The sequence below is a fragment of the Ovis aries genome, chromosome 6 (genome assembly GCF_016772045.2).
Source record: "Ovis aries strain OAR_USU_Benz2616 breed Rambouillet chromosome 6, ARS-UI_Ramb_v3.0, whole genome shotgun sequence".
Taxonomy (NCBI): Eukaryota; Metazoa; Chordata; class Mammalia; order Artiodactyla; family Bovidae; genus Ovis; species Ovis aries.
Genome location: NC_056059.1, coordinates 95,572,672 through 96,726,104, shown reverse-complemented (window position 1 = coordinate 96,726,104; position 1,153,433 = coordinate 95,572,672). Strand labels below are relative to the sequence as shown.

General features: G+C 39.3%; 5 protein-coding genes, 1 long non-coding RNA gene, 1 other non-coding gene and 3 pseudogenes across 19 annotated transcripts; 3 read left to right on the top strand and 7 right to left on the bottom strand.

Moving 5' to 3' along the window:
- The first annotated feature begins 15,501 nt into the window (after positions 1 to 15,501).
- PRKG2 (protein kinase cGMP-dependent 2) lies at positions 15,502 to 144,019 on the top strand. 8 transcript variants are annotated; one of them, XM_060417655.1, is made up of 20 exons: positions 20,119 to 20,562; positions 29,953 to 30,095; positions 32,286 to 32,759; positions 60,761 to 60,927; positions 65,119 to 65,232; positions 66,648 to 66,753; positions 70,811 to 70,874; positions 78,927 to 79,004; positions 80,613 to 80,707; positions 83,661 to 83,729; positions 87,883 to 87,981; positions 89,447 to 89,600; positions 91,493 to 91,629; positions 94,564 to 94,653; positions 97,135 to 97,276; positions 119,179 to 119,342; positions 124,443 to 124,565; positions 126,316 to 126,378; positions 137,261 to 137,327; positions 139,603 to 142,613. In XM_060417655.1, exons 3-20 carry the CDS (start codon positions 32,299 to 32,301, stop codon positions 139,696 to 139,698), a joined length of 2,289 nt encoding a protein of 762 aa, XP_060273638.1. In that variant the 5' UTR covers positions 20,119 to 20,562; positions 29,953 to 30,095; positions 32,286 to 32,298; the 3' UTR covers positions 139,699 to 142,613. The 8 variants fall into 8 exon arrangements, with proteins under 8 accessions (XP_060273636.1, XP_060273637.1, XP_060273638.1 ...); XM_060417652.1 differs by having other exon boundaries at positions 20,538 to 20,600; XM_042251548.2 differs by lacking the exons at positions 20,119 to 20,562; positions 139,603 to 142,613 and adding exons at positions 20,855 to 21,360; positions 143,078 to 144,019.
- Positions 144,020 to 160,382: 16,363 nt separating this feature from the next.
- Positions 160,383 to 164,020, top strand: LOC121819843 (uncharacterized). The gene is made up of 4 exons (XR_006060182.2): positions 160,383 to 160,739; positions 161,498 to 161,621; positions 162,335 to 162,481; positions 162,577 to 164,020. It is a non-coding gene; the product is annotated as an uncharacterized LOC121819843 (long non-coding RNA).
- Positions 164,021 to 182,934: 18,914 nt separating this feature from the next.
- On the bottom strand, positions 182,935 to 214,895 carry BMP3 (bone morphogenetic protein 3). The gene is made up of 3 exons (XM_027971127.2): positions 214,088 to 214,895; positions 195,023 to 195,936; positions 182,935 to 187,085 (listed from the first exon to the last, which is right to left on the bottom strand). Exons 1-3 carry the CDS (start codon positions 214,407 to 214,409, stop codon positions 186,894 to 186,896), a joined length of 1,428 nt encoding a protein of 475 aa, XP_027826928.1. The 5' UTR covers positions 214,410 to 214,895; the 3' UTR covers positions 182,935 to 186,893.
- Positions 214,896 to 290,276: 75,381 nt separating this feature from the next.
- CFAP299 (cilia and flagella associated protein 299) lies at positions 290,277 to 988,098 on the bottom strand. 2 transcript variants are annotated; one of them, XM_060417651.1, is made up of 7 exons: positions 987,972 to 988,098; positions 971,961 to 972,091; positions 715,685 to 715,775; positions 406,083 to 406,225; positions 323,527 to 323,656; positions 297,551 to 297,667; positions 290,277 to 293,325 (listed from the first exon to the last, which is right to left on the bottom strand). In XM_060417651.1, the coding sequence occupies exons 1-7, from the start codon at positions 988,080 to 988,082 to the stop codon at positions 293,230 to 293,232; spliced, it is 819 nt and encodes a 272-aa protein (XP_060273634.1). In that variant the 5' UTR covers positions 988,083 to 988,098; the 3' UTR covers positions 290,277 to 293,229. The 2 variants fall into 2 exon arrangements, with proteins under 2 accessions (XP_060273634.1, XP_027826564.2); XM_027970763.3 differs by lacking the exon at positions 297,551 to 297,667.
- Positions 459,512 to 501,646, top strand: LOC132659986 (craniofacial development protein 2-like; annotated as a pseudogene).
- Positions 668,767 to 671,034, bottom strand: LOC105616082 (SIN3-HDAC complex-associated factor-like; annotated as a pseudogene).
- LOC105607826 (lys-63-specific deubiquitinase BRCC36-like) lies at positions 799,850 to 801,523 on the bottom strand (annotated as a pseudogene).
- TRNAG-CCC (transfer RNA glycine (anticodon CCC)) lies at positions 862,371 to 862,443 on the bottom strand. Its single transcript has one exon. It is a non-coding gene; the product is annotated as a tRNA-Gly (tRNA).
- A 47,147-nt stretch (positions 988,099 to 1,035,245) lies between the features above and the next one.
- FGF5 (fibroblast growth factor 5) lies at positions 1,035,246 to 1,057,122 on the bottom strand. Of its 2 annotated transcripts, NM_001246263.2 has the most exon segments (3): positions 1,035,246 to 1,036,260; positions 1,048,510 to 1,048,613; positions 1,056,495 to 1,057,122. In NM_001246263.2, coding segments are annotated over 3 exon segments (813 nt in total). In that variant the 5' UTR covers positions 1,056,856 to 1,057,122; the 3' UTR covers positions 1,035,246 to 1,035,912.
- A 63,442-nt stretch (positions 1,057,123 to 1,120,564) lies between these two features.
- PRDM8 (PR/SET domain 8) lies at positions 1,120,565 to 1,140,613 on the bottom strand. Of its 4 annotated transcripts, XM_042251546.2 has the most exons (7): positions 1,139,867 to 1,139,934; positions 1,128,294 to 1,128,545; positions 1,127,714 to 1,127,824; positions 1,127,178 to 1,127,314; positions 1,124,680 to 1,124,900; positions 1,123,338 to 1,123,569; positions 1,120,565 to 1,122,956 (listed from the first exon to the last, which is right to left on the bottom strand). In XM_042251546.2, the coding sequence occupies exons 5-7, from the start codon at positions 1,124,896 to 1,124,898 to the stop codon at positions 1,121,356 to 1,121,358; spliced, it is 2,052 nt and encodes a 683-aa protein (XP_042107480.1). In that variant the 5' UTR covers positions 1,124,899 to 1,124,900; positions 1,127,178 to 1,127,314; positions 1,127,714 to 1,127,824; positions 1,128,294 to 1,128,545; positions 1,139,867 to 1,139,934; the 3' UTR covers positions 1,120,565 to 1,121,355. The 4 variants fall into 4 exon arrangements, with proteins under 4 accessions (XP_042107480.1, XP_014952062.2, XP_042107479.1 ...); XM_015096576.3 differs by lacking the exons at positions 1,127,714 to 1,127,824; positions 1,139,867 to 1,139,934 and adding an exon at positions 1,140,172 to 1,140,613; XM_042251545.2 differs by lacking the exon at positions 1,127,714 to 1,127,824 and having other exon boundaries at positions 1,133,741 to 1,139,934.
- Positions 1,140,614 to 1,153,433: the final 12,820 nt, after the last annotated feature.

The window sequence follows — 1,153,433 nt, the reverse complement described above, 5'->3', positions numbered from 1 at the left end:
TTGCCTTCTCCAAGCATCCTCTATAGTGCATTGTTATTCACATCACCTCTGAGAAAATCTACATTTTCTCCTGTGCTTTCCACACCCATTAATGATGACATGGACTCCCCACTTAGCCAAGCTCATCACCTCAGAGTCAATCTCAAGTCTTTTTCTCAACAGTCACATCCAACAGGTCACTCAGAATGTCCTGATCACTCCCGCCTCTCCTCTTTCTGGACACTGCTTGGTCCAGCATGCCTTTCCACTACCATAGACACCATATCCCCAGGCAGCTTCTTTCTCTAGACTCTTACAGTGATTTTCTAATTACTATTTCTGCCTTTAATTTCTGCCCTGGACCATTCACTACTCATACTATCACCAGAGCAACCTTTTTTAGAACACAAATCTTATCACTTTGTTACTTAGAAACATCAGTATCTGCTCAGTTCCTAAATGGTTATGTGCAAATACCTTGATAGCTCAGAGTTGGGCTCAAATTTGTCTTCTAGACAGAGAAAATTAGTCCTCACTTCACAAATTATACCTAAATTGACTTTAAACATTGTGAGTAAAAGGCACTCTGTTATATGGGTTTTATGACTCTGCATTATTTTATGTGGGTGTTGGCTGGGTGAAAGAGAGAGTCTGCACTTATACGACATACCTAGAATAGTTAAACTCATAGAGTCAGAAGGTACCTTGAAAGATGCCAGGGACCGGGGTAGGGAGAGGGCTTGGAGAGTTAGTGTTTAATGGGGACAGAGTTTCAGTTTAGGAAGGTGACAAATTTCGGAGATGGATGATGGTGAGGTTGCATAGCAGTGTGAATGTACTTAGTGCCATTGAGCTATATGGTTAAATGTAGTTAAAACAGTATATTTTATATTATCTAACTTTTATCACAATATAAAGTATTTTAAAAAGAAAAAAAAAAAAAAGAGGGACTCTGTCTCACTCCTCCCACCTCCACCACCAACACACACTGTTAGATTCGGTTCCCCAATTAACTCATAATTATCCCACCAAAAATATATATTAAAGTCCTAATCCCTGGTACCTGGGAATGTGACTGTATATGGAAATTGGTCTTTGCCGATGGGATCAAGTTAAGATGAGGCCATTAGGGTGGGTGGTGGCTCAGACAGTAAAGCTTCTGTCTACAATGCGGGAGACCTGGGTTCAATCCCTGGGTCGGGAAGATCCACTGGAGAAGGAAATGGCAATCCACTCCAGTGCTATTGCCTGGAAAATCCCATGGACAAAGGAGCCTGATAGGTTACAGTCCATGGGGTCTCAAAGAGTTGGACACGACTGAGTGACTTCACTTTCACTTTCTAGTCCAATATAACTTAAGTCCTTATCAAAAGGGGAAATTTGGACAAGAGTCACAAAGGGAGAATGCTACCTGATGATGGAGGCACTGTAGCTACAAGACAAGGAATGCCAAGGATCAACGGCAACCCAAGAGGTAAAGAAGGAAGGGACAAGTCAGTTCAGTCACTCAGTTGTGTCTGACTCTTTGCAACCCCATGGACTGCAGCATGTCAGGCTTCCCTGTCCATCACCAACTCCCGGAGCCTGCTCCAACTCATGTCCATCAAGTTGGTGATGCCATCCAACTATCTCACCCTCTGTCATCCCCTTCTCCTCCTGCCTTCAATCTTTCCCAGCATCAGGATCTTTTCTAATGAGTCAGTTCTTTGCATCAGGTGGCCAGAGTATTGGAGCTTCAACTTTGGCATCAGTCTTTCCAATGAATATTCAGGACTGATTTTGTGGGATAATATAGTTCTTTTCTTTTAACCATCTGGTCTGTGGAGTTTTTAAAGTCAGCCCTGGGGAGCTAATACAGATACCAGATTTCATGGGAAGCAAAGTGGCCACACAGCCTAGCTTCTCCCAGCCACTAGCGTTTCTGGTGGGATCAGCTGCTCCTGTGGCTCTGCCCCTGCTTGGCAAAGGTGTCTTGGATCTAGAAAAAGGACCACCACTGCACTTTCATGTGTAAACTTACAGCACCACCCCTGAAGAATTCACAATCTCTGGTCTTCTGTTTAAGAGAATGTTTACAAATGTGACGTTCAGGCTTTTTTCTGGTTTTTTTTTTTTTTTTTTTTCCCCCAGCTGCAATCTTAGTTCCCAGTACAGGGATGGGACCCATGTTCCCTACGCTGGAAGTGCAGAGTCTTCACCACTGGATCTCCAGGGAAGCCCTCTTCTGGTTCTTGATCCAAACTCAAGATTGACAAAGCCACGACCTCCTTCTTGGGGAGAAATGACAGCAAGTGTCAGGAATCTCTGAGTCACATCTTTACCTCCAGCTCACTGGAAAGCCCACTTCCATGCAAACTCACTTTTTGATTAAAAACTGTGAAATGTTACCCAGACTTATTCTCAGAAAGCTGCTATCTGTCTTTTTTCATTATCTTGATTTACTTTACCAAAGGCTTTTTTTTTCTTTCTTCATTTTTAAAAAAATTTTTATTTTTACTTTATTTTACTTTACAATACTGTATTGGTTTTGCTATACATTGACATGAATCCACCACGGGTGTACATGCGTTCCCAAATGTGAACCCCCCTCCCACCTCCCTCCCAAAGGCTTTTATATTTTTATTTGTAGTTGGTGCACGGAGAAGGCAATGGCACCCCACTCCAGTACTCTTGCCTGGAAAATCCCATAGATGGAGGAGCCTGGGAGGCTGCAGTCCATGGGGTCTCAAAGAGTCGGACATGACTGAGCGAGTTCCCTTTCACTTCTCACCTTCATGCACTGGAGAAAGAAATGGTAACCCACTCCAGTGTTCTTGCCTGGAGAATCCCAGGGACGAGGGAGCCTGGTGGGCTGCCGTCTATAGAGTCGCACAGAGTTGGACAAGACTGAAGCAACTTAGCAGCAGCAGTAGCAGCAGTTGGTGCAAGGGATGATATTTATGAACAAATGAAAGAAATGAAAATCCTGCTTTTACCTCAATAAGAACCTGTGGTCCTTTTACTTGACCGCTTTATCAATTTTATTTCATTTGTTTCCAGGACACACTAGCTTTTGCATGTGTATTGTTCCTTACCTAGAATGTGTTTCTGATTCATTTCCACTGAAACAAAACCTTCACTTCCCTATGATGATCAACACTGTCCTGGGTATTACACAGACGTGATCCCCTTAGTATTCACCACCTTGTGAGTTAGGCTGAGAGAGGTTAGAGTGACATGGAAGTAGCACTGCAACCTGGTTCTTTCAGATCACAGAATCAATGTTTCTGTTTCTTGGCCTTTTGTCGAGTCAGAAATCTTCCTTAACTTCCCTAGCCAAATATTCACTTTCTCCTCCAAGTTCCTATGGAGTCTTACACTGATTTTTATTATGATAAGTCACAATATTTTATATTTTAATTACTTATGTGGGTTTGCAGTCCCAGTTGATTGAATTTCTGACAGGAAATGACTCTTTTTCCCACCTGCTTCAATTACGGCACCTAGTAAATGCCCCCCAAATAGTTGTTGAATGGATTAGAGCATGCTGAATAAAAACACACATGAATTATAAAGTCACAGCATTTTCTATTTGACTGTAAACTTCTAGACTATAGGGACCTGGCCTTTTAAAAATTTTGAATCTCTGGAGTTGAATGAAAGTCTGTTGGCTGAATTATTTAGTCAGGGAATGATTTGGCTGAATGAATGATTAGAGCTGCCTGGAAGCCCAGCATGTGGCAGTTTTCCCTCCATATTTTAAAAGATTTAGGAGCAAGTGATAAAAGATCATACAAAAAGGCAAAAATCTGTCTAATCTCTATTAAACTCAGATTGATTGCAGCTAATCCAGCTTTGGGCTTGTCCAATGGCTCCAAGGTAAAGAATCTGCCTGACACTGCAGGAGATGTGGGTTTGATCCCTGGGTTGGGAAGATCCCCTGGAGAGGGAAACGGCAACCCACTCCAGTATTCTTGCCTGGAAAACTCCATGGACAGAGGAGCCTGGTGGGCTACCGTTCATGGGATTGCAAAGAGTTGGACACGACTTAGTGACTAAACAGTAACAACAAAATCCAGCTTCATGATGGGGACTATAATCTAATGTCAAGATCAAGAAAATGAAAGTACTAAAATTGAGGAAGAGTTTCATTATTTCACTCATGTATTCATTCATTCACTTACTTATACTTGGACATTGAGATAGCACCCCAGAGCTGAGTAATTCACAGGTCTGGGTTGGTTGTTTTTTTTTTTTTCCACCCAGTTATTTTAAGCCTGTGCTTGGGAAGTCAAAGGCAACCACTGTGGTAAGATGCCTTTAAAACTATCCATGACATATAAAAGAGCATGAGGATTAGAAATTAGAATCGTGGTTCTCAAAGTGTGGCCTGGAGACCTATGGGAGTTCCCAAGAGCTTTTCAGGGAGTCACAGACCAGAAATATTAGTATGAAAATATGCAGCCCTTATTTGCCTTTTTCATTCCCATCCAGTGCCCTTTCCCAGGCACTACACAGTATGCTGTGTAACAACAGGTTGAATGCAGAAGTGGATATGCAAATCCAGCTATCTTCTATTAAGCCAAATATAAAGACATAAAACAATGCTTCTCTTCACGATTCTTTTATAAGTAGTTATTTCTCATAAAATGTCATTTGTGTTAATATTTAATGACTGCATAGTAGTTATTTTAAGATAAATGCTTATAACCATTTCTCAGTTTTAATTTTGAATATGATAAATATTGATAGATATAATCCACATAAACAAAAATATGCTGGGAGCCTCAATAATTTTAAGACTGTCAAAGTCTTCTGAGACTAAAAATGTGAGAACCACTGACTTAGATAAACAAGGACTCAGAAGAAGTTTCAGACCCACTGCCCTCTCACTGCTTAGAGAACTTCCCTCTGGCTAGTGTGTAGGCTGGGTACAGAGGCAGAAAGTGAACCATTTATATGGATCTGGACAGCAGCCCCCTTCTCTACTTCATCCCTCTAAACCTCTTCTCTCCTCAAGGGCAACGCTGCTTCTGCTTTGCCAGGAGTCTGCAACTGTAACCGGATATTGACTTTCTGGCCTGAGGCCAAACTCTGACGTCCATTCTTCCTCCTGTGAGTCCCTCAAAGCCTTCTTCTCCCAGCACCAGGGAGCCTCAACTCCTACGGAAAATCTGTTCAAGGGCGAGTCATTACAATCATCTCCTGGAGAGTGTGCTAATTATGTACTTTCTGAAATGTTCCCTCAATAAAGGAGCCATTCAGTGATGGAGAAAAAGAAAATAACTCTTCATCACAGTTGCAGAATTTCTAATAAAAATCTATAGTTAAAAAAGAAATTGATCCCCAAACATTTTCACTTTTATTAAATTGCCAAAAACAAAGTTGCTTTCACCTCTGGTCTTACGTGTAAGTAGCCTAGCAACATGTATACATCCACTCAAGAACTAATTATCAGGACTTCGCTGCTGATCCACTGGTTAAGACTTCACCTTCCAATGCAGTGGGGTGTGGGTTTGATTCTTAGTTGGGAAACTAACATCCCACATGCCTTGGGGCCAAAAAAAAACAAAACATAAAACAGAAGCAATGTTGTAGCAAATTCAATAAAGGCTTTAAAATGGTCCACATCAACATTAAAAAAAAAAAAAAGAACTTATTATTGACCACCCACTCTGTGTTAGAGACACTAGGAATGTTTGTGAGTATCTGGCTTAGAAGATATTGTGCATCCTCTGGTGAGCCTCTGATAAATAGTTAACAGACTCTTGGCCTTTATAAAATGAAGCAGAAATAAGAACAAATATAAGACCCTGTTTTAAATGGACCACAGTGACCATTAAATTGGTGGTTTACTCCCAATTCGAGTCTCTAAAGGAGAACTACACATGTAAATTGCCAAGTCAGTAACAAATAGCATAGGCAGAGAAAAGGAGAGGATGACATAGCTTAGGTTTATCTGTGGTGATCCCAATCGGCCAGATCATAATAAACAGTGACATCTGACCATGTGCTAAGACAGCAGACGATGTAGTCTTATTTTACTGGCTTCTTCATGCAACATGCTGGCTTAATACAAGCCTGAAGATGATTTATTATTTGCTGTCTTTGAGCAGATGGTTCTACCTGGCATGATGGCGTCAAATGAGCTCACTTAGTGGTACACTGTTTACACAGATCTGAAAAACAATTTGACCCATGGAAGTACCGAAACAGGATTCTCAATTCCCCTTATTTCAGGGAAATATTATTGCTGACTGAGTAAATGAAACCTTTGGTGTCTGGAGGATTTTCTGAGAGGAAGTATCAGTTACAGACAGTCTGAGTTTGGGAAAAGGACAACTTTGTATCTCTGCTGAAGTCCTAATGGATTTGGTTCCTCTTGAATGGTTATGTGGAAAGATAAATATAGTTCAAGCCAGGTTTCTGCTGTTTAAATGACACGGTGAGCAAATAATAGCCCATATCCAATGGCACAATACTCTAGAAGAGCCAAGTGAAAAGCAATGATAACACTCAAGTTATCTTCATCTCTCTTTAATTACTTTGGAAGCCAAGTGGTCACCACTTCTAATACAGTTAGTGTATAACAACATAGTAAACAACAAATGAAACAAACCAAAACAAAACTCGGGTAGTATTAAACAGCTTATGCTATCCTGGTTGTTGCTAGATAAGCATGGGTGTTCTTTTTTCAATTTATAGCTAGGGCTGCCATTTATAGAATTGTTGCTATGTGCTATTTCCATTTGTTGGGTGTATGGCATCTGAGTCTAAAACAGCTAGCCCATCTCTAGTTACTGTACCCAAGGTTGTCCTATGGGATTGAATGATTTCTCAACAATCCAGAACAGTGTCACCTTCTGGCTAGAAGTAATGCTTAAAAGGGTATTTAATGGTATTTTTTATGAATGGACTTCCACTGAATGATTACATGAAGAGCTCATCTGGGTCACACAGAAGTTTACAGTTTAATCTTAAAAGAGATATATAAACATAAGATGACACAGGCAAAGCCTCAACAAGATTGTAATGTTAAGGAAACAGGCTTAGGGGCAAACCCAGGGCTGTGTGGGTGTCCGGAGGACAAGCACAGACCCAGGTAAGTGTATTTGCTTCTCCTGTATTCCTCCCCTCGCACTCAGCTCCAACATCGCATATAGGAAAGCATCATGGTCTCTCATCTTTGAATCTTTAAAATCATCTTCTTCCACAAGAATTTTCTGAAACAGTGTCAGACTTTATTTTTTGGAGCTCCAAAATCACTGCAGATGGTGACTGCAGCCATGTCATTAAAAGACGCTTACTCCTTGGAAGGAAAGTTATGACCAACCTAGACAGCATATTCAAAAGCAGAGACATTACTTTGCCGACTAAGGTCTGTCTAATCAAGGCTATGGTTTTTCCAGTGGTCATGTATGGATGTGAGAGTTGGACTGTGAAGAAGGCTGAGCGCAGAAGAATTGATGCTTTTGAACTGTGGTATTGGAGAAGACTCTTGAGAGTCGACTGCAAGGAGATCCAACCAGTCCATTCTGAAGGAGATCAGCCCTGGGATTTCTTTTGGAAGGAATGATGCTAAAGCTGAAACTCCAGTACTTTGGCCACCTCATGAGAAGAGTTGACTCATTGGAAAAGACTTTGATGCTGGGAGGGGTTGGGGGCAGGAGGAGAAAGGGACGACAGAGGATAAGATGGCTGGATGGCATCACTGACTCGATGAACGTGAATCTGAGTGAACTCTGGGAGTTGGTGATGGACAGAGAGGCCTGGCGTGCTGCAATCCATGGGGTCGCAAAGAGTCGGACACGACTGAGCAACTGAACTGAACTGATAAACATGTCTTAGCCCTTGAATCTCCAAACCAATTAGCCTTCAGAGGTCTGAGTGAGAGTAATAATAGCATTACTAGAGTGGCCACCGAAGGAGGGCAGGCTGTGCTCAGGGGTCTTGCCACTCTAAGTGGGATTCATGGACCAGCAGCAGTGGTGTCACCTAGGAGTTTACGAGAAATGCCATGCAGCATCTCAGGCCCCTCCCAGACCTGCTGAGTCAGAACCTGCATTACCAAGCTCCTCAGCGGATCAGATGCCGTGGTCTAGGGCAGCCTAAGAGGCCAGTGTATTCCTCCAATATGGATATTTCCCAAGGCAAGCTACAAAATACAGCCTGACCTGCTGCAAAGCCATGTTAAAGATTTGGGGCTTTAAGATAAGAGCAGGGGGAAGGACCTGGCGATAATGTTTTGGGATTTTTATAGGCCCTATTCACTCTGACTTTTAGATGATCCACTTTCAGAGCATATTAAGTAAATATATTGGCATCTGATTCAAAATGCAGATTTTTTTTGAAAAAAATATTAAAAAGTTAGTGATTTTTAAAGTTGAGTTTTGGGGCTTGTTCATTGGTAAAGAATCTTCCTGCCAATGCAGGAGATGTGAGTTTGATCCCTGATCCAAGAAGATCGCTCATGACTCAGGACATCTAAGCCTGCGTGCCACAACTATTGAGCCTGTGCTCTAGACCCTGAGAGCCACCACCCCTGAAGCCCATGTGCCCTAGGGCCTGTGCTCCACAATAAGAGAAGCCACTGCAAGGAGAAACCGCACAACGCAACTAGAGAGTGGCCCCCCTGCTTGCAGCAACTAGAGAGAAGCCTGAGAACAACAACAAAGACCCAGCTCAGCCAAAAACAAATAAATATGTTTTCCTTTTTTTTTTTTTTTTTTTAAAGAATCTGTCTGCCATTGCAGAGTTACAGGTTCAACCCCTGGTCTGGGAAGATTACACACACCTTGGGGCAACTAAGCCCATGCGCCACAAGTACTGAAGGCTGTGCTCCCTAGAGCAACATAATGAAGAGTAGCCTCTGCTCTCCACAACCAGAGACAAGCCCACACAATAAGGAAGACCCAGCACTGTCAAAAATAAATAAACAAACAGATAAATAGATAAATAAATATAATTATATATTAAAAATTAAGTTGTGCTTTTATATGGCTAAATTATTCCTTGTGTTTTCTCACTTAAAATTGATTATACATTTATATGCATATACATATAAATATACACATATATTCACATATACCCTTGAGTTGCTAGTTAGCATAATGTCATGTTTTGTAGATATTTAATTCAACATTCTGTATTTTCCTCTTTTGTAGCATGGCGGGGCAGGGGTGTGGCAATGAGGTTTTTTTTTTTTTTTCAGGTCCCATACAATTCCACAGGTTCTTGCTCATATATGGCCCTAAGCACTGTGGCTGCATGCCTATTAGATTAATGGGCTTTGAGCAGAGAAGTGACAAAAATCTGCTTTATGTTCTGAAAAGATCACTTTGACAGAAGTGCAGGGGATGGGCTGGGGGCTGGTGTGGGAGCAGGAATGGCCACTCAGAGATGACGAGGTACCTCCCACGGCAACTTAGGCAAGAGAAGATGCTGATGGTGGTGATGGAGGGAGCCTCCTAACCTCAGAGAGAGGTGTGTGGCAGAACTGTCAGGACCTCAAGATAAATCTTTTATGGAGAGTGAGAGAGAGACAGAGACAGGGATGACTCCCTGAATTTCAAACTAAGAGATCTAACTGGAAAATGGCTTATTCATGAAAGAGACACTAAAGGAGTTCTTGGGGATGAGATGTTCCTTTATTTTTGGGCATGTTGATATTGGGTGACTAGTATCTGGGTGGAAGTATCATAAAGGCAGCTAAACAATCCATTCTGGCTCACATAAGAGAAGTGGGACCTAGAAATGCAGATTCGGGAGTCATCAGCGGGCAGAAGGGGATGGAAATGAGGGGCTCTCTTCACTTCTCTCCATTTTCACTGCAGAACTGAAAGGGGGCACTATTTTTAAGAAGTCAGTCACCCACAAAGAGGAAAGACAACCTTGCTAAGGGCAGCAAGGACTTTCAATATTTATGGTTAGAAACAGAGTTGTTGGCAAGGGAGATTAGGAAGGAGAGTCTTCTCTTGTGAAGGAGGAGAGAAACTCCAGAGAAAATGTATTCCTGGAGGCCACTGCTGTGAGAAGTACCTGCATCCTATGCTGCTGAGAGGTCAACTAAGACACACATATTTCTAAGGAAAATAGAAACTGGTGATTTCAGGAAAAGTACATTCGGAAGGGTTGTGGGAAGCAAGATTACTGAGTGTGGTAGACAAAAGAACAGCTCTCCCAAAAGTTCATATTCTAGAACCTAGGAAGATATTATACATGCACAAAAGGACTTTGCAGATGTGACTAAGGTAAGGATCTCAAGATGAGGAGGTTATCCTGGATTACCTGGGTGAGTTGCATGTAATGACAAGGGCCCTTATAAGTGAAAGAGGGAATCAGGAGGGTCAGAATCAGAGACAGCTTTGAAGATGCTAAGCTGCTGGCTTTGAAGATGGAGGGGACCATGAGCCAAGAAATGTAGAAACTTCCAAAAGCCTCAAGAGGGAAGGACAACAGATTCTCCCCCACAATCTCCAGAAAGAACACAGTCTTGATAACGCCTGATTTTGGCCTGCTGCTGCTACTGCTGCTAAGTCACTTCAGTTGTGTCCGACTCTGTGTGACCCCATAGACGGCAGCCCACCAGGCTCCCCTGTCCCTAAGATTCTCCAGGCAAGAACACTGGAGTGGGTTGCCATTTCCTTCTCCAATGCATGAAAGTGAAAAGTGAAAGGGAAGTCACTCAGTCATGTCCAACTCTTCGTGATCCCATGGACTGCAGCCTACCAGGCTCCTCTGTCCATGGGATTTTCCAGGCAAGAGTACTGGAGTGGGATGCCATTGCCTTCTTATAGTGAGACCCATTTCAGAGTTCTGACCTCAAGAACTGTAAGAAAATAAGTGTGTGTTGTTACTTGGTTTAAAGCACTGACTTTGTGATAATTTGTTTCAGCAGCTTTAAGAAACTGATACACTGAGGGTCAAAGAAATAACTGAGGGAATTTAAGGAGAGCTATATATAATATAGGGCTTCCCTGGTGGCTCATACTGTAAAGAAGCTGCCTGCAGTTCAGGAGGCTGGGGTTTGATCTCTGGGTGGGGAAGATCCTCTGGAAAATGGAATGGCTACCCACTCTAGTATTCTTGCCTGGAGAATTTCATAGACAGAGGAGTCTGGCAGGCTACAGTCCATGGAGTTGCAAAGAGTCAGACACAGTATATGACATAATGGAAGAAGTCCCTGCTTAAGGTGAGAGAAATTATTAGCCATAAGGTGAGAGAGACTTTAGTTCCTAGCACCAAAGAAATGATGCTTTCGAATTGTGGTGCTGGAGAAGACTCTTGAGAGTCCCTTGGACTGCAAGGAGATCAAACCAGTCAATCCTAAAGGAAATCAACACTGAATATTCATTGGAAGGACAGATGCTGAAGCTGAAGCTCCGATACTTTGGCCACTTGATTCAGTTCAGTTCAGTTCAGTTGCTCAGTTGCGTCCGACTCTTTGCGACCCCATGAATCGCAGCACGCCAGGCCTCCCTGTCCATCACCATCTCCTGGAGTTCACTCAGACTCACATCCATCGAGTCAGTGATGCCATCTAGCCATGTCATCCTCTGTTGTCCCCTTTTCCTCCTGCCTCCAATCCCTCCCAGCATCAGAATCTTTTCCAATGATTAACTCTTTGCATGAGGTGGCCAAAGTACTGGAGTTTCAGCTTTAGCATCATTCCTTCCAAAGAAATCCCAGGGCTGATCTCCTTCAGAATGGATTGGTTGGATCTCCTCGCAGTCCAAGGGACTCTCAAGAGTCTTCTCCAACACCACAGTTCAAAAGCATCAATTCTTCTGTGCTCAGCCTTCTTCACAGTCCAACTCTCATATCCATGCATGACCATAGGAAAAACCATAGTCTTGACTAGATGGACCTTAGTGGGCAAAGTAATGTCTCTGCTTTTGAATATGCTATCTAGGTTGGTCATAACTTTTCTTCCAAGGAGTAAGTGTCTTTTAATATCATGGCTGCAGTCACCATCTGCAGTGATTTTGGAGCCCCCAAATAAAGTCTGACACTGTTTCCACTGTTTCCCCATCTATTTCCTATGAAATGATGGGACCGGGTGCCATGATCTTTGTTTTCTGAATGTTGAGCTTTAAGCCAACTTTTTCACTCTCCACTTTCACTTTCATCAAGGGGCTTTTTAGTTCCTCTTCGCTTTCTGCCATAAGGGTGGTGTCATCTACATATCTGAGGTCACTGATATTTCTCCCGGCAATCTTGATTCCAGCTTGTGTTTCTTCCAGTCCAGCGTTTCTCATATAAGTTCCTGCATATAAGCGTTTCTGTATATAAGTTAAATAAGCAGGGTGGCAATATATAGCCTTGACGTACTCCTTTTCCTATTTGGAACTAGTCTGTTGTTCCATGTCCAGTTCTAACTGTTGCTTCCTGGCCTGCATACAGATTTCTCAAGAGGCAGGTCAGGTGGTCTGTATTCCCATCTCTTTCAGAATTTTCCACAGTTTATTGTGATCCACACAGTCAAAGGCTTTGGCATAGTCAATAAAGCAGAAATAGATGTTTTTCTGGAACTCTCTTGCTTTTTCGATGATCCAGCGGATGTTGGCAATTTGATCTCTGCTTCCTCTGCCTTTTCTAAAACCAGCTTGAACATCAGGAAGTTCACGGTCCAAGTATTGCTGAAGCCTGGCTTGGAGAATTTTGAGCATTACTTTACTAGCATGTGAGATGAGTGCAATTGTGCAGTAATTTGAGCATTCTTTGGCATTGCCTTTCTTTGGGATTGGAATGAAAACTGACCTTTTCCAGTCCTGTGGCCACTGCTGAGTTTTCCAAATTTGCTGGCATATTGAGTGCAGCACTTTCACAGCATCATCTTTCTGGATATGAAACAGCTCAACTGGAATTCTATCACCTCCACTAGCTTTGTTTGTAGTGATGCTTTCTAAGGCCCATTTGACTTCACATACCAAGATGTCTGGCTCTAGATGAGTGATCACATCATCATGATTATCTGGGTCGTGAAGCTCTTTTTTGTACAGTTCTTCTGTGTATTCTTGCCACCTCTTCTTACTATCATCTGCTTCTGTTAGGTCCATATCAGTTCTGTCCTTTATCGAGCCCATCTTTGTATGAAATGTTCCCTTGGTATCTCTAATTTTCTTGAAGAGATCTCTAGTCTTTCCCACTGATTAGAAGAACCAGTTGGAAAAGACCCTGATGCTGGGAAAGACTGAAGGCAAAAGGAGAAAAGGGTGGCAGAGAATGAAATGGTTAGATAGCATCACCAACTCAATGAACACGAGTTTGTGTAAACTTCGGGAGACAGCGGAGGACTGGGAAGCCTGGCTATCTATAGTCCATGGGGTTGCAAAGAGCTGGACATGACTTAGCAACTGAACAACAACAGAAGTAGAATTGCAAGTGGGCTGTGCATAATCGTAATTAGAAGAAATTGTGAAAGATAGCCCTCTAGAATGGTTTTACCAGTCTAATATCCTACCATTGCCCCAGAATTTAAGTTCCATGAGAGCAGGGCTTGTATTTACCTTGTTCCACGGTGGGTGTTCACTGTCTAAGTACAAGAAAACGGAGGTGAGAAGAGGGCTTCCTCCAGAAGGGGGCTTCATCTGGCCATTTTAGGGTACCACATTGGGGAGAAGTACCAAGAGTGTGAAATAACGGACTGCACGCTAAACTGAATAAGAAGCAGGGTAAAGACAGGGCGAAAAGAAAATGAGAGTCAGCGAACTAGAGGTCACTTTAAGGTTAAATGCACATGAAAAGAAAATAACTGAGCAAATAAGCTTGAAGCGTAGAAAGTTGGGGTCACAGAGTATAAGGGCTTATCTCAGCCCAGGTTCTCTAGGAAACAGAGCCTGAGGTGATGCTCATGTGCTAATTCGTAACAATGGGGTGTAATCCTAAGGGCACAGGAGTGAGAAACAGAAATCAGGGAGAGAAGGAGAAAAAGCAGATTCAAGGTGATGTATTACCAGTCTGTCCACAGCCTCTCTGGAAAATGAAGCTGGTTGCTGAGTCATGCTTGGGAAGCCAGAAGTAGAGAACCTCTGCATCTCTGAACAGCTCCTGGGTGGGCAGGAAGGGTCAGCAATTACCTGCGGGCTTCTTCCTGGCTCCAACTCTCAGTGGTCAGAATCAGCTCCACGGGACATTCATCCTACTGTATCTCTAGGGTGTGTTTGGGGCCCCTCCAGGCAGCTGCCAGGGCAGCCAGAACTTCTGTGGGTCCAGTTGTTAGGGGAAGCACACTGAGGGAAACTTCCCACCCTGGCCAGGCACCACACCAACCATTTGCATGAGTTATTTTATGACAGGAGATCCTGATAAGGAACACGAAACTAATAAACCACCATGCAACTGGAAGACTTCAGAAAAGGTCAAAAGGAGATGCCATGTGTCCGACCACCTCCCAGAATCCTTCTCGCTGGCATCCATCCTGGCTGAGCACAGGGAAGGACCCTGAGTCAGAATGACTGGCAGAAGACAACCTGGAAATTAATCCTATCACCATTACACCTGAGACTTCAAGCCGTGTGGCAGAGCAGTGCTCCTGGGTTCCCTCAGCTTCCTGTTCTCCGCCTGGTGCCCCTTCCCAATAAAGGCTCTTGCTTTGTCCGCATGTGTGTTTCTTTGGACAATTCATTCCTGAAAGTTAGACAAAAGCCCACTTTAGAGCCCTGGAAGGGGTTCCTCTGCCTGCAATACAGTCAGCTGAGACCCGGGAGCTGGAACCACTGAGGCACCGTGAGGTGGGTGTTAGGGTGGCCATGCTGGTCTGGTCTTCCCTCCAGCGGAGGCTGAGGTCTACAGCAGTGTTCACTGGGGCCTTACAACTAGAGGAATGGCATGGGACACTGCTGAGCCACTGTGTCTGAGAAGACAGGTGGAGAGCTAAAGCCTTGGGGGCAGAGAGGGCCCAGCTGATCTGAGACGCATACTGTACGTCCATGATTTTAGAGGAGATTCCAGGTCTAACTGTGGCAGTGAATGCCTGAAGTTGAGTGGACACAAAGGTTATTAGAGGAAAAAAAGTGATGGATAAATGTTCCCCATGGATTTTGAAATAGCACAGGACGTGGGATGTCAAACAGTGTAGCCTGGTGCCTAGTTAGAGCACTGGCTACACCCATAACTAGAAAAAAAAAAAATCACTACTGAGGAATGTCAGTGCACTAGGGACTGAAACTCAGAACATGCAGATAAAAACAGAACATTAAATGTATTTATATGTTGGTCTTTTGTAGTAAAATTCATCATTACCTGTTTGTTAACTAGGTAGGTTATTGATTTCTAAATTGTGCTATTTTTCCAAACAACTATCTTTATTCCAGAAGGAAAATCAAGAACACATTTCAAATTCTTTCTATAGAATTTTAGAACCTTAAGTACAATTCTGCTGGGTAATAAGTCATAACTCTCTCTATCCCTAGGATTTGGACTTTCAGTGAGTGCTGTGAGACTCAGCAGAGACAATCAGATGTGAACCATGCCCTCCAGGTGTTTACAGTCAAGTAGGGGAGATAAGAAATGCAGATAGACAACTGCAATGGAAAGCAGAGATACTTTGGCCACCTGATGTGAAGAGTCAACTGACTGGAAAAGACCCTGGGAAAGACTGAAGGTAGGAAGAGAAGGGGGTGTTAGAGGATGAGAGGGCTGTATGGCATCACTGACTAAATGGACATGAGTTTGAGCAAACTCTGGGAGATAGTGAAGGACAAGGAAGCCTGGTGTGCTACAGTCCACAGGGTTGCAAAGCATTGGACACGACTGAGAGACTGAACAACAAGGAAGGGATAGCTGAGTGCAGTTCTGAAGAAAGGGAATACCCTGAGAAGTGATGAGAAGAGAGAGAGAGAGCAAAGAAGGAAGGGATGGAGGGAGCTAGGGAAGAAAGGATAGAAGAAGGGGCTAAGGACAGAATCCGGGGAAAGCTCAGGATGAGCGGGACTAGGTAAAGGAGGAAGGTCAGTTCAAAAAGGGGAACACGTGTAGGATCTGGCTGCTCCTTAGAGGGGCCTGGAAACTGCCCTAATGCACGTGAGTCAACAGGCACAAGGCTCATCCGCCTCCCCACTGGCGATCAGCAGGGAGGCATCTGGCAAATTTGAAGCCATGGTCCTCTTGCAGAGGTGCACCAAGCCTGACTGTGTGATGTGAGTAATCGGTTCCCACAGGGTTCTTTCTCAAGTCTCTGCGTGCGTGTGTTAGCTGCTCAGTTGTGCCCGGCTCTTTGCAACCCCATGGACTGAAACTCACCAGTCTCCTCCATCCATGGGGTTTTCCAGGCAAGGATACTGGAGTGGGTGGGTTGCCATTTCCTTCTCCAGCTAGTTTTTGTGTTTTATTTTATTTTTTGTTGTTGTTTAATAAAGACTTGTTTATTTATTTACTGGCTGTGGTGGCTCCTTGTGGCTGCTCAGGCTTACTCTAGTTGCAGATGGCGGGGACTACTCTTTGCTGCAGGCTTGGACTTCTCATTGCGGTGGCTTTTCTCGTTGCAGACCGTGGGCTCTAGAGCTTGGCCTGAGTAGTTGAGGCTCCAGGGCTCTGGAGGGCAGGCTCAGGAGTTGTGGCGCACAGGCTTAGTTGCTCCGTGGCATGTGGGATCTTCCTGGACCAGGGATCAAACCAGTGACTCCTGCATTGCAAGGTAAATTCTTAACCACTGGACCACCAGGAAAGACTTTTTTTTTTTTTTTTTTTTTAAGAAAATTGAGATAGTAGATTAAAGAGTAGTAGTAGATTAAAAAGATAGTAGGTTAAAGAGTAGAATTTGCGAGGTGGGGGGTGTTGCTTTTTGCTTTATGAAAAGACTTGAACTATGTATATCCCAAAGATACAAGAGTTAACATAGAAAGTCCCTGCTCTGATGTCGAAGAAAGGAGAGAGACTAGCGGACAAGTCTTTACCACTTGAGGCAACACACTGCTGTGGTCATATACCCACTATTCTGCAGAATTAGAGCAAATTCTCAGAAGGAAGGGCTTCCCTGGTGGCTCAGCTGGTAAAGAATCCACCTGCAAGGCAGGAGGCCTGGGTTTGATCCCTAGGTTGGGAAGATTCCCTGGAGAAGCAATACTGAAGTGGGTAGCCACTCCAGTATTCTGGCCTGAAGAATTCCACGGACTGTATCGTTCACGGGGTCATGTCCGTACATGGGATGCAACTTAGCGACTTTCACTTTCACTCAGAAGGAATAAACAGCTTTGAGGTGAAGAAAGGGATTGTGAGCTGCAGGGAGGTTTGCAGAAACACGATGTTGGAATTAACTGGCCCCGTTTCGTAAACATATCAAGGATGCTGGTCCCTGGAAAGCAAGAATGTCAATGGCAAATAGTAGTATTTTTCTTGGGTTAAGCTTTGGGAACGATGCAGTGAAAGAAGGGCACAGTGACTAAGGTTCTGGCTTCTGTAATTGAAACGATTGCTCACGAGGTCAGTGTAGTGAGACATGCAAGCATGCGGATGATTGAAAGAAGATGGAAGGGAGCAGAACCAAAGAGACAGGGAGAAATGAGCAGGAACCAAGATGGTGGCTGTACTCCTCTCATGTCCTCAGAAGGGCTTCATCTGGTGGCATATAGGAGAGAGCTCAGCTTGCACTGAGGGATCCTCTGAATTGAGCTCAAATGTTGTGATCTGACGGGGTGGTCAAGTGCCAGGGCAACTACAGAGTCTCCAGTGAGGATATTTATCCCAAGAGAACAGGACACTGGCTAGATGAACCTGTGTGCAGAGCCTTGGGAGACTGAGTTCAGGAGAAGTAACCTGTTCCCAGCTCAGTCCCTTGGATGCAAGTCCATGCAAGAAAAAAAAAAGTAGGAGAAACCGATTTCTCTAAAACACCGAAGCTGGTGGAGAGCTTCTCTCCATGTAACACAAAGATGGGCATTTTACCCTACCACACCTTAAGCCAGCTCCAAGATTTGACACCCCAGCACTCTGGTGACAAAGCTTGGCATGGACTGTGACACCCTGCAGGGCAGAGGTACACCCAGGACTGGAGGGTTTATTCATGAACATGTGTTCTGCACTAACCAGTGGGCCCAGAAGAAACTTGGCAGAGGCAATCTGTAGCGGGTGCTGCTCCTCAGTCAATGGCAGGGAAAAGGCAAATGGATTCTGGCATTTCATTGTCTCCATAGGGGCAGAAATCAAGATTTTAGGTTCTGGAAAAGGCAAGTGGATTCTGGTGTCTCATTGTCTCCATAGAGGCAGAAATCAAGATTTTAGGCTCTTGAATCAAATCAATTGGCTCTGAGACGTCTAAACTTTGTAAACTTGATCATGTTATTTAGCTGTTTGAGCTGGCTTTTACTGGTACACTTAACTTTTGGGGGTCACGTAGCAAATTGTATGTATACCTCTAACATGTGGCGCAGTCAGACTGCACATAGGATTTCCGTCTGCCTGAAGTTGTATCCCCCTCACTCCTGGCTGACTCTTACTCATCTTCAGTTTTAAATGTCATTTTTTTTTTTTTCCCTGAGACATCATCCCTGAGCTCCTGTAGCCGACTCTAGATTGGCTCCCCAACATCCATTGCCACCTTCTCCTTTTTATTTAGGTATCCACTCCTCAAAGAAGGCAGTCCTGAAAAGTTCAAGGGCACATCCTGAAGAGCCTCAACCAATCACAGTAATGCCCCCTCCACCCCCGGCCCCCTTCCCAGCATTCAGACGTGGGTATGTGATTTAGTTTGGACTGATGACGAATGAGAAGTCGGTTAGAAGCTTCTGAGAAAAATTTTCCCACTCTTGAAAAAATAATACTGCTACCATGGGGCACTGTGAGGACTGTCTATCTTGGCAAGAGCTGTTCCGTCTTCCTGGGACCATAGGTGGGGCAGCCCCAAGTACCAGGCTGCCAAGTTGGAGATGGCAGCGGGGAATAACCCAAGAGGGCCTGGGGCCTTCCTGATAGCACTGAGCTGAACTCACCACAGAGCCTCTTGACCTTGGGACTTCTTGCCATATGAAACAAATTTCCTTATCATTGAAGACCTTTTAAATTGGTTTAATAATTAATAGTAGCCTCCCACGTCTAACTTATGACCTCATCATTTTTACTCTCATATTTTCCTACCCAGCATGTATCACATATATAGTTAATGCAATGTTTATTTGTTTGACGTCTGGTTCCCCTTCTGGATTCTCAAGTGCTGAGATTGCCCGATGACTTTGTTCATCATTGAATTCTCAGAGTTTTGTACTGGACCGGAGTCATAGAAACTGCTCAAGCACATTTGGGGGAAGAATGAATAAAGAGCTCAAACATGGTCCCTTTTTTCCTCCTCTTCCTCACCCTCCACCTTGTTCTCTACAATTCAGCATTGTTGACAGAGCCCAGGATCACCAGGAAGGAACCCAAGCTCTCCCTCAGACTCAGGCCCTGGGCAGCAGCCTGCACTCCATCAGTACCTTTCAAGTTTTATCTCAAGGAACAGTAATAAAATACATATTACAGGGCTGAGCCAGTACACACACACATTTACATACTTAACTAAAACCAAAGGTTTATAGAGCATATTTACTTGTATTATGTATAATGTCCCTGATATTTTTATCCTATTCTAGTTCATTAAGAAATGCAACTTCTGGCCCCAAACACCAATTTTTAGACCCATTAACTAGCTACACAGCGCCCACCCCCATCCTCCCCCAAGAACTAAATTAAATGCAAGGACTTTGAAAATCTCTGATTTTCTCTTTTTTTGTTTAACTGTTCATAAAAATCCAGGCCATTGACTTAAATGGCCATTATTACAGTGACTTAATGACTTCATTATTTTCTTTTTCCTGTGGAATTCTTTTCCTTCCCCATGTCCTCCAGTTGGGCTATTTCGAGGACCTGTGTGAAATGGAAAGACTCTGGCATATGTTCCTGAAAAACTACTCTGTACTTCGGCTTTTTTTTTTTTTTTTTTTCCAGTTAGCGGCACAGAACACACACACAAAAACCAGGACTACATCTTCCCTTCTTTGAAATGTAATGGCCCTATTCAACATATTTTACGTGGGCCCAGTTTCTCTATAAGTTTATGTATGTCCTAGTGCAGACCCGGGTTCCATGAGTCCCACTGCCCCCACTGTGGTTTAAAACCCAAAGGAGCTGGGTTCCAACATTCTCTAGAGGCGCGTGAATAGACCCTCACTGTACTTCCCTTTCCTGCGCACAGAAACTGTCCTTGTCTTCCGCGGATTTTACCAGTGAAATTCCTCTGGAGGCAGGAGCAAGGGGCACAAGCTACACGGAGATCTCACAACTCCAGGGCACAGCAAATAATGCGGTGGAGGTTTTATATATATATTTAGAAAACCATAATGTGAGCCTCAGGGGGAAAACAAAACAAAACAAAATATGTAATCAAAAGGCGACGGGGAGAGCATTACCAGCTTGGGTGATCAAGAGAGCTCCCTGACAGGAGACCTACAGACTCCGAAGGTCCCTGGAAACTCGGTGCAAACCGAAGCCCCCTCCTCGCATCATGTGAACGGGCAAACTACAGGCAAGCTATATGGCTCCAGAGTCCGGAAAAGAGCGCGTGGCCACTCTGCTCCGGGGTCACATGTCTTCTAGAAGGGCACTCGTGTGACAGCGGAGAAGAGCACGTCCAGGGTACGTGCGCCTGTTTGTGCTCTGGGAGCAAAGGCGAGGTGGGAGACAGCTTGCAGAGAAAACAAACCTGGGGTTGGGGCTGGGTCGGGGTGGGGGCCTGGTATGGGGCTGGGGGTGGGGAGGAGAGAGGCAGGAAAAGGAAAAGATGAACATCTCCCTGAACTTTCCTCTCCCCTCTTCCCAGACACTTGAAATAGAAATAATAATAACAACATGATTTTTTTTTTTTTTTTTTGCTACAACCGCGATGTTATCTCCCTCCTTAAGTTGCCCCACTCTGGAGGGGATGGGTATAAAGTGCAAACTGCGGCTGTCGCTGCTGGCGTTTCTCGAGAGTAAAGGTTGGGGCCGGCGCGAGTGCGCGCGCGGGTGACCCCACCTCCAGGGAAGCCGGCTCCCTGCTCTTGCCCGCTACCGCCCCGACTGACCCCCACCCCCTCCTTCTCCTCCTCGCCTCTCCTCCTTCCTTTCCTCCCTCCCTCTCCCTCCCCTCGCGTCTCCTCTGCACCGGCCCCCGCGGTGGAGCCAGGCGGCAGCACCCGAGCCGCCGCAGCTCCTGCCCGCAGAGCGCTCGCCGGCCACCCGGCTTCCACGTAGCCTGAGTGGCGGCGCCGGCAGCCCCGGGCCCGCGCCCCGCGCCCCGCGCCCGGCCGGGGCTGGCTACACTGACCCGCGCCCGGCTGGGGCGCCGCGGGCGGCTGGGGAGGCAGGGCGGCGAGGGAGCGGACGCCGAGACGCAGGGGCGGCGGCGGCGCCGAGGGGACCAGCTGCGCACCTGGAAAGTTACCTGGCTGTCTGGTGAGGCTGGCGGGCGGGGGGCTCGGGCCGCCGGGGTGGGGGCAAGGGTCCGGGTGCGCGCGGGTGCCGGCTGGGCGCGCGGTGCGCCTGGGTTCCACACCCAGCGGCTCCGGCGCCTGGGCTGCTGGCGTGTGGACGTGTGCACGCGGTGCGTTGGCTCCGTGGTGGCAGCCGGCCGGGAGCTCCCGGAGGCAGAGGGAGGCTACTGGATTTCCAGAAGCTCGACTGGGGAAGGGAGGGGCGCGCTCAGCCCGGGTCGGGAGTCTTCGGGTTCTCACGCCTTTAGCCCGGGGCGGCCGGCGAGACTGCTGCTCGGGGCTGGGGGCTTGGCGAGGCCGTCAGGGCGTGCGCTCCCGGCTCCGCTTCTCCAAGCTCCGGGCAGGGAGGCAAGGACTTGGGCGAGGACTTGTAAACTTGTGTGGGTGTCCTGTGTCACTCTCGGCACCTTGAGGCGCTTTCACTTTTTTTTTTTTTTTGCTCTGTTTTTCTTGATGAAACAAGAGCGAGCAAAAACGAATCTGTCACTTTGGAGATGAGCGAAAAAGCAAGGGGCTCAAGTTTGAGAACTAGGGTACAGATGCATGGCAGTTGACCCTGGCTGAAGATACAAAGAAACCATGCAGGCAGAATGAACAGGTAGAAAGGATGACGCTCTGTTCATCTCGTCGCCTAAGTGCCCAGGGGCCTCTTTATGAAGGAAGCCAGCGGCAGACACCTACCTGCCTGCGCTCCCCTTCCCCCAACAGTTCCTCAGAAATTCTCTTTTCTTTGCAAGTTTCTATGTAACTCTTGGAGAAGGCAAGCATCCCACATAACATACAGCGGCTGTCAGTACTACTGCTTAGCTTTTACACAGGAGGGTAGAAGATCATATGGTAGAGAATTCTCTTTGTAGAATTAGATAGAGGCTACCTTCCCCATTGGAACATTGCGCAACTAAAATAAAGGACTTAAAAAGATGGTACAGAGAGAGCTTTCTGTTTTACCTGAAATGCTGCATTTCAGTCCTCTGAAATCCTTACCAGTGAGGGCTAATCCACCTCCCAGTGCAGGCCTATGTTGCCTGGATGCTGCCCAAGTCTTTTGATCCCATATTGCCTCGCTTCCTCTAGGCTATTTTCCCTATCAATTATCTCCTCATCTCCTCTGTTTTCATCTTCTCTGCATTCACTGGTTCATTATTTCAGTCTTACAGGTACTCTCAAGTTTTCACTTTTCTAAAAATCCACTGCATGAACCATGGTACCATTTTGAAGTCCCTACTCTCAGTGTCAGCTCTTTCCAGGGTTCTTGGTAATCTGGTTTCTATCCCAGGTCTGCTGTGAAAGAAGACGACTTTATTTTCAGCATATTTCCTTCTGATCTCATTTGCTGTGATAGGTCTGTGGGTTGTCAACTGCAGCCTGCTTACTTCTTGGAAATCTTACCTTTATGGATTTATTTTATCTTTCTGGATTTCTTATTGTTCCTTCTCTGTCGTTATTTGCATCTCCTCCTCCTCTTCTCCTATAAATATTATTCACAAGTAGCATCTAAATGTACAAACACAACAACAGAGTCATTTCCCCCTTTTTCCCTTAGTGATCTCATTTATTAATACTCGTGGGACTTCAGCTCTTACTTCTATCAAGTATTCTTTTGCCTTGATCTTTCTTCTTTTCTGCCCTCTGCTAGACATTTCCACCTTGATGATCCGCAGGCACTTCAACAAACTCAACAACTGTATATATGGACTCATCTTCCCCTTACAGCATGCTGTTCTCTTGACTGTGCTCAGTGTCACAGTGCCTAGCCCATAGATGGTGCTCTACTCGTTTTTAATGAATGAATGAGTTCATAGTACTGCCTTCCTTCCAGCCTGCCAAGATCAAAACATTGGAATCTTTTTTTGACTCCCGTCTTGTGTGCACCCATTTAATTACTACATGCTTCCCTGGTGGCTCAGACAGTAAAGAATCTGCTTGCAATATAAGGGACCTGGATTCGATCCCTGGGTTGGGAAGACCCCCTGGAGAAAGGAATGGCTACCTACTCCGGTATTCTTGCCTGGAGAATCCCATGGACAGAGAAGCCTGGTGGGCTGCAGTTCATGGATTCCAAAGAGTTGGACATGACTGAGCAATCAATACTTTATACTACTTTTATTTTAGAAATTCTGTCCCTGCAGTATTACTCCGACTGTCTTTTATAGTTAATCCCTCTGTATCCTCTCCCTAACACAATAGCTTCTTCTTACCATGTCTAGTTTTCCTCTCATACTCCATATAGACCTGAACATTCTTCCTCTTTTCATTGCCTGTCTCTTCGACACCTTTATCTACCTCTTCAGCTTCAGCCTCTACTTATGATTGCTAAGTATTTTCAGCTCCCCTTTTTGAGTTGCTAGTTCCTCATTTCTTACCACCTACTGAACTTGACCTCAGAGTTTCCGCAGGTTCCACAAGCTGTCCAAAATCACATTCACTGTCATATCCCTCAAATCTGCCCCTCGTTTTGGTTAATAACGGCAACTCTCCTACCCAGTTGCTGCAATGGAAACTTCTAAATCTTTCTTCTTCTTGTGCGTGTATATTAAGTCGCTTCAGTTGTGTCTGACATTTTGTGACCCTATGGATTGTAGCCCACCATGGTCCTCTGTCCATGGGATTCTCCAGGCAAGAAATACTGGAGTGGATTTGGCATGCCCTCCTCCAGGGGATCTTTCCAACCCAGGGATCGAACCTGTGTCTCTTATGTCTCCTGCCTTGGCAGGTAGGTTCTTTACCACTAGTGCCACCTGGGAAGCCCATTCTTCTTATCATTGCTCAAATTCCATCAGCTACCATCTCCGGATCTACACCTATAAAACTGCATTTCTGTGTATTTACCTGCTTACCTGCGATTGTGGCCCCTGAAAATAGCTGAATGGAATGCCACAACATATGAGATATGTCGTATTTATACAAGTCACTGTAAACATTCTGAGGGATGTTTACATGGGGGGTGATGTGGTTTGGGGCACTGCAAGATACAGCCTCAGGAGTAGCTGAAACTTTGGCACAATAAGAAGCTCATATGACTGCCTGACAAGAGAAAGTAAGTCCCCAATTTAAGAGGCCATGGTCAAAGAAAACAAGCAGAAGATTCAAAACTGAGCCCAAGCTTAATAGTCACAAGGTCAGATGCTTTTAATTGTGTAATTGATATGAAATTGAGCTCTTTCTCACAAGGGCAACTCTTTGTGTTTGCTTCAGGCAGGAGCAGCAGGGTTTATATACTCAGTGATGTTTAATTATTTTCTAAAAGACATTTGGTGAGACAAGTTAAGAGTAACACCAGATGCCTCGGTTTCATATCTACTTAAAAAACTATCTGGAGAAGCCTGCATAATTCATGTGACTTCAGGCTAACCTGCCCATTTCATGAAAAAGAACCTTTTCTACTTTTCGTGATTTATTGAAAGGAAGGCAATTGCAGAGTTTTTGCCTTTAGCCATATCTTTTGCCAAATACTCTATGATAGTGTTTTTCTCTTTTGGCTACCATGGAAATGGTCCATTTTTTCTTGAGTTCCAGATATTAGGATAGGGTTGACATTCTTTTCTGATGTTTTGTCATCCCCTTTTACTTGGATTGATGTAGTAGCCTGATTTTGTATTTTTTCCTCTAAGCTCTTTTCACTCTGTTTCATATTAATTGCCAGAAAATCTGTTTGTTTGTTTTTTTTCTAAAGAACAAACCTGACCATATTACTTGAAAAAAGCTAGACCTACACTAAAATCCAGATACCATAAATGGCATATGAAAATTTTCAGTATTTTATTCTGGTTTCTTCCTTTTTCAACTTTACTTCTTAGCACTCTCCTTCACCATCATAGGTTTCAGCCTGGACCCTGAATATACTATCAACTTCCTTGCATTCACTCCTAGTACGTGTTTTGTTTTTTAATTAATAGAATTTCTTTTTTTTAGAGCAGTTTTAGGTTTGCAGAAAAATAAGGTAAAAAACATGGAGAGGTTCCATAGTCTTCCCTCCCCTTTCCTATTCTTAACATCTTGAATCGGCGCGATAAATTTTTTTTTTTTTACAACTGATGAGCAAATATGGAAATTATTAACTGAAGTCCATAGTTTACATTAGAGTTTGCTCTTTTTGTTGTTCAGTTCTGTAGGCTTGGACAAATATTTAATGACATGTATCCACCGTAACAACATCATACAGAATAGCTTCAGTGCCCAATAATTCCCCCGAAATCCATCTGTTCATTCCTGTCTCCCTCTCCCCAGTCTCCTGGAAACCACTCTTCTTTTTACTGTCTCCAGATTTCATCTTTTCCTAGACTGTCATACAAGAGTTAACATACAGGTTTTACTGACTTCTTTCACTTTGCAATCTGCCTTTAAAATTCCTCCATGACTTTTCAGGGCTTGATAGTTATTACTTTTCACCACGGAATAATAGTCCATGGTCTGTATACATCATAGTTTGTTCATCCATCCATTGAAGGACATTTAAGTGCTTGCAAGCTTTGGCAGCTATGAGTAAAACCACTGTAGACATCTGTGTACTGTTTTTGGTGAGCGCTTGTATTTTCATATTAGTTGGATAAATACCAGGGAGCATGGGTATCTCATTGTTTTAATTTGAGATTCCCTAATGATATTTGGTATTGAGCATCATTTCATATCCTTATACGCTACATGTGTATCTTCTTTTTTTGTTTAAATCTTTTGCCCATTTTCCAGCTCGATTGTTTGCTTTCCTGTTGTTGAATATTAAGAATTCCTCATGTATTTTGGATGGTAGTTCTTTATTAGATATGTGTTTTCTAAATTCTTTCTCCTAGTTTGTGGCTTTTTGTTTCTTCTTCTTCCTTTTTTTTTTTTTTTTTGCAGAGCAGAAGTTATTAATTTTAATCACATCCAACTTATCAATTTTCCTCATCATAAATTGTGCTTTCAGTGTTTTATCTCAAAAGTCATCACTAAACTCAAGATCACTTCCATTTTTTCCTGTTGTCTACTAGGAGTTTTATAGTTTGTGTTTCACAAATTTTGAGGATTTTGATCCATTTTGAACTAATTTTTGTAGCAGATAAATCTTTTTCTAGATTCATTGTTTTGGCATATGGGTTTTGGCACTGTGTTCCAATACAGTTTATTTAAAGAGACTATTCTTTCCCCATTGAATTATCTTTGCTCCTTTATAAAAGATCAGTTGACTAAATTTTTGTCAGTTTGTTTCTGGGCTCTCTATTCTGTACCATTGATCTATTTGTTTATGCTTTCACCAATACATTTTCTTGATTATTGCAGCCTTATGTAAGTCTTGAAGTCTGGTAGTACCAGCTTTCTGACTTTGTTTTCCAATAAGGTCTTGTTGCTTTAGTATATATTTGTTGATCAGTAAGTTTTTCCACTAAAATGAGTTATTTTATTGGGTGAATAATGTTAACAGTAATAACAATAGTAATATTTAATGCTTATCAAACACTCACTATATATCAAGCACTGTGCTAAATTCTTATCATGATTTATCTCATTTAACCCTCTAATGACTGTAAATGGTATGCAGCATTATTTTATCTGTCCATCTGTCTATGTGTCTGTCTGTCTCTTCCGTCATTCACACTCATGCCCAATATCATGGCCAAGGGCATATGAATACTAATCGAAAGTGCTTACACTGGGACTCTGACTCAATAATATTAGCGAGCACTGCACCATCTCCTGTATTTACAGATATATATATCAGAATCCAGATGGGTAGAGAGAAACATAGATACTATCTCGATCAGAGCCGAGATTTTGGTTTCAAACTACTTTAGAGCTGGAGGGAAAACAGACAACAAAGGCTAATTCCTACCACACTGCTGTCAGGTGTTAATCGGCCTGCAGGAGCCTCCACAGTTGGTTTTCCTTTTCCTGTGTCTCTTCTAATTACCTCTGCTGCATGGCATTTCCTACATCATGATTAAATTAATGTAATAATAATTTATAACTTTATATAGTTTTCCTCTCTTTTCCTAAATGCCCCTGCTCATTATATTCCTCGTTCCTGTCCCTGGCTGCAGAAGAACATCTCCTTCAAAGTGAACTACGTTTTTTTGTTGTTATTGTTGTTTTTGCCTTCAGAGATATTTAGATGGGCCCTTTTGGTTTGAGGTTTTCAGTGCAACCTGTGTAAATAGATAGAGGCTGCATGAAGGAATTGCAGAGGGGGAGTCCCTGCAGTCCTAGAACCTGGGCTGGGACATTCACGAAGCTTTCTATTCTCCGTCTTTTCGTGGGGCTTCTCTTCACTGGGAGGGTATGCCAGGATGTTTGTTCCAGAATGACTTTTTCCCTTAATCCAGACAGAGTAAGCACACCCCTCTCTCTCACCCCAATAATTTTCATCTTTAAAACCCTCTTGTCTGGAAGACATCCAGTCTACTAGAGTTCTTTCCCATTCAGTAATGAGGCCGTCTGGACATTTCCTCACACCAAGTCACCAAGTGCCTTGCTAGTCACATCCTATAAAAGCTACTTGGTGCCTACTACACACCAGATAGGGCGTCCCTCATAGCTCAGTCGGTAAAGAATCAGCCTGCAATACTGGAGATCTGGGTTCGATTCCTGGGTGAGGAAGAGCCCCTGGAGAAGGAAATGGCAACCCACTCCAGTATTCTTGCCTTGAGAATCCCATGAATAGAGAAGCTCGGCGGGCTCCAGTTCATGGGGTTGTAAGAATCTGACATGACTTAGTGACTAAACCACCACACGCCAGATAATGCACAGGACACCTTACAAGCATAATCTTCATAATAAATCTATAAGATGAATATATCCACTTTCTAGATTAGAAAATTGAGAAATTGAAGTAATTTATAGAAGGTTACACAGCTGGGAAAAGGCAGGTTGTTTTCTTACCCTGGCTGGCTTGATTCCATTGCTTATGTTAAATCCTGGTCTTTGTCTCCGTGCTTATTTCTTATACTTTGAAAACAAACAAACAAACAAACAAACTCATAGAAAAAGAGATCAGATTTGTGGTTACCAGAGGTGGGGAGGAGGTAGGATGCAGGCAATCAAAAGGTACAGACATCCAGTTGTAAGATAATTAAGTATTAGGGGTGTCATACACAATATGATAAATATAACTAACACTGCTATGTTATATATGGTATATATGAAAAGCTGTTAAGAGAAGAAATCCCAAGAGTTCTCATCACGAGGAAAATTTTTTCTATTTCTTTAGTTTTGTATCTGTGTGAGATGATGGATGTTCTTTAAAATTCTTGTGGTAATCATTTTATGATATGCATAAGTTACATCATTATGCTGTAAGCCTTACCTTTATACGGTGCTCTATGTCAATTGTATTTCAATAAAGCCAGAAGGAAAAAATTCCTGATCTTTATCTCCAAGGTCATTTCTTCTTACTTTAAACGCTGTTCTCTGATTATAAGAATGATCTAAGAACCTATAGTTGCTAGATAGATAGGACAACATCCTGTGGTTCAATTGTGACTAGTAATACATATTTGAGAAATGGCTTTTCTCTCTTAATGACTGATACAGACAGGAAACAAAATGAGTCTAATTAGGTTTTATGAAGCCAGTCACTCGAAGCTTTGGATTGAGAGACGCCAAAATTGAAATAGGTGAACTAAGAAATCAGACTTAGTATTTATTGAGTCCTTTGGTAGCTTCCTTACATATCTTAAATTAGTGACCTGGAAGATAGGTTAGTTATTTCACTTCATTTCATCTCTCTTTGGAATTCTAAACTGTTCCAAAGATTTATTCAGTTTGCAAATTGATGTCTTTAAAACCACAGAATAGTTGGATATTTAAAATGGATAACCAACAAGGACCTACTGTAGAGCATATGGAACTCTGCTCAATGTTATGTGGCAGTCTGGATGAGAGGGGAGTTTGGGGAGGATGGATACATGTATTAATATATGTATGGCTGAGTCCCTTTGCTGTTCACCTGAAACTATTACCACATTTTTTGTTAATCCACTACACCCCAACGCAAAATAAAAATTTTAAAAACAAGCAAACAAAAACCAGAGAATAGCTGGGCTTTTGGGAGGATTTAATCACCTATACCTAATTGTGGTTCGAGTTTGCAAAATTATTGAATTGGCACAGAATGTTTTGACTACCATACCTAGAGCAAAAATGATTCTAAGCCTTTTCATATTTAGAATGCTAGAACTCTTCTCTGTGTTGAATTTGACTTCAAATTCTTGGACTGTGTCCCTGGTATAGTACATGACACTTAGTTAGGTCTTAGGAAGCAATTGTTTCTATAAATAAAGAATGAATTATTAGTTTAGTTTAATATTAGGTTTAAAAGTTTTTGTGCTTACTTTTGTTCTTTATAAGACAATTTCTTTTCCCCCCACCCATTCTTCTCCCTTTATCCTGCCTTGGATTAGAAATGCTTGTCCATGAATCAGAAAAGCACGTCTAGAAAATATTTCACTGCTGCATGTTAAAAACTTGTGCACACATTAATTTAAGGTCCCTTTGGGGGTACCCTTCTTATGCTTGTCATTCAGAATCTCATTCAAGTGTATTCTCAAGTCCCAATCTAATGTTTTCTTTATTGCTTATTCAGGTTACCTTGGTGTCCAGGGCCACATCTTTGAATTCTAGTCTCCTTAACCTTTTTATATATTCCTAATATATAAGAACAGTAAATGCTGCCAAGTCAACAGAAGCTTAAAGGTTAAACCTGCCACATCTCTGCAACATATTAAGGCAAGTCTCAGGAGGCTGATGTTTATTAATGTCTACTTTGAACCTGAGTTCTATGAAGAATGTCTGGGTATTGCAAGATTGCTTTTATAAGTATATTTCTTTTCTGTTTCTACCATCTATCTTAGGTGACCTGCATTAGCTACTGGGATGCATCTGTTTGAAACTTAGAGGCTGTTTGTGTCTTTGTCTTTGTTTTAGAGGTCACAGTGATTCTGGTAGAGCCAGTGAAATCTGTTTAAGCATTTCATTTCTCTCTGAGCTTGAAACTTGGAGAGAGAGAGAGTGAGGAAAGAATATGTGGGATTTATAACTTCAAAGTTCCATCATTTTCTTCATATATTAGATAATGAGCGTCATTCAAACTTAGTTTACAAGTTTCTTGGGTGATGGCTGTCAAAAATCACACACACAAAAGTATAGAATTTCAATAGCTAGGCTAAAAAGACTTAAACCTTATGATACTTAATCAAAGCAGTATTTTCCAGTCTGCAGACTTTTGAGTTCTCTTTTTTGATTTTGCTCATATGTGTTTATTAACCACAGATGATTTCTTTTATGTTTTCATTGACTTGACTCAGGAAAGCTAAATGCCTAACTAAACCTCAAATTTTTCTGGTGCCAATTATTTACAATTTGTAATGAATGTTAAAACAAATACATATCTATTGAACCAAAAAGAAATGTTTCTGAATCAACTAAAATCTTGCCTCACATTCCCCAATCTGCATTTTACCTCCTGAGACTTACTGGAGGAGTAACTAACTGCTTTGGGGCCTACACTGAGGATATTCTTTTCAGGAAAATAGAGCATTGGACCATAGGTTGTCATTTTTGGGGACAATCTTGGTTTTGGGATATAAAGTAAAGAATATCAAATAATCCCCATCCTTGTTTTTACCTTCTGGTAACTGCCATCCAGCAGCTTCCCAGATGGCCTTAGTGCTAAAGAGCCTTAGTGCTAAAGAGCTAATCCAGGAGATGTAAGAGACACAGGTTCGACCCCTGGGTAAGGAAGATCCCCTGGAGAAGGGCATGGCAACCCACTCCAATATTCTTGCCTGGAGAATCCTATGGACAGAGGACTAAGTCCATGGGGTTGTAAAGAGTCAGACCCGACTGAAGTGACTTAGCATGCAGGCACCCATGCACAAACTGCCATCCCCATGTTTGTAATGGTGAGTATTGTCAGAAAAGCCAAACTTAGGTTCAATGCATGAGACAAGGTGCTCAGTACTGGGATGACCCTGAGGGATGGGATGGGGAGGGAGGTGGGTGGGAGGGTCAGGATGGGGAACACATGTACACCCATGGCTGATTCATGTGAATGAATGGCAAAAACCACGACAATATTGTAAAGTAATTAGCCTCCAATTAAAAAATATATAAAAATACATATAAAAAAAGAAAAGCCAAACTTAATAGGCACCTACAGCTGGAGAAAAGTGCTAATGAGGCAACCCCAGCTCTGCCTCCTCCCACCCCGGAATGCAGATGTGTTGTTTTCTAAATCAGGGGAAGCTTTCTCAGTGGAGCTGCTCAGGGAGCTGTGAACATCGTGACATTAACAAGCCCCTGCTGCAGTAGTTGCTCCTTGGCATTCTGTCTTGGCCATGCTGACATCCGCATGGCGGTTCTGTTGTGACGCTTTTGACAGCTGTCCAGAGAGAGCGGGCAGAGAGAACAGCAGGTAAGGCAGGCCGTTTGTGCAAAATGCTTAGGTGTGATGCTTTTGCCAGCAATGGGATGGGAGAGAAGGAACCCAAGCGCCAGCCCCTCCTCAGGGAGGAACCAATGAAATCAATCCATGGCTTTCCTTCTGGAAGGGTGGGGAATTTATTGCTTACCGGAGAGCCATGAGTCCTGTGTTTCCATTTATGAAACAGAGTAGAGCAAGAGGAGCAAGAGGGGGCTGCTGGAAAGTGAAACTCCAAGGCATGCAGTGTGTGCTAAGTTGCTTCAGTCGTATCTGACTCTTTGTGACCCTATGGGCCATAGCCTGCCAGGCTTCTCTATCTCCAGGCAAGAATTCTGGAGTGGGTTGGCATGCTGTCCTCCAGGAGATCTTCCCGACCCAGGGATCGAACCCTCATCTCATATTTCCCGCATTGGCAGGCGGGTTCTTTACCACTAGCGCCACCTGGGAAGCCGGAAACTCCACTAGGTAACCTCCGATTCTGTGCCCTCTCTCAGGTCCTTGAGCAAAATGGGAAATGGTTCGGTGAAACCCAAACACTCCAAGAATCCAGATGGGCACCCCGGGAACCTCACCGCCAGCGCCCTCCGGAGCAGGGTGACAGAGCTGGAAAGAGAGCTGAGAAGGAAGGATGCTGAGATCCAGGAGCGGGAGTACCACCTGAAGGAGCTGCGGGAGCAGCTGTCCAAACAGACTGTGGCCATCGCGGAGCTCACGGAGGAGCTCCAGAACAAGTGCATCCAGCTGAACAAGCTTCAGGATGTGGTGCACCTGCAGGGAGGAAGCCTGCCCCGGGCGTCCCCGGACAAAGTGCCTCTTGAGGTTCAGCGGAAGACCTCGGGATTGGTCTCCCTCCACAGCAGGAGGGGAGCGAAGGCTGGAGTGTCCGCCGAGCCAACCACCCGAACCTATGACCTCAACAAACCCCCCGAATTTTCCTTTGAGAAAGCAAGAGTCAGAAAGGACTCCAGGTAAGATGTTCCCCCAGCTTTTTGGCTCCGAATGCGTTCATGTGATGAAATGTTAGAGTGCTATTTAGTGAGTCTCCTCAGTGGACAAGAGTGTATGAACCTTTTCAGATTTTGGATAGAGGGGCTGAGGAAGTGGTTTGCTTTGCAACAAAGTCTCCCTTGAATCAGGACTTCTCTTGAAAGCAGAACTTGTGCTGTACCTCGACTTTGATTCCTGATTTGTATAACCAAGGAGCTGAGCTTACAAAAGTCATTTCTGTGATCTTGAAAACCCTAGGGGAGTGAAAAGGTAGTTTTAGGAAGACTACCCTTGTCTCTTCCTATAGAAGTGGACTTAACGGTGTACACAAAGCACACAGTATTAATATGTATAGCAAAAGTCACTTCTTAGCACTTCTGTCTGTAAGAGTCATGAAAAAGGGATAAGATGGTACCTCTAAGGGGGATGAATTCATTTATTCATCCCACAGTTTCACTTGAGCACTGCCCTCTGCCAGCCTCTGTGTTAGATGCTAAGTATATATTAGTGAATAAATAGACACAGAGCCTCTCTCTTGCGGGGATGGTATACATAGAAACAAGTAAACACTGTATAATTGTTAATTGAGACAAATTATATGATGAAACAGACAGCATAGTGGGTGGTATCTGGGGTTGGGGGTGAGAAGGGCAAGGAGGCAACAGAATTAGGATTGTCACAGAGGCCAGGCAGAAGAGGTGACCTTGAACTGAGACCCAAAGAAGAAAAAGGAACAGACCAGGTGGAGCATTTCAGGCATGGGCAACAATTACAAGCTAGAAGTAATTTTAAAATTAAGGATCTTTAAAAGAAATGTAATTATTTACCACAACCTTCTTGTGTGTGCATGTGTGTATGTATGTATGTGTGTGTGGGGGGGTGTCTTTTTCTGGCTAAAGACTGAATTTCCTAACCAGCAAAGATTGACTAGAAACATCATGAATCAGAGTCTCCTTTCTGCACTGTTTTTCAGTGAGTAAAATTTCTTAGTTGAAATTAGATGTTTTGCCTTGATTGTCTTGTCTGAGCCTGGATCACTCTTTCAAAATGTAAGATTTGTGAAATGAGAACAGCTTTTAATTTATTCACATATGAGTTATGTAAATCAAGATAAAACATCTGACTTAAACAAATAAGTGATTAATTTTGACAACAGGATTATAAAGGGAGGTTTAATTCATCAGTTTGTTGACCGTGCTTGGCACATAGTGAATGATCGATAAATATTTGTTAAGGAAACAAGTCATGCTGGAGTATTAATCATAATACTGTGTGTCTGAAAGAATCTGTTTAATATTGGAGTTTAGAAGAGATTTTTTTTTTAAGCCAAGAGTTTATTTATTTGTTGGTTTAGAAAAGTCTTATCTATTCCTATTGCAAACATAATAATTATTTCTTTTTAATGATATGAATTCAGAAATTATAAATGCTGCTTACAAACTTATACTTGTTTTTCAATTGAGCATCATGGTATGTTCTCTTTTGATGTATAAGGTATATGTGTACATAATAATTATCATATATTATGCATTATATTGGGGCTTCCCACGTGGCTTTGTGGTAAAGAATCTGCCTGCCAATGCAGGAGACACAAGAGACTTGGGTTCAATCCCTGGGCCAGGAAGATCCCCTGGAGGAGGAAATGGAAACCTACTCCAGTATTCTTGCCTCAGAAATCCCATGTACAGAGGAGGCTGGTGGGCTGCAGTCCATGGGGTTGCAGAGTCCAACATGACTGAGACTGAACGTGCACACATACATTGTATTACTGTATAGTGTTTGTTGCTGTTGAATCATTAGATTGTGTCCAACTCTTTGTGACCCCATGGACTGCAGCACACTGGGCTTCCTGTCCTTCACAGTCTCCTGGAGTTGGCTTAAACTCATGTCCATTGAGTTAGTGATGCTAACCAACCATCTGCATTGTCCACTTCTGCCCTCAGTCTTTCCCAGCATCAGGGTCTTTTCTAATGAATCGGCTCTTTGCATCAGGTGGATAAAGTATTGGCGCTTCAGCTTCAGCATCAGTCCTTCTAATGAGTATTCAGAGTTGATTTCCTTTAGGATTGATTGGTTTGATCTCCTAGCTGTCCAGGAGACTGCCGAGAGTCTTCTCCAGCACCGCAATTTGAAAGCATCAATTCTTCAGCACTCAACCTTTAGGGTCCAACTCTCACATCTGTACCTGACTACTGGAAAAAACATAGCTTTGACTATATGAACCTTTGTCAGCAAAGTGATGTCTCTGCTTTTTAATATGCTGTCTAGGTTTGTCATAGCTTTCCTTTTAAGGAGCAAGCATCTTTTAATTTCATGGCTGCAGACATAGTCTGCAGTGATTTTGGAGCCCAAGAAAATCTGTCCCTGCTTCCACATTTCCCCTTCTATTTGCCATGAAGTGATGGGACTGGATGCCATGATCTTAGTTTTTTAAATGTTGAGTTTTAAGCCAGCTTTTCACTATCCTCTTTCAAGAGTCTCTTTAGTTTCTCCTCACTTTCTGTCATTAGGGTGGTAGCATCTGCATATCTGAGGTTGTTGATATTTCTCCTGGCAAACTTTACTGTATATACGAGCCCATCGCTATCTGGAAAAATTTCTGTGGGTAATTAATATATTGTGCTTACGTATAGTATACATAATTTTTGCAGGTAATAATTTTTGTTGGTAAATGATATATTGTGCTTATGTAAGGTATATGTATGCACAATGTATCATGCGCGTATACTATACATAAGCACAATATATTATTTACCCACAGAAATTCTTTCAGATAGAAATGTGCTTGTATAGCTAGAAGTGTGAGAGAATGTAATAGCAATTCATCTTCTTTTACCATCTTCCTACATCTCCCACGAGATTTTACCTCATGAAGGAAGATTATTTTCAATTACTTTGTTCCAAAGATTTATGTCCATTTGAGTATTTATACCAGTATTTATGTCCATTTGAGTATATATACCAGAAGTATTTCTGGTGTTAGGTAACGAAACCACTCCAGATAAATGCATTCCTCTTGATTTTTATAAGCTCTATTATAACAAGATAAAGGAAATCAGCAGCTAGGCACAGTTCACTGTTGAGCCAAATCACCTCTGTAGTGAGTGGGACACAGAAGAGGAAAGACATTATAGCCCTTGAGTAAAGATGAGCAATGATTCCCCTCAAACATCTTAAAGGCAAGCCCAAGAGTACAAGTTTGCATTAGGGACAAGATGAAGAAAGAGGATAATTGATTCTGTAATGATTAAATCCTAAAAAGACCAGATTAAATCCTTTATGTCTTCATAATCCCTTTATGCTTTCATAGAGCCTTTTGGTTCTAAATGGAAAAACTAATTAGAATATGGGAGCTACTCTTTTTCATTGACTTGTTTTTGTTTTATTTCCCCTTGTAGACATTTATGCTTCAATTTCCCCTTCCAAAAAGTCTTTTCCCTTAAGTCTGGAATAATGGGTTAAACACAGATAGCTAACATTACCAATTCAGAGATTTAAAGTAGTCCAGTTTTTTGAAAGTTTTCACTATTAAAATTCACTTTCCATTTTCCAGTAGTTCCAGCTTGAGGGAAAGGCTTTAAGTAAAGTTTGAATATTTTAATTCATACATTTTGTAAGAAATAACTTTCTAGAAGTTAGAAAAGATAGGATTGGCGTTCACTGATACAATGATTATGGACAGTATCCATTGTTTGGGCTACTTTTCCAAGCAACTCCTATTAGACATTAGAGAATTTTCAGATATCAGTCAAAATGGTGCCTTCATTTATTGGGTTGGCCAAAAAGTTTATTAGAGTTTTTTGTAAGATGGTTCAGAAAAACCCAAACTAACTTTTTGGCCAACCCGGTATTTTTAGGTTCTCATGATTTATTTGTTGAACTTTATAAAGGTTTCTGGCTGAGTTCATGACTAATCTTGTCTCTGCTAATATGTGCCAACTACATTTTGGATCAGGTCCCCCTCTACACCCTCAATCTGAAAGCCATTGGGTGTCTAATTTGTCTTTTTGTCAAAAAGGCGGTCTCTGATGAGTACTTAACGATGAGCAAGAAAGTGAGGGGAGACTCCTGCAGTCAACAGCATGAGGGACATAGGCAGGACTGAGAGAAACCAGAGAAGAACATCTGAGGGAAACGACACATGTGGAACGTGGAGGTTCAGATTCAGGAATTCATGAGAGACTCTCAAACCCATGTCACCACAGTCTGTGAGTTTGCAGAGGCCCCTGGGCTCAAATGTACTATAAATGGCAAGTGAACCTAAGCAATTGCCAGGCAGCCCACTCATGTCATCTCTGTGTACTTATAGGACCTGAAGGGGTAGCTTAAATGGTATAGTTACACCTCCCTGCTTTACTTGGAGGAACTTGTATGCTCTAGTGGCATTGGAGAACTCTTGAAATTTGTCTTTTGCAAAATTCAAAAGGCTACTTTTTAAGATCAGGTTCTAGAATAACCCAGTGCTGTCCCAGAGAATTTTCTGCAGTGATGGAAATGTCCTATAACCTGTGTTGCCTGATACAGTAGCCAATAGCATATATGCGGCTGTTGAGCCCTAGACATGTGGCCAGTGCCCTGAGGAATTGAATTTTTAGTTTCAACTTATTCTAAGATTAGATAACCACATGGGTCTAATGACCACTGTATTGGATACTGCATTTCTGGCTGATGTAGTTTCAACTGTAACCGCTATCTCCTGAGATTGGAATAATGACCTAGTGATGTTTGGGGAGAACTTTATAGACAAGATAAGACCTGTGTACAGTATCATGACAGAGTCATAGAAAGTGAGAATGAGCTGGTTGAATTGGGGTGGATACCATGTCATCTTCAACTGCATAAATCTGCAATTGATCACAGTCTTTCATAGGGATGCGGCTGTGTGTCCACTGACCACTTGAGATCATCAGAAGCACACAGCCGTGTGGGCACGTAGCCCATTTTATAGATCCTCAGCCTTACTGAACTATCACAAATCATGATGAGTCAGAGCATTACAGTATATCAAATACTCTGATCTCTGATTTAAATTTATTATGATAACTATAGAAGATTTTGGAGAAGGAAACGGCAACCTACTCCAGTGTTTTTGCCTGGAGAATCCCAGGGACGGGGGAGCCTGGTGGGCTGCCATCTATGGGGTTGCAGAGTTGGACACGACTGAAGTGACTTAGCAGCAGTAGAAGATTAGAAGATTTAGAGCTGGAAGAACCTTAGAGGTTGTTTCATGCTTCTCCCCTACTGGAGAAGTGAGGAAACAGGTGCAGGGGAGTTGCAGAATAGGCCATGGTAAGTGGCAGAGCTGAGATTAGAACCCAAGATTCTTGACTTTGAAATCAGTTTTTTTTCTCTCCAAAAGCCTCGTGTTACTTGAAAACTGGATTTTCCTCTTGGTGGATGTCAAGCTCAAAGACACTACCAAGCCAAAGAGCGGGAGAAGGAAGGATTTATTCCTTGCAGCAGTAAAGAGAGCACCGGGGATATTTCTCAAAGCAGTAGGTCCCTAACAGCAAAACTGGGCAAGTTTTAAGCTAAGGGTGCCTGCGTATTTATGAACAGACTTGAGCTGCTGCTGCTGCTGCTGCTAAGTCGCTTCAGTCGTGTCCGACTCTGTGCGACCCCATGGACTGCAGCCTACCAGGCTCCTCCTCCCATGGGATTTTCCAAGTAAGAGTACTGGAGTGGGTTGCCATTGCCTTCTCCGACAGACTTGAGCAGTGTGTGCCTATTCATGGAGGGCCTGGAACAGAGGCAAATTCAGCACAGAGTTGGAGCAAAGACTGAGAGAGTCCTGGCTCTAGCTGATTAAAATCAACAAAGGTCAGCAAAGGTCCACATCATCATTCCTTAGGTTCCAGTCAGTCTGGTGGTTGAAACTCAAGGGAGTTTTGGATCCTGCAAAATGGTTCAAGAATGTGTTTCAGTCTGATCTTTATTTTTGAAATAGAACCTGGGAATCTTTACAACTGATTTATTGTCTCTGATATGGTTAAGTTATATTCTGGCCTGATGGAGAGCAAGGATTGGGACCAGGCTTAGATCACAAAATGGTTTAAGGCTTAAAATGTCTTCTCTTATGTCAACAAGTGATAGCTGGTTCTCTTCTCCTAGGGGTCCCTGACCCTATCTGCTTACACATGTGTTCTTAAAGCAACCCACAAAGATTATAGGCCTCCAGTCAGGTTAGTTTGGGCACCAGTCTGCTCTATTTTGATAGGCCCTATTCTCTGGTAGGAAGAACAATGGTGCTTCCTGGCTTCTTCCAAGCAGAGTTGAGTGGAGCTTATCCATTTCATTAATATTCACCAGGTGCTGGATCCTCAGAGTTCAGGCCTGTGTGAAAAAGACACAGAGAATGGTTTTGATCTGGTGATACAGACTGTGATATATCTGGAGGGGCATGAATGGGTTCCAAAATGAGCACAGTGCTTCTCAAGGCTGCGAACTGAATATCAAGGGCAAAGGTGGGCAAGAAAGAGCTCAGATCACATTTCTGTCCGTGTTTGACCTGCCTCGAACACTAAGACAACCATGTCTCCAGAGGTCAGACCTTTTACTGAAATTAAATTTTCTGTCTATGTAGACATTGCTTAGCAAACTTCAGCACCGGCAGAACAAAATTACAAGCTCATGCAGAATGTCTGGTGGAACACAGGCAGATTAATCAGAGACATCTGGCAAGTTGCTGGTATGACTGCCTTTCACTAAGAACACTTAAACTATCATTTGAAACTATTGTTCTTCTTTGAAAAGGAAAGATAAAACAAAGACTTGCTGTTTGACTTCAGATGTTGACTCTAGTGTTGGGAAGGACAATTAGTCTCATTTGTCACTCCCACCCCAGGAGCAGAATAGGTAAAAGTGGAACATGCTCGTGAGTCACCCTTTTAAACAAGATATGGAAAAACAGCAAGGAAGAGTATGTTTGTTATCATTTGTTCTTCGTGTCTAAAGCAGTGCTGAACATTTCAATCTGCCTTCTAAAAATGCGGCTCTTCTACTGAGCAAAAGTATTTCCATGGAGTGAGCATGATTATAGTAATAACAACATTTATACATCACTAATGATATGCCAGACACCACTCTGAGTGCTTCACAAATATGGAATTATTTAATCCTCAAAGTAAACATATGAGATGTATATTAGTATTATCACAGTCATAATAGATATGATTATTATATACCATTTTATATATGAGAAAACTGAGGCATACAAAATTAAATAATTGCCTGAGGTTACACAGCTTTTACTATTGGAAGTGGGATTCAAAACCAAGAAATGTGCCATCTATTCAAGGGACTTCCTTGGTGATCTAGTGGCTAAGACGGTGCTCCCAATGCAGGGGGCCCAGGTTCGATCCCTGGTCAGGGAACTAGGTCGCATATGCTGCAGCTAGACCCAATGCAGCCAAATAAATAAATATTTTTAAAAAAGTCTGTTCAGAGCAAAGACTGTGTGTCACAGAACCATCTTAAATATCTTGTAATAACCTCAACTGGAAAAGAATCTGAAAAAGAACATTTATATACATATTTATATATTATATATGTATACATATACACACATGCTGAATTACTTTTGCTGTATCAGTTCAGTTCAGTTCAGTCACTCAGTCATGTCCGATTCTTTGTGACCCCATGAACTGAAGCATGCCAGGCCTCCCTGTCCATCACCAACTCCTGGAGTTTATCCAAACTCATGTCCATTGAGTCGGTGATGCCATCCAGCCATCTCATCCTCTGTTGTCCCCTTTTCCTCCTGCCCTCAATCTTTCCCAGCATCAGGGTCTTTTCCAATGAGTCAGCTCTTCTCATCAGGTGGCCAAAATATTGGAGTTTCAGCTTCAGCATCAGTCCTTCCAATGAACACCCAAGACTGATCTCTTTTAGGATGGACTGGTTGGATCTCCTTGCAGTCCAAGGGACTCTCAAGGGTCTTCTCCAACACCACAGTTCAAAAGCATTAATTCTTCAGTGTTCAGCCTTCCTTACAGTCCAACTCTCACATCCATACATGACTACAGGAAAACCATAGTCTTGACTAGACGAAGCTTTGTGGGCAAAGTAATGTCTCTGTTTTTTAATATGCTCTCTAGGTTGGTCATAACTTTCCTTCCAAGGGGTAAGCATCTTTTAATTTCATGGCTGCAATCACCATTTACAGTGATTTTGGAGCCCCCAAAATAAAGTCTGCCACGGTTTCCACTGTTTCCCATTCTATTTGCCTTGAAGTGATGGGACCAGATGTCACGATCTTCGTTTTCTGATTGTTGAGCTTTAAGCCAACTTTTTCTCTCTGCTCTTGTACTTTCATCAAGAAGCTCTTTAGTTCTTCTTCACTTTCTGCCATAAGGGTGGTGTCATCTGCATATCTGAGGTTATTGATATTTCTCCCGGCAATCTTGATTCCAGCCCAGCATTTCTCATGATGTACTCTGCATATAAGTTAAATAAGCAGGGTGACAATATACTGCCTTGATGTACTCCTTTTCCTGTTTGGAACCAGTCTGTTGTTCCATGTCCAGTTCTAACTGTTGCTTCCTGGCCTGCATATAGGTTTCTCAAGAGGCAGGTCAGGTGGTCTGGTATTCAAGTCAAGTATACTCCAAAAAGACAAAAAAGTTCATTATAACAAATATACCAAAATGAAAATTAGAGGAGGGTTCTTTATATTTTAGTTGGTTGGCCTTATAAAAAATTAGGTATATAGTTAGAAAGAAAGAAAGTGAAGTTGCTCAGTCATGTCTGATTCTTTGAGACCCCAAGGACTGTAGCCCACCAGGCTCCTCTGTCCATGGGATTCTCCAGGCAAGCATACTGGAGTGGGTTGCCATTTCCTTCTCCAGTGATCTTCCTGACCCAGGGATTGAACCCGGGTCTCTCTCATTACAGGCAGATGCTTTACCTACCCTCTGAGCCACCAGATAGACACATTTCTAATTTTTTTTGATATGGTTGCAAACAGCTCCCTGCTATTGTTATTTCTTCCTGAAAACTGTACTTCGAGAAAGTGATGCCCTGTTATCAGTTTGCAGTGGAGGAAATTTTTGCTGAGTGTGGAAGGGAAACAAACTTTTTTTTATTCCAAGAGGTAGTGGCTTAGATGTTGCTGTTATGAGAGGGTCTTTATTTACATTTTACATAGATTATTGAGGATTTTTAAGAGTGTATGTGCAGACTTAATTATTAGTTGGACAGTTAACAACATTCATGCATATGCTTGTGACTATTGTCTTAACCTATGTCTTCAGACAAGCAAAAAAAAAAAAAAAAAATGAAGCTCTCAGTAAATACAAGGGAAGGAAAAAGAGAAAGGTCCAGTTGTGAGGTGATATGATGGCCATGAAGCTGTGAGTGAAAGGATCTGGATTCTGTGTCCACTAAAAGTTGTCAGAATGCTTGAAATCAGAAGTTTATGTTTAATAGCAGTAACGTGCATTTAGACGTCCAGATCAGAGCTGGCTACTCAGGAACTGGGTGAGAAGACCAAGTGTTTGGCTAACTGCTAGAGGTCTGTAGTTTTCTGTTTATTATCTCATGGAGACTGGAAGTTGGTGTTAACTTTAACCTTAGACTAAAGGTGAAATGAAAGGTCAGAGGCATTCAACAGCTTGCTCAAGGTCATCTGCTGAACCAAGTTGCCAGTGCGAAATCTGCCTGGTGGGGAAAGGTGTGTTCTCTAGCACTGTGTGCAGCCTGCAAACTGAATGGTTCCCCTTGGGGTTGGGCAGTGGTGGGGGAAGGGATGGCAGTGCTTTTCAAGTCAGCACCCAGCCCCTGTCACTTCCTACCCTGCCTTTTCTTCCTTTAGAAGCCAAAGGGCGTGGGCTCTTCTCCCCCTGCACCTCACTGAGTCCTCTGTCAACCTCTCAAATTACCTTCAGCTTGGTTTATAGTCTCACTCTGTTCCTTCTCGCTTTATCCTCACATCTCCCAGTCTATCAGTCGCTAGATATTAGAGAAAATGTTTAATTATGCGTCAGGAAACATTCAGGACTTGAGGACTAATCATTGTGAAGAATCAAAAATCTAAGCGCTTTTTCTAAGTACCGAGCTAACTCGGAGCACCCTTGCCCTCCCCTGACATTTGATATTCCTGAGTTATAGCATGTTCTGTGATGTTTTTATATTACGCAAAACCCACAGCCATTTTTGACCCAATATCCTTGGCTGGGTAATTCCCTTTACGTCTTCAGATGAACACATTCAGTTCAGTTCAACAAATGTTTATTGAGTACTGAATTCTTTAATTTTGTTCTTTTCTTTCTTAGGTCTTTTTGTCTTCTCTCCCTCATTTCTTTCACTTACATGTTGTTTGCTCCTAATTTTCTTCCACTACCAGCATTAGACTAGTATCAGTGGCCGTAAGTACTAATTTCTAGTACCTAATATAGGCCAGGCAAGCCTGCTGGGTGAGTGGTATTGTATAAGGCTTACCAAGCATAAGTAACTAGCCCATGTTGGTCTTCAGTAGCTCCTGAAGCTGGGTAACCATCACCTACATGCCGAGACAGCTGCCACGTAATCAGAACAACTCTGAAACCTGCACTCATTATATTTTGCCTGCTCTCTTTTTAATTTATAGGATATTTATAGCAGTTTGTGTATCTGCTTGCCTCTAAATAAGTTACTCCAGGTGAATATAGCAGGGCTGACTTTGTTTTTTTCTTTATTGGTGTAGAGTTGATTTAAAATGTGTAGTTTCTGCTGTACAGTAAAGTGAATCATTTATACATATATCCACTCTTTTTTAGATTCGTTTCCTATATAAATCATTGAAAAAGTGAAAGTGTTAGTTGCTCAGTTCAGTTCAGTTCAGTCGCTCAGTCATGTCCGACTCTTTGCGACCCCATGAATTGCAGCACACCAGGCCTCCCTGTCTATCACCGTCTCCTGGAGTTCACTCAGACTCATGTCCGTAGAGTCCGTGATGCCATCCAGCCATCTCATCCTGGGTCGTCCCCTTCTCCTCCTGCCCCTAATCTCTCCCAGCATCAGAGCCTTTTCCAATGAGTCAACACTCAGTCGTGTCTTATTCTGCAACTCCATGGACTATACCCTGACAGACTCCTCTGTCCATGGAGTTCTCCAGGCAAGAATACTGGAGTGGGTAACCATTTCTCTGTCTAGGGGATCTTCCTGACCCAGGCATCAAACCCAGGTCTCCTGCATTGCAGATGGAGTCTTTACTGTTTGAGCCACCAGGGAAGACCATAGTCATTGCAGAGTATTAAGCAGAGTTCCGTGCTATACAGCAGGTCCTTATTCATATCCTTTTATAGCTAGTAGTAGGTATATGTCAATCCCAATCTCCCAATTTCTCTCTCCTTCCCCACCACCTTTCCCCCTGGTAACCATAAGTTTGTTTTCTGCATCTGTGACTCGATTTTGATTTTGTAAGTTCATTTGTACGATTAGATTTCACATATAAGTGATATAATTTGATGTTTGTCTTTCTCTGTCTGACTTGGTATTATCATCGCTAGGCCCATCCATGTTGCTTCAAATGGCATTATTTCTTTCTTTTTGATGGCTGAGTAATATTCCATGGCATATATGTACCACATCTTCTTTATTCATTCCTCTGTTAATGGACATTTGGGTTGCTTCCATGTCCTGGCTGTTGTAAATAGATAGGAGGGTTGGCTTTGAATGACTGTCCTGGGGGACTGGGCAGAGCCTGGGGGACTGGGCAGAGACACTTATGACTTTTAAGTGTCTTCTAAAATGAGTTACTCTTTCCTGAACCATTTTTTCCTTCACACACATTTCATGCCATTCCAGACACTGCCCATTTCCTTGCTAGAGTGCCAGGAGAGAGTGTGGCAGAAATAGTGTGAATGAGAAGACAGTGGCCTTTTCTCCTAGCCTGTCCAATCAGAGAGAGGCATCATCACTGACTTCTGCCTGTGCAGTCAGTTTCCAGAGCTGCAAAGTCTGAGCAGTTTAGCTCCTATCGCTGACTTTTTCTAGCATTTTAAACTGCAGTTGAATTCTCAAGAAGGGGGGAAAAAAATCTAAAGCCAAGGAAAAGTTTTTAGACTCTGGAGTTACCTTCTATGTAGAAGATACATTTGTTGTAATTATCTTTTAGCTAAACTTTTTTCTTTTTTTAAGTCTTATTTTAAGATAATTTGTCTGCTCCCCTCCATGCCAACTTTCCTTAGAAGCATTGCTGAGTTGTAGATTTTTCAGCATAGTCTTGCTTGACAGAGTTTTTTGTTTTTCAAGATCTATGGTCAGGAATGGCCAGGAGATAATTTATACGTAATTCATATTAAAGTGTGAAGGATCAGGAACTCCTGATTTCCTTTTAATTCTTCTAGGAGTATTTGTTTGTCATGACACATTCATTGTAATTAGTAAATTTCAGGCACCAATTTTTATCAAGCTCTGAGAAATGTGGAAGAAAGATTGGTAGCTTCTAGTCTCTTCTCTCCAGATGAGGTGAGAAAAAGAGAAGAAAAAAGTGAGCAGGGAAAGATACTATTTGATATTTCTTGGAACTAGAAACTCAGAGAAACTCTGGTATGTTCGTTTTCTATTGTTGGATAACAAGTTATCACAGATTTAGCAGCTTAAAGCAATGCATATTTGTTATCTTATCATTTCTGTGGGTCAGGAGTCAAGGCTATGAGGTCATCTGCTCAGAGTTTCACAAGGCTGCATTCAAGGTATCCACCAGTATCCTTTTTAGTGCTTTCTCTAAAAGGAGGATGTCCTTCTTTAAGCTCCAGTGATTGTTGACAGAATTCAGTGCCTTGTGGTGGTAGGACTGAGGTGCCCATTTTCTTGCTGGCTGTCAGCCAGGGGCTGCTCTCAATTCCTGGTGTGAGGTCTGCCCACAGTTCCTGGTCCCATAAGTCCTACACAGGGGCCATCTAACTACTTTGGTTCACCTGGAGAATCTCTTATTACTGTTGGCTAAAAAGATGAAGTCGCATATAACATACACTGGCCAACCCTACCATCACAGTTGCCGTATTCTGTTGGTAAGGAGCAAGTCCCAGATTCCCTCTCCACTCAAGGAGAGTGGACTACATAAGAGTATGACACCAGATGGATAGAGATCGTGGGGCCATCTTGGAATTCTGCACACCATACCAGCTCCTTTGAATCTCTGGTGTGAGATTCTCTGGCAAAGAATGTTGGCCATGCTGGATATGTAAAGCCGTATATAAAACCCCAGAGTCTTGTACATGCATAGTCATAACAGCATATCCACATGATCCAGATGCCCATTGATGGGTGAATAAGATAAACAGAATGGAGTGTATGCATATGATGAGTTATTATTCAGCCTTAAGAGAGAGTGGGGAAACCCTTCCTTTTCATGCTACAATATGAATGAACCTTGAAGTCATTATGCTAAGTGAAATAAGTCAGCCTCAAAATAATAAATATTATTATTCCACTTTATTTTCGGTACCTAGAGAGTCAGATTCCTAGATACATAAAGCAGAATGGGTTTCCAGGGGCTGGGAGGAGTTCTTGTTTAAGTTATTGTTTAATGGGTACAGAGTTTTAGTTATTGTTTAATAGGTACAGAGTTTTGGTTTGGGAAGATGAGAAAAGTTCTAGAGATGGACAGTGGCAACAGTTGCAAAATATTGGGAATGCATTTAATGCCACTGAGCTGTGCACTTAAGAATAGTTGAGATGGTACAGTTTGTGTTGTGTATTTTACCACAATTGAAAAAAATAAATGCCTGAGGCTGATTTGACAGCATGTCCCTGAGTGCCAGGCTGTTTCAGATTCCATATAGGATGCTGGGAAGAAAGAATAGGAGTAATGATTGTCACTTTCCTGCATTTATTGGTTATCTTGTAAAGGACAATCAGATATAGCAAAGTCTTGTGAAAAATGAACATCAGTTGATTATTAATTAATCAGCTGCTAATTTCTTAATAGTAACTGATTGACTGCTTGTTGCGCCTTCAGTAGAGGCTTATTCCCAGCACTGTGGGAAAATAGAGGGAAAAAAGCAGCTTCTGACTCCCTTGTGTTTTCTTGTTTACAGCTGTAATTCTTAAGTGCAAATGCACATTATAATCACCAGGGGAGTAGTAAAAAATACTGATGTCCTGATGCAACCCCGAAGGAATCTGATTAAATCAGTTTGAGGTGAGGACCCTGGGTACAGGATTTACAGATGGTCCCTTGATGATTCTAATGTGCAGTGACAATTGAGAACCATTTTTTTTTTTATAGGAACAGGCCTTCCTGCAGCTGACCCCAGAAATATTCAATTTGACACTTTAAGAGCAATGCTCATTACCGACGTCTAAGAGAACTATTTACCATTTCTACCTAATTATCACGCAGCACAATGATGATAATGCCCATCATTGTGTGTGTCAGATTAATGGCCTTAGAAACTGGGGTTGTTTTCAACTTTTCATTGTTCAACTCTATTCTTGGATCCTCCCAGGAACTGGATCATCTGCACACATTTAAGAAAGGGAGAGAGAAATGTTGTAAGCATGAAGTAACAGTAAACATGATTAAATTACAACTGTACTTAATTACATGGGTCATATGGAGTAAGAGGGTTGACAGGAGGCAGTCATGCTCATTTTCTGATTACCCACGGAATGACCTCATCTTTTCATGCTAGCTTCTCAAATTATAAAAGTGTGCATTTGTTAGCTATTATTTCTTGTTGATTTATTACTCAAAAAGTTTTGAAAGTGAAAAGTGAAAGTGTTAGTCTCTCAGTCGTGTCCGACTCTTTGTGACCCCATGGACTGTAGCCCACTGGGCTCCTCTGTCCATGGGGATTCTCCAGGCAGGAATACTGGAATGGGTTGCCATGTTCTCCTCTGGAGGATCTTCCCAACTCAGGGATCGAACTAGATTCTTTACCATCTGAGCCACCAGAGAAGCCTTATCTTGCTTATTTTCTGTGCCTGTTTTGTGGGTGACTGGCATTTCCCATTTCCGCCCTTCTTTCTGCACATGGATTTTTTAAGCTGGAAATTAAATGTGCTTTATGTTAGTTCTGTTGAGTCCCTACATTGTGTTAGGTGCCATTCTGGATTTTAGGTAGAGAAAGAGGAAAGGGTAGTCATACCCTTGAAGATCACAGTCTGTTTGGGGAAATTAAAATGTATTGCAGTCTCGCATAATTGATGTCCTAAGAGATGGGTATATGAAGGAGGGAAGGAGCATCATTTGCTTTGTGGGATCAAGGAAACCTGCATGGAAGAGCTGGCATTGACCTGGGTTTTGAGGAGGAGTGGATGGCTGGGAGACAAAGTAGCCTGGCACATCTGGAGGTCTGTAAGCCTGGAGTACCCTGAGCATGGGGAGGCTGAACAGGTGAGGGGTCTGGACTATCAGAAGTTTTATTCACATCATTGAAGAGTCTCCTTTAATAAATAGCAGCGGATCTCAAGTATAGTACTTTTAGAGCTGTGTTAACTCCAAGATTTTTAAGTTGCTGGTAACTTACTGACCTATAATAGTACCACTATCGCTTCTGTAATATATTTTATGTGCCAGGCCATATTCTTAGTGCTCTGTATGGTTAACTAACTTAATTCTCATAGAAATCCTATGACCTGTGGACTGTGTTTATTGTCATTTTACAGCTGAGAAAACTTGAGATTAAGTGACTTGCCCAGGGTTCCACAACTTATAAGGGACAGAATTAGGAATCAAGCCCTGGTATTATAGCTTTTGATCTTGGGCCCTCTACAAATATGCCTTATCATATGCTTTCTATTCGTATATATGATTAAGCTATGAAATGCCACACAAGTAAATTTGCCTTGGCCTTTGTGCTCACAAGAAATACTTGACAGATAAGAAAGTAGGTGGAGGCCCCTGGTCCCTACTGGGCACTGAGCTTTGTGCAAAGAAGTTTGCAAGACACATTCTATGGCCTGACAAAAACAGTGAGAACACAGGCCTGTAGTAAACAGGACCAGTGAAGGAAGATGGAGAGCCTGGCTTAACAAGAACTGTCAGTGGACTTTGACAAATTAAACTTCCTGAAGCAACCGAGAGGACAGGAATTTATTGCTTCAAAGAATGTTGATTATTTAAGTTGGGGGTATAAAAGGATTACAAAAGGATTATCAATGGACCTGCCACTGATGGGCATCAATTCGAGATCCAGCCCTATTGAAGGAACTTTGAACTGAGCATAGGGTCTTTGCAGTGCTTCTTTGTGGTTTCCAGAACTTTTCCCATCCCACTCTTTCCCAGACGAAAGCATCCTATAACTACTACTATTGCCAACTACAACTATTACTGCCATTTGTTAGGTATGTATTGGCATCTTATCTTAGTTAAGTGCATAGTATCTGTATGACATAGGTTATGATTACTCAGCTCTTTTTACAGGGGAGAAATCTGAGGTTCAGAAAGGTTAAGTGACTTGACCAAGGTCACACAGCTAGGACGTGGCAGAGTTGAAATTTGAACCTAGGATCTTCTGCCTCCAAAGCCATATACGCATTTTAGCTTTTAAGTGAATTTTTAATTGATGTGCTCAAATCATAAAATGAGCACACCCATGTAACCTCCAAACAGATCAGGAAATAGAATCTTCCTTACCAGTACCTCAGAAGCCCCTCTGCTCCCTGCAATCCCTAAACATTATCTATTTCAAATGTGTATGTGTTATGCCCCACTCTTTGTGACCTTATACATTGTAGCCCTCCAGGCTCCTCTAGCCATGGGATTCTCCAGGCAAGAATACTGGAGTAGGTTGCCATGCCCTCCTCCAGGGGATCTTCCTGGCCCAGGGATCGAACCTGCGTCTCCTGTATTGGCAGGCAGATTCTTTACCCCTACCACCACCTGGGAAGCCCACTTCAAAGGTAGCACTTGTATTATCAAATATTACTATGCCTATTTTTTAACTTTATGTTAATGGAATTATAGAGTATGGACTCTATGGAGTCTGACTTCTTTAGTTTATATACTGAGAGTCATTTATGATGTTGTGTGTGGCAACGTTTCGCTATTATCATTGCTTTATAGTGCTTGTTGCATGACTGTGCCACAGTTTATCAGTTTTACTTATTGATAGACATTCGGTTGATTCTGGTGTTTAGCAAATTTAAATAATGCTTCCATGAGCAGTTTTGCACATGTCTTTTTATTTATATATGATTCATGATGGGTATATACCTAGGAATGGGCTTCCCAGGTGACTCAGTGGTAAAGAATCCACCTGCCAAGCAGGAGACGTGGGTTTGATTCCTGGGTCAAGAAGATTCCCTGGAGAAGAAAATGGCAACCCACTCCACTATTCTTGCCTGGGAAATCCCATGAACAGAGGAGCCTGGTGGGCTGTAATCAATTCATAGGGTAGCAAAGAGTCAGACACGATTTAACAACTAAACAACCACAAAAATACTTAGGAGTGGAATTTCTGGGTGGTACATTTTATCTAAGTTCACATTTAATATAGATTGCCAAATACTGTGAGTAGTTTTCCAGAATGGTTGAACATACCCTGCCAGCACTGTATGAGTGTTGTTACTCTCCATCGTCACTGGTATTTAGCATTGTTTTCGTTTTAGCTGTTCTGGTGGGTATGTTTATGGCGGGTTTATGTTGTGCTATCTCACTGTGGCTTTGACATGCTTTTTCTTGATATTTAACAAAGGTGAACACTTTTTAATTTATGTATTCTCCATTGATGTCTGCTTCCCCCTGTAGCTTTGTAGTACAACTGTTGTCATAAATCAAGTATCTATGTATGTTTGGATGGCTTTTTGGTCTCTCTGTGCAGGTCCAAAGGTCTTTTTGTCCATCCTTGTGCCAAGAGTATAGTCTCTCAATTATTTTGATTAATAATAATTCTCAATATCCATTACTTTAAGTCTTTTAGTTTTGCTATTGTTCTTCAGTGTTGTAATGGCTATTCTTGGGCTTTCTTATGACTAAGAATTTTAGAAATTGCTTGTCAATTTTCATGAAAGTTTTTTTTAGGATGTTTATTGAGATTTCATTGATCCTGATCAATTTGAATACAATAGACATCATTAAAAAATTGTCTTCTCATTCATGATCTGCTAATATGCCCCCATTTATTTAGATATTCTTTCATTTCTCTTATTTTGTACTTTGTATAAGGCTTACACATTTTGTTATATATATATAATCTTATTTGGTTGATATTTTTGATCTTTTAAAAATGATGTAATTTAAAAATTTGCATTTTTACTTTGCTTCTGGGATATAGAAATACAACTGAATTTGCTTATTGACCTTGAATCCAGCAAGATTCTTGAAATCAGTTATTAATTTTGATGGTTTTACCTGTACATTCTTTTGAGTTTTCCATTTAATTAACCATGTCTTTTGGAAAGAATGGCAGTTTTATTACTTCTTTTCCTGTGTTTATATTTTTGATACACTTTTTTCCTTTTTGATTCTTTTATTGTCTTTGTATTAAATTTGCTCAGACTCTATTCTGGGTGAAATTGAAGTGTCCCCATTTCTAATATCTGAAGGAAAGCATTTCCAGGAAATGATATGATACTTTCTGTTTTTGTTTTGTTTTACAGATTTTTTAAAAAAAATCAAATTAAGAAAATTCCCTTCTATTCCTAATTTACTAAGTGCTTTTTTTAAAAAAAATTAAAACATATACCGGTGTTTAATTTTATCAAATACTTTTTCTTCATTCAATAAGATTTTGCTATGTATTTTACTCCTTTGCCCTTTTCATGTGGTTAATTATGTTGATTTTTAGTCTGGTCTAGATGTGTTTGTTTTTGACCTTTGTACCTATCTTTATTAGGGACTCTGTGTGACCCCATAGATGGCAGCCCACCAGGCTTCCCTGTCCCTGGGATTCTCCAGGCAAGAACACTGGAGTGGGTTGCCATTCCCTTCTCCATTATTAGGGATATTAACCTTTAATTTTTCCTGTAATATGAGTTTTTGTTATTAGGCCATTCTTGCATTAAAAAATAAGTTGGAATTTTTTTCTTTTTTCTATTTTCTGGAAAGGATTATATAAGCTTAATAATATTTTTTCCTTAAATATCTGGAAAACTTAAAGATAATGTCACCTAGGTCTAGAATTTTCTTTGTGGAATAGTTTTTATCTATTTATTGCTTATCAAATTTTCTCTCTCTTTTTTTTTTTTAAATTTCAATGTGGGTATACTATATTTTTCAGGGAATTTTCTTTTAACCTAAAATTTAAAAATAGTTATTTATATTATCCCTTCATTTTTCATATCTGTGATATCTACGGTGATGTCTCTTTTCTCATTTCCAACTTTGGCAATTATTCTTTCTCCGTAACCTCCTAACCTTCCCCCCCACCACCCCATTCTCCATGAATTTATCAATTCTATTAGACTTTTCAAATAAAGTATTTTGAGTTGTTTTGATTCTCTTCATTGCACTTTTTCTTTTTGTGTCATTTTCTGCTTCTTTTTTTGTTACTTCCTTTCCCTTTTTATAAACTCAGTTGCTTTTCTTTTTTTAGCTCTTTAAATCACTTTCACTTAAGTTGCTCATTTTTAATCTGTTTTCTTTTGTAAGCTATTTAATAATGTAAGTTTTCCTCTTAGTTTTGAATTAACTGAATCCCACAAGTTTTGAAAAATCACATTTTTATCATTTATTTCAAAATTTCATCTGGCTTCTTTATGATTTAATCTTTCTTAATCATTGGGCTGTTCAGAAATATATTACTCAGTTCTCAAACATTTGAGGATTTTCTGATTAATTTTTATTGATTTTGTCTCTGATCTCTAGCTTAAATTTTTAGCTTTTATTGTTTTCAAAGAATATGCTTGTATTATTCAATCTTGTGAAATTTGTTAAATTTGCTTTATGATCCTCATATGGTCAGTTCTCATGAAGGTTCCACGTGTAATTGAAAAGAATGTGTATTCTGAGTTTGTTGGAGTACAGCTTTTTAAAATGTCAATTAGGTCAAGAGATTAAGTAAAGTTTGATAGTCAGGTGTTTAGATCTTCTATTTTCTAACTCATTTTTGCCTGCTTATTCTATTAATTACTTAGAGGGATGTATTAAATCTCTAAAAATGGTTGTGTTTGTCTATGTCTTCTTTTAATTTTGTCAGTTATTCTTTTTGTCAATTTGATGATATCTAATTAGATGGACAAAGATTTAAAATATATGTATCTTCCCAATGCTATCAATATAAAATATTGCTCTTTATTTCTAGCAATAATATCTTTCATTAAAGCCTACTTTCCCGTATCAAGGAAAATTTTCTTTACATAGGCAGAACTTGTTTTATTGTGCATTCGCTTTATTGTACTTTAAGATATTGCATTTTTTACATATTGAAAATTTGTGACAACCCCATGTCCATCAAGTCTATAGGTGCCCCATTTTTCCAACAGTTTGCTCACTTCATATCTTTGCATCACAGTTTGATAATTCCCACAGTATTTCAAACTTTTTATTACTGTATTTGTTATGATGATCTGTGATCAGCGATCTTTAATATTACTACTGTGAGTTACTGAAGACTCAGATGATGGTTAGCATGTTTTTGCAAGAAAATATTTTATAATTAATGTGTGTACATTTTTTTTAGATGTAATGCTATTGCACACTTAATAGTCTACAATATAGTGTAAAGATAGCTTTTATATGCTCTGATAAACCAAAAAATTTACGTGACTCACTTTGTTACAATATTTGTTTTATTGTGGCTGTCTGGAACTGAACCTGCGATATCTCTGTGGTATGCCTATAATTGGGCTTCCACGGTGGCTCAGACTGTAAAGAATCTGTCAGTAATGCACAAGACTGGAATTTGATCCTTAGGTCAGGAAGATCTCCTGGAGAAGGAAATGGCTACCTACTCCAGTATTCTTGCCTGGAGAATTCCATGGACAGGGGGCTTTGGCGAGCTACAATCCATAGGGTTGCAAAGAGTTGGACACAACTGAGTGACTTTTACACACCCATGCCTATAGTTGGTGTTTACATAGTATATCATCTTCTGCCTTTCTATTTTCTTTAAGGTATACCTCTTATAAGCAACATATACTTGGTATTTTCTTTCTTTTTTTTTTTTATCAATCTGACAACCTGGTCTTTTAATTGAGATAGTTAATGTATTTATATTTAATGTAAATAAAAACGTTTGGGTTTAACTTTAGCATCTTACTATTGTTGTTTCACTTTGTTTCACTTTGATTTCTTTTTTCTCTACCTCCCATTTTCTTGAATTAATTAAGTATATTTATTATTCCATTTTCCCTTCTGTTAGCTTTCTAGTTGGAGAAGGCAATGGCACCCCACTCTGGTACTCTTGCCTGGAAAATTTCATGGGCAGAGGAGCCTGGTAGGCTGCAGTCCATGGGGTCCTGAAAAGTCGGACACGACTGAGGGACTTCACTTTCACTTTTCACTTTCATGCATTGGAGAGGGAAATGGCAACTCACTCCAGTGTTCTTGCCTGGAGAATCCCAGGGACGGGGGAGCCTGGTGGGCTGCCGTCTATGGGGTTGCACAGAGTCAGACACGACTGAAGAGACTTAGCAGCAGCAGCAGTAGCAGCTTTCTAGTTAAACATTCTTAGACTAATCTTGTAGGAATTACCCAAATTGTAACATTCACTCTTAAATTATTCAGTTTCCAATATAGATTAATACTTTTATCAATACCGAGACCTTAAATTTATATTAACTCCATTTCTGATCATGCAATTTTGGCTTTTGTTTTCATACATTTATCATGTATTGTAAACTCTACAAGGTATTATTTTTTAAATATTTATTTTTATTTATTTGGCTGTACCAGGTCTTATGAATAGTTGTGGCTTGTGAGATCTTTTAGCTGTGGCATGCAAACTCTTAGCTGCAGCATGTGGGATCTAGTTCACTGACCAGGAATTCAACCCAGGCCCCCTGCACTGGGAGCACTGAGTCTTAGCCCCTTGACTACCAGGGAAGCCCCCTCTACAAGGTATTATTTTTATTCTTTTATGAAGATGAGTTTCCTTTAGTCACCCACACTTTACTTTTCCCATTGTTTCTTTCCTCTAACATCTGGGATCATTTTTGTTCTCTGTTAAGTCTGTTGCCAGTGGAATTGTATTTGGAATATGTATTCATTTTCCTTTAATTTTTAAAGGCTCTTTTCACTGAGTAAAGATATTGAACTAGGCACTCTGAAGCACTTTGAAGATATTCCATTGTCTTTTGGTCTCCATAATTTATGTTGGCGAGTAAGTCAGTCCTATTATCAGCCATTTGAAGGTAATAACGCCTGTTTTCTCCAACTGCTTTATAGATTTTCCTTTTGTATTAGTTTTCAATAATTTGTCTATGATGGGACTAAATATGCTTTTTTATGTATATATTTTATTTGGCATTTGTTGCACATCTTGTCCATAGCTTGATACGTTTTCACTGATTTAAGAAAATTCTTAGATATGATGTTTTCATAGATTGTTTCAGACTAATTTTTTCCCTTTCTTTGGGGCCCAGTTGGTGGCTCAGATGGTAAAGTGTCTGTCTATAATGCTGGAGACCCGGGTTCAATCCTTGGTTTGGGAAGATCCCCTGGAGAAGGAAATGGCAATCCACTCCAGTACTATTGCCTGGAAAATTCCATGGACAGAGGAGCCTGGTAGGCTGTAGTCCATGGGGCTGCAAAGAGTTGGACACGACTGAGCCACTTCACTTTCACTTTCTTTACATATATGCTCAACTTCTCTATCATGCCTTATATGTCTCCTATATTTTGCTTTTGATTTTATCGTTCTTCTTTCTATCCTAGATTTGATCCAGTCTTCTATCTGGATATATTCTGCCTGCCCATATTCATTTTCTAATCCTTATCAGCTGTGATTTATTAGATTTTAAACCCATCTATTGAGTTGTAAACTTCAGGAATTATATGTTTAAATTCTAGACTCTCTATATGATTCATAAAAATATTCATTTTCTCAGTTAACATTTTCTATTTTGCCTTGATTGTCTTAAACATAGTTATACTAAAGTTTTTACCTGATACGTACAATTTTTTAATCTACTGTGGATCTGTTTCTGTTGTCTTTTTCCTCTTCATCTTCATCCATTTGATCTTTTCTCCTGGTATGCTTGGTAATTTTTTATGACATGCCAGGTATTCCATATAGAAAAAATGTAGAGAAAATTTGAGCCCTAGATTTTGTGAACATCCTTACAGAAAGATTTACCTTTGCTTCTCACAGGCAGTTAAGCAAGGGCAAATACTTTTAGCCAAAATAGTATTTGTAGTTTTAAAGTTAGTTTGGGTTTTTTTTTTTTCATTCCTGTTTGGGTTAGTCTTTACTTCTAGGTTATAGCTCTTTTGATGTCCCATCTGTAATCCTAGGTTTACTAGGATCTGTCTTGGTGTGTCTTAAACACTGACTTGTGTCTTCCAAGCTCTTTGAGGCTGCCAAAATTCTGCTCAGTGCTGCCTACAAATCAGTAAATGCCTTAGAGGGAAAAGAAGAGGTGAATGTCAAGTTCATGTTCTCTTGTTGATTATCCTTCATCAGGCTGTTGCTGTGTTGATAGGTCTCCAATGCTATCAAGCAGGTTTGTAAATATATATTTCAATCAGCTTTTATACTTGTTTTATGTGAGCAGGGAGAGCTGTGCTTATAATGGCTGGCCTATGTCATAGTTAGAGAAAGAGTGGCAAAGTTCATACACTTAATCACTATTGTATGTAGCTTCATAAACAGATAATTCAAGACAAGACTCACTTGTCCAAGAATTTATGAATTACTTTGGAGAAAAACTCATAGAACTCTTTTCTAAAAGAATATTGCAATGTGTTTATGTACTAAACTAAGTTAAAAGGATCTAGAAACTCTTTGAGGCTATCAGTTCAGTTCAGTCACTCAGTCGTGTTTGACTCTTTGTGACCCCATGAATTGCAGCACGCCAGGCCTCCCTGTCCATCATCAACTCCCAGGGTTCACTCAAACTCATGTCTATCGAGTCGGTGATGCCATGGACCATGCTTAATTGCTTTTAATGTCTTTAGTAAATGCTTAGTAAATTTGTTGAGGTGAATGGGCCTGAAAACACATATTCTAGGAGTTTGGGATAGAATAAAAGGGTGTGTGAGCTACTGTATGCAGGCAGCATCGGTCATAGGGATTTCTTGTTAGATGTATAATATTTGGTAGGTCGAGGGGAAAAGAAACTCAGTTCCAGGAGAAAACATGTGCCAAGTCTGAGGATGAAGCTGGCAGGCATAGGAGACAATGAGGTTACCAATGTATCTGTAACGAAGGATTTGTTTTAGGGAGTAAGTACTGGATGTATAGAGTGGATGCATGTGATAAGAAATGTGGGAATACCACATTGTGGGATGTTGATTTTCTTCTATGGGCAAAAGGCTTTTCATAATACTTCCATGCAATGTTAATAGAAGCTAAGCCAAACAAAGAAATAAAGAAGACGTTGAGGTTTGGAAAACATTGATTTAAACAGATTTGTTTACTGTAGGATTTCTTTGAAACTTTAAAGTGTGCATGGTAAATTCCCAAAATTGTCTAAACTCAAAAAATTTTTGTTTATAAAGGAACAGTGCTTCTGGGAACATGTTTTGGGAAATTGGGATATGTGGGCATTGAAGAAATACTTGCTGGAATATGACACCGCATGAAAGGCTTGTGAAAGTTGGAGCTTTTATGGTATTTTTCACAGATTTCCCCCAAGAAGAACATCTTGCAAAAGTCTTTTTTTCACTTTATATGAATTGAGTGAATTAATGATTTTAGTGGATAAAGGAAGAATGAGATCAGAGTGAAGTCAGTTTTTTACAAAAATTAATCTGATAGAGTTGGACTATAAAGAAAGCAGAGCGCCAAAGAATTGACGCTTTTGAACTGTGGTGTTGGAGAAAACTCTTGAGCGTTCCTTGAACTGCAAGGAGATCCAACTAGTCCATCCTAAAGGAAATCAGTCCTGAATATTCATTGGAAGGACTGATGCTGAAGCTGAAACTCCAATCCTTTGGCCACCTGATTTGAAGAACTGACTCATTTGAAAAGAACCTTGATGCTGGGAAAGATTGAGGGCAGGAGGAGAAGGGGATGACAGAGGATGAGATGGTTGGATGGCATCACCGACTCACTGGACATGAGTTTGAGTAAACTCCGGGAGTTGGTGATGGACAGGGAGGCCTGGCATGCTGCAGTCCATGGGGTTGGAAAGAATCGGACGTGACTGAGCGACTGAACTGACTGAACTGAATCTGATAGTGTGGTATAGTATATGTGTTTGTTTGTGTGTTGTTTTTTTTTAAACCACATTTTTCCCAAAATTAATCTGATAGTGTAGTATAGGATGGACTACAGGGGTAAGTACCACTTACAAGGGTAAGTAATTACCATGAAATTAAAACACGCTTGCTCCTTGAAAGAAAAGCTATGACCAACCTGGACAGCTTATTAAAAAACAGAGACTTTACTTTGCTGATAAAGGTCTGTCTAGTCAAAGCTATGGTTTTTCTAGTAGTCGTGTATGGATGTGACAGTTGGATCATAAAGAAAGCTGAGTGCCAAAAAAATTGATTCTTTTGAACTGTGGTGTTGGAGAAGACTCTTAAGAGTCCCTTGGATGGCAAGGAGATCAAACCAGTCCATCCAAAAGGAAATCAGTCCTGAATATTCATTGGAAATACTGACGCTGAAGCTGAAACTCCAATACTTAGGCCACCTGATGCAAAGAACTTCATTAGAAAAGACCTTGATGCTGGGAAAGATTGAAGGCAGGAGGAGAAGCGGGTGACAAAGGATAAGATGGTTGAATGGCATCACTGACTCGATGGGCATGAGTTTGATTAAGCTCCAGAGTTGGTGATGCACAGGGAAGCCTGGTGTGCTGCAGTTCATGGTGTCTCAAAGAGTCAGACACAACTGAGTGCCTGAACTGACTGACGTGGGTAAGAAATTAGAAGCTGAGAAACCAAAAGGAAGCTGTTAAAATTATCCAGACCTAAGAATTTTTTTCTTGGATATGGTGACATCCTTGGAAGTGGAAACTAATATGGATAACAGTATATTTTGTAAAGAGAACTTGCAAGATTTGGTGATAGATTAAATGAAAGAGTAAGGAAGTTTTCAAGGTACTCCGAGAGTCTGGATGACTCTGAAGTTGATGGAGTCACTATAGGGAAGAAGGAGCTTCTATACGAGAGTGTTTTGTTCCCTTCATGGAGCCTGTGGCTTGATGAAGAGGATCATAAAGTACTAATTCCATGAACTTTTACTTTGGGTTGGAGAACCTTCTTTCTTTCTTTTGTTTTAAATTTGGCTGCACCATGAGGCATGTGAGATCTTAGCTCCCCAACCAGGGATTGAACCCTGGGCCCTGGCAGTAAAACTGCTAAATCCTAACCACTGGACTCCCAGACAAATCCCTTGAGAACTTGCTGTGTAGAAAAGAACACAACTTTTAAACACAAAGCTAGGGATGGGAGAGAATTTGAATGAAAAATACAGGAAAAAACTGATTAAAACAAGACAAAACAAAACACTGTATTTGAGTGAAAGCAAATATATTGTGTAAAGTTTCTCACCTAGCCCACAAGGCAACTTTTCTTCTAGCACATAATTCTAAGATAACTACCAATGAAGTATGCTAGTTAGAACATTTGAAATATCTGGTGACGACGATTAGGTAATTGCTTTGAGCTACTTCTTTTCCAAAAGAAACTGAAGTGTTCTAGGATTATCAACAAGTGGACTTCTGATTTGGGGACTAAATATGCTGTGAGATTGTAAATGTAGGTTCTGTCTAGTCTAGGCATACTAAGAGTCAAAACATAAGCAAAACCAAACTATCACCATCACCGTCTATGTCTGATCAAACCTTATGAGTCCCAGGGGAGGCGACTTCTCCAGCTCAGAATAAGAAAGAGATGGAATGGAATCAGCACAGACTTCAGACTCATAGACTTAGATTTAAATCCTGGGAGGGGGGCAAAATAGTTGCTTTTCAACTTTTAGTCTGTGTGTGCATGCTCAGTCCTTTAGTCGTGTCCGACTCTGCTACCCTATGGACTGTAGCCTGCCAGGCTCCTCTGTCCATGGGATTCTCCAGGCAAGAATACTGGAATGGATTGCCATGCCCTCCTTGACCCAGGGATCGAACTGCCATCTCTTAAGTCTCCTGCATTTGACAGGCAGGTTCTTTACTGCTAGTGCCACCTGGGAAGCCCAGCTTTTAGTCTACTTATCTATAAGTAGAAATAGTCATTATCTCATAGAATAGTAGTGAGGGTTAAATAAGATAAAAATGACTAGCACCATGGGAACTGGGTATGTATATACACTAATGAATGAGTACTGTGTTATAGTCTCTTACATAACCTTCTGTCTATCATATAGACCTGCCTCTTTTCCCTTTAAACATCACATGTGCATTAGTATTGCACCTAGAGATCTTGAAGTTTGCTACATTTGTGATGATGACAATTCAGAGTGATGATAAAATTGATTTCATCATGATTAACAGAAAAATATTCAAAAATATTTTCAAAGGATTTCCACATCATGAATGGTAGTTATAAGGGTCAAGTGTTGGTGGAGCTAGAAAAGACTTTTTGTCCTTGCTGGAAAAGTTGTAAATTGTTGTTTTTGTTATTCAGTTGCTAAGTCGTGTCTGACTCTGGTGCCCCGTGGACTGCAGCACACCAGGCTTCCCTGTCCTAAAACTGTCTCCTATGGTTGGCCGAAACTCATGTTCATTGAGTTGGTGATGCCATCCAACCATCTTATCCTCTGTCACCCCCTTCTCCTCCTGCCATCACTCTTTCCCAGCATTAGGGTCTTTTCCAACGAGTCTGCTCTTCGCATCAGTTAGCCAAAGTATTGGTGCTTCAGCTTCAGCATCAGTCCTGCCAATGAATATTCAGGGTTGAAATCCTTTAGGATTGACTGGTTAAAGCTGTAAACACATGGGTAGTAATATTAAGAATAAAGATGTTTTTCACTAATTGTAATTCAACATTTCCTTTCCATTACATCAGTGAGAAGAAGCTCATTACAGATGCCCTTAATAAAAATCAATTTCTGAAGAGATTGGATCCTCAACAGATCAAAGACATGGTGGAATGCATGTATGGGAGAAACTACCAGCAAGGGAGCTACATTATTAAGCAAGGAGAACCAGGAAACCATATCTTTGTACTGGCAGGTGGGTTTCACAGATTTTTAGTTATAATATAACAAATATTTGCCTATTGTTTAATGATTTTTTGCACATATTTATAAAAATGCAAAATTGGTTGTTCTATTTGTAGAAAATATAACAGATTGAGTTCATGAAATAATAATATTTATTGGTCAAATCATCCTGATGTTAATAATTAATAGTTATAGAATGCTTTTTATATGTCCAGCATCCTACTGAGTATTTAATAGAGAGATCTCATTTCAGCTCACTAATTCTCTTAGGCAAGTGCTAATATCTTCATATTACTAATGTGGACTATGTCACAGAAAGGTTAAGTAACTTACCCAAGGCCACACAGCTCATTAGTGGTGGAGCCAGAATGCAAATTCAACAATCTGATTTGAAAGTTAATACTTATTAATCACAGTGACACTTCAGAAAGGTGTTTTAGAATATTCAGAATACCACTGCTTGTGCTGGCTTTTTACACTGTTGTACCATGAAAAAGAAAACAGTTATTTTTGTGGCTCTGTTAGATAGTTTGGTTATATACCAATGATTTCAAAAGATCATTTAGTTGCATTTAACCAACAGCTGGACTTCCTATGTGGCGCACACAATAGATAAGTCAAATGAAATACCTTAAGATTAAGGCTGGTGTATTTAGAACCATTTAAAGGAACTCCTCCATACCCAATCACTTGAACATGCTTCCATGCTAGGTAGATCATAATAGTTAGAAGGAAATGGATTTATTTCTCAGATGCATGTCAAATGCATATCAAATCTTGTAGTGGAATTCAACAATGTTTGTGTGTTTTTTTGGATACAGAAGCAAGAAATTATCTGAACAGGACTTGTCGTTATTGAATGCTCTGTCAAATTCTGAATTTCCTCAACTTTTTGAGTTTTAGGGAAAAAAGTTGACTAGCTTGCCCAGATGGACTGCTAACCTGGAATGTGCTGTGGCCGTTTATTTTGCTTCCTGGCCATCTAAACAATGCTTTTTCAAATTTATAAATTTTTATTTATGGTCAAATATGATCAAAGCCCATATTTGGGCTTTGGGAGTTCTGAGGGAGACTGAATAAGACATGATTTCTATATAATAGGCTCCAGTTTCATCCACCTCATCAGAACTGATTCCCAGAAAGAAAAACACCAATACAGTATACTAACGCACAACATAGGTATTCAGATCAGGTGCATTGAATGACTGGGTAGACAGAGCTGACCCAGAGGGGTTGTACTTAGCTGTGAATTAGGAGAAGGAAAGACCAGTTCTTCAAGGGAAAGAGAAATAACCCTGCCATTTTCTTCCTCTAAGAATATAGGTCTTATTACATATGGTTTTAATTAGCTAATCAGCTTTCCTGGTGGCTCAGACAGTAAAGAATCTGCTTGCAATGCTGGAGACCAGGGTTCAATCCCTAGGTCAGGAAGATCTGCCGAAGAAGGGAATGACTACCCATTCCAGTATTCTTGCCTGGAGAATTCCATGGACAGAGGAGCCTGGTGGGATACAGTCCATGGTGTCACAAAGAGCTGGACAGGACCCAGCGACTAACACTTGATTAACAATGACTTTATTTGCATTTGTTTGAAAGGAAAGGAGAGAATTACCCAGGCAGAAGAATTGTGAGGAAGTTACCTCTCCTTCCCCGCCAACCTCTGCTTAGCTGAAGATTGTTGTCAAGTGCTCTTTCTTTTTATGTCTTTAATTTTAGAACAGTTTTAGGTTACAGAATAATTGATAGGAAAGAACAGAGATTTCCCATATACCCTCTACCCATATCCATAGCCTCTCCTGTTATTAACATCACTCACTAGAAAGATGTTTTTTTTTTTTTTAATAACCAAAGATGAACTTACTTTGACACATTATAATCATTCGAAGTCCATCCTTGGTGTTGTGCAGTCTATCAGTTCAGTTCAGTTGCTCAGTCGTGTCTGACTCTTTGCGACCCCTTGAATCACAGCACGCCAGGCCTCCCTGTTCATCACCATCTCCCAGAGTTCACTCAGACTCACGTCCATCGAGTCCGTGATGCCATCCAGTCATCTCATCCTCGGTTGTCCCCTTCTCCTCCTGCCCTCAATCCCTCCCAGCATCAGAGTTTTTTCCAATGAGTCAGCTCTTCTCATGAGGTGGCCAAAGTACTGGAGTTTCAGCTTTAGCATCATTCCTTCCAAAGAAATCCCATGAAATAAATGTATAATGATATATAGCCATCATTATAATATCATGCAGAGTATTTTCACTGTCCTGAAAATCCTCTGTGCTCTGCCTATTCATCTTCCCCCGAACTGTTGGCCACTGCTAATCTTTTAGTTTTCTCCATCATTTTCCCTTTTCTCAAATGTTATATAGTTGGGATCATGCATTATTTAGCCTTTACAGATTGACTTCTTTCACTTAGTAATATGTGTTCAATGTTCCTGCTTGTCTTTCCATGGATTAGTATCTCATTTCTTTTTAGCGCTGAATAGTATTTCATTGTCTGGATGTATCACAGTTTTGGGCTTCCCTGGTGGTTCAGATGGTAAAGAATCTGCCCACAATTCAGGAGACCTGGGTTCAATCCCTGAGTCGGGTAGATCCCTTGGAGAGGAAAATGGCAACCCACTCCAGTATTCTTGCCTGGAGAATTCCATGAACAGAGGAGCCTGGGGCCCGGCGGGCTACAGTCCATTTCTACAGTCCATACAGTCCATGGAGTCCCACCTGGTGGGCTATACAGTCCATGGCGTCCCAAAGAGTTGGACACGATTGAGTGACTAACACACACACACACTCACATACACACACCACAGTTTATTTATCCATTTACCTACTGAAGGACATCTTGGTTATTTCCAGGTTTTGACCATTATGAATAAAGCTGTTGTAAACATCTGTGTGTAGGTTTTTGTGTAGACCTAAGTTTTCAGCTCCTTTGAATAAATACTAAGGCACACAGTTGCTGGATTGTACGGTGAACGTGTGTTTAATTTTGTAAGAAACCACCAAACTGTTCCAAATTGGGTGTACCATTTAGCATTCCCACCAGCAGCGTATGATAGTTCCCATTGCTCCACGTCCTTTCCAACACGTGGTGGTGTCAGTGTTCTCAATTTTGGCCATTCTATTAGGGGTAGAGTGATATATCGTTGTTTTAATTTGTTTTCCCCTGTAAATGTGATATAGAGCATCTTTTCATAAGCTTATTTTCCATCTGTATGTCTTCTTTGGTGAGTGTTTGTTAAAGTCTTTGGCCTGTGTTTAAACTGGGCTGTTTTCTTATTGAAGAACTTTAAAAGTTCTTTGCATTAATGTATTTTGTAAAACAGTTCCTTATCAGATGTATCTTTTGCAAAAAAGATATTTTCTCTCAGTCTGTGGCTTGTCTTTTAATTCTCTTGCTATTATTTTTCTCAAGCACTCTTCTTAGGGACTTCATTTATTAATTCACTTCAATGAATGAGGGCTTAAACAATGATCAAAGCATGATGAGGTAACTTACCCAAGGTCACACAGTCAGTGACTAGTCAGAGCCAGGCAGGCTGACTCCAGGGCCAGAACACTTCTCAGTCCTGACAAGTTAGTCTTTCCACCAGTGTAAACACCTTTGTTGTGTTTTCAGGACATGAAGTGATTGTTGTGTTTCTTGTACAAAAGAAGTAGTTTCATGTGCTGCATTTTTTGGGGCGTAGAATGAATTTAAATGAAACACTTGCCATCTGCTGCTTCAGGGAAAGAGCTTTGTAACGATAATAACACTGACAATATATTGTGGCTGCCCTGCACAGTTTGCAGGATCTTAGTTCCCCAGCCAGGGATCAAACCCATGCACCCTGCAGTGGAAGCACAGAGTCCTCACCACTGGACCACCAGCAAATTCCTAAGAGCTAACACTTATGTGGCACTTGTGTGCCATCTGTGGTTCTGTGATCCTACTTATAGTAACTTGTTTACTTGTCACCACCATATGAAGTAAATGTGATTAATTTTATCTCAGATATTGACAAGGAACCCATGCAGAGTGGGTACCTCTTAATGCTAATCAACTAATAGAGAGTGGGCTTCAGTCTGCATTCCTAACCACTTTATTACAATGAGAATCGTAAGATATCTTACCTGGATGCTTTGTGTACCTTCTGCTTGTTTTATTTTAATTTATGGAATCTCAGTGGATTTTGATTATTTGTGTGTTCTTACGTTCTACTTGATAGAGGGTCGACTAGAGGTGTTCCAAGGGGAGAAATTGCTGTCATCCATCCCTATGTGGACCACGTTTGGGGAGCTAGCCATTTTATACAACTGTACAAGAACTGCCTCTGTGAAAGGTAACAGAAGAAATGCTCTAGTTTTCATTTGCTACACAGTGTTAAAGACAATCTAAATCACTGTTGTATCCTGAGTCTTTTTGTCTTCTGCTATGCCCCTTATGCTCTTATTAATAGAAAGGCAATGCTCATAAAAGGATTTATATTGAAGCACTTGTCTGAATGATTCAAGCTTAAAGAAACCTTTCCATTGGATACCTGTATGTAAAATATGAATATGGCTTTAAACATAATTGATTCTAGTATTTGCTTTAGTTGCCAATGTCAACTTTTTACTATGTAGATATTTGTCTTTGGCTCATCCAGAATGTTTGCTTTCTATTCTCCATGAGGTGATGACCATATTATAAATCAGAAAAAGTAATTATACCAATAAAATGTGTAAATATCAAAAAGGACATGAATTAATTAATGAGAGTTTTCCTGAGTGATTTTTGAGATTAATTCAATTGCTTCTCCTTAGGGTTCTTGTTTTTATTCACTTTATTCATGGTCATATCATGTTTTCTTCTGAATTAACTTAGATCTAGTGTTTCTCAGTGTTTGTTAGGTTATCTGTGTGAGCACTGTTGCAGTATTTGATAAAAATGCAGATTCTAAGTCTCCACTCCAAGCAATGTCTGGCAATGGGGCCCAGGGATCTTTATTTTTAACAAGAATGTCAAACTAATTCTAATTCACTCTGAAATTTAGTAAACCAGAGATTTTGATTTTGGTTTATTCTGTAGGCTCTCAACACTGCTATAAAAAAAATCTCACTATCATAATTTCATATAGATCTTTTGGAGTGACTACTTCTGCTTCTCTTCCTTTTTAGAATATATTCTTGCTTTTAATGTCTTTCCTATGAAAAGGCTGTCTCAAAAACTGTCTTGCATAATCTCTTTGAAAGTGATTTTATATATTTTATGTAAAAGTAACCATAGAGATTCTTAAAATATATTGGCTCTCGTTAGCAACGGTGTCTAAACAACATAAAAAGACATAAAAACAGACTCACAAGCAGAGACCTTTAACTTTCAATTATCTGCTTGTGAAGTCTTCACTTTTTGGAATAGATGCAGGCTGGCTGGCTTTCTTTTGTATCACAGCCCAAATCTAAAATATGTCCTGATGATGCAGTGTGTAATTAAGAATTGCAAACTAATTTTAATATCATCCTAAGCAAAACATAATTAGAATGGAAATCTTTTGCTGCTCACTTCCAAATCATGGTTCATTTCAAAGCCCAAAATGATTTTATAAAATTACCTACTCTTTACATCACTACTTCCTTCCATTTTGCATGTTTAAATAATGCCTTTTCCAAGAAAGATAATTTTATGACAGTACATGAAAATTTTATTAACATTTTGAAATGTTTTCTTAATGTAAGAGCTCAACAGGGTTTTATTATTTTCTTGATTTTTCTAAAGCTATTACCAATGTTAAAACATGGGCACTAGATCGAGAGGTATTCCAGAATATAATGAGAAGGACAGCTCAAGCTAGAGATGAACAGTACAGAAACTTCCTCAGAAGGTAAGAGCAACGCATTGATGGCAGAAAGAGAAGGTGGTCTAGCCACACTGTGGGTATGTTGGTTTTATCAGAGTAATTATTTTACTATAGCTTTTCTTATTTAAGCATTTTCCACAAGATTAAGCCAAAGGAACACAAGTATTTTCTTGCAGCAAATGCCACTATATATGAAAATTTGTGTTTTATTCCCATTAGCCTTTTCACTGATTTATTTCTCTTGCTAATTTTACCCTTGTGTTGATGGAGTCATTTCACATAGTATAGAGTAATGTCCAAAAAATTCCTAAAATATTCATTTGGGTTGCTCAGTTGACTTTTAAAGATATCCTATAATTTGAAAGTTGATAACAAAAGGTAATAATGCTTTGCTTAAAATAATATTAAATTATTTTACTGTCCTTAATTGCTTTACCTGAGACATTTTCTCATTGGCATAGCCATACTATCTTCCAAATTACTATTTTTTTTTTGTAGCAAATTAACTTGCCAAAAATATGCTTTCCATCATGACATGGAGCCTTGAAACATGCATTTTGTAAACTGTCCTGAACCCCCAACTACTTGGATGCATTAAATTATAGAGAAACAAGTACCTATTTAGCTAAAAAAAGTTAACACATTAAAAACATTTCTTGGAAAGTATAAGTTTCTTATTTAAAATCTTTCTGTGTGTTTTGGGGGAGATTTGACAGTCTCTGAAGCTACAATGTGTAGTGTAATGATATGTAACCTATGATAAGTGATAATAACAATAAAATATCCTGCAGTTTCCAAAAATAAATTCTAAGTTCTTTTTAAGTATAATTAAGTTTATCTTTCATAACTATCCTGCAGAGTCAATGATTTTAGGAATGTGCAGTGCCTAGCCCAAAGTGAAGACTCAGTGAATACTGAACGGAGGCATTGTTAATCAGTAGAACATTGCAGGCATTGAGGTTTTACATATGGACTCTCTTTGATGTTCTTTCCCAGACACAATAATGACTCCTGGCAGAGAGCAGCAGTAATGACAAGCAGGTGCCTTACCTATATGCTAATCAACGCCTTATCCATCAGGTTGTGGGGTCTACCTGAGTATTTGTGTTAGTTGCTCAGTTGTGTCCAATTCTCTGCCACTCCATGAACTGTAGCCCACCAGGCTCTTCTGTCCATGGAATTCTCCAAGCAAGAATACTGGAGTCAGTTGCCATTCCCTTCTCCAGGGGATCTTTCCTACCCAGGGATTGAACCTGGGTCTCTTACATTGCAGACAGATTCTTTACTGTCTGAGCCACAGGTTATCTCAAAATCCAGCAACTGAGCAACACAGATCTGTATTTAAAATTAATGCAAGGACCAATCGGGGATACATGAATAAACCAGTGTCTATGGGTTGCATCAACCCACTCCAATACTCTTGCCTGGGAAATCCCATGGATGGAGGAGCCTGATAGGCTACAGTCCATGGAGTTGCGAAGAGTCTTACACGACTGAGCAACTTCACTTTCACTTTTCACTTTCCTGCACTGGAGAAGGAAATGGCAACCCACTCCAGTGTTCTTGCTTGGAGAATCCCAGGGACGGGGAGCCTGGTGGGCTGCCGTCTATGGGGTCGCACAGAGTCGGACACAACTGACGTGACTTAGCATGGGTTGCATCGTGTCTGAGATAAAACCTGAGCCACTAGGCGTCATTAGTGGTTCATTCCCTTGAAATCTACTGTGTTCTGCCTCAATGGAAGGAACTCAAGAGAATTTACTAGGGCACATTCCTTCTTTCCTGTTTACTTTCCTTTCTTCTTTTTGTTATCTCATTCATACATTTTTTTCAACCAATATGTATTCCAGGCCTGAACATTGTGAGTTCAGTGGTGAACAAGATAAACCTAATCTATGCCTTCATAGATGGGAGACAGATTAAAGATTTTTTCTCATATTAATTTCCTTACCAACCCCCAAGGGTGATAAGCTATACAACATATTTTTCACAAACATTATAGATCCCAGTTTGGACCAGAATTAGAACTTTCATGATTGGCATGTGTTAATCAATTAAACCAAAGGAACAAAAATTATTCCCTTGCAGTAAATACCACTATACAGAAAAAAAAAGATTCTGGTTAACCTTTTACCTTTTCATGTGTAAGAAGATGTATTAGAGAAATACATTTGTGTTTGCTTCATAATATACAACAAGCTCTTTTTTCATTTACATATTCTTTCCCGATGGCTCAGTGGTGAAGAATCCACCTGCAGTATAGGAGATGTGGGTTCGATCCCTGGGTTGGGAAGATTGCCTGGAGAAGGAAATGGCAACCCACTCCAGTAATCTTGCCTGAAAAATCCTATGGATGAAAGGAGCCTGGCGAGCTACTGTCCATAGATTGCAAAGAGACCCTACTGAGTGACTGAGCATATTATGAAATATTTGACATATATCAAATGATGCACAGTACATATGTAAGTTATAAGATATAATAACAGAATGAGTACCATCAAGCTACTGCCCAATATAAGCAGAAAGTTAGCAGTGCTGTTAGGGTTCTCATATGCTCTCCTATGTATGGTCATTTTCTAGTCTTCCTTGGAGTATCTCCTCTCCTTGGACTAGTCTATATTCTGAAGTTTGGTAATCATAACCTTGGTATTTCTTATTATTTTGCCTCTAGCTTGGTTTAGCCTACTTTTGAATTTTACAAAATTGGTATTATTTTTGCAAGTCAATTTTTTTACTCAATACCTTCTGTTAAGGTTCATCTACTTGGTGACAGTGAAGTCGCTCAGTTGTGTCCAGCTCTTTGTGACCCCGTGGACTGTAGCCTACCAGGCTCCTCTCTCCATGGGATTCTCCAGGCAAGAATACTGGAGTGGGTTGTCATTTCCTTCTCCAGGGGATCTTCCCAACCCAGGGATTGAACCTGAGTCTCCCACACTGTGGGCGGACGCTTTAACCTCTGAGCCACCAGGGAAGCCTTCTTTATTATTTTGCCCGTAGCTTGGTTTAGCCTAGTTTTGAATTTTACAAAATTGGCATTATTTTTGCAAGTCAATTTTTTTACTCAGTTCCTTTTATTAAGGTTCATATACTTGGTTAGTGCAGGCATTTCTTCTATTATAGAGCTCTGTCATCTGACTCAACCACAGTGCATTTACTGCTCTGCCATTGGGGTGTTCCAGTGTTTTGCAATTACAAATGATTCAGATGCAGAAGTTCTTAGACACAGCTCCTGGCTACGTGCCTCCTGAAGCACTGTGCCAGAATCAGTTTAGAGCTTTTTTTGAAAATCAGACCCAATCGTGTATTTATGGAGGAGCATTATTTGTTTCCTTAGCAGTGTCAAATTTTAGATGGTAAGAAAAAAGTATTTACAGAAATGCTATCAACAGTCCTGAGTGAAAATGGGTAAAGTAGAAATTTCTTTAAAAGTACAATTTAAGCATATTGATTAGTTAATAATAGTGAGTGGAATTTTTGTTTTTGTTTTTTCAAATAATTTCAATGATCTTTTCCTTCTCTGTTTATTATTATTATCTGTAAAAATGTTCTTATTACATGCCTCTGGCTACCATTAATTTTAAAAGATTGTACAATATGACTAATAATCAAAGATCATTTCCATGCTAATTCCTATGTTCCCCCTGGATTCAGTCTTAACTTAATTACAGGATTTAGATGAAAATCTGATCCTCCTCTGGAAGTGGAGGACCTCATTCATGCTAATAAGAGAGATATTGAGATGTGGAACACATTTCTGGATGTGATTCATTTTGAAAGCCAACAATAAATGTAAACATTTTTTTTTTCTCTAAACAAAATTTGGTCATTTTCCTTTCATGGCATCTTACAATTTTTATTTATTTGCCTAGGATAAATGTCTGCTGTTTTATGTGATCATATAATTTCAGTGTATTTGAAATCTGTTTTTGAAATTCAGTTATTTATGTATGATATATATGGAGATTTACTTTGGAAAAATTAAAATATTTGTTTAAATGCGTGTATAAATTTATATAGAGGTGTGTATTTGTAGTTTAATTCAGGAAGATAATTAAATAAAGGTTTCTTTTTAATTTTGAAGTGTATCCTTGCTGAAGAATTTACCTGAAGATAAACTAACCAAGATCATTGACTGCTTGGAAGTGGTAAGAAATTTTAAAGTAAAAAAAATATATTTCATTTTAAAGTAAAAAATATATATTTCATTAAAAGATTGTATAATCTCGTCATTATTAGCCTTGTAAATGAATAAAAAGGAAAAGATGGTGATCACTAATCTACAGAAACCAGGAAACATTTTCACAGTAGAAAAACTTTGGGCTAACTCACACTGAATTAAGGGCCTGGATTGGGATTCAGGGACTTTTCTGAAATATATAAAAGAAAATTGGATTTGCATGTGTAAAGATTTACATATTTTAATCTTTTTTAGTATATTTTATAAAACTAATCTGCCTTACTCAAGAGGTATTTCATTTTCACCAATTAACATCACATGCTTTACAGAGTATTCCTAGTATGAAGGAGTCAGTGATGCATAAGTAGGTAATGGAGTAGAGAAAGAATATTATTGGAACTTTCCTGACAAGCTTCTGAATCAAGCTATGAAATACTCCATACTTGAAAACTCTAGGCTATGAAAAGACATTCGGGAAAAAAACCAATCAAACCCTGCACTTAAGAAGCACTTTACTTATTTTAACATCTAGGGAAAAGAGGCATATTGGAACGTGTTCAAAAACTCATATTAGGGATCACACAGATGGTTGGTTCTAGTCCAAGCCTAGTCAAGTCTTTTTGTGAATAATGCTTTTCTGACATGTACCTTGGATTCTAATAATATGCATTATATGAAAACCTCTTCAGAGATTAATATTCAAAGTAAATAGCTTCTAACTTTTTTTTGGTGGGTGGGGGAGTTAATTTCATTGAAACCCAAATCGCTTTTAGGGAATTTAAAGGTAGTATGGAATAGGAAAGGAATCACATGTCCACTTTAAGCTTTTATAAAGCTGTTCTCAGTGGGAGACAGAAAAAAAAAACAAAAACCCACAACCCTCCAGACTGATTGTTGACAGATTCATGCCTTTGTCAATCACAATATACAACGTAAACTAATATCTGTTGAGAAGGGAACACCAACCATTTCATCCTTAAGTGTAAGTGACACCAGTCATGTTTCCATTTACAATTCATGGAGCCCATCCAGCCATTTATCAAGGACAGGCCATGGTGACACAGTGCCTGGCCTCGTGTCCCCAGAGCGCTCAGATATGAAGTCATTTTCAAGAGGACTGCTTGCCTGCCTCTCATGGGATTTTCTCAGTGTAACATAACCCAATCACAGATGTTACAAATTAATAATTCATCCTAATTTCTGAGTGTTTTTTTTTTTTTAAGCTGGAGAGGCCATGTATTTTTTTGCGAACCGAGGAAATCTGTTTTTAATATAATACTAATAGAGTAGATTCACCAGAGGGGAATTCCATGCTGACAGCAAATATTAAAATTTAGTGTCATTAAAAATAAATGGTAAATTAGACATATTTATAGCAGCCACAGGCAATAGCTGCAGAATATATAGGGGGCGAGGGAGGCGGGGCTCCAACCTAGTATTAATTAACACACAGTTCGAGTTTGAAAGTCTCATCATTTAAAACACCCTAGAAAGGCTTTATTATATATTTGCCTTTGCAGACAGCAGCACAGTTTATAAAGGGCTCTTTATTCATACCTGGCAAACAAATGTGTCTCTGTAATGTGTGAAAATTCTCAAATTCGAAAGTGATTAACAAGGGAGTCATGGGATCTATTTAGTGCTAAGAAAAGTACATAATTTACCAGCATAGCTTGGACTAATAACCCATCAGCAGGATCCTGACAGCAGCCAATCACTAATGCATTGGAATTATGACAGAGCCCCCGCTGAACTCCAGGGCCAGCTGTCCCACAAACTGGCTCCATAATCTTTGAGAAAAGCAGGCTGAATCTGGTGTACTATTTAGGAGTTGATTTGGATGGTTTCAAGTTTTTGTGTAGAGGGTGCAGGGGAGCATCGGAATTTCCCATCACGAACCAGTAGATCTGATGAGTTTGTTAAGACTTTGTCTGTTGAACTCCTGGACCAAATGGGCTGAATATGCGGTATTCCAAAAGCATTTCTTGTTTTAGCATAAATCATCCAGAGCATTCAGTTCTAGAGGCAGACATCGCCTTTAAACCTCTTTTTGTGTTCTAATGAGAAAAGGAGGGTAGAAAGAGTAGCGACATATTCACTGGTGTGTTTTAAGAGTTAACTGATGTACATCCTAAAATGTGTCACAGATTCTGAGCGCAGTGTAACTGTTAGTGATGATGAAAATAACAATGTGACTTCTGCACTTGGCAGTTGTGTAGTATAAAAGCCAGGAGAGGGAACAGTTTCTGTTTCCCCTGGTGGCAATCGATCCAGGAAGTGTGGGGTTTGAGTGTGCGGTGGATGGAAAAGTCACCTAACTTTTTGTTATGAAGGTTTGGTAATTTGACCCAGTGGCCCTGGCACTGCGACTCTGACATGCCTCTTTCATGACACGAGGTGTAGTAAGAGTTGGGTGGGGGTAGCGGGAATGTCCTTGTCCTTAATCAGATCATCAGTGGTGCTGCTTCAAAGGCAGATTCCCTCTAGAAATATGTTACTGATGAACCTATTTGCAGAGCAGGAATGAGGACACAGAAAGACAGAATAGACTTGTGGACAGACAGAGGAAGGAGAGGGTGGGACAAATTGAGAGAGGAGCATTGAAATATACATTACCATGTATAAAATACATAGCTAGTGGGAACCTGCTGTATTACAAAGAGACCTCAACTTGGTGCTCTGTGATGATCCAGAGGTGTGGGATTGGGAAGAAGGAGGTGAGAGGAAGGCTCAAGAGGGAGGGAATATATGTACACATGTAGCTGATTCACGCTCTTGTACAGCAGCAACTAACTCAACATTGTAAAGCAATTATCCTGCAATAAAAAAAGGCAGGTTCCCACATACTACCTCAACACTTACTGAATCAGAAACTCTGGGGTAAGGACTCAGATATCCACACTTTAGCCATACAATTTTTAGGCTTATTAAAGTTTAACATTATGAAAAGAATGCATGTATTTTGGGTTTGCCACAGTCTGCCTCTTCATTCACAAGATTTCCATTTTTTATCATTTTTGGAAAGTCTAATCTTCCTTTCTTATATTTCCTGCTAACACTTGCATCAGCCAGTGGGTTTTTTCTCAATTTAATGATTACACCCAGAACCATAAGAAAGTTGAGATAATTGTGGATTTTGCCAGTTTATGGGCTGCTCGGTGAGAAAGTTAACTAGTCCAAAGTCTGGAGGCTAAGTATCTGTCCACTGCATACGTCAGTTGTGGTGGGGATCAAGGTCTCCTCATCTATTAAATAAAGGCGTGGTAGGCCACATCTCTAAGGGCTTTCTCAGAGTTTCAGTTACAAAATTCCATACTATGGGTTCACCCAAATGGAGGAATTTCTGTTGGTTTTCACTTTATAGGCTCTGATAAGGCATCAGATACTAAATTATGCCTTCATGGTTGACACGGTTCACCTGATCCAGATATGTTTGATTTAAAATTTCTAAGATAAATAACTTGGACAAGTGAAAAACAGCTGGTAACAAAGCCAAATAACTGAATACAGTGTGTGTATTTTAATTTATCTATTTTAATTGGAGGATAATTACTTTACAATAGTGTGATGAGTTTTGCTATTCTGTTTACAGTTTTTTAAACAATCAACTTAGGTACGCGGTCACATGATGCAGGGTGTGTGTGTGGGTAAGTGTGTGTGTGTGTGATCATACCTCCGTGTATCATCAATGCGTATTTGTATTGAAGATTTCTAGCCACACACTGAAGAAGCTAAGGCAGTCATAGGCTTTCTTCTTTGTCTTTGCCTTCTATCAGCTTGGATTTTAATTCGTTTCGTATTTTCTATTTATAGACACTCGGGCTCTAGCATTTTGCTATCACAGAATGAGCATTTTCTTTACATGAAAAACTCTTTCATCTTTAACTGTTGCTGTTTATGGTTTTCTTCTGACCTCTGCCTCTCAGTTTGCCCTGGAATTGATTTCCTTTTTTTCCTGTCTTACCATAATACTAAATAACTACTCTCAGGGTTTTCAGACATCTTCTTTTAAAACATCTTTTTTAGACTGTGGGGCACAACTCATTAGTAGATCATCAAATCAATTTAGAGGAACAATTTTTAAAAATCAGAGTAGTAAGCATAGATATTGTTCAGATATGTTTGTTTTATACAAATATGTGTCCATGCTCACATGTGTATATGTGGGCATACATGTAAAATGTATTTAATTACTGTAGGCCAGAGTAAAAAATGTCCGAAAACCATTACTTCACAGGGTAGGGTCTATGGCTTCTTGCTCCTCTAAGGGACCCCTTTACAGTGTAACCGCAGGACAATAAACCACACTGTTTGCAGTTCTCTTTTTGGTCTTGGTGACCACCCTGGCTAGACTGGCTACACTCCCCAGTTGACAAACACTGGCCAGTCTGGCATCATAGCCAGTACTTACCACTATATATTTTTGGTCTGACCTACATCCCCAGCCTTTTCTGATCTATGAAGTTACTGTCAACACACTGGGAGGTATTATTTATCTTCCTCCCATGGTTTTGGGTGACAAAGACCCATCACTAGGAAAAATACTGTTAGGAATCTTGCCACCTAGGAAACAACAAAGCTCTTTCTCAGTGTTCCCTTTCCAGCTCCTCCCTCTTAGCTTATCTGACAGATAGAAATTAAAGCTGCACATGCACGCAGACCAGAGGCTATATAATAACTGAAGGAGCAGCCTATTAGCAATTCAGAAACTCTCCAGATTCCTTCAGTTCCTTGTGGGTAATAGGGGCTAGGATTGAGAAGGGAACAGGAGGGACTACGAGCAGACTGATTGAAACAGGAGTGTGTCACATGACACTCCTAAACGCAGCAGTTTCAGTAAAGAGAACTGAACCTTAGCTCTATCATGAAGACGCCTGGGCTGAGCTATCATGGTCCCTCAACCTTCCTGGATCACAGTCATCTCAACAGAAAAATCATGCTTGAATGGAGTGAACATTTGTGATAGAGCTAAAATAAGAAAGTTGAGTAAGCAGCCTGTGATGTAAAAAACTCAAAATATTATTTTCTAAGTAAAATAGAAGTTTGTTTCTTGCCCACATTAGCAGTCCAGGGAGAATGGTCCTGGGTGGCTCTACAGAATCCTTCCAGAACTTGAGCTGGTGGCTGTTCTGCCATCTTTAACACGGTCCCTCTCCCAAGATCTCTCTTGGCCATGCCATTGCCACTGGGGCACAAGTATGAAGGCACATGTCGGCAGCGGATCATGGGCTTGGCATAGAAATGGGATTTGCACTTCTGTTCAGAGTCTTACAGCTAGAAGTTAATCTCGTGGCCACAGCTAATAGCAGGGAGGCTGGGGAATGCAGTTTACCTGTGCAAAACATTGATGACCAACTCACAGCCTCTTTCACAGGAATTAACAGTCACCAACTTGACTGCCTCACACATTGTTAGGAGTGGTAGATCATACCATCTCAATTCGACAGAAATTGAGGTCAGATTTAAGTACCGGCTAAGCAAACCATTCTCATCCTCTTCCTTAACATAGCAATCGTTAATCATTTGCTATGTTTCAGGTGCTTTTAATTCATCAAAAATTATTGTCTTTAATTGACTACTGGTGGTAGGCAAAAATGGACTCCCTCCAAAGTAAGTGTCTAGACCCTAAATCCTGGAACATGAATGTGTTGTGTTACATGGCATAAGCAACTTTAAATATGTAATTAGGGTTTCTAGTGAAGTGAAGTGAAGTGAAGGTCACTCAGTTGTGTCTGACTCTTTGTGACCCCATGGACTGCAGCCTGCCAGGCTCCTCTGTCCATGGAATTCTCCAGGCAAGAATACTGGAGTGGGTTGCTATTTCCCTCTCCAGGGATCTTCTTGACCCAGGGATCGAACCCAAGTCTCCTGCATTGCAGGCAGACTCTTTACTGACTGAGGTACAAGGGGAGCCCCAATGAAAGTGAAAGTCGCTCAGTCCTGTCCGACCCTTTATGACCCCATGGACTATACAGTCCATGGAGTTCTCCAGGCCAGAATACTGGAGTGGGTAGCTTTTTCCCTTCTTCAGTGGATACCAACTCAGGAATTGAACTGGGGTCTCCCACCTTGCAGGCGGATTCTGTACCAACTGAGCTATCAGGGAAGCCCTGAGTACTGCCACGAATACTGGAGTGGGTTACCATGCCCTCCTCCAGGGGATCTTCCCAACCCAGGGACTAAACCTGCATCTCTTAATGGCTCTTGCACTGGCAGGCAGGTTTTTTACCACTAGCGCCACCTGGAAAGCCCACTTAAGGTTTAGGACCTTAAAATAGGGAGATTACCTTCGACTGTCTAGGTGGGTCAAATATTATTACATGAGCCCTTATGAGCAGAGAATTTTCTCTGGCTGGAGTCAGAGAGATGTAGCAGAAGTGGAAGTCAGAGAGATTCCAGGTGTATGAAAAACGCCGTGTGCAACTGTTGGTTCTGAAACATAGCAGGCTCCATGAAAGGACAGGAAAGAAGTCTCTGGGTGCTAAGAGGCAGCCCCCAGCTCACAGCCTACAGGGAAATGAAACCATGTTCTACAGCCTCCATGAACTACATTCTGCCGACAAGATGATTAAACTTGAGAGCAAGTTTTTTCCTAGCCTCCAGAAAGGAACACAGCCCTAGTGACACACGTTGAGTTCAGTTTTGAGAGACCTAAAACACAGAGGTTGAGCCACACCATACCTCGACTCTCTGACCCACAGAAACTGAGATAATAAATGGAGGCTGTTCCAAGCCACTAAGTATGCGTGGTTACTTTCTTACAGATGCAATAGAAAAATAATGAACTTATATTCTCTCAGTCTTTGAAAGTAAATGTTATTTGAATTTTATGAATTGATGAAAGTGAAATTCAAAGCAGAATTGAGATTTGAATCTATATTTCTATGGCTTGAAAGTACTTTTTCCCCGAAGATACTGTGCTTCCTACTACAAGACATTGAAATGTCTTGCAAAACGTACACTGGGCTATGTAAATAAAAGGCATGTTTATTAGTATCAGGAGTAATACTTATTCTATAAGCGTAAATCTGTTTTAAGTGAAAATAACCAAAAAAGGTACTGAAATATAGCAGACACAAAAGTAGTGTTGTTTGGATTTTATTTTCAACTCTAAAAGAAAAATAAGGGAGCTATTATGTTGTTCTTTATGCCTTTTACAAAAATTAAATAAGCCCATTTTTGCTTGTATAAGTTAAGATATCCATCTTAGTTCTATGACTCTGAGGCAATATCAAATTAAAGGAAAGTAGGGATGGACAGTTTAATGCATCTTGTATTTTCTAAGAGACTGAATTACTCTTTTGGTCTGACAGGTGGATGAATTACTTTTCCCTGCCAAAATATTCTCTGATTATACACACTTATATGAGGGAAACAAATAAATAAGTGATAATTAGAGATTTCGCGAGTTTAAACTTTGTTGAAGAACAGAATTTACATGTAAAAAATTCTACTGTCAACCTTTCATGATATAAATCTTTGGAGAGAATCCATATGAAAGAGCTCCTTTCATATAGATTGTGTATACTGTTCCCAACCATTGTTCTGCAAGGAATAAGAATTGAGACTGATATTCCGCCATACCCACTGGGGATAGTATTTTCAATTTATAAGATAATGTTTGCCCTTTTTCTAAACTCTAGACCCAGTTTTAGATTGTTGCAACTCCCTAAACAGTTTAGATTTAGATTATTTGGGTGAAGCTCACGTGCGTATTTCTGATAATTACCTTGCTCTCATTTCTCTTCATGTCTTCCGTGTCCATGACTGACAGTATTCCAGGTGACTATTTTGTGTGTGTATGTGAAAGATAAACATACATTCAGGTACACAAGCAAAAGTCGTCTTACTTTTCCACGGCTTTTGACTACAATATTTAAGAAGATCACAGTTACAGTAAGCAAAAAATAGCAGAAATGGGTGTGGAATGTTCATTTCAAAAACACAAGTTCTGTCTCATTTATGTTCATCTGTATATCTCTGCTGCATCTAACCTTTTCCTTTTCTTTCATCCCAATAGGAATACTATGACAAAGGAGATTACATTATTAGAGAGGGCGAGGAAGGAAGTACGTTCTTCATTTTAGCAAAAGGAAAGGTAAATATTAATGAAAGCTTGCTTAAAGTAAATCTAAAGAAGCATTTCAAATGTTTGCCATAAAAGCAGCAGTGTTGTGCATTGCAGCCTAAGTCATCTGCCTACGTTGAGCAGGTAACGGAGCTTCTGCTCAGGAGACACCTGGGGAAGTGAGGGTTGGAGGAGGGGGAAGGGAAGGCGGTCTGAGCACTGGATTTGGGGCCACAGGAGACTTATCATGGGTTCCTGCTGCAATAGTAATTTCTTAGTGACCTTAGTCAGGTCACTTGACTTTCTTCAGACCTCATTTCATTGTATGTAAAATGACTGGATTATTTCTAAAGGTCCCTTCTAGCTACGATTGTGTGATTCTCAGCCCAAGGGTTCTAGATCAAGGGCTGTAATATTTTCCCGTCCCACAGGTAGACAAACAACAGGTAGAAAATGAACTAGATAACTGACGGAACAAGCAGGCATCGTGCAGTAGAACAATATGATTGAGAACTTGAATTCATACACAGGAGCTCAAGTTGGTTTAGATGCTGATGAAACATTTGCACTAATATATGCAACATATTTACACTAATATATGCAATATATTCCTTTACCTAGATATTGAGTGGATAACATGTTGCCAGTTGTTCTTAGGTTGACTCTTTGCAGTGTTCCTCAGAGACAAAAAGCATTGGTGAAATACTGAAGAAAAGGATAAAATTTTAAGCATCTATGTCTCTGACACTCTTCCTTCCCTGGAAGAGTTTATCATCAGAGCGTTAGACACTGCCCTTTGTAAACTGCTTTGTGGTTGAACTTTGGACGGAGACCCCAGAAATGGAAAAAAATTGACAAAATAGTTTGAGAAGCTTTTGAACACTCTGCACCACTTTTCATCATTTCTCCCCAACCGGGACCTCATGGTTTGAAAGAATTCTGGTTAATAAACAAATTGCGTTTATCGTTTACACTTTTTGAAATGAATAAATGTTCATCAGAACTTCAAACCAGCACAAAGCAACACTTCTTAGCATGTTGGACTGGAATAATTCTAGCCGCGAAAAGGAATATTGACGTTTTTGTCTGACTCTGGCTTCCTGGACTGTGGATCACACTGAGACTCTCAGGAAAGTTGTGGACTTTCCTCCATATACTCATTTTTCTTTCAATTTTAGAGGGTACACAGAAATCAACAAGTTAATCAGAAACATGAGATTCAGAATTCCTGATATTCAGTCTCATTCTTGATTGATTTGTCAACCCTGTTTGGTTTTTTGAAAAAATAAATTTCCCATAATGCCATTATTACTTTCCTTGAGCATCCCTAGGAAGAAATAACTGGATTCATGTAAAATACTTTGAGCATTGAGATTTGAATGAAAGCTTCCTCTTACAAAAGGTGGTGTCATTTGATCGTGTTGAATCACAGGATTTTTCAGTCCACCCAGATGAAATGACTATAGTTAGATGATTGTAACTGCTGCAAGAATAAAGCAAAGACTTATCTTTTTTCCATGTTGAGTCACGTTTATATAGATCAGGAGAGTCTGGTTGAATGGGTATGTGTTCAGATTCTCCTTTTTTTTTTTTTTTTTCTTCTCTCTCTCTTTTCTTATATTGCCTGACATCATTTAGGTAAAAGTCACCCAAAGTACTGAAGGCCATGATCAACCGCAGCTAATAAAAACATTGCAGAAAGGAGAATATTTTGGAGAAAAAGCTCTTATCAGGTGAGTTCATGAATTTGTATATGACACTTCAATAATTCTTTGGTTGTTTTACATGTGTACTTCTTACCCACGTAGAGTTGTCAAACAGAGCTACCAATTATTCAGGAAATAAATGGCAATTTTACTGACTTCTTAAAATTTCATTGTTAAGCAGGAAATAAGTGTACTAATTTTCCAGAGGAATAAATTCATGAAGTCTTCTAAGTTTGCTAGTGAAAATAAAATTGGTGTTCTATTAGAATTTTTAGTTTAAAAGAGAGAAAGAAATTGAAAATTTTTATTTTCCTGTAAGAATGTGTTTTTATAATTCCTGTTTTACCCTTTAAAAATGATCAAATAATGACTTCCCGTATTTTTGTGATTTTAAATCATTATGTCAAAAGTAATATTTTCTTAAGGATTTTTATAGGCTCATTTTGCAAGTTTTAAAAACAGCTCAAAATAGTGTATTTGACATTTCTACCTGAACCTTTGGCCTTTTGAGATATGAGTTTATTTACTGTTGACCTAACTTATGGAAAAACATTTGTAAAGATTAATCAAATGTCTCAGGAGGCATTATGTGTTTCCTGGAATTCAGAAAACAACCTCAAGTCTAAAAAAATTTTTTCTTAAATAAGATAACTTTATAACAGATCAGGTTAGAATTTTGAGCAACACACTTTTTTTAAATTACATGTTTTTAAATGAATGCTTGAAATTAGTTAAGAAAACTTAAAATTTATGTTATTACTAAATACTTTTTATTTCATCTTTATACTTATAAAAATGAGTAGCATTTCTGCTCATATTTCTTCCTTTTTAATTTTTGTCTGTGAAGCCTACAAGTTCTGCTGATTGACATGTTAGGATTACATTAAGTACAGAGCAATGAAAAAATCTTCATAAATTACCTGAAAACAAATTTGGTTCTTTAAAAATCATAAAGCTGTTAGTTTTTAAAGAAAATTAAACTACTTAAAAACTTAGTAAGCTAAGTTATGGTTATTTTGTAAACAATTTAAAAATTGAATGTAAAGACAAGTTGAATTTTTGTTTTCCGTTTTCTAGCTGGTAATGAACTTGTTTCAATAACAGGGAAATAATCCTTTTCTTGTTTGCTTTTTTATGACAGAATATGAATACACTCATGTAATACACTCATGTAATATCATTATTTTAGACTTCAATGTGTTTGTTCTTAACATTAGCACATAACTTTTCTCATACCCCCAAGCAAAATTACTAAAGTCTAAATTACTAAAAGTGCAGAGAACTTTATAAATACACCATAGACTCAAAATAACTCTTTGAAAGGAAAAATGCTGTCTGGTTATGCTGGATCTGAAATAATTTATGCTCTCTGTTGCAGCCAGCCAATTATAGTATTTTCCCATGAGAAACATGGGAATTTATATTTAATAAAGGCACTCTGCTCCCCAAAGCATTTAAAACGTAAAGCTAGAATCAATGAGAAGGAGAGTTGGATACATATATTTTTTTCATTTTTGTGTATTTTTATGCTGTCACTCTTTAGGGCCACTGACTGATTCAGTATTCCTTATATTCTGTGTATTTTGATGATTTGATGTTAAATAGCCCCAGGAGTTCCTTCAGCATTTTATGTGCAAAAATAGATCTATGACACTTACGCGGTTATTATGAAAGAAACGTGTGTATTTGTAAACATCTAATACTTATAAATTTTTGTAGAGGATATTCCTAGTCAAAATCATGACACTGACAAGTGAGAAGGATGCCATGCCTATTTTTTTGTTTTTTTGAACTTACAAATCAAATAATTGACCTATATCCAGGATCATTATCTATATAGATATCTACATACATATCTGTATAGATATCACATACAAGTCGAGAATAAACTACCCAGCTCCCAACTCAAAAGCACATTAAGCTGAAATGTTTTCACCAATGTTTTCTAGCTAGGACCCTGTAAACTTGGGAGGGGCTCTGGGTTATGTCTGAAGGTCTCTGAAAGCTAGTGATGTGGATAGGGGACTTCTCTGGAATGAGATATAGGCTGTCAAAGTTTTCCCTGTCCTGTCACTAATGGAAGATGAGGGAACATGCCAGTTTTGGTGAAGTTGTTAAAAGCAGTCTTAATATGCTTGCTGCTATAGGCTACCTTAAATGCAGTAACTTTCAGAGCACTGGGTATCATATGGATGTACCTTTCCTCGGAGTCTCTAGTTTGTGACTAATAGAGGAAAAAAAATAGTATAAATAAAGGTACCTACAGAAATACTTCCCCCGATGCTTGACCCTTGGTGTTCATTGGGTAATTAAATTTACCATCATTAGATCATATGCCATAACTCATTGTATTTAAGGGAACAACTGATATATTGTGCACCCCTGAGAAAGAAAGACAGTGCTATTAATTACACTATGAGTCACTGTCAGTTGTAAGACATGTTTTGATTTCAGGGATTTTCATGGAAACGGTACATCTTAGACTATAAAATGAAAGGTTTTAATATTTCTTTAATTCACTGGGTGATATGGCACTTTCTTTGGGTTTTCTTCTTGTTTGGTTCATTATGAGTTACTCACTCAAGGTTTTTCTTATAAATTTCTTTGGTCAGTTCATTTCAATTTTGGCTGCTTGTTAATCAGCAGTTCCTGTTTGATCAGAGGAGAGCTATTTTAGTAGCGCTGGCACGGAACACAGAATGAAATTCCATCCACGGTTGCGCTCACTGACTCCTTGACGTTCCCAGTGCATTTATCTTATTCTCCTCTGGATTCCTCGTGCACATCATATTTTTAGGACACATTTCAAATCCTTTTTTTGGGGGTGGGGGGAAGGGGTGGAGTGTAAATTATGATGTTACAGAAACATCATCTTTGGAAGGTTTAAGTGATGGTGTTTCATATCAGTCGCAGATTCCCTAATAAAAATAGATGTCTAATTTCTCACTAGAAAATTGACTTTTCCTGTTTTTGTCTGCAGTGAAGATGTCAGATCAGCTAACATCATCGCCGAAGAAAATGATGTCGCATGCCTGGTTATAGATCGAGAGTGAGTATACTGATGTTGTTAGAGAATGCCGGCAATTGCCACCTTTGAAGACTCGGCCTTCTGTTACTCCAAGGGCCCATCTGTCTTCCCATTCATCACCATTTGGAAATGCTGGCCAATCCTCAGCTGCGAGGGCATTGTATTAAAATTCATGGGAAGGAACCAGGCCTTCTGATCTGAATCTGTCTGTGGCAGCGGCAGATGCTGACGGGCTAAATATTTTGTGAGCAGAGTTTGTACATAAATATCAGCAATAGACTGATTTAAATTCTGCATCTTCCAGAGAAACAAGCTTGTTAGGACTCATGGATTTTTCCACACACCACACACTGAAGAGTTTCATAATTTATTTGTAAAATGCTCTAAGCAGTCAAAAATTTAACAAAACCTATCTCTCTCAAAATATAAAATGCTTATTAGCTAGATGTATTTCCAGAGAAGTTTTAATTGAACATTTGTAGTAATTTGGAAGAGATGTGTGTCAACGTTAATCTCTAAGTATCTGAGGTTATTTTTTAGAACATCTCAGTTTGTGTCCTTAACTCACTTCGGATCATATTTGAATCTGACTCCTTCAGTCTGTCATTAATCAGTTGAATATTTGTTGACTATCTAGATATGAAAAAGGAAATTCAAGTATACCAGAGCTAGGCCATGTGTAGTCAAAGAAACAGGGCATACTGTTAGGAAATGCTGATATGAAATAGTATAATGACAAGTGTCACAGGAGTATGTAATTGATTGCTAATTAAATAAAATCTTTATTGAACATAACATCATAGAGATTTAGAGCTGGAAAGAACTTTGGATTATTTTATAAAATCTTTTTATTATGAAAAGCTTCAAACATTAAGAAATAGGATGATATTGTGTCATGCAAGTACAGCAATTATCATTTAAAACCTTATTTGTACCACTTTGCCATCTCCCTTCTATCTTCTCCATACTATTTGCAAGCAAATCAGAAGCATAAAATTATTTCATCTATGAATTTTAGTAGCATCTCTAAAAGCTAAGTGTTATTCATAATAAATGACCACAATAACATAACATGCCCCCAAAATTAACAATTTTAATTTATTTAATTATATTTCAATTGAGGTATAATTGACATATAACATTATACTAGTTTCAGGGGTACAACATAATCATCCAATATATGTATATATTGCAAAATGATCACTGCAGTAAGTCTAGTTAACATCCATCTTTACACATAGAATAGCAATTCTTAGTATCACTGTGAGTTTCTTTAATCTTTCCCTTACGGATAAGAAAAGTGAGTTCAGGTCAAGAACTTCCCCAACAGTGTCATCTGAAATGGAGCAAAGGCTCCTGCCCAGGTCTTCTACTTCCTTTTAACAGTCTTTCCACCATGCCATTAGGTTCCCACAGCATGTGATCAGAAAGAGAAGCAGTCACAGTGTAGTGACGTGGGAAAAGTTTTACTTTATTTTTTAAGTGTGGAATTGGGGCTTAAAATTCTAGGCAAAGAGGAAATGTAGAAGTCTTTCCAGGCGAAGTAAAACTTAAAAAATAAAAAGGCATGGAGTTTGAAAGTTCAAGTATGTTCAGATGAAGGTAATCTTTGCTGGCAGCTCTCAAATATATTGATATGGTATTGCATTGTTTTCTGTATGAGTTCCTTAAAAATACGTACGTGCGCTAAAGAGCTTTAGCTGTGTGTATGTGGTAAGATCTTATGAATTGCTCTGGATGAAAAATGTATTGTAATCACTTAACCAAATGTTTGTGCAATATCTTGTGTATTCATAATCCATATAAGGGATTGAATGGTTTTTATAGATTTTATAAATTATTTGGAAACTTATACTTTTCAAATGCATAATTTACATATGCATAGTTGAGATTCTTATAACATACAAGGTACTGACGTGTTAGACACAATGAGACATTAAAAGTTACATGAATTTATTCTGTGTGTGAAAGAAACTGGACGTCAGGTATGACTGAGTTGACCTACATCCTGAATTTCCTGGGACAGTTCTGGTTATTCTAATATTTTGGCCATCCCATTCACTCTGAAAAGCATTCATTTGGGATGATAAATTGTATGATCGTTGTAGTTATCACTCATAAGGCTAGATTAAGATCCCATGATAATTTTCCCATAGTGCCCTCACACCATGGTTCCCACTTGATGTGATAGCTTTGTTTAGCATCTGTCTTCCCACACTTCAGCTCCTTCACGAGAACAGAAGCATTTACTTTGTTCGCTGCTGTTGCTGTGCCAGCATTTGACAGAGTCCTTGGCATACAGGAAATGATCCAGATGTTGTCTGAATAAAGGGCACCATCCTTGCAATGCAATGTAGTGGCTGAAAGCCTATGGCTCTTTATTTCTTCTTTTCTAATTCATCTCTTTTAAAAATACATATTTGAAAGTTACAACTGGAATGTTGTAGCTGTTTAAACTTGGCTTCAGTTTGCAGAGATTTTCTAGAGAACTCTGACACCAATGTCACTTATGGTTAAAAAATAAAATTTGTTTACAACAATACTTCAGTTAGTTTCATAGCAAGGTAATGGTGACATATACAAGAAGTTTTTACTTGAAAATTTCAACCCTTGGAAGTTTGAAATAATATTGTTTTGTTTCTCACTTCTCCAGTCAGCAAAGGACAGTTCACAGAGCAGCGTAGAGAAGAGAGTAGATTTGAATGGGGAATGAAAAATATCCAGGTTTCCATAGTGGTCCAGTGACTTAGAGTTCACTTTCTATTACTGGAGGTATGAGTTCAATCCCTGGCTGGGGAACTAAGAGCCCCTGTGCCTCACGGCCACAAATCCAAAACATAAAACAGAAACAGTATTGAAACAAATTCATTAAAAACTTTAAAAATGGCCTGCATCAAAAAATCTAAAAAAAAAAAAAGATATACTTAATAATGTAAGTATAGGTTGGTGATCAGTTAAATGTGGATAGAGGTCTTCAGGGCTAGGCAGTCAGTATGTGGCATTGGTACATTAATAAGAAGGTTTATTAGTTTTAGGTATAGTTTGAGGTAATTTTCATTCCTTTCATTTTGTTAAGTCCAAGAGCTTAAGATTTACTGGGGTGCGTAAAGCATGGTTTTTAGAAGGACACTGCTTTTTGTGGGGAAGAGCACCACCCTGGCAATGATGAGTCAAGGTAGAGTGGATGGAGTGCAGGATGCACTGGAAGGATAATCCAGAGGATAAATTTGTTAGGTGAGGAAGGGGCTTATTTTTTTCTCATGGGCAGTTCCCTATGTAAGAATTCCCAGAGATGGGGAACTGGGGACAGGGTGATTAGATGGGACCAGTAACAAGCCTGTGATCCCTGAGGGGAGGGAAGTCAAGGGAAAGATGTTGGCTGAGCCTTGGAGAACCATTAAGGTGAAATATTCGGACTTAATCATTTAGGAATGTAAAATAAGTAGTATTATCTAGGGCCAAAGAAGAGGTAAATTTTATTTTTGATTTTAAAAATAAATAGCTTAATTTGATTAAGAAAATTATAAAAATCTGTAATGCATGTAACCTGTTGATGCAGTAATCAAATCATGTAACCTATTTCCTTTCCACTCTCATTTTTAGAAAGTATTTTTAAAATGCTTATTAATTCATAAGCTCATGATACACTGTTTTTGTTTACAGTAACAAGTCAATCATTGTTTTGAGGGTTTTTTGTTTGTTTTTAACTTTTCATTTTGTATTGGGGTATAGCCTATTAACAATGTTATGATAGTTTCAGATAGACAGCTAAGGGACTCAGCCATATATATATATACATGTATCCATTCTCCCCCAAACTTACCTCCCAGTAAACAAATCATGTAGCCTATTTCCTTTCCACAATCTTCTCAAAAACAAAGAACAATATTGATAAACCTGAACTATAAGGCAGAAAATTACAGAAATGTTGTCTCTTCTCACTGATAGCCTCTTTGCTTTCAGAAATTCATGGAATCAATTATGTATCTTCCAATAACTATTCCATCTACATGTGATGGCAACTTGAATGTACATAAGTTATTGAAAAATAGTCTGCAAAGTTTTGAAAAACCATACAAACAGGCTTTCATGAGCTTAAGAAGAATGGCAAGTTGTAGTGGTTAACTCTCAGCCCTGAGCTTTTTATTTTGTTCTCTTCATTTTATTCATTTAGAACATTCAACCAAACAGTGGGGACTTTTGAAGAACTCCAAAAATATCTTGAAGGATATGTGGCAAACCTGAACCGGGATGATGAGAAAAGACATGCGAAGTAAGTGGAGATATTTTTCTAAGCTGGGTGTGGCTTCTGGCAGGTGATGAAGAAGAGGACTGAAGGGTGTGATTGGTAACTTTTAGTGTGCTGTCACTAGAAAATTTGGGGGAGTTGTTTTAAATTATTTTTCCACAAAAGGATCCCAATTACCTCTAGTGTAGATTATTTTAGTCTATAAGTATTTCCTTATTTTTGGTGATGAGTAGTAATGTTTGGGAGAAATTTCCTGATAGGAGGCCTTGGGAAAGAGTTCTTTACATTGACTGGTGACTTGGTTCAAAAGAATATTAATTCAGAAAAGAAGTCTGTCTTGCCCCTGGAAATCAAACAGGAATTCCAAGGAGTAGCATAGCCCATTCAGCGCCTGGTTTATTTCAGAATATAAGGGAGTGGGACTTCCCTGCTGGTCCAGTGGTTAAGACTTCACCTTCCGATGCAAGGGGTGCAGGTTCAATCCCTGGCCAGGGAGCTAGGATCCCATATACCTTGCACCTGAAAACTAAAACATAAAACAGAAACAATATACTAACAAATTCAATAAAGACTTTAAAAATGGTCCACATCAAAAAAATTTTTTTTTTAAATTAAGAGAGCTATTGCCCAAGTAGTTTTGTGTTGGGTTCTAAATGTAGTAATACTGATGAAAATGCTTAGGAAAAAAAAAAAATCTTCGTAGAATTAAAATTATTTGAAAATCCTGTGCTAAAACGTTTTGCAGAATGAATACTTAAGCATGTATTCACCAGACAGTACCATTAAAGTTGAAGAGTCAAAAGTTCTGGAAGACTGATATTTGAGTTAAATTAGAGCATTCAGGCAGACTGCATTTTTTTTTTTCTTGCAGGGACTATGTTTGCAGTTTTTGTGCCAAAGGTCTTTTGTAGGAAGAATGGTTCATGAATATATAACCCAGAGCAGTAAACTTTAATTAAGAGGGGAAAATGAGTATTTCCAAATAACAATACTTAAGCGTAAAGTAAGAAATGTGTTTTTCATGTTTCACAAAGCAGTTATTCTGGTTCAGCCAGAGAAATCTTCAAAATCTAACAAAAATAGCAAAATATGGCAGATTCTCAGTGCAATATTGTCCTGTAAGTGCAGCAAAAGAAATGGCTCTCTTTTCTGGATTTCTTTTCTCTCAGACTCTTTGTTTTTTAAACGGCTTTTTTGAGATGTATCTCAAATACCGCATAATTCACCTACTTTTACCACTCACAGACTCAGTCTGACATTTGTCTTTTTTATTGTGTGTGAGTGTATCTGTTTTTTATTTGTATTTTCTGTTGGTTTTCTCCCCAGATGTAACTGAATCTGATCCTATAAAAGTTGAGATAAGCTCTGTGGCAACTATGGGCAGTAATTACTGGCAGAAGTAAAACTGTAGTAAGGGTGGGATTTATGTGTGCCGTGACCCCTGCTTTGCCTAAGGGAGCATATGTAAAGTTTCTCTTTTCTCATACAGGAGATCCATGTCTAGCTGGAAGCTGTCCAAAGCACTCTCTTTGGAGATGATTCAACTGAAGGAGAAAGTGGCCAGATTTTCCTCATCATCCCCCTTCCAGAACCTTGAGATAATCGCAACACTGGGCGTTGGTGGGTTCGGAAGAGTTGAGCTTGTAAGGGGTTTACGTTTCAAGCCTCTGAGAGAAGCCTTTTGACTTTTGTTTGTTTTGTATTCCAGTGTATCTTGGAGGAATATATGCATTGTTATTGCTATCCAAACGGTACTTTGAACTAAAATTGAGAGTACAGTTTTCACTCTATTTTATAATAGTGGGTGTGTGCTACTAAATAACTTGTAATAATATAGCTGCTATTTAAGTCTACTTATGCCACATCCTTTTGTGATTATTTTTCTTGAGGGCAGCTATTAGAGAATGTACCAAGTAAGTTTTCCCATAGGCTATGAAACATAAAATGTGTATTTCTTAGCAGCAACATTTATGTATACATATACTCATGATGCATTAACTCTATATAAAGCAAACAAAAATGTGTCCAGTGAAAGGGTCACAGAGATGAAATCTTTAATACCGTAGTTTCATTTCTTAAATAATTCCTCTGCCATGTCTGTATTTGGCTTTCATGATCCTATTTTTGGGTTGCTCAAAATTTTCTATCCAAATTAAAAAAAAAAAAAAGAAGTTGAATGCAAGGAGATGTTTGAAGAGCAGCCTTCTGTAGTGCTGATCAAGACAGCTGGGAATTTATAGTCAGATTTCAGCTGCATCTTCCATATCACACCTCTCTGAGCTTTATAATCAGCTTCCAAAGAGTAGGAGAGCCATGCAGTCAGATGCTCTGAGGAAACTATGGAATGGTGACCTGTGACTTTACTGGGTAGAGATGATGCTGAACCCTTGGTGACTACTGAGCCCTTCCTTGCCCAGCAGATCTGTAACCATTCACCGTCCACTAACCTTGGGAACTATGATGACACCTCCATCTGCTGGGTGGCCTGGATGTGAGCAGATCTGAAATGCTGCCAGGAGACTCCGAATAGTGCACTCTACACCAAGTCAATACTTCATCTCTTTTGGTCAAAGGGGGGCAGAAATGATTTCTTAATAGGCCAGAGAGTTTGTAGTGTTTCTTATGCCATATGGAGGGATAAGAGAGCCATGTGCTGTATTTTTTCATCAAAATCATGGCAAATGATTGAATTAACAATGCTGAGGTTTGTTTTGATATGGTTAGATAATGATAATTGAAACAATAATCCCACCATTGATTTGAAAGTCTGGGCATCAACTAGTGGCAAACTCAGCGAAACTGAGGGAGCAGCCAACTCTGCACAATTTCATTATTTGCGAAGATAGTCTGCTTATGGAATTTTAAGCCTATCTGAATAAATACTTATTAAATTTCTTAAATTTCCTTTTAAAGGAAAATCCTATTTATCCATCTAAAGCATGGTCTCTAATAGAACTTTCTGCACTGATGGCAGTGTTCTGTATCCATGTGTCCAATAGCAGAGCTGCTGGTTAGATGTGACTAGAGAGCTTTTGAAATGTGGACAGTGCAAGTGAAGGAAATGAATTTTTAATTTTAATCAATTTAAAATTAAATAGCTTTTTGTGACTAGGGGCTAGCAGATTGGATCATTCAGATATGACTCTTGGATTAAATAGTTTTTATTTGAAGCTCAAAAAAGTGACTATTACAAAAGAGCAGTTTCTGGCAATTCTGGACCAAGCTTTTCATGTCATATACTCAAAACCAAAGAGATGTCTATACACTCAAACTTCTAACTAGAATATTTTTCTTGTTTCAATACAAATTTTCTAGAACCATGTTCCATCTATGTGAATTCTTTTGGAAATTACCATGAAAAGGAAGTGTGTAGTCCTGGATAAAATTCAGCTCCTGGAGGGATAAAGTGGTGAAAAGCTTCCATGCTATTTAGCTGTGAAAGAATTTGAACTCCTGCTGGTTCACATGTTTTACATAGATAATGCAGATTTTTCCTAGTAAGTTCATTTTGAGGGCTCGTTCTCTTCTCCCCTAGGTTAAGGTGAAAAATGAGAATGTTGCTTTTGCTATGAAGTGTATAAGGAAGAAGCACATCGTTGACACAAAGCAGCAGGAGCACGTCTACTCAGAAAAGAAGATCCTGGAAGAGCTGTGCTCACCCTTCATTGTGAAGTAAGTGAGCGTTTTGCTCCCAGAATTTTAGCATCTTAGGTTCTTCTTTGGAGTGCTTCTATGCAAGCGGACAGAGGAGGAAGAGGAGGCCCTTCTCTGAATTCTCCAGCCTAGTCACAGCGACGATACATAAAATATTGGAAGTTTGAGAACTGAAGTCAGAATCCAGATTTTTTTGTTCTTGAGTAAACCTCAGGAAAGTGTGTGTGGGTGTGTATGTATGTGTGTGTGTGTGTGAATATAAAATTATTGTTTCAATAAATTGAATTGCTTATTTAATTCAGACCTAATGCAGAATTTGGAAAGCAAGGATTCATTTAGAACCCCTCAGGGGACTTGAATTTCTGCAAAAAGTGGCATTTTGGCCACATTTAGGCTGCCAGGGAGCTTGGTCCCTGCAGTTGTTGTTAGCTGCTTAGTGATGTCTGACTCTTTTCGAGCCCATGGACTGTAGCCTGCCAGGCTCCTCTGTCCATGGAATTCTCCAAGCAAGAATACTGGAGTGGGTTCCCATTTGCTTCTCCAGGGGATCTTCCCAACCCAGGGATCAAACCTGGGTCTCCTGCATTGAAGGCAGATTCTTCACCATCTGAGCCAACGAGGAAGCCTGGTCCTTGCAATGCCAGATACCGAAAGAAACACTTCCCTGCAGTTACTGTTCTTTCTGTAGCTATCACCAGAGTTTGGAACAGAAACATATTCTAAGCCATGACTCTCTTGTGAATTCATGGGTTGGTGGTGTAAGCCAGTTAAGGCACATATTTTCACACCTATTTTCATGCCCCTAGAGTGTAGCTTTAGAAATTTCTGGGTGAGGTAAAGTGCCTCTGTAATGAGGAGAATTTATGCTTTTTGATCAAATGCCTTGAGAGAGTCTTCCTGCCTATCCATATTCTCAGACCCATATTTTTTAAAGATTGAAAAAAATCTGAACCCAGGCAATACTGACAATAAATCATCAATTATTTTTATATAAACTATGTGTCCCTCCCCTCTTTTAATCAATAATTCATTAAAAACTATCATGAACAGCTTCAGGGCATGGATTAGATTTTATTCATTCTTTCATTTCCTGCCCTTTGCAAAGTAGCTGGCATAGAGTAGGGCAATAATCATATTAAGAATACATGTTAATGACAACATTTATTATTGAGAAAGTAACATGTGCCAGGCAGTCTTCTAAGCAAAATTTTAAAATAATATCTTATATAATATATTTAAAGTGTATATTATATTATTATTATATTTATATTAAAGGTAAGTGTGAACGTTGCTCAGTCGTGTCCGACTCTGTGATCCCATGGACTGTAGCCCACCAGGCTCCTCTGTCCATGGAGTTCTTCCGGCAAAAATACTGGAGTAGGTAGCCATTCCCTTCTCCAGGGATTTTTCCCAACCCAGGGATTGAACCCAGGTCTCCTACATTGCTGGCAGATTCTTTACCAGCCTAGCTACCAAGGAAGGCCATATTTACATTATATTATATAATTTATATGTATCTTGTAATTTATTTATATTGTTTATATACATAAATGATAAAATTAGATATAATCAATATGTAATCAAATGAATATATATATTGTTATGATCCTCAAAATAAAACAGATAAATGTTATGATTTTCTTTGTTTAACAATAGCAGTGAGAAAGCTGATGTCACTTAGCTAATGAATGGCCAGTCAGGGACTCAAGCCTAGGCAGCTTGGATCCAGAGCCCATATCAAAACACTTACTAGATTACTTCTGCTGTCTGTACGTGGTACGGCTGTCCTGCTGTCTGCATTAACCTGGTGCTAGGAGACATGGGCATCTCTCGAGTAAGACCCAGAAACTGCTTTCCCCCAGCATTGTAATATCATACACTGCCCACATTGCACATCCAGATTGAGACTGTCATTCCTCCAGCTTCTGGGAGTCTAGCGACTCTGACTAATTCTCTCTCACCCATTGCTCTAAGGTCGAGAGAACCACCTGGCCCCATACTCTTTCTCCAGGTACATCCTGCATCCAGTGATGGTACAGGTCCTTGAAGCTGAGGCTTTTGTAAAATTACAGGTCAGCTCTCCCTCTGCCCAAGTCTGCTTCTTTCCTCCCCCATGGGTGTTGGCCCTAAGAGCATTCCCCACTAAACTGACTGCTTACAAATTTCTATCTTAGAATCTGTTTCCTAGTACCAACTGGAAGACATAAAACAGGCATGAGTAATGGTTATGCAAAGTGAAAGTGAAAGTCGCTCAGTCGTGTCCAACTCTTTGCGACCCTATGGACTGCATATTCCATGGAATTCTTCAGGCCAGAATACTGGAGTGGGTAGCCTTTCCCTTCTCCAGGGAATCTTTCCAACCCAGAGATTGAACCCAGGTCTCCTGCATTGCAGGTGGATTCTTTACCAACTGAGCCACAAGGGAAGCCCAAGAATACTGGAGTGGGTAGCCTATCTTTTCTCCAGTGAATCTTCCTGACCCAGGAATTGAACCAGAGTCTCCTGCATTGCAGGCTGATTCTTTACCAACTGAGCCATCAGGGAAGCCCTGATATGCAAGGCAGATCTTAAAGGAGACCATGCAGAGATCTCAGGATTTGGGAAGAAAGGGAAGGCTGTATTTAGTAAGGGGGTTAATGAGCTACTGAATCAGGAAGGTGGCCCCAGAGCTTGATCTTGAGGGGTGGATAACACTTTTATTACCATGGAACTGAGATTAAGAAAGTCTGTGGGTAGCATAAAGGGGAGTCCAAATAAAGGGATCAGCAGATGAAAAACCAGGGGAGCAGGAAGGATCAGAGCATTCAGTGAGCATCCAGTGTCTTTGTAAGATGTTTGGAAGGAGATGAGGACCATCCTTCAAAAAGTTATTGATGATGCTTTTAAGCAAACTTGAAGACGTTTTAAAATGGGATTTCTAATAATAATACTGTTTTTCTTTTATTTTCACAGATTGTATCGCACCTTCAAGGACAATAAGTATGTATACATGCTCCTGGAGGCCTGCTTAGGTGGCGAGCTGTGGAGTATATTAAGAGACAGGTAATGAAAAAGAATTATACGTACTAACTTTTGTCTATTCCTTCTTGGCCTAAAGGATGCTATATTCATGACCATTTAAAGAAACATGAAGAAAGTCATTAAGAAATGAGTCTAAGGCACTTCCTTGGCTCTCCAGTGGTTAAGACTTTGCCTTCCAATGCAGGAGGCACAGGTTCAATCCCTGGTTGTGAAACTGAGATCCCAGATGCCTCATGGCCAAAAAAACCCAATGCGTGAAACAGAGCAATATTGTAACAGATTCAATAAAGATTTTTTTTTTTTAATGGTCCATATAAAGAATCTTAAAAAAGTCTTAAAAAAGAGAAATGAATCTAAGAACAAATTGATAAACAAGTAGTAATAGTGATATTTTATGAGCTAACATTGTAATCATGTAATAGGCCCCCTGTACCAGTAGTCACTGTCATTCTTGTATTAGAGATGAAAGAAACCCTTGTCAACCATCCACATCACATGGTTAATATGAGGCAGAGTAAAAATCCAGATGTTACTGACTTTGAATCTTGAGAAGGGAGATGACGAAAGGGGTGGAGAGTGGTGAAGTTGGGGCTGAAAAGCTGAGCGACATGTCTGCAAAGATTCAGCTTCACAAAAGGAGTGATTTCCGCACAATCACAATCATAGGTGTTCACTGAGCTCCACCTACATACAAGGCTTCCGAGTTGACAGTATGGGGGTTTTCTAAACAATGTACACTTTTCTAACCCAAAACCATATAACGGTTTCCTCCAGTGAGTTTGGTTTATATTTGGGGAGATAATGTAATATACAATTTTAAAACATTTCATTATTTAACATGAAAAGTAAATATGATGAAGAAGTTGGCAATTTAAAAGTAAATGTCCACTAAGTGTCGTGGGCACTGAGCTCAGAATAGAGAAAAGAGAGAAAAATGTGATGGTCATGAAAGGCCTTGAGCTAAACTCTAAAGACAAAATTTGGAAAGACAGTAAGGAAGAGAATTGATTTAAGAATCAGGAAAATTGGAGTAGGATTAGGTCTTTTACTTGGTGAGTGAGAGCAGAGTTTGAATAGAAAATGGCAACAGAAGAGATAGCTTTGCATTAGGTTGTGGAGGTTAATGCCAGGTCAGACATTTAGGCAGCATTCCCTGGGCCAGTGTTCTCAACCCTGGCTTCACCTCGCAATCTCATGGGAGCTTTAACAAAGTAAAAATGCTGTGCCTTGATGCCAGACTTTTATTTGGTTCATGTGCAATAGGGCCAGAAAATGATTTTTAGCTGCCTTTCAGGCAATTCTAATGTGTGTTCACCGTTGAAAATCACATACCTAATAACAGACTTTTGAGCATCCAAGCAGAGATTTATCTGTTGTACTAGGAACATACTGATGGATGGATCAGGATGAGGTAAGCCTGGATGGGTTGAGGAGACTTTCATGATACCTACAGAAGCATCTGCATCTCCCATCATTGTTTTAACAGGCAAATCTTTTTAGAATATCTAAGTCTATTTAGTGGTGGCAGTTCTTAGTACCCGTTAGGCACTTTGCCATATCCATAAAACAGCCTTGCTAAGTCAGTAGTAAACCCATTTCAAGACAGGTATCTGAGGGTCAGAACAGACGAACAACTTGCCTGAGGATTCAGTAAGGAGAAGCAGCAGGACTCGAAGCTGGTTTCTCTCATTCCAAAGCCAAGCTTTCTATTATGTGCTGTACTTAGTTGCTCAGTCATGTCCGACTCTTTGCAACCCCATGGACTGTAGCCCGCCAGGCTCCTCTGTCCATGGGGATTCTCCAGGCAAGAATACTGGAGTGGTTTTCCATGACCTCCTCCAGGGGATCTTTCTAACCCAGGGATCGAACCCATGTCTCCCACATTGCAGGCAGATTCTTTACCACCTGAGCCACAAGGGAAGCCAAACTGTAATAGCTTTCTATTATACCATGCAGCAAATCACCACCAAATTCTAATAATTTAGAATACACACAGTGCTGGCACAGGGCAACTCTGGTATCATCAAGGTGCACCCACCAAAGAGGAAAGAGTTATGACCCTGTTTCTACATGGGTTATATTACAAAGTATACAGACAGGAAATGGAAATGAACACTGGAGTCATTTTAGTCAAGCAATCAAGTGCAGTAGTCTGGTTCAACCTCTCCATAGTTGCATTTTCTCCAGAGTTTTCCAGAGATGTCTTTAAAAAATCTTGTTTTCTTATCTTTTCCATTTTGTATGTTTGGATGTGATTACCAGAAACAATTGTTTGAATGTAGACATTTTAATTTTAGTAAATTTTAGTAAAGTGGTTCTTGTTGGTATCAAGCATTCACCTAAATTTCTTTATGATCTGATTCATTGGTGCTATGAAGTACTTTTTAGTGCTAATGCCTTATAAAACATTTATATTACATAAATATATAATATGATAATTGACGCCTAGAATCTGCAACAAGGATGTCTAGAGTATTAAGAAGGAAAATGATTTCATTGCAGAGGCAGCTTTGATGAACCCACCTCCAAATTCTGTGTTGCTTGTGTGACAGAAGCATTTGATTACCTGCATCGACTAGGTATTATCTACAGAGACCTGAAACCAGAAAACTTAATTCTAGATGCTGAGGGCTATCTTAAATTGGTAAGACAAATTCTTATCCTGTGAGATATTTCTAAACATAAAGTTGTACTGTAGTTGCAATTCTCTTTTTCTTAAACCTTTATTTTAAATTTAAAAAATGTTGATGTTTAATTGGTGGGTAATTGTTTACAATGTTTTGTTGGTTTCTGCTATACAACAATGTGAATCAGTCATAAGTATACATATATCCCCTCGCTCTGGAGTCACTCTCCCACTCCACCCCCCGCACCCCAAGCTGTTCCCACTCCTCTAAGTTGACACAGAGCATCAAGCTGAGCTACCTGTGTTATACAGCAACTTCCCACTGGCTCTCTGTTTGGCACATGGTAATGTGTATGTTTCAAATTCAAATGCTAGTTTCTCAGTTTTTCCCACTCTTTTCTTCCCCTGCTGTGTCCACCAGTTGGTTCTCTATTCCTGCATTGCAAATAGGTACATCAGTACCATTTTTACAAAGCAATTATCTTTTAATTTTGGTTCACTTGTTATTTTTACATTGGGAGATATGGCCTTTTAAATCAGCATGCTTAACACAGGGAATGATGTTACAAATACATTCTTTCTAGCCTAAGAATTTTATGTTTCAACCCACCCCCACCCAGCCCCCCTGCCCCACCCCAACTAGGATCCAGATAATAGAATTGCTTTAAAATTGGATTTTGTTAGCATATTAATGTTAGCATAAAATGGTACCATTTTAATGTTTGTTAGCATTCTTAATTTTTTATTGGAATATAGTTGATTTACTGTTGTATTAATTTCTGCTGTGAGTCGGTTATACACACACATATATCTACTCTCTTTAGATTCTGTTCCCATATAAGTCATTACAGAGTATTGCATAAAGTTCCCTGTGCTATTCAGTAGGTTCTTATTAGTTACCTATTCCACATACAGTAGTTTGTATGGGCTTCCCCGGTAGCTCAGACAGTAAAGAATCTGCCTGCAATGCAGGAGACCTGAGTTTGGTCTCTGGGTCAGGAAGATCCCCTGGAGAAGGGAATGGCTACCCACTCTGGTATTCTTGCCTGGAGAATTCCATGGGCAAACATGACTGACCAGCTAAAGCTTTCACTTTTTTTTTTTTTTTTCATCTGTCAATCCCAGTCTCCCGTTTTATCTCTCCCCTGCTTCCTGCCCTGGTAATCAGGTTTGTTTTCTACATCTTTGACTAAGCTTCTGTTTTGTAAATATGTTCATTTGTACTGTTTCTTTAGAGTCCACATACAAGCGATATAATGTGATATTTGTCTTTCTCTGACTTACTTCACTCAGCATGACAATCAGTCTGTCCATCCATATTTCTGCCAGTGGCCTCATTTTGTTCTTTTATATGGATAAGTTATATTCCATTGTATATATGTACCACACCTTTATTCATTCCTCTGTTGATGGCCATTTAGGTTGCTTCCATGTCCTGAATACTGTCAATACTGCTGCAATGAGCATTGGGGTGCATGTGTCTTTTTGAATTATGGTTTTCTTCAGATATATGCCCAGGATTGGGATTGTTTGATCATATAATAGGTCTGTTTTAGTTTTTTAAGGAATCTTCCTACTGTTCTCCATAGTGGCTATACCAATATACACTCCCACCGATAGTGTAAGAGGGTTCTCTTTTCTCCACGGCCTCTCCAGCATTTATTGTTCGTAGATTTTTTGACGATGACCATTCTGACCAGTGTGAGATGATACTTCATTATAGTGTGATTTGCATTTCTCTAATGATTAGTGGTGTTGCGCATCTTTTCATGTGCCTCTTGGCCATCTGTATGTCATTAGCATTTTGATATAATGATTTTAAATAGGTTTTAATGAATTTCTGCTACATAGAGGGATTGGCTGTGAGGAATAAGAAAAGAAGATAGTATGCCTTCTGTCTCAAGATAGCTACTGTCTGAAGAAGAAGAAAAGATGCACATATGAATGTTGGTAGTTTAAAAATATATATATATATATTTATTAATATAAATTTATTTATTTTAATTGGAGGTTAATTACTTTATAATATTGTATTGGTTTTACCATACATCAACATGAATCCACCACAAGTGTACAAGTGTTCCCCATCCTGAACCCCCGTCCCTCCTCCCTCCCCGTACCATCCTGGAGCCTATTATACAAAGTGAAGTAAGCCAGAAAGAAAAACACCAATACAGTATAAAAATATATATTTTAAAATGATTCTAAGGTCAAGCATGGTTGAGAATCAGAACACAAGGTCTGATTCTACAGGTCCCTTAGGTATAGAGACTTTCCTTGTCATGCATCTTTGTAATGAATACAATGCAAGAAGCCTCTTGCATGTCACAAAACAGAAAAAAATGTTACCATTCATGTAAACTGCTTTAACTACAAAACTATAAGAGAACTGCATGTGCAGTCGCTTAGTTATGTCTGGCTCTTTGCAACCCCAGGAACTGTAGCCCACCAGGTTTTTCTGTCCATGGGAATATTTTTGGCGAGAATACTGGAGTGGGTAGCCATTTCCTCTTCCAGATAAGAGAACTGGGTGGTCATAATTGAGGAGAAACCAGGCATTTTGGACCTCAGGAGGGAACCGCATTAGGAGGGGGAACCCAGGCTGATTTTAACTGAGTCCATCTTATCAGGAGCTCAAAGACATTAAACCATTAAACATTTACAAAGATATTAAAAGTTTATCATATCAGAACATTAATAATAGCTACCACTTAATGTATAAAGCTACTGTGCTGAACATTTTGCAGTTAATATGTTTAACAATTGATGAGATAGGTTTTATCATCCACATGTTATAGTGTGCAGTTTAGCCTTAGGAATTAAATTTATTATGTGTAGTTGCTAAGTGATTTCTCGCCATAGGAAAGAAGTAAAGTAAGTTCTTTTCTGTGAAATCTGGCTAACTTCCAAGAAATGTTTTGATCCATTCAAGCTTTACTTTATCTATGAAAGACAGCTGTGAGAACTGGTGAGGTACTAACTCAAGGCCTTGATCACTTGTCTTCTTCACAATTCCTTCATTGGGTATGCCTCTTACAACTCTTTAGAGAAGCCTTTTGTGATATTCTAGAAATAAATCAAGGACTTCCCTGGTGGCTCAGATGGTAAAGCGTCTGTCTACAATGCAAGAGACCTGGGTTCAAACCCTGGGTTGGGAAGATCCCCTGGAGAAGGAAATGGCAATCCACTCCAGGACTATTGCCTGGAAAATCCCATGGACAGAGGAGCCTGGTAGGCTACAGCCCATGGGGTCACAAAGAGTCGGACACGACTCATGAGGGATGCAGATTATTCATTAAATTCATTCTTTTTTAATAGCTGTTTTTAAGAAATCACGTATCATATTCTGCCTTTGTAGGTGTAGAGGTCTATAAACATCTCTTCTGTAGCCATTGTAATCCATCCAGCTAACTCATTTGCTAACCAGCCAAATGAAGAGTAATAACTAAAGCTTTTAGAGATTAAAAAGTGTTGAATATTTCCATTTCTACCTATATATCAAGCTAGATATAATATGCTGATTTTCTCTTACTATAAAAAGTCTCAATATTGGAAGAAACATGAAAAGCAGTATTATATGCGTGGCTGAGTTTATAAGACAACATTTGGATTCCCCTGAGGCTGAGAACCAAGCTTGGGCAGTAGTGAAGGGTGGAGCTCAAACACTGACTCTCCTGTCTTGCGGTCACCCAGCTATCCTAGGTGGCCTAGAGAGGTTTTATTTTAGTTGCTGTACCCTCCGGGAACAGGAGACCAAGTTTTGGACCTGGGCAATGTGGGAAGTGGAATCAGAGAACACTGTCCAGAGCCAGAGATCATGCAGATTGTGCTCTCAGAGAAACAGAAAATGGTGGGGGGTGGGGGAATCAAATTTCTAAAGGCAGAGTACATGCTAGAAGACCTGCTTTTCTATTATTGGGCTCTTGGTAGAGGAACCAAAGAGTCTCCTCTAAGAACACTTGGCCATAGGCCAGCTTTCCTGGAGTTTTGGGTGCCCAGTCTTTCAGGATGGAAATGCCCAAGCAAAAATTTAAATGAAAAGGGAGCCATGTTTGTAGCATGACCAAGTTTCCAGGAATCAAAGTATATTTTCTCTGGAAGACTGTTCTCTCAATTCAAGATACAGAGAATTCCCAGAGATGAACTTCCAGGGAATATAAACTCATGCCAATAAAAGAAAATAAAAATATGTGTGAGGCAATAAGGTGCCAAGAGCATTATTTGGCAGGAATGTAAGCGTCTCATAAATTAGAGTAATCAGATACAAAATGTAAAACAAATGTATGTAAGTCTTTTAAAAGTAAGAGAGGAACCAACAAATGAGTAAGGAACAGAACCTCTCAAAAAAGATCTAACCTGTTTAGAAAAAAAATCACAAATAAAACTTCTAGTAAGAAATTCAGAATATCATAATTGAAATTAAATATTAAATGGAATTTTCATTAATGGTGGAATAGCTTGGATTGGACTAATCTTGCTGAGGTTAATTATGATACATGTATAAAAGTGTGTGAAAACATTAGAGAACAACAAGAAATAGACATTCAAACTTTGAAAAAAGGAACAACACTGAGTGAAATCCACATTAATACAGCTGTTCATTTCAAAGCACTCCTTGTTGTATAATATATGGAGGATAAACCTTTAGTTAACATTGTATCTAACAGTGAAATATTGAATATTTACTATTTAGATTGTGAACAAAACAAGATTATTTTCTTTCACTAGTTTTTTCAGCATTGTAACAGAGATCTTAGCAAAGTAAATGAAACACAAAACAGAAGTGAAAGGCCAAAAATTAGAAAGGAAGAGGCTACCTGTCTTTATTTGAAGACAACACAATTGTTTATGTCGAAAAGCATGAAGAATCTACCAACAAATTCTAGAAAGGAAAAATAAATTAAGCAGAATTACAGGTACAAACTCAATATACAAATAAAAATTTATTAAATATTTTTTATGTGCTAGCAGTAAATATTCAAGAATGAAATTAAAATGCCATTTGTAATATCAAAAATTGTGAAGTAATTATGAATAAAATTAATATGTAAGACCCCTATATTGAAAAATACAAAATTTTGTTGACAGAAAACTAGCTAATGGTAAAATATACTATGTTCATAAATTGTGTAACTCCATAGTTGATAAGATGTTCAGTCTCCTCCAATTGATTTACATATTTAAGGCCATTGCAATAAAAGGTGGAACAGCCGTTTTCAGAAACAGAGATATTTATTCTAAAATTTACAAAGAAATGCAGTTTAGGAAAGTCAATAACCACTTTGAAAAAAGAAGAATAAAAAAGGAATTTATAAAAACTGATGATATTATAAAGCTCACTATCAGTTCAGTTCAGTCGCTCAGTCATGTCTGACTCTTTGCGACCCCATGAATCGCAGCACGCCAGGCCTCCCTGTCCATCACCGACTCCTGGAGTTTACTCAGACTAGTGCCCATTGAGTCACTTTCATCGAGTCAGTGATGCCATCCAGCCATCTCATCCTCGGTCGTCCCCTTCTCTTCCTGCCCCCAATCCCTCCCAGCATCAAGGTCTTTTCCAATGAGTCAACTCTTCACATGAGGTGGCCAAAGTACTGGAGTTTCAGCGTTAGCATCATTCCTTCCAAAGAAATCCCAGGGCTGATCTCCTTCAGAATGGACTGGTTGGATCTCCTTGCAGTCCAAGGGACTCTCAAGAGTCTTCTCCAACACCACAGTTCAAAAGCATCCATTCTTCAGCGCTCAGCTTTCTTCACAGTCCAACTCTCACATCCATACACGACTACTGGAAAAACCATAGCCTTGACTAGATGGACCTTAGTCGGCAAAGTAATGTCTCTGCTTTTAAATATGCTATCTAGGTTGGTCATAACTTTCCTTCGAAGGAGTAAGTACCTTTTAATTTCATGGCTGCAGTCACCATCTGTAGTGATTTTGGAGCCCCCCAAAATAAAGTCTGACACTGTTTCCACTGTTTCTCCATCTATTTCCCATGGAGTGATGGGACTGGATGCCATGATCTTCGTTTTCTGAATGTTGAGCTTTAAGCCAACTTTTTCACTCTCCTTTTCACTTTCATCAAGAGGCTTTTGAGTTCCTCTTCACTTTCTGCCATAAGGGTGGTGTCATCTGCATATCTGAGGTTACTGATATTTCTCCCGGCAGTCTGGATTCCAGTAAGCTGTAGTAATCAGGGCAGTATGATAAATGGCTTAATCTAACAGAATAAAGTCCAGATAGACATATGTCCAAATAGACATATAGTTAAATGATTTTTGGAAAAGGATGAAAGGCTAGTTTTCTCAGCAAGTATTGTGGAAACAATTGGATATACATGACTTGCACTTTACATTATATAAAAAAATTAAATCAAAGCATCCAGAAGTAAATGTAAACATAAGATGATATCTTTACAACATTGGATAGAGATTTCTTAGAACACAAATAGTAGTAAGCATAAAAAGTTCAGGTTACTACGACAAAAATACCATAGAGTGGGTGGCTTAAACAACAATTTGTTTAGTTCTGGAGGCTGCGAAGTTCAAGGTCAAGGTGTTGGCTGATCAAGGTGTGGTCAAGGCCAACTTACTGACTTATAGACAACTGTCCTCTGTCTTCTTTGCATGGAAGAGAGAGAGAGTGCTTTCTTCTCTCTCTTCTTAGAGAGCTACTAATTTGTTCATGAAGGTTTCACCTCATGACTTAATTAGCTCCCAAGGGCTTTAGCCTCAGATACTATCACACTGGGGATTAGGGTTTCAACATAGAAATTTGCGGGTAGGGGCACAATCACGTAGTCCTTAATAATTAAGCTTCATCAAAATTAAAGCATTCTCAAAATCAAAATACATTGTAAAGAAAATGAATAGTCATGCCACAGCTGGTAGAAAATTCTTGTAATGTATCATTACATGACAAAGGACCTATATCCAGAAATATATAAAAAACTTGATAATAAAAGACAATCCAATTTGTAAAAAATGATCAAAGATCTTGAAAAATTACAAGGGAAAACATAAGAATGGTCATAAGTAATATCAATAGTCATTAGGAAAAGCAAATTAAAACTCTAAGGATGTGCCATTTCACACCCACTGGAACGACTATAATTTTAAAGATTGACAATACCAAGTATTGGTGAGGAAATTTTCCTAAATTTCTAGTAGGAAAACAAAATTAGAAAACTGTTTGAAGAATAGTTTGTCAGTTTCTCATTGAGTCAAACATATACCTATTCTATGTCACTTCAGTCGTGTCCGACTCTGTGCAACCCCATAGACAGCAGCCCACCAGGCTCCCCCGTCCCTGGGATTCTCCAGGCAAGAACACTGGAGTGGGTTGCCATTTCCTTCAATGCATGAAAGTGAAAAGTGAAAGTGAAGTCCCTCAGTCGTGTCTGACTCTTCAGGACCCCATGGACTGCAGCCTTCCAAGCTTCTCCATCCATGGCATTTTCCAGGCAAGAGTACTGGAATGGGGTGCCATCACCTACTCCATATTCTATGACAAGAAATTCTATTCCTTGGAAGAAATTTCACTCCTTGGTATTTATCCAAAAAAAATTGAAATAATGTTTCAAAAATTTTGGACAAGAATCTTCATAAAAGCTTTTTCCTGAAAGTCTCAAATCAGAAAGAGCCAAAATAATCATCACCAATTGAAGGTATAAATGTATAGTAGTGCATTCATTAACTGAACTCTTCTCAATAATATAAAGCAATGAATTAGTATGGACTTCCCTTATGGCTCAGCTGGTAAAGAATCCACCTGCAATGCAGGAGACCTGGGTTTGACCCTGGGTTGGGAAGATGCCCTGGAGAAAAGAAAGGCTACCCACTCCATATTCTGGCCTGAAGAATTCCAGGGACTGCATAGTCCATGAGGTTGCAAAGAGTTGGACGCGACTGAGTGACTTTCACTTTGAACTTTTCAACAATGAATTAGTATAGGTAACAACATGAATAAATTTTAAAAGGCATGTTGAACAAAAAGAAGACAGATACAGAAGACTAGCCTCTACTAGCCTCTTTATGATTGCATTTATTGAAGTTGTAGAATAGATGGTAGAAATCAATATAATGGTAGCCTCTGGGAGGATCATTTGACTGCAGAGGGCAGGAGGGAACTTTCTGAGATAATGGGAATGTCTGTCTCGTAACCATATGGTGGTTGTTACAAGACTATAATCTGCATCAAAATTCAATGAATCGTACTCCCCAAATCTGTGCATTTTGTTGCTTATAAATTATACATCAATTTGAAAAGTGGAAAGGTTAAATAGTAGATGATTCACAAGTAAAGAGAAAAATCAGTGAATTGAAAGATAAAATGTCAGAATAAAACATGGAGGCTCAAAAAAGATTGAAAATAAGAGAAATGAAGAGACTTGGAGAATAGAGCGAGAAGTTCTTAAAATGTTCAGTTGGAGTCCAAGGTAAAAATATAGAAAAAGAGATAAAAAAATACTTAAAGAAATAATGGTTGAGAATTTTCCAGAAAACATTTAAAATAAAAAAGGCCATTCAGGTAAAGGAAGTCCAACAAAACCCAACTGAGACAAATTGTATTTATTGTAGATTCTGCTTTTGCGTAACAGATCACTCCAAAATTTAATGGCTTAAAACAGCAAGAATCCTGGTTGAACTCTCACAGTTTCTGTGGATCAGGAGTTTGGGTGTGGTTCAGCTGGATGGTTCTAACTTAGGGTCTTGATCAGGAAGTTTCTGTCAAGTGTTGGCTGGGGCCACAGTCACCTGGAGGCTTGACTCAGGCTAGAGGATCTGCCTTCAAGGTGACTCACTCCTCTGGCTGGCAAACTAATGTTGGCTTTTAGTTGGGGACCTTAGTTCTTTTCCATATGAATCTTTCTCTTTCTGGATTGAACGTCCTCAAGGCATGGTGGCTGGCTTTCCCCAGGATGAGTCATTTGAGAGACCTAGGAATAGCTACACTGCCTTCCAAGGCTCAGAGTCACACTGGCACTTCCCTGTCTTCCGTTGGCCTGATTCACTGTAAGGGAGGTCACCTCTGAATACCAGGAGAAGGGGAGCATTGAGGCTATCTTGGGTGGTGGCTATTATAATATGGTGCAGAACCAAAACTAAGAGGAAGTTTTAAAAGCTATCAAAGAGAAATAACAGTTTGCACATAAAGGAGTAAAAATTATACTTTCAGTTGACGTCTCAACAGCAACCATAGCAACCAGAATGCAATGGAATAATATCTTAAAATTGTGAGAGAAAATAACCAACAAACTTGCCTTATAAATCTAGAGAAATTATCTTTCAAGAGGGGTGAAATAAAGGCATTTTCCAACAAAGATAAAGAGTTAACCACCTACATCCAAAGCATGTGCTTAAGGGAGATGGAAAATCCCTGATGAAAGGTTTGAGATACAGTAGGGAGTGGTGACTATAGAAAAATGGTAAACATGTGGTTAGATTTTTCCAAATTATGCGATAATGTAATAATTATCACTACTATGTAGTCTTTAAAGTGAGAAAATGCTAAATAACTGAAAAACAGCAGCCTGTAAGCTGAGAGTAGGTGTAATTGGAATCGAAGTGGAAGAAGATGTCAGTCACTTTAAAAGAAGGCAACAAAGGAGAACAGGAAGCCTAGAAAAAAAAATCAAAGAGAAAACACACTCTGAAAGGAGAAAGAAATCTAATGTATGTAAATAGACTTCACTGTTCAGATAAAAACCAAACACTGCCAAATAGATCCCCAAAATAAAAACCAGCTGCATGAGGTTTATGAGAGACAGACCAGAACATGAGGGTACAGACAGGCTGAAATGAAAAGGATAGAAAAAATATGTCTGGGAAATAGTCAACAAATTGAAAAGCAGGTTTCATTATGTTGGTATCAGGGAAGAAGTATTTCTAGAGCTAGAGAGGGTTACCATATGATAAAGGGTTCATTTTACCATGATGATGTAAAAATCTTGATCTTTCAATTACCTATGAAAATGCTTCAAAAGTAAGAAGCTGAATTTGACAGAAATCCTAAGGAGAAATGAACAACTGTAGGAAAATATGGCTATACCTCTCACAGAAATTGAAAGAACATTCAGACTGAAAATCACTAAAACTTTAGAAGATATGTACAACATGATTAATCAACTTGATATAATTGATTTGTAGAATATTGTTCCCAATATTTACAGGATGCCATTTACCACATTTGATCATATATTGGATCATCAAGCAAGTTTCAGCAAATTAAAAAAAAAAAAAAAAGAAATTGGGCTGGCAGTCTAGCAGCACTTCTTCTGCTAGAAGGTTCCTGAGGGGGTCGCAGTAGAGATGAGGGCAGTGCAGTCTAGTGGTCTAGTGCCCAGCATGTCAGGAATGCACATCTTGGTGGACAATGGGCAGCCCAGACTCGGACATTAATGAACTTGAGGATGAAAGACTCCTTAAAGGATGACCTTGGCCTTATTCTTCAAATTTTAATAAGTGGCATTTTCATCTCCCTTTATCATTTCTTAGCAATAATAGTGAGAGGTCAGATATCTAAGGACTATAGTAAAGAAAGGCTGCCCCTCCACCCTCAGCAAAGACTAACTAGCTAAAGCCTGGAGAAAAGACTTAAGTTGAAAGAAGGTCTGGATTTTCAAAGTGTCTCCTTAGAGACTACAGAGGCTTGCTCGTTGGTTTTAATTACAGAGAATGTGTTTGTATGAGGGAGGAAGACTTAACTCTACTCTTCTTCCCTGATTCATGATTGAGAATGCCACACTGGTTCAGTCCTAAAAGGACCCATGTGGTCCAAGCTGTCTCCATCGGGAAAAATACTAGGTTGGAGATTAAGGGTTAGCAGTTACTACTAATGGACCAAGGAGATTCTCACATCACTAACTCTTATCTGCCCATCCAATATTTTCCTAAATTTTTCTTGCAAGGCCCAAGGAGAGCTGTTGAAGGCAATCGTGATCGAGTCCTCCTTCTGGTTATCATGAATGAATCAGAGGTGATACTAAGATGTAGGACAGTATTTAAAGAATGAAAAAATGACCTTGTTCTCAACCCAAGCAGAATTTATTCAGTAGCTAGCCTTTTGCAGGAAAAAACTTGTATATAGTAGCTAGCCTTCTGCAGGAAAAACTTTGTTGTAATACAATAAATTTCAGTTGTCTTCCATCAATAAATGTTCTGTATGATTATACTATTTAACTCATTTGAATAATACCCCTCATGTGAACACAGAATACCTTAATCTTATTTCTACTGAGTATGGTATATGAAAACACATTAAATGTTGGTATTATTACCTATTTCTTTATGACCTTTCTGCTCCTCTACCCTGATGGCCTCATAATAGCAGACTGTGCTGCAGTATTTACTGTTAGACTTAGTACACTGCTTAGCATAGAAGAATGAATGAAAGGCCCATGGGGCTGTTTGCTCCTCACTTCCAAAATAAGAACATAAAGGTTTTGTTCAGTGACATCAAAGTATGTAAGATAAAAATCAATAACAAAATTTAAAAATCAGGAAGAAACCACTAAAAAGATTCACCTTGTTGGAATTTTAAGGATATTTCAAAATAATTCAAGGATCAGTGAAGGAGAGATTTTGACAAGTTTATAGAATCGAGTTGCACAATAGAGAATACTACATATCAATACATATGTGTTGCAACTAAATGATAATGGGAATAATGTTTATAACTGTTCACGTTTCAAGTAGGAAATAAAGAAGCCTAAAAATGAACTAAATGTGCATTCATCTTAAGAAGATGCAAAAGAGGGAAAAAGAAAAGAGAAGGAAAAAATAAAGAGCATGAATTAATTAAACATAAAAGGATACAGAACCAGGATGTTCTGAAAAGACTAATAAAACTAACAAACTGTGAAAATACTGGACAAAAGAAAAAGAGAAGTATTACAGATAAATGCTGTTATGAGTGAACATGACTATAGTTATAGCAGAGATTTACATGGATTCAAAATTATTTGAGCAACTCTGTTGCTATATATAATACACTATAAGTGTGTGTATGTGTGTGTGTTAAGTTACTTCAGTCGTGTCTGACTCTTTGTGACCACATGGACTATGTACCCACCAGGCCTGTTTGTTTGTGGGATTCTCCAGGCATGAATACTGGAGTGGGATATAATGCCTTCCTCCAGGGGATCTTCTCAACCCGGGGATTGAACCAGCATTTCTTTTGTCTTCTGCATTGGCAGGGGAGTTCTTTACCACTAGTGCCACCTGGGAAACCCTAATATAGTATACAGTATACATAAATGGCTGGGGCCTGTGAGAGTTCTCTTCCTGGTTTGCAGATAGCCATCTTCTCTGTGTCCTCACATGGCAGAGAGAGAGAGAGAGAGAGAGAGAGAGAGAGAGAGAGAGAGAGAGAGAGAGAGAGAGAGATTGATCATCTTTCTCGTGGTTTTTTTTTTTCCCCCCTAAGGGCACAAATCTGATTCATGAGGGCCTCACCCTTATGACCTGATTACTCCTAAAGACCCCTCCTCCAGATATCATCACAGTGAGGACTAGAGTTTCAAGAGGAATTTTAGAGAGACACAAACATTCAGTCCATAACACATGAGATCTAGAAAATTTACTTCAAGGATTTTCAATATGAATTTTATACAGATTCTTTAGAAAACAGTAAAAGATAATTTCTTTCTTATTCTGTAAAGCTAGTGTAAACTTGACTCTTCAAACAAAATGCCTAAGGAAGGCAAATTAATGTCCAACCTCACTCATGAATTAAATGTAAAACTTATAAGCAAAATATTAGCAAACTGAATACTACAGTTAATACAAATCATAACTAAGGCTGGCTATATTTCAGCAAAGCAAGCATTGCTTTTAACATTAAAAATTTTATCTAACCAGGTCACCACTTAATAGATTAAAAAATAAAAACAATTGCATATAATAATGACCTCAATAGCTACAGAGGCAATTTTGGTGTTTCTACATTCAGTCATGATAAATTCTCTTAGCAACTAGGAATATAAATAAATTTTATTAATCCAATGAAAGATACCTAACAAAAATTTAGAGTAGCCATAATGATGAAACATTTGAAGTTATGCTTTTAAAAGTCGTGGTATAAGTACTTCTAGTCAGTATTTTACCAGAAGTTCTACCCAGTGCAGTCAGATATAGACAAAATTTAAAGACAGATCAGAACATAAACAACAAAACCTATTTTCCCATGTGATATGATTAACTGTAGAAATCCAGCATATAACAGAAAATTATCAGAATTTAGCAGAAAGTTCAATATGGTTGCTAAATGTGAGATTAATAAAGCAAGAACTCAGTGTATTTTTAAATACCAGAAGCATAGTTGATAAATAGGAATACAAATGCCATTTACAAAAAGCATACATATCATATAAATAAACTATGTATCTAGGAATGAATCTGGAAAATGTGTAGAAGCTTTATTGAGAAGCTTATACAAAGTTATGGAAAGATACTAAAAGCCCTAAAATAATAGATTCATTCTCTCTTCTTCAGGGCACAGAGCTAGAGCATTGTCCCCCATCCCCTGCCTTTTGTATGGCTCATTGTGATGGTGTTTCATAGTTCTATCTCATGAAATGTGAGCTGACCTGCTGGGCACTACCGTCAGACCTGGGCTGATGGTGTGTGGTGCAGCTGACTTCTATTCAGTCTTTCTGGCTTACGGCCAATTAATACAGTCAACTGGAGATTGGCAGAGCCTTCAGAAGGAAGGAGTCTATGTCCCTGAGCTACTACTTGGAGATTTACTACTGCTCAGGAAAATCCATTATGTGAGGAAGAAGGAAATTAATGTAGAGTTTAAGGGTTTATACTTTCTTGATGTTTGTTGCTGTGGATATTGGAGAAGGAAATGGCAACCCACTCCAATATTCTTGCCTGGAGAATCCCAGGGTCGGGGAAGCCATGTGGGCAGCCGTCTATGGAGTTGTACAGAGTCGGACATAACTAAAGCGACTTAGCAGCAGCAGCAGCAGCAGCATTACCCTTATTCACTCAGAAAGATGTACAAAGTTCAAAAGTGGGAGGAGTCAACATTCGAAAGGTATCAATAGTTTCCAAAAGCATCTGCAGATTTGATCCACTACCAGTGGAATTCCAGGAGAGCTTTCCCTGAAGCTTGGCAAAAGCTGATTCTAGAGTTTATACAGACTGACCAACGGCCAAGAGCAGCCAAGAAATTTCTGAGGGCAGAAGAGACATGGGAGAGGGGAACTCTCTCTGATATCAGAACAAATTATAATGATTTAGCTCAAAATAATTACTAGCGGGGCAGCAGTGCAAATTAAAATCACAATATAATACAGTTTATAAATCACTAGACTATTCAGTTCAGTTAAGCCACTCAGTTGTGTCCGACTTTTTGCAACCTCATGAATTGCAGCACGCCAGGCCTCCCTGTCCATCACCAACTCCTGGAGTTCACTCAAACTCATGTCCATCGAGTTGGTGATGCCATCTTGCCATCTCATCCTCCGTTGTCCCCTTCTCCTCCTGCCCCTAATCCCTCCCAGCATCAGGGTCTTTTCCAGTGAGTCAACTCTTCAAATCAGGTGGCCAAAGTATTGGTGTTTCAGCCTTAGCATCAGTCCTTACAATGAACACCAGGACTGATCTCCTTTAGAATGGATTGGCTGGACCTCCTTGCAGTCCAAGGGACTCTCAAGAGTCTTCTCCAACACCACTATTCAAAATCATCCATTCTTCGGTGCTCAGCTTTCTTTATAGTCAAACTCTCACATCCATACATGACTACTGGAAAAACCATAGCTTGATGAAAGTGAAAGAGGAGAGTGAAAAAGTTGGCTTAAGGCTCAACATTCAGAAAACTAAGATCATGGCATCCGGTCCCATCACCTCATGGGAGATAGATGGGGAAATAGTGGAATCAGTGTCAGGCTTTATTTTTCTGGGCTCCAAAATCACTGCAGATGGTGATTGTAGTCATGAAATTAAAAGACGCTTACTCCTTGGAAGGAAAGTTATGACCAACCTAGATAGCATATTAAAAAGCAGAGATATTACTTTGCCAACAAAGGTCTGTCTAGTCAAGGCTATGGTTTTTCCTGTGGTCATGTATGGATGTGAGAGTTGGACTATAAAGAAAGCTGAGTGCTGAAGAATTGATGCTTTTGAAATGTGGTGTTGAAGACTCTTGAGAGTCCCTTGGACTTCATGGAGAGCCAACAAGTCCATCCTAAAGGAGATCAGTCCTGGGTGTTCATTGGAAGGACTGATGCTGAATCTGAAACTCCAATACTTTGGCCACCTGATGCGAAGAGCTGACTCATCTGAAAAGACCCTGACACTGGGAAAGATTGAGGGCAGGAGGAAAAGGGAATGACAGAGGATGAGATGGTTGGATGACATCAACGACTGAATGAGCATGGATTTGGGTGGACTCTAGGAGTCGGTGATGGACAGGGAGGCTGGTGTACTGTGTGGTTCATGGGATCACTAAGAATGGGACATGATTGAGTGACTAAACTAACTGATATAATATTAAGTGGCTTATTCGCTCATGTCTGACTCTTTGCAACCCCTTACAACAACAGCCTGCCAGTCTCCTCTGTCCATGGGGATTCTCCAGCAAGAATACTGGAGTGGGTTGCCATGACCTCTGCCAGGGATCTTCCCAACCTAGGGGTTGAACCCAGGTCTCCTGCATTGCCAGCATATTCTTTACCAGCAGAAAAGCTTATAGGTGGCAAAAAATAAAAGTTGATGTCACTAAAGGATGCTGAGGATATAGGACAATAGGAACTCTTAAACACTGCTGCTGGTGAAGGAGTTGCTTATGCAGTACCTAAGGAAATTAACTTGAAAATGTGTAGTGAAGTTGAACATACCATATCATTGACCCAGAAGCTCTACCGTACACATGTCCAGTAAGCAAGATGGGAAATGATGCTGATAGAAACTTTTCTTTGTGATAACACACTAATAGATATAAGACAAATTTCCATCTATGGCATCATGATGGGAAATCAGTTTTCAAAAATTTTGAACATTTATAGCATATTCTTTCAATGGTGTGTGATATAGCAGTATAAACACATTCCAATATGGGCTAATTCAAAAATACAGTTTTGAGTGAAAAAAGGCAATTTGTCCAAGAATTGATAAGATTTATCTAAAAGTTTTAAAAATTACAACTATATATCATTCTCCAGTATTCTAGCCTGAAGAATCCCATGAACAGAGGAGCCTAGCAGGCTACAGTCCATAGGGTTGCAAAGAGTTGGACATGGCTGAAGCAGCTTCTAGAAGTATAGACTGGATTATGTAAGGATAATTGAATATGTGGGAAAATTAGAAGTGAAGGCAAGCAAATGATAAACACAAAAGTCAGGGTAATGGTGACCTCTTGGCAAGGGGTAGGAGGACAGTGTGACAGGAGAACAGTGTGGCAGGAACAAAGACTGCTTCTGTATCGGTTCTGTCCTAATTACTAAACTGGAGGTGGACACAGGGGTGTTTTTATGTTCATGCATTAAAATTTGCATATATGTCACATTGTTTTATGTGTGTCAAGCATTTCCGAACTTGAAAACTAAAAGTAATCATTGACTCTAACTGTGTACCTTTTGCCAGACCGTTATTAGCTGTACTTATTAAGTGACAGTGAAGCTTATCCCACCAATGGGCTTAACATATGTTGTTCCTTTTCCCTTAAAAATCTACTTACTCATGAATTTACATATAATGGGAAGGTTACTTTGGACCCTGATTACAGTCTCATCTCAAGTTTCCATAACCTCCCTAGACTTTCATTTTGTCATCTTTAACGTCAGCATATAGTCGCTAATTCATTTTTGGTGAAGATTATACAAATACATCATATTGAAACATGTTGAGTTATCGCTTCATTCAGATTCTGTCACCAAACACATGTTGAACATCCATTGTGCTACAGATGCTGTAGGGGGTAAAAAATTATTAGAATGCGATGCCTCTCCCCAAGGAGCTAGATTTATTCCCAGGCAACTAGAAGATGGTGCCAAAGGGGAGGTAATTGTGGAACAGAATCTGTTAAAGAACTGAGTAAGAGAAAGGAATTGGTTCTGTAAATTCAAGGGAAGTTTCAAAGAGGCAGTACCATGTGAGGTGAACTTCCAGTGATTTTGTTTTTATTTGCTTGAATCAGGTCTTAGTTGTGACATGGGGATCTTAGTTGCACAATTCAGGATCATTCATTGTGGCCCATGGACCCTCTAGTTGTGGCATGCAGGCTCCAGAGCACTGGGACTTAGTTGCTTCGAGGCATGGGGGCTCTTAGTTCCTTGACTAGGGATTGAACCTGCATCCCCTGCGTTGCAAGGTGGATTCTTAATCACTGGACCACTGAGGAAGTCCGCAGTTTGATTGTTTTGTTTGCTCTTATGTATGCAAAGCACCCTGTTATCCTTTCTATTTTTGACTAAGCACTCTAAGTCTTTCAGGGGAGTCACCAGAGCTCCAGAAAAAATGGGATGTTGTGAAAGACTCATGCATCCCATACATTTGCCTATTTCACCTGCTGTTGCCTCAGTGGAAGCCGTCCACTATTTCCATTTCAGTGGATGGACCTTAGTATCACAAGAACATGAAATCCTCTTTGGTTATTGGTGGACAGAATAAACAGATTCCATTTTACCCTTGTCTAGACTTGGGCAAAGAAAGTGCCCTAAAAATGCCACATAAATATTTTTTTTGGAATGTTGTGTCCCATGAATCATCTGGCTTAATTAGACTGGTCATTTTGTATCCTTTTTTTATATGACCAAGAGAACCAATATCTGACAAATTTTCTGTCCCGGAGAGAAACTTCTGGGAAAAAGTTAGCACTTACTGGATACCAGCTCCATCAAGCCACAGTGCTAATTTTTTTTTTTTCTTTCTGAAAGGACCAATCATTGCTATAAGTATAGAAACATCCTAGAACCTTCTGGTTTATTAAAATCTTCAGAGGCAATGTTTTTAAGCTTTCAGCATAATGTTCAGTTGCCTTTCATAATGAGAATTTAATAGCGACAAGGGAAAACCCGAGTGTAGCTTCTCCAGAGATTCTTCTTAAAAGCTCGGTTCTGCTAGGGAAAAAAAAGCTTTTATAAAAAGAGGAGACGACCCGGAGGGATGGTACAGGGAGGGAGGAGGGAGGGGAGTTCAGGATGCGGAACACATGTATACCTGTGGCGGATTCATGTTGATGTATGGCAAACCAATACAATATTGTAAAGTAATTAGCCTCCAATTAAAATAAATAAATTAAAAAAAAGAGGAGGTCTCTATTTTCTTTTCTTCTAGAATGATGCTTTTGAAACATTAGTCATGTCATGCACACCTCTTCTCTTAATCCTCCAATGGCCTCCTAGAAAAAAAGTCTGAAGTTCTTTCTGTGGTTTACTGGGCAACTCCACAATTTTGCCCTCACTTCCTGCCTCTTCTCCTCACACACTATGGCCCAGCCACAGTGGCCTTCTTGGCAATCCTTGATCTTCACCACGCGTGTTCCCGAAGGCTAGGGCCTTAGTGCTAGCTCTTTATCTGTCAGGATCACTCTTGCTCAGATTTTTTTACAGAGCTTTCATTTTTATTTCATGCAGATTTCTGCTCAAATCTGCATAAATGCTACCTCCCCAGAGATGCTTTTCTGATCACCCTGTTTAGAGTGTAATTTGTATTGATCTCAGTACCTGTTTATGTGTTTCTCCATAACATACATTACTGTCTGGTAATATTATATATGCTATTATATATTGCCAAAATTTTAATTGAAGTATAGTTGATTTACAATGTTGTGTTAGTTTCAGGTGTACAGCAAAGTCATTTTGATTTTTTCAGATTCTTTTTCCTTGTAGGTTATTATGAAATACTGAGTAGAGTTCCTGTGCTACACAGTAGGGAACTTATAGGGAACTTGTAGGGAACAATAAGTAGGTCCTTATTGGTTATATGATAATATATTTTTATTTATGCTTTCTTTCTTTCTCTTAAATGTAAACTCTAAGAAGATTGGGGGTTTTGTCTGTACCCTAGTGTTTGGTACATAGTGGTTTTCAATAAATATTCATTGAATAAAGGAAAGAACTTACATTTCTGTTGCCTAGAAGAGAAAGGGTTAAATAAAAGTTTGAAGCTTTGTGGTGGTATCCATGCTGGTTCAAGACAGAGGTAGTGTGGATTTTTATAGAAAATACACAGAATGTCACATCAGAAGATCTGGGAACTTCTATTTGGCACCTCACTTTAGAGAGGTCTGAGTGTTGATTTTCTCCAACCAGATGGTTTAGACTAAAGCTGACAAGATCAAAGGAAATAAAGAAAGTGGGAAATTTTCATAAATCTTAAATTTTAATGTAATTACTGCCATCTCTTTCAGTTAGTATGTAAGTACAAAAGCAAAACCAGACACTCAAAATGTATCACTTTTAAAAGTGTATCTTCAGTATCTAATGAACTTTCAGTCATCATTAAAAGGAAAACTTACTTGCAATTTAAAAAATGAGTTGAAAGGCTGTTATAAAACAACAAAATATAATATTTCCATATGCATTTGTGAAAATGTAGTTATAAGCCTTGTTTTCTTGTCTCCTAAATTTGTCTTTAAAAAATTAGCTAGGATTTTCATATTGGTTCTTCCTCTCAGGAGTAAGTAGATATGCTAGTCTCAGTAAATTGCAAATTTTAATTTCATAATATTCCCAGCCATCTCTTAGGTATAATCATTGTGAGTCCTTTTGGGTAGATGAAAGAAAACAGCTAAAACCTGCTTCAAATTAGGTTGTTCAAATTCCCTCTTTCTAATGAGGAAATATTAGGAAAAATTTCTAATATGTAACAAAAAGCATCAGTAAAAAGATCAATTTCTAAGAGACTTTTAAAAGTAAGACAAGTATTTTAAATATTAATACTTGAATAAAGAAATGAGGGCTGGATTTTATAGTTGACTAATTCATGTCTTTTTTAGATGAGGGTCTATTTTGATGTTAAGCTGATTTATTTAATTTTTTTAGTCAATATTACTGCCATATTATTGAGATAGTTCATGTGTAATGAAGCTATTAAAATGTGCATGTTGAAGCCCAAGTATAATTTGTGTGTTTACTTGAGGGCGGTGGAGGGTGGTTTTGCTAAAATAATGTCTGTATGTATTTGGAGATGAAAGGTACATGCGAAGTCACCCCTGTGGAAGGAAACCAACTGTTTGTTTTGCAGGGCAGGACTTCAGTCATATACACAGCCTCAATTCAAAGAGCGGGTCTTCTGTGCTCCAGTCTTATTCCCAGTCTCTATTCTGTGTGCAGAATTCATTGAATAGAGTCTCAGAGAAGTGGAGGGACCTATTCTGAAAAGCCAGATGAGGGTAGTACCCATACATCACGCTGGGAGGGTTCCCAACGCTCAGTCAGCACTGAGCTCAGCTGTCAGCTCCTAATGGTACCTTTCCCAGCCATCTTCTCCCTGATGTTCTGGAAGTCCATGCCTTTGGTTCTCTGAGTTTATACTTTATATCATCTTCTGTATCATGTCTCACGTGGCATTTTATTATTCTCACGTGTCTGTTTAAGCAATCCCAGTACTCCGAAGTTCTTTTAGTCCATTTTGTATCTATAGCATAGAGCTCGGCCGATTGTAAGTGCTGACTGTATTTTTTCAGAATAAATAAGTTAATCCAAGTGCTACCCGTCACCCCCCACCCTGAGAGGGACTGAGGGTGTCAGAGTCCAGCCAAAGTTGAGATGGCATGATCCTGGCTTCTACTTCTGACTCCCAGCATTGAGAAGGTGCAGGCATTGTGCACAAAGTTTTTGAAGACTGTCTAGAATTTTAAGCCCTTTTTTCCTCAGCAATGGTTCCTTTTCCAAATCCTTAATTTCCTTTTATGATATGAAGTGCAAAAGGATCAGTCACTGCCCCCTTCTCTTCTTTTCCTAATGAATACCACTATTGATATTGAAAATTACTGGTCTGCTTGCCCTGAACTTCACCTTGGTTGCAAGGATCTCCCCTTCCTAAAGGGCTTCCCAGGTGGCACTAGCAGTAAAGAATCCACCTGCCAACACAGGAGCAGCAAAAGATACAGGTTCAATCTATGGGTTGGGAAAATCCCCTGGAGAAGGAAATGGTAACCCACTTCAATATTCTTGCCTGAGAAATCCCATGGACAGAGGAGTTTGGCGGGCTACATACAATCCATGGGGTCTCAAAGAGTTGGACACAACTGAGTGACTGAGCCCAGCACACAGCCCCTTCCTAAACCAACCCTCTAGTCCTCTAGGAGTCCTGGGTGTAGAGATGTGTGCATGGACTTTCTCCAGTGTGATGAGGTTTACCCTTGGCCCTGAATGAGACGGTCAGTGTCTGTGTGTGTGTGTGTGTGTGTGTGTGTGTGGTGTGAAGGGGAGGGTGGAGGCAAAGAAAGAAGACTGAAGAAGTTAAAATGAAAGTTGCTCAGTTGTGTCCAACTCTTTGTGACCCTCTGGACTATACAGTCCATGGAATTCTCCAGGCCAGAATACTGGAGTGGGTAGCCTTTCCCTTCACCAGGGGATCTTTCCAACCCAGAGATCAAACCCAGATCTCCCACATTGCAGGTGGATTCTTTACCAGCTGAGCCACAGGGAAGCCCAAGAATACTGGAATGCGTAGCCTATCCCATCTCCAGTGGATTTTCCCGACCCAGGAATTGAACCAGGGTCTCCTGCATTGCAGGTGGAGTCTTTACCAGCTGAGCCACAGGGAAGCCCAAGAATACTGGAATGGGTAGCCTATCCCATCTCCAGTGGATTTTCCCAACCCAGGAATTGAACCAGGGTCCCCTGTGTTGCAGATGGAGTCTTTACCAGCTGAGCTATCAGGGAAACCCTTAAGAAGTTAAATGGAGATTTAGAGAAGAATGTGAGTTTTACGGTCTCTGAAGATTTCTTTAATCTTCTTTTCTAGGTTGACTTTGGATTTGCTAAGAAAATAGGATCTGGACAGAAAACATGGACGTTCTGTGGAACTCCAGAGTATGTAGCTCCGGAAGTCATTCTCAACAAAGGACATGACTTCAGTGTGGACTTTTGGTCCCTGGGAATTCTAGTATATGAGCTCCTCACGGGCAAGTAAGTACCTTCAAGTTGTGTTCAGCCTCTTCTTCTGAGAACTGCAAAATAACTTACTCATGATAATACATACATATATATATATATGTATATAAGAATTTAACATTTTGGAAGTGTTTTTGATTAAGCATGATGCCTTTTCCTCTTCACATTATGTCCTGTATAGCATGCTTTCTAGGTTGTAACATGGTGAAAATATTCAGGAAGCTACAGCAAAGGAGCACAAAACTGCTATAGTTTACCTCGAAGGGCTCCCCAGGTGGCGCTTGCGGTAAAGAACCCTCCTGCCAATCCAAGAGACAAAGAGACACAGGTTCGATCCCTGGATTGGAAGGATCCCCTGAAGAGGGCATGGCAACCCACTCCGGTATTCTTGCCTGGAGAATCCCATGGACAACAGAGCTTGGGAGGTTACAATCTGTAGGGTTGCAAAGACTAGGACACAAATGAAACGACTTAGCACTCATGCATGCACCTAGAGGGGCAAGGCCTGTTGTTATAGATACTATATAATTAATACTTTATATACTTTTATATTAAGTATAATTTTACCTAATATATACTTCTATATAGTATTATATACCAATATACTAATGTATATATAGTATATATATAACTATATACTTTTATATTAATTATAATTAATACTTAACTATACTTTCACTATATTAAGTGAAAGTTTGGGGACTTCATCATCAAAATAAGAGGGAGAGTTGAAGTCGTGGGCTGTTATTATTTCCTCATGTATTTTTTTCAGTTGAGAAAATAGCAGATGTATTTCCATTAAATCCATTGATCAATTAAATTTAACCATATTCTTCCATCTTCCCCATAAATCATTAACCAGAAATGCTAAGAGAAGGAAGCGTTGCTGGATTTAAATTTTAATCCCCTTGTCAACTGCTTTCTAGAGGTGCTGATGAACAGAGACAAGACACAGCAGGAGTTTTACAAGTTAAAATTGGATTGTCATTCCTGAAGTGATAAGGAGCTGTATATTAATGAATTCAAGATCCCAAACAGTCATGCCCGCACACACACACTTATACACATATGTGCACAAACACATATTACCTCACATTTGTAAAGCCTTTGCCAGCTTCCAAAGCACTTGCATCTGTTTTATCTAGTTTTGTTTTCACAAACTTATATGGAAGTTAAAGCAGGAATTTTTGTTATCTTAAGGTTTAAATTTGTATTATGATTATTTTATGATTTAAATGTTATGGATTAGAAGACTGGATCAGAGATCTACTCACTAAGACCTGGGATTTAATCTCAGGTCTTCTGACTCCAAGTGAGACACGTTTTTTATTAAACACATGTGCCTTATACAAATGAATTTTTATAACTCATCCATAATGCATGGATGTACCTACGGCACTCAGGTTAGTTTTCTACCTCCATTTATCATTAACTGATTTTGGTCATCCTTTTAAGCCTTTACAACCAAATATCCTCAGTCTTGATTTCAGGGATGATTTGCATATGGAACGCTGTAAGAAATGCTGGAATGAGCCCAGTCTGGGGATCCAAGGCTCAACACATACTTTACCAAAGGAGAGTTTCCTGGAATCTTCTTGAACTTTATACACTGCAAATTTCAGTATTGGATTATGTGTGGCTCTGTTCTTTATCCTTGTCCACATGAAAGATTATTTGATATTATCTGTAATATCAAATATTTTCAAATATTCATTGCTTAAGATTTTGAAGGAAAGAAGAGAAAAACGTCCTGCTAGTCATTTAAAGAGAAAATTGCTTATGGTCTCAGGACACAAGGATTTCTATTTCAAGAATTGGTTTTCTTGTTTCTGGAAAAATAAGTCAGCTGCATTTCTAACAGATACATGATGGCTCTTGTAGGTACCTGGAGAATATACATTTCAGTCTTCATCAGCTAGAATACATTGTTACAAGAAGTGTGGAAATAAAGTGAGGGAATAAGAAAGAGGGAATGATTCTCAATAATTTGGAATTGCCAAAATGGTCTTGAGTTGTCCTAAAGAAATTGAGAGTGGGGGATGGGTGGGATGGAGATTCAAAAGGGAGGGGGATATAAGTATACTTACAGCTGATTCAAGTTGTTGTACAGCTTGTACAACCGACACAACATTGTAAAGCAAGTATCCTCCAATTAAAAATAAACTAAAATATGAAAAACTGTTGAGAAATCATTTTTATAAAGCTTTTCTGGGATAGGGTATGGGGACAGTTCATTTTAAATGTCCTGAAGTTAGGAGGTAAATGAAGATAAGAAAAGAACTGAAAAACCAAACCAAAACAAAACAGAACCTACTTGTAGGTATATAAATAAGTTGAAGATGTTAGAGCAATGTTATTTGTTTCCTACATCTTTTTATTTATGAGTGAAACATAGATTATTGAAAAGTCGGTGCACCAAACTTGTTTCAAGTTTATTACAAAGAGTGGGAGTTCTCACTATCTTCCTGTCTCAGGCGTGACTAAAATAGGGCAGAGTTGTTTGTGAAAATCATCTTTAATTTTCAAAAATTAAATGACACAACAGTGTAGGTATGAAAGTGATTTTAAAAGCAGAGTCTATGCATTAACATGTTACCCAAATTCAGTGGTTCATTCCCAATGCTTTCTTTTTATAAAAATTAGTTTATTTATTATAATTAGAGACTAATTATTTTACAACATTGTAGTGGTTTTTGCCATGGAAAATGCAATGGCAGCCCACTCCAGTACTCTTGTCTGGAAAATCCCATGGATGGAGGAGCGTGGTGGGCTGCAGTCCATGGGGTCACTAAGAGTCGGACACGACCGAGCAACTTCACTTTCACTGTTCACTTTCATGCATTGGAGAAGGAAATGGCAACCCACGCCAGTGTTCTTGCCTGGAGAATCCCAGGGACGGGAAAGCCTGGTGGGCTGCCGTCTATGGAGTCACACAGAGTTGGACACGACTGAAGTGACTTAGCAGCAGCAGCAGCAGCAGTGGTTTTTTCCATACAGTGACATGAATCAGACATGGGTATACATGTGTCCCCTTGTGTCGAACCCCTTCCCACCTCACTCCCCATCCCATCCCTCTGGGTTGTCCCCATGCACCAGCTTTGAGTGCCCTGTTTCATGCATTGAACTTGGACTAGTCATCTGTTTCACATACGGTGGTAATATACGTGTTTCAATGCTATTCTTTCAAATCATCCCACCCTCACCTTCTCGCATAGAGTCCAAAAGTCTGTTCTTTATATCTGTGTCTCTTTTGCTGTCTTGCATACAGGGTCATCATTACCATCTTTCTAAATTCCATATATATACATTAATATACTGTACTGGTGTTTTTCTTTCAGACTTACTTTACTCTGTATAATAGGCTCCAGTTTCATCCACCTCATTAGAACTGACTCAAATGCATTTTTAATAGCTGAATAATATTCCATTGTGTATATGTACCACAACTTTCTCATCCATTCGTCTGCTGATGGGCATCTAGGTTGCCTCCATCTCCTAGCTATTGTAAACTTTCTTATTCATTGTTGCAACCGTTGCCTTGAAATACTCTCTTTTCTGTCCCCGTGCTAGAGTCTCCAGCTCAGTGTCTGTTGCTGAATCCTTCTTGTCATCCTGACCTCAGGTCACTTCGGTCCTTGACCTATTTTCTACCTATTCACTCCTTGGGTGATAACATCAAGTCCCCTGGCCATAAATGCTGTCTAAGGACTCCTCAGAACCACACCTCCCGCCCTAGGCTCTTCCCTGAATGCCAGACTCCTAAGTTCACCTGCTTGCTTAGCATCTCTATTGGGATGTTCAGGACATAACTCTTGATTCTCTTCTTCATAACCTGCTCTGCAACCTGTACTCCCAGCCCACTCCAGTCTTAGTAAAAATAGCTCAGTTCCATGGATCAAAATGCTTTGTGCCTAGCCACTGAGTCACTCAGTCATGCCAACTCTACGACCCCATGGACTGTAGCCCGCCAGGCTCTTCTGTCAATAGAGATTCTCCAGGCCAGAATACTGGAGTGGGTTGCCATGCCCTTCTCCAAGGGATCTTCCCAACCCACAGATCGAACCCAGGTCTCCTGCATTGCAAGTGGATTCTTTACCAGCTGAGCTACCAGGGAAACACCCAAAACGCTTTAGCATCATTCTTGAATCCTTGCTTTCTCCTGCATACCACATTCACCCCATTAGCAAATCCTGTTGACTGCCTTCGAAATAATCTGGAATCCAATCACATCTCCACCTTCACCACTGTTCTAGTCTGAGCTACCAGCCCTGCCTTACCCCACCACTAGAACCATCACAGTTTATTTTCAACACATTTTTTTGTTTTGTTTTGTTTCTTTTCTCCCTTTTGGTCATACCACCTGACATACAGGATCTTAGTTTCCTGACCAGCAATTGACTCCACAACTCCTCCAGTGGAAGCATAGACTCTTAACCACTGAACCACCAGGGAAGTCCATCAACACATTTTTAAAACCTTACTTTGGGTTTTGTAAATTAGAACACATTCCCAGGTCCTTCCCATAGCCCACTAGGTCTATAGTCATGTGACCCTCATCTCTTATCCTCCTGCCCTGCTTACTGACTCCACCAGCAACACTGCCCTCCCTGTTCTAAGAATAACCCATGTCCATTCCTGACTCCTTGCTATCTTGGAATTCTTTGTCTACAAGAGAACAGTGTGACTCATTCTCATCTCTGCTTAATTGTCAGCATATGAGAGAGGCTTAGTGGGTTGCATTTTCTTCTCCAGGGGATCTTCCCGACCCAGGGATTAAATCCATTCCTCTGCCTTGGGAGTTGCATTCTTTACCACTGAACCCCTTTTACTATCCATTGTGTCTAAAAACATCACACCTCTCTCTCACTCTCTGTCCTCTGCTATATTTTTCTTTTCAATGATTATCACCACCCGATAGATTACCTCTATGTCTGTGTATGGATGTGTGTATTTTAAGTGGTATTCAAGTAATGAGATTATTTTCTAGCATATGTGCAGATTTGCTATAAAACAACCTATGAGAGAGAGGGAAGGAGGGAAAGAGGGAGGGTGGAATATTAGTTGTAAATGTGTCTCAGATGTGGGTCCTAATGTCCTATTTTGGCTTTTCTCTAGCCCTCCTTTTTCTGGGATTGACCAAATGATGACCTACAATCTGATTCTCAAAGGCATTGAAAAAATGGATTTTCCAAGAAAGATAACAAGACGACCTGAGGATCTGATTCGGAGACTTTGCAGGTGAGAATGACTATTAAAAATCCTTTGGTTTTAGGGAAAGTGTGAAGGCTTCTTATTTCTGCTGCCATTTTAAAGTTGGATTATGTATTTACTTATAGTACTTTTCTATGTAGCTAGATTATATTTAAAGAAAATCATTTCTACTTTGGGCTTCCCAGGTGGATAGTGGTAAAGAATCCGCCTGCCAGTGCGGGAAATGTAAGAGACACGGGTTTGATCCCTGGGTTGAGAAGATCCCCTGGAGGAGCGCATGGCAGCCCACTCCAGTATTCCTGGAGAATCTCATGCACAGAGGAACCTGGCGATACATAGGATTGCAAAGAGTCAGATATGACTGAAGTGACTTAGCATGTGCCTACACGTTTTCTATTTTATGGTCTGTACTAGGAGTTTGAATTTCCTTCATATGATAGAACCACAGTACCTTCTTATAGTTTAAAAGTTATCCAGATTGTTCAGGTTATCTTTGAGAATCATCTTTGTCTGCTGTAGAGAAAAACAAAACCACGAAACTTACCGTAATGAAGGAGTAATTTATAGCCTCCGTTAATTTTCAGTGGTGATGATAAAGTGTTGCTGTATGCCCTCTTTCAGCCTTCAGTTTTTTTAAAAAAATACTCTGACTTTATTGCAAATTACTGCAGAATTCTATTTAACATTAAAAGTAATTTTTTGGAGAATGGAAGACTTCTAAAATTTTGTTTAAACTTAATTTTGTTGCCTTTTTTAAAACATTTTGAACATTTTTTGCACATATGAACTTTCAAAAGTGCATTAAAATTTAGTAAATTTAGGACATGAAACCTGGCTGCTGGTTGCCCACAGAAATTTCTTCAGGTTTCTAAAATTTTAACTCCATTGTAAATGATTCTCTAAAGCTTTTCTTGGTCTTCTTAGCAAAATTGGTAAGATATAACAGCATCCGCCTATTCTTCTAAGCATTTATTCATAGCTCATTTAAAGCACTGGGATATATACCTATCTATATATCAATATCTATATCTAAGTATCTATATCTATATAGAGAAAGTGAAAGTCGCTCAGTCATGTCCGACTCTTTGCGACCCCATGGACTATACAGTCCATGGAATTCTCTAGGCCAGAATACTGAAGCGGGTAGCCTTTCCCTTCTCCAGGGGATCTTCCCAATCCAGGGACTAAACCCAGATCTCCTGCATTGCAGGTGGATTCTTTACCAGCTAACCCACAAAGGAAGCCCATATATAGCCTATAGCTATACTGGGATATATAGATACATAAGGAGATCAGCCCTGGGATTTCTTTTGGAGGGAATGATGCTGAAGCTGAAACTCCAGTACTTTGGCCACCTCATACGAAGAGTTGACTCTTTGGAAAAGACTCTGATGCTGGGAGGGATTGGGGGGAGGAGGAGAAGGGGACGACAGGATGAGATGGCTGGATGGCATCACTGACTTGATGGACGTGAGTCTGAGTGAACTCCGGGAGTTGGTGATGGACAGGGAGGCCTGGCGTGCTGCGATTCATGGGGTTGCAAAGAGTCGGACACGACTGAGCGACTGAACTGAACTGAACTGATATTCATATTTCTGACTGTAATTGGACTGTGGCTCCTCCAGAGAGGGCGTATGTTTTCTCTCTCCCTATACACAAATGTGCCTGATTTATACATATTACTGACGAATGAATGGATAAAGAAAAAGCATTAAATTTTAATGTAAAATTCACTCAAGCATAATTATTATAAGCTGACTTAAAACTTTTTTTGTAGGCAAAATCCAACAGAAAGACTGGGAAATCTGAAGAATGGAATCAATGACATTAAGAAACACAGGTACATATTTCTCTGCCCAGCAAATGTAGAAATATTTTTTATTTTTAAAATGTGGTCATCTTGAAGCTTTTCTCAGTATGCTGCAAAGACCCCTCCCCAGACACTCAGTTTACCCTTTCTGGTGCATTATTTCTCATCTGTGTTATACTACCTGCAGTTACAAAGATCAATCTCAGTGTGCTTTCGCCAGTGCTGGAAATTCCTATCAAGTATGGATAAAGTTACAAAACAAATCACAAAATTACATATTCAGGTTATAGCAACTTAGCTTTTTATCTGCTGCTGTCTTTATTATTTTCCAATATTATCTTGGATTCTGTAAAGGAATCAAGTTCTAATTTTGACATTTGATTTGCAGTTAAAGTAGGATACTATCATTGTTATCCATATTCAAGAGAATGGGTTAACTAAATCAACTCTTAAATAGCATTCTATTTCAGTTAAACTGATATTATACATTAATTTGAAACATAATTTTCCTTTGACTAGCTCTCCACATTTTATTATTATTTTAAAAAGTTTATTTATTTTAGTTGGAGGTTAATTACTTCACAGTATTGTAGTGTTTTTTTGCCATACACTGATATGAATCAGCCATGGGTGTACATGTGTTCCCTATCCTGAACCCCCCTCCCACCTCCCTCTCCATCCCATCCCTCAGGGTCATCCCAGTGCACCAGCCCTGAGCACCCTGTCTCATGCATCGAACCTGGGCTGGCGATCTGTTTCACATATGATAATATACATGTTTCAATGCTATTCTCTCAGATCATCCCACCCTCGCTTTCTCCCACAGAGTCCAAAAGACTGTTCTATACACCTGTCTCACATATAGGGTTATCGTCACCATCTTTCTAAATTCCATATATATGTGTTAGTATACTGTATTGGTGTTTTTCTTTCTGGCTTACTTCACTCTGTATAGTAGGCTCCAGTTTCATCCACCTCATTAGAACTGATTCAAATGTATTGTTTTTAATGGCTGTGTAATATTCCATTGTGTATATGTACCACAGCTTTCTTATCCATTTGTCTGCTGATGGACATCTAGGTTGCTTCCATTTCCTGGCTATTATAAACAGTGCTGTGATGAACATTGGGGTACACATGTCTCTTTCAATTCTGGTTTCCTCAGTGTGTATGCCCAGAAGTGGGATTGCTGGGTCATATGGCAGTTCTATTTCCAGTTTTTTAAGGAATAGCTACACTGTTCTCCATAGTGGCTGTACTAATTTCCATTCCTACCAACAGTGTAAGAGGGTTCCCTTTTCTCCACACCCTCTCCAGCATTTACTGCTTGTAGACTTTTGGATAGCAGCCATTCTGACTGGTGTGAGATGGTACCTCATTGTGATTTTGATTTGCATTTCTCTGATAATGAGTGATGTTAGCTCTGCACATTTTAAAGTCTCATATTGTACTTTACTTTTTCGGGTAAGGTACATTGATTTCCACAAAACCTCAAACCATGTTTTATCCTTATGTAGTAATCTAATATGCACCTCTTCAGGTCTGTGAATTTCTAAAACTGGACTTTAAAACCATCAATAACCTCCACAACATAAAATCTCTGATTTTTTGGCATGTGTGGAAATTCAAGCCTTGGAGTTGTTTGTTTGTTTTTAATCTATGCCTGGCTAAATCCTGCCATCCTCAAGATGTTTTGCTTTTGTGCTTGATTTACAAATAGAGACTATCACCTCTTGATAGTTCAAAAAAAATAAATTTGAGAATTTCATTTTTGAAAACCTTTGAACACACTGCTGTGTTCACTTTCAGAGAGGAAAACACCTCTCAATATTTTATTTCTCTCTGGATGTTTTTACTGAAGAATTAGAGGCAAATCACCATAGAGTGAAAATAAAGGGAGAGATGCTGCTGAATAGAAACACTGTCCATTTTTCTGAACAGTAGTGGTGCAGCTCAAAAAAAAAAAAAAATCCCTGGGCTGCCAACCCTGCTCTATCTATTCATGAGCTTTCTTGAAATAAAGCCATGTATTCAACATTGTAAATTCATATTGGGCTCTTCCGTAAGGAGTCAGGGTATATCAGGAAGGAGGTGGGGAGCAGGGAAGAGATGGAGACAGACAGACACATCTGTGCATTTCAGAGACATCAAAATGCTTAGAGCATTTTCTGTTCTTTATTCTTAGAGCCTTTGGATGGTCTTCAGTGTAAAGTTTATTATTTATCTTAGATTCCAGTTTCTCTCTCTTCCTACATGCTGTTATCACAGTTTCTTCTCTCATGATAAAAAGACACATAAATATACCATTCTTATTGAACAAACAAAAGTCCTGTCAATTAAAGTCCCTCTTCCAGTGTATTGTCTTCTTTTGTCTCATTAAAGAAGCGTCTTCATGGTTGCTCTGAGGTAGTTGGAAAATAGAAGTGATATAATTGTTAACAGGTTCCAGTTTTATCTCTTGCTTCTCATTTACCTGAGGCTCATTTAAATGTAACTGTCAAATTGGAATTTTATGCACATGCAAATTGATGCTAAAGGACTTTCTCACTTTAGTGTGGTAATGAAGAATTTTGAATTCCCTTCCCCACAGGGATTAATTTGCCCATGCTTTTTAACAGACGGTGCTCTTTGCCAAGTAGCTGAAGCATCCGTGTGTAGGGCAGAGTTCACTAATAAGATGCAGCAAATTTACACAGTGCCTTCTGGTGAGCACAGGGAGCTTAAAACCATTATTTCATCTTATTTTTATAGTGATTCTTAAGATACAAAGCTGGGGCATGTGGGGCTGAAAAACAGATCTCTCTGCTTTCAAATAGGAGTGTTCTAGAACCTTCTATAAGTCTCCAAGGCATATATAGCTTCTCTACCCAGGATATTCTGGATTTTTTTTTTTTTTTGAGAAAACATTCTTTCTGGGCTTCCCTGGAGGTCCAGTGGTTAAGACTCCATGCTTCCAATGCAGGGAGCACATGTTCAATCCCTGGCCAGGTAACTAAGATCCCCACATGCCATACATTGCTGCCTAAATAAAGAAATAGAACAAAAAAATTTTCTAAAATTTGCTGTCAGATTTTCCAGCTCCTCTCTAAGGTAAAATATTTTTTTTTCTTAGAAAGCTGTTTACTTCAATTTTGTTTTTTAAAACAATACAGTTAAACATGTTCTATTGTTAAATGTTTGTCCAGTCTGTGATAAATTGTCTTTCCTAAAAATATAGTTCCTCTCTCTCCTTTTTGTGAGTTAACTTATTAACTAGGTACCAATCATGTCTGTCTGAAAAGAGGGATAATATATTTGTAGGGTACAATTAAATCTTTCCTGCTAGGCCCAGGAGTAATTTGTTTCCAGTCTCATAATGTTACCTTTAATATTTCAAGTCTCTAGAATTTTACTCTCAAGAATAGCTACAAGTCTTCTAAAAATGAAGAAGCAATTTATGTGCAGTTGCTGCTAATATTTCTTTAGTGAATATTTTTCACACACGAGTGCATGCTGGCACTTGGATTACTTAAAATGTGGTTAGTGTCAAAAAGGCCAAGTGTTAAGTGAATAACCACTCATGTTAAGTAAATATTGCCATAAGTCAAATTGTAACAAGTACTCAACAAGAAATGCACAGGCTCTTTGATTCAGTGGAGTAACAGTAATGATTTTTATTAATATTTATGGAGTAGGTTCTGGGTAGAGAGCATTGTAAAATATGTGAAAAGGAATTGTGGCAGACTTCGGTGGTAAAAGAAAAGAACCCACAGAACTGTGTGCCCAGAAATCCCTAAAAATGGAGCCTCAGTCTGTACAAAGAAGCTGATGGGTGGATCAAGCAGAAGACTTCTGCGGTTTTGCAGCAAGGACAGGGGAAGTCATACAGCTAGCACCGCTGTCTGACTCTCACTCTTTGCTTAAAGACTCAGCAGCTCAGGCAAAAATGGCGCTTTGAGTGAAGAATGGCATGGCATCTAAAATGGAATGTACCAGAGCCTGCCCTCTGTTTTTAGTATTTTTTCTTTTGCTAAGCTTAGACTTAGGATGGGAGATCCAGTCACGGAGTGACCCCCAAACCAGTTCCAAGAGTGGAAAGAGATTGAAAAAGGTAGAAAAACGTAACTGCAGGTCCAGTAGACAGACAGAAGAATGTGACGGTCTTATACAATCTCCCAGCCTGCCTTCTCCCACCTCCTACCACCCTCCCATTGCACCCCTGCCGTGGATATTCTTCACATAGCAGCCGTAATTGTCTTAACATGCTTAGATCACATCAGTTCCTTCTAACTTTGTACTGGTTTTCCCCTAAGCATAAAATCTTGATGCCTTTTTTTTTTTTTTAATTTTTTTTATTTTTTTAAATTTTAAAATCTTTAATTCTTACATGCATTCCCAAACATGAACCCCCTCCCACCTCCCTCCCCATAACATCTTTCTGGGTCATCCCCATGCACCAGCCCCAAGCATGCTGCATCCTGCGTCAGACATAGACTGGCGATTCAATTCACATGATAGTATACATGTTAGAACTAAATAGACATTTCTCCAAAGAAGACATACGGATGGCTAACAAACACATGAAAAGATGCTCAACATCACTCATTATTAGAGAAATGCAAATCAAAACCACAATGAGGTACCACTTCACACCAGTCAGAATGGCTGCGATCCAAAAATCTGCAAGCAATAAATGCTGGAGAGGGTGTGGAGAAAAAGGGAACCCTCCTACACTGTTGGTGGGAATGCAAACTAGTACAGCCACTATGGAGAACAGTGTGGAGATTCCTTAAAAATTGCAAATAGAACTACCTTATGACCCAGCAATCCCACTTCTGGGCATACACACCGAGGAAACCAGAATTGATGCCTTTTTATGTTCTGCAAGACCCTACAGGATCTGGCCTCTGACTGGTTCTCAGACATGATATGTTTTTCTAGTTTTCCCTCCATTCACTACACTTCTGCTCATTTCATCACTTTCTTCCATTTAGAAAGCCATTGACATGAATCTATCCATGGCTTCTCCATTCTCTTCATTATGGCTTTAACTCAGATATTACTTCTTCAGACATCACTCTGGCTAAAAAGCAGTACCTCCCAACCCATCCTCATCCCAGTCAACCTCTACCATTTTATTCTCTTATGTTTTCTCTTTATTCTCTATTACTTATTAGTATATGAAACTAATGTAAGTATTTGTAGTACTTACTTGTTTGTTTGCTTGTCACCTCCTACCAAAATAAAGATATCTTAAAAGCAGGGTCTTTGTTGTTTCTGATTCCTGGGACCAAATTGACTTTCCGCACTAGACTGGTGCCAGCCCTGGGCTGGTACTTTTTCTTTTCTTTCTTTCTTTTTTTTTTTTCTTTTTTGAAGTTTTTATTTTGTATTGAGGGTATAGCCGATTAACAATGATGTGATAGTTTCAGTGAACAGGGAAGGGACTCAGCCATACATATTCATGTGTCCATTCTCCCCCCAAACCACCTCCCATCCAGGCTGCCACATAACATTGAGCAGAGTTCCCTGTGCTATACAGTAGGTCCTTGTTGGTTATCCATTTTATTAATAAGTATATAGCAGTATGTACATTTTTCTTGACTGACTAAAGTGACTTCAGTGTCCCAACAGAAAAGATCAGTATTATATAAAACAGTATTACTCCATGTGCTTCATAATATTCTGAGAGACAGAGTACATTTTTTTTTCTGTCTGAGAGAAGTAAGCTCTCCTCATTTCTGGTGTTGAATCTCCAGCTCACCAAGCCTGATATGTATCCTAAAGACCATATCAGTCCTTTTAGATTAATGATTTGGAAGCAATAAATGAAAGGACTTCATCTGGCCTTTAGCTTCATCCCATTACAGATAATTGTGAGATAGTTTTTCTCTTGGAGCTTTCTAGATACATTTCATCAAGAGCATCACAATATGGCAATGTGATGTTGTAAGAATGATAGTTAGAGATCCTGTGTGAATGTGTCCTCTTGTTGTAGACTCATTAAGTTATTCAACAGACATTTATTTGAGCCCCTGTTTTGTTCCAAGTGGGCTTCCCAGGTGGCCCTAGTGGTATAAAGAACCCACCTGCCAGTGCAGGAGACATAAGAGATGCAGGTTTGATCCCTTGGTTGGAAAGATCCCCTGGAGAAGGAAATGGCAATCCACTCCAGTTTTCTTGCCTGGAGAATCCCATGGACAGAGGAGCCTGGCAGGCTGTCATCCACAGGGTTGCAAAAAAGTTAGACACAACTGAAGCAACTTAGCATGCACTGTTCCAAGTGTTAGTGACACTTCTTTGGAAATGAGCTTGCATTCTTGCCATCATGGAGCTTGGATTCTAGTTGGGGAGAAAGAAAATAAAGAAGATATTTTAACTACATAAAGTGCATAGTAGAGATATTAGAGAGTGTCAAGTACAAGGAGAGAAAATAGGAAAGGATGGGATATAATGTGTGGTGGGGAGGGTAGGGGTGCGAGGCATGGGGAAGGTTTGCCATGTTAGACTGGATGGTAAAAGAAAATGAAAGGAAGTGAAGTCACTCAGTTGTGTCCAACTCTTTGCCACCCTATGGACTGTAGCCCACCAGGCTTCCCCATCCACAGAATTTTTCAGGCATGACTACTGGAGTGGGTTGCCATTGCCTTCTCCAGGGGATCTTCCTGACCCAGGGATTGAACCCGGGTCTCCCAAAGAAGGCTTCTCTAAGAAATGACCTTTGAGAAAATATGTGATACTGTTGAGGGAGCAAATCACGTGGAAATCTGGGGAAAGACTCATTCACTTACAGGGGCTTACGTGCAAAGGCCTTGAATTGGGAGCATCCCTAGCTTGTTGGAAGAATGTTGAGGAGACACAGGTGCAAAACAGAAAGAAAGAGAAAAGTAGGACAGTGGTAAGGTGGGGGAAGGGTGGTGGCTGAAAGGATGATTTTGTAAGTCAATGGGTTATAGTAAAGACATGGTGAAGACTTTGCCTTTTACACTGAGTGAAACTGAAAGCATTGGACAGCTTTGAACAAAGGCATGATGTGACCTGACTTACATTTTCAATGATTGCCTTTGCTGCTGGATTGTTTCGCATGGACAAAAGTAGAAGGACCTGTTTGCATGCATGCATGCGCTCAGGTGTGTGCATCTCTTTGTAACCCCATGGACTGTAGCCCTCCAGGCTCCTCTCTCCATGGGCTTCTCCAGGCAAGAATACTGGAGGGGATTACCATTTCCTAGTCTAGGGATTCTTCCTCATCCAGGGGTTGAACCCACATCTCTTGAGTCTCCTGCATTGGCAGGGGGATTCTTTTACCCCTGAGTGACCTGGGAAGGTCAGAGGACCTGTTAGGAGGTGATTGTAATAATACAGGCAAGAAATACTAATGGCTTGGTGCATGCTGGTAGAATGGAGATATTGAGTATTTGTAGGGTTCTGAATACAAATGTATTTTGAAGATAATGCTGACTAAATTTGCCCATGAACTGAGACAGGATGTGAGAGAAAGGATAACTCCAAAGTTTTTGGTTTGAACAACTGGAAGAGTTGAGACAAATTTATTGAGGAAAATTTGGAGCTTCAATGTGAACCTGATTGTTGCTAGATACCCATTAGATATTCTTTGGGGTGATAGTGAATGGCAGTTATGGATATCAGCCTATAAAACAATGGGGTGGGGAGATCTTGAATGGAAATAGAAATTTGAGAGTAATCAGTTCATACATGCTATTTAAAGCCATAAGACTGAATGAGATTACCTACAAAGTGAGGGTAGTTGAAAAATGAACAGGTCCAATGACTGAGCTCCAGAGCGCAACAACTTCATATGGAAATAGCAGTGGAAAAGGAGAAAAAGTATTCAGGAAGGTAAGAAGAAAGCCAGAACAAGAGTATGTTTCTGGAGCCAAGCAAAGGAAGTGTTTGAGTAAGTGTGAGTGATGAGTAAGTGTGAGTGATGGGTAAATGTGAGTGATAAGCTGTGGCAAATGCTGCTGGCAGCGAGGTTAAAACTGAGAATCAAGGCAATTTCATGGAGTGGAGAGGGTGAAATCTGACTGAAGTATGCCCAGGATAAAATGGATAGTGTCGACTGAAGCAAAACACACAACCTAAAAGTTGCAAGTTAGGTTTTATTTAAAGACCTTACTGAGGACGATAGCCTGGGAGGTAGCCTCTCAGCTATCTCTGAGAAACTGCTCCAGAGAGGTAAGGGAGGAGCTGGGATATATAGGAGTTTTTGCTTAAGAAAAAAGCGTGTAGTAGGACATGAGAAGATTACTGCTAAAACAGGGTGGGGCAATCTAAGGGTAGAGGAGGAAGAGTTTACCTACAAACTATTAGGTATTAGGTAAATAACAAGCTACAAAGATATATTGTACAACACAGGAAATATAGCCGATTTTGTAATAACTATAAATGGAGTATAACCTTTTAAAATTGTCAGTCACTGTATTATACATCTGTAACATATAATACTGTACAGCAACTATACTTCAATTTAAAAAAAGAGAGAAAAAACATTTACTGCTAATCACAGATAAAAGACATCACAAGTCAACGATTTTACTGCTTTTCTGTATATGAGAAGATGCAAGAGTCTGGGCATCTTCTTGACATTATTATTTTGGTATATATCTTAACTATCTAGTGCCAGTGTTAGGTTTTTCTCCACCCCAAATTGCTTGCCAGGTGGCTACAGTGGCTAATGGCTTCAGTGCAGGCAACATTCAGTGTTTACTGGAATCAGTTCAGTTCAGTTCATTCGCTCAGTCATGTCCGACTCTTTGAGACCGCATGAACTGCAGCATGCCAGGCCTCCCTGTCCATCACCAACTCCAAGAGTCCACCCAAACCCATGTCCATTAAGCCAGTGATGCCATCTGGCTCATCTTCTGTTGTCCCCTTTTCCTCCTGCCCTCAATCCCTCCCAGCATCAGGGTCTTTTCAAATGAATCAGCTCTTTGCATCAGGTAGCCAAAGTATTGGAGTTTCAGCTTCAACATCAGTCCTTCCAATGAACACCCAGGACTGATCTCCTTTAGGATGGACTGGTTGGATCTCCTTGCAGTCCAAGTGACTCTCAAGAGTCTTCTCCAACACCACAGTTTCTTCAGTGCTCAGCTTTCTTTATAGTCCAACTGTCACATCCATACATGACTACGGGAAAAACCATATCCATGACTAGATGGACCTTTGTTGACAAAGTGATATCTCTGCTTTCTAATATGCTATCTAGGTTGGTCATAACTTTTCTTCCAAGGAGTAAGCGTCTTTTAATTTCATGGCTGCAGTCACCATCTGTAGTGATTTTAGAACCCAGAAAAATAAAGTCAGCCACTGTTTTCACTGTTTCCCCATCTATTTCCCATGAAGTGATGGGACCGGATGCCATGATCTTCGTTTTCTGAATGTTGAGCTTAAGCCAACTTTTTCACTCTCTTCTTTCACTTTCATCAAGAGGCTCTTTAGTTCCTCTTCACTTTCTGCCATAAGGGTGGTGTCATCTGCATATCTGAGGTTATTGATATTTCTCCCAGCAATCTGGATTCCAGCTTGTGCTTCTTCCAGTCCAGCATTTCTCATGATGTACTCTGCATATAAGTTAAATAAGCAGGGTGAAAATATACAGCCTTGACATACTCTTTTTCCTATTTGGAACCAGTCTGTTGTTCCATGTCCAGTTCTAACTGTTGCTTCCTGACCTGCATACAGGTTTCTCAAGAGGCAGGTCAGATGGTCTGGTATTCCCATCTCTTTCAGAATTGTCCATGGTTTGTTGTGATCCACACAGTCAAAGGCTTTGGCATAGTCAATAAAGCAGAAATAGATGTTTTTCTGGAACTCTCTTGCTTTTTCCATGATCCAGCGGATGTTGGCAATTTGATCTCTGGTTCCTCTGCCTTTTCTAAATCCAGCTTGAACATCTGGAAGTTCACAGTTCACGTATTGCTGAAGTGTGGGTTGGAGAATTTTGAGCATTACTTAACTAGCGTGTGAGATGAGTGCAATTGTGCGGTAGTTTGAGCATTCTTTGGCATGAGCAGGCAGCAGTGTTTTTTTTGTGTGCAGTTGATACAGTGATTAGGTTACTCTTTCAAGTTTTCTTCCAATGAGAAGAGAGAACTGGAGTGAGAGTTGGAGAAAAGTTCAGGTGAAGGGAGAGTGCTTTGTGGTTGCAAGAATTTCATTGTTTCCACAGTGATCTGAATGCACCAGCAGAGAAAATTCAGGAGAGGTAAGATTTTAAGGAGCATGTTTGAATAGAGAATGTCTAGAGGAGCTGACCTCAACTGGAAGCAAAGGCAATGCATTCATGGCACAGGAGAGAAGGGAAGCACACAGATGTGGGTACATAGGCAGGTACATAGGAGAAGGAAATGGCAACCCACTCCAGTATTCTTGCCTGAAACATCTCATGGACAGAGGAAGCCTGGCAGGCTACAGTCCTTGGGTCACAAAGAGTCAGACATGACTTAGCTCCTGAACTTGCATGTAGCATTACGCTGGTCAAAAATTGTAGGAGTTCCTTTTTTTGCTCCAATTTTCTTCGTGAAATAGGAAGCCAGGCTATCATTTGGGAGTGAGGATGGAGAGGAGGTTCTGAAAGTTTGAGGAGAGAGGACAAAGAATGGATTATGAGTCTAAAAGAGTGTGGCAATGAGTGGAAAAACAGAGAGATCCAGACTGACTGCTGGAGACACTAAAGCCCCCTCCCTGGAAGGTAGTGGGCATGGATGTAATGTGAGATACACAGATGTGTGTGTGTGTGTGTGTGTGTGTGTGTGTGTGTCTGTGGGCACAGTGAGTATTTCTCTCTGATTACTTGCAGCTACACCGTTGCAGGCAGGAAGCAGGCAACAGAATGGGTTGACAGATAACATGACATGCTAATAGTGTATCAGATCAGTAATATTCCTCTGTGCTTTTTCTCATTTCTCAGGTGGTTAAATGGTTTTAATTGGGAGGGACTGAAAGCACGAAATCTTCCATCACCTTTACAAAGAGAGGTATGGTAGCTGATGTCACTCTCTTGATTTTTTTTCTAGGTGTTTTTGTAAACAGATTTAAGTGTGTGATCATGTGTGCACACTCGAGTGTATGTGTGTAATGCATGTTAAAAATTTTGAGTTTTTAAATTTAAGTAAAAATGTCTTTGCAATTGTGATTCTATGCAAATATGATTCTATTACCCGTTAATGGACGTTAGCTCAACTCTTAGGAATGCATTACATGTGAATCTAAGTAATGAAGGAGACCAGGCTGGATTCTGGGTCAGGAAGATCTCCTGGAGAAGGGAATGGCTACTCACTCCAATATTCTTGCCTGGAGAATTCCGTGAACAGAGGAGGCTGGTGGGCTGTATAGTCCATGGAGTCAAAAAGAGTCGGACACGACTGAGTGACACTTTCATTCCTAAGTCCCAAGGTCATCAGTGTTGGTCAGGCTGAAATATGGTTCTAGAAATATAATATGAACCTATATGCAATTTAAAATCTTCCAGTAGCCATATTTAAAAGGGTTAAAAGAAATAGATGAAATTAGTTTTAATTATTTTACTACATTAAGGATTATTATTTCCACATGTGAAAATGAAAGTGAAAATCTCTCAGTCATGTCTGACTCTCTGTGACCCCATGGACTATACAGTCCATGGAATTCTCCAGGCTAGAATACTGGAGTGGGTAGCCATTCCCGTATCCAGGGGATCTTCCCAACCTGGGGATTGAACCCAGGTCTTCCACATTGTGGGCAAATTCTTTACCAGCTGAGCCACAGAGAAGCCCTTGGTAGCACCAGGGAACCCTTTACATGTTACATTTCAAATTGTAACCAACATAGAATATTAATGAGATCTTTCTTAATTTTCAAAAATCTCAAGTGGATTTTCCACTTCTCATCACATCTTAATTACAACTAGCTACATTTCCAGTACTCAGTCCCCGAATGTTGTTTTTTGGACATAAATAATTATTTTTAAAATAATTTTAAAATACAGACAGAAATATTATATCATTCCTTTTTCTCTCTGAATGCCTCCATATATCTCCATATTTCCATTAGATTTTCCCTGTAAAATTTTATCCTAATGTAAAAGATTTTTATGCTGGAAAGCCTTTTATTGCTCATCCTTTAAAAACTTTAAATTTTAATTTTTTTTAATTTAAAACTTTTGTGAGAGTAAAGATTTTGTTGGCAGCACAGATATTTCTTCTGAATTCAGTTACAATTACATTTTTGTAAGATGCAGTATCAAACAATATAAATACATTATAAATTTTAAAGTAATTATTAAACAAAATGCTTTGAAAAGAAATTATTAAATGTACTTGAAGATAAATATTATTTATGAAAAAGTGGAACCGGATTCCACATCAGTTCTATTTCTCTTAAAAATTATTTTTATATATTCAGTTCAGTTCAGTTCAGTCGCTCAGTCATGTCCGGCTCTTTGCGTCCCCATGAATCGTAGCACACCAGGCCTCCCTGTCCATCACCATCTCTTTATATATTGGGTTGGTCAAAAAGTTCATTTAGGTTTTTCCATACCATCTTCCAGAAAAACCCAAATGAACTTTTTGGCCAGTCCAATAGATGAACGTGCTAAGAGTTGTGTTCACGTAAATAAGTAAATGAGAGTGGAAGGTTTTGTAATAAAATGTCACTTTGAACACCTGAGTAGTCTCCTTGTCTCTCCAAAACTCATTATGATGGATTATAAATAGTATTTTCAATTATCTACCAGCTGATAATTCAATTAGATACTAATGAAAATTGTTTGAAGACTAAAAATTGGAAACCACTTGATTTCCAGAGTAACTGAACACCAGAGTCATTTAATTCTTTCAACAAAGTCATTCAAAACAAACATTTAAAATTTTCCCATTGTTTGAACTTCTGGAGACTTTATATGTGTCAATTAGCCATATAAAATTTCGATTGGTGAGAAACATACAAAGTGGAAGAAGGATTCTGACCCATTTTTAAAGAAAAAATATTTCCTTTTAAAATGTTTTCCAGTTTGAAAAATAGATACCATTTTTTCACCTTTTCTTTCAGAAATAACTTCTCAGGCCAGGTAGCTCCTATCAAAGGTAATTCTGGAATCCAATCCATTTGTTCTAAAGGGGAGATCTCATGAGGTTGAGAGTGTGATTCAAAACTGGTAACTGGTCGTCTTTTCCTTATGCGTACCTTACAAGTGGCTGCAGTATAAAATCAGTGTTCAGATACAGGGAGCATTCCCATGTGTTCTCACCTTTGGTTTCATCTTTTCTCTACTAGCTCAGTGGACCCACAGATCACAGCTACTTTGACAAGTATCCTCCTGAAAGGGGGGTACCTCCAGATGAGCTGTCAGGCTGGGATAAAGACTTCTGAGAGAAGGAAAGATGATCACTGCCTACAGAATCAAGAGGACTAGAAGTCCTAGCAATCCAACACTGATCATTTCTCCTTGGAGTTTGACACTATCTTTTGGAAGACCATTAGAGAAACGAAATCCCTGCCCATAATCTGGGGGTGGGAGAGAGTGGGTGCAGAGGTGGTTCTGAATTATAACGTCTCCTTTAGATGCTGTGAATTATTCATGTGTTCCATTCTTTGTTTTTCTCAAATGTTGAAGGCTGTCTTAGTCCCCTCTTCGAAGTCAGAACCATTTTTGTTAAAGGGACATTATCTTCTCTGAAATCTATTGCTCTGTCCTTATCATTCTTGTCTCATTTAAGTCCTAGTAAGGTTTAAAAAATGTCTTGTCCTTGAGCAACTAAGTCATTCAAATAGAAAGAAGAACAAGGGTTAATTTTGGAAAATTTCCCTTTCCCAACAATCTCACATAAGCATCATGGCATCTTGAAATTGGGGTTTGCAGGAAACTTGGTAGTCAATAGCAATTCTTGGTTTTCACCCGCATTCAACCTAGAAATAAATTAATATGCTTCTGAAAGTAGTCTGGGGAAAGGCAAATTTGAATATTAGTCCTTGGTACCACTTCCTAACATAAATGAGTTAATTCTTCCTTCCAGGTAATTATATTGTATTGGAGAACTTAGAAAAAATAAACAAAGCAAAAAATATTTTTTATTTTCCTGTGACCAGCTGTGGTACCTCAGAGACTTTGCAAAAGTCTTGTGAGAGGTGGTTGTAACGTGTGGTTAATTGAGGGGTCTTTGGAAAAGTTTTATCTTACATATTAAATATTTTCACAATCAACTTAGAAAACATGCAGAAACTAGATTGTGAAGGCTTTTCCTTCCCCTTACCTGTGGAGGAGAAAAACTTCCAAAAGGTCAAAATGTTGACTCTTTGAGACTCTGAGATATTTTGACCAGTTCTGTGACTGTTGCTATTAATAAACCAAGAGTACAGAATAAACACAGTTAATTTTTAATGAAAATCCCATTGGCAAATATTGATGCAAACCAAAATCACTGTTGCATTAATAATTTTTTAAAAAGTTGTGTGAGTCATGGGACTATTTATAATTTTAGATATTTAAGGCAGGCCAGCCGCTCAAGAAGTAATGTCCAGTAACAAGGACACCCGACATCAAGTCCCCTCCTGTCTCCTCCGTAGTCTTCCAAATGATGGGTAGATTTGTTTCAATAGTGTTGGATGCCAGTGCCTAAGAACTTTGCTAGTAGAATGTTTTTATGTATCAATCATGATTATTCTCTCACCCTCCTTTCCAAATGGATAAGGAGCCGACTTCCCACCTTTCTGATCTAGCAGAGTAAAAATAACGTTTCTTCTGCATTAAAAAGTTCCATTAATGAAGCCTCTGCATTATTCAAGCTCCTGGTTATATTTCCATATGCTGATGTTCTATAGGAAAAGCAACCTCTACCCACACTCCACCCATATTTTCAGCATTCGGAGAATCAGTTATCTGCTTTCTGAAGTGTTGAAACAGATGAGTCAGGCCCCACCCAAGAAGGTGCATCCTTAACAGATTATATTTCCACATTTAGAATCTTTTTGCTGAACCAAAGAATTTTTGTTTCCTGGAGTAGTATTTTTAAAGTTGTACATAGATGAAGCATTTTTAATAGGATCGATGTAACCCGCTTAATGAATTTCTAAGATTTTTTAAAGAGTTTTATTTGCATTTGGTTTGTAAGCACTGTATGTTTTTCCATGTATATATTTTTCAATTACCCACTTATAAATGTAGGAAATTCATGTATTAGGTTAATATTAGAACTGTACAGTTATATTAGCAATCGTATTCTCAAAGGTGATCAGTAGTTGTAATTCAAAAACAACTTACATATATACAAATAAAAACTAACTTAGAGTACTACAAGTTTACTTTGGCTATGACTGGCCATGTCATTATATAATCTCCATATGTGATTTTATTGGGTTTCCTTTAGAGTACTTTATAAAGATGAAAAAATGAGAAATCTAACCATAATACAATCCCAATTCTGTTTTGTAGCTGGATGACCGTGGGAAAATGACTTCACTTTTTTGAGTACTAGCTTTCTCACTTGTAGAAAAAGGCACAGGAAAATAATGCCTACTTTAGGGGACTGTTTCGGGGAGTAAGTTGATAGATAGAGAGTCCTTTACCAATTTCAATGAAATAATCAATGCTGCATAGATGGAAAGTACTGTTACTATCTCTGTTAGAATTAAAGGGGCCTTAATAACCATTTAGTCCTGAACTCTGTGTATCATTGGTATCTGTATGCATAACTGTATCAATTAAATACAATGTCAATCTTTTCTTTTTCTTTTAAATCATGAAGTAAAGATGGTTAAGGTTTAGTGCATATGAAGAGTTAATCCTCACCAAAATGAAGTGCTTATTAAGAGCTCACTGCTCACCTAAGTTTCTAAATTTTAACTTTTTATAAATATAGGTATTCTTAGAAAATATAGAAAATTATTCCCCTATACACAGATCCTTCATATTCCTAATCATTAAATCATTCTTAATCTGTCTTTTCTGGGTACAAAGTTGATTTTTCATTCTTGAGCCTCTTCTCTGTGGGGTCAGCTTTTCACAATGGTAATTTCCTATTTTCTCTAAATATTAAAATATCTGGGGTGAGGAGAATGTTGTGATGAAAAGGAAAAGATTTGGAGTAAAATACTATGAGTTTGAATTCCTGCTCTTCCTAGATATGTGTGACCTTGGATAACAAACCATATATTTATTCATCTATAACTTAGGGGTGGTACATGTAAAGTTTTGGAACATTGGGCCAGAATATTATTACTTGTAGGTCATTGATAATAACCATTTGGAAATAAATATATGCATATATATCTTTTGGTATAATAATAAACTCTTGTTCTTTATTGCCAAGTATTATACTAGGAGTATTTACATCATTATTTCATTCACACAAGATTCTAAAATAATTATAAAAACACTGATTATTAACTGCCTTGAAAGCTAAATATTGGACTCAAATATACCTTTCATTTTCAGTTTAGCTGTGATGGTTTTTCATGGCTTAGTTCCAGTTGCTATAACAATATAACAAATTCACCCACAACTTCTTAGTTGAGCTTCCCTGGTGGCTCAGACAGTAAAGAATCCACCTGCAATGTGGGAGACCTGTGTTCAGTCCCTGGGTTGGGAACATCCCCTGGAGAGGGGAATGGCCACCCACTCCAGAATTCTGGTCTGGAGAATTCCATGGACAGAGGAGCCTGGCAGGCTACAGTCTATGGGGTCTCAAAGAGTTGGACATGACTGAGTGACTTCCACTCACTCACCTCTTAGTTGCTTGGATTCTTCTTCTAGATTCGGTGGGTCAGGAATTTGGACAGCACGTGACAAAGATGGCTTGTCTCTGCACCACAGTATCTGGGACATCAGGTGGAAAGATTCAAAGACTGGGGTGACTCAGTGGCTGAGAGCTGTAATTACCTGAAGCCTTGTTCACTCGTGTCTGGAGCCTGAGCTGGGACTACTCAAAGACTAGGACTGCTGTCCAGCATGCCTACGCACATCCTCCACATGGTTTGAATTCCTCATGTTATGACGTCATTAGAGTAGTCAGACTCCTTTTGTGTGCCTTTGAGAGCAAGAGTTCCAGTCAACAAGGAGAAGCACCACTAAATTTTATGAACCAGCACTGGAGTCACACCTCATCACTTCTGCCATATTCTACAGGTGGAAGCACAAGCCCACCTGATTTGTGGGGAGGGAACAGAGGCTCCATTTCTTAATGAGAGTTTCAAAGAATTTGCAAGAAAGTTTTAAAACCACCACAACCCACTGTCTGGCCACAGACTACTTATATTACTACCTTGTGCAAAATAAATTCATTCCCTCGCTCTGTAAAAAGATCATCTCATAATATCAGACTCAAACTCAAGGTCTGGGATCTTGTCATCTAAGTCCCATTCAGGTGTGGATGAAGACACATCAGATGTGATTCCTTGGATATATTCTTTCAGGTCAAAATGCCTGTGACCTAAGTTAATAAGACATCTATTCTCACACTCACAGCACTGAATGGTGAGACAACCAAATGATAACCACAACAGATCCTTGCATTCCAAGAGGGAGAAAATTAGAGGCACAAAGCCTTCCATAGAATTCTGAAATTTAGTCTGATGCAGGTTACCATTTCACTGCTTAGGGCTCAGTCCCACTCCCTGTGAGCTGTTTGCCATAGCTTTTGGCTCCACCTTGTAGAATCTTGGTTTTGCCCCTGAGTTTCCCGCCCCCCACCTTTTTTTTTTTTTTTTTCTGTAAGATATGGCTAGTATTTGCCACTGAGCAGACTTCTTAGCCTGTTTTCTGACTACATGTTTGATGGTAGAGATGCTTTTTTCAATTTGTCTCTCTTTCTTTACTCCAAGCTGATATATTTTCTTTAAAAACTTGGTGAGTTTCCTATGTGTGAATTCATGATCCACTCCATTAGGCAAAAGCTACATGCACAAATCTTTTCTGTGAGGACGTTATGGAAAAAATGATGCTTAGAAGTTCTATTTTTAAGAAATAGAAGATGCGTATAGCACATGCTTAAGATATTGAGAAAGCCTTTTGGCTGTTTGAAAGGCTTGGTAGTCAACCTCAAAGCTGCTTTCCAGGGACCTCCCTGGTGATCCAGTGGCTGAGACTCGGTGCTTGCAATGCTGGCGGCCCAGGTTTGATATCTGGTCAGGGAACTAGATCCCACAACTGCAACTAACAGATATCACATGTCACAGGGAAGACTGCATATCTTGTGTGCCACAACTAAGACACAAATGAATAAATAAATATTTAAAAACAACAATAGAAAAAGAAGGATGCCTTTCAATGAATCCAGCTTATGGTGTTCATGCCCTTTTATAATCACCTTCCCTTGATTGTTGACTGAATCTAGTTACGTCCTTCTACAAATAGATAGAATAAAATTGATGGGAAGTCGCTTCTGAGATTTATTTATTTATTTATTTTTTACTTTATTTTACTTTACAATACTGTATTGGTTTTGCCATACATTGACATGAATCCACCACGGGTGTACATGCGTTCCCAAACATGAACCCCCTCCCACCTCCCTCCCCATAACATCTCTCTGGGTCATCACTGTGCACCAGCCCCAAGCATGCTGTATCCTGCTTCGGACATAGACTGGCGATTCGATTCTTACATGATAGTATACATGTTAGAATGCCATTCTCCCAAATCATCCCACCCTCTCCCTCTCCCTCTCCCTCTGAGTCCAAAAGTCTGTTATACACATCTGTGTCTTTTTTGCTGTCTTGCATACAGGGTCATTATTGCCATCTTTCTAAATTCCATATATATGTGTTAGTATACTGTATTGGTGTTTTTCTTTCTGGCTTACTTCACTCTGTATAATCAGCTCCAGTTTCATCCATCTCATCAGAACTGATTCAAATGTATTCTTTTTAATGGCTGAGTAATACTCCATTGTGTATATGTACCACAGCTTTCTTATCCATTCATCTGCTGATGGACATCTAGGTTGTTTCCATGTCCTGGCTATTATAAACAGTGCTGCGATGAACATTGGGGTACATGTGTCTCTTTCAATTCTGGTTTCCTCGGTGTGTATGCCCAGAAGTGGGATTGCTGGGTCATAAGGTAGTTCTATTTGCAATTTTGTAAGGAATCGCCACACTGTTCTCCAAAGTGGTTGTACTAGTTTGCATTCCCACCAACAGTGTAGGAGGGTTCCCTTTTCTCCACACCCTCTCCAGCATTTATTGCTTGCAGATTTTTGGATCACAGCCATTCTGACTGGTGTGAAGTGGTACCTCATTGTGGTTTTGATTTGCATTTCTCTAATAATGAGTGATGTTGAGCATCTTTCATGTGTTTGTTAGCCATCCGTATGTCTTCTTTGGAGAAATGTCTATTTAGTTCTTTGGCCCATTTTTTGATTGGGTCATTTATTTTTCTGGAATTGAGCTGCATAAGTTGCTTGTATATTTTTGAGATTAGTTGTTTGTCAGTTGTTTCATTTGCTATTATTTTCTCCCATTCAGAAGGCTGTCTTTTCACTTTGCTTATATTTTCCTTTGTTGTGCAGAAGCTTTTAATTTTAATTAGATCCCATTTGTTTAGTTTTGCTTTTATTTCCAGAATTCTGGAGGGTGGATCATAGAGGATCCTGCTGTGATTTATGCTGGAGAGTGTTTTGCCTATATTCTCCTCTAGGAGTTTTATAGTTTCTGGTCTTACATTTAGATCTTTAATCCATTTTGAGTTTATTTTTGTGTGTGGTGTTAGAAAGTGATCTAGTTTCATTCTTTTACAAGTGGTTGACTAGTTTTCCCAGCACCACTTGTTAAAAAGATTGTCTTTACTCCATTGTATATTCTTGCCTCCTTTGTCAAAGATAAGGTGTCCATATATGTGTGAATTTATCTCTGGGCTTTCTATTTTGTTCCGTTGATCTATATTTCTGTCTTTGTGCCAGTACCATACTGTCTTGATGACTGTGGCTTTGTAGTAGAGCCTGAAGTCAGGCAAGTTGATTCCTCCAGTTCCATTCTTCTTTCTCAAGATTGCTTTGGCTATTCTAGGTTTTTTGTATTTCTATACAAATCTTAAAATTATTTTTTCTAGTTCTGTGAAAAATATTGCTGGTAGCTTAATAGGGATTGCATTGAATTTGTAAATTGCTTTGGGTCGTATACTCATTTTCACTATATTGATTCTTCCGATCCATGAACATGGTATATTTCTCCATCTATTATTGTCCTCTTTGATTTCTTTCACCAGTGTTTTATAGTTTCTATATATAGGTCTTTAGTTTCTTTAGGTAGATATATTCCTAAGTATTTTATTCTTTTCATTGCAATGGTGAATGGAATTGTTTCCTTAATTTCTTTTTCTACTTTCTCATTATTAGTGTATAGGAATGCAAGGGATTTCTGTGTGTTGATTTTATATCCTGCAACTTTACTATATTCATTGATTAGCTCTAGTAATTTTCTGGTGGAGTCTTTAGGGTTTTCTATGTAGAGGATCATGTCATCTGCAAACAGTGAAAGTTTCACTTCTGATAGTAGTCTCTTATGATCCTTTGTATTTCTGTGTCGTCTGTTGTGATCTCTCCATTTTCATTTCTAATTTTATTGATTTGATTTTTCTCTCTTTGCTTCTTGATGAGTCTGGCTAGTGGTTTGTCAATTTTATTTATCCTTTCAGAGAACCAGCTTTTGGCTTTGTTGATTTTTGCTATGGTCTCTTTTGTTTCTTTTGCATTGATTTCTGCCCTGATTTTTAAGACTTCTTTCCTTCTACTAACTCTGGGGTTCTCCAATTCTTCCTTTTCTATTTGCTTTAGGTGTAGAGTTAGGTTATTTATTTGACCTTTTTCTTGTTTCTTGAGGTATGCCTGTATTGCTATGAACTTTCCTCTTAGCACTGCTTTTATAGTGTCCCACAGGTTTTGGGTTGTTGTGTTTTCATTTTCATTAGTTTCTATGCATATTTTGATTTCTTTTTGATTTCTTCTGTGATTTGTTGGTTATTCAGAAGTGTGTTGTTCACTTAAAGTGATGAAAGAAAATAACCTACAGCCCAGATTACTGTACCCAGCAAGGATCTCACTCAAATACGAAGGAGAAATCAAAAGCTTACAGACAAGCAAAAGCTGAGAGAATTCAGCACCACCAAACCAGCTCTCCAACAAATCCTAAAGGATATTCTCTAGACAGAAACACAAAAAGGGTGTATAAACCCGAACCCAAAACAATAAAGTAAATGGTAACAGGATCATACTTATCAATAATTACCTTAAATGTAAATGGGTTGAATGCCCCAACCAAAAGACAAAGACTGGCCGAATGGATACAAAAACAAGACTCCTCTATATGCTGCTTACAAGAGACCCACCTCAAAACAAGGGACACATACAGACTGAAAGTGAAGGGCTGGAAAAGATATACCATGCAAATAGAGACCAAAAGAAAGCAGGAGTGGCAATACTCATTTCCGATAAAATAGACTTTAAAACAAAGGCTGTGAAAAGAGACAAAGAAGGCCACTACATAATGATCAAAGGATCAATCCAAGAAGAAGATATAACAATTATAAATATATATATGTACCCAATATAGGAGCACCGCAATATGTAAGACAAATGCTAACAAGTATGAAAGGGGAAATCAAACTCACCACAATATTGTGACTTTAATACCCCACTCACACCTACAGACAGATCAACTAAACAGAAAATCAACAAAGAAATGCAAACTTTAAATGATACATTAGACCAGTTAGACCTAATTGATATCTATAGGACATTTCACCCCAAAACAATGAATTTCACCTTTTCTCAAGTGCTCATGGAACATTCTCCAGGATAGATCACATCCTGGGCCATAAATCTAAACTTGATAAATTCAAAAAATTGAAATCATTCCAAGCATCTTTTCTGACCATAATGCATTAAGATTAGATCTCAATTACAGGAGAAAAACTATTAAAAATTCCAACATATGGAGGTTGGTGGTGCTGAATTCTCTCAGCTTTTGCTTGTCTGTAAAGCTTTTGATTTCTCCTTCGTATTTGAGTGAGATCCTTGCTGGGTACAGTAATCTGGGCCGTAGGTTATTTTCTTTCATCACTTTAAGTATGTCTTGCCATTCCCTCCTGGCCTGAAGAGTTTCTATTGAAAGATCAGCTGTTATCCTTATGGGAATCCCCTTGTGTGTTATTTGTTGTTTTTCCCTTGCTGCTTTTAATATTTGTTCTTTGTGTTTGATCTTTGTTAATTTGATTAATATGTGTCTTGGGGTGTTTCGCCTTGGGTTTATACTATTTGGAGCTCTCCGTGTTTCTTGGACTTGGGTGATTATTTCCTTCCCCATTTTAGGGAAGTTTTCAACTATTATCTCCTCAAGGATTTTCTCATGGTCTTTCTTTTTGTCTTCTTCTTCTGGGACTCCTATAATTCGAATGTGGAGCATTTCATATCGTCCTGGAGGTTTCTGAGGTTGTCCTCATTTCTTTTAATTCATTTTTCTTGTTTCCTCTCTGATTCATTTATTTCTACCATTCTATCTTCTATTTTACTAATCCTATCTTCTGCCTCCGTTATTCTGCTATTTGTTGCTTCCAGAGTGTTTCTGATCTCATTTATTGCATTATTCATTATATATTGACTCTTTTTTATTTCTTCTAGGTCCTTGTTAAACCTTTCTTGCATCTTCTCAATCCTTGTCTCTAGGCTATTTATCTGTGATGCCATTTTGATTTCAAGATTTTGGATCATTTTCACTATCAATATTCGGAATTCTTTCTCAGGTAGATTCCCTACTTCTTCCTCTTTTGTTTGGTTTGGTGGGCAACCCTCCTGTTCCTTTACCTGCTGAGTATTCCTCTGTCTCTTCATCTTGATTATATTGCTGCGTTTGGGGTGGCCTTTTTGTATTCTGGTAATTTGTGGAGTTCTCTTTATTATGGAGCTTCCTCACTGTGGGTGGGGTTGTATCAGTGGCTTGTCTAGGTTTCCTAGTTAGGGAGCCTTGTGTTGGAGTTCTGGTGGGTGGAGCTGGGTTTCTTCTCTCTGGAGTGCAGTGGAGTGATCAGTAATGGGTTATGAGACGTCAAAGGTTTTGGAGTCACTTTGAGCTGCCTGTATATTGAAGCTCAGGAGTGTGTTCCTGTGTTGCTGGAGAATTTGTGTGGTATGTCTTGTTCTGGAACTTGTTGGTCCTTGGGTGGAGTTGGTTTCAGTGTAGGTATGGAGGCATTTGATGAGCTCCTATTGCTTAATGTTCCCTGAATTCAGGAGTTCTCTGATGTTTTCAGGCTTTGGACTTAAGCCTCCTGCTTCTGGTTTTCAGTTTTATTTTTACAGTAGCCTCTAGACTTCTCCATCTATACAGCACCAATGATAAAACATCTAGGTTAAAGATGAAAAGTTTCTCCATGTTGAGGGACACCCAGAGAGGTTCACTGTTTTTGAAGACAATGGTCTGCTTTTCTGGTTGCTTGATGTCCTCTGCCAGCCTACAGAAGTTGTTTTGTGGAGTTTTCTCAGTGTTGAAATGTTCTTTTGAGGAGTTTGTGAGGAAGAAAGTGGTCTTCACGTCCTATTCCTCCGCCATCTTAGGACCGCCCTCCGCTTCTGAGATTATGTTGCAAAATGAACCTGCTTCTATCTTGCCTGCCTTTGCTTTCTCTCTCATTTGCTTGCTCCGATGGAAGCCAGCTGCCATGACGTGAACTTCTCTATGGAGGAACTCACGTGGCAAATAATGAAGGAAACCACTGGCCAACAGCCAATAAGGAAATGAGGCCCCCAGTCCCACAACCTGTGATGAACCGAATCCTGCCAACAATTGCAAGTAGATCCTCCTTTGGTTGAGCCTCCGGATTAAAATATAACCTTAGCCAGTACTTGGTCAAAGCCTATTGAGAGTCCATGAGCCAAAGGAGCCAGATAAGCAACTCCCAGATTTGGGACTTGTAGAAATGGTGAGATAAGAAATGTGTGTGTGGAATTAAATCACTAGATTGGGAAGGAAAGATAGACATGAAGTAAGAGAGACAAGAACAAAGTAAACATAGGAAGACAAACTGGCAAACCAGAACCCATAAAGACAAATGAGAATCTATGTCTCGTTCAAGGTTGCCAACTTTGGCCACACGGGTGGCTTGTAGGATAAGCTGACACTTTTATACACCTGGCTCAGCACTGGCAGATGCCAAAGGAGCAGTCTGGCTGGAGTTGGAGGAACCACACGTCTGGCTGCTGCCCTTCACCACCGATGTGAGCCAGGATATCAACAGAAATGTGCACGAGGTGCAACTGTGCTTGGCCTTTGCACTGACCTCCAGAATATAAACATGGCTGCTACTCACTGACATTTGAGGTGTCTCACAGATACAGGCAGATGTCTCTCGTGGCAAAGCCAGACTCAGAATTGCCTAGAGAAGGGGAATCTGGGGAATATATTTCTGGCTTAGCTAAATTAACACAGTACAAAGTCACTCCATTTCAAACCTATATATATCATTATTCTTATGTAATTTATTTAGAATCTTTAACTAATGAGATTTGCTTCCTGTCTTTCTACCCATTTTCACTTATCAGCGTATGCAGGGCACAGGCCACATGACCCACCTGAAACCAGCAATATCAATTTGTCTCAGGCGGTTTACAGACAAGCTCTACACTGAGTTCAACCTGGAGCATTTTCAGTTTTGGAAAGCATAAAACCAAAACATTTTTGTTTATTTAGTTGTTATGAATTTAAAATGGTATAATAAAAAAACAAGAAATTTGTTTTGTTAAGTATTAACTTCCTCAGGAAAAAAAACAGGTGGACATGCATTAAGAAAATAAGAAGCAGGACTTCCTTGGTGGTGCAGCGGTTAAGAATACGCCTGCCAATGCAGGGGACACGAGTTTGATCCCTGGTCTGGGAAGATTCCACATGCCACAGGATGACTAAGCCTGTGTGCCGAAACTGCTGAAGACCCTGCCTAAAGCCCACGCTCTGCAACAAGAGAAGCTACCAAAATGAGAAGCCCTTACACCACAGCTAGGGAGTAGACCCCACTCACAGCAACCAGAGAAAGCCCGTGTGCAGCAACAAAGACCCAGTTCAGCCAAAAATAAACAAATGAACTAATTTTTTTAAAAAAAAAAAGGAAAAGAAAATAAAAAGCAGAAGAAAATATGATGAGCTCAAGGAAGGCACTGGCAATGTATCAATCCTGGAAAACAAGTAGACCAAACAGGGTAAGAAGAGTGAAAATATTAAGGTGTAACTAGAAATACTTAAAAATTCGATCCATGAATCAAGATCAAAGAAAGTAAAGAAAGCCTAATAAAAATATTAATATGTATATATATATATTCTTGATCAAAGGGATTAAGAGGAACCTCTTATACTCAGGCATAGTGAATATGAAGAAAAATATTTAATGTGTTTCTTAATTGATTCATTCAACACTTATTAAGTACTGTTCCAGGCACTCTACTAGGCACTGAGGGTACAGCAGGAAGACCAAATTCACAGTCTTAAACTATATTCATATTTATTGGATGACCTGGTAAGTGAACAGTGATGATCTCAAGGCAGTGTGATCATAGATATTTTTATCTATTGCTACATTTTATACACTGAACTTCTATTTTATGATCAAGAACGTTTACTTTTAAACGTACACTTGAAACAGAGCTAGGCTAGATACTAGCAAAATCACTGAAAAAAAGAAAGGACTGCTGCTGCTGCTGCTGCTGCTGCTAAGTCACTTTAGTCATGTCCAACTCTGTGCGACTCCATAGACGGCAGCCTACCAGGCTCCCCCGTCCCTGGGATTCTCCAGGCAAGAACACTGGAGTGGGTTGCCATTTCCTTCTCCAATGCATGAAAATGAAAAGTGAAAGTGAAGTCTCTCAGTCGTGTCCGACTCTTAGCAACCCCATGGACTGCAGCCTACCAGGCTCCTCCATCCACTGGATTTTCCAAGCAAGTGTACTGGAGTGGGGTGCCATTGCCTTCTCCGAAAGAAAGAACTGGGGAACATCAAATACACAGTCTACTCCATCAAATCACTCTAAAGGCAGGTGACTGACATACATTATCAGGCTTGTCCAGCATTAAGCTTTTACTTAAATCTTTGCCTCAAACTTTTACAGATGCAAGTTAAGGCTTTTGCTTGTTATCAGCAGGTGATTTACTTTACTGGGTGTTTTTAGCTATTTTTAGATAATATCTAGTTATGCGTCTGCCAGACTTTCTGAGTCTTGTCCCCTCAACCTTTTAAATCATCCTCAGGCAGAGTATCTTCTGACACCAAATTCTCTCCACTAAGTACATATGCATAAATTACTTAACTAGTTAATGAACCAACTGATTGAAGGATTCTTTCAACACATATTTGTGTGTCTTCTCTGTACCAGACCTGGTGATTACCAGTGATCAACATAGACCAGACTATTTCCATCATGAAGCATATATTCTAATTGTAAGAGGACGACTATAAATTGTTAAACAGATGGAAGGCATTACAAAATGTAATTCAACATAAAATCTGGATATTCATAGAAAAAATATAAATTGAAAAGCTGTATCTGTAGCTTATGCCCTTTGGGCTTCCACATACTAATTAGTGAGAGGACATGAAAAGTCTCATCTAGTTTAAAGTTAATCCAATGAAATAATTTCTACAGTCCTTTTAGGGCAGTGGTTCTCAAATTTTGATTGATATCAGCATTTGATGGGGACTCATACAAGTATCAAGGCCTAGACCCCATTCCACGTGAAAGAGTCTGGACCTCTGTGGGACTTATTAGCTCCCCAGGAGGTTTCCCTGGTGGCTCAGACAGTGAAGAGTCCACCTGCAATGCAGGAGACCTGGGTTAAATCCCTGGGTTGGGAAGATTCTGTGGGGAAGGGAGTGGCTACCCAATCCAGGACTCTTGCCTGGAGAATTCCATGGACAGAGGAGTCTGTTGGGGCTTCAGTCCATGGAGTTGCAAAGAGTCAGACACAATGGAGGGACTAACAAACAGGAGGTTCTAGGGGCTTCCCTGTTGGCTCAGTGGTAAAGAATCTGCCTGCAATGCAGGAGACACGAGTTTGATCCCTGGGATGGGGACATCCCCTGGAGTAGGAAATGGCAACCCACTCCAGTATTCTTGCCTGAAAAATCCCATAGACAGAGGAGCCTGGCGGGCTCCAGTCTAAAGGGTTGTAAAGAGCTGGACACAGTGACTAAGCCCAACACAAGAAAGAAATTCTGGTAAATTACAGAGTTTGAGAAAACATTCAGTCTCTCTTAAACAAAATTGCTCAGATTCTCATTTAGCCTCTCTTCTAATTATGTCCCTGACCAAGATGGAGAGTGAGACAAGACTCTAAGTTCAGATACCCACGTGGTTGCCATGTGTTTGACTGATGTTCATGGCAGAAGTCTTTGGCTGGAGAAGCCCATCATTTGTTCCCTCTAGGCTGAGACAAGGCCCAAGCCTTCCCTCAATGACTCAGCTTCCTTGTGGTTACTGCTGGCACCGAAGACCTTTAGGGATTGACTGTGGTCCCTTCCAGCTCTACTTGACCTGCTCACTTACAAAGCCACCTACTAAGGTGATGCTCTCTGAGGAGCAACCTAGCAGACCTTCAGAATTATAGGTTTTGTTTTCACAATGCAGAAACCATATGGACCTAGGACAAACTAGCTCAGAGTCTTGGCTTCCCAGGTGTCTCAGTGGTAAAGAATTTGCCTGCCAATTCAGGAGACACGGCTTCTATCCCTGGCTTGGGAAGATCCCCTGGAGTAGGAAATGGCATGCCACTCCCAGTGTTTTTGCCTGGGAAGTCCCATGGACAGAGGAGCCTGGCAAGCTAGAGTCATGGGGTCGCAAAGAGTCAGACGTAACTGAGCACACCACACTTGTACTACAGGCCACGCTGTGTCCCCAAAGTTACTATGCTGACATTTATTCTAGAGCAGCTTGTCTTGAGTCCCAGACATGGGAGGAAGGGTGTCCTCTCCTCCTGCCTTCCTTTCACAGTTCCCTCTGGCTAGAAAAGGGTAGGCTTCTCCCTCTTTCTTTATTTCCCTGGACTTTCCTTACATGCTCAAAATTCTCTGGTCTGTTAACAAGGCCCGATCCTTTATAAGATAAAGGAGATAGAAGAATTTAGATAATCCTTTCTCAGGATCAAAGCTTGGCTGTTGACTTCCAGAAGCTTAACGTCAGCTGAGACTTTGCTACTCTACTGGAACTCATCCTAATAGGCAGGTGGATGCTTCTAGAAAAGAACCAAGATTTAGTCTCAGGAAGGCAAAAACAAGATCATGTTAGTAATTCAAAAGGAGAATTATTTACTCTGCAAAAATAAACAAATATACTGTTTTTCATCACAGTGATAAGCTCTATTAATACAGTTAAATAGGCTAATATGATAGACTGAGCCTGAGGAGAGGCGAGAATGGCTTTGAATAACTGGTAAGGAAATGCTTTCCTGAGTAAGTGACATCTGAGATGAGATTTGAATGCTAAAAGGGAAACAACCTTAACACAGTCTAGGAAGAAGTGTTCCATGCAAAAAAAAAAAAAAATGCAAAAACTGTTGGGGGTATTAATGAATTTGGCATGTTGGGGAAACAGGAAGAAGTCTTGTAAGTTTCCAGAAAACTTCCTATACCACATAAAGTGCTTGGGTTTATCCCCAAAGAAATATGAAGCCACTTGATTTCTTTTTTTCCTTTGGAACAGGAGAGTGACTTGAGCTGATTTATGTTTTCAAAAGATCATACTGGTGACTGTGCTCTGAAGGAGCATAGATAGGGGAGTGAAGGAAGCAGACAGACCAGTCAGCAGGATGTTGAATTATTTAATTCAAGGGAAAACTAATGGGAACTGGTTCAGACTAGAATGTCAGATGGGTCACATAAAAGGAGTGATGGGTAGATTGAGGCTGTGTTTTGGAAAGTAACAGGTGACAAGCTTGGATGAGAAGAATGAGATTAAGAGAAGAAGAAATAAGAACAATTCTTGAGATTTTTCAAGGTTCTAGGTGAGTATATAGTTGTATATAGTTATGTGTATAGGTGTGTACATATGTACCTGTAAGTATATATATATGTGTGTGAGTATGAATAATATAATTTTAAAATATTCTTCTTCTAAGAACAGTGTGTGGTCTCAGTAATTTTTCAGATGAGTTTGCCAGATATTGGTGATTACATTGTTCAAGATTAAAATAAAAGGAAAAGGATTAACATCTTAATCATTTATTGACAGGCAGTGTGCTAAGTACATTATTAATGTCATCTCAGGGCTTCTCTGGTGGCTCAGTGGTAAAGAATCTGCCTGCTAAGGCAGGAGACACAGGTTTGATCCCTGGTCTGGGAAGATCCCACATGCCGCGGAGCAGCTAAGCCCGCATGCCACAGCTACTGAACCTTTGCTCCTCAACAAGGGAAGACACCACACGGAGAAGCCCAAGCACCACAGCTGGTGGGTAGCCCCTGCTCATCACAGCTAGAGACAAGCCTGAGCAGTAACGAAGACCCAGCAAAGCCAAAAATAGATAAATAAGATTATAAAAATAAGGCAAAAAATAAATGTTATCTCAGTTGAACTTGATGCCTCGATTTTATAAAGCAATTGTTTCTACTACTTAATAGATGAGGAAAATTTACCCTGGAGGGAAAAGAAACTAACACACTTCAAACATGTATTCAGCCAACATTTTTAAAGGACTTTCGGTGTGCATTATAGTCATAGTTGAAGGTCAGCACGGATTTTTAAAAACTGGAAAAAACAGTTCTGGATCCTACACATTGTATGGTGTATTTTCTGGGTGCGAAACTAGTTAAGAGACCGTGCCTTTCATGGACTAATTTAAACCAGACATAACAGTAGTGCTCAAAAATATCCTCAAGCATATGTTGCTCCAGGTGTCAGTCAAAATATGTACATCATATAAAAGTAATGTTGTAGCAGTTTTAGATGGTGGAGTGTTTTAGCTTTAATCCTTCTTCATGCTAAGTTCAATTTCTGCTACTGTTTTAGCTTTTTTTTTGGAATGAAGCAGAGTTGGGATACCAGCTGCTCTAAAAATCGTCTTCACTTCCTAGACATATCACATCTTTCCTTTGCAAGAGTCTGCATACCCCTCTATGGAATAGACCCAATCTGTAGACCACAGGGAAGCTTTCCTAGCCCTCTGTGGTTACTTTACTTTACTTTTTTTCCAACTCAAACTGAATTCTGCTTATTCCTAGCAGGATTGTGCCATCAAATTTATCTTATGGTTTTCACATAAGTCTTACTGGTTTATTTTTGCTTCTAATGACTTGCATTCATGCAAATGAATGCATACTTGCAAGTATGCAAATATGAAGATAAGCGAACAAGGTTATTTTTAGTGGGAAGAAGTATATAGTTAAAATGTTGTTGACTACTCAGGGAAGTTACCTATAGAATCATGTTATGAACCAATTTATCCTTTATTTCAACTTCTCTCTAGATGGACAGGGTAACCTAAGGATATATGGAAACACATCAGAAATCCATTTAAGCCAAGTGTGAAAATATAGACTAATAGAAACAATAAGCAATACTGTTTGGGCTCAAAATAATGTGTTGCTATCAACAGAAAAAATGTACTTTCTTGTAAACTAGTGCTTGTGTGCGTACTAAGTCGTTTCAGTCGTGTTCGACTAGTTGCAACCCCATGGTAGCCCACCAGTCTCCTCTGTCCATGAGATTCTCCAGGCAAGAATACTGGAGTGGGTTGCCATTTCCTACTCTAGGGGATCTTCCTGACACAGGGATTAAACCAGTGTCTCTTACGTCTCCTGCATTGGCAGGTAGGTTCTTTACCACTAGTGCCACCCAAACTAGGGGAATGCCAAAATTTTTGGAGAGTGTAGCCTCCCAAGTAAACGGTTTCAGGCCTGGAGTAAAATTCTTATTTGCTTGCTAAATACTGGGTCACCATTCTACTCACACCTTCCTCTTCCACTTGAGATGAATGCCAGATTGCATTCATCTTTTAATTTATTACCTGAATTAGAGCTCACAGCACTTCTACTCTTATTCAAACCCTGGGCATTTATATTTTCAACTTCTACTATGTTAGATTTTTTGTACTTGTTGCAAGCATGTTTGAAAGACAGCTCCTCATCTTTCATCCCCCAAATCCTGCTCTTCTCACCAGTTCTCTAACCAGAAGGTCAAAGAATGCCAGACTTGGCCTCCGTGGCGTAACAGGCCAGCTAACCTATATGAAGATACAACTATCAATTCAACACTTTGGGCTTAATCCTCTGTTTAGGACTCTGGTATTCACTCTGTCTTCATTTTTCACAACTGCTCTCTATCTAATCAAACTCTCACCAGTTTTCTCAATTCCTTTGGCCCATCACTCCTTACAGATGACTCCACCTCCTTTATACTTATTTTTAACATTACCTGTGTTCTTATAACTCCAAGTTCTTATCTCCATACCAGACATTACTGCTAAGCTGCAGGCCAACAGGTTTCTGATCGCATCCACCTGAATTTTCTAGTGACCACAAACTCAGTTCAAAACATCATTCCTCATTCTGTATCTCTTGTCTCTGTTCAGGATAACCTCATCTCTTGCTGGGTTTATTTGAGCTCTTTAGAATTGTTCTTCTTGTTTCCACTCTACATCTCTATCAGTTACCACCTGTACTTCTGCTAGTGTTTACTTATTTATTTTTCCAAAACACAAATTTAATGACAGAAAATTGTCAAATTCATTTCACTTAAAAGCACTTCATCCAAATTAAAATTGTTATATGTTAAATTAAATTTTGCAGAAAGGGTTGTTAGATTTGTCAAAGAGGTACTTGGTGCACTAAAAAGTAGATTGGAAAAAATAACGAAGTATGCAGTGTAATAAAACTAGAACCAATAATAGAACCAAACAACTATTCAGTAGGAAATTACATTTTTTTTCCAAATGACTCTGAGTTTTAAAGATGACTTTAAAACATAAAGTTTCAAGGTAGAAATTAACTTTTAAAAATGAGCAATGCATTTCAAAAACCTGTGGGATATAGTTAAATAGTACTCAGAGGAAAATGGTTATTCTTACATGAGCTTGCTAAAACACTGTAAGAATTTAAAATAAGTGAACTCCAACTGAGCTTGCCAGGTGGCTCAGTGGTAAAGAATCTACCTGTCAATGCAGGAGACACAAGAGACACAATTATACTCAGTCATGTCCAGCTCTTTGTGACGCCATGGACTGCAACCCACCAGACTCCTCTATCCATGGAATTATCCAGGCAAGAAGATTGGAGTGGGTTGCCATTTCCTTCTCCAGGGGACCTTTCCAGACCAGGGACAGAACCTGTGCTCTGGCATCTCCTGTACTGGGAGGTGGATTCTTTAGCACTGTACCGCCTGGGAAGCTATATATATATGTATGCCAGAAAGATTTTGTTTCGACCTAAAAATCTTCCTCTGTCTTGTAAGTCATGGTACTCTACTACCATGTGGTCTGATGGTTGATTATTTTCCTAAGCCTCCTTTAAATGTCTCCATCATTCTCAAGCTAAGTAATGTGAAGGTGGATGATGCAGGGGAACTCTGCCACATCTGTTACCAACTTGAGCTGTTTAGAGGTGAACAATGTTAGACATATTAACAGTATATAAGATGCTATTTTCTATATTTTGAACCAAGGATTAAGTTAACTGATGGTTAGCCCCCCAGGGAAGCTGGGGCAATTTGTTTTTATACAAGTGAAGTGGAATGATTTTGAATTTTAAAAAGCTCTAGTGCTTGGAGTACGAACTGCCATTCTGGGTTTTGTTTGCCCTACTTTCAGGCGCATCTGATTTGTGTTTCTATTTGATAGGTCAGGGAAATGCATGGTAATGACTGTTAAAAATTGCACAGATTTAATAAGTATTCAAAGCATAGAAAAAGACGGCATTTGCAAAATTTGCCACATTCTCTGGGAAAACTGATCAGATAATAATGTGACAAAAGGTACTCCTGGATATCATCTCCTGAAAAAGTTTTAATTGAATATGTGTGATCAAGAGGAATTCCACTATAGATCCATTTGGCATTTAAATAAGAAGGTGAAACTATTTCTTGATTTTTTTGGTTATTATTTCAGTGCAGCAATAGTCTCTCACCAGGCAAATCTAATAGCTCATAATACTTTTTTAACGATTCATTTTTATTGGAGTAGAGTTGCTTTACAAAACAAAGTAGAAATAAAAACATAGACTAGAAAACAAATGTATGGATACTAAGGGGAAAGAGGGGACGGGAGGAATTGGGAGACTGGGATTGAGACATATATGCTATTGAGACTAGGCATAAAATAGATTCAAAAATAAGAACATACTATGTAACACAGGGGACTCTACTTAATGCACTGTGGTGACCTGAATGGAAACTCAGAATGCTTTGGGGGCAGAAATATCTGACCGAGAGATGCACAGAACACTCTTTCTCTTTAAAAACAATAAAGGTAAAGGAGAGAGAGGGCGTAAGAGAGGCAGAGAAAGTAGGAGTCCTTCTGTGTTCAGTCGTGTCTAACTCTTTGTGACCCCATGGACTGTGGCCTGCCAGGCTCCTCTGTCTATGAGATTTCCCAGGGAAGAATACTGGAGTGCGTTGCCATTTCCTCCCCCTCCAGGGGGTCATCCCAACCCAGGGATGGAACACATGTCTCCAGCGCTGCCTACATTGGCAGGCACACTTCGCCACCTGGGAAGCCCTGGGATGAGCATCTGAGATTCACAGAATATTCTTTCTCTTTAAGAACAATCAAAGTAAAGGAGAGAGTTAGGAGGAGGAGAGGAAGTAGGGGTCTAGGAACATTTAAATGCAGCCTCTTTGAAATTCCTCTGAAGAGCCTCACAAAAGGATACTTTGCTCACAACAAAGAAAAAGACAAAACCCTTTGATCTCCAGGGTTGTCTAGAATTGTCCCCTTTGGAAGCAAGGGCTGTCCGAGAACTTGCGCACAATGGCCAGTCACGCTCTGGGTAACCGTGGAAGCTGGGATGCCCTTCAACAAGCAGTGTTGGCGCTTCAGACTAATAACTGGACTCCATCTAGTGGTCATAATAACACACCGGGCTTTAGCTGCTTCCAGAAAGAGACCTCACACCAAAGCAAATCAACCAGCCCTGTTCGTGAGATTCAACTTGCTGCTGTGGTCAGAGGGGGCTGAAAGGACCAAATAAAACAATAGCAACAACAACATACGGAATCTCAGGCAGTCTGCTACCCTCCTTTTGCAGGTAGGAGCCTGTGCGGCTGAGACCCTGTTGGTCCTAAGGTACTTTTCTCACTGGGATGGTTTGTGTAATGTGTTTTATTATCATGTGAAACAAGAGAGGATGGTGGGCGCAGTACTGAGTGAAGCCTCAGGAGCATCATCTCTGCTGTGTGACTTCTGGCAGGTCCTGGGGCTAAACCTCTGAGGGACCGAGTCGGCGTGTCTAAGATGAGAAGGTGAGATGCAAAGGTTTTCACCACTTGTCTATTTAATACCTGCCAGGCCCTCTGTTGAGTGCTTTGTGAAACTCAAGGACTTTAAAGTTCAAGAAAGAGATAAATGTTTAAAGGGTAAATATCTAAAATACTTTCTGAAAGTTACTAAATTTCACATCCGAGCATCACAAGAGTTCCTTGGAGATGTCTGAGGGTTAGATAATTATTCATAGGTGTAGGAATGAGGAGGTGACAAGAAGATTAAACTGTCCCTATGTCTGTGACTGTCCACGGCTGTATTCTTGTCTACATCTATTCTTTCTGTATGAACACTTATGTAAATATATGCATATAAATATATACACCCATACCTCATAATCAATTTTAAAAATTCACAATCGGCAAAAGACAGATGACCACTCAGGGAAAACCTTGGGAACAGGAGTAACAGATAAAAATTTTATATCTTTAATGTATCAAGAATTCTTACAAATGAATAATTTAAAACAAGATTCCTTAGAGATAAAATGAGCAAAGGACATAAACAGGTCATTCTCAGAAAAGAATTACAGAGAATCAAAAGTCTATTAAACACATATTTAAGCTTACCAGCAAAGAGATACGTTAAATTAATTTTTAAGCAATGAAATTAGTTTTAATTACTATTTAATTATGTAATTATCTAAAGTTAATTGTTAGTGACAGGAAATTTTAAAAGTCTTGTCAGAGGAGCAAAGTGATCACTAATACTGAGTGCACCATGATGTCCTTCCATACAGGAGTGACGGGAGTGTGTATTGGCTGACCTATCTAAATAAAGCCTGACTATATGAATCAAAATGGAAAAGATTCCACTTTTAGTATATCTAAAAGAAACAACTGGATGGACAGCTACACAGAAAGGTATTTGTAATAATCTTTGTTGTAGCATTTTGTATAGTAGTAAAGGAAATAGCAAATAACCAACAATAAGCTACCAACTCTAAATATTTTACTATTTAGGAATGGTTAAGCAATTGGGATAGAGCCACATATTAGACTACTATTGTACTACAATGAAAAAATTTTTTATAGATTTACATGTATAACATATTTACAGTTCCCTAAGGAGATTGAGCTTAGAAAAGAATAAATATAGTATGTCACAATTTTACTGTTAATAATACAATGAATAGTATATGCATATGAATTACCACAGAAAAATATTCAGAAAGATATAAATTAAAACTTTGTATTTTAACAAAAGTTTAATGAGAGCTTCCATGGTGGCTCAAACAATAAAGAGTCTGCCTGTAATGCAGGAGAGCGGGGTTTGACCCCTGGGTTGGGAAGATCCCCTGGAGAAGGAAATGGCAACCCACTCCTGTGCTCTTGCCAGGAGAATTCCAAGGACAGAGGGTCCTGGCAAACCCTAGTCTAGGGGGTTGCAAAGAGCTGGACATGACTGAGTGACTAACATTTCATCTCATTTCATTACCATGGAAAAATACCCAGAAAGAGAAATTAAAACAGTACTGTAGTTTCTTGGTGATGAAATTACAATTTTCACTTTGTTTTTATATCTTTCTTGGTTGTCTGTATTTCCCATAATCGTGATAAATTGCTTTTATTATCAGATAAGCCAATTAAGCAACGTTTATTGAAGACTGGAATAAAGTTGGAGCAACTGGGGCAAATTTCCACAAAAATCTCTAACTACATCTTCCACAATGTTTCCTAATCTGAACGTGTAATTTCCTGCTTTGGTTTATTGCACTATAGAGGTAATAAAGGAACTAACAAAAGAGATGTATCTTTCACAGACAATAAAAGTTCCATTTCACTGTTAAAAAAAAATTTCTCTTTTCATATCCCTTAGGCATGATAATATGCAAGGAGATAAAAAGGAAACTTGCAAAGACACAAAGGAGGTCTCTGAAGAGGACTGGGTAACAGAGAGTTTGCATGGTCTGGACACATCCCCTTCGTTCGACTTTTTGCGACCCCATGGAGTGTAGCCTGCCAGGCTCCTCTATCCATGGGGATTCTCCAGGCAAGAATACTGGAGTGGGTTGCCATGCCCTCTTCCAGGAGATCTTCTTGACCCAGGGATCAAACCCAGGTCTCTCGCATTGCAGGCAGATTCTTTACTGTCTGAGTCACTAGGGAAGCCTTGAGCTTCTCTAGGGATAGTCTTCTTTAGTCCTTAATATTGTTGTCAGAGTTACTCCACTAGATGCTCTGAAGATCCCAAATCCCAGCATTACTGTTTCATATCTATGTGATGCTTGGGCAAGTAACTGAATTCCCTAAAATTTCATTTCCCTCATCTGAAGAGTAGGAGTCATATCATTGCCTCTAATTCTCATGCAGGGTGTGGTGGCGATAGCACCTAGCCCTATGCTTGCATCATGTGTTCCAGAAATGAAAATCAAGCTAGGTACTGTATATTAAAGCAAAGCAAGTATTAACCTCCATTAGACACAAGTTGGGTGACCACATCACTCATCAAACAAACGAGACTGATTTTGAGGGTACAAGGAGGTGCTTCATTAAGCCAATGCAAGATTAATTTGGGAACTGACCAGGGCAAGTTAAGATGGGTGATCATTCTGGTTATAAATTTCTTAATCTGATTTCCTCGAACTGTACAACATTCACAATGGCTGGTGTCTTATTATCAGCACAACATCTGGATGGTTTCCTTATGGGACGTGGGTTGGGAGAATGCGCTGTTGCCCTGAGGACAAGTCTATGCTGCATTCCTATCATTGGCTTACACCTCAGTGTCCCCTCGGAGTGCCATGTGACTTTACATCCTTGGTGCCTAGCATATTGTACATGTTCAGTAAATGATTATAGAATTTATGACCAGATGCCTTGGAACAATTAGTCTCAGATGCCAGGAAATGGCTCTTGCATTTTCTGGGTGGTTCCTGGCTATAAGCCCAGCTTTCTAGCAGTTGCATAATTGTACTGTGATGGTCAGCCTGAGGCAGCAACAATCAATTCTTTTGCCTGTTGGGTCCAGAATAGAGGTTGCTGACTGCTGCTCTCTGTATGATGTGCTGGGAATTTTTGAGACGGTAGGACACCACCTGGTCTTCTTGGCATCTTGGCCTGTCCCTTTGCTTTGCCTGCTGAATCACCTGCCCACTAGACTGTGAGCACTTTGAGCGCAAGCACCAAAATGGGCTTGTTTAAGCTTGTATTTCCAGCTTTGACAGAATGCCTGGCACAATGCTCTGTAAGTAATTTTGGGATGGATACATAAAAATAGCACCAATGAAATAATTATGAAATAAAAGAATCAAAAAGTGAAAGAATATTGTAATTTGCTGTCTAAATTTAGAAAATATACTTATCATCTTTGGGTCTCATTTTCAATATTCATAAAATTGGAATAACAAAATTTCACAGAATGGCATCCTTTTTGTCAGTTGTCATAAGTTGTAAGCACCATTTATAGAGTGAATCTGTCAGTCATAATGGTTATGCTGTTCGAATTCAGATTTGAATCAGAATTCAGATGGAGTCTATCTACCTTTTGTTAACTTTTAGATCTTTAACATTTACTTAACTTTTCCAAGTCTTGGGTTCTGCTGTTGTAAAGATTAAACTAATTGTTGTTAAAAGAAATTAGTATTGTCCATTGATTAGCAAATATAGTATATTTTTAGCATTATTATTTGTATTGAAAATCTTGGAATTTTATGACTTTTGTTTCTATTATCTACATAATATCTGTAAAATAAGACTATCATTAACATTCTTATTCACAATTAGAAAACCATGAAGATGTATTAGATTTGGATAACTGGGAATTGAGAATGAATTTATAGATACAATGCATAGAAACCAATAGCATTAATAAGTAAAAGGTGTATAGTATTTTACAGTGCACAAAATATTTCCACAACAAGAAGATTCACAATGCTGGAATAAACTATAGGCTGTCAGTAGGTTTCCATGCATTACTGTGGATTGCATTTATTCCTTACAATATTATTTTGGAGTTCCCATGAACACTAAAAGCCATGTGTAACTCATTTACCTGGCTGATTTAAGAGGCGTTTGATAGTTTCCAAAAGTTTCCACTCTCTCTTTCCTAGCCAGAAAATCAGAATGCAGGTGCATCAGAGAGACGGGAGGGAGTTTAATGTAGATTTGTTTGGTGGGGGAGAGTATTTGGAAAAGCACTTTGTGTAAACTGTGTGTGGGGGGGTGTGTATGTGTGCATGAACACATAGGCATCTCTGTCTATTCACCACACACGAGAGTTCTGCATCCAATGAGAGGAAAACTGGGATAAGGAGAAGCGTAACCATTTGTTCTGAGCCACGGAAGGATTCCAAACCAAGTGCTTGCAACTCTTCAGTCTCCAGTCTTTATAGGATTTTTGTTTAAATCTACAAGCTTTCTAAGTAAACAAGTCTACGTATTTATGGATTTCTCAATCAGAATTTATGAACACTTCTCAACCTTAATACCAGATGTATCCACATTATCATCTTGATTACCTCTCATTGCTCAGTTTGTGCTTCAAAAATCTTACTTCAGTTATGAACTTCTCTAAACTGACTTGTAAGCAAGAATGAAAACATATCCACAAGTTTATGTTTTAGCATGGGAAATAGCTGCTTTTCTGACATAATTATTTTTAAATAATTGTTTTAAGTGCTCATTTTCATTTATCCATTCATCTCTGTAGATGGGATACTGAGTAAAAAAATCCTAGAGCTACCTACACATTTCAAATACGTAACTAAGACTATATTTCACACACATGACCTCATCCTTAGTCTAGAGACATTAGCACCTCCAGCCAATTGACACAGGCTTGTGTACTCTGGAAAGTTAAAAACAATTTTTTAAAAGGGTTTTAGAGGGACACAAGTCCTTCAAAGAGCTTTCCTGGTTACTCAGAGGTAAAGAATCTGCCTGCCAGTGCAGGAGATGTGGGTTCGATATCTGGTCCAGAGAAAGAGCTTCTGGGAAAGACAACGTCAGTCCTTTCCAGGATACTTACCCGGGAAATCTGGTGGACAGAGGAGCCTGACTGGCTACAATACATGGGGTTGCAAAGAGTCAGACACAACTTAGCAACTGAACAACAACAAAAGTCTTTCAGAAAACAAAAAGCAAGTATATTCTCTCTGGGTTATAGAGACTGACAATTTCCCTTCAGCTTCTCTGGGCAAAGACCCACATCACACAGAGAAGCGACTGGAGAGTCGGAACCTGATTGCTTCTGTCTAGTTTATACCAACTTTCTATTTTAGCCTTGAAAATGGCTAATCTTCTGACATAATTATTTTAAAATATTTATTACTTATTTTAATAGCAATCAATCTATATCTCAAAGGAACAAGGAGGGACAAGAAATTTGGAGAACCGTTTCACCTCTTTGTAAGATATAAGTATGTAATATAATTTTTCTTTCCTGTAACAGTTTACATGGTGGTAATAAATGCTTTTCATTTGTCAAGTCATTCCTTATAGAAAAATGAATGAACAGAGTTATCATAAAGGAACTGAGGGACTTCCCTGGTCGTCCAGTGGTTTAAGCTTCACCTTCCAGTGGGAAGATCCCCTGGAGAAGGAAATAGCAATCCACTCGAGCACTCTTACCTGGAAAATCCCATGGACAGAGGAGCCTGATAGGCTACAGTCTGTGGGGTCGCAAAGAGTCTGACACAACTGAGTGACTTCACTCACTCTTCCAGTGCAGAAGGTCAGGTTTAATCCCTGGTCAGGGAACTAAGATCCCGCATGCCTTGCAGCCAAAAAAACCCAAAGCATAAAATGGAAGCAATATTATAACATTCAATAAAGACTTAAAAAAATGGTCCACATAAAAAAAAATCTTAAAAAGGAATTCAGGTAACTGTTGATGAAAAACAGGGTGAAATGGTTAAACAGTTTTTAACTTATCTATCATCCCTGTGTGTGTGTGTGTGTGTGTGTGTGTGTGTGTGTGTGTGCACATATTCCAAATGTTCAAAAAGAGCTAAAGGCTAATTTCTTGCAAAAGTGGACTGAATGGATTGGAAATAACTGGGGACAGATTTAATGTTATCATACAAGGTTGTTTCGAATCTAGGGAAAGGTGTTGGGTGCTCTCTGTGGGAAGTCATGTAAGGCCTGAAAGAGCAGCACAGCTGGGTCTGGTAATTAACATGTGTATCATAAACAGCAGATGAGGAAAAACTGGATCCAGTGCCAGGAGGAATGATCTGAGGCAGATTTTAGGGTAGAGTGTGATTAACACGTTAAATAAAGTATGAAAAATAAATCGAGGTTAATAAACTACACTTGTAGTTATTTTTTAATTTTAGTATCCAGGAGGGCTCTGCGTCTTTTAGAGCCTGCATATTGACCAAGGATCTCAGATAAATGTTATGTCTTTAATATTTTATATAAATATACGTGAAAAGCCGACTCATTAGAAGACCCTAATGCTGAGAAAGATTGAAGGGGCAGGAGGAGAAGGGGACGACAGAGGATAAGATGGCTGGATGGCATCAACACATCACCAACTCAGTGGACATGAGTTTGAGCAAACTCTGGGTAAAGGACAAGGATGCTTGGCACGCTCTAGTCCATGGTGTTGCAAAGAGTCGGCACAATTAAGTGACTGGACAACAACAACAAAAACTGTATATATATATATATATATAAAAGGCAGAGGAACCAGAGATCAAATTGCCAACATCCGCTGGATCATGGAAAAGCAAGAGAGTTCCAGAAAACATCTATTTCTGCTTTATTGACTATGCCAAAGCCTTTGACTGTGTAGATCAAAATAAACTGTGGACAATTCTGAAAGAGATGGGAATACCAGACCACCCGACCTGCCTCTTGAGAAACCTATATGCAGGTCAGGAAGCAACAGTTAGAACTGGACATGGAACAACAGACTGGTTCCAAATAGGAAAAGGAGTACGTCAAGGCTGTATATTGTCACCCTGCTTATTTGACTTCTATGCAGAGTACATCATGAGAAATGCTGGACTGGAAGAAACACAAGCTGGAATCAAGATTGCCGGGAGAAATATCAATAACCTCAGATATGCAGATGACACCACCCTTATGGCAGAAAGTGAAGAAGAACTCAAAAGCCTCTTGATGAAAGTGAAAGAGGAGAGTGAAAAAGTTGGCTTAAAGCTCAACATTCAGAAAATGAAGATCATGGCATCCGGTCCCATCACTTCATGGGAAATACATGGGGAAACAGTGGAAAGAGTGACAGACTTTATTTTGGGGGGCTCCAAAATCACTGCAGATGGTGATTGCAGCCATGAAATTAAAAGATGCTTACTCCTTGGAAGAAAAGTTATGACCAACCTAGATAGCATATTCAAAAGCAGACATTACTTTGCCGACTAAGGTCAGTCTAGTCAAGGCTATGGTTTTTCCAGTGGTCATGTATGGATGTGAGAGTTGGACTGTGAAGAAGGCTGAGCACCGAAGAATTGATGCTTTTGAACTGTGGTGTTGGAAAAGACTCTTGAGGGTCCCTTGGACTGCAAGGAGATCCAACCAGTCCATTCTGAAGGAGATCAGCCCAAAGAAAGATTCCTTTCTTTGGAAGGAATGATGCTAAAGCTGAAACTCCAGTACTTTGGCCACCTCATGCGAAGAGTTGACTCATTGGAAAAGACTCTGATGCTGGGAGGGATTGGGGGCAGGAGGAGAAGGGGACGACAGAGGATGAGATGACTGGATGGCATCACAGACTCGATGGATGTGAGTCTGAGTGAACTCCGGGAGTTGGTGATGGACAGGGAGGCCTGGCGTGCTGCGATTCATGGGGTCACAAAGAGTCGGACATGACTGAGCGACTGAACTGTACTGAATACACACACATTTCTATTTGGGGGCTTCCCTGGTGGTGCTAGTGGTAAAGGACCTTGCTGCAAATGAAGGAGATGCAAGAAACACGGGTTTGATCCCTGGGTCAGGAAGATCCCCTGGAGAAGTAAATGGCAACCCACTCCAGTGTTCTTGCCTGGAGAATCCCATGGACAGAGGAGCCTGGTGGGCCACAGTCCATGGGATCACAGAGAGTCAGACACGACTGAAAGGACTTAGCATACACATAGGCATGAACATCTTTCCATTTTATATGTAATATTTTTTCTTTATATCTTCGATAGTGTACCACATCCAGATGAGGGACATAAAACGGAAAACATTTTTCTAAAGAGTCAAAGTAAAACTACTTCCTATTTATCCCTTAGATCATCCCTGTCCAAGGGAACTTTCTGTGACGATATAATATTCTATGTCTGTGCTGTTCAGTAAGGTAGCCACTAGACAGATGTGGCTATTCGGTACTTGAAATGTGGTTTGTTGGGTAAAGGAACTGAATTTTTAGTTTTATTCCATTTTAATATTTTAAAAGATTTTTTTTTGATGTGGACTATTTTTAGAAGTCTTTATTGAATTTGTTGCAATATTACTTCTGTTTATGTTTTGGTTTTTTGGCTACAAGGCATGTCGGATCTTAGTTTCCCAACTGGGGATCAAACTCTCACCCCCTGCATTGGATGTGAAGTCTTAACCACTGGTGGTGTGCTGTAATTAGTCGAAGGCATGTCGGATCTTAGTTTCCCAACTGGGGATCAAACTCTCACCCCCTGCATTGGATGTGAAGTCTTAACCATTGGTGCTGTGCTGTACTTAGTCGCTCAGTCGTGTCTGACTCTTTGTGACCCCATGGACTACAGCCTGCCAGGCTCCTCTGTCCATGGGGATTCTCCAGGCAAGAATACTGGAGTGGGTTGCCATGCCCTCCTCCAGGGGATCGTCCCAACCCAAGGATTGAACCTGGGTCTCCTACATCTCAGGCCGATTTTTTACCCTCTGAGCCACCAGGGAAGCCCTAACCACTGGACAAGGCAAGTCTCTATTCTGTTTTAGTTAACTTGAAATTAAATAGCCACATATGGCTAGTGACCACTGTATTTGTGCAGGCTTAGACCCAAGCTCTCCTAACTCTTAGGTCCACTGAAAGAATTTTTCTGATGGTTTAGTATCAGATGCTAGACCTTTAAAACTTGGGCCAAAACTCAAACTTAAGTTGCCTGTCATTCAAACTACTGAGGAGCCTCTTATTTAGGGTCCCTTCACTTTTAGCCACTACTGTTTATATCAGTTAATTAATAAATTACTACTTCCCTGGTGGCTCAGAGGTTAAAGCGTCTGCCTCCAATGCGGGAGACCCGGGTTCAATTCCTGGGTCGGGACGATCCCCTGGAGAAGGAAATGGCAACCCACTCCAGTATCCTTGCCTGGAGAATCCCATGGACTGAGGAGCCTGGTGGGCTGCAGTCCACGGGGTCACAAAGAGTCAGACACGACTGAGTGACTTTACTTACTTACTTACTCAGGACCTCTTGTAATTGATCATCTAACATTATTCAAATCTTTGGTGGTTCAAAACAGACATTTTCTTTTCTTTTCTTGAGTAGGTAGCTTTTTAAGCAAAATAATTATTTTTTATCAGTCATTAATGTCTAAGACTTGACTGTCATTTTCCTAGAAATTCAATAAATGTAAAGAAAATTCTTTCAATCATTAAATATTGAACGTGTATTTTCAGTCATTCCATTTTACACTTATTTTTTCTTTGTATCCTAATTAACGTTTGTAGACCATCATCTATATGTGCTTGATAGCAATTCTTGGGCTATTGAGCTTTCTCACAGATTCAGATTTATTCCAGAAAGCTGCAAGAGATCTAACAAAGAATAATAGACTCCAATATTATTTAAGATTTTTAAAAATATAAATAAAATATAACATTTTAATTTAAATCAACATACTCATGTTTGGGTGATTTGACCCTTGTTCTCACACTGTGGGGTCATTTTCTTATGTCTCTAATAAGTAGTTCAAGGCAGAATGCAGTAGAGGAATCTGCCTTCTACAAGACAGAAATATCTCATCTTTATGATGAGTTCTAGATCTTAATTCTGTAACTAGTTGGAGTGGAATAGAATTTAGAAATAACTCCTATACATAATAGTTTGCATCTGCTAATCCCAAACCCCCAATATAGGTTGGATAAACAAGGTCTTACTGTATAGCATGGGGCTTCCCAGGTGGCTCAGTGGTGAAAGAATCCACCTACCAATTCAGGACAGGCAGGTTCAACCCCTGGGCCAGGAAGACCTCCTGGAGGAGGAACTGGCAATCCACTCCAGCATTCTTGTCAGGAAATCTCATGAACAGAGGAGCCTGGCGGGCTAGAGCCCACAAAGACTTGGACACAACTGAATGCGTGAGCACTCGTGTATGTATGGCACAGGGAACTGTATTTAATATCTTGTGATAAACCATAATGGAAAAGGCTATTAAAAAAGAGTGTGTATCTGTGTATAACTGATGCATTTTGCTGTGCAGCAGAAATTAACACAACACTGTATTGGGTTGGCTAAAACACTTCATGCGGCTTTTTCTGTTACATCTTATGGAAAAACCCAAACGAAGTTTTTTAGCCAACCCAATAAATCAACTATATTTTAATAAAAAGAAAACAAAACCCGAAACCTCCTATACGACTCTGCTAGAGGAAATAACTACTGATGACCTGAGAGGCAATGAGCAACTTCTAAGTGTTTTTAGCCTAACCCATCCACCCTAAACTTCTCTTTGTGATATGTCGTCCCTTGGAAGTGTTACAAAGTGAGCTTCAGATCGAAGGAAATAAAAAGCACAGCCCCACAGGGCTCAGATATCTCTTGGGGCATCTTCCCCTGCCAGGCAGGCCATCCACCTCTACATTATAAAATTACCCAAACATGACCAACAGCTCCAAGTTTCCCCAACTGGTGTGATTGACACCAGAGTATGGGCTCCAGTTTCCATAGAGTGTTTGTCAATGTGACTGTTTCGACTGCCAACATTTCGATATTGTGTCATTAATTTCTCCCATTTCTAACAAATAAGATGACTTAATGAAATTACATATGCTGGACCCAATTTTAAAAGTCCGTGCTTGTTCATATGTATGTATGTCAGTGTTTATAGTGATGGAAAATCTCCAGAAAGCAGAGCTGAAGTCCTATAAACACCAAAATGTGTCTCTTAAATAAGTCCATTTTGGGAAAAGCTCTGTCACATGGTTCTTGCACATAATTGCCTCACCTCTGAACTGCTGCACTCACATCTGGCCTGAGCCCCCATGAGCTGGGGGTTGGTTTTGCCTGGAACCTGATGGCAGTCTGCCTGTGTTTTGAGTCTGAAAATGCAGTTGGCTAATATTTTGAGTCAAGAAGTTGAAATATAGCCATATAACTGCCTCCCTGCTTCAGTGACACTGCAGCGGACCTAGCATCTGTGTGTGCATGTGAAACAGAGCAAACACAAGAGATATCGGGTATGGAGCTGGGATGAAGGAAATGTGGGGGAAGGGAAACACCTGCTATTCCCCAGTCTCACTTTCTCTAGGACTGGATTTCTTACTGCCCTCACAGCAGAGTTTCGGTGCCCCAGGTGAAAAAGCGGACAAAATGAAAACCAAAGTTGTCAAAAACAAGTTGTCACAAACCAAAATTAGTACCCTTAAGTAAGCTCCCTATTCTAACCGTGTAAATTATCAGCAGCCTCCCATTTTTTCATGGGACGGACTGCTCCCTTCCTACAGGTTCCTGCTCAAATACCCAGACAACCTTGAGGCAGATCAAACTTGATTCCCCCCCCCCCTCCCCGCATCGTTCACAGGGTCTGGAGAAAATAGGTATAGTAAACAGGGCAGCAGAACAATTCAAAGCAAGTCCCAACAGCTACCTGTCATGATTACTGTATATTGTGTTTGTCCCTTTTAGATCGATAATAAATGCTATCTATGATTTCAAAAGTGATAGCAGGCAGTTCAGATCAAAATTTATGTTGGAGAAGTCACTTTACCCTATTCCTCATCTTTCTTCAGTGGGGCTTTACTGCTACCCCATTTGCCAAGAGGGTGTCAACTACAGATTGGCACTTGCCAAGGGGATTTGCCATCTGCCTCTGTGAAGATTGAATCCTGTGTTGCTGCAGCTGTTGAACTTCCACATGGCCAGAAGGGAGTTCAGGGTGGAGAGTGAGGCACTCTGTGCTCCAGAGAAAGTGGTGGAACAGGTCTTTATATACTTAGATATTTTTAGGAACTGATTTCATGATCCCAATACTTGCATCTCCTCATATCTAGAAAAGTACTAAACCCCTTCATGGCGACATCTGTTCCTCGAGACTAGCAGAAAAAAAGGTCTTGTAAAATAAGTGCTTGATTTCATTTCACACCCCCTTCACCAAAATCGCATATATTGACCTACCTCCACTACCTCTAGGTCCACAGAGTCAAAGGTATGGTTTTTCTGGTAGTCATGTATGGATCTGAGAGTTGGACCATAAGAGGCTGAGTGCTAAAGCATTGATGCTTTTAAACTGTGGTGCTGAAGAAAACTCTTGAGAGTCCCTTGGTCAGCAAGGAGATCGAATCAGTCAATCCTAAAGGAAATCAACCCTGAATATTCATTGGAAGGACTGGTGCTGAAACTGAAGCTCCAGTACTTTGGCTACTAGATGTGAACAGCTGACTCATTGGAAAAGACCCTGATTCTGGGAAAGATTGAGGGCAGGGGGAGAATGGGGCGACAGAGGATGAGATGGTTGGATGGCATCACTGACTCAATGGGCGTCAGTTTGAGCAAACTCAAGGAGATAGTGAAGGGCAGGGAAGCCTGCCATGTCTTGCAGTTCATGGGGTCGCAAAGTGTCGGATGTGACTTAGCAACTGAACAACAACAACAACCACTACCTCTTTGGAGCAGTGTCTCAGAGCCATCTGAGGTTCTGTCTCCCTTTTGTACCCAAATGAAACAACTTGCAACTCTCTCACTGTGTATCTGTTTTTAGTCAACAAGGGAACATGATGGAAGACAAGTCCTGGGGGAGGAGTGGCCTCGCCAGGGGAAGAGGAACAAAGATCCCAGTGGTGACGGAGTCAGAACCAGCCATTCACTAATTGCTCCCTAGTTCTCAGTGGGGACATGTTAAGAGTGAAGATTACAGTCGCTTGTGCTCTTGGCCTCTTCGTTTCTCTGAGCTGGAATGGGAGGTAGTGGATATGTGCTTCATTTTCCCATGTGACAACATGGGAGGGATTGGAGGAGTCTCTGAGTTACACCCTAATTCACGATTCCCACACAGGGAGCAACCAGTCCTTTGCTTTCTCTGTGAAGGAACAGTGTGGGAGCAATGTATTTATTTCCTGTCTCCATCTTTCCTTTTTAAAGGGAGCAACTGATCTGATTGATGATGTGTGCTGTCCAGTCCCATGGACTACAGCACACCAGGCTTCCCTGCCTTTCACTATCTCTCTGAGTTTGCTCAAACTCATGTCCACTGAGTCAGTGATGTCATCCAACCATCTCATCCTCTGCTGCCCCCATCTCCTCCTGCCCTCAATCTTTCCCAGCATCAGAGTCTTTTCCAATAAGTTAGGTCTTCATAGCAGGTGGCTAAAGTACCATAGCTTCAGCATCAGTCCTTTCAATAAATTGAATTCAAGGTTGATTTCCTTTAGGATTGACTGGTTTGATCTCCTTGCTCTCCAAGAGACTCTCAAGAGTCTTCTCCAGTACCACATTTCAAAAGCATCAGTGGAAACTGAAAGGGCACAATTCAGCCCCTCTCTGACTTTTCCCTTGTCAGAATTATCTATTCAAAACACACATTTTGCCATCTTGCAGGACCTCAGCTCACAGGACAATCTCTATACCACATGGAGATGGGTAGGGAAGTTCAGCTCCAGGGGAAAGACTGCAGATCCGAACACTGATCAAGTGGTGCCTTTGTTTATCTCCTCCAAATTTTTCAGAACTCAGAGAGAATACATATCTCTGATGGCTTTCTCTAAGTTCAGTTCAGTTGCTCACTTGTGTCTGACTTTTTGCGACCCCATGGACTGTAGCATGCCAGGCCTCCCTGTCCATCACCAACTCCCAGAGTTTACCCAGACTCATGTCCGTTGAGTCGGTGATGCCATCCAACCATCTCATCCTCTGTTGTCCCCTTCTTCTCCTGCCTCCAATCTTTCCAAACATCAGGGTCTTTTCAAATGAGTCAGCTCTTCATATCAGGTGGCCAAAGTATTGGAGTTTCAGCTTCAATATCAGTCCTTCCAGTGAATACCCAGGACTGATCTCCTTTAGGATGGACTGGTTGGATCTCCTTGCAGTCCAAGGGACTATCAAGAGTCTTCTCCAACACTACAGTTCAAAGGTATCAATTCTTCGGCACTCAGCTTTCTTTATAGTCCAAGTCTCACATTCATACATGACTACTGGAAAAATCATAGCCTTCATTATATGGACCTTTGTTGACAAAATGATGTCTCTGCTTTTTAATATGCTGTCTAGGTTGGTCATAACTTTTCTCCCAAGGAATAAGAGTCTTTTCATGGCTGCAGTCACCATCTGCAGTGATTTTTGAGCCTAGAAAAATAAAGTTTCTCACTGTTTCCACTGTTTCTCCATCTATTTGCCATGAAGTGATGGGACCAGATGCCACGATCTTAGTTTTCTGAATGTTGAGCTTTAAGCCAACTTTTTCACTCTCCTCTTTCACTTTCATCAAGAGGCTCTTTAGTTCTTCTTCACTTTCTGCCATAAGGTGGTGTCATCTGCATATCTGAGGTTATTGACATTTCTCCCGGTAATCTTGATTCCAACTTGTGCTTCTTCCAGCCCAGAATTTCTCATGATGTACTCTGCATTTAAGTTAAATAAGCATGGTGACAAAATACAGCCTTGACATACTCCTTTTCCTATTTGGAACCATTTCCATGTCCAGTTCTAACTGTTGCTTCCTGACCTGCATACAGATTTCTGAAGAGGCAGGTCAGATGGTGTGGTTTTCCCATCTCTTTCAGAGTTTTCCACAATTTATTGTGATCTACACAGTCAAAGGCTTTGGCATAGTCAATAAAGCAGAAATAGATGTTTTTGTGAAACTTTCTTGCTTTTTCGATGATCCAGCGGATGTTGGCAATTTGATCTCTGGTTCCTCTGCCTTTTCTAAATCCAGCTTGAATGTCTGGAAGTTCACGGTTCATGTATTGCTGAAGCCTGGCTTGGAGAATTTTGAGCATTACTTTGCTAGCGTGTGAAAGGAGTGCAATTGTGCGGTAGTTTGAGCATTCTTTGGCATTGCCTTTCTTTGGGATTGGAATGAAAACTGACCTTTTCCAGACATCTGAAGCAGAGTAGAAAAGAAAAGGACAATTAGGGTGAGTCTCCTGTGATTTGAATCTCAGTTCTGACACTAGCATGGCTCTAACCTCAGTTAAACCAGTGATTCTCCCTGATCGGTAAAATGAGGATAATCCCTGAGACTCTCCCTCTCAGGATCAAGTGAAGAATCATTCATGGAAATGTATAAAATGCACTAAATACATCAAAATGCTAACATTCCAGAACATTTATTTTGTGCTATAGACAATTCTAAGTGTTGCAAATAATCCTCACAACTCTGTAAGATAGACTGTGCATTTCACTCTTGTCTTGCACATGAAGACATGGAAGCACAGAGAGGGTTAATAACTTGCCCCAGGTCACACAGCTAATAAGAGACAGAGTTGGGATTCTAATTCTAGTTTGGCTCCAAGTCTGAGCCCCTAACTCCACTTCTATGCTCTCTAACTAATGACAGATGAATCTAGTTTTAAAGAATTATTTTCCTATTAAAATGAGACAATGAATTTGTGTATGCTCAATTGTGTTCGACTTTTGTGCCCCCATGGACTATAGTCTGCCAGGCTTCTCTGTCCATGGAATTTTCCAGGCAGGAATACTGGAGTGGATTGCCATTTCCTCCTTCAGGGGATCTTCCCACCCCAGGATTGAACCTGCCTGTGTTTTCTGCATTGGCAAGTGGATTCTTTATCACTGGGTCACCTGGAAAGGTGACAGGCATGAAAGGTGGAGGGTTCTCAAAAGCACCATCACATGAGGGAAGTGAGAATCTCAGATCATCTCAGTTGAGGGTAGATTGAGCCATTCTCCTTGTCCTTTCTCACCTGCCGCTCACTCTCCCTTTCATCAATACTTCTGTTGCTTTTCCCTAAGACATGAACAGGACAAAAAATGCCTATGAGTTGTGGTTTAGTAAGAATGTTTGGATCATAGAATCTGGTACAGTTGAGAAGGAAAGGCTTTTAAAGATCATTGAAAGAGAAAACTGAGGGCACCAGGAGCTGAAGGAACATATAGCAAAGGGCACAAGCTCAGAGGTTAGCAAGGCCAGGGCTATAAGATATCGAATACAACTGAAACAATGAACTGTTGCTATTGTTCAGTTGCTAAGTTGTATTTGACTCTTTGTGACCCCATGGACTGCAGTACACCAGGCTTCCCTCTCCTTCACTGTCTCCCGGAGTTTGTTCAAATTCATGAATATTATAACCAAAATTATAAAAAATGAACATTATAACCAAAACTTAATTTAATAAACCCACACCACGAGAATATCCCTTTTTTGTGTGTGAACATACGTGTATGAAGAAAAGACTTGTGGATTCTTAAATTTTGTGTGTTGTGGATCTAAAGGCACAACCCTGGGGCATTGGAGAATTGTGGTTTTCCCCACAGTGGTTTCCCATTGTGGTTTCACCCACAGTGATAATGTTTTAGTATTACTTGCTGATATACACTTTATAATGGGCTTACCAGTTGGCACTAGTGGTAAATAACTTGCTTGCCAGTGTAGGAGACATAAGAGATGTGGGTTCGATCCCTGGGTGGGGAAAATCCCTTAGAGGAGGGCATGGCAACTTACTCCAGTATTCTTGCCTAGAGAATCCCATGGACAGAGGAGCCCAAGGGGCTCCAGTCCATAGGGTTACATAGAGTTGGACATGACTGAAGTGACTTACCACATACACATCCTTTTTATATTAGTTACATATACCTAATCCAATTCTGAGACTGTGGAAAATTTAGATATTGATGTTCTGAATCATCAAGTACATCTCCACTAACTAAGGTAGGGTTTTGTACAATGCAAATAATCTTGAGTAAAAGCATCACTTCTTTTCACACTTCATAGATACTATATTTTTACAAATTGAAATTTTGGGACAACTGTGTCAAGAAAGACTGTTGGCACCAGTTTTCCAACAGCATCTGTTTACTCTGTGTCTCAGTGTCACCTTTTAGTAATTCTCACAATATTTAAAAAATTTTCATTATTATTGTATTTGTTGTGATGATCTGGGATCAGCCAAGTTTGATATTGTTATTGCAAAAAGATCATACTTCACTGAAGGCTCAGATGATGGTTAGCATTTTTTAGCAATAAAGTATCTTTAATTAAGATCTGAATTTTTTTTTTTTAGAAATAATGGTATTGCACACTTAATTTTATTTTTGTTCATTCCCTAAGTGGTGTCCGACTCTTTGAGACTCCATGGACTGCAGTGTACAGGCTTCCCTGTCCTTCGTTATCTCTCAGAGTTTGCTCCAATTTATGTCCATTGATTGAGTCAGTGATGCTATCTAAGTGTCCTTTCAGTGAAAATTCAGGGTTGATTTCCTTTAGGATTGACTGGTTTGCTCTCCAAGTCCAAGGGACTCTTTAGAGTATTAATAGACTATGATACAGTGTAAACATAATTTTCAAACAGACTTGAAACCCAAAAACTATATGACTCACTTTATTGCAATATTTGCTTTATTGTGATGGTCTAGAAACAGTCCCACGAAATCCTCAAGATGTGCGTGTTCTAACTGATTTACAGGATTATTTGGATTTGTCCTGAGTTCTTCTTCTTAACCCTAACCTCTATCATATCTTCTGATAGCTACAAAGTCCTATCCTAAGAGATATTTCAAGGTAATTCCTCTGACAGGAGAATTGAATCAATGAACTACAACAACGACTCTTTCGGAAGTCTTCAAGAGTCACAGATTCGATGAAAGTGAAAGAGGACAGTGAAAAAGTTGGCTTAAAGCTCAACATTCAGAAAACAAAGATCATGGCATCCAGTCCCATCTGCTGCTGCTAAGTCGCTTCAGTTGTATCCAACTCTGTGCGACTCCATAAATGACAGCCCACCAGGCTCCCTCGTCCCTGGGATTCTCCAGGCAAGAATATAGGAGTGGGTTGCCATTTCCTTCTCCAATGCATGAAAGTGAAAAGTGAAAGTGAAGTCACTCAGTCATGTCCGACTCTTAGCAACCCCATGGACTGCAGCCCACCAGGCTCCTCCATCCATGGGATTTTCCAGGCAAGAGTACTGGAGTGGGGTGCCATTGCCTTCTCCATCCAGTCCCATTACTTCATGGCAGATAGATGCGGAAGCAGCGGAAACAGTGGCCAACTTTATTTTTGGGGGGCTCCAAAATCACTGCAGATGATGACTGCAGCCATGAAATTAAAAGACATTTACTCCTCGGGAGAAAAGTTATGACCAATCTAGACAGCATATTAAAAAGCAGAGACATTACTTTGCCAACAAAGGTCCATCTAGTGAAGGCTATGGTTTTTCCACTAGTCATGTATGACTGTGAGAGTTGGACTATAAAAAAAGTTGAGTGCTGGAGAATTGATGTTTTTGAAATGTGTTGATGGAGAAGACTCTTGAAAGTCCCTTGGACTGTAAGGAGATCAAACCAGTCCATCCTAAAGGAAACCAGTCCTGAATATTCATTGGAAGGACTGATGCTGAAGCTGAAACTCCAATACTTTGTCCACCTGATGCAAAAAGCTGACTCATTTGAAAAGACTCATGCTGGGAAAGATTGAAAGCAGGAGGAGAAGGGACGACAGAGGATAAGATGGTTGGATGGCATCACCAACTCAATGGGCATGAGTTTGAGTAAACTCCGGGAGCTGGTGATAGACAGGGAGGCCTGGTGCACTGCAGTCCATGAGGTCGCAAAGAGCTGGGCACGACTGAGCGACTGAACTGACTAAAGAGTCACAGAACTGACCACACTGATGGAATGAAGACCCAGTTGTGACTCGTCAAGGGCACATGTCATCTTGGTGGTAACAGGCAGTGCTGGGATTCTAACCCAAGGCTTTTTAATCTCAAAGACATTGCTGTCTCCATGATGTTATGAAAGATTCTAATACCAGTTTTGTCAGTAGTTTGTCATATGGCACCAGGCATACTCGGTAACTCAGTATGTCATATTCAAAATTCTTCTGGTTGCCATTTACAGACATGTGCTCAAACACTGCTTAAGGAATAGTGAGCACATTATTGAGTTTGCAGGGAAATCTTATGTCATCCAAGGACAGGAAGTGCAGTGCCTCTCAGACAGGAGCAGAAACTGGAATATCTTGAGGAACAGGGTAGCTAACCTCCTTACTTTGCAAGAAGTAAGATATAACACTGAGCCTTTCATTCTTCTCTTACTGAACTGTCAGGGGCTCATCTTTGTTAGTGTCAAGGAACCTATCACTGTTGGTGGAAGCCAGTTTTCAGAGGATGGCATGGCAAGTAGACACCCAAACCGATGCAAGCCACAGCATGTCTACAGTTCCTCATTTGGATAATGGGGAGTCTGGCTTAGATAATAATAGCAGTTCATAATAACTGAGTCTTCATTCTGTTTCAGGTGCTTGGCAACGTAGTTTATGTGTGAAAGTGAAAAGTGAAAGTTGCTCAGTCAAGTCCAACTCTTTGTGACCCTGTAGTCTATACAGTCCATGGAATTCTCCAGGCCAGAATACTGGAGTATTCTGGGTATACTGGGTAGCCTTTCCTTTTTCCAGGGGATCTTCCCAACCCAGGGATAGAACCCAGGTCTCCCGCATTGCAAACAGATTATTTACCAGCTGAGCCACAAGGGAAGCCCAAGAATACTGGAGTGGGTAGCCAATCCCTTCTCCAGAGATCCTGACCCAGGAATCAAACCAGGATCTCCTGCATTGCAGGCAGATTCTTACCAACTGAGTTATCAGGGAAGACCAAAATTTATGTGTATATCTCATTAAACCTTGTACATTCCTATGAGGCAAGAACTTTATTGCCCCATTTCATAGATGAGATAACTGAGGCACAGAGAGGTTAAGGAATTTATTCAACATAATCTTTAAAGGGCCTGGTAGGTCCAAAATGCTATGGTTTTAGTTCCAAAATGCTATGATTTTTAAGTAGACACAGTCTGAATAGATTGATTAAATGAGGGAGAATAATAAGAAAGCATATTTTATTTCTTAACCTGAGGTCAGTTTTCTTGTAGAGAGAAAGGTATAGCCTAAACAAAAATGGTGAAATACATCTCAATGATCAGATGAGTTAAATAGGTGCTTATCATCCTAAAATGTGTACATGAACATGTTAACAATGACAGATAGTTTCTGTCAAAATAGTGATATGGGCATTCACACAAAGTATCTGTAAATGGAGTGTGTGGTTAAACAAAAAATCCCTGAGAGGGAGGGAGAGAGAGAGAAAAGAAAAAATGAAATGATTCAAGCTGAATTTCTGATATTCCCCTTATGGGTGTGTGTATATATATATATACATACACAGGTTTATATGTATGAAATAGATGGGAAAACAGTGGAAACAGTGTCAGACTTTATTTTGGGGGGCTCCAAAATCACTGCAGATGGTGATTGCTGCCATGAAATTAAAAGACGCTTACTCCTTGGAAGGAAAGTTATGACCAACCTAGATAGTATATTGAAAAGCAGAGATATTACTTTGCCAACAGAGGTCCGTCTAGTCAAGGGTATGGTTTCTCCAGTGGTCATGTATGGATGTGAGAGTTGGACTGTGCAGAAAGCTGAGCACTGAAGAACTGATGCTTTTGAACTGTGGTGTTGGAGAAGACTCTTTTTTGAGAGTCCCTTGGACTGCAAGGAGATCCAACCAGTCCATCCTAAAGGAGATCAGTCCTAGGTGTTCACTGGAAGGACTGATGTTGAAGCTGAAACTCCAATACTTTGTCCACCTCATGTGAAGAGTTGACTCATTGGAAAAAACTCTGATGCTGGGAGGGATTGGGGGCAGGAGAAGGGGACGACAGAGGATGAGATGGCTGGATGGCATCACTGACTCGATGGACATGAGTTTGAGTGAACTCTGGGAGCTGGTGATGGACAGGGAGGCCTGGCATGCTGTGATTCATGGGGTTGCAAAGAGTTGGACACCACTGAGCGATTGAACTGAACTAATATATATCAGTCCCTTCAGTCATGTCTGACTGTGCGACCCCATAGACGGCAGCCCACCAGGGTCCCCCACCCCTGGGATTCTCTAAGCAAGAATACTGGAGTGGGTTGCCATTTCCTTCTCCAATGCATTAAAGTGAAAAGTCAAAGTGAAGTTGCTCAGTCTTGTCCGACTCTTCACAACCCCATGGACTGCAGCCTACCAGGCTCCTCCGTCCATGGGATTTTCCAGGCAAGAGTACTGGAATGGGGTGCCATTGCCTTCTCCAAGATATAGGCCTGCTGCTGCTGCTGCTGCTGCTGCTAAGTCTCTTCAGTCTTGTCCGACTCTGTGCAACCCCACAGACGGCAGCCCACTAGGCTCCTCTGTCCCTGGAATTCTCCAGGCAAGAACACTGGAGTGGGTTGCCATTTCCTCCTAGAGGATGCCAATTGAATATCAGAACCCAAGGCAGGGGGCGCCCAAGAGTAAGGCGGCCAGAAAAAAATACCCAACGTCCAATCAAATTTCAATTTCAGATAAATTAGGAATTGTTAAAAACTAAATACGTTCCATACAATATTTGGGACATATCTATACTACTGACTTGATGGATGTGAGTCTGAGTGAACTCCGGGAATTGGTGCTGGACAGGGAGGCCTGGCGTGCTGCGATTCATGGGGTCGCAAAGAGTCGGACACGACTGAGTGACTGAATTGAACTGAACTGATACTAAAAAAGTATTTGTTTATCTAGTTAAAATTCAAGTTTAACTAGACGCCCTGCATTTTTATTTGCCAAATGCAACAACTCCACTTGGAACACTGCCTCTCCTAAACTACCCTGAGCTATATATATATATATATACACACAGGTATATATATTGTTTCACAGTGAGTGTTAATTATGTTTCCTGTTATGTTGTTAATAGGTCATGATGCTTCAATCATGATACTCTTTGAAAATGTTCGACTCTGTGCCTAAGTTTTGTTATCTTTTTTCAGATGCGGCAGTTTTTCAACTTCCTCAAGTTGTGAAAATGCAGTCTTTCCCAATGATAAGTAGAAGAGAACGGGGAAGTGTTCAATTAAACAATTTTATTTCCATACTGTATAGAGAAAAGCTCTCGTTACTGGAGGAAAGTGATACAAAGCCAGCAAAGCTTACACATCAGTAGTGAAGCGTCCTTCACAGTTTCACTGCAGTACGCTCCTTTAGTAACTGGACTAGAGAACCAGTTGTCATTCTGCCTCTAGTAACTAGTAAAAAGAACTTTTTCTTACCATCTAAATATGAAAATTATACCATTATAGATAGGAAGGCAATAGTCATTAAATAAATTAAAAGCATCTTTAAAGTTTTTCCATATACATATATAATATATATTTTTTAAATTGCCATCAACTGTACAAGCATTCAGTTCTCAACTAGAACATTTACAGAAACTATTGGGGAAAGCTGAAGGGAAGGCTTGGTTTTTGGGAAAAGGGGATCATTTAAGCACTATAACTACATTAAAATACAATTCCCAAGGGAAAAAAAGATATACAGAGAAGTCAGACTTATCCAAGATATCTTATTTAATCTCGTATTTAGTCTTACACATAAGGTGTGCAGAACTATTTTTTGACCCAACCTTGATTCAACCAAGTCGATATCCAGACATTACTTACTTGTTAGCACAGAAAAAAGTAAGACTAAAGTGAATAATGTAATTATATATAAAAAAATCTTTGTAAGCCAGATTGATAATAGCATTATACACATATGATTGCCTATGAAAATAATAAATGGGCACAAAGTTTTTTTCTTCTGAAATGTTAAGGTAAAAAAAATCCTAGCTTAATGAATAAATGATCATCAGTTAATATATAGCTAGGTGAGTGTCAGAATTGATCGGGAATATTATAGTCCTGAGATCTACGGAGTCAAATCTTTCAGTTTAAATTCTACAACCCCAAATCCTGTAAATGGTATATTATTTACACAGGTTACAACAAAATACTTTGATAATACTATATCAGCAGCCCTTGAATTTGAATTCAACAGAACAGTTATTGAACAAAAAAATATTTTCAACTAACTGTGTGTGTGTGTCTCATATGGGGTGGTAGGGTGGCTGCAAGAGAAAGAGAGAGGAAAAGAAAGACGCATGATTTAGAAAATGGCATTATTAATATAAATGCAATTTCTCTTCTCATTAATGTCACTTTAAATCAGGAGATTTATAAAAAATTTATATAGTAATTATATAGACATTAGTACCTAACAAATTGTGATATAGTCACTCAATTTTCCAACTACTTTATATAAAATTTTATTACTTAAAATATCATCTCATTTACTTCAAACTTTGCTTCAACCCCCTAAAAAGTAATTTTCCTTTATGTGGGGGAACCAAACTTTTTCCCATTTATACCATAATATGGCTTCAATGCAGGAGATAATTAAAATGGTTACAAGCTTGCTGAAAAATAACTACTAGTCAAAAGCTATTATGATTGCTAAAAGTCAACCCAATGGCTTTTATTATGTTCTAATTTTGTCATATCAATTGCTTCAAATTTGGAAATAGTATTTAGAGATTTTTTTGGCCATTGTAGAATTTAATTTATAACAAGTGAGCATCAATTTAAATTTAAATTAAAGGTAACAGACATCTGGAGGGAAGAAGGCTGAGAAGTAAAACTGGGAATTGTTAAGAAATTTTGGTAGATACATCTCTAGAAAAAAACTAAACTAAGAATTTCACCCAATCTACCAATGAAATAAAAGTTATATTTATGGAAAGATCATGACCAGGGTAGAGCAGCCACACACGGGGTCACTTGTATTCTATAACTGTGTTTCAGATTTTTGATAAAATTTAGTAGAAAATAATTTCATCCCTTATCTCATTTTGAATCTGTATGCTACCAGAACAAAAAATGAACTAGAAGAAACCATGGCAACTCAGGTACCAGAGTTTCATTCATCATTTAGAACAGGTGTTTCTCATTCATGGAGTCAACACACATTCCAAAAGTGTCAAAGAGAGTCTTTTCATGGTACTTTTTTAATGGGTTTCCAATAAGACAGAAATACTATTTAAATGGCAGGGGATGCCATATTGGCAAACACAGAAGAACAAGATGTTTCTGCCTTTGGCTTATGAACAGCCATACTTGCAGGTTTTTAGCTCTATCATTACCATCCATTCAAGGAAGATATGTGTGACATAACAACCACTGTAAACCCAAACTTTTGGTGGCAGCGGGACCTTCCAGCTTAACTAGTCTGCCTCTTTATTTTTCACCAGTGAAGACACTTAACACGTCTTTCACAAAGTAGATGCTCTGCTGCTGCTGCTAAGCTGCTTCAGTCGTGTCCGATTCTGTGCGACCCCATAGACGGCAGCCCACCAGGCTCCCCCATCCCTGGGATTCTCCAGGCAAGAACACTGGAGTGGGTTGCCATTTCCTTCTCCAATGCATGAAAGTGAAAAGTGAAAGGGAAGTCGCTCAGTCATGTCCAACTCTTAGTGACCCCATGGTCTGCAGCCTACCAGGTTCCTCTGTCCATGGGATTTTCCAGGCAAGAGTACTGGAGTGGGGTGCCATTTAACGTTAAATTATGAGCTACCACAGATAACTATAGGCAGAGACAGAACAAACTCCATGCCTTCTGTGTCTTCTGATAACTTCACAGCCTCTGAAATGGCTTAGTTGACTCTCTAATCAGGTCAGCCTGAGCTTAGATAACAATTAACCATAGAGAGAACCTCAACAACAATCCATGGTCTGAAAACATTTCTGTCACACACATAAACAGAGCGAGGAAAAGATTTTTGAAACAATATCTCAAGTGTGAGAGGAGATATTTATGACAAATGGAAATAGGGAAAAAAAATAAGTGTATAGATTCAATTCCCTTTCTTGCTGGATAATTTATAGTAAGCTTTACTAAAGAATAGATTCCCTGTCTGAACCAAAAGCCGCGATCAATGTGAAAAAGTGTCTGGATGTGGACATAGTAGGTGAACAAGGATGTGGACTTGTGATTGTGATTAGATTGGTCACTTAAAGAAATCTCCAGTAGTCCATCCACTGAGCCTTGGTATCTATTGATTATTTTATAAGAAGCAAAGGTATATAAAGAGAATTAATTGCATGTTTAAGGTCAATTTAAAAGAACAAATAAAAGCGCTTGTGGAAGAGAGATACAGAAGAATAATTAGATCTGGGTTTTTGAAAACTGGGTTGCTGGTTGCCCTTCTTGTGAGGGCTATGAAATGAAAACATCAGTATTTCCATATAAATGGCTGAGGAAAGTGGTAACTCTTGCATACCCTCTTGGACCACTCTATCCATTTTGGTAAACTTCTCAGAACTGAATGACGCTTGTCAGAACATGAAATGAAAAAAACAAGAATCCCAGGCAGACTGAATTATAAAATCATGTTAAGCCAATCTTCCAAAAGAGGGCACACGTCCCTGGGAAATGTGTTCACATCCATACACACCGACACTCAGCACACATCCTCCACTCAGCTAGTCACACAAGGATCTGTAAAGAAAAACACAGGTAAACAATAGTCTCCACAAATTTAAGATAAACATCAAAGCTGACTGAATTATTTAGCACTTGCTAAGTTGCTCAGGAATCTAAGGCAGGAAGCCTGCTTTAAAATATGAAATTATTCTATTTCTGTGAGCAGAGATCAATGATAAGCTATTGTTTGTTTCCAATCTATTTTCAAAGCCCATTACAAAAATAAATCAGTGTGTTCTCCAACAGTTCTAAAAACAGTTTGAGTGATTGTTTTTCTTGTGTAATTATTTTTTTAAAGAAAAAGATTTCTATATTTAATCTTGCTTTGAGTTACATTCAGAAACAAATACAGTCCAGTTCTCCTCAGTGGAAATCATCAGTCTATTTGCTCATTCGCCTTTGACTACTGAAAAATCTTTTGAAATGAAATGCATTGGCAGTGCAAAAAAAGTCCATAAAAATAAACTAACGATTGAGTTAAGCATCCAGATGAGCTCTTCACCAGGTTATCTGCAAGCACAAGACTCTACTGTCATGTTTGGATATACTTTAAGTACCACATTCTTATTTTCGTCAAAGAACAGGATGCTGAGTGAGGACATCTTTTCTGGCACACAGCAAGGCTCGGGAATTCCAGGAACGACCCCCACGGCCCTCACTATACTCTGGATGGTAGCATGATTGGATGGCTTCAAAGACTAGGAATGAAAAGGGAGAACACAGGTTAGGTAGAATGGCTTTTCCCCTCTCCAGCCCCCACTAAAAAAATATATATGTATATATATATATGATGGATTTGGTTCAACAAATTAATAAAGCCCTGGCATCATCACACATTCAGCCCAATCTCGAATATCACCATGACCAAAATGGTTGTCATCGACTAAGTACCTATTCAGACTGATTGGTAAAGAATTCGCCTGCGATGCAGGTGACCTGAGCTCGATCTCTAGATCGGGAAGATCCTCTGGAGAAGGAAATGGCACACCACTCCAGTATTCTTGCCTGGAGAATTCCATGGACAGAGGAGCCTGGTGGGCTACAGTTCATGGGGTTACAAAGAGTCAGACACGACTGAGTGGCTAACACTTCCACTTTTTTTCAGGTGCTAGGCATGTTCTGTGTGGTATTTCTAATCCTTACCACATAACCACTATTTCTTACATTTTATAGACAGAGAAATAGACTCAAAAAGCTTAAATGACACATATAAACTCATATAGACATGGAGAGTGAGAACTTGAATCCGGTTTTCTAAGCAGGAATCATTTAATTAAAAACGATTTAGTCCTCAAACAGGGAATTAGTACACCCTAGGGTGTTTTCAGGGCTTCCTTGGTGCCTACAACGCAGGAGACCCGGGTTCGATCCCTGGGTCGGGAAGATCCCCTGGAGAAGGAAATGGCAACCAACTCCAGTACTCTTGCCTGGAAAATCCCATGGACCGAGGAGCCTGGTAGGCTACAGTCCATGGAGTTGCAAAGAGTCGGACACGACTGAGCGACTTCAGGTCAGGTCAGGGTGTTTTCAGACCAGTCAATCCTAAAAAAAATCAGTCCTGAATATTCATTGGAAGGACTGATGCTGAAGCTCCAATACTTTGGCCACCTGATATGAAGAACTGACTCACTGGAAGAGACTCTGATGCTGGGAAAGATTGAAGGCAGGGACGACAGAAGATGAGATAGTTGGATGGCATCACCGACTCGATGGACATGAGTTTGAGCAGGCTCTAGGAGTTGGTAATGGACAGGGAAGCCTGGCTTGCTGCAGTCCATGGGGTTGCAAAGAGTTCGACACAACTGGGTGACTGAATGAAGGATGTTTTCAATAACAGGATTGCAAAAGAAACAATTTGATCCTGAGCCAGTCACAAAGAACACTTAACAAGCACCAACTTAATATAGATTTTTGCCACGGCTATAGTGACATTTATACTTTGTTTTGAAAATAACACAAACATGTCAAGTGCATGCTAAGTCAGTTCAGTCTTGTCCAGCTCTTTGCGACCCTATGGACTATAGCTTGCCAGGCTCCTCTGTCCAAAGGATTCTTCATGCAAGATCTTCCTCACCCAGGGATCAAACCCATCTCTCTTTATGTCTCCTGCATTGACATGCAGGTTCTTTACCACTAGCACCACTTGGGAGGTCCCCACTGTCAACAGGCATTGATTTATTTAATAGTTACCACCTGGATGAATGGACGGAGAAGGCAATGCAACCCACTCCAGTACTCTTGCCTGGAAAATCCCATGGATGGAGGAGCCTGGGAGGCTGCAGTCCATAGGGTTGCTAAGAGTCGGACACGACTGAACAACTTCACTTGATGAATGATGCTGATTAAGAGGACCACACTGTTGGCCACTGGGGGTCACTGTTGCTCCATGGGTACCGACATTAATGCTGTAGCATTTTAGTCTTCTAAACCTGGGGCATATCCTCTAGGAATAATTCAGGGGGGCTGAGATTATTTTATGGCTGTCAGAAGTTTGACCAAAGAAGTCTGAGTAAAATCTGTTCCCAAGCAATGCCAAGTGGGACCGTTACCATACACAGGAGACGTTTCGTTTTATCTAGAGAGCCCTATCCAGCTCGTCTCAGCATTGAAGAACGGTCACTTTTCCAAGCCCAGAATGTTAAGGTATTGCCAGTGTGGTAAGACCTTCTTCCTGAGCAATGCCACACTTTTCAACATCAGTTCTCCCCGATGTCTCTTTTAAGCAGATGAAATCCATTAGAAAGAATTCAGAAACAGGTCTTTGGTAACTTGCCAGAGATCACATGTCAATTCAGGAGTGGGATTTAAGCCAAAACGCTGGCTTTTTAATGTCAAGATTTTGAGCCACGTTTCAGAGGCACCTCAGCCCCCAGTGAACTGGTATTCTAACTTTATACACCTAAAACTCCCAGGATGGGAAACTGAAACATATTGAAAGGTTAAGAGTACACATAAGCCAAAGGAGAAGCAAATAAGTAGAAAGTTGGCACACTGTTAAAAAATAATAAGATTTTGGTGGCGGGGGGTGGGGGGGTGCAGGAAAAGGGCAAATCTGATTTGTCTCATCTTTCAATTTTAGTGAAAAAAATTATCTATGCATTAGACTTCAACATGATTGCTAACAGGCACAAATTACCTTAAAGTTAGTATCGATGATGGCCAGCTCCTTTATCTACTCTTTTCCTGGAAGAGTAGTTAACCTACAATTAAGTAACTTTGCAAAGAAAGGTGTTTTCTTCCCTTAAGGATAAGAAGTCTCTGTTGTTCTATTCTGCATCTCCTGTGTCCTGTGGCATCAACACTATGCATGTAATTGACAAACTACAATTGTACTGTAGCCACTGTACCAATGGCCACTGTTTGCTATTTCATTAGAATCAGGTGTTTTCTTAAGAAAACTTTTGCACCCATCCACTTTTCTCTACTGATTTATTTTTAAGTTCAGTCATCCAAACAGCATATGATAACACCCCAAAGGATTTTTTCAAAGCCATAGATTTTCTGACAATATTTTGTTACTGTTAATGTTTTACCAACTCCTATACAATTTAATTTTCATATATTTAAGTAGACGAGGAATTGATTCATGAATCCAGCTGTGCACTGCTTGTCCTCGGTGCTTGGAGCAGAGCAGGCTGTCTAGGCACTGAATAAATACTTGCCGAATAGATGAAATACTTATAAATAATAACATACCCTCCATTGCACCTATTTCTGTGGAAATAATTCCCATCAACAAAAATAAAAGGTTCTGAGCTAATGACCCAGCACAGATATGGAAAACATTCATGGGTGTTCCCTAGGAAAATTCCTGTCCTTTTTAAAAGCTCTAACTCACAAATGAGCAGTTTCTGGTGGGCTCACTGGAATCCAGCAAGCCCTTGATGGTTGGCGGTGTGTTTTATCAGGAACCTCTCCGTTTTCTAGGGAGTTGTCCCCTTCCTTTCTCACTGTGAAGTCCAGCTGCCATGACCAGGAATAATTAAGCCACACACAAAAGATCCACGTGGTCCTTTGCTCGTGGGGAACATTTGCCAGTCTATCATTGTCATTCGTTTTGGGGTTCCGATTGCGTTTCTCAGGTCTCTCTTCACAGCAGCTTAAGAAACCCAGTGATAACAAATGCAAACCTGTGTTTTTTTTTTTCCCCGGTGCACACTCAATTGCTCAGTCCTGTCCGACTCTTTGCAACCCCATGGACTGTAGTCCAGCAGGCTCCTCTGTCCATGTGATTTTCCAGGCAAAAATACTGGAGTGGGTTGCCATTTCCTCCTCCAGGGGATCCTCCTGACCGGAGGGATTGAACCTACGTCTCCTCTGTCTCTTGCATTAGCAAGCAGATTCTTTACCACTGAGCCACCTGGGAAGCCCTCTTCCTCCCCAGTCTCACTTTTAATGTGGGTGAAACAGGACATCGGTATCTATTTAGGTTTTTTTTTTTTTTTCTTTTTTTGCTTAGGTAACTCAATACATCAAGATTTAGGATTTTTAGAGTTCATCTTCATGATCAGAGATTGAAATTGGAAACCTCAGGACATTAATTGAGGCTGCATCATTTTGAACTCATTCCATGTGAATTTCTTGTTTAGAGAAGATGCTTGGTTCAAAGTGTTTAGCTTCTTTGCTTCATAATTCTTTGTCTTTGCTGTTCCCAACCTTTGTACCACGTCATGCAAAAATACCTTCACTCCTCCAATCCTTGATTGGTTCCCTTGGACCTCTTGTCAGCAACAATGGCTCAATCATTTTCATTTGAAATCTCTGTTTTCCATCTCTGCTTTGGTGGTGAGGGGAGGCCAAGGCCTAAGACTTGGCTACAGTTATATGGGTATTTTTCATCTCATGGCAAAATGCCAGGGGTCTCTCCCTGGGGGAACAGATTGGCTGTAAGGGCTAGAAATCAGAAAATTCCAAGCTGCCGCGTCTGTGAATGAAATCTGCTGTGCTCCAGCCCTCACCTGCCAAGCTGCGGGTGATGTCCTCGAGTTGAATTCGATTACAAGTGCATTAGCAGGGGAGAGAATGTCATCAGCTCTGAGCCTTCATTCCTGACTCAGGCCATGGGGCTTTGCTCCATGCTCTCCCAGTCCAACCCACATGGGTGTGATAGCCCAGAAACTATCTAATTGGAATCAGGGAAAGGGCAAAGCCTGGAATTTGGGAAAGGCAGAGCACAGCTGTTCTGAATTACAGACAGGTTGTCGACTTTTGCAGATGAAGAGCCCGGCTCAAGAGAGCAGGCTTTCACTAGGGAGGCCAGAAGGAAGGAGGGCCAGCCGAGGAGTCTAGCCTGGGAGAACTTTTCTCTGGGGCAGAATGTATATGTACAGTCTGAAAGGTCTTTGGCACCTCACTTATTCCACATGCATTTGTAGTGATCTGGTCAGAGGCTTTATTTTCCTCTGTGGTTCAAAAGCTATATTTTTGTTTAAATAGTTGACTCTGGTTACCATGCTGGACACTGGGCTGATAACAGCAACAGTGATTAATTACCCCTGATGTCACAGCTTCATACCGCTTCAAGCTTCCCATCATTTTGGTGACTGTACCACTTGAGAGACACAAAGCCTGGAAGGCTTACAGAGAATCAGTAGAAAGCTTCAAAAGTTAAGCAGGTCCACACAAGGTGAGGAAAGACTGAGATGTCCATGTCACAGCCAGACTTCCACTCGAAACTTGGCAAAAGGAAATCTCCAGCTTGCAGAGAAGACTCCACCCTTATCCCTATTACATGACATCTCCCTGTAGTTTGGATGCCATTCCAAGGTTTGACAAACACTATCATGGGCTTCCCTGGTGGCTCAGATGGTAAGGAATCTGCCTGTAATGCGGGAGACCTGGGTTCGATCCCTGGGTTGGGAAGATCCCCTGGAGGAGGGCATGGCAACTCCAGTATTCTTGCCTGGAGAATCCCATGGACTGAGCAGCCTGGTGGGCTACAGTCCATGGGGTCACATAAAGAGTCAGATACGACTGAATGATTAAGCACAGCATGTGTTCAGTTGCTATAATGGATGCTCTCTTGATTCTACCCACCAAAGAGCTTATGAACTATTGGGCTGAAGGGAGAATCCTATTTAAAGCCTTGTGACATTTAAAAAGGGATAAGAAACATTTACAAAACTTATCCTTGTCTTACACCTATTATTCTTTTTTAATATTTTATCTCATGTTATTTATTTGATCATGCTGCACAGCGTGTGGGATCTTAGTTCCTCAAGGAGGAACTGAACTCACACCCCCTGCATTGAAAGCACAGAGTCTTAACCACTGGATCACCAGGGAAGTCCCACAGTTTTTATTCTTTTGATCCCTACTCCTGTGTTTGTTTGTTTGTTTTTTTCCCCCAGTTCCCTACATTGGATTTTCTATTCTTCTCAGTCTCAGCCATGGCCATTAATAATGGCAAAAATTCACTGAGTGCCTACTCAGCACAAGGTGCTCGATGATCTCATTTCCCCATCATTTTTATAATGCAGATACTGTGATATTTTTATTTACCCTAGTACCTGTTTCAAAGATGAGAACACGAACATATAGAAAGTTAGAGGAACTTCCCCACCTCAAAACCACAGCAGGTAAGAAGTGGAGCCAAGTTTTAAGCCAAAAGGATTCAATGACTCAAAGGATGGTTTGCAGACCAACAGCATCAGTAACATCTAGAGGCTTGTTAGATACACCGAATCTTGGGCTTTGCCCTTGAAACCACTGGATCAGAACCTACAGATTAAGAAGATCCCCAGGCAATTTGCAGGTACATTAAGGTTAAGAAATCCAGCTATGATCAAGCATGTACCCTTTAATCATTCTGTTACACTAACATACTTCTTTCCTTAAATTTATCTCTTCTATTCTTAACATCCCTCATGCATTTTTTAATTATTATTCTTTATATCACTGAGGACTATGGTGAGGATCTGTGGAAACAACAGCAAGGTTTTGAACAGGAAAAACAAGCAGAGCCATTACAGATGGGAGAGGCAAATTGGGGCAATTATGGAGACCAACCCAGGTCAGCTAACTGACTGAATTATGTCCATGCGATCATAGCTTTCTGGGTCCTAAAATCTGGAATCAAGAGGAAAGAGGAAAACTTCCTCAGGCAACCTAGAAAAAAAAAATCACAGTTTAGGAGAGAGAGAGGAATTATTTGCAAAACTCAGAGACCCACTTAAAATCAGTCCTCCCAGGTTTAGAGATATTTTGAATCCATTTCTGCCTCTCAGTGCCACAAAGCAATCCACACTGTAGAATAAAGATTCATTGCTGCCTGTTATACTTGGCCTTTTTGTTGGTGTGTTTTAAATGCTATCCCAGTTTGATCAAGTTTCTATTGATCAATAAAATGTCCTTGATAATCTTTAGACAAGATAAGGCTGTTTATATCATTATAAATGTCTACAATCCCTACTTTGTATTTGGGTTGACAAAACCTGGAATCCACAAGGTCTAGAAAATGTAGCAAGCTTGTTCTTCTGAGAGATCCTAACAGGAAAATGGGATTTCAATAAAGTTCTTGGCCCTGAGGCTGATCTGGCCTTGCTTAGTCGACCTTCTGCTTTATGTGTGTGTTACCCTTAGCATTCCAGTGATCATAGGCCTGTAACATGAACATGCTCCTTTAAAGACCTATAAGCACAAGTTGGTCACTTTTCGAGACAAAGGGTTTTTCTCCATTAACATACAATAACAGAAGTTGACCCATGTCAAGTTTTGCAAAAAACTAAAACAAAGCAAAACAAAAAAAGCCACTCCTATTTATCCTCTGAATTCTATTGCCAGGATCACTTTTCACTGTTCAACAGACTCAAATTGTTATGGGCTAAGAATGGAAGTGCAGCAGTAAGCTTAACTGAAGGCCAGGGGGGCACCAATATGTTTTATTAATTCTAAATTCAGAGTACAGTCATTTGGACTTGCTGTGTGAGACAGAGGTGGGGTTGGGGAGGCTTCTGAGAATATATTTGTCAGGATACTGAGTACTGATAAGCTAAAGGTTCAGTCCCTATTGATTTTAGAAGAGACATGGATTAGCTCTAAATAGTTAAAATGAGTCTTAGAAGTCAACAGAGTCATTGTGCCCTATTCTGACTGCAATTTTGATATTTATCAGGGAAGTAAATGAAATAAGCATCTGGTGGATTTCATGAGGCAAGTTTTCCTAGCCCAACCCTGATCCTAACCCTCGTGACGACAATTCATCTCACAAGAGACTATCAAAAATGTTCTGTATCAGGGCATCAATCCAATTAGTCCTTCCTTTTGCTCTCATGACATTCACTCATTTCCTAAATACCCCCTCAAAGGTCAGCCTCGTACCACTGGGGGCTTCCTTGTTGTGGACAGGCATAAATTCACATGTGATCATGTAGCTGAATACGCACCGTGTTTCGAAGCAGTGCAAAAATCATGTTTTACGCATACATTGTTTTCTCATATCCTCCTTCATACCAATATTGACTTCATATTACTTTAACAACCAGTAAAGAAAAACCAAACATAACCATGTTACCTATTACACTTTAGAATGCAATAAATGAAGGTCCAGATGGATTTTGTAAATGAAAACACACTTTCAATTTGGGAATTTCCAGACTATGGAAACGGGAAGGACAGGACAAAAAACAATGGCTACCTTTGGCATGGGGAACTGGCATGCTCCGGAGCAGTAATAGGCATCGAAGGACTTGGGGGAGATAATCCATTCGCTCCAGCCAATATCTGCGAAGTCCACTCTAAGGTACCGTCTGGCACAATTCCGGGGTTCAATCCATTGCTTTCTTCTTGCCTTCTTCAGGGTCTGTTCATCAAACTGGAGCGTCTGGCTCTTCTGTTGAGGCCCCTTCCTCTGTTTCTTTTTGCTCTTACTCTTGTCAGGGGGCTGAGTCTGAAGAGTCTTGTAAGGCTTCCTCTCCTCCCATACTCTATCCTCCTTGTACTGATATTCTGCCCCAGGAAGCTCATTGTTCTGCAGAGGCAGAAGGACCCCCGTAGAGCGCTTCCTCCTCCTCCGTTCCATAGAAAGGGCAGCCCTACTGTGGCTGTCCAGTTTGGGCACAGCTCCAGTGGGGAAATTCCGGTGTCCTTGTAAGCTTGACACCACACTCTCCGGCTCAGAAATGGCGGCATCATTGGCATACACCAAGATATAAGGCTCAGGACTGGGTGTCATCTTCTTTGGCAGCTGGTGTCCTTTGGTAGTAATGTTAAATCCTATGAGAAACTCCTCATTTTCCTTGGCTTTCCTCAAAAGTTGGGTGATGTCTTTTGACAGCCAGGACACAAAGTCTCCATGAGGTTTCCCTCCATCTACCGAAAGATGACCCAGGAGTTGACTTTGGTTTCCACTGGATTTGAGGATCCACGCAGAGAGGTCAATCTGAATGTGTTTCCTCTGGGCATGATGTGAGCATTCCTGGGACACAGGACAACTTAGGCTTATATTTATCAGCTCTCTGATATAGAAATACAGTGTGGCAGATAAAATGTTTTCTGACTTTGTTAGAGAAGTCAGGTTAAAAATATGCAGTTCCTTGTTTTCAAGCATTCCTAGGAAGGAAAAAAAAAGGAAGTAAACAGGAGTAAACAGGACTCTCTACTTCACATCATATACAAAGATTAACTCAAAATGAATGAATGAACTAAATATAAGTGCTAAAATAATAAAATTCTTAAAAAAAAACATAGGAGTAAAATCTTCATGGTTTGGGATTTGACAGTTGGTTCTTACATATGACACTCAAAGTGGAAGTAAAAAATAAGAGAAAAAATAGATAAATTGATAAAATAGATAGACTGGATAAAAGTCATCAAAATCTCAAATTATGTGCATCAAAAGATGTTATCAAGAAAGTTTGTACAACCTGCAGAATGGAGAAAAGTATTTTCAAATCATATATAATATATAATAAATCCTAGGATCCAGGATGGGCTTTCCTGATAGGTCAGCTGGTAAAGAATCTGCCTGTATGCAGGAGACCTGGGTTCGATCCCTGGGTTGGGAAGATCCCTTGGAGGAGGGCATGCAACTCACTCCTGTATTCTTGCCTAGAGAATCCTTATGGACAGAGAGGCCTGGCAGGCTACAGTCCATGGGGCTGCAGAGTTGGATGTGACTGAGTGACTAAGCACAGCATAGCACAGGATTCAGAATATAAAAATAACTCTTATACCTCAACAACAAATAAACAAACAAACCAATTAAAAAAATGACCAAAGGATTCAGACATTTCTCCAAAGAAGACATACAAACAGCCAGCAAGCACAGGAAAAGATGCTCAATATCATTAGTCATCAGAAAAATGTATATCAAAACCTCCATGAGGTACCATTTGACACACATTTGACATTTATAATAATAAACAACAAAATAGTAAGTGTTAGGATGTGGAGAAATTGGAACACTTTCACATTGCTGGTTGGAATGTAAAATGGTTCAGCTGTTGTGGGAAACAGTTTGACAATTTCTCAAAAAGTTCAACATAGAAATGGTATATGACCCCACAATATTCCAGGTAAAAACCCCAAAGAATTGAAAACAGGTATTCAAATAAGTACATGTACACACATGTTTATAATAGCATTACTCTCCACAATAGCCAAAAGGCAGAAAACAATCAATGTCCATCAATGGATTAATAGATAAATAAATGTGATATTATCTGCAAGGAAATCCAACCAGTCCATCCTAAAGGAAATCAGTCCAGAATATTCATTGGAAGGACTGATGTTAAAGCTGAAACTCCAATACCTTAGCCACCTGATGTGAAGAGCTGACCCATTTGAAAAGCCCCTGATGCTGGGAAAGATTGAAGGCAGGAGGAGAAGGGAATGACAGAGGATGAGATGGTTGGATGGCATCACTGACTTAATGGGCATGAATTTGAGTAAACTCCAGGAGTTGGTGATGGACAGGCAGGTCTGGTGTGCTGCAGTCCATGGGGTCGCAAAGAGTCAGACACGACTGAAAAACTGAACTGAACTGAATTGTGATATAGTCATACAATGGAATATTATTCAGCCATGAAGAGGAATAAGGGGTTGATACATTATACAGTGTTGATTAACCGTGAAAATATTAACCTTGTGCTAAATGAGAGAAGTCAGACATGTTGTATGATTCAATTTATGTGAAATATCCCCAAAAGGTAAATCCACTGAGACAGAATGCAGACTGGTGTTTGCCAGGGGCTGAGGGGAGGGAGTAATGTGGAGTAAGTGCCTGATGGGTAGGGGGTCTTTCTTTGGGATAATAGAAATATTTTAGAACTAGATAAACTTGGTGATTGCCTAACATTGTGAAACTACCAAATGTTCCTGAGCTGTTTACTTAAAAATAGCTATGTTTAAATTATGTAATTTCCACTTCAGCTAAACAAAAGATAACAGGAGTGATTTTACAAACTGGATAAAGATGAAAGCAAGGATCGGCCATATTTACTAATATTCTCTTTTCTTTACTGAAATGCAAATCATAAACTTAGTGGTATGAGAGCTGAGAGCTCTGACCTTTCTTAATGAGACTACCAAAAACTATTCCTATAAATTTGGTACAGTGTCATAATAGTGTCTTATCTGAAGCAGTGTTTAGCCTCCTGGTTACAAGCATCAGTGGAAGTAAATTCACATTGATTCAAGTTCTGGCTCAGCCACTTTTTATCTATGTAACTGGAAAAGTTAGTGTTCTCATTCATTAAATGGAATGATAATCCTGTCATCAGAATTAAGGGCTTCCCAGGTGGCATGAGTGGTAAAGAACTTGCTTGCCAAAGCAGGAGTCATAAGAGACATAGGTTCAATCCCTGGGTTGGGAAGATACCCTGGAAGAGGGCATGGCAACCCACTCCAATATCCTTGCCTGGAGAATTCCTTGGACAGAGAAGTCTGGTGGGCTACAGTCCATAGGGTTGCAAAAGAGTCACAAGCGACTGAATCAACTTAGCATGCACTCAATCAGAATTAAGTGAGATGTGTGTAAATCAAATCACAAAGGGTCCAGTAAGTGTTTCTTAAGTATAAATTATTATTATTATAAGTGCTGATATGAACCATAAATTGGGGATTATACTTTCTATCTGCCTTACAAAATTAAGGGTGCAGGATGAGAGTGGGTAAGCAAGACCATATAGCTCTATCTTCAGATAACGTATCTGAAAAAAACTGAGTCACACATTTGAAAGTGTCGTGAAGATAATGCTGTTTGTGGAGCTTGTCTATAGTTTATGGGATTAGGGGCTTCCCTGGTGGTCCAGTGGTTAAGAATCCACCTTGCAATGCAGGGGAGGTAGGTTCGATCCCTTGTCAGGGAACTAAGATCCCACATGCCCTGGAGCAACTAAGCTTGCTCTCTGTTAACTTCTGAGCAGCCTGTGCTCTGGAGCCCTAGTGCCGCAAGGCAAGATCCTACGTGATACAATGAAGATCCTTCGAGCTTAACTAAGACCTGATGCAGCCAAATACATAAATAAATTTTGATACAATAAAAAAACAAAGCTTATGATTTCACATGAATTTAAGAGGGGAATTGCTTCTCTAGAGCTTGATGAAATTATTGAAACGAGGCAACTGTATTTCCAATTTCTCAGATGCAGAAATGAGGAGTAACAGAATGGGTGACTGATTAGCAGGGGCAGAAACTGGTTCCTGCTCTTGAGATCGTCTCACGAGCTAATAGTAAGGCTGATGTTACACTCAAGAATCCCCAGTCATGGGATGGGGCACCGGAGCTTGAACCCTCTTCCACACACTGGTTTCATATATAGATTTGTTCTGGAAACAAACACACAATTTCGAAATTATGTTATTGATCAGAAACATATTTCAGTAAAAACAAAACATTTTAGCCAGACTGGAAACTTAAAATGAGTTCACTGAGTCCCCAAGTACAGGGGAAGTTCATTTGGAACACATATTTCACTCCTTTCTAACACTGTGTGAAGGAAAAGGGGGAGACTGCCATTCGTGAAGGTTTGTATAGTCCATGAAAAAGTTGAAAGTTGAAAGTGAAGTTGTTCAGTTGTGTCCAACTCTTTGGGACCCCATGGAGTGTAGCCTACAAGACTCCTCCATCCATGGGATTTTCCAGGCAAGAATACTGGAGTGGGTTGCCATTTCTTTCTTCAGTGACACCAGGATAATATTTTATAGACTTTTATTAGAAAGCCACAGCATCAGCCTTGTTCAGATTCTAGCTCTGATTCATACCAGTTACCAGAGCATATACTTTTACCCTAATGGAAATTAAAATGGAAGGAAAAGTATGTGGCAACCAGATGGTTGCCAAAGGAACACACTGGAGTGCGGAAATGAACTCCGAGGGATGTGGGTGGTGGTGTCTTACTGGGGAAACCAGTCCTGCTTCTTTCCCCTACATTTGGCTTCAAACTATTTCCTTCTTACAAACACTTTGCGTCCTGCTGTTAACCAGTCTCCACCTTGGGTCTAACCTTTGATAAAATCTCATGAGTGTCTCATAATCTACCATGTACCTCTTCTGAAGGCTTTAATTTTAATTGATTGCCTTCCTTTGAAGTCAAAGCCCGATGGCCCAGGCTCAGCTCTACCACAGTGGCTCAGTAGGTAAAGAAACCGCCTGCCAAGGAAGGAGACAATGGTTTGATCCCTGGTTCGGGAAGATCTCTTGGAAAAGGAAACGGCAACCCACTCCAGTATTTTTGCTTGAAAAATCCCATGGACAGAGGAGCCTGGTGGGTTACAGTTCATGGGGTCATAAGAGTCAGACACAACTTAGTGATTAATCCACCACCAGCACCACCATGCCCAATAGCTGTTCTCAGAAAAATTGTCTAAACTCTTCAAGTCTTAGTCTACTTACCCGTAAAATGAGCCCAATACTATCAGCAGAGTTGCTCTGAGAATTAATTGAAAAAATACAGGTAATGTACATAGCACATAGGACAAAATTCAATGAATGTTAGCTAACTAGAACAGCAATGTCCAAGTAGGCACTTAAGTTTGAATTCAGATGTGCTATAAGTATAAAACACAGTTTCGAAGCCTTAGCACAAAAATGAGTATAAATTATCAAATGAATATTTTATATTGATTATATGTTGAAATCATATCATTTGAAAACACTGGACTAAATATTGTGATTATTGTGATTTATACCAAGAAATATATATTTGGTCTTTATCTCTCTTTCAGGGCCAGAATTCCTAAAACCTTTGGAATTGTCTAAGTGATGAGAGCCATAAAGTGTCCTTTCTATGCTAATAGAGTGGCTTTGGAGGCCAAATAATTTTGGCTTCCCAGGTAACTCAGTGGTAAAGAATCTGCCTGACAATGCAGGTGACAGGGATTCCTGGATTGGGAAGATCCCTTGGAGAAGGAAATGGCAACCCACTTTGTATGAAATGCCATAAACAGAGGCCTGGTGGGCTGCAGTCCATGGGGTCCCAAAGAGTTGGATACAACTGAGCAACTGAGCACCCACAAAGAATGGGAGCTGGTTGTCTGGGAACTTAACCCTGTGATTAGGGGTTTGGCATTTGCAGTCTCACTCTTAAACCCAGATGTCTGGGTGGGGAGAGGAGCTGGAAATTAAATTAGTCACAATGGCCAATGATTTAATCAGCCACGACTACATAATGAGGCCTCCATACAAATTAAAAAAAACAAACAAACAAAAACAAAAACCTAAAACACAAGGTTTGGAGAGCTTGGGGGTTGGTGAATATGTGGAGACTGGGGAAAGTGATGCTCCTGGTACCAGCAAGGAATCCCCAAGCCTTCCCCTACCTTGCCCTGAGCATCTTTTACCTGGCTGTTCCTGAGCTGTATCCTAAAGTAGGAATGTAGTGAGTAACTGCATTTCCTGAGTTATGTGAACCACTCCAGCAAATTAATCAAACCCAAGGAAGAGGTTGTGGGAACCTCCAACCTGTAGCCATAAGCACAGGTAGGTCATAAGCACAGGAAACAATCTGGGTTTGGGACTGGCATCTGAGGTGGAGGACAGTCTTGTAGGACTATCCCCTGTATCTACGGAATGTGGATGCTCTCTTTAGGTAGATAGTGTCAGAATTCGGTTGAATTCTCAGACACCCTGTTGGTGTTTGAGTATTGCTTGCTGGTGTGGGTGCAGAACATTTAAAATATAACATATTATTGAAACTAATCTCACCCTTTGCTTCTCACATTTTTAATGAGGCTACTAAAATTTTTAAATTGTATACGTGGCTCACATTTGTGCTTCAAAGTAACTTTCTCCTGGACAGTGGAATGACCACCATTTTTGTGGTCATGTGGTCCAAAAGGAAAGAAAAAAGGCATTTTTTTCCCCCAAACGCAGGGAAGAATTAGGAATTTGCTAAACATGAACATGCAAACCAAAATGTAAGTTGGGCAAGAGATTATTTTCTTGGAAAGCAACACACCTTCCTTTACTAAGGACATATTTCTGTGCTTAGTTGCTCAGTCTTGTCCCATTCTTTGCGACCCCATGGACTGCAGCCTGGCAGGCTCCTCTGTCCATGGGAATTTCCAGGCAAGAACATTGGAGTGGGTTGCCGTTTTCTTCTCCAGGGATCTCCCCAACCCAGAGAGCAAACCGTCTCTCCTGCGTTGGCAGGCAGATTCTTTACCACTAAGGCATGCTGCTGCTGCTGCTAAATCGCTTCAGTCGTGTCCGACTCTGTGCGACCCCATAGACGGCAGCCCACCAGGCTCCCATCCCTGGGATTCTCCAGGCAAGAACACTGGAGTGGGTTGCCATTTCCTTCTCCAATGCATGAAAGTGAAAAGTGAAAGTGAAGTCGCTCAGTCGTTTCCAACTCTTCGAGCCCCATGGACTGCAGCCTACCAGGCTCCTCCATCCATGGGACTTTCCAGGCAAGAGGACTGGAGTGGGTTGCCTTTGCCTTCTCCAGCTAAGGCACCAGGAAGCCCAAATCAACTATACTTCAGTGAAAAAGAAGAAAAGAATGAGGGTGAAAGGGATTGTTGGGGAGGCAATAAGAGGAGCACATTGTAGTTGTCAGTGGTGCTGGATATCTGCAAGCTTTTGCATAAGCAATATTTCCAATGTTTTAAATGGAGATTTATAAAAAATATCCCAAATTAACCTGGTTATTCAAAGTACTTACAGATACCTCAGCTGCCTAAATTCAGAAAAGGAATAGACAGGGACTTCCCTGGTGATCCAATGGTTAAGAATTTGCCTTCCTTTTAAAAAAAAAAGAACACTCTGCCTTTCAATGCAGGAGACGTGGGTTCGATCCCTGGTAGGGGCACTACCACACACTGCAGGGAAACTAAAGCTTCACACTGCTAGAGCCCTCCTGTGCAATTACGGACAGTCTGTGTGCCATAACGAAGACTCAGAACAACCAGAAAAAAAAATTAAAAATAATTTAAAATCTTTTTTAAATAATAAAAATTTTTTTAAAGAAAAGGAATGGCCAATTGACATTTAGCTCTTAACTAACAGCATTATATGACCCCTGGTACTCAAAGCCTTTGCCATTCCCACCCAGGTGAAGGAATACATTACCTCTGCCTGTTCTAGATTTCCCTCCTCCACACCTTTTTAAAACAATAAATCTCCACCATTTCACAAACTATTCCTTGATTTCTTTAACCCATACTTTATTTTTGTCTTCCCTGAATTGACAGCATTTCATTTCCATACAAGTCAATGCTCTCTTCCCCAAAACAAGTCAACAAATACTTTCCTGCAGGTTGAAATATATGCTAATAATATCTGTTCCATTATTCTCATGGCTTTTTTGATTTTATATTAATTTAACTGTTCAAAAAAGTATCTTTTCCTATACTTAAGAGCAGGAGTTTTTCAATAGTGTTCTCTCTCTTCTTCGTGCAAAGCATAGATTTGTCTGTGAAAAAGATATCTACGTTGGCATATCAGTGGATGGAAAATGCTTTCCTGTTCACTTTTTCCATTCTTCTGAAATATTCTGCTATTCACCTATTTGGAATCAATGAATCCGAAAATGGAGGCATACTTTCTGATTAATAAGAGCAAAATATAATAATAATATTATTAAAACCAATGGCAAGTGTTATGTTACAGAACAATGGTTTATGTATTTTTAGGATGCACTTTGTAGTCTTCAGGTACTAGAGAACATTAACTGTGTACCACACAATCCAATCATACCTACAATTGCATGCTTATTCTGGGTGCTCTAACTTTAGTTTATTAAAATAAAAGAAAGCAGCTAGGAAAGTAATCTAGACATTGCTCTTAAAGTTATTTCTTACATATTTGAGTTACAGAATACTTGCTCTGGAGGAAAGAAAACAAACAAACAAACAAACCACGTTAACCAGTGACTTAAGAATTGCTTACAAATACTCGAGGGGCCATAGAGAGATCAGGATTTTTCTTGTCAGTGTCAAAGATGAGAATTAGGTCTAAAGGTGATAGCTAAATGGAGGCAGAATCCAGGTCAAGGTAAATAATGACTGTCTAAGTGTGTAGCCTGATGGTGAGACGATTCTATGGGGCCAGGCAGACAAAAGAGAGATGACCATAATTCAAGACTTACTGAAGGATCTCTCTATAGTAGGGAAGGTGTGAAAGGTGAACTAGATAACCTCTCAGATCCCCTTCAAGGAACTACGACAGGCTTTAATTTCAGCTCTTTCCAAGGTCCTGTTTTTAGATGTCAAAATATAACTACCAATAGGTGGTGCTGTTTTCTTACTGTTTGCTAAGCACTAGCATAAGCTTGCGGAGAAGGCAATGGCACCCCACTCCAGTACTCTTGCCTGGAAAATCCCATGGACGGAGGAGCCTGGTAGGCTGCAGTCCATGGGGTCGCTAAGAGTCGGGCATGACTGAGCGACTTCTCTTTCACTTTTCACTTTCATGCATTGGAGAAGGAAATGGCAACCCACTCCAGTATTCTTGCCTGGAGAATCCCAGAGACAGAAGAGCCTTGTGGGCTGCCGTCTATGGATGGGGTCGCCATCTATGGAGTCGCACAGAGTCGGACAAGACTGAAATGACTTAGCAGCAGCAGCAGCAGCAGCAGCATAAGCTTGGCTTTTCCTTGCTGAACATACTTCTCCTATGGTCTGCTTAGTATGTGCCACTGGTATTATAATATTCTGAATTTTCTAGAGTCATCATACCTGTGAATTGGAAAGGGGCTTAGAAGTCAGGTGAGTTTTAGAACCAGCCATACTTTTTTTTTTGGACACCTGTTAGGACTTTGCCACTTCTCCCTGAAATGCCTTCATCCAGCCTAGTTCTCCTTAATGATCCAGATTCCATTTTTAAGGCAAAGCAGAGGCAAGCTTTTTACAACCCACTTCTTTCATTTAGACCCTGTCCCTATCACTATTTTCATCATATTGTTATTCCTTCCTAAGACCCTAAGATCCTTAAAGCATAGTGTTAGTCGCTCATCCTGTCCGACTCTTTGCAACCCTATGGACTGCAGCCCATCAGGCTCCTCTGTCCAACTCTTAAGTAGTGCTCAGTAAATACTTCTTCTATGAATAAACAGTTAGTCCAACGTATTCACTGTAGAGGGCTTCCCCTGAGGCTCAGCAGTAAAGAATCTGCCTGCAGTGTAGGAGATGCAGGAGACTCGGGTTCAATCCCTGGATCGAGAGATCTCCTGGAGGAGGGCATAGCAACCCACTTCAGTATTCTCGCCTGGAAAATCCCATGGACAGAGGAGCCTGGAGGGTTGGACATAACTGAAGCGACTTAGCATGCACGCATAGACATTCATTGTAGAAATATGAAAATGAAGGACCATAAAAGTCAGCCAGCCAGTGAGCATTGATTTTGGAGAGGAACCCAGGTCTTCTATTACCTCTATAAAAAAAATGGGGAGGGGGAGGGGTCTGGTTATCAGATAAAGGCAGAATATCTATTTGTTTTCATCTGAAAAGAAAGCACCTGCTCCTCAAGAACCCCAGGGCTCTGCAAAGAAACAGACCTGGGACCAGCCATACTATTGTGACAGTTCAGTTCCTCTCAGGGAGGAGTCAAGGCGGTGCCTGGGGAGTGGGAAGTGGGAGGTCACCTTCGTGCTGGCCCACACAGAACGTTTTCAAAGGGAAATAGAAGGTACAATGGAAAGCTTTCTATGTAAAGTCTGATTTTAAAACAAATAGACTAAATGAAATCTTGATGATTAGTTAAATCCCCAGGAAGCAGCGAAAACATTTTAGTCATACAGAAAATATGTAACTAAGAACAACTCATTTTTTTTCCATCCCTTTCTCCAAACAAAGCACAGCTGCTAGAAATGCCGGGGTGCCTAGGACAGGGCCGTATATGCTTATAGTCACGGGCTGAATACTCTCTGCTGATTATGGCACCAAGGCTACACTTCCTCTATGCCACCTTCAGTTTCCCGACATCAAGAGATGGAGAGATTCTAAATAGAACACAGTTAGAATGTTGTTTTTCTTGCAGAGTTCCAGTCAAATGACTGAGTTTTATGGGATCTCAAAACAACCACCCTCTATGTCCAAAGTAAAACACGGCCAAAGATGATATAATGTATGTTTTTCTAGAACAGCAAAATGTTCACTAATCAAGTTTATCTACTCTCAGCCTCCACCCAAGGGCATTCCTAGACTGTGAGCTCTCAGAGGGTAGACCCATGTCCAGATAAATCTTTGAACTCCTAGCACTTTCCGTGGTCTGGAGCATTGATATCCTGAAAAATATTTTAAAATATTTAACAATGAATGAGCCACTGTTCAAACTTAGCAGATTCTTGAGTGTTTCCTACTTCACAACAAAGTGAAAAAAAAAATTTAAGCTCCCAAAGCAAAAAGCCTTCTGGGCGATAAGTATCCTATGGAGTTTCATTTCATCAGGAGAAAAACATTACTAGAACAGTGTGTAAAGTAGAATGGCTTTGTTCCACATCTTCATGGTAAAATGTCTTAGGGGAAACTCTTAAACTGAAATTTCTTTCAATTATTTTTAAAGTATCTGTTGCCTGGCTGATAGCTTTTCTAATATCTTCTGTTACCTAGTCCCCTGAACACCTAATTCAGCTCAACTGAATTATTTCCTGAGCGCCTACTGTGTGGCCACCTATGCCAGGCCCTCAAAATATAAGCTTGAAATGAAATATGCTATTTGCCCTCCAGAAACTTGATCCCTGCCCCATCACCCATTTTCTAGCAAACCTATTAGGCCCCAAACTCTGCAGCTGGGAAAGAAAGGTTAGACGTCTTTATTAATTTACTTTTGAACTCCTCCCTAGGGTAAACCTGTCATAAAAACATTAATATACCATCCAAAGTGAAAGAAACTTACCCTTATATAAATTAACAAACCGTTTGTCCAGGGAAAGACCCACTAAAACGGCCAGATGAGACCAGAACTCAGAGGTTAATCAATCCTGAATTTCAGACACCGGTTATAAGATCGTCAAAACTCCAGGGATGTTGAGTTTAGAGCAGTGTCTTGGGCGTCAGAATCATCCTACTGGCTTGTGAAAACCAAGGCTTCTGTGCCCACCCTCAGAGTGTGATTCAGATGGTTTGGGTGGGCTGGAGGATTTCTAACAAGTTCCCTGGGTGATGTTGGTGCTGCTAACTCAGGGATCATACTTGGAGAAAAACTAACTTCAAGAAATCACTATAAAGAAGTGCACCTCTGCTCCATGCAGCCACCAAGGTCAGGACAGAAACAGTAATTTCTTGAATGGAAATTTGGCATAGATTGTATTACAAGAGGACTACGACCTCTTCATGCTTCCATTGCTATCCAGATATACCCTTAGCGCCACAAACAACTGCATGGTATTACTGTGTTAGATATGTTTAAGGTTTTGTGGGGAGCGAGAGAAAGACTGTATCTCAAAGTATTAAGACTATCTCATTTACATGGGACTTCCAAATGCATTTTCGCATTCAATTTTTCAACTACATTTTACCATCTTTCTGTGAGACTAGCACTGTAGGTATGACTTAACCCATTTGATAGATGATGAAATTAGGCCTGGAAATATTAGATGACCTTATTAATTAGCAATGCAGCCAAGATTACCATTTAGATCTCTTAATGCTCTTAATCCTAGATTCTCTAGGAACCTCTTCTCTTCTTGAAAACCATTTATCTTAACCCATACCTAAGTGCAGCAATTATACTCCATCCAGTCTTTAGATTAATTCCATGCAATTAAATTAAAGATTTCTTGGCCGAAAAAGCAAATAAGATCATGTTGGGCCTCAGTAGTTTTAACTTTAAATCAGAGGACTGGGCAGAGAATCTGTCATTACTAAAGCTATTGGATACAATTATTTTATAAAGGGAACATTAAACATTTACTCACCATAATATTTAAAGTCATATTTAATATTTACTCCCTCAGGAAAGTAAGAACATACTGAGGGAAATATAGTAGGATCAGTTTGTCCAAACACTTCATTCATAATGCCCAAGCAAAACCAAGGCATTGCATTACTGTGGTTCTACTGCCAAGAAACAATAGATCGTAAAGGAAGGCAGATCACTGAAGGATTCAATAAAACACATGGTCAATTGGCTTTATGACTTACATGTGGACGTTTTAGACAAATAAAGAGACTTCTATGCCTTTAATATCATCATCTCTGAAAATGTGTGTTACCAAGAGTGCTTTAGGTAACAATATTCTAGGACACAACCACTACTAACATATTACTAGACTAGTGGCTTTATGGATTTCTAAGAATATTCCATAGGTGAAGGCTCTTCGGTCACAATGCCATGGTTTACTATGGTCCAAAGTGGATATTACCTTGGTAAACTTGTGTCACTTGATTAATACTATGTCACTGTGTCCATTAAAAAACTCTATTTTCATGGGTTAGGAACATAATCATAAAAATTCACTCTGAATTGAAACTTGGCATAGGAAAGTTCAAGCAGAAACTATTTATGCAGCCAAACTTCTTTCCATCATACCACTGAAATAAAGTTATCAAGATACTGATTACTGTGCTGTGCTGTGCTGTGCTAAATCGCTTCAGTCGTGTCTGAGATTTTGTGTGACCCCATGGACTATAGCCTGACAGGCTCCTGTGCCGGTGGGATTCTCCAGGTAAGAATACTGGAGTGGGCTGCCATGCCTTTCTCCAGGGCATCTTCCAGACCCAAGGACTGAACCTGCAGCTCTCATGTCTCCTGTTTGGCAGGTGGCTTCCCTGGTAGCTCAGACGGTAAAGCATCTGCCTACAATGCGGGAGACCCAGTTCAATCCCTGGGTTGGGAAGATCCCCTGGAGAAGGAAATGGCAACCCACTCCAGTATTCTTGCCTGGAAAATCCCATGGACTGAGGAGTCTTGTGGGCTGCAGTCCATGGGGTTGCAAAGAGTCAGACACAACTGAGCGACTTCCCTTTCACTTTTCACTTTCATGCATTGGAGAAGGAAATGGCAACCCACTCCAGTGTTCTTGCCTGGAGAATCCCAGGGACTGGGGAGCCTGGTGGGCTGTCGTCTATGGGGTCACACAGAGTCGGACATGACTGAAGTGACTTAGCAGCAGCAGCCATGCCATCTGGGAAGCCTAGGATATACAAATTTAATGGATGTGAAAACATTCAAAATTTTAGGAGAAAAGTTCTGATGTTGGGGCAGAAAAATCCTGAATAGCATATACAAAATTGCTCAATAATTTTCACTAGGCTTCTTGATAGGTATAAGTTTTATTATATCTAATAAATACAACAAACAATGGGATTATATAAGGGTTTTGACAGGTATCTATAACCAAGGGATTGATGATGATAAAACATTAACAAAGTGATGAGTATGATCTCTAGTGAATTTTTCAACAAATAAAGAAGGCTTTCTTTTAAAAGAATAACACCAGATTGATATAAAATAATAAATACTAATCCTATAGAAGAAAATAATGAAGGAGAATTCATAAAAACAGGCAAAATAAAATTTAATTACAGAGGCTCTAAAATTACATTCAGAGAAATTTAAAACATGAAATCAGGAAGATGGTCCAGTTGGCCCTTGTTATTCTCAGAGAACTGGTTGCAGGACCCCTGCAGATACCAAAATCCACAGAGGTTTAAGTCCCTAAAATTAAATGGCACTGTATCTGCATATAATCTTCAACATGCTCCTGTATACTTTAAATCATCTCTAGAGTATTTATTATTCAGCAAAATCAAGTTCTGCTTTTGGGAAATTTCTGAAGTTTTTCCCTGTGAATATTTTCAATCTGTAGTTGGATTCCTGGTACCCAGGGATACGGAGGGCTAACTGTACAATGCCAAATGGACTCAAGTCCAAAAACTAACAGTGTAAGTAAATATCCTGAGTAAACAAATGAGAAATCAGATAGTGTTCAGTCATAATATTCACTTGAATTTTGTGTATCTTCTTTCTTGAGAAATTAGGAAGAATCTGAACCAGTGTTTCCCCAGATAGATGTCTCAGAACCGCAGTTCTCTAAAGTGCTCTCATGAGGAGAAAGTGATCCACTCTTAAGAAAGTACATGAGCATTTTAAAGGCCCTGAAAGGTCCCAAAGTAAACTGATAACTTTTCCCAAACTTACTTGATCATGGAATGCAATTTTATATAACATCTTTCAATAACTTTTAAATACCCTCTTTTACAAAATCTTCTCCTAGAAAATCAGATAAGATGATTAGAAATTTTGAGATGAGCTCAGTATGTTTGAAAACTTGTCTGGCAAATATATCATGATGTCCATTTCTTCTCCATTTAAATAAAGGGTTGGACTTGCTTTCTTTATAGCCTCTTTCAAACATGAAATTGTGTAACTCCAAAACATTTAAGATCAGTTCTGACATTCACGTCTCTAGCTAATTTTTAGGAAAACCTGAACTGGGTCAATCAAATGCTTATAAACTTCTACCACTTAGATAAAATGTGACCCTGTAACCCTTTTAATGTATTCTCAATTATGTACATAGTTTTAATGTACAAATATTCCCTGGGTGAATTATCTACTTAGGGGACTTTTTTCATTGACCCTCATGTTCTCCTGGTCTCTCTGAGTGTGTCTAACCATACTAAAGAGATAAATTTAAATTATTTTTAATGTAACAGCCTTTTTCTTTTCCATTAGCATAGATAATCTAGAATTCATGGCGTTATGGATTTTTAAATGTCAGAGATTGTAAAGCTGTCTTGATTGTTACAGTAAAAACTTCATTAAGGGCTATCATGTATTCAAAGTAGAGTGTAATTCAAAGCAGCTGCACATCCAGTTCCCCCTCTCCAGATGTACTATTGTCCTCTGAATAAAAACATCAGATAATCTAAGTATTCTTTAATTTCTAGGGGCCAGAAATTTCTAGGTAACTCTGTTTTAATAATGTTGTAATAGCCCCTTGCCATCAAACCCACCAAAAATGATGCTTCCCCCCTGCCCCAGCCCATGCATTTTACAAAACTGGCTCCTATTAGAATGATTGTTCAGCCTTCACTACACCCTTTCTAAAGCCTTATATTTTAGCCTTGCACTTCAGAAACATGTCACATTGTAATTCTTCATTTTTAAAGATTTTTGGTTACAGTAGGAAAGACTCTCTTCTTTCTCACTGAAGGAAAACATTCACTTTGGGGTCTGACTTTTCTCAACTTTCTTTTCTTTCTGTCTATAAAGTCTGTGTCATTTTTCTTTAAAGGTGACATAAATCCATTGAAATGCAATCTTTGGTAGTTAATATGTCATAAATTAAAATAATGATAGTTTCCTAATAAGAACAGCTGTGCATTAATCGCTTTCCCTAAAGAGGTTAAATTTATGATTAAGAAAAATAAGATTAAGTGACTATGGAAATGATGAGAAACTAATGAACACAAAGTATGTATCTTCAAGGATCAAGCCAGGAGAAAACCTCATGCAAAATATTCTTCTTTCATTACATAGAAGCCAAGGACAACTTAAACTAAGACGAAAATAAAAGCTGATTTCATGTCCCTCTTGTCTTCCTTCGAGATGGTGTGTTTTTCTAAAGCCGAACTTCTCTGTCATCAACAATTTTGTAAATTACCTTTTACAAAGGGAAAGATAAAACCTATCTTTATATAAACACTTACACACCACAAAAAGACGTATGAGCGCTGCAAACTTACGGTTTTGGCACACCAACTGCATAGCACTGAGGGAGGAGAAAGGGGTTAGCAGAAAGTGTATTTAGGATGAATGCCACCCACCATCAAGTAATGGTTTAAGTAGAAGGTAATCAGAGGGAGACCACAGCAGCTAAATTTCAACCAAAGATATTCTAGGTTTAGAACAATAAATAATTTTAATCAGGTATGTTCCAAGGAGCAAAGAGGGCTCTAAGGCTATAACTCAGCCTGAATAAGCACGGGAAAGTCTGCCGAATCAGCAGCCACTCCATAGACAACAGCACACACCTGACCTTCTACTAAAATCTGTGACATTGTTGGTCCAGAGAAGCCCATATGTTTGTGAAACCTCAACACTGTGAACTGGAAAACATATCTAATTTATTAAAGCAGACAGCATCTTTCAACTACATCAGAACACATGTCACAAGATGAAGGGTGTTAGGGAAATGCTGATACGTATAAAGGAGAGAGACACACGAAAGCCTTAGCACCTTCCTGGAGTTCTGCCTTATTAAAGCCAGAACTGCTTTTAATAAGGTCTTTTTAGTGTGTTAGTAACTAAACACTCTTGGAAGGAGTCCAACACGAGCCACCTCTCCAGGAGTTTCCCATGTAGTAACAGGACACTTCAGCTTCCACAAAAACCAGTGTCTACATTTGATAAATAAGTCATTAAGACAGTCTCTAGGATGCTAAAGGAATTACTTTTCTTATCAGGGTGCATAGCCTTGTATATATGCTTTCAGCTGCAATTCATCATTTCAAGGGAACTTCTGGCCTCCGTATCAGAGTTTATCATTTGATGGTCTAAGACTACAGAGAGGCTGATAAGGGACACTCTGAAATTATAATGCATAGAGTGAGCTGAAGCCAAAGAGTAAACGGGGCCTGAGATATTCAAATCCTTATCCATCTCTCACTCATGGTTCCCTCAGTCTAAAACAAACATACAAAAACACTATAGAATAGGTGTGAATGAAACAAACTCACATGCCACCTCCAAACTTTGTGATTCATACTAAAAATTTGTGATTCCAAAAATACTATTCATCTCTTGGGTGCCTTGGAGACTCCCTAGGAATATTACCAAGAAATGCATATAGAGGTAAGTATGATCAGATTATCTTCACTATTGCCACCTGCCTTGCCGGCCCAACTTCTCTGGTTTCTTCCACACTGTTTTTTCATGGGGCTCTGCCCTTGGAGTTGCACTGAACAGGCCAGTCACTGGTGTGGTCAGCTGTCAGGACGGCCTTCTCAAGTGGCTGACACACTGTGAGCGACCAAGAGCAGGCTTCTCTTTCCTTAGCAGAGGCCACCTCCTTATAGATCATGCTCGTGGTTTTCAGAAGAAAGCGAAATCTGATTCAGCTCAGGCTCCAGCTAAAGACTTCTGCATTAGAAAGCATAATTCACATTTATTGTAAATGTCATCAAGCCTAGGTGCTCTAGAGTGTATTTACACTGTCAGCCTAGGGCTTTCCTTGATGGATGCTTTCGTGGTGTTCCTCTTTTCCAGGAGTCCTACATTTATTTCAAAGCTTTGGGAGATGTCTTTCTAGTGATTCTGACAGAATTGAGAGCATGAGGCATGGCCTCCTAACTTGAAGATTCTTGGCTATTTTTCAACAGTTCACTGAGGACAGGCTTTGCAGTTACATTTCCCTTCATCGAGAACGCAGTGAACAAAAAAGCCGGGTGCATCCTCAAAGCATATAAACCGAGTTAGCGTCCAGGAAACTTTCCCTCAAGCTGTTAGCACAGGGGAGGCAGGCTGTTAGCATAAGTTATTCGCTTCACCACAGGGGCCAGGAGAAACCTTGTTAAGCCATGAATTTCAGTCCACAGTGATCTGTGTGTTGAAAATGGGATGAGCAAATTTTCATCGGCAGATTCCAAGAGGTGTTTACATCCACCGGCTGCTCCCCTCCGTCCCAACTCCTCCCAGGGTGGGTGGTACAGTCCCCTGTTTGCCCAGATGGATTTTAAATAATCGAAACACCCGAGCACCTGGTTTAGTCTGCGTTGTTTGCCACCAAGGGACTATCAAGTAGAAAGTGTCAAATATAAACACAGAGGACGCCAGTTAAGAGAAGGTGGAAGGTCTGGAGAAGCGACTGTCTAAAGGGCTAAGGGGGAAGGCGTCTAATTCAAGTGTGATTTTTCTCTCTGGTGCCCTGGGGTTGGCATAAAACAACATCTGCCTCTAGGTAAACACGGTTATAGCCCTGTCCAAGGCAATTTCCGCTGACCGACTTAAGAAACATCGGCATAGGTTGCCCCAGGGGAGTTCCAGATACCCAGGGCAAGAGGACCCCGCTGGACGGGGTTGGGGGCAGCCCCTTTCCCGGTTTCCTGCGCTTTCCTTCTTCCAGCCGACCCGGTTCAGGTCTCGGCGCCCTTCTCTCCCACTTCTCCCTCTCCGTTCGGACTCTAGAATTGGGATGATTCTTAGGTCACGGGTGGAATGCGGGATGTGACGGCACCGAGGGGCTGCGGGGAGGGTGAGCTGCAGGGCGAGGGAGCGTCTCTAGGTAACGCGGGCGGCAGACGAGGAAGCCGTGGGGGTGTCCCGGGAGACCCCTGGGACGGGATAGCGGAAAGGGGGCGCCCTGGCACTCACCTGCGGCTCCGGCTCGAAAGCTGCGAACCGTGTTGCCCTCGCGCAGTGGCTGGGGGCGCAAAGACGGCGAGCCCCGCTCCGAGTTCCCGGGCGTCCGCGCCTCCTCCGCTCCGCCGCCGCTGTACCTGTCGTAGAGCCGCAGCATGTGCTCCGACAGCTGGTCGAGGGGCTGCAGCGGGGATTCGGGGCCGCCACCTGCCGCGCGGTCGGCCGGCACAGCCACGCGGAGCTCCGGGAAGGGCTGCCTGAGTCTCTGTCCCTGCGCCAGGCTCACACACAAGCAGCTCAGCCACAGATGGAGCAGCCCGCGCGCCCCGGCCATCGCGAGGTCCGCTCCGCTGCTGCGTCCTGGGAGGAGGGGGGGAGGTCCCTCCGAGGCGCGGACCGGGTGCCTCCGAGGTCCCTCCGGAGGCAGAGCCGAGGGTGGAAACCCAACTAGCTGGGGCGAGGGCGCCCGGAGCCCGGACGCTGCCCGAGCAGGACCACGACTGGCCCCACTCTTGACGCCGGCCGATCGCGGGCCGGCAGGTGGGCTCTTCCCCGGCGGCCGCGCGGACCTCACCCGCGTAGGGCGCTGCCGGCGCCGTCTCCCCTCGGACTGCCAGCCAGAGCCGAAGTCGCGGCGTGTGTGGCCGGCGTGTTTTCTGATCTGTCTGTACCCTCCCTCCCCGCTTTATTCTCGGGAACACCCGGCCGAAGCGGGCGCGCGGGACACCGGGACTTAGCGCTGCTTCGGGCGCGGAGCCGCAGCCCGGTGAGCGGAGCGCGGACGGGAGGGCGCTCGCTCGCCTTTTGCAAGGATTGGAGCAGCCGCTTTGCGGCCGGTCCGAGTTTTGAGTGTTTGCGTGTGTGTGTGTGTGTGTGTGTGTGTGTGTGTGTGTGTGTACGTGTGCGCGTGTGCGTGTGTGTGGTGTGCAACAGAAGGAGGGGGGAAGAGGGGGAGAGAGAGGGAGAGAGAGACAGACTCGGTTCCCTGGCTGATCTGTACCGTCCGCAGCCAATCTCCCTCTCTCCCTCGCCCTAGAAGGCAGCAGGGACCGCGCTCTACCCCCGAGAGAAGGGAAGGGGGAAGTAGACAGTTAGCCAGCAGGGGGAGGGCGAGAAGAGGAAGTGGAGGTGGAGGTGGTAGAGGGGAGGAAGTGGGGGAAGGAGAAGGTCCAGGAAGAAAGAAAGGGTAGGAGGCACGGGGTATTATTATTAGTTTTTAATCTCTTCAGGAACATTGGCTATGTCCCGGCCAGCAAGAAGGGAGAGGAAAAATAAACTTCTTTGTGGATTCTTTCTCCTCTGAAGACAATCAAAATCAAGACGTGAACAGCGAACACCAGCCTCAGTTCCTTTCCTGGGCCTCTGGGGATCAGGTGGCGGACCAGGCACCTGCACCTGTGCCGGGTTGCCAGCTTCCCCAGTCTCCCCGAGAGCTTGCCAGTCAAAGCTCCTTCTCTTCTGCATCTTCCCTTTGCATCTCCTCCACTCTCCACCCAGTCCCCCGGTTCCCAGGAAATTAATATGCGCCAAATCAACTCAATCCGTCTTAAAACAAATAAACAAGCAAACACCCTGCAAACAACCACCCACCCCCACATTCCCCCTCAAGAGGATTCTCTGCAGGGTTGTGGTAGTGGTGAAACAGAAAGATTTCTGGGAGAGGCTGAAATCCAGAGCGGACTTTCAGAGTATGCCTTAGCTACTCACTGTTCTTTTGATAGCAAGTGTGCTATCCTGAAACAACTTTTGCAGTAAAGCCCATTTTACAGATGAGGAAATTGAGGCAAAGACTCTCCTAGATGGCAGAGCTGAGCTCCTAACTCAGGAAATCTGATTCCTGAGCTCAAGCCTTTAATCATCTCATTATCAGTAATGAAGCTAGCATTTAAAGTGAAGCTTCAGTGTGACAATTCATGTAAATATTCTTAGCAGAGGCTTCCCAGGTGGTGCTAGCTGAAGAGAAGCTGGCTGCCAATGCAGGAGACATAAACAACTTGGGTTTGATCCCTGGAATCTGGAAGATCCTCTGGAAGAGGGGACAGCAACCCACTCCAGTATTCTTGTCTGGAGAATCCCAAGGAGAATCCCATGGAGCCTGGCAGGCTACAGTCCACAGGCTTGCAGAGAATCATACTTGATTGACTTGAAAGGCTGGCACATTTTTAGCACAGTGCCTGGCCTGGTGCAGTAAAGACTTCAGTAAATGTCAGTTGCAACTTATCTGTTCCCTCAATGGGAGCAGAGTGGAGTTTATGAAAGAGAATATAGGCTGTAGTATCACAGTGGGCTTCCAAATCTCCATTTCTTCTTTGAAGGTGAATAAGGACACGTCCCTTTCAGAGTTTTGCTTGGATGACAATAGAAGACAGGGGTAAAGTGACTGGCACCCTGGCTAGCTTTCAGTGGAGACTCAATCTCTTTTTATCCCAAATTCATCCCAAATGCAGACGACATTCTCCCCATTCAGTCACTTCTCAACCCACTGTGGTTTGGATTTTGCCCTTGGCCACCCCCAGAACTGTTCTGCAGATAATAACACATACTTTAGGGGTGGTTGTGAGGATTAAGTGAGATCATGTGTGTGATCTTTGCTTGGCATCAAGAACATAATAGCTTTTGTGATTAATAATGAAGACCCAATTGCAAAATTCAATAGGCCCTGGAAATTCTCTCCATTTTTGGTTTTTCCCTGTGAATCTTTGGTTCCTTCCCTCTGCTTTTTGCTCTCTCTCTGTTCTGTGAGCTGTCTCCTCTTTCTTGGCCTGCCTTCAGTGTTTCTCACATCTTTATAATCTACCCAGGGGGGATACCTAATGAAGAAAAAAATCTGCTTTGGTGATCTCCTCTGAGCTTTGAATATGTAGTTCTGGGTCTCTCCCAGCTCCAGTTTGCATTGCTGAAATTTCGCCTTCCAGCCTTTTGAAACCATCCCCAAGACTTCCCTTCTTTTAGCTCTGGTGCATAGCTCCATAGGGCTTCCCTGGTGGCTCAGGTGGTAAGGAGTCTGCATAGCTCCATTGCTACTTTTGCTGCTTTATACTTGACACAGTTCTTCATTCGTAGAAGCTGTGCTATGACTGCTAGGGTTGACCATATGTCTTCAATGCCTATCATTACTTCTTCCTAGATGTACTTTCTCTTCTTCATGCTTCCATTTTCTTATTAGAGTCATAAGTATAAACTAATAGTTCCTGTCAACAGGATTGTTGTAAATTAAAAAAAAAAATCATGTGACAGTCCATGTCAAGAGTTAGTACAGTGCCTGAAAGTGAAGAAAGTGAAGTTGCTCAGTTGGGTCCGACTCTTTGTGACCCCATGGACTGTAGCCTGCCAGGCTCCTCCATCCATGGGATTTTCCAGGCAAGAGTACTGGAGTGGGTTGCAATTTCTTGCCTGCGTTGTAAGCAGACACTTTACTGCCTGAGCCACCAGGAAAGTGCAGTGCCTAGCACATAACAAATGTTTTAGAAGAGTCTGCTATGAGCTAAGAGAATTGCTTGTGTGTTTTTGTTTAACACAGAGGCCAGGCCATACCTATCTTTATATTTTAGTGACCAGTCATTACATTCAGAATAAATGAAATGACGAGATGTTAAGCGGGTAGAATGATCCCTAGCTGGACTCTCACCTGTAATTGCAAGAGTTGATAAAAGAAAAAATGTGAATGTGAATGGAATCTAGCAAGAACATTTGTAGCAGCCAGATTCTGAACCAAAAGTGGCTCATTTGCAACTAAACTACTCCCCAGAAGATGGAGCAAGGGATGAAACAGATAAAGTCAGCAGCATCACGTTCATCAATGACAAAGAAACGACACATGTCAGACACTCTGAGTACTTCCTGGGGAACTGAATTAAAAGCAAACTGAGGGACTTCCCTAGTGGTCTAGTGGTTAAGACTCTGAACTTTCAATGCAGGGGGCACAGGTTTGATCCCTGGTCAGGGAACTAGATCCCACATGCTTTGTGAAGTGGCCAAGCACACACACACACACACACACACACACACACACACACACACACACACAAATACAATCCATTTATTTAAAAAAATCAAATTGAATTGGGAGTGGTACTTCCCTCATCACAATACCATGAAATGCCATCTTATCCCTGGTGGTGAAGATGGTAAAGAATCTCCCTGCAATGCGGGAGACCTGGGTTCGATCCCTGGGTTGAAAAGATCCCCTGGAGGAGGGCATGGCAACCCCCTTCAGTATTGTTGCCTACAGAATCCCATGGACAGAGGAGCCTGGCAGGGTCCATGGGGTCACAAAGAGTCAGACACTGCTGAGCGGCACAGCATAGCATCAGAATACCTTGAGATGCCATCTTACGATACTTGAAGACTATAGGCCAATGTTTCTTTTATCAAAGTTCACAGATCTGGATGGATGAAGCTATCACAGAGTGCTGACATCTTTAGATGCCTTCTCCCAAAATGAGACAAATAATAGGATTCATGATTCTGGCTGAGCTTCTGGCTTACTTGATGCATGAAAGATTTGCAGCTATACAAACAAGGAACTTCTGAGGTGAATACAGTGGTGGTACATGGTTGGGTCTCTTATTGGGTCTGGTTGGCTAAAATTTGTCTTAAATTTTAATAATAGGAATTTCCTATTTTTATCTTAGAGAGTAACTGTTATAGTCAACCACTGAATCAGACAGAGGACACTTATCGGTCTCTTTTCCTAAATACAAGGAGAATTGAAGGGAGACATTTCTATAACTTAAAATAACAGCAGAGAGATGGTATGGGGAGGGAGATGGGAGGGGGCTTCAGGATTGGGAACACGTGTACACCCGTGGCAGATTCATGTTGATGTATGGCAAAACCAATACAGTATTGTAAAGTAAAATGAAGTAAAAAAATAATAATAAGAAAATAAAATAAATCTGAATTTTAACAGTTAAAAAAATAACAGCAAACACAAATTTGCAATTTTAGTGGGTTCTGTTGAGTTCAATTCTACTTTTGACCACAAAATCATGTCTGTGTGTAAGTGCATGTGTATATATGTGTGTGTATACACACACACACACACACACACACACACACATATATATATATGAGTGAGGGAGCAAATGAGTGATCCCAACCCAAGGATCGAACCCAGGTCTCCCACATTTCAGGCAGATTCTTTACTGTCTGAGCCAGCAGGGAAGCCTATACATAGGCATGTATACATGTCCTCTTATTAGCTCTCTTAAGCAATATGTACATTTATTTTCTTAAAATGTCCCATTGGCACTTATCATTGAATGCTTACAGAAGGCTGCAGTAGCAGTTGTGGGAAAAATATGTAAGAAGAATGTGTCTTAGGCTTGGAGCATTTTAACCTTCTAGTAAGTGAATCAAGGAAACCCACATGAGACAATCAACAAATAATGGGAGAAGTAGTATTCAACCATAGACTCGAGTCACAATTTGCTGTGTCAGTCAAAAGGAGGAAATCAATTGGAAATGGAGTAGCCAGAGAAGATTTCCTGGAAAAGAAGAGGCTTTATTTAGCCTTGAAAAATGAGTAGGACCTTAGACAAGTCAAACATAAAGGACTTGCAATGTAGAAAAGAATATCTGTAACAGATAAGTTGCGAAAAGTAAGAATGAGTTTGCCATGTTAGTAAGGCTGTGTCTGTTGGGACAAAGGTTGATCTGATTTGAAGACAGCGTATATGCTGGAGAGTGCAGGAAATAGAAATGGATTGTAGGCTAGAATGAGTTTATGGAGGACCTTGAATGCCAGATCAAGGAGAAAGTAGGGAACTATAGAATGTTTTTGAGAAGAGCAAGCCAATGGTCTAACTCTCTAATGGTCCAAACTCTCTAAAATGGTCTGGAAAGTTTTAATAGCTAATCAATTTCCTGCCTCTGGAAGTAGGTAAACAACTTAGAGAAATTTTAGAACTAACTCAAATGCTGAAAGTTTGATTAAAGATATTTAAAGCCTTATTAATTGCAAACTTACTTGGCTACAAGGATACATATATATGGGTTTGATTCACAGTGGCTTAAACATAGGGGTTTATTTTTCCTCTTGTTGCAAGAAGTCTGCAGTTAAGAAGCTGTTGGTATTTGTCCAGTGACTTGATAATGTCATTACTAATGTTTTTGAGACTCATCTTTTCTCTCTTTTTTGCTGCTTCAGGGTCACCGCATGGCTCCTGCAACTCCAGCCATTGAGCCCTTGCTCAAGGAAGAAAGGAGGAGGAAAGGAAAGCACCAATCATATCTTTTTCCATTTCATTGAGAGAGGCAAAATCTCTCTCAGAGTTCTGACAGAGATCTATTAAATCTCATTGGTCTAAACCGTTTTTCATGGCCATCCTTGCCTATAAGCATTCAAGATTATCTGAATGAGTGAAAGTGAAAGTGAAGTCACTCAGTTGTATCTGACTCTTTATGACTTCAGGGACTATAGCCTGCCAGGCTCCTCCAGCCAAGAATACTGAAGTGGGTTACCACTTTCTTCTCCAGGGGATCTTCCCAACCCAGGGATGGAACCGGGTCTCCCACACTGCAGGCAGACTCTCTACCGTCTGAGCCACCAGGGAAGCCCATATCTGAATGAGGGGGACTGGAAAATTGAGTATGTTTTCTGGCTTGGGAACATTGCCACTTTAAAATGGATCTGAATTCAGATATCAAGGAAGAAGGGAGAATGGAAAATGTAAAGCTACTGACAAGGAATGTTATAAGGACCCTCCCAATGTTGAGAGTCTATGAATCATCAATCCATTTATTATTTTCCACCCTCTCTGTAAACTTGTTTAGTTTTTCTACACTCTAAAAACAAAAACAAACATCAAAACTCTTTTTCTTATCTATTTCACAAACTATCATCCTATTTCCTTCTTTGATCTCTGAACTTATTTAAAAAGCTGTCTATACCTAATATCTCACTTTTTCATTACCTATAATCACATCGCTTCATTTTATTTCTCACCATCTGGAATAGGATCTTTGTACTCTACTGACACTGTCCTTGTATTAGGCACTAAACTTCTATCAGCAATCCAATCGCCACCATCCCTACCTCCCCACCCCCCACCCTCTCCCCCTTAAAGTTTCATTCTCACTTATCTTTAAGGGTTTGACACTATTTACCACCCTCTCCTGGAAACTCTCTTGCTTTTTTTATCTTATCTATTCTGGTTTCTTCCTATCTCTTTGATTACACATATCTTTGTTTCATTCATTCAACAGATGCTTAGTGTCTGTTGTGTTCCTGATGCTTCATTTGGTATTGATAATAGAGATGAAATGAAATGGTCCCTATCCTCTGGAAACCTAGTCTGCTGGGGAGACAGGAATATTATCACTTAAGAAACCTTAAAATAATTTTGAATGGCTGAATAGAGCAGCAAGTGCTACATAGAGGAGATGACACTTCAGTTGGGATTTGAAGGTTAAATAGGTGGCTTTCCAGGACAATTTTACATAGGATTTTCCAGGCAGAGGAAGTAACAAGAACACAGAGATAGGAGAAGCCTTTCTTCTGGGATCCTCTTACAACTTCATACCCATCTCTTTCTCCAATTATTTCCTCAGTTAACTCACTTTAGCTATGTACTTTTATTTACTTATCAGAAAGTCCCCCAAATGACTTTCCTACCCTAAACTTCCCTATAGAATTTAAGACTCCATCTTTTATAAGTTTTGTTGACATCGTAAATTCTGTGCCTCTGTAATGAAACTGAACCCCCAACCCACCTTCTTATTCTTGATTTCCACATTCTCCCGTGAATGACATCCTTATCCTTCTAGTCATCTAGGTCCCAACTCTTAGAGTCACACTTGCCTCTCTCTCTTTCTGACCACCATATCTAATCGTTGCTAAGTCACATGAAGCTATCTTTTTGGTATCTCTGCCATCCGTCCTTTTTATTTTTATTGCCATCTCTTTCATTTAGTTGCTAATTTATTCTGATCTAGAAGAGTCATAGCCTCCCAACCGTATTTGATGTCTCCTTACTCCAACTGTATTTGATTTCTATTGCTGCATAAGAAATACAAACTCAGAGGCATTCCACAACACCCACTTATTATGTTACAGTTCTGTAGGTCGACCCAGGTGGGCTCATCTGCATTTCTGCTCTGGGTCTCAGACTGAAGGTACTGAACGTGTGGTGTTCTTATCTGAAAGTTCTAAGTAAGAATCTTCTTCCAAGCTCATTCATGTGTTGACAGAATCTAGTTCCTTACAGTTGTAGTACTGGAGTCTAATCTTCTTGTTGGCTATTACCAGATTCTGTTATCAGCTCCCAGAAGCCATCTGCCATTTCTATCACGTGTTCCTCTCCATCGTCAAACCAGTACAGGAGAACTTCCTGCATGTTAAATAACTTCTAATCTCTCCAGAAAGAGTCCTAATCCTTCTAAAGGACTTGCTGAGGTCAGGCTCACCAGAGATAACCTTCCTTTTGTAAACTCAATTTTGCCGTATAGTATAAGGGAATCACCAAAAGGATATCCCATCATATCCATAGCTTTCTCTTACACTGACAATGGAAATTATACAAATGACTGGGAATCAATTTAGAACTCCGCTTACCATTGTAACCATCTAAATGCTGCTACTAGATTTATTCTCCTACAACTTGGTTTGGTAACAATATTGCATGCCTGTGTATGCTCAGTCCTATTCGACTCTTTGTGCTCACATGGACTGTAGCCCACCAGGATCCTCTGTCCATGGAATTCTCCAGGCAAGAGTACTGGAGTGGGTTGCCATTTCCTTCTCCAGGGGATCTTTCCAACCCAGGGATTGAACCCTCACATCTGCACGTGCAGCATTGACAGGAAGATTCTTTACCACTAATCTCCCTCGGAAGCTGGTCAGTAACAGTATAAACTTTCTCAAAAATCTATAAGTAGTTGCCCATTAGGAACTAAATGCAAACAAAACAAAATAAATCCTCAGTTTGGTACTCATAAGCTTTCCACAATTTGTCCTCAACTTAATTTTCTGGTGTGTCTCTGTTCTCTCCCACATAGCCCCTGTGCTCCAGCCATAATAGATGGTTCTTTTCCAGTTTTTTCACTTGCAGCCTTCCTTTGCCTGGTTTGTGCTACTCAGGACCCATCTGAAGATTCTACCTTTTCTGTGCAGTGATTCCTAATCAGTCCAATGGCTTGTAAGCTCTTAATCCTTTAAATCTTCATAGCATTTAGTACCTCTCATAACACTTATGAGATTCTGTCATATGCTGCTTTTGTTTACTTTTATAAAGGAATAGCTGCTTCTCTAATAAAAACCAGCTCCCTCAGGGTTGGCAGCAATGGGAGAATATCCACCTGGGGAAGAAGTGGCTGGACTTCTCATCTGACTCGTCATTCCCAGAGATTTTCCATCTGCCCCATATTTCTCTGACTGATTCCTATTTTTACTCCTGCACTGCACTAAGGGATTCTGATACACCCTTCTGTCACGTTCTGGCTAAGCTTGAACACACAACTAATTTAATTTTGATTTTTGACACACAATTGAAGCAAGCCTGGAAGCTGCAGACAATAATTGACTAAAGGCAATGGCACCCCCCTCCAGCACTCTTGACTGGCAAATCTCCTGGACAGAGGAGCCTGGTGGGCTGCAGTCCATGGGGTCGCTAGGAGTCAGACACGACTGAGCGACTTCACTTTCACTTTTCACTTTCATGCATTGGAGAAGGAAATGGCAACCCACTCCAGTGTTCTTGCCTGGAAAATCCCAGGGACGGGGGAGCCTGGTGGGCTGCCATCTCTGGGGTCGCACAGAGTCGGACACGACTAAAGCGACTTAGCAGCAGCAGTAGCATGGAAATAAACACACAGAGATCAATATACAACTCCATAATCTGACTTACACCACATTTTGATTTTCTGTTTTGGGGATCTTTTTCTTCCTGGCTACTGTCCTACCATCGTTTTAGCTAACAATTGTTTAACTGAAGTGATGAAATTAAAAGACCTTGCTCCTTGAAAGAAAAGCTATGACAAACTTCGACAGTGTATTAAAAGGCAGAGACATCACTTTGCCAATGAAGTTCCATATAGTCAAAGCTGAGGTTTTCCAGTAGTCATGTACGAATGTGGGAGTTGGCCCATAAAGATGGCTGAGTGATAAAGAATTGATGCTTTAGAATTATGGTGCTGGAGAAGATTCTTGAGAGTCCCTTGGACAGCAAGGAGATAAATCCTAAAGAAAATCAACCTTGCACATTCATTGGAAGGACCAATGCCAAAGCTGGAGTTCCAGGACTTTGGTCACCTGATGCAAAGAGCCGGCTCGATGGAAAGACCCCGATGCTGGGAAAGACTGAAGGCAAAAGGAGAATGGGGCAGCAGAGGATGAGGTGCATCACCAACTCAATGGACATGACTTTGAACAAACTTCAGGGGATAGTGAAGGACAGGGAAGCCTGGCATGCTTCAATTCATGGGGTTGCAAAGAGTCGGGTACGACTTAGTGACTGAACAACAACTACGTTTACCTGAACATCCACCATGTATCAGAAATCCCTCTAAGAGCTGGAGATGCAGTGGGAATAAACTGATTGCTTACTTTTTTTTTTTTTTTTTTAAATTTAGGGTCAAGATAGCAAGACCCAGAGAGACAGAGGCAGGTGCTTCCTCATTTGTTCATAAATATTTATTGAGCATACATTATGAGCTATATGCTGTTCTAAAAGTTGGGGATATAGCCATATAAAAGACCTTTGAAATCTTATCCTCATGGAGTTTATATTTCAAGAGAAATGGACAATAAAACCAAAGAATTAACAATTTCATAGAAGCACCATGAAGATAATAAAACAATAATAAAACAATGCAATAAGCCCTGGAATAGTGCGTATATGTGGAAGGGGGTGCTGGGGATGTTGGGGTGTTCCAGAATGGTAAGATGGTCAGGAGACATCTCTCTGAGGACCCAGCATTTGAACTGAGACCTGAGAGAAGGGAAATTTATTCATAATGATTGAAGGGGAATCTGCTAAAGGCTTTCCAAAGACTGAGGATCTTACATTTTCTTAATGATCTACAGTGAGACTATTCAGTCACTCAGAGGACTTCTCCCAAAGGCTCACTCCTATTTTCTGTCCTAACTAAGAAAATCAGATAAGAATCCAGGCATAGACTTGGCGTTGGAGAGAGATGGAAGTGTCATTGCATTGATCTGACATCTTGTTAGATAAAAGGCCTTGAAGGCAGGGAGAGTCATTCATCGTTTAGCTCCACTGCCTTCCTCTAATTTCCTTACATTTCATCACATGCTTAATATAATATGCTTAATATAATATTTGTGGAACAGAATCCAACTGAATAGTGATAAGCTGAAGGGGTGTTACACCAGATATCTTCAACCAAACACATTTGTTTTCTTGTCTACGTATATAGAATAAAAAATGTTTATCTTCCTATAATGTATAATAATTTGATTTTAGCTTTTGCTTATTTCCTTTTTTCCCCTGAATTCATTTCAACTGCTTTTCAACTAAGACAGTCCTTAAAATTTGAATGATATGAAAATTAAAGATGACTAAACCAATATAATAAGGAAAATGAATTAGTCAGGTCCTTGAGGGCAGAAACAGTATTTTATATATTTTCACATCACCCATCATCATAGGACCCAAGCAAAACCAAAATTAGCATCTTGGGGTATAACTTCTCAAATTTTCCTTTTTCTATGCCTAAGGCATAGAATATATCTCTGTGTTAATTGTATCTTTAGAATCACACACTATTTTGACTCTTTTCTGCTTAATAAAAAATTAGAGAAATTATACTCTGAGGGGATTGCATCCTTTTTTTAATGCTTACCTATGTTGATTCTGCTTCATAAGGAACATATCAGAACAACATGCTCACTAAAGTTTTATAACTAATTGACATGCCTGGTCATATTTCTCCTTGTATTTTCAACTCCACCTATACTGATAATTTCAACTGATAATGATGCTTTGAAAATATGCCCTTACATCTCCCCCTCCCTCAAGAAAAAGAAAATAATTTTCTTTATTTTTAAAAATTAAAAAAAAGTTTTGTATTTTTTTCTTTCTTTCTTTCGTTCTTTTTAAGAATTTTACTTGTGACAATGGCTATTCTCCCCTTGGTAGAATGCTTAGTGTCATGCTTGAATGACAGCATGAGAAACTTTGCAAGCCCGTCTTGAAGCCCTCCTTCCCCTGATTGCTCATTCAGTCTTTTGTGGTTTGGCAGTTGGCGTGTCTCCTCGGGTGCCTAGCCCATTGTTTTCCACATGTTGTCTATGGGATTTGCTTGTGGAACTCTGCCCGCCATCCTGATCAATTTCTTCCTGCAGGCAGTTCAGGTGGCATCCTTCTGCTATAATTTGTGTTTCAATCCTTATAGTCTCTTAAAGACCTTTTTACTTCATATATCTGTCTCTTGGACTTAGCTGTTTCTATACATGGCAGTTTGCTAGTTTTATTCTTTGGGAAAAAGCTGTTACATTAAAACAAATGAACAATCTCCTCTTAGAATTCATCTCTCGATTCTCACTCATCCTTTTGGAGACTGGCTCTTAAACTGAGTTTCTAAAAGTATAATACTTACAGTTTTTTGTGCCCTGGAAGTAGTTCCATATGCAATTCAGTGAACATTTCCATTCATATTTTCATAGCGCTCTCCCAGGGAACTATGCCTCTAAGCCCCGAACAGTGAGGATTAGCTGGCAATGCAGAAATGCAAGTGGCTGTCTCATTCCTCTTCTGCCTTCAAGCTCACCACCCACCTCTACCTTTTCCCACTCTCTTCTTATTTTATTTTATTTATTTATGTCTGCACTGGGTCTCCATTGCCACATGTGAGCTTTGTCTAGTTGTGGAGAGCGGACTTCTCTTTTCATGGAGCATGGTCTCTTGAGCATGGTCTCAATAGTTGTGGGGCATGGGCTTAGTTGCCTTGCAGTATGTGGGATCTTCTTGGACCAAAGATTAAACTCGTGTTCCTTGCATTGGCATGTTCTTATCACTTGGATCATCAGGGAAATCCTCACTCTCTTAACTTTACCTCCGTTTGTCCCTCCTCTTTCCCACTGGTCCTACCTGCATGCAGTCCTTGAGAAGGTTGGCAATAGGACTGTGGATTAAAGAGGTTTCTGACCCTCCAGTCCCTGGAGGGAGGTGATCTCATTTTTCACTTCAGCAACCCAGGGATACAGTCATTGGCACGGCTGTAACCATCTGCCTTTTCACCCTGCACATAAATTTCTAGGTGTAACTGCTCAGATGATGCATGTAAAAACCTTAACAGGATCAATTAAAGTTGCTTAGGTATGGTGTGGTGATGGTGGTTTAGTCACCAAGTTGTGTCCAGTTCTTGTGACCCGACAGACTGTAGCATGCCAGGCTCCACTGCCCATGGTAATTCTCAGGCAAGAATACTGGAGTGGGTTGCCATTCCCTTCTCCAGGGTATCTTCCCAACCCAGGGATCAAACCTGTGTTTCCTACATTGCAGGCAGATTCTTTATGCTGAGCCACCAGGGAAGCTCCTTAGTTATGGTGAAGAATACTTTAAAAATAGAGACAGATAGAGGGTATAGAAGTGATAAATATCACCACTGGGAACTAATTTTATTCTCTACTTTCACTTCAGGACTTCCAGGTGTTTTTCTGTTGTTTCTTCCTTGAGGGAAGTCATTTCAAACTGCCCCTGGATATCTGCCCACAGAAAAGCAAACAGCTTTCTTTGACCACAAGTGATTACCACCACCAACTCCTCCACCCTGTTTTTCAATTTTTGAACTCTGGGGTAAATTCTTACCTTATAAAATGAAGATCTAGATAACCTTGGCAAGGAGCCAGCCTCTGCAAACCCGTCTTTTACTAGGCAATGAAGAGTGATTGCACAAACGCTGTATAAATACTTCAGGTATCCACGTCCTCAATCCTGGTAACTATTGCTGAGCTGTAAACAGAGCAGGAGGGTCTGGCTAGCGCTGGGCAAGCTGAGTAGGATTTGGCTGAACTGGAATTAACACTGAATGGAAACCGACAGAGCCTGAGCTCAGCAAGACCAAAGCCTGCTTTTTTTCCATTTTGATTATCCTCCATCTATACTAAGTATGCAACACATTAATTATTGAAACCCATGTTTTGAAGGAAGGGTAAATAATTAAAAAGGGATTCGTGATTACCTTTGTAGCTAGTTCAGCATATATTTTTGAATTCTAAGGAGTTGACAAGGAATGCCCTCAAGCAATCTGATGCTGTTCTGTGGCAGCTGTACTTTTATAAAATAAACTTCTTTGTATTGGAGTATAGGCTTCCCTCGTGGCTCAGATGGTAAAGAATCTATCTGCAATGCAGGAGACCTGGTTTTGATCCCTGGGTTGGGAAGATCCCTTGGAGAAAGGAAATGGCTACCCACTCCAGTATTCTTGCCTGGTGAATTCCATGGGCAGTAGAGTCTGGCAGGCTATAATCCATGGGGTCACAAAGAGTCAGACACAACTGAGTGACTAACACACACACACACATATTGGAGTATAACCAATTAACAATGCTGTGATAGTTTCAAGTGAACAAAAAAGGGACTCAACCATATGTATATATGTATCTGTGTATATGTGTGTGTGCATGCTAAGTTGTTTTGGTTGTGTCCGACTCTTTTCGACCTATGGATGTGGTCCACCAGGCTCCTCTGTCCATGGGATTCTCTAGGCAAGAAGACTTTAGTGGATTGCCATGCCCTCTGCCAGGGGATCTTCCCAACCCAGGGACTGAACCTATCTCCTGCATTGCAAGGCAGTTTCTTTACCACTGAGCCACTAGGGAAGCCCCAAATATTATCCATTTCCCCCCAAACTCCGCTCCTATCCATCCTGCTGTGGCAGCTTTTCTTGCTTTAAAACTCTAGCGCAAATTTCCTCCTACTATGAAACCCAACCCAAACCAAGAAGTGAATCCTCTCCAAATCAGCACAGTTTAGATTTTTTTTCCCCAATTAAGTCTTTCTGGATGACTCCAGGCCATTATTATATCTAATATCTAATATGGGAAGCTAACTGACCATACAAAATGAGCATTTGTGTACATTTGCATCTCTATTTAGAATGCAGTTCCTGAGGACAAGAATCATGGGCGAGGGCTTTGCCTCCATTAAATACCCTTTAGAAAAGCAGTTGAAATAACATGAATGCCTGCTCAATTGCTCAGTCATGTCAGACTCTTTGAGACCCCGTGGACTATAGCCTGCCAGGCTCCTCTGTCCTTGGGATTTCCAAGGAAAGAATTCCGGTTGCCATTTCCTTCTCCAGGTGATCTTCCCAACCCAGGGATCAAACCTGGGTTTCCTGCATTATGAGCAGATTCTTTACCTCTGAGCCACCAAGGAAGCCCCTAACACTGAGGCACAAATAGTGATATTCTAATTCTGCCACCTAAGATGACATGAAGCTGAAAAAGAGAGGCTTTCTGTTTTTCAACTCGGGATGGTCAATTATCTCTCAAGCCTCAACAGGGCTGTAAATAGAGGAAGTTCAGGTTGATAGCAGAAAAAAAATTCCTTTTTAAAGAAAAGCAGTACTACTTCTCGTCCAGTGATAAAAAAGATGGGGAGAAAAATGTTATTTTCCCCCATAGTTTTCTCTGTGTGTTCAGCACTTGTACATAATGTAAGTGTAACTGCCTTCTCCAATACTTTTAAATGATGCATATCATAAAAGATGTGTCAATGTTCATACAGTAAACCTCAGCCCCTAGTCCCATTAAACTTAAAGTTTCACTTTCCTTTTGAATCGTGTAACAGACCATTTAAAATTGCTTTAGGAAATCAGATATAAGTTTCAACAAGGGGCGATGGCAGGCTACAGTCCACAGGGTCGCAAGAGTTGGACACAGCTTAGTGATTAAACAACAACAAAGGGCAACGGACAACCAAGTATTTTTCCAGTGGTTTCAAACTGTTCCATTTCCTCCCATTTCGGTAGAAGGAGGTCTTAAATGCTGTTGATCTTGGAAATTCTTTGGGAAATGTCTGTCCTGCTAGTTGAAAGAGATCCCACCTGGTGGCAGTGTTTGGATTGTATTTCCAGCCCATGTCAAGAAAGAATTCACTCACTAACAATATTTGGGCGTAAAGAATGGAGCAATAAAGTATTTTCAGGGATCCTGCTGCCTAATACAACCAGATGGGTCCTGATGTCAGAAAATTCTTGCCACAAAGATAAGGCTTTTCTTTCCATTTCTGTGGTTAAGCCAAAGCACAACCTTGAGGTACACTGGCTGATGTAGTAGGATAAGAGCTTTCTCTCTGGAGACAGTCTCCAGGGTGGCAGGGGGTGAATGGTTCCCTGGGTTGTACACTGTGAGTGATGAGGAGGAAACAAACTTCCTTTTCTTTTGCTTTTCAAACTTTTGATTTTGTATTGAGATATAGCGGATTAACAAACAATGTTGTGATAGTTTCAGGTGAACAGCAAAAGGACCCAGCCATACATCTACATGCCTGCATTCTCTTAAGACCCCTCCCATCCAGGTTGCCATACAACATTGAGCAGAGTTCCATGTGCTCTACAGTAGGTCCTTGTTGACTCTTCATTTAAAATATAGCAGTGGTTGATCCCAACCACCCTAACTATCCCTTCCCCCCATCCTTCCCTCCGGCAACCGTAAGCTTGTTCAAGTCTGCGAGTCTGTTTCTATTTTGTAAGAAAGTTCATTTGTATCATCTTTTTAGATTCCACATATAAGGGATGTCATACGATATTTCTTCTCTATCTGACTTACTTCACTCAGTATGACGCTATCTAGGTCCATCCATGATATTGCAAATGGCATTGTTTCATTTTTCGTGGCTGAGTAGTATTCTGTTGCATGTATGTCCCACATCCTCTTTATCCATTCTTCTTGATGGACATTTAGGCTGCTTCCACTTAGGTTGATACTGTAAACAGTGCTGCAATGATCACTGGGGTGCATGTATCCTTTTGGATCATGTTTCTCTCTGGATGTATGCCCAGGAGTGGGATTGCAGGGTCATATGGTAGCTCTATTTTGAGTTTTTTTAAGGAAACTCCATACTATTCTTCATAGTGGCTGTACCAGTTTACATTCACACCAACAGTGTAGGAGTGTGGAGAAGGGAACAAACTTTACATCAGCAGTTCAAAGAGCTCCTTTCCTTAGTTTTTGAAATCTAGCCAGGCTTCAAGAGCTCCCTAATAAAAGGTAGATATCCTTGGGAAGGCTAACACCTTAAGCATTATCAATTGGTATCAGTTAACACCTTGAGGGAAACTTAGGAGAGTTGCCAGAAATTGGTAGAAAAAGAAAGGGGAAATAGAAACAGTCCCTGGGATCAAGTATCAACCCTTTGGACCAGAATGGGCCCCACTTAATCTCCAGAACAAGTGGATTTCCGCCTTGCATAAGTGGCCTTGGGTAAGTCATTCAGCTAAGCTAGTTTCTGGCTTTTCTGTTATTAGGGGAGAGTAATTATTCTTTATCTCATGAAGGGTGTTGGGAGAATTTATGGTCTATAAAACATTTGAGATTTTCAGTGGGAGGCAGTTCATAAGTACAAAGTGTTATTAGTGGCTTTATTACAGGACTGTAAACATGATCTACGTAGCATCATAATGGTAAGATTTTGTGGAAGTACTTATCTCTAGCTCAGTAGAGAGGTGGACCTGTTTGTATCTCCCTGCCAGGCCATGGTAGAAGTCTTACGAACCACTGATGAATAAAGATGAAGTCCTGATAGGAAGGGGATGTTGTTGACTTTTATTACCTAACACAGGTGTTTTATAGTATTTCTTATCAGAGAGTGATATCCGAATGCGTAGCTAAGCACCATTCAAAGCAGTTTGGATAGATTTTTTTTTTAATCCCATGAAAAAGCAGAAGTTTTTATTTTCCATGACTACAGTCAATTATTATCCTCCTGCTCTTCCATTGTGGCCACCCTTGTCTTTGTGCCAGATGAGAAGAATCGCTTCCTGATGTCCCCTGTCTCGGTCCACACAGAAACAGGACAAGAAAAACCAAGGCTCTGACTTATACTAACTTCATTTTCATTTTCCCATAAACTCAGTACATCCAATCATTTTGCCACTAGTGACTGATACTCTGTGTCAATGCTGTGACTCTGAGGACAGTTAGAGCCTCATTATTGTGAAAAGCATCTGGTTCATAGTAGCTGTTTAATAAACAGTTGTCAAATTCATGAATAAATGATTTAGAACTCAATACACTTGTCCTCATTCTTTCTCATAATCAGTGTTGTGGAGTTCTTTCAGGCAGCATTTTATTTTATTTTTTCTCTAATCCTTTTATTTTATTTATTTCTTTAAAATATAAATTTATTTATTTTAATTGCAGCATTTTAATTCACTGTGATATATTTGCCAGAATAGGCAAACCCATAGAGGGACAAAACAGATTGGTGGTTGCCAGGAGTTGAGGAGAGTGACTGTTTAATGGATATGAGATTCTGTTTGGGGTGATGCAAAAATTCTGCAAGTAGCTAGTGGTGATGATTGCACATTGGTGTGTACCTTTATAATGGTTTACAAGGTAAATTTTGTGTTATGTGTACTTTACCATACACCCACACAAGATAGTGCAGTGCTAAGTTAATATAGTCTGACCTATGATTGGCTAGATAACTTGTGCCAACAATAATTGGAAAGATCCTGCAAATATGTGTAACACTAATATTTCTTTTCCTCCTGTGATTTGCTACAGGGAAGATAAACTTTAAGGTAGCATGACCAACTTGTCTTGATTTGTCCAAGTCTGTCCTGGCATAGGATGGAAAAGTCCATGTCCCACTTAATCTATCTGGGGCAAACAAAAACAGCTGGTCACTGGATTAGTCAGGGTTCTTCCGCTCTCAAGACTTGCAACTGAGGACTTTGCTGGTGGTCCAGTGGCTAAGACTCCATGTTCCCTGTGCAAGGGGTCCATCCATGTTCTATCCCTGATCAGGGAACTAGATCCCACATGCCACAACTAAAGATCCCACATGCCACAACTAAAAGGACACACATGCCAAAGCTAAGACCCAACTAAGACCCAAATAAATACACTTCTTTATAGGACCTTCAACTAACTGGATGAGGCCCACCCCACTCTGGAAAATAATCTTAAATTCAACTGATTGTAAACTTTGATCACATGCACAAATATCTTCATAGCCATATCTGGACTAGTCTTTGATGAAACCGGCACCATAGCCTAGCCAAACGGATACATAAAATCAGTCATTGTGGTCATATTACTTTATTTTTTTTTTTTAATTTAAAATCTTTAATTCTTACATGCGTTCCCAAACATGACCCCTCCTCCCACCTCCCTCCCGACAACATCTCTCTGGGTCATCCCCATGCACCAGCCCCAAGCATGCTGCATCCTGCATCAGACATAGACTGGTGATTCAATTCTTACATGATAGTACACATGTTAGAATTCCCATTCTCCCAAATCATTCCACCCTCTCCCTCTCCCTCTGAGTCCAAAAGTCCGTTATACACATCTGTGTCTTTTTTCCTGTCTTGCATACAGGGTCGTCATTGCCATCTTCCTAAATTCCATATATATGTGTTAGTATACTGTATTGGTGTTTTTCTTTCTGGCTTCTATGGAGAACAGTGTGGAGATTCCTTAAAAAATTGCAAATAGAACTACCTTATGACCCAGCAATCCCACTGCTGGGCATACACACCGAGGAAACCAGAATTGAAAGAGACACATGTACCCCAATGTTCATCGCAGCACTGTTTATAATAGCCAGGACGTGGAAACAACCTAGATGTCCATCAGCAGATGAATGGATAAGAAAGGTGTGGTACATATACACAATGGAGTATTACTCAGCCGTTAAAAAGAATTCATTTGAATCAGTTCTGATGAGATGGATGAAACTGGAGCCAATTATACAGAGTGAAGTAGGTCATATTACTTTAAATGCCTCTTGAAAAATCTGACGTCTACAATATTACAGTGTTGAGGAAGCGATGGAATATTTCAAACCAAATGGTTTTAAAATATTTCAAAAACAACGGTCCTACGTGCATGGCAGCAAAGGAGGCGCAGACATAAAGAGCAGGCTTTTGGACTCAGTGGGAGAAGGCCAGGGTGGGGTGATTTGAGAGAATAGCACCGAAACATGTACATTGTTATATGCAAAAGAGATGACCAGTGCAAGTTTGATGCATGAAGCAGGACATCCAAAACTGGTGCTCTGAGACAGCCCAGAGGGATGGGGGTGGGAAGGGAGGTGGGAGTGGGGTTCAAGATGTGGGGGACGCACGTATACCTGTGGCCAATTCATGCTGATGTATGGCAAAAACCATCACAATATTGTGAAGCAATTATCCTCCAATTAAAATAAACAAATAAAGAAGTCTAGGAAAAAATATGGCTATTGACTGTATGGGATAGGCTACCCACTCCAGTATTCTTGGGCTTTGCTGGTGGCTCAGATGGTAAAGAATCCACCTGCAATGCGGGAAATATTGGTTAGATCCCTGGGTTAGAAAGATCCCCTGGAGGAGGGCATGGCAACCCACTCTAGTATTCTTGCCTGGAGAATCTCTCTGGATAGAAGAGCCTGGCAGACTACAATCCATGGGGTTGCAGAGAGTCAACTGAGCAACTAATAGGACACAAAACATGAAGATGAGCTTTTTTAAAATAATAAAATTGGCATAGAATTGTAAAGAATATTTCAGGGTGATGAAATAGTTTCATTTTCAATTAAAGAATTTCAAATTGAACTGAAATAATATCTAGAAGCACAGAGCAGATGGAAGAGGATAGTATATTATGTTATGGTGCATGTCATCCCAAGGAAATAATTGTTCTTCAAATACAGATCCTGCAGTGATGGACCGAGAAGCAGTGGGAGGATGTGTTAAGAATACATTGGCTGGAGTCAAAGAGTTAAAATCAAATCTTGGTTTCTCTACTAATGACTTTTAGGGGACTTGAAAATTTTTTTCATAAGATTTTTGGAAAGAGTATACAAATACTATGTTCCTATTTCAAGATTTGACTCTGTTGATGGTCAGTATATGGCAACAATAGAAAGTGTAATACAGTGCTTATGGTTTTTCCAGTAGTCATGTATGGATGTGAGAGCTGGGCTATGAAGAAAGCTGAGCACCGAAGAATTGATGCCTTTGAACAGTGGTGTTGGAGAAGACTCTTGGGAGTCCCTTAGACAACAAGGAGATCCAACCAGTCCATCCTAAAGGAAATCAGTCCTGAATATTCATTGGAAGGATTGATGTTGAAGCTGAAACTCCAATCCTTTGGCCACCTGATGCAAAGAACTGACTCACTGGAAAAGACCCTGATGCTGGGAAAGATTGAAGTTGGGAGGAGAAGGGGACGACAGAGGATGAGATGGTTGGATGGCATCACCAACTCAATGGACATGAGTTTCGGTAAACTCTGGAAGTTGGTGATGGACAGGGAGGCCTGGCGTGCTGCAGTGCATGGGGTTGCAAAGAGTGGGACACAACTGAGCGACTGAATTGAACTGAACTAAACTGAAGCCGTTAACAGTCGCTGAGCACTTTCAGAAGCTAAGAGCTGTGCTGGTCATTTCGCAGGGATTCTTTGTTTAATCCTCACAATCACCTGATTCTGTACTGATCACTATCATCCCCATTTTACCAGTGAGGTAATCAGACTTGGAGGGGTTCCAGATTGCCAAGGCCAAACACATAGTAAATGGTGAAACTAGGATTTGAACCCAGGCACTCAGTTTCAGGACCTATGTTCTTAAACCTTCTGGCACATTGACTATTTGAAAAAAAAAAAAAAATAAAGTCCCTACATGAGGCTAAGTTTGAGTAATTTTTATAGTCAGTTATTTCCTAGTCAGTTATTTCTGGATGTCCTCAGGCAAATTATTTAAGCTCTCTACATTTTTAGTACTCTATTAAATAGGAGTAATAATAATTACAGTCAGTTTCCATTATTTGCAGATTCTGTCGTTGCAAGTTCACCTACTCGCTAATATTTATTTGTATTCTCAAAATCAATACTTGGCACTTTTGCAGGCATTCATGAACATATACAGGGCGGTGCAAAAGGTGAATTGCCCACTCTGCACACGCCCAGCTGAAGCTGAACAACATGTTACCATCTTATTTCAGCTCTCATACTGAAACGATATCCTTTTTACAGTCTAGCTGATGCCATGTATTTCACATTTTTGTTCTTTTTCTTGGTGATTTTGCCTCCAGTATGGCCCCAAGCATAGTGTTCAAGTGTGTCTAGTGTTCCTTAGCACAACGCTGTGATGTGCTTTATGGGAAAAATCCGTGAGTTATATAAACTTCACTCAGGCAGGAGTTATGGCTAAATGCTGGCCATGAGTTCAGTGTTAATAAATCAACAACATATATTAGATAAGGTGTCTTTAAACAGAAACGCACGTAAAAAGAAGCTATGTATTGATTGGTTGATGAAAATATTATGACCAGAGGCTCCCAGGAATATAACCCACTGTTTCTCCAGGAACAACGGCTCCATAGCCATTAATGCAGTGTTTGTGGTGACGTTGTAGAGGTCGCTACTGTGAAGAACAAGAATTAACTCTATTTCTCAAGGGTGTTATATGGATTGAATACGATAAAGTGGGCTTTCCAGGCGGTGCTAGAGGTAAAGAACCTGCCTGACAATGTAGGCAAACTAAGAGACACGGGTTTGATCCCTGGGTTGGGAAGATCCCCTGGAGGAGGGCATGGCAACCCACTCTAGTATTCTTGCCTGGAGAATCCCCATGGACAGAGGAGCCTGGTGGGCTACAGTCCATGAGGTTGCAAAGAGTCAGATACAACTGAAGTGACTGAGCACAATAAGGGAATGTAATGTCCTTGGCACAAAGTAGAAACTCAGTAAATTATAGCTAGATATTTTTTTCCCTTTCAAAATCCTATATCACTTCATTCTAGATTATTTAGTGAAAATTTTGAAGTGTTTGTCCAATGCATCATTTCTAAAAATTACCTTTAAAAACGTATATTATAACCCACATCTCAAAGAAACAAGGGAAAACATTTTTGGAATGTTACAGCTGGAGGCAAAAACTGTTGCCTGTTAGACCTACTGTGAATCTTCATGTGTGGATACATGGGCGTTACAGAATAACTGTTTCAAAAGACAAATTCTTATGGCCTTAATTTTCTCAGTCATAAATATTAAACATTGATTTAAAAATCAGGAAGCTTCTATAAATGCTCATACAATTGAACAGAATCCTTGGTGGGGGATTTCTTTTTTTTACTAAGATCATTAAGTTCTTTTCAGTAGAACAAAGAATGAAATACAGAGAAATATCTGTAAGAACTCACGAATGTTGTAAACATATTGAAGAAATGTTACTATTTTTAAACATTTTTATCTTTGTCAGATAATATGGGAGTATTAATCTTGCTCAACTCTTTTTGACACTTTAAAATTTCTTAATTCCTCTCAAAGAGGATAATTTCTTTACATTCTATGAATCTCTGCTCAAAAGAAAATGCATTTTTCTCCTGAAAGGAAAACTTCTTAAGTTTTAAATTTACGAGACTGGTTTCAAAATATAACATTTAAACGTCAATACAATGGTTTTAGTTTTCTGATCCTTAGTCAGCTCTTCCTAGTAGGAATGTCATCGACAGTGGGTACATGTGGCAAATACTTGTTCATCCCTTGAGAGAGTTCAGATTTTACTTTTTTCATGAAGACTCTCCACAGCCAAAGAGAGCTTTATAGTCCAGCCTGGAAGCACTCCCAATACTGTGTTGCCGTGTGATCCATTATTGTTGTTGAGTCTCTAAGTCATGTCAGGCTCTTCTGTGACCCCATGGACTGTAGCCCACCAGGCTCCTCTGTCCATGGAATTCTCCAGCCAAGAGTTCCTGAAGAGTTCTCCAGTCAGGGTTGCCATTTTCTTCTCCAGGGAATCTTCCCGACTCAGGGATCGAACCCATGTCTCCTGCCTCGGCAGGCGGATTCTTTACCACTGAGTCACCTGGGAAGCCCAGTTTCACCATTAGTACTGTATAATTCCTTTTCTGGCAGCCCCCAGTGTAGTGAACTGTGCCTAGCACAAATAGGCTGTCAATAAAAGCTTGTTGGACAAATAAATGAATGAATGCCACCAACTTCCCAGATTTGTGTGTTTGTGTGTGTGTGGGGTGTGTGTATTTAGCTACAGTGTGTTTGTTGCTTTTCTTATCCAAGACACATAGCTAGTAAGTGGCAGGGCAGAGTTAGGGAGAGAAAAAAGTTCTTCCTGATCCAATGTTCTTTACACTTCATCCTTAATCTTTACCTTCTAATTTTAAATTTGGGATCCTTGAGACCTAGTGTATTCTGACAAGATCTACTGGTCTCTGAAAGGAGCCGAGTTGATAAAGCCATATCCTTAAGCATAAATAAGAGGTCATTCTCAAACGTGTTTTTCTTCCTCCGACACTTACCTTTTTTTGGCGTAATGAAGGATATCTCCACCAACTCTAAAACAAACTTAGCTCTAATGCAACATATGTTAACATTAAGGATCTCACTGATGAATTTAAGATAAGAAACCTAGAAATCTAAGAACCACTCTTGACCCCAGTGCCTGGAGAGCTGTGAGCATTCTGACATATCTTATCAGTTACGAGCAGCTTAAGGAAAACGTACTAATTTCTTGGTTTTCTATCGTCCTTAGAATTACTCAGGTCATTTATATTAGGGAATTATTCTCTATCCTGTGGACTTTCTCAACCAAAAGCTTCTCATCATTTTGTAATTTTTCCTTCTTCCACTTTTACTCTCTGTCTTTAATTGTTCCCAAGTTTTGCCAGAGCTTCTGGTAAAGATCTGATCCTTTTAAAAATATTCTCACCGACACCATTTGAGCTCACATTTCCTTGTCCCAAGTACTGTTATGCAGTAACCTTCTGACACAGTTTCCCAGTTTTCAGATCCTTGATTCTCCTTCCTGTTTATCTGTTTTGCGTACAAGTAGTATCATCTTTCTGCAGTATAAATTGATTCCGCCTTTTTATTTTTTTTCTGATTAAAAACACATCTAATGGTTGGTCTCTTGTTGTCCAGCTGATTAAGGATAAAAAATCTGGGTAACTTAGGGCATGAACTTAGGGTAGTTCATTATCACTTTTTCATCTCTGTGATCTGGACATGAAGTTTATGTGCTATGCCCACCTCTGTTTCTGTTGTTTAGTCACTAAGTCGTATCCCGCTCTTTTTGACCCCATAGACTACAGCCCACCAGGCTCCTCTGACCGTGGGATTTCTCAGCCAAGAATACTGGAGTGGGTTGCCATTTCCTTCTCTAATGCCCAACTCTGCTCACAGCTCTATCCCAGGACTCAGCAGGGTGTGTGGCATATAGGAAGGACTCATCATAATTTTTTAAAATATATACATGTTTTATTTGTCTGCATAGGCTGTTAGTTGCAGCACGCAGGATCTTTAGTTACAGCATGTAGAATCTAGTTATTTGTCCAGGGGTGGAACCCAGGACCCTCCATTTGGAGCACAGAGTCTAGGCAAAGTTGCTCATCAAAATTTTTGATTGAACAAATCAATTCAAAAACTGATATTTAAATACCATTTGGCTTGAGTTCAGCCTCTAAATGGAATGTGTGGTTCTGCGACATTTCATATTAACATTCGTGGAAGCACACACAAAGGCATTTGGAGTCTATAGGAGACACAGAAGTATGAATTTCGTTCTTATTCTTGCTTCCCAGCCCACCTGTATGTATTCAAGTTTCCTTAGCATTTTGCCTTTACATAGTAAATTATCCAGAAACAGCAACGGTTCATGAATGATTGTGTCTAAGTTTGTTATTGTTCAGTCACTAAGTTTTGTAGGTGTTGTTTTTAGCTGCTCTTTTTATTCATATTCAAGTATGGCTTAAAGTGGGAAAGTGGTGAAACAATCGGAGTTTGATTATGTGGTTTTTCCCTCTTTCTTCCAGGCCTATTCCTAGTAAGTCTTCAATTTTCCTCTCGTGTCCCCAGTCAGTGGGTAAGGAAGATTAATGGGAAACCTCTCCAACCAAATATTACATAGATATGACCTTTTCTGCCTCTTTTCTATTTCATCTCTAGTGATACTGCTATTCTGCTCCATATCTGGGTTCTCTAAGGCTGCACTATTTCCAAGTCAGGTTTTACTTTATGGGGAGGGGATATATATCATTTCACATGATAAAGGCAGGAAGATCATCTTGACTATATAGGCTTCTATTGGGGCAAGTCTTTCCATTCTCAGTAGTTGACCATTCCACCCATAAATCTTGGGATGCTTTTCTTGGATTGTGACAAAGGCTGAGCTCAGCTGAGACTTTTTAATCAACTCTCATGGGATGCCCACACTGGTTTTTTCTACTTCTTCCTTTCCCAGGCCCTCCTCCTTTCTTCCTGTCCTCTCTGCCTGTTCTTGCTCTTACCCAACATCTGCCCTTAGCCCAGGGGGCAATTTCCAGCTCTGGGTATTGTCTATTTTTTTTTTTTTCTTATTTTACAACATCTCCTTCAGGGCAATAAACACACATTTGCATTTCAATAGCAAATCCTGGCTATATTTAAAAAATACCACCCACAAATAATTAATATTTTAACACAGGAAACCCTCATTCCTCTTTATGATGTGTCTCCCCTCTGCTTTCAGAAGTAGGGGCAAGGGGCTAAACTTTTCACATATTGCTTGCTTTGAGTGCAAGTGAAACTTAAAATAGTAGTGCTTGACTAATTTTGCTTTTCACACTTTGAACCTGCGATGACTGTTCTTCCATTTATGGTTGTAACTGCTATCTCTCACCTTTTTCCTCAGGGACTCGCACACCTTGTTTCCTATAAACCAGCCAGCACTTGACTTACAGAGGGAAGCAATGGTGACTCCCTTCTCTCATTCACCCCTTCTGCAGACAATCCCTCTAAACCATCGCAAAGATGATCGAAGACTCTCCAGCCTTCTTCTGTACCAATGCTCCCACCCTACTTTCCACTCTACCCCACACCTCTAGATAATGTAAAGGTAGGTTGAAAGGGTTGAGATCTGTACAAACGTAGCAGGGGCTTTTCACTTTTTCTAAGGAAGTGATATAAAAATTACTTAATTACATGGAGCATTTGTAAATTCTAGTGCTCTCATTTGAAAGTTACAGTAACCCTTTGGGGTAGGAAGGATTCTTAAATTATAACATTATGATTATTATTATTCTGTATGATAGTATGGAAAAACTGGAACAAATATTTTGGCCAATCCAACATATAAAAGATGCTTGCTCCTAGGAAAAAAAGCTATGACCAACCTAGACAGCGTATTCAAAAGCAGAGACGTTACTTTTCCAGCAAAGGTCCATCTAGTCAAAGCTATGGTTTTTCCAATAGTCATGTATAGATGTGAGAGTTGGACTATAAAGAAAGCTGAGTGCCAGAAAATTGATGCTTTTGAACTGTGTTGTTGGAGAAGATTCTTGAGAGTCCCTTGGACTGCAAGGAGATCAAACCAGTCCATCCTAAAGCAAATCAGTCCTGAATATTCATTGGAAGGTCTGATGCTGAAGCTGGAACTCCAGTACTTTGGCCAATGCTCCCAAGAAGAACTGACTCACTGGAAAAGATCCTGATGATGGGAAAGACTGAAGGCAGAAGAAAGGGACGATATAGGTTGAGATGGTTGGATGGCATCACCGACTCGATAGACATGAGTTTGAGCAAGCTCCAGGAGTTGGTGATGGACAGGGAGGCCTGGTGTGCTGCAGTCCATGGGATTGCAAAGAGTCAGACATGACTGAGCAGCTGAACTGAACTGAACATATATACATTTTCCTAAAGAAGAAACTACTTTAAAATGGGAAGTTAATTGATCACCATTCTGCCAAAAGCCAAACACATGAAAGAAAAATAAAACAAAGCCACAACACATTAGTCTGCATTTTCTATCCTCTTATAGTTCAGGATCAAGTTCATTTATGTATTTATCTATCCAGCTAACATTTCTTGAATTCCTACTATGAGTGAGGCTGTGTCAACTGCAAGGTTGGGAGGTATTTATGTTAGATTATGTGGCTTAAAGTTGTTGTTGTTGTTGTTGTTTAGTCATTCAGTCATGTCCAATTCTTTTGCAGTAAATAAATCTCCTCCCACTTCCCCATCCCCTCCCCTCACCCCTTTGTGCTTTGACTCTACTTAAGCACTACAAGGGCTTTCCTGTGGCTCACCTGGTAAAGAATCCTCTTGCAATGCAGGAGACCTGGGTCTGATCCCTGGCTTGGAAAGATCCCCTGGAGAAGGGAAAGGCTACCAATTCCAGTATTCTGGCCTGGGGAATTCCATGGACTGCATAGTCCATGGGGTCGCAAAGAACTGGACATGACTGAATCACTTTCAACACTACATAGTTGGTTCTTGCATATTATGCCATCCATCCTTTTCATAGCAGATCCATGAGAACTGGTTTTCTGCAAGCATCAGTTATAACGTCTGTAATTGTTTATTGTAACATTTACTTTTCAAGAATGAATGGATTCTTATTTGTTTCCTTAGATTATCCTGCTTATGTGCCTTTTAGGATTATTACTTTTATATAGATTGTTTTTGGAGGGGGGTGAATAAAAGGTCATGTTTAAATATTTCTTATCCCTAGTAAAAAAAATGCCATATAGATATTACATGTGATAACCTTTCATTAGACATTGAAAATAAGAGATATGATTTTAAAAATAGGTATCATTGCTTAATAATATACAAACCAGAAAAGAAAATAGCAAAGGAGTTTATCTTTGATGCAATACGTGAAATAATTTGGGCCTGGGGTAATAGGCAGTTCCATTTATTTGAAAATGTATGGAGGCAGGTAAGGAGCAAAAGGTGCTCCTAAAGGGTCTTCCTTTAGTGCTCAATTAGGGTAATAACCTGGGACTTCCCAGGTGGCGCTAGCGGTAAACAATCCACCTGCCAATGCAAGGGACTCAGGAGACACTGGTTTGATCCCTGGGTCAGGGAAAATCTCCTGGAGAAGGAAATGACAACCCACTCCAGTATTCTTGCCTGGGAAATCTCATGGATAGAGGATGCTAGTGGGCTACAGTCCATGGGGTCACAAAGGGTCAGGTACGATTGAGCAAGGTGATAACTTACTGGTACTAAGAAATAGACAAACATATTTTTCTCGCATTGTAAAGGTACTTATACGAAAATACAGTAGTTGCACATTATAAATTAAGTGCAAGATATTAACAGATGGTGAGACGATTTTCTAGAAATGGGTTAAATTACATCAACAAATATGTTGCACTAATTCTATACCCTTCTTTTCATATGTACCGAGCCATTTTTGAGGTGAAATGGCAATATACTTGTACTGGCCTCATCTGATTTTCAGTTAAATTAATTAGTAGCTTAGATAAAATACTGAGTTAACTTTTATTGAGAATGTAGTATGTGCTAAAGGACTTTATCTTCATTATTTTATTAAATTATCTTAACCCAATGGAATGCACACTCTTATTAGTCACATTGTAGATGAGGAAACTAAAGCTCCATGGGATTAAGTTACAGTCCCTGGTTCACACAAGTAAGTAAAAAATGGGGACTGTGCAATGAACACAAGCAATCTGATTTCAAAAATATGAACTAAAATTAACTCATTTTAGTCCAGGTTCTATCCAACACATTTTAAAAGGCTGCCCTCATAAAGCCTATTGATGACAGAGAAAATAAAATTATTTTCTGACTATATTTTCCAAATAAAAATTTAGGATGTGTAGTTTGAGGAAGATTAAGCTTGCTTAAAGTTCAACATTCAGAAAACAAAGATCATGGCATCCAGTCCCATCACATCATGGCAAATAGATGGATAAACAGTAGAAACAGTGGCAGACTTTATCTTTTGGGGCTCCAAAATCACTCACTGCAGATGGTGATTACAGCCATGAAATGAAAAGATGCTTACTCCTTGGGAGAAAAGTTATGACCAATCTGCTGCTGCTGCTGCTAAGTCTCTTCAGTTGTATCTGACTCTGTGCGACCCCATAGATGGCAGCCCACCAGGCTCCCATCCCTGGGACTCTCCAGGCAAGAACACTGGAGTGGGTTGCCATGACAAACCTAGACAGCATATTAAAAAACAGAGACATTACTTTGACAACAAAGGTCCATCTGGTCAAAGCTATAGTTTTTTCAGTCGTCACGTATGGATGTGAGAATTGGACTATAAAGAAAGCTGAGTGCCGAAGAATTGATTCTTTTGAACTATGGTGTTGGAAAAGACTCTTGAGAGTCACTTAGACTGCAAGGAGATCCAACCAGTCCATCCTAAAGGAAATCACTTGTGAATATTCACTGGACTGATGTTGAAGCTGAAACTTCAATACTTTGGCCACCTGATGCGAAGAGCTGACTCATTTGAAAAGGCCCTAATGCTGGGAAAGATTGAATGCTGGAGGAGAAGGGGATAACATAGGATGAGATGGTTGGATGGCATCACTGACTCAATGGACATGAGTTTGAGTAAATCTTTGGGAGATTGGATATTGTATACATGTTTTTTAAGTGGCTAACCATAGATCTTATGCAGAAGGTGAATATTTGATATTCTTCCTTTAGAATGAAAGACAAGTTGATATTCTTTTTCAAGGCCTATTGGTATCCATCTAGTCATTCACTTAGAATGGAATCATTTCATCTCTCACTGACTGGTTGTAATATTCTATCCTTGGTAATTCATGTATTGATTGAATACTTGAGTTACTTGGTAAAGCCTGAAGTCTAAAATAAAATTCTTTGTATTATTTATAATTAACTTTAATCTAGGCTTGATGCAACATTATAGTATTTTTTGCCTGTTCAATTGGGAAAAGTTTGCTGGGATTTTCCTTAAATGAAATATTTTAAAATGGTCCCTATTTAGCAACCAAACATAAAATCAAAGCAAGGGAAGAGGAGGGGGAAAGACAGAAATTCTTGGTCCTTTAATTTTTTTATTAAAAAAAAGAATTTTAAGAAGAACCATTGTCCAGTTCCAGACTCTAATAGAGGTTACAGCTTCCTGAATCACTTCTTTGGAAAATTCCAAAAGCCTGCCTCTCTATCTGACAGAAACCCAGAAGCTACGTTGGTGAGTACAGAGTGGAAATCTTAGGATGTTGAAAGTCAGGTCTTTACATGAAAGAGAGGAAACAGTAGAAACAGGGCTTGTGTCTGGCCTGTTGTCATTCCTACAGACCCTCACCTCCTGATGCCATGGAGCTTCAAAGGAATCTTCCAAATGTAAATATTAAAAGGATGAATTAGTTCAGCTGACCTAGAAGACAGAGATGTGGTAAGGATAGTATTATGAAAGAGAAGGTATAATTAACTTCTTATGGCCATGATGCAATCTCTTAGTAAAACATCCAGACACACATAGGAGGGCTGATATAGCCAGAGGAAAGAAGTGGTACATTATTTACATCACACTGCTTCATCCTGTTGGTTTTATATTCCCAGTGACAATTGGTGTGTAGAATTTACATTAGGCAATTTTAAGACAATCCCTGAATGGGGATGGGTGCTACGCTTATGGAAAGATAACAAGTGGATATTATAAAGACAACTGAGTTCCTTTAGGTATTCTTCTCTGTGTGGAGAAGGAAATGGCAACCCACTCGGTCTTCTTGCCTAGAAAATGGAACCATGGACAGAGAAGCCTGGTAGACTACAGTCCATGGGGTCGCAAAGAGTTGGACAGGACTGAGCGAGTTCACGTTCACTTTTTCTCTGTGTGTGACGTATAATGCTGAGTCATTTGTACCTTTAATGGTTATATTCACAGTATTTTCTTCAAAGTGTCAGCTGAATGTGAAGGTTTTGTCATCATCAAAGAATAAAAATGGCAAAAATTAGCATATTAAATATTCTTAGAAAACTTCAGGGTGGATAAGAGAATGAACTGGGGCTCAGCTCTATGCTTAGAGTTGTGTGACCCTCAAAAATTTACCTGACCTCTTTGTGTCTTGGTTTTTGCATCTGTAAAATGAGGACAATTAATAGTAATGACTTCAGAGGGTTGCTTAGTTAATTAAGATTAATGAAGACAACATGAGTGATGTCCTTAGAGCAGGGTGTATAACTGCTAGCTATTTAAATTAACTGCAAAACCATTCCCTGCTGAAGAAAGAGTTGGCAGAAGTGCAATCAGGAAAGTGGGGCTTCCCTGGTGGCTCAGTGGTAAAGAACCCGCCTGCCAATGGAGCAGATGCAGGTTTGATCCCTGGATCTGGAAGATCCCCTGGAGAAGAAAATGACAACCCACTCCAGTATTCTTGCCTGGAAAAGTCTATGGACAGAGGATCCTGGTGAGCTACAGTCCCTGGGGTTGCAAAAGAGTGGAGCATGACTTAGCGACTAAATGGTAGCAACGATCAGGAAATCATCCCATTGTAACTGAGGTATGTAGGAGGCTTCTTCAGAAGATGAAAACAAGAGCCACAGCCTCATCAATGTTGTTGCACACCAACTGGTGGCATGCATCAAAGGGAGATTGGAAATGGTCAGGGAAGACATGGAGCAAGGATTTATCAGTGCAGATTAGATCTGGCCAACACCGAGGTGCCCCTGTGGATCCAGACACGATGATGTTTTTCTTGACTTAATCCAAACCCATTTGCACCTATTTCATGCTTGCTTACCAGGCCTCTTCTGAGAGGAGTTTAGTTTCTCCTGTGCCGGGGACCGAATAGACCCAGCCAAACTGAACAGTACAACAGTATAATTTCTTGTTATAATTTTAGCTCTAATTGCATTTGAGGCCATATCAGATTCTGTAAGTTCACTTGTTATAATTTTAGCTCTAATTGCATTTGAGGCCATATCAGATTCTGTAAGTTCACTTAGGCAATGCAGTATTGTGTGCACATGTGCGCTCATGTCCAGCACTCTGCCACCCCATGGACTGTAGACCACCAAACTCCTCTGACCGTGGGGTTCTCCAGGCAAGAATACTGGACTGGGTTGCCATTTCTTCCTCCAGGGAATCTTCTCAACCCAGGGATCGAACCTTTGTCTCTTGCATCTCCTGAATTGACAGGTGGATTCTTTACCACTGAGCCACCTAGGAAGCCCCACTGAGGCTGTAGTGAGTATGTCCTAAAATACATACTGTGGGAAAAGTGTTTTCCAGGATCCCGTGTGACAGTTATCATTACCTCATCAATGTGAGGCAATTTTTTAGACTCTATTCATCTCAAAGAGAAGTGAAATATCTATTAAAATGCTCCAAACCATACATTGGATGGCACCACTGACTCAATGGACGTGAATCTGAGCAAACTCTGGGAGATGGTAAAGGACAGAGAAGCCTGGTGTGCTGCAGTTCATGGAGTTGCAAAGAGTCAGACATGACTTAGCCACTGAAAAACAGCAAACCATGAATGCTCAGGACTAGACCACAGAGGATGGTGATGCCACCAAGATGCAACTTTCTTGGAATACTTACTTCAAGCATCTAACCACTGTGGTGCTAACTGGATTTCCCACTATTTCTCTCCTGCATAGACAGATAGCTCCCCTTCTTGGGCTCTTTCACTTATGTATCCCTCATTTCAGAATGTCCAGGATGACCAAGCCAAGTTCCAAAGCACACGTGAGTAAGTCTCACTTTGTCCACTTGGGACAGATATCCCGAAAGTTAAAATATTTCACTTGTAGAATCCTCAAACTTTATCTAGCAGTTGAAAAAGTAAACTATAGCCTAGTGATGGCTTTATCTGTGCTACAGAGATTTAAAGCTGGAAGCAAGTTTGAAATCCTCTGGTCCAGATGTTGTCTCACGTAAAGATGAAGAAACTGAGGCCTGGAGATGCTCAGAGCCAGGTCTCAGTTCCTGTTTCTTGTCCCTTCGGCTCCTTCAGTTTTTAACGGTCCTCTAGGTAGGTGTGTCACGGCTACTCAGAGAGCTCTGTTCCATGAGCGCGGTTTGCGGCGGGGGGCGGGCTTCTCCAAGGCTGGGTTCTGGTCATTGTAAGGAGGTGGCTCTGCGAGTGACTTTAGACAGCTTTGCTTTGCTTCCCAGATGAGAATCTGACAAAGTCCAGGCACTCTGGAGACTGCTGTGTGTTGACAAATGGCTTGACAAATGGGAGACGTGAAGAGGGTGCTGGTGGGCAGGAGAGGGGCTGATTCTCCCCTTGGGAATAAATACTTCAGACCAAAAGCCAAGGGCTACAGAGTGATTCCTGAGTGTGTGACTTTTTAAAAGCATCATTTGGTTTAACTGGAAGGCTTCTTTTCTTCATGAGTTGTTTTGAATTTCACTTGATACACCATGTCAACGATCAGAGAATTGGTCCTTGTTAAGTTAGAAATTCATTTTAGTGTTAAACAGTGTATCAGGCAGGTTCATTATGGAAATAAAAGGAAGTGCACTTTGTGTATTCTTTACAGCTCTATAATCTATTTTTTTAAGATATGAAGATCTGAAAGTTTTATACACAAACATTTAGACTTTAACCTTTGTACATGCTTTTGTATTTGTGTCTGACTTTTTGTGATCCCACAGACTGTAGCCCACCAGGCTCCTCTGTCCGTGGGAATCTCCAAGCAAGGATACTGGAGTGAATTACTATTTCCTTCTCCAGGGAATCTTCCCGACCCAAGGATCAAACCTGGGTCTCTTGCATTGTAGGCAGATTCTTTACCATCTGAGCCATCAGGGAAGCCCCTTATTCATATTGAGAAGAATCAAAATAGTGCTTGATATCCCAGATTAATTTTTCACTCCATACTTTTAATGACAGTATTTTTATGCCTCTTGGCAAATGTATTTGACCCTCACAACACACTTTTGTGCACTCCATAAACATATCATGACTCTGTAACTACTTTTTTTATATCCTATTTGGCCAAATGACTTTTGCAGGATGAATTATATATGACATACCTCATTGGTAAACAGTGTCACATATTATTTCAGATCCTTGTTAATGAAGGGGCAACAATAAAATCATGTTAGGCAAAGAAATAAATGAGGAAGAGAGGAAGTAAGTAAAAAGAAGACAGGAGAAATGAAGGGAAGAAGGAAGTAGGAAAAAGAAAGGAAGGAAGGAAAGAAATGAGGGAGGGGAAAAATACAAACTACAGGGAGAAGTCCATTGTGTGGCTAAGTTAAGGGCTAGAAGAAAGTAGTGTTTCTATGAAAGTGAGGCGCTTGTAGGCAGAGAGATGATTACGTGCAAAGGCAAAAGCTCTATTCCTGCTCATCTTTCTTTCTGAGAATTATCACTACATGCTACCAGAAATTTCTCCTCTGTTGAAATCTTTTACTGTAGACTTGACCACCGTGTGACTATTCTTTTGTGTTTGGCTTCTCTACTCCTGGGAGAAGCATCAAGCGACTGAGAAATGCTCCATGTGTTCCATGTCCTTATGCCATCACTTATTGATGCTGTCTAGACAGTGTGCTCTAGCAGAGGAGAGTGGGATTTGTAGTCTCACATACCAGATTGAAAGCACATGCCTTCCATATATCTACAAGGTAGTCTTGGACAAGTTACAAACCCTCTCTGACCCTCAGTTTCCTCATCTGCTTAATAGAAATAATATGTGACTTTTTGAGAGGTGTGCTGGAGGGGGCTCATACCAGCTCCTAAGAGACTGGACTGTTATAAGAAAATTGAGCACCAAAGAACTGATACTTTTGAACTGTGGTGTTGGAGAAGACTCTTGAGAGTCCCCTGGACAGCAAGGAGATCCAACCAGTCCATCCTAAAGGAAATCAGTTATGAATATTCATTGAAAGGACTGATGCTGAAGCTGAAGCTCCAATACTTTGGCCACCTGATGCAAAGAACTGACTCACTGGAAAATTTTGACCCTGCTGCTGGGAAAGATTGAAGGTGGGAGGAGAAGGGGATGACAGTTGGATGGCATCACCGACTCAATGGACATGAGTTTGAGTAAGCTCCAGGAGTTGATGATGGACAAGGAAGCCTGGCGTGCTGCAGTCCATGGGATCGCAAGCAAAAAGTCAGACATGACTGAACAACTGAACTGAACTGAAGAGACCGTCTGCATAATTCTTCTAACTCTGTGACAGGAGATGTCACATTAGCAGTTAGAAACTGAAACAGTAGTCGTAGAAATATTGGCACTAAGTAAGTTGGCAAAGACTACAAATCAAGGCCCCTTTTTATTTCAGGAAGGCTTTTTAGCATTCATTGGTACATCTCTGCTTATGTATACAATGATATTATAAAATGAAATAATGAATAGGTTTCATCAATTGTAATGATGCAATATGAATTTTCCTTCACCTGAGCCATCTTCACAGAATACAAGTGTCTGAACGTCTTTGATTTGAACATCTCTAGACAAATTCAAATGATAAGAAATTCTTACTTGGAAGCTTACTTTCATATTGTATTATGTGACTCAGCTCTCTACTTCCTGTTTCTCTTTCAGCCTAGCTCCAAAGAGATCAGAAATGTAACTTCTTTTCTCTAATTCTCCTTAGTGTTGAAAGTGCTAGTTGCTCAGTCGTGTTGTGACTCCAGGGACTATAGCCCACCAGGCTCCTCTCTCCGTGGGATTCTCTCAGCAAGAATACTGGAGTGGGCTGTCATTTCCTTCTGCAAGGGATCTTCCTGACCCAGGGATCGAGTCAGGGTCTCCTGCATTGCAGGCGGATTCTTTACTGATTGAGCCCCGGGGAAGCCCCTAATTCTTCTTACGTGATATTTAATACAGTGTCCCATGGAGATCATTATAATATTGTGTCACGGTAATGATTTTCAGTGCATGCATAGATAGTTCAAAATCGTCTTTAATGGACTGAGAGGCACTAAGTTTAACATGATAAGAGTTATGTAGCACATATTAAAGATAGGGAAAAGCTTTCATCAGTGACTTGATACTTGTGCTGATCTGCAAAACATGGTAGGATTTCCCTGGTAGAAGGGCAAACAGAAAGGGTAAGACAGGGAAGGGAGAGAAGTCTTAGTTGTATGAGGAATAGTTTACATAGGTTAGGATGAGACTACCTCTTAAAAAGCAGATGGAGTAGTTTGTAATTCCTTGACTAGGTCAGGGAAGGGCAGTGGTGTATGAAATAGAATTTTAACAAAGATAAATGAGGTCATGTGAAAGATGAAGTGAGGAGGAGAGATTAGACAGTTGTGAAGAGCGTCAGCTCCGTTTCCTTGCCCGCCGAGCGTGAACAGCCGTGTTCTCATCTAGGGGCTATGACGATGATCAGATGAAGCTTTGTCTACAGATGACAGACAGGTACATGGCATAGGGTAGGTATCAAGAGGACCCTTCTCTCTTTTCAAATTCCTCTTCTTAGAGCTGACTTGCAATTCCCCGAATAACAGCACGTTTCAGACAGAACTGGGAGCTGATAACATACAACTGGATGGAAGAGATGCCAGGAATCTGTATAGAAACAGATGTAAATTGTTTTCCTTAAAAAGACTGCAGGCAAGAGAAAGATGTGTGGGAGGCAGACGGGCTATAGAAAAACCCTGCTAGTGTGGAGTCTGACTCTCAGCATTCACATAATTAGCACATCTTGACAGGGTGAGAGCAGCCACCCAGACTCTCCCTTTGAAGGGCCAGAGGTCATTGACAGCTGCTGCCTGGGCCTTTGTTGGGGGGTGGGGGGAGTGTGCTGCTTGAGACCAGCTGGGGGAAACAGATCCCCAGGAAGAGCAGTCACTCAATGATGAGAGCTCCGTTCCTGTTCTTGTAAACAGTGAACACCCTTGAAGGCCCATCTGCACTGTTCCAATACATTCTGCACCTGGGTTTTTGTTTTCTTTGCTGGAAAACAGTGGCCTGGTATGCATCAGGACTTCCCATCTGTCTCACAGAGAGTCATGGAGCTCTTGACGGTGGGTGCGTTTTATCTGAGACTGAGTGACTCGATTCATCCCCACTCCAAAACAACATCTCATCCTGGCCCCAGATCTCAGTATTATGAATGTTTCAGTGTCAGGATGGGATTGTAACATGAAATGCAACATTATAGGCCAACACGAGGCTTAGGAGTGATAGACTTCTTGCCTGGTCTTTACATGAAAGTCTCATTCTCCTCAGACTTCAACTTCAGAATTTTTGGCAAACTGCAGTGTCTGCAAAAATACTGTTCCTCTGAAAATTCCCAAACACTTTATATTTGTCATTTGGTGAGGAATACTGAAATGTGTATTTTTATACGCTAAAAAAGCAGGAAACCAAGAGGAAAATACTTGCTAATACCCTTGGTGAAGGTCAGAGAGACAAAAGGGCACTTAATTTAAGAATCCAGAAGCAGCCAAATTCTAGTTCAGTGGGCTGAATTCTTTGTCCGATCTCTTTGCAGTTTGCTCCTGTGGTTTTGTTTTGTTTTTTTTTTTGCATATGGAGTGTTATGCCCCTCTCACAGGAAGCACCATTGATTATGGGGTGCACTTTCACCTTTTCCTTGAAGAAGGGAGAGCCGAAGGGGTTTCTTGTCATCCCTAGAATTTCTGTCTGTTGGTTTATCATCATGTAAACGTGTCTGCATTTCTCATTGGAGGTAGCTGAGCATAGCAGACCCTTATCTAGAGCTAAGAAAAATACAATTTTGAAGAAAACTATGGTCTTCAGTTCAGTTCAGTTCAGTTACTCAGTCATGTCTGACTCTTTGCGACCCCATGAATTGCAGCAAGCCTGGCCTCCCTGTCCATCACCAACTCCCGGAGTTCACTCAGACTCACGTCCATCAAGTCAGTGATGCCATCCAGCCATCTCATCCTGTCGTCCCCTTCTCCTCCTGCCCCCAATCCCTCCCAGCATCAGAGTCTTTTCCAATGAGTCAACTCTTCCTATGAGGTGGCCAAAGTACTGGACCTCTTGACTGTGGGTGCGTTTTATCTGAGAATGACATCCCAGTGCTGATCTCCTTCAGAATGGACTGGTTGGATCTCCTTGCAGTGCAAGGGACCCTCAAGAGTCTTCTCCAACACCGCAGTTCAAAAGCACCGATTCTTTGGCACCCAGCTTTCTTCATAGTCCAATTCTCACATCCATACATGACCACAGGAAAAACCATAGCCTTGACTAGACGGACCTTAGTCGGCAAAGTAATGTCTCTGCTTTTGAATATGCTATCTAGGTTGGTCATAACTTTTCTTCCAAGGAGTAAGTGTCTTTTAATGTCATGGCTGCAGTCACCATCTGCAGTGATTTTGGAGCCCCGAAAAAAAAAGTCTGACACTGTTTCCACTGTTTCCCCATCTATTTCCCATGAAGTGATGGGACCAGATGCCATGATCTTCGTTTTCTGAATGTTGAGCTTTAAGCCAACTTTTTCACACTCCACTTTCACTTGCATCAAGAGGCTTTTTAGTTCCTCTTCCCTTTCTGCCATAAGGGTGGGGTCATCTGCATATCTGAGGTTATTAATAAACAACAAAAAGTTTTGCTAAACTTCACCACTAGGTGGCAGATCCTCTGGATAGGAGTAGGATTTCTGTTCCATCTTCCGAGTTCTGGTGGCCCAAATGGTAAAGGATCTGCCTGCAAAGCAGAAGACCTAGGTTCGATCCACAGGAAAAGAAGATCCCTTGGAGAAAGGAATGGAAACCCACTCCAGTATTCTCGCCTAGAGAATTCCATGGACAGAGGAGCCTGGTGGGCTACTGTCCATGGGGTCACAGAGAGTCAGATGCCACCAAACACTTTAACTTTTTCAGGGTTCTCTTGAACTGTGTTTTCTGTGATGTGGAAATCTAGTGGAGCCCTCTCAGCGAAGACACAGTGACTCCAAAGTGCCTTTTTACAGTGAAGGCGTGACATTGACAAACAGTTGAAAACAGGCTTTGACATTGCCTGCCCAAATGCTTAGATGAGCAAATTAATTCCACAAAGATATGGATGACAGAACACCTATGCATGCGTTTGACAGAATTTGACTTGGTTTGTCTCAGTCCAAACTCTCTGGCAGTGATGTCGTGACAGTTAGATGAAATAACCCTTGAAAGGTTATCTGGCACATACTAGTTTCTTTATAAATATTTGTTCAATGAGTGGTTGAATTAATCAACAAGCAAAATAGAAGTAGATCGTTTTCCTAAAATGTCTTGAATTAAATGTGGCTGTGTCCAAAGAGAAAGGAAACTTAAAAAAAAATTATCTTACAAGAAAACAAAGTAGACAAAATCTTCCATGTATAGATACACACACACACACACACACACACACACACACACACACACACATCCTTCCAAAAAATTTCTGCTAAAAAGTGGCCCACCATCTGGAAATACTATGAGAAAAGAGTGGATTGTCACTCTAGATCCTAGATGAGGGTCGATTGTTAAGTGGAGGGATCATGGTAATTTACTGTTTATTATATATGTTTTCCTTTAAGTAGCTAGATTTTTTGAGCATTCTGTAGTTGTGAAAAACAAAGTGTAGGCTGCTCAATATTTTTTGGATTAAAAAAATTGTAGACAATAATATAAATCCATGTCCAAGTATTTTGAACAGTTAAATGAGTCCATTCTATGCTTAAGAAGTGTCCCAGATTCACATGGTAAGAAGGTTTCTTTCTATCTTTGACAAGCTATACAAATGGAAAGAGTAAAGTATATGATAAATATATAGTCTTAAAAAGGTTTTTTCCAAAGCCTGTCAGTCATGTTCAACTACTTAGACATTTTTCTAACAAAATCTGTTAAAAACTAAATAATTTTCTGCACAATACAGCCCCAACTATCTCAGCGCTGCACTCTGATTCATTTTGTAAAGGCACAACTGAGGTATAACTTTCTATGTATTTCAAAACAAAGTCTCCTAAAACACCTCCCAAATGAGTCAAATTATATCTTTTTTTTTTTCAGGATTATTTGTTCCTTTGATGATAAGATTGCTTTGATTTGACTTACTCTTCATTTTATATACTACTTTCACTACATTTCTCCTTTTAACATTCCTGTAAGTTAGGCTCATTATGAAAATGAAGACTCTTAGACTCCAAGAGGTTATTTGTTTTCAGTCACATGGCTATTATTGCTCAGCAAAATCACAATTTGAATCCAGATCTTCTGATTACAAGTTTAGGGCTCACACACTTATCAAGACTTGTAGGTTTCTGTGTGGTTTTAGGAAACTGACTTCAAATATGAATCAAGTGAGTTTTAGCTTGAAAGAGAACTGTTGCTCAAGCCTAATGTCAGTTCCAAATGCAGAGAGACTAAAGGGTCTAATACTAGGTAGGTTGGGACAAGGAGGAAAAAAAAGAAAAATATTTGGAATAAGGTAAAATAGAGAATAAGTTAGAGGAGAAAAGGAAAGAAGAGAGGGAGAAGAAACCTACACATGAGCTTTCAGAGACTTCCTCAGGGTTTGCTCCCTCCCACGCCCACAGATCTCCTGACACAGGTAGTTGCTTCTGCCACATACTTCCACAGAACACTGTGCCACTCAATTATTACCACATTAAATTATATTATTGGGCTTCCCTGATGGCTCAGTTGGTAAAGAATCTGTCTACAATGCAGAAGACCCCGGTTCAATTCCTGGGTCAGGAAGATCCGCTGGAGAAGGGATAGGTTACCCACTCCAGTATTCTGGCCTGGAGAATTCCATGGACTGTATAATCTCAGTCAGTGGGCCAGCTGGTAAAGAATACAGCTGCAATGCATGAAATCTGGGTTTGATCCCTGGGTTGGGAAGATCCCCTGGAGAAGGGAAAGGCTACCCACTCTAGTATTCTGGCCTGGAGAATTCCATGGACTGTATAATCTCAGTCAGTCAGTCAGTTCAGTTGCTCAGTCGTGTCCGACTCTTTGCGACCCCATGAATCGCAGCACGCCAGGCCTCCCTGTCCATCACCATCTCCCGGAGTTCACTCAGACTCACGTCCATCGAGTCAGTGATACCATCCAGCCATCTCATCCTCGGTTGTCCCCTTCTTCTCCTGCCCCCAATCCCTCCCAGCATCAAAGTCTTTTCCAGTGAGTCAACTCTTCCCATGAGGTGGCCAAAGTACTGGAGTTTCAGCTTTAGCATCATTCCTTCCAAAGGAATCCCAGGGCTGATCTCCTTCAGAATGGACTGGTTGGATCTCCTTGCAGTCCAAGGGACTCTCAAGAGTCTTCTCCAATGCCATTCTCATTGAAACATGTATACTATCATGTAAGAATTGAATCACCAGTCTATGTCCGATGCAGGATACAGCATGCTTGGGGCTGGTGCACGGGGATGACCCAGAGGGATGTTGTGGGGAGGGAGGTGGGAGGGGGGTTCATGTTTGTGATTGCATGTACACCTGTGGTGGATTCATGTCAATGTATGGCAAAACCAATACAGTATTATAAAGTAAAATAAAATAAAAATAAAAAGTTTAAAAAAAAGAGTCTTCTCCAACACCACAGTTCAAATGCATCAATTCTTCGGCACTCAGCCTTCTTCACAGTCCAACTCTCACATCCATAAATGACTACTAGAAAAACCATAGCCTTGACTAGACGGACCTTAGTCGGCAAAGTAATGTCTCTGCTTTTGACTATGCTATCTAGGTTGGTCATAACTTTCCTTCCAAGGAGTAAGCATCTTTTAATTTCATGGCTGCAGTCACCATCTGCAGTGATTTTGGAGCCCCCCAAAAATAAAGTCTGACACTGTTTCTACTGTTTCTCCATCTATTTCCCACGGAGCGATGGGACCAGATGCCATGATCTTCGTTTTCTGAATCTTAAGCTTTAAGCCAACTTTTTCACTCTCCTCTTTTACTTTCATCAAGAGGCTTTTTAGTTCCTCTTCACTTTCTTCCATGAGGGTGATGTCATCTGCATATCTGAGGTTATTGATATTTCTCCCGGCAATCTTGATTCCAGCTTGTGTTTCTGTATAGTCTATGGGGTTGCAAAGAGTCCGACACAACTGAGTCATTTTCACTTAAATTATGTTACTTAGTTAACCATTTCTTTGCTATTTAGTAAGCCCCATAGAGGCAGGTGATATGTTTTACACCTTTGAGACTGGTAGATTGTACTCATTCACTAGATGTATCTTGAATGCATTCTTACACAGGTAGTTACCGCTAGTTGATCAGTCATGTCTGACTCTTTGCAATCCCAGTGACTATAGCCCTCCAGGCTTCTCTGTCCATGTAATTCTCCAGGCAAGAATACTGGAGTGGGTAGCCCCTCCCTTATGCAGGGGATCTTCCCAACCCAGGGATTGAACTCAGGTCTCCCACATTGCAGGCAGATTCTTTACCAACTGAGCCACAAGTGGCAAAGAACCCACCTCCTGCAAATACAGGGTTAGATCGCTGGGTTGGGAAGATCCCCTGGAGGAGTGCACGGCAATCCATTCCAGTATTTTTGCTTGGAGAATCCCATGGATAGAGTCCCATGGATAGAGAGCCCTGCCAAGCTTCAGCCCATGGGGTCACATAAAGTCGGACATGACTGAGAGTCTAACACTTTCACTTGGATGCCACTAAATTTTGCCCACATATATTCTATAGAAGCTGGAATGTTTGCTTGAAAGTGGCTCACAGGGCTTCCCTGGTGGCTGAGTGGTAAAGAATCCACCTATCAATGCAAGAGGCAATGGTTCAATCATTGATCCTGGAATATCCCACATGTGCCAGAGCAACTAAGCCCAAGTGCCCTAACTATTGAGCCTGTGCTCTGGAGCCCATGAGCCAAAACTACTGAGCCCAGGTGTTCAAGTACTGAAACCTACACTCCCCAGAGTCCATGCTCTGGGACCCAAGTATAGCTCCTGCTCAAGGCAACTAGGGAAAGGCCAGAGCAGCAACCAAGACCCAGTACAGCCAATAAATGAATAGATAAATAAAATTATATATATACATACATATATGAATATATAAAGAAAGTGGATTGCAAATTGTTGGCTCTTTAAGGAGCTACCATTTGGACTGACTAAATATTTGTCATTGTTCAGAAATTGAAAAGGTTATTGAACATTTTAAATAAACTGAAAGAACAAGTTCTTTATTGAATTTTGGACTATTTTCTGAAAGATTGCTGTTACTTTTTGGTAGAGTTTTCGAATTATGTAATTGGCTATGAGTCACATTATACTCATATCAGAAAGTGAATTTATTCCATAATACTGAATATCATACTTTGGCAGTGGAAAGTTTATTTCTTTTTCTTTACTAATTTGATTAGGAAGCCCCTGTTTCATTCTCTTAAAATAATCATGGTGATAATGCTTTTGATCTGTGCCTGAGGTCATTTGTACCTCAAGAGCCTTTATGCATCTTTTCTATGTTCTTTCACTTCCTGAATTTTAAGACTATCTCTATTAAAATGGAAATTAAATAATAGATAAGACTGAGCTTCTAGCAACCATAATTAACAACCATTTTCCCAAATGGCGGACATATTTCCAAGGACACAGAGTTAAGGCTACAATGCCTATTGACTTTTTCCCATGTGGAGATTATTTTGTGTTGTTAACTGTGAAAAACCTTAGTTTATATTCGGGAAATAAAGAAAACAGCCCCATAATTGGGTACTGAGCTAATAGTTGGGAAGTAGCTAAAGAAGATGAAAGGAAGGTCCCAATCTTACAGAATTTGAAATAATAATTCAAATGTAAATATGTGCATCCTATGTTAGACTTTACACAGCACTTCAACACATATATATCATACTTTTGTCATTATTATATGATTGTCATCTTCTTCATTTTGCAGATGAAGAGATCAGTTGCTAAAGTCTCTGATGGCTCAGCCTGGGTGACAGAGGCGGGACAGACAGATTTTGTTTCTCTTTTTTTACTACTTTACTTTTTTTTTTTTAAACCTTTTATTGGCATTTTTTAAGTGCAACGTTCATTCTTACTAAATAGAGCACTGATCTTCAGAAGGGGTTGTTTTAAGTAGAATTTTATATTATTCCCCTTGATTGGTGTCAGTAAAACTGGATCCCTTCCCTCCAACCCTGATTTTTACATTCATCAATTTTGTGGTGTAAATACTCCCACAGTGGCTAACATGAAGCTGCCAAAACTTTAGCAACTAGCATGAAAAGTCTCTGAAGAGTAGACAGATTTAAAACTAAACTGATCGGTACATCTGCGTCTCTTTTGCTGTCTCACATACAGGGTTACCGTTACCATCTTTCTAAATTCCATATATATGTGTTAGTATACTGCATTGGTGTTTTTCTTTCTGGCTTTGGAGAATGGCATTGAAACATGTATAATATCACTATAAGAAATGAATCGCCAGTCTAGGTTTGATGCAGGATACAGGATGCTTGGGGCTGGTGCACTGGGATAACCCAGAGGAATGGTATGGGGAGGGAGGTGGGAGGAGGGTTCAGGAGTGGGAACTTATGTACACCCGTGGTGGATTCATGTTGATGTATGGTAAAACCAATACAGTATTGTAAAGTAAAAATTAATAAAAAATTAAAAAAAAAAACTAAACGGAATTGATGCAAGCTAGTTGAGATGGGTTTTGAATAAGCAGAGAAGTGAAAAGCTATAGGATAAGTTTTGTCTGATGGAATCTTGGGTGGAAAGTTGGTGTGAGCAAGCCAATAATCCAACAGAATCAGATTAGCAAGGAATGTGAGAAGGAATTACATGTCTGTATGAGGGTTCTCCAGAGAAACAGACTAGCAGTCTGTCTATTTATTTATTTATCTATCTATTGGCTAAATAACAGCTATGAAGGCTGAGAGGTCCTATGACCTGCAGTCACCAAGACAGAGACCCTGGACAGTCTAAGCCCAGGTAAAAACCTGGAGAGCTAAAGATAAGTTTCAATCCAAGTCAGAAGACAAGAGAAAACCCATGTTTCAGCTTGAAAGCAATCATGCAGAGAGAGAGAGAATTCTTCCTTACTCAACCTCTTTGTTCTGTTTAGTCCTTTAGTGGATAGGATTGACATCCACCCACATTGGGGAAGGGCAATCTGCTTTTTGTCTACTGATTCTAACGTCAAGCTCATCCAAAATCACTCTCTGGGACACACCAGAAATAACGCTTAATCAAATATCTGGGGACTCCATGGCTAGGCAGGTAGATACTAAAATTAACCATCATAATATTTTTATTATTGAACTCAGCTCACTGAGTTTAAATACTTATGGAACAGAGTTACGATGGATCAGAAAGTTAAGATGACTTCCTGAATATGGGCTAAAGCTGAGAGTTGAAAACATTCTAAAGTAAACATTCCCCTATTCTAAAGAGAATTATTAAATTTATCTCCCCTTTTTGCATGGTGAATGAGCTGATCTCTTAACTATCTATCTTTCCTCTATCTCCAGCATATAGCAAAGAAAATTGCCATTTGGAAAGATCAGTTTCTTAAAGAAATGTATCAGAGTGGGAAATACTTTGACCTTTCTCTTCTGAGAGAAAAGCAGGGAATACTTTTTTTTCCAGCCAAAGAAACATATAAGGAGATTAGGTAGGCATTCACCAGATATTGACTGGGCTTAGGTACAGCCATGGGAATGGACCAAAGGACCAGGTATGATCTCAATGCATGTTCCCTCAGGGATAAGGATTAGTGGTTGCTTCCCTCCTGGAGAATTCTGAAAGTGGGAAGCCAGCAGGGTAAGGAAAGAAGGCCACAGGTGGGTAAGCTGCCCATTGGCAGGGGAATGAAGCATGTCATTTCCTGAAGATCAAGGGGCATTTAGGATGGTGGTTAGGTTTGCACTGTCTTGAAAGGAGTCTTCCCTAGGGTGCTGTCTGCTGGGCCATGGCACCCAACAGAAGGGGCTATCTCATCATTTCTAATAACATATATGAGTGTGCCATGAGTGAAGATGTTGATTCATTAGAGCTAGGATGTAGCTTAGAATATGTTTTTTTAAAAGACATGCCAATTATTGAGCCAAGTTTAAGATCCACTGGATTTTTAGATGACGACCTCTGTGAACATCCCTCCACAACCACATGCCTATTTCATTATTGCCTCTCTACAAGTGTAATAAACAGTCTAGAAATAGTATACATTGAAGCTTTTTAAAAACCGCATATATAACATATAAATAGGAATGCACATACAATTAGAAAAATAACATTTTACTTCCCTTATGGCTTAAATGAATGCATATTCTCTTACTTATAAACAGAATACTTTTCTTTGGCCTACTGCTGTTATGTTGCTGTAAACTCAGAAACTGATGATCAGCTACTCAGAGAAGATATAATTATCCCCAATTCTACCCTGTTTTAGAAATTAGAGGGATTGAAATCCAATACAATTGATTTGCTTTCTGATTTTTTCTTTTTAAGCTTAGGGCAATTTTGATCTCATATTTCAGCATCTTCTATATATTTCAGCCATCTCAGTTAAACTCACACAGAAATCATATTATGCGGCTGAAGACAAAACTTAAATGGTACACACACATCATATGCTTTTCTCATGGGAACAACTTTTTGCAGCTAGTGCTTTTTGTTTTAAAGTATAATATTTTCCCCAGTGTTTCATAACATCACTTGCACTATAAAGAGAATGGCAGAGGAGTTTAGGAGAGCAAGCTGTGATAGATGAGAATAAATCCCATCTGACCCGAGTACACATCTGCTCCTGAAGCAGGTTCAGCTCTGACAGGCATTCCCGAGAGCTGAGCTTCACCAGGTGCTTTTGGTTGAATGTAATTCCTAATACTACTTTTTCTTATTACCATTTTGAGATACTGCCCAGGGAAATGGCCAAAACCTGTGCTTTTATGACACATGGCTGGCTTCAGGAATTTATTCATTAGCTTTGATTTCTAATCTATCATTAAGGTCTAGCTCTGAAACGTTAGAGGAATCGGGGGAACTTTCCTAGAGGTTGGCCGATGAACCACCAAGGGACCTGACATATGACTTTCTGAAATTGTACAAGTCTGGATGCGGGTCACATAAGTGAACCTCTCAAAACAAACAAACGGAAAACATCAAAATATACCCAGCTCCACATTTCTTCTTTTGGGCAGGGGATGTCATACATGCACAAATAATTCAGAGAATGAGCCCCTTCTTCTCATCTTCACACACCATCCTTCTCCTTTTATCTTAATACCAAATTTCAGCCAACTGACACTCTTCTCATATCTCCCACCTCACATTTTTAATTTGAGACCCTATGGATTGTAGCCCTCAAGGCTCCTCCGTCCATGGGATTCTCTAGGCACGAACACTGGAGTGGGTTGCCATGTCCATCTCTAGAATCTGGTGTTATGCTGTCCCAAAGACATCCATATGATAAAATATTCCACAGACTCCCCAGTTTGGGGGACAGTGAAACATACTCACACCCAACCATACCCCTTTCAGAATATGCTCATCAGATGTGAATGCTGCAAAATTCTTGAAGCTCACATTTGACAACGAGGCAGAAATTATTTGAATGTGTTCAACTCCTTAATTTCACTATGAGAAAACTTAGCTCTTGGGCTCCTGGAGTTAATTTATCACGTGTATTGTTTCCATCATTCAGGATAATATGATTGACCTGTTGCAAGCATTTGGATGGATTGACTGGCACTTTAGCCAAATTAGTTTTTCTCTTCCCTATTGGCAAAAACTCATGCAAGGCTCAGAAAGCCAGAGACTGAATAGGATTTCAGAAGCTTTATTATATAAGCCCTGTGTAAGACTGTCCCCAACACAGGGAAGTGGACTAGCCTATTCAGAATATTGCCATCCAGTGTTCAAAGGATATATTACAATTTTAACCTTTCACACACCATGAGACCAAATGGATTACCACCCTACCAAAGATGTACAAAGCTAAGTGCTCTCAAAAGATAAAGTATTACTCTATATATGGCCTATCTTTGTGCTCAGAAAAGAACATTTGTTGGTCTGAGGCCTTGGGCCCAGAGAACCAGTAACTTACAAATCTAAAGTTTAGACTATCTTCGGAGATGACTACCGTTTCCTGAACTTTCTTAGGCATCATTTACTTCAACTTTTGTGAGCGTTAGAGGATATAATATTCAGAAACAGTCTAAAACAGTGCCTGCATAAAATAGGCATTTGCCAAATATTAATGCTTTTTCCTTTGGCCAAGTAAAAACATATAGAAACAATTCTAAGAGAGTGGCATAAAAGTCAGGGCTTCCCTGATAGCTCAGTTGGTAAAGCATCCACCTGTAATGCAGAAGACCCTGGTTCGATTCCTGGTTGGGACTCAATCTGCTGGAGAAGGGATAGGCTACCCACTCCAGTATTCTTGGCCTTCCCTTGTGGCTCAGCTGCTAAAGGATCCGTCTGCAATGAGGGAGGCCTGGGTTTGATCCCTGGGTTGGGAAGAATCCCTGGAGAAGGGAAAGGCTACCCACTCCAGTATTCTGGTCTGGAGAATTCCATGGATTTGTATAGATCACAGGGTCACAAAGAGTCAGTTTCATGCATCTCATTTATGTATTAGTGACATATCTGGGCAACACTTTAGAAAACATTTTAAATGAAAAATCATACTAAGTTATACACTTTTAGCTCCTGGGTAACTTTCAGCTACTCCATGAAGATGCTAAGCAAATACATGCGAGTCAACATAATAAATAGAGCAAGTAGGACTTTCCTGGTTCTCCAGTGGTTACGACTACATCTTCTAATGCAAGGAGTGGAAGGAAGCCAAGATTCCACCTGCCTCGTGGCCAAAATAAATAAATAAAGCGAGCTTTTCTCCCACCTCCACGATGAACTCCATGCCACTTCCACTGGGTTTAATGCCATCATCACTTTGCCTGTTTCCCAGGCTGGAGATCACTAGGGCATCTTGCCATGTCTTCCTCCCTCAGAGCCAATAGGTCTATAAATCACATGAACACTACTTCCCCAATACTTCTCACATCTTGGTTCTTCTTTCTGGAGTTCTATCACTGTCAGATGATTCTGCCATGAATTATGGCAAGTGCCTCCTAAGTGACCCTCTTGTCTCTTATCTCTCCAGCTCCATGTTTCCATTACACCAAATGATCCAGTCACATGCCTATGGAAGCTCAAGAACTAACCAAGCCTCTTCTTTTCTCTCTTCAATCGCATGTCATCTAATCTATAAAGTGCCTCTTCTTCTATTTTGTCTTACCTCCATCCTATTGGTAGTTCAGCTTTCTCTGTCTAGTTTTCTCAGGTTTGTCAAAACAATATACACATGCCTGGGTGGTATGCATGGGAACCTTCATGGTCTGGCTGTCGTTTCTCTCTCCCTCATGTCCCACAGGGCACACCCTGCTGCAGACACTTTGCTCCTGCCCACCTCGTCTACACAGAGCTCCTTAAATGCTTTGTGTTCTTGCTCTAAATCTCTTATTGTAGATGTCTCTCCCTTGGCTGGTTCTTTCCCTCTCCTTCTTCAGGACAAATCTTAGGTATCGCCTCATCCAGAAAGCTGTCTTGGTGCTTTCAACTACCACATAATCTTTCGAAAACGTCTGTCATACTCTATCCCATTTAATACAAATCATCTGATTGTCTGTTCTCACTACTATATTCTCAGTTCCCAGAAATTCTTAGAAGTTCTCAGGAGCGGGTCAATTCACCACAGGTTGAATCACAGAAAATAAGCCGTGGAAAGCCCTTTAGCCTCCTCGTGAATTCAACAAGTATGAAGTGGCTGAGAATTTAAGCTTCTTGAAGGCAAAGCCTTATAATATCAATTTTGGTGTTCCCAATTCTTAGTCTAGTGTCCAGCAGAGCAGGTATTCAGTACACAATGTCCCCAGTATCAGTGAATGACTTCTCCCTTTATGTCTCCTAAATGTTATTCTCCTAAATCCAGCAGTACCGATTTTCTTGTTTTTTAGAAATATTTTCAAAAAGTGCCCTTTTAGAAGCAGAGTGAATATGAAATGGAGCAGGACCCTATGGTCCTTGCTCCCCATGTCCTCACCCTGCCTTTTGTCTGTGGAAAAAGTTTACCCAAAGAATAAGTTTCATTAGAGAATTGGGAGCATGCAGAAACACGGGAAAACAAAGGAGATGTATAGTCATTAAGCATAGTCAGGATCTTTAGTTTCTTCTCAAGGGCTATGGAGAATCCCAGGGACGGGGAAGCCTGGTGGGCTGCTGTCTATGGGGTCACACAGGGTCAGACACAACTGAAGCGACTTAGCAGCAGCAGCAGCAGCAGCAGCAGCAGCAGCAGCAGCAGCAGCAAGGGCTATGGACAATATTCTGAGCCATATCCTGTCATATCCTTCATAGATACTGAAACCTCCACCAGGTGGAAGAAGTTAACTACATAATGACCAGACTGTAGCCATGACATAAGCTTTCACAGTCCCATGAAATGTCCTCAAGGAAATGGGAACAAACTGACCCCAGAACTGAATACTAACTACTTAAAACAATCAAGGTGATGCTGATAAAGCCAATGACCAATTTAAAGATGACTATCAGAGCTGCCTGCGCTGTTTTCCCGTCTAACCCCCCTCTCTCTGGCTGTAAAAGCCATTGTCCACTTGTTAGGGAGAAGGATTTGGTCTTTGGATAGGAGTCTGCCCTTCCCCCTGATGGCTGGCATCCAAAATAAAGCCAACTTTCCTTTGCACCAACCTGGCCTCTATATTGGCTTTCGAGTGGCAAGAACTTGGACCCCAATTTCATTTACAAATATTCTGTAGGAATATTGAAGTTATTTTGTATGTCAAGAAGGTGATTCTCTTTTCTGAAAATACTGAACTACTTTTCTTACCCCTCTGTATGACTCCCACTTCAGGCCATATAATTTGCAAGAAATTTGGTAAAAAAAAAATCCCAAAGCTAAGGAGGACATTCTTAACACTTTTATGTGGTTATCATTTCTGGGAAAACTATTCCCCTGTCATCCATATGTTTGGCACATTTGTCTCACTCTGTCTGCCTAGGGCTCTGGGCTGACATTGTTTAGAGACAACAACATTGTCATTTTCAAAATATGGAAGAATAAGCAAATCAGAGAATGGAGAAATAAACATTGGAACATCATTAAAGAATCATATCAACTGTAGGGAAATTGTTCAGAGTACAAGAGTGCTTATGGTCTAAAGATTATCTACAATGTTTATTGCATTGTGTGTTATAGAGAGACCCAGATGATATTGATGTATCGAAAGATTTTTATTATGACTGTCTTCTAAAACCATATTCTGATATTTATTCTCTAGTACAAAGGGTTTAATTCAATAAAATCCATTAAAAAATTTAAAGTGTTCCTTTTAAAGCAGACTGGAGATGTTACACCGGTTCTTTAAACAAGTCATGAGGAAGTTTTATAAATGTGTACATTTTTTACACATTTTTTTATTCATTCTTTTTGTTCAACAAACATTTTCTTGAGTATTCATTTACAATGACCTGAACTCTTTTGGGGTTCAAAGGTAAAAGTCAAGATAATCATTCTTGAAAAGCGCTTAGATTTATTAAGGACAAAACAACATTTATGTATTAGGAAGTTTGAAGGAAATAAAACAAAATTAAGAGACATGAACAGTGGTAAAGGAAGCCCAGAAGAGAGAAATTATTCATTTCTTGCTAGAGAAATTAGAAAAGGCCACTTGAATTTGCTGAACTTAATGTGCCAGTGAATTATTCGGGCAGAGAAATTAAGGCAGTTGGTAAAATGCATCTGAGCTTTGGGAGACAAGCTGAGGCACAGAAATATTATAGTAAAAATATATGTTCCTGCATCAATGGACTACACATACCCCTATTGACGATGTGGTATATCAACTTAGATAAAACATCCTTATATAATGCTCATTAAAGAAATAAAAAACAGACGGCATCTTGTCAAATGAACACAATTAATGGAGCAAAATTGGTAGTCCCCAAATTGAATTCTAATTTATAATATTTTCTATTTTATGTTGTCAGATTTCAGACTGAAGAGCAAACATTTGACTTGACATTTAATATTTCCACCCTCAAACTTCATTATGTGTAGTAAATTTCTTTGGCATTTTTTAAAGTGGTTGCATCCATTTCAAAGAAACATATGAAAATATCAAGCTTTGGAATCTCAGTCTAATATCAGGGTATTGAGGTTTGTGCCTCAAAATGCTAAGAGTTGAGATGGGATCATCTGTATTTAATTTGGGGTTTAGCCACCTCTTTCCTGGCCCTGAGCCTGTGTCATTCTGCTTTGCTTACTGATGCTCTGCTACAATTAACAGAACATCAGGATGCATTTTACATTAGGCAAGAGGAAGAATTCTATACTTTTGTGTATTTTTGAATAGTTCAGTAATCATAAAGGACAATTAAAAGAAGACATAGTGCTGGAAAAGAATGTGCTGTTGAAGACAACTTTAACCTTATAAATAAATATTTTTTCTTTTTCAATATTTTATTGCAAGAGGTTGTTTCAGCCTTATATCGGTTAATTCCAACAAAACATGTTTATGATGATTCCTTTTTTCTTCATGTGAGGAAACAGGATCAGAAATTAAAATCTGTCATTTACTTAAAATGATTCAGCTAAAAGGTGAATAAACTGAAACAGACACCGATGTAGAGAACAAGCATAGGGACACCAAGGGGGGAAAGGGAAGGTGGGATGAACTGGAAAACTGGGTTTGCCATGCATATTCAATTATGTATAAAATAGATTACGGATGAGAATCTACTGTAGAGCACGGGGAACCCTACCCAGTGCTGTGTGGTGACCTAAATGGGAAGGAAATCCATCAAAGAGGGGATGCATGTATACATACAGCCGATTCATTTTGGTGTACAATAGAAACTAACAAAACATTGTAAAGAAACTATACTCCAATACAAATGAATTAAAAACAAAGAAAAAAGAATAAACTGGCACACAAGTGCAGGTCTCTTGCGTCCAAGATCATTGCTGTTTATCTCAGGCTACAGTTGTTTCTCAATCTTAGAAGCATAGTTTAAGTTATAGAACAAAGCTATTCTTGGTTGTTTTTTTGTCTTTTGTCTCTGGGGGGTAAGATCCCTTGGATCAAAGATGTTGACTATATTATTTACTGCTTTAGTCCTGGGGCTTAGAAGATTGCCTGGCACCTAGTAGGTGCTTAGTAAGTAATTGTATGGATTAGTAAAGGAATACACACTTTAACAATGTCATTGCTTAGGTAGTGAATGTTCATATTTCTAGGCATTTCACAGTCTATGATGGTTTCAGATGCAGGCCTTCAGGTTGATGTTATGAGTTGCAGGCAGACTCTTATTAGAGGATAACTGGAGGAGTGCTCACAAACTAGTCCTAAACCCAGATGAGGGGGCTTCATATGGGTCCTAAAGCCAGTATTTCAGATCATGTTTGGCTGCAGTCAAGGAATTAAGACAGGTGAGAGCTGCACAGCTAAGATGGGCCCAGAGCAGTTAAAGAACTTATTCAAGTAAATTGCAGGGGGTAGAATATCAGAAAATGAACTCGAATCTTCTAAGCCTAAGGCTGGTGAAGGCTTCTGGGTTGTGTTGGTATCTATGACATAGGAGAAATGAAGACAGAAGGCATGTGGTACCTTCTTTGCATTATATGTATGGCTTGGTGGAGTTACAGTCAACAACAACAGTTGCAGAATTTGGCAAATGTGAATTCGGGTGTAGCAATTCCACATCCATAGGCTTTTATCACTTACATTTCCAGGAGATTCTTGAAGGCTTTTATTTGTTTGATTCTGCCCTTACCTGCTGCCCAACCATTTGGATCTGATTTTCAAGTCTTCAATTTTCTTTGAACACTTTCAAACCAAGACTGGAATTTCTCATCATTATAATAGTTAACCCTTCTTACAGTGATAATTTGAAAGAAATAATGACAAATTTAAAAATAACTGGCAAGTTACAAACTAAAAATTTGATTTATAAGATCACTTATCTTTTAACTTTGACACTTGATTATAACTTGCATAGTAAGTACATTTTTTTCCCATTAGCACATGCCAGCTATGGAATTAATAAACTGCCAAGAGAAAACAGAAATTATTTTTCAACTTTAAATATTGCTTATTACATAATCATATTAGCAAACACCTACTTATTTGATTTCCTAAAAGAAATAACCACAACGCATTACTGGCTGAATGTTCATATTTTTTTGGAGGAAATTTGTCTGAGAAAAGGAAAATTTTCAAATAATGTTCTTTTTTAAGTATGAGCCATTTGAAAATGAAATAAATGTTATTTTTCTTCAAAATTGACAGTTGTGATCTTTAAAAACAGATATTATAAAATAAGAATCCTTGCTGGCTAGGACTGGGAGGACCAAAAGGAAGATTTGAAAGCTGGTAGTGTTTCCAAAGTGCAAGCACAGAGGAAGTAAAATGTCAGAGAAATCAAGGTGGTTAAGTGAGAAAAAATGAAAGTAAAGCAAAGACTTATTCAAGGTATCAGTTACCAGGGACCAATTCTTATGCATGTTTTCATGGGCTACTGGAGGCTGAAACCCACTAATGAGAAAACATTGTTTGATTTATGTTTATTTGCTGTTCATCATTAACTAATCATTTTCTTATGACTATGACAGTAACTTACAATTTAAAGTCTTCAAGAAGGCTGGTGTTAAATGCTATTACATTGGAGGACTCAATGTGTACTAAATAAGTCAGAGCTGTGTCTGACTCTTTGCAACACTATGGACTGCAGCCCATCAGGCTCCTCTGTCCTAACCATATAAACACTCAGTTACCAAATCTAATAGAGCCTGGTGGGCCTTAGGAAGCATCACTATGAACAAAGCTAGTGGAGGTGATGGAATTCCAGCTGAGCTATTTCAAATCTTTAAAGATTTGCTGCGAAAGTGCTTCACTTAATTTGCCAGTAAATTTGGAAAACTCAGCAGTGGCCACAAGACTGGAAAAGGTCACTTTTCATTCCAGTCCCAAAGAAAGGCAATGACAAATAATGCTCAAACTATTGCACAATTGAGCTCATCTCACATGCTAGCAAAGTTAATGCTCAGAAATTCTCCAAGCTAGGCTTCAATAGTACGTGAACCATGAACTTCCAATTGTTCAAACTGGATTTAGAAAAGGTAGCCAGTCAGTCTACATCACTCAGTCATGTCCGACTCTTTGCGACCCCATGGACTGTAGCCTACCAGGCTCCTCCCTCCATGGCATTCTCCAGGCAAGAGTACTGGAGTGGGTTAAAGAAACCAGAAATCAAATTGTCAACATCCGTTGGATCATCAAAAAGCAAGAGAGTTCCAGAAAAAAACATCTATTTCTACTTTATTGACTATGCCAAAGCCTTTGACAATGTGGATCACAACAAACTGTGGAAAATACTTCAAGAGACGGGAATACTAGACCACCTGACCTGCCTCCTGAGAAATCTTTATGCAAGTCAAGAAGCAACAGTTAGAACTGGACATGGAACAACAGACTGGTTCCAAATCGGGAAAGGAGTACATCAAGGCTGTATATTGTCACCCTGCTTATTTAACTTATATGCAGAGTACATCATGAGAAATGTTGGGCTGGATGAATGAAGCACAAGCTGGAATCAAGATTTCTGGGAGAAATATCAATAACCTCAGATATGCAGATGACACCACCCTTATGGCAGAAAGTGAGGAGGAACTAAAAAGCCTCTTGATGAAAGTGAAAGAGGAGAGTGAAAAAGTTGGCTTAAAACTCAACATTCAGAAAACTAAGATCATGGCATCTGGTCCCATCACTTCATGGGAAATAGATGGGGAAACAGTGGAAACTTTATTTTGGGGGGCTCTAAAATCACTGCAGATGGTGATCGTAGCCATGAAATTAAAATACACTTACTCCTTGGAAGAGAAACTATGACCAACCTAGACAGCATCTTAAAAAGCAGAGACATTACTTTACCAACAAAGGTCCATTTAGTCAAACCTATGGTTTTTCCAGTAGTTGTGTATGGATGTGAGAGTTGGACTATAAAGAAAGCTGAGTACCGAAGAAATGATGCTTTTGAACTGTGGTGTTGGAGAAGACTCTTGAGAGTCACTGGGACTGAAGGGAGATCCAACCAGTCCATCCTAAAGGAAATCAGTCCTGAATGTTCATTGAAAGGACTGATGCTGAAGCTGAAACTCCAATACTTTGGCCACCTGATGTGAAGAACTGACTCACTGGAAAAGACCCTGATGCTAGGAAGATTGAAAGCAGGAGGAGAAGGTGATGACAGAGGATGAGATGGTTGGATGACATCAGTGACTCTTTGAAGATGAGTTTGAGTAAGCTCCAGGAATTGGTGATGTACAGGGAAGCCTAGTGTGCTGGAGTCCATGAGGGTCACAAAGAGTGGGACCCGACTGAGTGACTGAACTGAACTGAACTGAATAGAGCCAGGAGGAAAAGTCTATTAACTAAAGTCTGATAGAATGGATTGAAAAACATTACTTGTTATCAAGAGCAAACTTGTCAAACTGAAGGAAGATACAAGGTGCTTCATGCACCCGCTGAAGCTGCCTCACGATGCCAAGGCATGATCTATACCTGTGGTTTTCAACTTGGGACGGTTTTGCCAACCATGCGATTTTTGGCAATGTCCACAGATTTTTTTTTTCTGTTATAATTGTGTGAGGATTGCAACTAGCTAGAGGCCAGAGCTGTTGCTGTACACCCTATAGCTCACAGAATATTCCACCTGCAAGGAAGAAGCATGTAGTCCCCAGAATAAATAATCTTGATGCTAAGAAACCCTGGTCTATACTAATAGGGAGTTGGATAGGAGCCTCTCTGCTCCCTTGTTCTCCCCTCCCAAACCTTTATTTTAAAAATAATTTCATGGGGACTTCCCTACTGGTCCAGTGGTGCAGACTCCCTGTTTCCAATACAAGGGACCCGAGTTCAATCCCTGGTCAGGAACTTGATCCCACATGCTGCAACTAAGAATTTGCACGCTGCAACTAAAGATCCTGTGTGCTGCAACTAAGACCTGACACGGCCAGACAAATAAATAAACACAAAAACTTTGTTTCCATCATTTGTCTCAATGAAGTATTTCTTGAAACATAAAGAAGAACTGTTGTGGCTGAAAATACACAGGATTCTTGGAGTTCCATTAGCTCTGCCTTCTATGACCCTTTGAAATGGTCAGGGCTCTGAAGAATATAACTAAAAAGAGCCACTCTGGAGAACAGTATGGAGGTTTATTAAGAATCTAAAAGTAGAGATACCACATGACCCAGCAATACCACTCCTAGGTATATACCCAGAGAAAACCATAATTTGAAAGGATACATGTACCTCCAATGTTCACTGCAGCTCTATTTACAATAGTCGGGACATGGAAGCAACATAAATGTCCATCAATAGAGGAATAGATAAAGAAGATGTGTACATATATACGTTATATTGGTTGGTGGTAATTTAGTTGCCAAGTCATCTCTGATTCTTGAGACCCCATGACTGTAGCCTGCCAGGCTCCTCTGCCCATGTGATTTCCCAGGCAAGAATACTGGAGTGGGTTGTGTTTCTTCCTCTAGGGATCTTTCTGACCCAGGAATCAGATCCAAGTCTCCTGTGTTACAGGCAGATTCTTTACTGCTGAGCCAACCAGGGAAGCCCATACATCATATTATTCAGGAATAGAAAAGAACAAAAAGAACAAAACAATGCCATTTGCAGCAACATAGATGGGCCTCCAGATTTTCATACTAAGTGAAGTAGGTCGGACAGAAAAAAGCAAATATCATAGGATATCACTTATATATGGAATTCAAAAAAAAAAAAGAAGAAGGTACAAATGAACTTATTTACCAAACAGAAGTAGAGTCATGGATGGAGAAAACAAACTTATGGTTACCAGGGGATAAGCTGGGAGATCGGGACTGACATATATATACACTGCTATATAAATATATAATAGATAACTAATAAGAACTGAGCACAGGGAACTCTACTCAATTCTCCGTAGTGGCCTATAAGAGAAATTAATCTTTGAAAAAGTGTGAATACATGTATATGTATAACTGATTCACTTTGTAGTATACCTGAAACTAACACAACATTGTAAATCAATTATATTCCAATAAAAATTTAAAAAAATTAAAAGCATTGCTCTCTGGCATGGGTACTGTAGCATGCCAGGCCTCTCTGTCCAAGGGATTCTCCAAGCAAGGATATTGGAGTTAGCTGCTGTTTCCTTCTCCAGGGGAGCTTCCTGACCAGGGATCAAACCCAAGTTTCTTTATGTCTCCTGCAGTGGCAGGCAGGTTCTTTACTACTAGTGCCACCTGGGAAGCCCCACCATTACTTTACCACTCTTAAAATAACTGGACAAGAAGAAGAGAGAATCCTTGCAGTAGTGTGTATATATGCCCCAGGTACAAGACCCTTGGACATATAGGAAGAATCTTGGTAAAAGTGCATACTAGGAGAAACAATTAATTGTCCCAATAATTTTTGGTGCTTTGTGCAATAAGCATAGGAGAAAGTCCTAACAGCCCCGGAGAGCTCCACAAGAAAAGTAACTTCTAATGACAGCTGCATACATTCTGCTTTGGTTGAGGAATATATAAGAGTAGGGAATTCAAGCAACATCCAAGTGCAGAGTGAATGGAGACAATGGAAATGTCACCATCTTGTCAAGGTCTCGAAATAGCTTACTTCATTGGACAATTAATTTAAGTGGCTAAAATTTTTAAGTATTTACTATGTGACAGGTGTTATTCTAAATGCATATAGCCCTTATATGCTCTTTTGGAATCTGAAAAAATGATATTAAAGACAATGTAAAAAATTATCATGTCAACTATAAAAAAAGTAATGAAGATAAGCTTGCATTACAGGACGTTAAAAGCAATTACAAGAAAAAAGAAATTAAAGCATGCAATAGGCCAGCAATACATTAGATAATGATACTAGAAATAAACAAAAAGAAGGGTGAATTTATTGTGATAAACTTATGGTTTTTAAATTAGTGAAGAAAAAGTGAATTATTTTGAAAAATACAGGGACAAAATAATAGCTATTTGAGAAAAACATTATGTTTAATTTTCTGCATCATCCTTTATATCAAAATAAATCGCAAATGTACAATGTACATCTAAACAACAATAAAAGTATCAGAAGAAAATTTTGAATGTTATTACCATCTTGGAGTGGGCAAGTCTTCCTGCCATGAAATATGAAAGCTAAGCACAATTGAGATTGACTATTAAAAAATTAAATCCTTTTGCACAACAAATGTTAGCACAGAAAACTTTTTAAAAAGTTGGAAAAACATTTGCATTGTGTATTTCAGAAAAAAAATAATTCTTCCCATATAGCCCAAAGTTTCCCAAATAAACTAGAAAATAAAGAACATAAAAATAAGAAGTAGGCAAAAATGCAAAAACACATAAAAGTATTCAATAAATACATAAAAATATGTTTAAACTCACCCATGATTAAAGAAATACAACTTAAAATTACAATGGAAAAAAAAATTTACCTTTTAGAGAGGCAGATTATGAAAAGATCGCTAAGATGCATTATCCATGCATCTTACTCTTTATCTTAGGGTTACGAATTAGAGCAACATTTGGGGGTGGCCCACTCCAGTATTCTTGCCTGAGAAATCCCATGGACGCAGGAGCCTAGTGGCCTACAGTCCATGGGGTCGCAAAAGAGTCAGACACGACTGAGCGACTTCAGTTTCACTTCACTGTCATTTTTTGGGGTGGCAATTTGATAATATCTAGCAACGATTAGACACACCTTTTGACTCAGCAGTTCTATGTTCAGGAATTTCTCCTACGGGTATATTCACTTCATGACAGAAAAATACATGAAAAAGAATGTTAACAAAAGTATAGTTTGTGACAACAAATACTTAAATGTCATCAATACCAGGCTGGTTAAAACCATTATGGTGCATCCATACAATGGAGTAGCATGCAGTACTTAGGAAGACTGAAGCATGCTCACGTTCATTTGGTCTTTGTGTTGTGTAAATGCCTAGAACAGGCTTCCCTGGTGGCTCAGAGTAAAGAACATGCCAGCCAGTGCAGGAGACTAGAGCTCAATCCCTGGGTCAGGAAGACCTCCTGGAGAAGGGAATGGCAACCCACTCCAGTATTCTTGTCTGGTAAATCCCGTGGACAGAGGAGCCTGGCAGGCTAGAGTCCATGGGTTGCAAAGAGCTGGACATGAACTTAGCGACTAAACAAGAAGAAGAACAACAAAATGCCTAGAACAGTAGGTGTTTTAGTTAATATTTATTGAAGTGAGTGGGTGACCCTCATTCTAAGTGTGAAGCAATGAGGAGTGGTCTAGCAATGATCCTTAGTATCAATATTTAGGAAAACACACACAGGTACATATACATGCAACCACAAATGCTTTCCTGGAAAGAGTGACAGGAAAACATCAGCAGTGGTGTCTTCTCTGTGCTGCAGTGGATATAAGAAAATAGGGTCAGATCTGGGTGAGGTGAATGAGGCACCTACACCACAGGTTGAAGGAAGCACCCTGAGATTAAGTATCTCTTTAAATTTTGAGCCCAGGCATCTAACTCACTTCACCCTGAAAGTGAAAGTATCAGTCCCTTAGTCGTATTGTCCAGCTCTTTGCAACCCCATAGACAGTAACCCACCAGTCTCCTCCATCCACGGAATTCTCCAGGTAAGAATTCAGTGGAATCCTCCACTGAAGTGGGTAGCCATTCCCTTCTCCAGGGGATTTTCCTGATTTAGGGATTGAACCTGGGTCTCCTGTTTTGCACGCAGATTCTTTACCATCTGAGGCCCCAAGGAAGATTTACCCCTGATCTGTGAGATGACTTGACTTCCAGTTTTCTACTTTTCAGTTTCCTTCCTATAAGAAAATAATTTTGGAATAAAAACATTAAATTAGTTAATAATATTAAAATTTAAGACTAGAGATTTTATCTTATAAAGGGACTGAAGCCTTATAAAGGGACACTCAAGCACCTTAAGTACGAAATAGAGAAGATCGATCATAAATATTGCTACAAAACTGATTCTAAGTTTGAAAGAGAAACTATATTACAATGATAATAGTAAGGGCCCGCAGGTGGTGCTAGTGGTAAAGAACCGACCTGCCAATGTAGGAGACATAAGAGACATGGGTTCGATCCCTGGGTTGGGAAGATCCCCTGGAGAAGGGAATGGGAACCCACTCCAGTATTCTTGCCTGGAGAAACCTATGGACAGAGAAGCCTGGCGGGATACAGTCCATGGGGTCTCAAAGAGTCAGACACATCTGAAGTAACTTAACAAACAGCACGGTATAGGCTTATACCTTCAGAATCCATACAGAATACATACAAAAGGATGAAAAATGTTGAGAGTAGTAATCAACTGGAGTCTTATTTATCAGACAAATCAATACAGATATAAAGTAGGGTTGATAGTTTAAATTTCAGAAAAAAAAAAAGAGTTTGGGTGAAAAAAAAAGGAAAATGAAGGTTCTTTTCTTTTAGTAAAGATGTAATCCATGCTGACAATGCCATGAAGAGTAGCAAAGGAAGACTTCCAAAATTAAGCAAAAACATTTAGATTTAAAAGGAATAATAAACACTATTTTTAGTAGGCAGCTTGGTTATATCTCTGTTAGCCTGTGATGGGCCAAAATATATATATTCATACATAAATATTGATATATACATATACAGAGATACAGATAAAACAAGAACTATAGGTACTTGGTAATACACTAATAAAGTTTAAATATGTATTAAAAACAATTCTCAGTTTTTTCAGCCATCTGTGGAGCACTAAACCAAAAAAAATAAAACTGCTGTTGCTAAGTCACTTCAGTCGTGTCCGACTCTGTGTGACCCCATAGACGGTAGCCCACCAGGCTCCCCCGTCCCTGGGATTCTCCAGGCAAGAACAGTGGAATGGGTTGCCATTTCCTTCTCCAATGCATGAAAGTGAAAAGTGAAAGTGAAGTCGCTCAGTCGTGTCTGACTCTTAGCGACCCCATGGATTGCAGCCCACCAGGCTCCTCCAACCATGGGATTTTCACTAAAAAAAAAAAAACAAAAACCTGACTGTAAGCTAAGTTGCAAATAAAATATCAATAAAATCTCCCAAGTAGGAACTATAAAGGGAAGGTTCTTCAACAATAGTGCAATAAAATGACAAATTTTGTTCACAACCTTAGATACAAATAATTAGGTTTACTATGAAATTTAAAAAGAATGCCATAAAAATTTTAGGCTAAAGGCAAGTACGAATCTACAAGTATGGAGTACTTAGAAAAAAAAAAAATGAGAACACGAATTCTCAAATTTTTTTGATTGTGGCCAAAGCAGAAGGAAAGAGTTTGTGTTAAAAGCATTTATCATTAAAAAAAATAAAATAAAATAAAAAAATGACTAAGGGCAACTCAAAGGGTTTGGATAAAAACAGATCACTTGTAAAATGGCATAAAGAAGAATGTGATGAAGAATAAAAATAAAATTAATCAACATCACAATCAATTAAAAAATAACATGGTAGTCCTTTAAAACCAAATAGCTTATAAATACAATTAAGAGAAAAGTTAAAACACAAATTTAAAAAATAGGAATTAGGTATTTGATAACACAAAAAAGTACAGAGGAAATAAACTGCAAAGACATTATATACTATTCTATGAAAATATGTTAGGAAATTTCAATGGAGTAGATTACTTCTGAGACAAATTTAACATTCAAGTTGGTTAAAGAAATAAAAAAACATTATTTTCTCTTATTTCTCTTATAAGAAATAATCAATTTTTTTCTTCTGAAAAGCTTTGAGCCATGTGGTTTTATTGTTGAGAATTATGTCAAACTTAAAAAAAAGATAATCCAAATTCTACATAAAACTTTTTCTCAAATATGGAAAAAGCCAGCTTTGATTTTTAAAGAGTCTTTTAAATATAGTTGAAAAAGCTATACTATATACTTTAAGAGAATGAAAAGAAAAGCCACATATTAGGAAAAAAAGTATTTGCTAAGCATTTCTTTTAAAGGACTTGTATCCAAAACAAACAAAGAACACTTAAAATGCAGCAATAAGAAAACAGCCTCATTAAAAAACAGACAAAATATTTGAACAAATATTTCACCAAAGAAGATATACAGATGGAAAATAAGCATATGAAAAGGTGCTCAACATCACACATTATTAGAAAATTGCAAATTAAAGCAACAATGAGATACTATTACATTACTGCATGTAAACACAGTCACATCTGACTCTTTGCGACCCTATGGACTGTAACCCGCCAGGCTTCTCTGTCCATGAGACTCTCCAGGCAAGAATACTGGAGTGGGTTGCCAAGCACCCCTCCAGGGGATCTTCCTGACCTAAGGATTGAACCTGCATCTCCTGTGTCTCCTGCATTGCAGATGGATTCTTTACCCACTGAGCCATCTGTACCTGCTAGAAAGGCTAAAATCCAAACACTGACAACACCAAATGCTGCAATAATATAGAACAATAGGCACTGCCATTCAGTGCTGCTGGCACAGTCACTTTGGTAGACAGTTTGACAGTTTCCTACAAAGCTAAACAAAGTAAATGATCCAGAAATCACAGACCCAGACATATACTCAAATGGGGTGAAAGCCTATGTCCACACAAAAACCTGCACACGGATATCTATGGCAGCTTTATGTCATAACTGCCAAAACTTGGAAGCTACCAAGATATCCTTCAAGAGGTGAGTGGATAAATAAACTATGGTACAGCCAGACAATGCTCTATTACTCAGCACTGAAAAGAAATGAACTCTCAAGCCATGGAAGAGACATGGAGGAAAATGAGATGCAAATTGCTAAGCAAAATAAGTCAATCTGAAAAGCTATGATCTCAATGATATGATATTCTGGAAAAGGCAAAACTTTAGATACAGTAAAAAGATGAGTGGTTGCCAGAGGTTAGATGGGGAGGGGTGAGTTAGGTGAAGCACAGGGACTATTTGTTGTTGTTTAGTCATCAAGTCTCGTCTGACTCTTTTGGAACCCCATGGACTGTAGCCCAGACTTCCCTGGTGGCTCAGTGATAAAGAATGCAGGAAACATGGGTTTTATCCCTGGCTTAGGAAGATCCCTTGGAGAAGGAAATGGCACTCCAGTATTCTTGGGGGGAAAATTCCATGCACAGAGGAGCCTGGGGGGGTTACAGTCTATAGGGTCACAATAGAGTCGACACAGTGGAGCTATTGAGCATGCACGTGTGGATTATAATCCACCAGGCTCCTCTGTCCATGGAATTTTCCAGGCAAGAATACTGGAGTGGGTTGCCATTCCCTACTGAGGGATTCAACCAACCCACATTTCCTGCATTGGCAGATGGATTCTTTGCCACTGGGAAAGCCAGGGAAGCCCCCAGGGAATATTTAAGGCTTGATATTTGGATATTTGCTTTGGTAACTGTTATGATGGATACAAGAACAGTATACATTTGTCAAAACCCACAGAATTGAACAAGACAAAAAGTGATCTCTAATATAAACTATGGACTTAGTAATTTTTCAATTTGATTTATTAATTGTAACAAATATAGCACATTAATGCAAGATGTTAATAATAAGGGAAGTTGTGTAAGTATGAAGAGAAGAGGTGGAAACTATACTTTGTCCTCAATTTTTTGTAAACCTCAAACCAATCCAATAAAATAAATTCTATTAATTAAAATATTACATATAATTCAATATTCAGTGTCCATAAATAAAGAGTTATTGGCAAGGGGGAAAATACAACTGTATACACAGAAACACTCTCATAAAGAGAGTTGCAAAAATCTCAATAATATACGAGCAAAGCAATTTGGATAGTCTGCTGAAGAAATAATTCAAGAAGCATTTTTACCTGGAAAGCATCTCAAAATTTATATATACATAGCACACTGTATAACAATTTTATTTATAATAATAATTTCAATTGATGGCAAAACTGCATTTGGAAGGAAATATTGACATCCATTTCTGGTTAAGTCTCAAAGCAATATTAGGAATAGGAGTATATTTCTTCCCATTTAAAATATTAATATTAAATCAAGTCAGCATCATATGAATGGTTTTTAACAATGCGTGCTTCTCTTTTCAAGAGATTTCATAATAGATGTTTCTTGGGTGTCTTCCAAACTCATGATAATCTCCCTCTCTCTAGAAACAGCCCTTGAGACTCAGGGATGAAGCTCCAGGTAGTATGTCTACCATCTGACCTTTACCATTGCTGACTGATGTGGCAGACACCCAGCCCTCTGATGGCTGATCAGGCTTCATCTCCTGAGAATCTGAAATTTAGGGTTGACAGACAGAGACTGGGGAGTAGTTGGAGCTCTGCTTTATTTACTGACAGTGTTTGACAGAGAGGCTTCCAGAATTCTCTATTCTTTCCTGAGTCTTGGCTTTCAACTGTTCCTTGGATTCTAGTATACTCCTATTTCCACTTAAATGTGTGAGCTTTGTTTATGTGGCTTCCAAACAACAACAGAAAACCTCAAGTAACTCAGATGCTAATATGTGTTTGATGGTGAAAATGGAGGGATGTTGATCAGTGGACAATTTGTGTGGGAACTTAAACAAACTTACAGAGCTCTCTTTATTTTGGAACTTCTCAGAGTTAATAACATGTCACATTGTAAGTCTTGAGGAGAAATCTGTGGTATGCAATTTCACAGCCTTATTTGACCACAGAATATTTTTTGTTTTGGAAGATACTTGAAAAAGATTGGTGTGCTACAGAACATACTTTGGGAAACAGTTCCCTAGTGGTACTCTCAATAAACCAGCATCTTCATCCTCTTGACTTAATTGGTTCTAGAATGTCTTGGCCAATTCATGTCATATCTACAACAATCTTTTGGTAGCTGTAATGAGGAGGAAATTAATTCATAATAGCAGTAGTATCAGCAGCAAAAATAAAAACAGAAGGTGTCTGAGATTCCTTTTTAATCCAAGTTAATGAATTTCTTGAGGGAAGCACTTATTTGCTATTGTGTCCCTGGAAGAGTATCTGGCTCACAAGAAGCAAAAAAAAAAAAAAAAGTGTGTGTGTGTGTGTGTGTGTGTGTGTTTGTGTGTGTGTGTGTTAGTCGCTCAGCCATGTCCGACGCTATGCAACCCTATGGACTCTAGCCTCCCAGGCGTCCCTGTCCTTGGAATTCTCCAAGCAAGAATACTGGAGTGGGTAACCATTCTCCAGGGGATCTTCCTAATCCTGGGATCAAACCCAGGTCTCCTACACTGTTTCCTTCATAATTAAATAAGCACAAAGTGAAAGTGAAATTGCACAGTCATGTCTGACTCTTTGCGACCCCATGGACTGTAGCTTAGTAGGCTCCTCCGTCCATGAAATTTTCCAGGCAAGAGTGCTGGAGTGAGTTGCCATTTCCTTCTCCAAGGGATCTTCCCGACCTAGGGATCGAACCCAGGTCTCCTGCATTTCAGACAGACGCTTTACCTTCTGTGCCACCAGGGAAGCCCTAAATAAGTAGATATTTTCTTTCAGTTCACTTGAGATTAAGATAGTTTCTGGCTATTGTTCACTGTTTAAATCATACTATTCTGGGAGACACAATAAAATTTGAGGATGCTGGTCAAAGATCAGGTAGTTCTAAGTATATACTATCTTCTCTTACAAAAACTGTAGTATAAAGTAGGAATTGCACGGAAAGAGTATTCATCCAGTCACACTGTCACTGCTTTCCCTTCTTTTGTCACCACCAGTAAAAGAGGAAGAATGAATTGCTGCTGCAATGACTGAGTACCTTGGTGGTGGTTTGGTTGCTAAGTCATGTCCTACTCTTGTGACCCCATGGGCCGTAGCCTGACAGGCTCCTCTGTCCATGGGATTCTCTAGGCAAGAATACTGGAGTGCGTAGCCATTTCCTTCTCCAGGAGATTTTCCCGACCTAGGAGTCAAGCCCGGGTCTTCTGCATTGCAGGCAGATTCTTCATCTGTCTGTCCCTCAGATCTATGAGGGACGATTGAATACTTGAGTATTCCTGGACTTCTCCCTTTATTCTGTCCTACTCGCACTCTGTACTCCATTGAACTGGATGCATTGTTTAGTCAGAACAATGTGCTTTTCTCAAGATTCTCATTCATTCATAAGACCGTCATAGTTGTTGTAATTAAAGTGTGTTAGTTGCTCAATTGTTTTCGACTCTTTGTGACCCCATGGACTGTAGCCCACCTGGCTTTTCTGGCCATGGAATTCTCCAGGCAAGAATACTGGAGTGAGTAGCCATTCCTTTCTCTGGGGGATTTTCCCAACCTGGGGATCAAACCCAGGTCTCCTGTATTGCAGGCAGATTCTTTACCATCTGAGCCACCAAGGAAGCCCAAAGGAGGATAAATCTGCATAGCCTGACCTTCCTAGATTTTAAATTTTAGTGGCGCTGGGCTCCTGGTTGATGCTGAGTCAAGTTTCCCTTCTCTGGGATTTTGGACTTGGGTAAAAGGAGAAGGGGGGAGGGAAGGAAAGAAAGAGGGAGGAAGAGAGAGAGAAAGAGAGAGGGAGAGGTGTTCACCTGGAGAAACAGAGAGGCTGTTCTGTTGTAAGAGAATATGATGCACAGAGAACAACACAGTATTGGAATAGAGCAGAACTTCTGACAGCATATGATGATGAGTATTCCTGCGATGCAGACATATTCCTTTCTTTAATCCTAGGAGACAGCTCAGTGTTTTTACAAGAAAGCTTCAGATCAGATAGCCATCACTTGCAACCCGTCTTGGACAATGCCTTTAAACTATCACTTGGAGAAAATTATGCTTAACTTGCAAGGCTATTCCGTTCAGCTGAGGGAATCTATAAATAGATTAGAAAAACAGCAAGGAGAAATCATAGATGTTTTGGATTTTGAAGAGACCTTCAAGAGCCAAAGTCTGGAGAGATAAAGTGATTTGGCCAATTACCAACATCAGCTTGCCAAACAGTCTGGTTCTTAATGCTCTTTACTCTTTATTGCATTGCTCAATTTCTGGTTTCATTTCCTTTCTGTCGGCTAGTTCATTCTTTGGTCCTGTGTCTTTGGCTCACCATTCTTCTGCTGATGCTCATATACATTTCACATATTCCCTTTCCTTGGCCCTGCATTTGGCCATTAGCTTCAGGTTAAAATTACTTTCTTCATGAACTCTGGACTCATGTGTAACAGCTCTCTAATCGCTGTCTCTTCTTTCCTGGGTAAAACTCAGTTCAATGAACTTCAATGGAAAGAGTTTTCAATTCCCAGTAGTCGCATTAGTTTGACCTTAGTACTGTGATCACAGAGCAAGGTAAGATGTGAGAGATAAGCTCAACACAAGGACATGTCATTTAAAACATTTATAGGAGTTGTAGCTCTGTTGATATAAAGTATATATAAATAGGGGCTTCCCAGGTGGCTCAATGGTAAAGAATCCACCTACTAATGCAGGAGATGCATGAGATGTGGGTTTCATCCCTGGGTCGAGAAGATCCCCTGGAGGAAGATATGGCAACCCACTCTAGTGTTCTTGCCTGGAAAATTCCATGAACAGAGGAGCCTGGTGGACTATATAGTCCACGGGGCCACAAAGAGTCAGACACAATTGAGCAACAGAGCATGAATGAAATCTTACATAGATTCATTGAATATCAATCAGCCTGGGTGGGTGCTGCAAACTTAAATCAGGCTACAAAATCAGGCAACATGACATCTGAATCCAAGGCCAGCTGCATTTATAAGACATGATATTGGGTCTCTCAGAAGTCTAGTCTTGGCTTTGCACTGGCCCAGAGGTTCTAATCCTGAGAATGTCCTGGGTATTTGTGGTCCACATCCCACCTTATGGGCTGAACTGTGCTCACATTCATATCTAAAATTCTGTTCCTCCCTCCCCCTACCCCGGTACCTCAGAATGTGATTGCACTTTGAGAAATAGCTTTGAAGTGGTAACCATGGTAAAATGATGCCATTACAGTGGACTCTAATCTAATCTGACTGATGTTCTCGCAAGAATAAGAAATTTTGACACATGGAGAGACACCAGGGATGCCTGCACAGAGGAAAGACTGAAGAAACAGCAAGAAGCATGCCATATGCAAGCCAAGGAGAGAGGTCTCAGAAGAAACCAAACTTTCTGACACCTCGATCCTGGGCTTACAGTCTCTAGAAGTGTCAGAACATAAAATTCTCATTGTTTAAGCCACCCAGTCTGTGGTATTTTGTTATGGCAGCCCCAGCAAACAAATACTCTGTTGAGTATTTACTATCATTACATTCAGTTCAGTTCAGTTGCTCAGTCATGTCCGACTCTTTGCAACCCTATGAACCGCAGCACGCCAGGCCTCCCTGTCCATCACTAACTCCCGGAGTCCACCCAAACCCATGTCCATTCAGTTGGTGATGCCATCCAACCATCTCATCTTCTGTCATCCCCTTCTACTGCCTTCAATCTTTCCCAGCATCAGGGTCTTTTCAAATGGATCAGCTCTTCGCATCAGATGGCCAAAGTATTGGAGTTTCAGCTTCAACATCAGTCCTTCCAATGAACACCCAGGACTGATCTCTTTTAGGATGGACTGGTTGGATCTCCTTGCAGTCTGAGGGACTCTCAAGAGTCTTCTCCAACACCACAGTTCGTTCAGTTCATTAAATTCAGTCTCTGTGCTGCGGGCGGGATGCAGATTACGTGCCCTGAGTTCCTGCTAGCATTTCTACCTGCTAACTGGGGGATGCTCAGGTGTATGTGGCTTCTTAGCACCTGGAGCTTAGGGCCCGAGCACTTCGCTCCTTCTCAGTCTCTCGAGTCTTCTGCCGTCTATGTGGGCCTCAAAAGTGCGTCCGCACTTAATGTGACAATGGAGAGGAAGAACATGGAATCCATCTCCCTAGCTGGACAACAATTGTACTGGCAGTAACTGTTGAAGATATTGACTAGAGGGGCACAGCAACCCACTCAGTATTCTTGCCTGGAGAATCCCCTGGATAGAGGAGCCTGGTGGGCGGCAGTTTATGGGGTTGCAAAGAGTTGGACACTACTGAAGCGATTAATACACCACACACATTAAATTTAGAAGGCAATGTAAAAATTACTTTTGATGACACAATTAATTTTTGTGTCTTAAATGTTGGGACTAAATATAGAAACAATCTAAATATATGATATTAAATATTAAATATTTGAAATAGCTATACTTAAAAATATTTAAAATAACTAAAACTTTTAAGAAACACTGGCATATTAGGGATAGATGATCTAATTTTTTGTGTGTGTGTGTGCTTACTTGCTTAGTCGTGTCTGACTCTTCATGATCCCATGGACTGTAACCCACCAGACTCCTCTGTCCATGAAATTTTCCAGGCAAGAATACTGGAGTGGGTTGTCATTTCCTACTCCAGGCGATCTTCTGAACTCAAGGATCAATCTGCATATTTTGCATTTCCTTCACTGACACATGCAGCCTGGGAAGCCCAGATTATTTAATAGGTAACACCGACTCAACTGACATGAGCAAACTCCAGAAGGTGGATGAGCAAACTCCAGGAGATGGTGAAGGACTGGGAAGCCTGGCATGCTGCAGTCTGCTGCTGCCGCTGCTGCTAAGTCGCTTCAGTTGTGTCCAACTCTGCGCGACCCCACAGACGGCAGCCCACCAGGCTCCCCCGTCCCTGGGATTCTCCAGGCAAGAACACTGGAGTGGGTTGCCATTTCCTTCTCCAATGCATGAAAGTGAAAAGTCAAAGTGAAGTCGCTCAGACACAGTCTATGGGGTTGCAAAGAGTCGGACATGACTGAGTGACTGAACAATAAGAAGCATTATTATTCTAATTTAAAATGTATACAAAACCAGAGAGACTTACATAGAAAACAAGTTTATGGTTACAAAGGGGAAAGGGACAGGCAGAGGGGTAAACTATGAGTATGGGGTTAACAAATATAAACTACTATACATAAAGTAGATAGTCAACAGTATTTACTAAGTAGCACAGGGAATTGTATTCAATATATCACAGTAACCTATGATGGAAGATAATATGAAAAATGTATAACTGAATCACTTTTCTATACACCTGAAACTAACACAATATTGTAAGTCAAATGTACTTCAATTAAAAAAAGAGGCTAAATTATACCCACCTGGGAGGCAGCTCCTAAAAACAAAGGGATTAAGAGAAAATTAATTCTGGATAAAAGTTATTTTTAAAAAAATAAAATATGAAATCTTATACATTGAAATTGAAATCTTTTAAATTGAAATCTTATAAATTTATGAACTATATTGAAACTTGTATGAGAACGTGAATCATTATGTTTAATTTATTAAATTTATGACAGTTACTTAAATCTGTAGGAAAGCTTGTTAGTTGGAAATTTGAAATCATTAGAAACTTGAATGTAATGAAGCTCATAAATAAAATTTAAAATGTTTAAAGGATTTTAGTTAACTACACTACAGAATTCATACAAATAATTGCTAAAATTTCACCAAATCTATGGATAGAAAAATAATTTGTATACATATTTAAAATATAAGTTGTTGCGTTGTTCTGTCACTCAGCCATGTCCAACGCTTTGCAGCCCCATGGACTGCAGCAGGCCAGGCTCCCCTGTCCTTTATCATCTCTTGGAGTTTGCTCAAACTCATGTCCATTGAGGCGATGATGCCATCCAACCATCTCATCCTCTGTTGCCCTCTTCTCCTCCTGCCCTCAATCTTTTCTAGCATCAGGTTCTTTTCCAATGCATCAGCTCATTGCATTTGGTGGCCAAAGTATTGGAACTTAAGCTTCAGTATTATCCTTCCAATGGATCTTCAGGGTTGATTTCCTTTAGGATTGACTGGTTTGATCTCCTTGAAGTCCATGGGACTTTCAAGAATCTTCTCCTGCACCACAATTCAAAAGCATCAATTCTTCAGCACTCAGCCTTCTTAATGGTCCGACTCTCACATGACTACTGGAAAAACTATAGTTTGAAAAAGTGATATCTTTGCAAAGTGATATCTGTGCTTTTAATTTTTTTTCATAGATATACTCTTTATTTTTTTATTTTTTAGTTTTTTATTTTTTTAATTTTAAAATCTTTAATTCTAACGCAAACTTTAAATGATACATTAGATCAGTTAGACCTAATTGATATCTATAGGACATTTCACCCCAAAACAATGAATTTCACCTTTTTTTCAAGTGCTCATGGAACCTTCTCCAGGATAGATCACATCCTGGGCCATAAATCTAAACTTGATAAATTCAAAAAATCGAAATCATTCCAAGCATCTTTTCTGACCATAATGCATTAAGATTAGATCTCAATTACAGGAGAAAAACTATTAAAAATCCCAACATATGGAGGTTGAACAACACACTTCTGAATAACCAACAAATCACAGAAGAAATCAAAAAAGAAATCAAAATATGCATAGAAACTAATGAAAATGAAAACACAACAACCCAAAACCTGTGGGACACTATAAAAGCAGTGCTAAGAGGAAAGTTCATAGCAATACAGGCATACCTCAAGAAACAAGAAAAAAGTCAAATAAATAACCTAACTCTACACCTAAAGCAACTAGAAAAGGAAGAACTGGAGAACCCCAGAGTTAGTAGAAGGAAAGAAATCTTAAAAATTAGGGCAGAAATAAATGCAAAAGAAACAAAAGAGACCATAGCAAAAATCAACAAAGCCAAAAGCTGGTTCTTTGAAAGGATAAATAAAATTGACAAACCATTAGCCAGACTCATCAAGAAGCAAAGAGAGAAAAATCAAATCAATAAAATTAGAAATGAAAATGGAGAGATCACAACAGACAACACAGAAATACAAAGGATCATAAGAGACTACTATCAGCAGTTGTATGCCAATAAAATGGACAACGTGGAAGAAATGGACAAATTCTTAGAAAAGTACAATTTTCCAAAACTGAACCAGGAAGAAATAGAAAATCTTAACAGACCCATCACAAGCACGGAAATTGAAACTGTAATCAGAAATCTTCCAGCAAACAAAGCCCAGGTCCAGACGGCTTCACAGCTGAATTCTACCAAAAATTTCGAGAAGAGCTAACACCTATCCTCCTCAAATTCTTCCAGAAAATTGCAGAGGAAGGTAAACTTCCAAACTCATTCTATGAGGTCACCATCACCCTAATACCAAAACCTGACAAAGATGTCACAAAAAAAGAAAACTACAGGCCAATATCACTGATGAACATAGATGCAAAAATCCTTAACAAAATTCTAGCAATCAGAATCCAACAACACATTAAAAAGATCATACACCATGACCAAGTGGGCTTTATCCCAGGGATGCAAGGATTCTTCAATATCCGCAAATCAATCAATGTAATTCACCACATTAACAAATTAAAAAATAAAAAGCATATGATTATCTCAATAGATGCAGAGAAGGCCTTTGACAAAATTCAACATCCATTTATGATAAAAACTCTCCAGAAAGCAGGAATAGAAGGAACATACCTCAACATAATAAAAGCCATATATGACAAGCCCACAGCAAACATCATCTGTGCTTTTTAATACACTGTCTAGGTTTGTCATAGCTTTTCTTCCAAAGAGCAAGCGTCTTTTAATTTCACGACTGCAGTCACCATCTGCAGTGATTTTGGAGCCCAAGAAAATAAAGCCTGTCACTGTTTCCATTGTTTCCTCATCTATTTGCCATAAAGTGATGGGACCAGAGGCCATAATCTTCATTTTTCAAACGTTGAGTTTTAAGCCAGATTTTTCACCCTCCTCTTTTACTTTCATCAAGAGGCTCTTTAGTTCCTCTCTGCTTTCTGCCATAAGCATGGTTCATCTGCATATCTGAAGATAATGATATTTCTACTGGCAATCTTGATTCCAGCTTGTGCTTCATCCAGCCTGGCATTTTGCATGATGTACTCTGCATATAAGTTAAATAAGTAGGGTGACTATAAATATCCTTGATGTACTCCTATCTCAATTTTGAACCACTCTGTTGTTCCATGTCTGGTTCTAACTGTTCCTTCTTAACCTGCATACAGATTTCTCATGAGGCAGGTCAGGTGGTCCGGTATTCCCATCTCTTTAAGAATTTCCCACAGTTTGTGTGATCCACACAGTCAAACGCTTTAGGGCAGTCAGTGAAGCAGAAGTAGATGTTTTGAATTTGTAGATGTAATAAGTCAAGCATTTATCCTATTTCAAAAACAATCCCAGCTTTACAGAAATGTTGCAAATTCAGAACAAAGATTTTTTTTCCCCATGAAATATTTATAATTTGCTGACATGATGCCTTTTAACTCCCAAATACTTTAGTATAACTTCCTGTAATCAAGGCCATTTTCAAATATAACCACAGCATAATCATCAAAATCAGGACATAAATATTTTTACATTACTACCATCTAATCTTTAGAAATCATTCAATTTTCACCAATTGTCCCCAAATTCCCTTTAGAAGATACGGATAAAACTCAGAATCTTGTGTTGCATTTCTTTCTCTCTCTCCCTCTCTCTCTCTTTTTTTTTTTTTTTTTGTCCCTATCACGTGGCTTGTGGTATTTCAGCTCCTCCACCAAGGATGGAACCCGGATCCTTGGCAATGAAAGCACCACATCTTAATCACTGAACTACTAGGGAATTCCCCATGTTGAATTTGAATAGTATGTCCCTCTAGTCTCACTCAACCTGGGATAATTTCTCAGTCTTCTACTCTGATAATCTTGACACTTTTGAAGATGTCAGGCCAGTCAGTTACCTTGTAGAATGCCCCTGGATTTGGGTTTGTCTGTGTTTTCTCTTGATTAAATACTAGCTATGCAACTTTGGCAGGATTTCTACAAAAGGGATGCAGAGTTCTTCTATTGCACCTTAATTAGGTGAGGAACAAACTCAGTTCACCTCTTTACTAGTCACATTCTCTTTGATCATTTACTAAAAGTGGTGTATGCCAAGCTCCTGCATTGTTCCGCCCATAATAAGTATTTTGTGGGAGATAACCTCATCAAACTTTCCATGTATTCATTTAAGTAGATCTGTATAGACTCATGGTTTCCTGTTTTATACCTGCTGTTTTCATTATTTGATGTCCAACCTGTACCACATTTGGCCAATGAGAACCCTTTTAAGGCGGAGTCTGTGTTCCTTTGATAAGTTTGTTTCATTTTTCTGGAACGTCTTTGCTTTTTGGCACAGAAAGGGATTCCAGACTCTTTAACTCTCCCTGCTTCAGTCCTAGAATCAGTTATTTTTCTACAGATCCCTTCTTCCCTTTGGCAGAAAATAGTGTTGAGAAACTAAGATCTGGGCACAAGGCGTGCTCACTTACATTGGGTGTTGCTGCTCTGAGGTTGTCTCAGTGGACAGAGTGTTGGAATATGTATGCATACACACAGAGATGTGTATTCTGTATCTGTTGTATTTACTGAAAGTGAAGAGATCACACCAATACATCCAATTCTTTTTTTAACCATTTAGCATTTATTTATTATAATTATTATTTTTTTACTTTACAATATTGTATTGATTTTGCCATACATAAACATGAATCCACCACAGGTATACACGTGTTCCACATCCTGAACCCCTCTCCCACCTCCCTCCCCATACCATCCCTCTGGGTCATCCCAGTGCACCAGCCCCAAGCATCCTGTATTCTGCATCGAACCTGGACTGGCGATTCATTTCTTATATGATATTATACATGTTTCAATGCCATTCTCCCAAGTCATCCCACCCTCTCCCTCTCCCACAGAGTCCAAAAGACAGTTCTGTACATCTGTGCCTCTTTTGCTCTCTCGCATACAGGGTTATCATTACCGTCTTTCTAAATTCCATATATATGTGTTAGCATACTGTATTGGTGTTTTTTTTTTTTTTTTCTGGCTTACTTCACTCTGTATAATAGGCTCCAGGTTCATCCACCTCATTAGAACTGATTCAAATGTATTCTTTTTAATGGCTGAGTAATACTCCATTGTGTATAGGTACCACAGCTTTCTTATCCCTTCATCTGCTGATGGACAACTAGGTTGCTTCCATGTCCTGGCTATTATAAACAATGCTGCGATGAACATTGGGGTACACATGTCTCTTTCAATTCTGGTTTCCTCAGTGTGTATGCCCAGCAGTGGGATTGCTGGGTCATAGGGCAGTTCTATTTCCAGTTTTTGAAAGAATCTCCACACTGTTCTCCATAGTGGCTGTCCTAGTTTGCATTCCCACCAACAGTGTAAGAGGGTTCCCTTTTCTCCACATCCTCCTATGGATACCTTATCTTTGACAAAGGAGGCAAGAATATACAATAGATTAAAGACAATCTCTTTAACAAGTGGTGCTGGGAAAACTGGTCAACCACTTGTAAAAGAATGAAACTAGAACATTTTCTAACACTATACACAAAAATAAACTCAAAATGGATTAATGATCTAAATGTAAGACCAGAAACTATGAAACTCCTAGAGGAGAACATAGGAAAACACTCTCCGACATAAATCACAGCAGGATCCTCTATGACCCACCTCCCAGAATATTGGAAATAAAAGCAAAAATAAAGAAATGGGACCTAATTAAAATTAAAAGCTTCTGCACAACAAAGGAAACTATAAGCAAGGTGGAAAGACAGCCTTCAGAATGGGAGAAAATAATAGCAAATGAAGCAACTGACAAGCAACTAATCTCAAAAATATACAAGCAACTCCTGCAGCTCAATTCCAGAAAAATAAACGACCCAATCAAAAAATAGAAAGAACTAAATAGACATTTCTCCAAAGAAGACATACAGATGGCTACCAAACACATGAAAAGATGCTCAACATCACTCATGATCAGAGGAATGCAAATGAAAACCACAATGAGGTACCATTTCACGCCAGTCAGAATGGCTGTGATCCAAAAGTCTACAAGCAATAAATACATCCAATTCTAATTTCACACCACTCTACTATTCCACACTGGGATCTGACACCTCGAGCCAGACTATCACTTCTTCCATGAATACATCCTGCTCACTGCATTGGAACTTGGGACACCGTACTCTGGGCTCCCCCACCCCAACCCTGACACTGAGCCTTGCTTGGCTCCACCTAATTGCCTTAGAACTGGATTGCTTAGAAAGGGAAGGAAGGCAATGGGAAGGGGATGAAGTGGCATGTGTGCTTAGGCACGTCTGACTCTTTGTGACCGCATGGGCTATATAGCCCACCAGGCTTCTCTGCCATGGAATTTTCCAGGCAGGGACACTGGAGTGAGTTGCCATCTCCTACTCCAGGGATCTTCCTGACCCAGGGATTGAACCCACATTTCCTGCATCTCCTGCATTGGCAGGAGGATTCTTTATCACTGTGCTACCTGGGAAGCCCCAGAAGGGGAGCCATATATTAATCTAAAATCACAAATGGCCTCTGAATATCTTTTCTGCCCAAAAGTCACCTGCAGGGGCATATTAGGAAAATGTGTTCTTCACTCTTATGAGGTCCTCGTTTCTCTAAAATCTCTGGTTTCCTTTAGATTTCATTTTCTCAGCTTTATTGTCATGAAGTTCATATTGCCTAGGCACATGAACATATTAAATACTTCAATCATTTTACACATCAACTCATGAGATACTTAAGATTATATTTATTCATCTGTGTGTGTTAGTCACTCAGTTGTGTCTGACTCTTTGTGACCCCATGGATTGTAGCCCACCAGGCTCCTCTGTCCATGAGATTCTCCAGATAAGAATACTGGAGTGGGTTGCCATTTCCTTCTCCAATTTACTCATGTAGTGCTAATGAAAACCGTAAAAACTTTTGGACAGTCTTCCAACCTCTTATGTCAGATGGTAAAGAATCTGCCTGCAATGTAGGAGACCTGGGTTTGATCCCTGGGTCAGGAAGATTCCTAGAGAAGGGAATGGCTACCGACCCCAGTATTCTTGCCTGGAAAATTCCACGGACAGTGGAGCCCAGCGGGCTACAGTCCATGAGGACATAGCTGAGTGACTAACAGCAAATTCAATGATTTTAGGAGATAGCACTGCCATGTAGCTTAAGGCTTTGCCTAACTCTGGCCGTATGAGGACCTAGAACATTTTTGGACATTTGGAAACGTGGAAAATCTGAGGTACAATGTAAGTCACTAATTACTTTATCTTTGAAGAAGCAATAAGATTTTCTCCCATGATTTACTGCAATCAGCTTCAGTGTTTAGGGGGAAAAATTATAAAAACCTCAAAGCAGATTAAGACAATATTAGTACCACAGAAAGACAGTCAAGATCATGATTTCCTCTCTAATTTCTTTATCAACTTTTATTATTCTGATTTGCCTTATAGCTACTGGACTCACTTATTATTCTGATTTGCTTCTGGTTATAGGAGTCGTTTACATTTAGCAAACCATTAGGGAGGGAACTATCTACCATGTTTGTAGTTAAGTCTTTCTTCTGGAAACATGGTCAAAAATGACAGCTTGTGTGTAGAGCTCTGTTATGATCGGGCTTCTAGTAGAGTTGTCACCAGGTTGAGCCTAAAATACACAAGCATATTGTTAGTCAGGTCAGTCCGTGCACATAATTCACATTAAATGAATTTTCTTCTTGCTTCAGTGTTGTAGCAAATAGAACTAAGAAAGTTGTATCCATGGAAACATGTCCAAGTTTCCCCCCAGATTCTTTTCCCAGGAGTGGTGATAATTCCAATCAGGAGCTCTGAGGCCCTGGCGGTGACATTACTGAAAATATCTAGGATCAAAGCAGTGTCGCAGGTTCATACTTGTCTAGATTCCGCTGAACCCCACGGGTCACTAACTCTGCAGAATTCCCACGGAAGGGCTCTGCACACACAGGTGATTGCAGGGTAGTAAGTTCAAAAGAACCCTATCTTGATTTCAAGTTTGTTAAATAAAAATGTCTCAGATTTGGAATTGGTTCAGACTCGTGGAACAAACTACATGTCCATGGTGTGTTTCATGAATAGCTTCTTACTCGTTTGATAGCTATTTGATTTACATTTTTCCCCCTTTACATTATAATCCATGAAAAAAAGATTTGGTCCTTTTACTTTTATACAGATATTTTGCCACACTTATAAGGCCCCCAGAGAGACCCTCTGGGAGAAAGTATTCACTAATGTGGTACTGGTAAGAGAGAAGACAGATCCGAAAAGAGCCAGATAGTATCTAATATTAGTCACTGGGCCTTTCCTGTATTTGATGTACAAAAGAATGCATGGTGTTACTTGCTCTCTCTCCTTCTCTTGTAAGAAGAGATGATAAGAATTTAGATCAGGGACTAGACAGAAGCTTTGATATTACCTTTTCCCCCTGGTATTCAATTTCTTGTGCTAGTGAGAAAGAATATATCAGACCCATCTTCTGTTGAAAGAATGAGTAAAATTGTAAAGATTTTGAAATGGGGAAAACAAAAAGAGTGTCTTGAGTGGCTTACCCATCCACGTTTTATACTATGTTTGTGCTATTTTATAACTCATTAAGTTGGAGAAAACTGATAATAATGCAAAATATTCTCTACAAAGATGCAAACTAATTGTGCTCAGTGGCACACCACTGATTATTGCTTCATCTTGAGACCTGTTTTACATTAATTTGTAAATTAATTTCAATCTTTTTTTCTGTTTATGTGTTCTGAGTTTTGACTTCTTCAGTGAACTGCTTACAACATCTTACTTGTTCATTGCATAATTTATGAATAAACAAAAGTTTTGACGCATTCATTTTACATCAGTATGAGAGTCACAATTATATCCTTTTTGGAAACACTATCTTGTCAATATTTTGGAGATTCCAATTTGATGCACAGTGGATTCACTTGACAGTCGAATAGCTTGAGTAGCTGCAGTGTGTCTCTCTTGGGTGACTTAAACTCTTTATTTCTTGGTTTCCATTGGTAAATCCCTGGTAGCAACAGAACTTTAACTTTGTTGATCCTCTGTTTCTTCACATATTTCCCTTTTTACTATGTTTGTATTTTGGTTTTGCTTTTGGAAATTTTACAAAGAATAAATTATTCCCCGTTGGTGATAACTGTGATTTGGAACTTGACTTATGGCTTAACCTTTGCGCTTTCTATAAACAGTTGAATAGATTACTGAGATTTATTCTTTTTTTTGAGTAAGAAACAACAGAAAATCTGATTTGTTATTATTATTTTTTCTTTATTTGTCTACTTGTCTTCTTCGAAGAAATTAAGAATCTCATGCCCATTAGGAAAGAGGACAACTTTTTTTATATACGGGCAGATTACTTTTTTGAGTTTACTCTTGAGTTGTGGTTATATTTAGACTTGAAGCTACAAGATCCTTATGTGTCTCTGTGTATATATGTTTAGGATTTAGAAAGACCTTTGCATCTTTATGTATGAGTACATAGTATTTTTCTATCTCTGGAGAGAATTAATAAATTAGATTAAGAAATCTCCTAAATTAAAGAAACTCTGTTCTGATTGTCCTGTAGAGCTCTTATGTAAACAAGTTCTTATGTAAGTCAAATATTTATAAAATTCAAGGAAAATGTGGAAATTAAAGTTCTGATTTTTTTTGTTTGTTTTTTTCTGTTTGTCCATGCAACATGAGAATTTTCCCCAACCAGGGATCAAACCTATGTCCCCTGTGTTGGGAGTGCAGACTCTTAACCACTGGACTGCCAGGGAAATCCAGAGTTTGGATAATTTTAATGTGCTATGCTTAAAGAATATTCTCATAGAAATGATTTAAAATTTTAAGGTCATGCAATTGAGATAAATATTTGGCAAATCAGAGTAGTGTAATAATTTTTGTTTAACACAAATAGCTTTTCCTCTGATTTATTGATGTTAGGTATAACATAAACATATGCTTTATTCTACTGTACTTGTGTTTGCTTTTCTTAAGCTTATTGATGCATACTAATAAAATAAGCTAACACTACTCTGATACAATCTGTAATATAATAAGAAATCCATATTCAACAAAATCATTATTCTGACAACTTTCTTTCATCAGTAATTTTGTTTTTTTTTTTACTGTCAACTTGAATATAATTACTCAGATCTTTAGGTAACATAAAAACTTAGATAGCTATTAGATTAAATAGCATAAAGCATATTCATGTGATATCCAGATAGCTTCTAACCATGATAGAATACTGAAAATCTGATGCCTAATTATTAAACTTAACTTTACGTTTATATACTTTTGCTTATAGCCAATGAAAAGTTCCTATTTTGGGTCATGTTAGTGAACATGTTCATTTTTTCTCTTTAAAAAGATATGCGTGTGGCTATACAAAGATGCAAAGAAGGCAATGGCCACCCACTCCAGTACTCTTGCCTGGAGAATCCCATGGGCGGAGGAGCCTGGTGGGCTACAGTCCTTGGGGTCCCGAAGAGTCAGACATGACTGAGCGACTTCACTTTCACTTTTCACTTTCATGCATTGGAAAAGAAAATGGCAACCCACCCTAGTATTTTTGCCTGAAGAATCCCAGGGACGGGGGAGCCTTGGTGGACTGTCGTCTATGGGGTCTCACAGAATCGGACACGACTGACATGACTTAGCAGCAGCAGCATACAAAGATGCAACATAAACTTCTCTTGTCTGTTAAAATGCCTTTGGAAGAAAGGAATTCTTAGTTATCTACCTCTAATTTTCTCCATGAAATAGAGTTACTTTGGTTGAAAAATCATAATTAATGTGAATGGTTGAGAAGACATCATCATAAGCAATGTTGTTACTGTTTAGTCACTGAGTCTTGTCTGACTATTTTGCAATCTTGTGAACTATAGCCTACCAGGCTCCTCTGTCCATGGGATTTCTCAGTCAAGAATACTGGAGTAGGATGCCATTTCATTTTCCAGAGGATTTCCTCTATCCAGGGATTGAATTCGCATCTCCTGCATTGGCAGGTGGATTCTTTACCACTGAGCCAACTGGGAAGCCCCATCACAAGCAACAGGGATAGGCTAATACCACAGTCTCCTTGCTTTTGTGTTTCAAAGAGAAGATAGTCTTATCCTAGAGTGGTGTATTTTTTTTCAATTAATTCTTATTGGAATATAGCTGCTTTAAAATTCTGTGTTAGTTTCTTGCTGTACAGCAAAGTGAATCAGTCATACGTGTACATATGGATACATATATACCCACTCCTTTTTAGATTTCCTTTCCATTTATAGTGGAGGTTTTATAACAGTATATGTAGCAGTATATATCTATATATATTAATATAGTACTATATAGTAGTAATTATATATATAGTATATAGGGCCTTCTCTGGTAGCTCGGGCTTCCCTTGTGGCTCAGCTGGTAAAGAATCTGCCTGCAATGTGGAAGACATGAGTTCGATCCCTGGGTTGGGAAGATCCCATGGAGAAGGGAAAAGCTACCCACTCCAGTATTCTGGCCTGGGGAATTCCATGAACTATACGGTTCATGGGGTCACAAAGAGTTGGACATGACTGAGCGACTTACACTCACTCACTCACTCACTCACTCACTGGTAGCTCAGCTGGTAAAGAATCCGCCTACAATGTAGGAAGTCCAGGCTCACTTCTGTGGTTGGGAAGATCCTCTGGAGGAGGGCACAGCAACCCACTCCAGTATTCTTGCCTGGAGAATCCCCATGGACAGAGGAGCATGGAGGGCCAAGTCCAGGGGGTTGCAAAGACTCAGACACAACTGAGCAACTAAGCACAGCACAGTACAGTAATTACATATATAGTATTGGGCTTCCTGGGTGGCGCTAGTGGTAAAGAACTCACCTGCCAGTGCAGGAGGCATGAGGATCCCTGGGTCAGGAAGATCTTCTGGAGAAGGAAATGGCAACCCACTACAGTATTCTTGGCTGGAGAACCCCATGGACAGAGGAGCCTAGAGAGCTACAGTCCATAGGGTCACAAAATGTTGGACAAGACTGAAAGTGATTTAGCACACATATATATAGTATTAATTGTATATATAATTTTATATATAATTTATAGACTTATGTAGCTATCATGTCAGAGAAGGCAATGGCACCCCACTCCAGTACCCTTGCCTGGAAAATCCAATGGATGGAGGAGCCTGGTAGGCTGCAGTCCATGGGATCGTGAACAGTCGGACATGACTGAGCGACTTCACTTTCACTTTTCACTTTCATGCATTGGAGAAGAAAATGGCAACCCACTCCAGTGTTCTTGCCTGGAGAATCCCAGGGACAGAGGAGCCTGGTGGGCTGCCGTCTATGGGGTCACACAGAGTCGGACATGACTGAAGCGACTTAGCAGCAGCTATTATGTATATATTTATAAATATAATTTATACAATTTCTATATATTCATAATTTGTATATGGTTATATAATTACACTGTATACTGATATGATTATATATAAATAACTATATAATATACTGATATAATTATATATAAATAACTACATAATACATATGCAAGAGTAGTGCTTTCCAGGCTTTTTTCCTCTTCTGTTATATCTCAGAACTCCTGTAAAATATCAAGAATTACTGAGAACCACAAATAATTTTTATGTGAGTTATAACTGTCAAAATTTACTATATTGGAAGTGGAAATTGAGAAAATTTAAAATAGTGATTCATTTGACCATAGCTATGATGAATACATATTGAAATGTTAACAGAATAACATCTTAGTGTATATATATATATAAATTATTTTGAGTTCATAGATCTCCTGAGAATTGCTGTGACATGACAAAGGAAAACGAAGGACAAAATCTGGAAGTAAATTTTACTTGCTTTGGTTTATAGTACTTGATTCTGAAAAGAGTAATGGCTTGCTAAAATTTCAGTTAAGTTTGCCCTATCTTGATGGGCTTGCTTACTGGATAATTTCTTTACCTACTATATAAAAGGTTTTTTTTTTTTTTTTTTTAACCATCTGTGTAACTGTCTAGGTAGTAAATATTTCAAGTCTTGCAAGAATAATTTTTTGTGCTTTATGTTGAATTTATTACATTCTTAATTGTTTAAGAAAAAGAAAAATAAGAAACAAAAGCAAGGAACAAAAATTCCTAATTTATAAAGAGCTAAGGTTCTTTATAGTCATTTAATGTTGTATTGTTTTAAATGTGTAAACAGTTAACTCGGTGTTGTTTTTGCAGCATCCTGATCCTACCTTAATCAAGTGTTCAAATATCCTCTGACATTTTTTAAAATTGATTTTTGCCTTCCTATAATTGAATCCTAAGTAGAGAAAAAATTAAACTTTCCAGTTATATTTTACACCTGAAACTATCTTTGAGATTTCCCACAGGGCTTGGAAAAAAATCACAAAGATTTATTTTTTCACCTTTGAAGAGAGCTGCCAGAAAGAGCTAAAATTTTCTGTAGAATTCTGTGGGCAGATTTGCTATTAATAAATAAGAAGGGGTGTTCAGCCTTGCTGAGGTAGACTTGTATAGGTATAATGTTATTAGCATAAATATTTCAAAAATTTTTGGGGAAGTCCCTGGAGTTATGTCATTGAACTTGCTGTCTTATAATATGGCTTTACCCTCAGGGAGAACACTGATTCCAACGCTTAGGAATATTACCACCAGATTTTCCTTCATATAGCAGAGTTCTGGTGGTGCTGAGCTTGATGATAGACAATAGCAGCATAATGTTATGCGTTATCATTTCAACTATTGGTTTTAAAGATACAATTGTTTAGGTCTTACTGCAGACCTTACTAAGCCACTTGCTTGATGTTCCTGATACAAACAATCGTATCAGGATTATTTATGTCATATCTCAATATTTTTTCTTTTATAAAATTTTTATTCACATTTCTGAATCAATTATAGCATTCACAAACTCCTTCTGAAATAAATTTAATCATTATCCTTAGACAGTTTATCATATTTCTTTATTTGGGGTTGGAGAGGAGGCAGGGATTTGTTTTGAATGCCACAGAGAGAAGTAACCTTTTTTGTTTTCTGCATTATTCTTATTCTGAACTCTTATAAGACTGCTCGCATTTGAAAATTACTAGTAATAAATTGGAGAAGGCAATGGCACCCTACTCCAGTACTCTTGCCTGGAAAATCCCATGGATGGAGGAGCCTGGTGGGCTGCAGTCCATGGGGTCGCTAAGAGTCGGATACGACTGAGCGACTTCACTTTCACTTTCCACTTTCATGCATCGGAGAAGGAAATGGCAACCCACTCCAGTGTTCTTGCCTGGAGAATCCCAGGGATGAGGGGAGCCTGGTGGGCTGCCATCTATGGGGTCGCACAGAGTCGGACACGACTGAAGTGACTTAGCAGCAGCAGCAGCAGTAATAAATCACTCACCTATTTCAAGTCCCTCTTATCTACAGATAGTATTGTTTTGCTCTGATGCTTCCCGGAAGTGTCTCTTATAGTTACAGGTGAGAATCTATGTCTTCAACTAAGAAAAGTCTCAAAATATTGTAGAAAAGAACTGTATCAGGTACGTCAATTACTGACACTTCAAAGCTGAGCTCACATAGATTAGACGGCTTTCAATCTGCACCACCAATGGACTGAGTCAGGATTTCCAGGTTCTGCTTTGGCCAAAAGAGAGGACGGCATAGGACAGCTAACCAAAGATCCACTGGAGCAGGAATCAGTTATAACTGGGCTGAATAAACTCTTAAGCGAAATTTTGCTGTGGCTATTTGTCTGGAATATTGTTGATATTATTTAATGTTCAATTTTCAGATATCTAAGAATCACCCTATCTCCTTTTCGTTAAGTAATATGTAACACATACAATTTAGTTAAGTCTGTTTTTATAAAATGAAGCCAAACATTTTAAAATGATAGCTGATTCCCACTTATTCCTCAGTCATGTCTGACTCTTTGCAACCCCATGGACTATACAGTTCATGGAATTCTCCAGGCCAGAATACTGGAGTGGGTAGCTTTTTCCTTCTCTAGGGGACCTTCCTAACCTAGGGATGAAACCCAGGTCTCCTGCATTGCAGGCAGATTCTATACCAGTTGAGCCACAAGGGAAACCTACTTATTCCTCTAAGATTCAGAAAATTATATTGTCTCCTTTCTTTCCATGGCCATTTAGTTATTTGCCTAGGTTCAGTAAGGCTCTGTCATCTATAATTGTACATAACATAATTGTACAAATTGAAAAACCAAAGCTTTGCCTAGAATGTCATACTTGAGTGGAAGCAATGCCTATAAAGTGCTGGCATATTCCTTGACTTAAATAGTCCAAGAATATTGTATATTATATGCTTGCTCAGTTGCTCATTCGTGTCCAATGCCTTGTGACCCCATGGACTGCAGTCTGCCAGGCTCCGCTGTCATGGAATTTTTCAGGACAGAATACTGGAGCAGGTTGCCACTTCCTCCTCCAGGAGATATTCCCGACCCACGGATTGAGCCCGCGTCTCTTTTGTCTCCTGCATAAGTAGGCAGAATTTTTACCACTGGTGAAGTGAAAGTCACTCAGTTGTGTCCAACTCTTTGCCACCCCATGGACTATACAGTCCATGGAATTCTCCGGGCCAGAATGCTGGAGTGGGTAGCCTTTCCCTTCTCCAGGGATTGAAACTGGGTCTTTTGCATTGCAGGTGGATTCTTTACCAGCTGAGCCATGAGGGAAGCCCATTACCACTAGTGCCAGCTGGGAAACACACTCCATGTAACTAACTTTAAAATATTTGGGAGACCTAGTGAACAGAGGTGGAGAAAGAAATGGCAACCCACCCCAGTATTCTTGCCTGAAGAATGCTGTGGACAGAGGAGCCTGGTGGGCTGCTGTCTGCGGGGTCGCACAGAGTCGGACACGACTGAAGGGACTTAGCATGCATGCATGCACTGGAGAAGGAAATGGCAACCCACTCCAGTGTTCTTGCCTGGAGAATCCCAGGGACGGAGGAGCCTGGTGGGCTGCCATCTATGGGGTCGCAGAGAGTCGGACATGACTGAAGTGACTTAGCAGCAGCAGCAGCAGCAGCATTGAAGAGTTTACACAAATTTATAGGTATTTCAGGTGAAATATGGTGGAGAGCATTCCTTGGGCTTGGTTTCCTAGCCTCAGGTCAATAAATAATAGAGGATTTTAAAAATCCAATTTGAGATTTCTTGTGAAAATTTCCAAACCCAATTTAATTTAGTTTTTGTTCAAAATTATATGGATTTAGAGTTTACATGGGCAGCTTAAGGGGTTCAAAATGGTAAAATAAACCTTTTGTTGCATCTATGTAAAAAATCAGACAAATCTAATGAGAGCAGCTTTAACTTATAAGAATAATCTTTCTTTGAAATTATTATGATATAGAGGAGAGAAGGCTCTCAGGGAAAATTGTAAGAGGCTTTGAGAGTTACACATTAAATAGTGGCTATCTTGAATGCTCATTTAGATTTTCCCATCTTTGATATTACAACTCTGTAAGTTCTCAAAGTCACATAATGATTTAAATACTTGCATCTGATAAATGCAAGACAGTTGTACTTGGTAGACTGCAACTAACTTTTGCATTGATTTTAGACCAATTGTGCATCTAGTTGTAAAGTCATTTCAGAATTTCTTATTCCCATTATATGCCTCTGCTGTGAATTTTTCTTGGCGTCAACATTAATAGCTACCAGTTTGTCATTAATTAATGAGTTAAAAATCTTTGACACATTCAGTTTAGTAAAAAATACATACACATTCTACCTGAGAATCGTGATTCTACTTTCTTTTAAAAATTGTTCCTTAACAGTAGATAACAAGAGTGCTAGAAATAATCTCATATATACAGCAACAATGACAAACATTGCAGTTGGTTGAGGAAATGTAGCACTTCGGAAACTGAATTCAAATTCACAGCATTTAAGGAGTTGCTATTAATAAAAGACTTCTGCCTGAAGTCACTACTAGGTCCTAGGAGAGATGGGACTCCAAGACAAATATAAATACAAGTAAAACAAGATATTGGGATAAGATCACCTACCTATTAAAAATTACTGAAAAAGAATAATTGACTAAACAAAGTAAAAAGACTCTAACCTTATTCTATAAAACCTGAGAAAAGTTGTAGATTTTAATGTGTAAAGGAAACCGAAAACTTTGTATAAAAGAAACTCTCAGTAAAATATTGCCCATGCATCTTAGTATAGACTGGAATTCAATTTTGATACATAGAATGTCAACAATGAGGATGTCTGTAACTACTCTGTCAGAAATTTAAAATTTATATGCCAAAAACATTATAAATGTTAAGATAGACATCTAAATTGTAATGCATCTTTAATATATGACAGCCAAAGGTTTTCTACCTTTTATATATAGAATACTTTAAATTTAATTTAAAAAAACTGCTCAAACTCCATAGAAAGTTGTGTAGAGGGCAAAAACTAATACAGGAGAAGAAATATAGTATGCTAACATGCATGTGAAAGAAACGTTCACTCCTGACAACAATCTAAAGTGAAAATTAAAGTGACCTCTAATAAATTTTAACTATAAGATTAACAAAGTTTCAAAAGTATGCAAAATAGAGCATGGTTTTTGGCAGTTTTAAACAGTTCAGGTATAACTGTAAATTAATATGGTCTAACTGCAAAGTGATTTGACAATATCTTTCTAAAGTTTTACAATGTATGTATCTTTTGACTGAGCAATTTCCTTTTTAGGAGTCCATCTTAAAGAAAAAAATCAGAAACCTGGTTATAGAGAGTTGTTGTTTAAACCTAGGTAGAAAAACAGAAACCAAACCTAAGTGTCCATGAGTGGGAAATTCTTATATGAAAGACCAGTGCTTTATAGGATAGAGTGAAGTGTTAGTTGCTCAGTCATGTCTGACCCTTTGCACCCTGAGGACTGTAGCCCACCAGGCTCCTCTGTCCATGAAATTTTCCAGGCAAGAATACTGGAGTGGGTAGCCTTTCCCTTCTCCAGGGAATCTTCTCAACCCAGGGATCAAACCTGGGTCTCCCGAATTGCAGGCAGATTATTTACCTCTGAGTCAGCAGTGAAGCCCCTACAGGATAGAACGTTATTTACACTGTTTCACGGCTTGATTTTTCCATTTGATAGTGTAAACAAACATCTATCCACACTAACACAACAAATTCAGTACACATAGCTTTAACTCATTTTTAGCTAGGTCTTCCCTGGTGGCTCAGCTGGTAAAGAATCTGTCTGCAATGCAGGTCTGGGTTTGATCCCTTGGTTGGGAAGATCCCATGGAGAAGGGAAAGGCTAGCTGCTCCAGTATTTTGGCCCAGAGAATTCCATGGACTGCATAGTGCACAGGGTGGCAAAGAGTTGGACACGACTGAGCAACTTTCACTTTCCTTGGTGGGTCAGTGGTAAAGAATCTGCCTACCATTGCAGGAGATGCAAGTTTGATTCTTGTGTTGGGAAGATCCCCTGGAGGAAGAAATGGCAACCCACTCCAGTACTTCTACCTGGGAAATCCCATGGACAGAGGAGCCTGGTGGGTTACAGTCCATGGGTCACAAAACAGTTGGACATGACCTAGTGACTAAACAACAATAACAACAATATTACTTCACTGCTATGATGTATCATAAATTATTTAATTATTGCTGTCAGTCATGGACATAGGGATTATTTCCACTTTTTATCTACTGCAATTAGCTTTTTACTTTTTAACAACTACTACTTTTACTAGTTTTAACAATAACTACTTTTTAACAACCTTCACATTTCTAAGTTGGTACAACACCAGAAAGCAATATCTGTTTACCCAGCCCAATTAAGTAGCACGTTAAACACATTCTCTCATTTAATCATCACAACAACCTTGTATAAAATAGTTTTTTTTTTTTAATAGATTTAACAGATGAGAAAACTGAGGTAGAGAAGTGGTCCAGAGGAGTTAAGGAATTTACCCTAATCACAAAGCTGATAAAAGTTTAACTCCAACTCATTTTCCCTATTGCCCCTCTTAAACAGCTTTTCTCTGCCTGAGTCCTAGGAGGTGTTCTCCGGCCTTTCCCACTTGTCCTGTTCTTTTTCTAGATCATTTGAACTGCTCTTTGGCATTTTGGAGAGTCCTAGGTCCTCAGGTTTCAAGTGGAATTCATTAAAAGGCTTAGGCAGGTTTCTGAATATCCTAAAATATTTTAATGTTACTCTGTGTATGCCAGCACGTGTGCATTTTCTTTTCTGAGCAAATCTATAAAATGTGTCAGAGTTTTAAGATAAGGGGCTAAAATAAGTTGTGTTTCCTAAAAGGTTAAGAGTCTAGTCTCTGGAGCAGCCTCATGTGCTTGTGAGGTAGTGTTCTGGGTTACCAAGTTGGGGGCTGCCATTTATTTCTTTGTCTTATCATGATTTTTTTACTCTTGCTCCAGCTTTTGGAGGCAATATACATTATCAAGGCCACTAATATGTACGCTGAAGCTCTCCCAACTAGCAATAACCATTTAGAGGTTATCAGCATGGGATTTTTCTCCCTTGTCAGGAGGCTTGATCACTGTTCATGCTATCGTGTTCCATGTTCCAACATATTTCAGTATCCCTCAACCTGCTTTGGGATTTCAGTGCCTCAGAAACTGTAGGCATTTAATGGGGTGGCAAATTGTTAAATAGTCATGAGACTTGACTACTTGTTTAGCTGTTAAGACTGAGAAGAAATCATGCTCTCTTTGAATAAACAGTAATTCCTTGACTGTGGTCTTGACCAACAGAGACTGTGCCTGACTCCTGTGTTTCTAGCACCTGCCTCTCTGACATTAGTTATCAGGTCTTTGAAACCATGAAGGAAACAACTATTTTGTTCCTATTTAAATCTTTTCATTCAGCTAGGAAAGGAAATGTTCCATTCTTTCCCATAGTCCTTGTACTGATTTGTAACACATTTTGTAAAAAAAGAGAGCACAAATTGGGGCTAAAGCAGTCTTCCTCAAATTTCTCCATTCTCACTTCTCTTTTGGTCTTACTTTTGGCTCATTTGAAGAGACCCTGATGCTGGAAAAGATTGAGGGCAGGAGGTGAAGGGGACGACAGAGGATGAGATGGTTGGATGGCATCACCGACTCAATGGACATGGGTTTCAGTGAACTCCGGGAGTTGGTGATGGACAGGGAGGCCTGGCGTGCTGAGGTTCATGGGGTTGCAGAGAACTGGACATGACTGAGCAACTGAACTGAACTGACTTTTGGCATAATGTTTGATTAGGCTGTTCTTCTAATCAGAAGCTTAACACAACAAATTTTCTTTGTCATGTATGTTTATTATATACTTTCTTTTCACTGCAGTATAAATATATACTTTTATTTTCACTGAAGATAAAACTTGGATGGTGAAGGGTTGTCATTCACACTTTCATTACTAAGCATTTATATATATATATATACACACATAATTTTAAATTACATATTTAATTTTTTTCTTTGTTCCAGCTCACCTTTTCTGTGCCACACCTTGTATATGAGTTCATTCATATATTGGACTTAACAACAATGTACTTATCTCTAGGGATTGTTTCATAAGACTGCATATAAAATTAAAATCAGTTTTCCAGGTCAGAAAGAGGGCATAGCATTTAAGTTTTAAGAGTTTTAATTCATAAAAGCTAATCTCTGTTGTGTAATTTTTAATGTATTCCTCAAGGCCATTGATTTTAGCAGCAGTTTGTTAAGTAAATACTTAATTTATATGTGGTAGACTTTCAGTTCAGGTATACCAGGTGATTGCCCAAGGGGAGAAAACATTTAAAAGCTTCTGAGTATGTGGGTGTTTTAGGGCTATAATCAACCAAACATTCAGTAATTTGGGCAGCAAAACCAGAAAACTGGCAAGGCCTCAGCTTTACTTAATAACTGCGACTGTGCCGCAGTTAAAAAGCAGTACTTACAAGAGGCCTCTGAGGAAAACCCAGAAGCCAAAAAAGTGGTGCTGGTGACTCAGTAAGTGTCCCCTGCCCCATTAATTCAAGGTTGTGTGGAGGTGAGGGAACACTGCTGGAGACTTGCAAGAAGGAAGTCATGGCTTCTCTTAAGCCTGTTCTGCTCAGTATGGGTTTTTCTTAAAAATGTCCGAGAGGAAACATACCTGAGCTCTGTAAAAAGACAACCTGTAAAATTGAGGACCTTCGCTGGGAGGGTGGAGCTTCAAGAGAATAAATGCAAACCATCTGCACAAAGGATGTAGGGACGTTAGGGGCCCCCATTTTGAGAAGAGAATTTTCCAGCCCATGACAGGCTCCATCTGATTTTAACATAGTCAGTGAATTGGGAGGCAGCATTAGGAGGCAATTAACACCTTTCCTACTAATATAGCAAGTGTTTGGGTGGAGGGTGGCTTGGGAGGAGGGGAGCAGAGGGACAGGAACTGTAAGGAGGTATTGCGGCAATGCTCCTCTGAATCAAGCAAACAAACAAGTCACTCCCCCGCAAAACAGAAACATATGTTGTCATTGGAAGTAATTTTAAATTTTAAACCTTGTTCACTTAGATATTCTTTCGCTTGTAGAAAAATAAAGTAAAATTTGACTTTCTTTTTTTGTGTGTTTTTTGGCATCTGTATCAGACAATAATGACTATACATATACTTTTTAAACATAATAAAATACCAAGTACCTAACACCTTGCCCTTGCCCTGGACACCTAGCATCAGCACTCCAAAGCAGGATAGGACCCCAGGGTTAACTCACCTACCAAGGAGAGAAAAGTACCAGAGTCAATTACTCAGGCCATTTTCAACTAAAAATAGCATTAGCACTACATATGTTTCGAGTGTCTAAGATCCTAAAATATTTTAAAATTAACCTCAAAAGTTTCCAGGATGATTTTTGGCCTTCCTATTCTTTAGCAAATATTTAATATTCAGTTTATTCATTCCACAGATGTTTACTAAGCACCTACGCTAGCACTGGAGATACAATGGCAAATCGACCGCAAATGACTTCCGCCCCATGTTTCTGTGTATGGTTCATAAGTCTTTGTCACATATGTTTCTTGTGAGCCTCTGGACTGACCTGCCTGACAAAATGATTCTTGGTGAGGCCATGATAGCAAGAATGGGTATCATCATCCTCATTCTATCATGATCCAAGTAAGGAAGGAAAAATAGCTGCAATTTACCAATGGAAGGTATTGAGGTCATTGGTATTGTGGTGGGAGTTAATCCAGAAGCCTTTGGTGTGTGGTCTGTACTTTCTAGTTGGTTCGCACAATCTCAGAAATGTGTAATTTAGACTACATAAAATTAAGACTATTGACTTATAGCTTGCTTTAGAAGAATGAAGTTTGATGACCTTATGGGCATACGAAAAGCTGTGTGCATGCTAAGTTGCTTCAGTTGTGTCCAACTCTTTGTGACCTCATGGACTTGCCTCCTCCAGGGGATCTTCCCAACACAAGGACTGAACCTGTGTCTCTTATGTTCCCTGCATAGTGAAACAATGAGTTTAGTCGAGTTCAGTTGCTCAGTTATGTTTGACTATTTGTGACCCCATGGACTGCACCACAGCACCAGGCCTCCCTGTCCATCACCAACAATTGGAGTTTACTCAAACTCATCACCATTGAGTCAGTGATGCCATCCAACCATCTCATCCTCTGTCGTCCCCTTCTCCTCCCACTGTCAATCTTTTCCAGCATCAGGGTCTTTTCCAGTGAGTCAGTTCTTCACATTAGGTGGCCAAAGTATTGGATTTTCAGCTTTAGCATTCTTCCTTCCAAAGAACACCCAGGACTGACCTCCTTTAGGATGAACTGGTTGGATCTCCTTGCAGTCAAAGGGACTCACAAGAGTCTTCTCCAACACCACATTTCAAAAGTATCAATTCTCTGGCACTCAGCTTTCTTTATAGTCCAACTCTCACATCCATACATGCTAAAAATCATGGCTTTGACTAAATGGACCTTTGTTGGCAAAGTAATGTCTCTGCTTCTTAATATGCTGTCTAGGTTGGTCATAACTTTTCTTCCAAGGAGAAGGTGTCTTTTAATTTCATGGCTGCACTCATCATCTACAGTGATTTTGGAAACTCAAAAAATAGTCTGTCACTGTTTCCATTGTTTCTCCATCTATTTGCCGTGAAGTGATGGGACCAGATGCCATGATCTTCGTTTTCTGAATGCTGAGTTTTAAGCCAATTTTTCACTCTCCTCTTTCACTTTCATCAAGAGGCCCTTTAGCTTTTCTTCACTCTCTGCAATAAGGGTGGTGTCATCTGCATATTTGAGGTTATTGATATTTTTCCTGGCAATCTTGATTCTAGCTTGTGCTTCATCCAGTCCAGCATTTCTCATGATGTCCTCTACATATAAGTTAAATAAGCAGGGTGACAATATACAACCTTGACGTACTCCTATCCCGATGTGAAACCAGTCTGTTGTTCCATGTCCAGTTCTAACTGATGCTTCTTGACCTGCATAAAGATTTCTCAGGAGGCAGGTAAAGTGGTCTGGTATTCCCATCTCTCGAAGAATTTTCCACAGTTCATTGTGATCCACACAGTCAAAGGCTTTAACAGTCAATAAAGCAGAAGTAGATATTTTTCTAGAAGTCTCTCACGTTTTCAGTGATCTAACGGATGTTGGCAATTTGATCTCTGGTTCCTCTGCCTTTTCTAAATTCAGCTTGAACATCTGGAAGTTCATGGTTCACATACTGTTAAAGCCTGACTTGGAGAATTTTGAGCATTACTTTGCCAGTGTGTGAGATGAGGGCAATTGTGTGGTACTTTGAGCATTCTTTGGCATTGCCTTTGTTTGGGATTGGAATGAAAACTGACCTTTTCCAGTCCTGTGGTCACTGCTGCGTTTTCCAAATTTGCTGGCACTGAAACAATAGCTAATAAAATATCACTTTGCTAAAGAGCTTCTATCAAATCAGCTAATCTTTAAGCTCACCAGAAGAGACATTTGAAAATACTCTTGGGCATATATCTGGAAAAACTGTAACTGGAAAAGGTATATGTACCCTAATGTTCATTGCAGCACTATTTACAATAGTTCAGACATGGAAGCAAGTTTAATATCCAGAAGATGTGGTACATATGTAAGTCAGTTCAGTCATGTCCCTTTCTTTGTGACCCCATGGACTGCAGCACACCAGGCCTCCCTGTCCATCATCAACTATCCAGCTTGCTCAAACTCATGTCCATCAAGTTGGTGATGACATCCAACCATCTCATCCTCTGTTGTTCCCTTCTCCTCCTGCCTTCAATCTTTCCCAGCATCAGGGTCTTTTTCAATGAGTCAGTTCTTCACATCAGGTGGCCAAAGTATATATATATATACAATATATATGTTGTATATACATATATACAATAGAATATTACTTGGCCATAAAAATAATGAAATATTGACATTTGCAGCAACATGAATGGACCTAGTGATTATAACATTAAGTGAAGTAAGTCAGACAAAGACAAATATCATATCACTTATATGTGAAATATAAAACAAAAAAAATGATACAAACATATTTATTTACAAAACAGAAATAGATTCACAGACATATAAAACAAACCTTTGGTTACCAAAGAGGAAAGGTGGGGTGGGGGATAAACTAGGAATTTGGGAGTAACAGATATGCACATATTGTATATAAAATAGATAAACAACAAGGACATATTGTATAGCCAAGGGAATTATATTCAGTGTTTTGAAATAACCTGTATAGGAAAAGAATGTGAAAAAGAAAAAACTATATATATTTGTGTGACTGAATCACTTTTATACACCCTAAACTAATACAACATTGTAAATCAACCATGCTTCAGTAAAATAATTTTTTTTTAATGGGGATTCCTGGGCCTTGCCACAGACAGATGCAGTTCGAATCCTTAGGAGGCTGAGGCCCAGGGCTCTCCTGACTGGCTGGTGTGAGGAGAGAGGACGGGGAAATGCTATCTGGAAGTCGAGGAAATTGCTGCTAAACAAGTCCTCGTGGACTGGATGTAGACGAAGAGCTCTTGTGACAAGAGTTTGCATTCCAGCATAGCTCATTTTTATGTTTGAACAATTGTGATTTTCCAAGAGAGGAGACTGGATTGTGGAGCTCCTGTTGCATAGCGAAGAGTATCGATATGTAAAGAGATAAGAAATACATCTGCTAAATCAGTGCAGTCTGCGTTACACTTGACTTCCAAGTTCAGTGACACTTACGGTGAACCAGAAAGGTTTATGATACAATAGTGTCTTTTATTTCTATTTGCTATGTCTAATTTCGGGTGCCTCAATGGGAAAAGAACTTACCTGCAGTGCAGGAAACACAGGAGACATGGGTTCGGTCCCAGTGTTGGAAAGATCCCCTGGAGGAGGAAATGGCAACCAACTCCAGCATTCTTGCCTACAGAATTCCATGGACAGAGGAGCCTGGCAGGTTACAGTCCATGGGGTCTCAAAGAGTCAGACATGAGTGAGCGACTAAGCATACAAACACACATGTCTAATAAAAACCACACATCTTTAAGATCGTTTAACATATTTTTTTGTTTATTTGCTTGTTTTGTTATTAACCATTTATCAAGCAACTATATTTAAATACACTCTATTAGACATAAAATGAAAAGTGACAGAAAGGAGCCTTGTGACATGCCGTGCTGAGTGCCTTCAGTCGTGTCCAACCTTTTGTGACCCCATAGTTTGTAGCACGCATGGCTCCTGTGTCCATGTGATTCTCCAGGCAGGAATATTGCAGTGGATTGCCATTTTCTTCTGCAGAGGATCTTCCTGACCCAGGGACTGAAGCCGTGTCTCTTCAGGCTCCTGCATTGGCAAGTGTGTCCTTTACCACTAGCACCACCTGGGAAGCCCTAATTTCCTATTTTTCATACAATTGATTTTCTCTTTTTTTTTTTTTTTTTTTTTTTGCACACCATTGGAATTTAGCCAGCGGAAAAATAACCTCCTTTCAGGATGGCTTAATCATTTTCATACTCAGAAATTTTGATTATAAGTCGACACAGATGGTACAGATTTTTGTTGAACTGTACAGAACAGCAAAAACTCACTAGATTTGGCTTCCACTCTTGGACTTCAAGTTTCTCCCAAAATTTCTCTGCTATTTCTCTCCTTCCTGCACCTTGGTCTCAACCCTGCTTGCACTTAAGATTTACCTGGGAACTTTTAAAAAGAAAGGATGTCCAGGCAGACCTTCCACCCACACCAATTAAACTACAGTTTTTGCTGATGAGGCCAGGCATCAAACACTATAAAACATTCTGGGTGATTCTGATGTCTGGTCAATGCTGAGAATGACTCTTGCCAAAAGGAGCTCCTCTCCCTTCTCATGCAGCCTCATGCCCTGTGCTTCCACACCTTTCTATGTGAAGTTCCTGCCTACTAGAATACCCTTTCTGCTCTTGTTCTCATGTTTTCATCACATCCATCTTTTAAATTCTGGTTCAGATGCCATTTCTTTCACTAACTTGTTTTTGAATGCCTTGTGAAGTGAAAGTCACTCAGTTGTGTCTGACTCTCTGCAACCCCATGGACTATACAGTGCATCGAATTCTCCAGGCCAGAATATTAGTGGGTAGCCTTTCCCTTTTTCAGGGGATCTTCCCAACCCAGGAATCGAACCCAGGTCTCCCACAATCCAGGCAGATTCTTTACCAGCTGAGCCATAAGGGAAGCCCTTTGAATGCTTTAGGTTGAAAGTAATCTCTGCCTCCTTTGTGTTCTTAGAGCATTTTTTTCCCTCTCAGGTCACTTTCCAGCTTGCATTTCTGTGCACATTAAATTTTTGCACCCACCCACCAGTTAACCTGTAAGATTTTTTAGGGAAAGAAAGCCAACTTTCTGATTCACTTTTTATACCTCACTGTGCCAGTAAACACAGGAAGAGGAGGATGGAAGGAAGCATAAAGAGGTGACAGAATGACTTAAATGACATCCACCCAGCTTATCTTTTTCTCTATTCTTATCCAGCATTAAAACTCTCTCTCTCTCTTTCTCTTTCCTAAGTGTTGGAGTTAAGTGACATTTCTCAACCACTTTTTCTACGTTGATATATTCTTTAAGTTTTGTCTTTTCTTGGATGATCAGATAGTTGCAGTATAAAAAGCATAACTCAGAAACCTTCTAACTACAGTGCATCCCCTAGTTCTAGTTCTCTCTGATTGTTATAGTCTCATCTTCTCCAGTCTTTCTCCCTAGTCTATCCTCATTTACACTCTCTAATCTCCTTAAAACATACTGGCATCCTGTTATTTCCCTGCACAAGAGCCTGGGCATATTTCCCTATTTCCCATCAAGTGTGGTCTAAGGTAGCTTATCTCGGCCACTGCCCCTGACTTCAGACATGGGATAGCTCCTCTCAGCCACCGCCCCAAGTCTGAGGTCAGGGGCGGTGCCCGGGAGGAGCAACCCTAAGTCCGAGGTCAGGGGCAGCGCCGGAGAGGAGCAACCCCATGTCTGACATCAGAGGTGGTGGCCAAGAGGAGCTACCCCACATCCAAGGAGCGGTGGCTGCGCGGGCGCAGGAGGGCTGAGAGGAGCTACTCCATGTTCAAGGTCAAGAGGGGTGACTCTTCCAAGGTAAGGAGCAGCAGCTGCGCTTTGCTGGAGCATCCGTGAAGAGATACCCCAAGTCCAAGGTAAGAGACATCTAGGTAAGACAGTAGGTGTTGCGAGAGGGCATCCGAGGGCAGACACACTGAAACCATAATCACAGAAACCGAGTCAGTCTGATCACATGGACCACAACCTTGTCTAACTCAATGAAACTAACCATGTGGGGCCACCCAAGACAGACGGGTCATGGTGGAGAGGTCTGACAGAATGTGGTCCACTGGAAAATGGAATGGCAAACCACTTCAGTATTCTTGCCTTGAGAACCCTATGAACAGTATGAAAAGGCAAAATGATAGGATACTGAAAGAGGAATTCCCCAGGTCATTAAGTGCCCGATATGCTACTAGAGATCAGTGGAGAAATAACTCCAGAAAGAATGAAGGGATGGAGCCAAAGCAACAATACACAGTTGAGGATGTGACTGGTGATAGAAGCAAGGTCTGATGCTGTAAAGACCAATATTGCAGAGGAACCTGGAATGTTAGGTCCATGAATCAAGGCAAATCAGAAGTGATCAAACAGGAGACGGCAAGAGTGAATGTTGACGTTCTAGGAATCAGTGAACTAAAATGGACTGGAATGGGTGAATTTAACTCAGATGACCATTATATCTACTACTGTGGGCAGGAATCTTAGAAGAAATGGAGTGGCCATTATAGTTAACAAAAGAGCCCAAAATGCAGTATTTGGATAAAATCTGAGTTATCCTCAATGGTGAAAAATAAAGACTCCATTACTAGCCATTCACCATTGCAACAGAAAAGAAAATCAAAGAGGACACTAATAGATGGAGAAAATATACCATGTTCGCGACATATAGATCAATGGAACAGAAAGACAATCTCTTTAACAAGTGGTGCTGGAAAACTGGTCAACCACTTGTAAAAGAATGAAACTAGATCTTTCTAGCACATAGGCAAAACACTCTCAGACATAAATCACAGCAGGATCCTCTGATCCACCTCCCAGAATGCCAATAAAAATTAAAAGCTTCTGCACAACAAGGTGAAAAGACAGCCTTCTGAATGGGAGAAAATAATAGCAAATGAAGCAACTGACAAACAACTAATCGACATTTCTCCAAAGAAGACATACGGATGGCTAACAAACACATGAAAGATGCTCAACATCACTCATTATTAGAGAAATGCAAATCAATGAACCAATCAGAATGGCTGATTCTGCAAGCAATAAAATCCCAATGTTCATCGCAGCACTGTTTTATAATAGCCAGGACATGGAAACAACCTAGATGTCCATCATATACACAATGGAGTATTACTCAGCAGTTAAAAGAATTCATTTGAATCAGTTCTGATGAGATGGATGAAACTGGAGCCGATTATGAAGTAAGCCAATACAGTATACTAACATATATGGAATTTAGAAGTAGTGATTGAATCGCCTATGTCTAAGGATGCAGCAATGGGGGATGACCCATGTATGATTTAAAAAATGACAGAATGATATCTGTTCATTTCCAAGGCTAACCATTCAATATCACGGTAATCCAAGTGTATGCCCCAACCAGTAATGCTGAAGAAGCTGAAGTTGAATGGTTCTATGAAGACCTACAAGACCTTTTGGAACTAACACCCCTAAAAGATGTCCTTTTCATTATAGGGGACTGGAATGCAAAAGTAGGAAGTCAAGAAACACCTGGAGTAACAGGCAAATTTGGTCTTGGAGTACAGAATACAGCAGGGCAAAGGGTAATAGAGTTTTGCCAAGAGAGCACACTGGTCATAGCAAACACCCTCTTTCAACAACACAAGACAAGACTCTACACTTGGGCAACACCAGATGGTCAACACTAAAATCAGATTGATTATATTCTTTGCAGCCAAATATGGAGAAGCTCTATACAGTCAAAAAAAAAAAAAAAAAAAAAAACAAGACCAGGAGCTGGCAGTGGCTCAGATCATGAAATTCTTATTACCAAATTCAGATTTAAATTGAAGAAAGTAGGGAAAACCACTAGATCATTCAGGTATGCCCTAAATCAAATCCCTTATGATAATACAGTGGAAGTGAGAAATAGATTTAAGGGACTAGATCTGATAGACAGAGTGCCTGATGAACTATGGAAAGAGGTTCATGACATTATACAGGAGACAGGGATCAAGACCATCCCCATGAAAAAGAAATGAAAAAAGCAAAATGGCTGTCTGAGGAGGCCTTACAAACAGCTGTGAAAAGAAGAGAAGCAAAAAGCAAAGAAGAAAAGGAAAGATATAAACATCTCAATGCAGAATTCCAAAGAATAGCAAGGAGAGATAAGAAAGCCTTCCTCAGCTATCAATGCAAAGAAATTGAGGGAAACAACAGAATGGGAAAGACTAGAGATCTCTTCAAGAAAATTAGAGATACCAGGGGAATATTTCATGCAAAGATGGGCTCGATAAAGGACAGAAATTGTATGCACCTAACAAAAGTGGTGTTGGAGAAGACTCTTGAGAGTCTCTTGGACTGCAAGGAGATCCAACCAGTCCATTCTGAACGAGATCAGCCCTGGGATTTCTTTGAAAGGAATGATGCTAAAGCTGAAACTCCAGTACTTTGGCCACATCATGCGAAGAGTTGACTCATTGGAAAAGACTCTGATGCTGGGAGGGATTGGGGGTAGGAGGAGAAGGGGACAACGGAGAATGAGATGGCTGGATGGCATCACTGACTTGATGGACGTGACTCTGAGTGAACTCCGGGAGTTGGTGATGGACAGGGAGGCCTGGTGTGCTGTGATTCATGGGGTCGCAAAGAGTCGGACATGACTGAGCGACTGAACTGAACTGAACAAAAGCAGTCTAGTCAAGGCTATGGTTTTTCCAGTAGTCATATATGGACTGTGAGGATAGCTGAGCACCGAAAAATTGATGCTTTTGAACTGTGTTGTTCGAGAAGACTCTTGAGAGTCCCTTGGACTGCAGGGAGGTCCAACCAGTCCATCCTAAAGATCAGTCCTGGGTGTTCATTGGAAGGACTGATGCTGAAGCTGAAACTCCAATACTTTGGCCACCTCGTGCGAAGAACTGACTTATTGGAAAAGACCCTGATGCTGGGAGGGATTGGGGGCAGGAGGAAAAAGGGACAACAGAGGATGAGATGGCTGGATGGCATCACCAACTCGATGGACATGAGTTTGAGTGAATTCCAGGAGTTGGTGATGGACAGGGAGGCCTGGTGTGCTGCAATTCATGGGGTCGCAAAGAGTCTGACATGACTGAGTAACTGAACTGAATAGAAGGAGAAAATATTAAGGAGAGGTGGCAAGAATATACAGAACTGTACAAAAAAGATCTTCATGACCAAGATAATCACGATGGTGTGATCACTCACCCAGAGCCAGACATCTTGGAATGAGAAGTCAAGTGGGCCTTAGAAAGCATCACTACGAACAAAGCTAGCGAAGGTGATGGAATTCCAGTTAGGCTATTTCAAATCCTGAAAGATGATGCTGTGAAAGTGCTGCACTCAATATGCCAGCAAATTTGGAAAACTCAGCAGTGGCCATAGGACTGGAAAAGATCAGTTTTCATTCCAGTCCCAAAGAAAGGCAATGCCAAAGAATGCTCAAACTACTGCACAATTGCACTCATCTCACACTCTAGTAAAGTAATCCTCAAAATTCTCCAAGCTAGGCTTCAGCAGTACGTGAACCATGCACTTCCAGATGTTCAAGCTGGTTTTAGAAAAGGCAGAGGAACCAGAGATCGAATTGCCAACATCCACTGGATCATCAAAAAAGCAAGAGAGTTCCATAAAAACATCTATTTCTGCTTTATTAACTATGCCAAAGCCTCTGACTGTGTGGATCACAATAAACTGTGGAAAATTCTGAAAGAAATGGGAATACAAGACCACCTGACCTGCCTCTTGAGAAACCTATATGCAGGTCAGGAGGGAACAGTTAGAACTGGACATGGAACAACAGACAGGTTCCAAATAGGAAAAGGAGTACGTCAAGGCTGTATATTGTCACCCTGCTTATTTAACTTATATGTAGAGTACATCATGAGAAACGCTGGGCTGGAAGAAGCACAAGCTGGAATCTAGATTGCTGTGAGAAATATCAATAATCCCAGATATGCAGATGACACCACACTTATGGCAGAAAGTGAAGAGGAACTCAAAAGCCTCTTGATGAAAGTGAAAGAGGAGAGTGAAAAAGTTGGCTTAAGGCTCAACATTCAGAAAATGAAGATCATGGTGTCTGGTCCCATCACTTCATGGGAAATAGATGGGGAAACAGTGGAAACAGTGTCAGACTTTATTTTTTTGGCCTCCAAAATCACTGCAGATGGTGATTGCAGCCATGAAATTAAAAGACGCTTACTCCTTGGAAGGAATGTTATGACCAACCCAGATAGCATATTCAAAAGCAGAGACATTACTTTGCCAACAAAGGTCCGTCTAGTCAAGGCTATGGTTTTTCCAGTGGTCATGTGTGGATGTGAGAGTTAGACTGTGAAGAAAGCTGAGCGCCGAAGAATTGATGCTTTTGAACTGTGGTGTTGGAGACTCTTGTGAGTCCCTTGGACTGCAAGGAGATCCAACCAGTTCATCCTAAAGGAGGTCAGTCCTGGGTGTTCTTTGGAAGGAATGATGCTAAAGCTTAAAATCCAATATTTTGTCGACCTCATGTGAATAGTTGACTCATTGGAAAAGACCCTGATGCTGGGAGGGATTTGGGGCAGGAGGAGAAGGGAATAACAGACAATGAGATGTCTGGATGGCATTACAGACTTGATGGACATGAGTTTGGGTAAACTCTGGGAGTTGGTGATGGACAGGGAGGCCTGGTGTGCTGCGATTCATGGGGTCACAAAGAGTTGGACAAGACTGAGCGACTGAACTGAACTAGTACGAGGTCCTCACCAGTTCTGAATTCAAGGCTTTTCTTGATCTTTTCTTGCTTAATTCCCATTCCACTCCTTCTCCAGAGCAATTCAACAGCTAGCCTTAAATATTTAGGTCTCCCTTTCCTTTGTTAACACTCATCAACCTTATCTTTGCTAATAGGTTTCATTCTTGGTATCATCTCCATCTCTCTGAGTTCAATTCCTAATCATTCTTTAATTTCAATTTAAAGATTATTTCCTCCATTATTCCTTAACCATCTCAAATACTCTCCCTGCCTTAGATAGAAAGTCATCTCTCGACTGAATCCCAAAGCATTTCTATTTTTTTGTAGCATATCACTTTCCTCCTTAGGTTGCCCTTATATTCTTTACATGCCTGTTTTCTTAAAAGTCCTGCAAGCACTTAAAGGGCAAGTGTTGAACTCATACGCTCATCTTTATGCTCCCTATGGTATCTCATATTTAAGTTTACGTTTCACCACTAGTGTCTACTAATAACGAAGTCTGTGACCCTGAGCAAGTCATTTAACCTGTTTGTGTCAATTTGTTAGTAAATCAAAAACATATTCTAACAGTCTGAATTTGAGATGGCTTAAATTACATATTCCTGGGACTGCACAAGAACACTTGGAAGCACATACTAAAATAAAGATTCCTGCATAACTTCAACAAAGCCTAAAATTATGGCCACACTACTAGCTGTTTCCACCAATAAGTTCCTATAATTATTTTTTCCTGACTTACTTGGATCAATACAGAGTGGTGTGACTGTGCCCTTTTTGACTGTTACTGCTAGCTCAAGCATCAGTGACATAATATACTCCTCACCTTTTTGTTAATATATAGCATTGCATTTGTGTTTGGAGGGAATCATACATTCAATCATTTATGCCATAAATATTTATTGAGTATCTATTAACCAGACATTTTTCCAGGTGATGGGTTCTGTTCTCACATTAGTAAATAGAAGAGGGGAGGGGGAAGGGGAAAAAAAAAAGGTGTAATTATGAAAGATTTTTCCTATTTTAACTATTCTAAACAATCTCTCATTAGTAGATTATGAAACTTTTAGACCACCTATGTTAGGCTAAGACTCAAAGCAAACTTTTTCATGGTTAATGTTTCCTAAAAGCAAAAGGAAAATTCCTTTTTTTTTTTTTTCATTTGTGCAGATGATGCAGAGGAGTGAGTACAAAGTTTGTCCACTCAATCCTTCTAAAGATAATACACTGGAAACATTTTGGTGGGTGTGAATCACTCAGACAAGCATTCTTCACTCAGAAATAGAAACTGGCCTTATTTGTTCCAGATGTTACACAGCTGCAGGGAAGTTAAAGCCAGTGGTCCTGTTTTCAATGCAACCAAACTCTTATTGCATTTGGAATTTCTTAACCAATGAACTCATGTTACTTGTTCTAAGACCTGCACAATTTTCTTTTTTCCACTCTTTCCATTTACAAACAACTCTGCTTCAAGGGAACCGCACTTCAGAATTAATGAGTCTACATCTGTGTTGTACAAAGGAAACACATCCTGTTTACCACTGTCTCCACCTTTCATTTATCTCAACCTCTTTAATATCAGGCGTAAAATATCTCAAAGAGAGTGCTTGAAGGAAAGGAAGAGGAGAGTTGAGTTGTATGGTTCTTAATATTTTATAGCTCTTTAAAGATGGAATTATGATATGTTCATCTTAAGAAGAATTTCAAGCAGAATTGTTAGGGAGGATATTGAGTATAAAGATGTAACTCAAATTGTTTGTAGTTTGAAAAATTTGACTTATTAGCTTATTTCTTGACTTGCCTGTAGGTCTGTAAGAGCTGCTGTGTTGATGCATGAAATATAAAATGATTATGGCTCTTTGAAGAGGGTAAATAAGTTAAGAAATTAAGTAGGTGATATACATGCTAATTTTATATCTAGTCCATAAAAATGAAAATATATGTGTTCTATTTTGTTTGAGAACACTTGTGTCTGGGACACAGAGTACCAGATCTTGAGATTATTGTTTTAATAAATAAGACTTTTTCAAATTGTGGTTCATGGACAATCTACAGCAGAATCACACTGGTAGCTTTATGAAAATATGTACTTTGAGGCCCAGTTGAGTTAGAATCTCTGCAAATTGGGCCTGGGGAGCTAGAGAGACTCCAGAGATCAGAAAACAACAACAAAGTCTCATCTTCCAGCTGTGAACAGCAAAGTCTAGAGAAATTAAGTGAATTTCTCAAAACCATGAAACCAGTTAATAATAAATTAAAGGCCTAGAATTTTGTTTATTAATGCTAAGACCAACATTCTTTTGTTAGTTTTTATCCTTCAAAAAGATTAAAAAAAATTTAAAGGAACATAAATACCCAAGTAGGGGCTTCCTAAGTGTCTCGGTGGTAAAGAATCCACCTGCCAAAGCAGGGGACACAGGAGATTGGAGTTCGATCCCAGGGTCAGGAAGATCCCCTGGAAGAGAAAATGGCAACCCACTACAGTATTTTTGCCTGAAAAATTCCATGGACAGAGGAGCCTGGTGGGCTATAGTCCTTAGAGTTGCAAAGATTGGGTACTCCTGAGCAACTGAGCAAGTACCCAAATATCACTATATGTCTCACTTAACAATTCTTTTATATAATATATTTTATGAAAGTGTTAGTTGCTCAGCTGTGCCCAACTCTTTGCAACTCCATGAACTGCAGCCTGCCAGGGTCCTCTGTCCATGGAATTCTCCAGGTAAGAATATTGGAGTGGGTAGCCATTCCCTTCTCCAGGGGATCTTCCCAACCCAGGGATTGAACCCAGGTCTTCTGAATTGCAGGCAGATTCTTTTACTATCTGAGACACCAGGAAGACTAATATACTTTATACATGTATAATATAATATACAATAATATACTTCTATCATTAATTATCCAAATCCTTGTTCTCCAAGATTTTGGAAGTACCTTTCCTTCAGACTCACCATGAATCTTTTGAGTTATAATTAAAATCTTCCAGGAAAAAGAGGAACACGTTATGTTTCATGGATTATTGATTAAGTATTTGAAATTTCATGATTGATTATTGTGGAAATGAGTGCTTATTAATTAAAGCTATTCAAACCATTCAAATAGTAGTTTGGATTCAGTAATGATTCTTCAAAGACATACACAAAAGCTATAATTGATGGCATACATTCTTGGTATATGTATATGGCACAAGTTAAAATGGAGCCTTAAAATAATCTGTGTGATGCCATTCAAAACTGACTCAAAAACTTGTTCCACACATGTTAATAATGATATTAATCATTTTATATGTTTTCTTATGTATGTAGTTTAGCCTACAAAAAGGAAAAGACTCTGTAAATGCTATTTGTTAAGTTTTCTATAATTTGCCTCAAGTGATAGTGTGCTGACACTCATTTGGAGCTTCCCTGGTGGCTCACTGGTAAAGAATCTTCCTGCAATGTGGGAGACCCGGGTTCAGTCCCTGGGCTGGGAAGATCCCCTGGAGAAGGGAATGGATTCCCACTCCAGTATTCTTGCCTGGAGAATCCTATGGACAGAGGAGCCTGGCAGGTTACAGTCCATGGGGTGGCAAAGAGTCAGACACGACTGAGCAATTTTCATTTTCACTTTCTGACACCCACTTATGAGTAAAGAGGCACTATCAGAGACAAGATGTGCACATATACTTCTCTGCTATTCGTAAGTGAACACTCATAAATGCATTAAAGACAGTATTGCTTTCAGTGTTAGTCACATATAAAAAAGGGATATTAGAATTCTGAGTATGTATGTGAGATGAGAGCCTCTCTTTTGTAAATGACTCATCACCAAATTCAGTGACTAGACTCCACAGAATCAGAGCAAAAAATGGATATAAAGTCTACTGGTTCTCTGACCTAAGTCTGCTGCCAGGCAAAAAGGAGTGTTCTCACATGTGAGTTCCATTTATTTATTTTTTCTTTTTTTTTCTTAATCTATCTACTTTAAAGCATTTTAATAACAATGTTGAAGACAATGTAATAGAATCACAGACTATTTTGGAATACATTTTCTTATATTAAAAAGTTTCAAAAACAAATTGGGGATGAAATTATATAACTTCACCCTACTCAGCTTTATTCAGTTGATCAGTCTACTTTTGGGTGCCTGTTACCTAACAATCTACAATTTGAGGAACTTAGAAGGCAAATAAACATAGTTCTTATTTTTAATAGCCTAAGATTTTCCATTAGTCAAATAGACAAATTTAATTCCGGGTCCAATCACACTAATGACTCTTAAAAGATGTTTTTAAGTGACCCTTCTTTAGAATTTAGACACTTTGCCTTATCAGACAAGATGTAACCCTCACATTTTAAAGCATCCATAGTGAACAATAGAATCTTCCTTGGTGGCTCAGACGGTAAAAGCATCTGCCTACAATGCGGGAGACCCGGGTTCAATCCCTGTGTCGGGAAGATCCCCTGGAGAAGGAAGTGGCAACCTGCTCTAGTACCCTTCCCTGGAAAATCCGATGGATGGAGAAGCCTGGTAGGCTAGAGTCCATGGAGTCACAAAGAGTTGGACACAACTGAGCACCTTCACTCACTCATTCAGTGAACAATAAGTAAGATTTTAAGTCTACTACTACTAATGTAATGAAGATATAGTGATTCAAAACACTTGTTGAACTTGGGAGTTTGAGATATAAATCCTAGTTCTGCCATTTCCCTCAGGTACCTCCCATACCCTCTCTAACCTCACTTTTTTGATCTGTAAATGAAGACATGTAATGGTGCCTGTGTCAGGCGGTTCTGAAGACAAAATGAACCAACACCTTACAGGAGCTTGGCACAGAACTTGATACATTACAGTCATCCCTTAGTATCCTCTGGGGATTGGTTCCACGACCACCTGTAGGTATCAAAATCCTCTCTTGTTCAAGTCCCTCATAAAAGTGCAAACACGTGGACTCCCTCTTAGTAGTTTCTGCCTCTAAGGATATGGAGAGCTGAGTATTTAGAGTATGTACTACTTGAATGATTTAAAGTTACTAAAAGGGAGAGTCCAAAGGAATCTTTTTTCATGGTGTTTCAACTGATTTTATCAAGGCTCACAGATGCCTTGCTTGTAGCCTTAAGTTGTCTACTTGGTGTCCCCTTGAAATAAGCTTTTCCCCTCAAATTCTTCCCTGTTGGTTTCTGATAATTTATTAAGTTTTGAAGTTTTTTGTTTCTTTTTTTAAAATATAAATTTATTTATTTTAATTGGAGGCTAATTACTCTACAATATTGTATTGGTTTTGCCATATATCACGCTTGTTTCCACATAGCTTTTCATTTATAAATTAAAAAAAAAACTTAAGGTCAATTATTTAATACTTTTTTAGTGATACGTAGAGATACAATAAAATATAATGAGATTCATAAATGTAAAAGCAGATGTACCTTAGGGTCCACATTGAGAATTTTTCTGTCTCTTTTGTATTTGAAAAGTAAGCCTTCTGGATTATCGGCAATCACTTGGTAGTTGGGGGTTGAATTCCAAACAGCAATATGACTGTCCCAGTTGTAAAAACTATAAAAATAAATATTTATTAGGAATTAATATGCATAATGAATTAAATGGACAAATATATTCCAGACAATATTTGGGGCAGGTCAGCTTCAAGATAAATGGATAAGATCACTGTCTATAGAACCATGCAGACCACAGGTGTGATTAAAATTCTTGCAGAAAAGATTAGACTGGGTTCTCAATCATTTGGATTCATATTTATGACTATTTTGCATGATTTCCTGGTTTGGACACTCAAAGATCTAGGGCCTATTCCAGTATTATATTCCCAGGAAGAAGAAAATTGATGTAATTTAAGGCTATTTCTTCTAGCTAAGACTCTTCAGGTTATTGAATATTCAGGGAATTAAGTAAGAGACTGTTTACTGGAAGGAAAAGTAGGCTAAGTCACCTCTTTTCATTCAAAACCAATTAATTCATTTATTTAAGGCTCCATTTTTCAATGATACGTTTCCCAGGCAGGAAGAAAACTACTTGTGTTTGAGAGGTGACCACAGGCCAGGCATGATGTGATATATTCTACAACAATATCCATATGAAACTGCTCTTACTTTGCAGACAAGGCAAAGATATCAGAGGAGTTCAACTAGTATAGTTAACATTCTAAATCTAATATTTCAACCCAGATCTGTGTGTTTCAAAGCATACACACACTCTTTCTTCCACTCAGCAATGCCTGTTCAACTCTTTCTTTGGATGATCTTCTATGGAAACTTTGTATTTTTTCCATGTCTTATTTTATATCTATTTGTCAATACAAATATAATGCTGTTATGTGTTAGAAGCATCCTCAACATACTTATTTTTACATATCTCATTTCCATTAACACATTTCTAATATTATGTTTGCTTTTAAAATGACAGCTGTAGAGATAAGACATGTATAGCTTACAGCCCAGTATGCCTCTCAAATATTTTTAATATTTATTTTTAATCATTTCCCCCTTATCCTATTTCTGGGTTGTTTTGCCTTCTATGACTGCTCTTCTTCATTTTGAAAGAGTAGATTTCATTGATTAAAATCACCCTGAATTACATTGTTTTCTGAGGCATCAACTTTTTGCTATTACCTGAAAGTGTGATATGTTTACCTTCAAATATTTTAATATTCAAAACCTGATTTTATAGATCATATATCTTCAGTGGTGCATATGAGTGAGAACTAGTGTCTCTCTTCGCCTCTTACTTCTTCTATGCTCAAGACATACTAACATCTGCCCTTTCTGAGGCGTAGAGTTAGAAAAAGAAGTTTTCCAACCACCTCTGTCTGTTTTGTCAACCCTTCCCAAGAAAGCAGGAGTGACTATCTGATTAACAGATTGAGGGCAGGAGCTGAACATTCACGCTTTCTAGGTCCTCACTCTAGTCCGCTTTTGGCAGGCTCAGTGCCCAATAGGTTGATGATAGGAGAGCTGCCAATAGTACTGGTGGTAAATTCAATCCAGTAGAAAAGGAATTACAAGACAGTTTGACTTCACACTCAAAATTCAGCTTAATTCATAATAAGGAAGATAAATTGACCTCCATCCTCCTGGGTGTTCAGTTAAGAGACTGACAAACTGGAATAAGGGACATGGGTGTGATTCTCAACCTTAAGTGTCTGTGTATTGCTGAGATATATAGATAGAGACAATCTCACTAAAATGCTTGAGTCATAGTTATGCTCTGAAGGGCATGGTTTATATCACACATTCCTATCTTATTGCTCAGACTTCAAATGAAAAGCCTCATTGAAGTTCAGGCAGATTTTTTTGAATATATATTAATATGTATATACACACACTCTTTATGTAAGAAAGTCAATTCGTCTAGCACATGGTACTTTTGATGAAGTGGCTTGGATTTTTTGTCAATACTTTTTGTTCTCCTATTCAGGGAAGGGTAATAAGCTTCATTTCAAATGCCAATTCTAATAGCTAATTATTATTATTATTTAATAATGATAACTAACACATTTAATAAGCATCATGTACTGGGTAATGTTTTGAGACTAAGGAATCTATTATGTCATTAATCTTGTCAACCCCATGAAGTAGGCAGAAAGCTATCCCATTTTATACACAGAGCCCAGGTGATCGTGAAGTGTGTCTGTGGATGAAAATGAGGAACTGGATTTAATAACATACTGAAAAGTGGATTTAATGGTTATGAGAAAAATGTCAATGAAATAAGAGTCTAGATTACTCTCAGATTTCTGATTTGAATACCTAAGTGGATAGAATTATTAATGTTTCAGTTCAGTTCAGTTCAGTCGCTCAGTTGTGTCTGACTCTTTGCGACCCCATGAATCGCAGCACGCCAGGCCTCCCTGTCTATCACCAACTCCTGGAGTTCACTTAGACTCATGTCCATCGAGTCAGTGATGCCATCCAGCCATCTCATCCTCAGTCGTCCCCTTCTTCTCCTGCCCTCAGTCTCTCCCAGGATCAAAGTCTTTTCCAATGAGTCAACTCTCCGCATGAGGTGGCCAAAGTACTGGAGTTTCAGCTTTAGCATCATTCCTTCCAAAGAAATCCCAGGGCTGATCTCCTTCAGAATGGACTGGTTGGACCTCCTTGCAGTCCAAGGGGCTCACAAGAGTCTTCTCCAACACCAGAGTTGAAAAGCATCAATTCTTCAGCGCTCAGCCTTCTTCACAGTCCAACTCTCACATCCATACATGACTACTGGAAAAACCATAGCCTTGACCAGACGGACCTTAGTCGGCAAAGTAATGTCTCTGCTTTTGAATATGCTATTTAGGTTGGTCATAACTTTCCTTCCAAGGAGTAAGCGTCTTTTAATTTCATGGCTGCAGTCACCATCTGCAGTGATTTTGGAGCCCCCCAAAATAAAGTCTGACACTGTTTCCACTGTTTCTCCATCTATTATTAATATTTACTAGGAAATAAAACACAAGGTAGGGTACAGATTGCAGGAAATAGAAGGGATTATTTCAGTTTTAGATGTGTTCAACTTGAAATCCTCAGGAAATATTCAAGAAAATGAAAGCAAAGTTCTTGGTTTGTGCTGTTTACTGCCATATTCCCAATTCCTTTTTACAGCCCATGCCTGACACATGGTAGATACTAAATGTATAGTAACAGAATAAATAGGATGGATAAATTTCTAAATTTAGAGTTTTCTTAGATGGAGAAGGGGTTTCCCCAGTAGCTCAGTGGAAAGAATCTGCCTGCAATGCAGGAGATGTGCGTTCTATCTCTGAGTTGGGAAAAATCCCCTGGAGGAGGAAATGGCAACCCACTCCAGTATTCTTGCTGGGATAATCCTATGGATGGAGGAGCCTGGCAGGCTACAGTCTGTGGGGTTGCAAAGAGCTGAATGTGACTGAGTGGCTGAGCATGCTTAGATGGAGTACCAGCATTACCAGCAGTATTTAAATTCCAATAGGTGACTGAGATAGACAAAGGAGAAAATGTGAATAAGAATGAAATCTGGGGGACTTCCCTGGTGGTTCAGTGGTGAAGACTTCACCTTCCAATGCAGGGGGTGAGGGTTTGATCCCAGATTGGGGAACTAAGATTCCCATGTGCCTTGCAGACAAAAAACCAAAACATAAAACAGAAGCAATAGTGTAACGTATTCAATAAACATGTTAAAAATGGTTCACATAAAGAAACTTAAATAAAATATTTTAAAAAAGAGTGAAACCTGGGGACGTCAATTTTATAGGAAAAGAAGAGGAATCAGTAAAGGAAATTAAAAAATAGTGATCTGAAGCATCAGGAAGAACCAGGAGAGTTATTTTATTGCAAAATCTGAAGAGAGAAGAATATATAAAGAAACAGTACTTTAGGAAAGATTATAGTGCCAAACGCTTTACAATTCAGATAATGTATGAAAAGAGTTCATCTGAAATTTCACTTGGAAGGATATTACAAAAAAACAGTTGCAGGAAAATGGTGGGAGCAAAATTCATTTATAGAGAATTTAAGAGAAGATGAGAAAAGATCATTGAATAAAAAATTCCTCTATTAATTTAGTTATGAAGGAAACAAGAAAACTAGGACAGCGCTGAAAAAGATATAAAAAAATCAAAGGTCAGTTTTTTTTTTAGGATGAACTATTCTTGAATTTGTTTCCATGATGTGAAGAGGGAAAAGTAGAGAAAGCAGGATCCTAAAGTGGCAGGAAGTATAAAAAGGCTTTATCATAAAAAAATTATATATGAGATGATATATTTAATATTATATATATCTTCTATGGAGATTAACTTGATTTTAGTAAGAATCCTGCAAGCTGTTTATTTCTATTCCTATTATATAGATGAGGGCACTGGAGCTAAGGGGCTTCCCAGGTGGCTCTAGGTGTAAAGAAGATGCTTGCCAATGCAGGAAATGAAAGAGATGTGGGTTTGACCCCTGGATCAGGAAGGTCCCCTGGAGTAGGAAATGGCAACCCACTTCAGTATTCTTGCCTGAAAAATTCCATGGACAGAGGAGCTTGGTGGGCTACAGTCCATGGGGCTGCAGAGAGTCAGACATGCCTGAGCACATACACTGGAGCTAAGAGAAGATAAATATTTAAAATTTATATTACTAGCAAGTACTAGAATACAGTCTCAAACCCAGTCTATAGGCTCTAAAACAAGTACTCTTTCTTAAAATTTAATTTATTATATTAAGAACACTCAATATGAGACTGTCTCTCTTTACAAATTTTAAGTGTACATTATGTTGACTATAAGTACAATGCTGTACAGCAGGGCTTTATAGCTTCCTTGTCTTGTTTCAGTGAAATTTGATGTCAATTGATTATTAACTCCACCTAGACAGTGTGTGGGCTTCCCTGGTGGCTCAGAGGTCAAAGCGTCTGCCGGCAATGCAGGAGACCTGGGTTTGATCTCTGGGTCGGGAAGATCCCCTGGAGAAGGAAATGGCAACCCACTCCAGTACTCTTGCCTGGGAAATCCCATGGACACGGGCCTGCTGGCCTATAGTCCATGGGGTCACAAAGAGTTGGACACGACTGAGCAACTTCATTTGTTGAAAGCAGAGTCGTCACTTTGCCAACAAAGGTCTGTATAATCAGAGACATCACTTTGCCAACAAAGGTTTTTCCAGTAGTCATGTATGGATGTGAGAGCTGGGCCATAAAGAAGGCTAAGCACCAAAGAATTTGTGCATTTAACTGTGGTGCTGAAAGAAGACTCTTTTAAGAGTCTGTTGGATAGAAAGGAGATCAAACCAGTCAATCCTATAGGAAATCAATCCTGAATATTCATTAAGGACTGATGCCGAAGCTCCAATACTTGGCTTCCTGATGGCTCACTGGCTTTCCAATGAGCCAACTCACTGGAAAAGACCCTGACGCTGGGAAAGATTGAGGGCAAGAGAAGGGGGCAGAGGATGAGATGGTTGGATGACATCACTGACTCAATGGACATGAGTTTGAGCAAACTCCAGGTGATAGTGAAGGACAGGGAAGTCTGGTGTGCTGCAGTCCTTGGGTCACAGAGAGTTGGACACAACCAAGCAACTGAACAACAACAAGCTTTTTGGATTTGGATATCCATTTCCTTTCTCAGATTTTGGAAGTTTTCAGTTATTATTTCTTTGAGTAAATTTTCTGGTCTTTTATTTCTCTCTTCTCATTCTGGGAATCCTATACTGCTTGTATCGGTTTCTTGAAGGTATCCCATAGCTCATTTAAGCTTTCTTCACTTTTCTTCATTGTTTTCTTTTTGCTCCTCTGACCTAATTATTTCCAGTGACTGGTCTTTAAATTCACCAGTGTTTTATTTTGCTTGCTCTAGTCTGATGTTGAAACACTTTGGTGGGTTTTGTTTAAGTTTGATTATTGTCTTTAGCTCCATGATTTGTTTTGTACTTTTTAATATTTTCTCTTTGTTCAGTTTCCCCTTTTGTTCATGCATTGTGTTCCTGACCTCAGTGAGCACCTTTCTGAAAGTTATTTTCAACTCTCTTTCAGGTATATATATCAGATTACTACTTTTCTTTGGAGAAGGAAATGGCAACCCACTCCAGTATTCTTGCCTGGAGAATTCCATGGACAGAGAAACCTGGTGGGCTACAGTCCATGGGGTCACCAAGAGTCTGAGTGACTAACACTATCACACTTCTACCTTTCTTTAGGGTCAGTATCTGGAGGTTTATTCCATTCCTTTTTGGGGGGAACATTCTTGCCTTATTATTGATTTTCCTTGACTTTATGTGTTGCTGCCTGCATATTAGACAAAGCAGATGCCTCTCCCAGTCTTCATGAACTGACTTTTTACAGGAGAAGACCACCAACTTGGATAGAGATTCATTGGCCCATTCTAACTTTTTCCCTCCCCAGGAAGAAGCAGGCAGCTGTGGATTTTGTCCCTTGCTCTGTGATGAACAGTGAGTGGGATGTATGATGTCTACCAGCCCAAGATGCTGTAACCATTTCCCTCCAGTTGCATAGGATGTATCTGACCCAACGGAAGTCCAAGACTGGCAAAATGGAAGTTAGTTCCCTGGGGAGCCCCACTTAGAAGAGCTGGGAGTTTGGGTACAGAAACCAATCCCTGCTTCCCCTGGGAGAAGCTGAGAGCTAGAGGGTTTCTTTTTCATCGTATGATGCTAAGCTGGCAAAAGGTAATCCAGTAAGAGGGTGTCTCAAATCTCCATTGGCTTTGTTAAGGCTGATTTTCATTCGACTGGGAGGTACATGGACCTTTCAGTTGTTTCTGGATGTCTTACAAAGGGAATTTGTCTAGGAATAGTTACTGAATCTGTGTATTTGTGGGGGGAAAGAAGAGTCCAGGGCTTCCTACTCTGCTATCTTGTTGATGTCGCCAACCCAAACATTCTTTTTAATCTGCTGTTTATTGATTTCTTTAAAGTGGCCAAGTAATTGTCAATGCAGAATGTGTTAAACTATATTTAAACCTTAATTCCACTCCTCTTAAGCCATCTATATCCAACTCCATATTCTAGATATTATTATAACTCATAATTCTATTTGAATTTTTATTGTCTATTAGTATTCTTTGATAGTTCTTCTACAGTACTGTTTTACATTTATTGAGGCCTTGGGTACCCCAGATCACCCTTTTGACTCTCATTCGTAACAAATAATTTCTTAACTTCTCTCCTTCTTGAGACACTTGCCAATAACCACAACTATCTAGCTCAATAAACCCTCTTGGTATTCGTAAGTATCAGCTCTCGGTCAGTTCAAATGTTTGCCTTCTCTGTTCTTGCATATAGTCTTCTGACAATTCTTGCTGAAAACAACAGACTGTACCATAGACGTAATTCTAAATTTCAAATTTGAACCTCCAATTCTAGATCCTACAGAGTAACTTTTTACATATTCTAGTTCTCTTTATCTTTCATTGTGTTACTCATGCATCTTATTCCTCTACTTTCTTCTTTACTATCAGAAAATGACCTTACTTCTTAGTTTATTAGTAAAAAAGGACACTAACTGGGAACATGATCAAGATCCTATCCCTTCACTTGCAAATTTATTCATATTGACAGTGTTCTCTAACCTCCCTTTAGCTCAGAATTAATGCCTTTCTTCTTTTCCAAGATCAAAAAAAAAAAAACAAAACACCTCTATTTGTTTTCTGAATTCCATTGCCTATTGTCTTCTTTGTTACTTCAATAGATACTCAACATTTCTCTAATATAATCAAACTCATCTCCCTATACAATTTTTCTCAAAACTAACACACACATATAAATTTCAGCTAAACAAGGAAAAGAAAGACAGAGAGAAAGAAGTAAAAAAAAAAAAAAAGAAAGAAAGAAAGAAAGAAAGAAGAGGGATTAAAAAAAAGAGAAAGGAAAAAGGAGAAAAGAGATTTAAAAACTTCCTCAAACTCGTATTCTCCTAATGTATTATAATGAAGTCTATCTTCTCTATGCCAGCTTATCCCAAACCATGTTCCATCTCAGTTCTCTCACCCGAATTGCTGATCCACATCACCTGCTCAACTGTATTTACTGGGATAAACCACAAGCATCTCAATCTCAGCATGAAGTGTTACTTGCTCAGTCGTGTCTGACTCTTTGTGACCCCATGGACTGTAGCCCACCAGGCTCCTCTGTCCATGGAATTTTCCAGACAAGAATACTGGACTTGGGTAGCCATTTCCTTCTCCAGGGGATCTTCCCAACTCAAGGACTGAACCTGGGTCTCCTTCACTGCAGGCAGATTGTTTATAGTCTGAGCCACCACGGAAGCCCCAATGTCAACATATCAAAAAGTAATTTTTTCTATCCCATCTTCCAAATCTGTTTATTCTACACTTGCTACACTGTTTCTATCAACAAGTAGCACTCAATAAATATTCATAAACTAAATTAATGATACAATGCCAATATTTATTTTCATTCATCATTCAACTGATTATATTATTTTCAATTACTACAGAACTAAAACAAGGAAATAGCAAGAAAATTATTTTTAAAAGATAATTAAGAGAATTCATCTAGAACATTGATCTGGGACTTAAAATCTGATCTCTGAAGCAACTGTTTAAATTTTCCCTATCTAAAATTTAGAGGTTGACCTATATATTGCAAAGGCTCTTCACAATGGAAATAGTCTATTATTATGAAAGCCTCCTTTGATTCAGTGAATTATTGCATGTTATTTTAATTTATGTATAAATGTTCAGATCTAGAAATTAATTATAGAAAAGTTCAAATGTACTGTATGTAAAGTTGAAGGACATAAAGGGATGATTTGTGTGAAATTGACTAAGGTTTTGGAGTAACAGAGCAAATTACCATTTGCTACCCATGATAAACATCCTAGTAATTGGGCATTTTATTATATAAGAGCATATTTATATACAACTTATATAAATAAGTTAGAATAATGAGTTGAGATAAATATGTGTAAAATTTGTTCATTAAGTGACAATGGGTTCTTCTGCATATTTTTGTAAACAATTACTGTTTGTCATCTATTTTACGTGATGTCTCCTAGTATCAGAAAAAAATATTTTTTATTACATCACAGGGAAACAGGGCTTTGGACCACCAGGGGGAGTAAAGTTCAAAGCCATTGTCTCCAAAATGCTTTGTCCTAATTTTGTTCAATATCTTCCTTCAAGTGGCATATTTAGGAAAACTATGGAAGCATAATGGACAATGCTGTCAAAGGTTAGAAAATGTTGCACATAAAAATACATTTAAGGCAAGCCAACATCTTAAAGGTGAATCCAGAACAAAAATAATGACTATAACAATTGTAGTCTCCACTACCTAAAGCATAGGGAAAAAAATAAGATCATTATCATGTGAACAGGAAATTTGACATCACAGAGAACACATTACTGAAAGAGAACCTATTAGCACCTAAGAGATTTTCCCTATGAGTATAACCAACAGTTTATAATGAATAGCAGGGAGTTTTTATTTAAGTCTCCACTAATAATGGAATCTTTCTGGGTTTTAAAGAGTTGGAAGTGAAGTAAAGTTGCTCAGTCGTGCCTGACTCTTTGTGACCCCATGGACAGTAGCCTGTACCAAGCTCCTCCGTCCATGGGATTTTCTAGGCAAGAGTCCTGGAGTGGGTTGCCGTTTATAGTACTTAATACTTGAATATGCTTATAAAGTTAAACACATTTCATTTGAGAGGAAAATAAAGAATATTTATAAGATAACATTTTTAGGAAGAGAGATAATCATATTTAAAGCAAATTTGTAAAAACAGAAATAAACTTGAAAACTTACAAAAACAGTTTTTGTGAAATCAAAAGATTTTATTGAAAAATGAAAATTCAGGGGGTTTTATCTGAGTCATGGGGACATTTAGGCATTAAACATTATTGTCTCCTTTTTAATCTCTGTGTAGACAGTCTGTAAGTAGGATGGCTACAGTTCTACTGTCCAAACTAAGATCTTACTGAGAAAAAAAGAAGCTGCTGACAATTGTGCCAAGACAATAAGAGTAAGCTCAGACAATGCCAGGAAAACTGAGGTGTGTGGTCGCCACACCTACAGACCATTTAAACGCTGCTGTTTTAGAGCTGATTTATCCAATGTTTATCTAAACTGTTTCCAAAGGTTTGCCAGAGATTTGCCAAAACTATGATAAAGATGTTTAAAAAATGCTAAAACATGTTTTCTTATGGTTGATCCTTTTTATTTTATTGCTGTGGAAAAATTATATGAAATTGCAATTGTGGTAAAGAGACATGAAATTTAATCTAGAATAATAAACACTCCTGTTCTTTTTCTATTTTTCAAATAATATCAAAGCAGTAAAACATTCTATAACAAACTAATTTCCTGAAATATCATATTCCCCATAAAAATATAGGTTTGATCAGTTATTTTGGTTGGTAAGGATATGAAATCTAAAGTTTAGTGTTTTCAAAAGTTAGTTAACTTGGCTCCTATTCATGGCTATATAATGTATCTCTAACTCAATCAGCTATTTAACAAATGCACATTCCAGTTGGGAAAATATAGATAACTGTTGACCAACCGATTGCAACTATTAAAATAATTGAAAACATTAAGTGCCCTAGTGACAGGTGGTCAGATGTGTCATTCAATTCAATTCAACACATCAAAAATAAAAAAGAAGGATTATAATACAGCCTGAGAAATGATACAATAGATATTTGTGTAAGGTATTTTGGGACTGTTCAGTCAAAAAAGAATATGTATCTTGATAAGATATGTTTCTAATGAGATTTTCCTGATGGAAAGAAATAGGGCCAAGAATTCTAGGTAGAAAGGACATTAAAAGTTAGAGAAGAACTGAAAAGTTTGTATGCTGTCTTGCAGGCTCCTCTGTCCATGGGATTCTGCCAGCAAAAAATACTAGAATGGGTGACCTTTTCCTTCTCCAGGGGATCTTCCCAACCCAAGGGTCAAACCTGCATCTTTCAGGTCTCCTGCATTGGCAGGCAGATTCTTTACCATTAGTGCCACCTGGGGAGCCTGAAAAATGAGTATATATCAATTAGTGTTAACCTTTACAAGAGATTCTCAGTAGTTTCATACTAATGAGGCAGAAAATAAATTGCTGTGGATTGAGAATTAAATATGGACTGGTCTCCCACCAAAATGCAGAGAACTTTGGGTGTGCCTTCTCTTCAGGGAGAGCAAAGGAAGCAAGGAACACTGGCAAAGTTGACTCTCCTCTCCCTTGAAGGCATGTGGATAAGAGGGAGTGTTCATTGCCAGGAGGCCACTGAGTCAGAAGACAGATGGGCACCTGTCTGGCATGTTCACTATGTTACCTGCTCTAAATCCAAAGTGCAATGTCAAGTATATGGACTGGTTATGGAAGGTGTTAAGGGTAAGATGAATGTTATAATATTTGGGATACTTGAATATTTGTGATAAGTCCCCTAGGGTAAAGAATAATGTAACCCTTGATCAGAGGAATCCTTCTTATAGAAAGAGATTTGGAGGAAGCATTCCAAATCTGCTTCCATACTCCCATGCTGACCTCCTCACTGTGGATCCCAGCCTTCTGGCAAGGTGTCTGGAATGTTTCATTGCTACCCGCATGTAATAGGAAAGGAGTAGGTGATAATAACATATCTACTTATTACCATATCTCTCCAGTGTAAGGAAAGAGAGTTACACAGAGCCCTTTCTGATTTTTCAAAGGGAGCAAATATTAGAAACATCCTGGAATACCTCTAAGTTCCAAATCACAGAGTGAGAATCTCAAGGTCAAGAAAGAATGGCACTGTCTAGTCCTAGAGTAAATTAGGCTATCCAGCCATTCCTCATGAAGAAGCTGAAGAGAAAGTACTTTCCTAAGGCAGAAACCCGAGGGAAGGGTGCATGTGTGGGTTGGGTGTCACAGAGACTCCTACCTTAATTTCATTCTCTTTCTGATATTATTATTGAAACGACTGTCAATAATGTTATTTTGCATCAATGCAGTGCTTCACCATTTACCAAGAACATTTATACTGTTCAATGTCCAGAATAATGATGTGTCAGGTAGGGCATTTATTTATAAGTCATTTCAAGATATTGGATATAATTCCTTGTGCCATACTGTAAATCCTTGTTGTTTAATTTATGCATAGTCATTTGTATCTGTATTAATCCTATATTCTTATTTTGTTCCTTCTTCTCTCCCTCTTTTCTGTGGTAAATATAAGCTTGTTTTCTATGTCTATGACTCTATTTCTGTTTTGTTAAATACATTTGTTTAATGTATTTTGTTTTATTCTTTAGACTTCGCATTTCTCGGTCTAACTTACTCCACTAAGCATAATAGCTTCTAGTCCCATCATGTTGCTGAAAATGGCATCATTTCATTCTTTTGGCCAGATGTTCAAACTGGTTTTAGAAAAGGCAGAGGAACCAGAGATCAAATTGCCAACATCTACTGGATCATCGAAAAGGCAAGAGAGTTCCAGAAAAAGATCCATTTCTGCTTTACTGACTTTTTTGACTTTTGATGCCAAAGCCTTTGACTGTGTGGATCACAATAAACTGTGGAAAATTCTGAAAGAAATGGGAATACAAGACCACCTGACCTGCCTCTTGAGAAACCTATATGCAGGTCAGGAGGGAACAGTTAGAACTGGACATGGAAAAACAGACTGGTTCCAAATAGGAAAAGGAGTACGTCAAGGCTGTATATTGTCACCCTGCTTATTTAACTTCTATGCAGAGTACATCATGAGAAACACTGGGCTGGAAGAAGCACAAGCTGGAATCAAGATTGCCAGGAGAAATGTCAATCACCTCAGATATGCAGATGACACCACCCTTATGGCAGAAAGTGATGAGGAACTAAAAAGCCTCTTGATGAAAGTGAAAAATGAGAGTGAAAAAGTTAACTTAAAGCTTAGTTTCTAGAAAACTAAGCTCATGGCATCCAGTCCCATCACTTCATGGGAAATAGATGGGGAAACAGTGGAAACAGTGTCAGACTTTATATTTTGGGGCTCCAAAATCAGTGCAGATGGTGACTGCAGCCATGAAAGTAAGACGCTTACTTCTTGTAAGAAAAGTTATGACCAACCTAGATGGCATATTCAAAAGCAGAGACATTATTTTGCCAACAAAGGTCCATCTAGTCAAGGCTATGGTTTTCCAGTGGTCATATATGGATGTGAAAGTTGGACTGTGAAGAAAGCTTAGCACTGAAGAATTGATGCTTTTGAACTGTGGTGTTGGAGAAGACTCTTGAGAGTCCCTTGGACTGCAAGGAGATCCAACCAGTCCATTCTAAAGGAGATCAGTCCTGGGTGTTCATTGGAAGGACTGATGCTAATGCTGAAATTCCAATATTTTGTCTACCTCATGCGAAGAGTTGACTCATTGGAAAAGACTCTGATGCTGGGAGGGATTGGGGACAGGAGAAGGGGATGACTGAGGATGAGATGGCTGGATGGCATCACTGACTCGATGGACGTGAGTTTGGGTGAACTCCAGGATTTGGTGATGGACAGGGAGGCCTGGCATGCTGCAATTCATGGGGTCACAAAGAATCGCACACGACTGAGTGACTGAACTGAACTGAACTGAATAGTCCATTTTATATATATATTGACTCTTCTTTATCCATTCATCTCCTGATGGGCACTTGAGTTGCTCCCAATTCTTGGCCACTGTCAATAGTGCTGCTATGAACACTGGGGTGGAAGTAGCTTTTTTAATGAGTGTTTTCATTATTTTTTTATATCCATACCCATCTGTGGAATTATTAGATCATATGGAAGTTTTATTTTGGGGGGGGGGAACCTCCATAATGTTTTTCAGAGTGGCTACATCAATTTACATTCCCACTAACAGTGTACAAGTGGTCCCTTTTCTCTACATTCTCACTAGAATTTGTTATTTATGGACACATTTTATGTTTCTGATGTCACAATTTACATTTGGTATACATGAGAGAAGAATGTGAGAAGGAGACAGAGAAATTTCATACAAATGTAAGAGGAGTAAGACAGTGGCATGAGAACCAAAAGGAACAGAAAGTATAAAAAAATAACGAGGACAACCAATCCCTTGTCAAATGCAAGAAAGAAACGAGAAAATGACCCAAATTTGATGGCTATTATTGGTAACTGTTCTCTTAGGGGCTAGTGTGCATTTATCTTAGGCTAAGGAGACTGCATTTTCCAGTAATCATGTCTGGATATGAGCATAAAGAAGGTTTAGCACCAAAGAATGGATGCTTTCAAACTGTGGTGCTGGAGAAGATTCTTGAGAGTCCCTTGGACAGCAAGGAGATCAAACCAGTCAATCCTCAAGGAAATCAACCCTGAATATTCATTAGAAGGACTGATGTTGAAGCTGAAGTTCCAATACTTTGGGCCACCTGATGAGAAGAGCCTACTCATTAGAAAAGATCCTAATGCTGGGGAAGACTGAAGGCAAAAGGAGAGGAGGATGGCAGAGGCTGGGATGGTTAGATGACATCATTGACTCAATGGACATGAGTTTGAGCAAACTCCGGGAGAGAGTGAAGGACAGGGAAGCCTGGTGTACTGAAGTCTATAGGGTCCCAAAGAGTTGGACATGACTTAATGACTAAACAACAACAAGGAGATTGTATAGATAAGTTATCTCTGTTACTTCTAAGGAAATTATAAGATTAAAGTTCTGTTATTTAAAGATAATAAAAATTCTTTGGTTTAATATACTCTTTCTATTGGAAGGTCTTGAAAATTCGAATTTTGTGAATATGAAATTATTTGGAACTATTGTAACAGCAACATCACCTTCATTTTTATACTATGCATATTGAGATGTTCTTTAGGTTTACTGATCTTTCTATAAGTAGAAAGATTCAGGCCTGTAATCAACATTGTTTTCCTTCATATCTATGGATATATTTCTAGAATCATAATTTTTTAGCCATGGCTATGTGACAAGGTAAGGCACTTTAATAAAGAAATGTCAGTATATTAGGGAGAGGAAATTATGGTGGGTCTTGGGTCCTAGAGACTAGAGAATGAAAGCAAATGTGAAAACTGGATTGTAGGTATGTTGTGAGGAAGACTGGATAGCCTTCAGGCTCAGGCACTATAATTGTGCCTTGAGGTGAAATGGCTCTGAATTTGTTAAAAAGACATGCAATTTAGAACTATATTTTAGGTGAGTGTTATGAAACAACATTTAGGCAACATGAAGCTATGGTGGAGGAACGTAACACTGGAGAAAAGAGACTGCCTTCTCTGCTGCTATACCTGGAGGGACACTGCCCAGATTAGAAGTGAAATCCCAAGTACACTGAAGTACTCAGGCAGATGCATTAACTGCCTGTTAAAACTCGTGGTATGGTACATTTGTCTGGGAAATGGGATCATTTGGCAGTACATGTAAGATGATCTCAAGAAGGCTGGAGTTTCTGTGCTTGAATCACAATCCTCTAGGAAGGGAAGACACCCAAACTGCTAGGTGGCTTGCTTTCAACAGAAACGACTTATTGAAAGGGGGTTCTGTGGCTAATGAAAATGGTTTTGTGAGTTTGTGTCCTTCAAAAGATAGTAATAAAGACTTAACCACTTTGGAACAGGTAGACTTGAAAGGTAGAATTCAAAATATCTTCTGCGATCTCTATGCTTTGGTGGTACACCTACAATATTGTATGTGGCTTGGCAAAAGGGGCTTTACTAATTGTTTGACCTTAATATAGGGAAAATATTCTGGATTATCTGGATGGGCACAATGCTATTGTTGTTGCTGTTTTAGTTGCTAACCTGTGTCTAACTCTTCTGGGACCCCATGGACTGTAACTGCTCAGGTTCTTCTGTCCATGGGATTTCCCAGACAAGAATACTGGAGTAGGTTGCCATTTCTTTCTCCAAGGGATCTTCCTGACCCTGGGCTTGAACCCATGTCTCCTGCATTGGCTGAGTCACCAGGAAAGCCTGGTAACGTTATCATTAAGAGTCCTTAAAAAACAGAAAAGAAAGCCAGAAGTCACAGAAATTCAAAGTATGAGAAGGATTTGGTGCAGTGTTGCTGGCTTTAAGATGGAGGGGCCATGGGGACCTCAGCTGTATAAGTAGATGGAACTGAAATCTGCCAACAATCTAAATGGACTTGGGAGTGTGTTCTTCCCCAGAGCATGAAAAAAGGAATGCAGTTTTACCTTCATGTCAGTCTTGTGAGACCCTGAACTGAGAATCCACCCATCCCATGCTGACCTATGGATGGTGACATGTGTGTTATTCTAAGCTGCTAAATTTGTGGTAATTTGTTACTTGGCATTAAAAAGCTAAGACATCAGGCATTTGCAAGGGCCTTAGGATTAACTTAAGGAAGTATGTTGAGGAGGAAATAAACATTTTATCACAGTTGGGAGGCTGGGATGGACCTGAGGCTCAGCATTTATTTTGAATGTTAAAAGGAATGTGACCTCATTTTGTACTCCCGATTGGTAAAGCAAGAATATAAGTTATAATTAGAATGTGATCAGGGAGAAATAACAAAAATACCACTGAAACAACAAAGACTAAAGCAATGAGAAGCCACATAGCAGGAAAACAACCTTAGGCAGAAAGGGGAGCCAAACACTTCATAGCCTTTGACTTTTCATTGGGCAGTTTTGTTTTATTTCTGTAGATGATATGGAAAACTGTCTTTAAAAAAAAAAAGTCTGTCTGCTCAACTGTGCCGAGCTAAGCCAGGAAAAGATGTGCTGGCTCCTCTGGGATAGAATGAAAATGGAAGCAGCTATTCTCTGGGGCCCATCACGGTGATGGGAGTAAGAACTGAGGAGAAAAACATGAAGTGGAAAGAATCAGAGCTGCTCATCCAGCTCTCCTTCCTCATCTGACATATCTCCTTTGAAGGCCTTCTTCATTCAAATAATCAGGTTTTCAGTGTTTTATTTTCACAAGTGAAACCATTGCCTTATACTGACTTTGTGCCAGAACTCTTTTCATGACCCTACCTGCTACTCATCTTTTTCCTGCAATGATTCTCCTTCTCTTTCCTTTGCTAATTTTAATACTGAAACAGAAAAAGCAATGTCTTATCATGTTTATGAGTCATGACTGGATGAATATGAGTCATCAGTAAGTGTTACTGCTACCCACCCAGTCACCCAGTCTAGAAATGTGGGTTCCTGCAGGCTTTTCCCACTTCCTCCTCTACATCCTCTCTCATCAAGTCTTATAGATTGTATCTCTTTAACCTCTAACGACCATCCTCTTCTCTCCAAATGCTGCATCATACATCAGTTCTCACCTGAATTAATACAATTCCTTCATAACCAGCCTCTCAGCTTTGTCTGCATCCCCTATCATCCTTGAAATCACAGGCATCTTTCAGGATAGCACATCAGATAGGACATCCCTGATAAAAATACTTTTCTGACACCCTTGGCTTTCTAACCACACTCTAGAGTGTAGCACAAAACCTGGAAGCTGCCTCTTTGGCCACCCCACCTACTCCCAACCCCAGATTTCTCTTAAGCTTTTTCCATGATGCATTTCTTTCAACATGCCATTCCGTGCCCTGCCAGTGCCTCTCTTCCATCAGGCTTGCTGTTTTCTTTGCCTGGATTGCCCTCTCTGCATTTCTTTTTCTTATCTTGTCAAGTGCTACTCTTTCTCTAAATCTCTTATCACATAATCCCTCCTCCAGTCCCTGCACTGAATAGACACTCTACTTATAAATATTTATTTATTTGGCTGTGCCAGGTCTTTGTTGCAGCATGCAGGATCTTTTTAGATATGGCATATAAGATTTAGTTCCCTGTTCAGGGATAGAACCTGGGGCCCCTGCATCAGGAGCGTGGAGTCTTAGCCACTGGACCACCTGGGAAATCCTGATACTCTCCTTTTAGGAACATTAAAGTTCTGTCTTGTAACAGTTGACTTACTCTTCTGTCTCTCAGCAGTAAAGAATCTGCCTGCAATGCAAGAGACACAGGTTCGATCCCTGGGTCAGAAAGATCCCCTAGAGGAGATGGCAGCCCACCCCAGTATTCTTGCCTGAAAAATCCTATGGACAGAGAAGCCTGACAGGCTGCAGCCCATAGGGTTGCAAAAGAGTTGGGTATGACTTAGTGACTAAACCACCAAACCATCACCTTCTCAATTAGCCTGTGAGCCCCATAAGGATATTCATGCCTGTAAAATTCCATGGACGGGGAGCCTGGTGGGCTGCAGTCCATGGGATAGCAGAGTCGGGCACGACTGATCATGCATGCAGGCTCATAAGGGTAGGAACCAGGTTTTATTTGACTACTCCCAGAGCTTCTTGCAGCACCTGGGACTTGGTTATTTCCAACAAATGTTTAACTTTTCCCTTTGCTACCATGAGACTGCCGTCAATCTAAAATTGACTTTCTTCTTCAGCATGAGTTTCTCTTTCTCTCTTGGGTCTACTGTTACCTTCTTTCTCCTTTGGTCTTCATCTGCCCTGCTAAGAGCTTTGGGTCAGGACATTATGAGATACTTATACATTAGCACAGAAGAATTGTGTCTTCTTTCATTTGCTGGTGTCATGGATTGACACTGTGGGAGTGTATGCTCTGTCACTTTTAGATAACACATTTTTGAGTGGGAGGCGAGGCTGTTTACTGACACTCCTTCAACTACATCACATACTCAGCACCTCCTTTGTTTGCACAAAGCATAAACTCTCTTGTCGGTATGACTAGAGCACCAGACATTTCCACTGAAAATGGAATGGCAGAGATTATTATAGTTGGGCAAAACACTGCATTGAAAAACCTGTGGTTTAACGCTTGAGAAGCTGGTAAGATAAGTTTTTGGCAAGCATTTGAACTTGATAATAATGACAAAACATAAAAAGGTAAATGAGCAATATTTTGCTTAGTAAAGACAGAATACGAAGATTGAGAGAGAATACACATTGAATGTTACAAAGCCTCCAAGGGAAATGAAAGGGAGGATATGTGGGTTACTGTTTATTTGATTGGCACATACTGAGGGATTTCCTAAGCTTAAAAGTAATGGAAGGAATCCTAAAGGAAAAGATAGACCAATTTAACTTCATAACAATTTAAAATATTTTTATGTCAAGAGAAGTCATAAAAATAGAGGCAGTAAATATGGAAAAATGTGTGCCATAAATATTCTGAAATTATAATACTCTCTTACAACATAATTTAAAAATTTTCAAGGATCCTAACTTTAAAATTTGGAAGAGACCAGGGACTTCCCTGGCCATCTAGTGGGTAGACTTCCACTCCCAATGCAGGATGGCGCAGGTTTGATCTTTAGTCAGGGAACTAGATGCCGCATGCTAAGAGTTCACATGCCACAACAAAGATCATGAGAGCCACAGCTAAGCCCCAGTGCAGCCAAATAAAACAAATAAATTAATTAAGTAAATATTTAATAAATAAATACACTAGTCCTTTTAAAAAAAATGTTGGGTGAGACCAAGGATAGATAGATCACAGAAAATAAAATAATGGCCAGCAAATAATTAAAATGAGCACTGCTAACAAAAAAAATAAATGTTTTTGACTTTTAAAATTGAGAATAATAAAGAAGTGTGTAATACTACCAACCAGCAAGGGTATCATGAGACAAGCACACACACACTGATAGCTTGTGAGTGTGCAAATTATTACATTTTTGGAACGCGATTTGGCAATGTGCAAAAAAAGCTTTGTAAGAATTTATATCACTTGACCCAGCAATTCTACCTCTAGGAACCATAGACAGATACATAAAGTACATAAAGACTCTCTACAGTATTATTTATAACACTAAATAATGTTTAGTGTTTGGATGGTTTGGAATCAGCCTATGGGGTCCAAATTCGTAGGCTAGGCAGTCAGAGGGCCAAATTCTTACTTAAACTGGGTCTGTGGCTTCCCTGATAGCTCAATTGGTAAAGAATCTGTCTGCAATGCAGGAGAGGGGAAGATCTGCTGGAGAAGGGATAGGCTACCCACTCCAGTATTCTTGGGCTTATCTTGTGGTTCAGCTGGTAAAGAATCTGCCTGCACAGTGTAGGAGGCCCGGGTTCAATCTCTGAGTTGGGAAGAGCCCCAGGAGAAGGGAAAGGCTACCCACTCCAGTATTCTGGCCTGGAGAATGCCATAGACTGTATAGGCCATGGAGTCGCGGAGAGTTGGACACGACTGAGAGACTTTCACTTTTCAACTAGCAGTAGCAATGAAAAAGGCAGACTGGGAGGCAGAGCATGGAGAGAGAATAGTGGCTTTTAAACAGCAAATACTGTGATTCTTTTTTGAACTCCAAAATGAGTTTGCTGGGCCACAGCCAGAATGAAAATCCAGAATGGTATAGAAAAGAGTAGAAAATATCAGAGGACACTTCATTGGGTAAAGTTTTAAAAAATCTTTACCTAGAATATTTATTGAGAGACTCAAGTAATCTCTTCTTCCTCTTTAAAAAAATGTTTAGTGAAAGGTTTCAAACACACCTAAAAATAGAGTGATTAGGTAACAAATCCCCATGTACCCATTATCCAGCATCAATAATTATCTACAAAGAGTCCTTCAGTTTCTTTTTTTTATATAAATTTATTGATTTTAATTGGAGGCTAATTACTTTACAATATTGTATTGGTTTTGCCGTACATCAACATGAATCCACCATGGGTGTACACGTGTTCCCCATCCTGAACGCCCCTCCCACCTCGTTCCTCATACTATCCCTCTGGGTCATCCCAGTGAGCATCCTGTATCATGCATTGAACCTGGACTGGTGATTCGTTTCACATATGATATAATGCATGTTTCAGTGCCATTCTCCCAAATCATCCCACCCTCTCCCTCTCCCATAGAGTCCAAAAGACTCTTCTATACATCTGTGTCTCTTTTGCTGTCTCACATAGAGGGTTATCATTACCATCTTTCTAAATTCCATATATATGCGTTAGTATACTGTATTGGTGTTTTTCTTTCTGGCTTACTTCACTCTGTATAATCGGCTCCAGTTTCATCCACCTCATTAGAACTGATTCAAATGTATTCTTTTTAATGGCTGAGTAATACTCTTTGTGTATATGTACCACAGCTTTCTTATCCATTCATCTGCTGATGGACAACTAGGTTGTTTCCATGTCCTGGCTATTATAAACATGTGCTGCAATGAACATTGGGGTACACGTGTCTCTTTCAATTCTGATTTCCTCGGTGTGTATGCCCAGCAGTGGGATTGCTGGGTCATAAGGCAGTTCTATTTCCAGTTTTTTAAGGAATCTCCACACTGTTCTCCATAGTGGCTGTACTAGTTTGCATTCCCATCAACGGTATAAGAGGGTTCCCTTTTCTCCACATCCTCTCCAGCATTTATTGCTTGCAGACTTTTGGATAGCAGCCATTCTAACCGGTGTGAAAAGGTACCTCATTGTGGTTTTGATTTGCATTTCTCTGATAATGAGTGATGTTGAGCATCTTTTCATGTGTTTGTTGGCCATCTGTATGTCTTCTTTGGAGAAATGTCTATTTAGTTCTTTGGCCCATTTTTTGATTGGGTCGTTTATTTTTCTGGAATTGAGCAGCAGGAGTTGCTTGTATATTTTTGAGATTAATTCTTTGTCAGTTGCTTCACTTGCTATTATTTTCTCCCATTCGGAAGGCTGTCTTTTCACCTTGCTTATAGTTTCCTTTGTTGTGCAGAAGCTTTTAATTTTAATTAGGTCCCATTTGTTTATTTTTGCTTTTATTTCCAATATTCTGGGAGGTGGGTCATAGAGGATCCTGCTGTGATTTATGTCAGAGAGTTTTGCCTATATTCTCCTCTAGGAGTCTCATAGTTTCTGGTCTTACATTTAGATCTTTAATCCATTTTGAGTTTATTTTTGTGTGTGGTGTTAGAAAGTGTTCTAGTTTCATTCTTTTATAAGTGGTTGACCAGTTTTCCCAGCACCACTTGTTAAAGAGATTGTCTTTTCTCCATTGTATATTCTTGTCTCTTTTGTCGAAGATAAGGTGTCCATAGGTGTGTGGATTTATCTCTGGGCTTTCTATTTTGTTTCACTGATATATTTCTGTCTTTGTGCCAGTACCATATTGTCCTGATGACTGTGCTTTGTAGTAGAGCCTGAAGTCAGGCTGGCTGATTCCTCCAGTTCCATTCTTCTTCCTCAATATTGCTTTGGCTATTCGAGGTTTTTGTGTTTCCCTACAAATTGTGAAATTATTTGTTCTAGCTCTGTGAAAAATACTGTTGGTAGCTTGATAGGGATTGCATTGAATCTATAGATTGCTTTGGGTAGTATACTCATTTTCACTATATTGATTCTTCCAATCAATGAACACGGTATATTTCTCCATTTATTAATGTCCTCTCTGATTTCTTTCACCAGTGTTTTATAGTTTTCTATATATAGGTATTTTGTTTCTTTAGGTCGATATATTCCTAAGTATTTTATTCTTTTCATTGCAATGGTGAATGGAATTGTTTCCTTAATTTCTATTTCTGTTTTCTCATTATTAGTGTACAGGAATGCAAGGGATTTCTGTGTGTTAGCTTTATATCCTGCAACTTTACTGTGTTCATTGATTAACTCTAGTAATTTTCTGGTGGAGTCTTTAGGGTTTTCTATGTAGAGGATTATGTCATCTGCAAACAGTGAGAGTTTTACTTCTTCTTTTCCAATTTGGATTCCTTTTATTTCTTTTTCTGCTCTGATTGCTGTGGCCAAAACTTCCAAAACTATGTTGAATAGTACTGGTGAAAGTGGGCACCCTTGTCTTGTTCCTGACTTTAGGGGAAATGTTTTCAATTTTTCACCATTGAGGATAATGTTTGCTGTGGGTTTGTCATATATGGCTTTTATTATGTTGAGGTATGTTCCTTCTATTCCTGCTTTCTGAAGAGTTTTTATCGTAAATGGATGTTGAATTTTGTCAAAGGCTTTCTCTGCATCTATTGAGATAATCATATAGCTTTTATTTTTCAATTTGTTAATGTGGTGTATTACACTGATTGATTTACAGATATTGAAGAATCCTTGCATCCCTGGGATAAAGCCCACTTGGTCATGGTGTATGATCTTTTAAATGTGTTGTTGGATTCTGATTGCGAGAATTTTGTTAAGGATTTTTGCATCTATGTTCATCAGTGATATTGGCCTGCAGTTTTCTTTTTTTGTGGCGTCTTTGTCAGGTTTTGGTATTAGGGTAATGGTGGCCTCATAGAATGAGTTTGGAAGTTTACCTTCCTCTGCAATTTTCTGGAAGAGTTTGAATAGGATAGGTGTTAGCTTGTCTCTAAATTTTTGGTAGAATTCAGCTGTGAAGCCTTCTGGACCTGGGTTTCTGTTTGCTGGAAGATTTCTGATTATATTTTCAATTTCTGTGCTTGTGATGGATCTGTTAAGAGTTTCTATTTCTTCCTGGTTCAATTTTGGAAAGTTATACTATTCTAAGAAGTTGTCCATTTCTTCCAAGTTGTCCATTTTATTGGCATGTAATTGCTGATAGTAGTCTCTTATGATCCTTTGTATTTTTGTGTTGTCTGTTGTGATCTCTCCATTTTCATTTCTAATTTTATTGATTTGATTTTTCTCCCTTTGTTTCTTGATGAGTCTTGCTAGTGGTTTGTCAATTTTACTTATCCTATCAAAGAACCAGCTTTTGACTTTGTTGCTTTTCGCTATGGTCTCTTTTGTTTCATTTGCATTTATTTCTGCCCTAATTTTTAAGATTTATTTTTTTCTACTAACCCTGGGGATCTTCATTTCTTCCTTTTCTATTTGCTTTAGGTGTAGAGTTAGGTTGTTTATTTGACTTTTTTCTTGTTTCTTGAGGTATGCCTATATTGCTATGAACCTTCCCCTTAGCACTGCTTTTATAGTGTCCCATAGGTTTTTGGGTTGTTGTGTTTTCATTTTCATTTGTTTCTATGCATATTTTGATTTCTTTTTTTATTTCTTCTGCGATTTGTTGGTTATTCAGCAGTGTGTTGTTCAGCCTCCATATGCTGGAATTTTTAATAGTTTTTCTCCTGTAATTGAGGTCTAATCTTACTGCATTGGGGTCAGAAAAGATGCTTGGAATGATTTCAATTTTTTTTTGAATTTGCCAAGGGTAGATTTATGGCCCAGGATGTGATCTAACCTGGAGAAGGTTCCGTGTGTGCTTGAGAAAAAGGGGTAAAATTCATTGTTTTGGGGTGAAATGTCCTATAGATATCAATTAGGTCTAACTGGTCTATTGTATCATTTAAAGTTTGTGTTTCCTTTTCAATTTTTTGTTTAGTTGATCTATCCATAGGTGTGAGTAGGGTATTAAAGTCTCCCACTATTATTGTGTTTTTGTTAATTTCTCCTTTCAAACTTGTTAGCATTTGTCTTAGATATCGTGGTGCTCCTATGTTGGGTGCATATATATTTATAATTGTTATATCTTCTTCTTGGGTTGATCCTCTGATCATTATGCAGTGCTTTCTTTGTCTCTTTTCACAGCCTTTGTTTTAAAGTCTATTTTATCTGATATGAGTATTGCTACTCCTGGTTTCTTTTGGTCTCTATTTGCATGGAATATCTTTTTCCAGCCCTTCATTTTCAGTCTGTATGTGTCCCTTGTTTTGAGGTGGGTCTCTTGTAGACAACATATATAGGGGTCTTGTTTTTGTATCCATTCAGCCAGTCTTTGTCTTTTGGTTGGGGCATTCAATCCATTTACATTTAAGGTAATTATTGATAAGTATGATCCCATTGCCATTTACTTTATTGTTTGGGGTTCAAGTTTATACACCCTTTTTGTGTTTCATGTCTAGAGAAGATCCTTTAGCATTTGTTGGAGAGCTGGTTTGGTGGTGCTGAATTCTCCCAGCTTTTGCTTGTCTGTAAAGCTTTTGATTTCTCCTTTATATTTGAATGAGATCCTTGCTGGGTACAGTAATCTGGGCTGTAGGTTATTTTCTTTCATCACTTTAAGTATGTCCTGCCATTCCTTCCTGGCCTGAAGAGTTTCTATTGAAACAGCAGCTGTTATCCTTATGGGAATCCCTTGCGTGTTATTTGTTGTTTTTCCCTTGCTGCTTTTAATATTTGTTCTTTGTGTTTGATCTTTGTTAATTTGATTAATATGTGCCTTGGGGTGTTTCACCTTGAGTTTATTCTGTTTGGGACTCTCTGGGTTTCTTGGACGTGGGTGATTATTTCCTTCTCCATTTTAGAGAAGTTTTCAACTATTATCTCCTCAAGTATTTTCTCATGGTCTTTCTTTTTGTCTTCTGGGACTCCTATGATTCAAATGTTGGGGCATTTAACATTGTCCCAGAGGTCTCTGAGATTGTCCTCATTTCTTTTAATTCCTTTTTTCCCCCTCTCTGATTCATTTATTTCTACCATTCTATCTTCTATCTCACTAATCCTATCTTCTGCCTCAGTTATTCTACTATTTGTTCCTTCCAGAGTGTTTCTGATCTCATTTATTGCATTATTCTTTATATATTGACTCCTTTTTATTTCTTCTAGGTCTTTGCTAAACCTTTCTTGCATCTTCTCAATCCTTGTCTCCAGGCTATTTATCTGTGAATCCATCTTGTTTTCAATATTTTGTATCATTTTCACTACCATTATTTGGAATTCTTTATCAGGTAGATTCCCTATCTCTTCCTCGTTTGTTTGGTTTGGTGGGGATTTATCCTGTTCCTTTACCTGCTGGGTATTCCTCTGTCTCTTCATCTTGTTTATATTGCTGTATTTGGGGTGGCTTTTCTGTATTCTGGCAGTTTGTGGAGTTCTCTTTATTGTGGAGTTTCCTCACTGTGGGTGGGGTTGTACAGGTGGCTTGTCAAAGTTTCCTGGTTAGGGAAGCTTGTGTCAGTGTTCTGGTAGGTGGAGCTGGATTTCTTCTCTCTGGAGTGCAATGAAGTGTTCATTAATGAGTTATGAGATGTCAGTGGGTTTGGAGTGATTCTGGGCAGCCTGTATATTGAAGCTCAGGGCTATGTTCCTGTGTTGCTGGAGAATTTGCATGGTATGTCTTGCTCTGGAACTTGTTGGCCCTTGGGTGGTGTTTGGTTTTAGTGTAGCTATGGAAGGGTTTGAAGAGCTCCTGTCGATTAATGTTCCCTGGAGTCAGGAGTTCTCTGGTGTTCTCAGGATTTGGACTTAAGTCTCCTGCTTCTGGTTTTTAGTCTTATTTTTACAGTAGCCTCAAGACTTCTCCATCTATACAGCACCATTGATATAACATCTAGGTTAAAGATGAAAAGTTTCTCCTCAGTGAGGGACACCCAGAGTGGTTCACAGAGTTACATGGAGAAGAGAAGAGGGAGAAAGGAGATAGAGGTGACTAGGATGAGATGAAGTGGAATCAAAAGAGGAGAGAGCAAGCTAGCCAGTAATCACTTCATTATGTGCGCTCCACAGTCTGGACCACTCAGAAATGTTCACGGAGTTTTACAGAGAAGAGAAGAGGGAGGAAGGAGACAGAGGTGGCCAGGAGGATAAAGGGGGGGAATCAAAAGGAGAGAGACAGATCCAGCCACTAATCAGTTTCCTAAGTGTTCTCCACAGCCTGGAATACACAAAAAGATTCAGAGATTTGGGTAGAGAAGAGAAGGGGGAGGGAGGAGATAGAGCCGACCTGGTGGAGAGAAAGGAGAGTCCAAAGGGAGATGGAGCAATCCAGCCAGTAATCTAGCTCCCAAGTAAAAATGGGTACTGAAGATTGGGTTCTTAAAGGTACAAAATTGGTAACAAATACCAAAAAGCAAAAATTAAAAATCTAGACTAGAGGTTGGATTTTCAAAAGTGCAATATTAAAGAAAAGAAAGTCATAAAAATTATAAAATATATACATATATATGAAGTTTGCTTTAAAAAGTAAGGTCTCTTTTTTTTTTTTACAAAGTGATGGTAGGTTATAAAAATGAAAATTAAAGGAATCATAGAGGACCTCCTTTCAAAGACAATGGGCTGCTTTTCTGGGTGCCTGATGTCCTCTGCCAGCATTCAGAAGTTGTTTTGTGGAATTTGCTCAGCATTCAAATATTCTTTTGATGAATTTGTGGGGAAAAAAGTGGTCTTCCCATCCTATTCCTCTGCCATCTTAGGACCGCCCCCCATCCTTCTATTTCATCTCTCCTCTCTCACAAACTCACTCTTACCAAACAGATTAGCAAGTTCTGAACTTTATATAATTTTATCTGAAAAAATTTCAGTATGATTTCTGTGATATTGTGATATAATAAGAATTACGGTTTGGTCTTCCAAACCCTTGTAATTTCTTGAGTAGTAGGGGTGAGTGGAGGATGTTCTATTATGCATCTTAAGCCCCTTTCAACCATCTCTGACTGTATGCTAATGAGAAGACTCTTGGTGGGAGCCTAGATAGATTCAGGATGGGGGTTGGTTGCCAGAGGAACCATCCTTGTGATTAGAGGATTAGAACTTTCAGCTGCACCCTCAGACCTCCAGGGAGGGGAGACATGCTAGCTGGAGGTGCCAGAGATTGAGTTGATCACCAGTGGCCAATGATTTAACCATTTATACCTATATATAAGTGGAAACAGTGACATATTTTCTTGGGCTCCAAAATCACTGCAGACAGTGACGGCAGCCATGAAATTAAAAAGCGCTTGCTCCTTGGAAGATAAGACATGACAAATCTAGTCAGTCAGTTCACTCACTCAGTCATATCTGACTCTTTGCAACACCATGGACTGCAGCACACCAGGCTTCTCTGTCCATCACCAACTTCTGGAGCTTGCTCAAACTCATGTCCATTGTGTCGGTGATGCCATCCAACCATCTCATCCTCTGTCGTCCCCTTCTCCTTCTGCCTTCAATCTTTCCCAGCATCAGGGTCTTTTCCAGTGATTCAGTTCTTCACATCAGGTAGCCAAAGTATTGGAGCTTCAGTTTCAGCATCAGTCCTTCCAATGACTATTCAAAACTGATTTCCTTTAGGATAGACTGGTTGGATCTTCTTGCAGTCCAAGGGACTCTCAAGAGTCTTCTCCAACACCAAAGTTCAAAAGCATCAGTTCTTCAGTGCTCAGCTTTCTTTATATGGTCAACTCTCACATCCATACATAACTACTGGAAAAACCATAGCTTTGATTAGATGGACATTTGTCGACAAAGCAATATCTCTGCTTTTTAATATGCTGTCTAGGTTGGTCATAGCCTTTCTTCCAAGGAGCAAGCATCTTTTAATTTCATGGCTGCAGTCACCATCTGCAGTGATTCTGGAGCCCAAGAAGATAAAGTCTGTCACTGTTTCCATTGTTTCTCCATCTATTTGCCATGAAGTTATGGGACCCACTGCCATGATATATATTTGATTTTTGAATGTTGACTTTTAAAATCTAGACAGAGTATTAAAAAGCAGAGACATCACTTTGCCAACAAAAGTCGGTCTACTCCAAACTATGGTTTTTCCAGTAGTCATGTATGGATGTGAGAGTTGAACCATAAAGAAGGCTGAACACCAAAGAATTGATGTTTTTGAATTGTGGTGCTGGAGAATACTTTTGAGAGTCACTTGGGCAGCAAGGAGATCAAACCAGTCAATCCTAAAAGAAATTAATGCTGTATATCCACTAGAAGGACTGATGCTGAAGCTGAAGCTCTAACATTTTGGCCACCAGATGCAAAGAGCCTACTCATTGGAAAAGACCCTGATGCTGAGAATGATTGAAGGCAGGAGGAGAAGGGGATGACTGAGGATGAGATGGATGGATGGCATCACAGACTCAATGGGCATGAGTTTGAGCAAACTCCAGGAAATAGTGAAGGATAAGGAAGCCAGTTGTGCTGCAGTCCATGGGGTGGCAAAGAGTCGGACATGACTGAGTGACTGAACAACAACATTATGAAGAATGACTTTCTTGGATAATTTCGTCTTTGCTCAAGATGTATGAGTTACCACTTATATTTTAAAAATTCCACATCCATTTCTCTGCTTTCACATCTCAAAGATTCAGAAATACACTGGCACTTTATTTCACTTTTGTTTATTTACCTTTGACTGCATTGGGTTTTCACTGCTGTATGGGGGCTTTCTCTAGTTCTGGTGTGAGGGCTTCCAATTGCAGCAGCTTCTCTAATTATGGAGCACAGGCTCTAGTATGGCAGTCTCAATAGTTTGTGGCTAACAGGCTTGGTTGCCCCCCGGCATATGAGATCTTAGTTCCTGGACCAGTGATCAAACCAGTGTCCCCTGCATTGGCAGGTGGATTCTTAACCTCTGGACCACCAGGGAAGCCCCTCTAGTGGCACTTTAAATGCAATATATACAATACGGAGTGCTTGATTTTCCCTTTGAATTTCTGTTATCCTGGATTTTCCTTCTTACATTAATTAGTACCTCTGTTGACTGAGACATTCATGTTTTAGATTTAGAATTGTGCTTGACTCTCCCCTCTCCGGACTTAGCCAGTGGTTCAGCAATAAATAATCTGCCTGCAGTGCAGGAGCTTCAGGAGACACAGGTTTGATCCCTGGGTTTGGAAAATCGCCTGGAGGAGGGCATAGCAATCCACTCCAGGATTCTTGCCTGGAGAATCCCATGGACAGAAGAGTCTGCCGGGCTACTGTTCATGGAGTCACAGAGTCGAACACGACTGAAATGACTTCACTCGCATGCACTCCCCTCTCCACACAGCCTGTTTCCACTCAGTTCTGCCAGTTTCCCTCTGTAAATATTTCTCCTACTGGTCTCCTTGTCACCCTGCCCCCTCCACCATCACCCTAATCCAGTTCTTTAGTGTGTTTATTGTCTCCTTGCCTCCTGTCTTATATCTATTTAATCCATCTTCAACACTGCCTGCAGGGTGTTCTCATACTCAAGATTTAACCATGTTGCCTCCCAATGCAAATCGCTTTCAATGACTCACCATCACCTATAGCATAAATTCCAAGCTTCTTAATTTGGGTTGCAAGGCCCTTCATGTCTTATTGCTCCCAGTTTGAGCTTTATGCTGTAGCAACCTTGAATGACAAATAGGTTTTCTTTCCTGTATTATGTTGTTTTTCAGTTTTACAACCTTGTTCATGCCTTTCCCTCAGCCAAAATGCCATTTCCCCATCCTCCATGAATGGAAACGCCTATGCATTCCTTAAAAATGAGTTTTGTGGGGACCTACTCTGTGAAGCCTTGTCTTCCCCACGCCCCCACCCAGTGAATTCATTCTATATTTTCCTCTATAATTAGATATACCTTGGGCATATTTCTATCACTCTATTTCCAAATCACTTTATAATTGTCTATGTCTAACTTTTTATTAGATGATGTGTTCCTTGAGGGAAGGAACTGTATATTATTTCCCTTTTGTAAATCCAAAAGATAGTAAAGGATCTGCCTGCAATGCAGGAGACCTGGGTCCCATCCCTGAGTCGGGAAGATCCCCTGGAGAAGGGAATGGTACCTACTGCAGTATTCTTGCTTGGAGAATTCCATGGACAGAGGAGCCGGGAGGGTTATAGTCCATACGGTTGCAAAGAGCTGGACATGATTGAATGACTAACACTTTCACTTTCACTATATATAGAGAGAGTTGATTTGCTTCACTGTACAGCAGAAATTAATACAACATTGTAAAGCAACCATCTTATTAAAAAATAAGAGAAAATCACTTAATACTGCCCAATGTATAGCAGGTTCATAGATAGAAATTTAGAAAATAAAATAATAAATGATGTGTCAGAGGATGAACTAAACTGCTCTCCTCAAACCTGGGGATTAAGAATATGAGAATTGGGCTTGGTGCTTGGATTTGTCAGTTAATGTGGGGGAAATGGTATCATGAAAATTTAGACTGGAATGAGACATGTGTGCAAATTAATAAATGAGAAAATGGTTATTTAATCCATGAGAAAATAGGGTAAAAGTCAAATTACGCCAGAAAGAGAAAAACAAATATGACATATTAATGCATATATGTGGAATCTAGAAAAATAGTACAGATGAACCTACCTGCAAAGCAGAAGTAGAGGCACAGACTTGGAGAACAAACATATGGACGCCAAGGAAGGCATGTGGATGAATTGGGAGACTGAGACTGACATAAATCCACTACTGATACTATGTATAAAATAGATAACTAATGAGAACCTACTGTATAGCACAGAGAACTCCATTCAGTGCTCTGTGGTGATAAAGAAGGGAGATATATATATATATACATGTAAAGGCTGAGTGCCAAAGAATTGATGCTTTCAAATTGCAATGCTGGAGAAAACTCTTGAGAGTCCCTTGGACCGCAAGGAGATCAAACCTGTCAATCCTAAAGGGAATCAACCTTGAATACTCATTGGAATATTCAGTTATTCCAATATTTATTGGAAGCTGAAGTGCCATATTTTGGCCATCTGATGTGAAGAGCTGACTCATTAGAAAAGATGCTGATGCTGGGAAAAACTGAAGGTAGGAGGAGAAGGGGACAAGAGAGAATGAGATGGTTGGGTGGCATCTCTGACTCAATGAACATGAATTTAAGCAAACTCTGGGAAATAGTGAAAGACAGGGAAAACTGTCTTGCTGCAGTCCATGGGGTCACAAAGAGCCAGACATGACTTAACTACTGAACAATAACAACAGTTGATTCACTTTGCTGTACAGCAGAAACTAACACAGCATTTTAAAGCAACTAAACTCCAATTTTAAAAAAAAAGTCAGGTTCACAGAAGGAATTTGTGGGTTTTATAAGGATTAGGTTGAGTAACTCTTAATAGGAAAATAACATTTTATTGATAAACTGGGTTTAATATAAGTTACTTTAAAAAAAGAAAAGTCAGCCACAGCCCAGAATAGAAGTTCTTATCCTTACCTTAACTGTTCCTTTCCCAATTCCCCATGTACACCCCTCAAAAGCACTAGAAAGTAAAGCTAGGGTTCTCTGCTTCCTGTTACAGAAAGAAGTCATGGACTTTCAAGGGACTTCTGCACATTATTAATAAGCAACAAAAAGTGACTGCAGGCTGAGGCATCAGTATTTTGTAGTAAAAGGGCACATATTTTAGTGCAGGTTAGGTCGGAGACACTGCATAGAAAGGAGCTAAAAGGAAGATGCATTATAGGAAGGGAAAGTAGGAGAAGGGGCTAGAATTAGAGACTAAGAGGTCACCCACCTGGCATACTGTCTCGAGACCTAAGGACATCGAGTGAAGACTTAAGTCATGAACACTGTCCTCTCCTGTGGTCCAGGGGGCAGGTTAGGTACACAAACCTACAATTTGTATCATATACTATATGACCCACCACCATTGATTGGCTTAGCGTTGACTCCATTTGGTTTAGCTAGGAAATACTACCTTCATCTTCAGTGGGATCCAGTGTGTATTCAATATAGGAGAGACATGAGTCACATTCAGAATGAGGAGCTAGTAGTCCAGCTCCATATTTGTCTGACAGATACTGACAAATTCTACTTACGAACTTATTTGCCAGGAAGGAATTTTGTCCAGGATTATTTGTCTTGATCTTCAAGTTTGAAAGGGGATGTATAGTGTAGTTAACTTCAGTGAATGATCCTGGGGTAGGGTTGGAGATTGGGAAGTGCATCATATGAGAGTAGTATGTTTCATGGAGGAGGTTTTGCAAGTCCAAATTTTTACTAAAACTTAAAAAAAACCAAACAGGTCAGATAATCCTTTAAAGAGAGAAGTTGTGTTTGTGTGGCCGACATTGTGGAGCTAGATGGGGTATCCTAGAAGGCGCATATATACTGCTGCTGCTGCTGCTGCTGCTGCTGCTGCTAAGTCGCTTCAGTCATACTGGTGCATGTCAAATCCCACCTATGCAAATGATCTGGGAGGCATCCTATATTTGACACCTAAGGGACTTAGGTTCACATAAGAAAATTATAGCTCCCTTGATTTTATCTGGAAGACAATCTTTGCAATAGTTTTAGCTAACTTTGGCCTGGAATTAATAGACACTTAATAATTTTTCCTTCAATGAACTTGATGTCCTGATTCTACATGAACCAGATAAATTTGGACCAAAACAATAGAAAACTATGCCCACCTAGGAATGAAATGATCCAAACATATTGAATTTGTGAGTCACGGATTTGACTCAGAGGGAAAATAGTTTCTCATGTAGCTTGGAAAAAGAGAGAGCTGCTTAAGTTTAAGTAATGGATAATTCAACTTCACCTGAGGACCTCATGCTAATAGTTGAAGATGGAAAACATTGCAACAGCCTCAAACCATAATATAATATTCTGCCTACTTGAATTATAATGTGCTGAGAACTGCAGATGACTGCACTTCTGTCTTAGACATGATTGTGACCAGAGGCTAAATTCTTGAACTTCATGTACCACATTTGTCCAATAACTTGAATTAGAGGGTTGCATGGTAATTCAACATGGTTATTAAAACATATGGAGGTTAAATACTGATATAATACACTGGATTATAACCTGAACTGTGGAATCTGGAAACCATTCTAAGTAGGAATATTCTGTTTTGTAATTTGCTCCTTGTAGCATGCTTTAGGAACTAATAATTGAGAACTAAACATGTATTTACTGAAATAGCAAGAAGAAAGTAAATGCAAGTCCTTAGGATTTTGGGTTCAGTACCAGATTATGAAAACTACAGATCCTCCCTGGCTTTTGCTCACACAATTTACAACCAATAGTTACACAAGCTATTGTGTGTATTTTCCTTTACCCTCCTAATTGACAGGGAGGCTTGTGCTGCCGCTGGACAACTCAGCCATCATCACAGTCTACAGATCTTTTACTTCCTCTTAGTTTCCTTACAGACAGACACTGGAAATAGAACTTTCATGCTCAGAAACCAGTTCCCTAAACCTAGAGCTTACCCTGATTTCAGTTCAGTTCAGTTTAGTCACTCAGCCGTGTCCGACTCTTTGCGACCCCGTGAATCGCAGCATGCCAGGCCTCCCTGTCCATCACCAACTCCCGGAGTTCACTCAAACTCACGTCCATCGAGTCAGTGATGCCATCCAGCCATCTCATCCTCTGTCATCCCCTTCTCCTCCTGCCCCCAATCCCTCCCAGCATCAGAGTCTTTTCCAATGAGTCAACTCTTTGCATGAGGTAGGCAAAGTACTGGAGTTTCAGCTTTAGCATTATTCCCTCCAAAGAAATCCCAGGGCTGATCTCTTTCAGAATGGACTGGTTGGATCTCCTTGCAGTCCAAGGGACTCTCAAGAGTCTTCTCCAACACCACAGTTGAAAAGCATCAATTCTTCGGCACTCAGCCTTTTTCACAGTTCTTCCCTGGTGGCGCAGAGGTTAAAGCGTCTGCCTGCAATGTAGGAGACCTGGGTTCAATCCCTGGGTCGGACATGACTACTGGAAAAACCATAGCCTTGACTAGACAGACCTTTGCTGGCAAAATAATGTCTCTGCTTTTCAATATGCTATCTAGGTTGGTCATAATTTTTCTTCCAAGAGTTGCTATCGAAGCAACCTAAACACTGCCTGTAAAATTCCATCACCTCTCTTCCCTCCCTCCCCACTCTCCTCCTCTCCTGGTGCTACAGTTGTGAACCTGTGCCTGAGCAGGGTAGGAAAGTTTACCTTTAGTGTGGGGAAAACTATGTTATTGAATATTATCTTGTTGTTCAGTTCAGTTCAGTTGTTTAGTCATGTCCGACTCTTTGTGGCACCATGGACTGCAGCACACCATGCTTCTATCCATCACCAACTCCCAGAGCTTGCTCAAATTCATATCCATCAAGTCAGTGATGCCATCCAACCATCTCATCCTCTGTCATCCCCTTCTCCTCCTGCCTTCAATCTTTCCCAGCATCAGGGTCTTTCCAGTGAGTCAGTTCTTCACATCAGGTGGCCAAAGTACTGGAGTTTCAGCTTCAGCATCAGTCCTTCCAATGACGATTCAAAACTGATTTCCTTTAGGATGAACTGGTTGGATCTTCTTGCAGTCCAAAGGGACTCTCAAGAGTCTTCTTCAACACCACAGTTCAAAAGCATCAATTCTTCAGCACTCAACTTTCTTTATGGTCCAGCTCTCAAATCCATACATGACTACTGGAAAAACCATGGCTTTGATTAGACAGACATTTTTCAGCAAAGTAATTTTGTTGCTGTTTAGTTGCTACATTTTGTCTGACTATTTTGCATCCCCATAGTCTAGCCCACCAGTCTCCTCTGTCCAAGGGCTTTCTCAGGCAAGAATACTGGAATGGGCTGCCATCTCTTTCTGTAGGGCATCTGCCTAGCCCAGGGATTGAACCCATGTCTCCTGCATTGGTAGGCAGATTCCTTACCACTGACCCAGCAGGGAAGCCCATACTATGTCAGATATTATATATAAATATTAGAACTTGTAAAAATGTTTTTTTTACATAAACCACTTATTGTAAATAAAAGATAGTTATCAGTTTGCCATTAAAAGTTTACAGACATGCACACACAAACCCACTATCAAAGTAATAATATTGAACAGATCTGACTTTGATACATAACATTGTTGGGAAAATGCAGTAAATGTTTCTAATAGTCTGCAAACTTTTGGAAAATAAATCATTGGTAAATTGAGGTCTACAAGAATACGCTAGATACGATTAGTCATAAATCAAATTCTATCATTTGTTAGCTTTCCCCACCATTTTAAAGTGGGGAGAAAACTGACTTTGTTGTTCATAGCCATGGAAACTAGAAATTTATCTCATAATTAGAGTCAAGGCATGTAGTAACAAAAGAGATACAGGCAAAACACTCGTTTTAGATGTGTTGTGAAATCAACTGAGTCATTGTAGGCCTTCTGGAGATAACCTGGTACTACCTAGTTGCTTATAAATGTAATAGAAAACTAAGGCAACACAAGGTACTGATATTTAAGGTGAATAGATCAAAGAAATCATGCTTGATTGGCATCTTCCCATGATAAGAGAGACTTCAAAATTATTTGCAAAGAGCAAAGCTAATGGTACAACATGTGGCACTGAGCAGACATCTTTTTAAATTCTAGTTCTAACTTCATCATTAATCTGGACAGGAAAGTGTACCATTTCTTACCGACAATTTCTGCATCTATACAATAAAGCATCTGGAGTTGGTGATTTCTAAGGTCCCCTGGAATGTTGTAATTTATGTTTTTGTCTAATGATTAATTTAGACCAACTGTGGTGAATGAATTGCTACTCTAGGAAATTGTACAGAACAGAAAATTGTATGCTGTGTTCTGGAAGTTGTCTGTACCACAAAATGAGCAAAAAAAAAAAAAAACCCCATCCATTGTGTTTCTAGAGCCTATTTATGCTGTATGAAATCTTTCCTCAAAGCACAAAAGGCTCAGATTCTTTGGGAAATGTGCCATGGAAAGGAAATGAAAGAATTAGCCTGGCAACTGCTGGTGGTGACTATTGAACAATTTGGAGCCTTGTTTATCTGAAGGTTGGCCAAAATTCTGGTAAAGAATATGGGCTGGAGTTCCCTCAAACACAACATTTTATGCGAGGCTTCCAATACTTGTGTAAGTAATTACACAGAAGAATAGCTTTCCTTGCATTATTATGATATTTCTAATTCCTTTTCAAGTCTAGAAACCAAAAAGCATTCAAAATCTAAAACAGAGAAAATATTATTATTTAGTTTTTCTTTTTACCAAAGTAAGATTGACATTAGGATAGAATCTTGAAGAGTAATACATTTGAAAAGTGACTAAACTCATCCATATCGACCATGGCATTTTTTGTCCAGACTTACGTCTCCTGACTGAATATATGATCTGTAAAATAGTATGTTGTCTTTCAATAGCCTCCAGGACGTGGTTACTTGGATATGCCAGCTTCATCACAAAATACAAGTCTAAAACTTGCTCATCTGCTCCTCTTGAAAGCTGTTTTTCCTTGCCCATTTCTTGCAGTATCACCCTGGCTAGAAATCTTGGAGTCGGCTTTGACTTTTCCCTTTCCATGCCTAATATCATTATATCCAGTTTGTTACCAGGCCTTTCCTCTCAGATAATTTTATCCTTCCAAATGTTGCTCATATTAACCATTTTCTCTGCTGTTCCACATTCATCACTGTTGGGAAACACTGTATTACTTAATCGCCCCCATGGTCTCTCTATTTCAAGACTTTGTTTTCTTCAATGTACACCATAAATTGGTTCACCCCAGACTTTATTCCTTTGTATTTATCAGTTACCTTTTGAAAAATCAATAATAGTTCCATCTTTGTTCCTATTGTTGTTCAGGCACTCACTTGTGTTGCACTCTTTGCAACCCCAGGGACTGCAGCACACCAGGCTTTCCTGTCCTTCACTGTCTCTTGGAGTTTGCTCAAATTCATATTCCATTTTTACTCTTGCACTAAGTTGTAACTTGGCTACTTGGCTAGACTTTTAGTGTCTTTTATAACTTATTTACTCCTAATTACATAATCCCAGCAACCATTATTTGCTTTTTGTTAGAATTTTCTGGAACCTGCCCTGGCTGAATTGACAAATAAAGAATTTATTAAAGTGTCAGAGGAAGAGTTCCCAGAACTCACACAAGGGATGAAAGTCGTTCATGCTCCCTTCAGCTGGACCGTAGATCTTATAATATCTGGGTTATTGGGCAGTCAGTGCTCTGAATCTGCCCAAGCATAGCTTGAAAACAAATGTCAGATGGATCTACCTGATTTCATGTAACTTAATTACATTTCAGCACAAAGTGCTACATTATTTAAATCAATACAAAAATATCCACCATCCCCAAATCTAAAATCTACAATGTTGTTTAATCAGTAAGTTGTATTCAACTCTTTTGGCATCCTGTGGACTCTAGCCCACCAGGCTCCTTTGTCGATGGGATTTCCCAGGCAAGAATACCAGAGTGGGTTACCATTTCCTTTTCCAGGGGAACTTCCTAGGGATCAAACCATGTCTCCTGCATTGGCAGGTGGATTCTTTATTGCTGAGCCACCAGGGAGGTTCCCAGCTCTAACCTATATGGTAGATATACAAAGAAGTCATTGGAAAAGACTCTGATGCTGGGAGGGATTGGGGCAGGAGGAGAAGGGGATGACAGAGGATGAGATGGCTGGATGGCATCACTGACTTAATGGACGTGAGTCTGAGTGAACTCCGGGAGTTGGTGATGGACAGGGAGGCCTGGCGTGCTGTGATTCATGGGGTGGCAAAGAGTTGGACATGACTGAGCGACTGAACTGAACTGAACTGAGGAACATACGATCCCAGCCAGGAGAAAACATCAGCTAATGACAATAGACTCAGAGTGACAAAGATGATGGGACTAGTTCATAATACAGTCAGTAAATAACTTTCAAATATGCTTTAAGATGTACATGGAAAAGAGAGGACTTGGGATGTATGAAAATGATCCAAATGAAATTTTAGAGAAAAAAATATAATACTGGAAAGACAAAATAAATTTGATAGGATTAAAAGCAGATTAGACATTGCAGGAAAAAAAAAAAAAAACAATACCAGTGAACATGAAGACATAGTAACAGAAGGTATACAAAAAAACTTAATAGAAGTTCAGCGAGCTAACGTATGTGTAATTGGAGTCCTCAAAGGAGAGCAGGAGAGGGAGGGAGGATGCAGAGGGCACAGTAAAGAGGGAAGTCAGAAAAAAATAATTGAAAAAATAGAGTTCTAAATTTTCCAAACTTAGTAAACTCTATAAGCCTGCAGTAGTAAGAGGCTCAGTGAAGTTCAAGTAGAAGACACATTAAAAAAATGCACCAAGGGAGCAATACACCAAAACTTGTGGAAAATATACCAATTGTAGAAAATAAGTGACAAAAAGAGAAATCTTAAAAAACAGAGAAAAAGATACTCTATGTGCAGCTTAAAAAGGGATAAGAATGTTCAAGCTGGTTTTAGAAAAGGCAGATGAACCAGAGATCAAATTGCCAACATTCGCTGGATCATCAAAAAAAGAGTTCCAGAAAAACATCTATTTCTGCTTTATTGACTATGCCAAAGCCTTTGACTGTGTGGATCACAATAAAATGTGGAAAATTCTGAAAGAGGTGGGAATACCAGACCACCTGACCTGCCTCTTGAGAAATCTGTATGCAGGTCAGGAAGCAACAGTTAGAACTGGACATGGAACAACAGACAGGTTCCAAATAGGAAAAGGAGTACGTCAAGGCTGTATATTGTCACCCTGCTTATTTAACTTCTATGCAGAGTACATCATGAGAAACGCTGGGCTGGAAGAAGCACAAGCTGGAATCAAGATGGCCAGGAGAAATATCAATAACCTCAGATACGCAGATGACACCACCCTTTGGCAGAAAGAAGAAGAACTAAAGAGCCTCTTGATGAAAGTGAAAGAGGAGAGTGAAAAAGTTGGCTTAAAGCTCAACATTCAGAAAACGAAGATCATGGCATCCGGTCCCATCACTTCATGGAAAATAGATGGGGAAACAGTGGAAACAGTGGCAGACTTTATTTTAGGGGGGGCTCCAAAATCACTGCAGATGGTGACTGCAGCCATGAAATTAAAAGATGGTTGCTCCTTGGAAGGAAAAAGCAGAAATATTACTTTGCCAACAAAGGTCTGTCTAGTCAAGGCTATGGTCTTTCCAGTCGTCATGTATGGATATGAGAGTTGGACTATAAAGAAAGCTGAGTGACAAAGAATTGATGCTTTTGAACTGTGGTGTTGGAGAAGACTCTTGAGAGTCCCTTGGACTGCAAGGATATCCAACCAGTTCATCCTAAAGGAAATCAGACCTGAATATTCATTGGAAGGACTGATGTTGAAACTGAAACTCCAATACTGTGGCCACCTGATGTAAATAACTGACTCACATGAAAGCACTACATTAGTGGTTCGCAATGAAAAGGTGATCATTCGCCCCCAGGGACATTTGGCAAAGTTTGGAGACAATTTTGGTTGTTAAAACTAGAGGGTTGTTACTGGCATCTAGTGGGTAGAGGACAGGCATATTTCTAAATATCCTACAGTAAACAGAATAAAAAATTATCTGGTCTTAAATATCAACGGTGCCGAGCTTAACAAACTGAAACTACATACACAATAGAATAGCCAAAATTAAAAAAGACTCATAATACCAATGTTAACAAAGATGTGGAGCAAAAGGAACTCATAAAATGTTGGTAGAAGTGAAAAATACTCCAGAATCTTTGGAAAACTGTTTGGCATTTTCTCAAAATGTTAAACATGAGCTTATTGTATCCAATAATCCACAGAAAGACTTGTTCATTGTTATGGTCATTTTAAGGGCTTTCTGGGTGGCGCTAGTGGTTAAGAACCCCCCTGCCAATGCAGGAGACATAAGAGAATCAGGTTTGATGCCTGGGTCAGAAAGATTCCCCTGGAGGAGGGCATGGCAACCCACTCCAGTATTCTAGCCTGAAGAATCCCATGGACAGAGAAGCCTGGCGGGCTACGATCTATAGGGGAGCAAAGAGTTGGACATAACTGAAGTGACTTAGTGCACAGTCATTTTATTCCTAGAAACAAATTGCGAAGAACTGAAATATCTGTCAGCTTGTTAATGGATCAACAGATTGTGGCATATGTAATACTCAACAATAGAGAACACCATTGATGCCTGCAACAGCATGGATAAATCTCAAAAGCATTAGTTTAAGTGAAATACATCATACTTCAAAACTTACGTGCTGTTTAATTCCATTTTTATGACATTCAGGAAAGAAAAACCATACTGTGATACCAAAACGCAGATCACTTGAGCTGGAGTGGGGGTAGGAGATTGACTGCAAAGGGGCAAAAGTTGTATTTTAGTGGGTGATGAAAATATTCTATATCTTGACTGTGGTGGTATTTGCATAACTGTATATATTTGCTGAAACACACAGGCTGTACATTTTAAAATTAGAAAGTTTTATTGTCTGTAGCGTGTATCTCAAAATAAGCTGAAAAGGGGGAAATAAAGAAATTGCATGTCAAATGAAGGAAACCTTTCTATAACTGGGCTTCCCCAGTGGCTCAGAGGATAATGAATCCGCCTGCAATGTGGGAGACCTGGGTTTGATCCCTGGGTTAGGAAGATCCCCTGGAGGAGGGCATGACAACCCACTACAGTATTCTTGTCTGGAGAATCCCCATGGACAGAGGAGCCTGGTGGGCTACAGTCCATGGGGTTGCAGAGTCAGACACGATTGAGTAAGCACACATCACACCCTTCTATAACTGTGGGTTTCAGAACCACACAACCTCTGTGAACACTGGGACGCTCCCTGCCCAAGTAAGAAGCTGCCTCAGCTCCACCCCAGTCATAGTTCACACTCCCAGGCTGGATTCTGACCATCCATCTCCCTCTCCATAAACAATTGTCCAAATTGAGTCAGGGAGACCTATTTCTTGTTCAGAATCCGAGGTCTACCGGAGTCTGAGCAATGTGATTTTTAGCTCCAGATTTCAAAGTATATTAAGGCATTTTAAATGGAAGTTAGTAACAAAAACAAATAGCCAGCCCAAGGTGTCCACCACAGCTCACCTTCAAGTAGTCACTGGCTAGTTTGTTCCCTGCTTATACATGTAACTTGTTTTCTTCTTTCTCACTTGGACTCTCTCTGTTGCTATCTCTCTCCTAACCTTTCTCTTTTGCTTACTGTCAAGTCCTTCTTGTTGTGTGAACCCTTACTATCTATCCAAGACTAGGTCCAGCCATTCTTTCTGCCAGTACTTCTTCTAGGCCCAGGGAAGCAGGGCTTCCATCAGAGTCCCCATTGTTGGGAGTCCATTTCTAAAAGAATGTCAAAGTACCCTTGCAGTGGTACTTAGTGGTGGAGATCAACTATGGAAGGCAGGGCTATATGGGTGGAGAATCAGAACACACCAAGACCTATGTTTTCTCTGGTCTCCATTTTCCCCCTCAAGGTCCTCTCTGACCCTTCTTTATCCCTGACTCATTCTTTTATTATCTGTCAGAAGACTCAAGGAGCTCTAGGACACATATTTTTGGAGTCTTCCTGGTCTCATTAGCTGGATCCTATAGCATGTGATCACAGGAGATTGTGCTGCTTAGAATAGGGCTGAGGTTGATTTTGAGTGAGCCTCACTTATGTTCTGACACAGGAAGCGCTCAGGACACCAGGTTACCCCTGATGCATGTGTCAACTTTGTCCATTAGGATTTCATCCCTGCTCAGGTCTCTAGCATCCCATGGCCTCCAAAGGTCCCACACACTGAAGAAGGCAGTGTTCCAGGGCTGGCCATGTCTATCTTTCCCAAGAGCTTATGACACTATTGCTCAGTGTTGCCAGATAGTTCTTCTAACTGATGTTATCTTTTGACTCTGACTGATATGGGGACATTGTGTACACCTGGGTCTGCCTTAGGCTGTTTGGTCTAGGACTGTACCTTTTCTTGCCCTCTGATCACGGGCCCCTCACCTGGTGCCTGGTAAAGACTGGTATGTGGTGATAATCTGATACCCAAGTATTCTCTAACTGCAGCCTAAATGTTAACTTTGCTGTGGAGATAGAATAAATTCATGGAGAAAAGACACTGCATTTTACATATCTGTTGCATTTTCACTGCATCTAGCTCTTACTTTTGTTGTTCAAGTCGCTAATTTGTGTCCAGCTCTCTGAGATTTCCATGGACTTACCATGCCAGGCCTTTCTGTCCCTCACAAAATCTCCCAGAGTTTGCCCAAGTTCATGTCCATTGAATCGTTGATGCTATCCAACCCTCTCATCCTCTGCTGCCCTTTTCTCCATTTGCTTTCAATCTTTCCCAGCAGCAGAATCTTTTCCAGTGAGTTCGCTGGTTGTGTCAGGTGGCCAAAGTATTGGAACTTCAGCATCAGTCCTTCCAGTGAGTATTCAGGGTTGATTTCCTTTAGGATTGACTGATTGGATCTCCTTGCAGTCCAAGGGACTCTCAAGAGTCTTCTCTATCACCACAATTCAAAGGCATCAGCTCTTCAGCGCTCAGCCTTCTTTATGGTCCAGCTCTCACTTTCATACTTGGCTACTGGTAAGACTGTAGCTCTTATTAGCACGTGATTATTGCTGTTCATTTTTTCTCTGGCAGATTAGCTGTAAGGTCCACAGAATACTCACTCTTCTCAATAAATCAAACATTTCATTCAGGGGGCCAGATGCTTAATATTTTCTCTCTGAAAAAAGAAGCTATTAAATAATGTTGGTTTGCTGCTTTGAGGTCAGCATGCCTTAACTTAAAAAAGTAAAATACACATTTTTTTTATTTGAACAACTCTGGAAAAATTCTGCTTTTGAAATACAGTTGTAAGTCAGTTACAATGTCAGAGACTAAACCATTTTTGCATGGTATAAAAAAGACCAAGTAAATGGACACAGGATTCTTGAATGTAAAACAAATGTCTCTTCCTTTTGTTACAGATCATTCTCCCTTTCAAGAAATTCTTATTTCATTATGTTGATCCTGACGGAAGCAATTCTGATTTCCTTCCTCTGGTATGTGGTATAATTTTAAAGGTTGGTGTGATGTACTTTGGTATGACATGAAACTTTTCATGAGATTTACAGAATCAGCCAAATCTTACTGTAGCCAGATATTTTCCTAACAACCTAAGCCTGACATCAATTTGGATGATGAATGTACTCAACTTAAATTCCTTTTAGGATACAGACAAATAAGTGGTGAAAAAAAAAAAAGAAAAATCTACCATTTGGAATAGATACCTGGTTCCAAATCTATCTAACACCTGCCTTAGTTATGAAATTAAACAAACAAACAAAAAAAGTTTGGTTCTCTTTCTTCTTTTTAAAAATATTTTAATTAATTAATCTTAATTGGAGGATAATTACTTTAGAATATTGGGATGGTTTTTGCTCACTAGTATATTTGATGTGAAAATTCTTACAAAATCTATTTGTATTTATGTCAGAATAATGTCTTCAAATGTGAATTGGCAGAATAGAATAGGAAGAGTGTGACTGTAGTAGAAAAAATATTTTATATAAAAGGTGGCTTAAAAAAACCAAAATCAAATAAAAACAAGCAAAAATTTTGAAATAGTGGGTCAGATGAGAGACAAAGTAACCAGAAAAGGACAAACCATCTATTCTTTGTTATATTTAAACACTCTGAAGTGCTCAATTGTAAATTGTAAATACCTTAAATAAAATACTTAAAACTAAAATGTTAAGTTTGGAATGAGTCAAAAAGCTAAAAGCCAAGGATTAGAAAAAGTTTCTAGGATAAAGTGTTACTGAACATTTATTGAATTATACAAACTGCTTTTTTTTTTTTAAATTTGGAAGCACTTCTAGTAATCTAACTTGAGAATTAGAGAAAATGGCACAAATCTTGTAGAGAACTCTGAGTTTACATTTCCTAGACTATTCTACTTTTAAAGTAGAAAATGATAACATTGACCCATTTTGATGAAGTCAATAATTTATGTAAAATACATTTTCTATTTGGAGATAAATTTCAAATATACATTTTGGTGTGCTAATCTGCTAGGCTAAGAGAAATTTTTATAATCAAATATATATTTAGTTATTCTGAACCTTTTCCTTGATTATTTAATTTAGATGTAAATATCAATTTGTGGACTTTTTAAAGCATGAGTCAATTCAAGCAATTTTTATTAAACACACAGTTAATAGTGTTGATTGAACTCCATTTATAGTTTTTAAAAATTCAATTATTTCACTAAATTGAACCATTTAGAAATCTGTTATCATTGCAAGCCTACTTCAGAAAAATACTGAGATTGAATAGAAGAATTTAAAGTATACTTTTCTTTTCTAAGTTTTACATGAGCCATTTGTTCCTTTAAAAATCACATAGATTTTGTTTATTGTTTTGGAATATTAAAATGAACTTGTAAAAGTGAGTAAGAACTTAAAAAATTTGGTAAATTCTCTTTCCACTTGAAGTTTAAGAAACACAAGGCATAACAAAAAAAAAGCTTTCTCAGAATGAAAAATTTAGAATGGCTAATCATACATTGCATATCAAATTTAAATGTTTTTGGGGACTCTAAAATACATATTATCAGTATGTATTCCTTTGGAATTCATTAGGCCATTATATAAGCGATTCACTTCCTATATCTGCACATTCAGTCACCAAGTTGTGTCCAACTCTTTGCGACCCTATGGACTGCAGCATGCCAGGCCTCCCTGTCTTTTACTATCTTCCAGAATTTGCTCAAATTCATGTCCACTGAGTTGGTGATGCCATCCAACCATCTCATCACAAACCTATACAGTATACCAAAAAATAGAGACATTACTCTGCCAACAAAGGTCTCTATAGTCAAAGCTATAGTTTTTCCAGTAGTCATATGGTGGCTCAGATGGTAAAGAGTCTGCCTGCAGTGCGAGAGAACCAGGTTTGATCCCTGGATCAGGAAGATTCCCTGGAGAAGGAAATGGCAACTCACTCCAGTATTCTTGTCTGGAAAATTCCATGGGTGGAACAGCCTGGTCAGCTACAGTCTGTGGGGTCGCAAAGAGTTGGACACGACTGAACGACCTCTCTTTCTTTCTTTCTCTTTCTATACGGATGTGAGAGTTGGACCATAAGGAAGGCTGAGTGCCAAAGAATTGACACTTTCAAATTGTGGTGCTGTAGAAGACTCTTGAGAGTCCCTTGGACTGCAAGGAGATCAACTAGTCAATTAGAAAGGAAATCAACTCTGAATATTCATTGGAAGGACTGATGCTGAAGCTGAAGCTCCAGTACTTTGGCCACCTGATGCTGAAGCTGAAGCTCCAATACTTTGGCCACCTGATGCGAAGAACTGATTCACTGGAAAAGACCCTGATGCTGGGAAATATCGAGGGACTTGAGGAAAAGGGGGTGACAGAGGATGAGATATCTGTTTAGGATAGCTAATTATGAATTTATTATTAAGATTATCACTATTAAATTACAATTTTTAATATGGTATCATAACTGGAAGGAAGCTCAGTCTTGTAACAAATATCCAGATAATTTCTAGAAAATTCTGAAGCCTTTTATACTGCAAGCACGAACTATGCTAGGCATTACCAAAGGTTGGTGCCGACTGAACAAAATACAGTTCAGTTCAGTCCAGTTCAGTCACTCAGTCGTGTCCGACTCTTGGCGACCCCATGAATCGCAGCACATCAGGCCTCCCTGTCCATCACCAACTCCCGGAGTTCACTCAGATTCACGTCCATCGAGTCAGTGATGCCATCCAGCCATCTCATCCTCTGTTGTCCCCCTCTCCTCCTGCCCCCAATCCCTCCCAGCATCAAAGTCTTTTCCAATGAGTCAACTCTTCGCATGAGGTGGCCAAAGTACTGGAGTTTCAGCTTTAGCATCATTCCTTCCAAAGAAATTCCAGGGCTGATCTCTTTCAGAATGGACTGGTTGGATCTCCTTGCAGTCCAAGGGACTCTCAAGAGTCTACTCCAACACCACAGTTCAAAAGCATCAATTCTTTGGCGCTCAGCCTTCTTCACAGTCCAACTCACATCTATACACGATCACTGGAAAAACCATAGCCTTGACTAGATGGACCTTTGTTGGCAAAGTAATGTCTCTGCTTTTGAATATGCTATCTAGGTTGGTCATAACTTTTCTTCCAAGGAGTAAGTGTCTTTTAATTTCATGGCTGCAGTCACCATCTGCAGTGATTTTGGAGCCCCCCAAAATAAAGTCTGACACTGTTTCCACTGTTTCCCCATCTATTTCCCATGAAGTGATGGGACCAGATGCCATGATCTTAGTTTTTTGAATGTTGAGCTTTAAGCCAAGTTTTTCACTCTCCTCTTCCGCTTTCATCAAGAGGCTTTTTAGTTCCTCTTCCTTTGTTAGTATTCAATTAGTAAAAAAGCTAAAGGCAAATGGAGAAACTGATTTGGATTTAAATCCAATCAAACACCTCTCTAGATGTATGTTCTAAGTATGCATTTGGAAAGTTTTGCATTTGGAAAACTGGGGAGAATTGTGAGAATGATCAAACTTGCATATACATTTGGTAGAGTAAAAAGCCTTTACTCTGTTATGAGACTTTCCCAAAGTTTGAGTCATAATGTCAACATCAGAGCATGACTTGTCATCTGAGGGCTCAAATCAGGTGGGACTAAGGCAGAATGTGAGTTCATATATGTGTCTGTGTGCATACATACACGTGAATGTGTGTTTAAAATGCATTTTAAAACTTTTGCATTCAATCCAGAGATATGCTTTTGGTACAGATCATGCACCAGAGTAAAGTGGAGATGAAAGAGGTGAGCATTAGCACCTAAAGATCACTTCAGTGAACTTGCAAACTGCTTTAGCAAATATGTCAATTGACAATTTGAACCATCTTAGCAATATTACCTGCGGTGTAGTACACTGGTGCCAACAAGGCAATCTGGCTTGCACAGTTACTTTCAAAGGACATTTTCATCTGGAGATGTAAAGAGAAGCAGCACTTAAAGTAGTATTTTCTCTCTCCCAATTCTAATGTGTAGGAGCAGGTGCATCACCAAAGCAAAGTTTGGAAGAATAAAATCCTGGCATGGGAACGACTCTAGTGTGAATCATTTCTCCACTAATTTTTCCCAAACCTTGTTACTTAAGCAGGTAGGAATGTCACACTCAACCCATAGTCTCAAAATATGAAACAAAGATGTGGGGAAAAAAACAAAACCTGAACTCAAAAAAGTATTCTTAAAGCTTAAACTCTGTGGGATATCCTATCAGCAAAATAAATCAAGCATACTTTGTATTTCATGGGTGGTTGATTTCACAGTGCTGATGAATGTAACCCGCAGGATTCATACACTATCGGCAGTCAAGTTATCATCGTATATGAACATAAAGCGTCTCAACTGCAACACAACAGTTTATTACACACTCATTAACAGTGACTACTGGGGACCACTGAAAAAGTGGCAGAAAGGTTTGTGAGAGTGAGAAATTTCAGTACTGATGAACAAGGCACTGCGGGCTCCCTGAGAAAAGTTTTGAAACCATTTTTGCATTTGCCTGTTAATCTCAAAATGAAAAAGCATGATAAAAGAAATTGCAGGGACAGGCCCTTTGCCACAGAGTAAAAGCACTGAAAGCCAAAGGTAACTAAAAGAATGGTTTCTCCACAGAAACAATGAGATGGGGCATGGGCACCCTTAAGCTTTCTGAAAGGTTTCTCCTGGTGGGCTTGATGCTTTCTTGGCAACCGTTCTGGGTGAGGGAGATTCAGAGTGAAAACACTGTCAATATATTTTCTTCGAGTCCTAAGAATATTACTGCCATGTCCAGCCAAGTCTTTAGAATTCTAGTCGTTTTTAAAGGATAAAGTTTCTGATTAAAAACAATTTTAGGGATTAGAAGGAACAATGGAAATCAACCCAGTGGTGCCAGTTGAGGAGCAGGAATTAGCTGGCAGTCCTTATTTATGGGCAAACTCACCAGTAAGTTTGGTTTAGGAGCTCATGGTGGCTCAGATGGTAGAGAATCTGCCTGCCATGCAGGAGACCTGAGTTCAGTCCATGGATCAGGAAGAAGGAAAAGGAAATTGCAACCCACTCCAGTATTCTTGCCTGGAAAAATCCCCTGGACAGAGGAGCCTGGCGGGTTACAGTCCATGGGGTTGCAAAAAGTTGGACAGGATTGAGTGACTAACACTTTTCTTTTTTCCTGGCTTTTTTCACTGAATGACCAGATTCAAATACAGTGACCATGAATTTGATGGGTTGAAATGATCAAATGATTGAAATGATGAAAGTTAGCCAGCTAGTAGTACACAGGTTTGCACTGTAACCAAAAGAGTGTTCTTTTAGATCATACATCATGACCAAGTGGGCTTTATCCCTGGGATGCAAGGTTTCTTCAATATCCACAAATCAATCAATGTAATTCACCACATTAACAAATTGAAAAATAAAAGCCATATGATTATCTCAATAGATGCAGAGAAGGCATTTGACAAAATTCAACATCCATTTATGATAAAAACTCTCCAGAAAGCAGGAATAGAAGGAACATACCTCAACATAATAAAAGCTATATATGACAAACCCACAGCAAAGATTATCCTCAATGGTGAAAAATTGAAAGCATTTCCCCTAAAGTCAGGAACAAGACAAGGGTGCCCACTTTCACCGCTACTATTCAACATAGTTCTGGAAGTTTTGGCCACAGCAACCAGAGCAGAAAAAGAAATAAAAGGAATCCAAATTGAAAAAGAAGAAGTAAAACTCTCACTGTTTGCAGATGACATGATCCTCTATAGAAAACCCTAAAGACTCCACCAGAAAATTACTAGAGCTAATCAATGAATATAGTAAAGTTGCAGGATATAAAATCAACACACAGAAATCCCTTGCATTCCTATACACTAATAATGAGAAAACAGAAATAGAAATTAAGGAAACAATTCCATTCACCATTGCAATGAAAAGAATAAAATACTTAGGAATATACCTACCTAAAGAAACTAAAGACCTATATATAGAAAATTATAAAACACTGATGAAAGAAATTAAAGAGGACACTAATAGATGGAGAAATATACCATGTTCATGGATTGGAAGAATCAATATAGTGAAAATGAGTATACTACCCAAAGCAATCTACAGATTCAATACAATCCCTATCAAGCTACCAGCAGTATTTTTCACAGAGCTAGAACAAATAATTTCACAATTTGTATGGAAATAGAAAAAACCTTGAATAGCCAAAGCAATCTTGAGAAAGAAGAATGGAACTGGAGGAATCAACCTGCCTGACTTCAGGCTCTACTACAAAGCCACAGTCATCAAGACAGTATGGTACTGGCACAAAGACAGAAATATAGATCAATGGAACAAAATAGAAAGCCCAGAGATAAATCCACACACCTATGGACACCTTATCTTCGACAAAGGAGGCAAGAATATACAATGGAGAAAGGATGATCTCTTTAACAAGTGGTGCTGGGAAAACTGGTCAACCACTTGTAAAAGAATGAAACTAGATCACTTTCTAACACCATACACAAAAATAAACTCAAAATGGATTAAAGATCTAAACTTAAGATCAGAAACTATAAAACTCCTAGAGGAGAACATAGGCAAAACACTCTTTGACATAAATCACAGCAGGATCCTCTATTATCCACCTCCCAGAATACTGGAAATAAAAGCAAAAATAAACAAATGGGATCTAATTAAAATTAAAAGATTATGAACAACAAAGGAAACTATAAGCAAGGTGAAAAGACAGCCTTCTGAATGGGAGGAAATAATAGCAAATGAAGCAACTGACAAACAACTAATCTCAAAAATATACAAGCAACATATGCAGCTCAAGTCCAGAAAAATAAATGACCCAATCAAAAAGTGGGCCAAAGAACTAAATAGACATTTCTCCAAAGAAGACATACAGATGGCTATCAAATACATGAAAAGATGCTCAACATCACTCATTATTAGAGAAATGCAAATCAAAACCACAATGAGGTACCATTTCACACCAGTCAGAATGGCAGCGATCCAAAAGTCTACAAGCAATAAGTGCTGAAGAAGGTGTGGAGAAAAGGGAACCCTCTTACACTGTTGGTGGGAATGCAAACTAGGACAGCCACTATGGAAAACAGTCTGGAGATTCCTTAAAAAATTGCAAATAGAACTGCCATATGACCCAGCAGTCCCACTGCTGGGCATACACACTGAGGAAACCAGAATTGAAAGAGACACGTGTACCCCAGTGTTCATTGCAGCACTGTTTATAATAGCCAGGACATGGAAACAACCTAGATGTCCATCAGCAGATGAATGGATAAGAAAGCTGTGGTACATATACATAATGGAGTATTACTCAGCCATTTAAAAGAATACATTTGAATCAGTTCTAATGAGGTGGATGAAACTGGAGCCGATTATACAGAGTGAAGTAAGCCAGAAAGAAAAACACCAATACAGTATACTAACACATATATATGGAATTTAGAAAGATGGTAATGATAACCTTCTATGCAAGACAGCAAAAGAGACACAGATGTATAGAATGGACTTTTGGACTCTGTGGGAGAGGGAGAGGGTGGGATGATTTGGGAGAATGGCATTGAAACATGTATACTATCAGGTAAGAAATGAATCACCAGTCTATGTTCGATACAGGATACAGGATGCTTGGGGCTGGTGCACGGGGATGATCCAGAGAGATGATATGAGGTGGGAGGTGGGACGGGAGTTCAGGATTGGGAATTCATGTACACCTGTGGCTGATTCATGTCAATATATGGCAAAACCAATACAGTATTATAAAGCAAACTAAAGTAAAAATGAAAATTAAAAAAAAAGAGTGTTCTTTTAGTTTAATTATTTCCAGTTTTCCTCAATCTCAAGAAATGGGGACCTTTACAAAGTATACTGAGTGGGAGTACTGTTTCTTTTAAAAATTGTTTTAACTTATAAAATTTGGATCATGTTTTATTACAAACTTGTCTCATGTAGAATTTCATTATCTGACACATACTTTTAAATATCATAAAGTTGGATATTAGATCAATGGCTTCTCATATTGCAAAACCATTTTCTATTTATCTCCCACCATACAAAGCTTTTTCCCTCATATTTAGCACATGGTTTTTATTGCCTGTAACAAAGGCTTACGGTACTTATGTTTGCTTCTTATGACACATATCACCCATTCCCTAAGGGTCAATATCAGTTTTACTGCACATCAAAAGATTCACTTCTTCTCACTAAGATGTATACATCAATGATTTTTATTATTAGGCTTTTGTCCCAAATTCCAGTGTGTTCTCCTGAGAACTAGGCTGAACCATGGATGGCTTTTCTTGGATGAGGTTGACTTAAGGCCTATAAAAAATACACTGAACAACTTGCTTGTCCCTTTTATCTTGGCCTGTCCATCCAGATATTACCACATCAACTGTGAAGAAAGTCAAAGGCCAGGATAAAGTCCTTCAAGGAAAATGAAAAGAGCATTCCCTTCTCTAGGATATGAAACAGAAAGATGAAATTATCCAACTTAGGGGCTTCCCTGGTGGCTCAGAGGTAAAGAAACCACCGCCAATGCAGAATATGCCAGGGATGTGAATTCAATCCCTGGATCAGGAAGATTTCCTGGAGAAGGAAATGGCAACCCACTCCAGTATTCTTGCCTGGAGAAACCCATGGACGGAGGAGCCTGGAGGGCTATAGTCCTTGGGGTTGCAAAAGAGTGGGACACGACTTAACAACAATAACAAGGCAATTTAGAGCTTCTGAAATGGTTCCCCATAGAATCTAAGCAAAAGGTCCCCACCTGCCAATCTGACCAGGCCCTAAGGGTGGAATGGGGTAGAGAGAGGCAAGTGTCTTTATGTCTTTACTGGAGCAGGTCTCACTCAGACTTGCTGATACGGACTCCACAACTCTAAGAAGATTGAAGCTGTTTCCAGCCTGACTCTGAACCATTTTTTGAGATGCACTGCTTGAATTCAGCACTCCTCAGACCAAACATATTCATTCCTCTAACTGAATTGCTGGATTAAACCGGGTAACAATTAGCATCATATTTGACAGAAAGCAATGAAGGCAATAATTTCAAAAACAGTACACTTGAAACTGGAAAACTTCCAATTTTACTTTAAATTCATAGGTAATTAACTAACTGTACTGCATGTTTATTTCTCTAAGCAGAATCTAAAATATGGAAGTATTAATACATTGTAAGAATTATGTGACCCTTTAGACTGCAGCCTGCCAGGCTCCTCTGGCCACAGGCTTTTTCAGCCAAGAATACTGGAGTGGGTTGCTATTTTCCTCTCCAGGGGATCTTCCCCATCTAAGGGATTGAACTCATGTCTCTCATGCCTCCTGCATTGGCAGACAGATTCTTTACCCACTGGGACATTGAGGAAGCCCCTTTTAAAAAATAAATAAATAAATAACATTACCTCTATTATGTGTATGCCAAGTGAAAACTGATAGATTTTCTACTCAGTATATATGTCTTTGGGCAATTCAGAAAATGTTTCTCTGTGTTCCTGATCAAGGACAAATTTATTTTTCTATGAATCCCAATGTAAGTGCAGGGAATAATAAAAAATCTCTTGAGAGCAATGACTCTGAGTTACACCACTGTGAATGCTATAGGTAATCACAATTATTCAATGGGTTTCACTGAATTGATTGACAGATTCCTTTAAATGTATATTTCAGGAACTTCCTTACAACAACTTAATGATGCTTTGCCTTACAATTCTTCAACTTTAGGATGCTGTGCATGCATCATAAATATGAGAGCATTCAGCTGAAACTGGACTTTGAATTCTGAATTTGGATCTGTTCTCCGGCTGGTGCAGTACAGTACTCTCTTGCGGTGGCAGTGGCAGCAGCCACAGCTCCCAGTCAGCCATGTGGTTATGAAGGAAAACAATCATTCTGTGCCCATACAACCATTGTTTTTCACTTTAAGTATAGGGTTTGATAAATTATGTGAGATATTTGACACTCTATTATAAAAGAGGCTCTTTGTTGGATAATTTGCCCAACTGTAGGATACTGTTGGAGAAGGAAATGGCAACCCACTCCGGTGTTCTTGCCTGGAGAATTCCAGGGATGGGGGAGCCTCGTGGGCTGCCATCTATGGGGTTGCACAGAGTCGGACATGACTGAAGTGACTTAGCAGCAGGCTATTGTTTAGTGTTTTGAGCATGTTTAAGGTAGGCTAGGCTAAACCATGATGTTTGGTAGGTTAGGGGCATTAAATGCATTTTCAATTATGATATTTTCAATTTATTGATTGGTTTATGGTGACATAACCTCATTGTAAGTTGAGCAAGATGTGTGCTCTAAAAAAGACTTTCTAAGAGTAATTGAAATCATCTTGCATGACAGCATGATTAGAATTTTGAAAAAGAGAGCTGTATTAGGATCTATACATATACAGCTATACATATAGGATCTGTACATATACATTAGGAACTATACACACACACATATAGAGTTTGCAAGGTAGCTTGGTTTCCCTTTTGGCTCAGATGGTAATGTGGCTCTGCTTGCAATGCAGGAGACCTGGGTTTGATCCCTGGGTTGGGAATATCCCCTGGAAGAGGGCACGGCAATCCACTCCAGTATTCTTGCCTGGAGATTCCCATGGACAGAGAAGCCTGCTGGGCTATAGTCCTTGGGGTCTCACAGAGTTGGACACAACTGAGCGACTAACACACACAGGTGGCTCAGTGGCAAAGTGTCTGCCTGACAAATAGAAGAACATGGGCTTGATCCCTAGGTTGGGAAAATCCCCTAGAGAAGTAAATGGCAACACATTCCAGTATATTTACCTGGGAAATCCCATGGACAGAGGAGCCTGGCGGGCTATAGTTCATGGGGTTGCAAAAGAGTCAGAGTCAGACATGACTTAGCAGCTAAACACCACTAACAAAAATATCTACCTGTACCTGTTTTGATAGCCTCACCAACTTGATGGACATGAATTTAAGCAAACTCTGGGAGATAGTGGAGGACAGAGGAGTCTGGTGTGCTACAAACCATGGGGCCACAAAAAGTGAGACATGACTTAGCAAATGAACAGCAACAACAACAATACTGATAATCAATTTTGCTATTGCTAACTATGTATCTTCATACAAAGTAATACTAGAGAGAAATACCTTAGAATAATTGTAATATCTTAGAGTGATAAAATTACAGATGATTTTAATTTTCTCTATACTTTTGTGTGCTATTTGTCATCACTAAAGGTAAGTTATCTTTAGAATTACAACCAAAATATGTTATGATAAAAATAATTTCCTATGAAAATTTTTTTACATTTGATTTCAATCTTTATCTATGTAACTGTGATAGAACTAGAAATCTGCCTTCTGGATGATAAGCAGAGGTAAAATGTCTCCATTTTCCATTCCTTAATTGCTTTGGAATTTAGGTTCCTTGCTGGACCACTCGTTAAAAATCTCTTCTTGGACCATGCAGACAATGATACATGGATATGGAAAACAGCAACACTGAGGGTTTCTTATTCCAGACACATCTGCAAACAGACATGTGATTTGACTTCTGAGGTCAGGGTGTCCTAGTGGGGCAACCGCTGTCAAAACAAAAGATGCTTTGTAATATTCCACACCCTCCTCTAACCAAAAAGGTAGTAACCTTCCAATATCATCTCGCCAAAGATTTAGGCTTTCCCACTTTCTTTTTGCCAATAAATTCATTAAAAGACTTATCTTCATTGAAAATTTCTAAATATAATAACCTTGTTAGCCTGTAACACTTTATATGCAGTTATACTAACATACTGAAATAATAGTTTCTTTGAAGCATAATGATATTCATTGATGATTTATTCTACGTATGCACACATGGCATGCTGCTGCTGCTGCTAAGTCGCTTCAGTCGTGTCCGACTCTGTGCGACCCCATAGACGGCAGCCCACCAGGCTTCTCCATCCCTGGGATTCCCCAGGCAAGAATACTGATATGAGTTGCCATTTCCTTCTCCAATGCATGCATGCATGCTAAGTAGCTTCAGTCGTGTCTGACTCCGTGCAACCCCATGGACAGCAGCCCACCAGGCTCCTCTGTCCACAGGATTCTCTAGATAAGAATACTGGAGTGGGTGGCCATTTCCTCCTCCAACACGCACGGCATATTTATGTGTAAATATACAGCTCAGACAGTAAAGAATTGCCTGCAATGCAGAAGACCTGGGTTCCATCCTGGGGTCAGGAAGATTCCCTGGAGAAGGGTATGGCTACCCGCTCCAGTATTCTTGCCTGGAGAATCCCATGGACAGAGAAGCCTGGCAGGCTACAGTCCATGGGATCAAAAAAGAGTCAGACATGACTGAGTGACTAATACGTTCACTTTCACTTCACACATGCTTCAATAAACCACTGTCATAATGTCCTATATACAAGCATAGCTCAGAGGTATTTAAAGTTTGATTCCAGACCACCTAAATAAAGTGACTATCACAATAAAGCAAGTCACACAATTTTTTTGATTTCCCAGTGCATATTAAAGTTAGTCGACTGAGAGACTTCACTTTCACTTTTCACTTTCATACACTGGAGAAGGAAATGGCAGCCCACTCCAGTGTTCTTGCTTGGAGAATCCCAGGGATGAAGGAGCCTGGTGGGCTGCCGTCTATGGGGTCGCACAGAGTCGGACACGACTGAAGTGACTTAGCAGTATTCTATTAAGTGTGCAATAGCATTATGTCTTCAAAAACAATGTACACACCTTAATTAAAAAATACTTTTTGCTAAATGCTCATAGCAGCACTATTTATAATAGCCAAAACATGGAAACAATCCAAGTGCTCATCAACAGATGACTGGCTTAAGATGTGGTATATATATTTATACATGATGGGCTATTACTCAATGGACCAATGGAATATTGTTCAATGAACGTGAATTTGAGTAAACTCTGGGAGATAGTGGAGGACAGAGGAACCAGGTATTTTGCAGTCCATGAGGTTGCGAAGAATTGGACATGACTTAGTGATTGAACAACAACAATATTACTCAATCATTAAAGAGAATGAAATATTTCCATTTGCCGCAACATGGATAGTCCTAGAGAATATTTTACTTATTGAAATAAGTCAGAGAAATACAAATACTATGTGATATAATTTAAATCTATAAGCATGATAAAAATGAATCTACATACAAAACAGAAACAGACTCACATACATAGAAAATAAGCTTACAGTTACCAAAGAGGAGAGGGAGAGGAGAGGAGCAAATTAGCACTATGAGATTAACAGATACAAGCTACTATATGTAAAATAGATGAGCAATAAGAATTTATTGTATAAAACAGGGAACTATATTTGTTATCTTATAATAGCCTATAATGGAATATAATTTAAAAAATAACTGAATTACTACACTGTACACCTGAAAGTAATGCGACATTGTAAATCAACTATACTTCAATAAAAATAAATAAAGTAATATGATATTCTTAAAAATACTTTTTTTTGCCAAAAAATGCAATCATCCATCCAAGCCTTCAGCGAGTCACAATCTTTTTGCAATAACATCCAAAACCACTGACCACAGATCACCATAACAAATAAAATACTAATGAAAAAGTTTGACATATTGTGAGAATTATCAAAAATATGACACAGAGACACAAAGTGAGCAAATGCTGTCGGAAAAATGGTACTAATTGGCTTAGTGGATGGAGTGAAAAGTGTTAGTCACTCAGTCGTGTTTGACTCTTTGCGACCCCATAGACTGTAGCCTGCCAGGCTTTTCTGTCCATGGAATTCTCCAGGCAGGAATACTGAAGTGGGTAGCCATTCCCTTCTCTAGGGGATCTTCCCAACCCAAGGATCGAACACAGGTCTCCTGCACTGTGGTCGAGTCTTTACCATCTGAGCCACCAGGGAAGCCCACTTAATGGATGTAGAGTTGCTATAAACCTTTTATTTGTAGAAACAAAAAATAAAACCCTGCAATATCTGTAAAGCACAATAAAATGAGGTATGTGTGTATACCATTTTACTCTGGTAAAATAATTTATTCTTGTATTTGGACAGTTATAAAATCTAGTTGAAGGTAAAATGTTGTTTATCACTTCTTTAAAAATTACTTCTAGCAGTGTGCATTTATAGAAAGTAATGTTCTCTTGAAACTGTTCCTTCTGTGTTGGCAAACCAACCAACTTCTCTTAATAAAAAGGCTGATGATATACTGTCATCCTTCAGTATCCACATCCTGGAGATACCAAAATCTACTGAAGCTCAAGTCCTTTATATAAGATGTAGTGGAGTTATTTGCATACAAACTATGCACATTCTCCTGTATATTTTAAATCATCTAGGTTACTTATAGTACTTAATATAATGCAAATGTTGTGTAAATAGTTGTAAATACAATTTAAATACTATGTCAAGAGTTGCCAGAGGATGAAAATTTTAAATTTGCTTTTTGGAGCTTTCTGGTATTTCTTTTCCTAAATATTTTCGATCCATCAGTTCAGTTCAGTTCAGTTGTTCAGTTGTGTCCGACTCTTTGTGACCCCATGAATCGCAGCACGCCAGGCCTCCCTGTCCATCACCATCTCCTGGAGTTCACTCAGACTCACGTCCATCGAGTCCGTGATGCCATCCAGCCATCTCATCCTATGTCGTCCCCTTCTCCTCCTACCCCTAATCCCTCCCAGCATCAGAGTCTTTTCCAATGAGTCAACTCTTTGCATGAGGTGGCCAAAGTACTGGAGTTGCAGCTTTAGCATCATTCCTTCCAAAGAAATCCCAAGCTGATCTCCTTTAGAATGGACTGGTTGGATCTCCTTGCAGTCCAAGGGACTCTCAAGAGTCTTCTCCAACAACCACAGTTCAAAAGCATCAATTCTTTGGCGCTCAGCCTTCTTCACAGTCCAAGTCTCACAACCATACATGACCACTGGAAAAACCATACCCTTGACTAGATTTAACCAAATGTGGATTGAAAATATTCAGGAAAAAAAAATCCAGAAAGTTCCCCAAAGCAAAAGTTGAATGTTTCATATTCTGGCAACTCTTTGTTGTTGTTCAGTTGCCAAGTCATGTCTGACTCTTCATGGACTGCAGCATGCCAGGCTTCCCTGTCCCTCACCATCTCCCAGAATTTGCCCAAGTTGATGTCCATTGAATTGGTGATGCCATCCAACCATCTTATCCTCTGTTGGCCTCTTCTCTTTCTGCCTTCAATCTCTCCCAGAATCAGAGTCTTTTTCAATGAGTCAGCTCTTTACATAGCATTTATTTATTTACTTTATAAATGGTATCTACAACTAATTACATTACATTTATATTCCCTGGTGGTTCAGCTGGTAAAGAATCCTCCTGCAATGAGAGACCTGGATCTGATCCCTGGGCTGGGGAGATCCCCTTGAGAAGGAAATGGCTACCCACTCCCATATTCTTGCTTGGAGAATTCCATGGACAGAGGAGCTTGGCAGACTACAGTCCATGGGGTTGCAAAGAGTTGGACATGACTGAGCCAGTTTCACTCACTCACTCACTCACTCACTCAGGCATTATAAGTAACCCAGATGATTTAAGTTACTGAAGGCTTCCCAGGTGGCTCAATGGTAAAGAATCTGTCTGCCAATGCAGGAGATGCAGGAAACATGGGTTCGATACCTGGGTCGGGAAGATTCCCTGGAGGAAGAAATGGCAACCCACTCCGGTATTCTTGCCTGGAAAATTCCATGGACACAGGAGCGGGGCGGGCTACAGTCCATGGGGTCGCAAAGAGTTGGACACAACTTAGCGACTGAACAACAAATGGGTTAAACGTTCTGCAACTTCTTTTTCCTTAAGGAAAATGTTCAAACTTTTCGTACAAAGAAATGTAACTTCAGGGCATGTCACACTGAGAAAAAGGGAGGCACCACATTCAGAGGAAAAACATCATATTTTATTATTTAAAAGTGCCACTCTTGAATGTTTAACTGTTTTTCAGAAAGGATATATGCTATATACATATATATATATATATATATATGCAATTGTGTGTAGTTTTAGAAATGAAGTGATTAGAGTATGGAGAGAGAGAAAGCAAACATTAGCCTGAGCCAAAAACTAGCTGGCCAACTCAGGAAGAAAGGGGAGAATTCAACTGGCAATGTTTGAGAAGGAAAAATGAAAACAATTCTAAAACTTTAAAAGAAGATTCAGTTTAAAGTCTCTTCATAAATTGTAGGCTTAATAATCCTCTAGTCATATTTAAGCTAAATATGTATGCATATCTGAAAGAAATGAGAGCGATAACAGTGGCTGAGCCAAGAGTATAAAACACTAATAATTACTAAATCTGTAGTCCAGAAACCTGCCATTCTAGACAGTGGAGTAAGATGAAAATTCAGATGGTGAACTAATGTCAGCGGGTTTTAAAGTTCGAAGCAGACAAAATGACCTGTCATATCCCCTTGGCAATACCTAAGGATTATGAGCATCTTCGAAGTGACCAAGTGAAGCCAAATAAGCAATTATATTCCAGTAAAAAATAAGATAAAAATTAGAAAAAATTTTTTTTTAAATTTACTATGATGTATAATATGGAAGCAAGTGATTTTTGTTCTTTTATTTTTAGAAAGATCCAGAATGTTTAATTAGAGTATCTTGTAACATCCAGTGCATCATTATACTGCTTCATCCAAAGGGGAAGAGAATGTCTCCAGTGGATCCTGAGAGCTACTAAAAAATTCAGGATCAGCCCTTTGATAAAGCAATGGATTTCAAAAATTAAAATTGCTTTCTATGTAATATGTTCAAGTGTGTGTATGTGCGTATGTTCTAGTTTATGCTACAGATTCTATACCTGGAACTGTTTTATTCTGTACTGGGTATATTTTGTTTATCCCTACACATCCCTCCTCTACCCATTCATGCCCCAAGGAGAGTCCTGCCTTGATTGGCAACTTTGCTATCTGATTTTGCATAATTTCTACCTATGGTGGCGACTTGTGATTTTACTCACTCTATTTCACAGCTGTCCATTTTCCAGTTTTAGAACCAAAATTATTCTAGTGCTTCATATATTTTTCTCCAAGTATAGTTAACATGATAGATACTGAATGAAACTTTACATTTTTATGGACCTTCATAAATTCCTTTAGATTCTGTATTTAATTTACCAACTTCTTACTCATTGATACTCAACACTTAATGAAGTGATTAACAATATCTTAATAGATTAAACATTCACTATGGGATAGTTTTCATACTAGGTAATTTACATGCAATATCATATTGATCATATCCTCTATCATTTGAGGAAGATATTATTTATTAACTTGTATAAGATGTAGAAACTAAGGGTCATAAAAGTCAAAACACTTGCCCAAGATGACAGAACCAGAATTAGAAATGAAGGTTGAGTGATCCTAAAGTCCAGCCTCTTTAAATATAAGGTATATAACCTGACAAGGTCATTGCTATTTTAATATTTTCCCTATTATATTCATTGTGTAATTATAAGATAGTAAAAGAAAAACGTAAAAGAATTGATTTAGAATGCTGTAGGATGGCTGGATGGCATCACCAATGCAATGAACATGAACTTGGGCAAACTCCGGGAGATGGTGAGGGCAAGGGAGGCCTGGCATGCTACAGTCCATGGGGGTCAAAAAGCGCTGGACACAATTGGGCTACTGAACAACAACAACAAAGGATGGGATGATTTAAATGTTTTTCCTTTCCTTTTTGCTCTTTCGTCCTAAAGAACTTTCTTCATTCTCATGTCTCTCTTCCATGATTGACTGCTGTTATCATCTGCTGCTACCAATATGCCCACAGAATTTCTTCCCCTTTCATTTTCTGTTTCTCATCAAACTTCCAGAGTTTTCTGCTACTACTGCTGCTGCTAAGTCACTTCAGTTGTGTCCGACTCTGTGTGGCCCCAGAGACAGTAGCCCACCAGGCTCCGCCATCCCTGGGATTCTCCAGGCAAGAACACTGGAGTGGGTTGCCATTTCCTTCTCCAATGCATGAAAGTGAAAAGTGAAAGTGAAGTCGCTCAGTTGTATCCGACCCTCAGCGACCCCATGGACTGCAGCCCACCAGGCTCCTCCGTCCATGGGATTTTCCAAGCAAGAGTACTGGAGTGGGGTGCCATTGCCTTCTCCTCATGCTATTTCTCTTTCTCCACCTCCAAGTTATTTCAGTCCACTACAATATAGTTTTACCAATACAACCACCACATAACTTAACCTGTTCTTATAAAGGTCACTAATACTCAATCCTAAAGGAAATTAACCTTGAACATTCATGAAAGGACTGTTGCCAAAGCTAAAACTCCAATATTTTGGCTACCTGAAGCAAAGTGAAAGAAAGTGAAGTCGCTCAGTCGTGTCTGACTCTTTGCAACCCCATGGACTGTAGCCTACCAGGCTCCTCAGTCCATGGAATTTCCTAGGCAAGATTACTGGAGTGGGTTGCCATTTCCTTCTCCAGGGGATCTTCCCAACCCAAGAATTGAACCCGAGTTTCCCGCACTGCAGGCAGACACTTTACCATCTGAGCCACCAGGGAAGCCACCTGAAGCAAATTGCCAACTAATTGGCAAGACCCTGATGCTGGGAAAGACTGAAGGCAAAAGGAGAAGAGGGCAGCAGAGGAAGAGATGATTAGATAGCATCACTGACTCAATGGACATGATTCTGAGGGAATTCCAGGAGACAGTGGAGGACAGAGGAGCCTGGAATGCTAGAGTCCATGGAGCTGCAAACAATTGGACATGACTTAGAGATTGAAGGAAATGGCAGCCCACTCCAGTACTATTGCCTGGAAAATCCCCTGGACAGAGGAGCCTGGTAGGCTACAGTTCATGTGGTCACAAAGAGTCAGACACAACTGAGTGACTCCACTTTTCCACTTAGAGACTGAAGAACACTAACAATATTCTCCACATTTCCAGACACAATGGACATTTTTTAAACCCTCATCTTAATCAACAGATGTACTTCTTTCTGTTTTCCATAGCTCAGTAATGAGCTATAATTGACATATAACACTGTATAAGTTTAAGGCATACATTGTGTTGATTGGATACACTTATATATTGCAAAATGATTAGCCCCAAATTGTTTAGCTCACACTTGAATCACATCAGATAATTAACACTTCGTCTTTGTAGTAATGACATTTAACCTCCACTCTCTTAGCAACTTTCAGGTACATGAGAAAGTATTATACACTATAATCTCTATGCTGTACATTAGATCCACATGGCTTATTCATAGCTAAAAATTTGTACCGTTTGATCAAAATTTCCCTTTACCTGCTCCAGCCCCTGGCAGCCACCATTTCATCTCTATTTCTATGCATTCATCATTTTAAACTTTACATATCAATGATATGTCTGTTTGTCTTTATCTGTATGATTTATTTCACTTAGTATATGCCTAAGGGTACATTCATGTTGTTGCAAATGGAAACAATTCCTTCTTCCTCATGTATGAATAATTATATATATATATAGTAATTCTCTCTCTTTCTATATATATATAATAACATATTCAACATCTTCTTTATTTGAACAACATTCAGATGTAGATAACTTTTTAATATCCTCTTTTCATTTTCTTTGGATATGCACCCAGAAGTGGGATTTCTGGATGACATTGTCATTCTATTTAGTTTTTAATTTTTGGGGGGTGGTTACATACTGTTTTCCATCACTTCTTCACTCCTGAAATACTTTTCTCTCTTGAATTCCATGCTATGATTGTCCTCTGCTTTTCTCCCATGTCACTGTACCTGCGTTCTCAGTTTTCATTACCAGGGCCCTTTCCCAGGATCTAAGATTTGGCATTTATACATTGCATCGCTTCTCTTCTTGTCTGTGGTTAGTAATATTCCTTCCCAGAGATTTAAGTACTAATTATCTGTTGAATCACTTTCAAATTTGTTTCTCTAGACTTCTCAGTTCTAGACTTATCTCATAGATAACTCAAACTTAACATGTTGGAAAAGTTAAAAATACCCCCCCCCTTTTCTTTCACTGTACATATTATGTGCCAGTCACTTTGATAAGTGCTTTATACACACTAAATCCTCACAGTAACCTTCTTAGGTAGCATTACTAACTTTGTTTTATAAACAAGGATAATAAAATAGAGAATTTGAATAATTTGCCCATGATTATAAAGTAAGCAAGGGGGAATATCAGGTTTTAACTCAGCTTAGTTCTAGAGATCTCACTGTACTCTACTACTACCCTCTATAAAATCTCTTTCCCTAAACTCACCTTTCCTCACTCTTTATAGGGAAAGTTAGGAAGCACTCTCCTCTTTTACAAATGATCCTATGTTTTACCTACTCAGAAAAGCAACCCTTACTCCTGCTTGCTTGTTCTTAGCATTAGCCATTTTTTTTTTGAAATTAGTTATTTAAAAATGTAAGTCATGCAATTTACTCATCACTTTTGTCAGATACCACGGATTGTTACACTCAGTATCCACTGTAATCCCTTTCTGGTGTGCCTTCCTGTACTGCAGAAGTGAGAGAGCTAAAATCTACCTTCCTAAGATAACACTGTAGCTGAGTTTTCCCAGGTGATTCAGTTTCTACCAACTACAAGCTCTCACAGGAGTAATTAATATGATACTAAGTCATGCGGGGAGAGAAACAGGACAGAAAGAATAATTTTTCTCAAACAGATTTTGGTAGAAAAGGCATGGTTCTAGAAACTGCCAGGTGTGGCAGAAGATTCACTGCAGCACCTGATCACTGCACAAGCAGCATGTTTTTGGAGCTGTCAACAGTGGTAGAAGCTTCTTGATCATGTAGTTTCCTGATGGCGGTAGAAGCTGCAACTTTTTATCAGTTCAGTTCTGCAGTGTGGCTCAAGTGTAGAAACTCAGTCTGGAGTCTGTTTTTTTTTTTGTCCTCCAAATGATTTTGTGAATTATTTATATTCTTATTAAATCTCTTGTGCTTAAGCCAACTTTAGTAGACTTTACTGTCTGCATCTAAGATGCTTGGTCATTACATCTAGTAATTTTTGTTTCTGTCTGCGAGAATATAAGTACTTCAAGAGAAGCTAGACCTTTACTGTTGATTGTTGAATTACAACTGTCAAATAGAGTTTATCTCATAGCAGGTGTTAACATATAATTATTGAATTTCATAACAAAATATTATAAAATGTTTAATTTCTTCTGCAGTTATAGAAACTGCTTTGGAATACCATCTGAAAAAAAAAATTTCCTTGCCAGTCCACCTTCTTCTTTCTTTATGTGTATTATATATTTCATTTCAGTTTGGTCCTAGACTATGCTATATCAAGGAGACCAAGATTGCTGAATTGTTGTACAGTCACTCAGCTGTGTCCAATTCTTTGCAATCCCATGGTCTGCAGCATGCCAGGTTTCCCTGTTCTTCACTGTCTTCAGGAATTTGCTCAATCTCATGTCAACTGAGTCAGTGATGCCATCCAACCATCTTGCCCTCTGTCTTCCCCTTCTCCTCCTGCCCTCAATCTTTCCCAGCATCAGGGTCTTTTCCAGTGAGTCAGCTCTTTGCATCAGGTGGCAAAGTATTGGAGTGTTTTTTGTTTGTTTGTTTGTTTTTACAGTATTGGAGTTTTGAAGTTTCAGCTTCAGCAACTTCAGATTGCTCAATAGGTATCAGTTACTCACTATTTCTAAAATCTGTCAAACATTCTCTTGCTCTTGCTCATGTTTGGAACATCCTGTCCTTCACTTTTCTGCTACTTGTTATTTTCAAGGAAATTTGAAATTATTTTCTTGCAGAAGCCTTTCCTGTACTTTCACAAATGATTAATTAATTGTACCTTAATCTGTAATACTCTGTAGATATTTTATTATAGCATTTATAGAATAATAACATTTGAGTCATTGTGTAATAATTACTAGGTGAAATAAAATGTATGGGTGAAGAACATTAAAATGACAAAGTGTGAAAATATGCTAAAGCCTCATAAATGTAAGTTATTATCTTTATTATTACATGGAGAAGTAAAGTTATCGCTCAATTTCATTTCCTTCTCTTCCAGTGTTGGTAGACCCCCAATTTATTCCACTTGTCTTCTTTTTTTGGACTGACTTACATATGACCTTACTTTTGGACACCCTACGAAGAGGAGCCAGGAAGCCTTTGGTAGCCAAATGTCAATGTGTTTGGCTGACTTGAAGAGTAGAAGCCTCCCTCAGAGTAATTCCTCAGAAAATTAAGAAATAATTCAGTTTGAAGCTAGTTCATTACTACATACAAACATTACAATACTGTCCTCAAAAAAATTAATACAAGTGAAACATTTTTACTTCTTCTTTTCCTTTTAAATGATTTATGATCACTTTCAAAATCGTACTGTACTACAAGTATACCAAAGAGACTAGTCTTCTGGCCATTTTGAGAATTTTCACAGTATTTAATATATTAGATGACTCATATTCAAACAATAAAAATGTTTGCTATTTTCCAATATTTTCACTTTTCTTCTTTAGTGGCTTTTGGCAACACATACGAGAGAACAGGTATCATTTTGTATTTTGAATATTTTATTTGAAACATTTACCACTTGTAATATTAATACATCTTTCCACTGAATTTTATTTTATTTTTGTTAATAAACAAAAATTTACATCAAAAATAAAATTAAAAAATCAAAGCAGTGATATTTACAATATTAAACATAAGCCAGATGTGGAAGCATGCTTTTCCAGATTAAACATTTACTGCGCTGGCATAAAAAGACTTTCTTCCTCATTCACCCAAGTTAAGTTTTGTTTGAATGGATTCTAATTTCTTATTCCTTTACCCTTTTCACCATCTTTCTGTTGCTTTGTTTACCTAATCATGGTTTTTTCTTACCATTGCTTTCCACAGTTCTGCACAGATGCTTCCCAGATGAGCTAAATAGTTCATTTTCATCTTTATACAAGTGTAAACTATGGGTTAATCCTATATGGCTTTCATAGACACAGTGACTAAAATCTCTTCGTGACAGTTCATATATATATATATATATGTATATATATATATATATGTATATATATATATATATATAAAATTTCTGCAAGTATTCAATTAAACTTGACTATAGAAAACCACAAAACATCATTATCTGGTTCTGCATCCTTCAAATCTTATGTATTCTTCAAAAACTAGTGGAGACAAGGCCCTGATTTACAAAGCACATAAAGTATGCATTTGAAAAATTTTAAAAAAGACCTTCCCAGCAAGTTGAGAAAGTTTCTAATATTGTTCCTTCCTACTAAAGGTTGATTAACCAGTTTCTACAGAGTATTTTACCCAATGCCTTTAAAGTGGCTACAATCAACATGAGCTGAAAAACCAAAGCAATAATTTTCTCTCCTTCCCTTTCTTTGCTGCGTTCATTTCTGCACTTTCTTGACAGTACATCACTGACGAAGGACTTAAGCACACAGCATAGTTCCCACTTTAAAACCCCAAAGGTCTGACATGCAGACTTCTATTCAGGTGGATGATAATGGGTAGAACTATGGGAACTAACAAGAAGGCATGTTGGCATTCCCAATGTTCCCAATGATTTGCCTCTTCATGTTGGACTTGTTTATTGCTTTCCTTATTTGAAGGTAAGAGAGGGAAATGAGAGGTTGAATTCTGGGTTCTGACTAAAGGAGCTAAACCATTTAATGTGCCATTATTCCATTTCATTAAATTTTGGCTTGGAAGTGTGTGCACATGTTCCTGGATTGTAAGGTGTGTTCATAAATCAGAATGACACAGCTTGAGGGCTTATCTGATTCACAGTCTTAAAAAATGATTATGTAAAAAATAAGTAAAAATAAAATATAAATGTTGATATAAAGTAAACATGATGAGAGTGAAAGGAATAAAAATGTTGGTAAGGGGTTTTTAGATCCATGTCATCAACAAGTTAACTTCCCTTCTTTTTTGCCTTTACAAATTTATGGGTGATGGAACACAAATGACAGAATATTAATGTGTTAATAAGTCTTTACAATATTTGTGTGTACATGAGAGTTTGAATATATACATTGTACTGCTGTTTCTATAGATAAATAATATATAATTGAGCTAATGTGGGACAGTCAGGAAATCAAAAAATTACATTAATCATTCCTGCATTCCAGTGCTCAGGCAAACTGCAATTGGGTCTTCCTTCTCAACTGAGTGTGCTTAGGACTATATGAGAAACTTTGGTATGTTTCTGGATCTTCTTATAAAAATAGACAAAGTTAAAGCATAATTGTATCTGGATTTTGGTTTCATTCTTTGCATTTGTTTATGAATACAAATTGAGAAGCCATCAAAGTTAACTGAATTATTTAGTTATTTTAAAATGACTGTTTTTACTCCTAAAAGAAGGGGTAGGGAAAATTTAAAAAACAAACAAATAACACACAGATTGTTCCCTTGACAACAAAATCCTTTTATGTCTGTAACACTTGCCTTGAGATGCTCCTATGTTGGGTGCATACATATGTACAACTGTTATATTGTCTTCTTGGATTGATCTTTGCACCATTATGTAGTGTTTGTCTTTTGTAACAGACTTTAATTTAAAGTCTATTTTGTCTGATATAAATATTTCAGTTCTGGCTTTATTTTTATTTCATTTGTGTGGAATATCTTTTCCACCCCCTTGCTTTCAGTCTGTATGTGTCTCTAGATATGAATTGAGTCTCCTACAGGCAGCAAATCTATGGGTCTTGTTTTTGTATTCATTCAGTCTTTGTCTTTTTTTGGAGTATTTCGTCCATTTACATGTAACGTAATAATGGTTATGTCTGTCCTATGGTCATTTTGTTAATTGTTTCGGATTTGTTTTTGTAGGGTTTTTTCCTCTTTCTTCTTTTGTTCTCCTCTCTTGTGATGTGATGACTAAATTTAGCATTATGTTTGGGTTCCTTTTTCATATATCTATTATAGATTTTTGTTTGTGGTTATCATGAGATTTTTGTATAGGAATCTATATTTATTCATGTTTGTTTTAAGTTGCTGATCTCTTAATTTCAAATGCATTTTAGATATCTTGCATTTGTAGTATCCTTACCTCATAATTACTGTTTTTGGCTTTATATTTTCCATCTAATTGTTTTGAGTATCCCTTAGCTGCTTATTGTGAATACAAATGATTTTACCTTTTTTGTCTTTTAACCTCCCCATTAGCTTTGTGGAAGATTTCTTACCATTATTGTATGTTGCCTTTATCCGTGAGCTTTTCCATTTTATAATTTCCTTGTTTCTAGTTGCGGCTTTTTCTTCTGCCTGAGAAGATCCTTTAGCATCCGTTGTAAAGCTGGTTTGGTAGTGCTGAATTCTTTTAGCTTTTGCGTATTTGTACAGCTTTTGATTTTACAGCCATCAAATTTAATGAGTACCTAGCTGGGTAGAATATTCTTGGTTGTAGATTTTTCTCTTTTATCACTTTAAGAACATATCATGCCACTTCCTTCTGACCTGCAGGGTTTCTAATGGAAATCAACCGATAGCCTTATGGGAGTTCCCTTGTAGGCTATTTGTTGCTTTTCTCTTGTTATTTTTAATATTCTCTTTATCTTTAATTTTTGCATTTTGATTATAATGCATCATGGTGTATTCCTCTCTGGGTTAATACTGTACGAGAGACTCTCTGTGTTTCTTGTACTTGTGTGTTTCCTTCCCCAGGTTAAGGATGTTTTCAGGTCTTATATCTTCAAATATTTTCTCAGGCCCTTTCTCTTTTCTCTTTCTGGGACTTCTGTAATGTGAATATTAGCATGTTTGATATCGTCCTAGAGATTTTTTCAACTGTCCTTGGTCCTTTTCATTGCTTTGTTTTTCTCTGTTTGGTAGCAGTGACTTCCATTACATTGTCTTCCAGCTCACTGATCTGGTTGTCTGCTTCATTTAGTCTACTGTTGATTCCTTGTAGTGTATTTTTCATTTTGGTGATTGTATTCTGTAATTCTATTTGGTGGTTTTTTATATTTTATAATTATTTGTTAAAAACTTCTAATTTTTCATTCTTTGCACTTATTGCCATCACTTTTTTAACATAGTTTTGTAAGTCTTAGCTACAACAACCAAAGAAGAAAAATAGATAATAAAAGGAATCCAAATTGAGAAACAAAAAGTAAAACTGTCACTGTTTGCTATGCAAAACCAGCTTTCCTTCAGGCAGCCCTGATTTCTAGCATTAATGAAGGAGGTAGAGGCATCCTCTGGACCAGCGGTTCTTAAAGGGTAGTCCCTGGACTAAGAAGCATCAGCATTACTTGAGGATTTGCTAGTAATACAAACTCTCAGGTCCTACTTCAATTTTACAAAGTTAAAAACTCTGAGAGTAGGCCCAGAAATCTTGTTTTAACAAGCACTCTATGTGATTAAGGTGTATGCTAAAGTTTAAAACCCAAGATTAGATCATCTTTATCAGAAAATCCAGTGTTTGGACTGCCATCGAGAAAGTTGACATTTTAGATCCCATAGCTTCTGTTTTCCCTGCTTCTGTCTTTGTTTTCTCCATAGTTTCCTCTAAATCCTATAGACAGCATGACCGTGTAAAAATTTAATCCACATCAGTACTGTTACCTCTATCCTTTTGTGCTTATGCAAGTCATTAGTTGACGTTCCCTTGTGGCTCAGCAGTAAAGAATCCACCTGCCAATGCAGGAGATGCAGCTTTGATCCCTAGATTGGGAAGATACTCTGTAGAGAGAAATGGCAACCCATGCCTGGGAAATCCCATGGTCAGAGGAGTTTGGCGGGCTATAGTCCATGGGACTGCAAAAGAGTCAGACACAACTTAGTAACTAAACAACAACAAAGTCATTAATCCTCTTCTCATCTGTGAGATTTACACTTCAGCATCCATTCTTAGATATTTAGGTTTTCAGTCATCGCCAGATTTATAGTGTTCCCTAAGTTATGAATGTTGAACTTTTGAACAGAATCTACCCAGAATGTATTGATGTGTATGTATTCAAATAGGGTTAGATTTTGCTTGCTATTCTAGAGAGCAAGATGTGTTCCCTGAAATGTGTTATCTTACTTTTTTGATTCCATGATGGTCACAGCTCTGTTATCTAAAGGAAGATGATCATAGTGTGTTCCTATTTATTTAATTAGCCCAAAAGAAATGGTCACCATATACCTGAGGCAGGGAACTTTCAGGAGACTGGAGACATTTATTTGATGTCATTACGTTTCTTCTTGCTACATACAACAAAATTAATTTTTCAATAGAGATAATGGGTTTGGCATTTTCTGAGGTGACCTAGGAAATGGATGGATAGTTTCTTTAAGAAAATGGTTCTGAGCTGCAAGTGATAAACAAGTGCAATTTTGGTGCACAGTTTATCTGCATATTGGAAATTGTTTATAATTTCTGATAGCTCTTCAGTATAAATTTTTTAAAGTATTTTGAACTTTTTATTGAATTTGTTACAATACTGTTTCTGTTTTATGTTTTTATTTTTTTGGCCATGAGGCATGCGGTATTTTACCTCCCTGACCAGGGACTGAACCCACACCCCCTGCACTGAAAGGTGAAGGCTTAAACACTAGACTGCCAAGGAAGTCCTTCTACATATAATTTTAACTCGATTTGATTTCTGTTATAACAAATACTGTCTTTGCTTCTACTTTAGACAATTTTTTTAAAAGATCTCTGTATATCAAGGTTAACTTGCTACTAATAGTCTTTCTTTTAACCAATGTAGATTTTTGAATAGGAAATATGCACATATAAAAATGTTCATACTAGTTTAGTTACCATAAAATTTTTCCAAGGGAAATAAAACATATTTTTTCACAATAAATAGTTAATCATTTTTCATTAACTAAGGGGCCAGACTGAGCATCACTAACAATAGGACAACTTGACATTAAGTGCCTTCTCATATGATGCAATACATAGTCCTCACCAATAGAGAATTCTTACTGAAAAAATATTTACACTTAATACAATCAAGCTTTTAGAATTATCTCCCATCCCAGTTTAAAAAAAAAAAACAGAAATGAGAGAAACAAATAATACTACAAAGTAACAATCAGACAAGTCCAGAATGCAGGATAACATAAAAGGCAACTGGCCTTATCTCTTTAAAAAAACAATGTCATGACTATATATATATATATATATATATATATATATATATATATATATATATATATATCTTGTTGGAAACTGAGGGAGAAGGTGCTATCTTAGGGTAAAAGAGAGTCAAGATACATAAACAATGCAATTTTTGTACATCATTTGAATGATAGTTCACAAAACCAGTTACAAAACAGATTTTGAAACAACTAGGAAAATTTGAATATGAGATGGATATTAGCTGATAGTAGGAAATACTTATTAATTTTCTTATATTGATAATAGTAATGCTATAAAGGAGAAAGTTTTCATTCTTAGGAGATGAATAGTGAAAAAATATTTAGTTATTAAATCTGTAAGCTACTTTAAAATGGCACACACGCACATACCAATGTACTAAAAAGATTTAAAGCATATTTGGAAAAATGTTAACAGTTGTTTAGTTTAGGTTGTGAGTATACTGGCATTTATTGTACTTTTCTTCCAATGTTTCAAATTTTTTAAAAAAATTTTATAATAAAAGCTGGAAGAGTTACACCATTTGAATATACTTCATATCACTGGAGAGTACGCTTAAACTGATTAGAATGGTAAATTTTATGCTATGTATATTTTACCAATATTTTTAAATATTGGAAAAATCTTGTATAAAGAATAATACTGTCATAACCACAGTAATGTTGTCAATGAACTAGAGGTTATCTCAGATCTCTAATTATTCACTTAAGGTTTACCCAGAGACATAATCTTCAGGGAAGTACATTCTAAACAATTAAATATACTACCAGATAATTGTTCTGGGGTTCTGACTTTTTTAAAAAGCAATGAGCCAAACAGCCTGGATAAAATTCTACCATATAATGATGCAGACAAATATTTCAGTAGAAATTTGATAAGAATTGTTCGAATATATTTGGGTTTTATAGACCAACAGGAGGAGGTCCATCTTTCAGATCTCCCTTCTCCACCCTTGCGTCTTCCATGAGAGATAATACTAAATGTTTAACTTAGGATAGGGAAAAAAAAAAATTCAAATGAGTTACGTATTGGAAAATTAAATTTATTTGTAAAAGAATTCCAAGTGAATATTACAAAAACTATGTGAGCCACAGTTCAGAGGATATGAATAGATTCTAAAAGTATCCTGGGATATAACTGAGGTTCAACACGTCAGGGCCAATTTTTCCCTAAAGATTTTTAGGCTGCAGCCACAATTAAAGGCCACTTTTAGTTCTGTCCAGAGCTCTTCCACACACAAAGCTGTGGGACACTGTAATTTTTACTCACACAGACTGAAAATAAAGGCCTGGTTAAGTACAAAGGGTTGTTTTCTGCCAAGCTCAATGAAAGGAGGAAGTGGCAAGGGTGGGTACGGGATGGCTGAAATTCCCGTCTTAACCGTAGATAGCAGGATTGCTTAAAGTTCTGAAAAACAACCTCAAATTAGGTCTTGTCAAGTCAGATACACATCTGCAAAGAAATATATGGCCTGACAATTACTAGGATATGGATATGAGACCAAAGAGAAAAATATCTTTTCATGACAAAATCCTAAAGTAGAATCATATAGCATTGATTAAGCAAAAAACATGGCATCTGGAGTTTCACAGGTCTCTATTTTGTCCTGGATTATGAGTACAATTATCTATGTGTAATTTTGGTTAAGCCAATTAATATCACTATGATGCATGTTCTTTGAGGTTAAAATGTAAAAAACATTCCTAACCCATAAGGTTGTTGTAAGGTGTCAGTGAAATGATGTATATAAATCATTTAGTACAGAGCGTTATGCATGCTAAGTGCTCAGTTAATTTTTATCAGCAATATAGTCATTTTAGACTTTGACTCAGCCTAGTCCCAGTGCTTTTGAACTGTAGTGTTGAAGAAGACTCTTGAGAGTCCCTTGAACTGCAAGGAGATCCAACCAGTCCATTCTGAAGGAGATCAGCCTTGGGATTTCTTTGGAAGGAATGATGCTAAAGCTGAAACTCCAGTACTTTGGCCATCTCATGCGAAGAGCTGACTCATTTGAAAAGGCTCTGATGCTGGGAGGGATGGGGGCAGGAGGAGAAGGGGACGACAGAGGATGAGATGGCTGGATGGCATCACCGACTGGATGGACGTGAATCTGAGTGAACTCCAGGAGTTGGCGATGGACAGGGAGGCCTGGCGTGCTGTAATTCATGGGGTTGCAAAGAGTCGGACACGACTGAGCAACTGAACTGAACTGAACTGAACTGAGTCCAGTGCTATGGGACAACCTGAGAGAGCCCAAGGACTGAAGTTAAACCCAACCAAAGGGATTGAGCAAAGGAGTCATAACCAGACTAGTCCTGTTTGACTCTTTGTGACACAGGCCAGAATACTGCAGTGGGTAGCCTTTCTCTTCTCCAGGGGATCTTCTCAACCCTGGGATTGAACCCAGGTCTCCTGCATTGCAGGATTCTTTACCAGCTGAGCCACGAGGGAAGCCCTTGAAAATATTAGGTAGTAATTTAGACTGGAGGTCACTAACTCCAATGTCTAGAAGAATCTCATAGGTGTTATGAATGAGTAATTTAAGGATGACACTGCAGATGCAGTAAGTATGAGTGGTCATGAAGTAAAAGTGAATGTTAGTCGCTCAGCTGTGTCCAGCTTTCTACAACCCCATGGACTATAGCCTGTCAGGCTCCTCTGTCCATGGAATTCTCCCCTGGAGTGGGTGACCATTCCCTTCTCCAGGGGACCTTCCTGACCCAGGGATCAACCCAGGTCTCTTGCACTGCAGGCAGATTATTTTTATTTGTGGTCTGAACCACCGCCAAGTCTCTGTCAATATGGTGAGAACATACCCCATCTTAAGTAACAGCTGCTTTTTGATTCAAGATCAGGGCTGGGATGAGAGCATGCAGGCTCAGTGTGGGAAGACCTTATCAGTTTTTAGAGAATCTGCAACTCAAAAATATTTTATGTGACATTTCCTGTTTCTAGGATATTGACCCAAGTTTTAAATATATTGTGCAGGCCCAAATAAAACATGTCTGCAGCCAGATTACTACTAACTGGTGATTTCTGGTCTATGACTTCTTATTAATGTAGCACATCTACCTAACACCAGTACTGGTCCTAACGATCTGGATGGGAGTGAATCTCTGGGCTGGGGACCAGTAGACAGACCAGTGCTATGTGTATGTATGTGTATGTGTGTGTGTATGTATACACATACGTTGTTGTCATTGAGCTAAGTCATATCTGACTCTTTCTGTGACCCCATAGACTGTAACCAACCAGGTTCCTCTGTCCACCATGGTATTTTAAGGGCAAAAATACTGGAATGAGTTGCCATTTCCTTCTCCAGGGTATCTTCCTGACCCAGGAACTGAACCCACATCTTCTATTCAGCAGGCGAATTCTTTAAATATGTGTGTGTGTGCGTGTGTGTGTGTGTGTGTGTGTGTATGTGTGTGTGTGAAAGAGAAAGTGAAATTGTTAGTCATTCAGTGGTGTCCAACTCTTTGTGACCCCATGTACTGTATGTATCCCACCAGGCTCTTCTGTCTATGGGACTCCCCAGGCAAGAATACTGGAGTGGGTAGCCATTTCCTTCTCCAGGGGATCCTCCCAACCCAGGGACTGAACCTAGGCCTCCAGCATTGCCAGCAGATTCTTTACCATCTGACCCACTGGGACGTGTGTGTATACACACACGCGTGCACACACACACACACACACACATATGTATATATATATATATACATATAATGTGAGCCATAACACAAAGAAGCATATGTGTCATTTTGAATTTTCTAGTAGCCATACTGAAAAAGGTAAAAAATAGGTGAAAATAGTTTTAAATATATTTCATTAACCCAATACATCCAACATATCACGATTTTAACATATAATAAATGTAGATTTATGTAAGATATTTTATATTTTTATAACATCTTCAAAATCAGGTGTGTATTTCACCCGCGTAGCACATCTTAATTCTGGGTTAGTCAGTGTGATTAAAGTGAAAGTACTCAATACTTGCATATGAATAGTGGTGACCCTCCTGTATAGCGCAGGTCTAGAGTATGCTTCTCAAACTTAAACATGCATATTGAAAGGCAGAAAGTGAAATGTGAAAGTGTTAGTTGCTCAGTCATGTGTGTATTCTTTCCAACACTATGGACTATAGCCCTCCAGGCTCCTCTGTCCATAGGATTCACAGGCAAGAAATCTGGAGTGGGTAGCCATTCCCTTCTCCAGGGGATATTCCTGACCCTGGGTTTCCTGCATTGCAGGCAGATTCTGTACCATCTGAGCCACCGTGTGGGGGATCATATTAAAATGCCAGTTCTGCTTTGCTGGTTGGGACAGAGCCTGAGATACTTCACTTCTTCCTGGCTCTCAGGTGGTCACTGCTCCTTGTCCATGGACCACACACTTTCAATATCTAGGAGCTGGGTGTTTGTGGCAGGTCTCCCTCAATCAGTATTTTTACTCCCAAAGCATTTCCTCCCCTTCCAAATTCAGTGAATATTTGTTGAAGAGGCTAAAATGATATTCTAATGGCGAGTCACCATATTCAGATGTGGGAGAATATTAATAATTTCAAAATAAACACTATTTTATATATCACTTGCAGAAGCACTGAGTCATTTACTCCTTTTGTTTTAAACTTGAGAACTTGCCAACGTGTTACCAGATGCTTTCATGAGAATGAGCTTAAGTACAGGATAAGCACAACTTTATAATTCTAACTTCAGAGATTTGGCAAGTTCAACATTTTAATAAAACAGACAATGGGACTGCAAGGGAAATTTGACAATAATACCTCTCAAAGCTTTAGTATTTAGGGGCATTCCTCGGTCAAGGGTATGAATATTTCATGGACTCTCTAAAAAGAAACACAAAAAAGAACATTTTAATTTCCTCATGACAATTCTATTTGAGGCATGAGTAGAGCTCGACAGGAGACATTACATCTTTGTTCAACAATACATAACTATGGAAATTTAAATAGCTCAATGTGGGGGGTGGGGGGCAGAATATAACTCAAGGGTTCTATACAGTGCATTGTCTTCAAGACACAAACACTTTTACACCCAGAAGAGAGTTCTGGAAGTGAACAGTGAATTCCTAAGAACTTGTTCTCACTTATCATTGTTTGACTTGTGAACATTAGCAACTGATTTATCTTCTTTTATCCTCTCTTGGATGTTAAGAATAATGCTTGTTGAGCTTATTTCACAAAGTTGTTGTAGGGCAGTGTAAAGGAACTTGGTAAACTGTAGCATGGCATTTGTTCATAGGTTGTTCACAGTCATGCCCAGAGGAAAGGATGAATCGAAAACACATGATCAAGATGATGTCTGAGCTGACAAGATCATCAAGTTTTCAGCCCTTTCTACTGCTGCAGTTCATAATAGCTGCAGCTGTCTGCTGATATTTATGTTTTCCACAGTAAAAGTGCAAGACAGGATTCTAATCACAGAACTACTGTCTCTTCCTACATAGAATAAAATAGCATGTCAAAAGATAAATAGAAAGGAACCTTTGGAAAGTTTTAATTTTAAAGTCTTTGTTTTAGTTCGGAATCAAACTGACCATGGAACTATGGATACCAAAGATATTTTTTCCCTAGTAACAACTGTTTAAGTCATTTACTGGCATGAGATCTCTTGAGTGAAAAAATCTGAAGTCTGGTTCTGATAGATGGTTTAAACTCAATGTGGTAAAAGTTGTAAAGTGCAGTCTTTGTAATATAGCTAATTTTGCTTGAAAGTTCAGAAATTATCTGGCACTGAGGAGGAAAAAATACCCCAAGATGATAAAACCCTATAATTGAGAAATTTACAAAATATTATGAAAAGACATTAAAGAGGACATAAATAAGTGTAAATAAATAACTGAAAGACCTAATGTCATCAAGATGCCAATCAACGGTACATTTAAGCATAGCACGAAAGCAATTGCAATAAAAATTACACCATTTTTTTGTGTGTGGACATTACAAGTTGACTAAAATTTATATGGGAGAGTAAAGGGCAAGAATAGACTAGATATTCCTGAAAAAGAAAAACCAGATGAAGAAATTGCCTTTTTTATATCAAGAATTATTATGAACATATAACAAATGAGTAAGATTCTATTATTTTAAGTAATGGCCAATAAAACAAAAGAGTGAGCCCAGGAGCAACCTATCACATGCAGGATCAACTTTTGAAACAAACTGTATTGTGTATGTGGGGGAAGAGATAGTGGACTTTTCAATAAATATTGCTAGGACAAATTATTAGTAATACAGAAAACAAAAAGTGGACTCTTCACAGGGCACTGAGCTGAGTTCCCTGTGCTATACAGCAGGTTCCCACTAGCTATCTATTTCACACATGATGACCTTGCTTATTTAACTTATATGCAGAGTATATCATGTGAAATGCTGGGCTGGATGAATTCCAAGCTGGAATCAAGATTGCTGGGAGAAATATCAATAACCTCAGATATACAGATTATACTACCCTAATGGCAGAAAGCAAAGAGGAGCTAAAGAGCCTCTTGACGAGTTTCAAAAGAGGAGAGTGAAAAAGCTGGCATAAAACTCAACATTCAAAAATGAAGATCACGGCATCTGGTCCCATCATGTTACGGCAAATTGATGGGGGAAAAATGGAAACAGTGACAGACTTTATTTTTTTGGGCTCCAAAATCACTGTGGATGGTGACTGTAGCCATGAAAGAAAAAGCTTTTTAAAGTAAGACCTTTGCTTCTTGGAAGAAAAGCTATGACAAATCCAGGCAGCATATTAAAAAACAAGAGGCATCACTTTGCTGACAAAGGTCCATATAGTCAAAGCTATGGTCTTTCCAATAGACATGTATGGATGCAAGAGTTGGACCATAAAGAAGGCTGAGCACCCAAGGATTGATAGTCTTTGAACTGTTGTTCTAGAGAAGACTCTTAAGAGTCCCTTGGAGAGCAAGGAGGTCAAACTAGTCAATCCTAAAGGAAATCAACCCTGAATATTCATTGGAAGGACTGATGCTGAAGCTGAAACTCCAATACTTTGGTCACCTGATGTGAGGAGACAACTGATTGGAAAAGACCCTGAAGCTGGTAAAGATTGTAGGCAGGAGAAGAAGGAGAAGACAGAGGGTGAAATGATTGGATGGCATCACCAACTCAATAGACATGAGTTTGAGCAAACTCTGGGAGATAGTGAAGGACAGGGAAGCCTGGCGTGCTGCAGGTCATGGGGTCTCAAACAGTCGGACACGATTTAGTGACTGAAGAAAAGGTGTGTACATGTCAATTCTAATCTTCCATTTCCCCTCCTGTTCCATAAGGCCGTTCTCTAGAAGGGCAGTATAGGAGGGTGGGAGGGAGGTCTAAGACAGAGGGGATATATGTATACGTACAGTTGATTCATTTGCTCTACAGCAGAAACTAACACAATATTGTAAAGCAATTATGCTCCAATTTGAAAAAGTGGACCCTTACCAACTACCATATACAGTACTAAATTCTGGTAGGTTAAAGATACAAGCCTTTGACTGTGTGGATCATAATGAGCTGTGGAAAATTCTGAAAGAGATGGGAATACAGACCACCTGACCTGCCTCTTGAGAAACCTCTATGCAGGTCAGGAAGCAACAGTTAGAATTGCACATGGAACAACAGACTGGTTCCAAATAGGAAAGGAATACGTCAAGGCTGTATATTGTCACCCTGCTTATTTAATTTCTATGTAGTGTACATCATGAGAAATGCTGGGCAGGAAGAAACACAAGCTGGAATCAAGATTGCCGGGAGATATATCAATCACCTCAGATATGCAGATGACACCACCCTTTTGACAGAAAGTGAAGAGGAACTAAAAAGCCTCTTGATGAAAGTGAAAAAGGAGAGTTAAAAGGTTGGCTTAAAGGTCAACATTCAGAAAACGAAGATCATGGCATCTGGTCCCATCACTTCATGGGAAATAGATGGGGAAACGGAAACAGTGTCAGAGTTTATTTTTCAGGGCTCCAAAATCACTGCAGATGGTGATTGCAGCCATGAAATTAAAAGACACTTACTACTTGGAAGGAAAGTTATGACCAACTTAGATGGCATATTCAAAAGCAGAGACATTACTTTGCCGACAAAGGTCCATCTAGTCAAGGCTATGGTTTTTCCAGCAGTCATGTATGGATGTGAGAGTTGAACTGTGAATAAAGCTGAGCACCGAAGAATTGATGCTTTTGAACTGTGGTGTTGGAGAAGACTCTTGAGAGTCCCTTGGACTGCAAAGAGATCCAACCAGTCCATCCTAAAGAAAATCAGTCCTGAATATTCATTGGAAGCACTGATGCTGACACTGAAACTCCAATACTTTGGCATTTCAAAGAACTGACTCATTGGAAAAGAGCCTGATGCTGGGAAAGATTAAAGGCAGGAGAAGAAGGGGACGACAGAGTGTGGGATGGTTGTATGGCTTCACCAATGGGATGGACATGAGTTTTAGTAAGCACCATGTGTTGGTGATGGACAAGGAAGACTGTCATGCTGAAGTCCATGGGGTCACAAAGAGTCGGACACAACTGAGTGACTGAACTGAACTGTGATATTCAGAAGGTTCTCAAGTAAGTAGCAGGATAATTGAGTCTTAAATAAAGAGATCTGTTCTACTTTCAAAGACAACTCCACTCCAGAATAGTGATCAAATCACCCACATGGTATGAGAGAAGTCCAAGAATGAACTCTGGTGATTACCATCATGCATGAAATAAACAAGGGGAGGATTCAGTGAGGGATTCTGATATAAAATGTTAGAGTATTTGAATAGATTTGAGAAGAAGGAATTAATCAGCATACTGATTAAGCAACAGTAATCAAATGATGTAGAGAAGTTAAATAGGATGAGAACTGAAAATAGCACATAGAAGTTTGAAATTGGCAGTCACTCATAATTTTCGAAGGAGTTGTTTCATTTGAATAATAGTGGCAGAGGGCTAATAACAATGGGTTATCACCTCCATGAGAAGTGAGAATTGAAGATACTTGTTATTTTGAAGAGTTTAGCTGGAAAGTTTAAGAGCGGTAGGTCAACAGTTGGAATTCAAAAAGGATTTCCTTAACGTAGAAAAAGCTTCAGCATGTCTAGAGTTAAGATAAAGGAGCCAGCTGATAGCATCAGTATGAGAAGGCATGAAAAAAAGAGAATAGTAGATGAAGTATGGCTTCACTGGAAAGAGGGGTGAAAGGATTAAAAAAAAAAAACCAAAACACAAGTTGAATAAATTAGCTCTAACCAAGTCAAGGAGTTCTTTTTTTTCCTGCATCTGGGAAAACGTGGTGAGAATAAATGCATGTATTTCACTTAATAAAAATGAACTTTTTTTTTTCTAAGAAAAAACCAATTTTCTTCCTTGGTATTCCAGTGGTTAAGAATCTGCCTTGCAATGCAGAAAATGTGGGTTCAATTCTTGGTCAGGGAACTAAAATCCCACAAGCTGTGGAGCAGCTAAGTCCATGTGCCACTACTAGTGAGCCCACGTGCCACAACTATAGTCTGTGGGCTGCAAACAAAAGGGTCACATGACACAGTGACGATCCTGTATGTTTCAGAGAAGACCTGATGCAGACAAATAAATATATTAAAAATAAAAGCAAGTACAAGTACTTGTGGTCGGACATTTTATTTCAGAAATGTCTCCAGAAAACCCTGAGTCACTCTTAGGGCACACATTCCCTCATAGTTCTCAGGAAACCCTAAGCCTTGCTGTGTTGGGGAAATGCGTACAAGTTTGCAGCAGACCGAATGTCTGAGAGGTTGGCTGAGGGAAAGACGGCATGGCGGTGTTCTGAGAGTTAGGGATGGGTGTGTTTTGCATGTAGATGGTAAGCCCAGGAGCCAGTAGTGGCCAGAATGGAACTGTGACTGGGAATAATCAGAAGAACACTCTGAGGGGGCTACCTGCTAATGGGGAAGCTGATTTGGGTTGAGAGAGAGCCAGATTAGGCAGTGGTTTCTCTGTTTGGACCCAATGTTCTCTGCGAAATGTGAGGCAAATCATATATGGAGAGGAGTCAGGGTCAGAGTCGAGAACAATGATTTTGAGAAAGTGATGAAGCTTCAGACCATTTGGGGGCGGTGGGAAGAATGATGAAATTAAGAACAGAGAAAAAACATATAGATGGATGGCTGAGGGCCACAAAGGGCCTGGCTGACTTTGGAGGCCATAAATTATTGATAGCAGCCAACCACACCTTTTTGAAATACCCTAAAATTTCCTTCAACATTTCTCAGGGATCTTGCTGACAAGAGGATGACTGGCTCAATCACCCTGAGGGTTAGCTGGATAGATACCACCAAAGCACAAAAAAGTCATGGGCAGCAGGGATTAGTGCAAGAGGTAAATTAAATGATTTTGCTCTGCATCAAGGTTGGATAGGGAAAGGAGTGTGTCTGTGAAATGGGGATGGGTTAGGAAGTCTAGATGACAGCAAGTAGGATGTCAGAGATGTCAGAGGAAGAGCATTGTTACAAGTGTCAAAACATAATCTGGATACAGCAGTGAAGAGATAAAGCAGAATGCTGCTACAACTATTGTTTTCTAGCATAAGTGAGAGGTATAGAATAAAAGTTTGGCTCCCGAGCTACTCAGAAGGTGGGAGAAGGATCAGGATCTGTACATGGATTGACTTGGTTGAGTAGATCTTATGTTATGGGATGAGGGCATCAGAAGAAAGGGTAGGGGTTAGTAAAAACAACCATGAGTAGAAGAAATATCTAAATAGGCCAGTGGTGAAAATAAAGGAGCATGAGGTACTCAGAGGCCTGGACTTTGGTTGGTGACCAAAAAAAAAAAAAAAGTGGGAGGAAAATGTATTTCCTGGACTGCTCTTGAGGCTTCTAGACAGGCAAAGTCCCAAGTGGTGCAAGATCCTTGTGAGATTAGCAATTTTTAGGTTCTACTTATCATTTAAAAGGAATGCCACTGAGAATTTGCTTATCTCATCTCTGAAGAGTTCCCTTCATTGGCCTGTTAGTGGAAAATATGCATCTATGTTCAGTCCCCATTTTAAAATTTACTTACTTTTTTATTCCAATCACTCTTACTACATTCCTATTATATATACATTGGAGTTCCAGAATATAAATAACCTTTATCTTTACTCTTGAGAAGCTTGTTCTCTTATTGAAGATGTGAGAAATGTGTTACACTTTACCTCATATCTGTGGGTCTTGGAAGAAGTCGTTTCTTTCCACTAAAGTAGACTTCGAAATCTTCAGTCTTCAGCCTGTGGGCATAGTCAATGTATCCTGACACCTCCTGCCCACGAGAATTTTTGTCACGAATAAAAATCACGGACTAGTAACACAGAAAAACAGAGAATGGAGAGAGAGTAAGTGAATGAAAGTCATTTGAGTAAAATTTACATAATAATAAAATCTACAGTTATTGAGTGATACATGTGTTATAGCTTATTCTAAGGGCTTTATGTTTCATCCTTACAATGAGCCTATAGGTATTACTACTTTCTCCTGACAGTGAAGAAATTCATGAAAAGTTAACTAAACATGCATATAATGTTCATTTATAGCAATTGAGGGCTTCCCTTGTGGCTCAGAAAGTAGAGAATCTGCCTGCAATGGGGGAGAGCCAGGTTTGATCCCTGGGTTGCGAAGATTCCATGGACCAGGGCATGGCTACCCACTCCAGTATTCTTGACTGGAGATTTCACAGACAGAGGAGCTTGGAAAGCTCCGTCCATGGGATTGCAAAGAGTTGGACATGACTGAGCAACTAACACTAATTAACTTACAGTAATTGTATATAACAATTTCAATAAATAACTTTAGAAGTATTCCTAAGGACAGACATTATTTTAAGTGTTTGTAATATATTATTTTCAGTTTTTGTAATACATTTATTAATTTATTTAATACATTAACTGATTCCTAATGACAGACATTATTTTAAGTGTTCGTAATGTCTTTTTCCAATCCTATTGTCTTCTCTTCGTCATCATCTCATTAATTTAAAAACTGAGAAACAAAGAAGTTGAGTTCCTTATACAGCTAGTAAGTTGAAAAACTCAGATTAAACCCAGGCTCATGTGTCTGTCCTTCTGATTAGAAAAGAATCACTACATTCTTTTTCCATTTGAGCACCTATACATTTTCTGCTACAAAAATAGAAATGGGGTCTCTTTACTATAACAGTCAAAAATTGAAATCTCTTTACAAAATTAATTCCATAGGTCAAAAATGTACAGAAAGTACATATTTCTCCTTTACCTTAATTCCTTCACAAATATCATTGCATGGCTACAACATGTTAGACATTATTGAATGTGCCATGGATACAGTGATAAACAAAACAGTAAAGGTCTGATCTCTTGGAACTTATGTTGAAGTAAGCAGAAGTAGACAATCGGCATGAAAGGAAAACAATACTTACAGTGAGTGATAAGTGTCATAAAGAAAATAAAGAAGATGATTGGCTAGAGAAGTTCATAGTGTTAAAGGCTACTTTAGGAAGAGTGATCAAGAAAGACCTTGAAAAGATCTTTATGCCAAGACTTGAAGGCTGAGAAGAGGTAAGCCATGTAGAGATCTAGAATAGGAGCCTATAAATCAAAGGGAACAGTTGATAGAAAGGCCCTAAAGTGGGAACAGGATAACAGAAATGGAAGAAGTGTAGTCTTTTCTCTGTCAAGCCAAAACACATAGATCTCAAGTTCTATGGTGGGGGTGGGGGGGGGGGGGGGAGAAAAAAAAAAAAAACTCTAAATGTAATTGGAAAAGCTCATAATGTATTCATTTCCAAATCTAGATCAAAGTGTAGAGTTTCATGGTGAAGTTCTATATTTGGAAGAATCTGTAAATAAGATTTCCTTTTCCTCTTGAGCAATTACTGGATGGTTGCTTGTTAGGTCTTTGTATAGTCAATTATAGGGAGCGCTTACAGGGGTTACCTTAGATAGCAGAGTTTCCAAAAGGGTGAAGTTAGAAAATTGAAATAATTCTTTTCTCTGTGACACTTATGAAAATATGTTGTTAACAGCATGCCAACTTAAAAATGGAAGAACAGAGATATAATTTACAATTATTTGTTACTCTGCTGATGTTTTGTCTTTCAGCCTACTCTGGTATGGCATTGGGTGCTGAGAATACTGTGCTAAGAAGAATCCTGAGGCCCTTTCTTAGCACAAGAGGAAGGAATATTGTGCTGGATTAGCGATGTTTCCCTCAAAAATGACTGGATGAACAAACATTCATTACTATTAATGTGGTCAAATTAGACTCAATCCTTAGTCCCTCTCATTACCCCTACATAACTCTCAGTTAAATTTATATAGATTTCTCCACGTTTTTAGTCACTTAGCTTTTAGTTTATATAACACAAAATCTAAAAGGTTAGTAACTCAAAGAGACTTCCTGAAACTTTCACACTACTAAAGCAATAACTAGTGTTGTTATCCCAACTTAAATGAGGCCATGGGTTATTAAGATTTCATATGCTGCTTGAAAGGACTTATAATCTTTATTCTATCATGGCTGTTCCTGATGTTAGCAAGTCATGCCGGGACATGGAGATGGAAAAAAGCCCCAGAATAAGTCCTCTACTTTCAAAATGGAACTCTATTAACAATAACAACAAAAAGCTCTTCTGTTTCTCTCTGTTTTTGTCTCTGTCTTTCAAAATGAGAGATTTTGGAATCAAGATTTCTTGGAGATATATCAATAACCTCAGATATGCAGATGACACCACCCTTACGGCAGAAAGTGAAGAACTAAAGAGCCTCTTGATGAAAGTGAGAGGAGAGTGAAAAAGTTAGCTGAAAACTCAACATTCAGAAAACTAAGATCACGGCATCTGGTCCCATCACGTCATGGCAAATAGATGGGGAAACAATGGAAACAGTGACAGACTTTATTTTCTTGGGCTCCAAAATCACTGCAGATGGTGACTGCAGCCATGAAATTAAAAGTTGCTTGCTCTTTGGTAGAAAAGGTATGACCAACCTAGACAGCATATTAAAAAGCAGAGACGTTACTTTGCCAGCAAAGGTCTGTCTGGTCAAAGCTATGGTTTTTCCAGTAGTCATGTATGGATGTCAGAATTGGACTATAAAGAAAGCTGAGCACCAAAGAATTGATGCTTTTGAACTGTGGTGTTGAAGAAGACTCTTGAGAGTCCCTTGGACTGCAAGGAAATCCAACCAATCTATCCTAAAGGAGATCAGTCCTGAATTTTCATTGTAAGGACTGATGCTGAAGCTGAAACTCCAATACTTTGGCCACCTGATGTGAAGAATGAACTTATTTGAAAAGACTCTAATTCAGGAAAAATTGAAGGCAGGAGGAGAAGGGGATGACAGAGGATGATATGGTTGGATGGCATCACCAACTTGATGAACATGAGTTTGAGTAGGCTCTGGGAGTTGGTGATGGACAGGGAAGCCTGGCCTGCTGCAGTCCATGGCGTCGCAGAGTCAGACACGACTGAGTGACTGAACTGAATTCATTGTTTCCATAGGATTTATAAAATGTTATAAATAATTGTTTTAAATTTCTCTACTAACCTTTTTATTTTAACAAATATAATAGCTTTATTGAGGTATAGTTTACATAACATAAAATTCATACCAAAGTTTTAAGTGTAAAATTTAATAGTTTTAAGTATATTTGTAGAGCAGTGTAACACAATCTAGCTCTAGAAAATTTTCATCACCCAGAAAAGATCCCTTGTGCCCATTTGCATTCATCCCTGTTCCCATCCCCAGGTCCCAGGCAACCACTAATCTACTCTGTATCTCTATAGACTTGCCTTGTCTGAATTTTTTCATATAAATGGAATCACACAGTATATGGTTTTATTCACTCTAATAACTTTTTAATCACAGTTAATTTCCCAAAAGACACATGAAAACTATAATTCATATACTGAAGAGCTCTTCTAAATGATGATGTTATGTTTATAAAAGAAAAATTTCCAAAATGTTCATTGCCCTTAGATATGACCCTTTAATCCTTTTTAGAATAAGATGCTTTACTGTCTAAGCCTGAATAAGTCAAGTTATAACCAATGCAAGTATTTCAGGAAATCAAATGATATTCATTTGAATGCATGACTCAGTTCACTTCAGTTCAGTCACTCAGTCATGTCCAACTCTTTGCGACCCCATGGACTGCAGCATGTCAGGCCTCCCTGTCAATCACCAACTCCTGGAGCCCACTCAACCTCATGTCCACTGAGTCAGTGATGCCATCCAACCATCTCATCCTCTGTTGTCCCCTTCTCCTCCTGCCTTCAATCTTTCCAAGCATCAGGGTCTTTTCCAATCAGTCAATTCTTCATATCAGGTGGCCAAAGTATTGGAGTTTCAGCTTCAGCATCAGTCCTTACAATGAGTATTCAGGACTGATTTCCTCTAGGATGGATCAGTTGGATCTCCTTGAAGTCCAAGGAACTCTCAAGAGTCTTCTCCAACACCACAGTTCAAAAGCATCAATTCTTCAGAACTCAGCTTTCTTTATAGTCCAACTCTCACACCTATACATGACTACTGGAAAAACCATAGCTTTGATTCGATGGACCTTTGTTGGCAAAGTCCAAAGTTCTACATTTATTTGCAACCTAAACAAAAGATGGATCATATTACTGGTAAAGAATCTCCCTGCCAATGCAGGAGATGCAAGAGATGCAGCTTCAACCCCTGGGTTGGAAGGATCCCCTGGAGAAGGAAATGGCAACCCACTTCAGTGTTCTTGCTGGGAGACTCCCATGTACAGAGAAGCCTGGTGAGTTACAGACTATGTGTCACAAAGAGTCAGACATGACAGAACGTCTGAGCAAGTAAGGAAGCAAAAGACATGAATTTCTAAGCAACAAAAATGATAGCAATGAAAAACATAAGAAGAAGATATCAATAAATTTCGACACAAGCATTCTTGAAATTGAAGTGAGAGCTCAGAGACTAAAAAGGATGTGGAAACTGAGACTTTACTGAGATGGTCTGTGACCTCAAGTGTGAACCAAAAAACTTATGGAATGCTGAGTTAGGTCCTCATTACTTCTCATGCGTTGGGAGAAGATGAATTAAAGCACAATTTAGACCATTAATATATCATTTGGATCTTTGGCTGCTTGTCTTTTTCCCAGAAGTGGATTAAAATACAAATTCATAAAGTTGTTATGGGCTGAGTACATATGTTGCCTGATTTTTCTTGCCAAACACTAATGAGGAGACATAAACCTGATACACTGAAATGGGACTTTTCAACAGTGAAGCCAAAGTCACTTGTAAAAAAGCATATTAAGCAGTATGCTGCTGCATAAAATCTGAACCATCCATTTCAGGGCATGAAAGCTGTCCGACAAGCTAAGTTCTGGTAATTCCCTCCTGAGACTGTCAGCATGCCCCCTGATAAAGACAAATGAAGAAAGAATCTTTATTTCTTAGAATTTTAAGATCCTGGAATGCTTTTATGAATCATTAGCTTTAGGGAATCATTTTGGTTTGGAAGAGACATGATTTTGCTAAATGAAGTCTCAGTTTTGACAATTGTTTTCTAACATTTTAAAATTTTCATTATAAATTTCTCTGATACAAATTGTTTTCTAATTTCTTTATGATGATAATTATTTCAAACTTCTACATCTTTATTCACTTGCAGTTAGATATCTCTTTTCACTGTTCACACACTTCTCAGGGTTATGGGGGAAGATGGTTCTTTGTCTTTCCTGTTAAAGGCTTATTCTAAGAACCAGCAAGCTTTTACTCCACAGTCTGTTGCCCAGGGGAAATCCTGGTGGTTCAGCGGTAAAGAATCTGCCTGCAACACAGGAGACCATGGTTCGATCCCTGGGTTGGGAAGATCCCCTGGACAAGGAAATACAACCCATTCTTACCTGGGAAATCCATGGACAGAAGAGCCTGGTGGGCTAAAGTCCATGGGCTCACAAGAGTTGGACACGACTGAGTGACTAGACCATCATCACCACATGTTGCCCCAAGCAGGTCACAAAGCAGCTCAGTTTCAAGAGGCAGGCAGACTGACTTCTCTTGATGCTAGCAGTTGCAAAGTGTCATTGCAAGGGGACATGGGTAAAGGACAAAGTGGAGAATGGTAGCCATTATTTTGCAATTTAAGTATTTATCATATAGAGCCTAAGAACTTTGCTTATTTTTTAACAATTAGAGATTTTATTTCTGAGGGGAATTATTGACTTTACTATTTTTACTCTTCTAGATTATAAAAATATCCATATTTTAAAAAGGTTCTTTTTTGCATCACTAATGAGGTTAAGAGTAACTTAGGAATGCCTGATCTCACTGTAGTATCCAAAATGTTCTGGAAATTTTAGTGAATGAAAGTAATATCAGTGCTTTGTGGTGACCTACCTAAATGGAAAGGAAGTCTAAAATAAAAAGTGATGAATGTATATTTAGTTGATTCACTTCGCTGTACAGTAGAAATTAACACGACATTGTAAAGCACCTATACCTCAGTAAAAATTAATTAAAAAACAATAGCAAGAAAAACCCAAAAAAGTATATATTATGCATGCTAAGTCACGTCAGTCCTGTCCAACCCTTTGCAACCCTATGGACTGCAGCCTGCCAGGCTCCTCTGCCCAAGGGATTCTCCAACCAAGAATACTGGAGAGGGTTGCCATTTACTTTTCCAGGGGATCTTCCTGACTCAGGGATGGAATCTGAGTCTCTTTACATCTCCTATATTGGCAGGCAGGTTCTTTACCACTAGTGCCACATGGAAACCCCAAAACATGTGCCTCAAGAAATAGCCAAGTTAAAACTAGAGAGGTCCTCTGGAATATATTATAGAAGCTCTAAGTACTGGAAAAAAGAAAAATTATTTTATTTGTATACGAACTGATAAGTTACTTAGAAAATCAGAGATAGTTAACTGAAACCAATACAAAATATCTATACAAAAAATACAGTAATAGCTAGACAGCAAATACTAACACAATAATGTAAAGCAATTATACTCCAATTTTTAAAAAATAGCTTGGTCTTGCATTGGCAATAACCTATTAGAATATTTCACATGCAACCTTTATTTGCATTCTGCTTTTTTAAAATTATAACTCCCCTCCCAACATTTTTTATGAAAAACTTTTCTAAAATAACATAAATTAACATAAAAATCATGATGTTACATTGCTGAAGGAAATGTATTATTACAAAATAAATGTATTAAAAATTTAAGCAAAATACCAGTGGGTTACTTTTAATTCTTTGAAATTTTACCTTAAACATAAAGGTTAACATTCAACTGGTAAAGAATCTGCCTGCAATGCGGGAGATTCTGGTTCAATTCCTGGGGTGGGAAGTTCCCCTGGAGAAGGGAATGGCTGCCCACCCCAGTATTCTTGGGCTTCCCTGGTAACTCAGATGGTAAAGAATCCACCTACATTGGGGAGACCTGGGTTCAATCCCTGTGTTGGGAAGATCACCTGGAGAAGGGAACAGCTACCCACTCCAGGATTCTTGCCTGGAGAATCCCACAGACAAAGGAGCCTGGCAGGCTCCAGTCCATGAGGTCAGAAAGTGTTGGACAAGACTGAGTGACTTTCACTTCACTTCACATTACCCAAGATAATTTTGAAAAGGGAAAATAAACAGCAGAACTTGCATTATTAGATATAAAGTTGCAATAATTAAATCTTATATCATTGATACAGTGATGCATAATGAAAAGTAATAACTTCAGAAACACACCCTTCCACAAATGTGTATACTGCATATAGTATATTTTCTAAATTTTCTACAATGGGTGTCTATAGTTTGTTTTTCTTTTAGTTTTTTTTTTTATGGAACATTTTAAAAGTCGTTGTTGAATTCGTTACAGTATTGCATTTGGTTTATGTTTTTGTTTTTTGGCTGCAAGACATGTGAGACTTAGCTCCCTAACCAGGGATTGAACCCACATCCTCTGCACTGGAAGGCAAAGTCTTAACCACTGGACCACCAGGGAAGTCTCATGTCTACACTTGCTTTAACTACATGATTCCATAATTTTCTGTGAAAACATACATCTCTCTGACCTGTACCTCCTATCTTTCTAGATCACAGATGCTGGCACCCTTTCAGCTGATTCATTAAACCACCATGTTTCATCACTATTTACTATCCTGTTTATATAGTAAGCTCTATCTTTATCCAGCTAAGAGTCCATGGTGCATTGAGTATCATAATTGTTCACTTGCATACCTTCTCAAATTTCTTGCACACATCCTGTCACACTCATGAAAAAGAATCCACGTGGTTTCAACCCAGCATTCCTTTTATTGTTTTTTACTAAGCAGTGACTGATTTTGGCTTGAGAAACAGCAAACTAGGATGTCTGAACTCAAAAAAACAAATGACTACAAACTCCCCTGTACCTATATAGTACTTACATAATAATTGTCTATGATAGCTCTTCCTCTCTCCCACACTCCCATTCTTTTTCATATCTTCTGTCCTCAAACTTTCAACAATACCCCCTTTCTCATATTCAAAGATTTTTTTTCTCTGAAAGTAGAAGCATTTGGGGAATATCCTCTGCTTGTCACCAAAATTTAAAAAATATATTTTTTTCTCTGTTCACTTCCTATTTTATATTGTAGTATTTGAAGTCCTTTCAGGCTGGGCTTCATATCTTTATCTAACTTTTATGCTTAATATGATATCCCAAAGGTATATAACCAGCACAGTTTTGTATTTGAGGTGATTAAACAAAGTCTAGCAATATAATCTGCCAAAGTTCAATTTACTCAATCATGCTTCACAGAAAGTGTCACCATGTAACAAAATACTACTAGCGATAAGATCTAACTTCTAAAGAGTATTTTAAAAAATAAAATAAAATTAAAATATAAATAAAGAGTATTTACTATGTGTCTAATCTTCTCTCATTTAATCCTAACAGGAGTCTCACAATGTAGGTAACATTAATAATCCTATTTTATGATAAGAAAACCAAAGCAGGAAGTGCTAGGGCACAGGCTTACATGGTTAACATGTCAGAATTCCAACAGAAAATAATGGCAAATATTTGTTTATCATGCAGGGATTAATGGATGGTATGAAGGGGCACCAGAAGGGATACTGCCTGAAGCCAGGGCTATGAGTACTGATGCTGACACTATTCCTGCCACAAACCTCTCTTCATCCCCAAGTAGCAGAATTTATCACAACCCAAGAAGGAGAGAGAGATGTACAGACTGAAAACATTCTGGAGAAGAGCAGACACTTGATGTCAAGGGGAGAGAGAGAGCTGTAAGTAGAAGGAGGATCAAGGGGATAAACACCTTACTTCTGGAGCCTCATACCGACTATATCTATCTGGGGCCAAGGCCCTGATACCATGCATGTAGTCACCAGCCTTCTTAGGCAGAGAGGAGGGTGCAGAGAAGAATGGAAGAGGCTCTGAAGAAATAAAACCAAGGTATGAGGAATAGTTACTGATGATGCTGGGATCTGTACCCAAGCCGTTGACTATATATACCTAACTTGGGCTTCTCAGATGACTCAGTGAGAAAGAATCCACCTGCCAATACAGCGGATGTGGGTTTGATCTCTGGGTTGGGAAGATCCCCTGGAGAAGGAAGAGGCTACCCAGTCCAATATTCTTGCCTGGAGAACCCCATGGACAGAGGAGCTTGGTAGGTTATAGTCCATGGGGTCACAAAGACTTGGACATAACTGAGCCGCTAAAGAACAACAACTTAACTATGAAGCCTCTGCTAGGCTTGTGGGGTGGCAGGCGGGGAGGGAGGTTTTGTTTTCAATTCAAATTCCAAAAACAAAGTGATTCTTATCAACAGGGGACTTTTATTTCCTTTCCACCATTAACATTGATGGAACATTCATCTTATAGGCCTAATACAATTGCCTAGGAGAATAAGGGACCATCTGGGAATAAGAGAAAAATGACTATAATGGTGCATATGGACTCTCTTTAGCAAGCTTATAGGCACTTAGAATTTTGCAGGGTGTTATTGGTTTGGTTCAAAGGGCTTCAGGTACCTTAGAAGACTAAGAAACCAGAAATAAGAGAGGCTGACAGTGAGGTCATCCCAGTGGAATAACTGCATCCTGACAATGAGGATATGACAAAGCCAGAACACAGTCTCATCAATTAACAAGACTAATTATGGGTTAAAACCACTTCCTTAGTGAGAAGAAACTATAAATTGATATCTGAACTCACTATATAGTGAGGTTCTATAATTCATTGAATATGAATGTGTAATAAATTATTTATCATTCTCATTATAGACTGGATTCTGTCAACTTCAAAAAATCTTTTCATTGCCTCCATACAATCCTAAGTTAGAAAACTCATCTATATTTTAAAATATAGGCTTCTGAATACAGTTAATCACTTAATACCATGCTTTGGAGGGACTCATTCAAATATATTTGATGGGAGACGAGGGTGTTCTGGGTGCTGTCCTAGGTGCTGGAAAAATACTGACCAAAGTAAGAACCTGACCTCACACAGTTCACAGTCTAATGAAGAAGACAGACAACTCCATCCAGAAATCTGGAATGAACTTCTCCTTTATAATTTGTGCATTTCCTTTTATTCTTTGACCTCACCTTCTTGGAGGATTTTGTGGACCTTCTGGAGAAAACAAAGACTTATCCAAGGGTTTAGTAAGTGTCTACCTCTCCCTCCTCAGACCCCAAAGAGAAGTGATGGCACCCCACCCAGTAGTCAGTAAGCAAATGAACAAAAGAAGTCCATGTAGCATTACCTAGAATGTGAAAGGCAGGGTGACCACATGGAAAGTTATAAGGATTAGGTAAAATATAACTATTATAAAAGTAGAAAAGTCCTAAATATTGCTATTCAATGCTGAACACATTTCAGACATATGGAAACGGGAATCGGTAAGAGACCAGTGTATTAAAGGAAAATTTCAGGACATTCACTCATTTTCATATTTAATGAATATTTATTGGGAACCTATAAGCAAATCACTGTTCTAGGCACTGACAATGAGTCGTAAACAAGATAAGGTCCCTGCTCTCAGTATAATGCTTTTCAGTAAAGAAAGAAGAATCATAAATATGTAAATAAATAATTGCAAGTAGAGACATTGTGCTGTGAGAACAATGGAGTGGCTATTAATTGGAAAGAACCTAGGTACTTTAGACAGGGAGGTAGAATCAGGCGTCTAGGAGAAGGAAATATTTTAATTGAAACTTGACTAATGAGAAAGCCAGGGGAAGATGCTAGGGAATAACATTCCAGGCAGAAGGAATAGCAAATCCAAAGGCCTTCTTACAGGAAATCAACTGGCTTGTCCTAAAAGTAGAAAGGTCATTGTGTCCAGATTATAGTGAGACTAGAGAAGGGGGCAGGGAAAGGAGGACATGAGATGAATTTCAGGATTAAGTAGGACCCAAATTCTGTAGACTAAGTAGGCTCTAAGAATAACTTTCAATTTGACTTAAATGCAATAGGAAGTCACGGAGTAGTTTCATGTAACAGAGCACCATGAATTTTAATTTAAAGATATCACTTAGGAATTTCAAAGCTCTTTCCTAGAAGAAAGTGTGGAGCTGGAGCAGACTGCTATAATATGAATGGAGGACAGAGCAGAAAAAACAACTGAGACATATAAGACTTTGCCCTAACCTTCAGGACTAGAGGGCTGCTGCAAACCAATCCCAACATGAGCCCAACAGACATAGATTCTATTTAGACATGTTTTAGCTTACCAGGTGGCGCTATCAGTAAAGAACCTGCCTGCCAATGCAGCAGACATAAGAGATGCAGATTTGATCCCTGGTTTGGGAAGATCTCTTGAAGAAGGGAAAGGCAACCCACTCCAGTATTCTTTCCTGCAGAATGCCATGGGCAGAGGAGCCTGGCGGACTACAGTCCATAGGGTGGCAAAAAGTCAAACATGCCTGAGCAACTAACACTTTCATTTTTAGTCACGTTTTAGGCAGCAAATTGGCATCTGACTTACATTATGGTTGAAGAAATGGTGATAAGATTGGATTTAGTAAGAATACTCCAGACCCTCAAATCCTATCCACCACCCACTCCTGCAAAGAGTCTTAAGGAAATGAAAACTCAAGGTGAGTTAAGTTCATGATTCCTTGGGGGTTTTGTTGGCAATACCTGGTGTCATAGCCTAAGGACTTAGGCTGAATCACGTGAAAGAACAACTGTTTTTTAGATGCCCAAGGTGACCCTGAGTCTAAGATCGCAGGTGGTTGAAAGGCCTCCTCTTCCCACGTCTCATTTAAGCTCATACTCAAGTTTCAGCTATTGTTATTAAAATCCAGTGTTTGTTAAACGATCAGACTGAGTCAAGCACTCTGCAGATTGGGGCATGCACTGTGCTAAACACTTCACATGGATTTCATTTTTCACATGCAAGTGTTTCCACGCACATGCAAACACTTCACATAAACATCTCACCTAGTACTTGCAGTGAACTTACTAAATAAGCACACAGATTGCCTCCACATTACTGATTAGAAAACTGTGCTTTGAGAGAAGTAATTTCCCCAAGTTACAGCCATATGTGACAGAGCTAGAATTAGAAACCTAATTTGTCTGATTCCTGAGTCTATTTTCATCCCTGTTATGATCAACCTCCCCTCTACCGCCCTGATGGTGAGGAAAGGACAGAGAAATTAGCTAGAGATTTGAAAATGTGATAAGAGGTGCCAACCATTTCCTAGTGTCCAGGATAGAACTGGTTAATAACTTGGCCAAGTTCACCCATACTGTAGGTGGTGGAGACAGGATTAGGATTCAGTAGCCCGTGGATATTGCCCAATAACATGCTGCAGCCTCTTCTATGTGTAATTTGTTTTTTCTGTCCAGAGGAAGATCCAGACAAAGTATGGGTCTTCTCCCTCATACCAGCCCCAAGGAGAAGGGATGAGTCAGGCTCCAGGATGTGTCTAGCAGAGGGGCTAGGGGCATGCAGTCTCTTTTCCTTGCTGACACACTGAGAAAAACTGGGAACAGATTAGGTAGTTTCCTCTTGGCCTTAGAAAGAGATTCTGGCCTGTTTTCTTGCCAATGCTTTCTCATTAGACTGATAAAGATTTATAGAAGAGGGTCTGGGTGAAAAGGAGACAAGAAGTTCTTCTCAGTCTATTTCAATTGAGTCACTTAGGACAAAACGTAGTACAGACAAAAAGGCATCCTTCTCATTTAGTTTCACTCATCATCAGATTTGGGACAAAAGCCTCATTTCAAAAGAGGTACCTGTTTGCTTGGATTATTGTCTTAGCATCCAATTAGCTAAAGTTTTAGTTGTCACACAAGTTTTAGTTGCCTGAGGATCAAATATAATTTTTTGGATTTAGTTTGAAATATAGGTGGCTCAGAGGGTAAAAAGTCTGCCTGCAAAGTGGGAGACCTGGGTTCGATCCCTGAGTTGGGAAGATCCCCTGGAGGAGGAAATGGCACCACTCCAGTATTCTTGCCTAGAGAATCCCAAGGACAGAGGAACCTGGCAGGCTACAGTCTATAGGGTTGCAGAGTTAGACACGACTGAGTGACTTCGCTTTCACTTTATAATTGTAACACTACCTTAGATGTAACTTACATTGCGTGCTCAAACACTTTGTTGTATTCAACTCTTTGGAACCCCATGGACTGTAGCCTGCCAGGCTTCTCTGTTCATGGGATTTTTGAGGCAAGAATACTGGAGTGGGTTGCCATTTCCTACTCCAGGGGATCTTCCTGACCCAGGGATTGAACCAGCATCTCTTGTGTCTCCTGTACTGGCAGGAGGATTTTTTACCACTGTGCCTGCCACCTGGAAAGTCCATAACTTATATTATCCAGCATAATCTTATAATATTTTAATTACTTCCTTGGTTTCTAAAAATCATGTTTAAGGAGTATATGGTAAAGGGAATTTTTAAGCCTGTGTGGACTGTCTGCTCATCTGGGCAGAACAATACAGTCAGGACTGGGTTGGGACATCAACTTGGGGGGGGGGGTGTAAAATGTCCTTTGCTCACGGACCTTTGTATGGTCACTTTGAGCATTTAGATCTTTAAGACCAGTGCTCTAGAGGTATTTCCTTTTAGATTAAAAGAGTTTGTGGCCTTTATTGACAATGAAACCACAAAAGTGAGGCTAATTGAACAGCTAGGCTTGAATTAATATGCCTACTTCAGTCAAAGGTGATGCACTGATTCCAATGCCATGTGAAAATGAGCACCAGTCAGCAGCTCCATTATTCAATGTGTAAAGTGTTTATTGCTATTGTGTGCTAGGCACATGGATAAATAAGACAACATCTTTGCCCTCAGTCTTCCTATATTCTAATGTATTGTACAAGGAACTCTATCCAATACTCTGTGGTGACCTAAATGGGAGGAGAACGTATTATAAAAAAGAGGAGATATATGTATCTACGGGCTTCCCAGATGGCACTAGTAGTAAAGAACCTGAATGCCAATACAGGAGGCATAAGTGACGTGGGTTTGATCCCTGGGTTGGGAATATCCCCTCGAGGAGGGGGTGGCAACCCACTCCACTATTCTTGCCTGGAGAATCCCAGGACACAGGAGACTCATGGGCTATAGTCCATAGGGTTGCAAAGAGTCAGACACAGCTGAAACAACTTGACGTATTTATCCTTCTTGGAAAGATTCAGTTGTTATGAGTGGCAGTTTGAGACAGTAGAAAGAGTCTAGCCTGAGTAGGAAGGATAACATCAGGGGCTAGTCTCAGTTCTGCCTTTAACCAGCTATATGACCAGAGACAAGCAACTTAAGCTTTTGCAACTCATTTTCCTCGTGCATAAAAAAAAAGTGGCAGGAATGATTAAACATCTGAATCTAAAAATCTAAGAAGTAAACACATTTTTGGGGAGGCTATTTTAGTTTGGTGTTTTCCAAAAATTCTGGAATAACTTGTGTGCTTACTAAATATTAAATAAAAATAAGATCATCTTGATCCTCTTCTTCCTTGCTCATAAGTCCAGAGGATCTTTAAAGAACTTAAAACTTTTATGTATCATGCTAGGGAAAAAAAATAAAAACAAACTCTGAGAATAAGCATTAGATAAAAAGAACTGCCCTTAATCCTAAACTCTCTGAAATTCAAAACATGCAGGATGTGGTTTAAGGGTAATGTGCAGATACAACATTGTGATCTCAAGATTACAAAAATAATATGTGTGTTTATCTTTGTTATCTACCCATTTAAAATACCTTTCCTCTTAACCATGATAATTATGTTCAAACAACCCAGTAGCATTTACCTTTAAGACGAAATAACAACTTGTCTACTTATATTGACAGCAATTTAAAATATCAAGTCATCCAAGTCCTTTCTGCCTGTATGACTTGTTTAGGCACTTTAAGTCTATGATAAATATTACTGATAGGCACAGCCACAGAAACAGCTGATGCTATACCTTACTAATTGGTGCTTTCCAGGAAGCTCAGTGGTAAAGAATCTGCCTGCAGTGCTGGAGATGCAGGAGACAAGGCTTTAATGCCTGAGTAGGGAAGATCCCCTGGAAGAGGGCATGGCAGCCCACTCCAGTATTCTTGCCTGGAGAATCCCACGAACAGAGGAGACTTGAGGGCTACAGTCCAAAAGAGTTGGACACGACTGAAGTGATGGAGCATGCTCTCACATACTTTGTTAATTAATGAAGATTAGAACATAACATATACCATCTAGTTGAAGCCACATATTTTGATGATGAGAAACATGAATTTGAATGTGGGTCATTCAAACCCGAAATGTCAAACTCGTGAATTTTTCATAAACAGATACTTATTTACCTTAGCAAAGCACATAGATTAATAGATGAATTTATTGAATTTTCCTGAGTTAAGCACCTAAAAGTGATGTCTTTGCAAGATAGTTTTCACAAAAGTTAACTCATTTGCAGTTCACAACCATCCTGTAAGGCAATTTCATCATCTGTAGAGTGAATGCAATCTGTAGAGTAGGTACAACAATAACACGTCAGATAAATTAAGCTTCAGCATTGACTGGGGTCTTCCTTCCTGGGACTTTGATCATTTCTTGGACATTTCCAGAAACTTCAAGTTCTCAGAAGGAAGGAAGACAAGTAAATTGCTCTAGGTTCGCACCATAAACAGAGAGGGGGCTTTTATTACCTTAAAATACATTCGGGGATTTTTAAAAATGGGTATTCCTTAGAAAATGTCTTATTTTTCTTTTTCACTTTTTTAAAAAAATTGGGGTATAGTTGCTTTGGGGGCTTCCCCAGTGGCTCAGTGGTAAAGAATCTCCCTACAATGCAAGAGACACAAGAGACACGGGTTCAATCCTTGGGTTAGGAAGATCCCCTGGAGGAAGAAATAACAACCCATTTCAGCATTCTTGCCTGGAAAAAAATCCCATGGACAGAGAAGCCTGGCAGGCCTCAGTCCATGGGGTCGCAAAGAGTTTGACATGAGTGAGTGACTTAGCACACACACAGACACACACACAGTTGCTTCACAATGCCGTGTTAGTTTCTCCTGTTTGACGAAGTGAATATGTATACATATAGCCCCGCCCTCTCGGACCTCTTTTTCTCACCCCCACCCCCATCCGACACATCTAGGTCACCACAAAGAAGACATACAGATGGCCAACAGGCATGTGAAAAGATCCCCACTATCACTAATTATTAGAGAAATGCAGATCAAAACTACAATGAGGAATCACTCCACACTGGTCTGAATGGCCATCATCAAAAATATCTGCAAACAATAAATGCTGGAGAGGGTTGGCGGAAAAGGGGACTCTCTTCACTGTTGGTGGGAATGTAAATAGATAGAGCCACTATGGAGAACAATGTGGAGGTTCCCTCAAAAACTAAAAGTAGAGCTATTATATGACCCAGCAATCCCACTCCTGGGCCAATATCCTGAGAAATCCAAGGTCTTTTAAAAACCATTTAGTCCCTTGGGAATTTCTATTTGAGAATGTGAGTTTCCAATGACAGTGACTGAGAATTTGGCTTTTATGAGGCATTTACCTTATTAAAGTGAATTATCTTCTATTTTTAAAATATATCTACAGTATATCCTGGTTTAATACATAGGGAAGAAATCGCTAGAGGGGCAGTTTTCCAGGATGAGGAAACAGCACAATGTCCAGGATGACTTAGGTTGTCTAGAGTTAATCTGTTAGTGAAGACCTGAAGGAGTAGGAGGCAGATTTCCTGATTTTTTTTAATCCCTTAAAATGTTTATTAGATCACACTGCCTTTTTGTGCTCATAACTGACCCATGAATCCACCACTATAAAACAGCATTTCCTTTTCTATGTTGTTTAGTCGCTCAGTAGTGTCTGACTCCTTGAGACCCATGGACTGCAGCACGCCAGGCTTCCTTGTCCTTCACTATCTCCTGGAACTTGTTCAAACTCATGTCCATTGAATCAGTGATGCCATCCGATCCTTCTCATTCTCTGTTTCCCTCTTCTCCTCCTGCCTTCAATCTTTTTTTCTTAATATAAATTTATTTTAATTGGAGGCTAATTACTTTACAATATTGTATTGGTTTTGCCATACATCAACATGAATCTGCCACAGGTATACATATGTTCCCCATCCTGAACTCCCCTCCCACCTCCCTCCCCGTACCATCCCTCTGGGTCGTCTCAGTCTTTCCCAGCATCAGGGTCTTTTCTAATAAGGCGCATCAAATGGCCAAAGTGTTAGAGCTTCAGTTTCAGCATCAGTCCTTCTAATGAGTATTCAGGACTGATTTCCTTTAGGATTGACTGGTTTCCTGTGTATGATGCAAGAAAAACATGGGTTAAGCATTTCTGAGGACATTCTTTGCTGTTGCAGACAACGACTTGTCATTTTCTCAGTAAATGCTGACTGATGATGCTGATAATGATGATGAGGATGGGAATGTGATACTGCTGGCCCATCAGCAAATGTACTATAATTACCTACAATGGGCAGAACAGTATGATAAGCATGAGAGGAATATGAAAAAATATAATGAACATCATTTGCACCAAGTAGCTCACAATTCATTTGAAAGAATGTTTATGCATATAAAGAGTCATGCATAATTCAAGGCAGCTCACATGTACCAAATAAACAATATACCAAAGAAAGTTTAAACCTTTGGAAGAATCATATCACTGTGCACTGGTAATTTCAGGAAAGACTCATTGGAAGAGAGGAATAGAAATAGAATTTTAATGAATCTGTGGATTTGAGACAGGCAGAAATGTCCAGATTTTAGTACTGAAAATCAATAGATTTTAGTACTAAATCAACAGATAAACTCAACAGATTTCTGCTAGTTTTCTCTAACATTTAGGCAACACAAGTGTTAGAAAAATGCAGTGAATCAATAACTTCATTATTACAGAATTTAAAGAATCACAAAAAGGATTTAGATAAAATATTTTTGACCTCTTATTTTAGCTCTTTTTTCCATTTTGATATCTACTGGTATAACCAATCTCTCCATCTCAGTTTGCCAACTTTTAAAAATAGGATAATTCTTATTATTCACTTCAAGAGAGAACATCTAGCAGATCACTAAACAACATTTTTAAATAGTACAACTGAAATTATGATATATCCTTAACTCAGGAAAAATAGTAATTCCAGTATAAAAATTACTCTCACACTGTGGTGGTAATGGTGGTTTAGTTGCTAAGTCTTGTCGACTCTTGTGACCCCATGACTACTGCTCACCCGGCCCCTCTGTCCATGGGATTTTCCAGGCAAGCGTGTTGGAGTGGGTTGCCTTTTCCTCCTCCAGGGGGTTTTCCCAACCCAGGGACTGAACCCATGTCGCCTGTCTTGCAGGTGGTCTTCTGCACTATAGGTGGATTAGTTTACTGCTGAGCCACCAGGGAAGCCACTCTAACAATAATGATTCTGGAAATGGCTGAAAGCCGAGAATTATATTTTGCAGCACTATACAAAGGGAAAATATTTGAATAAGTAATATTTTAAATAAGTATTTTATTTAAAGTGAGTGACTTCAGAAAATAGTTAAGATTTTAAAAAAATCAAAAAGACTCATTTTCTAAAAGTTGTATGAAATATTAAAATCTCTTGCTGCTGCTGCTGCTAAGTCACTTCAGTCGTGTCCAACTCTGTGTGACCCTATAGATGGCATCCCACCAGGCTCCCCCATCCCTGGGATTCTCCAGGCAAGAACACAGGAGTGGGCTGCCATTTCCTTCTCCAATGCATGAAAGTGGAAAGTGAAAGGGAAGTCGCTCAGTCATGTCCGACTCTTAGCGACCCCATGGACCACAGCCTACCAGGCTCCTACATCATCATAATTAGGTTGTAGAACTAGAAAAACATGGACCCTAAGGATGTCCATGTCTTAATCTCTGGAACCTGCAAATAGGTTGCTTTACATGGCAAAGGGACTCTGAATATGTAATTGAGGTTAAGAACCTAGAGAAGGAGAGATTATCCTGGATTATTTGGGTCAACCCAATATATTCATGAGGGTCCTTAAAAAGGGGAAAACGTTTTCCAGCTGTGAACAAGGAGGAGATGTGACTCTTGAAGAAGGGTCAGATATATGCAACACAGTTGCACTGAGCATAGAGGAAGAGGGCCGTGGACCAAAGAACGTGGGCAAACTCTAGAAGCTAGGTAAGAAAACTAATTCTCTCCATAAATTCTACAGAAAGGAACTCAGCACTGTTGCCTCTTTGACCTTAGCCCGATAAAACCTATGTCAGACTTCTGAACTACAGAACTGTAAAATAGGAAATTGTGTTGTTTTAAGCTTCTAACTGTGGTAATTTGTTGCAAATTGCAGAGAAAACAATGTAGCAAGAAGTTTAGCTTATCTGCATTAGAAGGAGTTATTTAAATATTAGCTCCAACCCAGGGTCATTTAGAAAACTCAAATCACAACATTAATTATAGTCAGGTTTAGGCCAGAAGTGCTGAATCAATTTAAGAACTGTAATAGTTAAAGAATTAAGTAAATGGGCCCAGTATCTCAGTAATTGAGATGCAGAAATTTCTCAGTACTAAATATGTAATCATATCTAAAACTGAAAAGTAAAATGGACAAAATTAGCAAGTGATGTTATGCAGCAACATGAAGATAACAGACAAGGGAATTGTCGCTCATTTCCTTCAGGTTGCCTAAAAAGAGTTCTCAGAAAAGTATATTAAGTCTTAATGGCACCAAAAGAAGAGAGATACTTCATTAAAAAATAATAATAATTAAAGATGGTGTATTTGTTTCCTTTTGCTACTAGGAAAATTATCACAGACTTGGGGACTGAAAGCAACAGTTGTTTATTCTGTTTCAATTCCAAAGGCTGTAAATCCCCAATTAAAGGTGGAGGTATCGTTTCACTTCTGGAGGCTCCAGGAGTAGCATCTGTTATCTCTTTAAATTTCTTGTGGTTGCATTCCTTGGCTTGTGGCTACATCCCTTCATTCTAATCTGTCTCTGTGTTCACATGGCCTTATTTATGTATGTTTAATCTCTTTCTATCTTTCTTTTATAACATTTGTGATGGCATTTGAAGCCTGCTTGCATAATCCAGGATAATTTTTTTATTTCAAGGATCTACAGAAGTTTCTTTTTCAATATCTACAAAAATTTTACAATATATGGTAACACTCACAGGTTTCCAGGATTAGGATCTGATAACTTTGGAATCACCATCCAACTCACTGCAATGTATTAATGGAGTGCTGGTAATAATCTGTTTTGTTTTTTTAATCTGGATGCTATACTCAGTCGCATTTTGTTTATAGAATAAATTTTACTGAAATCTGCATTGTAACAAAATCCTCAAGTCATTTATATGCACATTAAAATTTGAGAAGCACTATTTAAGAAGTGGTTGAAGGTAACTATTGTGAGAACTTGAAGAATGATTGACTGGCAGTGAGAAAAAAATAAATAAGAAGGAAACATATAGGACTTGAGTCAAGCTTTTATATTTTAAGGGAATAAAGTTTTTGGCTAAAGGAACAAAGGTTTTTGGTTCTGCAGAACACATTTCCAAAATGAGAGGAGGCTGGCAGAGATATTTGGAGTCAGTATGTCACTGAAGTCTCTGACTCATTCTCTGTAAGTTGATGCCCATTGTCTAGAGGTGCAAGTCTCTTTTTTATGTACTAATAACAACCCCCGGGCTCATCCAAAATATCCCATAGCCAACATCACACTCAGTGAGAAAAAGCTGAAAGCATTTCTTCTAAGATCAGGAACAAGATAAAGATGCCCACTCTCACCACTTTTATTCAATATAGTTTCGGAAGTTATAGCTACAGCAATCAGAGGAAAAAAGAAATAAAAGGAATCTAAATTGGAAAAGAAGAAGTAAAACTGTCACTGTTTGCAGATGACACAGTTGTGTCTGACTCTTTGTGACCCCATGGACTGTAGCCCACCAGGCTCCTCTGCCCATGGAATTCTCCAGGCAAGAATACTGGAGTGAGTAGCCATATCCTTTTCTAAGAGATTTTCCCAAACCATGGATCAAATCTGGGTTTCCCACACTGCAGGCAGATTCTATACATAGAAAATCCTTAAAAAGCCATCAGAAAACTACTCAGTTCACTCAGTCATGTCTGACTCTTTGTGACTCCATGGATTGCACATGCCAGGCTTCTGTGTCCATCACCAACTCCTGGAGCTTACTCAAACTCATGTCCGTTGAGTTGGTGATGTCATCCAACCATCTCATCCTCTGTCATCCCCTTCTCCTCCTGCCTTCAATATTTCCCAGCATCAGGGTCTTTTGCAATGAATCAGTTCTTTGCATCAAGTGGCCAAAGTACTGGAGTTTCAGGTTTACCATCAGTCCTTCCAATGAATAGTCAGGACCAATTTCCTTTAGTATAGACTGGTTGGATCTCCTTGCAGTCCAAGGGACTCTCTAGAGTCTTCTCCAACACCACAGTTCAAAAGCATCAATTCTTTAGCATTCAGCTTTCTTTACAGTCCAACTCTCACATTCACACATGACTACTGGAAAACCCACAGCTTTGACTAGATGGACTTCTGTTGGCAAAGTAACGTCTCTGCTTTTTAATATGTTGTCTAGATTGGTCATAGCTTTTCTTCCAAGGAGCAAGAGTTTTTTAATTTCATGGCTGCAGTCACCATCTGCAGTGATTTTGGAGCCCTCCAAAATACAGTTTGTTACTGTTTCCATTGTTTCTGCATCTATTTGCTGTGAAGTGATGGGACCTGATGCCATGATCTTAGTTTTCTGAATGTTGAGTTTTTTTTTTTAAGTAAATTTATTAATTTTAATTGGAGGCTAATTACTTTAAAATATTGTATTGGTTTTGCCATACATCAACATGTATCCGCCACAGGTATACACGTGTTCCCCATCCTGAACCCCCCTCCCTCCTCCTTCCCCGTACCATCCCTCTGGGTCATCCCAGTACACCAGCCCCAAGCATCCAGTATCATGCATTGAACTTGGGCTAGCGACTCATTTCATATATGATATTATACATGTTTCAATGCCATTCTCCCAAATCATCCCATCCTCTCCCTCTCTCACAGAGTCCAAAAGACTGTTCTATACATCTGTGTCTCTTTTGCTGTCTCGCATACAGGGTTATTGTTACCATCTTTCTAAATTCCATATATATGCGTTAGCATACTATATTGGTGTTTTTCCTTCTGGCTTACTTCACTCTGTATAATAGGCTCCAGTTTCATCCACCTCATTAGAACTGATTCAAATGTATTCTTTTTAATGGCTGAGTAATACTCCATTGTGTATATGTACCACAGCTTTCTTACGAATGTTGAGTTTTAAGCCAGATTTTTCACTCTCCTTTTTGACTTTCATCAAGAGGCTCTTCAATTCCTCTTCACTCTCTGCCATAAGAGTGGTGTCATCTGCACATCTGAGGTTACTGATATTTCTCCCAGCAATCTTGATTCCAGACTGTGCTTCATCCAGCCCAGCATTCCACATGATGTACCCTGCATAGAAGTTAAATAAGCAGGGTGACAATATACAGACTTGACATACTCCATGGCTGGTTCTAACTGTTCCTTCTTGACCTGCATACAGATTTCTCAGGGGACACATCAGGCGGTATAGAAGTCCCACCTCTAAAATTTTTCCACAGTTTGTTGTGATCCATATAGTAAAAGGCTTTGGCATAGTCAATAAGCAGAAGTAGATGTTTTTCTGGAACTCTCTTGCTTTTTCGATGATCCACTGTATGTTGGCAATTTGATCTCTGGTTCCTCTGCCTTTTCTAAATCCAGCTTGAACATCTGGAAGTTCTCAGTTCATGTACTGTTGAAGACTCACATGAAAAATTTTGATCATCACTTTGCTAGCACATGTAGAGGTAATCAATAATCAGTAGTTGCAGGATGCAAAATTAATATACAGAAATCTGTTGCATTTTTATAATATATGCTAACAACAAACTATCAGAAAGAGAAATTAAGGAAATAATCTCATTTACCAGGGTAACAACAACAACAAAATACCTATAAATAAAACCTACCTAAGACTTCCCAGGTAGTACAGTGGTAAAGAATTTGCTTGCCAATGCAGGAGATGCAGGTTTGATCCCTGGCTTGGGGAAGAGTTTTATGGTCTCAGATAATGTTCACAGCAACCCATGAGATGGGGAGGCACTTCACAAACTAGGGGACTATATCCTTTCCTGCACACCTGGCCCCTGGTCACTTCAGGATACCTGTAGCTTGCTTGGTATCATCCAGTGTCTTTAATCACTAGTGCAGACTAGAAATACTCACTTGTTATTCCATTCAGAAAATATTGAATGCTAGGTCATGTGAATGAACTGGAGATATATGAGTGCTTTGAGGAAAAACAAAGACAAACCAGAAAACAAAGGAAAAAAATTGAGTATATTGCTTTTTTAGATGTATATATGGTTAGAGAACAGGCTTCCCCAGTAGCTGAGAGGGTAAAGAATCTGTCTGTGATGCAGGAGGCCCAGGAGACAGGGATTTGATCCCTGGGTCAGGAAGATCCCCTGGAAGAGGAAAATGGAAACCCACTCCAATATTCGTGCCTGAAAAATTCCACAGACAGAGGAGCTTGACAGACTACTCACTCACACAGAGTTAGGGAACAGCAAATATTTCCTGACTGAAATGACTAAAACTTTATCACTTTACTCTTCTTAACTATACATTTGCAAATTTATCACTTCCATTTAGTCTCTAATACACCACTGATTTGGGGCATTTTCAGCAGGCTTCCATTTCTCTACTCTGGGCCAAAAATTCATCCCTGAATTTCATTGAAAAGGTTGATGTGGGGTTGTCTTGTGTATCATTGTTGGAGTAATGTTAATGTTAAAGAGATCAAATGTGATTTCACATCTACAAAGGAAATTTTTTTCCTTCATTAGAACAGGTATACTCTGGTAGACAGTTTTCCATACATCCACTGTTCACTTGAAAGTCATTTATTCATTAAAATATCTCCAATAACTAAGCGTCATGCTATTGAGGGAGAATCAGAATAGATGTATGAAATATAGAGAAAAATCCTTAAACATGTTTTTAATCAATAATATCATGTATTTCCTTATTAAGCTTATTACCACTGCCTAGGTTGAGATGGCTGGATGGCATCACCAACTCGATGGACCTGAGTTTGAGTGAACTCCAGGAGTTGGTGATGGACAGGGAGGCCTGGTGTGCTGCGATTCATGGGGTCGCAAAGAGTCGGACACGACTGAGTGGCTGAACTCAACTGAACTGAACTGAGGGGCATCATAATTGTCTCATTCATGTTTTGCCTCTTCTCCTTCCCTCCTGATTTGGTAAAAACTCCTGTCTCACACACTGTGTGGCCCACAGTAGATCTAGTACATGGTATTCCTCTCTTAACAGAACTGTTGATAATGCTATCAATTATAATGAAGCAGGTAGCTGGCCAGATTAGTGTTAGGGAGGTCTCATGGGTTTTTAGTTCCCAAGTAAGCAAGTGTTGATATTAACTATCCATATACAATATATTTTCATGTTCAAGAAGCTGAATATATTTGTCTTCACTACAGCACGCTGAAGTTAAATGGGTAGTACCTCAAAATAGGTTTATGGGCTTGTAATTTATGCCTTTTATTATCCAAAATATTTGACCCATTTTTGATTACTGCTGCTAAGCTGCTTAAGTCACTGCAGTCACGTCTGACTCTGTGCGACCCCATAGATGGCAGCCCACCAGGCTCCCCCGTCCCTGGGATTCTCCAGGCAAGAACACTGGAGTGGGTTGCCATTTCCCTTCTCCAATGCATGAAAGTGAAAAGTGAAAGTGAAGTCACTCAGTTGTGTCCGACCCTCAGCGACTCCATGGACTGCAGCCTAGCAGGCTCCTCCATCCATGGGATTTTCCAGGCAAGAGTACTGGAGTGGGCTGCCATTGCCTTCTCCTTTTGGTTACTATGTTTGGCCACCTCATGCGAAGAGTTGACTCATTGGAAAAGACTCTGATGCTGGGGGGGACTGGGGGCAGGAGGAGAAGGGGACGACAGAGGATGAGATGGCTGGATGGCATCACCTACTCGATGGATGTGAGTCTGAGTGAACTCCGGGAGTTGGTGATGGACAGGGAGGCCTGGCATGCTGCGATTCATGGGGTTGCAAAGAATTGGACATAACTGAGCGACTGAACTGAACTGAACTTTGGTTACTATGCTTAGTAAATACTGCAAAATCTATTTTGCATAATCCCATGTTAATTGAGTAAAGTAAAATGTATGGTTAAGAAAATATAATTACTATAAACTCACAAAAGTTAAATATAATACTCTCCCCCAGCAATGAATATTTCACAATTAGACTCTTTTATAATATTTGGGTTTAGAAGATTAGAAAAGCAAAACAAATCAAGAGTCAAAGAGAAATATCTGATTATTTTTAAGAATAAGTTTTTTTTAAAACTACATATCTCTATATGTTAACAATTGTCAAATTTCTTGAAATTTTGAGACATCTCTCATAAATGTAAAGTGAACATTTTTACATTGGAATCTTGGATAAAATATTTACTAAATCATTATATTTTTGTAATTAATAAAAAACGCATTCTCTAAGTGGTTTTGTGATAACAAACACTGTTACTTCAAGAATGAATTAAAAAGGATTTTATTGTTTACTTAAACAGTCAAGATTAAAATAAATAATGTTAAATATTTACATTTTAAATTAAAATCAAATTAGGGAAAAATCAGAACTTCATATTTTCTTTAAAATCTATTATTTTTGAAAATTACATGAACTTCTTTTTGTGACTAGCTTCCACAGGTTTTCTTTTTTAATATAATTTTAGAACCAAATTATCAATGATAATTACATCAGTTATCTTTGGTGAGTACATGTCTTGCTTGTCTTTTATTTACTAATGTGCCTTCAAGTTAGTTTGGTCAATAATGTGCATGTATCATTTCAGGTAAAGGACATATTCCCCAATGTGATATCATAGAAACTAGTAAAATAAGGTAATTTCGAATTTAAAAATTCCTTTGGGATTTAATTATTACCTCTGAGGGTTGGCACCATGTTGCATATAACATGCATGGTGCCCCCTGGAATCATGCAGTACATGGCCTGCATGACCACACCTGACAGTCCTAATAGATACATCAGAGGCCAACTCTCAGGGAGACTCAAAGTCCATGAGCATTAAGCAAATATTTTGAAGCATCAAAGAAGTGAAAATCCATTCACATTGCACTCATTGTTTCGACACAGAAAAACAAACCTGACACATATTTTCTGTGGAAGCTTAGTTTGGAAACAGCTCCTGCAAACTTGCCATGGCCTGGCTTTATTATGAATGGGAATGGTACAGTTCTGACATGCAAAATTATTTGGAACACCATTATGAAGTACCAGTTCCTACTGATCCAAAGGTTTGCATTCTGTAACACAGTAGTGATTGATATGGGAGTGATAGGAAATGGAGTATTATATTTTTAAATAGTAAACAAAAAGGAACAGAAAATTATTATATGCTAAAGTGGTATGTTCTCAATATATAATGTCAGTATTACATATTTGGAAAATTAATGATATAGTTTTTATTATTAAAATATCTTTATAGTATGAATGCAGATAAAAACCACATACTAATAGTTGCCAAATGCAGTGCCAAGAGATTCTACTTAGAAGCATGGGAGGGGAGTTAGGATTTACATTTTTTATAAGTACTCCTGAATTCCTATTGCCAGCAGTCTTGTTCTCCGGTTTTGAAAAACACTGCCGTAAACTATATATCATGGTGGCTCTTAGCCCTGGAGACTCTGAGAAGTTTAGAAAAATACAAATACCTCTTTATACATTTACTCCATGGGTATAGTCCAGACATGCCTTGATTTTAAAAATTCTAAAGGTGATTCTGACTTGCAGCTAGGCTGACAAACATTGGAGTACTATGTTAGCCTTTGCCCTGCTTTATTTTGTACTCCATGATCAAATTTGCCTGTTATTCCAGGTATCTCTTGGCTTCCTGTTTTTTCATTCTAGTCCCCTATGATGAAAAATATATCTTTTTTTTTTTTTTTTTTTTTGGTGTTAGTTCTAGAAGGTCTTGGAAGTCTTCATAGAACCATTCAACTTCGACTTCTTTGGCATTAGTGGTTGGGGCATAGACTTGGATTACTGTGATATTGAATGGTTTGCCTTGGAAATCAACAGAGATCACTCTGTCATTTTTGAGATTGCACCCAAGTACTGCATTTCAGACACTTTTGTTGACTATGAGCATCACTCCATTTTTCTAAGGGATTCTTGCCCATAGAAGTAGATATAATGGTCATCTGAGTTAAATTCATCCATTCTGGTCCATTTTAGTTCACCGATTCCTAAAGTGTCAATGTTCACTCTTGCCACCTCCTGCTTGTTATAATTTGGCCTCAGGCCAAACTATAAGGAGGGAACACAGCCCCACCCTTCAACAGAAAATTGGATTAAAGATTTACTGAGCATGGCCCCACCTATCAGAGCAAGGCTCAGATTCCCCCAAAGGCAGTCCTTCCTATCAGGAAGCTTCCACAAGCCTCTTATCTTTATTAATCAGAAGGCATACAGAATGTATACCACAATCACACAAAACTAATCAAACTGATCACATGGACCACAGACTTGTCTAAGTCAATGAAACTATGAGCCATGCTGCGTAGGGCCACCCAAGACAGACGGGTCATGGTGGAGAGTTGTGACAAAACATGGTCCACTGGAGAAGGGATGGCAAACCACTTCAGTATTCTTACCTTGAGAGGCTCCCCTGATAGCTCAGTTGGTAAAGAATTTGCCTGCAATTCAGGAGAACCCACTTCAATTCCTGGGTAGGGAAGATCCAGAAGGGAAAGGCTACCCACTCCAATATTCTGGCCTGGAGAATTCCTGCCAGTATTCCTGTATTCCAGTATTCCTTTCTTGAGAACCCCATGAACAATAGAGTGGTGTTACATTCATATTGGTATGTAGCCATTGCCATCATCCAGCTCCAGAAATCTTTTCATCTTGCAAAATTTAAACTCTATACCTATTAAACAACAACTCGCTATTCCCTCCGGCCTCTGGTAATCACCACCATACTTTCTGTCTCTATGGTTTTTTACTGCTCTAGGTACCTCATATAAAAGGAATTACATGATATTTGTCTTTGTGATTGAATTATTTCAGTAAGCATGTCTTCAAAGTTCATCCAAGTTATAATATGTCAGAATTTCCCTCCTTTTCAAGGATAATAATATTCCATTGTATATATATATATATGTATGCTAAGTCACTTCAGTTGTGTCCGACTCTGTGCGACCCCATAGACGGCAGCCCACCAGGCTCCCCCATCCCTGGGATTCTCCAGGCGAGAACACTGGAGTGGGTTGCCATTTCCTTCTCCAATGCATGAAAGTGAAAAGTGAAAGTGAAGTCGCTCAGTCCTGTCCAACTCTTAGCAACCCCATGGACTGCAGCCTACCAGGCTCCTCCGCCCATGGGATTTTCCAGGCAAGAGTACTGGATTGGGCTGCCATTGCCTTCTCATATATATATATATATGTATATATACATATATATGTATGCAGTATTTACTTATTCATTCATACATCAATGGATACTTGGGTTACATCAACATTTTAACTGTTGTGAAAAATGCTGCTATGATCATGGGTGTACAAATATATTTTCTTTGATACTCTACTTGTTCTTTTAGGTATATTTTCAGAAGTGGCATTGCTAGATCATTGGGCTTCCTCGGTGGCACAGTGTTAAAGAATCTGCTTGCCAATGCAGGAGGCTCAAGCTCAATCCCTGGGTTGGAAGGTCCCCTGGAGTAGGAAATGGCAACTTACTCCAGTATTCTTGACTCCAAAATTCCACCAACAGTGAAGCCTGGTGAGCTACACTCCATGGAGTCACAAAGAGTTGAACATGACTGAGTGACTGAGCACATACACACATGGCAATTCTATTTTTAAAAAACTTAGGAACTGCCCTATCATTTTCTACAGAAGCTATGCTACTTAATTTCCATCAACAGTGCACATGGTTCCAATTTCACTACATCCTTCTCAGCATTTGTTTTCTGTTTTTTTTTTTTTTTTTTGATACTATAGTGAAGTGAAGTGAAGTCACCCAGTCATGTCCGACTCCTTGCGACCCCATGGACTGTAGCCTACAAGGCTCCTCTGTCCATGGAATTTTCCAGGTAAGAGTACTGGAGTGGGTTGCCATTTCCTTCTCCAGGGGATCCTCCCCACCCAGGGATCGAACCCCAGTCTCCCGCATTGCAGGCAGACGCTTTACAGTCTGAGCCACCAGGGAAGCCCTAATTGTGTGAGGTGATATCTCCCTGCAGATTTGATTTGTATCTCCCTAATGGTTAGCCATGTACGGATGTGAGAGTTGGACTGTGAAGAAGGCTGAGCGCCGAAGAATTGATGCTTTTGAACTGTGGTGTTGGAGAAGACTCTTGAGAGTCCCCTGGACTGCAAGGAGATTCAACCAGTCCATTCTGAAGGCGATCAGCCCTGGGATTTCTTTGGAAGGAATGATGCTAAAGCTGAAGCTCCAGAACTTTGGCCACCTCATGCGAAGAGTTGACTCATTGGAAAAGATTCTGATGCTGGGAGGGATTGGGGGCAGGAGGAGAAGGGGACGACAGAGGATGAGATGGCTGGATGTCATCACTGACTCAATGGACGTGAGTCTGAGTGAGCTCCGGGAGTGGGTGATGGACAGCGAAGCCTGGCGTGCTGCGATTCATGGGGTCGCAAAGAGTCAGATACGACTGAGCGACTGAACTGAACTGAACTGAATGGTTAGCGATGTTGAGCGTTTTTTAATGTGTTTGTTGGCCATTTTTAATCTTCTTTGGAGAAATGTCTATCCTTTTGTTGATTTTTAATCTGGTTGTTTTCGTTTTGTTGTTTAGTTTTAGGAGCTGTCTCTATATTTTGGATATTAATCCCTTCTTAAATACATGAATTGCAAACACTTCCTCTCATTCTATGGGTTGCCTTTTAAATTCTGTTGATAGAATCTTTTGATGAACAAAGTTTTTAAATTTTCATGATACATAATTTTAAATTTTTCATGAAATCTAATTCATCTATGTTTTTCTTTTGTTGCCTGCGTCTTTATGGTCTCACCCAAAAAATCACTGCTGCTGGCAGCCCACCAGGCTCCCCCATCCCTGGGATTCACCAGATCTAATGTCACAAAGCTTTTGTCCTGTTTTCATCTGAGAGTTTTAAAGTTTCACTTTTAACCTTTAGGTTTTTAATCTATTTTGAGGTGGTTTTTGTATATGGTGATAGGTAAGGGTCTGCTTTTGTTCTTTTGCATGTCTACATCCAGTTTCAACAGTACAGTTTACAGAACAGACTATCCTTTTCCCCATTGAATGGTCTTGGCATCCTTGTTGAAAATCATTTGACCTTATAAGTGAAGCTTATTTCTGGGTTCTTTATTCCATTCTATTGAACTATATGACTGTTGTTGTACTATTATGTTTTGATTACTAGAGTTTTGTAGTAAGTTTTGAAATCAGAGAGTTTTCCTCTGATTTCAAGAGCTTTGGTCTTTTTCAAGATTGTTTTGGCTATGTGAGGTTCCTTGTAATTCCATATGAATTTTAGGATGGATTTTTCTATTTCTTTAAATACTTCATTGGAATTTTTATGAGGGATGCATAATACCTGTAGATCACTCTGAGTAGTATGGGCATTTTAACAATATTAATTCTTCTAATCCATGAACATGGAATGTGCTTCTACTTACTTATGACTAATTTCTTTTCCCAATGTTTTACAGTTTTCAGTGTAGTTTTTTTTTTTTTACTTTCTTAAGTTAATGTCTGAGTATTTTATTCTTTGTGATGCTATTGTAAATGAAACTGTTTCTTAGCTTCCTTTTCAGATTGTTTGATGTTAGCATATAGAAATGTGCTTTGAATCTTGTCTTTTTCTAAAATAATTTATTAGTTCAAGAGTTTCTTAATGAAATCTTTAGGGTTCTCTACATATAAGATATTATCTGTGAACAGACATAATTTTATTTCCTATTTTCCAATATGGGTGCCTTTTATTTCTTATTATTGTTCTCAGTTGAATTTCCAGTACTGAACAAGGGTGGTGAGAGAGGGCAATATTACTTTTTTCCTGTTATTAGAGGAAAAGCTTTCCATTTTTCACCTTGACTGTGATGTTCATATATGGGTTTTTTATACATGGATTTTAGCATGTTGATGCTGTTTCTATACATTCTTGGTTTCTTAAATCTTTTTATAATGAACGAATGTTGAATTTTGTCAAATGCTTTTTCTGCAATGACTGAAATAATCATGTAGCTTTTCCCCTCTCCATTCTGTTAACATGGTGTATTATATTAATCGATTTTCATATGTTAAACTATCCTTGCATTTGATAGTCCCAGTTTTTCATGATGTATAATTCTTTTACTATGCTGCTGAATTCAGTTAGATGGGATTTTGTGAAGATTTTATCATCAGTGTCTATGATTACCCTTACTGAGATTTTTATTTCTTCATATGGCTTCAGATTACTGGCTAGCATCTTTTCATTTTAACTTGCAGGATGCCTAAGCATTTCTTGCAGGCAGGTCTAGTGGTAATGAACTTCCTCAGCTTTGTTTATCTGGGAGTGTCTTAATTTTGCATTAGTGTTCATAATGTGGCTCCAAATGAATATCAAATGAGTCACAATATGACATATCAATGAAAGCTTCATGGAAATGAAAATAAAAGTGATTTTACTCCTGACATTTTATTATTAAACATGCAGAGAAGGTGAAAGAATTACACAGTGAACCCTCATATACTTGGTGCCTAGATCCTATAATTAACATTTTTGAAAGCGATTCTATTCAAATATTAATTCTATAACTTAGCAGGGTAACCTTGGGCAAGTTGCTTAACCGCTTTGAACTTCAGTTGCCTTATCTAGAAAAGGGGAATAATGATAGTACTTACTTTATGCATTACTGCAATTTTAAATGTTATGATCTATGCATAATAGATCAGGCACAAAAGAGATATATGAAGTTAGTGAAAGCTATAGTAACTAATATTTGTTGAATAAATGAATGAATGAATAAACAAAGGCATAATAAATTTCCTGAGTCTTCTAAAGGAACTTTAATATCTATATTTCAGCTGCTAGATGTACAAAAGTGGTATATCTATTTAAGAATAAGCATTAGGAAAAATATGAACATGGAAAGGGTTTTTTGAATTTTTTTAATAGCTGAAATAATGTACATATATAAGCATTGTACCAGCCCAGGTGGTACAAATAATAAATAAATTTATTATTTAAATTGTTCTTGTTACATGCAATGAAAGAAGGTGTCCAGTATATCCCTTGGATTTCTTTCATAAAAACAATAAAAGAGCAATATGAAGGAATTGCTACAGTTTCTGATTTATTAATATGTAGCAGCGACTGACTACTGGCTATACTGAGTTTCAATTGTCTGTTGGAGCGAAAGGAGAGGTATATGGGAAGCAGGAAATAGAAGGGCCTTGGAACAATCTTGCCAACACAAACTAAGACTAAGCCTCTTTCTCTCTCCAGGTTTCATTCTTATCCCTGTGGAGTCCAAGGGCATGTGTTTAGGGTTAGGGTAAGGGAGGAGGTGCTAAGTAGGTCCAGGTGGAATTTTTTAAGGCAAACTGGCTTTTCTCCAGCTTCAGGTTTTGCTCACATACTTTCTACAGCTGCATTGCTGCTTAAACCACAGCTGGTGTGTTCTCTCTTGTCCAAGAATGGTTTGGACTATTCCTAAGATTGATGTAAGTGATTTTAAAGACCATCAGACAGATGCACTTCGTTAATGAGAAAAAAATGAGAGAAAACCAAATGATTTCAACTTGCTAGAATCTCTAAATTTTAAAGAGAGTACACAATTGTTTACTCATTTTTCTTACGGAAAATTACTGTACCATTGATGAATAATGAAATAAGATGAGCACAGGATAGGCTGTACAATATTCTAGAAAGAGAATTTTGTATTAGAGGTTCAAAGTCTAGTTTCCATGCTCTGTCTCTCTCATGTGGCCCTCAGTAATGATATCAATAAATATATCTTTGGATTCAATGATTTTCTATTCTTATGCCCTCTCATAAAGCTTACCCAGTTCAAAAATATTGTAAGTGAATTGAATCTTAGGCTTTGGAAGCCACACAGTTGCAAAAATCAGCTTTCCTTTATTTCTCCTGTCATGAATCCATATTAATTAAAAGCATTGAGTGTATTGAATATTTCAAATACCAAGCAGGCTCCTTAAAGATGTTAATTATTGTATTTGAATATATTTGAAATGTTTCTTTCATAACATCATGAGTGTTACTACATATATTCCTATTGATTCATCACCAACTTAAATCATATTTTCTGAATTATTTAGAAAAATATTTCAAACTTGAATTCATAGAAGAAAAAAAAAGGCCTTTGTTGTCAATTCCAAGAAACCCAGTTCTGAAAAGTTTTCAAATGTTAGTGAAGGCTTTTCAGGTTACTTGAAGGCACCTGCTTGATCAGACCTTAAACAAAGTATTTTCATTGGCAAATATGTAATTTATGAATAAATAAGGAGTTGGAGCCCGAGAAAGTGGAATAATAAGCTCCATGCCTTCCAGTCTTTGTGCAGACGCTTGCATGCAATTTCTACCAAACTTTTGCAAAACTAATTTCAGCCAAGTCCGAGTGCTTGGGATACAAGGGGATGACTGCACACAGAGGCCTTTTCACACATTGCTCTCCACAGTCAGCGGTGCTTTTCTGTTAGTTCTCTTGGCAGTTCAGCAGGCCCTCAGGAGGGTCCTTGGTAAACTTCTTTCGGGCGAGTGTGTGTGTGTGTGTGTGTGTGTGTGTGTGTGTGTGTGTGTGTACTGAGTCTGCGGATGGCTACCCATCCACCCCCTGGTCCAAACGCCCCCCCTTGGATGAACAATCCTGCACTGTGAATGTTCTGCAGGTGTCTCTGGGTGTCAGCTGGCCTCTGTTTATTATTGGTGTGCTGTGTACAGGGGAGGCCTAGCGAGCCATCAGTAACAACTCTCGGTAAATGGGTCAAGGAAATGAAAATAAAGCCTGTGCAGCAGGGACGTTTAGGGCCTGGGGTTTTGCTGGCCAGCTTTGCCCGAGTTCCTCTTTAGGTGCTACTTTAAAATCGCTACTTGTTTGACTTGGACGAGACTTCACATGGCAAGGCCGTGTGAGATATGTGAAGGGGGGGACTGGCTGCGAGCAGGTGTGCTGCGTTTCCAGTTTAGCTTTTACCAGAACACATCCTCTCCTTGGTTCTGAGGCAGTTCTCTTCTTCAGAAGTTTGTTTGTGTACTTTGGTTTCCAAAAGTGAGGGAGGGGGGCTACTATTAAAGGAGCTGAGAACCGTTCACATGATTTTGAACTATTCTGTTTGTCAAATCTATTATTACTCACAGTTGAATAAAAAGAAATAAACATCTTTTAAAAATGGGAAATCCTTTGCTCCTCAATTTACATTTTCAGAGACCAAAAGAACAAGAATGGTGCCTCTTATCAAGGTTGCTTGGTGATGAATTTCCAAATATACCTTCATACAAGGTTACTGGGAAGGTTACTGGTTTCCTTACTAGGCTCACTCAAAGTAAAGCATATCAGGTTTAATATCTTAATTGCAATATTCAAAAAACATTTTTCTGCTGAAGGAATTGCCAATTTGTAGAAATTACTTAGCATCCTTGTTTTATGATAATTCAGCTCTGTGATCATCTTTGCTATCTTTCCCCATAACTGAAAAAAATAAGTGTTAGTCGCTCAGTTGTGTCTGACTCTTTGTGACCCCATAGACTGTAGCCTGCCTGGCTCTTCTGTCCCTGTAGTTCTCCAAGTAAGAATGCTGGAGTGGGTAGCCCTTCCTGTTAACTACTCTAATAATATTGTGGACACTATTCATTACATTTAAAGGGATGTGGTCAAGCGAGGCTCTCTCAGTGGTTCAGTGGTAAAGAATCTGCCTACAGTGGAGAAGACGCTGGTTCAATCTCTGGGTCAAAGGAGGAAATGGCAACCCACTCCAGTATTCTTGCCTGGAGAATGCCATGGACAGAGCCTGGTGGGCTACAGTCCTTGTGGTTGCAAAGAGTCGGACATGACTGAGCGACTAACACTTACTTACTTATATCTTTATTATCTCCATGGTATTTATCTCTTGATCTGATTCTGTTCTCACTAACCTCTAGCTTTGGTTCCTGAGGTCAGAGCTTTTGCGGTTTTCTTCTTGTATGCCCTGGGTCTGGAACAGCCCTTCCTACAGTAGAATTTCAATAAATATTTGTTCAATGACTGAATGAATCCATCACTACCTCGTCCCTAGTCTACTTAGAAAGGGTGTGTGTGTGTGTGTCTAACTCCTTGTGACCCCATGGACTGTAAGCCACCAGGATCCTCTGTCCATGGGATTCTCCAGGCAAGAATACTGGAGTGGGTTGCCATTTCTTTCTCCAGAGGAACTTCCCAACCCAGGGCTCAAACCTATGTCTTCTGCGTTGCAGGTGGATTTTGTACTGTCTGAGCCACCAGGAAGGCCCAAGATATGTGAATAAATAACCCTAATATTTGTGTATGCTAAGTCACTTCAGTCATGTCCAACTGTTTGAGACCCTGTGGACAGCAGCCTGCAGGCTCTTCTGTCCACGGGATGCTCCAGGCAAGAATACTGGAGTAGGTTGCCATTTTCTCCTCCAGGGGATCTTCCCAACCCAGGGATGGAACCACGCCTCTTTTGTCTCCAGTACTGGCAGGCTGTTCTCCACTTGGGAAGCCCAAATAACCCTAGTATATCACCATAAATCTTTGATGTTATGGTATAAGATGTTACAGTGATTGTTTACTTGTTATATTTCTTATAATGTAAATTTACTAAGGTATAAATCCACATGCTATTAAATGAGTGTTTAGAAGTCAAGGAAATCATCATTTGTTTCAAGCTTTATTATATTACTAATATTTCTTCTGGCTACTCTGATACAGCCATTTTCATGTGTAATTCTCCTATCACTTGTAAAATTTTTGGAGGCAAAAATAAAGGAAAAATAGGAAGGAAAGAAAGAAAGGAGGCAGCGTGGGAGGGAGAGAAGAAGAAGAAAGGAAGATAGGAAGGGAGGAAGAAAGAAAGAAAGAAAAGTTATTTCCAAAAATGTTCAGTGGTTCTCAAGAAGTCTAGCTAGCTAGTCTTTGAATTGGGAAAACTCGTCAGGCTTTGACTGTCCATGAGAATGGGGCCTTTTTAAAGGGCTCTAAAATAGTAGGAGCCTGGTGTTGACAACTCTGTTGTATTTGTTTTTGTGAGTTTTATATTAAGACTCTCACAGTACTTACTCAAGCTAAAAGCTGTTTTGGATTTTATGAGTTGGGATGTTTCCCGATGGATTTTTTCAGTTTAGGTAAATAGAAATGATTAAGGTCAGTGTTCATAGAGATCGTTCCTGTAGCCTGGAAATAAATACTTCTGTGGCTGTCTTACTTACTCTTGTTGAGACCGTAAGTTACAGCAATTTCCTCCTCTACACCAATTAGCTGTTTTTTATTTTTATTTTTATTTGTCTAGACATCAAGTTAATTTTGACCACTTCCCTGGATTTTCTGACCTGAAAGCTTCTTTCTTGTGGATTTGCTTGGCTCATTTGTGCAGCTTTTGTGTGAAGTCATTCTCTTGATCATCTCCAAAATCTACCAGGTGACTTGATCTCTCCTGTTCAGCTAGCACACTTTTAATAATGCTAACCATAAGTCTTAGATCTCCTGTACTCCCTGATGAAGCTTGAATTTAGCCAGTGTTTTTATACCTAGGCTGTGACTAGTATAAAAAACCTCCTGTGACTTCTAAAGTCCGCAGACAGTTCGTTTTCACTCACTGAAATTTCTGTTGCCTACTTGAAGTCCTTATAAATCCTACACAGCTTCTTCTCCTAGTTGAAGACTGACTGCTCACATTATCATTTTCAACTTCATTTTCAATTTCATATTATCATTTTCAACTTTCTGTTGCCATGCACGAAATCAATTTTATATACAATGACTTCCCAATATACCCAAGTCAAAGAAAATCATATTCTTTCAGTTCTTGTATTGCAGATATCCATCAAGTCTGCTAAGCAGCCATTTGTCCCACTATGAGTTAATGTATATAATTTACAAACCTTATTTGTAACACTACGAAGTATTTTCGTTCCCCTTGTGGGCCATTTACCTCCCCTTCAGTGAGCTTCAGTAATTTAAGATGTTTCTTTCCTTTTCTTTTTTAAAAAGATTTTTAATGAGTTTTATTTAATTCAATTGAATCATACCATAATGACTTAACAAGCAAGAATACTAAAGTCTGCTTAAAAAGATAGCATTTCAAAGTAGGCAATATGAAGCCTGGGGGAGGAGGAGAAGCAGAGAAGGGTTGGTTCACCAGTCATCATTTGTCTGGACAGTATATAATCTTTTTTAATTTGGTGGAAAAGGTTTTTATTGGGCTTCCTTGGTGGCTCAGACAATAAAGAATGCCTGTAATGCAAGAAACCTGAGTTCGACCCATGAGTCAGGAAGATCTCCCAGAGGAGGGCATGGCAAACCCCTCCAGTATTCTTGCCTGGAGAATCCCATTGACAGAGGACCCTGGCAGGCCCCAGTCCCTAGGATGACAAAGAGTTAAACATGACAGTGACTAACACTTTCACTTTTTCACTAACAGGGAAATGATGACAATAACATCACATTTTAATGTGAAACATTGTTTTCTAATTCTTTGCATCGAAACTGTTACCAAGGCTCTCCAAATCTCTATTCTAATACCTTTCTTTGATTTGCTTTTTCCAATTTCAGCAAATTATTATACATCTAGATTCCTTTTTTTTTTTTTTTTTTTTGGTGGGTGAAGGTGGCTTGATGCAACATTTCCTTTTATATCCTTGAAAGAATGTAAGAGAATCTAATATGTTAAACAGAAGAGCGGAGAATCATTTACAGTTGAACTTTAATATTCTATTACCTGCTAAAATGTTGTCAGAGCAATTGAACCAAATATAGGAGACATAAGTATTAACACATATTAAATAATTTAGTATATGAAAAAGGAGTGTTTCAAAATACTGGTGAAAGAATAGTTTATTCAAAAAAAGCTATTGGAAAAAAATAGACCAAGAAAAGTTTAAAAAATCACTTTCCAAGGTGACACTAGTGGTAAAGAACCTGCCTCCCAATGCAGGAGACATGAGAGGTGTGCTGGACCCCTGGGTCAGGAAGATCCCCGGAAGCAGGGCATAGCAACCCACCCTAGTATTACTGCTTGGAGAATCCCAGGGACACAGGAGCCTGGCAGGCTACAGTCCATAGGGTCGCAAAGAGTTAGATATGACTGAAGGGACTTAGCATGGATGCAAAAAATATTAAAATATAAAAGGGAAACTATGTGAATCTGAGTGAACTCCAGGAGTTGGTGATGGACAGGGAGGCCTGGCGTGCTGCGATTCATGGGGTCGCAAAGAGTCGGACACGACTGAGCAACTGAACTGAACTGAACTGAAAGAAGCACTAGAAGAAAATAATAGATTTAGAAGAAAATTGGGATGATGATGATGAACATACCAAACTTTCCACCAAAGCCATAAATTTTAAAAAAGATTAAATGATAAAATTATTTTTATAAAACCTTGATTTAAAAACACAAAATTAAGAGGCAAAGAAAAGCTGGGAACAAATATTTAGACCTACCCAAAAACTGCTTTTGAAGAAGAAATAATTCTAATTGCATACTATGGTATCAGGTATGTTCTAAATGTGAATCATTGATGGGCCCTTTCTCTCATAAAGTTTTAAATCTAGCAAAATTAAACTTATTTTATTTTATTAACAAATATCTACATGGGTTAATATATAGGTAGAATCCATAATAAAATTTGTGAAGAAAAGTTGCATGATGGTATAAAACAATAAGCCAATCTAATTTGTATTTTGCAGTCAAGAAGACCACATTAAGGTAGTTGGGTTTGTAATGCAATTTTAGTATACTAAAATTTATATTTCAATATTTTCATACTAATATTATTAAGCAATTAATTTTAATTTATTCATATATAAGTACTTACAAAATATATGCTGTGAAAGTGTTAGTTGATCAGTCATGTATGACCCTTTGTGACCCCATGGACTGTAGCCCATTGGGCTCCTATGTCCATGGGATTCTCCAGGCAAGAATACTGGAGTGGGTAGCCATTCCCTTCTCCAGGGGATCTTCCTGAGCCAGGGATAGAAGACAGGTGTCCTATATTGCAGGCAGATTGTTTACCATCTGAGCCACCAGGGAAGCCGCTACAAAATACGTAAACTGTGAATATTTACATGTAAATGATATTATTATAATTTACTTATCAGTCTGTATATTAATATATTATGTTTTATAGCCCATGTATTTTCACCCCCATGAATGAATTCACATTAATACAATTCATAAGAATTATATATATTTATGTAAACACATAAACTCCAGTTTATTAAGTTTTACTGAGTATATATAACAGACATGAAGGCCAAAATATTTGTGTTCACTGAGAGCTGAGAAAAAAATCTCCATGTGAAAACAAATTGAAACCAGAAAGTTTTCCCCGTGTCAGGGGAAAAAATGTGATGGTACTAAAAGATACTTATTTTTAAACTGATATAGTCCCATTATACAATTTTCTATATTTAAAGGATGCATGGCACCCCACTCCAGTATTCTTGCCTGGAGAATCCCAGAGGAGCCTATTGGGCTGCCGTCTATGGGGTCACACAGAGTCAGACATGACTGAAGTGACTTAGCAGCAGCAGCGGCAGCATTTTACTTTACTGCTGAATGTACACTGATAAATTTTTTCTTATTTTTTCAATACTTAATGTAGATTCTACATTCTATTTTATCTTTCTTATAATTTACATATTGGTTCTAAATTTGGAAGAATCTTATTTACAACCATTCACAAATCATTCAGTTCAGTTCAGTCATTCAGTCGTGTCCGACTCTTTGCGACCCCATGAATTGCAGCACGCCAGGCCTCCTTGTCCATCACCAACTCCCAGAGTTCACTCAAACTCATGTCCATCGAGTCAGTGATGACATCCAGCCATCTCATCCTCTGTCGTCCCCTTCTCCTCCTGCCCCCAATCCCTCCCAGCATCAGAGTCTTTTCCAATGAGTCAACTCTTCACATGAGGTGGCCAAAGTATTGGAGTTTCAGCTTTAGCATCATTCCTTCCAGTGAACACCCAGGACTGATCTCCTTTAGAATGGACTGGTTGGATCTCCTTGCAGTCCAAGGGACTTTCAAGAGTCTTCTCCAACACCACAGTAAAAAAGCATCAATTCTTCGGTGCTCAGCCTTCTTCACAGTCCATTTGTCATGTCCATACATGACCACTGGAAAAACCTTGTTGTCCAAGTAATGTCTCTGCTTTTCAATATGCTATCTAGGTTGGTCATAATTTTCCTTCCAAGGAGTAAACATCTTTTAATTTCATGGCTGTGATCATCATTGATACTGATTTTGGAGCCCCCAAAAATAAAGTCTGACACTGTTTCCACTGTTTCCCCATCTATTTCCCATGAAGTGATGGGACCAGATACCATGATCTTCGTTTTCTAAATGTTGAGCTTTAAGCCAACTTTTTCACTCTCCTCTTTCACTTTCATCAAGAGGCTTTTTAGTTCCTCTTCAGTTTCTGCCATAAGGGTGGTATAATCTGCATATCTGAAAGTGAAGTGAAGTCGCTCAGTCGTGTCCGACTCTTTGCGACCCGTGGCCTGTAGCCCACCAAGCTCCTCTGTCCATGGGATTCTCCAGGCAAGAATACTGGAGTGGGTTGCCATTTCCTTCTCCAGGGGATCTTCTGATCCTAGGGACCAAACCCAAGTCGCCCACATTGCAGGCAGATGCTTTAACCTCTGCACCACCAGGGAAGCTATTGATATTTCTCCCAGCAACCTTGCTTCCAGCTTGTGTTTCTTCCAGTCCAGCGTTTCTCATGATGTACTCTGCATAGAAGTTAAATAAGCAGGGTGACAATATACAGCCTTGACATACTCCTTTTACTATTTGGAACCAGTCTGTTGTTCCATGTCCAGTTCTGTTGCTTCCTGACCTGCATATAGGTTTCTCAAGAAGCGGATCAGGTGGTCTGGTATTCCCACCTCTTTCAGAATTTTCCACAGTTTATTGTGATCCACACAGTCAAAGGCTTTGGCATAGTCAATAAAGCAGAAATAGATGTTTTTCTGGAACTCTCTTGCTTTTTCCATGATCCAGCAGATGTTGGCAATTTGATCTCTGGTTCCTCTGTCTTTTCTAAACCAGCTTGAACATCTGGAAGTTCACGGTTCATGTATTGTTGAAGCCTGGCTTGGAGAATTTTGAGCATTACTTTACTAGCATGTGAGATGAGTGCAATTGTGCAGTCGTTTGAGCATTCTTTGGCATTGCCTTTCTTTGGAATTGGAATGAAAACTGACCTTTTCCAGTCCTGTGGCCACTGCTGAGTTTTCCAAATTTGCTGGCATATTGAGTGCAGCACTTTCACAGCATCATCTTTCAGGATTTGAAATAGCTCCACTGGAATTCCATCGCCTCCACTAGCTTTGTTCGTAGTGATGCTTTCTAAGGCCCACCTGACTTCACATTCCAGGATGTCTATTTCTAGGTGAGTGATCACACCATCGTGATTATCTTGGTAGTGAAGATCTTTTTTCTACAGTTCTTCTGTGTATTCTTGCCACCTCTTCTTAATATCTTCTGCTTCTGTTAGGTCCATACCATTTCTCTCCTTTATCGAGCCCGTCTTTGCATGAAATGTTCCCTTGGTGTCTCTAATTTACTTGAAGAGATCTCTAGTCTTTCCCTTTCTGTTCTTTTCCTCTATTTCTCTGCATTGATGACTGAGGATGTCTTTCTTATCTCTCCTTGCTACTCTTTGGAATTCTGCATTGAGATGCTTATATCTTTCCTTTTCTCCTTTGCTTTTCGTTTCTCTTCTTTTCACAGCTATTTGTTAGGCCTCCCCAGACAGCCATTTTGCTTTTTTGCATTTCTTTTCCATGGGGATGGTCTTAATCCCTGTCTCCTGTACAGTGTCACAAACCTGATTCCATAGTTCATCAGGCACTCTATCTATCAGATCTAGTCCCTTAAATCTATTTCTCACTTCCACTGCATAATGATAAGGGATTTGATTTAGGTCATGCCTGAATGGTCTAGTGATTTTCCCTACTTTCTTCAATTTAAGTCTGCATTTGGCAATAAGGTGTTCACGATCTGAGCCACAGTCAGCTCCTGGTCTTGTTTTTGCTGACTGTATAGAGCTTCTCCATCTTTGGCTGCAAAGAATATAATCAATCTGATTTCGGTGTTGACCATCCTGTGGTGATGTTTTGCATGTGTTTTCTATGAATTATTATCCTAAAGAAAGTGTCTTTTTAAAAAATCTTCTTCTGTAATTCTGACATACCCTACTAATTCATTGACTTTATAGGTGGTTTGTAGAAACTGTCTGTCAGGAGCTTTGTGATTATGTATGCATGTACGTATAATGATTTATTTAATACAAAATGTTTTTCATTGATAGGATTTTTTTAAGTAGGAAAGTATTTCTTCTTTTAATGTGACAAATATTGTACAGCTATTTCATTGGTGAAAAATATTCACTGCAGTTTTCCATCCCCACTCCCAATTCAATTCCTATTCAGAGTGAAACATTGTTAAAAATTTGATGAGAAGAGGGGAAGGGATAAATTGGGAGATTTGGATTGACATATACACACTACTATATAAAAATAGATAACTTATAAGGACCTACTGCACAGCACAGGGAACTCAATACTCTGTGATGGCCTCTATGTGAAAAGAATCTGAAAAGAGTGGATATATGTATGACCGAGGATGAGATGGCTGGATGGCATCACGGACTCGATGGATGTGAGTCTGAGTGAACTCCGGGAGATGGTGATGGACAGGGAGGCCTGGCGTGCTGCGATTCATGGGGTTGCAAAGAGTCAGACACGACTGAGCGACTGAACTGAACTGAACTGATTCAAGTTGCTGTACACCTGAAATCAACTCAACATTGTAAATCAACTCTACTCTAACAAAAACTTTTTAAAAATTGATGTATACCATTGATGCTTTTGAACTGTGGTTTTGGAGAAGACTCTTGAGAGTATCTTGGACTGCAAGGAGATCAACCCAGTCAATTCTAAAGGAAATCAACCCTGAATTTAATTGGAAGGGCTGCTACTGAAGCTGAAGCTTCAATACTGTGGCCACCTGATCAGAAGAGCTGAATCATTAGAAAAGACCCTGATGCTGGGAAAGATTGAAGGCAGGAGGAGACGGGGATGACAGAGGATGAGATAGCTGGATGGCATCACCAACTCAATGGACATAAGTTTCAGCAAGTTCCAGGAGATGGTAAAGGACAGGGAAGCCTGGCATGCTGCAGTCCATGGGGTCGCAAAGAGTAGGACACGACTGAGCAACTGAACACATTCTAACCCTTTACCTATGCACTCACGTTTAAACATATGTACTGTAAACAATGTTCAAACACAATTGTGATCATGATTAACACACTGCTTTGCTACATGCTATATTTTATTTTTATGATTGACTTGGAGAACATTTTAGGGCTCCACAGTGTGCTTATAACAAATTGATCGATACAGTACCTATTTTAATAGATGTGTTACTAATTAATGTTTATTTTGATTAGCAGTTTTTGCTACCTTATTGTTCCTGTCATCTTATTAATTTTTAACAAATGCCTCATCATTAAATATCTGTTTATTTTGATGCATTCCTCTTTTTTGAGTTTATTCACATTTATTATTTCAATCTTCTTATATATTAATTATAATTAGAACAGAAACGGGTCTGTAGTTATTGACTTCTTGAGACCTGACTCTGAAAAATATTTTCAATATTGGGGATTTCTTTTATTCTTTGTTCTGTGAGCAAAGTCCCCTACAGAACCCGAGAGGGAAAGGAGTTTGAGAAATACAGAATTCCTAGTGTCTAGCATGCAATAGGGTATGTTACAAAGGGGTTAGAACAGAGTTGAGAGGAAACTTGCCACATTTGATAGTTTATTTCTTCTTCATTTTCTTAGTCCTATCCTTCTAGAATCCCTGTTAGACAAGTAATGGAAATCATAACTATACCTTTTGTGCTTTGGCTTTTCTTTCATATTTTCCACCTCTAGGTCTTCTGGTGTTAAATTTTAGAGACGACTTTAGTTTGATCTTCCAACTCATTAATTCAATCTTCAAAATATATCTATTTTGTGCTTCAACTCATATATATCAAGCTGTATTATTTAGATGATCACATATATCAATAGGGTTTCAATGAATCTGGCTAGATTAGGTAGAAAATTTTTAATAGATTAAATTCAGTTCAGTTCAGTTCAGTTGCTCAGTTGTGTCTGACTCTTTGCGACCCCATGAATCGCAGCACATCAGGCCTCCCTGTCCATCACCAACTCCTGGAGTTCACTCAAACTCATGTCCATCGAGTCAGTGATGACATCCAACCATCTCATCCTCTGTCGTCCCCTTCTCCTCCTGCTCCCAATCCCTCCTAGCATCAGAGTCTTTTCCAATGAGTCAACTCTTCGCATGAGGTGGCCAAAGTACTGGAGTTTCAGCTTTAGCATCATTCCTTCCAAAGAAATCCCAGGGCTGATCTCCTTTAGAATGAATTGGTTGGATCTCCTTGCAGTCCAAGGGTTAGATTAAATTAGATGTTTACAAAATCATCTGAAGATCAGGAGGAGCAGTCTGTAATTGGGAAGTGCTGGAACAACTTCCAGAACATGATGGAACTGGCCAGCCTGGGGGCTGCTGCTTCTGCTCCTGTGAGGAATCTGCCACCAGGAGTGCTGGCTCCATGCCTAAGTGCCTCAGCCCCAGTCCAGGGATAAAGTGCCATTACATTACATCTCTGCTGGACCCTGCAGCCTAAGCCCCAGATAGATGCCACTCGCTGCTTCTGAGTGCCCCCGAAGCCAGAGGGTAGACACTTAGAACTTGGCGAGAGCTGCCTCAGAAAAGGCAAGTGCATCCCTGACTGTACTTGCCAGCAGACACAAGACCAACTCAAGTGTGGCCTCCACCTTGGCATGTTCTCCTCTGACCTCCAAACCTCACACACAACATTCTCCTTTTGAGAAGTGAGCAAAAAGTCCCCCACAGAACCCGAGAGGGAAAGGAGTTTGAGAAATACAGACTTCCTAGTCTCTAGCACACACTAGGGTATGGTACAAAGGGGTTAGAACAGAGTTGAGAGGAAAGCTGCCACATTTGACACTTTATAGTTTTACTTTTGAGGCTTCCTTGGTGGGCCCAGATGGTAAAGAATCTGTCTGCAGTGCGGGAGACCGAGTTAGACCCCTGGGTCAGAAAGATCCCCTGGAGAAGGAGATAGCAACCCACTCCAGTATTTTTAATTTCGGGCTTCCCAGTCGGCTCTAGTGGTAAAGAATACACTTGCCAATGTAGGAAATGCAAGAGATTAGAGTTCAATCCTTGGGTCAGGAAGATCCCCTGGAGTAGGAAATGGCAACCCTCTTCAGTATTCTTGCCCAGAAAATTCCACGGACAGAGGAGCTTGGTAGGCTACAGTCCGTGGGGCAGCAAAGAGTTGGACACGACTGAGCACACACACATTTTTAATTTTATGGGTTTATTTCTCTTTCTTAGTAACTTAATTTTATTTTATAGATGCAATATCTTCTCAACTCTAAGTACATTAAATGCCAATTTTAAAGTTTGGTTTTCATCAAATGTTTGGCAAGTTTGGTTTATTTGTTCATATTTGTACTTGATCATTCCAATTTGCCTTTGGGCAAGGTAGGTGCTGATTGCATGGGTGAACTTACTTCTGACTTGTGCATGTGCACGTGTGTTTGTGTGTGTGCCTGTGCACAGAATATGTATAATTTGAGATATATGAGTGGCGTGTTTTTAGAGTCTATATGTCTTGGAGCACTATCCTGATACCTAGGTCAGAATTTTCCATGCAGACTTTACCCTAGGAGCAAATCTTAGTCCTTACTTTTTTTTTTTTTCCCCTCCCTCAACTGTCGCTATGGCTTTGCCCTGCTTATTTTTCTAGTGTCAGTATTCACTAGGGACTTCCTCTCAGCCTAACTCTTTAATTTGTTAAAAAGAAAGTGAAGATGTTTTAATCTTCGTTTAACATGAATAGTTGAAAGCAAAAAGAACTAATTTTGCTAAATACTCCAAGGAAGTATTTTAAATCACGTTTATAGAGCTTAAACTATTTGGAGACATTAACATGACTCCCAAATTACAAAGAATCTTAGAAAAAATCATATGAACACAAAACTCACTGGGGAGTTGATTTCTTGCATACTTTTCTATGGAATGTATGTTCTGGTTCAAATATTCCCCCTTTGTTGAAATTATCTAAAGGCCTTCAAAAATGTCTCTCTATGGGTTTACTAATGACATGATGACACTCCTGTCCATCTGGGTTTGATACCAAATGCCAACATCAAGTACACTTCCAGAACATAAAGTGAGCACGTGCTTTTAACAAGTTTGGGGGTTGCTGAGGAACATGTGTGGATGTCTCAACAACATTTTAAAAGGGAAAAAAACCATCATTAGCTCACTTGTTTAAGAGAAGTGATGAAGTGTAATTGAATTCAACTTGTTCAAACACACTTTACAAAGCTTTGGGCAGCAGAAGTCTGCTTCTAAGAGTTTTGGGATAGAGAAATGATAGACGACAGAAAAAAAAAATTATTTTGCTAAACGAAACTTTCCAGTTCCTTGGAGGGATGGCTAACCTATAAGCAGTCACAGCAGACTGGAATATGTAAAATAAGGGTCCCTGACTTTTAAAAACATAATTAATTAGGAAAGAGAAAATAAACAAGATCAAATGCAGTCTATTCTTACCTAGTAATAACAATAACTTCAGACAAATGGGCTACATTGATTTTACAATAAGTTGAGGATTTTTCAAATACTTCTTCAAATTTTCTTTTTATTCTGGGTAAGAAATTATACCAAATTTTTGGCTACATCAAGTTTGGCTTCATATCTATGCTTATACTTCAGACAGTGATTTTTGTCAGAGTGATGATGTTATTTTAATTTGTTTATTTGTTAGTCTTATAAACCCATTATGGCTACTCCATAAGTCCCCTCCCTACTCAATAGATGTTTAAATGAACTCCAGTTTTCTAAACTTCTGAATTCTATGTCAATAAAATAAAAGTCTTGATTCATATAAATTCTGTCTCATTTGGTACAGATTTAATTGATGAGCCATTTATATGTTTTATTGACAAATCAAGATTTATTGTTTGAAAAAGACACCTACTTCCAAAAAATGTATTGGGATAAAAAAAAAGATGTCCTTCCTATAAACACAGAGAACTACTTTGGCCATTTCTTGCTATCCTATACACAATGCTCTTTGATTTTCAAAAAAAAAAAAAAAAAGAATCCTTTGGAAAGTTTAATATAGATTTAAGAATAAACCTCTAAACTCCAGAAAAATTCCTTTGTTCATGGAAACCTGCCTTTCATAAATCTAGCTGTTGAGTGACAGAAAATTGCTTCTCAGTTTATGATGTCAAAGACTCGATATAATGATTTTTGTCATCTATTTAATGACAATGTAAACTTTGGAAATTCAACTTTTTTCACTTAAGTGGAATTTTATCATAGATTTTCACATGGATATCAACATTTGTGCATACAGGTCAAGTAAACATTTATATAGATCCTACAATTTAATATGTGATGATAGGTTTTTGCATTTGTCTTGTATAATGAAGTGTTAGGATTAAAATATTTAAAAATTTTAAAACAACAGTTTTCTCCTCTAATTTAATATATTCTGAAAGTTAAGAGAACAATAGAAGAGAAAATAACACTTCACATGGATTGTCAACAATCTCTTAAAGAAATGTCTGCTGACTTTAATGAGTAGCTTATAAATAAATAAATTAGTGATGCTGTTAGACCCAAATATGAAATATGAAACCCATATACATTGTAATGATTAGTGTAGAAGTCACAATCATATTTTAGTCAGTCTTTAGAATAAGGTGATCTGAAAGTTATTTCTTTTTTTTATTAATTAATTTATTTTTTAATTTTAAAATCTTTAATTCTTACATGCGTTCTGAAAGTTATTTCTGTAAATAATGATTGACCAAAGTGATTCCTCCATAGCCATTCCAATACTAGGTGAATGTTTCATCTATTTGAAAATAATGGAATAACTATTTCTGCTAATTTGACCATATTGGTTCTTTGCACTGGATTGCAAGATCCAGATCAGATTGGAAAGCTCTAAAGGGGTATCAAGCTCTTTGTAGGGCCATGAAAATAGTCCGTGTCTCAGTAAGTTGAAATTGAAAGTGTCAGTCACTCAACCGTGTCCATCTCTTGCAACTTCATGGACTGTAGCCCGCTAGGCTCCTCTGTCCATGGAATTCTGGAGGCAAGATTACTGGAGTGGATTGTCATTTTCTTCTCCAGGTGGTCTTCCCAACCTAGGGATCAAATCCGGGTCTCCCACATTGCAGGTGGTTGCTTTACCATTTGAGTCACCAGTGGAAGAAATGGAAGCTATTTTTCATGATAAATTTTAGTGCTTCCACCACTTTTAGAGCCTCCTTCAGTTTAAGTGCCATCTCATCTGAGACACTTTCCTTGCTCAATTCCAAAGGAGGTGACTCTTTTCTGTAATATATAATCTCTCAACATACAAATTTCTATCAAAACATTTGTCACCTGTATATCAATAACCTCAGATATGCAGATGACACCACCCTTATGGCAGAAAGTGAAGAGGAGCTAAAAACCCTCTTGATGAAAGTGAAAGAGGAGAACGAAAAAGTTGGCCTAAAGCTCAACATTCAGAAAACGAAGATCATGGCATCCGGTCCCATCACTTCATGGGAAATAGATGGGGAAACAGTGGAAACAGTGTCAGACTTTATTTTTGGGGGCTCCAGAATCACTGCAGATGGTGACTGCAGGCATAAATTAAAAGATGCTTACTCCTTGGAAGAAAAGTTATGACCAACCTAGATAGCATATTTAAAAGCAGAGACATTACTTTGCTGACTAAGGTCTGTCTAGTCAAGGCTATGGATTTTCCTGTGGTCATGTATGGATATGAGAGTTGGACTGTGAAGAAGGCTGGGCACTGAAGAATTGATGCTTTTGAACTGTGGTGTTGGAGAAGACTCTTGTGAGTCCCTTGGACTCCACGGAGATCCAACCAGTCCATTCTGAAGATCAACCCTGGGATTTCTTTGGAAGGAATGATGCTAAAGCTGAAACTCCAGTACTTTGGCCACCTCATGCGAAGAGTTGACTCATTGGAAAAGACTCTGATGCTGGGAGGGATTGGGGGCAGGAGGAGAAGGGGACGACCGAGGATGAGATGGCTGGATGGCATCACTGCCTCGATGGACGTGAGTCTGAGTGAACTCTGGGAGATGGTGATGAACAGGGAAGCCTGGTGTGCTACGATTCATGGGGTCGCAAAGAGTCGGACATGACTGAGCGACTGAACTGAACTGAACTGACCTTAATAGTGTCAATACATCCAACCACAAGAGGCAATCTTGTGGGATGTAGGGACTATGTGTACTGAGAAGCTTATGGTACCTAACAGGTGGTCAATAAATGTTGAAGCAAAAAAAAAAAAACACAAAAAACCAAGGCAATCAGAAAACAGTTCCTTCCAGCTATGACTCAGTGGTTGACTCATCTTACTGGGTACATGATAGACACATATTAGTCACTATTTTTACAAGCTTAATTTTTGGAAATTTGGAATGCAAAAAGAGACTTTATCTCCCACTGTTGAAACTATGTGGCTGCTATTGTAATCCCCTTTCATATAACCTTTTTGTTTTTCAGCCACTTCATATATTGCATTTTCATGGATTTATTACTTCCCGTGTGTGTGTGTGCATGCAAGTTGCCTCAGTTGTGTCTGACTCTGTGAGACCCTATGATCATAGCCTTCCCAGCTCCTCCATCCAAGGAATTCTCTAGGCAAGCATCCTAGAGTGGGTTGTCATGCCCTCTTCCAGGGGATCTTCCATGACTCAGGGATTGAATCCAGGATCTCTTATGTCTCCTGAATTCTCAGGTGGGTTCTTTACTGCTAACATGACCTGCAAAGCTCATTACCTCCCATAATCCTGCCTTATTCTAAGCTTTCTTTTTTAAGCTCTTTTTTTTTTTTTAATGATTCCTTTTTTCCAAATTTCTGCCTTTGTGTTTTATTCTGCTTTTACACCTACTCTCCTTTATATCAATTTTCTGGCTCTGGGTCTTCAGTTTACACCAAAATTAACTTCTCACGTCTAAATTGCCAAATGCCCTATCTTCAATCTTAGAAGCCATTTATATCCAGCTCTCCAGTAATACAGCATCTCAACTCACTGCCTTTTCAACTATCCCAGGATTGACAGATCGCTTCTCTTAATGACCACAGATTTATGAGTCAGCCAGCTGTGGCAAAGGGGATAGCCTGTAGCGGCAAAACTAACCAGGCCATAAGGAGATCAAACCCATGGCCTTAGTCATGGTCTTCGAAGAAATAAATATTAACAAGTTGGTGCAACAGTCACTAACACATCTGTTATTTTAACTTATACAGCAAATTTGGATTACATGTTTTCAAGCATGCAAACATTTTCATCTACATTTTCCATGACAAACAAATTATTATCATAGCTGAACACTATATATAATTAAGTCATGTGTTAAAGAATAGCTTCACTATGACAGCAATATAATTATATGTAATTACTATATTTGTTTGGGGGAATATATCATCCTTTTGCAATTGATGTTAGATACAGATGTTTCTGGCTATTCAGGTGACATGTCTCATTGAAAAGGTATTTAAATGTACAATTTGCATATCTTAAATATTTAATTTGTTGTTATATCATTCAGTCACTCAGTTGTGTCCCGCTCTTTGTGACCTCATGGACTGTAGCATGCCAGGTTTCCCTGTCCTTCACTATCTCCCAGAGTTTGCTCAATGGACTCTTGTCCACTGAGTCAGTGATGCTACCCAACCATCTCATCCTCTGTCACCCTCTTCGCCTCCTGCTCTCAATCTTTTCCAGCATCAGCGTCTTTTCTAATGAGTCAGCTCTTTGCATCAGGTGGCTAACATATTGGAGTTTCAGCTTCAGCATCAGTCCTTCCAATGAATATCCAGGGTTGATTTCCTTTAGGATTGATTGGTTGGATCTCCTTGCAGTCCAAGGAAGTTTCAGGAGTCTAACAATGTCTTGACAAAAGATGATTGCCATCTAAGTGAATTGATTTTATGGCAGATTTTTCAATAAATTTACAGAATCTTATTATTCGAAACATTCAGAGGTGATTAGGACCAATTAATATTTATCACATCCTACAGTGTTAAAGCCTTTGACTGTGTGGATCACAATAAACTGTGGAAAATTCTGAAAGAGATGGGAATAACAGACCACCTGACCTGCCTCTTGAGAAACCTGTATGCAGGGCAGGAAGCACAGTTAGAACTGGGCATGGAACAACAGACAGGAAAAGGAGTATGTCAAGGCTGTATATTGTCACCCTGCTTATTTAACTTATATGCAGAGTACATCATGAGAAATGCTGGGCTGGAAGAAGTACAAGCTGGAAGCAAGATTGCCGGGAGGAATATCAATAATCTCAGATATGCAGATGACACCACCCTTATGGCAGAAAGTGAAGAGGAACTAAAAAGCCTCTTGATGAAAGTAAAAGGAGAGTTAAAAGGTTGGCTTAAAGCTCAACATTCAGAAAACGAAGATCATGGCATCCGGTCCCATCACTTCATGGGAAATAGATGGGGCAACGGTGGAAACAGTGACAGACTTCATTTTGGGGGGCTCCAAAATCACTGCAGATGGTGACTGCAACCATGAAATTAAAAGACGCTTACTCCTTGGAAGGAAAGTTATAGCCAACCTAGATAGCATATTGAAAAGCAGAGACTCTACTTTGCCAACAAAGGTCCATCTAGTCAAGGCTATGGTTTTTCCAGTGGTCGTGTATGGATGCAAGAGTTGGACCATGAAGAAAGCTGAGCACCGAAGAATTGATGCTTTTGAACTGTGGTGTTGGAGAAGACTCTTGAGGGACTGCAAGGAGATCCAACTAGTCCATTCTGAAGGAGATCAGCCCTGGATGTTCTTTGGAAATAATGATGCTAAAGCTGAAACTCCAGTACTTTGGCCACCTCATGTGAAGAGTTGGCTCATTGGAAAAGACTGATGCTGGGAGGGATTGACGGCAGGAGGACAAGGGGACAACAGAGGATGAGATGGCTGGATGGCATCACCGACTCGATGGATGTAAGTTTGAGTGAACTCCGGGAGTGGGTGATGGACAGGGAGGACTGGTGTGCTGTGATTCATGGGGTCACAAAGAGTTGGACATGACTGAGCGACTGAACTGAACTGAACAGTGTTAATATTGCTCTCAGGGGTATAAAAATGTGTGGGAATCAGATTTCAACCTTACAAAGTTTACAGTCCTTCTGTGGAACTGAGGGATATACATGGGCAAAGGCAAAAAGGGAAGACAAGATATGAATTTTGGAGGATACCATTCAACCCACTATAGATGGCTAACTAGTGCTTGCAGAGGTAAAGGGCTCTGATTAAATTTCTTCAAGGATTTGGTAAGTCACAAGTGAGTTATTAGATATTGAGATCTGTCTGAAAACTGGGCAAGTTCAAAAGTTAATTTGAACATGGATTGTCAGATAATATACTTCTAGAGGAAAGATTAGCCAGAGGATCCCTGGTGCACATGCTCCAATAAACAACAACAGCAATAAAACAGCCCTGAATTTATGAGTGCTTACTATATGCCAGGCAGTCTACAAGTGTTTGACATGGTCATTAGTATTTGAAAATTTCACCAAGACCCTAAAATGTGGATGAAATTATTAGAGTCACTTAGATGAAGATATTGCATCTTAAACTTGTTACACCACTGGCCCCCAGTCATACAACTGGTGAGTAATGTGACTGGACTTGAAACCTGGACAATCTAAATTTACTAGGCCATGTGCATTTCCAAATACAATACTGATGTTAGGAAGGGATACACCAAGAAGAGGAGTTTAAGGACAGCTTTGGAAATCTGTGAGAGCCAGGTATGGGAATCTGATCTCTAATCTGTAAGGAACGGGGTCACTGAAGTTTTACAGAGGATGTGTTACATGATAGAAACACAGAAATGGGGAGATTTCACCAATGGTTAGTGTCCAGAAGACACTGGAGAATGAGGGGTTTTTGTTTTTTGTTTTTTTTTTTTTTGATTGGAGATTGGAGTATAATTGTTTTACAATGCTATGTTAGTTTCTACTGTACAATAAAGTGAATCAGCTATATGTGCATATATGTATATCTATATATTCAGTTCAGTCGCTCAGTCATGTCCAACTCTTCGTTACCCCATGAACCACAGCACGCCAGGCCTCCCTGTCCATCACCAACTCCCGGAGTCTACCCAAACCCATGTCCATCGAGTCGGTGATGCCATCCAACCATCTCATCCTCTGTCATTCCCTTCTCCTCCTGCCCTCAGTCTTTTCCAGCATCAGGGTCTTTTCAAATGAGTCAGTTCTTCTCATCAGGTAGCCAAAGTATTGGAGTTTCAGCTTCAGCATATATATATATATATATATATATGTATAATCAGTTCAGTTCAGTCACTCAGTCGTGTCCAACTCTTTGAGAACCCATGGTCTGCAGCACACCAGGCCTCCCTGTCCATCACCAACTCCTGGACCTTACTCAAACTCATGTCCATCGAGTCGGTGATACCATCCAACCATCTCATCCTCTGTCGTCCCCTTCTCCTCCTGCCTTCAACCTTTCTAGCATCAAGGTCTTTTCCAGTGAGTCTGTTCTTCACATCAGGTGGCCAAAGTATTGGAGTTTCAGCTTCAGCATCAGCCCTTCCAATGAATATGCAGGACTGATCCCTTCCCTCTTGAGCCTCGCTCTCACGGTCATCACAGAGCACTGAGATGAGCTCCCTGCACTATATATTATAGCAGGTTCCTACTAGCTATCTATGTTACACATAGTAGTGAATACATGTCAATCCCAATCTCCCAATTTTTCCCACCCTTCCCTTTACCCCCTGGGCCCATATATCTGTTCTCTATGCCTGTCTGTATCTCTGTTCCTGTCCTGCAAATAGACTCTTCCGTACCATTCCACATATATGTTAATATATGATATTTGTTTTTCTCTTTCTTTCTTATGAGGATCTTGTTACAATCTGCTAAGCAGACATTTGCATGAAGAATCTTTGCAGTCAATAATATCTTGCAGTCAAGAATCGGTAACTTCTTGAACCAGGATAGGGGTAATTATGATTCATTTCAAACATACTCTTGGAGGGAATCATCCTGGCTGTGCAGAGATCCCTCTTTCCCTTCCCTCTTTCTCTTTCATAGAACATAAAGAGTCTCTGTATGCAGTTAAGAAAAAGTATGAGACATTATCATAGAATAATGATGTGGTTTACTCTGTGGACAATTTTACTTCCTTAAAAGTTGTACTTTTTGTCACCTAGATGGAAATAATGCAGTCCTCCATTCCCACCCAAAGGATTTAGCTGTAATACACTACCAACAAAATCATGAGTGATCCCTTCCCATATAATTACAGGGTGTGCCAAGGTACAGATGTCTCGGTGCAAAGCAAGGGTAGCCTGCAATTAGCCAGAAGAATTCTGCAGCAAATGTGGTTAGAGGCAAAAGGTTTACTCTAAATTTGACAGCTTGAGCTATAGTTAAAAATAGTTTGTTGGGTTATTTTTTTTTCTTTTGGCCTTTGTCAGGACATTTTTGCTTCATCTGAGCGTTTTCTGCAATATATTGAGTGTTACAGCCATGGATGCCATATGTAAAAGCTGTTTTTGCTTTGGATTGGTTCCCCCCCCCCGCCCCCCGCTCAAAATGGTCTGAATAATCCATTATGAAAATATCTCTGCATTTTCCCTGCATCTGGAAGGTATGCGTATGAATTTATAATGCTTATGTGAGGCATAAGTCAGTGGCTAATCCATCTGATTGTAAATCATGGGACTATGTACCATGACCACATTAAAACTTAACCACAAATAAAAAGGGAGAATAAGTTCTAACCTATAATTGTGGCTCTTAGAATCAAGACTCTCGCAAGCCTCTAGTCCTAAATGTGTCACATGTAAGAGATGCTTATCATATAAGTTAATGTCTAACATGTGCAATGCATGAAGTGGCAGGTTAGCAGCATTTGAGATGCTTATTTTATGGAAAGACAGGAAAGGATCACTACATACTCGATGCAAAAGCATTAGAGCTGACTGCATAACGTATACTGAAATCAAAGATCTTCACTTCACAAAACTGAATAAATTTCCTGCATGTCAGAATCAGCAATGTATTTTAGAACACTGTGGAGTATACATTTGAATTCAATATTAAGTTGAACTTTTTTTTTTTCCTGAGATTAAGGTGCTTTTCTGTAGGAAAATAATTGAAAATACAGGCTGACAAACATATCACCATGTTAGGTATTTCAGGTTAAACTAATGCTTCCACCGTTAGGCATGCAAATACCTTCACAAAGGTCATCCAGGGTAGCAGCATATTAGGATCTATGAGTGCCAAATTCCTTCTTCAGATAGAATTCTGATTGGTAACCACTGAATATGGTTTTGTCATAATGCTGAACATATGGATCCTAGGAAATTTTAATGGCCAAATTAATTGGTTTGACTCAATACTTCAGCGTTTCAGTATCAAAATGAAAATACTGGAATGCAGTCTTATGAACTTTTCAAAATTTACATACAGAAAACTTTAATAGATGCATACAGTTTTTTTAAGTTCCATATTATAGAACAAAGTGCCAATTCCGCCTTTGTTTTCTTTGCTCCTGACTGACAGTGTTTAAATTCCTTGCAATCCATGGGCAGTTTCTCTTCCTGGGTTTTCGTTTTTGACACCTGCATAAAAATTTTTGAAATAGGATAATTCCTACCAATGAGGTTCCCCCTACCTACATCCCACCCTCAACCCTGACTTTTAATTGTGATGCAGTGAAATAGGATATATTTTCATTTTAATCCAAGATGTATCATTACTGAACTGAAGCTCACTGGTATGTAAGCTTTGAAACATCTGAAAAAAATCTCATTAGTGAATTCCTTAGTATTTTCACATTATATTTGATTCAGTATCTTACTGCCATAGGAAGTTCTTCAAGGACATTTTCACAACTCCAGACCCTGATACAGGGTCTGCTACAAAGAAAATGTTCAATAAATACCTAATAGATTGAAGTTAAGTGACATGGTGTTAGAAAGCAAGCAAAGAGTCTTTTTCTGATAATGTAAACAGAGGCATAAGATGAAGAATTATGAATTAATTTCAACAGGACTTGATGCTAAATAATATCATTGGCAGTGTGCTAACCAACGACTGTGTGCTAATGACTGACACATAGAATGTATTCAATAAATAGTCATTTTCAATCATTAAATCAATCAGCATGATTTGACTTGCCTCATTTTTAAGAATACACAGAGAGAAGTGAGTGCACAACCTCCTGGAGTTGCTATTTGGTATTTTACTGTTCTGGCATTTAAGACTTCCTTCATATATCTGATTTATGATTATTTTACATGTTATTAATTACTACAATTCTCCCCAAGAATGTTATGGAATTCTTGAGTGCAGAGATTATTATATTTGTCTGTATTCTCATAGCTTTTAGCACATTACTATCCACTGAATAGGTATTCAAAGATTATTTCCTAAAGGTAATTCTGCTTTACTTTAAAATCATTTATTTTATGAATTAAAGATATTTAGTCCTTGCTTTCATGAAGCATTATAATTCAGTGGAAAGACCTTATTTATATCACTTTTCCTCTGAAGGTTTGTGTTTTTTTTTTCTTTTTTAATATGTGTGGTGACCAAAATTGCACTCTGGTAAGAGAGTTACAAGGAGCATAGTGAAGACATGTAAATGTAATTTTTCTGTCTCTTAATATCATCTATAATAGATTCCATTCTTAAGATGTCTTTGATATATACAACCTACATATTATACCCTGAAATTTCTGTTTGTGCTCTCAAAATGAAAAATTTTAATAATGCCAATGAAAAGTGTAGCTGCTCTGTATTTTAGTTACTTGTCTCTATAAAATGGAAATGATCATAATGGGATGACTGGAAAAATTAAGTGATTAGATAATAAATTCTCAAACAAGGCAGCTCTCATTTCTTTACATCATATTTTCTGTGAGTTTGACTGTTCTCAGTTTTTCAAGGTTATCTGGAATATAATAATACTCTAAAATAGTATTGTTCCTCGAAAATGTCTAGAGACCAATTATATAAATAAAGGAGATAAGGAGCATGTGTAATAATAGCAAATCAATAGAAATATTGTTGAAACAAGGGAGAAGAATGAAATTAATAAATAGTTAAATGTTTAAATTTATGTAGTATCTTAATGAAAATTTCACAAACCACAACAGAAGTCTGTAACTATATGGATAAGAACAAAGTAACCTTTCTTAAGTTCAGTCATATTTGCTAATATACTGACAATATATATGCCTCCATTAGGCTCACAAATTGATTAGCAATGCCACTTAAAGGTATTTTTCCTAATATTTGTAATGAGTCTGCTGTTAGATATACAGGTAAAAAGCAGATCAGCAAACTCTCATTTATCTAGCCAAGCTATGAGTACTCTAGTTAATTGAATATTTTGGTTATAAGAGTGTTATTGCCTCACAATTTATACATAAATGATCAATGTTCAAGAGATTATAGCTGACACTCATAAAATTAAAGAGTATGCTAAGCACTACTCTAAAGGCTTTACATTTATTAACTCCACTAACCTTCAGTTTTACAGAAGGGAAAAGTAAAGCACAGAGAGTTTAAGTAACTTGTCCAAAGACTCACTACTGATAAGTGTTAGAGACAGGATTTACACCAAAGACAGACTCTAGAATCACTGCTCTTTGTTGCATGGAGTCAAGCATAAAATACTTAGGGTAAGAAGACAGTCAACCAATACATTAAAAAAAAAAAAAAGTTTTATTGGAATATAGTTGCTTTACACTGCTGTGTCAGTTTCTGCTGTACAGAGGAGATGTATGTATACATAAAGTGAATAAGCCATATGTATACATATATTGAAAAGCAGAGACATTACTTTGCCGACTAAGGTCTGTCTAGTCAAGGCTATGGTTTTTCCAGTGGTCATGTATGGATGTGAGAATTGGACTGTGAGAAAACCTGAGTGCCTAAGAGTTGATGCTTTTGAACTGTGGTGTTGGAGAAGACTCTTGAGAGTCCCTTGGACTGCAAGGAGATCCAACCAGTCCATTCTGAAGGAGATCAGCCCTGGGATTTCTTTGGAAGGAATGATGCTAAAGCTGAAACTCCAGTACTTTGGCCACCTTTTCCATTGGAAAAGACCTTGATGCTGGGAGGGATTGGGGGCAGGAGGAGAAGGGGATGACAGAGGATGAGATGGCTGGATGGCATCACCGATTTGATGGACGTGAGTCTGAGTGAGCTCCAGGAGTTGGTGATGGACAGGGAGGCCTGGCGTGCTGCAATTCATGAGGTTGCAAAGAGTTGGACACGACTGAGTGACTGAACTGAACTGAACTGATACATATATACCCTCTTTTTTGAATTTCCTTCCCATTTAGGTCACCACAGAGCACTGAGTGTATAGAGTTCCCTGTGTCACATGGTAAGCTCTCATTAGTTATCAGTGTATACCTGTGTGTGTGCTAAGTAACTCAGTCGTATCCGACTGCGACTTCATGGACTGCAGCCTGCCAGGCTCCTCTCTCCATGGGATTATACCAGCAAGAATACTGGAGTGGGGTGCCATTTACTCCTCCAGGGGATCTTCCTGGCTCAGGGATTGAACTCCCATCTTCTGTGACTCCTTCACTGACATGCAAATTCTTTACCACCCAGCCACCTGGGAATTCCCAATATATACATAGTAAGTAGTGTATCTATGTCAGTCCCAACCTCCCAATCCATCCCACCCCTGCTTTTTCCCCATAAGTATCCATATATTTGTTTTCCACATTTGTGGCTCTATTTCTGCTTTGCAAATAAGATCATCTACATCATTTTTCTTTATTCCACATATATGGGTCAATATACCATATTTGTTTTTTCCTTTTGCTGATTTACTTCACTCTGTATGACAGTTTCTCGATCCATCCATGTCTCTGAAAATGACACAGTTTCATTCTTTTTTCAGTGCAGTTCAGCCACTCAATTGTGTCCAACTCTTTGTGACCCCGGACTGCAGCACGCCAGGTTTCCCTGTCCATCACCAACTCCTGGAGCTTGTCCAAACTCATGTCCATCAAGTCGATGATTCCATCCAACCATCTCATCCTCTGTCGTCCCTTTCTCCTCCTGCTTTCAATCTTTCCCAGCATCAGGGTCTTTTCCAAAGAGTTGGCTCTTTGCATCAAGTGGCCAAAGTATTGGAGTTTCAGCTTCAGCTTCAGTGCTTCCAATGAATATTCAGGATGGATTTCCTTTAGGATTGACTGGTTGGATCTCCTTGCAGTCCAAGGGATTCTCAAGAGTCTTCTCCAACACCACAGTTCAAAAGCATCAATTCTTCGGCGTTCAGTTTTCTTCACAGTCCAACTCTCACATCCATGCATGACTATTGGAAAAAGCATAGCCTTGACTAGATGGACCTTTGTTGACAAAGTAGTGTCTCTGCTTTTTAATATGCTGTCTAGGTTGGTCATAACTTTCCTTCAAAGGAGAAAGTGTCTTTTAATTTCATGGCTGCAGTCACCATCTGCAGTGATTTTGAAGCCCAGAAAAATAAAGTCAGCCACTGTTTCCCCATCTATTTGCCATGAAACGATGGGACCAGATGCCATGATCTTAGTTTTCTGAATGTTGAGCCTTAAGCCAACTTTTTCACTCTCCTCTTTCACTTTCATCAAGAGGCTTTTGAGTTCCTCTTCACTTTCTGCCATAAGGGTGGTGTCATCTGCATATCTGAGGTTATTGATATTTCTCCCGGCAATCTTGATTCCTGCTTGTGCTTCCTCCAGCCCAGAGTTTCTCATGATGTACTCTGCATATGTTAAATAAGCAGGGTGACAATATACAGCTTTAACATACTCCTTTTCCTATTTGGAACCAGTCTGTTGTTCCATGTCCAGTTCTAACTGTTGCTTCCTGACCTGCATACAGGTTTCTCAAGAGGCAGGTCAGGTGGTCTGGTATTCCCATCTCTTTCAGAATTTTCCAGTTTATTGTGATCCACACAGTCAAAGGCTTTGGCATAGTCAATAAAGCAGAAATAGATGTTTTTCTGGAACTCTCTTGCTTTTTCCATGATCCAGTGGATGTTGGCAATTTGATCTCTGGTTCCTCTGCCTTTTCTAAAACCAGCTTGAACATCTGGAAGTTCACGATTCACGTATTGCTGAAGCCTGGCTTGGAGAATTTTGAGCATTACTTTACTAACATGTGAGATGAGTGCAATTGTGTGGTAGTTTGAGCATTCTTTGGCATTGCCTTTCTTTGGGATTGGAATGAAAACTGACCTTTTCCAGTCCTGTGGCCACTGCTGAGTTTTCCAAATTTGCTGGCATATTAAATGCAGCAATTTCACAGCATCATCGTTCAAGATTTGAAATAGCTCAACTGGAATTCCATCGCCTCCACTAGCTTTGTTTGTAGTATTACTTCCTAAGGCCCGCTTGACTTCACATTCCAGGATGTCTATCTCTAGGTGAGTGATCACACCATCGTGATTATCTTGGTTGTGAAGATCTTTTTGTACAGTTCTTCTGTGTATTCTTGCCACCTCTTCTTAATATCTTCTGCTTCTCTTAGGTCCATACCATTTCTGTCCTTTATTGAGCCCATCTTTGCATGAAATGTTCCCTTGGTATCTCTAATTTTCTTGATGAGATCTCTAGTCTTTCCCATTCTGTTGTTTTCCTCTATTTCTTTGCATTGATCGCTGAGGAAGGCTTTCTTATCTCTTCTTGCTATTCGTTGGAACCTTGCATTCAGATGCTTATATCTTTCCTTTTCTCCTTTGCTTTTCACTTCTCTTCTTTTCACAGCTATTTGTAAGGCCTCCCCAGACAGCCATTTTGCTTTTTTGCATTTCTTTTTCTTGGGGATGGTCTTGATCCCTGTCTCCTATACAGTGTCACCAACCTCCATCCATAGTTCATTAGGCACTCCATCTATCTGCTCTAGTCCCTTAAGTCTATTTCTCACTTCCACTGTATACATGTACCACAAGATAAATTAAGAAAAATCTGCAGAGTAAGCTCAAGCTCTTATCCATTGAATTGGTGATGCCATCCAACCATCTCATCCTCTGTCATCCCCTTCTCCTCTTCCCTTTAATTTTTCCCAGCATCAGGGTCTTTTCCAATGAGTTGACTCTTCACATGAGGTGGGCAAAGTATTGGAGCTTCCACTTGGGCATCAGGCCTTCCAATGAATATTCAAGATTGATTTCCTTTAGGGTTGACTGATTTGATCTCCTTGCATGTATTAGAGAACCCATAATTCTATTATTCTTATAAAATGAAATATGATAGAATGAGAATAAGAAATGGAAAATAAACAATACCACAGTCATATATACCAAAACTCAAAGCACTCACCCACTTCTAAAAACACATTTCTTGAGCAAAGCCAGGCCTCAAAACAGATACACTTGTGTTTTAGAACCTCTGTTCCATTGCATTCAAAATTCAATTAAAATTAGTTATTTACTCCCTCTTTCCATTTCTACATCCTAGCATCTAGTGTTCACTTGTTAAATAAACAAGGTGTTGGAGATAAAAATGTTTTCAAATTCTTTAATTAATATGATGAATAACACAATCTTGTTTTGAAAAGTCTTAGGCTAATTCCTTTTGAATATTTAAATCATTTTGAAAAATACAGTGCTTTGTTCTTTAGGTTAATTTGTGACTTCCTGCTTCAGCAAAAAGAAGGCTTCATAGAGAGACACAACATGTTTCTCTGACATCAAAAAGTGCTTGCAAAACATTGTTGTGCTGAATTAGTTGAAAATGAATCAGAAACATAAGGATTGCATTTCTACTGAACGTCACAGGAGCTTGAATGTGAGAACACAAAGAGTGCTTTGGGAAGAATGGTTTTGAGATTTTACTTAATCCATTCTTGTGAGAGTTAGGGGCATCTTTTTATGCACAAAGTTTTTGCCTGTTTCAATTTGGTGGACAACTAACTTGCTTGTCCTTCTCCCCAGTTGATGCTATAACTCTACAGAACTTGAGAAGAATCTGAAAACAACCCACCAATGATAGGTGGAGCATGACTGATACCACTTCATGATTTCTCTGTTAACTTGGAAAAGGCAAGATTCTGACTTAATAATTCACAAAACTGATTTGGAACATATGCTTTAAAATGCAGCCTTTATTCTCTTGTATGTATGTAAATTTAATGAACAGCCTGTCAACTTCTTGTCAATCACTTTTTTAGGTAATGACCGACAGTGCATTTTTTTCCTCTTTATTTGAATTTCACTCAATAGAAGACTTGATTAAACTTTTTAAAGTCATAAAAGATGCCCACTTTATTGATTAAAAAATTGGTACACTTCAACATTTGTATTGGTATTCATGAGTTTTATTTCATAAACTTTTGTGGGGGAGGAATAACTATCATAGATAAAAAAGTCTCAAAACCATTTTTTCAAAAAGTAATCATTTAATAGCATAAAGAAAGTGCTTTTTAAATCTCAAAATTCATTGTCTTTGTTGTTGCATAAGACATGTGTCCTACAATTACATGGTCAGAAAATAAACAAACTGGATATCATTAGATCCCTTGTGGATTTTAGTCACTAAATCATGTCAGACTCTGCGACCCCATGGGTTTTAACCTGCCAGACTTCACTGTCCATGGGATTTCCCAGGCAAGACTACTGGAGTGGGTAGCCATTTCCTTCTCCAGGGGATCTTCCTGAACCAAGGATCAAACCCATGTCTCCTGCACTGGCAGGTGAATTCTTACCACTGAGCCACCCGAGAAGTCTTGTTAGATCCCTACTTTTAGATAAACATTATGGGAAGAGCTAGCTCAGAATCTCCCTTTGAGTCAAGAGCTAAATACACCCAAAATATTGGGTGACAAAGTTTTCAGTTAGACCTAAGGGTTGTACATGGATATATGTTGATCTTCCAAAATTCAAATTGTCTACACAAACTGGGTTATGGAAAGAATAAATGTAGAAAACCTATCTGAACAAACGTTTCAAAATACTGATTATGTAGGGATATAAAGAAAAGAAATTCCAAGTGTGGTTAACTTAACCTTTGACTAGTTGTCTAACAATACTGTCTCAAACCTATAGCCACCAAATAAAATAACATTTTCATGATTAAATCAATGACATTATGCTTAAAATTCATAACCACTTTAATGACAGCATCAAATACCAGCACTACAATTTACCCAGAATTTCTAGATTTCTAATGCACTTCTACCTTCTCTAAATGTTGTTGAATTCACAATCACTAGGATGCATATTTTTACTCACTCATCTAGTGATAGTTTAGGAATTTAACCCAAAAGAACACTAAATCCCACTGCAACTCAGTCAGAAAACTCAACTTCTGTATGGAATGAAATCAACCCAGATATAATTTTGTGGTATAGTTCTACCAGGCTCATATGAGAATGCTCTGTTTGCTTCACTTGTGTCTGATTCTTTGAGACCGAGTGAATTGTAGCCCACCAGGCTTCTCTGTCCATCGGACTTTCCAGGCAAGAATACTGGAGTGGGTTGTCATTTCCTCCTCCAAGAGATCTACCTGACCCAGGGATGGAACCCACATCTCCTGAGTCTCCTGCATGCAGGTGGATTCTTTACCACTGAGCCACTGAGGAAGTCCATGGTTCTGCCAGTTGCCTACAAAAGCTTTAGTAAGTCAGTAGAGTGAAACAGAGATCATAGTCTCATTTTTTTTCTTGTTACTGAAGAACCAACTCAGTGCCACTGAGGCTCCATTTTTTAATTTAATTTCAAATAAATATTAATTTAATATTCACAAGTAGTAGACGGCCACATTAGAAAATTATTGCCTGATAAAAATTTAAAGTCACATACATAAAATTGCGTATAGTAATCTGATAACTAATTATGGAAATTTTCAGATAAAATTTATTGTGACTTCAAGTAATGAGTTTCAAAAGATTTGGTGTGCTTTCTGTTTAGTAGCTCTTGGTCAAAGTTGTTTCTATTTGATAATCCTGCTCTTTAATGTCATCTGCCATTCTTTTAAGAACATGTGGATAATCAAGATTTTATGCATTTTATTTTATTTTTTTATTTTTTTTAGTTTTTTATTTTTTAAATTTTAAAATCTTTAATTATTACATGCGTTCCCAAACATGAATCCCCCTCCTACCTCCCTCCCCATAACATCTCTCTGGGTCATCCCCAAACATATATCTATCAATATTTCATTCTGAGGGGGAATATGGTCTCAATTTCCTTTTTTGGTGAGCTTCTATAGCTTATATGGATCATTTATGTAGGCAACAATATGACTTAACTCTGAAATTTCTAGTCACTGGCAATTACCCCCAGACTTATTTTCTTTCTAAAGTCAGCTTGCATGTATTTAAGGGTTTGCAAAGGTGCAGTAAAGCATGTATTATTTTACTTTGTCTTCATCAATAACATATTCATTCCCTGATTTCAAAGTTAGGTTCTAATGTGCATGGAGGGTTTATTTTTAACTTATCAAAGCATGTACTATATCAGTAATTGCTGTAACTACTAAGACATTTTAAAGCCTCGCTATGTGCAAGAATGGAACTAAATATTTTCTGTGGATTATCTCACTTAATCTTCACTACTGCTCTTAAAAGTAGGTATCATTATCTCCATGGATATCCCCGTGACTAAGAATCAACAAGGTTAAATATTTGTCCAAGTTCACACAGTTAGGAGACAATAGAGCTAGGAATCAAATCCAGCCTGTCTGACATTTAAAGTTGGCATATTTAAACAGTTTATTTTTCCTACTAAATTCCTCATGTATAACGGAAATTTTATCTTTTATATTCATGAAACAAAAGGAGACTTGCTAAGTAACATATTTCCTTTCTCTACAATAATAGCAAAAATTGCAACATCAGAAAATTCAACTACAGACTTTGTTCATTTTTTTAGGCAGTTAAGACCTAGTCATTGAAAATTTAAGAGGTTTGTTTCCCCTCCCCGCCCTCCGAGGGAGGAGGCATGTATGTTTGGCATTATACAATTAGAAATTGCAAAGCCTCACTTACATAATTCATGGTTTAAGATGTATTCAAATATAAGTATTCCACTAGACTTTTAGCATGAGAACCATTTCTGCTATTTAGGATTTTAGGTGAAATATTACTAATCTCATGCATGCTCAGTCTCTCAGTCCTGTCCGACTCTGCAGCCCCATGGACTGTAGCCTGCCAGACTCCTCTGTCCATGGAATTTTCCAGGCAAGAATACTGGACTGGGTTGCCGTTTCCTTTGCTAATCTCATTGCCATTACTAATTTCATCCTTAATTAAATGTTCTTTGCTCATATCTGATGGTTGTGATAGCTCTAACAGGGAAATCTAGTTTATCATGTGTATGGAACCTGGTGGGCTGCAGTCCATAGGGTCACAAATGGTCAGACACGACTAAAGCAACTTAGCATGCACACACTCATGTGCTGATGGTGGTTCAAGATGAGTTCCACTGTCTATGAAAAAGAAAATCATATTGTGACAAGACAAATCTGTGTGCAAAGTGGTGGTGTGAACTAGAAAACAGTGGAGAACACTCTTTGGCCACAAGTAAATTCATATTTCAAGGAAATCTGTGCATCTAATGGAAACTGGTGGTTTTCAAACTCTTAAATAGCTTCAATAAAAATAACACTTGATCTTATTTTATGCAATAAAGAACAGGAATCTGCATGGAAATGCAAAAAAAATGGATATGTGGGGAGAGTATATAGTGATATAGACTCCGAATTATTTGTTGGATAATCCTGAGCAAGTCTCCTACTGATTTATACTAAGGAAATAAAATACTAGTATATTAGTACCTGGGCTTCCCCAGTGGCTCAGTGGTAAAGAATCCACCTGCAATGCAGGAGCTGCAGGAAACTCGGGTTCAATACCAGAGTCAGGAAGATCACCTGTAGGAGAGCATCCAACCCACTCCAGTATTCTTGCCTGGTAAATCCCATGGACAAAGGAGCCTGGTAGGCTGCAGTTGCAAGGAGTCAGATATGATTGAAGTGACTTAGCATGCATGCATGCATAATAGCACCTGGGCTTCTCATGTGGCGTTAGTGGTAAAGAATCCACCTGCCAATGCAGGAAATGCAAGAGCCGCAGTTTTGATCTCTGGGTCTGGAAGGTCCCCTGGAATAGGAAATTACAACCTGTTCCAGTATTCTTGCCTGGAAAATTCCATGGAGAGAGGAACCTGGTGGACTACAATCTATGGGGCCACAAAGAGTCAGACACGGACACGGCTGAGTGACTAAAAATATTAGTGCTACCTTTACCTAGTCATGACAAGTTGAATATGTAAGGGTAGAAGGCACAATTTCAGTTTTTTAAAAGCAAGTTAACTTTTAAGTGAGTGGTCTACAATCAGTAAAATAATTGAAGAGCGAACATATAGAGAAAGTTAATGCAATTTTAAAATATGTGAACAGGTGAATAGATTTTCATTCTTGATAAGGAGGATTTAGTTGAAATGTATTAAATTCTAGACTTGCAATCAGGAACTGGTCCCAGGTCTGCTTACTAGGTGTTATTTTCTTGGGCAAATCTCTGTCTCTCTCTCTTTTTTTTAAATTGGAGTATAATTTCTTTATAATGTTGTGTTAGTTTCTGCTATACAACAAAGTGAATCAGCTATATGTACAAATATATCCCCTCCCTTTTGAGCCTCCTTCCCACCCACCCCTCGTCCCACCCCTCTAGGTCATCACAGAGCAATGTCTCTTATTCAGAGCTTCTATTTTCTCATCTCTAGGGCAGTGATAAACATCAGCCATGTAAAGAATAAACTCATGTCCAAGAGCTTAAATACAGTACACACTTAGTAACGTTTGGTTTTTCATTTGCAGATGGTGTAAGTAATTGAGTATTGATTTATAAGGATGTTTAGGAAAGAATGATTTAGCAGAATTTTAACAAACTCATCATCTAATATTCTATATCAGGTAACTTTCTATCAGTACTAACTTCTACCGAAGTTAATGAGATGATTTAAAGGAAGAGTAGATTAGATTCTAACTGGAATCAACTGTCCTTTCCTAAAATTCATTCTGCTTTCCTCCTAACCACCCCCGCAGCCCCAACCTAAGCATACTAAGAAATCAGTTTGGCATTTAAATCACTCCAACATAGGAGCAAGATACTTCTCAGTTTTCAGGATTTGGATGGTAAGAATAGCTTCAGTGACATCTCTAAGATCTGACAGATTGAAGCACCTTTTTTCCTGCCCAACACAGGTTAGAAGAGGACAGTTGTATATTTCAATCAGATAATAGCTATTCACCTATACTTCCTAGAATCTGAGATTGTCTCTTAGTCAAAATCCCTCAGGGTTTAAGTGTACACACATGTAAAATCTCCAGATGGAAAACTAACCTCACGCTATATGTTAATCATTACTCAAGAACTGTATTTCAGCAACTCTCCAGTGACTTGGCGGTATTCCAAGGAGAGCAGATATAGGAGATGAAGAAAGTATTAGATGTTTATGTTAAGTTAACCACATTTAATTTAAAGACTTATCCATTCCAATGAAAACCAAAGCTTTGAAAATTCAAGAACATATTGTCTAACCCTAAACCACTTTTAATAAACAAGGACTTTCCAGTTACCACAGCAAATCATGTTTCAGAGACCTACCATGTGTCTTCCAGTTCTGTACAGAATAACTTTTTTCTTCCTTTTGCTTCCACTGCCCAGTCCCATGCCTCCATAGAAGTTGACCAGCACAAGTTGTGCAGTTAATGTGGTTAGTAGCCAGAAGAAAGACTTTTCAACCAAGTTTATTCATAATTCTAATAAGAAACCACTTACTAAGTACTTAAGATGCACTAACAGTGAGCTTATTATTATACACACACACACACCAAAACCAGTCGAGAGAATTATATCAAACATATATTTATACATGTAATGTGTCAATGCATGCATGCATGCTAAGTCACTTCAGTAGAGTCCAACTCTTTGAGACCCTGTGGACTACAGCCCACCAGGCTACCCTGTCCATGGGCTTCTCCAGGCAAGAGTACTGGAGTGGGTTGCCATGCCCCCTGTCCCCCACCAGGGGATCTTAATGACCCAGGGATTGAACCCACATCTCTTACATCTCCTGCGTTGGCAGGCAGGTTCTTTACCACCAACACCACCTGGGAAGCCCAACATATGTCAATAATTTAATTTAATAAAATAAGCAGATAAGGTGTGTACTAGTTTTTAATCCTTAAGTATAGATGAGGAAACTGAAGACTTGACAGCTAAAGTTAGATACCCAAGTCCCTGAACAGCTAGTTTAGCTAGTTATTGGTACAACAAAATGCATTTCAGCCTGCCTCCCAATTCTCTAATCTTTTATTTGTCAGCATCATTGATGGGCTTCCCTGGTGGCTCAGATGGTAAAGAATCTGCCTACAGTGCGGGAGACCCAGGCTGAATCTCCAGGTTAGGAAGATGCCCTGGAGAAGGGAATGGAAACCCACACCACTATTCTTGCCTGGAGAACCCCATGGACAGAGGAACCTGGTGGGCTACAGCCTAAGGGATTGCAAAGAGACAGACATGACTGACTAACACTTTCACTTTCTTCACTTTTCATTAATTGCTTAGAGTGTCAGGCATCATGCTCAAGTACTGAAAAGACAATTGGATTGTTGTCCTTCAGCATCCACAGGGTAATTGGTTTCAGGACCCCCTCAGACACCAAACTCCCTGGGTGCTCAAGTCCCTTATATAGAATGTCGCTGTACAATGGGCCCTCCACATTCACGGGCTCTGCATCCATGGGTTTCAGACCAAGCCCTTTGCCTTCAAAGGGTTCACAGTTGACTTGGGGAAATTCTACATAATCTTATAATTTTTCCATGTTTGCTTAGAACTTGGAACAGTAAGTCTTGAAGTGTATCCCTACATTACGAGCACCAACTTCCCCTAGAGACTAGTTAGACGTTCAAAATCCCAGGCTGCATTTCAGATCCACTGAAACAGAAGCTCAGGAATCTATACTGCAACAAGTCCTCTAGGTTGTTGCAGTGCACACTGAAGTTTGAGGGCCTAAACACACAGGGATTACAAAGAAACACACAGGGATTACAAAGAAACACACAGGAGAGAAAAGGTTGGTACAGCCAGTATGGAGAATAGATGGCATTTCCTTTAAAACTAAAAAATAAGAATTATAATCATATGATTCAGAAATCCCACTCTTTGGCATCAAATATCCAGACAAAACTATGATTCAAAAGATACAGGAACCCCAATGTTCATAGAAACACTATTTTCACAATAGCTAAGATATATAAACAACATAAATGTCCCATTAATGGACGAATGAATGAAAAAGATGTGGTGTGTATATATATGTATATACACACACACACACACACACAAATGGAATATTACTCAGTCATAAAAAGAGAACAAAGCAATGCCATTCTCAGCAACATGAATGGACCTAGAGATTATCATACTAGGTGAAGCAAGTCAGATAGAGAGTCAAATACCATATGGTATCACTTATAAGTGAAATCTAAAATGTGGCACAAATGAACTTATCTATGTAACAGAAGCAGACTCACAGATGTAGAGACCAGACTTGTGGTTGTCAGGATAGGAGGTAGGGAAGGGATGGACTGGGAGTTTGGGATCATCAGATGCAAACTGTTGTACCTAGGATGGATTAACAACAATGTCCTACTGTATGGCACAGGGAACTATATTCAATATCTGGTGGTAAAATATTATGGACAAGAATACGAAAAAGGATGTGTATCTGAAGTACAGCAGAAATTAACACAATATTTTAAATAAGCTATACTTCAATAAAATAAATTTTAAAAAAGAAACCCACAGGTTAACTAAGATTTGGGAGAAGGCTTCCTCGAGGAACTGACACTGGAGTTGTGGGGAGGATTTGGAAATGCTTTTTCCAGGCAGAATGGACAACATTAACACAAGCAGAGAGGGAAGAACGTCACTGGTGGAAATTGAAAGTAAGAGACAGGGGATGAGAATGGATAAAGTGGAATTAATTAGAGTCTGTGTGTATGCCTTAAATATTGCAGGTCTTGTCTCATATGCTGCTTGATATAAGGGCTGGAGCAAATAACTTAAGGGACCCACTGTGAAAAGGACCTGGAATTGATGTAAAATTTGGGTTTCTTGTTGGCTACTGTTAGTTTTCTAGTGCTTCCTCAGGATGTTCTTAGACAGTGTGAGGGAGACACTTTGCTGTCCAGAGAAGGAGAGAACTGTAAGAAGGGAGTCCTGAGACTCAGGTGCTTCCAGATAGTTGTAGCTCAGGAACCCAGCCAGGCTGGATACACAAAAGCAAAGGCGACTGAGATGGAGTAAACAGAGGGAGGAAGAGGGGTGGAAGGACAGTAAAAAGTGATTTTAACTAAAGTTCAAGTTAGCTTTCTTCTAAATAAAACATATATACACATACACACAACAATAACAAAACAGAGCATGGGGGAAAACCAAACCAACGTGGAGGCGGGAACCTCCGGGGTGGATGATGGCTGAAGCAGAAGGCTCAACTATAGAAGTGCACCAAAGGAAAAAAGCCAAAGTCTTCAGAAAATAAAGAATCTGTCAAAGAAGAGAAAAGCAAAGATACTCCAATTCCTGAAAGAGCTCCGAAACATAACAAGATCACAAAAGAGAATATTACTAGAGTACCTTGGTTACTTGGTGGCTCAGTGCTTAAGAATCATCCTGCCAATGGAGGAGACACAGGTTCGATCCCTGGGTTGGGAAGATCCCCTGGAGAAGGAAACAGCAACCCACTCCAGTATTCTGGCCTGGGAAATCCCATGGACAGAGGAGACTGGTGGGCTATAGACTATAGGGTCCAAAGAGTTGGACATGGCTGAGGTGACACCACACACATATGGATAGATCATAGAACAGAAAACAGGAAATAGTACTTTATCAGCAGAATTATTAATAACCTCAGATATGCATATGAAACCACCCTTATGGCAGAAAGCAAAGGGTAACTAAAGAGCCTTTCGATGAAGGTGAAACAAGGGAGTGAAAAAACTGACTTAAGATTCAACATTCAAAAAACAAAAATCATGGCATCTGGTCGCAACACTTCATGGCAAATAGATGAGGAAACAATGGAAACAGTGAGAGACTATATTCTTGGGCTCCAAAATCACTGCAGATGGTGATTGCAGTCATGAAATTAAAAGATACTTGCTCCTTGGAAGAAAAGCTATGAAAAATCTAGATAGTGTATTAAAAAGCAGAGACATTACTTTGCCAACAAAGGTCCATCTAGTCAAACCTATGGTTTTTCCAGCAGTCATGTATGGATGTGAGAGTTGGACCATAAAGAAGGCTGAATGCTGGAGAATTGATGCTTTTCAACTGTGGTGTTGGAGAATACTCTTGATAGTCCCTTGGACAGCAAGGAGATCCAACTAGTCAATTCTAAAGCAAATCAGTCCTGAATATTCACTAGAAGAACTGATGCTGAAACTTCAATACTTTGGACACCTGATGCAAGGAGCCAACCCATTGGAAAAGATCCTGATGGTGGGGAAAATTGAAGGCAGGAGGAGAAGGGTGTGACAAAGGATGAGATGGTTGGTTGGCATCATGGAACCAATGGACATGAGTTTGAGCAAGCTCTGGGAGATAGTGAAAGATCGGGAAGTCTGGTGTGCTGTAGTCCATGGGGTCACAAAGAGTCAGACATGTCTGAGTGACTGAACAATAGCAACAACTTCATCGTTATCTATGAAACTACTGATAATAAGAGGGTTAAACGTGAGCTCTGCACACTCATTTATTCCTTTCTGTTGCTCTCCAGAAATTTGTTATTTACGAGTTGGGGAGTATTATTTTATAATCATCAAACCCATTTCATAGGGACAATCTCTGAATATATTACCTGCCCATTTTATTGATTATGTCAGAAGGACACGATTCTTAACAAAAATGGTATAAATAAACATCTTGAGCAGTGAGGTAATATTCATTTTAAAGGTAAAATGAATATTTGTTTTTTTTGATGTTGAGCTACATAAACTGTTTGTATACTTTGGAGATTAAGCCTCTGTTTGCAAATATTTCTTCCCGTTTTGAGGGTTGTCTTTCTGCCTTTTTAATGGTTTCCTTTACTGTGCACAAGTGCTCCATGTTGACCTGGGGGAAGTGGGATGAGGGGAGGGTGGGAGCTAGGTCCAAGAAGGAGAGGATATATATGCATGTGGCTGATTTACTTCATTGTACAGCAGAAACTAACATAACATCCTAAAGCAGTTACATTCCAAAAAAATTTTTTTTTAATTTAATAAGCGAATATTTTGTATCAATTACTGGGGAATCTGAGTGACAGAATGTGGCCAACTTCGATAATGGGTAGCACTGTAGCAACCAAAAAAACACTTTCCCACTCTGGGGCCTCCAGTGGCTGAGGCACAGCTACATTTAGCATTCCCTCATTTTAAGCATTCCAAAATATTTTCGTGATTGTCTTGATAGGATTCCAGTAAAAAACAGCTGTCAAAATGTATCATATATTTGCAAACCTCCTACACAGCACTGTTACTATAACTGGTTGAGGTTTGCTTTTTTTTTTTTTTTTTACTCTAAAAAGGTTGTGGAAAGCATAATTTAGATTTGGTCAAACTTTTATTAATGTTCATTGGAGGACTATAGTCCATAATTAGACCAGTTTTTAAGTATTTCATATTTGAAAAGTAAGCAAGCATATAGGTGGCAGTTTTTCTCTATAGCTTCATCAATCTGAAAGTCAACAAGTCTTGGACTGTAGTATGTACACAGTACTGCAAATCACCACTTTTTAATCTGATGTATCTGCCCCATCAAAGAGCCAAAGTAATTTGGTCAGCAGTGTTTTCATTGGTTTTAATATCTCCTCCACGTCCTTTCCACTCCAAACTATGACTTAATTGCATTAGCATTATCTATTTAAAGCCATAACATTAAAATAGTCTAGAGGACTTCAGTTCTTTCTGCAGAAACCATAGTCCACTCACTAAACAGAGGGTAGTTTTCACCAGCCACACATCTATCACGAGTGTCTTAGAATTTAGGTTAACTAGTTTACTGTTAAATCAGAGCCAAAGACAATAGCAATTCCAAATTGCAAGTGTTCTAGAAAGCATGTGGAGGTCCTCTCTGACACTAAAATAAAAAATAAAAAGACTTATGAGGTTTTCATTATTATTATTATTATGTTCTGCTTGGCCCTGAACATTGTGTTTTATTACCTGACTCGAGAACGGTACCTCAAAAATATTATTTTAGTGCTCTGAGTTACTTTAACTATGTTTTGAAGCTAGGCACTTTCCTATATTGATCAGACCAATTACAGACTCCGTCAGTTTAAAAAAAGTTGCACTGTGAAAAATATTGGCTCCAGTAATCACTAGGAAAAATATCTATTCATATGGCTTCCACTTGAAAAAGAAAAGTGTTAGTTGTGAACAATCACTCAATTGTGTCTGACTCTTTACAATCCAATAGACTGTAGCCCATCAGGTTCCTCTGTCCATGGGATTATCCCCCCAAGAATACTGGAGTGGATAGCCATTCACTTCTCCAGGAGATCATGACCCAGGTATTGAACCTAGGCCTCCTGAATTGCAGGCAGATTCTTTACCATCTGAGCCACCATAATCACTGGCAAAATATCTATTCATATGGCTTCCATAGGCAACTCTGTATACGTCAAAGGTCAGAATTTCTATCCTGACATTTTATGCTCCATGCCCTCTAAGGACTCTTACTATTATTGCTATGTCATCATTATCCAAAAGAAGTGTGTTTATATAAGATTCCATAATTTCATATTTTCATTTTAGTAAATAAATGTTTGGGGCATTTAATGCCTGAGCCCAGCAGAGACTTATCAAGGTAATTAGACTATGGACTGAAATTTTAACCATGGAAACAGAAAGAAAATGTTGTCCTAGAGATGACCTGCAAGAAAAATTATAGACATAATGTCATTAGCTCAAGGACAGAGGTAAGTGGATTACCATTGGTATATGTGGAAAGTAGGGTGCCATATACAGAAAGTATAACCATATGTTTTGTCATAAAATAAGAAACCCAGGTGGCACAGTGGAAAAGAATATGCCTGCCAATGCAGGAGACACAAGAGATGCCGGTCCTATTCCTGGGTGGGGAGGACTCCCCTGGAAGAGGAAATGGCAACCCACTCTAGTATTCTTGCCTGGAAAATCCCATGAACAGAGAGCCTGCTGGCCTACAGTACTTAGTGTTGCAAAGAGTTGGACATTATTGAGCACAAAACACACAGAAAATAAGAATCTTTAAATAAATACTAAATAAATGAAGATAAGAGAATGATGAAGTGCCAAAACCATAATGATGAGAAAAACACTTAAAGAGTTTTCTTTTTGTTATCCAGTTCAGTTCAGTTCAGTCACTCAGTCACGTCCAACTCTTTGAAACCCCATGAATTGCAGCACGCCAGACCTCTCTGTCCATTACCAACTCCCAGAGTCCACCCAAACCCAAGTCCATTAAGTCAGTAATGCCATCCAACCATCTCATTCTCTGTTGTCCCCTTCTCCTCCTGCCCTCAATCTTTCCCAGCATTGGGGTCTTTTCAAATGAGTCAACTCCTTGCATCAGGTGGCCAAAGTATTGGAGTTTCAGCTTCAACATCAGTCCTTCCAATGAACACCCAGGACTGATCTCCTTTACAATGGACTGGTTGGATCTCCTTGCAGTCTAAGGGACTCTCAAGAGTCTTCTCCAACACCACAGTTCAAAAGCATCAATTCTTCAGCACTCAGCTTTCTTTATAGTCCAACTCTCACATCCATATATGACCACTGGAAAAACCATAGCCTTGACTATATGGATCTTTGTTGGCAAAGTAATGTCTCTGCCTTTTAAAATGCTGTCTAGGTTGGTCATAACTTTCCTTCCAAGGAGTAGGCGTCTTTTAATTTCATGGCTGCAGTCACCATCTGCAGTGATTTTGGAGCCCAAGAAAATAAAGTCAGCCACTGTTTCCACTGTTTCCCCATCCATTTAATATGAAATGATGGGACAGGATGCCATGATCTTAGCTTTCTGAATGTTGAGTTTTAAGTCAACTTTTTCACTCTCCTCTTTCACTTTCATCTTGAGGCTTTTTAGTTCTTCTTCACTTTTTGCCGTAAGGGTGGTTTCATCTGCATATTTGAGGTTATTGATATTTCTCCCAAACATCTTGATTCCAGCTTGTGATTCATCCAGCCCAGCATTTTGCATGATGTACTATGCAAAGAAGTTAAATGGGCAGGGTGACAATACACAGCCTTGATGTACTTCTTTCCCGATTTGGAACCAGTCTGTTGTTCCATGTCCAGTTCTCACTGTTGCTTCCTGACCTGCATACAGGTTTCTCAGGAGGCAGGTCAGGTGGTCTCATACTCCCGTCTCTTAAACAATTTTCCACAGTTTGTTGTGATCCACACAGTCAAAGACTATGGCGTAGTCAATAAAGCAGAAGTAGATGTTTTCCTGGAACTCTTGCTTTTTCAATGATCTAGCAGATGTTGCCAATTTGATCTCTAGTCCCTCTGCCTTTTCTAAATCCAGCTTGAACATCTGGAATTTCATGGTTCATGTACTGTTGAAGCCTGGCTTGGAGAATTTGGGGCATTACTTTGCTAGCCTGTGAGATGAGTGCAATTATGCAGTAGTTTGAACGTTCTTTGGCATTGCCTTTCTTTGGGATTGGAAAGAAAACTGACCTTTTCCAGTCCTGTGGCCACTGCTGAGTTTTCCAAATTTGCTGGCGTATTGAGTATCAATACTATTTTCCTCTATTTCTTTGCATTGATGACTGAGGATGCCTTTCTTATCTCTCCTTGCTATTCTTTGGAACTCTGCATTCAGATGCTAATATCTTTCCTTTTCTCCTTTGCTTTTTGCTTCTCTTCTTTTCACAGCTATTTGTTAGGCCTCTCCAGACAGCCATTTTGTTTTTTGCATTTCTTTTCCATGGGAATGGTCTTAATCCCTGTCCCCTGTACAATGTCATGAACCTCCGTCCATAGTTCATCAGGCACTCCATCTATCAGATCTAGTCCCTTAAATCTATTTCTCACTTCCACTGTATAATCATAAGGGATTTGATTTAGGTCATACCTGAATGGTCTAGTGGTTTTTCCCTACTTTCTTCAATTTAAGTCTGAATTTGGTAATAAGGAGTTCATGATCTGAGCCACAGTCAGCTCCTGGTCTTGTTTTTGCTGACTGTATAGAGCTTCTCCATCTTTGTCTGCAAAGAATATAATCAACCTGATTTCGGTGTTGACCATCTGGTGATGTCCATGTGTAGAGTCTTCTCTTGTTTTGTTGGAAGAGGGTGTTTGCTATGACCAGTGAATTTTCTTGGCAAAACTCTATTAGTCTTTGCCCTGCTTCATTCCGCATTCCAAGGCCAAATTTGCCTGTTACATCAGGTGTTTCTTGACTTCCTACTTTTGCATTCCAGTCCCCTATAATGAATAGGACATCTTTTTTGGGTGTTAGTTCTAAATGGTCTTGTAGGTCTTCATAGAACTGTTCAACTTCAGCTTCTTCAGTGTTACTGGTTGGGGCATACGCTTGCATTACTGCGATACTGAATAGTTTGCCTTGGAGATGAACAGAGATCATTCTGTCACTTTTGATATTGCATCCAAGTACTGCATTTTGGACTCTTTCGTTTACTATGATGGCTACTCCATTTCTTCTGAGGGATTCCTGCCCATAGTAGTAGATATAATGGTCATCTGAGTTAAACTCTTCCATTCCAGTCCATTTTAGTTTGCTGATTCCTTAAATGTTGATGTTGACTCTTGCTATCTCCTATTTGAGCACTTCCAATTTGCCTTGATTCATGGATCTACCCTTCCAGGTTACTATGTAATATTGCTCTTTACAGCACCAGACTTTATTTCTATTACTAGTCATATCCACCAATGGGTGCTGTTTTTGCTTTATCTCTGTCTCTTTATTCTTTTTGGAGTTACTTCTCCACTGATCTCCCAAAGCATACTATGTTGCCACCTACCGACCTGGGGAGTTCCTCTTTCAGTGTCCTATCATTTTGCCTTTTCATACTGTTCATGGTGGCTGCGTGGGTGCCGGAGGGCCTAGAGGAGCTATTCCACATTCAAGGTCGGTAGGGGCGGCGGTGAGGAGATACCCCTCATCAAGGTAAGGAGCAGCAGCTGCACTTTGCTGGAGCAGCCATGAAGAGATACTTCACGTTCAAGGTAAGAGAAACCCAAGTAAGATGGTAGGTGTTGCAAGAGGGCAGACACACTGAAACCATTATCACAGAAAACTAGTCAATCTAATCACACTAGGACCACAGCCTTGTTTAACTCAATGAAACTAAGCCATGCCCTGTGGGGCCACCCAAGATGGGTGGGCATGGTGGAGAAGTCTGACACAATGTGGTCCACTGGAGAAGGGAATGGCAAACCACTTCAGTATTCTTGCCTTGAGAACCCCATGAACATTATAAAAAGGCAAAATGATAGGATTCTGAAAGAGGAACTCCCCAGGTCAGTAGGTGCCCAATATGCTACAGGAGATCAGTGGAGAATGAAAGAATCCAGAAAGAATGAAGGGATGGCGCCAAAGCAAAAACAATACCCAGTTGTGGATGTGACTGGGGATAGAAGCAAGGTCCGATGCTGTAAAGAGCAATATTGCATAGGAACCTGGAACGTCAGGTCCATGAATCAAGGCAAATTGGAAGTGGTCAAACAGGAGATGGCAAGAGTGAACATTGACATTCTAGGAATCAGCGAAGTAAAATGGACTGGAATGGGTGAATTTAACCAAAAGCCTGGTAGGCTGCAGTCCATGGGGTCACTAAGAGTCAGACACGACTGGGCGACTTCACTTTCACTTTTCACTTTCATGCATTGGAGAAGGAAAGGGCAACCCACTCCAGTGTTCTTGCCTGGAGAATCCCAGGGACTGGGGAGCCTAGTGGGCTGCCGTCTATGGGGTCGCACAGAGTCAGACACGACTGAAGTGCCTTAGCAGCAGCAGTGCTCTGATGGATAAGGAAAAGAGGCTTATGGAAGCTTCCTAATAGGAGAGACTGACTGAGAGGAAACTGGGTCTTATTCTGATGGGCGGGGCCCTGCTCAGTAAATCTTTAATCCAATTTTCTGTGGATGGCTGGGGCTGTGTTCCCTCTCTGTTATTTTACCTGAGGCAAAACTATGGTGGAGGCAATGAACGTAATGGGGACCTCCTTCAAAAGGTCCTATGCATACACTGCCGCACTCAGTGCCCCCAACCCTGGCAGCAGGCCACCGTCGACCCACGCCTCCACTGGAGACTCCTGGACACTCATGGGCAAGTCTGGATCAGTCTCTTTTGGGGTCACTGTTCCTTTCTTCTGGGTCCTGGTGTGCACAAGGTTCTGTTTGTGCCCTCCAAGAGTCTGTTTCCCCAGTCATGTGTAAGTTCTGGTGGCTCTATGGTAGGGTTAATGGTGACCTCCTCCAAGAGGGCTTATGCTATACCCAGGTCTGCTGCACCCAGAGCCCTGTCCCTGCAGAAGACCACTGCTGACCTGTACTTTTGCAGGAGACACTCAAACACAGTTCTAGCTCAGTCTCTTTGGGGTCTCTGGGTCCTGGTGCACACAAGGTATGTTTGAGCCCTCTGGGAATCTCTGGCGGGTAAGGGGTTTGATTCTAAATGTGATTTCACCCCTCCTACTATCTCGCTGGGGCTTCTCCTTGGCCCTTGGATGTGGGGTATCTTTTTTTGGTGGGATCCAACATTCTCCAGTCGATGGTTGTTCAGCAGTGAGTTGTAATTTTGGAGTTCTCACAAGAAAAGATGTGCTCTGCAGGGGCTAATTTTTCACTTTACTTATAAATCACTTATTTCCAAGTAAGCTATTTGCTAATTAAAGGTGTAGGGATCTGGGCTCCTAATTCTCTTGCTCTGTGGAACTTCTTTGCCTATTTCTGCCTGGCTCTATGCTCTGAAGGCTAACCCTGAGAAGTGTACTCAAGGCTCCCAAACTGGCTTGTTTCTGATTGGGTTTAGCCAATGGAGATACCAGGGTAGTTGTTACAAATGCTTTAACACACATGAAATCTTTTGAAATAGACTTTTGCAAGGATACGTTGTCTTAAGCCTTCTGACACATGTTTCAATATTAAAGTGATAGAGATAGACATTAAGTTTTATATTCTATATTCTTACATTCACTTATGAAGGCAAATGAGTTGCTGGATACATGATAAGTAATAAAAGATAACTTCTACTGAGACAGTTAACCAGAAAGCACTGCATTGTGATTAAGAGAGTAGGTCCTGGAAAAAAAGACTAGAAAAGTCCCCAATCATGTCCCATCACTGAACAGCTATTGACTTTGGACAAATTATTTATTTCAAGTCTTAGTATTGTCATATTTAAAACAGAGGTAATGACATACTGTGTGGTTAGCCAGTCCCCAACAGTCCCTGCCTCCTGAATTCACATCCTAAGGAAGCCCACCCCTACACTAAATAGGGATAACTTCTGTAAGCAATAGGATGATATGTAAGTGACAGAGTGCCACTTCTAGTACTCAGTCATGAAAGACAGCGAAGCTTCTGCCTCTATAGGATCACTTAGTTTTCTATCTTCAAAGTGGATCCTCCAGCCCCAGTCAAGTCTTCAGATATTTGCAATCCCAAAAGATATTTTAACTGAAAGCTCTTGTTAAGACTATGAGTCAGACCAAGATCAAATAAGCTGATCCCTGTAAGCTCCTGACTTACTGAAACAATGAATGTTAAGCTTTGGTGTAATTTATTATGCCACAATAGGTAAAATAAAATACCTGCCTAATAGATTGTAAGGATTACATGAGATAATTATGTGACGCCAACAGAACAAGAACCGTATCTAGAATATAATGAATACCCAGAAGTGTTATATTCCTGAGCACCAGTGTGCATGTTTCCTATCGTCTATCCTAGTTTATATATATATATATTCTCATGTAAACCTCATCTGGTTAGCATTCTTTATACTTCAGGGGCCAGAAGACCCAACTTAGACTGGCTTAAACTCAACCCTCCCACTCCCCTTGTGCAATAAGGAATTTTGCAGTTCAAGTAACTAAAAGTAAAAGGCAAGCTTCTTTCACAAACTGCTGGATTAGGGGCTTAAACAATTTCTGCCTGGTCTAACTCCATGCATAGGCTCCACCTTCCTCCCGTGTTATTTTAGTTCTCAAGTTCTTCCCCCCCAAGATGGCTCATAGCAGTTTCAGACTCACATTCTTCTAGATTCCAGTCCAGTGGCAAAGAAAATGTCCCTCTCTCCCCAAAATCCTAGAAAAATTCTCTCTGTATCTCCATTTTCTTACTGGACAATGTAAATGTTTCTGACCCAATCATAAATTGAAATTGAAATTGAAGTCGCTCAGTCGTGTCCTACTCTTTGCAACCCCGTGGACTGTAGCCCACCAGGCTCCTCCGTCCATGGGATTCTCCAGGCAAGAATACTGGAGTGGTTTGCCATTTCCTTCTCCAGGGGATCTTCCCAACCCTGGGATAGAACCCAGGTCTCCCGCATTGCATGCAGACGCTTTAAACTCTGAGCTACCAGCGAAGCCCAATCATAGAGCCAGGTTAAATCACATGCTTTCTGTTATGAACACAGGTTAAAAGTGGGAAAGGGGTGGCTTACCAGAGGAAAACTGAGATACTAAGGACTCATGATTAGAAGAAGGGTGAAATGAATACTGGGCAAAAAGAATAGATCTCTCCCCTGACTCAACAATTATACGACCTAGTTGGTATGATTGTCACATTCCACAGAGGACACTAAAGCACAATGCTTGAGTGGCTTGCTTAGAATTGCATAGATACACCTGGAAGGGCCAGTCAGATTCCAGACTTCACGTGCTACACCACGTTATTATATTACCTCTCTAAGTGATGCTATGAGTTATTATTTGCTGTGGCTTAGTGATTTGGGTTAATTTAGACACTACATCTGTTCCACTTCGTCTTTTGAAATTATGTGCCTGTCCTGTATAACCAGCCCAGTTACTTCAACTGCCCTATCTACTCAACTATGAAACCTCAGTGTTTGCATCATGGGCTGGGCCAAAGAAAATCAATGTATAGTATGTTAACTTAAGCTGTCCTTACAGTTACTGGATGAACAACAAAAGTCTCAGTCATTTCCCCTTCAAGTCTTGCAAATGATCTTATTCTAGTTTCCAACAGCCTAGATCAAGGGCGGTGACAGGCAAGTTCTTATTGGCTATCCTTTCTGTACTTTATGGAACGTATCCCTTGAAGATTAAATTTCTAAAATAATCTACAATTCTAGAATATTATACAGAGATATAGGTGCTTACCTATTCCTCACCAAATTGGTGCATAAAGCACACTCTGTACACTCTGTAGAGGTGGTTTGTGATTTCCTATTGCACTTCAGCTAAGAAGTCTTATACAGTGCCTACAGCACAAATCTGAAAGAAGAACTTTTCTTTCTGGCCAAATTGTGCAGCTTGCAGGATTTTAGCTCCCTGACTGGGGATGAACTCAGGTCCAGAACAATTGAAGCATGAGCCTTTTTTTTTTTTCCCAATAGGGGAGGCTTGATTGATTTAATCATTGATCATCTGCTTGAACTCATATCAAATCTCCGCCCTTTTGTTCCTCAAGGTTAGGCTTGCTCCAAGCCCCAAGCCTCTTGGTTGGTCTTTCTGGTGCCCAGCTCCCATCCTGAGTCAGTTCGTCTCTTAGCATAAACTGAGGGGTGATCCAAGGAGCTCATGAATAAATAAGACACTCCTATTACTCAGGAAATTTCAAGGATTTAGAAACTTCCTTTCAGGACCAGAAAGATTCTTATACAGCAGTGATGCATACAAATAGTGTACCTTTGAAATGATGATGTATTAATGTTAGACAAAGGATGTACAGAAATTTTAAAACACAACGTTTTATGTTTATATTCTTGGTATAAGTTAACCTAGGAAGTGAAAGCCTGAGTCTTAACGGTCGGACTGTCAGGGAGTTCCCAGAAGAAACAAAAAACATGATCCTGAGTCACTATTAAAAATTGAAACTTTGGAATCTAGAACTGTTGCTTTGACTTTTTGTGTTTCTGAGGAAATACCTGGGACTTAGGTGTAGTAAAACAATTGCACAGATACTCCTTTTAAAATGTGAATTGCAAGCTCATTTTGTTCAACTCAAAGAGCTAAAAGCTATTTTTAGCTATTTCTTTCTTTTTATGATTTTTGGTTTTTTATTACAGAAAGGTTCTAAAAATACAAATATGGTAGTACATTTCCTGTATTCATCGACAGCTTCAAAAATTATCAACGTGGAAAATCTTGTTTACCCATTTAGTTACACCTCCACTGAATTATATTAAAGGAAATAATAAATATCATATTGTTATCTGTGTTCATTTTGGTACATATCTCTAAGAGTTAAGGGCTTTTAAAAATATGTTCATTAAAGAGGGAGGGGCCATATTATACATATCGTTGATACACAGTCGTATGGCAGAAACCAACACAATATTGTAAAGCAATTATCCTCCAATTAAAAATAAATTTAAACAAAAAATAGGATTATCACACCTACACTTCCCCAGCTGTTTCACAAATGTCTTTTCGGAGTTTATCAAAATAGGATATGTGCAAATTTCCAACAACGCATAAGGTTAATATGCATTTCAAGATAATTTCTCCTCCTCCGCTTCCTCTTCTTCCTCCCCCTCCCCCTCGCATTCCTCTCCCTCTTTTCCTTCTTCTTCCTTCTCTTAATCCTCCTCTTTCTACCTTTCTACAGTAAGTCCCTACATACTAACCTTCAAGTTGCAAACTTTCAAAAATGCAAACATGTGTCTTCCTGTCCCATCACTTAAGTTAGTTCATGTGTCTGGCATACATTGTCACGTGCGTGCATCCTCTACAAGTGATTGTGCTTTTGTGTACTTTACTGGATAGTACAGTAGTACAGGGTCTTCATTTCAAGCCCAAGATGTCCAGAAACAAGTGTAAAAGCAGCAGTGACAGGCATTATTAACCTGTTAGTACAGTACGATATGTGTATCGAGGCTAATTTTGCTGGACTTTTGAGCCAATTGGACTTCTGAACAGGCTCCTAGAACAGAACTCATTCATGTGTAGGGAACTCACTGTGCTCTTCTCTTACTCCCCCATGCCCCTCTCCTTCCCTCTCCCCATCTCCTCCCTGCCTCCTCCTCCTCTTCCTACATTTCTCCTCTCCTCCTCCACTCTTCTCCTCTCCTCTTTCTTCTTGACCTTCTGGATTTGGCTGTCTTTATACCTGGTGATGGGGCTTCCCCAGTGGCTCAGCAGTAAAGAATCTGCCTACAATGTGGGAGCCGCAGTAGACATGAGTTCAATCCCTGGGTCAGGAAGATCCCCTGGGGGAGGGCATGGCAACCCACTCCAGTATTCTTGCCTGGAGAATCCCATGGATATAGGAGCCTGGCAGGCTACGGTCCATAGGGTTGCAAAGAATTGGACATAACTAAAATGACTTAGCAAGCACAGCATGGCTGACCTGATGACATTTAATATCATCCTGTGGCTTTTGCAGTTATATATTTAGAACTTTGATCAGATTGATCAAGTTTCCATAGTTCAAGTTAATAGGTGTCAGCCTTACTGCAGCTTCATTGAGGGAAATGTAGTTTTTGGGTTTTTTTTTCCTTTCTATCTCTGGCTATTTTTACAGTTTTCTCCAGCTTTAAATTTTCAGAAGATATATGAAAATGTAGAAAGTATAGCTTCTTTTCACTCATCCTCTTTAGGATTACTAAAGCTTTATTAATTTGTGACTTGATATCTTTAGTTTATAATATTTTTTTTAAACTAGTATCTCTTCAAATTGTGTTTCCACCTCATTCTCTCTCTCCTCTGTATCAGAGCCCATATGACAGGCATTTAGGCTTTTCATTGGGACCCGTGTCTGTTACCCTTCCTTGTATGTCTTCCATCTTTTTTTTTATTGCTTTAGTCTAGTTGTTATCTGCTTGCATCTCCAACGGCTCAACAATAAAGAATCCACCTGTAGTGCAGGACATTCAGGACACATGGGTTGAATCCCTGAGTTGGGTTGGAAAGATCCCCAGAGGAGGAAATGACAATGTACTCTAGCATGCTTGCCTAGAAAATCCCACGGACAGAGGAGCCTGGCAGGCTACAGTCAACGGGGTCACAAAGAGTCAGACATGACTTAGCAACTGAATACACAAGCATATCTATTGTGCTCTTGCTTTCTTTATATTTTTTAACACCAGAAATATTTTGTATTAGGGTATAGCCGATTAACAATGTTGTGACAGTTTCAGGTGAATGGTGAAGGGACTCAGCCATACATATACATGTATCTATTCTCTCCCAAATCCCCTACTTTCATTAATGACATTTTTTACTTTTAAAATTTTTAATTTGTGCCTTATTATGGTTCTGTGGTGAGTTACCAATACTGTCATTTATTTTCTTATATATGTTGCTCAGTTATTGTAACTGGTAACAGTTATTGTAACAGGTATCAGTTATTGTAACTGGTAACTTCACTATCTTGACACTTTCAGGTTCCCTTTTTATTATGTATTTGTTTTCCTCTCTTGCTTCTCACTTGTGCTGTCTCCTGATATTTCTGGTAGTTATTAACTACATGTCAGGCACTGATTATGGAAAGTTGTAGAAGTTCTGGATAAAGTTGTATTCTTTCAGAGAAGATTTATTACTCTTCAGTTTGTTAAGAAGAATTGGTTTAAATCAAGGACTTCAATCCATTCAAGAACTGAGAGGAAGCAAAGCTGGGTGTTGCGTTTTGTGGAGTCTATTTTGAATTTGGTTTTAGTCACAGTATAGCTTTTCAGAGGTCTCAACTGAAAGACGTGTTTTCCAGCACTCTTTGATGCTGTGATATCCCTTTCTATTACGTCACTGTCACTGTTGTTGTTCAGTCGCTAAGTCACATTCGACTCTTTGGTACCACATGCAGTGTAGCCTGCCAGGTTCCTCTGTCCATGGGATTGCCCAGGCAAGAATATTGCAGTGGGTTGCCATTTTCTTCTTCATGGGATCTTCCTGGATCAGCGATTCAACCCAATGAGCAGCCCTAAAATCCAGGATTTTTCCTTCTAGTTCTGTGAAAGAAACATAAAGACATCTAATTTATAAGCTAGGTAGTCTGATAAATCCTTTCAGCTCTGCCATTGACCTCCAGAAGCAGCCACAGACATTATGTAACCCAATGAGCATGGTGTGCACAACAGATCAGATCTGGCTCTCGGGTAGCAGTTTATTGACCCCTACTTTAGGTTATTGCTTTCTGCTTCACCTTAGTGCTGTGTCTGAAATTTGACTAATATCCTATGGGGAAAACTGGCAGAAAGAGTTGAGTCACCTAAATTTCTTTCTGGAATGTGACGCTCTCAAATGCTGGCCACCTTGGTAATTCATTGATTAACTTTAACACATTTTATTTATTTATCCAATTTTTTTTTATCCTGCCTTTATAATAATATTCAATAAAAGGGATGGCTTGATACAGATTACTCCATAATAGCCAGAAACAGACATTGCATCTACGTATCCTTCTTCTTTTTGATTATGAAACTGTCTTCCATACAACCCTGGTCTTGTTTGAGAGCTTCCATGATTTCTAGCATGTCAGGATATTCAAGGTTTATCTCCTGTGTTTGGAGGAGGGCAAGCGCTACAAAGTTAACAGGCTAGCTTCACTTGAAAAATAAAGACATGAAGTAAGAGATAAGAAATACTTCTTTAATTGGAGGGAAGCGGGAGGGAAGCAGGGAGTGATTCAGATAAAGTGAACAGCAAATCAAAAGCTTTGAAATGGGAGTTTGTGTGGAATGTTTTAGAAACATAAGAAAGCCAACATAGCTAAAGCTGAAGAAAAAGGACAGTGTGGGGTGTGAGGCAGTAGGAGGAGAATATGTTAAAGAGTAGAGGCATGCATATGGTATGAGGCCTAGAATTCACTAAGCATTCACTAAGCATTCCTCAGTCTTCTATAGGTATATAATACAATAAAAATACTAACACTGTTAACAATTGAATGTAGAAAGGGGAAAGAATAAAGTTAATCTAAAAAATGTATAGACAATCTTCTCTAATTCTTATAATGCTATGAATTGGATACTAATATTTCCACTTTATAGATGAAGAATGCTTTGATGTTTTGAAATGTCAACTAAACTATTCAAGATCATACAACTATTTTTAATAATAAGAGACAGAACTAAGAATCAAACTTCAGTGTTTTACATCTGTATGACTTGTATTTCTCTATATGCTATCCTGGGAAATTTGGGGGGAAATAAGATCAGCAGACAGACAATTTTGCGTGCTCTGAATGAAAAGTCAAAGCAAGCACATGAGTGACTTGACAGAAGGTGAGGCTAAACAATCAAATGTCCTAGTCAAAGAAAAAAGAAAATAAAGTAGGTGGGGGAGCGGGAGTAAGAATGAAAGTGAAAGTGAAAGTTGTTCAGTCATGTTCGACTCCTTATGACCCTGTGGACTATAGAGTCCATGGAATTCTCTAGGTCAGAATACTGGAGTGGGTAGCCTTTCCCTTCTCCAGGGGATCTTCCCAACCCAGGGATCGAACCCAGATCTCTCAGGGAATGCATAATTTCAGCCTCCTTTATGGAATTCAGCAAATATTACATCTGAATACATAAAAAGTTATTTGATATTCAAAGAGGAGAAACATTTGTTATGGCTCCCTCCAAAAGGTAAGTGAAAGTGAAAGTGAAGTCGCTCAGTCATGTCCGACTCTTTGCAACCCCATGGCCTGCAGCCCACCAGGCTCCTCCCTCCATGGGATTCTCCAGGCAAGAGTACTGGAGTGGCTTGCCATTTCCTTCTCCAGGGGATCTTCCTGACCGTCTCCTACATTCCAGGCAGACACTTTAACCTCTGAGCCATTTCTCTATTAATATAAGATGAGTGAACAGAATACGAGGAAAATTAATCCTCCTTGTTGTGTGTGTGGATAGGATAACACCTGAAATTTGCATAGATGGAACCACACTTCAAGAAGCAATAATGATCAAAGTGGAGTATGTATAAAAGAGCATGGCCATGGTGATGGGGCAAAAAGTTGTCAGTAAGGAAACACTTAAGAAAATGAGAATGTTTAGAGTGAAAGAGATTTTAGGAGTAAATAGTGAAGCGATTTAGCAGCAGTAGTAGTGAATTAGTTGCTCTATTGAAAGGGTTATAAACAGATCAAGTGACTAGACTTATTCTATTTTGTTTCAGAATTTATATATGTATGTATGTGTATATATAAATATATATAAAACCCAGTTTTTCAATTACTCAATCTGCTTGGAAAATGTTATCAGCTACCTCTGCAGTGATTTTTAATATTTTGAGGGTGCTGACATTTTTGGGAATTAAGACATGAAAACTAACACAGGCATGAAAAAATGTGGATGTAACTTCAAGGTGTTATCTGATCCCTAAAGCTCAATTAGACACTCCTATGGTATCCGTGGGGCTTTCCTGGTGGCTCAGACAGTAACGAATCTGCCTGCATGCTGGAGACTTGGGTTCAATCCCTGGATTAGGAAGATTCCCTGGAGAAGGGAATGGCAATCCACTCCAGTGTTCTGGCCTGGAGAATTCCATGGACAGAGGAGCCTGGCGAGCTAGAGTCCATGGGATCACAAAGAGCAGGACACAACTGAGTGACTAACACACACACACACACACACACACACACACACACACACACACACACACACACACACACACAGAGTATCTGTGATCCCCAGTTGAGAACCCGGGAGAGACTGAGATTTCTCTGTTCTAGAAACGTTTAAGTAGAGGTTGAGCAACCTCTATGGCCTGAGATTATAGTTGTTGTTCAGTCGCTCAGTCGTGTTTGACTCTGTGACCCCATAGACTGCAGCATGCCAGGCTTTTCTGTCCTTCACCATCTCCCAGAGTTTGCTCAAACATTGTAGCGAAGCACACTTTGATGAGCTTTGGCTATGGTCCTAAACTAAGCGTGAAAATTGCCAAATTAGCATGATATATCTGTATGTTCCCTCTCTTGATCACCTGTACAAGGGTGTCCTTGTATCCTAAACAGTTATAAAAGCCTCATTACCTTGAAGCATTTCATGCATTGCACCTTTTAAATTATTTCCATGGTGTTAGAGTTGGCAAGAGAATACTTTGAACCTGGTGGCAACACTCTCCATCCAGAAGAGTAAAAAAAAAAAAAAGAAAAAGAGATGCAACCCAAGCCAGAACCATGATCTACTCTGCAAGACAATTTCTTTTATAAAATGCCAATATCCTCAAATGGCATCAAATTGTCATATTTATTTTGTTGACTCAGTCGGTTCCTAAATTGCAATTCAAATCACTTACTGGAATATTTCAACGTGTTAAAAATAATATCGAAGCAAACAAAGACTCATGCCTTTCTCACTTCATATAACCATTTTGTTTATGAATTTACATCCCACACAAACTTGTTTTATTTGGATAGCCAGTTTTTCAAAAATATTCTCCAAAATTCTCACAAGCCCAAGATTTTAAACTTTCGTACAAACATATTTGCACTGATTTCTTTTTCTTCACTTTTAGTGTTCTGGTGCTTCTTTTAGTTAATTTTCAAATTATTTCTTATTTTGCAAAGTAGTCTCAGGCAAAGAATGCTTGGTTGGAATTTGGAAGAATGTGTTTTCATTTCATTCCCCAAATTTATTAACCAGATGATCTAAAAATATATCAACTAAACAGAGCCAAATCACAAGAAGATAAACACAATATGTGAAAGATGGAAGAGGTGTAGTAGATAAAATGAATGAATGAATGATTACATAAAATTCAATATCCATTATTTGTATGATTAAATGTTAAATCATTTATTATTTATAATTATTAAGATAATGTATAACCATTGAGGAAGACCTGGATATGGAGATATTTATAAGTAAAACACATTTTAAAATCTGTAACTCTAGCACCCTGAGATGCTAAAACTATGATGTAATAGTTTCTAGTCTTCTTTTATGCTTACAAATATATATCTCCATATTACATATTCATTTTGATTAGAAGCATATTTATACATAGGCTTATTGCTTAGCTTTCCACTAAGCAATATTCTCATGCAGTTGTTCTGAAAACAAAGTTTTTAATAGCTACATCATATATAGTTCACCAAATGAAGACAGCCTTTTAATGAGTCCTTTCTTTGGACATTTAGTTTTATTCAATTTTTAAAATAAGTATGATGGTGATGAATCAGCTTCCCAGGTGGTGTTAGTGGTAAAGAACCTGCCTGCCAATGAAGGAGACTTTAAAAGTCGGGAAGATCCACTGGAGTAGGAAATGGGAACCCACTCCAGTATTCTCGCCTGCAGAATCCCTTTGACAGAGGAGCCTGGTAGGCTATGGTCCACAGGGTCACAAATAGTTGGGCATGACTGAAGTCACTTAGTATGCACACATGTGATGAATATCTTTGTCCATAAATACTTAGAAACAGCAAATAGATAAAAGAATGTGAATGTTCTAAGCTATTTGATGTATGCCACCAAAGTATCTGCCAGAAAGTTTGCCTATTTTTCAAACTAATTCTAGCAGGCCACCATTACCCTGATACCAAAACCATAAAAGACACTACAGGTGAAAAATTACAGGTCAATATCTTTGATGAATACAGATGTAAAAATCCTCAAGAACATATTAGCAAACTGAACTTAGCAATATATAAAAGGTATCATACACCATGATCAAATGGGATTTATTCTAGGGATGTAGAGATGGTTGATTTTCTGCAGTAAATTACTGTGATATGCCGCATTAACCAAAGAAAGAATGAAAGTCATATGATCACCTCATTAGACACAGAAAGAGCATTTGATAAAACTCCATATCCATTCATGATAAGAACCCTCATCAAAGCTGGTATAGAGGGAACACAACTCAATAAAATAAAGGCCATTTACGATATCTAATAGAGAAAAGAAAGCATTTCTTTTAAAATCAGAGACAAGGATGCCCATTCTTGCCACTTTTATCTAACATAGTATTGGAAGTCCTAATCACAGCAATCAGATAAGAAAAAGAATATGCAATGGAGAAAAGATAGTCTCTTCAATGAGTGGTGCTGGGAAAACTGGCCAGCTACATGTAAAAGAATGACTGCCACATTTTTTCTCACTATATATAAAAGTAAACTCAAAATTGATAAAGGCCTAAATATTAGACCGAAAACCATAAAATTCTTAGGAAAGAATATAGGCAGAATACTCTTAGAAATAAATCATAGCAATATTTTTTGATCCATCTCATAAGACAACAGGAACAAAAACAAAAATAAACAAATGGGATCTAATCAAACTTAAAAGCTTTTGCACTGCAAAGGAAACTGTCACCAAAATGAAAAGACAACCTACTGCGTGGGGGAAAATATTCACAAGTGATATGACTAATAAGGGGTTAATGTCCAAAATATATAAACAGTTCATACAAATCAATAAAAAAAATCGAATTAAAGGATTGGCAGAAGATATGAATAGACATTTTTCCAAAGAAGACATACAGATAGATGGCCAACAGGCACATGAAAAGATGCTCAAAATCACTAATCATCAGGAAAATGCAAATCAAATCCAAAATAAGATAGTACTGCTGCTGCTGCTAAGTCGCTTCAGTTGTGTCTGACTCTGTGTGACCCCATAAATGGTAGTCCACCAAGGCTCCCCCATCCCTGGGATTCTCCAGGCAAGAACACTGGAGTGAGTTGCCATTTCCTTCTCCAATGCATGAAAGTGAAAAGTGAAAGTGAAAGTGAAGTCGCTCAGCCGTGTCCGACTCTTTGCGACCCCATGGACTGCATCCTACCAGGCTCCTCCATCCATGGGATTTTCACTTCACATCTGTTAAAACAGCTATCATCAAAAAGACCACAAATAAAAAATGTTGGTAAAGATAAGGAGCAAAGAGGACCCGAGTACACTTCTGGTGGGAATGTTATTGGGGCAGCCACTATGGAAACAGTAGGGACTTCCCTCAAAAAACTAAAAAATAGAACTACCCAGGAATACATGAAATAACAATGAAACTGTTAGTTGCTCAGCCGTGTCCGACTCTTTGCAGTCCAATGGACGGTAGCTTACCAGGCTACATTGTCCACGAAATTCTTCAGGATAGGATACTGGAGTGGGTAGCCATTCCCTTATCCAGGGGATCTTCCCCACCCAGGGATAGAATCCCAGTCTCTCACTTTGTAGGCAGATTCTTTACTATCTGAGCCACCAGGGATAGTATGGTCCAGCAATTCCACTCCTGGGTGCATATCTGAGGAAACTGAAAACATTAATTTGAAAAGACATGCACCTCAATGTTCATGGTAGCATTATTTATAATTTTTTAAAAAAAGTGAAAATTAGCCATTTGCAACAACATGGATGGACCTGAAGGGTAATGGGACTTCCCAGGTGGCACTAGTGGTGAAGAATTTGCTTGCCAATGCATGAGCTATACGAGATGTGGGTTCAATCTCTGGGTTGCGAATATCCCCTGGAGAAGAAAATGGCAACCCACTAGTATTCTTACCTGGAGAATCCCATGGACAGAGGAGCCTGGCAGGCTATGGTCCCTAGAGTCACAAAGAGTCAGACACAAACGAAGTGACTTGCACACATGCACGCAGGGTAACAAGCCTAGTAAAATAAATTAGAGAAAGACAAATACTGTTTTCACTTATATGTGAAGTCTAAAAAATAAGACGAATGAATATAACAAAATAACAAAGATAGAAATGGATCACAAATATAAAGAATAGAATAATGTTCATCAGTGGGGAGAGAAAAATGGAGAGAGACAATATAGGTATAAAGGATTAAGAAGCACAAACTAGTAAATACAAAATAAATAAGCTATAAGGATATATTGTATAACACAGGGAATATAGCCAATATCTTATAATAACTTATAATGGAATATACTCTATAAAAATATTGAATTACTATGTTGTACACTGAAATTAATACAAGTTATAAATCAACTATACTTCAAAAAAAATCTTCGTCCAAAGAAGTATTTTTGCAAAAGAAAAAAGAGAAAATAAACTTTAAATATAATACTTATAAATGTATGTATTTATTGTATGTATGTAGAAAAAGTGTGAAAGGATTTATGCCACTTGCAATTTTAATACTTCTCATGTTTTAAAGTGTGGTGCTAGGTAAGACTCTTGAAGAGAGTCCCCTGGACTGCAAGGAGAGCAAACCTATCGATCGTAAAGAAAATCAACCCTGAATATCCATTGGAAAGACTGATACTGAAGCTGAAGTTCCAATACTTTGACCACTTGATGCAAAGATCTGACTCATTGGAAGAGATCCTGATGCTGGGAAATACTGAGGGAAGGAGGAGAAGGAGACAGCAGAGGAAAAGATGGTTGGATGGTATCACCAACACAATGGATATTAGTTTGAGCAAACTCTGGGAGATAGTGAAGGACAGGGAAGTCTGGTGTGCTGTGCTGTAGTCCATGGGGTCACAAACAGTGGGGCACGTCCTAGAGACTGAACCACAGCAATCTACCAAGGAAAAAATAAAATTGGGATCACCATATTTTGCTGAGTGAAAGAGAAAATAAACTGCAGACATCCAGATGGACTTTTCCCTTGCCAGTGAGGGACACATTGGGCCACTGGTTACTATAACAATCATGGATTCAAGTCTTACCTGGTATTGGCTAAGAGCACCAACTCAGGTCTCTCAATTCAGAAAACTTAAGCAGGAAATATCTTCTGTCTGGTCTGTCACACCCTACTCACTTTCCTACTTACTAGGATTCCATGCATCTCTGCTCCATACTATTCTGAATTTGTTTCATATTCTAACAGAATGCCAGGTCACAATTCTTAAATAATATTTAAATGATACTTGATTATATCCCATATATGAGAGCTATGCTGATTCTGTGGTTATATCACTAAAATCATAGTAATGATAGTTATAAAGAATTCATATTAGGAAAATGTACTTTCTCAAATGGGTTAGAGAAATATTAATCTAATTGTATGTGAGATTTAGTTTAATGACTTATGTAGAGTCACTGTTTTATCCAGCCTAGGGAATGAGTTCCCTGAAATGGAGCATCATCTGAATAAGAGCTAAATGAAATTAACAGCACTTATTCCCCCAAACAATTGTGCTCCATGTCTTTATATGTCAGTCATATCCTCTTTTCTTCACATCCTCTGAAGCAATCAGAGGCTTGCACCACAATTTTTCTGGCAACTCTTGACATTTTTGTCACTAGTCTCCATTGATGCTTATAATGTCCTTTGTAAAGAAAAATTTTCCACTAATATCTTAATGACTGCTGATTGCCATCATCTGTTTATTCAGTTATCTTAAACGTGTTTCTCGGCCTGCCACATCTGTAAAACGTTAGATTTTCATATCCTATATGATTTGTCTACCTTTGATTAGCCAGAAATGATAGGTCAAAACCTGTCATAATAACCCGAATTACTGGCCCGCAACACTCAGGACAGCAATTACAAAAATGTGGCAGTCATAACTAACAGTCCTCTAATCACTTTTTTCTTTTTCTACAATAATAAAAATGTCGGCTGAATCCATCTTTATTCATCAAAGACTAAATTTCTTAGAGTCCCTTGCAGCTAGGAATGGCCATTTGACTAGGCTTTCTGAAAAAATTGGGATGTGAGAGGAAGCAACTTCTTGTCATTCTCTTAAATAGCAGAATGTGGTCCACTGGAGAAGAGAATGGCAAACCACTTCAGTATTCTTGACTTGAGAACCCCATGAACAGTATGAAAAGGCAAAATGATAGGATACTGAATGAGGAACTCCCCAGGTCAGTAGGTGCCCAATATGCTACTGGAGATCAGTGGAGAAATAACACTCCAGAAAGAATGAAGGGATGGAGCCAAAGCAAAAACAATATCCAGCTGTGGATGTGACTGGTGATAGAAGCAAGGTCCGATGCTATAAAGACCAATATTGCATAGGAACCTGGAATGTCAGGTCCATGAATCAAGAAAAATTGAAAGCGGTGAAACAAGAGTGGCAAGAGTTAATGTCGACATTCTAGGAATCAGTGAACTAAAATGGACTGGAATGGGTGAATTTAACTCAGATGACCATTATATCTACTACTGCGGGGAGGAATCCCTCAGAAGAAATGGAGTAGCCATCATGGTCAACAAAAGAGTCTGAAATGCAGTACTTGGATGCAATCTCAAAAACGACAGAATGATCTCTGTTCGTTTCCAAGTCAAACCATTCAATATCACCGTAATCCAAGTCTATGCCCCAACCAGTAATGCTCAAGAAGCTGAAGTTGAATGGTTCTATGAAGACCTACAAGACCTTGTACAACTAACACCCAAAAAAGATGTCCTTTTCATTATAGGGGACTGGAATGCAAAAGTAGGAAGTCAAGAAACACCTGGAGTAACAGGCAAATTTGGCCTTGGAATGCGGAATGAAGCAGGGCAAAGACTAACAGAGTTTGCCAAGAAAATGCACTGGTCATAGCAAACACCCTCTTCCAACAACACAAGAGAAGACTCTACACATGGACATCACCAGATGGTCAACACCGAAATCAGATTGATTATATTCTTTGCAGACAAAGATGGAGACGCTCTATACAGTCAACAAAAACAAGACCAGGAGCTGACTGTGGCTCAGATCATGAACTCATTATTGCCAAATTCAGACTTAAATTGAAGAAAGTAGGGAAAACCACTAGACCATTCATATGGTCTAAATGACCATAAATCATTTAGGATATGACCTAAATCAAATCCCTTATGATTATACAGTGGAAGTGAGAAATAGATTTAAGGGCCTAGATCTGATAGATGGAGTGCCTGATGAACTATGGACTGAGGTTCGTGACATTGTACAGGAGACAGGGATCAAGACCATCCCCATGGAAAAGAAATGCAAAAAAGCAAAATGGCTGTCTGGGGAGGCCTTAATAATAGCTATGAAAAGAAGAGAGGCAAAAAGCAAATGAGAAAAGGAAAGATATAAGCATCTGAATGCAGAGTTCCAAAGAATAGCAAGAAGAGATAAGAAAGCTTTCCTCAGCGATCAATGCAAAGAAATAGAGGAAAAGAACAGAATGGGAAAGACTAGAGATCTCTTCAAGGAAATTAGAGATACCAAGAGAACATTTCATGCAAAGATGGGCTCGATAAAGGACAGAAATGGTATGGACCTAACAGAAGCAGAAGATATTAAGAAGAGGTGGCAAAAATACACAGAAGAACCGTTCAAAAGAGATCTTCACGACCCAGATAATCACAATGGTGTGATCACTCATCTAGAGCCAGACACCCTGGAATGTGAAGTCAAGTGGGCCTTAGAAAGCATCACTATGAACAAAGCTAGTGGAGGTGATGGAATTCCAGTGGAGCTATTTCAAATCCTGAAAGATGATGCTGTGAAAGTGCTGCACTCAATATGCCAGCAAATTTGGAAAACTCAGCAGTGGCCACAGGATTCAGTTTTCACTCCAGTTCCAAAGAAAGGCAGTGCCAAGAATGCACAAACTACTACACAATTGCACTCATCTCACATGTTAGCAAAGTAATGCTCAAAATTCTCCATGCCAGGCTTCAGCAATACGTGAACCATGAACTTCCTGATGTTCAAGCTGGTTTTAGAAAAGGCAGAGGAACCAGAGATCAAATTGCCAACATCTGCTGGATCATGGAAAAGCAAGAGAGTTGCAGAAAAACATCTATTTCTGCTTTATTGACTATGCCAAAGCCTTTGACTGGATCACAATAAACTGTGGGAAATTCTGAAAGAGATGGGAATACCAGACCACCTGACCTGCCTCTTGAGAAATCTGTGTACAGGTCAGGAAGCAACAGTTAGAACTGGACATGGAACAACAGACTGGTTCCAAATAGGAAAAGGAGTGCATCAAGGCTGTATATTGTTACCCTGCTTATTTAACTTATATGCAGAGTACATCAGGATAAACACTGGACTGAAAGAAACACAAGTTGGAATCAAGATTGCCAGGAGAAATATCAGTCACCTCAGATATGCAGATGACACCACCCTTATGGCAGAAAGTGAAGAGGAACTGAAAGGCCTCTTCATGAAAGTGAAAGAGGAGAGTGAAAAAGTTGGCTTAAAGCTTAACATTCAGAAAACGAAGATCATGGCATCTGGTCCCATCACTTCATGGGATATATTTGGGGAAACAGTGGAAACAGTGTCAGATTTTATTTTCTTGCACTCCAAAGTCACTGCAGATGGTGACTGCAGCCATGAAATTAAAAGACGCTTACTCCTTGGAAGAAAAGTTATGACCAACCTAGATAGCATATTCAAAAGCAGAGACATTACTTTGTTGACTAAGGTCCGTCTAGTCAAGGCTATGGTTTTTCCTGTGGTCGTGTATGGATGTGAGAGTTGGACTGTGAAGAAGGCTGAGCGACGAAGAATTGATGCTTTTGAACTGTGGTGTTGGAGAAGACTCTTGAGAGACCCTTGGACTGCAAGGAGATCCAACCAGTCCATTCTGAAGATCAGCCCTGAGATTTCTTTGGAAGGAATGATGCTAAAGCTGAAACTCCAGTACTTTGGTCACCTCATGCGAAGAGTTGACTCATTGGAAAAGACTCTGATGCTGGGAGGGATTGGGGGCAGGAGGAAGAGGGGACGACCGAGGTTGAGATGGCTGGACGGCATCATAGACTCGATGGATGTGAGTTTGAGTGAACTCCAGGATATGGTGATGGACAGGGAGGCCTGGCATGCTGTGATTCATGGGGTCACAGAGAGTCTGACATGACTGAGCAACTGAACTGAACTGAGCAACAACATTGAAGGAACATGGTCTCTACCAGTCAGACCTGGATGCTTACAGTCAGCCTAGATGCTCTAGTGAGATTTTTAAAAATATGTTATAATTTACCAGTTATTATTACTCAAATAAGCTTCTAACTAATAATACAAACTGAAAAGATGTACACAATGTACCAAAATGCTTTTAATTGGTTGAGATCATGTAATAGATTATATTCAATTGAACTGATTGAGTAGGATAACAAATTTAGTTATATTAACTCCATCATCCAGTATTGAAATTAATGTTTATATGTGTAAAATGCTTCTGTATCAAATACATATATTTCTTAGCAAATATGGATTTATCTCTTTACTGGTGGGAGGTAAATAAATTTGACCTGTGCTTGATACTTTGAAAAAGCATATACATCAATTCTGGCTTGAACATATTAAGTTACTGACAGAGTCAATTCTTCATCCCTAATTCCAGGAAGAATGAAGGGATGAAGCCAAAGCAAAAAAAACATACAGTTCTGGATGTGACAGGTGATAGAAGCAAGGTCCAATGCTGTAAAGAGCAACACTGCATAGGAACCTAGAATGTTAGGTCCTTAAATCAAGGCAAATTGGAAGTGGTCAAACGGGAGATGGCAAGAGTGAACGTCGACATTCTAGGAATCAGTGAACTAAGGTGGATTGGAATGGGTGAATTTAACTCAGATGACCATTATATCTACTACTGTGGGGAGGAATCCCTTCGAAGAAATGGAGTAGCCATCATAGTCAACAAAAGAGTCCAAAATGCAGTACTTGGATGCAATCTCAAAAACGACAGAATGATCTCTATTTGTTTCCAAGGCAAACCATTCAGTATCACAGTAATCCAAGTCTATGCCCTGACCAGTAACCCTGAAGAAGCTGAAGTTGAACTGTTCTATGAAGACCTACAAGACCTTCTAGAACTAACACCCCAAAAAAGATGTCCTATTTATTATAGGGAATTGGAATGCAAAAGTAGAAAGTCAAGAAACACCTGGAGTAACAGGCAAATTTGGCCTTGGAGTAAGAATGAAGCAGGGCAAAGGCTAATAGAGTTCTGCCAAGAGAATGCACTGGTCATAGCAAACACCCTCTTTCAGCAAAACAAGAGAAGACTCCACACATGGACATCACCAGATGGTCAACACCAAAATCAGATTGATTGTATTCTTTGCAGCCAAAGATGGAGAATCTCTATACAGTCAGCAATTCTTAGGTAGATGATAAGAAGTCTGGGGTCGCCCAGGAGGAGAAAGGGGTCTGGGGTTCTCAAGGGGGAGAAAAGGACAAACTATTTTTTCTACACTCCTTAGTCTTAGTCACATAAAACATTTTTTTTTTTACTTTAAACCCAGAGCTATGAGTATACAACAAAACAACTCAGCTTGAACTCTGTAGCAAGGATTATATAACAACAGTGTATCCTGCTTGAGGACATGTTTCTCCTTATTGAGAAACTTCTGCCCAATCCTGTCATCTTAAAAAGTATATTGTAGGAGTTAGTCTGGTAAGATCTTTCTATTGTTCTAATCCTGTCATCTTAAAATGTAAATTGTGGGAATGGGTCTGGTAAGACCTTTACAACCTTGAAACATTCTTTTGATTTACTATAATAACCAATTGAAAAAGTATATAGCTCCCTTGCTAAGACTAGTGAAGGGGGCACTCTCTGCCTTCTGATGTCTATGTTAGAAGCTTTTTCTGTCCTTTTTCGCTGTAATAAAACTTCTACCACACAAGAGCCCTGACTGGTCAAGCCTGGTCCCTGATCCTGAAGCTAAATTTTCTTCAGAGATCACAAATCTGACATGGTTCACTGTAAGCTATCATTACAAAATATGCCTCAAAAATAACTCTAGAAGATGGCAGTATAACCTAACATTAAAAGAAGGAGCTCCAGAGCAAAAGAGGACTGTGTTTAAATTATGGCTATTTTAAGAGATCAGTTGTCTCACACATTTCAACCAAACTAGAGGACCTCTACAAAGAGAAGCCAAAGAGAAAGGAGTTATCTCAGAAAGGTTTGTAAATATGACTTTTGTCTAAATGGAGTCAATGTCATGCAAATCCATGGAAGGCCCTAAAGTCCTTGAAAAAGTTCTAGTAATACAAACATTTCAAGCTTGGTGTAAAGGACAGTGATGTGCTTAGTTGCTCAGCTGTGTCTGACTCTTTGTGACCCCATGGACTGTGGCCCATCTGGCCCCTCTGTCCATGGAATTCTCCAGGCAAGAATACTGGAGTGGGTTGCCATTCCCTTCTCCAAAGGACAGAAGAAGTACAAAATGAAAGGAGGCTGTGGGATCACCACCCTCCCGTAATGGAAATTCTACTGCGAATAAGCAGGTGGATTAACTACTCATCTGCAAACTTCTTTTCATAAAAAGAATGACTTAGGCAATGAAACATAGAGCCAGGAGAGTGGAATGAAGACCACAGAGAATTATTCACAACCTTTAACAAAGTAGTCAAGAAACTCCAGATTATAGAACTGCTTTGGACCAGTGACCCAGTTTGACCTTCCATTTCTCTTCTTTTGAGCCAGAATTTTTACAGCTATCATCTGATACATTTGTCTCATCAGATACATTGGGAATGTTGTGAACACACTACTTTTCTATTCACTTTAACAAGTCCACGGAGGGAGGGCAGTATGTCCTAGTTGTATTTATGGATTACAGTAGAAACCTCATCTGTACCTTCATTAAGATGATTTGGATGATGAAATGTTTGTACTTTAAGCTAAGGAGAGTGCCAAAGAACTGATGCTTTTGAACCATGGTGTTGGAGAAGACTCTTGAGGGTCCCTTGGACTGCAAGGAGATCAAACCAGTCCATCCTAAACGAAATCAGTCCTGAATATTCTTTGGAAGGACTGATGCTAAAGCTGAAACTCCAATACTTTGGCCACCGGATGCAAAGAACTGACTCATTGGAAAAGACCTTGATGCTGGGAAAGATTTGAGGGAAGGAGAAGTGGATGACAGAGGATGAGATGGTTGGATGGCATTACCAACTTGATTGACATGAGTTTGAGCAAGCTCTGGGACTTGGTGATGGACAGGTAAACCTGGTGTGCTGCAGTTCATGGGGTTGCAAAGAGTCAGACACAATTGAGCAACTGAACTGAACTGAACAACAAATGAGCTTGGAGGAGGTCCTCAGGCTTCAGGTAAGAACCAGGCTTGGTAAGACCCTGAACTGTAGACTAAGCTGGGCATGTACTTATGACCTATAAGACTGTGAGATAATAAATGGAAATTTAGCTGCTAAGTTCATGGTAATGTGTTGCACAGCAATATAAATCTAATACAAAAGTGAAAGCGTTAGTTGCTCAGTGGTGTCTGATTCTACTAATAAATTTTGTCACCCTCAGTAAAATTCTATAACAGACTCACTAAGCCTCAGTTAGTGAATCAGTAAAATAGGATAGTAATACCTCTTTTATAATATCTCGTACTATAAATTTATCAAATGAAATAACTCTTATTAAGCCAAAGTGAAATGTCAGGTATCTGGTAAGCAATTGACAATAGGTACACATCATTATGGGGCTTCCGAGATGGTGTTAGTAGTAAAGAATCCGCCTGCCTATGCTAGTTCGATCCCTGGGTCAGGAAGATCCCCTGGAGGAGGGCATGATCAACCCACTCCAGTTTTCTTGCCTGGAGAATCCCATGGACAGAAAAGCCTGGCAGGATACAGTCCATAAGGTTGCAAAGAGTTGGACATGACTGTAGTGACCGAGCATGCACGCATACATTACTTCAAGAAAATCACACACAAAAAAAACTTATTTTTTTTTCTTGTAACCGACTATATTGACCTCTTTCAAAGGCTTAACGTAAGGTTACCTAATCTGTTCTGCTTACCTACTTAATCTCTACCTTTGGAAAGCATTGCTGTACATCATACATCAAATTCAAATGTCTCTCTCTGCCAAAAGCTTTACTTGAATCCTCTCAGCATTAATCTGAGCAACCACAGCATTTGTTATTTGTAGTTCTATTCAAGGCATACTTCATTCTATCTATATCTGGCTATTTGCATGTCTATATTCCCCTTAAATGGGAAGATGTTTGCAATCAGTTTTATTCTTCTTGGTATCTCTGTCTTGGACCCTTGGACCCAGAATCTAACAAAGCCATCTGGTACAGAGTAGACACTTAAATTATGTGTTGAACTAAAATGAATCAACAGAAGGAAATTCTATATGATGTATTCAGTTAAAAAAACTCTTTGAATTTAACATAACAAAAATGGTGGTTTTCTATATACTTGTAATGGTTAAAAGTTGGACCTACTTAGGCAAAGCAAATAAAATAGGTCTGTGAATAATAAACTTATTTTCATATTTCAAATATGAATCTACCTTTAACACTGCTACTAGTAACTTCAAGCTAGTTTTTATATAGAATGGAACATCCAGATATTTTATAAAATCAAATGTTTTTTTCAGTAGACATGAATAAAATATCATCTAGATTGACTGAATTTTTTATATTTCCACTGATTTTATTCTTGTAAGAGATTGTACAACCACTTAACTTTAGCCATTTAAGCCATTTATACTTAAAACAGTGAAAGAAAGTGAAAGTGAAGTCGCTTAGTTGTGTCTGACTCTTTGAGACCCCATGGACTGTAGCCTACCAGGCTCCTCCCTCCATGGGATTCTCCAGGCAAGAGTACTGGAGTGGGTTGCCATTTCCTTCTCCAGGGGATCTTCCCGACACAGGGATCAAACCCTGGTCTCCTGCATTCCAGGCAGACACTTTAACCTCTGAGCCACCAGGGAAATCCATTTAAAAGTGAAAGTGAAAGTGAAGTGTGTCTGTTTATTTAAGACAGTAAGCAGACACAAATCGCTGTTAGGTGATACCTTCCTACTTCTCGGGGGTATTAAAGATGTGTTTTCAGCTTCTGGGAATGTGTGTGGAAATCTCTATGCTTTTAAAAACCTGTGATTTAGAATGTTAGGTAGCATTTTTAAAGTTTTGTTACTGATGATTCAGCTTTCTTGAAGGGAAAAAATGGATTCCATTTATGTTGATGGTACTCTGGACTGCACTTACTAAAAATCTCTAACTTGCCAAACTGAAAGTACGAAATATATTTTTCATGTCCGAGGCAAACAAACTGTGTACAATCAGAAATACTGCATTCTACTTGAAATTATGGCACAAGCCTTAAAATATCAATGCTAATATTAATTTATTGGACTAAAGATATATAGAAAGTAATTAAAAGGAAATGATAACTAAATAGTGAAACAAAAGAAAGATTCTATTTTGATACAAAGAGTTGTGTTTGATAAATGGTAAATGGAAAAATCAATTTGAGTTCTTCAAAAGAATGAAAGTCATCCAATAATAAAGCAATAAGTCCGGGGATGAAAGTCATAACAGGATACAATTCAATACTGAAAATAATACTAAGCCTGTTATTGCCCTTATTACATCACTTAGGGGTTATAAAACTGCAACAGGATTCATAGTTGCTTAAAAGTAACTCAGCTTCTCTAAACCTCAGTTTCTTCATCCATAAAGCAGAGCTAATACTGCCTCATGAAAGTGAAAGTGAAATTGAAGTCCTCAGTCATGTTGGACTCTTCGCGACCACATGGACTGTAGCCTACCAGGCTCCGCGATCCATGGGATTTTCCAGGCAAGAGTACTGGAGTGGGCTGCCTTTTCCTTCTCCAGTGGATCTTCCCAACACAAGAATCAAAGCCGAGTCTCCCACCTTGCAGGCAGACACTTTATTGATTGAGCCACCAGGGAAGCACTAAAAGGTAAAATCTAAAATCTACTCTTTTAAAATATCTACATACACACAATTTTTAACAAGATGACTCTCTGTTTAAGATTCTTTTTTTTTTTTATAGATTTATTAAACAATTTTTTTTTTTTACTTTACATATTGTATTGGTTTTGCCATACATTAACTCAAGGAGTTACATAGGAATGAGGCAATGGTTTTACAGGAATTTGCAAAGCAAAATTTGATGAGATCTGAAATAATTTCAGTTGTTGTTCAGTCACTAAGTGGTGTCCGACTATTTGCGACCACATGGACTGCAGCACGCCAGGTTCCTCTGTCTTCAACTGTCTCCAGCAGTTGCTCAAATACATGTCCTTTGAGTTGGCGATGCTATCTAGCTCATTCTCTGCTGCACCCTTTTCCTTTTGCTGTCAATCTTTCCCAGCATCAGGGTCTTTTCCAAAATAAGTCAGTTCAGTTCAGTTGCTCAGTCATGTCCGACTCTGCAACCCCATGAACCACAGTACTCCAGGCCTCACTGTCCATCACCAACTCCCGGAGTCCACCCAAACCCATGTCCATTCAGTCGGTCATGCCATCCAGCCATCTCATCCTCTGTCGTCCCCTTCTCCTCCTGTCCTCAATCTTTCCCAACATCAGGGTCTTTTCATATGAGTCGGCTCTTCGCATCAGGTGGCCAAAGGATTGGAGTTTCAGCTTCAACATCAGTCCTTCCAATGAACACCCAGGGCTGATCTCCATTAGAACGGACTGGCTGGATCTCCTTGCAGTCCAAGGGACTCTCAAGAGTCTTCTCCAACACCACAGTTCAAAAGCATCAGTTCTTTGGTGCTCAGCTTTCTTCACAGTCCAACTCTCACATCCATACATGACCACTGGAAAACCATAGCCTTGACTAGATGGACCTTTGTTGACAAGGTAATGTCTCTGCTTTTTAATATGCTCTCTAGGTTGGTCATAACTTTCCTTCCAAGGAGTAAGTGTCTTTTAATTTCATGGCTGCAGTCACCATCTGCACTGATTTTGGAGCCCCCAAAAAGAAAGTCAGCCACTCTTTCCACTGTTTCCCCTACTATTTGCCATGAAGCGATGGGACCAGATGCCATGATCTTAGTTTTCTGAATGTTGAGCTTTAAGCCAACTTTTTAACTCTCCTCTTTCACTTTCATCAAGAGGCCCTTTAGTTCTTCACTTTCTGCCATAAGGGTGGTGTCATCTGCATATCTGAGATTATTGATATTTCTCCCGACAATCTTGATTCCAGCTTGTGCTTCTTCCAGCCAAGCGTTTCTCATGATGTACTCTGCATATAAGTTAAATAAGCAGGGTGACAATATACAGCCTGGATGTACACCTTTTCCCACTTGGAACCATTCTGTTGTGCCATGTCCAGTTATAACTGTTGCTTCCTGCCCTGCATACAGGTTTCTCAAGAGGCAGGTTAGGTGGTCTGGTATTCCCATCTCTTTCAGAATTTTCCACAGTTTGTTGTGATTCACACTGCCAAAGGCTTTGGCATAGTCAATAAAGCAGAAATAGATGCTTTTCTGGAACTGTCTTGCTTTTTTGATGATCCAGCAGATGTTGGCATTTTGATCCCTGGTTCCTCTGCCTTTTCTAAAACCAGCTTGAACATCAGGGAGTTCACGGTTCACGTATTGCTGAAGCCTGGCTTGGAGAATTTTGAGCATTACTTTACTAGCATGTGAGATGAGTGCAATTGTGCGGTAGTGTGAGCATTTTTTGGCATTGCCTTTCTTTGGGATTGGAATGAAAACTGACCTTTTCTAGTCCTGTGGCCACTGCTGAGTTTTCCAAATTTGCTGGCATATTGAGTGCAGCACTTTCACAGCATCATCTTTTAAGGGATCAAGAGGTGCAAACTACTATGTATAAGATAAATAACCTAAGCAAAGGGAATATAATCTCTTTAATAACCAACCATTAAAACAAATGTAAATGAAGTATAGTCTATAGCAATTCTGAATCACTATGTCATATACCTTAAATTAATATAATATTGTAAATTGAACTATAGTTTTAAAAAATAAAACATTTAAAGCGCAATAGTCAGAACTCTTTTGAATAGGTAAAAGTAATGAATCTTGAGATGTGTAATGAGTTAAACCTGGATAAATGAAAATAAACTGTCACTTGGACACAGTGCAGGGAAAAGTATATAATACCAAGAACAAAGAGAAAAGATTCAAAACAACTTACAGAAAAATCTAAATCATCTACCAAAGAAAAGCAATTATTTTGAAAAGTTAAAATGTCCACAATAGAATGTCAACAACAAAAGAGATCAAAAGACAATAAGAAAATGGCTGTAACTTTTACAAGGAAAATATATGTTACACTAGAATGCTGAGCTTTATTTAGGTAGAAGATTCTACTTATACAGATGTATACTATATATACAGGAAATAATTTGATCATTTTTAAGTGTGTAAGATAACTAAATTTCATCCTCTCTGCACAGCTGAAACAAGAAATCACTGGCAATGGCCAAATACTATCAACAGTTTTGTGTGATTTATGTTGTAATTGCAGCTAATAAACACTTTGACATTTCTATATGGCTCTCAGACATGCATACATACACACAAATACACACAAAGTTAAATCAGACAGGAGTACCATTTCTCCTTTACAGAGGGTGAGATTGAGGTTCTAAAAGACTTTGTGACTTCTTTAGGCATTTTGACTACAATTCTTTTGCTCTCTTTATTATACCACACAAATTGAAACCAAGCAAGAACCAAACAACAACAACAAAAAGTTTATCATGAATTTGGAATTTTGTGAGTTCCAGATAATATGCTAGAAATGACATTTTGTATTTGAGTCTAATTAACTGAAATTTACTTAAGTTTGGAGTCAAGTGGGCCTTAGGGAGCATCACTACAAACAAACCTAGTGGAGGTAAGGGAATTTCAGTGAGCTATTTCAAATCCTGAAAGATGATGCTATGAAAGTGCTGCACTCAATATGTCAGCAAATTTGGAAAACTCAGCAGTGGCCACAGGACTAGAAAAGGTCAGTTTTCATTCCAATCCCAAAGAAAGGCAATGCCAAAGAATGTTCAAACTACTGCACAATTGCACTCATCTCACATGCTAGTAAAGTAATGCTCAAAATTCTCCAAGCCAGGCTTCAGCAATATGTGAACCATGAACTTCCTGATGTTCAAGCTGGTTTTAGAAAAGACAGAGGAACCAGAGATCAAATCGACAACATCAGCTGGATCATCAGAAAAGCAAGACAGTTCCAGAAAAGCATCTATTTCTGTTTTATTGACTATGCCAAAGCCTTTGGCAGTGTGGATCACAACAAACTGTGGAAAATTCTGAAAGAGATGGGAACACCAGACCACCTAACCTGCCTCTTGAGAAACCTGTATGCAGGGCAGGAAGTAACAGTTATAACTGGACATGGCACAACAGAATGGTTCCAAGTGGGAAAAGGTGTACATCCAGGCTGTACATTGTCACCCTGCTTATTTAACTTATATGCAGAGTACATCATGAGAAACGCTTGGCTGGAAGAAGCACAAGCTGGAATCAAGATTGTCGGGAGAAATATCAATAATCTCAGATGTGCAGATGACACCACCCTTATGGCAGAAAGTGAAGAAGAACTAAAGGGCCTCTTAATGAAAGTGAAAGAGAAGAGTGAAAAAGTTGGCTTAAAGCTCAACATTCAGAAAACTAAGATCATGGCATCTGGTCCCATCGCTTCATGGCAAATAGTAGGGGAAACAGTGGAAAGAGTGGCTGACTTTCTTTTTGGGGGCTCCAAAATCAGTGCAGATGGTGACTGCAGCCATGAAATTAAAAGACACTTACTCCTTGGAAGGAAAGTTATGACCAACCTAGAGAGCATATTAAAAAGCAGAGACATTACCTTGTCAACAAAGGTCCATCTAGTCAAGGCTATGGTTTTTCCAGTGGTCATGTATGGATGTGAGAGTTGGACTGTGAAGAAAGCTGAGCACTGAAGAATTGACGCTTTTGAACTGTGGTGTTGGAGAAGACACTTGAGAGTCCCTTGGACTGCAAGGAGATCCAACCAGTCCATCCTAAAGGAGATCAGTCCTGGGTGTTCATTGGAAGGACTGATGTTGAAGCCGAAACTCCAATATTTTGGCCACCTAATGCGAAGAGCTGACTCATTTGAAAAGACCCTGATGTTGGGAAAGATTGAGGACAGGAAGAGAAGGGGACGACAGAGGATGAGATGGCTGGATGACATCATTGACTGAATGGACATCTCTTTGGGTGAACTCCAGGAGTTGGTGATGGACAGGGAGGCCTAGCATGTTGCAGTTCATGGAGTAGCAAAGAGTCAGACAGGACTGAGGGACTGAACTCAACTGAATCCCTTACCCCTCTCTTGTGCCTTCTGGATAGTATTTTTTTCAAATTCTGCTTCACTCCCATTTTCTGTATTCTGTCCTTCTGAAACTTATAGTAGATTTGTGCTCAACTTCTCATTTTGTCATCTGTGTGTGATAATCACTCTATTAATTATAAGGTTTTATATCTCTTAGCATTCTAGATAATTTTTTGAATTTTATCTTCTGAATTACTAATTTTCTCTTCCGTTTATTTAAAGCTATTTTATCTGTCCCTTGAGGTTTTTACTTCCTTTAACTGCAGTATTGTTATTATGTTTTAGAAGCTCATGTTAGTTCTTTTAAAATTTAACATTTTGTATACTCTCTTATTCTTTCTGATGACCCACTTATTTTATCTGTTCAGTTCAGTTCAGTTCAGTCACTCAGTGGTTTCCAACTCTTTGTGACCCCATGAATCCAAGCATGCTAGGCCTCCCTGTCCATCACCAACTCCCGGAGTTCACACAGACTCATGTCCAACGAGTCAGTGATGCCATCCAGCCATCTCATCCTCTGTCGTCCCCTTCTCCTCCTGCCTCCAATCCCTCCCAGCATCAGAGTCTTTTCCAATGAGTCAACTCTTCGCATGAGGTGGCCAAAGTACTGGAGTTTCAGCTTTAGCATCAGTCCTTCCAAAGAACACCCAGGACTGATCTCCTTTAGGACGGACTGGTTGGATCTCCTTGCAGTCCAAGGGACTCTCAAGAGTCTTCTCCAACACCACAGTTCAAAAGCATCAATTCTTCGGTGCTCAGCCTTCTTCACAGTCCAACTCTCACATCCACACATGACTACTGGAAAAACCATAGCCATGACTAGACGGACCTGTGTTAGCAAAATAATGTCTCTGCTTTTGAATATGCTATCTAGGTTGGTCATAACTTTTCTTCCAAGGAGTAATTGTCTTTTAATTTCATGGCTGCAGTCGCCATCTGCAGTGATTTTGGAGCCCCCCAAAATAAAGTCTGAGACTGTTTCCACTGTTTCCCCATCTATTTCCCATGAAGTAATGGGACCGGATGTCACAATCTTAGTTTTCTGAATGTTGAGCTTTAAGCCAACTTTTTCACTCTCCTCTTTCACTTTCATCAAGAGGCCCTTTAGTTCTTCTTCACTTTCTGCCATAAGGGTGGTGTCATCTGCATATCTGAGATTATTGATATTTCTCCTGGCAATCTTGATTCCAGTTTGTGCTTCTTCCAGCCCAGTGTTTCTCCTGATATACTCTGCATGTAAGTTAAATAAGCAGGGTGACAATGTACAGCCTTGATGTATTCCTTTTCCTATTTGGAACCAGTCTGTTGTTCCATGTCCAGTTCTAACTGTTGCTTCCTGACCTTCATATAGGTGAAAAATAGATTTAAGGGAGTAGATCAGATACATAGAGTGCCTGATGAACTATGGAGGGAGATTCGTGACATCGTACAGGAGACAGGGATCAAGACCATCCCCATGGAAAAGAAATGCAAAATGGCTGTCTGGGGAGGCCTTACAAATAGCTGTGAAAAGAAGAGAAGGAAAAGCAAAGGAGAAAAGGAAAGATATAAGCATCTGAATGCAGAGTTCCAAAGAATAGCAAGGAGAGATAAGAAAGCCGTTCTCAGTGATCAGTGCCAAGAAATAGAGGAAAACAACAGAATAGGAAAGACTAGAGATCTCTTCAAGAAAATTAGAGATACCAAGGGAATATTTGATGCAAAGATGGACTCAGTAAAGGACAGAAATGGTATGGACCTAACAGAAGCAGAAGATAGTAAGAAGAGGTGGCAAGAATACACAGAAAAACTGGACAAAGAAGATCTTCATGACCAAGACAAGCACGATGGTGTGATCACTCACCTAGAGCCAGACATCCTGGAATGTGAAGTCAAGTGGGCCTTAGAAAGCATCACTACGAGCAAAGCTAGTGGAGATCATGGAACTCCAGCTGAGCTATTTCAAATCCAGAAAGGTGATGCTGTGAAAGTGCTGCACTCAATATGCCAGCAAATTTGGAAAACTCAGCAATGGCCACAGGACTGGAAAAGGTCAGTTTTCATTCCAATCCCAAAGAAAGGCAATGCCAAAGAATGCTCAAACTACCACACAATTGCACTCATCTCACACACTAGTAAAATAATGCTCAAAAATCTCCAAGCCAGGCTTCAACAATACATGAAGCATGAATTTCCGGATGTTTAAGCTGGTTTCAGAAAAGGCAGAGGAACCAGAGATCTAATTGCCAATATCCACTGGATCATGGAAAAAGCAAGAGAATTCCAGAAAAACATCTATTTCTGCTTTATTAACTATGCCAAAGCCTTTGACTTTGTAGATCACAATTTTATTTGTTAAATCTGTTCATTTAAAAACACGAATTTTAAACTCTCAATCTAACTATCTTACATTCTTGCAACTCTATTTCTTTATTACATTTATGTTTACCAATTAATCTATAGTGAATTTTCTTGATACGTTTTACAAAGCATAAGGCTTCCTGAACCACATGGATGGTGTAAATTTTGACCTCAACATGGGCTAGGTCCACATTCAGCAAATATTTCTCAAATTGTCATTTTTCCCCCTTCCCATGGATCTTTGCATCAGATTGCCAACATACTGGATCTTCGGCTTCAGCACTGACGGCTCGGTGGAGAAGTGGGCAGCAGAGAATGAGATGGCTGGGCAGCATTACTGACCCAATGGACATGAGTTTGAACAAACTCTGGGGGATACTGAAGGAAAGGGAAGCCTGGTGTGCTGTAGTCCATGGGGTCGCAGAGGTTGGACATGACTTAGTGACTGAACAACAATATCCAGAATCTTGGAAAAAACAGGTAGCCTTCCTGTGCCATTAGGCAAGAAGATTAAATAACTTCTAATTCAATCTTCCACCCCGTAGACATGTCACAGATTGGTTTCTCTGAAATACAGACTGAAAACGAGTTTAGTCCTCAAGTCATTTGTTAGGAATGCTCTTGGGATTAACATCTCTGGAAGGAAAGGAAGGAAATAAGATTGGACCGTGGAGAAGTTGAGCTGTGATGCAGTTATGTTAAATGCCTCTCCTGACCTTACATGTGGCTTTGGAGTTGGAATGGCCCTTTATAGGTATTTCTTCACTGAAGAAACAGGGTCAGGCTCTTATACCCATGTTGCTTAGTCACTGGGAGCCCCGTGCTTTGGTGAAATGGCTTTCTTTAGTTGAGACAATTTCCAAAGGGGGCATAGCAAAGGTCTCTCTGCCAGGCATTCCTAACACCTGGAATAATAAATCTTTTATTAAAAGGGGATCTAGAATAGCATAGAAGTATATCATTCTCCATAGTACAGACATCAAGGGCCCCAATTCCCCTCTTCCAGTGGATTCAAGACTTCATCTCCTATTCCTCTATGAGCATTAAATTTATGCTGTAATTTACTGACATCAAAATTACAAACTCCCTTCCCACAGCATTCTATCCCCGACACCAGGACCAGGTGCATTAATAGTTCATGAGCTTCTAGTTCCTGTTTATAATTACTGGAGTCATCCAAACCGAGATATTTTTGGAAGTCCACTTACACTTGGACGGCAGGACTGTCCTAGGCAGAAAGGGAAACATATTATTTATTTCAAGTATCTTTCTTTCTTGTGATTTTTATTCATGAGAGGAATTTTTGGTTTTTATATTTCATCCTCAGCATTTCTATGTATATGTGGGAAGCTTTTCATGTTATCTTAGTTTATCAACTTGCAAGAAAAGAAATGTAGGTTTTCGACTTCTAAACTTAACCTGAATTGATCAGAATTGCATCAAATATAATATATGCAACATACTGTTATGTTTTATACCAAGTTAAAATCCAGCACCATTTATAGAACAATTAACCACTTACCTATTGATTTAAAATGATACTTTATTATATTTGAATCCCAAACACACATAAACATGCATAAGATATTCATATTTCTGTTCTTGTATTTTCTATTCCTCCCTATTAATCTGCTTATCTATTTCTGTACCAATATCACATTATTAGATATTGTAGATTTGTGGGATTTTTTTTTTTTTTAACTATGTAAGATCCTCTATGGCCTCCTAACATAGGCTATTACCTAAAAGAAATACTAAAATCATCTTTAAAACTGCATAGAATTCCACTGGAAACTGGATTGGAGCTTATGACATTATTTTGAACCTCCATATTTTTGGTAAGCTATCTAATTATTATTTACTTGTCTAATTATTTTATATTTATTATTAAGTTTTGTCCCTTATAGAGCTGATCATTGTAGATACAGAGAAAATCTTTTTTTTTCCCTGTATATAATGGATAGTCATCTACTTCAGTAAATATCCATTTTAATATTTATACCTTGGGTATTTGAATCTAAGGTGAAGCTTTCTCTTTATTCCCTCTTCCATACAAATACATCAATTTTTCAGTTTTGAACAGTGTAGCACATCATGACCATGCTGATAATAACCACAGGAAGTAATGCATGGTTGTGGTTTCTTTAGTAGTCTAATTCTAAGCAAAATTCCACTGTGGTTTAGTTTACAGGAGAGTCCTCCTATATTTTCCTTTGTATAAAAACAAAGACCACCATAATGACCACCCAGAAGGAAAGGACTTATTGCTAAGAGGATATGGAGAGAGAAGAAAAAACATTTGCTTAAACATATGCTCTTGTTTATATTATACTCTTTAGGCAAATTTAAATTGAGATTTTAAAATAAAATGCAGTTTCTATTTGATATATTTCTAAAACATCTGCTGTGAGAGACAGTTCTACTAATCAAAATGCACTCATCCAGGATCAGAAGAACTTTCAAATGACTATCTTCCAAAAACTGAATTACTATCAAAATGAGTATGGGGACAGGAAAAAAAAATTAATTATATGTGTAACAGTTCCCTCTCCCCCACCACCAAAAAGTAATTTGTTCATCACAGATTACCCATTCCTCCTGAAGTCTCGGTATTCTAGTTATCCTGAACGTTTCTCAGTTCTCCCAAGACACCACGATATCTCTTGGTTCTGGGGCATTTCGCATTTTACTTTCCTTCCTGCATGTCTCTTCCCCCATCCATCAAGTCTGTCCACCAATCAGGTATTAGCTTAGATGCCTCGTTGCCCACGGAGGGCTTCTCTGGTGAACTCTTTGGGGAGGTCTCTGCCATTCTCTCTCATTTTAACCTGTACTTCTATTCACACTTTTTTATTTTCTTACATTTTTCTGTGTCCCTAAAAAATGTTGAATTTTGAGGAGATGGGGAATTCTTATTTAGAATTTTATCTTCAACAGCTAACAAGGAGCTTGTGTGTGCTCTTTGCGATCTGCAGTTCTTGTGTCTCCTGCATTGACAGGTGAGCCTTTACCACTGACCTCAGAAGCCCCCAGCAAGGAGCTTGGAAACCTGTAAATGCTTATTAAATAATGGTAAAATAAGTGAAAGTATATTATGTGATTTTTTTAAAAAGAGCAGTGTGGTAGTTTTGTCCTTCCTTGGTGGCTCAGATGGTAAAGAATCTGCCTACAATGGGGAGACTCGTGTTTGATCCCTATATCTGGAAGATGCCCTGGAGAAGGAACTGGCAACCCATTGCAGTATTCTTGCCTGGAGAATCCCATGGACAGAGGAGCCTAGCAGGCTAGAGTCCACGGGGTCGCAAAGAGTCAGACATGACTGAGCAACTCACACACATTATGTGGTTGTTTTTTTTTTTTTTTTTTAAAGAGCAGTGTGGTAGTTTTGTACTATCTCAGTCTAGCTAAGTTGAAATTGTGTCTCAGAACCCCCTTCCCTGGATAGTTCTGGGTTAAAGGAGGGCTAAAGAGAAATTTGCACAAGGTTTAGAAATTACCTAGGGGTTAGTGGGCTTTGAATGTCAGTGAGGTTAGATATGTTGGACATAGTTACTAGGGGTGGTGGGTCCTAGTTTGTTCTATCTCTCTTTAGTCTATATCCAGCTCATCTTCCTCCCAGACACTTAATTACTCATCATCTTCTTTCACAACTGTGTAAGACCTAAGGTCCCATTATTGTAAGGTCCCATTATTCCATGATGCCCATTGTAGTTTGCTGTTCTGATTGAAGCCCTAATTGATACAAAGAGTAATAACCACTACTGTCTCTTTGAGGTTATTTCATACTTTGCTAAAAATGCTAGAGATCAAAATTCAGGTTAGTGATTTCCAAGGAGATTTTCACTGCAGAAATAAAAAAGGAACCAATGTGGAAATTTAAAAAGACAGTCTAGCTTTATGAAAAGTTTATGAAAATCATAAAGCCAACTAAATCAGGGTAAGCTAAATAATTTTTCTCTGGCTTTGGACATGCTTTCCAGACTTGTCAAGAGGCTGTTTACAGTTGTGGACAAACTTACCCATAACATAATCCCAAGTAAAAAGTTGCTGTGATGAATCTAGACAGTTTTTTAATATATATAATGAAAAAAAAAACTTGAGAGTAGGTCCATATTGAGGTGAATAATATTATGGAAAATCAGAAATAAATATGGGATAAAGTTACTGAATTAATTTTGTGAATAAATTCAGTGTAAAAGTTGTATACATTATCATTATTTCTATTTTTGTTAAATCCCTGTAACACGGACATCAAATAATTCCAGTTGTCTATGTTTATGGAAAGTTTGTCCTATACTCTAGCAACAGAACTACAATAAAACAATTCCAAGAAGAAATGAAATAATGGTGGTGTCAAAATTGCCATGGATATACAATAGTCAATATTATTAACTTGATATCTTTATCCTAATTTCTTCACATAGGTGAGAACAGTGGTTGAAAGGAGAAAAATTAAATGACAAAACCAAACAAATGAAACAAGAGACAATCTTGCCCACGTTTTTCCTTCTATGATTTTTAAGTGCAATTATAATCATAACTGGGCTTCCCAGGTGATGCTAGTGGTAAAGAACCCTGTCTGCCAAAGCAAGAGACTTAAGAGACGTGGGTTTGATTCCTGGGTCAGGACGATCTCCTGAAAGAGGGCATGACAAGCCACTCCAGTATTCTTGCCTGGAGAATCCCATGGACAGGAGAGCCTGGAAGGCTATAGTCCATAGGATCACAAAGAGTTGGACATGACTGAAGCGACTTAGCATGCATTCATGACCATAACTACCTTCTACTCAAAATGAGGACAAATGAAGTTCAGAGAATCACCATGGCATTCAAGTTTTTCTCTTTAATCAGATCTCACACTACCGCACTAAATCTTGTTTCTCATAATCTTATCTGACACACATTTGGCCATGTAAGAACTGTCAAAATTCTACATTAATTGTTGAACTGTAACTATCTGGAGAGTCAAGTCTACATACTGACCAACTTTACCTCCTCCTTCAGAACCTAACATAGTGCCTAGCACATAAGAGGCATTTGAAAAGATTTATGAAATGAAAGTTATTTGAACTGCACTGAAAAAAAAATCAGAAGTTTCAGGCATGAATATGACAAAAACCAAGTTTTATGTCTCTTTTGTAGTTGTGATTTTCATTTTTTATAAAAATATAAATATGCTTTTCAAAATAACTTGAGTGAGCTTCACCATTTCTCTTTCAAAGTTAATTTTAAGCACAAGAACCCAGGATCATACAAAAAATATTAATAGTGCTTTCCTGCTTTTGTAATATTTAGAAGATGATAGGCATTTGGGGGGGGGGGCCCAGTACAATTTACCCTTAATTTATCCATATCTGAGAAAGTTTGCATCTGCTTTCTGGCCATCTTTGATATAAAATTCTCTGTTTTGCTAGCCTTAGAAAATAAATATACCATCTGTAATATGACTGACATATTTTTTTTTGCAATCAAGTTAATATAAATTTTGAAAGGGAAATATTGTTATGGTTGTATTGCTATATTTAGGTCCACAGAATTAAGTCATTTAAAGTAATTAGCCTCCAATTAAAATAAATAAATTTAAATTTTAAAAAAAGAAGTCATTTAGAAACAATTATCCTTTATGTAATAAATGTGTTAGGAAACGTAAGTCCATGAGGAAACATCAGTTTAATTCAACTTACATTGGGAATATGAAAACAAAACAAAACAAAACAAAAACTGACTGTTAAAAAGTAGGAAATACTTTTTAATAATGAAGAATGTCTACATTAACTTGCTAATATATAATACTGAACTAGTAATATGAATAATGGCATCTTAGCACTGGTAAGAAACTATTGAAGCTTTCAGGATTAAAGGCATTAGGAAAACACTGTAAAAGAATAAAAGGTTGTCATAAATAAGTTAGCAATGAGTAACTATTTTGAATAAATAAATACAAATTAAAATAACAAAAATTCTTACAGAAGACTTCCTGGAACACTGATATCCTCATTAGTGAGAAATTCAATTGTTTGTAGTCATGAGAAATACAATTTTAAAATTACTTTTTACTGAATTTTGAATGTGAAATAGTTCACTGATTAATAATATATTTAAAAAACTGAGCTTTAAGTAGTTATCAAATAACTGAATTTTATTTCTAATTATAATATTGCTTTCTCTTTTTTAAAAAATTCTGTCTAATGTCTTATATGTGTGTGCGTGTGTGTTTAGTTGCTCAGTCGTGTCCAGCTCTTTGCGAGCCCATGGACTATAGTCTGCCAGGCTCCTCTGTCCATGGAATTTTTCAGGTAAGGATATTGGAGTGGGTTTCCATTTCCTCTCCCAGGGAATCTTCCTGACCCAGGGATGGAACCCTTGAAAAGAATACTGGAGTGGATGGCCATTTCCTTCTCCAGGGAATCTTTGCAACCCAGGGACTGAACCCATGTCTCTAACATCTTCTGCATTGCAGGCAGATTTTTTACCATTGAGCCACCTAAAAACTCTGAGCAAATTCTGGAAGATAGTGAAGGACAGGGAAGCTTGGAGGGTTCTAGTCCATTGGGTCACAAGAACTGGACACAACTTAGTGACTGCAAAACAACAACAATAACAAATGTCTTATATAAAATGGTGAAAGATTATAAAAACCGATGTATCATAAGACAAGAAAAACCATACAATGATGATTATGAGAAAAGAAAAACAGTATCGATTTCTAGGTGTGGTTTGAGTAATCATTGTCATTATTTTAAAGTTGATTAGAACTCAAAACATGGTGTGTGAATTCTTGAGGCGTTATCACTATTAGCTGCCTGCGGGCATGCTAAGTCGCTTCATTCGTGACCAAGTCTTTGCCACCCCATGGACTGTAGCCTTGCAGGCTCCTCTGTCCAAGGGATTCTCCAGGCAAGAATACTAGAGTGTGTTGCCATTACTTCCTCCAGGGGATCTTCCCCACCCAGGGATCAAACCCGTGTCTTCTGTGTTTCCTGCATTGCAGGCAGATTCTTTATGCTGAGCCATTGGGAAAGCCCAATACTAGCTGCATGTACCCACAAATATTAAATACATTATTTTGTAAATATCTAATACATTTCAGGACATCGTGAATCCTACGTAATGATAGCAATATCCATTCCCTTGCATCATCTACTCTTTGCCACACTTCTTTCTTTTGAAATATTCTTGAAGTTGATCAATCTAGATACTCTATATACAGCAGAGGCCAGCAAACATCTCTTGTAAATTGGCAGATAAGTATTTGAGGTTTTGCGGGCCATACAGTTCTGTGGCAGCTACTCAACTCTGCCATCATAGCAGAAAGCAGCCATAAAAGTATTTCAAAGACAAATGACTATGACCATTTCAATAAATTTTTGAAAATATTGAACAAACATAGAGCCAATAAAACCTTGTTTATGGACATTGAAATTTGAATGTCATAATTTTCATGTGTCATAAAATACTACCCTTTTTTTTGATGTTCCTTAAAAATAATTTTAAAGATGTAAAAACCATTCTTAGCTCCTGAGTAGAGAGAAACAAGTGATGAACTGGATTTGGCCTGTGGGCCCTAGTCTGCCAAGTCCTGTCACAGACTACGGAGGAGTTTGTCAACTGAGTTTGCTTGTGGGATAAAAATCTTAAGCTCCCTGATGGTGGTTGAATGAAGAAAAATAATAACACATTTTTATCCTTAGTGAATAAGCCATAATATTCTTTATATAAAGAAAAATAGATGCAGTGACACTGTGCAAAGGCAACTAGCCAAATATCTGAACCATATTTCCTTTAGAGAAAGAAAAAAAATTAAAACCTTGGGGCACAGAAAATAAAAAGTAAAATTAGTGAAGCCACACAGATGAATCTAATATATTTGATTTTCTAGTTGGAGAACTATTACAATTGATTCACAATAGGCGAAGTATTTTCTGTGTTAAAACTACCTAAACTGCAAAGCAGTGATACATGGGCCCCTTTGAAAATGAGGTGAGCTGGGACCTGGGATCCTTCACTGCAATGCTCACACCTGGACAAAAGTCTCCTCCAGCAACAAAATACAAAGACACTATAAGGCACTAAAAATAATTCCATGCATGTGCAGTTGGGGCAAATTATGAAAAATAAGATACAAAAAGGCCAAAAACCCAACTGCCACTTTTGAAGTGTTGTGGACAAAAGCAGGGTCCTGCCATGATCCCTGCACACAGCATCACCCAGAGGGTGGGCAGACCACTCAGGCCACCCTTCCTGCCTGACCCCTGGCCCCGCCCCTGCCCTCACCCCACTTAATGGACCAACTCACCCTCCCTCGGGGCACTAGCACAGACACCTGTTATCTGTTTCATTCCCTAATGTTTCATTCCCTAATTCCCTAGCATGAGTCCCAATAAAGCCTTCCCTGGATTTTTGGTCAGGCTTCTTACTGATTTCTATGGATTAAGGAATCCAACAGCCCTGGTCTTTAACGAAAAGATAAAATAATTGATGGACAACAAGCAGTCTGATGGAGGACATGTTTTTCCCTTCATTCCACAAACTTGGGTAATTGGTGTTGTCTTTAATGTGGAAAGACTGGAGTCCTCACAATACAGCTCTCTGATATTTCTAATGAGAGAGGCCACAAGCAGCACAGGAAAGCCTCCCTAAAACTGACACTAGCCCTTTGTTAACAGAAGCACCAGAGGAAAGAAACGAGTCTGCCTGAGCCAGATTTTTTTGTTTATTCACGTAAGAATACAAAAATACTTGCTAGTAAAATGAACCAAATGGATGTTTCTGCTGGCCATGGAGTTCTAATGAAAACCACTGCTCATTGTACAAGAATTAGAAAGGGAGCCTTTGAGATACTCAAGCACTGACAATGATCTGTCTAGGATTTATCATTAATTGGGTTATGCTGAATTTACACTTCTCATTTAGCTCAACTTCTACTTTCATTAACCACTTATCACCCTGAGGAGTAAAGGGTGACCTTAGTAACTGAATGGCTGAATTTTCTACACAATCATCTAAGTATTTATTCTTCATGATTTATGATCCTTTCATTTCATTCTCAAAATACTCTGTCACAATATATATTGAGAAAACATTGAAGAATAGTTGCAAAATCACTCAAATGAAACGGAAAGAGGTACTAAATTTTAACATCTTACATTTTTAGCATTTTTACGTGTTTAGCATTTTTCACCAAGGATATTTGTTTAGTTGTTTCTTTTCTTTTGTTAGCTCTGACTCCAGAGGAGGCAATTTTGTATTTAGCCTAACCCCTATGAGCTTCTGTGGTGGCTCAGAAGTAAAGAATCTGCCTGCAATGCAGGAGACCTAGGAGACCAGGGTTTGATCCCTGGAGGAGGAAATGGCAACCCACTCCAGTTTGCTTGCCAGGAAAATCTCATGGACAGGGTATCCTAGTGAGATGCAGTCCAGGGGGTCACAAAGAGTTGGACACAACTGAGTTTGCATATAACAACACAACTGTTGGTTCTACTCACTTCTTTCAAAAAGCAGACCAAATGTTACAGTTTGATTCTTCCCATAAAACAATCAGGCAACGATCGTAGAGAAATGACACCACTGCTCACTTACCTAACTCTTCAGTCTGGGCACTATCTCAAGTACTTACTGAAAGTGAAACTGTTAGTCATTTATTCATGTCCAGCTCTTCGTGACCTCGTGGTGGGTAGCCCACCAGGCTCCTCTGTCCATGGAATTCTCTAGGCAAAAATAATGGTGTGGATAGCTGTTCCCTTCTCCAGAGAATCTTCCTGACCCAGGGACTGAACCCATGTCTCCTGCATTGCAGGCAGATTTTTTACTGCTTGAGGCAGGCACCAGGGAAATCTCAACCCAAAAAAGATGTCCTTTTCATTATAGGGGACTGGAATGCAAAAGTAGGAAGTCAAGAAACACCTGGAGTAACAGGCAAATTTGGCCTTGGAATGCAGAATGAAGCTGGGCAAAGACTAACAGAGTTTTGCCAAGCAAATGCACTGGTCATAGCAAACACCCTCTTCCAACAACACAAGAGAAGACTCTACACATGGACATCACCAGATGGTCAACACCAAAATCAGATTGATTATATTCTTTGCAGACAAAGATGGAGAAGCTCTATACAGTCAGCAAAAATAAGACTGGGAGCTGACTGTGGCTCAGATCATGAACTCTTTATTGCCAAATTCAGACTCAAATTGAGAAAGTAGGGAAAACCACTAGACCATTCAGGTATGACCTAAATCAAATCCCTTATGATTATACAGTGGAAGTGAGAAATAGATTTAAGGGCTTAGATCTGATAGATAGAGTGCCTGATGAACTATGGAATGAGGTTCGTGACGTTGAACAGAAGACAGGGATCAAGACCATCCCCATGGAAAAGAAATGCAAAAAAGCAAAATGGCTGTCTGGGGAGGCCTTACAAATAGCTGTGAAAAGAAGAGAGGCAAAAAGCAAACGAGAAAAGGAAAGATATAAGCATCTGAATGCAGAGTTCCAAAGAATAGCAAGAAGAGATAAGAAAGCCTTCCTCAGTGATCAATGCAAAGAAACAGAGAAAAAGAACAGAATAGGAAAGACTAGAGATCTCTTCAAGGAAATTAGAGATACCAAGGGAATATTTCGTGCAAAGATGGGCTCAATAAAGGACAGAAATGGTATGGACCTAACAGAAGCAGAAGATATTAAGAAGAGGTGGCAAGAATACATAGAAGAACTGTATAAAAAAGATCTTCATGGCCCAGATAATCACGATGGTGTGATCACTCATTTAGAGCCAGACATCCTGGAATGTGAAGTCAAGTGGGCCTTAGAAAGCATCACTACGAACAAACCTAGTGAAGGTAAGGGAATTCCAGTGGAGCTATTTCAAATCCTGAAAGATGATGCTGTGAAAGTGCTGCACTCAATATGCCAGCAAATTTGGAAAACTCAGCAGTGGCCACAGGACTAGAAAAAGTCCATTTTCATTCCAATCCCAAAGAAAGGCAATGCCAAAGAATGCTCAAACTACCACACAATTGCACTCATCTCACACGCTAGTAAAGTAATGCTCAAAAATCTCCAAGCCAGGCTTCAACAACATGTGAACCGTGAACTTCCAGATGTTCAAGCTGGTTTTAGAAAAGATAGAGGAACCAGAGATCAAATTGCCAACATCTGCTGGATCATGGAAAAAGCAAGAGAGTTCCAGAAAAACATCTATTTCTGCTTCATTGACTATGCCAAAGCCTTTGACTGTGTGGATCACAATAAACTGTGGGAAATTCTGAAAGAGATGGGAATACCAGACTACCTGACCTGCCTCTTGAGAAACCTATGTGCACGTCAGGAAGCAACAGTTAGAACTGGACATGGAACAACAGACTGGTTCCAAATAGGAAAAGGAGTACATCAAGGCTGTATATTGTCACCCTGTTTATTTAAATTATATGCAGAGTACATCTTAAGAAATGCTGGACTGGAAGAAACACAAGCTGGAATCAAGATTGGTGGGAGAAATATCAATAACCTCAGATATGCAGATGATATCACTCTTATGGCAGAAAGTGAAGAGGAACTAAAAAACCTCTTGATGAAAGTGAAAGAGGAGAGTGAAAAAGTTGGCTTAAAGCTCAACATTCAGAAAACAAAGATCATGGCATCCGGTCCCATCACTTCATGGGAAATAGATGGGGAAACAGTGGAAACAGTGTCAGACTTTATTTTTTTGGGCCCCAAAATCACTGCAGATTGTGACTGCAGCCATGAAATTAAAAGATGCTTACTCCTTGGAAGAAAAGTTATGACCAACCTAGATAGCATATTCAAAAGCAGAGACATTACCTTGTCGACTATGGTCTGTCTAGTCAAGGCTATGGCTTTTCCAGTGGTCAGGTATGGATGTGAGAGTTGGACTGTGAAGAAGGCTGAGTGCCAAAGAATTGATGCTTTTGAACTGTGGTGTTGGAGAAGACTCTTGAGAGTCCCTTGGACTGCAGCGAGATCCAACCAGTCCATTCTGAAGAAGATCAACCCTGGGATTTCTTTGGAAGGAATGATGCTAAAGCTGAAACTCCAGTACTTTGGCCACCTCATGCAAAGAGTTGACTCATTGGAAAAGACTCTGATGCTGGGAGGGATTGGGGGCAGGAGGAGAAGGGGACGACCGAGTATGAGACAGCAAATGGCATCACTGACTCGATGGACATGAGTCTGAGTGAACTCCGGGATTTGGTGATGGACAGGGAGGCCTGGCGTGCTGCAATTCATGGGGTCACAAAGAGTCGGACATGACTGAGCGACTGAACTGAACTGGCCTAGAATACCTTAGACTGCCTGGACCTCTAAGACAAAGATTCTTATAACCTCTTGTCTATATGACTTAAAAATGAAAAGCTGGTTCCACACAGGAGGTAGGTAAAAGGAAAGAGAATTTCTGCCACTCTTATAACACCTTTGGCAATCTGCATACATACAGCTTTTCTTGAACATACCAGAGAGTTGAATTCCACAACAGGAAACCTAAGGAAAGGCAGGTATCTCCACAGACAGGATACATACTCTTGCTTACCTACAGTGGAGTAGAGCTAAGTGAACATCTAGAAGAATTCAGCTGCAATTTTTAACAAATTGCTGAATGCTGACTGTGAAACAGCAGGATAATATAGATGATGAGAATCACAAGCACAAGAGAAATCCACACAAACACTTGGGCTCTTCTTGCAAAAATGACTAATGAGTGATAAGAAAGTACATATGAGGTGCAGGCCTAGAGAAGTTGCAAAGCAACCACTTTCAGAAAAGGCATTACACCCAATCACATCATTCCTCTTATTTCCTTGAGCGGAGTGGTTGGGAAGCCTGAAAATCGTGGTGAAATGGGAACAAACACTATCACCGTAGGAACATCTTGAAAACTCATTGTAACTAGAAGAGGAAAACTAAGAAAAACTCCACTTTGCCTCTGGGGCAGGAGGGAGGTGGAGGATACATATATAGTCCAGACCTGAATCTGGCATTAGAAGGTATTAGAAGCACAAGGTAATAAAGCAGAAGTAGATGTTTTTCTGGAACTCTCTTCCTTTTTTGATTATCCAACGGATGTTGGCAATTTGATCTCTGGTTTCTCTGCCTTTTCTAAATCCAACTTGAACATCTGGAAGTTCATGGTTCACGTACTGTTTACCTGGCTTGGAGAATTTTGAGCATTACTTTGCTAGTGTGTGAGATGAGTGCAATTGTGAAGTAGTTTGAACATTCTTTGGCATTGCCTTTCTTTGGGATTAGAATGAAAACTAACATTTTCCAGTCCTGTGGCCATTAGAAGATATTAGATCTGATAGAGCGCCTGAAGAACTATGGACGGAGGTTTGTGACACTGTACAGGAAACAGGGATCAAGAACATCCCCAAGAAAAAGAAATGTGAAAAGACAAAATGATTGTCTGAGGAGGTGGTACAAATAGCTGTGAAAAGAAGAGAAGCAAAAGGCAAAAGAGAAAAAGAAAGATATACCCAATTTAAATGCAGAATTCTAAAGAATAGCAAGGAGAGATAAGAAAGCTTTCCTTTAGCAATCAATGCAAAGAAATAGAGGAAAACAATAGAATGGGAAAGATTAGAGAGCTCTTCAAGAAAATTAGAAACACCACGGGAACATTTCATGCAAAGATGGGCACAATAAAGGACAAAAATGGTATGGACCTAACAGAAGCAGAAGATATTAAGAAGAGGTGACAAGAATATACTGAAGAACTGTACAAAAAAGATCTTCACAACCCAGATAACCATGATGGTGTGATCACTCACCTAGAGCCAGACAGCCTGGAATGTGAAGTCAAGTGAGCCTTAGGAAGCATCACTACGAACAAAGTTTGTGAAGGTGATTGAATTCTGGTTGAGCTACTTTAAATCCTAAAAGATAATGCTCTGAAAATGCTGCAGTCAATATGCCAGCAAATTTGGAAAACTCAGCAGTGGCCACAGGACTGGAAAAGGTCCATTTTCATTCCAATCCCAAAGAAAGGCAATGACAAAGAATGTTCAAACTACTACACAATTGCACTCATCTCACAAGCTAGCAAAGTAATGTTAAAAATTCTCCAAGCCAGGCTGCAAGAGTCTGTGAACTGTGAACTTCCAGATGTTCAAGCTGGATTTAGAAAAGGCAGAGGAACCAGGGATCAAATTGCCAACACCCGATGGATCACCGAAAAAGCAAGAGAGTTCCAGAAAAACATCTACTTCTGCTTTAATGACCATGCCAAAGCCTTTGACTGTGTGGATCACAATAAACTATGGAAAACTCTTCAAGAGTTGGGAATACCAGGCCATCTTACCTGCCTCCAGAGAAATCTGTATGCAGGTCACGAAGCAACAGTTAGAACTGGACATGGAACAACAGACTGGTTCCAAATCAGGAAAGGAGTATGTCAAGGCTGTATATTGTCACCCTGCTTATTGAACTTATATACAGAGTATGTCACGTGACATGCCAGACTGGATGAAATACAAGCTGGAATCAAGATTGCTGGAAGAAATATCAATAACCTCAGATATGCAGATGATACCAATCTTATGGCAGAAAGCAAAGAAGAACTAAAGAGCCTCTTGATGAAAGTGAAAGAGGAGAGTGAAAAAGTTTGCTTAAAACAACATTCAAAAAATGAAGATCATGGCATCTTGTCCCATCACTTCATGGCAAATAAATGGGGAAACAGTGGATACAGTGAGAGACTTTATTAATTGGGGCTCCGAAATCTGCAACCATGAAACTAAAAGACACTTGCTCCTTGGAAGAAAAGCTCTGACCAACCTAGACAGCATATTAAAAGCAGAGACATTACTTTGTCAACAAAAGTCTGTCTAGTCAAAGCTATGGTTTTTCCAGTAGTCATGTATGGATGTGAGAGTTGGACTATAAAGAAAGCTGAACACCGAAGAATTGATGCTTTTGAACTATGGTGTTGGAGAAAACTCTTGAGAGTCCCTTAGACTGCAAGGAGATCCAACCAGTTGATCCCACACGAAATCAGTCCTGAATACCCTTTGGAAGGACTGATGCTGAAGCTGAAACTCCAATACTTTGGCCACTTGATGTGAAGAACTGACTCTTTGGAAAAGACCCCGATGCTGGGAAAGATTCAAGGCAGGAGGAGAAGAGGAGGACAGAGGATGAGATGGTTGGATGGCATCACCAACTCAATGGACATGAGTTTGAGCATGCTCGAGGAGTTGGTGATGGACAGAGAAGCCTTGCGTGCTGCAGTCCATGGGGGTTACAGAGTCAGACATGATTGAGCAACTGAACTGAACTGAACTAAATCCAGGGTTGGGACAGGATCACTAAGAATGCCCTATGTCAACACCCACTGACAAAATGCTTACCTAAGCCTAGGTCTAAAGAAAAATGCCCCTTTCCCTCACCCCCAGCAAGATGGCAAGCATTGCCTATAGTCATAGTCTTACCCTTGGGAGAGTGACAGGAAGTTATAGGAAGACCAGCTAAGGCACTGTTGAAAGGGAAGACCTAAAGTTCAGGGTGGAGCAACCTACAATAGATATATTAGAACAGGAAAAAAAAAAAAGCAAGGAGAAAGAAGAATATAAAAATCCCTAAGCATTAATCTCAGAGAGAGACAGAAAAGCAATAAAAAATAAATGAAGAAAAATACCATGATGGGAATAAAAAAGATAAAAGCAATAAAGAGAACCTTAGAGAAACATTTTAATTTTTGATAATAATAATGTCATCTGTTGATACTGGCTTTGAGAGAGAGATAAAGCATAATCAGTTGGAAGAATGAACACTACTTCAGATTATACAGACTTTAAAAAGGTCATAAAAGAATTTTACAAAGATTATGCAAGAAAATTGGAGAATCTGAGAAGATTTAAAATTCCTAAAAAAAGCATTACCCACTACATTGAAATAAGCAGAAACAATTTCATTGAATCCGTAAATAAAAATCTTTCTTACAACAAAACTCTGCTTCACAGTTTAATTAATAAGTTTCACTATTCATTTGAGGAAGAAACAACGTCAAGTTCATAAATACTTATTCTGAATACTTAAAAAAGAAAATGTATCCAAACTTGTTTCATGGGGCTAAGATAATCTTGATGCCAAAATATGGAGGAAAAAAAAAAAACATTATAGGCAGAGAAAATTACAAGCTGATCTCATTGATGTATATAGCTACAAACATTTATGTTCAAAATATTGACAAATGAATTGTAGTCATATATAACAGAATACATCATTATCTGGTTAGGCTTATTGATACTAGAAAATCAGTTTGGATAACTCAACACATTAAGCAGAATAAAATGGGGAAAATAAAATTATTCTCTCAGATAATATATAGAACAAAACATCCATAAATCTGTGATTTTAAAAGTCCCAGCAAAATTAAGATTAGAGGGGACTAGTCTCAATTTGATAAAGAAAATCAACAACAAAAACCTAAGCAAACCTCATATTTAGTGGTAAGTCTTTCCCTCTGAAATCAGGGAAAGAATATAGATGTCTACTGTGAGCACTTCTATTCAAATTGTGGTAGAAAGCCTCCCCAATGAGATTTTTTAAAAAGGAAAACAGAAAAAAAGAGCAACATCTATGAGTTTTAGAAGAAAAATAATAGCTTATTTATATAATACTGTGTATATAGAAAATGCAAATGATCTTTTTTAGAGTAAATAAGTGAGTTCAACCATTTGGCTTGATAGAAAGTTAATATTTTAAAAAACCAACCATATTTGTATTCAACAGCCACAAGGAGTAAAGAAAAGGACATTTTCAAGTTACCATTTATAATGTGGACACCAAACACTTAGAAATGAATATAATAAAATTTTTGTAAATGTTATCTTGAAAAAGTAAGTACTTTTGAATAGAAGGAAATATCATACCCATAAACTGAAATGGTCATGCTTTACAGGCTCTCAATTTTCTCAAAATTGTTTTACAAGTCAATAAAATTCAGAATTCATCCAATTTTTTGTGCAAATTGACAAAATGTCTGTAAAACAGTTATAGATGTGTAAAGGTCAAATAGTTCCCCGCTAAGTGGTTGGTAAACTTAAATATGAAAGGCAAAACAACACAACAGAGTATCTGCATGTTATCAGGACAGGGAAACATCTCTGAAACATGGCAGGAAAAAGATGCTAACCATAAGAAAGAGACTAATGAATAGGAGTTCATTTATCTGGGGACCTTCCATTTATCCAAGACACCATTAGTGAATTCAAATGCAATCTACATAGCACAGATGATATGTGCAACCCATGTGTATCAGCCTCTCTAGCTGAGTACCAAAAACCCAGTGAACTAAAAGAACAGAAACATATTCTCTCCCAGTTCTGGATGACTATGGTCTGAAATCAGCATCGGTGGGTCAAAATCAAACTGTCAGCTGACCCTGGAGGAGGGAGAATCAGGTTCTTGCTTCTTCGGGCTTCTGAGGTCACATCAAGGAGGCTCTAACACCTTGTCACCTTATCTTCTAGGTCTGTGCCAAGTCCCCCTCTGCCTTGCTCTTAAAATGATACACAAGACTGCATTCACAGTCCACCAAGATCATTCAGGAAAATCTCTTTATCCCAGCATCCTTAATTTAATCATATTCACAAAATTTTTATCATACAAGCTTAGGGATTCCTGCCTACTACAAAATGTAACCCACAGAGGACTCAAATCAAAACAAGATAAAGAACTCTGACAAATCAACAATAGAAAGACAACTCAATAAAATCTGAAACACACAACTTCACAAAAGAAGATATCCAAATGGCCAATGAAGATTTTTTTAAAATAGTCAACTCTATTAGACTTTGCAGGGAAATGCAACTCACTGCTGCTGCTGCTGCTGCTGCTAAGTCGCTTCAGTCCTGTCCGACTCTGTGCGACTCCATAGACGGCAGCCCACCAGGCTCCGCCATCCCTGGGATTCTCCAGGCAAGAACTAGAATAGCTAAAACAGAGACTGACAGATCTCAAACTTTGCTGAGACTCTTGAGCAACTTAAGCCTCATACATTCCTGATGGGAGTATAAAGTGTTAAAACTATTACGGAGAACTGCTAATATATTTCTCCTACATGAGACATGAGACTTAGATTTCCCCGGTGGCTCGGATGGTAAAGCGTCTGCTTACAATGCGGGAGACCTGGGTTCGATCCCTGGGTTGGGAAGATCTGGAGAAGGAAATGGCAACCCACTCCAGTATTCTTGCCTGGAAAATCCCATGGACGGAGGAACCTGGTAGGCTACAGTCCATGGGGTCGCAAAGAGTCGGACACGACTGAGCGACATTTACTTTACTTTACATGAGACATTAACAACAGATTCAATGTCTGTTGAGAACCTGCTTTCTGGTTCACTGATTGCTGTCCTCACATGGTAGAAGGGAGAAAGGAGTTCTCTGGGTCTCTTAGATAAGGGCACTAATCTCTTTGATGAGGTCTCTCTCCTCAGGACCTAATCACCTCCCAAAGGCCCTACCCAACCTTCAAATACCATCACATTGAGGGTTAGGTTTCAACATATGAACTGAGAAGGAAATGAGCATTCAGTCTATAACAGACATATTAAATTAATACGTAGGAAAAATAACAGCATAATTGCTGTTACAGTGTAATCACTGTAAATACAATCTTTCCTTTTCAGTACGGATATAATTGCAAACAATCGAAATGTAGGCTGAACTTAAACCAATCTGATTATGTTTTAAAAAAATAGAACTCCATTCCATTTCAAAAGAAGATTTCACATTTATCAAAAAGAATATAACTTAAATTAGGATTCTTGCACATCTTTTCAATTTTTTATTTCTTTGTTTATAACATTAATTTTTAAAAACTTAAACATAATGAAAAATGGACTTTTCCCCTTTTAAACTAAGTATACCTAACTCTTTTTCAATTAAAATTTTTATTCCATAGTGATAGCAAAGAGGTAAAACTACAGGGAAACATATTAGTGCATACACATTTGGAAATAATTTTGGAAGACAGCCTATGTATGTGCTTATAACTAAAACAATTTTTGATACAGAAGGTTTCTTTGAATTGAATATTAATGCAGAGGGTTTGGAATGTTTCAACATTTCTTCTGTATAAATAATAGCTAAGGACATTATACTTAGTTTGCTTCCTGAAAAGTTAACCTGACTCATACATATATTATTATACTTAGTATACGAAGTATTTGTTGAAAATGCCCTTAGCCCTAAAATTCAAACTTGTTATCATGTGATGATATGCATATGAACTTAAGAATATATATTCTCTCTACCATGAAGCTCTCCCAAATTTCCTTGGCAGGAATTAATTGTTCTACTCTCTTTGTACTGTAATTTACTCAAAAATCTCATAGAAACTAGAATTGTAGTTGCCCCAAATTCACATGTTGAAGTCCTAACCCCCAGAATGTGATTGGATTTGGAAATCGGGCTTTTAAAGAGGAAACTGAGGTAAAATGAGGGATTGGCGTCCTTAAAAAGGGAGGCAATTATGACAGAAATAGACAGAAGGATGATCACTGAAGACACAAGAAGAAGGCCATCTACAAGCCAAGCTCAAAAGGGGCCTTGGAAGAAATCAACCCTGCTGACACCTTGATCTTGAACTTCTAGCTTCCAGACTGTGAAAAAAAGCATTTGTATTGTTTCAAGCCAGCCAGGGTATGGTCCTTTGTGATGGCAGCCTTTGCAAACTAGCAGAGTACATAATTGTACTCTTTAGCTAGAGATAATTGTACATGGGAATATTTCAGACATCCGAGAGCCGAGATAGCGTCCTTTCCTTTTTGTTTCACTTCCTCTTTCTGTCTTCCCTTTGTCTTCGTATGCTTCCTTCCCTTCTTCTTCTACTCCCCTCGCAGTCCATGTTGGTCAGTTAAGCTTTTAATAAATGGTGAGCTGCGACTCTGCTATTCAGTAAAGGCAGAGTAGAAAAAACTCATGGACCGCTTTAGAAAACAATAAAAGTAATAACAGCAATCTGAAATTTTCAATGAATACATTTTAAAAGATAAAGATAATATCTTTTTTTAAAAGAAAGCTCCTCATTCCCTTTAACTTTCACTGCCCTGCAGGCATGCTACTTGATAGCCTTCGTGTTTGGAAATTCATTATGCTGACTGGAACCCATGCTTTCCTTTTCCTCCTTCCTCCTTTATAAAGCCTCTGTCATAAACTGACTAGAAAAGGCGAACCAAACTCCTGAAACTCTGAACATGATATTCACTTGCAACATTCTGTATGACGTTGTCTTTCTTAAGCAGAGCCTCACACAATCCAAAGCACGTTTTGTTTCTGTTATCTTCACAACATGATCAAACCAGGATATTGCAAAAGTAACTCACACAGGAGCTAAGGCTTTCAACACACCTTAAACACAAAGTCTGTCCTGTAAATAATAATTACTCTAAGCCCATAAGATAAAGAAAGAATATAATTAATGACCACTGTGTTTTCCCATCTGATAAACAGGTGTAGTTTCATTGGTTTTGAAAGACTATGGCTGAGTTTCAAGACCATAAAGCCACAGGTGGAGTCCTATTATATAAGATTTATGGTTCTTATGGATGGATTTCATTGTGATCATTCATGTAATGATCTTGATAACAGCGTTATTCCACATGTAAACTCAGCAGTTATATGAAAGTATATAGAAATATGAAAGTATATAGAATGTTACAAAGTCTAACAGTAACTTGAGAACTAAGAGTAGAAGCCTCTTCCCACTTTAGTTATGCAAATCACCAACAATGGATCTAGATATGTCAAGTATATTATGAATACTTTAAAGAGACACTCTCTAATTTTTAAAAATATTATCACTTTCAAATGTAATTCTATAAGGGTGTCAGAGAGATTTTCATTATAATTCTGTTTTATACAGTCTAAATGATTTATCATACATTTGTATGATAGTATTAGAAATTTTACATTAGAAAAATTAAGTACTGAAATGTGCCATATTTTAAAATATATTTTATAGCATAAATGATAATTTTAAATGAGAGATTGTCTTCTTAGGTTTTACTTTAGTAATTGCTAAGATTTACTAATTGCTTACCAAGTTAAATAAGCAGAGCGACAATATACAGCCTTGACATATTCCCTTCCCAGGGTGGAAACAGTTCACTGTTATATGTCCGGTTCTAACTGTGGCTTCTTGACTTGCAAACAGATTTCTCAGGAGGCAGGTTAGGTGGTCTCATATTCCCATGTCCTTCAGAATTTTTCACAGTTTGTTGTGGTCTACACAGTCAAGGGCTTTAACATGGTCTATGAAGCAGAAGTAGATGTTTTCCTGGAATTTCTTTGCTTTCTCTGTGATCCAGTGGATGTTGGAAATTTGACCTCTGGTTCCTCTGCCTTTTCTAAATCCAGCTCATACATCTGCAAGTTCTTGGTTCAGATACTGTTGAAGCCTAGCCTGAAGGATTTTGAGCAAGTTCAGTTCAGCTCAGTTCAATTCAGTTGCTCAGTCGTGTCCGACTCTGCGACCCCATGAATCACAGCACGCCAGGCCTCCCTGTCCGTCACCAACTCCTGGAGTTCACTCAGACTCATGTCCATCGAGTCAGTGATGCCATCCATCCATCTCATCCTCGGTCGTCCCCTTCTCCTCCTACCCCCAATCCCTCCCAGCATCAAAGTCTTTTCCAATGAGTCAACTCTTCACATGAGGTGGCCAAAGTACTGGAGTTTCAGCTTTAGCATCATTCCTTCCAAAGAAACCCCAGGGTTGATCTCCTTCAGAATGGACTGGTTGGATCTCTGTTAATATTTTCTACTAAATGTGGACCTAAAAACAACCTATAGCCCAGCAATTCTAGTGATATTTCATAAATTGTCTATCAATTCAGCTGACTGTATAGAGCTTCTCCATCTTTGGCTGCAAAGAACATAATCAATCTGCTTTTGGTGTTGACCATCTGGTGATGTCAATGTGTAGAGGCATGTCTTCTGTTTTTGGAAGAGAGGCATGTCTTCTGTTGTTTGCTATGACAGTGCACTCTCTTGGAAAAACTCTATTAGCCTTTGCCCTGCTTCATTTTGTACTCCAAGGCCAAACTTGCCTCTTACTCCAGGTATCTCTTCACTTCCTACTTTGCATTCCAGTCCCTATGATGAACAGGACATCTTTTTTTTTTTTTCAGTATTAGTTCTAGAAGATCTTGTAGGTCATCACAGAACTGTTCAGCTTCTTTGGCATTAATGGGTGGGCCATAGACTTGGGTTACTGTGATATTGAATGGTTTGCCTTGGAAATGATGTGTATACACACATATATGTATAGGTACATACATGCATATTTCCCATAGTAATGTTTGCACAAGTCCCTCAGAATTATTTGTTATAGCCCAAATCAGAGACAACTCAGATGCTTGGTGTTTCCTCTATCTTCCTAATAATCCCAATCTTTCTCTTCCAAAGCTCTGCTCAATTTTAAATTATATTTCATAAGAACTATGTCATCTATCATATACATCACATCAAACTCACTGAAATGAAGGAATCCCCTTATTCATATCAGAAAGCATTTTAATTAATTAGGTAAAATTTGTGTCAGAGTGGAACAGGCACACATGTACAGAGAAACAAAATCATCACTAGTTGGTTAATACTGCCTCTTCCTATCCCAAGACAAACTACATGGCTGAAACCTGTGGAAATATGGAAGGCACCACTACAGGAATGAAACAATTAGACACGGAAAAAGGGAAAGAGAAAGAACATGATAGATATCAATCTTTGCTTGTGATTTTTAAGAAATCCAGACAAGTGCCTGTTAAATCCCAGCAACTCTACTCAATGGGATAAATCATTTCATTGATGTGATACATGTGTACCTACTAACTGCTGGGTACTAAAGGACAGCTCCCTTAAACCACTGATAATCCCACTGAGCAGATTAGGAAGCCCTCTCCTGACAACTGCATAGCTCTGAAAGAATACCACTGTGCTCAAGGTTAAGTTCCAACAGTCTCGGCACCCTTCTTTTTTTTTAAGTGACTGCTCCTTGTCAAAGTAATTTGATTAGTACTGAAACTAGGCTGTTCGTAACTATTGCCTTGCTTGAGGGAAACAGGTCTGGATGCTTGGGGTATTGTCCATAGACATGCTGATGTCATGGCATCTGGAGTGGAAATAGAAAATGGACTCATATCATCTGTAGGCCAGCTGGGCTCTAAATACAAGGTTTACACTTGGTTGCTCATGGATTCATTTCATTAGGGCTTTCTAGTTCCACTATGCTCTTCCTTTAAAAAATTAAAGAAAGCTTGGACCCAGGAATATTTATTGTTTGTGCATGTAACCATTACTGTTCTTTTTTCCCCCACTTTTGCAAAATGGGGAATTCTAGCTATATTGGAAATTAGAAATATTAGCTATATTGATCAGAGAAGGCAATGGCACCCCACTCCAGTACTCTTGCCTGGGAAATCCCATGGACGGAGGAGCCTGGTAGGCTATAGTCCATAGGGTCGAGAAGAGTCGGACCCGACTGAGCGACTTCACTTTCACTTTTCACTTTCATGAATTGGAGAAGAAAATGGGAACTCACTCCAGTGTTCTTGCCTGGAGAATCCCAGGGACGGAGGAGGCTGGTGAGCTGCCACCTATGGGGTTGCACAGTCAGACACAACTGACATGACTTAGCAACAGCAGCAGCACCAGCAGCTGTTGAATGTGCTAACTTGGGAGGAGCACATACCTTTAACAGAGACATTAATATTTGCTTTCCATAGCGTGTGTGCTCAGTTGCTCAGTCATATCTGACTTTTGTGACCTCATGGACTGTACCCTGCCAGGCTTCTCTGACCATGGGATTTCCTAGACAAGAATACTGGAGTGGGTTGCCTTTTCATTTTCCAGGGAATCTTCCTGAGCCAGGAGTTGAACCCATGGCTTCCTGCGTCAGCAGGGGCATTCTTTACCACTGAGCCACACGGCATTTAGCAATTTTCTAAGTGCTTCCATTTGGAGCCTATGTCAGATTCAATTAATCTGCACACCAATATTATTTACAGATAAAACATTCCAACTTAAAGATGGTTCCAACATAAAACAGTTTTCTTCAAAAATAAGAGATTTTGAGCAGCAAACCTAGCTAGAACTCAAGATTCTGGTCAAAATACCTTTTTCTCTGGTCTCAACTTTTATTTTTACTATATATTAATACTTTTAATGTGCTAAATTGCATTCTTTAGACCTTATTTATATAAACAACTCATCAGGATATAATAAATATCACCTTAGATTCATGCAATCATCCAATTCAGTAATTGCATATGTTCTGTGTTATTTTTGGTTCCTTTTATTCTAACAGGCAAGTTTGACCTTGAAGTACAAAATGAAGTAGGGCAAAGGCTGAGTTTTGCCAAGAGAACATACTCATCACAGCAAACACCCTCTTCCAAAAAAATACAAGAGAAGATTCTACACATGGACATCACCAGATGGTCAATACTGAAAACAGATTGATTATATTTGTTGTAGCTGAAGAAAGAGAAGCTCTATACAGTCAGCAAAAACAAGACCAGGAGCTGACTATGGCTCAGATAATGAACTCCTTATTGCAAAATTCAGACTTAAATTGAAGAAAGAAGGGAAAACCAATAGACCATTTAGGTATGACCTAAATCAAATCTCTTATGATCATATAGTGGAAGTGACACACAGATTCAAGGAATTAGATCTGATAGATAGAGTGCCTGAGGAACTATGGACAGACATTCCTAACACTGTACCGGAGTCCCTGATCAAAATTATCCCCAAGAAGAAATTCAAAAAGGTAAAGTGATTGTCTGAGGAGGCCTTAAAAATAGCTGAGTAAAGAAGAGAAGCTAAAGGCAAAGGAGAAAAGGAAAGATATATTCATCTGAATGCAGAGTTCCAAAGAATAACAAAAGAGATAAAGTTTTCCTAAGTGGTCAGTGCAAAGAAATAGAGGGAAAAACAGAATGGGAAAGACTGGAGATCTCTTCAAGAAAATTAGAATTACCAAAGGAACATTTCATGCCAAGATGGACACAATAATGGACAGAAACAGCATGGACCTAACAAAAGCAGAAGATATTAAGAAGATACATAGAAGAACTATACAAAATGATCTTAATGATCCAGATAACCACAGTGGTGTGATCACTCATCTAGAGCCAGACATCCTGGAATGTGAAGTCAAGTGGGCCTTAGAAAGCATCACTACGAACAAAGCTAGTGGAGGTGGTAGAATTCCAGTTGAGCTATTTCAAATCCTGAAAAATGATTCTGTGAAAGTGTTGTACTCAATATGCCAGCAAATTTGGAAAACTTAGCAGTGGCCACAGGACTAGAAAAGGTCAGTTTTTGTTTCAATCCCAAAGAAAGGCAATGCCAAAGAATGTTCAAACTACTTCACAATTGCGCTCATCTCACATGCTAGCAAAGTAATACTCAAAATTCTCCAAGTCAGGCTTCAAGAGTATATGAGCCAAGAACTTCCAGATGTTCAAGCTGGATTTAGAAAAGGCAGAGGAACCAGAGATCAAGTTGCAAACATTCGTTGGATCATCAAAAAAGCAAGAGAGTTCCAGAAAAGCATCTACTTCTGCTTTATTGACTATGCCAAAGCCTTGACTGTGTGGATCACAACAAACACTGGAAGACTGCTTCCAAATTGGGAAAGGAGTACATGTCACCTTGCTTATTTAACTTATATGCAGAGAACATCACGTGAAATGCCAGACTGGATGAAGCACAAGCTGTAATCAAGATTGTGGGGAAAAATATCAATAAGTTCATGATAAACAGGGAAGCCTGGTGTGATATAGTCCATGGGGTCACAAAGAGTCAGGCACAACTGAGTGACTGAACAACAAATTCTATCTGAGAGCTCTTCCACTCAAAAATGACAACTCTAGTCCCTAGACCTGGAAAGGATTTTTTTTTTTAAATCTCATCTGCTTATGTTCTAATATTTCACACATTTAATAATTGTTTATTTGAGGTATTTCTGCCAATTGTTTCAATCAGTTTACTTCTGAGTCCACCTTAGAATTTGGTGTCTGGAATTGATGTGATAATTTTTATTGCCTCTGCTTAAAACAGAATTTGACTGCATTTAGTAAGATTAATATCACTATCAAGCTAGTATTTACATTTATTGAAAACTTAGAAATGTTGAGCAAGTTCATTTGTAAATTTCTTAGTCACATACTCTTTATATATTAAATCTTAAAGTTTCTTCCATACCAGGTATATTCTGGAACTTTACTTAGTAAAATGTTAAGAAACATTTTTGCCATAAAACACATGTATAAACAACCACTATATGTTGCTTGGAGCAAATCAATTTATATTCCTACTGGATTTACTATTTCTAACTCTTTTTTATATTTAGATATACTTTACAAATACATGGACTCTATAAATGGAAATTTGTCTAGTAAGTCAAACTACTACAGTTCATTTTTGACATTATTACATTTCTATTATAACAATGGAGGCTAGATTAGTTAAACTATGAAACAGAAACAATCAAACACCCCACTCACCCAGGCAAAAGCTATAAATCTCCTTTATATTAAAGAGCATCAAATTATATCTGTAAAGATTTCCACATTCTCTCTGACACACACCAGTGGTGGCCTCTCCTTTTTCCCTACATCTTTCTCTGCTTTGCCATATCTGTAGACTCAAAGCCAACCATCTTCTACCTCCTTCAGATAAACTTAAAATTGTCCTGTAAATAGAGATTTTTTCCGAAAACCAAATTAAATAGAAAGCAGAAAGAAGAAGCAGAGAACATTGAATTTCCTTTAGGCTCCCTGCCTAATTCTTCTTGGGCTCAGAGCCCAATTTCCACTGAGCCCATTCTGGTTTCTTTAAAGCCACAGATACAAAAGCCAGTACTTATTATCATGATCACTCAATCTTACCCAGCTTGTCATATTCTGACGACCATTTCCTAGTCTCCAGTTTGCTTTTCTAATGGCCTTATTTGTGCAGACACACTCTGAATGGGCTTGATTAGGTTACTTATCCCAGGATAAATAAAAAATGCATTACAAATAAGACTATATACTATCTTTTATATTTTCACTATCCACTTGAATAGATGTCTATAAAATCAGCTGTCTGTTCCAATACCAGATTACTTTCACTATAGCATTAATTGTTGTTTGACTATGAATGTAATTTTAATCATTAGCTACTCAAGAGTGATGAGACACCAAGGAGCTGACCCATCTCTGCTCCTGAAAGAAGTCTTGTCAACCTGATTGATATCAACCTCTAAATTTAATGAATAACAAAAATTTTGCACTGGAAAAGCTGAATAGATTCTAGTAAAACCAAGTGCAAAAGTGTTACTTCCTGTAGGATAATAGTATATATTTCCAAATTAAATATTTTCACAAATTAAGTCCGCTTACTTCTCAAATCACTAATTTTAATAGACTCTTATTAAACCCTATTCTGTGTCCAACTCTTTATATGTGGTATCTAATAATATTTTTAAAACTACTACTTATTAATAACTTATTATGTCAAGGAACTATATTAGAAACAGTGTGATTTCTTTCTTTTAATCCTTAGAATATCCTCTAAAGTAAAAGGTGCCCTTGACTGACGAGGAAACTGTAGGATATTAAATTATTTGCCTAGGTACAAAAACCTAATAAGTGGTTGAACAAAGACTCAGGCAGAGATCCTTTTTATTTTCTGTGATATTCCCAATTTTTTACTTGCAGAAATGCTACAGGTCCTAAATTGATTGTAGCTTGGGTTTTTACACCATGACTAGACTACCTCAACTCAGATAGGATTGAAAGCCAGAATATTCTAGGAAATTGTTCTAGAATTTGAATTCCTTGGGAAATTTCTTAGCTCAAGACACACATCAGGCAAATGAAAACTTACAGGACAAATACCTACTGAGACATGTTCTGATAAGTACTCATCAAAACCATCAAATCTTCAGAAACAGAAAAGCCATGGGGGAGCCTAAGGAAAGGATCCTGGAATAGGAAAAGGATCTTCAGCACAGACTACGGAAATCTGAATATAGTAGGACTTTAGTCCATAATGATGAATCAATATTGGCTCATTAATTCTGATGTGTTTCACACTGATGTAAGGCATTAGTAGTACTGTAAACTGAGTATGTGAAATCTGGGAACTCTATATTATCTTCACAAATTTTCTATAAATCTAAACCTATTCTAAAATAACAATTTTATAAACAAGTAAAAAATGCTACTCTATAATTCATTTTTAATAAAGGAGACATAAACACAATTCTCAAATTGAATGCAATCTTTTTAGGGAAGACTTACTAGAAACATGGACTTCCCTGATAGCTCAGTTGGTAAAAAATCCACCTACAATGCAGGAGACCCCGGTTCAATTCCTAGGAATGGAAGATCTGCTGGAGAAGGGATAGGCTACCCACTCCAGTATTCTTGGACTCCCCTGGTGGCTCAGGTGATAAACAATCTGCCTGCAATGTGGGAGACCTGGGTTCAATCCATGGGTTGGGAAGGGAAAGGAAAATTCAATCCCAGGAGAAGGGAAAGGCCACTCACTCCAGTATTCTGGCCTAGAGAATTCCATGGACTGTATAGCCCACGGGGTCATAAAGAGTTGGACACAACTGAGCAAATTTCACTTTCACTGCTAGAAACATATAAAGGCAATTTTGTTTGGTATAGCATATCCATGTATAATATTTCAAGCTGCAACTTGATTAATTAAGGTTTGGTTCATACTCTGTTTGGATCTGCTGGTCATTTTAGTGATATCTTTTTTTTTAATTAAAAAAAATTTTTTTTTTTACTTTACAATACTGTATTGGTTTTGCCTATATCACTAGTTTCATACTTATTGTCAAGCATAGCCTTTCACTGAGTCCTTAACTCTTCTCATTCTGTTTCCTTGTGTGCAAAGTGGGTATAACAATGGATAACTTACAGGATTGCAGGTGGGATGAAATGAGATAACGATATCAAGACTAGTTGAAGATCTTTATATAGGTTAGCTCTTAAAATACAAAGTTACCCTATTCAAACATTATTTTTCTTGAGTATGGGGCGTCGAGTTTTGCTTCCCTGCCTGTAGCTGTCTGAAAACTTTCAGAGGACCAGATTAGAAATATCCCTTTAAGTTTTGACTGCAAGATTGGCTAAAGTACATGGCCTTTGGATGAATCACCAAACATGAGTATTGACATGTTACAGCGCAGTGATGTGCAGTCACCATTTCCGAATGTTTGCTTCCCCGCTACTTAGAGATCATGTCCTTCCCTTTGACTGAATACCCGCCTACACTGTGAAGTTGGCTTAGCCACTTTGTATGTTTATGATCTTCATTTCAAAGTCAGTTTCTATCTGTCCTTTTCAATCATTATTACTATTGTCATTTGGTTTTGTCCTGGTTGAAACCAATAATACACTGGAAATTCCATTTGGTAGGGCAAGCCTTAGTTCAGGATGTTTTTATTCATCTATCAGAAACATTTCCTTATCCTTAAGAAATATTCAGTGCCACACACAAGGTGACCAACCCAACTTCTCAACCAGTGGAGTAGTATTTTGCATAATTTCTAAAAGTGATCTGTATCTGAGATGATTTGGATTCTTTCTAATCATGAAACTCACTTTCTCAAGTTGAGGAGAAATTTGAGGCTCATCATTATTATAATAGGTGGTCAAATTCTTAACAAATCAATGTACTTCCTATCAACCATGTAAATGATTCTTGAAGAATAATTTATATGTTGGGTAGATCTTGTGTGTTAATAGGAATAAAGTGAACAGCCTTACAAAAGGAAAACAAACAAACAAAAACACAAAAGATAAGAAAGGAGGTGTTCATAGGCAGGGAAGCAGGATTATTTGTCAAAAATGGTGCTTTAGCATGCAAAATGTGATGGCTGACCTGCATTAGTAAAATTTGTAAATCAGGTTTTTCAAAGGTGAAAATGAGTCCCTAAATAACTATTTTTCACTATTTTACTGTTGTTTGTGGGGCTTTCCAGGTGGCTCAGTGAAAAAGAATCTGCCTGCCAATGCAGGAGATGCAGGAGAGGTGAGCTCAGTCCCTGGGCTGGGATGATCCCCTGGAGAAGGAAATGGCAACCCAGTCCAGTACTCTTGCCTCAAAAATTCCATGGACAGAAGAGCCATGGCAAAGAGTCGGACATGACTGAGCACACACACATTCCCTGAACATCTCTGAGCTGACTGGTCAGGTTTGGAGGAGGGCTAAAACAGAGACAGAGAACACAGAAGGGATTGCAGGAAGGACCTAAATGAGGCACAATGTCTCTGGATTTTTTCTAGGACATCTGGATGATGGAAAGACAGCAATAGCACTTCTGATAAGGTCATTATATTGCTGTCTTTAAAATGAGATAGATGTCTCTATTGTGAAGAAACTGGCATCTGATTTTCCTACCCTTTTCTTCTTTTACAGAAAATCATGAAAATTTAGTCCTAGCTTGAATCACATATATAACTTTATCATATACCTTTAAGAGATAAATTAAATAATATAATTTACAGTTTGTAGCAAAGTACAAAGATATTATCTTTATGGAAAACTCACATCTGTAAAGAGTTGAAAACAGATTGGACTAAATTTCCCAAGGAAGAACTTGGGTCCATATTTACAATCTGGCAATAATCATATTTACTATAAGTGACGAAAAAGACCACTTGTGTTATACTTGTAGGCATGAAAAAGCTTTAGATACATTTGCTTTTATGGCTTCTGACATGTGGCAAATTAAGTCATATTTTATAGAGTTCAGTTCTACTCATTCTCAAATACCACTGTGCAGCTGAACAGTCTCTTATAAATATTCCTATGTAGACTAAGCCAGAAACTAGTTCATGAAAACCAAGTGTGGACCCAAAATTCAATTTAACATTACTTTATATTTATAATCATTTATACACATATATTAATGGCTATCATCAGATATATCCCTTATATTATCAGAGGTCAAAAGTTAACCATGGGATCAGATAAACCTGTGTTTGGGTGTGTGTGTGTGTGCATAGAAAATGGTACAAAGAAATATATTGTCTAAAGACTCAGGTTTTGTTACGATGTTTAAAGTTTGTCTTCCTTTTTTGTCTTTTCTAGCAACAAATTAACATGTGTATAAGTCGTAGTTCTACAAATATTTTTTGTTGAGCATTTCTGTGCTAGTTTAAAATTGCTCCTTTAGCATTTACATTCCAGGTTACAGGATTAGCGTAGAAAATTAAACAAATTATGTACTAAAAGCGACCACTGATAACATGGAGTAAAGCCTAGCTTAGGACCACACATGACAGGACATTAACTTTTTGAAATCAAGTGTATTTCATGAATTTAAAAGCACATTTCACAGGAATCTTTACGATTTTTAGGGCAAGGATTTAGATCTCCTTTATAAAGAAGAAATAAGAATTGCCTTATCTATCTAGATATATTGTTTTAACAACTAATATTTATTAACTCCTTGCATAATAGATATCTCAGTAAGTGTGAGGGAAACAGTTTGATTTAGCTTTATTGGCAACATGTCCTCCAAGATCCAACTCTTAACTGCTGATGAAAAAAACATATAAATCTATCTTGTCTGAAAATGTTACCAGCTATCTAAACTTAAAACAAGAAACCAATGACTTCAACTCACCTTCTTCCTAGAAATAAAAATAATATCCAATTTTTTGCCATTGAGTTATTATCTGCCAGTTTATCTCAAAGAAACCCTAATATTTTAATGATCTTTAACAAAATAAGTTCAAAAGTTTCTTGAGTCTTGCTATGAATGAAACATATCATTATATAACTGATATATATTGTGTGTGTGTGAACACATTCAATGTATGTATATATAGATAATATATATTCATAACTTTTAATGAAATATAAAATAAATTTTAAATTTGACAATAAACTATACAATTACTTTGAGTCAATGACAGAAACAGTTAAATGCAATGACGTCAACTGATGTCACACTTTAGAAAGTTTTTTACATAAATTTTTTACATAAAATCTAATTTTTTTCATAAACAGTACTACTGTCTACATACATACCTAAATCACCTTTTCACACATGAAAGATCAAGATAAGTTGCCAAAGGGAGTCACATTTTCTGAAAGATACACCACTGCCTGTTTCTGAGTTGAATTTGTCTTGAGCTTTTAAATGTAGGACACTAAAGTGGCCTACATGTCTAACTGAATTAAGACCAATATTTTTTTGGCTTCCCTGGACATCCACAATTGGTCTCCTACATCTCACTCTTATCTAAAGTCATACAGTCTTGAATGCATAAAGAAGCTGTGGAGTATGTATATACAATGGAATATTACTCAGCCACAAAAAGAATGAGTAATGCCATTTTTGGCAACAAAGATGGACCCAGAGATTATCATATTAAGTGAAGTAAGTCAGAGAGAGAAAGACATGATATGACATCACTTATATATGGAAACTAAAAAATGATATGAATGACCTTATTTACAAAATAGAGTCACAGACATAGAAAACAAACTAATGGTGACCAAAAGGGAAAGTAGGGGGAGGGATAAACTAGAAGTTTGCACTTAACATATATATATACTCCTATATATAAAATAGATAAACTGCAAGGACCTACTGTACAACAAAGGGAACCATACCCAGTATCTTATAACAACCTATAATGGAAAATAATCTGAAAATATATACATACATATATGTATAACTGAAGTGCTCTGCTGTACACTGGAAACTAGCACAGCACTGTAAATTAACTACTCTTCAAAAAATGCAAAAAATATCAAGTTGTATATTTTCTGAAATTATCTCACTTGTAGAAAATCCTTTCAGATCCTGACATCTTCAGCCTGATAAAGAGTTCTCCCCTTACCATCTACCAAAATAGCCCATCATTCTCTGACCCTTCAGTTTTCTTCATAGCACTTAACAGAGGTTGATATTATTCTTTCTTTCTTTTTGTCTGTGTCAGTTTATCATCAGTCTATGACAGATATGCTGATTGGCCTCTATCCACCAATATAATTTCACCTCCTTGAGGACAGGGAATTTGTTTTACCTCCTGCTACATCCTAGAACTATAATGACACCTAGGACTTTATAGGAACTCAGTACTTATTTCCTGAATGAGGAAATGAATAAATAAATTTAATAATTTTTATTAGAAGAATGCCTTATTTTTCCTATAAGGATGCTGTACACTTTTTATTTTATACCCTTTTTCATGCCCTATGTTAAGCTGAGAGTGTATTAGCTGGCATAAGTTTAAACAGTAATTTAGTAGTTCATTAAAAGTTTATTTGCATGCTTTTACAAGTGTTAATTTATATTTAATAGCCATTCATAGATTTTCAGTTATTGTTTAGGCTGGTACATTTATATAGACTCCAACATTATTACATGCATAATATATTATGGTCTCAAAATTTTAGCCATACAGATAGATGATAAGCAACCATAATCACATTATGGGTGGCAGGGCCTTTAAACATAATCCATATCAAACACCTCATAATGCTTATAATTAATCAAGAGTTAGAATTAACTCTTTAGAATAATGCTAAAATTGTCATAGCTCTAGAAGATGATGAAAATTTTATACAGGAATTCTTTCTTCTTCCTTCCATTCTTCAAAACATTTGTTGAGAGTCTATTATATAACAGACTCTTTTCTAACATAAAGAATACAGAAAAGAATGAGCCCAAAGTCTAAATAGAAAATACTAATGCAATGTGATAATTACTCAGTGTGGAGACCCAGGGAAGGGTGTCAGAAAACACATGCTTGAAGGAGAATTCGTGGGGAAAAAAGAGAATAATTACCATTAGAGACAATTGCTACTCTGCTTCTAAAAGGTGAATCAGAACAGTAATAATTAAACATTGTGTGCATGTTTACTAAGTCACTTCAGTCATGTCCAACTTTTTGTGATTCTATGGATGGGATTCTCCAGGCAAAAATACTGGAGTGGGTTGCCATGCCCTCCTCCAGGGGATCTTCCCAACCCAGGGATCGAACCCACATCTCTTATGTCTCCTGCAGCGGCTGGTGGGTCCTGTACCATTAGTGCTACCTGGGAAGCCCAATTAAACATTATAGTATTGCAAAATAAATTCTCTCCAGTCGCTGTTTCTTGTCTTTACTGGCTAAAAATTCATATGCATTTCTTAACTAATCCTCTTATGTGTTCTCACTGTGTTCTGTATTTCCAGGCAAAAGGGCAGACAATATCTCAATTATTAATAAAAAGTTAAGTAGCCCTCTAGGCTCCTCTGTCCGTGGGACTTTCCAGGCAAGAATACTGGAGTGGGTTGCCATTTCCTTCCCCAGGGGATCTTCCTAACCCAGGGATTGAACATGCCCATCTTCTGCATTAGTAGGTGGATTCTTTACCACCGAACCACGTGGGAAGCCCAAAAAGCTAAGGAAGCAAGGTTAATGTGTAATTGAAGAGCAGGCAGCAGGTCATTCTATGCATCTGGAAACAGCAAGCAGAACTCATAGTTCAAGGTGTGTGATTCTTTAAGCAAACTCCGAGTATCTATGGCTTTTCTCCAAGTAAACAGCAAGATTTATGAAGGAAAACCATGAAACTGAGCCATTTCTTTCAAATATTCCACCCTTTCTGGCACACTTCCAATCAGATTGGTCGCTTTCCTGCTTTGAGTATCTACAACTCAAAACACACAATATTTTTCTTTTTTAATGCAGGGAAATCTTTGCCCAAAATTTTAAAGGAGAAAACATTTATAACAAAGAGAAAAGTTTATGGAAGCTTTCAGAAATGAAGCAATTAGGAGTTATAGCATAGCAAACACATGAGAAGCTGACAATAAAAATTATGAACGATAGAAATAAGTTAGCAAAGAACCACACTGAGGCTTGATGATAAAGTTAAAAGTCAGCAATTTTTCAGAGTTCTATACCTAGAAAATGAACTGGTCATAATCTTGACATTATGAGGAAAAGCATGAACAGTTGATGAAAATCAACTCTGCCAAAGTCTTCATAGTTTTAGGCCAATGAATTTAAGAATACAAGGTCACTCCCTACTAGATCATGATGAAATCAAGGAACTTTTTCCTTTCCATTGGTAAACTGAGCTTGCCGAGGCAGTGCTAAATGAGTGAAGGGTGAGGGCGAACAGATGGAGTGGGTACTGGGGTAACAGCCAGTGATAACGGGATTAAGTAAAAACAAAACATGTTAAGAACCAACTGCACCTGCACCCATTAAAGCTTGGTAATGGCCACTGGGCCCTGACAGAAACCAGAACGTTTGACTCCTTGTAATTTGAAAGTTATTTTACAAGCCATTATTCTGCATTTCCTCAGGCATGCCTTTCTTTTTATTGTCAGTGGAGGTTTCAAGGAAAACTGCCCACAGGGCATTTTTAAAATGCAAAAGATCTGGTTGTTTTACTGTGCCTGTTTTGTTTACCCATGTAGTCTAACTGAACGTTCATTTTAACGATAGGAAAAACAACATTGTACCTGTTTTAGTATGTGATGTGATTGACATACTGAAGCCTTGAAAAGTTAAAGAAAAAAAATCAGGCAACTACTACCCTCACAAAGGTTTTACTTTTTATTTTCCAAGAAGAGAAGAGTCATCTTTAAACACACACAGAGAAAAGAGGCACAGAGAATTAGGTTATGTGTTTGTGAGTCAGAGGATCTCTCAGATCATTACAATAGAAAGTCAACAATACATACAAGGCATAAAAGTAACACAGAGGAAGTATATGTCTAAGTTTACCATCTCAGGAAATCTCACGGTAAGACTGGAAAACAAGTGGACATGGAAGGCAGACAGGAAGAAGAAAGGCATGTGAAAAGGAGGGAAGAAATGAAACAACTCAGTGTATATAGTAATTTCTAAAGCTGTTCAGTCCTTTGGCAGTGTAATTAGCCTAAAGGCAGCCAGTGCTCTGCATGGAGGTGTGACAGCTGTAAGGAACAGTGTATTGCTTATCCACTGCCCAAATGACTCCTAAAATCTAGCAGCTTAAAACAACAAATGTTTATTATTTCACAGTTTCTGTGAGCCAAGAATCTGGTCCTGGGTGCCTCTATCTCAGGGTGTTTCATGAGGTTGTAGTCAAGCTGTTGGGCAGGGCTACAGTCATCTCAAGGCTTGACTTGGAATAGAGGATTCATTCCTAAGCTCATTTAAGTGTGTTTCTCCCCAGGCCTGCTCATAACATGTCAGCTTGCTTCTCTCAGAACGAGTGATCTAAGAGAGAGTGCTCAAGAAGGAAGCCACAGTCTTTTTATAACCCAATCCCAAGATTGACATACCATAAATTCTGCTCTATTCTATCTGTTAAAAGTGAATCACAAAATCCAACTCACGCAAGGGAAGAAGATGGCATCAGTGCCTGAATATCAGAAGATGATTTGAAGCTGCCTGCTGATGAGACTGCCAGCCACAAACACATGTGAATTTCCTTCCAGGTGTGCTTTAGGTGGCAATGCTGAGGCTGAGGGGTCAGCAACCAAAAAGAGCATTGTGTGTGAGGAAGTCAGTCAGTCATGTCCAACTCTTTGCGTCCCCATAGACTGTGGCCTACAAGGCTCTTCTGTCCATGGAATTCTCCAGGCCAGGATACTGGAGTGGGTAGCCATTCCCTTCTCCAGGGGATCTTCCTAATCCAGAGATTAAGCCCAGGTCACCTGCATTGCAGGCAGATTCTTTACTGTCTGAGCCACCAGGGGAGCCCACCTGGCATTGGTATAAACCAAAGCTCTCATACTGTTCTGCCTATGAGACCAAACTGGTGCCCTCACTTCCACAGACAACTATTACATCTGTGAAAGCTTCGTGGCAGCTCCAAGAGTACCGATACTTACTAGGATACAGATACAGCTTACCATCCTAGGATACAGATACAGCTTACCATCCATTCTTTTGTATAATTTCAACCTCACCAGTGAAGAAGGACATTCAAGAACAGCAACCTACAATCTTCTCTTTCATCTATCTAAGAAACTTTGTCTTGGTTAGTCAAACTCAATTTTCCTGATTTCAGCAAATAGGAGTTGATCTCTTTTGGTTGAATGTGGGTTGGGGGAGCAAAAGTATCTTCTAAAAACTGAGTATACCATTGGTGCAAAGGTGAGAAAAGATACTGATCAGGTAGGCAAGAACCAGCAAAGATGGGTTTTATCTCTCACACTAAAAAGCTTAGATTTATTCTGTGGGCAATGTGTGACTTCTGAAGGGATCATGTTTTCTAGAGGGCACACTGTCAATAACGTAGAAAGAAGAATGGGTTTGAGGGCTATGTTTCAAGGATGATTATTTCTTCAAGTCCTCAGTTTGGAGCTGGCACAGAAACTAAGACAAGGAAAGAAAAGACAGAGAGAATGGAATTGACAGACTGTTTCAAAGCAAAATGCATGACATAATGATTGTGTGAATGCAGAGTGCTTGGAAGAAGGAAGGAATTCAGCTTCCCTCCTACTTTACTTGATGAGATCAGTTGGTGAAGACAGAAGGAAATGTATGTTTGAATGAAATTATAACAGGAAAAGATAAGTATAGAATATGTCTCTGAATAGTTTCATAAATCAGAGGTCAAGAGCAAATGAAAGAATTATCATAAATGTTGCTATTGGAAAAAGAGTATTGTTTTTTTAAAGAAAACAGAATCCATGGTAACATTTTCGGTCTACTGTTTTTTTGCTTTTCCACAATATATTTTAGTTTATTACTCCATTGTCATTGGAATATGTGGAAGGTGCTAAGCCAAAGTTTTTCAGACTCAAAACTAAAGAAAAAAGCTATAAGATTATAAGAAATAATATTTCACAAGTTCGGAAAAATAAGAGGATAAAAAAAGAATATCACTACTGTATAATAAATCATATCAGCTTTAAGATTACTAACTGAGGTTTGAATATGGAAATAATAAGATAATTTCCTTTCCAAAACCAACTGAAACTTTGTTATTGCTATTAATTCTTAAACTGTAATATGTTCTGACATTCATGGTTTTAGACATAGAAAGTGTTCTTTTGTGATTCATTAAATGCATGATTGACTTGAGTTTTTCCTAGAATGCCAATTAATGGTTGCAAAAAGAAATTCTATTTACAAATTCATTAATATTGCTATCACTTTAAAAATAGGATGAGAAATTTCCTAACATTTTTCCAGTAAGTTCATACTTGTTTTCTAGACCATTCTCTGAAATATATTCTGCTCATCAATGGATGCCTAGGAAGTCAGGAATCAAGACCTAAAGATCTGTCCCAAATCTAATAACAGAATAAAGGGAAATATTTTAAAATGATCTTCTGCGACTGGGTGATAATGATAATAATAATTCTAGTTTACAAAAATAATGACAATTATTACATAACATTTAGTGAGTTCTTATTAAGTAACTGGAGCTATGTAGTACTTTTTATGGGTGTTGCTGCTGCTGCTGCTAAGTCTATTCAGTCATGTCTGACTCTTTGCGACCCCAGAGATGGCAGCCCACCAGGCTCCCCCATCCCTGGGATTCTCCAGGCAAGAACACTGGCATGAGTTGCCATTGCCTTCTCCAATGCATGAAAGTGAAAGGCGAAAGTGAAGTCTCTCAGTCGTGTCTGACTCTTAGAGACCCCATGGACTGCAGCCCACCAGGCTCCTCCTTCCATGGGATTTTCCGGGCAAGAGTACCGGAGTGGGGTGCCATTGCCTTTTCTTTATGTGCGTTACCCTTCTTTAAGTTTCTTAACATTTCTATGAGGTACTATTATTAGCCTTATTTTTAAAATGAGGACACCAAGGGCTATTCTTCTATAAGACAATAAGTGGTGGAATAAAGGTCTGAATCCAGGTAGTCTAACTCAAGAGACCATTATACTTCCCCTCCTCTACATAATTTTCTAGGCATTTGTTGTCCTTAAAACAATAATACATGATAGCATATGTAAGTTAAAAAATTCATATTCTATATTCTTTATCCTTTAGGGTAGTAAACTAAAGTACAGCCTAGTTAAATAATTTTCTGAAAATATTGTAGCTATTTTAAAATATTATAGTAGTAAAATAGTAAATAAAATACTCTGGAAGAAAAATAAAAATATGTAGACACCTTCATTAAATGACCTGGAATGCTGAACTATGGAATATCTTACTAGTGAGCTGAAATAAAAATATTTTTTCTAGAAAGGATACATAGAGGTTCTTTCACATTGAAAGTAAATATTTTCCTTAAAAAAATGTTATCTTGGAATATATAGCACATTGCCCTAACTTAAGATGATTTATTTTCTATTTATTTTTTAGTTTAGTTTCGCTGGAAGCCTAGGGGATGGTGTGTAGAAAAAAGAAACCTCTAGATTTTCTCTGAAGTAAATTTCTGAACTGAAAGAAAAACAATACAATCATGAAAAGTATTCCTAGATAAGAACAAATCAATTGATAAACACATATCTGTATCCAACTGATTATATAAATATCTCAAGGGTGCTGTGGTAATGCTGTCAAGACACAGCTTGTATCTTTGAAATATCAGATTTAATTTAAATCAATTTCAAGCTAACTACTTTAGTCTACCATTAGTGAGTAATATAGTCAGCCCCCACAATGTTTAAGTTAGTGAAGAAATGGAAAATCAGGGAAAGAACATATGCTAGTTTTGATCTGCATGAACTGAAGTGCCAAAAGCATTACAAAGAAAGATAGCTCATAACACATTTCAGCCCCAGTGAAGTGTGTGGGGAAAAAAAGTATCTTCTTGATACATTTTATTTTTTCTTTACTTTTAACCCTCATTATTTGATAATTATTTATTCAACTTTGAACACAGGTTGTATAAACATATTTGTCTTATTTTTAAGTATATTTAAAGCAAGTATGGTATAAAATGAATGTAGTTGGAGGCTTTATAAGAGACATTTTCTTTTCTCTTCTAAGTTAAATTTAACAGGTATTAGTGATCACCTAATGGAACAGCTTTCTAAAATGGCCAAAGGAAACCTACCCAAACACTTGAAAATTACAGACAGCTTCAGCATATAAACTGTAATGTTATTAATTTAAACATGCCATACAGGAAGAGTCCAAGCTTCTGGATAAATTTGGCAGATTGAACACACCCATCTACCTCTGCTCTTCTGGAAAGCCTAAGAAGTAACAGTAAACGGATAAAAATCATACAAACTCACAAGGGCAAAGAGAATTATGAAGTGAGGGACAGAGAGACTATACTTTGTCCCTCACTTAGTATAGTGAGATCTATACTTCTGTATCTTTGGGAAAAAGTCAGTCACAGGGCTAGAGACCTTCCAAATTGACTTTTTCAGTGCATTCTTCTAAATATAAATAAACCAAAGATCTCTAGGCATTGGAGGAGAGTTTCTAACATAAAACAAAGATGATAAAAAAAGACAAACTGAAAAGGAGATTCAGAGGTAATATAGTCCCTTAATGCTAATGAATAAAGTATAATAAAAACCCTCAAAGTATATAAAATAAGTATTCCCAAAGGGTTCAAAGGGTGTAGTTCATCCATAATATAAAAAGAGAAACATTCAGAGAAAAAAATATTTTGGGAATTAGAAAAAAAATGGAAATAAACTATACAGTAGGAAATATTGAGAAGTACTTGGATGTAGTGATATATCAAGGAAGGAACAAAGGTAATGGTCCTATAAGCAAGAAAGGGGTGTGTGGTGTATAGAAAAATTAAAAAGAATAAAACCAACTAAAAGTAGTCAGCTTTTTATCATTAGCATGAGCCAACAATTCTAAGCCACATCAGTGATGAAATAGTCTTATCCACAACAAGTTTGTGTCTAACTTCTAAATAGTTGTTGCAGTTGCTGTTATGTCTATGAAGAAATGAACTCAAGGAAACAAAGATATGGACAGTACCAAAATTTCTGGAATATTTTGAAATGATATTTTTTGTTTCAGTGGTGATTTACATATTATCATTTCTTATTTTGTATAATTTTGTGTCCCCTCACTTTTTTGCCTTATGAAATTAGCTGGCAGTTTGTCTATTTTGCTACTTTTCATAACACCAAGATTCTGAGTTATTTGTTAGGTAGGCTTTTTCCATTGTCGGCCTTATTGATCTTTACTTTTATATTTAGTAACTTCTCCTTTGGTTTGTTGTTGTTTATATAGATTTTTCGGGGGGAGCGGATGTAGGTATTTAATCCATTTATTTATTTTTATATTTTAATAGGTGCTATGGACGTACACTAACATATGCATATATTTAAAATGCACTATTTATATTTTACCTGCTTAAAATCTGTAAAAACATCCCGACAATAAGGATAATGAACATACAACCCACAAAAGTTTTCTTGTTGCCACCATAACCTACCTCCTACGTCTCTCCAATCTCTCATCAGGAGACAATCATACAGCTTTCTTAAACTATAAATTAATTTGCATTTTTAGAATTTTGTATAAACGGAATCATCTATTTATCTGGCTTCTTTGAGTCTGCAAAATCATTTTGGATTTCATTCTCATAGTAACACATATCAGCAATTCATTCCTTTTTTTGAGAGGTAGTATTCCTACTTGTATTTGTAGGGATAGGCTACTGTATTTTTATCCTTTAGCCTGCTAAAAGATACCAGAGATCAAATTGCCAACATCTACTGGGTCATAGAATAAGCAAAAGGATTCCAGAAAAACATCTACTTTTGCTTCATTGACTCTGCTAACATCTTTGACTGTGTGGATCAAAACAAACTGGAAAATTCTTAAAGAGATGGTGAATACCAGACCACCTTACCTCCCTCCTGAGAAACCTGTATGCAGGTCAAGAAGAAACAGTTAGAACTGGACATGGAACAATGGACTGGTTTCAAATTGGGAAAGGAGTACGTCAAGGCTGTATAGTGTCACTGCTTATGTAACTTATATGCAGAGTACATCATGCAAAATGCCAGGCTGGATGAAGCACAAGCTGAAATCAAGATAGTCAGGAGAAGTATCAATAACCTCAGATATGCAAATGAAACCACCCTTATGGCAGAAAGTGAAGAAGAACTAAAGAGCCTCTTGATGAAAGTGAAAGAGGAAAGTGAAAAAGTTGACTTAAACCTCAACATTCAAAAAATGAAGATCATGGCATCTGGTCCCATCACTTCATGGCAAACAGATGGGGAAAAAATGGATACAGTGACAGACTTTATTTTCTTGGGCTCCAAGATCACTGCAGATGGTGTCTGCAGCCATGAAATTAGAATATGCTTGCTCCTTGAAAGAAAAGCTATCACCAACCCAGACAGCATATTAAAAAGCAGAGACATTACTTTACCGACAAAGATCCATTTCCAATAGTCATGTATGGATGTGAGAATTGGACCATAACGAAAACTAAGTGCAGAAGAATTGATGCTTTTGAACTGTGGTATTGGAGAAGTCTCCTGAGAATTCCTTGGACTGCAAGGAGATCAAACTAGTCAATCCTAAAGGAAATCAGTCCTGAATATTCACTGGAAGGACTGATGCTGAAGCTGAAATGCCAATACTTTGGCCACCTGATGTGAAGAACTGACTCATTGGAAAAGGCCCTGATGCTGGGAAAGATTGAAGGTGGGAGGAGAAGGGGATGATGGAGGATGAGATGGTTAGATGGCATCACCAACTCGATGGACCTGAATTTGAGCAGGCTCCAGGAGTTGGTGATGGGCAGGAAAGCCTGGCATGTTGCCGTCCGTGAGTTCTCAGAGCTGGACACGACTGAGAGACTGAACTGAACTGAGCCTGTTAATGGACATTTAGGTCGTTTCCAGTTTGGGGCTGTTATGAATCATGTTCCAATGACCACTCATGTATAAGTCTTTGTGTGAGGATATCTTTTTGATAACTAACTAGGGCAATTACTAAGTCATATAGTAGGTGAATGTTTAGTCATTAAGAAACTGTCAAAAGAGTTCTCCAAAGTGACTGTGCCATTTTACATTCCCACTAGCACAATATGAGAGTTCCACATCCTTGCTAACAGATGGTATGATCAGTCTTGTTTATTTTAGACATATTAATAGGTGTGAAGTAGTATCTCATTATGATTTTAATTTTCATTTCTTAGTGAGATTAGCAACACTAAATGTCTTTTCAAGTGTTTATTTGCCATTTCTGTATTGTTTTTGGCAAGGTATCTGTTCAAGTTATTTGCCTGATTTGATTACTGCATTGTTTGTTGTCTAATAATTAAATTTTGGGAGTTCTTTATATATTCTTGATACAGATCTTTAATCACATAAATGTTTTAAAAGTATTTTCCCAGTCTATGGCTTATCTTTTCACTCTACTAAGAGCATCGTTTGAAGAATCACATTCTACATTTTTATAAAGTACAATTTATCCATTTTCCTTTTATGGATTATGCTTCTTCATATGTTAGAAGACCCCCAATTTGTCATTATTTTTCCTTTAAACAGTTTATTATCTATTAAATATACTTAAGTAAGTAAATGAAAGACTCAGTCATGACCGACTCTTCGTGACCCCATGGACTATAAAGTCCATGGAATTCTCCAGGCCAGAATACTGGAGTGGGTAGCCATTCCCTTCTCCAGGGGATCTTCCCAACCCAGCGATCAAAGCCAGGTCTCCTACACTGCAGGCAGATTATTTACCAGCTGAGCCACCAAAGAAGCCCATTAAATATACTTAAATATATCTTAAAATATATTTACCAACATACTTATCATTTCTGGTGTTCTTTGTTCCTTTGTGAAGATCCAGGGTTCTGTCTGGTGTAATTCTCCTTCTGCTAAATCCTTTAAAATTTCTTTTAGTACTGGTCTAGTGGTGATTAATTATTTCAGCTTTCCTATGTTTGAAAAGGTCTTTATTTTGCTAGTTTCTTGAATAATAATTTTGTTGGGTGAAAAAAATTCTGGTTGAATAATTTTCTTTCAGCTGCTTAAGGACATTTCTACACTGTCCTCCCCCTTGCATTGTTTCCTAACAGAAATATGCTGTCTCCCTTATCTTTCTCTGGATATAATGTATCTTTTCTCTCCTCCTCTTCTTTCTGCTACTGTTAACATTTTTTTCTCTATCACTCAGTTTAAGGATTTTGATTTTGATGTGCCTTGGTGTAATTTTCTTTATCCTTCTTATACTTGGGGTTCATTGTGTTTTCGGATCTGTGGGTTTATAGATTTCATATACTTTATTTTCTATGTTTTCATCTATTTCTTTAGCTGTTGCATGAAGAAGGTAAATCTGGTCCCCATTACTCCACAATAGTCAGATATGAAAATACTTTAACTATTTGTTAACCATCTGGGGTTGATATCTCATTCATCTGCTTCTACTTCTCTACTTAGCCACTAAGATAGCAACAGTAAAAGTCTTAATTTGGTAAGTTTCAGATTTTGTTCTGATTGTTGTTTAAATGCATGCTATTGGTCTTGATATGTAGTATTTTTATTATTACTTTCTGTACATTCTGTTCAGTTCATTTTCCCCCTTTTATCTGAAAGTTGTTTAATGGAAGATTTTATTTTTAATTTACGGATGAAAAAATCTTTCAGTATTTATTTTATGAATAATTGATAATTTTATTGCTTTATGACTGAAGAATAATTTTGTAATATTTTTACATCAGGACACTGATGTTTTATTTGTAGCTTAAGATATAATTGATTTTTTAAATACAAATACATCTGTAAGAGTTATCTTATTTTTTGTTCTTATTTTCAATACTTTTAAAACCTTCTCTCTGACTTCCATTAAATCCCCTCAAGTCCTTCTATCATCAATTTTTTAGTCTTGACGACTGCTACCATATATTATACAGAGACACTGCTCCTATGTTTCCATTGATGAAAACAACCATTTTAAACACATTTATTATTGAAGAGATTATTTCCTCTCCACTTGTATATTTTTAGGTTTAATTTTTTTAATTTAATAGAGTATAGCTGATATACAATGTTGTTTTGGTTTCAGACCAACTTTATATTCTTCAGTTCACCAAAAATTTGAGTATAATGTAGGAACAATAGATACCCAGTTGAAGACTTGGTCCTTGTGCCAGAGGAAGCTTGGTAATCTGCCTTGCTTTTCTTTTCTTTCTCCTTGAGTATTTTTAGAACCACTCATAGTTTTTGTTCCATATTTTTCAGTGCAGTGTCCCAAATACTTACTAATGCCACATAGTGTACAGCCAAATTATTGTACAGCCAAATTATTGTACAGCCTATGTAGAAAAACTATATTGATGATCACCATAACATGTTCTCTCATGTTCTCTCTTACCTTTCCTTGAGTTACAAAGACTCCGGCTTCAACAAATAGTAGGGCACTGCTATCACCAAATATAAACTTAAAGGAGAATTTACAGAAAATGGTTGATACTGGAGAATCAACACACAATTATAATTGTAAAATAGAAATGGTCAGAAAGTATGGTGATTAATAATAAGAAAGTATTTGTGAAATGGGGAAAGTCAAATGTTTCAACTAGCAAACAGTCACATGTAATATTTTATAAAAATAAAATTTCCTGATTAACAGAATAAAATAAGAATTAAACAACCTGTATCCCAGTTTTTATTTGTACAATATGGTGATAAAAATATCAGTTTTATGAGGTTGATGAGATCAGAACTAATGAATACAAAGACTTTCTTGATACATAGCAGGCATGGAATATGGTAGCACTTGTTGTCATTATTATTAGTGTATTCTTATATAAAGTTAGACATTTTTTTAAAACAATGATCCTGAGACATAAATAACTTACAGGCCTTTCCAGGATACATTTTGAAGGAATTTAGATGTTTTGTCTACCAGTTGTTGGAAAGAAAAACTGGTAGTCATATGTGATTTCTGCTGTCCTGAGTTTATTTCCAGTAACACAAAGTGGTCACAACAAAGCATTCAAATATGACTTTGTATATCTCAAATGTCATGGGAGAAGCTGGAACTACACAGAAGAAAATCACTGCCAGACGTTCTGGTTCTCTTCTCATTTAAAAACAGCCAACTCAACTCATCCTTCAGTTTTCTGCTTTAACATACTCACTTCCTTAGTGAAGCCATTCCCTTCAGGCTAGACGCCTCTAAGTGGTCCTATGAACTAACCTAAAATTTTCCTATCATAATATTCATCACATTTTTTTCATAGTTTTTTAGTTGTATATCTTCTCAATATATTGTAAACTCCATGAAAAGACGAGATATGTCTGTCTTATTCATTGTTATTGCCCCAGCACATGCAAACTGCGTAGCACAGTGTTGATAACTCATTATTTATCAAATAAATGATTGAGTACATGAATAAATTCCCTAACAGATGTGCAAGGAAATCAAACCAGTCAATCCTAAATGAAATCAACCCTGAAATTCATTGGAAGGACTGATGCTGAAGCTGAAGTTCCAATACTTTTGCCATCTGGTGTGAAGAATCGATTCATTGGAAAAGAGTCTGATGCTGGGAAAGATTGAAGGCAAAAGGAGAAAGGGATGGCAGAGGATGACATGGTTAGATATCATCACCAACTTAATGGATATGAATTTGAGCAAACTCTGGGAGACAGTGAAGGACAGGGAAGCGTGGCATGCTGCAGTCCATGGCGTCACAGTGAGACAGACACAGCTTAGTGAATGAGCAACAGATGTGCAAATTTCAACGTACAGCCAGAGAAAACTCTAGAATCTCGATCTGAAGCAGACGTAGAGAATATGCAAGCACATCCCTCCAAAGGTCTAGATACAATGAACACATTTTATCTGCATCCTCGAGTAACTTCTCTATTATTGATAATGACGGTAGACCTTCAGAGACCTTCAGATTGGAACTGCTTTAGAATCAGCTAAGTATCTTTAATCCATAGCTATGAATTGAATGTATACATACTTAAATTTAGCTAAACTAGATTATAGGAAACTAGCTATGTACCAGGCTAAGAGCTATGTGCTTTATCATGTCATTTTACTTTACTCAGCGGCATAAACTATAAGGGGGTAGGATGATCATTTCTATTATAAATAAGAAAAGCGGCCACAAAATGTATCATAACTGAAGAAAAGTCATGTAGCTTAGTAATAGAAGAACCAGGACGTATATGCAAGATGTAAATTTACATATTGGGAGTGAATGCTTGAAGGTAAGACATAATGAAGTGATTACATTCAAATTGTCTTTGCATGAGTATAAGCAGGTCTGCACATGTCATCAATGCACTCAATTAAAGCTCAAATTACTTAGTTTTAGCATATATTACAAGTCAGACTTATCCTTACTGATATTCACTTGCTGTCAGACATTAGATATGTTAGCTTTCTATGCTTCCTTTTTCTTCTCTGCAAAGTAAACTACTATGCCCCTTGTTTCTCTCACAGGGCCACTAAAAGGAACAAATAAGACACCTGTAGAGAAGCCACATTGTGTTAATATAGCACTTTGAAGATTTAAAGGGATTATTAACATAGCTAGCATGTTGACATTTTTACTCTATTTTACCGAACAAAGTCTGTTCTCTGCCTTATTTCCGTTTGGAGTTTTATAGATTTACAGGTTACAACCTATAAGAACCTATAAGTTCTTTTAGTCTTATGAAAATTATGCCATTAATAGTAAGTTTACAAATAGAATTATTTTCAGTTTCTGACATAATGAAAGTCAAATCAGTGTCCAAGAAAAATAACAATTGCTTGTACTAAAGGTTTGCTATGTCTTAGGTACACTGAAATGGGTACAAACTCAAAGGTTGATGGAAACAACATTGGATGTGACTTTTAATCACAGCTCTAAATTTATGAGTGCTGCAATCCTTGCCAATAAAATGGGGATAATAAACTCTAAACTTCTTAAAATCATTATATTCTATTAAATTGTACATAGCAATGTTATAAAGAGTGTATGGGGTACTCACATGGTCAGTATTTAAGGAAGACATGCATTCAAGAGAAAAATGTGTATTTTATATTTAAAATGAATTTTTATTTTTTTTAGACAAATGCTTTTGAAATATATACATACCATAGCAAAACATCTATCTAATGGGAAGCTGCTATATAACCCAGGGAGCCCAGCTGGTGTTTTGTGATGATCTAGAAGGACAGGATTTCGAGTGGGTGAGACATAGGCTCAAGAGGGAGAAGATATATGTATATATATAACTATATATATATAATTATATACATATATAAAAAAACAGTGTTTACACAGTGTTTTACAGCAGAGATCAACACAACATTGTAAGGCAATTATCCTCCAATTAAAAAAAAACACAAATGTTTGTTTCTGAAAAGCACTTACCCATAATGTTAACCGAAGAGAAATGAAATATATTTCTTTTACAACACTTTGTAGGCTCATTTAGTCTTTTAGAAGTACAATATTTATGATGACCCTCAGGAAATTAAAAGGTATGCTATTTCCAAATCATAAACAAAAATAATTTATGCCATCACAAACACAAAACAAAACTTTTGTGGAAAATATTTCTTGATCTGTTATTACCAACAGCAAGCAGACCTAAGTATTGCCAGGATTTGCAAGGGAGATCAAAATGTATCTGAAATAAGCCAACTTGTAATTTTTTTCTCCTCTCAAAGGCTGGGTCATACACAAGCAGTAAAACTTTTTGTGTTTCTTTTACCGTGTTCCACCCAAATCACACAGCCAAGTTTCAATACCATTATGCTGATCTAGTGAACTTCAAATACCTATCTCCTAATTTGGATTGATCGGAACACCTTCAAAACATCTGCCCAACTTGGTACACTGCCCAGGAAGTCAAATAACTTTGAGAAGAGAAAACAAGATTTATTGGTTAAGACAGGGAACTACCTGGAAAATCATGAAGTTTTAGTACGACTATCAGTATTCTTAACTTTGCCAAAAGTCAGCCATGTGGAATGCAGTAAGAACTCTAGGCAGCTTTAAAATAAACTCTTTGATGAAATGCAATTATGAAACGTTGTCAGCTGTCAGGATTGATATTTTTCCTTCCAATAATTTAAGAAGTCATCAGTGTCGGAAGTATGATTAGGAGATTTCCAAAGCTCGCTCAGTTTTCCTACATGGTATGGTCTCAAGGTAATGGGAAAGCCAACTCTTTCTCAGAGCTCTATCTCCCTTCCAAGATGGAAACACTTACAATTTGAATTTCTAAAAAGGTCTTGTAAGAATTTCCAAAGGGAAGGGACATAGAGCAAGGTAAGGGTGTAATATAGGGAGACAAACTAGGTTACTGCCAAGGAGCACTGAAAGGGAGCATTTTCCTTGAAGTCACCATTACTTGAATCCTATCATCAGTGTGTCAGACTTAGAGATTTGATCTAGGAGCATTCTGGAAACCCACTTGCATCTCAGAAACTGACTCACAGGAACCAAAGCTCATAGACAGTTAACAGCTAAAACTAGATGCCATTTTAAGGTTGAAGTTAAGAATTATAATTGTCTGAGTATCCAGATACTTGAACCTTTCCTCAGTGCACTCTTTCCAGTCAGTCATATCCCAGCAGAAGTCAGATTATAATCAGATATTTGCTTTGAAGGACAGAATCTGAATAAACCTGCGATATTTTTCACAGAACTAGAACAAATAATTTCAAGATTTGTACGGAAATACAAAAAAACCTCGAATAGCCAAAGCAATCTTGAGAAAGAAGAATGGAACTGGAGGAATCAACTTGCCTGACTTCAGGCTCTACTACAAAGCCACAGTCATCAAGACAGTATGGTACTGGCACAAAGACAGAAATATAGATCAGTGGAACAAAATAGAAAGCCCAGAGATAAATCCACACACATATAGACAATTTATCTTTGACAAAGGAGGCAAGAATATACAATGGAGTAAAGGCAATCTCTTTAACAAGTGGTGCTGGGAAAACTGGTCAATCACTTGTAAAAGAATGAAACTAGATCACTTTCTAACACCATACACAAAAATAAACTCAAAATGGATTAAAGATCTAAATGTAAGACCAGAAACTATAAAACTCCTAGAGGAGAAAATAGGCAAAACACTCTCAGACATAAATCACAGCAGGCTCCTCTATGATCCACCTCCCAGAATACTGGAAATAAAAGCAAAAATAAACAAATGGGATCTAATTAAAATTAAAAGCTTCTGCACAACAAAGGAAAATATAAGCAAGGTGAAAAGACAGCCTTCTGAATGGGAGAAAATAATAGCAAATGAAGCAACTGACAAACAACTAATCTCAAAAATATACAAGCAACTTATGCAGCTCAATTCCAGAAAAATAAATGACCCAATCAAAAAATGGGCCAAAGAACTAAACAGACATTTCTCCAAAGAAGACATACGGATAAATGCAAATCAAAACCACAATGAGGTACCACTTCACACCAGTCAGAATGTCTGTGATCCAAAAATCTGCAAGCAATAAATGCTGGAGAGGGTGTGGAGAAAAGGGAACCCTCCTACACTGTTGGTGGGAATGCAAACTAGTACAGCCACTTTGGAGAACAGTGTGGAGATTCCTTAAAAATTGCAAATAGAACTGCCATATGACCCAGCAATCCCACTGCTGGGCATACACACAGAGGAAACCAGAATTGAAAGAGACACATGTACCCCAATGTTCTTTGCAGCACTGTTTATAATAGCCAGGACATGGAAACAACCTAGATGTCCATCAGCAGATGAATGGATAAGAAAGCTGTGGTACATATACACAATGGAGTATTACTCAGCTGTTAAAAAGAATACATTTGAATCAGTTCTAATGATATGGATGAAACTGGAGCTGATTATACAGAGTGAAGCAAGCCAGAAAGAAAAACACCAATACAGTATACTAACACATATATATGGAATTTAGGAAGATGGCAATGATGACCCTGTATGCAAGACAGCAAAAAAGACACAGATGTGTATAGCGGACTTTTGGACTCAGAGGGAGAGGGAGAGGGTGAGATGATTTGGGAGAATGGCATTGAAACATGTATACTATCATGTAAGAATCGAATCGCCAGTCTATGTCTGATGCAGGATACAGCATGTTTGGGGCTGGTGCACGGGGATGACCCAGAGGGATGTTGTGGGGAGGGAGGTGGGAGGGGGTTCATGTTTGGGAACGCAGGTACACCCGTGGTGGATTCATGCAAATGTATGGCAAAACCAATACAGTATTGTAAAGAAAAATAAAGTAAAAATAAAAATTTTTAAAAAAGGTTTTTTATGCTGCAATTTGCATGCTTAAATTCATCACATGAGATGATTATTTTAAAATGAGTTAGTCCTTTTAGGAAGCAACTCTTTCAAGTACTTCTGAAGCCTCTCTCTTCCCTTCTATCCTTCTATAACTCATGTTGCTGTTTATTCACTAAGTTGTCTGACTCTTTGAGACCTCATGGACTGTAACCCACCAGGCTCTTCTGTCCATGGGATTTCCCAGGCAAGAATACTGGAGTGGTTGCCATTTCCTTCTCCACCTTTAATCCATTCTTCATATAAAAACATCCTCTAGGAGCAATATCCCGAGTCACTAATAAACATAAACGTTAAAATCAACTTCTCAGGTAACTTATATCTCAAGAGGTGGGAGAGACAGCATTAAATCACAGACAACCTAGGGAGGAGGATAAAAATCAACAAGAAATAAGGAGGAAGAGACAAAAAGGACTGAAGATATATTCTACTACTTCATACATTTAATAGGGCTTGCTTGCAGCTTGCTTCTGTTTGGGTATGAGCAGATGCCTCTGCAGTTTAAGTACCTGTCAAAATGAGTTCAAACTTGGAAGTTAAATGCCTCTTTGAAGTATGGGCAGTTCAGTTCAGTCGCTCAGTCGTGTCTGACTCTTTGCAACTCCATGGACTGCAGCACTCCAGGCCTCCCTGTCCATCACCAACTTCCAGAGCTTGCTCAGACTCCTGTCCATTGAGTCAGTGATGCCGTCCAACCATTCATCTTGTGTTGTCCCCTTCTCCTTCTGCCTTCAATCTGTCCCAGTACCAGGGTCTTTTCCAGTGAGTCTTTTCTTTGCATCATGTGGCCCAAGTATCGGAACTTCAGCTTCAGCATCAGTCCTTCCAAGGAATATTCAGAACTGATTTCCTTTAGGATTGACTGGTTTGATTGCTTGCAGTCCAACAGACTCTCAAGAGTCTTCTCCAACACCATAGTTCAAAAGCATCAATCCTTCAGCGTTCACTTTCTTTACGCTCCAACTCTCACATCCATACATGACTACTAGAAAAATCATAGCTCTGACTAGATGGACCTTTTTCAGCAAAGTAATGTCTCTGCTTTTAATATGCTACCTAGGTTGGTCATAGCTTTTCTTCGAAGAAGCAAGCATCTTTGAATTTCATGGCTGCAATCGCCATCTGCAGTAATTTTGAAACCGAAGAAAATAAAGCCTGTCACTTTTTCCAGTGTTTCCCTATCTATTTGCCATGAAGTGATGTGACTGGATGCCATGGTCTTCATCTTTTGAATGTTGAATTTTAAGCCAGCTTTTTCACTCCTCTTTCACTCTTATCAAGAGTGAAAATAGTCACAAAGTCCACTTACTTGACTATTTTAGTAGACAAATTTAACCAATTTTTATTCTGAAAGTCATTATTATTTTATGCAAACTTAAATTTATAAATTAAATAAGCTTGGTTGCATAGCATGGTAGTTAAGACCATAGCTATAAGATGATCTGGCTTGAGTCTCAGCTCACTCAGTTCCTAGTTGTGTGACCTTCTCTAAACATGGAGATAATAAAAGCACCTAACTCACAAAGTCACAGGAAGGATTGCACCAGAGCATATAAGGTCTTGGCAGAGTGCCTGGCACCCATAAGCGCTCTGTAAGTTCTGGTTGCTACTGATGTTACCATCGTTGCTATTGGTGATGCTTGTGCCAGATTCTCCTGATAACCTCAAAATCCTTCTACATTCTAGAAAACGATTTATTATTCTATGGAATAAAAACAACCTATTTCAGACCATCATCATCTCTTGCTTGGCCTCTTGCCTTAACATCTCAGAGTTCTCTTCTGTACTCAGCTGCCTCCTGCACAGCTGGATATGCAAGTTTTCTGACTTCAGCTCTTCAGTGGCCTCCCTACAAGGGTTCAAACCCATTAACTGAGTCCTTGTAGCCAAGCTTTTGCCATTCAACTCTTCCTTTTATAATACTTTATGGCCCATTAACACCATTCACATTTAGTCCTTTATACATCGTGCTGTCTCTCACCTCTGTGCCTCTGCCCCAGTCTCTCTGCTGTTCTGAAACACACTCTCATGGCCCATCCATTGGGTTAACTCTTGCATATTCTGGAACAGTCAGTGTTCACATCCTCACCCTAGTTTCCCAACTCAACGGTTGGCTCACCACTATCCCCCAGAACCCAGAACAGTGCTTGGCACATTACTGATATTCAAAGAATGAAGAGATGGAAAAAACAGCTCTCTGATAGGGTACTCTAGACAGAGAGCTGAGAAAATGAAGGCATACAAAAGCTTCTGTTTGCAGGTTCAAAGTACAACATTGGTCAGCGTGTACAAAACAATCTTCATGTATATGAACAAGACAGAATATTTAGCGCCATTTTGTTAAATCTATAGGTTAACATATTATCTTTGGACAAACTATTCACTGACTTGTTGAATTAATCACGTTATTATGGAAGGACAAATTATTCCAAATCATTTGTATATCTGATTTTTTAAATGCTTTTGGATCTAAAATTTAAAAAAAGAATGAAATAATTCCATTTGCAATAACATGGATGGATCTAGAGATAGTCATATTGAGTGAAGTTAAGTCAGAAAAAGACAAATGTCATATGATATTGCTTATATGTGGAGTCTAAAAATATGGTACAAATGAACCTATTTACAAAACAGAAATAGAGTCACAGATGTAGAAAACAAACTTACGGTTGCCAAGGGGGAAAGAAAGAGGGGAGGTATAAAATGTGAGATTGGGATTGATATATACACACTACTATGGAATAAGGCTTCCCTGGTGGCTCAGATGGTAAAGAATCAGCCTGCAATGAAGGAGACATGGATTTGATCCCTGGATTGGGAAGATCTCCTGGAGAAGTGAATGGCAACCCACTCCAGTATTCTGGTCTGGATTCTGGTCTGGAGAATTCTATGGACAGAGGAGCCTGGCAGGCTACAGTCCATTGAGTCGCAAAGAGTTGGACATGACTGAGCCACTTTCACTATGTAATAAAATAGATAACTAATAAGAACTTACTGTATAGCACAGGGAACTCTACTCAATACTCTGTAGTGATCTACATGGAAATAGGATGTAAAAAAGAGTGGCTATAATGCATATGTATAACTGATTCACTTTGCTGTATAACAGAAACTAACATAACAGTGCAAATCAGTTATATCCCAGTAAATATTAATTTAAAAGTAAATAAATTTTTAAAAGAATAAGAAAAATTTTTAAGAGCTTTGGATATAATCATTTGGTTGACTTGAAAGTTTACAGTTTACTCATTTTAGTGAGGAATATAATTAAAAATAGTTAAGTATGGATTATATAATTAGTCATTACTGACTTACACATTGAATTTGTTCAAGTCAAAACAAAGTTTCTTTCTTTCTTTTTTGTCATACAGGCAGCAGTACAAGCTCAAGCTAGTAGCAAAGAAATGAAGATTGCCATTGTTAGCTCGTCTTCTTCATACTTTTATGTTATCACATATAACTTAGATTCTGGACTTGGTACTTATCTGAAGTTTTTGTTGATATATAAGTTTAAATTACTCTAATCTACTCTGTCCTGGCTGTGCTGGCTTTGCAGTGTTAGCAGTGGTACAGATGGAGGGTTTTCTTTTTCTCAGCATGCTAAATAGTCATGATTCAGACAGTACTTATGGAGCAGATGTTAGGAGATAATTATTCTCAGAGCAGTACGGTTATTGAGAAGTAACCAAATGCCTTATATGAAGGGGGCATTTCAGAGACTTGTACCCTCACTTTCAAGCAGTGTGGCTACAGTCAAAACCACTGCTTCAGTGTGTGTAAACTCACCAGTTTAACCCAATTAAGCTTCTGAGAACTTTTTTGAATGACAAGTTAAACTTAATGCCTCTTCATTACTAACATGAATATTTAATGTTAGTAAAATTAACATTACAAAGGATACTCCATTTTAGAAATGCAAGCAAAAAATGAAACTTTAAACACTGGGATAATAACCACAATTGTACATTTTAATCTGCTTTAAGAGAACAGAATCAATTCCTAGAACTTGTGTTCTACAATGCCTGGTTAAAGAAATCTCCCTTAAGCCTACTAAGAGAGTCTAACCTTGGAATAACCTCATCTTGATGAAAGATAGTAACTCATTTCTCTAGCATAATTAGAAAATATGTCACTCTGGATGAGAACATCTCCAAGAAGACTACATATTTCCACTTTTCAGGTCCATATTTAAATTTTTTAAAAAAGCAATCGTGTAAGGAAGTATGGTATAAAGGAAAGACTTTCAATCTCGGTTTTAGTTAGGTGAGAACTAAGACCCTGGCCCTGCTACTCACAAGCTATGTGGCCTCAGACAAGTCATTAGCATCCCTTATCTCAATTTCATTATCTGTAGATAAACATAAGGTTCAGTCAGTCAGTTCAGTCACTCAGTCCTGTCCAACTCTGTGACTCCATGAATCACACCACGCCAGGCCTCCCTGTCCATCACCAACTCCTGGAGTTTACTCAAACTCATGTCCATCGAGTCTGTGATGCCATCCAGCCATCTTATCCTCTGTTGTCCCCTTCTCCTTCTGCCCCCAGTCCCTCCCAGCATCAGGGTCTTTTCCAATGAGTCAACTCTTCGCATGAGGTGGCCAAAGTATTGGAGTTGCAGCTTTAGCATCAGTCTTTCCAATGAATACCCAGGGCTGATCTCCTTTAGAATGGACTGGTTGGATCTCCTTGCAGTCCACGGGACTCTCAAGAGTCTTCTCCAACACCACAGTTCAAAAGCATCAATTCTTCGGCACTCACCTTTCTTCACAGTCCAACTCTCACATCCATACATGACCACTGGAAAAATCATAGCCTTGACTAGACGGACTTTTGTTGGCAAAGTAATGCCTCTGCTTTTTAATATGCTATCTAGGTTGGTCATAACTTTCCTTCCAAGGAGTAAACGTCTTTTAATTTCATGGCTGCAGTCACCATCTGCAGTGATTTTGAAGCCCCCCAAAATAAAGTCTCACACTGTTTCCACTGTTTCCCCATCTATTTCCCATGAAGTGATGGGACCAGATGCCATGATCTTTGTTTTCTGAATGTTCTAAGGTGCTTCTGAGGGTTAGTCTCAAGCACATAAATGGAACCCAATAGTTAGATAGTATTATAGTTCATTCTATCATTATCTGCAGGCACTAATGGAATTTTAGAGCAAACAAACAAACAAAAAACCCTAAAAGACAATAGAGAGAGAGGTACAGAGGTTTGAAATTCAAACACTGCAAAGGGCAAAGCAAGTACTTGTGCAAGGAGGACAAAATATAGAGCAAGGGAATCCCAATAGAAACAGGGAACGTATACAAGCTTCATTAAGACTTTAGATTCAAATCTAAACATCACGAGCAAAAAAGTCTCACTTCAGTTCTTCAAGGGCTTCTTAGATGGTTCAGTGGTAAAGAATCTGCCTGCCAGTGCAGGAAATGCGGATTTGATCCCTGGGTGGGGATGATCCCCTGGAGGAGGAAATGGCAACCCACTCCAGTATTCTTGCCTGGAGAATTCCATGGACAGAGGATCCTGGCAGGCCCCATGGGTTTGCAGAATCAGACATGACTGAACAGCTGAACATGCAATCATTTCTTCAAAGTAGAGTCGAGGTCATCAATCTATAATGATTGATATCCTAACATAATTATTTTAACAATTAGAAAGCCAATGCTCAGAGAGATGGTACTTGATTTAATCACCCAGAAGCTTATTGCCAGAGCTGGAATTAGAACTTGCTTCTCTAGTAAGTTTACTTGAGCTTCTTTTCTTTCAGTCCTATGTTCGTCTCTTTCTGACATCCCTAAGAATCAAATTTCCTTTGCTGTTTTCTGGATGCTGCTCCCAAAGGAAAACTATTTTCTTCAATCATCCTGGCCAGTGAGAAACCTTCACCTACCTCCACACCGGGCCTAGTAATGAAGTTCAGATAAAATGCCCTCCCAGCTCACATTCCTCGGATTTTTTGACATTGAGATAGCTGGTTACGGAGTTTTCTTCCCTCTTCAAGCCCCAATATTTAACCCATGAAAATTTGTTCAGCTACTCTACTATCACCACAGCCTTATATAATTCAATCTTGATTTACCTTTCTCAGTATTCTGAAATCAATTTCTCCAGCTGGCATTCAGATAAATTTGATAGTTTCCTAATAGCCATTGATTATTATTGCTTATCAGAGACAGAATGAGAAGTCAATCAGTTGTACACTACTTACTATATATGCATAGCTGTCAATACACAGGTATAAAGTATATTATGCATAGCTGTCAACATACAGGTATAAGTATGCAAGGTCTAGTATGCTTTAGATGAATAACTGTGATTTATGTTATCATTCACTATGTGCTTAATAATTGTCATGCGTGCATGCGTGTTTAGTCACTCAGTCATGCCCAGATCTTTGCAACCTTATGGACTATATGTAGCCCGCCAGGCTCCTCTGTCCATGGGATTCTGAAGGCAAGAATACTGGAGTAGGTTGCCACACAGGGGATCTTCTTGACCCAGGGATCAAACCCAGGTCTCCTGCATTGCAAGCGGATTCTTTACCATCTGAGCCACCAGGGAAGTCTAATAACTATCACAAAGACTTTAAAATTAAAATAATTTTAAAGAAAATGACAGTCTCTATTATCAAATGGCCCAAGCTTCCTCCCTTTCTCCCTCAGATATGCCCTGAGCTCCTAAAAAGGTTGAAGCATTGTTCTAGAATTGTTTTTCACATCGCCATCAACCTGAGAGAAGTCTGGATCAGTGTGTAAGTGCTGACTTAGCAAAATATGCTTCCTGTTCATCCCTATTGCTGATGACTCAGAGGAGCCGAACTGCGTTTGTGTTGCACTTCACCTGGCTTATAGATGACGGAACACTGTGGACCTTTGCTGAATCAGACTGTCCAGCATCTGAACTACTAGGGCGTAAGTGAAGCACTGATCCACTCAGATTGAAGAAGAAATTTAAACTTGGGAAGAAACTTTCTCAGTAATATTTCTTAATCATAGGGTTAGTGATTTATATCAAAATACGAATGTGGATAGCAGCAATATATAACAGTGCTTCTGACAATCTTGATGTTTAAGCCAGATTATTTATATGTATTATAGGTTTATACTTGTTTGCAACCTTGGCAAAATTTTCTTTCGTCTTTATACTTTACAACAACATCATTTGCTTTCATTTACCCATACAACAGAGAGGCTGTAGTTCAAAATGTCTTTCAAAGGAGCCACATCCTTTAACAAATGTAAAACATGTGGAAGAATCAAACAGCTAAACTAAAAAAAAAAATGCATTTTTCAAGCTACTGACTGATACTGAAATGTAAAAAACATTCGGTTATAAGAATATATTTGCCTTCATTGAAACATTTACTGGGTTCATTTTGGTTGAATATACTGTTTCTAGCTATTGGAAAAAAACAGCAAAAGTGTTAATAGCTATAGTATTTATAATAGTAAAACCAGAGCTGACATTTATTTTGTGTGACTTTTACAGGTTTAAGACTGATATTCTACAGATCAGAGGTCAAATTAACCATACCCTGATTCCCTCTTTAAATATATTTTTTTCTTTACACTTGAAAACAATGCTTATAGTCATCTATTCTAATATTTTATGTTGTGCTTTTGGTTATTAATACCTAAAAGTTCAAATTCAAGAGCATGTTCTTATGATGTATCAGCCATATATATTATTTGCTCTTAACTACCTTTTTACTTGGATAGTTTTTGTGTGCAAGTGATCACAGATAGAGTTTATAATATAGTATAACAACTTTTTAAAATTGCCTAAATTGCCTCCCTCCACTGAAAAAGCTATTCGGACAGGCCCATATGTAGTTTGTTCAATATGTTAAAAATACTAACATCAAAGACAATTTTCTTATAAATATTTTACACTAATTTAAAATAGAATCTTAGCAAACCTTGTAAGAAAAATACCAACTGACAGTCTTTCTCAATTGAACATCTCTTCAAAGAGAATCAGAGAAGGCAATGGCACCTCACTCCAGTACTCTTGCCTGGAAAATCCCATGGATGGAGGAGCCTGGTAGGCTGTAGTCCATGGGGTCACTAAGAATCAGGACACAACTGAGCAACTTCACTTTCACTTTTCACTTTCATGCATTGGAGAAGGAAATGGCAACCCACTCCAGTGTTCTTGCCTGGAGAATCCCAGGGATGGGGGAGCCTGGTGGACTGCCATCTATGGGGTCACACAGAGTCGGACACAACTGAAGTGACTTAGCAGCAGCAGCAGCACAAAGAGAATAATTGCAACTATAAAGTATACATTGAATCTAATAAAGAAAATGGAAAACATCATGTGGCATGTTGGACTCAATTTTACTTACATTCAGTAAAGTAAAAAAAAAAAAAAAAGGGATATATTCACATAAAGAGCAAAAAGCCAAAAAAAAAAAAAAAAAAAGCATTTCCTACTAGGACTGGACTCTTACCTAGGTGGTCTGCAAAGACAACAAAAATGTAAAAGCCCACTAAAAAAAAGTCTCAGAATGTTATGAAAACCAGAGAATATAGTGAATAATACTGTAACAACTTTGTATAGTGACTGATGGTAACTGGTCTCATTGAAGTGATCATTTCATAATGTACAAAAATGCTGACTGTCTATGGTACCACTGAAACTAATATAATATGTTAATTATAGCTCAATAAAAAGTATAAAATCATAAAGCATAATTTGATTAGTCCTTTTTTTTTTAAAATTCCATAGCTCAGATGGTAAGAAATCTGCCTGCAATGCAGGAGACCCGGGTTCAATCCCTGGGTCAGGAAGATGCCTTGGAGAAGGGAATGGCAACCCACTCCAGTATTCTTGCCTGGAGAATTCCATGGACAGAGTCTTGTGGGCTAGAGTCTGTGCGAATGCCAAGAGTCCAACGTCTATGACTGAGTCACTAAACTAAACTCACTCACTCTTTTTTTATCTCGCCAGCTCAAGAGGGGAACTGATTAAAATCTAGCAGGAAAACATTGTGCAAACATCAGATGATCAAGCTGTGAAAATCTTACCAAATGAAACAATTTAACTGAAAAACTTGCCCAGTGTTGAGTTTGCTGGTGAGCAGCTGCCACTCAGTTATGCATTCCCATTTGCTATTGAAACTGGGTCCAGATTCATTTATTTGAAACCAACAATCTCAAGCTCAAACTACCTCTCCCTCATGGATGAAAATAAATGAAAACTCCTGGTTTGTGTACCCTGGAACTTCAGATAGTCCCTCATCAGATGCCTGAAATTTTCCTTGCTCCAAATTTTCCTCTTTCAAAGACCACTTAATCTAATTCATCACAGCTAGAGTAGTTGAGACACATGGTCTAATGTACAATGATACTTTCTGGAACCAGAAGAAATTGCTCCTTTACTCCAATTTTGCTTGCTACACAGATAGCTGTAATTTAGCAACTGACTCATTGGATGAAGTTTTAAAATATTCAAAGGTGGCAATAATAGGATTACTGTCCAGAAAAAAGACAGAAATGAAGTTGAATAAAACATCTGGAAATCTAGAATTTACTTTCAATGTCTAGAACCAGAAGAGTGGGGATTAAGAAGCATTGTGAAATAAATAAATACTTGGCAAGATGAGTTATAGTAATGGTGAGGTTGTGAATACCCTAGAAATTATAAAATTTTAATATGCAAAATAAATGATAATTATGGCATGGTCTAAAGTAAAAGACAACTTAAACATCAAAGTACATTATTGATAATTATAAAGGTTATGGAGAGAAAGATATGATGAAGTTGTGTTGGTTGAGAGACTGATAAAATGACTGATTAACCAATGTAGCTAAAAGAAGAAAACAAGTTACATAAAAATGAGACTGAAGAGACCTAATTAAATTTAAAAGCTTTTGCACAATGAAGGAAAGTAAACAAGGTGAAAAGGCAGTCTTCAGAATGGGAGAAAATAATAGCAAATGAAACAACTGACAAAGAATTAATTTCCAAAATATACACACAGCAGCTCATGCAGCTCAATACCAGAAAAACAAACAACCCAATCAAGAAGTGAGCCAAAGAACTAAACAGACATTTATCCAAAGAACATTTATCCAAAGACATTATCCGTAAGATGGCTAATAAACATATGAAAAGATGCTTAACATACTCATTATTAGAGAAATGTAAATCAAAACCACCATGAGGTACCACACACTGGTCAGAATGGCTGTCATCTAAAAGTCTACAAACAATAAATGCTGGAGAGCATGTAGAGAAAAGGGAACTCTTTTACAGCGTTGGTGAGAATGCAAACTGGTACAGCCATTATGTGGAGATTCCTTTAAAAACTGGAAATAGAACTGCCATATGACCCAGCAATCCCACTGCTGGGCATACACACTGAGGAAACCAGAACTGAAGAAGACACGTGTACCCCATGCTTATTGCAGCACTGTTTTACAATACCTAGGATATGGAAGCAACCTAGATGTCCATCAGCAGATGAATGGATAAGGAAGTTGTGGTACATATACACAATGGAATATTACTCAGCTATAAAAAGAATGCATTTGAATCAGTTCTAATGAGGTGGATGAAATGAACCTATTATACAAAGTGAAGAAAGTCAGAAAGAGCAATACCGATACAGTATATTAATGCATATATATGGAATTTGGAAAGATGGTAATGACGATCCTGTATGCAAGGCAGCAAAAGAGACACAGATGTAAAGAAGACTTTTGGACTGTGTGGGAGAAGGGGAGGGTGGGATGACTTGAGAGAATAGCACTGAAACATATATATTACTATATGTAAAATAGATGACCAGTGCAAGTTCGATGCATAAAGTAGGGCACTCAAAGTCAGTGCTCTGGGACAACCCAGAGGGATAGAGTGGGGAAGGAGGTGGGAAGAGGGTTTGGGATGGGGGGACACATGTGCACCCGTGGCTGATTCATGTCAATACATGGCAAAAAACCACCATGTTATTGTAAAGTAATTATCCTCTAATTAAAATAAATAATGTAAAAAAATGCAATTAGAGACACAATACGCTGGAGAGAAAAAACCTAGAGGCTGCTAGGGCAAGGGTAACATAATTAATGAGAATGTAGGAAAGATGAAAATACTGGAGTTTCTTGCTTTATAAATTTGACAATGCTGGATATGAAGCAGTTTTGAATGACACATGTGACAACCTTAAAATGGGCAACTGCAATGGTGTAGCAGAAACACATCTGTAGCTTCTTTTAGGCTCTTCCTAAAAGGGCCAGTAAGGACAAGAAACTGTATGATCCGAACACTAAGACTGTTATTATGTAAATGTTGAAGTTACTAAAACTAATGGGTAAAAGAAAAAAGGGTGAGTTTGCTATTAATATACTCCAGGAGAATAAATTAATTCATTCTTTCAAATAACCATGTAACATTTATTGAGTCCCTTCTACTTTTCATTGACACTGAATCAAGTATAAGAAATAACATAACTTTTTAGCTTAGAGATAAAGGTGGGGACCAAATTTATATGGAAGTCACATGGATATCAAAAGAAAGTCAAAAGAATTTATTTCTTTCATCAATAATAAACCAACCTTAAAAGAAATGTTAAAGAGTCTTCTCTAAATGGAAAAAAAAAAATATGGGAAAGGAAAGTCTCACAGAAAAGGCAAATATATAATAAGGACTAACGATCAAACAATAAAGTAAACCAGCATAAAGATTAAAAGACAAAAAATTATAAAAGCAACTATAACTATAATAAACAGTTAAGGTATAACCACAAAGATATAAAATAAAACATCAAAATCACAAAAAGTAGAGGAGGGGAGTAAAAACGCATATCTTATAGAGTATGTAGAGTGTGAAATTAAATGACTGTAAGTTTGCAACAAGTAGATACAATTATAGATCAACATAGATGAATCTCATGCTAACTGCAAATCAAAAACCCACCATGGATATAAAACTAAAAAAAAGGAACACAAGCATGCTAACAAAAATCATCAAGTAATAAAAATAAAAAAAGAAAGAACTACAAAACAACCAGAAAACAAGTAATAAAATGGTAAGTAAATACCTCACAGGTTTCCTTAAGGATCAACTGGCTTGGTCTCCTGGCTGTCCATATGATTCTCAAGAGCCTTCTTCAGCGTCACAATTTGAATGTATCAGTTCTTCAGTACTCAGCCTTCTTTATGGTCCAACTCTCACATCTGTACATGACTACTGGAAAAACCACAGCTTTGACTGTACAAACTTTCGTTGGCAAAATGATGTCCTTAAGGAAATCAACCTTGAATATCTATTGGAAGGACTGATGCTGAAGTTGGAGCTCCACTACTTTGACCACCTGATGTGAAAAACTGACTCCTTGGAAAAGACCCTGATGCTAGGAGAGATTGAGGTCAGGAGGAGAAGGGGACGACAGAGGATGAGATGGTTGGGTGGCATCACTGACTCAATGGACACAAGATTAAGCAAAGTCTGAGAGACAGTAAAGGATGGGGAAGCCTGGCATGCTGCAGTCCAAGGGGTCTCAAAGAGTCAGATATGACCAAGTGACTGAAAATCAGTAACATCTACAAAGAACCTATTTCAAAATAAGGTTATTTTCACAAATGCAAGACCTGAAACCATAAAACTCTTAGAAGAGAACATAGACTGAACACTCTGAAATAAATCATAGCAATACTTTTTTAGGTCCTAATGCAAGAAACAAAAGCAAAAATAAACAAAAGGGACCTAATCAAACTTAAAAGCTTTTGCATAGTAAAAGAAAACATCAACAGGGTGAAAAGACAGTCTATGAAATAAGAGAAAGTACTTGCAAATGATGAGACTGACAAATGCATTGTTCCCTATCATCAAAATCAACCGCAAATGCTCATCTATTAATGCTGATCTTTAATAAGATTTTACATATTTCATGTTTGAAAATGAGTTTTTACAAAGACAGGTATTGCCAAATACTGATATCAATATACAAAAATATGATTTTAATTGAGCATATTCATTCCTTGGAAGGCATTTGTCTTAAGTTAATTTTCTCTGGATAAATTTCTTAATCTACTGCAAAGATGCTTACTCCTTGGAAGGAAAGTTATGACCAACATAGATAGCATATTCAAAAGCAGAGACATTACTTTGCCAACAAAGGTCCATCTAGTCAAGGCTATGGTTTTTCCAGTGGTCATGTATGCATGTGAGAGTTGGACTGTAAAGAAAGCTGAGCGCCGAAGAACTGATGCTTTTGAACTGTGGTGTTGGAGAAGACTCTTGAGAGTCCCTTGGACTGCAAGGAGATTCAACCAGTTCATTCTAAAGGAGCTCGGTCCTGGGTGTTCTTTGGAAAGACTGATGCTAAAGCTGAAACTCCAGTATTTTGGCCACCTCATGCAAAGAGTTGACTCATTGGAAAAGACTCTGATGCTGGGAGGGATTGGGGGCAGGAGGAGAAGGGGACGACAGAGGATGAGATGGCTGGATGGCATCACCGACTCGATGGATGTGAGTTTGAGTGAACTCCGGGAGTTGGTGATGGACAGGGAGGCCTGGCGTGCTGTGATTCATGGGGTCGCAAAGAGTCGGACACGACTGAGCGAATGAAATGAACTGTACTCAAAGATGATTTAATTAACTCATCAGAAAATGGCTTTCCTTGCTTAACTAACAAATGAATGACTCAGAAATTTTCTATGGTTGCATCTTCATTTTCATTTGTATTTTTGAGAAGGAATTCTTCTATGATGCAATATTAAATTTTAGTTTTCTAATTTTTATGAATGCTGTTTTCTTGTTAATTGGGAATACTACTGGTGAGTGCTCAGTTTGGTGATGTTGACATATTTTATTTTTGCAAAACCACTGTGCCACTGCTTTGCCAATCATGTGGTATGACCATACATGTTGCACTTGAAAGACTATAGAATTATAATGTGTCACTGTGATTGGAAGTGCACTGAACGGCAATGCAAAGAGATGAGAGCATAACATACAGTATCTGTGGCTGCTACTCTGCTTTGACATTAGAGTGTATGAATAATCACAGGTGGATACATACACAGATAAGCATAAATAAAACTAATAAACTTTATTTTATAGCACTGAAATTTGAATATAATTTTCATGTCAGGAAATTTTCTTCTTTTGATATTTTTTAACCATTTCTAAATGTAAAAACCACTCAGCTTAAAGGCTCAGCAAGGACAGGCCGTATTTGGTTCACAGACCATAATTTCCCAGTCCTTGTTGGACAGCATAGATGTTTCATGCTCAAAGGCAAAACAGAGTGGGTTCTTAATCGGGAACTTCATGTATCACTATAGAATTTAAGTTGAATATTGATGGTACAATATTCATTTCAGAAACATAATTTCATATAAGACTTGATGTAAGATGCATGATAAAAGTCAAACACTGAAGTATTACTTGATGCACTCCTTAAGGCAGTGTTTCTTGACATGGAGCAAACACTAAGAGGTGGTGCTTATTATAAATGTATATTTCATGTTCCTTTAATTTGTTTCATTAGAAATCTACATGTTTCTTTAGCTATGAAGTTAGTTTCTATGTATACTAAATTTCAAGAACAACCTCCTAGATACAGAGATATATTGGTAGGTATTATAAGTGATTAAATCAATGTTTCATGTTCATGATTGAAACCAGAGAAGTTTATGTGAATATCTAATTATCTACAAAAGTGTTCTCAAAACTGACTGTAGCATAAGCCCATTTGGTACATCTCTCTCTAATGAATTGTTATGAGAGCAAAGGGAAAATAGAAAACTCAGTCTTACATGCATGCTAAGCATACACACATGATATACACACAGAAACACACATTGACATGCAATCTTGTCCCACAGTAGGAAGCAATTCAATGTATCTAGAAAATTTTTATAAATTTCTCCTTACAGAGTTTTATAAAATTTTATCCTTATTATTCAGGCTATAAGTCCATACAGGACTTCATTTATGATTATCAGGAATTTGCATATTGGGAGGGCATTAGGAGAGAAAAGACTAAAAATTCCAAATCTGAACTGAATTCATGTTTTCCCCAGAAAACTTTTCTTTTGGGCAAAATCTTTATTCCTTAAAACTCTGAAGCTTGTGCTAACTAGTATGACCAAGACTTAATGTAAATAATTTTTCATTTAATCCTTAGACAATACAGGGATTCTGGAATATTCTCATTTGTCTTAACTAAAAGTTTTAACATTTTAAGATAGGTTCACACAAATCCAACTCCCAAATATAAGAAAAATAAATAATATTTTCTTAAAACATAACACAGACTACATAGTAACAAACGCAAATAAAGATGACAATTTTAAAAATAATGCATCTGGGCATACTTACTAGTTGCTAAGAGCTTATATTTAAAGTCAAAACTGTAAGAGAATTATAATCTGAATTTTGAAAATTCCACAGTAGCCTTTTAAATGTAATACACACATTAATATAATGTGGAGACTTAAACACATTTGAGAAATCTGCACTCAACAGTAAAAAGCAAGGACTTTTATTTATTGCATAAACAATACTGAGGCAATAGCAAAAATTTTTTAATGAAAAAAATATATAAAATCCCACTACTTTAACAAATGAATATTATTATCCATTTCTCAAGTCAAAATGCACTAATTCTTCTCACATGGTGGGGATACAAGTTTGTTTCCTTGAAAAACCAAGAATTTTCTACATTGCCTCATCATAGTTAAGACTCATTTATAGTAATGGAACAGGTCTTCCACAAGCCTCTTACACTTATCCCTCAGAGGGCAGACAGAATGGAAACAACAAACACAGAAAACTAAGCAAACTGATCACTTGGATCACAGTCTTGTCTAACTCAGTGAAACTATGAGCCATGCTGTGTAGGGTCACCCAAGACAGACAAGTCTTGGTGGAGAGTCCACTAGAGAAGGGAACGGCAAACCACTTCAGTATTCTTGCCTTGAAAACTCCATGTACAGCATGAAAAGGCAAAAAGATAAGACACTGAAAGATGACAGGAGCAGAAGATATTAAGAAGAGGTGGTAAGAATACACAGAAGAGCTATACAAAAAGATCTTCACGACCAAGATAATCACGATGGTGCTCACTCACCTAGAGCCAGACATCTTGGAATGGAAGGTCAAGTGGGCCTTAGGAAGCATCACTATGAGCAAAGCTAGTGGAGGTGATGGTATTCCAGCTGAGCTATTTCAAATCCTAAAAGATGATGCTGTGAAAGTGCCACACTCAATACGCCAGCAAATCTGGAAAACTCAGCAGTGGCCACAGGACTGGAAAAGGTCAGTTTTCATTCCAGTCGCTAAGAAAGGCGATTCCAAAGAATGCTCAAACTACCACACAATTGCACTCATCTCACATGCTAGCAATGTAATGCTCAAAATTCTCCAAGCCAGGCTTCAGCAATACGTGAACCATGAACTTCCAGATGTACAAGCTGGCTTTAGAAAAGGCAGAGGAACCAGAGATCAAATTGCCAACATCTGCTGGATCATGGAAAAAGCAAGAGAGTTCCAGAAAAACAACTACTCCTGCTTTATTGACTATGCCAAAGCCTTTGACTGTGTGGATCACAATAAACTGTGGAAAGTTCTGAAAGAGATGGAAATACCAGACTACCTGACCTGCCTCTTGGGAAATCTGTATGCAGGTCAGGAAGCAACAGTCAGAACTGGACATGGACCAACAGACTGATTCCAAATAGGGAAAGAGTACGTCGAGGCTATATATTGTCACCCTGCTTATTGAACTTATATGGAGAGTACATCATGAGAAATGCTAGGCTGGATGAAGCACAAGCTGGAAACAAGATTGCTGGGAGAAATATTAATAACCTCAGATATGCAGATGACACCACCCTTATGGCAGAAAGTGAAGAGGAACTAAAGAGCCTCTTGATGAAAATGAAAGAGGAGAGTGAAAAAGTTGGCTTATGGTTCAACATTCAGAAAACTAAGATCATGGCATCTGGTCCCATCACTTCATGGGAAATAGATGGGGAAACAGTGGAAACAGTAGCTAACTTTATTTTTCTGGGCTCCAAAATCACTGCAGATGGTGACTGCCATCATGAAATAAAAGGATGCTTCCTCCTTGGAAGGAAAGTTATGACCAACCTAGACAGCATATTAAAAAGCAGAGACATTACTTTGTCAACAAAGGTTTGTACAGTCAAGGCTATGGTTTTTCCAGTGGTCATGTATACATGTGAGAGTTGGACTATAAAGAAAGCTGAGCAGTGAAGAATTGATGCTTCTGAACTGTGGTGTTGTAGAAGACTCTTGAGAGTCTGTTGGACTGCAAGGAGATCCAACCAATTCATCCTAAAGGAAATCAGTCCTGAATGTTCATTGAAAGGACTGATGTTGAAGCTGAAACTCCAATATTTGGCCACCTGATGCAAAGAGCTGACTGATTTGAGAAGTCCCTGGTGCTGGGAAAGATTGAAGGAGGGAGGAGAAGGGGACGACAGAGGATAAGATAGTTGGATGGCATACTGACTCAATGGACATGAATTTGAGTCAACTCCAAGAGTTGGTGATGGACAGGGAGCCTTGGCATGCTGAAGCCCATGGGGTCACAAAGAGTCAGACATGACTGAGCAATTGAACTGAACTGAGGTCAGTAGGTGTCCAATATGTTACTGGAGAAGAGTTGGAGAAATAGCTCCAGAAGAAATGAAGAGGCTGAGCCAAAGCAAAAATAATGCCCAGTTGTGGATGTGACTAGTGATGGAAATACACTCCAATACTGTAAAGAACAATACTGCATAGGAACCTGGAATGTTAGGACCATGAATCAAGGTAAACTGGAAATGGTCAAACAGGAGATGGCAAGAGCGAACATCGATATTTTAGGAACCAGTGAACTAAAATGGACTGGAATGGGCAAATTCAATTCAGATGACCATTACATCTAGTACTGTGGACAAGAATCTCTTAGAAAAAATGGAGTAGCCCCCAATGTCAACAAAACAGTCTGAAATGCAATACTTGGGTGGAGTTTCAAAAATGACAATGATCACTGTTTGTTTCTAAGACAAACCATTCAATATCACAGTAATCAAGTTTATGCCCCAAACATTAATGCAGAAGAAGCTGAATTTGGACTATTCTAGGATGACCTACAGCTTCTGGAACTAACACCAAAGAAAGATGTCCTTTTCATCATAGGGAACAGGAATGCAAATGTAGGATGTCAAGAGATACCTGGAGTAGCAGGCAAGTTTGGCCTTGGAGTACAAAATGAAGCAGGGCATAGGCTAACGGAGTTTGGCCAAGAGAACACACTGGTCATATCAAACACCCTCTTCCAACAACAAAAGAGATGACTCTACACATGGACATCACCAGATGGTCAATACTGTGAACAGACTGATTATATTCTTTGCAGCCAAAGATGGAAAAGCTCTAAACAGTCAGCAAAAACAAGACCAGGAGCTTACTTAGCTCAGATAATGAACTACTTATGGCAAAATTCAGACTTAAATTGAAGAAAGTAGGGAAAACCACTAAATCATTTGGGTAGGACCTAAATCAAATCCCTTATGATCACAGTGGAAGTGACAAATAGATTCAAGGGATTAGATCTGATAGACAAAGTGCCTGAAGAACTATGGACAAAGGTCTGTAACACTGTACAGGCGGCAGTGATCAAAACCATCCCCAAGAAAAAGAAATGTGAAAAGACAAAATGGTTGTCTGAGGAGGCCTCACAAATAGCTGAGAAAAGAAGAGAAGCAAATGGCAAAAGAGAAAAGGAAAGATATACATATCTGAATGCAGACTTCCAAAGAATAGCAAGAAGAGATAAGAAAGCCTTCCTCAGTGATCAGTGCAAAGAAATAGAGGAAAGCAGTGGAATGGGAAAGACTAGATATCTCTTCAAGAAAATTAGAGATGCCGAGGGAACATTTCATGAAAGATGGGCTCAATAAAGGACAGAAATGGTATGGACCTAACAGAAGCAGAAGACATTAAGAAGAGGTGGCAAGAATACACAGAAAACTGTACAAAAAAGATCTTCACGACCAAGATAATCACAATGGTGTGCTCACTCACCTAGGGCCAGACATCCTGGAATGTGAAGTCAAGTGGGCCTTAGAAAGCATCACTATGAACAAAGCTAGTGGAGGTGATGGAATTCCAGTTGAGCTATTTCAAATCTGGGAAGATGATGCTGTGAAAGTGTTGCACTCAATGTGCCAGCAAATTAAAAAAACTCAACAGTGGCCACAGGACAGGAAAAGGTCAGTTTTCATTCCAATCCCAAAGAAAGGCAATGCCAAATATGCTCAAACTGCCACACAATTTCAGTTATCTCACACACTAGAAAAGTAATGCTCAAAATTCTCCCAGCCAGGCTTCAACAGTATGTGAACTGAGGACTTCCCAATGTCCAAGCTTGATTTAGAAAAGGCAGAAGAAACAGAGTTCAAGTTGCCAACATCCTCTGGATCATCGAAAAAGCAAGATAACTCCAGGAGAAACATCTACTTCTGCTTTATTGACTAGGCCAAAGCCTTTGACTGTGGATCACAGTCAACTACGGAAAATTCTTAAAGAGATGGGAATACCAGACCACCTGACCTGCCTCCTGGGAAACCTGTATGCAGGTCAAGAAGCAACAGTTAGAACCGGACATGGAACTACAGACTAGTTCCAAACTGGGACAGAAGTATGTCAAGGTTGTATACTGTCACCTGGCTTATTTAACTTAAATGCAGAGTACATCATGCTAAATGCCAATATGGATGAAGCACAGGCTAGTATCAAGATTTCCAGGAGAAATATCAATAACCTCAGATATGCAGATGACACTAACCATATGGCAGAAAGCCAAGAGGAAATAAACAGCCTCTTGATGAAAGTAAAAGAGAATAGTGAAAAAGCTGGTTTAAAACTCAGCATTCAAAAAACAAATATCATGGCATCCTATTTCATCACATCATGGCAAAGAGATGGGGAAACAATAGAAACAGTGACAGACTTTATTTTCTTGGGCTTGAAAGTCACTGCAAATGGTGACTGCAGCCGTGAAATTAAAAGACACTTGCTCCTCAGAAGAAAAGGTATAATGAACCTAGACAACATACTAAAAAGCAGAGATATTACTTTGCTGAAAAACGTATGTATAGTCAAAGCTATGGTTTTTACAGTAGTCATGTACGGATGTGAGAACTGGATCAAAAAGTTGAGTGTCAAAGAATTGATGCTGTTGAACTTTGGGGCTAGAAAAGCCTCATGAGAGTCCCTTGGACTGCAAGGAGATCAAACCAGTCAATCCTACAGGAAATTGATCCTGAATATTCATTGGAAAGATTGATGCTGAAGCTGAATCTCCAGTACTTTGGACACCTGATGCAAAGAACTGAATCACTGGAAAAGACCCTGATGCTGGGAAAGATTGAAGGCAGGAGGAGAAGGGGAAAATAGAGGATGAGATGGTTGGATGGCATCACCGACTCGATGGACATGAGTTTGAGCAGGCTCCGGGAGTTGGTGATGAACAGGGAAGCCTGGAATGCTGCATTCCATGGTGTAGCAAAGAGCTCGACATGACTGAGCAACTGAACTGAATTGGTAGCAATAGTATTGAGTAGGTGAATTCTAAAATTATTCAGCAGTTTTTGAATGTTGGATAATGAGGTTAATTGTTAAAAAATGTATTCAAGCAAGAGCCAACTGAAGGGAAACCAGCCATGTGTTACTAACCTTTAAATGGAGATTAGGGTTAGGTAGGAGATAACTTTCCATATTAGGTGAATATACCAGTAACTTTTGTCAGAACACTTACTAAGCAGTTAGTACAGCACTGACTATAAGTTGTTCCATACCTCTTTTCCTCCTCTCCTAGGCATACAGGTAGATTACATTCTTATCTTTCCTTACAATTAGGTTTGGCCACATGACAGAGTTTTGGATAATAGAACATTAGCACAAACTATGCAGTCCACTTCTATATCAGCAAATCAGGCTTCAGAGAAGCCAACTTCCATGATCTTTCTCATGTTTCCATTGGAAGGAGACATGGACCTTGGAAACCATGTCTTGAATATGACAGAGACTTCCATTAAGTTGGGTTTCTGAATGACTGAGTGGATTGAAACATTTCTTGCTTTCCACTAAACTGGAATAGCTCAGCACTGTTTTGTGAGCAAGAAATAAACTAGTTGTTCAAACAGTTATAAATGTTGTGGCAGCTACTATTACCCTATTATGATGTAATTGGGGATATAGGCAAAGAGGAAGTTGCGTGTTCTCCCTTTCTTCTTTCCAAGACAAAACTGCTAGCACTCTTGTCTGTACCACCTCTGATTTCACTGTCATTACCATTTCTAGTTTCTGTTTGAGCCTGTAGTTGAGTCTAAAGCCAACGACTGTATGATCTAGCTATACAAAAACTGGGTGAGGCTTATCCAATTTCTATCATCACATCTAAGATGGTAAAATAATCATTTAGTCCTGTAGTCTTAGTTCTTCTTAACTGACAACTCCAATAATATAAAACCATGTATATCAACATTCTCTAAAACAGAATGTATCAGAACTGCCTGAAACCTCTAAAAGTCCTTGGTACATCTGCAGATATAGTTCTATCTAGGCCAGGCTGCTATCACATGAGATTGTTTTAGCAACTGGAAGATCCCCTGGAGAAGGAAATGGCAATCCACTCCAGCACTCTTGCCTGGGAAATCCCATGAATGGAGAAGCCTGATAGGCTACAGTCCATGGGGTCGCAAAGAGTCGGACACGACTGAGCGACTTCACTTTATTTATCCATTTTATTAAAATTAAAGGCTTGAAGAAAGGCATGCTGCTCCTGCAGTTTCAGGGATGTCTGATCTTTTGCCGACAATAACAGACGCCATGGTCTGTAGCCCACCAGGCTCCTCTGTCCTTGGAATTCTCCTGGCAAGAATACTGGAGTGGATTGCCATTTCCTTCTCCAGGGGATCTTCCCAACTCAGGAATTGAACCCAGGTCTCCTGCATGGTTGGTGGATTCTTTACCATCTGAGCCACCAGGGAAGCCTGCCAACAATAACACTGCCATGTAATCATGCCTATTATCTGCTATATCTATCAGGAACCTAATCATAAAATATAACTGTATGGCATTATGCATTATTCTTAGAAATGAAGAAAATATGAGATTCCTTAACTGCAACTTGCATCATCTCTATATGCAACTAACCTCAACTAGATCTTCAGTTTAACTTTGCATTCCTGAAATTCAGCTGACAACCTATCTTATTTCTTATGATAGCCCTTCCAGAACTTTTCTACTCTTCTGAAGTATCCTCCTCCTACCCTGTATTTCTCATTTTCAGCAGTTAAGTTCCTGAGAAGATGCAGGCCATTATAATGAGTTCACTCAAATTCTTCACCTTTCACCTATCTACATACATCTTCAGCTATTTGTTCCTCCTTACTTTCCAAAGCAGATGAGTAACTTTACAGCATCTCTTTGAAGCCTTATCACACACAGCCTCCTAAATGCAAGATACACACCCCCATCTTACGTCCCTACTGTTTATTTTCATCTCCTCCAGCTTTTCTCTATCAAGCTTTCTCATTTTCCCAGGCTATACAATTTTCTCTTCCTCTCTATTAGTTTTCGAATCTAAAGCAAAATTCTCTACACCCATGAGGACAAAAGAAAAGTTAAAGAGAAACCTCCCTCAGGGACTTTCAATATTATCCCCACCTTTCTCCTTCTTTTTGATAACAAACTTTTAAGAGGAGAACCAACATTTTCTCCTTCTTTTCCTTTCCAGCCACTGGCTTTTTAATTTGCTTTAGTCTAGATTTATGAAGAAGTGTGCAGGATATTGTCAGCTGAAGATGGACTAAGATAGACATCAAAATAGAAGAGTAGAAGTAAGAGAAAATGACAACGTGTTTGGAGGGAAATATATGTATCTTCTTAGGCGGTTGCAGGGAAAGAAAGGAAAAAAGGCTGGAAAAGTAGAATATGATAGATGGCTGTTGTTGTTTAGTTGCTAAGTTGTGTTTGACTCTTTGTGACCCCATGGACTGTAGCCTGCCAGGAGTCATTGTTCATGGAATTTCCCAGGCAAGAATACTGGAGTCGGTTTCCATTTCCTTCTCCAGGTAGAGAATTCAGAATATCAGTATTTATGTACTATATTCAGTGGTTTCATTACAGCTTTTATTTTTATGCAAAGAAATATTTCACAACCTCTAAAGCCACCAAAGTATTAAAATACACTTTAAATTCTAGAAAATGGGTAAGACAGGGACCCCAGCTACCCTTCTTAGTCCCATATTCTCATCTTTTTCTACATCCTATCACTTATTTCTCTATATTCCTCTGCCTATAGAACAGTTCTAATAATCTACATACTTATCACATGATAACCATTCACAGCTTTTTTTACCACTATCATAACTGACATTTTCATACATTATATTTCACTTAATATATGAAACACAGTGAAAAGAAATCTAAATGTGTAAATAAGCCGTTAATATAGGATATACTGGTTAAAAATGAGGAAAAGTAACTGTTTAACATCACTTCCAATATTTCTTATGGACTATTTAAGACATTCTTTCACAAGGTTGTTCAAACTATAATGGGGAACTTATTGAACCAATAATTTAGCCTTCCAAACAAATTTGATCTTTTGGAAATATATGTAATTGTCACTATTTCCTCTAATTTTCCTCATGAAAGTGTGAAAGTATTAGTCACCCAGTTCTGTCCTTCTTTCTGAGACCCCATGGACTGTAAACCACCAGGCTTCCTGTTCAAATCTCCAGGAAAGAATACTGGAGTGGGTAGCCACGCCCTTCTCCAGGGGATCTTCCCAACCCAGGGATTGAACCCCGGGTCTCCTGCATTGCAGGCAGATTTTTTCCCATCTGAGCCACCAGGGAAACTCAAGTTTTCTCATGGAGTTATCATATATGATAGCTTTAAGGTGCCTGCTATGGCAAAGTCCATAGGTTGACCTGATATGTGCATAACTATCTATACGCATTAATTCACTGAGTTTTGACTTATTGATTTTTCTCTATGTTCTGGACACTGCATCATATGCTTTACATTGATTAAGTTAATTTTTCAAAGAATAAAGAAGAATAAAGGTACCCCAGAGAAGTCAAGGGTTTTAGCTAAAGTGGAACAGACAGGATCTGCCCAGTCAGATGAGTACCTGGCCCACACTTCTTTCATCACATAATTGCATCAAAGGTTGCCACTTTTCCCAAGACCCAGTGGAAATGGTTGGTGCAGACAATAGAGGTAAGGAGCATTTTCTCCAGAAATACCACAATTTAAGGGAACGTAACCTGAGAAAAGAGATGTTCGGTTTTCTCACAGTAATAAGCAGATGTGTGCATCCATTTACCTGGTTTTCAGATTAGATATTGCTCTGTAATAACTGAGCAGAAATTTGAGTATTTTTCTGTATGGAAGTGAAAGATCAAGATTATTCATGTACTGTTGATTGAAGTGAAAGTCACTCAGTCATGTCCAACTCTTTGTGACCCCCATGGACTATACAGTCCATGGACTTCTCCAGGCCAGAATACTGGAGTAAGTAGCCTTTCCCTTCTCCAGGCGATTCTCCCCACCCAGGGATCGAACTCAGGTCTCCCACATAGCAGGTGGATTCTTTACTCGCTGAGACAGTCTTGCAGAAACTGACATCTCCTCGAGGTCGTAGAGTGTTAGTTACAGACAGCAGATCAGTAGATGCAAGTCCAAACAAAGGCCAGTCTTTGGTCAGAAAGATTTCAGTTTAATGAATAAGAAAACTACAGATGTTAATTGAAGTTAACCTGAAGAAGGACCTATTAACTTCTTTATTAGCAGACAAATGCTATGTTTGTGTTAAGAGGCGGGGGTAGATTCCCCTCCAGTCCCACTAAGACAGGACAGGTCATGGAGGGTGAAATAGACTTAAGCAGGAAAAAGACAGCTGAGTGTATGTCGAGCTGGAGGTTGATCTAACTGTGAAAGATGGCATTAGCACAGTTTATTTCCATAACATCTTTCCAGAAAGTTAAGCAGTTTTTCTTCCATTATGTCAATTTTTCCAAGGCTAGTCTCGAAATGCTCTATGAATCAGAAGACAGACTCAACTGGAATAATTTCCAGTTTATCTGATGAGGCTTATTTGTTATATGATATAGGATTTTAAACCCCACTAGAAATTAACTAGGGTGAAATACTTAATATAGGAAAACTTCATTGAAACATCATATGTTTATTTTTTAAAAATAAAAATGCAAAATATTGGCAGATTCATTTATTTCTTACTTAGCAGATGCTATAAGGCAAAATGGCCAGGGAAAAATATTCAATAAAATTCCAGAATTTACCCAAATAGCAATGACTTTAAAAGGGACACATAACTTTAAAAGGGACCCTAGTCATATGGTCTTATCTGAGTACAGTTTTCTAGAATGACCTAATATCAATCACAGACATGCAGTTTAGCCTTCACCGATGCCAATATTTTAGACATTTGGTAAGATATTTATCTTCATTCCACTAAAAAAACAGCTTAGTGCAGTATATTAAAGCAGAGAAGCAATTTACTTCTGCAGAATTTCCAAGACAAATTTTCTGTGCCATACGTTTTCTTAATTGTTAACTGTCTCTTTAACAGAAGGGGAAAATGGAGTAAATTAAATATGGATTCATGAAACTTATGTAAAAAGAGTTTCTGAAAAATGAATATTTATAAACATTGAATTACATCCTCTACACGGCATTAAGCTAAGGAAAATACAAAGTATGTAAAGAGAACTTCCTAAATTTGTGATTAACTTGAGTAATGGAAAAGGGCTAAGAAGATTCTTGAAAGGCTATTGTAAAAATAAATCTATTTACGCATCTCCTCAAGCATCACTGTAGAGTTTTTCCACTCTGCCTCATTCTCCCACCTGTTTGGAAAGATATGCCCTGGCAGTGTGTCTAGAACCTAATATCATTCCTAACCACATACAAATTGAATTCCAGCCTCATAGCATCAAATCTCTGGGGAATCATATCTGGCCATATACAAAGAACACAAACTGTTCCTTAACAAGATGGCAGGTATTTGGCACTTGGTATGGATTTTGTTTAAACAAGCTGATTAGCAGTATCACGTTGGCAAGTTCATTGTTTATAATCATTCTATTTCATTTGCCTATAAAAAGTAGAAGCACACATTCTGTTTTATAAGCCTGGTATGAATCAGTAGGAATTTTTTCCCCCTCTGGAGTAAATACTGCATAGCTAAAACAAGGGGGAAAACAGATAATTTAAGTACAAGGGAATTTAAAGCCCACCAACATTGCCATAAGGAAAAGGTTTCTGCTAACAATTACCCCGTTAACCACATTTAAACTCTGGTGGAAAAAAAAAAAAAAATAGACACACCAGTAAATCTCTCTGTATTTTCTGCGTAAAACCAGTGTAGATAAATGGACTCTCATCTAGGATTATTACTTTTTTATGTAAATATATTTCTTCTTTTTTGGAATTAAGATATAGTTGTTTATAATATAAAGTTTCTGCTGTACAATGAAGTGAATCAGCTATATGTATACATACACATATATGTATACATATCCAATTCCTTCCTCTAGGACTTCCCTCCGACCCCCACATCCCATGCATCTAGATTAGGTTTAATACTTTTAAATATCATTTTCAATCCTTATAGCCAAAGGGGTCTTAGCACTTTTTCAAGAGAACCAACAAATTTAGGTATTTTTTAAAAAACAAGTAAGTTCATTAAACTTGTTTGGTGACTGGGATTTGATAATTGAATATCAGGATTTAGATATTTTTAATACAAATATAATTTCCATTTTCACAGGGGCCAAGGTATGAGAAGGATGGCATCACTGACTCGATGGACATGAGTTTGAACAAGCTCCAGGAGTTGGTGATGGACAGGGAAGCCTGGAGTGCTGCAGTCCATGGGGTCACCAAGAGCTGGACATGACTGAGCAACTGAACTGAGCTGAAGGTACGAGAAATCTGTTTTCTGTATCCCCTTACTCATTTAATATCTTTCTTTCTAACCCAAGCCAAAGATTCTTAAATCGTATCCTCAACTATTTGATGCTTTTGATTTTTCCATTTAAAAATTTTTATTGAAGTGCAGTTGATTTATGGTATCATGTTTGTTTCAGGTGTACAGTAAAGTGATCCACATATATAAATACATATATACACTTCGCTTACACTCTCTTCCATTATAGATTATTACTTTTATTTTTCCATTTTTTTCTCTTTATTGTAATCTCTACTATTGTTTTTAGGATCACTGCCCATTATCCCTTTCATTCCAAGTATGGGAAGCAAAATCATAAAGTACCTAGAGATGACTTTGGTAACAGGCAGTCCTGGTTCAAGGTCACACACTCCAGCTTAGCCTCCTAGACTTCAGGATTCCTCATCTGGTACCCATCTTGCTTGCTTCTGAGGGTCCAGTGAGATAATCCATGTAAATGTTTAGAACAGTGGCTGACTCAGAATAAACATCTTTTCCATTAGTAAATAGTTAATATTAGTTTTTAATCTTGATTTTTATTAAGCATTTTCCTTTCCTTTCCCTCCTCTGGTTTTATACAAACTCAGTCTATAAATATATTAAAGCTGTTCTTTCATTTAAAATATGTAAAACCTTTATTTTAAAAAACTTTATTAAAAAATTCTTCCTCTCTCTGGCTACTGTCATACCTATTTTTCTCTCATCTATAACTTCTTGAAAGAATGTGCTATATATTCTATCACCACATTCTCATTTTATTTATTCCTGAATACACTAGTTTCTGTTTAGTTCCCAAACCCTAGCATGTTTTTGAAGGCTACCTTAGCCTACTTACATTCTTCTATCCAGAGCCCCTGCTAGAATTGCAGGCTCATTTTCTGGTAGTACTTCATTACCTGGAAATTTGACTGACATCTCAGACTCAGTAAGTCTAAATTAAAATATAATCTTAATTTTCAAGTACACTTGTCTCTTCTATTGTCCATTCCAATTAGCAGCACCATTACCACCCATTTTATAATATTAAAATAATATTACATTAAGTACAAACTACAACAGCATTTATTTCTGCTTTATTGACTATGCCAAAGCCTTTGACTGTGTGGATCACAATAAACTGTGGAAAATTCTGAAAGAGATGGGAATACCAGACCATCTAACCTGCCTCTTGAGAAACCTGTATGCAGCTCAGGAAGCAACAGTTGGAACTGGACGTGGAACAACAGACTGGTTCCAAATAGGAAAAGGAGTACGTCAAGGCTGTATATTGTCACCCTGCTTATTTAACTTATATGCAGAGTACATCATGAGAAACGCTGGGCTGGATAAAGCACAAGCTGGAATCAAGATTGCCAAGAGAAATATCAATAACCTCGGATATGCAGATGACACCACCCTTATGGCAGAAAGGGAAGAACTAAAGAGCCCCTTGATGAGAGTGAAAGAGGAGAGCGAAAAAGTCGGCTTAAAGCTCAACATTCAGAAAACGAAGATCATGGCATCTGGTCCCATCACTTCATGGTAGTTAGATGGGGAAACAGTGGAAACAGTGGCTGACTTTATTTTCTTGGGCTCCAAAATCACTGCAGATGATGACTGCAGCCATGAAATTAAAAGACACTTACTCCTTGAAAGAAAAGTTATGACTAACCTAGACAGTATACTAAAAAGCAGAGACATTTGTCAACAAAGGTCCATCTAGTCAAGGCTATGGCTTTTCCAGTGGTCATGTATGGATGTAAGAGTTGGACTGTGAAGAAAGCTGAGCACCGAAGAATAGATGCTTTTGAACTGTGGTGTTGGAGAAGACTCTTGAGAGTCCCTTGGACTGCAAGGAGATCCAACCAGTCCATTCTAAAGGAGATCAGTCCTGGGTGTTCATTGAAAGGACTGATGTTGAAGCTGAAATTCCAATATTTTGGCCATCTGATGCGAAGAGCTGACTCATTTCAAGATTGAAGGCAGAAGGAGAAGGGGACGACAGAGAATAAGATGGTTAGATGGCATCACTGACTCGATGGACATGAGTTTGGATAAACTCTGGGAGTTGTGATGGACAGGGAGGCCTTGCGTGCTGCACTTCATGGGGTGGCAAAGAGTCGGACCCGACTGAGTGACTGAACTAAACTGAACAATAGCAGTAACTAAAACTATTTAAATTTTTACTACATTCCAAGTATTGTTCTAAGAATTTACAAACATTAACTCACTAGTGGTCAAAAAAATCCTAGGAAGTAATAACTATCCATATCTGATAAAAAGAAGCCTAAGTAACTTGCCCAAGGTCACACAGCCTAGTAAGTAGTAAAACCAGTGTTCTGCCTTGTGATCTGTACATTTAACCAAACTTTACTTTTTTGACCTCAACTTGGAAGCCAAGAAGATGAAAATCACATTTAACTTCTCAATCTCCTTTCACCTCCTTTATTGTGTTAGTATTCCATACTCTGCACATTTTAGCTCCGATATATCTTACAAAGAGATCTCTTCAGATTCTCATTTGATCTCACCTATATGGTTACTACATTCTTTGCTTCTAGTTCTTTCCAATCCCCCCACCCTAATCCTGCCAAAAGGATCTGTGTAATATTAAATTCTGATGAGTTACTTCCCTGTTTCAATGGTCCCAATTAACTGAGTATAAAAACTAAGTTTCAGTATCAGAAACTGCTTACCTCTTCAGTGCCAACTCTTGTCACTTTCATCCACATGTGTAACTGGGGAGTTCCAAATTGAATATAGATTGTGTCCAGAGCTGAAGTTCAGCTATGTGTGATAACCTAGCAGTCTATTAAGCAGAGGACTGGGAGATTTTAAACATAAGGACAAACATAAATAAATTCAAAAAACCAAAAACTAGACAAAAAGGAAAAAAGGGACAGGAGATTAGGAGTCCAGGTAAGTGTGAAAGATAACACAATGAGTTAATTTTGGACATACTGAGATTGAGGCACCAGTAGCAAATCCACATGGCAATGTTCAACAAATGAACTTGCATTAGTAACAAAGCCCTTGGTTATCAGAGGTAAGGAGCTCTTCCAAATAGATCACAATGACTATTTCTTCAACTGTTTCTTCTGGAACTTGACTGCCTATAATAACTGAAGACAAAAATATAAATAATACCTATGTGACAAGAATTTTTTGTCCCCTGGTGGCTCAGACAGTAAAAAATCTGCCTGCAATGCAGACCTGGGTTCTATCCCTGGGTTAGGAGATGCCCTGGAGAAGCAAATGGCAACCCACTCCAGCATTCTTGCCTGGGGAATCTCAAGGACAGAGGATCCTGGTGGGCTACAGTCCCCAGGGTTGCAAAGAGTCGGACACGCCTGAGGGACTAACACACACGTGACAAAAATTGTCAGTGTCATAGCTGAATGTAGGAAGATTGAAGAATTGTGGGAGACTGCGCCAACTGTGGCTCCAATATTTGGCCACCTGATGTGAAGAAAAGACCCTGATGCTGCAAAAGATTGAGGACAGGAGGATAGGGGAAAACAGAGGATGAGATGGTAGGATTAACTCAATGGACATGACTTTGAGCAAACTCTGGGAGATAATGAAAGACAGGCAAGCAGGCATGCTGCAGCCCATGGCGTTGCAGAGTCAGACCCAACCTAGTGACTGAACAACAACTGAAGAAGCTGTAAAATAACAGCTAACAGCATCTTGGGATCCTCTGATAAAGCCTAAGTCACAGGAGAGAAAGTCACCTTCCCGTTATCCATTTTGCTACAGATTGCTGCCCATCTTGGGCACTAGGGGGATTCCGAGTGTTTCTGGCACTGCCTGGTGGAATAGTAAGTGTGGTTCCTGCATCTGGAAGCAGTGTGGCCATTGGTTGGGAATTGTTGGGTCTGGAAAAGCAGCCACAGATAACATGGTATCTGTTGAAACAGCAATGAAGTGCTATAGAGTGAAATGTTGGCAGGCCACCCACAGCCCAGCAGGAGCCTGCCCAGAACAACAGAGCAAATGCAGAACCTGTTTGGAAGAAGTCTGTCATAAACACGTTAGAGATGATATTGACTAATCTTAGTCACAACTAGATTGCCAGGTGGCGAGGTATATCAGTTATACCCCTCTGGTGTCAGGGAGCCTAAGGCACTTACTGTAAAGAAGAAAGAAGTTGAAAAATTTAAATATCACTGTCAAATGACTTCTGAGGTGCCAGTGAGCTTACAGGGACTCAGGAAATTCAAACTGTGCCAGCAATATTAACGACTTCATAATTTTCCAAATAAACCTGACCTGCTTACTGTTCGTTCTAACTCCACTTTTATTCAAATCTTTATAAGAGCATTAGTCCTTATGTTGGGTTGGCCAAAACATTCATTCAAATATTTCCATAACATCTTACAGTCATTTTCCATAATACTTTGTAAAAAAAACTTTTTATTTTCTATTGGGGTATAACTGATTAACAATGTTGTGATATTTCAGGTCAACAGCAAAAGGACTTAACCATACATACACATGTATCCATTCTGCCCCAAACTCCCCTCCCATCCAGGCTGCCACATAATATTGAACAGAGTTCCATGTGTAATACAGTAGGTCCTCAAGGATTATCCATTTTAAATACAGCGGTATGTACTTAACATCAATATGTTTCAAGGGTACTGAACTTCACTTCATCTTTTCCACTGACACAACAGACTATAATTCAAATTGCTTCTCTTCACAAAAGGTCACGTGTGATTTGTGTCTGGCCACCTGCCCCCACCCTCTTCTCATACTACTCTTCCCAGCACTTGCCGTTCAAGCACACTGGCCTGTCTTACTTCTTCTTGAACGTTAAGCTCATTTATGCCTCAAGGTCTATGCACTTACTCTTCCTTCTGCCTAGAACACTTTCATCAGTCCCTCCCTCTGCTTTTCTAGACATTCAGCCCTCCTGTCTGGAGAAGGAAATGGCAACCCACTTCAGTATTCTTGCCTGGAGAATCCCAGGGACAGAGGAGCCTGATGGGCTGCCATCTATGGGGTTGCACAGAGTCGGACACGACTGAAGCAACTTAGCAGCAGCAACAGCAGCAGCAGCCCACCCCTCAAATGCCACTGTCTCAGAGAAGCCTTCCATAACCACCTATTGTAAGTTTTTATCATACCTTGTTTTTATTCCCTTTTGCATTTATCCCATAAAATGATCAAGCTTATTTTTATTTATGTGTTTAGTGCCTGTCTCCTCAAAATAGAACATAAATTATACAGAAAGAGGGTCTTTGTCGTATCTTCTCCTCTACATCTTTTTTAAAAAAATAATTTTTGAACATTGATTTATATATTTTTTGCTGTGCTGGTTCTACATTGCTGTGCAGGCTTTTCTCTAGTTGCGGCAAGTGGGAGCTACTCTAGAGTTGTGGTGCGTGGCTTCTCCTTGCAGTGGTTTCTCTTGTTGTGCAGCACAGGCTCTTGGGTATATGGGCTTCAGTAGCTGAGCATGTGGGCTCAGTAGTTGCGGCTCCCAGGCTCTAGAGCACAGGCTCAGGAGCTGTGGCACGTGGGCTTAGTTGCTCTGCAGCATGGGGGGATTTTCCTGGAGCAGGGATTGAACCAGTGAGTCGTGCATTGGCAGGCAGATTCTTTACCACTGAATCACCAGGGAAGCCTTCTGCTCTAAATCTTCAATGTCCATATCCTTACTCACTGTTCTAGATCCTTATTCACCATTCTGTACCTTTACTATCTAGGACTCAGTAGACAGTAATTATTAAAGACAGAAACACTTTTGAGACCAGGTGATGAAGTTTTTGGATTCACTGTACTTTTACAGATCATGTGCTGCTTTCTTTATTTGCCTGTTTCTTATCTTAGTATTTGATTATCATTTGTCACTTTTGACTGATGTCAGGAGGTCCTCCTTTGCACGGGGCAGAAAGTCCACAGATTTATAAATCCATTTCCTTCTCTTTCTTACATGTCCACTGAACAAATGACTCAATAAACAAACAAATAACATTGAAATTAGTAACTTTAAGACATAGTGAATCAAATTGTTCTTCCATAATTTTAAAAATTATACATATATGAGGCTTTGATTTGTCTATGTCCAAGTTTTTATAGCGTTTAAGATGATAATGATGTGGTTTATACCAGTCAATTTCTGATACAGTCAACTCTAGCCTATTAAAAGGGGATCATTTGAGGATTTGGTGGTGGGGAGTAATACAAATAAAATTTATGCAGATGCTTATTTCCATTTGGGCCAGATTTTCATTTTAAAAAGAATATGCAGATGGATAGAACACAGGTTGGGCTTCTCAGGTGACATTAGTGGTAAAGAAACTGCCTGCCAATGCAGGATATATAAGAGATCTGGGTTTGATCCCTGGATCAGGAAGATACCTTGGAGGAGGGCATAGCAACCCACTCCAGTATTCTTGCCTGGAGAACACCATGACAGAGGAGCCTGGTGGGCTGCAGTCCAGATGAGCTGGACATGACTAAAGTGACTTAGCATGCACTCACAGAATACAGGTTGTTCCATCTGGGTAGTGATGGTATCTGCCAAGAATGGCAATTGGACCTCAAGACACATGAGGAAGCTGCCCCTGGAATAAAGTAAGTGGGAAAAATCTAGAAGTTTAAAAAACAAACAAACAAACAAAAAAAAAACCAAGAAGTTTCTAGCAGCCCATATATTATCACTAGACTTAATTGGCAAGATCTGCTAATAAAATCAGTTTTCCAATATATCTAAGATTATCCAGAGTAGTCCACACTATTAATTAACAACACATCAAATATTTCCCCACATGAATGACGAGGTGTGAATGTACTATAGAAATATTTCCCTGTACCCAAATAAGAAAACCATGTGCACATTCGTATGTACTTGGCTCTCATCACATCTAAATGAAAACTTAGTTTGCCTAATGATGCTACTATGAGACATTTCCAAATACTACAGAGTGTATAGTATTTGTTAGTAAACCTTAAATATCCAGTAACCATTAGAAAAATTTCAGCTCCCCAAACCTGGCCCCTGTGTCTAAAAAAAGGTCAAGTTATGGAGACTCATTGAAGCTATGCAAATGAAGTTTTTGTTTCCGCTTTGGACTCTAAAACTTATCATACATTTGTTATGCACAATTAAATCACAGTAGTTTTTCTTTATGTTATTTTTAAAAGTGGCAAATTCAAGACAGGTCCAAAACAAACACTTACAACTAAATACATGGTATAGATAATCTGAGATTTCTTTAAAATAGTAAACAAGTTTTCTACCCACAATTAACATTTATAAATAATAAATAAATGATTTCCAATGAAAGCTGAAACTTTTTAAAGGGCTACTGCCAGGTTAGAATTCAAGATATCAATTGAACATCAATTATCCTGAGAAATAATCATTAAATTCACAAACACTATGTATATATTGGCAACTCTTTTGCACACGAGTTATTGCAAATTACAATGAAATTCATTGCTTTAAAGCTATGTTGGTAGATAAACAAAATTGAGAGAGGCATATAGATACATACAGTTCTTTTCTAGTGAGAAAACATCACCACATATAAAACTAGTGGAGATCACCATCTTGCCTTGCAAAATAAGAATAAGAAACACAGGCCCTTCCACTCTCAGGTGGTATGAGTGCTGAGCTTCTTGCTTTTCATTAGAATCTGCAGGAAAAGAGCTGAAGAACGCCTGTCTTGTGAGACATATGTATTGACCTCAAAGGGTGAAATGCAGGGCACTATTTATTCAGGTGAAAAAATACAAAGCTTTGCATGTTGTTCAGCAGTGATCAAACAAAGAAGATTCCAAAGAATGTACTCCATGTGTGACTTTCAGAACTCAACTGTTGTATTTCCAATATTAAGTGGTGAGGCAGAAACACCACAATTGTTAGGGCAGTGACAATTTTATTCATAACAAACTTTAAAATAGAAGTTTTAAAAATCATTTTTATGTATAAATAGTTAAGTACTAGCACTAGCTTCCATTATGATTAAATGCAGCTGTTTTTGATAGCTACTAATAGCTGTGTTTGATAGCACTAATCTGCTGAGATGAATGATTTTTACAAATTATTTTTGTTGCAGCATTTCTAATGATGGAATCCAGTCCTCTATGTTTTCTACGTAGCCTTTATTTTGGATGATTAAAAATGCTCACCGTATTCTATCATGTAAAGCTTCTCAGGATGTCATCATCAAATTATTCATCGAAGCACCCGTTTCATACTTGCTAGGTGACAAGTACAAGATGCAAACTCCGATCTCAAAGAATTTACAGTTGTGATTTCCTCCTCTCCCCAGGGATGAAACCTTTCCCTGTGTATTTTTTAAGCTTTTTGCAATAGCAAGCTGTTAATTTTATCTTCCATGGCTCTCAGTTTTCTTACTGAAATGAGTTTATTAAGACAGGTCACTTATAAGCTCCCTTTAGGTATGAAACTTCTGAGATTCTACAATAACTAATTTCAAGAGTTCTGAGGCTGAGGACATCATGGGTGGTAGAGCTGGAGTTTGAGATAAGAATGTGAAATATCGAGGTTTAATAAATAGAGCAGAGGGAGGAGCACATTCCAGGGAAATGGAATTGAGCGAGCACAGATTAGAGAAGAGCTGACCAAATAGTTTCAGAAGTCTGGTGATGGGTCACCCTTGCTTGAGTGGAGACACACTGGACGGTAGCAGAAGAAAAAGTGGACTGGTAAGTTGGGCCAGATAGCATAATGACCTGATTCTCCAACTTGAGTTTCAGGATTTATTTTAGAGGCAAGAGTGTTTTCTAAGGAGAAGGGGTAACGTTTGCAAAGTATGTTTTGTAGAGATTGATGAAACTGATAGGTGTGGGTGTTTCAGAGGTGATAAGTTCAATTAGAAAGTTCTAGAGAAATAGGAACATATCTGTAAGGCAGATAACTCAGGAGATTTCTGCTGTAAGTATAAAGGGAAAAACAATAATGTTATACCATGCACATGGTCTACAAACCACTACACTGGAGGGTGGATATCAGTTTTACATGCATCTTTGGAGGAAATTTAGTCCATGCTTTCATTTTGCAGGACAGATGCTTCACATCACAGCAGAAAGCTAGGCTCAGGAAAGTTCATATCCTGATAAAGTGCCCAAGATATGATCAATAATTATATTCTCTGGAAATCTTTTTTTCTCAGAATTAAGAATGGCATCTAAGTGCTGCCACTGCTCAATAAATGCTATCATTGTGCAATAGCAATGAAAACCCATGAAATAGTGAGAACTGGGGCAGCATTTCTTTTTTTACTGGGGTACAGTTGCTTTACAATGTTCTGTTAGTTTCTTCTGTACAGCAAAGTGAATCAGCTATATGTTTAAATATACCCCGTCTGTTTGGAATTTCCTTCCCATTTAGGTCATCACAGAACATAGAATTTCCTGTGCTATATAGTAGGTTCTCATTAGTTATCTATTTTACACATAGTATCAATAGTGTATATATACATATATATGTATGCATATGTGTATATATATATGTGTACATATAGAGAGACACACATATATGTGTGTATATATATACATACATACACATATATATGTCAGTCCCAACCTCCCAATTTATCTCACCATCCCCCTTTTCCTCCTGGGGGGCAGCATTTCTGTACCCAGTAGGGTAATAAACATTTTTCTTCACAAGCCTTTGTATGATCATAATGAACCAAAATATCACTCATCTCTAATGATGATTTTAGTAGGAGAATAATATGTGTAACAGGGCTTCCCAGGTGGCACTAGTGGTAAAGAATTTGCCTGTCAATGCAGGAGATGCAAGAGATGCAGGTTTGAGCCTAGGTCAGGAAGATTCCCCTGGAATAGGAAATGGCAACCCACGCCAGTATTCTTGCCTGGAAAATCTAAAGCACAGAGGAGCCTGGCAAGCTATAATCCATGGAATCACAAAGAGTCAGACACAACTGAGCAACTGAGCACACAATACATGTAATGAAAATTAGAGGATTCTTATAACAGAATCTCAAAAAAGGAGCAAACAAGAAGAAAATATAAAAATGTTAGAGAGGCATATGAGCAACTGGAGGGCAGAAGGTTATGAAACATGGCTTTCACTAGACAGGTCAACAACCTAAAAAGTTCTCTTAGGGGTTAGCATTCAAACGAAATTTTCATCAAAGTTCTCATGGGTTTATTTAATCCTCAATACATAGGTTATATCTACGTATTGGTTGGTTAGTACAAATTTGCAATTAAATCTTGAAAATGGTTCTTAGCATGTTACCTCTGGGGCCCTTTTTTCTAACTTAGTTCCCACAAGAAGATGAAAAATATTAAGAACCTGAATCACTCAGTATTTCTTGTGCCAGATACTCTATGTAGATCCCATGGCAGGCATATGTAATGAGGGAGTCAATTGCTGCCTCAGTTCTCATTCGGCCTTTCCCAGTGTCCAATATGTTTCTCTCAGATGAACTGGTCCACCGGGAGCTTCAAAAAGTCAGGGTGTATGAAGAGAAGGAACAGAAAAAATTTCAGCGTTATGACAGTTTTCTGCAAGCTTTATGTTTTTACAAAGTTACGTTAATTGATTTCCACGGTTTAAATTAACCAGAGCATAGTCACCTTAATTAATCAAAACCCCCCCTTGCTATCAACTCACACACATGCTACCATTCCACTACAGAGTAACATATTTCTGCATTGTCCTACATATGGTCCAAATTAGCACCTGCATACTTCAGTTATTAAATGAAAAACAGCCCTTTACTTGACCTAGAGAGTTCTTGTATACAAGAGCCTATCCAACAGCATTATGTCTTCCCTTATCAGATGTGTGTGGTATGACATAATGAATGTAACACTTCAGTGCAATTGGCAAGATTTCAATTCCCAAGCACGGGGTCACATTTCCCTGCTCATTGTTTTGAAAGCAGACGTTATGCATTGGGTAGTTAATGGTGACGCTCTGGAGTTTTCCCCTCAGAGATCTCAAACCAAATCTAAGAGACTAGTAACCTAAATTTAATAACATTCTGAAAATTCATTTGCTGAACAAGAGCTTCTTAGGATAAGTGATGAAAACTCCAGAGAAATCTTAGGTGAAGGTGTGAGGCCAGCCTCAAAGTCTCTCTTATCTGAAAATTTTAAAGGATGACAGAACTGCATAGAGTGTTCAATTCTGGTTTTATGAATAAGTCTCCTATTTCTGTTACCTTCAGAAAGCAACATTAAAAACAAATTTTAAATCATTTCTAATATACTTTAATTTGTGTACAATGGGCTAGAGTCCCTGGGGTCACAATGAGTTGGACACAACTTACCGAATGAACCACCATCACACAAATAATACATATCAACCTCATCACACCCTTTATATGAACTTTAGTATTTTACCATTTCTACCCATTAAAATTTTTTTCTGAGGCTTTACTGGGACAAATATATACACATATGTCTGAAGAGGATAGGCTTCAATGAAAGAGAAACAGGCTTTTGAGATTGTAAACAAGATAGAATCTATAAAAAGATATTCTTTTACTCAGAAAAAGAAAAGTGCGAAGATGATAGTAGTAAGAGTTTTTAATGATGTAAAAGACTAGTAGTCCTGGCTAATTGTGGCCAAACCTTATCACTGTGTAAAGAACAAGAAAAAAAAAGGAATTATTTGGAACAGAAAGGTTTGTATTTTAAATAATATTAATGACTTACTTATTCTAAAGAATTAAACCAGCATATAATAGTTAGAAAGGTTTTTAAAAGGATATGTCAGGATAAATGACAGAAATAAAGCAAAGAAAAATGTCTTGATGCTCTGAAAACAACCAGTAATGGTCACTCAGACCTGAAAACTTACATTCTGATTAATCAGGTATGGAACAGAAAAGATATAATTAATCTGGCAAAGGTTCAGAAATGGACAGCTACAATGAGCAAGGATGGTATATACCTCTCATACAAGACTATATTGGGAACAACTGAGACACCAGTTTAGAAAGTGAAAGATATGACCAAAGTCTATAAAATCCTAAAACTTACATAAATGAAATTCTCTCCCAATATTAAGACTAGAACTAATGTGCACTCCTAGACACTCAAAGAAAGATATTTTAAAATACAGAAAAGAAAATGTACTAGATTTCCATATAACACAAAAGCTCTTTACATAAATAATTATTGAGGGTCTGCTATGGATAAGGCACTGTATAAACAGTGGAGCAGTAGTGATAGCTGCTAAGTCATGTCTGACTCTGTGATCTCATGGACCATAGCCTGCCAGGCTCCTCTGTCCATGGAATCTTCCAGGCAAGAATACTGGAGTAGACTGCCATTCCCTTCTCCATAGGATCTTCCTGACCCAGAGATAGAATCGGGGTCTCCTGCATTACAGGAAGATTCTTTACCGTTGAGCTACAGGGAAGATATGTATTTAATTTTGTGCTATTCTTATTTTTCAAAACTAAAATTATTTAGAAATTCAAAAATAGTTATTTTAGGCAGTTAAGTGGTAAACAAATGGAACTCTAACTTTAAAAGTTAAGCTAAAAATAAAAATATGTTCAAGAGATATTTCATTACATTTAGTGTAGATAGATCCATATTAGGTTACTTAAAAGAAAGTAGAGATTTTCCAAGCATACCTGTAGTTTTTATGTTATAAAATGAACATCAGTATCTTCTATTAAACATCTTTTGGTAATGATACAAAAGAAAATGTTTGCTCCAATAAGGGGAACTTCTCCAGGACTTTTGACTTTGTGAAAATTTAAACATCAGGCCCTAGGTTTTGTCACTAAGAAGCATAAGGACTTATAGAATTAAATGATATAATTATTAATGTAATGGTAAGAAAAGCATATTGGGAGACCCCTTGAGATATTTTCACCTTTGTGAATCTATAAATAATAGTTTACAGAGGCTTCATATCTATACTGTATTCTTTCCACCACCATCACATCAGCAATTTTTTCTCATATTATCTTTGAGATAGATGTGTTATACTAGAGAAGGAGAAATACTTTGATAAAATCTGTGGACCAGATTTTTCTTAATGGGCTGAATGAGAGTTAATTCACAACCTGTAAGTCAACAGCATTCATAGAATGTTGAAGGATAAATGGATACAACATGAGGAGTGTTCTCTGGCAGAGGACCTCAGGCTCTGCTCTTGGTACCAATCTGTTCAACCTCTTTATCAACAATGGGGATGATGACAGGGATGGTTTTATTCACTGGCAGCCTTTAAGAGCTAGGAGAAAGAGATGGGATGACAGAAACACTGGAAGGATTTCAATGGGGCAGAATTGATGGAGTGAAACTTTAAAAACGAAATCTAAGTGATACGTGTAAAATGCTGCCTTGATGGGAAAGATTCGGGGGAAGAAACAATGAAAATAAGACCTTTGAGAAAGAGACTTCATCTTCTAAGTTCCAGTTCCCTCATTTACATGAGGGAGGCAACAATAAGTTTATTACAAAGAATAAATGTGCATGCATATAGAATGCAAAGTTCCCCACTCAAGTTTTAGCTACTGTTCTTCTTATTCAAAAGAATATAAAATAAACAACAAAACAGAATCACATTTTCCTACCCCAAATGTAACATGAAACCTTATCTGATGATAATAAGTACACATTAGAACAAGGGTTTGATTTAGACTGGACTGGACTCTTAAAAACTAAAAGTGAATTTGAATTAGCTATAAGACTATTTTTAGTGGAAAAAAAAAATACAAAATAGGACTGTGATATTGTCCAGGGAAAAGGAAGGCAGATTCCACAGGACAAATTTGAAGGCAGAAGTTGGAGGAAAACAAAATTAACCGTTTTTGTAAATCTCTCTGAAAACAGCCCGTTTAACAGGGAATTTCTCTCTTTTCTGTTTCACAGGTATTCCAATATCACCTTGTACCCTTTCTCTTCACCAGCTCCTGAAGTTGTGAGTTTCCAAAGCCTTCCCCAAAGTTCTGGAGACATCTGATGGTCTTACATTCTCCAGGTTCTTGAATCCCCAAGGGTTGCCTTTGCATCAGGCTACATGAACGCAGGCATGAAAGACAGCCCTTTGTCAGATTGCTATTGTTGTTGTTTAGTCACTAAGTCTCATCTGACTCTTTTGCAACCCTATGGACTGTAGCACACCAGGCTCCTCTGTCTATGGGATTCCCCAGGCACCAAAATGTTTCTCATACAAAAGCATTCATGAGCTTAGGGGACTTTACTGAGTATTTGATAAGTACATGTTCAGTCGTGTCTGCCTCTTTGCAACCCCACGAACTGTAGCTCTGCCAGGTTCCTTTGTCCATGGAATTTTCCAAGCAACAATACTGAAGTGGGTTGCCATTTCCTTCTCCAGGGGATCTTCCCGACCCAGGGATCAAACCTTTGTCTCTTGTGCCTCCTGCGTTGCAGGCGGATTCTTTACCACTAAGTCACTGGGGAAACAGAGTTACCAGCCAGCATCACAACAAGCATCTTACACATCTTGCCATCTGGAAAACTGCCTTTGGCTAGTGTATGCTATGTTACCTCCTCTTTCTAATTGCATCCTGTTTCTATGCTTTCCTCTTCCCTTTCAACACTTCAGGAATAGCTCTTTTTCTCTGTTTCTATATCTCTAGGTCCCCAGGCAACTAAAGAAGTAGGTAGTCCTAATTCTAGTTCAGATACCTAAATGAAAGTATCCTCTACTGCCCCAGTTTCCAGCAGTCCAGTGCCAAACTTTCCAGTTCCACAGGCTTCCCACCTCCTTTCCTTGACTGACCTCTCGTACTTGTTTGCCTCTGGTGCTAAACCTCTTGTGATTTTTCTTGTTTAGGCAACTTACTCCTTTCTGCACACCTGGGTACAACTTGTCTTTCATCTTTTGTTCAACTTCCACCTTATCAATCTCCTGATTGATGGAATATTAACAAACATGAGCATGAACAGAATTTACAAGAGAGATTCCCCTCTGCCAGAGGAAGAGATACACATAATATACATTTGATAGACGGAAAGACTGTTTTTCATAACCATCTTATTAGCTAGGAGTAGGCAGGGAAAGGAACTAAAACACTATCTTGCAGAGTTTCTAAAGATTTTACTTTTCATACAAATCTGAGTTAGAGCACGTCTTAGACATAATCAATTTCAATGATCTCACTATGAGAGAAAAGAAACTGAGGCCCAGATGGATTAAATAGCTTCCTGATGACCACAAAGCTAGTTAGAAGTTAGAACCAAAATCTCACAACTTCTCAACTGCTATTCCAAGGTTGTTTCCTTTATATAATATTGTCTTCTTTGTATTCTAATGGTTTGTGTATTATTAATACCCAAAAATATTCAAGTTCTTTGACACTAAAAATTGATGGAATACTAATTGTTTTTATTCTTCTGGATATTTGTGTAACTAAGCTTCCCTGGTAGCTCAGCTGGTAAAGAATACACCTGCAATGTGAGAGACTCTGGTTTGATCCCTGGGTTGGGATGATCCCCTGGAGAAGGGAAAGGCTACCCATTCTAGTATTCTGGCCTGGAGGGGTCGCAAAGAGTTGGGCAAATGAGTGACTTCATTTTCAAGCAAATGGAAGACAATAAATTTGGCTGACAGCTAAAATTCAGCTGAAATCTCAAAGTATCCCAAATAGTTAAAGTAACCTTCAAATAGAACAAAGTTGGAGGTCTTACATCTCCTGATTTCAAAACTTACTACAAAGTAATCAAGTAGTGTGTTACCAGCATAATGAGACATATGTTGACAAAGAAGATAGAATACTGAGCCTTGAAATAAACCCTCAAATGTATGCTCAAATGATTTTCAACAAGGGTGCCAAGAGCATCCAATGGAGAAAGAATAGTCTTTTCAATAGTTTTTTTCCTTTTTTCTTTGAGAAAACTGGATATCCACACACAGAAAAAAGAAGTTAGACCCTTACCTTCAAGCACAGTCAAAAAATGAACTCAAAATGGATCAGAGACCTAAACAAAGATATAAAACTATAGAACTCTTACAAGAAACAAAAGGGGAAAGCTTCATGCTAGTGGTTTTGGCAATGATTTCTTACATATGACACCAAACTCATAGACAAAAAATGAAATGTAGGTAAATTGGATTTTATCAAAATTGCAATTTTCATGCACCAAAGGACACTATCAACAGAGTGAAAAAGCAATCCATAAAATGGAAAGTATTTTCAAATCATATATCTGATAAAGGATTAATATCTAGAATGTATAAAAGAGCTTCTATAACTCAACAACAACAAAAACAAATAAACAACTCTATTAACAAATAAGACAAAGGACTTGAATACACACTTTTCCAAGGAAGACATAAAAATGGCCAATGGGCACATGAAAAGGTGCTCAACATCCTTAGTTATGAGGGCAATGTAATCAAAACTACAAGGCTATACCACTTCACACTTACTGAAAACAAGGGCTGTTACCCAAAAAAAAAGAAGAAGAAAATAAGGAGTATTGGCAAGGATGTGGAGAAATGAGAGTACTGCTTGTGGAAATTTAAAATTGTACAGTACAGGCACAATGAAAAAAAGTAGAGCAGCTCCTTCAAAAGTTAAATATAGAATTGTCATATGATCGAGCAATTCCACTTCTGGGTATACATCCAAGATAACTGAAAGCAAGGACTTGAACAGATATGTGTACACTCATATTCAAAGAAGCATATTCACAACAGCCAAAACATGGAAGCAACCCATATGCACATTGATGGATGAAGGATAAATAAGATGTTGGTATATACATATAAAGAAAAACTATACAATTTTAAAAAAGAATGAAATTCAGAACCTGGGTGAACCTTAAGGATACTATGCTAAAGGAAACAAATAGTACAAAAGGACAAATATTGTGTGATTTTACTGACATGAAGTATCTAGGGTAGTCAAATTCATAGAGGCAGAATGTAGAAGGGTGGTTCCCCAGGGCAGGGGCTAGTTATTGTGAAATGGAAAGTTTTGATTTAACAGGTAGAAAGTTTCTGTCTGGAAAAATGAAAAAGTCCCAGAGATGGATGGTGCTAATAGCTATACAGTAACATGAATATACTTAATGCAATTAAACTGTACAGTCAAAAAATAGCAAATTTTAGGTTGTTTTACCATAATATAAAATCTTGGTCAATAATCACATTCATACTTCAGTAATCCTTAATAAAAACCATTTATTCATCCAAAATATTTAAATATTCAAATTCTAAAAACTAAAAGATGTAGGGATACTGAGAAAATATAAACTATTTCTTAAGAAATTATAGAAGAGAAAAATCACCCTGTAAATAAGTGAATTCCAGTGTATAAAACGATAAGAGAAGTGACAGAATTGACCCAGTCCAGGAACAGTAAGACTATATTTGTAGGGGTGAGATTACAGCTCTATAGGGGAAGAAAATTTAGAATAGATACTTAGCCACATGAAATTATGATTTAAGTATGAATAATAAAAACAGTATCTGGCTCAGACGGTAAAGCGTCTGACTACAATGCGGGTGACCCGGATTCGATCCCTGGGTTGGGAAGATCCGCTGGAGAAGGAAATGACAATCCACTCCAGTACTGTTGCCTGGAAAATCCCATGGACAGAGGAGCCTGGTAGGCTACAGACCATAGGGTTGCAAAGAGTTGGACACAACTGAGTGACTTCACTTACTTAATAAGAACAGTTCTGTCTGTCTGTAGTACAGAGTAATAGAAGGACAAAAAGAAAATAAAGGTAGATGAGCTGATCTGGGAGAGTCTTGAATGCCAGACTATGGAAACTGACGGCAACGCAAAAGAAATGTGTAATCACTCCTCATTCCCTTGGGAATTTGAATGTTAGGGAGTCTGCTTCAGCTGTCCAAAATAACCGGATGGAACCACCACAGTTTGACAGAACATACAATGCTTGTTGAGTCTGACTACTGCAACTTCTCACTTAGCTCTTCCCTAGAGAGTCTAGAATTACGTAACTTTGTTATTTTCCGGCTCCTATTAATAGAATATGAGAAGTTAAAATAGACAGGGGTTGGCATTGATATAGAATGAGACACTTGATAAGCTTTGATGAATACTGTGGGAGATAACCTAAGAAGGAAGATAGTATCTATAGGATGATGTCTGTGTTCCCAGCCTATTCAAGTACTAGTGGAGAAACATGGGGCTGGGATCAGGTGGAAGAGGGGAAAATGAAAAATGGTAAGTCTTACTTAGATAAGCCGAGTTTAAAGAGTTTGTAGAACAGCTTAGTAGAGATTTTCCAATAGCATTTTGATGATATGGTTCTGGAGTTCAAAGGAGAGAATCGAGATCTGAGAGCCTTAAGCATAAGGTGAAAACTTGGGGCGGTAGTTGAAGAAGTACCCAGGGTAGAGTAAACTTAATTAAGAAAGGAATATACAACACAAATAAGATTCAGATAAAGTTAAGAGGCTAGCAGAGGCATGAGATGCTGCTATGGAAAAGTACCAGGTCTGGGAGTAGGAGGAAGACTTTGAAAAAAGCAAAAAACTTAAATGACTAATACCTTCAAATGTGACAAAGAGAATTCAATCAAGTCTTTAGAAGTAGCAACAGATTTAGCCATGGTAAACAAGTCTAACCCAAGATATCTCATAATTTGGAGACATACAAATAATATATTTTTTAAAAAATATTTCAATAATACATATCAGGTGGCTATTATCAATATTTGGAAAATATTTATTAAATGTTGATAATAAATCAAAGTCATTTGCCATTTCAAAACTCATAATAATGGATATCAAAACATTTTTACACTTTAAATGTTCACTTTCCTTCCAAGGAATTCTTTGGCATTTGGAATCTTCATGAAACAGGATTACCATAGATAAAAGTTACATGTTTACAGTGTTAGTTTAAATAGTAGAAGCTGACCCCAAATACAATCAATATTTTTCTTTTTGTTTGGAGATTTTTATGAAAAAAATCTGAAGCTATTTTATGAACAATAAATGACAAGGCAAGGTAATCATAAGGTATATTCAGAGAGCTAGCATTTTCAAAACATTAAAAATTTCAATAAATTAAAAAAGAAATAAAGTCAAATACCATATAATATACTTTACATGTGGAATCTAAAATTCATGTTGATGTATGGCAAAACCAATACAATATTGTAAAGCAATTAGCCTCCAATTAAAATAAACAAACTAATAATAAAATTAAAAAAAATTTTAATGACACAAATGAACTTATCTATGAAATAGAAATAGACTCACAGACATAGAGAACAGAACTGTGGTTGCCAACAGGGCAATGGGTAGAGGAGGAATAGATCAGAAGTTTGGGGTTAGCAGATGCAAAATATTATACATAGAATGGATAAACAACAAGATCTTACTGTACAACACAGAACTACAATCAATATTTTGTGATAAACCATAATGGAAAAGAATATGAAAATAATGTAGCTATATGTATACTTGACTCATTTTGCTGTATAGCAGAAATTAACACATCATCATAAATCAACAATTGTTGAAGTTGTTCAGTCACTTGGTCATGTTCAACTCTTTGCAACTCCATGGACTGCAGCATGCCAGGCTTCCTTGTCCTTCACCATCTCCTGGAGCTTGCTCAAACTCATGTCCATTGAGTCAGTGATGCCACCCAACCATCTCATCCTCTGTCATCCCCTTCTCCTCCTGCCTTCAATCTTTCCCAGCATCGGGGTCTTTTCTAATGAGTCAGTTCTTGTCATCAGATGACTAAAGTATCAGAACTTCAGCTTTATCATCAGTCCTTCCAATGAATATTCAGAATTGATTTCCTTTAGGATTGGTTTGATCTCCTTGCAGTCCAAGGGACTCACAATAGTCTTCTCCAACAGCACAGTTCAAAAGCATCAATTATTCTACGCTCAACCTTCTTTATGGCCTAACTGTCACATCCATACATGATTATAGGAAAAGCCATAGCTTTGACTAGACAGACCTTTGTTGGCAAAGTAATGTCTCTGCTTTTTAATATGCTGTCTAGGTTTGTCATAGCAAGTGTCTTTTAATTTCATGGCTGCAATTATCATCTCCAGTGATTTTGGAGCCCATTATCCCTACTATAGTTTGGTCTCAAGCCAAACTACAGGGAGGGAACACAGATGCACCCATCAGCAGAAAATTGGATTAAAGATTTACTGAGTATGGCCCTGCCTGCCAGAGCAAGACCTAGTTTCTGCATGCCAGTCTCTCCCATCACAAAGCTTTCACAAGCCTCTTATCCTCATCCATCAGAGGGCAGACAGAATGAAAATCAAAATCACAGAGAACTAACCAAACTGATCCCATGGATCACAGCCTGGCCTAACTCAATGAAACTATGAGCCATGCCACGTAGGGCCACCCAAGATGGACGGGTCATGGTGGAGAGTTCTGATAAAACGTGGTCCACTGGAGAGCAGAATGGCAAACCACTTCAGCATTCTTGCCTTGAGAACCCCATGAACAGTATAAATCAACTACCATAAAATGAATTTTTTTTAATTATTTAAAAATAGAACAAATGTATAGCTAGACAAACTCAAGAATTGAATTAAAAAGTGAAAACTAATGAAAAGTCACAAAGTTTTCACTTTGTCCTAATAATGAAAAATATATGGCAGGGAGCATATTAATTATTTCACATGGCATTGACAAAGCCAGTGATTACCTTTGACAACCAGAAGTAGTATTAATAATTTTAAGGGACAATTATAAAGAAAACTAACTAGATTTTCTTCGGAAACTTTGAAAAGGAGAAATTTCTCTAGCTTTTGTCAGAAGTTGCTAAGAATTTTCAAAGTGAACATGAAGTAACTTAAAATATATCTCAAAGATTCCATAACAATAATAGTCCATTTTGCATGGTATCAAAATGCAGCATTAATCATTCTGCCTTAAAAATGTTCAATGCAAACTGAAAGAAGATAAAGTCAGACTTTCCTTTTAATTGGAGCTGAGCATTGGTCTATGCATATTCAAAATGATGCTATACAATTTATTGCAGCTGCTTATCCTGAACAGATGAGAGGAAATCATCAAAGCAACTTCCAACCACCTGACTTCCACCTTCAAATAGAAGTAAGTGGTAGAGAGCAGGGAGATGGTTTACATGTCAATAAAGGGAAGAGGGTGACAAAATGTAAATTTCTTTGTGATATGTGTGATATTCATAAAATGCAGTTGGCAGCTTTCCAACTTTCTTTGGGGGGAGGGGCACATTTATACATTCAATAGTTAAAATCCACATAATTGCAATTTCAATTTCACTTTGAGGATATTGTTGGGCTTCTTTTGTGCCTGATCAACTGAACAGCTGTGTCTTCAAGTTGAAGTGTCTGCTCACTGTTTCAAACATTTTAAGAAAATAAAATGAAGATCATGTTTGGGACTATTATTAAAAGGGAAAAAAATATTCTCATGGCCTTGGACGATGAGGGGACTGCTTTATTATTTGTTCTTCCAGAACAACACATGCAAAGCATTTGTGAAGCCAACACAGCTGCAGCACCCACTTAGCATACCAATTCTGTCTACCCAGGATCCTTCTTAGCTTTTATATAGATTCAAATTTAAAGATACATGAAATATATTTCCTGCAATGACTCCAGAATGTTTGTTTTTAAAATCCATATTTCAACGATATTATATTAGACACCTGTGGAAGAAAGCTAATCCTTAGTAGTTTCCAGGGTCACCTTTACTTCATGGTAAATCCTTTCTATCCATCATGCTAGAGAGACTGCTTAGCAAATAATTAATTACTGGAAATGATAAATAGACATTGATACTCTGTCCATAATTTAATGGAGAAAACCTATCTATTCAAATTAATCAGATTATTTGGTAACTTTCACTATCTTCCATTAATTCTGCATAACACAAACTCCTACCACATTATTTTTATAAATAAAATAAGCTAATACTGATAATTAGGTGGTATCACCCTAGAATTCACCCTTAATGTCTTTTACAAAAATATTCCCTTTGGTAGGGGGTGTGGTTTAACTAAGGAGAACAGGAAACAGAAGCCTTGTAATATTTTTACCTGTATAAATGGAATTATCTATTAATCTTTAAAAACATTAATTAAGAATAATGAATATAAAATTGCAAAACTTAATAAATTAGTGCAATATAGATGGTATATATGTGGACATATTTCCATTGACATTTTCCCAGGTGGTACAGTGGTAAAGAATCCACCTGCCAATGCAGGAGATACAAGAGACGCACGTTTGACCCCTAGGTCAGGAAGATACCCTAGAATAGGAAATGGGAATCCACTCCAGTATTCTTGCTTGGAAAATTCCATAGACAGTGAAGCCTGGCGGGCTACAGTCCCTGGAGTTGCAAAGAGTTAGGTATGACTGAGCATACACACACACTCTTTCATTCACTTACACCAGAATATTTCATGGTAAGGTTAATCAGATCTAAATGCTGAGCGACCAAGAAGCTGAAAAAACGAAAGAGACCAAGAACTGTAAACACATTATTTAGTACAGAGTGTACAGGTATGTGTGTTTGCTCAGCTGTGTCTGACTGTTTGCAATTTCCTTCTCCAAGGGATCTTCCCTACCCGAGGATTGAACTCATATCTCCAGTGTCTCCTGAATTGGCAGATGGATTCTCTCCTACTGCACTACTTTGGAAGCCCCAGCATAGACTTTAACAAGACCTAATAAAATCTATGAAGTCTCTGATGCTAAGTCGCTTCAGTTGTGTCCGACTCTGTGCGACCCCATAGACGGCAGCCCACCAGGCTCCCCTGTCCCTGGGATTCTCCAGGCAAGAACACTGGAGTGGGTTGCCATTTCCTTCTCCAATGCATGAAAGTGAAAAGTGAAAGTGAAGTCGCTCAATTGTGTCTGACTCTTAGTGACCCCATGGACTGCAGCCCACCAGGCTCCTCCATCCATGGGATTTTCCAGGCAAGAGTACTGGAGTGGGGTGCCATTGCCTTCTCCGATGAGGTCTCTGAAGCAATGCAGAGTTTATGAAATCTCCAGGAGCCATCTGCACTGACCAACAAATACAACCTAAATACCTGCCGTCTAACTTTATGTCTTTCTTTCTCTTGCCCCTCTACTCTGAGAGCATAATGAATCACTAAATATGCTTCATCTTCCTTGAACATGAGCAGTTAGGAAGATACACAGGAACTCAATAGTGTATTGTTACTGCTGATTCTATTAATCAGCTTTCAGAAGATGTTCATCATTCCTCAGTACCCCAATATTCATGGAGATTTATCATCAGATAGCCACAATCTGAAGAAAATCTTATAACTGAAATATAGTAACTGCAACGAGTGAGCATCTGAAAAAAAATTCAGCTTAATATTTGCCTATTGCATTTGTATATGAAAATAAAAAATCCTTAAATAGCATGCACTGTATACCTATATCTACATAACAGACATTACCGGTATATAGGTAGACTGGACATAGACTTCATGACAGTGCATGATTTCATAAAATACACATGAAATGTCCAGCAAGAAAAGAATACTACATTGTTGTCTAATTTATCAAGAAAAAAAGTCTTAGTCTGGGGAAAAAAATTCAATATTGGAGTATAACAATTCAAGTGATAAACTGAATAATTTTAGTGAAAGTCAAAATCATTTTAATATAAAAGTGAAGTGTTTCTTGATACCACATCATGAATATCCATCTTGTATTATAAAAATATTACATAATTAAGTAATCACTTTTAAAATAATTCCTAATTTTCCCTTTGCTCTCAGGATATCAGCTCTTACACTTATTTTGCCTGTGTTAATCTCACAAGGACTTCTCTAGGAGAATTGGGAAACCAAATAGTGAAATTTATTATACATTATATTTAAGTTAGATGGATAGGATTTCATGAATAGCCCTTTTTATTTTATCAAAATGCTTAATTTTATCCATCCCTTCCTAAATAGCCTATATTCCATAAATATCCTAACTGTATGCCTGTCTTTGTTAACCTTTTAAAAATATACACAGTAGGCAAAAATAAAGCACAGAAGTATTTTACATTTGTGCCTTTTTTATTACTAAGAGACAAATATATACATGTACATATGCATTATTTTACTATCCTGGATGTATGTTTAAACATACATTAAATATATATTTTTAAAGGATACACTAGAGATGAAATACAGAATTTTTTAAAATAAACATGTATCATCCCACCCCCGGCCCCCATTTATACCTAACAGTTCCTAAAACAGTGCTTTTAAAATCTGATTCTACATTTGGATTCACTGCCCACTTGCTCTTGATGTCTGTCAGAACAGAAAAAAGATAAACTTACTTAGATGCAAGTAGAAATAAGGACAATATAGTGCGTGAACATGATGGGGAAAGGGGGGAAAAAGAGAGGGGGAATACCTGGCATGTAGAACACATTAAGAAGTATTGACTATCACTGTTTTTAGATATTTTTTGTGATTTTAAAAATTATTAAAATATATTTTAACAGCCTATGCATAATGTATATAAAAAGAATAATAGTAACAACAACCTGGGTAACTACCACCAATTTAAACATTCTCAGTACGTTTGTTGCCCCTGTTTACTCGCTTTGATTACACTCCCTTTTCTCTTTCCCAGAGGTAACTACTAACCTAAAATTCATGTTTTTCATTTTTTACTTCTCTTTATAGCTTTGCCAACTATATAAATACGTATTTTCTAAGATATTGTTCATAAAATATTTGTGTGTGGTGAAACTTGAGAATCAACTTGATGAAATATTTTTGGCATTGTTGAAGCTCTACATCCATTAACAACAGCATTTCATCATCTAAAATGTCCCAGCATCACTTCTAATGGGACACATTTATTGGCAACCATGCAGTCAGCTTCAAGTTCTCACCAAATGAAAATTTTGTTGTGACAATCACAGCCTAATTTGTCTTGAGTGTTTCGAGAGACAATCATACCACCGATTTTTATCTCTAAGCATGAGAGTAGCTTTTCATTTTCCTAGGAATTCTCTCTTCTGTTCAATTTTCAAAATCACTCAAATACACTAATTTTGAGTAGAGTGTGTACTAGTTTCTGATTGTAAGAGAAAGGAACCTTGCAACTTAAGTGAATCCTCAAATTCATAAATATATGGACTGTTTAAATAGGCTTTGACTTTGTCCTGAATGAAACTGAATAATATCAATATGTAGTAGATTAATATTTGAAAATTTATCAGTGCTTTTTCATTTTATGTGCCCATTTACAGCCTCATACCACACACATACACATGCATGTGCCATAAACAAAATACCAAAGCAAAGGACAAGAGGATAAAACCGGAGAAGAAAATGACAAGCCACTTTAGCGTTCTTGCCTTGAGAACCCCAGGAACAGTATGAAAAGGCAAAAAGATGAGACACCAGAAGATGAGCCCCCCAGGTTGGGAGGTGTCAAATATGCTATTGGGGGAGAGTAGAGAACAATTACGAATAGCTTCTGAAAGGATGAAGCAGCTAGGCCAAAGCAGAAATGATGCTAAGTTATGGATGTGTCTGGTGATGAAAGCAAAATCTGATATTATAAAGAACAGTACTGCATAGGAACCTGGAATGTTGGGTCCATGAATCAAAGTAAATTGGACATGGCTAAGCAGGAGATGTTAAGAGTGAACGTCGACATCTTAGGAATCAGCGAGCTGAAATAGATGGAAATGGGCAAATTTAATTCAGATGACCAGTATACCTACTAATGTGGGCAAGAAACCCATTGAAGAAATGGAGTAGCCCTCATAGTCAAGAAAAGAGTCAGAAATGCAGTACTTGGGTGCAGTCTGAAAAATGAAGAATGATCTCTGTTTCCAAGGCAAACCATTCAAAATCACAGTAATCCAAGTATATGCCCCAACCACTGATGCTGAAGAAGCTGAAACTGACTGGTTCTACAAAGACCTATAAAACCTTCTAGAACTAACACCAGTAAAAAAAAGTCTTTTTCATTATAGGGAATTGGAATGCAAAAGTAGGAAAGTCAAATGACAAAAGGCATCATATAAATTCACAGGAAAGTACATTAATGGACAACTCATAAAAATGCAAATTGTCGATAAATGTAAAACAATCAATATCAAATAAATAATTTTTAAGCAGAAAACTCCAAAGTATTAAAAAATAACGAAAATAATAATGAAATACGGATGATTCCTGGGATGGCAAATTTTAAAGAAGGTAGGCATTTCAGCTGGATAGCCTTTTCACACTGAATCAAAAGCCTTAAGATGCTTACTGCCTACATCCCTGTACTGCCCTCTAGGAGATGGGGCCAAATATTTAAGTCTCAGGCAGTTCACCTTCATAGTTACATTAGGGGTGATAAGAACAGTGTAAATGCTAACCACAAATGACTAGCTAAATAAAATATGAAAACACCAATACAATAACCTTTATGTAACCCATTAAGATCCCATAATTTAAAAAATGATTTATAATATTAAAATATGCTAAAGGGATATGCTAAGAACTTAAGTTTTAAAAATGAAGTATAAATAAAAATTTTATAAGAAAACAGTAAAAAATATAAGTAAATTACATAGTTTTATGTATACATAAAAGATATATCCTATAAAATATTTTGGGGGGATGGTAGGATAAAAAATTTTTTTGTTTTATTGATGTTTCTAAAAAGTTTTTCATTAAGTATCAATTTAAAATTGTCATTTTAAAAATAAATACACTAATACACAAAAAGTACAGCTCTCAATTTATAAATACTATGAAGTATGCAAATCTTGGAAATATTAACCTTTCCAATATATTTTAAATGATTCTACATGTGAAATGGATCCATATTTCTTATACCATAAGTATTATATAAGGCATTTCTGTACGGTGAAGCTATTTTGTCATTATTTTACTATTTACAAGCTAACCTCTTAACTGAAAGCCAGAACAGTACTGAGAAAAAAAAAGATACAATTGTACCTCTTTCCTTTATTAATCATGAATAAAACTGAGAGTTCATTTCACAAGGAATATATTCTTCAGTCATTTATGGATGGCAAGTACTTAGTGCCTAAACATATATGAAACCGAACCATATGACAACAATTAGGAGCATTTCAAAAACATTTAAAATCCAATTTTAGTTGTCTTTTAATAATGCAACAACTTGAGCAAACATTTTATCTTTGTATACAATAAAACTGTACTTTTATTTTACCTCTCATTTTATTTAGAAATAATGATCGGTTTTGATAGAAAGATTTTTTTAATTAATTTTTTCATTTTAGTCAAATGACTCCAAGATGCTTACTTCATGGTGAACTTTCTGAATATAAGGGAAAAGGACAAATAAAGTAGAAGGATATGAAAATATCTTCAATTCCATGAATTTCAAATTTATTTTTAAACATCAACTGTAATTGCCTTAAAATTAAGGGAAATTGTTTGATTAAAGTCTTGTTTCCCATTGCACCATATGAATATCACTGTCTCTGCCTCTGGTCTACTCTCCCTTCAAACTATGACCAACAAGCAGATCTGAAATATGTATCCATCAAGTTAAAATGAAGCATCATCTCCTCTATAAAGACGCTTTCCTATAGGCAGAATTAGTCACAGCTTCACAGGTTCTTCTAGAATACTTTATACGCATCTAAACAGATGTTCCATAAATTGTGTCATTCTCAGACTTAGCCAACATCATTGGTCCAGAAAAGCCACTTTACTTGAAAGGACCACTGCTGCCTTTAGGCAGCTCTCTCCCTCCCCAAACTCCAGGACCAATAGCTTCTGGTAGCAGTCGTGGTTTAGCCGCTAAGTCGTGTCCGACTCTTGCGACTCCACGGACTGTAGCCCTCCAGGCTCCTCTGTCTATGGGATTTCTCACGCAAGAATACTGGAGTGGTTTGCCATTTCCTTCTCCAGGGGATCTTCCCGACCCAGGGAGCGAACCTGTGTCTCCTCCATTGGCAGGCAGATTCTTTAACACTGAACCACCAGGGAAGCCAACCAAGAGCTTCTACCCTTCTCTATAAATACTCTCTGTTTCTCTTATACCATCCTTTGCTGAGTTTCCTCTCTCAGAAATTACCTCTCCCTCTATTAGCCTGAAAATTTTAAGGCTGAGGTTAAACCTACTTCCTATGTGAAGTCTCCCCTATCCTCTTACTGAAAATGAAGCTTACTGATGCCCTTTGTGTCAATTTGATAGCATCCTGTTCTTCCTCTGTTGCTAGGAAGCTCAAGCAGCATCGGAATCACTTTTCTATACTCTAAAATAGAGTATTTGAGACACATTTTGATAAAGAAATACTTTTTTGATGAAAACTTACATAAATCTCCCAACCTGTTAAATTGTGTTTTAAAATCTCTTGCTTCTGTTTGCATTTATGATCTTTACATTTTCTCTCTCTCTCTCTTTTTTTTTTTTTTTTGGTAGTTAATGAAAATAATGAGGCTACTCTGAGAGCATTTCAAACAAGAATCACAGTAACATTTATTTTCATGTCTATCACCTATACTTTTTCCCTTACCTTTAAATTTTCTTTAGGTTGCACAGTATAAAAAGAAATTATGACTCACACAATTAAATTGAAAATGGTAATAGATTTTTAGTACCTTTTCAATTTTGACATCTTTCAAAAACATTGCCCTGGAAGCATTAAAGAGGGGTAAAAGTAAATATCAGAGTTGATTTATGGTAGACATCCTCTTCACTCACACAGTTAGACTGGTAAGTAGTCTATACATCAAAAAAAAAAAAAAACCCACTTAAGGAGAGGATTATAAAAGGATGCATGCATGCGTGTTCAGTGGCTTAGTTGTGTCCCACTCTGCGAACCCATAGACTACAGCCCACCAGGCCTATTTGTCCACAGAATTTTCCAGGCAAGAATACTGGAGTGAGTTGCCATTTCCTCCTCCAAGGGATTTTCCCTACCCAGGGATCGAACCTGCAGCTCCTGCAATGGCAGGCAGATGCTTTACCACTGAGCCACCTGGGAAGCCCTTTCTAGAAAATGATACAATTTAATTTTTATGTGAAACATACAAAGGTTCACATAGTTGCCATTTTTAAACTATGGATAAGGTGTTTTCTAAGTAAGCAGCTGCTCCTCAGAGCTTCTTACATTCCTTTTTTCTCCAAAAAGGAGAAAATATATCTCCATATATTATGTATCATGTATGAAGTCTAGTGTCTTTAAGACATAGCTAGAATTGAAAATACTTTAGAAGCAACTTGCACATGAAAATCATCTAGATTTTGATGATTCTTTTTCCAATAATTCATCATTTTTTTCTATACCTAATTTTGCTGTGATTGTAACCAAAGCTTTCCAAAGCATTTAACTTACTTTTCTTAGAAATATTTCTTTTTGCTCCCAAATTTCATCTCTTTTCATACCATTTAATTAGATGAACAATTAAATATAAATTTAATGTATTAGTAAACAAGAGAACAACTAGCACAGACAGGTTTGGAAACAAAAATAAATTGCTCTTGACTGGGTGGCATACAGCACAGCCAGAGGGAACAGGAGGGCATGGGGCTTCTACCAAGTTTATTGCTAATTTTGAACATCCGTACTATACTACTGGTGTTTCCCTGGGGCTCAGATGGTAAAGAATTTTCCTGTAATGCAGTAGACCCAGGTTTGATCCCTGGGTCAGGAAGATCCCCTGGGGAAGGGAATGGCTACCCACTCCAGTAGTCTTGCCTGGAAGATTCCATGGACAGAGGAGCCTGGTTGCCTACAGTCTATGGGGTCGCAGAGTTGGACACAACTAAGCAACTAACACTTTCACTTTCACTCTCCTACCATGGACTTTCAGAGGAAATGAATAATTTCATAGTTTAGGGACTCATGAAAAGTAGATTTAGAGGCTTATTATTGCATTGATTACTTAACAATATCTGGAATTCTGGATAGAAATATAAAATACAGACAAAAAATAAAATACATGTGAAATCTTTCTATAATACCATTTTAGTGCTTGCCATTAAAACACTGATATACAGAGAAGGCAATAGCACCCCACTCCAGTACTCTTGCCTGGAAAATCCCATGGATGGAGGAGACTGGCAGGCTGCAGTCCATGGGGTCGCTAGAGTCAGACATGACTGAAGTGACTAAGCAGCAGCAACATATATACACATGTATATATATTTATGTATATTTATAAATTATGTGATGCACATCTGTACACATAATGGCTTATGAAATATGCATAGTCACCTTTGCAATCTGCGGCTCTGAATGTGGTAAAATTGTTTCTTCCACAGTTTTATATAAGGGAACATGCACAGAAATAAGCTTTTCTTTGTAACATGACCAGTGCAAAGATGAAGTCATCCATTTGATGAAACAGTTATCATTATGAGCCAACTTCACCGTGATGGTGGTAGATGTTCAGTAGCTCAGTTGTGTCCAACTCTTTGCAACCCCATGGACTGCAGATATATAGAACAGTCTTTTGGACTCTGTGGGAGAGGGAGAGGGTGGGATGATTTGGGAGAATGGCATTGAAACATGTATAATATCATATATGAAACGAATCACCAGTCCAGGTTCAATGAATGATACTGGATGCTTGGGGCTGGTGCACTGGGATGACGCAGAGGGATGGTATGGGGAGGGAGGAGGGAGGGGGGTTCAGGATGGGGAACACATGTATACCCATAGCGGATTCATGTTGATGTATGGAAAAACCAATACAATATTATAAAGTAATTAACCTCCAATTAAAATAAATAAATTTATATTAAAAAACAGACAAACAAAATCACAGTGTCAGATTGGAAAATTACTATAAAATTGAAACATCTGTTAATCCATTCTGCACTTATGTTACTTTATAAGCACTATTTGCTGTTGTTTAGTTGCTAAGTAGTGTCCAACTCTTTTGCAAACTCATGGACTGTAGCCCTCCAGGATCCTCTGTCCATGGGATTTCTCAGGCAAGAATACTGGAGAGGGTTGCCATTTCTTTCCCCAGGGGAGCTTCCTGACCCAGGGATAGAACCCACTTCTCTGGCATCTCTTGCATTGCAGATGGATTCTCTACTGCTGAACCCCCAGAGAATTATGCTATTAGCACAGTTAAGTGTGGCTTATAGTTTAAAAGGGGCAGAAAGACGGAAAGGGAAGAGAGGCGCAGAGGAAGGGAGGAAAGGGGAGGTGGAAAGAAGAACAAACCAACATCAAGGATTCCCACATTATCTGGAGTCTATGTCTGAATGGAGACAGTGACTTTCACCAGTCAAAATGCATGGTTTTCATGGACAAATGAACTAAAAAGGCATTTTCCCAAAGATGTTAAAAAGTAAGTGAAAATATGCTCAACATAACTAATCATCAGGGAAATGTAAGTCAAAATCACATGAGATAGTATATGACACTTGTTAGGATAACTAATACCATTATGTGGGGATGACTAAAATCATCATCACTGTTGGTAAAGATGTGGAGTAAAGGCGCCCTTGCACACTGTTGGTGGTAATGAAAATGGGGCAACCATTATTTTTCCTCAAAAAATTAAATAGAACCACCATATGATCCAGCAATCTCACTTCTGAGTATTTATCCAAAGGAATTTAAATTAGGATCTTGAAGAGACACCTGAATTTCCATGTTCACTGCAGAATAACTCACAATAGCCAAGATATGAAAACAACCCAAATGTCCATCAATGGATGAATGGATAGAGAAAGCGTAATACATATGTACACGTGAGTATATATGTATATCTCATATATGTGTATATATAACATGGAATACTATTACATATAGTATATAGCCATATAAAGGAAGGAAAATATTCCAGTTGGGACAAAATAGATGGACCTGGATTTCATTATGTAAGTGAAAGAAAGTTAGTTGCACAGTCATGTCTGATTCTTTGCAATCTATAGCCTGCCCAGCTCCTCTGTTCATGGAATTTTCCAGGCAAGAGCATTGGAGTGGCTTGCCATTTCCTTCTCCAGGGGATCTTCCTGAATCAGGGATTGAACCCAGGTCTCTTGCATTGCAGGCAGATTCTTTACTAGCTGAGCTATTAGGGAAGCCCAAGTGAAATAAACCAGATCCTTACAGTTCATGAGCTTCCCTGGTGGCTCAGCTAGTAAAGAATCTGTCTGCAGTGCAGGAGACCTGATTTTGATTCCTGGGTTGGGCAGATCCTTTGGAGAAGAGAAAGGCTACCCACTCCAGTATTATGGCCCAGAGAATTCCATGGACTGTATAAACCATGGGGTCGCAAAGAGTCGGACACAACTGAGCAACTTTCACTTTACAGTGTGTGATTTTCCAGAAATGAATATACGAAAAGCGCAACACATACCTTGTTTTCTGATAAAACTTTCAAAATGATTTGGATGACTTTTTTTCTAACCTTTCAAAACACTCAAAAAAAAGAGCGGTTCACACAGGAGATAACTGATTAAATGTTGAAATTATAAATGTGAAACTGGGAATAAGGGTCCTTTGGGAATAAATTACAGCACTGGTACTCTAGACAGTAGATCTATTATAATTAGTAAGTCACCAGCAATCATCAATTTCAATTGGATACAGAAGCCCAGCCCTGGGGTGATACTACTCAGTGACAGGAAAGACATGGTGGGAGAATTTCCAGGCTGACCAAATATCATGCATATCTGGGTGAAGCACATCTGCTCCTTTCTTTTTTAAAAAAACAAATATTCCATGGGATGAAGGAATGCAGAGGCTAACCCCTCCAATACAGATGCAGAACACATGCATCTATGGCAACTCAAAGCAAGAGCACAGACACTGGAGGCACTGTTGTGGTTTGGCGGTTGAAATAGTCCATTCTCATTAACTTGTGGCTCAGAGATGGGACCATGTTTAGCGATGGATGTTGACGTTTCAGGGAGTGTGTGTTAAAAGCTCAGTCCTAAAAGCTGAAGAGTGCAAACAACCACAAGTTGGGAGATCATGCTAAATTTCAAATATTTCAGACTGAAAGTCATTCAACCACAGTAAAAACAAGGATTCTAAACGAAAATTCTTTGCAGATAATGTCTACCAAGCACTTTCCTCATTTTTACTTGCTATTTATTGTTTGTGAGAAAAGGCACAACCAGTACTTAACCTTCCGAGTCATGAAGGCCTTGAAAAATAGGCCAAGTAATAGAAAGCACCTCGCACAATAGAAGCCAAATGTCCCTTCCCCACCTCAAAGTTAATCTGAGTGATGGGAAGATATTTCAAGTACCCAAAGAGCTATTAGTTCTCCTTTTTTCCTAGTTATTTTACATTTCCTAAGTTAGATGACTTGCAACTGACTGATAAGGGTGACCTAAAATATTTATTGATTCAAATTCTGAAAATAACTCTAATTTAAATCAGCTATAATGCTAGGCAGTTACTTGCATCACATAAAGTCAAACCTCCTGCTCTCAATGTCATCTAATTGAATAACTGACATTTCATCTAATCTTTCAATACAAAATAAAGTCAGATTACTTCTACAATATGGACCTTCCCTTGTGGTTCAGACGGTAAAGAATCTACCTGCAGTTCGGGAGACCTGAGTTTGACCCCTGGGTTGGGAAGATCTGGGAAAGGAAAAGGCTACCTGCTCCAATATTCTTGCCTGGAGAATTCCATGGACAGAGGAGCCTGGTAGGCTACAGTCCATGGGGTCGCAAATAACTGGACACAACTGAGCAATTAAGCACAGAACAGCATCTCTACAATTTAGAAGGGAATTTTCCCGGGCATTATGATTTTAGACTAGCACTGGCCACAGATGTCTTCGGGTTGTGGAAGCGGAAGAGAATTTTTCATTTTCTAGATGGAGACATAAGTTGTATTTTGCCCAAGAAAGGGAGCTAATAAAAGCGGGGACTCAGTTGGTGTTGATCTTCCCAATTGCATAGCTCCAGCCACTCTGAACAAGTGTGGCAACAGAAGATTCACTGTCACCAAATAGCCTAGACATAGGGGAAAGAATAAGCACTAATTATCGCCAATAACCAATTTGTGTCATCCTCTTAGTCTCCTGTGTTTCCAAAGTCATCCACTGAACTCTTACTGGACAAGTGTGATTTTCCTGGAACACCTAAGAACACATCAGAGGAGAGAATATCCTGACCCCATCACCACTCATGCAGTTCATGTTCTGTTTGCTCTCACATTCTCTCCCTTTGATTACTTGATAAGTATTTGACGCCCCACTCTACTCTCCTTTTGGTGTGTGTGCATATCTTATTTGCGTACATTTTTAAGGGTGAACCCGTGTGTTAGGTAGAATGCTGTGCTCTACTGTGCTTAGTTGCTCAGTCCTGTCTGACTCTTTGCAACCCCTTGGACTATAGCCTGCCAGGCTCCTCTGTCCCTGGGATTCTTCAGGCAAGAATACCTGCGTGAGTAGCCTTTTCTGCCTCCAGGGGACCTTCTCAACCCCGGGATCAAACCCAGGTCTCCCTCATTGCAGGCATATTCTTTACCAGCTGAGCTACCAGCAAAGCCCGTTAGGTATAACAGTGGCCTCCAAAGATATTCACATTCTAATCCCTAGAACTTGCCAAGTTGGCAAGGGGGAGTTAAAGGCTAGAGATGGAACTGTTTGCTAATCAGTTGATTTTGAGATGGGAAGATTATCCTGGATTATCTGGATGAGTGCAATGTATTCATAATCAAAAAGAGAGGCAGGGATGGGTGCAATGTATTCATAATCAAAAAGAGAGGCAGAAAAGGGGAAACACAAGAGATGGCAGTATGAGAAAGATGTATCCCATCACTGGTAGGCAGATCACAAACCAAGGAATGTAGGTGGTCACCTTAAGCTGGAAATGGCAAGGAAACAAATTCTACCCTTGAGGCCCCAGCAGGACTGAAGTCCTATCTTACCCCAGTGGTACCTGTTTCAGGCACCTGACCTCCAGAACCTTAGAACAATGAATTTGTGTTGTTTTAAGTCACCAGCTTTGTGGTAATTGGTTACAGGAGCAACAAGAAATGAACACAGTCTAAGGAAACAGAAAAAAATCAAAGGGAATAAAAGATGCTAAAGACTGGACTTTCTGAAGGCTCAGCTGGGAGAGAATCCACTTCTAAGATCACTCTCCTGGCTTCTGGAGGGATAAGATGAAATACTTCATAACCTGGCCACACTTCTTTGCTAGCTGTTGAAGTACGTCTCCACAATTGGATAAAGGATAGCCATGTCTCTGGTTCCCCCTCTCTTGCCTCTGTGTGTTAACAGTTATAAGGACTCTAAGCATTTATAAGGCCCCTCAACATCCGTTGAGACGGCGAACATTGGAGAACAGCGACGGGAAAGATGGTGAGTTCAGCTTGAGCAATGTCAGGTTTCAAGTTTTCATCTAATGAAGAATATCTGTACCTAAAGTAGGTACTCTGAAACAGAGGCAAGAAGCTTGAACTGGAAGACATAACTGGGCTGAGACTTCTGTGGGAGTGTGTCATGTCATAGAAGCTCAGTTAATAAAGTCTTCCAAGAAGGAAAACTCGACTCAAAGTGATAAAACACTGATGAAAGGTCAGTGAGAGTGGGGGTGAAAAATACTTCTGCAACTAATATCCTTTTTTCTTTCTTTGCTCACATTTTGCTATGAATTAGGCATTTAAAAAATTATTTCATTTCATAACAAAGCATGAGAAATATTTATTCATGAAGTTAGGCAATAGGCCCAGAGTCACACATAAGCCTGTTTATAGGGGCAGCAAGTTGCCTCTGGCATAAAATTCTTCTATATAGCTCGCAAAGTACACTTGAGGAGCACAAGCTGTCATTCTGCTTATCTAAATTAGGCTTCATAGAATACATAGATACCTACTATTATCTCCTTCAACCCAATTACCAATTGATATGTCATTCCATGGGGATACAGGAAGAAAATAGTAGTATGAAAAATATAGACTTCCCTGGAAGCTCAGTGGTTAAGAATTCACTTTCAATGCAGGACACATGGGTTCAGTCCCCAGGGATCAAGGAGAATCCCCTGGATAAGGAAATGGTAACCCACTCCAGTATTCTTGCCTGAGAAATTCCATGGCCAGAGAAATCTGGTGGGCTACAGTCCATGGGGTCGCAAAAGAGATGGACAGATTTAGTGACTAAACCACAACAAATGAAAAATATGAAAAAGTTGATATAGATACTTTTCATCGTGTATACCTGTGGCAGATTCATTTTGATGTATGGTGAAACCAATACAAGATTGTAAAGTAATTAACCTCCAATTAAAATAAATAAATTTATATTAAAAAAAATGATCCACGTCAGAAAAAAAAAAAACTTAAAAAAAGAACATAAAATGGAATTAAGTCTGTTAACAATTTTTAAGATATTGTGTTATGTAAAGGTGATATTGAATAATTCAGAATCTCTGGATCTGTTTGCTCTTTAATTTTTTTTTAATATTTGGCCACACCAGAAGGCATGTGGGATCTTAGTTCCTAGACCAGGGACCAAACCCACGCCCCCTATGTTGGGGCACAGAATCGTAACCACTGACTGCCAGGGAAGTTTCTTTAACTTTTAATTTTAAAAAAGTATACTCATTATCATCCGTGAAACAATGAAAAGATCTATAAAAATAAAGCTACTAATGTCTCCATCATGCCTCCATTCTCACTCTACAAAAGGCAGTTAATGCTAATATGTCACTATATATCCATTTTAATTGCTTTTTATATTAATAATATGATATACAAAAATGCACACAAGATACTTGCTTCCTTTTTATAAAATCTGGGATCATAATAACTACATTACCCATAACTGGGACTTTTCTCACCTGACAAAGATACTTTGGAAATCCCTCCAGTCAAGTAGCTGTGGAACTAACAAATTCATTTTCTAATAACTACACAGTAGTCCCCAGTGTGGATGTACCATAATGCATTCAACTGCTTTCCCACTGAGGGACATTAGAGCTATTGATGCTTTATCTGATAATTCACATGACACAAAAATCCATATCTCATACAGATACTAAAGCATTGTATAATGCTATCAACTGTCTTTTAAAAAGGTGTATTACATTGCAAAACAAAATTGTTCTCTTTTTACCATTAAATCTCTTATACAATATCTTTCTGATTATTGATGAGAGTTATACAAAAAAACTCACTCTTAGTAACTTCTTTGATTCTTTTTATTCTGAAACAAAGAAAATAGAGGCAGTAAGTACAGAACTTTCACATATTCCCTCAATCATATCCATCTACACTGGACTCCCAAACTCTGCTTTCCATTGTCACATAGGATAAGTCATCCATCTTCCCATCCAAAAGCCAACTCCCTAACTTGTACGCTGGATGCTGTTGCCCCTCATCTACTCAAAGACATTGCTCTAGAATTCCTCCCTTTACTTAATCATAACTTTCCCTTCTCTGGTGGATTTTCTCATCAATAAACAAATATCCTACAATTTCATCCACTCCGAAACAGACAAGCTAAAGACTTCACAAACCCTCTATAGGCCCTGGCTTATTTCTGTACTCTTCATTATAGCATAATCATCTAATAAGTGGCTGAGTCTGTTATACTCATTCCCTCTTTTTTTAATTTAAACTGGACACTCCCCACTCACCTACTGTCCTAAAGTCACCAACAATGTTCATCTTACCAAATCCAAATGACCATTTATTTATCTTACTCTTACTTTACAGCAGGCTTCCCTCATGGCTCAGCTGGAAAAGAATCCACCCGCAGTGCAGGAGACCTGAGTTCGATCCCTGGGTTGGGAAGATCCCCTGGAGAAGGGAAAGGCTACCCACTCCAGTATTCTGGCCTGGAGAATTCCATGGACTGTGTAGCCCATGGGGTCGCAGAGAGTCGGACACGACTGAGCGACTTTCACTTCACTTCTCTACTTTACCAGCAGCATTTGGCCCAGTAGATCACTCTGTTTTTGTTTAACAATTGTTAAACAATTCCTTTGCTTCTATTCCATTTTAGCATCTATCTGGATTTTCCTATTTTGTTCAAGCGTCCTTTGCTGTTTTTCTAACACTAAATGTAAGCTCCATGAGGGAAAAGTCTTTATTTCCGTCTGTTTTATTAACCACTACATATCCCAGCACTTAAAGTAGTGTCTTGCGTGTAGTAGACAATGCAGTTGATCTATGATGTGTTTGTAAAACTATTGACTTTTCACTGAAGTATCAAGGTAGACAGTGGTAATTCTGGTACAGTGGACCTGAAGAGTTCCTATTAATTTATAAAATGCCAAAACAGAATTAATTATATCCTCTCATAAGCCAAATTTTCTCCTGACTTTTCTAGTTCAATTAATAATGCCAGCATTCATTTCCCCAGCCAACTATATTATTCAGGACAGTGCTTAAATCCAAATTCTGCCTGTTGCCCACTCCTCTGAGGTTTTCTGTTTGCTGTATCCCTTCCAACTGGATCCTATAACCTCTATCTTTCCATAGTTTAAATTACTCTTCACACTCCTAACAGATTAATCTTTCCTAAACAGAAAATTTAGAATGATAATTTGCCATTTAAAATTTTTTTAACTTCCTAAAAGCCTCAGATTAACTACAAACGTCTCAGACTAGTCTTTAAGACCCTATTAAATGCAGAACCATTCCCCTCTGATAGCTTCATTTAGTTATCACTTAGTTACCCCTAAATATCCATGATTCCTGAAGCAGGCACCTACCATTGATTTTGCAGGTTCCTTGCACACCCAAATGACAACTTCATTAAGTACTGACAAACTGTACTCTGCTTAATTTCAGCTTACATAGATTCTTCCCATCCCGTTTGCTTAACTCATATGACAACTTTTCCTGTTCAGCTTCATGATTTGTGAATGTCCCCCACTCTGTGGCCATATCCATGTGATGCCCTCTCTACTTTTCCTTGTTACACTTATCTGCACTTTCATATGACATGTAAGCAGTGGATAGGTTATTTATTCATGATTAAATTCTGTTTAGCACCTAGCACAACACATACTAAAGAGTATATACTTAATTTGTGTGTGTGTGTGTGAATGTGTGTGTGTGAGTGTGTGTGTGTGTGAGTTCCTCAGTCATGTCCCACTATTTGTGACCCATGGACTGTAATCCATGAGGCTCCTCTGTCCATAGGATTTCCCAGGCAAGAATACTGTAGTGGGTCGCCATTCCCTTCTCCAGGGTATCTTCCCAACCCAGGGACTGAACCTGCATCTCCTGCATTGACAAGGGGATTCTTACCATCTGAACCACCAAGGAAGTCCATCAGTTCAGTTCAGTTCAGTTGCTCAGTCATGTCCGACTCTTTGCGACCCCATGAATCGCAGCACGCCAGGCATCCCTGTCCATCACCAACTCCCGGAGTTCACTGAGACTCACGTTCATCGAGTCAGTGATGCCATCCAGCCATCTCATCCTCGGTCGTCCCCTTCTCCTCCTGCCCCCAATCCCTCCCAGCATCAAAGTCTTCTCCAATGAGTCAACTCTTCGCATGAGGTGGCCAAAGTACTGGAGTTTCAGCTTTAGCATCATTCCTTCCAAAGAAATCCCAGGGTTGATCTCCTTCAGAATGGACTGGTTGGATCTCCTTGCAGTCCAAGGGACTCTCAAGAGTCTTCTCCAACACCACAGTTCAAAAGGATCAATTCTTTAGTGCTCAGCCTTCTTCACAGTCCAACTCTCACATCCATACATGACGACTGGGAAAACCATAGCCTTACTTAATTTAAAAAGTAATTAAACTAAGGTGTTAAAAAGGATCAAATGTTGTGAAATCTCCAGATAAATACCAGTGTGATACTGAGTTTAAAAGAGAAAATGTTAATCTAGCTAAATATGCTATCAGGGCTTCCCTGATAGCTCAGTTGGTAAAGAATCTGCCTGTAATGCAGGAGACCCCAGTTTGATTCCAGAGATGGGAAGATCTGCTGGGAAGGGATAGGTTACCCACTCCAATATTCTTGGGCTTCCCTTGTGGCTCAGCTGGTAAAAAATCTGCCTACAATGCGGGAAACCTGGGTTCAATCCTTGGGTTGGGAAGGTCCCCTGGAGAAGGGAAATGTTACTCACTCCAGTATTCTGGCCAAGAGAATTCCATGGACTATACTCCATGGGGTTGGAAAGAGTCAGACACGATCGAGTGACTTTCACTTCACTCATACTATAATGAATATATTAACTTTGCGGAAATGTCTTTTAAGTTTTGGGTATGTTTTTACATCTGTACAGATACAATGATCTAGTCTTTAAAATGCTTGGATGAGCATAAAATAAGTCTTGCAAAATAGCACACTGTGTAATAAAATTTTTCAAACTCATATAATTCATCTGGAATCATATTTAGCAGATATTAATATTTTCTATCTATAGTGACAGAAATATGCAGAAAATTTAATTAATGAACATAGCATATTTATTTACATATCACATTAATACTTGCATGGAAATGTAAAATATTTTCATTTGGATTTTGCTGACCAAAGGATGGATGATATTCTCTAATAATAACCTGTAGAAACCTATATGTCCGTCAGCAGATGAATGGATAAGAAAGCTATGGTGCATATATACAATGGAATATTACTCAGCTATTAAAAATAATGCACTTGAATCAGCTCTAATAAGATGGATGAAACTGGAGCCTATTGTACAGTGAAGGAAGTCAGAAAGAAAAACACAAATACAGTATATTAACACATATATATGGAATTTAGAAAGATGGTGTCCTTACATGCGAGACAGCAAAAAGAGACACAGATGTAAAGAACAGACTTTTGGACTCTGTGGGAGAAGGTGAGGGTGGGATGATTTGAGGGAATAACAATGAAACATGTATATTACCATATGTGAAATAGATCGCCAGTCCAGGTTTGATGCATGAGACAGGGAGCTTCAGGGGCACTGCACTGGGATTACCCTGAGGTATGGGATGGGGAGGGATGTGGGAGGGGGGTTCAGGATGGGGGACATATGTATACGCATGGCTGATTCATGTCAATGTATGGCAAAAACCACTACAATATTGTAACTAGTAAAGTAATTGTAACATAATTGTAATTATTAAAATAATTAGCCTCCAGTTAAAATAAATAAACTTTTAAAAAAGAAAAGAAAAAAGGCAATTGGTAAAAACAAAAAATAATAACCTGCAGAGGTTGTCAGTTTCTATACACAGGGGGCCACTCATTAATCTTGAGTAACCCTCTGAGACGCAGAATGTAAGTAATGTGCACACAGGAGAAAAATAATAATTCACCAGAAAATAGACACAGAGAAAAAACAGATGACATTTAAACAAATGCAATGAGTATTATAGGTGATATCTAATGTCACTGCTGGAGTTCACTTCGGAGGAATTATACAATTCCCAGGACTAATCCTGAAACATGACTACATGTGTTTCCTAGCACTCCATGGAGGAAAATGTATGAAGACAAATTTGGGGCTGCTGCTTAACTAACCACTGGTGATGGGAATCCTCTGAGTATTGCTTGGTTTTCATAGGCTAATCAGTATTAAGCTCAGAACTTGAGACAGGATTACTGTGCCCAAGGGATGTATACCTGAACGAAACAGGTGGCTAATTAAGAGGAAACAAGGGCAAACCTCTTAGGGGAGGCAAGCAATACTGTGGGTCAGAATACCTGGTCTCAGTCTACTCTTCCAGCTCTCATCTCCTGCCAGCCCAGGTACACGCGTGCATGCACACGCGCACACACACACACACACACACACACACACACACACACCCTCTGGCATTCCAGCAGGTCTAAAGACTCAACATTTTCCTCGCTGCTAAAAATCAGAGTATACCTCCCAGCAGCCACATAGTGCCCTGGACTCAGAAGAGCCCCATGCTTGGTTCCTTTATTTTTTACTGTGGTAAAATAGCCATAACATGAAATTTACCAACTTAATCATTTTTAAGTGCACAGGGGCATTAAGTCCATTTACACTGTTGTGCAACTGTCACCACCATCCTCTGCCAGAACTTTTTCATCACCCCAAACTAAAAGTCCTTAAAAAAATACTATCTCCTTCTCCCCTCCCTCCACCCCTATAGCCCCTCGCCTGTTTTCTGTCTCTTTGAATTTGACTGCTTTGGCTACCCCCTATACATGAAGTCATACAATATTTGTTCTTTGCCCATACTGAGTATAATATTTCACTGTCACTGCCTTGAAATTCTTAGAAATTTTAGAAAAAGAGCCCCTCCATTTTCACTTTGCACTGATCCTCTGACAAATTATGTAGCTGATCCTACTGTGAATGGCACCTCTGCCTTCTTCACACCAAAAACACATCTCTACGTCCTTCAGTGAGATGAATAACAGATGAAATGGCCCACTACCCTCCTCAGAGTATTTGTATTTTGCTCACTGATGGCACTGTGTGCATTGTATTGTGATACTTTCTGTTTAAGTCTGTCTTCCCTGCTAGAGGAAACATCTATGTCTTACTTACCCTTGTATCCTTTGTGCTTGGTGTAGCTCCTGAATTGTGTTTCCCTCCCCAAAAATGCATATGCAGAAGCTCCCATCCCAACTGTGATAATATTTAGAGATGAGGCCCTTGGGAGGTAATCAGGTTTAGATGAAGTCAGGGGAGGAGGTTACAACACTCATGATAAGATTACTCTCCTTAGGAGAAGAGAAACCAAAGAACTTGTTCTTTCTGCTGTGTGAAGACACATTGAGAAGCTGGCCATCTGGAAGTCAGGAAGAGAGTCCTCACCAGAAACTGACCATATCAGGACCCTGACCTAAGAATTCCAGTCTCCAAATAGTATGAGGAAATACATTTCTGTTGTTTCCGTCACCTACTCCAAGACATTTTGTTATGGTGGCCTGAGCGGATTAAGACAATCTAAAAAAGAATGAGTCCTCTAATATGTTCACCAAATATAAGAATCGCTGCTTGCTCCCTTGGGGAATCACACTTGGCATTTTTGCAGTACTTTACATTCAATGATAACTTGTGGGGAAACAACAGAACACTGGGAAATGTGATAGATTTGCTGATCCAGAAACTCTAGTCAGGGACTTGATCGAGTTACTGAAGACTGTGATCTAGTGCTTACAGTCTTAGGAAAATGTGACCCAAGACTCCACGTGTTAGTCATCTAATAGGCTTGTCCTAGTGCTTCTGATTTGGGAAGTCTCTAGCTCCTTTTCTTTGGAATGAGAAATCACGATCAGGCTACCTTACTTGTTTGTATCTCTCATGTCCATCCTGTATGCTCATCTGGGGACCCATGACTAGACCTAACAAGAATGGCTAAACCTGCTTCAAAACGTATAGAATCACAAGCACCCATATCAATAAAGTGCACAATAATATTTAAACATTGAAGGAAATGTCCTCAGATCAGAGCTCTTTGTCATAACTCCTTGCCATATCTCAATAAGGAAACTGAATAAAAGTTCTCCAAGTAGGGAATTAGAGTGGCGCTGTGAAGAGTCTATGACAGAGACTGGGGTCATTTGTTTCTTGCCTGCCAGCCATGCTCTCATTCATTGTGTAACTCTGGAAATAAGGCTGTCTGAGCCTCAGTTTCCTCATCTGTCAACACAAGATGGTTTGGTAAGGTGAATCACCCTGAACTCTGAACACTGCAGAAGTCACCAGTTTACCTCCCATCTAAATGCTAAGTTCACATAGAAAGCTAAAAAAGAATTGTCTTTATTGCTAGAAATCAACCATAATACTATAAATTAAATATTTTGAGAGACAACAATGTGTGACAAAAGGAATCAGAACAAAAGCGTCAGAACATTGTACTGATGCTTTAATAATCATTTAAATAATATTAATTTAACAGTGGCTTCTCCAGTGAAAACTGGGAGGTAAGGCTCCATGACCTTTGGATGAACTGCTGCTTAGACATGTTCTTTTTTTAAAGGACATGATAGAGATTAGAGACTTTTGTTAATTACTCTTTCTGCCATTCTTTAAAGTCATCTAATAGGCTTGTTCTAGTGTTTCTTTTAGTTCCTTTTCCATGGAGTGAAGCTACCTTACATGTTTATATCTTCCATGTCAACCTTATATTCTTATTTGGGGACCTATGACAAGTAAACGAGCCCGGCTGGTGAGGAGCTTTACGTGAAATGAAATGCTATAGTGCTGGGAATTCTTCTTTAATTTTAACTTTAAACTCGATCTTTCGGTTGCTTGACTGACCACCTTATTATTACCTGTACTGAGAAAGGTCCCATCAATACTGAATGTCTTAGGTCCACAGACCAAAGACAAATGCTGCCATTGTGCAGCGTGGTATAACCTGTCAAGGAAATGCACAGGCATTGACAACCATTTCTTTCCAAAGTAAGGGAGTTTCACAAGAATGAAAGTACATGTCTATCACTTCCCCTTCTTACTGTACATTTTATCATACCTATTATACCTTGCTGACAATGATTTTTTTTTCTCATTTTCCTTCTATTTTGTTAGAATACAATTTAGAGAATATTATCCATACCTTTTATATAGCCTTTCCATACTAACATTTTATCTTCATTAAACGTAATACAATAGGTTTCAGATTCTTGATCTTTAAAAAATGAACAAAAGTAATTAACGAAAGGCTCAGGCTTTATGACATTCATGGATGGCCATAATCTTTATTTTTGATTGGAGATTCAAAATAAAGTTTCAAACTATTTTTTGATAGGTACGTTGAGCAACACTTTTTTTTTCTATTTTTCTATTTATTTATTTATATTTTACTTTCTTTTACTTTACAATACTGTATTGGTTTTGCCATGCATCAACATGAATCAACACTTTTTATAAAAGTATTTCAATTTTCTCTTCGTTAGCATACCCTCATACCTTAGTTTTGTATACCAGGAATTGGTGAACTTTTTCTGTAAAAGGCCAGATAATATGTACTTTATATTTGGGGGGTATTACAGTCTGTTATAATTAATATACTGTCAAATAGCACAAAAGCAGCCATAAGCAATATGATATTGAATGAACACAATATAAGCCAATAAAATTTCACTCACTAAAACACACAGTAGGCTGGATTTGGCTCACAGGCCATAGTCGGCCCACTCCTGCTCGATACCCTTCTATATATGGACTTCCCTGGTGGCTCAGATGGTAAAGCATCTTGCCTACAACGTGGGAGACCTGAGTTCAATCCCTGGGTCGGGAAGATCTCCTGGAGAAGGAAATGGTAACCCACTTCAGTTGTGCAAATCCTAAACATAGGAATGCAAGATATGTTCATTTAGAACAAGCTTTTCCATCAGCTATGTCACTTTGGGCATGCCTCGTAGCCTTTCTAAGCTTCTTCATTTGTAATGCGAAGTTGTCTGGTCCAGGTGAATGTTATCAGACCCTAACATTTTAATAGTCACTTGAGCATCCCCTTCACAACTTGTGGACAAATGCTAAGAAGCTAAATGCTACAACTTGTGATTTTTTTTAAGTCCTTTTTGTAAATTATTTTATTTTTTATTGCTTTTCTTTGAAAAGTAAACTTTCAGAATCACTCAAAATTTTTCTAAGTAATTAGAAATGTTCATCCATAGTTAAACTTTTAATACTGAAAAGGAAGGGTTTGAGAATGTGGCTTCTGATACCACTTGAGTAGCCAAGGTTAAGGCTGCTGTTTTTTCCTACCAGGCAGAGGCCCTCTATTTCCCTCTCTAATTCCTGTCTGTAGCCCTGAAGAAGAGAGTGAGCTTTCAGGGGAAGGATGGGCTGTTATTCTCTAAACCCTCTGAAGAATATTAGTGGCTGTAATACATGACAACTGAGGTCATATCCAAAAGTTTTGTCATTTAGGTAATAATATAGTGCTCCTATTAACTAGCTGAAACGCTGATAAGATTTGCTTTTCACGGTACGTTTACTTTGGGTATTAGTGAATTTATGCAAAGTTTCTTCCAGGAAACATAACTTATAATTCTATCAGAATGTAAAACAATCCAATTATTAGTGGGCCATATTTAACAAAAGATCTAAGCTCTCCAAATGCTCTGCAGTTGCTAAGGTAGTAAAGTTAAATAAGTGAGAGCCCATGGTTGTTAGAATACTGTTATTGACAGATGAATGCCTGTTGCTACTTTAATACTAACATGGGTCATAAAAATCCACTTCCTAGCGAATTACTGCTGTATTACCTGAGGGTAATCAGAGAGCAGTTGTGAGAATGAAAATAAGCATGAAAAACAATGAAATAATCTGCTTTTTTATCTTCACATTTTCTTTTATTAATTTCAAATCTAAAAATAAGTTACAGATAAAGAGTACACAGCAGTCATTAATATACACTAAGCTTGAGGGCAATTTTGTTTTGCAGAATTTATCTTAGCTTTTCATAAAATGTTGCATTTTAATAAAAAATAAAAAATTAAACCTACCTTCCTCAGTGATCAGTGAAAAGAAATAGAGGAAAATAACAGAATGGGAAAGACTAGCCATCTCTTCAAGAAAATTAGATATACCAAAGGACCATTTCTTGCAAAGATGGGCTCAATAAAGGACAGAAATGGTATGGACCTAACAGAAGCAGAAGATATTAAAAAGAGGTGGCAAGAATACACAGAAGAACTATACAAAACAGATCTTCATGACCCAGATAATCAGGATGGTGTGATCACTCACCTAGAGCTAGATATCCTGGAATGTGAAGTCAAGTGGGCCTTAGGAAGCATCACTACAAACAAAGCTAGTGGAGCTGATGGAATTCCAGTTGAGTTATTTCAAATCCTAAAAGATGATGGTGTGAAAGTGCTGCACTCAATATGCCAGCAAATTTGGAAAACAGCAGTGGCCACAGGATTGGAAAAGGTCAGTTTTCATCCCAATCCCAAAGAAAAGCAATGCCAAAGAATGCTCAAACTACCACACAATTGTACTCATCTCACACACTAGTAATGTAATGCTCAAAATTCCCCAAGACAGGCTTCAACAATACATGAACTGTGAACTTCCAGATGTTCAAGCTGGTTTTAGAAAAGGCAGAGGAACCAGAGATCAAATTGCCAACATCTGCTGGATTATCGAAAAAGCAAGAGAGTTCCAGAAAAACATCTATTTCTGCTTTATTGACTATGCCAAAGCCTTTGATTGTGTGAATCACCACAAACTGTGGAACATTCTGAAAAAGATGGGCTACCAGACTACCTGACCTGCCTCTTGAGAAATCTGTATGCAGGTCAGGAAACAACAGTTAGAACTGGACATGGAACAACAGACTGGTTCCAAATAGGAAAAGGAGTACGTCAAGGCTGTATACTGTCACCCTGCTTATTTAACTTCTATGCAGAGTACATCATGAGAAACGCTGGGCTGGAAGAAGCACAAGCTGGAATCAAGATTGCCAGGAGAAATATCAAGAACCTCAGATATGCAGATAACACCACCATTATGGCAGAGAGTGAAGAAGAACTAAAGAGCCTCTTGATGAAAGTGAAAGAGGAGAGTGGAAAAAGCTGGCTTAAAGTTCAGCACTCAGAAACCTAAGATCATGGCATCTGGTCCCAACACATCATGGCAAATAGATGGCGAAACAGTGAAAGAGTGGCAGACTATTTCTTTGGGCTCCAAAATCACTGCAGATGGTGACTGCCACCATGAAATTAAAAGACACTTACTCCTTGGTAGGAAAGTTATGATCAACCTAGATAGCATATTACAAAGCAGAGACATTACTTTGCCAACAACGGTCTGTTTAGTCAAGGCTATAGTTTTTCCAGTTGTCAGGTATGATTGTGAGACCTGGACTATAAAGAAAGCTGAGTGCCAAAGAACTGATGCTTTTGAACTGTTGTGTTGGAGAAGACTTTTGAGAGTCCCTTGGACTGCAAGGAGATCCAACCAGTCCATCTTAAAGGAGATCAGTCCTGAGCATTCATTGGAAGGACTGATGTTTAAGCTGAAACTCCAATACTTTGGCCACCAGATGCGAAGAACTGACTCCTTGGAAAAGACCCTGATGCTGGGAAAGATTGAAGGCGGGAGGAGAAGGGGACAACAGAAGATGAGATGGTTGAATGGCATCACCAAGTCAATGGACATGAGTTTGGGTAATCTCCGGGAGTTGCTGTTGGACAGGAAGGCCTGGCATGCTTCAGTCCATGGGGCCACAAAGAGTTGGACACAACTCAGTGACTGAACTGAACCAAACTGAACTGAGTATTATTTAGTCTAAATGTAATCAAGTAAAGTGGGCTTCCCTCACAGCTCAGCTGGTAGAGAATCAGCCTGCAATGCAGGAGATCCTGGTTTGATTCCTGGGTCAGGAAAATTCTCTGGAGAAGGGAAAGGCTACTCACTCCATTATTCTGGCCTGGAGAATTCCATGGGACATGACTGAGTGACTTTCACTTCACTTCAGTCAAGTAAAGTAAGAGTGCAAGTGACTGTTAGTTATAGGACAACTGTTTGTTATAGGATGGCTGTTTGCAGTAGGGGGGAAAAAAAGAAAAAAAAGTAGATTCTAGATCTTTAATTTATGGTAGGCATAGTCCATTCCAGATTCGGTATTCTATAGGGGTTGCTTTCTTTCATGAAGCACATTTTATGTTGAGAAAAGGTGCATATGACAGTCACTATTTCAGCTGTTTTCATCTAAGTTTCATGTACACTAAACTCAAGATGAGCTAAAATGTTACAAATGAAAAATATCTATAAACACGAATGACATTAATTTCCTACTTTATAATTCTAAGAATTACAGAATTTTATAAAGCTGGATTACTCTAAGGATTACTCTAAGGTAGCAAAGACTTGGACATGACTGAGCGACTGAACTGAACTCTAAGGATGACTATATTAAGAAAGTTCAATTTTTGTACAATTAATCATTTCATATATTAAATTCCTTTGGGAGATAGCATAATATGAAATGATTTGCAATGGTCTCAGTGGAATACATAAGATTTATTGTATTTCACTATTCACATTTTAATCATTTCAGGTTAGACAGTGGGTTTCCTACATCTTTTACATTTTAACAATTCAAGTTTAAATGGTCTTCCCTAAATGGGACACTTAGTCAATTGTAACTTTAATACAACTACAATTAAATGATACTAGGTGTTGAGAAGATGCCTTGGAGAAGGAAATGGCAACCCACTCCAGTACTCTTGCCTGGAAAATCCCATGGACAGAGGAGCAGAGTAGGCTACAGTCCATGGGGTCACAAAGGGTCAGACATGACTGAGCAACTTCACTTTCACTTTCACTTTCAGGTGTTCATAATGGTGTCTCCAAAAACTAAAAAAAGAGTACCCTAAATGCTTTTAGAAGCTTAGAAAATTCAAATTAGTAGGTCCAATGTCCCTGTGCTTTTAGATACAATTTAATAATTCAGTTATAGTAGCCTACCAAAAAAAGAATGTTTTGTCACACATATTCAACCTATATGCTCTAGGACCAGGGTCCCCAACACCTAGACTGGTACCAGTCCATGGCATGTTAGGAATCAGGCCACATGATGGGAGGTGAGTAGTGGGCAACTGAAGCTTCATCTGTATTTACAGCCACTCCCCGCTGTTCACATTACCACCTGAGCTCCTCTCTTGTCAAGTCAGTGGCAGCATAAGAAATGCAATATGCTTGAATCATCTCAAAGCCATCCCCCTGTCCCGAGTCCCTGGAAAAATTGTCCTCCATGAAACCAGTCTATGGTTCAAAAAAGGTTTGGGATGGCTGTTCTAAGGTCACACCACTTTACGATCACTAATCAAGGTAGAATGCTTAAACAACTAAGTGAAAATGTTAAAAGATAATAGCTAACATTCAGTTCAGTTCAGTTCAGTTGCTCAGTCATGTCTGACTCTGCAACCCCATGAACCTCAGCACGCTAGGCCTCCCTGTCCATCACCAACTCCCGGAGTTCATCCAAACTCATGTCCATTGAGTTGGTGATGCCATCCAACCATCTCATCCTCTGTCGTCCCCTTCTCCTCCTGCTCTCAATCTTTCCCGGCATCAGGGTCTTTTCAAATGAGCCAGCTCTTCGCATCATTAACAGTGTTTATAAAAGAGCATGCACACTCTTTTAAATGTGCTATTATATTTGTTATATCATATATATAATGAAACCAACAATCTGAGGAACATATTCCCTTCTCTAATTTACAGATGATGGCACTGAGGAGCACAGAGATCATCCTGCCTAAGAAGCTGGTAGCAGAGCTGACTTGAAGTGAACTTGATTTAGCTCTCACCCCTTCGCCTCTGCTCTTCATTATTCTATGCTATCTCAAAAGTTTTTCTCTCAGCAGCAAGAGTTTACACTCAGCTTTTTGTTTTATTAGTTCCATAGTTTCCCATTCTGTACATTATTAGAAATGTTTAAAGAGAGAAACATTAAACCATGAAGAAAAACCTGTAGTTAAGATTAATTACTTTCAGGAAATATTGCTTCTCATATATTAACGAAGTTGGTATTCATGTACAAAATTTGGTCTCTGAGCAAAGTATATAATCAGTATATATCAGTACATTTCAAAATAAGTTATTCTCCTATGAAATTCAGAAGCAAGCAAAGGAACAAGATTTTATTTTTTAATGGCCAGTGTAGTTATAATCTTAATTAGACTCAGAATTCAAGAAAGAATCTATATTCCTGATAGTATCCTGTCATATGTTAAATCCTAAAACCATGACATAATCTAATAAAATGTGTCCCAAGAACAAAAGAGTAAACCAAGTAATAAAACCTATCAAAATCAACAATTTAATTTTTAAATTGTAATTTTAAAAGTTAAGTAGAAATGTTAGATTTTTAAGAGGATTCTACTACCATAATGTATATGATTTACAAGTTTTGAGATTTTAAGAAGAAATGAGTGATAACATAAACATTTATTTTTTTTCAAAATGGCATTTTAGAGATGAAAAACAACCATGTTTAATGCATGTTCTTCAGCAAATTTTTATGGTTTAATTGTTATATCAATTATATCAATAAGTCACTCATAAAATTTTTCATTCTTCATATTGTGAGTTTTCAACACAATGTGGGGTGCTTATTAAAATTATATTACTCAAACAAAAGACAATTTTTAAGCTCTTTTCTTTTACAAATCAGGTAAATAGGTTTAAAATTTTTTCCATTAGTGCTACTTTAAGAAATATTTAATTTCTGTTTACTTGATAATACATTTTCTCTAGTTCAATTATCACTGTGTTGAATATATACAAAGACACTTGCAAAAAAACACCTCCTCACCATAAAATGATTTTACTTCTCACTTATACATATGAAAAGTAGTAAGCATATATATTCTCATAAGTATGTATATGCTAATTAGTCTGCTCCATATAAGTCTTTATTCTTGTTCTTTGTTTTCTTCATAGTATTGTAGTTATCACTGTATTTTCTTCATGTATTTACTTGTTTATTGTCCACCTCTGCCATGGAGCATTAATTTCCATGATATCCAGGGACTTGTCAAACTTCATCACCAGCATCTAACATTTGCTAGGCACATAACAAATGATGAATAAATATAGATTTACTGAATGAATGAATAATGGATTAATTAATATAGGGAAAATAGGAAATAAACAATTAAGTATTAGTAATAACCAGGTGTATTGGGCCCTTCTGAAAACAAATTCATAGTTATAAAAATAATTTTGATACAAGAAAATAATTTTTGTTAAAAAATGTTCATACCATAATGAAATAAATCAATAATATGAACTACAACATGAAACCTCAGCGAAAATGGTCTGAATAGCTCTAATTCTCTAAAATGCTTTTATTATTGTTAATATCATAAAAGTAATCATAATCCATGATGATATGAATCAAAAAGAAAAAATTTGAAAAAATTTTATGTAACTTGCTTTGAAAACAGTATGTTTATACAGTCAGAATTATGTTAGAACATTGCAAGAGACAAAGTGAAGTGCTTTCTCAATTTCAAAATGAAAAACATTCAAATACTTGAACATCTGAAGTACCAGGATTATAATATACCAAAAAGTATAAAGATAAGGATGTTTACTTAATGGAAAATCATTAAAAGGGAAGAAATGCATATGGCCAGGAATCCCACCATATATTTTTTTCTTTTATAATGTTTAATTTTATCACCTACTAATTTCCAGCCTTAGTCCTTAATTTATAATCTGTGCTTCATACTTATATCAGCCTCTATTTCAAGTGTCTGTGTTAAATCTAATGACATTTATATAATTTATCAGTCAATAAATATATGTAAATACAACTAAAAAGACATATATATTATATAATACTATCTCAACAAATAATTCATATAAAATCAATTATAAAATAACAATAGATCTTACTATTCCTATCTACTAATCTGGTAAAATTCAACAATCACTAAATCAACACTTTTACTGGACTTTTTATTAAAGTACCTTTGTATCTTTTATTAAAGTCAAGAAGATAATTCTAGTGACTATACCAGTTTAATGTTATTTAATAATTAATTTATACAGCACTATTTTCTAATACAGGAAGAAACTATTTTATGAATAGCCTTGCAATTGACCATACTTCCTTTTTGCTTTCTGTTTCTAATATTTTAACAGTCTAAATAGAATCTTTGTGTCATTAAGCAGATTTGGTGACAGTTTAGTCTCAATTTAAACCTAATTAATTTCTAAAATATACTGTCCTAAAGTAATATGTTAACATGACTCTTAAGTATATTTGAGTAAAAAAATAAATTACAAGTCTACCTATTCTTGGCATTTATTTCATAGAAAATCTACCATGAAATAAGTAATATCATTTAAATAATTACAAAAACATTATGCAGTTATGGTCAATATATTACTTAATAAATAGATCATTATTTCTATCCATAGTAATAGCATATAATGAATAATTTAAATGTCATATTGTAAATATTTAAATGTATATGCTGAAAACTTTATCATCATAACCTTATCTTTCTTTGAATGAGTCCCATGACCCTAAAGAAATGCATTTTCCAGGCCCATGGGCTATTTCAAACTTTTGACATGTTTATCCAAGTAGAAGAAAAATTGAAGATCTTCAAGTAAGAAAATCAAAATATAGGACTATTTCTGTTTCCAAAATATAAAGAGAATTAATATTTTCAAATACTATACCAAGGAAACTTCTTTATAAATTATAATTTTTAGGAAACTATGAAAGGTATATTTATAAACAAGCCCTTAACAGAAAATAAGAATCCTGAGATATTGACTTATAGTTGTGATGTAGTTTGCCTGTATATACTTTAGCAAAACTATTAAAAGTATATCTACAGCCACATTATTAAAATACTCTCAAAATTTCAACATACGACATCACCTAGTTTCGTGGTTTTTTCCTAAGAAATTGGGTAATTTGGAACATGTTTAGAGTCGAGACTATGATCACTAGCTATCACTGAACTATACCTACTGAAATGGCAGATATCAGAGCTTTTGCTATTAAAAAGTGGAGAAGGAAATGGCAACCCACTCCAGTACTCTTGCCTAGAGAATCCTGTGGATGGAGGAGCCTGGTGGGCTGCTGTTCATAGGGTCACACAGAGTCAGACACGACTGAAGTGACTTAGCATGCATGCATGCATTGGAGAAGGAAATGGCAACCCACTCCAGTACTCTTGCCTAGAGAATCCTGTGGATGGAGGAGCCTGGTGGGCTGCTGTTCATAGGGTCACACAGAGTCAGACACGACTGAAGTGACTTAGCATGCATGCATGCATTGGAGAAGGAAATGGCAACCCACTCCAGTATTCTTGCCTGGAGAATGCCAGGGACAGAGGAGCCTGGTGGGCTGCTGTCTATGGGGTCACACAGAGTTGGACACTGGACACAACTGAAGTGACTTAGCAGCAGCAGCTATTAAAAAAGTAAGCTTGAACTTCCCTGGTGGTCCAGTGGTTAAGAATCCACCTGCCAATGCAGGGGAATGAATTCAATCCTTGGTCCAGGAAGATCCCACAAATGGTGGAGGGGTGGCAATTAAGCCCATGCATCACAACCACTGAGCCCACACTTCAGAGCCTGTGCTCCACAACAAGGGAAGCCACAGTGAGAAGCCTGCACACAGTCACGAAGCACAGCTCTCTCTTGCCCTTGCCACAACTAGAGAGAAAGTTTGCGTGCAACAATGAAGACCCAGTGCAGCCAAACCAATACAGTATACCAACACATATATATGGAATTTAGAAAGATGGTAATAACAACCCTGTATGGGAGACAGCAAAAGAGACACCGATGTAAAGAACAGACTTTTGGACTCTGTGGGAGAGGGTGAGGGTGGGATGATTTGGGAGAATGGCATTGAAACATGTATACTATCATGTAAGAAACAAATCACTAGTCTAGGCTCGATACAAGATACAGGATGCTCGGGGCCGGTGCACTGAGATGACCCAGAGAGATGATATGGGCAGGGTTGTGGGAGCGGGGTTCAGGGATGGGAATTCATGTGTACCTGTGGTGGATTCATGTCAATGTATGGCAAAAACCAATACAGTATTCTAAAGTAAAAAAATTTAAATAATAATAATAATTAAAAAAATAATTGTAAATTAAAAAATAAAAATTTTAAAAGCGTATGTCTTTCACTTGCCTTGAAATGAACTAAATATGATTAATAAACAATATGAACATTACAGTTGCCACTAAGTATTTTCTAAGTCACACAATAGCTCCAATTTTATTTAAACACTCCAGGCAAGGTGTTCTACATACCTGTGTTATTTAGTCTTCATCACAAACCAATCCTCAAAAGCAGAAATTATTTTTCTCTTTTTATGCACTAGGAAAGTAACATTTATGAATGATAAGTAGCTAAAAATCTCAGGCAAGAAAGTGGTTGGGCCAGAATTTGAACCCAGCTCTACTCTGCTGTATAGCCAGTCCTCTGACTTCCTACAGGGCACATATTTAAGGAGAAAAAAGAGACAGGAGAGACTATCACTCAGTCAGTGTAGAGTTGATTAAACATGACCTCAAAGAACTAATTAAATCAAGTGATGAGAAGGATGACAGGAATGAGAAGTTCAGTATGAATTTATCAATATGGCATCAGGAATCAAACCGTCACCCTGAAGCAAGAGTAACAGTCTAAAATCACTTGATTGTAGATCAAACACAAAATACAAAAGAAATACCTATTAAAAACATTTCAAAACTGTTTTATGAACATCTTTGGAGAAAGTCACAATGACTATCAATTACAAAGCCCTTTCAGACAGTCTTTGTTATCTCTGAGAGGAGAAACACATCTCCTTCATCACCACGACATCCCAGGGACTCTGCTGCTGCTAAGTCGCTTCAGTCATGTCTGACTCTGTGCGACCCCATGGACAGCAGCCCACCAGGCTCCCCCATCCTTGGGATTCTCCAGGTAAGAACACTGGAATGGGTTGCCAGTTCTTTCTTCAATGCATGAAAGTGAGAAGTCAAAGTGAAGTCACTCAGTCGTGTCCGACTCTTCACGACCCCATGGACTGCAGCCTACCAGGCTCCTCCATCCATGGGATTTTCCAGGCAAGAGTACTGGAGTAGGTTGTCATTGCCTTCTCCGAGTGACTCTGCAGTCATCCCCTTTTCAACAAATTGTTGTTTTTATTCCTCTCTGGAGTCTACCACAAGTAAACCATCCACAAGTAAAGTTATACACTGTATTATTTCTCTTATCAAAGATCATGAGTAGTGGCAAACGTTCAACTCCAAAGATTCTTGTCTATAAATTCACTGGACAGCCTTGACCAGTGGAATATATGCCTACAGGTGTTGAGACTAGTGTGTATTTTTTGATAGAATTTTTTGGTATAATTTTCCATAAATGTAAATTGTGAAGATATATAGGAGGGGATGACAGAGGATGAGAATGTTGAATGGCATCACCGACTCACTGGACATGAGTCTGAGCAAGCTCCAGAAGTTGACGGACAGGGAAGCCTGGCATGCTGCAGTCCTTGGGGTCGCAAAGAATCAGACACTACTGAGCAACTGAACTGAACTGATACCATTCAACCTAAAAACAATAACAATGACAAAATACTTGTATTTTACATCACATACTTTAAAATTGTTTCCACAACTCTATGTTATCTCATTCCTACAATGCTTCTGATCGTTGATGGTATTTTCATGACCATCAGTTCAATTCAGTTGCTCAGTCATGTCCAACTCTTTGGAACTCCATGGACTGCAGCATGCCAGGCTTCCCTGTCCATCACCAACCATCACAACTATATCAATAGGTTATATGGAAATTGGAAAATGATAATTTTAAAGATCATTTAGTCATCTTTATAGCAGAAAATGGACTGCTAACAGCATCATGACAAATTCTTTCAACCTCAGCTTATTCCATTGAAATAGAGAAAGAAATATTACAAAACCAGTGCATTAGACATAATCATCCTGTAATATATGCCTAAACATAAACTGCATATATAGGCAGATATTTTACATCAGCAAATCAAATGAATTATCACAGCCAGTGATGGGAGCTTAGAGAGTGAGAGGTTTAATAGGTGCTTACTGAAGACTTGTTTTCACTGTTTAGACATGAAAGAAAATATACTGCATTTCAGTCCTTCAACAGTGTTAAGTATCTGTTGAATATCTAACTATATTCTAGATACATAACATTTGTAAGGCATCTAGTTAGGTGGCTGGCACATTAAATAAAATATTTTCTTGTTTCTTTCTTTTATGATTGGAGAGGATAATAAAGGATAAGGAAATGAGTTATTAGATGTTTTCCAACCCTAAATGTATTCAGAAAATGCCACAGGTCTCAAAAGCAGTAAGGTCAACTATCAAAAAATATAAGGAGGTAGAAAGTTACTCTAAAGAGAAGGGCCTTCAGTGCTCTCAGAAAGGCCTCCACGTAGGCCATGGCCACCTTGTGGCATTTCAACTCAAAGAGTTTTGATAAGGGATCCATCTCTAACACCTCATCTAACCATCTCATCTTCTGCCGCCCTCTTCACCTTCTGCCTCTAATCTTTCCAGCAGAGATGAGATGGGTAGATAACATAAAACTCAATGGACAAGAACTTGAGCAAACTCCAGGAAATGGTGGAGGACAGGGAAGCCTAGAGTGCTGCAGTTCATGGGGTCACAAAGAGTCAGACACGACTTAGTGACTGAACAACAACCTTCCCTAACATAGCATGATGAAGTGTGAACTGGAGTATGGATCTTTTCAGATTATTTTAAGTCAGTTTAGTCACTCAGTCATGTCCGACTCTTTGCAACCCCATGGACTGTAGCATGCTAGGCCTCCCTGCCCATCACCAATTCCCAGAGTTTGCTCAAACTCATGTCCATCATGTCAGTGATGCCATCCAACCATCACATCCTCTGTCGTCCCCTTCTCTTCCTGCCTTCAATCTTGCCCAGCACCAGGGTTTGTTTTTTTTTTTTCAATGAGTAGGTTCTTTGCATCAGGTGGCCCAAAGTATTGGAGCTTCAACTTCAGTGTCAGTCTTTCCAATGAACATTGAGGACTGATTTCCTTTAGGATGGTCTGGTTGGCTCTCCTTGCAGTCCAAGGGACTCTCAAGAGTCTTCTCCAACATCAGAGTTCAAAAACATCGATTCTTCAGTGCTCAGCCTTCTTTATGGTCCAGCGCTCACATCCATACATGACTACTGGAATAACCATAGTTTTGACTAGATGGACCTTCATCGGCAAAATAATGTCTCTGCTTTTTAATATGTTGTCTAGTTTTGTCAGAGCTTTTCTCCCAAGGAGCAAGCATCTTTTAATTTTTTCACTGCAGTCACCATCTGCAGTGATTTTGGATTATTAATTTTGGTGGTAAACTGATTCTTACTGGATTTTAATGAAGTATAGGTAATTCTTTTCATATCTAGTTTCTATTTTCACATATTCAGACAAGTAAGTCAATTACCTCCTAATAAAATAAAATATTCAACAACTCAATGTAGAACCTGAGTTTTGAATTACTAAAAAACTGAAAGATAACCAAAGATCACTTTATTAAACATGATATCCTGATTTATAAGAAATATAGATTTGGTCATTCAGATGACCAAATCTTATATACATTTGCTCTTCCTCCATAGTTCCTGGCTCATGGCTTCCCAAACACTTGAAATTTTCTGAGCCAATAGAAGAATGGGAACAATTTTTATGATAGTATTTGTTCTCCTATCCTGAGTGCCTGAAAGGGCTTCAGAGCTGCAAAGGTAACATGGGTGTTTTGTTATTTTCAACAAACCCCCTTCCATAACAATTGAGCTTATACTATGGAAGGTTACTTTTGGAAAATACTAAGGGTGAGGGCTGGTGCCCAGGAGAAGCAACCGTGTGATTATAGAGGGTTGAAAATTTCAGTTCAACCCTATGATTTCCAGGGAGGAGAGAGGAGCTAGAGGTTGTATCAATCACCAGTGGATAAAGATGGACAGGGAGGCCTGGCGTGCTGCGATTCATGGGGTCGCAAAGAGTCGGACACAACTGAGCGACTGAACTGAACTGAACTGAAAGATATAATCAATTATGCCCAGGTAATGAAGGAGATGTGAGAGTTGGACCATAAAGAAGGCTGAAAAGTGAAAGTGAAGTCGCTCAGTCATATCCGACTCTTTGTGACCCCATGGACCCTAGCCTATTAGGCTCCTCCCTCCATGGGATTCTCCAGGCAAGAGTACTGGAGTGGGTTGCCATTTCCTTCTCCAGGGGTCTTCCCGACCCAGGGATTGAACCCGGGTCTCCCGCATTCCAGGCAGACCCTTTAACCTCTGAGCCACCAAGAAGACTGAGCACTGAAGAACTGATGCTTTTGAACTGTGGTGCTGGAGAAGACTCTTGAGAGTCCCTTGGACTGCAAGGACATCAAACCAGTCAATCTTAGTGGAAATCAGTACTGAATATCATTGGAAGGACTGATGCTGAAGATGAAGCTCCAATACTTTGGCCACCTGATGCAAACAACTGTCTCCTTGGAGAAGACCCTGATGCTAGGCAAGATTGAAGGCAGTAGAAGAAAGGGTTGACAGAGGATGAGATTGTCGGATGGCATCGTTGACTTAACAGACATGAGTTTGAGCAAACTCAAGAATAGAGTGAAGGATGGGGAAGCCTGGCATGCTGCAGTCCATGGGGTTATAAAGAGTCAGACACAACTGAGCACCTGAGCAAAAAATAACCAATGAAGTTTCCATAAAACCCAAAAGGCTGCGGTTCAGAGACCCAGGCTGGTGAACAAGGACACTTCCAGGTACCACCATACCAGACACGAAACTTCACAAGGAAGGAAGCTGTTTTCCCTGAGACTCTCTATACATCCCTTCAACTGGCTACTGATCTATATTCTTTAATATCCTTTCCAATAAATCAGCACACTAGTGAATAAAAAGGCTTTTCTGAATTCTGTGAGCCATTCCAGTAAATTAACTGAACCCAAGGAAGGGGTCATGGGGAATCAGGAGGGAGAGGGGTTCAGGATGGGGAACACGTGTATACCTGTGGTAGATGCATGTTGATGTATGGGAAAACCAATACAATATTGTAAAGTAATTAACCTCCAATTAAAATAAATAAATTTATATTTAAAAATAAATAAATAAAGTCAGTGGGACTTGTGATTGGCATCTGAAGTGGAGAACGGTCTTATGTCACTGATTGAGCCCTTTACCTGGGTAATGAGATACTATCTCCAAAGACAGTGTCAGAAATAATTCAAATTATACACACACACACACACACACAAATATACATACACATTGAAACTGAGTCCAGGAAGCCAAAAGAGTAATCAATATTACATGTACAGATGTCACACTTCCTCCATGTTTTAATACTTCTGGGTATGAGTTTCATAGGTATTTTAAATAAAAATTTTATTTTTATTTCATTTCTATTAGAATACAGTTATTTTAAGTAACAGTTTGTCCTGTTTATAACATAGTAAACCCTACTCTAACTACACTGGATAAAAATCCACTTGTCATTATCTCATCTTCAATTCTGAACTAAGAAAACTTTATATAATGTATTTTTTAGCTTATTAGTAATAAAAAATCATGGAAATAATCAGAGCTTATGTGACTGATTTGGCTGCAAGACCCTTCAGAAAAAACTCCTTTCCTGATTTATATGATTTTGTCTTGTGCTTATATGATTTTGGTTTGAGTTTCCATTTTATCTTCTAAGATTTCATTGATCTTTACTTCATATTATTTCACCTCTAAATCATTTTTATATAGCTCTAATTTTTTCCTAAACAGTAGAGGTCCTTAACATCTTTGTATCCATGGCATAACTCTGAATATAAGAACACTTGGTCACAAACTTGAAAGACTTAGATTTAATTACTATCAAATTATTATTTGCTTGGTTGTCCTTCAGTCCTATGCCTCTGTTTAAGAAAAACTGTTTACTCTCTTTACTTACATGTACATGAGATGAAAAATTTTACACACTGTAGATAATACTTTGTTCTTCAAAAATAACTTGACTTTATACAATACCTCCTACATCTTAATTCCAAAAGTATACCTGGCTTAACCTCTTATTTTTCCTTCAAAGAGCTGAAAGAGTAAAAGCTTATTCTTTTTATACTTGACCTTCATTAATAGTCAACGAGATGCTTATAGGCTATAAGGGATTAGTAACCCTTCATTGTTGGAAAAGGCGATGGCACCCCACTCCAGTACTCTTGCCTGGAAAATCCCACAGATGGAGGAGCCTGGTAGGCTGCAGTCCATGGGGTCGAGAAGAGTTGGACACGACTGAGCGACTTCACTTTCACTTTTCACTTTCATGCATTGGAGAAGAAAATGGCAACCCACTCCAGTGTTCTTGCCTGGAGAATCCCAGGGACGGGGGAGCCTGATGGGCTGCCATCTATGGGGTCACACAGAGTTAGACACTACTGAGGTGACTTAGCAGCAGCAACCCTTCATTGTAATTTTACATGCTTAGGGGCAGCCAGAAGGCTTTGCTGGGTTCACAGAAAAGAGCCACTTTGGTCTGGTTCCAGTCTTGACACCCAAAGTAAACAGTTCACAGTTAACTTGGGAAGTCACACAAATAAAATTTACATGAAAATAGAATATAATACAACACAATGTGACATTTGTTATAACTTTATGTGAGGTAAACTCTTAGATATCTGAAGCTGAACTGAGCAATCAAAGGAAATAGCTACTCTTTCCTGGAGAGGTGAAGTGAAAGTTGCTCAGTCGTGTCCCACTCTTTGTGACCCCACGGACTATACAGTCCATGGAATTTTCCAGGCCAGAATACTGGAGTGGATAGCCTTTCCTTTCTCCAGGGGATCTTCCCAACCCAGGGATCGAACCCAGGTCTCCCGCATTGCAGGAGGATTGTTTACCAGCTGAGCCACAAGGGAAGCCCTTTGCTGGAGAAGGTTAGTAACTAAGCGGTGGATAACTAAGGCTAATTACCAGCTCCCAAGCTCCTGAAGGAATGGTATTGCTCTACTTTAAAGGAGACCATGAGGGCCCAGATTTCCACACAGCTAAATGCCATTCCCACAAGCAATAATGTGATTCTTTAATAATGTCTTAAAATTCTTGCAGAGGTTGTGGAGTTAAATACAGAAGACAGAAATTACTCCTAAGCTATCACTGCTGGAAGTACCAAGATGCATGCCAGCCTAGGGTGAATCAGTGGTGTCAGTTTTCTTTTCCCAGGTAGACACACTGGAGCTGGGTATTTAAATATTCTGAAAGCTTTACTTTGTAAAGAAGTTTGGCTTCAGTAATCCACGATACTTTGTTATAAATAGTTGAAAATATTAGAAAAAAGTAAACACACTGCTATTTACTTTGTACTTATATAAGTTTGCTTCCATATCAGTATTTACCTAGCCAGTGAACAATGTTTGACCAGTAAACAGCCAACAGTTTCTAAATTCTGCACTCTGTTTGCAGTTCCCTAAGCTCAAATCAGGATTTCTAAAGACTAATACACTAATTTCTTCATATTAGTAAATATTAGTACTTTCAATTCTCAGTATTAGCCAAAATCTATTGACTACACAGAAAGAAGGAAAGAGTTAATGCAATAAAATGAAGAGATTTTCAAATAACTAAAGTATGTTATTAAGATAAAAATGATGTTCTAGTACTCTTCACCAGTGAGGCTATCCATAATAAAATGATGTTTAAAATATAGTTAGTCAATAAACATTTAAATATATCAGTGAAGAAATGGGAAATGAATCTGTAATTAAATATAGCTCACAAAGCTTTGGTGTAAGTGCAACCAAAGGTGTCTTATTTATGTTGACATTAAAATCATGTCTTTCTCTTCTGATCAAAACACATTTCAAACATGTCAACTTCAAACATTTTAATAACAGTGATGTTCAATTTTTTTTAATTTCTGATAAGTGGGACTGATATATCTACTTTTTTTGAGGCAGGGGATAACCAAAAATTTTATTATCTAGTTTTGACATCAAGCTATATTAACACTGAAATCCCATTAACTGGCATTCAAAGTAGCATTTTTTTGCTACTGAAGTATAGGTGAGTTACAGTATTATCTGGTGTACAGCATAATGATTCAGTATTTGTATAGATTATATTCCATTAAAAATTATTACAAAATAATGACCATAAATGCTGTGCTATACAATATATCCTTGTTGCTAATCTATTTCATAGATAGTAGTTTGTATCTCTTAATTGTATATCCCTAATTTTCCCCTAATTCATTTAAAGACTTGTAACCATATATTGTCACCCTCCTTATTTAACTTATATGCAGAGTTCATCATGAGAAACGCTGGACTGGAAGAAACACAAGCTGGAATCAAGATTGCCGGGAGAAATATCAAAAACCTCAGATATGCAGATGACACCACCCTTATGGCAGGAAGTGAAGAGGAACTAAAAAGCCTCTTGATGAAAGTGAAAGAGGGGAGTGAAAAAGTTGGCTTAAAGCTCAACATTCAGAAAACGAAGATCATGGCATCCAGTCCCATCACTTCACGGGAAATAGATGGGGAAAGAGTGGAAACAGTGTCAGACTTTATTTTTGGGGGCTCCAAAATCACTGCAGATGGTGACTGCAACCATGAAATTAAAAGACGCTCACTCCTTGGAAGGAAAGTTATAACCAACCCAGACAGCATATTGAAAAGCAAAGACATTACTTTGCCAACTAAGGTCCATCTAGTCAAGGCTATGGTTTTTCCTGTGGCCATGTATGGATGTGAGAGCTGGACTGTGAAGAAGGCTGAGCACCAAAGAACTGATGCTTTTCAACTGTGGTGTTGGAGAAGACTTGAGAGTCCCTTGGACTGCAAGGAGATCCAACCAGTCCATTCTGAAGATCAGCCCTGGGATTTCTTTGGAAGGAATGATGCTAAAGCTGAAACTCCAGTACTTTGACCACCTCATGCGAAGAGTTGACTCATTGGAAAAGACTCTGATGCTGGGAGGGATTGGGGGCAGGAGGAGAAGGGGACGACAGAGGATGAGATGGCTGGCTGGCATCACGGACTCGATGGAGGTGAGTCTGAGTGAACTCCGGGAGTTGGTGATGGACAGGGAGGCCTGGTGTGCTGCGATTCATGGGGTCGCAAAGAGTTGGACACGACTGAGCGATTGAACTGAACTGAACTGAACTGAACTGAACTGAACTGAACTGAACCACATTTAAAAAGAGCCACATTGCCAGACATTGTCAGAATTTATTTTTCCAAGTTAAAAAAAAAGCATTTTCCCATACCACCCAACTTCTGTCTCAAACAAACTACATGAATTTTGCCTGCTAACTTTTCAGGAGTGCAGCCAGACTTCCAAGAACATAGTAACTTATGCTTTTCCAGAAAAGATCTGGCTCCAGTTTCTCCACATCACCCACATCCAATCAGTGCCAACTTCTCCAATGACAGATCTGTGATATCTGTTACATCAAGAGCCCCTTTTCAGTAGAACTGCCTTTAATTTAGAGTCAGTGCCTCATGACTGCTATGGACTGTCTGTCATCTCTATTAAATATAGAGCTGCTGGATGGCACCACATGGTTATTAGTCATATAAACACACCTCTTAAGACCCTTTCTATCAGGAACACTCTTTCTATATGTTTTGAATCACCCCTTGAGACTTGAAATATGCTAAGATAGCAGCAAATTTTAATCAAAACTCTTCTCATTAAGATAGGATGAATATAACTTCAGTCCAAACTGACATTAACAACCTGTTGGGGTGAACTTAACTTGTAAATGGATAATTTGTTATATATACAGAGAGAAAAAAATGGAAAAGATAACAAATGTACTTAACAAATAGGACAAGGGCCCATGAACAATAGCATCAATTAACAAAACTCAACTCCATACTAACTGGAAGGCAGTAATAATAACTTAAAATAATTAGAGGAAATGAATCAGATATGTGCCTGCCTGCTTTTCTGGCAAAGATACAGGGAAAAGCATGGCCAACAGTGTTCAGAGTTATAAACTGAAGACAGATTCTTGTCTTTCCCATCACTTTTGTCTCAGTCAACAGTGTTCTGAACAAGCATTAGTCCTTGCAGGTGTAGATGGATTGTAAAATGCCATCAGTTTCAAAAGAGCACCATCATATGTACAAAAGGAAATGATGTTGAACTGAAAGTGGTTCTCAGAGTTTAAATGCCTAAGCTCCAGTTCCTGATTAACTAATTCAGCATTCTACAAAAGCAACATAGGGGTTTCTCATGGAGGTCACGTGTGGACTGCATTTTGCAAAATACTGCTACATGGATGCATACCAGTAAAACACTAAAGCCAACTGAAACGGGGCAGAGGACAAGTGCTTCTGTTTGTCCTGACTGACATTATGGATGTGACCAAGTTCTGGAGAGAGAAGGGTGGAAGTAATGTAATTTGGGATTGATTATAATGAACTAAATTTAAGGAACTGAGTTACTTAAATTTATTTGCAACACCATAGGGGTTCCATCAGATTTAGAGTTAAATGATTCAGGCAATGACAACAAAAATATGTAAAATAATGTATTAATTATCCTTAGAAAATGAGAGGTTCCAGAAAAGACATGATGCCAGTGACTTCATAGCTCTGTAGATTTTACCCATTTCTATGGATCTCCCTAAAATGAATTTTCTACTACTTCTTTCTCTGACAAACACACTAGACAACATTTACATTATATAGGTGATTTGTCATTCTTCTGACTTTTCCCCACTCACTTAACATAAAATTTTGCTGTTGTTTAGTCACTAAGTCATATTCAACTCTTTTGTGGCCCTATGGACTGTAAACCATCAGCTTCTCGGTCCATGGGATTACCTAGGCAAAAATACTGGTTGCCATTTCATTCTCCAAGAGATTTTCCCAAGCCAAAGATCGAACTTGCATCTCCTGCATTGGCAGGCAGATTCTTTACCCTGAGGGAATATTCTGAGTTAACATCCCAATTCTGTTCCTTACCAGTCTTGAAGAAAAATGCGTGCCTTATGCCCTATGCCTTAGCCTAGGAAACAAGTAATGTGGTTTTGGGGGGAACAAGTAATGTACCTCATGTACAGTTGTGAGCATTAAATGTGAAAGAGCCTAAAAACATATCTAGTATATTACTGTTACTTTCCTTTCCCTCCTTGGCTGGTATTTTTTCCGTTCTCACTATCATACTTAATTCTTTAAGGTTGGTGCTTCTTATATTCTAAAGGTAAATAGAACAGAAAAACAAGCTTCTTAAGAACTATGTATTAAATGGAAGACTTGTGAGGGTCCAAAGTGCAATGTTAGGGTTTGGGGTGTTCAGAGGTATTTCACACTTAATTGAGAGGATTGGTCAACTTCTGTTTAAGTAAAAATAGTATCACAAAACTTTAAATTAAACCATAGAAAGTTATTTGGTATAAGGATGATCTGAGTACAGAAATGGGAATAATTGAACTCTCACAAATTTTTTATATAAAAAAAATTTCACAGAACATTTTTTTGGAAGTACTACCCATGACAATCAGAGAAGAAAAGAAATAAAAATAATCCAAAGGGGGGAAAAAAGAAGTAAAACTCTCAGTATTTGCAGGTGACATGATAGTATACCTAGACAGGGGCTTCTGGGGTGGTGCTAATGGTAAAGAACCTGCCTGCCAATGCAGGAGACTTAAGAGATGCTGTTTTAATCCTTGGGTTGGGAAGATCCTCTGGAGGAGGGCATGGCAGCCCACTACAGTATTCTTGTCTGGAGAATCCCATGGACAGGGGAGCTGGCAGGCTACAGTCCACAGTCACAAAGAGTCAAACACTACTGAAGTGACTTAGCGCACACACACAAACACAGCTACAGAGAAAATCCTAAGGAGAGCATCAAAAAACTACTAAAGTTCATTAATAAATTCCTGAAATTGGCAGAATACAAAATTAATACAAAGAAATCTGTTGCACTTCTATAAATTAACAATGAAAGATCAGAAAGAGAAATTAAGGAAACAATACCATATTTTGTCCCATCAAAAACAATAAAATATCTAGGAATAAACATACCTAAAGGAGGCAAAAGACCTGTACTCTGGAAACTATAAGATATTGACCACAGAAATTGATGATGAAATAAACAGATGAAGAGATATTCCATATTCTTGGATTGGATTAATACTGACTGTACTACTCAAGGCAAGCCATAAATTGAATGAAATCCCTATCCAATTATCAATGGAATTTTTTTTTTTTTGCAGATCTAAAACAAAAAAAAAAATTCTTAAAATTTGTACGGAAACACAAAAGACCCTGAATAGCCAAAGCTATCTTGAGGGAAAAAAAATGGAGCTGGAAGAGTCAGATGCCTCAACTTAAAGCTATACTATAAAGCTACAGTAGTCAACAGTATGGTCCTGGCACAAAAACAGAATTGTAGATAAATGGAACAGGATTGAAAGCCCAGAAATAAGCCCCCACACCTATCGTAAATTAATGTATGACAAAGGAGGCAAGAATATACAAAGGAGAAAAGACAGTCTCCTCAATAAGTGGTTCTGGGAAAATTGGAGCTACATGTAAAGAATGAAATTACAATATTTTCTATCACCATACACAAAAAAAAGCTCAAAGTAGATTGCAGCTCTAGTGTAAGACTGGATACTATAAAACTCTTAGAGGAAAAGACTTTTTGACATAGATTGTAACAAGATCCTTTTTGATCCACCTCCTAGAGCAATAAAAAAAAATAAACAATGGGACATATTTAAATTTAAAAGCTCTTACATGGCAAAGGAAATCATAAACAAAACAAAAAGATAACCCACAGAATAGGAGAAAATATTTTCAAATCATACAATTGACAAGGCTTCAAATTTGCATGAAAACACAAAAGACACCGAATAGCCTAAATATATGAGCAACCTAAATATACAAATGGCTTATGCAGCTCAATTTAAAAGTAAACTACCCAATCAAAAAATGGGCAGAAGACCTAAACAGACATTTCTCCAGAAAGATGGCCAAAAGCCACATGAAAAGATGCTCAACACTGCTAATTATTCAGTTCAGTTCAGTTCAGTCACTCAGTCGTGTCTGACTGTTTGTGACCCCATGAATTGCAGCACACCAGGCCTCCCTGTCCATCACCAACTCCCGGAGTTCACTCAGACTCACGTCCATCGAGTTGTTAATACGATCCAGCCATCTCATCCTCTGTGGTCCCCTTCTCCTCCTGCCCCCGATCCCTCCCAGCATCAGAGTCTTTTCCAATGAGTCAGCTCTTTGCATGAGGTGGCCAAAGTATTGGAGATTCAGCTGCAGTATCAGTTCTTCCAAAGAACACCCAGGACTAATCTCTTTTAGAATGGACTGGTTGGATCTCTTGTAGTCCAAGGGACTACACCACAGTTCAAAAGCATCAATTCTTCTGCGCTCAGCTTTCTTCACAGTCCAACTCTCACATCCATACATGACCACAGGAAAACCATAGCCTTGACTAGATGGACCTTTGTTGGCCAAGTAATGTCTCTGCTTTTGAATATGCTATCTAGGTTGGTCATAACTTTTCTTCCAAGGAGTAAGCATCTTTTAATTTCATGGCTGCAATCACCATCTTCAGTGATTTTGGAGCCCAGAAAAATAAAGCCTGACACTGTTTCCACTGTTTCCCCATTATTTCCCATGAAGTGATGGAACTGGATGCCATGATCATAGTTTTCTGACTGTTGAGCTTTAAGCCAACTTTTTCGCTCTCCACTTTCACTTTCATCAAGAGGCTTTTTAGTTCCTCTTCACTTTCTGCCATAAGAGTGGTGTCATCTACATATCTGAGGTTTTTGATATTTCTCTCGGCAATCTGGATTCCAGCTTGTGCTTTTTCCAGTCCAGCATTTCTCATGATGTACTCTGCATAGATGTACTCTGCTTACTCCTTGGAAGAAAAGTGATGACCAACCTAGACAGTATATTCAAAAGCAGAGACATTACTTTGCCGACTAAGTCCGTCTAGTCAAGGCTATGGTTTTTCCTGTGACCATGTATGGATGTGAGAGTTGGACTGTGAAGGCTGAGCGCTGAAAAATTGATGCTTTTGAACTGTGGTGTTGGAGAAGACTCTTGAGAGTCCCTTGGACTTCAAGGAGATCCAACCAGTCCATTCTGAAGGAGATCAACTCTGGGATTTCTTTGGAAGGAATGATGCTAAAGCTGAAGCTCCAGTACTTTGGCCACCTCATGCGAAGAGTTGACTCATTGGAAAAGACTGATGCTGGGAGGGATTGGAGGCAGGAGGAGAAAGGGATGACTGAGGATGAGATGGCTGGATGACATCATGGACTCGACGGATGTGAGTGTGAGTGAACTCTGGGAGATGGTGATGAACAGGGAGGCCTGGGGTGCTGCGATTCATGGGATCGCAAAGAGTTGGACAAGACTGAGCGACTGAACTGAACTGAACTCTGCATAGAAGTTAAATAAACAAGGTGAGAATATACAGCCTTGACATACTCCTTTCCCTATTTGGAACAAGTCTGTTGTTCCATGTCCAGTTCTAACTGTTGCTTCCTGACCTGCATATAGGTTTCTCAAGAGGCAGGTCAGGTGGTCTGGTATTCCCATCTCTTTTAGAATTTTCCACAGTTTATTGCGATTCACACAGTCAAAGTCTTTGACATAGTCAATAAAGCAGAAGTAGATGTTTTTCTGGAATTTCTTGTGTTTTTGACGACCCAGTGGATGTTGGCAATTTGATCTCTGGTTCTTCTGCCTTTTCTAAAACCAGCTTGAACATCTGGAAGTTCATGGTTCATGTATTTCTGAAGCCGAGTTTGGAGAATTTTGAGCATTACTTTACTAGCGTGTGAGATAAGTGCAATTGTATGGTAATTTGAGCATTCTTTGGCATTGCTTTCTTTGAGATTGAATGAAAACTGACCTTTTCCAGTCCTGCGGCCACTGCTGAGTTTTCCAAATTTACTGGCATATTGAGTGCAGCATTTTCACACCATCATCTTTCAGGATTTGAAATAGCTCCACTGGATTTCCATCACCTCCACTAGCTTTGTTCATAGTGATGTTTTCTAAGGCCCACTTGACTTCTCATTCCAGGATGTCTGGCTCTAGATGAGTGATCACACCATTGTGATTATCTTGGTCATGAAGATCTTTTTTGTACAGTTCTGTGTATTCTTGCCACCTCTTCTTACTATCTTCTGCTTCTGTTAGGTCCATACCATTGAGACATCACTGACACTGGTCAGAATGGCCATCATCAAAATGTCTATAAAAAATAAATGCTGGAGAGGGTATGGAGAAATAGGGAACAGTGTTGGTGGGAACGTAAATTGATGAAACCACTATGAATAGCAGTATGGAGTTTCTTTAAAAAACTAAAATATGCTTGGGGCTGGTGTACTGAGATGACCCACAGGGATGGTACAGGGAGAGAGGAGGGAGGGGGTTTCAGGATGGGGAACACGTGTACACCTGTGGCAGATTCATGCTGATGTATGGCAAAACCAATACAATATTGTAAAGTAATTAACCTCCAATTAAAATAAAAAAGTTTATATTTCTAAAAAAAAAACTAAAATAGAGCTACTGTATGATCCAGCAATCCCACTCTTGGGCACATATCCAGAGAAAACCACAATTCGAAAGATACACACACCCTGATGTTCACTGCAGCACTATTTTCAATAGCCAAGACATGAAAGCAACCAACAAATAAATGGAAGAAATTGACAGATGACTAGATAAAGAAGATATGGTTCATATATACAAGGAAATATTATTCAGTCATAAAAATGAATGCCATTTGCAGCAATATGGACATACCTAGAGAATGTCATACTAATTGAAGTAAATCAGACAGAAAAAGACTAATATATGATATCATTTATATGTGAAATATAAAGAAATTATACAAATGAATTTATTTAAAAAGAGAAATTGACTCACAAATACAGAAAACATACTTATGGTTACCAAAAGGCAAAGAGGGGAGGGATAAATTCAGTGTTTGGGATTAACACATACACACTACTATAAATAAATAGATAATCAACAAGATATACTAAATAGTACAGGGAACACTACTCAATATTCTGTAATAACCTATATGGGAAAAACTCTGAAAAAGAATAGATGTAAGTATATATATAACTGAATAATTTTGTTGTACATCTGAAAATAATACAATGTTGCAAATCTACTATATTCCAATATAAAATAAAAAATTTAAAAAGAAACAAACAATAAACCAATAATATTAAATAATAATGATACATTTTTAGCCTTACATATGGTTTAGGGTGGGTTTCTGTAAATAAGGATGAGAGTGAAAGTGTTAATCATTCATTCATGTCCGACTCTTTGAGACCCCATGAACTGTAGCCCACCAGGCTCCTCTGTCCATGGGATTTCCCAGGCTAGAATACTGGAGTGGGTAACCATTCCCTTCTCCAGGGGATCTTCCCAGTCCAGGGAAAGAACGTAGGTTTCCTGCATTGCAGGCAGGATCTTTACCATCTAAGCCATATTAGTTGATAAAGCTTGAAATAGATACTTTAGGATTTTTTTTTTTCTCATCAGACTCTAACATAATCTTTATCAGAGAAATCAAATTTATATTGTTCTTTTGAGATAAATTCTTTAGTTTAGTAACAAGCAAGTCAATCCATCCTTTTCACTAAATTTTAGGCTCTGTGCTTTAGTTTGCTGTGTTATTTTTATCCTTCGGTGAAATAAGAGAAAGGACAACACGGGGTGAGAAACAAAGGTATAGAAACGAAGAATTATATTATTTCCTTTGGGCTCTGAAAAAAAAATACCATGTTTGTGGCAAACAAAATAGAACAATTCTAGTAGATAACTGTATTCATGTACTCTTCGCTGTCTCACTAATCCAAAAATAACTGGCCCATACTTTCTCCTTGAGGGATAACAATGAAAACAAAAACCCATTAGAGCATGGCCATTATCAGAGATTTGTCAAGTTCACACAATATGCATTCACTCATCTATAGCTCAGTTTTAGGACACTGACCCAAATGCTTTCCCTCACACACAAGTGTATTTCAAGAATTCTCTGCCTGGGACAGCATATGAAGTACATGTTATGGGCAGTAATGACAACATTCAGTTTTTCTCATTGCTCAGGTCAACACCTATCATAGGGGTGGTAGCACTGCAAGTAATGCATTTCAGCCTCCCAGCTTGCCTTTCATCCTTTAGTAAATGGGGAGTTAAGAGACGAAGTTCTCAGAACTTTCAAGAGAACTCAAGAGGGTTTGCTCAATGGAGTTCAAATATCAAGCTAAGAGCAAGTTGCCGTTTTGACTTGAACCCTGTTTCCTACTAATGTCTCAACCCAGGTGTGACCTGCATTTGATAAAACATTAACTTTGTTCTCTGTGTAAATAAAATGGTGGCTCTCCAGGTGCACCTGCTGTATGGTATTACAGGCAAACAGAAAGTTATCAGAGGGTAACGTACAAAAAATAAACAGAACAAGTGTGCTAAGGGGCACATTTAGATTGCCGTTGTAGATTATGTATACAGTTAAATCTTTCTGTCGAAGTTTAACACAGTTACTGAATATAACGTATAATCCACATGGAAGCTAATTTCTTCAAGGCTCCTCAATTTATGGGGAATACTTTTAAAACTATCTTAGGTGAGAAAGTTTTAGGTTCTCTCAACAATTACATAACTGGAAGGTATTGAAACGTACTGTGGAGAAAAGGGGGAAAAGTGTTAGTAACAATCTGGAATAAGCTATGCCTCCTTTTAATATCTTCTGTGACATGACAGAATGATATTGAGTACTGGGCACATTTATTACTGACAGGTGTAATTTCACCCCTACTTGAGGGGCCATGACTTTAAAAGGAGATGAAAGCTTCCAGCTGATGTATGAGGGACGAAAAGTCTGACAGGAATAACATGACTGTCTCAAGGGAATTGAGTCATGTGGTCCTGCGGTTTACCATTTGGCCATGAAGTTACAAAGATTTACAGTGTGCTCTGAAGGGGTTTGGAACCCGTTTATTTGCATTTTCTCCTGGAGAACTGATATACCAACTTAGCAAACCTACACACAGTGAGACTAGCTCACCCTGCAGCTGATAATGACATAATGGTTATAGGCCACCCGGAGCAATTGAACCATGACCGATGAGACCCTCCTGCCAGCAAGTTTCTGGGTTAATCACAAGATTTAAGATGTAAAAACCCTTTATAATTATCAATGAACATGAACCATAGCTTTCCATTTAGGAAGGATCTTATTTCACTTTTGTAGATTATATAATATTGACAAGAAGGTCCCAAAGGACTTTGTAGCATAAGGTCCATTCTGATAAAAGATCTTTAAATTATATTGGTTAATTAAGCCAACATACATTCTGTACTACTATCATTAAGGAACTGGGCATAGCAACAATGAGTTTAAGAAAAATATTTAAAACATGAAGCAGAGAATATGTGAGTGCAAATTACTATAATATAAGGAAGAATGTAATGAGTATCACCGGAAAGACATGGGAGAGAATGGGAGAGAAAAAGCAAGTGGCTATTTCTCTTTAGATATAATAATAGCATGCATTTTGTTAGAATTTACTCTTTGGTGGGAAATAATTGCAAACCATACACCTGATAAGAAATTCATATCCAAATTATGTGAGGAGCTTATGCAATTCAACAGCAAAAAAGAAATAATCTGGCTTTAAAAATGGGCAAATGATCTGAAAAGATATTTTTACAAAGCAAACTTACAAATGACCAACAATTATCTGAAAAGGTGCTCAACATCACTGATCACTGGAAAATGCAAATCCAAACCACAATGAGATATCACCTCACACTTGTTAAAGAACGGCTATAATCAAACATTAAGAGATAAACAATGAAGAGAATATGGAGAAAAAGGAACACTTGTACATTGTTGATGGGGATTTAAATGGGTACAGCCATTGCAAAAAATAGTACAGAGGTTCCTTAAAACTAAGATCCAATTTCCAGCTATATAGCCCGAAGAAATGATATCTGGACCTCAAAGAGATAACACACACATATATTATATATATATATATATATATATATATATAATTCAGCTATAAAATTATAATTATGAAATAGTATGAAGGCGAAGCTACTATCTGTAACAATATTGATGAACCTTGGGGACATTACACTAAATGAAATAAGCCAGACACAGAAAAACAAGTTCCTTATGATTTAACTTTTATGTGGAATCTTAATTAAAATAGTCAAACTCAAAGAAGAAAAGAGTAGAATGGTGGTTGCTTGGGGCTGTGGAGGGGTAGGTAACAGGGAGACATTAGTCAAAGGGTATAAGAATAGTTATAAGATGAACAGATTCTGAGGATCTAATGTACAGCATGGTAACTGTAGTTAATAATACTATATGTATTCTTGAAATTTTCTATGGGAATAGATCTGTGCTCTCACCAAGAAAAAAGTGTGTGAGATGATGAACATGTTAATTAGCTTGATTCTGGTAACAATTTCATAATATTTACATATATAAAATCATCATATTGTACATTTAAATAGATAAGATTTTTATGTGTCAATTATATCTCAATGAAGTTGGGAAAAAATTGCTGTTTCTTTTTCTTTTATTTTCTAATAAGACTAAATTTATTCAATACTCTAGTAAAAGTTTTGATTATAAGTATCCAACAGTATAAAAAATACAAAACAGATTTGTAGATTTCTAATATATTAATACAAAGTGCATGACTACATATAGTACATCCTACAGGCAAAGAGAGGTGGAAGGGGGAAAGAAGACTGTGGTTGAGGTCTAGTAATAAATAAATAAATACAGAAGTAGAGATGATCCATATTATAGTATATTCTACCACCAATACTGCAGCCAAAATGTACAAAAAAAAATTTCAAAATAACTCAGGAGGAAGATGATAATGGCTGGGGTTCTCGTAATACACCTCAAAGTCTGCAAGAGCACTGACCCAACTCACTGTGTAGTCTGTGCATATGGTGGCTTGTAGTTTTTCCCAAAGGAAGAAATATAAAACTTTGTTTTGATTGAGAACTATAAAACTATAGGGTACCCATAAAAGGTGGCTCACTCTCTTGTTATGTATACTATCCAATCTTTAAAATCCAGTTTTAAAAATAAGTACTGAGTCATGTTTTACCAGGGTGGCAAACGATGCTTCCTCATTATGAAAACAGGTGACATATTTTCCCTGTACTTTTAGAAAAGAGGCAATAGATAGTACTTTGGTTTGGGTTCAAGTAAAAGGCTTTTAATGAAGGTTTTAGAATGGAAGAGTTCCACATTTAGGATGTATCATCTAACACCTCAATGTTCAGAAAGCCTGACTAAAAGAAGCCAAACCAAAACCAACCCACTCAGCATTAACACACACCTTTTTTCTTTTAGTAGAATTTTACTTTAATATAGAATGAAAAAAAAAAAAAAAATCCCAAAACCCTAACAGGTTAAAACAAGTCAAACAACCATTCTACACAGATAAAACCTTCACAAAGGTCAACGGAAGTAATCCAGAGCTAAAACTGAATTGTGCAGATTTTCAGTGAAGTCACCAGTCACGTAACACAAACAAATTATTTACACACTTGCAAGCCCTCTAAGAAACGTGCCCCAAGAAGCATTGACCTTTGCTTTTCTCGTGCGCCATCCTAAAGGCTTGCACATTGTTATTTTTCAGATAATCTAACATTTTTAATAGAGAATGTTCTCTACCAACTGGTAATGCTTTGGCACTATTCATATAGGATTGCTTATCCTAAAGACTGGACATTTCCCCAAGAGGAACTTTAATTCTGCTTTAAGTTTTGATTCTGCTTTTTAAGTTTCATATAAATTAAAATCTGTATCAAATATCAGTATGGAGGGAGACACAGATGCAACATATACAGTCAAGTTACCTCTGCATATTTAGAAATTACTCCTTCAAGATATTCGCACCAGAGAGCTGTCTGTCCTGCTTAATATTCAGTAGTACAGGTTTGAATCACCAGAACCTCGGCAAGACCTTAATATTTCAGTTATTAACAACTACCTCTAGGGGCAAGTCTATGTTTACTGAGTTATGACAAATTTATTATAATGAAGAAAAACAAGTGTAGCCAGCCATCTTAAAAATTGCCCCAACCACTGCTTCTCAAAATAGAAAGACTAAAACTACATACGTTTATCATACAACAAATCCCATCTCTGTCCCCTGAAAATCCCCCTAATTTCATTCGTTAGAAGGGGATTTTTAAAAAAGACTTAAAGAGCACTTTACAGCAGCATTCAGCTTTCCTATGAAATACTCAGCATCTTAAATATTATGTACACTTCTTTTTTATCTCTTAGTAAGCTTCGCTGGCTTCAGAGTTTGTGGAACTGGAGGAAAAATAACCCATTCAAAACTATTCTACAAATCCATCTTTTGGCAGAATAGCAGGTATCCAAATTAAAAATAGGAGGGTCATTTTGTTGCTTTGTTTTCCAAAATTTAAATCGTTTTTGCTCCCCTTCTACATAAAGCTTAGCCACCACTCTTGAGTGGATTTAGGCAGAGGCTCTGGCCCATGCTCCTCCAGCTTCTCAGCAGCTGCTTTCTTATTGCTGCAGCAAGGATTGAATAGATGTGTGTCAATGAGGACTTCCCCAAAACGGCCCTTATAGATAATGCCACAGCATATTTTCTGTCTTTTCCAGTATGTGAGATCTAAAAAGGAAAACACGGGCGTTCTGTTGGAGCCGGAAGCCATCTCTGTATCTGAGCCATCATCTGACTGGTTACTGTAACAGGGAGACTGAGCTGGACAGGCACTTGAGGTTGTACTGTGAACATCAGAACTGTGGCCTTTAAATTCTTTCTGCAGTTTACTGATCTGGTTACTTTTTACCCTGTTTCCAGATAGAGTTTTCACTTTCTTTGGTTTCAGTGTAGTCTTTAGACTGGGTCCTGCCCTTGCATCTACCACATGATTCCAGGTTTTTTTATTTTATCCTGCTGGCAATTTCTTCCATCTTTTCACAAGCAGGACACAGGCATTACAGACATCTCCTGAACGAGTCTCATGTAACCCAAAACAGCTCTGGAAATCCTTTTCATAGCGTTTACTGTCAGTGAATCGAGAACTGGAGGATTTAGCTCTGCAAATACAGCAGCCCTCTATACTTCGGTACATCTTTGGCTTGTGAAAACCAAACATTTTTTCTTCTGGGCAATAGCCTTCCAAAAGCAGCCGTTCCATGCGCAATAACGTTCCCGAGGGGCAAAGTGCACGCCAAGTCAACCCCCCCTTCAAATCGCTCCCTCCTCCTCAACTGCCTTGTCTAGTAAGATTGTCTCCTGCAGTTCTCTCTGTTTCTTAAATGTGCAACTTTTTACTACTTCAGCACTATGTACAGTCAAGGTGGACTGGGGGGTTCAGGTGAGTCTAGGGTATTCACAACTTTGAAACCAGTGTAATGGTCTTCTGTGAACAGAGAGAAGACTCATTTCCCTCTGCACCTTGTTGATGTTATTTATTATTATTAGAACTTCTGTTAAAGAAGTTGTTAATATGATCAGAAAGGGGAACTGAAATCTCTTCAAATAATAAATTACAACTTCATAAAATATAGATTAAATAAATATGTACTTTAACTGGAACTCTCTTGCTTTTTCCATGATCCAGCAGATTTTGGCAATTTGATCTCTGGTTCCTCTGCCTTTTCTAAAACCAGCTTGAACATCTGGAAGTTCACGGTTCACGTATTGCTGAAGCCTGGCTTGGAGAATTTTGAGCATTACTTTACTAGCATGTGAGATGAGTGCAATTGTGCGGTAGTTTGACCATTCTTTGGCATTGCCTTTCTTTGGGATTGGAATGAAAACTGACCTTTTCCAGTCCTGTGGCCACTGCTGAGTTTTCCAAATATGCTGGCAAATTGAGTGCAGACTTTCACACCATCATCTGCCAGGATTTGAAATAACTCAACTGGAATTCCATCACCTCCACTAGCTTTGTTCATAGTGATGCTTTCTAAAGCGCACTTGACTTCACATTCCAGGATGTCTGGCTCTAGATGAGTGATCACACCAACGTGATTATCCACATTGTGAAGATCTTTTTTGTACAGTTCTTCTGTGTATTCTTGCCACCTCTTCTTACTATCTTCTGCTTCTGTTAGGTCCATACCATTTCCGTCCTTTATCGAGCCCATCTTTGCATGAAATGTTCCCTTGGTATCTCTAACTTTCTTGACGAGATCTCTAGTGGAAAAGTTGGCTTAAAGCTCAACATTCAGAAAACGAAGATCATGGCATCTGGTCATCTGAACTGAAGTTAACTGGAAACCTATAGATATTAATGAATATTATTCTGCCTTAAAGTGTTAACAAACTTTCAGTGGGTAAAATATTCAATTCAGTCACTCAGTCGTGTCCAACTCTTTGCGACTCCATGAATCGCAGCACGCCAGGCCTCCCTGGCCATCACCAACTTGCAGAGTTCACTCACACTCACATCCATCAAGTTGGTGATGCGATCCAGCCATCTCATCCTCTGTCGTCCCTTTCTCCTCCTGCCCCCAATCCCTCCCAGCATCAGAGTCTTTTCCAATGAGTCAACTCTTCACATGAAGTGGCCAAAGTACTGGAGTTTCAGCTTTAGCATCATTCTTTCCAAAGAAATCCCAGGGCTGATCTCCTTCAGAATGGACTGGTTGGATCTCCTTGCAGTCCAAAGGACTCTCAAGAGTCTTCTCCAACACCACACTTCAAAAGCATCAATTCTTTGACGCTCAGCCTTCTTCACAGTCCATTTCTCACATCCATACGTGACCACTGGAAAAACCATAGTCTTGACTAGACGGACCTTAGTCGGCAAAGTAATGTCTCTGCTTTGCAACATGCTATCTAGGTTGGTCATAACTTTTCTTCCAAGGAGTAAGCGTCTTTTAATTTCATGGCTGCAATCACCATCTGCAGTGATTTTGGAGCCCCCAAAAATAAAGTCTGACACTGTTTCCACTCTTTCCCCATCTATTTCCCATGAAGTGATGGGACTGGATGCCATGATCTTCGTTTTCTGAATGCTGAGTTTTAAGCCAACTTTTTCACTCTCCACTTTCACTTTCATCAAGAGGCTTTTTAGTTCCTCTTCACTTTCTGCCGTAAGGGTGGTATCATCTGCATATCTGAGGTTATTGGTATTTCTCCCGGCAATCTTGATTCCAGCTTGTGTTTCTTCCAGTCCAGCGTTTCTCATGATCAGTTCAAAGGAGATAACTATGAAAACTCATTTGATTTGTTCAAACATCATTTAGAATTTTTTACTTCTTTTCACTTTATCATTTTGAGGGTCATTTATGAACTATTCATACAAAATCATTATTTTCATAGACAAAAATCCACTAGTTGGCACAGATATATGGTCACCAAAAAATCATAGAAGGTAGCATACAAACAGATTAATATCTAGACAGGCTAGGTATTGGTGAAAAGCTACCAAAATATACTATTACACATAAAATAGAAACTGTAAAAAATTCCATTAATGCCATATAAACAAAAAGTAGGGAAATTTTTAAATATTCAAAGCACTATCAAAAGATCGTTGGGAATTCCTTGATATTTACCCCCAAGGAGTTGAATGATTATGCTTACAGAAAAACCTGCACATAGATGCTTAGAGCAGCTTTATTATTAAATTAAACCTTGGAAGAAATAAAAATGAATAGATAAATGAACCCTGGAATAACATTCAATGCCAAAAAGAATGAGTGACCAAGTCATGAAAAGACACAGAAGAAATTTAAAGACATATTTCTGAGTGAAAAAAAAAAGAAAATCCAACCTGAAAAAGGCTACATACTGTACAATACCAACTGTATGACATTCTGAAAGAGGCAAAACTATGGAGGCAAATTCATGTTGATGTATGGCAAAACCAATACAATACTGTAAAGTATTTAACCTCCAATTAAAATAAATAAATTTATATTTAAAAAATAAATAAATAAAACAACAACAGTAACAACCACAACAACAAAAGATCAGTAGTTGTCAAAACTTTGGGGGCCAGGCAGTGGAGAGTGATGAAAAGGCAGAGCACAAAGGATTTTCAGGGCATATGGGTACATGTCATTTTACATTTGTCGGGACCCACAGAATGCACATTACCAAGAGTCAACTATAATGTAAAGTATGGACACTGGGTGATCATGATGTGTCAATGTAGGTTCATCAGTTGTAATAAATTGATGAACCTACATCCCTCATTCCATTGATGCTGATAATAGGGAAGACTATGTGTGTGTGGAGAAAGCAGACATATGGGAAAAAATTAACAACTATGAATATTATTCAGATTTCACTGCAAAGCTTTGCTAGTATACATAATTATACACAAGGCAAAAGTCTTATTGATTTATAAAGTCACATTATTTAACAAAATGTAAGCTTTTTTTCCCCCTCCAAAACAATCTTAAGTTTCTGAACATAGTAAGGTGCTCAAATAGAAAACAGTATGGTTATACAAAAAATTCCTTGGGAACTTTTCTGAGAAATTCATCCCTACATTTCTTTGTATTGAATTATCATTTCTAATTAAAAGTCTCACACACTTTGCGATCTTAAAAAACTGAAATAAATTTAAATGTACTCAATGCTCTGTGCTGACTTAAATGGAAAGGAAATCCAAAAAAGAGGGGATATATTTATACATATAGGGGCTTCCCAGATGGCACAGTGGTAAAGGGTCTGCCCGCTAATGCAAGAGACTCAAGAGATACAGGTGCAGTCTCTGTGTCGGGGAAGATTCAATGGAGTAGGAAATGGCAACCCCTTCCACTATTCTTGCCTGGAAAATTCCATGGACAGAGGAGCCTGGTGGGCTATTGTCCATGGGGTCGCAAAGAGTGGGACATGACTGAGCAACTGGGTACTCATTCATATATACATATAGCTGATTCCCTTTCCTATAACAGCAGAAACCAACACAACACTGGTTAAAACAACTACAGTCCAGTAAAAACGAAAATAAACCGACTCAATGGAAATGGTTTTGGGTGGACTCAGGGAGTTGGTGATGGACAGGGAGGCCTGGCGTGCTGCAGTTCATGGGTCGCAGAGCTGGACATGACTGAGCGACTGAACTGAACTGAACTTTCCTCATTGGCTCCATCTGAACCTCTCTCTCTCTCCATACATATCCACAGGTTTATAGACACAAACACATACACCCACTCTCTTAGCTTTACTCAGTTGTATATTAAAATTGTAAGCCATTTCTGACCGTTGACATGATGTTTCTGTGTGTGTGTTAGTCGCTCAGTCACATCCGACTCTGCAACCCCATGGACTGTAGCCCACCAGGCTCCTCTGTCCATGGAATTCTCCAGGCAAGAATACTGGGTGGTTGCCATTTCCTTCTCCAGGGGATCTTCTCAACCCAGTAACTGAAGCCATTGCAGGCAGATGCTTTACCATCTGAGATACTAGTGTGATGTTTCTATCTCTGTATTATTCTGCGTTAAACCTCCTGGCTTCATCCCATCAGGTAACATCTGCTTTCTATCAATGCCAAGAAAGACAGGCTCTTTAAATAGACTTTCTTTAAAAAATAAGTAAAAAGAAAAATCCAGGAGTTGTCTGGATCTTTAAAAAGTAGAAATCTAGGTTCTTTTACTACATCTGACATAGGTTTTTCTATATGAAAGCTCTCCTTTACCTCCAGAAAATTGTGGAAAATACCAACATCTGTGTATTGCAATAAAAGCACTACTTGTAACTGCCATTCATCAAGTCAGTGAGTAATTCGGAAAACAGTAGCAATAGACCTTGGAGTGTAGTATACGTAGGATGAAGCCAAAATGTTTTCCTAACTTGTAAAGGAAACTTTGCTATGAGCACTACTTTCTGCCAGTTTCTTCTTAAAGGTATGAGCAGCATCAGCCTCCTGTTGATTTAACTCCAATAATTGAGAGGAAATCCAAATGAGGCATGTTCCATAGGTTAACAATTCACCCTATTAGAGTAAAATTTGAAGCCCACTCTCTGTTATTACTGGAATCAGCCATCAGTCAGGCATATTGATAAGTGAAATGAACAAAAATATGCAACCTGTTAATAATTAAATGTACCATTTATTTTCCTTTCAAGAACCCACTTTTAAATGTTGGCAAAAACACACACAGCCTAAAAATGAAAGTGAAACAGAAAAAGCAAGAAGCTGATAAATTGAATAATTTACTTCTTACTGTTTTATGTTTAGCAACACTTGTGAATGGTATTGAATTTAAGACAGTTCATTTCTTTAGTGTGAATGTCTCTACGTAGTATAATTATATAAATACCTTCTCTGACCCAGGGATTGAACCCGGTTCTCCTGCCTTGTGGGCAGATTCTTTACCATTTGAGCCATGGGGGAAGACCAGGTATAACAGACATAGAAAAATATTAAGATGAAGAGTTATATAATTATGATATACTAGATGCAAAAAGAAATTTCAGCTAGGAAGTGTTTTATAAATGTCTCTACTATATTGTACTCTATCTAAAATAAAAATAAGCAAAACCACCTCAGAGAACCTTCATGCTATTAAATTACATAAGCTTCAAGTCCAGTGCAATTTCCAAACAGCCCTTCTATGATGGATTCATGATTGGAATTATATTCCTATTTTCCTAGCATTAATAGTAGAAAACAGGTATTCATCTTTACAGTGATACCTTTCCTAGTTCTCTCTGTATCACTGAAATGGAAAAACAAGTCCTACAAACAATCCTTCTAACTCTAGACCTTCCAACACTCTCAGCTTTCACTCTGCAGTCAGAAACTAAGCTACAGTCAGCTCCTCTGGTTTTTAGGAAAATGACCCAATGTTTCCCAATTCTAAAGTAAGAAAATACTGAGATTCATATACCTGTGAGATTTTTTCTTTCTTACCATTGACTTTTCACCTTGTTATTGTTCAGTCATTCAGTCGTGTCTTACTCTGTGACCCAATGTACTGCAGCACACTAGGTTTCCCTGTCCTTCCCTCTCTCCCAGAGCTTGCTCAAACTCATGTCCATTGAGTCGATGATGCCATCCAACAATCTCATCCTCTGTTGCCCCCTTCTCCTCCTGCCCTCAATTTTTCCCAGCATCAGAGTCTTTTCAAATGAGTCGGCTCTTTGCATCAGGTGGCCAAAATATTGGAGCATTAGCTTCAACATCCGTCCTTCCAATGAATATTCAGGATTGATTTCCTTTAGGATTGACTGCTTTGATCTCCTTGCTGTCCGAGGGACTCAAGAGTCTTTTCTGGAGCACAATTTGAGAGCATCAATTCTTTGGTGTTCAGCCTTGTTTATGGTCCAACTGTCACATCCATACATACTGGATAAACCATAGCTTTGACTATACTGACCTTTGTCAGCAAAGTGATGTTTCTGCTTTTATATACGCTGTCTATTTTTGTCATAGCTTTTCTTCCAAGCAGCAAGTGTCTTTTAATTTCATGGTTGCAGTCACTGTCTGCAGTGGTTTTCACCGATTTCCCCCATATTTACAGCTCTAACTCCTGGCATCACCCTGCTCATTTCCTTCCTCTTCTCCCTCCCACCCTTCCTTCCTTTCTCTCTATTTCTCTCTCTGTGTGTCCATTTCTCTCTATGTCTCTCTAATTCTCTCCTCCCCATGTTTTTGGTTTTAACAAATGCTGAACACCTAAACATCCTTATTTAGAGAATACACTGAAAAGACAGACATGGTCTCATTCCTTATGGTGCTTCTTGCCTCTGGTCTATCTAAGGAGACAGATATTGAAAGAAAATGCAGGTGTGATGAAGAAGTTTAGGGTATGACAAGACCATACAATAAGAATATTTAACATTCTATTTTTTATATTCCTCCTAAGGAAGTAACAGTCAAGTTTGTCTCTGAAAGATATAAAAATTACACAACATAAAAAGTACATAAATTCAAAAATATAAAGCATAATAGAAAACTGTTAAATAAAAGCAATCATAATCTTGTTTGAAAGGTCCATCTTCTTCTTCACTTAGGTAAAGAAAACTGTCCCCAAGAAACTAGACTTCACTACTTCTTTTGCTCCCTGTCTACCTCTTTTCCTCCCTTCCCTCTTTCTGTAAATATTTTCTGAATGCATACTATTTTCCAAACACAAGAAATAACAATCATTATCAAAATTGTCTACAAACTGTTATCACAATTTAAATCCACACATACCCTGCTATAAATTTATTTTACAGAAACTCTTGGGTAAGCTAAGGATATTTATTAGTTTTATAACAGAAAAAGGTAAAAAAAAAAAAAAAGAAATACTATGCAGTTTTTAAAAAAGATTGAGGCAAATCTATATGACCTAACTTCACAAACGAATTTAGATTTATTGCCACATGGAAACAGTAAGCTGCAGAAAAGCATATACAACATAATCCCATTAGAGTATATATGGAAAATTATTTCTAAATCTATATCGATAATTCCTTTTACTAATGTATTTATACCTCTTCATGGGTCTACAACTATGTACCTGTTGCTATAGTAATAGCCATGTATCTTTGTACATCCATGGAATGTTTCTGCAAAGATTTACAAGAGATACTGTTAGTTTCAGAAGGAGCAGTGAGATTCGAAAATGGGACTTTAACTTTTAATCTATACCTATTCTTGGGAGCTTCACTGACTCTTCTGTCAACAAGTGGAGAGGCCTCCCTAAGAAAGGTAATTTGATTTCCATCGGCCTAAGAGGACTTTCATGGACTGGCCAGAGCTCACCATCGCTGGAGACAGGAATGTTGACCATCAAACACACAAAACAAAGCAGCATGACTAGCTTTTAGTACTCAACATACTAAAATTTTGACAAGTGTCATTAAAAATAATAGCGAACAATAGGTGAATCTGGGTAAATGGTATACAGATATTGTATTATTCTTGTGTCTTTTCAATAGTTTAAAATTGTTTCTAAAGGAAAAGATTCAAAAAAAAAAAAAAAAAACAACCGCTGGCACAATGAAATGTTAGAGAGTAGGGGACAAAACAGAGTGGTTTTGGTTTTCTGTAAAAACAAGTGTCCTCTTTTCATTTCATTTGTAGGTTATGCTTAGAGCCAGAATGAAATACCACAAGCCAAAAGCTCATTTTGAAAGCACATTCCTGACATTTGTCTCCATTTCTTTTGTTTAAAAGGTGATGTAGGGAGTCAGCGGACTTCGCAGGTGGTGCAGTGGTAAAGAATCCACCTGCCAAAGCAGGAGACACAAGAAAAGTGGGTTTGATCCCTGAGTCGGGAAGATCCCCTGGAGGAGGAAATGGCAACCTGCTCCAGTATTTTTGCCTGCAAAATTCCATGGACAGAGGAACCTGGGGGGCTACAGTTTATGAGGTCACAGGGTTGGACATGACTAGCGCATACAGCACAGTAAATCAGTAGGAGGATTTTTTTAATGCTATTTCCTCTTGGTGATACAACCTCTTTCAGTCTTCCAGTCTGTATCTAGAGTTAGATGTACAAGCATAACTTTTTTTATGTTTAAGGAAGATGATTATTATGAAAACACAGTAGAAAAATCATTTTGATATTTTTCTTCTCCCATTAGGCCAATTTCTACCTTTGGAAAATAAAGTCAAAGACATGCTTAGTAAGCATTTGGTTGAAAAGTAAATGCTGTTCCAAAGAAAATGTATTTGCACAGAAATATCTCTCCAAGAGAAATCATCTAACTCCTGTTTTTAAAAATACAAATAACTTATCTTAGCATGACCTCAAGTAGAATACAAATAACAATTTCTCTTTTAATTGAGGTATGAATTTTTTATAACTGAGTCACGAAAGATGGAGCTGTAAAATTTTTTCTCTGTAACTGAACTTACCTTGTGATCCTTCATTTCAACTGGTAGCAAAATATGTGATCTTGCCAGTGCAAAATAAACTCAATTCCTTTCTTCCTAGTTTAAACACACTTTCTCTGAGGAAAATATTCCAATGGCTCGGAATTCTCTTCATCATCAATCTCTTTTTGATCTTCTTAAGATTAAATTTCTCCTTCTAGTATCACACAGACCTCAGAGGATAGGTGTCCAACCCAAGTTCACTGACATCTACCCATTCTGCCTTCCTGATGTAGTGTATAATTCGTGTGTGTGTGTGTGAGTTGCTCAGTCATGTCTGACTCTGTGACCCCATGGACTGTAGCCTGCCAGCCTTCACTGTCCATGACAAGAATACTGGAGTGGGTAGCCATTTCCTTCTAGAGGAGATTTTCCTGACCCAAGGATCAAACTCAGGTCTCCCTCATTGCAGATGGATCCTTTTCCATCTGAGCCACATAATTCATACTTTCAGCTTTTGATGGTTGTCCCTGTGTTTACCTTGAAACATGAGTGTCCCTCTCTGCTTCCTAGTTGCTAGTCATGGGCACACACCACCAACATTTCACAGTGCAGACGGAATATGGGGGTTATCCAGATAAGCAAGAAGCAGTAGAACACACAGCATGCCCAGCCCTCAGTGCTCATCATCCACTGCTCAAATCCACACCCACATGGCCAACATTCCAGCAGAGAGGAAACTGGCATCAATAACACCCCATGAGTGTGTAAGGCTAAGGGCCAAGGAAATCTATGTGATCTGTATTAGTAAAACTTTCTTGTCAGGGGAGAGGCCCTGTTTGAAAGGGGTTGCCTTTGGACCCCAGTGACTGTTCTTCTATTGAACTAACTCACACCTGCTGAGCCAGCTTCGTGCTAAGCAACCAAGGTAAGAAAAGAAGTTAGCCACCAGGCTGCTGAATTCCCTGGTGGCTCAGTGGTAAAGAATCTGCCTGCCAATGCACAAGATGCTGGTTTGATCCCTGGGTCAGGAAGATCCTCTGGAGGAAGAAATGGCAACCCACTCCAGTATTCTTGATGAGGAAATCCCACGGACAGAGAGAAGCCTGGCAGGAGGGTTACAATCTGTCGGGTCTCAAAGAATAGGACATGACTGAGCAACTGAGCACACACACACACACCAAACCTAATGATTACTTTTTTATATTTAAATTTTATACTGGAATGATCTGACAAAAAGCAGAGAATTGATATTTTGTCTTTTTACTTAGTAGTTTCAATAATTTTTCATTTAATTATCTTGAAATTTGAAAAAAAATTGACATCATTGGCTGCTATTAGTCCTTTGAATTCTTCCTTCATAGCTCAGTTGGTAAAGAATCTGCCTGCAATGCAGGAGACCCCGGTTCGATTCATGGGACAGGAAGATCCACTGGAGAAGAGATAGGCTACCCACCCTGGTATTCTTGGGCTTCCCTTGTGACTCAGGTGGTAAAGAATCCACCTGCAATGTGGGAGACCCGGGCTTGATCCCTGGGTTGGGAAGATGCCTTGGTGAAGGGAAAGGCTCCCTATTTCAGTATTCTGGCCTGGATAATTTCATGGACTATATAGGCCATGGATCGCAAAGAGTCGGACACGACTGAGTAAACTTCACTTTCACTTTCCATGTTTATATGTACGAATGTATTTTATTTTGTTAGGTTATTTTTTAGGCTAGATCATTTAGGATATTGATCATCTTACACAACTGCAGTGAATGCCAATGATCTTGCCAAGTAGTCCAGCTTTAACAGGCATGCATCTAGGGTTTCATTTCTGTATTCTCTTCTTCTACACTTACTTAGAACCTCTTCATTTTTAAGAAAACTGCTTTGTTCTACCTCTTACTCCTCCCTATAGAATTGGACAAGTTGGTAATCCTTGTTTCTCTCAACTGGGTGGAGCTAATAAAGCTGTAAGTGTGAACTGGTATAGTGATCCTGCTGTTGATTAGTTGCTAAGTTGTGTCTGACTCATATGGGACCCCATGGACTGTAGCCTACCAAGTTCCTCTGCCCATGGAATTTCCCAGGCAAGAATACTGGAGTGGGTTGTTATTTCCTTCTCCAGGGGATCTTCCTGACCCAGGGATTGAACTATGACTCCTGCACTGACAGGCAGATTATTTCCCACTGAGCCACCAGAGTGATCCTAGATAAATTAAATTCTACACTGTAGAGCAAAACATTCCCTCTTAGGCTAGTTGTTCCAAAACCTATCCTAGGAAAAGTAGTAGCAATGGCAAGTGCAGGTGCTTTAAGCCTAAGCATCCATTCAATAGAGATTTATTTATCTGTTTGAAGAAAACATCTTTTTCCATCTGACCTTAGGATATTCTCTCAATAAAATCTAAATTTAGGTGAAGAACAGAGAAAGAATATATATATTCTTTCTCTGTTCTTCACCTAAATATAATATACACATATATATAATGTCCTCAAACTCCAGTGGTATTTATTATTTATTTATTCATACACTTATATTTCAAAATGCACAAAATATGGCATATTTTCTATCAAGGAAAGTTTATAAAATAAAAAATGTTAATTATCTTAATCAGATAAACTCAAAATGTAGGCAAAAGTTGAGTTATTGTTTCCTGGTGACTCAGCAGTAAGGAACCTGCCTGCCAGGCAGGAGGTGAGGGTTCCAGCCCTGGGTCAGGAAGTTCCCCTGAAGAAGGAAATGGCAACTCACTCCAGTATTTTTGTCTGGGAAATCCTACAGACATAAGAGCCTGATGTTACCGTCAACAGGGTTGCAACGAGTTGGGTACAACTTAGTGACTTAAAACAATAACAAAGCACAAATTTCCACTTTAAATAACCCTGTATCACAGATAGAGAAAACAAATGTATGGATACCAAGAGGGAAAAGGGGAGTGGAAGGAGGTGGGATTGAGACTGACATATATATATACTATTGATACTATGTATAAAATAGATAGCTAATGAGAACATACTATAGACCACAAGGAACTCTATTTAATGCCCTGTGGTGACCCGAATGGGAGGAAGTCCAAAACGGAGGGGATATATGCATATGTATGGGTGATTAAAAGACTCTTACTCCTTGGAAGGAAAGTTATGACCAACCTAGATAGCATATTCAAAAGCAGAGACATTACTTTGCCAACAAAGGTCCGTCTAGTCAAGGCTATGGTTTTTCCAGTGGTCACGTATGGATGTGAGAGTTGGACTGTGAAGAAGGCTGAGCTCCGAAGAATTGATGCTTTTGAACTGTGGTGTTGGAGAAGACTCTTGAGAGTCCCTTGGACTGCAAAGAGATCCAACCAGTCCATCCTAAAGGAAATCAGTCCTGGGTGTTCATTGGAAGGACTGATGCTGAAGCTGAAACTCCAATACTTTGGCCACCTCATGCAAAGAGTTGACTCATTGGAAAAGACCCTGATGCTGGGAGGGATTGGGTGCAAGAGGAGAAGGGGACGACAGAGGATGAGATGGCTGGATGGCGTCACCAACTCGACGGACATGAGTTTGAGTGAACTCCAGGAGTTGGTGATGGACAGGGAGGCCTGGCGTGCTGCAATTCATGGGGTCACAAAGAGTCAGACATGACTGAGCAGCTGAACTGAACTGAACTGATGGGTGATTAATTGTACCATACAGTAGAAACTTATACAATATTGTAAAGCAACTATGTTGCTATTCAGTCGCCAAGTCGTGTCCAACTCTTTACAACCCCATGGACTGCAGCACACCAGGTCTCTCTGTCCCTCACCATCTCCTGAAGTTTTCCCAAGTTCATGTCCATTGCATTGGTGATGCCAGACATCTCATCTGACACCCTCTTCTCCTTCTGCCTTCAATCTTTCCCCTCATCAGGGACTTTTCCAATGTGTTTGCATCACATGACCAAAATACTGGAGTTTCAGCTTCAGCATCAGTCCTTCCAATGAGCATTCAGGGTTTATTTCCCTTAAGATTGACTGATTTGATCTCCTTACTGTCCAGGGGACTCTCAGGAGTCTTCTCCAGCACCACAGTTCAAAGGCATCAATTCTTCAGCACTCTACCTGCTCTACAGTCCAGCTCTCACAACTGTACACGACCACTGGGAAGACCAAAGCCTTGGCTATACGGGCCTTTGTCAGCAGAGTAATGTCTCTGCTCATCACCACACTGTCTAGGTTCACCATAGCTTTTCTGCCAAGAAGCAAACATCTTCTGATTTCATGGCTGCATTCACAATCTGCAATGATCTTGGAGCCCAAGAAGAGGAAATCTGTCACTACTTCCACCCTTTCTCCTTCTATTTGCCATGAAGTAATGGAACTGGATGCCATGGTCTTAGTTTTTTTAATATTTATTTTTAAGCCAGGTCTTTTACTCTCCTCCTTCACCTTCATCAAGAGATTCTTTAGTTCCTCTTCGCTTTCTACCAATAGAGTAGTATCCACATATCTGAGGTTATTGATGTTTCCCCTGCTTATCTTGATTCCAGCTTGTAACTCATCCAGTCCATCATTTCTCATGATATGCTCAGTGTATAGATTCAACAAATAGGGTGACAGCAGACAGCCCTGTCATACTCCTTTCTCACTCTTGAACTGGTTCTAACTGTTGCTTCCTGAACCGCATACAGGTTTCTCCAGAGACAGGTAAGATGTTCCAGTATTACCATTTTGTTAAGAGATTTCCACAGTTTATTATGATCCACACAGTCGAAGGCTTTGGTGCAATCAATGAAACAGAAATAGATGTTTTTCTGAAATTCCCTAGCTTTCTCTATGATCCAGTGAATGTTACCAATTTGATCTCTGGTTCCCCTTCTTTCTCTAAATCCAACTTGGACACCTGGAAGGTTTTGATTCATACAATGCTGAAGTCTAGCATGCAAGATTTTAAGCATGACCTTACCGCATGGGAGATAAGTGCAACACTCCCATGGTTAGCACATAGTATAGCAACTACACTCCAATAAAAATTAATTTTATATATTAAACAAACAATGCTGCATGATAAAACAGTGAGATTAAAAGTTTAACATCCTCATTTTACCTTGTTAGGTATTTAATATAGCTATAATAAACTGTTAGTTCTGAGTCTCAATTTCAGAAGTGTTAGCTGCTCAGTCATGTCCATCTCTTTGCAACCCCGTGGACTGAAGCCCACCAGGCTCCTCTGTCCATGGAATTCTCCAGGCAAGAAGATTGGAGTGGGTAGCCATTCCCTTATCCAGGGCATCTTCCTGACCCAAGCATCGAACCTGAGTTTCCTGCACTGCAAGTGGATTCTTTACCATCAGAACCACCAGGGAAGCCCACTAAAAGTAGCTGAAACTTCTTAACTTTTCCTAGCAGTTCCTTTCTTCAACCCTCTGAGATCACTACTTTATATAATACTCTTCCTGTAAACCTTAGTAATAACTAATATTTACTGAGCACTCACTAAGAACATTACATACTCTATCTCATTTAAAGAGTTCCATAATTGAATGACTAAGAGCCAGTTTTCACCTTGAATCCATAGCTGAGAAAACTGATGTACAGAAAAGGCATTTCATTTTCCCAAAGAGCCCAAACAAGTAAATATCATAGCTTAATTATAAATCTAAAACTTCGATTAAGACACCTATTATTTTTTACCACAGAGTTAAGTCTAATCCATTTATTTAAAAACTTCTTCCTTATATTTTGGACACTCAGAACCATTTCTTTAGGAGCCATCCATTCCCATGGAATTACACCGTAATTTTTCAACAATGAAAAGAAAATAAATGACTACAGTATTTAATAGCTGCCATAAGTGGTGCCAGTGGTAAGGAACCCGCCTGCCAATCCAGGAGACGCAGGTTCGATCCCTGGGTCAGGAAGATTCCCTGGAGGAGGGCATGGCAACACACGCCAGTATTCTTGCCTGGAGAATCTCATGGACAGAGGAGCCTATTGGGCTACAGTCCACAGGGTCAGAAAGAGTTGAACATGATGGAAGTGACTTAGCACACATACACACAAAACCTACAGTACAGACCTGATAAAACATTCTTAATTTTTCTACTTTTTACAGCTATAAAAGACTTTAAGACAAAAGCTTATTATTTGTTTCAAACTGTATAACAGTACAAGGAGTCCAATCTGTATTATCATACATTTGCATTTGGAAAATAAATTTCACCATCAAAGGAGAAAATCGACTTAAACAGAAGCTGATTAAATACTTGAAAATAATTCAAGTCACTATACCATTGAAGTGATTCCAAAAAGTGACATGGATGTAATATAAGATCCTGAACTACATCACAACTCCAGGATTTAGCAAAAGGGTAAGAGGGGAGTTCATTCATATAGAGGAAGAGAAAATTTTCTTTGGACAAGTTATATCAGATAATATATTTGTTTAAGGAAAAATAAACAGGTGGGAAAAAGTTCTGCATGCCTAACATGGAAGGAAAGCATAGTTGTGCCTAATATATTGCAGAAACTGTTTTAGTACAGCTCATTCTTTCAAAAATACTGCCTCCATACAGTGGCCAAGGTCAGTTTGAATTTAGGTAATCTGCTATACATAAGTGCAGATCATATATGTTAAACTGATCTCAGAGGTCTTCTGACATCCTACCTTTTGAAAATATTTTTCCTGTTTATTATTCATGGATTACTAATTTTTCCCTTTGCGATCTTGAGCTGTCTATTCTGTTTTGTATCCCAATTTCAAGTGTATAACATCCAAGTTTCCTACTGATAATCAACCACCTTTATCCCTTCACTGCTAAATGCACATATTATGATTTGGTCACATGCCTTATAAAAATACTACTGCAAATATTTCAGGAATAAATGATCCCTTGTAAGCGAGACACAAGTTTCAGACCTCAAATATTCCTGGGAGTGTAATAGTAGTAGCCTGCTCCTAAGATCAGGAGCAGCAATATCTCATTTTACATGGCATTCATAACAGTCATGAGGTACAGTTTAGAGTTTTGAGTCTGTATTCACCGTTACTAGGGGTCCTTAAATTCAATGCCTCTGCAATTTTGAAGTCACAGTTTGTGGACTAGAGAAAAAAGAACAGAACTGGCGATGAAGGCATTTATTTTCTAGACCCTGCTGGCCAGAAACTATATGGTTTAACCTCTAAAAGACTCAGTGTTCTTATTTCTCATTACAAACTCTGCATGACAGTATAGAAGAAAAGGTGGTTCACGGGATATGAATGCTAAGCATGTGGATGTAAAGAGTCAAATACTGTCACTGCTAGAAAGAACTTAGAAAAGTGCCTTGTAACAACTTATAGAGGTGTCTTAAAGAAGCAGTGAGTCCAAAAGACTGTTCTATACATCTGTGTCTCTTTTGCTGTCTCGCATACAGGGTTATCGTTACCATCTTTCTAAATTCCATATATATGTGTTAGTATACTGTATTGGTTTTTCTTTCTGGCTTACTTCACTCTGTATAATAGGCTCCAGTTTCATCCACCTCATTGGAACTGATTCAATGTATTCTTTTTAATGGTGGTATAGAACAGTCTTTTGGACTCTGTGGGAGAGGGTGAAGGTGGGATGATTTGGGAGAACGGCATTGAAACATGTATAATATCATATATGAAACTAATTGCCAGTCCAGGTTCGATGCATGATACTGGATGCTTGGGGCTCGTGCACTGAGATGACCCAGAGGGATGGTATGGGAAGGGAGGAGGGAGGGGGGTTCAGGATGGGGAACACGTGTATAACTGTGGCGGATTCATGTTGCTGCATGGCAAAACCAATACAATATTATAAAGTAATTAACCTCCAACTAAAATAAAAATAAATAAAAAAGAAGCAATGAAATCACAGGCAACAATTGGAGAACAAATTATGCAAAAAATGAAGAAAATTATAGAGTTGTGGGCTCAACAGCAATGTAAGTTGCAGACCTCTAGATCAGATAGAGAGTGTGATGGCAGGGAACCATAATTCATACTATACTCCTCATAGCATCTAAAACAGCACATTGCATAAAACAGGCACTTCATAAATGTTGCAACTGAAATGTCTTCATGGTAAGGTACGTTTTCTTTTTGCATTTGTCTGAATAAAAGTTACTCTGCACAATTTTTACTTTCACATTGCTGGAGGTGGCTGGTGGCCAACTGTGAAATTTGAGCACATGTCATACCATCTTTTGGATATTCCTTTTGGCAGAAGTGAAATAAATTGACACTGGGAGTGATTTACACTCTCAAGAATGTGGGTGAGATTTCAGCATTAGGTGACATAAAGTGAGAATTCAAAGAAAGATGGCTTCTCTCATGAGAAGCTGAGAGAAAGGTTCTAGGAAGAGGAGAACCTTCCTAGAAGAGCCAAGGGAATATAACCAGGATGACAATCAGTTACATACAGTTGAACAGCTTTGTCAGCTAGAAGAGGAAGGTTTCTAGTGTATCAGTCAAAGATTTCAAGATATGACCTTACAGTATCCAATAATCCCTATTAATGCCTTACTTATCAAACCTAAAAGTGTTGAATGTCTGGATGTATGAGGCATAGCTAACATGTTGGATTCATTATTTAGAATCCCAAAATATCCTGATAGTTTGAGACAAATAACTCAAAAAAAACATGAAAAGCTCACAAAATGCTCAAGAAAAAAAATACAAATCATTGCTTTTGTATGCCAACTAGTTAACTCCATTAGGACAGAATGAAGCATTTGGCTTAATAACAATTCATATTTTAAAATATGACATTCTAGCTTACTGTAACATTGAACTAAGTTTATATTCTGACTTGACTGTGCCATAAGCCAACATGATCATGGGATGCACTACTGAAGGTGATATCCATATAGTCAGAATCTATGGAGTACACGCTACCCTATGTTAGTACGCTGTCCTCCACATTAGCACCCAGTGGAGTCCTGAGTGAAGATTCAGGTGACATGCTGGAGTGTCCCTGGACTCTGTCTTCAGGTTTCTTCTCAATCTATGCTCACTTCTCTAGTAACAGCAATCTCATAACTGAGCATTTGCACACTAAACACTCCCAGAACTTTAACTTCAATGTAGACCGCTACTTGGAAATCCAAATTTTTATATCTGTGCCTGCCTGACATCTTTGCTAGGATATATTGATAGAACAGGCATCTCATTGGAACCTGACCTCTACTTCATACTGTATTTGACAAAGTAAATGCAGGCAAAATACACATCTAAGGTAAACATTAAACAATAAAACTACTATAAGATAACATAGGAGTATATAGTTATGATCTTGGGATAGCATAGATATGTAAAACAGGATACAACTAAAGCTCTGGTCATAAAGGAAGAAATTAATGAATTGAACTATTACATCAAAATTGGGAGCTTTCATTGAGAGAAAAAGTCAAGGTATAGAGTGGGAAAAGATACTTCTAGCACACACAATCAACAAATACTTTTTATCCTGAACATATGGAAAATACACTCAATCAATTATGAAAAGGCCAAAATTACAATAGACAAATGGAAGAATCTTGAACAGACACTTCTCAAAAAGGCTATCCAAATGACTAATGAACATACAGAAGACCTCATCAATAATCAGAGAAATGCGAATTTAAATCACAGTGAGATAACATCACACACTTATGAGAATTTCTAAGATCAAAATTTTAAATAAGTGAATGTTAATGAGACTGGGGCCATGACTCTTATGCATGATTGCTGGGAATGTACATTGTCTCAATTGTTTTACAAAGTGTTTGGCATTATCTACTAAAGCTAAACACGTGTGCATGCTAAGTCACTTCAGTTGTGTCTGACTCTATGCAGTCCTATGGACTATAGCCTGGCAGGCTTCTCTGTCCATGGGATTCTCCAGGCAAGAATACTGGAGTGGGTTGCCATGTCCTTCTCCAAAGGATCTTTTCAACCCAGGAATCAAATCCACATCTCTTATGTTTCCTGCATAGTCAGGCAGGTTCTTTACCACTAGTGCCACCTGAGAAGCTCAAATGAAACATATTATATATAGCTTATAACCTGACAATTTTATTTATAAGTACATATCCAATAAAAATAGAAAGCTTATGCACATATGTACACAAAGACATGTACAAGGATATTCACAGCACTTTGTAGCAGCCCCAAACTGTAAACAATCCACTGTGCATAACAATAAAACAAAAATAAATTGTGTTATCATATAGTGGAAAAACCACATAAATGAGTTAGTATATACTACAACTACACACAACAACATGGATGACTCCTGTAAACAAAACTGTGAGACGTTCAGACAATCTGGCTCTTAATTTTACAAAATATGTCAAAAATGACAAAACTGTTCAATGGTGTTAGAAATTAGTATATGATTATATTTGGGGGTATGAGAGTAGTGAATAAATGGGCACAGAGGGGTTTATTTGATATCTGTTAACATTATTTTTCTTACTCTGGGTACTGATCAAATTATGGTAATTAATGGAGCTGCACATTTACAACTTCTGTACCTTTATGTGTAGGTTATAATTCAGTCTTAGTAAGCTTGTAAAGTGAAGTGAAAGTCGCTCAGTCATGTCCAACTTGTTGCAACCTCATGGACTATACAGTCCATGGAATTCTCCGGGCCAGAATACTGGAGTGGGTAGCTGTTCCTGTCTCCAGGGGATCTTCCCAACTCAGGGCTCAAACCCAGGTCTCCCACATTGCAGGCAGATTCTTTACCAGCTGAGCCACAAGGAAGCCCAAGAATACTGGAGTGGGTAACCTATCCTTTCTCCAGGGGATCTTCCCGACCCAAGAATCGAACTGGGGTCTCCTGCATTGCAGGTGGATTCTTTACTATGAGGCAGTCCTAATAAGCTTGCAAAGGGATACTGAAAATTAGGGAGTACCAAGAAAAAAATCAGTCAAAACACTGAGTGTTTAAGTAAAGAGTGATTGAAGGAAATAAGACATTTAACTTAAAAAGGCCAGAAGATGTAAGAGAAAAAACTGAAATCCATCTTCAAAAACTAGAGTGGCAGTTGCATTATTTTATGTTGTTCCAGAAGACAAGTAACTGAGGTGGTAGATTTTTCCCAGCTCTGTTATATATATTAATATATATTAATGAAATATATTAATACATGACAGCCTACAGAGAACTGAGCTACCTAGTAATGCAAGTATTTAAACCATTCTGTTAAAGGAGCTGGAAATGTAGATCCATATGGGAAAGGGGGCTGAATAAGATGCACTCTGCTTTTCTGAGATTCTATGATTCATGATAACTGGTGTCAAATGTATCTGTCTTTCTCTCCTCCCTCCCTCCCTTCTCCTTGCCTTCCTTCCACAGAGTCTCTGTCCCTCAGACTCCAAATAGACAGCAACAGAAAATCAGCTCTTTTGTTTTCCTAAATCTGTTTCCTCCCAGTGAGTCACACACAGCCTGGTAACTGTGATGGGAACCCTCATCAAGGGCCAGATATGGAGCGCTACATACTTCATATCCGGCCAACTCCCCCCAAAGGAGAAAATACTATGGAACTGGATGTTTTCCTGCCCAAATATTGCTCCAAGAATCTTGAGGAACTCCACTACCTTGGAAAACATACAAGAAAATACGTGCTTAAAAAAATTAAAAACTCGACTACAGATACCAAAGTGTTATGCAGCATCATCTCATTGACACCTCGTCACTTAGGTCTTCAGAACAATAGCATTTTGTTGAATTTTATATACATTTCAGCACATTAGTTCTCAAATAATTGGGATGTCATTTTATTTGATTACCTTTAACCTGGTAGAAAGCATTTAATTAAAAAGTCAATTTAGTTCTAGCCTATCAAATAGCATCTATTACAAAGCAACAACATATATACAAAGTGTTGAACAAGCCCCTGCAACATAATCCCAAAGAGTTTCTGCATCATTTTTTACATATATTTCCTATATTCCTAGAATTCTCTAAAATATGGGAAAATCTTCTTTATAATAAATTACATTAATAAATGAACAGCACCTTTTCTTGTATACTTTATAAATTATACACATGGGCTTCCCTGGTGGCTCAGATGGTAAAGCGTCTGCCTACAATGCGGGAGATCTGGGTTCAACCCCTGGATTGGGAAGATCCCCTGGAGAAGGAAACAGCAACCCAGTCCAGTACTCTTGCCTGGAAAATCCCATGGATGGAGGAGCTTAGTAGGCTATAGTCCATGTGGTCGCAAGGAGTCGGACACAACTGAGGGACTTCACTTTCGTGAGATCACATTCTTCCCAGGTGGAACTACTGGCAAAGAATTCACCTGCCAGTACAGGAGATATAAGAGACACAGGTTTGGTCCCTGGGTCAAGAAGATCACCTGGAGTAGGAAATGGCAATCCGCTCCAGCATTCTTGCCTAGAAAATGCCATGGACAGAGGAGCCTGGCGGGTTACAGTCCATGGGGCCACAAAGTGTTGGACACAACTGAGCAACTGAACACACATACACATGAGCATACTATGCTCCTATCAAATGATTCCTGGTAGTAAGGATACAAAGGCAAAATTTTGTTTAAAAAATAAAGCTCTGTAAATATCAAGGATTAAAATATACCTATTATATTAATAATAATAAAAGAGAATCAGATACAATTGGACTTACTCAAAAAGGAAGAATGGCTGGCAGGAAGGAGTATGGAGAGAACTGAATCTAAGAAGAAAACCTGTTTTATTAGCTGAGCCCTGGAGAAGCTCAGAGCTCAGAGACTCCAGTTACATAAGTATCAAACAATGAGAAGTGACCTATAAATAAGAAAGCCAATCAAAATATGCTCCACCTGCATGAACAGAATTATCAGTAGCTAGACAATTATGCCCCTCAAAAACCCAGACAAAGAACTCAAGAATAATATCTAAAGAAAGTCCACAAAATCCCTGGGGAGAATCAGAACAAGCACTTGGTGCCCCAGAACTAAGTCTTCCACAATTAAGAGACCTTCTGCCTAATGGTAGGCTCCCTGAGCAGTCGTAGGTTGATGCAAAACCCATTAGAGCTCACAGTCAGCACTTGGATTGGCTCTTTCTTAAATATGAATGAAGAACCAAGGATTACTAAAAGTTTGGGGAAAAAAAAAGTCTTGCAACATGATAGACAAAAATAAATACAAAATGATTCACCCCAGAGGACATAGAAGTAATTTAGGCAAGAGAGAAAGCAAGCAAAACAAAATAAAAACCTCCAGTCTCCTCAGGGATCACATCAGAACACAACACTGTGATGAAAGAATATCAGTTAAATCAGTGACTCATCTGTTCAGCCTGTTGATCTCAAATAATAAAACTAACTGCCGGGATCCAGCCCCGGTGGATCCAGGGTAATTTGAAGTGGGGACAGAGTCAGCGTCCTAGGAATTAATTGCTTAATTAAAGATATACAGGGAGATTAGAAAGAAATAGTGTAGTAGGAAAATTAGTGGAGAAAAAGAGGCTGAATAACTTGGTTTACGCAGGATACCAATAAAGCTTCGAGACAAGAAGCTTGCACCACCTACGTAGGCCACCAGCACCCACTTGAATATCGGAAGGTGCCCTGCCTTGGGCTCCCTCTTGCATGAAACTTAGATGCCAGGGAAAAATTGGCAGGCTTGGCGAGCACCCATGCTCCAGATGGGAATTCAGCCAGAAAAACGGAGAACAAGAAAGAATGACACGGGGGAATCAGTCTTTCCAGAAACTGATCTGATTTCTTTATTTTTAGGTTTGCTTATATACCCTTTGTTACACATAGAGACAAATGGAAATTTTAAAGTCACACGGGGGTCAGCAGTCCTGACCTTTATCAAAATCAGGTGCTTCATATAAAAGTATACATAAAGGTCTTAGGGTTTTACATCATCTTCTGGCCATGAAGCCTGCTGACATTTTATGATCCTTTCTTTCTGATAACCAAAAAACTTATTTTCCAGGGGTGATTTTTCTTAAACCAGGCACCACCCTCTGAAGGTACCAGATAAAGTTGCATTCCTATAGGGTGAGGGTGTAGTGGGTTACAACTAAGAAAGGAATTTACTTAGCCTAAGGTTAACATGATTAATCTAAAGGTTAATACTTATTTCTCCTATATGTTAGTTATATATTCATTAACATGTATAAGGGCAGGGGATTTAGCAGCAAACATTGGCCCAATAAATGAAAAAAACCCTTCACCAATATAATTCCTAATCAACCCACTATACTAATAATTTCTAACTTCCTAAAAGAATCTGCCTTTAGTAAGCCTAAAACATCTCATGCCTTTCACAGGTGGGAGGCTGTAAACAATCACATGTGGTTGGACGAACCGGTACAGGCAGGCTAGATAACCTTCAGAGGAGTTCGTAAGTTGAAACACTCTTGTCACACCCAGGAATTTTTATTAACTGAAGCTGTAGGTTAACTCCTTCTCCGAGAGAGGTGATGGGGGAGAGCCCCCGTAAAGTCAGAGGTGTAGCTGAGAGCATAAAACAGTAAAGTAGGCACTCTGGTTTTGGGGGTAGATGCTCGGGAACAGGGGGTTTCCTGAGGCTCGATCCAGCCTTTGCGTATGCTGAAGCCTCCTTCCTCATGACCTTTGCCATGGGCGGAGTTCATCATGCTGGCTTCCGGCATGTAATAGTAAAGGAAAAAGAGGCATAAAGTAATCAAATTTAATACATTAATCTTAGACCCTGGGACCAGCTTCAGTTCAGTTCAGTTCAGTTGCTCAGTCATGTCCGACTCTGCGATCCCATGAATCACAGCACGCCAGGCCTCCCTGTCCATCACCCACTCCCGAAGTTGACTCAAACTCATGTCCATTGAGTTGGTGATGCCATCCAGCCATCTCATCCTGGGTCATCCCCTTCTCCTCCTGCCCCCAATCCCTCCCAGCATCAGTCTTTTCCAATGAGTCAACTCTTTGCATGAGGTGGCCCAAGTACTGGAGTTTCAGCTTTAGCATCAGTCCTTCCAAAGAACACCCAGGACTGATTTCCTTTAGAATGGACTTGTTGGATCTCCTTGCAGTCCAATGGACTCTCAAGAGTCTTCTCCAACACCACAGTTCAAAAGCATCAATTCTTCGGTGCTCAGCTTTCTTTACAGTCCAACTCTCACATCCATACATGACTACTGGAAAAACCATAGCCTTGACTAGACGGACCTCTGTTGGCAAAGTAATGTCTCTGCTTTTGAATATGCTATCTAGGTTGATCATAACTTTCCTTCCAAGGAGTAAGGGTCTTTTAATTTCATGGCTGCAGTCACCATCTGCAGTGATTTTGGAGCCCAGAAAAATAAAGTCTGACACTGTTTCCCCATCTACTTCCCATGAAGTGATGGGACCGGATGCCATGATCTTTGTTTTCTGAATGTTGACCTTTAAGCCAACTTTTTCACTCTCCTCTTTCACTTTCATCAAAAGGCTCTTTAGTTCCTCTTCACTTTCTGCCATAAGAGTGGTGTCATCTGCATATCTGAGGTTATTGATATTTATCCCGGCAATCTTGATTCCAGCTTGTGATTCATCCAGCCCAGCATTTCTCATGACGTACTCTGCATATAAGTTAAATAAGCAGGGTGACGATATACAGCCTTGACATACTCCTTTTCCTATTTGGAACCAGTCTGTTGTTCCATATCCAGTTCTAATTGCTGCTTCCTGACCTGCATACAGATTTCTCAAGAGGCAGGTATTCCCATCCCTTTCAGAATTTTCCACAGTTTATTGTGATCCATACAGTCAAAGTCTGTGGCATAGTCAATAAAGCAGAAATAGATGTTTTTCTGGAACTCTCTTGCTTTTTCCATGATCCAGCGATGTTGGCAATTTGATCTATGGTTCCTCTGCCTTTTCTAAAACCAGCTTGAACATCTCGAAGTTCATGGTTCACCTTTTGCTGACGGCTGGCTTGGAGAATTTTGAGCATTACTTTACTAGCATGTGAGATGAGTGCAATTGTGCAGTAGTTTGAGCATTCTTTGGCATTGCCTTTCTTTGGGATTAGAATGAAAACTGACCTTTTCCAGTCCTGGGGCCACTGCTGAGTTTTCCAAATTTGCTTGCATATTGGAAGCTGGAAAATTCCCGGATATTTGGAAATTAGATAATAACTTTTAGATAACCCATGGTTACAAAGAAATCCAAAGGAAAATCAGAAAGTAATTTTTACTGCATATCAAATGAATTTTTGAAAATTAAAACATGACCTATCAAAATACCTGCTGGAGATAAACCAGTGCTTAGAGCATAATTTATGGCACTAAAATACGTATATGATAAAGGAAAAAATCTTCACATCAGTAACCTACAGTCTCATCTTAAGAAGAAATACACACACACACACAAAGTAAACCCGAAGTACACAGGAGAAACAAAATCATAAAGGGCAGACATCAAAGGCATAAACAATACAAAATTAATAAGAAAATCAATGAAGCAAATAACTAGTTCTATATGAAGACCAATAATATTGATAAATTTCAGGCTAGACAGCTCAGGAAAACAGAGAAGACAGAAATCAACAGTATCAGAAATGAGAGTGGCTATCACTCCAGATCTTACAAACGGTAAAATGATAAAGGAGTATTATGAGTCAGCTTATGCTAATAAATTTGACAAATTACAAGAGCCAACAAAAAGTGAGCAGTCAATAGAAGACAATTATCTTAAATATAACTGTAATCTAAAAACAGTCAAAGCCTCTATCTATATGAAGAGGAACAAAGCTATATTAAATTAAAAAAAAAAGAGTGACAGATAAACTGACCCTTTTGAGAGTTTTCCTCCAACACTCAAGAATTAAAGTTGAGTAAAAAGGAATTATATTTGAGCCCTCCCCCTCGCCACCACAATCCATGCCAAAGGAAGCAGGTATTTTTGCTATCTTGGATTTAATGAAGACATTGGTTCAGATCATGTCCCACTCCTTGAATCTTAAATATAAAGACCAGCACTGGTCAGACCTGTAAAATGTCCAAAGAAGAGCACCAGACGACACTGCACTGCTTTCCTCATCTAAAGAAACATAATTTTGTCACGTGTGTACAGCTATAACCCTTCCCTGCTCCAGAGAAAGTGAGAAAAAAGAAGAGCACTTAATTCACCACATACTGGAGTTAAGGAGGAAAACAGAAATTAGCATGATTGCTAAATTTGTTTGTGATCAAAGTCTTGTTGAGAGCCTATCTACTATTCTCTTAAAGTGCTGAATTATATTCAGTTGAAAAATCAAAAGAAAAAATGTTTTAAATATGATATCATTTTCTTCTGATAGCACAAACATTAAATTGTAACTTTCATTTTTTTTTAATTTTAGTTTTTATTTTTTAAATTTTAAAATCTTTAATTCTTACATGCATTCCCAAACATGATCCCCCTCCCACCTCCCTCCCCATAACATCTTTCTGGTCATCCCCATGCACCAGCCCCAAGCATGCTGCATCCTGCGTCAGACATAGACTGGCGATTCAATTCACATGATAGTATACATGTTAGAATGTCATTCTCCCAAATCATCCCACCTCTCCCTCTCCTCTGAGTCCAAAAGTCCGTTATACACATCTGTGTCTCTTTCCTGTCTTGCATACAGGGTCGCCATTGCCATCTTCCTAAATTCCATATATATGTGTTAGTATACTTACTTCACTCTGTATAATCGGCTCCAGTTTCAAATTCACCATCACTTTTTTCAAATTAGGTTGAACAAAAAATGTTAATAAATTTTAAAGAGTAATCTTTGTTGTATCCCTTTTATCGTTTTGAAGAAGCTCTATTATTTAATAAACCACATACAGTCAACCTCTTCCTGACAGCTGATTTTCAGTAGAAACTTCTTTATGAGATCTGTTAATTTCAGGAAGTGAAACTATCTGTTCACAGATAGTTCCCATTGTTTTGTATCACTCATGTTATGAAAATCATCCTGTTTGTTAATTTTAACAAGTTTTTCCTTAAAATTTATGGATTTAAAGAAAGAACTATTATTCTATGTTGTATCAATTGTCAAATAGCCTCATGAATATACTTGGCTTCCATTGAACATGTCCAAATACAAAACAATATGTAAACATTTTCTCAGTTACACAGAGTAACAGATTTATAATTTCATTCAGTTCAGTTCAGTTGCTCAAACATGTCTGACTCTGCGACCCCATGGACTGAGTCACACCAGGCTTCCCTGTTCATCACCAACTCCCAGACCTTGCTCAAACTCATGTCCATCAGTCATTGATGCCAACCAACCATCTAATCCTCTGTTATGTTAATAATTTCATTAACATAAATGTTTGTTAATAATTCATTAACATAAATATTTATTTATGTTAATAATTTTGTTAAAAGTCTATGTTAATTTCATTAACATAAAACATGAAAAAAATAAAAGCTCTTAGGTATATCATCACAATTGGCACATCCATTAATTTTACATTTTGCTACACATTTTGCATTGCATATCTCAAAAAAACTTGTAGCAATTTACCTTTGAATTGCTGTGTGACAAATTAAGTTCACAGAATTGAATTTAGAGGAAGTAATAGCTTTATTGAGGTTCCTGTGGTGGCTCATATGGTAAAGAATCTGCTTGCAATGCAGGAGACCCAGGTTCAATCCCTGGGTGGGAAGATCTCCTGGAGAAGGAAATGGCTATTCACTCCAGTATTCTTGCCTGGAGAATTCCATGGGCAGAGAGCCTGGAGGGCTACAGTACATGGGGTCACAAAGAGTTGGACAGAGTATGAATCCATAGATTCCGACTCTGAACATGCTTCTGGAAGTCTCTTCTGGATGAAACTGGATATAATCTATGCCCACAGAAGGATTCTGCTAAGTGATTACCCTCTCTGTATCAGAGATAAACTACTAATTTTAAGATTGTAGATTTCTTTGCTGGGAGCCAAGAATTGAACTCTAAGCAAAATGGAGGTCTTGTTGGATGCTCTTGCAATATCTCCCAGATTCAAAGGCAGGACTGAATGTTCAAAACACAACAGTAATCCATAGGCAACTCCAAGAACTCAGCATTTGGAGTTAAACTGTCTCTTTTAGCTTCAGTGTCTGCTAGCCTGTGTATCTTCCTGAATATTACTTCATACCAGAATACATCTTACTGACCCAACATGAATAAGTCATCTTGCATAGACAGGAAAAAGCAGGACCCCTGTGGCCTCTGAGGGCCCTTTTCTGGATCTGGGCTCCCTTCCCAGAGGAAAAAGAACTGTTGTGAGCTGCCCCCCAAAGTTTGTCCTTAATGTTTGACCTCTTGGCTGCATTTTTTGTTTATTTCCCTATAAAAATTTTACTAGCATAATAATTTAATTTTTTTCTAAAAATATCACAATCTCTTGCTTATATTTATAACTATTAAATATTTTAAGCATAAAAAATTGCAAAGAGATAAACATGATGTTTATTAATATAACTACCATAACTAATACCCCTTAGCCAACATCCAGTTAAGCTTAAATCTACATTCACCCATACTGGCATCATAAATTTTAAAGAAATAAAGCATTACATAAAGCCTGCTCTCTAATTCTGTTATTCTCCCCTCTTTCCAACCATCTCTTACCTTGCAGTTTCCAAGATTTGTGTACATTGTCGCCATGTAGCCAAATTAGAACATGAGTGTATCCATCAAAAAAAATCAGTTATTTTGTATGTTTTTAAGATTTATGCAAATGTTTGTAACAATGGTATTTCTTGATAAATTGCTGCTGCTGCACTTTCACTTGATAATTTACTGTTGTCCAAATAGCGTTCCAAGCACTTTGCTTATGTTGAAATTTGAAATTGAAATTGAAGTCGCTCAGTCATGTCCGACTCTTTGCGACCCCGTGGACTGTAGCCCACCAGGCTCCTCCATCCATGGGATTCTCCAGGCAAGAATACTGGAGTGGGTTGCCATTTCCTTCTCCAGGGGATCTTCCCAACCCTGGGATCAAACCCAGGTCTCCCGCATTGCAGGCAGACGCTTTAACCTCTGAACTACCAGCCTATGTTAGTTCCTTTAATTCTCACACCCATTCTACTAACCTGATACTGTTATTAGTTCAATAGGCAGATAAGGAAACTAAGACATAGAAAGGAACAGAGCTTGTTAGTGACTGAGGGAAGGTCATCTTGCACATGTCACTCTGAAACATACTTTTTTTCTTTTAACTTAACATGATTTTTTTTAAGGATTTATCTAAACATTTAATCAAATTTTGTTTGATTTTCCCAAACTCATCAATCATATAACTCTTTAGGAAAGCATCAACCATGTAAAGCAATTGTTACAATATGACACATGTAATCATTTATTCTATATGTCATTCACAATTTAGTTTTTTATTCATCTGGCATGTAATATGATACTACACACTGAAAACTGGCAACAAATTGCATCATTATTGTGTTTCAACTTGCTTACAAGATAGGTAGCTGTCACTATTGTCTCTTCATTTCCAAAATATGAGTTTAAAATGATTTAATTGTTTTTGGAGTCTGTCACAGTCCCACACAATGCCCAGCATCAATTCTCTGGTTACATACACATTCCTGTGTTTTGTTTTGTTTTTTTTTTTAATTAAATTTATTTATTTTAATTGGAGGCTAATTACTTTACAATATTGTATTGGTTTTGCCATACATCAACATGAATCCACTCCCAATCCTGAACCCCCTTCCACCTCCCTCCCCACACCATCCCTCTGGGTCATCCCAGTGTACCAGCCCCAAACATCCTGCATCCCGCATCAAACCTAGACTGGCGATTAATTTCTTATATGATATACATGTTTCAATGCCATTCTCCCAAATCATCCCACCCTCTAATGAGGTGGATGAAACTGGAGCCGATTATACAGAGTGAAGTAAGACAGAAAGAAAAACACCAATACAGTATACTAACACATATATATGGAATTTAGCAAGATGGTAATGATAACCCTGTATGCGAGACAGCAAAAGAGACACAGATGTATAGAACAGTCTTTTTAACATGATGTTTTTAAGAGATTCCATGTTGATATACAGAATACACTTAGTTTTTCACACTGATGCTGTACAGTATCCCATTCCATAAAGAGACCACAAGTTTATTCTCAAGTTTAAGAACATTTAGGTTATTTTGCTATTCTGAGCAATGCTTTAATGCACTGTGAGTAATTATCTTCATATATATATGAAGTAATTATCTTCATATATATATACTAATATATATGAAGATTATTGACAATTTCTCTTAGATATATATCTACTAGTTTAAAGCTTGTACTCATCTTTATTTTTGCCAGATATTGCCAAATTTCTCTCTGAAGTACATGTAACAATCTCTTGGTAGCTAAGGGATTGTGGACTTGGAAATTCACATAATCTTTCACATCAAGGCACTTGCTATTAGAATATTGGTGCTCCCCAACGTCCCCCCACCCCCTGCCCTGACCTTTCTTTTTTTTTTTTAACCATTTTTAACTCTATTTTCATTTGTGGAGAGAAGTGATGCAATCTTAGGATATTCAGACCTCTGTTACTGTCTAAACAATCCTACTGCATTTCACCATTAGACAAAGAACCAAGGTAACTTGTTCGCATAGAATATCAGGGCTATAATAGCTCCATAATACAGAAAAGAGATTCATTTTCAAATTTTGTTGATTTTGTATAAACTTTACTCTTTTTCATATTCCACAACCAAAAGTATCCAAAAAATGTTGTACTAGATCTGAAAATGTGTAGTGTTTATTAAGTAATAAACTGTATCTTCATTCTTTATGATGCCTTTTTTTCTTATACTCACATACCTGTCCTTTGTGAATACCCTCAAACATGATGCTGGTTGCCCATTCTGTTTTTAATTTTTTTAATTTATTTATTAATTTATTTATTTTTACTTTACAGTATTGTATTGGTTTTGCCATATATCAACATGTAAGTAGAGCCACTGGCTTGATTATGTCAATCCAAACAAAATAGTACCTGTTCTATATGGGAATAGGTTCTAGTGCAAATAAGATGTAAATGGGAAAGTTTATAACATACACAACATTTCTGGACCTCAAAAGCATGTTTGGACTTCTGATTATTTGTAAGTGAAGAGACTTATGCAGTATAATACATGAAAAGAAGATATTAGACTGAGCAACTGAGAACAAACAAAGATATAATTAAGTTTTCATATAAAAATAATTGATGAATTTAACTATTTAAAAAATATTTTTGCCTATATAAGATTACAGTATTGAAAAGGGGGCATTCTTTTCTTTCAAATATGGCTGAAACTAAAAACTTTTGCATCTTCAGAACATGTTGGTGGGGTGCCTCCTAGATTCCTTTCCGTAGGCTGGTACATTCAACTGCAGATGCTGCATGTGACAATGGCTAATGGTTCACACCTGCATTCCCTTTGAAAAGGACTGCCCTTAGGTGACTTGAGCCACTTTCCCTCTCCCCCAACCCCTGTGACAGCTGAGGATTAATGGATGGAGATAGGAGAGGGGACAGAGAGTATACATATAAGCACATTCCTCTTATCTCAGGCAGAACAGATATACAATTCATGCTCCCGAGATCCCTGCCTGATGAGACCGAGGCCAGATTTCCAATGAAACCACATTTCTGCCTTCTTTTTCCTCTATACAATCATGCATCCCTCATTCCCTTAATAGGTTTCACATGAGAGACCTTTCTCACTAAATCACATACGCCAAAATCTGCATCTTAGACTCTGCTTCTACAGCAGGGGTCCTCAGCCTTCAGGATCTAATGCCTGATGATCTGAGGTAAAGCTGATGTATAATGGGGCTGATATAATAATAATAATAAAAATAAAGTGCACAAAAATGTAATGTGCTTAAATCATCCTGAAACCATCCACCCCACCACAACCTTGGTCCATGGAATATTTGTCCTTGGTGCCAAAAAGGTTGGGAAATGTCTGGAGGACATGAACTAACACAACACATATTATTTCACTTCAGTTCATTCACTCAGTAGTGTCCGACTGCGACCTCATGGACTGCAGCACGCCAGGCTTCCCTGTTCATCACCAACTCCTGGAGCCTACTCAAACTCATGTCCATTGCAACGGTGATGCCATCCAAACATCTCATTCTCTATCGTCCCTTCTCCTCCTGCCTTCATTTTTTTCCAGCATCAGGGTCTTTTCTAATGAGCCAGTTCTTTGCATCAAGTGGCCAAAGTATTGGAGCTTCAGCATCAGTCCTTCCAATGAACACTCAGGACTGATCTCCTTTAGAATGGACTGGTTGGATCTCCTTGAAATCCAAGGGACTCTCAAGAGTCTTCTCCAACACCACAGTTCAAAAGCATCAATTCTTCAGTGCTTAGCTTTCTTTATAGTCCAACTCTCACATCCATACATGACCACTGGAAAAACCATAGCTTTGACTAGATGGACCTTTGTTGGCAAAGTAATGCCTCTGCTTTTGAATATGCTGTCCAGGTTAGTCATAGTGTTTCTTTCAAGGAGCAAGCGTCTTTTAAATTCATGCCTTCAGTCACCATCTGAAGTGATTTGGGAGTCCAAAAAAAAGTCTGTCACTGTTTCCAGTGTTTCCCCATCTATTTCCCATGAAGTAATGGGACCAGATGCCATGATCTTAGTTTTCTGAATGCTGAGTTTTAAGCCAACTTTTTCATTCTCCTCTTTCACTTTCATCAAGAGGCTCTTTAGTTCTTCTCTTTCTGCCATAAGGGTGGTGTCATCTGTGTATCTGAGGTTACCGATATTTCTCCTGGCAATCTTGATTCCAGCTTGCACTTCTTCCAGCCTGGGATTTCGCATAATGTACTCTGCATATAAGTTAAAAAAGCAGGGTGACAACATATAGTCTTGACTTACTCCTTTCTTGATTTGGAACCAGTCTGTTGTTCCATGTCTAGTTCTAACTGTTGCTTCCTGACCTACATACAGATTTCTCAGGAAACAGGTCAGGTGGTCTGGTATTCCCATCTCTTTAATAATTTTCCAGCTTGTTGTGATCCACCTGGCTTCCCAGATGGCACTAATGTTAAAGAACTTGCCTGTCAATGTAGGAGACACAAGAGATGTGGGTTCAATCCCTGCGTCAGGAAGATTCCCCTGGAGTAGGATATGGCAATCTTGCTCCCAGTATTCTTCTCTGTCCCATGGACAGAGAAGCCTGACGGGCTATAGTCCATGGGACCACAGATTCGGACATGAGTATTGAGGGCACGCACACACACACACACACATACACACACACAAAAAAAAAAAAAAAACATGTACTAAAAATTAGAACGTTATAATTTTATTCTAGAAGTTCTTAGTTATATGAAAATTATGATCCCCATAGGGTGGGTGGGTAAACTCAGATTGTAAAGTTGAAGAACTTAGTGTATAAGAAATAGGAAATCCAAGAATCAAACTCAGATGAATATGGCTCCCTAATCTCTACTCTTTAGAATTTCTCACTGCCCCTGTATCATACTTTTATCCAGGAAATAAAAAATTAAAGATCTATTTGACTATACATTTTTTTATTGACATGGAAGTTGATGTGCATTCTGTTTTCCAAACATTGATGTAATTTGTTTAAGATGAAGGTAAGACTGTATGAGTCATATAATTTCCATAGGGTTTATTAGTGGACAAGCATGGATTCAATTAAAAAGGAAATAAACATCTGTATAATACCTTCATTTTCCTGAAAGGGAACATTTTATAGAAGCTGGAAAACAGCAAGGAGGGAAAAGATCATGTCAGCACAATGTAACTGGTCATATACAACGCAATCTTATGTTTCATAGAGATTTCAACACAGGAAATGGGTATATTAGGAACTGCCTAATTCATAGGTTTTCCTGAGCCACATACAGTAGTTTCTTTGAATGGCTCTGAAGGAAAATCTGTAAGTAGTGCTTTTATACCAGCTTCAATAATGCATATTTCAAAGCCCAAACGGGTCAGCCATGTAACTGTTTACACAGTCAACATTCAGTGGGAAAATAAGTGTCAACAGGTTCCACTTTCCCAACCCAGAACAGCATGTGACCCTCCATTTCAATCCTCATCAGTCTCTGATTAGGAAAGGACTATGTTATTGTTGTTTTAGTGGAATCAATAACTGCTAGAGTCTTTGTTTACTACCATCTCAAAAAATAACAACTCCTGTCACCCACCCCCACCCTGCCATGTCACTACTTAAAAGAGTTACATAATCCTATTACATTAGAAACCCTGCAGGGACAGCCTGTCCTTTTTGTCTTTGGAAAATAGCAAATATTATGCAAGTAGCAAAGTGGTTTGCACACAGCAGAAAACTAATGAAATGGACTGTGGTTTCCTATAACATTAAAAAATCTATAATATAAAGGCTTTTAGAAAATATTCTGACTGCTATAATATCTTGCCAATGACCAACAATCTTTAGATTTCTAATAAAATCTGCAAGTATCTATGGTCTCAAGGAATGCTCTCTACAATATTTTCTAAAGAAAGATTCAAAATTATTCAATACTTACCTTAGAAACTTAACAAAAGTTTTCATTCTTTCTACAATATCTATTTTATTTATAATTTTAGCTCTAGGAATGTTATAATTTATCACAGAAATCACATTATTTGCTAAATTGTCATCATGTATCATGCAGTGTAGACTTCCCTGGTGGCTCAGACGGTAAAGTGTTTGCCTACAATGCACAAGACCCTGGTTCAATACCTGGATCGGGAAGATCTCCCGGAAGGAAATGGCAACTCACTCCAGTATTGTTGCCTGGAAAATTCCACGGACGGAGAGGTCTGGTAGGCTACACAGTCCATGGGGTCTCAAAGAGTTGGACACGACTGAGTAACTTCACTTCACTTTATCATGTAGTGTGCCAAATGTTTAACCTATATTTTCTTTTCAGTACTCAATCAATATTAAGATGCATGCTAAGTCACTCCAGTTGCATCCGACTCTGTGCAACCCTATGGACTGAAGCCCACCAGGCTCCTCTGTCCATGAGATTCTCCAGGCAACAATACTGGAGTTTTGGATTGCCATTTCCTTCTCCAGGGGATCTTCCCAACCCAGGGATCGAGCCTGAGTCCCTTATGTCTCCTGCATTGACAGGAGGGGTGTTTACCACTAGCGCCACCTGGGAGGCCCCAGTATTAAGATGAGGGTACTCTTAATAATCCTTTTGCAAATGTTAATACTAGGTAAGTGGTAAATTGGGAACTTTAGACCTCTAAAGCCAGGATCACACTCCTCTTCCCATTAATAAAATTATCATCAGCTGCTTATACATGCATGAATAGTATTCGAAACTCCCTCTCACCATTTCCTTATCAAAACAAAGTTATCTCCTGAATTACTCAAATCCATCTTTTTCTCACTATTCATTTTGTCATTTCTTTATTCCAGTCTTTTCTTATCTATCTGTAATGTTACAATGACCTCCCCATCCTATCCCTACAGACATATACTTATCTTATGTACTGCCCCTGCTGCACCCTTAAAGTACACAGCTGATCACACAGACCATTTGTGACTAAATTCTTTCAGGGATATCCATCACCTTCAGGACATTATCCATACTACTGAGGACAGGACATTATCCACACTACTGAGGACAGCACAATGGAGTCCTCAGACCTCTTTGGCTTTCCTGCCATCTCCCCCACATTTATTAGAGACATATACACAAGGTAGAATTGACCAGGTTTGGTCACCGACTGGATGTGATACCTGGGGAATGGAAGAAGAACAGAAATTTGGTTTAGTAGCAATGGCATCCCACTCCAGTACTCTTGCCTGGAAAATCCCATGGACGGAGGAGCCTGGTAGGCTGCAATCCATGGGGTTGCTAAGAGTCAGACAGGACTGAGCGACTTCTTTTTCACTTTTCACTTTCATGCATTGGAGAAGGAAATGGCAACCCACTCCAGTATTCTTCCCTGGAGAATCCCAGGGACGGGGGAGCCTGGTGGGCTCCCATCTATGGGGTTGCACAGAGTCGGACACGACTGAAGTGACTTAGCAGTAGCAGTAGCAGTAGCAGATTAAATGAAGAATTTTGAGGTATAGCAAAATGTGGAGATAAACATTGGAATAGAGTCCAAGAATTCTTCTTCTCCAGCTCTCTGCTTAACACCTAAACAATGTCTTTCATCAAAGATGTATATCCAAAATCAGATCCATGATGTCTGTATCCCATTCACAATCTTAGAGTGTCCCATGTCCCAAAGAGCAGAAGCACCTTCTATCCAACTGTGAAGGCCAATATCCATGGCCACTCCCTCTCAGTCCCCTCGTTAGCAATATCCTGTTACCAATTTCTGCCCAGTTTACCTTCTAAATAACTCTCAAATCTTCTTCATCTTCCCTGTCATCTTCCTGGTCCAGGCTACCATCTCATCTTCTCTTATTGGCTCTTGAAATGCATTTATCGTATTGCAAAAATTAAAGCAACTGTTTTATGCTTTCTATCATTTATTTTCTATATTGAAAGCACACTGATCTTTTTTGTCTGAAAATCTGATCATATCATTTCTCAACCCACTTAAACGCAATCAGAACTTGTTGTGTTTTTCATTCATATCAATAGCACTTATCACACTTGCAATTTTGCTTTATCTGTATGTTTACTGAATCATACACTTTATTTTTCAAGCAACTCTAAACTCCTTAAGGCACTTGCCATCCACTGTCTCCTCAGAAGCTGATACAAGGCCTTCTGTAGAACCAGTTGTCACCATTTAATAAATAATTGAATAAATTAATAAATAGATAGGAAGCAAACAGAGGTAAGCCTCTTTTTAGATAGCAAGAAGCATAGTGAGTTCATGGGTTTGGGTGATTCACCAAGGGGAAATGTATATAGTGAAAAAGATGGAGCTCAAATGGATATATACAGTAGTCAGTCCAAGAAAGAGACTGAGATCAAAAATCGGAAGACAGTTGGGAAACCACACAATAATCATGTCATAGATATCAAGATAGGAGAGAAAAAAGATTTATCAACTACATAAATACCTCAAAGCAATTTAGGAAGAACTTATCATCTCAGCATAATCCATTTTACCTCTTCACTCTGTTGTTTATCTAGTCTTTTCTTTACTGTGGTTGTTGTTTAGTTGCTAACCCATGTTCAACTCTTTGCAACTCATGGAGTACCCCACCAGGCTCCTCTGTCCATGGGATTTCCCAGGCAAGAATACTGGAGTGTGTTGCCCTTTCCTTCTCCAGGGGATCTTCCCAATCCAGGGACTGAATCCGTGTCTCCTGCATTGCAAGTGGATTCTTCACTGCTGAGCCACTAGGGAAGCCCAGTATTTTCTTTGTAAAATCGTCAAATCTTGACCTCAAGTATTTTTCTTAGTCTCTATCATGGACATGAAATGCTCTCAAGATGTTACACCTTCATTCAAGCATCCTCTGTAAAAAGTCAACCATTTGATTATGATATTTCCGGAAATTGCAAAGAATAAAATAAAATATCTTTAATCTCATTCTCATTGGAATATTTAATTATTTAATATTTCCACTGATTTTTCTGAGAAAATGCATTTTGCTGTATCTCATACGTTCACTGATCAATCCTAAAGGAAATCAATCCTGAATATTCATTAGAAGGACTGATGCTGAAACTCCAATAATTTGACCACCTAATGTGAAGAGCCAGCTCATTAGAAAAGACCCTGTTGCTGGGAAAGATTGAGTGCAGGAGGAGAAGGGGACTACAGAGTATGAGATGGTTGGATGGCATCATCGACTCAATGGACATGAGTTTGAGCAAGGTCCAGGAGATGGTAAAGGACAGGGAAGCCTGGCATGCTACAGTTCATGGGGTCACAAAGGGTCAGACACAGCTGAGCAACTGAACAACAACAACAACATATGTTTACACAATGTGTTCAGCTTTCTGAGAACTTTTTATGTCCACTAGCATCACTATGATTTGCTTCTGACCTGAGTTTCGGGACATCTAGAACCAGACCTGTTTAATGTGCTTTTCTAAGCGCTTGTTATACTCTTAATAAATGCCTCATTGTGGGGAGTGTTAAACACTTCATAGATGGAGCAATCAGAAAATTACACCTTCTCAGGAAACAATAAATCTGCTTACAAATGAGAAGAAAATGCTTAGCTATTTTAGTCTTCAAAGAAGTTTTAAATCTGAAATTTATGAGGCATGAGGTAGAAATGTTTTCTTATATGAATAGCTCGCCTTTAAAATATAATTAAATACTCTGTTACTAGGAAAAAATACTCATGATACCTGTCATTTGAAGTACTACAAAATTATTTCAAACATTTTTGTACATGAATTACACATAAGGCTCAATGTTTTGTCTAAAGAAAATGAAGCATCATAGTAATTTAAAATTGAGTATTTTGGAAAAGATGTAAAATAATGTGGGCTTATGCATACATACCTATATATATGTATATATATATACTTATACATGGCATTTGTATATGTTTATAAATATATACATATTCAAATACTATACATACATAGTATTTTGCAAGCATTATATACAACATTCAGAGGTAACTATGAAATAATACTAAGTCTTGAATTCAACTGAGTTACCTCTGGCTTATCACATTTCTTTTAAAAGGGACTTATAGAAATAATATCAATATCTAAAACATCTGAACCACTGAAAGCTTTAAAGGAAGTACATTTTCAAGAAATTTTAGTCTTTAAATAGCAGCTCTATGTACTTTTTATTTTCGTAAAACCCTATTCTCTTCCAGGGCATAGCCCAAGACTACACCCCCAGGCAGCAGCTTTGTGGGGATTGCATAAATGTGTATAATAAGCAAATAACCCTATAACTTACACATTGAAAATATTAGGTGGGGGCTCCTGGGGATGGGGGACTGAGAGGAGGCCTGTTTTTCTAAATTCCAGGCTCTATAGCAGTGTCAACTCACAGCATAAAAATTAAAAAAAAAAAAAAACTAATAAATCACATTTGCAATTAGTTGACCAGAGGGAGAAAGAGGACACTCAGAAAAAGATCCAATTACACTAAATAGCATTTGAAACTTGGGATCACCAAACTTAAAAACATACTCAGAAGTTATGAGTGTGGGAAAGTAAATCCAATCTTCTTCTAATTTCCCAGCTATATTTAAAGAAAATTACCTGGGAAAATTGCTACAAAATTAGAGCTTCAAACCTTATTAGGCCATGCAGGTCAACTATGCCAGTTCTAAAACTATATCATAATATTTTTACTATTTACTTTCAATAAGATGGAACAAAAAGAGTAGCAAATGTGTCCCTGAGATGAAGTTCTCCATGTATTTTGTATCTATGCATTATGCAGAGAAATCTCAATGCTCAGGAAATAGTCATTTCCCTTGGAGAGTTCAGACCTCATAAAATTCGCATATAATTTCTGCTGACAGCAAATTAATATAGATTCAAATCTCATGAATATTGTATATTTTATAGGATTACTTTTTGAAAGCTTATCCATTTAGTAAATGGCTTTTAAGTAAGCTTATGATCCTAATATTGATAATTAGATCTTTCTAAAACATACTGTATTCTGTTGTAAATAGTTTGCTCTAAAACAATTTGGAGCCTTCATTAAGACAAGACTAGATACAAAGTTAAGCCTTAAATGCTGCCCTTGATACAACGACATGCATTCTGCTGATTATAATAGTATCACAAAGCCAAAGGTCCAAATAAATGACCACATGTTATTTTCAGAGTCAGCAGCGAGTCTAAAAAAGATGCTAGTTTCCAAATCAATGACAGCCTACCAAACATTAAATGACTCAAAAAAGTTAAATTTAGGATGTTTTTCTAAGGGGGAGAAAACAAAAAAAAAAAAAAAAACCCTATACTGATGTAATTAAAGGTCATTTAGCAGCAATGTCGAAAAAATAGATAAACTCCCAGAAGAGTTATCTCATTTTCTCAAATCCAAATTCACCAGTCTACCTAGTAGATAGACCTATAGATTCCTTTATCCCTCCTATGAGTGGCTTCTTCCCCTCTCAAAGGCAAGCCCTTTCCTTGCGTGCTGAATCCCATTCCTCCAGCAAAGTTCCCCTCCGTCCTCTACAGCATCAACACTCTCTCTATGGGTCATTCCCATTGATATAAACTTGGTTAATAAACACTTTGGCCACCTGATGGGAAGAGCCGTCTTGTTGGAAAAGACCCTGATGCTGGGAACTATTGAAGGCAAAAGGACAAGGGGACAACAGGCGATGAGATGGTTGGATGGCATCACTGACTCGATGGACATGAGTTTGAGCAATCTCTGGCAGATGGTGAAGGACAGGGAAGCCTGGCGTGCTGCAATCCATGGGGCCGCAAAGAGTCGGGTACAACTTAGTGACTGAACAACAACAACAATGACCCATCTTCAGTTCAGCTCAGTTCAGTTCAGTCACTCAGTCGTGTCCTATTCTTTGCGACCCCATGAATCGCAGCACGCCAGGCCTCCCTGTCCATCAACAACTCCCAGAGTTCACGCAGACTCATGTCCATCAAGTCAGTGATGCCATCCAGCCATCTCATCCTCTGTCGTCCCCTTCTCCTCCTGCCCCCAATCCCTCCCAGCATCAGAGTCTTTTCCAATGAGTCAACTCTTTGCATGAGGTGGCCAAAGTACTGGAGTTTCACCTTCAGCATCATTCCTTCCAAAGAACACCTGGGACTGATCTCCTTTAGAATGGACTGGTTGGATCTCCTTGCAGTCCAAGGGACTCTCAAAGAGTCTTCTCCAACATCACAGTTCAAAGGCATCAATTCTTCAGAGCTCAGCTTTCTTCATAGTCCAACTCTCACATCCATACATGACTACTGGAAAAACCATAGCCTTGACTAGACGGACCTTTGTTGGCAAAGTAATGTCTCTGCTTTTAAAGCATAATAAAACAAATCTCCTGGACTCTTGATCCTGTGCCAGTTATCAATCAATATCTAAGTGATACTTCACTACAGAAATCCTCAAAAACAGTTGATCTTCCTTATCTTCACCCACACACCTTTTTCTTTACCTACTCCAAGGAGACACTTAACCACAGTCTTCCACTGAAACTGCCCTTGCCAGCACAATCCATGATATTTACCTACCCAAAAACAACAGCAAACTTTATCTGTTGAATTGATTGGATTTTTCATGGATTGAATTCTGTCCCCCTCAAAAGATATGTTGAGATCTTAACCTCTAGTACCTGTGAGGACAACCTTATTTGGAAATAGGTTTTTTGTAGACATAATGAAATTAATATTAAGTCCTATTCAGGGTAGGGGGGTGCTAATCCCATATGACTGGTGCCTCTGTGAGAACAAAAGACCCAAACACAGGTACACAAGGAGAAATGTCCTGTGATGACAGTAGCAGAGATCAAAGTGATTCTCTACAGACCAAAGTATACCAATGATTGCCAGCAACACCAGAAGCTGCGAAAGGAATGGAACAGATTCTTCCCTAGACCCTTCAGAACGTTTCTGCTGACACTGTGATTTCAGACTTCTGGCCTTCAGAACTGTGAGAGAGCAAATTTCTATTGTTTTAAGCTGCTTGGGTTATGGTAATTTCCTATGGCAGCACTGGGAAATTGATACATCCTCTTATGTAGCCTCTCAGCAGCAATTGCCTTGGTGAGCATTCTTTCCTTGGAGTTTTTTTTTTTTTTTTTTAATTTTTCTTTTCACAGCATGGCTCTCACCTGATTTTTCTTGTATGTGCTATTTCTGTTTCCTTAGCTACTTCTTTGACACATTTCAGATCTCTATACTTTGGAGTGTCTTAAAAATCTGTCATAGAACCTCACTCTTTTTACCCATACTCTTCCTGGTTAACTTTTGCAAGTTCATGATTTTACATACCATTTAGATGTTGTAAAGAATCTGCCAGCAATGCAGGAGACCTGGGTTGGATCCCTGCATTGGGAAGATCCCCTGGAGAAGGAAATGGCAACTCACTCCAGTATTTTAGCCTGGGAAATCTCAAGAACAGAGGAGGCTGGCAGGTCACAGTCCATGGGGTCTCAAAGAGTCAGACACGACTGAATGACTAATACTAGATGTTGATAACTTTCAGGTTTATATGCTAGCCAAGACTTCTCTCAATTTCCAAACCAAGATATGTAAATGACCAATCCACTTCTCCACTTGGGCATCTAATAGGCATCACAAAATTAATGTAGACAAAATAGAACTATTTCATTATTGATGTCTGAAATAAGCTCTCCAGTCACACAAAATGCCACCATCATCCCCACCTGTTCAAATGATAAACCTAGAAGGCATCCTGATTTCCTCTTTCTTTAAGATTTCACATCCAAACCATCACTGAGTCCTGTCTGCTTTGCCTCTAAAACATAGACACGATTCAGTTGAGATGAACTTCCCTCCATCTCAACTACAACCATGCCGTTTTACGAGTTTCTTCTTTTGCTGATTGACTATAAGAGCTCCCTAACTTTTCTGCTTGCTTCTGCTTGACTTCCCCATATTATCCTACTGTACGCAGCGGTGGTAAAGTCAGTCTAAAGTGGAAGCCAGATCATGTCACTTCTCTACTTAAGATCATCCATCCATTGACTTCTTATCACAGTAATAAAAAAATAAATATAAACATTAAAAAAGAATAAAATAACAATTCCTTATAACCTGTATGGTCCAGTTTCTGACCTTCTCTCTGACCTCATCTGTCTTTATAATTTCCTTCAATAACTGCCTTCCAGTCATTTCAGTTTTCTTATCATCTCTTGATTATGCCATGATTGCTGTTATCTCGGGAGATTTTAATGCATGTTCCTTCTTAATGGGATATATTGCACCCTCTCAAGTATTTATCTCTTTGGGATGCCTCACTCTTCACATTCCAGGACTATCTTACTCATTTCATTCCAGTCTCAACAGATGTAACCTCCTTAAAGTGATTTTCCTGTACACAGTAGCTAAAGCATCCAACCACTGTCTATTCAATCTCTATATCTGATATTCTAATTCTGTGCTCTTCATAGCATCCATCCAAAGTTGAAATTAACTATTCCATTTTTGTTTTGCTCACCTATTCTCTATCATGAGAATAGAAATGCTTTAAGGTCATAGATTCTTCAGTGTCCCAGTGTCCCAGAGACTAAAACAGTTCCAGGCTTGAGCAGGTGCATAAGAAGCATGAGATTGGAAAATAGATCAGAGTTGGGCAAGAAAATGATAACAGGTGTTATCATTTAAGAGGCTGTTATAGTAATATATTTAAGATGTGATGGGGGTTTGAATCTAGATAAACGCTATTTGAGATGGTAAAAAATGATGTAATTTAACATATCTAAAAGAACTTAGTAGTTCATTCAGGAGAAGGCAACGGCACCCCACTCAGTACTCTTGGCTGAAAACTCCCATGGATGGAGGAGCCTGGTAGGCTGCAGTCCATGGGGTCGTGAAGAGTCAGACACGACTGAGCGAATTCACTTTCACTTTTCACTTTCATGCATTGGAGAAGGAAATGGTAGTCCACTCCTGCGTTCTTGCCTGGAGAATCCCAAGGATGGAGGACCCTGCTAGGCTGCCATCTATGGGGTCACACAGAGTCGGACACGACTGAAGTGACTTAGTAGCAGCAGCAGCAGCAGTAGCTCATTCAACATGGGTGAGAGAGAATTAAGAGTTTATTATAACTGACATACTTCTGATTGAGTAAATGAGTGAATGATGCTGTTATTCATTGTTAAAGGAAATACAAGTGGAATAGAAAGGTTAAAAAGGCATTTTTGAGAGGCATTAGACCATTTCAGAACAAAACATGAGCCTCGGGTCTCTAAAGCTGTTTGTGTTTTTTTGGTGCCACTGCCTAACCATGGGCCATTTTTCTACCCTGAGAAACCTGACTTCTATCCTTACTATGGATATAATTTGTTCTTGTCAAGTATTTTTTTTGGGAGGGGGGTTCAGGATGGGGAACTCATGTACATCTGCGGCTGATTCATGTCAATGGATGGCAAAACCAATACAGTATTGTAAAGCAAAATAAAGTAAAAATAAAAATTAAAAAAAAATGAAGTGAATAAAAATAAAGTGAATGTTCCCAAACACAACAGATCCTTTTCCAGACTTTATCCTTCTTGATAACTGATGATCATTTGCTTTTTCTTTAAGGTTCTTACCATGGATTACTATGACACCACATTTTTCTACCTGTCTTCCTCCTTTCTAGCTGCTCTTTCCAAAGAGGGTCCGATAAATTCCAGCTTTTCTGTTGTGATTTATAAAGTCCTCCAAGTCTAGTGTCCACCCATATTTCCAACCTCACCTCTTTTGAATTTCACTCAGCCCACTTCCACCAAGAAACTTTCCCTGATTTCAAGTCCAGGATCATTCTATACAATTACCTAACCAAAGATGATATTTTTTCTTTCTGAGGTACATTGAGGATTTTATCTGCATGTGACACCTTCAAGTGACACGATAGAAAAATACAATTTTTTTAGTTGAGGAAACTTTGGTAAAAATAGACACTCTTATAACATATTTTTCTGTTGCTCTAAAATTTGCATCCTGCTACTTCTGATTCCTTTCCTGTAAGTCACTCATTACAGTTTCAGCATAAATATTTGTCTATTTTTACATACAGAAGACTGTTATTACCAGTATTATATTAGCAAAGCATGAAAGTAAATATTCCAAATAATATTAGCAATTTTAAATATCTAATTTAGCACAAGTTTTAATAAAGCAAGAGCATATCCTCCTTGGATAACTCAAAATCATCTCTCTCCATTATGCGGTTTCTAGCATACCTCCCAGCGTAGGACTATACGGAAGACTCTGTCTTCTAGAGACAGAATGAAATCAGGTACACAGTGGGAAAATCTTCAAGGTGAGTGTATAAAATGACTTGGAGAAGTGTACTAAGAGATGGGGCTGAAAAGAAGCAAGAAGTTTCAACATAGCATCAGCACAAAGTTGGAGATGACAACCATATATAGGCATTTTCTGCCACATATAGACATTTTCTCCACAACAAATATGCAGAATGATACTAATATTTTTCACCATGTAGCTACTTCTACAGATATAAACTGACATAATTTTCCCACATACATTCCTATAATATATTCCAATAATAAAGAGCTCTGTTATATCCCTCATGAATTACCTTTCAGAGGCAGTATTTAAAATTATATTATCAACTAACTAGATATTATATACTAATGTGCCTTTAAGGTATACATTTTTAATCTCTGAATGAAATGCACTCACGCTCACTTTTCCACTGCGATTATCTTCTTCTCTCGCTGCCAGAGCCTTCAGAAAATTATCGTGTAGGTCTTTACCAGCACTTGTTAGGGTCCTAGAAAAAAAGCCCATTTCCAGTTATATTAGCTAAACAAATATATTGAAAATATTCTGGGTACAAAAAAGCAACCTTCTTTAATTCAAGTGATAATTCCTTCAACACGAAAACTACATATAAACAGTATACACAATTCACAATCATTATAAATCATACATAATGATAATAAACTATCAGATAGAGTCTTTATTTTAAAATAATTGGAATCAAGATTATAAATAATATCAATACTCATGCCAGATACAGTTAATTGCACTTACATGTCCATTTTACTCTTTTTATCATGTCATGGAATTTCAAACTATGTATTCTCCTCACTACCCACAATAATTTAAAATGGACTGTAATTTAAGCACAATTTATTTAATATAATAAACATAAAATATCAGCCACTTAGCCCAATTCAGTTACTGGAATAGGACACTATTTTAGCTCTATGAGTGGAGATACTCAAGGCAAGACAGGAAACTAGGTTATCCTTGTCAGATAAAAGAAAGTATTAAGAATTCAAGAGAGAAATGACTTTCTCTGGAAATAAATTTTAAAGGAAATTTATCACAATGATCTTGATCAAGCAACACCGAACCACAAAATAAAGAGTGAGTTCAAAAGTGATTACAAAATAATAATCCTTTCTTTATTTGGCAATATTCTATATATTCAACAAACATTTCTACTGTGTGTCTACTATGAACCAGGAACTATACTAAGGACAAGTTAATGAGATATGATTCCTGCTCTCAAGTTGCCTGTGGTCTCATAGAAGTCAGTAGATACAGAAACATTAAAATATCATACTGTGTGATACGTATAATAATAGAGATATGGATGGATTTTGAATTCATAAGAGAAATATCCTAGGTATTTGAAGAAAAGTCAACTTAAGCTTTAAAGCTATCGTTGAACTAAACATTAAAAGATGAGACAGCATTAGCCAGTTTGAGGGTAGGGGTATCGGAAGAAGGAAAGAGTTATGAGTAATTACAAAGGAATTCAAGAATAGAGATGAAAATCTGCCAAGTACCCTTGAAAATGGAAGTTAGTTGCTCAGTCATGCCTGACTCTTTGTGACCCTATGGACCGCAGCCTCCCAGGCTCCTCTGTCCACAGAATTCTCCAGGCAAGAATACTGGAGTGGGTTACCATTTCCTTCTCCAGGGGATCTTCCCAACCCAGGGATCGAACCCAGATCTCCCACATTGCAGGTAGACTCTTTACTGTCTGAGCCACCAGGAAAGCATTGAGTAATTATTAAAAAATTAATTGGGTAATCATTACCCTTGGGTAATTATAAAAAAAAGATCAGAGAGTAAGTACAGGAAGTAAGGGAGAAACCATATAAAATTAACAAAAGCTAACATTTTTATAGACATACTATTGTAAATATTTAGTAAAAGTCACTCAGCTACTTAGAGCAGATCTATTTTCAAACCCAGGATGTGTGGTTCTAAAACTCATTCTCATAACCAACAGGCCGTGCTGCCTTTCCAGGAAGCCCTTATATGCTACATTAAGAAACCTGAACCTTGTCTTCTAGATGTTGAACCACAAGGGTCATATGCAAGGGAACAAGATGGTCAATGTTGTATTTTAGTTATAGCATCCAGTGGTTGTGATAAACATAACCTGGAGGAGAAGCACACTGGAAATATTAATTAGAGAGCTTTGGTAAGAGATAATGAAGACGTGACTTAAAGCAGCGGTGGCAAGAATAAGAATAGGTAGATTTGGGAAATATTAATAGGGAAATAGACCTGGGATTTCTTTTTCTAAAAAGTTAAAGAGAACAGTATTATAAAGTAAAATAAAGTAAAAATAAAAATTTAAAAAAAAGTTAAAGAGAGATTATTACCAGGTTTCTTTAAATCAATATGGGCATATACAGCATGCAACCTAATGATTATTTTGTTGAACAATACATGCAACTTATTAAACTAATCATAACTTGTCAGCTTCTTCTTTACTAGTTGTATATGCCTTGGCTTATAGTATCAATGGACTTCCCAGGTGATGCTAGTGGTAAAGAACTCACCAGTGTAGGATATGTAAGAGAGGTAGGTTCGATCCCTGGGTTGGGAAAAATTCCATGGAGGAGAGCCTGGCAATCCACTCCAATATTCTTGCCTGGAGAATCTCATGAATAAAGGAGCCTGGTGGGCTATAGCGCACGGGGTCACAGTCAGACATGACTGAAGTGACTTAAGATGCACACATGCATAGTATCAATATCAACTAATAATCAAAACACCTGTGTGTGTGCATGCTCAGTCGCTCAGTCATATCTAATACTTTGCAACTGTACCGATGCACTGTACCCCACCAGGCTTCTCTGTCCACGGAATTTTCCAGGCAAGAATACTGGAGTGGGTTGCCGTTTTCTATTTCAGAGGATCTTCCCAACCCAGTAATCAAATCCATGTCTCCTAAATCTCCTGCATTAGCAGGTAAATTCTTTACCACTGGGCTACCAGACATCTAACTATACATAAAAATAACTACTAATTGGTACTAATGGAGAGAATCATGTGTTTGAGAAATTTCTCAATCTGTTGCTCTGTTTAAAAGTAAGTCTTCCATATTATAATACACCTATGTATTTCTGACATTAAAACTCCAAAATATCCAATTTATTTTGTCAGAAGCTTGCCCAGAGAGAAATATTGCTTCTCCAGTGCTCACAAAATAATCTTCACTTCATCGCTTTCTACCTAATTTCCTACTAATGAAAGGAAATATTTAAAACCACAATGAGTTAGAAATTATCTGTGAAGTCTCAACAGAGAATTAGTTTTACAAGTGCTTCAGTCAGGACTGGTTAGCTTATACTATGGCAACAAATACCCAAATCTCTGTGGTTTAAAATTACAAATGATTATTTCTCAAAAATCTGTGCATCCACAGCAGGTTGATTGTGGCTCTTCACCTTGGAGTGATGTACTGGGAGGCTCCTGAAAATAACCTCTATTTGAAACATCTTTGTTACCGTGCAGAAGAAACACCATCACTTGCTGGCTCTTAGAACATCTGCTTATAAGAGACTCATGTCACTTCCACTCCATTTTACTGGAGAAAGCAAGTGCCATGCCTGAAATCAACAGAATGGAAAAGGATAATCCTGCCTAAGGGAAAGTAGTAAATATTTGTAAACAGTATCACATGTACCCATTGCCTTCAACAGCATAACCAAAGATGAGTACATAGCTCAGTAAACAAGAGCAATAAAGAAAACAATTTCTGAGCAAAATTTAAAGGTACAGAAAATGTATTCATGTAGTTGATTGCATTTTAACCAAACAAAGACACTTTTGGACAGTGTGATCACTAAACTTAGCTCCACAGCAGAATATCTTTCCACAGACCCACAGAACATCTAAAAACTATGGTTGAAGAAATGAGATAGACTTCGGTGTGTGCTCTTTTGTGACAGCTATAGACACACTTGTTGGTTTTCCCTTCCTGACAACCCTTTGCATTTTTTTTGAAAACAGAACCCTAATTTTTATTTGGAGGGCTTCCCAGGTGTCACTAGTGGTAAAAAAAAAAAAATCTGCCTGGCAATGTTGGAGATGTTAAGAGACGTGGGTTTGATCCCTGGATCGAGAAGATCCCCTGGAGAAGGGAGTGGCACTCTACTGAGTATTCTTGCCTGGAAAATTCCATGAGCAGAGGAGCCTGGCGGGCTACTGTCCATGGGTCACAAAGAGTCAAGACACGACTGAGCAACTGAGCACACACACATTTTTTATTTGGAAAATGGTCCTGCTCACATTCTTTGCTCTGGTGACACAGTCAATGGTACCCACTCACTCACAACTCTTACCTCAGCTGATAAATACGCCTCAGACTTACCCAATGTCACGTCACCTCATGGGAATGCATATCATAAAGAGAGAGATCCAAGGCTGTGAAGAAACTGGAGTTGTATTAAGCTGAATTAAGCTGTCCTTAATTCCTACTAGATAGCCTCATCATTCAACTTTTTCCTCAAATCTACAATAATCAGTGTCCCTCCAGTAAACCCCCTTTTTGATTTAGTTCATTGGAATTGGTTTCTATTGTTCACAAACAAAATCTATAATTGATACGATGGTTATACAGTTAAGATACTGCAGAGCAACAAATATTGTTTGATCCCACTTGTACAAGATACCTAGAATAGTCAAGTTAATAGAATCAGAAAGTACAACAGTAGATGACAGGGGTCAAGGGGTCAGAGGGGAGGGAGGGGGAATGGGGAGTTAGTGTTTAATGGGGATAGAGTTTCAGTTTAGCAAGGTGAAAAATTTGGGAAATGATGAGTGGTGAGCAACAGGAATGTACATAGTGCCACTGAACCACACAGTTAAATATAGTCAAAATAGTATGTTTCATATCATGTGAATTTTACCACAATAAAATAAATTTTTTTAAATTACTTTAGGGGGCAGTCCAAAGATGGTAGAGGAATAGGACGGGGAGACCACTTTCTCCCAACAAATTCATCAAGAAATCATTTGAATCCTGAGAAACTTCCACAGAACAACTTCTGAACACTGGCGGAGGACACCAGGCAACCAGAAAGGCAGCCCATCCTCTTCAAAAGGAGGTAGGACAAAATGTAAAAGACAAAAAGAGAGACAGGAGAGTTAGGGACAGAGACCCATGCTGGGGAGGGAGTCTTAAGGAGGAGAAGTTTCCAAACAGCAGGACACCCTCTCACTGGCAGGTCTGTGGGGAGCTTTGGAATCTCAGAGGGCAACATAAACGGGAGGAAAAAAAAAATACCACAGCAGTCCTAAAGATTTCAGCATAGTAAGTCTACTCCCCACTTTTCCTATCCCCAAAAACACCTTATTTTGTTGTAAATCCTTAGAACATTACAGATAAAGTCCTATCAGATTACCAATCTCGACTCTAAACATCCAAAGTAACCATCATTATCATTTGCACACAGCCTTCAGTTATTTTCAGTTGTTTATGCATATACTTATGTACCCATAAAAGTATATATTGTATCAATATCATTTTGTGAATTGTTGATTTTATTACATATTTTGAAACTTACTGTTTTACTGAATTTTTATTGTTCCTAGGAATAGATGTTTATGCAAGTGTCAAGGAAGATCAAATTTATTCCCAGGTTTATCAGACATGAAAACCTCTGGAATATAAGACTAAATAAAAAGAGTCTATAATTGGTTTCAGTCACTGTCACTTTGGGGTTTTCAATTATTTTTTTTCTTATCATCTTTTTTAATATAAATTTATTTATTTTAATTGGAGGTTAATTACTTCACAGTACTGTATTGGTTCTAAAGTGTTAGCGTCTCAGTCATGTCCAACTCTTTGTGACCCCATGGACTATAGCCCTCCAGGCTCTTTTGTTCATGGAGTTCTCCAGGCAAGAATACTGGGGTGGTCTGATTGCTGTGGCCAAAACTTCCAAAACTATGTTGAATATTAATGGTGAAAGTGGGCACCCTTGTCTTGTTCCTGACTTTAGAGGAAATGCTTTCAATTTCTCACCATTGAGGATAATGTTTGCTGTGGGTTTGTCATATATAGCTTTTATTATATTGAGGTATGTTCCTTCTATTCTTGCTTTCTGGAGAGTTTTTATCATAAATGGATATTGAATTTCGTCAAAGACTTTATCTGCATCTATTGAGGTAATCATATGGCTTTTTTTTTTTTATGCCATCCAACCATCTCACCCTTTGTCATACCCTTCTCCTCCAATCATATGGCTTTTATTTTTCAATTTGCTAATGTGGTGTATTACATTTATTGATTTGTGGATATTGAAGAATCCTTGCATCCCTGGGATAAAGCCCACTTGGTCATGGTGTATGATCTTTTTAATGCGTTGTTGGATTCTGGTTGCTGGAATTTTGTTAAGGATTTCTGCATCTATGTTCATCAGTGATATTGGCCTGAAGTTTTCTTTTTTGATGGCATCTTTGTCAGGTTTTGGTATTTGGCCTCATAGAATGAGTTTGGAGGTCTACCTTCCTCTGCAATTTTCTGGAAGAGTTTGAGTAGGATAGATGTTAGCTCTTCTCTAAATTCTTGGTAGAATTCAGCTGTGAAGCCGTCTGGACCTGGGCTTTTGTTTGCTGAAAGATTTCTGATTACAGTTTCAATTTCCGTGCTTGTGATGGGTCTGTTAAGATTTTCTATTTCTTCCTGGTTCAGTTTTGGAAAGTTGTACTTTTCTAAGAAATAAAAGGAATCCAAATTGGAAAAGAAGAAGTAAAACTCTCACTGTTTGCAGATGACATGATCCTCTACATAGAAAACCCTAAAGACTCCACCAGGAAATTACTAGAGCTAATCAATGAATATAGTAAAGTTGCAGGATATAAAATCAACACATAGAAATCCCTTGCATCCCTATACACTAAAAATGAGAAGATAAGAAAGAGAAATTAAGGAAACAATTCCATTCACCATTGCAACGAAAAGAATAAAATACTTAGGAATCTATCTACCTAAAGAAACTAAAGACCTATATATAGAAAACTATAAACACTTGTGAAAGAAGTCAAAGAGGACACTAATGGATGGAGAAATATACCATGTTCATGGATCAGAAGAATCAATATAGTGAAAATAAGTATACTACCCAAATCAATTTATAGATTCAATGCAATCCCTATCAAGCTACCAATGGTATTTTTCACAGAGCTAGAACAAATAATTTCACAATTTGTATGGAAATACAAAAAACCTCGAATAGCCAAAGCAATCTTGAGAAAGAAGAATGGAAGTGGAGGAATCAACCTGCCTGACTTCAGGCTCTACTACAAAGTCACAGTCATCAAGACAGTATGGTACTGGCACAAAGACAGAAATATAGATCAATGGAACAAAATAGAAAGCCCAGAGATAAATCCACACACCTATGGACACCTTATCTTTGACAAAGGAGGCAAGAATATACAATGGAGTAAAGACAATCTCTTTAACAAGTGGTGCTGGGAAAACTGGTCAACCACTTGTAAAAGCATGAAACTAGAACACTTTCTAACACCATACACAAAAATAAACTCAAAATGGATTAAAGATCTAAACATAAGACCAGAAACTATAAAACTCCTAGGGAGAACATAGGCAAAACACTCTCCAACATAAATCACAGCAGGATCCTCTATGACCCACCTCTCAGAATACTGGAAATAAAAGCAAAAATAAACAAATGGGACCTAATTAAAATTAAAAGCTTCTGCACAACAAAGGAAACTATAAGCAAGGTGAAAAGACAGCCTTCAGAATGGGAGAAAATAATACCAAATGAAACAACTGACAAACAACTAATCTCAAAAATATACAAGCAACTCCTGCAGTTCAATTCCAGAAAAATAAATGACCCAATCAAAAAATGGGCCAAAGAACTAAACAGACATTTCTCCAAAGAAAACATACAGATGGCTAACAGACACATGAAAAGATGCTCAACATCACTCATTATCAGAGAAATGCAAATCAAAACCACAATGAGGTACCATTTCACGCCAGTCAGAATGGCTGCTATCCAAAAGTCTACAAGCAGTAAATGCCGGAGAGGGTGTGGAGAAAAGGGAACCCTCTTACACTGTTGGTGGGAATGCAAACTAGTACAGCCACTATGGAGAATAGAGTGGAGATTCCTTAAAAACTGGAAAAAGAACTGCCTTATGACCCAGCAATCCCACTGCTGGGCATACACACCGAGGAAACCAGAATTGAAAGAGACACATGTACCCCAATGTTCATTGCAGCACTGTTTATAATAGCCAGGACATGGAAACAACCTAGTTGTCCATCAGCAGATGAATGGATAAGAAAGCCATGGTACATATACACAATGGAGTATTACTCAGCCATTAAAAAGAATACATTTGAATCAGTTTTAATGAGGTGGATGAACCTGGAGCCTATTATACAGAGTGAAGTAAGCCAGAAAGAAAAACACCAATACAGTATACTAATGGGTATATATGGAATTCAGAAAGATGGTAACGATAACCTTGTATGTGAGACAGCAAAAGAGACACAAATGTATAGAACAGTCTTTTGGACATGTGGGAGAGGGTGGGATGATTTGGGAGAGTGGCATTGAAACATGTATAATATCATATATGAAACGAATCACCAGTCCAGGTTCGATGCATGATACTGGATGCTTGGGGCTGGTGCACTGAGGTGACCCAGAGGGATGGTACAGGGAGGGAGGAGGGAGGGGGGTTCAGGATGGGGAACATGTGTATAACTGTGGAGGATTCATATTGATGTATGGCAAAACCAATACAATATTGTAAAGTAATTAATCTCCAATTAAAATAAACAAATTTATATTTAAAAAAAAAAAAGAATACTGGGGTGGGTACCCGTTTCCTTCTCCAGGGGATCTTCCTGACACTAGTCTCCTGCATTGCAGGTAGATTCTTTACCATCTGAGCCACCAGGGAACCCCTATTTCTAACTAAATTTAAACTGATACTTTCACCATATGAAACGCTCACTCTTTCAACAAAGATATTGTTGTGGGATTGGCTTGATGATCAAATTAGACTTTAACCTAATCTGTAATATACTGAAGATATCCCAGGAGACTGCACAATTTATCTAATTAAAATGAATTGCTTTTTAAATAGTTAAAATGTGAAGTATTTAAAATGGAAACATGAGATAATGGAAATCAAACTGAAATATAAGACAGGACATCAGTCTTTAATTCTTATTCACTTACCAACTGATTAGTCCAAGTCAAGTTTTTCTGAACCTCAGTTTCATAATGAGTTGAATAATCTCTAAGTAGCCTAGCAGCTGTGTGTGTTAGTTGCTCAGTTGTGTACAACTCTTTGCAACCCCATGGACTGTAGCCCATGAGATTCCTCTGTCCATGAGATTCTCCAGGCAAGAATACTAGAGTGGGTAGCCATTCCCTTCTCCAGGGAATTTCCCAACCCAAGGATCAAACCCTGGTCTCCTACATTGCAGGCAGATTCTTTACCATCTGAGCCACCAGGGAAGCCTTAAACTTTTAATTTAAAATGATCATACTCCATCATCAAGCACAAAACATCATTTATTTATAATCAGTTTAAGAAATATGATGCCACACTGACAATACATTAAGACAATATTGTTCCTTTTTAATATTATTCAAGTCTTATATACACAGACTTGCATCATTTCTTATAACCTCTATGAGGAAGATAATAGTATTTTTGTTATATAAACTAGGAGCAGAGAGGATACAGTCTAAAAGCCCTAAGCTATTTGCAGCAAGGTAAAAAAAAAAGTTATATAAATAATGAATTATTATAACATGCTACATCTGAGAACCTGAAACTTCTCAGCAAGAAGAAATACTGGGAAAGAAAGGTAATACAGAGTGTGTGGTAAGGAATTCTTAAATCTTTAACATGATTTACTCTTACTTAACTAGATTTATTTAACAGTCAGTGACCTGAGAAATCTTGCTTAAATAAATATTACAAAAGGAGTCACTTCCTTAAGAGGTGAAGTATTTCTGTTACAAAATCTGAGGGTTATAAGTTTCAAAAAGGCAAATACTCCATCTATGTTGTTTACACTCCACCACACTTTCAAAATGGGGTAAAAGTCATATGTATGAGTTAATTTTTACCAACTTTATTTAATCATTAGCTAAATGTATTTATATAATTCTACATGAATGACTCTAAATATATTCTTAATCCTCAAAAATTAAGCTACTGGTTTTATGATTTAATTATGTTGTTTAAATAACCCACATTCACATTTCATATTTCTAGAATTTATATTCAACTCATTAGTACTTGTTTGAAAATGTGTTTTAATTTAACCTCTCTGTACCTCAGTTTGTTTAAAAGGATGTTTTTGTATATTCGATTTGGAAACATTAAGTGGAGAGTAAAGTAAAAAATAGTAAATGGGTAAAATATTTATTATAAAAACTCTATAATATTATCTTCATTAGACACAAGCACACTAATTTATGAAAGAGCAGTTTTTCATGTGTAGCTTTATTTCCCATGATAAGTTTACTGAGAAAACGATTTGTAAGTATGTATATTTGTACGGTCTCAAATAATATACCTTCGATTGATTTTTTAAAGGGCGAAATAGAAAAAAAGTTGTTTGCAAACTTGATAAAAGTATATAATTTCAATTAAAACAATGTGTGAATTTTTAGATAATTCACTTGAGTGTTTCAGTATGAAATGTTTTTATAGTACTTTAACATAGTCTTTTACTTTGTCAGGGAGAGATGATTCTGTACTTTTCCAGGACAACATGATACATTTTGCTTTAGTCCTTTGAATAAATTAGGAGAAGAAAAATCTTTTTTTTTTTTTTTTTTTTTTTTATTTTTTTTTTTTATTTATTTTATTTTTTTTAAATTTTAAAATCTTTAATTCTTACATGCATTCCCAAACATGAACCCCCTCCCACCTCCCTCCCCATAACATCTTTCTGGGTCATCCCCATGCACCAGCCCCAAGCATGCTGCATCCTGCGTCAGACATAGACTGGCGATTCAATTCACATGATAGTATACATGTTAGAATGTCATTCTCCCAAATCATCCCACCCTCTCCCTCTCCCTCTGAGTCCAAAAGTCCGTTATACACATCTGTGTCTCTTTCCTGTCTTGCATACAGGGTCGTCATTGCCATCTTCCTAAATTCCATATATATGTGTTAGTATACCGTATTGGTGTTTTTCTTCTGGCTTACTTCACTCTGTATAATCGGCTCCAGTTTCATCCATCTCATCAGAACTGATTCAAATGAATTCTTTTTAACTGCTGAGTAATACTCCATTGTGTATATGTACCAAAGCTTTCTTATCCATTCATCTGCTGATGGACATCTAGGTTGTTTCCATGTCCTGGCTATTATAAACAGTGCTGCGATGAACATTGGGGTACATGTGTCTCTTTCAATTCTGGTTTCCTCGGTGTGTATGCCCAGAAGTGGGATTGCTGGGTCATAAGGGAGTTCTATTTGCAATTTTTTAAGGAATCTCCACACTGTTACTTGCCCCCAAATGAAGTGTTTTATAACTATCTTTTAATTGATAAACCCTCACTTTCCTTTCCTCAATGTATCACTGTATATTTGCAGGGGATCTTCCCCACCCAGGGGTCGAACCTACATGTCCTACATTAAAGGCAGATTCTTTACCATCTGAGCCACCAGGGAAGCCCAATAGTCAGCTCAGGCTGCCATAACAAAATACTACGGTATCTACCATACCATAAACTGGGTGGCTTCAATAACAGAAATTTATCAAGTTCTGTACATCAGAAGTCTGAAGTTGGGGTACTAGAATGTTCTGTACCTGGGGAGAGCTTCCTTTAGCCTGTACCTGGCTGCCTTCTCATTGAGTCCCCCCACAGCAGAGAGAGAACAAGAGCAAATTCTCTGGTGTCTCTCCTTATGTGAACACTAAACCAATCACAAATCCTCTCCCATCAGAATCTCCTCTAAACCTAATTACCTCTCAAAGGTCAATGCCTTTCAACCAATTGTTCAACCAATTCAACATATGAATTGGTAGGGTCAGAGTTGGGTGGATGGGGTACACAATTCTATTTATAGCATGTTTTTTCTCTCTTCAGGATTCATGTCCCACCTTTTTTCTTGCAATATTCTGTCTTGCTTGCCTTATCACTTCTTTGGTACAACTTGGAGCTATTTCAGATTTTCTTTTATCCTATGGAGAATGTTAGCAAGTTTTACCTCTTGAGATATGCTAGATTAAGTTAGAGCAGACAGTTGTTTGTTCCTCTCCAGCTATCTTTAGCAAGGTGCAAGCAATTTCAAGTCAGGTAACCACAAAAAATTTTTTAAAAGCCCAAATGACAGACCATAGGAATTTGCCTCAAATAGCCTAGAGAAAAACTTTTTGTTTCTTGTCTTGAATGTGCATTTAAGCAGTAATATACACGCCAGTGTTCTTGCCTAGAGAATCCCAGGGACGGGGGAGCCTCATGGGCTGCCATCTATGGGGTCGCACAGAGTCGGACACGACTGAAGCGACTTAGCAGCAGTAGCAGCAGCAGCATACTCATAGGATATGTGTGAAGTATAACTAACGAACATAAAAACAGCATAAACTTAAATATACACTTAATCAATTATTTCAAAGCCAATCCCTGTAATTTATCACCGAGTCAAGAAACAGACCAGTGACAACACTCTAGAACTCCGATTATTCCTTCCTGCTCACAACTCCATCTCCCATCACCACCATCGCCAAAGGTAACCACGTTCTCACTCTTATGAAATCCGCTCCCTTGCTTTTGGCTTAAATGTCTTCAACTTTCATGATCACCATTTCCTTTTATCACATAAGTATCACTGTGTCCCCTAAACAATACAGTTGAATTTGCCTGTTTTTGAAGTTTCTAGAAATGGTGTCATGAACTATGTGTTTTTCAAATTTTGTTTCTCTTCACTGATATGTTTGTATATTCCACACATCCTGATGCATGTGGTTGACTCTCATTTTCACTGAATTCTTTTATATTAACATACAACTATTTATTTATCATTTTTATTAACATAGACCTCAAAGTTGTTTCTCATTTGGGTCTATTATAAACCAGAATTTCCTGTACATGTGTCCTGAGCAAAAATTTCTCTAAGAAATGTAGCTAGCAGTGGAATACCTGTGTTGTAGGATATTTGTAACTTTAACTTTACAAAACAATGCCAACTCCTTTCCAAAACAGTTGAACCAACTGACACTACTATCACCAGAAAAGGAGGGTTCTTTCTGATCCACATGAACAGGAGAGTTCCTTTTGATCCACATCACTCCCAAAATGTATTTTAGGAGTTTTTTAATTTTTATTTTAATTGGAGGCTAATTACTTTACAATATTGCAACCAATGTTTTGCCATACATTGACATGAATCTGCCACAGGTGTACATGTGTTAACCCCCCTCCCACCTCTCTCCCCATCCCATCCCTCTGGGTCATCCCAGTGCACCAGCCCCGAACATCCTGTATCATACATCGAACCTGGACTAGCAATTCATTTCACATATGATAATATACATGTTTCAATGCCATTCTCCCAAATCGTCCCACCCTCACCCTCTCCCACAGAGTATAAAAGACTGTTCTATACATCTGTGTCTCTTTTGCTGTCTCACATACAGGGTTATTGTTACCATCTTTCTAAATTCCATATATATGTGTTATTATACTGGAGTTTTTAATATCAAGTAATTTGGTGTGTTTGTACTGTCTTGTCATGCCTTTAATTTGCTTTCCCCTGATTACTTTTATGCTTCGTAGGTACATACTTTTATGTCTGATATACATGTCTTCTGAACGAGTACCAGAAAATGTATAGAAGGGGAAAAAAAGCAGTCAGTGAACAATTTCAAGTCCTTTCCTTTGAGTATAAATTCAATAGGAGAATCTACCTTTAATACCAAGAGATAATTTTCTGAAGATTCAAATGGAAAAAAACAGTGGAGCTAAATCCAATGTGTGGTTTTTGAGTCTCCCGTATTTTCTTGTAATCTATTCTTGGTGGCTTTTCTTTCTTTCTTTTCTTAAAATGTAATTGAAACAATGTTCCTTAGGAGTCAGGTCAGTCAGGATTACATTTAGAGAGATTTATGAATGCAGGACTTTTACACTACATACTATGATTTCCATAGAATTTCCAGGAGGTCATCAATTTATATTCTAATAACTTTCAGAAAAGGAGTAGAATACTTGAGGAATGAGGCTCATTTATTGGTAAGAAGGAATGAGAATCAAATTTCCGTTAGGAAGATGAATGGCACCACCTTCCCACCCTTTTCTGTGTGAAAGAGTTTTTAAGTTATCAAACGGATAGCAAAGCTCTCAACATCTCTGGGAAAAACTTTAACTGTCAGAAGCACACAGACGAAAGACGAGAAGTGCTAACATGCATGCCAGACAGCTGTTTCTTTTCATTTTCTATTTTGAGGAAAACCCAAGTGGGAGTCCTGAAATCTGTGGTATCTTACATCAAACTCCACACCCCCTGGAGGAAAACTTGTGCTTTTCTTTGAGGGGACAAAATGGTTTGGCTTCTGTGTGAGAAAGTGTCAATGGACTCTTCACTTCTTGGTACCTTTGGCAAATTTATCGAGTCAGTTCTTAAATATGGTAGGTTAAGATGTTCTCACACTTTGAGGGGAGAAAAAAGACAACTTAGGAAATAAAAGTTCTTAGTTTCTGAATGTGTTTGCTTTTATTCTATAAACATTAAAATATAATATCGCTTTCATTCTCCTCTGAGAGGCAGCTAAATCTTTTATCTGGTTTGAAATATACGCCCTGATCTCCTGGTTATATTTATACAAGACAATGAGAAAACAGAAAGCAAGTAAAATAACCCCGTGTTTGATATACTAGCCTCTAAACTCTCTATCTTCAGGCATGCGTCTTGCTGCTTTACATCATAAAAATATTATTTACATTTACAATAGAACACTGAGGTCAGTCATGCACACGAGGCTTTAGAAAGTTGAAGGTCTTGAGGCTCAACTTCTTGATGCTATTTATACCTAGTCTCTATGTGTGTGTCTCTTGTTAATAATGTTTGAAAAATTCTATATAAGGAGGAAGAGAATCTGATATGATGAAATTCCAGGGGGCAACTACTCACCAGAGAAAAGCAGTCTAAGCAGAAAAGCCACGCTGCATTTCTCAACAACCATATGAGGCAGGTAGAGACTTTCAAGCATTCAAGCATCAAGACAGTGGGTACTTAAAGCAGAAGAGTAAACAGATGAGGGGGATACAGTAGGAGGGGGAAACAGAAGGAGAGAGGTATCCATGTGGGACCTCGGGGAGAAAGAAGGCTGTTAGGAAGCCTTGGTTCCTGTTGTCCCCTATATGAACCTCTGTGTTACCCTTTCAATAAGAATTGCAGCACTGGGATGTAATTCTGACCTTTAGTGACAAAGAAGAGTTTAGAAAAGATGGGACAGCATTAGAATGGGGAAGGAGGAGAGAGAGACAGAGAGAGTCAGAGAGAAAAATAAGTATCCTAAACTGCTATGCTAAGGAAGATTCAGCAAAGCTCTAAGTCCTTGAACCAAAGTTAGCAAATAAAGAGTTATGGCTCCCAGAAATGGATCCACCCTTAATATTCCTGCCACACTCAGTCATTGGGGGAAAGCAACCTATGGCAGGTGTGGCATGGGTGCAAATGGACGACAGGTCTCAAAGAGCATCTGACGGGGCCCTCAGTGAATTACGTTCCTCATACAAGGTGCATTGTTCTTACGATCAGTCTCCTTCCATCCAAAAGCAAAAATCATGAAGTTCAAAAACACCAACATAATACGTCATTTTATTGTTGTTTAATCACTAAGTTGTGTCCGACTCTTTGTGACCTCATGGACTGTAGCCTGCTAGGTTCCTCTGTCCATGGGGTTTCCCAGGCAAGAATAGTGGAGTGGGTTGTCATTTTTTTCTCCAAGGGATCTTCCTGATGCAGGGATTGAACCTGTGTCTCTTGTACTGGCAGGTGGGTTATCACTTAACCATCAGGGATAGAGCTAATAACTCATTCACTTTATCATAAATAGAGTCCCAAATAAAACTGCCAATATTATCAACAATATGCTTTGAAAATACTTTAAGGTGCAAATGCAAATCTTTTTTTTTCCCTGTTTAAGTTATATCCCACTAGGGACGCATGACCAGATAACTGTGTTTTAAAGTCACCCCACTTGGAAACTTCCCTGATGGTCCAGTGGCTAAGACTCCACACTTCCACTGCAGAGGGTGCAAGTTGGATCCCTGGTTAAAGAATTAGCATCCTGCATGATATGCAGCATGAATAAGAAATTTTAAAATTAACAAAAAAATAAAGTCACCACACTTGAAAAAGATACCTTCTTTGTAACTGTGATCCCAGTTATGTATAAATTAGTTTTACTTAATTTTTGTTATATTAAATTTTTCCTTATGATTATAGAAAATATTCTTAGAATCCTAAAGTCAAATCTACAATGTAGAGATTTTAAAGAAGCCTAGCTTGTATCTTCCTTAGTTTTTTCTATCCTGTTCTATTCCCTCCCTTCTATATAGATCCTCAATTTAAACAAAATGATTGACTTGATATTGCTTTTTTAATTGCTATTTTTCAAAGATAAGCATATCTATCTATTATCTTGCTAGCTTTGTATTTATTTTGTAAATAGTAGCATCTTATACCCATTTATCTCAACTTTTCTTTTTCACTTACATTACAGACAGAAAATTATGACATAGTAGTAATAAGAGACATTGTCCCTCCTTCCTTAGTTGCACAGTACTCTACTATATGGATATATTACAGTACAGTCACTTGGCTACTGATGGTCATTTGGGTTGTTCCCTCTCATTTACTAAGACAAATACTGCTTTAAAGTGTAGCTTTGGGCATCGGTCATTCATATTTTTGCCAGTATATTTTTAGGATAAATTCCTAGGTGTGGAATTCCTGGTTAAAGGACACATGAGTATTTTATTTTGTTAAATATTATCAAACTCTCCTTCAATGGGTTGGGCCATTTGGTAGTCCTTTCTGTCATTTATAAGAATATCATTTACAAGTTTCTGCATACTCTCATCAACAAAGTAGATTCCAAAGCTTTTAGGTTTTTGCTGATTTCATAGGTGAGAAACTAACTCGGTACATTTTTTATGTTTATCTTATTATAAACAAAATGAACATATTTTCATATGCTTGCATTTCCTCATTTGATGAAGGATCAAAACAGAGGAAGAGACAGCTGGTATAGTCGTTATGTTTTGACATCTAAATTTTGAATCTCTTCATCTGTCTCTCCCTATGCTCCAATCAAGATGTGTGGTTTTCCAAATACACTGATCATAAAGTATCTGTCTAGACCATTGTTTTTTTAGAAGACTTTGACATTTTTCAAAATGGCAAAATAGCATCTTCTATCCTACATAATCATATGCTTTGTGCTCATGCCATCCCTCTCAACCGGAGTAGTCCTTTTTTCTCCACTTCCTTGAACCTGATGATTCTGAACAATGGAATACAGGGAAGTAACACTGTACCAGTTCTAAACCCAGACTGTAATTGAACTGGCATCTTCTCCCTGTCTCTCTTGGAAAATACTGTCTTAGAAGCCAACTGCTGTGTAAGCCAACTACACTTAAGACATCCATGCTGTGCAAAGCCCAAGTCACATGGAGAAAACCTGAAACAGGAGCTGCCACTTGGAGAGAAGGAGACAGTCAGACACTGGTAGACAGGGTACCGAGGCATAAGCATATCGGTGAAGAGGCCATGTTGGAAGTGGACCCTCTAATTCCAGCTGCCACAGAGTCTACTGAGCAAAGACCAGATTTCCAGACAAGCCCTTCCTGAAGTCCTGACTCACAAAACTGTGAGCAAAACAAAGCAGATATTTAAAGCTGTGGTGTGCTTTGCATAAAAAGAGATAATCATAATACATATTTACTTAGAAGATGTGGAATGAAATTTATTTCCTATGGAAAAATATAAACCTTTATGTTTATGCTCCAGATAAATGATTCTTACATTCAGGGAATGGAAAGTCACATTTTATTTTCATTTAATTTTCATTTCATAAATTCATAACTGGCTATTCATTTACACATGCTAGAAGAATAAAGCTACTAGATGTAGTAATAAACTCTTGTTCGAAATGTATTCAAATTTTTGTAAAGTCAGCTTTCATGTTAGCAAAATATTTCCCTTTTTCTATAATTCCTTTTCTCTGTAGAGCTTCCTTTGTAATATTCTAGACCATACAAATACTTAGGAGACATATTAGAAGACTTTAAAGTCTAGATAATAAAATAAACCACTCACTTCCAATAAAAAGCACTATGGCCCATGCTATTCTGGTTGGGACTTTCACCTGGCTGGCTCAGAGCTGGTGGCATAATTATATATTTTACGAAAATATTTAACAGGTCAGGGCCAGAGAAAAGATATTTTTGTTTTTTTATTTCCATTTGTAGGCACTGTCTACTTCATTGAAAGCAGAGTCTATTTGATCTGACCTACTTGCTGTCATGTCTTACGGACGGAAGCCCACCAGACTCCTTTGTCCACGTAATTTCCCTGGCAAGAATTCTGGAGTGGGTGGCCATTTTTTCCTCCAGGAGATCTTCCTGACCCAGGAATTAAACTCACTCTCTTGCATTGCAGGAGGATATTTTACCACTCAGCCATCAGGGGAGTCCTGAATCTATCTATATTTCCCCAATTATAAAAGTAATCAATTGTGGTAATGTGTATTAACCAGTACCATAGTCCAATTTAAACAAGCAATATTTTAATACATTTTATTAACTAAAGTCTCATGTGTGTATGCTCAGTTACTTCAGTCATGTCCAGCTCCTTGTAACCATATTGACTGTAGCCTGCCAGACTCCTCTGACCATGGGATTTTCCAGGCAAGAATACTGGAGTGGGTTTACATACCTTGCTCCAGGAAATCTTCCCAACCCAGGGATAGAACCCATGTCTCCTGCACCTCCTGCATTGCAGGCAGAGTCTTTACCCACTGAGCCACCTGGGAAGCACATCACTTATTTGTTAGGTTGCCCCAATCAGGAAAACAAATAGGAGTCTATTATGTGAACAACTATTTGTATCTAAATACTTCCTAGACAGGCAAATAACTGTATTATGTTTTTAAGTAAATTAAAGAGTTACAGTTTCTATAAAAACATTAATAGATTACAAACAAATTGATATATAACTTAAAAGGCAAATCGTTTATACACAAAAATTCAAGTATTAGTCATGTGACGAAGTCTTAGGGTTAGTATTAGGGTAATGGTACACATAAATTTCCATGTATAAAACTGAAATCTATTCCAAGGGAAAAAAAAATCTAACACAAGATATTATTTAGAGTACATTTAGCTGATACCTGGACTAAAAATATACGTGAATTAGAAATAACAACATATATGTTGTCAGAATAAACATTGGCCTATCTATCATGTATTTTATCTTTGAATTAAAGATATTTTTTAAATGTGCTATCCTTTACAATAAATAATTGGATTAGGAAGTCATTTTTTAAAGCATAGATTATTAGCCATCTTGATATTTCTGGCATGTTGTCAGCTGAAAAATCTACTATAAAAATTTCATTGCTACTGACATAATCTAATGTACAGGAAATATCTTTGTAAGGATCTTAATATCACATATTTTATTGTTTAATAAAATGAACAAGTAATTGTAAAAACTACGCTCAGTATATGATATTTGAAACTCCACAGAGTAAATGATTTAAAAAATATTATTATTGCTCACATACTTCAATTGAACAGTTTCCATGGTTATAGGAGTTTTGGCTTACACTGGGAAGTCGACACCTGACCAAATATTGGCACAAATGTTTCAAACAGTTAACAGAGCTACCAGTGGCATGTCTCTCATGTCACTTACCCAGCACTAACTATATATATACATTTACATATATATATATATATACATTTACATATATATATATATATATATATATGTTTCTTTATCAGCTTTCTGCTAAGTTTATAAAATGCACCACTTCCAGAAAGGGGAAAAATTATGACTGAGAAGTTCTCCTTATATGGTTATAACATAGACCACTATATGTGAAGAGGTAATTTTTCTCCTTTAGATTTCATACTTAGAACATGTGTCTGTGTGTGTATCTGTATGTGTGTGTGTGTGTTTGTGTATGTTGAGTGATACTTTTAAAGGTTTAGAAAATAGCCTATGTTACATACATTGCTATACCCTGAATCGTATGGGACATTAAGTTAAGAACTATTATTTCAGGATAAGAATGGTAGGGATTAAGAGAGGAGGGATCAGGGTCAAACTCTAACTTTATTTCAAGGTGAATAATTAATAATAATAAATAATTAATAATAGTAAATAATTTAAAAACCTATTTAGAAGCCACTTAAGATGATGATAATACCCAAGAAAATATCTAAAGACATTTAACCATTAAATTGAGACACAGCTAAGAAAAAGCAAAATTGGCCTATATCAGATCAGCCAAACCTGTGCAGATAAAAGTGTCCTTAAATGTAAGAAAGAAAGAGTTGGATATGGTGACATAAGGTTCAGATGATTCATCTAAAATATAAAGGTGTACATGCAATTAACATCAATCAATAAATATTAATGTTGGTTAACTGCTTATTAGACACAATTGTCACATCTTATTTATAATTTTATATGCAATATATGTCTAAGATAATATTTAGCTCAATAAATGATTATTGAACACACAAAATCTACTTTGAAGGATTAATGTTATAGTGTGCAAAACTTTGTTGTTGTTGTTTAGTTGCTAAGTCACGTCCAACTTTTTGTGACTGCATGAACTGCAGCATGCCAGGCTTCCCTGTCCTTCACTATTTCCCAGAGTTTGATCAAATTCATGTCTATGAATTTGGGACATGAGTTGGGATAAGTCCCCAAATTTATCTTATAAATACTCTTAGTAAGTTAAAAGAAAAAATTATTATAATTCAGAATTTAATATGAACAATTAAATAAATCTATATGAGAGTTCAGTTACTCTTTTAAGCAGCAAATCACAAAGCACATTCAGGAAAATACTACAAGAATTTCAACAAATACAAGAGTTTTTGGTCACCCTGCTGACAATCTACACTGTACAATAGTATATTAAAGACACTGAAAAGTCTCATAGTAATCCTTCTAACTTGCCCTAAACTGTGTTTCCAAAATTTATTTGACGATAGAATTAGTTTTATCATTTCACAGAACATCTATTAATATATGTGTAACAAGTATATAACAATTTTTTGGAAATGTTGTAAACATTTTAATAGTTTAATCTGGCAATGTCCTTTCCTCTCACCCTTTCAGTTCAGTTCAGTCGCTCAGTTGTGTCTGACTCTTTGCGACCCCACGGACTGCAGCAAGCCAGGCTTTCCTGTCCATCACCAACTCCTGCAGCTTGCTCAAACTCATGTCCATCAAGTCAGTGATGTCATCCAACCATCTCATCCTCTGTTGTCCCCTTCTCCTCCTGCCTTCTATCTTTCCCAGCATCAGGGTCTTTTCCAATGAGTCAGTTCTTCCCATCAGGTGGCCAAAGAATTGGAATTCCAGCTTCAGCATCAGTCCTTCCAGTGAAAATTCAGACTGATTTCCTTTAGGATGGAGTGGTTTGATCTCCTTGTAGTACAAGGGACTCTCAGAGTCTTCTCCAACACCACAGTTCAAAAGCATCAATTCTTCAGTACTCAGCTTTCTTTATAGTCCAACTCTTAAATCCATACATGACTACCGGAAAAACCATAGCTTTAACTAAACGGACATTTGTCGGCAAAGTAATGTCTCTGCTTTTTAATATGCTGTCTAGGTTGGTCATAGCTTTTCTTCCAAGGAGCAAGCATCTTTTAATTTCATGGCTGCAGTCACCTTTACCCCCATGGAAAATGTGAAAGTCGCTTATGTCCAGCTTTTTGCAACCCATGGACTGTAGCCTGCCAGGCTCCTCTGTCCATGGAATTCTCCAGGCAAGAATACTGGAGTGGGTTCTTCTCTAAGGGATCTTCCCCACCCAGGGATCGAACTCAGGTCTCCTGTGTTGCAGGCAGATTCTTTTTTTTTTTTTTTTTTTTTTTAGTTTTTATTTTTTAAATTTTAAAATCTTTAATTCTTACATGCATTCCCAAACATGAACCCCCCTCCCACCTCCCTCCCCAAAACATCTTTCTGGGTCATCCCCATGCACCAGCCCCAAGCATGCTGCATCCTGCGTCATACATAGACTGGCGATTCAATTCACATGATAGTATACATGTTAGAATGTCATTCTCCCAAATCATCCCACCCTCTCCCTCTCCCTCTGAGTCCAAAAGTCCGTTATACACATCTGTGTCTCTTTCCCTGTCTTGCATACAGGGTCGTCATTGCCATCTTCCTAAATTCCATATATATGTGTTAGTATACTGTATTGGTGTTTTTCTTTCTGGCTTACTTCACTCTGTATAATCGGCTCCAGTTTCATCCATCTCAACAGAACTGATTCAAATGAATTCTTTTAACGGCTGAGTAATACTCCATTGTGTATATGTACCACAGCTTTCTTATCCATTCATCTGCTGATGGACATCTAGGTTGTTTCCATGTCCTGGCTATTATAAACAGTGCTGCGATGAACATTGGGGTACATGTGTCTCTTTCAATTCTGGTTTCCTCGGTGTGTATGCCCAGAAGTGGGATTGCTGGGTCATAAGGTAGTTCTATTTGCAATTTTTAAGGAATCTCCACACTGTTCTCCATAGTGGCTGTACTAGTTTGCATTCCCACCAACAGTGTAGGAGGGTTCCCTTTTCTCCACACCCTCTCCAGCATTTATTGCTTGCAGATTTTTGGATCGCAGCCATTCTGACTGGTGTGAAGTGGTACCTCATTGTGGTTTTGATTTGCATTTCTCTAATAATGAGTGATGTTGAGCATCTTTTCATGTGTTTGTTAGCCATCCGTATGTCTTCTTTGGAGAAATGTCTATTTAGTTCTTTGGCCCATTTTTTGATTGGGTCGTTTATTTTTCTGGAGTTGAGCTGCAGAAGTTGCTTGTATATTTTTGAGATTAGTTGTTTGTCAGTTGCTTCATTTGCTATTATTTTCTCCCATTCAGATGGCTGTCTTTTCACCTTGCTTATATTTTCCTTTGTTGTGCAGAAGCTTTTAATTTTAATTAGATCCCATTTGTTTATTTTTGCTTTTATTTCCAGCATTCTGGGAGGTGGATCATAGAGGATCCTGCTGTGATTTATGTCTGAGATAAAAACTCTCCAGAAAGCAGGAATAGAAGGAACATATCTCAACATAATAAAAGCTATCTATGACAAACCCACAGCAAACATTATCCTCAATGGTGAAAAATTGAAAGCACTTCCCCTAAAGTCAGGAACAAGACAAGGGTGTCCACTTTCACCGCTACTATTCAACATAGTTCTGGAAGTTTTGGCCACAGCAATCAGAGCAGAAAAAGAAATAAAAGGAATCCAAATTGGAAAAGAAGAAGTAAAACTCTCACTGTTTGCAGATGACATGATCCTCTACATGGAAAACCCTAAAGACTCCACCAGAAAATTACTAGAGCTCATCAATGAATATAGTAAAGTTGCAGGATATAAAATCAACACACAGAAATCCCTTGCATTCCTATACACGAATAATGAGAAAGTAGAAAAGAAATTAAGGAAACAATTCCATTCACCATTGCAACGAAAAGAATAAAATACTTAGGAATATATCTACCTAAAGAAACTAAAGACCTATATATAGAAAACTATAAAACACTGATGAAAGAAATCAAAGAGGACACTAATAGATGGAGAAATATACCATGTTCATGGATTGGAAGAATCAATATAGTGAAAATGAGTATACTACCCAAAGCAATTTACAAATTCAATGCAATCCCTATCAAGCTACCAGCCACATTTTTCACAGAACTAGAACAAATAATTTCAAGCTTTGTATGGAAATACAAAAAACCTCGAATAGCCAAAGCAATCTTGAGAAAGAAGAATGGAACTGGAGGAATCAACTTGCCTGACTTCAGGCTCTACTACAAAGCCACAGTCATCAAGACAGTATGGTACTGGCACAAAGACAGACATATAGATCAATGGAACAAAATAGAAAGCCCAGAGATAAATCCACACACATATGGACACCTTATCTTTGACAAAGGAGGCAAGAATATACAATGGAGTAAAGACAATCTCTTTAACAAGTGGTGCTGGGAAAACTGGTCAACCACTTGTAAAAGAATGAAACTAGGTCACTTTCTAACACCGCACACAAAAATAAACTCAAAATGGATTAAAGATCTAAATGTAAGATCAGAAACTATAAAACTCCTAGAGGAGAATATATGCAGGCAGATTCTTTACCATCTGAGTCACGAGGAAGACCATCACTCTTCACCGTCTTGCTAAGCCTCCATCTATAATATATCTAGAATCCATTCAACTTCCTCTACTTTGCCTCTATTTGTCCTAAATCTAATACATCATCATCATTTAGTCTAATATCATATTTTAAAAAGGCCTCTTAGCTGGCATCTCTCAATTTATCTCCAGTTTTCCTCACTGAAGCCACAGTACCCTAAAAATATATGTGTCTGCCTGTGTATATGTGTATGTGAGTTGCTTGCTTGCTTAAACCCTTCTAATTAATTGTTTCCTATAGAATTTAGAATAAAATATAAAGGTCACAAACCTCTTCTAAAAGCTTTGCAGGAATCTTCTTGCCACTCTCTTCCTCTCACTACTCTGGTCGTGCTGGTCAGTGTATAGTTCTTGAAACTTGTGATGCTTTTTCCCACCTGAGATCTCCCCACAGGATATTTGCTGAAAATACCACCTAGAATTTTTTTTGTCTAATTCCTGCTTATCTATAACATATCAGCTTAAATGTCACATCCTCAGAGAGCCCTTCCTGATCTCCTTTCTAATTTAGGCAATTACACAGCTTCAATGAAAGATAATTTTAGCACTTGAAAATACAGCAGATTAAAACTAAAGTTTTATTACATACAATAGTAATACCAGGGGGAGAATGAGTTAAGCAAGCCATCACATCCTGATCAGGGTTTTAATTCATAAACAACAGACAGAAGAGACTGGTACGGCCACAGTTCCCTTCATGGGGAAAAGACAAAACACGCTACAGTCATATACAAACTGAATTTCTTATAATCTTAGAGTTTCCGTGATTAAGTATGTAGCTGGATATTTCTAGATCCTCGCTCTCATGACTTTTTCTTATTTTTCTTGTGAATATGCCTTCTAACCTTGATTTGCTTGTCAATCCTTGGCCAGTGGCTCAGTAGTTGCCTTGTACTATGATAAACTATTTAGAATTCAACCACATTATTTAAAGTTTCCCATAAATTCACATAGAATTCTTCTCTTTTTTTGGTACCTATAACATTTATTTTTGTGTTTAATTGTGAAATGTCTGTTATCCTCACTGGGCTGAATCTGATGAGACCATGAACCTTGTCTATCTTACTTAACTGCATACCCAATGGGTAGCACAGTGCTTCCACAAATGTCTGTGAACTGAATCAGTTACTTTGATAAGAACTAGAAGAAATGTGATTACATATGCTTCCTTTAAAAAGTTACACATGAGGTACGAGTGTCAAATAAGCCTATAGAAAAGGCATTTAGTACTACATCAAAAATACCCTAAGTTTCTCTTAACTAATACAAAATGTTAAGAAGAAAAATACCCATAATATACATTGTAAATGTACATATTTAACACATTTATAACTTTGATTTAACTAACCCAACTGTCTCTTTGAAGAATGTTTAATCCTTACAATGGTCAAAACTACCAACCACAATGAAGTAACATGGAAACAAGGAATTCAAATAAACTTAACCATGTTTATCTGGAATACACATAAACAGAGAAATTATATTTCTGCAATGTCTAAGGAAAGTTATAAAAAACAGCATGTATATTATTTCTCACAATTATCTTTCCTGTCATATGAAACATTTATTTTCTGTTCATATTATGTCTAAATCACATAAAACAACATCTCCATCATGTTTCTTGGAAAATACAAAATACATTACTAAATATCTTGGAGAAAGCAAATTTCTTTCTCAAAACAAGGTTTTCATTTGACCAGGACACAGAAATCAGAGCAAGAACTGAATCATCTGGTTCTCTGACCCTTCTCTGTGGTTAGCAGCTTTGATAATTATCAAGAATAAAAATCCTCATCAAAGAAACATGTGAGAGTTTTGCAAGAGTTGAAAAAAGTCTGTTAGATAGCTCCCTACTAGTCACTACAAAATTTCTTATACGGCATAAGAAAAAATATTTGGGCCATTTGTGGGACATTAAGAACTCTTCATTATTTGTAAGTTTCAAGTATACGTTATTTACTTTACATCATGGAAATAAAGCTACATAGAGAAAATATACACTTCATCATTCTTATTTGAACCAGAGGTTTTCAGCTTGCTATCCATGGGTAAGGGTGTCCTGGATATTCTGATGTATGATCACCAGCTCTGTCTTTCTCTGTTCCACATAAACAGACTTTGTTTTGGTTTCTGGCCAAAGTTGCTCATTATAAAGAGTTGTTTTCCTTTAAATCTCTTTATGCCATCAAAATAGTCATAAAAGTCTATATTTACAACTGCAGTTTACAAGTTAATTGGCCTATTTTTGATTTCCTGTCCTTGTTTGGGATATTGGAAATATATAGTCTTACAACATACTATTTGGTGAACCTGCTTACAATTTCTCCATCTCCTTATATGGTACAGTAGGTATTTATGTTTCAAAGTATAATTATTTTATTGATATTCATGTTTAATTAAAATAGTTAAAACATACTTTCAACTATTTATGCCTGGCTTCTCTATTTATTAAAAGACAATTCAGGAAAATGTGAACTCCTAGAAAGCCACTGTATCTCTCAAGGTTCTTAATTGTGAATAACAGAATCCACTCTAGCAAGGAAATCAAATTTATCAAAGGATATTAGGGAGATCATATAACTTTGAAAAAGGTCAGAAATCCAGAAAAAGAAGCTACTGGAAAATACTCAATTACACTGAATTGGTAGCTTTAGCAAAAACACTATGGCCTCTGCACTTAACCAAGACATTGTGTTTGTATAGACTGCATAGCTCATATCAAAAATAGTAAGACTAGATTCCAGAAGCTTCTCCACTGCAGGACCCCAAAACTAGATTCTTTACTCACCAAAAAAAAGTATCCCCAATGCACTTGATTACCTCATCTTAGACACCTCCAAGCACAGATCTCTTGCAAATCAAGAGATTTGTAAGTTGAAGTCACATGTACGTGCTCTAGAAGCAAGAGAGGTTAAGATACTGATCCTGACTTCTACTTTGAGGAAGGATTCTCTATTTTTTGTTAATTCTGTATTTGTTTATTTGGTACCAAATAATCACAGAGATAAATTCACAGCCAAACTTGTTTACATCTCCCTTGCATTCCAGCTTCTGCAGGGATATGAAAGTGATATAACAAACCCTCCAGCCAATCAAGACTCCATTCTCCCAACCATCTCTTTTACCTACTTCACACATATCAAGCCAACATTCCTCTTGTACTAAATCATGCAGAGCCAGGTACCAAAGAACTAAAGACTGTACCCATTGCCCAGAGCGTTCTGAGATTATTCAATCTAGCCAGTCTTTAGTGGTTTCCCTTGCCTGCCTTTCCCACAGAAACATGATCTCAGGCATGCTCTCCCCTTCACTCCTGCTTCTGCAACCTGACAAAACCGGGTGCTTTCCATGTGGCCCTCCGTGACATGGCAGGTTCCTTCTCTTAGAAAATATAAGTAATAAATTCTTCTTTCAAAGGCAGATGCCCCCTTGTCTGCCACCTTACCATACCTAATTAAAACAAAATCCAAGATACAAATCTTAGACCATAAGTCCAAGGCATTTAATCTGAGGAACTATCCAAATATAGAACAGGTGTTTCAAAGATGTTGTAAGGCCACAAATATGATAAACAGCCAGTACATCTACTAAGTAAATGAGATCATTAACAGAAAATTTTCCTGTTAATTAAATTTAGTGAGAGAAATTGTAGACAAATTTCAGTTTAGGATACTTTCCTGGAAAACCACCAATATGCCCTTTAAACATGTCCTTGATCTGAAGATGTCTTTAGAGTTGTGAGGCAATTAAAAACCTACTAAAGAAAGTCACAGTGCAGAAATGTATTGTTTATACAAAACATGTTAAAGTACCTTAATCTAACAGTTGTAGATGATGTAGCCCTCTTTTATTAGATTTTAATGAAATAGTATTTATCTGATGTATCTTGGAGTAGCATAATTACAACACCTTTAAATGATACATGTATACCATGACTCAGAGTTATCTAGTAGGATAATTCTGCAGATTAGCTTATGAAAAAAAAAAAAAAAACTAGAGTTATTAAATCAGAGGATCTAAGAGTTCCTAACCAGTGTAGGAATCCACTTAGTGACATCCTTGAAAGGCATTAATTTGATTAATTTGGATTCTGCAGCAAGATTTTCAATGGCAGGAAATTTCTATAGGCTATTATCCTATAGTTGAGCAGTTCTAAGAACTAGAAAATGGTTCGTGAGACAGCTGAAATTTTCCTGTGTGTAATTACCACCCAATGCTTCTATTTTATTTTCCAAATCTCCACTGTCATGTCCAACAATCAGTTATATTTTCAACCTTGAGTATAGCTTTTCTGTGACCACCGTAAAAGTCACCTCTTTATGCTTAATATCACCAGTTCCTTAATAACTTCAGTACACATGGTTCTAGAGCTCTCATTAGCTTGATGACCCTCCTCTGAATAATCTCCAATTTTAATTATTTTCTATAAAATAAAGTTCTCACAACTCAGAATTATACTCTGTAAGAACTTAACTAAGGGGACAATGACAAAACATTTGTGCTCGACACTTGTAATCACGTACATCATGCTGTTGACACATGCTGATTTTAACAAACCTTAAAGTCACTTTTAACTAACTGCCCAAGGTATTCAGTCATACCCACTATAGCACAAGGCTAAAGGAATGACTATCAAGTTAGAACAGGAAAAGAGCTTGTTAAAATTTCTATTGCTAAGAATCAAGGTTCTCTTCTAGTGTTAATATCTCCCCTTTGCTAAGTGTCCACCAATCAGTTGTGTATTATATATTCCAACATAGGATTGGATATGATAGTCCTCAGTCTATAGTCTCTGAAACTCAACTCTTCCCCTTTGGAAAAATGAAGAAGGATCCCCTCTCAGGTCTCTCATTCTTAGAGGTAACTTTGAAAACAAAATGGCCATTCTATTCTACACCTAACATGTGAGCTGCGGAGGCTAAAAATAATGAGACTTAGTAAATACGCTTCATTCTTAACTTTTTATATTTTTATGATGTGTACTTTGCTGTACCCAGGTTGAAGATGATTCCTCTCAAATAAATAGGCAGACTCACAACCCGGCTAAACTCTGAATCTTTCTCCTCTGTCACATACCTCTGTCCCGTCGTCTCATCCAGAACTGGCACAGATGGAATGAAAGTTCTCTTTTAATCCTTATTGCTTTTACTGTTCAGAAATCAAGTTAAAAAACCCTGTTTAATCTAGAATTTTTAAAAGATTTCTTGATATTCTTAAAAATTCTTTGGTTATTCCTATCATCCAAAGGTTTCAATCATTCCTATGTTTTTTATCAAAGGAAAAAGATTAAATTAAAAATAAAAATATTCATCAATTAAAAATACTGATGAATATAAGTCTATTTCTCCATTGCTTCCCCTGTAATAGACTTATGGACATGGGGAAAGGGGAGGAGAGGGTAAGATATATGAAAAAAGTAACATGGAAACTTACATTACCATATGTAAAATAGATAGCCAACGGGAATTTGCTGTATGGCTCAGGAAACTCAATCAGGGGCTCTGTATCAATCTAGAGGGATGGGATAGGGAGGGAGATGGGAGGAAGGTTCAAAAGGGAGGGGATATATGTATATCTATGGCTTATTCATGTTGAGGTTTGACAGAAAACAACAAATTCTGTAAAGCAATTATCCTTCAATAAAAAAATAAATTAAAAAATATTGATGACTAAGGAATTCCATTTACTTTCTTTAAATTGGCAGATGCCATTCATAAATTTCCTAGTGTGACTCTTAAAATATCTTTTGTCCTATAAATATTTAAAAATAAAATGTCTTTATTTTAGTAACATGAGCCCATGATTTACTTTCTGAAACAAAAATTTTTATATTCCAGACATAAAACTATAAATTAAAATTTTTATTTTTTTATATTCAACTAATTACTACTATTGAACTAGATAAGGCCCAAGATAGAGTAATGCATGCTAAGCCACACATCACCAAATCGAAACTTAACTATGCTCCCATGCTTGACTCTCTCAGAAAAGGAAGAACTAAGGTAACCACTCAACACACGTCTACTCAGAACAAGTGACCTGACCTGCCTCCAATACTTTGCTCCACCAAACAGCAAGCTGGGCTTCCCTGGTGGCTCAGCAGTAAAGAACCCAATCAGCCTGCAATGCAGGAGATAGGGGTTTGATTTCTGGGTCAGGAAGATTCCCTGGAGAAGGAAACAGCAATCCACTTCATGGAGAATTCCATGGACAGAGGAGCCTAGCGGGCTATAGTTGACAGGGTCACCCAAGAGTCAGACATGACTACCAAATAAACAATGACAAAAGGAAAGTGACCTTGCTTTTACCAATCAGCAGATGTCCAGTATAAATTCTTTGTTCTTGCCCACTTGGGTCTATAAAATCCCCTCAGCTTGTATAACTCTTTGAAACTCCCTTGTATTGATATTTTCTAACTAGATCCTTCATGATTCACTAAATAAAAGCCAACTAAATCAGTAAATTGTCTGTGGAAAATTTTCTTTTAATACCACAATAAATCATATCATTTCTATAGATAAACAGAACAAAAGCAAACTTGTTAAACTCAAAGAAAATCATCAAAATCTTAAGACATGATTTTTTATTTCTAATTGTTAAGAATAATTGTGCATTGTACTTAAGTATATTTAACTACTAAGACCAGGCCAGCATATATTGCCGATGGAATTACCTCCTATAAAAATGTCATAAAATTTATCTGAACCTTTTAAACCTTCACAAAAGTATATTAGAAAAACATTGCTTTCTGTTTTCTGTTTAGTTTATGGATAATGTGCTTTTAAGGAAAGATCCCTAAAAAGTTTTGTTGGGTTTTTTTCCAATGTAATAAAATAAAATAATTTATCAAAGGTTTGAAAATGAGGAGTAACCAAAAGTAAAAAAAAATTAAATCCTCTTTAATCTCTGCACCCAGAAGTGACCACATTTACTATTTGTGGCATGAATTTTAAATATATAACATTCAGATATTAGTATCTTTTGCTTTACCCATGGCAGAGGTTGATAATAAATCTTAATATTCTTTCCTACTGAGGATATTATTTGCCCTGCAATTCTTCTGAGCACAGTACTGGATCTAATCAACAGTTATATGTATTCCCATTATTTGTATATAATGTATAATATATCTTCCCTCATATCTCAGTAGGTAAAGAAGCTGCCTCCAATGCAGGAGACCCAGGTTCAATTCCTGGGTCGGGAAGATCCCCTGGAGAAGGAAATGGCAATGCACTCCAGTATTATTGCCTAGAGAATCCCATGGACAGAGGAGCCTGGCAGGATTCAGTCCATAGCATTGCAAGAATTGGACACAGCTTAGCAACTAAACCATCACAATTTGTATATAATATTATGCAATATATTTGTTGTTTATATTTCTTATATTTATAATTTTTATATTTCTTATATTTGTTACTTAAGAAATTATTAACATATTCCCAGGTCATATAACAGATTTTTTACACTATCACTTTAAAGAGCACCTTAGGATTCAATTGTATGTAGCATCCACATTTTACTATGGAAAGTTTCCTAGGTTTTGTCTTATAAATAACTTTATGAAGAACGACATTGGAGTATGTATGCATATGATGTAGAATTCATACATATTAAAAAAGTTTCTGGCATATTAAAAAAGTTTCTGAGATATATCGCTTAATTATTGTTAGAAAGGGGTTTTTTTTAATTGGAATATAATGGCTTTATGACATGTTATTTTCTGCTGTACAGCAAAGATAATCTCCATATGCATAGATATATCCCCTCTTTTTTTGGATTCCCTTCCCAGTTACAACACCAAAGAACACAAAATATTTTGTCTTTGGTTTCAAACATTGGAAGACAGTGAGAAATGACTGGGTCTTACATATTTAATTTAGTCCATGGAATCGAGCCCCAATCCTTTTTTAAAGTTCCTCTGAGGGCGGAAACCCAGTAGCTTTGTTTTGCCAACAGTTATGCTCTTCTATAATTAAAATTGCAAAAGGCACCCACCCTGAAAGGAAAAAAGTATTTAGTGGCCAAAATTTCCTTTCTAGCTAGAGGAGTCTAAAATAAGGTTTAAAGAAGGGACTGCAACATTCCAGGAAAAGAATTTATAAATAGGAATCCTAGCATTCCACACCTGTGCATACTAATAAATGGTAACAACACTCATTCAAGTTTGTAAAGACTAAAAGGTAGACAGATTTAGGAACCCATGCTTGAATACAGTGTTTTTATCTTTTGTGTTTGGCCAGGTAACAACTGACAGCTTCAATTACCCAGCTACTATTATGCAAATGAAACTGAAGCCAGAATTCATGCACCTGTGCTTGCCTCTGGATTTAATATTTCTAATGAGTTCTTAAATCCTGTTCTACAGACAAGCACGTGAGATTGCTCAACTCAGATTACAGTAGAGCAGGTGAAAAGCTTTTCAAATGGAGACAATACTTTCAAGGAATTCAATAAGGCAGAGCATACACAAGGTTTAGACATTGTCAGATGGAAAGTAGACACAACAGGAGTATAATAAATTATTAAGAAGTCTGTTAGTATTGAGATGCTTGGGCCAAGTGACATTAAAATAAGGAGAAAAAAACATAAAGAACAAAACTTAGCTATCCACTAGGTTTCTCATTGCAGGAGATCCTTTGTACTTGCTTAGCAGCTTTTGCACAGCTGCATCAGATCTGTGGTCTGTCTAGCTCTGAGGAGTTTTCTTTCTGCTTTATGACAATGTGCTCAACTTAAACTTTACTTGCAAAATTCTTTACTGTGTTATTCAAATAACATATGGCTTTCTGAATATCAGTGAAATAGCAGCAACAATAATAGCATGTGTGCACTGTTGCTCAGTCATGTCTGACTCTTTGCAACTCCATGAACTTTAGCCCAGCAGGCTCCTCTGTCCATGGAATTCTCCAGGCTAGAATACTAGAGTGATAGCCATTCCCTTCTGCAGGGACTCTTCCCAATCCAGGATGGAACCAGTGTCTCCTGCATTGCAGGAGGATTCTTTACCATCTGAGCCACCAGGGAAGCCCAATGATAATAGCAGTTAACATGTAATTAGCTTTTACCTTGTGCAAGATATAGATTATAGGATTTCATGGGATTTACATAATTTGCCAATATTACATCATTTAATCCTTCCAAAAAAACTAATGAGAAAATAACTATTGACCTTACTTTACAAATGAAGGAACTGAGCCTTAGCCAACCTACAATGATTAAGAGACAGAGCAGCAGACGATTCTAACTCAAACTACAGAGAAAAGGGCAAGATAAATATGGCTTTCCAATCTTTTCCAGAATGTTGCAGAGAAATGAACAAAAAAGACAGAATTTATAATGAACTAATTACTATTTTTTTTAAATATCATGTACCCTTCTGACAAACTCTTCCCAACACTTGGCAATAAAATATCCAGAAAAGCAACAAATGTTTCCATGTGCTAATTTCTCTTGTTTAAAAAGTAGAAGTATTAAACTGTGATAAGATAGACCCCAAGTATGCAGATGTCCAAGAGATTAAATATTCAGCTGAGATTTTAAGATGCCTCCAGTCTAAGTAGGAAAAAGAGGAGAAGGTAATATAGCATAACACAATGTCATCTTCATCTTTGTACCTTAAAAAATTCTTTCCAAGAGTCTCATCACCTGTGCTTGCTTATTACATTTTAATGGTCAGAAATGGGTCACATGGCCACGTCTAGTTGAAAGGGAGGCTGAGAAAGCGAGTATAATTAGTTGGGCTCATTTCCATCTTGAAACAAATCAGAGATCTATGTTTAATGAAGAAAAGAATGGATATTCAATAGGTCACTATCAGCTGCTGTTAAGAGAATAAAATATAGCCTGTTTTTTTTTCTGTAGATTTTGAAAGATAATAAAAGACTATAGTTCAGTATCATAATGAAATTTTTAATTCTAAGTTGGAAAATTATATAAGCTGCAAATAGAGTAACATTTTTAAGTAAATCTTTGAACCACAAACTGAAATAACAAAAAACTAGCAAAATTAGCAAGCACTTGATTTCACAATTTAAGAAATATTTAAAATTGTATTCTGAATATTAAAAAGCAGTGTTTAAATTGAAATATAAGGTAATAAAACTATAATTTGAAAAGATATATGTTCCCTATATTTATAGCTGGCTTCTCAGCCCCACCCATCAGCAGAAAATTGGATTAAAGATTTACTACTGAGCAGGCTATGCCTACCAGAGCAAGACCTAGCTTTCCCCACAGCCAATCCCTCCCATCAGGAAGCTTCCACAAGCCTTTAATCCTCATCCATCAGAGGACAGACAGAATGAAAAACACAAACACAGAAAACTAACCATACTGATCACATGGATCACAGCCCTGTCTAACTCAATGAAACTATAATCCATGCAGTAGGGCCACCCAAGATGGAAGGGTCATGGTGGAGAGTCCTGATAAAACGTGGTCCACTGGAGAAGGGAATGGCAAACCACTTCAGCATTCTTGCCTTGAGAACCCCATGAACAGTATCAAAAGGCAAAAAGATATGACACTGAAAGGTGAACTCCCCAGGTTGGCAGGTGTCCAAATTGCTACTGGAGATGGGTGGAGAAATAACTTCAGAAGAAATGAAGAGGCTGAACCAAAATGGAAACAACACCCAGTTGTGGATGTGTCTGGTGGTGAAAGTAAAGTTCAATGCTACAAAGAACAGCATTGTATAGGAATTTGGAATGTTAGCTCCATGAATCAAGGTAAATTGGATGTAGTCAAACAGGAGATGGCAAGAGTGAACATCGACATATTAGGAATCAGTGAAATAAAATGGACTAGAATGGGCAAATTTAATTCAGATGAACATTATATCTACTACTGTGGGCAAGAATCCATTAGAAGAAATGGAGTAGCCCTCATAGTCAACAAAAGAGCCCAAAATGCAGTACTTGGGTGCAATTTCAAAAATGACAGAATGTTCATTTCATTCTGTTCATTTCCAAGACAAACCATTCAGTATCACAGTAATATAAGTTTATGCTCCAAACACAAAGAAGCTGAAGTTGAATGGTTCTATGAAGACCTACAAGACTTTCTAGAACTAACATCAAAAAAAGATGTCCTTTTCATCATAGGGGACTGGAATACAAAAGTATGAAGTCAAGAGACACCTGAAGTAACAGACAAGTTTGGCCTTGGAATACAAAATGAAGTAGGAAAAAGGCTAACAGAGTTTTGCCAAGAGAACGTGCTGATGATAGCAAACACCCACTTCCAACAATGCAATGGATGACTCTACACATGGACATTACCAGGTGATCAATACTGAAATCAGATTGATTATATTGTTTGTAGCTAAAGATGGAAAAACTCTATACAGTAAGCAAAAACCAGACTTGGAATTCAGATCATGAACTACTTATTGAAAAATTCAGACTGAAACTAAAGAGAGTAGGGAAAACCACAAGGGCATTCATGCATGACCTAAATCGAATTCCATACAATTATACAGTGGAAGTGACAAATAGATTCAAGGGTTTAGGTCTTATAGACAGAGTGCTGTAAAACCATGGACAGAGGTTCATAACATTGTACAGGAGGCAGTGATCTAAACCATCCCCAAGGGGAAAAAGAAAATGCAAAAAGGCAAAATGGTTTGTCTGAGAAGGCCTTAAAAATAGCTGAGAAAAGGAGAGAAGTGAAAAGCAAAGGAGAAAAGGAAAAATATATCCATCTGAGCAGAGTTCCAAAGAATAGCAAGGAGAGATAAGAAAGTTTCCCTAAGTGATCAATGCAAAGAAACAGAGGAAAACAATAGGATGGGAAAGACTAGAGATCTCTTCAAGAAAGTTAGAGATACCAAGGGAACATTTCATGCAAAGATGGGAACAATAGACAGAAATGGTATGGACCTAACAGAAGCAGAAGATATAAAGACGAGATGGCAAAACACACAGAAGATAAACATGAAAATCATTCAGCCGTGTCCAACTCTTTGCAAATCCATGGACTGCAGCCTGCCAAGTTCTTCTGTCCATGGAATTCTTCAGGCTAGAATACTGGAGTGGGTAGCCTTTCACTTCTTCAGGGGATCTTCCCAACCTAGGGATTGAACCCAGGTCTCCCACACTGCAGGTGAATTCTTTACCATTTGAGTCACCAGGGAAACCCAAGAATACTGGAGTAGGTAACCTATCCTTTCTCCAGTGGATCTTCCCAATCTAGAACTATATTTAAAAGATCTTAATGACTCAGATAACCACGATGTTGTGATCACTCACCTAGAGACAGATATCCTAGAGTGTGAAGTCAAGATCACTATGAACAAAGCTGGTGGAGGTGATGGATTTCTAGCTGAGCTATTTCAAATCCTAAAAGATGATGGTGTTAAAAGTGCTACACTCAATATGCCAGCAAATTTGGAAAACTCAGCATTGGCCACAGGACTGGATTTCATTCCAATCCCAAAGAAAGGCAATGCCAAAAAATGTTCAAACTATTGCATAATTGCATTCATTCACTCATGCTAGCAAAGTAATGCTCAAGATTCTCCAAGGTAGGCTTCAACAGTACATGAACCTAGAACTTCCAGATATTCAAGCTGGATTTAGAAAAGGCAGAGGAGCCAGAGATCAAATTGCCAACATCCACTGGACCATTGAAAAAGCAAGAGAATTCTAGAAAAAAATCTTCTTCTGCTTTATTGACTATGCCAGAGCCTTTGACTGTGTGGATCATAACAAATTATGGAAAATTCTTAAGTAGATGGGAAAACCAGACCACCTGACCTGCCTCCTGAGAAATCTGTATGCAGGTCAAGAAGCAAGGGTTAGGACATGGAAAAACAGACTGTTTTTTAGGAAAGGAATACATCAAGACTATATACTGTCATCCTGATTATTTAACTTCTATGCAGAGTACATCATGAGAAATGCTGGGCTGGATGAAGCATAAGCTGGAATCAAGATTGCTGGGAGAAATATCAATAACCTCAGATATGCAGATGACACCACTCTTATGGCAGAAAGTGAAGAAGAACTAAAGAGCCTCTTGATGAAAGTGAAAGAGTAGAGTGAAAAAGTTGGCTTAAAGCTCAACATTCAGAAAACGAAGATCATGGCATCAAGTCCCATCACTTCATGGCAAATAGATGGGGAAACTTTAGTGAAAACAGCGGCAGACTATTTTGGGGGGCTCCAAAATCACTGCAGATGGTGACTGCAGCCATGAAATTAAAAGACCCTTGCTCCTTGGAAGAAAAGCTATGACAAACCTAGACAGTGTATTAAAAAGCAGAGACATTACTTTGCCAAGATGGTCCATATAGTCCATATAGCCAAAGCTATGGTTTTACCAATAGTCATGTATGGATGTGAGAGCTGGACCATAAAGAAGGCTGAGTGAACTGTGGTGTTCATGGAAATTCTTGAGAGTTCCTTGGACTGCAGGAGATCAAACCAGTCAACCCTAAAGGAAATCAACTCTGAATATTCCTTGGAGGAACTGATGCTGAAGCTGAAGCTCCAATACTTTGGCAAAGAACTGAACCATTGGAAAAGACCCTGATGCTGGGGAAGAGTGAAGGCAGGAGGAGAAGGGAACAACAGAGGATGAGATGGCTGGATACCATCACCAACTCAATGGACATGGTTTGTGCAAGCTCTGGGAGATGGTGAAGGACAGGGAAGCCTGGTGTGGGGTTGCAAAAAGTCAGACACGACTGAGAGATTCAACAACAACAGATGGCCCTGATGGTAAAGAAGCCGCCTGCCAACGCAGGAGATGTAAGAGACATGGGTCCAGTTCCTGAGTCAGGAAGGTCTCCTGGAGGAGGGTGTGGCAAACCACTCCAGTATTCTTGCCTGTAAAATCCCATGGACAGAGAAGCCTGATGAGCTACAGTCCATAGCGTCACAAAGAGTCAGACATGACTGAAGCAACTAAGCGTGCACATGTCCATAGCAGCACTATTTACAACAGCCGTGACATGGAAGCAATCTAAGAGTTCATCAACAGATGAATGTAATATTATTCAGCCATCAAAAATGATGAAATAATTCTTTTTGCAGCTACATTTTTAGATCTAGAGATTATCATTCTAAGTGAAGTGCATCAGAAAGAGAAAGACAAATATCATTATGACATATTTTATAGGCAAAACCTAAAATATGATATCAAATGAACTTATTTATGAACCAAAAACAGATACAAAGAATAGACTTGTGGTTTCCAAGTGGGAGGCAGATAGGGGAGGAAGGAGTGGGATTAATTTTGGGATTAGCAAAGGCAAATTATTATATACAGGCTGGATAAACAGCAAGGTCCTACTGTATAGAACAAGCAACTATATTCAATATCTTGAGACAAATCATAAAGGAAAAGAACATGAAAGGAATATACAACTATGCATATCTGAGTCACTTTACTGTACAGAAGAAATTAACATTTTATATCAACTGTGCATAAAATTTTTAATGATGAAAAGAAATTTCAAAGGTAAAAAATCTTAAATCATGATTTCTTTCTTTCACTCACATTCACATCTAATACTTTAACATTTAAATAATTATGATTGGAAAAGGAAATGGTAACCCACTACAGTATCACTGCCTGGGGCATACAATGGACAGAGGAGCCTGGTGGGTTTACAGTCCATAGAGTTGCAAGGAATCAGACAGGAATGGTTGAGCATGCACATCAGGAAATCTTTTGAAAGCTACCTTCAAAATATATCTGGAACCTGGCCATGGTTTCCTATTTCCACTCTCTTACCATCATGATCAAGCTATCCTCATCTCTTGCGTAGATTATGAAACTAGACTTTTAATTGGTCTTCCCACTTCCTCCTTTGCCTCTTAACACAGCAGCCAGTCATACTCCTAAAATGTAAGTCATTTTTGTCTCTGCTTTTAACCATCTAAAAGATTCCAATATTTTCCCAAACAAAACTTCAAGTTTGTACATTGATTTACAAGGTCCCATGTGATCTTTGCCATCACCCAGCCCCACATCACAGATCTTGAATGTCATTTCCTACCGGCTCTATTACTTATCCCCTCCAGCCACTCCTGGAAGCACATGTCTGCCTCAAGCTCTCTGAACATGATTTCACTCTGCCTGGAACACTTTCTTCTCCAAAATTGCTTGGCTTTCCCCTCACTTTCTTTGTTGTTTTTTTTTTTTTCCTATATTTATTTCGATTTATTTGGCTGTGCCGTTGGAATATTGATTAGGCATTGGCAGGGACACTACGGAAAAAGACAGTCCAGCCCCTCTCCTCCAGCATTCTGTATCCCACCTCTTCTGCTTTCTTTTTCTTCCCTACATTTATCATCCCTGTAACTTACAATGCTGTCTTCCTTGTTTGTTGGCTCTCTTCCCTGCACAGAGTAACCTCTACCAAAGCAAGGACTTTACTTTCTGTTAACTGGTTAATCCTTGCGCCTGAACACCTTTGGCACATAGAAGATAATAAGTACTTGTTGAATCTCTTGATGAACATTATTATTTAATATAAAGAAGAAAAGCCTTAGATTTCAGAAAAAAAAATCTAGATTACAGCTTAATTAAATTACCTTCTTTTTGCATACAATTTCTACAAATGATATTCTCCAGAAAACATAATCTTAGTAGCAGGGTTAAAGTATCTTAAAATTTTTTTCATTGACTCTTTCAAGAAGCAGTTATATTTTACAAATAAAATCTCTACTGTTTCTAAAAGAAATCACCAGTATTGACATGATCTATTCTGCTATTCTTTCCATTTCAAATTTTGAAACACCATCATCATAGTTGCAGATATACTTTCAAATATATCTGTGATGTCATTGCAATCACACTCCAAAGCAAACATCTGGAAGTCAAAACCCCTTGTGTATTTCACATAAATATCCTCACCACACTGGTGAACGTGTGACCTGCTTTGCTAACTCACATGCATTTTAAAAACCAGTATTTACAGTCTGTAAGGAAAATATTTTGTCTTGGTGATTTAATACAATTTCTCCCCTCAGGTCACATTTCTTTTTCCCTCACTATTCAAATACTGCTCTCCAAACAAGACATTAGGTGTTTAAAAATTTTGTACTATATAAAAGAAAGGGAAGGGCTTCCTAGGTGGAACTAGTGGTAAAAAACTTGCTTGCCAGTGCAGGAGACATAAGAGACGCGGGTTCGACCCCTGGATCAGAAAGATCCCCTGGAGGAGGACACGGCAACCCAGTCCAGTATTCATGCCTAGAGAATCTCATGAACAGAAGAGTCTGGGGGGACACTGTCCATAGGGTCACAAAGAGTCGGACACGACTGTAGTGACTTAGCACGCACGCAGAGAAAGGGAAATCTGGTATCTTCTAATGCAGTTAACTTATATGTAATTCATTGTCCTTCCTTTGCATCCACAGGTCCCCTCACCTCATTGGGTTTTTCTTACAACCTACCTTGTTTATCAACAAAAGGAAGGCACTGTACCTAATCAGGGAATAAGCAGGTACAGGTGAGCAAAGAGTCCTTGCCTCTCTCCACACACAGAGAAAAGAAAAACAAAACTCAACACAGTAGTTCCAAAATAGCTCTTTAAAATGTTTCTCTACAAAAATTCATAAATAAATAAAAATATGTTCATGTGGAACACATGACTGTATTCCAGCCATAATTAAAACACAGTGGGATGATTCAAAGGGCCAACTAATTTTACTGTAAATGGATGAAACTATAACCACAGATTGAGAGAAAATAAACAATACAACACAGAGATACAAAAGCATTGAGTATTTTATGAAAATTCAACTAGAAAATGAAAAGAAATTCATGTAATATGACACCATATATTCTAAAAATGAACCAGGGAAAGTTTCTTAAACTATTTAAATGACTAAACTGAGACCCAAAACACAAGTCACACCTATTCCAAGAAAGCAATCGGAAGTGCTCCGACTAGCAGAAAACACAGCACACGCGAAGGGCTGGATGTCAGAGAGTATGTGGTGGTTTGGTCGCTCAGTCACGTCTGACTCTTGCGACCCCATGGGCTGTAGCCCGCCAGGTTCTTCTGTCTATGGGATTTCCCAGGCAAGAGTACTGAAGTGGGTCACCATTGTCTTCTCCAGGGGATATTCCCGACCCAGGGACTGAACCAAGGTCTTCTGCACTGCAGGCAGATTCTTTACGGACTAAGCCACCAGGGAAGCCCCATAGGAGAATATGGCAGGGGCAGAGGTGCCAGGCACAGGGGCTTTAAGAATTCAGCAAGAGGAGACTGCTAGGTCAGAGAGGCTAGAAATCACTGAACTGTTTCACTGAGTTTGAGAAAGATTGTTCTGGCTACATGCAGAGAGAGTGAAATGGAGATATTCTAAAGGGAGATATAGAAGCTTGTGGGAGTAATCCAAACAGGTCATTTCATGGCCTGAAATAAGATAGTGGGTGAAAAGAAGTGAATGTATTTGGTATCAGTAAGACAGTAGAGGAGTCAGGATTTAGGAATTGTTTGGGTAGACACAGAAAGGAGGAAAGGGGATCAGAATAAGAAAGAGATGTTGGGATGCTGAAATTTAAATACTGAAATGAAAGCTGGAGAGAATGAGTTTCATTTTGAATACACTGTCTTTAAAATCACTGTAGAATATTGAAGTCCAAATTCCAAGAAGAGCCCTTTTCTTTTCTCATCCAGTCCATGAATAAAGCCTATTGGCTCTAACTTCAAAAATGTACCTATTAATCCTTCCAATTAAAATAAATAAATTTAAAATTTTAAAAATGTACCTATTAGAATCTGATCTGAGCACTTCTCACCATTTGCTCTGCTCTTATCCTAGTCCAAGACACCACCATCTCGCTCTGGGATTATTGCAACAGTCTCCTAATTGGCCTCCGCGTCCCTTTATAATTGATTTTCAGTATAGCAGCCAGAGTGATCCTTTTAAACTTAAGTCAGATTGTGTCATTGCTTGGCTCAAACCCTCCAAAGACCTCCCATCTCACACAGAATAAAATCCAAAGGCAAAGCATAGCCTCCAAGGTCATGTCCCTCCCAACTCCTGCATCTCTGATCACGTCTCTAACTCCCTCCCCCCATCCACACCATTCTCCTTGCCATTTCTCAAACAAGTCAAGCATGTTCCCACCTCAAGGCTCTGTACGTGTGCCTCTTTCTGCCTGGAACACTGCACTCACATATCCACAGAGCTCACTGCTGTACTCAGTCACGTAATTGGGAAGTCATCCCTGATGACAGAGAAGGCAATGGCACCCCACTCCAGTACTCTCGCCTGGAAAATCCCATGGACAGAGGAGCCTGGTAGGCTGCAGTCCATGGGATTGCTAAGAGTCGGGCACGACTGAGTGACTTCACTTTCACTTTTCACTTTCATGCATTGGAGAAGGAAATGACAACCCACTCCAGTTTTCTTGCCTGGAGAATTCAGGAACGGAAGAGCCTAGTGGGCTGCCATCTATGGGGTCACATAGAGTCGGACACGACTGAAGTGACTTAGCAGCAGCAGCAGCAGCATCCCTGATAGACCCATTGTGAGACTATTGAAAATACCACCCCCACCCTTTTCTGTTTAAACATTCTTATTTGTCTTCATGACACAGTGTTCATCACTACCTGGTATTATATTATTCCCTGACAGATAGCCCCTTTCTTTCTCACAAGCCAACAGTTAGGAAGCTTTAATGAATCTAGTACCTAAATTGTCTCTGGCTTCTGTCTCTTCTCCTCAGTCTCCTGTGCGACTGCGTTCATTCATCCACTCATTCAAAAAACATTCTTGGGATTTCTCTGGTGGTCCAAGGGCTAAAACTCCGAGTTCCCAATGCAGGGGGGCTGGATTCGATTCCTGGTCAGGGAACTGGGTCCCACATGCCTCACCCAACAGTTTGCATGCAACTAAAGATCCCATGCAACTAAGCATAGGGCTTCCCAGGTGACATGAGTGGTAAAGAACCCACCTCCCAATGCAGGGTTCCATTCCTGGGTTGGGAAGATACCCTGGAGAAGGGCTTGGCAACCCACTCCAGTATTCTTGCCTGAAGAATCCCATGGACACAGGAGCCTGGTGGGCTACGGTCCAGGGGGTCACAAAAAGCCAGACACAACTGAAGTAATTTAGCACAGCATACAAAGATACCACAACTAAGACTGGGTGCAGCCAAATTAATATATTTAAAGACAAAAAAAAAAAAAACTTCTTGAGCTTCTTGATTAAAGAAAAATCATTAGCTATCTGTTACACGCCAGATATAATACTTTGTTGTTGTTCAGTTGCTCAGTCGTGTCCAGCTCTTTGCCACCCCATGGACTGCAGAATGCCAGACTTCCCTTTGCTTCACCACCACCCAGAGCTTGCTCAAACTCACATCATTGAGTCAGTGATGTCATCCAACCATCTCATCTGTCATTCCCTTCTCCTCCTGCCTTCAATCTTTCCCAGCATCAGGGTTTCTAACAAGTTGGCTCCTCGCATCAGGTGGCCAAAGTATTGGAGTTTCAGCTTCAACATCAGTCCTTCCAATGAATTTTCAGGACTGACTGCCTTTAGGATGGACTGGTTGGATCTCCTTGCAGTCCAAGGGACTCTCAAGAGTGTTCTCCAATGCCACAGTTCAATTCTTCGGCACTCAGCCTTCCTTATGGTACAACTCTCACATCCATACACGACTACCAGAAAAACCATAGCTTTGACTAGATGGACCTTTGTTGGCAAAGTAGTGTCTCGGCTTTTTACTATGCTGTCTAGGTCTGTGAATGCCAAGAGAAATGAATCGATGAACATACAGTTTAGTGATGAAAACAGGACTGCCAATAATGATCATACAATGTGGGACACTGTGATTAAAAACACAACACTGCCCAAGAGATTGTAAAGTCACATTTTTGGTTGTGGGGTTGGCAGTGACTTGTGACCAGGGTCTGGAAGAGGGTGAGAACAGCAAAGAATATGCTGAAGGGAAAACAAAGGGCAAGTTCAAAGGCCAGGTGTGGAAGGTGAGAAACTACATCTCATGTTTCTGCAACTACAAATAACTGGGTCTGGCTAGAGTAGAGGTTAGAGGGGAGTGAAGTGGCAGGAACAACAGAATTTAGTAACCACCAGCTGAAGACAGGAAAGATTTTTTTTTCTGAAAGAGGAATATTGTCAAGAATAGCAGGTTGACAGCTCCCTCGCTCCTTCTGTTCTGTGAAGACAAAGTGAGAGACAGTCTCCTGTGAACCAGGAAGCAGGTTTTCATCAGACACAGATCAGCAGTCTTGATTTTGGAGCTGTCATCCTCCAGAACTGTGAAAAATAAATATCTGTTGTTAATAAGTCATTCAATCGATGGCATTTTTGTTATGGCAACCTGAAGAGAGTAAGGTAGGGACCTAGCCATCTCTCCATGCTGTCCACGGCAAATGGGGGCACGGAGACAGACGGACACAGGAGCTTCCATGATCCACGACTCTAAAGACAAAGGGCTAGGAGGAGATACAGGAAAGGACTGCCTTTTTCTTTTCAAACCAAATGGTATAAGCATGTTGTATGTAAAGATGCAGTAAGTGGGATGAGGTTGCAAATACAGGGGAGTGGGTCTAATGGGCACAAAAGAAGACTAGAGGAATTCTAAGGATTGGCATTACATTCAAATATGGAAGGGATCCCAGTAAGATAGAGTTTCCCTAGTGTCTCAGATGGTAAAGAATCTACCTGCAATCAGAGGACCCAGGTTCAATCCCTGGGTCAGGAAGATCTCCTGGAGAAGGGGATGGCAGCCCACTCCAATATTCTTGCCTGGAGAATCCCATGGACAGAGGAACCTGGCAGACTACAGTCCATAGCGTTGCAAAGAGTCAGACATGACTGAGCAACTACAACTACTACTCCAGTAAAATGGAAACTATCAAGCAGCTCCTTCTGTTTGGGTTTTTTTTGTTTTATTTTGTTTTTTTTCCCCACAGCATGAGACACCTGGGATCTTAGTTAACAGACCAAGGGTGGAACCCATGAACCCTGCAGTGGAAGTACAGAGTCCTAACCACTGGACCACTGGGGAAATCCCAATCAAGCAGTTTCTGATGTATCCCCTTCCATTTATTTATAGAAATGTGTGTGTGCCTCCCCAGCCATGTCTGACTCTCTGTGACCCCATGGACTGCAGCTTGCCGGGCCACTCTTTTCACAGGATCTTAGTGGAAGTGCAGAGTCCTAACCACTAGACCACTGGGGAATTCCTTATCCAGCAGCTTCTGATGTATCCCCTTCTGGAGATTTATGAGAGTAACACACAACCACAGGAGAAACCAGGAATATTAAACAATAATCTACCAGATTGTAAGAATTGTCCATTAACCAAAAGATAGATGGGACTCTGAATCAGTAACAGGAGAAGGAAGTTGTGGGGTGATAGCCACCCCTCAGCTGCTTGCAAACCTAATGGAGAGCTTATGAGATTTGTCGGCCAGGAAAATAGCAAGCATTCCATTCTTCAAGGTCTGAGATGGCTAAGCTCTTTAACTGCCCTTCTCCAACAATTATTTTCTTAATGTAACAATGCCATAGAGTATCTTTTTTTCAGGCATACACATAGGGTTGGAAAAAGCAATCATAAGAAGCCATGAAGATTTAATAAACTCTGAAACAGAGAGGGCTCACAGGATATGAAAAGGAGACAAATGGAAGTGCAGAGGTGAGCATGGTCAGGCAGTTCCAGTGAAAGGGAGAGCAGACCAGTCCTGGTGGGGCAGCATGTACAAGGGGGAAGAGGTATCATTTGGTGAAAGATGGGGAAAGACTTGATCTTTTTATTTTTTAGGATTTTTTTATGTAAACCATTTTTAATTTTTATTTAATTTGTTTTAATACTGCTTCTGTTTTGTGTTTTGGTTTCTTGGCCTCAAGGCATCTGGGATCTTAGTTCCCTGACCAGGGATTGAACCCAGTCCTTTCATTGGAAGGCAAAGTCGCAACCACTAGACCACTGGGGAAGTCCCAGGAAAGGTCTCATTACAGAGGGACCTTCACTTTCTGATTTGGCTTTGCACACTGTTCTCCAAACAACGGAAAGTCATGGAGGGCTTTTGTAAAAGCTGGGTGAATGAAAAGAGTGGCATTTTAGGAATACTAATAAGGCCCTATGTCCTTTAGCTCTGTCATTGCCAACACCCACATAAGGCTAATATTGTGAAAGTAAAAGTTGCTGACTCGTGTCTGACTCTTTGCGACCCCATGGACTATACAGTCAATGGAATTCTCCAGGCCAGAATACCAGAGTGGGTAGCTTTTCTTTTCTCCAGGAGATCTTCCAAATACAGGGATCTAGAAAAACACCAATACAGTATACTAACACATATATATGGAATTTAGAAAGATGGTAATGATAACCCTGTATGTGAGACAGCAAAAGAGACACAGATGTATAGAATGGGCTTTTGGACTCTGAGGGAGAGGAAGAGAGAGAGAGTGGGATGATGTGGGAGAATGGCATTGAAACATGTATACTATCATGTAAGAAAGGAATCACCAGTCTATGTTCGATACAGGATACAGGATGCTTGGGGCTGGTGCACGGGGATGATCCAGAGAGATGATATGGAGTGGGAGGTGGGAGGGGGTTCAGGATTGAGAACTCATGTACACCCATGGAGGATTCCATGTCAATTTATGGCAAAACCAATACAGTATTGTAATGTAAAATAAAGTAAAAATTAAAAAAAAAATACAGGGATCGAACACAGGTCTCCCTCATTGTACATGGATTATTAAGCAGCTGAGCCACCAGGGAAGTCCAAGAATACTAGAGAGGGACGCCTATCCCTTCTCCAGGAGATCTTCCCAACCCAGGAATCAACCCAAGGTCTCCTGCATTGCAGGTGGATTCACGTAAGGAAGATGCAATAAACAGAAAAGGGTCACAGATAAATTCTTTAAAAACCCTCCAAGTCTCTTCCTACACTCAGTTAGTTCAGTTGCTCAGTCGTGTCCGACTTTTTATGACCCCATGGATTGCAGCACACCAGGATTCCCTGTCCATCACTAACTCCCGGAGTTTACCCAAACTCATGTCCACTGAGTCAGTGATCCCATCTAACCATCTCATCCTGTGTCGTCCCCTTCTCCTCCAGCCCTCAATATTTGCCAGCATCAGGGTCTTTTCAAATGAGTCAGTTCTTCACAGTAGGTGGACAATGTATTGGAGTTTCAGCTTGAACATCAGTGCCTCCAATGAATATTCAGGACTGATCTCCTTTAGGATGGACTGGTTGGATCTCCTTACAGCCCAAGGGACTCTCAAGAGTCTTCTCCAACACCACAGTTCAAAAGCATCAATACTTCAGCTCTCAGCTTTCTTTATAGTCCAACTCTCACATCCATACATGACCACTGGAAAAACCATAGCCTTGACTAGACGGACTTTTGTTGGCAAAGTAACATCTCTGCTTTTTAATATGCTGTCTAGGTTGGTCATAACTTTTCTTCCAAGGAGCAAGTGTCTTTTAATTTCATGGCTGAACTCACCATCAGCAGTGATTTTGGAGCCCCCTAAAATAAAGTCTCTCACTGTTTCCACTGTTTCCCCATCTATTTGCCATGAAGTGATGGGACCAAATGCCATGATCTTCGTTTTCTGAATGTTGAGCTTTAAGCCAACTTTTTCACTCTCCTCTTTCACTTTCATCAAGAGGCTCTTTAGTTCTTCTTCACTTTCTGCCATAAGGGTGATGTCATCTGCATATCTGAGATTATTGATATTTCTCCCAGAAATCTTGATTCCAGCTTGTGCGTCTTCCAGCCCAGCGTTTCTCTTGATGTATTCCTCATATAAGATAAATAACCAGGGCGACAATATACAGCCCTGACATACTCCTTTTCCTATTTGGAACCAATCTGTTGTTCCATGTCCAATCCCAATTGTTGCTTCCTGAACTGCATACAGATTTCTCAAGAGGCAGGTCAGGTGGTCTGGTATTCTGATCTCTTGAAGAATTTTCCACAGTTTGTGGTGATCCACTCATGGCAAATAGATGGGGAAACAGTGGCTGACTTTATTTTTCTGGGCTCCAAAATCACTGCAGATGGTGAGTGCAGCCATAAAATTAAAAGATGCTTACTCCTTGGAAGGAAAGTTATGACCAACCTAGATAGCATATTAAAAAGCAGAGATGTCACTTTGCCAACAAAGGTCCATCTAGTCAAGGTTATGGTTTTTCCAGTGGTCATGTGTGGATGTGAGAGTTGGACTATAAAGAAATTTGAGTGCAGAAGAATTGATGCTTTTGAACTGTGGTGTTGGAGAAGACTCTTGAGAGTCCCTTGGACTGCAAGGAGATCCAACCAGTCTATTCTAAAGGAGATCAGTCCTGGGTGTTCATTGGAAGGACTGATGTTGAAGCTGAAACTCCAATACTTTGGCCACCTGATATGAAGAGCTGACTCACTGGAAAAGACCCTGATGCTGGGAAAGATTGAGGGCTGGAGGAGAAGAGGAGAACAGAGGATGAGATGGTTGGATGGCATCACTGACTCGATGGACATGGGTTTGGGTGGACTCCGGGAGTTAGTGATGGACAGGGAGGCCTGATGTGCTGCGGTTCATGGGGTCGCAAAGAGTTGGAAACGAATGAGCGACTAAACTGAACTCAACTGAACACAGTCAAAGGCTTTGGCATAGTCAATAAAGAAGAAGTAGATATTTTTCTGGAACTCTCTTGCTTTTTCAATAATCCAGCGGATGTTGGCAATTTGATCTCTGGTTCCTCTGCCTTTTCTAACACTAGCTTGAACATCTGGAAGTTCATGATTCACGTATTGTTGAAAGGCTTCCCTTGTGGCTCAGCTGGTAAAGAATCCACCTGTACTGCAGGGGACCTGGGTTGGGAAAATCCCCTGGAGAAGGAAAAGGCTACCTACTCTAATATTCTGTCCTGGAGAATTCCATGGACTGTATAGTCCATGGGGTCACAAAGAGTCAGACACAACTGAGCAACTTCCTATACTAATCTGTCATGAAAACTGCTTCCAATCTGAGTAGGATAACATTTTTTATGGAAACAAATGTTAGTGGTTAATATTAAAAAATACTTACAAGGAAGTTTCCAGTGATTTCATGATGAGCAAGCTTGAGGTGAGATTGAGGAACACAATTCTTGAAGGTGATGATGAATTTATATCAACAGCAAATGGTGGTGGTAGTTTAGCTACTAAGTCATATCCGACTGCAACGCCATGGACTGTAACCCACTGGGCTCCTTTGTCCCTGGGATTTCCCAGGCAAGATTACTGGAGTGGGTTGCCATTTCCTTCTCTAGGGGATCTTCCTGACACAGGTATTGAACTTGTAACTCCCATGTCTCTTGCATTGCAGGCGGATTCTCTACTGCTGAGCCAGCATGCAAGTCTCAAATAGCAAATAACAATTGCTAATATTACCTGAATATTCTTAGTATGAACTAGGCATTCTATTAAGCACTGTGAGCTTTAGCTCTTTGTACCTCACAATAAGAAGAGGTAGGTACTGAATGAGGAAAATGTAGCTTGAAAAGTTTAAGTGTCTGCCCCAATAACACACAACTGGTATCTTGCTCTCATACAGTATGCTTTAGAAAGAGATGGAAAAAGTTCAAAGCAATTGTAACATCTCAGAATAAAGGCCTTATATATGTGTTTGTTCAAGAACTAGATATTAGGTTCTTAGGATGTGCACAGAAATAGCTAGGCTGGAAACTATTAATATAACAGTGATATAAGACATGATACAATAGAACAGCTAAGTAAATCCATTCCACTTGCCTATTTGTCTATGTATTTACATTTGTTTGTTAGTTTTAATTAGAATCATAGTGTCTACTGTACAAACTACAGAATAACCTTATTTACTAAAATAACAGGTTGCCAAGAGAACTCATTTTTTTACTATAAATTGATTTATTTTAATTGGAGGTTAATTACTTTACAACATCAACATGAATCCGCCACAGATATACATGTGTTCCCCATCCTGAACCCCCTCCCTCCAAAAATGGCAATATCTCATTCAATTTTAAAGCTATAAATTGCAATTGTAGGATTATATGAATACAAAAAAAATTGTACTCATTATTAAAAAATCATTAGAATATTTAGAAGGTTTTATTTCTCTTTTAATTGGAAAGACAGAATGATATTGAAGAGATGACATACAGATTTTTTAATTTAAATTTTCTCTTCAATAAAAATACATTCTGAAGAAGGGAATGGCTACTCACTCCAGTACTCTTGCCTGGTAAATCCCATAGACAAAGGAGCGGGCAAGCTACACTCCACAGGATTGCAAAGAGTCAGACATGACTAGGCAACTAATATACACGCACGCAAATATACTTTGGCATAAGTAGTAGAAGCTACAGTACTAGTCTCTAGAGATTTATGATTTTGATTTAGTATGTGTTAGGAGAATTTGCATGAAAGACCTTTTTAAGTGGGTAGTAGAAAGATTTGCAGAGAAGGCAATGGCACCCCACTCCAGTACTCTTGCCTGGAAAATCCCATGGACGGAGGAACCTGGTAGGCTGCAGTCCATGGGGTCGCTAAGAGTCAGACACGACTGAGCGACTTCACTTTCCCTTTTCACTTTCAGGCATTGGAGAAGGAAATGGCAGCCCACTCCAGTGTTCTTGCCTAGAGAATCCCAGGGATGGGGAAGCCTGGTGGGCTGCTGTCTATGGGGTCGCACAGAGTTGGACACAGCTAAAGCGAGTTAGCAGCAGCAGCAGCAGAAAAATTTGGAGCCCTGAAGGAAAGGAGAATTATTTTTCACTTTGAACTTCTGTTTATTTTATATAATGAATTTTCTGTTTCTTATGCCAAAATGTACTTTTTCAAGCTATCTTCCAAGTGAATATATTTTCTTAATTTCTTGATTATAATTGCTGAGTAGTTCATCTCAGTTGAAGTTTTCAAAGCATTTAACTGCAGCTTATCTAGTTTATTCCAGCTGCTGTAACAAAATACCACAGACTGGGTAGGTTATAAACAACAGAAATTTATTTCTCTCAGTTCTGGAGGCTGGAAGTCCAAGATTAAGGCAATAGCATAATCTCATTCCCTGGTGAGGGTTGACTTTCCTGGTTCATAGTCAGCACTTTCTGTCTCTGTCCTCACATGGTGGAAAAGACCAGAGACCTCTCTGGATCATCTTTATATAAGGCACTAACCATTCACAAGGGCTTCATTCTCATAACCTAACCTAAAGACTTCCATGGTGGCTCAGAGGTTAAAGTGTCTGCCTGGAATTCAGGAGACCAGGGTTCAATCCCTGGGTCGGGAAGATCCCCTGGAGAAGGAAATGGCAACCCACTCCAGTACTCTTGCCTGGAGAATCCCATGGAGGGAGGAGCCTGGTAGGCTACACTACAGTCCATAGGGTCGCAAAGAGTCGGACATGACTGAGCGACTTCACAAGCACCTCCCAAAGGCCCCACCTCCTAATATCATCATCTTTGGAGGTTAGGACTTCCAACATATGAATGGCAAGGTCGGGTGTGTTGGTGGGGGGTGTGAAGGGGCAGAGATAAAATATTCAAACCATAGTAGATCCCAAGCCAAGGACCCTGCTGAGCTACACTCAGACTCCTGATCCACATAAACTGTGAGATACATAACTGGTAAGTAGTACATGTATGTACAGTTCTCATTCTGGAATCAGTTGATATTAAAAAACCAAAGTATCCATATCTCCTATATGATTCCAATTTCCTGAATTATCTCTCTGATCAATCATGCATCTACTAAAACAAAACAATTTAAATGCCTATTATGTGCCAGATGTAGTGCTTCATGCAGAGGCTACAGAATGAGCAAGACCAGACACAGTCTCTGTCTTCATAAAGTGTGTTGCCTAGTGGAAGAGAGAGAAAGATTATTCAACTAACCATAAACTCATTTATAATATTGAGACCACTATAAATTCCAAGAGGAAGAACTTGTTATAAGGAGGGTATATATTTATAGAGGTCAGAAAGTTTCCATGAGGAAGTGATCTGGGTGAAGGATAAGGTGTAAAATCTTTCTAGGCAAAGGAAGAAAATGCATACAGAAATCCTGTGAAAGGGAAAACAAAGGATTTGAAAGAAGCCAAAAAGACCCTGGAAATTTGGCTAAGAATCCCTGATGGTTCAGATGGTAAAAAATAAGCCTGCAATGCAGGAGACTGGGGTTTGATCCCTGGTTTGTGAAGACTCTTCGGAGAAGGAAGAGGCTACACACTCCAGTATTCCTGCCTGGAGAACCCCATGGACAGAGGAGCCTGGCAGTCTGTAGTTCATGGGGTTGCAAAGAGTTGGACACAACTGAACAACTAACACTTTGGTAAGGAGTTTAAATCACATCAAGAACTCTTGAAAGACTTCAAAAAGATTTAAGCAAAAGGAAGCCATGAACATATTTGCATTCCAAAGAGATCATATGGGCTACGTGGTTGAGAGTGGGCTGGAGAAGGCCAGAGTGGATGTGGTGGTGTTTTAGTCACTAAGTCACGTCCAACTCTTGCAACCCCATGGACGGTAGCCTGCCGGGCTGTCCATGGGATTCTCTAGGCGAGAATACTGGAGTGGGTTGCATTTCCTCCTTCAGGGGAATCTTCCTGATCCTCGAGTCAAATCTTGCATTGCAGGTGAGTTCTTTACCACTGAGCTACCAGGGAAGCAGATATAGACAAACATTAATGAAGATACTGCAACAGTCTAGGTAAGTGATGACGATAAATAAACAATGAAGAGAAGACAGATGGAAGCTGGTGGATATACATGTTAAGATGAAATTCACAGATGTTGGTGATGGACTGATTCTCTAGTTACACCCTAAGATCACCCCCAATGAGTCGTGCTCTTGAATAAGCCCCTCTCCTTGAGCACAGGTGGAACCTGTCACTTCCTTCTAACTAACAGAATGTGGCAAAGGTAGTGGGATTTTACTCTCCTGATAACCTTATGCCATAGAAGACTCTGTCTTAACAAACTGGAAAGAGACAGTCTTACTGACCCTGGAGAAGCAAATGCCAGACACCGTGAACTGCTTACTGAGGCGGTCATATGGCAGGGACCTGTGGGCAGTCTCTAGGACAGCCTCCAAACAACAGCCAGCAAACAGCCAGGGCCCTCGCTCATAAAGCCACAGTGAAAGGAACTTCACCAACAATCAAAAGGAGCTTGAGGTAAAATTTAACCTCTTCTCAAATGAGATGAAAGCCCTACTGAGGCTTTGACTGCAGCCTTGTGAGACCCTCAGCAGAGGAGTCAGTAAAGCTGTGTGCGGACACCTCCTGACTCACAGAAACTGTAACAAAATAAGCCTGTTCCAGTTTTAAGCTGCAAAATTCGTGGTAATTTGTCACAGATCAATAGAAAACAAATACATCTAGAAAAAGAAGATATGATATCTAGGCCAGGTTTGCATAGCCAGAGGGTGTGGTGCTTTTCCTTGAGTGAACAAGGACTGGGAAACACCCAGGTTTAAAGACAAGAGTTCCACAATTAGTTTCACTTTGGGCATTTTGAATTTGAGGTTTTTTGAAATACTCAAGAGGCATGGCAATTAGATATTTGTATATATGGGGCTAAAATAAGCCTTTGGCTAGATCAATGGTGATTTTGCCCCTCAGGAACATTTGACGATGTCTAGAAACACTTTTGATTGCTACAAATGGAGGTTACTACTGGCATGCAGTGGGAAAAACCAAGAATTCTGCCAAACACCCTAAAATCCACAGGACTGATGATCCATGTCTCAAAAAGCAAAAGACAAACACAAAAATTATCAATAATGATAAGATTGAGAAACTCTGGGCTAGCTGTATAAATGTATACATAGGCGTGTATATTATGTATGAGTCAACGGGCATGATATTGGATTATCTAGAAAAAAGGTATAAAGTGAAAAGTTGAGACAACTTAGAATTGAGGCTTCAGTAAGATCAATATTTTATGGCTACAAAGAGAAAGATTAACCTGCAAAGGAAACAAAGATGGAGTTGCAAGGAAAGTAGAAGAAAGAGTACTGTGTAAAATAGATGTTTGAGTTCCCTAGAGCCTGTTACACAGAGTGAAGTCAGAAAGAGAAAAATAAATATCACATAATAATGTATATATATATATATGGGATCTAGAAAAATGGTACTGATGAACCTATTTGCAGGGAAGGAATGGAGCGGCAGATGTAGAGAGTGGGCTTGTGGACACAGTTGGGGAGGGAGAGAGTGGGATGAATGGAGAAAGTAGCATCAACACGGATACACTACCATGAATAAATGGATAGCTGGTGAGAAGTTGCTGTATATCACAGGGAGCCCAGCCTGGCACTCTGTGATAACTTAGAGCGGTAGGATGGGGCAGGGAGGAAAGGGAGGTTAAGGGGAAAGGCTAATGTGTCATTATGGCTAATTCGTGGTGTTGTACAGCAGAAACCAACACAACATCATAAAAATGAAAAAATAAAAATAAATAAAAGAAGTTTGAGTTCTTCCATAATTTGTCCTAGGTATTTCGCCTTCTAAGCTGTACTCTCTTCCAATGATCTCATCCACTATTGAGTTTCAAGAGAAGTGAGTGTTCCAGGGTTAATTCCAAGGCTTGGCTGCTGTAAAACTCAGTGGTATATGCTTTGATTCCCATTACTCTGTTCTCAGATATCAGTGGATTAGTATTTAAAAAAGTCATCCACGTCAATTCCCATTCTTAACTAAGATGCCTGGCCAATAAAAACATTCACCCAGTAATGAACACATTATAGTATTTCATCAGAATGAGTAAGTTTATGTTCAATCATAGTGTCCATGGTCTTAGAAATTTAAGTCAAATCTTCTGTCTTTCCTTGTACAATATGAATCCAAAATATTTCATATGTTCTCAAGTAAGTATCTACATATTACTCTTCTTTCATGTCTTAGAGAGTGTTCAAACATGATCTTCTAGGCATAGATATAAAGAGTCTCCTGGAGGTCAAGAGAAATCCTTGAATTTTAGCAGTCTCAATGACTCAATGTTCTTGTCATGAATAAATGTGTTAAAAGTTGCTCAACATCACTCAAACTTAACTAAGTACAGTTGACCCTTAAACAACATGAGGATTAAGGACATCAACCTCCCAGTGTTATTGAAAAATCAGGGTTTAAATTTATAGTCAGCCCTCCAGCCTTCATTATCAGGAGTTCTCCATCCACAGATTTAACAACTGTAGGTCTTATAATACTGCAGTACATATATTTTTTTTTAATCCACATATAAGTGGACCCACACAGTTCAAACCAATGTGGTTCAAGGACCAACTGTACAGGTAAAAATATAATGAGGCACCATTTTCATTTGGGAATTTGAAAAGATAAAAAAGAAGTTTCATAATAATAGCCTGTGAGATAGCTGAGTACAGTAAATCTCATAGCCCACTTTCAGTAATGGACCTTTTTTGTTTACCCATCATATATATAATAGTTTGCATCTGCTATTCCCAAAATCCCAATCCATCCCTCCTCCAACTCCTACCCCTTGGCAAGGACAAGTCTGTTCTCCATGTCTGTGAATTTGTTTCTGTTTGTTTCTGATTCATAAATAAGTTCATTTGTATCATATTATGGACTCCACATGTAAGTGATATCATATATTGGTCTTTTTCTGACTTACTTCACTTAGTATGATAACCTCTAGGTCCATACATGTTGCTGAAAATGGCATTTTTTTCATTGTTTTTGCTGGCTGAGTAATATTGCCCTGTGTATATGTACCACATATTCTTTATCTGTTCATCGGTTGATAGACATTTAGGTTGCTTCCATGTCTTGGCTATTATGAATAGTACTGCTATGAACATACGAGTGCAGGTATCTTTTCAAATTATAATTTTGCCCGCATATATGCACAAGAGTGGGACTGCTGGATCATATGGCAACTCTATTTCTAGTTTTTAAGGAAGCACCATACTGTTTTTATAGTGGCTGCACCAATTTATATTCCCACCAACAAGTGTAGGAGGGCACCCTTTTCTCCACACCATCTTTAGCATTTATATGTAGACTTTTTAATGACGGCCATCCTGACAAGGGTGAGATGATACCCCATTGTAGTCTGGATTTGCATTTCTCTAATAATTAGCAATGTTGAGCATTTTTTCATGTGTCTTTGTCCATTATATGTCTTCTGTGGAGAAATATATATTTAGGTCTTCTGCTCATTTCTTGATTGGGTTGTTTTGGGTTTTGATATTGAGCTGTATGAACTATTTACGTATTTTGAAAATTAAACCCTTGTCAGTCCCATTGTTTGCAAATATTTTCTCTTAGTCTGTAGACTGTCTTTTCCTTTTGTTTATGGTTTCCTTTCCTGTGCAAGCACTGTAGCATTTTGATAAAAGTAAATAATTAGGAAAAATCTACGTGTCCAGAATAGGAACTTGGTTAAATAAACTATAGAACATCCATATATTAAAGTAATGATGTAAACCTATATCCACAAAGTGAAGTGATATCCAAAATTCATTGATAGATGCCAGGGGCCAAAGGGTGGAGAGATGGGGAGGGGGAATAGGGAGTTAATGTTTAATGGAGACAGCATTTAGAAAGGTGAAAAATTTGAGAAATGGGTGATGGTGAGAGCTGCAACGTGAATGCACTTAAGGCCAACCAGATAAATATGGTTAAAACAGTATGTTGTATATTATGTGAATTTTACCACAATAAAAAACATATAAAAATAAATTGGTAAATGATGAAAAAGGCCACAATATCTTATATTATTCCAGTTACACATAGAAAGTACATGCATGTGTAAATACATAAAACCTATAAGCACCTTCTATTAAAAACTGTGTGAAAGAATGACTACCATAATATTTTCAGTAGCTTACTCCAAGGAGTGAATTAAGGATAGAGACAGACTTCCGCTTTTTATTTCAGTTTTATTTTTTAACTTTTAAAATAAATATATATTATTTTATAATAAAAATATCTATAAAAACCATAATGCAAAAATTTTCCATAAAAAATGGCAATAACTTCAACCTGAAAAACTCCAGTAAATCATGCTAGTTTCAAAAAATGATTAATTACATTTTCTCCACATATATGTATATATCTAAAATTCTCCTCAAACATAGATTTAATAATAAAATAAACTACCCAATATGAATGATATATGGAAAATTTAATGCGCTTTTTAAATATATCCCTTTAGCACTTGAATGCTGTTGAAGGACAAACTAGAAAAAAGCCAGGATAAACACAAGAGATTAGAAAAGTGCAATATGATTTTTCTTTTAAATACAGGGATGTTTATTCAGGAAATCAGTCCTGAATATTCATTTTAAGGACTGATACTGAGCTGAAGTTCCAATACTCTGGCCACCTGACGTGAACAACTGACTCACTGGAAAAGACCCCAATGCTAGGAAAGATTGAAGGCAAGATGAGAAGGAGACGTCAGAGAATGAGAGGGTCAGATGCCATCCCCGACTCAATGGACATGAGTTTGAGCAAGCTCCATGAGTTGGTGATAACAGGGAAGCCTGGCATGCTGCAGTCCATAGGGTTGCAGAGAGTCGGACATGACTGAGCATCTAAACTAAACTGAATTTATGGGGTAGTTTAGAGAGGAGTATCCTAAGGGCCTGAAATATGTTGACAGAATGTGAAAAAATAAAGAAAGGAGATCGGAGCAGTGGCAAAGTAGACTGGAAATAGAGAAGTGGCATTGAAGATGGATAGGAGAAAAGAATGTTCTGGATTTATTTTTTATGTAAAAGCAGTAGATGTAGGCAATTGACCAGAAACTGGGAACGAGACTGTGAGAGGAGTTCAAGGTGCCTCCCAGTTCCGTGGAAGGTGAGAGTGAACCCAAATAACATAGTGAATATTGAAGAATCTATTTTAAGCAGGACATAGATTCATCTTTCATTACATTAGTGCCAAAGTAATTGAGGTTTTGAACTGTCAAACTTTGCCATTTAATATTAGAATGCATTTTCAAATAAATGTGGTTATGTTATACATCATTTTAGTATGCATGTCTCGCTTTATGGTTTTTTTGCTAATGACTTATTACTTGCTGCTTATTTTATATTTATTTTAGACTACAGAAATGAAGTTAGACAAAAAAGCTAATTTGAGCGATTTTTTTTTTTTTAGTTCAAAATGGGTCATAAAGCAGCAGAGACAACATGCAACATCAACAACGCATTTGGCCCAGGAACTGCTGATGAACAGTACAGTGCAGTGGTGGTTCAAGAAGTTTTGCAAAGGAGATGAGAGCCTTGAAGGTAAGGAGTGCAGTAGCCAGCCATCAAAAGTTGACAATGACCAACCAAGAGCAATTATCAAAGATTACTGTCTTACAACTATGCAAGAAGTTGCCAAAGAACTCAACATTGACCCATTCTATGGTAGTTTGGCATTTAAAGCAAATTGGAAAGGAAAAACTTGATAAGGAGTGCCTCATGAGCTGACCAAAAATCAAAAAATACCATCATTTTGAAGTGTCATTCTCTCCTATAACATGCAATCCATTTCTCAATTGCATTGTGACATGTGACAAAGAGTGGATTTTATACAATCTGCGATGACTAGCTCAGTGATTAAACAGAGAAGAAGCTCCAAAGCTCTTCCCAAAGCCAAACTTGCACCAAAAAATGGTCATGGTCACTGTTTGGTGGTCTGCTGCCCATATGATCCACTACAACTTTCTGAATCCCAGAAAAACCATTACATCAGAGAAGCATGCTCAGCAAATCAGCAAAATGCACTGAAACAGATTTGTCCAAGAGCATACTGTGATAAAAATAAGAATTGTGCTTGAGATTCAAAATTTTGAGTGTTTAGAAATAATCTCCCTTTAATGCCTTTGACTGTGTGGATCACAACAAACTGTGGAAAATTCTTCAAGAGACTGGAATACCAGACCACCTGACCTGTCTCTTGAGAAGCCTGTATGCAGGTCAGGAAGCAATAGTTAGAAGTGGACATGGAACAACAGACTGGTTCCAAATAGGAAAAGGAGTACATCAAGGCTGTATATTGTCACCCTGCTTATTTAACTTCTATGCAGAGTACATCATGAGAAACGCTGGGCTGGAAGAAACATGAGCTGGAATCAAGATTGCCAGGGGAAATATCAATAACCTCAGATATGCAGATGACACCACTCTTATGGCAGAAAGTGAAGAAGAACTAAAGAGCCTCCTGATGAAAGTGAAAGAGGAGAGTGAAAAAGGCTGGCTTAAAATGCAACATTCAGAAAATTAAGATCATGGCATCTGGTTCCATCACTTCATGGCAAATAGATGGGGAAACAGTGGCTATTTTTTTGGTCTCCAAAATCATTGCAGATGGTGACTGCAGCAATGAAATTAAAAGATGCTTGCTCCTTGGAAGGAAACTTATGACCAACCTAGACAGCATATTACAAAGCAGAGACATTATTTTGCCAACAAAGATCCGTTTTGTCAAGGGTATGGTTTTTCCAGTAGTCATGCATGGATGTGAGAGTTGGACTGTAAAGAAAGCAGAGCACCAAAGAATTGATGCTTTGGAACTGTGGTGTTGGAGAAGACTCTTGAGAGTTCCTTGGACAGAAAGGAGATCCAACCAGTCCATCCTAAAGGAGATGAGTCCTGAGTGTTTATTGGAAGGACTGATGTTGAAGCTGAAACTCCAATACTTTGGCCACCTGATGCACACAGCTGACTCATTTGAAAAGACCCTAATGCAGGGAAAGATTGAGGGCAGGAGGAGAAGGGGACGACAGAGGATGAGATGGTTGGATGACATCACTATCTCAATGGACATGAGTTGAGTAAATTCTGGGAGTTGGTGATGGACAAGGAGGCCTGGCCTGCTGCCATCCATGGGGTCACAAAGAGTCGGACATGACTGAGCAACTGAACTGAACGGAACTGAATTTACTGTATCATTTATTTGTTGTATTTACCTTTTATTTCAGGAAAATTTCAAAAGTGGTCAAATAACTCTAAAATTTTACTTAAGTAAATTACCATTTCAGAAAATGGCACAGAACAAGACACTTTATACACGGTAAAATAAAACTATTCTCTAACATTTGTCAAAGCCAAAGACTGCATGCCATAAAATTCAAGTATGAAAACATTAGCTTCATATAACAGAAACAGAAACCACTGCAATTTAAATCAAGGAATAAAATATTCAAGTGAACATCAATTTTGCATTAGTCATATAAGAATCGGAATAAAATTTATCTCTTATTGTGCCTAGGGAAAATCTGCACCAAATCTGTTGTCATTTGGTGAAAGTTTCACTTCTTACTTAGACAACATATACAAGAACTGTTTTTCGTCAGTTTAATCCTCCAGGAATGAACCCCAAATAACCATGACTTTGTTTTAATATTTAACTTTTTTGTACTATTTTTATGTTTTCAAGTGACCCTAAGATTTCTTTTATCTATCTATTTGGTGTCATTGCTTAAATGGCAAAATCTTTTTCTATTTACATAATTCCTTTTTTCTATTACTTCATTTTTTAAAGGTTTTATTTGTTATTCAGTTTGTAAAGCTTACTTTCCATTTACCATTTATTACAAAATATTGGCTCTATCCCCCATGGTATACATCCTCGAGCCTGTCTTACACCCGTGGTTTATAGCTCCCATTCCCAACTCCTGTATTGCTCTATTGCCCCTCCCCACTCACTGGTAAACACTAGTTTGTTCTCTATCTCTGCGAGTCTGCTACTCCTTTTTTCATTGACTGATAAAAAACCCCAGTTGGTGGCCCATTATTCATGAGCATATTCACATTTACGGCATGTGTTTTCATAGACATCATGGACCTAATTCCAAATATCTTTACTTTTTCTTCATTTTCTTTTTTGTTTCCAAATTATATTTGCATACTCTGAAAGTGAAAGTCTCTCAGTTGCGTCTGACTCTTTGCACCCCCATGGACTGTAGCACATCCAACTCCTCTGTCCATGGTATTCTCCAGGCAAGAATACTGGAGTGGGTTGCCACGCCTTCTCCAGGGGATCTTCCCAACCCAAGGATCACACCTGGGTCTCCTGCATTGTAAGAAGGTTCTTTGCTGTCTGAGCCACCAGGAAAGTTCCACTTACTCACTCTAAGATACCTTAAATTATTTATAGAATAAGCTATACTGTAATTTATAATGTTTAAAAGTGTTCTTAGCTGTAGTTTTAATTTTTAAAACATGTGTAATTCTACTGTCTTTAAAGTCACCTTTCTTAAACTATATATGACGAGTGTTTTCTGGTAGTACAACTACTTATGCCTGAGTATATATGGACCACGAAGATGTCATCTTCTCATATACACGGCTGACCACAGTACCTTGAACTTGCACACTAGTAGGGTATGATTTGGTGAAAGTGTATTACAGCTGAGCTACTGCTTGCAGGGACTATTTAATGATGATCCATGGGCAACTTTTTTCCCACCTTTATTGTGATATAATTGACACATAACATATAACATAACACAATTAACACTTTGTATGTTCAAAAGGTACAAGGTGCTCATCTGATACACTTATATATTGCAAAATGATTACCACTGTCTCATAAACTACCACCACCATCACATGATATAATTACCATTTCCTTTTTGTGAGGATTACATTTCAGATCTACTCTCTTAGCAACTTGCAAGTATATAATACAGTACTGTTAACTATGTGAGAGTTGGACTATAAAGAAAGCTGAGCATGGAAGAACTGATGCTTTGGAACTGTGGTATTGGAGAAGACTCTTGAGAGTCCGTTGGACTGCAAGGAGGTCTAATCAGTCCATCCTAAAGGAAATCAATCCTGAATATTCATTGGAAGAACTGATATTGAAGCTGGAAACCCCAATACTTTGGCCACCTGATGCAAGGGGCTGACACATTTGAAAAGACCCTGATGCTGGGAAAGATTGGGAAAGATTGAAGGTGGGAGGAAAAGGGGACAACAGAAGATAAGATGATTGGATAGCATCACTAACTCAATGCGCATGAGTCTCAGTAAACTCTGGGAGTTGGTGATGGACAGGGAGGCCTGGCATGCTGTAGTCCATGGTGTTGGAAAGGTTGGACATGACTGAGTGGCTGAACTGAACTGAACTATTAACTATAGACATCATACTGTATACTAGATGCTCCAAATTTATTCATCTTCTAACTGGGAATTTCTACCCTTTGAACCAACATTCTCCATATCTCTAAACTCTCAAGCCCTGGTAACCACCATTCTGCTCTCTGTCTCCATGAGTTTAACTTTTTTAAATTCCACATTTAAGTGTTATCATACATATATTTATTTTTCACGGCTGACCTTTCACTTAGCATAATGTCCTCAAGGTCTGTCTATGCTGTCCCAAATAGCAGAATTTTTTCCTTCTTTCTCATGGTTGGATAATATTCCATTATATATGTATCTATGTGTGTTTAAAAGCAGAGACATTACTCTGTTGACAAAGGTCTGTATAGTCAAGGCTATGGTATTTCCAGTGGTCATGTACAGTTGTGAGAGCGGGACCGTAAAGAAGGCAGAGAACCAAAGAACTGATACCTCCTAAATGCGGAGCTGGAGAAGACTCCTGAGAGTCTCTTGGACAACAAGGAAATCAAACCAGTCAGTCTTAAGGGAAATCAACCCTGAATAATCACTGGAGGGACTAATGCTTAAGGTGAAGTGATTTGATGGTCATCTGATGTGAATAACCAACTCATTGGAAAAGTCCCTGGTGCTGGCAAAGATTGAGGGCAGAGGGAAAAGAGGATGTCAGAGGATGAGATGGCTGGATGACATCATTGATGCAATTGACATGACATGGGCAAACTTCAGGAGATGGTGAGGGACAGGGAGGCCTGACGTGCTGCAGTCCATGGGGTCACAGAGTTGGACATGACTTGGCAACTGAACAACGAGAGAAATATATATATATATATATACATATATATGTGTGTATATATATATGTGTATATATATATATATATCTCACCACTTCTTCATCCATTCATCCTTGATGGACACTTGGGTTGTTTCCATATCTTCGCTATTGTGAATAAGCTGGAATAAATATGGAAGTATAGCTACTTTGCCAGGATCCTGTTTTCATTTCCTCTGGCTGTATACCCAGAAGTGGGATTTCTGAATCATATGATACTTCTATTTTTAATTTTTTGAGAAACTTATATACTGTTTTCCACAAATCCATCAAGTTACATTCTAATCAACAGTGCACAAAGATTCTCTTTGTTCCATATCCTTTCCAACATTTGTTATTCCTTGCCTTTTGAATAAGACTCTCTTTAACAGGTCCTAAGCAGCATCACACTGTGGTTTTAATTTCTATTTCCCTGATGTTACTGATGTTGAGCACTTTCTCATACACCTTTTAGCTACCTGTATTTTGTTTTTAGAAAAATGTCTATTCAGATCCTCTGCCCAATTTTTATTCAGATTGTTTTTGTTCTGAGTTGTATGAGCTATCCTTTTATTATATATATGGATTGCAAATAATTTCTTCTATTCCATAGATTTCATAGGTTACTTTTCCATTGTTTTTGTTAAAAAATCATTATTTCATTTGAGTTGGGAGATACCTTCCTACTCTTAAAAAAAACTAGGCTGTCATATGAAAATGAAGATACATTTCAGAACACAGTAAATTTATTGATACTTCATGTGTACTAGATAATGCTCTAAATTATTGAATAACAATGCTTGAAAAGGATCATTACTACTTATCTTCATTTTATATTTTAAGAAGCTGAGGTTATATAATTATCCCAGTTCAGTTCAGTTCAGCTGCTCAGTCAGGTCTGACTCTTTGCAACCCCATGGACCACAGTACAACAGGCCTCCCTGTCCATCACCAACTCCCAGAGTTCACCCAAACCCATGTCCATTGAGTTAGTGATGCAAATCAACTATATCATCCTCTGTCGTCACCGTCTCCTCCTGCCCCCAATCTTTCCCAGAATCAGGGTCTTCTCAAATCAGTCAGCTCTTCCTTTCAGGTGGCCAAAGTATTGGAGTTTCAACTTCAACATCAGTCCTTCCAATAAACATTCAGGACTAATCTCCTTTAGGATGGACTGGTTGGATCTCCTTGCAGTCCAAGGGACTCTCAAGAGTCTTCTCCAACATCACAGTTCAAAAGCATCAATTCTTCGGCGCTCAGCTTTCTTTATAGTCCAACTCTCACATCCATACATGACCAGTAGAAAAACCATAGACTTGACCAGCTAGTCCATATAGACCTTTGTTGGCAAAGTAATGTCTCTGCTTTGTAAGATGCTATCTAGGTTGGTCATAACTTTCCCACTAAGGAATAAGCGTCTTTTAATTTCATGGCTGCAATCACCATCTGCAGTGATTTTTGAGCCCCCCAAAATAAAATCTGTCAGTTTCCACTGTTTCCCCATCTATTTGCTATGAAGTGATGGGACCAAATGCCATGATCTTAGTTTTCTGAATGTTGAGCTTTAAGCCAATGTTTTCACTCTCCTCTTTCACTTTCATCAAGAGGCTTTTTAGTTCTTCTTCACTTTCTGCCATAAGGGTGGTGTCATCTGCATATCTGAGGTTTTTTATATTTCTCCCAGCAATCTTGATTCCAGCTTGTGCTTCTTCCAGCCCAGCCCAGCGTTTCTCATGATGTACTCTGCATATAAGTTAAATAAGCAAGGTGACAATATACAGACTTGACATACTCCTTTCCCAATTTGGAACCAGTCTGTTGTTTCATGTCCAGTTCTAACTGTTGCTTCCTGACCTGCATACAGGTTTCTCAGGATGTAGGTCAGGTGGGCTGGTATTCCGATCTTTTGAAGAATTTTCCACAATTTATTGTGATAGATACAGTCAAAGGCATTGGCATAGTCAATAAAGCACAAATAGATGTTTTTTTCTGGAATTCTCTTGGTTTTTCAATGATCCAGCGGATGCTGGCAATTTGATCCCTGGTTCCTCTGCCTTTTCTAAAACCAGCTTAAAGTGAGTGAAGCTGCTCAGTTGTGCCCGACTCTTTGTGACCCCATGGATAGTAGCCCACACCAAGCTCCTCCGTCCATGGGATTTTCAAGGCAAGAGTACTGGAGTGGGTTGCCATTTCCTTCTCCAGGGAATCTTCCCAACCCACGGATCGAACCCAGGTCTCCTGCATTGCAGACAGACGCTTTACCATCTGAGCCACCAGGGAAGTAAAACCAGCTCAAACATCTGGAAGTTCACGGTTTACGTATTGCTGAAGCCTGGCTTGGAGAATTTTGAGCATTACTTTACTAGCATGTGAGATGAGTGCAATTGTGCAGTAGTTTGAGCATTCTTTGGCATTGCCTTTCTTTGGGATTGGAATGAAAACTGACCTTTTCAGGTCCTGTGGCCACTGCTGAGTTTTCCAAATTTGCTGGCATATTGAGTGCAGCACTTTCACAGCATCATCTGCCAGGATTTGAAATAGCTCAACTGGAATTCCCTCACCTCCACTAGCTTTGTTCATAGTGATACTTTCTAAGGCCCACTTGACTTTGCATTCCAGGATGTCTGGCTCTAGGTGAGTGATCACACCATTGTGATTATCTGGGTCATGAAGATATTTTTTGTACAGTTGTTCTGTGTATTCTTGCCACCTCTTCTTAATATCTTCTGCTTCTGTTAGGTCCATACCATTTCTGTCCTTTATTGAGCCCATCTTTGCATGAAATGTTCTCTTGGTATCTCTGATTTTCTTGAAGAGATCTCTAGTCTTTCCCATTCTATTGTTTTCCTCTACTTCTTTGCATTGACCCCTGAGAAAGGCTTTCTTATCTCTCCTTGCTATTCTTTGGTACTCTACATTCAAATGGCTATATTTTTCTTTTCTCTTTTGCTTTTTGCTTCACTTCTTTTCACAGCTATTTTTAAGGCTTCCTCAGAGAGACATTTTGCTTTTTTGCATTTATTTTTCTTGAGGATGGTCTTGATCCCTGGAGCCTGTACAATGTCAGGAACTTCTGTCCATAGTTCATCAGGCACTCTGTCTATTAGATCTAGTCCCTTAAATCTATTCCTCACTTCCACTGTATAATCATACGGGATTTGGTTTAGGTCATACCTGAATGGTCTAGTGGTTTTCCCTACTTTCTTCAATTTTAGTCTGATTGGCAATAAGGAGCTCATGATCTGAGCCACAGTCAGCTCCCGGCCTTGTTTTTGCTGATTGTACAGAGCTTCTCCATCTTTGGCTGCAAAGAATATAATCAATTTGATTTCAGTATTGACCATCTGGTGATGTCTATATATAAAGTCTTCTCTTGTGTTGTTGGAAGAGGGTGTTTGCTATGACCAGTACATTCTCTTGGCAGAACTCTATGAGCCTTTGCCCTGCTTCATTCTGTATTCCAAGGCCAAATTTGCCTGTTACTCCAGGTGTTTCTTGACTTCTTACTTTTGCATTCCAGTCCCGTATAATGAAAAGGACATCTTTTTGGGGTGTTAGTTCTAAAAGGTCTTGTAGGTCTTCATGGAACCATTCAACTTCAGCTTCTTCAGTGTTACTGGTCAGGACATAGACTTGGATTACCATGATATTGAATGGTTTGCCTTGGAAATAAACAGATCATTCTGTTGTTTTTGAGACTGCATCCAAGTACTGCATTTTGGACTCTTTCGTTGACCATGATGGCTATTCCATTTCTTCTAAGGGATTTCTTCTAGGGACATCTTTCAGTGCCCTATCTTTTTGCCTTTTCATACTGTTCATGGGGTTCTCGAGGCAAGAATACTGAAGTGGTTTGCCACTCCCTTCTCCAGTGGACCACATTTTGTGAGAACTCTCCACCATGACCCTTCCGTCTTGGGTGGCCCTACATGGCATGGATTAGTTTCATTGAATTAGACAAGGCTGTGGTTCATGTGTTCAGACTGGCTAGGTTTTTGTGATTGTCCCAGTTACACGGCTAATAAGTACTAAAGCTGGGTATTTTAACATAAACACTTACCATATGATAATACCTGCTTATAGTGAGAAAACACATGTCCCCTAAAGAATGCATTACTATTTTTTAAATTAATTTTGATTGGGAGTATAGTTTGATTTACAATATTGTGTTAATTTCTGCTGTATAGCAAAGTGAATCAGTAATACATATATTGATACATAGGTCCACTCTTTTTTGTTTTGTTTTGTTTTTATAGCTTAATTTATTTTTTAATATAAATTTATTTATTTTAATTGGAGGTTAATTACTTTAAAATATTCTATTGGTTTTGCCATACATCAATATGAATCCGCCACAGATATACACGTGTTCCCCATCCTGAACCCTCCTCCGTCCTCTCTCCCCACACCATCCCTCTGGGTCATCTCAGTGCACCAGCCCCAAGTGAGTTCCCTTTGTTACACAGTAGTTTCTTATTAGTTATTGATTTTATGTAGTGTATACGTCAACCCCAATCTCCCTCACTTTCTTTTTGGCACTCATTTCCTTCGTTTTCAAATTCCTACATTCTAATGCACAGATTCTTTTTCAATTTGGTCTCTTCTGTGCTTGATGCTTCCTACTGCACTTTTTTTTTTGGTTCGCTGAATTCTTCAGCTCCAGAATTACTGTTTGGTTCTTTTTTAGGATTTCTATCTCTGTATTAAATTTCTCATTGTGTTCATGGTTTCAATGAATCGTCTTTGTGTGTTTTATCGTAGTTCATGGAGTTCTCTTAAAGTACTTAAAATTCTTAATTGGATAAATCATAGCTCTCCACGTCTTTGGCTTTATTTACTGGGAGATTACAGGGCTTCCCGGGTGGCTCAGTGGTAAAGAATCTGCCTGCCGGTGCAGGAGACGCTGGAGACGCGGGTTTGATGCCTGAGTCGGGAAGATAACCCTGGAGAAGGAAATGGCAACCCACTCCAGTATTCTTGCCAGGAAAACCCTATGGACACAGGAGCCTGGTGGGCTACAGTCCATGGGGCTGCAAAGAGTTGGACATGACTGAGCCCACACACACTGATCATCATGATCTTTCCTAATGTTTCCTTGATTTTTCATGTTCCTTGTAGTTCTGTATTGCTGTCTTCACCTCTGTGTTAGCAGTCTCCTCCTCCAATCTTTATTGACTGACTTTAGTGTAGTTATACCTTCCATCAGTCCTATTAGAGATTCTGAGGCTTTCTCAGATACTGTATGAATATACCTGCTCCACACTTCTTGTTCCCACTGTGGCATAAAAGCTTGTATGTCTTCTCTCAGTCCTGCAGAGCACCAGGCTGGCTACTGACAGCCTCTTTGTTTTTCTTAAGAAAGCCATACCATGGGACCTTTTAGTGGTTTCCCTCTGGCCCACAGACCCTGACCTGTTTTTTCTGCATGCTTACTAGCTTTCTGCTTTCTGGAGTGACTGCAATGAGCCAGCAGTAGAGCAGGGGGAGCCAGACAAGCACGCAGGTACTGGGGGTGCCCATGGGCCAGCTGAGGGAATTCACACATGAGGCTTCCCCAGTGGCTCATGGGCCAGCTTCCTAATGGAGCCCACTAGGCAGCCATCAGAAACTACATTTCTTTAACAGCCTCTCAGAATCATATCGGCCTCTTTCCCGATGTCCTTCCACCCCCAGCCCCAACCTCCACCCTTCATACCACTGTCCACTCATGAAGCACTCAGTTTAGGACTCTGGATGCTGGGAGAGGGGCTTCCCAGGTGGCCCTAGTGGTAAAGAGCCCACCTGCCAACACAGGAGACATAAAAGACATAGATTTGATCCCTGGGTTGAGGAGATCCCCTGGAAGAGGGCGTGGCAACCCACTCCAGTATTCTTGCCTGGAGAATCCCATGGACAGAGGAGCCTGGCAGGCTAGAGTCCATGAGGTCTCAAAGAGTTGGACACGACTGAAGCTACAGCATACACGCACGCACACAGGCTGGGAGAGACAGATGAGTCTCCGGCAAAATGCAGCACCGCTGGACAAGCCTCACACTCATTCACCAGGTCTCCCTTCTCCCACAGGAGAAATCTCGGGCCAAATGGGTCTCATTTAGGCTGAAGCTGTGCCTCCCAGGGGAGGGGTGATGTGGGCAAAGCCAAGCTCTTCTTCTCACCCACTCCAATTCATCCAAACTCATATTTTATTTTTTTTTCCTCCAGCAGAGTGCTACAACTTCTTCTCTGGAAACCTGAACTTCCACAAAGGCTCTCTTGTTCCTCTGTGGGTAACTGCCTTGAGTTGGCATTCTCCAGGTGCTCTGGCCTGCCTCGAGAGGGCTGGAACTGGTTCACAGGCTACAGCAGGGTCCACAGCTGGTACTGAGGTCTGTCAGCCTATTACCTGATACACAGGTGGGCGAGACTCTTTCAGGTCCCTGGCAGATGGTACTGGATCCCACAACTCCCACAGGGGCAGTTTCATTTGTGGATGAATCAATGCCAAATTTCTGTTGTTAGGCTGTTGTTGTTTGGTCCTAAGTCATATATGACTTTGCAGCACCATGGACTGTAGCCCACCAGGCTCCTCTGTCCATGGGGATTTCCCAGGAAAGAATACTGGAGTAGGTTGCCATTTCCTCCTCCAGGGGTTCATCCCGACCCAGGGATCAAACCCGCATCTCCTATGTCTCCGGCATTGCAAGTGGACTCTTTACTACTGAGCCATCAGGGAAGCCCGTTTGTTGCTACGGGAGGGGATAAAAATGAGGAATTTACTTTGATGCTGACATCACTACCTTCTTGGGAAATATGTTGACTGTTCCATGTTAAAGGCGAGCTTTTCTGGTGGTTTAGATGGTGAAGAATCCACCTGCAATGCAGGAGACTTAAGGGACTCAGGTTTGATCCCTGGGTGGGAAAGATCCCATGGAAAAGGGAATGGCAACCCACTCCAATATTCTTTCCTAGAGGATCCCGTGGACAGAGGAGCCTGTCAGACCATATTCCATGGGGTCGCAAAGAGTCAGACACAACTGAGCAACTAACAATTTCACTTTTCATATTAAAGGTAAGGAGGAAATTTTAAGGAAAAAAAACCCTTAAACAATAAGTAGATTATTGGGGCATATCAGCGTGAAATATAGCCCTCCCTGCTGTGTCAGAGGAGGTTATCACAGAAAGAATGTTGATAGAGAACAGAGCCAAGTGTACTAACTCTAAAGTATGCCACTAAATTCACCCCACCTAGCTGGTAAAAGTCAATATTTTGGTGCTCAGAGGAGATAAAATTAGTTAGGGAATGCCCCTCCCAGCACAATGTTTTAGATAGGAGGCTTATTTCTCTCTGGTTGTGTCACATGATACAATTAAACATGTGAGGTACTCAAAACAGAATGAACACGTAGAACATTAAATAAAGAGCTTTAAGAGTCAACATGTGCTTCTTTCATACTGTCTTCAATAATGTGTTGGCAGCTCTCCAGTGACACCCCAAACTAATGGTTGCCTCAAATGGAGATATGGGGGCAGGCAAGAGGCAGGCAAGCCTATATCTCATTTTGTCCTCCATCCCAACACTCACTAACTATAGTTCTTACACTGTATGAATCATAAAATTATGTGCTCAGAACTCAAAATGAGGCTCCAAGCATAGCCTAACTTATAGACAACCTGTGCGTGTTAAGCCAGCATGCCTCACACAGTCCTGCGATCTTTCCACCCAAGCTGTAAGCTTCATCAATCACCTTCTCTCTCTTAAATTCATCTTGAATTCATGTCTCCATACAGTTCTGTAATTCTTTTCATCTGATGGAACACTGGTTTTCCTACCTCTTAAAACAGAGTGGTTCCAAAAACAGTATTCACAGAGAAGGAAAAGACATGTATTCTGAACACTGTCACTGCATCTTTTCTCTATGCGCTTGCCCTGATTCAAACCAGGCTCTCCCCTATGGAACTCACAAGAAAAATTCATTCATTTTCTCATATTGCGTTTTATGTTAGAGTCAAGATGATTAGCTATCATTGTCCTAGAGCCTCAATGATACCGCTAGATCTTTTTGGCGATGTAATTCTATGAGAACCTTTATCTTTAAAGGCTCATGGAGCATCCCAGCTTTCTACTGCCTAAATTACCTCATTACTATTTACCTATAAATCTTTTAGTCATTCCCCCACATTCGCTGAAGGCTTTGCACTTCTCTCAGCATTATTTCCTGTACACAAACTGCTAATATCAACGTGAGCATCTTCAAAGTTCAAAAGTACAATCTTAACCTCTCAGTTCCTCTGCTTCCTCCTCTTTGGTGAATCTCACGTCCACTCCACTTTCCATCCAGCTCTACTGTCTGCACCCTGGGTCATGCCATCACCTGTAACTGGTTCACTGCCAAACTCTGAAACTCAAACAACTGCAGCTGTCTATAACCCTATCTCTATCACTCAACTTCTCCCTCCTTGCACCAGGACTTAGATCTTAGTAACAAATCCAATCTTTTTTTTTTAATAATCCTTAAATCCTCCCCTCAAATACTGAAGAATTGTGGTTTTACCAGCTATAAAGTATCTTATTGTTGTTGGTGTTTAGTTGCTAAGTCATGTCTGACTCTTTGTAACCCTATGGACTGTGGCCCTCGAGACTCTTTTGTCCATGGGATTTCCCATTCCAGGAATATTGGAATGGGTTGCCATTTCCTCCTCCAAGGGATCTTCCCCACCCAGGGATCAAAATTGTGTCTCCTGCACTGGCAGGTGGATTCTTTATGGCTGAGCCCCAACAGGGAAGCCCAGGTATCCAATTTCTAATGCTTCTACTTTCTGCCTATCAAATACACTCATCATATCTCCATTCTATCTCCTCTTATATTCAACTCCACAGTGCAGTGTATCAGTTGCTGTTACTATGTCCTCAACTCCCTTGCTTGTCCCTATAATACATCTGCACAGTTTAAGTGGAATGTCTGCCTTCTAAATCTGAAAAGCTGTATTTTGCTAGAGAAAATAAGAAGTGCATGTCAGTGTCACTAAAGCTCTGTGACCTCCACTCACTGCTATCTAGGTTACATCCAGGTATCACTAGTGAATGCTCTCTTTTGAGTCCTCATGCAGCCATTTCAAAAAAAAAAAAAAAAGGTCTCCACTCATTTCAAAGCTCTGGCCATGTCCTTGTTCACTATAAAATAATAACCTTAGCATTACAAAACAACAGAGAATCCCCTCCATTTTCTGCCATCACAGGTACAAATAGCTATATCAGTATGCATGTTTTCTGTCTTCTCACCTATTACAGAGGGAGAGGGATTTGGCTACCCAGTAAGGGCAATTTTTCACTTATTCCAGAAATTTCAATATGTAATTATTGAACTTTGAAGAAATGATGCTTTATCTTCATTAGTTTTTATTTTTTTCCTAAAAAAGGACACAAAATTATAGTCCTTTTTAACAACTAAAAGAGGTGGATGAAACTAAGTGGAAGGAGTGAGAAAGTAGGGAAAGATTCAGTAGGTATACAAAAATGTGGTTAGGAATGACAAGGGGATATAGAACTTAGTCTTTAATGGGATTCAATTGCAACATCAAGGGGCTAGAGGGCTTTAAACAATTATTTTAATTTGATAGTGGCTTGCCAGTCAAAGCCTATTTTGATGCCGATAATTCTCTTCCAATTGACTTAGAGAATTAAAAACTTTTAAAACTCTGGTCTTTTTCTTCCCCATCATATGCTATTACAGACACTTAAAGTTTATTGTCATTATCGACTACCTCTTAGTTTAATTGTAAAACTGGCTTAAGTGTTATTAAATTCCTGAAAGATTAATAACATGATCAAAGAGCAAAGCCCATTCCTTTAAGTGCAATTCTCAAACTTTCTTTCAAATTACTGTCCGAAAAGTTCATGGCCTACTGATGAGCCTTCAAGCTCTTCTCCTCTGTAATATGGTGTATATTTCTTAATTGATGTTAGGCTCAAATCACAAGTCATCTCTCTGAAGACAGAAATTTGTAACATAACATGGAAAGTATATTTTTAAGGGGCTCCAGAATAATTATTCTTACCCTTTCAATAGTAAGTCTGAGGAAATTAATGGGAATACCATTCACCATGACAAGAAATTCAATTACTTTATGGTACTCTCCCCTCCCCTGGAGGAGGGCATGACAACCCACTCCAGTATTCTGGCCTGGAGAATTCCCATGGACAGAGGAATCTGGTGGTCTACAGGCCACGGAGTCACACGGAGTACGACACGACAAAGCAACCAAGCAGAGCAAAGCACTCTCCCCTCCACAACCTCAGACATGCAGATACCACTCTAATGGCAGAAATCGAAGAGAAACTAAAGAGCCTCTTGAAAAGGATGAAAGAGAAGAGTGAAAACGCTGGCTTAAAGCTCAAAATTTAAAACCTAAGAGCATGGCATCCGGTCCCATTACTTCATGGAAAACAGACGGGGTAAAAGTGGACACAGTGACAGATTTTATTTTACTGGGCTCGAAAATCACTGTGGATGGTGACTGCAGCCACAAAATTAAAAGACGCTTGTTCCTTGAAAGAAAAGCTATGACAAATCTAGGCAGTATATTAAAAAGAAGAAACATCACTTTGCTGACAAAGGTCCGTATAGTCAAAGCTATGTTTTTTCCAATAGTCATGTATGGTTGTGAAAACTGAACCGTAAGAAGCCTGAGGGCTGAAGAATTGAGGCTTTCAAACTGTGGTGCTGGAGAAGAGTCTTGAGAGACCCCTGGACAGCAAGGAGATCAAATCAATCAATCCTAAAAGAAATCAACCCTGAACATTCATTGGAAGGACTGGTGCAGAAGCTGAAGCTCCAATACTTTAGCCACCTGACACAAAGAGCTGACTCATTGGAAAAGACCTTGATGCTGGGAAAGACTGAAGGCAGGAGGAAACGGGGACGGCAGAGGACAAGATGGTTGGATGGCATCGTCAACTCAATGGACGTGAGTCTGAGCAAGTTCCGGGAGATGGTGAAAGACAGAGAAGCCTGGCGTGCTGCTGTCCATGGGGTCTCAAAGAGTCGCACATGACTGAGCAACTGAGCAACAACAGTTTTCCTCTCCACATCATCTCTTTCCCTCCTTCATATTTAAACACATATGGGTTAAGGTTTCTCAGCTACTATCTCACATGGGATAATTTAATTATTTCTTGTCATGTATTCTAATAAATATAGATACTAGTGATTGGCTATTTCTCAAATAAGAATTTTATTATTCCCATTGTAGCTTGGATGACTTGAAAAATAATGCCATTTACTAAAATAAAGTAATATATTTTTAAAATTTAGAAAACTATCATTGCTACTCATTCACTCATTTAACAAATATCTATTAGGTGCCTACTGCATAGTAAACATTATACTACATTCAGGGTGACATTTCCAGAAGCCAAGAGTTTACCCGAGGATGAAATTGACTAATGAAGGTATCGTTTTCAAAAGATCTTTCCTCTTCTGAAAAATGACACAAACTACTAAGTACTGTAGAAATGAAAACCTTAACGTGTTACTGTGTTAGGGGGAAAAGTGAGCTTGCATTTTTGAATGTTCTGAATAAAACATACTAGAAAGGAGCAATACTTTTTGATTTTAAAGAACATGGCAAATATTTGGAGGAATGTCTCATAAAGAAGCATTGCTAAGCATGACAAAGCAGAGGAACTGATGCTTCCTATGACTAGCTACCATTATATGTGACTCACAGTCTGATAAGTTCCAGAATTTTTTAGACTATAAAAGTACATCACAAACAAATTCTCTGTATAAGTAGCATGCTTTATCAGTGAAAGCACAACATGTTTGAAAATAGAAGACAGTGTCATGAATTATTATGCTGGGACAACAGACACAACCTGAGATTATCCAGACAAAGTCAAAAGTGAAAGTGGTCTCCTTATTATCAGGGGACCAAAGAGTGAATGTATAGTTCTTCTACACATTTTTATTTAAATGAAAAATTCACACCAAGGAAACCAGAATTGAAAGAGACACCTGTACCTCAATATTCATCGCAGCACTGTTTATAATAGCCAGGACATGGAAGCAACCTAGATGTCCATCAGCAGATGAATGGATAAAGCTGTGGTACATATGCACAATGGAATATTACTCAGCCATTAAAAAGAATACATTTGAATCAATTCTAATGAGGTGGATGAAACTGGAGCCGATTATACAGAGTGAAGTAAGCCAGAAAGAAAAATACCAATACAGTATATTAACGCATATATATGGAATTTAGAAAGATGGTAACGATAACCCTGTATGTGAGACAGCAAAAGAGACACAGATGTATAGAACAGTCTTTTGGACTCTGTGGTAGAGGAAGAGGGTGGGATGATTTGGGAGAATGGCATTGAAACATGTATAATATCATATAAGAAACGAATCGCCAGTCCAGGTTTGATGCAGGATACAGGATGCATGTGTATACCCATGGCGGATCCATGTTGATGTATGGCAAAACCAATACAATATTGTAAAGTAATTAGCCTCCAATCAATTAAAATAAATAAATTTAAATTTAAAAAAATTTGAACCCAGCTTAGGTTACAATTGGAAATATTCTTGAGCTACTATTATGCATTCAACTGAATTACTTTAAAAACATGCTATTATATAATTTATTTTAATCATTATCATCAATCATTTATGTAGAGATAGAAAAAGTGAATTCTAAAAAGGTCAAATGTGGGACTAGATGTAATTGAAATTAATCCTATAGAGGCAAGTACAAAGCATTGTTTTTCTCAATATTAATACCACTTAATCATCCAATACATCTAAACTTTCTTGGTCTTGATATCCAGAGATTATGTTTGCACAAAGGCTCCAATGTAATTTCTCTGCAGCTGAATAATGAGGAGTTAGTATTAGTTGAGAATTGAAAATGGATTAAAGGTGATTATCAGAAGGTTACATTACAACTGCTTGAAATTACTTATTTATCGAGTGATTTAAATATTATTGCCCAACTACTTCCCCCTAAAATGGCTTTTGTTGTGAGTTTATTTGCTGAGTACTCTTCAAAGGAGCTGTGGAAATACCCAGGCCTGACTATCCCGGAGAAGGTCAATGAAACACTCTGAGAGAGGAAAACTGGTTAAAACCTATTTGTATTGCTAGGGCTTTGGTTTCACTTGCAGCCGTGTTAGCATCTTTTGTGCATTCCCTTAAGGCTCCTAGTCCTAGGAATAATGTAGTTGCCACTGGTGCATATGTGTATTTTAAAACAGAGTTAAAAATGCGGATGCTGTGCTTGAACAGGTTTTTTAGATTTCTCTATTCATTATCCATTTTTATTTAGACTTCACAAAAATTCAAATTTTATTTTAAAACAAAAAGTCTGTTGAAGCAAATAAGCCAAAAAAGAAACCAGAAATAGGTCCATTTCTATATCTTATATTCACCATGCATTTATTTAGCATCTACCATAGGAAATATAACAGGTAAACAAGACCCACATCTGTGTTCTTATGTATCCCCTTCTCAAAAAGTTATGAAAATACACAAGAAAATTTTAGGTAGTAGCTTAGGAGCAGTTACAGAAATAAATAGTACTCTAAGTAAGTAAATGAAAAACAGTGACTCTAAATAAAGACTGCTTATGTCTCTAGAGTCTTGTTTTTACTTTTCCATGACATTTATTTTCACTAAATATGAGGACCAAGGCTACCTACTTCTCTTTATAGTCAGCTTCACCCCCAAAGTTGTCAGCCACCTCTCCAACTACTCATACCCACTAATCCAAATCAAAATGCACAATTCAAACTTCACTACTCCAGTGCAAAGGCACAGATTTTTTTTTTTTTTTCCTGTCAGAGGAAAGAAGCCACAGGTAAGGCTACCAGTACGTCACACCTTAGTGTGTATTTACAAATAGGTGTGGTTCCAGGTGCTGACCAGGTTTAAAAAAAAAAAAAGAGTTTCGAACTGGTGGGAATGGACAAGAGGGTAAGAAGTTATTTTAACACTTTGTGATAAGGCAGACACAAGGAAAGCACTAGAGAAAGGGACTTCAGAAAACCAGCGTGGGCACCTAAAAGGCATTATGTTTATAAAAGTAGCTAAAAAGAGTGTATTGAGTCCTGGAAAAGAGACAAGGGTACAGAAAGAGAGGCTGTTGTTCAGTTGCTAAAGTTGTGTCCAACTCTTTGCAAACCCCATGGACTGTAGCATGCTAGGCCTCCCTGTCTCTCACCATCTCCTGGAGTTTGCCCAAGTTCAAGGGAGAAAGCACACGACAAAAAAACAAACTTCAACTGCTTCATTATTTTTCCCAGGCTAGGCCAGTGAAGGTGTTTTTGAAAAGTCTGATTTCTCTTCTCTCATACCTAGGAAAGGCAGCAAGAGTAACAGTGGTTTAGGAGAAAGCCCAATATAGAGACATGAAAATTTTTCATACATATTTTATGCATATCTATATGTATATAAACACACACACTCATATATACACACACACAACACTTATTAATGTGTGTGTCTATTATATAGACAGTCACGTGTGTGTGTAAATATACATATACATACATATAGGACTTCCCTGTAGCTCAGACGGTAAAGCTACAGGATTTCTTTGTAGCTCAGATGGTAAAGAGTCTGCCTGCAATGTAGAGACCTGGGTTCAACCCCTGGGTTCAGAGATCCCCTGGAGAAGAGAATAGCAACCCACTCCTGCATTCTTGCCTGGAGAATCCCATGGACAGAGAAACCTGGAGGGCTACAGTCTGTGGGGTTGCAGTGTCAGCACAACTGAGGGACCAACTCTACACTATGTGTGTGTGTATATATACACACACAGAATATATACATTCTGTAATCCTTGCAGAAACCTGATGAACTAGGTACTATTTTAACTGGTTTCACAGATGAGGAAACTGAGGCACAGAGAGGCTAAATAATTTCCCTGTAGTCAGAGTCATGCCTCCAGCAAGGATTGTTGTTGTTCAGTCGCTCAGTCGTGCCCGACTCTTTATGACCCCATGGATTGCAGCACACCAGGGTTCCTTGTCCTTCCCAGCAAGGATAAGAGCTCAGATTTTAACTTACACAATCTGTCCCTGGTGTTTGGACTTTTGACTCCTCTGATATCTTATTTTGGGACTGGTACAGTTGAGGGAAAGGTTCAGTTACTTACAATCTGTTAGCATTTAAGTCCAAATTGAATTTTCAAATTTGTACTTTATAAACTATAGCTTCAAATGCTCCTTGATTGAATTTAATAAAAATTTTAATTACATGGAATGTTCTTTATTTAAATGGGCAACTTTTTAAGTAAAAATAAGAACTACAAACCAACCAGTTTTGCACTGTTTTTTCACTAGCTGGCTTTCAGAGTGAATTTAAACAGTGGAATTGTGATATACGAATGGACATATGGCCTCACTTGTGTGCTTTCTACCTTATGTATCTTTCCAGCGTTGTTCTGGAGAGCTAAATATTTTTTATTGTATTTAGCTTAAAAAAACCTGCAATGACTTTGAAGCTATATGTTAAAGATTCACAGCATTCGGTTCCTATTTACAGTCTTTCAGTTTTCCAAGATATGTTCATGAGTAACATAATTTAAAAAATTAGATTTTTACCATTATGATTATTAATAAAAAATCCTCCCTGCTATAGCCAGACATGACCATATCTAAAAATTATATGGAGTAAAAAATATTTCTAAAAATATTTTCAAGAATGTAACAATAGATGTAGAAAACAGGTACCAAAGGGCAAAAAATCTTGAAACAAACAAACAATACTAATCACTACAAAGTAGCAATAAAAGTAGGCAAGTTCTTTTCTTGAATTCTGTACAGAATCTATCAGTAAATTTCCAAATAACAAAATTTTAAATACCATTTATTGAATGGTTATTAAGTACTAGGCATTGCTCTAAGAGGGCTTTCCTAGAAGCTCAGATGGTAAAGACGCCTGTTCATTCCTTGAGTCAGGAAGATCCCCTGAAGAAGAGGGGGGAGCCTGGTAGGCTGCAGTCCATGGGGTCGCGAAGAGTCGGACATGACTGAGCGACTTCACTTTCACTTTTCACTTTCACTTTTCATTTTCATGTACTGGAGAAGGCAATGGCAACCCACTCCAGTGTTCTTGCCTGGAGAATCCCAGGGACGGTGGAACCTGGTGGGCTGCCGTCTATGGGGTCGCACAGAGTCGGACATGACTGAAGTGACTTAGCAGCAGCAGCAGCAGCAGCAGCATAGTAAACTTGGACTTCCTGGTGGCTCAGACAGAAAAGAATCTGCCTACAATGTAGGAGACCTGGGTTTGATCCCTGGGTTGGGAAGATCCCCTGGAGAAGGGAATGGCTCCCCATTCCAGTATTCTTGCCTGGGAAATCCCACAGACAGAAGGGCTTGGTATGCTATAGTCCATGGAGTTGCAATACTTACTCCTAATAATAACTCTAGCAGGTAACTATTATTATTTCCATATTTTCAAATGAGAATATTGAGACAAGAAGTTAAGCAACTTACACAAGGACCCACAGCTGGGTACAGCTGAGCATTTCAATCCAGGCAGCGTAACCTCTTGAGCATAACTGGGGCTCTTAGCTTATAGAACCCCTACTAAATGGCTATAGTTGTCTTGCTGGGCAGCTCACACATATAACATGTAGCTTATTCACTAAAAGCCATGAGGGCTGCATCCTCATCTGGACCTAAAATATGTGTCACTATACTGAGCACTACCATTCAGAGCTGTTTTCCACACATGCTACATAAGCACGTTGCTCTGTAAGTTACATACAATTTTCTCAGGGCTTCCCAGGTGGCTTAGTGGTAAAGAATGTGCCTGCCACTGCAGGAGACTCGGGTTCAATCCCTGGATCAGGAAGATGCCCTGGAGAAGGAAATGGCAACACACTCCAATATTCTTGCCTAGAGAATCCCATGGACAGAGGAGCCTGGCAGACTATGGTCGATCAGGTTGCAAGAGTCTAATATGACTTAGCAACTAAACTACAATTTTCTCTAGCAAGACATAACTCTTCCTAGTATGCTGCTAAGTAACTTCAGTCGTATCCGACTCCGTGCGACCCCATAGACGGCAGCCCATCAGGCTCCGCCGTCCCTGGGATTCTCCAGGCAAGAACACTGGAGTGGGTTTCCATTTCCTTCTCCAATGCATGAAAGTGAAAAGTGAAAGTGAAGTCACTCAGTCGTGTCCGACTCTTAGCGAACCCGTGGACTGCAGCCTACCAGTCTCCTCCATCCGTGGGATTTTCCAGGCAAGAGTACTGGAGTGGGGTGCCATTGCCTTCCATCACTTTCTCCCACTTTCTTCAAATCAGTAGATATCAAGGTAGTCAATCAGGGATATGACTGATGGGGAAATATGTGCTCTATTTTACATTTTAAAAAACTCCCAAGGTACTAGTATATACTGCGTACAATGTGCACCTGCCTTCACGGCCAAGCAGAACTGACCTTTTTCTTATTTTCCTCTTCTGTGGTTGTACTTAACCCTCATTTTAATCTGATTTCACATATATAAAAGTGTTTGAAGTTACAGATGAACAGTTTGATTGTCTGAGGTCCTGAAAAAACTGAAACAGGGCAGGAGGGATGCTCTCCAAAAATATATATATATGTGTATGTGTGTGTGCATGTACACATATATATATATATATATATATATGTATATAAAATAAATGTTAATAATTAAAACTGTCAATCATTAAAACTTTATAATTTTGAAAAGTCAACTTCCAGGCCTCTATAAGTCTCTCAGTTTTTCGTATGAAATCTTAGCATCGGTGTTGTGAGCCTTACTATTATCCTAAAAGAAAATAGCATTAAGGCAATTCCTGAGTTAATACAACTTGAAAGAGAAGAGGACCTGTCATTTTATGCTTGGTTTGACTACAGTTATTGGACAGATTATTAAGATACATAAAGACTCTCTTTAATCAATCGTTAGGTCATGTGATGGGCCTGGGGTCAGTAGCTTTATAAAAGCTACGTATGGTTTATCTGAAGATTTTGGTCTTTAATAAATTCAAGGCAAAAAAATTTACCCTAAGCACTGTTCAGTGACCTATTTCATTATCACTAACTACTGACTAATTAAAAAATAGATATGAAAACATCAGTCATATTCACTTTAGTGGAAAAATATGAATAAGTAGTTCTGAATACTTCAATGTATTACAATTAAATTAAACCAAAATTTTATCCCCTCACAGAAAATTTTAGTCAAATTAAAATATGCAATCATTTTATCAATTCAGGAAAAGTCATTTACAAAATAGCAGTGACTATAGCTATAATTCATTCAGACATAAATTCTCAAATGCTATGGGTATCTCCCATATTTCATCTCAACAGTAATAGTTACCAACATCAACAGAATGCTTTCTCTGTCCCCGAAGTTCAAAACTTTTTTTTTTAAACTTCTTATATGTACTACCCTAGCTCATTCATGAAGTAGGTAGGTATGTTTACTACAGTTAGGGAGAAGCACAAAGAGATTGCCCAAGATAATATACAGATAAGTGAAGTGGGACTTGAACTCAGTTCTGTAACTGCACCCATCTCTCTTCCACCTTCAACTTCCCACTGTTCCTAACCTCAGATATCCACTAATCTGTCCTCCATTTCTAAAATCTTGTTATTTAAAAGAAAGTGAAAGTGAGAGTGAAGTCATTCAGTTGTGTCCGACTCTTTGGGACCCCATGGACTGTAGCCTACCAGGCTCCTCTGTCCATGGGATTTTCAAGGCAATAATACTGGAATGGATTGCCATTTCCTTCTCCAGGGGATCTTCCCGACCCAGGGATCGAACCCGGGTCTCCTGCATTGTAGACAAATGCTTTACGATCTGAGCCACCAGGGAAGTCCTGTTATTTAAAAACTGCTCTATAATTTGGAGGGTATTAAAGACCTAGATAGCATATTCAAAAGCAGAGACAATACTTTGCCAACTAAGGTCCATCTAGTCAAGGCTATGGTTTTTCCTGTGGTCATGTATGGATGTGAGAGTTGGACCGTGAAGAAGGCAGAGCACCGAAGAATTGATGCTTTTCAACTGTGGTGTTGGAGAAGACTCTTGAGAGTCCCTTGGACTGCAAGGAGATCCAATCAGTCCATTCTGAAGGAGATCAGCCATGGGATTTCTTTGGAAGGAATGATGCTAAAGCTGAAACTCCAGTACTTTGGCCACCTCATGCGAAGAGTTGACTCATTGGAAAAGACTCTGATGCTGGGAGGGATTGGGAGCAGGAGGAGAAGGGGACAACAGAGGATGAGATGGCTGGATGGCATCACTGACTTGATGGACGTGAGTCTGAGTGAACTCCGGGAGTTGGTGATGGACAGGGAGGCCTGGCATGCTGCAATTCATGGGGTCGCAAAGAGTCGGACACGACTGAGTGACTGAACTGAACTGAACTGACTGATGCTGAGTGAGGGCTTCCCTGGTAGGTCAGCTGGTAAAGAATCTGCCTTCATGCAGGAGACCCTGGGTCTGGAAGATCCCTTGGAGGAGAGCATCATAACCCACTCCAAAATTCTTGCCTGGAAAATCCACATGGAAAGGAGCCTAATGGGCTACAGTCTACCCCATGTTGCAAAGAGTTGGACCACTGAGCGACTAAGCACAGAACATGCTGAGTGAAATAAGTCAGACAGAGAAAAACACAATCTGTATGATGTCACTTATAAGTAGAATCTAAAGGAAACAAAAACTATCTGGAAGTCTGCTCCTTTTTTTTTTTTAATAGTCACTATAACTGAAAACAAAAAACAAGCAGACTAGATCAAAAAAGGAGCAGACTTACAGAGAGAAAGAATAAGCCATTGGTTACCAGTGGGGAGAGTGAACGCAGAGCAGCAATATAGGGGCTGGGGATTAAGAGGGTCAAACTATTATAGCCAATATTTTATAATAACTATAAATGAAATATGACCTTTAGATTTTTGAATCATATATTATACAGTTGTAACATATAATATTATACATCAACTGGACTTCAATTTTAACTTACAACTCTATTTTGCAATAATTGCAGATTAACAGGAAGGTGTAAAAATAGTAAGGGAGTCCTAGTTTCCCCCAGTGGTAAGATCTTACACATTTTTATAGTCCAACTTCAAAACCAACATGCTGACAATGGTACAGTACTGCTGACTAGACTGATAGACCTTATTTGATTTCACCAGATTTTACATGCCCTCATTTGTGGGGTTTTTTGTGTAGCTCTATATAGCTTTTGGTAAAGCATCTGCCTACAATGTGGGAGACCTGGGTTCGATCCCTGGGTAGGGAAGATCCCCTGGAGAAGGAAGTGGCAACCCACTCCAGTACTCTTGCCTGGAGAATCCCATGGATGGAGGAGCCTGGTGGGCTAAAGTCCATGGGGTCGCAAAGAGTTGGACACGACTGAGCAACTTCCCTTTCACATAGTTTTAGCGCAGATATACATTCATGTAATCAGCACCACAATCAAGAAATAGAAGTGTTTCATCAGTACAAAGGAACTGCTTGTGTTGTTACCCTTTATAATCACCCATATCTCATACCCCCTCCAGTCCCTATCCCTGGCAACCATTAATCTGTTCTTCATTTCTATAATTTTTTCATTTCAAGCATTTAGAATGTTATACAAATGTGGTGACTTGTTATACAAATGTGGTGTTATACAAATGTGGTGACTTGTTGAGACTTTTTTCATTCATCATAATACACTTGAGGTCCATCCAAGCTGTGTGTATCAATATTCTGTTTCTTTACATTGCAGCGTAGTATCCCATGGTGTGCATGGTTGGTTTAACTGCACATTCAACTGCAGGATATCTGGGTTGTTTCATTTGGGGCTATTACAAATGAAAGTGCTAATAACATCTGTATAGAAGTTTTTGTGCCAATAATAGGCTTTCATTTCTTTGGGATAGATGTCCAGAAAAACAGTTGCTGGGTAATAAAGTGCATGTATGTTTAACTTTCGATCGCTGGGTCAGGAAAATCCCCTGGAGAAGGGAATGGCAACCCACTGCAGTATTCCTGCCTGGAGAATCCCTATGGACAGAGGAGCCTGGCAGGCTACAGTCCATGGGGTCCAAAGAGTCAGACATGACTGAGCAGCTAACACTTTCACTTTCATGTTTAAGTTTATTAGAAGTTTCCAAACTCTTTTTTTCAGAGTGGCTTACCATTTTACATTCCATTTAGCAAAGTATGAGATCTCCAATTTGTATGCTCAACAGCATCTGCTATTTTCACTATTTTAAAAAAAATCTGGCCACACCCTGAGGCATGTGGGATCTTAGTTCCCCAACTAGGGATCAAACCCATGCCCCCGGCACTGAAATGCAGAGTCTCAACCACTGAACTGCCAGGAAGTCCCCATTTTCATTGTTATTTTCTTTAGCCATTCTGATAAGTACATAGTCATAATTCCTTGTGGTTTGAATTTGCATCCCCTGATTACTAATAAGATTCAGCATTTTCTCCTATGCTTGCTTGCCATCAACATTCCCTCTTCAGTGCTATGTCTATTCATGTCTTCTGCTCATTTTCTAATTGTATTATTTTTTCTCTTGACTTTATACAATATATTCCAGATTCAATACGATAAATGGTTTGCAAGTGATTTCTGTCAATAACATCTTCCTCTTAAATTGTTTGCAGAGCAGAAGTTTTTCCTTTTGATAAAGTCCAGTGTATCAACTTTTTCCTTTTAGGACTGTGCTTTTGGAGTGAAGGCCAAGAGCTTGTTGCCTAGCCCAAGATCCTAAAGATTTTTCTATGATTTTTTTTTTCCCTAAAGGTTTTACAGTTTTACATCTTACACCCAACATCATGATACATTTTCAAATTTGTATATTGTATACAGTTTAGGTCAAAGTTCCTTTTCTTTGCCAACTGCACCAACATGATTTGTTGAAAAGACTGTCCTTCCTCCGTTGAATTCCTTCTGTACCTTTGTCAGAATCGGTTGGGCTGTCTTGATCCCTGCAGCTTTATAGTAAATCTTGAAGTCAGGTAAAGTGAGTCCCCCCCCCCCCATTTTTTCTTCTTCAAAACGGATTTAGCCTAATTAACTTTATTCCTGGATATTTTCATCCTTCCCCGTTCTGTCTCCTGCTTTATTCTAGAGAAGAAAGTTCTTGCAGAAGCTCTTCCTTTTCCTGTTGCAGCTCCTGCACACACTGTTGGTTTTGCTCCAGTCTGTCCTCCAACCACTCACTGCAGTAGAGGTCTGCTGACCGCTGACATCTGACTGCACAGATTCTTGGTAAATACTGAGCCATTATGGATCTTGGTTACTGAGTCCAGATGTGTAAGGCTGTGGATCCTCCTATACCCATCTTGTTCTTCTTGGCACAGGATCTTGGGCAGCTCAACTGCTGACTCAAGGCATACTTTCTCACTGGTTACATGAAGTACAATATGAATTGGGATTTCAATTCTCTTATAGTCTGAGCTCTTTTTGGGCCTGTATGGATTGAAAGCCAGTATAGAGTACCCATCCAGTCTGTATTTTTATCTTCTATGAAGCAGAAAAATATAAGTCCTACAAAGCCTTGATCCATCATCTGGTACATGGCTTGTGTGTGGACATCAACATGTGAAGGCCAAACAGTTATATGGGGATGGGAGTGATACCAACTCACAACTCTCATGGGGCGATCCGTCAGTTCAGCCAACCTCTCTGCCTCTGTTGAGGCCGCAGACAGCTGCTCTGGAGAAATTTCTACACAATCCTCCTTCCTCTTATCAGAACGTTGCAGGATGATGACAGAATGAACGTGAACAGTTCTGACAGTGTCAGCCTCCCCATTGCACAGCCCCATCACCTATTCCTTCTCCATGCTCACAGCGTGATTGAGACACACGAGGAAGGCGTCCGACTCCAGATGGACCACTTGCACCGCCTGCAACCACCATCTTGGCCCTGGACTTCAATCTCTAAAAATGTTCTACAAATGGAACCAAGGTATGTAACCTTTGGTGACTGGCTGTTTTTCACTCAGCATAATTACCTAGATATTCACCCAATTTGCTATCTGAATCAGGTCCTTTCTTTTTATTCCTGAGTAGTACTCCATGGTCGGAGAAGCAATGTCACTCCACTCCAGTACTCTTGCCTGGAAAATCCCATGGACAGAGGAGCCTGGTAGGGTGCAATCCAGGGGGTCGCTAAAAGTCGGACGCGACTGAGCAACTTCACTTTCACTTTTCACTTTCATGCATTGGAGAAGGAAATGGCAACCCACTCCAGTGTTCTTGCCTGGAGGATCCCAGGGACGGGGGAGCCTGGTGGGCTTCCGTCTACAGGGTCACACAGAGTTGGACACGACTGAAGCGACTTAGCAGCAGCAGCAGCAGCAGTACTCGATGGTATATACACATGATAGTTTGTTTAATCACTTATCTACTGAAGAGCACTGGGACTTATTTCAATTTTGGGCTACTCCAAGGAATGCTGCTATGAACTTTACAGGAGTTTACGTGACTATAAGTTTTCACTTCTCTAGGATAAATGCCTAGGAGGACAATTAATGGGTCATATGGAAATTGCATGTTTGGTTTTATAACAAACTGCCAATTTGTTTTCCAAAGAGGCTGCAGCATTTTACATTCCCACCTGTAACAGATCCAGTTTCTCCACATCCTCTCAAGCACTTGGTATTGTTACTATTTTTTTTTTTCATTTTTTCCCTTCTGATAGATGTGCAGGAATGCCTCATTGAGGTTTTAATTTGTGCTTCTTTGATGTTGAACATATTTCCATGTGCTTATTTGCCATCTGTATTTCCTTTTCACTGAAATGCCTCTTCATGTCCTTTTTCCATTTTGTTTTTTTTTTTTACTCTTGTGTTTCCAGAGTTCTTAATATACTCTATATTTTAGCCTTTTGTTGGATAAATAGCCTGCAAATATTTTCCCCCAATCTGCAGTTTTTTTCATCCTTTTCACATGGACTTTTGCATGGCAAAACTTAAAATTTTGATGAAATCCAATTTATTCAGTTTTCTTCTTATGGATCATGCTATTTGTATCACATCTAAGAACATCTGAATAGCTCTAGGGGCTGAATATTTTCTAAACTGTTTTGCTAAAAGTTGCATATTTTTATATTTTGTATTTAATTCTATGATATAGTTTGAGTTAGTTTTTACACTAGGTGTGAGATTTAAGTTGAGATGCTCCCCTTCTGCTTCTCTTATTTCTCCTTCTCCCTCTCCTCCTCGTCCTCCTTCTTCTTTTATCTATGGATTTCCAATCATTCTAACACCAGTTGTTGAAAAGGCTATTCTTACTTTAAGCTGACTTAAAACTCAACGTTCAAAAAACTAAAATCATGGCATGCCGTCCCATCACTTCATGGCAAATAGATGGGGGGAAAGTAGAAACAGTGACAGATTTTATATTCTTAGGCTGCAAAATCACTGCAGACAGTAACTGCAGCCATGAAATTGAAAGATGCTGGCTTCTTGGAAGAAAAGCTATGACAAACCTAGATGGTGTATTGAAAAGCAAACACGTTACTTTGCCAACAAACGTCCATATAGTCAAAGGTATGGTTTTTCTAGTAGTCATGTACTGATATGAGAGTTGGACCATAAAGAAGGTTGAGAACCAAAGAATTGATGCTTTCAGATTGTGGTGCTGGTGAAGACTCTTGAGAGTCCCTTGGACAGCAGAGAGATCAAACCAGTCAATTCGCAAACCAGTCAATCCTAAAGGAGATCAACCCTGAATATTCATTGGATGGACTAGTGCTGAAGCTGAAGCTCCAATACTTTGGCTGCCTGATGTGAAGAGCCAATTTACTGGAAGAGATCCTGGTGCTGGGAAAGATTGAAGGCAGGAGAAGAAGAGGGTGACAGAGGATAAGATGGTTGAATGGCATCACTGACTCAATGGACATGAATTTGAGCAAACTCTAAGACATAGAGATAGACAGGGAAGACTGGCGCTGCAGTTCATGGGGTTGCAAAGAGTTGGACACGACTTAGAGACTGAACAACAATCCTTACTTCACTAAACTTTTTCGAATTTTTCTTAAAAAATCAGTTGAGCATATTTGTGTGCATCTTCTTCTGGGTTCTTTATTCTGACTAGTGTATCCCTCTACCAATAGCACACTGTCTTTATTGCTGAATCTGCACAGTAAACGCTATGGGGTAGAATGTAGTAAACAGTATCAAGTAGAGTGATTCCTCCAACTTTATTTCTTTTTAATTTTTATCGGAATATAGATGCTTTACAATGCTGTGTTAGTTTCTGCTGTATAGCAAAGTGAATTAGTCATACATATACATATATCCTTTCTCTTATTGACTTTTTTCCCATTTAGGTCACCACAGAGAATTGAGTAGAGTTCCCTGTGCTATATAGTAGGTTCTCATTAGTTATCTATTTTAAACATAGTATCAGTAGTGTATAAACATCAATCCCTCTTACTTTATTGTTCTTTGTCAAGATTATTTCAGCTATTTTACTTCTGTGCCTTACACACAAATTTTAGAATATGCTTTTTTACATCTACAAAAAAAATAAATAAATAAAAACCTTGATGAAACTTTACATGAATTTCATTCTACTTGTAGATCAGGTAGGAGGGAAATGACATTTTTATTATGCTGAGCTCCCAATCCATGAACCCAGCGGTACCTTTTCATTTATTTAGATCTTTGATTTCTTTCATAAGCATATTAAAAATTTTCCAGCATACATGCTTTGTTGCTGCTGCTGCTGCTGCTAAGTCGCTTCAGTCATGTCCGACTCTGTGTGACCCCATAGACGGCAGCCCACCAGGCTCCCCCGTCCCTGGGATTCTCCAGGCAAGAACACTGGAGTGGGTTGCCATTTCCTTCTCCAATGCATGAAAGTGAAAGGTGAAAGTGAAGTCACTCGTTAAATGGATCCTATTTCTAACCTAAGAATTTTATCATAAAATGATGTTGAATTTTATTCTAATGTTCTCTCTGTGTCAATTGATATGATCATATGATTTTTCTTCTTTAAGTTGTTGATAGGGTGAATTACACTGGATGATTTTGAAAACTGAACAAGCCTTGCATACCTGGAATAAATTCCACTAATTCTCCTTGTACATTGTTGAATTCAGTTTGTTCATATTTTGCTGACAAATTTTGAGTCTGAATTTATTTGAGACACCTTTCTTCATGTTGTCTTATTTCCATTACTATCTTTTTCTGGCTTTACTGTCAGGATAATACTGGCCTCCTAAAATGAGTTGGGAAGTATTCCCATCTCATTTATTTTATAAAAGAGACTTTAAAATAGCTGTTAATTCTTTTTGAAGGCTTACTAGAAATCTCTCCTGAAATTATCTGGATCTGGTGATATTTTTTCAGTAGTTTTTTATTATGAATTCAAGTTTCCTAATTGTTAAAGGGCTATTGAAATTATTTTCTTCATCTTGGTTGAAATTTGATAGTTTGTGGTTTTCAAGGAATTGGCTACTTTCTTCTATATCATCTAATATATTAAAGTTGTTCAGATTATTCATTTATTAATTTTTAATGGCTGAAGAATTTGGAGTAATATCTATTTCTGATATTGTCTGTTTCATTCTTGTTTCTTATATTTTTTTAATTATTAGAAGTTTATTACTTTTATGGATTTTTTGTTTCCGTTTATTTGCTCTATTGTTTTCCTACTTTACTATGTCATTGTTTCTACAATAATGTTTATTATTTCCTTCCTTTTGCTTTGGATTTCTTTGTTTTGGGTTATCTGGCTCTTTTTTTCTACTTTCTGAGATAAGAACTCAGATTATTTAAGGCCTTACCACATTTCCAATGGAAGCTGTCAATTATAAACAATTTATAAATTATAAATTTCCCTCCACATGACACTTCAGCTGCAGTCAATTTATTTTAATATTGTATTTTCATTTTCATTCAGTTCTATAAATTTTTTTCTCTTTCCTTTTAGCCTTTCTCTTTGATCCATGGATCATTTAGAAGTGTATAATTTAATTTCCACATGTTTAGAGATATTTCTGTCATCTTTCTGTTACTGATTTCTAGTTTCATTATATGATGGTCAGAGAACCCTCTATGTGTGAGTTTAATTCTTTTAAATTTGCTGAGGTTTGTTTTATGACCCAGGAATTATTCTATTTATCTGAATGTCCCATAGGCAGTTGTTCTTTATTTGTTGAGTGGAGTGTTCTATATATGTCAATTAGATATTGGTTTCAATACATAAATCTTTCTTACACTTGCTGACTTTATCTAGTAGTTCTGTTACCAAGGGGATGGTGTTGAAGACACCCACTATAATTGCAGATCTGTCTAATTCTTGTTTCAGCTTTTGCTTCTTAAATTTTGAAGCTTTATTGTTTGGTGTATAAATATTTAGGATCATTTTGTCTTTTTCATAAATTCATCCTTTTATCAATGCTCTTTGCTCGTGGTAATTTTATTGGCCCTGGTATTTGCCAGATATTAGTATGTCACTCTTGATTTTTTAATTAGTATTTTCATGTATACTTTTTTCAGTCCTTTATTTTCAACCTAACTATGTCCCTGAATTTGAGGTGAATCTCTTGCAAAGAACATCTGGTTGTATTCTTTTTAATTCATTCTGCCAATCTGTGTTTTGATTGGTATATTTTGAGTGGTATCATTGAGCTGTTAATGCTCTAGGACTTAAGACTTCCATTTTATTATTTTTCTGTTTCTTTCTCCTGAAATTCATTCTTTTGTTTCTCTTTTCCTGCTTTCCTGTGGGTTAACTAAATATATTTTAGGATTCCAACTTGATTGATTTACAGTATTTTTGACTCTATCTCTTTGCATAGTTTTCATAATATTACTCAGAGAATTACAGTAGACACAGGTGACATAGTAATTTACTGGTATCAACATTTTTACCACTTCCATTTAACTGTGAACATCTCTCTTCAAGTCCCTTTACTTTCCTCACCTGTAAATATCATTGTCTTGTGTACCAGATGATTACATCTGATCATATATTTTGTTACAATCATCAAAACAAGATTTATACAGCTCAACAGGAAAAGGACAGTCCAGTGTATGTAACCATACCTCTGATCTTTTCATTGTTTCTTTCCTTCCTACTTCCTGAACCTTGAAGAATTTTTCTTTTATCATTCCCCTTTCGGATATTCCCTAAGGCTTCTCTCATTCTAATACTCTATGAATTCAAAACCTTTCCAAAAGAAACTGAGTTTAAAATAGGCAGTCAAAGAGATAAACATTTTAAACTATAGGCGTCAGAGATGATCTAGGGCTGACATTCTTACTGGAAGGACCATACCATGAAGCTAGAGGAAAGCATGTATCTGTGAAGGAAGTTATTTTATATCCTCCAAATACATCTTGAACAATACTAAGCTGGAAGAAATTTACCACTCCAATAAACCATCCTTAGAAAGGTCTTTCATTCAAACATCATAAGGTATCTATAATGTGCCAAGAAATGTGCAAGGTGGTGGAGATGAAGACATAAGCAACAAATGGTCCCTGTCCTAATCCGTGGATGGCTTAGACAGGAAGACCTAGCAGCAGAGCCTGAGACAGGGATTCGGATACTTCTGTACCATGAAGGGAATTCTCAGAGGAGAACAGCAGTGAGGGAAGGAGGGTAAGTTAGAGGATAAACCAAAGCAAGACTGTGGGCTCAGCTAAAGTTTAATTTAGACTTTAGCTGATCCTAAGGGAGACCACAAGGAGCTGTGCAACATACAAGGCACAGCAGAGCAGTTTCACCTTAAGGCAGAGGGCCTCCTGCATCTCTGGAGCAGCACAATTCTCTGGAGAAGGCTAGTACTCACAGTATCTAGGAGATGAGTACGCTGGCTGATAAAAGAGAACTAACTACCAAGAGCATCTACTACAACTGTCTGAGAAAGTAGATGATAATCAAGCTATAGTGTAACTTGGTATGATAGTTCAGACAGGTACCAAAAAAAAGTATAAGGACAAAGAGGAGAACAAATTCTGTTTGGAGCAGCAGGAGAAGGATTCCCACATAATTTATGAGACCAAGTAGAAAATGAAATGTGGAGCATGTTGTTCAAAATTATTACAGAGCTTTAAACCAAGCAAGCAGCCCTTCTTCTTTCCCAGCCCCTATGTGGCCATGTGCATGTGGGATCTTAGTTCCCCAACCAGGGATTGAACCTGGGCCCCCTGCAGTGGTAGTGTGGAGTCTTCACCACTGGACCATGGGGGACTCTGCAACTACACAGGTCACTCCCCAGGGTGCTGGCTCTGTAGGTGAGGAATCTGTGAACAATGAGGAAGCAACAGAATCTTGGAGGAGATGAGATATAAGTTCCAACCATAATTTTTAAAAGTAGTTTCTAGAAGCAGGATAAAGGGCAATCAGGGAATAAATTTTGTGATAAATTCATGATTTTTTCTAGATAGTGTCACCATTACTCATCTCAATGAAACAAATATTCAGCCTTCAAAATATATGGCTATTTTTTGTTGCTGATTTGTTAATACTAACATCTATAATAGTCAATTCTATGTGCAGAAATAATAATGATATATCCCTAATGTGTAATATTCTTTAAGTTATTTATGACCTGATAAATTTTGTTGCTAGTTACTATTTTTTTTCAGAAATAGGCAACTTTATAAGATCATAATATAGAGTTCTAATATTCACACTTAAAGGTCAAGATTGAAGGTCTGACTAAGGAAAATTGCTATGAGTGTATATAACAATATATTTTTGACTACAAGCCACATTCACACATGAAAATAACAAGGATTTTGTTATTTATTCAGCTTTCATTTCAAGTAAGACCTACTTCATGTAAAAGCAAATACAGCTTAAAACTTTGTTTCCTCAGTATGCAGTCCTATTGTCAATAAACGCTCACATTTAATTCCACCTCCTCTACCTAAGCTTTTTCTAAAATGCTTTCACATAAATTCAAGATTGAACAATATATTTCAGCATGCTATAAACTAATAAAAATAAAGGGTGCCATGCTATTACTTTTTATAAGGTGTTTAAAACAAAAATTACACAATTTCACATATTTAGACTATATGAGCAAATGTGTTTAACATTTAATTTATATCAGCCATAGTTAGGTATCTAATTCCAACCACACTATATCCTGTGGTTTAAACATCTTCCTTCATTCCCTTCATTAGTCACTAAGATCATCATGGAAGCATCTGGGGTCAAGATGTTATTTTCAGGATTTATATTCAAGAGAGGCTAAACTTCTAGAGTCGACCTCTGGCTCTAGAAGGTTTGTGGTTCTCAGTTTAAAAAGTACTCTCCACTGTTTCCCATATTTCTCTGTTGGCAGCTTGTCATTTGGCTTGTTCTGGTGTCTGGAGAGCTGTGTTCCAGAGAAAATCTATAAACATTGAGGGGAGGAGGCAATCCTCCATGAACTTGGAAGTTAATCAATGTTGGATCCGGAAGCCTGGAAATCTCTGAGTTTGGTGTTTTTACTTGTTCTTCAGCACAGCAGATAGAAACTGATTTACCCATAGTGCTTTTGAATATATAAATGAAAACTATCTGGATTCTCTTCTTGTATAGATCTCAAATGTTGTGAAGGTGAGGGTAATCACTATTCTACACTTGTAAAAGTTATTTTTTGCCAATCAGGGCTGTATAAAGTACTCCACATGCCAGTTATATGGCCCCTAAAATGTAGCTACCTAAGCAGTTCTCCACTGTCATCAAATGATTGTGGGTTATCTATTGAGTTAAGGATACGTTCAAGCTAAAACATACCCTTTCAATTTGTTTGAAAAAAGAAATATTTGAAGTAGGTATGGAGCTCTATCCATATATTCAGTTGTGAGGGGAAAACAAACAAACAAAAAAAAACCTTTATTTTTATCTAGCAATTTAATCTCTGAACTCACCCAAGCTCTGGGATTTTTGCTTAGGATTGAGTCTACACACCAAGGGTCTAACAGAGTAATAAAATATAGGCAGTGGGGTTTGGGGGTGGTCGGTCCATGGTAACATCTGTCCATGCTCACACTTCTGAATCTTACCTCATCTGTGGTCTGATCCTTGGAAGTTAGTCTAGTCAGGTTACAATTCTGTCAGACCTAATTCTCATCCATAAGACCTTGTCCAGTAACTCTCTCGTGTATTTTCATGATCCTCTTGGGTGTGCCTGAAGATTTTCAGTCACTGCAGAGCATGGTGGTCCATGGGAAAGTTATGGGTCAACCTCAGGCCAGGCTGCTTAGAGGTATTATGCAGCCATCTCTGCTCCTGGGAGTAGACCCCTCTCACCATGCTAGATAGACTCTGCCATAGGGTAAAGAGGTCTAGGTCTGTTTTGCTCTGGGATCTCAACTGAGATCTCTACTGATCTTCACCTGGGGCTCAACTACTAGAGAGAGGTAGTCAGTGAAAGAGTTAATTCTTAGGTAGGTTGATAAGAACTCCTGAGTCCCCAATGAGGAGGAAGAGGAGGGAGAGGAGGAGGGGGAGGAGGAGGAGGAGGGGGAGGGGGAGAAAGGATTCCTGGGCTTTCAAGGAGTAGACAGGGACAAATGTTTTTCTACATAACTTTGCTTTAGTTACATAAGAGGTTTTTTTTCTTGAACTCTGAGTTGTTATGATAACAGTCTTTAAGACTAACTTCTTGAGCCCAGAGCTAATGATTACACAACAAAACAACTAATCTTGCTCAAGGATATGTTTTTCCTTAAGCTCTGTTCAGTTCACTTCAATCACTCTTTTCTGTACTAATGATTATATAACAACAATGTATCTTGCTCAAGGAGTGTTTCTCCTTCTTAACAAGAACCTTCTGACTAATCTTGTTATCTTAAGACACAGTCACAGTTAAGACTCCCAAGCTGGAATCAAGATTGGAGAAATATCAATAACCTCAGATATGAAGATGACACCACCCTTATTGCAGAAAGTGAAGAGGAACTAAAAAACCTCTTGATGAAAGTGAAAGAGGAGAGTGAAAAAGTTGGCTTAAAGCTCAACATTCAGAAAACTAAGATCATGGCATCTGGTACCATCACTTCATGGGAAATAGATGGGGAAACAGTGGAAACAGTGTCAGACTTTATTTTTCTGTGCTCCAAAATCACTGCAGATGGTGATTGCAGCCATGAAATTAAAAGATGCTTACTCCTTGGAAGGAAAGTTATAACCAACCTAGATAGCATATTCAAAAGCAGAGACATTACTTTGCCAACAAAGGTCCGTCTAGTCAAGGCTATGGTTTCTCCGGTGGTCATGTATGGATGTGAGAGTTGGACTGTGAAGAAAGCTGAGCACTGAAGAACTGATGCTTTTGAACTGTGGTGTTGGAGAAGACTCTTGAGAGTCCCTTGGACTGCAAGGATATCCAACCAGTCCATCCTAAAAGAAATCAGTCCTGGGTGTTCATTGGAAGGACTGATGCTGAAGCTGAAACTCCAATACTTTGGCCACCTGATGTGAAGAGCTGACTCACTGGAAAAGACCCTGATGCTGGGAGGGATTGGGGGTAGGAAAAGGGGACAACCCAGGATGAGATGGCTGGATGGCATCACTGACTTGATGGACATGAGTTTGGGTAAACTCCGGGAGTTGATGATGGACAGGGAGGCCTGGCGTGCTGCGATTCATGGGGTCTCAAAGAGTCAGACATGACTGAGCAACTGAACTTAACTGATGCTGTAGAAATGTGTCTATGTCAGAAGCCTTCTCAGTTTCTTTTTCAGTGTATAAAACTGTCACACAAGAACCCTGAGTGATCAAGTCTGGTCCCTGATCTTGAAGCTAAATCTTTGGAGATCACAAATCTGACATATTTCACCATAAGCTATTTTCTCTGGGATCCCCAAGACTGAATCAAAACCATTATCAACTCTCTTTTGAATTTCTCCTCATCCCCATCCCTATACAGTCTTGAATCAAAACATTCTCTTGCTTTTCCCTTGACCCTCAGAATTTTTCTGAGTATTCCCTTCTCTGGAGAAATGAACAAAGACTTCCCTAGCATACTGAGGAGCTGATGGACCAAGATCCACCAAAAGTCTGTAGAAGAAGAGGGGAAAATACTTTAAAATACTCTCAGCTACAAATGGTTTCATAGAATGTTTATAGATTGATCGTCCAACTTGATTCACAATTATTTAAGTGTATTTCTAATAAAGGATTATTGAGTCTGAAATAATTCTTAAAATTAATATATTGATTGATTTGCGGATACTGAAGAATCTTTGCATCCCTGGGAAAAGCCCACTTGGTCATGATGTATGACCTTTTTAATGTTGTTGGATTCTGTTTGCTAGAATTTTGTTAAGGATTTTTGTATCTATATTCATCAGTGATATTGGCCTGTAGTTTTCTCTTTTTTTTTTTTTTGTGGCATCTAAGTCAGGTTTTGGTATTAAGGTGATGGTGGCCTCATAGAATGAGTTGGGAAGTTTACCTTCCTCTGCAACATTCTGGAAGAGTTTGAGTAGGATAGGTGTTAGTTCTTCTCTAAATTTTTGGTAGAATTCAGCAGAGAAGCCGTTTGGTCCTGGGCTTTTGTTTGCTGGAAGATTTCTGATTACAGTTTTAATTTCCATGCTTGTGATGGGTCTGTTAAGATTTTCTATTTCTTCCTGGTTCAGTTTTGGAAAGTTGTACTTTTTTCTAAGAATTTGTCCATTTCTTCCAAGTTTTCCATTTTATTTGCATATAGTTGCTGATAATAGTCTCTTATGATCCTTTGTATTTCTATGTTGTCTGTTGTGATCTCTCCAATTTCATTTCTAACTTTGTTGATGAGTCTGGCTAATGGTTTGTCAATTTTATTTATCTTCTCAAAGAACCAGCTTTTGATTTTGTTGATTTTTGCTATGGTCTCTTTTATTTCTTTTGCATTTATTTCTGCTCTAATTTTTAAGACCAAAGAACTAAACAGACATTTCTCCAAAGAAGACATACAGATGGCTAACAAACACATGAAAAGATGCTCAACATCACTTATTATCAGAGATGCAAATCAAAACCACAGTGAGGTACCATTTCACACCAGTCAGAATGGCTGCTATCCAAAAGTCTACAAGCAATAAATGCTGGAGAGGGTGTGGAGAAAAGGGAACCCTCCTACACTGTTGGTAGGAATGCAAACTAGCACAGCCACTATGGAGAACAGTCTGGAGAGTCCTTAAAAAACTGGAAATAGAACTGCCATATGACCCAGCAATCCCATTGCTGGGCATACACACTGAGAAAACCAGAATCAAAAGAGACACATGTACCCCAATGTTCATCCCAGCACTGTTTATAATAGCCAGGACATGGAATCAACCTAGATGTCCATCAGCAGATGAATGGATAAGAAAGCTGTGGTACATATACACAATGGAATATTATTCAGCCATTAAAAAGAATACATTTGAATCAGTTCTAATGAGGTGGATGAAACTGGATCCTATTATACAGAGTGAAGTAAGCCAGAAAGAAAAACACCAGTACAATATACTAACACATATATATGGAATTTAGAAAGAAGATAACAATAACCCTGAATGTGAGACAGCAAAAGAGACACAGATGTATTTAATGGTCTTTTCGACTCTGTGGGAGAGGGAGAGGGAGGGATGATATGGGAGAATGGCATTGAAACATGTATATTATCATATGTGAAATGAATCGCCAGTCCAGGTTTGATGCATGATACAGGGTCCTCGGGGCTGGTGCGCTGGGATGACCCAGAGGGATGGGATGGGAAGGGAGGTGGGATAGGGGTTCAGGATGGGGAACACATGTACCCCCATGGCAGATTCATGTCAATGTATGACAAAACCAATACAATATTGTAAAGTAAAAAAAATAAAAATAAAAAACTAAAACAGAAAACTAACTTATTAAGTTTTAAAAATAATTTTTTCATGATGCACATGTTACATTCTTGTTCTTTGTAAGCTGAAATAATTTAAATAAAGATTGCTTTTAATCATAAAAAATTAATATAACTTGCATATAATATCTTTTTAAAACAACTACACTTAGGTTAATTTTTTCATGTGTATCATAGAACTAGTTATAATAAAAGTGTGAAATGACATTTCCTGTATCTAACATAATCTACAAATGATAGCTCTACTTATATACATTTTTCAGATAGCCAAAATGACTATAAGCATTTATAAATAAAATTTATTTTAACAATTTTATGACTATCTTCTAAAATATGTATTTTTACTCCTTAAATAAGGAATAAGGCTAGACATGAAGATACCTTCTAATTGCTTTTTCTATATCATCATTTTGTTGCTTCAAAATTCCTAAAATCTGGATAGTTTTTTATAAAGTTTAATCTCTGAAAAATGCATATGGTGCTGACTGCAGGACTGACATTCTTATTCCAGACCAGCAACATTCCTACAAATTTATGCAATGTGTGGTGGTCTATTTGAAGACATAATGAGGCTTTTAAAATATCTGAAAATGTGAAACAACTGGACTTCGTTAAAATGATATTCTGTTGTATTTGGTTTCAGAAATAAAATGAAAATTAATTTTTACTTTGTTTTAAACTTTACCATAAGTATAGTCAACATTTGGTTTTCATCATTACACCTAAGTTCTAAATGAAGTCAGTTAGTTCTTAAGGAAGTATATAAGAAGTTAGATTCATCTAAAGCAACTTGACCTCTTTCCTCCAAAGAGAAGCAAGATGTTAAAATACAGTTCATACACATCGAAGGACACCCTAAATAAAATGAAAATATAACCCACAGAATGGGAGAAAATATTTGCAAACAAAGAAACTCACAAAGGATTAATCTCCAAGGTATACAAACAGCTCATGCAGGTCGTCAGGTTGGGCTTCCCACGTAGCTCAGTCAGTAAAGCATCTGCCTCCAATGCAGGAGACCTGGGTTCAATTCCTGAATTGGGAAGTTCCCCTGGAGAAGTAGATGGCAACCCACTCCAGTAATCTTGCCTGGAGAATCCCATGGACAGAGGAGCCTGTCAGGCTACAGTTCATGGGATTGCAGGAGTCAGACATGACTTAGCACTATCTTTCTTTCTGTCATGCAGGTTTATATCAAAAAACAAACAACCCAATTAAAAAATGGCAGAGAATCTAAATATACTAGACATCTCACCAAAGAAAACACATAGATGGCCAAGAGACACATGAAAAGATGCTCAACATCACTAATCATAAGAGAAATGCAAATCAAAATTACAATATCACCTCACACCAGTCAGAATGGCCATCATCAAAATGTCTGCAAACAATAAATGCTAGAAAAGGTATGGAGAAAACAGAACCCTCCTACACTGTTGGTGGCAATGCAAACTGATAAAACCCACTATGGAGAACAGAATGGAGGTTCTTTAAGAAAAAACTGGTCAACCACTTGTAAAAGAATGAAACTAGAATACTTTCTAACACCATACACAAAAATAAACTCAAAATGTTTTAAAGATCTAAACGTAAGACCAGAAACTATGAAACTCCTAGAGGATAATATAGGCAAAACACTCTCTGACATAAATCACAGCAGGATCCTCTATGACCCACCTCCCAGAATATTGGAAATAAAAGCAAAAATAAACAAATGGGACCTAATTAAAATTAAAAGCTTCTGCACAACAAAGGAAACTCTAAGCAAGGTGAAAAGACAGCCTTCAGAAAGGGAGAAAATAATACCAAATGAAGCAACTGACAAAGAATTAATCTCAAAAATATACAAGCAATTCCTGCAGCTCAATTCCAGAAAAATAAATAACCCAATCAAAAAATGAGCCAAAGAACTAAATAGACATTTCTCCAAAGAAGACATACAGATGGCTAACAAACACATGAAAAGATGCTCAACATCACTTATTATCAGAGAAATGCAAATCAAAACCACAGTGAGGTACCATTTCACACCAGTCAGAATGGCTGCTATCCAAAAGTCTACAAGCAATAAATGCTGGAGAGGGTGTAGAGAAAAGGGAACCCTCTTACACTGTTGGTGGGAATGCAAACTAGCATAGCCACTATGGAGAACAATGTGGAGATTCCTTAAAAAACTGGAAATAGAACTGCCATATGACCCAGCAATCCCATTACTGGGCATACACACTGAGAAAACCAGAATCGAAAGAGACACATATACCCCAATGTTCATTGCAGCACTGTTTATAATGGCCAGGACAAGGAACAAACCTAGATGTCCATCAGCAGATGAATGGATAAGAAAGCTATGGTACCTATACACAATGGAGTATTACTCAGCCATTAAAAAAGAATACATTTGAATCAGTTCTAATGAGGTGGATGAAACTGGATCCTATTATACAGAGTGAAGTAAGCCAGAAAGAAAAACACCAATACAATATACTAACACATATATATGGAATTTAGAAAGAAGATAACAATAACCCTGAATGTGAGACAGCAAAAGAGACACAGATTGTATTTAACAGTCTTTTGGACTCTGTGGGAGAGGGAGAGGGTGGGATGATTTGGGAGAATGGCATTGAAACATGTAAAATATCATATGTGAAATGAATCGCCAGTCCAGGTTCGATGCATGATACAGGATGCTCGGGGATGGAGCACTGGGATGACCCAGAGGAATGGTATGGGGAAGGAGGTGGGAGAGGGGTTCAGGATGGGGAACACATATATACTGGTAGCGGATTCATGTTGATATATGGCAAAACCAATATAATATTGTAAAGTAAAAATAATAATAATAGTAAATAATAAAAAATAAAAAGCTGAGCACCAAAGAATTGATGCTTTTGAACTGCGGTGTTGGAGAAGACTCTTGAGAGTCCCTTGAACTGCAAGGAGATCAAACCAGTCCATCCTAAAGGAAATCAGTCCTGAATATTCATTGGAAGGACTGATGCTGAAGCTGAAGCTTCAATGCTTTGGCCACCTGATGTGAAAAACTGACTCATTGAAAAAGACCCTGATGCTGGGAAAGATTGAAGGCAGGAGGAGAAGAGGTTGAGATGGCTGGATGGCATCACTGACTCAATGGATGTGAGTTTGGGCAAGCTCCGGGAATTGGTGATGGACAGGGAAGCCTGACGTGCTGCAGTCTATCGGGCTGCAAAGAGTTGGACATGACTGAGTGACTGAACTGAAGATAAAATGGTAATTATTGTGTCACATATATTAAAGGCCTATATAGTCAAACCTATGGTTTTTTGACTAGCCATGTACAGATGTAAGAAATGGACCATAAAGAAGGCTGAGCATGGAAGAACTGATGCTTTCAAACTGTGTTGCTGGAGAAGATTCTTGAGAGTCCCTTGGACTGCAAGGAGATCAAACCAGTTAATCCCAAAGGGAAATCAGTTCTGAATATTCATTGGAAGGGCTGATACTGAAGTTCCAATACTTGGGCCACCTGATGCAAAGAGACAACTCATTAGAAAACACCCTGATGCTGGGAAAGATTGAAGGCAGGAGAAGGGAGTTACAGAGGATGAGGTGGTTCGATGGCATTATCGACTCAATGGACATAGTTTGAGCAAACTTCAGGAGACAGTGAAGGACAGGGAAGCCTGGCATGCTGCAGTCCATGGGGTCGCAAAAAGTCAGACATGACTGAGTGACTGAACAACAACAAATTGTGTCACAAAGGTAAGCACAAAATATCTCATGAAATTTTTAAAAAGTGAAATGTCACATTTAAGTATCTTCTCATTGAGAATTTTTAAAAGTGAGACTTTATTTAAAAAGCCATATTTTTAAGATGACAGAAAGTAAAAAGGTTTAATATAGTCAATGGAAAAGCTATATAAAGCTTACTAGTTCAAGAAATCATGAAAGAATAAAACTTATCCTGTATACCACATGGTGCTAATCAATAAATCTGAATACAATCTTTTCTAAAGTGAGAAATAATAACAGGAGAAGGCTTGGATGCAGAAAGTACAAATAAGTATCTCAAGTCTTATTTTGTTGTAAAGAGAAACAGAGAGATGAGGTGATATCTAGAGTGAAATATGGACTAAAGATAGAGATTTATGAGATGAGAAAAATTACATTAAAATTTTCCACTGACATGGTTGACCGAATAGTGAGAAAAAAAGTTTATGTTGAAAGAAGAGAGGATGGCTGGAGTGATGTCCTTAAGATGGCAAGAGGGGATGGGCTCTAGTACATCAGTGAAAATATTAGCTTTCGATTGAAGCATAATCAGTTAATTAATTTTTCTAAAAGGAGGAAGATCAAAGTCTAAGGGTACATACAATGTAGATGGTGAGTTGCTGCAATGGTAGTAGCTTTTACATTTTTTATTTATTGTTTCTGTATCTCAGGAAGATGAGAAGAAGGATTATCAGCTGAGAGTGAAGATAATGAGAGTGAGGGTGGGGTGTTTTGAAAAGATGGAAGAAGGTATTAAAAAGTCATTGAGGAGTGTGGGAAAGCAAATGGATTAGGTAAATGTAATAGGGCTACTGGAAGCACTAATGAGGCACTAATAATGCACTAATAATGGGTTGATTGTGAACTTAGGAGTGATTTTCAACATAGCATTTTCTTCTAGACATGTTCAGCTCCACAGGTACAGGCACAGAGTAAGTAGAAAATCAGCTTTTATCAAATTTTGGATCCTATCATGTAAATATGGAAGAGTGAGAAAGGGTCACAGGAGTAAGCAGCTGGGTCTGAGAAAAAGTGGCTATAGCGATGGATCATGGCATTTGAATGGATAACTGGCAGTTGAAAACATGAGTGAGAATGTGAGAAAATGAGTAGGTAGTGAAAAGACATAAAATAAGGGAATTGTAAGGTCCTGATGGGTTTGAAGAATCTTTGAAATTGGTGTCATTGTGAAAGTGAATTGTAGAGATAAAAGGTGGTCGGAGAATGGTCTCCTTGAAACTGAGATGAGAGATAGGTTGACTTTACCAACAATGATAAGGTCAAGATTATGGTACTGGGACTGAGAAACTAAAGCAGACTGGAAGATGACATAAATAGAAGACAGCAGGCCAAGAAACTGCTAAACTAGGGTAGTAAAAGATACTGAAATCACCTAGAAGTGTTCTATAGGAACTAACATAGACCACAACCTTCTATCCGTACAAACTGACGATTATCAAAGTGTAGATGATATTCAGCTACTGTCTGTTGAATTAACAGCTAAAATGAAACTTTCTTATAAAAGAAACCTTAAAATTAAATGATAATCTAGTCTTATCTCTCCCTGGTTTTTACGGTGTGTCTTCTCTCTTTCTCTGGCCACCTCCTCCAACACACACATTACGTGTGTATATACATCAGAGTATTATTTTTCCAGTAAGTTTATTTTACATAATCAGTGCCGCGCTGTGCTTAGTTGCTCAATCGTGTCCAACTCTTTGCGACCTCATGGACAGAGAGCCTGGCGGACTACTGTCCATGGGGATTCTCCAGGCAAGAATACTGGAGTGGGTCACTATGTGCTCCTCCAGGTTATCTTCCCAACCCAGGGATCAAATCCAGGTCTTCTGCATTGCAGGCAGATTCTTCACCTTCTGAGCGACCAGGGAAGCCCTACGCAATCAATAGAACTGATTAAAATTGAAAAGATGAAGGGAATCTGGAGACAAGACATACTTGATACAGGACAGGGTCATTACAAGATTTATACAACTAAGTTCTTAGTGCAAAAGTTTCTTCTTTATTTTATTACCTTAGACAGAAAATAAAAGAACAATTGCTTTTATCAGACCATCCATTTCATAGAAATGGTTGTAATTCAGAAAAAAGTTATATCTTTCTACCATATGATAGAAAAATAATTGTTATACTGAACTATATCACAGAAAAATATTGTTACATAGCACTTCTCTGTGAAGCAAGTTATTGCATGTATGGGTCAACTTATTTGGATATTAAATTAAATAGGCATAAATGTGGAAATTTTCAGAATATAAATAAATGAGTAGAAAAAAATCAAATTCATACTAACTGCTTTCCCCTAGAGAAATAACACCTTTCACAGTATAATCTAAGTATAGATTTTTTTAAATTTTGTTTTTTCCTAGGGTGCAGCAGACATGACATAATTTTGAGGTCTCAATTATGTATTATTCTTGTCTACCAGATGAGACCAACTTTAAAAATGTATCTAGATAGTATAATTAAAGTTATTTTGGGTCTGACTAATTATAGTGTACAGTATAAAGAAAAAACTGACACAAAAGTATCATCTGTCTTTATATGGAAATCAGTTGTAATTTATTGTTTTTGAATCAAGGAAATATAACAAATCTCCAATAAGTGAAGCTTCTGGAATCTAAGAGTCCATCACAAAAGTTCCTAAGGCTTGGAGCTTGGCACCCATGATGTACTTCTGCTGTAAAAGCATCAGAGCGAAGCTTGCAGAGAAGAAGATCCCAACAGCCAACAGCAAGCACCCAGACCAGGTAGGAGGCCAATGTGGTGATTTTCTGCAGAGGAAGCGACACGATCGGACCAGAATAGTGGCAGTGAAAGCTGGCACATGTCAATCAATTTAAAATCTCTTTTTGAACTGGGATCAACTTGATTTGGTGATAGATTAGATTTTAATTAAAAGTGAATCTTCCAAAAGAATACTTGTGAAAGATCCAAGAAAGTAATGCCTCCAAAGTTAGTATTATAAAATTAATGCAACTCTCTGAAAGTACTACTTAGGAAATTGCTTCCATTCTCTTTAGAGGATACAGTTCTAAAGACTCCCAAACACATTGACAGTATTCTCAAATAAGTATAATCAGGATCTACTGTAAACAAAGTGGGAAAACCATGTGATACTCCAAAGAAAGTCCCTCTATCACACTGTCCAAGGCTTGTTAATCTTAAATCTCACTATAAGCAATGCCTTCAGGAATCTGTGGCAATACAACGACCTGAGCTGATATGGACAAGTTCTTTCCCCAACTATCCACATAAAAGCAAATATTTGTTTCCTATGAACACGAAGAAATAAACATCTGTGAAAGAGTGTGAGCAGATATAAGATATAGGAGAACCAAAATCTCTAGAACTGGAGATAACAGGACAATCTGATATTGAGTTTTAAATGACTAAGAGATGAATTCCTTGAAATAAATTCAGATCTCCATTAAAATGTAAATAACTCTAGAAAGTACTGCAGGTTTATAATCTAAAAATGGAAAATATTGTTAGGTAGACTTCAGTTCCTAGAACTAGACTAATTATCATGGGCCATACATGCTCAACTTTTCTTTTTTTTATATTGAACTTCCATGAACTGACAACCAACTCTAGAATTATAACACTGACAATACTTCACACCAATCCATGCATTAATCCATCTGTTATTTTCTTACATACTATTGCTTCTGAGATACCTGTCAGATAATTGAGAGTTGAAGTTCATGAGACAGAAAAAGAATAGCTATTTGAGATTAGGAATAGGAAAACAACTTTTGGGAAATAACACAGCGGAGGAAAGACAATTTTTGTCTATTTTACAATTCAGTCAAGGGCTTCCTGAGTACTTTATTTCTATTTCTTAAATTTTATATTGGAGTATAGCTGATTAACAATGTTGTGTTAGTTTCAGGTGTACAGCAAAGTGATTCAGTTACACATATTCTGAGTACTTTATACCAAGATATTAGTCAATGCATAGACATTAATTCAAGTGACAGAGAAATTAAATCTCATTACCCCAGTTCTCTTTTCCTACAAAACCATGAACAGATATTAAAACAAAGGTGGTGGTAAGAATTTCATTCAAAGTATTTCAGAGAAATAGCAAACTCAATCTTGCAAATATTTATTTTGTCATTTATTTTGTGGCCAGCAAAATGGTTAATAAGGATAGCTTCTGTCTCCAAAAGAGCTGTAACTTGAATGTGCAGGACGATATATAATTTTTTTAAGGTGACAATAACTAAGAAACTGACTGCTTAATATTAAGTCAGTTACTGTTCTAAGAAATAAATACCTATGGCCCTTACAACAACTTGATGAAGGAGGTACTATCATTAGCTTATATGAGATCACACAGGTACAATCAGGGAAAACAGGATACTGACTCCAGGCAGTCTGTGTCCAGAGCCATGGTCTAAGCATCAACACAATGACACCTCTTGTGAGTAAGATATGATAAGAACATAATAAAGTCTTGCAAAAAGTTCTGCAAAAACCCACTGTGTAGGAGACTTGCAGAGGTATCATATTTCATTGGGCTTTGAATGATACATAAGAGATGCTGGCCAGGAACAAAATGTGGAGGAAAGAGGACAATCCAGGTAAAGAAATAGTGTAAAACAAATGATAAAGTCTTAAATGTGCATTGAAGTTTAGGAAGCAACCAAGTAGATCAGGGCAGAAGGGGAAGGGGCAAAGAGGATGAGATGGTTGGATGGCTTTGCCGACTCAATGGACATGAGTTTGAGCAGACTCTGAGAGATAGTGAAGGACAGGGAAGCCTGGCCTGCTGCAATCCATGAGGCCACAGAGTCGGACACGACATAGCAACTGAACAACAAAGGAGATCAGAGGGAGTGCTAAAAATCAGGTGAAAGTTAACTTGAGGCCAGGATATGAGGGACTTCAAGTACTAGGCTAAAGGATTTTACCCTTATTCTGTAGATGATGAGATATCACTATAGGATTTTAGTATTGCTACTATGAGAATAATGTTCAGCAAATTCAGTTTTAGAGAGCATGCAAGAATCTTGCTTGCTCTTCTACCTCTTCACAACATCATTTACACCACTGCCTCCAAATGCCTCCTCAACAATCAGTTTCTCCAGGAAGCTTTCTTCAACTACCTTTTCCCAACAGGTCAGATTCTCCCTTTTATTTTTCTAAATTATTTCTTTATTTCCATAGCTCCCCTGAGCTTTATTCTAACACCTACCACAGCTTGCAATTATGCTTCATGGGTGATTCAGGCTCATGAGCTAAGAAAGGGGTTTGTATGCATGTAAAATGTGAGTTCTCAGAAGTTGAAGCCATAGGAATAAACGAGATGGACAAAGGAAAACATGCCAAAAGGAGGACGAAACACACCTAACTAGTAAGGGTAGACCCTGTTGCTGGGAAAGATTGAGGGCAGGAGAATAAGAGGGTGACAGAGAATCATCTGGTGGCTGGTTGGATGGCATCACCAAATAAATGGACATAAGAGTGAGCAAGCTCCTGGAGACAGTGAAGGACAGGGAAGCCTGGCATGCTGCAGTCATTGGGGATGCAAAAAGTTGGACACAACTTAGTGACTGAACAACAACAACAACGTTAGATTAAAGAAGCAGATTCAGGGGAAACAACCCAAAAAAGATCCTTGGAGACAGAAGATAAACTCAGAGAGAGGTGTGACACTGTAGGCAGAAGCTAAGATATTATCAAGGAAGTGCTGGTCTCAGTGACTGGGTAAGATGTAGACAAAAACAGTAGTGAACTTAGCTTTTTCCAGAAGAACTCATAAAAAAGTGGGAGGAAATCATATTCATATTTAAGGACTGAGAAGTAAAAGCAGCGAACACAGACCATCTCTTAAAGAAATTCCATGCTAAAGATAACTATAAGGATGTCTTGGAGAAATCAAGAGTTGAGAAGACATTAAAGGAGAACAATCTCAGTTCATAGTTTCATGTAATGTCTCATGTTTACTGTGATAACTCAACTTAATAATTCCAATCATGGAGAGAAGATGGTCTGCCAAAATCCTACAGAAAGATCTTTGGATCTCACATTTTCTCTCACATGCCCTTCAGGAGGTTAATGACACTTTTCTGCCCCTCTCTACTCTTGTCCATTTCCCCACCTAAGCTTATGTTATCCCAAGGATTTTATTAATTGTGCACCAGAGTGAATTCTCAGTAAATGAAGAATCTTAGTCAGAATCTCTTATTTGCCAGTTTCTATCTGGAAAAAAAAACCACCTGAGTAAAGGGAAATTGCTGTTTTAATTTACTTGATAAGTGGGTATGTGTTATAAGACTTAACACATCAAATTTGACTCATTCATCTAAGAATTTCATAATATAAAAATACGGGGAGAGACATTATATCATAGTCTTTTATAAGATCAGCCATCTTGATCAAAAATAATTAAAATGGATCATACAAAATGAAAGTATTTCAAATTATTTGCCATGAGGTAAAATGTTAGACAGTTCAGCAGAACTGAGCAGAACCAAAACTGAATGATAACCTTAGCAAAATGATCAAAATAATTAAAATTCATGCTAAAAAATGAAAAAATATTTTCCAAACTACTAAACTTCATATGCTTCATTTTCTCTATTATGTCATAAAGAAGAAAAGAGAACACTACACCGCAGTCATCTGTGAACACTGTGGAAATTTTATTCTGTGTTCAGAAATGTTGAGACAAATCCAAACTGTTCAGGAAACTCTTAGAAACTTATCCAAAGTTATATGAATAATTTTTAATTTTAAAATTAATTTTAACAAATTAATTGCAGTTTATATATTTTCATATAAATATATATTAATAGCACATTATTTTAATTACAAAAGAAAGCACCTCCTGAGAAAAATTTAGTCAAATACTAAGTAAAGCACACTAATTTCCTTCTTAGTATTTTTGTTCGCATTTAAAATTTAAATTTCAATAGCAAATAACTCAATATTGTAAATACAAATGTCGAAGAGCGGTGATAAGGTAAGCTAGACTTATAAAGGCTTATGAGTTACAAGTTATCTTACAAATTATCAGAAAGGTTGACTGTTAATGCACTGATCTGTATTTGCTGTGACCACACATTTTACAAGCTTTAGTGGTCTTTTTTTAAAAACCTTCATTTTAGAATGATCAGACTTAGATAGCTATCGCTTTAGTTCTATGTCTACATTTTACATAATTAAATAAGATTGCCTTCCATTTGGTTATTCCAGCAACTCTGAGTACTTAGAAGATCCAGGAAATCTAAAGTGCCACAATGAGCACGTAGGCGGTCTGATGGAGGGAAAACTTTTTTTAAAAAATGTTTTAAAAAAAGAAATAAAATCACTTCCTGTGGTTAACATTTTAGAACCTGGTCCCAGAACAGTCTGTACCAATATTGTGGGTTTGTTGGTATCTTATTTATGAGCATCAGAAACAGACTTGCCCTGGTGCCATCCTTTGAGTAGGATGCACGTGTAAGACAGATGGAACTTGTATTTCTATCAGATGTAATTAAAGACTTACTGAATATACTGCCAAATACCACAAATATTAAAACATTTTAGAATAAATTTACTATTGCTTTGACAGCAGTTTCAACAAAATAGCTGGCTGTTTCAACAAATGAGAAGATGGAGTATACTGAAACAGAATTATTGCAATTTAAAGTGTGGTAGTTTGGCATAATTTTATTCATATTCTATAATCTACACAGGTCTAAATTTAAGGATTTTACTATAATAAAATACTTCAGGCTCTTATATGAGGAAAAGTTAGGGAACAGCTTTTCAACAAGTTCTCCCAAGGAGAAATGAATAATCAGAAGAGAACAAACTCAAAGACTGAAAACTGAACAAGACCACTTTCTATGCATATAAGAAGGCCGCGCAAAGAAGAATGCTGATTAAGGGACCACTTTCTCATGATTTCCCACCATATTCTTCTGGGAACCTCTTTTCAATAATGCCAAAAGCATCAGAGACATTAGTTAGGAGAGCAGTACTGAACGATCAATGGGTTGATTAACTAGAAGTCACTGCTGATGCTCACAAGGGCGATTTTGGTTGAGATGGGAGTTCTATTCTGATTGCAATCATCTGAGGACTAAATGGAAGTTTAGGTAAGATGCCCCCAACCAAAGAAACACAAAATGTGACTATTTCAAAACACAAATACATTGGCTTATTATTAAAACAGCAACAACAACAAAATGAACTCAATAAAGTCAGTAGGTTTCTAAATTCCTTAGAGCTAGGCTGGCTATTTATGGCTATTTTATATAAATAAAATGTTAGATGTAAAATGGTAAAGTTTAGTTGGAAGTTATGAGACATTTTGCCATCATACCTCAGAGTATGGGCTTTAATCAGAGAAATACTGATTTTATTATTAATCTTAGGAGAAAAGCTCCTCAAGAGGAGATAGATGAAATAACCTGCAGGTGCATTGATGGGTAAAGAAAATGGAATATATATATATACACTAAAACATGAAATCTTGCCATTCCATAAAAATAGGAAATTTGGGCATTTTTGACCACACACATGGACTCTGAGGGCATTATGCTAAGTGAAATATATCAGACAGAGAAAGACAAGTATCATATGATCTTATTTATATGGGTAATTTAAAAAACAACGACACCACCTCAGAGATACAGAGACCAGATTGGTGGTTGCCAGAGGCAGGGTATGAGGAGTGGGTGAAATAGGTGAAGGGAGTTAAAAGATAAAAATGTTCAGTTTTAAAACAAATAAGACACAGGAATGTAATGTACAGCATGGTGAATATAATTAATAATATTAAAATAAATATTTGAAAGCTGCTGATATGGTAAATCTGAAAAGGTCTTATCACCAAAAAATTTGTAACTATGTACGGTGATGAATGTTAACTAGATTTATTGTGGTTATCACTTCACAATATATGCAAATATCACATCATTATGTTGTGATGAAACTAATACAATGTTATATGTCAATTATAGCTCAATCGAAAAAGGGAGAAGATATAACTAAAATGACCGAAATAACTCCTGCACCTAAACTGTACCCACATACACCCATCCACTAAAATTAATTACACAAAAAATATTGAAAATAGATTAAATTCTCTTCTTAACTAGCAGTGATTTTCCACTTGGATGAATTTTTTTTTAAAAAAAGCCTACACACATTATTAATAAGAAACACACCTTATCAGTATATATCAACATATATCAAAATACCAAGAAGAGGTAAAAATTAAAGGGACGAAAAAAGTCCATGGGTAAATGTTAGTGGTATGTACAATAATGTACAAATGTTAATGTCAGAAACATTACATTCAAGATTAAAACATTACACTGGAAAAATAATATCTTTTAGTGTTCTAGGAAGCAAATTCAACTTTGAAGCATATTATCATTACTATATTAAGCATATTATCATTATTATAATGCAAGAAAAGACTGATGTGAAATACAAAATGTAATAAATCCTAAACTAAACATGGTATTAAATATAGCCATATTACAATATTGACGTCAAAAATGTTACATGAAATCACTATCTTGAAGAGTTAGTTGTACTTGCATGTTCAGTGAAGCATTATTCACCTCATCCAAGGTATAAAAACAACCTAAGCATCCTTCAACAAATGAATGAATAAAGAAAATGTGGTTTACATATACAGTGGAATATTATAGTCTTTAAAGAAAAATCCTGGCATTTGCAACAACATGGATCAACCTGGAAGGAATGGTGCTAAGTGAAATAACCCAGACAAAGGAAGACAAATGCAGTTGTCCCCAGTACCCATGAGATATTGGTTCCCAAATCGCCTCCAGACACACAAAATTCACGGATGTCCTTCCATAAAAGCGTTGTATTTGCATGTAGCTTATGCACATCTTCTTATAAGTCTTCTTTAGGTTACTTATAGTGCCTAATACAATGTAAATACTATGTAAATAATTGTAAATTAAATACTATGTAAGTAGTTGTTAGTGTAAGGCAAATTCAAGTTTTTTGGAGCTTACTAGAATTTTCTTTTTCAAATACCTGCTATCTGTGGCTGGCTGAATTCATAGATGCAAAACCGACGGATTGGGAGGGCAGACTACTACTGCATGGTCTCACTTATATGTACTATCTTTTAAAAAAAAAAAAGTAGAACTCATAGAAACAGAGTGGAAACGGTGGTTGCCAGGGGCTTGGTGCAGGAAGAAATAGAAGCTGGTTAAAGGGTAAAAACCTTCAATTATAAGATAAATGTATAACAGGGGACGACAGTTGATAATATTATATTGCATAATTAAAATTTGCTAAGAGAGTAGTACTTAACGCGTTCTCACCAAAACAAATAAGTTAAAAAGGTAAATATGTGAGGTGATAGATGTGCTAATTACTTGTGGGAATTCATATGTATACTGAATCTTCATGTTGTATGCCTTAAATATGTGAAATTTTTATTAAAAATATACTTATGAAAAAATAAATAAGTTACCCCCCAAAATCCATTGATTTTGGATACTGCCCATAATATATACTCTTAGGTTAAAAAGTAAGTTTCAAAATGGAATGTATAGCATGATCCAAATTTTAAATAGTATATAAAATATAGATTCACATATATCTATAGAGATAGATGGCCTTCCCTCATAGCTCAGTCAGTAAAGGATGTGCCTGCAATGCAGGAGACCTGGGTTCAATTATTGGATCAGGAAGATCCCCTGGAGAAGGAAATGGCAACCCTCCAGTATTCTTGCCTGGAGAATCCCATAGACTATAGCCTGGGATCGCAAGAGTTGGACATGACTTAGCAACCAAACACCATACAGATAGATAAAGAAGTATATCAATATACCAAAGCCAGTTGACAGAATTACAGGCAATTTTTTTATCATTTTTTCCTTATTTTTTGAAATTTTCTATACTGAATACATATCGTTTTTATAGAAATTTACTTTTAGAATAACAAACATGAACTTTATCTTATTTAGGTCTCTATTCCTTACCTTTTAAACTGACACATTTCTGTTTAAGAGTCTCATTTATCAAAACCACTTAAGGAAATCTCCATCCAAAAAAAAAAGAAAAAACGAATGACAACAAGCTACTGGTTACCAGTGGAAATGTGGGGAGGGCAAGTATGGAAAAGGGGAAGTGAGAGGTGCAAATACTAGGGTGTAAGATAAGCTCAGGGATATACTATATACACAAAAAAATGTAGCCAGTTTTTGGTAATAACTATAAACAGAAAGTAACCTTTAAAATTTTATAAAAATAAAATGTTTTAAAAAGTAAAAAAAAAAAAAGTACAAAGAAATGGCCAAAGTCACTTGTAAATTAACAAAAATTTCATTATGGCTTTAAGAAAACTTAAACCAAAAATTTGATATGAATCACATAATTACTTTGGTAGAAATTAAAGAAAATATTCTTCCAAATAAAGTGAAACCAACTACAATTTTTCTACCCATCCTAAAAATCTCACAATGACCAAGAATTGGCAGCTCAATGTGTCTGTGATGTTTATATGATTTCCTAAAATGTTATTTTAAATATAATAGGTAAAATTTGTTCTTGCTGCAGATCCTTTTTTGCAAGGAAAGTAAGCTGTATAAGGATATATTTCAAGAAGGAAATCAGAGTTTCAGCCAAATTAAATAGCTTTTCCTTCTCTTTCCTCTTGCTACTTTCATTGTAAAACATAGCTATTACTGAATTTCCACTCTGCGGACAAACACCAAATCCATAAATCTAGCCTAGCTTTATATGCATTAACAAAACAAAATAAAATTTAGCATTTAAATTGTTATGGTTTTCTTTTAAAACATAAGGTAAAAGAGATACACATCCATCTTTAGATTATAATTGAAAAAGTGATGGACTTAGAGTCAGATACACTGGAATTAAGGTTCTTAACTATCACAGATGATCATTTTCATTTTTCTGAGTCTACCACATATAATGGGCTTTCCTGGTGGCTCAGTGGTAAAGAATCAGCCTGCCAAGCAGGAGACTCAGATTCGATCCCTGGGTTAGGAAGATCCCCTGGAGAAGAAAATGGCAACCCACTCCAGTATTCTTGCCTGGGAAGTCCCATGATCAGAAGAGCCTGTAGGCTATAGTCCATGAGGTCACAAAGAGTCAAACAACACTGAGCAACTGAGCATGCACAATGACATATATTAACATATTCATTTATTCCACAAATATTGACTATGTGTATAATATTCTAATCACTAAAACATAGAGGAGGTTTACAGCAATGGGAAAGAGGGAGAGCAAGCCAGGCTAGGTCTCAGCAGTCTTGGTTTCAGCTCAGTGGAGTGAAAGATAATACCAAATGCCTGAAAAACTCAAGATAATTATAAATTGCAATTTTTAAAAAATGCTGTGAAAGAAATAAACAAAACTGACATAGGGTTAAGTAGCAGAGGATGGCTTCATTAACTCAAGGGATCAAGGAACACTGCTTAACATAACTGCCATTTGGGCCCAGACCAGAAGTATAAGGTGTTACACATGTACCCAAGTACCATAAAACTAGAGACAGCTTTATACATACTTCAGAGCTGGTTGAAACTATTTAAACTAGCAACTAGCATTATGTTATACCAAGCTGTATTTTCTTCCTAACTCCTTTACACATACTTCCAAGTCCCTTCACTTTATCCTACACGAGTTCTCTGCCTTTGACCTTCTATCGGTCACAGTTGCTTTCCCTGCCCCTACTAAAGAACTAGTTTACCATGAGCCACTTTATACTTATTTACTTTTTACAAACATCTCTGTTGTTAATTCTTCGTGACACTGGATTGTGAAAAATATTAACCTATGAAATCTGGTGATAATGAAAGAAAAGTAGTTTTTCAGAGTTATTATATATAGATATGGGCTGTGTGATATTGTGTCCATTTTAGATGCTCAGTCATATATGGCTCTTTGAGACCCCATGGACTGTAGCCTACCAGTCTTCTCTGTCCATGGAATTCTCCAGACAAAAATACGAGAGTGGGTTACCATGCCCGCCTCCAGGGGATATTCCCTGACCCAGAGATTGAACCCAGGTCTCCTGCATTGCAGGCAGATTCTTTACCATCTGAATCACCAGGGAAGCCCCCCTATTGCGTCAACCTAACTACAATAAAACATTTCCTTAAATAGAGAAAAAAATGGCTATATTACTCTTATGTCCTGTTCACGAATGTTAACTATGGTATTTGTATGTGTATTACATGTGTTGTCCTGTATAACATATTTTCCAGATGAGTTCATTTTTAAAGCCTGAGCAAAACTCCTTATTGTTTAAGTGCTTTTATCAAATGGAATTCAGAATTCTAAGTTTAATTTGCTATACCTCTATTTTTATGAACATGTTAAACTTACAAAAAATCTGGTGTCCAGCCTATATTAATTCTATTTTTAAACCATGAAATTATCCTTAGAATTTTTTTTAAGATCTTGCTCATTAAAACAATCATTACATAAAACATGTGGTCTTTCCTGAAAAGCATATTACAATTATTTTCATTACAGTTAAATAATTTTTATCTGTAACTTAATGATATTCATATTAGACAAAATTCAATATATTAAACAAAGTATTTTGTGTCAGAGTATTTTTACTCTTGCCAAATATTGTTAAGTGCTAAATTGAACTTTTTGCTAGGAAAATGACAAGCTACTCAGACACTGTTAAAATGAAAATTTGCCTTTCATAAAATGGAGAAACAAACAAGATTAATTAACCGAGAAAAACATCCTCTTTATAGAAATACTAGAGAAAATTATATTTATATAGTAAATATTTATGGATTAAATTGCCTTTAAAAAGGCAGTAATCCCTTCTGTAGAACATTTTACTGAATTATTGGATAGCTATTACGGTTTAAATCTTATACATAATGACTATTTAATGCACGGAATTTCAAACTATGAGATTACAAAACAAATGTGTTTTATTTTTCTTAAGTACTGATTTAAACAACAACAACAAAACTCCAGAAAAGTTTTGGTAACTGTGAAGAATGTAAATTGGGAATTCTCAGAATATATAAATTATATCGTTTCTAGAAGAAAATTAGGATAAGGAGCCACTCAGTTCAGCATTTATATAATATCTAAAAGCAGAGACATTACTTTGCCAACTAAGGTCCGTCTAGTCAAGGCTATGGTTTTCCAGTGGTCATGTATGGATGTGACAGTTGGACTGTGAAGAAGGCTGAGTGTCAAAGAATTGATGCTTTTGAATTATGGTGTTGGAGAAGACTCTTGAGAGTCCCTTGAACTGTAAGGAGATCCAACCAGTCCATTTTGAAGGAGATCAGCCCTGGGATTTCTTTGGGAGGAATGATGCTAAAGCTGAAACTCCAGTACTTTGGCCACCTCATGCAAAGAGTTGACTCATTGGAAAAGACTCTGATGCTGGGAGGGATTGAGGGCAGGAGGAGAAGGGGACGACAGAGGATGAGACAGCTGGATGGCATCGCTGACTCGATGGACGTGAGTCAGTGAACTCCGGGAGCTGGTGATGGACGGGGAGGCCTGGCGTGCTGCGATTCATGAGGTCTCATAGAGTCGGACACGACTGAGTGACTGAACTGAACTGAACTGAACTGAACCTCTGTTTTATCCAGAGATAGTACTAGTGAATGACACAGAAGAGGTTTCTGCACCCACAGATCTTATACTCTACAGGTTGGACATTGATAAAGCGGAAAGAAAGTAGATGGTGGCTTGTGAAATCAAAGTCAGGAAGCTCTGTAAAGGAGACAATATAGGCAGGCTGAAACACAGAAACACCTAGTGCCAAAGAAGCTCATTTTAGAAGTGACAGAATCGGGAGGCAAAGGTAAGGATTCAGAAACCCTCAGGTAATAGAGCCTCGAGAGGCTATACCTAAGGCAGAAAGATATCAATACATATGCCATGTAAGAAGAGACCCTTACAGCTCAGTACAGAAACCCCTGACTTTACTGTTTCACAAAGGGAGAGTAAATACAGAACAGAAGAGTTTTCTGCACCCACAGATCTTATACTCTGTAGGATGGACACTGATAAAGTAGAACAAAAGTAGATGGTGACTTGTGAAATCAAAATGTCAGGAAACAATAGAATGCACATTACTTTTTTAAAAGAACAAAATCATCATAGTTGACAAAGATCATTGTTGATAAAGTAATTTTTAAATTAAATGTACCTTTATTGCTAAAATAATATACTAAGTAATAGTCTGAAAATACTAAATTGATTATTTTGTATGCCTTTGGTGATAGAAGTTCTGTACATCTTTCCAAAGCATTTGACATAATTGAAATAATGCTACACATAGAGCAGCACCTAGAAATGGAGAGAAAAGAGGCCAAGCTATATAATGTGCCCAAATATACTTGGGACTTGACATTCAAGAAGAAAGTTCTGCTTAGTAGAATGATATAATCTATAGGAGACAGTAAGGGTCTAGAAAATATAAAGTCAAGTTGCAAATAGGACTAAAAATGCCTGAAGCAGTTGGTAGGTCACACCAACTGGTCGTCACAGGTAATTAAGCTAAGGGGATGCTGATTCTTGCTAACCAAACCTCTGAGAAATTGATGTAAAACCAGACAGCTAATCTGCACTGAGAATTTTAACTAGTAAGTTTGCAAGTTATTACCCTGTTTCCTCAGAACAGAAAATTCTACAAAGAGAGCAAATTTAAAATCAGAAGGTGCCTTCAATGGCCATAGATGACAACAAGAGCAGAGAGCTGAATAGTCTTAATGGTCAATAAAAAATAAAGTTATAATTAGCAGACTGATAGATCATAACTCCAGGATATATTTGCCAAGTAGTCTGACAACTTTCAATGCTATAGTAGAGTCATCAAAGGAACTTGTTTCAAACTTTTTACGCAGAGGGGGAAAGGTGGGGGGAATGGATAGTCAGGGAGCTTGGGATGGGCATTATATATATTTATATACATTGCTGCATTTAAAATGGACAACCAACAAGGACCTACTGCATAGCAGAGGGAACCCTGCTCAATGTTATGTGGCAGCCTGGATGGGAGAGGAGTTTGGGAGAGAATGGGCACATGTATATGATGGTTGAGTCACTCTGCTATGGACCTGAAACTATCACAACATTGTTCACTGGCTATACTACAATATAAAACAGAAAGTTTTTTTTTAAAAGTAAAGAAAGAACAACAGACATTAACCACTAACGGTAAGGCATTATACTCAGTACTCTAGGATACCTTATATTTGCATGTGGTGTCTTTCTGCATATGATTATATATATATATATACATATATATATATGCTATATATATATATATATTTGAATCCAAGACAGAATAAAATTTTATAAACTCAAAAAAAACTTTTTACACAAAAGTGATACAGTAATTTGAACATTTAAGTGTCCTAATTATTTGTGATAAAAGAAAAAAATTTAACTAAAGATTAAAAGTTTATTTAAATAATTAACAACAAAAGCAAGAGTCCAGGTCTTTGAATGAGAAAAGTATGTGTTTGGGACAAAAGAAAGAAAAAAGGAGGAAAGTTCTGTTTTGTTTTTTATTGGGGTATAGTTGCTTTCTGTTGTATTAGTTTCTACTCTATAGCAAAGTGAATCCGCTATATATATACTTTTTTTTTTTTTTCGCTCAGGCACTTCAGTCGTCCAACCCTTTGCAACCATAGCCCACCAGGCTCCTCTGTCCATGGGATTTTCCTGGCAAGAACACTAGGGTGGGTTGCCATTCCCTCCTCCAGGGGATCTTCCCAACCCAGGGATCAAACCCCCATCTCCTGCATCACCTGCATTGTAGGTGGATTCTTTACCATTGGGCTTCCCTGGCGGCTCAGAGGTTAAAGCGTCTGCCTGCTATGCAGGAGACCTGGGTTCCATCCCTGGGTCAGGAAGATCCCCTGGAGAAGGAAATGGCAACCCACCCCAGTATTCTTGCCTGGAGAATCCCATGGACAGAGGAGCCTGGTGGGCTACAGTCCACGAGATTGCAAAGAGTTGGACACGACTGAGCAAGTAACTTAACTTTCTTTCACTTTACCATTGAGCCACCAGGAAAGCCCATATGTATATATATCCCCTGTTTTGGACTTCATTCCCATTTAGGTCACCACAGAGCATTAAGTAGAGCTCCCTGCGCTATACACCAGGTTCTTATTAGTTACCTATTCTATTTATACATATCAGTGTATACACATCAGTCCCAATCTCCCAAGTCACCCCACCCTCCTTCCCCCTCTACATCTGTGTCTCTATTTCTGTCTTGCAAACAGGTTCATCTATACCATTTTTATCAGTTCCACATATAGGCATTAATATAGGATATTTGTTTTTCTCTTTTTGGATTTAGGGAATTCCCTTTAAAAGCTAAAAATAGAATTATCATATGACCGCGTAATCCCACTACTAGACAAACACCCTGAAAAAAAAATATTTAAAAAAACACATGCACCTGAATGTTCACTGAAGTACTATTTATGATAGCCAGGTCATGGAAGCAACCTGAATGTCCATTGACAGATGAATGGATAAAGATGTAGTACATATATACAATGGAATATTACACAGCCATAAAAAGAAACAAAATTGGGTCATTTGCAGAGATGTGGACAGACCTAGGAACTGTCATACAGAGTGAAGAAGGCAAGTTTTAAGAATACAACTTTTAAAATATTTTTAATATTTGATGTAGACAATTTGGAACTGACTACCACAGAAAGCTCCTAAGGACCTTTTTATATTTTCATTTGGGATTTTAAAAACTGATTCCATACTTCATCTAGTTATCAGTTCAGTTCAGTCACTCAGTCGTGTCCAACTCTTCGCGACCCCATGAATCACAGCATACCAGGGCCTCCCCATTCATCACCAACTCCCGGAGTTCACTCAGACTCACGTCCATCGAGTCAGTGATGCCATCCAGCCATCTCATCCTCTGTCGTCCCTTTCTCCTCCTGCCTCCAATCCCTCCCAGCATCAGAGAATTTTCCAATGAGTCAACTCTTTGCATGAGGTGGCCAAAGTACTAGAGTTTCAGCTTAGCATCATTCCTTCCAAAGAAATCCCAAGGCTGATCTCCTTCAGAATGGACTGGTTGGATCTCCTTGCAGTCCAAGGGACTCTCAAGAGTCTTCTCCAACACCACACTTCAAAAGCATCAGTTGGTTGGCACTCAGCCTTCTTCACAGTCCAACTGTCACATCCATACATGACCACTGGAAAAACCATATAGTCTTGACTAGATGGACCTTAGTCGGCAAAGTAATGTTTCTGCTTTTGAATATACTATCTAGGTTGGTCATAACTTTTCTTCCAAGGAGTAAGCATCTTTTAATTTCATGGCTGCAATCACCATCTGCAGTGATTTTGGAGCACAGAAAAATAAAGTCTGACACTGTTTCCACTGTTTCCCCATCTATTTCCCACGAAGTGATGGGATCAGATGCCATGATCTTAGTTTTCTGAATGTTGAGCTTTAAGCCAACTTTTTCACTCTCCTCCTTCACTTTCATCAAGAGGCTTTTAGTTCCTCTTCACTTTCTGTCATAAGGGTGGTGTCATTTGCATATCTGAGGTGATTGATATTTCTCCCGGCCATCTTGATTCCAGCTTGTGCTTCTTCCAGTCCAGCGTTTCTCATGATGTACTCTGCATAGAAGTTAAATAAGTAGGGTGACAATATACAGCCTTGACGTACTCCTTTTCTTATTTGGAACCAGTCTGTTGTTCCATGTCCAGTTCTAACTGTTGCTTCCTGACCTGCATACAGATTTTTCAAAAGGGAGGTCAGGTGGCCTGGTATTCCCATCTCTTTCAGAATTTTCCACAGTTTATTGTGATCCACACAGTCAAAGGCTTTGGCATAGTTGATAAAGCAGAAGCAGATGTTTTTCTGGAACTCTCTTGCTTTTTCCATGATCCAGCAGATGTTGGAATGTTGGCAATTTGATCTCTGGTTCCTCTGCCTTTTCTAAAACCAGCTTGAACATCAGGAAGTTCACAGTTCATGTATTGCTGAAGCCTGGCTTGGAGAATTTTGTGCATTACTTTACTAGCATGTGAGATGAGTGCAATTATGCGGTAGTTTGAGCATTCTTTGGCATTGCCTTTCTTTGGCAATGGAATGAAAACTGACCTTTTCCAGTCCTGTGGCCACTGCTGAGTTTTCCAAATTTGCTGGCATATTGTGTGCAGCACTTTCAAGTACACTTTAATATTGCTTATACACACATTTCAAAAGACTACAGAGAAATGCAATATATAATGAAGACAAAATTGAGAATGAGGCAAACATTTTTTAAAATACTTTTATCCATAGAAAAAAGAAATCATCAATGTAATGAATATAAAACATAAGTAAAATGAAAGAGAATGCTAAAATTGCTCCTGGTTTTCTTTAATTTTGGAGAAGGAAATGGCAATCCACTCCAGTACTATTGCCTGGAAAATCCCATGGACAGAGGAGCCTGGTAGGCTACAGTCTGTTTGGTCGCAAAGAGTCAGACACAACTGAGCAACTATACTTTCACACTTTTCTTTAATGTATTCTCTACTGCTTTGTTCCTTATTGTTTTACTAACTCCAACAATTGCTGGACCACCCTGATGGTCCAGTGTTTAAGAATCTGCCTGCCAGTGCAGGGGACAATGGTTCAACACCTGGTTTGGTTAGATTCCATGTGCTTCAGGGCCATTAAGCCCATGGGCCACAACTACTGAGCCCATGTTCAAAAGCCCATGCTCTGCAACAAGAGAAGCCCCCACAGTGAGAAGCCACCACAATGAGAAGCCTGCACGCAGCAACTAGAGAGTAGCCCACACACAGCAATGAAGACCCAGTGCAGTGAAAAATAATTAAATAAATAAAATTGAAAAAATAATTCCTCAAATGCATATGTTACTCTGGGCCTGCATGCCAAGACATTTTATTAAGTTCATGTGCTAAAATTTTCTCATTCCTTGGATGACTTAACAAGAGATTTCTTAGGAGTATTATAATCTTGAATGGTATTTTGATCTACCCAAAAGGAATACTTTGGAGTAATATTATTATGAAACCAATGATGGAAATATCATCTAGACAAAAGTGACAGTCCATGAGACTTCACTCTGAATTTCTTCTCGTCCTCTAATAAATGTTTCTTTATGGTCAGAGTAAAGAGAAAAGGCAGTTAGAGCCAGTACCGATGTTACTGCAAGGAGTAGTATGTACTTTCTTATTGATATAGTACATATTTCTGGTAAAAGAATTTCAAGCATCATAAACTCTTTGCTTGAATTCTATATTCCCAGATAGAGTTGCCACCTGTGAGGTTATAGGGCCATTATACAAGATTGTCTGACTCTTCTACTTCTTTTATTACTATCCAGTTTTAGACAGTAATCCTTTCTCATATAATCACTCAAAACATGTGTGTTCCCATATTTTCAAATAATGTCACATATACCAGAACACAAAAGATTCTGTCTTTCCGCTTCTTGAAATAGGATTTCTAAATTGAACGTGTGATACTGAGCATTAGCCAGATACTAGGTCTTAAACAGGCCTCCCTGGTGACTCAGTAGTAAAGAATCCACCTGCCAAGTAGGAGACATGGGTTCGGTCCCTCAGTTGGGAAGGTCCCCTGGAGAAGGAAATAGCAATCCACTCCATGTTCTCACTTAGAAAATCCCATAAAGAGAGGAGCCTTGGTGGGCTACAGTCCATGGGGTTGCAAAAGAGTCGAACATGACTTAGTGACTAAACATCAGCAACAACAGGTCTGAAACAAACCAGACATACTGGAAAATTTTTAGATGGTCAGAATAAATGGGAGGATGGGGGATACATGGTAGCACTGCTATCATCATATGTTAACTGGTAACAGTAAGTATATACTTGTTCAATTATATTTTCTATTTTCAGCTTAGAAGTAGGAACACCTGTATTTTAAGTCCCAGTTCTGACACTAATTAGCATGAAATTTTTAAACAACTCATTTTTAAGCCCTCAGCGTCAGGCATGGTGTCCTCATTCTGTTAAATAAGTAAGTAAAGACTAGGTCTCCAAGTTTCCTTCTAGTTTTAAAATTTTATCCATGTTGAGTTGCTACGGTCCGTAATCGAAATTCTCTATAAAGAAAATAAAATTCATATTAACAAAATTATTTCATATGTAACTTTGCAAAGCCAGTAAAAGAGATGAATTTACTGCTTCAATAGAGTCTTTTTAAATGCCCTAAGCTGAGTGCAGTCTCTGCAGTGAGCTTCAATTTTGTCAATTTTTAAGAAATCAATATTTCACCAATACTTATAGATCTTTTTTAAACAATTTTACTTAATTTTGCCTGTGCACAGGCTTTCTCTAGTTGCAGTGAGCGGGGGCTACTGTTCAGTTTTGATGCCCAGATTTCTCACTGCAATGGCTTCTTCAGTCGTCAGGCATGAGCTCTAGGGTGCAGCTTCGGTAGTTGCGGCTTGTGGGCTCAGCAGCTGTGGTACACAGGCACCCAGGGATCAAACCAGTGTCCCCTGTGCTGCAAGGCAGACTCTTAACCATTGGACTACCAGGGAAACCTGCATATTGGTCTTAAAATGTTACTTGCTATGAGTTTTGAGGGATTTAAGTGGTAGTAATTAGCACATTATTTTGTTCTTGTGGCATATGGAGACTTTTTTTGAAACAACCAGGTATGAATTTCACAAGAGCATCTTCATTTCAATGAAGTACTGGCATCCTTGTCTAGACTATACGTCTTTACAGGTCAGACCTAAAGTCCTCAGAATATCTGTTGGCTGCCCCTACTCACATTAAGCTTTTTCAGCAAAGCACTGCCTCTTCTTGGAAGTATCTATGACTACGCTTTTCCATCTGCCACACATGACGAAGTCAGTCTTTGAACATGCCATTTCTGCTTTAATGGCTTAAAGAGACCAACAGTCTAAACATATGTCTTTGGGGCATTCTGACATTTTTCCAGAGATAATGATTGACTTTCTGGCCACTGATTGATCTTTAACAGTAACACTTACTTAGTTAGATAAATCTATAAGCTAAGTTATTAATATAGAATGATTTTTTTTAAAAAAAGATTTCATGGACAAATGCATATTATATTGCATTCTTTATAAATTGAATTGAACTATGAATAATGTGAACAAATTCAATACCAGAACTTCAGAGGTTTTTGAACATATAGGGTAATTGGAAATTTATTTTGGTTGGAATATAGTATCTTAAAAATGCAATTATCTGAAACAATCCACCCAATAAGCAACTAGCAGCTTCTTTACAATATCAACTTAGACACTTGAACAAAGAATACACAGTTTAAAATTTTGTATTAATTTGTTTTTAAGGAAAATGCCCTAGTGCATGAGGAAAAGAATATATCAACTAGGTATTTCCCAGGTTCACATTAAATTGTTACAGCTAGGTATAACCATTTTTAAAAAATCTGGATATGACTATTAGCAGATACTTGGCCAGCATAAGTCAGAACACATGTTTCAGCTTTATGGCAATAGGCTGTGAGCTTTTTGTCACTTGGTTCTCTTAAGGCTTCCCAAAATGTGTAAATGTTCCAGGTGTCCACTTAATTTAGTTAGTACCAATACTATAAAGATTTTTCGAGATGTAGTCTCAGTGTACTGAACTAAACAAGTTTATTGGACAAAAGTAATGCAGCTCTGTAGTAATGTAGTTTCAGTAATTTCACATGACCACTTAACATTAAAAATCTAGTTTTAATTTTTTATTTAATCAATTTGTTTACAATTCTACTTTTCCAAATAGACCAGTTTTCATAATAAACAATTCATTACTCTATCAGTTGGTGGTAAACATTTGTACTTTTGACCAGATATGTGTTCTAGTCTTACCTAACAGTTGTAAAAAAAAAAAATGAATGTTAGAAGCATTTATTTAAAGTCTAATTTTTAAAAGTCGGTATGATTTTTTTTTCTAACTAAGCACTTCTCAAATTTACTTGACTACGAAATTCTTATATCCCATAAAGATAGTAACTTCATGCAGAGAGTACTTTAAAAGGCTTGCGACAGAAAAGATACCTCCAAGTTTTCTTTGGATACTTCATCTCTAATTCTTAAATAATTTTTCACATTTTTCAAATCTATATTTTTTCACCTAGAGCCCCTACATCTCATTCTTTTTTTTAAAATAGAGGCTACTAATAAACTGGCAACCTTAACTTCCACTTTTACATAATTCAACTCAATGCAGTAAATATTCACCAAGATATTATGCTTGCTATTGTAAAATTGTTATATCACCCCTTACTTTTCACTTTGTTAGACTAAATTGACCAAAATCCTACTACTTTTTTCCCTTATATATCACAGTTTATACTCATGTGATTATTCTTCTGGAACCATACTTTTCAAAAATATCTACAATCATTTTGAATTGCGATAATTGACACTAGGCATACCAGTCTAGTGAATGTAGCATACTCCAGGAATCAGGAATCACTTTAAACATCATCGAGACCTGTCTGGTATTACTGCTGGACATTCCTTTTTTAAAGTGGGCTTCTTCGAAAATTTTATGTGAAATCAATATATCAGCACCCTCTTCTCCCACTCCTATCCTCCAACGTATACCTCTTTTGTCAGGGTTCTCCACTACAGCCATGTCTTTATAACCAAGAATTTTAAATTTCAAAGATAAAAAGATAATCAATTAAATCATAAATACATGAAGACAGGGAGTGAAAGTTCCTTCCATCTAAGGAACATGCGAGGAAATAGAATCAATTTATATCCAACTACTACATTCAGAAAGAAAATGGTTTCATTAGGTACACATATTTATTGGTGCTTAAAAATTGTCAGTCTCTTTTGACACTGAATTTCCAGCAATTTTTTTAAACTTCTTATTTTTCAAAAATACATAAAAGATTTTTTATTTGGCCAGCTGCTTACTAAAAATATTTGTACTGATAATAATGCATTAACTACTCTAACAATTAGAGGACTATGCTCATAGAATAAAAAAAAATTCTTAAATTTTTATTTATATGCATTATTATTCCAGATATGTATGATAAGGTAATAAACGAAAGGCTAGCAAACACAAAGAAAACTTCATCAGCACAAAATAAAATCCTGTGGGGTAAGTAGAATGGAATCAAAGTCAGGAAGAAACATCAGTGATAAACATTTTGAACTGCTATGGAATAGCTTGTTTGAGCTTTTAAATGGGAAAGAGTGGACATATCTGCTTTGGCATTTAGTTACCACTGGATACATTTTAAAAAGTGGCATCCAATATACCACGTGTGGTATATATAACAATTTATATTTGAATTTTAACAATTCAAATTATGGTGAAATTATTAGATATAAACTTGAAAAATACATGAGGACTGTAGAGCTCTTCAAAAATTTTAGGACCAAATGAGCAATATGTTTGAAGAGCACTGATTTAGGAAAGAGGGACAGTAAACAAATGCCCTAGGGAAAAATATAGAAGGATTGTGGAGCAGTAAGGGGATTCATGCAGGTTAGTTCTCATGAATTCAAACAAAGGAGGGGCGGGATGAACTGGGAGATTGGGATTGACATATACACACTACTATGTACAAAAGAGATAACTAATGAGAACCTACTATATAACGCAGAGAACTCTACTCAGTGCTCTGTGGTGACCTAAATGGGAAGGAAATCTAAAAACCAGGGGATATATGATACATATAGCTGATTTACTTCACTGTACAGCAGAAACTAATACAACATTGTAAAGCAGCTATCCTCCAATACAATTTTTTTTTTTTAATGAGACCAGTCACTTTTGCAGGATTTTCTCCAGCTATATTCAGGTCTGTGAGTGCAGGTGTGGAGAAAGAGGAGAGTTGGATTTAACCAGCATTGGAGGCTTGCCAGGCAACAATAATAAAGCAAAAAATAGAAGCAAGTGAGTTGACAGTGTCTGCAAGGGAGTGATTATAATGATGGACCATGGAATCAAAACTAAGTTGGGAGGGAAATGGGAGAATAGAGACTTTAGGGATACTTTTCAAAGGTGTAAGAACAATGAGCTATAGAGCTCATGAGAGTCAGAGAATAAATCTAGAGAACTAGAGCGAGAACTGTGGAAAGTTCAGTGGTACTGCTGAGAAAAGAAGGTGCTCGACATTGTGATTGTGGATGGATTGCTGATAGTAGTAATGCAAGATCTTGAGTCTGATGGTGGGATGAGACGCATAAGGTTGTTGTCAGAGAAGCTCATTGGAGGAGAAGAGAGCCAGGATCTGAGTGGCCAGACTGGAAGGTTTATCGCCATGCTCACTGAACCTCTGAGAGTATGATGGGCATAAGGGTTATTGAATTATTTAAACAACGGGTCATCTGACTGAGGTGACTCTAATGTCTTGGAGGCCTACATAAGCAAATACATCAAAATCTAAGCCATAAATTGCTCATGGTTACAAAATCAAAACCTAAGGACAACCAGGAACAGTCAGGGAGGCCGTAAGATGTCATCAACCAACAATGTCCTTGCTTTGCTTCTGCCTTTTCTCTATAAAGTCCTTCTCTGAACTCCTGTTGACAGAGCTCTCCTAACCACTTTCAGTCTGGTTCTGCATGATTAAAACCATTTTTGCTCAAATAATGAACTCTTGAAATTTTTCATATACTTCAGTTTATCTTTTAATAATTTGAAAAGACAGACAAATCCAGGAGCTTAAACTCAAGTCTGTAGAGAACATCAAGAAGCAGGGGTGGTAGACTGTATCATCTGAAGACATGATATCCAAAGCTGGGAGACTGGAGGAGACAAAAATTGCCTAGAACTCTGTCCTTGGTCCTTTTTACTCCATCACGCTCTCTGGAGGGTCACAATTAGACCCACTAAATTGGCTTTAAACATCAAATATTCCTTGATGATTCTTACTTATGTTTTTAATGTACAGCTCGTAGCCTGACTTTAGCTTGAGATCAAAATTCACATATCAAGAGATGACCTAAGAGGTTCACATGGATGACAGAAGCTATCTCAATTTTGAAGTGTCCAAAAACTACTGATATTTCCTTCCTGTACCCAGAACAACCCTCTACTTTCACATGTTTCCTCATCTCAGTAAATGACACCAAAATTTACCTAGTTTCTCAGGCCAAAAATAATATTTACTTAGCCATTAAAAGGAACAAATTTGAGTCAGCTGTAGTAAGGCAGATGAATTTAGAGCCTGTCATACAGAGTCAAGTAATCAGAAAGAAAAACAAATATCATTTATTAATGTATATGTATATATATAGAATCTAGTTGCAAAGAGTCAGCCACGACTAACACATGCATGGAATCTAGAAAGATGATACTGATGAGCCTAGATGCAAGAAAGAAATGAAGACACAGATGTAGAGAATGGTCTCATGGACACAGCAGGGGAAGGAGAGAGTGGGACGAATTGCGAAAGTACCATCGACATATATACACATATATACATATGTAAAATAGAGAGCTAGCAGAAAGCTGTTGTATAGCACATGGAGCCCAGCCTGGTGCTCTGTGATGACTTAGAAGGGTGGGATGTGGGGGAACGGGGATGGGAGGGAGAATCAAGAGAGAGGAGATATGATATATCTATAGATTTATGACTGATTCGAGTTGTTGTACAGCAGAAACTAACACAACATCCTAAAGCAATTATCCTCCAGTTAAAAAATTTAAAAAAAAAACAATAACTTAGACATCAACTTAGACATCCAAGTTGATTCTTCTCTTTTACTCTGCATATCAAATCTATCAGTATATCCTGACCCTCTAATTGAAAAAAACAAAAGGATTCCTAACTGGGTCCTGCTCCACCATCTCCCCAGAAAAAGCACTGATCTTTTCTTGCATGGGCTATTGCAGTACCTGTTAACTGGCTCATGCCTACTTCTGTTTTCTCCTATACTCTGGCCTTTACACAACAGTCATTCTTGAAGAGTCATTCTTCCAATTTATGAGCACAGAACTTCTTTCCATTTATTTGCCATCTTCCTCAATTTCTTTCATCAGAGTATTAAATTTTTTGGCATACAGGTTTTTAACCTTCTTGGTGAACTTTATCCCTAGATGTTTTTTTCTCCTGATGCAGTAGTAAGTGGCATTTCTCTCTTAATTTCTCTTTCTGATAGTTCAAAGTTAGTGTATACAAACACAAGAGATATTTATAAATTGAACTTGTAAATTGATTTTGTGCTTAAACTTTACTGAATTTTTTCAATAATTCTAACTAATTTTTGATGGACTTGTTCAGTTCACTTCAGTTGCTCAGTTGTATCCAACACTTTGCGACCCCATGAATTGCAGCACGCCAGGCCTCCTTGTCCATCACCAACTCCCAGAGTTCACTCAAACTCACGTCCATCGAGTCCGTGATGCCATCCAGCCATCTCATCCTGGGTCATCCCCTTCTCCTCCTGCCCGCAATCCCTCCCAGTATCAGAGTCTTTTCCAATGAGTCAGCTCTTCACATGAGGTGGCCAAAGTACTGGAGTTTCAGCTTTAGTATCATTCCTTCTAAAGAACACCCAGGACTGATCTCCTTTAGGATGGACTAGTTGGACCTCCTTGCAGTCCAAGGGACTCTCAAGAGTCTTCTCCAACACCACAGTTCAAAAGCATCAACTCTTCAGGTGCTCAGCTTTCTTCACAGTCCAACTATCACATCCATACATGACCACTGGAAAAACCATAGCCTTGACTAGACGGACCTCTGTTGGCAAAGTAACGTCTCTGCTTTTGAATATGCTATCTAGATTGGTCATAACTTTCCTTCCAAGGAGAAAGTGTCTTTTAATTTCATGGCTGCGGTCATCAACTGCAGAGATTTTGGAGCCCCCCCAAAAGTAAAGTCTGACACTGGTTCTACTGTTTCCCCATCTATTTCCCATGAAGTGATGGGACAAGATGCCATGATCTTCGTTTTCTGAATGTTGAGCTTTAAGCCAACTTTTTTACTCTCCTCTTTCACTTTCATCAAGAGGCTCTTTAGTTCCTCTTCACTTTCTGCCATAAGGGTGGTGTCATCTGCATATCTGAGGTGATTGATATTTCTCCCAGCCATCTTGATTCCAGCTTGTGCTTCTTCCAGCCCAGCATTTCTCATGATGTACTCTGCATAGAAGTTAAATAAGCAGGGTGACAATATACAGCCTTGACGTACTCCTTTTCCTTTTTTGGAACCAGTCTGTTTTTTCATGTCCAGTTCTAACTGTTGCTTGACTTGTTCGGTTTTCTATATATAAATTATTTCATTTGCAGACAGTGATAGTTTTACTTGTTCCTTTCCTAATTCAGTTCAGTCGCTCAGTCGTGTCCAACTCTGCAACCCCATGGACTGCAGCACGCCAGGCCTCCCTGTCCATCACCAACTCCCAGAGTTTACTCAAACTCATGTCCATTGAGTCCATGATGCCATCCAACCATTTCATCCTCTGTTGTCCCCTTCTCCTCTTGCCGTCAATCTTTCCCAGCATCAGGGTCTTTTCAATGAGTCACTTCTTCACATCAGGTGGCCAAATTATTGGAGTTTCAGCTTCAGCATCAGTCCTTCCAATGAGCATTCAGGACTGATTTCCTTCAGGGACTGTTAGATCTCCTTGCAGTCCAAGTGACTCTCAAGAGTCTTCTCCGACACCACAGTTCGAAAGCATCAATTCTTCGGTGCTGGGCTTTCTTTATAGTCCAACTCTCACATCCATACATGACTACTGGAAAAATCATAGCTTTGATTAGACAGACCTTTGTTGGCAAAGTAATGTCTCTGCTTTTTAATACACTGTCTAGGTTGGTCATAGCTTTTCTTCCAAGGAGCAAGTGTCTTTTAATTTCATGGGCTGCAGTCACCATCTGCAGTGATTTTGGAGCCCTCCAAAATAAAGTCTGACACTGTTTCCACTGTTTGCCCATCTATTTCCCATGAAGTGATGGGACCAGATGCCATGATCTTCATTTTCTGAATGTTGAGTTTTAAGCCAACTTTTTCACTCTCCTCTTTCACCTTCATTAAGAGACTCTTTAGTTCCTCTTCATTTTCTGCCATAAGGGTGGTATCATCTGCATATCTGAGTTTATTGTTATTTCTCCTGTCAAACTAGTGGAGGTACTTTCCAATTCAAATGCCCTTTTTTATTTTTCTTGCCTAACTTCTATGGCTAGGATTTTCAATACTATGTTGAAGAGAAGTAGTGAGAGTGGGCATCCTTATCTTATACCTCATCGTAGAGAAAAGTTTTCAACTTTCACCGTGAGTATGATAACTGTGGGTTTGTCATATATTGCCTTTATTATGTTGAGGTATATTTCCTCTGTATTCACATTGTTGAAGGTTTTTTATTATTATTACTGGATGCTGGATTTTCTCAAAAGTTTCTCCTGCATCAATTGGTATTATCATATGATTTTTATCCTTCATTTTATTAACATGACATATCACAGTAATTTATCTGCAGATGTTAAACAATCCTTGCATCCCTGGAACAAATCCCACTTGATCATGGCATATGATCCTTTCAATACATCATTAAATTTGGTTTATTAACATTTTAGTGATAATACATCATTAAATTTGGTTTAGTAACATTTTGGCTGGCCTATAATTTTGTCTTTGTGTGCTTTGTTGGCCTTCTAAAGTGAATTTGGAAATTTGGAAGCATTCTCTCCTCTTCATCTTTTTAGAAGAGTTTGAGAATCTTGAAAGTCTTTGAACATTTGGTAGAATTCAACAGTGAAGCCACCTGGTCCTGGACTTTCATTTGGGGGTAGATTTTTGATCACTGTTTCAATCACTATGCTAATAATTAGTCTATTTGGACTTTATTTCTTCATGATTAAGTCTTGGAAGATCGTATGTTCCTAGGAATTTATCCATTTCTTCTACTTGTCCAATTGGTTAGTGTATAATTATTCATGGTAGTCTATTATAATACTTTGTATCTTTTGCACACATTGGTGGGAAATGATGCTTGGAATCATTTCCAGATGGTTGGAAAAGATGCTTGAAATGATTTCAATCTTCTTAAATTGATTGAGACTTGCAGAGCTTAACATATGAGCCTTCCTGGAGAATGTTCTGTATACCTTTGAGAGGAATGTATTCTCCTTTGGGGGGATGGAATGTTCTTTATATGTCTATTAAATTTGTCTTGTCCAATGTGAAACTGAAGGCCAATGGCTCCTTATTAACTTCCTGTTTGGATGATATATCCATTAACGTAACTAGGGTGTTAAAGTTCTCTATTACTATATTGCTGTCAGTTTCCCCCTTTAGGTCTACTAATACTTGCTTAATATATGTAGGTGCTCCTACGTTGGGTGAATCAGTTCAGTTAAGTTGCTCAGTCATGTCTAATTCTTTGCGACTCCAGACTGTAGCACATCAGGCTTCCCTGTCCATTACCAACCCCCGGGGCCTGTTCAAATTCATATCCATTGAATTGGTGATGTGATCCAACGATCTCATCCTCTGTTGTCCCCTTCTCCTCTTGCCTTCAGTCTTTCCCAGCATCAAGATCTTTTCCATTGAGTCAGTTCTTTACATCAGGTAGCCAAAGTATTGGAGCTTCAGCTTCAGTATCAGTCCTTCCAGTGAATATTCAGGACTGATTTCCTTCAGGATGGACTGCTGGATTTCCTTGCAGTCCAAGGAACTCTCAAGAGTCTTCTCCAACACCACAGTTCAAAAGCATCAATTCTTTGATGCTCAGCTTTCTTTATAGTCCATCTCTCACATCCATACATGACTACTGCGAAAACCATAGCTTTAACTAGACAGACCTTTGTCAGCAAAGTAATGTCTCTGTGTTTAAATATGCTGTCTAGGTTGGTCATAGCTTTTCTTCCCAGGAGCAAGTGTCTGAATTTTGTGGCTGCAGTCACCATCTGCAGTGATTTAGGAAACCAAAAAAATTAAGTCTCTCACTGTTTCCACTGTTTCCACATCTATTTGCCATAAAGTGATGGGACCAGATGCCATGATCTTAGTTTTCTGAATGTTGAGTTTTAAGCCAACTTTTTCAAACTCTTCTTTTAAGAGGCTCTTTAGTTCTTCTTCACTTTCTGCCATAAGGGTGGTATAATCTGCATATCTGAAGTCCCAGCTAACCTGATTCCACCTTGTGCTTCACCCAGCTCGGCATTTCTCATGATGTGCTCTGCATATAAGATAAATAAGCAGAGTGACAATATATAGCCTTGACATATTCCATTCCCAATTTGGAACCAGTCTGTTGTTTCATATCCAGTTCTAATTGTTGCTTCTTGACCTGCATACAGATTTCTCAGGAGGCAGGTAAGGTGATCTGGTATTCCCAACTCTTGAAGAATTTTCCACAGTTTGTTGTGATCCACACAGTCAAAGGCTTTGGCGTAGTCAATAAAGCAAAGTAGATGTTTTCTGGAACTCTCTTGCTTTTTCAATGATCCAACAGATGTTGGCAATTTGATCTCTGGTTCTTCTGCCTTTTCTAAATCCAGCTTGAACATCTGGAATTTCGCTGTTCACATACTACTGACGCGTGGCTTGGAGAATTTTGAGCATTACTTTGCTAGCATGTGAGATAAGTGCACTTGTGCGGTAGTTAAAGGATTCTTTGGCATTGGCTCTCTTTGGAATTGGAATGAAAACTGACCTTTTCCAGTCCGGTAGCCACTCTTGAGTTTTCAAAATTTGCTGGCATATTGAGTGCAGCTCTTTCACAACACCATCTTTTAGGATTTGAAATAGCTCATCTGGAATTCCATCACCTCCACTAGTTTTGTTCATAGTGATGCTTCCTAAGGACCACTTGACTTCACATTCCAGGATGTCTGGCTCTAGATGAGTGATCACACCATCATGGTTATCTGGCTCATGAAGATCATTTTTGTAGAGTTCTTCTGTGTATTCTTGCCAGTTCTTAATATCTTCTGCTTCTGTTAGTTCCATACCATTTCTGTCCTTTATTGTGCCCATCTTTGCATGAAATGTTCCCTTGGTATCTCTAATTTTCTTGAAGACATCTCTAGTCTTTCCCATTCCATTTTTTTCTTCTATTTCTTTGCATTGATCACTGAGGAAGGCTTTCCTATCTTTCCTTGCTATTTTTTGGAACTCTGCATTCAGATGGGTATATCTTTCCTTTTCTCCTTTGCCTTTAGCTCCTCTTCTTTTCTCAGCTATTTGTTAGGCCTCCTCAGACAATCATTTTGCCTTTTTGTATTTATTTTTCTTGGGGATGGTCTTGATCACTGCCTCCTGTACAATGTCACGAACCTCCATCCATAGTTCTTCAGGTACTCTATCAGATCTAAACCCTTTAATCTATTTGTCACTTCTACTGTATAATCAATCATAAGGGATTTGATTTAGCTCATACCTGAATGGTCTAGTGGTTTTCCCTACTTTCTCAATTTCCAAGGGAAACCATTCAATATCACAGTAATCCAAGTCTATGCCTCAACCAGTAATGCTGAAAAAGCTGAAGTTGGATGGTTCTATGAAGACCTACAAGACCTGCTAGAACTAACACCCACAAAAGATGTCCTTTTTTGTCAGAGGGGACTAGCATGCTAAAGTAGGAAGTCAAGAAATATCTGGAGTAACAGGCAAATTTGGCCTAGGAGTACAGAATGAAGCAGGGCAAAGGCTAATAGAGTTTTGCGAAGAGAACGCACTGGTCATAGCAAACACCATCTTCCAACAACACAAAAGATGACTCTACACATGGACATCACCAGATGGTCAATACTGAAATCAGATTGATTATATTCTTTGTAGCCAAAGATGGGGAAGCTCTATACCGTCAGCAAAAACAAAACTGGGAGCTGACTGTGGCTGATCATGTTGGGTGAATAAATATTTCCAAATGTTATATCTTCTTGTTGGATTGACCCCTCAATCATTATGTAATGATCATCTTTATCTTTTATTACCATTTTTGTTTTAAATGGCAACCCACTCCAGTATTCTTGCCTGGAAAATCCCATGGGTGGAGGAGTTTGGCAGGCTGCAGTCCATGGGGTCACAAAGAGTCAGATATGACTGAGTGACTTCACTTTCACTTTGTTTTAAAGTCCATTTTGCCTGATGTAAATATAGCTACCTTAGCCTTCTTTGTTCTCTACCTATATGAAACATCTTTTTTCCATCATTTTACTTTCAGTCTGACTGTGTGCTTACATCTGAAGTGAGTGTCTTATAGGCAGCAAGTACAGGGTCTTGTTTTTTATCCATTTAGTCCCTTAATTTGATTAGAGAATTACAGCCCGTTTACATTTCTCTTAATTGTTTTCTGGCAGTTTAGTAGTTCCTCTCTGTTTCTTCTTCTCTTGTTCTCCTCCTTTATGGTTTGATGATTTTCTTTAGCGTTATGCTTAGAACTCATTCTCATTATTTCTTGGTATGTACTGTCCATTTTTCATTTGTATTTATCAAGAGATTCATACTTAATAGCCTATGTATGTATGTATTCATATACATGTATGTGTTTGTGTGTGTGTATGAGTGTGAGTACCAGTCTATTTTAAGTTCTTGGGAATTTAAGTTTGAACACATTCTAAAATTGTATATTTTTACTCCTTTCCCACATTTTACATTTTTGATATCACATATTACAGCTTTTTATTCTATATAACTAATTATTATAGTTAGTTATTTTTATTACTTTTGCCTTTTAACCTTTGTACTAGCTCTATAAGTAATCAATCCCCAAACTTTACTACATATTTACCTTTACCAGTGAGATTTTCATAAACACAAGTTTTCTTGATACAAATTCAGTTCAGTTCAGTCGCTCAGTCGTGTCCGACTCTCTGCGACCCCATGAATCGCAGCATACCAGGCCTCCCTGTCCATCACCATCTCCCAGAGTTCACTCAGACTCACGTCCATGGAGTCCGTGATGCCATCCAGCCATCTCATCCTGAGTCGTCCCCTTCTCCTCGTGCCCTCAATCCCTCCCAGCATCAGAGTCTTTTCCAATGAGTCAACTCTTCACATGAGGTGGCCAAAGTACTGGAGTTTCAGCTTTAGTATCATTCCTTCCAAAGAAATCCCAGGGCTGATCTCCTTCAGAATGGACTAGTTGGATCTCCTTGCAGTCCAAGGGACTCTCAAGAGTCTTCTCCAACACCACACTTCAAAAGCATCAATTCTTCGGTGCTCAGCCTTCTTCACAGTTCAACTCTCACATTCATACATGACCACAGGAAAAACCATAGCCTTGACTAGATGGACCTTAGTCGGTAAAGTAATGTCTCTGCATTTGAATATACTATCTAGGTTGGTCATAACTTTTCTTCCAAGGAGTAAGCATCTTTTAATTTCATGGCTGCAGTCACCATCTGCAGTGATTCTGGAGCCCAAAAAAATAAATTCTGACACTGTTTCCACTGTTTCCCATCTATTTCCCATGAAGGGATGGGACCAGATGCCATGATCTTAGTTTTCTGAATGTTGAGCTTTAAGGCAACTTTTTCACTCTCCTCTTTCACTTTCATCAAGAGGCTTTTTAGCTCCTCTTCACTTTCTGCCATAAGGGTGGTGTCATCTGCATATCTGAGGTGATTGATATTTCTCCCAGCAATCTTGATTCCTACTTATGTTTCTTCCAGTCCAGCATTTCTCATGATGTACTCTGCATATAAGTTAAATAAGCAGGGTGACAATACACAGCCTTGATGTACTCCTTTTCCTATTTGGAACCAGTCTGTTGTCCCATGTCCAGTTCTAACTGTTGCTTCCTGACCTGCATACAGATTTCTCAAGAGGCAGGTGAGGTGGTCTGGTATGCGCATCTCTTTCAGAATTTTCCACAGTTTATTGTGATCCACACAGTCAAAGGCTTTGGCATAGTCAATAAAGCAGAAATAGATGTTTTTCTGGAACTCTCTTGCTTTTCCATGATCCAGCAGATGTTGGCAATTTGATCTCTGGTTCCTCTGCCTTTTCTGAAACCAACTTGAACATCAGGGAGTTCATGGTTCACGTATTGCTGAAGCCTGGCTTGGGGAATTTTGAGCATTACTTTACTAGCATGTGAGATGAGTGCAATTGTGCAGTAGTTTGAGCATTCTTTTGCATTGCCTTTCTTTGGAATTGGAATGAAAACGGAACTTTTCCAGTCCTGTGGCCACTGCTGAGTTTTCCAAACTTGCTCGCATATTGAGTGCAGCACTTTCACAGCATCATCTGCCAGGATTTGAAACAGCTCAACTGGAATTCCATCACCTCCACTAGCTTTGTTCGTAGTGATGCTTTCTAAAGCCCACTTGACTTCACATTCCAGGATGTCTGGCTCTAGATGAGTGATCACATCATCATGATTATGTGGGTCATGAAGATCTTTTTTGTACAGTTCTTCTGTGTATTCTTGCCACCTCTTTTTAATATCTTCTGCTTTTGTTAGGTCCAGACCATTTCTGTCCTTTATCGAGCCCATCTTTGCATGAAATGTTCCCTTGGTATCTCTAATTTTCTTGAAGAGATCTCTAGTCTTTCCCATTCTGTTGTTTTCCTCTATCTCTTTGCATTGATCGCTGAAGAAGGCTTTCTTATCTCTTCTTGCTATTCATTGGAACTCTGCATTCAGATGCTTATATCTTTCCTTTTCTCGTTTGCTTTTTGCCTCTCTTCTTTTCACAGCTATTTGTAAGGCCTCCCCAGACAGCCATTTTGCTTTTTTGCATTTCTTTTCCATGGGATGGTCTTGATCCCTGTCTCCTGTACAATGTCATGTACCTCATTCCATAGTTCATCAGGCACTCTATCTATCAGATCTAGACCCTTAAACCTATTTCTCACTTCAAGGCTAAGCGCAGGCGGCTGCGAGCCGGCCCACTAAGTGCGGGCGGCTGCGAGCCGGCCCACTAAGCACAGGCGAGAGGAGCTACCCCACGTCCGAGGTCAGGGGCAGCGGCCTAGAGTGCCAGGCTGCGACGGCACAGGAATGGCCGAGAAGAGCTACCCTGCATCCAAGGTCAGAGGCGGCGGCCGAGAGGAGCTACCCTGCGTCCGAGGTTAGTGGTGGCGTCCGAGGTCAGGGGCGGCGGCCGAGAGGAGCTACCCCGCGTCCGAGGTCAGTGGCGGCCGGGAGGAGAGACCCCGAGTCCGAGATCAGGGGTGGCCAGGAGAAGCCACAAGCCACCTTGCGCCCAAGGCCAGGGGTGGTGATCTTGAGAAGCCACCCCGAGCCAAGGCTGGGGGCGGCAGCTGGGAGGAGCCACCCACGCCCGAGGTCAGGACCGGCGGCAGCGGGGAGCAACCGGAGGAGTGGTGGCTGCACAGGCACAGGAGGGCCTAGAGGAGCTATCCCACATTGAAGGTCAGGAACGGTGGCGGTAAGGAGATACCCCTCGTCCAAGGTAAGGAGCAGTGGCTGTGCTTTGCTGGAGCAGTGGCTGTGCTTTGCTGGAGCAGCCGTGAAGAGATACCCCGCCAAGGTAAGAGAAACCCAAGTAAGGTGGTGAGTGTTGCAAGAGGGCATCACAGGGCAGACACACTGAAACCATACTCACAGAAAACTAGTCAATCTAATCACACTAGGACCACAGCCTTGTCTAACTCAATGAAACCAAGCCATGCCTGTGGGACAACCCAAGACGGGTGGGTCATGATGGTGAGGGCTGACAGAATGTGGTCCACTGGAGAAGGGAATGGCAAACCACTTCAGTATTCTTGCCTTGAGAACCCCATGAACAGTATGAAGAGGCAAAATGATAGGATACCAAAAGAGGAACTCTCCAGGTCATTAGGTGCTCAATATGCTACTGGAGATCAGTGGAGAAATAACTCCAGAAAGAAGGAAGGGATAGAGCCAAAGCAAAAACAATACCCAGTTGTGGATGTGACTGGTGATAGAAGCAAGATCCGATGCTGTAAAGAGCAATATTGCATAGGAACCTGGAATGTCAGGTCCATGAATCAAGGCAAATTGGAAGTGGTCAAACAAGAGATGAAAAGGGTGAATGTCGACATTCTAGGAATCAGCGAACTAAAATGGACTGGAATGGGTGAATTTAACTCAGATGACCATTATATCTACTACTGTGGGCAGGAATCCCTCAGAAGAAATGGAGTAGCCATCATGGTCAACAAAAGAGTCCGAAATGCAGTACTTGGATGCAGTCTCAAAAATGACAGAATGATCTCTGTTCGTCTCCAAGGAAAACCATTCACTATCACAGTAATCCAAGTCTATGCCCCAACCAGTAATGCTGAAGAAACTGAAGTTGAACGGTTTTATGAAGACCTATAAGATCTTTTAGAGCTAACACCCAAAAAGATGTCCTTTTCATTCCAGGGGACTGGAATGCAAAAGTAGGAGGTCAAGAAAACAACTGGAGTAACAGGCAAATTTGGCCTTGGAATGCGGAATGAAGCAGGGCAAAGACTAATAGAGTTTTGCCAAGAGAACACACTGGTCATAGCAAACACCCTCTTCCAACAACACAAGAGAAGACTCTACACATGGACATCACCAGATGGTCAACACCAAAATCAGATTGATTATATTCTTTGCAGCCAAAGATGGAGAAGCTCTATACAGTCAACAAAAACAAGACCAGGAGCTGACTGTGGCTCAGATCATGAACTCCTTATTGCTAAATTCAGACTTAAATTGAAGAAAGTAGGGAAAACCGCTAAACCATTCAGGTATGACCTAAATCAAATCCCTTATGATACTAATTAGTGTCCTTATTTTTTACCTTAAGGAAGTCCCTTTAACATTTCTTGCAAGGCCAGTTTAGTGGTAATGAATACCTTTACTTTTTGCTTGTCTGGAAATCTCCCTTCAATTCTGAATGATAATCTGACAAGGCAGATTATTCTTGTTTGAAAGTTTTTCCTTTCAGCTCTTTGAATATATCACATCACTCCTTTCTAGCTTACAAAGTTTCTGCTGAAAATCTAAGAGATTCTTTTGTATATAACAAGTGTGGTGTGTTGTTTTTTTTTTTTTTTCTTACTCTTCCAAGATTCACTCTTGAACTCTAACATTTTAATCATAATGCATCTTGGTGTAAATCTTTCTGGGTTCCTCTTATTTGGAACTCTCTGGGCTTTCTGGATCTGGATTGTATCTCCTTCCTATGGTAGGGAAATTTTCAGCCATTATTTTCTTCAAATAAGTTTTCTGCCCCCTTTCTCTCTTTCTTCTGGAATTCCTCTAATGTAAATGTTGTTCTGCTTCATGTTGTCTCATAAGCCCCTTAAGATACCTTCACTTTTAAACACTTTTTTTGCTATTCTGTTTGGATGAGTTCCACTGGCCAGCCTTCCAGATCCCTGATCCTTTGTGCTAGTTCATCTGGTCTTCTGATGAACACCTCTAGCATATTTTTCAGCACAGTTATTATATTCTGTAATTCAACTTCAACTTCCATTTGTTACTTTCTTACATTTTCTTTTTGTTGAAGGTCTCATCTTTATGACCATTACTTTGAACTCTTTATCAGCTAAATTATTCATCTGCATTTCATTAAGGATTTTTCCCCTGGGATTTTACCTTATTGTTTCATTTGGAACATATTCCTCCGTTTCCTCACTTGTTTGACTCTCCATGTTTGCTTCTATACTATATACTGGGGGGTTGGGGAGGATGACTCCTTCCCTCAGTTTTGAAGGAGTGGCCTTGTGTAAGAAATGAACCTTATCCTTCAACCTTGCCCTAGTTCTTAGTCGTCTCTTGAACCTTTGTGATTGTTTAAGCAGCCTGATTTATTCTTGATAGGTCCTAGTTATTGAGGGTGTGCCAAGACTTGTTAGCATTCCAGACAGAGAGATCCCAGTTAGAACCTAGTTTCAGGCTGATAAGCCAGATCCTCAGGCAGCAGCTTTTAAAGCAGATACACACATACTGTCTTGTGGAACCCCAAAGATAAACCCTGCTGGCCTCCTGAGCATGTGATCTGGATGTGTCTTCTTGAAAAAAGGTACAAAAATCAGGGGTCCAGGCAGGTGTATCAACTCCTTTCTGGGAGTACTGGCAAGCTGTAGCAAGGCCAAAGTGTTAGTCACTCAGTCATCTCCGACTCTTTGTGACTCTATGGACTGTAGCCCACAAAGCTCCTCTGTCCATGGAATTCTCCAGGCAAGAATACTGGAGTGGGTTGCCATTTCCTTCTCCAGCAAGGCCTTAGGAGAGTGGAAGATGGTTCCTCCAGCCCACATAACCTCAGAGCAACTCAGTAGCCTTTAGATATGTGGAAAACCTGAAGCCTATTGCTCTCTGGCTGAAGCTCCAGTAGGCCTTTTTCACAGGATGGCTGGGGATGTGTTTAAGCCTACTGTCTGTGCCAAGCCTGACAAGAACTGTCTCTCTGATTGTTTTCAGTTCTGCAGGGACCAAAAGTGTACAATCTGATGCCACCAGAGCCAGGTGCTCAACAAGACTTCTCTGTGTGAATTGTGTACCCCACATACTTTAACTGAACAAGAGGAGAGTGGGGTAAGTGTGCTCCTGCTGACTTTAGTAGGTCTGTGAGCAAGCATGAAGCTGGGGCACACCCACCAGCTTTTGTGGGACTGCAGGAGAGTCTGGGACCAGGTCACACCCACTGTTGCTAGCAAGATAGACAAAGAACATAGAAATGGCACCCACTGTCACTTCTGTTCCCAGAGAGAGTGCCAATAGGCTCCTGCCCCTCCAACAGATGTTTTGAGATTAGCAAATGAATCTCCTTCACATACGGTCTATGTGCTTTTCAAACTGCTGTTTTAATGCTGGGTTCCAAAGTGACTCTATGTGTGAGTCCTTTAGGAGTGAAATCTCTGTACCCTGTACCCCAATGGGCCTCTTGAATATGTCCTTTTGTTTTCAAAGCCATACCTTTTGGGGGCTCCTCTTATGGTGCAGGTTCCAAGGGTTGGGGTGCTTGATATTGAGCATGAACACCTGGCTCTTCAGAAAGAAACTCTGTGTTTGTAAGACTTCCTCCTGATTATGGAAGGGTGGAATTTTTGTGAGACCACATCCCTGCTTTTCCTACTGCCTTGATGTAGCCCTTTTATCCTTTGTTGGAGAGGACCATTAAGCTAGTTTTAAGGTCTTTTTTAGAAGGAATTGTTCAAAACATAGATGTAGATTTGGTATGTCTGTGGGAGGGGATAAGTCTTCAGGATTTTCCTAAACTGCCATCTTGAACTGGCCCTCAGAAAATGGTTTTAAAGTCAATTTGAATATATATATTCTTCATCCCACCTTACCATGTCAAAGAAGAAAAGTGAATTTGTCTCAGATTGTTTGTTTTTTATAGACAAAGAGGACATTATTTAATACCTTATTAATCTTAAGTGTTCAGAAACTGACTTTAAATTTATTGCCCCATCTAGGAAATTTCTAGATAGAAAAAATTTTTCTATTTACAATCACTTTCTTATTTACATTTTTTAAATAAGGAGTATTATTTATCAAGTCAGTAACCTTACTTCTCAGCTTTTTGAAAAGATTTATAATTCAGTAAATTAAAATGTATATATAATAAAATAATATTTATCAGATAAATTAGGTACTCAAACATTATTGTTCAAATAAACACATTTTTCCTACTCTCAGTACTCAGCATGCTCCTTTGCTTAATGAAAATAGTGATAATTTAAAATTGGAGAAACTTGAGACAGCCACAATGTGATGAAAAGTTAAATGTTTTTCCAGCTATAGTGAGACATAACTGAATACTAACATTGTGTAAGTTTAAGGTATATAACATGTTGATTTAATATACTTGATATTGCAAAATGATTACCACTACAGTGTTAGCTAACACCTGCATTGTATCATATATTTCCACTATATTATAGTGAGAACATTTAAGATATACTCTCACAGCAACTTGCTAGTATGCAATACAGTATCACAAAATGTAATTACTATACTGTACCTGAGATCCCCATAACTTGTTCATTAAATTTCAACTTTGATTTCAAAATATTCATTAATTTAATTAAATTTATATTTTAAATTTATTCATTTGATTAACTTCCATTTTAAAAACATTTAACTTTGAATGGTCAAAGTATATTTTAAGTAGTAAAAAGAATGGTTTATAATAAAATCTTTTAATACTAGAAAATTTTTAATAGCAAAAAAATTTGAGTTCTAACATGGTTTATAACCAACCTTGTTTTAGTAGTTCACTGACTGAAACAAAATTTCTAATTTTTTTTGAACAAGCGGGGCCCTTTCCATTTTACTCCAAAAGGGCACAAAATACATAAATAAAAGAGATATTCCATGAGAAACAGTTCACTTCCCTAAAGAAATAGCACCTTAGATTCTTTTTTAAAGATGGGATGATTTAAACCTATCAGAAATTATAAATTTAAAGTTAAACCTTATATCCCTTTCTGAAGGATTAATGATATTGGCTTTAGACTCATTTTATGGAATATGTTCTTGTTTTTGGTTTTGGGAATTCACACATCTCTACCTTCTGCCTAGAATATTCTTTACCCAGAGCCTTACCTGGCTAGCCCCTACTCAGCTGTCAGGTCTGAACTTGACTGTATCTCCCTCTTTGCTCAGGCTTCCCTGACCACACAGCATTTTGATTAGAGGGGCCTCCTGTGGATTCTGCAGTTCTCTTCTTATTCTTTTTGTAACCATCTGCTTGTCTCTAACTCCTAAACAATGTTAAGTTCCTTGTGGGCAGGAACTGATTATCTTCTTCAGGAATGAAAGTACAGGTTTTTTTTTTTCAAGAATCAATTAATCACCTTAGTCGCACTCATGTAGTTGAATATAACCACAGTACCTGCTATTTCCTAAGAAATCTAGAGGTCAATGCATTCTACGTACTATTCATTCATCAGGCTCTAAAAGCAATGTCATATACTTTGATGAAAAGATTAATTATGCATCAATTTTTTCATGAAAAGTAGCATCTAAAAACTTAAACTACCACTCCAAAGTTGTATTGTTATAGATTTCTTTTGCATTAATATCTTGTACCTGAAACCTAAGAAGCCTCAAAGAAATATTATCCCCCTCCTCTCTTGCTATCTATTTTGCTAAATAACCAACACATTTTAAGCCCATGATCCCTATTTTCCAAGAGATGCAAATGCGGAGAAATATCTTAAGTCCATATAAAGCAAAAAAGTTACATGAAAACAACGCCCCCATTCCCTTTTTAAAGTTCAACAGTATTTACAAGACATAATCAATTCCAGTTTAGGATTTAAGAAAATATCTGTGTAACATTCTAAAATGAGTGAAATTCAACAAACTGATTTATATTAAATTCCAAGCTTAGGACTCCTAAGTCAACATTCTAACAGTGCTAGCTAGTGAAAGTGCAGGGACAGTGCGGCTTGCCATGGCTGAAGGCAAACCGAAAGCTGTGAGGGATGGCTGCAGGGTCATGTGCTGCCAAGGCCTCAATGTAAACACAGGTGTGTGGGAAGGAGCGCAAGGTCTCTCCCATCTAGCAGCTAAAGAAACACTGGCAGTCACGCTGTGGAGTCTGAATGCTAAATTTTGAAAACAGATCATTTTTGCGAAACTGCTACATCTTAACTCGCATGTTAATACATCCTTAACTTAAAGGGGTCATGAAGAACACTTGAACCTCATATCATTGTTTTACACTGAAAAATTTGAGATGGAAAGCAGATCTTTTTTTACCCCTGCTGAGCATCTCCCTGCTGAGTAAAGAAGTTTGAAGTTATTACCACCTCATTTGCTGGCATTTAGCATGGATTCTTTTTATGGTTGCATGGAATTAATGCCACAAGAGGATTTTTCCTGCCAATGTCTGTTAAATGGCATGGCAGTGCTTTACAAAAATATATTAGGACTATGGCATAGAAGACTAATAAATGTATCAATAACATTTGTTAATAGGTTTGGGTTTGTGGGCATTTTTTATTTTTTAGGGTTCTGTTTTTTTGAATTTGTTTTGGGTTTTATTTTGGGGTCTTTTTTGGAGGGATTGATTTAGTTTTCCCATATATCCGTCTGTTGTTAGCAAAAATAATGCAAAAATGGTGTACAATAACCTTTAGGGTAGCAAATGGTAATAGATGTAGGATTTAAAGGCAGACAGTCTCAGTTCATATTTCAGTTGAACAACCCACTACTGTGAGGCTTGAGCAGATTATGTACATTCTCAAGTCTCAGGGCTTCCTTTGCAAACTGGAGTAATTGTGATATCTCCCAGCAGAGGGTAATTTTCTGCATTATACACTACATTTCTTAATAATGTCAAATAGCTATTAATGTCACTAGTATCACTATTTAATAATGTCTACTTACTTCATATAGAAGTATAGAAGCAACTCCATTTCATATTGTTTTCAAATTGTTTGACTATATGAAATGATTGACTATAAATACAAATAAATTTGTAATTAACTTCTCTGCTAAAATATATTCTCTCTCCCCTATCCTATTTTGTCAGTTTTGAGCATTTCTCTTGAGTCAGTTTTCTGCTGGGTGAAAGATGACATTTTGCTTGACTGTTGAAATGCATCCCAAGATTTCATTAATAATTTCATTAATTTCATTACTAATTTCATTAATAATTAATAATATTAATAATTTCATGCTATCATGACATATTATTCACAAAATAAAAATAAAAATTCACATTCCTAATTCACAAAATAACTGACAAATGTTAAGGTCAACAAAATATTCTCATGAAATTGAGAAAACTGCCACATCTGCACCTGAATATGAAGAAAATAAAAACAAATACGAGCCATTAAATGACATCAAGTGACTCAGTAATAATATGTATAACAACAATTATATTTGTCTAAGGGAGTGAACTCCAGGAGTTGGTGATGGACATGGAGGCCTGGTGTGCTGCGATTCACGGGGTCGCAAAGAGTCGGACGTGACTGAGCGACTGAACTGAACTGAAGGCACTTAAAAATATCAGTTTCCATTTGAGGTGATATCTACATGAAATGAATACCATGTTCTTAATGACAAAATGAATTTCATTTATTAAAACATTGTCCTAAATTTTGTTCTAGAAGCCAATACATTCAGGCATGACAAGTGAAAGAGAGAGAAAAAGGCAGATGGAAAATCCGTTCATTCATTGTTTACTCATTTATTTAACAAATGGTATCTATGTAATCAAAGTTTTATATCCATCAGCTTCAACTTGTGCATAGCTTTGTAATTTACCAAGCATTTTTATGTAGGTTTTCTTATTTGATCTTCATAATCTATTCAAGAGATGAAGGGAACTGAACATATGGCATGTCCAAAGTGACAGAGGCTTATGGATGGTTTTTCTAAATACTGGCTAGGGCTCTTTTCACTACATGGTACTGGAAAATCATTTTCATTATGCAGAGGAGAGGCTTAGCCTGAGAAATCTTATGACCACAGAAAGAACGCAGAGGAATTCTTTCAATATGGAGACTTTCCTGGTATTCCTAGCATTCTTAAGTAGTTATTTTACTAAATCAAGTGATATACCTAGGTATTTTCCTTCTTTCTCTCTTCCATTTTTTACTAAGGCAAAATAAAAAGTAAGTGTAAAGGAAGTTATAATTGGGGATATATCTTGAGAGTCCCTTGGACTGGATGGAGATTAAACCAGTCAATCCTAAAGGAAATCAACCCTGAATATTCATTGGAAGGACTGATGCTAAAGCTGGAGCTTCAGTAATTTGGCCACCTGATGCGAAGAACTGACTCATTGGAAAAGACCCTGATGCTGGGAATGATTGAGGGCAGGAAGAGAAGGGGACAACAGAGGATAAGATAGTTAGATAGCATCAATGACTCAATGGGCATTTGAATAAACTCTGGGAGATAGGGAAGGACAGGGAAGCCTGGCATACTGCAGTTCATGGGGTCACAAAGAGTCAGAAATGACTAAGGAACAAATAAAATTGGATGAATTTAAAAAATAGAACCACAGAAAAAAATGAAAAGAAGTACATATTGCACAAAAAGTCTTAAGTAATTGATGGGACTGAGTATCAAATTTGGCCCTGAGTATCTTATCAACCAAACTAAAAATGAACACATGAAAAATTATATAATTCTCATTAGTAGAAACAAACAGGGGCATTTATTTCTTGTGGATAAATAAGTCATTTTTCCAGTCATTAAACATTTTAAATAGTTACTTATTTATTTATTTGGCTGCAATGGGTGTTAGTTTTCGCCCGCAGGATCTTCAGGCTTTGTTGTGACATACTAGATCTTCAATCTTTAGCTGCAGTATGCAAACTCTTAGTTGTGGTATGTGGGATCTAGTTCCCTGACCAGGGATCAAACCTGGGCCACCTGCATTGGGAATGCAGAGTCTTAGCCACTGAACCACCAGGGAAGTCCCTCTGTCATTAAAGTTTAAAGGAAATTTCTCTCCTCCTTTCTTCAACTGGAGATCCACAGATAATATATTAAATAATGTCCTTTCCTAACAGCCTAACCCAGCATCCTCCTATGTATTGCTATTGTTAATACTGTTATTAATATTAAATGAATAATAATGCATAATTTTTATGTTTTCACATAAATACCTTAATTAAGTACTGATCTTATCCCCACTTAATGGATAAGAAAACATTTATATAAATGAGAAAACTTAGTAGCTTGCCCGAGGTCACATAAATAGTAAATTTTCATGCATTTTATCATCAAGACTTCTGCACATCTTGTTACTCCAAATCCCATGTTCTACAAAAAGACACCACCTCATTGGCAGTCAGTTCTGTGGTCACAGCCTAAAAGCCTGGTTCTCAAAGCCAGCAAGCATCCATCACCTGGAGGGCTTGTGAAAACCACAAATCACAGGACCTGAGCTCCATCAGAGATCATGCTTTAGTGGACCTGAAATGTGGACAGAGAATTTACATTTCTAACAAGTTTCCACATGATGTTGATGTTGCTGTTCAGAGATTACAGATTGAGAACTACTAGCCTATAATATGAAAGCTTCCAAATATATATCACACTTAATAGGATATTTTGTTGAATGCTTTTTATTAGTCACCCAAATTTATTTGGTAATATAGGTCCAGTCACTGAGATAAAGAATAATGAAAGAGGATCCAGGTGGTATCTAGAAATAACACCACTGTCTTTTTTTCCCCCAATTAGGATATTTTTCTATTATGGTAAAATAAACATAACACAAATATGCTATTTTAACAATATTTAAGAGCACAATTTAGTGGCATTAATTATTCACAACTTTCTGTACCATTATCACTATTTCTAAAACTTTCCATTATCCCAAACAGAAACTCTGTACCCATCAAATGATAACTTTCCATTACCCCTCTCTCCAGCTCCTGATGAAAATTAATCTACTATCTCTCTCTCTCTATGTATTTCCTACAATATTGTCCTTTCGTGCCTAGCTTTCTCTAAGGCATATTGTATTAATAATACATATGAGAACTTCATTCCTTGTAAAGGCTGGATATTATTCTACTGTAATTCATATCCATTTCTAAACCACGTTTGCCAATGAGTTTTCTAAAGCTAACGAACCAATGTTCACCTTGGTTCTCACTGTGTTCTTTTATTTAAGATATCTACAGTGGCCACATTTATTTTGTTCAATCTCATTTCATAGTGAAAAATTTGGATTACATATAAGGACAAAAAACAAACAAACAAACAAACCTCATGTAACACAACATCTATGTGGTACCAACTTTTTCTTTCTGTAAGTTGACTCTCATCCCCACTTGCATCATCGCACTTAACATTAAAATCTACATTATTTAGTCTCTACTACATATTCCTGTGTTGGAGAGCACATGAAAGGAAAATATTCTCCCACATTTAACAAGAGGGTTGCAGGTGTAAAGGTGCAGGTTTAGATGCCTGCCAAACTGAGACAAGGCAAAAAATTGAGGACTTTTCTGGGAAGAGATTCAGGAGGCACACGATTTTATGAGAAAAGTAGAAGAGTGAAAGTGGGAGAGCGAGAGGCGGATTGGTCTGGAGAGGAAACCAAAAGCAAAATGAAGATGAGACAAAAGGAGAACAATGAAAGAAAAAGGTCTACATTTTAGGAAGTGGTTAAGACAGAGGTGCCACCGAGGCATTGACCTAGAGTGGCTTTAGCAGCTCTGCTCCAATCAACTGTCAATATCCCCAAATCTGGCTGGGGTTGGCTAGAGGAGAGACAGGGGCCCTGACTGATAGCATCTGCCAGCATACATGGTATAAAGGCATAAATACAACCACCTTGGCCAATTTCAGGCTACCAACTGATGGCCTATCTGGGAAGAGAAGTGCCCAGTGGTCTTGCTAGTTCTTGAAACTAGCTCCAACACATCCCTGTCTCAAATCCACACATGAAAACACAACCTAAGGGAAAATCAGTGGACCTGGTATTCAAATACAGCTTCAGGACAACAGCTTTGCAGGCTTCTCCACAGCCCGTTGCTAGAATTTTGACCCAAAAATCTTCCTTGTAAAAGATGGAGAACCATCTCTTCTCTGTAACGGAGGGACAGGCATGGGATTACCTTCCTTGAAGTTTCTAAACAAAACCTTAGCATGCAGATATTTCCTCCGTTGGTGCTGATACACATATCTAGCTGCTCTCATTGTACAGATTTCCTGCAGTGCAAAGGTCCGAGGTTCTCTGCAGCAAAAGATGGAGAAGCTCTATACAGTCAACAAAAACAAGACCAGGAGCTGACTGTGGCTCAGATCATGAACTCCTTATTACCAAATTCAGACTGAAATTGAAGAAAACAGGGAAAACCGCTAGACCATTCAGGTATTACCTCAATCAAATCCCTTATGATTATACAGTGGAAGTGAGAAATAGATTTAAGGGCCTAGATCTGATAGATAGAGTGCCTGATGAACTATGAAATGAGGTTCGTGACATTGTACAGGAGACAGGGATCAAGACCATCCCCATGGAAAAGAAATGCAAAAAAGCAAAATGGCTATCTGGGGAGGCCTTACAAATAGCTGTGAAAAGAAGAGAAGCGAAAAGCCAAGGAGAAAAGGAAAGATATAAGCATCTCAATACAGAGTTCCAAAGAATAGCAAGAAGAGACAAGAAAGCCTTCTTCAGCGATCAATGCAAAGAAATAGAGAAAAACAACAGAATGGGAAAGACTAGAGATCTCTTCAAGAAAATTAGAGTTACCATGGGAACATTTCATGCAAAGATGGGCTCGATAAAGGACAGAAATGGTCTTGACCTAACAGAAGCAGAAGATATTAAGAAGACATGACAAGAATACACAGAAGAACTGTACAAAAGGATCTTCATGACCCAGATAATCACAGTGGTGTGATCACTCATCTAAAGCCAGACATCCTGGAATGTGAAGTCAAGTAGGCCTTAGAAAGCATCACTATGAACAAAGCTAGTGGAGGTGATGGAATTCCAGTTGAGCTGTTTCAAATCCTGAAAGATGATGCTGTGAAAGTGCTGCACTCAATATGCGAGCAAGTTTGGAAAACTCAGCAGTGGCCACAGGACTGGAAAAGGTCCGTTTTCATTCCAATCCCAAAGAAAGGCGATGCCAAAGAATGCTCAAACTACCGTACAATTGCACTCATCTCACAGGCTAGTAAAGTAATGCTCAAAATTCTCCAAGCCAGGCTTCAGCAATACATGAACCATGAACTCCCTGATGTTCAAGTTGGTTTTAGAAAAGCAGAGGAACCAGAGATCAAATTGCCAACATCCGCTGGATCATGGAGAAAGCAAGAGAGTTCCAGAAAAACATCTATTTCTGCTTTATTGACTATGCCAAAGTCTTTGACTGTGTGGATCACAATAAACTGTGGAAAATTCTGAAAGAGATGGGCATACCAGACCACCTCACCTGCCTCTTGAGAAATCTGTATGCAGGTCAGGAAGCAACATTTAGAACTGGACATGGGACAACAGACTGGTTCCAAATAGGAAAAGGAGTACGTCAAGGCTGTACATTGTCACCCTGCTTATTTAACTTATGTACATCATGAGAAACGCTGGACTGGAAGAAACACAAGCTGGAATCAAGATTGCCGGGAGAAATATCAATAACCTCAGATACGCAGATGACACCACCCTTATGGCAGAAAGTGAAGAGGAGCTAAAAAGCCTCTTGATGAAAGTGAAAGAAGAGAATGAAAAAGTTGCCTTAAAGCTCAATATTCAGAAAACGAAGATCATGGCATCTGGTCCCATCACTTCATGGGAAATAGATGGGGAAACAGTGGAAACGGTGTCAGACTTTATTTTGGGGGGCTCCAAAATCACTGCAGATGGTGATTGCAGCCATGAAATTAAAAGATGCTTACTCCTTGGAAGAAAAGTTATGACCAACCTCGATAGCATATTCAAAAGCAGAGACATTACTTTGCCAACAAAGGTCTGTCTAGTCAAGGCTATGGTTTTTCCAGTAGTCATGTATGGATGTGAGAGTTGGACTGTAAAGAAGGATTAGCGCCGAAGAATTGATGCTTTTGAAGTGTGGTGTTGGAGAAGACTCTTGAGAGTCCCTTGGACTGCAAGGAGATCCAACCAGTCCATTCTGAAGGAAATCAACCCTGGGATTTCTTTGGAAGGAATGATGCTAAAGCTGAAACTCCAGTACTTTGGACACCTCATGCGAAGAGTTGACTCATTGGAAAAATCTCTGATGCTGGGAGGGATCAGGGGCAGGAGGAGAAGGGGACGACTGAGGATGAGATGGCTGGATGGCATCACTCGATGGACGCGACTCTGAGTGAACTCCGGGAGTTGATGATGGACAGGGAGGCCTGGCGTGCTGCGATTCATGGGGTCGCAAAGAGTCGGACACGACTGAGCGACTGAACTGAACTGAACTGAATGCAAGACTGCAGCAGCCTGGCTTGAGAGAGCATTTGATGGGGTGGCAATGATGACCTGCAGTCAGCCTCAGGGGTGAAGACAGAATTCAAGAGCTGAGGGATGAGAAATATTGTCTTTAGCTGACTCTGTGATATGGAGTGGGCTGGTAAGGGGGATAAGCCTCTCTACCACAGTTAGCCTCAAGGGAACGAGAAGGAAAACAACTGCCCAGGAGCAGAAGGCCTCCATGAGGGGACTTCCCAGATAAGAATCCACCTTATAATGGAGGGAATGAAGGGTCAGTCTCTGGTCAGGGAACTAAGATCCCACATGCCGTGGGTCAACTAAGCCCATGCCTCCACAACTATTGAGCCTACACACCTCAACTAGAGAGACGCTCACTCACCACAACTAAGACCTGACACAGCCAAAAATAAAAATAAATTTAAAAAAAGAAGAAGGCCCCCATAACCACTTACCATAGCTCCGGTGCTCATCAACACTTCATAAACAGGACCATACCTCCAAACTGAACCTTCAGGTTAAACATTTTGAAATATGGCTCTAAATACTTGGTACCTATTTTTTATTTGTACACATATTTATTTTAAAAATACTCTGAAAGAAATTGTTGCATGTTTCCTTGCTTCAGACATTGATAAGCAATTCACAATTTTTAAAACCTGCAATTACTTGGTTCCTTTTGTTTGAAAGAACAGAACAATGAATATCTTGGTGGTATTCCACGACCTACACTTGTTATCCCTTTTGCAGAAAGGGTCTAGAAATATATGAGCTCAAAAGGGCACTAATTTATACTTTGTGCCATCTTTTAAAATATTTAAGTCAATGACATTTGGGTCTGCAATTTTTGTTGTTGTCATTCAGTCACTCAGTAGTATCTGACTCTCTGCAGCCTCCTAGACTGCAGCATACCAGGCTTCCTTGTCCTTTACCATCTCCCAGAGCTTGCTCAAACGCATGTCCCCTGAGCCAGTGATGCCATCCAACCATCTCGTCTTCTTTCGCCTCCTTCTCCTCCTACGTTCAATCTTTCCCAGCATCAGGGTCTTTTCTGATGAGTTGGCTCTTCTCATCAGGTGGCCAAAGTGTTGGCGCTTCAGCTTCAGCATCAGTCCTTCTAATGAATATTCATGATGTCACAAAAAAAATAGATTTTTTTCCTTTGATTATTAGCTCATAGTTAGATAATCATCCAGTCTCATCGCTTCATGGAAAATAGATGGGGAAAAAATGGAAACCGTGGAAAATGGAAACAAGCTTTATTTTCTTGGGTTCCAAAATCACTGAAAATTGTGACTGCAACCCTGAAATTAAAAGACACTTGCTTCTTGGAAGAAAAGCTGTGACAAACCTAGACAGCATATTAAAAAGCAGAGACATCACTTTGCTGACAAAGGTCCATATACGCAAAGCTATAGTTTTATCAGTAGTCATTTATGAATGTGAGAGTTGGACCATAAAGAAAGCTGAGCTCCAAAGAATAGATGCTTTCAAACTGTGGTGCTGGAGAAGCCTCTTGAGAGTCCCTTGGATGGCAAGGAGATCAAACCAATCAATCCTAAAGGAAATCAACCCTGAAGATTCATTGGAAGGACTGATGCTGAAGCTGAAGCTTGAACACTTTAGCCACCTGATGTAAAGAGCCAACTCACTGAAAAGACCTTGATGCTGGGAAAGATTGAGGGCAGGGGGAGAATGGAGAGGATGAGATGGTTGGATGGCATCATTGACTCATTGGACATGAATTCGACCAAACTCTGGGAGATAGTGAAGGACAGAGAAGCCTGGCATACTACAGTCCATGGGGTTGTCAGAATCAAACACGACTGAGTGACTGAACAACAACATAGTTAACTAACTAGGAAATTATTTGAGCTTTTTAAGGTACCCTGAATTATTTTCAGGTATCTTCACTGAAATTAAAAAACTGCAGCAGGGGCCCTCAAAACCTGTAGATTCTGTGCTTCTCTCAACCTGTGAGAGGATCTGTGTTTTCCCAGAAATTACGGCCACTGAATGAAAGAGAAGTTTACATTTGCCTGCATGTGAAATACAGCTTGAGTTGCCAGGCTGCAATCCTCAGGCTGTGAATGTTAATCAATCAAACTGTTTATTCATTAGGCACTCCTTTTTTGTTTTCTTTGGGACTGCATGTCTCGGAAGCCTTGCTCAAGTAGGTCCAAGAAAAGAACAGTCTACAGAGGGTTAACACATAAAGGAAAAACTCAAAAATGTATGGGAAGGCTGCTATTTGTTAGTTTGTGTGTTGGTTTGGTTTGTTTTTTCATTCTGTGTCACTCCATTGCTTCCCTTGGTTTCCTTCTCTTTCACTCTCCCAAGGGAGGGAGAGGGATCTATTTTAATTTCCTCACAACAACAGTTTTTAGAGTGTGGAAGAGATGGAAGGGTGGTGATGTATATAGAAAATTGAAGCATTTGGTTCCCAGGCTCCAGTCCTGAAGAATGATCTCAAGTTGCTCCCAGGATCTGTGGGGCAAATCCCAAAAAAATCCCAAAAAGGGATCTTTGCCTCTGAGACTCTCTCTCACTTTTTTCCTAACACAGGAATCTTCATCCCTCCCCATCTCTCCTTTTACAGGGAATTATGACCTCCTAACGTCACCACTCTCCTCCTGTCAGCTTAGTCAGTACCTCTCACATTTTTGTTACCTAAATTAGAGTATTCTATAAAATAGAAATGTCAAATTCTATCTTTATCTATTCTTGACTTCTGCCTGCTAGAAAATAAGGTCCAGTACATCCAATGGGAAAAACTCTGGTACTGGGAAAGACTGAGGGCAGGAGAAGGGGGTGACAGATGATGAGATGGTTGGGTAGTATCATCAACTCAATGGACATGAGTTTGAACAAACTCCGGGAAGTAGTGAAGGACAGAGGAACCTGGAGGGCTACAGTCCATGGGGCTGCAAAGAATCAGACATGACTTAGCAACTAAACAACAACATACAATGCATGGTATTTAATAAAATAACCCAGATCATTAAGTCATACACACACACCCAAGAACTGTAATTTTTGTTGCACTACCAATTGTAAATAAAATTTGATTAATACCTGAAAACAACTTCATCATGGTAAAATAATTTTCAAAGGAATCATTGACATAATTTATCATTTTAATGCCATTCTTAATAAAAGATCAGCTTCCCTCGTGGCTCAGACAATAAAGGATCTGCCTGCAATTCAAGAGACCAGGGTTCAATTCTTGGGTTGGGAAGATCTCCTGGAGAAGGAAATGGCAATTCACTCCAGTAAAATTGGAGTGAAAATTCTTGCCTGGGAAATCCCATGGACAGAGGAGCCTGACAGGCTACAGTCTAGGGGGTCAAAGCATATCCAGCACAACTGAGTGACTACCACTCTCAAACTTATAAAAAAAAAAAAATTAGGCTCATCATAGAAGAGAAAAAAGATGCTAGTCAGATTTATCTTTCAGAATAGAAAATTAAATGACTGAAAAAGTAAAAGACACAGATGTATTCCGTGCAGTTTATAGGATCATTGTTTTTCTATTAATAATAGTCCAGGTACATTTTTTAACTTGAAGCTCACTAGAAGATGTCAAAATATTATGACAAGGTAGGAGAAAATATAAAATCTCTGAAACTCACAGTTTTATGTCATTTGGTACAACTCACAGAAAGCTCAACCCATTTCAAATTTATTTTTAAATGAATTATTTCAGTACAACTATATCTCCAAATGGCAAAAGCAAAAAGTGTGCTTAAAAGTAAAGGTTACAAAAATAATGGAAGTAAAACAAAAACCAAAAGTTTGCTAGTTTGCAGTTTATTTTTTAAACCTTTGAAGTTGGGGATCCTGGACGATACATCTCATTTGTAAAGCTCTGACATGTTCAGAGCAAAGTTTTAAATATTGACAAACACTCATTGGTTTTAAAGTTCTGCATCACACACTATTGGGTGTACTTTTCAGCACTGCAACATTTTGAGTGGCCGTGAATGTCACCTTCTTCACTTCTTAGGTAAAAATCATCATTTTCTTAAAAGAGTAAACTACATAGAAAATACACTACACAGTTTCTTATGTCTTAAACAGCCACATTCAGTTCCCTTTAGCTTAAGTACCAGTAATGTAAGTAAGTGAAACAGTAAGCAGTTGGCAGCACAGTAATGTTAAGGTTCTAGCAAACTTCTACATCTTAGGGAGTTATAAGTTTTAACATTGGATCCAGGCTTAAACTTGGCATAGAAGTTCTTTACTAGAATGTGCAATATTTTTCCTTTGACTTTACAAAATAGAGTCAAAATTAGTTTGCTTGTTTTTTAGCTAAAGGTGGCCAAAAATAACATGATCTTGGCTAGAATTTAGATACTTTTCAGCTCAGTTAAGTTCAGTCGCTCAGTTGTGTCCGACTCCTTGCAAACCATGGACTACAGCACACCAGGCTTCCCTGTCCATTACCAAATCCCGGAACTTGCTCAATTGCATGTCCATCAAGTCGGTGATACCATCCAACCATCTCATCCTCCATTGTTCCCTTTTCTTGCCCTCAGTCTTTCCCAGAATCAGGGGCTTTTCCAATGAGTCACTTCTTTCACATCAGGTGGCCAAAGTATTGGAGTTTCAGCTTCAGCATCAGTCCTTCCAGTGAATATTCAGGACTGATTTCCTTTGGGATGGACTGATTGGATCTTCCCACAATCCAAAGGACTCTCAAGAGTCTTCTCCAACACCACAGTTCAAAAGCATTGATTCTTCATCTCTCAACATTCTTTAGAGTCCAACTCTCACATGCATATGTGACTACTGCAAAAACCATAGTTTTAACTAGATAGACCTTTGTCAGCAAAGTAATATCTCTGCTTTTTAATATTCTGTCTGTGTTGGTCATAGCATTCCTTCCAAGGAGCAAGTGTCTTTTAATTTTGTGGCTGCAGTCACCATCTGCAGTGATTTTGGAGACCAAAAAAATAAAGTCTCTCACTGTTTCCATTGTTTCCCTATCTATTTGCCATGAAGTGATGGGATTGGATGCCATGATCTTAGTTTTATGAATGTTGAGTTTTAAACTAGCCTTTTAACTCTCCTCTTTCACTTTCATCAAGAAGCTCTTCAGTTCCTCTTCACTTTCTGCCATAAGGGTGGTGTCATCTGTGTATCTGAGGTTATTGATATTTCTCCTGACTATCTTGATTCCAGCTTGTGCTTCATCCAGCCCAGCATTTCTCATATAAGTTAAATAAGTAGGGTGACAATATACAGCCTTGACATATTCCTTTCCCAATTTGGAACCAGTCTATTCTTCCATGTCTGGGTCTAACTGTTGCTTCTTAACCTGCATAGAGATTTCTCAGGAGGTAGGTAAGTCGGTCTGGTTTTCCCATCTCTTTCCAGATTTTCTGGTTTGTTGTGATCCACAGTCAAAGGCTTTGGAGTAATCAATAAAGCAGAAGTAGGTGTTTCTCTGGAACTCTCTTACATTTTTTTGACTATACAACAGATATTGGCAATTTGATCTCTGGTTCCTCTGCCTTTTCTAAATCCAGCTTGAATATCTGGAAGTTCAAGGTTGAACTGTTGAAGCCTGGCTTGGAGAATTTTCAGCATTACTTTACTAGCATGTGAGATGAGTGCAATTGGGTGGTGTTTGAACATTCTTTGGCGTTGCCCTTTTTTGGAATTGAAATGAAAACTGACCTTTTCCAGTCCTGTGGCCACTGCTGAGTTTTCCAAATTTGCTGGCTATTGAGTGCAGCACTTTCACAGCATCATCTTTCAGGGTTTGAAATAGCTCAACTAGAATTCCATCACCTCCACTAGCTTTATTCATAGTGATGCTTCCTAAGGACCACTTGACTTCGCATTCCAGGATGTCTGGCTCTAGGTGAATGATCACACCATTGTGATTATCTTGGTCATGAAGATCTTTTTTGTATAATTCTTCTGTGTATTCTTGCCACCTCTTCTTAATATCTTCTGCTTCTGTTAGGTCGATACCATTTCAGTCCTTTGTTGAGCTCATCTTTGCATGACATGTTCCCTTGGTATCTCTAATTTTCTTGAAGACATCTCTAGTCTTTCCCATTCTATTGTTTTCCTCTATTTCTTTGCATTGATCACTGAGGAAGGGTTTCTTATCTCTCCTTGCTCTTCTTTGGACCTCTTCATTCAGATACCTATATCTTTCCTTTTCTCCTTTGCCTTTCACTTCTCCCTTTTTCTCAAGCTGTTTGTAAAGCCTCCTCAGACAACCATTTTGCCTTTTTGCATTTCTTTTTCTTGGGTATGGTCTTGATACTTTTGTGCATCTCTAAATTTAAATCAGTCTTAATTTAAAAATGAAATTTTTAAAGATATTTGTGGATAATGGAGAAGAGGTCTGACTGGCAGAGCTTTAATATTTGTTCATGTGAACCTATGACCAGCGCATTCTCTTCACAAAACTCTAATTTTCCTGTTACTCCAAGTATCTCTTGACTTCCTACTTTTGCATTCCAGTCCCCTGTAAAGAAAAGGACATCTTTTTTGGGTATCAGTTCTAGAAGGTTTTGTGGGTCTTCATAGAACCATTCAACTTCAGCTTCTTCAGCATTATTGGCTGGGGCACAGCCTTGGATTACTGTGATATTGAATGGTTTGCCTTGGAAATGAACAGAGATCATTCTATTGTTTTTGAGACTGCATCCAAATACTGCATTTCGGACTCTTTTGTTGACTATGATGGCTACTTCATTTCTTCTAGGGGATTTTTGCCCATAGTAGTAGATATAATGGTCATCTGAGTTAAATTCACCCATTCCAGTCCATTTTAGTTCCCTGATTCACAATATGTTGATGTTCACTCTTGCCATTTCTTGTTTGACCACTTCCAGTTTGCCTTGATGCATGGACCTAACATTCCAGGTTCCCTTGCAATAGTACTCTTTACAGCATCTTTACTTCCATCACCAGTCACATCCACAACAGGACGCTGTTTTTGCTTTGGCTCCATCTCTTCATTCTTTCTGGAGTAATTGCTCCACTAATCTTCAGTAGCATATAGGGCACCTACAAACCTGGAGAGTTCATCTTTCAGTGTCCTATCTCTTTGCCTTTTCATACTGTTCATGGGGTTGTCAAGGCAAGAATACTGAAGTGGTTTTCCATTCCCTTCTCCAGTGGACCACATTTTGTCAGAACGCTCCACCATGACCTGTCCATCTGTGTGGCCCTTTGGTGACCTTTATTTTGGGGGGCTCCAAAATCACTGCAGATGGTGACTGCAGCCATGAAATTAAAAGACACTTGCTCCTTGGAAGAAAAGTTATGACCAACCTAGACAGCATATTAAAAAGCAGGGACATTACTTTGCTGAGAAAGGTCCTTCTAGTCAGAGATCTGGTTTTTCCAGTAGTCATGTATGGATGTAAGAGTTGGACTATAAGGAAAGCATAGCACCAAAGAATTGATGCTTTTGAACTGTTGTGCTGGAGGAGACTCTTGAGAGTCCCTTGGACTGCAAGGAGATTAGACCAGTCAATCCTAAAGGATGTCAACCCTGAATATTCATTGGAAGGATTGATGATTAAACTGAAGCTCTGATCCTTTGGCCATCTGATGTGAAGAACTGGCTCACTGAAAAAGACCCTGATGCTGGGGAAGATTAGAAAAAAATGAGAAGAGGGTGATAGAAGATGAGATGGTTGGATGGCATCATATTTCTGTCTTTATCTCTTTAAGGTCATTTCCTTTTTTTTTGTTCATGAAATTCTTCATAACAGTTCTGATCATACCTCATGTTCTCTCTTCATGCAGTTTTATAGTATTCATTCCTATGATCGTGTTTCTAAAATACCCATTTGCTACACAGGATTTTCAGGAGTTTTACTTTTCTTCTGAATGTTTATTCTCATGTTTCTTTTCCTCTATTATGTAAAAGTTTTAATAAGCCTCGTGTTTGAAAAAAAGTTTTAATATTTAGTCATTTTATTCTGACTTACCATTACTGGAAGATAAATTTTTGAAGATGTTTTTCCTATCCTATTCACTATTTGGGGGGAGCAGGCAGTTTCTTCTCTCAGATCCACAACTTTGAAACAATCCGGTGGGCAAAAATTCCTCTTCTACTAGTGGTTTTGCTCACTTGGTCCTATTCTGTTGTCCTGAGGAGTCATCTTCTTCTGCTATCACTACCTCAGTCTCTAATAGTCTAGACTAAAGTGGTATGATAAAGAAAAAAAACTAACATTTCCAATACAGGCTGTTCTTATGACTTCAATATTCATTAAAAGGAATATTAGGGAGAAGAAGAAGCTTCTCTGGGTGATAGGCTGATGAGAGGACTTTAGGACATCTGAGTTGAAGCATTTATGGGTAATCAGTTGAATAAACAGATCTGAAACTGGGAAGAGGCTTGAGCTGTTGTAAATTGGGAAAGCATTGGTGGGGAGAGATCACTTAGAGTCTATAAATGGAGAAGAAAGCAAATCAGTACTGCCAGCATGAACAGATAACCTGATGGTGGGAGGGCAAGAGCAGAGAGATAAAAAGAAAAGCAAACTATGTGACAAGGGAACATGCTATGGTCGGGGTAGGGGAGTAACGACAGTGTGAAATTCAGCAGAGAAGTCAAGCAACATAATATAGACTGTTGCTGTTTTTTTATTTCAAGAACTATAAAGTCCTGCTGACCTTAGTGAAATCATCTTAGTGAAGCAATGGAGACAGAAGTCTAGTCATAGTGGGTTGAGTAGGAGAGTACATAGATAATTCCCAAAAAGGTTGCGCATAAAAAAGAAATAGAATAGGAATTCAATGAGTTTAAAGGTTGAGAAGATTTTATTTACTTCCATTTGTATTTCATAGGAACAGAATTGACTCAATATTGAAGAGGAAAAAAATATCAGTAGAAAGGATGATGTTGAAAATACAATAAAGAAAATACAATTTATTTTCTCACTGAAGAAACTTGTTTTGAATACCCACTATGTGTCATGCACCATGTTTCATGTTTGAAATACAAGGGTGGGTTAAATTAACATGGTTGCTGCCCTGTTAAGAATCCCAGGTGGACCAAAGGCTCTAAGAAGATAAATGAGATGGATATCCAAGTGGAATTATTAACCTCAAAAAGAAAGAGAATCAATTGTTTCATAGAATGAGGGTAAAGTGGACATGATGAAGGCAGGCCTGTTTGTAGATGGAGGGAAGGGGGAATAGGAGTTGAATAGAAGCTTAAAGAATTCCGATTTATCAAGGTCTTTCATATTTCTGTAACACAGGATACAAATCATATACCCAACTGAGCATGTTCATAAAATTTTAAAAAAAAATAGTTATAGAGGGAAGTGAGGAAAAGAAGTAATATTACACCCAGAGTGATCACTGAACAAAACTGACAATCCAGCCAAAGTTGAAGGTGGTAGATTTTGGTACTAATCCATACAGTGGTATGAATTTCTCCAGTACCACTCAGTAGCAGACCAAACATGGGGAAGGAAAAAAAACAGCAGAGGTCTGGATGTCTGGATCTATCTTAGGTTATGATAATATGAGCTGCTATAACAGATTAATTTAGAAATGTCAATAATTTAACACAAAAGAAGCTTATTTCTCATTCATTTAAAATTATCTGGAATAGAAGTAGGGATTTATTCATGAAGTCTTTAGGAAGTTGAGATAGCAAGGCCCATCTGTCTAACACGCAGCTTCCAAGAACATCTCGAGCGTTGTCATCCAATCAGCAGATGGGATTGGGAGAAAGGAGAAGGGTCACACCAGAGGTTCATACAAAATTGGCACACATCATTTCTACTCACGGCCTGTTGGTTAGACCTCAGACATATGCCAAAACCTAACAGGAGGCCTGAGTGCTAGAAAGACAGAAAAACAGGTTTTTGATTAAGAACTTAACCAAGTTTCTGACATAGGGTATAAGTTTAAATAAGTTAGGATGGATGGATAGATATATAGATAGATAGATTAGATAAAAAGAAATACAAAGAAGAAACTAAAGATGAAGGCAGGAACAAAGGAAAAGGAGGGAAGAAGGAAGAGAAGGGGAAGGAAAGAGGGAAAGACAGAGACAGACTAAGAGCTTGAGAACCCAAGCAAAGGAAGATGTTAGCAGTAATTCTTTAAAAATGAAGTGATGCTAGAAGGGGAAGGAGAGATGAAGCAGTTAAGGAACTGGAGATTAGGATTTCTGAGTAAAAGAGAGAAAGCTAGAAATAGCAGAGACTGTGACTAGAACTAAAGAGAGTAGAATTTTGGAGTCCAAAGATAGAGAATGAGAGGTTCCAGAATGTAGCCACTTGTCAAGCTATCATAAGAACTGTGAACTTTCAAGAGTTGTGTGAACCACAGGAAGTAACAATAAAAAAATGAAAGCACTTGGAATGACAAATAAAATTCTGACCTAGTTGCCAAAGTACTTGACAAACACAAGAGATATCACAGATAAACATGTCACAGAAGGATGGAGACGGATGTCAGGAATAAGTTTCAAAGTAGAAGGGAGATTTGTATTGGAAGATGCAGGAAATGGTCTAGAAAACCAATAGAGAATGACAAGCCCAGCTAAACATGCAATGCATAAATGATCTCTATGGCAGATAGTGCCAGAAAAATCATCTCCTCAGCAGGGGGGGCCTAGCTTCAGTCAGGGCAAAGGTGTTATATGAAGCATACTATGAAAAACGAGTATTACTGTAGAACGTAGTTAAAGAAATCAGAAAGGCATTTGAAAATGATCTATGGGGCAGAGAAGAACCAGCAAAAGAGGACTGTCTCAGAAGAAAAGCTATGACTAAAAAACCTTGAATTTGAGTTCTTTGCCTAGAACTCAAGGGCAAAAGTAAGCATTAGGGTACTTTATAGCAGAGGTCTGTTAGGAACCAGGCCACACAGCAGGAGGTGAGCAGCAGGTGTACAAATGAAGCTTTATCTGTATTTACAGCCATTCCCATCACTCACGTTACCACCTGAGCTCAGCCTCCTGTCAGATCAGCAGTAGCATTAGATTCTCATAGGACCACAAACCCTACTGGAAATTGTACATGTAAGGGATCTAGACTCTGTACCTTCTGAGAATCAACCTGAAACCACTCCCCAACCCTGTCCATGGAAAAGCTGCCCTCCGTGAAACCAGCCCCTAGTGTCAAAAAGGTAGGGGACTGCTGCTATGTGAAATTCTTATACATAAATTTGTTCCAGTGCCTCCTGGAGGTGAGAGAAGGATGACGTTTGTTGCCTCTAGCCACACTGGCCCTGGAAGCTGAAGGCTGTCCGTGTGTCACACCTGGTGTGGCTGGGACCCTCCATTCTTAGGGACCAGGCTCCCTGGGCCCACAGTGCAAGGTACTGCTCTAAGGTGGGAATGGATTCCTTCCTACTCAGAAGATCTGACAACCTCTATCCTGCTGAATCAGGAAGAAAAACTGTTCTGTTCCTCTCCTCTCCTTACCTTCAAAGATTGGGTTCTCTCTACCATTCAGAACAAGCAGAATCTCTAAGAAAATAAATGAGGGGAGAAAATGCAAAGGACCAAAAAATAGTATCTCAACAATTAACATATATTGCTGCATTTATATTCATTGTAGTCTTAACAGTATTCTAGGCACCCAAAGGATATATTAAAAGCAAGAATATTTCCTGCTATTCTGCCAGTCCATCCAAGCCAAAGGGATTTCAGTGGATAAACATCTATGACTCCATTTAATTTTGCAGAAGTGTGAAAACTCAAAAGAATATGTTTTTAAATACCACAGACTGAGTAGCTTCATCTCCAAACTAGGGAAATTACCAAAAACAACTTTCCAGCATGCCCCAATAATGATTCCAGGTTTCAGAGATGCTCTTGCTGCTGCTGCTGCTGCTGCTGCTAAGTCGCTTCAGTCGTGTCCGACTCTGTGCGACCCCACAGCCAGCAGCCCACCAGGCTCCTCCGTTTGGACATACACAAATAACAAAGACAGTTACTCAATTTCCCATATGATTTATTGGTGGTGGGGCGGGGGAGAAATCCTGGCTCTAGATCATCAAATGGTGTGACCCTTGCCTTTCAATTGAGTGGTTGACTGAATAATTTATTTCTACTCTGCTTACTTCAAAGTTGTATTTGAAGTGGCTACATTTTGGTGTAGTGCAAACTACTTATGCAATGTAACTCTTCCCATTTTTACTTACTCTCAGTTCAGTTCAGTTCAGTCGCTCAGTCGTGTCCGACTCTGTGACCCCATGAATCGCAGCACGCCAGGCCTCCCTGTCCATCACCAGCTCCTGGAGTTCACCCAAACTCATGTCCATCGAGTCAGTGATGCCATCCAGCCATCTCATCCTCTGTCATCCCCTTCTCCTCCTGCCCCCAATCCCTCCCAGCATCAGAGTCTTTTCCAATGAGTCAACTCTTTGCATGAGGTGGCCAAAGTACCGGAGTTTCGGCTCACAGCCTCATAAAATAAGAAGAGCACTGCTGCTGCTGCTGCTAAGTCGCTTCAGTCGTGTCCGACTCTGTGCGACCCCATAGATGGCAGCCCACCAGGCTCCCCCATCCCTGGGATTCTCCAGGCAAGAACACTGGAGTGGGTTGCCATTTCCTTCTCTTACCACTACCGATTTGCAGATGAAAATATTTTTATAAAGTTATTTGGAATGATTGATTACTGCCTCCTTCCCAAAATACCTTCCAATCTTGGTATCCAGATTGGATACCATATTCCCTTTGGTCTCTTCCTGGCTAACCCTTCTCAGTCTCTGCTAGTAAGTTCTTCCTCATGGTGTGAACTTCTATATGTTAAGAGTATTACACTGCTCATTCCCTGTAACTCTTCTTTAGCTTATCCATTCAAGTGACTTTAAATATCACTATACTTGAACAGTTCACAAATCAGTATCTCCAGCCCAGACCCCTCCAGTGAACTCAAAATGTTTTCTCAATCTCCCTCACCATCTCCACTTGGATTTCTACATGGCGTCTCTAATTTGACATGCCTGAAACACAAACTCTGTGGATTCCAACCTTCCAAAAATCCTCTTCCCAGGACTTTCTCTGTAGTCCAGTGGCTAAGACTCCATGCTCCCAAAGCAGGGGGCCTGGGTCAGGGCACTAGATCCAACATGCCACAATGAAAAACTGGCATAGTCAAGTTTTTAAAATGATAATAAATAAGTATTTTTTTAAAGTCCTCCTCCAAACCCCATACCAAGCAGCACCTTCCTATCTCCTTGATCTGCTTTATTTTTTCAAAGTACTTATGACCATCTATCATACTATGCATTTTTTTTGGTTTCTGTTTGTTGCTTATCTTTCCCAATGAAAACATAAGTTCTGTGAATACAAAAAATTTTTGTATGTTTTGATCACTGATTTTTTTTTTTTTTGGCTGCACTCTGTGACTTATGGAGACCTTGGTTCCCTGACCAAGAACTGAACCCATGCTCTCAGCAGTGAAAGTTTGGAATCCTAACCACTGGACCACCAGGGAATTCCCTTGATCACTGTACTGATCACTACTTGGTGCTTAGAGTAATGATAGATAAACAGTAGATGCTCAATCAATACCAGATAATGAATGAATAAAGGATAATTCACTGATATGTGAATCACTGCATACTGTACACTGGTGACTGTCAGATTTTATATCTGAAAACAGTAATGTAAGAAATTTAAAGACATTTCAAGGAGGTGCTTCATTTCCTTGGGTTCTGTGTGAGAAAAGGGCTTCCATGGTGGCTCAGTGGTAAAGAACATGCCTGCCAATGCAGGACACACTGCATCGAGGAAGATCCTATGGAGAAGGAAGTGGCAACCTACTCCAATAGTCTTGCCTGGGAAATCCCATGGAGAGAGGACGCTGGAGGGCTACAGCCCATAGTGTCACCAAAGAATCAGACACGACTCAGCAACTGAACAACAAATATAACATAAAATGAAATAGGCCAGTCAGTATATATTTTTTCCTGCTTTCTAGGAATTTTCTTCAACTTTACTGGTCCTACATTTTAAATCTTTTATTTTGCTTATTTTTTTTCACTCTCACTACATTTATTCAACATAGTATTGGAAGTCCTAGTCACAACAATCAGAGAAGAAAAAGAAATGAAAGGAATCAAAATTGGAAAGGAAGACGTAAAACTGTCGCTGTTTATATTTTAAAAAATCTTTCTTATTCACCATGTTGCTTTTGGATAGCACTGTATGCTTATTTTTAAGAATAATGAATAGAATATTAATAGTGAAAGTGTGTATGAGTGTGTGGTGGGAGGATTCACTAAAATCCCCAAATAATTTGAATAAGTATCTGTTTCATTTGTGATCATGTGTCCATCCATGAGCATTTTTTAAAATACGTTTACCTTAATTTTTCTTTCTTATGTTTCAAGTTTTCCTCAAATATCTGTTGACCCTAGTTATCTCTTCACATTTAGGAATGAGGCAATTAAAACCTAACTATGCAGGAATGTTCACATGGGTGCTGGTGGAACATTTCAGTGGGGAGGTGGTCCTCACGCTGGAGAACTCCTACCTCCCAGAATGCTAAGGTCTTCGGTCTGGGCACCAACTCCCACACCAACTGTCCACATGCAATTCAGACAGTCACTTATTTCTAAAAGGAAGAACCCTCCGATTTTTGCCTAAGTGGGTTGATGCTCATTGTTGGGTATTTTGTCAACCCTGTGAAGTATAACATTATTGTGACCGTCCATGAAGTTAAAGTGAAAATGTTAGTTGCTCAGTCGTGTCTGACTCTTTGCAACCCCTGGACTGTAGCCTGCCAGGCTCCTCTGTCCATGGAATTCTCCAGGCAAGAATACTGGTCAGTTGCCATGCCCTCCTCCAGGGGATCTTCCCAATCCAGGGATCAAACTCAGGTCTCCTGCACTGCAGGCAGATTCTTTACTGTCTGAGACACCAAGGAAGCCTTTCCATGTATAGATATAAATGGTCTTGTTTTTCAACTCACTCTTCACTCCTGTTCTTCATCAGAACTGGCATTCTAGAATCCTGAGGATATCCAGGATTCAGTAGAATAAAAATCTACTCCTCAGGTCCCAGGTCCTTCTATCCTGCTCCTGATAGCTCTCCCCAAATTGCTTTCTGTCTACCAGAAAATCATTGAAAATTGTCAGCCATTGATGGTCACCTATTACCTTCATTGTGATGTGTTTATACATTTAATCCCTTTGGAATGTCTGAAATAATAAAGGACACAGTATCATGTGATTAGTGTGTCACTGTGAACAAAATATATTCTCCAAACCAAGTATCTTCTCTTATTTAAAGCTACTCTTAAGCTATACTGAACAATAACAACAAAGCTAAAATGCTAGGGAAACAGCTAGATTGGTTTAAGAAAAAAAGAACATCAGGCTTGTGGGAGATTATTTTTAAGAAATAGGTATATGTGAACTTTTAAAAATTATTCTTTAGAAAGGCACTTCTAAAGCTTGCTGAACATTTAGATAATAAAGCTTGTTGTTCACTTGCTCAGTTGTCTCTGACTCCTTGCAAGTCCATGGACTGCAGCACACCAGGCTTCCTTCTCCTTCACTATCTCCCGGAATTTGCTCAAACTCATGTCCATTGAGTCGGTGATGCTATCTAACCATCTTATCCTCTGTCACCTCCTTCTCCTTTTGCCCTCAATTTTCCCAGCATCAGGGTCTTTTCCAATGAGTTGGCTCTTTGCATCTTTACTCATCCAAAGTGAAGTGAAAGCCGCTCAGTCGTGTCTCTTTGCGATCCCATGGACTATACAGTCCATGGAATTCTTCAGGCCAGAATATTGGAGTGGGTAGCCTTTCCCTTCTCCAGGGCATCTTCCCAACCTAGGGACTGAACCCATGTCTCTCGCATTGCAGGCAGATTCCTCACCAGCTGAGCCACACAAGGGAAGCCCAAGGATGCTGGAGTGGGCAGTCTATCCCTTTTCCAGAGGATCTTCCTGACCTAGGAATCGAACCGGGGTCTCTTGCATTGCAGGTGGATTCTTTACCCTTATTCAGCCAAAATCCTTACTAATTAAGATATATAGGACAGAATACATACACATTAAAATTTGGGAACAAATGACTTAAAGGGATGATATATGACAATACACTCTTAGTATGAGAGTATTCTTGAAGGAGTTTAAATGCCTCTGCCTGAATGCTCACAGAAAACTCCATTCTGTATTAAAAACTGGAATGTTTGTGATACTCAAGATTCATTAGATAAAAGCATGATCTCTTCTAATAGTTTTTATGATTTTAAAACCTTTTCTTAAATATAAATAAATAAAAGGGATTGAGTTCTCCCTGCTTACTCTAGTCCTGTAGAATAATGGCTAAGTGCAAGCTACTGTCAATCACCTGAAACTCGATAAGACTGCAGTTTCTATGGGACTCCATGCAGGGATTATGTTGACTCTTTGAGTCAGGCATTTTAATAACTTGTGCCAATTTTAGTTTCTCCTCTGCTCTCAATCCCTATGCAAACACCAGGGGCCACTTTAATGTAAACATTCTAAGGACCAAAGGCATCATCATGGCCATCTGTTTTTACTACCATTTCTCATGGTATCTCTGACTTCAACTAATAATGCAAACATCATTTTCAAATTAATCATCAATAGAGTCATGTGAATTGTTTTAAGTTAAATTAATGTCTCTGAAGATGACTAATGGAAAACATCAATGTAGACAGATGTTTTCATTTGGGGAAATGTGTTATATCCCTTCAAACAAATCCCATAATCTACCCCCAAAACTCCTACTGCTTAACAAGTAATCAAGTAAAATACAGTAATTTAATTATCTTATTTTTCAAACTTATTGTTGTACCACATTGTTCTCTTTCAGCTTGGTTTGATGGCCCTTTTAATGTTCACAATATTAACAATAATAACTTGAGCTCCAAAAGGCATTAAATTTCCGTCATCTAAAATAAACCATCAGATGTATTTTACAATAGTCTTTACCCAAACAGCAGCATGTTAAACATAAACTCAGCTAGTTCCACACAGGATACCCAGAGCCTTCACAAACCGAGAGACCAGCAATTCTCAGAAGAAATTCTAAAAGTAATTTTATCCACTTCCCTTTCCCGGCAATGACAGTAGCCAGAAAAACTAATTTGGATTTGCATGTCCTGTAGTTTATTCTGTTGGGTGTTCCTCTGTATCAAGGGAAACGAAACAAATAGCTGAGGGCCTATTTGCCCCAACAGGATAACTGACTAAAAGATACCCAAAGAGCCAGGCATGCCAAGACTACATCGCTCCTTTAAAGAAGGAAAGGACTCCATTACTACACGCACCAGTGATGATGTGGGACGCTCCCAGCCAAGGGGCAGACTTCTCTGTCTCGAATCCCCACCAAACATCTATTATCGGGGTCACCTCTCTCTCTCTTTTTTAATAATTTTATTTATTTATGGGTGTACTAGGTCTTTGTTGCTGCGCAGGCTTTTCTCTAGTTGAGGCAAGAGGGGGTTTCTCATTATGATGTCTTGTCTTGTTGCAGAGCACAAGCTTTAGGGCTTCAGAAGTTGCAGGCTGTGAGCTCAGCAGTAGCGGTTCCTGGGCTCAGGAGCACAGGCTCAATAACTGTGGCACATAGGTTTAGATGCTCCTGGGCATGTGAGATCTTCCCAGATCAGGGATCGAGCCCGTGTCTCCTGCGCTGACACGAGGATTCTTTACCACTGAGCCACCAGGAAAGCCTGGGGTCATGTCTCTTTAGAGTGAAGATCTTCTATGGCCTTCTTTGTTGTTGTTTATTCACTAAGTCATGTCAGACTCTTTTGCAACCCCATGGACTGTAGGAGCCTGCCAGGCTCCTTATCCATGGGATTTCCTAGGCAAGAATACTAGAGTGGGTTGTCGTTTCCTTCTCCAGGGGATCTTCCCTACCCAAGGACAGAACACATATCTCTCGCATTTCCTCCATTGGCAAGTAGATTCTTTACTGCTGAGCCACCAAGGAAGCCCCTATGACCTTCTAGAAGTTTCCTTTATATTTCTTCCAATGGGTTTATATTTCTACCCTCAGCAACCGTGCTTGTGCCCAGGAGGCACAAGTCAACGGTAACATCCCTAGCGCTTTTCTGAGTGTTGACTGCAGGACCTGAGTGTTTACTGGTGTGCCATCGGTTTCCTGGGAACAATTTTCCAGGTAACAGGATCAGGCTTTAGATATGATGGGATCTAGTCTTTCACTGAGTAATTACCAGATCAAAATAGTTTTAAATGAGGCTCCATCTTCTCAACAGCATAGTTTGTTAGAGTAATGGGTGTAAGTGAGGAGGAAACTAATCTAAGTGATCAACCACTGGCAGTTTCCATCCTTTAACAGTATAATGCTTTATAACTATTCTCAAAGAGGAAAGGAAATAAATGGATTATATTGTCAAAAGATTTAAAGCAAACACTAAATCAAGCATTTTAAAAAGGTTTAAATGGAAGCAGTTTATCTATAGATAACTAACTGTATTAATTATATGCCAGACAGGACTATGTTTCCTTTATCATTACAGAATAACATGAAAATCATTCCTACACTGAAAAATATTAACTTAAATTTTTAAAAAATAAGCCCTTACAATGTCCCAACTGCACTGCTGGACCCCTATTCTGGGATGAATTGTATTCCCCTAAAACTCATAAGCAAAAGTCCCAAGGCCCAGTAACCCAGAGAGTGACTACATTTGGAGACAGGGCCTTTAAAGATAATTAAAGTCAAATATGTTGTACAGTTCAGTTCAGTCACTCAGTGCTGTCTGACTCTGCAATTCCATGGACTGCAGCACGCAGGGCTTCCCTGTCCATCACCAACTCCCAGAGCTTACTCAAACTCATGTCCATTGAGTCAGTGATGCCATCCAACCATCTCATCCTCTGACATCCCCTTCTCCTCCTGCCTTCAATCTTTACCAGCATCAGGGTCTTTTCCAATGAGTCAGTTCTTTGCATCAGGTGGCCAAAGAATTGGAGTTTCAGCTTCAACATCAGTCCTTCCAATGAATATTCAGGACTCATTTTCTTTAAGATGGAAACTGGTTGTATCTCCTTGCTGTCCAAGGGAGTCTGAAGAGTCTTCTCCAACACCACAGTTCAAAAGCATCAATTCTTTGGTGCTCAGCTTTATACTCCAACTCTCACATTCATGCATGACTACTGGAAAAACCATAGCTTTCACTAGACAGACCTTTGTTGGCAAAGTAATGACTCTGCTTTTTAATATGCTATCTAGGTTGGTCGTAACTTTTCTTCCAAGGAGCAAGTGTCCTTTAATTTCATCTGCAGTGATTTTGGAGCCCCAAAAAATAAAGTCTCCACTGTTTCCATTGTTTCCCCATCTATTTGCCATGAAGTGATGAGACCAGATGCCATGACCTTAGTTTTCTGACTGTTGAGTTTTAAGCCAACTTTTTCACTATCCTCTTTCACTTTCATCAAGAGGCTCGTTAGTTTGTCTTCACTTTCTGACCATAAGGGTGGTGTTATCTGCATATCTGAAGTTATTGATATTTCTCCTGGCAATCTTGATTCCAGCTTGTGCCTCCTCCAGTCCAGTATTTCACATGATGTACTCTGCATATAAGTTAAATAAGCAGGGTGACATCATACAGCCTTGACGTACTCCTTTCCCATTGTACAGGTAAACCCTATTCCTATCTGACTGGTATTCTTATAACCAAAGGAAATTTAGACACACACAAAAAAAAATACCAAGGATGCTTGCACACTGCAAGAAAGCAGCCACCCATAAACCAGAAGGACAGAAGTTTCAGAAGAAACCAACCCTGCCAACATTCTGATCTTGGACTTCCATCCTCTCGAACCATGAGAAAATTAATTTCTGTTATTCAAGACAGCCATCCAGTCTGCGGTACTTTGTAATGGCAGTCTGAGCAAACTAATGCAGTACCCTCTCACTCACAGACACTGGGCTTCCCAGGTGGCGCTAGTGGTAATGAACCTGCCTGCCAATGCAGGAGATATTAAAGACACAAATCTGATCCCTGGTGGGGAAGATCCCTGGAGGAGGGCACGGCAACCCACTCCAGTATTTCCTGCCTGGAGAATCCCATGGACAGAGGAGCCTGGCAGGCTATAGTTCACAGGATCACAAAGAGTCAGTTATGACTGAAGTGACTTAGCTCGCATGCATGCACTAGATACTACCTGAGCAAGATGGTGGACTTTGGAGGGCGCTAGCTGCTGGGTTGGGTACAGCTTGGGCGACTGTTCCCACGGTTAAGCTGCTTAGGGCATTATAGAAATGCTTTATGTGACTGAGAAGATAACTACTTTTAAAAAGAGAGAGAGAGAGAGAAGAGAAAAATTATTAAAAATCAACACAGCTTTTTCAGCTTCCCAAGAACAATTGTCTTCCCTAAGCTACTTTAGATTCACCTCATGTGCTTTAGTCTGATGAAAATTATCCAACTCATTTAGCACAATCTTTTAAACCACTGCCATCTCCAAAGCTGCTGGTTTTTTTTCAGCCCTTACAATTTCACCAGTTACTGACTCACTAGTCTCCTCTGCTGAATTATAAAGAAGTGACTAACAGCCTTTTTTTATGACACACATTAAAATAAAATTGACTCTGAGAGCAACTATGAGACTTAGAGAAGAAAGTATTACATTTTCTTTGCATTTTATGATTATAATATAAAATACAAAATATTAGGGAAGATTTAAAATATCGACTATGAATGCACTTTCCAAAAAAAGATTTTTTTACTTTTAATAAGAAATGTGACATTTCTTCTGTGGACAAAATGCTTTAGTATATGGTTTTATATTCAAAATAGCTATACACAAATCCTTATCAAAACTTTTTAAGGATGATCTCATTAAATTTTTCACAGTGATATTAATAACACATTTTGTTCACACAAAGTAGGCAGTATCAAATGAATATATGTTGCTTGTATTTCAATTGCTTTCTTGTAAAATTACCAGAATTGAGATAATTGTTTAAATTATATGTCACAGGAGCAATCAGTCCTTTAAAACAGTTTTAGCTTCCTTCTTTTCTTGTGTGACAAATTTAACAGTGATGCCACCCCACTCCAGTACTCTTGCCTGGAAAATTCCATGGATGGAGGAGCCTGGTAGGCTACAGTCCATGGGGTTGCGAAGAGTTGGACACCACTGAGCGACTTCCCTTTCACTTTTCACTTTCATGCATTGGAGAAGGAAATGGCAACCCACTCCAGTGTTCTTGCCTGGAGAATCCCAGGGACGGGGGAGCCTGGTGGACTTCCTTCCGTTTATGGGGTCACAGAGTCAGACACGACTGAAGCAACTTAGCGGCAGCAGCAGTCTTGTAGTAATGCTGATTTTAAAATTTCAAGTATTTAAAAATATTAAAGATTTTCCTCAAGCCTACACACATGTTGCTCTGCTCATCTTAACGTTTCAAGATTCAAATTTCTCTATTAACTTTATTAGTACCTGCTAAAATACTTTAATTAAGCTCCTTGGAAGCTGAAAAATATCAGTGAAGTGCACTGTTTTGAAAGCCAACAACAATGCCTCTGAAAAATAGGCAAAGAAACCAGCCCCTCCACTTCCTTACATTCTTTCATATCTCGTCCTCTCCCTCTCTCTCCATCCCTCCTTCTCTCACACACACACATAATTTATCAATAATTGTATAAACTCTTGCCTAACTCTCCTTGGGTCATCAATGTACTTCAGTATGAAATTATGTTCTGAACATATTTCTTTGAATAAAGATGAAAATGGTATTTTATCAGCTTGGATTTTATTATCACTTTATATATATATATATAATTATCCTCATTTTTTAGTACCCATCACAAGTTTTGTAACATCTTTTAATACAATTATAGATCTATGGACAAACACTGACATATGTGAATATTTCTAATGTTAATTAAATAATGTATTTCTGAATTCTAGGGTATAAAGAGAACTTTTGATGTAAATCTCAGATGCTTTCCTGTAACCTCATATAACCTTCGTCACCCAGATAATTTTGGGGAGTGCTTCTTTAGTATATTATTGGTTTCAAGTATTCCTTTACCACTTTATTCTCAGATGTTTGATACAGAGCTTCATTGGAATAAAGAATATTCTTCCAAGCCTTTGACTTCAGGGATTCCAAGCAGTAATATATCGGTAAGTATACTACTTTCGTGAAATCATCCATGTGTAATGAAAATTTTTTGATGTACCGATCTTCTGGATTCATATTGTCTCTCTCATATTTGATATGAAATGTCAACACATGTACTAACACATTATCTGAAAAGGCAACTTTTTTATTCTCTTTCCCTTTTTGGTATCAAATACAGTCTGGATAAGTTTTTATACAGGCTGGTAAAATTAAAGGTTTGCAGTGTGGTGGCATATCTCTTTTTCTGGTGTCAGGAATTAACTCTGAAACTAGTTTCTTGGGCTTTGATTTGACACTGTTATAAGCAGTCTAAAAATAATGGTTTCATTTTTTAATTTTGTTCTAATATATTGTACTTTGCTCCACTGCTCAACTGCATATCTCTTCTAGGCAAGTAAGACATTTAGGCAGAGGAAGGCAGAAATTACTAGGGGACAAAAAAACCTCTCTGAATTAATGACAAGATAGTCTACCTTATGAATAAGTAACTTTCTCGCTTTGAAAAAGAAGTTAACCTTTTGGTGAAAAAGTTAATATCCATAAATAGTGAATCCTATTAAAAACAAAGTACTGAAGGAGACTGTGGGACTCTCTAACTTCAGAATAAATTTGTCAGTGTTTTTTAGATGTTGGCATTCTTAGAAATTACACAAAACAAAATGGATTGAGAATCTGATAATGAAAAATGTGGTTAGCAAAGCAGAAAATATTGATGAATTATCCAGGTTTTTTACAACCCAGAGGGGTGGAATGGGGCGGGAGGTGGGAGCAAGATTCAAGAGGGAGGGGACATATGTCAACCTATGGCTGATTCATGTTGATGATGGCAGAAACTAACACAATATTGCAAAAGCAATTATCTTCCAAATAAAAATATTATTCTGTTTCATTGTAATCCTGGAAAATTCAAAAATTATAATCATAATATCAATTAAAATAATCACTGTAAATGTTTTTTAAAAATACATTTTTAAATCCAGTAAGATACACAATAATCTTCGATAACTTTATTGAGTTGTTTTCAGTTATTTGCTTTTAAAAGTAAACATTTTATACAGTTACATGAATAAAATTATGGGGATTTTTCTGGTGACCAATGGCTAAGACTCAGAGCTCCCAGTACAGGTGGCCCAGGTTCCATCCCTGGGCAGGGAACTAGATCCCACAGGCCATAACTAAAGATCCTTCATGCTACAACTAAGACCCAGTGCAGCCAATGAAAAAATAATTTTAAAAAAAAACTGAACTATACACTTACTCCTTGGAAGAAAAGTTATGACCAACTTAGATAGTATATTCAAAAGCAGAGACATTACTTTGCCAACTAAGGTCCATCTAGTCAAGGCTATGGTTTTTCCTGTGGTCATGTATGGATGTGAGAGTTGGACTGTGAAGAAGGCTGAGCACCGAAGAATTGATACGTTTGAACTGTGGTGTTGGAGAAGACACTTGAGAGTCCCTTGGACTGCAAGGAGATCCAACCAGTCCATTCTGAAGGAGATCAGCCCTGGGATTTCTTTGGAAGGAATGATGCTAAAGCTGAAACTCCAGTACTTTGGCCACCTCATGCGAAGAGTTGACTCATTGGAAAAGACTCTGATTCTGGGAGGGATTGAGGGCAGGAGGAGAAGGGGATGACAGAGGATGAGATGGCTGGATGGCATCACTGACTCGACGGACGTGAATCTGAGTGAACCCCAGGAGATGGTGATGGCCAGGGAGGCCTGTCATGCTGCGATTCATAGGGTCGCAAAGAGTCGGACACGACTGAGCGACTGAACTGAACTGAACTGATACACTTAAAAATGGTTCAGAAGGTTGATTTTTTTTTAAAAATTCATGAAATTCCATCAAGAATTAGGCTTGGCAAAGTGTTAATAGTAACAAATCATTGAAACAATGTAATCAAATTATTAATATAACAAATTTTTAATATCAACAGAGAATAAGGAAAACAAGAATGAAGACAGAGGCAACTAACAAAGTAATTCTGCTTTATTTGTGAATACTAATAATAAGTGAATGAGATAAATAAAATTAAGCATGAAACAAGTTCATTGTGAAAATTCAGAGCAAACTAAATCTTAAGAAAAAAATGAATATTTTACTCATACCTACAAAGTAAGAACTTTATTGATAAACATCAGGACTCACATAATAATCAGATTATGGTAGGAAAGTGAGTGGGAGAGTCTCCATGTCATCATGCAAACTTTGACTAAAAAATCAAAACTAACCTGAATAATTTACCCCATCGGGATATGTGACCACCTGCAAAACAACTTTATAATTTGTAGACTGTACCAGAGGAATATGTGAATCTTCTTGTCCGACTTAAATGTCCAAAATATCTATTAAGCTGCCTTGCTTGATGGTTTTCACTGAGTTCTATCCAGGGGGAGACAGAAGATTAGATTACATCACTTAGACTATGTTCCTGTCTCAGGATCAGTAACCCTCTCATCACTGTTTTGTATGCAAAGCCTAGAACACCAAAACTCTCATGTAGAAATATTGACATTTAGAAAGTTTGGCAACTTTCTATGTGGGATATGTCATAATTTCATTAGAATAATAAAATAATTTCAACTTGAATGCTAAGAATTACTTGAGGCTAACAATAAAGTATGTTAAATGCTAAAATTGAGTCCAGAGATATGGATTTCTCTATTATGTTCAATGTTACTAACACTTAAACACAAGAAAAAGCCCTAACAATAGACCCAGGGCTTCCCTGGTAGTTCAGCTGGTAAAGAATCTGTCCTTAATGCAGGAGACCTTGGGTTGGGAAGATCCATGGGTTGGGAAGATGCCCTGGAGAAGGGAACAGCTACCCACTCCAGTATTCTGGCGCACAACTATAAACCCAATAACCAAAAAGACATGCTACTGTACTTTAAGTACTGAGGAGTATAAAAGAATATTTAAATAAGTTAATAAATCACAATCTTGTGTGGGATGACAACATAATATAGTTGCCATGTTCATTTATCTATTTATCTATCATCTATTAAGCACAACATAAATTAAAATACCCAGAAGATGTTTAAATTGGACATAAGACTTATACATTTCAATTGGAAAAATAAGGAGGACAGTCTAGAAATTTCTAAAAAAAAAGTCACATAATTAAAATAGCTTCTTAATGAATTTAAAAAATCAACAAACAGGAATGGAACAGAAGTAAAAAAAAAAAGCCTATTCATATAAAAATTTATTTTAATTCTTAAATGACAAAGGTGACATTTAAAATCAATGGAGGGAACCCTCCTGCACTGTTGGTGGGAATGCAGACTGGTGCAGCCACTGTGGAGAACAGTGTGGAGATTCCTTAAGAAATTGCAAATAGAACTACCATATGACCCAGCAATCCCACTGCTGGGCATACACACTGAGGAAACCAGAACTGAAAGAGACACATGTACCCCAATGTTCATCGCAGCACTGTTTATAATAGCCAGGACATGGAAACAATCTAGATGTCCATCAGCAGATGAATGGATAAGAAAGCTGTGGTACATATACACAATGGAGTATTACTCAGCCGTTAAAAAGAATTCATTTGAATCAGTTCTGATGAGATGGATGAAACTGGAGCCAATTATACAGAGTGAAGTAAGCCAGAAAGAAAAACACCAATACAGTATACTAACACATACATATGGAATTTAGGAAGATGGCAATGACGACCCTGTATGCAAGACAGGAAAAAAGACACAGATGTGTATAATGGACTTTTGGACTCAGAGGGAGAGGGAGAGGGTGGGATGATTTGGGAGAATGGGAATTCTAACATGTATACTATCATGTAAGAATTGAATCGCCAGTCTATGTCTGACGCAGGGTGCAGCATGCTTGGGGCTGGTGCATGGGGATGACCCAGAGAGATGTTGTGGGAGGGAGGTGGGAGGGGGTTCATGTTTGGGAACGCATGTAAGAATTAAAGATTTTAAAATTTTAAAAATAAAAATTAAAAAAAATAAAATCAATGGAGATGTATGGCAAAACCAATACAATATTGTAAAGTAAAAAAATAAATAAATAAATAATAAAATAAATAAAATCAATGGAGAAAGTAAAAGATTAATGAATAAATTATCTTAGAAAAACTAGCTACCTTTTGGAGAACTCTCTACCTTAACTCTTACAAATGGATGAAGCATGTCTCACAAATACACACACACAAAACCATAAATTTGTAGAAGAAAAAAATAAAATTAAATTTATATTGTCAAGAGTTAGGATGACCTTTGGGAGAGAGACAATAAAGGAATAAGTAACAGGGCTATTTCTTGCTATTCCTCAGACACAAGAGGCCCACCATGGACTCAAGGTCTTGCATTTCCTTTTGGCTTTTCCTAGACCTTTTCCGTGCATGCATGCCAAGTTGCTTCAGTCATGCTTTGCAACCCCATGGACTGGTACCTGCCAGGCTCCTCTGTCCACGGAATTCTCCAGGCAAGAAGACAGGAGTGGGCTGCTGTGCCCTCCTCCAGGGGATCTTCCCAACCCAGGGATCAAACCTGCATCCCTTTAGTCCCTCCATTAGCAGGCAGGTTCTTTATCACTAGCACCACCTAGGAAGCCCAGGCCTTTTCCATCAACCCTCAAACAGGGCCCAAATAACCTCAAGGTTTGCTCACTTCAGATGGTTATTCAAATGCTATTTCCTCAGTAAAATCTTTGTTCTCAAACTGTAACCTACCTTAATCTTCCTATTTCTCCATTCCTTTACCTTGCATTATTTTCCCATTTAGTACTTGCCCCATCTAAAACATTACACATCATTTAATTTATCTCATTTATTATCTGACTTCACCTTAAGCTTCCTCTGCTAGCTTTAAGAAAACAAAGGGTGCTTTTTCTGTATTTTTCCCTTCTCAGTGCCTATAGGACTGCTTGGAGTATATGAAGTACTGAAAACATATTTGATAAATGGAGGAAAGAATGAATAAAGAAGCGAAGGGGTGATGTCCCTGGTGGTCCAGTGGTTTAGAATCCACCTGTCAATTCCAGGGGTCACAGGTTCAATCCCTGATCTGGGATGCCACATGCTATGAGGCAGCTAAGCCTGTGAGCTGCAACTGCTGAGCCCACAAGCACAAGTACTGAGCTCGAGTGCCCTAGAAGCCATATTCTGTAACAAGAGAAGCCACCACAATGAAATGCCCGTGCACCACAACTCGAGGGTAGCCCCCACTCACAACTAGAGAAAGACCACGTGCAGCAACAAAGACCCAAGGCAACTAAAAATAAAATAATTTTTTTAAGTCAAAGGAATAAGAAGAAACTCTGAGAAAATGGTATAATTAAGTCAGAATGGGTAAAATGGCAATAGAGCTGTAAGCTCTAAAAGCTCAAGTTAGATAAGCAGGAAAAGTGCACATTAGAACAAAAATTAGAAAGTCACAAATGACTTTGGCAAAAGCAGTTGGGAGGCAATTCTCCATGGATCTCTCATGTCTATACTTGTTGCTAAAAGGAATACTAATGTAATAATGTGCATGCTCAGTAGTATCCAACTCTTTGCATCCCCTGGAGGGGGTTGCCATTTCCTCCTCCAAGGGATCTTCCCCACCCAGGGATCAATCCTGCATCTCCTGTGTCTCCTGCAGTGGCAGGCAGAGTCTTTTACCACTGAGCCAGTTGGGAAGCCAATTACTACCCACTGGTTACTGCACCCAGCTAAAAGTCTCTCCTCCCTGGATGACATATGATGTTTTCCCTTAACTAATCATGGTTTAGCAGCCTACAAACTACAACAAGTTTATCTGTACCCATACACTCAATACTCAAAGCTTATAAAGAAAGTGCATAAGGCAAACTAAGCTGCCCCCACTGAGCACAGAGGGACTGGTAAACTTACAGCAGCCGCTGGGCCATGGCAATGATCAAATCCTACTAGGCAGGAGTTACAAATATTCCATGAGCCAACAATACATTAGTCTCAACTGGAAGGCCCTGATTCTGCTTCCCTGGGAAGAAATGTCCATTTTCTTCCACAGCCTGTCATTCTATCCCCAAGAAGGAGCTTTCTTATCTTTTGTCCTCCCTTGCTATGAATCCAGTAGGCCTTACAAGATTGCTCTCCTTGAAGACTGAAGTGTTTTTGTAGCCTGCTCCTGGCTGGTCCAGATTTGGCAGCTGAGGAATTTCCTAAAGGGTTGAACAATTACAGGCTTTTGCAGTCTATGTTGTTGTTCTGTAGCCATACAATTCCCTCAAAACCATAGCAAGCTTCCAGGCAATTTGTTTTGGATTAGTTCCATATGTAAGTAACTATAGCCAAAGATTTAATCTGAATGTAGTCTTTAAGCCTGAAGATGCTTGTATTTTCCTTACCCCTTCTCTGGATGGAAGCTATATCCAGGCTATCTAAACCATTTTGTTAGGGTGGAAAAGCAATACGTTTTAAATTTGATTGTGCCTCTGGTCTGGCTCCCAAATCTGGCAGGGCATTGAGCTTATCTCCTACTAAGGCAGTGGCTTTGAAGCTACCAGTTATAATTGCTTGGGTCTGGAATACAGAAGTTGACTTTTTCAACCCTCAAAGGCCTCAAATTATAGGACTCTCAGTGAAATTATTTTGCTAACCTGGCACAAAGAGCTTTTCTTAAGAGAACTGTATTCCTTTCCACCTCTGATCACAGACTGGTTAACTCTAGCTTGAGTTCATCTCTGTCATAGAAATTTGCTGGAGGAGCAAGCAGCTGCCAACACACATGAAAACTCTGCAGCTTTGCAATGATTTCCCCAAATGTTATGTATGGTCTCTGTCAACATTTCATGTGCCTTCTAAAATACTGAAAGCAACAACTATATCAAAGCTTATCAAGGATCAACTAGCATTTCAAACTCCAATATCTGTGGTTCTGCTTCCCAAACGTTAAACATATTAACACAGAGCTAGGTTATGCCACTTTTATACACCCCTCTCTGGTAATACCAAATTCTTTCTTAGTTAGGATGTAAGTTTGAAATGCATGACTGAGATTCAAATACAGAAAGAAAATAGAGGTTTACTCCTTTCACACTGCAGTCTAGAAATGGTAGATTTTATGGGGGACCCAGGCTCTTTCTGGGCTTCCCTGGTAGCTCAGATGATACTGCCTGCAATATGGGAGACATGGGTTTGATCCCTGGGTTGGGAAAATCCCATGGAGAAGGGAACAGCTACCCAATCTAGTATTCTGGCCTGGAGAATTCCACGGACAGAGGAGCCTGGCAGGCTACAGTCCAGGGAGTCACAAACAGTCGTACACAATTGAGCATTAGATGGCATGCAGGCTCTTTCTATCATGTAGCTCTGTCATCTCTAAGATACTGATCTTATCCACGTGATACAAGATAACCCATCACCACAAACACTTCTCAAAGCAGCAGCAATAGGGAAAAGTTAGCCAAGGGACAACTCTACCTCCCTTCAAGGCAAGTCTGAAGGTTGCATACATCACATCCAAAGGAGCTTAGCAAATGCCATCCTTACTCTGTAGTCACACACCCTGCTACAAAACAAGAGTCCTTTCATTACAGAAAAGAGAGGATCATGGATATCAGGAAGCAAAACACAGTCTTAGTGACAACCTTAAAACAAGTGACATTGTTTGGATCTAACACGTTAGTGTATTACGAAACAGAATTAAAACAATAAGAACTAAGGGGACGACCCTGGTGATCCAGTGGTTAAGAATCCACAGCCAAATAAATTTTTAAAAATCTTTTTTCATTAAAAAAATAAAAACACAAATCCAACCATATCCTATTAAAAAAAAAAAAAACAAACAAAAGAACTAAGTTGACTAGAACATTATTTTAAGAACAACTGCTCACCTAATGATATTTATAGAATATTTTATAAGGCACAACATCCAAATATAAATTGTGGCATAAATAAATGTAAATTGACAGCTCATCTTTTGCATTAAATTGTTGTTGTTATTCAGGCAATCAGTTATGTCCGACTCTTTGTGACACCATGGACTGTGGCATGCCAGGCCTGTCTTTCACCATCGCCCAGAGCTTGCTCAAACTCATGTCCATTGAGTCAGTGATACCATCCAACCACCTCATCCTCTGTAGTCCCCTTCTCCTGCCTTCAATCTTTCCCAGCATCAGGGACTTTTCTAATGAGTTGCCTCTTCACATCAGGTGGCCAAATTATTGGAGCTTCAGTCTCAGCATTAGTCCCTCCAATGAATATTCAGGATTGATTTCCTTTAGGATAGACTGTTTTGACCTCCTTGCCATCCAAAGGACTCTCAAGAATCTTCTCCAACACCACAGCTCAAAAGCATCACTTCTTTGGCACTCATCCTTCAAATTCCAACTCTCACATCCATATATGACTACTGGAAAAACCATAGCTTTCACTATATGAACCTTTGTTGGCAAAGTTGCTTTTTAATACACTGTCTAGGTTTGTCATTGTTTTTCTTCAAAACAGCAAACATCTTTTAAATTTCATAGCTGCAGTCAACATCCTCAGTAATTTTGGAGACCAAGAAAATAAAGTCTGTCACTGTTTTCATTTTTTCCTCATCCATTTGACATGAAGGGATAGGAGCAGATGTCATGATTTTTTTTTTTTAATGTTGAGTTTTAAGTCAGCTTTTTCACTCTCCTCTTTTACCTTCATCAAGAGGCTCTCTATTTCCTCTTTGCTTTCTGCCATAAGGGTGGTGTCATCTGCATATCTGAGATTATTGATATTTCTCCCAGCAATCTTGATTCCAGCTTGTGCTTCTTCCAGCCCAGCGTTTCTCATGATGTACTCTGCACAGAAGTTAAATAAGCAGGGTGACAATATACAGCCTTGATGTACTCCTTTCCCAGTTTGGAACCAGTCCATTGTTCCATGTACGGTTTTAACTGTTGCATCTTGACCTTCATACAGGTTTCCCAAGAGGCAGGTAAGATGGTCTGGTATTCCCATCTCTTTAAGAATCCAGTTTGTTGTGATCCACACAAAGGCTATAGCATAGTCAATGAAGCAGAAGTAGATGTTTTTCTGGAATTCTCTTGCTGTTTCTAACTGATACCTAATCAACATTTGATAAATAATTGCAGCATGGAAAGAATGAATGAAGTGACCAGTTAACAAATATTTTTTGAGTCCTTGATATGAGACCATAACCGTGTTGGATACCTAAGACATATTTTTAAATGTATGACATGTGAAAGAGATTGGCAGCATCTTACTTGATAATATTGATGACATGAAGCACTATACCCATCTAATATAGATATAAAACATTAATAATATACAAATAATAAATGTAAAAAAGAAATTTTCAACACTATTCCCAATGATTGCACAAAAAATAAAACTTTCCCAAATTAATTTTTTCTTAAAATAAATTAAAATTTTCAAATAAAATACCTCTTTTTAATTTATGCTGAGAAGGTTATGCTAACAGCAAATGAATTAACTGATATTTATTCACATAAATTTTATATTACACCAAAATGGTATATTCATATTATACCAAATCTTATACTTAGATTTTAGTTTAAAAAAAAATGGCTCAGATAGTACAGAATCTGCCTACAATCAAGAAAACCCAGGTTCCATTCCTGGATCAGGAAGATCCCCTAGACAAAGGAAAGGCTGCCCACTCTAATATTTCTGTCTGGACAATTCCATGGACAGAAGAGCCTGGTGGGCTACAACAGTTCATGGGGTCACAAAGAGTAAGAGACACGACTGAGCAACTAACACACACATATACAATACACACACACACACAAAACTGCACATTTAGCATGAAATTCTGACATGTAATTATTTGCTTAAAATTGGAATGGTCTTCAAGTAAATTAAAATCAATAACAAATAAGGGAACTATTTTTTCATAAACATCAAAGCTATATGTGCTTTTATATAAAGAATAAAATACTTCATCTGTAGTTTTGAGAAACTGAGAAAAGAATGATCTCTGTTCGTCTCCAAGGCAAACCATTCAATATCACTTGAAGCAATACTTTCATTGAAGTATTCTTCTCATTTTTCCACAGATGTTTCTCTTTTCTATTCTTCCAATCCTTCTTCTTGTTGTTCAGTTGCTAAGTTGAGTCCATCTCTTGGCAACCCCACGGAATCGCAGTGTGCCAGGCTACCCTGTCCTTCACTGTCTCCTGGAGTTAGTTCAAACTCATGTCCATTGAGTCAGTGATGCCATACAAACACATCATGCTTTGTTGCTTCCCTTCTCTTCCTACACTCAAATTTCCCATCATCAGGGTCTTTTCCAATGAGTTGGCTCTTCTCATCAGGTGGCCAAAGTACTGGAGCTTCAGCTTCAGCATCAGTCCCTCCAATGAATATTCAGGGTTAATTTCCTTTAGGATTGACTGGTTTTATCTCCCTGAAGTCCAGGGGATTCTCAACAGCCTTCTCCAACACCACAATTTGAAAGAAAATCCTTTGGTGCTCTGTCCTCTTTATGGTCCCACTCTTCCAACCATACATGACAACTAGAAAAACCATACCTTTGAATATAGGGACCTTTGTCAGCAAAATGATGTCTCCACCTTTTATACACTGTCTGGGTTTGTCACAGCTTTCCTTTCAAGGAGCAAATGTCTTTTAATTTCATGGCTGCAGTCACCGTCAGCAGTGATTTTGGAACCCAAGAAAATCTGTCAGTTTCCAATTTTTCCCTTTATACCTTCCATGAAATAATGGGACTGGATGCCATGATCTTAGTTTTTTGTATGCTGAGTTTTAAGCCAGTTTTTTCACTCTCCTCTTTTACACCCATCAAGAGGCTTAATAGTTTCTCTTTGCTTTCTGCCATTAGGATGGTATCATCTGCATATCTGAGGTGGTTGTTATTTCTCCGAGCAAATCTTGATGCTAGCTTGTGATTCATCCAGGCTGGCATTTTGCATGATGTGTTCTACAAAATAAGCAGGGTGATAATATACACGTCCTTCTTGACATACTCCTTTCCCAGTTAAAAAACAATCTGTTGTTCCATGTCTGGTTCTAACTGTTGCTTCTTGACCTGCATACAAGTCTTTCAGGAGACAGGTAAGGTGATTGGGTACTCCAATCTCTTTAAAATTTTCCACTGTTTACTATGGATCCACACAGTCAAAGGCATTAGTGTAGTCAATGAAGCAGATGTTTTTCTGGAATTTCTTTGCTTTTTCTATGATCCAAGGAATGTTGGCAATTTGATCTCTGGTTCTTCTGCCTTTTCTAAATTCAGCTTGTACATCTGGAATTTCTCAGTTCATGTACTGCTGAAGTCTAGATTGAAGGATGTTGTGCATTACCTTGCTAGTATGTGAAATGAGTGCAATCATACCGTAGTTAGAACATTCTTTAGCATTGCTCTTCTTTGGGATTGGAATGAAAACTGAACTTTTCCAGTCCTGTGGCCACTGCTGAGTTTTCCAGATTTGCTGGCACTTTAACAGCACCATCTTTTAGGACCTAAAATAGCTCAGCTGGAATTCCATCACCTCCACCAGCTTTGTTCATAGCAATACTTCCTAAGTCCCACTTGACTTCACACTCCAGGATGTCTGGCTCTAGGTGAATGACCACACCATCATGCTTATCTGGGTCATGAAGATCTTTTTTGTACAGTTCTTCTGTGTATTCTTGCCACCTCTTAACCTCTTCTGCTTTTGTCAGGTCCTTGTCGTTTCTGTCCTTTATCGTGCCCATCTTTGAGTGAAGTGTTCCCTTTGTATCTTCAATTTTCTTAAAGAGAGCTCTAGTCTTTCCCATTCTATTGTTTTTCTCTATTTCTTTTCATTGTTCACTTATGAACGCTTTCTTATCTCTCCTTGCTATTCTTTGGAACTCTTCATTCAAATGGGTATATCTTTCCCTTTCTCCTTTGCCTTCTCTTCTTTTCTCAACTATCTGTAAGGCCTCCTCAGACAAGCACATTGCCTTCTTGCATTTCTTTTTCTTAGGGATGGTTTTGGTCACCACCTCCTATACAATGTTATGAACCTCCATCCATAGTTCTTCAGGCACTCTGTCTACCAGATCTAATACCCTGTAGCATTTAGCTATCACCACAGATCATTTTTAGGAATGCATTGCTATAGATCACAACATACTATATCATAGATACAGTATTTAGAAAGCTGTCTACACATTATGGGAAATGACTTATTCACATACACATATAAAATGCAGGTTTTAATCATTCAGGTACATGACACATCCAGATTGTTTCTTCCACAAGATAATGTCTTAACAGAAATCATACATGTTTAGTCTTTTATAACTCTTTATTTTTTACTCCACAGTTTACATACTTGGGAATGAAAAGATGAAGAGAAAAAAAATTAAGGACAATAAGCACAGGAAAACAACTGCTCAATACCTGCCCTGAAACACCAAGAACATATTTTTTAAGTCTCCTGATAAGAGTAAATTTTTGTTCTGTGATAATGGACAGTTAATTAGTGCTCTATCAGGCATATAAGGTGAGTAAAAGCTGAGAAATATTTGTCATTAAAAGCAAACACTAGTGAAAATATTCTGGAAAAGATGGCAATCTAGGCCAATTTATTCCCCTCTATACAATGCCTGATTCCCATTAATATGAACAAAAGTACACGAAAAAGTAGGATGCATGCTGTATAAGAACTGTAACCCTTGTTCCAAAAACTACAAAGACTTTCTTTTAGGAAAAGAATGTGTGCATGCTAAGTCGCTTCAGTCGAGTCTGACTCTTTGTGACCCTTAAGGACTGTAGCCCACCAGGCCCCTCTGCCTACAGAATTTTCCAGGCAAGAATACTGGAGTGGGTTGCCATGCCCTCCTCCAGGGAATCTGCCTGACTCAGGGATCAAACCCATATCTTTTTACGTCTCCTACATTGGCAGGCTGGTTATTTACCACTAGCAACACCTGGGAAGCCCCAGAAAGAGCATAGATAAGAGAAATGAAAGAAAAAGTGATGTGCTTATTACCAATATTTTACCATTATAAAATAGCTCCCATCTTTATTTGTTTTTAGATTTTTCTATCTATACGTGAAATTTCGATATTTGGTCCTTATTCAATAAATATTTATTTTCATGAATGAGGCACTGTCCTTGGCCTTGATATTCAGAATATGCCCCTATCCTCATAGAGCTTACAATTTACTGCCATGAAGAACATCAATGAGTCTGTGAATACGGCACAGTATCACCTCAGGTACTAAGGAGGGTAATCCAGAGCCATGATGTGGGCAGCAGCTGGGACACTCACTACAGGAACCAGCCACTTCCCAAACAGAACTTCTGCAGCCACATAACAGTGGCATTCAATGACTGCTGAGCCACCAGCAGCAGAATTCAAATTGAATGGTTAGCAGGCAGGGCCCCTGAAGATGAAGAGGCTTCTCTATGATATCCAGGCAGCTTATACCTCAGACAGACGAGACACAGATTTACCTCATGACCAAATGACTAACAATCCAGAGAGCCAGGAATAGAAAACTAGCCTTAACTCAGCGGCTTCTCCAAGTTTATTAAGAACAATGAAGGAGGAGTTGGAGGGATGCGGGGAACTAGGAAAAAGGAAGACAGGGATGGATGGAAGGAAGCAGGGTGGGCAGTAGGGTGCCTGAAGAACTAGATATGATGAGGGAAGAAGGAGGGGGGACCCTGCAGAGACGTGGCTCCTCTGCACTGGAGCCACTCATTCCAAGGAGGACTTACTGCAGGCCAGATCCCACTCTTGGTACAGAACAAAACACGAAATTTCCTGGCCATGGAGCTCATGTTCTAGAAAAGGGAGAAGCTAGAAAAAAGTACAGGAGAAGTCAAATATATAGTACATCAGACAGGGACAGATGTAATGAAGAATAACAAGGAACATAAATAAACAAAAACTTTTTTTAAAAAAAATGTAAGAGAGAACAGTTATGGGGGGAAGGGGTATACAGTTTTTAAAACAGATTGGTCAGGGAGAGTCTCACAAGGTGAGTTTATCTGGGAGATGAGAGATCCAGCAGAAGGCCCTAAGGCTGAACCATATATGATATACTGGAGCAATAGCAAGGAGGCTAGAATGGCTGGACTTGGGAAAATGAGGAGTAATGAGATCAAAAAGACAGTGGTTACAGATGTGTTAGTAGAGAAAGAGAAGTGAATGGTAACTTAGATTTTTCGCTAGAGTTACCATTTTCTAAAATGGAAAAGCCTGCAGGACAAGCTGATCTGGAAGAGACAATCAGGACTTTGTGGGTATCAGACTATACAGGAAGACATATAGAATAAACAGTTCCATGGTGAATCTGGAGATCAGGGGAGAAGTCCAAGTTGGAGATTAATGAGTAGGCAGTTGGCAGAGAAGAGAGTGTATTTAAAGCCATGCTAATACATACAACCATCAGGGAGGGGCAAAGAACAAAAAGAAGTTCAAGGACAATCCTGGAGCACTTCAACATTAAGAAATCAAGAAGATAAGGAGAAACGAGCAAAGGAAACAGAGAATAAACAGCCAGAGAAGAAAACCTGGGCATGGAAGCAACCTAGGTGTCCATCAGCAGATGAATGGATAAAAAAGCTATGGCACATATACACAATGGAGTATTACTCAGCCATGAAAAAGAATACATTTGAATCAGTTCTAATGAGGTGGATGAAACTGGAGCCGATTATACAGAGTGAAGTAAGCCAGAAAGAAAAACACCAATACAGTATACTAACACATATATATGGAATTTAGAAAGATGGTAATGATAACCCTGTATGCGAGACAGCAAAAGAGACACAGAAGTACAGAACAGACTTTTGGACTATGTGGGAGAGGGAGAGGGTGGGATGATTTGGGAGAATGGCATTGAAACATGTATAATATCATGTAGGAAATGAATCGCCAGTCTAGGTTGGATGCAGGATACAGGATGCTTGGGGCTGGTGCACGGGGATGACCCAGAGAGATGGTATAGGGAGGGAGGTGGGAGGGGGGTTCAGGATTGGGAACTCATGTACACCCATGGCGGATTCATGTCAATGGATGGCAAAACCAATACAGTATTGTAAAGTAAAATAAAATTTAAAAAAAAAAAAAAAGAATTACACTGAAAAAAAAAGAAAAAGAAAACCTGGGGAAATCCCAAAGCTAAGTGAAGAAAGTGTTGCAAAATAGAGAAAAAGATCCTTTGTGTTGATGCTGCCGTAAGTCAAGCAAGGTGAGAACTGAGAATTGGCCAATGGATTTGTTGGTCTTTGTCTTCTCTCCTGTGGTGATGTAAATGTCATTATTGCAGGAAGTCTTTTCTTAGTCATTAGTAAATTCTTAGGGCTTCCCTAGTGGCTCAACAGACAAGAATCCTCCTGCAAATGAAGGAGATGTGGGTTCAGTTCCTGAGTCAGGAAGATCCCCTGAAGAAAGAAATGACAGCCTGTTCCAGAATTGTTGCCTGGAAAAAATCCCATGGACATAGGGGCCTCGCAGACTACAGTTCACAGGGTCACAAAGAGCCAGACACATCTTAGCAACTAAAACGACAATAGTAAATTCTGAGTGACTAGAACAGTGTCTGGTACATAATTCATGTTAAATAAATGCATATTAATAAACAAATAGATCTTTGTTATGAATACAAATAGAGCAATGCAAAATAAAATTTTAAATGGTTTATGATGGTAAATTGTTCATAAACATTGTTAGAAAAAAGTAGGACTTTGCTGTAAAATTTCAGGTTCTAGATGACACTACTTCACAAAATTTAGAGAGGTAACAGTATCTAAAAAAGAAAAACTTGGAAATAAAACAACAATTTGCATCCTTAATTCTGCTTTAGTATCCAGATTACTTATTTTACCTAAACCTTGCACATTTACAAACACTGCCATTTTATATAATGTTTTGCAGTGACACATTACATTACAAATTATAGCTCTTAATTGACAGACACTGAAGAACTCCACTAGAATCACATTAGTTATATAACATTTTACAGCCCGCTTGAAACTGAGCAGGACCTGTAGGGCCATCCTAAGTTTAAAAGAAAAAAAGGCCTTTTTGTGTCCCAACTTTTGTTTGTAGGGAAAAGGCGTCAGCCACCTAAACTGACTTCCCTGAGTTTCAAAGATCAGGTGCAAACCATTACTAATCAGGAAAATGAAGGAATGCAGAGACAAAGGAAAAGCTGTCAAACAACGTGATGGTTTAGTCACTAAGTTGTATTTGACTCTTGCAACCCCTTGGACTGTAGCCTGCCAGGCTCCTCTGTCCATGGGATTTCCCAGGCAAGAATACTGACTGGAGTAGGTAGCCATTCCCTTCTCCAGGGGATCTTCCCAACCCAGGGATCAAATTCCAGTCTTTGACATTGCAGGCAGATTCTTTACCTTTACCAACTAAGCCACCAGGGAAGTCAAACAATAATGCAGTGATAAAATCTTAGCTCCTTCTCAAGAGATATACCTAACTATCCGAGTTCTCCTGCAGGAAGTAAGGACTCCACCCAGGTGGAGGATGGTAACTTCAGGCTGAGCACAAGATCCCTGGAGCATTGCCCTGTTACCTTACCACCAACCAATCACAGGAAAGCCATATACCCTGCAGTTCTCACCCCAAATTCTGCCTTTAAAATTAAACCTCTTTTCTGAAAACTGTCAGGGAGTTTGGCGGTTTTTTAGCATCAGTTGCCTTTTCACTTTGCTTTGCCCTCATATTAAACTGCTCTCAGTTGCAAATTCCAACACTTCAGTCTGTTTGGCCTCACTGTGTGTTGGGCGCACAAACTTGGATTTAGCAACATGCTCACACTCTTAAAATCAAATTTTAGACTCACGCTACCATTACCAATCGGAGTCTAAACTCTCTGAATGTGGCACAATACTTTCCACGAGGCAGAGTTTATAGTTCAAAATGACATAAAGTTTCAGCACTATAGTCACTGAATTAAATCAATAAGTGAAGAATGTTGATGGCATAGTCAAGAGTGCAACAGTAACATGTCATTAAGTGAAGTTAGAGCAGAACATTTCTACCAAGTTCCTACCTAGATATACAAGATTAGATATCTGTATATCGTGTAAGTTACCAATAATATGCATGCTTATGCTCAGTCGCTTCAGTCGTGTCTGACTCTGCGACCCCATGGACTGCCCACCAGGTTCCTCCATACATGGTATTCTCCAGGCCAAGAATACTGGAGTGGGCTGCCATGCCCTCCTCCAGGGGATCTTCCCAAGTTACCAATAATACAATTGTCATATTATCAAAGATACAAATTCAACATATATTTTTCCAATCAACTGTTAGATAAAAGAGTACTTAAGTCTTTCAATTAAATGTGTCCTATTGTTTCAGCAGGGGATTCCCAGATGGCTCAACTGTAAAGAACCTTCCTGCCAATGCAGGAGATGTGGGTTCAATCCCTGGGTTGGGAAGATCCCTTGGATAAGGAAATGGCAACCCACTCCAGTATTCTTGCCTGGGAAATCCCATGGATAGAGGAGCCTGGCATGCTACAGTCCATAGGGTCACAAAAATTTGGATTCGACTTAGTGATTCAGTCAATTCAGTCGCTCAGTGGTGTCCGACTCTTTGTGACCCCCATGGACTGCAGCACACCAGGCTTCCCTGTCCATCAGCAACTTCCAGAGCCTACTCAAACTCATGTTCATCTCATTGGTGATGCCATCCAACCATCTCATTCTCTGTTGTCCCCTTCTCCTCCTGCATGGAGAAAGGAATGGCAAACCACTTCAGTATCTTAAAATCAAATTTTAGACTCACGCTACCATTGCCAATCGGAGTCTAAACTCTCTGAATGTGGCACAATACCTTCCATGAGGCAGAGTTTATAGTTCAAAATGACATAAAATTTCAGCACTATAGCCACTGAAATAAATTAACAAGTGAAGAATGTTGATGGCATAGTCAGAGTGCAACAGTAACATGTCATTAAGTGAAGTTAGAGCAGAACATTTCTACCGAGTTCCTACCTAGATTTTATCCTGAGATCTACAAGATTAGATATCTGTATATCGTGTAAGTATATCTGTATATCGTGTAATGGGATTCTTAAGAATCCCATGAACAGTATGAAAAGACTTAGTGACTAAACAACAATTTTTTCAGCAAGTCTAATGGAGAGTCATCTTATTCAGATAAATAACTCTAGAGCAATTAGTCCCAGCTGATGACTGATTTTATAATATGAGTTGAATATTGGGTGGGATGCAAACAAATCTACCAGAATTTTCCTAGGCAATTTGCCAGAGAGAATTCTTGTCAAGAAAAATAGTGCTGTGATTTCAACTTTGAACTATGAACTGTACTTTGTGTGAACATGTCAAATACACATCCCACAAATAACCTCATGCTCTTTTTGAAAAATCTTGCCAAATGCAATGAATATGATTTAGTGGAAAAAAATGTTGAAGGCCAAGAAAAATACACACATTGTGTATAGAGTGTCAATAATTCCGGAAATATTAGTTTACCTCTATTTATGATTTCACTTTAAAAGAATGCAGTGTTATTTCTGCTGAAATATTTTTACCATAATTAGTTCATTTTTCTCCCAAGGAAACATTTTCTTCACGTATTACACTTGTACATTATTTTCTTAGAGTAAATTAATTCAGCTTTTTAAAATATGATGCTATTGAAGTCAGGGTTTCTGATTTTGCATCCCCAGCCATTCCTCATTCCCATGAGGAATTTTTAAATTATTAAAATTATACCCTGTGACCTAAATTCTGCCCACATCACTTTACAGAATACAGATAAAAAATTGTCCCTCCGTGTTTTCAATATAAAGTATACTTTTAATAACAAGATATTAGATGGATACAAATAGTGGAAGAATGAAAACAGAAATTTTGGAGAATCAAGAATCAAACTAGAAATAAAAGGACAGTCATGAATGGGAAGTGCTGTAACACAGGGGCTTCCCTGGTGGCTCAGTGGAAAAGAATCCTACAGTCCATGGGGTCGCAGAGAGTTGGACATAACTTAGGGACTAAACAACAACAAATGGTTGTAATACAGAGCCAAGGAACAGCATCAAAATGGGTGTGTAAAGTAACAAACAGGAGCAAGTTGGGCTGCTCAATAAACTGCAAAAAAATGTATCCCTTAATTTCTATTGATTTTTCGTGGGGGAGAGGGAATAGAGTTTCTTCAATGTCTAGCAATGTGTAGCATATTAACCTTACTAATTATCTTCCGAGAAATGTAAACTTCAAATGAACAGCTATTCTGTAAATTCACCTGATGATTCTTCTTATTATTTCATGATACATAATAAGATATTTAATATGTGGCAGATAGTAGACATTAAATAGCCATTTGTGAATTAATATAAATGGACAAAGAAAAACACATCAGGAAAATAAACCACTATGAAAAATAAAATTTGCATCTGCTATTAAATATAAAAACATAAAGAATATGACTTCCTCTGCCCTTTTATATAAGTTCTAAGCATTATGTGAAGTCGCTCAGTCGTGTCTGACTCTTTGCGACCCCATGGACTGTAGCCTACCAGGCTCCTCCCTCCATGGGATTCTCCAGGCAGGAGTATTGGAGCGGGTTGCCATTTCCTTCTCCAGGGGATCTTCCCGACCCAGGGATCGAACCCTGGTCTCCTGCATTCCAGGCAGACACTTTAACCTCTGAGCCACCAGGGAAAGCATTATAGGTAGTTGAAATAAAAATGAAATTTCCTAAATGCCTTCACCAATATATTGCAATGTACCTTTATTTCTTGTTTAGATACATAAATTGCTGTTTAATGAAGTACCTTGATTTGAGAAATAAAAAACTACACTCACTAGTGGTGACAACTACATCCTACAGAACATTTGATCTTAATCTTACAAGGGTCACATGACTCTTTGAGGACTGAATATTAAAACAATGAGCCCTTTCTACAGAAATGTGCACATCTTATACGAAATATCATACTCAATTTGGGGCCATTCACTGAAACCTGAAAAGGCCCATAAAATCCAAATTAAGAAAACGTCCTAAAGAGGAGATGACAATAAAGCTACAGATTTCTTATTACCTCTTTAAAAAGCCAAAAAAGATTAATTATATCAGTGCATCATGTAACATCCCACATATTACAGGAAATAAATTACTTTGAATTCATATTCCCCAAGCTAAAATTAGTTTTAATAGGTATTACTAGACTAAATTTTGTTAACTGGTGATAGGCAAAGTAAAATAAAATGAAATATGTTGGAGAGAAATTATGTAGTTAAATAAATTTGGATTGTTTAATTATGTAGAGCTTCCCTGGTGGCTCAGTGGTAAAGAATTCACCTGCCAACGCAGGAGATGCAGGTTCAGTCCCTGGGTCAGGAAAATCCCCTGGAGAATGAAATGGCAGCCCACCTCAATATTCTTGACTAGAGAATACCATGAATAGAGGAATCTGGCAGACTACAGTCCATGGAGTTGCAAAAGAGTCAGACATGACTGAGCAATTAAACAACAATTATTAATATGGAGAATTATATAATTAAATGTTAGATTAGACAAGTTTAAGCAGGAATTTGTTCACTACACAACTTTTGAGAGTTGCTACCATATAAATACACAAAAGGGGGATAAGTTATGTACCTTTTTTTTTTTTTTTTACCATGAAGTCCAATTTTCCTCAAAACACTTGTTACCTGTTGCTGGAAATTACTTATGATGGCTGTGGCAGAGCTAAAATGCAGAAGACCCATGTTTGATCCTTGGGTCAGGAAGATCCACTGGATCTTGAAGGCTTGGAACCTTCAACACTTCTTTTTCAACAATTGATAAAACAATCAGACAGAAAATTGGCAAGAATATAGAAGAACTTGACATCATCAACCAAAAGAACCTCAACATTTATAGAACAAATAACCCAACAACAGCATAATACACATTTTTTTCAAGTGCATGAGAAATATACATCATGATAGAGCATATTATGGGTCGTAAAACAAGTCTCAAAATTTTAAATAATTCAAATCACATTCAGTGTGTTCTCCAAAAGAAAAATAACTAGAAATGAACACAAAAGATAACAGGAAAATCTACAAACACTTAGAAACTAAATAACACACTTCAAAGGTAAAGAATCTGCCTACAATGCAGGAGACCCAGGTTCAATGCCTGGGACAGGAAGATCCCCTGGAGAAGGAAATGGCAACCCACTCCAGTATTCTTGCCTGGAGAATTCCATGGACAGAGGAGCCTGACAGGCTCAAGTCCATGCAGTCCATGGGGTCACAACTGAGTGACTAACACTTTCACTTTCAAATAATAAATAGAAGAAAAAGAAAAGTTCAAGAAAAATTTAAAGATACATTGAACAGAACAAAAATGCATCAATCTATGGGAGACTGCTAACAGTGTTGAGACAAAAAAATTTACAGCATGAACTTAATGCAGTAGAAAAGGGGAAAATTCTCAAATCAATAATTTAAGCTCTCACCTCAAGAACCTCGATAAAGAAGAGCAAAATAAACCCTGAGCAAGCAGAAGGATGAAAAAAAGTACAGAGAAGAAACTAATGAAATTGGAACAGCACAGAGAAGCCAAAATTGGCCCACACAAATAATACCCAACTGATATCTGTCAGAAGTGAAAAAGCAATTCAATGTAAAAAAAAAAAAAAATCACCTCTTAAATAAACAATGCTGGACAATTAAACATTCATAAGCCAGAAAATGAAACTCAAAGTAAGTCTCACTCTGTATACAAAAATTAGCTCAAAATGGACCACAGATGAAAATGTAAAACACAAAATTACAAAACTTCTAGATGGAAAAAATAAAGAAAATCTTGAAAATCAAGGTTTAGGCTGAATGTTCTTCACTTCAGTTCAGTTCAGGCACTCAGTCGTGTCCAACTCTTTGCGACCTCATGAATCGCTGCACACCAGGCCTCCCTGTCCATCACTAACTCCCAGCGTTCACTCAAACTCACATCCATCGAGTCAGTGATGCCATCCAGCCATCTCATCCTCTGTCGTCCCCTTCTCCTCCTGCCCCCAATCCCTCCCAGCATCAGAGTCTTCTCCAATGAGTCAACTCTTCGCATGCAGTGGCCAAAGTATTGGAATTTCAGCTTTAGCATCAGTCCTTCCAATGAACACTCAGGGCTGATCTCCTTTAGAATGGACTGGTTGGATCTCCTTGCAGTCCAAGGGACTCTCAGAATGTTCTTAGACAACACCAAAAGGAAAAAATGATAAATTGGAATTTGTCAAAATTTAAAACTTTTGTTCTATAAAAGATCATGTGATAAATGTGAAAAGACAAGTTGTAGTCCATAAGAAAACACTTACAAACCACACAAAGGACTAGTCTCTAAAATACATAAAGAACAGTTAAACACAACAGTAAAAAAAAACAAAGTGCAACTAGAACATGGGCAAAGGACATGAAGAGACATGTCAACAAAGAAGATACACAGGTGGCAAGTAAGTACAGGAAAAGATGTCCAGCATCGGTAGCCAGTAGAAATGCCTTAAAACCACAAGAGTTGCAAGTTGCAAGAATGCTAAGACAAAAACCAGTAGCAACCCCACAAGCTGGCAAGGATGCAGAGACTCTGGATCATTCATACTTTGCTATTGATACAGACACTCTAAAAAGTTTAGCATATTCCTAAAAAACTGAAATGTGATTATCATGTAACCCAGCAATTGCACTTCTGGGCATATATCCCAGAGAAATAAAAAAATCACATTCACAAAAAACAAAACAAACAAACAAACAAAAAAAAAACCCTGTACACCTATGTCTGTAACAGCCTTATTCATAATAGCCAAAACAACTCAGATATCTTTCAATGGGTGAATGATTAAACAAACTGTGGTACAATCCATAGGATAAATAACTACCAAGTAATAAAAAGGAATGAACTTTTGATACACACAATGACCTCAGTGAAGCTCCAGAAAATTATGCTGAGTGGAAAAAAAAAAAAAGCCAACCCAGGTTATATATTGTACCATCCATTTAATGTAACATTCCTGAAATGACAAAATTATAGAAATGAAAAACACATTTTCAGTTGTCAAGGGTTATAAGGAAGGAGTGATGGTGAGTGAGAGTAACTATGGGTATACGAGGGCATATACCAGAAGAGATCCTTGTAGTGAGGAAAATGTTCTTTATCTTGATGGCATCAATGTCAATATCAAGGCCACAGTGTGTTACAGTTCTGTAGAATGTTACCATTGAGGGGGGAATGGCTAAAGGATACATGGGGTCTCTATTATTTCTTACAACTACAAATCTACAAATATCTCAAAATAAAATTTTATATTCAAAAACATTTACATAAAGATTAAGAAATATGCTACCAGTATTGATTATCAACAGAAAATTAAGAGATGATTGTGGAAATTAATACATGAATCTTAGATTGTTTTTGTTCAGCTCCATCACCTGTCTTGGTTTTATCTGGGTTATATCTCTGAATACTTTCTCAACCAACCTCTTCTGCCAAAGGCCCCCACCATTTCTGTGCTTCTAGCTGACTGTATTCCACGTCTGTTTCCAACAATGCTATGGTGGCCCAGAAAAAAAGCTAGATATTTATGAGTTTCTTAAGTATTTGCTGACCTTTTTCTTCTACTTGTTGTTCAGTTACTCAGTCCTGTGCAAGTCTTTGTGACACCATGGACTGCCGCACATCAGGCTTCCTGGTCCTTCGCTATCTCTAGGAATTTGCTCAAATTCATGTCCATTGAGCCCGTGAAAAGTGAAAGTGAAAATGTTAGTTGCTCAGTAGTGTCCAACTGCCCTCCAGGTTTCTCTGTCCATTGGAATCTCCAGGCAACAATACTGGAGTGGGTTGCCATTTCCTTTTCCAGTGGATCTTTCTCACCCAGAGATGGAATTAGGGTCTCTCACATTGCAGATGGATTCTTTACCATCTAAGCTACCAGGGAAGCCCCTGGAAATATCATCCAAACATCTCATGCTCTGTTACCCTCTTCTGTTCCTGCCCTCAATCTCTGCCAGCATCAAGATCTTTTCCAGTGAGTTGGCTCTTCGCATCACGTAGCCAAAACATTGGAGCTTCAGCTTCAGCATCAGTCTTTCCAATGAATATTTACAGTTGATTTCCTTTAGGATGGACTGTTTTGATCTCCTTGCTGTCCAAGGAACTCTCAAGAGTCTTCTCCAACACCACAGTTCAAAAGCCTCAATTCTTCAGCACCCAGCCTTCTTTATCGTCCAACTCTCACATCCATACATGACTACTAGAAAAACCATAGCTTTGACCATACGGTCCTTTTTGGACCTTTTTTGGTAAAGTGATGTCTCTGCTTTATAATACGCTGTCTAGGTTTGTCACAGCTTTTCTTCCAAGGAGAAAGTATTTTTTTATTTCACGGCTGCAGTCACCATCCACGATGATTTTGGAGTCCAAGAAAAGAAAATCTGTCACTGTCTCCATGTTCTTCTACTGCATGGGTACTATATCTTTTTTTAAAGCCAGTGAATCACGAATACATACCTATCAGAATGAACATCATACCATGAAAGGCCAGCTACATGTTTTGTAAACAGCTCTTGGTGAGGACGGTGAGAGAATTTCTAAAGCTTGCCAACTCGTAAACATTCCTGAGGCTTCCCAGATGGCACCAGTGGAAAGAACACATCTGCCAATGCCAGAGACAAAAGAGACACGGGTTTGATCCCTGGGTTGGGAAGATCCCCAGGAGGATGGCATGCAATCCACTCCAGTATTCTTGCCTGGAGAATCCCATGGAAAGAGGAGCCAGGCAGGCTACAGTCCATAGGGTCACAAAGAGTCCTACATAACTGAAGCAACTTAGCACCCATGCACGCAAACATTCCTGCCGTGTTCTATTTCAAACTACTAATAAACTGGAAGAGAGATGGAGAATGGCCTCTTTTGAGTAAGAATATGATATCAAGGACTGAAAAACAAATACTAAAATGCCTAAGATTTTGACCTTCAACTTTAAAAGCTGCAATGGAACTAAGAGATATGTGTGAACTGAAATAAACTTATGTGATGTTAAATTAATGAAACAAGCCATCAGATTGAAGCGGTGCTAATGCCTGGGTGGCCTATGTAAGCAAAACAAAATCTCAGCCTGTGAATGCCTCAAGGTTATGAAATCAAAAGTGTACACCCATGGCGGATTCATGTTGCTGTATGGCAAACCGAATACAATATTGTAAAGTAATTAGCCTCCAATTAAAATAAATAAATTTCTATTTAAAAAATGCTAAGGACAACCAATCACAAACAGCCAACGGGGCTTTACGTTATTTGTTGTTGTTGCTCTGTCGCTAAGTTGTGTCCAACTCTGAGACCCCATGGACTGCAGCACACTAGGCTCCTCTGTCCTTCACTATTTCCCCGGAGTTTGCTCAAATTCATGTCCTTTGAGCTGGTGATGCTATCTAACCATCTCATCCTCTGCCACCCCCTTCTCCTTTTGCCTTCAATCTTTAAGCTACAGTCAATCAGCAAGTTCCTTTCTTTGCTTCTGCATCCTCTCTAGGTAAGGCTTTACCCTGGCTCCAGTCCAAGGAGTACTCCTAACGACTTCTGGTTTGGCACTGCCCAGTTCAAATCAATTTTTGTTCAAATAAACTTTTTAAAAATTTTACTATGCCTCAGTTTATCTTTTAAGAGTGCTCACTCAAAATTGGTCACATTTTTTCCCCTGAATATCTCTTGCTTAGTAGGCTCTAATGATCAAAGGCAAGTGAGGGCTGAAAGTGTCCTTTTCTACAACTCAGGACTAGAATACGTGGAAAACAAAGTTAGCTTCACAATGAATTCTGCCACGTGTATAAGCATTTATGACAAAGGGACACAAATCCAGGTCTGTAAGCAAGATGAAGTCCTCATGGGTCACTAGGCTCCGACAAGAGCCTCATATGAAAGATTCAGAGACAAACACAGCTTTCTGCAATCAGGATGAGCTGATCTAAGTGTCTGGCTGAATCATACAATGGCCCATCCTTTAAGTTTTGGGATACAAGACTAAAGGGAAGTCTATGTATCTGTACCAATCCCAATGGATTAAACTGAGGGATGCTCCTAGTTCTTCTACCACAGCCATGCAAAAGTGGTGGTGCTTAATTGACATATATTAAAAATTCACATTTGATCAATGAAAATGTTTGTCTAAAATCATTTATGGTAGTTAATAGAATCTCTTGCAGATTTAGATAATTCTCTGAAATGCTAACTTCTCTTAATCTGTGGATTCCTGATTAGGTCATTTCAAATGTTAACAGATGCGGTTTAAAAATAAGTTACACATATATATCACACTTGCTATTCATATGTTTTTAAAAGTAACTTATAGACAATATAACAAAAACTGCCTTTAATATCTGTTGCAATATTTTACTTCAGGAAAATGCTATATTTTTTTAAATATAGCACTTAAATATGCTTATTTAAATGCCATATGTGAATAAACGTGCAGAATATACATGCATGCTGCTGCTGCTAAGTCGCTTCAGTCGTGTCCTCCTCTGTGCGACCCCATAGACAGCAGCCCACCAGGCTCTTCTGTCCCTGGGATTCTCCAGGCAAGAACACTGGAGTGGGCTGCCATTTCCTTCTCTAAGTTCATTTTCTTTTAAGGAAAAGTTGGAAAGACTGAACTAGCCTTAAAGACTGGAAACAGCACTTCGCTTCCTTTGATTCTCAAATTAAATAATATTCAACCTATTTAACTATCTAGTGGATTTTTTAAATTTTTTTGAGAAAATGTATTTGAAAATGTATTAAGTATTGTACTACAAACGATAATAGCTAATATTTCAGTTCAGTTCAGTTCAGTTCAGTCGCTCAGTCGACTCTTTGCGACCCCATGAACCACAGCACACCAGGCCTCCTTGTCCATCACGAACTCCCGGAGTTTACCCAAACTCATGTCCATTGAGTAGGTGATGCCATCCAACCATCTCATCCTCTGTTGTCCCCTTCTCCTGCCCTCAATCTTTCCCAATATCAGGGTCTTTTCAAAAGAGTCAGCTCTTTGCATGAGGTGGCCAAGATATTAGAGTTTCAGCTTCAACATCAGTCCTTCCAATGAACACCCAGGACTGATCTCCTCTAGGATGGACTGGTTGGATCTCCTTGCAGTTCAAGGAACTCTCAAGAGTCTTCTCCAACACCACAGTTCAAAAGCATCAGTTCTTCGGTGCTCAGCTTTGTTTATAGGCCAACTCTCACATCCATACATGACCAATGGAAAAACCATTAGCCTTGACTAGATGGAACTTTGTTGACAAAGTAATGTCTCTGCTTTTTAATATGCTGTCTAGGTTGGCCATAACTTTTCTTCCAAGGAGTAAGCGACTTTCAATTTCATGGCTGCAGTCACCATCTGCAGTGATTTTGGAGACCAAAAAAATAAAGTCAGTGACTGTTTCCACTATTTCCCCATCTATTTCCCATGAAGTGATGGGAACAGATGCCATGATCTTAGTTTTCTGAAAGTTGAGCTTTAAGCCAACTTTTTCACTCTCCTCTTTCACTTTCATCAAGAGGCTCTTTAGTTCTTCTTCATTTTCTGCCATAAGGGTGGTGTCATTTGCATATCTCAGGTTATTGATATATCTTCCAGCAATCTTGATTCCAGCTTGTGCTTCTTCCAGTCCAGCGTTTCTCTGATGTACTCTACATATAAGTTAAATAAGCAGGGTGACAATATACAGCCTTGACATACTCCTTTTCCTATTTGGAACCAGTCTGTTGTTCCATGTCCAGTTCTAACTGTTGCTTCTTGACCTGCATACAGAAAGAGGCAAGTCAAGGTGGCCTGGTATTCCCGTCTCTTTCAGAATTTTCCACAGTTTATTGTGATCCACACAGTCAAAGGTTTTAGCATAGTCTATAAAGCAGAAATAGATGTTTTTCTGGAACTCTCTTGCTTTTTTGATGATCCAGCAGATGTTGGCAACTTGATCTCTGGTTCCTCTGCCTTTTCTAAAACCAGCTTGAACATCTGGAAGTTCATAATTCACGTATTGCTGAAGACTGGCTTGGAGAATTTTGAGCATTACTTTACTAGCCTGTGAGATGACTGCAATTGTGCAGTAGTTTGAGTATTCTTTGGCATTTTCTTTCTTTGGAATTGGAATGAAAACTGACCTTATCCAGTCCTGTGGCCACTGCTGAGTTGTCAGGTCTCCTGACAGGAGGAGACCTAACACTGAGTTTTCCAAATTTGCTGGCATATTGAATGCAGCACTTTCACAGCATCATTTTTCAGGATTTGAAATAGCTCAACTGGAATTCCATCACCTACACTAGCTTTGTTCATAGTGATACTTCCTAAAGCCCACTTGACTTCACATTCCAGGATGTCTGACTTTACATGAGTGATCACACCATTGTGATTATCTGGGTCATGAAGATCTTTTTTGTTCAGTTCTTCTGTGTATTCTTGTCACCTCTTCTTAATATCTTCTGCTTCTGTTAGGTACATACCATTTCTGTCCTTTATTGAGCCTATCTTCGCATGAAATGTTCCCTTGGTATCTCTAATGTTCTTGAAGAGATCTCTGCTGCTGCTACTACTAAGTCGCTTCAGTCGTGTCTGACTCTGTGCGACCCCAGAGACAGCAGCCCACCAGGCTCCCCCGTCCCTGGGATTCTCCAGGCAAGAAATTTGGAGTGGGTTGCCATTTCCTTCTCCAATGCATGAAAGTGAAAAGTCAAAGTGAAGTCGCTCAGTCGTGCCCGACTCTAGCGACCCCATGGACTGCAGCCCACCAGGCTCCTCCGTCCATGGGATTTTCCAGGCAAAAGTACTGGAGTGGGGTGCCTATTCCTATTCTATTCTATAGGTGCCTTTCCTATTCTATTGTTTTCCTCTATTTCTTTTCACTGATCACTGAGGAAGGCTTTCTTATCTCTCCTTGCTATTCTTTGGAACTCTGCATTCAAATGGGTATATCTTTCCTTTTCTCCTTTGCTTTTTGCTTCTCTTCTTGTCTCAGCTATTTGCAAGGCCTCCTCAGACAGCCATTTTGCTTTTTTGCATTTATTTTTCTTGATGGTCTTGATCCCTGTCTCCTGTACAATGTCACAAACCTCCGTCCATAGTTCATCAGGTACTCTGTCTATCAGATCTAATCCCTTAAATCTATTCCTCACTTCCACTGTCATATGGGATTTGATTTAGATCATACCTGAATGGTCTAATGGTTTTCCCCACTTTCTTCAATTTCAGTCTGAATTTGGCAATAAGGAGTTCATGATCAGAGCCACAGTCAGCTAATACTTACTGAATGCTTAACTAGTGCCAGGCATTGGGCTAAATACATGATACAATTAACATCTCTAGATCAACCCTCTTAGTAGGTATTACCATTGCCCCTATTTTATATATAAGAAAACTGAGGCGTAGAGCTTTTTTTCAATAATACTTCCTCCATGGATCAGCTTTGCTCAAGTAGTTGTCCCAACTCTTTTCAACCTCATGGACTGTAGCCCACCAGGCTCCACTGTCCATGGAATTTTCTAGGCAAGAATACTGGAGTGGGTTGTCACACTCTTCTCCCAGGGATCTTCCCTGTCCAGAAATCAAACCCACGTCTCCTGCGTTGGCAGACAGATTCTCTACCACTGCACCACCTGGGAAGCCCAGGTGGAAAAGTGGTGAACTCAAGGTTCTAGCTAAGATATTCTAGTCTCTAACATCTGTTCTTAGCCATTACCCAACGTTTCTATCCTAAACAAGCACTCTAGGCCCTCCCCATGGAGATTCTGATTCTGTAGGCCTAAGGGACCCAAGAAACTACATAAGCAAGAAGTTCTCATGTAAGCAGATAGGGTAGGGAGATCCATGGAAAAAGAGAACCAGGCATGGCTTTCTTGACTTAAGAGAAGCTATTTTGGGTTTAAGCCATTTTGTGATCTAAGCCTGGCAAAAGTACCTGTCCGTCAACAGAGCTCAGTAGTTAAGAATCTTTAGGGAAGGGAGGGAAGGCAGGGACAAAGGAAAAGCAGTCAAGAAACAACTTAGGGGTGGGATTGGGGAGGGAGTTTCAAGAAGGAGCAAACATATGTATACCTATGGCTGATTCATGATTCAAGTTGATGTTTGGAAGAAACCAACAAAATTCTGTAATGCAAGTATCCTTCAACTAAAAAATAAATAAATTTAAATTTAAAAAATAAACAATTGTTGTTGTTGTTCAGTCTCTGTTGTTTCTGGCTCTTTGCAACCCCGTGGACTGTAGCACACCTGGCTTCCCTGTCCTTCACTATCTTCCAGCGCTGTCTCAAACTCACGTCCATTGAGTCAGTAATGCCATCCAACCATCTCATCCTTTGTCATTTCCTTCTCCTTCTTCCCTCAATCTTTCTTTCCCAGCATGACGGTCTTTTCCAATTAGGTGGCTCCTCACATCAGGTGGCCAAAGTATTGGAGCTTCAGTTTCAGCATCAGTCCTTTCAGTGAATCTTCAGGGTTGATTTCCTTTAGGATTGACTGGTTTGATCTCCTTGCAGTCCAAGGGACTCTTGAGAGCACCCCAGTTCAAAAGCATCAATTCTTCAGTGCACAGCCTTCTTTATGGTTCAACTCTCGCATCCACACATGACTACTACTGGAAAAAACATTGTTCAATGAAACAGATTCTGAGTTCCTCCTCAAGGAATATACATAACAACCTGATACATATCTTTGAATTCTGCAGGAACTAAAGGCCCTCACCCAAGTAGGAGAATGGATGATGATATTTACCTTTCTTGACTTTAATTAACTTTACCAATAAAGGCCTGCTTAGTCAAAGCTATGTCTTTTCCAGTAGTCATGTATAGATGTGAGAGTTGGACTGTGAAGAAAGGTGAACACTGAAGAATTGATGCTTTTGAACTGTGGTGTTGGAGAAGACTCTTCAGAGTCCCTTGGACTGCAGGGAGATCCAACCAGTCCATCCTAAAGGAAATCAGTGCTGAATATTCATTGGAAGAATTGATGCTGAAGTTGAAACTCCAATACTTTGGCCACCTGATGCAAAGAATGGACTCACTGGAAAAGATCCTAATGCTGGGAATGATTGAAGGCAGGAAGAGAAGGGGATGACAGAGGATGAGATGGTTGGATGGCGTCACTGACTCAACTGGCATGAGTTTGAGCAAGCTCTGAGAGTTGGTGATGGACAGGGAAGCCTGGTGTGCTGAAGTCCATGGGGTCGCAAAGAGTCAGACATGATTGAGAGACTGAACTGAACAGGACTCTGTCAACCTTCGCCCCACTTCTACACTGAATTCTCCTATGTTCAAGCCTCTTCATGAATATGCATGACCTTCAGTTTAAAACGTCCCTAATTTTGCTGTTCAAGGACACATTACTTTCAAAAATTTCCATACTATTTCAGGTAAAGGACATTTGGGCTTCCCTGGTGGTTCACACAGTGAAGAGTCTGCCTACAATGCAGGAGACTCGGTTTGATCTCTGGGGCAGGAAACCCCGCCTGGAGAAGCAATCCACTCCATTATTCTTGCATGGACAGAGGAGCCTGGTGGGCTACAGTCCATGGGGTCACAAAGAGTCAGTCACCACTGAGCAACTAACACTTTCACTTTCACTTTCTCTAGATCTTTGGCTTGGTTGTGCCTTTTGCCTTGACACCCACCAAGAGGTGAACCCAGTTTTCGGATAATACACCGACAAGATTCTTACGAACAAGTAAGTTTGGGAAATCTCACACTATGTTATGCCAAATCAATGAAAATTCTAATGTACACATAACCTAAATTCTAACATATGTGTAACCTAATTTCTAGCATATGTTCACAGAAATTCCTACATTTTTTTATGTACTATTTTAGTTTGAGGATAAAAAACAACAGATAGTTTTCCATCTGCATGTATTCCCCACCTTTTAAGATGTACTCCATATTAGAGAACTCCACATCCCAAAGAAAATATCCAGAGCCTTCCAGAAAACAGCAAAACATGATGTACTGATCATATTAAAATATAGAGTGAAGAAATAAAGGCTAATAAAAACAACTTTTTTCCTCTCATAATCCTCTTTAAAAATAACTGAAATAATCTCCGTTAAATAAACATTGAATCTGTTCAGGTTAAAGAGTGGGGAAATAGTCAATATGATAAACTTCAGTCTAACGTTTTTTCAAAAAGTCCAACAACAAAATTAAAACTAACAGCCGTAGGAACACTGTGAAACTGACTTTGGTTGTTCACGGGAGGAATTATCATTTTCCCTCCCCCTGTCTAGGTTTTCAGGTGAGATCACCTATAATAAAACGCAGATTAACAGGAGAAAACAAAGAGAAGCTTAATACTATGCACACCTCTTACAAATATGAGCCATGTCCAAGAAAACTGAGTACCCAGGAAATGGCCCAAGCATCATCTTAAATACGATCTCCAGCTAAACAGATGGGAGATAGGGAGCCAGTCATGGTAGATTATCAGTCAAAGCACAATAAGCAAGGTTAAGGTTGTTATACAGGGCCTCCTTGGTGGCTAAGTCGGTAAAGAACCCACCTCTGATGCAGGAGATATGGGTTCAACCCCTGGGTCAGCAAGATCCCCTGAAGAAGGAAATGGTAACACACGCCAGTATTCTTGATTGGGAAATCCCATGGACAGAGGAGCCTGGAAGGCTTCAGTTTATGGGGTCACAAAAGTCGAACACAACTCAGCAACTAAACCACCACCAAGGTTCTTATGCAGATTTAAGTTACAGCCTTCTCTACTGATAATGAGTTTCTAGAGATTTGGATATCCTCCTCTTCCCGTTAGAGCTGGGAAACATCCTTAAAAATGGAGATCTCCCTTATGAATGTAAACGTTTCTTGCTGCTGCCATTTAGTCATTCAGTTGTTTTCTCACTCTTTGCAAACCCATTGACTGTAGCCCACCAGGCTCCACTGTCTATGGGATTTCCCAGGCAAGGATACTGGAGAGGGTTGCCATTCCCTTCTCCAGGGGATCTTCCTGACCTAGGGATCTAACTCATATCTCTTATGTCACCAGCACTGGAAGGCAGATTCTTTACCACTCAGTCATGTCCAGCTCTTTGCAACCCCATGGACTGCAGCACACCAGGCTTCCCTGTCCATTACCAACTCCTGGAGCTTACTCAAACTCATGTCCATTGAGTAGGTGATGCCATCCAACCATCTCATCCTCTGTTGTCCCCTTCTCCTCCCGCCTTCAATCTTTGCCAGCATCAGGGTCTTTTCCAGTGAGCCAGTTCAGGTGGCCAAAGTACTGGTGTTTCAGCTTCAGCATCAGTCCTTCCAGTGAATATTCAGGACTGATTTCCATTACGATGGACTGGTTGGATCTCCCTGCAGTCCAAGGGACTCTCAAGAGTCTTCTCCAACACCACAGCTCAAAAGCATCAATTCTTCAGTGCTCAACTATCTTTATAGTCCAACTCTCACTTTCATAATGACCACTGGAAAAACCATAGCTTTGACTAGATGGACCTTTGTTGGCAAAGTAATGTCTGTGCTTCTTAATATGCTGCTTAAGTTGGTCATAACTTTTCTTCCAAAGAGCAAGCACCTTTTAATTTCATGGCTGCAGTCACCATCTGCAGTGATTTTGAAGCCCAAAAAAATAAAGTCCCTCACTGTTTCCATCATTTCTCCATCTCTTTGCCATGAAGTGATAGGACTGCATGCCATGATCTTAGTTTTCTGAATGTTGTGTTTTACGCCAACTTTTTCACTCTCCTCTTTCACTTTCATCAAGAGGCTCTTTGGTTCTTCTTTGCTTTCTGCCATAAGGGTACTGTCATCTGCATATCTGAGATTATTGATATTTCTCCCAGCAATGTTGATTCCAGCTTGTGCTTCATCCAGCCCGGCATTTCTCATGTTGTACTCTCCATATAAGTTAAATAAGCAGGGTGACTTGCATACAGATTTCTCAGGAGGCAGCTCAGGTGGTCAGATATTCCCATCTTTGGAAGAATTTTCCACAGTTTATTATGATCCATACAGTCAAAGGCTTTGGCGTAGTCAATAAAGCAGAACTTCCAGGTGTTCAAGCTGGATTTTAAAAAGGCAGAGAAACCAGAGATCAAATTGCCAACATCCACTGGATTACCGAAAAAGCAAGAGAGTTCCAGAAAAACATTATTTCTGCTCTGTTGACTATGCCAAGGCCTTTGACTGTGGATCACAATAAACTGTGGAAAATTCTTCAAAAGATGGGAATACCAGACCACCTGATCAGCCTCTTGAGAAACTTGTATGCAGGTTAGAAAGCAACAGTTAGAACTGGACATGGAACAACAGACCGGTTCCAAATAGGAAAAGGAGTACACCAAGGCTGTGTATTATCACCCTGCTTATTGAAGTTATATGCAGATTACGTCATGAGAAATGCTGGGCTGGAATCAAGATTGCTGGGAGAAATAATAACCTCAGATACGCAGATGACACCACCCTTATGGCAGAAAGTGAAGAAGAACTAAAGAGCCTCGTGACGAAAGAGAAAGAGGAGACTAAAAAAGTTGGCTTAAAGCTCAACATTCAGAAAACAAAGATCATGGCATCTGGCCCCATCACTTCATGGGAAATAGATGGGGAAACAGTGGAAACAGTGGCTGATTTATTTTTCTAGGCTCCAAAATCACTGCAGATGGTGACTGCAGCCATGACATTAAAAGACGCTTACTCCCTGGAAGGAAAGTTATGACCAACCTAGATAGCATATTCAAAAGCAGAGACATTACTTTGCCAACAAAGGTCCTTCTAGTCAAGGCTATGGTTTTCCAGTGGTCATGTATGGATATGAGAGTTGGCCTATAAAGAAAGCTGAGCACCGAAGAATTAATGCTTTTGAACTGTGGTGTTGGAGAAAACTCTTGAGAGTCCCTTGGACTGCAAGGAGATCCAACCAGTCCATCCTAAAGGAAATCAGTTTTGGGTGTTCATTGGAAGGACTAATATTGAAGCTGAAACTCCAATACTTTGATCACCTGATGCAAAAAGCTGAATCATTTGAAAAGACCCTGATGCTGGGAAAGACTGAGGACCGGAGGAGAAGGGGACAACAGAGGATGAGATGGTTGGATGGCATCACCAACTCAATAGACATGGGTTTGGGTAGGCTCCGGGAGTTCGTGATGGACAGGGAGGCCTGACATGTTGCAGTTATGGGGTCGCAAAGAGTTGTACACGACTGAGCGACTGAACTGAAGTGAACCAAGATGTTTCTCTGGAACTCTCTTGCTTTTTTGATGATCAAAGAGATGTTGGCATTTTGATCTCTGGTTCTGCCTTTTCTAAATCCAGCTTGAATATCTCGAAGTTCATGGTTCACGTATTGGTGAATCCTGGCTTGGAGAATTTTGAGCATTACTCTGCTAGCACGTGAGATGAGTGCAACTGTGTGGTTGTTTGAACATTCTTTGGGATTGCTCTTCTTTAGGACTGGAATGGAAACTGACCTTTATCAGTCTGTGGCTACTGCTGAATTTTCCAAATTTGGTAGCATACTGAGTACAGCATTTTCACAAAATCATCTTTTAGGATTTGAAATAACTGGAATTCCATCACCTCCACTAGCTTTGTTCATAATGATGCTTCCTAAGGTCCACTTGACTTTGCATTCCAGGATGTCTGGCTCTAGGGGAGTGATCACACCATTGTGGTTTTCTGGGTCATGAAGATTGAAGATCTCTCTTGTACAGTTCTTCTGTGTATTCTTGCCACCTCTTAATATCTTCTGCTTCTGTTAGGCCCATATCATTTCTGTCCTTTATTGTGCCTATCTTTGCATGAAATGTTCCCTTGGGATCTCTAATGTTCTTGAAGAGATCTCTAGTCTTTCCCATTCTATTCTTTCCCTCTATTTTTTTGCATTGATCACTGAGGAAGGCTTTCTTATCTCTCTTTGTTATCTTTGGAATTCCTCATTCAAATGGGTATATCTTTCCTTTCTCCTTTGCCTTTCACTTCTTTTCTTTTCTCAGCTATTTGTAAAGCCTCCACAGACAACCATTTTGCCTTTTTGCATTTCTTTTTCTTGATCACTGCCTCTTGTACAATATCACAACCTCCATCCAAAGTTCTTCAGGCACTCTATCAGATCTAAACCCTTGAATCTATTTGTCACTTCCACTGTTTCATTGTAAGGGATTTGATTTAACTCAGACCTGAATGGTCTAGTGGTCTTCCCTACTTTCTTGAATTTAAGTCTGAATTTGACAATAAGGAGTTCATTATCTGAGCCACAGTCAGCTCCTGATCTCGTTTTTGCTGATGGTATAGAACTTCCCCATCTTTGGCTGCAAAGAATACAATCAATCTGATTTTGGTACTGACTATCTGGTGATGTCCATGTGTAGAGTCTTGTGCTGTTGGAAGAGGGTGTTTGCTATGACCCATGCGTTCTCTTGGCAGAACTCTGTTAGCCTTTGCCCTACTTTGTTATGTACTCAAAGGCCAAATTTACCAGAGTTCTAGAAGGTCTTGTAGGGCTTCAAAAACCATCCAACTTCAGCTTTTTCAGCATTACTGGTTGGGGCATAGCCTTGGATTACTGTGATATTGAATGGCTTGCCTTGGAAGCCATTCAGAATGACAGAAATCATTCTGTCGTTTTTGAGATTGCATCCAAGTACTGCATTTTGGACTCTTTTGTTAACTATGATGACTACTCCATTTCTTCTAGGGGATTCTTGCCCACAGTAGTAGATATAATGGTCATCTGAGTTAAATTCGCCCATTCCAGTCCATTTTAGTTTACTGATTCCTAATATGTCGATGTTCACTCTTGCCATCTCCTGTTTGACCACTTCCAGTTTGCCTTGATTCATGGACCGAACATTCCAGGTTCCTATGCAGTATTGCTCTTTATAGCATCAGACTTTACTTCTATCACCAGTCACAACCACAACTGAGCATTGTTTTTGCTTTGGCTCTGTCTCTTCATTCTTTCTGGAGTTATTTCTCCACTGATCTCCAGCAGCATATTGGGCACCTACTGATCTGGGAAGTTCATCTTTTAGTGTCCTATCTTTTTGCCTTTTCATGCTGTTCATGGGGTTCTCAAGGCAAGAATACTGAAATGGTTTGCCATTCCCTTCTCCAGTGGACCACGTTTTGTCAGAACTTTCCACCATGACCTGTCCATGTTTGGTGGCCCCACACGGCGTGGCTTAGTTTCACTGAGTTAGACAAGGCTGTGGTCCCTGTGACCACCACCACCTTGAAAGCCCAAATGTCTCCTACTTCTATTCAGTTTTTGAAACTTCTCTGTATCTGCTGCTTCTTAAAAAAGACCAGGCAAAGAGGATCCTTATGCCAAAAAGAGGCATATTTCAGGATGGCAAAACATGTTCCCCTTCACTTCAGAGATCAGTTTTACTAAATATATAATATTATCAAATTTTTAATACTCGTAGACTTAATGATCTCTTTCTGCATATTGAGATAAAAATCCAACTTCATCTATAATTTTAAACACACACACACTCAGTTGAAATATTTCTAGTGAGCACAGCTTTCATCAAGCATTTTTACCAATCTTTTTCACTTTAACCTAAGAGTCTGCTATTTTTACATAAGACTATAATCATTCCCCAGTGTAAAATCACTCCCCAGGCCATTCAGTGGCTTAACTGGCAACACCGCCCTTTTACTAACAACTCCAGGATAAACGGAATGTTTTTAAACAGTGAATATGTAACAAGGCAGCATGTGATTAAAATTCAATACATTATCTCTCTCGAATTTTATTGCTGCAGGTGCAGAAAACAACTGTTCAGAGGCTTGCGAAGGGCAAGGTTCCCTTTCATTGAAAACAATTCTATTTATACACCTGTTTTATAAAGATTCTAAGTGAAAAGACCTAGGAACAGATAACAGAACCAAGAAAACAACACTAAACACTTTCTTCACACAAGCCTGAATCAGTTCTCCCCAAGGAAAAGAAGGGGTGAGAATAATCCTTGATCTAGCGAAGGTTTTTCCAGAACTATGTAAGTGTATTCTCAGACATTTAAGTGTAGTAGTTAATGTGTTCGGAGAAAGCAATGACACCCCACTCCAGTACTCTTGCCTGGAAAATCCCATGGACAGAGGAGCCTGGTGGGCTGCAGGCCATAGGGTTGCTAAGAGTTGGACACGACTGAGCGACTTCACTTTCACTTTTCACTTTCATGCATTGGAGAAGGAAATGGCAACCCACTCCAGTGTCCTTGCCTGAAGAATCCCAGGGATGGCGGAACCTGGTGGGCTGCCGTCTTGGGGTCGCACAGAGTCGGACACGACTGAAGCGACTTAGCAGCAGCAGCAGCAGTTAATGTGTTAGATTATAACTGGAAAATACTTTCTATCATTCTCCATTGGCAAAGTAGTTACCAGGAGTAAGAGCTAATTTTCTCTGTGACATCTGTTATACAGTTATCCTTTTCAATGCAACAGGCATGTATTAAGCAACTACTATTCATTCAACATCTATTTACTGATAGCCTATCATATGTCCTCAATGTAAAATGTAAAAAAAAATCATGTGAGAAATTATGAGTTAGGCCTTGAGAGAGGTCAAAATGACTAATAGTAATAAACAGAACAGTCTCCAGGAACAGATGGTATCATATCTTCCAATAATTAAGGACAAATGCTGATTCTTGGCTGGGCTGCCGCTAGAGTGTATCAGGTCCCTATATCTATATAACCGAGTTGGTTAAATAATTTACTTCAAAATTTCATGAGTCTATACCATGTCTAGTGATTGATGACAGTTGAGGAAAATGGGTAGAAAACAAGCACTTCGTTTTTTGTTTGTTTGTTTGTTTGTTTTTGTTCAATGAGTGCATGTGAATCTGGGTGTCCCGAAAACTGAGTTTCTCTGCCAGGTTTACAATTAACTTCTCTATCCAAAACTTTAGTCTTTTTCTTGTCCTGCCCTCTGTTCCTCTTAGGATTGAGAAATACCAAAGAAAGAGCGGGACTGAAACCAAGTGGGTCCCTGTGGGGCCTTCCCGAGTACAAAAGCCTTTCTTTGTCCTCTGCTGTTCATACGGCTTCCCTGGTAGAAAAAAGGGTTTCCCTGGTGGAAAAAAGCTTCAGTCTCCTAGGCCTTCCTTGAGTTCCAAAGAACAGACTGTCACCCCAAATGTTGCCTTTAAATACCCTTCCCTGACAGCCATCAGGGAGTTCAGGCCTTTTGAGCCCAAGCTACCTGTTCCTGTTTGGTGTCTGCAATAAATGCTATACTTTCCTTCACTACCACCCAATAGCGTCAGTAGACTGGCTTTGCTGTGTGGTAGGCAAGTGAACTCAAGTTCACTCCAATAACACATGTGACAATTCCTCTTAATGTTTAGGTACCATGTCTTCTTGAACAGGTCCTGGAACTATCTCTTCATGTTCTTGATTAATTTCCTATCCCCTTTGGCAAGAAAAAGGTAAAAATGCTATTATTACTCATATCACCATGACTCTTTGGAAACTGTTTATATGGAAACAATATATGCCTCTGTACTTTTCCAGTACCAGTTCTTTCACGCTAATTGAATCATTCCTAAGGAAGTTTCTTCATCCCTGGTGCCACTCATGAATGCTGGCATCCAGTGACATTCAAAAGATGACACTTGCTTTACAAAAGCAAGTCTTACCCAGAGCATGCAAATGTGAATAATAATTCTTTTTCTGGTCATGATAAATTTATCTTTGGAACTTTATAACACAGAGCAAACATCTTCCAATAGTGTCTCTTCTTGAAGTCTTCTGTATATAATTACTGAATTCATCGAATGTGAACTCTTTTGAAACTGTAACCCCACCTCCCACATACTGACAATAGAGCGCTGGTTAGAAGAAGAACCATGGTCAGTGAGAGAAGAGTCCCACTGGAACAAGGAATGTCTTTCTCTTCCAAGATGGCTTAAGATTGACTAGGAGAACATGCATCTACATAGATCCGAGACAAAACACGATACCAATCAAGAGGGCCCACTGCTGTTGAGAGCAATGATTTCTAAAGTTCTGAGAGGGCAGGAACTTGGCCACTTAGGAGGACCACCTGCACAGAGGTGGGTGGCCTTCCTGGATGCCAGCAGAGGTGGGGGCCAGGGGTGCTGCTGAGAGTAGGATGCGTAACCTCAAAGTAGCACCACAGTTGGAACACAATGACAATACCCACACCCAAGTGGTTCAAGCACAAGACTCTTTCAGTCTCCCAGAATCCTGCATTTGTTCATTGACGGGCATGAGTGGGTTACCAATAATTAGTATGTCAGCACCATTCCTGTCTCTCAGTCCTGCCCAATCAGAGAAAGAAATGCTACACCAGTCAGAAGAAGGATCTGCCCAGCAGACTGTCCCTCCTGGAACTCTTGACCAACCCCAAAACTCAAGTCCCAGAGCTCTCAGGACATCTAATTGGCTTCCATCCTCAAGGAAGAGAGTTGGAGAACCCCCCTAGCGGAAGACACAGGGACTGCAGCTCACACAGTCCAGAACTTGCCAGGGGTTGCTCCAGAACCCACCACTGCCTTAGCAGATCCCAGGAACCAGAGGAGGACCCCCAAACATTTGAGGAAAGGACTCCTGGTCACCAAATTTAGCTGGGTAGCCTATATTTTTATTTGCTAAATCTGGCAATCCTGACTATATCCAATTTTATTCATTCTAGGGATCACCCATAGTCTCTCTATTAAACTATGATTTTTCCATGATTAATTTTGGTTAATTTTTGTTATCTAGGATGTTTTTTGATAGTCTGAATATTTTTCATTGAAAACAATGTTTCATTGAAATACTGAAAACAAGCCCCTCAAAAATCAGTTTTTAAATGTTCAGAGCTCCTTTTCTCCTTTCCATTCATTTATCAAGCAAACATTTGTTAAGAGACTATTCTTGCCTGGCACTGTGCTCTCTTCTTTTTCCACTGTTTTCTTGTGGTCTTTTTTGCCCCTAGTTTTATTGATATATAACTGACACATAGCACTGTATAAGTTCAATGAATTACATGTATCATGAAACGAATATCACAATAATTTAACATCCATCATCTCATAAAGATGTCAGAAAAAGAAAAAGAACAAAATGCTTTCCTCTATTGTGATGAGAACTCTTTATGACTTACTCCCTTAGCAGCTTTTAGTATATGAAATACAACACGACAGTGTTAGCTATCATGTGTTAGTCATCACGTGTCTATTACATCACCAATACTTATTTATAACTGGAAGTTTGTACCTTTTGACCACTTTCCTCCAATTACCCGTCCCACTTCCACCCAACTCTGGTAAGTACAAATCTAATCTCTTATACAATGGGCTCAGATTTATTTTTCTTCTTTTAGATTTGAGATATAAATGAGACTATGCAGTATTTGCCTTTCTGTTTGACTTTATTTCACTTTAACATAATGTCTTCTAGGTATACCCATGTCATCACAAAAGGCAGGCTCGCCTTCTTAATGGCTAAACCATACTTCATTTTACCAACATACACCACTTTCCTTTATCCATTTATATGTTGATGGACACTTAAGTTGTTTCCATGTCTTGACTATTATAAATAATGCTGCAATGGACAGCAACAGGTAAGTCTTCAACATAATGTTATCATTTCCTGTGGATATAGTCCCAGATATATGGAATATATGGAATTGCTGGATCATAATAGGTCTATTTTTAATTTTTTTTAGGAATCCTCCATACTGTTTTCCAAAGGGACTGTACCAGTTTACAGTCTCACCAACAGTTCATAGAGGTCCTCCTTTTCTTCATCTTCTCATAAACTTTTGTTATCTCTTATGTTTTGATGACAGCCATTCTAATTGGCAAGAGTTGATAGCTTATTGCAGTATTTACTTGCATTTCCCTAATAGTGATACTGCAGAGAAGGCAATCCACTCCAGTACTCTTGCCTGGAAAATCCCATGGACGGAGTAGCCTGGTAGGCTGCAGTCCATGGGGTCACTAAGAGTCGGACACAACTGAGCAACTTCACTTTCACTTTTCACGTTGACGCATTGAAGGAAATGGCAACCCACTCCAGTATTCTTGCCTGGAGAATCTCAGGGACAGAGGAGCCTAGTGGGCTTCCGTCTATGGGGTCACACAGAGTCAGACACGACTGAAGTGACTTAGCAGCAGCAGCAATAGTGGTACTGAGCTGACCTTTTCATTTATCTGTTGACCATTCATAAAGCTTCCTTGGAAAATGTCTATTCAGGTCCTTTGCCCATATTTTTATTGATTTTTTTTTTTTTTTGCTATCGAGGTGTATGAGTTTTTTATATAGTTTGGCTATCAAATTTATAATTTACAAATATATTTGCAAATACTTTTCCCATCCTATAAGCATCTTTTTATTTTGTTGACTGTTTCTTTTGCTATGTGGAAGTTTCTAGTTTGATGTGTTGTTTAGTTGCTAAGTCATGTCTGCTTCTTTGGTGACCCCATGGACTAAAGCCAACTAGGCCCCTCTGTCCACAGGATTTCTCAGGCAAGAATACTAGAGTGGGTTGCCACTTTCTTTTCCTAGATTTTTCTGGTTTAGTTTTTACTTTATTATACTTTAGATTACATATTTTTTAAAAAAATCATTGCAAAGATTTAGGAGGACTTTTTCCTATGTATTCTTCTAGGAGTTTTATGGTTACAGGTCTTATATTTAAGTCTTTAATACATTTTAGTTTCTTTTTGTGATGGTATGATATAGGAGTCCAGTTTCATTCTTTTACATGTGAATTTCCAATTTTCCCAGCATTATTTATTGAAGAGACTGTTGTCTCCATTGAGTATTCTAAGTTCCCTTGTAAAAAAATTAGCTGACCAGAAAGAATACTTATTAAAATAACATTTTCAAGAAGGACACATAGGTAAGAATGTATTAATAGATGGTCAAAATGTTTGATGGTATATATATATGTGTGTGTGTGTGTGTGTGTGTGTGTGTGTGTGTGTGTACACACAGTAAAAGTATCCAAAGAGAAGAAAATATGTTCTCTACAAGAAAATGTATAAATAAGTGTAAGGCTGACTTTATATACATTGTCACGTATATAAAATTTATACCGATCATCTACTGATTGTTGTTGTTGCTCAGTAGCTAAGCCATGTCCGACTCTTTGTGACCCCATGGACTGTAGCCTGCCAGGCTCCTCTGTCCATGGGGTTCTCTCAGAAAGAATACTGGAGTGGGTTGCCATTTCCTTCTCCAGGGAATCTTCCCAGACTACCTAGTAATACTTTGTCCTATTTAATTACTCACATGGCCAGGGCAGGGTGTTGACTGCCTAAAGACTATATCTTATCATTGAATCCCTAGTGCTCAGTCCTGGTACAGGGTACTTACTCAATAAAAAATGGTTGAATAAATAACTGAGTTAGTTAATTCCATTTAAGAAAAAATAAACAAACAAAAAACGGGATGGGGAAAAGTAAAAAGCTGAGAAAGCGCAAGGCCCTGCAAGTAACCTCATTTGTAAGAAACCTGGATTCTGCATAAGAAAGTCCCAGGAGATGCAGTTAGAAATGAAGTTCATTACCATGAAGTAGAGGGCTAAGCTGAAGATTCTCTTCTTAATTTGGGTAGCACTGGAAAAAGCAATGCTTTCAGATTAGTAAAGGGGAAAACTATTTCCTCAGCTCCAGAGGACTGTTTTCCATCAGGTCTGAAATACCAACAACTTTATAGGGCACTGAATTATGGTGGGTAGTTACGAGTCCAAATTTAGTGGACTGAGAGTGACATCTCAGAATCACCGCATTCTCTGTTTCCTTAAGCTTTGGCCAGCTTCAAGCAAGGAATCATTCTTTCACTCTTTTACTATATAGGGAACAAATCACCTGTTCTTTCATCATTGTGCACCAGCCTTTGGGACCATTAAATTCATATCACTGTATTTTATCTCATTAAGATGGGGGAAGAAAACAACTTTGCCATTCACTTCTCTAAGTCTTACTGATAAATGGTCTCTTACACAACTATATCAAGTGACTATTTTTATGGTATGGACTCTTAAACAATATGGTATGGTATTTTTATGGTATGGACTCTGACAACAATAATCTCTAAAATTAATTCATATATAGAATTTAGTTCCTCAAAAGCCTTTCACATACAGTAACACTCTTTGAAATGCCAGGATAAAGTAAGATGATAAAGAAGACCAATGAGAACAGTAGGGTTTTTGTTATTGTTGTTTTGTTTTATTTTTGTGTAAAAGATGCCTTTGAGCACTGGATAAAAACCACTGACTCACCCACTGCAAGATCTGCACAGAATATCATGGAGTTCCCAGGCCCTTGAAAGTCCATTCATAAAAAAATAAACACATACATACACAAATTAAGTCAAAAATATGTAAAGTCCATTCGTGGAGTCCCCTCTCCAAAGAGTTTGGGGAACCAAGGTTTAAAACTTGATTTGGTCTTAAATTATTTCCCCTACTTATCTTTCTTATCTAAACATTTTAAGTAAGAGAATCACAAAACAGAGGGAAATAAAAATTCATGGGAATGTAAGCAATCAGTAATTGTTAATTATTTAGAAAGCTGCTATACCAAGACCACAAAATATCATAAAGTAGATACACTGGCCTCCTAATTTCTCAAGATGGAAATCAATTTGAATTAAAATGAGTTTATAATTTTGGTTATTTATTCCACAAATGCCTATGATGATCTACAAAGGACTGTGCAAGGGATTATGAGGGAAGCAGAGGCACTGAAACATAGTCTGTGTCCTCAAGGAGATTATAATCAAACAGGAGCACTAAAAGCCTTCATAAGTCATGACCATAAACTTGAATGTGACTTGAGAAAATGTGACATGAGAAAAATACAGATAATATGATGAGAAGACTCTTGAGAGTCCCTTGGACTACAAGGAGATCCAACCAGTCCATCCTAAAGGAGATCGGTCCTGGGTGTTCACTGGAAGGACTGATGCTGAAGCCAAAACTCAAATACTTTGGCCACCTCATGCAAAGAGTTGACTCTTTGGAAAAGACCCTGATGCTGGGAGAGATTGGGGGCAGGAGGAGAAGGGGATGAGATGGCTGGATGGCATCACTGACTCAATGGACTTGAGTTTGGGTGAACTCCGGGACTTGGTGATAGACAGGGAGGTTTGGCATGCTGCAATTCATGGGGTTGTAAAGAGTCGGACACGACTGAGCGACTGAACTGAATGAGCTCCCAGAAGAAAAGGAGAATTGGGCTATCAAGGTGTATCACAAAAGGCTTCATGAAGTATTTCAGCTGGGTTTTGAATAGCAGATATGACTGTACAGTATATAAGGAAATTAAGAAAGGGGTCTTCTCAGAAGAACAAGTGTCTGGCAGGAAGCAGCCTCAATATATAGTTTTTCAACAAATGAACAAAGGGCTGGGAAAAGGCAAAGAAGCAATCAGCGGAAACACTATGTGAGCCACAAAGAACAGCTTATTTTAGTGAAAGTAAGTATGAAATAAATATGAACAATACTTATAAAGTAAATATGAAATATCAAATTGCCAACATCTGTTGGATCATTTAAAAAAAAGCAAGAGAATTCATGAAAAACATCTGCTTCTGTTTCATTGGCTACACTAACACCTGTGACCGTGTAGATCACAACAAACTGGAAAGTTCTTACACCTGTGGCAGATTCATGTTGATGTATGGCAAAACCAATACAATATTGTAAAGTACTTAACCTCCAATTAAAATAAATAAATTTATATTTTAAAAAAAGAGAGAGATGGGAATACCAGACCACATTTCCTGCCTCCTGAGAAACCTGTAACCAGGTCAAGAAGCAACACTCAGAACTGGACACGGAACAACAGACTGGTTCCAATTTGGGAAAGGACTACATCAAGGTTGTATACTGTTACCCTGCTTATTTAACTTCTATGCAGAGTAAATCATGTGAAATGCTGGGTTGGATGACGCATAAGCTGGAATCAAGATTGCCAGGGAAGTATCAATAAACTCAGATATGCAGATGACAGCACACTTATGACAGAAAGCAAAGAGGAAATAAAGAAGCTCTTGATGAAGGTGAAAGAGGAGAGTGAAAAACTTGGCTTAAAACTCAACATTCAAAAAATGAAGATCATGGCATCTGTTCCCAACACTTCATGGCAAATAGATGGGGAAACAATGGAAACAGTGAGAGACTTTATTTTCATGGTTTCCAAAATCACTGAGGATGGTGACTAAAGCCATGAAATTAAAAGACGCTTGCTCCTTGGAAGAAAAGCTATGACAAACAAAGAAAGCATATTAAGAAGCAAAGACACTATTTTGCCAACAGAGCTCCATATAGTCAAGGCTGTGATTTTCCCAGCAGTCATGTAGGGACGTGAGAGGTGGACCATAAAAAAGACTGAGCACTGAAGAATTGATGCTTTCAAACTCAGTGTTGGGAAAGACTCTTGAGAGTCCCTTGGACTGCAAGATCAAACCAGTCAATCCTTAAGAAAGTCAACCCTGAATATTCATTGGAAGGATGGATGCTAAAGCTGAAGCTCCAATACTTTGGCCAGCTGATGTGAAGAGCCAAGTCATTGGAAAAGACCCTGATGCTGGGAAAAATTGAAGACAGGAGAAGGGGACGAAAGACAATGAGATGGTTGGATGGCATCACCAACTCAATGTACATGAGTTTGAGCAAACTCTGGGAGATGGTAAAGGACAGGAAGCCTAGCATGCTGCAGTCCATGGGGTTGCAAAGAGTCAGACATGACTGAGCAACTTAACAACAAAAACATGAAGATGAGTTGTGAGGAATCAGATAGAAAAGTAGGTTAGAACAATGAGTGAAGGAAAGCTGTCAGAGGGTTTTAAGCTAGGGAGAAGCAAAACCAGAGCTGTGTTTTAATGAGAACAGAGCAGAACATAAGATCTAAGGGCAGAGAGGATGGCTGGGAGGCATAGAATCATGAGACATGTCATAACCACCCTCTTGTCAAAACCTCCCTAATACATGGCAAGGCATCCATCACCCAGCATCTTGGGTGCAAAGCCCTGAAAACACTCTTTAATGTAATGAAACAGAAAAGATAATTGGATTTCAAATTGCCACCCAATTGTGAAATTAAGCCTTCTATAACAGGAAAAATGACCTAGTATTGCCAAAACAGAAACAAAACATGCTGAGTACCACCTCAAGGAAAGAGCCGGCAGCACAACATCAGAGCATTTGCATCTGACCTCACATCCAGGATGGGGCTATTCTACTGCTGATGAGCTGCTGGGATAGCACTCCTGTCACAGTGCCTTTCTTTTCTGAGTGTCAATGTTATGGGCCTTTACCAAACCCCCAAGCTTCAACATCTATACACAGGAGATCATTTAAACTCATTTTAAGTCAGTAATTATAATAAAATGATGTAATTTATAAAATCAGTTATTCAGTTCAGTCACTCAGTCATGTCTGACTCTTTGTGACCCCATGGACTGCAGCACGCCAGGCTTCCCTGTCCATCACCAACTCCTGGAGCCTGCTGAAATTCATGTCCATAGAGTCAGTGATGCCATCCAACCATCTCATCCTCTGTCATCTCCTTCTCCTCCTGTCTCCAATCTTTCCCAGCATCAAGGTCTTTTCCAATATTTTATATTTATAAAATAACTCCATGTATTATCACATCATGTATGGATGTGAGATTTGGACCATAAAGAAAGCTGAGCACTGAAGAATTGATGCTTTCAAACTGTTGTGCTTGAGAAGATAATTGAGAGTCCCTTGGACAGCAAGGAGATCAAACCGGTCAATCCTAAAGGAAATCAACCTTGGATAATCATTGGAATGACTGATGCTGAAATTGAAGCTCCAATATTTTGGCCACCTGATACAAAGAGCCAATTCATTGGAAAAGACCCTGATACTGGGAAAGATTGAGGGCAGGAGGAGAAGGGGGTGACAGAGGATGAGATGGTTGCATGGCATCACCAACTCAGTGGACATGTTTGCAATCCCATGGACTGCAGTCTGCCAGGCTTCCTTCTCTGTCCATGGGATTCTCCAGGCAAGAATACTAGAGTGGTTGCCATTTCCTTTTCCAGGGGAACATCCTGACCCAGGGATAGAACCTGGGTCTCCCTCTTTATGGGCCGACTCTACCATCTGAGCCACCAGGGCAGCCCCAATGGACATGAGTTTGAGGTAACTCCAGGAGACGGCAAAAGACAGGGAAGCCTGGCGTGCTGCAGTCCATGGGGTCACAAGGAGCAACTGAACAACAACAATTATCTAATTTGCTCATTAAAATAGAATTTTATAAGAATTGTGCTTATTTTACTGAGAGGTGAGATGAAGTTTATGTAAATGTCACAGAAAAACTTGGTATATTTCTTTTCTTTCTGATGCACAGAAAGGTGTGAATTTATAATTTCAGACAGATAAGCAGTCCAGCTATTTATAGCAAATATGCTGAGATACAGAATATATCTGCTTTTAACAAATTTCAGACAAATATGTCTTAAATTATAAATGTTCAAAAGCAGGATAGTAGGTCTTTTGTCAAAAGCTAACAAAAATAAAACAATATAGAAACTAAAATAATAAAATATGTATGAGGTAAATAATAATTAGAACACAGAATTGACAATTTCATCCTGTAACAAAACCATAATTTTGATGGTAAAATCAAAGAGACCATCAAAAACACATCCCATAAGTAAGATGTTTGTGAAATCACTGCAGATGGTGACTGCAGCCATGAAATTGAAAGACGCTTGCTCCTTGAAAGAAAAGCTATGACCAACCTAGACAGTATATTGAAAAGCAGAGACATTAGTTTACCGACAAAGGTCCATCTAGTCAAAGCTATGGTTTTTCCAGTAGTCATGTATGGATATGAGAGTTGGACTATAAAGAAAGCTGAGCATGGAAGAATCAATGCTTTTGAACTGTGATGTTGCAGAAGACTCTTGAGAGTCCCTTGGACTGCAAGGAGATCCAACCAGTCCATCCTAAAGGAAATCAGTCCTGAATGTTCATTGGAAGGACTGATGCTGAAGCTGAAACTCCAATACTTTGGCCACCTGATGCAAAGAACTGACTCATTAGAAAATATCTTGATGCTGGAAAAGATTGAAGGAGGAGAAGGGGACGACAAAAGATGAGATGGTTGGATGGCATCACTGACACTATGGACATGAGTTTGTGTAAGCTCCAGAAGTTAGTGATGGACAGGGAAGTCTTTTGTGCTGCAGTCCACAGGGTCTCAAAGAGCTGGACACAACTGAGCAACTGAACTTGACTGGACATAACTTTTTAGTAACCCTGGCAATATGGGTATCAACTGCTTTTCCAGCATTTATACTAATGATAATTTTGCATGCTTTCAGCAATTTTTCAAGAAAAGAATATTTCTCAAAAAGCCAACAGAGAGAGAAATGAGAAGGTAAGTCATGACTTTCAGTATTTCCAAAAGACACATCTGATAAAGGACAGTTTTCCAAAATATACAGAGAACTCTTAAAACTAAACAAGAAAACAAACAACCTGATTTTTAAAATGGACCTAAGACCTTAACAGATACCTCACCCCAAATGAAGAATATGTATAATCAAAATAAACATGCCAAGAAAGATGCAATTCCTCTAAGGTACCCCAAGGATAGTTTCACGTGGATGTTAGGGGTAGAAAGGGGACTAGAAAGAGAAGATGGAACCTATTAGGATATCACATACATCTTTCAAAGAATGGGGCAGGGAGGGTTCCATGCCCCTTGACAATACGTCTGCAACAGCACTCCACCCACATCTGTTCTGTCTTTTGGTGCTGCACATGAGATTTCAGTGGCAAAATGATTCTGCTGAAGGAAAAGCAGAAACCTTTGAAAACCACCAACCTAATTGCTGTGCTTCATCTTCTTCCTCAAACTTGATGAAAAACTACTTCACAACTATGTAAAAATCCTTTGATTATTACGGATAAAGTTTTGAACTGGTTTCTATTTAAAAATTAGATTTGGAATAATATTCTTCTCTAGCTACATTTCCCAGCCATATCCCACTGCACCACAACTGCCCACCCATTTCCTGCATGCTCATCACACTCCAAGACAACAACTGAGTCTCCTTTTCAAAGATTCTCATGCTTCTTAAGAGGGCAATGGACGCTAGACTTTGCTCTCTCAGCCAGAAGTAACTGGATCTGGGTCCCTCACAATTATGGCAGTTGTGACTCATGACTTTTATGAGTTTCTGATGGCTCGAATGGAGAGACATTTAAGGCTGCATCTGTCACTTTAAGACATAAATCCAGAGTAATAGTGGAGCAGGTTTGTAGCTAAAGACTGAAAAGAATGACAGAGACAGGCACACAAAAGCAGAAGTGAGGAACCATGAGACGCTGGAGAGACAGAAAAAGTCAGCTTCATTGCTGACTTCGCAGTTCCTGGGCTCTGGCCTTATAAGACTGAGCCACCAAACAGGCTTCTGTCCTTTTCATACAGAATTCTAAGGCACCTGTTCTCCATGGTTCCCCCAATTTCTTGGCCCCTTCCAGGCTCTTCTTGCTTTTCTTTCACTCTTGTAGAGTGAGTTTCAGCCTCAGAAATCTGCATGTTACAAATAGGGTTTTGCTAAAGGAAATAATTTAACTTATATGCAGAGTACATCATGAGAAATACTGGGCTGGAAGAAGCACAAGAATCAGGATTGCCGGGAGAAATATCAATAACCTCAGATAGGCAGATGACACCACTCTTATGGCAGAAAGTGAAGAGGAACTAAAACGCCTCTTGATGAAAGTGAAAGAGGAGAGTGAAAAACTTGGCTTAAAGCTCAACATTCAGAAAACTAAGATCATGGCATCTGGTCCCATCACTTCATGGGAAATAGATGGGAAACAGTGGAAACAGTGTCAGACTTTATTTGGGGGGGGGGGGGCTCCAAAATCACTGCAGATGGTGACTGCAGCCATGAAATTAAAAGACACTTACTCCTTGGAAGGAAGTTATGACCAACCCAGATAGTATATTCAAAAGCAGAGACATTACTTTGCCAACAAAGGTCCGTCTAGTCAAGGCTATGGTTTTTCCAGTGGTCATGTATGGATGTGAGAGTTGGACTGTGAAGAAAGCTGAGTGCCGAAGAATTGATGCTTTTGAACTGTGGTGTTGGAGAAGACTCTTGAGAGTCCCTTGAACTCCAAAGAGATCCAACCAGTCCATCCTAAAGGAGATTAGTCCTGGGTGTTCATTGGAAGGACTGATGTTGAAGCTGAAACTCCAATACTTTGGCTACCTCATGCAAAGAGTTGACTCATTGGAAAAGACCCTGATGCTGGGAGGGATTGGGAGCAGGAGGAAAAGGGGACAACAGAGGATGAGATGGCTTGATGGCATCACCAACTGGATGGACATGAGTTTGGGTAAACTCCGGGAGTTGGTGATGGACAGGGAGGCCTGGCGTGCTGTGGTTCATGGGGTCGCAAAGAGTCAGACACGACTGAGCGACTAAACTGAACTGAAAGGAAATAAGCTACCTCTGTAGGTGTGAGGACCTGCCACTATAGCTCTATCTCCAGCTCCTGAATCCCATCCTGGGAGGCATCACAGGTGAATTCATTCATACACAGCCTTGTTATCTTCCCTCACCCCTCGTCTCTTCTTAGGAAGTCTGCTGAGTGCACAATCATCTAAGGGTGAGACCTCAAAGCTGAAGCCAGCACCACAGTGAATACCTAAGTAATGACACCAATGTCTGGGACCTGCTCTCCAATTCCACTCCTCCCATTCTCTCTTAAACCCATTCCAGTCAGACTTGTTCCACTATTATTGATGTCATCACACAGGCATCTTTGGGATAAAAGCCACCATATGTTCAGCCTTTTAAACTCTGCTAATAAATCTTAGTGATAAGCTGAGAAACGTGTAGGGGTCTATTTAAGTAGCTTTTGATTGACATTTAGATCTATTTATAAAACTAAATACCTTCATACATACTAAAGTACATCATAAACTCAATATATACAATTTCCTTTTTAAACACTTTGTCTTATTAAGAAAAAACTTTCTAAAATGCTTAAGTATTTTTTATATATCTAGTAAATTAAACACATAAAAGGGAAATCTTAAGCTTTCTTAAATATCCTGAAAGTGAAAGTGGCTCGGTCATGTCCAACTCTCTGTAACCCCATGGACATATACAATCCATGGAATTGCCCAGGCCAGAATACTGGAGTGACTAACCTTTCCCTTCTCCAGAGGATGTCCCCAACCCAGGGATTGAACCCAGGTCTTCCACATTGCAGGTGGATTCTTTACCATCTGAGCCACAAAAGGAAGACCAAGAATCCTGGAGTGCGTAGCCTATCCCTTCTCCAGAGGATCTTCCAGAAGATCAAACGGGGGATCTCCTGCATTGCAGGTGGATTCTTTACCAACTGAGCTATCAGAGAAGCCCTTAAATGTCCAAATACAACATATAAATTTAGAAACTTTTATATAAAAAACAACAAGCTAAAACAGCTTACTCAGTTACACATTTTAACTTGAAGCTACTAGGATATCATTTTAAAAGCCCGAGATATGCTCATTTTAAGCAAATACAAATTATGAAGATTCTTCCTTAACACATAGATATCAGTGCTCTAAAATTTTGAGTCTTAAATGCTTTTACACTCTGTTTTAAATCTTCTTGAGGTTTAAAAAATGCATACCTATTAAGGAAAACAATCACCATCCCAATTAACTGAAACTACTTTAACCAGAGATTTGATTTTAAAAAGTGAGTAGCCAGCTTGGTGGGTGGGTAGGTATGCGTATGTGGGTGTGTGTAGGTGGGTGTCAAGGTACAGTTTCCTGATGTTTATAATCCAGCAAATAATAAGGAGATAATCTACCTGGTGCTGCATCCCCCCATATCCTCAGTGGGCATAAGCCACTGGAAAGAATGTCCCTCCTCCCTGTCCTGCACATTGTCTGTGCCCACATGTCTTGTTGTTATCCTATTTAATACAGATCCTTTAGCTCTCTCACCCTATGGCAAGCTCCACGGCTCTATACTTGCCTCATGAGAATGAAACTCTCCCTTCTCTGTGCTTCTGGAATATGTTGTTTATACTTCTCTTATACCAGTTAGCACATTCTGCTTTAAGAAATATATCTAGCTGAATTTACGTGTTAATCTCTCTCAACTGTAAGTTCCTTAACGAAACAAAAGGAGCTTTTTCATGCTTAACTTTTACCCTAAAATGTGTCATACAAAATACGTCCCTTTAAATCATAGCTTGGAATAAACAAATACTAATTTGAATTGTAAAGGTTTTATGATTAGTGTTTAATAAGCAAAAAAAAAAAAGAACTCTAGGTTGATTCAGGCTATTAATTAGAAATAAAGTACAGAAAACTTGGGACATCTGAAATGACAATTATAAGATTTTACACAGGCAAATGGTCTCCAAAAGAACAGGCAGCACAGTATGAAATCAAAAGTGTGGTCACATGATTGCCTGAGCATGAATCCTTACTCCTCCATTTTCTAGCTGAGTGACAGGGGTCATCAGTTAACCTCTCTGTGACTGTGGTCTACATAGTACGCACCCAGTTTCTCATTCCATAAAAGGAGCCTAATCAAAGCCCCACTCAACAGGATGAGTATAAGGATTTGATGAGATAATACTGGCAGAGCATTTAGAAGAACACTTATACAGAAAGAAACCACTACATTGATACCTTAGATGATGCTTTCAGTGGCACTGACAATGAAAGCGCAATTTTTCTTATTTAGTCGCTAAGTCACGATCGACTCACAGACTGCAGCCCGCCAGGCTCCTCTGTCAGTGGAATTCTCCAGGCAAGAATACTGGATTGAGTTGCCATTTCCTTCTCCAGGGGATCTTACCTGACAAAGGGACAGAACCCACGTCTCCTATATTAGCGGGCAGACTCTTTACCATTGAGCCACCTGGGAAGCCCTGAGTGGCCAATAAATGTTACCTGTTTCTTTCTCTGTACCATGAAGTAAAGGAAGTCTAAACTACAGAATACAAAAGAGACATTAGGCAAAGAGAAATTTTATTCCAGAAAATAACATTCAAGTGCTCTTAACATTATTTGGCTGATAAGCTTCCCAAGAATCATAGAAACGAAACAGTAACAAAACAGGGTAGAAGAATTCATACTCCTACTACCCTAACAAATTAAGAGCTCCCAATACCTAGTTGCAGTGCCTTTAAAGTTTTTAATTGAATAAATTAATGAGAAAGGTATTATTTTTCTAAAAAACAAGATAAATGCTGTAGTATGTTCACTGCTAATTTTTAATTTAGAAAATTGATTGTTTATATCTGGTTGGATGTTCCCAGAAGTATTTTTTTTACTAGAAATACAAAAAGTCAGATTAACTCTATACAAACTTTAGGCTGTGATAAAATTTTAAATGAAGCACGGATGGAGGACAGTGAAGAGTCAGTGAATCAAACATCAAACACATACTATTTTATTCATTTAAATTTACTCTAAAATAGTTATATTGTCATTTTGTGTTTAACTTAATTGTGGAAGTTTGCAATATGCCATGTCTCTTATGTCTTCAGGAAATGTAGATGCTCAAACTTCAAAGTTTACTTGAATTGTAAAGGCTTTATAATTCATGGGCCCACTATTCAGTTGTCCTAATTGTGGATCAAATGGCCAAAGGAAATAACCATCTTCGGTTACATACAGTGGTGCTTTAGTGAAGGGGAGCAACTTAATTATGACACGTATCACAACACATCACCAAATTCAACTTCAAATCGAAATCTTGGTCATTATTTATTGAACACATATTTCCTTATATTCTCCTAGTGAAGGTTATTACTTTTGTACCCATATTCTATTCTTAATATTAACAAAAGCTGCCGTTATCAATGGAAAATACTTCTACGTGAGTATAGCCTCTCCTTAGAACAATGAGACAAACAAGAAGTCCTAAAAAGAGTCCTATTAATACTTTTCTTGCTAACTTGTTGAAGGCCCTTAAGCTAATTCTTTTAAGTCTCAGTTTCCTTATCTGTGGAAGAAGAAACATGCCACCTCCCTACGACTGAGATAACTTTAGTACAATGCCTGACCTTCCATATCACAGCAGCTAGCATAATTTCCTAAATTATCACTGAGAAAGCTCTCGGAAGAAAGAACATATATAGCTCTTCCTACACATAGTTCTACAAATGAACAGGTGAGAAACAGGTTTCTCCTCTCTGATCCACTCACTAATACCTGTGGGGTTAGGAAGAGATCAGAGACACTCAGGGGAACATCAGGTAGCCCTCTGATCTCTGACTTTTCTGAGATCTAGCCTCTGTCCTTGGATAGATGGTTATTCCTAACTGACTGTCTTTCAGGTAACTCCAAGAGTAGAAACAACGAGCATAGAATCTCAAAGTTGGAAGAGTTTCAAAACAAGAAACAGGGTAACTCACTGCACTGAGGTGGGAGATACTTAAACCTTCCTAGGCAGATGGCTATCCATCCCTAGTTTTAAAGATCTCTAAGGATTGAATTTGCCTGTATTCCTTGGTTACCTGTTTCAATGTTTAATCCCTTCTTCATAGTTATGTCCATCTTTATGACCAACTGAACTTTTTCTCTTGCTACAATTTAAAACTATTTCCTTTTATTTGCTCTCCTGTGGAAGTAAAGAACATCTGTTCTGCGTCTTCTATATAATAACCTTTCAAATACTTGAAGACAGTTAAATCACCCCGTAGTCTTCCCTTCTCCAAGTTAAACAGTCCTGATCCCACTGAGCCCTCTCGTAGGAGCTGGTCTCCATTCCTTACATCACTTTTGCTGATCTTCGCTGGACCTTCTCCAGAGTCTCCATATACTTTGCCAAATGCAAAGACCAAAATCGAACACAGCAATAATGCCAAATAAAGCAGAAGGATTACTTTTCACTTCTGTATCCCTCTCTCGATAAAACATTCCAAGTGGTGTGCTTGCCCTTTTTTCCAAAAATATATTGCTCTTGCTAATCCTCCTTGCTTTGTAATCATGTATGCTATCATCTTGTGGTACCTTTCTCCAAGGCTCAGATCAGATTTCAGGTGCTTCAAATAATTCCTCCCTGTCAGTAAGGACCAAATTTAGAAGCACACAGCTTCAGAACATTTTTCTACCTTCTATAAAAGCTAAAATAGAAAAGCTGTGAAAACAAAATCAAAATTCATACAATCCACGAAATAACCATCAACGTTTACCTCTTGATGACATTTAAGAAACATGTTTTCTTCACATGTACATAGAAATCCATTTTCTTCTAATTTAAGATGATATAACCTGACAGATTTTACAGGAGTAACTTGTAAACATGTAATAATTGAAAAGTTAAAAGTTACAGAAGAATTTGTCAATGAATTTGTGAAAATGGTGACTCGACATACATTTTAAGTCTGGTTCAAGTTTCACAATTTTAATCTAGACTCTACTTCTTAATGATACACGTTCAACATTTTCTGACCCCTGTATTGCTTTAAATGTTTGAATGCATTTACCAAGGGATATGTTTCTAAGGGTATTAGAATTACCAACAACTATTTTTTTATTTTGAACTATTATAAATAAATATGTCTGGAACCAGCTAAATTTCTCATAATTTTTTTCTTTTTCTATTTACCTTTATGAAGATACCAAACTATGTACAAATTCTCCCATCATAAACGTGTTAAGCTAGAATAGTTCCCTAACACATATATTTATCAGTTGTTTATGTTTTAAACCATCACTTGATTACCTCAATGCTTGTATGTGTGGTTAGTCACTCAGTTGTGTCTGACTCAGCGACCAAAAGGACTATTGCCCACCAGGCTCCTCTGTCCATGGGATACTCAAGGCAAAAATACTGGAGTGGGTAGCCATTCCCTTCTCCATGGGATCTTCCTGACCCAGGGATCGAACCCAGGTCTCCTGACTTGCAAGTGGATTATTTACCATCTGAGCCACCAGGAAAGTCCATTTTATTGCTTAGGAATGCTAAAACTGAAAGATGTAAAAAGAAAAATGTTACAATGATTTGAAGAAAAAAGTGGAAGACAGACTATGCTTTCCTTTTAGAAATTATTTTTTTTAATAGGGAATTTTCTTCCCAATTTTTCCCATAATTTCAGAGCCTCTTATGGGTATTTGTCATTCTTAACCATTCCCTCAAATGGCAGAACACAATGTAAGGAAGGTATGGAAGAGAGAACAATATGCATCTCCGTTCTATGTATAACAATGCAAATGTATCACCCGCTCTGTGACCCTCCCTAACCTCACATCAAAGTTAATTTCAGACTCTCAAAAGACACCTTACACTAAAGGAGAAGACAAACTGCAAACTAGAAGACGCTACTGGAATTATATAAAGCTCATGGACGGTAACCTACCAGGCTCCGCGGTCCATGGGATTTTCCAGGCAAGAATACTGGAGTGGGCTGCCGTTTCCTTCTCCAGGGGATCTTCCCAACCCAGGGATCGAACCCAGGTCTCCTGCATTGCAGACAGACGCTTTACTGTCTGAGCCACAGCTCCTGTCATATATATATATATATATATATATATATATATATATATATATACACATACATACATACACACACACACAAAGCTGAAGCAGGGATAAATAACGTATTCCTACAAGAAAATAAGAAAAGCACAGAAGAGAAACCTATATGGCCAATAAACATACAAAGGCACTTTCGATTCAATTTCTTTAGTGATTAGGGAGCACGAATCAAAACTACAATGAGAAGTCCTAGAGCCCATTATACAGAGTGAAGTAAGCCAGAAGAAAAACACCAATACAGTATACTAACACATATATATGGAATTTAGAAAGATGGTAATGATAACCCTGTATGCGAGACAGCAAAAGAGACACAGATGTATAGAACGGACTTTTGGACTCTGTGGGAGAGGGAGAGGGTGGGATGATTTGGGAGAATGGCATTGAAACATGTATACTATCATGTAAGAAAAGAATCACCAGTCTATGCTGGATACAGGATGCTTGGGGCTGGTGCACAGAGAAGATCCAAAGAGATGATATGGGGTGGGAGGTGGGAGGGGGGTTCAGGATTGGGAACTCATGTACACCCGTGGTGAATTCATGTCAATGTATGGCAAAACCAATACAGTATTGCAAAGCAAAATAAAGTAAAAATTAAAATTAAAAAAAATTTGAATGACAAAAATAAATTCTGACCATATAAGTATTGGGTGGGATGGAGAGCCAAAAGATATACAATTAATTGGTAGTGTCAAGGCAAATTGGTTCAACTACTTTAGAAATAAACATCCACATACTCTATAACAGATACATTCCAGTAAATGGCATATTGCTCAGGAGAAAGATCCATTAGGAGATACATTCATAGCAGCTCTGTTCACATAGCAAGACCCATAAGTAACCCAAACCCCTATCAACAAAGACTCAGTGCTGATACCATCAATAGAATGTTATACAGAAGAGAAAAAATAAACAAAATATAACAACACACAACAGTATGAATTATTCTTAGTAATAAGATACTATGTGAAAAAGTAAATCCCAAAAGCATACATTTAGCAATAGAACCTTTTATAAAATCAAAACAATTAAAATGAAAACTCTACTTTTTAGAACACACATGTAAAACTATATTAAAAGGAGAGCAAGAGGATAGTGATTGAAGAACTCAGGGTGTAGGCTAAGTTGTGAATATGAAAATGCCTCAAATTATTACAAAAATGGGCTCAATATTTCATGCCTCACCCTACATCTATGCCCCTTGCAATATAATTTCACACCTTCTTCCAACAAGAGGCAGAGTCTTTTTCTCCATCTCTTGAATCCAGAATGGCCTTGTGACTCATTTTAGTGAAAAGGATAGTACAGAAATGATAGTCTGCTGTTTCCAAGCCTGCCTCTCTCTCCACTAGAGCCCTGCCTCAGCCAGAAGAATGCACCTGGGACCCATGCTTCTGACATTTTGGGATCGATTGTACAAGATCCATTAAATAAGCTGAGTGCTGAATATACTGACATCCTTGCATCTCTCTAAAATTATTCCTTTTGGGTCATGGCTGTGATTTAACCATTTTTACTTTTCAGTTAAAACACAGCGTATTCTCTCTCTGGTTCCCATAAGAATGGAAGTAAAATCTCTGAGGGAAGAATGAAAAGGGAAGGGGACAGGGCATAGCCTTTGAAAGAATGACATAGGCCGGGAACATAACATAAAATGATTAGAACCAAATGGGTCCAAGATGTCAGATGAGCTGACTTCCACTAGACCTTGAATTTCAGTATACACTTATCATAACACATCAGTTTGTTGTGTAGATCATAACAAACTGTGGAAAATTCTTAGAGATGGGAATACCAGACCACATTACCTGCCTCCTGAGAAACCTGTATGCAGGACAAGAAGCAATAGTTAGAACTGGATGCAGAACAATGGCCTGGTACAAAATTGGGAAAGCAGTATGTTAAGGCTTTATACTGTCACCCTGCTTATTTAACTTATATGCAGAGTACATACGTGAAATGTTGGGCTGGATGAATCACAAGCTGGAGAAATTTCCAGGAGAATATCAGCAAGCTCAGATATGCAGCTAATACCTCTCTAATGGCAGAAATCTAAGAGGAACTAAAGAGCCTCTTAATGAAGGTGAAAGAGAAGAGTGAAAAAGCTGGCTTAAAACTCAACATTCAGAAAACTAAGATCATGGCATCTGGTCCCATCACTTCATGGCAAATAGATGGGGAAACAATAGAAACAGTGACAGGTTTCATTTTCCAAAATCACTACGGACGGTGACTGAAGCCATGAAATTAAAAGACAGTTGCTCCTTGGAAGAAAATCTATGACCAACCTAGACAGCACATTAAAAAGCAGAGACATCACTTTGCCAACAAAGGCACATATAGTCAAAGCTATGGTTTTTCCAGTAGTCATGTATGAATATGAGAGCTTGACCATAAAAGCACAGAACAACTGATGCTTTCAAACTGCGTTGCTAGAACAGATTCTTAAGAATCCCTTGGACAGCGGGAAGATCAAACCAGTCAATCCTAAAGGAAATAAATCTTGATTATTCGCTAGAAGGACTGATGCTGAAGCTGAAGTTCCAACACTTTGGTCATCTGATGCAAAGAGCCAACTCATTGCAAAAGACCCCAATAATGGGAAAGACTGAAGGCAAAAGGAGAAAGGGGCAACAAAGAACGAGATGATTGATGGCATCACTGACTCAATGGACATGAGTTTAAGCAAACTCCAGCAGACAGTGAAGGTCAGAGAAGCTTGGAGTGCTACAGTCCATGGGGTCACAAAGCGTCAGATAGGACTTAATGACTGAACAACAACAACAACACATCAGCAAACTAAACAACACACTCAAAGGTGCCATGACAGTTCTGAGGCTGACCATCAAAGACCAAAAAAGGGGGCAGTGACCCAATTCATGGCGATCTCTGCCCCTTCCACACAACAGTTGGCATAATCCTCCCATTCATTAGCCTATGAAATTAGTCCATAAAAAACGAACTATGCCAGATTTCTGCGCCACTTTCACCTTCTGAGATGGCCCACACTCTGTCTGTGGAGTATGTTTCTCTAAATAAATCCACTTCTTACCTATTAAAAAAAAAAAAGGACACGGCATATCCTGATGGGTAGGTACAATAAAAATATCACTCATAATTCTGTAGTTTTTGATCAACTAATTAAAAAAGCATATGAGTTGATATTAATAATTACTGTCAAGGCCAAATAACTATATCCAGGATATAATTAATACTTTTTCAGGAGTTAGAAAAGGACTTAAAAATCACTTCAGAAAATCACCAAGGAAATTCTGAGACATGCAACAATGTGAATGAACCCTGGAGGACATTATGTTAAGTGAAACAAACCAGTCATAAAATAGACAATATTGTATGATTCCATTTATATGAGATATCTTAGAGTAGTCAAATTCACAGAGACAGAAAGTAAAATGGTGGTTACCAGGACTCAGGGAGGGAGAGAAAGAGTGAATTTTGTTTGACAAGCATATAGTTGCAGTTCTGCAAGACCAAAAAGTTCTGAAGGCTGGTTGTACAATAATGTGAATATACTTTACTGAACTGTACACTTTAAAATGGTTAAGATGGAAAATTTTACGTAATATGTATTTATACAACAGATACAACATTTATCTTATGTATATTTATATATTATATATGGTAGATATATAGTTGCTACTTGACAATTGACTTGTTAATTATTGCCACTGACTTGTAATCTAACTTAGAAGCAATCTGCCTAAGTACTTCGTTGCACTCAGAAGTAAAGTTTTAAAAGATATATGTAGATATAGGTTTTGTAATAGGAATTTTTTTTAACAATGTGGGTTCAAGTACATGGGTTAAGTTGCTGAACTATGTTGCACAGCTACGGGTGCCATATCTAGGACTTCACTGTCCATACTAGATAAACATTAGTGTCACAGATTGGATGGCAAACCATTTTACTGTTGTTCTTTAGTCTCTGAATCATGTCTGACTCTTGGCGACCCCATGGACTGTAGCCCACCAGACTCCTCCATCCATGGGATTTTCCAGGTAAGAATACTGGAGTGGGTTGCTATTTCCCTCTCCAGGGGATTTTCCTGACCCATGGATTGAATCCATGTCTCCTGCACTGCAGGTGGATTCCTGACCACTGAGCCAACTGGGAAGCCCAGTTTACTGTTACCTTGTCCAAAACACATCCAACACCTGGTGCTCTCAACTCCTGAATCACAAAGTCATTTATTCAACTAGTAGCTGAGAATCTGCTATTCATCAGGACTATAGTTGACATTGGTGAGACAGTAATGAGCAAAAGAAAGACACTTGCTCATACAGAGCTTACATGTGGCTGAGGAAAAATATTGCATATCAGTACAGTTCAGTTCAGTCGCTTAGTCGTGTCCGACTCTTTGCGACCCCATGAATCACAACACGCAAGGCCTCCCTGTCTATCACCAACTCCCTGAGTCTACCCAAACTCATGTCCATTGACTCAGTGATGCCATCCAACCATCTCACCCTCTGTCATTCCCATCTCCTCCTGCCCTCAATCTTTCCCAGCATCAGGGTCTTCTCAAATCAGTCAGCTCTTCGCATCAGCTGGTGAAACTATTGGAATTTCAGCTTCAATATCAGTCCTACCGATGAACACCCAGGACTGATCTCCTCTAGGATGGACTGGTTGGATCTCCTTGCAGTCCAAGGGACTCTCAAGAGTCTTCTCCAACACCACAGTTCAAAAGCATCCATTCTTCGGTGCTCAGCTTTCTTTATAGGCCAACTCTCACATCCATATATGACTACTGGAAAAACCATAGCCTTGACTAGACGGCCCTTTGTTGGCAAAGTAATGTCTCTGCTTTTTAATATGCTGTCTAGGTTGGTCATAACTTTCCTTCCAAGGAGTAAGCGTCTTTTAATTTCATGGCTGCAATCACCATCTGCCGTGATTTTGGAGCCCAGCAAAATAAAGTCAGCCACTGTTTCCACTGTTTCTCCATCTATTTGCCATGAAGTGATGGGACCAGATGCCATGATCTTCATTTTCTGAATGTTGAGCTTTAAGCCAACTTTTTCACTCTCCTCTTTCACTTTCATCAAAAGGCTCTTTAGTTCCTCTTCACTTTCTGCCATAAGGGTGGTGTCATCTGCATATCTGAGGTTATTGATATTTCTCCCGGCAATCTTGATTCCAGCTCAGTGTTTCTCATGATGTACTCTGCATATAAGTTAAATAAGCAGGGTGACAATATACAGCCTTGACGTACTCCTTTTCCTATTTGGAACCAGTCTGTTGTTCCATGTCCACTTCTAACTGTTGCTTCCTGACCTGCATACAGGTTTCTCAAGAGGCATATCAGGTGGTTTGGTATTCCCATCTCTTGAAGAATTTTCTACAGTTTGTTGTGATCCATACAGTCAAAGGATTTGGCATAGTCAATAAAGCAGAAATAGATGTTTGTCTGGAAATTTCTTGCTTTCTCGATGATCCAGCAGATGTTGACAATTTGATCTCTGGTTTCTCTGCCTTTTCTAAAACCAGCTTGAACATCTGGAAGCTCAAGGTTCATGTATTGCTGAAGCCTGGCTTGGAGAATTTTGAGCATTACTTTACTAACATGTGAGATGAGTGCAATTGTGTAGTAGTTTGAGCATTCTTTGGCATTGCCTTTCTTTGGGATTGGAATGAAAACGGACCTTTTCCAGTCCTGTGGCCACTGCTGAGTTTTCCAAATTTGCTGACACATTGAGTGCAGCACTTTCACAGCATCATCTTTCAGGATTTGAAAGAGCTCAGCTGGAATTCCATCACCTCCACTACCTTTGTTTGTAGTGATGCTTCCTAAGGCCCACTTGACTTCACATTCTGGGATGTCTGGCTCTAGGTGAGTGATCACACTCATGATTATCTGGGTTGTGAAGATCTTTTTTGTACAGTTCTATGTATTCTTGCCATCTCCTCTTAACATCTTCTGCTTCTTTTAGGTCATACCATTTCTGTCCTTTATTGAGCCCATCTTTGCATGAAATGTTCCCTTGGTGTCTCTAATTTTCTTGAAGAGATCTCTAGTCTTTCCCATTCTATTGTTTTCCTCTATTTCTTTGCATTGATCCCTGAGGAAGGCTTTCTCATCTCTCTTGCTATTCTTTGGAACTCTGCATTCAAATGGGTATATATTTCCTTTTCTCCTTTGCTTTTCACTTCTCTTCTTTTCACAGCTATTTGTAAGTCCTCCTCAGACAGCCATTTTGCTTTTTTCCATTTTTTGCATCCAGCGGTGCAGGGGTGGCGGCTGGGCAGCTGCAGGGGCGGCAGCTGGGGAGCACAGAGGCAGGAAGCAGCTACCCCACTTCCAAGGTCAGGAGCCCCAGCTGCGCTTTGCTGGAGCAGCCTTGAAGAGATACCCCACATCCAACGTAAGAGACACCCAAGTAAGGCAGTAGGCATTGAGAGAGGGCATCAGAGGGCAGACAGACTAAAACCACAATCACAGACAACTAGCCAATCTGATCACAGGGACCACAGCCTTGTCTAACTAAATGAAACTAAGCCATGCCATGTGGAGGCACCCAAGATGGAGGGGTCATGGTGGAGAGGTCTGACAGAAAGTGGTCCACTGGAAAAGGGAATGGCAAACCACTTCAGTATTCTTGCCTCGAGAACCCCATGAACAGTATGAAAAGGAAAAAAGAAAGGACACTGAAAGATGAATTCCCCAGATTGGTAGGTGCCCAATATGCTACTGGAGATCAGTGGAGAAATAACTCCAGAAGGAACGAAGGGATGGAACCAAAGCAAAAACAACACCCAGCTGTGGATAGGACTGGTGATAGAAGCAAGGTCCGATGCTGTAAAGAGCAATATTGCAGAGGAACCTGGAATGTTCAGTCCAAAAATCAAGGCAAATTGGAAGTGGTCAAACAGAAGATGGCAAGAGTGAACGTCAACATTCTAGGAATCAGCGAACTAAAATGGACTGGAATGGGTGAATTTAACTCAGATGACCATTATATCTACTACTGTGGGCAGGAATCCCTTGAAAGAAATGGAGTAGCCATCATAGTCAACAAGAGTCCAAAATGCAGTACTTGGATGCAATCTCAAAAATGACAGAATGATCTCTGTTCATTTCCAAGGCAAACCATTCAATATCATGGTAATCCGAGTCTATGTCCCAACCAGTTAACGCTGAAGAAGCTGAAGTTGAATGGTTTTTGAAGACCTATAAGACCTTTTAGAACTAACCCAAAAAAGATGTCCTTTTCATTATAGGGGACTGGAATGCAAAAGTAGGAAGTCAAGAAACACCTGGAGTAACAGGCAAATTTGGCCTTGGAGTACAGAATGAAGCAGGGCAAAGGCTCATAGAGTTTTGCGAAGAGAACGCACTGGTCATAGCAAACACCCTCCTCCAACAACACAAGAGAAGACTCTACACATGGACATCACCAGATGGCCAACACCAAAATCAGACTGATTATATTCTTTGCAGCCAAAGATAGAGAAGCTCTATACAGTCAGCAAAAACAAAACCAGGAGCTGACTGTGGCTCAGATCATGAACTCCTTATTGCAAAATTCAGACTTAAATTGAAGAGAGTGGGGAAAACCACTAGACCATTCAGGTATGACCTAAATCAAATCCCTTATGATTATACACGGGAAGTGAGAAATAGATTTAAGGGACTAGATCTGATAGACAGAGTGCCTGGTGAACTATGGACAGAGGTTCATGACATTGTACAGGAGGCAGAGATCAAGACCATCCCCAGGAAAAAGAAATGCAAAAAAAAAAAAAAAAAAGGAAAGAAAGAAAAACTGCATTTATCAATCAACACAAACAAAACCTATGAAGTTTCTGACCTCAGAGAAGAATAAAACAGCAGTGTTGAAGTGAGCGACTACATGGCTAAAGTCTGGGGTGCCTCTATAGAGATATGGAGGTATGGACTGTGATCTGAATGACAAAAGGAAACCAACCACATAATGATCCATTGGGCATAAGAGTTTTCCAAACAAAAAGAAGGCCAGTGCAGAGTCTACATCTGGAACAAGCTTCATGTTCACAAAAGAAACAAATCAGAACTACCAGTTAATATTGACGTAAAAGAGGAAAAGGATTCAAAAGAGCAGAATCATTTTAAGCCTGTGCATAACAGCCTTGGACTCCACAAACAAATGACGGCCTTGAATCTAGCTCCTTTTGCTTAAAGATTATAAACTTATTACACATAGAAACAATCCCTCTTACAAGGAAATATTTTGTTGCACCTAAGTAAACAAATTTTATTTATTGCTGTGGAGTTTTCCAAAATTATTTAGGTTTAGAATATTTTTAAATCAGAGGAGGAAAAAAAATTTAAAGGAGTCCAAATTTATTCTTAGGCTGAGAAAGTCTGTTATCGCCGTCCAAATCCAGGTGCAAAAACATTATTGCTAATGTTACAAATTCACTACTTAGAGAGAAAAGCTACCCAAACACACCTGCACCTTTTCAGAACTGACTTAATATTGTGTTAAAGTAAACATATTAAGGACATGAAGGTTTAGTCATCAAAAAGCTCTATTGCCCAATGTGTTACTTAAAGTGAATGAGACAAGTTACTTGGATTCTGATAAAGATAAACCTGCATTTCGTGACTTCCTTTCCCAATTCAATATTATCAAGTGGTACTGGTGCTTATGATTTCACTCTAATATTACCTCAGTCATAACACATACAGATTGAGAATACAGAGAACAATGTACGAGGAAGGGGCTGTGTTCTGAGGATATGGCATTTAATGACACATTTCATTATATGAGGTAAGAGAGTGTAGAATCCAGAGTGTAAGAATCCAGGTTCTAACACCAGACTGCTTGAGCTTTCCCCCACATCTGCCTCTTAATGGCTGTTTAAACTTGTTTGTAAACTCTATGTACTGAGTTTTTCCACTGTAAAATGGAGGTAATTATACTTATATCCACAAAGACAGTTGTGAACATTAACTAAGTTAAAACACATAAAATGCTCTACAGTGCTTGGCAGATATCAGCAAATGATACTTAAAATACGACTAATTATTATTATTGTGTTATACACAAAATATACACAGATCACTGTACTGGCAAATGATTTACTGCCATGAAAGTTTGTTTCAAAATACATATGTATGTGCGTGCGGGCACACGTGTGTGTGCACACACGTGCTAACTCACCTCAGTTGTGTCCAATTCTGTGCAGCCCTACAGACTGAAGCCTGCCAGGCTCCTCTGTCCATGGGAAAAATACTGGAATGGGTTGCCATGCCCTCCTCCATGGGATCTTCCCGAGCCAGAGATCAAATTCATGTCTCTTATGCCTCCTGCATTGACAGGTGGGTTACCACCAGTGCCAACTGGGAAGCCCATATATGTATACATCATTGATCTAGGATATATGGATATTTCTACATATAGATGTAAATAAAAAGAGAATATATAACCTAAATCAAGTACAAAATTTAAAAGTCATACTATTCACCTAACAATTACAGAAATTAAATTTTAGTGTTAAAACCCCAGTAGTTTTACAATAATTTGTTTCAAGGATGTGCCATACAATCATTTAATGTTATAACAAAAACAACAAAAACCCCTCTGGTTTGAAAGAAAATTTGTGTGTTTTAGGACGTATAAGTTGTGTCAAGTCAAGAAATCAGTTCACATCTGGAAATTGTTTCAACATTTGAATTTTAAAAGATCACTTTTAATCATCTTGATTGGAATAATTCTACTAGCAAGATTCTGTACACTTGAAAGAACTTGATGCTTATTACTCATCTATAAAACGAATACTGCTGTTAATAAAATTCACAGTATAAAAATTTTTAATTAGCTGAATATTATGCATGAAATGTTCATATATATATGTGTATATATATATATATAAACATATTTTATTTTCTCAATGGATGTTTACAATTACCCTTGAAAATGTATTTGAGGCAAACAGGGGTGTTTATGATGTAATGAACTGACTCCATAAGAAACTGGAAGAAACCCTGTTTACCCCTCTTCTGACACCCCTCCTTATTATGCACTGATTACTAGAAGCGCACATCTCTAAGTAGATCAAAGGACCCTTGTAGTGGGGTTCTGCCATCCTTCTCCTAGATCAAACCATCCTTCTCTTTGATGGTTAAAAGGAATTTTCCCATCAAATAAAAACTAAAACAAATAAGAAAAATAATTCTTCAGCTAAGCAAATCAGTTAATCAAATATGCTGAAAGACTTGAGAGCAATATATATAGCATTGTGGAAAATATCTATTGCTTTGTTTACTTATTTTCCATGAGTCCTTGTTAGGCTCCTCTCTAATGAAAAAAAATTTAATGTTTTCCTACTTTATCCTTCATTTCCAATCACATTCCTCTTTCTCCTTATATACCTACCCTAGGAAACAGCATGGAATGGAAAGAAGAGCAAAATCAACTAAACTCTGTGTTTCTGACATCCTTAAATGAAAGAGACTTAGGCATGACATAGCTTTGCTTTCTGAAACAAATACCTTGGTAGTTTTTTTTTTTTTAAGTTTTACTGAAATATAGTTGATTTACAGTGTTGTTTCTGGAGAGTTTACCATAATGGATGTTGAATTTTGTCAAAAGCTTTCTCTATATCTACTGAGATGTTCATGTGGTTTCTGCTCTTTAGTTTGTTAATGTGGTATATCATACTGATTGATTTGTGGATACTGAAAAATCCCTGCATCTCTGAGGACAAAGTGCCAAGAAGAATCCTAACAAGCCTTGTGAAGTTTCTCCAGTTTACGGTAATTATCTCATGCTCCTTAACCTATCATATTCCTTGAAACTGTCCAATCTTTGTCAAACCTCGTACAAACTACTTAGGTCTGTTTCTTCAGTTTTTTATTTCCTCTTGAAGGCTCCTTATAGTAAATACATTTGTATCCTTTTCTCTTGTTAATGTGCTTGCCAGTTTAATTTTCAAACCCATTCAGGGACTCTAAGATGATCAAGAAAAATTTTTCTCCCCCTGTAGCTCTTAACACCAGGAATATCTACACTTCTTATCAATAGTTTTGTTGTTCCAAGTGGATATAATGAATTATGTAATGTAAATATTTTCCTCTTTGAATCACCTTCCCAAATTTGGCATACATTTTGGGCACTAACCTCAACCTCAGCTTCATTGCATTTCTTCCACCTTTACTTTATTGTCTACCTTTTAAAGTCTTGTTGCTATGAGATACTCCTATTTCTCTTGCAAGCCAACTAATATTCTTTTGTAGGGATGAAAATTCAGATGTTGACAGATAGAGGGGGCTTCCAAGGTGGCTCAGTGGTAAAGAACCCACCTCCAGTGCAGAGATGCAGGAGCCATGGGTTTGATCCCTGAGTCAGGAAGATTCCCATAGAGGAAGAAATGGCAACCCATTCTGTATTCTTGCCTGGGAAATCCCATAACAGAGAAGCCCAGAGAGCTACAGTCCATAGGGTCACAAAAAGTCAGACATGACTGAGCGACAGGATGAGCACAAGCTAGAAAGAAGAAAGAACGGAAAGAGGAAGGGATGGGAGGAAAGAAAATGTCTTGAAGGCTGTTTCATAGACATATGATTGGGCAGCATAGTATTAGATGATAAAGAAAGTTGAGATTGAACAATCATGTGATAATGTAATAAACTAAGTCAATCTGAAGAAAAAATGGATCAGGACTTTATTTTGAGGGGCTCCAAAATCACTGCAGATGGTGACTGCAGCCAAGAAATTAAAAGACGCTTACTCCTTGGAAGAAAAGTGATGACCAACCTAGATAGCATATTCAAAAGCAGAGACATTACTTTGCCAACAAAGGTCCGTCTAGTCAAGGCTATGGTTTTTCCTGTGGTCAGGTATGGATGTGAGAGTTGGACTGTGAAGAAGGCTGAGCGTCGAAGAATTGATGCTTTTGAACTGTGGTGTTGGAGAAGACTCTTGAGAGTCCTTTGGACTGCAAGGAGATCCAACCAGTTCATTCTAAAGGAGATCAGTCCTGGGTGTTCTTTGGAAGGAATGATGCTAAAGCTGAAACTCCAGTACTTTGTCTACCTCATGCGAAGAGCTGACTCATTGAAAAAGACTCTGATTCTGGGAGGGATTGGGGGCAGGAGGAAAAGGTGACGACAGAGGATGAAATGGGTGGATGGCATCACCGACTCAATGGACGTGAGTTTGAGTGAACTCCGGGAGTTGGTGATGGACAGGGAGGCCTGGCATGCTACAATTCATGGGTTCGCAAAGAGTCGGACACGACTGAGCGACTGAACTGACTGAACTGAAGAGTGAAAAATATATGAAGGTAGGAACAAATCTGAACAAAGGACTCAACAGAAATCCAGTGTTAACTGTCTTTTAGAATTGTTCACAAGTAGTCTTTTGTAGATATTGTAAAATATAATGCTTTTGGTTTGCTAAAATGGTATTACCAGCATTTAAAAAAGGAATCTTTGTATGTGGAATGGATCTCTAAAAGAACAATAGTAAGACTTTTTGGTATTTTGGTATTGGTTTAACCACACAGTTATTTAAAAAACAAACATGGAACTAAAAGCCCAGGAAAGATATCAGGACTGGAGATCTGGCTTAGGAAACTGGAAATGTTAAGTGTTTGAGATATGAAAACAGTGGAATATAAAGAGTGGGGAAGAAAAGAAAACTGTCCTTTGGGAGAGATCCAAGTTAGTGAGAAAGGAGAAGATACTGCAAAGCTAGTAGACAATGGCAAACACAGAAGAAAATGGAAGGTTAAAGGTAGTAAAAGTCAAAGGTAGACTGGCGATTCAATTCTTACATGATAGTATACATGTTTCAATGCCATTCTCCCAAATCATCCCACCCTCTCCCTCTCCCTCTGAGTCCAAAAGTCCGCTATATACATCTGTGTCTTTTTTGCTGTCTTGCATACAGGGTCATCATTGCCATCTTTCTAAATTCCATATATATGTGTTAGTATACTGTATTGGTGTTTTTCTTTCTGGCTCACTTCACTCTGTATAATCGGCTCCAGTTTCATCCATCTCATCAGAACTGATTCAAATGTATTCTTTTTAACGGCTGAGTAATTCTCCATTGTGTATATGTACCACAGCTTTCTTATCCATTCATCTGCTGACGGACATGACCCAGAGAGATGTTATGGGGAGGGAGGTGGGAGGGGGGGGTTCATGTTTGGGAACGCATGTACACCCGTGGTGGATTCATGTCAATGTATGGCAAAACCAATACAGTATTGTAAAGTAAAATAAAGTAAAAATAAAAATTAAAAAAAAGAAGTCAAAGGTAGGGAACATTTGAAGAAATGGATAATTCCAAATTGCTATTAAAGGCATCTGAAGAAGTCAAGCAAGTAAGGTGAATCTGAGAAGACATCCTTGAATTTGCCTATAAAGGGACTATCGCAAGGAGATCCAACCAGTCCATCTTAAAGGAGATCAGTCCTGAGTGTTCATTGGAAGGACAGATGCTGAAGCTGAAACTCCAATATTCTGGCCACCTGATGAGAAGAACTGACTTATTTGAGAAGACCCTGATGCTGGGAAAGATTGAAGGCAGGTGGAGAAGGGGCTGACAAAGGATGAGATGGTTGGATGGCATCACTAACTCAATGGACATGAATTTGAGTAAACTCCAGGAGTTGGCAATGGACAGGGAGGCCTGGTGTGCTGCAGTTCATGGGGTCACAAAGAGCCAGACACGACTGAGTGACTGAACTGAACTCAAAGTATAGTAATGCAGATACATTTGCTGATAGGCAGACAGGTATAGATAGACATGACATTCCTAAAAAGATCAACACCCTCTATAATCACTTGCTTGTAGGACAGAGAGAGAGAGGGAGGGAAAGATTAGTGAAAGGAAAAAACAGTGAAAGAGAGGGAGAGAAGGAGAGAAAAGGAGGAAAAATTGAGAGTGTAATCTCAGTGATGTTATAATATCCAGCTAGTTAATACTGAGCATTTATCAATATCATAATTTGCAGACTCAGATAAGGAGCTTAATCCAGGGATTTGATCAACAAGCTCAGAGTGGCCGCTTAGGACCCTCACATGGAGAAAATCATGCAGTTGGTGTATTGAACATGTCATCCCCTTCGGGCAAAACAGATAGCTCCGACAACAAAGGTACTACTCAATTTGTATCACAATAAGAAATCAAAGCTGATTATTTGAGGTTGAAGGAAGCCATCACAGTAGGAAGTTAGGATGTCTTCCCCAATATCCATACCTGATCCAGTGATCAGACTAGGAACCTGCTGACTGAAGAAGTTACCCTGTCCTAGAGGAATGGATCTGTAACCCAATATCAAGTATCTATTGCAATGAGTCCCTCTGTTCTTTGCCAAAGGGATCTTCAACCATTTACTTATGTTAACAGACACTAAAGAAAGGAGAATACCCAGACAGCTGATAGACTACTGGGTGCAGGGTCACAGCTGAGGTTGGTATCTGGAGATTCAAAGCATCTTCATGGTCCCACTATTAGAGTGAAGGCATATGGGGAGGAGATAACAGATGGAGTCCTGGCCATTTGACCAAAGGATCCGTTTACAACAGGTCCACTGTGTTTACTGATCTACCCAGGGATCATTGATCCAAACATCTAATTCAGAATGTCATACTTAGCAACTGGCACAATCCCCACACTGGATCCTGGAAAATGACTGTAGACTACCACAAGCTCATTCAAGTCATAGTATTGATTGCATTTGTTGTGCTAGTTGCTAGAACAAATTATGACTTCAGATACATGGCATATAGCTATTGATTTGGTGAGTGAGTCCTTTTCTATGCCAATTGGGAAATGAGGTCAAAATCAATGAATTCACAATAAACAATACTCATTCACAGTTTTGCCTCAGGGCTACAGTAACTATCCCCTTTCACAATGGAATCTGGGCCAACTGGACATTCCTCAGAACATAACATTGATTAATTCCACCAGTGACACCACATTGATTGAAAGAATGAAAAGAGGCAGCCATCACATACCTTTTATAAAACACATGCACTCCGAAAGACAGAGGAAATCCTAAAAACTGTGGGTATCTGCCACTTCAGAGCTTTTCAAGATAAAGACTTCTTCAGTGTAGTAGTGTCCTAGGGCTACTGCAACAAGGCATTGCAAACTGGGTGGCTTAAAACAACAGAAATTGATCACCTTTATAGGCCCAGAAGCTAAAATCCAAACATCAAGATGTATCAGCAGGATCATGCTTACTCTGGAAACTTTAAGGGAATCTTTCCTTGCCTTTCATAGTTTTTGGTGGCTTGCTGGAAATCTTTGCCATTCCTTGGTTTGTAATCACTTGAATCCTTAATTGTCACGTGGCATTTTCCCTGGGTATCTGTCTTCACATGAAAGTGAAAGTCTCTAAGTCGTGTCCAACTCTTTCTGATCCCATGGACTAGACACTCCATGGAATTCTCCAGGCCAGAATACTGGAGTGGGTAGCCTTTCCCTTCTATAGGGGATCTTCCCAACCCAGACATCAAACCCAGGTCTCCCACACTGCAGGCAGATTCTTTACAAGCTAAGCCACGAAGGAACCCCAAGAATACTGGAGTGGGTAGCCTATCCCATCTCCAGTGGGTCTTCCCAACCTAGGAATCAAACCAGGCTCTCCCCCATTGCAGACAGATTCTTTACCAACTGAGCTATCAGGGAAGCCCATATAGTCAAAGCTTTAATTTTTCCAGTAGTAATGTGCTGATGTAAGAGTTGGACCATCAAGAAGGCTGAGTGCTGAAGAATTAATGCTTTTGAATTGTGGTGCTGGAGAAGACTTGAGAGTCACTTGGACAGCAAAGAGGTCAAACCAGTCAATCCTGAAGGAAATCAACCCTGAATATTCATCAGAAGGACTAACACTGAAGCTTAAATTCTAATACTTTGTCCACCTGATGCGAAGAGCTGACTCATTGGAAAAGACCCTGATGCTGGGAAAGATTGAAGGCAAGAGGAGAAGGGGGTGGCAGAGGATAAAATGGTTAGATAGCATCACCAACTCAATGGACATGAATCTGAGAAAACTCTGGGAGATAATGAAGGACAGAAGGGCCTGGCATGCTGCAGTCTATGGGGTCACAAACAGTCAGACTCAAGAGAGTGACTGAACAACAACAACTGGTTATATCTGCAATGATCTTATTCACAAATAAGGTCACATGCTGCAGTACTGGTGGTACTGGGGATTAGGATTTCAACAAACCTTTGCTGGAGAATGCAATTCAAGCCATAAAATCTAGGAATGTCTGTAAATTACAGTGAGAAAGAAAAATTTTCCCAAGAGGCAGAAGTTTCAGTGACACATCTGATCATCTACTTTGTTTTTGTTGTTTATTTGTTTTTTGATTGCCCAGCATGTGGGATCCTAGTTCCTTGAGCAGGGATCAAACCCACACCCCTTGCAGTGGAAGCATGGAGTCTCAACCACGGGGCTGCCAGAGAAGTCCCTGATCATCCCTATACAACTCTGTGTAGAACGATAAGGAAAAACAAATGTCCAAAACTTAGAAAAGACTCACAGGCAATGGTGAATGGGCTAACTGGCTGGGCAGGAAACTGGGGAAAAAAAAATGGTGGAAACTAAGAATATCTGAGGCGGTGTCACATGGATGGATATAGGGTAATGAGTACAAGTGTGAAGATTTTTATAACACCCATCAAAAATGATGCACTAAACAACCAAACAGACAAAAGGGCTCAGCCAGTTGATGTCACTCAGCCTTGCCAGCAGTCTTCTCAACACCAGCATAATAGACACATCAACAAAGTACAACAGATCAAGGACCCAACAGCAGACTCCCACTCACGAAGGCGGATCTAGCTACTCTACTTCTCTAGGTCCAATTTCCAGCAAAAGAGACCAATGTTGAGTCTCTGGGAGGGCATTAGTCCTCGAGGAGAACAATGAACTCTTGTTGACAGTTGGACTATGCTGGCCCCTTTTTGTCCCTGAAGGGACAAAAATTTATTCCCATGGGAACACCTACCTATTCCAGATATGAATGTGCTTTTTGCTGCCTACCTGATCTTAGTTGGCACCACTATCTGGGTGCCTACAAAATGCCTAATCCACAGGCATGAAATCCAATACAACACAGCACCCCAACCAGGAAACCCACTGTACAACCAAAAACAAGGTGTGGGAGAGAGCTCATAATCATGGGATCCTCTGGCCAAATCACTTAGTGCCCCATCAGAAGCTGTCGGCCTAAAACTGTTTGGAAGAGTCCACAGGAGGCACAGCTGAATCTCCAGCTCAGAAGCAATACTGTTCTAGGATAGGGCACCGTCTTTGAGAATACTCTTACCAGGACAAACAGCAAGTGTGTCACTGAACTACAAACTCTGACTTCCATTTGAGCACTCTTAAGCTTCTTGTCCCCACGTCCCAGCAAACAAGACGGAGAGACATTGTCTTGTGAAGAGTTACTCTTGCTGATCGGCAAGAGAGATGGGACTGCTGTTACAGAATGGGGGTAGAGAAAAACAAGCGACAAACTTGAGTGGTCCACTCAAGTACCTCTTCAGTTCAGTTCAGTTCAGTTCAGTCGCTCAGTCGTGTCTGACTCTTTGCGACCCCATGAATCGCAGCACGCCAGGCTTCCCGGTCCATCACCAACTCCCACAGTTCACTCAGACTCACGTCCATCGAGTCAGTGATGCCATCCAGCCATCTCATCCTCTGTCGTCCCCTTCTCCTCCTGCCCCCAATCCCTCCCAGCATCAGAGTATTTTCCAATGAGTCAGCTCTTCTCCTGAGGTGGCCAAAGTACTGGAGTTTCAGCTTTAGCATCATTCCTTCCAAAGAAATCCCAGGGCTGATCTCCTTCAGAATGGATTGGTTGGATCTCCTCACAGTCCAAGGGACTCTCAAGAGTCTTCTCCAACACCACAGTTCAAAAGCATCAATTCTTCGACGCTCAGCCTTCTTCACAGTCCAACTCTCACATCCATACATGACCACTGGAAAAACCATAGCCTTGACTAGATGGACCTTAGTCGGCAAAGTAATGTCTCTGCTTTGCAACATGCTATCTAGGTTGGTCATCACTTTTCTTCCAAGGAGTAAGCGTCTTTTAATTTCATGGCTGCAGTCACCATCTGCTGTGATTTTGGAGACCAAAAAAATAAAGTCTGACACTGTTTCCACTGTTTCCCCATCTAATTCCCATGAAGTGATGGGATCAGATGCCATGATCTTCGTTTTCTGAATGTTGAGCTTTAAGCCAACTTTTTCACTCTCCACTTTCACTTTCATCAAGAGGCTTTTTAGTTCCTCTTCACTGCACATCTGCACATCTGAGGTGATTGATATTTCTCCTGGCAATCCTGATTCCAGCTTGTGTTTCTTCCAGTCCAGCATTTCTCATGATGTACTCTGCATATAAGTTAAATAAGCAGAGTGACAATATACAGCCTCGACATACTCTTTTCCTATTTGGAACCAGTCTGTTGTTCCATTTACCAGTTCTAACTGTTGCTTCCTGACCTGCATACAGATTTCTCAAGAGGCAGGTCAGGTGGTCTGTATTCCCATCTCTTTCAGAATTTTCCACAGTTGATTGTGATCCACACAGTCAAAGGCTTTGGCATAGTCAATAAAGCAGAAATAGATGTTTTTTCTGGAACTCCCTCGCTTTTTCCATGATCCAGTGATGTTGGCAATTTGATCTCTGGTTCCTCTGCCTTTTCTAAAACCAGCTTGAACATCAGGGAGTTCACGGTTCACGTATTGCTGAAGCCTGGCTTGGAGTATTTTGAGCATTACTTTATTACCTTGGTACTTCCGAATAGCCATGAAATTAAAAGACGCTTCCTCCTTGGAAGAAAAGTGATGATCAACCTAGACAGCATATTCAAAAGCAGAGACATTACTTTTCCAACTAAGGTCAGTCTAGTCAAGGCTATCGTTTTTCCTGCGGTCATGTATGGATGTGAGAGTTGGACTGTAAAGAAGGATGAGCGCCGAAGAATTGATGCTTTTGAACTGTGATGTTGGAGAAGACTCTTGAGAGTCCCTTGGACTGTGAGGAGATCCAACCAATCCATTCTGAAGGAGATCAGCCCTGGGATTTCTTTGGAAGGAATGATGCTAAAGCTGAAGCTCCAGTACTTTGGCCACCTCATGCAAAGAGCTGACTCATTGGAAAAGACTCTGATGCTGGGAGGGATTGGGGGCAGGAGGAGAAGGGGATGACAGAGGATGAGATGGCTGGATGGCATCACTGACTCGATGGACGTGAGTCTGAGTGAACTCTGGGAGTTGGTGATGGACAGGGAAGCCTGGCGTGCTGCGATTCATGGGGTCGCAAAGAGTCGGACACGACTGAGCGACTGAACTGAACTGAACTGAATAGAATTTTAAATGAGGATGAGAAAGTCAGCAACTTCAGCATGAGCACAGTAGGATTACCATGGCCTCCATCATCTTATGGTTAAGACTAACAGAGGTGACAGCTGAAGACAGAGGATACAGGATGAACAGTAGAAGAATGAGATGATGAGAACCACCTCTGGCCCCCAAACCAACAGGAGTAATGGGGACTGTAGTTCATCCCACTAACTCTCCTCTTGTGAATGACCTCTCTGGAAGAAGGCCCTTGGTGCGGTGGAAGAGCTGCTCCCTGCAAGTATAAAATGGATCCATACGTCACATGGGGTGAACTGTAGCAGGCATGGGGACATGGCACTCAGATAGCCCTTGGAAAAAAGCCTCCCTGCCTGGCTATGGGAAGATGCTGAAATGACAGCCTCTAGCTATTAACCCTTCCAGGATCTGCCTCAGTTTCAAGCTGAGATCACACTTGGAGGGCAACCCTCAGGCAATGACTAGACACAAAAGAGGTACTAAGGGCCTGAACACTTCACCCAAACTTTAACAAAGAGCCTTTACTCTGGGGCTTTCTGAGGTGCTGGGAGAGTCTTTGTAACTTTGGTATCAAGAGTCTGACCCTCCAGTACTCTTGCCTGGAGAATCCCTTGGACAGAGGAACCTGGTGGGCTACAGTCCATGAAGTCATGGAAACAGACACGACTGCGCAACTGACACACACACAAAATTGAGGAGATACTTGATGGTGCAAGGGTCCACTTTATCTACTGTCCCATCTCCTGCAGGAAGCAGGATGGGGCAGGCAGCACCTGGGAGGCAGGATGGCTCACCCCCCTCCCCCATCCCTTCTGGAAGTCTTGGGGCCTCAGTGCCTGCAACAGCTGGCCTTGGGCAAATAAAAGACTAAGTTGTTTACTGGCAAAAAAAAAAAAAGAGTCTGACCCTGGGTCTTCCCAGGTGGTCCAGTGGCTGGGACTCTGCGCTCCCAGTGCCGGAGGCCCCGGGTTGATGCCTGGTCAGGGAACTCATCCCACATGTTGCAACTAGTTTGTATGCCACAACTAAAAACATCCTGAGTGCCGCAACCAGGAGTGAAGATACCACATGTGGTGATGGAGACCCAGAACAGCCAAATAAATACATAAATATTAAAAAAAAAGAAGAAGAAGAAGAAGATTCTGACCCTGCTTAGTCCTGCTTCCTCACTTTTCCTTTCACAGGTGTTACTTCCCCAGCAAACCTCTCTTCTGACCCTCCACTGTCTGCTTCCTGGAGAAGCTAATCTCAGACAAGCCACAACTCTAGATTTCTTGCTTGAGCGCTATTAAATGCACAAGAATGACTTTAAAAGTATAAACTACTTGAAATAAAGTGAAAAGGTGAAACCATTTTATAGAAATCAGATGTTAACTAGCAGAAAACATTAAACTTACAGAAATTCATTTAATTCACTAGCATGTGGTATTCCCTTTTGATCATAAAGTGAATCATAAATTTTGACCTTGTATCTAACTTCATCTTCAGAAAAAGTATGCTATCAACTAATAGATACTTCCAACTCCTATTTTTAAAAACAAATTGAGGGAAAATACTCCACTTAGAAATAGTGGACAGATGATAAGCTGACGATTGGTTGGAATAAGAAAGGTTGGGGACTTGTCCAACTTTTTAAATTTAGTCCCCGATGTACTTGAGGATAAAAGAATATAGGGCCTTCTCCAAAATCACTATGCATACGTGCATGCTCAGTCATGTCCAACTCTTTACAACCCCATGGACTGTAGCCCACCAGGCTCCTCTACCCGTGGGATTTGCAGGCAAGAATACTGGAGTGGGTTGCCATTTCCTCTTCCAGGGATCTTCCCGACCCAGGGATCGAACCCAGGTCTCCTTCATCTTCTGCACTGACAGGTAAATTCTTCACCACTGAGCTACCTGGGAAGCCCCAATTACCACAGATACCCTCTCTATTTCAGCAAAAAAGATCACAGGGATCCCTATATATTTGGCATCTGAGATGCCTATCAAGCTTCCTTTATAGGAATTCCCAAAGGCGCACCACAAAGTCTCTCAAGAAGATGGCAACAGCCAAGTAGTACAATTCTCAGTTCCTCCAGGGCTACTATTTATGCCCTCTGTGTTTCAGATTCTGCATGTCAGTAAAAATAAGGTCATTATCTCAGAAGCAGTTTAAAGAAGAGCTAATTCATCTCCTAAAAACATAAACTGGCCCAAAGCTAAGAGGCTGATGATCTTACAAGCTCATCCAGGAGAGTGTTCAAGCTGAGATATAACTACTCAGATATCACTACTAACTAGACCCCAATAATCCAACATTCAACCTGTGTGCAAATAGTCAACATCTTTCTCTCTATCACCCATGGAAATCAACTGAACTTCTCACTACAAATAGAGATTCTCCAGGACTTATGAGGGGAGCTACCTCAGTAAACACCAGCTAAATTAATCCCTTCCTTTCTTTCCAACCTTTACAAAAAGTCTCTGCCTTGCAGCTACCCAGCTGGCATGAATCTCAGTGGATGGGGGATGAGAGATGATGTTTATGTGATAATGAAGCAGAGAGGGCTTTGAAGCAAAGGCTGAGGGAGCTAGGAGAATGCAGAGCCCACTCACCATCACCACCACCACCGCCACCACCACCACCAATCCAGTAAATGTGGAAATGAGTGACCTCTAGCTGGTACAACTTGGGATAGGGGGATGTCTTAGCAAGGGACTAGGCACAAATTAAGACAAAGAGGTAAAGAGGATGATTTGTGAAGAAGGCGAGTTTATCATGAATTGAGGCAAACTGAATGTGTGTCCATCTTCATACCCTTGTTTTCCTGATTGACTCCTGCTGCTGCTTCTGCTGCTGCTAAGTCACTTCAGTCGTGTCTGACTCTGTGAGACCCCACAGACGGCAGCCCACCAGGCTCCTCTGTCCCTGGGATTCTCCAGGCAAGAACACTGGAGTGGGTTGCCATTTCCTTCTCCAATGCATGAAAGTGAAAAGTGAAAGTGAAGTCAGTCGTGTCCTACTCTTTGCGACCCCATGGACTGCAGCCTACCAGGCTCCTCCATCCATGGGATTTTTCAGGCAAGAACACTGGAGTGGGGTGCCGTTGCTTTCTCCACATTGACTCCTCCTTGCCCTTTAAAAGTAAATTCAGCTGACATGCCTTAAGAAGAGCCTTCCCTGTTCACATTCAAATCTTGACTTAGTACTACTTCAGGGCTATGATAGCATATGTTATCTTCTGTTGTAACTGCCTTCCTAAATTGAGATATAATTCACAAACCATAATATTCAAACTTCCAAGTTACACAATTCAATGGTTCTTAATACAGTTACAAAGCTGTACAGTCATCACCAATATCTAATTCCAGAACATCCTATCACCCGAGAAAGACAGCCCATACCCACTGGCAATCATTCTTCTTTCACTCTTCTTTCCAGCCCTTGACAAAGACAACCACAAATCTACTTTTGTCCTTATGGATCTACCAATTGTGGACATTTTAAATAAATGGGACTATATAATTTATAAACTTTTTACCTGCCTCCTTTGCTAAATCTAAATCTTTGCTAAATCAAAGTTTATTCATGTCATAGCAGAGAAGAATATTTCACTTCTTTTCAAGACTGAATAATATTCCATTGTTATCTATGTATACCACATTTTTATCCTTTATCAGTTGATGGACATTTGGATTGCTTCCCTTTTTTTTTTTTTTTTCCTTCTTTCCCTCTTTTGTCCATGGCATGCAGCATGTGGGATCTTAGTTCCCTGACCAGGGTTTGAACCCATACCCCCTGCAGTGAAAGCTCAGAGTTTTAACCACTAAACCACCAGGGAAGTCCCGGAGTTTCTGCCCTTTTCTGGCTGCTATGAATAATCCTGCTATGAACACTGGTGTATAAGTTTTTCAGTGGACCTAAGTATTCAGTTCCCTTGGATATACACTTAGGAGTGGGCTTACTGGGTCATACGGTAACTATTTGAAGAACCACCAAACTATTTCCCATTGTATACTCCCACCAGCAACATCACTCTTTTCTTTATCCAGCCCTCAGTTTTCTGGAAGGCAGGGACTAATAAGTCTTCTATAATAGCCCCTGCACCTAGCATAACACCTAGCGCAGCACGGTTGTCTATGAGTATTTATGAAGTGAACAACTAAGGAATCTGTTTCAACCTTGTGCTTTCTTCCAGCAAAATACTCTCTCCCAATATCTTTAACCAGCCACTTTTATCTGTGAAACTATTCTAGGAAAGTGACATACTCTTAGGTGCCAGCAATTCTTGAAATGAGTGCTCTATGATTGCTAGAGAATAGGGATCTGATCTGCTTAGGGCTGCTTGCCCACACATTAGAGAAGCTAACTAAGATAATCTCATAGTAGAATCACATGTTTTCAAGTTGGCACCAGTTGGTGGGCAGGCATATGTTCACACATATTTTCAAAGTGATCCTCAGCAAAATAGGTACAGGACATGTTTGGTGTCCAGACTCTGCTGGCCCTGCTGCCAATAACACTACAATGGACCTGGGCAGAGAAGAGAACAAAGTAACTCCCACACAGGGCAAGAGGAAACTTGTGGGGCCCATCCCATATGTGGGTAGCCTTTCCTTTCTCCAGGGCATCTTCCCAACCCAGGGATCGAACCTAGGTCTCCCACATTGCAGGTGGATTCTTTACCACCTAAGCCACAAAGGAAGCCCAAGAGTACTGGAGTGAGTAGCCTATACATTCTCCAGCAGATCTTCCTGACACAGGAATCGAACGGGGGTCTCCTACATTGCAGGCAGATTCTTTACCAGCTGAGCTATCACAGAAGCCCCAAATGAGTGTGGAAGCAGATTCATTCTCAGAGTCTTTCAGGAAAGAACTCAGTCTAGCCAACACCAGGATTTCAACTTTGTGATAGAGAGTGCAGAGAATCCAGCCAAGCCACTGTACTCGGATTTCTGACCTATAGGATGATGAATAAATACATTTGTGTACTGTTCAGCCACTCAGTTTGTAGCAATGTGTTATGACAGCAACAGAAGACTAATATATTACTGAATGTCAGCATATTAAATTCCAGTATTCTATGGTTCTCAAGTACGAGAACCACTACTTTAATGGAAAGATCCATTAAAATTGCACGTTTCCAGAATGGATTCACAGTCCACTACCAAATGTTATTTTTATAGCAAATCCATGGGAGACATCTACTCATAATTATTGGGCATTTTTTTAAATGTTAACTAAGAATAATGTGGGCTTCCCTGGTGGCTCAGTGGTAAAAGCTTTGCCTGCCAATGCAAGAGATGTGGGTTCGATCCCTGGGTCAGGAAGATACAGCATTCTTTTTTTTAATTAATTTGTTTTTTAATTGAAGGATAATTGCTTCACAGAATTTTGTTGTTTTCTGTCAAACGTCAACAAGAGTTAGCCATAGGTAGGGAACCTATGGACAGGGGAGCCTGGCGGGCTACATCTATGGAGTCAGAAAGAGTCAGGCACAACTTAATGACTAAACAACAACAACAGCAAGAATAATATACCAATTTCTAAGTAATTATCTTCTCCAACATTTACAACTTTAGCATTAACTTTTAAAAAGAAAATAGATAATTACTTGTAAAATCCTTTTCAAATTGTCTTACTTGTTTATTCACTTTAGACGTACGTCTCTTTCCTAATACATTTAATGTATTTTATTAAATTCACATTTCATATAACCAGGTATGAGTCACATTAACAAAAGCCAGTGATTGTTAATAGAATCCAGTGAATCAGTGTTTACAAAAACATGAGAATGTAAATGAAGCCAAAGATTTACAGGCCTCAAAAGTACAAAGGCAAAAATCACTCATAGTTTTTGTGTAAAGCCAATTATATAGAATTGTGTTTTAATAGGACTTTATTGGTATGATGACCATATTGCAGTATCGATATTTTCTAAATTAGTAGCTCACAGTTGCTTGTGGCTTTCTTGCAACCATACCACAGTTCCTCCAATCCCTGATCTGCACAACACATGCTTAGAATATTCCAAGTTCTACCGGTTCCAACCAGTGCTTCTAAATTACCACAATGCCAACAAAACTGGATTTTTTTCACAGACTCTACAATGTAATATAAAATCATTTTGGAGCATGGACACTTACTTTTTCTGAGTTCTTTCAGCCAACCTTGCAATCTCTATAGCTGCCTTCCTTGCTTCAAAATCTTCTCTTTTCACCACCTCTCCAGTACCTCGGTAGCCTAGCTCCACCAACTGGCGGGCCAGACCTTCATCCTGAAAAGAAGATCGATTGTTAGGTTTGTGGATGAATGAGACATTTTATCAATGTATACTGAATAACTGTTTCAAATGAAAAAGCAAATGTGTTATAAATATGAGACAAGATATGTTAGACATGAAAAGTTAGAATTCTTTCCAACAATAATTTTATAAACATCTAATTTGTCATCTCTTTCCCAGAGATGTAAGATGGGGGAAAAAAAAATAATAACATCACACACTAAATTTTCTCTAAGGGATTGGAAGACAAAAGTCTGTTATGTTTTCAATCAATTTATGAGAAGAACTGTAGATAATTAATAAAGTATCCTTAAAACAATAAAACTGAGAGACAATAGTATTTATACAAGACAATAGTATTTATACAAGAAAGGCTTTATAAAAAGCAATTGCACAAAAAAGAAAACTGGGTTGCTTTCAGAAAGTTCAATACTTCAGAGAGTTACTTCCTTGAAGTCAATTAACTGATGACACAGGGCATTGTAACTTCAAATACAAAGCAAAGAGCAGATGAATTTCCTATTTGAGTAGAAGGATATTGTTTCCATATAATGTCAGTACCAATAAAAACAGAGAAGTAGAAACCCAAGATGACCACAAAAAGCTTCAAACTGAAAATATATATATATATATATATATATATATATATATATATATATTTCCCTACAATTCTCTGGACCTTTTATATTTCAGTTATTTTTAAAATTGTCACACACATTTCTGTTACTTGCATAGCGTATTCAAAAGAGAACAGCATCTCCCTATTGAAGAGGTGATATTTTACCAGAAGTTACAAAGGCTTAAGTATTACTTGCGTGTGCGTGCACGCTAAGTCGCTTCGGTTGCATCTGACTCTGTGTGACCCTATTGACACTAGCCCACCAGGCTCCTCTGTCCATGGAATTTTTCTAGCAAGAATACTGGAGTGGCTGTCATGCCCTCCTCTAGGGGATCTTCTGGAGCCAGGGACCAAACCCATGTCTCACATTTCCTGTATTAACAGGCGGGTTCTTTACCACTAGGGCCACCTAGGAAACCCCTAAGTATTACATAACAGTATGTATATTAACATTTTACATTATCCCTTATATTACCATCTTAATTAAACAGAAAATGTCTGCAATATTGTGAAAATAGCATTTATTTTATTGTTACAGACCCTCACTCAGTACATCACTGCTGAATGCAAGAACTGTCTCAGTTCAGTTCAGTTCAGTCACTCAGTTGTGTCCGACTCTTTGTGACCCCATGAACCGCAGCACGCCAGCCCTCTCTGTCCACCACCAACTCCCAGAGTCCACCCAAACCCATGTCCATTGAGTCAGTGATGTCATCCAACCATCTCATCCTCTGTTGTCCCCTTCTCCTGTCCTCAATCTTTCCAGCATCAGGGTCTTTTCAAATGAGTCAGCTCTTAGCATCAGGTGGCCAAAGTACTGGAATTTCAGCTTCAGCATCAGTCCTACCAATGAACACCCAGGACTGATCTCCTTTAGGATGGACTGGTTGGATCTCCTTTCAATCCAAGGGACTCCCAAGAGTCTTCTCCAATACCACAGTTCAAAAGCATCCATTTTTTGGTGCTCAGCTTTCTTTATAGTCCAACTCTCACATCCATACATGACTACTGGAAAAACCATAGCCTTGACTAGAAGGACCTTTGTTGACAAAGTAATGTCTCTGCTTTTGAATATGCTATCTAGGTTGGTCATAACTTTCCTTCCAAGGAGTAAGTGTCTTTTAATTTCATGGCTGCAATAACCATCTGCAGTGATTTTGGAGCCTAAGAAAATAAAGTCAGCCACTGTTTCCACTGTTTCCCTATCTGTTTGCCATGAAGTGATGGGACCAGATGCCATGATCTTAGTTTTCTGAATGTTGAGTTGTAAGCCAGCTTTTTCACTCTCCTCTTTCACTTTCATCAAGAGGCTCTTTAGCTCTTCTTCACTTTCTGCCTAGCAGAATTAAAATGAGAAAACTTAATTCATGGTTAATAATCTATTCAACCCACAGTGGCTATTTTAAAGTTCAAACTACTCAAACAGAATAAAAAATTCAGATACTATCAACGTGGAAAACCTGACTACTTTGCTTTGCTAAACACTAAAAGCAAATACTGAAACCCGTGTAGCAATATGGGTACATTTGCCAAGTGAAGACAATGCAAAGCAGCAGGGCTTGCCAGGGCTCTTTCTTGACTTGTTCCCCTCCTCACTGTACTTTTTATCCCAGGCTATGGTCCTCTGAACCACAAAACTGAGCAAATGCCTCCACCTAGTGGAGTGAATATTTAATAGAAAAGGGATGCAAGATTTTGAGTTTGATTTACAAAAAATGAGATGACTTGAGCATAAATTTTCTTAAATACATTACTAAAAGTGAGCTCAGGGGAAGAATTCATAGCTGAGCTCTGTGAGACTGTGGGGTTCTTCTAGCAGCAAAATATAAGTTGCCTGTGGTCAACAGAGCATTTTATATAATAAAGACCATTAAAAAGTGGTTGTATCGACTAGCTCTTCTTTTTATTATACCTTTCTGCTCTATACCACAGTGTGCTATGGAACTAACCAGCCAGGTATAAGGAACCATGGTTCCTCACACATAACTCATCAGTGATTGAATGAAACCCAACCCAACTACAATATTAACTTTGCATATGGAGTGAATTATCGTGTACCCTACCAGAGCCACAATGAAGCATTTGGATAGTTCTGTGCTCATTGACACTAATATGTTGTTGTTCAGTCACTAAATCATGTCTGACTCTTTATGACCCCATGGACTGCAGCATGCCAGGCTTCTCTGTCCTTCACTATCTCCTGGAGCTTACTCAAACCCATGTCCATTGAGTCAGTGATGCCATCCAACCATCTCCTCGGTCATCTCCTTCTCCTGCCTTAAATCTTGCCCAGCATCAGGGTCTTTTCCAATGAGCCAGCTGTTCGCATCAGGTGGCCAGAGTACTGGAGCTTCAGCTTCAGCATCAATCCTTCCGATGAATATTCAGTGCTGATTTCCTTTAGGACTGACTGGTTCCATCTCCTTGCAGTCCAAAGGACTCTCAAGAGTCTTCTCCAGCACCACAGTTCAAAGGCATCAGTTCTTTGGTGCTCAGCCTTCTTTGTATTGTAACAAATGACAAGATCAAGTAGAAAGTTGAAGTTGTTTCCCCACTTAACCATAACCATGTTCTAACTGGTGGAGTCACAAGTCATCTCTCTACTTTAAATGGTTAATCATCTTTAAATAACTTATCTTTAAAGGAACAGAAATAAAGTAGTTTTATTCATTCACATATTCATTCATTCATTTGCATTTCTGGTGATTTTCATTCTTTTGCGTAGATCCAAGTTTCTTACAGACACATGATTTTTCTTCTACCTCAAAAACTTTAACAATTCTTGTAGGAAAGGCCTACTAAGGGATTTCCCTGGTGGTCCAGTGCTCCCACTGCAGGGAGCCCAGGTTTGATCCCTGGTCAGGAAACTAGATCCCACATGCTGCAACTTAGGTGTTCACATACCACAACTTACTGAATTCACATGTCCTTGTGTTACAGTTAAGACCTGGCACAGCCAAATAAATAAAATAGATATTTTTTTAACAGGCTTGCTAGATGAATGGATAAGAAAGCTGTGGTACATATACACAATGGAGTATTACTCAGCCATCAAAAAGAATACATTTGAATCAGTTCTAATGAGGTGGATGAAACTGGAGCCGTTTATACAGAGTGAAGTAAGCCAGAAAGAAAAACACCAATACAGTATACTAATGCATATATATGGAATTTAGAAAGATGGTAATGATAACCCTGTATGCGAGACAGCAAAAGAGATACAAATGTATAGAACAGTCTTTTGGACTCTGTGAGAGAGGGAAAGGGCAGGATGATTTGGGAGAACGGCATTGAAACATGTATAATATCATATAAGAAACGAATCGCCAGTCCAGGTTCAATGCAGGATACAGGATGCTTGGGGCTGGTGCACTGCGATGACTCAGAGGGATGGTGTGGGTGGGAGGGAGGTGGGAAGGGGGTTCAGGATGGGGAGCATGTGTACACCCATGGTGGATTCATGTTGATGTATGGCAAATCCAATACAATATTGTAAAGTAATTAGCCTCCAATTAAAATAAATAAATTTAAATTAAAAAATAACAACAGGCCTGCTAACAACAAGTTATCTTGGCTTTTTTTTTTTCAACTAAAAAATAAAATATTTATTTCACCTAAATTTTTTCTTCAAGTTTTACTAAGATATAATTGACATACAGTACTATATAAGTTCAAAGTGTACAGTATAATGATTTGATTTATATACATCATGAAATGATTACTGCAGTAAGTTTAGTTCACATCTATCTCATACAGATACCAAATTAAAGAAATAGAAAAATACATACATCTTTTCCCTTGGGATGAGATCTCTTAGGATTTACTCTCAACAACTTTCAAAAATGACATAAAGCAGCATTAATTATATTTGTCAGGTTATACATTATATCCCTAGTACTTATTCATCTTATAATTGTAAGTCTGTACCTTTGCACTGCCTTCATTTAATTCCCCCTCCCTCCACCCTCCTCAGTGTCTGGCAACCACAAATCTGATCTCTTTTTCTAAGAGTATGTTTGTTTGTTTTAAAGTACATTGACCTACAAAACTGTTAATTCCATTTACACAGGAAGGAGACTTCATATTCCTATCAAATAATAACCATGATATCTAATTAACAAATATCTCACCATATAAAGATATTACATAGTTATTGACTATTCCCCACACTGTACATTTCATACCCATGACTCGCACACTTCTGTGCACCTGGAAGTCTTTATCTCTTAATATCCCTCATCTATTTCTCTCCTCCCTCTAATTCATTCCCATTTGGCAATCACCTGTTTGTTCTCTGTATCTATCACTCTTCTTATGTTTTGTTAAATATAGCTGTTCATTTTTTTTCTAGATTCTACATATAAGTGAGATCATGGAGTATTTGTCTTTGTCTGTCTATTTATTTCATTTAGCATAATGCCCTCTAGGCCCCTCCATGTTGACAGAAATGGCAGGGTATCATTCTTTTTATGGCTGAGTAATATTCTATTGTAACCACATCTTCTTTATTCATTCATCTGTTAATGGCACTTAGGTGTTTCCATATCTTGGCTAATATAAATAATAATGCAATGAACACAGGGGTGCCTATGTCTTTTTGAATTAATATTTTCATTTTCTTTGGAGTAGAATTGCTGGATCATATGGTAGCTCTAGTTTTAAATTCTTAAGTCTCCATACTCTCTCCCACAGTGACTGCAGCAATTTACATGCTCTTCAGCTGTGCATGAAGTTTCCCTTTTCTCAACATCCTCATCAATATTTGTTATTTGTTGTCTTTGATAACAGCCATTCTGAAATTTGTGAGGTGCTACCTTGTGGGTTTGATTTGCATTTCCCTGATGACTAGCCAGGCTTCAGCAATATGTGAACCGTGAACTTCCAGATGTTCAAGCTGGTTTTAGAAAAGGCAGAGGAACAAGAGATCAAATTGCTAACATCCACTGATCAATGAAAAAGCAAGAGAGTTCCAGAAAAAACATCTATTTTTGCTTCATTGACTATGCCAAAGCCTTTGACTATGTGGATCACAATAAACTGTGGAAAATTCTGAAAGAGATGGGAATACCAGACCACCTGACCTGCCTCTTGAAAAACCTGTAGGCAGGTCAGGAAGCAACAGTTAGAACTGGACATGGAACAACAGACTGGTTCCAAATAGGAAAAGGAATACTTCAAGGCTGTATATTGTCACCCTGCTTATTTAACTTATATGCAGAGTACATCATGAGAAATGCTGGACTGGAAGAAGCACAAGCTGGAATCAAGATTGCCGGGAGAAATATCAATCACCTCAGATATGCAGATGACACCACCCTTATGTCAGAAAGTGAAGAGGAACTAAAAGCCTCTTGATGAAAGTGAAAGAGGAGAGCGAAAAAGTTGGCTTAAAGCTCAACATTCAGAAAACAAAGATCATGGCTTCTGGTCTCATCACTTCATGGGAAATAGATGGGGAAACAGTAGAAACAGTGTCAGACTTTATTTTGGGGGGCTCCAAAATCACGGCAGATGGTGACTACAGCCATGAAATTAAAAGACGCATACTCCTTGGAAGGAAACTTATGGCCAACCTAGATAGCATGTTAAAAAGCAGAGACATTACTTTGTCAACAAAGGTCCATCTAGTCAAGGCTATGGTTTTTCCAGTAGTCATGTATGGATGTGAGAGTTGGACTATAAAGAAAGCTGAGCGCAGAAGAACTGATGAGCTTTTGAATTGTGGTGTTGTAGAAGACTCTTGAGAGTCTTTTGGACTGCAAGGAGATCTAACCAGTCCATCCTAAAGGATATCAGTCCTGAATATTCACTGGAAGGAACGATCCTGAAGCTGAAACTCCAATACTTTGGCCACCTGATGCGGAGAGCTGACTCATTTGAAAAGACCCTGATGCTGGGAAAGATTGAGGGCAGGAAGAGAAGGGGACAACAGAGGATGAGATAGTTGGATGGCATCACCAATTCAATGGACGTGAGTTTGGGTAAACTCCGGGAGTTGGTGATAGACAGGGAAGCCTGGCATGCTGTGGTTCATGGGCTTGCAAAGAGTCGGACACGACTGAGCGACTGAACTGAACTGAACTGATCACTAGTGATACTGAGCAACTTTTCATACATCTGCTGGCCATTTGTGTATCTTCTGTGGAAAAATATCTATTCTGGTTTGTCTCATTTCTTTAATCATCTTGTTTGGGTTTTTCTGATGTAGAATTGTATGAATTCTTTGTGTATTTTGGCATTAACCCCTTCTCAAGTGTATCATCTGCAAATATCTTCTCCTATTTACTAAGTGGCCTTTTGTTTTGTTGATAGTTTCTTTTGCTATGCAAAAGCCTTTTAATGTGATGTAGTACCATTTGTCTACCATTTTTGTTTTTGTTTTCCTTGCCTGGGCAGATACATCCAGAAATGTATTTCCCAGACCAGCGTAAAAGAATGTACAGGCTATGCTTTCTTCTAGAAGTTTCATAGTTTCAAGTCTTGCATTTAAGTCTTTAATCCATTTTGAATTTATTTTTGTACGTAGTATAAGAAAGTACTCCAGTTTGACCTTTTTGCACAGTTGTCCAGTTTTCCCAAAAACATTTATTGAAGAGGCTGTCTTTTCCCATTGTATATTCTTGTCTTCCTTGTCATAGACTAATTGCCCACTAAAGTCTGAGTTCATTTCTGGACTCACTCTTCTGTTCTATTGATCTGTATCTGCTTTTGTGCCAATACTCTATTATTTTGATTACCATAGCCTTGCAGTATAATTTTAAATCCAGTTCTTTCTATATTAAGATTGCTTTAGATATTTGATGTCTCCTGTGTTTCCATAAAATTTTAGAATTTGTGCTAGTTCTATGAAAAATCCCACTTGTATTTTACTTTTTTTATTTTTTTACTTTACAATACTGTATTGGTTTTGCCATACATCAACGTGAATCCACCACGGATGTACATAAGTTCCCACTCCTGAACCCCGCTCCCACCTTCCTCCCCATACCATCCCTCTGGGTTATCCCAGTGCACCAACCTCAAGCATCCTGTATCCTGCATCAAACCTAGACTGGCGATTCATTTCTTATATGATATTATACATGTTTCAATGCCATTCTCCCAAATCATCCTGCCCTTTCCCTCTCCCACAGAGTCAAAAAGTCTGTTATATACATCTGTATCTCTTTTGCTGTCTCACATACAGCGTTATCGTTACCATCTTTCTAAATTCCATATATATGTGTTAGTATACTGTATTGGTGTTTTTCTTTCTGGCTTACTTCACTCTGTATAAACGGCTCCAGTTTCATCCACCTCATTAGAACTGATTCAAATGTATTCTTTTTGATGGCTGAGTAATACTCCATTGTGTATATGTACCACAGCTTTCTTATCCATTCATCTGCTGATGGACATCTAGGTTGCTTCCATGTCCTGGCTATTATAAACAGTGCTGCGATGAACACTGGGGTACATGTGTCTCTTTCAATTCTAGTTTCCTTGGTGTGTATGCCCAGCATTGGGATTGCTGGGTCATAATACAGTTCTATTTCCAGTTTTTTAAGGAATCTCCACACTGTTCTTCATAGTGGCTGTACTAGTTTGCATTCATACCAACAGTGTAAGAGGGTTCCCTTTTCTCCACACCTTCTCCAGCATTTATTGCTTGTAGACTTTTGGATCGCAGCCATTCTGACTGGTGTGAAATGGTACCTCATCGTGGTCTTGATTTGCATTTCTCTGATAATGAATGATGTTGATCATCTTTTCATGTGTTTGTTAGCCATCTGTATGTCTTCTTTGGAGAAATGTCTATTTAGTTCTTTGGCCCATTTTTTTATTGGGTCATTTATTTTTCTGGAATTGAGCTGCATGAGTTGCTTGTATATTTTTGAGATTAGTTGTTTGTCAGTTGCTTCATTTGCTATTATTTTCTCCCATTCCAAAGGCTGTCTTTCAATAAGGATTGCATTGAATCTGTAGATTGTCTTGGGTAGTACCGTCATTTTAACAATATTAATTCCTCCAATCATGAGCACTGTGTATCTTTCCATATGTTTGTGTTGCCTTTAGTTTCTTTCATCAGTGTCTTATGGTTTTCCAAGTACAGGTAATCTATCTCCTTAGTTAAATTCATTCTTAAGTATTCTGTTCTGTTTGATGCAGTTACAAACAGGATTGTTTTTTCAGTTTCCTTTTCAGATAGTTCATTGTTAGCATATGGGAAAGCAACAGGTTTCTGCATATTAATTTTGTATACTGCAACTTTATTAAATTGCATGATGAGTTCCTGTAATTTTTTGATGGTGTCTGAGGATTTATTGGGGCTTCCTTGGTAGCTCAGATGATACGAATCCACCTGCAATGCTTCTTTGGTGGCTCAAACAGTAAAGAATCTGCCTGCAATGCAAAAGACCTAGGTTCAATTCTTGGGTTGGGAAGATCCCCTGGAGAAGGAAATGGCAACCCACTCCAGTTGTCTTGCCTAGAGAATTCCATGCACAGAGGAGCCTGGAAAGCTACAGTCCACGGGGTCGCAAAGAGTTGGACACTACTGAGTGACTAACACTTAGGATTTATTATGTATAGTATCATATCACCTGCAAAGAGTGGTGGTTTTACTTCTTCCTCTCCAATTTGTATTCTTTTTATTTCTTTTTCTTCTCTAATCACTATGACTAGGATTTACAATACTATGTTGAACAAAAGTGGCAAGTGTGGGCATCCTTCTCTTATTCTTGACCTTAGATAAAATGCTTTCAACTTTCTACTGTTAAGTATGATGACAGCTGTGGGTTTGTCATATATAGCCTTTATTATTTTGATGTATGTTTCCTTTACACCCACTTTGTTGAGAGTCTTTATCAGAAATGGATACTGAATACTGTCAAAAGCTTTTGACTACATCTATTGAAATGATCATATCATTTTCATTCAGCAATTTGTTAATAACATATTAATAAATTGTTGAATGAAATTTGATTAGTGAATATTAAGCCACTTTGATTGATTAGTGAATATTGAGCCATCCTTGTATCTCTAGAATAAATCCCATTTGACCATGGTGTACGATCCTTTTAATGTTTTATTGAATTCAGTTTGCTAACATCTTGTTGAGGATTTTTGAGGATATTGATCTATGATTTTCTTTTCTGTGTGTGATCTCTTTGTCCAGTTTTGGTATCTGGGTGATGTTGGCTTTGCAGAGTGAGTTTGGAAGCATTACTTCTGCTTTAATTTTTTGAAGCGTCGAAAGGGATAGGAGTTAACTCTTCTCCAAATGCTTGGTAGAATTCACCTGAGAAGCTATCTGCTCCTGGACTTTGTTTGCTGAGAGTTAGTTTATTACTGATTCAATTTCATTAGTGGTAATTGGTCTGTTCATATTTTCTATTTCTTCCTGGTTCAGACGTGAGAGAGTGTACATTTCTAGGAATCTGTCCATTTCTACAGGGTTGTCCATCTTATTGTCATACAGTTGTTCAGAGTAGTCTCAAACAGTCCTTTGTATTTCTGTGGCATCAATTATAACATTTCCTTTTTTACTTTTGATTTTATTTGTTTGGGCCTTCTCTCTTTTTTATTTGATAAGACTGGGTAAAAGTTTATCAACTGTATTTATCTTTCAAAGAAATAACTTAAGTTCACTGATCTTTTCTGTTATTTTTCTAGTCTCTATTCACGACTTTTTTGCTCTGATCTTTATGGTTTCTTTGTTTCTACTCAGTTCAGATTTTGTTTGCTTGTCTTTTTCTAGTTCCTTTAGGTGCAAGTCTAGGTTGCTTATTTGAGATTTTTCTTGTTTCCTAAAAAGCTTCTTTCATTATCCACTTCCCTCTTAGAACTGCTTTTGCTTTCATCCCCTAGATTTTGGATTGTTGGTCTTCTCTTTTATCTTTTTCAGGAACTTGTTTTCTCTTTGATTTCTTCAGTTATTTCACTTGATTTTTGAAAGACATTTTTGCTGGATTAGTGTTACAGGCTGACTTTTTAATCTTTCAGCACTTTAGAGAATGTTATCCCATTATACCATGGCTTGTATTATTTCTGACGAGAAGTGCAATCTTTCCTGTCTGAGTCCATCTTTGCATTCCTATGATAAACCATACTACTTAAGAGTAGTATTTAGCAGTCTCTGATCTATTATTTCTTATTATATTCCTAGATTCATTTCTCACTCAGTAAGTAAAATTAGTCTTTAGCTTTCCATTTTGTGCTATCATTTTCTAGATTGATGTCAGGGCTATACAAATCCTATAAATGATTTAAGAAAACTACATGCTTTTCATTAATTTTTAATTATGTAAGTTAGACTTAAATTCATTCTCCCTGTGAAAAGTAAAATGTGGCAGATACAGTGAATCTGTATTCTGTCAACTTAGCTAAGCTAAGTTAGAGCTTTGTTTCCGTAACTTTCCTTCCTTAGTTAGTTACAGGTTAGGTTGGACCACAAGAGACATTTGCAATAGATGTGGATGATAGAAGAAGAGCAACCATATTGTTCTAGTTCTTACAGGATCTTCTCCTTTACCTCCTCCAACTCCTGGGTCAGGTGTATGAATACGTTTATCTCTGTGACTAAAGATATTAGCTTCTTCTGCAGAGCTCCTCCTACCATCAAAGTTGGAAGTGTAGAAAAGGTGACAGCCTGATCCAAGTTCCAGTTTGTCCCTATGAATTCTAGTGCACTTTTACAGGTCCATTTCCCCTTGTTTCCCCCACTTCTCACGTAGCTTTACTTCCTGGCTATCTATCTGTCCTAATGACTTCAGGTTCCAGACACTAAAGAAACAGCCCTTCATCAACCATTTAAACAGTTCTCATAATGGTGTAAGGGAAAATCTCCATAAAAAAGTAAACATACATGACACACACATATTTGCATCTGTGTGTATGTGTGTGTACGTGTGCATGTTCTGCTTCTCTTAGTGAACCCTGAATGAGTCACAGTTGGCTATTGGCAAGGATTCCAGAGGAATGGAAATTTAAAGGACAGATTGACTGGTTCTAGGTTACCTAGAATTGGTTCTCTGACCTTATTAAAGGTATTACAAGCCCTCTTTACAGTAGAAAAGATTATGCTGTAGTCAGTGAAGTGCAGAGGCCAAGTTTTAATTTATCAACTTTACAGACTAGCAATGAAGTCAGGGCTTTGGGTAACCAAGCGTTTTTTGCCAGAGTATAATTTAGTGGCAATAAGAAAGATAATGGCATTGGTTGCTTCTAAGTGTGCTGAACGCTATGGGAAAAGAAAATGAAAAGCCCAAGTCTTAGGGATTAGCCAGACACTTGGTAGCAGGTTAGTTACACATGACTACCTCCATCATGAAAGGGGAAAACATTTGATATAGTTTCATGATATTTAAAAGCTTTTTTCCAAGAGAAAAAAATACTCCATAGGCCATTAGATAGCGGAGCAGACTTATGACTATAGCCAGAAGAGGCAAACCCCTTACTACCAAATGTATCTGTTCCTATCAGATTGAATTATTGACCTTTCCAAAGTTGAAGGGGCTAATGTGTTCTATTTGCCACCAAGTGGTTGGTTGGTTCCCTTGAGAAATGGTGCTATATTGTAGGTATTCAACTTGGTTGCTGACAGTCAAATGCCTGTCATTTGAGTTGGATGTTCAGCTACATCAGCCTTTGCAAGAGGGCACGCATGCTACTGGGCCCATGTGTAGCTTCTGTCTTCTTCCATGCCCCTATTATGCCAGCACTAAAGTGGCCAGTGAAAGAAGTTGGCTGACAACAAATGGCTTAACTAATATCAAATTTAAAAGTAAATTTCTTTACCTTTCCTCCAAACATAGTCATCATTTTCCATTTTGGAGACCTTTGAAATTATGATTAATATAACACAAAGTATTAATTTCTCACTCCTAATCAACATCAATGAGTTTCATTGCTAACTCACATGAAAAACTCTGCCTTAAAAAAATCGAAACCTTTCTTAACAATATTAAGCTTAAGCTTGGCAATTGTGCACATGTGCTACAAAGATAATTATATCCTATTGGGATATTTATTGTCTATACTTCATTATTATTTATTTAGATATTCAAAAATTTAGATTCAAACATTGTTTGACACCACTACTTTTTGCCCCTCATTTATTTCAGTGACTTCCATTGCAAGGCATAAAACTGAACTTTCATGATTTTAATTTTACATTATCTGTATAAAATATCAAAAGCTTGATTTTTAAGTCAGAAAATATGTTGGAAATACCACCTGGCTTTTTTTTAACACATAATTCCAGAAAGATCAAATTTTCTGCGCAAGGTCACACAATTTGTTCCTGGAAAAGATAGGACTAAACTGGGATGTTTCAACTTCCTTAAAATTATGTTCCTGGACTTCCCTGGTGGCACAGTGGGTAAGAATCCACCTGCCAATGCAGGGGACACAGATTCAATCCCTGGCTGGGAAGATTCCACCTGCCTCAGAGCAACTAACCCCATGAGTCACAACTACTGAGCCCGTGCTCTAGAGCCCTCCAGCTGGAACTACTGAGCCCACGTGCCACAACTAGTGCAGGCTGGAAACTCTAGGGAAGCAGGTCAGGTGGCCTGGTATTCCCATCTCCTTAAGAATTTTCCACGGTTTGTTGTGATCCACACAGTCAAAGGCTTTGGCATAGTCAATAAAGTAGAAGTAGATGTTTTTCTGGAACTCTCTTGCTTTTTCAATGATCCGACGGATGTTGGCATTTTGATCTCTTGTTCCTCTGCCTTTTCTAAAACCAGCTTGAACATCTGGAAGTTCACGATTCACGTACTATTGAAGCCTGGCTTGGAGAATTTTGAGCGTTACTTTGCTAGCATTGAGATGAGAGCAACTGTGCAGTAGTTTGAATAATGGACTGGTTCCAAACTGGGAAAGGAGTATGACAAGGCTGTATATTGTCACCCTGCTTATTTAACTTATATGCAGAGTACATCATGCAAAATGCTGGGCTGGATGAAGCACGAGCTGGAATCAAGATTGCCAGGAAAAATATCAATAACCTCAGATATGCAAATGACACCACCCTTATGGTAGAAAGTGAGGAAGAACTGAAGAGCCTCTTGATGAAAGTGAAAGAGGAGAGTGAAAAAGTTAGCTTACAACTCAACATTTGAAAAACTAAGATCATGGCATCTGGTCCCTCACTTCATGGCAAATAGATGGGGAAACAGTGAGAGACTTTATATTTGGGGGCCCCAAGATCACTGTAGATGGTGACTGCAGCCATGAAATTAAAAGCCGCTTGCTCCTTGGAAGAAAAATTATGACCAACCTAGACAGCATATTAAAAAGCAGAGATATTACTTTGCCAATAAAGGTCTGTCTAGTCAAAGCTATGGTTTTTCTAGTAGTCATGTTTGGATGTGGGAGTTGGACTATAAAGAAAGCTGAGCGCCGAAGAATTGATGCTTTTGAACTGTGGTATTGGAAAAGACTCAAGAGTCTCTTGGACTGCAAGGAGATCCAACCAGTCCATTCTAAAGGAGATCATCCTGGGTGTTCTTTGGAAGGAATGATGCTAAAGCTGAAGCTTCAATACTTTGGCCACCTCATGAGAAGAACTGACTCATTGAAAAAGACCCTGATGCTGAGAAAGATTGAAGGCAGAAGGAGAAGGAGATGACAGAAGTTGAGATGGTTGGATGGCATCACCGACTCCCTGGACATGAGTTTGAGCAAGCTCCAGGAGTTGGTGATAAACAGGGAAGCCTGGCGTGCTGCAGTCCATGGGGTCGCAGAAAGTCAGACATGACTGAGCAACTGAACTGAACTGAAGCTCCAGGGACCGCAAGCCACAACTACTGAGGGCCTGTGCGGCAACCACTGAAGCCCTCACACCTGAAGCCTGTGCTCCCACAACAAGAAAAGCCACGGCAATAAGAAGCCCAGGAACAGCAATGAGAAGCCCAAGAACCACAACTAGAGAAAGCTAAAGTGCAGCAACAAAGGCCCAGTGCAGCCAAGGATACACAATAAATGAAAGCATTGTGTACATGTCAAATATATTGTATCAAAAAAAATTATGTTCCTATGTAGCACATGACTGCGTTTTGAGAAGCACTTTTCAGACCTTGGAATCCCCACTGAAGTAAAATCTAACTTTTAATACGATATTTTGGACTCCAAATCCAAAAATTTCAATCCACTAAAAGACAGAATTACTGTTGTGGTGAATAAGTATTTGTGGAGTTCACTGCAAGATACACATCCTTCTCAGACTCAGATGTGGAGTGGACCCACATAGCAGTGCTTGCTCTCTCTGGCCTAAATATGGGGCAACTTGGGGTTCTGGGGTCTGGCTCCACAACAGCATAATTTCCAAGTCAGTGTTCATTTAGTCGGCCTGGTCTGCGGACTGTATCAGGGCTAGGGAACGTTCAGTCCATATCCTGCTTCTCAGGACCCGCAGCCCATTATTCCCCGCCCCCTCCCCCACCCCTCATCCTGATTCTCCTCCAGGAGGCCAAGCGCTTTATCCTCTGCCCTCCTCCCAGCCCCCAACTTGCTCCCCATCCATCCCCAACACCTTTAAGAAGCCAGAGGAGGACTGTAGCCAATCCCAATTACGTCCGATTTTGCTGGGTTGTAGGCTTTTTTTTTTTTTTTTAACTGTCAACAATAGTTGTGCTCCATCAACTCGGTAAACAGGAGTCAGCTTATGCCTGCACTTACAGGGAGCTGTAACGTGTACCTGTAATTAAAGCGCTTTCGGAACCAACTAGCTGGGGGTGACAGTTCAGGGAACCAAATGCCTAGTAAAACACCAGATACACCTGGCAGGATACTGCCTTCTGTTCTTTGGTACAAACTGGCAAAAAGAAACAGGGCGTCAGACCTGAACTGCAGCCCCCGGAACGGTCTCCGGGGGTCTCCAAATCCAGCCCCGCAGCTCGCAAAGGCAGGACTTTGGAAGCGGAGCGGCCAGGAGGCGGCGAGGGCGGCGCTGGGCAGACAACCCGGGTTCCGCGGCGCGTGTGGTGCGCGTGCGCACGGGCACGGGTCTGCGCAGCGTCACGGACGCAAGGGGCCGGGATGCCCCGCAGACCCAGGTAGTGGGGGCGGGAGGGCGCCGTGGGGTAGGGACACGGACACGGCGGCGCTGCACCGCCGTGGCTTTGGAGCCGCGGTCGGGAAACTGCCGCGCGTGCAGTCCCCAAGCTTCACCGCCAGGGGGCAAACACCCCACGACCCCGGGGCTCAGGATCGTGCGCGGACCCAGGGAACGCAAAGGCGGTGGCCACCCTACTGGGCGGCCGCCCTTACCTCCAGGTAGTACAAGTCCAGGGTGGTGATCTGCGAGTCCAGGAAATCTTCGTAGGTGTTGAACTGCGTGACTATATTGTCCACGGTGGTCAACGCTTCGTCCTGATCCATCGCGGTTGCCTTGGCCGAAGCGTCCTTAGCTACGGAGGCCCGGGGGCAGGGTCAGAAGATTCCACCCACTTCGTCCCTTCCAATCAGTTAGAAACCGGTGCTGACTTTGGGGCGTTAATCCCACCCCTTCTCTGGTTAGGGTTTCAGGTTCCCGTCTCACTCCTAGGAACGCCGTCTCAAATTACCCTCCCCAAGTTCAGGCCTGACGACTTCAGTAGACTCGCACTTCGACAAAAATGAGTAGCCTTGGAAGAGAGGCAATTGCAATCCAAAATTTAAAAGGCTGAAACTCCTCCCAGGATATGTAGACAAAATACTACAGATCAGAGCTTCTAGTCTCATTGTAAAACAATTCTGTGAAGGACCAAATTATTTTGCAGTGTCTCAAAACAGAAATTTCTGGAAATGGACTTGTGAATAAATCCATTAACAAAAGAAACATTAATAACATTTTCAAATTATTGTTGTTATTTAGTTGCTAAGTCAGTCCGACTCTTTTTCGAGACCCCATGGACTAAAGCTTTGCCAGGCTCCTCTGTCCATGGGATTTCTGGGGCAAGAATACTGGAGTGGAGTGCCATTCCCTTCGCCAGGGGATCTTCCCGACCCAGGGATCGAACCCACGTCTCTTACATCTCCTGTATTGGCAGGAGGATTCTTTACCACTGGGCCACCTATTTTTAAGTTATTGCTACTATTTGGATAGGAGAAAGAATTTCTAAATTTCCCAAAGGAAACTAACTGAAGGAAAATATCTTTGAAGACTTCTTTGGGCTCCAGGCGCTTGTTTTAACTTTTTTTTTTTTTTTTTTAACCTTCTGAGTTTCTGTAAGCACACAAAGACCTTGGCCTGTGAAAGCTGCCTTCTTTTAAAGGGTAAAATATCTGTGGAAATTTAGAAAGCAAAGGTTTTTACTAAAGAGTTTTCCTTTAGAACAGAGTTTTACATTTTGAAAACATGGATTTAAAGTAATCCAGCCTGGCAGCTGGCAAAATTCTTCAGAATCCATTTTTGGATTTTAATGTTCTACAAATCATCTTTGGGAATTAACACATAGTACAACACTTGAGCCTGTGGTAGTTGCTCTCTATGTACTTACTGAGTTGATTTTAAAGCTTTCCACAGAAGTGCAAAAAGAATTTTTAATGAAAACATCTGTTAAGATACTTCACCTTGAGTTAGCTTTCTTACTTTAAAAAGGCCCTCTCAAAATTAGAATGTCATGAATGTTCTGATTTTAAGTGATGGAAACAATAATCTCTAGGATATCAGTAACTTGTCTTTTAATTACTTGCTACGTTTTAAGAGGCACATTGGACATTATTTTTAAATACAATGTAATCTTGATTTAGCAGAACAGAATGGAGAAAGAAACCCTGGACACTCATAACAATGACATTAATAATACCAGTTATTGGGTGTACCCTGCATGCTAGGCACTGTCCCAAGTACCAACAATGGATTACATCTTTAGTATCTGTGGTAAAATTAACAACCACCAACACTTTGACATCATCTAATGCCTAAAAAGATGTGAAAATTCAAATAGCTCAAGACTGAGGAAAAAATCCATGTGGCTTAAGACATTCTACCTGATAAGAGACAGAGGTCTCCGTATTCTGGATTATCTAGAGAGTTCTGTAAATGTCTCCTCATTATTCTGAATGAACTGAGTACAAGGAAAGGCTTAGAAAATATATATTTGATTTAGTATGATAATATTTATTAAAACTTTATCATGTGCCAGCCCTGTTCTAAATGCATGCTTTATATGCGTTATCTTGTTTAATCACGACTACAAATCCACCAGGAAAGTAGCACGAGCGTTATTCGTAATACGGAAACAGAATGAATCTAAGTGGATTGGCCAAAGTGTTAAAAATAGCAAAACAACTCACTACTTGTGCTTTCCCAGAAAGAGAAAGGTGAATCGAGGCTTAAAGGGTTACATGGAATTACCTATCAAAGTTGGGGTTTTGTAGTTATTAGAAATACATATATATGTCAAATTGTGAAAGGGAACATGGATCAGCACAAATAAAGAAGCAAAAGGGGTGGCGTATTCCAAGATGTGGAGGCAAAGGAAGATTGGGTTCTGTGTAGGAAAAAGCTGCACATTGATTTGACAGTTGTGAGAAGCCCAGGGAGGAGCACAGAAGAAAGGAATCTGACTAAGGAGGCAAATTGGTAGGAAGGCTTTGAATGCTTGAATGAAGGGTTTGCAGAGGTAATAATAACCTTAGAGTAAGACAGGGTACGAAGAAAACGACGGATGATCACGTACAAAAAAACCATGTCACTGTTGAAGCCTCCAGAGTGCTTATATAATCATATTAGCTTTGAAGTCCTCCTCCTTCATGATCTCATCCATTCTGAGAAACCATAAAGAATCTAGGGAAACTGTGTGTCTGTCTGTGTGTATGTGTGTACACGGGCATGCGTGGGCATGCTCATTTGCTCAGTAGTGTCCAACTCTTTGTGACCTCATAGACTGTAGCCCAGCAGGCTCCTCTGTCCATGGGATTTTTTAGGCAAGAATACTGTAGAGGGTTGCCATTTCTTCCTAAAGGGGATCTTCCCAACCCAGCCAATCAAACCCACATCTCTTGTGTTTCCTGCACTGCCAGTGGAATCTTTGGGTTCATTCAACCATAGCAATTTGATTACAAGGACCTGTATGTTAGTAAAATCTGAGATTATTGTTTGCCTGTATATTCTTCTATTAGGATCCATTGTGACTATGCATTTTCAGTGGAAACCTCTGAAAATGGAAATGTACCATTTGGCCATCAGCTCTTTGATAAAGGAATCCCTAAAAACGTCTAAATTTAAAAAGTCATGAAAATGCTTCAAGTCAATGAATCTAGTGATGTGTCCAACTGAGAACGCTGAGGATGATTTTCAACAAATTAGTTTCTTTATACATCAGTTCAGTACAGTCGCTCAGTCGTGTCCGACTCTTTGCGACCCCATGAATTGCGGCACTCCAGGCCTCCCTGTGCATCACCAACTCACAGAGTTCACTCAAACTCATGTCCATCAAGTCGGTGATGCCATCCAGCCATCTCATACTCTGTCGTCCCCTTCTCCCCCTGCTCCCAATCCCTCCCAGCATCAGAGTCTTTTCCAATGAGTCAGCTCTTCACATGAGGTGGCCAAAGTTATACATAGTGAAAGAAAAAAATATCAATTCAGCCTTAGTTCTCAAGAAAAGCTTGAATGATGGTAGGCCTAATTCAATTGTATTTTTCTTAACCTTCAATTTAAGTTTAAAAGCACTTTCAGACCTGTGCCTGAGAAACTAATGAGCTTTGGCAGATCTCTATTTCCTATTTTAAAGTCTTTGTAATGATCAGTTATTTTGGGTAACACGCATTCCTACTTATAGTCCAGGATTTTTAAAGATGGAAATCTGAATTTAGCACCCAATCCTGGATATTTCATTCTTTGCAAGAGGACCAGCAAGGATTACCTATATTCACAACAATACTCCAAAAGATGAAAGAAACATGTGCTATGTAAGAATAACAAAATATATACCATATTTAGCTTAATTTTGTTGCTGTTAGTCTCTAAGTCATGTCCAACTCTTTTACAACCACATGGACTATAGCCTTCCAGGCTCCTCTGTCCATGGGATTTCCTAGGACATGAATGAATACTGGAGTGGGTTGCCATTTCCTCAACCAGGAATCGAACCCACGTCTCCTGCATTGGCAGATGAGTTCTTTACCACTGAGCTACCAGGGAAGCCCTTAGCTCAGTTTAGTGAATTTAAAAAATGACACAATATAAAAATAAAAGTCATAGGAATGTAGGCAAAAATCTAAGCATCATTATCTCTTTGAAATAAAAAGGCTTTTATATTATACTTACCAAAGTATAAGTGGAAGTATATGAAAAAATTTACAGTTAAGCTTTGTGCTTTTCTATTTCCAAATATTCAGCAATATACCATGGTATCTGGGAAAATGACTAGAAAACATAGTTTAGGTAAGTTGACATGACAGAAACGAGATGCCTTGTTTATTATGCTAATAAGATGCTAAACACTCTGAGTGAGAACTTGAGGTTCTATTAAACTGCTCTTAATACATTACCATATTGTAAGAAAGAAAAACATAATGCTCACTCTAAAAGGATAAGAGACTTGTGTCTCATGTTGCCCTATTGCTTATGAAGTTCCTGTGGGTTGCAGATGAGGACTAGTGCTTAATCATCAGCCAAGGAGAGCTCTTTTGCACTTTGTAATAAAAACAACACTGAATTTATTTAAGTTATTTCTTGTGATGAGATCACTGGACTTCCACATCATCTCAGTTATTCTAAAGTGCTAGAGTTCTGGTTCCACAGCTTCTAGCTCATACAGACATGATATGTCCATGTGTCATAATTCCAGTTTTCTCCTGGCCTCTGACAATGTAAAGGGAAGGATCCAGAAGAAAGACCAGAGGTAACTGCTACCAGGGATGGGGCTGACAGGTGACAGAAGCTAATAGAATTTTGGAAGTTACTGTGCTATGGGATTTTTGTTGTTGTTCAGCTGATAAGTGATGTCCGACTCTTTGTGACCCCATAGACTTAAGCCTTAACCATCTCTCTTCTGGGATAGATGGTGGATATGGTAGCTGCAACCATCTTCTCAGAACTGGGCTCTCATCGACTCTCTAAGGTTTTCCTAGCAATTTCACTGAAAATTCCTTCAACCTCTTTGCCTACATGGATATCAGGCTCTCCCCTAATGCACCACTCCCGCTGAGGGGCCAAACGCTCTCAGAAGGCATCGCAGGTGAACAGATGGCCACCACGACCAGTGCAGAGCTGCCAATTTCAGATGGTTGCTCGGCGCCTCCCCCGATCTTACTATGTGTTTTTCCCTTCAAATCACTCTCATTTTCTGCAGTGACTTTTCCTCCTTTGTCTTCTCTCTTTAACCCTATATCCTCCTGTCTCAAAGCAGATCATCTTAACTCCTACTTCACAAGGGAAGTAAAAGGCATCAGATTAGATATCCCACGAGATTACTCACATATCAATTCTTCAACTTCTTCCCTTTGGTTTCAAAAGAAGAGATTCACCACCTCTTAGACCTTCATTCTACCCTGGTTCTCTCCTGCCTTCTCAGGATTTCTTATTTTGACTATCCCTTCTCAATCCTGTATCATTATCTCTCTTCCTCTCTCTTTCCTTTTCTCTCTCCCCCACTTCTTTCCCCATTTTTAGAACAAGCAAATGAACTCTAAAACAATTCTTCCACTCCACAGTTCACTTCAGCTATAAGCTCTCTCATCTCTCACAGCAAAGCTTCTTGAAAGAGTTAGCAACCGTCCCTATTCCCATGTTCTAACCATACATTTTCTGCTCAGCCCTTCCCAATCTAGTGTTATGCACTGATCCACTGAAACTATCTTTATCACAGGCAATGATGATATCCTAGGCATTTTTTTTTTTTTTTGGCTGAGTGGCATGTGGGATCTTAGTTCCCCAACCAGGGATCAAACCCATGCCCCGTGCATCGAGAGCTCAAAGTATTAACCACTGAACCTCCAGGGAAGGCCTCCTAGGCAATTTTTTCTGTTCTCAGACTATGTCACTTTCAGGGGCATATGAGTCTGTGACCACTCTCGTCTCTTCAAAACTCTCCAGTTGCCATCACATCATTTTTGCCCTGTGACCAGTTGTTTGGTTGGTCCACTAGATGGCCGATTTTCCACTAGCTGTCTTTCCTGTCTTCTTTGCAGGCTCCTCCTCCCCCTAACTAGCTTTTAAAAGTTCAATGGTCTTGGAGTTCTCTTCTAGGCCTTTTCCTGCCTCTATACGTTCTGAGACTATAGTTAGTCCCCTATGTACAAACAAGTTCCACTCTGAGAACACAATCATCAGTCCAGTTTGTTCATAAGTCCAACAAAGTTAGCCTAGGTGCCCAACTAACACAGTTGGCTACATGGTACTGTACTGTAATGGGTTTATAATACTTGTCACACAAATAATACATAAAAAGCAAACAGAAATGAAACATTTTTAATCTTACAGTACCTTGAAAAGTACAGTAGCACGTACAACAGCTGGCATGCAGGTGGCTGGCATCAAGTGAACAGGCAACAAGAGTTACTGATGGAGGAGGGAGAGGAGGCGGGAGATGGTAGAGCTGAAGGACTGTCAGCAACAGGAGACAGAGGACGAGCTGCGATTTCACTCATGCCTGACGGTGATGGAACACACATTCACATCTTTGAAAGTTCACAGCCCGAAGGTTCGTATGTAGGGGACTTACTGTATCTATACCCATAACTTATATCCTACATGTATATGATTCTCAGGTTTAGATAACTAGCCAGATCACTCTCCTGAGCTCCAGCCCACAAGTCCAACTGCCCGCAAGACATCACCAGATGAAAATGAGTATGAAATTGAATTTTTTCTCTTTCATCCTCCCTAAACTTGCTGCTCCACATGTGTTTCCTCCTTCAGAATACATCATTCTCTCTCTCTTCTCTCCATGGTTCATGGAAGAAACCTGGAAGACAATCATGACCCTTGACTCTCCTTTACCCCTGAATACATGACCTGTTATTTCATTCTCCCAAATATATCGCTTTGATTTCTTTCCAACCTCATTGCTTTTGCGTTCTTGTCTAAGCCAGAAACCGACATCTAGACTCCAAAGATAGCCTCTTTTCTGGTTTCCTTAGATCCCTTTGGCACCCTCTCCATTCCACTCTTCACAACTGAGTAAGAGGGTTTATTTAAAAACAGTGATCTGATTTCATCACACTTCTCTGAAAACCTACATTGGCTTTCCACTGCCTTCGGATTAAATTTTCTTTCTTTTCTTTCTTTTTTTTTTTTAAACATGGCTAACAAGGCCCTCCATATTCCTTCATCTGACATTTTCACCGTCTCACACATTACATGTAGAAGAGACAGATTCCAGAAACCACTGGGATAAAGTGTATAGAGGCTCAACTGAGCACTTTTTATCCTCAAATAAGATTCAAAAGATTTTCATTTTAGATCAAAATAAGAAATACAGTGATGTGGTTGGTTTTTAATGAAAGCTTGCAAGTACTTAATAAACTCTAATAATTAGGTGCTGATTTGAAGGTAAAAAAATTTTCAGATGAAATTTCTGGAGAAAATAAGAAGTGACATCTTTAAAACTCTAGAGACAAGGTGGAAACAAGCTACTTTTCTGAGGAGTATATTTAGCACCTCTAAAATACTCACTGACCTCTATAGAATTCCTCAGAGGAGAAACTTGATCTATTTTAAATCAGCATCTTCTTTCTAGCCTCTGAATACAATGTCAGAGCTCATCAGGTAGCAAAGTGTTTCTGCAGCCATGGTAATAATACAACAACCCCACTCACAACTAAGCAAATACAAAAAGAGGACCTAGCCTTCATTAGTCTTCATTAAACGCTCCAGAAGAAGCATTTAAGGAAGGGATGCCAACTCCATTAAGAGCTAATTCACTCATTGAACTTGGCTCTAATTCCCCAGGATATCCAACATTCTCTGAGTATGGATAAATTTATACAATAATTACAGTAAGTCCATCTTTGCCACTGACACTCATCAAAGGAACAAACTTCATCACTCAGCAATAATTTAATGCAACTGGATCAGGCACGGTGTGTGCGTACACGCTTAGTCACTCACTTGTGCCCACCTCTCTGTGACCCTATGGACTGTAACCCTGCAGGCCCTTCTGTCTATGGGATTTTCCAGGCAAGAAAACTGGGGTGAGTTGCCATTTCCTTGTCTGAGGATCTTCCCAAGTCAGGGATTGAACCTACGTCTCCTGCATTGGCAGGTGGATTTTTTTTTTTCTTTACCACTAGGTTCACTTGGGAAGTCCAAAAAGGCTCTGAAAGTGCCACAAAAAATAAAACCTGGTCCTTCACATCTTCAAGGATATCATAATTTAGGCAAGGGGGATAGAGGTCCTGAACTGATAAGTGGTTGACGGAAGGAAAAGGAGGAGATAAATTAAGCAGATTTGGGAAATAACATCTTTAAATAAATGAGGACAATTCAATTTTACAGGAGCTAAATGATAAAAAAATATTTACAGTATACAGAGTGGGATATAGGTGAAAAAAAAACTGGTCCTGTGTGTGAACAACAGACTTAATAGAAAGAATGCAAGAATTTGTTTTAAGAAATCAGAAAATAATTTTGTCTTCTCTAAAAGAACTGGATGGTCTGTGAGATCACATCTAGATTGAAAATTGTGTGATATAACATAGCATATATGTTTATTAAGTGTTTGGATTTAACCTAAAGAAAGTCTCTGAGAAGAAAGGGGAAGAGTAGAATTGCTCCCGGATGCTGAAAGAAAACACATATTGTACTAAGTTATTTTATAACCATAAATCTCAGTATGCTTGGCAAGATTTTTTGTCAGTGTCAAAAAATGTATATTTCCCATCTTTTCTTTTATTCATAATTGTCTCTTTCCTTCTCCTTTTTCCACCTGCCTCCACTACCACTACCCACCCAATACATCCACCCAATAATTAATTTTTAAATATAAAAACAGATTAGATGAATATTATTTTTAGGATAATTCAGACAGATAAACCTAACCCTTGCCAAATAATATGAACACAAAACATACTAATACCATAGCATGTACTTATGAAGAAAAATGAAAAGCTTATATAAATAGACACTGTCACCATTGGTCAAAATGATCTGGTCAACTTTAGCCAAAGGCACACAAAAATATTAACGTCAATAACCAAGAGAGAATATTTCTAGCAACTATAGTGTTTCAGTAGTGTGCACATTAAATGTAAAGTTATTTTAATGAACATGACACAAATGTGTTCTTATAGAACCATGTTAATGGATCCTCAGCTGCCGCCTTTTCCGTCTGGACCCATAAACCTTTTTATTTCTCAGATTCTTTTTACCTTTCTTCTAAAACTACCCCTTTTCCATGTCCATTCAGAGTATCTACTGACATATGCAATTACTGGCTCATATTTTCTTTTTCAAAATTTTTGCTAGTCTCAAAATTTCAAATTTCTTTAAAAACCATTTCCTCCCAGCATACCTCAGTGTTAATGTCTCTGATTTGCATTCTAGAACATTGAGACCGAGGCGGTGATGGCAGCAACAGATCTGAAATGGCTGAGTCTGTGATAAAGTTTTATCACAAAAAATGTGGCTCTGTATGCATGCTTACCAAATGCATTAATAATGGTAACTTAGGCCTCTGTTTATGATACCGTGTGTAATGCACTGTGCTTCCTAATTTTTCCCCTTTCCACTTACTATTTAGTTTATGAGTCAATTATTGGATTTTGAGGGTTTTTGTAAAGGGCTGATCATAAAAATTGATTGCAAAGTACTCTGAGAGCCTTTCATGATAACCACTCTGGTTTTTTTTATGTTATGTTCTTTCATAATGTTTCCCAGTAGATTACATATTCCAGAAAGGGTATACGTGTAGATTCCTGAATTTTTTTTAAATGTAATTTAAGAATATTATCTCTTACTTTAATTTAAAAAATCTAGTATTTGCCTTAAAGTATGACTGCAATAGCAGCTACCGAGAACATGTGACTATTGGCAAACATTCTGGTTGCCCTAAATTACTCAACATTTCCAAATAATTATTAATATGCAGGAGGAAATCTAATTGTTAATTTAAAATGAACTAAAAATAGGCTAAGTAATTTTTAAATTAAAACTTCTACTGATTTCTAGAAGTTTGGCCTGCATAATTATTCAAGAGTGAAGAATTATATTAGTTTTATGAAATACTGGCACATTCTCTATTATAGGCTTATATAATTTATTGATCATTATAATATATATGATTATGTAACTGATTTGTTTATCCACATGCTAATAAATCCTAATTAATAGGTTTTGGATACTAAGAGCAAAAAGTAATTAAACCTGTTGTTGGTAAAGATTCCATCTGCAATGAAGGAGACCCCAGTTTGATTCCTGGGTCAGGAAGATCCCCTGGAGAAGGGATAGGCTACCTATTCCAGTATTCTTGGGCTTCCCTTGTGGCTCAGCTGGTAAGGAATCTGCCTGCAATGAAGGAGACCTGGGCTTGATCCCTGGGTTGGGAAGATCCCCTGGAGAAGGGAAAGGCTACCCCCCAATCTTCTGACCTGGAGAATACATCAGACATGACTGAGCGACTTTCACTTGTCAAACCTGTTGTTGGGTCAAGAAAAAAATAAGGCCATTTTCCTGTGAAGCCAACATTTAAGAGTTACAGTGTTTGTTTAGGTTCTAAAAAAGTCAAGGCTCAATTATGTTCATTTAGTTGGGAACCATGGTCAAATCCTATAACTCCTTTCTATCTTACTTTATTGAGAGACACTGATAATGAATTATAGCTTCAAGTCATAGTTCAACAATGAAGTTAATTAAGAGAAATGAGCTACATAAAACAGAGACCATGTTTTCCTCCTTTAAAAAAAAATATTTATTTCTTTGACTGAGCCAGGTCTTTAGTTGCAGCCTGTGGGATCCAGTTCCCTGACCAGGGATTGAACCCCAGTCCCCTGCATTGGGAGCTTGGACTCTTAGCCACAGGACCACCAGGGAAGTCCCTCTTTCTTCATTTTTTAAGTCAAGAGCTCTTTAATCCATAAGCTCTGCACCCAAGACATCAAGTGATGTCTTCTTCATTTATTTACTTATTTCCATGTGCCAGGTCTTAATTGCAGCATGTGGAATCTGGTTCCCTGACCAGGGATTGATCCTGGGCCCCAGGCCCTGAGAGCACAAGGTCCTAGCCACCCGGCAACGAAAGAAGTCCTGAAGCTGGTTTGTAATCACTCCTCAAGGGTCTTGGTCAAGAACCAGTTGCCCTAATCTATACACTGTGCTCTGGCCTTCCAGGTGGCACTAGTGGTAAGAACCCACCTGCCAATGCAGGAGGGGTAAGAGATTCTGGTTCAATCCCTGGATCGGAAAGATCCCCTGGAGGAGGGCATGGCAGCCCACACCACTATTCTTGCCTGGAAAATCCCATGGGCAGAGGAGCCTGGCAGGCAACAGTCGATGGGGTCTCAAAGAGTCTGACACAACTGAAGCGACTTAGCATGCATACGCTGTGTTCCACCCAATTTCTGACCTTTCTATTCCTGAATTTTTTTATTCCTCCATTTACAATCTAACTTTGCCTTTTCACCACATGTTACCCTTCTTTCCCAGTTATGACGCTGGGCATTGCTTCTGGTCTGGAGATGGATGTTTCTTCTATGTTGCTTCATCTTTCTGCGAGTAGTGCATTTATTCCAGCTTCCTGTGGGTGGCGCTCCTGCCTGAGTCTCCCCAACCGGAAAGCAACATCTGAGGGTTACTTCTACGTCTGCCAATGGTGCCCTGCAGAAACAGCTTCACCCACAGGTGAAAGCTGTAATACGGTGTGGTTTGAAGGGCATCAGGCCTGCCAGCCAAAACCTCCCCTGGCAGCCTACCTGAAATTCCAGCCAAGGATCATTAGTGTTGCTCCTTCAAATAACTTTGTTGTTTTGACTCAATTCTTCTTGCCCCACTCCTACCTTTTCCTATTGGAATAATCGTTTCCCTACATGATTATTAAGAACTCAAGGTTTCGTAAATTTCAGCAGTTGTGTTATAGCAGAACAGATGGCGCTTGGTAAGCAAGATTTTTATGTTTTTTGTAATCCTTTCATTCTACTTTCTACTAAATACTAAGTACTACTAAATACTTTAGTATTTAGTATGGGGGGGGGAAGGTGTTAAAAATAAGTTTGCCTAAGGACAAGAGATTGTATGCACATAGGGGGAGAGAGGCCCACAGGTGACTGTAACAAAGTGACAGAAACTGTAACAGGTTGAGAAAAATCCAAGCAAGCAGGGACCGTGAGGGAACATTCCTCACCAGAGGATTCTACTTCCTAAAACCAAGGAAGTTCTGAGTTTTCCTTTCAAGTGAAGTGAAGCAAAAGTCACTGAGTCATGTCCAACTCTTTGTAACCCCATGGACTATATAGTCCTTGGAATTCTCCAAACCAGAATACTGAAGTGGGTAGCCTTTCCCTTCTCTAGGGGATCTTCCCAACCCAGGGATCCAACCCAGGTCTCCTGCATTGCAGGTGGATTCTGTACCAGCTGAGCCACAAAGGAAGCCCTGTGGAGGTTATTTTCCTTATAATGCCTTCTGAGCAGAAGTCAATTTCAACATTATGAATCTTTTTGTTGCCTGGAACAAAGAACACATTAATTAGTAAATGGATCATTAAAGATACATTTAATTCATTGATTAAGCTACCAAGAGCAGCACAGCACTTCCTGGAACAAATGGAGACCTAGTCACGTTGACCCAGGGTAGGAAAGGATGAGGAATCGAAGGAGTGAGCTTGGTCCAGGAGAAGTAGCCTCTTTGGTAGGGAATTGAGAGCAGTCAGCATCTCCTGCATTGGCAGGTGGGTTCTTTACTAGTGCCACCTGGGAAGTCAGTGATAAACAGGGATTCCGTAGTGGCTTGGTTGGTAAAGAATCCACTTGCAATGGTTTGATCCCTGGGTAGGGAAGATCCCCTAGAGAAGGAAATAGCAAACCAGTCTAGTATTCTTGCCTGGAGAATCCCATGGACAGAGGAGCCTGGTGGGCTACAGTCCATGGGGTTGCAAAGAGTTGGGCACAACTGAGCATCTGAGCATATAGTGATAAACATGTGGGAATAGAGTGTGATGGGGTGTTGAGAAGAAATCACCAGCGTGACTGAGAGGTATATATAAATGCAGGGCAGAGGAAATCAAAGGATCTTTTTCTAAAAAGCTTTTTAAAAATGTAAAAAAAAAATTGCTTTTATTGAAAATTGTAGCACACCTAAAGAAAAATACCCAGAATGATTTATATCAAAGTGAATACCCATATTATGCCCCCCTAGGACAAGAAATATTTCCAGTATCCTCCCAAATCCTTTTTCTCCTTCTACTTGATATTTCTTTTCCCTACTCCTAAAATGTTACAGTTCTTGTTTTTGCACCAATGATTCCCACCCCTCAAAGGGAGGTCTTAACCAAGTTTACCATTGTGCCCAGGGTTTAGAGTTAAATTGTTCTGAAAATGTGTGCTCCTTGTAGAAGAGAGGGTGTAACCATGGAGACATACTCATAGCAGAATGTCTTCTAAAGAGTGGTGAATATCTACTCTCAGGCCCAGCCCCACTGTTTCCATGGCTTGGAGCCCAGTTCTCCCCTCTCCTCTCATCCCTGATGCACACGTAGAGGTTTAATCAGGGTCTACAGCTGGTGTGACCACCCTTCAGGCGGAGTCCGCACACCTGCAGTGTGGAAGCTCAGTTAACGGAGAATTCTGCAATCCCAGTATCCAAAGCCCAGTCCAAGAGGAAAGGACTCACACCTGGGTGGACTTGTTCTGTTGGCCACTTAAGTCTGAGGAAGAGCAGGGCCAGAAAAGTAGGCTCCACTGAAAAATACAGGGCCCAGGCTTCAGTTTTCTCCTTCCCACTTCCCACCATGAGGAAGTCGACTGATGGTGAGCAGAGCTAACGCCGCAAAGGGCAGTCTATAAAGTGGCCCTTAACGCATACTGGGACTGCAACTGAGAACACATACCTGTCACGACTGGGACACTGCCACACTGGTCCTCACTGCATTTGGTCTTTTTTTTTTTTTTTCTTGAAGAAGGGAAGAAGAATAAAGAAGCAGATGGGCTTTAATCCAGCAGTTTTTCAAGACTAACAAAATATCTTGTCATTTCTCCCTATTCAGAGTAGAGGGAATTTCCAGCCATTTAAAATTGTGACACCACACCATAAGTTGCCCAGTGTCACATTTCCATTGCTGACTTTATTGTGGGCTATGCACGCACACACAACTTTCATTTAAAGTGACTTTCAAAACTGAATTTAAGGCATGTGCAAAACACCACTTAAAAATAGAGAACTTCTCTATGAATGAGAACCTATTGTACCAAGTGTACAAATATGGGTAAAATTTCTGAGTTCCCTAGAACCGAGGTCAAGTGTGTTAACCTCTGCTCTCTGGATCATAAGAGAATAACCAGCTTTACAGCTTAAAAATCATGTTTCATTTTACAGCTGAGGAAACTGAAATCTTATGAGTTTAGACATCTAGACGATACTTTGCGCATTCACAGTACGTGCTTATAAATACTTGTCGGATGACGGAAATATCACCCAAAGGCAGAGATAGTGACAGAGCCGGTGTTAGAAGCCAGAAGGACTCCTACCTCCTGGTCAGTTGTTTTGGCTCTGTTTCATCCTCACATTTTCCCTAGCCAGAGTCAGCAATGCAATGAGACATAATTGTAGTCACGAAGGTCCAAAATTCAATAAGGAAAAAAAAAATGCACTCCCAATCACAGAAATACAATTTTGTAAAAAGCTCAGCTGGTAAAGAATCTGCCTGCAACTCAGGAGACCCTGGTTGGATTCCTGTGTGGGGAAGATCCCCTGGAGAGGGGATAAGCTACCCACTCCGTATTCTTGCCTGGAGAATCCCATGGACAGAGGAGCCTGGCAGGCTATAGTCTATCAGGTCACAAAGAGTTGGCCGTGACTGAGCGACTAAGCTCAATAGGTAAAGGAAACATAATGCCAGTCATTTCAGAGGTATAACAGAATGTCTTTGCCTGATGCTTCATGGGCACAAGGCCATGACAGAAAGGAAGCTACTCGAATGTTCTGCTGAAATAAGGTTAGAAGTGTTTTAGTTTCTTTAGCCAAGATGTACCCCGCCCCCCTCCAAAAAAGTACTGAAGTATTTCCAATCTACCTAAAACCTGTTCTTCTAAAGGTTTGCTAGACCAAAGTCTAGCCTACAGTAGCTTTCTAGATACCTTAGCAAATGGCCAGTACTGATTTTATTTCATAGTACTAAATATTTTATCTAAACACAATAGTTACTTGAGACAGAACTGGTTTCAACGAGTCCTTTATTAACAGTCTACTGTTTTTAAAAATACTACAATTACAGATCTGCTAAAAGCATGGAGTTATTCCCTACCAAACCAACGTTCCAAATGTAATTCCATCTGCCTGATACTTTGACATTTTAGGTCTGGAAAAGCACAGGGTGAAAGATGGCAAAGAGCGGGGAAATTTTAGTTCAGAAGTGCAACAGCTCACTTAGAGCTTTAGCTTAGAGTCAAAACCACTGTGACTAATACATTTTTCAGATTTATTAAGTAGAAAGGCTCAGAGGCAAAAGAAAGGCAAGAAACAAACAGAATTGGCTCTTGCACCAGCTCTTCAGGATTCTGGTGCTGTGCCCTAGGACTATTTTCATAGCTGGGCAAGAATGATAGGTTGCAAATGTATAACTCATTGGCAGGACAATACTTTCTGAAAATAGTATTTTCTGCTGAGATATCAACAAAAAAGATGGATGTAAGGGTTACGCCAACTGTTTCTCTGGATATGGTGCACCTGTTAAAAAAAAAAAAGTCTAAAGAATTTGTTCTCCTATTTCACATCCCTTGACCTTTACAACCATTAACTTCACAATGCTAATAAGCTCGTGACATACCAAAGTTTAAATGAATCCATACTTTTGAAGTACATTGGATGTTTTTCCATACAAACCAAAGTTCTCTTCAAAAATGTTTCCTTATTTTGCACAGGTATAACTGGAAAACCCATGTTGAACGGGCTGGATATTTACATCAAAAGTGTGTGACTGCTGCCTCAGAAATAATGCTGTTTTGGGCACAGCTTTGTTGAGATATAATTCACATACCATACAATTCACAAATTTAGAGTGTATGACTCAATGGTTTCTAGTATATTCAAAGAGTTGTGCCACCAATTAACACAATTAGTTTCACAACATTTTCTCACTCCCCGAAGATACCCTGTACCCTTTAGTTATCATCTCCAGCCAGTCAGATTCCCACCCCCAGTTCTAGGCAACCACTGATTTATTTTCTGTCTCTATAGATTTGCCTATTCTGAACAATTTATGTAAATGGAATCTCAAAATTCATGCTATTTTGTGATTGACTTTCTCTCTTAGCATCTAGTTCATCTATGTTATAGCATGTATCTCTGCTTCATACTTATTTTTGAGAATAACATCCCATTTTATGGATAGATCACATTTTGTTTATCCATTCATTAGCTGATGGACATTTGGGTTGTTTTTATGCTTTGGCTATTATGAATAATACTGCTGTGAAAATGAATGTGTCTGTCTTTGTATAAATATGTTTTCATTTCTTTTTAATATATACCTGGAATTAGAATTATTGGATCATATAGTAACTCCATGTTTAACTTTTTAAGGAACTGCCACACTTTCCAAAGTTTCCAAAGTGGCTGCACCATTTTACATTTCCATCCAACAACAACTAAGAAATCATTGCTAAATCCAGGTCATGAAGACTTACCCCTATTTTTTTAAGAATTGTATAGTTTTATATTTTCTACTAAACACATTTCCAGTTAATTTTCACATGGAGTATTCAGTAGTAGTCCAACTTTTCTTTTTAAGGTGGATGGATATTCAGTTGTCCTACTGACATTTGTCAAAAAGACACTTCTTTCCTCATTGAATGGTCTTGGCATCTTTATTGAAATCATTTGACCATAGATATATTGGATCTTTTTCTATGGAATCTATATGTCTATCCTATGCCAATACTATGCTGTCTTAGTAACTGCTGCTTTGTAGTAGTAAGCTTTGAAATTAGGTGTAATTCTCCAATTTTTCTTTTTCAAAATTGTTTTGGTGATTTGGGGTACTTTAAAGTTCTATATACATTTTAGGATCAGCATGTCAATTTCTACAAAAAAAGCCAACTGGGAATCTGCTAGGGACTGTCGAATCTATAGATCAGTATGGAAAATATTGCCATCTTATCAATAAAATGAAGATAGTGTTAGTCACTCAGTCATGTCTGACTCTTTACAACCCTATGGACTGTAGCCCGCGTTGTATTCTTTTGATGTTATTTATAATCAAAGTGTTTCAGATTCTGTTTTTAGATTGTTCACTTCGAGAGTCTAGAATATATACTCTTATATGTACATACAGTATATATATTTTTATGTGTTTATCTTATATGCCACAACCCAGCTGATTTTGTCCATTTCTTCAACTGGAAGTTTTAGTTGATTCCTTATTATTTTCTATATATAATACATATTATCTCGAATAGAGAAAGTTTTACTTCTTAGTAATGCTTTTAAAATAATCATTTATTACATTTTGACCTTAAATGAAATCAATGAATGTAATAAGTCCAGATGTAAGAATTTATACATAGATTTTTCTGTTTTATCAAATCTATTTTCACTAATGGACTTCCCAGGTGGCACAGTGGTAAACACTCTGCCTGTCAAAGCAGGAGACATGGGTTCAGTCCCTGGTCTAGAAGATCCCCTGGAGTAGAAAATGGCAACCAAGTCCAGTATTCTTGCCTGGGGAATCTCAGGGACAGAGGAATCTGGCGGGCTAAGTCCATAGGGTTGCAAAGAGTTAGACACGATTGAGGGACTGAGCATGCACGCATGCACTTTTCACTAATTTGTGATTCTCTGATAAAATATTTCTTCCCTTTTTGGTTTCTGTTCTTTAATATATGCTTGGACAATTGTTTCCTTTGACTGCTTTACTTCCCCACAGTAAAACCGTCACCTTTCTGCAAAAAAATAAAAATGTTATTACCATTTATGACAAAAGAATTAGGCTAAACAATCCCAAGGCCAGTAGTATGTGATTCAGTAAAATAAGACAAATTTCTTTTTTTTTCAAATAAATAAGTTTTATTTCAATATTTGATAGAATGAAATGAAAATTCATTTTAATTACATGTCATTATCATTATAATTATTTTATCATGTATTTAAGAGACATAAAAACACAGAATGCTTATAATAAAATTTACTTCACAATGATAGAGACTCAGAAAGATCGCCTTAGAATTGCTTTCTAATTTTTGCTAGTATTCTATTAGAAAAATCGTCTGAAGGTCACATAAATCCTTTCCTGTAACCTTCCCCCACTTCTTACTCCCTTGGCTTACTGTGGAGACTAGACCCTTAAGAGTAGTCTTATATATTAAAACTCAGTCACTTGCCCCAAAACCTTGGTTGTCTCCAACCTGGATGGTCTCCGAAATGTAAATATTCAGGACAAATTTCTTTAGAATAGGGTTTACACGGCAATCAGAAGGACAGAAGAGCCGGGCTTCCCTGGTAGCTCAGTGGTAAAGAATCTGCCTACCAATGCAGGAGACCCAGGTTCGATCCCTGACTTGGGAAGATCCCACGCGCCCCGGAGCAACTAAGCCTGTGCACTACAACTAATGATCCTGTGCTCTAGAGCCCAGGAGCCATGACTACCGGGTCCCCATGGCACAGCTACTGAAGCCCGCGTGCCCTAGGGCCCGTGCTCTGCAACAAAAAAAGCCAGGGCAATGAGAAGCCCTTGAATGGTTAATTAGAGAGTAGCCCCCACTTGCTGCAGCCAGCGAAAAGCCCTCGCAGCAATGAAGACCCAGCCCAGCCAAAAACATATACGTAAATAAATACTAATCTCTTAAAAAAAAATACAGAAGAGCAATGCCCCATCACTATGGCAGTAAGTTTGTAGTAATATAAATGAGAGAATAGAGCATCAGTCCACAAAAGGCCAATGAAAGTTTTGATGTATGTGCCCCTGCCTCATCACAAAACACAGCTGCCACTTATGGCTAATTTTTCCTCTACCTAGAAAACCACCCCTTCAATCACTTTGTAACACACTGAATTAAAAAACAAACAAACAAAAACTACCACCAGAATTTGGCACAAGACTGATAGCAAAGCAATAAAAAAAATTAGTCAAGAATTATATAACTGATTCTGGGAACACTGTGAGGCTTTCAACATGTCTCTCTGTCTCTGTCCAAAATGCATCTATCATCCCCATATGGCTGTCTTCATATAATTATGTTTCTGAGGCACTCACTAAGGAGCTCAGCTGAGGGGTTAGTATGTTACCAAAGAGGGCGCTGGGTTTAGGGGCAACTTCCTGACCCCAGGAGGTGGGGTTACCCCACAATCAAGGTATATTATAAGGAATATGGCCATGATGTTGCTCTGAGAAAATATCTCTTAAGGAGTTTTATCTGGAAGTTAGGAGAGTGACACACTGAGAAAGATCCTGATTTAGGATGAGCTTGAAATCCCTCCTCAGAAGGAAACAGATTAATCTGTGATAGAACTTCACCTCTGTTCTGAGATGTTTTCACATTATGTGTGTCTATAAATGAAATATATATAATCACAGGGATGGTTTAAGTAATTAGTCTTCTAGTCTGGCTGGTTATATTTCATAATTTTGACCGTTGCCACTCAGACATTTTTTTAAGACCAAGCTTTAATGATTATAAATACAGTTATTGAACATATATTAAAGTTTGGCAGAGTTGACAGCCTAAGTTATCATTAATTCATAACAAAACAAACCGCAAGAATGCTTACTTACAAGTAACTTATCCGAACATGCCCCCATAAACTGTATTTAAATACTGTTGATTTTAATCTCAGTGAAAACACTGGCGCATCCCTGTTAGTAAAGAGGTAGGAAAATCAGTCTAGCATTGGCTCTAGAGCCTTAGCTATTTACCAGGATAATCTGAATTTTAATCTCGGATCTACCCTTTTGTGGCTGTCATATTGGGTAAATCACAAAATCTCTTCTTTGTAAACTGAAAGTAATAGAACCACTTAGCTTATGAATTATCATAAAAGATGAAATGAGAAAATACACATCAAAAAATTAGCACAATGTTTGGCACATGGTAAGTTCTCAGACTTTGAATTATATTTCTTTCTTAATGTACTTATCTGAAAATCTTAGCTAATAATTTGTCTTATACTCATTTATTTTAATGAGCATTGAGAGCTAACAAGAGTATCCTATTATTTCCTCTTATATACACTGATACTGTCTACTATTAATATTACTGAAACTTTAAATTTACAAGATAAATAACATATATATGTACCACATATGCTGTATAAAAGCATATATATTTACATATAAAGTACATATATATATCCATTATATATCCATATATCCATTCCCTGGATAAGGGAATGGCAACCCACTCCAGTGTTCTTGCCTGGAGAATTCCATGGACAGAGGAGCCTGGTGGGCTATAGTCCAGTCCAGGTCACAAAGAGTCAGACACAACTGAATGACTAACACTTTTGTACATAATTTTCCAACTTTTCTACCTTAGCATTCACTTTATTATCTCCCTTACTTCCAGGAAGACAGTATTCCCTAGATGGAGGACTAGCAAATAGCAAACCACAGCCTGCATTGTACCATATGACTACATTTATTCAACAGCTGCTATTATATTATGTCCAAGATGCACCTTTTCCAGAGATACTGGGCACACAATAGATAGATATGACAAGCCTATTTCAAATATTTATCACCTAGAGATCTTAGTTGGAGAAGGCAATGGCACCCCACTCCAATACTCTTGCCTGGAAAATCCAATGGATGGAGGAGCCTGGTAGGCTGCAGTCCATAGGGTTGCGAGGAGTCAGACACGACTGAGCGATTTCACTTTGACTTTTCACTTTCATGCATTGGAAAAGGAAATGGCAACCCACTCCAGCATTCTTGCCTGGAGAATCCCAGGGACAGGGAAACCTGGTGGGCTGCCATCTCTGGGGTCGCAGAGTCGGACACGACTGAAGCGATGCAGCAGCAGAGATCTTAGTATTGTATGTGGAAATAGTAGGAGTTCAAAATGTGTCTACTGAACAAAAACTACATCTCATACTTGATGAAAGACAGGGAGAAATGATAAGGTAGATTTAAAAACTCAATAGTACAAAAAATAGTCCCCTTAAATATGCTAGAAACCAGTATAAAAATATTTACTCTGTTTTGATACATATTATTGATAATAATATATTGGTACAATAGTACTTTGTGTAATTTATAAAGATATAAAATTTGGGGGTTGGGTTCAAATACTCTTTTATTAATAGGGTTGATTTTAAAACGTAAGGCAAGCGGTGGGGCTGGAATGATTGGACTCATCTACCTGTACATCTATCTACCTATTTATCCACCCTTTTGTTTTTCAGCTTGAAATTTCTCTCACCTGAAACTTTGTTTACATCCAGATATGATGGAAGAGAAAACAGGAGGTATGATTGATCATTAGTGGATATAAAATGGATTATGGAAAGTCTCAGCATCTAATTCCCCAATTCTCATAGGTACTATGCAAATTATGCCATCAAAGTAACTCTACTTGTCAAACTCTTAATATGTATCAGAAACATTTCACAGCTCATAGTTGGAGAACACGATATACAGTTTACATCATTTTTGCTAAATTAAAGCAATCACCTTCTTCTAAGTCCTCAATAAGATTTGTGGAGGTTTTGGATTGTTATTTTTTTCATCTGTTTTGATATTTAAAAAAAAAAAAACTGTAGTTGCCTTTGTGGATGAACTCAATACTCCAATTCATTCACCTGCAGTCCTTTTTGCTACTAATTTTCTACTATAGGTTGTCCCCTATATAGCTGACCTTCCTTTATAAACATGAAAGATGAATATGTAATACATATCATATATAATGTATGTGTTATAAATATATATGAAATTGAAAAGGATGAGATAAAAATGTAATTCATGAGATTTCCCCAGTGATTCAGTGGTTAAGAGCCTGCCTTTCGATGCAGGGGCATGGGTTCAATCCCTTGTTGGGAAACTAAGTTCTCACATGGCTAGAGTATGGGTAAAAAATTTTTAATGTAATTCATAACATTTTAAACAATTTTGGTTATTGACAATTAGTACATAATTTTTCTGTAATATATTTTAATTGAGAGCAAAGTGATTGAGGGTCTTATAATGTTTCTAACCTTTTGTGGTACAGCAATTCAAAGCTATGCGTCTAAAGTCATCATGTTTCAATATATGATTTTAAATAGCTGTTGTAACTAAAAAATATTTTTCATAAGCTTCCTAGACCTATATGGAAGAGATGCAACTAGGCACTGCTTAGAGTTTTGTTGATATCCAGCACATTCATCTCTATCTTCTGTGCTAACAATCTATCATACTAGTTAGAAAGTGCTGTGCATCTTAACTAGGAGAGGTCTCATTTCCTCCAGTTCATACTTCCTGGTTCAGCCTTTCGCCTTGGCCCATGTGCCTGCCTTCAAGACCATGGTTTGGGTAAAGAGAAGGGAATGGTTTTGCTAATAAGGCTGCAAATGTGCTTGTGTGTGTGTGTGTGTGTGTGTGTGCACGCGCACATGTGCAGACACATATATATATCCATACCGACATATGTATTTTGAAGCTTGTCAAAAGTACATGAATGAAAATTGGCATTTATCAATTGACCTATGACTTGGAAAAACTTAAAGGTTACATGAACTTTGGGATTTTCCTGGTGGTATGGTGGCTAAGACTCTGCACTCCCAATGCTGAGGACCCAGATTCCATCCCTGGTCAGGGAATTAGATCCCGTGTGCTACGTGCCCTTTTTACAACTATGCCCTGTGTGAAGGGAAAGTAGTAAGACTCATGGAAAAAGCTTGGTCTCAGAGAAAGAAAATCTGCACAGGAGTGCCGGGTTCACCACTAGCAAGATCTACAATGAGATCATATATAACTTGAGTGCCGCATATATAACCATCATATATAACCACGCATGCCGCAACAAAGACTGAAGATCCCACATGCTGACACTAAGACCCGTTGCAGCCAAATAAATAAATGTTTACATGAACATCTTAAGTGAATTTTGCAGAGTTAATAATACTTGGAGATATGTTAGAATTAGAATGAAAAGGGGAGGGGAGGGTGAGAGAGCGAGTGAGAGATGGGAAAAGAATTACTTTCTGCTACTGAAGAAATAAGATTTACAATATTAACATGTAAGAAGGATAGAGTATGTGAACAATAAAGATAGAGGTCATGTCTATGTCCTGCCTCAGTACTCCATTTAGAATCTGATCCTTGTATGGTTTCCAAATACGTCAGTTGAAACCAAGCATAATGAATGGACCATGATAATTATATGAGACGCTTCATATGGTACCTCTCAGAATAGTATATTATCTGGAACATCATTTATGAGAGGACGGAATGTCCAAGCCTTTCTCAGCTTATAAGTTGGCTTCATAAACAAAAAGAATCATGAAATGAAATTTAAGCAGATCTAATAGTAGCTTGTTTTAAAAAGGCAGCCAGAGAAGCTTCTTACTTTCTAGAATCAATTCCATTCTTTTTACAAAAACTTGATAGTACAGGTACCTGAATGGATTGCTTTCAACTGATTTTACAGTTGAAGGAGGTAAAATGAACACTCTCAGTTCACAGTGTGAACTTAATTTCAGCAGTTTCTGTATTTCCCTTAGAGCATTCATCTTAATGGGCTTCCCAGGTAGCACTAGGGTAAAGAACCTGCCTACAATGCAAGAGATGTATAAGAGACTCGGGTTCAATCCCTGGGACAGGAAGATCCCCTAGAGGGCACAGCAACCCACTCTAGTGGGTTCTTCGTGCCTGAAAAATCCCATGGACAAGGGAGCCTGGAGGGCTACTATCTGTTGGATCACAAAGAATTGGACATGACTAAAGCAGCTTAGCATGCATCCATGCATCCATCTTATTTATCCAAAGGGGAAAGTTTTGCTTTAATAAAAAGTCAAAGGAGTAAGACTCAAGGCTAGAGATCTGTGATGCCTCAGACCATGTTGTCTCTGAACAGACAAATGTGCAGTTGTCCACTTTGCATGAAACTAAAGAAGCTAATCTCAGTTGTATCTGACTCTTTATGACTCTTTGGACTGTAGCCTGCCAGGCTCCTCTGTCCATGGGATTTCCCAGGCAAGAATACTGGAGTGGGTTGCCATTTTTACCTCCAGGGGATCTTCCCAACCCAGGGATCAAACCAGTGTCTCTTGTGTCTCCTGCATTGCAGGCAGATTCTTCACCCACTGAGCCATCAGGGAAGCCACAGTATGAGTAAAGATTTTATTTTAGAGCTGCAGGAAGCCTACTGAGTAGTACAGATCAGGACACAGGTGCAGAGCACTCAAGTTATATATGACCTCACTGTAGATCTTGCTAGTGGTGAACCCGGCACTCCTGTGCAGATTTTCTTTCTCCGAGACCAAGCTTTTTCCATGAGTCTTACTACTTTCCCTTCACACAGGGCATAGTTGTAAAAAAGGCAGTGGGCTCAATTCAAGGCACACAATTCTACTTGTGCATGTGGCCAGCAGTCTGCAAAGGCTGCTAACTAGAACAGTGGCAATGGCCTTGCACTCTAGCATGTGTGATGCTCATACACAGTTGCTTCAGTTGTGTCCAACTGTTTGCAACCCTATGGACTCTAGCCTGCTGGGCTCCCCTGTCCATGAAATTTTCCAGGCAAGAATGCTGGAATGGGTTGCCATTTCCCACTCCTAGACCATCTCCTAACTGTGACAGGAGCTCTGATAACTCAGCTAACTGGTAGCTGTTATCATGCAGTACTTAAGTTATGCTTTAACGAAATATCAGTAACTTTTTCTTATGGTATCCTAAATTCCAAACTTCGAGTCTCTACAACAGATATTCTTAACCCAGGCCACCACATTACAGGCATCTGAGCAAGCCTTAAAACTATGAAAGCTTAGTGCCCACCTCAAGGAAAATGAAATTGCTAGGATGTAGCCCAAAATGGTTGGTAGTATTTTTCAAAGGGACCCAAGTGACTCAAATGTGCAGCCAGGGTTGAGAATCACCTGGAACTTTCTCCTGCTCTAGTTTTAAAGTGTCATTATGGAAGACTCCTCTGGAGATAACACACCAGAGTCACAGCTCATATCTTAGGTCAGTGCAGTATCTACACTTTTGTGTCTTTTTTTAGGAAAATTGTTGTAAGACTGTTCTAAAATGTTCCTGTTCAGCAGGATCCCCTGAAGGACTTGCTAAAACACAGATCTGGGCCCTTGCCCAGGGTTCTACTTCTGTTAGGTCTGGGGTGAAACTAGAGAATTCATATTTCACCGGAGATGCTATTGCTGCTGGTCTGGGGGACACACTGAAAGAATTACTGCTCCAGGGCCTTCCCTGGTGGTACAGTGGATGGGAATTTGCCTGCTAATATAGGGGACACAGGTTCGATCCCTGGTCTGGAAAAATCCCACATGCCTCGGAACAACTAAGCCTGTACTCCACAGCTATTGAAACCCATGCTCCTAGAGCCTGTGCTTAGCAACAAAAGAAGTCATCTCAATGAGAAGCCCACACACCGCAATGAAGAGTAGCCCCCTGCCTCGTCTCAACTAGAGAAAAGCCTGCCTGAGCAGCAACAAAGACCCAGAACAACCAATAATATATAAATAAATAAACAAACAACAAGTAAAATTAAGTTTTAAAAGAAAAAAAAGAACTACTACTCTGAGCAGTTGATAAAGCTCACCAGTTTCCTTCTTCCTTACTGATCTTTCCCCATGAAAGGCAAGATTTTTTGACAACTAACTGCCAAGGCCCCTTCTGGTCAGTCCCTAACTTCTATCAAATGTGCGTCCCTCTCCATAGCTTTAGAGAGGTTCTAGCACATTTCATCAGCTAGACTCTGCCATTTACTTTCAGTTCTTAAAGAGCAGCCCTCTTTCCCTCAAAACACGTCGAATAACTTTGAACAGAGTAACCTTCTAAAGACGTGATCTTTTTCCATAAAGGCAGCACAGCTGTAGTTACACCACACTGTCTCTGGAGGCCAGCTAGATTTTGCTTCTTTTTGCAATACAAATAAGTGGGCAGAAATACCCTTCATTTTCCTTTTTCTAAATACATTAATAAAAGAAACCTGTTGTTCATTAATAGGAAACTGATATTCAAAGACTGGGGAACATCAGGGTAAACCTCACATTGGGAAGATATGAGGATAATTTAAAATGTAGACTAAAAAAGGAAATAACATTTATTGAGTGTCTACTAGGAGCCAAAGTATTACACATTTTTAATTCACAAGATGGCAATCTGTGTTTTAGCAAGTGCTCCAGGTAATTTTTATGCAGACAAACGTTTGAAAATCATTAATCTAAAGAAATAAATATTTAACTGCTGGTATTTCAGAAGAAGAAAAAAGGCATTTTAACAGGTCTAGTGAGGTCTCCCCCAAGAGAAACACCTAATGAGAAAACAGGATAGCTGGGAACTTGGGGAGATTATTTGTAGAGGCAGGGGGACAGGAAGTAGCAATGTATAGAACAAAAACAGAAGTCATCTGTTTCAAGCAATCTATGTGTGTGCCCTATTGTGGGGTGCTCACAAAATAATCTAGTGGACCCTTTCTGGAGGCGTGGAAGAGGGATGCTTTATTTTTTTTTTTAATTATTCCGTTCACTTCAGTTCATTTCCGTTGCTCAGTCGTGTCCGACTCTTTGTGACCCCATGAATCACAGCATGCCAGGTCTCCCTGTCCATCACCAACTCCTGGAGTTCACCCAAACTCATGTCCATCGAGTCTGTGATGCCATCCAGCCACCTCATCCTCTGTCGTCCCCTTCTCCTCCTACCCTCAATCCCTCCCAGCATCAGAGTCTTTTCCAATGAGTCAACTCTTCGCATGAGGTGGCCAAAGTACTGGAGCTTCAGTTTTAGCATCATTCCTTCCAAAGAATACCCAGGGCTGGTTGATTTACAATGTTATGTTAACTTTTGCTGTACAGCAAAGTGATTCAGATATATATTGGGCTGGCCAGAAAGTTCATTTGAGTTTTCCCATATCTTACTGAAAAATCCAAATGAACTTCAACTTTTTTGGCCTACCCTATGTATGTGGGTGTATATGCATATATACCTCAGTTCAGTTCAGTTCAGTCACTCAGTCATGTCTGACTCTTTGCGACCCCGTGGACTGCAGCACACCAGGCTTCCCTGTCCATCACCAACTCCTGGAGCAAACTCAAACTCATGTCCATTGAGTCAGTGATGCCATCCAACCATCTCATCCTCTGTTGTCACCTTCTCCTCCTGCCTTCAATCTTTCCCAGCATCAGGGTCTTTTCCAGTAAGTAAGTTCTTCACATCAGGTGGCCAGAGTATCGGAGTTTCAGCTTCAGCATCACTCCTTCCAATGAATATTCAGGATTGACTTCCTTTAGGATTGACTGGTTTGATCTCCTTGCTGTCCAAGAGACTTTCAAGACTCTTCTCCAACACCATAGTTCAAAAGCATCAATTCTTTGGCTCTCAGCTCTCTTTATGGTCCAACTCTCACATATATATTCTTTTTTAGATTATTATATTCTTTTTCAGATTATTTCCATTATAAGTTATTATAAGATATTGAGTATAGTCCCCTTTGCTATAGAGTAGGACTTTATTCTTTATCCATTCTATATATAACAATTTGCATCTGCTAACCTCAAACTCCCAATCCTTCCCTCCCCCACTCCACTCCCCCTTGGCAGCCACAAGTCTTTTGGAAGTACAGTGTTTTAGAGAAAGCCTGACTTGGTGGCCCCACACAGCATGGCTTAGTTTCATTGAGTTAGACAAGGCTGTGGTCCGTGTGATTAGACTGACTAGTTTTCTGTGATTATGGTTTCAGTGTGTCTGCCCTCTGATGTTCTCTCGCAACACCTACTGTCTTACTTGGGTTTTTCTTACCTTGGGGTATCTCTTCAGGTCTGCTCCAGCAAAGCACACCCGCTGCTCCTAACCTTGGACGAGGGATAGCTCCTCACCGCTGCCCCGCCTGACCTTGAACGTGGAGTAGCTCCTCTCAGCCTTCCTGTGCCCGTGCAGCCTATGCCAGCAAATTTGGAAAACTCATCAGTGGCCACAGGACTAGAAAAGGTCCATTTTCATTCCAATCCCAAAGAAAGGCAATGCCAAAGAATGCTCAAAGTGAAAGTGAAGTCGCTCAGTCGTGTCTGACTCTTTGCGACCTGGTAGGCTACAGTCCATGGGATTTTCCAGGCAAGAATACTGGAGTGGGTTGCCATTTCCTTCTCCAGGGGATCTTCCCAACCCAGGGATTGAACCCAGGTCTCCCGCATTGTAGGCAGAAGCTTTACTGTCTGAGCTACCAGGGAAGCCCCAAGAATGCTCAAACTACCGCACAATTGCACTCATCTCACACACTAGTAAAGTAATGTTCAAAATTCTCCAAGCCAGGCTTCAGTAATACATGAAGCATGAACTTCCCGATGTTCAATCTGGTTTTAGGAAAGGCTGAGGAACCAGAGATCAAATTGCCAACGTCTGCTGGATCATTGAAAAAGCAAGAGAGTTCCAGAAAAACATCTATTTCTGCTTTATTGACTATGCCAAAGCCTTTGACTGTGTGTATCACAATAAACTGTGGAAAATTCTGAAAGAGATGGGCGTACCAGACCACCTAACCTGCCTCTTGAGAAATCTGTATGCAGGTCAGGAATCAACAGTTAGAACTGGACATGGAACAACAGACTGGTTCCAAATAGGAAAAGGAGTACGTCAGGCTATATATTGTCACCCTGCTTATTTAACTTATATGCAGAGTACATCATGAGAAAGCCTGGGCTGGAAGAAGCACAAGCTGGAATCAAGATTGCTGGGAGAAATATCAATCACCTCAGATAAGCAGATGACACCACCCTATGGCAGAAAGTGAAGAGGGACTAAAAAGCCTCTTGATGAAAGTGAAAGTGGAGAGTGAAAAAGTTGGCTTAAAGCTCAACATTCAGAAAACGAAGATCATGGCATCTGGTCCCATCACTTCATGGGAAATACATGGGGAAACAGTGGAAACAGTGTCAGACTTTATTTTTGGGGGCTCCAAAATCACGGCAGATGGTGACTGCAGCCATTAAATTAAAAGACACTTACTCCTTGGAAGCAAAGTTATGACCACCTTAGATAGCATATTCAAAAGCAGAGACATTAGTTTGCCAACAAAGGTCTGTCTAGTCAAGGCTATGGTTTTTCCAGTGGTCATGTATGGATGTGAGAGTTGGACTGTGGAGAAAGCTGAGCGCCGAAGAATTGATGCTTTTGAACTGTGGTGCTGGAGAAGACTCTTGAGTGTCCCTTGGATTGCAAGGAGATCCAACCAGTCCATTCTGAAGGAGATCAGCCCTGAGATTTCTTTAGAAGGAATGATACTAAAGCTGAAACTCCAGTACTTTGGCCACCTCATGCGAAGAGCTGACTCATTGGAAAAAAGCTCTGATGCTGGGAGGGATTGGGGGCAGGAGGAGAACGGGATGACAGAGGATGAGATGGCTGGATGATATCACCGACTCGATGGACGTGAGTTTGAGTGAACTCCGGGAGTTAGTGATGGACAGGGAGGCCTGGCGTAGCAATGCATGGGGTCGCAAAGAGTCAGACAAGACTGAGGGACTGAATTGAACTGAGGCAAGAAATGGGGCTTGTAGGGAGGGATGGAGACTACAAAGCAAGGGATGGAGGGAAAACGCTGCCTGAGTCAGACAGATTCAGACTTAATTCTGAAAGTCACTTCCCTAGCTGGTGATCTCAGGGAATTACTTAATCTAACTCAGGTTTTTTCCTTATCTATAAAAGGGGATAATCATACCTACCTCAGAAAATTGTTGAGAGGATTAAAAGAGATAATGACATGCTTGGCACCCAGTAGGAACTCAATTGTCCAAAGGCAGCTGGCAGACACAGCACTCCCTCCGGCATAATGGAAGGAGTCCTACCTTTTTTCTTGAGTTGAAGCTTTTCTCGATGGGTTTCTGCTTTTCATTATCTGCTTTGTCTTTTGTGAATAGAAATAACCAAAGAGAAAGAGTGTCCACTTCCCCTGCAAGTAGCTGGGAGTTAGTTAGGTATCAGCTAGTTCTCTCCTCCTGCTCCCAGTCTTTCCAGTCTTTCCCTATAGTGGGGGCAGGGGAGGAGAAGGAGGGATGAAATGGGGGGTAGGGAGGGGTGGGGTGCTGCCACAGGCGTGTCTGTGTAACTCTTCTAACACTCAGCCAGCTCTGTTGGTAGACTCAGCCTTAATTAGTCATTTACCAAGCATAACTCAGCAAATCTGTGTTTCAAGTAGAACTACTATCCTATACAGAACTTAATTTCTCTCTTTCCCATTTTGCCTCAAGAAGGTAAAATGGACTCTTCAGGACGGAGGAGGATTAGGTCTTATTTTTTCTTCAACCTGCCTGATTTGGATTGGGGAATTTTTAAAGTAAATACTTATGATGCATAGATGAATTCTGCATGCCAGCTATCTGTCAAGTGTAGCAAGTCCTCAGCCAGCTACTGCATTAGGTTTTGGTTTAAAGCCACTCTAAATGATTTATTGTTTTTAAATTATTTACGTGGTATTATCCCTTTCCTGCAAAATGCAAAAGTACTGTCAGGAACAACACAGCGGCAAGGTTATGAATGGAGCTACAAGTAAATCAGGGTAATTAGAAGCCTCAAGTTGCGAATACTGACAAGTTCTCCACCAGCCACCACTTCACTGATGATAAAATTTGCATGATTTCCTGACATTATACTCACCACATATTTTCACTGCACACTCACTATAATTACTTAGGGCATGATCTCACACTCATGGCAAGCAGAACTCTCACTGAACCCAGCCGTGACTATTACAGATGCTTAGAAATGAAGCGAATGGAATTAAGGGAAGAGTTCCCTACATAGCTGTAGGGATCTGTGATGTATCAACTGAATTTTGACAGCTAAGAAAAAGGGAAATATTCTCAACGACTCCTCAGCTACAATCAGGTCACACTTTAATGAGACAAAGGTATCACAAAAACAGGATGCAGGTCCTGAGTTTTACGACAATTGATTCCTACCATTTGTTTTTGGTTCTTTGATGTAAAACTTAAAAAATTAAAGATGACATTAATCCCTGATATCTAGGTGTAACTACAGAAAGAAAAATGGTGTGTCATTCACCAAAAATCAGAATGGACAAGTTAAAAAAAGGATCCGATACCCTAAAAGATCAGTGGGCATCTCCAGATATACAAGGTGATGTACATGTCATTCAATATCTGTAATCCTTATCCAATCACTCATTTTTGTTACTTCTCATTTTGTTACGTCTCTTCTATATACCAGTACATGGACTCACAAACTTCTAATGTGCAGAGTCAGGAAGTCAAATTTACATCTGACCATTTGCTCTTCTTTTCTAAGCCCTAGACACCCCAACCCATCCCCTATAACTCTCAATAGAGGGAAGCATTTAGGTTTTGAATGATGTAATATGTAACAGAATTTCAAGGATGAACACACTGTTTAAGCTAAAACTTGGGGAAGACAGGGGCAAAAAACAAACCTGATTTGACTCTCAACTTTGCCTTGTGATCCTGGAAGATTTAATCCCTCAGCCTCAGTTTCATCAACCCAAAAAGGGGGAAATTACACACCCCATACGGTGATTATGAGGGCTAAAGAGATAGGGTGAAAGCCCTGAGCACTGTAGCTGGACTGTAAGAAGTAATGGTCAATTATGAAGAAAAAGACGGAGCTAATTATTCAGAAATGGCCTTATTTCATAGGTGTTTTAGTGAATCCACATAGAATGGAAAGCCTTACTACGGAAAGTTAGATTTTGAGTTAAGAGAAAACTACTAGACAGTGTTAGGACCAAACTGAAGCCAGGACAGGCTCTAAGGGGCAGGCTAGGCCTGAGGTTTAGCCTCTAGGAAAGCTGAGGCACTGGGAACTCCCGCAGGCCGTGTAGCTTGACCAATCAGAAAAAATCCCCGTAGCGCCCCCCCCACCCCCGCCCGCGCCAGACCTGAGCCAATCCGGATAGGGATGCGAGGTTAAAGGTCCCGCGCACGCGTATGGTTTAACCAATCAGCTATGCTATTACAGGAACAAAGAACCGTCTGTATAAAAGTAGATGTGATTCAGAGCTCAGGGCTCTCAGCGAGACTCCACTGTGCTGGATGAGACTTGAGCCCTAGCTAGCAATAAACCCCTTCATGCTTTTGCATTGCTGTGGATGTCTTATTCTCTCAGTTTTGGGGACTCGGACTCTGGGCATAACAGACGGCAAGAAAAGGAGCCTTATTTTCTAGAATTTAATAACACTTCATCAGATGTTAAAAGAGAGAATTTTAGGAAAAGAGTCACCTTTCCCCCACTATGTAAAGCAACTTGGTGGCATGGCAATAAAAGCTACTTAGTTGAGACAAGCATATTTTTTCCTGAGTCCAAGCTCCCTTTGCTCACTGCCTGACAGGTCAATTAATTGAGCTAACTGAGAAGATGGCAGACTAATATCTCAAAATAATCATCTTATCAGGGTCTGGATGCCAGGTTCTTTTACAGAACAGAGAGTGGGGGGAGGTGAGGAGGTAAAATTTTTTAAAGGCCATTTATCTTACAAATATCTCCTTGAGTGGCTAGCTTTGGGGAGAGAATGTGTTAATTTTTTCCTTCCTGTAACCGTCCACAGGTGGACAGGATCCTGAACAAAGACATAGTGGTTTAACCTTTAGGCAGAGGTTTCAGAGCTTCCCAAGGCAGGTCATTATGTGCAAACAGTATCCTTTTAGCGAACAAAAGCAACAGGGAGAAATGTTAAAGTAAAAGCAACAGATCCAATATGGAGTCAGCTGCTCCCAGTAACAATATCTCATTGGAAATTATCAATCCAAATCATACTACTCCCAAACCTAGAGATATATACTGGTAAATCTCTGATGTGATGAAATTCATGTTGTATCCCCAGATCTTGGTCTGGCTGTGATCAAACTTACAACCATGGTTACTGGATTTATGTCCTCTAAAACTGTTACAATGCAGATACCTCTGCTTTGTGTGACTATGTTGGGGCGGTGGGGGGTGTGGGGGGGAGTTGCTTTTGTAATGGAAAGATATATGAACTTGTAATAACATATATGCAATCTTTAGAAAAGTGGAATAAAAATCCATTGTAAATAGTTTGGGTTAATTACCCTAAAAGATTACATCAAGCTCTGCGGTAGGTTTACTCATCTTTAATTATATCCATTTTTAGACCAGTAGTAACTTATGAGATTTCTGGAATGTGTTTAGTAATCCACTGAGGAGACTGACTCAGAGTCATGGAAGAAAGATTTTCAGTGTGTCCAATTGCCGTGACTGTTGACTTTTATCACTTGTTACCCACACTTTCACATGAATAGAGAATGCATCAAAAGTACATAGTTCAATTAGCACAATAGTAAGCATGAAGCCATTATGTAGATGAGACATATTTTTTATTGGATGACATGAGTGGTCATAATTTCTGCTAAAAATATGTGTCATTTTTCCTAAAGCGCCCTTTCCTTTGCCCTCTACTGTATTTTGAAGACAAAACAGACCATCTTTTGTAGAATTCAGCCATCCACTCATTTTGTTGTTGTTGATAACAATAGTGTTCTCATTTCTCCCACTCAAGATATGTGGGAAATGAATCTTAGCTCTCTCAGAGAAAAGATCACACGCTGTCTGAATGAATACCTCACTATTTGAACGTGTGGCTTATCACCGAAATATTGAAGCACGTCTTAAGGTCAGTTCCTTTGAGGGCTATTACTATGGTTTTCCATTTCAGTGAGATTTTCAAAAACTGACTAAGATTATAAGTAATATAGCAGCTGGTCAATCACCATGTTTACAACCAGTGAGTTTTATGTGATTATAAAAGCTTAAATTTGGATAGTGCCTTAGAAGCAATTTAAGAGGCAACTTTCTACATCTTACTATAAATATTTCTCTTTGTCTTGTTTTTTGTCACATTTGTATTTAAAACAGTCATATTTTTCTCCCTCTTTCTTTTAATTTGGAAATAACTCACTATAAGAAAGAAAAATAAGTCTTAAAAGAGAACTGGGTTTCTATATCAGTAGATTGATAGAAGCTGTATTAGGAAGTGTGATTTATTTTGAGAAAGTCAAGTTGAAAACAAGATTTAAATATAGTGAAGTCACTCAGTCATGCCCAGTACTGGAGTGGAGAGCCTTTCTTCTCCAGGGGATCCCAACCCAGGGATTGAACCCAGGTCTCCTGGACTGCAGGCAGATTCTTTACCAGCTGAGCCACAAGGGAAGCCCAAGAATACTGGAGTAGGTAGCCTATCCCTTCTCCAGGGGATCTTCCTGACCCAGGAATCAAACCAGGGTCTCCTGAATTGCAGGCAGATTCTTTACCAACTGAGCTATCAGGGAAACCCCTTAAATCTAGTAGGAGAGTTTAAAGTTTTGGTTACCTCTGAATTGAAATAATTCATCAACTCCTTCTACCCTACACTGGAATGTTGTTAAAAGACTTTGGAGAGCTGGCCTGTACCAGCAAAGAAAGTAAGGAAATGGTTGGCAATTTGTTTCATTCATTCAATTAACTGTATCAATTAAACTAACCATGTCTTATACATATTCTCTCCCCTTCTTCCCCCATAGTCTGTAATTATTATTAAGTAGATTATTCCTGAGTGTACCCATGTTCTATGTGTTCTTACAGAAGACTTTGCCTTACTCCTCTTCTCCCACTAGAGCCTTCCTAAAGAAAGCGTACAGAGGTCTGTGAAGTTCTGGTGGAAGAATAGTGTTCTCCACAATATCATTTACAGCGTGAACAGTGCTTCAGCCTTAAATGCAGCCAACTGGGAAATTGGGCTGAAAAGGAAACAGAGAAAACCCAGCTGTGATGGTTAATTTTACATGTCAACTAAGGGATCACAGATGACTGGTTAAAAAATTATTTCTAAAAATGTGTTTGTTAGCATGTTTCCAGGCAAGATTAATGTTTGAATGGGCAGACTGAGTAAAGAAGATCACCTTCTCCAGTGTAGGTGGCATCATTCAATCCACCAAGGGCCCATAGAGTAGCAAGAGATGGAGGGTAAATTCCCTCTCTCTCTTTGAGACGGGTCATCTATCCTTCCCTGCCCTCATACATCAGTGCTCCTGATTTTAGACCTTTGGACTTAGATTGAATTGTACCATTGGCTTTCCTGTTTCTCCAAATTGCAGATAACAGATCCTGAGACTTCTCAGCCTCCATAATCACATGAACCAATTCCTATATAAATAGATAGATCCTATTGGTTCTGTTTCTCTAGAGCAGGGGTCCCCAACCCTCTGGACCATGGACCATGAGATGCAACCAACATGAAGTTATGGAGTAGACTGGACATAAGCAACACACTTCAAGTGTCACTGTATCCCATCACCCCCAGATAGGATTGTCTGGTTGCAGGAAAACGAGCTCAGGGCTCCCACTGATTCTGCATTATGGTGAGTTGTACAATTATTTCATTAATATCACAATGTAATAATAATAGAAATGAAGTGTATAATAAATGTAATGAGCTTGAATCATCCTGAAATCATCCTCCACCTCCATCCATAGAAAAAATGTTTTATGCCAAAAAGTACCTTATGCCAAAAAGGTTGGGGACCACTGTTCTATAGAACTAAGACACCAGCTCACATTGCTGGGAAGCTTTATGAATCATCAAGTTAAGCTCCATTTAAAGGTCCAAGGCCTTCCAGTTAATTCATGACAGGGCTAAGATCAGGGCACAGACTCACATCTCCCAGTTGCCACTCTTCCTGTTACAAACAGTACACCCAGTGGGTCCCCAATTAGAGAATGTATACAGCAAGTGGAACAACTAACAGAAGTCTTCTTTAGTCACTTTTACAGATTTGCACACAGGACATGTTGGATGGCTTCTCTTGTGGCGCAGATAGTAAAGAGTCCGCCTGCAATGTAGGAGACCCAGGTTCAATCCATGGGTCACAAAGATCCCCTGGAGCAGGGCATGGCAATCCATTCCAGTATTCTTGCCTAGAGAATCCCATGGACAGAGAAGCCTGGTGGGCTAAAGTCTATGGGGTCCCATAGAGTCAGACAAGATTGAGCAACTAACACACACACACATGTTCAATAAATATTATCTGATAATAAAATACCTGGCTTCTTAACTATAATAAAATGATAGTTTATGTATCAATCTACTTTATATTTTTATTTGAGGCTAAACTGTGTGATTTGAAACTGATATTATTTAATAATAATAATGGGTATTTGACCTACAAATGAAATAAAGCATGACTCAAACTCTCAACTTAATTTATTGAATCCATTGATACAGCATTTAAAATTTCAATCTGTACGGCATTGTCAATGAAGGACTTTGGAGTGAAGTTATCTAAATCATATCCTCATGTCTTTTTCCAACACAAGTATCACCACAAAGAGACAAAGCATTTCAAAGATGATCAGATTAAAGGTAATTGGTAATGTTTAAAAATGAGAGTTGATATCAGAAAATACAAGACAGAAGCTTGCCTGGCACAGTAGAAAATACATTATGATTTATGCCTAAGGCTTCAATCTTTCACTTCATCTATAAATTTTTTGATATATATTTGTTATATATATATGTATATCTCCATATAGTTGTATATATTTATATTTGCACAAATATATGGATATACTTGGGGCTTCCCTGGTGGCTCAGTTCAGTTCAGTTCAGTTGCTCAGTCGTGTCCGACTCTTTGCGACCCCATGAATTGCAGCACGCCAGGCCTCCCTGTCCATCACCATCTCCCGGAGTTCACTCAGATTCACGTCCATCGAGTCAGTGATGCCATCCAGCCATCTCATCCTCGGCCGTCCCCTTCTCCTCCTGCCCCCAATCTCTCCCAGCATCAGAGTCTTTTCCAATGAGTCAGCTCTTCTCATGAGGTGGCCAAAGTACTGGAGCTTCAGCTTTAGCATCATTCCTTCCAAAGAAATCCCAGGGCTGATCCCTTGTGGCTCAACACTGTTTATATACCTTAAATGTTTAAGAAATATATAAATATGTCATTTTACCTTAAAAAAGTCTTAAGTTTGCTTATAATTAAGTTTCCAGGGTGAGTAACAGAGACAGGTCCATAGGAAAAATGTGAGACAATACTTACATCATAAAAGAGAGCTGAGAGGAACTGCCCTGCTGGTCCAGTGATTGATTCTGAGCTCCCAGCACAAGGGGCCTGGGTTCCATCCCTGATCAGGGAACTAGATCCCACATGCCACGACCAAGACGTGGTGGAGCCAAAGAAATAAAAATAAATATTAAATAAACTTTTTTTAAAAGAGAGGGGAAAAAAAACAAAAAGGCTGAGAGGAGAAAGGAGAGCCCAGGGCTGTGTGATAGAGTGGCTGCTGGAAGAGATGTGGCTTCTGAGTTTTCATCAAGTGGTTTGTCCTAGTTTGCTGGGGCTGCCATCACAGAAGCCTACAGACTGGATGACTTAAACAGAAATTTGTTTCCTCATAGTTCAAGATTGAGGTTCAGGCCCACTTGGTTTCTGGCAAAGGCCCTCCTGGCTTCAGCGGATTGCCCGCTCTGTCCTTTCTTCTCTGTGTGCGCATGCGCATGCCTCTGTAAGGGGTGGGGAGAGCTCTCTGCCGCCTGTTCCTCTTCTTATTAGGGCATCAGTCTTATCAGATCTATCAGAGTAGGGCCGCACTCTTATACATTTGTTTAAACTTAATTATCTTTTCAAAGGCCCTATTTTTAAATACATTGGGGAGCTAGAACTTCCAAAATATAGATGTGGGGGAGACACAATTCCATCCATAAGATGTTTGAAGGAGGTGCTCTGAATCAGGTGGAAAGTTATGAACCCAGATATAGACAGGTGTAGCTTGCTGACCTCATGAGAAGTGTGCAGTATATATTCTGCGCATCGATGCAATTTGGTTCATCTGAAATACAGTATATTTCTCCCGGGTGCAATTACATATAAGCAAACACAAATTCACCTTTTGTTCAAGTTGTTCCTTTTCGTATCAATCAAATTGGAACAAATTAGCTTTTTTCAAAAGAAGACTGGCTGCAAAATGGATGGTATGTGTTCATTCAATCAGCAAATACTGAGTGACTCCTATGTGCCAGGTACATTGCCTGGTGCCTGAGATCCCACAGTGAATAAACCCAACAGGGTGGCTTCTTCCTTCAAAGAGATTACATTCTACTGGGAGGAGACAAACTATTTACAGTCCCCTTGGGAATCCAGTAAACACAAGAAGGACGTAACATCATGGAGGAGTGTGTAACATGTGCTTAAGGAAACTAAAGAGGAGATGATGGAGGAGCTCAGAAAGAGGTTTTAAACAGCGCCATCACAGAGGACAGCCCTCAGGAGAAAGGGAATGCGACTGGTGACGAACTGAAGGGAAGGCATTCCCGGCCATTGTGGAGAAGAGAGAGTGGGGCTGGCAGAGGGTGGAGATGTGATAGAAGCGTGAAGAAGGGACCAGCTTCATTCTAGTGGGTGGAGAAGCTACTCAAGAGTTCTAAGCAGCTCAGTGACAAGATTTAAGTTTTTAAAATTTTACTCTGACTTCTCTGTCAAATCCGTTCCTATGAGAAGAAGAGAGACCTGTTGAGAGGCTGTAGGGGTAAATGAAATGAAAAGTGAGGGTGGCTTGGACTGAGGTATAGAGTAGAGAGAGGGGTGGTAGGAACCAGGATTTATTTTGAAAGTTTGGGCAAAAGGAGTTACTGGTAGATTGATGAGGGTTAGGATGAGGATTATGAAGGAAAGAGGAGGCACAAGAATAATTCCTAGATTTTTGGCTCACAACACTAAATATATCATCATGCTGTTTATTAAACTGTGCAAGCCTGGAAGCTTAACCGGTTCAGGAACAGGAGTTAAGTTGTTTTGGACATACTAAGGTTGAAATTCCTGTTAGACATCCAAGGAGCAATGTCAAGGAGGCTGTTGACTGTGTGAACCTGGCACTCTGGGAGAGATTGAGGCTGGAGATCTAAATTGGAGAGTCATCAGCATACAGATGGTTTTTTAAAGCAGAGATGAGATTACAACAGGGAGTGAGTTTGAGAGAGAAAGAGAGAGTAGAAATGAGCCAAAACCTGAGCCCTGAGGATCTGCAAGCTTTAGAAGTCAGGTGCAAGAGAAGTTAGCCAAAGAGATGAGGAAGAAGGAGCCACTGAGCTAGCAAAGCTACCAGGAGGATGTGGCACTTCAGAAAATAACTAAAAAATATATTTCATGAAGGAGGGAGTAACAAACTTTCTAAGAGACTTTCAGAAATGTTGGTGATAAATCACAAAATGATTATACTCCTTGTATAATTTTAGGGAAACACAGTCCATGTGCTTCAGCATAAAACATACAAACAAGCAGACTGACAGCTAGTATCTTGGTGGAGTGAAAGGTTGATGCCTTAAGATCCCATTTTGAATAAATAATAATTCAGAGTTTGTATAGCCACCCAAACTTCTGAATTTGGCATCGTTTATGAGTGTAAAGGTTTTTATGACCATGAGAATGTTGAACTGTGATCCCCCAAATGTGGAAAGACAAATTTCTAGATCTCTTCATGTTCTTCTGTAAGTTATTTTTGTAATCCAAGGTACTTCTTGATGTTTATTGACCATAATACCTTCTCCAAAAGGTCCATATAGTCAAAGCTATGGTTTTTCCAGTAGTCATGTACAGATGTGAGAGTTGGACCATAAAGAAGGCTGAGCGCTGAAGAATTGAGGCTTTTGAACTGCGGGGCTGGAGAAGACTCTTGAGAGTTCCTTGGACTACAGGGAGATCAAATCAGTCAATTCTAAAGGAAATCAACCCTGAATATTCACTGGAAGGACTGATGGTGCAGCTGAATCTCCAAAACTTTGGCCACTTAATGCAAGAGCTGACTCATTGGAAAAGACCCTGATGATGAGAAAGACTGAAGGCAGGAGGAGAAGGGAACGACAGAGGATGAGATGGTTGGATGGCATCACTGACTCAACGGACATGAGTTTGAGCATACTCTAGGAGATAGTGAAGGACAGGGAAGCCTGCTGTGCTGCAGTCAGTCCATGGGGTCACAAAGAGTCAGAGACGACTTAGCGACTGAACCTTTTCCTGAAGAATGTATTATCCGGAAATAATCTTCAGCTGAGAGTAGTACACAGGTTTATTGGGGAGTCCTCTTGAGAGTAACATCCATAAGTATAGTTTCCAAACCTCATAAATAAAAATACAGAGTGCCCATGCAATATTTGAATATACTAAAACATTATTTGTTTATACCTGGAATTTTAATTGAACTGAATGTGTTGTATTTTATCTACATTATTCCCTGTAAGGAGGTGAAGAAGACAGATTCTCTGTATGATTACAATGAAGGTTCCAGATGATCCTGGGGGCACTTTGAAGCTAGTATGGTCCTCCATTTTTATTACAAATTCTGGCAAGAGGGCTAGGCTATTGAATCTCTGAAACAGCAAATCACTGTCCTCATGGTGTCCCTGGGAGTGGGTATAACCTTGGATGGGACAGTTCCCTAAGGGCCAAAGGGCACATTTCCAGCAGTTGGGGAATGAATGTCATAGCACTGAAGGAGGAATCTGCATAGAACACTTCAGGGTCCAAGGTTCAAATGCCAACAATTTATTAACTGTTCATTTCCCTTTAGGTGTTTTAGCTGTATATCTAAATAGGTTGTGCTGTGCTCCGTCTCTGCAGTCACGTCCCACTCTGTTGGACCCCGTGAACTGTAGCCCGCCAGGCTCCTCTGTCCATGGGATTCTCCAGCCAAGAATACTGGAGTGGGTTGCCATACCCTTATCCAGGGAATCTTTCCAACCCAGGGATGGAATGTGGGTCTCCTGAATTACAAGCAAATTCATTATCATCTGAACCACCAGGGAAGCCCCAAGGAGACAAGAACCCTTTCCCATTTGGGTGCCTGCCTTTGGGAAATTCTGAGAGTTTCCTTCCTAAAAGGAAGATGACATTCTACATTACCTCAACAGTGAAATGGAAAAGGAAATAGCAACTCACTCCGGTAGTGTTGCCTGGGACATCCCATGGACGGAAGAGCCTGGTAGGCTACAGTCTATGGGGTCGCACAGAGTCAGACACGATTGAGCACACACACACACACACACTCAACAGTGAAAGCCCTGTTGAGAAGTCCACGAGGCTTCTATTTTTCTCTGAATCCGCAACCTCACCTCTTATGAATGCTTCCTTCCATTAACCCTTGAGTGAGTCACACTGATGCTGGATGATAATCCTCTGGTGGACTTGCTCCGTCTCCCAGAATGAGTGTTGACATGAAGAATTCTGCAGATCCCCTACAGCCAGACCAATGATCCCAAATGTTAACCACATTGGATCCTGCCTGCACTTTCCGCCTCTGGCTCCACACCCACCTTTCCGCCCACAGCACGAAGCCATGAGCGCCGAGTCAGACACTAGCAGAGTGGTCCTCTGAGCACACCCTGGGGGCAAGAGACATGAAATATTTATTGACTGCAGGCCAGCATTACAGGAACGCTGGCTGGAAGCACTGCAAGGGTGCCTCTGTAATATTCAAGGTAGACGCAGCAGCACTTGCCAACCCCCTCACATGTCTTGGAGGAGGTTGCTTTGCTCTAATCCTCGCAGCCCCCAAAGAAGCAGCTGTTTTCAGAAGGAGCTGATATAATCCTTTAAGACCAATGGTGGGAGGTAGTGTGTGTGAGTGTCATGTGGGTGTGGGTGTGTGTCATGTGGTTGTATGTGTGTGTTTTACGTGCTAAATGGTTAACAATTGTCCAGCTTCCTGCAGACAGGTAGGAAAGAGCTGAAAAGTTACAGCAGACTCGGGGCTACTTTCCCCTTTCAATTTTTTAACCCACACACGTTCTATCCCATGGACATCTACATCATGAGAAATATATCAGATGCTGAGAAGCACAGGTCAGTTTTTCCCTTTCTAAGCAATACTGAAATTAGATGACCATTGACCTTCCAATCTCAGCTATCAGGTCAGCGTTGTGACAGATAGAATTAGAGGTCTCCATAGAAAAATGTGGAACTTCCCAGGTGGTGCCAGTCCTAAAGAACCCACCTGCCAATGCAGGAGACAAAAGAGATGCCGCTTTGACCTGTGTGTCAGAAAGATCCCCTGGAGAAGGGCATGGCAACCTGCTCCAGTATTCTTGCCTGGAATGTTCCATGGACAGAGAAGCCTGGCAGGCTACAGTCCATAAGGTCACCAAGAGTCGAACATGACTGAAGCAACTTAACATGCATGTAGAAAAATAGACCTCCCGTTTCCCATGCTCTATTGGGTTCCTGATCATCTTTCAGTGATGTATTGTTCTTTAGTCTCTAAGTCGTGTCTGACTCTTTCGCGACTGCCGTGGGCTGTAGTGACCCCATGAGCTGTAGCACCCTGGTCTCCTCTGTCCATGGGATTCTCCAGGCAAGAATACTGGGGTGGGTTGTCACACTCTCTTCCAGAGAATCTTCCCAACCCAGGGATGGGGACCCGTGTCTCCTGCGTCTTCTACACTGGCAGGCGGTTCTTTATAGCTGTGCCACCTGGGAACCCCCGCCCTTAGGTGGTAGTGAGATCTTGTGGTTTGTGTCTGTGCCAGTGCCAGGCTCTGTGTCTTTTGCTCATTTGTCCTCCTGCTGTCCAAATGGTAAAGGCTGAGGATCTCAGACAACACAATTACTAAGGTGAAAACAAACTCTTTCTCAGACTTGACCCCGTTTTAGAACCCAGTGACGTAACAAAAGTGGCAGCAGAAATGGGCATGGCTTTCCTCCTAATCATCATTTAGAGGAACTGCCGGTCTCAGAGGAGATTTATAGGAGTCATCGGCATGACTGCTGTTCTTTCATTACCTAAATAGAAAACATGTTTTCACCCCTTTGTAATGCGTCTTGTATGAAAAAAAAGAGAGAGAAGAGAAAGAGAGAGAATAAATAGAGAACATACAATTTTCAACTACTTTTCTCTTCTAGAATTTAAACACGTTCTGTCTCATTTTCTATTAAGATGGTGACGGTTAGGGAAGTCTTGGTATCTCCACTTCCAGTATACTGAATAATATATTTCCCCTTGCTCTCAGAGGACTTTCCTGGAGAAGAATGGAGAACAATCAGCAAACTTTAAAAAAATTTAAATATGTAATATGTCTCAAAGCATGGAGACAGGTTATGGAATGCACACCTCCCCCAAAGAGAGCCTGATGGTCAACGAAGGAGCTGTGGAAGCCGAGCCATAATTGCGCTCCAGAGAGTAAAAGACACTGTGTTGCCTCCTCAGCAGAAACTCACCTCCCTGTAGGAAAATCAGATAAATTTCCCAGTTTCCCACAGAGGGGATGACAGAGAATTTAATGAGAAACACATTGGAACTGGACCTGTCACTGTGTGATTATGCATTCACTAATCTCTCAGTAGGGTACAGAAAAAGGCGGTCTTCACTGAGAGAGTTTATCTGCGAAAAGGAGAGGGGGCAGGCAAGGGAAGCATCGAGAAACAAATTACCAAAAAGTAATGTCTTCACTCTCCCACTGATACCTACTGACATCCCACTGGACTGCTGGTTTGGCCTGCAAACTGCCAAAAAAAAAAAAAAAAAGGGATTTGCACTGTCACCTATTTTTATGATTGGGGATGAAATTGAACTTTCATACGGTAGCTAAATTTATTGATACTTCAATGCAGCTTGTGAGTGCCTGATATTTTTAGTCTGAGCTTGGGATTTGTGTTTGAGAAATCCAAGTACAGTGAGGGAGGCAGCTGGTGTTCTGACTCTTGTTGTTAGAGCCATTTCATAGCTTGCAGGAATTTCTCTTAGCCATCATCATCATCTTCTTCATCAAATAAATCTTATTCAGCACCTTTATCCATTCTATAAGCATTTTGGAGCACCTAACATATTCAAGGAACCTATAATTATGTAGCCAGTGCCTTGAATAAGTAGAATGTCCAATAGCCTCCACAAAGTGTTAAAGTCAGGGGAACACATTATTCAACATTGCTATCACCTAAGAACATTTCTTATGTTCTTTTTATTAGCCTGAATTTGGGTTGGGCAGCATGCAAGGAGAGCAGCTATATTCTCTGCATAAGTTCAAAATCTATGAATACATTTATTCACCTCCACCTGGAACATACTGAATGAGTATTGAGCAAATGAAGAAACATTTCACCAGTTGAGTGCCTCAGCTAAGGAGGATCTCAGAAAATACTAAATTAATTGGATAATAAGGGAAAGGTGATGGAAAGTTATGTCATGAGCTATACCTATTTGAAGGACTGGTGTCAAGATGAGATCATTCATATTCATGAATTTCTAGAAGGTTTCATGAAGAAGGTGGCATTTTGGTCAAAACAGAGATATTCAAAAATTGCATATTTAATTAAGATCTTGAGGTATTTATTATGAACAATGTTGCTACTCTGACAATTTTGCAAAATTCCTCACAAAATGGTAAGCTGGGGATTGATCCCTAAATTTAAAATCTCTTAATCCAATGGCATATCCAATTTTTTTCTTAATGTAAGACAAGGCCTTTAAAAAATAACAGCATATTACTTCTTTAATGATGCCTTTCATAAGGCTGTCCAGTTTCATCTGGACAGACTTTTAGTTCCACCTGAAGAGGACCATGTCTTCTTTTTGGTACCTCAACAGTTTAAGGCTCACATAATCATTGATGACAGAGCTGAAAATGGCATTTGAGTTTCTATGGTAGAATAAGGCTAGAGAGTGACTTTGGATAGATAAATGTGTCAGTCACATTTGAAGATTTGAAATAAAAGTATGTAAGAGCTATTGATTTCTATCTTTTTATTACATAAAATTGCTTAAATACTCACGGATGATTTGTAGTGCCATTGTCTGATGGTATATCTGAACTTTGTATGTGATTCTTGGATGAAAAAAAATGCCTCTACTGACTCAGGCTGGGTTCTCCTCCCTCTTCTCCCAGGGAATGAGATAGAGCAGGCAATGCTTTTCTTCCACTAATGCCTAATCATATGATAATCCTATTTCAGTACAATTGGATTGACTTCTAGAAGAAAAATAGAGGAGTCATGTTCATTTGCCTGAAAGTTTCTTTCTTTGAAAAGGTGTAGAAAGATAATTGATTTAAAAAAACAGATTTTATGTAATCAAAATTTAGATGTAACAATGAAATAAATCTTAGAGAAGGTGTAGAATTCTTTGGACAGGATATTTCTGTTAGCTTGCCATTGCTGCAGTGTCCATAATATTGTTTTTATTTTAAAAATTAACTGTACAAGAAATTTTCTGCAGCTGTAAACACAGTGCCAGAATTCAAGATTTTAGTTAGTGCACTCTTTTCATTTTGTTATTGCAAATGTGAGAATTTATGGCTAAATGCCTCTTTCCTTGCCTTCTTGCATCTTAAAGCTTCTATTTACCTCTACTGATGTTCCAAATAAAGATTATCAAAACTAATTAAACATAATCAATAAAACTGAAATGTTAGTCTGAAGGTGTTTGTTGTCTCTCTTCTGAACAAGTTTCCTAAATTGTAATGTAAAATTCATTGACATTTTTAGGTGAACACAATCACAATTAAATAACTTTATTGAATATTCGGTAGGTCTAGTTATTTCAAAATCACCAAAAACTACATAAGCAAGGACCCCTTTAAAAAGTGCTAGGTATTAGTAAGGAATTATACAGATTTCCTCTACATGAGTTCTTTCAATTAATTAATTTGAGTCACTTTATGCTTCAGTGAGATTAAATTAAATATAATTGTTTATGGCCAGTAAACTAAAGAGAAGTGTAATTTAAATCTTTTTTAGCTTTGCTTTAAATTTTGAAATTAATGAGACTTGCATAATGTATATTCTACTAAAGCTATTCTACTTTAACTTCCATATGCTAATCAAATCAAATTAGGATTACAAGGTAAGGTAGTGTTTTTTAGTTTAACATAAACTACCAGCAATATTTGCCCAATGCAACGTGTGTATTAACTTTATTTTCAGCCGTCATTAATACTCCCTTTTCCTTGCCCATTTGGGGACACATGTCTTCTGCTCTCCTGTTCTGCAGTTTTATTTTTCATGTGCACTAAAAACTTGATATACAGTGTGTAATTTTAAACACTATACCAGAATAAACTAGAGGACTATTTTTAGCTTTTACCATGTATGTAAGATGATATAATTAGATAAGAGTTGGGCACACCTTTGTTAGCAAAATTTCATTGTTTCATTTAATCCAGGGGATTTTTAATGTATAAATTAGTTAAAACTCTTGTAGAATTTTATTTTTTTTAAGTCATGCATTAAATGCAAACAATGTTTAATCAGATTATTGGTTCTATAATACAAACACCATACTAGATATACATATGATGTTTTAGTTGATGGATGGATTTTATATATATTATATATAATATGTATGTGTATAGTTTCTATTGAAACATAGCAATCTGCTTAAATGGTAGTAAGTTCAATTTTGTTGAGTTTCCACTTTTCATTTGTGACTCAAAATAAACTACACTGTGTTTCTAAAAAAAAAAAAAGTTTGGCAATATCTTTTAAAAGAAAAGAAATGTGCTTAAATACAAATCACAAACTTTCTGTGCACGATTTTTGCTCTTCCTGTGGGATGTACTTTTAAACATTAGCTTTACCACTTTTATTGCCACCTTTCTAAAGAAAATACTTCTATCTCATAGAACTCCATAAAAATGATTACCCAAGAAAATAAATTATGTAAATTCTTTTCAGTTAAATTTTCTGTTTTATACCGAATTTTCAGTATTTGGGTTGACATTTAAGTGCCATTTTCAATCCATCAGATTAAGTTTCCCATGTCACATAGCCAACTATTTAAAAATATACATCAGAAATTTTCCTTATAAAAGGGCAGATCTATTCACTGAGGTGGTTACCTTTAGGATAATCAAAGAGTGTTTGAGTAATAAGAATATTTTAGATAATGGGATAACTGTTACATGATTCATCTCCTTCGGTTCTCCGTGTTTTTCCACTAAGTGGGTTGCTCCCTGTGGATCTATACAGTGGAGATAGCAGAAGATCATAGAAGAGGTATTTTAAGCACTCTGGTTTCATAGTCTGTGCTTGATGGACAGAATAAAATGTATTCCTCCAGCTTTGAAAAATGAGGGCAGGGGGTAGATAAAATGAGAAGTGAAGGCAAGGCAGAATTAGCTATCAATAAACACTGCACACTGAGTGCACTTGTACCTCTAATCATTTTCCTTACCTCAACATTTAATTCCACCAAATAGTCCTTATATTTTCTCCTTACTTCTAACCCATTATAGCCAGCCACCACAGAGATAGGATTCCATATAAAATCATGAATTTACACACACTCACACACACACACACAAACACAAGCTGAGCCTTTGGTGCTGTTGAAGAGAATTTAAACATTTTAAAATGTAAAATTAAACTTACATGATCTGAGGTATGGTAGAAAAATAATCATAATAAAAATTAAAAGTGCAATGAATGAGAACAATGAAAAAGAAATCCACATGTTAAAAATGGTCTATAAACATATTTATAATTCATAAACTGCATTAAAATGGTTGTTTCATCTTATCAATTAGAAATAATAAAAGTAAGAAAATATGCTCAATGCAGAGGTACTTTTAAAAAAAAAACCAAAAAACAAAAAACAAAAGCTAATAAAATATTTTTATCTCCATCAAAATATTCTTTGGAAACCAAAAATAAAAATGTATCATGTATGTTTTCTTCAGGTTGATCTGTAAAAGTCAGAAAAATACATAGTCCTCACCGTTGAACTTTCCGAAAAAGAATCCCTGTATGCACCAAGCATAAAGCAAAAGGCTTTATGTCGTCGTGAACTCCCTATATTGGTACAAAGAATTCCAGTTCAGTTACTATCAGAAAACATTTTTGTTTCAGTCAAACTGAAACAAATGACCTGACTTCAATACAGTGCAGTACATAGCTGAAGCTGTGTCCAAGAAGTTGCCTTCAGAGCACTAAAGACAGCTACAGAAACTCCTGAGGAGACTCCATGGTTTCTCACAAAACCAAAGTAAGTCTTAACCAAAGCGAAACTTGAGTCTGTATTTCACCGTGTTAGGACTTCTCCGAGGTGCGGAAAGGGGAACCTTTGGCTTGAGGGGATTAGGTGGTTTTTTCTTTTCGGGAACAGTAACTGTGAAAGAAAGTTCTGGCTGCTCCGATTGCTTGAATCTTGGCAGAAAGTGGGTAGAGACGTGCTGAGGTTTAACCCGGGGGCTGCAGCCCCGTTTAGCCTTCCCTCTCTTGTTCAGGGCCACGTACCACTCCCGCCCCGTCTTTTCAGTTCTGTGTATGGCGGAGGCATAGGTATTATAGCTGTTTTCTTGAAATCGCTCCCTGAACTTGCAGTCATCTGTAAATTTGGCCTAGAGGAAAAAAAAAAAAAAAAGAAGAGGAGGAGGAAATTCAAGCAGTGATAATATTTTCAGCATGTAATAAAAAGAAGTCTTGGACTATAAGAAAAACAAGAATTCCACTGGCCCCTGCGCTCCGACTCCATTCTCTTTATAAAGACACATTTGCCTCTTTTAAAGTTGCTTTAAAATTATTATTTTCATTTCTATATTCCTACCTCATTCATCTTTGTAATGCTTGTTGTTTACTACGAATTACACAATTATGAAATAATATCAGTGTATATTAAAATAACAGGAATTTAATATATTTAAATTCTGTTACTCTTTTTAACAAACTTTGAAAATTTTAATTAAAAATTTGACTTTTAACGTAAGATTTTTTCCCCCTCCTAAACCATCAAGAAAGTAAATAGTACTATATTACTAAGAAACAATTGCCTGGTAAAACATGAATTCATTCAGAGAAATGGGGTCATGTTATCCTTTGAAACAAGAATAAGTTTTCAGTCTCATCAGTGTGCTTCCTGGTGCTGATAAAGGGGTAGCATATGGCCCTATTAATATTGCATGTGTTAGAGTTCTTTAGGAAAAAAATTCATCCTCACACAGTGATACAGAGAGTCTATTTGATGCCAGGAAGAAAAAAATTACCTTTTGGAGTTAATAGCAACACTTCAGGCAGATATCACTCTCTTTCCCTCTATGCACATACACACACACACACACACACACACACACGCATGCACACATCTGCCCTTGAAAATGCTCACAGGACAGTGGAATAAGCAAAGAAGTAGACATTCATCACGGTGCAATTTGATAAATGGAATTATGACAGTGGTATGCAGAGGGTACAAGACATCCAAAAGGATAGAGGTGGCAGCAAAGAGGGCAGGAAGGTCTTCCTAGAAAATGTGACTTTTGAGCTGAGTCTCAAAGTACAATGAGATAATAGTGATCAGGTGACGAGAGGTTTTTCAGGGAACAGGAATGGTGTGTTCACAGGTCATCAGGAAGCTACTATAAGCTGTTCAATGTGACTTTCACTTAGGATGCATAGAGAAAGGACCAAGGGATCAAGATGACAAAGTAGGCCAGTACAAGCTCTGAAAAGGCTCAGTGTACCGTACTGAGGAAGTTGAATGAACACAGCATAGGGGAAGAGCGCAAGATGGTGCCAAATAGACCTGCAAACAAATGCTAGTTCCACCAATTGAGTTCTTAGCTTTAGGCTCCTTATTCACAATACGTGCAGCCATAAGGCTATTGTGAGAATCAAAACATTTTTCTAGGAAAAGGATCTGGAGTTTAGCCTTTATCAAATACAAGAGTCCATAACTCCCAAAGAAGTAGAATTCCCTATCCTGGACTAGGTTTCACAATTTCAGGGAGGACCATTTGTACAAATGTCCTGGGCTTTGGAATACCAAGTATCTTGACCCATATACATGAACTGCTACTGCTGCTAAGTCGCTTCAGTTATGTCCGACTCTGTGTGACCTCGTAGACAGCAGCCCACCAGGCTCCCCCATCCCTGGGATTCTCTAGGCAAGAATACTGGAGTGGGTTGCCATTTCCTTCTCCAGTGCATGAAAGTGAAAAGTCAAAGTGAAGTCACTCAGTTGTGTCCGACTCTTAGTGACCCCATGGACTGCAGCCCACCAGGCTCCTCTGTCCATGGGATTTTCCAGGCAAGAGTACTGGAGTGGGGTGCCATTGCCTTCTCTCTAAATACCAACTCTAGTATTCTTGCCTGGGAAATCCCATGGACAGAGGAGACCGGCAGGCTACAGTCCATGGGGCTGAAAAAAGAGTTGGACATGAATTAGTGACTAAACAACTATATATATATATAAAATATATATTTGCTTATATATATAATTCTTTATATATCATAGAGTTTCCTTCAGTTCAGTTCAGTTCAGTCGCTCAGTCCGACTCTTTGCAACTCCATGGACTGCAGTACACCAGGCTTCCCTGTTCATCACCAACCCCCAGAGCTTGCTCAAACTCATGTCCATTGAGTTGGTAATGCCATCCAACCATCTCATCCTCTGTCATCCTTTTTCCTCCTGCCTTCAATCTTTCCCAGCATCAGGGTCTTTTCAAATAAGTCAGTTCTTTGCATCAGGTGGCCAAAGTACTGGAGTTTCAGCCTCAGCATCAGTCCTTCCAATGAATATTAAGGATTGATTTCCTTTAGGATGGACTGGTTGGATCTCCTTGCAGTACAAGGGACTCTCAAGAATCTTCTCCAACACCACAGTTCAAAAGCATCAGTTCTTTGGTGCTCAGCTTTCTTTATAGTCCAACTCTCACATCCATACACGACTACTGGAAAAACCATAGCTTTGACTAGACGAACCTTTGTTGGCAAAATAATGTCTCTGCTTTTTAATATGCTCTGCTTCAGTTCCATACTGGAACTGAAAGTCCTCTAGTTTCCTTGCTTTTCTAATAATATCAAGCTTTCTTCTGCAGTACAGATCTCAACCCTGTAATCTGGAAGTCTGAACACTGCAAAACAATCTACATATACCTACTGTTGATGGTCACATAGAATTTTTGAGTTTTGAAGGGTACTGACAATATCAGAAGACAACCAATCTCAGAGTATTTCCAATAGCACATTTATCTTACACATGACAGTCTACCTAAGTTATTTACATTCGCGTGTAGAGTGTAGTTCAATCAAAAAGCTCTTTATTTGAGAGCTACGAAACTATGTATCTCAGAACCTGTCTACTGGCGATTCCTTTGACTGGGTTTTTAGCAGGCTATAATCTAGTGTTTTAAAGAACCATTGTCTGTGGCTATCTCTCATCACATCCTAACCTACTGGCCCACACCTAGGACAAGGGTGCAATGCTGACATTCCTTTAGAAGAGGACACATTTATTGTTCTTATTGGCTTTCAATTAAAAAGGCTTTCTTACAAACCAAACATAGATTTGTCAACTTAGCTCTTAAAAGGACGTCAATGCTCTCCCATTCAATTAGATAATCTCAAAGTTTTATTGTAAAATAAAATCTATAGTCATGTGGTAAAAGGAGAAGAGGGCAGCCGAGGATGAGATGGTTGGATAGTGTCACCAACTCAATGGACGTGAACTTGGGCAAACGCCAGGAGACAGTGAGAGACAGGGAGGCCTAGTGTGCTGCAGTCCATGGGGCGGAAAAGAGTCAGATACAACTTAGCAACTGAACAACAGCAATAGTCTTCTGGAATATTTTCTGCTACATAAATGGATAAGCATTTCAGAAAGGTGTGGAAGATTTCATTAAAAAAGAGTAGCACGTATATTCATCCTGCTCAGATTTTTTCTTAAAATATGTCTGAATAACATTTCTAATGTATAGTACATTATACTTTGACTTGACTTCTACCCCTGTTTCACACACACACACAAAAATCATTTTCCTGAAATAAAGATAGCAGTGATTACTTAATTCAATTTTTAAAAAGTGTACTGTATAATTTAACCTTTTTCCCCTAACAGTGTCAAAGAAAATAAAGAAGAAACCTGTCTTTTTTTTTTTAATTAATGTGGCCAAGAGACACCCATGCATACACACACCCACCCAATGTATTAACCTATAGCAATTTCTATAATGAAAATCTAATGATACTGCCCTCTAAAATTATTGCATCTAGAAACTTTCTCCCTCTCCCCCGCCTCCGCTCAAGATTCATGTTCTTTCTTAAGAGAAGCCTTTGCCAGGATGACTGTTCAAGCTCCAGGTTTTTCAAGAGCCACTTAATTGTCACATGGGGTATAGAGACAGAATTCTGAGGACCCACACACTACCTATAGGCCCTTAGCCAGTCCAAACTTCACACTGAAACAGAAGCAACGGCAGTCAGACTGTTTTGGCTTTCTTAATTGACTTCTAACTTAATGTTTTGTCTGAAAAATTCTTCCAGCTACAATGGAACAGAATCATTTGAAATGAACATTTCAGTGAGTTTTTTTCATCAGGAGATCTAGTTTCTTCTGGAGAAACGGACTGTTCTTGTCAATATTCCTGGTCCTTTTCAGACAAGATGGTAACCCCAAGCAGTGCATGAAAGTGAAAGTGAAGTCGCTCAGTCGTGTCCGACTCTTTGTGACCCCAGTGGACTGTAGTCCACCAGGCTCCTCCATCCATGGGATTCTCCAGGCAAGGATACTGAAGTGGGTTGCCATTTCCTTCTCCAGGGGATCTTCCCGACCCAGGGATCGAACTGAGGTCTCCTGTATTGCAAGCAGATGCTTTAACCTCTAAGCCACCAGGGAAGCAGTACATGGCTATCCTTAATGTTACCCATTAAACATCTCTATAGCAGAGTCATCAAGCAGCAGACTTATTTAAATGTACATTTGCCATCATACAATTTTAGATAATAAATCTTCCAGGCTAAGTTTAACCTTTGAAATTCTTTTGGAATTATAAACACTCTTTTAGCAAAACATATACTTTTAAAATAATAGAGCTGTGGTGTTCTGTGATGACCTCAAGGGATGGGATGTGGGGGTGGGAGGGAGTCTCAGGAGGGAGGAGAGTCATGTATACTTATCGCTGACTCATGTTATTTTACAGCAGAAACCAACACATCATTGTAAAGCAATTATCCTCCAGTTAAAAACTTAAAAAATAAATAAAAGAACTGGATAATTTCCCTAGAAAAAGTGAAGTCACCATAAAGACTTTATCTACAGTTCAAGTGTGAAGTAGAGAGGTGAATCAGATTTCAAATAAGCTACTGAAAACAGAATGGACATCACCTTCATCCTCCCACCATCAGTCACTACAACAAAACCAATCATTAACATGTTCATAAAGAACCCCTATCTTTGTTTCTAATTCATTATTTTCTGAATTTATTCAATAGATGTTTATTGACTATGTATCACATCCCATACACTGCTGGTTGCCATTTTTATGAAGAAAGACAATTTAGATATGGTTCTGTCTGTGTTCTTTGTTGACTTAAATTATCTGTGTTTTTCTCTTTAATTTCTCCTTGATTTTGCAAGTGTAAAAATAAGTTACAGTCAACAAGCCAAAACTGCAAAATTAAAAATGAAATGTTTAAATTGGCTGATTTCTACATAATTTAAAATCGTCTTAATTGACAGAACAAATAAAAACTAAATTACACTACTTTTGCTTGAAACTATGGAAATAATTCAGAGGTGGGGCAACACAGTGCTGTTAAATAAAACAAGGATTTTGGGCTTAGGGGAACACTTTGCCTTGATTCTACTCATCTCTTCACAGGGAGAGGGCACACAGTGGATATTTAAAAGAAAAATCAAATTCAGTTCAAAGAAAGTAATATTCCAGAGAAGAACAAGTCTGCTTAATTGAAATCTGAAGGTCAATTAAACCAGAGAATTCTTTCTGAAACAATATTTTTAAAAAACCTTCTAAAACTTGTTAATATAGTTTTGTTTCTTAGTCAACATGCTCTAAGATGATTGAGAATCTTATAGCAAGTGAGCTGAGGGCATGTTAATAGGGTCCCAATTCTCATTATGTGCAACTGTCAAAGTAAATACATGATGTATGAAAGAAATGTATAAAGAGGATTAAATTCAGGCTAATAGCAAAGCCCTAGAGTATAAACCCTGGAGTCTGCAGGGTATTTAATCAACTGTAATTCTTTATTTCACTTTTTATTTGATTTGCTTCTTGCAAAACTTTATAAAGTTAGGTAATAAATACAAATAATTAAAATGTTATCGAAGGCTATATAATATTATTAAATAATTAAACTATTCTTATAGGCTGTAGTCAACACAATTATAGACCAAATTGTGCTCTAAACAACACTTTCTTGCTGCCTGCATCCCTGCTTCTGGTTCCTCTATGTTCTTTCAGTGTGTTTTGGTTCCCAGTACTACTCATGCCAATGGGACTGCCCAGGTCAGGTGCCCTAAGCCCAGGCTGTTTTGTACAGTTGTGCAGGATGTTCCCAGCACAAAAGTACCAACCTCTGGTAGTGAGTGAAAGCCAAAAGCCAGACCCTGCTCCAACTGCTCCCAAGCAGAGAACTCAAGAACAGGGCAGCATGCACCCTGAGGGTTGCCTCCTGTTCTTTATAAGCATTGTATGGGTCAGTTGTAGGCAAGCCATGCTATCCCCAGAGCTTGGCCATATTTCCTGCTTAGCAATCGCTATCTGGCCATTCTGTGTCTCAAAACTTCAGGCTGAGCAACCAAGGGAATATATGTGAGTGCTCAGGCATGAGTTCTCAGCCCCTTAGTCATGTCTGACTCTTTGTAACCCAATGGACCGCCAGGCTTCTCTGTCCACGGGATTTCCCAGGCAAGAGTACTGGAGTGGGTTGCCATCCGCTTCTCCAGGGGAATCTTCCTGACCTAAGGATCGGACCCAGGTCTCCTGCATTGAATCAGATTCTTTACCATCTGAGTCACCTTGCTCAAAAGAGCTGGGCTATTGAGGTCTACCATGTGCCAGGGGTTTTACATATATTATTTCATTGTCACATAATTCCACAACTATTTGGATGCTATTATCTGATTTTCCAGCCAGAAAAATTAAGAAAATAGTTCCTCTAAATCCCCACATTTACCAAATGCCAAGGTAAGCCTAAGACTTAAATCTCATCTACTGAATCCTACATTCAAGCTCTTTCGGTAACAAATCCAAGGGCATCTCCTAGGCTTCTGTCCATTACTACCTTGCCCTAAAGTTGCTCCATGTTAAAATACTGGTCAAAACAAGTGCCACTCCCCAAACCACTGGAGACATAGAACACCATCTCTCACTTTAGGCTGAAATGGATCTCTGAAGCTACAAGGCAATTCATTACATGAAATTTTTCTCAATAAAATAGAGCTTCAGTGTTGGGAAGATCCCCTAGGGGAAGGCATGGCAACCTACTCCAGTATTCTTGCCTGGAGAATCCCCATGGACAGAGGAGCCTGGTAGGCTACAGTTCATGGGATCCCAAAGAGTCGGACACAATTGAGCACAGCACAGCCAGATAAACATAGTGTGAAATTAAAGGACAACTGACATTTACTGCAAAGGTAGAATCCTGAACCCATTTTTTTTTTTTTTTTTTTTAGCCTGAGTTACTAGGTACTCAATATTACTGTGTAAATTGAAAAGTTCTTAGAAAATGGGAGTGCTTCCCAGGTGGCGCTACTGGTAAAGAACCTGCCTGCCAATGTAGGAAACATAACAGACAAGGGTTTGATCCCTGGGTTGGGAAGATACCCTGGAGAAAGGCATGGCAACCCACTCCAGTATTGCCGCCTGGAGAATCCCACGGACAGAAGAGGGGGTGGGCTACAGTCCATATGGTCGCAAAGAGTGGCACATGACTAAAGTGACTTAGCACAGCACAACACAGAGGATAAGGGAAGTTTCTATTCAATTCCTTTACAGAGGCCAATAAATTATTTTTTTAATGATGATGATAACCATCACTCAAACCTTCATTTCTCCTTTCAATAAACATGCCCATCTCTGGGGCTGCGGACTCCTCCTCACTCTGCCCCCAGCTCAGGAAGTCCAGTCCAGACTCTCATCCTGGGCAAGCCAGCTGGCACCCTCTGAAACCAAGAAAGGAGGCTTTTCTAGTCCTTGCTCAGGGCTGATCAAGCATACATTCCATGCCTGTTTCGTAAACTCTGCAATTAGCTTTCCTTCCAAGCATGATCCCCTAAAACCCTGAGAAACAAAAATAATTCCACCACATGCTTCTTTCTGTATGTTTAAAATAAGCTAAAATGTTTTCCCCCAACAACCAATGGGTGATCACGTATAGTTTATGAAAAAACTGACAAATTCATGATAACCACTTTTTCCAAGATTTAGATTTTTAAGGGAAAAAAAAAACCATGATGCACGAGAAGGATCTTAAAAAATTATGAGATTATGACCATTGGAAATCTTTGCTTTCAAATTAAGTTCCTTGGGAAAAGGAAAACCCAGGACATAAGAGGTTACTGTACGCAAGACGAGTTGGGACCTAAAGGAAAAAAAAAAAGGCCAATAATGAATGTGATTTGAGGCTGGTCTAAATATCCGAGGGGGTCACAGCTGCCTGACCCCAAAATCAGGAAGAGGAGAGAGGAGATATAGGATCATGAAACAGCTGCATGAGAGCAAATTCAGGAAGATCTGTTCTAACATTAAATGCTGAATACTTTCCAGGAACTATTCTAAATGTTTTATATGTATTATGTCATTTAAAATGCTCCACTATCACCCTGTATTGTTAATTTAATTTTCTTCCTTTTACAGCTGATAAAGCCAAGGAGTAGAAAGATTAAGTAAAACAACACAGTTTAAGAATGACACAATTTAACTACCTCTCTTACATTCAGACCCATCTCAGATAAATCCAGAAAGGCACTGTATATGAGACTCTGGATAAAGACAACCAGCCTGAGAAGAGAGCAAGAACAGAGTGAGGAGGGAGCATGAACAGACAGGCAGGCAGAGAGAGAGACCGAAAGAGAAGGGTGCTCAGCCTCACCTAGTACCTAGTACCTGGGAATAAGCGGAGAAAGGACAGAGGCCACAGTGAAGGTTCTGATTAACCCTCAAGGCTCTTGGGGAAATAATTACCTCGTGCTTCTCTCAGTGATTCTCAAGGCATCTTGAGAAGAAGACGAGACACCTTCATCCTTGTAACGGATGCTGAAAAAAACCTGCACACTAGGGATCTGACTGCATTGTCTATTTAGGGTCTTCCAGTTAAAGGGCTCAGGCAGAGCTGCGTGGAGATTAATATGAGTGTGTTGGTTGACTGAGTGCACAGAGCAGAGCACACTGAGATGGCTGAAGGGCAGATAAAACTTCTTTTATGGAATTAACAAACTTAGCAAACAAAGGAGGTCAGCATAAATGTTGCCTAAATCTGAGCTCTCCAGGCTGATAATACTGTTCACCATCTTCCTGTCCACTGACCATGAAGCATTTTCTAAAAGAAGATTTTCTGTGAATGAAACAGATCTCCTTTCTCTTCCGGAAGTATATCCTAAAAGAGGTTCCTGATGCAGCTCCTCATCGCACTGAATAACCAACATTTACAAAACAGTGTGATAAGTTTCATGGTGCACACGTCTCTTCCTTTCTAGATTTTAAAATCAGGTACAGGAGACACAGAAGCAGATGGGGGAAAAAGATCCTCCCAAAGAGCTTGGAATGAGAGAGAAAGAGAGAAGAAAGCAAAAATAGTCTAAGGATGAACCACAGTATTCACTCTTTAAAATGTAGCATAAAAATATTATTGAAACATGCAACTATTAATTTCCATAAAATAATAGCTGAAAATAGTGTAAATAGTTTCAAATGAAACAAAATATCTTCTTTCAAGCTAACTTTTCCCTACCAAGCATTATAGCATTTACATGGAGAGAGAATTTTTAAAGCATGTTATTCTGGTTCAAATTTTTGTTAACTGTGGTAACTTAGGAAAATATTTAACATCTCTGAGACTGTGGCCCCACCTAACCAGGTAATGAGAGAATGTGCGTGAAAGAACTTTGAAAGAAATATACAGATATTTTATCTCTACCTAGTAACTAACTTTTAATAGTCTGATTGTTACTATATAACACAAGAACAATCTACTATAATCCATGAATATTTCTCAACATACTATGGGTTTACTTTCCCCAGAATTACATGAATACTTTACATTTATAGTTCACACTTACTTTGTAAAGAGAACCCCAAAGTTACTCTTCATTAATTTAAAATTTTTCCAGTTGTATTGAGATACAATTGACGTACAACACTGTGTAAGTTTAAGATATACAACATGACGATTTTATATAGCTATTTTTTGAAATGATTATAAAGTTACTCTTTAAATGCCTCTGCACAATTATTAATTTAAAGCAATTCACTAATTATACATTTAATCCTGAAAGTGTTAGGCATTTTAGCCTTTTTAGTGGTGATGAAACTTTATAAGTCGAACTAAATCAAATAATTATATTTAAAGTTATAAGAACAATTTTTCAACATGTTTAATTAGTAACTAAAAAGAAGAAGGAAATCATCTGGCATACAACTAATAAACATTAGGGCTAATACTATATCTAAATTCAACTTCCTTAAAAATAAGTCACTTTATAATTTAATTAGGTTTCTATCGAGACAAAAAGTGCTAGTAAAAGCTCAAATAAGAGACAGTGGGCTTGGACAATTGGTTTAAAAAAAATTCACATAATCATAGGGCTTAATTTTTTATCTACAATTCAGCTCAAAGTCATCAGAATGACTTTTATATCAAAGAGCTTCAATGAGTGACAAGAGCAAGGCTTGCTTTGTACTGTTTAAAAGTCATTATTCCATGAAATAACTTTTAGCCTGCCAAGATGAGAAAGAATAACAGATGCTGGTTTTGCATTATCTGCATTATTTCGGCCAGCCTTCCTTAGACATTTGGGTCAAGTTTCTGGAAATTTGTTACTTGCATTTGACAGAGGAATCATGTATCCTAACCTCTCAGTTTGACCTTTCTAATTGGCATCCATTTGTAATACTTTGCTTGCTGCTACAATTATCCTTAAGCTGGTCCAAGGTAGTCTATTTTTTGCATGTGCTAAGGCTTGAATCAGAATATTTTAAAAACTAAGATTTTCACCCAAAATAAGCAAACCAATAACAGAAATTTTTTTCAGAATTGCATATTATTGTAATGCTTAGAGTTTGAAGGTGTTTCAATCTTTAATGACCAAAGTAGATAGAGGAAAAGTTATTCAGTGCAGAAGCAATTGATGATTGTTTTCCATCCTGTATGTGGATTTTTAGAAGTCAAACATCTTTTTAAAAATAAAATGGCATGTCCTGCTTTCCATAGCAAAACTTTGTCCCTTAAAATAGGTTATAAACCAGAGCAATTATCTTATGAATATTATAATTTGCTAGAATAAAATAATCAGCTCAGAAAATGAGATAAGTAAATCTAGTTATAACTCTTGCAATGGATGATCGAAGAGGTTAACAAAGATTTAATAAACTGAGATTAAAGTAGTTTATTGTATTTAAATTTGAATTATCTAATAATAGATAATATTTATTGAGCACTTACATTATACCTTCTATTGTTCTAAAAAGCTTTGTATATATTATCTCATTTAATCCCCAAATAACTGTAGAAATAGCTTCAGTTTTATGATCTCCTCCAAAAGATATTAACAAGCCACCTTTAGATGCTAGAGAAAGGAAAACATAAAGTCTTAAACATTAAACCAAGTGAAATTCTCTTTCAATTTTTTAAAAGTCTGTAAAGCAGAAATCATAATTAGTAAATTTCAACTGACTGCACTCGATTAAAACTTCCTATATACTTTGAAAACTGGAAAAGTCATATTTCTCCAATTTAATAAAAATTAAAGTGAATAAGGATTAAAGGAGTAGCTTTAAAGAAGAACTGCTTTTTAAAATGATTTAGTGTGACAAAACTTAGTACAGCACAGACAAAGCATAAATAACTTTTCAAGGGCTGTGCATACACACTAATACTACTGAAAGAATCTCTCAACGGGAAAGTTAAGCTAAACGTATTTTACTATCTTTAAAACACTTTAGTGTTTCCCAAGTAATGAGCATTTTCAGAACAAAGCATGGAAATCTATAATTTATAAATTGATTACAAACTGTGTAACTAGTCCAAAAAAAGTGTTTAAGAGCGCAGAATCAGTCTCCGTAGCTTTAAGAAGTAATTGTTTTTGATACAACAAAAACTACAAGATGAAATTGTCTCAAATGAAATTTCTCTATTAAAGGTCAAAATCATCTCATTATTGGTTTCTTCCCACCATACTTATTAAAATAAATATGTGTTTTATTACTTAGACTCCATTTTTGACATAATAAGTAGCTTTTAAAATTAAGAACATGATCTACTGATTACACAATCACCATCAGTATGTAAATTTAATTTATAATATAGTATTTCCATAATATTTCTCCTTACTTGGACCACTATTAAGACATAAATAATGACAATCACTTAGAGAATACTTTTTTCAAATAAACTTATTCTTAAACCTTTTTGTGGATTCTATATTATCTTTTCAAATAAATAAAATATTTAAATTATTACTTATAAAAACACATACAATTCTCTTGGTTTAATGGATACATAATCTTATAAAAATGAAAAACATAAAGTGCTCTGGGCAAATTGTCTTATCTATCAATTTGGAAAATCACTCATTCCATTTTATACATGTAAAATCTCTGTAACACCTTTAACAAATATAAAGTGGTTCTACTTACACTTGCATGGAGTTTTCCTTTTTTTGACATCGCTAAAAATTTGTTGCTGAAAACTCCTCGTATTCCTACAATCCCCTGAGACACAGCAAATATTTCCAAAATACCTAGGATGACAGAAATCCCAAAATAAAACACAGACTCCTCTATATATCATTGTGAAGATTTAAATTTCTACAGAGACTCTTTCCATTCTTTATTACAGTGAGTTTTTTTTAAGTATTTGACATCCTTGTTTATTGTGACATTGATTATGTAAAAGGAAAAAAAGTTTTGGGACTCAAGTATTCATTTAAAAAGATAAATTTCAAGGTTCAAAATTTAGTTGTGCTTCATTAGTATTCATTTTTTCCTAAAAATGATGTCACTATTAGTAATCAGTGTTTGGCAGAAGAATCTTTTCAAATTCTAAGGAAATGGAAAAGCCTTTTTAAAATGTTTTACAAAATAATTCTCATGCATTGTTGCTCTGTCAAAGATAAGACAGTACATTGAATATTAAAGCACATATAACTGCACTTAAGATTAATATAAATCATTGGAAGCCTTGAAAACAATATTCAATTAAATAAAAAAATCCCTCTTCTCAAATGACCATAATTACAAAAGTACAAATCAATATATATCATACCCTATCATTTAGTGGTTGCTTATTTCAAGATTACACATAACAAGACACTGAAAGCACCATAGATAATTTGGGGTTGTTAGCTCAATGAAGTGTTTGATGGATTATGGTTTGAGACATCTTGCATTTTGAATGACTCTCCTGGAAAAAATTTCATGAGGTATTTTATTATGTTATCATTTATATTTGGTATTTCATAGTGAGAATTACCAAGTCTATGTCCCTCTGTCTCCTATAAGAATTTGAAAGTTCACATCCACTGGGTCAAAAGAGTTGCACACCACAGTTCATAGAGTATTTTTAAGAAGCTGAAACTCATAGTCTGTATATAATTGGAATTCCTGCCTGTTTACCATAAACTCTTATGTAATGCTAAATGAACAAGAGAAAAGCATAGGGCTTTTTGTTAACCGCCTACATCAAATTGCAAAAAAAAAAAAAATAATAAATAAAATAGTATTATTTATTAAAGCTATAAAGGGACCTGCCCTGGAAGAAAGGAAGGAAGCAAGTGGGAGTGGAAGGGAAAAGGAAAAAAATATCAATATTTCAATCTGTAGTATTTTAAGCATACATTCTGGTTAGAATATTTCAATAGGACTCTGTTGAATAGGGAAGTTCGCCAGATTTTCTTGACATAATAATCCCCTCCTGCAGTATTTGAAGTACATATAAAATTATTCAGTATACAAGAAGCAGTGTATTGTGGATACACATGTATAAAATACATACAAACACATTTATGAGTATCTTTATAGAGCACTTAAATGTTGCATAATGTGATCTAATACCTATAATTGTAGCAAATCCTGCCACTTATTTATTCAATTTCATTTTTAAAAAATACTTGAACAGAAAGTTCATAGGGAAACTATTGTTCTTGTGAATAAGTGTTCTTAGCCTGGAGTAAATAAAACACATCTCAAGAAAACTACCACTACCACTTTATTAGTGGGTGTTTCTTTAAAACGAACTCCCCCAAATCTAAAAACTATTAGAAAGGAACTACTTTTGCTTTCAGGGAAAAAAAAAAAAAAAAAAAAAACTCCTAAAAAAAAAAAGAAAAAAAAAACCACTGTGTCTTAGGAATTCTTTTCAAAATGTTTTCAAAATTCAATTTATAATAGATTTTATGATACAGACTAATTGTGATGCATATCCAAAGACTTAGAAGCATTATCAATTTATCAAATAGTAACAAAGCACACAAAATGCTTTGTAAAGATAAATTTACTACACAATGTAGTATGATAATAATATTATTAATAAAGCATGATGAGAATATCTGATGCAAAGTTAAATTTCTATCAAAATTACCAGGTAATATTGAAAATAGCATTAATGATTTTGGATATTTCGGAGATGGTGAATACAATTGAGAATACTATGTAGACATCTGTTAAAAAATGAGACAGGGAGAACACAAGAAATCATCTATGTGTAGAATGACAGATACAAAACAGACAATGTGGAGTTGGTAGAAAAGACTTGATTGTATGTTTCCCTTGATTAACTCCTGGCTCTGCGTTGGTAAAGGTTTTCTGTATTAGTGTCTGGAAAATCACCTGGTTTTATAAATGCAAATCTATTGTGTATTAGTTGGGGGAAAAATTTCTCATTAATTCTCATGTGTTTGCAGGTTAACATTTAAGAGGTCAAGACAAAAGGGCTCTGTAAATCTTTGTTTAATGGGAAACTGTTTTGTTTATATAACTGGCTTCTGACAACATATTCTATTTTAAAGAAAGACCCATTTTGACTCAACTCATTTCCCAACTGCATGTATATGTTATATAAAATTTGCATTATAATAAATGTTAAATATGGGGAAGATGAAACGATATGTGTGAAAGTGTTATTTTATTACATACTACTACATGGATTCTTTTCTTGTAAGTTCCAGTACAAAAAAATGATATATTGCCTGAGAATAAAAGGATTTTATAATTTTAAGAAAATTATATCTAATTGAAACCTTGAAAATGATTTTTCTACAAAAGTCATTCTATTTCAAGTTATGAAGAATGAAGGAAAGAAACATTGAGTTAACTTTGGTATGATGTTCTAAATTTTAATGTAATTACAGTGTACTATTGAGAACACTGTTAAGATTATAGTTTTAAAGTCATTTCAACAGTAATTTCACAATGTCTTTTTTCATAGAATATTGGAGTAGATTCTTCAAGCCCCACAATTCAACCTCTTTCCCCTCACCTGCCTGAAAAGATCACAGGCTTATTGATTTTCATGCCAAATCTCAACTCATTAAAGAATTCTAAGTATTTTAAACCTATGTGCACTAAATCACATGTATATAAATTTCAGAAAGCATTTCTCTAAAAATGATTTTTTTTCAACTTTAGTAATTTCTGTTTAAGAGTCAGCAATAATAAATTTGATAGGAATTTGCAATTCCCATGGAAGCCCAAATGGTAGCCCAAAGAAAAACTGGAAGGCCAAGTGTCTCAGATTACAGTTAGTGAATGTTTGTAAATTGGATTGCTTCTTTGACCATCTCACTACCTCTCTTCCTTTTCAGGATACTCCACGTGTACACATGTATGAATATATGTCTTAGTAATCCCCTGCTATTTTGGTCCTGCGAGGGGAATGGGAAAGGGAGAGAGATCAGTATAAATTAATTCACATTAAAGTACAAATGACAATGTGTTACCTTTCCTAAGGTGCTCATATTTAAGAGGATCAAAAGTAAAAAGCAGTGTTAAACTGAAGGAATTATTCTCTCTTGGTGGAATTCTGGGATTGACATCTAGGTTAAAGGATGCAGGGATTCAGAGTCTCGCACTGCTTAACCCATTTACAAGCATTAGGTGTTCATTACAAAGTAAACTTATTCCCATAAGAAAATCTCTATCTAGATTTGTTCACTTAGTCCCCTCTAGAATTTTTAATACAATAAGACTCTTATCAATGATGTTTGATACAGTTATGTAGATGTCTCCCTTTTTTCTGTTTTATCTGTGAATAAGATGCACAAATATTCCATGTATTCAGAAGATTTCAACAGCCCATCTGAAAACTCCCAAAGATAAATCATTTAAAACTGATGTTTCTCTACTTGGCTTCACACAGCAACAAATATGACAAGTCATTATGAAATCCGAGTCTTGAAATCTGAGTTTAGCAGTCTTCATTAAGTTAGCAAATTTGCCACTTGAGTTTTTCCGTATAGATTCTGGTTTATTTGGGCTTCGGGGGGCTATATAAAGGTTGACTCTGCATTAACATCAAGGTTGACAGTAGATTCAGATTTTTAAAAGCTAGCCAAAATACATGACTGTAATCTCCATATTTTTATGTGAACAGTCAGTCTTTGTGTAGCTATAGCCTTAAGCTTTTGCTCCCTGAACTGACAGTTACTTGATTGCCTCTTCTTCAGTGGCCCAAGATAAGCCAACAGAAGCATTGTATTGAAACTAAACTTGAAAATGTAGAGATTAAAGGAAAGTTTTGTTTTTATTCAGTAGTGGAATTCTATCATCTATCTTGTCTTGCCCATCTTCATCCTTCCTTAGCGTTTCCTTATGATAAGAGTTTATGTGCAACGAGCTTGATTCTTGTCTTTAAAACTTGGGATAACTCTTGTATGAGAAGCTAAGACTACATTAAGTGGTATACCTTAACTAAACAAATTATGTTTCAAAATCTATGGGAAATGTACTTTTGATAACAAAACAAAAAATATTCAGGGTTTGCAGAATTTTTAATGTCAAATGATAGTCATGAAACATACACGCATATATATTTCTCTCTTCTGACAAACATTACAGAAAATTATGGAGTTTAGAAGAACCTGTTAGAATGCAGTTTCATGGCAGAGTTTTGACTCTTTACAGAAGTAACAAGTTGTATCAAAATAATGTATGTTTTCCATCACTGCTAACTCATAGACAGTAAAATTAGATGATGAGGTAAAACTGATGTATCCTCCATGGTTCTCATGGTCCAAGCTCTCTCAGTGTATCTTAAGAGATCTGGGCAAATGTTTCCTCATCTACTCCAACCAATAGTCCATAAACAACTCCTGTGTTTACATATGTACCAGGAAACCGTCATGTGCTATTTTCAAAGAGGTCTATGACCAACTGCAATTGGCAGATCTTGTTTCTCTTTCACAGCTACTTAAAGACAGAGATTCATTTTAAACTTTCAAATTACATGCTATCCTTTTAAACATGACATATTTCATAAATTCTTCATGGATCAATGGTAGCAAAATCTTATGATACAGTGCATGACATTGCAGACATCACAAAGCTGAAAATCACCATGATTTAAACAAATTATACTTTCCTCTGTGAGAAAAACCTATAGAAGGCAAAGGAAAAAAAAATCCCAACTAACCCAATATCAAGTAACCAGAATATCAAGCTTGCTGAGCTAGGTATCCTGTGTTGGGTACATGAACAAATGCATGAGTGAATAAGTGAACGGATTGAAAGCCAAGCAAAAGATACAGACTAAACTCTGAAAGGCTGTTATAAACTGGAATGAATTAGGAAAGCGTTAGTTAATTTAAGAAAGTTTTATTTAGGCACTTTTATTTAGTTTTGCTTAAGAAACAAAGCAGCATTTTGTGTCTGTTCTTTGTTAGATATCTTTCAAAGTGGATTTTAAAATAAAATGTACCTTGGAAATCAATACCAGCCAATGTCTTCTTTAGCTGAATGTATTCTCTGTTGATCTGTTCTCATTTTCCTTTCTATGCTTTTCTATAACTTCCCCTCCAAAAGGCCTAAGCTGCAAAAAATCTTTGTCTCTTGCGGTTTCTTCCAAGAGAAGAAGGTAAATACCGTGGGAATGAGTCTGGTTTTCAGAGATCCCTAGCACACCAAAACCCACTCCAACACCACCTTTTACCCATCCTTGGATCCAACCTGCGGCTCCTTGCAGGTTAGCTTTGAATCTTCCCTTGGCAACACAGAAGTCATTCTCTGTTGAGGCTGAGTTTGGGGATAAACTACAGGAAGAATGGGTTTCCCTGGTGGCTGAGTGGTAAAGAATCCATATGCCAATGCAGGTGATGTGGGTTCGACCCCTGGGTTGGGAAGATCCCTTGGAGAAGGAAATGGCAACCCACTCCAGTATTCTTGCTTGGGAAATCTCATGGACAGAGGAGCCTTGTGGGCTACAGTCCATGGCGTCTCAAAAGAGTCAGACACAACTTAGCTACTGAACAACAGGAAGAACAGAATAGAAACAGTGCTCCTGTAAGAGAAAGGGGAAAAGATTATACCACAAGTGGGGAAATGAGCTCTGATGTCTGGTGGAAGGAGAGCTGGGTGGGACCAAATGAGGACAGATGGAAATAACACTTGCTTAGACAAAACATTTGCTTACCCTGAAATCTCCGGAAATTCCCCTTCACCCTAATTGACCTTGCCTTTTATCACCAAATATGGCCAGAAGTTTAACGAGTGCAATGAACCTTAAAACACAGAAGTAGGCCCCTCGGACTTCCCTGGTGATGCAGTGGATAAATGTCCACCTCCCAAAGCAGGGGACAGAGGATCAATCCCTGGTCCGGGAAGACTGCATATCCCCCTGAGCAACTAAGCCCGGTGCCTCAACTACCGCGCCCACACACTGCGACTAGTGAAGTCTGCACTCTGCAACAACAGAAATCGCTGCAATCAGAAGCCCATGCACCACAAGAAAGGGTAGCCCAGGCTCCTGAAAGTACAGAAAGACTGCCACTGCAAGGGAGACCCAGTCAAAAATACATACATTCTTTAAAACACACACACACACACACACACACACACACACACACACACACACACACAAAACAGTCCCCTCTGAAGAGCGTGTGGGAGGCCCTGGCATTCGCTCGGGCTGACGCGGAAGGCCCTCTCTGGGGTTCGGTGCTCCAAGCCACCTCACCACGGGCAGCACAGCAAGCTGAAGGCAGAGGCGGTAGGAGCACTCAGGGGCAAGGGGCAGGCGTGGACCCGCTCGCGTTCCACTTCCCGCCTCCTGAACTCCCGAGAGAGAGCTTGCCAGCCGGCCACCCCGCGGATGTGCGCATCTCCAACCCCCGTGGGGGTTGGAGCTGCCAGCCTTGCAGTGGCGCCCCCGCTCCTCTGGAGCTTGGTTAAGAAGAAATCTGTAGGGTCATTGGCTTGAGGCAGAGAAAGTTAAGTACACCTGGGAACCACCAGGCTGACACTCCGGGCCGGATGACTGTGCGCTGTCTCCTGGCCTCGTTTCCGCTCTCCCTGGGTTCCTGAGGCTGGGGCCGTGCGTCTATCTGTTGGACCAGCCCCGGCTGGAAGAGCCATCTGGCCCTACCGAGGAAAACGTCCGCAGAGATGTCCCCAGTCCCACACATCTTTCCCCTGTTGCCTTGGAGAGACAGTGAGAAGAATCAGGAACCGCAGTGATGGTTTGGAAACTCAGAGTGGAAGGGAGGAGACAATGAAGGAGGGAAAGAAAGAGAGCTAAACTAAGAAGGAAATTTTTAAACTTGGCTTAAATTTAAAAACCCACAAAAATTTCACCTGTACCGAACTGAACTGGCTCTAAATGTTCTCTAAAATACAGAACCTTCCTTTAATTGTCCTTGGGGACAAAAGGCCAGCCACTCTTCCTCACAAGGTCTGGTCATGGTCTTAAGACACTAAACGTTGCTAAACCCAACCCCGGAATTAATAATTCGAATGTCCATCACGTTTCCCTCTCGAAACGTGTCCGGTTTTCTAGATCACTGTCTTCTTCCAATGAGAGAACGTCTGGTCTCCCGTCTGATATACCTATATATCCCATATGTATATGATGTGCAAATATGTACGTACCTACAAGAGACATATACAGATACACACATATATACGCACACACATTATGTAGCAATTTGGGGTTTGTGGTAGCGGTTGTGAGAGGGGAGTATGTGAGATTTGGTTATTTTTAAAAGAACTGTTCAGTTATGGGCAGGTAAAGGGGTACACTTTGCTGCCCAGTGAAAAATGCTAGTCTGGTAAACAGAAGCAGAAGGTAAACAGAAACTAAACAAGGAGAAAGATTTTTGGTTTTGCTCCGGGCACAGGTTGGAGCTCCTCTTTGGGACCAGAGCAAGCTGGAAACAAGGTGCCTGTCTGCACCAGCCTCGGAGTAGTCTGTACCTCAGGAATCGCCATTCCCCATCCCCACGAGACCGGTAAGTGTGTGCGTGCCCCCCAGACGCACCTCCAACCCAACCCTCCCGGCTGCTTCGAGGGCCGGCTGGATCCCAGTGGCCCAAGCTCCGGAAGGTGCGCTTACAGCCCGGGCAATAACCCGCGGTCCCTCTCGGTGCTCCCGCCACCCGCTCAGGACAGGTTCTGGAGGAGAGCAAGCAACTTACTTAACATATTGGCTTCGTGGGAGCCATTGACTTTGCCATCCGGGTAGATCTGCAGATGGAAACCGATGCCCACTCTGCAGTAGAGGCTGCCGGTCCGGCGCCCCGAGGGGCTCCACTGGAAGCTGCTCTGCTCCAAGCCGCTTCCTGGGCCGCCCCGAGAAGCCGCGGAGGAGGAGGAGGCAGGGGAAGAAGAGGAAGACACGGTGCTACTGCTGCTCCGGCGGCTGCTGGCGCCTCCCGGGTTCCTCTCGGTGGCAGTCGGTCCGGGCTGCCCTTTGGGTGCGAGGCGCTTCTCCCCTTGAGCCCAGGCGCTGAGGATCAGGTGGCTAAGGAAGAGGAGGAGGAGGAAGGACAAGCTCATGCTTCCAGCCGCGGGGGTCCTAAGTGCATCTTGCAGGGTTGGTTCTGGGCTCCGTAGCCCCCGCGCGGCTGCGTGCCTCTGGCGCTGCCCCCCTCGCCGCACCCGGTGGACATAGCCTCGGGGAAGAGAGAGAGGGAGAGAGGGGGAGAGAGAGAGAGGGAGGCCACCCGAACGGATCTCGGCGCTGGCACTGGGATATTTATAACGCCAGTGATCTCACTGCTCCGTGCACGCCTGCGAAGCTTCCCCTCACCCGCCGCTTTGTGTACTCTCCGGCCGGTGCGGGGAGGGGCGGGGGTGTGGAGGAGGGAGGAGATGGGAGAGGGCGAATGGGAGGGGAAGCCGGGCGGAGGAAAGCTGCACCCCGACGCCCGGCGCGCGCGCACCCGGGCCACGCACCCCAGCAGTTCTCACGCGCCGCACGGCCACCTCCACTCGAGCCAACGCGGCGCCGAGTTCAGCCCAGCGCGAGCCCCCGGACTCCTCCAGGGGGCAGCCCCTGGGATGGGGGCTTGAAATGCCGAGTGAGTGAGTTCTCATCCTCTCGCACCTCCGCAGAACGCTGGCGTCCCAGCAACGCGCCCTCACCTACCCAGTATCCAGTCTCCAAGTTCACTTCCCCGGTGCCCAGCCGACCCGACTGTCACCACCCCCGCCCCTGGGGTGCCTCGGGAACTGCATCCCGAGGGGGATTCATCCAGGCGTGGGGGAACCCCCGCCCGTGCTCCAAGTGTTGGCCAAAACCAAACAAGGATTCGCAGCCCAACTTGGGAAGGCTTTGGTGTGGCGCGCTGGGTGGAAGGCTGTGGCTACTGATTTACTGAAGAGCTAAAGAGTGGATTTATTCAGTGTTTAGAGAGCCACCTTAAGCTATTAACGCCAAGGCTCGAGCTGCTTTCCTGCTGGGAAACTCTTGGTAGCGCTAAACATCCTGCCGCCGAATCGGTTTTTCCTTCTGGCAGCTCCGGGTCTGCGCTCCGAGTAAGCGCACACGCACACGGTGCTCGGAGCCCGGCGAGAGAGGCAGGGTCCGGGCACCACCGACACATGTGACCGACCGTCCAGTTGTCCTTTCTCGCGCCAGGATCCCCGTGGCAGGAAGGATTAGCTCACGGCTCGCTTCAGCTTACTCAGAGCTGCCACTGACTGAAGGGCCGACCCCACTGAATGATTAATGATGCGCGCTCTGGATTTCAGGAAACCTGAGAACCGAGAATTCCCGTGTAGGCCGATGCCCCTACTGTCGTTTATCTGAGAAGTATACCTGGCTTACATTCTTGAAATATTTCCGTCTGGAAACATATTTGAAGCTTTAAACGACATTCTAGTACATTATTCACTGTTCAGTTTAATGAAAAGGCTCTGATTTTGCCCGATAAGGTCCAAGATGGATGGGAAGAACTTGCTTCCTCTATTACTGAGTCCCACTGAAGGAGTCCTATCTCAATAATTAGAAGCCTATAAAGCACTTGTTTGTTTTTCAGGATTGGTAATCTTCCGTGGCTGGAATACTTAACATCAAGGCAGCTGTAAACAGAAAGTCACCTGGACAACTTAGTGAAGCCACTGGGTGGAGGGAGAGAGGGGAAAGAAAGGGTGCATCACTCGCAGATGTGTATGGCTTGGGCACAATGCTTCTGACACACTGTATAAGATGCTAAGTCACTTCAGTACTAAGTTACTTCAGTCGTGTCCAATTCTTTGTGACCCCATGGACTGTAGCCTGCCAGGCTCCTCTGTCCATGGGATTCTCCAGGCAAGAACACTGGAGTGGGTTGCCATGCCCTCCTCCAGGGGATCTTCCTAACCCAGAGATCAAACCTAGGTCTCCCACATTGCAGGCAGATTCTTTACTGTCCGAGCCATCAGGGAAGCCCTATGTAGGATGCCATCCTGGGCTGAACACCCCTTCTCTTCCTGCTGTGCTTGGCTCAAGCTCTAGGCTTCCGGCTTAACTATCACAGGTAAGCAGACCCTTGCAAGGCAATCCTGAAAGTGGAGATTGAGGACAGGTGGTCCCTCACAACAATCTCCTTGACTGACATTACCTCTCTTCAGGCTGAATGAGTAAGGAATGCTGAGTCTGGGCACTGTGCCTTCTGTAGGTGATGGCCTTGGGTCTGTGACAAAGCTGTCAGGGTTTAAGGCCCATGCCATCGGTAAGTTCCCCTGCCTGTCACACCATATACCACCTATGCCTCAAGTGACAAAGATTTTCCAAAGCAAATCCAGTTGCTTGTGTCTCCCCCTCCTCTTCCCTGGGGGTCTGCTGAAAAAGCGGGAAAAGTGACTGACCTTGAAGACACTATCAGACTCCTTTCCAAACCCCAGGGCCAAAGAGACTCTGAGGCTGAGCCTCTCTCGCTGAAATTCCTCCTTTTCTTTTCCTCTGTTTTTCAGATTCTCCAACCCCACCCCCAGTGAAACATCCATTCTTGTATCCCTTTCATCTCCTGCAAGATTCCAGCTAGGCATTAAACTTTTGTCTAGGGATGACCCAAGAAGGCCAAGACACCTGCACAGGTTTTAGCTCGACTCCACCTGGAGGGTGGGGAGGTACCCCCCCCCCCCCCCCCCCGAGGTCTGAGAGTGAAACTTCAGGAAAAGCAGAGCATTCGCTAAGTGGAGTAGTGACCAGTGGAGAAGAGCGGTTTGAGTCTGGCAAACCAGATCTCAGATTCCCTCTCAACTCTCCTGGATGCTGGGTGTTTGTTTTTTTTTTAAGTCGCACTTAAAACTAAATGAGTATGGTGTACAGGAGCATATAGAGTGGGTACCACTGAACTTTTAAAAATCTAGAAGAGGGCTGAACATGTATTGGGTCGTTAAAAAAAAAAGAACAAACTGAACAGTGAAAGAAGACAGGGCTGCGCCTGTCCTCTGCTCTGAACAGCCAAGCCCCCCTCCATCCCTCCGCAGCTCCGTAGAGAAAGGGACCAGTCGCCCCGTGCTTCCGACTGCACCCTCCCTGGCCCATGCCCTCCCTGCCTAACCCGGGGCCACAACAGATCAGCTGAGCCTGTGTCCACCACACATCTGAGGTCGAAAAAACTCTCATTTCACAATCTTGGCTACCTGGTCTCTACTCCTACCAGCTCCACTCAAAAGAGAGTGCAATCCTGTACCGCTTTTTTTTTCTCAATCATCAAAAGCCCCCTGACTGGGGACGATCCCTTAGTCCATTCACAGGCCAGTGAGCCTGGTCAAGGTTTTTAATTCCTGCGCTCTCCCAGCCCCAGAAGCGAGGTCGGAGAGAAGGTGTATGCTCTTGGCTGCCTGCAGAGAGAAAGCAAAAGGTCCTCCGAGGCTAGCTTCCACTCATCGCCCCCTGGAAGGGTCACCAAAAAACTAACCAACAGGTTATTGGGCCCCACCAATCATCCAGGCATCAGCTGTGTCCCCAATTCTTAGGGTTTACCTTCCTCAGTTCCTCAACCCCTCAGCCTCAGGTTCGGTAGCCCTATCTCCTTGGACTTACCTTCCCTAGCCCTAGCACCTTAGTTTCTTTCCAGTCCTCCCCCAGTTCTGTGTGAGAACTGTGTGAATTTCCCTTAGGCTTTTTTGTAGCTGTACCTGTGATCCAGTCTCTAGGGACGGGAGTCAGTTGAAAAGCAAGTTATAATGACTTGTATCCTTAGATTGGTACTCAAAAGTCTAGGAAGAAAGAGATAAGGATGAAGAGGTCAGCGCCCAAGTTTCCCTTCATCTGAGGGATAAGCTTACTATTTACAATCTTCCTCTGGCTGGAAACAGAGGTCAGAGGTCTCTGAGACCAGAGGTGAGGCCAAAACCTGGTCCATCCTGTCTATAGTGCTTCATGCTGGGTTGGAGGAAGGACCAGAGGTAGATGATGAGATTGAATGAACAACCCTGGACAGTGTACACCAGTTTCCCAGAAGGCTCTCCAACCCAAGAACTAGGCTCCTGGAGAGCCCCTGGACCTCACACAGGCTTCTGTTCAGAACCAGTCAGTCTCTACACATCTCTGCTGCTGGAGGTCATAAGTCACTTCAGTTGTGTCTGACTCTCTGCAACCCTATGGACTGTAGCCTGCCAGGTTCCTCTGTCCATGGGATTCTCCGGGAAAGAATATTGGAGTGGATTGCCATTTCCTCCTCCAAGAGATCTTCCCAAGGAGGGATGGAACCCGGGTCTCTTATGCCTCCTGCCTTGGCTGGCTGGTTCTTTATCGCGAGCGCCACCTTGATATAGGATATTTACAGTGCAAGGCAAAGGCTGGTTTTCTTGGCTTGATTCATGCAGACAAAAGTCCAAAGGATCTCAGAAATTTTTTCCTTGAGGGCTTCAGTCTGGCTCTCCCTCTCCATTCCTGCTGCCCTTCCACACACTCAGAAGCTGTATCCAGACAGCAGCACCACTTTTTTTTTTTTCTAACAGAGTCCCTGCTGACCCCACAGCGACTTCTAGCTCCATAGGATTTTTGATGCAGGCACAGTTGCATTGTGGGAGGAGTCGGGCATTGACCCCATTGGAGCCGTCAGTCCATGTTCCTGCCAGGACCCTCAGTTTCCTCCAGGCCTGGCTTCCCAGCAGCTAAGTTGGCAGCAACTACAAGAACAAATAGCCTGTGGCTAAAGGAGCCCTGAGCAGGCTGAGAAGGGTGGGAAGGGCTGGCTGTGTGGCAAGGAAGCAGAGAGGAGGGGCGCACAGACAGGGTGCTGACAGAGTGATTAGGAACTCTGCGGGTCCGGAGGTTAGATCTCCTCCTCTTTCTCCAGGGCCTACTACTCCTCTCTGAAGAGGCAGCTGCTTTGAAATGGTCGCAGGCAGCCGGTCTCCTCTGTATCTGTGAAGTCAGAAAGCAAAGCAGCCTTTACTAGTAGAAGGAGACCTTTTGTGAATTGACTGCATGAAATCAGTTACTTTTTCTCATAAAACTCATTTTTGGTGCTTTCCAACTAACTCTGTGACTAGTTTAACTTTAGCTTCTGGTGCATCCATGATCTGAGTCCCAAAGCACTATAGGTCCCCCAGTTACCTTGGCACATGGTATCCAATTGCAGAAAATACACTCTCTTCTTAAAGTACTAGGAGCCCCTTATTCTTTCCAGGGCCAGCCATGGAAGATGGAAGACACAGTTCTTTGTGCTAGTGGCACATGAGTGCAAAAGTTGTGATTTGATTTTTTTTTAACTGTTTTATATTGGAGTATAGCCATTAAACAGTGTTATAATAGAACTTCCCTGGTGGGACAGTGGAGAGGAGTCCTCCTGCTGATGCAGGGGACATGGGTTCGATCCCTGGTACAGGAAGATTCCACATGCAGCCACTAAGCTGGTGTGCCACAGCTACTGAGCCTGCACACCTAGAGCCTGTGATTGGCAACAAGAGAAACACTGCAATGAGATGCCCACAAGCAAGAGCAGCCCTCATTCACTGCAACTAGAGAAATCTCATGTGCAGCAGCAAAGACCCAGCACAACCAGAAAGCAAAAACAAAAAGTGATGTTGAGATAGTTTTAGGTGAACAGCAAAGGGATTCAGCCATGTATATACATGTATCCATCCTCCTCAAACTCCCTTCTCATCCAGGCTGTCACATAACATTGAGTAGAGTTCTCTGTGCTATACAGTAGGTCCTTGTTTGTCATCCACTTTAAATACAGCATTGTGTACAATTTGGGCTTCCCTGGTGGCTCAGATGGTGTACATTTCAATCCTAAACTCCCTAACAAAAGTCATGATTTGAGATAATGCCACCATCCCCTGCCCCAGACAGAACCCACTTTGCTCTGTTATTGCTTTTGTTCCTGGCACAGTTCAGTCAGTTCAGTTCAGTTGCTCAGTTGTGTCCAGTGCTTTGCAACCCCATGGACTGCAGCATGCCAGACCTCTCTGTCCATCACCAACTCCAGGAGCTTGCTCAAACTCATGTCCATCAAGTCGGTGATGCCATCCAACTATCTCATCCTCTGTTGGCCCCTTCTCCTCCTGTCTTCAATCTTTCCCAGCATCAGGGTCTTTTCAAATAAGTCAGTTCTTCGCATCAGGTGGCCAAAGTATTGGAGTTTCATCTTCAGCATCAGTCCTTCCAATGAATATTCAAGACTGATTTCCTTTAGGATGGACTGGTTGGATCTCTTTGCAGTCCAAGGGACTCTCAAGAGTCTTCTCCAACTCCACAGTTCAAAAGCATCAATTCTTCAGCACTCAGCTGGTGCTGCTAAGTCACTTCAATCGTGTCCGACTCTGTGTGACCCCATAGACAGCAGCCCATCAGGCTCCCCCATCCCTGGGATTCTCCAGGCAAGAACACTGGAGTGGCTTGCCATTTCCTTCTCCAATGCATGAAAGTGAAAAGTGAAAGGGAAGTCATTCAGTCACGTCCGACTCTTCACGACCCCATGGACTGCAGCCTACCAGGCTCCTCCATCTATGGGATTTTCCAGGCAGGAGTACTGGAGTGGGGTGCCATCGCCTTCTCAGCTACTAATGTCTATAGAAGTCATTCTCAACATAGGTGGAGAGGTATGGTACTTCCAGACTTAATTCTCCATGAGAAGTGGCTTGGGTGGCAAAGAAGATGAGGAATCAAACACTTTTCTCATCTATGAGAGAAAAAGAGGGCCAGTTAGAGTTGCTGGTATTGGAATAGCTTTAGCATTCTGGATGTTTGGTTGGTATCCAGAGAGACAGACCATAAGGAAATGGGCTCTCATTCAAGAAAAATTGGGAGGTGGTGGGAAGGAGAGAAAGGAAGCACAGTGTCTCTTCTAGGACATCCCTCTTGCGCCAGATGAGACAGGAGGAAGAAAACAGAAGTGAGACCAAGCCTGGTACCAGTGATAAACAGATAGGAAGCTGCTGAAACACAGGGCACATGGCCTATCCTTTCACCAACCCAGTCAAAGCCTATTTGTTCAGAAAGTAATTTGATCAAAGCTGATTTCTCATACTAAGTCTGAGAGCTAGTCCACATATACTAAGTTTCCCTCTCTCCATAATAAGATGCTTATATTTCTTCAGTGTTAAAGAGGTAAGGGGACCACAATTGAAGATGCAACTGTTAAAAGGAAGTATGCAACATTTGAAAGATATCAACAATAGCAAGTGGATGCTTCATGTCAGTTTAGTTTTTCCCCAAGAAAAGTTAGGCATAACATTCTAGAGGAATACTCCTTGCATACTTTTTGTAAAATCAAGAATTTTCTGAGAAGTCCAAAAACTTTTCAGCTTAACCCAAAGTGGTTTGAAAAAAAAAATCCCATTCCTATGACCTCTAGAAGAATTATTTGTGAACTGCCCTTTTTACTTCTTTTAATCTTTTTTTTTAACACTGCAAAATAGCTAGCTAAAAAATCTTGGACTATTCTTTTGGCAATCACAATACAAAGGTGTTCAATAACTGCAGTATATAAGTTATTTATTATTCTGTTTTCATGATACATTACTTATGCCTTTAATAATTATATAAAACTGAAATAAAATATGATCTTTACTATGTAATACTAAATACTAAGAAAATCAAAATGAAAAGCATAAAACTTTTAAACTTGGCTAGGGTGTTGGGAGAGAGGAATATAAAGACCTACAAAATCAAAAATTGTGCAAGAATTTTTTTTAATTAATTATTTCTCTGGCTTTGCTGGGTCCTAGTTTCGGCATGTGGGATCTTCAATCTTTGTTGCACTGTATGGGATCTAGTTCCCCAACAAGGGGTAGGGGAGCTCAGAGACTTAGCCACTGGGTCACCAGTGAAACCCCTATATAAGAGTTTTAAAATCATATATGATGAATAAAAATTATATTGTCTACTGGAAAAAGAATACATTTTCCACTTCTATAAATTAATTAAAATAAAGACATTCCTGATGGCAAAAATAATAGTTATAATAATAATCACAGTATGTAACAGCTAGAACTAACCACATACCTCCCCCATCAACTCCCAGAGGCATGCTCAGTCTTTCAGTTGTGTCCAACTGTTTGCAACCCAGGCTCCCCATCCATGGAATTTTCCAGGCAAGGATACTGGAGTGGGTAGTCATTCCCTTCTCCAGGGGATCTTTCTGACCCAGTGATCGAAATGGATCTCCTGCTGTAATGAGGGTCACCCCCAAACATATTGTGATTTGAACATTGCTTAGCTATTTCTTTTTATTTAGGTGTATATTTCTTTTTATTTAGGCCTCTCAAACAAATTATACCTCTCTCAAAGACAGTCTCCTTCAGCATACACTGATTTGTAATCTCCCAAGAGTACAATGATACACATTTTAAAAGAAGAACCTTATGACGGATAGTTTCAAAAGATGCCTTAACCATCATTTCAATCTCTTCCCCAAAGAACTGAGAACTTTAGCGTTTAAAACTACATTGTAATGCTGGGTGACTTATAGTCTGTCATTTCCTCCATCCAGGGGACAAAGGATTTGAGAGGTTGTGAGTTGCAGAAAGTGTATGAGTTTTCATTATTTGCATTGCCGTAGCTCTTAATTACAGTAATCATTTTCACAAATGGGCTTTGTTTTCTACTCTGACTCCTTGGCTTTTGGCAGGCTGCACCGGGCAAACACCTGTTGTCTGGTTATGCAGAGAAACACCTGTCAGTAGAGTCACTAAGTGCTAACACAGAGACTGTCATCTGGGTCTTGGGAACCTTTGGTATTGTCAGAAAAAAGGAAAGAGCACCTGCTTAGGGCCTAGGAGAGTTGAATGATGGCTTATTGACTTCTGACAGAGGATGTCGTTGAATCCCTTCCCCTTTCTCTACCTACTCCCCAGAAACGCAGCCTGGGGCCACAACATCTGTTAGTGAGTGAATGAATGTGGCCAGATTCGAGGAAAATTCCTTTCCAACGGAGACTAGTTTAACAGCTATGAGTGCTTTGCAGCGTCAAACTGTAAATGGCTTTTATGGATGAATATCCAGGGAGTGGAGGATGGAAAGCAAGAAGAAAAAAGAGGATGGAGAGAAACGTTGAGAGAGCAAAAAAAAGTAGGACAAAGAAAGTTTTTCCATATGTAACCTCCTTGAAAAGAATCACCATTTGGAGCACATTCACGGTACTGCACTGCATTTGTGTAGAGATAGGTATAAAGAGAGAGTGTGTAGAGATTGAGTTTAATAGACTTCACTGGAAAAAGTCAGTGTCAGTTCCTGCGCTTATTAATTGTTTGAGCTTCCCTGGTAGCTCAGATGGTAAAGAGTCTGCCTATAGTGCAGGAGATACGGGTTCAATCCTTGGGTCTGGAAAATCCCCTGGAGAAGGGAATGGCAACCTACTCCAGTATTCTTGCCTAGAGAATTCCAAAGAGAGAGGAGCCTGATGGCTACAGTCCATAGGGTTGCAGAGTCGGACATGACTGAGTGACTGATACACTCATTAATTATTCTTCGACAGTTTAGTTTAGATATGGTTATGTCCACGCACAAAGAAAGAAGAGAATGAAATGACATGAAGGTTTGGGTAAGAAAGAGGAGATAAGCCTACGTTTTTCAAAGACGGATTTTAACACCAATATTTATTTTTAGTTTTGCTAACCTTTTGTTCCACATCATTAAGATATATAGAAATACATGCCAGCTCAGAGAAATGTCTTGATCCTGCCTCACCTGGTGGAAGATCGCCCAGAGATCTGGGAAGCATAAAAATGGGGCCATCGAGCCTTTTCATTTGCATCCTTTTCCAGTCGGAACTCTTTCCCACTATATTCTGTGGGAGGAGACGTCAGCCTTAAATTCTTCTTGCAGACAGATTTTGCTTCTCTCTTCTGTCCTACTATCTCTCACAAATACATTCTCCTTTCCCTGCATTATGACTTTTCCTAGTCTCGGAGCTATCTTGGCATTAGATACAAAGAGGAAACGGGGGTGGATGAATAAAATTGTAGGTAAGGAAAGCAGACAGGAGAAATCATTACTAATCTTGGATTCACTCTAGATTTTCCTCTTTCCTGCACTCACTATATGCAGTCCATCAGGACCTCCTTTTGGCTTTATCTTCCAAATATATGCGGAAGCCACCCACTACTTACCATCTCTGTTGCAACCACCCAGGTGTAAGCCATCACCATGTCCCCAAAGACCCTGCCTTTAATTTTTCCACCCTTTCAATTTATTTTCAACGCAGGGTAGTAATCTCTTTAAAAACAAAAGTCAGTGTTTGCCACTCCTCTCCTTACAACTTCAATCACCTCTCATTTCATGCCTAAAAGAAAAGCTAAACTCCTCCCAGTGGACTTCCAGCTCCTACATGAACCCCAGACTCACATCATTCAAGTTACACTTGCTGCCTAGAAGTCCTCAGAGTTTAGCAACAGCACCTTCACCTTAGGACATTCACCAAGGTCATTTCCTCTGTAACTACTATCCAATATATTTGTCTAACTCTGTCCCCTCCTCTGGAATCAAGATTACAGGGAGAAATATCACTAACCTCAGGTACGCAGATGACACCATCCTTATGGCAGAAAGCAAAGAAGAACTAAAGAGCCTCTTGATGAAAGTGAAAAAGGAGAGTGAAAAAATTGGCTTAAAACTCAACATTCAGAAAACTAAGATCATGGCATCTGTTCCCAACACTTCATGGCAAATAGATGGGGAAACAATGGAAACAGTGAGAGACTTTATTTTGGGGGGCTCCCAAATCACTGCAGATGGTGACTGCAACCATGAAATTAAAAGACACTTGCTCCTTGGAAGAAAAGCTATGACCAACCTAAACAGTATATTAAAAAGCAGAGGCATTAGTTTGCCAACAAAGGTCTGTCTAGTCAAGGCTATGGTTTTTCCAGTAGTCAGGTATGGATGTGAGAGTTGGACTATAAAGAAAGCTGAGCACTGAAGAACTGATGCTTTTGAACTGTGGTGTTGGAGAAGACTCTTGGGAGTCCCTTGGACTGCAAGGAGATCCAACCAGTCCATCCTAAAGGAAATCAGTCCTGAATATTCATTGGAAGGACTGATGCTGAAGCTGAAACTCCAATACTTTGGCCACCTGATGTGAAGAACTGACTCACTGGAAAAGACCCTGACGCTGGGAATGATTGAAGGCAGGAGGAGAAGGGGACGACAGAGGATGAGATGGTTGGATGGCATCACTGGCTCAATAGACATGAGTTTGAGCAAGTTCCGGGAGTTGGTGATGGACAGGGAGGCCTGGCATGCTGCAGTCCATGGGGTCACAAAGAGTCGGACATGACTGAGTGAGTGAACTGACTGACTGAACTGTCCCCTCCTTCAAGGTTTTGCTCATATGTTTTCTTCTCAAACATTACCTGACCATCCTCTACAAAATTAGACTCTTCATATTCCATAATATTCGCACTGCTTTTCTTTTTTTTTTTCACAGCAGCTATTTGTTTAACTAACAGTTCTGTGGCTCTTACTCTCAGCCAGGCATTCTTGTCAGGTAGTAATTCATTTCATGCACATAACAGTCTTATGGAGTAGGTGTCATTGTCTTGTCAACTTTATAGTCATAAGAAAACTGGGGCACAGAGAAGGTAACTAACTTACCCAAGTCACACAGCTAGGAAGTGGTAGAGCTGAGGTTCAGACTCAGTCTGATTCTAGGAGCAACACCCTTACAACTGTGCTTGACGTGCTTATCACTTTCTAATACACGATACGATCTATTTCTGTGTTGTGTTTATTGTTTTCTTGCTTCACCCTGCAAGCATGTCAGCTCTACAACGGTAAGGATCTTCTGTTTACAAATATTTATCATCCACCTAGAATGATGTTTGACACATATTGTGGGTGTCCAATAAATATTTGTTGAATGAATAAATAAACTTAATGACTGACAGTCTGCTCCCCAGCTTGAGATACTTTATTCTGGGCTCATTACTAAAACATCCACTTCTCAGTTTATCCTCCAGGGGCTTCAGAGAGAGTAGAACAAGGAGAAATAGCATTCTAGTTCAGATGCTTTATTTCACTGTATAGTTTTTGAATGAGAAAAACAGCCTCAGAGATGCTGCTATTGTTTCCCTCTGATTTTTCCAGTTTTTCCTTTATGACTCCACCTACCCCTCTCCACCCTAGACGTGAGAGGAGAGAAGGAAGGAAAGAAATAAGGGTTCATTCTTGGTTTTACACACACGTGCTAAACACCAGATAGCCTTTTGTTGTTGTTGTTCAGTTGCTCAGTTGTGTCGGACTCTTTGCGACCCCATGGACTGCAGCACGCCAGGCTTCCCTGCCTCTCACTATCTCCTGGAATTTGCTCAAACTCATGTCCGTTGAGTCAGCACCAGTCTTACCAATGGGGAAGTAAGGTTTAGGCTTTAAACCTTACCTTCTCAAAGAATTTTGTAGTGATGACAATGAAAAGACAGAGAGATCAGGAGCCAGAAAGTGGGGATGGACTATGTGACAGTGTGACAGCAATGCACCTGTCTCTTTGTGTGTGTGTGTGTGTGTGTGTGTGTGTGTGTGTGTGAACATTGCACAGTGTGTGGGATCTTACTTCCCTGACCAGGGATGAAACCCAGATTCACAGCAGTGAAAGTCCAAGTCTTAACCATTGGACCACCAGGGAATTCCTGTTGGCTCTCTGTGGTACAAAGAACAAAGCATACTGGATGCTTGGGGCTGGTGCACTGGGACGACCCAGAGGGATGGTACAGGGAGGGAGGAGGGAGGGGAGTTCAGGATGGGGAACACAGTGTATACCTGTGGCGGATGCATGTTGATGTATGGCAAAACCAATACAATATTGTAAAGTAATTAGCCTCCAGTTAAAATAAATAAATTTATATTTTAAAAAAGAACAAAACAAAGCAAACCACATACATCCAGATTTTTTAAAATTCCAGCACAGCAGAGTGGAAGCCTGCAGTACTTCAAAACTCAGCTCATTTTGTAAACACAGTAGGAGCAGTGGCGAGAAAGATCTCTCACAAGAACAAATATACTCTAATTCCAACTCCAGAGCTCACCTCCACATGTAAACACACACACACAAGGTAAATAGTGTGATGAGTCAAACCTTAGAGCCTCGTTTTCACTCTGTAAAAATAGAGGTAATAATTCCTGTTTAGGTGCCCTTTGTTTTGAGAAGTAAATAAAAACACAGGTGTGACTGTAAATGTAAAATTAGTATGCAAACTTAATTTATAGTTCAAATTATATCATTATAAAAATTAGAATTGTTTATGTTAAATTTGTCAAAATAATGCATTTCCTTAACATACAAGAAAATCTAACAATGTATGAAATAAAGATATTTTAATCAACTCATCCTGCCTTTGGAAAAATGCAGATAGTAAAATAAATCAATTTAATACACTTGGGTGTCATAATTTGTGACAGAAGAGCTGGGTCCAGCAGCTTTTTACAAGGTTGGATTATGATTCCCTGTTGGTATTTCAGCAGCTGAAAGACAATTGTAGTGAACATTTGTGACTCAAGAGATGAATGAGATTTATCAGCCTTATTCTAAGGAAAGCTAAAGGAAAGGAAGATAATCAAAGTAAAGAAGCCCAACCTGAGGACTTCCCTGGCTGTCCAGGGGTTAGGACACTGTGCGTCCAGTGTAGGTGGCACTGCTTTGATCCCTGATCCGGGAACTAAAATCCCTCATGCCATGCAGCATGGCCAAAAATAAACAAACCAGAAGCCCCATCTGTATTGGCCACTGTCTTCTTCAAATAGTGATCCTAATACTACAAACCCTTCTAAGGCAGCAAGAGTTACTGGTGTGTCATCTTTTCTGACTCTAAGGCTTTTAGCAGGTACAGCAGTTTGCAGGATTGGAGAATTTGTCCAGATAACCCGTACATCTTTAAAGGAAAGGGGGTTAGCTTCAGATTTCCACATGGGAACACCTTGGTAGCAGACACTTTGACACCACAGAAAGCTGCTGCTGCTGCCGCTAAGTCGTGTCCGACTCTGTGCAACCCCATAGATGGCAGCCCACAAGGCTCCCCCATCCCTGGGATCCTCTAGGAAAGAACACTGGAGTGGGTTGCCTTTTCCTTCTCCAATGCATGAAAATGAAAAGTGAAAGTGAAGTCACTCAGTCGTGTCCGACTCTTAGCGACCTCATTGACTATAGCCCACCAGGCTCTTCCATCCATGGGATTTTCCAGGCAAGAATACCAGAGTGGGGTGCCATTGCCTTTTCCCCACAGAAAGCTACTAGTCTTCAAATCAAATGATAATCTCTCATAGATGGAGTTGAATAATCTCCCAGTGACTGAGGGCTCAGAAGAGATCACTTGGAACAAACTCTTTTTTCACCTCATCTTCTCCGTGAGTAAAACTGAGACACAAACTAATCAGCTTTAAGAGTTTTCCTTATATACTAATTTCCTTTGATTAATTCTCAAAGCTTTTTTTATTTTAGGGCTTTCCCAGGCAGTCCAGTAGTTAAGCCTGTGCTTCCAATGCAAGGGGCACAGATTTCAACACTGGTTGGGAAACTAAGATTATAAATGTCTCTGTGGCATGGCCAAAAAAAAAAAAAAAAAAAGAATTATTCTACAAAAAAAAAAAAGGTCTTTAAAAAAAACGTATTTTAGGGTCTTTTACTGCATTAAGCTTCACCTATAATGTGTTTTGATTTGTTTGGAAAAAGATAAGCAACAGGATTGCAGGTGTACTATAACAAGGCAATGATTTTTTTAAAACAATATCTATTTGTTTAGGCTGGGCCAGGTCTTAGTTGTAGCATGTGGGATCTAGTTCCCTGACCAGGAATCAAACTCGGGGCCCCTTGCATTGAGAACATGGAGTCTTACCCACTGTACTACCAGGGAAGACCCAGACTAAAGATTTTAAAGGCCAATGCATTTCTTACAATGCATTGTAAGAAAAAAAAAATCATAAAAGAATTGTCTATTTCAGTGGTAAAGACCACTCTTAGTTTATTACCAAGGTAAAGCATTTCGAAACATTTGAAACTGTCATTAAAAATATTCCCTTGGAGGGACTTTGCTGGTGGCCCAGTGATTAAGAATTCAGCTTCCAATGCAGGAGACGAGAGTTCAAGCCTTGATTGGGAAACTAAGAACCTACATGCCGTGGAGCAACACAGCCCCAGGTGCTGCAACTGGAGAACATGGGAACTCTTAGACCCCCCTGCTCCGCAATACCTGAAGCCCCCATGCCACAAATAAGTAAAAACTCCAGGGTTGCAACAAAGAGCCCACAAGCTGCAATGAAGACCCAGTACTGTCAAAATATATGTGTGTATATATATATATATATATATATATAACCTTTCCATTGATTAATAAAACTCTTGCACCCTCCATTGCAATAGTTCCCCACCCAATCTGTTGCTACTGAAAGGAGGATTATTAAGGAAGCAACATCTGGGGGATACTTTGGTTACTGCTTCTTAAAGGGACTCACAGAAAACTACCTTCTGTTTAAATGCAGGGAACCAGGACGTACAATACTGAGATTTTAATATGAATTGACACAAGATGCAGGCCCAACATGAAGAAATCGACATGCACCTAAACATCAGTCTTAAGGGCTGCTTGGATGAATTAAACAGCATTACTCCTCTCCACAAATGCACCTGACCTTGGCACATAAAACACACATTCAGTCTTCTGCACAGGCACAACGCTCCTAGCTCTGCAACCTGAAGCAAGTTTCTGAACCTCTCTGGGCCTCACTATCGCTGGTTATCGAGTACCAGCGATAACCTCTGCCGAGTGCTGTTTTGATTATTGGTATAAAAGCTAAGGAGCTAAGGCTCGTAAACAAGGCAGCACTACCCTTTCCTGGCGCGTTGGTTGCCTCAATACCGTTACCCATCAAAATACAATCTTTCTGTTCCTCACGTATTTCAGGTGAAATCATTTTGGAGGCTATAGGGCTTTACATTCTGATGCAAATCAACAAATGCATCTAAATGGAACTTCCTTTTCTAAGTCAGATTCTTCAATTCTGTGGAAAGAAAAGAAAATGTTCTTTATCCTGATGGGTAAAAATTGCAATAGATTTCCTTTGTCATAAACACCAGAGACAGTGTCATCAGATGATGCGCAGAGAAGTGCCAGGTCCAAGTTAACAACAGTAGTACACAAGTTTTGTGGGCTATGGAATAATGGTCGCTCACATCTTCCCATTACTAGGGTGGTGACATTCAGGCACCTATATCATGGGTTCTACCAGCGCGGGTAGCATATCTCTTCTAGATAACAGAGACACCTGTCACGTCATGCCAGAATAAAGCTTTCAAATGCCACTCCATTTGTTACGTCTGTATGTCACAAGAAATCTTTTTCTTGCAGGAATTTTCCCAGCCTGTCTACATATTAGAGGCAGATTAAAGAGTCCTTCTTGGGCTAGAAACATAAAACATTCAAATAAACTCAAGGGCAAACAGTCCATTCTCCGGGGGAGGATTCGAATTTCCAGGAAGCACACACAAGACTGTGCACATTTCTGTGTTACTTGCTGTTTCTTAATATGAAGGTCAAGGAACAACTGGACAACAGTAGTCAGTGCTGTACCCTTGTTTTATTTTGGTTCTCTTTCTTTGAAAACTTTATATGTAGTAAAATTTCATTCCTTTTGGTGTACTGATCTCAGTTTTACAAAAGCATAGCATAGTAATCATCACAACAGTCAAGACCTTCATTTAGTTGTAATTGACTCTAAGATATACGTGAGAGTGGAAGACACTCAGTCGCGTCTGACTCTTTGCAACCCCATGGACTGTAGAGTCCATGGAATTCTCCAGACCAGAATACTGGACTGGGTAGCCTTTCCCTTCTCCAGGGGAAGTTCCCAACCCAGGGATCGAACTCAGGTCTCCTGCATTGCAGGCAAATTCTTTACCAGCTGAGCCGCAAGGGAAGCCCAAGATATAGGTAATGCAATATAAATGATAATGTGTAACAGATTCAGTCCTTTAAATGGAAAATACGGAGAACGGGGGTGGGGGGCGGATATTAGAAGAAAGGTACATGTGCTTCTGATTTATAAAATAAGCCCTCTACTTTCTACAATTTTCCTTAACTAATTTCTTCTCTTTTGTTCTTTTTTAAGAAAAGATGCTTAAAAACTTTTCTCTCAAGCGTGTTCCCTAATTCATCTCCTACTCGAATCTAAATTAGGTCCTCCCATGAGGGCCTGTGTTTTCAAAGTACCCCGTTCTTTATAAAGAATTCTTACTTAGCACAATTGCATCTATACCGCTTTTTCTTACATGACTTTTCAGGAGATAATTAGCCGAAGTCCATCTCCCACACTGCGTAAGTGGAGAGTGTGTTTGGGTCTCTCTTCCTGTCCTGTAATCTGTACCATTTTTTAAATTCCACATATATGTTAGTATACAATATTTGTTTTTCTCTTTCTTATATCACTCTGCATGACAGACTCTAAGTCCATCTACATCTCTACAAATGACCCAGTTTTACTCTTTTTATGGCTGAATAATATTCCACTATACACACGCCACGTCTTCTTTATCCATTCATCTCTCGATGGACACTTAGGTTGTTTCCATGTCCTGGGTATTGTAAATAGTGCTGCAGTGAACGTTTGGGTACATGTGTCTTTTTGAATTATGGTTTTCTCAGGGTATACGCTTAGTAGTAGGATTGCTGGATCATATGGTAGTTTTATTTTTAGTTTTTTAAGGAACCTCTGTACTGCTCTCCTTAATGGCTATATCAGTAGGGGAAAGAAGAGGATGGGATGAGTTGGGAGATTAGAATTGACACATATACACACTCATGTATAAAATAAATAGCTAGTGGGAACCTGCTGTAAGCACAGGAAGCTCAGCTTGGTGCCCTGTGATGATCTAGAGGGGTGGGGTGAGGGGGCAGAGGGAGATCCAAGAAGGAGGGGATATATGGATACATAAAGCTGATTCACTTCATTGTACAGCAGAAACTAACACAACATTATAAAGCAATTACACTGCAATTGAAAAAAAAAAAGTTTGTAAGCAGGGGAGGTAGTGTGGTTGGTCTTGCTAATCTCTCCAAAAATGAATTTCAACAATTTTTTCAGCCACTAGGATAAAATAAGTCTAATATTATTAAATTTTTAACTGTACCAATTTTCCTCTAAAGGTCAGGTAAAACCTATGTGAAAGGAAAGATCAGTGTGTATAGCTGAACATAAGCAGTGGGGTTTCTAAAGCACATAAACAAAGTTAAATATGGAGACTTCCTCGTATCAACTTTTCCCAACCAATAAGTATCATGAGATCAGACCTGCCACCAGTCTCTCTTCTCCAATCAGTTATACTTTTTAGTAGCTTTCACTGGACAATCAGCTCTAAGCCAGGCTGGGCCACAAAGGTTGATCTAGGTTCAAACACTGGCAGGAAAGGCAACAGTTCATGCATGCGTGCATGCTAAGTGCCTTCAGTCATATCCAACTCTTTGCAACCCTATGGACTGTAGCCTGCCAGGCTCCTTTGTCCATGGGATTCTCCAGGAAAGAGTACTAGAGTGGGTTGCCATGCCCTCCTCCAAGGGATCTTCCTGACCCAGGCTCATGTATCCCGTATTGGCAGGTGGTTTCTTTAACCACTAGTACCACCTGGAAAGCCCAGAAAGACAACCGAGATGCTAACAAAGATTTCTTTCACTTTGTCTTACTACAGAACCAGCAGACATGTAGAGTAAGGTTTATGTACTAGAAGATTTTACAAGGGAATGTACGTGACCGACCATTGCTCCTTAGTTCCTCACTCTACTGTGTGCAAAGAGCTGTGCTGGTTTATTCAACCCTTTAATAACAGATCAGGTAAGAGGAGACAAAAACTATAAGCCTTTTATACTTTTAGGCTCTAAGGGAACAGGGCATTACCAGCAGCCAATATCCTATCAGTGAGGAATGCTTGCTACTCCACAGTTAGATGTTCTCAAGTTCTCTTTCTCGTGTCTCCTTTGGATCTGCAACAGCCTGGACATCTCTACCATGAACTCCATCCCAGAGGAAACTATCTATTTTGGTCCCTAGTTGAATCCACATGATGCCTGTGACTGAGAATGTACTCAGGAGATACTTGTTGCCTAAGTGAAGAGAGGAGTGAAGGGCTTCTGGTTCTGGCTCTGCCATCAGTCAACTCCATGGTTGACCATTACTCACTTTCTCCATATTATCAGGCTTTTCTCAAGTGGTAAAATCTGCAAAAGCAATTAGGTTAGATAATCACTAAGAGTCTTTTTTTAAAAAGAGAGAGACGTTACAAACTCACAAGATCAACAAGAAAAAGTCACTTGTCTCTACCTTATCTCAGTCTTTACAGACCAATAAATGGCACAAGACCAGACCTGCCACCAGTCTATGATATCACAGCTTGTTTCAAATAAACCACATTAAATAATGGAAAGAGTGTATCTTAGTCCTGGTGATGCTGATTGTTAGTATATGGCTTTGCAAATTCCGTAAACTGCATGGGTCATTCGTTTCTTATATACAATCTTAGGAGAATTAGGATAGTTCTGACTTTTGTTTAATCACCACCTAGATTAATCACAAACTAGATTATTCTAGTTTCTTAAAAAATATTTTTGCTTAAAGTTAGAAAATTTTTGAAGTGGTGTCATTTAAATGCCTAATTTCCAATGATTTTCTTTAAGCTTGTCAAGCTAACCAAGTCCCCTAAACTTTATAAAGGTGATAAATATTGTAGGAAAGAGTTCTTTCTGAAAAAGACAACAGAGAGTAGATATAAAACTAGGAGAAACAAAGCACGGCGGAAAACCGATACCCCAGGAGATGGGGATCACTATAACTGCAGACGGATTAGGGTAAGGAAACATGATCCCAGCATCCCTGCCATGAGAAGAGGAAGAAGACTAACTCACAAGAGTGGATTAACATCATTTCTCTTCCATACCCTTCCCCTTTTGTTCTTTTTGAAACTACACTTTTGATTTAAACAGAATGATGTTCGTTCTCCCAGACCCAAGCACCTTTCATTATTGCAAGAATTTCTTTTTTTAGCATTTGGCAAAGTGCCAAAGATCCATGATTCCTCCAGATTTTAACCACATTTCCAACACTGTGTACCCAATAAGATATGACACGTGGACATAATGGGTTCCTAGAGATGTTTTTTTTTTTTTTAATAAAACTTACTTTGCTACAATAGCAAACCTCTCTTAGACTGACAAGATGAGGTCGAATCAAAATATCTTTTATTATATTTGTTCACATTGTTTTTAATAATACTACTTTGCATCAGATGAAATAAAGGCATAAAAAACAGAACATGCCCTTATTCAGAGCAGTCAGATTGAGGAAAAAATTAGGAGTGATCCTGGGGCCAAAAACTCAAGAGGGACCAAATACTCTCTGAAAAGAAACTAGACCTGCAGGCAGTCACCTGTGATTCATTTGAGGAAGAAAAATGTGAGGTGTTTTAAACAAAATTTCTGTTCAGTGAATTTTCTTAAGATCCCAGACTTTAAAAAACAAGCAAAACAGTAAGATAGGAGAAGGAGCACAGAACAATGATAAATGTAAATGAGTGGCAGAAAGAAAAATCATTGAAAGGATGAAGAGCAAAATGGATCAAGACAATGGAAAGACTATACTTTTGGGGCGATGACACTAATTAATTTTTAACCTTCTAATGGATATCTTCAGTGAATCTCCCAATGACTCCTAAATGTTATGTATCCTAAATATTAATATCATTCAATATCTTTATCTTAGATTTACTCAGAGTCTGAGACAAGGATTGGGTGTAGATATCGTTTATTTAGAAAGTGATACAGCAGAAAAGCAGAAAGAGGAAATTGAGGGAAGGAAGCCAGACCTAAGGAAAAGGCAAGGAAAAAAAGGAGGGATAGATTATTGAACTGATTACCATCATCAGTAACTGGGGCTCAGACTCGCTGGAGACATACTGGGCACCATCTAGAATCTGCCTCAAAACTATCTTATAGAAGAATGGGGAAGTTGGAGCCATTATCCATTGATTCCTTCTTCCTCCCATTTCCAGGTCGCATCAGCATGGCTTAGAGGAAAGCCCTGGAGCAGAAAAGCAGAGATGTACATTTCCCATCTGAGATGGGACCCTGGAGATACACAGGGAACTGCTTATTATAGCAACGCTGAAATACTTGGGAAAAGGAGAGATGATACAGACCACCACACTATTAATGTTTTCACTCCAAATGGCTCCTCTTCATCAGTGCTCAGTGCTCAATCCCTTCAGTAGTGTCCAACTCTTAGCGACCCCATGAACCGGATCCCACCAGGCTCCTCTGTCCATGGGGCTTTCCAAGCAAGAATACTGGAGTGTGTTGCTATTTCCTCCTCCAGGGGATCTTTGCAATCCAGGAATCAAACCTGCGTCCCTACGTCTGCTGCACTGCAGGCAGATGCTTGACTGCTGAGCAACCAGGGAAGCCCCTGTTCCTCTTCATACATATTCAGTTTTTCCATTAATACAATCAACCTCTACCAAGCCAGAATGCTCTGAGTGATCATATCCTTTCCCATCCACCATATCTAATATTGAAGCTTGTTCCTTTCACACTTTTTTCTAACTGTGGTAAAACACACATAAAACAAAACTGAACCATCTTAACCATTTTAAAAGAATGTTAGTTCAAGCACCATTAAATACTGCCGCATAGTTGTGAAGCAGACTTCTGGAACTTTTCATCTTGCAAAACTGAGCATTTATACCTATTAAACAACAGCTCCCCATTGGCACCCAAGATCTATCAACTAGAATTCTTGCTACTTCACAATTAAATGTTCCCAAGTTCCTTTTCTTATGTCATCATCAGATATATAGCAGTTTGTTCAAACAAACAAGATGAAGGTCATTTTATTTTTTTTATGTAAATGAATGTAACTTTTCATTGAAATATCATGAAAGAAAATTAGAAAATTATCAAAACGGTGTGAGGAGAGCAAATCACTTATGATTCTTAACACTCAGCCATACTCACAGTCATTTTGATCTGTTTATTTTCTTTTTCAGGGGCTTCCCAGGTGGTGCTAGTGGTAAAGAATCTGTCTGCCAATGCAGGAGACACAGGAGATGTAGGTTCAATCCCTGGGTCAGGAAGATCCCCTGGAGTAGAAAATGGCAACTCATTCCAATATTCTTGCCTGGAAAATTCCATGGGCAGAGGAGCCTGGTGGGCTACAGTCTATGGGGTCACAAAGATATGGATATAACTGAGCACAAGCACGCTTTCTTTTTTTTAATTTCTTTTAACAAGTATACGTATTTTTTACATAACTTTTTTTTCATTTTGCTTTCCCATCTTCTTTATTTTTTTAATTTACTTATTTTAAAAAATATTTATTTTTATTTATTTGACTGTGCTAGGTCTTAGTTGCAGCATGGAAGGTCTTTAGTTGCTGCATGTGGGATCTTTTAATAGTTCCCTGACCAGGGATCAAACCCTGGCAGCCTGCATTGGGAGTGTGGAGTCTTAGCCTCTGAATCACCAGAAAAGTCCCTTGTTTTAATTGTACTACATGTGCAGTTTAGTTCCTTTTCAAATTTTAACATGATGAACACAGTCGATCTGAAAATGGAGAATGATAAAGCCCTACATTTAGCCTTAAAAAAGTAATTTGCTCAAGTGCAAGATAGATGTGGCAGAGACTCTTACATCGCTTGCATTAAAACATTCACAAACACAACACAGGGGAAAGACCTTGGGACTCCTGCGTTGTACTGTTCAGTCACTCACTCGTGTCTGACTCTTTGCAACCCCGTGAACTGCAGCAAGCCACACTTCTCTGTCCTTCACCAACTCCCGGAGCTTGCTCAAACTCATGTTCATTGAGTCAGTGATGCCATCCAACCATCTCTGTTGTCCCCTTCCCCTTCTGCCTTCAATCTTTCCCAGCAGCAGGGTCTTTTCCAACAAGTTAGCTCTTCACATCTGGTGGCCAAAGCATTGGCGCTCAGCTTCAGCATCAATACCTCCAACCATCCAATGAATATTCAGGATTGATTTCCTATATGATTGACTCAATTTTAAATTCAGATTGAAATTGCGAATACATCCAAGTAAATGCCAAAAAAATTATTAACTCCAGAAGAGGTGTAATCCTTTCGATTCTATTTTCCATGATAAACATCGTTAGATCATTCAATCAAGTAATATTCTCAGATTTTTTTTTCCATATTGGCTGTGATTCTCTGGCTGTATTTTAAAATAATGTTCCCAATTCCTTTGGGATTGTTAGTTTGCCACAATCTCAGTGTAAATTTCCATTGAATCAAGGCTTCTCAAAATCAATTGCAATATTGAGATACTTTAAGAAACTACAGATAACTATTTAGAAAGCAGAAGAACATATTTCAAAATAGAGCCAGAGAATCACAGCCAATATAGTACAAAAGAGCTGAAAATATTATTATTTGATTGAATGATCTGAGGATGTTTATCACAGAGAATAGAATTGGAAGAACTACACCTTTTTTGGAAGTTATAACTTTCTGACCTTTACCTTGATGTCTTAATTTCAACCCAAATTTAAAATTGAGTACTTAAAAAAAAAAGATTTTATTGCCATAATTTTATTAGAGTTGAACAATTAACAGGATCCTTAATGATGAGTGTATGAAAACCGAGAGTCCTTTAGGTAGGAATGTATCACTGTGACTGGGAAAATTAGTGTATAATTTCCACACAGGAAGAAATCCTAGAAGCAACTTCAATTTCATGTACATTTAAGATCAGCACAGAGTTAGATTCACTTTTTAAAATATGTTTTCTGTTTTTATTTTTTTTTTTGAGTATTAACATTTTATTTTATTTATTTATTTTTTTAATTTTAAAATCTTTAATTCTTACATGCATTCCCAAACATGAACCCCCTCCCACCTCCCTCCCCATAACATCTTTCTGGGTCATCCCCATGCACCAGCCCCAAGCATGCTGCATCCTGCGTCAGACATAGACTGGCGATTCAATTCACATGATAGTATACATGTTAGAATGGCATTCTCCCAAATCATCCCACCCTCTCCCTCTCCCTCTGAGTCCAAAAAGTCCGTTATACACATCTGTGTCTCTTTCCCTGTCTTGCATACAGGGTCGTCATTGCCATCTTCCTAAATTCCATATATATGTGTTAGTATACTGTATTGGTGTTTTTCTTTCTGGCTTACTTCACTCTGTATAATCGGCTCCAGTTTCATCCATCTCATCAGAACTGATTCAAATGAATTCTTTTAACGGCTGAGTAATACTCCATTGTGTATATGTACCACAGCTTGCTTATCCATTCATCTGCTGATGGACATCTAGGTTGTTTCCATGTCCTGGCTATTATAAACAGTGCTGCGATGAACATTGGGGTACATGTGTCTCTTTCAATTCTGGTTTCTCGGTGTATGCCCAGAAGTGGGATTGCTGGGTCATAAGGTAGTTCTATTTGCAATTTTTAAGGAATCTCCACACTGTTCTCCATAGTGGCTGTACTAGTTTGCATTCCCACCAACAGTGTAGGAGGGTTCCTTTCTCCACACCCTCCAGCATTTATTGCTTGCAGATTTTTGGATCACAGCCATTCTGACTGGTGTGAAGTGGTACCTCATTGTGGTTTTGATTTGCATTTCTCTAATAATGAGTGATGTTGAGCATCTTTTCATGTGTTTGTTAGCCATCCGTATGTCTTCTTTGGAGAAATGTCTATTTAGTTCTTTGGCCCATTTTTTTGATTGGGTCGTTTGTTTTTCTGGAGTTGAGCTGCATAAGTTGCTTGTATATTTTTGAGATTAGTTGTTTGTCAGTTGCTTCATTTGCTATTATTTTCTCCCCATTCAGAAGGCTGTCTTTTCACCTTGCTTATATTTTCCTTTGCTGTGCAGAAGCTTTTAATTTTAATTAGATCCCATTTGTTTATTTTTGCTTTTATTTCCAGAATTCTGGGAGGTGGATCATAGAGGATCCTGCTGTGATTTATGTCTGAGAGTGTTTTGCCTATGTTCTCCTCTAGGAGTTTTATAGTTTCTGATCTTACATTTAGATCTTTAATCCATTTTGAGTTTATTTTTGTGTGCGGTGTTAGGAAGTGATCTAGTTTCATTCTTTTACAAGTGGTTGACCAGTTTTCCGGCACCACTTGTTAAAGAGATTGTCTTACTCCATTGTATATTCTGCCTCCTTTGTCAAAGATACGGTGTCCATATGTGTGGATTTATCTCTGGGCTTTCTATTTTGTTCCATTGATCTATATGTCTGTCTTTGTGCCAGTACCATACTGTCTTGATGACTGTGGCTTTGTAGTAGAGCCTGAAGTCAGGCAAGTTGATTCCTCCAGTTCCATTCTTCTTTCTGAAGATTGCTTTGGCTATTCGAGGTTTTTGTATTTCCATACAAATCTTGAAATTATTTGTTCTAGTTCTGTGAAAAATGTGGCTGGTAGCTTGATAGGGATTGCATTGAATTTGTAAATTGCTTTGGGTAGTATACTCATTTTCACTATATTGATTCTTCCAATCCATGAACATGGTATATTTCTCCATCTATTAGTGTCCTCTTTGATTTCTTTCATCAGTGTTTTATAGTTTTCTATATATAGGTCTTTAGTTTCTTTAGGAAGATATATTCCTAAGTATTTTATTCTTTTCGTTGCAATGGTGAATGGAATTGTTTCCTTAATTTCTTTTTCTACTTTCTCATTATTAGTGTATAGGAATGCAAGGGATTTCTGTGTGTTGATTTTATATCCTGCAACTTTACTATATTCATTGATGAGCTCTAGTAATTTTCTGGTGGAGTCTTTAGGGTTTTCCATGTAGAGGATCATGTCATCTGCAAACAGTGAGAGTTTTACTTCTTCTTTCCAATTTGGATTCCTTTTATTTCTTTTCTGCTCTGATTGCTGTGGCCAAAACTTCCAGAACTATGTTGAATAGTAGCGGTGAAAGTGGACACCCTTGTCTTGTTCCTGACTTTAGGGAAATGCTTTCAATTTTTCACCATTGAGGATAATGTTTGCTGTGGGTTTGTCATAGATAGCTTTTATTATGTTGAGGTATGTTCCTTCTATTCCTGCTTTCTGGAGAGTTTTTATCATAAATGGATGTTGAATTTTGTCAAAGGCCTTCTCTGCATCTATTGAGATAATCATATGGTTTTTATTTTCAATTTGTTAATGTGGTGAATTACATTGATTGATTTGTGGATACTGAAGAATCCTTGCATCCCTGGGATCATTCCAAGCATCTTTTCTGACCATAATGCATTAAGATTAGATCTCAATTACAGGAGAAAAACTATTAAAAATTCCAACATATGGAGGTTGAACAACACACTTCTGAATAACCAACAAATCACAGAAGAAATCAAAAAAGAAATCAAAATATGCATTGAAACTAATGAAAATGAAAACACAACAACCCAAAACCTGTGGGACACTATAAAAGCAGTGCTAAGAGGAAAGTTCATAGCAATACAGGCATACCTCAAGAAACAAGAAAAAGTCAAATAAATAACCTAACTCTACAACTAAAGCAACTAGAAAAGGAAGAGTTGGAGAACCCCAGAGTTAGTAGAAGGAAAGAAATCTGAAAAATTAGGGCAGAAATAAATGCAAAGAAACAAAAGAGACCATAGCAAAAATCAACAAAGCCAAAAGCTGGTTCTTTGAAAGGATAAATAAAATTGACAAACCATTAGCCAGACTCATCAAGAAGCAAAGAGAGAAAAATCAAAGCAATAAAATTAGAAATGAAAAGGAGAGATCACAACAGACAACACAGAAATACAAAGGATCATAAGAGACTACTATCAGCAGTTGTATGCCAATAAAATGGACAACGTGGAAGAAATGGACAAATTCTTAGAAAAGTACAATTTTCCAAAACTGAACCAGGAAGAAATCGAAAATCTTAACAGACCCATCACAAGCACGGAAATTGATACTGTAATCAGAAATCTTCCAGCAAACAAAAGCCCAGGTCCAGATGGCTTCACAGCTGAATTCTACCAAAAATTTCAAGAAGAGCTAACACCTATCCTCCTCAAACTCTTCCAGAAATTGCAGAGGAAGGTAAACTTCCAAACTCATTCTATGAGGCCACCATCACCCTAATACCAAAACCTGACAAAGATGTCACAAAAAGAGAAAACTACAGGCCAATATCTCTGATGAACATAGATGCAAAAATCCTCAACAAAATTCTAGCAATCAGAATCCAACAACACATTAAAAGATCATACACCATGACCAAGTGGGCTTTATCGGGATTCTTCAATATCTGTTTTCTGTTTTTAGATATTCAGTTCAGTTCAGTCGCTCAGTCGTGTCCGACTCTTTGCGACCCCATGAATCGGAGCATGCCAGGCCTCCCTGTCCATCACCAGCTCCCGGAATTCACTCAAACTCACGTCCATCGAGTCGATGATGCCATCCAGCCATCTCATCCTCTGTCGTCCCCTTCTCCTCCTGCCTCCAATCCCTCCCAGCATCAGTCTTTTCCAATGAGTCAACTCTTCACATGAGGTGGCCAAAGTACTGCAGTTTCAGCTTTAGCATCATTTCATTCCCTCCAAAGAACACCCAGGACCGATCTCTTTTAGGATGGACTGGTTGGATCTCCTTGCAGTCCAAGGGACTCTCAAGAGTCTTCAACTCCACAGTTCAAAAGCATCAATTCTTCAGCCCTCAGCTTTCTTCACAGTCCAATTCTCATAACCATACATGACTACTGGAAAAACCATAGCCTTGACTAGACAGACCTTTGTTGGCAAAGTAATGTCTCTGCTTTTGAATATGCTATCTAGATTGGTCATAACTTTGCTTCCAAGGAGTGTCTTTTAATTTCATGGCTGCAGTCACCATCTGCAGTGATTTTGGAGCCCAAGAAAATAAAGTCTGACACTGTTTCCACTGTTTCCCCATCTATTTCCCATGAAGTGATGGGACCAGATGCCATGATCTTTGTTTTCTGAATGTTGAGCTTTAAGCCAAGTTTTTCACTCTCCACTTTCACATTCATCAAGAGGCTTTTAGTTCCTCTTCACTTTCTGCCATAAGGGCGGTGTCATCTTCATATCTGAAGTTATTGATATTTCTCCTGGCAATCTTGATTCCAGCTTGTGCTTCCTCCAGCCCTGCATTTCTCATGATGTACTCTGCATATAAGCTAAACAAGCAGGGTGACAATATACAGCCTTGACATACTCCTTTTCCCATTTGGAACCAGTCTGTTGTTTCATGTCCAGTTCTAACTGTTGCTTCTGGGCCTGCATATAGGTTTCTCAGGAGGCAGGTCAGGTGGTCTGGTATTCCTATCTCTTTCAGAAATTTTCACAGTTGATTGTGATCCACACAGTCAAAGGCTTTGGCATAGCCACTAAAGCAGAAATAGATGTTTTTCTGGAACTCTCTTGCTTTTTCCATGATCCAGTGGATATTGGCAATTTGATCTCTTTTTAGATATTAGATAATTTAATTTAAAAAAGAATACAAGCTTATTCAAATATAAAAGACCTATATTTTCTTTTTTCAGTTGATCAATGTTGGTTTGTAGTATATTCTTCCATGCCTTTTCCCATGCTGTTTCAAACACATATCCCCAAATATATGTATTTGGGTTGTTTTTCTGATTGTTTTAAGAAATAAGATCTTATAGTGTACGTGGTTGTGCTTCCTTCACATAAAAATGTGCCGAGGGCATCTGTCTTAGGCTAGATCAATACATATGAATCTAATGCACCCTCTTAAATAATCACTCTATATTCCATAGGATCAAAAGAATAAATATATATTCTTTTGTGGTTATTTCAGCCGTTCCCAGTATTTTCTTAACTATAATGACTTACAATGCAAAACATTCAGATGTACCTTTGATTTTATTTCTGTGGGATAGCTGGGTCAAAGGTTTTGAGCAATTTTTATTTGAATGTATATTACCAGGTTACTGATCAAAAATCTATATATCTCTCCACAGACCCCTCAGCACAAAACTCTCAATTCTTCACTTTTACAAGTCACAGATATTCTAGATTTTACATTTATACCTTTGATTGCTTTGAAAGGTTTGCTAATGAGATTGGACTATTTTGTATCAAATGTTCTAGAACATCGTGTAAGTGAAATTAGCTTTTGGCTTGATGTAATTTTTCTAAAATGAGAGCATTTCCTAAAGGAAATAGACTGCCATTTTAAGAGATCAGTTTCTGGAAGCTGTACTTTGGAAATAACCTGCTTATAATAATCCTTACATGTATATAACAGTTTATTGCTTATATAGCATGTTCATATCACTTCATTTCTATTGATCTTTGGATCTCCATTAATCTGTTATTCTATAGATAAGCAAGTTTTTAAGAAATCTTGTTTTCTGAAAATTTGTTAATCTCTAACATACTCACTTATTTTCTTTCTGTCTCTCTCATCCCCAGTTTTCAGTTTGGCACTTTGGAAAAAAAACAGACTATCACAGTGCGCATCCCGTCACACAGAAGTATGCGGTATAACCATCAACATCCTAATTCTGTCTCTTTTACAGATAGTATGCCAACTTAATATTCAGCTTAAAATCTAAAAGCTTAATTCACACTTACCTGTAAACATAATTAAAGTGGAAGTCGCTCAGTCTTGTCCAACTCTTTGTGACCCCATGGACTATACAGTCCATGGAATTCTCCAGGCCAGAATACTAGAGTGGGTAGTCTTTCCCTTCTCCAGGGGATCTTCCCAGCCCAAGGATTGCACCCAGGTCTCCTGCATTGCAGGCAGATTCTTTACCAGCTGAGCCACAAGGGAAGTAAACAAAATAGGGCTCTTTGATTTTGACTTATCTCTATACCCTAGCCAATGTCAATAATACTAAAACCAGACTTTGGCAAAATATCCCTCCCTTTGTCTCCCTATAGCTAAATTTTGATATGAGAATCAAAGAAGACTTTGAAAACAAGCTTAATGGAGGAGTTTGAGTTAATAGTTGGATATAATGTTGATTGGTAGAGGTTGCCGTTCTTAGAAAGTTGGCGGGGGTGTTGGGGGGGGGATGGTGGCAGCGGGGAGAGTTCTAGAACAGTAAGCACCACAGACCTCAGAGCTTGGTGGTTAAATGTCTTGGCAACAATGAGAGTGAGTGCACTATCTCAAGGACAGACGACATAATATTTCCCAGACGTCACTGCTTGGTTGTGTCACTGTCCAACAGCAGCCACTGATTAGAAAATAAATATTCTTCCTCCCTTGCAGGAGCATAGCCAGCACTGAAGGCAGTAGGGGAGATGTTGGCAAGGTACCGGAACAGGTGGCAGCAGCAGGTGTGATAGGCGAGAGATGACAAGGGCACCGAGTGTGCTGTTGGCAAGCTGTCGGGAACCAGAGCTCAGGAACTGCTGATCGCAGAGACAGTGGCACGGGGATAGAGAGCCGGGCAGAACAGACTGTCATAGCAGGATGGCAGGTACCTCCTGAACAAACAGGAAATGGGATGAGAGTGGAAGTAGTGGCCTGCAGCCCCAAACTGGCTTGAGGGGATCACAGCAGGAAGAGAGAGAGGCCGGCGGTACCCCAGCAGACGTGTGAGTCGCCCAGAGCTCCCACGCCAGAAGGCAGTCCACAAGCGGCAGCCACAAAGCGAGAAGAAGACAAAGAGAAAGGGACTTTAGTCATAACTGTTTTTCATCAATCATTGATTCTTTGCTTTTTTTCTACTCAAGGAATCACAATATGAGAGGCACATCTGGGCATCCCCAGGTGCTCTAAGAACCCAGAGTTCTTAGATTGAGCCTCAGAGATTAAGCATCTTGTTACAGCCCCAGTTCTATCTGCTCTGTAGCTGTGCTGAGACCAGATATCAAGATGGCTAATTACAAATGATTACAAAACACTTCTCTCATACAATTCAATTGAGTAAATATTCACAGATGCCAGAACATTGCATTGAAAGTCCTATAAAATAAGGAGTCACTGAGGAGCGCTATTAGGCCGCATTTGGATTCTGCCTTGTCACTACATAACTATATGGTAAGATGACATTTTAATTCACTGTGATAGAACTGCATCAATGTTTCATCATGTTTGTTTTAACAAATTGTCTCACATGAAAGGATGTTCCTCCAGGATTCCAAAGTGTCAATCCTGCTGAGGAGAGAGTTGTGCTACAAATTAGAGTTTAATTTAAGTACTGTACAATATATTATGTTTTCTGATACACTTAATAATAGTTTTTAATTGCTGGTTTTAAAAATGTTTTTAAATGGGCTTCCCTTGTGGTTCAGCTGGTAAAGAATCTGCCTGCAATGCAGGAGATCTGGGTTCGACCCCTGGGTTAGAGAAAGGAAAGGCTACCTACTCCAGTATTCTGGCCTGGAGAATTCCATGGACTGTATAGTCCGTGGGGTTGCAAAGAGCTGGACACAACTGAGTGACCTTCACTTTCACTTCACTTTTTAAAATGTCAGCCTATAGGTATAAGGTAGGTTTATTCTTTTGAACTGTGGTGCTGGAGAAGACTCTTGAGAGTCCCTTGGACAGTAAGGAGATCAAACCAGCCAATCCTAAAGGAAATCAATCCTGAATATTCATTGGAAGGACTGATGCTGAAGCTGAAATTCCAATACTTTAACCACATGATGAGAAAAGCCAACTCACTAGAAAAGACCCTGAAGCTGAAGACAGGAAGAAAAGAGGATGTCAGAGGATGACATGGTTGGATGGCATTACTGACTCAATGGACATGAGTTTGAGCAAGCTCTGGGAGATGGTGAAGGACAGGGAAGCCTGGCGTGCTGCAGTCCATGGGGTTGCAAAGTTGGACATGACTGAGCCACTGAACAAGAGCAAGATTCATTCAAAAGTTTTTTCTTAGTGTTTATTTTGTATCAGGTGCTGTTCTAGGTGCTTGAAATGTTATACTAAATAACAACAGAAAACAAATGAGACCTTTATTGAACTTTCATCACAGTGAAGGGAGGATAATGATAAATAAACCACTAAAATCTTGATCATTGTAAGCAAGATAGAAATATATGCTTGAAGGATAGAATGTTGCTTTTTAAATATAGAGTATTCAAGAACAATTTTGACAAAGGGCCGTTGCAGAGAGATGAAGCAAACTGTGCAGATATGGAGGAAAAAATATTCTGAAAAAGACATGCTTGGCTCAATTCAGACAGATTGAGGAGGCCAATGTGATAGAAACAGAGAGACAATGAGTCATAGGAGAACAGGTAAAAGAGGAAAGTGAAAGTCACTCAGTCCTGTCCAATTCTTTGTGACCCCATGGACTATAGCCCACCAAGCCCCTCAGCCCATGGAATTCTCCAGGCAAGAATACTGGAGTGGGTTGCCATGCCCTCCTCCAGGGGATCTTCCTGACCCAGGGATCAAACCCAGGTCTCCAGCTTTGCAGGCGGATTCTTTACCATTCAAATCTAGGAAGCCTTCGGTTAAAGAGGAAAGGGATGCTTATTATGTGTGACCCTATAGATGATGGAAAGGATTGTGAGTTTTATTCTGAGACATAAGGGAAACTGTTGAAGGTTTCTGAGCAAAATTACATGATTTGACTTAGTTTTCCGAAGAGCCACTCTGGCACTTGGGGGGACAATAGACTGTCGGGGACACAAAGGTCAAAGTTGGAAGTTCTGTTAGAAGGCTATTGAAGTCATCTAGTGCTGAGATGATGTGGCTAAACTCTGGTATTTGCAGTGAGAGAAACTGAAGTGGTTGGATGCTGGATGCATTGTGAAGATAGAGCAGCAGGAGCTGATGGAGATGGATAGAATGTATGGAGCACAAGAGAAGCATTGTAAATGTACTTCTCTCTTTCATCTCTCTGAGTATAAGAGCTTTAAGAAGTTGGGGACTTCCCTGGTGGTCCAGGGGCTAAGACTCTATGTTCCCAATGCACAGGGCCCCAGATTCAATCCCTGATCAGGGAACTAGATCCTACATGCTGCAACTAAGACCAGGCAAGGCCAAACAAATCAGCATGGCCAAATAAATAAATTAAAAAAGAAAAAAAAACTTTATCAAGCTGACCTGAAATATACAAGTGGCTGAAAAGGAAACTAATAGTAAGAGTTTACTAGAAAACGAAGAGAAAGGGTAAATTAACATTTACTTATGACATGGAGAATAGAATTGGGAAGCAGGGTTGGTTAGGAATAGCTCTGTAAAATGGGCTACTGTTGTGATAGGCCAGGGTTCCTCAACCTCAGAAAAGTTTCTTTTTTGGGGGAGACTGTCCTGTGCATTATGTTAATAAGATGTTTAACAGCATCCCTAGTTTCTACATAGCAGCACCTCACCTGAAGTGTAGTGTTCCTAAAAAAAATCTCTGGATACTGTCAAATATCTCCTGGAGGGAAAGGCTGCTGTTAGTTGAGAACCACTGTGGTAGAAAATTTCATATATTTCCTTTAGTCTTGTTTAATATGGGCTTCCCTGGTGGCTCAGATGATAAAGAATCCACCTGCAATGAGGGGAACCTGGGTTCAATCCCTGGGTTGGGAAGATCCTCTGGAGAGGGGAATGGCAACCCCCTCCAGTATCCTTGCCTGGAGAATCCCCGTAGATGGAGGACCCTGGCAGGCTACAGTCCATGGGGTCGCAAAGAGTAGGACATGACTGAGCGACTAAGCACAGCTCCGTACATGAAGAACTTATTAATACATGATAGAATCTTTCAAAGGATGGAGAAAATATCCTTTTCACCTAGAGTAGCTAAGCCATAAAAAAGAATATAATCTGAATAGAGGGGAAAATGTACAATTGGGCAAAATCTCCCTCACTTTATTTAAAGCAATAAAAATATGTTTCCCACTTTTGGTCCCATTATCATCCTCCATAAGTAAATGTACCCAGAACAGTGCACGTGTGTGTGCTAAGTCATTTCAGTCGTGTCTGACTCTTTGCAACTCTATGAACTGTAGCCCATCGGGTTCCTCTGTCCATGGGATTCTCCAGGCAAGAATACTGGAGTGGGTTGCCACGCCCTCCTCCAGGGGATCTTCCCAACCTAAAGACTGAACCTCCATCTCTTACTTTTCCTGCATTGGCAAGTGGATTCTTTACCACTAGTGCCACCTGGGAAGCCCACCCAGAACAGTACCTAACATACTAAAAGCAAAAAAATATAGTAGAAAATCCTCCAGAAGTAAATAATTTGTCAATTATTTAATAGTACTTCAACTATTTAAAGACAGTTATCATGTCTTATCTGGTTTCTTTTGAGTTAATCATTCCTAATTCCATCAACCAATTTTACATGCTGGTAAATTTTGCTCTGAATCATTTTTATGGGGCCATGAAAGCTAAAATATGAGGCTTCTTTTTCTCTATAAGCAAGAGAATATATCCTCAGGGTTTCTTAACACACTTAACAGACATTTCTTTCAAGACATTGACAATATCCACAATTCTGTTTCTTTCATAAATACATAACTATCTTTTAATATGCCTTATTGGCCTCTTACAAAACTAGGGGCACTCACTTCTACACTGCTAGTGGCAAGCCAAGATCCACTATTGTTGTTGTTTAGTTGCTAAGTTGTGTCCAACTCTTGCGACCCAAGGGACTACAGTCCGCCAAGCTCCTCTGTCCATGGAATTTTGCAGGAAAGAATACTGGAGTGGGTTGCCAATCCCTTCTCCAGGGGATCTTCTCAATCCAGGGATTGAACCTTCATCTCCTGCATTGGTAGGCGGATTCTTCACTGAGTTACCAGGGAAACCCAAGATCCACTATAATGACTCACAATATTCAAGCAGTATGGGAGATCACTGGAACTGCCTAAAAGTGGGGACAACAGCCTCTAGTCTACGCTACAAGATAATGGTCAGTGTGACTTTTACTTGGTGACTTAAATAACTGATGTTTCTTTTTTTTTAACAGTAGCCATATCTTTTTACCTGTATTCTGAAACCACAACTTGGTAGTCAGTTCAGTTCAGTCACTCAGTCATGTCTGACTCTTTGCGACCCCATGGACTGCAGCACGCCAGACTTCCCTGTCCATCACCAACTCCCAGGGCTTGCTCAAACTCATATCAGTGATGCCAGTATGAAAAGGCAACATGGTAACTACTACCTAAAAGGATAAGAAGTAAGTTGAGACTTTTCTCTGGCAGTGCAGTGGCTAAGAATCTGCCTTCCAATGCAGGGGAGGCAGGTTCAATCCCTCATCAGGGAACTTAGGTCCCACATGACACCAGGCCATTAAGCCCGGAGACACAACTAAAGAGAGGCCCGTATGCCACAATGTAGACCCAATGCAGCCAAAAATAAAATAAAGAAAGAAAAGAAGTAAGTAATGATTGAAAGAATTCCAGTAGAAGTTATAGGGAATTGCCAAAGGAAGAAAGGGGAGAATATGCTAAGAAAAAAAGTTAGTAGCCACAGAAAGGGAGAGGCAGAGAAACAGCTGGAGAGTAGCCAAAAAGTACAGGATAGGAATCTGTGCTTTCCCCCTCTACTTTTTGGGAACTGGCAACCCCTAGTCAGCTATACCAACTGGAAGGAAGGAGTGGTGAGGGGAGGGTATGGAAGGACCTGAGGGTGGAGAAACTGAACCCTTGAGAAAGGAAAAGGAAGGAAAGTGAAACCACGGAGAGAGGAAGTGTGAAGGTTCAAAGGTATTCCAAGAATTAGAGAGTCCCTACTAAAGGAATGGAAAGTGAGCAGAAGGAAGAGAAATCTGAATTTAAAATAGAAATCGGTCATCAGAATAAAATGTAAAGAAGGCAGCAAGCAGTAAGACCTTTGTTAGAACTTACCTAAGAATAAAAACCTTAGATCCTCTATTAAATTATTATAAATTATAGGGACATATTTATACATCATATAATTATAAATATTATGTAATATATACACATAATTTCCATGAGAGTTAACTGGATGCTATAGTCAGAATTAGAATGCATTCTGGATTCTACTAACTATGCTGTTATGTGAACAGGGAATGTTGGTTCACTTGACCAACAGTGAAAGCTGAATGGTTTTTCAAATTCTCTTCAGATATTGCTATGGTAAGAAAGAATAGTTTACAGCAACTGTAATTTCAAGAATGAATATATGTAATTTAAATTTTGGAAGGAGAAAATGTATGAAATATTTTCAAGGAAATTGAGGCTTGGGTCTAGTTTTGTGATATGTTTGTACTCATGTTTTCTAACAGTGAAATACTGAGTTCTGCTCAGCACCAGTGTGTGCTTAGTAACTAAGTTGTATACTAGTCTTTGTGACCCCATAGACTGGGGCGCCCAGCACCTCTGTCTATGGGATTTTCCAAGCAAGAATACTGAGATAGGTTGCTATTTTCATCTCAAAGGGGTCTTCCTGACCCAGGAATTGAACTCTCATCTCCTGTGTCTCCTGCATTGGCAGGTGGGTTCTTTACCACTGAGCCACTTGGGAAGCCCACTAGAGACCACCACCACACACACACACACACACACACACACACACACACACACACACACACACACACACACACCCTGGCCTGATTATGCACACTCTACATTTGAGCTGGAAAATAACCACAGGGCAAGTTTAAAATGTATTTCTTTTAAAGTTATTCTATTGTGCTTAAAAAGCACTGTTACTAACTGTAACAGGCAATCAACCCAACTGACTTGACTTTTATTTGTTTGCCATGAAGACCTGATAGTCTTTCTATTAGAACTTCTCTTTAGCAGAGGGAGAAGAAGGCTATTGTATCATTTCCAAGGAAGTTCTTGTAAAAGTTGAAAGTTGTTAAGAGTTCTCATCACAAGGGAAAAAATATTTTTTATTTCTTTTTTAAAAAATCTATATAAGAATGTTCACTAAGTCTGTTGTGGTAATCATTGCATAATATATGTTGGTCAAGTCATTATGCTGTACCTCTTAAATTTATACAGTGCTATATGTTAATTATATCTTAATAAAATGAGAAAGAAAAATAAAAATGGTTAAAATTACATAAAACAAAATTTTATTTATTAATTTTAAGCCTAAAAAATACATAGCTTTGACTAGAATTTCAATTGAGAGAAAACCTAAAGTTCAGATCAAAGGTTTTAGCTGCTTCTGAATATTTTTTGAGGATAAGCCCCAGCTTCACTCACATTAGATGTCAAATAGACTAATTCATATTGTATGCAGTTTATTTGGAGCACTGAGCAACAACATAGTCCATTATAGTTTAACACTATTAAAATAGTAATTACCCTGTTTAACAAGAATGATATTTTATTATGTTATATACAAATTAAATACTAACATCATGTTCCCTAACTTAATAATGAGTGACTGTCAAAAATTTTGGCAAAATCATAATAATGACATACTAAAATTTTCCTCATCAAAGCCAATAGAAGATATAGATGCTCAATATTTCTTCAATTCAACATTTTCAAGATCCTAGCTTATGCAATAAGCCAGAAAAATAAATGAGGGATATATCTTTGAAAGGAAGAAACAAAACTGTCATCAATGAATAATGATATGATTACTGATGGAAAAATCATCTAAGAGGGCCACCTGACAAACTATTAGAATTAATATTTAGAATTAATCCTTTTAGGTAGGCACCAGATCAGTCTTCAAAAATTAGTTTTCTTTCGCACAAGCAATCATGAGAAATGGTGAAAGAATAAAAAATTTAATTCACAATATCAATAACTGTAGCATGACTGTGAATAAACCTGGTAAGACCAGTTGTCTTAGGAAAATGCATTAACTGAAGAACACATTATGACCTAAAAATTTTAGATACATATATTCACTGACAAGAAGACTACATAAGGTTTTGCCCCAGAATTAACATGTGAATTCAGTTTAACTCTCACTTTCAATAGGATTTTTCAGTAACCTTCACAAGCTAATTCTAAAATAAATGTGAGGGATTCCCCTGATGATGCAGTGGCTAAGACTCCATGCTCCCAATACAGGGAGCCTGGGCTCGATCCCTAGTCAGGGAACTAGCTTCCACGTGCCACCACATGCGGCACAGCCAAATAAATAAATAAATTTCTTTAAATGAAAAAAAGGAAGACATGGTGTCTGTTTTCCTACACACCACAATGAAGACCCAGAGCAGTCAAATAAATAGATAAATATTTAAGAACAACAAAAAAACTAATGTGAAAGAGTAAATCAGCAAAATAGCGAAGGTAACTTTGTTATTAAGTATGCCATTTTAAGGAAGAATATCTGGTTTGATATGCCAGATAGCAAAATGTGTACTACTTTATAAAATGTGGTGTTGTACAAGTATCCATCAATAATGATAAATTAATCGTGAAGTGCCCAGAAATAATTCTGTGAAAGTTAGGAGATTTACATTATCATGAGAATAACATTTTAAATCAAATCATCTTTAAATAAGAAGATGTTAACTACACATCAAAGGGTTTAAAGAACATTCACCATCCATTTGGGAAAAACAGTGAAATGAGATTTGTGCCTCACACACAAACCTAATCCTCATGAAATTTGAAGACAACAATTATAGCAATAAAACTATATGAGAATTAGATGAAAATATAAGATATAAGAGAGCCGGATGAACTATAAGTTTGGTGAGCAGAGGTGGTCTTTTTAAACGTTATTTATTCTTGGCTGTGCTGGCTCTTCGTTGCTGTTCGAGGATTTCTCTAGCTGTGGCAAGCAGGGACTACTCTCTAATTGCAGTGTGTGGGCTTCTCCTTGCGCTGGCTTCTGCTGTCGTGGAGCACAGGCTCTAGGGCCCAGGGGCTCAGTAGTTGTGGTGCACAGGCTTGGCTGCCCTGTGACATGTGGAATCCTCCTGGACCAGGGACTGAACCTGTGTCCCCTGCACTGGCAAGTGAACTCTTAACCACTCTTAACTCCAGGACCACCAAGGAAATCCTGGAGTGATCTTCTTAACCAAGATACCAAAATTAAAGCTACAAGAGAAAGAATTGGTCAATTGACAGCATAAAAATTAAAAATTTTTTACAACAGAGAAATGATTAAGTGAAAAGTCAAGAAATGAACTGGAAAAACATATTTGCATAAATATAACTAGGCTTCCCTGGTAGCTCAGACGGTAATGAATTTGCCTACCATGCAGGAGACATGGGTTCAATTCCTGGGTGGGGATGATCCCCTGGAGAAGGGAATGGCTACACATCCCAATATTTTTCTTTAGAGAATTCCATGGACAGAGGAGACTGGTAGGCCACCCTCCATGAGTCACAAAGAGTCAGACATGACTGAGCAACTAACACTTTCACTTTCACCTAGGAAGCACTTAGTATTCAAAATACATAAAATCCCCTAGAGATTAAAAAGAAAAAGCAAATGATGAAGTAGAAAAATGGGCAAAAAATATGAATAAGAAATGCACAAAAGAGGAAATACAAATGCTCACTAAAGGAATGGATAGAGGGTGAATGCAAATAGTACTAATAACTAGGCAAATGCAATTTCAGACACGAGATACCATAGAAATGACAAAAAAATTTAAAGATAGGTAGTGAATGTTGGCGTCACTGTGGGAAGCCTGCTCTTCTCCAGTTGTTACTAGTTGAGAGTGCATTGGTGAGACCCTGAGAGAAGAGCCACTTGGCAGTATCAATTAATGTGTTCAATGCTTCTTCCCTATGACCTAGCAATTCTCTTCATAGAATCCAGTGGAGAGGAATGCTTGACCACATATAGGAGGATACACACACACACACACACACACTCACACACACACACACACACACACACACACACACATACTGTTTCTAAGAGAAAAAAGGAAATGAATTGGACTTCTCTAGGAAAATGGGGAATTCAACTAGAGTCATTCTCAAAGACATTTTGCTGTAGATCCAAAGAATGAGAGAGATTTATAGGAACCAGCTTGTAAATAATTCCAAAACTTATTATTGAATCAAAATCAAGTACATAAATGACAGAACAATTTGTTGCATCATATTTATCTTTAAAGTGTATACATAAAGCAAAATATAGGTATATATTCTATTAATAGGTGTTTGAAACATTTAAATGTAACTCTTTATTACAAGACCTACATCAGAAAAGAATACATACAAAGTGGCATACCTTTGGGAAGGTTTGGATTGTAGCTAGTTTCTGTAATATTTCAGTATTTTACATGGAGAAATTATTCATTATCAAAATATAACATAATACTATCAAAATTAAGTAGTACATGTAGAATGATTTTAACTTTTTTTCAGATATCAAATATTTTCTTCAATAAGATCTTTTCAATATCGGTAAAAATTATGCTAAAGGGATCTTTGTTGTTAAAGGAATCATTTACATAAATGAGTGTTTAGTGAATGATACAGAGACAATCTTTTGGAAGGTAAGAATAAATCTCTCTACACTATTTCCCTTTAAATGCCTCCATTTCATACAGAAATGAGATACTGCACTGCATTATTTCTGAGTTTAAAAACCATTGATCTGGGGTAAATTTTAATAACTGAAAATGTTTTAAGATCAATATAGTTATGGAGAGGACATTTATTGAACTGTGAGGCCAGAAAACTATAACTTTATGCCAGATGGTTTAGTGGGAAATACACAAGATTGTATATACACGAAGATGTTTGTGAAGTTTCCTTTTATGCACAAGTAGCGGTACTAGTAATGTACTAGCAGTTAGTCTGATTCTTTCACACTAATGTTATTGTTCAGCCGCTAAGTCACGTCTGACTCTTGGCAACCCCACAGACTGTATTCCGCCAGGCTCCTCTGTCCGGGATTTCCTAGGCTAGAATGCTGGAGTGAGTTGCCATTTCTTTCTCCAGGGGATCTTCCCAGAACAGAGATCAAACCCGAGTCTCATTCAGTGGTAGGCAGATTCTTTACCACTGAGCCTCCAGGGAAATCACACTAATACAGCAGTGTAAAATCCATGAAAACTTTATGAAATAGTCACACGTATCCTAGATACTAATGTTCAAATAGAGATATTTAAATAATCAAAAATTAATATAGACAGATATCTAAGATCATTTAAAATGTCACAATAGAAAATATGCTTGAAACATAAGCACATATCAGTCTCAGAAAGACTTCAAGGGAAAAAATGTTTGAAATATAGAAATTTTTTTCTGGGAGAAGTCAAAAATTCCAATATGGAAAACAAAGGCATGTAAAAAAGATTCAGTGGCAGGAATCACAGCTAAATTTTTCCATTTTTAAGGGAAATAAGTTGAAAAAGTGACCTCTAGTGGACTCTTAGCTTCATGTATAAAGCTGACTCCATTAAAAAAAAAAAAAAAAGGTTTTGTTATGAATATAAATTGCTGAGGACATAGATCTGGATAACATATTTTAAAAACACATTTAGTAGCATAATGTATTTATTTTGATGGTTTGAAAAATTTGAAAATCATTATTGCAAAAGGAGTTCACAAATTCTCCTGATATAATCTAATATATTTAAAATAAACTTTAAAAAGTACGTTTCACACATGGAAAAGTTTTTATTGACCAGAATGCATTTCTAGTTGGGTAGGACAGATACAATTTAGATCCATGAGAAATGAGGGACAGGCTCTCATCAGCGCTTGTTTCTGTGGACCCAGTGCTTCACATCTTTCACCTCCCACTTTACCAGCCAACGGCACGCAGACAAACCTGACCCACAGCACATGCTGCTTTCTAATAAGGCTGATCCATAAAAAAGAATGAAATAATGCCACCAGCAGCAACCTGGACTGGCCTAGATAGCGATTATCACACTAAGTGAAGCAAGTCAGAAAGAGAACAACAAACACGATATCACTTATACGTGGAATCTAAAATATGACACAAATGAATTTATCTATGAAACAGACACAGACTCACAGACACAGAGAATAGACTGGTAGTTGCCAGGGGAGAGGGATGTAGGGGATGGATGGAGCTACAGTTTGGGATTAGCAGATGAAAACTAGTACATATAGGATGGGTAAGCAACAATGTCCTCCTGTATAGCACAGGGAAGTATACTTAATATCCTGTGATAAACCATAATGGAAAAAATATGAAAAATAAGTATATGTATAACTGAATCACTTTGCTGTACAGCAGAAATTAATACAACATTGTGAATCAACTGTACACCAAGGAAAAAACATAGAGTGGATCCTCTGCAGGGCCCTAGACTCTCTGATGAGTAAGTGCCACAAACCATCACCAGTTGTTTCCTGACTTCAGGATCTTGAAGGAAATTTCTTAAAAAGCACAAATTGGAAATAAGATGTTGATTTACAGTAGGGTGGTAAAACAGTAAAAGAGGTCCCCACCAAGTTAAAGATGAGATTTCTCTTTTAAAATCACTCTAAAGGTATTAATATTAAAAGAAGAAAATCATTTTTTTTCAAAGAGCAAAAATAGTTTAGATGAAATTTCTCAAATATAAAAGGAAATATGTTCAGAAACCATAGTTCCAAGTAAACACAGGAATCTTGTACCAGCTCCGAAGAGCACTGAAAATTCTCGGAATGATCATTTTACTTTCTAACCCAGAAAAATGATCATTTTTTACTAGAGTTAAAATTAATTAAGAATTAAGTTCTGATAAGTTATGAATCAGTAATCATCTTGAGGTGAGGAGATTTTCAGAAGGAAAACTTTACAGGTCTTTTTCAACTAATATAGTTTTATGGGGAAAATAAGATTTCAGTAATGGGAAAATCTCTTCTAGCAGCCATTCCGAGAAATATTAATATGAAATGAGTGTGTAAGCATAATATTACTTTCATCTACTGTCCATGTTTTGTTTTTTCTTCTTAGTCAATTCCCTTAGATTGAAAACTGCAGAACCACCAGTTTTTCATCCTTCTTGGTTTAAATTTTTCTAGCATCCAGGTAATTTAGGAGAAAAAAAAAAAAAGAGTCCTGAAACACTGTTTAAAGAGATAAATAAGATAATTCTTTTCCAAGGTTAAACATCAGGGATTTGAAAGTGTTCTAAGTAGAATCATCTTTTAGGGTTCTTATAGGATAGTTTGCTAATCAAATTCATGCTTTTATTCTTTTTTTCAAATACAGACTTCCCAGGGACCACTTGACAATTTGTCTCACCAGCCTGTTCAAATGCTCAGAACCTACCTTACATGCTTAAGAAGCCAGCTTATCAGGACCTCCCATGCTGCTCACTCTAAACTTGAGTGAGCAAACAGGTCTGGCCGGTGTGCCCTAAAGGCCAGCATTCCTGGGCTTCACCAGACCACCAGGGAAGGGAGCGCTCTGGAGTGGTGAGCTTCCAAAGGAGACTTGAGGGAGTAGATTTTTACAAAAGATGTTGAAGGGAGATAAGAAACCTACTCTGTCCAGTGGAGGAGTCCACAGTTCAGACTCCAACTTTATTTGTCTTAGTTTCCCACCTACAATTCTCAAGAAATGATCTGTAGGCCAGAAAATCTCATATTAAAAAATGCTTTTTAATCCCAGTAAGCTCATATTTTGTGAAGCCTTTGTTTCTCAGATTAAGACGCTATTAGAACTATTAGTACTTTTGCCTGGAAAATCCCATGGACAGAGGAGCCTGGAAGGCTGCAGTCCATGAGGGTCACTAAGAGTCAGACACGACTGAGTGACTTCACTTTGACTTTTCACTTTCATGCATTGGAGAAAGAAATGGCAACCCACTCCAGTATTCTTGCCTAGAGAATCCCAGGGATGGGGGAGCCTGGTGGGCTGCCGTCTATGGGGTCGCACAGAGTCAGACACGACTGAAGCGACTTTGCAGCAGCAGCAGCAGAAACTTAAAGTAGTAACTGATGGGTATCTGTGAATTTTTTTTTTTTTAACTTAGAGTAGATTGTCTACATTAGGCATCCTCCTCTGTATTATCCAGGACCTTGCTCATTGTCATGTGCACTACAAGCTGCAATTTGGAAAACTTACTGTGTGAAATCCTGTCAATTCTTGGTTCTTGAAGACCAGTGATCTCTCCCAAACACTGGTGACTGCGGCATATTTAGTGTGTAAGAGGCCACCGAGGCCGAAGATTTTTAAAAATTATTGTACAAATTCTTATGTTAAACTATCTAAGCTCTGCTGTAGGGAAAAAAAAAATGCTTTTTAATATGCTGTCCATGTTTGTCATAGCTTCCCAGTTTCCCATCCTCTTCTTTGTACAGAGTACCAAGGATTCTTCCCATCATTCACAAAAAAGGAGAAAGCTGTTTCTGAAGCTGAGAAACCCCAAGGAAATAGAAATCTCATGAAGACACAGAAAATGGAGTTATGAAAATAATCATTGTTATGCTCCTAGTGCCTACTACGTGGCTTGGACTTCCAAACTTCATCTCCAATCTTTACAACATTATGTGGTTTCCAATGTTCAGTTTATAGGGAAGAAAACAGAGGTTCAGAAAAGTTAGGTGGCTTACCAACAGTACACACTGCACAGGACACTTCCAAGAATAGTAACTCTTGGAACAATGCCATGGTCTTTCTGTCTCCAACATCTTTTTCTGGAGTAAGAAAACCTAGAAAAGCAAGGAAGGGCAGTGGTCATTCCTTAAGTCATCAGTAATTCCAACATCTGAATGTTGCTGTTCAGTCGCTAAGTTGCATCTGACTCTTTGCAACCGCATGGACTGCAGCACACCAGACTCTGTCCTCCACTGTCTCCCAGAGTTTGCTCAAACTCATGTCTACTAAGTCGGTGATGCTAGTTAGCCATTTCATACTCTGCCACCCACTTCTCCTTTTGCCTTCAATCTTTCCCAGCTTCAGGGTCTTTTTCAGAGTCAGCTCTTCCCATCAAGTGGTCAAAGTATTGTAACATCAGCTTCAGTATCAGTCCTTCCAATGAATATTCAGGGTTAATTTCCTTTCAGATTGACTGCTTTCATCTCCTTGTCATGCAGGGGACTCTCAAGAGTCTTCTCCAGCACCGCAATTCAAAAGCATCAATTTTTCAGCACTCAGCCTTCTTTATGGTCCAGCTTTCACATGACTACTGGAAAAACCATACCTTTGACTGTACAGACCTTTGTCAGCAAAGTAATGTATCTGCTTTTTAATATGCTGTCTAGATTTGTCATAGTTTTCCTTCCAAAGAGTCTTTGAATTTCATGGCCAGAGTCAGCATCCGCAGGGATTTTGGAGCCCAAGAAAATGAAATCTGTCATCACTTCCACATTTTCCCCTTCAATTTGCCATGAAGTGATGGGACCAGATGTCATGATCTTAGGTTTTTGAATGCTGAGCTTCAAGCCAGCTTTTTTACTCTGCTCTTTTACCTTCATCAAGAGGCTCTTTAATTCCTCTTCATTTTCTGCCATTAGAGAGGTATCATCTACATATCTGAGGTTGATATTTCTCCCAGTAATCTTGATTCTAGCTGTGAGTCATCCAGCCTGGCATTTTGCATGATGTACTCTGCATAGAAGTTAAATAAGCAGGGTGATGATATACAGCCTTGTCATACTCCTTTCCCAATTTTGAACCAGTCAGTTGTTCCATGTCTAGTTCTAACTGCTGCTTCTTGATTTGCATACAGGTTTCTCACAAGACAGTTAAGGCAATCCGATAACTGCATCTTTTTAAGAGTTTTCCAGTTTGTTTTGATCCACATAGTCAAAGGCTTTCATGTAGTCAATGAAGCAGAAGTAGATATTTTTCTGGAATTCCCTTGCTGTTTCCATGATCCAACGAATGTTGGCAATTTGATCTCTGGTTCCTCTGCCTTTTCTAAACCCAGTATGTATATCTGGAAGTTCTTAGTTCACATACTGTTGAAGCCTTGCTTGAAGAATTTTGAGCATTACTTTGCTAGCATGTGAAGTGAATACAGTTGTACAGTAGTTTGAACATTATTTGACATGGCCTTTCTTTGGGATTGGGATGAAAACTGACCTTTTTCAGTCTTGTGGCCCCTGCTGAGTTTTCCAAACTTGTTGGCATATTGAATGCAGCACTTTAATAGCATCATCTTTTAGGATTTTAAATAGCTCAGCTGGAATTCCATCACCTCCACTAGCTTTGTTTGTAGTGATGCTTCCTAAGGCCCACTTGCCTTCCCCTCCAGGCTGTCTGGCTCTAGGTGAGTGACCACACCATCATGGTTATCCAGGTCATTAAGACCTTTTTTTGTATAGTTCTTCCATGGATTCTTGCCACCTCTTCATAATCTCTTCTGCTTCTCTTAGGTCCGAACAGTTTCCATCTTTTATTGTGTCCATCCTTGCATGAAATGTTCCCTTGATACTTCCAATTTTCTTGAAGAGATCTCTAGCCTTTCCCAGTTTATTTTTTCCCCTCTATTTCTTTGCATTGTTCATTTAAGAAGGCCTTCTTATTCCCCCTTACTATTCTCTGGAACTCTGCATTCAGTTGAGTATATCTTCCCTTTTCTCCTTTGCCTTTTGCTTCTCTTCTTTCCTCAGCAATTTGTAAAGCCTCCTCAGGCAACCACTTGGCTTCTTGCATTTCTTTTTCTTTGGGATGGATTGGGTCAATGCCTCCTGTACAGTGTTATGAACCTCCATCCATTGTTCTTCAGATATTCTGTCTACCAGATGTAATCAGACAGAGTTATGAAAGACAGCAGATACAAGCCCCAGATGAAGCCTCCACCTCTAAGGTAGAGAAAGCTGTTTAGGCAGCTTGTGTAGCCTGTCAATTAAGATGCTTTTCAGAGTACAGCAACAAGAGGACAAACAACTGTTCTGACTTGAGGTACTGAAAAAGGAACAAAGACTTTGAATCTCTCAGGCATTTGTTTGACTCTTCAACACTAGAGTACTCTAGGCTGCTTGCCAAATGAATGTTTGGTTGAATATAAATAAGCTTATTATCATGCATGTGTGTAAATGTATATAATAGAACTGAAGGTTAATATAACACTTTATACCTAGGCAGACCAGTATTTTACCAGAAAGGACCACTGTCAATTTTGCCTGTATTTCCAGGACATGTTTCTATCTTAACACTCAGAATTCTAAGTGTGAGCAATGTTTCCAAATTATTTCATTATCTTAAAACTGCTTTCCATTAGAAGCCATAGAAAATGCCTGGAATTTCACATGTATGACTTCCAAAATTTCTTTTCACTTATTATGACAAAAATCTTTGACTTTTTAAATTCCGTTTCCCTGGAATGTGTATCAAATGAAAGTGCATTTGGATAATAAAAAGAAAAAAATCAAGGCAATCAAAACAAAGTTACTTTACAAAGTTCCCATTCCATGGGTCTGTACTTAGGATGCCTTCTTTAGATGAAATGGAATGTTTTAATAATAGATTACTAGCTGTTGTACTTAGTTGCTCAGTCGTGTCCGACTCTTTGAGACCCCATGGACTGTAGCCCACCAGGCTCCTCTGTCCACGGGGATCCTCCAGGGAAGTGGAGAATAGGTTACCATCCTCCAGGGGATCTTCCCAACCCAGGGATCGAACCCAGGTCTCCCACATTGCAGGCAGATTCTTTACCCTCTGAGCCACCAAGAAAATCTGGATTGCTAGAGAGGGAATCATTATTATACAATATTTTAATAATAGATTACTAGAGAGGGAATCATATTATTATTACACTGTTCTAGTACAATGCAGGGGAAAAAGCTATCTTAAAGAGAACAATAATGGTAATTAGTCGACAGATGTATCTGTTCAAGGAACAGATATATTAAATTATGTTGAAATTTAAGTCATAGATCAATCTGAGTTTCTCCGCAAACCTATAGAAATTGCTTCCCTAATGACATGTGCCATGACCTTTAATTTGTCCTTGTCATGTACAACTGTTGTTTCAAGCATGCAGTACCCCTCTCTCATATTCTATTGCTGAAACTACCTTCCTAATTGAGAAATTTGACGCTACATAATAGACTGGTGACATTGACAATGAAAGTGATGTGAAGCAGCCATATAATCTGATAGAATAAACGGTATTTCACATTGTTAACTGAATTTTTTTACCTCTGAAACTTGGGGAATCTGATTATCTGTGTAGAAAAAACAATAGAGGAGAAAGTTGCATATTCTAAGAAGGCACATAGTTTCTAGCTACGTATTTGAGGCTGAGAACATTATTTTTCTTCGGTGTTGCTTGCTTGAAAATAGAATGGGCAACAAATACCACAAGATGCACCTAATAATCAATTATTTAAAAAAGTTTCTAAGAAGGAAAAAATGAGACCCTAGATGTCTTCTCTGTTCTCTTCAACTGTCAGAAGCAACTTTCTGAGCCTTTATTAGAATAACTTTTCTCTGGAAAATTAGCCATTTCTCTCTCTCTCTCTCCCTCTCTCTTTTTTTTTTTTTCTTCCTTTCTTTCCTCTTTTCAGGGGGTGAGGGTAGGACAGAAAAAGGGAGAAATAAGGGAACTTACCGGGGCTTCCCTGGTGTCTCAGATGGTGAAGAATCTGCCCACAATGCAGGAGACCTGGGTTCAATCCCTGGGTTGGGAAGATCCCCTGGAGAAAGGAATGGCAACCCACTCTAGTATTCTTGCCTGGAAAATTCCATGGACAGAGATGCCTGGTGGGCTAAAGCCCACGGGGATCACAAAAAATTGGACATGACTGAGTGCCTACTGAGAGGGAGAGAAGGGAAGCACTAGAAATAATATATTTAGCACTTCTGGCTGCCTTGTCTCTGGATGAAGCCTCAAACAAAAGTTTGCTATCAACCACTCCTATGTCTTCTATTTTCTTAAAGCTCATATAAATGCAATTTCTCATAGATATTTAAAAGTTGAATGATTATAGCAAACTCTGTATCTGCAGTATTTCACAACACCTACTAAGTTAGCATGCTTCCTTATTTCCCATAGAGATATCGACATTTGCACAGTAAGTCCATCCCACTTGAAAGAGAAAGACTTTCTACATTATTGCTGTATAGCAAGAAATCATATCCAACAATCTGAGCCAAAACAATTTGATAACATAAGCTCCCTGAATTATATCATCTGAAATAGGACCTTTTCAGAGAGCATACACATAGAAGGGTTAACCAGTTAAGGACTGTGACATTCTTGGGACATACCAAGGAATATTAAAAGAGAAGTATCTTTAAACTCTCCTTGCCTTCCCTGGCCTATGGTAAGAAAGTCTTCGTGCTTATTAAAGGTCAACAATGGTAAATCAGTTACTAGCAACTTCCTAAAACTTTAGGACAGGAAACGATAAAGGATGCTATATCCAAATAGAAGCTCCAAGGATAACTAGCTGGATAGACTGTAATTCCTGAAGTTAAAATTAGCCAGGTCACCTTACTCTTACGGAAAAAACCCTGGGGAACCTGGCAACCAAATAAATAGATAGGAACTTCCTTCCCACTAATAAGCTTCTTTCAGTTCTGTGCTGAAACATTACTCCAAAGACATGTACTTACTAACTCACTAACACTGCTTTCTAAACCAAGTTTGGGCACTGTCCTAATTATTACAAAGATCCTGAGCTTAATAACTATAAATATGTATTATAGAGATATAACCTCAACATATTGGAATTGAAAGTGTCTTATAAGTTATGTCATTCAACCTTACTTTTTTTTTAGATGAGGACACAGTTCAGAGCTGTGACTTGCCCAAGCTCAGTCAGCTATATTCACACTGGTTGCTTACTATATATTACTGAACTTTTGTGGGTGGTAAATGTTTTTAATATTTAGCTGTAAATGCTTTTGTCACGTTTGCTAAATATCTTTGATAAAAATAAAGTCCAGCTTTACCACTCAGCATTTAGTATATGGATATGAGACATAAGAGACCAGGGTTCAATCCCTGGGTCAGGAAAATTCCCTGAAGGAGGGCACAGCAACCCACTCCAGTATTCTTGCTTGGAGAATCCCATGGACAGAGGAGCCTGATGGGCTACAGTCCATCGGGTCACAAAAAGTCAGACAGGACTGAAGCGACTTAGCACATAAAGTGAGTGAAGTCACTCAGTTGTGTCCGACTCTTTGCGACCCCATGGACTGTAGCCTACCAGGCTCCTCAGTCCGTGGAATTTTCCAGGCAAGAGTACTGGAGTGGGTTGCCATTTCCTTCTCCAGGGGATCCTCCCAACCCAGGGATTGAAGCCAGGTCTCCCGCATTTCAGGCAGACGCTTTACTGTCTGAGCCACCAGGGAAGCACATAAGTAGTAACTAAATAAAAGTAAAGAGTAATAAAAGTCAGAAGTGATATTGCAGCTATACTTGGAAGACATCCTTTCATTAACAAAGCAGAATTATTTATGATTCAAAAACATTTGAAATCATTTCTTGTACTAACAATTTTGTAGTTTAAAATCTAAATTACAAGCCAGTGATTCTGCTTATTTTCCACTAGGTGGCAATATATCTTTTTCTTTATAGTTTCTTTACAGTTTGAATGTGTTTTCCAGGGTATGATGAAAATACTTCCTGGAGTAGTTTTCCTTCTTAGTTAACCCAACTGAAATGAAGACTTAAAGAAATCATAAGAAAGGGAGATAAGAAATTTGGGATGTACTAGGATAGGGGACAGGATTGGCTAATAAAACCCAGAAATAAAATGAATAAATTTTGCTTCACATAGGCTCTAATCAAAATTTAGATTAAATTTATATGACCACATTAAAAATTTGGTAGTGATTTATTGTTACATTGAAATCAGGTTTGTTATTTATTAGTAGTAGCAAAAAGTACAACATTTTCTTAGTCCTGCTTAAAACATCATCTAATACTTATTTCCATAGCCTATCTCCAATCAAGACTTCGGAAAGAAACACACATTAAATCGCAGGGACACAGTGGTAAAGGATCCACCTGCCGGTGCAGGAGACACAAGAGACGCAGGTTAACGCCAGGTCAGGAAGGTCTGGGTAGGAAATGGCAACCCACTCCAGTACTCTTGCCTGGAGCATTCCATGGACAGAGGAGCCTGGTGGGTGGCAGTCCATGGCATTTCCAGAGCTAGACACAACTAAGTGACTAACACATGCACACCAGAGACAAGTTGGTTCTGAATGAATAATAAGGCAAATACTATTTTCTTTAATTAAAAAAAATGTTATTTATTTGCTTTTGGCTGTGCTGGGTCTTTGTTGTTGCATAAGGGCTTTCTCTAGTTGCAGTGCATGGGATTCTCATTGCTGTGGCTTCTCTTTTGCAAAACACAGGCTCAGGCTCTATGGCGTTGTTTCAGTAGTTATGGCGCACAGGCTTAGTTGCCCCATGGCATGTGGAATCTTCCTGGACCAGGGATCGAACCTGCACTGGCAGGTGGATTCTTTACCACTGGACCCCCGGGGGAGTCCAACATTTTCTTTCTTTCTTTTTTTTATTTTACTTTATATTACTTTACAATACTGTATTGGTTTTGCCATACATCAACATGAATCCGCCATGGGTGTACACGTGTTCCCAATCCTGAACCCCCTCTCACCTCCCTCCCCATACCATCTCTCTGGGTCATCCCAGTGCACCAGCCCAAGAATTTTCAGTAAACTGTTTGACTTTATATTATATATATATACACACACACATATATATATGTATATATATATATATATGTTAGCTTTCAAGGGCTATCATAACTAAATACCATAAACTGGAGGAAATTTATTTTCTCGCAGTTCTGGAAGTTAGAGGTCCAAGGTCAAGATGCTGGCAGGGTTGGTCTCTTCTGAGGCTTCCTTCCGTGGCTCACAGAAAGCAGTCTTCTGTGTCCTCACATGGTTGAATCCCTGTGTTGTGTATGTCTAAATCTCTTTATACAAGGCCTCTAGTCATGGTGGATTAGAATCCACCCCTCAGATCCTATTTTAATTACCTCTTTAAAGTCTCTATCTGAAAATACAGGCACATTCTGAGATACTAAGGGTTAGGAATTCAACATGCGAATTTCACGGGGGGATGACAATGCAGACCACAACAACCAGTGGATGCACACACAGGATGCTCCATCTTCTAAACTGTGATGCGGTAGAACCAAAAACCCTAGATTGGAGGTCCGAGTTCTAGAGCTAAGGAAGGATCTTAGAGATAATCTATCTCACTGATTCTTCACTTTTGCCAGACAAAAGAACCTTCAAAGCACACCAACGCCTGGTCCCAGACCCAGACATTCTGATGAATTAATTTGGGGTGGCACCAGTCATGAGCATTTTAAAAAACTTTCCAATTGTTTCTGAGACCTGAGTAGAGAATCACTAATTTAAAATGCTTATTTATAATATTTATTTGGCTATATTGGGTCCTCGTTGTGGCATTCCAGCTCTAGCTCTCTGATCAGGGATGGAACCCAGACCCCCTACATTGGGAGCATGGAGTCATAATCACTGGGCCACCGGGGAAGTCCCAGGAATCACTGGCTTTAGACAAATATTTCCCAAAAGTGATTAGAGAATCACCCAATAGGTTTATGAACATGCAAATTCCTATACATGGGCCATTGCTGCCTTCATTCTGAATCTCCAGAAATGGAGCCAAGTCCATTTATCAAGTGCCCTAGGAAATATTATGAACCCCAAAGTCTGAGAAGCTCTGACCTAGTTTTCACCCTCTCATCTTACAGGTAAAAGGGCTGAGGCTCCGTGAAGTTAGTTCATCCAAGGTCACCCAGCTAGAGAAAGGCAGAACCAGAAGGAGATTAGATGTTAGATCTCTTGAAACCTAATCTAATTTTTTTAGCCGGATTCTCTGTGCTGATAAAGCACTGTGTGGATGTTAAAACGATCTTGCAGCTCTGGTCCCAGTCCTAAACTGCATCTACCCTTGAATTCAGGCATGTCCTGACAAATCTGGAAGCCCAGTAGGATAATTACAGTGATATTTCCATTAAAAAGGCATTCCAGGAGCCTGTATTGTGTTCAGGGACAATGGGTAGCATCAGAACTGATGGGTTATTGTGAATTCAGCCTTCTACCCTGCTGCCAGGCCCAGCTGGCCTCACCACCTCAGATGCAGGCCTGAGTCCTGGGTGGCAAATTCAGGGAGGTAAGGCCAGTGGAGGAGACTGTTGCCCTGGCACCAGCAGCAGCAGCAGGAGTTGGTGGCTTAGAATCACTCGCCATCAGAAAGCAGCAGTCTCTTTTCAGTCATCGGCTGGCAGAGGAGCAGCAGTTGTTGACGGGTGAGCTGGAACAGCAGCTCAAGAGATTTTCAATTCTGTTGCTACAACCCATCCAAAATCCATGGGCAAAGAGAGCTCTTCGGAGCTTGGTGTCAGGCTGTGAGTTGGTGGAGGCTGTGGACACATATATACAAATACGTTGTGACATCATTTTAGACAACCTAATGTATCAGAATCCAAAAAATAAGCATCAAATCCCTCAAAAGGTAATGATCCATGTATATTAATTTTTTTTCCATAAAGATATAGCTTGAAGGTTTTGTTTAACAGAGGCTTTCTTATGCATTTAGGGGCTTCCCAGGTGGTCCTAGTGGTAAATAGCCCGCCTGCCAATGCAGGAGATGTAAGAGATGTGGGCTCAATCCCTGGATCGGGAAGATCCCCTGGAGGAGGGCATGGCAACCCACTCCAATATTCTTGCCTCGAAAATCCCATGGACAGAGGAGCCTGGTGGGCTACAGTTCATAGACTTGCACAGAGTTGGACGCGACTGAAGAGACTTAGCATGCGCTCTTATGCGTTGATATTTTGCTGTTGCTGTTCAGAATAACCAGACTTGAATGAGAAAAGAACAACAAAATGTCAACATGTTGTGAAACACCAGAAACGAGGCGGGAAATGGATCTGAAACCAAGATAGACGTCACTGAAGAGTTTTTTAATTGAGTGTATAATTCAGTTTAGCCTCATTATTTCAGTACGGTTCAGTTGCTCAGTCGTGTCTGACTCTTTGCAACCCCGTGGACTGCAGCACGCCAGGCCTCCCTGTCCATCACCAACTCCCGGAGCAAACTCAAATGCATGTCCATTGAGTCGGTGATGCCATCCAACCAACTCATCCTCTGTTGTCCCCTTCTCCTCCTGCCTTCAATCTTTCCCAGCATCAGGGTCTTTTCAAATGAGTCAGTTCTTTGCATCAGGTGGCCAAAGTATTGGAGTTTCAGCTTCAGCATCAATCCTTCCAATGAATATTCAGGACTGATTTCCTTTAGGATGGCCTGGTTGGATCTCCTTGCGGCCCAAGGGACTCTCAAGGGTCTTCTCCAACACCACAATTCAAAAGCATCAGTTCTTCAGTGCTCAGCTTTCTTTATAGTCCAACTCTCACATTCACACATGACCACTGGAAAAACCATAGCTTTAACTAGATGGACCTTTGTTGGCAAAGTAATGTCTCTGCTTTTGAATATGCTGTCTAGGTTGGTCATAACTTTCCTTCCAAGGAGTAAGTGTCTTTTAATTTCATGGCTGCAATCACCATCTGCAATGATTTTGGAGCCCGGAAAAATAAAGTCTGACACTGTTTCCACTGTTTCCCCATCTATTTGCCGTGAAGTAATGGGACCAGATGCCATGATCTTCGTTTTCTGAATGTTGAGTTTTAAGCCAAGCTTTCACTCTCCTCTTTCACTTTCATCAAAAATCTCTTAGTTCTTCTTTACTTTCTGCCATAAGGGTGGTGTCATCTGAATATCTGAGGTTATTGATATTTCTCCCTGCAATCTTGATTCCAGCTTGTGCTTCATCCAGCCCAGCATTTCTCATGATGTACTCTACATATAAGTTAAATAAGCAGGATGACAATATACAGCCTTGACGTACTCCTTTCCCTATTTGGAACCAGTCTGTTGTTCCATGTCCAGTTCTAACTGTTGCTTCCTGACCTGCATACAGATTTCTTAAGAAGCAGGTCAGATGGTCTGGTATCCCCATCTCACAAAATGTGGTCCACCTGAGAAGGGAGTGGCAAACCACTTCAGTATTCTTGCCTTGAGAACCCCATGAACAGTATTTCAGAGACAGCAATTTTCTAGACTGAGGACACATCTGTTTAATTGAAGTTTCTATAGGACTGGTTGCTGTTCTAACCCTGCAGTGTGTTTCTCAAAGTGTGGATTCAGAACCACCTGCTCTAGAATTACCTAATGATTATTTAAAATACAAGAGTCTCATGTTTGTTGTTGTTGTTCAGTCACTAAGTCAGGTTCAACGCTTTGCAACTCCATGGGCTGCAGCAGGTGAGGTCCCTCTGTTCTCCACTATCTCCCGGAGTTTGCTCAAATTCATGTCCATTGAGTCGATGATGCTATCTAAACATCTCATCCTCTGCAGCCCCTTCTCATGAAATCTACCCAATTTCTAGAGATGAGTTTGAGAATCTGCATTTTTCACAGCTATCTAGGTGATTTAATGAGATCACTCCTGCTAGGGTCTCTGTAATGTCTGAAGTTATTACAGAAGTTGTTACCTGAGGTCCCCTTTTTCTCAGTTTCCTTACATGATTTTTCCAGTTGCCCATGCTCCTGGGTCCCTGAGTTCAGTTCAGTTCAGTTCAGTTCAGTTTCTCAGTCGTGTCCAACGCTTTGTGACCCTGTGGAATGCAGCATACCAGGCATCCCTGTCCATCACCAACTCTGGGCGCCTACTCAAACTCATCACGTCCATCAGGTCAGTGATGCCATCCAACCATCTCATCCTCTGTCATCCCCTTTTCCTTCCGCCTTCAATCTTTCTCAGAATCAGGGTCTTTTCCAATGAGTTTGTTCTTCACATCAGGTGGCCAAAGTATCGGTCCCTGAGTAGGCTGTCATAAACAGTTGATATGACAAAGACTCTGAAACTGTACTTATTAAAATTTAAATTTTTTCTTCTGCAGTGTGTTCAAAGAAAAGCCACCATCCCCTAAAAAAGAGAGAGTTGTGCTATCTGCAGTCCCAAGTCCCTGTTTTTGAGCTGTTATAAAATTGGCTTAATACCAAAGAAGATGTATTTTGACTATTGGAAAGATTTAAGAAATTCAGATGTGAGCTTCTGGCAATCATGTAACTTGATGAAACTTGTCTTATACCATGTCATTCCCTTTACTATGCACAGAGTTAGTTTTTTACCGTTCCCTTTACTATGCATGGAGTTAGATGTTTGAAAGGTAGGTTTTCTAAATATCTCCCTGGTTTTTAAGTTTAGGCATGTTTGGAGGCTTAATAAACACTTTCAAGTGCAGTCTCAAAATCAAAGATCTCTAATCTGAAAGCAGTTTCAGGCATTATCACCCCCAGAAGGGGAGTACCTCTACATACCAATGCCTCATCTTTCCTTAGGTTGTTCCAAAATTAGAAATTAAGACCCAAAATGCAAATGGGGTAAAAGAAATGCTTTCAAATAAATTCAAACTTTTTTGTCTTCATACTGATTCATACTGGTGGGAATTTTCTGTACCATCTCTTTGCTGGAGGGGAAAGGACTAAGGGAGATCTGACAAAGTCAAATGGCAGAAGCAACTGAGGATGAAGCATTCTGAGATGGAATTCAGAGAGCAGATTATATGTCCATAAAGATAAACTTCATGGCATTCGCTATTGACTCCTATCCAGCCCTGCTAAAGTAAACAGTTTAACTTACACTTTCTCCAAAATATTTTAATGTACAAGTCTAAGTGACTCCTCTTTCTAGGAGAGACCCTGCAGGGATATTCCTTTCCTTTTCTTTTCTCCACCTTCACTTGGCTCCTACACTGGAACCTCTGAACCTAGAGGAGCCTATGGATACTTGGATTTTTCTAACTGTGATCTGCATCGTTTTGAGGGCTGGGTGTCGCTGTTTGGCTATGTTTTCCTTTTACAAAGACCCAGTAAAATCTGGCCAGAGGGAAAAACAGATCTTAATTCAATTGTTTTGGAGGGAAAAAGTCATCAAATGCTTCTTTTTTTTTTTAAGTTTCACACGTCACCAAAAAATTACTAAACACAGAAAAAGCTACTTTGAGTTCTACAAGCAATGGTGTAACACAGGCACACCCAATCGAGATGAATCCCTGAAGAAAAGTATAATCACACTACATTTTTCCAGATTCCAACCCCCACAGCTGATGTACTCTGGGATGTTGCTCAAGCGTGGGACTGTTTTCCGGATTTCTCCCCTAAAACCCACATCCCTGCCTTTCTTCAGAAAAAAAAAAAAAAAAGCAAAAACAAAAAAATGATGGGGACAAAAGAAATTTGGAATCAATGGCTAAACATCTGAAAAGAAGTGAAGGGCCAAAGATCTGATAGAGTTAGTCTCTCTTCTCTTGTGGTTTTTTTCCCTTCCAAATCTCATTCCTATTCTTGGTTTACAAAGGCTCTTAATATTTCCTTGAAAAATTTATTCCTTGGAGAATTTGAGAAAGAAGATAGCATAGGCATCCATCCTTCAAGTCTCCATTTTAACAGAGGGGAAATGCACAATTAAATAATGCATGCTAGCTTAAAATACATTTAAAAACACTGAAAAACATAAGCTGGAGTCAGTTGTTCAATTGCTAAGTCACGTCCGACCCTCTGCGACCCCATGGACTGCAGCACTTCAGGCTTCTCTGTCTTTCACCAGTTCCCAGAGTTTGCTCAGACTCATGTCCACTGAGTTGGTGATGCCAACCAACCATCTCATTCTCTGTCATCCCCTTCTCCTCTTGTCTTCAATCTTTCTCGGCATCAGGGTCTCATATCCAATGAGTCGGCTGTTTTTATTAGGTGGCCAAAGTATTGGAGCTTCAGCTTCAGCATCAGTCCAAAACATGAGCTGGAGTCAGAGTTTCCCTCCAAGATATTGACTCATGGATTAGTATCATTCGTGGATCTCCATGATCTGCAGACCCAGAGTTGTCTTCATTAAGCACTAAGACATCTTTCTAAGCAAGATGCCATTTGTTACATGGTACTCAGGAAGAGAAATGGACTACTGTTCTGCATTTTGCTCATCTTTTCTACAGCAAGGGAAATGATAACTAGCCCTCCTCTTACAGCCGTTTTCACTCTTGGTGTTTTGTTTACACGTAACTTGTAAGTACTGGGAACATATTATACTTGCCATTTAAGATTATTCTGACTAAGACAATTAAAACTACATACCCTGGATGGATCTGTAAGCTTGCTTGATTTTACTTCTTGAATATTTTTTCAGTGACCCTTCTGTAAGTTTAGGACATAAGGAAGAAGCATTGAGTAGTTAAATACACATCCACAAAATCAAACTAGCTGTTACTCCCACCTCTGCTCAAAAATGAGCAAAGATCATTAAAGAAAGTCAAGGCCACAAAAGACTTCTTATAGAGGAAGGTACCTGAGGATTTCTTATAGAAGTTCCTGACCATCTGAGGAAGATAATTTGAGGCTAAAAGTACGCTTCTTTCACCAACTGGGAAGTCTATCACGTGTGATAGTATGAAAAGCTTCTACAGAGAATGATTTTATTTGCTTTTCAAGACACATCTATATGATAAGCTCCCAGGTAGAATTATTCACAAGCTCAAGTAAAGTAAACTGAGATGCATAGATGGAAAGGCCACAGAATTCCAAGCAAGCTTTCTGACTTAGGTGGCACTAATCTTTCCATTACTTTATGGTATTGAATCTCAGCTTTCTGTTCCTAGATGAAAGTCGTAACAACCACACAGTTTTAAAACTTGATGGAGTGGAATCCTTACTAGGCTTCCTCCTGGGTAGGTTGTGAGAATTATACCGGGTCAACATGTGAAAAGTACTTAGAATAGTGCCTACCAGTTCTGTGTCTACATGTGTACTAGAATGGATATGTACATTTGTATATATAATACACGTGTGTACATAATATATACATATATAAGTGTAAATATGTGTGCAAACACGCACCCACATACATTCTAGTACATACACACAACAGATGCACATGTGCGTGCTAAGTCGCTTTAGTCGTGTCTGACTCTTTGCGATCCTGTGAACTGTAGCCCTCCAGGCTCCTCTGTCCATGGGATTCTTCAGGCAAGAATACTGAAGTGGGTTGCCATTCCCTCCTTCAGGGGATCTTCCAGACCCAGGGATTGAACCCACACCTCTTATGTCTCCTGCATTGGTAGGTGGATTCTTTACCACTAGTGCCACCTGGGAATCCCTGAAAAGGCATATGTAAATAACAATTATAACCAGATTAGCTATTCAAGTAGAATAGCTTACCAGATCTCTAACCCTCAATTCAGTTCAGCTCAGTTGCTCAGTAGTGTCCAAATCTTTATGACCCCAAGGACTGCAGCATGCCAGGCCTCCCTGTCCATCACCAACTCCTGGAGTTTACTCAAACTCATGTCCATTGAGTCGGTGATGCCATCCAACCATCTCATCCTTAGTTGTCCCCTTCTCCTCCCTCCTTCAATCTTTCCAGCATCAGAGTCTCTTCAAATGAGTCAGTTCTTCACATCAGGTGGCCGAAGTATTGGAGTTTCAGCTTTAGCATCAATCCCTCCAATGAACACCCAGGACTGATCTCCTTTAGGATGGACTGGTTGGATTTCCTTGCAGTCCAAGGGGCCCTTAAGAGTCTTCTCCAACACCACAGTTCAAAAGCATCAATTCTTCGGCGCTCAGCCTTCTTCACAGTTCAACTCTCACATCCATACATGACTACTGGAAAAACCATAGCTTTGACTAGACGGAACTTTGTTGGCCTAGAGAGTTTTAAAAAATAAAAATTTAAAAGAGCTTTCTCTTTAGTTTCTTCATCCTCTTGCCCTGGAGAATAGCTATGTTTCTAAAAAGTTTTAGGTCCAATTTAAAGTTTAAAAAAAAGTAAAATTTGCCTTAGGAATAGGATCTGTGAAGCCGAGAGGCTGAGAACACCCCTTCTGCCCACCTAGGCTGGTCACAGTCAACAGGCATTCAGGCCCACTGGCCAAATAGGGATGTCTCTGCCTCAATATTCAGGCTCCTGGCCTGCCTATCAGCCAAAACACATTTAGAAAAGGAAAAGGAGGTAGCCCAGCTCCTCACTCTATTCCAAGTTCAGCTTCTGGGCAGGCTTTATTTTCTCTATTCCTCGGAGGTACTTTCGCACCTTCAAGGAAAGACAGCATTTCCAAGCAAAGACACAAGCACATCACTTTAAGGACAGAAGAACGTCAGACCGTCAGACCGTCAGACCGACTGCTTCCTCTCCTAGGAGGAATTTTTCAGGAGGCGACACACATGGGTGTTTGTTCGTATATGGGGGCAGAGGGAGTGTCTGTTGGGGGGGGGGCTGGCATTTGCTCATCTCTTTGATGAGCAAGGTAGAGTGTGCAGTAGTCCTTAAAGTCTCAATCAATCAAATAGAGCAGTCTCCCCTTGGGCTGGGGCAACCACCTTAGGAGTCGGTTGCCTGAATGGTTGAGAATCATCCGGCGGGGGGAGGTTTCCTAATAAAACTCTAGGAATGATCTCAAATCTCCAGAAGTACTTAAAAGACTGAAAAGAGTGTGAAAGTGATGGAAGGGTGGAGGGAAGGGAAAACGGGAGATTCAAAGAATGAGCGAAACTGATTCCAGCACACGGGATTGGGCGAGGGCGAGGGGCGTGGGGAGGAAGGAAAATCTAAAAGTCCTGGGCGGCTCCTTGGCCGCCGCGCTTGCCTGCTGTCCCTCGCTGGGTCCTTGGTGGTCCCCTTATGTGCCCTGTTTCCGCACTGCTGAGCGCTGAAGGCATCGGACTCAGACGCGTGTGCCTTGCCAAGCGCACCTGGCCCGGCACTCCAATCGTGGACTCTTCCACTTGAGCCAGCTGCCCAGGCCTGGTTGGTGGAGCGGAGTCCGGGCCGATAGTGCGTGGAGAAAGAGAGGAGAAACCCCTGACTCACGGGGCGAGGCCGCTTTCGGGGCCCTCGGAATCTGGGAGGAGAGGTTGCTCTTCCAGGTCGTTTTCTGGGTACGGGTGGTCCCGGGTGTTCCAGGTTTCGGCGCTGGGGTGATGCTAAGAGACAAGCTGCAGGGAGGGTAAACTTGATAGAAGACGAGAAGCGGGTGCTACACAGCGGTTCAGAAGCGGGTGTGAGGGGGAAATGCGCAACCCTGCTGGACCCACTCCCTCCATCCTCACCGCCGCGCCCGGCGGCGGAGACACGTCTATGTTGGCTGGCGCGCCGGTGTGACGGCTACACTGGTACCCTGGGCCTCAGAGAGCCGCAGAGCGTAGAAGTGGGCCCAGGACCCAGGCCCAGGACCCTGGGAACTATCGCAGGTGGTTTCAGTTTCGGCTCCCCAGTCAGTGGCTGAGAACTGGTGCAGAGATGCGCGTGCATTCTTTCCCCAGCCCTCCTGTTCCCGCATGCCGGTGAGCTTCAGCTACATCCTGTAAGCTCATCTTGGGAAATAGACGCGTTCCCCTCCTACTCACGAACGCCAGAAGACGAAAGGGGTTCGCGATCCACGCAGAGAGCGCGCTCGGAGATTCCAGACACTAGGAGCCGGGTCATTTCCAAGCAATCTGCCCTTGACTGGGGACACAGCAAATGCTAGTGCGGCAGCCGCTTGAGTTGCCTTTTCCCCAGTCCGTAGGACCTAGCAGGCACTCGGAGCGCAGGCCACCCGCCTGGACTTCACGGCACCAGCCTGCTCCAAGCCTGCATGACCCTATGACCTTGTTTCCCCCGCAGCTGTGTGCAGACATTTACGCCTATGGCCTCAGCCATCAACCTCAGCTAGCTTGGCAGATGGGTGGGATTATGGAATTTTAGAAACTCTCATCCAAGAAAGTTGATACATCCAAACGCTTGAAAATGCAACATTAAAACATTTCTCAGTTTGCCTTGGCTGAAGGCAAAACTAGCTTTGGGCACCCTTCCCCTACTGCTTCCCGCCCCAAAAAACGTCTCCTAGGCAGATTGGTCAGCAAAACTGCCCAGCTCTAAAGTGTCTGCCACTCACACAGCTACCAGATCGCCTGGGCGTTAGCTCAGTCAAGGTTCAGTTTTCTTCCTGATTGTTTACATTAATTACCATACAAAAGAAAACACAAGAGCTCAAAAGTGTCTACACGTATCCTTTAAAAAAAAAAAACAAGATTCTAGACTATGCTGCTGCTACTGCTGCTAAGTCGCTTCAGTCGTGTCAGGCTCTGTGCAACCCCATAGACGGCTGCCTTAGACTATGGAGAAGTCCTTTTCAAGAAGCAGTATTTACTTACTGTTTCTTTAGACTTAAGTTCATCTTTGACTACCCAACAGGTAATCTAGCCACCATAGTGAAAGGAAGATACTGGAAGGATGGGATAGAAATGAAGGAGCATTCAAGGTTTGTGTTTGTTATTGGGTTTTTGTTTTTAAAGTTAGGCCCCAGGCAACCTTGACTGGTTGATTTGGTGGTTGGTTGGCTGTTTTTAAGAAACTTTTGCTCTAGGGATCCACTAGTGTTCTAGGCATGGATAATTTGGTCAGCCTCTTGAGTGTTGTGATTTAAGGATCTTTGAGGTCCACCTTCTATTTGTTCCCAAATATCTTTCTGATTTCTTGCCATCAAATTTGCTCTAAACCAATCTTGCTTTTTTCTCTAGAAAGTCTTCTTTAGATTTAATTGGAGCCTGATTAGCCCGTTAGAAAAAAACAACTCCCCAGTGCTAGAAGTACTTTAAAAATAGCAGAACCTGTCTCACTCATTGCACAGATAAGAAAAGCAAAATGCAGATAAGTTGATGATACCAACAATAATGATGCAAGTTCTACTAATCATGCAGAGCAGAAACAGAACAGGAATTTTGGACTGTTCTCGTCACATCTTGCTGGGGATTACTGTTTCAGATAATCAGACTCTTGCTTAGGAAAACTGAGAGCAGGTCTCAAAGAAATGCAACATAAAAAGTACTTGGGTAATCTTAAGAAGTCAACCTGTTTTTTCACCCATTTCAGTGGTCGCACTATGGATCCATCTCTGCCCTACCCCTGGTCTCTGTTTACCTAATTGTAACTTGCCATGTAGTCCCCTTAAGATAATGAAGTCTTTAAAATCCTTTTAGGGAAGGCCACTGAAGGCCTGCAATAAGATCTTGTACAAGTTTCACATTTCAGAACTTTTCACAAATACTCTCCTTCTGACACAGGGGAGGGTTGGCAAAGAAGTGAAGGAATTAAAAATGGGAAGGAACACCTTCTGTGATACATAAACCAGTGTAGTATTGGTTACTAGAGCACCTGTAGAATGACTACTCTGAAGATGCCCATGGATTAAGTGCATGCTACCCTGAGACCTAAAGGACCATTTGGTTTTGATCTACTGCTTTCTGCGTACCACATACACTTACATACACTTACATACGTACACTATTTAAGAACTATCATCAGCATATGAAGAGTACAGAGGGACTTTTCATAAGAGGAAGGGCAGGGAGAAGAGGAAATTTATTAGGTCTGTATTGTAATACTTCAGGGCTAGTTTTTTCCAAGCCTGTGCAGCTGTTCAGAACTTTAGGGGGCCCTGCAATACATAGACTACCATGGTCATTTCACCTTAATTACTGGAGAAACTCTCCCAAGGGTCTCTTAAAGACTAATGACAGAAAGTCAAAGGGTTCTAGAGCACAAGATACCCTTCCATGCAAGCATCACTAGTAAGAACCAAAAGTGGGCTTTTCACCTGTTGTCCCTGATCCAGGTCTGAAAATCGTTTGTCTTTGGCCACTTGTGAAGATGCTACTTACCCTGCTGCTGAAAAGAATGTTGACATCCCAGACACTGGTTAGCTTCATGGCAGGCATCTCAGTTTAAATGATTTGTGCTGTGATCAAGAAGTGCAACACTTTCCAGATAAAGATTTCCCAAGTAATAATCACCTTGTCTTCTCACTTTTAGGCTCAAAATTGGCTTAGAGTAAATAATACAAGTGGGGCAGGGTTTATCATTTCTCTCTTTTGCAGTTTCTTCTTTGCAGGGGCTCAATGAAAATATATGGTATCTACTCAAAGTATAATCCCATGGACAGAGGAACCATAGGGTTGCAAAGAGTCATACACTACTAAGCAACTGAACACGCACTCAAAAGTGTAGCGTTTAGCTACAAAAAACATTTTAAAACACTTTCCCAATAATTGCTTTGAGGAAAATAGTCATTTATTGTCAAAGCATCCAACATACCCAGATAATCTATAAAGTTTAATAAATCTTTCCAGGGATAAAAGAAACACATAACTATTCAGACTCCATTTCACTGGCACAAAATTACACTTTGTATTAAAAGGAAATACATATTTACATAATGATGACATTCTTCATTGAAGTCCATAATCATTTCATGATACATGCACTTCCCCCTGGAAACTTAAACTGAATGGTTACCTCCTTTTTATTTGTTTTGCTTATTTTTGTAAGAACACAAACTGTAATCAAGAAATGCAGGAAGCATCTCACCCTCCTCCTTTACTTTATATCTAAAATAAATTTTGCCCTTACATATAATTATTACATCTAAACCGTAAGTGCTTAATAATTTAAGTAGAAACGTATGACAAATGCATCAATATGTTGCAATATACGACATTTTTAAAAATGTACCTTTGTTTTTGGGAAAGTGAAAATGCGTGCATTCAAAAGAAAACCCTTCAAACAACCCACCCGATCAAAAATCCACCATCCTGTCTCGTGTGTGTGTGTGTGTGTGTGTGTGTGTGTGTGTGTGTGTGTGTGTGTGGTGTAGGTCACAGGTAAACATCTGGATGTAAGGGTTGGGGGAGACCACGTGTGTGTGCCTGTGTGTGCGCGAGTGTCTCCGGGTGTGATGTTTTCGGTCACAAGGAGGTGGTGGGTGTCCTCGCGTGTTTGTTCCTGCAGGTGGTTTGACTGTGCGTGCGCGCGCGCGCGGAAAGCGGAGGTCCTTTCCGTGTCAATTATGCGAGGTCATGTGCCTGGAGAGGTGGTGGCGCTCCCTGAAAGACTCGTTGCAAATGGGGCACTTGAGTTTCTCCTCCCGCCTCCGCTTCACCAAGGGCTCCATAGCGTACTCCTTTTTGTGATGCGACCTCATGTGGTACACTAGGTCGGAGGTCATGCGGAAGGAGGCATTGCACTTGGCGCACCAGTTCTGCGCGGGCAGACACAGTGAGGTGAACGAGGGCGGCAGCAGCGTGAGCGCCGACGGCAGCTGCAACTGCAGGGGCCCCGCGGCCGCCGCCGCTGCGGCCGCCGCGGCGGCGGAGCTCTTGGGCCAGAAGGCGGTGGCATAGAGGAACGGGCTCTGCTTGGGCAGCCCGCCGCCGCCGCCGCCGTTCGGCAGGGCCCCGCAACCTCCGTTCAGCTCCGCTGCTCCCTGGAGCTTCACGGCCAGCGGGTCCGAGGCGGCGGGGTACAGTCTGGTGGGGCCCACCCCGTCGCCGGGGTGGCACGGCTCGAGAGCGCCTAGCTTCTGGCCCAGCACCAGCGGGGACAGCTGCGAGAAGGAGCGCGCCGGCTGCGAGAAGGCGCTCTTGCGCTCGTCCGCCGCGGCGCCCTGGCCCCCGCCCGCCCCTCCCGCGCCGCCCCCAGCGCCCCCGCCGCCCCCCGCGCCGCCGCCGCCCGCGCCGCCCAGCTGCGGCACCGAGGTGAAGGCGCTGCCCCGCGCCGGGCTGCCGCCCTCCAGCCGGCCTGGCAGCGCGCCCCCGGGCCGCGGGGCCAGCAGCTTCTCGGTGCCGGCCGGGGACGCGGCCACGGGCGTGGAGGAGGAGCCGCCACCGCCGCCCGCGTCCTGCTCCTCGGCGGCCGCGCCCCCGCCGTCGGCGGCCGCCTCCTCCGGCCCCCCGGCCGCCCGGGCCGCCTTCTTCACCTCCACGAAGGCGCTGCGCTTCGCCTCTCCCGTCTCGGGACTGGGCGGCGCGAAGAGGCGGCCGTTCTCCTCCAGGCTGAAGTAGCTGCCCGAGTTGCGGTACTGCTGCGGCGTGCACACCAGGTCCTCCTTGGAGGCGGGCAGGGCCCGCTCGGCGAAGCGGCCCCGACCCCCCACCAGCCCCGCGCCGCCGCCCTCGGTCGCCTCCTCCGGGAACTTCCTCTTCCCTTTGCCCACGCCCGCGGCGGTGCCGTCGGAACTCAGCTCCGCCTCCTGGTGGCCGCTGCCGCCGCCGAGGCTACGCACCGGGGAACAGCTGCTGGCGCCCCCGGAGTTCTCCAGCTCCCGCGCCAGGTTGTGAAAGTCCGTGGACGGCTTCGCGCCGCTGCCGCCACCAGCCGCCGGCGGGTTACCGCTCTCGGGGGAGGGGGCCGGGTAGTGGTGGACCGGACCGGCTTTGCAGAACTTTGGGCCGGGACCCAAGGGTGCCTCCTGCGACTGCTGTTGGTCCTTGCCACCGCCGCCGCCTCCGTGATCCTTGGTACCCACGCCGCCGCCTTGCTCCTCTCGGGGGCTCAGATCAGCGCCGTGAAGTCTCTTGGGGCAGCGGAAGCGCAGATGCGCTACATAGGGGAACTCAAACTGGAAACGTTGGCTGCACTCCAGGCATGTGTAAGGGGACGACCCTGCTTAGTGAGCAGACAGCGCACACACACACACACACGCAACCCACATGATTACTCAGCATCGTCTCTAGGCCAGTTTGCCATCACCCCCTCCACAAATCCACTTTCACCTCTCAGGGTCTGAGTGCCTGAAAACAAGAACATCGGACAAGACCCGGTCTAACTTTCCCTCCAGATTTTAGAGTGCAGGAAGTAAGCCAAGCGTGTCCGGATTCATCCTCACCTAGCTGTCCCAGCTTCACCCCAGACTATATCTCAGAAGCTCTACAAGGCACCCCAAGGGAGGGAAGGCTCGCCCAGGCGCCAGAGTGACCCCGCCGCTCCCCTCCCTCCTCCCCGCCGCTAGCTAAGGGCCCGGACGAAGGTCTTGAGCCAACCTACCATTCATTTTGCTGTGGGATCTAGAGGGGCAGAGCAAGAGTAACTCGGTCAGTTCTTTCCCGTACCAAACTAGTAACTCCTCATCTTTGGCAATCCTGCGGAGAGAGCGGTAAAACAGCTGTCCGTTTTTTATATAGGCTTCAAGGTTCTGCTCTTCTTTATCTCTGGCTGATTGGACCAGACGCAGCCACATGAGACCTTCCGAGGAACCATTCGCCGCTGAGGTGTCTACCTACAGTTTAGAGAAAAGAAAGAATACAAGAAGGAAGGGAATGAGGGAGGGAGACTCTTGTGAGGGAATGAAGCCAAAGGAGCCAGGGCCATTTCAGCTGTTATTTCTCTAAGAATTATTATCTGAGATCAAGCTTCCAAAAACTTGACCCGACTTAACACCCATCCTCATGTTTGCAGCCAGCAGGCAAGATAACATCCTTGGCAAGCTGCATTAATTATACAGATTGTGTGTATGTGTGTGTGTGTTTTAGCCAAAGGGGCAGTGGGGTCTTAGTTGCCAGACCAGGAATCAAACCTGTGCTCCTGTTTTGGAAGGGCAGAGCCTTAACCAGTGGACCACCAGAACAGTCCTGTCTTTTTATATATTGGATGAATATCAAATTAGCAAAAATTTTTTTACAATTCAAATTAGTGCTAAGCTCTTGAGAACTGATTTCTAAATTATCCCACATTGCAAAAGTATGTAGAATTTTGTCTGTTTTAGAAGTGAAAAGCAAACTTAGATTTTAGAAATTATTTTGTGACTTTTGCTCATCTTCCTTATTTTGGCTTAAACAACTAATGGTTCTTTGTAAAGAAAGAATAGAAGTGACAGGACTTTTCACACTCTAACATATGGCTGGAATGATGTTTAATTGTCAAAACACCAACACTTTTAATTAAATACAAACTCTAGACACTAGCTAACTTAACCAGAAAGAGTAATATTTCAGGGAACAGAAGGCTTCTGGGATTGGGAGGCGAATGCACCTAATATTTACAGAAGAGTACTCATAGGAAGTACTTAGTCTACAAATAGCCTCAATCCTGGTGAAATTTCCCACAGAGTTAAGGAAGTGGTGTTCATCTCCAGGAAAGCCCAGAATCCAGGCATTGATTTAGACACATCTGGCATTCAAAATCTAATTTTGTCACTTATTTCCGAAAATCAGTTGACAATACTCTGGAGTTTAATTTTCCTTTTCTAATTTCTGGTGTGTAAAATAGAATTGCATGTATCACTGCATGTTCTCCATGTAGAACCACTCTCAGCTTGTTATTAGAATGATTCTTAGTCTGTTTTTAAGATATTACCCTCATATCCTACAGAACATCAACCAAGACTTACCCGGAAGATATAAGGGACCGTTCTCTTGTCTGTGGACTTCAGAGCTATGAAAGCTATGCTGTCGTACAGGGAAGTATGGCTCAGGACGCAGGGACCAAATATAGCATTCTCAGGGATGTCGCAGGTGGTGTAAACGCTGGTAAAAATATCTGTCAGACACTGCTGGACAGCCTTGGCATCTCCCTCCCAGATGCCTCGCTGGATGCCCGAATCCTCCATCACTGGAGACAGATACACAGGACAATTGAAGCGAATTTACATTCCTCTTTTTGCCTCTCTGAATCCAGGCAGAATGTTCTAACTACTAGACAGATTTTTCTTGAATTTGCTTGTTTTTTGCATCGATCTTATTTCAAAAATAAAGCCGATGGCAGATTAAATCTGGCATATGACAAAGATGCCAAAGAAGAGTACTTTCTTTTCCTTTAAAAATGTAAAGAGAATTGGGGGAGCTAAGTGGACTGACTGCTAGAAAGAAAGACTAGCAGAGCTAGGAAAGAGGAAATGTTTTCTGACTTACCTTAGGGGAGGGTGAGACAGGATGGAGGGGCAGGGGAGATAAGTGGAGAACAAAAGGTTTTTTTTTTTTTTTTTGCTAGCCTATAGACTTTCTAAAGGGAAAGAAACTTCTAACCTTTGGGAGAAAGCTCCTCTCTTTTACTCTTGTGTTTTGAGTTGGGTGTCCGGGAGCTGGTTTTATCTTATTTTTCTTCCAAAGAGGGGAGCAGCACTAGTGAGCAGGCAGAGACAGCGGAGCATGGCGAATGGATTTCAAGTGGAGTGTCAGGGCCACTGATTCCGTGTCAGCTAACCTTTCTCTGCAGCCTACAAGAGGGGACGTGTGTCTGCTCATTACCATAATCCAACACTGTCCCTCGGAGGCTTTAATTAAAAGCAGCAAGCAGAGGTAATTATTTTCTTCTCGACATGCTTATTTATGGATGAGGGTGAATCCCAGTTACCTTGTTATACAAGGGGGTGGGTAGATTCGCATGTGCCTCATGAAGTGAGCAGGTACAGAGCAGGACTGAAGTGTCCCCTGTCTGAAATACTGCGTGTGTAATGACTGGTGAATGTTCGCTCCCCCAGATCGGACCTTGTCTGGGCAAGAGGGGGCAGCCCCGCTTGAGTAGACCTCAGTAGACTCTCCAGCTGTTTAATCTGCAGCAATTCAGAAAGTAATGCCCTGGTGGCGGGCTCTCTTATTATTAAGCTGTCATAAAGACACATTTTGCTTCCTTTGCCATTGTACCCCCCCCACAAGACTTATCATCAAAAAACAAACAAAACATATGTAAAATTTAAAGCAGCTTTGAACTAACTGCATTGTTCACTTTTGCTGACTGATTAGAAGATTCCTCCAAGTTGATTTTTCCCCAATAATGTTGCCATTGGCAGATATTTAAGTATATTTTGTACAGTTTAAGTAGCAGGAAAGGGAAACCCAATTCTTTTCCTAAGAAGCTGTTTTTTCTGGAACAATATTGGTAATGTGCATTTTTATCTTAATGTCTATTAGCCAGTTAATCTTGCAGATGTCATTAGAAGGTAGTTGCTTTCCCCCTCCTTTTCCAGCTAACAGAGCAGGAAACTTTGGTCAGCCTCTTTTCCATTCATTCTACTATCTCCTCCAAATATCAAGTATGGGCTGTATCTGCCAGAGAGGTATCAGAGAAAATATCCGTAAAGTAGAAACTCCCTTTATTATTCTACAGCATTTACCGCTGGGCATTTTACCCCACCCAAGGTAGCCTTTCTGATCTCCAACTGCACATTTAAATGCATTTAAAAAAATCTCTCAGCATCTCTCAGAACCTCCTTTTCAACGGAATTCTATTCTCTCTTTTTCAATTTCCTCAATTCAGTGTTTTATACCCCAATTTTTCTCTTCCTTTTAAAAGTCTCTTTCACACAAACGGCTCATTGTGCCGAGAGGTCGCCCCATCACTTCGGGCAACAGCAGGGACGCAGTCATTAAAATGCAGTCCTACCTAACAATACGGTGAAAAGCTCCTCGCTACGCCGCGCTAATAGGGGTTCGCGTCGCCGCGGCGGCCGCCACGAGCCTCGCGCCGCTCACAATAAGCGCTGGGCGAGAGCCTGGGCTCTGCCGCCCGCGCGCGGTCGTCGTCGCCGCCCAGCCTTTCGCAGCTCTGCATCCTCGGCTAGGCCCGGGTTCCCAGCCGCCCGGAGCATTCTCCCATAGCCGGCCCGGCTCGCCGAAACCCGTCGCTGCTGCCGGCCGCTCACCCTCCCCCGTAGGCAGGCATTGTCTGGCTGCCGCGCGCGCCCCAGTCGCTGGCTTTTTCTTGGGCAAAGTGCTCTCCACCCGCCCCTCCCTTTGTATAACCCTGTTGGCAGTAGCGAGCCCCTCCACAATTATTTCCTCCCCCTCTTCTGGATAATGAGAAGACGGAGGACAGAATTCTCCACTATCCCCACCAAATCTGTCTTCCTCCTCCCGCCTCCCCCACCCCCATCAAGGCAAAGAGACTTACCAGGAATAAGGTCAGGATCAAAGCGCCCCAATAAGGCCACCTGGAACCGGGAGATGCAGACGAGTGTTTCTTTCGCCTATTCTATCAGTGTATTTCCATGTCGAGAGGTGTTGGTGTTGCTGTCAAGTAGGCTCTGCCTAAAGGGAGGAGAGATGGAGAGACGCAGAGAGAGAAACCAGGGAGAGTAGGGAGAGGAGAGAGAAGAGAGTTGTACAGATGGGCCCGATGCAGTGACTGACTGGCACGCAGACACACACTTTTTGTTTGCTGCACATAATCTGCCCAATGACGCGTGACAGCCCACGTCCCCTCCCTTTAACTCTTTGCTGGGCTGGGCGCTCCCTCCGGCGGCGCCGCCTGCCTGGAAGCGGTCTTGCCGGCCTGCCCGCGCCCCGCGCAGCCCCTGAGCGCTTTCCCCATGTGGCAACGCCTCTCGGAGCTCGGCACGGCTCAACTCCTCCGAAAGCCTGGGCCCTCTGGGACTGGTTGGGGGCGGTGATCGGCTTGGGGGTCGGAAAGGGAAGTACCAAAAAGACCTGGAGAGGACCTTTTCCCGTTTCTCTTGGCACCTGAAGAAACCCTGGCAGACGGCTGTCCACTCAGAGCGCTCAAGGACCCCGCGCGCTTTTCCCCCGAGTCTGAGTTCTCTGGAGGGGAAGGGGGAGTTGTGGATTAGCCCCTCCAGCCAGCAGCTGATACGCGCAGCTAGTTGCCTAGGAGGGTGACAAACCCTCACCAGCGTTCTCCAGGAGCGCTCACACTACCAAGCCCCTAATTAGGAGCAAGACTCAAAAAGGATGCGCTTTGGTGATAACTTGGCTCAGTCCTCCCTTGAACACGGTGATGGGTAAGGGGGATGCAGCAGAGACGCCGCCAGACCTCCGAAGGGGATTTATGGGGGTCTTTTGGTCCCAGTACACAAGTAACGGGCGGGAGAAGGGGTGAGGAGGAAACGGGTGGGAAAGAAAAATCCAGATTGTGAGACGCAAGCTCTTCCTGCGCTTCCGCCCTCAGCCTGGCGCGTCCGCCTAGTCCCCAAGGGGGTCCCCTGCCAGCGAGCCGGTATTCTAAGCCCCCCGGGGGTGGGGAAGGTGAATTAAAAGTAAAAATTATTACCGAGATGGGCTCCGGAGAGCTTTTCACGTCAAGCAGGTGGTGGAAGAGTGGATGGAGTGGCTGAGGCCGTCTCGGGAGCCTCGTTTTTGCGCTAAGCCACTTAGAGGCGCTGGCTTGCCCCTTTAGTGCAGCATCTGATGCTAATGACTGGAAGTCTTTAACACCCTGCAAGTTGACTCCTTCTGCAGGATTCCGCCACACATTTTCGTTGGGGGATCTCGGGGTTCCTTTTCGACATTCAACTCTCTGCTCCTAAGGGAAGAAAGACCTTTTGAGTGGTATAGACAGTCCTACTCCTTCAACCCCACCCACACCACCACTACATTGAAGAGGGCAATCCATTAGCTTTAGGATAAATCCGACGAGTAGCCAGTTAAAGTGGCCAGGACTTGAGGAGACAGCCTAGTTTGTATCCTGTGTTCAAACAAGGTAAGTGGATTGGGGGTTGGCGAAGAGCAGCTTAAAAGGAAAAGGTGTGTACTTTGATACTCTGAGACCTCCCTTCGGAACCCAGTGAAGCAACCAGGCACGGAGCATCTTTACCCCTGGCTCCCACAGTACTAGGAGGCCTGGAAAGAATTCTGCATAGGAGAAATTAAAAAGTAGTGCGAGGAATTTCCCACTGAGTTTTCCTGTCACCCCCGCTCCTCCCCTCTCTTTTCATCCAGCCCTGGCCAGCCGCCGCGCTCCCCGCCCCCCTCCCTCTCCGCCCCCTACACATAAATTCGGAATCCTTCAGATCAGACAGGGCCCATTGCCTAAACTGGGACTTGGAGAAAGAGAGGTTGCAAAATCGCCATATACTAGGAAGTAAAGGGAGAATTCGCCCTTAATTTTCAACTTTTCAAAGAAACCTCAAACTGCAGTTGCCTTCCATCTGAACGTATCTTTTCTCTTATACTTATCCATACTTTAAAATAGTTTGGCTAAGGGCAACTCATGTAATGACCAAGGCTTAATGCTGAGAGTTTTCATATGTGTCTATATAAAAATCTGCAAAGTTATTTAGTCAACCAGTTGGCTTATAACTGGATGCTCCATTCATTATTCCCCTCATCTGATTCACACACACACACACACACACAAGCATCCCTCATCACTTGTTTAAAGAAAGGGTGATGGGATTAGAAATGTCAAAAGAATTATCTCAAACATCTGAAAAATAACTTGCAGTGTTGAAGAATTCACTTAAGTGAATTCAGAGAAGGAAGAAGGTGTAAACAACAGCAAATTAAGATAAAGAAGTAGCCATAATAGGGTTGTGGCCCAAGAAACGACAGCAAAAATGTGTGTGGGGGGCAGGGGGAGGTGGCAAGGGATGGGGAATGGGGGTGGGGGAGTGCAGTGTTTTCGAACTTAATTCCTAAACTGTAGAACAAAACACTCCTCAGGGCCTTCTTTTACTGTTTTTGTTTGTTTTTTAAGAAAACAGGAAGTTTGCTTTTCCCAGGAAAAGTCATCTGTCCATGCAAACCACTTAAAAAAAAATCTTTTTACATATTGTAAGTATAAAAAGATCTACCCCAAAATATAAGCATTCTGGAAAACCTTAGAATCTAAATGGCAGAAAGCATTTTTCTTTTCCCTGGCCTTTCCTTTCTTAAATATAAAGGGCATTTGGACTATGTCTTCTTTGAAGTACTGAAACCTCCAATCTGTATAAAATAATAAATATTTTTGGCACTGAAATTGGGGGTGAGGGAGCTTAGCTTTCCAAATGTCAAGCTAGAAAATAACTAAGATTCTATACATCAGAGAGAGATGTATTGAGAATCAGCCATCTGATTCCCTCAGTCTCACTTATCTTGCCCCCTAATTAGATTTCCCCTACTGATTTTAGATAAAAGTCCCCAAATAAAAAAAAAATTTCCTACATTTTATGAATCCCACCAACTCTTTGTCTTATGTATTAAATGAATCACACAACAATAACAAACCCCACAAATATAGGTAAGAGTAAGTTTGAAATTCCTACTTTGAGGGTTTTCTAGTATTTTAAGTACAACATATTTTGCTAGGTAGTATAAGTGACCTAAGTGAAAACTGTTAATTGGAGGTAAAGAAAATCTACAACTTACTTTAATTTCTCTAGAAATCTATGGGCTAAAATGGAGCATAAACCACTTTGAAATCATCATGAATTATTACTTACTGGAATTCACTGATACTAAATGAAGGGTTGAAGCATTTATTCAGCCTCAAACAGTACTATAAAAATATATCTCGGTCAATTCTTTTTATCTAATTCACATGGAACAATGGGTTTATGCATATATTTAGAGCTCTCTTCCTTGGGATTTTATTTCCAATTAAATGATTAGAGGGATGACAATAAGAGTGAGGGTATTTGCCTTGCCCCACTTTAACAAGGTTTCTTGGAGTTATGGCAGAAAATACATGTGTAGACAACTGCAGTATTGTTTTGGAAGAGAAGGCTGGAGAGAGGCTGATGAATGATTCCGGAGGTGGTGCCTTTTATGACCTAAGTGAGAGGGTGGAGAAAGGGTAAGAAAGGAAATCTGATACTTGAGAGTGTTACAATGGAAATGTCCTTTTTCCTCCCAGGGTAGAGAAAGAGGGCCTCAAATATGTCAACTTGTGTGATAGGAGGCAGGTACAGTCTCCAAGAATAACTCACTCAGAAGGATTATTACTTTATAAGAATGAAACACATTATTTTTCTTTCTCTCTCCCTTTCCAAGTCCTGGCTCATCCCCCTCCAATCATATCTCCAAATCACTACACCAGCAAAGACTTAGTTTGAAATATATAGGTATATAATATTATATATTTTCACACTGGAAGACAAAATGATGCCAAAGAAGCAGATAGATGGTGGAGACTTTTTCCTAAACTTATTAGCTTCCTACAGGGAGGTATCTGGAAGGAGCTATGGGGAGATTGGGGGAGACAGATTATGGAACTTCATGGAGGGGTACTGCACTGCCCTAGCCTTACCAAGGAGGATAAAGAACTTTCTAAGGGATAAGTTAGAGGCAAGAAGAGGCAATTGGCTGAACTGGATAAAGGTTTACAGGAATGGGGATGGGGCACTTTGCTTTATATAAATATTCATGGCAAAATCAGTCTGGGTCTGTTCCTCACCAAGGCTTACAGCAGATTCAATAGGTTATAAATGAATTAATGTTTCCTAGGCTCATTCTAGGACAGCCAGAGACTCAAACGATGGATAATTTTGTAGCCTGTGAAGAGGGACTCCAGGCTTCCAACTGCAGGGATCATTACTCCTCACTCACATTTTTCTCTCTTTAGCTCTTCCTCTTTCTCAATAGATGGTAACTGTTCTTAATCCTGTTGCTACAACTGCAATCATCATTATAGCTATAAAACCTTCTCTCTGAGGGATCTCAGGTTCCATTTGCCCTTCCTTCTGTTGGAGTTCAGCTTAGAGCTGGATAGCCTTTGTGCAATTCAGTTTCTCTCCTGGATCTAAGCTGTAGTAGATGGTTTAAGGGCTTCTGAAAATGACTTCTGGCAGAGCAAGGAAACTGCGGTGATCCTGAAGGCAACCACTATATGAATTGAATGCCTCATGCTCACCTGTGTGAATGTAACCTGTGAACCAGATCTACTATCCAGTATCCTGGCCCCCTGCATTCTCCCAGATTTTATACCCCTCCCAGGTGACTAGATATCTAGCAAGGAATATTCTGTCTAATCCTCAGGTTACAAAGTCCTCCCCAGAGTCATACATACAGTCCTTGAATATACCTTAGTAGATGGAGTAGGGTTGTTGTTTACCCGCTAAGTAGTGTCAGACTCTTTTGTGACTCCATGGACTGTAGCCACTCACCAGATTCCTCTGTCCAAGGGATTTTCCAGGCAAGAATACTGTAGTGGGTGGCCATTTCCTTCTCCAAGGTGGAGTAGGGTAGGAGGAAGGAAATGTAGACAGGGCCATAGTCAGCCCCTCCTTATCTTCTGGGTCAGGGTTTCCAGACAGATAGGGGACCAAGGGATGTCCAGCAGTCTCAGATGGAGGGAGCATCAGATTTTGAGAAGACTGACTCTAGGCCTTAGGAAGGCTACCAAGTTGAGAGGCTCTAAATAAAATTTCTTTACACAGCCAAGACAAGGGAATTATCCCAATACTCAGCACCTGACTTCTACCTCTTTTCCCCTTTATTTTAGGCTTCCCAGGTCGTGCAGTGGGTAAAGAATCCACCTTACCAATGTAGGAGCCTCAAGAGACAAGACTCCAGTTTGACCCCTAGTTTAAAAGAGAGATACTTACTGAAGTAGTGGGTTCATACTAGGCAGATTTGACTCCCTGGCACCTGATCACAGCTAACCTTTGAGCAGCATATAGCATTCCTCTCCTGGGAAGGGGGTCTTGTCAGAATGCATGCACACCCAGGACTTTCTAGCTCAGAATCTATCCATGGCATACTTTCCTGAAGCCTGAGGAGACTTCTGATTTTCTCTAACAAAAAGGGAGGCAAAAAAGAACACGAATGAAAAGGATAGGGGCAACAGATATCCATCGTTCACCACAACAGGGACGACTCACATTACTTTGTTAAAGCCTTGGAAATAGTTTAATTTTTTCACAGACTATGTCCTCATACACAAACTGCTTCCCTGGTCATCTTGCAAATTGGATTGTTTGAGTGAAAATTATCTTTCATGATTTCAATTCAAATGAGTTGCATGTATTTCATAATTTAATCTGGGGGTATTAATCTAGCACCACAGGAGGAATGTCTCCCAAAATAGCATATGGAAGGCCTAGAACATTTTCATCAGCACGAAAAAACGATCAGTGTAGGCCTCGAACAATAGTAATATCATCACCACTATAAGCAATATTGTATATACATTACAAAGTGGCAAAAATGATAGGACTGAAGCTTGTATTTGTTCTCTTGTACTAATACTTTCTTACTGAAAAGCCAACTTCCACATTGATTTGCTAGTCTTCTGGTGATGTAATATAAAGGTAACCAAGATATAACTCATAATGTCCTCTAAAGTTTTAAAGAAAACCCATACTTTAAAAATAAATAATATCCAGAATTGTGAAAAAAAATCCACAAATTCCTAATAAGAATAAATACACTGAATTTAAAGACCTGAATGTTGAGTTTCCTGAAGACATAGAATCCAATTATGTCTGAACAATTTTATACCTGATTAGACATGGTCATGTATGTGTGTCTGTGTGTGTGTGTGGGGGGGGTGGCGAGGGGAAAGAAGGAGAGATTTTTCTTGGCTGCATGTCTACAAAGTAGTCTCTTCTTGTTGCATGTTTTCATGTAAGATGGTTTTGAGAAAATATGTGACATCGTATAGGAAAGCAATTGCTCCCAGAGAGCCAAAACAATAGAGTTCTGAAGAATATGTTATATATATATCATTCTAGTAACAAGTATCTAGTGTATGTAATCAGGCCTCACAGTGTTATCTACATTCTAGAGTCAGTTTACCTGAGGTACTAGGAAGTTTCCAAGGAGCTTCTGAACTTGTGAAAATGTCCTGGGGAAAGTCAGTGCTCTGAGAATGCAGGCAGTTCCATTTCTTATCTGGGGGACTGAATTAGTTTTTCTATCTCTAAAGCCACTCACAGCTAGGTTAGGCCGGACATTTGGGCCTCCAGGCAAGGCAGGGAAATGTTTGCTAGCCTAAGACAATTCTTGATTATCTCGATTCTCCGCAGCAGTCTGCAGGTCTCACAGTAAAGGGGGACAGAGCTACAAGTGCAGAGAAAGCCAAATGACAGAGATGAACTTGGTGGGCTAAGGAGGTCTCCTCACGATGGACCCAAAGAGAGCATTACCCGGACAGTACCACAGAGGGCAGACAACACTCCCATTACATTTGGAGTGACACGGCAGAACCAGACAAGCTTTCGGCGGAGGATTACTTTTTCAGAAGCAGCGCTAGCAAGCCGGCCACATTGAGCAGGAAGAAGCCACGCAGCGCTCCCAGTGCGGGGACAGACACGCCCCGGCCTAAGGTGGGAGGAAGTGCAGTTAAGCCCCCTCCCCTCCAAGTGTTCTGCCAGTCTCCTACGGCCTCCCTGGAATTAGCGCCAACTCTGGCCTCCTGCTAAACAGCTAATTTCCCCGTGGAAAGGCTTCTAGAGCGCTGGGCTTTTGGGTACCGCAGCTCCCCCCACCATGCCCCTCTGGGCGGTCCTCACACGGCGCCCCTATCCCCTTTTCCCAGGGCCTGTGTTCAGATCTTTCCCAGGGTCTGTGTTCAGATCTTTCACTAGCTGAGCTGCCCGTGACCTCTCCCAGCCTTGGATTTTCTCCTCGGGCGAACTAAGGCTGGCCAGAGCTGCCTCCGGGGTCGCGGTGAGGACTCTGAGGAAACCAGGGCGAGCGCGCTTTGGAAAGCCAGTTGCTGAGCAGATGGTAAGGGATTACTTCCAAGAGCCGGAGTTAGTTTCATTTCAGCCTTGGCCTTCCCAGAGAGGTCTCAATGCCTTCATAAAGGAACGTTCTTTTCAGACATCTAGAGAGGTGACCCGAGAAGGACCACCAACAACTCAAGTTTAGACCACGACCCCATCAGAGCAACTATTTCTGTTCGAATCCTGGCCCCTGACGCGTGTCAGGAATTTAACCGGTCCGTGCTTCAGGCCTCTTCTGTGAACCAAGGGTAATAAAGACAGCTCTTTTTATGAAGTTACTGTGAGGGCTGAGTTGATATTTAGCAAGCTCAGAGAACAATGCCTAACACACATTAAACACCTATTTCAGTGCTGGCTACTCTTACTGATAGTAACACTGCCTTGGCTTCCTTTTCAGAAAATTTAAGAATTGTACTATGCCTCCGCTTTCAAAGCCACTCAGTGAAGGCTGAGGATTTCTCGATGTTTCTAACAGGAAGGAAGTCCTGGAGGATACAGTAAGAAGGTATGAGGGATGTGTCCAGGTGTTCAGGGATCCCTAAGGGCCCAAACATAGACTTTACGGTAGAACGAGCGGTTTTTCCGGCCGGGATCCTGGGAGATTGGACTTCTATCCCTCATTTCGGCTGTGAGTCTTTTCTTTAGACCTGGCAGAGGCGCACGTTGGAAACGCGGGCAAGTCAGGGCACGCGACCCCGTGGGCTGATGAGCCTGGGAACGCAGCGCTGACCGACTCAAGTGCCCTGGCCAGAATGCCAGAGCCGGGCGGGGCGGAGGAACCTGAAGCCCCGGCCGCCGGCCACGACCGGTACTCAAGGCCTGGGAGCAGCGCGGCCCTTTCTCTTCCACAAAGGGCTGAGGCGCAACCGTGGGGCTCAGGAGCAGGTGGCCCTAAGACCGGGCGGGCATTCCTGGACCTCCCCTACACAAGCCAGCGTTCGTAGCAGCCGGACCTGCACTACAGCCGGGCCTCAGCCACGTGGTCGCACCCTGGCCCCGCCCCCGACGTCCACACGCAGTCCGCGCGGGGCCTTGTGGGCCGTACGGCACCCCCTAGTCCCAGGCCAGGGCTTGGGGCAAAGCTTCGTTGCCCCTGTCCCTGCTGCTTTCCGGCTTCTGCAGTCGCAATGCCTTTGCCCCAGGCCTACAGTCTCATGAACCCTCTGCCTGGGCAGGGACAGGTAACAGAGGTCAGTGTGGGCTCTTTCCTCTGAAGGGTCCTGGAACCATTGGACCAAAATTTGGGATCCTAAACACTTAGATTTGAACCCCGAGTCTGCAGTCTACTACATTTCGTGTGCCTTTGAGCACACACTTAACCTCTCTGAGGTCTAATTTCCTCGTTTGGAAAATAGCAGAAACACCATTGGTCTCTTAGAGTCACTATGAATATTGTAAAAGCAAGCCTGGGTTCAGAACCCAGCTGGCCCAGTTGCTTGGGTTAGCTTCTCTGTTCTCCTGTTTCCTGTGAAGGAAGGGGATCTGTGAACTAGGGTTGATAATCCTTAACTCAAAGGGTTGTAAGAATTAGAGGTGATAAGCCTGTTGGGGGCATTTAGTCTATCACATGGTAAGAGCCTAAACAGTTAATTATTTAAAGCATCTCAGTGTCTGCCACTTTGAAATGCTGGGTAAATACAGTTTTTTAATCTTAGTTCTCCTAATCTTTTTATCCTCTTCAGAGAGAAGCGATGTAAAGGTGCATGTGGCCATGTTGGGTGGTAGTTCACACCACTGGGAAGAGGCAGCTGGTGGCAGTTAATCAGGTGACACTTATGAAAGCTACATGCCTTTCCTTCTGGCTCTTCCTCTTCAGTTTCTAGGGACAAGGTAAAAGAATAGGAAAGGCAGGGAAAAGGAGCTTAGAACATGGAAGATGCTCAACAAATGTGTCTTGAGTAGAGAATGGCATTTCAAATATCGAGACAAAGGGTCTGTTGGGAATGGAATAGGAGACCCAGAATTGGTGCATCTCTCTGCACCTGGCTGCCAGTAGGCATGTTAAGAGCATTTCTGTGTGACATTCTGTTTTTGGCTTCTGGGAGGGGAAGATACAGGGGTGAAATATCTTGGGGGTGAATGAGACCTTTAATGGAGGGATGGGATCTATATATTCTCCAAAGCTTGAAAATCCAATTTAGAGTCCAGGAGCTTACATTCATAGGCATCCCTTAGTCATCTTTAAGGCTCAGACCCTTTCAGTGGATGAAAGCACAAGTATATCACCATATGCTTTATCACTTGCCTCATTCTCTCAACACCAGGGTCCTCTGATTTTTCAGATGGGATCACTGATATGCTTTTTTGTTCTCCATAGATAATAGGATAATGGAGGATGATGCTGTACCAGGAACTAACAATCCATCGGCGGAAACATGGCCCCAAACAGCATTCAAGACCATACCCTTCTGCTTTATTCTTAAGGACAAAAAATACTGATGCAGCAACAGCAATCTAAGGTATTTCATAAACTTCTGGCTCTTCCTCTGCTCTCCTCTAAGACCTTGACTAAAAAGCATTGGAATAGAAAGGAGAATGAAATGAAATAAAACCATATCCTCAGTGTTTTACTGCTCCCCCCTCACCCCCCCCCCCACCATTCCAGGGCAAAGGCAACAACTGGTGAGAAGGAGCTGCAACTTAGAAAAGATTTATTTTTCCTGGCCATAAATCTCATCCCCTTGTTCCTCTGCCCAACGAAGCATGCTAAAGTCCTTTTCCATAAAGTATTCAGTATTAGAGCCACAAAGCTCCCCCAATCAGTAGCCATCTGCTTCTACCATAACTGCTGCTCCTGAAGCAGGGAGAGCAGCAGCAGAGAAAGGGCACCACTGTTAGGCTGCTGGACAAATGAGGAGACTGAATAGCTTTGGTTTGCCTTGTGTATCTGTATCTATAGAGACAGGAGAAGAAAGGCCGCATTATATTGATACAACAATTGTAAAACAAAACACGGAAGAGGCATCTAAAGGGCAATATCGCATGCATCAGGGGTCTCCAGATAAAAGGGGAACTAACAGATTTATAGAAACCTTTAATTGGTTTTCAATTGAAAGCTAAAGAGGCTGGGGCGAAGCTGTGAAGAGTGGCAAAGTGCCCCCCTTCAGCCGTCTGGGAGGCGTGATCGATTTCGTGGAGGGCGAAAAGAAGAACCCGGAACCCTCCCGGCGCCTGGGAGAGGGCAGGGAACAGCTCCGCGTGAGGAGCTTTACTCTGGGGCCAGGGAGTAACTGATTTGATCTTAATAACAGAATTTCTCAATCTTTCTCTCTCTCCTTCCCTAGCTTCTTTCCTTCCTCCCATCCTCTTTCAAACGGGTAGGCAAATGGAGAGGGAAGGAAAGGATGCAAGAGTAAATCTAAGTTTCCATCTCCGGAAGAAATAGACCCCAACCTGAAAACACCAAATTCTGCCGCTAGAAAGGAGGCAGAAACAGGGAGTCCCGCCCTCACCCTATCCCAGTCTTGTCCTCTCTCCCTCTCTAGACCCAAACAGGAAAAGCTAAACTTCACTGGAGACTGTGCACTCGGGAGAAGTCTTTGCTCGAGCCCACTGGGCAGGTTTCCGAGCGGGTCTCTCCTATCTGCAGGCACCGCGCGCCTTCGCTTAACCCCTTCCTGTCCGACCGGCGCCGTCGCCACCCCCGCCCCGCAACCGCCTCCGCGGACGGTGCCCACCCACACAGCAGTCCCAGACGTCCGTCCGTCGGCCCCTGAGGCTAATTTATTGGCCCGACCCTCCATTATCTTTTTCGATTTCCTAATTAATCAAAGATAAAAAGCAATGGTGCAAATTACGATTATGAGGGAACTAGAGGACGGTTTTGAATAAAACGGGAGACGGGAAACGTGATTGATTGAACGACAGGAGGGTGGAGAGGGAAATGTCAAGTGTGAGGAACAGGCCTCAGGGGATGAAACCTTGACCCCCTCCGTCTAGCGAGCTGACCCCCTCTGCCTGCCTTAGCGCCGTTGCCACGGGTTAGCTCCAAAGGAGGTCACTTGTGTCCGAAGGCTTCGGAGGAAAGAGAACTGGATTTCCTCTGGGCTCCAACCTCCCTGGGCGCCTGCCGCCTAGCTCACTCGACCTTCCCCACACCGGCCCACTCCGCAACAGTCCCTACAGGAATTTCAGGGCTCCTGGCCGGCGATCCCACTCTATGGCAGGAGCACCTCCGGACTGACATAAACCCCCATTATTGCGATGCTGTGTCGCGTCGCCAGTCTCTCACGGTTTTCTGTCTGTCTTCGGGTATTCCTCTGGCGAAGCCAGGCCAACTCTTCGTGAAATTGCAGGAAAACAAGTCTAGTAGGTCAGAGATTGCATTTGCTCGTGCAAGGGATTAATAGAGCCCCTGTCTGATGCTGCCTTGCAGAATTACGTTCGGGATTAAAAGGCAGACACGGCACGGGCACACATTTTGCTTTTTCTGGTGGTTGTGATTAATATTTCCGAGGGGATTTGTACTGGGAGCTTACGGGACGCACTCTCGGGGGTCTAATGCCAGACGATCGCGCGCAGGGACCGGCAGGGGGCCTGTGGGCACGCGCGCAACCCCTGGGGGAATTAGAGGGGATGCCAGGCGCCGAGACCTTTTAGCGCCTTCCCCCCTCTACCCTGATACCAGCACAATTTTTACGGAAGACCGCAGGGAGGACTGTCCGGGGAGGCGGACTTTAAAGTCTTATCGGGCTTTTTATACGGGAAAATGCCCTTGAAGGGTCCTGACTCTAGGGTGGGAGAAAAGGGCTCAGTGCCAGGCCGTTGAACTTCATACATCCGGCCGGTAAAGAGAATTTCGTAGTCCGTGTTCAGGGGAAGCACTGCTCCTAAACGCATCACTCCCCTCCCCAAGTGAGTCAACGGACCCAGGTCAGGAAGAGGGTGATCTCAACCCTTTCGAACCGCCATTCTCAGAGCTGCTTTCGGGGGGCCCACCAGGATGCACCTGCGGAGGGGAGCTAGCGCCTAGGCACTAAATACACCCCCCTTCCCATCTTCCCAGGAGGCGGACAAAGCCTCACCGCGCGGGTGAAGGGACCGGGAAAGGAGAGGAAAGGTCCAGGATGAGCAGGCGGGGAGAAGAAAGGGAACCTGGCAAGCGAGAAGGGGAAAAAAAGACAGGCAAATAGGAAGCGAGAGAGAAGAGCGGAGAAAAGTGAGGAAGCGGGTGGTCGCAGTTGGTGGGCATTACCGCTCTCCGGCAGAAGGGGGCACCTCTCGGGCCGGGACAGCCTTCCACAGGGCCGGGGCGGGACGTCCGGGAGGAACCCGCCCTCGGGCAGGGGGTCCGGGGTGCGGGGCGCCCCCTCCTGGAGGCCGCGCGGCGCTCACCTCGGCGGTCCCGCGGGTGCTGGGGTCGGCGCCGGCTCGGCCCGCGGCGCCGGGGACCTGGAGGTGGTGCGGGGTAGGGAAGTCACGAGACGGAGGCGGTGTGAGGGTGCCAGGGCGGCGGGCCGGCTCCCTCCCCTCCCGCGCTCTACCCCGCGCGCTCCTCACCTGGGGCCTGGTGGGCTCCTTCCCCGCGGGCACAGCTCTGGCGCGCCCCTCGGCGGCCCGGCTCCTACCCCAAGCCGAGCCGGCGTAGGAACCCGCCCTCCTGGCGGAGCGGTCGCGGTCTCCGCCGCCGCAGCAGCTGGGAGGGAGGGAGCGACCGGCGGCTGCTGCCGGGCGGCGTCTGGGGGCCGCGAGCCGAGCGCTAGGAGCCGCCATCTGGAGCCTCGGCTGCGGGCGGGGGTGCGGGTGCCAGGGAAGGGGCCGGGCGACTGGGCCCGGGGCGCGCGAGGGGCTGGGGTCCGAGCGGCGTGGGAGCGGAGGCCTGGGGGTGTGATGGGGAATGTGCGGGAGGGGGAGCAGAGGCCTGCCCCCTTTCGAGCCCCCCTTGAATCCCGGGGCAGTCCCGACCCGGAGGTCTAGCGAAAGAGCGAGACACCCGCGTGGCAGTCCCTCCCCCTCGCGGGGTGGAGAGCTGAGGGGGGGAGGGCGGTGTGGGGACCAAAACACTCTTACACGCTCACACACCCGCTGCCCATCAGAAGTGGTTTTCTCATTTCCCTTTCCTCCCACCTTGTCCATCCCACTCCAGGAAACAGTCCCCTCCACACGGCGTGGAGTTTTGGACACCTCCACATCACTCCAGAGAACTTTTTCAGCCAGAACGTGGGACAGACACTGACAGGATACCATCCTTGGGGATAAATACCATCTAGTTTCCGGTGGGCGGTGGAAAAGGAAGGGGGTGGTGGGGTGGGGGGAGCGCATTCTTGCACTTTTAGCGTAGGGTGGAGGGGGGCGCGGAGGATAGGGAATGTCATTTCTCCCCCCCCCCCCCTCTCTTTTTTTGTATTTCAGCTTTAATGTTTTTATATCTTTAACTAAAATATCCTCTGTCCTAAATTTGGATGGGGGCGGGGAGAAGAAATTCAAGAAGAAAGGCGACGAATGCGGGAGAGAGCCAACGAACTCCAGCCCTCCAGCTTCCGGGCTGTCTCTGAGGGAGATGCCCTCAGCCATAGGTTTTAGCTCAGTGCAGGGGGAACTGATTGGGTGTATGGGTGGTGGCGGGAAGTCCGGATTAAAAAAAAAGAAGAAGCCATGCTCACTCCCACCCCAAGGCATTAAAAGACACTCCCTCCCCCAGCTGTCTCGTGTCCGGCAGAATGGCATTATGTAAAAGATCTGGCATGTCACCCAGTGGCACATCTGGTAGGTGTAGATGACATTCATTAGCACAGGGCTTCTACTCCGCAGCATGCCAAAGCCCTGACAGAGATGCCCGCTGCCAATCATTCATTCGCTGCCAATCCCAGAGCGAGGCCGGGCGGGATGGCTCCCTTCCACCCTGGCACAAGGACTGGAGGAAACAATGTGCTGAGATACGAAGAGATGAAAGCGGGGTTGAGGATGCAAGGCACCCAACAGATGTATCCCGTGAGGAGATAACGGGGCGAAGAGTCATTTAGCAACAAAGCATATGCAGGGTCTCAGGAGGGAGGCTTGGGCAGTGGTCTGCCTGCCTAGGGATGCGCTGAGGGAGGGGCAGGGGAAGCCCTTCAAAACCTCAAAGTTGGAGCTGCTCCTCTAAAAATACACAAAGATCAACCCCCTCCCACATGACCTGTTAAGACCACTCTCTCTCTCCTACCCTCTCTCTTTCTCTCTCCCCCCAGCACTGCCCCACCCTGTCTGTACCTCTGTGTCCCTCACTAGCTCTGAAAAGATGCACTTCTCTGCCCTCTTCAGGCTTTCTGGTCACCTATATAAGGGACACCTTCCTGTTTTTAATGTTCCACCGCAGTCTTTGCCTTGTAATTTGAGGAGGAAGGGAGTCTGTCAGGCTACCTTTACTGCATTTGAAAAAGTAAAGTGTGTTTGGGGACTAAGTGTTGCATATATTAACAACTTAAGCGAAAAAAAAGGGAAATGTCTTGTTTCAATTTCTAGCCTTTCAAAGGGCATAGAGATGAACAAGGGAAAGCAAGGGAATTTTTAAAGCAGCAAAGAATGGATAAATGCAAAATGCAGGATAGAAGTTTCCTCTGAGGGTTTTTTTTTTTTTTTTCTTCTTAGGCTGGGTTGTGGTTACCTAGGTGGACAGCGTATTGTTGTTTTTTTATGTCAGGCACATATTTTATAGATATTCTTTTTGTCCATTCCATATTTAATAAAACAACAACAAAACTCAGAGGCTTTAGGGCTTGTGGAACTCAGTATTTGAGTATAACAGCTTGTTATTGAATATATGTATATATATTATATATATAATTATAATCTTTTTAGTGTAAATATGTACTATGAAATATTTGGGTCATTCTTATACTGGCTCATGATCACAAGATGACTGCCATAATTCCAGGCATCACACCATTAAGAAAGGGAAGGGCAAAGAAAAGTAGTTCTTTCCTTTTATGTGAAGGAAATACTTTTGGTTTTTATTTATTCCCTGGCCACAGATACTTGCAAAGTCTGGGAGAACCAACCTTTAAAATGTAAAAAGATAGAGATAAGGATATTGGGAATGGTTGTGAGTTGCAACCAAAGGCGTCAGGCAAAAAGCTCAGGGCAGAGAAGACTTAATGCTAGCATCAGGCAAGAGCAGATTATCACACATTATTTTAAATAAAAGTCTTTTGTTCTTATTATTGTCATTAAAACTTATCAGCCAGGAATACCGTACTTGAATTTAGCAACTTCTTTGTGAGTTTCATCAAATTCTATTTCAAAATAAAGGCTCAAGCTTACTCAACATGTTTATAAGACGGAGACATAAACTCTGACTTATATCTGAATAAAATTAGTTTTGGGGGAAAAAATATAAATAGAACTAACTTGTTTACAAACCTAAATGAAGCAAGGAAAATGACTCCTGTTAGAAGGACCAGAGTTTTAATCCCAACTCTGTTAACTCACTAGATGTGTGACTTTGGATATTTTTCTGGTTTAAGTCTATATCCTTATCTATAGCTATGGCTTCCCTTGTGGCTCAATTGGTAAAGAATCTGCTTGCAATGCAGGAGACCTGCGTTCGATTCCTGAGTCGGGAAGATCCCCTGGAGGAGGAAATGGCAACCCATTTCAGTATTCTTGCCTGGAGAATCCCATGGACAGAGGAGCCTGGCAGGCTGTAATCCATGGGGTCGCAAAGAGTCAGACACAACTAAGCGACTAAACCACCACCATCACTTTATCTGTAAATTGGTTAATAATGTGTTAACCTTGCAGGGTTATGGTAAGACTTAGAAATACTGACAGGTTTTAAAATGTAGTAATTGTTAGGGACCCAGTAGGAATCAGAATTCAGCCAAGCGGATCAAACGAAGAGATTACTTAAAAAGAGGTGGGCACAGCTGTGGGAACAAATGAGAAAATGAAACACACAGAAATAGCACCACAAGAAGCTCTTAGGAGAGGAATTAGAGTTTCTATAGCCCAGTAAGGACTGGAACCTTGGAGACGAGCTCAGGAGTACAAGCTACTGCCAGAGAGGCCATGGCATAGCAAGGAGAGAGAAGGGATGCAACACCCTAGTCTTTCTCATCTCACATCTTTCAATTTCATGTTAATATCTTCTGTTGGCCCAACCCAACTGGGAACTAGTTGGCAACGTACTGGGACATGATGCTGGATCTACATGGGTCAGCTTTTGAGGACCTCAAGTCAGGCTTAGAAGGCTGGAGAATGGATCTTGGGGAGAATAATCAGCAAGTAGCTATTATTATTCATCAAAAAGTTTGTCTGAGAACTCTCTGCAAACCTCTTTGAAGCACAATTCCAACTGGAAGTAAAAACTTAACAGGCTTTAAGTAAACCTAACCATCCAAGTTTTTAAGAGTCATCTCTCAGAGCCCTTTGGCTGCAAGTTCCTACTAGCACTGATTTCCAGAGGTCTTGGCAGGCTGTGTAAGCCAAGACCTGGAAGAATTTTAGAGTACACCCTATTGACTTCCTTTGGGCATCCCTAGGTCTCTCATCATTTTGTGGTTTCCTGTGTCGGCCTCAGTCTTGCTAGACCTGGTTAGTCACTTGCTGACTGTTGCTTTCAAGAAAGTCAGCCAAGATTCAGCAAAAAGTGACTACTTCATAACAAATCAACCTCTCAGCAACGGCAAATCCTACTAACACATTTTCTTGAGTTCAGAGTCTGTGTGGACTTCAGATTGAAGTAACTTTTCCTCTTCCTGATTTTGCCAGCCCTATCCTTTCCTCCTATACCTGAACTAACCCATAGGCAAAATGATGAAAAACAGTGGTAAAGAAACATGTTCTTTTTTCTAATTTTATATAAAATTATAACTAATATCAGAATCTTGAGTGTTCACACTACATATTAGTACAATAAAAAGCCACATATTTGAATTTCCTAGGCACTGAGTTTAAAAATTTGTGAGGCCTGATACAAAATTAAAAGTCACTCTTTAAATGGAGAGAAACATTTCAGAAAAATAGAATATGAAGAGTGAGATTCAAAGATGAATAATTTGGAAGTACTATATACAACTAAACAATGAATCAAAATGAATACTCAAAAGTGTTTAAATGCAAACATAGAGATCAATAGAACAGAATAGAGAGCCCAGAAATAAACTAACACACTGTCAATTAATTTATGACAAAGGCAAGAATATACAATGGAGAAAAAACAAGTCTTTTCAGCAAACAATGTTGGAAACACTGAACAGCTACATGTAAATTAATGAAATTAGAACACTCCCTCATAGCATATACAAAAGTAAATTCAAAATGGTTTGAAGACCTAAATGTAAGACATGATACCATAAAACTTCTAGAAAAGGACATGGGCAAAACACTTTCTGACGTAAATTGTAGTAGTATTTTCTTAGATCAGTTTCCCAAGGCAAAAGAAATAAAAGCCAATGAGACCTAATCAAACTTAAAAGCTTTTGTACAGCAAAGGAAATCGTCAACAGAACAAAAAGGCAACCTATGAAGTGGGAGAAAATATTTGCAAATTATGAGACCAATAAGGGATTCATATCCAAAAATATACAAATAGCTCATACAACTCAATCAATATGTATGCTAACAATGAATAATTAGATACCAAATATTTTCTGTATTACTAAAGCTCCTGATAAAAGAGGGAACTACCTGTGAATAAGTCTAACTAAATTGTGTAGGATCTATATGCTGAAAACTAAAAAGTGCTGACTAAAGAAATTAAAGAACATTTAAATGATGGAAAGATATATCTCACTCATGGTTTGCAATACTCAATGTAGGAAATAAATAACAAAAAAGAGATACAAATGCAGCTTTTATTTTAGATTTTTTGGCAAAGGTGCAAAAATAATTAAATGGAAAAATGAATAGACTTTTCAATAGATGTTTTTGCAGCAATTGGACATCCATATGCCAAAGCAGAAGAAAGTAATAAAATCTCACACTTATTACATCAATATTAATACACAATAAATATATCATAGATCTAAATCTAAAACCTAAATCTTATAGAACTTTTAGAAAAAAAAAGAAATAAGTCTTTATGACTTGGGTTTAGGCAAACTTTATGACTTGGGGATATCAAGAGCATGACTGAAAAAAGGCAAAACTATAACTTGGACTTAATAAAAATTTAAAACTTCTTCTCTGTGAAAGCCTCCGTTAAGAGAATGGATAAACAAACTCAGGCCAGGAGAACACATTTGTAAATCATATATCTAACAAAAAACTTGTATCCAAAATGGAAAAAGAACCCTTAAAACTCAACCATAAGAATATAAAGAGCTCAATTAAAATATGAGTAAAGGGTTTAAACAGATACTCACCAATCAAATGAAGACATGAAATGATGTTCAACATCTTTAGATACTGCAGATATGAAAATTAAAACTACAGTGATTTTCAATACTTGAATAGTTTAAAAGAATATTGCTAATACCAAGTATAAGTGTATTAGTCTGCTTGGGCTGCTGTTTTCAGAATATCTTAGGCCTGGTGGCTTAGACAACAGGAATTTCTCATAGTTCTGGGGACTGAAAATTCAAAATCAGGATCCCGACATGGCTGGGTTCTGAGGAAAACCCTTTTCCTATTTTGCAAATACTACTTTCTTGCTATATTCCCATATAGTAGAAGGAGAGATCATTTTTATTCAGTCTCTTCTGATGTGGGCACTAATCCCATTCATTTTGGGTGGCCCCACAGGGCATGGCTTAGTTTGAGTTATACAGGGCTGTGGTCCTAGTGTGATTAGATTGACTATAGCTTTCTGTGATTATGGTTTCAGTGTGTCTGCCCTCTGATGCCCTCTTGCAACACCTACCGTCTTACTTGTGTTTCTCTTACCTTGGACCTGGGGTATCTCTTCACAGGTGTTCCAGCAAAGCACAGCTGTTGTTCCTTACCTTGGACAAGGGGTATCTCCTCACTGCCGCCCCTCCTGGCCTTGAATTTGGAGTAGCTACTCTAGGTCCTCCTGCGCCACGCAGCGACCGCTCCTTGGACCTGGGGTTGCTCATCCCGGCCACTGCCCCTGGCCTCGGGCATGGGATAGCTCCTCCAGGCCACCGCCCCTGCCACCCTACTTATTTAACTTATATACAGAGTACATCATGAGAAACACTGGGCTGGAAGAAGCACAAGCTGGAATCAAGATTGCTGGGAGAAATATCAATAACCTCAGATATTCAGATGACACCACCCTTATGGCAGAAAGTGAAGAGGAACTAAATAGCCTCTGGATAAAAGTGAAAGAGGAGAGTGAAAAAGTTGGCTTAAAGCTCAACATTCAGAAAACGAAGATCATGGCATCTGGTCCCATCACTGCATGGCAAATAGATGGGGAAACAGTGGAAACAGTGTCAGACTTTATTTTTGGGGCTCCAAAATCACTGCAGATGTTGACTGCAGCCATGAAATTAAAAGATGCTTACTCCTTGGAAGAAAATTTATGAGCAACCTAAATAGCATATTCAAAAGCAGAGACATTACTTTGCCAACAAAGGTCCATTTAGTCAAGGCTATGGTTTTTCCAGTGGTCATGTATGGAAGTGAGAGTTGGACTGTGAAGAAAGGTGAGCTCCAAAAAATTGATGCATTTGAACTGTGGTGTTGGAGAAGACTCTTGAAAGTCCCTTGGACTACAGGGAGATCCAACCAGTCCATTCAAAAGGAGATCAGTCCTGGGTGTTTTTTGGAAGGAATGATGCTAAAACTGAAATTCCAGTACTTTGGCCACCTCATCCGAAGAGTTGATTCATTGGAAAAGACTTTGATGCTGGGAGGGATTGGGGGCAGGAGGAGAAGGGGACGACTGAGGATGAGATGGCTGGATGGCATCACTGACTCGATGGATGTGAGTCTGAGTGAACTCCAGGAGTTGGTGATGGACAGGGAGGCCTGGCATGCTGTGATTCGTGGGGTCGCAAAGAGTCAGACACGACTGAGTGACTGAACTGAACTGAACTGAATCCCATTCATAAGGGCTCTACTGTCATGACCTAGGGCTTTTCTGGTGGCTCAGTGGTAGGGAATCTGCCTGCCAATGCAGGAGACACAGGAGACATGATTTTGATCCCTATGTCAGAAAGAGCTCTGGAGGAGGAAATGGCAACTCACTTCACTGTTCTTGCCTGGGAAATCCCATGGACAGAGGAGCCCGACTGGCTACAGTCCACGGGGCCACAAAGAATCAGATAGGATTGAGCAGTTGCACACACAGGCTCATGACCTGGTTACTTCCCAAAGTCTCTACCTCCAAACACCTTCACACTGGGGATTACAGCTTCAGCATATGAATTTTGGAAGGAACACAGACATTTAGTCCTTAGCAACTAACAAAGATTCAGAGGAAATAGAACTCTAAAATACTGTGGGAACGTGAAATCATCCTGTCATTCTGAAAAGTTTGATAGTTTTTTTAAAAACAGAATTAAACACATACTTATGTGACCCCGAAATCTCATTGTTTTAGTGTTTATCCTAAAGAAATGAAACTGATATTCACAAAATCTTATTCACTAATATTGATAACAGCTGTAATCACAATATGGAAAACAAACAAACAAAATGTCTTTCAGTGGGTGAATGAATAAACCACTTTCATACATACATGCAATGGAAAGTACTCAGAGAAAAAGGAATGAACTCTTGATATATAGAAAAACTTGGATGATACCCAACGGTATTACACTGAGTGAAAAAAGCTAATCTGAAAGTGTTGTTGTTTAGTCACTAAGTCGAGTCCCACTCTTTTGTGACCCCTTGGACTGTAGTCCACCAGGCTCCTCTGTCCATGGGATTTCCGCGGCAACAATACTGGAGTGGCTTGCCATTTTCTTTTCCAGGAAATGTTTCTGACCCAGCGATTGAACCCAAGTCTCCTACTTTGGCAGGAGATTCTTCACCACTGATCCACCAGAAAAGCCCCCTACAAGCTTATATAAACTGTTGTTTTTATTTATGTTATATTCTCCAAAAGACAGAACTGTAGTCCTGAGAAGTGGAGTGTTGCTGTAAAATATAACAAAAGACGTGGAAATGGCTATCCTATCCTTATCAATACTTCAGGGATTTGAGATATTTAGAGGCTGATCTCGGGAAAAAATATGACCATGAGATGGTAGTTCCACAAACAGGCTTTATTTGGGTAACACTTTGATGGATTTGCATGTTAGGTGGAATCTCTCACAGCAGGAAATTGTCCAGAGGGACAATTGTCCCTCCGGTGGTAATTGTTTTACCACCAAGAAAGGTAGCAAGACAAGGGAATTCCGAGAGAAAGGTGTGAGAAGTGATGTTGCTCTTTAGCCCAACAAGGAGTCTCTGTGTTTTGAAGGATAGCAGGAGTTTAAGGTCTTTACAGCGCTTGCGTTTGTCTTAACTATTGCTAGCAGATGTTGTGTGCAGGTTTATGGGGGATGCAAAGCAGATGGACTTTACATGGCTAAAAATCCATTTGTTTGGGTTGTGTTTAAAACAACTGGGGGTGTGAAAATTTGAGTTTGACACTGATGAAGTTGATGGTGGAGACTTGAAGTAAATATCCTAGAGGCCAATATACAGAGGCTAACTCTGATTCATTTATATAACAATAGAGTAATGGGTAGAGGCTGGCAGAAATTTGAGCAGAAAGAGTTTGTCTTGAAAAGGCTGTTGGGAGGAACATGAATGTTAAAGGCAATTCTAGTAAGGATGCAGAAGGGAAAGAGGAACACATTATTGGAAGATGAAGGAATTTTAAGTATAACTGGGAAAATTGTTATAGTGGCAGAAAACTTGGCTTCATTGTGTTCTACAGTTGTGGAGAGAGCAGAAATTGTAAATGATGAAATTGGATATGTTGCTGAAGAGATTTCCAAGCAAAGTATTAAAGAGGCAACCTGTTTTTCTTTTGTGTTTTTTTTTTTTTTTTTGCTTAGTAAAATGCAAGAGGAAAGAGATAAATTGAAGAAGGAATTGTTAAGCAAAAAAGAAGCAATGCTTGATGATTTGGGAGGTTCTTGGCCTATCTATATTTCAAAGGATGTTAATACTAGGAGAGTGACTAGGGAAGTGTGTTCTGGAGAGAAGGCCAAGGGTATAGCTGGATAACATTTGCTGGATCAATTAGGCATGTGATTCATGAATCCACTTAATTGTCTTAGGAGAAGGCAGGAATAGAGATAGAGTTATTCTGGAAATATTTCTGGGGGATTCTTTTGTCTAATGCTACGGACCCTTGTGACATATAAGGGAGATGCACAAGGTTTTTGAGAATGTTATATCAGCAGAAACACTGCCTGCTTAGGCTGAAAGAGGTAGCAGCAGGACAAAATGAGAAAGCTGTTGGCCTTCCAATTTACTCAAGCAGGACACTGCTACTGCAAACATATGCTGCTACCCTTCAAGAAAAAGTAATAATGACTCCAAGGATGCAGCCGCTGCAGGTTGTACAGAGACCTATGGAGTCTCAGGGGCAGAGCATTAAAACACAGAGTATTACTCATAGACCTTGAAGCTTAATGGAACTTTCCTTTATGTATTTCTAACTTACCTGAAACTGGTGACCACTATATTCCTTCCAATTTCTCCCTTTTGGAATAGGAGTATCTATCCTGTCTACATCTAATATCTATGCCTCTCACACCATTGTATTTTGGAAGCAAGTAACTTGTTTCCTTGTTCTAGATGTCCACAAAAAGAAACTTTTGTTCCAGGATAGATCAGGCTCAGACTCTAACCCAAACCTGACGTAAATGATAAGATTTGGGACTTTTGAGCTGATGATAATTTTGATGAAATTTTAGATTTAAAAGTTGATGAGTTAAGATTTTGGAGGATGTTGGGATGATGAGAATATACTTTACACGTGAGACAGTTATGAACTTTGGGGGACTAGACAGTGGACTTTGGTAGATTGAATGGCATCATCCTCCAAGGATATTTTTTTCTTGTTCAGTCACTCAGTTGTGTCTGACTCTTTGTGACCCCAAGAACAGCAGCACACCAGGCTTCCCTGTCCAAAGATATGGTAGCCATATTCTAATCGATAGAATCTGAGAATGTGATCTTATTTGGAAAAATAGTCTTTGCAGATGTAACTGTTAGGATTTTAAGATTAGCTTACCTGTGCTGTGCTTAAGTTGCTCAGTTGTGTCCAACTCTGCGACCCCATGGACGGTATCCCATCAGGCTGCTCTGTCCATGGGGATTCTCCAGGCAAGAATATTAAAGTGAGTTGCCATGCCCTTCTCCAGGGGAACTTCTTAACCCAGGGATTGAACCCAGGTCTCCTGCATTGCAGGCAGATTCTTTATCGTCTGAGTCACCAGAGAAACCATGGACTCTAAACCCAATGACAAGTGTCCTTATAAGAGACACACAGAAGAAAGACACAGAGGAAGATGAGAAGGCTATGGGAAAATGGAGACAGAGATTGGAGTTATACAGTCATAAGCTAAGGAATGCCTGAAACCATTGAAAGTTGGAAAAGTCAAGAAATTTTTCTTTCTTACAGACTTACACCTTGACTTTGGACTTCTGGCCTCCTCCAGAACTATGAAAGAATTATTTTCTATTGTTTTTAAGTCACAGAGTTTGTCATTAATTTGTTATGAAAACTCTAGGAAACAAATATAACATACCTTGTAACATTTTTGGATTTAGAGCTCTGTTAAGAGAGAGTCACATTAGCATTATAAGAGAGCCTTCATATGGTTTTAATTTCTTTGTATAAGTTTGGGAGCCAGAGATTTTTGGTTCTGGAGATGATTTGTTGTTTAGTTGCTAAGTTGTGTTCAACTCTTTGTGACCCCATGGATGGTTGCCGCCAGGCTCCTTTGTCCATGTGATTTTCTAGGCAAGAATATTGGATTGGGTTGCCATTTCCTTTTTCTGGGGATCTTCCTGACCCAGGGATTGTATCTGCTCCTCCCATGTCTCCTGCATTAGCATGTGGGTTCTTTACTACTGACCCCCCAGGAAAGCTCCTTTTGGGATGATTGGGACAAAGACAATACAATAAGTTTATACAGACGTCTTTACAGGTCTTTTGCACAGACTTCTATGCAGAGCAAACTTTTAGGAAAAGCTTAGGTTTCTGTATCACCTATATTTTTGTGTCTTATTTGGAAATATGCAATTCCTCTGGGAAAGTATATTGTTTTTAATTTGTGGTGGTATTACTGCTAGAATGGGATGTAATTCCAACACATAGTTAAGACATAAGGACAAGAGGACCACCTTTCTGAGCTGGTTTTCTCATCTCTGAAATGGGAAAGCACTAGTATCCAATGTGCAGAATTGCTTATTTTTTTTCTTATGGGAAAGAATATGAATATGCTTTTAAAGGTGTAAAGTACTACTTGTGATGGTTAATTTTGGCCATGGGGTGCTTAGGTGAAATACTATTTCTGAGTGCATCTGAAGATGCTTCTGGGTGAGATTAGCGTTTGAATTGGTGGACTCAGTAAAGTAGATTGTTTTCCTGGATGGGGATGGACAGCATCTGGTCTGCTGAGGTCCTGGATAGGACAAAAAGCAGAGGGCGAGAAGATTCATCCCCTTCTTGCCTGCCTGCTTCTGCTGGGAAATTGGTTTATTTTCCTGCTCTTGGACTAGAATGTATACCATTGGCTTTTCTGGTTCTCAGGCCTTCAGATTAAGATTGGAATTACCACTGGCTTCCCTAGGTCTTCAGTTTGCTGATGGCAGATTGTGGAATTTATCAGCCTCATAATTATGTAAATCAATTCCTTATAATAAATCTATCTATCTGTTTATCTTGGTTCTAGTTCTGTGTGGGTTCTGTTTCTCTGGAGAACACTGACAAGAACATACACACAAATCTACTTTAAAACTATTAATATTATTGGATGATTTTAAGTCAAACCATTATAACTTTTAAGCTTTACCTTGTGTAGTTTTCTTTTGTTTTTCCTCTCACTCCTTACTCCATTAAGTTCATTCATTCAATCAGGATATATCAACCAGTCAAGTATACTAACTTTTTATCAATTTGTCCAAATTTAGATGACTTGTCTATCTCAGATCATTTTCAGACTAAGAATTTTATTTCTATTTTTTGAGACTGTTAAAATCATAAACTGTTTTTAGAAAATTGTGAATAAGTGGTTTTCTCCTAGGATTAATATATTCACCAAGTTATTCCCATTTGGCTGTCACTTACCTGTTACATACTAGAGCTATTCAGCTATTTTGATGTTTTTCTTATTGGTAAAGTTTCGTCTTTTTGGTCCCTGGACCAAATATTCACCCACCAGCAGAATATAACATTGGATTCCACAGGTAAAGAGCTCAATCCAAGACCACCCTACACTTCAGATGTCAGTCACAAGTCCCTGTGACTTATGAAAGAGACGGGAATACCAGACCACCTGACCTGCCTCTTGAGAAATCTGTGTGCAGGTCAGGAAGGAATAGTTAGAACTGGACATGGAACAACAGACTGGTTCCAAATAGGGAAAAGAGTACAAGGAAAAAGAGTCAAGGCTGTATATTGTCACCCTGCTTATTTAACTTATATGCTGAGTACATCATGAGAAACGCTGGGTTGGATGAAGCACAAGCTAGAAACAAGATTGCCGGGAGAAATATCAATAACCTCAGATATGCAGATGACACCGCCCTTATGGAAGAAAGGGAAGAAGAACTAAAGAACCAACATTACTTTGCCAACAAAGGTCCGTCTAGTTTTTCTAGACTATAGGCTATAGTTTTTCTAGTAGTCATGTATGGATGTGAGAGTTGGACTATAAAGAAAGCTGAGCAGCAAAGAATTGATGCTTTTGAACTGTGGTGTT

Excerpts from the sequence above, each read along its gene's own strand:
- PRKG2 (XM_060417653.1), top strand. The coding sequence starts at position 32,299 with ATGGGAAATGGTTCGGTGAAACCCAAACACTCCAAGAATCCAGATGGG. Across the intron at positions 87,982-89,446 it reads GATGAGAAAAGACATGCGAA|GAGATCCATGTCTAGCTGGA; the intron begins GTAAGTGGAGAT and ends TTTCTCATACAG. Across the intron at positions 119,343-124,442 it reads TATGAGCTCCTCACGGGCAA|CCCTCCTTTTTCTGGGATTG; the intron begins GTAAGTACCTTC and ends GCTTTTCTCTAG.
- BMP3 (XM_027971127.2), bottom strand. The coding sequence starts at position 214,409 with ATGGCCGGGGCGCGCGGGCTGCTCCATCTGTGGCTGAGCTGCTTGTGT. Across the intron at positions 195,937-214,087 it reads CTTTCGAGCCGGAGCCGCAG|GAATGCTTGAAAACAAGGAA; the intron begins GTGAGTGCCAGG and ends TTTCCTTCCTAG. Across the intron at positions 187,086-195,022 it reads GCCAGTTCCCCATGCCAAAG|TCTTTGAAGCCATCCAATCA; the intron begins GTAGCCATTGTT and ends TTTCATTCCTAG.
- CFAP299 (XM_060417651.1), bottom strand. The coding sequence starts at position 988,082 with ATGGATCAGGACGAAGCGTTGACCACCGTGGACAATATAGTCACGCAG. Across the intron at positions 715,776-971,960 it reads GCTGAAAGAACTCAGAAAAA|GACCCTAACAAGTGCTGGTA; the intron begins GTAAGTGTCCAT and ends CTTTTTTTCTAG. Across the intron at positions 323,657-406,082 it reads CCAAGACCCACAGATATGAG|TTTTTACAACTGGGACAGTC; the intron begins GTAAAGTGTAAC and ends TTATTTTTATAG.
- PRDM8 (XM_015096576.3), bottom strand. The coding sequence starts at position 1,124,898 with ATGGAGGATTCGGGCATCCAGCGAGGCATCTGGGAGGGAGATGCCAAG. Across the intron at positions 1,123,570-1,124,679 it reads CGGTCCCTTATATCTTCCGG|GTAGACACCTCAGCGGCGAA; the intron begins GTAAGTCTTGGT and ends TCTAAACTGTAG. Across the intron at positions 1,122,957-1,123,337 it reads ATCCCACAGCAAAATGAATG|GGTCGTCCCCTTACACATGC; the intron begins GTAGGTTGGCTC and ends CTCACTAAGCAG.